Genomic DNA, 1,142,093 nt, shown 5'->3' on the forward strand with positions numbered 1-1,142,093 from the left:
AAATATTTCTCTTTGCTAAAGAGTGAATAATGGCTGAAAAAGGGACAGAAGTCATATCAGGAGGCGCGCACACATCACACCCCGTAACTCCATATAATATTAACCTATAAATTTCAAACTCCGCGCAAAATTAGAATTTAATGTATCGAACAATTGTACTGAATGATTTTTTTATATACCAATTAGTGGGCCCACAATGGGCCAATATACGTTTTGTTTATTAACCGGGAGGAGGTGTTTTAAATTAAATCGTCGCGGGGCTAGGTATGTGAAGCATGGCGCAGTTGATAAAGCTGTGTGGCAAGTTAGATAGTCTGTCCCTGGGGCTATGGGTTCGAAACCCTACGACGGTCGACATTCAAATTTTTTCTTTTTTTATATATTATTTTTTTTAATATATTTTAGGAAATTTTAGCGTGAATCAAGTGTTCTGTATACAAAAGAAACTATTTTTTCTTCGGGAAATAGCGAATAATAGCTAATAAACGGATAAATTTTATTTATTTATTTATTTTAGTTTATATTATTTTTTTAACTTCTTTTCAATATTTTAAAGCGAATAAAGTGATCTATAGGTGAAACGAAATATTTCTCTTTGCTAAAGAGTGAATAATGGCTGAAAAAGGGACAGAAGTCATATCAGGAGGCGCGCACACATCACACCCCGTAACTCCCTATAATATTAACCTATAAATTTCAAACTCCGCCCAAAATTAGAAATTAATGTATCGAACAATTGTACTGAATGATTTTTTTATATACCAATTAGTGGGCCCACAATGGGCCAATATACGTTTTGTTTATTAACCGGGAGGAGGTGTTTTAAATTAAATCGTCGCGGTGCAGGCATGTGAAGCAAGGCGCACTTGGTAAAGCTGTGTGGCTAATTAGATTTGTTGTCCCGGGGGCCATGGGTTCGAAACCCTGCGACGGTCGACATTCAAATTTTTTCTTTCTTTTTATATTATTTTTTTAATACAGTTTTTGATATTTTAACGTGAATCAAGTGTTCTGTATATAAAAAAAATTATTTTTTCTTTACGGAAATAGCGAATAATAGCTAATAAACGGAAAAATTTTATATATTTATTTATTTTAATTTATATTATTTTTTTAACTTCTTTTCAATATTTTAAAGCGAATGAAGTGTTCTATATAGGAAAAGAAATATTTCTCTTTGCTAAAGAGTGAATAATGGCTGAAAAAGGGACAGAAGTCATATCAGGAGGCGCGCACGCATCACACCCCGTAACTCCCTATAATATTAACCTATAAATTTCATACTCCGCTCAAAATTAGAATTTAATGTATCGAACAACTGTACTGAAGAATTTTTTTATAGACCAATTAGTGGACCCACAATGGGCCAAAATAAGTTTTGTTTACTAACCGGGAGGAGGTGTTTTAAGTTTAATATTCGCGGGGGTGGCGTGTGAAGCATGACGCAGTTGGTAAAGCTGTGTGGCAATGTAGATTTGTTGTCCCGGGGGGCATGGGTTCGAAACCCTGCGACGGTCGACATTCAAATTTTTTCTTTTTTTATATATTATTTTTTTAAATATATTTTATGAAATTTTAGCGTGAATCAAGCGTTCTGTATACAAAAAAAACAATTTTTTCTTTGGGAAATAGCGAATAATAGCTAATAAACGGATAAATTTTATTTATTAATTTATTTTAATTTATATTATTTTTTTAACTTCTTTTCAACATTTTAAAGCGAATAAAGTCTTCTATATGTGAAAAGAAATAATTTTCTTTGCTGAAGAGTGAATAATGGCTGAAAAAGGGACAGAAGTCATATCAGGAGGCGTGCGCACATCACACCCCGTAACTCCCTATAAAATCAACCTATAAATTTCAAACTGCGCCCAAAATTAGAATTTAATGTATCGATCACTTGTACCGAAGAGTTTTTTTATATACCAATTAGTGGGCCCACAATCTGCCAAAATATGTTTTGTTTACTAACCGGGAGGTGGTGTTTTAAGCTAAATATTCGCGGGCTAGGCATGTGAAGCACGGCGCAGTTGATAAAGCTGTGTGGCAAGTTAGATATTCTGTCACTGGGGCTATGGGTTCGAAACCCTGCGACGGTCGACATTCAAATTTTTTCTTTTTTTACATATTATTTTTTTTAATATATTTTATGAAATTTTAGCGTGAATCAAGTGTTCTGTATACAAAAGAAACTGTTTTTTCTTCGGGAAATAGCGAATAATAGCTAATAAACGGATAAATTTTATTTATTTATTTATTTTAGTTTATATTATTTTTTTAACTTCTTTCAATATTTTAAAGCGAATAAAGTGTTCTATAGGTGAAAAGAAATATTTCTCTTTGCTAAAGAGTGAATAATGGCTGAAAAAGGGACAGAAGTCATATCAGGAGGTGCGCACACATCACACCCCGTAACTCCCTATAATATTAACCTATAAATTTCAAACTCCGCCCAAAATTAGAATTTAATGTATCGAACAATTGTACTGAAGGATTTTTTTATATACCAATTAGTGGGCCCACAATGGGCCAATATACGTTTTGTTTATTATCCGGGAGGAGGTGTTTTAAATTAAATCGTCGCGGGGCAGGCATGTGAAGCATGGCGCACTTGGTAAAGCTGTGTGGCTAGTTAGAATTTTTGTCCCGGGGGCCATGGGTTCGAAACCCTGAGACGGTCGACATTCAAAATTTTTCTTTCTTTTTATATTATTTTTTTAATACAGTTTTTGATATTTTAACGTGAATCAAGTGTTCTGTATATAAAAAAAATTATTTTTTCTTCACGGAAATAGCGAATAATAGCTAATAAACGGATAAATTTTATATATTTATTTATTTTAATTTATATTATTTTTTTAACTTCTTTTCAATATTTTAAAGCGAATGAAGTGTTCTATATAGGAAAAGAAATATTTCTCTTTGCTAAAGAGTGAATAATGGCTGAAAAAGGGACAGAAGTCATATCAGGAGGCGCGCACGCATCACACCCCGTAACTCCCTATAATATTAACCTATAAATTTCATACTCCGCTCAAAATTAGAATTTAATGTATCGAACAACTGTACTGAAGAATTTTTTTATAGACCAATTAGTGGACCCACAATGGGCCAAAATAAGTTTTGTTTACTAACCGGGAGGAGGTGTTTTAAGTTTAATATTCGCGGGGGTGGCATGTGAAGCATGACGCAGTTGGTAAAGCTGTGTGGCAATGTAGATTTGTTGTCCCGGGGGGCATGGGATCGAAACCCTGCGACGGTCGACATTCAAATTTTTTCTTTTTTTATATATTATTTTTTTAAATATATTTTATGAAATTTTAGCGTGAATCAAGCGTTCTGTATACAAAAAAAAACAATTTTTTCTTTGGGATATAGCGAATAATAGCTAATAAACGGATAAATTTATTTATTTATTTATTTTAATTTATATTATTTTTTTAACTTCTTTTCAACATTTTAAAGCGAATAAAGTCTTCTATATGTGAAAAGAAATAATTTTCTTTGCTGAAGAGTGAATAATGGCTGAAAAAGGGACAGAAGTCATATCAGGAGGCGCGCGCACATCACACCCCGTAACTCCCTATAAAATCAACCTATAAATTTCAAACTGCGCCCAAAATTAGAATTTAATGTATCGAACACTTGTACCGAAGAGTTTTTTTATATACCAATTAGTGGGCCCACAATCTGCCAAAATATGTTTTGTTTACTAACCGGGAGGAGGTGTTTTAAATTAAATCGTCGCGGGGCAGGCATGTGAAGCATGGCGCACCTGGTAAAGCTGAGTGGCTAGTTAGATTTGTTGTCCCGGGGGTCATGGGTTCGAAACCCTGCGAAAGTCGACATTCAAATTTTTTCTTTCTTTTCATATTATTTTTTTAATACAGTTTTTGATATTTTAACGTGAATCAAGTGTTCAGTATATAAAAAAAATTATTTTTTCTTCACGAAGATAGCGAATAATAGCTAATAAACGGATAAATTTTATATATTTATTTATTTTAATTTATATTATTTTTTTAACTTCTTTTCAATATTTTAAAGCGAATGAAGTGTTCTATAGGCGAAAAGAAATATTTCTCTTTGCTAAAGAGTGAATAATGGCTGAAAAAGGGACAGAAGTCATATCAGGAGACGCGCACGCATCACACCCCGTAACTCCCTATAATATTAACCTATAAATTTCAAACTCCGCTCAAAATTAGAATTTAATGTATCGAACAATTGTACTGAAGAATTTTTTTATAGACCAATTAGTGGACCCACAATGGGCCAAAATAAGTTTTGTTTACTAACCGGGAGGAGGTGTTTTAAATTAAATCGTCGCGGGGCAGGCATGTGAAGCATGGCGCACTTGGTAAAGCTGTGTGGCTAGTTAGATTTGTTGTCCCGGGGGCCATGGGTTCGAAACCCTGCGACGGTCGACATTCAAGTTTTTTCTTTTTTTATATATTATTTTTTTAAATATATTTTACGAAATTTTAGCGTGAATAGAGTGTTCCGTATGCAAAAAAACTATTTTTTCTTTGGGAAATAACGAATATTAGCTAATAATCGGAAAAATTTCGGATAAATTTTATTTATATATTTATTTTAATTTATATTATTTTTTTAACTTCTTTTCAACATTTTAAAGCGAATAAAGTCTTCTATATGTGAGAAGAAATAATTTTCTTTGCTAAAGAGTGAATAATGGCTGAAAAAGGGACAGAAGTCATATCAGGAGGCGCGCGCCTATCACACCCCGTAACTCCCTATAAAATCAACCTATAAATTTCAAACTGCGCCCAAAATTAGAATTTAATGTATCGAACACTTGTACCGAAGAGTTTTTTTATATACCAATTAGTGGGCCCACAATCTGCCAAAATATGTTTTGTTTACTAACCGGGAGGTGGTGTTTTAAGCTAAATATTCGCGGGCTAGGCATGTGAAGCATGGCGCAGTTGATAAAGCTGTGTGGCAAGTTAGATATTCTGTCACTGGGGCTATGGGTTCGAAACCCTGCGACGGTCGACATTCAAATTTTTTCTTTTTTTACATATTATTTTTTTTAATATATTTTATGAAATTTTAGCGTGAATCAAGTGTTCTGTATACAAAAGAAACTGTTTTTTCTTCGGGAAATAGCGAATAATAGCTAATAAACGGATAAATTTTATTTATTTATTTATTTTAGTTTATATTATTTTTTTAACTTCTTTCAATATTTTAAAGCGAATAAAGTGATCTATAGGTGAAACGAAATATTTCTCTTTGCTAAAGAGTGAATAATGGCTGAAAAAGGGACAGAAGTCATATCAGGAGGCGCGCACACATCACACCCCGTAACTCCATATAATATTAACCTATAAATTTCAAACTCCGCGCAAAATTAGAATTTAATGTATCGAACAATTGTACTGAATGATTTTTTTATATACCAATTAGTGGGCCCACAATGGGCCAATATACGTTTTGTTTATTAACCGGGAGGAGGTGTTTTAAATTAAATCGTCGCGGGGCAGGCATGTGAAGCATGGCGCACTTGGTAAAGCTGTATGGCTAATTAGATTTGTTGTCCCGGGGGCCATGGGTTCGAAACCCTGCGACGGTCGACATTCAAATTTTTTCTTTCTTTTTATATTATTTTTTTAATACAGTTTTTGATATTTTAACGTGAATCAAGTGTTCTGTATATAAAAAAAATTATTTTTTCTTCACGGAAATAGCGAATAATAGCTAATAAACGGAAAAATTTTATATATTTATTTATTTTAATTTATATTATTTTTTTAACTTCTTTTCAATATTTTAAAGCGAATGAAGTGTTCTATATAGGAAAAGAAATATTTCTCTTTGCTAAAGAGTGAATAATGGCTGAAAAAGGGACAGAAGTCATATCAGGAGGCGCGCACACATCACATCCCGTAACTCCTTATAATATTTACCTATAAATTTCAAACTCCGCCCAAAATTAGAATTTAATGTATCGAACAATTGTACTGAAGAATTTTTTTATAGACCAATTAGTGGACCCACAATGGGCCAAAATAAGTTTTGTTTACTAACCGGGAGGAGGTGTTTTAAATTAAATCGTCGCGGGGCAGGCATGTGAAGCATGGCGCACTTGGTAAAGCTGTGTGGCTAGTTAGATTTGTTGTCCCGGGGGCCATGGGTTCGAAACCCTGTGACGGTCGACATTCAAATTTTTTCTTTCTTTTTATATTATTTTTTTAATACAGTTTTTGATATTTTAACGTGAATCAAGCGTTCTGTATATAAAAAAAATTATTTTTTCTTCACGGAAATAGCGAATAATAGCTAATAAACGGATAAATTTTATATATTTATTTATTTCAATTTATATTATTTTTTCAACTTCTTTTCAATATTTTAAAGCGAATGAAGTGTTCTATAGGCGAAAAGAAATACTTCTCTTTGCTAAAGAGTGAATAATGGCTGAAAAAGGGACAGAAGTCATATCAGGAGGCGCGCACGCATCACACCCCGTAACTCCCTATAATTTTAACCTATAAATTTCAAACTCCGCTCAAAATTTGAATTTAATGTATCGAACAATTGTACTGAAGAATTTTTTTATAGACCAATTAGTGGACCCACAATGGGCCAAAATAAGTTTTGTTTACTAACCGGGAGGAGGTGTTTTAAGTTTAATATTCGCGGGGGTGGCATGTGAAGCATGGCGCAGTTGATAAAGCTGTGTGGCAAGTTAGATATTCTGTCCCGACGGATATGGGTTCGAAACCCTGCGACGGTCGACATTCAAGTTTTTTCTTTTTTTATATATTATTTTTTTAAATATATTTTATGAAATTTTAGCGTGAATAGAGTGTTCTGTATGCAAAAAAATTATTTTTTCTTTGGGAAATAACGAATATTAGCTAATAATCGGATAAATTTTATTTATTTATTTATTTTAATTTATATTATTTTTTTTAACTTCTTTTCAATATTTTAAAGCGAATAAAGTGATCTATAGGTGAAACGAAATATTTCTCTTTGCTAAAGAGTGAATAATGGCTGAAAAAGGGACAGAAGTCATATCAGGAGGCGCGCACACATCACACCCCGTAACTCCATATAATATTAACCTATAAATTTCAAACTCCGCGCAAAATTAGAATTTAATGTATCGAACAATTGTACTGAATGATTTTTTTATATACCAATTAGTGGGCCCACAATGGGCCAATATACGTTTTGTTTATTAACCGGGAGGAGGTGTTTTAAATTAAATCGTCGCGGGGCTAGGTATGTGAAGCATGGCGCAGTTGATAAAGCTGTGTGGCAAGTTAGATAGTCTGTCCCTGGGGCTATGGGTTCGAAACCCTACGACGGTCGACATTCAAATTTTTTCTTTTTTTATATATTATTTTTTTTAATATATTTTAGGAAATTTTAGCGTGAATCAAGTGTTCTGTATACAAAAGAAACTATTTTTTCTTCGGGAAATAGCGAATAATAGCTAATAAACGGATAAATTTTATTTATTTATTTATTTTAGTTTATATTATTTTTTTAACTTCTTTTCAATATTTTAAAGCGAATAAAGTGATCTATAGGTGAAACGAAATATTTCTCTTTGCTAAAGAGTGAATAATGGCTGAAAAAGGGACAGAAGTCATATCAGGAGGCGCGCACACATCACACCCCGTAACTCCCTATAATATTAACCTATAAATTTCAAACTCCGCCCAAAATTAGAAATTAATGTATCGAACAATTGTACTGAATGATTTTTTTATATACCAATTAGTGGGCCCACAATGGGCCAATATACGTTTTGTTTATTAACCGGGAGGAGGTGTTTTAAATTAAATCGTCGCGGTGCAGGCATGTGAAGCAAGGCGCACTTGGTAAAGCTGTGTGGCTAATTAGATTTGTTGTCCCGGGGGCCATGGGTTCGAAACCCTGCGACGGTCGACATTCAAATTTTTTCTTTCTTTTTATATTATTTTTTTAATACAGTTTTTGATATTTTAACGTGAATCAAGTGTTCTGTATATAAAAAAAATTATTTTTTCTTTACGGAAATAGCGAATAATAGCTAATAAACGGAAAAATTTTATATATTTATTTATTTTAATTTATATTATTTTTTTAACTTCTTTTCAATATTTTAAAGCGAATGAAGTGTTCTATATAGGAAAAGAAATATTTCTCTTTGCTAAAGAGTGAATAATGGCTGAAAAAGGGACAGAAGTCATATCAGGAGGCGCGCACGCATCACACCCCGTAACTCCCTATAATATTAACCTATAAATTTCATACTCCGCTCAAAATTAGAATTTAATGTATCGAACAACTGTACTGAAGAATTTTTTTATAGACCAATTAGTGGACCCACAATGGGCCAAAATAAGTTTTGTTTACTAACCGGGAGGAGGTGTTTTAAGTTTAATATTCGCGGGGGTGGCGTGTGAAGCATGACGCAGTTGGTAAAGCTGTGTGGCAATGTAGATTTGTTGTCCCGGGGGGCATGGGTTCGAAACCCTGCGACGGTCGACATTCAAATTTTTTCTTTTTTTATATATTATTTTTTTAAATATATTTTATGAAATTTTAGCGTGAATCAAGCGTTCTGTATACAAAAAAAACAATTTTTTCTTTGGGAAATAGCGAATAATAGCTAATAAACGGATAAATTTTATTTATTAATTTATTTTAATTTATATTATTTTTTTAACTTCTTTTCAACATTTTAAAGCGAATAAAGTCTTCTATATGTGAAAAGAAATAATTTTCTTTGCTGAAGAGTGAATAATGGCTGAAAAAGGGACAGAAGTCATATCAGGAGGCGTGCGCACATCACACCCCGTAACTCCCTATAAAATCAACCTATAAATTTCAAACTGCGCCCAAAATTAGAATTTAATGTATCGATCACTTGTACCGAAGAGTTTTTTTATATACCAATTAGTGGGCCCACAATCTGCCAAAATATGTTTTGTTTACTAACCGGGAGGTGGTGTTTTAAGCTAAATATTCGCGGGCTAGGCATGTGAAGCACGGCGCAGTTGATAAAGCTGTGTGGCAAGTTAGATATTCTGTCACTGGGGCTATGGGTTCGAAACCCTGCGACGGTCGACATTCAAATTTTTTCTTTTTTTGTATATTATTTTTTTTAATATATTTTATGAAATTTTAGAGTGAATCAAGTGTTCTGTATACAAAAGAAACTGTTTTTTCTTCGGGAAATAGCGAATAATAGCTAATAAACGGATAAATTTTATTTATTTATTTATTTTAGTTTATATTATTTTTTTAGCTTCTTTCAATATTTTAAAGCGAATAAAGTGTTCTATAGGTGAAAAGAAATATTTCAATTTGCTAAAGAGTGAATAATGGCTGAAAAAGGGACAGAAGTCATATCAGGAGGCGCGCACACATCACACCCCGTAACTCCCTATAATATTAACCTATAAATTTCAAACTCCGCCCAAAATTAGAATTTAATGTATCAAACAATTGTACTGAAGGATTTTTTTATATACCAATAAGTGGGCCCACAATGGTCCAATATACGTTTTGTTTATTAACCGGGAGGAGGTGTTTTAAATTAAATCGTCGCGGGGCAGGCATGTGAAGCATGGCGCACTTGGTAAAGCTGTGTGGCTAGTTAGATTTGTTGTCCCGGGAGCCATGGGTTCGAAACCCTGCGACGGTCGACATTCAAGTTTTTTCTTTCTTTTTATATTATTTTTTTAATACAGTTTTTGATATTTTAACGTGAATCAAGTGTTCTGTATATAAAAAAAATTATTTTTTCTTCACGGAAATAGCGAATAATAGCTAATAAACGGATAAATTTTATATATTTTTTTATTTTAATTTATATTATTTTTTTAACTTCTTTTCAATATTTTAAAGCGAATGAAGTGTTCTATAGGCGAAAAGAAATAATTTTCTTGCTAAAGAGTGAATAATGGCTGAAGAAGGGACAGAAGTCATATCAGGAGGCGCGCACGCATCACACCCCGTAACTCCCTGTAAAATCAACCTATAAATTTCAAACTGCGCCCAAAATTAGAATTTAATGTATCGAACACTTGTACCGAAGAGTTTTTTTATATACCAATTAGTGGGCCCACAATCTGCCAAAATATGTTTTGTTTACTAACCGGGAGGTGGTGTTTTAAGCTAAATATTCGCGGGCTAGGCATGTGAAGCATGGCGCAGTTGATAAAGCTGTGTGGCAAGTTAGATATTCTGTCCCTGGGGCTATGGGTTCGAAACCCTGCGTCGGTCGACATTCAAATTTTTTCTTTTTTTATATATTATTTTTTTTTAATATATTTTATGAAATTTTAACGTGAATCAAGTGTTCTGTATACAAAAGAAACTGTTTTTTCTTCGGGAAATAGCGAATAATAGCTAATAAACGGATAAATTTTATTTATTTATTTATTTTAGTTTATATTATTTTTTTAACTTCTTTCAATATTTTAAAGCGAATGAAGTCTTCTATATGTGAAAAGAAATATTTCTCTTTGCTAAAGAGCGAATAATGGCTGAAAAAGGGACGGAAGTCATATCAGGAAGCACGCACACATCACACCCCGTAACTCCCTATAATATTAACCTATCAATTTCAAACTCCGCCCAAATTTAGAATTTAATGTATCGAGCAATTGTACTGAAGAATTTTTTTATAGACCAATTAGTAGACCCTCAATGGGCCAAAATAAGTTTTGTTTACTAACCGGGAGGAGGTGTTTTAAGCTAAATATTCGCGGGGCGGCATGTGAAGCATGGCGCAGGTGGTAAAGCTGTGTGGCAAGTTAGATATTCTGTCCCGGTTTCCATGGGTACGAAACCCTGCGATGGTCGACATTCAAATTTTTTCTTTTTTTATATATTATTTTTTGAAATATATTTTATGAAATTTTAGCGTGAATCAAGTTTTCTGTATACAAAAAAAACTATTTTTTCTTTGGGAAATAGCGAATAATAGCTAATAAACGTATAAATTTCATTTATTTATTTATTTTAATTTATATTATTTTTTTAACTTCTTTTCAATATTTTAAAGCGAATGAAGTGTTCTATAGTCGAAAAGAAATATTTCTCTTTGCTAAAGAGCGAATAATGGCTGAGAAAGGGACAGAAGTCATATCAGGAGGCGTACACACATCGCACCCCGTAAGTCCCTATAATATTAACCTATAAATTTCAAACTCCGCCCAAAATTAGAATTTAATGTATCGAACACTTCTACCGAAGAATTTTTTTATATACTAATTAGTGGGCCCACAATCTGCCAAAATAAGTTTTGTTTACTAACCGGGAGGTGGTGTTTTTAGCTAAATATTCGCGGGCTGGGCATGTGAAGCATGGCGCAGTCGGTAAAACTGTGTGCCTAGTTAGATTTGTTGTCCAGGGGGCCACGGGTTCGAAACCCTGCGACGGTCGACATGAATATTTTCTCCTTTTTTATATATTAATTTTTTAATATATTTTTTGATATTTTAACGTGAATCAAGTGTTCTGTATATAAAAAAAACTACTTTTTCTTTGGGAAATAGCGAATAATAGCTAATAAACTTATAAATTTCGGATAATTTTTATTGATTTTAATTTATATTATTTTTTTAACTTCAATTCAATATTTTAAAGCGAATAAAGTGTTCTATATGCGAAAAGAAAATTTTTTCTTTGTTAAAGAGCGAATAATGGCTGAAAAAGGGACGGAAGTCATATCAGGAGGCACGCACACATCACACCCCGTAACTCCCTATAATATTAACCTATAAATTTCAAACTCCGCCCAAAATTAGAATTTAATGTATCGAACACTTGTACCGAAGAATTTTTTTTATATACCAATTAGTGGGCCCACAATCTGCCAAAATAAGTTTTGTTTACTAACCGGGAGGTCGTGTTTTAAGCTAAATATTCGCGGGCTAGGCATGTGAAGCATGGCGCAGTCGGTAAAACTGTGTGCCTAGCTAGATTTGTTGACCAGGGGGCTATGGGTTCGAAACCCTGTGACGGTCGACATGAAATTTTTTTCCTTTTTTATACATTAATTTTTTAATATATTTTTTGATATTTTAACGTGAATCAAGTGTTCTGTATATAAAAAAAACTTATTTCTCCTTGGGAAATAGCGAATAATAGCTAATAAACGGATAAATTTTATTTATTTGTTTATTTTAATTTATATTATTTTTTTAACTTCTTTTCAATATTTTAAAGCGAATAAAGTGTTCTATATGTGAAAAGAAATATTTTTCTTTGCTAAAGAGTAAATAAGGGCTGAAAAAGGGACTGATTGATTGAATGTAGAGGTTTTATGGCACAAGATCCAAAGGAGGATATGCTGCGCCAAACGCTGAAAAAGGGACAGAAGTCATATCAGGAGGCACGCACACATCGCACCCCGTAACTCCCTATAATATTAACCTATAAATTTCAAACTCCGCCCAAAACTAGAATTTAATGTATCGAACAATTGTAAAGAAGGATTTTTTTATAGGCCAATTAGTGGGCCCACAATTTGCCAAAATAAGTTTTGTTTGCTAAGCGGGAGGAGGTGTTTTAAGCTAAATATTTGCGGAGTAGGCATGTGAAGCATGGCGCAGTTGGTAAAGCTGTGTGGCAAGTCAGATTTGTTGTCCCGGGGGCCATGGTGAAATTATTAAATATATAAACAATAGTGCTTGTTTTAGTTATTTGCAAACATTTTTAACTCCAAAATGGCTGTTAAAAAACGCAAAGTTGATTCAGAGTGCTGTGAGTTCAATGATGAGTGAACTTGGAAATATTTTTCTACAGTTGCAAAAGAAAAACCAGTATCTCTTGTCTGCAGTGAAGATGTAGCAGTTTTTAACGAAAAGAAGATTGACCGGCATATTACAGTCAAGCAGAAGAATGCCAATTACGAAGCAATATCTGAATGTGAATGACGACAAAATACGGAAAGTCTTCTTTGAGAATTATCAGGCGGACAACATTTTTTCGAAGATAAACTCTGTCCAAAAAGCAGCTACGCTTGCAAGTTGTATTGTAACATACAATGTTGCTAAAAATAATAAATCTCTAGGTGATGGGGAGTTTGTTAAACAATATATGCTCCAAGTTAGTGATGTTTTATGTCCAGATATGAAAAATAATTTTGAGGCTGTAAGCTTATCGCGAAAAACTGTGACTTCTAGAATTGAAGCCATCGATAAAAGTTTGACATCACAATCCAAGTAGCACCTAATATTAGATAATATCAGAAAAATCGGTAAAATCTAACGTTATCTTGTACAACTTCTAATATTAGAAAGATACAAGAGGTCGCTGTTTGCTCCGCCTTATAATATTAGATTCTATGCGAACTAATATTATCTAGCATTCGCCATATTATTTTTCATTAGTTTTGATGCTATATAATATTAGAATATATATTTTCTGATATTATCTTGCGTCGCTTTTTATTTTTTTGAGTAAGTAAGAGGTAGTAGCAAGGGATCCGGCAGAATAATATAAAAGGGGATGCAACCCTCTAACAAACTATCCCCCCCCCCAAAAAAAAATTTAAAATATTCTGTTATTACATTTTGTTTTGTTATTACATATACTTTAATCTGTTAATTTTTTTCAAGATACATTTCTTCATCGTTAACAAGATATTTAAAATAAAAGTACGAATTTCTTGTACTTGCAAATTTTGCCGCGAAAAACTGTATTGGTGGAGCTGGCATAGCTACTGAGTTTGAAACACAAATAACTACAAAGAGTAGTTTCGTATACTAACGTGCTTGTTTGTGCACGCTTAACATTGGTATTTATTGTGTTGATGAAGTTTTACAGTTGTGATAAGTCAGTTTGTGTTATACAACTTTGTTAAACTAAATAACTAATAGAAAATACAATATTATTTATATTTCATTAAATGAAATTTAAAACTATGGCTTAGATATCTGCCAAGTTTGTGCATGTTCAGTGTGCATAAGAAAAGAATCAAAGATGACTCAGAATTCATTGAAAAAGTTATAAACAGGTTTGGACAGCAAACAAGACGATTTCAATTCTTGTTTGATTAAAAAAATTTTTAACTGTTACGTATCAATAATTACTTATTTGCTTTTCAATAAAACATTTTTATAACAAAATTGTTTTTCTGTATCTCTTTAAGTATTTAAAAAAAAAAAAAAAAAAGCTAGGTGGTGCAAGAGCACCCTCTTGCACCCCGCTGCCGGCGCCCTTGGGTAGTAGAATAATTGGGAGAAATAATTTTACTTAATTTTCTGTATTGCCGTGAAGCAGTAAAGCATAGAACAATAGTTTTATAATGTCATTCCATGAATTATTTTCTTAGAGATACAGAAATAATAAATAAAATAATTGTAGCGAATTCTGCTAACCATCCATTTTCCTCCTTTTTACTCCAAAGTATATCTTATGTTCAGCTGATTTTTTCAAATATTTCAAATTTAATTAAGAAATACTATATTGCAACTTTTTTCCTTTTCTTCATACAATGGGTCTTTTGATGAATTTTGTATCATTAATAATTTTAAAATCATTAATTTAAAAATGTATTCTTAATTTTTTTTTTAGAAATGAGCCTTTCTTATCAAAATTTTAATTGAATTTGTTAGTTTGTAAAACTTGTTTTTAAAAGCTGTAACTTAAGCCATTTTTAATCTCACAATTAACATTAATTATAAAGTTATATATTTACATTTGAACTGAGTGGAAATTTAAACTTAAAATTTTTTTCTTCTTATAATATTAAAATAAAATTGTTCAATTAAGTGGTCATTTCTTGTAATAATTGACACAATAAAGAACAAAATTTAAAAATATTCAAATTACTTACTTCAACAAATTTACACATTTTCTGCCCCTTCTTCTTTTACAGAAATTAAATGTAGAAATACTTACGTAGCTTTATTCTTTCAGTATATGAAATTTTATTTAACAAAACACCTGAAACAAAACCCAAACGCAACCTAGAAATTTTTCCACGGAGAGAAACCAGGAAAGCAACTAATACTATGAATATTGTAAATATTTTTTTATAATGTAAAAATAACTTTTATGGGCACTTCAGAAATTTTCATCAATTCGATAATTATTTAAAGGTGTTATGTACTAAACCAACAATTTTTGCAAAAAATTTACATAACAATTTAATTTCAAAATTGTCAGTAAATATTATGTTTTATCTAAATTAAATTTGTACTAACATATACTTGCATACAAGAATGAGACGAAAATATAATAACATTTTTTAGATTCTTTTTTAAAAGTTGCTTTCAGCATGAATGATCAAAATTTGACTACAATCCATTACTCTTTTGAGAACGTTGCTATAAAAAAATTCAGATTTTTGTTTGAAAATTCAAATTAAAAAAAATTCAGATTTTTGTTTGAAACAATTCCATTGCTTTTATTTCGCTGATTATAGATTAAGCGTTATGACATAAATAGGTTTAGAAAAAAGCAGGTGTAATATGTAAACATTTTAAACAGAGCTTTTCAGAAAATAAATTTTAAAAAATTAAGCAGATGCTAGAGTCAATTTTCTGGTATTGATCAATTAGCCATAAAAAAAAACTATATTATGCATTTAAAAACTTGCTTTGCAAAGAACCTTACTCATGAAAACTTAAACAAACAAGATTCTACTCTACGCTGGTTTAAATTTTTTGCTTTAACAATAATGTAAATAAATGTTCAGCTAAATTTTAAATATTAAGCCAAAGAAATGTTTACTATTATCTTATTTTAAACATCATAAAAATATTCACTTCTTATCTTAAATTTGAACTAAATAATTCAAAATTAAGTGAAAAATACAATGCTAGTAGTATAAATGCTCATAAGCTGGAGTTAATGTTTAACAATGATGTTAAAATTAAATTGTTTCCGATATGTTGCAAATTTTAAAGAAACCGAATTTTAACTTCATCTAATTTCAAAATACTTAAACATTACTATCATGACTATAAAAAAATTTCCAACATTATATCTTATTAAGTTTTATTAATGAACACATATCTGCCTACCCCATTTTCTAAAATTTTGAAGATTTATTATAAAGTTGCAGTATAAATTACCCAATGCAGTAGTTAAGAATAAAAAAAATTAATCAAACCAAGTCATGACAAACATTATTTCACAATTTAATTATTTTATTTTAAAACAAAACACAATATAAACTTCACTCAACTATAAAAGCAATATATTCTTACCGTCATTGTTTAATATAAACATATAATCCATAAGAACACATATTTATCATTTAATAAAATAATTTTTATTGCAAAAAGCAACAGTTGGACTATGTGTTATCATTTTTATTAATATTTTCTAATAAAAAGAATTCCAAAACTTTACAGTAATTTATTTCATGCAGTTCTTTTCCCTTCAATTGCAATTTTTTGTTTATGTGCAACTATATATCAGAGCAATAAACTGATGAATCTGCTTTATTGAAAGATTTTATAAAATTGTCAGCAACCAAACAAACACACAGCAGGGATGAATCACACAGAGATACACCTTTCTTCAAACTTCTGCACAACAACAAGAGGACTTTCAGCTCCGGCAGATTTAAAGAGAATCTAACAGCATATACACATCAGTTGTTTTGTTTTCTGTCAGGATTGAACTTACGGGCCCTCGTATTCTACCAGAATGTCATTTTCCATTTGCATTATCCAGCAGCCCAGACGAAGCTAAAATTATAAGAGAGAAAAAGTTAAACTTAACATTGAAAACACTAAATTTAAAACTATTAGCATTGAATATTTCTTTAAGACTTAAATCATTTAAAAAAATTTTAATAGGTCTAAAATTTAATAGGTAGATTTCTGTAACAATACCTAAACCAAAAAATCTCAGTATCACTGCGCAAGAGTCGAAAAATATTTCATTTATAACCACTCTCAAGTAATAATTTTATTCTTTCCTAATTATTTTTTATTAAAAAGAAATTATAGTTCAAAATCCTTAAGCCCTTCTGAATCATTGGAGTTTAAAAGATAATTCCTTCTAGAAATGTTGTTCTTTCTTTCATATTTTGAAAGAACACCATAATTTAATAAAGAACAGGAAAGGAAAAAAAACATTTTATATCTTATTGAAATCTGACTGTGAGTGGGGATTTTGTTACTAATTCAGATATTTGGAGCATAGGAAATCTGTGAAATTGGGGAAGGGGGATTCCGTTTTAAAAAACACGATTTTTTGGCCACCTAAATCTATGAACTTTCCATGATTTTTTTCTTTCAAATAGTTAAAATCATGACATTTCATGACTAATTTTGTTCAATATTGAAATCCCAGACTTTCCTTTATGTAAATTGACAGAGAGCTAGTCTATAATGACCGGGCACAAGATATCAGGGCAGTACTATGAAAACTTTTAACTGAGTTCAAATACTTTAGGGTCTCAGCTCAAGTTATCCATAACCAAAATTGTTCACAGTCAATCGTTTGAAATAAATAAATAAAATAAAATAAAAATGAATATTTTCATTTACAAGGATGGCTATTGTACAAGTGAGATATCTTTGTTTCGATTCAAGATGAAAGTTATTTCAATTAATTAATATTATTTAATAACATAATTATGGCTCATTCTTAATGATACAATTCATGGATTCAGTTGGCTGGAGTTCAATTAAAATATCTAAAAATACATTAAAAATAGTTTGCGAATTCAAATATATATATATATGGATCACACTCTAGAACAACTGTTTCCAAAAGATGTTAGGGGTTCCGTGAAAGAGTTCTGACAGTTGAGACTTTTTGAAATCTGTAATTATATTTAAAGTAATATACCAAAAAATGGGAAATGAAAATTTTAAAAAAAATATATAATTTTTCTAACAACAATTTTATAAAAGTATGAAAAAAACATGCATTTATAAGAATTTGCAATAGTATTTAACATTGCGCTTTTCAAATCAAAATAAAATAACAGAATTTTTTTTAATAAAGAAATATGTTTCCCTAATAACTATTTTCAACATTTAAAAACAGTTTTTAATAGCAATATAAAAACAAATGTTCAATTAGACTAGATTCATCTCTAAGACAGTGCTTATTCAACTGTTAAACATACGAGTAAAACCTAAATTAAGATTATTAAATATAAAACGATGAAAAAAATGTATTTCTCCTTTTAAATATTAAAAGTTTAAAATAAAAATAAAGTTTTTTACCCTAATTATTACCGGACTATTTAATCATTTAGGGCTTCATAGCCAAAAAAAAAAAAAAAAATTGGGAACGGCTTTTCTGGAATTGTGCTATTTAATGTCCTGTTAACAGAAGACACAGAAAGAAGTATTTTCATCTAATTTCTGCTTGATTTATTCGTCATTTGCATGCACTTTACAGAGCTACATGCTACCTTCCTTTAATCAGGATAAATATAAATACTAAAAGGTCTTTCATGCTCTATCCATTCTTTAAATAAAAATTAAAATTGATCATGAAGGAAAAAAAAACTATGATTACCACAAATATTAAAAATTTTAAGTCTCTTCCTTATGTTTCACTGCATTTCAAAAATATTTTTGCACTGAGTTTGACTTCCTAGCCTTTTCAACAGTTTCATGGCCACTAGTAACTCATTTAACACTTATTCTCAGTGGCAGCTGATTTAGAACGAAAAAAGAATATTTGTATGGAAATATTTAGCAATCCTGCTTAGGTATATTGAATAAAGTAAGTTGAATTATTTTTATTGCTGCCATTACCATCCTGACCCTTTATGAGTCGATTTTAACATTATTGAAAATTTTTGTTCTTGGTTAGTTTATATTAGATAAGTCTTTGTACAAAATATATAAAAGTGTTTACAACAGTAACAATATTTTGTTTCCTGCAGAACAGCAATCAAGATGGATAAGAAATATTATAAATTTCACGGTAACTGCTGCATAATATACTAAATATTTTACATTTAGAGAATTTTAGGGATTTTTATTGTCATCAAAATACAAAAACTTTATTACCATAATGTCTATAAATGGTCTGCAATATTTTTTCTTTATGATTGGCATTAAATGAATTCGAAATTTTTTTATGTTAACTCATAATTTTAAATAGTAGTAGACAAGTAAATAATTATTGATAGTTAAAAGATTTAATTTAAAAAGGGAGTTCTGAAAAAAAGAAACAAATTTTTAGAGCAAAGAATAAGAAAAGCTTGAAACTGATTCCTGCGAGGTACATTTCATTATGTATTAGTAATACTTTTTAAAATATTCAACCCAGCAATAAATTGAGTAAAATCTCTATTTTAATGGGCGATTTTTTGAAAACTCAATTATAGATCTAAAATGTACAAAAATCAGAAGAAAAGCTAGAAGAAAATGGCAAAATCCAGTAGTCTGTTGATAGATCAAGTAGAGTTGCCAGCTATGCTGCAGGGTAAAATAAAAAAAATGTCCATGCAACTTAAACCATACTATTACCATTCATCTTAAAATTTGTAAACATATGAAAATACATCTTAAGCGCATACATCTTAAAATTTGTATAAGAATTGTAATGACAGCTTGAGATTCCTAATGACAGAAATGAAAATAGAATAATACAATGTAATTTTTATTTATTTTACAATCTTAATTTAAATTTAGTACATTGAATTGTATACACAATTTTAGATGCTAAAATTTTGGCCGTTTTTTGTGTAATAATTTTGAATTTTAATATTTTATTTAATGTTAAATGGAAATTCATTAAAAATGTACTTAAGTATTTTTAATACCTTTGCATTTTGTATCATTTTGTTTTTTTAAAATTGCTACAATAATTTGTAACCATCAGGGATAAATAATTTTTTGTATTCATCTTAAATAGTCATTGACCACAGGGGTAATTGTGAGCCCAAGTCAAAATTTCAGAAAATTTCTCGAGTAAAAAAAAAAAAAGAAGTTTAAATCGAAACATTAGAAAAAAATTTAAACAAGGTGTTTTTGTACTTAGTTTACTTAAGTTATACTTAATTTAGTTTACATAAAATATATTTAAAATTTTACGCATACCTATGATGACTTAGAGAAGTGATTGAAATTTACAAATATGTCTTTCCTTCTTGAGTTTATGATTATAATAACTATTTACTGATAAAAAATGAATATTAATCTTGAATATAAGCTTATAAAGTAGCTCTCCTTACAAACAAATAAAATAAACTGCGTTTTTAAGTTCCACCTTTGAAAATTTGATTTCCGAAAACTTTTGTGATCAATGATTTTTTGAAACATCTGAACCTTCGATCCCCGGAAACTTCCGAATCATAATTAGAGAAATATCCGGAAATCCGGATTTTTTCCGGAGCACAATCACCCCTGATTAAGTTTTAGGGTATTTTTAAAAGACTCTGTTGTCAAATGAAATAAAGCTCTTTTTTTCTGAATAACAAGCTATTTTTATAACTGCTGTGAGTTTGCAACAACTGTTAGGACATCCTAGTTCCCACTGAATTTCATAAAAAATTCCCTGACTTTTCCAGGTATATTAGGTAAATTTCAATGGAAATTCATCTCATATTTTACTTATGCCATGCGATTTTTTATCAGAAAACGTAGTTTTTTTTATTTTTTGTTTTTGCTACGTCAAAAATTAGATTTTGTGAGCAAAAACATTGAATGAGAATGGAAACATAGAAAAGTTTCACTTAAAAGTAGAATTTTATAAGATAATCGTAATAGGCCCATGGGAGCCCCGGTCATGTTTGACCTATCTTTAGCCAATATTATTATCCATGCTAGTTCTGAAAACGATGTAAAACATCAATAAGAAGTAAAGACACATTTTGGTGAAAACGGTTTTATATTTTAATATTTGAACAATGCTACATTATCTGGGCTAAGAATAAGTCTTTGATTCAAATAATTTTCATTCATAAAAATCTCACTAAGTTTTAAAAAAGCTGAATAACTTTTAAAATATTCAAATTTTTCTCTCATTCTAAGTCAGGATATCTCACTAGAGCAAGATAGTGTTGTGAGGCCACAATGGGCATCACATATTTCATAACTTTTAAAATTTCTTTAATTTTTTAAACTTGTTTTTTTACTCATTCTTAATCAAATTATAATTAAATTAAATCAATTAGTTAATTTTTATAATGGCGAATATAAAATATTTTAGTCTTTTCTCATTGATCAATGTAACGACTAATTTTTTTTATTTCAATACTAATGTAGATTCATTAATTCACCGTTGCGCCTAACAAATTTTTTTAAAAATTATTTATAACTCTTCATTCCTAAATTTCTTACTGCAAATATGTTTAAATTACACGGTTACACTAATTCTCACAGTCCCAACAAGACTGCAATTTGGGATTGCCAAGGTATTTTTCAAACCTAATATTGATCATGGGGGGTTGGCTTTATTTTCGGCTATGTTATTTTTTGATTCACCACCAACTTTGGATCTCTTCTCATGATTCTAACTGTCTGTGGGGAACAATTCAACTACTTTTTAATTTGGCTTTTGATTAGGTAGTTCATGGGAGATTTATCCCCTTTATCCCCTTAGGTCCATCACCCCATAATGATTAGTATTTATTAAAATTCAATGTAAAAAAAAAGATAGAAAAATACTAGTGAATGGATTCAACATATAGATTAAAATGCATAGAGCAACTAAATAAATGAATGGGGGAAAAAAACAGAAAATGTAAGAAATAGCTAAATATTATATTGAAAATTAATTATTTAAAAATTTCAAAATTCCAAATAAAGCAAATTCTAAAAGAGCAAATAACAATGTTTTATTAATGAATAATTATACTGTCAGTTAATGAATGCAAAGCACAGTACAGCCTGTAAATAGAAATAGCAACATTTAAATTAAAAATTTTTTGAACCAGACACTTTCAATTATTCCATTTGAAAACCTTAAAAATTAAAATCTAACATACGCATAGAACAATGAGATTAGTACAACAATTATTTTTAAATGCATGGCATTTGATGCAAAAAAACTATTTTTTATTACCATTTTGTAATTTCAAAACACATTTCAAGACAATTTTGCAACCTACTCGCTGATTTCAGCGATATTGGTCGCCACACTGGCGTAAATCCTAGTCATGGATATTATTTAAAATTTTGTTCCATACACTAGACAACATAAAGGCATTTATTTAATAGAACTATAGAAAATAAATCATATCTGTTAATAAGCTCTTATATTTTTGAATTAGTTTTTAATATAAATTCTCAAGTGCTAATATTTATAGCTGCTCAAGCTTAAAATTAAATAGGCCTCTTTGTAATTGGAAGACCTCAATACACAAAATTTTTATATCTTTGTACACTGTCTACTTTTATAACTATATTTTTGTAATTTTGATAGAATGTAAATAAACTAAATAATACAAAAATATTTTCCACAAGCCTCTTTAGTATTGTATACAATGTATTTCGATAATATTTATCATAATAATATCAAAACAAAATTCATCTTGTGTTTTTCATATAATACAAGAGTAAAATATTGTGGCTTTTTGTTATACAAATCATGTACACTTATTCTAACCTGATTTATACACTACAGAATTATATTAGATTCAGAAATATTTAGCAAATAACTCAAGTTTTTTTAATTAAATCTTTGGTAATAAGTTTTTGAACATTTTACAGGAGCAACTATAGTCAGTGAGAAAAAAAAATATGCACATACTACTATGCAAGGACTACTGTCAAAAAGTACTACAGGACAAACTTAATACGTTTTTGAAGAGGATAGGAAATCTAAACTTGTTTTGAAACATGACAACACATCCATACACTCTAGTGCAAGCACTAGCAGCTAGCTCTACCTAAAAATATAATTAAATTATGGATTGATCAGGTTACTCCCTTGGCTTGAATCCAATCGCGAAATTTTAGTTTAGTTAGATAAAAAAGAATTAAGTGAACTGCTATCAATACGACAACAATAATTAAATAAAACTAACAATACTTTGCTTGAAATTAAATAAATTTAGAAACTTTAAAAGGACTTTCTAACAATTTGCTAAATAAATAAATAAATCGATAAAATGGTTGATCATGTGACCATTAAATGTTTTAGGTGAAAATAACAAAATTAAAACTCTTGTCCATGTTGCAATAATTTTTTAATTCAAAACTTATTTAATTTACATTTTAATATTTTAATGAAGCACATAAAGAATTAAATTTAACAGAAATTGTAGGGCATGCATAATTTTGTAGCACACAAAATGAAAAAATATATATAAACAAAGTAAATATATATATCAAGAAATTTTTCTTAAACAGTTACATTACAATAGTTGAGTGTTCAATTTCATATAAAATTTTACTGATATTGTAGCCGAAATTTCAAAAAAAATTTATAAAAAAAGATATTGCATTTTTATGTGAAAGGTCAAACAAATAACAAAGAAATGCTCAAATAAAGCATAAACATATGTAATGATTTAAAACAAATGAAAACAAAATTCACAAACACCACAAAAGCTAACTACATCAGATGTAGGAAAAAATTAAAAAATAATTTAGCAAATATGTTAATATAATTTAAGAGATATAATTTATAACCATATGATCGTATATAATCCTATGAATAAACCATATTGAAAGGTTTAAACTCATTTTAAGAGATAAATATAAAATTTAAAAAAAAAAAAAAAAAAAACAATTTCTAAAAATGTAAATTTTACTGCTATTACTGGAGTTTTTAGCAAATCAAGGTATGTTATGTATTAAAAGCTATGATTTAAAAAAATTAGTTATTTTATATAAAAAAAAATACTACATAAAAAAGCAAAAATTTTTCTTAACAGCATTCATCAATTTTCGACCCGGACCAATAGGTAAGCCCATGTTCTTCAAATATTCATCTGATAAAACGAACTAAAATATAAAGAACTTAAAAATTTGGTTGAAGCTAAATACACCACCTATGAATAACATGAATTAGTTTTCATATTAAAGAGGAAAATTTTTCGGTCAACCCTCACCAGTGTTGATAAACTAACTTCGCCTCATTAAAAGTATCTAAATATTCTGCCAAATTTAAAGTTCTTAAAATATGTTCAATATCTACAAAGCTTTCTAACTCTTGCTTGTTGCTTTCAAAGCTTTCAAGAACTTCAGGTTTTGCCCTTTCTTTACTGCAATCATTAAAGTTTTGGTTTGAAAGAATATCAAAAAGAATCAAAGAACCTAAAAATATTAATATTGAATGAATATTTATAAATATGAGTACATATTATATACATGCATACATTTTGATACTTTATTATCAAGTACATTTTAATACAATATGAAGTCCCATGTTCGGAATCATCAAGATTTCGACACATCAGGAAAATAAGTTTTCCCGGATATAGGTCTTTAAGTAAGATAAACAAATTTTTTAAAAAAAACAGGCATAATGTAGTATTTGAGGTTCGTTGAAAATGGACTTCTTGAATAAACTTTAAAATTAAACTTAATAACATTTATTAAAAATTGGGAAAACAAAACAAATAGTCTTAAGCCAGACAACCTTTTGAGAGTAACTCCTTTTAGAAAGGAGGTTACTCCCAAAAGCAACGCGAAGGCAGCGCCATCTCTGAATTAACACATAATAGACAAATTGATAAATTCTGATATTACTTCTTTTCCCCAAGTTATGGGTTTTAAATAAAATTCAAACACAAAACCAACACTGACGATTAAAATTTAGCATAATAAGACACATATTTTTCACAATAATAACGATGTAAATATACAAAACACTTAACCGCATAAACTACACTATGAAATATCCTAAACACATTTGCTGGAATAATTTTAAGTCAAAATTTAACAGATGCTTCAAAATTGAATCCCTTGATCTAAACTATTAAAATTTTCCAAACAAAGTTAAGAAGTATAAAAGAATTAAAATTCACCAAAATTATTAAAATTGGCCATTAATCATTTATCGATAATTTATCATTTACCCTTATTTAAATGATAAACAACTGAAAACCTTTAAAATAATTTTTAAAAATTAAGATATAAAAAATGAACCAATAATGTAATTTTGAATAAAATTAAAGCAGAAAATGATCGCAAATGCATTATTTCTTTTATAATAATTTTTGTAATATCCCAGTTATAAATAAATCTAATAATTAAACAGTTAAAAATTGTTAAAATAAATGTTAAATATAGAATTAGTAAAGCAGTTTCCACATTCTTCTTTTATCCACGTCCTCATCATGTTGCATCATTTTACTTGAATATCAAAAAATTTTGAAGTCTTATATTTCTGAGAATAAAAATAATAAAGTTGAACTTCAGCTGAAAGTGAGGATAAACTTGGCCTATAAGATAGATCATTTAAGCAAAAAGATAATTTGTTTAATTTTTATAAAAAAATTTTTAAAAATTATTTTAAAGGTTTTTAGCTGGTTATCATTTGATAGGTTAAAATTTCAGAAATTAAAAGATCAGCCAAAAGAATCGCGATGCGTTCATGACTTTTTTGTGTTGTACAATTTTATACAAAACAAGATTTCTTTTACTTTATTTAATTATTATTAATATTTATTCTGAATTAGTGTAAGGATTTTCAGCTGTTTTTTTCATTTGATTTTATTATATTTAGGCATCTCAAATCAAATTACGATAAAGTGATGGGATGATGTGATTACAATTGTAGACAGATTCTTTTCATCAACATATTTTATTTTAATAACTTATTTTTGTTATATTTAGGCTCTTAATCACTTGGTATACCTAAAATTTGAGTACTTTAAATAGGTATTTATTAACGTAATGTGATTGTGTTGCATTTGAATAGTGCACAGTTGTACACGGTACAATTTTGAAAAGTTATGATGAAAATTATCAAAACACATAATTTCTGATTTTAAGTAAGATTGCATATATTAATTTATCATTTATTTAAGAATTATTTTAATGATTTTTAATAATTTATTTTATATATAACTTGTTAATTAACTCTGTGCTCGATGACACAGTAAAATTATGTGCGGTATTCTGATGAATCAACTGCAACAAGGATGTCTTCAACACTACGCTTTGAATAACTCTGCACCTCTGCACTAGCCAAAGAGTATATCCAGTGTGTCTCCGCAAAGTATTGTTTTATTATAAAATATGCACCATTCATTGAACAAGTCCATAAGTTACATAACTAAAATTATCATCTTTTAAAAATAAATTCATGAATAAGAAAAATTATAGCAGTTACAAAAATCAAGTTGATCTATGTGACGTTTTACTATATCACCACTTGTTGTAACAGCTTGGTAAGAAAATGGACTTAACCACCATTGCTGGAAATCACTTTTGACCATGTCCATAAGACTGGATCGTCGACACTGAACGATCTTTGAAGACAATCGCTCTATTTCTTACACACTTCTTTCTCTTGCCATAACTTTTTCTCAGCTGTCAGATCTTAATGGAGACTTATCTAAAAAAGTTCTTCCTCCCCATCAGCAGTTCAGCAGGACTAGCACTAATTGTTCTGGTAGGATTGCAATGTTGTTGAAGAAAAAATTTCGCTAGATGTTACCTCCAATTTCCCATCATGATACGTCTTTACAGTCTGGACTGTTCTTTTTGCTTGACCATTTCCGGACGGACGTCTTGGAGTGATCATAACGCTTTAAATGAGATTCATCTCCAAGAAAGTCTGGTACTCAGATGCTCGAAATTTGCCTCTGTTATCCGAAACAATGACATGAGGTGTTCCATGGGTAACAAAAATTTCTTGGAGGAGATCGAATATTGCAGAGGCGGATGTTGAAGTCATATGACACACTTCTATCCACTTTGACATGGCATCTACTATGATGAGCAATGCTTGTCCCTGCAAAGCCTAGAGGCATGACAAGTCTGTTGACATTTTTTGGAATCTCTCAACATGCACTTCTATGTCATAATCTGGCCACCGCATGTATGAACATATTATTTTATTTTCGGAAGAGTGAATACCCTTTGCATCGATATGGTAGCCCAAAAAATCGAACTTGATTTACACTAAAAAATCATTTTTTCCTATTTGTAAGCTCAAAACTATAAGGGTTTTTCTACAAGTTTCATTTTGTATTATGAAACAAGATTTATTAAAAATGTCACCGGCAAAAACAGCTGCGGCTTCAAAATGAAATTTGTGAAAAATCCTAATCGTTTTGTGATTTTTTAAAAAAAGTACAAAAATTACTTAGAAAATTGGTTGAAATGTTTCAAATTTTTAAGATATTGAAATACTCTTTTTCTTAGTAGCTAAATACAATTCCTTACAAAATTACAGTATAAAAAAATTACTTTATAAACTCATATTTTAAGCAGTTTTTGTCAAATTTATTTCAAATTTTAAAACTATAATTTTGTAATAAATTTTAAAATGTTCCAAAAAATTTGCTTAATTTTATAGAATAATCTTAAAGTTAATAACGTAAAACAAAAACTTATATTATTTATAAAATTTTCCATGTTTCCAAAAATATTTAAGCTTAGTTTAGGAAATTTTGTGTTGCTATTTCAAAGTAAAATACCAATCAAAGTAATTGATACAAGCTACAAGCTTAGATCTTGATTATCTGTCATAGGATGTTTAAAAATACTTGTTTTTTTTGTAATTTATTGTCAGTCACTCAAATCTCTGAAAGCATTAACATTTATTGCTAAGTAAGAAAAATAGCACAAACTAAACACCTCTAAAGTTAATAAATAGTTTTCTAAGCATTTATTGAGAAATTTTAAAAAATGTCAAAAACTGAAACTGTCTCTACCATTATTTTACAGTAGTGTGTATATATTAACAAACTAAATCTGATTACTTTTTTAAATGTATGAAAATATTTAAAAAAAGGATTTTATTTATTTTCACATTGAGGTTAATAAAAACATTTACAACAGGAGATGCCTAATTATAACAAAACATCAGTTATCTTGATTAATATTATATGACATACTCTGTAATTTAATCCCCCTGCCAGTTGGCAATAGTAGCAACCTACCCTCAGTACATTGCTAAAGATTTCATTTTAAACCTATTTAATCTTCATTATGGTTTTCTATAATCAGCTATATCACTGATTCATAAATTCCCAAGCATGATGTGTTCAATTAGTAATTCATGTCAAAATGAAATGCATTGTGGATAATGTAAATACAAATCACAGTGAATTCCTAAATTTGCTAGAATAAAAATTATGATGCGTAATTTGAAAACAATGTGAATGCAAAGCACATAGTATAATTCATAAATTGAAGGAATAAGACTAACTCTGATTATTAGTAACTTACATGAGCAGATGAGTTATTTTTAAACATATAGAGAAATTACAAAGAAGATAGATTGGTAGAAATAAAACGAGTTTCCTTCTGTTATCAGCTGAGATGTGACTTATGCAATGTTATGGTGATGGGAGGTCAGAACAAAAAAATCCTTCAATTTGATAAGTTAAAAATCTCTCTACATTTAAATAAATATAAATAATTTAGTTTTCTGATTAAACTAATTCAAGAAAAATCATATTGAAGGTAGACCCTATAGTTATGATAACTTCCGAAAATGGAAAAAAGGAATTTTCAGCTAACTTTTCAAAATTATATAAATGAGTTTCATTTAGAAACCTCCCCCCCCCCCAAAAAAAAAGAAATGAATAAATAAAGTAAATATTAAGATTAGTTGTTCGTTAAATATTTTGAAATTTTTTTTAAAAAAAGGCAAAGATTATTTAGTCTTCAGACAAAAGAGTACATGGCTGCAAGAAATTATAATTTTTATGTGATTAGTTTTATGATAAGTTCTGATTGTGATATGACATGATTTTTTATGATCAAGATAAGTATTTCTTTAGAAAATAACGATTAAATTAAATTTAATAACTCTAAGACCGATTTGATGTTTTTTAAAGGGAAGAAAAATGTAATGCATATCATCAGACATATGAATATGTGACTTTAAAAACTCCTTATTATACTGCTCAGAAATTTTCCTTAACTAAATTAAATAACGCAGAAAAAAAATTCAACTGAAACAAGTGATTCTAAAATTAGGGAGTGGAGTAAAGCAAATAAATCAAATGTCACATGACTTTCAGTCGCAGATTTTTCTTAACAGGAAACAAATTGATTAAGAAACAAGAATTTGACAAGAAAGTTTCTACGAAATGGTTTCTTTAATGAACATGTAACATTCAAAAAAACTCCTCAATCATAGAGCCTTTGGGTATTGAAATTCTTACATTACTTTCTAAATGAGTAAAGTTAAAATTCAGTAGAGCGTTAGTAATTGTTAAAGCAAAATTTGAGTAGAAGAAAGTTTGGAAAAGCTAATGGGCACTCCATTGAAATTTAAGCAAATGTAACTATAAAAACAGAGTAATTGGCTTTCAGAAGGGAATTATTTTGGGAGTTATTGTTCTCAAAAATTAGTGAACTGAAAAATACATCAGAGCATTGATCACTATTTTTCAAAATTTTTAATTAGCAGTTTCAAAAAAGATACATACAATCCATGGAGCACTCACGTAATCAGCATCACTTAACCGAAGTGCACATTCAAAGTTAGCCTCAATGTCATCAACAAAGGGAATTCTCTTTCAGAAACAAAGTAAAAGATTCTGCAGAAATTGATGTCGTATAAAACACCTCCTAAAAATATACAATACAAGATTAGAAAACACCAGTAAATGAATTAAGGCTATAATTATTAAATACAGTCATTACTGCAGCCAATACATCTATTTCATAGACACAATGTTATTTTAATGTGAGTTAGAAAATCTGAATTGAACTGTTGATTCCAATATAATATGAAATTTTTGTTTAATTTTTTTACAATAAAATCACATCAAATACAGGTGTTAAACATTTTTGCTCTTTTAAACATTTGGTTTTAAAATAATGAAAATATGAAAGCACTCAGTAGTAGTAAAAATCATAATATTTTCAAAAACAACAAAAATATCAGATGTTTTCATATAAATGCAACATTTTGGTATATTTTTAATATGAAAGTTAATCTTACATTTGATAAATGTTGAATTATTCATTCCAATATAACATGAAATTTTTGTTTAATTTTTTGTAAGAAAACCACGTCAAAAACAGGAGTTAAATATTTTTGCTCTTTCAAAACAAAAATTTTTTCATAGGCAAAAATTCAATGGATAGCAAAAGTTTCATGGAAGTCCACCTATTCTTTTGAGGTTAGTGCAAATGAACATAGAGCATATTGAATTCCACATGAAAGTACGAAAGAACCATCATTTCTTAAATTAGACGTTGTGGCATAACTACCACTATAAATATTAAATACGAATTCACTATTATATAAGACATGTTAACTTGATTCTATCATGAGGTACCTTTTGATAGATGGCGGTTGACATAGTCGATAAATAAATCCCACAGTGGTGACAAGATGGATGGTCCACATTAAAACAGTTGATTTGCTTAATATAAACTGCTCAAAGAAAAAAAGATCCGGTGAAGTAAATAAAGTCTCCCGGTAATAATCAATATAGAAAAATAGGAGCAAAATGCTATAAACGAAAAAAAAAAATGAAGGAAAAAAAATATATAACGAGCAAAAATGTTATAAATAAATAAACAGCATGAACCAACTAGTGGTAGTCGTTCATCGAATTCTATCACAGATAAAATTCCGGAAGGGGAGTAATGTGGCGTAAGTACCACTATAAATATTAAATACCAATTCACTATTATATAAGACATGTTAACTTGACTCTATCATGAGGTACCTTTTGATAGATGACGGTTGACATAGCCTATAAATAAATCCCACAACGTATTCTATGGAAAAAAAGGATGGTGGAATTCAAGTTACTCTTCATTATTAAGAATTAAAAATGTGTAATGCATTCTTGTGCAGTCTTCTGTGTGCGATACAATAATAACATTAGTACATTTCTTTCATGAATCATATTTTTCATGTTTAAAAATTGTACTCAATCATTTTAAAAGGTGTTGTAATAAATAATTTATTTTGGAGATAAATCATGTATTCTTTTTTACTTTATTTTTGCTCAGATTTAAGATTCTGGACATACGTTATTTAGCGGAAATATATTATAACTAGCATAGAAAAATAAAATTTTTGCCAAAATAAGTTCTGAATTTATGAGTAAATATTTACTGTAATTCTATATATTTACAATGCTGCGATTTCTTGCTCAGAAGTGTAATTTAATTTAGACCATGCGAACGGGTCACCATTTTGAGTGTCAATTTTATAGTTAAGTACAGTATATTATAAGTTAAATATATTCGACTTTAAGCAGTAGCTTAGAATCAAAAGCGCAAAAATTTGTGAGTGAAAAAATCAGAATGGATACCTGTTGGGAGGGAAAAAGCTTACAGATAGAGTATAATACATTTTCTTAAACAAATCTCACATAACAAATGCATTGTATGACACAAAAGATGACATCACATGGGAAAATGGTAACACTAGTACCAATTCGAAATCAGATGCAACAGTGGGAGATGGCAAATCATTTTCATGATACAATAATGACAGTTAGAGCATTTAAAGGCTTATATATGCATTAAAAAAATTTATAACAAATGAATGGTAAAACAAATGAATTATTCACTTTTTATTAGTTCTCATTGTAAATTGTTAAAAAAATTCCATGTTGTTGTCGTCGTTGGCTATTAAGGCACTCAGTGATGCAATTGCTCTTGTTTTTCAGTGGGCCATCTATAGCCAAGAATTCAACTTCTGTCACACCTGTTTATAAGGCGAATCCATTCATACAACCTTCCATTTATTCACATATCCTAATTTTGACCAGAATCATAGAATGATCAATCTCCTTTCCAAAACCCCCAGAGGTATAATTTGTTATTGGGACATGGAAGACTTTGTGACCTGGCAGACTTAACGAGCACCAGTCACCATTTACAATACAGAGAGTCTTCGGCAGGCTGGATTCGGACTCCCATTCTCACGAAATTGAGTGCAGTGCCAAACCAACCAGGCTATCCTGGTTTCAATTCCTGAAGTCTATGTCTGATATCAATAAAACCTTTTACACTATTTTTTGCGTGAAACAAAACATGTTAAGAATTTTGAGTGTGACTTAGACTTGAAAGCAGTTTAGATTTGAATTGAGTATTTATTTCTGAATTGTTTATTTCAGGATTAGAAATGAAAGGATTCTTCTCAAACATTTTTAGACAAGTAGGAAGTACGTTGTGATTTGACTTATTTGAAGCATCACCTAAATAAAATAAACAACATCATCTAAATTATTTAGCAAGTGCCAAAATCAATATTGAATCCCATAGGAAATAAACTAAACTTACGCTTTGGGTAAAGAATTTTTCCCACTGCATGAAACAGAGAGGAATCCTTTTTACTCCCATCTTAAGAGGAAGAAACACTCTCTTGCTAAGGGTTTTTTAAAGTCTAAAAAAATATTGATAATTTTAAAACAGGAAAAGAAAATTAACAGCAAAATGAAACTGATAATCCACACAAGATTTTTATGGGTGGAGTGAGTGCAAACAGTCAAATTTAATGTGACATCATTAATGAGATTTTTACATTTAATGAGACATCATACATTTAATGAGACATACATTTAATGAGACATCAAATTTAATGTGAAATAAATATTGAAACTCTTAAAAGTAAGAGAAAGAAAAATTTTCGAATAATAATTAATTTTTCATGACACAATATGTTAAGATTGTTTTCTGATATTTGCAGTATTTTTACAAATTAAGACATTCTATTAACTAAATTGTACAAAATAAAGTGTTAAACATCCTAAAGGTCATGTTTTTTTTCTCATCATGAAATTCACACAATTTATTACACAATGTATCTCATTTTCCTCAGGTCGATTTTTGGCAAAATAATTTGAAAAATCTACCTTTTCTTAAAATGTTTTAAATTGCGACATACAAGAATCTACAACAGCCATGAAATTCACATAAGAATAATATTTGCACTCTGATTTAAAACAGAAATGCCAAAAAATATTATGTGGCTTTTTAAACGTCAGAAAAAAATAAATTTAATTTCAAAAGCTTAATGAACGAAGAAAGACAAATTCTCTATTCACTTTTTCTGTTAACATTTAATTTCTTTAATTAAAAGTCAACTTTAATATTATTCAGCCATTTTTGTATTTCTTTTAAATTTATTTATATTTTCTTTTTTTTTCCATCTGGATATTTTTATACACAAATTATTGAATAAATTTCGTAATTTTACTTTTTCTCTTTTAAATGGGAATTTTTTTCTTTCTCTTTTATTTTAAAAACTAAGTAATTAATAAAAATTTTCTTCTTTTATCTAATATTTTTTTATGCTTTAAATATATTTAATTTCAACTTAAGATTTTTCACATATTTCTTCTTTTTGTTTTAGATAACATATCGCTAAGAGCTTCTGAAATGTTTTAGTCATTATGTAATAAGTGCATCATAGCATTTCTGCATAGGCATGAAGTTTAAAAAGTTATCTTTTGCACTTTACAAACAAACAATATTCATATCACTCTATACTCTCTAACATTCGTTTGCACTCTTTAAGTTTTTGTGCTAACTGAAAAAAAACTCTTAGAAATATAAAAACATTTAAGGGAATAAATTTAAAGTTTCTTTATTTTTATATGATAGACTTTACTAATGTTTCTAAGTGATTTCTAAAAATTGCAATAAAAGTCAACTCCAAGATAACTCTATTAATTCCATAGTGTTTTTGTTGCACATAAAATGAAGGATCACATGTTTATTAAAATGTGAATCATTTTATAAATAATATATAAGACAAGCATAGAATTTATGGCATTCCGTATACATCCAATAATATTTTCAATTTCAGACTTGCTTAGTTTTTTGTAGCTGGAATGCACCTAAAATTTAAAAGAAATGAAACATATTCATTTGTCTCTTTCAATGAGATCTGAAGTATAAAAGACCCCTTACCTTTGGTAAGTTATTAATTTTTGTAAGCATTTTCATCATCAAGGTAGGGGCAATTGCATCAATACTAAATTAAAGTAAAAAGTATTTCACAAACAGATTATTAATAACATAAAAAACACAAAGCTTAACAACAAAATTTTTTGAATTAACATTTTCCAATTACACAAAATAAATTAAATACTTATATAAAATAAGTATTAACAAAATAAACAGTGAATCGTTTTACTAAAACTTTTTCTTTTGTACTTATAACTGTATTAATTTAGAAAAAGCCCACTTTTATCAAAAAGGGAAGCAATCATTCGATGCTAGTAGACACTATCTTCCAATTTTTAAATGCATATTTGTGTAATTATGAATATGGTCAGGGTTTAAAAAATAAATTAAAAAAAAAATAAATAAATAAACACAAAAATATTTACTAGTTGACGTTTAAGAAAACTTATTCAGCACAATTTTAAGAGGCACATACAGCTTAATTCTACACAGGTATGTAATATTAATAAAATTATGCATGAATTTATAATTAAATTTAAAAAAAGTAACATTTAGATATCAGTACTATATTGAAAATTGAAACATTATACTTCAATATAAAATAATAAAATTGTTCCAACGTTGCAACTTAAAGTTAAATTAGTCTCTTATTGCCTTCTTAGCATCCTATACTTGAAGCACTAAAAACTTTCCCTCACAAAATTACAGACTTAAGTTTACATTATAAAGAGAGAAAGTTAATTTTCTGAAAGCTTGAAAAAAAAAATGAAATTCCTCTTTGTTTATTTCTTGGAAAGATGTGTTGTTTATGAAAGAACAAAATGTTCAGCATTTATTTAATTTTCATGATGATTTAATTTCCATAAAAACAATACAGTATTTCCATACAAGAATATAGTCGTTTCAATCAAATTGTTTTGGATTTTTATTAATTCCTTCTAAAATTACGCAAAAAGTAGAAAAATTATCGTAGATTAGTTGCAAACAACAAAATTTCATAGCTCCAGACAATTTTGTTTTAAGCAGATTATTGCAGATATTCTCAAAAGCCATAATTTTTTCCCCCTTCAGATGTATGATTTTTGATTTCTGCAGATTTTTTTTCGTGGTTAACCCATGGGTTAACCACCCACGTTTAGCCCGTCAACAGCACAGCTTGGATTGAACTAATCCAAAGCCAGAAAATATTTTTTCTAACCCGGCTATTGAAGAAAATAGACACATGAGACTGGCCAGATACTGACACATGCTCATTTACAGAAAAAAAAAATTGGACATAGACTCTAGATAGAATTTTCATAAACTTCTTTTTACTACTTTCAAACAAACATTTGGTACAGTTATTAAGATTTAAAAAAATGTAAAAATTATAAGGTATAAAAAATTACAGCAATTTGCTACTTCTGCTTGGTACTTTGCTTAGTGAGGTCAAATGACTTTTATTTAGCTTACAATTTTGTTTTTATACTTTAATTTTTGTCTTAGTTTCTTGGAGTACTGTCGGTACTATACATGGTGTTGGACATTGTTCTCCAACAGGTCATCAGGAGAGTAAATCTTGCAAATTAGTTCTAACAGAAAAACGGTGTTCATGAAATTTAATTTATTTGTCATATTTTTCTGGTTCAGGCGAACTGGGACTTTAAGTAGTCCAATATAGGGTACACCAACCAGTGAAGGAACATTTCATATATATTGATTAAAAATAAGAATTTGAAAGTTTTTCTTTATATTGATTGGTAACAATAGCTTACTGCCAAACAATAGGAAGTCATCTAACAATGTTCTGGATTACCTGGTCACAAAGACTTCTCTGGAAAAATTTTAAATATGTTATTATCTCTGCAACACCTTCTTTCTTTGAAAAAATTATAAGGTGAGCGTTTGTATTTATATGTTTGAAGTGGAATTAATTGCATGTAATAGTTTCACTTTTCTCACTGTGAAAATAAGAATTCAAAATATAGTTATTGAAGTTAAGTTTTATTTTTTTTAGCATCATAGCATAATCAAGTACTGAGATAAGGGGGTGTTTATTCACTGGATCACCAAACAAGGAAAAACCAGTGAAGGAACAAGTGTTCCTTTAGTGATGTTTTGCATCAAAAGTATGTTAAAAATATAAAAAACAACTTCTAACCAGTGAAGGAACATGCATGTACCTTTACTGGGCATAGATTTCCCAGTGAATGAACAGTATGTGTTAATATGTTGACACTTTACTTTTCAATTTATGATTACAAAAAAAGTTAACATTTTCCAAGTATTTGTATGTTATAATTTCAAGAATAGGCTTGTTTTTAGATATTTGCATAGCACATAAATTCATAAAGAGCATTAAAAAATAACCAAAATTAAGTGTTCCTTTACTGGGAAATTTTGTGTTCCTTCACTGGTAAGAGCTGTTCCTTCATTTGGTCTTCTTACTACTTATTATTGGAACCTCCAAAACTTTAAAACAATATTATGTAAATTCTCTACAATTTTTTTAGATAATTTGCAATTAGTAGCAAATATGTTGACACTGTCATTTAACTAAAATTACGAATTTTGAAATTAATATGATTTTTCAAAAGGTAAGCGAAGCTTAAGTGTTCCTTCACTGGTTAGTTTACCCTATCTCGGGCTTGACCATTCCAAACCATTTTTTATTAAGAGCAGAAGTTTTTTTTCTTCTAAAAAACAATATCGATTTACAAATTTTTTTTTTTGTAATGAAATGAGTTTTATTTGTAGAAGTTTCTTTATTTATTTTAGGAGTCCGGAATTCTGAGCTCATACTGTATATATGCATCACAGAAAAATATTTAATAGGTGCACTAAAAATATAATAAATTAATGAAAAGTTTGATTTTGAAATGCTTAATTTTTATTATTTACACATGAAAATAAATTATTGGAGCAATAAAACTTGAGTATATGTATATATATTGAGCCCTATATATATCTATACACAAAAATTGAAACCTGTTAAAGAAGTTCCCTTTTAAAAAGCTTTAAATTACCATTTAGATCTCTATTTCCACAATACTATATTAACACTTTTAAAAAGTTTTGTTTTTAACTGTTAAGAAGATTGCAAATTTTCTTTTCAAAGCATGGAAAATCTCTCAAAGAAAAGAGACAAGTTTTTAGAAATGAAATTCAGCGTCTCAAAAATGTGTCGATACTGGGGAAAAAGTTTCAGGTGGTCTTAAATGTGTGGTCACTTTTTTCATTGATCTTCACACTTAACTCAGGAAAACACGTGTTATGAAAAGTGTAGAGAGAATAAGCCATCATAATAGTTTCAAAGCATGGTATTGTATGAGCAGAACATGAAGAAATAAGTAGAGAGGAAATGTCACAAAAATTTTTAGTTTATTTGATGTTATAAAAGGTTTAGAAAGATACTAAAAACTTGGGACAGTTTTCCACAATATATTACTTAGGAAAAGAAGAAACAATAAATTCTACTTTATTTCTTTCAGAAGAGACACTTAAGTACATATTTCCTTCCTGAATGTTTAAGTCTGTAATATGTACACTAAACTTTATTAAAGTAATATGGATAAGATATTATAACTTCTGTCTACTCAATTAAAAGCTGTTCCTTTCCCATGAAAAACTCTTTTAACAGGTTTAACTGTTACAAAGATAAAAAGCAAATAACTTACTCATTTTAGCTGTAATGTTAAAAAAGATTAGAACTGGAATTGCCTAAGAAAAAAATGTGTCAAACTATTATTAGAAAAAAATGCCTATGCACATTATATATTTTAAACGAAAATTACATGCAGTTACATAATACAACACAAAAAGGAATAACAGGAAAAATGCAAATTTAAAGCTCAATTAGCACACTCTAAAGTTTACCTTGCTCTTCAGGAGGTTGTTGTTGCTGCTGTTGTTTTGCAGCTTCAGTTCCTACACAAAGCCAATTGCAGCACAAAGAGAAAGGGAACAAAAGAAAAGAATAAAGAAATAATTGCATAAATTATAAAGAAGAAGATATACATGTAGATCAGAAATGACTGAAGGGTGAAAATTTACATTCAGGACACACACAGTTTAATAATTAGCTAGTTGTTTAAAGTAATAATTATCATTTAAAAGAAAAATAAAAAAAAATTACAATGAGATTATATTAATATTATAAGTAATAATTTTTACCTATAATAATGAATATATAAAATGTTTTTAAAGACAAAATATAAATAAAACTTAATCAAAAATAACTGATGAAGTCCCTTAGACTGATGATGAACTTAAAATTTTTGGATGAATCCTATGCTTTTCAAAACATTTTATTTAATACTTTTTATTTTATTTATTTTCTAGTTTTTTAGCAAATTAGCAGTCTTCAAATCCTCATAGTGCAGGACTTGACATAAACTGCTTGGTTTTAAATGCAAAAAACACCAAGCAATGACATTTCTATTTTGAGAAAGAGAGATAGGCTGAAAGGAATGCTTTCTCAAGTTTTAAGGCAGGCAGCACAATTTGAAAAACCAGACAGAAAGGACTGAAAATTTTTTTAACAGCTACTGAGATAAAAAATAATAATTAAAAAAAAAAAAACATCCAATGGTGTGAAACTACGCATCCAAAATACATTACATAAATTTGCATGACATAATAACATCTTATTAAAAAAGAATCAAATTTTTAAAAAGGGAAAAAAATAATAATAAAAAATATAACATCAAAGTTAAGATTTTATTTACGTTTTTTCTTTTGAAAAACAAGTAAGAACTTTTAAGCACTTTTGACAGTGCTTAATTTCTATGATGCAAAATTATACTCTATTAAGCACATTTAAGGTACGTATGAACTCTAAAGAAAAAGGAAATTCAATTCAAGGAAAAATCCACAAAATTTCTTGTTCTGCAGCAGATAAGAAATTAAAAGTTATGATAGATGAATAAAATAACTTCTGAATACAGTGAATGGCTCTCTTGCATTTCAAGAGGAATTCATTTGAAAGTGGAAATTGTCTATTTTTCTTTACCCATTCAATTCTCTTCTATATGCCTCACCTATTTGGGTGAGTCCTTCTTTACTATAGCAAGAGGATTGTAATATCATGGGTTTAGGGAAATGTGAAATCTTTCTTTTGGTTGAAATGAGGGGGGGGGGGTTGTGAAATTAAAATAAAAAGTGAGATAAGTGACTAAGTTTTAAAAACAGTAAATAAAAGTTACTATTTTTTAAGATACTGACATTAAGTGAGAAAAGTGACTCATGCCTAGCCCTGCAAACATCATCTTTACTTGAGGGTAAATGTATCATATTCAGAGAAATGTAATAATTGTATTTATTTATCTTCCAATTTTAGAAATTTTTCTATTCGGTTGACTTATACACCTGACATAGTAGAAATTTGATATCTTGTAATCGAAAATTGGGCTGACTTATACCCCAAGATATACAATAATTTATCTATTTAAGATTATTCATATTAAACAGTATAGTAAACTGAACTTATTTTTAATTTAAATTTAAAACACTTAAATTTTTTTTGTAAATACTTAATTCGTTTCACACATTGCCATTTACAGGGTATATGCTACATTTTAGATTTTCAAATCCATGACTCATTCAAAGAATTTTTCATGATTACTATTACTATTTTACTTACTATTAGTTACTATTTTCTCCGACAAAAACACAATAATTTTAAAAAAGCATTATAATAACATTAATTGAAATGATAGGTGTAACCAAAACTGTTGTACTCTGCATCTTAATATTGATGGATTTCAAATTTAACAAACAGAGTAAAGAAAGAGTTGAAGCAATAAAACAGCTGAAAAAAATACAAAAGGAAATATTTTTCTTTCTCTTTTTTCTGCAGAATTATATGTTTAAGGTACTTTTCTTGTTGATCAGAAAGGAAAGAAATACTCCTGATTTTTCTGTTCTCATTTCTGAATTTTAAAAAAAATTGCCAATGACTGGTTTGTTTCAGCTAGAATTTTAAATTGATAAAATAAAAATAATAATACAAATTCTGAAATCACAGAAGTTTTAAAGATAATTCACTCTAGAAATGTTTTTTCTTTCCTTTCTTGAAAGAACGCCATAATTTTTAAAGAACATGATAAAAAAAATTTCATGTTTTAGTAAAATATTATTGTGAGTAGGGATTTTGTTACAAATTTAGATATTCCGAACACCGTGATATTGGTGGTGGTGAGGGGGGGGGGGAGTAAATTCAATTTTAAAAATTAGATTTTTCAGCAATCTAAATCCCTGATTTTTTTTAAAAAATAGTTAAAACCATAACATTTCATGACTTTCCAGGTGCCCAGATACCCTGTATTTAGTTTTAGACATTATATAAAAGGCCTAGGCATTCTATAGAACAACAGATTCCAAACTTTGCCAGTAACATATAGAATTATAATTACTTAATATCATCACGAAGAACTACACACAATTTAGTGTTGTTTTCCAGCATTTACTTTATCTCCTTTTTTCACAAAAAATTAGTGAAAGAAATTATATGATATGGAGCAGTCTGCCTTCAGAAATACATAAAAACATTTTTATTGTAAGCAGATGTTTTACGGCTTGAAGAGCTATCAAAATCTAAGTTTCTTAAATATAAATTACTGAACTGTTAATTAGCCAACTTATTTATCACAGACTTGAGCTCTAATTTTATGTGATAAGGGAGCTCTAGAGATTTCACGCTCTATACTTGGCAGGATCCACGCAAACAGACCATGAAAAGGATCCAGGGTTTCCGCTACGGTAGCTTTTTTCGCAAAATGCGAAAAGACCCCTCAAAAATGCTAAAATTCAACAAAGCATTTTCGCATTTTTGCTAAAGGATTTGGGGAATTCAGTTATAGCTCTGGATTGCAACTGGCAAGCTCTTGTTAGTGTTTTAATGGAAGACAAACGTCCTGTTGCTCAAGGATTGTTAAAAAATATAACTACTTTTTTGTTTTTAGCAACCACTGCCATCATGAATGATATCATGTTCAACATTAATAAATTAAGCCTCATATTTCAAAAATCTAATTTAAATTTTGAATATGTTCAATCAAGTGTGAAGGCTTGTATTTCAAGTTTAGAAGAAATAAAAAATGGCACCGGCACTCATTATATGAGTTTTTTAATTGATGTGCCTAAGAAGGAAAGTGAAAAATTTGAGTTTCAGGGCCATATAATTTTAGATGGACTGAAACAGAGGGAAAGATTCCGTAATTTGATGCACAATTTTTTAAACTATATCATTGAAAATATTACTGATAGATTGGGAGATTTGGATAAAATCGAAATGTTCAATATATTTATACCTAGCAGGATGCCCCATAGTTCGGAATTAAGTTATTCTTTGTCAGATAACTTACAGTACTTGTTTGATATAAAGTAATTTTAGAAGCCTAATGGCATTTTAGCATTTTGCTAAAACTTTTTTTCAGATTTTAGCTTTTTTGCTAATGAATTTTTAGACTCATCTTAAACCCTGAAAGGATCTATACTATAACTTCGTAAGATCTATAGACAACCTGATGGAAAAAAAGATCTATAGAGATAGATAGATCTACCAAAGTGAAAGAAGATTGTTGCTTTAAAAATATTTCTGGCAAACTCGAAAAGTACTCTACTTTAAGGCAGATTCCCGATGAGACGCATAAATTGTGCAACACTTTTGGGGCAAAAATCAGGAAAAGTCACCAAAAGAGATGTCTGGAGAAGACCAGGGCCCACCCAGGGCTATTAAGCTAGTGAAGAAAAAGAAGAAGCAAATCTACAAATAGCGCCAGTGAAGTTTTTGGCATTCTATTTCTATAAGCGAAACATTCTATTTTTTGATAAGAAAAAAGAAATGAAATCTATTTTTAGAGCAACAAAAGTAACTTTCATTTTTAATATATGTATTTCCCTAGGAATATGTATATACAAGTAATATTCAAAGTAAGATAAGAATACTAGCTAAGAATAAAGAAAATTTCACATACCCTCTCCAAAAAAGAAAGTGCAGCTTTAAGTGCACCTTCTGGTTGACCAAAGGGGAAGCAATACCTATAGAGGAAAAAAATAGATAATTGGCCAAAAGATGGAAAAATATATGTTATTTAGCAAAATGCATTTTGATTGAAAAGACAAATGAATGGTACATAGCTATATTTACAACATAATTGAAAGCTGTATTGGAAGATGCTCTACTATGTTATTAGAAAATTTTTTGTAAAGCACTTTATTAGACGATCAACAAGCCTATCTCATATATCAAAGAGGGTATGGTGAAATATATAACAAGGTAGGTTTAGTTGCACAAATAGTTAGGGAGAGCTAAATGCAGAAAAAAAATTTCTTTTCAAAATCTATAACCTTACATAGTTATTCAATACAAATATTTATCACACAGTAGAGGGTTAATTTTACATTTATGGTTGATTTTTACACTGACTATATTGTTCACAGTAAAAAAAAAAAAAGATTTACTTTATTATTGTACCGAGCTCCTCAATTGTTTAAATACCATAAATAATTTAAATGCTAATGGAGAAAAATACTTAAAAACTGGAAATTATTGAGAAAAAAAATATATTAATTATTTAAATAACTTTAAGTAAGCAAAATAACATTAAAAAACTCTCAAAAATTAAGTAATAAAAAGGTAATGTCCTGAAATGATGAATATTTATCAACTGAAATTAAAAAATGAAAGAAAAAACAAGTTACATTAAAAGAAGAATTAAAGCAATGTTAAAATGAATATTACAGTCACAAATTAAATTTTTAAACAATATTTTAAATTGAAAAAAAAAATTGAGTTATGAGTAGAGCTTCAAAAATTGGCCATACCGAACGAAATGTAAACAATATTATCTGCTTCAGGTAAACTGATAAAAGTTTGCTATTAACTAAGTCTAGAGCGAGAAAAAAAAGTGAGTATATTAGAGACAACCTCTAAGAGGATAACTGAAAAACAAATTTGCGAGTGGATTTTAAACAATAAGCTAATTTAGAGTAAATTATAAAGAAAAGAGTAATATATTTACCTAAAATGAGTAATTTGGTTTTCAAGAAGTATTCTGTATTGTTCATTAATATCGGCAAAAAAATCGTTCTCTTCAACAGTCACAGTTCCAATGCTGTCTGGCTGTAGGTAGAAAATAACTTTCACATTTTTAGAATATTACTTTCGTAAAGCACATACAATATTACAATAAAATCAGTATACTTAATTATTTATAATATTCATAAACTTGTACTTAGCATTGATACAATATTCATCATAAGCTATGAAGTGTATTTAAAAATGGTTAACAATTAAAAAATTAACTAAAAAAAATATTGTTTCTTATAAATTTTTATCAAGCATCATTCATATAAAGTAAATGATACATAAAAAAGCTTTAGATTTCTTTTAATATGCAATTTATACATTCATGTCTCACTGCTTCATACAATTTAAGCTTTTAAAAATAACTTAGGTATGTTTTGATATTATTTTAGACACTGAACAAACCATCCAAATGTAATGCATAAGTAGAAAAATTAACTTTTATAATATAACAATTTATTTTTATGTAAAGTTGAATGATAATGCAAATTTCAAATTAAATCGAAAACGATACTAGCACTAACGATACTGAATGTAAATAATTTATTTTTTTGAGATAATTTTCTATTTTTACCACCGATTTCTAAATCAGTTTTCAATATTTAATAAATACGCACAATAAAACTTCATTGCAAAAAGAAGTTTAATTAGTTGTACAACTTTTCAAAGAATAGTAAAACTTTTTGTAAGAAATTCGTTACACTGCAATTGTTCTCTACTACTAACCTATGCAACTAAAACATTTTATTTTACAAAAATCACAGTAACTTTAAAAGCCATAATTGTTGGAAAAAATAAAATGAAAGTTGCTAATATTTCAGTTCATTATTCGTTTTTAGCTAAATATAATCCATGAAATAATTTTAATTAGCTTCTGGATAATTTTGTATTTGTGAAAAAAAATCACTTAAGACCATAATAACATTTAATTTATGCATTATAGAAGTTTTTTAAAAAAATAGTTATTACAACAATGATTAAAATAAAAAAAACATAGCAGGATCTTCAACAACTTATTATATGCTACTATTCTATATTGTCTACATTTTTTAAGTACTCTAAACAGATCCACGCTTTAATATCAAACAAATATAATATTATTTAAGTTAATTTTGTTATGTAAAAATTATCAGAAGAGAAATTTAAATTATGCATAATTAAGATTAACACTAAATGATCAAATGTGATACAACAGTGCACCGTATCAGATATTAACTGCTGATAAATATATTTTTACTACAACAACATTAATCACAAAACGACAATTCTAAGTCACACATAACAATAATATGAAAGAAACCTAAAGGAAAATTTTGAATAACATCAAATATTTCAATAAATAAGAGTTAAAAACAAAAAGGTTTTTCCTTATAATCCAATAGATTCTACAAAGAAATTTTATTTCTCTTAAAGTTTTAAGGAATAAATTCGAAGAGAGATGAGTGTCTTTTTTTCAAAGTATTTTGTCATTTAAATGTATGATATTAATCTTTTAACACTTATTAGGTAATAATATGAAATGTAAAAGTATTAATTTAATATTTCTTTAAAAAAAATGAGTGGAATAAAAAAACAATTTTAGGTTAATGTCTTTACCATTCTTTCTAGTTATGTTTCAGTGCTTGGCAATCTAAACTTACATTACGAACATGTGAACAGCAAAAAGAACAGAGACAAAAATGCTTGTCTTTTCTATATTCTTTTTTGAATCTATTCTAGAAAGATGTGACCAATAAATTACTTTATTTTAATAGATTACACACAGATGGATATATTTTTTCATAGCATTCAATAGCAAAATCAACATTTTGAAACTGAAAATTTTTTTGTCGGTAAAAAAAAATTCATGAGCTAAATACATCCACAAGGAACAATAGCAAACTTTGTCTAGTTATATCACAGGTGGTCAGAAGAAACAAATCTGCAATCATAAAATAAATACAGAACCAACATGTTAATAATAATAAGCAACAAGTCATATCAGTTTAATGATGATTAAAAAGTGAATGCTTTAAACATGCTTTTGCTTTTCATTCCATAATTTAAATCAACACATTCCACAAATTGTCAAAACAATTAAAACTAATTGTTAGTCATTAAATCCGCTTTTAGAAATAAGAGTTTCAAAAAATTCCAAATTTTATTCCATACAGAAAAATAATTTTATCCCCCAATCCTACATTTTGCAAAGAAAATATATTATGCATGAAATCCAAATAATGTTAAACTTAATCTCAATGATGCAGAGTAAAACATTTAAAAACTAAACCAAGTTAATTGCAATTTATATTTTATTCTTAAATAAATCACATAAATTATGAAAAACTAACATTATAACCACAAGTTTGAAAAAAAAGCAGCAATATAAATTGAATACAAGTTGAACTTTTTTAAGCAAGCATAATATTTCTACATTATAAATTACTCTATTAAGGAAAAAGAAATACTTATGAAATATAAGTGCCTAAAAATGTAAAAGATTTTAACTAGAAATGGAACTGATAAGAAAGTTGCCAGAATTTTTCTGCAATTCATTAAGTTTAAAATGTTTCTTTTTAAAAAATGATGATCAAAATAAATTAAATATAAGATTAAAAAAATTAATTAAATATAAAATTTAAAAAAAATCATACTTTTAATTAAGTTTATTGTTATTTATCTAGATCATAAAATGTTAAAATAATGTCCATCATTGTTTATCAAAGATTTCTAAATCACAAAAATGGATTATGTAAGAAAGAAAAATAATTTTTCAGGATGATTCTAAAGCTACCATAAATGTTTCAGAATAAAATATAAATATAAATTTAGATTTTTAAAAACAATCTTGCAATCAAAGTACTTACTAAAATTAACATGTTAGCTTTACAATACTAATAAAGTATAAATCTAAAGAACTACAAAATTATCAAGGTTCTAATAGGCTAAATAGTTTTTTTTTTCTTCTCTTAATATTTAAACTAGGGATGTATCAAAAAAAAAAAAAAAAAGGCGCAGTACAACTAAAACTTTTCTAAAAAAATTTTTTTTTCTTTAAAAGTTCTTAGAACTTAACAGAATAATGGAAAAAAATGTTTATTTTTTGAGCACATATAATAGATTAATGAGCCACAATAGAAAAGAATACAATATAAAGAAACAGAGCTGTTAAATGAAAAAACTAATGTGAAATTATTATCAACAATGATAATTTTGGAATACATTTATAGGTGTTGATAATTTTTTTAAAGAAAAAAAAACATTATTTTGAAAATGTTGTGTAGTATAACTTTAATTTCTAAATTTAAATTAAGTACATTATTTTATCAGATTTCAAACAAAAATAATAACATGAAATTATTATAAAGGAAAAAAGTATTTTTGTTTTTACCCCAAAAATTAAATATAATTAAGGAAAAAATTTTACCAATTTGTTTTGCTTTTTTGCCCTCCTTACAATAAATACTATTTTTTAATGTTCCTTATCACAGTTCCTATTCATCCAAAATCTAATTTATCAACAAAAAAAAGTGCTTTCTCGATAAGTTTAATTCTTAACACTAGGTAAGGATACCATAACAAAATTTAAGTTTGAAATAACTCTAAATAAAACTTATTATAAATTTGATTTTTAAATATAAAGCAGTGATTCTAAATTTCAGGAGTAAATTTGTTTCAAGCACTTATGCAACAATAATAGCTTAGGTACTTATCGGCACAGTCGATTTAGATGTTGCTCACACAGCTGATGGAAAATTAGAGGCATAAATGGAAATTATGAGATTATCAGTAACTAAAAGACTAGAAAAGTAATTAAGTTTGGAGAAATTTTATTAAATCTTTTCAATCTACATAGCTATTAATCTGTCTATTAAACCTGTAATGGTTGCACAGTTTTGAAAACAATCATATAAGTGCCAAATTTTTTTTATTCAAGAAAATTATATAAAACGAAGTGCATTTACAATATGTATTCATTCTTAATTTATGGTTTAATCGCAAATCTACATGTTCTATGCATGCTGATATCTAGTTTAAAATAAACTTTCTCATTACAAATAGTCTAGTGTTGCTATCTGGAACATAGAGAAATCAACATGTTTACGGGCATAAGCAACAGATCGTTTCAATCCTTTTGGAACATTACTTCAGCCTAGAAATATCACAATAAAATTTTAGAGGGCAAAATTTCGTCTCGTCATTTTCGCGGGAACGAGAAAGAGTAAATTGGAATCAATTGCAAGTAAAACTGATTTTAAAACCTACTTGTTTCAGTTTACCGTGATCAGACATGTGACTGGACTATATAAAAAGCTTTGATGGCAGAGTGTAGATACGTAAAAGGATAAACAATATCACATAATACTATAAAATAATTTTTCTACCATGTGAAAGAAATTAAGATTTTTTTTACATATAAATATTAAATAATAAGTGTCAATCTAAAACAAGTTTCTTTGTATCGAATTTTTTAAACCTGTATAAGTTCATTTCACTGAAAAATACTGAAGGGGGCACTAGTTCTAAAAAGGAAAAAGAAGCAATGCTTTTCAATGAAAAATAACACATATATATGCCTAATAATACAATATAAACTTAATAATAATATTTAACTTCTTTTTGACCCAGTTCCCCCTGTTTCTGTAATTCAGTAGTTTTTACTAAAAACAGTTTCGATTAAAAACAGCTGCTTTTTCTTATATTTAAGAAAAAATTATCAAACCCAGATTTTTTCTTCTTCATTCTTTAATTTTCTAAACAAATATTTAAAAGGTTTTTCTACCACAGTTGAAGAAAAATGTATTTTGTATAAAAACTTGCTTAAAGTCTATCTTATCAGTAGATTAAAATATTTTTTGTGAGATGAGAACTATCTTAAAATAATTGGGAAGGAGTTATGTCCTATCTCTACTCTAAACGTTAGAGGAGATAAAATATCCATTTTTTACAGTGTCAATCATATGAGCTAATTTTTGAAGCTAAATATTGCTACATACCTCCTTGTAACCTAGATATGGTTTGAAGTTTTTGCTGGTTTGAGGTTGAACGAGGGGAATTGGTTTATGAGATAGTCATGTACATGGCCCTGATCCATAGATGGCACTCATTTTCATCGCCACTGGCATAAAGTCCGCTATTACCTTCCTCGACCACATTGAAGAAAAATCTCCCACCTTTAAGATCTGAAATTTGAAGTAGCATTAAACAAAACAGGAAAAGAGATTTTATTCAAACAAAAGTAGATTCTTGTTCAGAGATGCCATCTTTTTTTGCACTAACTGAAGTTGCTCTAAATATTCAATTTACTAAATTCTATTTCATTAATTTTAATAAGAATTTTGGATACAAAATCTGGGTGTACAAAAGGCGTTAAAATACATAGACATTTAAGATAGATGAATTATAACACTCATAACCTGATGAATTTTTAATGTATTTCCTCCGTCTGTGTAATTAAAACCCTTATGGAATAACTTTTATTGTATGATTTATAGTCAAATTATTCTGTTTTTTAAATAAATTTTTCTTATGAATTCCACACATAATTTTTCTTTGCAGATTGTTGTTAGTTTTTTTACCATAGATTCATTTTCTTAGGCTAGACTACATTTATATTTCAATAGAATAGCTCCTTAATATAACAGAGGATAAAAAAGAAATCAATTTTAGAAAAACCCACTTTAGGGTGGGTTTTACTGGACTTTTCAGAGTGGGTTTTACCTAGTAAAACCTGACCGGGTTTCTCTGGGCAAGTGGGTTTTTCGCAACCCTGAATAAGATTAATAAAAATATTACAGCAACAGATTTTCTCCAGATAACAGTAACAGATTTCAGAAGACACTTTTAATTAAATGAAAAGGAAGCAAAACTAGTTAGAACACCATTAACTATGAGTAATTTTTGAAAATCACTATCACATTAATGAAGATTAATTTTATTATGAAACATTAACTGGTGATTCATCTCAGATCCTGGAGATAAAACAATCTGAACAATAAATTAGTTCATTTCATACTGAACAAACCCAAAAACAAATTGCACTCCAAAAAGTGACAAGATTTATACCAAAGGGCCAGAAAGCCAGGTTGGTAGGACACCGGGCCCATGTCCAAGAGGTCATGGGTTCGATCTCCGCAAACCCTAGACTCTCCGCGTAGTAAATGGTGACTGATGCACATTAAATCTGTCAAGTTACAAAGTTCTCCATTCTCCCATAAATCATACCTCTGGGGATACTGATTTATGAGTTTCTTCTGGAGATGAGAGTTCCTTGTCTTCTGGATTAGTTCAAAATCACAATGCTACGGAGTTGAATATTAGTAGTAGTCATGAACCCAAAAACTTGGGTCGTCTGTTCAACGACTGTTAAAAATAAAAAATACAATTTTTTACCCATCTTAGTTTAAATCAAATTTCATAATACACAAAACTAATGCCTATTTTATTAATCATAAAATGGGCACATTCCATATCAAAAGTAAGTAAAAAATTCAATATAATTTATATATAAGACATTTGTTACAAATAAAATGCTTAAAAATAAATACAGTCTGAATAACCCCAGGCTTTCTGGCCCAAAAAAATTTTGTTTTATACTAGAGTTCATATTTGCTAAGCTTCACTATAACCACCACTCCACTGTGTGTGCAGTTCAGCACTGATTATTTATAAAACTCTAAATTCAAAATAGACCAGAATAAGAAAAATTCATCAAGAATTATTTTAAGTTTAGTTTTAATTGCTAAAGCTTAAAATTCTGCCATTTGTTGAATTGACCTGTTAATTGTTTCAGATTAGTTGTTTAGTGTAATAATCATTTTATATGCTTTTTTTTTCTTTTCAGTTAAAGGTCTATTAAATTGGTTGGACAAATTATTTAGAATAATTCGTAAAGATATAAATGTTTAGTTATTGGAGTTTATGCTTACAAATTAAATAGAAACTAAAAAACTAAGTAAATAAAGTAAAAAATAGAAAATTTATTACCAAGTACTGGCTCAACATAATCTACAGTATATCCATCCAGCTGCATCATTTCCGTAGGTTCCAATTTCTTTTCTCTGTAACTGCACATTGCAAAACTATACTGAGGATAACTGGTAATATTAAAAGATAATATTAAAGAAAGGCACATGCATAAGTTTAATAAATTGAACAAAGATTATAGCAAAACAAGATATTTTGCATGATATTTTTTTAGCAAACATCGATATTTTTATTGAATTGATACAGATGCTAATAAAACAGGCTGTAAATAATATACTACATAGCAAGAATTTGATATTACTCTATTACTTTGGGGGAAAAAAATACAAGTTTGAACATAACATACACAAAAAAATGCAAGTTATTATAGTAATAATAAAAGCTAATAGATATTTTTTGTCTTAGTTTTTATTTTGTTTTTCAAAACTCACATTTGAAATATATTACAACTAAATACTAATCACCTAAATTATTCATAAATTGAAAAGCAAATAATTAGACAATAGCAAATTCTTCAAAATCTGAAAGTCTAAACTAATTACTATTTAAACCAGAATAGTTAAAAAAAAATGAGTTTAATGTAATTTTCTTAATGATATATGACAGTGTTGGTGATATTTAGACAACATTCCTATCTAATTGTCAAAATTAGCCAGTAAGTGATCAGTCTACAGTTTTTTTTCAAATGGTGAGGTACCATTTTGTAAGCGCAATGTTTTTCAAAATTTGCTTGCTTATTAAAAAAGTATCTAATGTATCTAAAGTATCTAAATAAGTAATCAATGAGTAACAAAGTTGTTAAAAATCATTATTTTCATGAAATAAATATTTATTTAAAAAACAGATTCTCATAATTTATATGTTACTGCTATAATAAAATAGGAAAAATAGCAGAAAATTTTGAAAATTTCCAAATTTTTATGTTTTAATAATATTTTACAACTGATTAGTCATGGATCAGTGTGCATCTTAAGACATTTTAATAAACAATAAAAACACCTACCTGAACCAGCAAAAAATATATTATTTTCCATTTTTTCCTAACTTGCTTTCCTTGTGCAAATAAATACCTGTGAAATAATTTTCAAAATAATTTTCATTAAAACATAAAGCACTTATTTCTGAAAAAAAAATTAAATTAAATATGAATATGAATTGCAATAAAAATAAAACCAATGAGTAACTTTTTTCAAATTCTTATCCTCTGCTGAAAACAAAAGCTTAGTAATTTAAAAATTCTTAAACATTCCTCAAATTCATCCGAAATTTATTTTTCATTTTAATTTTTGCATCAATAGATAAACTTGAAACCACATAAGTATAAAATCCATTATTCAATATTAAGTATTTACCAGAATTTTTGGTGATCAATGTACTAAATTAAAAGTCTTAGGAGGACGCCATACCCAGATAAAAAAAAAAAATAAAAAAATTGGCAAAATCAGTTGTAAGTCTCACACTTTGGGGGCATCTCTTTGAGGGAGAAGTGAATTGGTACAGTGACAGTGATATATGATAGATGGTCAGTTAAACTATCCCATCCTTCCCTAAGCAAAACTGAAGAATATAAGCATTAGTTTCGAAAAGTGATTCTGAGTTCACGGTCTTTTATTTTTAAACTTCTTAGTTTCGTTGTGAAATATCCAGAATAAACATTCTAACTATTTATTTGCATGTAAATATTTAATAGGTGTTTACAAGATAATGGGGATTAACTTATATCTTACAATTAATTCGTTTCAAATTCGAACACCAAGAAGAATATAAATTTTTATTTATGTGTGTGGAATTCATGTAATTAATTAAAGTAACTTAGTTTTAATAATCGGCGCTAGAACTGCTAAGTATATTGAGTTGTAAATATATGAAGAATTATAATTATAAGAATTCTGAGAAAAATACAATTTCTAAAAACGTAGGCAATTTATAAAGTCATAATACAGAATTAAAAAATGATTAAAACTTATACTAATATAATAAAAAGTTAATAATAAAAAAATTAAATAAAAAAAATAATAATTATATTATAAAATATGATAAAAGAAAAATCAAACGCTTTTTAGGTTGCATCAAAGAAAATTTTTGTTTTAATGTATCTTTTTCAATCTTACATTCACCATCCGGGAAGTTTTAATTTTCTGTAAATAAGGATAATAATTTCTCAATAAATTTTATAATTTATTTCTATTGCTTTGTAATTTTGCTGAAGTTTATGTTTTGTATTTGTCTGAGAATTTTTCTCCTTTCATTTTTAATAGTTTAAGACACGTACGTACATTTCAATATGTGTGTGTGTTAAAGCAAAGGAAAAAGAAAATAAATAAAAAATATTTTTACACAAAAATACTTTCATATTTTTTTCCGTTTCAATAATTTTATATTTGCTTTCTGTTTCATACATTTCAATCTCTATTTGAATTATTAAATTTTCTGTTTGAGTATTATTTATTTTTGTATTTTAGTATCATTTATTTTTATTTATTTACTCTCCTTTTTTAAAGTGAATTGGCACCACAAGTTCCATATTACTTCAGCTTTAGAAAAATGGAATTCAGATGAAACATCTGTTAGCGTGTAGTTTGATAAGCAGCGAATTAACGTTTTTTTTATTATTTATTTATTTTGTTATTGTACTCTGTCTACAGTTTTAAAATTTTGTTTAGATCACATCTTGAATTCTCTACTTTCATTTTAATTGTGTATCGACGAAACACACCTGTTTAGATACATATAAAAGCTAAGAGGCATAATATTTCAAACAAAAAATGATCACTAGTGTGTCATTTTTGGGGTCTAAATTTAGTGAAAAAAATGTTCTTGAACTACTTTTTTGATGTATTTCTTATTTACGTAATGAAATATAAACTTATTTATAACGCAGGTAAGTTTGTAGACATATGTCAGAGCCTTGCACACACAAAAATAAATAATAAATCAAAAATAGAGAAAACGACTGTGTAATAATACAAAAAATTCCATTTTTGTGGGCAAAGCATGCAATTAAAAAAATTCTCTAATTTAAATCATATATTTTTTTTTATAACGATCCTGATCTTTTAATTCTGTATAATCAAGATAAAAACATAAAAAGGAGATAAATAAAAAATATAAATAACAAAAATACAAAATAGAAAAAATATAAATAGTTTACATGTGTATGTGCATTACAAGCAGTATAACTTGAGTCACAAGAAATTTACAATTGGAATATTTTATTACGTTTACATATGGTGACAAAATAAGGGCTGAAAACAAGAGCAAAACTCTTATTTTATCACAGATGGAAAAAAGGAATGTAATATCAAAAAGGTAATTAAAGGTAAAATCGGCATAGTAAGTAATACAATGGTAATTAATTATGGGCATTTTCTAGTAGTTAAAAGTTGAAGTGAACATTTATATTCTTAACATTTTCCCGGCATTTTTAAATAGTCATCGAATTTACCCGCGAGATTTAAAAAAGAGTTTCTCAACAAAAGATTGGCAGTTTTTTTTAAAGATAAAACCTATTTTGTAATAAAATACTAAAAATTTGTATTATATTTTTTTTCTTAAAATTTTAATACAAGTTGCTAATATCATATCATACTGCCCAATCCCCATTGTCTAATGATTGAATTATTTAGAATACGTTGTATGTTATTAAATTTATTGTATGTGTTAATGGATTAAAATAAATCAAATGGTGACATAAATTAAAAATTGATTTATTTAAAATGTAGTTTTAGGGATGATTATTTGAATACATATAAAGTAACGACTTTTAATTGCAAATCTATCTAATTGCTATAACAACTTATTTTAGAGAATAATAATTTTGATTCAGTAATTGTGAATAATGCTGACAAAAAGTCAAAATAAAAGAAGAAAATAATACTAAAATATAGAACTAAAATATAAAGTCAGGCAAGAATATGTAAAGCAGATAGGTATTATGATGCACAGCCAATAAAAATTAAGCAATATAATATTCATGTTTATATCTATCAATACTTTATAAAATAAAATAAATGCTGAGCAACAACATGCGTTGTTGAGAAATAAAGAGTATTTGCTAGAAGGAAAATTATAATATGAATTGTTGACACTGTGAAAGTAAAATTTTACTGAGAAAACTCATGATACTAAGCAATTCTGATTTGCCCGAAATGGATTTGCATACGGTAAAAATTGTATAAATTAACAAAGGAGCTTTTTAGTAAATTTATTAACAGTAACATGCAATTAACTTAATGTTTTTATATAGAATTTAATTACTTTATTTGGGTAACCATTGCTTTTTTTCTTATCAAATTTTGTCTATTTGTTTCTTGGATAACTAAACATTACTACATAATTTTTTAATTCTATTCATTTGATTAAAAATCGTATTTAAATAGATGATTTTAAGAACATTAGAATTCCAAGTAATTAGTTTATTTGTCTTAAAATAAAAATAATTTCTATTATCCAATAGACCAACAAAGCAGATATTTTCTTCTTTTATAATACCCAGATCCAAAAAATTAAAATTATCATGATTACAAAGCGAGGTTAATTCCTAGAGGTAAATAGTATTTAATAAAAAAGCATATATTTTCCATTTTAAAGATAATTATTAAATAGACTAAAATTAATTGGAGTTTCCCAATAATCAAAATCGCAATTAAAGATTTTTTTCAAATCATAGTAATAATTCAAAAGGACATCTTTTAGTTTAGAAAGGGGAATGCTATTGAAAAGATCTTGGAAATCATAAATGGCAATAGAATTAAATTTATTATGTTTAATAAATTCCAAAATTGGTGGATTATTAGTGATAATCCAAGATCAACTTTCTCTAACAATATTGTTCGTAATTTTATTTAAGTAGTTAAAGAAAAAGTTGCCAAGTTTAATTAGGCAAGTATTAGGCCCACTTGTGACTGTTCTGAAATTTATAGTAATTTTACAAAATTTAGGACTGATATTAAAGTAAGGAAATTGTATATTGCTAATTTTAATTTTTAACCTCTTATACAAAGCTAAAAAAAGTTTTAATGATAATATTATTATTTAAATTACGAAGTTTAAAATTTTTACTATTTTTTAACTAACTCCGTATTTAAAAGTTCTACATAGAATTTCTTACAGAAGATTGCATAATTATTGTTTGCTCTGTCTATGGGGGTAATTACGAAATTTTTTCGTAGTTGCTTAGCTGGTATATATATATATATATATTATTATTAACTAATTAAATATATTTATCCTAAAATGTTTTGATAAGTTGTTATTGCCAAAATTAAGAAGAAATAATAATAAGAAACATAAGAAAATTCGAAAGAAAGTCTTCCATTCTAACTCATTTTAAAGAAAGCGAATGAAATAAAAACTATTTTCAACCACAATAGAAGACCCCAGGCTATTTAACCCCTCAACTATTCAAGGAAAGTGAAGAGGCTTTTCTCCTAACCCCCAAAAGATCCCCCCTACTAGAACTTATACCCGTATTGGTAAATGAAGGGAGGACAGATGGAAGGCGTGGTTTAGGCTCTTTTCGCAAATTTTTTCATCTTTCTTCTATAATAACACATTTCATAATTGAAGAAAATAATTGCGAATTTTTTCTTTCGGAAGCTTGAAATGAATAGTTCGATTACGTGAACTCAAAAATAAAGATTTACTGAATGAATTTTGATAAAAAACGTATTTCCAGAAGATAAGTCTATTACCGATCTTTCACCTCCATTAATAATTTTAAATTTATAGTAAAACAAAAAGTGATTTCACAAAATCTTAGAATAAACTATGAAGTTTCAAATGCTGAAAGAATTTTTTCAAAATATCAAAATGCAAAAAAGTTATTAGTAAATGAAGCTCCCATAGAAAAAGCATTAGCTGCTGGCATTGAGAGGGTAGGTATTGCGTCCTCTTAACAGCCATACTTTGTTGAGATCACGAGTTGGAATAATTTTTTTCTTTTTTCAGTTATGACAAATTGCTTTTTCAATATGCTGATCAATTCAATACAGGAAGAAAATATTGAACAAATTTGATGAAATAGCTTTTCATTTAAAAGAAGAAGAAAAGGTTTTAAAAATGGTTTTGCTTAATTTCTTTCATTGTGATACATTGTTCCGGTCTCATAAGCTTTTGAAAAGAAAAGTTTTTTTTTTGTTAAAACCATTTAAAACAAAAATAAAATGTGAAATAATATTTTAAGTGCTTAATTGAAACTAACTAAACCAAAAGTATCTTGGAGTATTTCATTTAACTATTACTTAATCATATTACTTTTATTCGATAAACTTTTCTAAATAGAATATTATCGAAAAGAATATTACTTTTCAATAAGCAATTCAAAAATATAATTTTTTGTTCTTCAAATTAGCTAACATAATAATAAATGAAAGAACTCAATATTGAAGAGTAATTTTGCCCCTGCTTGTGTGTATTATAAAAATATCATATTTTAGAATTGTTTAATTACTGCCATTTGTTTATTGTATACCTATAGATCATATTATTAGGTTCATCTATATATCATATAAATCTTTCTTGTTTTTTTCCTTATTTGTTTGAAACAATAAAAATTTTAATGTAAAATTAAGGCAATATTTAAATTTTTATAATAAGTAATTAAAATTCCATATAAAATAGGGTAATTCCACTAATACTGATGTTATATTTGTAGACTTGAAATGCATATAACTTAATTAAAAATCCTAAAATACTTTAAATATTTTTTTGTAAGGATAACTCTTGAGGTCTTATGCACTTGTGCTGAAACTTTTTAACTTCCACGAATGTTTTAAAAAAATAAAAACTGTTTGTTACGGACATAACAGACACAAATATCAAAAGTTTTTCATATATATTCAAAAGATAATATAATAACATTTTTGAAGACATTCAAGTTCTAAAGATTGTGACTCTCAATAATTAAGAAAAAGCACATATAAATTTGCTACTGGCTTAACATTTGGTGTTACTGACATAACACTGTCTGATTTTACATCATAAATTAGCTTTTACAAAATGGAAACCAATAAAAGATTACAAAAAGTATGACTAATAATTAAGAATAAATATTTAATGATTTTATGAACATATTTGAAAAGTAAGAGAGAATTTTATTAATAAATTTTTGAGTAAAACCAATACTTTTTGTGCACTTTTTTTTTTCAAAATATATGATTATATAAAGATTTATTAAGCAAAAAGTTAGTTTTTTAACCATGTTTGGGATTTAAGTAAGAAATAAATAATGCTCATATTCTGATTTTTACGTAAGAATTTTACAATGCAGCAGTGAACTTTGTTATAGAGAAAAATTAGAAAATTTTTTTCTTTTGATCTGTGATAGGCTAGTACTTTTTTTTATTTCATTTTTTTTTCATTTTAAAAATGTTGTGCCACACCATCAGAAAAATATCTACACACTGAAGATCCAAGAAGTTTTTTCAATTCCCTAAATAAATAGTCCTAAGGCAAATAATCCGAGATCATTGCCTATGAGTATATATTTTTGATACAGTGTATGCAACTGCTCTTTACACGATAATTTAGTCATTTGTTCAGAGTGCACATTTCACTTCATTTTGTTGTTGCATAAGAATGAAGTTCTTACTAGTTTACACCTGATTTTTGCATTCTCGAAAGTATAAAGATGTTGCTCTGTTTTTAAGTAACAATGTTCAAGAAATAGAAATTTTGATAAGATTTAAAAAAACTTTAATGTTTTAGTGAATGCTAAATTAAATTTAGAACAGTTTAAAGCAGGATTTTGAAGAAAAAAAACCCAGCCCACATGGGTTTTTTCGAGAAAAAAAAAAACAATTTTGTCAGGGGATAAGTGGGTTTCACGAAAAGACCTGACCGAAGATAAGTTCGTTTTTTCAAGAATATTCTACATTCATACTAAATATAAATATTAGATATACAGAATAAGGATTGATTGATTATTATCAAAGGAAGAAACAGTTAGGAGATTAACTATTTCAGTCATTTTTATGCCCTGTAAATGATTGCATAATGATACAATTACTAAAATGATTCATGAATAATAAGTTATGTGATTAGTTATGAATTAAATAAACACATAACTTGTTTTTAAGTTAAAGAATGGTATTTTTAGATGCATTTATGAAACGAAAAGCACATATTGTTTTGTTGCACATGGTACAAAAAATTATGAATATTTTTTTTTACTATACATTTTGCTTTTAAAATGAATGAAAAAAGATAATAAATTTAAACAGTTGTTTTTTAAGTATTCAAAGTACTTGATTTAAGATTTTAATGAACACAAAGGAATTATTTAAATTTAATTGATAATTATGCATGAATATCCTTTCTTATATATTTCTATATCTCTACAATATGCATTCACATTTAATAAATAATTAGATGTTTACTATTTAACTTAACCTTTCTTTTGTAATAAACAAAATGTTTAACAAATAAAATATTAACAACAAAAATATGATTCATAGATACGAAATAAAATGCATCTTCATTCAAATGCAAAATATATATGTAATATCTCTTCATTTCTTCGTATTAAAATATTTAAACATAACAGAAACTATTTCTGCTTTTTAGTCCTTAAGCAATTTCACAGTTTGAACTGAACTAATCTAAAATGAGAAATACAATATGGATGAAAAATTAAAAGAAATGTTTTGGCTTTCAAATGATATTCTAAATTGTTTTAATTATTTATTATTTGTTAAATTTTTTAAAATGTATAACTTTTTGTCCTGATACTCTTGATTCTTCAAAACATGAATACAAATGAAGATTTTAAAATAATAGATTTGAAGAATCAAAAGATTTGGATTTTTGATACATCTTTTTATTTTAAGTAATGATGCTAGCAAAAACTGCAAAATTAAATTGTCCAAATTCAGGTTAGAGACCATCCACTAACTATATACATGGTTCATGGCCTTACCCATAGGATTTTTCTTTTCTAACTTTTTGAGAATTCCATCATTTTATGAAGAAAAAAAAACTTAAATAACAATTTCGCTTTCTCATTTTTTTTATTAATTTATTTATTTTGTGAATTTAGGAGCTTATGAGCTAATTTATGATTTTTAGTAAATGCAGTAACAAATCATTAGGGTGGAGTTTAATAGTTTCACTAATGTCAATTTTTCTTTTTCATATGATTTCATAAAAGATTCACATGATTTCATAAAATTCCAATCAACAATTCAATAATCATATTGTATAATTTTTAATTAAGGAGTAGATGCCTTATCCACAAAATTGTTCTTAAATACAAATGCTGAGTTGCATATTCACTTAATTTTTATTTTGAAATTATTTAAACCCTACTTTAAAATTATTTAATTAAAGAAATTTTCAACTAAATTATAAATTTTAATTAAATATTGGCATTAGAAGAGGTTAACTAATGGAAATTTGTATTTTTTTTATACAACAGTACCATTTAAATCTTCTAAAATATTGATGTCAAACTATCATGAATTGTTCATTGCTGCATTAATAAAATTTTATTGAAACTGTAAAAAACTTTCTGTTCTAAACAAAACTGAAATTAAAAACAGTATATTTTATTGTATCTGTAATACAACAAACTAAAAAGTTAACAACAACAAACAGTTAAAAAACATTAAACTAACTGCGAAATTTAATTAAATTTAATTAAATATATAATAAAGATACATTTTATTGTGTCTGCAATATATGTCTCTTTTTAGTTTGTTGTTTATCCTTTTCAAAAGTAGTCTGATATGTGTATATATTGTACAAAAATGTATGCATTGTAGAAAATGTTTATATTGTATGTTGCACCATTATTGACCATTTTACTACAGAAGATAATAGTTTTTCAACGGGACACAGAAACTATGAACATTTTAAAAACTTGAAAGTTAAAGAAAAAATAAAGATTAAGATTATATAAACATTTTAAAAACAATTTATCAAGTTAGATATTTTTGGAAGATCTCGGCATTTTAATTAAGGATATTACAGTAAGGTGTGTAAAAGATATTTCTTAAATGGAATTTACTGCATTGCCAAAAAGTAAAATAACTGATGCTTTAAAAAAGATTCATTCATTTAAATCAGCTGATTCTTTTAACACATGAAATTAAGGTACTTTATTTATTTTTACTTAATATAATTGATAAGCATATTCTTAAGAATGTGATTTTTTTAAAAGTCCATCAAGAAGGTTTCATCAAGAGAAATAATTAAAGGGCAGCGATGTTTGTAAATTATTATTTGATATTCAAAAAAAAAATTATAATAATAAATAAAAAATTTAAATGTGGATAAAAGTAGTATAAAACTTTTAAAACAATTCACTGTTTAATGAACATGTTTCAATTATATCTATTTAGTTTTAAATTTATTTAAATTCAAGTATTTTTAAAACTTTATAAATATGTAGTTTGTGTTTATAAAAAAATAAAATTTTATTGAAATTCATGAGGTTGTTGAACCTGAATAAAATTTTGATTTTATTGAGTGATTATATAGTTGTAATTAAATAATAATCTTGAGTTTTAAATTTAGATAAATTCAAGTATTTTAAAATTTCAAGAATATGTCGTTTGTGTACATAAAAAATGAAATTTTATTGCAATTCATGAGATTGTTGAGCTTTAATAAAAATTATTTTGATTATATTCAGTAATTAGATACTGTTGTAATTAAATAATAATCTTAACTATTTTAGTTTGGAAAAATAAAGTATTTTAGCTACATATTTGTTTTTGAATAAAATTAAGTATTATTAATACATTTTATCATAGTTTAGATTAAAAAAAGGAAAAAAATATGATTTAAATTTTGAAAAAAAAACTTATTTCAATTTTTAATTAATTTATCTTTTTTTAAAAATCATTAATTTCACCAACCCTAGTCACAACAATTATATTTTTTTTCTAAATAATAATAATAATTGAAGGTTTTTAAGAAATTTTAAATTTCGATTTGTTGATAGATGTTCATAATAGTAAACAGAGCTGAATATTGATGAAATAAAATAGATGAATAATAAGAAAGAACATAATTCTATAAGCAGCATTTTTATGTTATCTATAATCTCTAAAAAATAAATACATTTAAAAAAAATCACCTCTAACAGTCTTTTTAGATTTCAGACCATACGATCTCTTCCCTTCCCACAATGCAGGCCAGCGTTCTTCTTGTTCCAATTTTACAGTCACATCCCAAGGAAGTAAGTAATTTGTTCCAGGTATGAATCCAGGCTGATCTTGCAAACCTGTTACAGATTTAATAGCAACAAGCAGATTAGAATATTTATTAAAACAACATTTTACAATATAAAAATCTAATAGTCATTATACTATTTAAGAAAAGAAGAGAAAAACTTAATCTTAATATGTAAATAAATCATTTACTTATAGAATTAGTAAGCTTTTATATAAAATTCAGCCAACATTTAGCATGACTCAATTAGTATGATTCTTTCATTATAATGATCACTGCATGAGTCCTGTTTGCTGGTCCCTAGACGCAATTTTATTTTAACGCCCTTAAGACGCCATAAGAAAGTTTTTATAGCAAATTCTCTTTCTCCTTTAATTCTAATTTAAAGTGTAGAAAAATAAAGTTCAAAGAAACCTAGAGTAAGCCATGAATTTCAAATACTGAAAAGAAAATTTTAAAATATACAAATGAAAATAAATTATGAGATAATAACTTAGGAACTGAGAAATTCTCTTCTAATAATTTGTTTAATATTTCGAAGTATTTTTTTCAGCAACAGAAACTTCATGACTTACACTAGGTTTGACTGAACTTACTTTTTCTTACTTTTAAATTAGTAATGAAGGAGATTTTGCAATGAAAATTTTCTACCACACTTCCCCTTAAGAACGTCTGAACTGAATCCTGCTTTCAAACAAGGCGATAAAAAATTTGGTTGATTTTGGATTAATTCCAAGAAAAACACTCCAAAAATAGGTGCTAAGATAATTAGGAGCTTTTAAAACTAAAATTTGTTTCATTTGTCAATCAATAATTAAAATCCCGCAGAAAACTATTCAAACTACTCAGGTGTTAACAATAAAACTGGAAATGTAAGCAAACGAAAGAATTTTGCGAGAAGCATCTGTAGATCATTTGATGCTGCCTGTAGAGGAAATATTATTTATTTCTTCATTGTGGTTAAATTCCTTTCTATACCATTCATAAGATTCACTTTACCTTTCCTTTTTAAGAGTTAAGAGTTTTACAGATTTTTACAAGAAACTGCAACTGTAAATTTTCTTTTCAAACAACTCAGAAACTGAAAAATAAATAGGTTAACTGAACAGCATAAGTTTAAGTACAGAATCAAAATAGTCATAATAAATATATAAATAAATAAACTTTAAGGGTGAACCTAGATTCTTTCATTATTGAACCAATAGAATGCCATGCATATGTTGACAATGCAAACAATACTGACAATAGGAAACAAATTTTTCCACACATGGTTTTAAACTACTGTTTCACTCTTCTTTTACAGGGTTGCCATTTAAACCTGAAAAATAATTCCCTGTACATATTATACACAATATATTGATAGGAAACACACAATTGATGTGCTCTTGAGAAACCTATATTAGTCTAGCTATACTAGTTTTAATTGCTGGAAAAGCTTTAAGAAATAACATACTTAAAACAGATAATACTATAGTAAATGAAATAGTTTAGTACGGCTGAAATATCATCCTTAAATATCATAAAAATTGCACCTTGAATATCCCAAAGACGAAAATAAGAAATAAAATTCCCTGTATTTTTCCAGTTTGCTGGGAAAAACTCAGAATTCCCTGCATCATCCCAGTTATTTTAGGTGATTTTTAATTTCCCTGTTCTACTTGTGGAGTAGCAACCCTGTTTTTGATCGGAAGGAAAAAGTTATCTTTCCTAAGATAATAAAAAGGAGCGTAAATGTGCATGAATAAAAAAGAAGTCAAGATAAAATAGATACGGATCTAATAAAAATTAAAAGATATGGTTGTATTTTTAAGAGCTGAATATTTCTTCTCTTTTGTTGCCCTGAAATGATTAAATGAAGACAAATTTCATAACTATACAGAGACAGTAAGAACTCTCACCAATGTTATGGGAGTAGAGACTAGAGGGTCCCACACACACTAGGGACCAAGAGGAAAACATTGGAAGTAATCCTGGTCTACTTTCTGAATGCAACATACCAGGCAGATATTCTGCAGTGGAAGGCTGTCTCGTAAGATTTCCTTTATCTAAAGTTTAAAAAAAAAGTCATTCATAGAAAACTGCACAAAACAAATTTTAGTTTCGATTGTCTTAAAATATTGTAGATTAATATTATCATATTAGCATAAGAGTGGGAAAATAAAAAAAAGTCTGAAAGTATCTATCAAGTCAAATCAAGAAAAAATAAATGAAAAAGAGTGTGAAACTATTTTTTACTGAAAGAAAAAAATTAAATTAACTACATACTTATTATTTTTTGCTATATGTGTGCATTGACAACACAATGAACTTAAGATTAGTTAAAAAAATTAAAAACTGTTAAGATTTACATACATAAATCACGATTAAAGAAAAAAAAATAATAATAAAGTAAATCAACAAAACAATGTAGAAATATTAAGAAAAATAGACACTTAACGTAGCTTTTACTTTTATTATTTTTATAGTTCAAAATATCTCCAAAAATTGGAAGAATCTCATGCGTGATTAATAAAATTAGAAAAAAAAATGGTTTTTAAACATAAATGTTTTTTATTCTATTATTTTGATTAGAGAGGAAATGTCTTTATTTTCATTTTTATTTCATAAAAAAATTTATTCTACTTTCAACAAGAAATAAGAACTCGAAGAATATTTTTAATCACTTTCCAAAAACAAACAAAAAATAATAATCATAATTAGGAATCCTGCAATACTAAATATAGTTTTTTCCTGTCGTTTAAAGTTCTTAATTTATAAACATAAAATCAATGAAATTCAAAAAAAAAATTTTTTTCACAGACTTTACATAATCGTGATAAAATAACTAGCTTCTGATAAATATTGCAGAGAAAATTGGGAAAATCATGAATTTTTTTGTAATTTTGTATTCAATATGATACGACAAAGAAAATTTTTTTTTAAAAAAAAGATAGAAAAATAAGAGCTTTTTACAAACCGCGAATAAAAAAAAGCATCTTTAAGAGCTTTTAAAAAACGTAAATCAAAAGTAAGCACCTTTAAGCACTTTTTAAAAAAGCTATGCACCCTGTATTCATTTCATAAATGAATAAGTACAATAAGTGCCAGATAAATACCAAAGTAATTAACTTTATCAAAAATTTCATTCATTTTCGCAAAAGTTCAAAATTCACATACCATAGAACCCTAATCACCCAAATACCATAATAAAAAAAGGATTATTGTTTCGAAATTTTTTATCATCCCTAACAGAGATATGTACTAATTTTTTTTATCTCCTAATTTATTTGGCAGGCAATATAAGCAGTTTTGAATGGATCAAAAGCAAATAAAATTAAATGAAATAAGAAGTTTGTATCTTATTTCGGAGTTTTCTTTATCTGTTTATTTTGATATTACACTAAAAGAAATATATAAAAGATTCAATTCCTACTTTATTTTATTTTAGTAAGTAAAATTTAATTTCAGTTACTTTTTATTAAATAATATTTTATTAAGAATTTTTTCTCCCATATAAAACTAAAACTAATTAATTAAATTTATGAATTAATATTTTAAAAAACTGTATTAACATCAAGTGTTAATAAAAGTTTAAAAAGTTTTAAAAAATGTATTTGTACTTGAATGGGTGAATAAAAAGTATTTTATTAACGATTGAAAATTTGAACAAGATATATAGGGAGAGTGGGAATAAATAGTAGGAATTGAAAAATGCATGTAAAAATAAATTTTTATCCAATCAAAGAGGAAAACTATAGAAAAAAAATTTCAGATTTGCCACCATTGGGCGTCTACTTTAACTCATAAAGTGTACGACAAAGAAAACAGCAACCTTTGCTAATGCTGCTTTCTTCCTGGATGACGATTTCCTCCCTTTCTTCTTGACTCTGAGAAGACTTATCTTCTGTGGTCAGTTGTTCCATCTCATTGGTCAAAGAATTTTCCTCAGAGTTTCCTGTTTCAAAAGACAAAAATGTGATCACCTAAATTATGTTTCACATTATTAACTACGGTCAATAGCAAACACTTGGTTGTAGCAAGCTTTTTTAGTAGTCCCATCTGAACTCTTATATAACTGATTTATTTTATCTATTTATGGTAAGCAGCTGTAAGATTTTATTTTACATTTTATAACTTTCATTGAACAGCCAACCCAATTTTTTGGGTTTTCGACTACTAATGTTCAACTCCTTCGCCTTGTAATTTTGATCCTAATTCAGAAGACAAGGGAACTGCTGGACCAAGTATTGGGAGAAATTTGCCTTCTTGGAAGACTTTTATATGGAACTAACCCACATTTGCGTTACATGGAGAGGAAAAATCATGAAAACCATCCACAGCTAGCTTAACGGCAAGGGGACTCTAACCCAAGATCTGTCTACCAATGATGATATTTTACATCAGCACTGTGGCCTCTGCAAGCCGGATGCGGAATTTGTAACGATCAGTCATCGCTGGGATTCGAACCTGGTTCACTTCCTTCAAAGACAAACGCTCTATCCCCTGACCTATCACGACTCTAACTGTAAGAATTATAGTATGTTTATAGTGGTTTATTACTTCATTTCTTCAGTTTTTTTTTTCAATTTATTATTTCTCCAACTTTAAATTTTATAGCAGCTTACTTGTTTTTAATTATCAGGACATTTTTGTTTAAATAGTTTGAGTGGAAACAAATTTTAATTTAACAATCTATTATTGATTTAATAAATTTAATTCAGAGTGATTTTGTCAACCACTACATAATACAAATATATATATATATATATATATATATATATATATATATATATATATATATATATATATATATATATATATATATAGGCTATAGGCATTTTAACTTTTACTTCAGCTCAGTAAGTTTGTTTTCTGTTTTTTCTTTTTACTCATTTTCATTTGCAAACATTTTAGTAAATGAATAGTTTCATTGTTCCTTCCTTGGTGGCCTTTCTCCTATGGATGGTCACCACATTATTCAGTGCAAAGGTCTTCATGGAACTTTGATAACTGAGAGCTATTCATTGGCAAGAAGCCTAATGAGGTAATGATTTTCTGTTTATCTGATTTTACATTTGCTTTATTTCATTTTTATACTATAAACTCTCAGTCATTGAAAAAAAAGTTCTTGAAATGCAAAACAAAAAGAGTAACACAAATACAAAAGCAGAAAACATAGGATGATTAAAGAAAAAAAGATACTCATAAATTTTTTTTCAGATTATTTTAAAATGAAAGATAATGAAATAATGAAATAATTCACCATAACATAAAATATACAATGTGATGGGCAATTGCAATACAGTCATACCTTCAGAGAGTTCAGATTTAGCAACAGGTATGTTGGAGTTTGTGACTTCCCTTGACTTCTCAGATGGAACATCATTATCAGGGGGTGGAGAGGAGGAGGAAGATGGAGCCGGACGAGCCACATCTGAACTGGCTTGAAAAATTGGAAACTCTACCCTGTCTAAATCAGGACAACACTGATTTTTCTGTAGAACGTAGAAGTCCTAATTTGCTGCCTAAAATGACAATTAATGAATGAAGAATTTGAACATCAAACACATTACTATCAGACTGATATTTTATAACCGTCGGTGAACAGCCGACCCATTTTTTGGGGTTCTATGACTACTAATGTTAAACTCCATAGCCTTGTAATTTTGAACCCAATCCAGCAAACTCCTGGATGAAGTATTGGGAGAAATTTGTCTTCATGGTGAGCTTTTTTATGGAATTAACACGCACTTGCGCTAGACGGAAAGGAAAACACAAGCAACACCCTTTTGCTGTCCCAAAACATGGTACACATGATTTTCTGGGCTGACATTGTTTGTTTAAACTTCATTTTCTTGGATGAAGTTGAATCCTGCTGTTCCATTCATTGATGCTTTGATTCAGGTGTACTGTAGGTCGCCCAGGTTTTACCGCCTGTAATGATTAGGCTAAAAAAATCATCACCTTATACGTGGTAAAGCCCAAGGAAGGTTAAGACCTCTCCCATACATTTGGTTTTGTTCACCTTTAGAAACATTTTCGGAACCCAGCGTGAGTGCAGTTTTCGGTAATTTAATCTTTCAGTTACTAATACACAAAGAGCACTTTGACAAACTTGAGAAAAGTCGTCAGATAACGACTTAGTCCTAAAACACACTTATTTCTGCTCACTGTTTGGTCAACATTCTACACCAAATTGTCAGTAGTGACTGAAGGTCGCCCACCTTGTTCGTCATCCTGCACATTTGTATGACCATCTTCAAATGCTCGAACCCACTTCCTAATCCATCACTCATAATGTTTTCTCAATCAGTGTGCATAGCCAAATTTCTCAACAAAAAATAAGCACTTTTCAAGCAAACAAAAAATATTTTTAAGCACTTTAAAAAATTTTCATAATTAGACAGGGTGGCAAGTTTCTGACAATTGCCGAAAACCAAAAATTTTGGCTACAATAAATATGAAGTATTTTTAAATTAACATACATGTGAAATTACAAGTGCTCCATCAATATTATGTTCTTGAATTATTTTAACATAAAACTCTTTTTGTTTTCAAAATTACTGTCAAAAACCAAGATTTTAGAGTAGAAAATATTAGATAATTATAAATAAAAATGTGTATTATAATATACATAAAAATATAAATGTGTATTACATTATACAGGGGTCTGTCCAGACATTTTGTGAAAGGTCTGTTTTTCCAAAATTGCGAAAAAAATATTCATAATTTTTGAATACAAAATAAGCGTTAAGTCACATTCTTTTAACCAGGGTCCTGCTTTTGTGAATTTGTACAAATAGGGTCCTGTTATTGCAAAAATTGATAAAAAACCTTTTCAAGAAGTTATTCAATTGTAAAGAGATACAAGATTCTGCTCAACAATTGCTTCTACTAAATTAAAGATTCAACATACAAATATTTGGTATTTAGCCTATACTGTTCAACACAGAATATTCATTTCGGACGAATGATAGAAACAAAATCACTCACATTTGTAATAGTTTCAATTGACATATTTTAAATAACACAACTTAGTAATGTATCACTTTTAATGTATTATGCATTAAGTAAATTTAAACAATTCTTAAATTTATAATATTTTATTTAAAAAATTGCCAGAAATTAATTTTTATTTACATAATATTCTATTAGTTAATTTTATGAATAAATATAAATTGATCAATGATTTATTTAAAAAAAAAATTATGATTTAACATTAACAAGAATGTGCACAAGATGTTTGCAAAAGTACAAATATTTTCTTAGAATACTACATTTGGAATTTAAACTTAGGGAAACTTGTTTGTCTCGAACCATCTTTCTTTCGCCCCCAACCCCCTCGGAAGTGTTTATTCGATTAACAAAACAATAATGAAGATAAACAAATTTGTGAAGGGTCTGATTAAAAGATCAATCACTTAACAATCATCTTACTCTTTTTATACGTAAAATCAGTTTTCATTTACTTCCATTTTAATTCCTCTTTTTCCCAAAGCAAGCCATTACAAAAAAGTGATTTTGAAGCTTTCAGAACTACAAGTTCAGTTTTCAGTTTTGTATGAATAAGAACGAAATTTGAAAATGTTCTTTCATTGATGCTCAGCTGTATGGACTAGAATGTTGACTTACTAATTTATTATAACGTAATAAAATAACATGTAATTAAGAAATTTATTCTAATAACTGTACTAAATATTGCTGCTAACTTAATTAAACCATTGAATTGATTGAGTGAAAAAATTATTAAATCATTTAAAAAAAAATTATATTTTTTGTAAATTATAATTACTTTTCTTATCAGGGAATAAATTATATTTAGGATTTGTAGTAAATAATCAAGTACATATAAGCAGAAAAATTCATAGTCCCTCAGAACAAAGTTTTTTTTCTCTTTTCTTTTTTTGGATCGAAATTTCCCCCAAAATGTTAACATTTTTCATTCATTTTCCTTTAGTACAAAAATTTTTTTTTAAAAAAATATGTTTGGAAAGTAAGCTTATATAAGAATAAAAATTTTTTTGATTTTTCACAATTCTTGAATAAACGAGCATATGTTAAAAATTGTTAGAAATCAAAATATGTTGAAATAGTAATAATTTATTAAATTAAATTACTCCTAAACTTAAGGAATTCAAACTAATAAATACACAACTTGACATTTTACGTTTTTTAACAAGGTAAAAAATTTTCAAACTGACACATTTTTTAACAATAAAAAAATTTTGTAGGAATTTTTTTAAACAGAAATTTTTCCTTTGGCTGCCTGAATTTTTCTCAAAACCTCGTTCCCATGATTAGACATATACTGCTAACCTGCATATAAGTAATAATAGCAAACATTACATATCAAAAAATATTTTTTTTATTAGTTGAGATCAGACAATTATTAGCAACCACTTAAGTTTTACTTAATCTAAAAAATCTGCCTGAATTGTGACATAAATTAATTAAAATCAATATTTAGATTAATAATAATTATAACAACTTACAGTTATTACTTATAATATATTAAAAGTACCATGCTTTTAGAAAAACCAATTAATAATTTAATGGTTTTGGTGATATTTTTTATAAAAGTGATATATTAATACAAATTATAATTATAGTTTCGCCCAGTGGCTGAGCGATAGTGCTTTGCACTGTCGTGCCACAGGTCCCTGGTTCGATCCATGAGCCAGGCAAGGTTGACTCAGCCTTTCATCCCTTCAGTGGGTCGATAAAATGAGTACCAAGCATGCTTGGGAGCTAAACACTGGGGACTCCTCGTTGGGTTGACCACCCAACCGGAACATCTGTCCTTGCACCTCAGAGCCCAAAGGTCAAGAAAACTGAGATGGGCACAGTAGGCCTTGGCCCTCTATGGGTTGTCGGGCCACTGAGTTTAGTTTGTAGTATAATTATAGTTTATAATGCAAGTATTGTTCATGATTTAATGTCTAATAAAATGATCTCAATGTTAATAAAATGAAAATTGTCCCAAGTTTTTGACATTTTTTATCAGATTTTGAGAATTTTTGACAGGTTTTGACATGCCAAGACAAACACATTGAATGGCATCGAAATTCCAACCCTGTAATTAAGATATGCGTACTAAAAAAAAATATTTCCTTCTTACTATTGTTGAAAGTTCTTCATAAATACATTCATACAATGCACAATAATGTCTTAAAACTTTACATGATCATGATAAAATAACTAAGTTCTGACAAAAAACTCTTTTTATGATTATATTAAGCACCATAAAAACAATTTATACACAATTTTAAAGATATTCATTATTAAGTGGCTCATTCTATTTTTAAATTAATAAGTAATTTATTTAATTAGGTAAATGAATAATTCAAAATTATAATTAATTTTTAACTATTATTTTAAAAGATTATCGAGTGTACTTTTTAGATTTAAATGAAAGTTATTTATAAAAGCATATTCAACAAAACATTAACAAGAATATTATTAATCATACTGAATTTATAAAGATATGTAAAGAATTAAGCAAACTAAGAAAACTCTAATAAATTCACATTACGTTAATGTAATTTAGGGAATGAAGCCAAAAAGAATGTTTATTAGTATAAAAGTGAGTTTATTTTTTCAGATTATTATTTCTATCAGATTATTTAGATCGACAAAAGATTGTTTTTTCAGATTATTATTTATATCAGGTTATTATTTCAGTTTTCTTTAGACTAGAAAATTATGAAAACATTTTTAATCCCTAGTATTTTCAAGCATCACTTTAAGGATCCTTTAAATTAAATAAAAGCTTTCTCTAGTCCTTAAGTTAAAAGACTGACCTTAATATCGAATGGGTCCTCTCTGGTGGCTTGCGTTCTTCCACATTCACATGTAGACACTATTTTCACTTGACTGCAACGAGACATCACGGGAAGAGACTTATCCTTAACATTATCATCCTCCTCATCTTGATCACTTCTATGAATCTGAATAGGAGTAAATCCATTATTACTATTATAAGATAGAATAAATGATCTCAGTTTTATAGTAGCAGGGTTGCCACTCAAATCTGTAAAAAAAATTCCCTGTACATATTATACACAGTATTATAAGGAGAAACACACAATCACTGCTAATCTTGTGTAAGCTATATTGGGATAACTGTACTAGTTTTAATTGAGTGCTGGAAAAAATTAGAGAAAGAAGGAACAGCTCAACATACTTAAAACAAATAATGCTGAAATAAATGAAATAGTTTAGTATAGCTGAAATATCCTAAAATATCCCATAGATCGCACCTGGAGTGGTCACCAATTTTTACAAAAGATGAATATAAATACCTATGCTACTTTCTTATGTTTGAAAATCTAATTAGAATTTAAAAGATTTTAAATTTTTAGTGATCAGGAATCACCCCTTCTCTTGGATCATTTCTGGGGTAATTCCTGATCATTTCTGGGGTAATTACTGATCACCAGTTTTTATAGCAAAGGGGCTGTTTAAAATAATTATACAATGGTAATTAACAAATAAGACATCAAGATCAAACAAATAAACCAAAAAGGTATATTTAAGCAGCTAATAAAACGATTTATTTAAAAATATGAACTGTTATTTAAGAAAAGACAATTAACCCTCCTGGCGGCGAACCCGTAATAACTCGGAATCATTTCTACACGCAAAGCGGCAAGCCCGGAATAACTCGGGTTGCCTATCTGCCTCTCTAGCGGCGCGCCCGAGTTTTTCGCTGGTATTTTTTTTCCTTCCCCTACGACCGCCGACTGGGTACTAATTGAGAGGTGGGGATAGCTGTCATCATAAATCACTATAACAGAGGAGTTGTGAGTTTATTTTAGAGTTCATAGTACATTAGTAGTTAAAAGGTACTGATAAGAAAAGTTTTTGGTGAAGGGGAAAAATTAATTTAAAGTTTTATTTTATTTTATTTATTTATTTCCATTTTTTTTTCTTTTGCTAATACCAAATCAAACATTTCGTTGCTTTCATTGCTGTTTTTATTATTATTTTCTTTTTTAATTGAAGTTCTTCTTTTTAAAATTAGAAAAATGGGGGGGGGATATATTATCTCAAATTACTTTCAAATTTTTTAATATTTGTTTATTTTGAATAAATTTTTAAATATCTCTATTAATAATGCTCTGCAGTTTCGTTATAAGTACTGTAAATTCGATATTTTGATAATATTCATTAACTGAATTTTATTTTGTGAACTTAATTGGAAGAGATTTTAACTTAGTTTAGATTTTGACTTATTTTATTTCTTTAAAACTGCCAGAAAGTACACCTTACTTATTTTTCAAGTTCACTAATTTTGAAATGTTAAAATTTTACTTTGCAAACATTATTTTAATCAGAGTAATTTTTTTTCTTCACATTATTTTAAAAATTTTCAAGCAAAGAAGGATATGAAGAAAAAAAAAATAATAATAAATAAATAAATAAAGAGCGAATAAATAAAATTCTATTTATTTTTTTTCTTGATGTTTTAAGCATTTCCTTTGAATTATCGCGTCTGAAATTTATACAGAAATAAAATCTTGAAAAAACAGAATACGAAAGACAGTTATTGAATTTTTTAAGAAATAACTTGCATATTCAAAACATTTTTCGCAAAATCAAAAATCTTATAACTACAAAGAAACCGACGATAATAGATATCTTTTAAAGTTCAATTTTAATTAAGAGTTTTAAGTTTATATAAAAACCATATAATAATACTTTGAAGCAATTTTTCCCAGCTAAACTCTGATTACTTCCTCCGACAATTTTAATTTTAAGAGATACTATCAAGTAATTTATTAATAATGTGAGTATAATTCTTGAAACTAAATAAGATACTTGTTTTATTGCGCCATAATAAAGGAATTTAATGAATTTCAAATTTGCATGGATTTCGGATAGCTCTTATTATTTAACAAGAAATTACTTATTCGTTTTCTTCTTCCTCATAAAGTTATCTATTATTTAATAGACTAATATTGTTCAAAAATGTATCCAAAACTAACTTTCTTTTACTACAAAAAAAACAAAACTAGGTAAAAGAAAGAGTATAAAGTAATTTTTATTTTTAAAAGTTTTTTTTTTGTCAAAATTTTGTAATAATACTATTCTGATGTATTTGTTTCGAATTTCTGATTTAATTATAATCAATACATATTAAGGACAATAATCAAAGGAAAAGGCAACGCAAAGTTAGGTTTATTTGTATTACACAGTTTTTTACTTTTACTTGACCAAAAAAAAAGGACGAACAATCTAGTATTTATTTAGTAATGTGTAAAAAAAATTTTCAAAAATTAATATTAGAGAAATTAAAGAAAATTATTTTTCCTAGATAATTTAGCAAAAGAAATATATGTTAATATAGTATTTCGAACGGTTTAAAAACTGTTTAATTTTCTTACTTATGAATTAACTTTCGATGGAAGTTGACAACAACACATTTGCTTCAAAAATATCAAGTATGATGATCCTGCAATTTTGGTTGTTAAAATTCTAGTAAACATCGTTGAAGGTGTCGCAATAAAGTATAGATAACTTTTAAAATTATATATATATATATATATATATATATATATATATATATATATAAACACGAAGAAAACAAATAAAAACAATAAGTTTTATTTGTTGCGCATAGGCTGCAAGTAAATAGAACTCATAAAATAAGTTCAAAATGTAGAGCACAAGGAAAAAATTTCAGAAGAATGAAAGAAGGGGGGAAAAATAACAAGAAACCGGAAGGAAGAAAAATCCGAAAAAAAGGACAAAAATTTTAAAAATTCCGGATAATAAAAGATATAATCTCATCATCAGCTCACACGATTATATCCACAAAAAAGAGTGCTTTCTAATATTGTATCAATATAGCCAAAGCAAAATATATCAATGCGATAGAGCGGGGAGCACTCAAAAAATTTTACAAAAAAATTTTTACAGAAAAATTTCACCAAATAAAATAAAGCACAATAAGTAAAAGTATCACGTAACAACAGAATATAAAATATAAAGAAAAAACAGAATGAAACTTGAAATGATGAACAGGAAATTTGTTAAAAATGATTTGAAATATTTTCGTAGCAACTGATTGCAAAAACTGAAAACAAAAGCGGAAATTGAGATAAAAGCGTAATTAGAGGATTTTTGTATTAAAGTGAGTTCTTACTCCAATTTTGAAGTATGAAGTCTTTCATTGTTTTGTAATTTTTCCCTTGTTTTCTCTACATTTTGAACTATATATATATATATATATATATATATATATATATATATATATATATATATATATATATATATATATATATATCTTCTCACAATGGTTGCAATTTTGAACACGAATTCTTCAAGATGAACCTTGACAATGAATCTAAAAGTATATTATTCAATAAGGTATATTAGCAGATTCAACTGTTAAGAATTATTTCTTATTGCTTTTCTATTATATATAAAGCTGATTTTTAAAGTACTCAAATTTTATTTTACTGTGAAGGTATTTTATTTTTATGCACTACTCTATACTTTTAGACAATAAATTTAATGTTTGGTTTTAATTTGTTTATTGTTAGTTGAATTCTCTGTCCCTCCTTTTTCAAATTACATATATAAATACGTTTCTCATTGCAAACTATTATGTAATAATGTTTCTCCAGAAATGTTTTCTTGTAAGACGACAGGCAGAAGAGAGAGAAATTTAAAGAATAGGTTTAAAAACAGAGTGTCAAGGATTCAGAGAGTGATTTATCTTCTTTTCAGAAATGTACAAAGCTTGGAATTCCATACAATTAGCAACTACTGGGCTGCGATACAGGAAATGACCCCTTGCAGAGAAGTAAATATCCCTCTTTCAAAACGCCAATCTTCCGTTTCCCATTTCCCCATGCATTGACTATACCTATTGTCATCTTAGAAAGTAATTCTCCAAGAAATTTGTTGCAACATTTGCTTTCATTCATTGAAAACTTATAGTGTTGACCCCAGGATATCTTCAGTTAGAATGTATTATTGCATCAAAAGAAAGCGCAAAATTAAATATGCTACCTGTTTTTTTTTCACTAATAAGTTCACTAATAAAATAACTAAAAAGATCATGTCATCTAATAATAGTAGATTTAGTATAAAACTTTGAAGTAGTGTAAATAAAGGGAGTATATGCTCTCTTTCAAGACTCCTAAAAGCTGAATATAGAACATTCTCAAAGTCTAAAATAGTTTTTGTGACATAGAATTTTTTCACTCTATATTTAATTGCTAAAAAGACTGCCAACTGCAAAACTTTTATGTTGCAAAAACTTTTAATCAATTATCTCTTATTGGTGTTGTTGGAATTTCATGAAGTCGTGATTTCTTAAATAATGCTTGTTTTTTTCCCTTTTCTAGATCACTAATTCCTATCTAAATTCAATATAATTTGTCTACAGCTCCTCAGTCTGATTTCTATTCTTATTTCAGAATAATTATTTTACTAATTTATAAACCTGAAATTTTAATAGGGGTATTAGAATCAATAGAGTGTATATTCGTGTTTACTGAGTATATAATTATATTGAACTAATCAGTCATCATAACATCGTTCTATTTAATGAAAACATTTTGTTGATTTTAGAATTAAAGGATTTTAAACCCGTTTTTATCAAGCTCTTATCTGAAATTTATGAATAGTAATTTGCATAAAAGACTTTCTTCATTGCGTTATTTGATATCTAATTAATTACCACTTTAAAATCATTTCTATTTTTAAAAATTTCTCAAGAGTACATATAAGAAATTTTTTGGTAATCTTAACTTTAGACTTTTAGTACTAGTTTGTATTTCGTTATTGCTGAATATATTTCAATTAATCAGATTCGAAAAATATTTTGTGAAAGAAAATACATGCTAGGAGTTTGATGCAAGACTATGATTATGCTCTTACTCTAGTGAGCTTCCAAAAAATGTAAATATAGAAAAATAAAAAAAAGGAAACTGAAATTTTATACAAAAATATAGAGAATTTAAACATCAACATTAGAATTTTTAATTAATTTTTTTTTTAACATTATGACTAGAAAATTGTTTTATTGTGAGAATACTTTCTTATTAAAAAGTGATTTCTTTTAAAACTAAAATATATGATTTTCACTAGAGAAACCAACGTTTAAATTAAATATCAAAATATGAAGTTTGGTTGAAATATTTAGTTTTCCTGATTGAAATTCTAAACCAGGTCATATTATTAGACTGTAACAGAAAATTAGGTTCAAATTCTGTTTAGTAGGGTTACATATTTTTGAAGTTGGCGAATGCAAAGGATATATGATTATGCAAGAAATTGAAAAAAAAAATCTTTTTGATCACAGTTTGGATCAATCTGTAATTTCTTTTAATGACGTTTACTGATATGGATAGAGACTGGATATATAAATAATTATGAAGAAATCCCAAAAAATGGAATCATTTCAAGGATCTAAATTCATAAATGTAGACTATGATATTTGTCTTTTTTTTAATTTGCGTTTGTTTATCATAGGTCAGTTTAATTTATTACTAAAACAGATTTTTTTTCTTCTTTTTTGTTCAATTATTGATTCATTATAAAATAAAAAACTTATACAATTCAAAATTCCTATAAAAGTAATACTGAAAAAAATTTTGAAATTAATAGTAAATTTAAGTTTATATTCTTCCTTTATTCTTCTTTACACCGAAAAAGGAAAAGATTTTAAACAAAAACAACCACAGGAGGGAATTCTACAAAAATTTTGCAATTAGCCACTTAAGTTTTTCATTTTAAACTTGTTTCAAGCTATTCTCTTAATCGTTATCTTATATCTGTTTGAAACCTTGAACTATTTAAAATCAAGCCTATAATTTAAATGATAATTGCTCTTTAGGTATCCACCTTCAAATCAATCTAAAAACTGAAGAAAAAATCAGAGAACTGTAAAGAAATGTGAAAATGAATGTTTTTTGGATATCTTCTTATATTAAAGTTAAAAACTAAATTTTTTATTGAGTTATACAATGAATAATTTTTTAGAGTGATTAGAGGGTGTGTTCCTTTTTAGCAACACCAACGTTTATTTGGGCCATAATTTGCTTTAACTAAGAACTTACGCATTTTTTAAAATTTAATTTTGAATGCCTGAAAATTCTAATAGAATTAAATTTTGAAAAATTGTGATCAGAAACAAAATGAATAATATCAAACCATGCTAATACACATAGTTTGCATGGATTAAGAAAATTTACGGGTTATTTTTAAAATTTTCATAGATTAATATTTGTGTTGAACCAAGAAATATATCGATTTAAAGGATACGCATTACTATTTTCAAACTAATTTAAATATTCCATCATGTTATTCAGAAGTTTCTCTTTCCTCATTTCGTTATATTTTGCCTGAAATAGATTTTAATTTGAAATGTGATAAAGTTTAGCAAGGAAAATGTTTATATTATTTAATATGATTCATCTAAATGGTCTCTAAACTTTCTAATTTATTCCTTAAGAGAATTTGAAAGCTGACTTAAAAAAATGTTATTTGAGAACTTACTCATTTGAAAACTGCCAAATCAGAAAATGTACCAAAGTTCTGATTTAAGTATCGAAGAAGAAAACTACTTTCCTTTCTTATAAATTTAGTTACCAATTTACACAACCATGAAAATTCTACGGAAATGAGATTAAAAAGAACACAATAAAGTTTGCATATTTTAAGAAACCATTTTTATTGCCTTCGAAATGCGATTGCAAAAATAATTATTAAAAATTTAAAAACTTATATCAGAAATTCCCAACATTATTGATTTAAAACATATAATTTCAAATATTCAAACTTATTAGTATACTTATAAGCATCAACTTATAAGCATCAGTTCAAAGATATCAGTTTGGTTAAAACAAGTTGATTCAAAACAATTTGATTAAAAACATATCATAACAGTTATTTTATGTTTTTTCCGTAGAAATAGCGAGAAAAGCAGCTTTTGCTATATAAGTGGAATACAATAACACTTAATATATAATTCCATTCATAACTAACATTTTAACTACCATTTTACACAGCCATGAAAATTCTGCGAGATTAAATGAACACAATAAAATTTTCTTATTTTAATAAATCATTTTTATTGCTTTCGAAATGCGATTGCAGAAATAATTATTTAAAATTGAAAAACTTGTATCAAAAATTTCCCAACATTATTGATTTAAAACATATAATTTCATATATTCAAACATATTACTTTATAAGCATCAGTTCAAAAATATCAGTTTAGTTAAAACAAGTTGATTCAAAACAATTTGATTTAAAACATATCATGACAGTTATTTTATGTTTTTTCCCTCAGAAATAGTGAGAAAAGCACCTTTTGCTATATTAGTGGAATACAATAACACTTAATATATAATTCCATTCATAACCATCGAAAAAATTTCCTAAATTTTAAATCAAGAAATTTAATTACTGAACAAAAACCTAAGACTTGTATTATTTAATAGTTTGATAAAAAAAATCATTCATACTATCAATCTATACTTAATAGTATGAATGGTTTTGTTTTATCGAACTCATGAATTACACTTTTAAAATATTAAATTCAAAGATATTCCGAAATTTTATTCTCTTATAGTTAATGTAATTAAAGTATTTACTTTATTCAAGAAGTGAATTTAAATAGTTATTTATTCAAGAAATTGCTAAAAAATAGTATAAATAAATTCATACTATAAAATAAATTCATATTATCAAATATACCAAATCTATTATCATTTTCATTTCCATGTTTATTCTTTAAAAATTTTAGTAAATTAAGCAAGGAATCCGAAACTCACAGACAAGTTGAGTATGAAATTACATAACAACAAAAAACAAATTGAATGTGTCTGATGCAATTACATAATCATGTAAATTAAAAAAGATCTCTAACAAATTAAGGTATTAATTGTAGAAAAGAATAAATAAAACAATCACATTACATAAAAATAAACAATTACTCAAATATATGAAGTAAAAGTACGAATATCGATACTTTAATGAAGTAAATTGTAAATATTTCAGAAAACATAAAAATTTATAAATCAACTATTGTTTGAAAATTGTAAATAAGAATATAACGAACATTTTAAAATAATATGCAACATTTTTCTTTCAACATTAAAAAGCTAGATTTCATTTATATTAAATTTTCACGAGCATCAAATTATCATATTTACATCATTTTTAATTAAATAAATGAATAGATTATGAATGAATATTAGTTTTAAAAAATTAATTACTATTTGCTTAACAATAAAAATACTAAATTAGGGGTGTTGAGCAAAACCAAATAATTCACAAATTAGCTACCGTATGAAACAGTTCAAAGCAAGGTGCAACACATAGTGACACATTACAGAGCTTGCATTGGAAACGAGATTCCTTTCTCATACGTTTACCGTTTGAATCAAAATTTCGGCTACACATAACACATACACGAAATGGATTTTTTTTCTTTTCTGTTGCATCAATATATGTTGGGAAATGTCTGCCTGTAAGGCGGTCAACATAATTTGGATTGGGAGCTGACTTCACGTCTCCATATGTTTTTATCAGGTCCTGAATGAGTTCAAGGCGAAAATTCAAATGTGTGAGAATACCGCCATTTTTTTTATATAGAACATAGGCATTCCAAACGCATTGATTCAATATTTGACGAAAAATCTTTTTGTAATACTTCTTTTGCTGGTTTCGAACTGTGGGGTAGTAAGACATGCATTGATCAGCCATATCAACACCTCCCATCGTCGAGTTGTAATCAGTGATAGCCTTGGGTTTTTTTAAAGACTTCCTTTCAACTTCCCCATTGTTTTTTTTTCTGATTTTTTCTTGGTCTACAAAATCTATAGTGTGAATAGTGCTGAGCATCAGTATAGGCTTTTTATCCAGGTACTTAAAAACACAAATTTTACCGAGTTGGAAGCCTATAATTTCGCCTTTCTTGAGTTTGTGTGATTTCACTTTCTCAGGAAATCCAACTCTATTTATTCGCAAAGTTCCATATATGTCGGTACGCCTGGTCAGGAGATATTCAGCAAGTTCAACTGACGTGTAGTAATTGTCCAATGTAACACAATATCCTTGATCAAGTAGATCCTTAATCAAAGTTAAAACTATCTTTGTTGTTGATTTGAACGTGGCATTATCCGAATAAAAAGGAGTCGTCTTCCCAGTGTATATAATGCTGTTACATATATATCCACTATTGGCTTCACATAGCTGGTAAAACTTGACTCCAAATCTAGCTCTTTTTTTGGGGAGGTAAGTTTTGTACACAAGTCTTCCTTTATAGAGAAGCAACGACTCGTCCACTGAAATGTCTCTTTCTGGCACATAGACTGTTCTAAATTTATCATTTATATGTTTGTATACCTCATAAAGTTTCCATAAGCCTGATTGTGGGTGCGAGTCAGGGTTGTAGTTAGAGTTGTTTGTAAAGTGGAGAAATTTCATCAACAGGGAAAATCTCCTTTCTGACATTATCTGTCCAATGTATGGTGTGGCCAAAAGTAGTCGTGTTGACCAATACCATCTCTGTACGGGTTTTCTAATTACCCCCATCAGACGTATAAGAGCAAACATTACTCTAATTTCACTGGCATTAGTTTCCTTCCAGTCTCTTACTCGAGATCTTGGAGTTATATCATTTGTTTCCAGATAATCATCTGCGAAACGGTTCGTTTCAGTTGCGATATAATTGACAATATCATCATCGAAAAAAAGGTTGAAATATTCCACTGGAGATGAAGTGAACATATTTTCCTTTAATCCCGGATTTCCCGTGAATGGGAACCTGGGATGAGGTGGTCCATGGTCATCTCTTAGCTCACACCAAACTCGTCCATCATTTAAAGACATATCGTCTGAATCAGACTCAGAAGATGAATCCGAAAAAGACGATTCAGAATCCGTGTACTCATCTGAATCCATTTGAACGTCAACGATAGTTTAAAAAAAATATTAAGTTTTGAAAATTATAAAAAAATTAAATATTAAGCCTTATGAATAATTAAATAATTTAAACATAAAATTTTCAAAGTTAAAGTTAAAATATTAAGACATAAATATTATTAAATAAATTATATCTTAGGCCATAAATATCGCTAAGTAAGTAAAATATTACGTATTAAAGACTATTAAATAATCGAAACATAAGCAGTGAAAATAATTAAAAGATCAAATATTGTAAAATATTTTTTTAACGAAAAGTCAATTCTGAAAGATTAAATAATTAAAATAATTAGTATTGCAGAAAATATAAACACGAGATATTAGAAGAAATTATGTTATAAAAAACGTCTTCTAATTCATTAAATAAATAAAATAAAATATTTACAAATAATAAAAAGGAAACGGATAATATAATTTAAATTTTTTTTTTAAAAAAAACGCTATATTACAGAAAATTAAGTTTTAAAATTTAATAAATAACTAAATAGTTTTTAGTAAAAAAATTATATAAATTAAATATTATGTATTAAATATTGGTAAAATAATAAATTTAAAGAAGGTTTAAAATTTAAAAAACTAAATTATAAATATTATTAGTTAGCTAAAATATTAAGTGTTAGGAAAATTAAATAACTAAAAAATTAAGTCTTAAAGATTGTTAAATAGTTAAAATAATGAGTCTTGAAAAAGACTGTTTCAAAATATATATGCTGTAGAGCTCGTGAAAAAACCAGGACGTTAAAGGAACAGAAATGGTTAAAGAAGTTGGAGCGTGTTTGTATTTATATGAGATTCATGTCCATTTAAAACATTCCCACGTTATCCATTTCCAAGAACTAGGTGCTAGTTCTATCATGTCCCATTAGATGTCTGTCTGGAGTAATTTTTCGAAACTCATGATTTACCCTGATTACCTATTTACTCAGTATACCTAATTACCCAGTATTACTGAAGCTATTGCGCATCCCATTGCTATCACCTAGTCGACTTAGCTTCCTTTAGAACATGAAGGTTGAATAGGTTTCAGAAAAACCTAATTATGCCATTTTGATGGTTACAAATGTTCTTTGGGTATAAGAAAAAGAAATATATCCTATTTCTGAAAAGTTTGTACAATTTTTCTACGTCTGATGCTAAGATAATACTTTTATTTTTGTTCTAGATCTGATCACGATTTGTTTTAGAAGCCCTCTCTAGTATTTATCTCGTAATTAAAAAAAATTTTTAATGAAAAATAGGATAAGCAAAGATTTTAATTAATTATTATAAGATTTTTTTTTTATTTGTCTCAAAATAAAAAATTTAAAATATATTTCGTTTGTAGCGCTCATTGTGGCTACAACGAAATTCGAAAATACTCAAAGAATAACAACACTAAATAAAATAACTTCCATTTCAACTTTACAAATACTAATACGTGTTGATAGTGAAAAGTAAAATGCCGCCGTCATTAGTTACAAATATTAAGCACCATCAAAATGAAGTAAAGTATAATTATTGTTTACACTAAATCATAGTAACCATTTAAGTCTGAATAAAAATACTGAAATTATGCGAAAAGAAACCTTTGCGTAAAAAAAGATAATGCAGATTCATTTAAACTAAAACTAAACTAAGGGCATATTTCCTTTCCCGAACGAATATTTAAGAAAAGTAAAAAAAATTTATCTTAAATTTCAGATCTAAATGTAACAACTTATAATAATACATTATAGGAGCGAAAAACATGATTTAGCGTATGCGAAACAAGTAAAATTAAAACATAAACAGCTACTCAAAAAACCAAAAATACGAAGCAAAACTGAGATCAATGAATAAATTCTTTTACGAAGAAAATTTTTATTTGAATTATTTTTTCTATGCAAAAAAGCGATGACAAAATACAGTTGTTTAGAGAGAAAAAAATTGGAGAATTAAAGAAAGTGAAAGGAGAAACGTTATGAACTCATATTTCTCAAGCTCATGAATAACATTTTCTGCGCCCATGATCCCACAAGCAATTAGCCGAATATATATATATATATATATATATATATATATATATATATATATATATATATAATTTTTTCTTTTAAGTAGTTACTTCTATGCGACAATAAAAAGTCTTAAATAGTTGCTCGGGGGGAATTTAAATATTTTTTCTATAGAATATATTTTGGTTCTCAAAAATTCTACTACCTTAAGCGGGATATTCAAATACCAGTTATGCAATTACGTGGGGGCAACTGTATTAGGAAAATTTCAACTAAAATAAATAAATAAATAAAAATAAGCTATACTGTTTAATTGATAGCGCATGCATTATAAAACCAAAATTGTTGGAAAAATTATCAATAAAGACCAAGCAGCAGGAAAATAGGAAAAAAAAATTAAACATATTTTCTCTCTAAGAAAAGCTATAAATGTGATTGATGCTACTTCAATTTACTAATCCTTAGTGGAAGAATAAAATTTTATAGGGCAGGAATTTAAAAAGATTTATTTAGACTTCAATAATCAAATATTTTATAAAGGCTATCAAGCCATGTCAATTCTTTAAAAGTAATGATAGTTGACTGGAACTTTTCAAAACGTAAAGAGGCAGTTAATAAGGGTAATTACTCGGTTAGTGTAAAATTTCCAGTTTCTGCATGGAAATCTATTTATAAACTATAATGAAATTTATTTGGTACATAAAGAGTTAAAAAGTTTTAATTTTATAAAAATTGAAAGAGAGAACTAAACTAACATGAATCAAAATTACAAGTGACTACATTTTGAATATTGTTGTTAAAATTATATTCTAAATGATGTACTGGTCCAAATCAGAGAATATATAACTTAAAATTAAGATAATGATCCTGGTTGAGATCAAATAAAAGAAAAAGATTGTCACTCTGCAAAATTAAATATTATAGAAAATTAAAGGATCATAAAAGTAATTATAAACGATATGCATAGTGATGATAAACACTAAATCAATACTTCTAATAACAAAAAAGAAAGAAACTTGAACTACATAATATTGTTTTCAACTTTTATTTTTTTTTATTTCATGAATCATATTATATTTTTTTACTAATTGATTTTTTATTTTTAATTTAAACAGGAATAAAATTTGTCTAACAATCAAAGGCGAGGACCATACACTGATGTCTTTTAAATATAAATTGCAAAAAGATTCAAACATTCTGGAAACAAACGTTGAATTGCAGGAGGATTCAAAAAAGATAGTTGAAAAGTGAACTACAAAACGGGTTTCATCCATCAAACTGTCATTCCCTCGGCTAACCACATAGAGCGTAAATAATTCCCTTAACAGCAAACGGAGAAAAAGGGGGGAGGCATTCCTTTTGTCTGACCTCCGCCGTTTCAGAGAGAATTCTGTTAAATATGCTTGACCTTCTAAGAGTAAAACTATTTCAAGTAAGCGCCACCAGGAGGGTTAACTATTTATTAGCTGTTTTTTATACTATTTATAAAAAGTAATGACAATGATCAGGAATTACCCCAGTGATCAATAATTACCCCATCTGTAGGGGGCAATATTTGATATAGTTTCCTATAATCAATTATAATGTTTACAATAAAAGTGAAACAATTAAACAAAAGCTTACACTATTTTTATATCAAAGAAAAAGAAAGTAACTCAAAATATTTATTATTAAGAGAAGTGTTGCAGATATGTGCACATTTTGAAACCTGTCTTTGAAATGGAAAATACAGAAAGCAGTTTAAAAGATACTTATTTTGTTAGATTAAACAAAAAATCTAATATTAAGTAAATGTAGTTACACTTTAGTAAAGTGTACAAGCATTCTTGTCCATGTATCAAATTTAAAAATAATTCCGGTTTCTTAATTTTTTTTAATAAAACTTAGGTGATCATTATTTATCCCAGAAACAGAGTGATCGTTAATTACCCTGGGTCACCCTAATTGGCGAAAGAATGAAAGTAAATATCGCGCAAACAGGATTTCAAAAAAAACTTCCAAGTTTTACCGGGTCAAAAGTTTTTGATTCAGAAAAGGACGCAAACCAATGCTCTTGATTTATGCGGAATACCACTATATTCATGCTAAAATTGCATGCCTCACTTCTAGTTTTTAAACCCGGAAGAATAATATGAAAAAACCAGAATTCGGGAGTGCCCTTGGAATAAAATCACCCATGCATTTGTCGAGTGCATATTTCCATAACGTTAACACACACAATACTAAAATGCAGTGATATTTTGAATAAAATAAAGTAACAACAAATGAAAAAGAAACTCACTGGATTCATGCAATGATTTCCAGTAAGGCTGAGAACTTCGCACATTTGATGTCCGTTTTTCCAGAGCCTTTCGCAGTCTTCCATCAGCTTCTGAGCGAATCTCGGCACGGCCGGACCCCTTGCGTGGATGTTAAATACGTGTAAAGCGCGAGCAAGCTAAAAGTAAATTACAAATAGAATCAGAGAAAAATTCCATTTATAGTTATGCAATTTTGGAATTATTAGAATCATTTTTAACCCTAGTTTCATGATAATCCTCAGTGTAGTGAGTAGGTAGGTTCTCAAGCTATCACAAGCTATCATTGACCAGTTCCAGCATTTTTCTCTGTGTCTAGTTTTAATTTTTTCTATCTAAAATTTCAGAGCGTATTTGATAGGTCTAAATGCTTCATTTGCTTCATTCATCTAAATGCTTCATTGACCTCACAAGCTATCATTGACCAGTTCCAGCATTTTTCTCTGTGTCTAGTTTTAATTTTTACAATCTAAAATTTCAGAGCGTATTTGATAGGTCTAAATGCTTCATTGTGGAAATTATTGGTAATAGTAGATGGAACACTTGATAAAAAGTGATAATTGGTTTTTAAAAAAAATCATTGATAGCGGCTTCTCATTCTTTAAAGCAACTTTATCATTCTAAAAACGTTTAAATAAAACTTTTTTAAATTTTAAATGCAAGAGAAAAGAATAAAAAAGACAGCAATAAGCACTCAGAGAAGAAGAATTTTAAGACTGTTTTTGTTAATAAAAATGTATTAAGAATGTCATTTGTAGAAATTGCAACATAGTTTAGATACAGAGGATGACTGACTGATATTAAAAATCTTTGAAATGAAAGGCGACAGACGAATGAAACAAACGGTGAAAAAGCTGTAAAAATATATTTGAATTTTGTTTTATCCGACATATTATTATAATAATTTGTTACGTATTATTAATACATGTTATGTACTACAGTAATGTAAGCAAACATTACTATTATGAACCAAATAAAACAATCTTAAAAATTAAAAATTTTATTTTTACTATTTTGTTTATTTGCCCATCTGCTACCTCTAACGGAGGAAGAAAATAGCATTTCTCAAAATGAATGATTTTATTCTTCTGTGTTGTGTCCTTTCATGTTAACCAATAATCAGCTTGTTAAATACAACAATAATGGACTCACAGGACCAGACATGCTTTTCATGTAAAATGATATTTCACATCGCATTAATGAGTTTCGACTGTACTAACAACCCTAAAACCTTGTTCTTTCTTTATTAATTCATTAAACACTTAATGTTATGCTGGTAGCAAGCTATGGATGTTTTTTATGCTTTTCACTCATAATAAACAGATTTGCCATTAAATCCTCCCTTAGAGGTTCAATAACAAATGAGGATATAATTAGAGTGAATTATATTACCCTTCAGAGAATTTCACATCAGTATCCAAAGTAGTTTTCATCGTTTGATAGAAGGGTTGACTTTTGCCCTCTTTCAGATCTCCATTCATAGCGTTGGTCAGCTTACAAATTACTTCAAACCAGTGATGGGCATCATTCATGAAAATTTTATTCATGACTAAATTTATTCAGAATAAATTTATTCTGAATGATTATTCATATGAAAATTTAGTCATTATTCATCATTCATTATGCAAATGTATAAAAATTTTTGAATAATGATTGATGAATAAACTCATTAGTCATGACTAATTTTTCTGAATAAAATTTGAATAACCAGCAAAAAATGCAATCAATATGTCTTTGCCTATAACGAGATGCAAAACATCGTTTGCTCTTAAACGTCTTATTTTAGGAATTAAACTATAAAACTAAGACAAGTATGACTATTTATTCTTATGTTATTTTAACTTACTCCAGCGTAACATACTTAGTTGTGCTAAAAAGTAGGTTTATAACAGTTTAGTTACTTAAGTTCATTTTGAAACTTTGTTCTAAAATCTATAAAACGCAATTTTTTATAGTTTTTGAAAGCAAACGATAATATTATTTTAAATTTTTAAATAAAATTTTAATTTAAAAATTAAACCCTTTTTTGCCATGTAACCATTTCTCAAAAGTATGCATTATGTTAGATAAAAGTAAATTTTCTCAAACATTTTATAAATATACTTGAAAAGGATTAACGTTTTATTTGTAGTTGTCATAATTGTAGTCAATTAGAGTATTCCGTGCCCATTTTTGTTGACCAGTGAAATTATTCAGTTATTCTCGACTAATGAATAAAGGATACTGAATAACGAAGAATGAATGATTTATTCTTTATTCAAAATATTTCTGACTAATGAATAAATCTTTATTCATCATTCATTATTCTGAATGACAAATGCCCATCTCTGCTTCAAACCAAGTCTGGACAGGAGCCAGCTAAAAGTATATACATTAATTCCTTATTATACTTATTAATTGCCTTTTTTTTGCTTGAATTTTACTATATCTTGATAGTTAGCAAGTATGATCTTTTTTTTTTTTTTTTAAAAATTGAATTAATTTAAATCATATTTTGTAGAATTTAAATCAGATTATTATTATTTATTTTTACAATTATATCAATTAAAGCATATGCAAAAATGCATTAATAATACTTAATATTATTCAAAAACAATATAGCTAAAACAGTTAATAACTAGTTAACATTATTATTTAATAAAATCATAGTTATTTTTGTTCAAGCTATATCAATTAATATTATATTTTCAATGAAATCAGACTATGTAAGAATAACTTATATAAGAATATATTAATATATATTCTTATAGACTTATATAAAAATATATTAATTAAATATATATTTTTCAAAAATATTTTAGGCTTAATTAAATAATTTAAAAATAAAAAAAATCAATTGGTTTAAGTTAGTGATGTTTTTTAAAATTAAATATCACAATTTATATAAATTAATGATTTTTTTTGAAAAATCAAGTGATTTAAAGTGATATCTTAATCATGATTTAAATCAAGTGAATTTTTCCTTCAAATAAAAAAAAATACAAAATGATACAATGATTTTCCTGATCAGAAGCAAAAGCATTTAAACTTTTTTTAAAAATTGAAACAAAAAATAAAATAACTTTGAGTATGATAATATTTAAAAATCAAAAAATAAATATATAAACAAGAACTTAGATAAAAGCTGTAAGATTTTTTTCCAGGGTATTATATAATATAATATCTAAATGTAGGAAAATACAACTTATAAGTAACTAATTTTGAATAGAAATTTTACAGTACACAGATCTGGCCTGAAATTACTTAATTATTTAATCTAGTTGATAAATATTCATTTTATGCATATTAAATATTTATGTTACAATACAAATTTGATAACATTATGTTACAATACAAATGGTGAAATACAAATTTTACAGCATCTTATCTGCTGTAACATATTTTACAGATATGACTTAATATTCTATTAAATTAAGTTAATTGATAAATATGCATTTTACAGTGCTGACACCACATGTTAAAAATTCATATTGTAGGCACATGAACTCATTCTTTATCAATTGATAAATTTAAAGTTTCGTTTCAGTAGTTATTATAAATTTTGAAACACACAAGAAAGAGAATTATTGGCTTAGGTTATTTTTTAATTACCATTAGATCAGCTGATAGCTTCTTGTTTTTAACTACAAATGTCCATCAATTCTTTTATGTTTGCAATCTTCAGCTTCTAAAAAATTTTTAAGGATGTTCTAGATAAGAAAGAAAATTTTTTTTTTCATTAAGTGCACGAATAAGCATAGTTATCAACATGAAAAGAAAAACAATCTGAGGATTTTACAAAAATGCAAATTTCACACCAACTCTCAAACCATATAGATATTTTTTCATGAGCTTCAAACTTTGATAATTAAGTTCACTTTAAAACCAATTTATAGAATGTATCAATTTAACTAGGGGACAATTTTTTTTAATTTGAACTAATTATCTCGAAAAAAAAATTTTAGTGATAAAATTAAAAACTTTGTATAATTTGGGTGTCTTAAAAGTCAAGCAAATATTTGTAAATAACGCTCTTTTTTAAGGTGGGTGCCCTTTTTTTAGGGGCTCTTTCCAGTTTCTAATGCCCTGCTCTTTTTAAGGTCTAGAATGAGCACCACAGACTTTGTATCTTAATATAAAAATTACAAAACAATGAAATAAAGATAATATTCCAATTAAAAATAGCAATTGGAATTCTGAGAAGTAATGTTTAAAAACATTAGCACATTTCACATAAACAAAGCTAAGTCCTATTACACAATACACACAAATTTATCAAGAACATAAATAAACTGGTTTCTTGAATGTTAAGCACTGTTTTAAACTAGCAAATGAATTATTTCAGTTTTTTTAACTCTTACTAATGAGTAAATTTCTTGTTTACTTCGTTACAGAACTATATAAGATATATTTACTACACCAAATAGGTTTACGCCATTTACAATATCCTACACAATTCAATAATATTTCTCCAAATAAAACTTCAAAATAAAAGAGAGCTTTTATAATAAATTTTAAACTAAAACTAGCTCAATAATAACAATTGAACTATCGACCTAAATAAAGTGAAAATTTAAATACTATTTTCTGCAGATAATTTCGGTTCTGGACGTAATATTTATATAAAAATTACTATAACAAAATACTATAACATGCACTAATCAACATGCAGAGCAAGTAAAAAAAAGGTTGTGCACCCCGAAATTTGTAGTTTCAAAGAACTTTTTTTATTTTAGTCGAATTTTTTTAATTTAAAAATTCTCTTTTCGTAATTATATCAACAATTCAAATGCTAATAAAATAAAAATTGTTTACATTTGATCAATTTCGAAGGATTGCGTGAAAATATTTTTACGCTTATAGCTTACTAGTTTTCTATCCGTTATTAGTTTTTTTTTTTTTTTTTTTTAGGTTGCTGCTAATTTACGTCGCACTAGAGCTGCACAATGGGCTATTGGAGACGGTCTGGGAAACATCCCGGAAATCCGAAGATATGCCATCACAAGTTTGATCCTCTGTGGAGGGGATGGCACCCCCGCTTCGGTAGCCCGACGACCTGCGCGCGAAGTCCACTTTACGGTAGCACAGTTTAACGAGGACCAATACCGCACACCCTCGGTGTTTTTTTTTTTTTTTTTTTTTTTTTTTTGGAATTCAAATTTTATAAAAGGCAAGATAGCAGTGCGCGGCAGACAATTTGACAAACATCTTAAAAAAAAAAAAAAAAAAAAAAAAAAAAAAAAAAAAAAGAGCAGAAATTAGAATAAATAATATAATTCTAAGAGTAGAGTTAGCGTGTTTGAATCCCGCTTTTACCCTGGATTTATCTTTGCACTGTCCTTCTCGGTATTTTATTTTATTACCATCGTTGAACAGCCGATCCGATTTTTTTTTCACGACTACTAATGTTCAACTCTGTAGCCTTGTAATTTTGAACCCAATCAAGAAGATAAGGGACTTCCTAGATCAAGTATTGGGGAGAATTTTACCTTCGTGGAGGATTTTTTGCAGTTTATAACCTACATTTGCATTACATGGAAAGGAAACCCTTTCACGGTTAGCCTGACGGCATGTGTTTAGTCTAACCCGTGACCCGTCTACCACGGAGGATATTTTTCATTTGAACTGTGGTCGGTGTGAGCTGGGGGCCTAGTTCCAATTGAGCAGCTATCATTGGGATCGAACTCAGGTAACCTCATTTAGAGGCAAGTGCTCTATATTCCCTCAGCCACACTTCTCTGTATACACACTACTTTGTACACAATTCTATAGCAGTCGTTGAACAGCCGACCCAATTTTTTCTGTTTTTCTCTGTTTTTTCGTTGATTAAATATTAAACATTAACAGATATTTGTCTTTTAAAACATTTCATTCTATAATAAGATACTTATTCTGTAATTATCTAAAACTAATTGCTAATTGATATAAAGCTTTAGTGTGTTCCATTGATATGTTGAATGCTCGTTTGGCTGGATGCCCGGGATAGTTGCTCTTTCACATCCTAGCCACTATACGCGATCAAGAGAAGAGCTGATATTTTAAACCCGTATGACATTTATTCTCTCTGATATTTAATAGACCCTGTAATAAATCCTTAAAAATATAAGCCAAAAATTTACATAAATAATGACAATTTTTTTTCTTGCACTAAAATTTAACAAATGTACTTAAAATAATTTAAAAAAAAAAAGCAAAAATAGTGAAGAAATATTTTCAATATAAGCATTATCAGCTTACGAAATGTTTCTTTTATTTTTACAAACAGCATTAATACAACGGCCCCCTCCTGCTCCAGGGACTGCTGGATTGGGTTCAAAACGGCAAGGCCACGGAGTTGAATATTAGTAGTCGTAAACTCGAAATTGAGTCGGCTGTGCAATGACTGTTATAAAATAAACTAATAAATTTGACCGGGATAGTCTGGTTGATAGGGCGTTGGAGTCGGATTCGTGAGAATGGGAGTTTGAATCCAGCCCGCAAAAGAATACCCATGTATGAAATGGTGACTGGTGCATGCTAAATCTGTCGGAGTCACAAAGTCCTCCAAGTTCTCATAACAAATAAATACCTCTGGGTTCTAATCTAGCAGTTCCCTTGCCTTCTGGATAGGGTTCAAAATTACAAGGCTACGGAATTGAATATTAGTAGTCGTAAACTCGAAATTATGTCGCTTGTGCAATGACTGTTATAAAAAAATAATAATAAATTTGGCCGGGATAGCATGGTTGATAGAGCGTAAACCCAAAATTGAGTCGGTTGTTCTCCGGCTGTTATGAAAAAAATAAAACTAATAATCAAATTGTATTTTCTTGTTTTCTTTCTAACTCTTTACATATTTTCTACGCACATTCAAAATTTCATGTTTCTAAGTCTTATACATTTTGTAACGTAAAGAAAAAACAATTAAGAAAAAAATTCGCGAAAAAATCATTAAAAAATTTCACATAAAATATATTCAAAGTGAATCTAAAAAAAAAATCTCTGTTAAATATATAGTGGCCCATCATGCCAAATTTTTACTCTGTGCTTAAAATGTGTTTCTTTTGTAACTTTTTCCCCTCGTTCAAAAGATATATGTGCAATAAAAGAAAGGTTCTACATAATAGTCTCATCACAATTAATATATTTAACAATAAAGTAATATTATCAAATTTTTTAATAATATAATGTTAATACTCAACAATAAAAAATAGTGACAGTTTACTTTAGGTGTATAGAAATGGAATTGAACTTATAAGGGCCCCATTTACTTTACTTTATTAAACAGCCGATCCGATTTTTTTTTCACGGCTAGTAATGTTCAACTCAGTAGTCTTGTAATTTTTAACCAAATCCAGAAGACAACGGAAATTCTAGGCCAAGTTTTGGGAGAAATTTACCTACGTGGAGGATTTTATCATGGAACTAACCCGCATTTGAGTTACATGGAAAAGAAATCCACGAAAACTCCTACGGTTAGCCTGACGACAAGGGGAATCTAACCCATGATCCGTTTACCACTAAGGATACGTTACATCAGCACTATGGTTGGTGCGAGCCGGGTGCAGATTTCGAACCAACAATGTCGGGATTCAAACCCGGTTCACCTTATTGGAAGTCGAAAACTCTATACCCTGAGCCACCATGCTCCATCTTCTCTGTATTATGCTATCTGTCTCTCTATTTGACTAAGGTTTAATAAGAATAATAAAGGGGGTATTTCCGTAACGTGATCTAAAACGCCAACTACAATCTCCAACGCACCAAATTGGTTTTAAATGGGAAATATTATTAAGAGAAACGTGTAGATGTTTGCTTGGGAGTGGCTATGAGTTACACCCTTCGAGTTGGTCTCATTTTTTGATGTTTCTTTTAGTTTCTCGCTGTCCGCCGCCTTGAAGTGGTCAAGACATGGCGATTATTCGGCCACAGATCACGATACGGCAATCTTCCCAGCCTAAATTGAGCACACAAACCTGCAGATCTAATAAATAATAACCAAATTCTTCAGCAAGTTAGAGTCAATCTTATGTGACTTAAATGTTGCCACAGTTATCAAAGTGTCTTCGAATGATGATCCGTTAAATATTTTATTTTTCGTGAGTAATTTTTCTTTGAGGAATTTGTTTATTATTTTATTAAAGACATAATAGAGGTTTAATTCATTGTTTTTATCTATTACTAGCTGAGTACCCGTTTTTGCGTTTTTTAATTAGTAATTAATTCGACAAAAAATAAATGTATAATATATTGATCTTTAAATATTGGGAAAAAACTAAAGCCAAGGTCTACTGTGCCCATCTCAGTTTTCTTGACCTTGGGCTCTGGGGTGAAGAAGCAGATGTAACGGTCAGGTGGTCAGCCGAACGCGGAACCCCCAGTGGTTAGTTCCCAAGCATACTTGGTACTCATTTATCGACCCACTGAAGGGATGAAAGGCTGAGTCAACCCTGCCCGGACCGAGGATCGAACCAGGGACCTGTGGCACGGCAGCGCGAAGCTCTACCGCTCAGCCACCGGGCGTTGAAATATTGGGGAAAAGGAATAAAAATTCTATGAGAAAAATTGTAATGCTCACTGAATGAAGAGTAAAGAAAAAAAAATACAAATGTATTTTAATGAGTAATTTAAAATCAAATTAAATATTTTTATTAAAGAAAATTTATTGGGATTAAACAAGAAGTGAAACTTGAAAAAAAACAAAAAACAATATGTAGCATAAAATAAGATTCTATGTTTATTTCGTTTCAGCTGTTATTGCTATTTCTTGAAGTTTCAGAGGACTTATAAATTTCAAATAAAAAACGTTCTTCTTTAAAAAAAACTCTAACCTACAAAAAATTTTAAACAAAATTACAAACAATGAGCAGTTTAAAAATTCAATTTTTCCTCTACTTTTATATTTTTTCTTGTTACTTTCCTATTATATTAAAATTTCGGAATTGGGAATGTCGCTAATTCCCCAAAAGAAGACAGAAAAATAACTTATATTTACGAAGAAATGTGCAGAAAGAAATTGTATCAAAAAGTGAGAACTTAAATTTATAATCGCAATAATTGATCAAAAAATGCAGTAATTTACGATAAAATTAACACGAATAGAACCCGTCTATGAACAATTATTTGAATGCATGATTTATATAAATAAAATGGCGGACTGAAATAAAAAATAAAATAAAATGGCGGGGCAAGGTTCGAATTTCGAAGTCGTATATTTATTATAATCATTATATATACCCTTTATATTTATTATATATACCCTTTAATATCAAGCTATAATTTTCAAACTTGGACCCTAAGAATAATTAGACCCTATGGTCCGAACATGTTTGCTAAAGGAAATTTTTATAGGTGAATTAGGGGGTGCAGGGGGCCTCTCAAAGGTCTATTTCGAAGTCGTCTATTGCATAGCTGACCGTGAGAGGACTTTTGAAGCGAAATTCTGCCAGGCTTCTCGTGTTCGAGTGGCATGGTAGTCAAGACACCGGACTAGTAGCTGACGGCTGGGGTGAGGGGGCCCAGGTTCAATTCCCAGCTACAGCAACTTTCCAAAAAAATTTCTTTTTTTTTCTTCTTCCGCTTATTTTGCATTATATTATTTTTTAAATGAGTTTTTCTATATTTTGGAGGGTCTTACATATAGAAAATAATTTTTTTAAAATGGGAAAATATCAATTAATGGGTAAAAACTGAAAAAATCCAGGAAAATTGATTTATTTCTCTTGCTTTAAATTATTTTTACAATATATTCGACAGTTTATCAAGCGTAAGATCTCCTACGAGTAGAATCATGCATCTTTCTTTGTTAAAGAACGCATAATGGAATAATAATGAAAAAAATAAAAAATAAAATAAAATGGCGGGGTGGGGTTCGAATTTCGAAGTCATCTAACTCCCTTTAATATCAAGTTATAATTTTCAAACTCGGACCCTAAGTAGGGGTCTATGGTCCGAACATGTTTACTAAAGGAAATTTTTATAGGTGAATTAAGGGGTGCAGGGGGCCAATCACAGGTCTATTGCATAGCTGACCGTGAGAGGACTTTTAAAGCGAAATTGTGGCATGCTTCTCGTGTTCGAGTTGCATGGTAGTCAAGACACCGGACTAGTAGCTGACGGCTGGGGTGAGGGGACCCAGGTTCGAATCCCAGCTTCAGCAACTTTTCAAAAAAATTTCTTTTTTTTTTCTTCTTCCGCTTATTTTGCATTATATTATTTTTTAAATGAGTTTTTCTATATTTTGGAGGGTCTTACATATAGAAAATAATTTTTTTAAAATGGGAAAATATCAAATAATGGATAAAAACTGAAAAAATCCAGGAAAATTGATTTATTTCCATTGTTTTAAATTATTTTTACAATATATTCGACAGTTTATCAAGCGTAAGATCTCCTACGAGTGGAATCATGCATCTTTCTTTGTTAAAGAACGCATAATGGAATAATAATAAAAAAAATAAAATAAAAAGGAGGGGAGGGGTTCGAATTTCGAAATCGTATAACTCCCTTTAATATCAAGCTATAATTTTCAAACTCGGACCCTAAGTAGGGGTCTATGGTCCGAACATGTTTACTGAAGGAAATTTTTATAGGTGATTTAGGGGGTGCAGGGGGCCCCTCAAAGGTCTATTGCATAGCTGACCGTGAGAGGACTTTTAAAGCGAAATTGTGGCAGGCTTCTCGTGTTCGAGTGGCATGGTAGTCAAGACACCGGACTAGTAGCTGACGGCTGGGGTGAGGGGACCCAGGTTCGAATCCCAACTTCAGCAACTTTTCAAAAAAATTTCTTTTTTTTCTTCTTCCGCTTATTTTGTATTATATTATTTTTTAAATGAGTTTTTCTATATTTTGGAGAGTCTTACATATAGAAAATAATTTTTTCAAAATGGGAAAATATCAAAGAATGGGTAAAAACTGAAAAAATACAGGAAAATTGATTTATTTCCATTGTTTTAAATTATTTTTACAATATATTCGACAGTTTATCAAGCGTAAGATCTCCTACGTGTAGAATCATGCATCTTTCTTTGTTAAAGAACGCATAATGGAACAATAATGAAAAAAAATTTAAAAAATAAAATAAAATGGCGGGGTGGGGTTCGAATTTCGAAGTCGTATAACTCCCTTTAATATCAAGTTATAATTTTCAAACTCGGACCCTAAGTAGGGGTCTATGGTCCGAACATGTTTACTGAAGGAAATTTTTATAGGTGAATTAGGGGGTGCAGGGGGCCCCTCAAAGGTCTAGTGCATAGCTGACCGTGAGAGGACTTTTAAAGCGAAATTGTGGCAGGCTTCTCGTGTTCGAGTGGCATGGTAGTCAAGACACCGGACTAGTAGCTGACGGCTGGGGTGAGGGGACCCAGGTTCGAATCCCAGCTTCAGCAACTTTTCAAAAAAATTTCTTTTTTTTTCTTCTTCCGCTTATTTTGCATTATATTATTTTTTAAATGTGTTTTTCCATATTTTGGAGGGTCTTACATACAGAAAATAATTTTTTTAAAATGGGAAAATATCAGATAATGGGTAAAAACTGAAAAAATCCAGGAAAATTGATTTATTTCCACTGTTTTAAGTTATTTTTACAATATATTCGACAGTTTATCAAGCGTAAGATCTCCTACGTGTAGAATCATGCATCTTTCTTTGTTAAAGAACGCATAATGGAACAATAATGAAAAAAAAAATAAAAAAATAAAATAAAATGGTGGGGTGGGGTTCGAATTTCGAAGTCGTATAACTCCATTTAATATCAAGTTATAATTTTCAAACTCGGACCCTAAGTAGGGGTCTATGGTCCGAACATGTTTACAGAAGGAAATTTTTATAGGTGAATTAGGGGGTGCAGGGGGCCCCTCAAAGGTCTAGTGCATAGCTGACCGTGAGAGGACTTTTAAAGCGAAATTGTGGCAAGCTTCTCGTGTTCGAGTGGCATGGTAGTCAAGACTCCGGACTAGTAGCTGACGGCTGGGGTGAGGGGACCCAGGTTCGAATCCCAGCTTCAGCAACTTTTCAAAAAAATTTCTGTTTTTTTCTTCTTCCGCTTATTTTGCATTATATTATTTTTTAAATGAGTTTTTCTATATTTTGGAGGGTCTTACATATAGAAAATAATTTTTTTTAAATGGGAAAATATCAAATAATGGATAAAAACTGAAAAAATCCAGGAAAATTGATTTATTTCCATTGTTTTAAATTATTTTTACAATATATTCGACAGTTTATCAAGCGTAAGATCTCCTACGAGTGGAATCATGCATCTTTCTTTGTTAAAGAACGCATAATGGAATAATAATAAAAAAAATAAAAAAATAAAATAAAATGGCGGGGTGGTGTGGGGTTCGAATTTCGAAATCGTATAACTCCCTTTAATATCAAGTTATAATTTTCAAACTCGGACCCTAAGTAGGGGTCTATGGTCCGAACATGTTTACTGAAGGAAATTTTTATAGGTGAATTGGGGGGTGCAGGGGGCCCCTCAAAGGTCTAGTGCATAGCTGACCGTGAGAGGACTTTTAAAGCGAAATTGTGGCAGGCTTCTCTTGTTCGAGTGGCATGGTAGTCAAGACACCGGACTAGTAGCTGACGGCTGGGGTGAGGGGACCCAGGTTCGAATCCCAGCTTCAGCAACTTTTCAAAAAAATTTCTTTTTTTTCTTCTTCCGCTTATTTTGTATTATATTATTTTTTAAATGAGTTTTTCTATATTTTGGAGAGTCTTACATATAGAAAATAATTTTTTTAAAATGGGAAAATATCAAAGAATGGGTAAAAACTGAAAAAATACAGGAAAATTGATTTATTTCAATTGTTTTAAATTATTTTTACAATATATTCGACAGTTTATCAAGCGTAAGATCTCCTACGTGTAGAATCATGCATCTTTCTTTGTTAAAGAATGCATAATGGAACAATAATGAAAAAAAATTAAAAAAATAAAATAAAATGGCGGGGTGGGGTTCGAATTTCGAAGTCGTATAACTCCATTTAATATCAAGTTATAATTTTCAAACTCGGACCCTAAGTAGGGGTCTATGGTCCGAACATGTTTACAGAAGGAAATTTTTATAGGTGAATTAGGGGGTGCAGGGGGCCCCTCAAAGGTCTAGTGCATAGCTGACCGTGAGAGGACTTTTAAAGCGAAATTGCGGCAAGCTTCTCGTGTTCGAGTGGCATGGTAGTCAAGACACCGGACTAGTAGCTGACGGCTGGGGTGAGGGGACCCAGGTTCGAATCCCAGCTTCAGCAACTTTTCAAAAAAATTTCTTTTTTTTTCTTCTTCCGCTTATTTTGCATTATATTATTTTTTAAATGAGTTTTTCTATATTTTGGAGGGTCTTACATATAGAAAATAATTTTTTTAAAATGGGAAAATATCAAATAATGGATAAAATCTGAAAAAATCCAGGAAAATTGATTTATTTCCATTGTTTTAAATTATTTATGCAATATATTCGACAGTTTATCAAGCGTAAAATCTCCTACGAGTAGAATCATGCATCTTTCTTTGTTAAAGAACGCATAATGGAATAATAATGAAAAAAAAATAAAAAATAAAATAAAATGGCGGGGTGGGGTTCGAATTTCGAAGTCGTCTAACTCACTTTAATATCAAGTTATAATTTTCAAACTCGGACCCTAAGTAGGGGTCTATGGTCCGAACATGTTTACTCAAGGAAATTTTTATAGGTGATTTAGGGGGTGCAGGGGGCCCCTCAAAGGTCTATTGCATAGCTGACCGTGAGAGGACTTTTAAAGCGAAATTGTGGCAGGCTTCTCGTGTTCGAGTGGCATGGTTGTCAAGACACCGGACTAGTAGCTGACGGCTGGGGTGAGGGGACCCAGGTTCGAATCCCAGCTTCAGCAACTTTTCAACAAAATTTCTTTTTTTTTCTTCTTCCGGTTATTTTGCATTATATTATTTTTTAAATGTGTTTTTCTATATTTTGGAGGGTCTTACATACAGAAAATAATTTTTTTTAAATGGAAAAATATCAAATAATGGGTAAAAACTGAAAAAATCCAGGAAAATTGATTTATTTCCACTGTTTTAAGTTATTTTTACAATATATTCGACAGTTTATCGAGCGTAAGATCTCCTACGAGTAGAATCATGCATCTTTCTTTGTTAAAGAACGCATAATGGAATAATAATGAAACAAAATAAAAAAATAAAATAAAATGGCGGGGTGGGGTTCGAATTTCGAAGTCGTTTAACTCCCTTTAATATCAAGTTATAATTTTCAAACTCGGATCCTAAGTAGGGGTCTATGGTCCAAACATGTTTACTGAAGGAAATTTTTATAGGTGAATTAGGGGGTGCAGGGGGCCCCTCAAAGGTCTATTGCATAGCTGACCGTGAGAGGACTTTTAAAGCGAAATTGTGGCAGGCTTCTCGTGTTCGAGTGGCATGGTAGTCAAGACACCGGACTAGTAGCTGACGGCTGGGGTGAGGGGGCCCAGGTTCGAATCCCAGCTTCAGCAACTTTTCAAAAAAATTTCTTTTTTTTTCTTCTTCCGCTTATTTTGCATTATATTATTTTTTAAATGAGTTTTTCTATATTTTGGTGGGTCTTACATATAGAAAATAATTTTTTTAAAATGGGAAAATATCAAATAATGGGTAAAAACTGAAAAAATCCAGGAAAATTTATTTATTTCCTTTGTTTTAAATTATTTTTACAATATATTCGACAGTTTATCAAGCGTAAGATCTCCTACGTGTAGAATCATGCATCTTTCTTTGTTAAAGAACGCATAATGGAACAATAATGAAAAAAAAATAAAAAAAATAAAATAAAATGGTGGGGTGGGGTTCGAATTTCGAAGTCGTATAACTCCCTTTACTATCAAGTTATAATTTTCAAACTCGGACCCTAAGTAGGGGTCTATAGTCCGAACATGTTTACAGAAGGAAATTTTTATAGGTGAATTAGGGGGTGCAGGGGGCCCCTCAAAGGTCTAGTGCATAGCTGACCGTGAGAGGACTTTTAAAGCGAAATTGTGGCAAGCTTCTCGTGTTCGAGTGGCATGGTAGTCAAGACACCGGACTAGTAGCTGACGGCTGGGGTGAGGGGACCCAGGTTCGAATCCCAGCTTCAGCAACTTTTCAAAAAAATTTCTTTTTTTTTCTTCTTCCGCTTATTTTGCATTATATTATTTTTTAAATGAGCTTTTCTATATTTTGGAGGGTCTTACAAATAGAAAATAATTTTTTTAAAATGGGAAAATATCAAATAATGGGTAAAATCTGAAAAAATCCAGGAAAATTGATTTATTTCCATTGTTTTAAATTATTTTTGCAATATATTCGACAGTTTATCAAGCGTAAGATCTCCTACGAGTAGAATCATGCATCTTTCTTTGTTAAAGAACGCATAATGGAATAATAATGAAAAAAAATAAAAAATAAAATAAAATGGCGGGGTGGGGTTCGAATTTCGAAGTCGTATAACTCCCTTTACTATCAATTTATAATTTTCAAACTCGGACCCTAAGTAGGGGTCTATGGTCCGAACATGTTTACAGAAGGAAATTTTTATAGGTGAATTAGGGGGTGCAGGGGCCCCTCAAAGGTCTAGTGCATAGCTGACCGTGAGAGGACTTTTAAAGCGAAATTGTGGCAAGCTTCTCGTGTTCGAGTGGCATGGTAGTCAAGACACCGGACTAGTAGCTGACGGCTGGGGTGAGGGGACCCAGGTTCGAATCCCAGCTTCAGCAACTTTTCAAAAAAATTTCTTTTTTTTTCTTCTTCCGCTTATTTTGCATTATATTATTTTTTAAATGAGTTTTTCTATATTTTGGAGGGTCTTACATATAGAAAATAATTTTTTTAAAATGGGAAAATATCAAATAATGGGTAAAATCAGAAAAATCCAGGAAAATTGATTTATTTCCATTGTTTTAAATTATTTTTGCAATATATTCGACAGTTTATCAAGCGTAAGATCTCCTACGAGTAGAATCATGCATCTTTCTTTGTTAAAGAACGCATAATGGAATAATAATGAAAAAAAATAAAAAATAAAATAAAATGGCGGGGTGGGGTTTGAATTTCGAAGTCGTCTAACTCCCTTTAATATCAAGTTATAATTTTCAAACTCGGGCCCTAAGTAGGGGTCTATGGTCCAAACATGTTTACTGAAGGAAATTTTTATAGGTGATTTAGGGGGTGCAGGGGGCCCCTCAAAGGTCTATTGCATAGCTGACCGTGAGAGGACTTTTGAAGCGAAATTGTGGCAGGCTTCTCGTGTTCGAGTGGCATGGTAGTCAAGACACCGGACTAGTAGCTGACGGCTGGGGTGAGGGGACCCAGGTTCGAATCCCAGCTTCAGCAACTTTTCAAAAAAATTTTTTTTTTTTCTTCTTCCGCTTATTTTGCATTATATTATTTTTTAAATGAGTTTTTCTATATTTTGGAGAGTCTTACATATAGAAAATAATTTTTTTAAAATGGGAAAATATCAAATAATGGGTAAAAACTGAAAAAATCCAGGAAAATTAATTTATTTCCATTGTTTTAAATTATTTTTACAATATATTCGACAGTTTATCAAGCGTAAGATCTCCTACGTGTAGAATCATGCATCTTTCTTTGTTAAAGAACGCATAATGGAACAATAATGAAAAAAAATAAAAAAATAAAATAAAATGGCGGGTGGGATTCGAATTTCGAAGTCGTATAACTCCCTTTAATATCAAGTTATAATTTTCAAACTCGGACCCTAAGTAGGGGTCTATGGTCCGAACATGTTTACTGACGGAAATTTTTATAGGTGAATTAGGGGGTGCAGGGGGCCCCTCAAAGGTCTAATGCATAGCTGACCGTGAGAGGACTTTTAAAGCGAAATTGTGGCAGGCTTCTCGTGTTCGAGTGGCATGGTAGTCAAGACACCGGACTAGTAGCTGACGGCTGGGGTGAGGGGACCCAGGTTCGAATCCCAGCTTCATCAACTTTTCAAAAAAATTTCTTTTTTTTCTTCTTCCGCTTATTTTGCATTATATTATTTTTTAAATGAGTTTTTCTATATTTTGGAGAGTCTTACATATAGAAAATAATTTTTTTAAAATGGGAAAATATCAAATAATGGGTAAAAACTGAAAAAATCCAGGAAAATTGATTTATTTCCATTGTTTTAAATTATTTTTACAATATATTCGACAGTTTATCAAGCGTAAGATCTCCTACGTGTAGAATCATGCATCTTTCTTTGTTAAAGAACGCATAATGGAACAATAATGAAAAAAAAATAAAAAAATAAAATAAAATGGCGGGGTGGGGTTCGAATTTCGAAGTCGTCTAACTCCCTTTAATATCAAGTTATAATTTTCAAACTCGGACCCTAAGTAGGGGTCTATGGTCCGAACATGTTTACTGAAGGAAATTTTTATAGGTGAATTAGGGGGTGCAGGGGGCCCCTCAAAGGTCTAGTGCATAGCTGACCGTGAGATGACTTTTAAAGCGAAATTGTGGCAGGCTTCTCGTGTTCGAGTGGCATGGTAGTCAAGACACCGGACTAGTAGCTGATGCCTGGGGTGAGGGGACCCAGGTTCGAATCCCAGCTTCAGCAACTTTTCAACAAAATTTCTTTTTTTTTCTTCTTCCGCTTATTTTGCATTATATTATTTTTTAAATGAGTTTTTCTATATTTTGGAGAGTCTTACATATAGAAAATAATTTTTTTAAAATGGGAAAATATCAAATAATGGGTAAAAACTGAAAAAATCCAGGAAAATTAATTTATTTCCATTGTTTTAAATTATTTTTACAATATATTCGACAGTTTATCAAGCGTAAGATCTCCTACGTGTACAATCATGCATCTTTCTTTGTTAAAGAACGCATAATGGAACAATAATGAAAAAAAATAAAAAAATAAAATAAAATGGCGGGTGGGATTCGAATTTCGAAGTCGTATAACTCCCTTTAATATCAAGTTATAATTTTCAAACTCGGACCCTAAGTAGGGGTCTATGGTCCGAACATGTTTACTGACGGAAATTTTTATAGGTGAATTAGGGGGTGCAGGGGGCCCCTCAAAGGTCTAATGCATAGCTGACCGTGAGAGGACTTTTAAAGCGAAATTGTGGCAGGCTTCTCGTGTTCGAGTGGCATGGTAGTCAAGACACCGGACTAGTAGCTGACGGCTGGGGTGAGGGGACCCAGGTTCGAATCCCAGCTTCATCAACTTTTCAAAAAAATTTCTTTTTTTTCTTCTTCCGCTTATTTTGCATTATATTATTTTTTAAATGAGTTTTTCTATATTTTGGAGAGTCTTACATATAGAAAATAATTTTTTTAAAATGGGAAAATATCAAATAATGGGTAAAAACTGAAAAAATCCAGGAAAATTGATTTATTTCCATTGTATTAAATTATTTTTACAATATATTCGACAGTTTATCAAGCGTAAGATCTCCTACGTGTAGAATCATGCATCTTTCTTTGTTAAAGAACGCATAATGGAACAATAATGAAAAAAAAATAAAAAAATAAAATAAAATGGCGGGGTGGGGTTCGAATTTCGAAGTCGTCTAACTCCCTTTAATATCAAGTTATAATTTTCAAACTCGGACCCTAAGTAGGGGTCTATGGTCCGAACATGTTTACTGAAGGAAATTTTTATAGGTGAATTAGGGGGTGCAGGGGGCCCCTCAAAGGTCTAGTGCATAGCTGACCGTGAGATGACTTTTAAAGCGAAATTGTGGCAGGCTTCTCGTGTTCGAGTGGCATGGTAGTCAAGACACCGGACTAGTAGCTGATGCCTGGGGTGAGGGGACCCAGGTTCGAATCCCAGCTTCAGCAACTTTTCAACAAAATTTCTTTTTTTTTCTTCTTCCGCTTATTTTGCATTATATTATTTTTTAAATGTGTTTTTCTATATTTTGGAGGGTCTTACATACAGAAAATAATTTTTTTAAATGGGAAAATATCAAATAATGGGTAAAAACTGAAAAAATCCAGGAAAATTGATTTATTTCCACTGTTTTAAGTTATTTTTACAATATATTCGACAGTTTATCGAGCGTAAGATCTCCTACGAGTAGAATCATGCATCTTTCTTTGTTAAAGAACGCATAATGGAATAATAATGAAACAAAATAAAAAAATAAAATAAAATGGCGGGGTGGGGTTCGAATTTCGAAGTCGTTTAACTCCCTTTAATATCAAGTTATAATTTTCAAACTCGGATCCTAAGTAGGGGTCTATGGTCCGAACATGTTTACTGAAGGAAATTTTTATAGGTGAATTAGGGGGTGCAGGGGGCCCCTCAAAGGTCTATTGCATAGCTGACCGTGAGAGGACTTTTAAAGCGAAATTGTGGCAGGCTTCTCGTGTTCGAGTGGCATGGTAGTCAAGACACCGGACTAGTAGCTGACGGCTGGGGTGAGGGGGCCCAGGTTCGAATCCCAGCTTCAGCAACTTTTCAAAAAAATTTCTTTTTTTTTCTTCTTCCGCTTATTTTGCATTATATTATTTTTTAAATGAGTTTTTCTATATTTTGGTGGGTCTTACATATAGAAAATAATTTTTTTAAAATGGGAAAATATCAAATAATGGGTAAAAACTGAAAAAATCCAGGAAAATTTATTTATTTCCATTGTTTTAAATTATTTTTGCAATATATTCGACAGTTTATCAAGCGTAAGATCTCCTACGTGTAGAATCATGCATCTTTCTTTGTTAAAGAACGCATAATGGAACAATAATGAAAAAAAAAATAAAAAAAATAAAATAAAATGGTGGGGTGGGGTTCGAATTTCGAAGTCGTATAACTCCCTTTACTATCAAGTTATAATTTTCAAACTCGGACCCTAAGTAGGGGTCTATGGTCCGAACATGTTTACTGAAGGAAATTTTTATAGGTGATTTAGGGGGTGCAGGGGGCCCCTCAAAGATCTATTGCATAGCTGACCGTGAGAGGACTTTTGAAGCGAAATTGTGGCAGGCTTCTCGTGTTCGAGTGGCATGGTAGTCAAGACACCGGACTAGTAGCTGACGGCTGGGGTGAGGGGACCCAGGTTCGAATCCCAGCTTCAGCAACTTTTCAAAAAAATTTCTTTTTTTTCTTCTTCCGCTTATTTTGCATTATATTATTTTTTAATTGAGTTTTTCTATATTTTGGAGAGTCTTACATATAGAAAATAATTTTTTTAAAATGGGAAAATATCAAATAATGGGTAAAAACTGAAAAAATCCAGGAAAATTGATTTATTTCCATTGTTTTAAATTATTTTTGCAATATATTCGACAGTTTATCAAGCGTAAGATCTCCTACGAGTAGAATCATGCATCTTTCTTTGTTAAAGAACGCATAATGGAATAATAATGAAAAAAAATAAAAAATAAAATAAAATGGCGGGGTGGGGTTCGAATTTCGAAGTCGTATAACTCCCTTTACTATCAATTTATAATTTTCAAACTCGGACCCTAAGTAGGGGTTTATGGTCCGAACATGTTTACAGAAGGAAATTTTTATAGGTGAATTAGGGGGTGCAGGGGGCCCCTCAAAGGTCTAGTACATAGCTGACCGTGAGAGGACTTTTAAAGCGAAATTGTGGCAAGCTTCTCGTGTTCGAGTGGCATGGTAGTCAAGACACCGGACTAGTAGCTGACGGCTGGGGTGAGGGGACCCAGGTTCGAATCCCAGCTTCAGCAACTTTTCAAAAAAATTTCGTTTTTTTCTTCTTCCGCTTATTTTGTATTATATTATTTTTTAATTGAGTTTTTCTATATTTTGGAGAGTCTTACATATAGAAAATAATTTTTTTAAAATGGGAAAATATCAAATAATGGGTAAAAACTGAAAAAATCCAGGAAAATTGATTTATTTCCATTGTTTTAAATTATTTTTGCAATATATTCGACAGTTTATCAAGCGTAAGATCTCCTACGAGTAGAATCATGCATCTTTCTTTGTTAAAGAACGCATAATGGAATAATAATGAAAAAAAATAAAAAATAAAATAAAATGGCGGGGTGGGGTTCGAATTTCGAAGTCGTATAACTCCCTTTACTATCAATTTATAATTTTCAAACTCGGACCCTAAGTAGGGGTCTATGGTCCGAACATGTTTACAGAAGGAAATTTTTATAGGTGAATTAGGGGGTGCAGGGGGCCCCTCAAAGGTCTAGTACATAGCTGACCGTGAGAGGACTTTTAAAGCGAAATTGTGGCAAGCTTCTCGTGTTCGAGTGGCATGGTAGTCAAGACACCGGACTAGTAGCTGACGGCTGGGGTGAGGGGACCCAGGTTCGAATCCCAGATTCAGCAACTTTTCAAAAAAATTTCTTTTTTTTTCTTCTTCCGCTTATTTTGCATTATATTATTTTTTAAATGAGTTTTTCTATATTTTGGAGGGTCTTACATATAGAAAATAATTTTTTTAAAATGGGAAAATATCAAATAATGGGTAAAATCTGAAAAAATCCAGGAAAATTGATTTATTTCCATTGTTTTAAATTATCAGGGGTCTGTCTAGGTTTTTCTGAGAGGTACCCATTTTGTGAAAATGTTGACATAATTTGTGAACAATTAAAAATTATATTAAAAGATCAACACAAAAATATGGATTTATCGTTTCTTAAGGGATAAAAAAATAAAATTTTAAGAAAATGTATTTTGTGAAACTACTGTTTTTCCTAAAATTGAATTTGTGAAGGTACCGCTAAACGGTAGTAAATTCGGCCTGGACCGACCCCTGATTATTTTTGCAATATATTCGACAGTTTATCAAGCGTAAGATCTCCTACGAGTACAATCATGCATCTTTCTTTGTTAAAGAACGCATAATGGAATAATAATGAAAAAAAATAAAAAATAAAATAAAATGGCGGGGTGGGGTTCGAATTTCGAAGTCGTCTAACTCCCTTTAATATCAAGTTATAATTTTCAAACTCGGGCCCTAAGTAGGGGTCTATGGTCCGAACATGTTTACTGAAGGAAATTTTTATAGGTGATTTAGGGGGTGCAGGGGGCCCCTCAAAGGTCTATTGCATAGCTGACCGTGAGAGGACTTTTGAAGCGAAATTGTGGCAGGCTTCTCGTGTTCGAGTGGCATGGTAGTCAAGACACCGGACTAGTAGCTGACGGCTGGGGTGAGGGGACCCAGGTTCGAATCCCAGCTTCAGCAACTTTTCAAAAAAATTTCTTTTTTTTCTTCTTCCGCTTATTTTGCATTATATTATTTTTTAAATGAGTTTTTCTATATTTTGGAGAGTCTTACATATAGAAAATAATTTTTTTAAAATGGGAAAATATCAAATAATGGGTAAAAACTGAAAATATCCAGGAAAATTGATTTATTTCCATTGTTTTAAATTATTTTTACAATATATTCGACAGTTTATCAAGCGTAAGATCTCCTACGTGTAGAATCATGCATCTTTCTTTGTTAAAGAACGCATAATGGAACAATAATGAAAAAAAATAAAAAAATAAAATAAAATGGCGGGTGGGATTCGAATTTCGAAGTCGTATAACTCCCTTTAATATCAAGTTATAATTTTCAAACTCGGACCCTAAGTAGGGGTCTATGGTCCGAACATGTTTACTGACGGAAATTTTTATAGGTGAATTAGGGGGTGCAGGGGGCCCCTCAAAGGTCTATTGCATAGCTGACCGTGAGAGGACTTTTAAAGCGAAATTGTGGCAGGCTTCTCGTGTTCGAGTGGCATGGTAGTCAAGACACCGGACTAGTAGCTGACGGCTGGGGTGAGGGGACCCAGGTTCGAATCCCAGCTTAAGCAACTTTTCAAAAAAATTTCTTTTTTTTTCTTCTTCCGCCTATTTTGCATTATATTATTTTTTAAATGAGTTTTTCTATATTTTGGAGGGTCTTACATATAGAAAATAGTTTTTTTAAAATGGGAAAATATCAAATAATGGGTAAAATCTGAAAAAATCCAGGAAAATTGATTTATTTCCATTGTTTTAAATTATTTTTGCAATATATTCGACAGTTTATCAAGCGTAAGATCTCCTACGAGTAGAATCATGCATCTTTCTTTGTTAAAGAACGCATAATGGAATAATAATGAAAAAAAATAAAAAATAAAATAAAATGGCGGGGTGGGGTTCGAATTTCGAAGTCGTATAACTCCCTTTACTATCAATTTATAATTTTCAAACTCGGACCCTAAGTAGGGGTCTATGGTCCGAACATGTTTACAGAAGGAAATTTTTATAGGTGAATTAGGGGGTGCAGGGGGCCCCTCAAAGGTCTAGTGCATAGCTGACCGTGAGAGGACTTTTAAAGCGAAATTGTGGCAAGCTTCTCGTGTTCGAGTGGCATGGTAGTCAAGACACCGGACTAGTAGCTGACGGCTGGGGTGAGGGGACCCAGGTTCGAATCCCAGCTTCAGCAACTTTTCAAAAAAATTTCTTTTTTTTCTTCTTCCGCTTATTTTGCATTATATTATTTTTTAAATGAGTTTTTCTATATTTTGGAGAGTCTTACATATAGAAAATAATTTTTTTAAAATAGGAAAATATCAAATAATGGGTAAAAACTGAAAAAATCCAGGAAAATTGATTTATTTCCATTGTTTTAAATTATTTTTACAATATATTCGAGAGTTTATCAAGCGTAAGATCTCCTACGTGTAGAATCATGCATCTTTCTTTGTTAAAGAACGCATAATGGAACAATAATGAAAAAAAATAAAAAAAATAAAATAAAATGGCGGGTGGGATTCGAATTTCGAAGTCGTATAACTCCCTTTAATATCAAGTTATAATTTTCAAACTCGGACCCCAAGTAGGGGTCTATGGTCCGAACATGTTTACTGACGGAAATTTTTATAGGTGAATTAGGGGGTGCAGGGGGCCCCTCAAAGGTCTAGTGCATAGCTGACCGTGAGAGGACTTTTAAAGCGAAATTGTGGCAGGCTTCTCGTGTTCGAGTGGCATGGTAGTCAAGACACCGGACTAGTAGCTGACGGCTGGGGTGAGGGGACCCAGGTTCGAATCCCAGCTTCAGCAACTTTTCAAAAAAATTTCTTTTTTTTTCTTCTTCCGCTTATTTTGCATTATATTATTTTTTAAATGTGTTTTTCTATATTTTGGAGGGTCTCACATACAGAAAATAATTTTTTTAAAATGGGAAAATATCAAATAATGGGTAAAAACTAAAAAAATCCAGGAAAATTGATTTATTTCCACTGTTTTAAGTTATTTTTACAATATATTCGACAGTTTATCGAGCGTAAGATCTCCTACGAGTAGAATCATGCATCTTTCTTTGTTAAAGAACGCATTATGGAATAATAATGAAACAAAATAAAAAAATAAAATAAAATGGCGGGTTGGGGTTCGAATTTCGAAGTCGTTTAACTCCCTTTAATATCAAGTTATAATTTTCAAACTCGGATCCTAAGTAGGGGTCTATGGTCCGAACATGTTTACTGAAGGAAATTTTTATAGGTGAATTAGGGGGTGCAGGGGGCCCCTCAAAGGTCTATTGCATAGCTGACCGTGAGAGGACTTTTAAAGCGAAATTGTGGCAGTCTTCTCGTGTTCGAGTGGCATGGTAGTCAAGACACCGGACTAGTAGCTGACGGCTGGGGTGAGGGGACCCAGGTTCGAATCCCAGCTTCAGCAACTTTTCAAAAAAATTTCTTTTTTTTCCTTCTTCCGCTTATTTTGCAATATATTATTTTTTAAATGAGTTTTTCTATATTTTGGAGGGTCTTACATATAGAAAATAATTTTTTTAAAATGGAAAAATATCCAATAATGGGGAAAAAACAGAAAAAATCCAGGAAAATTGATTTATTTCCATTGTTTTAAATTATTTTTACAATATATTCGACAGTTTATCAAGCGTAAGATCTCCTACGAGTAGAATTATGCATCTTTCTTTGTTAAAGAACGCATAATGGAATAATAATGAAGAAAAAAATTGAAAAAAAAATGGCGGGGTGGGGTTCGAATTTCGAAGTCGTCTAACTCCCTTTAATATCAAGTTATAATTTTCAAACTCGGACCCTAAGTAGGGGTCTACGGTCCGAACATGTTTACTGAAGGAAATTTTTATAGGTGATTTAGGGGGTGCAGGGGGCCCCTCAAAGGTCTATTGCATAGCTGACCGTGAGAGGACTTTTAAAGCGAAATTGTGGCAGGCTTCTCGTGTTCGAGTGGCATGGTAGTCAAGACACCGGACTAGTAGCTGACGGCTGGGGTGAGGGGGCCCAGGTTCGAATCCCAGCTTCAGCAACTTTCCAAAAAAATTTCTTTTTTTTTCTTCTTCCGCTTATTTTGCATTATATTATTTTTTAAATGAGTTTTCTATATTTTGGAGGGTCTTACATATAGAAAAAAATTTTTTTTAAATGGGAAAATATCAAATAATGGGTAAAAACTGAAAAAATCCAGGAAAATTGATTTATTTCCATTGTTTTAAATTATTTTTACAATATATTCGACAGTTTATCAAGCGTAAGATCTCCTACGTGTAGAATCATGCATCTTTCTTTGTTAAAGAACGCATAATGGAACAATAATGAAAAAAAAATAAAAAAATAAAATAAAATGGTGGGGTGGGGTTCGAATTTCGAAGTCGTATAACTCCCTTTAATATCGAGTTATAATTTTCAAACTCTGACCCTAAGTAGGGGTCTATGGTCCAAACATGTTTACAGAAGGAAATTTTTATAGGTGAATTAGGGGGTGCAGGGGGCCCCTCAAAGGTCTAGTGCATAGCTGACCGTGAGAGGACTTTTAAAGCGAAATTGTGGCAAGCTTCTCGTGTTCGAGTGGCATGGTAGTCAAGACACCGGGCTAGTAGCTGACGGCTGGGGTGAGGGGACCCAGGTTCGAATCCCAGCTTCAGCAACTTTTCAAAAAAATTTCTTTTTTTTCTTCTTCCGCTTATTTTGCATTATAATATTTTTTAAATGAGTTTTTCTATATTTTGGAGAGTCTTACATATAGAAAATAATTTTTTTAAAATGGGAAAATATCAAATAATGGGTAAAAACTGAAAAAATCCAGGAAAATTGATTTATTTCCATTGTTTTAAATTATTTTTACAATATATTCGACAGTTTATCAAGCGTAAGATCTCCTACGTGTAGAATCATGCATCTTTCTTTGTTAAAGAACGCATAATGGAACAATAATGAAAAAAAATAAAAAAATAAAATAAAATGGCGGGAGGGATTCGAATTTCGAAGTCGTATAACTCCCTTTAATATCAAGTTATAATTTTCAAACTCGGACCCTAAGTAGGGGTCTATGGTCCGAACATGTTTACTGACGGAAATTTTTATAGGTGAATTAGGGGGTGCAGGGGGCCCCTCAAAGGTCTATTGCATAGCTGACCGTGAGAGGACTTTTAAAGCGAAATTGTGGCAGTCTTCTCGTGTTCGAGTGGCATGGTAGTCAAGACTCCGGACTAGTAGCTGACGGCTGGGGTGAGGGGAGCCAGGTTCGAATCCCAGCTTCAGCAACTTTTCAAAAAAATTTCTTTTTTTTCCTTCTTCCGCTTATTTTGCATTATATTATTTTTTAAATGAGTTTTTCTATATTTTGGAGGGTCTTACATATAGAAAATAATTTTTTTAAAATGGGAAAATATCAAATAATGGGAAAAAACTGAAAAAATCCAGGAAAATTGATTTATTTCCGTTGTTTTAAATTATTTTTACAATATATTCGACAGTTTATCAAGCGTAAGATCTCCTACGAGTAGAATTATGCATCTTTCTTTGTTAAAGAACGCATAATGGAATAATAATGAAGAAAAAAATAGAAAAAAAAATGGCGGGGTGGGGTTCGAATTTCGAAGTCGTCTAACTCCCTTTAATATCAAGTTATAATTTTCAAACTCGGACCCTAAGTAGGGGTCTACGGTCCGAACATGTTTACTGAAGGAAATTTTTATAGGTGATTTAGGGGGTGCAGGGGGCCACTCAAAGGTCTATTGCATAGCTGACCGTGAGAGGACTTTTAAAGCGAAATTGTGGCAGGCTTCTCGTGTTCGAGTGGCATGGTAGTCAAGACACCGGACTAGTAGCTGACGGTTGGGGTGAGGGGGCCCAGGTTAGAATCCCAGCTTCAGCAACTTTTCAAAAAAATTTCTTTTTTTTTCTTCTTCCGCTTATTTTGCATTATATTATTTTTTAAATGAGTTTTTCTATATTTTGGTGGGTCTTACATATAGAAAATTTTTTTTTTAAAATGGGAAAATATCAAATAATGGGTAAAAACTGAAAAAATCCAGGAAAATTGATTTATTTCCACTGTTTTAAGTTATTTTTACAATATATTCGACAATTTATCGAGCGTAAGATCTCCTACGAGTAGAATCATGCATCTTTCTTTGTTAAAGAACGCATTATGGAATAATAATGAAACAAAATAAAAAAATAAAATAAAATGGCGGGGTGGGGTTCGAATTTCGAAGTCGTTTAACTCCCTTTAATATCAAGTTATAATTTTCAAACTCGGATCCTAAGTAGGGGTCTATGGTCCGAACATGTTTACTGAAGGAAATTTTTATAGGTGAATTAGGGGGTGCAGGGGGCCCCTCAAAGGTCTATTGCATAGCTGACCGTGAGAGGACTTTTAAAGCGAAATTGTGGCAGTCTTCTCGTGTTCGAGTGGCATGGTAGTCAAGACACCGGACTAGTAGCTGACGGCTGGGGTGAGGGGACCCAGGTTAGAATCCCAGCTTCAGCAACTTTTCAAAAAAATTTCTTTTTTTTTCTTCTTCCGCTTATTTTGCATTATATTATTTTTTAAATGAGTTTTTCTATATTTTGGAGGGTCTTACATATAGAAAATAATTTTTTTAAAATGGGAAAATATCAAATAATGGGTAAAATCTGAAAAAATCCAGGAAAATTGATTTATTTCCATTGTTTTAAATTATTTTTGCAATATATTCGACAGTTTATCAAGCGTAAGATCTCCTACGAGTAGAATCATGCATCTTTCTTTGTTAAAGAACGCATAATGGAATAATAATGAAAAAAAATAAAAAATAAAATAAAATGGCGGGGTGGGGTTCGAATTTCGAAGTCGTCTAAATCCCTTTAATATCAAGTTATAATTTTCAAACTCGGACCCTAAGTAGGGGTCTATGGTCCGAACATGTTTACTGAAGGAAATTTTTATAGGTGAATTAGGGGGTGCAGGGGCCCCCTCAAAGGTCTATTGCATAGCTGACCGTGAGAGGACTTTTAAAGCGAAATTGTGGCAGTCTTCTCGTGTTCGAGTGGCATGGTAGTCAAGACACCGGACTAGTAGCTGACGGCTGGGGTGAGGGGACCCAGGTTCGAATCCCAGCTTCAGCAACTTTTCAAAAAAATTTCTTTTTTTTTCTTCTTCCGCTTATTTTGCATTATATTATTTTTTAAATGAGTTTTTCTATATTTTGGAGGGTCTTACATATAGAAAATAATTTTTTTAAAATGGGAAAATATCAAATAATGGGAAAAAACTGAAAAAATCCAGGAAAATTGATTTATTTCCGTTGTTTTAAATTATTTTTACAATATATTCGACAGTTTATCAAGCGTAAGATCTCCTACGAGTAGAATTATGCATCTTTCTTTGTTAAAGAACGCATAATGGAATAATAATGAAGAAAAAAATAGAAAAAAAAATGGCGGGGTGGGGTTCGAATTTCGAAGTCGTCTAACTCCCTTTAATATCAAGTTATAATTTTCAAACTCGGACCCTAAGTAGGGGTCTACGGTCCGAACATGTTTACTGAAGGAAATTTTTATAGGTGAATTAGGGGGTGCAGGGGGCCCCTCAAAGGTCTATTGCATAGCTGACCGTGAGAGGACTTTTAAAGCGAAATTGTGGCAGTCTTCTCGTGTTCGAGTGGCATGGTAGTCAAGACACCGGACTAGTAGCTGACGGCTGGGGTGAGGGGACCCAGGTTCGAATCCCAGCTTCAGCAACTTTTCAAAAAAATTTCTTTTTTTTTCTTCTTCCGCTTATTTTGCATTATATTATTTTTTAAATGAGTTTTTCTATATTTTGGAGGGTCTTACATATAGAAAATAATTTTTTTAAAATGGGAAAATATCAAATAATGGGTAAAATCTGAAAAAATCCAGGAAAATTGATTTATTTCCATTGTTTTAAATTATTTTTGCAATATATTCGACAGTTTATCAAGCGTAAGATCTCCTACGAGTAGAATCATGCATCTTTCTTTGTTAAAGAACGCATAATGGAATAATAATGAAAAAAAATAAAAAATAAAATAAAATGGCGGGGTGGGGTTCGAATTTCGAAGTCGTCTAAATCCCTTTAATATCAAGTTATAATTTTCAAACTCGGACCCTAAGTAGGGGTCTATGGTCCGAACATGTTTACTGAAGGAAATTTTTATAGGTGAATTAGGGGGTGCAGGGGCCCCCTCAAAGGTCTATTGCATAGCTGACCGTGAGAGGACTTTTAAAGCGAAATTGTGGCAGTCTTCTCGTGTTCGAGTGGCATGGTAGTCAAGACTCCGGACTAGTAGCTGACGGCCGGGGTGAGGGGAGCCAGGTTCGAATCCCACCTTCAGCAACTTTTCAAAAAAATTTCTTTTTTTTCCTTCTTCCGCTTATTTTGCATTATATTATTTTTTAAATGAGTTTTTCTATATTTTGGAGGGTCTTACATATAGAAAATAATTTTTTTAAAATGGGAAAATATCAAATAATGGGAAAAAACTGAAAAAATCCAGGAAAATTGATTTATTTCCGTTGTTTTAAATTATTTTTACAATATATTCGACAGTTTATCAAGCGTAAGATCTCCTACGAGTAGAATTATGCATCTTTCTTTGTTAAAGAACGCATAATGGAATAATAAAGAAGAAGAAAATAGAAAAAAAAAATGGCGGGGTGGGGTTCGAATTTCGAAGTCGTCTAACTCCCTTTAATATCAAGTTATAATTTTCAAACTCGGACCCTAAGTAGGGGTCTACGGTCCGAACATGTTTACTGAAGGAAATTTTTATAGGTGATTTAGGGGGTGCAGGGGGCCCCTCAAAGGTCTATTGCATAGCTGACCGTGAGAGGACTTTTAAAGCGAAATTGTGCCAGGCTTCTCGTGTTCGAGTGGCATGGTAGTCAAGACACCGGACTAGTAGCTGACGGCTGGGGTGAGGGGGCCCAGGTTCGAATCCCAGCTTCAGCAACTTTTCAAAAAAATTTCTTTTTTTTTCTTCTTCCGCTTATTTTGCATTATATTATTTTCTAAATGAGTTTTTCTATATTTTGGTGGGCCTTACATATAGAAATTTTTTTTTTTAAAATGGGAAAATATCAAATAATGGGTAAAAACTGAAAAAATCCAGGAAAATTGATTTATTTCCATTGTTTTAAATTATTTTTACAATATATTCGACAGTTTATCAAGCGTAAGATCTCCTACGTGTAGAGTCATGCATCTTTCTTTGTTAAAGAACGCATAATGGAACAATAATGAAAAAAAAATAAAAAAATAAAATAAAATGGTGGGGTGGGGTTCGAATTTCGAAGTCGTATAACTCCCTTTAATATCAAGTTATAATTTTCAAACTCTGACCCACAGTAGGGGTCTATGGTCCGAACATGTTTACTGAAGGAAATTTTTATAGGTGAATTAGGGGGTGCAGGGGGCCCCTCAAAGGTCTAGTGCATAGCTGACCGTGAGAGGACTTTTAAAGCGAAATTGTGGCAAGCTTCTCGTGTTCGAGTGGCATGGTAGTCAAGACACCGGACTAGTAGCTGACGGCTGGGGTGAGGGGGCCCAGGTTTGAATCCCAGCTTCAGCAACTTTTCAAAAAAATTTCTTTTTTTTTTCTTCTTCCGCTTATTTTGCATTGTATTATTTTTTAAATGAGTTTTTCTATATTTTGGAGGGTCTTACATACAGAAAATAATTTTTTTTAAATGGGAAAATATCAAATAATGGGTAAAAACTGAAAAAATCCAAGAAAACTTGATTTATTTCCACGGTTTTAAATTATTTTTACAATATATTCGACAGTTTATCGAGCGTAAGATCTCCTACGAGTAGAATCATGCATCTTTCTTTGTTAAAGAACGCATAATGGAATAATAATGAAACGAAATAAAAAAATAAAATAAAATGGCGGGGTGGGGTTCGAATTTCGAAGTCGTTTAACTCCCTTTAATATCAAGTTATAATTTTCAAACTCGGACCCTAAGTAGGGGTCTATGGTCCGAACATGTTTACTGAAGGAAATTTTTATAGGTGAATTAGGGGGTGCAGGGGGCCCCTCAAAGGTCTATTGCATAGCTGACCGTGAGAGGACTTTTAAAGCGAAATTGTGGCAGTCTTCTCGTGTTCGAGTGGCATGGTAGTCAAGACTCCGGACTAGTAGCTGACGGCTGGGGTGAGGGGGCCCAGGTTCGAATCCCAGCTTCAGCAACTTTTCAAAAAAATGTCTTTTTTTTCCTTCTTCCGCTTATTTTGCATTATATTATTTTTTAAATGAGTTTTTCTATATTTTGGAGGGTCTTACATATAGAAAATAATTTTTTTAAAATGGGAAAATATCAAATAATGGGTAAAATCTGAAAAAATCCAGGAAAATTGATTTATTTCCATTGTTTTAAATTATTTTTGCAATATATTCGACAGTTTATCAAGCGTAAGATCTCCTACGAGTAGAATTATGCATCTTTCTTTGTTAAAGAACGCATAATGGAATAATAATGAAGAAAAAAATAGAAAAAAAAATGGCGGGGTGGGGTTCGAATTTCGAAGTCGTCTAACTCCCTTTAATATCAAGTTATAATGTTCAAACTCGGACCCTAAGTAGTGTCTACGGTCCGAACATGTTTACTGAAGGAAATTTTTATAGGTGATTTAGGGGGTGCAGGGGGCCCCTCAAAGGTCTATTGCATAGCTGACCGTGAGAGGACTTTTAAAGCGAAATTGTGGCAGGCTTCTCGTGTTCGAGTGGCATGGTAGTCAAGACACCGGACTAGTAGCTGACGGCTGGGGTGAGGGGGCCCAGGTTCGAATCCCAGCTTCAGCAACTTTTCAAAAAAATTTCTTTTTTTTTCTTCTTCCGCTTATTTTGCATTATATTATTTTTTAAATGAGTTTTTCTATATTTTGGTGGGTCTTACATATAGAAAAATTTTTTTTTTAAATGTGAAAATATCAAATAATGGGTAAAAACTGAAAAAATCCAGGAAAATTGATTTATTTCCATTGTTTTAAATTATTTTTACAATATATTCGACAGTTTATCAAGCGTAAGATCTCCTACGTGTAGAATCATGCATCTTTCTTTGTTAAAGAACGCATAATGGAACAATAATGAAAAAAAAATAAAAAAATAAAATAAAATGGTGGGGTGGGGTTCGAATTTCGAAGTCGTATAACTCCCTTTAATATCAAGTTATAATTTTCAAACTCTGACCCTAAGTAGGGGTCTATGGTCCGAACATGTTTACAGAAGGAAATTTTTATAGGTGAATTAGGGGGTGCAGGGGGCCCCTCAAAGGTCTAGTGCATAGCTGACCGTGAGAGGACTTTTAAAGCGAAATTGTGGCAAGCTTCTCGTGTTCGAGTGGCATGGTAGTCAAGACACCGGACTAGTAGCTGACGGCCGGGGTGAGGGGAGCCAGGTTCGAATCCCACCTTCAGCAACTTTTCAAAAAAATTTCTTTTTTTTCCTTCTTCCGCTTATTTTGCATTATATTATTTTTTAAATGAGTTTTTCTATATTTTGGAGGGTCTTACATATAGAAAATAATTTTTTTAAAATGGGAAAATATCAAATAATGGGAAAAAACTGAAAAAATCCAGGAAAATTGATTTATTTCCGTTGTTTTAAATTATTTTTACAATATATTCGACAGTTTATCAAGCGTAAGATCTCCTACGAGTAGAATTATGCATCTTTCTTTGTTAAAGAACGCATAATGGAATAATAAAGAAGAAGAAAATAGAAAAAAAAAATGGCGGGGTGGGGTTCGAATTTCGAAGTCGTCTAACTCCCTTTAATATCAAGTTATAATTTTCAAACTCGGACCCTAAGTAGGGGTCTACGGTCCGAACATGTTTACTGAAGGAAATTTTTATAGGTGATTTAGGGGGTGCAGGGGGCCCCTCAAAGGTCTATTGCATAGCTGACCGTGAGAGGACTTTTAAAGCGAAATTGTGCCAGGCTTCTCGTGTTCGAGTGGCATGGTAGTCAAGACACCGGACTAGTAGCTGACGGCTGGGGTGAGGGGGCCCAGGTTCGAATCCCAGCTTCAGCAACTTTTCAAAAAAATTTCTTTTTTTTTCTTCTTCCGCTTATTTTGCATTATATTATTTTTTAAATGAGTTTTTCTATATTTTGGTGGGCCTTACATATAGAAATTTTTTTTTTTAAAATGGGAAAATATCAAATAATGGGTAAAAACTGAAAAAATCCAGGAAAATTGATTTATTTCCATTGTTTTAAATTATTTTTACAATATATTCGACAGTTTATCAAGCGTAAGATCTCCTACGTGTAGAGTCATGCATCTTTCTTTGTTAAAGAACGCATAATGGAACAATAATGAAAAAAAAATAAAAAAATAAAATAAAATGGTGGGGTGGGGTTCGAATTTCGAAGTCGTATAACTCCCTTTAATATCAAGTTATAATTTTCAAACTCTGACCCACAGTAGGGGTCTATGGTCCGAACATGTTTACTGAAGGAAATTTTTATAGGTGAATTAGGGGGTGCAGGGGGCCCCTCAAAGGTCTAGTGCATAGCTGACCGTGAGAGGACTTTTAAAGCGAAATTGTGGCAAGCTTCTCGTGTTCGAGTGGCATGGTAGTCAAGACACCGGACTAGTAGCTGACGGCTGGGGTGAGGGGGCCCAGGTTTGAATCCCAGCTTCAGCAACTTTTCAAAAAAATTTCTTTTTTTTTTCTTCTTCCGCTTATTTTGCATTGTATTATTTTTTAAATGAGTTTTTCTATATTTTGGAGGGTCTTACATACAGAAAATAATTTTTTTTAAATGGGAAAATATCAAATAATGGGTAAAAACTGAAAAAATCCAAGAAAACTTGATTTATTTCCACGGTTTTAAATTATTTTTACAATATATTCGACAGTTTATCGAGCGTAAGATCTCCTACGAGTAGAATCATGCATCTTTCTTTGTTAAAGAACGCATAATGGAATAATAATGAAACGAAATAAAAAAATAAAATAAAATGGCGGGGTGGGGTTCGAATTTCGAAGTCGTTTAACTCCCTTTAATATCAAGTTATAATTTTCAAACTCGGACCCTAAGTAGGGGTCTATGGTCCGAACATGTTTACTGAAGGAAATTTTTATAGGTGAATTAGGGGGTGCAGGGGGCCCCTCAAAGGTCTATTGCATAGCTGACCGTGAGAGGACTTTTAAAGCGAAATTGTGGCAGTCTTCTCGTGTTCGAGTGGCATGGTAGTCAAGACTCCGGACTAGTAGCTGACGGCTGGGGTGAGGGGGCCCAGGTTCGAATCCCAGCTTCAGCAACTTTTCAAAAAAATGTCTTTTTTTTCCTTCTTCCGCTTATTTTGCATTATATTATTTTTTAAATGAGTTTTTCTATATTTTGGAGGGTCTTACATATAGAAAATAATTTTTTTAAAATGGGAAAATATCAAATAATGGGTAAAATCTGAAAAAATCCAGGAAAATTGATTTATTTCCATTGTTTTAAATTATTTTTGCAATATATTCGACAGTTTATCAAGCGTAAGATCTCCTACGAGTAGAATTATGCATCTTTCTTTGTTAAAGAACGCATAATGGAATAATAATGAAGAAAAAAATAGAAAAAAAAATGGCGGGGTGGGGTTCGAATTTCGAAGTCGTCTAACTCCCTTTAATATCAAGTTATAATGTTCAAACTCGGACCCTAAGTAGGGGTCTACGGTCCGAACATGTTTACTGAAGGAAATTTTTATAGGTGATTTAGGGGGTGCAGGGGGCCCCTCAAAGGTCTATTGCATAGCTGACCGTGAGAGGACTTTTAAAGCGAAATTGTGGCAGGCTTCTCGTGTTCGAGTGGCATGGTAGTCAAGACACCGGACTAGTAGCTGACGGCTGGGGTGAGGGGGCCCAGGTTCGAATCCCAGCTTCAGCAACTTTTCAAAAAAATTTCTTTTTTTTTCTTCTTCCGCTTATTTTGCATTATATTATTTTTTAAATGAGTTTTTCTATATTTTGGTGGGTCTTACATATAGAAAAATTTTTTTTTTAAATGTGAAAATATCAAATAATGGGTAAAAACTGAAAAAATCCAGGAAAATTGATTTATTTCCATTGTTTTAAATTATTTTTACAATATATTCGACAGTTTATCAAGCGTAAGATCTCCTACGTGTAGAATCATGCATCTTTCTTTGTTAAAGAACGCATAATGGAACAATAATGAAAAAAAAATAAAAAAATAAAATAAAATGGTGGGGTGGGGTTCGAATTTCGAAGTCGTATAACTCCCTTTAATATCAAGTTATAATTTTCAAACTCTGACCCTAAGTAGGGGTCTATGGTCCGAACATGTTTACAGAAGGAAATTTTTATAGGTGAATTAGGGGGTGCAGGGGGCCCCTCAAAGGTCTAGTGCATAGCTGACCGTGAGAGGACTTTTAAAGCGAAATTGTGGCAAGCTTCTCGTGTTCGAGTGGCATGGTAGTCAAGACACCGGACTAGTAGCTGACGGCTGGGGTGAGGGGGCCCAGGTTTGAATCCCAGCTTCAGCAACTTTTCAAAAAAATTTCTTTTTTTTTCTTCTTCCGCTTATTTTTCATTGTATTATTTTTTAAATGAGTTTTTCTATATTTTGGAGGGTCTTACATACAGAAAATAATTTTTTTAAAATGGGAAAATATCAAATAATGGGTAAAAACTGAAAAAATCCAAGAAAACTTGATTTATTTCCACGGTTTTAAATTATTTTTACAATATATTCGACAGTTTATCGAGCGTAAGATCTCCTACGAGTAGAATCATGCATCTTTCTTTGTTAAAGAACGCATAATGGAATAATAATGAAACGAAATAAAAAAATAAAATAAAATGGCGGGGTGGGGTTCGAATTTCGAAGTCGTTTAACTCCCTTTAATATCAAGTTATAATTTTCAAACTCGGACCCTAAGTAGGGGTCTATGGTCCGAACATGTTTACTGAAGGAAATTTTTATAGGTGAATTAGGGGGTGCAGGGGGCCCCTCAAAGGTCTATTGCATAGCTGACCGTGAGAGGACTTTTAAAGCGAAATTGTGGCAGTCTTCTCGTGTTCGAGTGGCATGGTAGTCAAGACTCCGGACTAGTAGCTGACGGCTGGGGTGAGGGGGCCCAGGTTCGAATCCCAGCTTCAGCAACTTTTCAAAAAAATGTCTTTTTTTTCCTTCTTCCGCTTATTTTGCATTATATTATTTTTTAAATGAGTTTTTCTATATTTTGGAGGGTCTTACATATAGAAAATAATTTTTTTAAAATGGGAAAATATCAAATAATGGGTAAAATCTGAAAAAATCCAGGAAAATTGATTTATTTCCATTGTTTTAAATTATTTTTGCAATATATTCGACAGTTTATCAAGCGTAAGATCTCCTACGAGTAGAATTATGCATCTTTCTTTGTTAAAGAACGCATAATGGAATAATAATGAAGAAAAAAATAGAAAAAAAAATGGCGGGGTGGGGTTCGAATTTCGAAGTCGTCTAACTCCCTTTAATATCAAGTTATAATGTTCAAACTCGGACCCTAAGTAGGGGTCTACGGTCCGAACATGTTTACTGAAGGAAATTTTTATAGGTGATTTAGGGGGTGCAGGGGGCCCCTCAAAGGTCTATTGCATAGCTGACCGTGAGAGGACTTTTAAAGCGAAATTGTGGCAGGCTTCTCGTGTTCGAGTGGCATGGTAGTCAAGACACCGGACTAGTAGCTGACGGCTGGGGTGAGGGGGCCCAGGTTCGAATCCCAGCTTCAGCAACTTTTCAAAAAAATTTCTTTTTTTTTCTTCTTCCGCTTATTTTGCATTATATTATTTTTTAAATGAGTTTTTCTATATTTTGGTGGGTCTTACATATAGAAAAATTTTTTTTTAAATGTGAAAATATCAAATAATGGGTAAAAACTGAAAAAATCCAGGAAAATTGATTTATTTCCATTGTTTTAAATTATTTTTACAATATATTCGACAGTTTATCAAGCGTAAGATCTCCTACGTGTAGAATCATGCATCTTTCTTTGTTAAAGAACGCATAATGGAACAATAATGAAAAAAAAATAAAAAAATAAAATAAAATGGTGGGGTGGGGTTCGAATTTCGAAGTCGTATAACTCCCTTTAATATCAAGTTATAATTTTCAAACTCTGACCCTAAGTAGGGGTCTATGGTCCGAACATGTTTACAGAAGGAAATTTTTATAGGTGAATTAGGGGGTGCAGGGGGCCCCTCAAAGGTCTAGTGCATAGCTGACCGTGAGAGGACTTTTAAAGCGAAATTGTGGCAAGCTTCTCGTGTTCGAGTGGCATGGTAGTCAAGACACCGGACTAGTAGCTGACGGCTGGGGTGAGGGGGCCCAGGTTTGAATCCCAGCTTCAGCAACTTTTCAAAAAAATTTCTTTTTTTTTCTTCTTCCGCTTATTTTGCATTGTATTATTTTTTAAATGAGTTTTTCTATATTTTGGAGGGTCTTACATACAGAAAATAATTTTTTTAAAATGGGAAAATATTAAATAATGGGTAAAAACTGAAAAAATCCAAGAAAACTTGATTTATTTCCACGGTTTTAAATTATTTTTACAATATATTCGACAGTTTATCGAGCGTAAGATCTCCTACGAGTAGAATCATGCATCTTTCTTTGTTAAAGAACGCATAATGGAATAATAATGAAACAAAATAAAAAAATAAAATAAAATGGCGGGGTGGGGTTCGAATTTCGAAGTCGTTTAACTCCCTTTAATATCAAGTTATAATTTTCAAACTCGGACCCTAAGTAGGGGTCTATGGTCCGAACATGTTTACTGAAGGAAATTTTTATAGGTGAATTAGGGGGTGCAGGGGGCCCCTCAAAGGTCTATTGCATAGCTGACCGTGAGAGGACTTTTAAAGCGAAATTGTGGCAGTCTTCTCGTGTTCGAGTGGCATGGTAGTCAAGACTCCGGACTAGTAGCTGACGGCTGGGGTGAGGGGGCCCAGGTTCGAATCCCAGCTTCAGCAACTTTTCAAAAAAATGTCTTTTTTTTCCTTCTTCCGCTTATTTTGCATTATATTATTTTTTAAATGAGTTTTTCTATATTTTGGAGGGTCTTACATATAGAAAATAATTTTTTTAAAATGGGAAAATATCAAATAATGGGTAAAATCTGAAAAAATCCAGGAAAATTGATTTATTTCCATTGTTTTAAATTATTTTTGCAATATATTCGACAGTTTATCAAGCGTAAGATCTCCTACGAGTAGAATCATGCATCTTTCTTTGTTAAAGAACGCATAATGGAATAATAATGAAAAAAGCAAATCTATGCAAACAAGATTTAACCCTTCTACTAAGATTTCTTCAAATTTATTTATTTTGTTTTTAATAGAATTTTTTTTTAAAGAACAATTTCTATCATTTTGAATCCTGTTACTTAGACTTCGTTATTTTATAAGCATACTAATTTTTTTTTCAATAGGTCAATATGACATTTTTATGAAATTGTAATGTAATACATTTAAATAAATGTGTTTAGCAAAGCTAAATTACAGCGATACTTTAAATCTTACGTTTGAGTTGTATAAGTATCAAATTATTTTTTATTCTACTGCCTTAAAATCATTTTGAATATTTATTTATTCTCTGTCATAGTCAGTACCCACCCAACCTTCAAAAAATCGATTCTGAGATTTTTACATTTTTGAAATCTCCTATTCAAGAGCTTTCCAATGATGTATAGTTTTATGTATTTACTTAAATTTAAAGTTGTTAAATTTCAATTTCAAAATGTAAACAAACGCTCCTCTAGCTTTGCCACGCCCACATTTGACAGATTAAAACGTAAACACAAGATTCAAAGCTTTGACGTTTACGAGAATCTTTTTATTATTTTATAATCTAAGCAAGCTAAAAGTTCAAATTCTTATTTTTACTGTAAAAGCTATAAGCTAAATATTCATGCAACTGCTGTTACAATTAATATAGGCAATACTCAATATTTATTTTTATATTTCATTTGATTTTCACGTGCGAAATGTAATAACTTATCTTGATCTTTACAGGCAATTTCATAGTTTTTAAATAGATTTATTTTGTTTTTTGTTAGATTAAGTTTGTTTTTTTATTAGATTTGTTTTGTTTTTTGTCAGATTTGTTTTGTTTTTTGTCAGATTTGCTTGGTTTTTTGTTAAATTCGTTTCGCTATTGGAGTGAATTTTTTTCATGCTTTTTTGGTGAGGTGTTACGATTTAGTTTTTTTTTTAATATTTTATAATTTTTTGTCAGTAGAAGTAGTTATTTTCTTAAACTTTAATAATTAAAGTTTCGTTTATTTTGGTATTAAAATTTCAATACATTGAAAACAAAAGAATATCATAGAAGCATGTACTCGCGTGTAAGTAGTGACATTTCTAATTTTTTATAGTAAAATAATTTTATTGCTTGTAATTTTTTGGTACTGCTTTTTTAAAGTAATATAAAAAATTATTTTACAAGAATTTTTATAACATAAAAATGTATTTATTTATACCTCAGCATATTTACTTGTGTTTTTTTGTTTTCAAATGTTTTACAAAATACGAATCATAAAATTGATGTTTATCTTACTCCGCAGTTAATAATTAAAAGATTAATAATAATAATTGTAGGAATAATTTAGTACTAGAACTTAAATTAAACATATTCATGACCATGCTATAATAGATTATATCTTTTAATGAATTATTTATGACACCTAGTGTGAAACTTGAAATTTTAACATTGTCAACGTTACGTTAAGCATACTTGATATAATGCAAATGAAGCTTTTTTGGATAAAATTAAGGAAGAAAATAAAATTAAGTGTACTAAAAATAAAAAAATAAATTGTATAAATGAAAAAAATGTATTAGTTTTGTACTTAGTGCCAGAATATTTTAGTAATAAATTATTTTCACTTTAAATTGGCTTTTTCTCAAAATGTGTTTTCTTCTCTGCGTGTACCTTTTTCACAAAAACTACTGAAGATAAATTCCTAAAATTTTTACAGCTTATTATGAAGGACTTAATACATATACAGAGGTCAACTTTTTGTGATAACTCTTGAGAAATATTGTGTAGCTGTTGAAAACGTACTGCAAAATGACATTTTTATAGTAGTGCTCAGCTTTTATTTTTTTTAAAAAATATTAATGTGTATTGATAAACTTTTCACCTCAGTATATATATAAGTGTTCATATAATCACCATAAAAAATTTCAAAGCTCTATGTTTAATAGTTTCTCAGACAAAGGTACACGAAGTTTGGCATTTTAACATTATCGGATGTAGGTAGTAGCATTTCAAATTTTTTTATAGTAAAATATTTTTATTATTTGTAATTTTTTGATACAGCATTTTTAAAGTAATATATACAATTTACTTTCAAGAATTTAAGCAACTTAAATGTGAATTTATTTATAACTGAGCATATTTAACAGTGTATTATTCCAAATGTTTTGCAAATCATAAATCGTGAAATTGATGTGCTTATCTTACTCGGTAGTTAATAAATAAAAGATTAATAATAATAATTTAAAGAATAATTTTGTACTTGAACTTATATTATACATATTCATGAATTAGCTATAATAGATTATGTCTTATGAGGATTTATTTGTAATACATAGTGAAAAACTTGAAATTTTAACATTGTCGACTTAATGTGTAACATACTTGATATAATGCAATTTAAGCTTTTTTAGATAAAATTTAGGAAATAAATAAAAACAAATGTACTAAAAATAAATAAGTCAATTGTACAAATGAAATAAATGTGAAAAATTTGTACTTAGTGCCAGAATTTTTTAGTAATAATGAATTTTAACATTAAATTGGCTTTTTCTCAATGTGTTTTTTTTAGCTGCGTGTACCTTTTTCTCAAAAACTACTGAAGATAAATTCTTAAAATTTTTACAGCTCATTATTAAGGGCTTAATACATATACTGAGGTGAACTTTTTATGATTATTCATAAAAATAAATGTGTGGCTGTTAAAAACATACTGCAAAATGACATTTTTTCAGTAGTACTCATCTTTTATTTTTTTTAAAAAAAATAACAATGTGTATGGATAAACTTTTCACCTCTGTATATGTATAAGTGTTCATATAATCGCCATAAAAAATTTCAGAGCTCTATGTTTGATACTTTCTCAGAAAAAGGTACACGAAGTTTGCCGTTTTAACATTGTTGGTATAGAGGGTACCGACTCCCCTTAAAGCTAAAGAATTAAAATATAATTTGTGTCCTAAAATATTAAGTAATATTCTTTCAGTACCTGATATATGGTCAAATTAGAATCCTAATTTCAAACTCTTCTTAATTTCTAACATAGTACGATTTTGATATCCTAAATTTCTTGGTACAAAAAAGAATTGAAATGCCTTAACTTGTGCGGTCGAGTTAATTCGAGCGTGCTAAACAAGCCAAACTGTGCACATACGAGATAATTCGAGCAGCGTTGTATTTTATGCTGCTATAATTCATCATTTACATAGGATTGTAAGCTATAACACTTATTTGTTCAATAATAAAATTTAGCCTTTTTCCATGGAACAAAAGCGCAGTATATCAAAATTGTCCACCAGAAGAAAAGTTGAACCAGGATGGAACAATGTTCTAAAGTGTGTTTTTGACGGAAATTTTTTTTTCTCGGCGGTTTTTTTTTTTCAAAAAATCTGTGCTTTAAGGGGTTAATTTCAAATAAAATTAGGTAAATTTAATATAGTAACCAATATTAGTTATTTAACCTAGTAATGCCTCTAATATCAATATAACTTCCCTTTCTTATTATGCATCCTACAAAATGTATGTCATACATATAAAAAAAAATTAAGTCATAAAAACCATTTTTTCAATTAAAATTTGCATCATCATATTCTTGTAAACTTTTCTTTTATAGTCTTATATAGTTTGCTGTAGAAAAACATGAGATTGAAACTTAAATTTATGAAAACGCTGAATCTATTTTTTTTTTTACTATACACTTTAGGTTTCCCCCCACCCCCAATATTTTGCTCAGGTTTCAGCCACTATTAAAATAATTACTTCTATTTACTATGATTTTGACCATGAATAAATTTTATAAGAAATGGAATATTCTAATATTTTGAGATTTAACAATAAATCATTTTATTAAAAAATGCAGAAATTTTAAGTTAGTGAATTTGTATGGTTTAAAATAGATTCCTCTTAAAAATATTGTTTGCATATATGCTTTATATAATGCTAAAAAATTAAATGTTTTATTTTTATCTGATAAAAACTTGAATTCTAATATTTTCATTATAGAGTTTATGTTTAAATTTATTTTTTCTCAGATATAGTCTATTATTTTCATGTCAAGATAATCGTTTGTATCATTATAAATGAAATATTAAGAGAATGTTCCAATATAAAATTATAATAACTACATATTTTAATTGTAAAATAAGCTTATTTTGTGAAAAAGATTGACCTCTAAAAGACAAGAATGTGGTGCAATCGTGGGGGTTTGTGAGCAGAACCACCAAGTTTTTTTTTTCTCTTAAAGTTTGTTTGAACATTGACTAACCCTAAATTTTTATTAGAAAAACTTTTTTTTGGACTTCTAAACTTAAATATCCATATTCAAACACTAACTTAAGTGCATAGATTTTATTCTGTAATGATTTATGTTAGATATTATAAAACCATTTGAATCATTTGTTATTCTTATTTTTTTTTTCGTGTATATTACATTAGCTTATTTTTTATTTATTTAAGTACATCAAAATCAGGGGATTTTCTATATAAAGCAATAGCCAAACTATGAAATATTCAGAATTCAACAGCATATTTAATAGCACTGCCTGATGTATATTAATTATTTTTTTTATATTTCAATAATAATTTAAAAGTTTTTACAGGTAAAACTTCTGGAGTACTGCCCTGATATCTTGTGTTCTGTCATTTTAGACTTCCTCTCTGTCAATTTTTATGCAGGGTATCTGCGCACTTGAAAAGTCATGGATTTCAGTATTGAACAAAATTTGTCGTGATTTTAACTATTTTTTTTTTAAAAAATTCATGAAAAGTTCATACATTTAGGTCGCCAAAAAATCTATTTTTTAAAATGGAATCCCCTTCCCCCAATTTCACAGAGTTCCATTGTTCCGAATAACTGAATTAGTAACAAAATCCCCACTCACTGTCAGATTTCATTAAAATATAAAATGTTTTTTTTTTCCTGTTCTATATTAAATTATGGTGTTCTTTCAAAAAATGAAAGAAAGAACATCATTTCTAGAAGGAATTATCTTTTAAACTCCAGTGGTTTCAGAATTTTTTTATTTATTTATTCTTTTTATTTTATGCTTTTAAGAAGAAATAAAACAGCTTTAAATAACTACATATATCTGCTTGTATTTAATTATTATCTTATTTATTTTTTACAGCTATTTTATAGCTTTAACTCTTTCTTTACTCTGTTTTTTTTTTTTTTTTTTTAAGTTTAAAATCAATAAATATGAAAATGTAGAGATTTCAATTAATGTTATTCAATTCTTTCATTTCAATTAATGTTAAATTTATTGTTGTGTTTTTATCAGAGTAGTAACTTCGGTGAAGTCATGAAAATTTCTTTGATTATTCATGGAAAGTAATGGATTTTTGAAAATCTAAAATGTAGCAGATACCCAGTATATAAAAGTTTCTTTTATGGCTGTGAAACTTCATTCTCATTCTAAAATTGTTAAACTGTTTATTGCAGTATATGTATTAAGAGCCCTGTAAAGAAGCTAAGGGTGGAATTCAACTGCAACATCGACTGTCATAAGAATCGTAACTATCGCAATGCATGATTAGAAATCTCAATTCAACTGAAACACTTATGTGACAAATCGGTCTTAAGACGCTCTAATCCCTTGTGTTTGTGATCTGTTGGTGGTAAGCAACAAAACAAAATTAATTCTTTAATATGATTGATTTACTTCTTCTAAATTAACGGTCTACAAGCTCAGTAATAATGTCTACAAAATTTTTGTTAAAAGGGTAAATAAATCCTTAATATAATAACCTCTTTTATTTCGGCAAACAATGTATAATTTTATTTTTCCTGAACTGAAATAAAGAATTCTATTGTTATATGTGTGCAACTCTATGTAAAGTTTATTTGATTACTTTTAATATCTTCATCAAAGTTGTTTGCTTTATGTTTTGAACTAAAGCTATTATCGAATATAAATTTCTTCTTAAAAGTGCGTGTTTCATATGAAAGTAATTTATTTGGTAACAAAGAGAATAATCTTACAAAATTTAGTTAAAATTGTATCGATACACAGTTTGTTATCTTTATTATTTCATATTTATAACTTATACTATAAATTATTATTTTTTATTGATATGTTTACTGATTATCTATTTGAGTTCTTTGGTTTTTAAAAATTTGAACCAAAAATGGCTTTTTTCATTGTTTTTTTTTCTCCTATTTATTTTTGTAAAAAAGTTGGTTTTGTATAAAAATATATTTAATCATAAAACTTGTGTAACAATTTCCAAAATACAGTTACTGATTTTTTAAACTTATATGTTTATTAAAAATATGGGAATATTTCCGTATCGTGATCTGTCATGCCAACTACTATCGCTAAGGTGCCAAATAACTTTTAAACTTACAAATTTTTGCTAATAAACATGTAGGTGTTTGCCCAGGGGTGGCTACGAGTTATACCTTTTGAGTTTCTCCCTTTCTGTGATGTTTTTGTTTTCGCTTCTTGTGGGCCACTGCCCAGAAGTTGCCAAGATTTAGCTATCATTCTGCTACTGCGATACGGAAATCTCTCCAAAAATACTGACTTTGTGTTAAAATTTCTCTATAAAATTTTTTTTTAAATAATTTTTACTGTAGAGTTAGTGTTAAAAGATTTATATCTATTGTAGTACATAATTCAGTTGAACTTGAATATATGAATTATTTTGACATAATGTTTTATAAAATTAGTTTTTAAATTTTGTGCGAGAACTTTGAAAGTTTTATGTCTTTGAATTATGAGATCTTAAAAGTATGTTTGTCTAGCAAATATTTATGTAGGAATTGAACTTTTTTTCCTATTTAGTTAATTGGATTCACCTAATAAAAAAATCTATATATATTTCGTGAATTATCTTATTCTATGTTAACCAACAACTATATTATATCAATTAGATTGAAAGATGTAGTTATACCCTTTGGGTTCTTGGTGATCGTTGTTGGTGGGGACAAGTACTGATAAAGGAATATTCTTAAAGTCAACTTTTTGTACTTCCTTTTTTTTTTTTTTTTTTTTTTTTTTTAAACTTGATTTAAATATTAAGTTTTTTGTTAGTGAAATGTTTTTTTGAACTTATTTTATTATAGACATAACTGCTGTTTATGGATGTAAACTCAAAGAATTTATGAAGTTAAATTGCATACAAGCTCGGTAATTTATGCTTTTGTGATGGTGTAATTAAAAATTGCCATACACACTAGCAGAAATTTGTTGGCTTGTTTTTAAACGTCCAGGAGTGAGGAAGATGTTTTAGGATATGTTAATCGCCTATTTCTGAAGTTGCCTTTTATTGCTAGGTAAGAGTGCTTGTAATTTATTCAAATAATTATTGAAGATTATTAATTAAGATTTATAGGTCTATTTGTTGAAATATATTAAATGAATTGTATTTAGGTGATGGCTTGTTTTATATGTCTTTTTTACAACGAATTTTTGACTCAAATTATAAGGAATAATCACAATTTTAACAATGCGGTCCAACAATTTTGTTAATTTGAGACCTTGAGCCGCTAATTGTTAATTGTATTCTTTGCATCCCTTTTGTTTTGCATCGAATCAGAATATATTTTCGAAGAATTAAAAAGTAGTTTTAGTTATTTACCAAATTTAATATTAATTTACAAATTTTTGTTTGTGAGATGAAAAAAAAAATTCTATTACAATTTTCACGCATCGTTTTATATTGGAAGATGATTCTTTCTTTGTTCAAAGCCTTTTTAAATAATTTCAGAAAAATATTTTACTAGTATTTATCAATTACTTTTGAAATTTTAAGCACATTCGAATTGGATTTTTTTTCATTACCTTGTGTGGAAAATGTAATTATTTCTGCATCTGCATTGCTTAAAACTACCGATAGTTCAAATATTAATAGTTTTTCAGTGCTTATTTTTTTAAATTTTACACAATGTTTTATGTTATATTTTAAATGCATCGTTCAATTAAAATTCCTAAGATTGTTGGTCGCAGTGTTGTATGAAAATAAATCAGTGGCCAAGTAAAGAGTTCCTGCACAATGGGCTATTGGCGACGGTCTGGGAAACATCCCGGAGGATGATCCGAAGACATGCCATCACAATTTTGATCCTCTGCGGAGGGGATGGCAGCCCCGCTTCGGTAGCCCGACGACCTGCGCGCGAAGTCGAGCACTTTACGGTAGCATACTTTAGCGAGGACCAATATCGCACACCCTCGGTCCCTACGCAGACTGATCCAAGTGATCACCCACCCGCACACTGACCGTAGCCAGTGATGCTTCACTTCGGTTCTTTTCTTTTATTTTTTTATTTAGTATATAATGTTGTTATTATAGCATTCCTCTTCCTAAACTGAAAAATGTTCTTTTAAGTTCTTATTATAATTATAAAAATATGCATAATTGCAATTTTGATTTTTAGGAAATTCTAATTAATAATTATCTTGACAATGTAAAACATTTAATTTGTTCGAATTGATACAATACATCTAATTTTTTTGTCACTTCTAGCTAACTTATTTTTGCACTTTTAATATTAAATATGTTTATAGAATTATTTTTGATTTAATATATTTAATTTTCGAAATTATACAATTTCGTTAAGGAATATTTACTCTGAGGAATTAATCTTACTTTATGATATATTACAAGGCTTCATTTTCCACCCTCTGTTATAGAACCAATAAATCTCTTGATTATTTTATAATGACTAATATAATCAAAAAAAGAGTTCTTTGTCAGAAACTAGTTATTTTTTCACGATCATGTAAAGTCTTTGAAAATTATTTTGCATTTTGTCAATGTATATCATGCTTAAAAATATTTTTTGAGCGCTTTAAAAGTACTTAAAAGGTGATATTTTTTTGTTGAAAAATTTGGCTATGGGTCTTGTAGTAGTGAAATATAAAAACTTGTTGAATTAATTTTTTCAATGTTTTAGACAAATTTCTTTATTTACTCATTTTTTTTTAATATACATAAAAAAAATTGCAAATCTTAATTTCTGCACTTAATTTTACAATTCAATTTCAATGGAATGCAGATTAGTTTCATATGTTATCTTTTACCATCTGAATAACATTTTTTAACAATCTAGAAATTTAAAAAAAAAAAAAAAAAAAAAAAAAACCACCCAGTTTTCCAAAAATTTCCCGGTGATTCTTTGGCAAGCCCTGTTAATTAATACAATTATATCCGTGCTTACATTATACATAATAATGTTTTTGACATAAAATTGTTTTTTAGTATTTTTTTGATTTTTTTTGGGAAGGTATATTCGATGAAAAACAATCATACTATTTTTAAAGTCCTTAATTTTTCAAAACAGTACTTAATTTTTTCAAAAAGAAAGTCCTCAAAAGTGCTTAATTTTTGCTTTGTTGAAAGAGTGGGAACCCTGTATTAATTTTAGTTTTTTAGATAAAGTATTAAAAAAGAAGTATATCTGTAATGTTGACTTCTACGATAAAGGGAATGATTTTAAATTTAATATAAATAAACTAATTGCATGGAATTCTAAAATTAAAAACATTAATAAAATATCATTTTCAATCAAATAAATGGAATTAAAGGGATTTTTAGCATTGTTTATTTATCCAAAAAACAAATGGACAAACTCCTTCAAAAATTTGGTTAAAAACAATTGATATTCTAGTAATGAAATTAAGTTCTATATAAAATCATTGAGTAATTGTGTGTTATAATTATTGATAAGTTTATTTACACAATTTTTTTTTGTTATTTAAAATTTACATTTTTACCATTTGCAAATCTGTTGCTCTTTTAATATTCAATTAAGGATTTTTTAAACTAATGTTATTTTTTTCTTCATTGTTGCTTAGGCTACACGATGTCCACGAATGGCTGCAATTGATTACCTTCTCTAGTCATTTATGGGTGGTGCAATCGAATTACAGTTCATGACATGAAAAAGCAGTCCACATCAGCCACCATTGAGAGTGCCTGCCAGAAAGAACAAAAACTCAGAATGAAGTATTTAAAGTTATGGATGAGATAAAAATATTTTTGATAAAAGTTATTATGAACTAATTGATGGGAAATATAGACCTAATTATGTGACTCGGTGATCCAATATTTATATAGTATATATATAACCTTAAAATTGGAATAAGATAATGATGGCTTTTATTTACTGGCATATATGCACTGGTTCTTAAAGTAAAAATATTTTTTGAAGAAAATTTTTAATTTTTAAGATATTTAATCTCAACTTTATGTCAGTATAAGTTGTATTAAATTAGAAGTCTGTTACAATTTAATATTGCCTAATTTATAGATTATTAGAGTTCTGTTACATTTTCTTGTTACTTCTATATTCCGATGGTTGTTGGTTTTGCACAATCTGACCTACAGTTTTCTTTTCCTTTTTTTTAGATAAAATATTTTCTAAATTTTGCAGAATTTATTTGCTGGGATTTTCTTTTTCTTAATACTTATTATTACCAGATCACACACATAAGATTTGCCATGAGCAATAAATCAGGAAAAGATATAAAGAATCTTGAATTAGATCCTGAAAATTAAAAAAGACACATATGTCTGTCTGCTAGTTAGTTATCCAGAGTTGTTAACTTTGTGTTTCTAAAAAAATTCTTTTTTATTACAACCCTGTAACTGAGCTTTTTTTTACAACTTATATCTTTATTAAATATTTCAGGGAAATTTACTTAATTTCTGATAGATTACTGTCAAAGATTTCATTTTAAAATAAACTTAATTTGCATTGACTCTTCAATTTTCAAATTTATCTAATTTGATCTCTTGAAATCTTTATTTAATTTGTGTGAAATTTTTCTTCCAAGCATGATGACCTTCTAAATAATGTTTATAAAACACGCAATTTAGGTATACACAGAGCTGTTGATATAGAATAAAATTCTAATTTTGCAATGTTTATAAATATTTCTTTTGAAAGATATTTGGAAAGGAAAAATTTCTTTATTAAAATAAATAACATTGTTATTTAAACAAAACAAAAACAAGAAAAAAAAAACAGAAGGGAATCTTTAATTTTTAAAAAAATGTTTACATCTATTTTTTTTTTAAATGATTACTTTATTATGTATATCTTTTTAAGGCTCGAGTATGGCAGAGAGACTACAGAGATCGAAGAGTAATGCAACCTGATGCGGCATATTATACAGAGGTATTTATTCCTTCAAACTATCGTTTATAACTTTTTTTCTATTTTTTGTTGCTGAATTATTTCTACTTCTCAGATGACACCACCACTGAGTATGCCTGACAACCCCATAAATGCAGTCACCACAAAATTTGTGCGTACATCAACTAACAAAATGAGATGTCCCTATATTTTGTGTGGCAGTAAGTTATTTGCAATAAACTTTTGATATTGTAAGCGTAGTTTTAAGGAGGAAATATGTAATTTTATCAGGAATGCTACTCTACATTTCTGTTCTCACAGATTTTAATTTAGAGTATGAAATTTCAGAAATCAAAATTGAGTACAAAATATCAGGTTACAGAAAAGTCTGTGTGTTTTCTACTTTTTAAATTACATATTGTCTAAAACATTTTCTCACTATGTGAAATTAAAGTTTATATTTCTGATTTATTTTATTTTTTTTTAGCTTTATTTGATTTTTGTGACAAGTTTCTTCAGTTAATTTTTTTAAAAAAGTTTCTTTATTTAAATCTTTTAAAACATTTCTTTATTTGATTCTTTTAAAAAGTTTCTTTTTGTGATTTTCGTATAACTTTCTTCTGCATTTATTACAGAGATCACTCAGTGTACGTAGTTTTAATGTATGTTCGAGGAGGGTTATCTCCTTCTAACATATATTCTAAACGTTTAAATTATAAAAAATGAATAATGAAAACTTTTTCATATTTACCCCCTTCTTACCGTTCAATTTTTCATTAATCAAGTAATGTATATATAACTTTGGCGGGGGTTTTGTCCCCCAAAACTACGCCACTGATATCACTCAAAGAAAATTTAGTCAGATTAAATTTATTTTGAATGATAATTTATATGTAAATTTAGTTGTTATTCATCTTTCATTATGCATATTTTGAACTAATGATTTCATACATTCATCAGTCTTAATACACTCATCATGATAATACATTTATCAGGCTTAACTAATTTTTCTGACTAAATGTTTGAATGAGAGAAGCAAATTGCAAATATTTTGTCATATTCATGGAAACTTGCATGATGTTTATAGTAATTGATTAGAAATGAATGTAACTAATAACAGATTATAATTAAATGTTTATCAACTATTTGTAATCAAGTAATAAAATATTGTCACAATTTCTCATTACAGGCAGTAATCATTGCTTATAATCATAACAAAAAGTGGTTACAGATGATCACAATTACAAGTAATCAAAATCTATAATTTCAAGTAATCAGCACTTCATGTTATCATAATTTGAGTTTAGGAGAAATCATAACTCTCAGTAATTATAAACTTATTATAACCAATTATCTTTAATACAAGTAATTATAAAATACAATAATTTCAGTAATGCAATCCTAATTTCACGTAAGTTTAATTACATTTTAATCAGGATTGTTGGTAATTGATTACTTTTCTACACAATGCATATATTGCATATTAAAATGAATGCTATTGTTAGGTATATTAAATGGATACTTTTAAGGATATATGTGCAAACATAGTTATGTAAATACATTGTACACACAAATACCTATGCATATTATTGTATGTACATAAATGGGCAATTCTATGGTGACTGGTATTACATTTTGATACGTTTTCTTATTTTTTAAATTTTTTCATTGAAAAATTACATAGGAAGGACATTGAGTAATATGTCTTATTTTTATTTTGAAATGCTCCTCCTTCCATATGCATTAATGGGAAGGTTTTTTGAGATTTAATCTAGAGAAAGCTTTAAACTAACTGGAAGCATTTGAAAAAAATAAGGAAATGACCTATAGAAAATGGCAAATAAAAAGAAAAGCCCTTGTGACTGATGTTACAAATACGAAATATATTAAAATTTATCTAAATTTTTTTTAATCAATATTATAAAATTTTTAAAAACTGCAATTTTTGATTTTATATCTAAAACAGTTGATAAAAAAAATAAATTTGTTAATGGAGGGAGGCTATTCTAAGTATACAATATGTAAATACATAGAGATACCTTGCACGGCATAGGTAAATGTACAGTGTGTGTGTAGGTATATTGTGACATCACTTACTTTATAATTAATTATGCGCTTGTAATAAAGAATATCCTAAATTGTAGTGGACACCTAAAGGTGGAAGACTGGTGCATCTAGCGGTGAATTTACTTTATGCAGTGGATTAACTTTTAATTTTGAAGCTATTTTACAGGTAAAATAATAGTTGTTCTCTAATTTTTTGTGATATATCTCTCTTATCCATTTCTTATGAATTAAAATTTAGTTTATCATAAAATTTATATTCACATATGTTGCTTTTTATTCCTACATGCAATCAATGTTCATTATTGATATTTCACTTTTTTATTAATATTTTCAACTTCCTCTTTCTCTTTGTCAGAAATTGTCACACTTCACTACCATTCTTTGTCATACTGCTACACAATCACCTCGTATATTACTTAAAGATAAACTGTTAAGTCAAGGGAACCCAAGTTAAAGCTCTCTGTTAAAGAATGACATTTATGCATTTTATAAGATATTTAATAATTTTTATCTAAATGCAGGACTAAAAAGCAAAATTTTTTCAAGGAGTACTTGCATACCTTTTTTTTCTTATAAAATTTATAATTTTTTAAATAAAAAATTAAATTTAAAAAAATAAAATTATGAATTAAAAACAATTTAAGACAATTTTACAATGCTCCATAGTTTTTTAAATTTTTTTTAATAATTTTTACAGTATCTTTATGAGCTGTATTTGTATAAACCAGTGATTAGGACTGGGCTATAAATCGATATATCGCGACATATCGATTTAACGCCTATATCGGCAAACCGATACAGCAACTTTCATTCCAAGCGATACATTAGAAATCTGATTTAAGCCGTCGAGTGAAGAAGACGATATAACGATATAGCGATACACGCAAGGACTTTCTCTTACGTTCCGATGCCAACTCGCGCTGTGGAAGACGATATTGTTTCGTTATGTTGAGACGGCCTTGACTGATGAGCGGTAGAATCAGAATCACTTTTGAGACCTTATATCGTTATATCACATGTTCGTTTTCGCACCTTCGCGATTTGAAATCGTTTCTTGTAGATTATTTTCGATGGGATTAACTTCGTGATCGCCGTCGTAACCTTGTTCTGAACGCAATCTATTATTGAAAAGAATTTATAAAGAAAAGTTTCTTCATTAATTAGGTAGGTTTTTTATTTATTTTCTGACAAAACTTTTTTTATATTTTTAAATGTGAAAATTATCGGAAATCTAATTTAAGGCACCCATAAGGAATTAAATTACAAAGTAAATAAATTTGTTAGGTTATTTTTTTACTTTCTTTTAATTTATTAAAAACCTTTCGGATAAAACTTCTAATAATTTAATGGGCTTCTATTACTGATTTTAAATTTATAAATCTTGAGTTGTTTTTATTTTTAGAAATAAAGTTAAAACAAAACTTATTTTTTGGACATAAGTCAATAAACTTTATTTGTTCAAAAGAATTTGAAAAGTTTGCGAATTTTATTCATTTCTTTTTTTTTTTTTTATCAATTACTACTTCGTTTTATTAGAGAGTAAAATCATTATTTTTTTTAATTTTCGTTTTATATTATTAGTTAATTAGCTAAATATATTACCGAATATCACAATTCTTTTGTTTTTATTTTTAAGAATTTAATTAAGAAACTTTGCCTTACTTTTTTTTTCGTTCATAATTCGGTCATTATTTAATTTAATTTAATTATTTATATGAAATAATAATAAAAATAGTGTTTAAGAAGCATTTTTTTTCTAAAATTTATTTAGCTCTTTGTTTTAAGCATACAAATAATTTTTTAACGAACTTATTTTTTAAATTTTGTTCCTATGCAGTTAGGTAAATATATTGATAAATTTCACTTTTATTTATTTTTTTATTTTTAAACTAAGAAATCTTTTGTTATTTGCGTGATCATTTTTAGAAAATATAACAAAACTTGTGTTTACTTCTTCATTAAGAATTTGAACATTGCGATCGAACTTAATAATTCTGTAATTATTTACGCATAATAGTACAAGCAAATATTGATTTGTTAAAAAAAGTTTCTTTTTTTTAAAAAAAAAAAATATTTTTAACACTTTGTTTTAGTGTATAATGAATTTCTTAACAAACTTTTTTTTTTAATTTTTTAAATTTTCTTTCAATAATTTCAGCTAGATATCTTTATAAAATTCCCTTTTTATTTTTAAACTGAGAAATCTTTCAGAGAACGAAAATTTGAAATTATTACAAATCTTATGTTTACTTTTTAGTTTAAAATTCGAACATTTTTAATTTTAAACTTCGGCTTTTAGTCAATCTAACTTTTATTTTAATTAAAATATATTTTGAAATTTTAAAATCAGCTTTTGTTTAATAACAATTTTTTTTTCTTCATTAAGGGTGTTTTAGGGGTTAACTTAAATTAAGACTGCTTATACCTTATAAACGATAAAGAAGTGCAAATATTTCATTCTGTATCTACACACATTTTTTCAATAAATATTTTAAGTAAGATTTGTACATCTTAGTCAATTTATTTAATATCTTTCTTTAGCAAAACATATATATTTTCAAATTTATAAATTGATTTAAATCAATATGCGTATGAAGTCTTGATAGAAATCTGACTTTCTGTGCCTTAAAGTAAATGAAATTCAAAAATACTATATCGCGATACATCGCTATATCGCGATGCAAAACTGACGATATATCACGATATATAATTTCTAATATCGCCCAGTCCTACCAGTGATGCAAAACTTTTAAGGAGAAATTGTTTGTGCCTTGCTCAGGGAAACACGCAATTTATAAGTGCATAAAGGAGAAGATAAACTGTATATTATTTTTAAACTTTTAATTCGTACTTCACAATTAGTTTATATTGTGATCATTTGTAATATTAATTAATTTTTTTATAAATTCTGAAATATATAAATTTTTTACAGTGCCTTAAACATGATGCACCAGTCATCATGTTTTCTAAAAAATGATGACCACTTATATTAATTGAGGTTCTCATTAATTGAAGAATTGAAACAATTCCGAAAATTTAACCATTCAGCACTTAGGAATAGTTAATTTAGGTAACTTTATGCATTCCTATTCAACGGTTTAAATGTCACTCTGATTAGGACTATTTAGAGAAATGTTAGCTTCCTGAGAGGAATTATTTGAATCAAGTTCTTTGTTTAAATTCTTAATGTTCTAAATTTTGTTCTAGTTATTTTTTTCTTTGTACTCTTCTATGCATTTAAATTCCTCTTCAGTGTCATAGATTTTGATTAAGCCCTCAACCTGAGTAATTCTTCGAGATCTTCCACACTTATGCCCGGTTTTAGAATGTCACTTTAGATTTTTGCAATTATCTTTGTCACCGAAGCTCTAACAATGATTTGTCTACTACTGAGAATATTTTACATCCGCACTGTGGGCTGTGCGAGCCTGGTGTGTAATTCGTAATCATCAGCTACCCCTGGGATTCAAACCCGCACCACCTCATAAAGAGGTGTTTGTTCTATCTCCTGAGCCACCGTGGCTGTTTAAAATAATTTTATTTTTTAAAAATTGTACCTTTTATTTATTTTTCTTCATAACTTTTAATGGTCTTATATCAGGTGGGCATGATTCAGATAATCTAATATCCATATTAATTGATGAATGATTTTGTGAGAGAAAATAATAAATGTTTCTAATGTGTTAATATGTCAACTACACTGAAGATTTGTTTTCATTTTTGAATTGTTTCGAACTAATTTTATTTCAGTTGATAACTTCTCACTGCTTAAAATTATAATTTAAATTTGAGCAGTACTGTGCTTTTCTTCGAAATTGAACTGCAATATATTATTCACTTTTTAAAGTGTTTCAAATAATTTAACAGTCCAAACAACTTAAATTTGTGTAATTAACATTACTGCTATAGTTGATATTATTATGGAACTCAATATTATGAATTTAATACAATATACTGTTTAATGTTTTGCTAAAATTGATATTATTATACCATTTTATATTACCTCCGTTATAAATCAATGTTCTTAAATTTCTCCTGTTGTCCAAATATAGTTGATTCTTGTTGTTGTCGGCCATTGAGACAGAGCTGGTGCAATTGTTCTTGTTTTCCATCTTTGGCCAATAATTCTGCCTCATCCGCTTACAGGGCGAACCCATTCATTTGTTTGCAGAATTTTGACCTGAACCACAGAATCTCTAATTCAGTACCCCAGAGGTATTGATTTGTTAAGGAGAACTTTGTGACCTGACATGTTTAACATGCACCAGTCACCATTTACTACACTGGCTGGTTGGACTTACAAATGTGAGGTCCCTGCCATCCAGGCTATCCCAGCCTAGTTGATTCTTAAACTCGATTTATAAAAATTGGTTTGTGTAAACAATAGTAAACTAAATTCAGTTTCCTTAAAAATTTAAATGTTTTATTCTGAAAACCTTAGTTATTTATAGAGTTATAAAAATTTGTACTTTATATTTGCCATTTACACCACAGTCATAAAATATATCATTTCCATATAGTTAAGGTAAAACAGTAGATTAAACATGTGGGAGCCGTTTTTTGTAATTATAGTATCAAAATTATTTTCATTGTTTATTTTCTTGTTTCTAATTATTGTATGTCACCAGATGAACACAGCAGGGAAAGAATGTGTCTGTTTTTATTAGGGTTTTTGAAAATGTGGTTTTATATTGAAGAGTCTTATAACAAAATGTAACATTAATATTCCTTTTCTAATGTTTTTAGGGAGGTTTAATCTCAGATTCCGAGTCACTTAATAATTTACGAGAGCTTCTCGTCATAATAAGAATATTACTTTTTGAATGAAAGCTGTCATCTACCTGTGTTTACAAAAATGTCAGGTAGTGTTTATTTATTTCTTAGTTCTTACTATTTTACATACCTTCAGTTGTTAGATATTAAAGTGTCAAAAAATGTATCGAATATAAATGTTTATTTTTGATTAGAAGCAGATCTGGGACTCTGTTGTCAATTTCTTGAGCAATACCTTATTTGCAATTGTTTCTAAAAAGTGAAAATTAATCATAACAAGTTTTATAAGTATTCATGTTTTATTTCTACTTAAATCTAGTTATTACAAAAAGATAAATATCAAGCATGTTTACCTTAGTTGCCAACTCTGTGCATGTTGTGAGCTGGGTTCGGTGAGATTATTGCACTTGCATGTGCAACTCTGCTGCATTTTGCAAGATATTCTCCATTTCAGGCTTCTTTTTTACCCTCTGAAATCAAGCTGAAAAATCTATCGATCATTTTATAATGGCTCATATAATCAAGAAAAGAGTTCTTTGTCAGAAACTAGTTATTTTATCATGATCATGTAAAGTCTTTGAAAATTATTTGCATTTTGTTAATGTATATAGTGCTTAAGAAAATTTTTTGATTTCTTAAAAAGCATTTAAAAGGTGTTTGCTTTTTGTTGAAATATTTGATGAAACTTATGTCTTGTGAGTAGCATATTTTGTTTGTATGACATCTTTAAAATCAACTTTTTTTAGTTTCCACTGAAGGAAGCAATATGAGTTATAAAATGTGCCCCATCGTCGTAACATTTTTTTATTTAAAAATTCTCTAATTAAAAATGGATTGTTATGTATTTCAATTTTACTTAATTCTTATTCAATAAAGTCTTAGTCTGATAATACATTTTTGAAGCGACCGATTTAAAATATTTTACTTGAACAAATAAAAATGTGTTTCTTCTAGCTTGAAATAAAATTGTATTTGCATATGATGTTTATAAAATTTCAGTATGCTCCAATTTCCTATTTTTCTGGCTTGATTTGAAACAAGAAGAGGAAATCCCTAGCTACTATAAAATTTCCTTTCTATGTTATAAACAAAAATACACAAAATCTTCTTATAATTGCTTCTCTAATTCTTGCAGCTATATAACTTTAAAAAAAAAAATATGCGTAAACAGTTAAAAAGTAAAAATATTACATTTACTCATATTTATGAAATTGTTGCATTATAGTACACTAAAAATTTATATATTTTATTCTATGTGCATTTAAATGTTTTATATTATTATTTTAGATAATTTGGTTTTACACTTTTGTTTAAATTGTTTACAAAAACTCTGATTACACATGGTTCAGAACCTGAGGATACTTTATTAGGTATGAATGTTAATTCTTTTTATTTGTTATTTTATTTGAACTGATTATATTAATGATACTTTAATAGTAAATTCATGAAACCAGTGCTAAAATTAACTAGATGTTATGTTTCAAAGTGCAGAATATATTGTTTCATCCAATTAATTTTTGGATCCCATGTAAATTTTGTAATGGAATGTCGAAAAATCCATCAGGAATTTATTAAATATATATGCACATAAAGTTTTTAATATTAGGTTATTTGGGGTTAATATTTTTAACTGTTTAATCTCTTCAAAATGAAAATGTTGGTGTTCATGTTTTTGCTTTACTTATGTAAAAACATATTTTTACAGAATTTATATTATCATGTTTCATATTAGCTTAAATAAATGAGGCTAATCTGAAGTAATTTGTAACTGATTTTTGGCACCCAAAAAATTGAGAAGCCAGTCTTAAATATATGCTTGATTCTTTGTTTCGGTTGCTAAATATATTTTTTCTTTTATTTTATCTTAACCTTCCGAAGGTTTTATTAATAATAAAAGAAAGTAGACGTTAGGAAAATACCCACCAATCTATGAAGTGATATTTATTCCGTAAAAATTATTTACTACATTTAAAAAAAAAATTATAATATTTTAAAAGTTAAATTATAATAGTATTGTAATTATCAAAAACTACAATTTTCGCGATCAAAACAATTGTAATGAAAAATATTTTTAAATATGATTTTAAAGGCAGGCTAGATTGAATTTACTTCTTTTTTCCTTACTGCATTTTTTAAGGTTTTAAGAATACATTTAATGCAGGGTAATATGAGCAAAAAATCTTAACTTTTAATTTCATTTTGGATTTGTTTTGTATGGGCCAGAAAAAAATCCTTTTTTTTTTCTTATTAAGAACAATTCCGTTTTTATTTTATCTGCTTATGAATAAAAAGTATTTAATGTTTTGAGTATTTTTTTAAACTAAATCCTATCAGAATTATACAAGTTAAGCATTGCACAAAAATAAACTTTTTCTTGTTCAAACATTAACTTATTTAATGTTTATTTATTTATTTTTCTTTCCATGTATTATAAATATGTTTGTAACAGGTATAAATAATTGGATCATTTCTTAACAATGAACACAAACTCATTTTTATCATTCTGGAAATTGCGCAGTTTTTGTATTATGTTTCATATTACCCTCATTATTCTTTGATTTCATTTTAAATATCCTATTCTATTTAAATTGGACCTACTTTTTTATGAAAAATCTTTTATTTTATTTCTTATTAACAGAAAATTAATGAACCCAATTAGTTCTCATTCAAAGTTTTTGGTACTTCATTAGATGTTTTATTTTGAAATTTAAACAAACTAAAATTAAATTTTTGCAATTGATATTTAGTATAAATTTATATTGCAGATGAATGTAGCCTTCTCCCGAACCAAGTGCCGATAATTGAATTATGAACACAAGCTTTAGGTGTGTATTTTGCACTTGCATTTGTGAACAATAACAGTGTAATTATTTATCACTTTTCTTTTTTTTATGATTTCATTTGAAATTTAAAATCTAGTCATTATCGTAAATAACAGGAGTAATCTGCTTACGCATTATAATGCGTCAATTGTGGCCAAGGTTGTAGAGGAGATGTGAATATTAAGTCATTATGGTGCATTACTTAGACATGTAATTCTCAAATGCAGAAAAATGAAGGAAATGAGCGTGCTAGTAGATTTATGTTGACAGAATTACAAACAGATTTTAAATGTATATGCAGTTTTAAATATATATATACCCGTCAATGATGATTTCTCAATTTTAGCCTCTTTTCAGCTTGGTTCTATTTAATCTTCTATATTAATAATGTTAAAAAATCACGGTATTTAGAGGGTCCTCTAATATTATTGCCTTGAAATACCATGTTTCAACAACTTACCAAGTCATCTTTCAACTAAAAAAGAATAAGTATTTTAGAATTGTTGGAAAATTCTTTGTGTATTCTCTCTTTATTAAAAAATCATAAAAACTCTTTTGAGTGTTCATTATGTTTTGTTTTGCTGCATAAAAACTTGAAATTACTAAGATACTTAGAAAAGTGCTCAGGAATTGTGATGAAATAAAAAAAATTATCATTAAAAAATTAATTGTTAAGCTTGTTGGAAAAAATACCATTGTTCGCAGACTGCAGGGATACCACTACAGAGTCAAAATTTGGCATGTTAAAAGGTTTCCACGTGTTTGTTTATAATCTTAACAAGGAGATTTTTTTTTTAAATTTCAATTTGTTCACGAATTTTTCAATTTTGAAAGCTTTTTGTGTGAATTTTTTCTACCTTTTTTTTATTTTCATTGCTTTTGCATTACATTTTGCTTTTTCTGCTCAAAAAGTATTAGACTTAGAAACTTGAAATCAAGAAAGCGTGTAGAAATGTGTACAAGGAAAAAAAGTATGATTCTAATGTTATTTCGAGAATTTACTACAATTTCAGCAACTGTTAAACTTGTAGTAAAAAAAAGATAACTGCTGAAATGCAACTACAGATTTGAAATTTAACCCAAGTTTAAATTCTAAGAAAATATTTCTACTTTTACAAGCATCGTGTGCATATTCTTAATGATATTAAATATTTTTTTTTGTAAATAAATAATTGATCAATTTATGATTCATAATCAATTTATTATTCTTAACATTAATTAATAGATTATTAAGTAATAAAAATTAATTTCTGGCAATTTTTGAAATAAAATATTATAAATTTAAGAATTGTTTAAGTTTACTTAATGTGTAACACATTAAAATTGATACATAACTAAATTGTGTTATTTAAAGTATGTCAAATGAAATTATTAAAAATGTGAGTGATTTTGTTTCCATTATTCATCTGAGATGAATATTCTATGTTGAGCAGTATAGGCTAAATACCAAATATTTGTATGTAGCATCTCTAATTTAGTAGCAGCCATTGTTGAGCAGAATCTTGTATCTATTTGCAATTTAAAAACTTCTTAAAAAAGGCTTTAAGCAATTTTTTCAATAACAAGACCCTATTTGCACAAATTCTCAAAAGTAGGACTCTGGTTGAAAGAGTATGACTTACCGCTAGTTTTATATTCACAAATTATGTGTAGTTTTTTTCACAATTTTACAAAAACAGGACCTTTTACAATATGTCTGGACAGACCCCTGATAACCTTTCTCTATTTGAATTGATATAAATTTTGTAAATGAGTAAAATTACTTTTTATTTATCTGTTCTGATTGAGTCACACATACTGTGTTCTTGTGGCTAAACTTTTTTTTTAAAGTCCAAAGGATTATTTCATGTAATATAACTCATGATTGTAAAGGGTGCGCCATTTGTTATTCTCATAGACTGCACCAAAAATTCTTCTAAGTATCCCTCTCTCTCAAAAAAGAAGTATAAGCGCCCAGACCTAGTTCATGCTATTAAGGCTAATCATTTAATGACTGGAACACCTTTTTAGATCTGTTTACCAAAACTCTGCAAAAAAGTAACCATTTTTAAACCGGAAGGTACAAGAAAAAAGGGTCGTCCACCAACTGGGTGGCTGGACGCAGTTGAGAAGGACCTAAAGATAATAGGAATAACTAACTGGAAGGCTATGGCACAGAATAGATCAAGATGGCAAAAACTTATTGGGACTCCCTTGGCCTGTCATAGGCTGTAGTGCACAGAAAGAAAAAAGGTTTATTTTACAAATTCAAGTGATCATCCGTTTCGTTATGTTAGCAAATGTTCTTGCATGAAGCTAAAATGATTGTTTATTTAGAAACCAAAATGTTCCACGTGTTTATGCAAAATATTGACATTTAAGAGGGAAGTAAACAATGGTGAACGAGAATCGTTTGGGGGGATTGGTGAGCAAAGCGAGCAGGGGTCCAAGCCTTCCAGTAAGATGAGAGTAAACAAACAAAAATAACAAAATGTAATTAAATTTGTTTGCATTTTCATGGGAATTTCAATTATAATGGCAATTTTTATATCTCCGATATAATGATATCTTCTAATTTATGATGTTTTTGTCCAATTTGACAGCGTCATCATATCAAGGTCCTACTGTATGTATAAAATATTTTTCTGAATAAATTATGGAGGTAAGTTATAATAAATCTGAGTATCGAATTACATCATTGCTTTGTTGCAAGTGTCTTGATTATTCAAGTTCTAAATTTCTTTGTTTTTTCCATCATTAGTGAGAATAGTTATGAATGTGCATATTAATAGATGAATAAAAAGTTTGAGATTTCGTATTCGAAATAGGGAACCCACTTCTAGTGTAAGGAAATTTGGATGTAATGTTTCCTAAGGATCAATATTTTCTAAAGTCTATGGAGATCTACTGGGAAACAATAATACTATATTATTTGTTTTCTTATCATGATGCTTTAATATATGTTAATTTTAGGTGTTGCTAGCCTCACCCTGTTCATCATGGTGTGTAGCGTTTTTAAAAAGTGTTTAAAGGTGCCTATTTTCGATTTTCGTTATTTTAAAGCCTTTTAAGGTTCTTTTTCCATAGGGTGTTTTAAAAAGTAATTAATTTTCCCTTTTGGAAAAGGAGATTTTTTTCTTTACCCTGTCGGTTTTTTCCTTGTATTATGCAAAACGTGGTTTTCTTATACCTACTTTTCACATTGTTCTGTACAACGTTTTCACAATTCATTCAACCACAACCCATTTTAACAATTAACCACAATCCAACTGTCAGTTTGAAGAAATACTTGTGAGTCCGTTTAGCGTCTACTGAGCTGAGTTCAGTGAGATTATTGCGTTCAGTATCATATTCCAATATATCATCTTTTCCAAACTGACAGGTAATATTTAAAAGAAAAATTAAATAAATGTAAAGAAATTTTAATGATAAGTAAAATTTTATATTTTTAGAAATATATATATATGTTACAATTTTTGTTTAATTATACATACTTTTACATAAAATTTTCTTTAAAATGGACTAATATTTTCAAATATAATAATGTGCATAATATTTCTATTCAGGAATATATCTCAATATGATAGATTGAAAAGTAACAAAATTCATGCCAATTTAGTTTCAGAATTGCCTATCAACATAAGTACCTGAACATTGTAATTTTTTCAACAAAACTTTTAAAAAGTTTTAATAAATACAAAATATATCATCTTTCTATAGATCCAAGAAATTTTACTTTTTTGTCTAATCTATTAAGATTTAATAGACAAATTGAAATTGTAAAAATTTGATTTGTTGAAGTGTGGAACTATCCACAAATAATTCTACCAAGTGATTAAAGTATCTTATACATTCTAACTACTTTTTTATTTCAGAATTTTTAGGACTTTTAAATATTATAAAGAAAAAAACTTGAATTCAATAACCACAGAATTTTTAAAATTGAGGAATTGAATTCAAATTTATATTTTTGGAAATGACATTTAGTTGCATTTAAAATTAGTAATACTTCAATCAAAAATATTAAAATCTCATTAAAAAAAATAATTAATTTACAATTTTAAACTAAATTTTAAATTTTTTTAATGGGCTCATATTATGAAATTATTTCATTTGGGAGTTAAATAACTAATCTAATTTTGAAATTAATAAAAGAAAAAAAATATTTTATTTAACATATGCTTCTTTTAAATTGCATTTTTTATTAAATTTTAATCTGTGATTTGGAAATCGTGTTTTTGAAGTTTTTTATGCTACTATGCAAAAAGCTTTTTTTTTTTTTTTTTTTTTTTCATAACTATTGTGGCAGGGTTCCCACTCAAATTTCAGAAATAAAATCCCCATACTTTGTCATGAAAATTTTTCAAATTTCCAGAATATATTTTTTTAATATGAGGCAAGATCTCATCAAATATATAATTTTTTATACAATAAATTACAAATTACTTTTTGATCAAAAATATATCACATATTATTTTTGTAAAAAATGACATTTCAGTAGATGGTTTACCATGTAGATTTTAAATTACACAAGTATATAAATTATAGATAGAAGCAATATTTTAAGCACAAAATCTGAAAAAAATTAAGTAACATGGTAACAAAGTAACATAGTTCATCAATAAATCTATTATTAAAGAAAAAAGTAATCTTACATCTGATTAAAAGCCAAACTTAATTTATGCAGAAAGATTAAAAATATAGTATTAGAACTGAAAATATTGTTAGATTGAAGAAAAAATTTAAAACAAATTTCTGAACAAAAAGTAGTTTTTACAAATTAATGATATAATTTTAGTTTTAATCCAAAAAAGTTTAACCATGTTGCAGTAAAGCTTTTACAACCTATTAACTTTGTGAAACTTATTCAACTCATTGGCTAATTATCATTATTTTCAAGAATCGTTCCAGGTGTTGGCCAAAACTTGAAAAAACTTTACACAGACCTGAGAAATAATCAATTTTAAAATTGATGATAACAATTAGTAACCAATGAGGCTCCTATGTCTAACATATATTTTTATTATTCTGTGTAAAAATTTTGCAATTATTAAATTTTGTTAAAAATATTAATTTGTGAAAAATATTTTTGTTAAACAATTTCCTGTTTCAAATTAGTTAAAAATACTTAGTTTTTAAAAATTAAGCTTGCTTTTTAAGCTTTTTGTTATTTTCTAATCATAAATTGGCTGCATGATGGCAGACTAAATAATTTTAATATATTACTTCATAAGAAAAAAAATTTCTTTCCAATTTCTGTCCAAAATAATGCTTCTGTCAGAAATTCATCTAATTGTCTACACTAAAAATCCACATGTTAAGCTTATTTGAATTTTATTTTTTACAAAATTTGATATTTTGCAAATTTTCTATCAAGAAATAAGTTTTATTGCCAATTGAACAAAAATATATTTTATTTCTGACAAAATAGTGCCTTTTAGAACAAAAGTGTAATTCGGAATTTAATTTAAATTTTAATGAAAATTGTGGAAAAGTCAGGAGATTTTATTACTAAGTTTAAGTGGAAAATTACCATAATTCTTATTATATTCATTTTTAGCTTGTGCAGATGCCAATAGACTAGATGCCATTCCAAACCAGTAAATTAAACTTTCTTCTTTAACACTTAATTTTATGACTGATGAAACAAGGAAAATACGTTCATCATGTTAAATATTTTCAAAATGATAAGTAGTTTTTCATTGCATTCCTGCCAACATTGGAGAAATAAAATAACAGTGATTTTACATATTGTCCCAATTTTGGGTTTACAACTACTCGTGTTCAGCTCTGTCGCCTTGTAATTTTGAAACTAATCCAGAAGACAAGGGAACTCCTGGATCAAGTATTGGGAGAAATTTGCTTCAAGGAGAGCTTCTTGGTGGAACCAACCTGTATTTAATTTAATGTGGAGGAAAACCACGAAAACCTCCCACGGTTAGACAGATGACAAGGGGACATAATTATACAATATTAAATAATTATACAATGATAACTCGTTATGTATATAATTTTACAACATACAAAAATTAGGGTTGTATACTGAGAGCAATTAAAATAATTATTTTAATAATTGTTCTCACCCAGTACATTATCTTACAAGTGATGTATTACATCCTAAGCTTACAATATCAGTCTTGTGAAATTGAGGAATGGTTCCTTCAATGGTATGAACTTTACTGTTTTACCGTAAAAACACAGGTTGAGAATTGTACTCAAACTGTAAAGGTAAAGAGTTCATGAACAAGGTTAGTACCCAAATCCTAAAACAAAAAATAAGCACCTTTTAAAAACTTTTTAAGTACTCAAAAAATATTTTCAAGCACTATATACATTAACAAAATGCAAAATAATTTTTATGGACTTTACTTGATCATGATAAAATAACCAGTTTTTGAAAAAGAACTCTTTGATAAAGAGAATTTTCGGTTCGATATCAGGGGATGGAAAATGAAGTCTGAATTTGAGAATATCTTGAAAAATGGAGCAGAGTTTTATAATTTTTTTGAAGGAAGGCTGCAAGACGTTCCGAATTCGTAAAATACTTTTTATATTGAAGTTTTAGCAAGCTAAACTCCATTAAAAAAGTATGTTCACCATCCTGTAAATATATGAGTTCATTGTTTTATCTGTAAATTTTTTAATTTGATCTGTAGTGTTGACATTTAATGTTAAAAACATATATATTTTTGAATACTTTGTTTTAATTATACTTGCGTTTTTTGTATTAATAGACATGTAAATATTTTTTTAATAAAATTGTTTTTTGAAAATAGTTAAGCTTATTTTTTGATTTGTTGCATACAAAACTTCCATAAAATTACTGAATTGAAATTAATAAAAATGAAATTGGTAATGCTTAATACTCTGAGCCAGGGGTCCTCAACCTTTTTGTACCTAAGAGCAAATACCAAAATATCGATCGAATGGCGGGCACCATTTATTTTTTTAAGATTAATTTGTAGTTGTTAGATATAGGTAATAATACACACTACATGTAATGCGCAAAAGATTTAATTTTAAAAATAAATTTAATTTATGAATAATTAATATTGTGTAAAATAAATGATCACTAAATAACTTGCAAAGCAATATATAAAAATTACTTATAAAATATATAAAATACAGTCAATGTGATCTTTGGCATTGCATTTCACTGACCAGCACTTCAGAATCGGGAGAATATGACGAAATTCCTGCTTGCAAGCAATCGGCAAGGTGTTCATCTGTAAGTCATGATCCATATTTTGATTTTATGATATTCATTGTCAAAAGTAATGATTCGCACAAGTATATGTGGAACTAAAAAACGACTTTTTTTTATATGCTGCTCTTTTTAAGAGTGGAAATTTATTTCTGTATTCCAGAATTTCCCGTTTTTCAGATTCAGATATAATAGTTTTGAGGCTAATGTGATTCTGGAGATCCAAAATTTCTATCTCCTTACTTGAAGAAATTCTGAAATGTATGTTGCTATTTCGGTTACGTTTATTTGGATTTACAAAAAAAGGTGCCTATAAGCTCCTTATGATATTGAATTGTTGAATTCGCTTTTCAAATTGATCTTGAAGTAATTGGAGGTTGATGACAAATGTTGATCAGTCAATTTCAATGTTGTCTATAATTTTTTTCATGTTTGAAAAATGCACAAGAGACTTCATTTTCAAATGTGATATCCACAAAACCAGCTTAGCTCTGAACGATATCATAATCATTCTTGATATATGTTTGTCCTTCCCTGCAGCTAAATTATTTAGTTTTTCCATTATGTCTGTTACGAAAGACAAATCTGCTAGCCGAAGAGGATCTCTAAGTTCTAAAAATATTTGATTTTTGGCAGCAAGATAATTTTTTATTTCTTCAATTAAATGTATAAATCTATCAATATATCCGTGGGGATGCAGGTATTTTTCCTGCGAATTCTATTAGGGTTGTGTTTATCATCAATATTAAAAAAGCAAAAAATATTTGCATTGCATTTTATGAGAAAACTGAAATATTTTATCGTTAGGCACAAACAGGGGGCACACAAAAACCGACCGACGGGCGCCATGGTGACCGTGGGAGAGTAGTGCAGGTGTCTCCAGGGCCCGACTTAGCCTAATTGGGACCCCCTTTGCTTTATTACTTCAGTAAAGAAGAACCGAACTTTATGGAAGTATTTAAATTTTTCTCCTCACTATAGGTAACAAACTACTATACTACTTTTTTTTTACAAAAAAAGTAGCACTCTACACTTCAAACTACGAATAAATGTGGTGACTACAGTAGTTTCACAACTTGTAGTGCTCTAATTCCGACCACTGAGTTCAAAGGATTTAAACTATGATTGCAACCTATAAGAAAGTTCATATATTAATTGCACTTTGCATTCAGGAGCAGTGTTAGAACCTGTTTCGCTACTAAAAATTTAACGAGTGCAAGTAATTATAATTATAATTGTGTTTTAAAGTCACGAATATGATTTTAATTTATGTCTGGTATTGAAAAGCCGATCTATGTTTGGGTTTGCGTCTATCAATGTTCTATTCCTAGTTTTTTTTTAATTTCGAACCCAGCCTAGAAGACAAAGAAAGTTCTAGATCGAGAATTGGGATAAACTAGAAAAATTTTTTGATAGAATTTTATATGGAGAGGAAAACCATGAGAATCTCTAACGGAGCCTTAATGGCAAAGGAATTCTAACCTTTGATCATTTGATTTAATTATAATTGTAAATGATAATGATATTCGTTTTATTTATAATTATTTATTCTGATCGTATCTTATACTAACCAGAAATCCGTTTGGCCTATACTCGTGCAAATCCAGAAGCCCCTTTAAAGACGAAAAAAAAAGTCCATTTTTGGGTTATTTATTAAGACTATAAAAATCAGAACTTTTTTTTACTCCGTCTACTATATGGAATTAGCAAATAATATTCCAAAATATTAAGTGAAGGGCCGGGATAGCCTGTTTGGTAGGGCACTGGGCCCATGTCCAAGAGGTCGTGGGTTCGATCCCTGCAGGTCGAAGACTCCCCTTGTAGTAAATGGTGACTGGTGCACACTAAATCTGCCGAGTCACAAACTCTTCCATGTTTCCATAACAAATCATATCTCTGGGGGTACTGATCCAGGGGTTTCCTTGTCTTCTGGATTGGGTTCAAAATTACAAGACTACGGAGTTGAACATTAGTAGTCGTAAACCCAAAAATTGGGTCGGCTGTTCAACGACGGTTATAATATAAAATATTAAGTTAATACTTTTCAAATAAGGACAAAATTACAGTATTCATGAAAAGAAACTATTATAAGTTTTGTTATTTTCACTTTTATTATATAAACAAAGTAATTGTTTCTTTCTTTGAGGTGTGAGGTATTAAAAAGAGCAGAACTGTAAAGGAAAGAACATGATAAAAAGGAAGAAGAAAAAATAATAACAATTTGCCTCCAAAGACGTGTGATATAAATTAAACGAGGAATTGAGTATAGTAAATTCAAAAATATTGTGATTCATTTTAAGAACTTTTAATACGAACTCGTAAACGTATTTTTTCCACTCGATATTTTTTTTTTTAAACTATCAGACTTTGTTTATCATTGAAAGCAAACCACAAACCCCTTTGAGAACCTCGTTTTCATTTTAAAGATTGAAAATTAGAATTTGAAGAAAGTAATGAATTTTACAAATGATATTTCAGAATACAATCGATACTTTGATCGACGTCATTCTCGCCAACATCTTTAACTGTGTCAAATAAATTTAAGAATTTTTTTTTCCGTCATAGTTAAGCTAAATTCGAATTTCTGTGTGATGTACTTTTAAATAAAGCTTCAGATTGTAGTTACAATTTGTAGTTCTTTAAAAATTAACTGTTGACTATAATTTTATTTTATAACCGTCGTTGAACAGCCGAACCAAATTTGGGTTCATGACTACTAATGTTAAACTCCGTAGCCTTGTTATTTTGAACCAACCCAATCCAGAAGACAAGGGAACTCCTGGATCAAGTATCAGGAGAAATTTGCTTTCGTGGAGGACTTTTTGATGAAGCTAGCCGGCATTTGCGTTATATGGAGAGGAAAGCCACAAAAACCTACCACGGTTAGCCTGTGGGCAAAGAGACTCTAATCCATGATCCATCTACAACTGAGGATATTTTACATCAGCACTGTACAGGAAACTATTTTATTTTTTTTATTTTATAACCGTCGTTGAAAGCCGACCCTACTAATGTTCATCTCCGTAGCCTTGTAATTTTAAACACAATCCCAAAGACAAGGGAACTGCTAGATCGAGTATTGGCTTAAATTTTGCCTTCGTGAAGGGCTTTTTGATGGAATTAACACGCGTTTGCTTTACATGGAGAGGAAGACCACTAGAACCTCTCACGGTTAGCCCTCTAACCCATGATCTGTCTACCACTGAGGATGTTTCGCGTCAGTACTGAGGTCGGTTCACCCTCATTGGAAGACGAACGCTCGATCCCCTGAGCTATCGATGCTGAACAAGGAACTATTTTATTTAATATAACCGTCGTTGAGCAGACGACCCAATTTAGGGTTTACGACTACTAATGTTCAACTCCGTGGAATTGTAATTTTAAACCCATTCAGAAGACGAAGAAAACTCCTGGATCGAGTATTGGGAGAAATTTTGTCTTCGTAGAGGACTTTTTGATGGAGCTCACCCGAATTTGCGTCACACGGAGAGGAAGACCACGTGAACCTCCCACGATTAGCCTGACGGCAAGGGGACTCTAACCCATGATCCGTCGACCACTGAGGATATTTCATGTCAGCACTGTGGTCGGTGCAAGCCGGATGCGGAATTCGTATCGACTGGGATTAACGTTTTGCGGCATTTTCAGAAAATAAGCAAAGGCAGCGGTTGCTTTAGATAGGCTAAACTTGACCTAACAGTGACGAGTAACTGCAGAAAACTCATCAGCTATGAAAATAGTATATTATTCGCAAAAAAGGCATCATTTCATATGACCCTACGAAAAACAACCAAATGTAAACCTAAGAAACCAATGCCTAAAACCGAAACTGAGAGCAGGATACTTTAGATGTAGGTTACACAGTCATATTTCCATCATCAAGGAAGATTGGTTTGAACTGTTTTGAAAAGCGCCTTTAACTGCTCCCTCTGCGGATCCAGAGAGAATTTCGGTCGCCGAGAGTGATGTCCTCCTCTCCTAAATTGATAGATTCCATTTATCTTCAAAATTGAAATTAGCAACCATATGCTTTTTAAAAATATAATTATGAATTGAATAAAAAATGTAATTTTATTTTAAAAAAGATACTTCCGATTTTAATGAAACTACAGAAGTCTTCTTGTTGTTGTCTCTAATGCCACTTGCCAGTATCCAAACCTGCTGGAAGTCAAGTGAAGGAAGTCAATTCTATTGAAAACCCATTCGCGCGAATTAGAAGAAATTAAAAACCATAGGGAGGTTTATAAAATTCTATACTCTCCTAAAAAGAGTACCCCAATCTAGAAACGCAAAAGTATAAGGCGTTCCGATCTTAAAATGCTATGATACCTTTTCCGGCCAGAGATTTTTCTAAATTATTCTCACTCTCAGCAAATGTCATCCTCGCAGGAGATGCCAAACACACCTTTTTAATAATAATTCTAACAATGTGTATCGCAAAAATCTGTTAAACAGGCCTAAAAGCACCGGCAACAGGATTGTAGCCCCCTTCCAAACATATATTCGAAAAACATATACATATGATAAGAAATACGTAAAAAATATTTTATTCTGTCCTTGTTACTCTCTATATATAAATAGCACAGGTGTCGCTAAGATCGATGATGGTGTAAAATACGATATGAGGACGGAAAGAAATTTCTGTATGGCCTACATTTAATGTATAGTATTGTCTACTTTGCTTATAGGCATTCCTCTACATTGCTTTCTAATTATTATTAATAACTGGTTTTTAAGGGGGAATCATTTGGTGGACACTTTAATAATTTTTGAGTTCAAATGACAATTTTGATACTAATACCAAAATAAAGGATAGGTGTCGAAATTTCGAAAAATATATACACATGCTGAGAATACACATATGAAAACAGGGTGCGTAGCCTTTGTAAAAAGTACTTAAAGGTGCTTTTTTTTGGGATTTCGTTTTTAAAAGCTTTTAAAGGTGCTTTTTTCAGCTGGCGTTTTTCAAAAGTGCTTTTTCTCGAATAATTTTTTTCTTCTTCCCTTCAGTGATATCTGGTGGATCCCATGCATTTCACGAAAAATGGGGAGTTTGCTACGTAATCATTCACGCGGACTTCATGTCGTACCCACGTTATGACTTGCGCACACTTGTAACCGAAACCTGAGTGCTTCAATTCGGATAGAGAATATCAGATTCTTATGAAATGTTTTTCTTTTTAATTTATTTTATTTTTGTTCTTGTTTATTTTATTTTACTTCTAACACTTTTTTTGACGTAGGGGGTAAGGGTAGTTTTGTTCTGAGTTCAGGGTCAAGTTGAATTCACTCGGTGATATGGGAAAGTACTGATTGTTTCGATTTACGCCCGTTTCTTTTTGGGTTTTTTTTAACGCTAAAACTGTTTATAAAAAGTTTTTGTTTTTCAATAATATCATTGATTGAATATGAATTTTTTGAGTGCTTGAAAATTTTTGTAAAGTGCTTGAAAAGTTTTTAAAAAGTGCTTATTTTTGATTCAAAGATTTGGCTACGCACCCTGGAAAATATATACACATGTTTTGCTATTTTTACTTTTGATTTAGATCTTTTTTCTTTTCTTAAAAAAATCATGGAAATAATTCAATTTAAATTACGATTTTTTTTAAAGAAATTGTAATTACGAAAATTTCTAATGCAAAAAATACTGTTTCTTTTATCGCTTATTACTTTTTGAATTCCGATCAATCTAAAACTCTGAGATTTTGTTTACCTTCCATTTATTTAACCTTACTTCACTCCAAATTAAATTTATTATCATTATTAATAATCGCACACAATCTAAAATAGTTGATTTAATAAATAATGTTCCACCATCTTTTATCTTTTTCAGAATTAAAGAAACCAAGTAAACAACTTTAGAAGCAGAAAAATAATAATCCAATAAAGAAAAAATAAATAAAGAAAGAAAAAACTTTATCAAAATCATTATTGAAAAATGTGAGATTATCATTTACTCTTCGCATTTTTAAAGATTCTGCAGTTGATGTATGATCTGAATTGAGAATTGATTTTTTAATTTACCCCGGCAATAGGTTAGCAGATTTTAAGAATTTGTTAACGTTGTTTTCGCAATTTTCTTAGTAAAAATGTTCAGTTTTGCTTTGCAGTTAGCATTTATATTTCATTCAATTTTTGTTATGTCGTTGTGAATGATAATAAATCCAGGTTTTATAAAATATGTGTCCGACATAAAGAGTAAAAAATAATGTTTAAAAAATATTGTTAAAAACGGATTAAAAAAAAACACACGTAAGATAAAATTTGAACTAAAAAAAGCTATTGAAATCGAGCGAATCACTACTGTGTAACGCAGGAATCAAAGCAACATAACTTGTTAGGCAATTCGAAGAAAACAGAAAACTTTTGAAAGGCGATTATAATATACACTTTTAAGTTTCATTAGACAGTGATTTTCAATTAATTTTGATGTTTTTCAATCCACCTTCATCATGAACGATTAGACAATTTTGATAACCTTTTTATTTACCCTATTTAATATGATTCATATTCTTTTGATCAATTTAACTTTACATTATTTCCATGAATGTCTAAATTTCAGAAGTGGCGAAGCACGTCATTCGCTAATTTCAGAGGAAAATAAAGTTTTTTTACATAAAAAAACGCGCCGACCGGCCTGTGTAGGGGGCAGGGAACTGTCCTTGCATCAGAAAGTTTCTGGGTTCGAATCCCGGGCAGGGCATGAATGTTCTTTCCTTCTCTGTACTATCTGTCTTCACTGTGGGAGCGACGTTGGCCCACCTAATATGGTGCCCCTGAAAGAGAGGCCAACAAAATCGCTCTGTATATGCCTGAATTGACGTATGTTAACACGGGTTGGCATTGGAAAAAAAAATCGTTTTAAAGTTAGAAAAAAAAAGCATTTTTTTTCTGTATTTCTAATTTCAGACGGGGCCAAACTCAATATTGACCCTTTAATTAAGTTTCAAAAGAAAATAAAGTTATTTTTTTGAAAATAACTTCAAAATTGTATAAAAAAAAATTATTTTTTAAAATTACCAATTTTAGGAGACTATTTTAGCAGCTAATGTTCAAATTTCAGGAGGAGCGAAATATGTTCTTCATTCCCTCACTTAATTTTCAGACCGTTCCCTCTGCCCCACCCCCCGGGTCATGGCAGACAAGTATAAACCGAACAATAAAGCCTTTATTCTCCGAATAATAATGATGCCCAGCGCATGCATTAAGGCAGTGGTTCACAAACTGGAGGCGAATTCTATCCTCAATAGGGCAATGAGTATTAAAAAGGAAATAAATTAAAATAAGGATAAAATGTAAGCGAAAATAGAAATAGAAAATTTATGCGAAACTAATCATTCAGATGAAGAATTATGAATTATATAAAATAAATTAAAATGTCTGAACTTACTCGCATATTTTGGGTTAAAAGAAGATCTGTCAGCCAGATTCTCTCAGAACAAAGAATTTTCTTGAATGCGGATCTCAGACGAAAATTCATATTAAACTAAAAGCACAAAGAATTCATTGTTAAAACAAATAATAGTTTTCAAATTTTAATTATGAACGCATTCAATTAAAATAAATATATCTATTACTTTAAAAAAATATATATATAAGATAATAAGAAGAATTAAGAATAATATAATATAGAATTAATAATATAATATAGAATTAAGAATAAATATAATAGAGAGGGAAGAAAGATGGCAGTCAACATTTAGAGGGAGGGTGGCGATAAAACAAAAAATGTAGGCGTTATTTGGCTAAAATTTCTCGTTCAGGAAATACCTTTATCAGGAAGTAGTTTTTATCAAAAGTTAATTATTTTTATTACTTAAAAATTTGAGCAGAAGGGGTCAAATATTTTCCAAAATATCAAATTTTAGAAAAATTCGTATTTTTAAAATTAGAAGAATTATTCGATGAATTTCGTTCAAAAAGATTCCAACCTTTAGACTGCCCTCCTGACCAATATATTCGGACCATAATTCCTAGATTGAAGCTACTCCCTATATTTGAACGATATTAATCCGAATGCGAAAAAGTGGAATGTTTATTCTGAGAAAATACGTTTTCTTGTCTAAATTCGTAACTTAAGAAAATTGCTAAGAGTCTATTAATATTATAAGAAAGCACTTGTTTTCGGCTTTTCATCATGGAAACCGCGGTTTTTTAAAGGGTATATGGAGCCCAATAAAAATTCCAAAGATAAATTTAAAAATATATATACATATAGAATAAACAAAAACTTTTTTGATAAAAAGATTGGCATTATATTGAAGATTGATTTACTATATATTTTTATTAAACGCTGCAGATGCCATAAAGGATATAAAATCATAAGAAAAAATATTTTCCTTAGAGCTGCGTTTCCCAATTTTTTCCGGCTGCAGAACTTTTAAGTGATTGATGTGGCGGAACACCGATTTAAAAAACGAAAAAATAGTTTTGAAGTGAAGAATTGATTTTTGTTATCGTTCAAACAATAATAATTTTAAAATTATGCATAAACTAAAAATGAATAAAATAAGCTGAATTTCAGGAAAAAACAAACAAATAATACAAGCATTAAAAATGGCTATTAGAGAAACACTTTCCTTTACAATTAAAAAATTTTTTTTTTAGTGTTAAAGGTTTATTGGAAAATATTATTGTGTTTATTATAAAAAAAGAAGGAAAAAAACGATTGCAAGAGACTGAGGTGGTATGATTATTATTTGATTAAAAACACTTCATTGCTTTAAAATTATGCTGATTTGAAATAACAGTAGACATGTTTCACGCACTCAAAATTGGCGCTCATTTTCAAGACTTGCCAGACGCAAATGATACGAAACAAAGGCGATTTGAATTATGAAACGTTACGGGTCCAACGTAAAATGGAAGAATAAAGGTGAGAAACAAAACTGAAAGCTATTTTTTAATTTCGAGTTATTTTTTAAAACTGCGATTTTTTTCAGTGACATTTTGCTTGAATAATTCAGTGGAAATAATTAAAATATTAAATAAATAATGATTTGATGTAAATATAATATTAGGTTTCTAAAATTGTCACTACTTTAATTGAATTTTATTTTATAACCGTCGTTGAATAGCCGACCTATTTCTACCTCACTTCTAATGTTCCGTAGCCTTGTCATTTTGAACCCAATCCAGAAGACAAGTGAACTCCTGGATCAAGTATTGGGAGAAATTTGCCTTCATAGAGGACTTTTCTATGGAACTAAACCACATTTGCGTTACATGGAGAGGAAAACCTCCCACAGTTAGCCTGACTGCAAGGGGAGTCTAACCCATGACCCGTCTACCATTGAGGATATTTTACGTCAGCAAGCAGAATGTTGAATTCGTATCGACCAGCCATTGATGGGATTCGAACCCGGTTCTCTCATTGGAAGGCTCTATCCCCTGATGAATCACGACTCAATTTAATCGAATTGTCTTAACTCTCGGCCTTCCACGGAACACGTCTTTTTTCCGACGAATTTTTGACTCAAATTATAAGGAATAACCACAATTTTAAAAATACGGTCCAACAAGTTTGTTAATTTGAGACCTTCAGCTGCGAATTGTTAATTTTATTCTTTGCATCCCTTTTTCATTGCATCGAATCAGAATATATTTTCGAAGAATTAAAAAATAGTTTTAGTTACTTACTAAATTTAATCATTTATGTTAATTTAAACATTTTTGTCTTGTCAGATTAAATATATATATTACAATTTTCACGTATCGTTTTATATTGGAAGATGATTCTTTCTTTGTTCAAAGCCTTTTTAAATAATTTCAGAAAAATATTTTACTATTTATCAATTACTTTTGAAATTTTAAGCACATTCGAATTGGATTTTTTTTTCATTACCTTGTGTGATTCAAATATTAGTTTAAATATTAATAGTTTTTCAGTGCTTATTTTTTTTAATTTTACTCAATGTTTTATATTATATTTTAAATGCATCGTTCAATTAAAATTCCTAAGATCGATGGTCGCAATGCGGTATAAAAATAAATCAGTGGTCAAGTAAAGAGTTCCCGCTACAGCCCGTAGTGGGTCATGGGGGATAAGATTGCACAATTTCGTGACCAACGTCATGATTGTGGCAATGTGGTAGACACTACGCACATGCCCCCTTTACTTTACACACCATCTGATACCTATCGATCTGAAGCTGAGTGGGAATCGAACCTTAGCTCTTGTCAATGACTGCCTTAGCCGGTGAGCCATCACGGCTCAAAACAGTGTTAGGAGAATTCCGATAATTTCCACCAATTTTTGCTGTTATGAACCAATCCACTTCAAATTTGTTCAAACGTTAGGAGACACTCCCGCCGGACCAAACTGTCAACTTTAAAATTACCCCCGAGCACCAATTGGGGAGCTTTTCATAGTAATAGTAGATACATATTATATATGGCCGGGATAGCTTGGTATGTTAGGTGCTGGACTCAGTTTTATGAAAACGGGAGTTCGAATCCAGGCGGCCGAAGACTCCCCGTATAGTAAAATGGTGACTGTTGCACGCTAAACCTGTTGGATCACGAAGTACTCCATGTTCTCATCAAAAATCAATACGTCTGGGGGTACTCAATTGTAGATTGATGGTTCTCCGGTTCTGGTCAAAATTATGATCTGTAGATGTATGAATGGGTCCGCCCTATGAGCAGGTGTGGCAGAAGTCAAATTCTTGGCCATAGATGGCGCCACTGGAATTCAGGAACAATCTTACCCCCTCTGCCTATATGGATGAGTACAACAACTATACATATTACATAAAATATTTATCTATCGATTATAATAGATAAATATTTTTATAATAGTTCCATTGAGATAAAGTTGACGACCTCTCCCAGATCGAACTTATCTATAGAAGTATTTTAAACAAAACGCTCTAGCGGAAAAGACTAGGAAGCTTTTTTCATGCAGAAGAAACAAGTTGCTGTTACGTTTTTCGGTTTTACACGTTTTCACTGTTATTTTTGAACATCTTGTGATAGATTATAGTAGAACTAAAGTAATGAACAGTGCGGAAAAAAAAATAAGCAAAACACCTAGAATAACTTTTAATCTAATGACAGCATTTTTAAGTTCTTGTACTTAATAGTTCAAGGGGGTGGGGTGATCTTAAATCTGTTAATTAGTTAGTGCAGATGAGTTACGAAATCAGATACAAAAACGTATTTTCTCTGAATAACAATTTTTCTACCGATTATGATTATTAACTCCCAAAATAAAGGGGATTGCTGGAAAATAGAATCCCAAAGTTTGGTGAGGGGATCTCCTTATTGTTAATTTTGCGTATTTCGTCCTAAAACGTTTTAAGAAAATAACATAAAATTTAATTAATAGTATGAAAAGAAAGACAAGTGTACATCGAATGTTCTTCAGCCACCTGAAAATGACGTTAAATGATTTCAGTCGGCCCTGATTATCTGGCATATGTGATGAAAACAATCGATTTTGCAGCAAAAAGCATTTTCATTTTTCGTTGATGCTGTTGTCGTAGGCAAATGGTGCAAATTGTTATTGTTTTTCAGTGGCGCTATCTATGGCCAAGAATTTGAATTCGTCCACACCCATACGTCCCACCCGTTTACAGGGTGAATTCATTCATTCTTCCACACATCGTAATTTTCACCTGAGCCAGAGAATGATCAATCTCCAATTCAGTACCCTCAGAAGTATAATTTTTTATGGGAACATGGAGGACTTTGCAACTCGATAGATTTAATTTGCACCAGTCACCATTTACTACAAAGGGAGTTTTCGGATGGCTACATTCGAACTCTCGTTCTCATGAACGTGGGTCCAGCATCCTGCCAACCAGGTTCATTTACCGTTACAACGCCGGTACTGTAAAAAAAATGCATGGAAATTTTCTGCAAAAATTACAGCAATTTTTTACAATGTGCTAGTTGCAAACTCAAAAAAACTTTTTGAAACACTTAATACATTAAATAATTCATTGGATTCCACAAATAAGAAACACGCTCTCATCAAGTTCTAAAAATCTTACTATTTTTACGAAAAAACACACACCTATAAAGTTGTTAAAACCAGTGTAAAGGTTTCATTACTTAAAAAGAAGCTCATTTGAGAACATTTAAATATACTAGGAGGCTCCGTCCCCTGCTCGCTAACGCTCGCCAACCCCCGAGAATTGCTACGCAATCCTATGTGGTTCACGCCGTGAACCATGGCTCGCTGCGCTCACTCGCCAATGAACACAATGTTCTAGCACAAAGATATAGTATATTATCATCAAAGACATAGTATTTTATCATCAAAGACATAGTATTGTACTTATGTAGAAGAATTCTATCAATGTTCTTATTGGCTTTTAAAAAAGTATATTAGCTATTTAGATTGTACATGGTTAAAAAATCAAAACAGTAGCTAAATGAGAAACATATTAGCAAAATAAATTATCAAATATTGCAGTTACTCACCTAAATTCAACTATATGTGTATAATAAATTAGTTAATGCTAGAAATTCTGAAAGTTTTAGAAATTTTTTTTATTATTTAAAAATATAAACTTTAAACCCTAACTTTTCCTTGTGAGATAATAACCCTCAAAAAGTCTTTCATTTTCAAGAACACAAAAATTTGTTTTATCGCCAAATGAAATATTTTTTGGTGATCAGCATTATTGAAATCAATTTCTATATTAATTAACATTTGTGATAAAGTACATAGCATTTTAGAACAAAATAAGTATGTTTTACATACAATAAATTAAAATGCATGGCTGTTAGCATTACCCGAGAAATACCACGTGGATGTCGCCATGCTGCATTTCTAATCGGGGAGTTTTGATTTCAGCAGTTCCCCTTTCCTACTGCCAATAGAAGTTTCAATTAAATTTTTTCCAAAAAACATTTTTTTCTGCAAAGCTCTAAGAAATTAACACTAAGCATTTAGAATTTCTTTGAAAACACAATTATAGATTTGGCATCTTGGAGCAATTACTGAAAGGCTGTCAAATGACTTATTGTCCATGACTAAAAACTTGTTTAGTCAATACTAAACTGATTTTCTCAAAAGTCTGACCTTGTGACTTATTTATAGTCATGGAGAAGGCCAGCCTAATTAATTCCTAATTGAGTTTAAATTAAATATTATCATGGTTTTAGGGCAAGACATTTGCCATGTGACATTTTTAGCAGCAATCATTGGTCGATTTTCTAACGTTGCCATTCGGGGAGTTGCAATGAGGCTTTTTTTTGGTGCCGTGTAAGAGAAATATATATATAGATTTTAAATTCATTCACGCTTACAATTAAACTGAAGCTCGTATGAATGCATTAAGTAAGCGGTAAGTATAAATTGAATGTTTTGTATAAAATGTGTGTTTTTTTTTTGTTTTTTTTACTCTTAAGTTTCATAAATTCAATTTTCAACCTGTCAGGTTATATATTTTCTAAATCGTTGGTCTAACTGAGAAAGTTTCCGTGATTTTCTTCCCTTTATAACAAGGTACAAGGTGGTTTTACTGAAATAGTTTCTCATTGATAAGAAATTGCACCATCAGAAAGGTTCCTAATTTTACATTAAAATCGAAAATCTTCTTTTTAGTTTTCTATTCAACGTTGGTATTACAAAAAACAATCAATTCTACTTTTTAATTTTTAGAATATCGTTTTAAATGACAATTTATTTTATTTCACGTTAGATTTATTTCATGTTAGATTTAAAATGTCTTTAACTCCAGATTTTTAGTTTATCCGGTGATTCTTTTAAAAATTTCCTTTTTAGTGCTCTATTTTTTTTTTAAAAAAAGAGATAAAATTGATGAATCCCAAAAATATTCCTTATTTTTATTTCCTTACTTTTTGCTTTAGCAGAATATTTTTTTTTAAAGAGAAATAAAATTTTATTCACACATTTCATTCTTTATTGTATTTAATATTTATTTTCAGCAGTAAATTATTGTAGATTTATAGTTTCTCCCTAACCCAAGAGTAGAATTATATCTAATGTTCGGCTACAAAATTCATTGCAAATGTTGTATATGGATTATGAGATCGGTCGAACCATAGAGGTTTTTCTTCATTATTATGCTGCCATTGCAAGTTTTCCAATGTTATTGTTAATTTACGTCGCTCTAGAGCTGCACAATGAGCTATTGGCGACGGTCTGGGAAACATCCCGGAGGATGATCCGAAGACATGCCATCACAATTTTGATCCTCTGCGGAGGGGATGGCACCACCGCTTCGGTAGCCCGACGACCTGCGCGCGAAGTCGAGCACTTTACGGTAGCACAGTTTAACGAGGACCCATACCGCACACCCTCGGTCCCTACGCAGACTGATCCAAATGGTCACCCACCCGCACACTGACCGTAGCCAGTGATGCTTGACTTCGGTGATCTGCTGGGAACCGTGTCTTAACGATCAGTCCACTGCGGGTATAAACAAACTGTAACTTTTCTTTTCTTTGTTGTAATCAAAATCAGAAAGTGTTAAACATTGGTTGCCACGAATTTAGGGTCAACACCGAAGATAAAATAATCATAGCATTTTTACATACAGTTCAGTTAAATTCTAACAATAATAATCATTGCAATGTTCTATATTTTAATAAATAAATACTTTATTATTATTTTTTTATTAAAAGTGTAAGTTTAATTGAAACCAGGGGAAAATAAACAGAATTCTATCACCGTTGTTACGTGTAAATTTACAACAAAATCTATGCATTATTTTTTTAAATATTAAATAAGAATAAAACTTGCTCAGGCTCTAATTTTCCTGAAATTGGCGTTTTTTTTTTTAGTTTTTGGTAACCCTTTAAGATGACGTTGAATCCCGTTGAAAACAAACTAATTCAAATTTGAATGCGAAATAAGTGGCCTTAAAATTCAAATTAATTTTTAAAGTTTATCCTATATATTTAATAGGTTCCTATTTTACTTGGTTTAAAAAATTTTCACATAGAATCAACAAAAGTGATAATATTCATCTAAAATATTCAATTACTAAGCATATTAATTTTTTATTTAACTAAATTAACACAATAATTCTAATAATATGTATCGCAAAAATCTGTTAAACTGGGCTAAAAGCACCTGCAACAGGATTGTAGCCCCCTTCCAAACACATATACAAAAACATGTATGGGTGATTCTTTTTAAACATGACAATTCGAACCAAAAAATGTCTTCAAATTTAAAGTCTTCGAAATAATCTAAAAATATTTTTGTATACTTCTTTAGTTACATTTATTAATATCTTACCGACAGCAGTGTAGGTTATTGGCATTTACTCGAGAAAAAAAATAGAAATTCGCCAAATCTTGAATGCCAGGAAAATGACATATTAGCTTAGAAGTTTAAAAAATGGTCATTTTAAGTTAATAGTAAGTAACTCAACTTGAGCCTTATGTTAGATGGACCAAAAATTGCTTAAATTAATTATTTTTATCCGCTGTAGAAAGAATCAATTTTTTTTATTGCTAATATGTACAGAATAAATTTGGGTATAATAATCAATCATTAAATAAATAAGTAACATCCAACCATATTACAATCATACATAAACTTGGTATTAGGTTAATATTTGCTTTTCTGCCTTACAGTATTAACAGTTAAAAAAAAATTTGGTAACACTTCAATGTCCTGGATTTCATATTACCATCAACCATATAACAATCATACATAAACTTGGTATTAGGTTAATATTTGCTTTTCCGCCTTACAGTATTAGCAGTTAAAAAAAATTTGGTAACACTTCAAAGTCCTGGATTTCATAAAACAGGAAAATGACAGCTAGGATAATGACAAATTCGCCATTTTATAGCATATAACTTTACTCTAATTTAATATTTTGGCCTAAGACGTTTACATTTCGCAGAAAACAACAGGATTTCTTGAAATAACTTAGATAAATCTATGTAGTTTATGTTATTAATGATTTCAAGAAGCCAGGAAAATGACAACACAAAAACCTACTCATCTTGAAAAAAATTTTGAAATAGATTTTGAACCAGAAAATAACTTAACTATTAACTATTAAAATAACTTAACTATTAACTTAAGATATTGATTGCTGACTCTATCTATTTTGGTTATAAACCACTAAATAAGATTAGCCAGGAAAATGACAGATTTTCTTGGGACAAACAAATTACTGACAGAAAAAATTATTTTAAACGAAGTTTTTGTAAATAATACCCTCTGCGTATATTCTAGAAATGGTTGAGGTAAGGTAAAAAAAATCGGTTGAGGTAAAAAAAAATTAGATATTGAAAATGTTATGGGAAGTTTAGTAGCTAGTTATTATTGGAAACATTGTTTGGGACATGCGTTTTTCCACGCATGTCCCAATGTCATTTTGAAGTTAAATTAAATTTTTTAACTATACAAAACAGTCAATGCTAGTGCTAAGTCATTTTAAAATGCTAATAGCAATGCAATTAATAATTTATTTTTAAAAAAGTTCTCTTAATATTATAGTATTAGATCTTGGCGCAAGGGACAGTGAATAGTCATATTTCGTGAGAATCACCCATATAAACTGCTGTTTGTAGAAAATGCAACACCATGAAAGAATCATCAGAATCAAATGAAATTTAATGCAGAAACGACTTGTACTGATACAAATAAATGATGAAATTTTCAAAACAAAAGAAACAAATTAAGCGTCCGAAATCAGTATTTGGTGCAGCCACCACGCGCTGCAATAAGTGCTGCTATACGACGTGGCATGGAGTCAAACAGATGTTGAATATCTGCTTGAGGAAGAGAATTCCATATCGCTTGTATGCGCAACCAAAGTTCGTCTTTGGAAACTGCAGGACGCGGATCACGAGTGAGACGCCGACCAACCATATCCCACACGTGCTCAATAGGCGACATATCCGGCGAATAAGCAGGCCAAGGAAGAAGTTGCATGCGTTGTGCTGAACAGAAGTCTCTAACAGTCCGCGCAACATGTGGGCGTGCATTATCCTGCTGAAAGATAGCTCCAGGGATGCCTTGAAGGAAAGGAACGACTTCGGGCTGTAGCACTTCACGGACGTATCTGTTGCTATTGAGATTACCCTCAATTCGTATCAAATTGGATCGTCCATGATACGAAATCGCACCCCAGACCATAACTCCGGGTGTTCGACCACTATGTCGTTCAATAATACACTCAGGAAGGCAGCGTTGACCGGCATAACGTCTAACACGAACACGGCCATCATGGGTCCACAAATTGAAGCGTGATTCATCTGAAAAGACAACTTGGTGCCAATCAGCTCGCCAGTCTCTGTGCTCAAGAGCCCACTGCCGACGCAGCCGTCGATGATCCGCCGTGAGGGGAATCCTGTATAATGGCACCCTTGCACGCAATCCACGGCGCAGCAGACGACGACGAATTGACGAAGCCGACAATTGTACACCTGTAGCAGTAGACCAATGTGCTGCCAGCTGCCTGGAGGAAGCTGTGCGATCATTCACCGCCATGCGGAGCAGGTGTCGATCATCGCGCTCTGACGTCACCTTCTGTCGTCCAGTGCCTGTTTTTCGAGTTGTTCGGTGCTCGTCGGTCCACTGCTTCCAAACTCGCATCACTGTGGAACTGTTCCGCTGCATACGAGCTGCTATTGCGCGATAGGAAAATCCTCCTTCTCGAAGGCCGATTATCCTCCCTCGTTCAAACTCCGTAAGTTGCTTGAATTTCTTATTCTTCCGTCGTGGAGGCATACTCAGGTCTCACTAAACGTTTGCCACTAACAAATAATCATAGACTATTTTCAACGTCCCACTACAGCACTTTATTTATACGCTTTCAGCATCAATTCAGAGGGCGCTGCGCGCGCCACGCACGCGCGATGGCTCTGAAACTTTATTAATTTGTATAATATCCTATAATTGACATTTGCTGCGAATTTCATTTGATTCTGATGATTCCTTCATGGTGTTGCATTTTCTACAAACAGCAGTTTACATATCCGAAAAATATACATACGCTAAGAAATACGTATAAAACATTTTTTTAAAAGATTTTAATCTGTCCACGTCACTCGATTTATAATAGCTAGTACAGGTGTCGCTAGGATCGATGATGGTCTAAAATACGATATATGAGGAGAAAAACAATTTCTGTATAGTATACATTTAAAGTATACTATCGTCTACTTCGACTGGGGGCATTCCTCTCCATTGCATTCAAGTTATTGTTAATAGCCGGTTATAAGGGGATAATTTGGTGGACACTTTAGTAATTTTTGGGTTCAAATGACAACTTTGATATTAATACCAGATCAAAGGAGAGGTGTCAAAATTTCGAAAAATATATACATATGCTGAAAAATCTGTATAAAGCATTTTTTTAAAATATTTTAATCATTCCATGTCACTCGATTTATAATCATTATCACAGGTGTCGCTAAGATCAATGATGGTATAAGTTACGATATAAGGAAGAAAAAAAATTCGATATGGCCTACATTTAATGTATACTATTGTCTACTTCACTTATAGGTATTTCTCTCCATTGCTTTCTAAATATTATTAATAACTGGTTTTAAGGGGCTCATTTGGCAGACACTTTAGTAATTTTTTATAAATTTTGGGTTCAAATGACAACTTTGATACTAATAACAGATCAAAGGAGAGGTGTCAAAATTTCGAAAAATATATACATATGCTGAAAAATCTGTATAAAGCATTTTTTTAAAATATTTTAATCATTCCATGTCACTCGATTTATAATCATTATCACAGGTGTCGCTAAGATCAATGATGGTATAAGTTACGATATAAGGAAGAAAAAAAATTCGATATGGCCTACATTTAATGTATACTATTGTCTACTTCACTTATAGGTATTTCTCTCCATTGCTTTCTAAATATTATTAATAACTGGTTTTAAGGGGCTCATTTGGCAGTCACTTTAGTAATTTTTTATAAATTTTGGGTTCAAATGACAACTTTGATACTAATAACAGATCAAAGGAGAGGTGTCAAAATTTCGAAAAATATATACATATGCTGAAAAATCTGTATAAAGCATTTTTTTAAAATATTTTAATCATTCCATGTCACTCGATTTATAATCATTATCACAGGTGTCGCTAAGATCAATGATGGTATAAGTTACGATATAAGGAAGAAAAAAAATTCGATATGGCCTACATTTAATGTATACTATTGTCTACTTCACTTATAGGTATTTCTCTCCATTGCTTTCTAAATATTATTAATAACTGGTTTTAAGGGGCTCATTTGGCAGACACTTTAGTAATTTTTTATAAATTTTGGGTTCAAATGACAACTTTGATACTAATAACAGATCAAAGGAGAGGTGTCAAAATTTCGAAAAATATATACATATGCTGAAAAATCTGTATAAAGCATTTTTTTAAAATATTTTAATCATTCCATGTCACTCGATTTATAATCATTATCACAGGTGTCGCTAAGATCAATGATGGTATAAGTTACGATATAAGGAAGAAAAAAAATTCGATATGGCCTACATTTAATGTATACTATTGTCTACTTCACTTATAGGTATTTCTCTCCATTGCTTTCTAAATATTATTAATAACTGGTTTTAAGGGGCTCATTTGGCAGACACTTTAGTAATTTTTTATAAATTTTGGGTTCAAATGACAACTTTGATACTAATAACAGATCAAAGGAGAGGTGTCAAAATTTCGAAAAATATATACATATGCTGAAAAATCTGTATAAAGCATTTTTTTAAAATATTTTAATCATTCCATGTCACTCGATTTATAATCATTATCACAGGTGTCGCTAAGATCAATGATGGTATAAGTTACGATATAAGGAAGAAAAAAAATTCGATATGGCCTACATTTAATGTATACTATTGTCTACTTCACTTATAGGTATTTCTCTCCATTGCTTTCTAAATATTATTAATAACTGGTTTTAAGGGGCTCATTTGGCAGACACTTTAGTAATTTTTTATAAATTTTGGGTTCAAATGACAACTTTGATACTAATAACAGATCAAAGGAGAGGTGTCAAAATTTCGAAAAATATATACATATGCTGAAAAATCTGTATAAAGCATTTTTTTAAAATATTTTAATCATTCCATGTCACTCGATTTATAATCATTATCACAGGTGTCGCTAAGATCAATGATGGTATAAGTTACGATATAAGGAAGAAAAAAAATTCGATATGGCCTACATTTAATGTATACTATTGTCTACTTCACTTATAGGTATTTCTCTCCATTGCTTTCTAAATAATATTAATAACTGGTTTTAAGGGGCTCATTTGGCAGACACTTTAGTAATTTTTTATAAATTTTGGGTTCAAATGACAACTTTGATACTAATAACAGATCAAAGGAGAGGTGTCAAAATTTCGAAAAATATATACATATGCTGAGAAATCTGTATAAAGCATTTTTTAAAAATATTTCATTCTATCCATGTCACTCGATTTACAATAATTAGCACAGGTGTCGCTAGGATCGATGATGGTCTAAAATACGATATGAGAAGAAAAACAATTTCTGTATAGTATACATTTAAAGTATACTATCGTCTACTTCGACTGGGGCAATTCCTCTCCATTGCATTCAAATTATTATTAATAGCCGGTTATAAGGGGATAAGTTGGTGGACACTTTAGTAATTTTTTATAATTTTTGGGTTCAAATTACAACTTTGATGCTAATACCAGATCAAAGGAGAGGTGTCAAAATTTCGAAAAATATATACATATGCTGAGAAATCTGTATAAAGCATTTTTTTAAAATATTTCATTCCATATATGTCACTCGATTTACAATAATTAGCACAGCTGTCGCTAGGATCGATGATGGTCTAAAATACGATATGAGGATGAAAACAATTTCTGTATATAATACATTTAAAGTATACTATAGTCTACTTCGACTGGGGGCATTCCTCTCCATTGCATTCAAATTACTATTAGTAGCCGGTTATAAGGGGGTAATTTGTTGGACACTTTAGTAATTTTTTATAATTTTTGGGTTCAAATGACAACTTTGATGCTAATACCAGATCAAAGGAGAGGTGTCAAAATTTCGAAAAATATATACATATGCTGAGAAATCTGTATAAAGCATTTTTTTAAAATATTTTAATCATTCCATGTCACTCGATTTATAATAATTATCACAGGCGTCGCTAAGATCAATGATGGTATAAGTTACGATATAAGGAAGAAAAAAAATTCGATATGGCCTACATTTAATGTATACTATTGTCTACTTCACTTATAGGCATTTCTCTCCATTGCTTTCTAAATATTATTAATAGCTGGTTTTAAGGGGCTCATTTGGCAGACACTTTAGTAATTTTTTATAAATTTTGGGTTCAAATGACAACTTTGATGCTAATACCAGATCAAAGGAGAGGTGTCAAAATTTCGAAAAATATATACATATGTTGAGAAATCTATGTAAAGCAATTTTTAAAAATATCTCATTCTATCCATGTCGCTCGATTTACAATAATTAGCACAGGTGTCGCTAGGATCGATGATGGTATAAGTTACGATATAAGGAAGAAAAAAAATTCGATATGGCCTACATTTAATGTATACTATTGTCTACTTCACTTATAGGCATTTCTCTCCATTGCTTTCTAAATATTATTAATAGCTGGTTTTAAGGGGCTCATTTGGCAGACACTTTAGTAATTTTTTATAAATTTTGGGTTCAAATGACAACTTTGATGCTAATACCAGATCAAAGGAGAGGTGTCAAAATTTCGAAAAATATATACATATGCTGAGAAATCTGTATAAAGCATTTTTTTAAAATATTTTAATCATTCCATGTCACTCGATTTATAATCATTATCACAGGCGTCGCTAAGATCAATGATGGTATAAGTTACGATATAAGGAAGAAAAAAAATTCGATATGGCCTACATTTAATGTATACTATTGTCTACTTCACTTATAGGCATTTCTCTCCATTGCTTTCTAAATATTATTAATAGCTGGTTTTAAGGGGCTCATTTGGCAGACACTTTAGTAATTTTTTATAAATTTTGGGTTCAAATGACAACTTTGATGCTAATACCAGATCAAAGGAGAGGTGTCAAAATTTCGAAAAATATATACATATGCTGAGAAATCTGTATAAAGCATTTTTTTAAAATATTTCATTCCATATATGTCACTCGATTTACAATAATTAGCACAGCTGTCGCTAGGATCGATGATGGTCTAAAATACGATATGAGGATGAAAACAATTTCTGTATATAATACATTTAAAGTATACTATAGTCTACTTCGACTGGGGGCATTCCTCTCCATTGCATTCAAATTACTATTAGTAGCCGGTTATAAGGGGGTAATTTGTTGGACACTTTAGTAATTTTTTATAATTTTTGGGTTCAAATGACAACTTTGATGCTAATACCAGATCAAAGGAGAGGTGTCAAAATTTCGAAAAATATATACATATGCTGAGAAATCTGTATAAAGCATTTTTTTAAAATATTTTAATCATTCCATGTCACTCGATTTATAATAATTATCACAGGCGTCGCTAAGATCAATGATGGTATAAGTTACGATATAAGGAAGAAAAAAAATTCGATATGGCCTACATTTAATGTATACTATTGTCTACTTCACTTATAGGCATTTCTCTCCATTGCTTTCTAAATATTATTAATAGCTGGTTTTAAGGGGCTCATTTGGCAGACACTTTAGTAATTTTTTATAAATTTTGGGTTCAAATGACAACTTTGATGCTAATACCAGATCAAAGGAGAGGTGTCAAAATTTCGAAAAATATATACATATGTTGAGAAATCTATGTAAAGCAATTTTTAAAAATATCTCATTCTATCCATGTCGCTCGATTTACAATAATTAGCACAGGTGTCGCTAGGATCGATGATGGTCTAAAATACGATATGAGAAGAAAAACAATTTCCGTATAGTATACATTTAAAGTATACTATCGTCTACTTCGACTGGGGCAATTCCTCTCCATTGCATTCAAATTATTATTAATAGCCGGTTATAAGGGGATAAGTTGGTGGACACTTTAGTAATTTTTTATAATTTTTGGGTTCAAATTACAACTTTGATGCTAATACCAGATCAAAGGAGAGGTGTCAAAATTTCGAAAAATATATACATATGCTGAGAAATCTGTATAAAGCATTTTTTTAAAATATTTCATTCCATATATGTCACTCGATTTACAATAATTAGCACAGCTGTCGCTAGGATCGATGATGGTCTAAAATACGATATGAGGATGAAAACAATTTCTGTATATAATACATTTAAAGTATACTATAGTCTACTTCGACTGGGGGCATTCCTCTCCATTGCATTCAAATTACTATTAGTAGCCGGTTATAAGGGGGTAATTTGTTGGACACTTTAGTAATTTTTTATAATTTTTGAGTTCAAATGACAACTTTGATGCTAATACCAGATCAAAGGAGAGGTGTCAAAATTTCGAAAAATATATACATATGCTGAGAAATCTGTATAAAGCATTTTTTTAAAATATTTTAATCATTCCATGTCACTCGATTTATAATAATTATCACAGGCGTCGCTAAGATCAATGATGGTATAAGTTACGATATAAGGAAGAAAAAAAATTCGATATGGCCTACATTTAATGTATACTATTGTCTACTTCACTTATAGGCATTTCTCTCCATTGCTTTCTAAATATTATTAATAGCTGGTTTTAAGGGGCTCATTTGGCAGACACTTTAGTAATTTTTTATAAATTTTGGGTTCAAATGACAACTTTGATGCTAATACCAGATCAAAGGAGAGGTGTCAAAATTTCGAAAAATATATACATATGTTGAGAAATCTATGTAAAGCAATTTTTAAAAATATCTCATTCTATCCATGTCGCTCGATTTACAATAATTAGCACAGGTGTCGCTAGGATCGATGATGGTCTAAAATACGATATGAGAAGAAAAACAATTTCTGTATAGTATACATTTAAAGTATACTATCGTCTACTTCGACTGGGGCAATTCCTCTCCATTGCATTCAAATTATTATTAATAGCCGGTTATAAGGGGATAAGTTGGTGGACACTTTAGTAATTTTTTATAATTTTTGGGTTCAAATTACAACTTTGATGCTAATACCAGATCAAAGGAGAGGTGTCAAAATTTCGAAAAATATATACATATGCTGAAAAATCTGTATAAAGCATTTTTTTAAAATATTTTAATCATTCCATGTCACTCGATTTATAATCATTATCACAGGTGTCGCTAAGATCAATGATGGTATAAGTTACGATATAAGGAAGAAAAAAAATTCGATATGGCCTACATTTAATGTATACTATTGTCTACTTCACTTATAGGTATTTCTCTCCATTGCTTTCTAAATATTATTAATAACTGGTTTTAAGGGGCTCATTTGGCAGACACTTTAGTAATTTTTTATAAATTTTGGGTTCAAATGACAACTTTGATACTAATAACAGATCAAAGGAGAGGTGTCAAAATTTCGAAAAATATATACATATGCTGAAAAATCTGTATAAAGCATTTTTTTAAAATATTTTAATCATTCCATGTCACTCGATTTATAATCATTATCACAGGTGTCGCTAAGATCAATGATGGTATAAGTTACGATATAAGGAAGAAAAAAAATTCGATATGGCCTACATTTAATGTATACTATTGTCTACTTCACTTATAGGTATTTCTCTCCATTGCTTTCTAAATATTATTAATAACTGGTTTTAAGGGGCTCATTTGGCAGACACTTTAGTAATTTTTTATAAATTTTGGGTTCAAATGACAACTTTGATACTAATAACAGATCAAAGGAGAGGTGTCAAAATTTCGAAAAATATATACATATGCTGAAAAATCTGTATAAAGCATTTTTTTAAAATATTTTAATCATTCCATGTCACTCGATTTATAATCATTATCACAGGTGTCGCTAAGATCAATGATGGTATAAGTTACGATATAAGGAAGAAAAAAAATTCGATATGGCCTACATTTAATGTATACTATTGTCTACTTCACTTATAGGTATTTCTCTCCATTGCTTTCTAAATAATATTAATAACTGGTTTTAAGGGGCTCATTTGGCAGACACTTTAGTAATTTTTTATAAATTTTGGGTTCAAATGACAACTTTGATACTAATAACAGATCAAAGGAGAGGTGTCAAAATTTCGAAAAATATATACATATGCTGAGAAATCTGTATAAAGCATTTTTTAAAAATATTTCATTCTATCCATGTCACTCGATTTACAATAATTAGCACAGGTGTCGCTAGGATCGATGATGGTCTAAAATACGATATGAGAAGAAAAACAATTTCTGTATAGTATACATTTAAAGTATACTATCGTCTACTTCGACTGGGGCAATTCCTCTCCATTGCATTCAAATTATTATTAATAGCCGGTTATAAGGGGATAAGTTGGTGGACACTTTAGTAATTTTTTATAATTTTTGGGTTCAAATTACAACTTTGATGCTAATACCAGATCAAAGGAGAGGTGTCAAAATTTCGAAAAATATATACATATGCTGAGAAATCTGTATAAAGCATTTTTTTAAAATATTTCATTCCATATATGTCACTCGATTTACAATAATTAGCACAGCTGTCGCTAGGATCGATGATGGTCTAAAATACGATATGAGGATGAAAACAATTTCTGTATATAATACATTTAAAGTATACTATAGTCTACTTCGACTGGGGGCATTCCTCTCCATTGCATTCAAATTACTATTAGTAGCCGGTTATAAGGGGGTAATTTGTTGGACACTTTAGTAATTTTTTATAATTTTTGGGTTCAAATGACAACTTTGATGCTAATACCAGATCAAAGGAGAGGTGTCAAAATTTCGAAAAATATATACATATGCTGAGAAATCTGTATAAAGCATTTTTTTAAAATATTTTAATCATTCCATGTCACTCGATTTATAATAATTATCACAGGCGTCGCTAAGATCAATGATGGTATAAGTTACGATATAAGGAAGAAAAAAAATTCGATATGGCCTACATTTAATGTATACTATTGTCTACTTCACTTATAGGCATTTCTCTCCATTGCTTTCTAAATATTATTAATAGCTGGTTTTAAGGGGCTCATTTGGCAGACACTTTAGTAATTTTTTATAAATTTTGGGTTCAAATGACAACTTTGATGCTAATACCAGATCAAAGGAGAGGTGTCAAAATTTCGAAAAATATATACATATGTTGAGAAATCTATGTAAAGCAATTTTTAAAAATATCTCATTCTATCCATGTCGCTCGATTTACAATAATTAGCACAGGTGTCGCTAGGATCGATGATGGTATAAGTTACGATATAAGGAAGAAAAAAAATTCGATATGGCCTACATTTAATGTATACTATTGTCTACTTCACTTATAGGCATTTCTCTCCATTGCTTTCTAAATATTATTAATAGCTGGTTTTAAGGGGCTCATTTGGCAGACACTTTAGTAATTTTTTATAAATTTTGGGTTCAAATGACAACTTTGATGCTAATACCAGATCAAAGGAGAGGTGTCAAAATTTCGAAAAATATATACATATGCTGAGAAATCTGTATAAAGCATTTTTTTAAAATATTTTAATCATTCCATGTCACTCGATTTATAATCATTATCACAGGCGTCGCTAAGATCAATGATGGTATAAGTTACGATATAAGGAAGAAAAAAAATTCGATATGGCCTACATTTAATGTATACTATTGTCTACTTCACTTATAGGCATTTCTCTCCATTGCTTTCTAAATATTATTAATAGCTGGTTTTAAGGGGCTCATTTGGCAGACACTTTAGTAATTTTTTATAAATTTTGGGTTCAAATGACAACTTTGATGCTAATACCAGATCAAAGGAGAGGTGTCAAAATTTCGAAAAATATATACATATGCTGAGAAATCTGTATAAAGCATTTTTTTAAAATATTTCATTCCATATATGTCACTCGATTTACAATAATTAGCACAGCTGTCGCTAGGATCGATGATGGTCTAAAATACGATATGAGGATGAAAACAATTTCTGTATATAATACATTTAAAGTATACTATAGTCTACTTCGACTGGGGGCATTCCTCTCCATTGCATTCAAATTACTATTAGTAGCCGGTTATAAGGGGGTAATTTGTTGGACACTTTAGTAATTTTTTATAATTTTTGGGTTCAAATGACAACTTTGATGCTAATACCAGATCAAAGGAGAGGTGTCAAAATTTCGAAAAATATATACATATGCTGAGAAATCTGTATAAAGCATTTTTTTAAAATATTTTAATCATTCCATGTCACTCGATTTATAATAATTATCACAGGCGTCGCTAAGATCAATGATGGTATAAGTTACGATATAAGGAAGAAAAAAAATTCGATATGGCCTACATTTAATGTATACTATTGTCTACTTCACTTATAGGCATTTCTCTCCATTGCTTTCTAAATATTATTAATAGCTGGTTTTAAGGGGCTCATTTGGCAGACACTTTAGTAATTTTTTATAAATTTTGGGTTCAAATGACAACTTTGATGCTAATACCAGATCAAAGGAGAGGTGTCAAAATTTCGAAAAATATATACATATGTTGAGAAATCTATGTAAAGCAATTTTTAAAAATATCTCATTCTATCCATGTCGCTCGATTTACAATAATTAGCACAGGTGTCGCTAGGATCGATGATGGTCTAAAATACGATATGAGAAGAAAAACAATTTCCGTATAGTATACATTTAAAGTATACTATCGTCTACTTCGACTGGGGCAATTCCTCTCCATTGCATTCAAATTATTATTAATAGCCGGTTATAAGGGGATAAGTTGGTGGACACTTTAGTAATTTTTTATAATTTTTGGGTTCAAATTACAACTTTGATGCTAATACCAGATCAAAGGAGAGGTGTCAAAATTTCGAAAAATATATACATATGCTGAGAAATCTGTATAAAGCATTTTTTTAAAATATTTCATTCCATATATGTCACTCGATTTACAATAATTAGCACAGCTGTCGCTAGGATCGATGATGGTCTAAAATACGATATGAGGATGAAAACAATTTCTGTATATAATACATTTAAAGTATACTATAGTCTACTTCGACTGGGGGCATTCCTCTCCATTGCATTCAAATTACTATTAGTAGCCGGTTATAAGGGGGTAATTTGTTGGACACTTTAGTAATTTTTTATAATTTTTGAGTTCAAATGACAACTTTGATGCTAATACCAGATCAAAGGAGAGGTGTCAAAATTTCGAAAAATATATACATATGCTGAGAAATCTGTATAAAGCATTTTTTTAAAATATTTTAATCATTCCATGTCACTCGATTTATAATAATTATCACAGGCGTCGCTAAGATCAATGATGGTATAAGTTACGATATAAGGAAGAAAAAAAATTCGATATGGCCTACATTTAATGTATACTATTGTCTACTTCACTTATAGGCATTTCTCTCCATTGCTTTCTAAATATTATTAATAGCTGGTTTTAAGGGGCTCATTTGGCAGACACTTTAGTAATTTTTTATAAATTTTGGGTTCAAATGACAACTTTGATGCTAATACCAGATCAAAGGAGAGGTGTCAAAATTTCGAAAAATATATACATATGTTGAGAAATCTATGTAAAGCAATTTTTAAAAATATCTCATTCTATCCATGTCGCTCGATTTACAATAATTAGCACAGGTGTCGCTAGGATCGATGATGGTCTAAAATACGATATGAGAAGAAAAACAATTTCTGTATAGTATACATTTAAAGTATACTATCGTCTACTTCGACTGGGGCAATTCCTCTCCATTGCATTCAAATTATTATTAATAGCCGGTTATAAGGGGATAAGTTGGTGGACACTTTAGTAATTTTTTATAATTTTTGGGTTCAAATTACAACTTTGATGCTAATACCAGATCAAAGGAGAGGTGTCAAAATTTCGAAAAATATATACATATGCTGAAAAATCTGTATAAAGCATTTTTTTAAAATATTTTAATCATTCCATGTCACTCGATTTATAATCATTATCACAGGTGTCGCTAAGATCAATGATGGTATAAGTTACGATATAAGGAAGAAAAAAAATTCGATATGGCCTACATTTAATGTATACTATTGTCTACTTCACTTATAGGTATTTCTCTCCATTGCTTTCTAAATATTATTAATAACTGGTTTTAAGGGGCTCATTTGGCAGACACTTTAGTAATTTTTTATAAATTTTGGGTTCAAATGACAACTTTGATACTAATAACAGATCAAAGGAGAGGTGTCAAAATTTCGAAAAATATATACATATGCTGAAAAATCTGTATAAAGCATTTTTTTAAAATATTTTAATCATTCCATGTCACTCGATTTATAATCATTATCACAGGTGTCGCTAAGATCAATGATGGTATAAGTTACGATATAAGGAAGAAAAAAAATTCGATATGGCCTACATTTAATGTATACTATTGTCTACTTCACTTATAGGTATTTCTCTCCATTGCTTTCTAAATATTATTAATAACTGGTTTTAAGGGGCTCATTTGGCAGACACTTTAGTAATTTTTTATAAATTTTGGGTTCAAATGACAACTTTGATGCTAATACCAGATCAAAGGAGAGGTGTCAAAATTTCGAAAAATATATACATATGCTGAGAAATCTGTATAAAGCATTTTTTTAAAATATTTTAATCATTCCATGTCACTCGATTTATAATCATTATCACAGGCGTCGCTAAGATCAATGATGGTATAAGTTACGATATAAGGAAGAAAAAAAATTCGATATGGCCTACATTTAATGTATACTATTGTCTACTTCACTTATAGGCATTTCTCTCCATTGCTTTCTAAATATTATTAATAGCTGGTTTTAAGGGGCTCATTTGGCAGACACTTTAGTAATTTTTTATAAATTTTGGGTTCAAATGACAACTTTGATGCTAATACCAGATCAAAGGAGAGGTGTCAAAATTTCGAAAAATATATACATATGCTGAGAAATCTGTATAAAGCATTTTTTTAAAATATTTCATTCCATATATGTCACTCGATTTACAATAATTAGCACAGCTGTCGCTAGGATCGATGATGGTCTAAAATACGATATGAGGATGAAAACAATTTCTGTATATAATACATTTAAAGTATACTATAGTCTACTTCGACTGGGGGCATTCCTCTCCATTGCATTCAAATTACTATTAGTAGCCGGTTATAAGGGGGTAATTTGTTGGACACTTTAGTAATTTTTTATAATTTTTGGGTTCAAATGACAACTTTGATGCTAATACCAGATCAAAGGAGAGGTGTCAAAATTTCGAAAAATATATACATATGCTGAGAAATCTGTATAAAGCATTTTTTTAAAATATTTTAATCATTCCATGTCACTCGATTTATAATAATTATCACAGGCGTCGCTAAGATCAATGATGGTATAAGTTACGATATAAGGAAGAAAAAAAATTCGATATGGCCTACATTTAATGTATACTATTGTCTACTTCACTTATAGGCATTTCTCTCCATTGCTTTCTAAATATTATTAATAGCTGGTTTTAAGGGGCTCATTTGGCAGACACTTTAGTAATTTTTTATAAATTTTGGGTTCAAATGACAACTTTGATGCTAATACCAGATCAAAGGAGAGGTGTCAAAATTTCGAAAAATATATACATATGTTGAGAAATCTATGTAAAGCAATTTTTAAAAATATCTCATTCTATCCATGTCGCTCGATTTACAATAATTAGCACAGGTGTCGCTAGGATCGATGATGGTCTAAAATACGATATGAGAAGAAAAACAATTTCCGTATAGTATACATTTAAAGTATACTATCGTCTACTTCGACTGGGGCAATTCCTCTCCATTGCATTCAAATTATTATTAATAGCCGGTTATAAGGGGATAAGTTGGTGGACACTTTAGTAATTTTTTATAATTTTTGGGTTCAAATTACAACTTTGATGCTAATACCAGATCAAAGGAGAGGTGTCAAAATTTCGAAAAATATATACATATGCTGAGAAATCTGTATAAAGCATTTTTTTAAAATATTTCATTCCATATATGTCACTCGATTTACAATAATTAGCACAGCTGTCGCTAGGATCGATGATGGTCTAAAATACGATATGAGGATGAAAACAATTTCTGTATATAATACATTTAAAGTATACTATAGTCTACTTCGACTGGGGGCATTCCTCTCCATTGCATTCAAATTACTATTAGTAGCCGGTTATAAGGGGGTAATTTGTTGGACACTTTAGTAATTTTTTATAATTTTTGAGTTCAAATGACAACTTTGATGCTAATACCAGATCAAAGGAGAGGTGTCAAAATTTCGAAAAATATATACATATGCTGAGAAATCTGTATAAAGCATTTTTTTAAAATATTTTAATCATTCCATGTCACTCGATTTATAATAATTATCACAGGCGTCGCTAAGATCAATGATGGTATAAGTTACGATATAAGGAAGAAAAAAAATTCGATATGGCCTACATTTAATGTATACTATTGTCTACTTCACTTATAGGCATTTCTCTCCATTGCTTTCTAAATATTATTAATAGCTGGTTTTAAGGGGCTCATTTGGCAGACACTTTAGTAATTTTTTATAAATTTTGGGTTCAAATGACAACTTTGATGCTAATACCAGATCAAAGGAGAGGTGTCAAAATTTCGAAAAATATATACATATGTTGAGAAATCTATGTAAAGCAATTTTTAAAAATATCTCATTCTATCCATGTCGCTCGATTTACAATAATTAGCACAGGTGTCGCTAGGATCGATGATGGTCTAAAATACGATATGAGAAGAAAAACAATTTCTGTATAGTATACATTTAAAGTATACTATCGTCTACTTCGACTGGGGCAATTCCTCTCCATTGCATTCAAATTATTATTAATAGCCGGTTATAAGGGGATAAGTTGGTGGACACTTTAGTAATTTTTTATAATTTTTGGGTTCAAATTACAACTTTGATGCTAATACCAGATCAAAGGAGAGGTGTCAAAATTTCGAAAAATATATACATATGCTGAGAAATCTGTATAAAGCATTTTTTTAAAATATTTCATTCCATATATGTCACTCGATTTACAATAATTAGCACAGCTGTCGCTAGGATCGATGATGGTCTAAAATACGATATGAGGATGAAAACAATTTCTGTATATAATACATTTAAAGTATACTATAGTCTACTTCGACTGGGGGCATTCCTCTCCATTGCATTCAAATTACTATTAGTAGCCGGTTATAAGGGGGTAATTTGTTGGACACTTTAGTAATTTTTTATAATTTTTGGGTTCAAATGACAACTTTGATGCTAATACCAGATCAAAGGAGAGGTGTCAAAATTTCGAAAAATATATACATATGCTGAGAAATCTGTATAAAGCATTTTTTTAAAATATTTTAATCATTCCATGTCACTCGATTTATAATAATTATCACAGGCGTCGCTAAGATCAATGATGGTATAAGTTACGATATAAGGAAGAAAAAAAATTCGATATGGCCTACATTTAATGTATACTATTGTCTACTTCACTTATAGGCATTTCTCTCCATTGCTTTCTAAATATTATTAATAGCTGGTTTTAAGGGGCTCATTTGGCAGACACTTTAGTAATTTTTTATAAATTTTGGGTTCAAATGACAACTTTGATGCTAATACCAGATCAAAGGAGAGGTGTCAAAATTTCGAAAAATATATACATATGTTGAGAAATCTATGTAAAGCAATTTTTAAAAATATCTCATTCTATCCATGTCGCTCGATTTACAATAATTAGCACAGGTGTCGCTAGGATCGATGATGGTATAAGTTACGATATAAGGAAGAAAAAAAATTCGATATGGCCTACATTTAATGTATACTATTGTCTACTTCACTTATAGGCATTTCTCTCCATTGCTTTCTAAATATTATTAATAGCTGGTTTTAAGGGGCTCATTTGGCAGACACTTTAGTAATTTTTTATAAATTTTGGGTTCAAATGACAACTTTGATGCTAATACCAGATCAAAGGAGAGGTGTCAAAATTTCGAAAAATATATACATATGCTGAGAAATCTATGTAAAGCAATTTTTAAAAATATCTCATTCTATCCATGTCGCTCGATTTACAATAATTAGCACAGGTGTCGCTAGGATCGATTATGGTCTAAAATACGATATGAGAAGAAAAACAATTTCTGTATAGTATACATTTAAAGTATACTATCGTCTACTTCGACTGGGGCAATTCCTCTCCATTGCATTCAAATTATTATTAATAGCCGGTTATAAGGGGATAATTTGGTGGACACTTTAGTAATTTTTTGTAATTTTTGGGTTCGAATGAACACTTTGATACTAATGCCAGATTAAAGGAGAGGTGTCAAAATTTCGAAAAATATATACATATGCTGAGAAATCTGTATAAAGCATTTTTTTAAAATATTTTAATCATTCCATGTCACTCGATTTATAATAATTATCACAGGCGTCGCTAAGATCAATGATGGTATAAGTTACGATATAAGGAAGAAAAAAAATTCGATATGGCCTACATTTAATGTATACTATTGTCTACTTCACTTATAGGCATTTCTCTCCATTGCTTTCTAAATATTATTAATAGCTGGTTTTAAGGGGCTCATTTGGCAGACACTTTAGTAATTTTTTATAAATTTTGGGTTCAAATGACAACTTTGATGCTAATACCAGATCAAAGGAGAGGTGTCAAAATTTCGAAAAATATATACATATGTTGAGAAATCTATGTAAAGCAATTTTTAAAAATATCTCATTCTATCCATGTCGCTCGATTTACAATAATTAGCACAGGTGTCGCTAGGATCGATGATGGTCTAAAATACGATATGAGAAGAAAAACAATTTCCGTATAGTATACATTTAAAGTATACTATCGTCTACTTCGACTGGGGCAATTCCTCTCCATTGCATTCAAATTATTATTAATAGCCGGTTATAAGGGGATAAGTTGGTGGACACTTTAGTAATTTTTTATAATTTTTGGGTTCAAATTACAACTTTGATGCTAATACCAGATCAAAGGAGAGGTGTCAAAATTTCGAAAAATATATACATATGCTGAGAAATCTGTATAAAGCATTTTTTTAAAATATTTCATTCCATATATGTCACTCGATTTACAATAATTAGCACAGCTGTCGCTAGGATCGATGATGGTCTAAAATACGATATGAGGATGAAAACAATTTCTGTATATAATACATTTAAAGTATACTATAGTCTACTTCGACTGGGGGCATTCCTCTCCATTGCATTCAAATTACTATTAGTAGCCGGTTATAAGGGGGTAATTTGTTGGACACTTTAGTAATTTTTTATAATTTTTGAGTTCAAATGACAACTTTGATGCTAATACCAGATCAAAGGAGAGGTGTCAAAATTTCGAAAAATATATACATATGCTGAGAAATCTGTATAAAGCATTTTTTTAAAATATTTTAATCATTCCATGTCACTCGATTTATAATAATTATCACAGGCGTCGCTAAGATCAATGATGGTATAAGTTACGATATAAGGAAGAAAAAAAATTCGATATGGCCTACATTTAATGTATACTATTGTCTACTTCACTTATAGGCATTTCTCTCCATTGCTTTCTAAATATTATTAATAGCTGGTTTTAAGGGGCTCATTTGGCAGACACTTTAGTAATTTTTTATAAATTTTGGGTTCAAATGACAACTTTGATGCTAATACCAGATCAAAGGAGAGGTGTCAAAATTTCGAAAAATATATACATATGTTGAGAAATCTATGTAAAGCAATTTTTAAAAATATCTCATTCTATCCATGTCGCTCGATTTACAATAATTAGCACAGGTGTCGCTAGGATCGATGATGGTCTAAAATACGATATGAGAAGAAAAACAATTTCTGTATAGTATACATTTAAAGTATACTATCGTCTACTTCGACTGGGGCAATTCCTCTCCATTGCATTCAAATTATTATTAATAGCCGGTTATAAGGGGATAAGTTGGTGGACACTTTAGTAATTTTTTATAATTTTTGGGTTCAAATTACAACTTTGATGCTAATACCAGATCAAAGGAGAGGTGTCAAAATTTCGAAAAATATATACATATGCTGAGAAATCTGTATAAAGCATTTTTTTAAAATATTTCATTCCATATATGTCACTCGATTTACAATAATTAGCACAGCTGTCGCTAGGATCGATGATGGTCTAAAATACGATATGAGGATGAAAACAATTTCTGTATATAATACATTTAAAGTATACTATAGTCTACTTCGACTGGGGGCATTCCTCTCCATTGCATTCAAATTACTATTAGTAGCCGGTTATAAGGGGGTAATTTGTTGGACACTTTAGTAATTTTTTATAATTTTTGGGTTCAAATGACAACTTTGATGCTAATACCAGATCAAAGGAGAGGTGTCAAAATTTCGAAAAATATATACATATGCTGAGAAATCTGTATAAAGCATTTTTTTAAAATATTTTAATCATTCCATGTCACTCGATTTATAATAATTATCACAGGCGTCGCTAAGATCAATGATGGTATAAGTTACGATATAAGGAAGAAAAAAAATTCGATATGGCCTACATTTAATGTATACTATTGTCTACTTCACTTATAGGCATTTCTCTCCATTGCTTTCTAAATATTATTAATAGCTGGTTTTAAGGGGCTCATTTGGCAGACACTTTAGTAATTTTTTATAAATTTTGGGTTCAAATGACAACTTTGATGCTAATACCAGATCAAAGGAGAGGTGTCAAAATTTCGAAAAATATATACATATGTTGAGAAATCTATGTAAAGCAATTTTTAAAAATATCTCATTCTATCCATGTCGCTCGATTTACAATAATTAGCACAGGTGTCGCTAGGATCGATGATGGTATAAGTTACGATATAAGGAAGAAAAAAAATTCGATATGGCCTACATTTAATGTATACTATTGTCTACTTCACTTATAGGCATTTCTCTCCATTGCTTTCTAAATATTATTAATAGCTGGTTTTAAGGGGCTCATTTGGCAGACACTTTAGTAATTTTTTATAAATTTTGGGTTCAAATGACAACTTTGATGCTAATACCAGATCAAAGGAGAGGTGTCAAAATTTCGAAAAATATATACATATGCTGAGAAATCTATGTAAAGCAATTTTTAAAAATATCTCATTCTATCCATGTCGCTCGATTTACAATAATTAGCACAGGTGTCGCTAGGATCGATTATGGTCTAAAATACGATATGAGAAGAAAAACAATTTCTGTATAGTATACATTTAAAGTATACTATCGTCTACTTCGACTGGGGCAATTCCTCTCCATTGCATTCAAATTATTATTAATAGCCGGTTATAAGGGGATAATTTGGTGGACACTTTAGTAATTTTTTGTAATTTTTGGGTTCGAATGAACACTTTGATACTAATGCCAGATTAAAGGAGAGGTGTCAAAATTTCGAAAAATATATACATATGCTGAGAAATCTGTATAAAGCATTTTTTAAAAATATTTCATTCTATCCATGTCACTCGATTTACAATAATTAGCACAGGTGTCGCTAGGATCGATGATGGTCTAAAATACGATATGAGAAGAAAAACAATTTCTGTATAGTATACATTTAAAGTACACTATCGTCTACTTCGACTGGGGCCAGTGGCGTATCTAGGGTATGGCAAGTATGGCGAATGCCATGGGCGCATCATTTCGAAAAGGCGCAAAATCAATCAACATCGACAATTATTTTTTTATTAAAAATTTCACGAATTTTTTTTTTCAAGTTATGGCAGAATTAAAAAAAAGCATACAGCATTTAACCTTTCCTCGTGGGCTCGAAAAGAAGACATCGAGGTCTTTTGAGGAACTCTTTTTTGTAACTGGGGGAGTGAAGTATGGAAGGGAACCGCTAATAATAAAAACAAAGTAGGTGACGAGCGTTAAACAATTTTAGTCTCCTACTGTTTTAATTTTTTTCATAACTTCGTTTGAAAACTCATAGACCATCTCAGTTAGGGATAATAGGAGGGCCAAGGTTTCCAGCTCTTTTGCATAACTCGAAAAGCGCGAGAAATCTCCTTCGGTTGTTATATTATATTCAACATTAAAAAAAATGGGGGAAATAAGAAGAAAAAAAAACATTCCACATACCAAATCTTTTTGAACGATCTGACGTCTCTGTGATTACAATTCATACACGTTTCTGCATTCATTCACTAGACACTTTTTCTTTCATTATACTTTCAAGTTAAGCAACAGTGGATTCGCAATAAATAAAAAATTTTAATGTTCATGAATACATTCACGATAAATACTAAAATAAATCAGTAATAAAAAGTAGCTTTTTCTTTTCTACTATTATATTTACGACGATTTCGGTAAAAGCCAAATTTTAATTATAATATCATAATTTAAAGAAAAATGCAGAGTTTTTAATAATTATAACTCTTACTCTCTTTACTAACTTTTTGATACACTCCAATAAAAATATTTTTAACATCAGAGAATTTCCTAAGCAATTAACATTTAATGTCCATCAAAATCCTTTGACAAAAAGACTTTTAACCCAGGGGTCTGTCCAGGCATTTTGTGAAAGATCCTTTTTTCGTGAAATTGTGAAAAAATTACTCACATTCGTTCAACCAGGGTCCGCTTTTACGAATTTGTGCAAATAGGATCTGTTATTGCAAAAAAAAAAACTTTTTCAAGGAGTTTTTAAATTGTAAAGATTATGCTCAACACTGTAAAATTATAATTAAAAAAATTAAATTTTAAGAAATAAACAACAATTGCTGCTTCTAAATTAGAGGTGCAACATACAAATATTTGGTATTTAGCCTATACTGCTGAACGCAGAATATTAATTTCGGACGAATAATGGAAGAATCGTCTGCCGACGACAAAACTTAATTCATTTACATCCATCTTTCTTGTTTTCTGCCCTGGAAAGTTTTTTTTTTTTTTTTTTAATTAAGTAATAATGAAGATAAACAAATTTGTGAAGGGTCCGATTAAAAGAGAAAAAAAATCATTTTGTGAAGGGTCCGTTTTTAAGTTAAAATATTTTGTGAAGGGACCGTTTTTATGAAAAGATATTTTGTGAAGGGTCCGTTAAACAGACCCCTGTAACCCCATAGTTAATTTTATAACCGTCGTTGAACAACCGACCCAATTCCGCAACCTTGCAATTCTGAACACAATCCAGAAGACAAGGGAACTCCTGTATCGAGTAATGGAAGAAATTTGCGTTCGTGGAGGGCTTTTTGGTGGAGCTAACGCGCATTTGCGTTACATGGAGAGGAAGACCACGAGAACCTCCCGCGGTTAGCCTAACGGCAAGGGGACTCTAACCCATGATCCGTCTACAATTGATGATATTTCACATCAGCACTGTGGTTGGTGCAAGCCTGATGCGGAATTCGTATCAACTGGGATTCGAACCCGGTTTCCCTCATTGGAAGGCGAATGCTCTATCCCCTGAGCCATCGCGGCTCCCATATTTAAATTAAAAGGAATTTACTTTTTTTTCCCTCTAAAATGTAGCTTCTCATTGCTTCACGATATGTCAAAGCTGTACTATAAAAAAGTTAAGCTATCACTGATAAAATGAAGAGACAAAATGTAAGCTCATTATTCATTATAGTAAAATTACAGGGAATTTAATTTTTTTCTTTTTTTAGCGCATTATGAATTTCATTTTTTCTACTAAAAACGAAGAATAAAGCACAAACTTAATGTAAAATTTATTGAGTAAAACGAAAAGAAAAATATTTTTTCCATGTATAAACGATGATAAAATAAACAGTTTAATAATGTTCATTCAAAAGGGTTATTCACGTGTAAGAGTTATAAATATTTAAGTTCCGAATCTTATAAACAAACAAGACATTATTTATAAGACTTTATTGAAACTGTAACTCAGAGTCAAACTATAATATTGCACAAATGAAAAAAAAAACACCAAAATAGCCACAAAAAATCATGGTTATTTATAAAAATAAAATAATTAACTAAATAACATAACTTAGATTACAAAAGTATAGATTATGTACTAGCATTAAGAATGTATATTGTAGAATTGTGTTGAATGTGTATTGTAGTACTATGTATGATGTTATAGCTCTTGAGTAGCAAATATATTGATATAAGTCACTGCCTTTTTCCTCGGCAATACATAACGTATTTATTTAAAATCGTGTCCTTTTTTATAATAAAAACAGAAAACAAATCCTAAAAATAATATTTATTGATTTCGTTTATTTAAACTAGTTTACTTAGACATTAATTTAAATTTAAAATAATTTACTTGGAAAAAATGCTTTTCTACTTAGGTTATTTGATATTATTTATGTATTTGAAAATGCTATCTGTAAAATAAAATTATAGTAATATAAGCTGAATCTTTAAATTTAAAATATTTATCTATATGAAAAAAAATAATAGTACAACAGACTAAAAAAATGAAAAGCGAACGAAAGAAACTTTGGAAGTTCTAAAGTTAGTGAGAAATGTAAAGAAATTTTTCTCCCCTTATCTTAAGGAAAGTGAGACCTCCAGTTAAAAGAACAATTTTCCGGGGAGGAAGTGGATGGAACCCCTTCAGGCAGAAAAACCAGATGGCCAGGTGGTGATGACCAGAGGGATGACTTGAGAGATGTGAAAACCATGGGGTGTCGCAGTCTAGCTTAGACTAATTATTCTGTAGTGAAATGCTTGTAAATCTTCAATTTTATCAGGGGTTAAAATCTCTTTGAAAAACGTTTTCGGAATCTGCTGAATAGATTTCAAATAGAGCCCCTTCTATAAATTAGCGTAAATCCTTCCACAACAGGAGATTTTTGCCACCCATGGTGGGACTCACCTCCACTAAAGTGTGAAATACTGAAAATAGGAGGTTCCTCTTCCTCGCTCAACAAATAATTTAAACCAATGAAACGATTTAATAATGAATACACCCCACTATTTTGAAAAATAAAGGACAGGCGTTATAAGTAGTTAGGCGCTCATACAAGAAATTCTGCTCGTTTTAGTTAATGTTTCAAAATTTAAGACAAGAAAATCAAATATTTGAAGTCTTTAGATTTTTATAATCTATTTTGATGCAGCTTCTGGGCTTTTATAGTTGATTCATTGATTTAAGTGCACAACGTGTACTACAAGGATTTTCTTTGATTGTAAGTAATCATTTCCTAAATATTTAAACTAATGCATTATACTTTCCCCTATATTTTTTATTTTATTTCAGATTATAAATTTCTTCCTTTAAAAAAAAAAAAAAAAAAAAAAAAAAAAAAGAGATTAAATAATTACTTTTTTTAAAATTTTATAAGTCTTTTACAATACATATCACTTACATTATATTTATATCACTACACATTATATTACTTGAAAAAAATTGTTATACTGTTTTTAAAACACTACAGTATTTTTCCTTGTTAAATTACCTTTTTTTAAAACGATGTAAAAAATTTATACCTTTCAATTTAATTTTTTTACGATTATAAATAAAATAATAAATATTTACGAAAAGTTTTTTTTAACAAACGACCTTTATAATTCTGGGAAATTTTTTTAAATTCTATTGGAAAGCTCTCGAGTTACTTCTCATATTGCGGCTACCCCCAATACTTAGGGGTACAGAAATCCAAATCAGTAGAAAAAATGGCATGTTTATTCAGAAAAAGTACGTTTTTGTGTCTGATTTCGAAACTTGAAATATTGTCCCTCCCTGCATTTATTAATTAGCATATTTTAAGTCACCTCCTTGAGCCATTGACATGAGAAGAGCGTGAAGATCTGATTATTATATCAAAAGTTATCAGGGTAGTCCGTTTATTTATTTTATTTTTTTGTGCACTGAACGCCTAAAAACTTATAATTCAAATCTGTTTAATTTTTTTTCTGCTTTTTCTCTAATTTGTTCCATTTTGATGCGAAGAGAAGTTTTCATAATTTGATTTTTTTTGGTCTATTTCTTAACTTTTTGCCTTTTTTTTTTTTTAATTATTTCTAGATATTCTTAAACTAAGACGACAACTTCCTCTAATTTATTTCTCATTAAAGAATGTATTATTGTCGCTATTTTGTCTAGAGTTCTGTATTTAATTATATTTATAATCTTTCTTATTATCGGTTATTACATAATGTTTGTACAACTTAATTATATGAGCATCGGTTTTGTGTAAATAAAAAACTAACCAAATTATAAAATTTGATTGTAGCTATTTTATTTGTAATTGTCATAACAAATCGCAATTATTTACCCTGTGATCTTTAATGAATTTATTATATCGCGATGATTTTATTGTTTTGGTATTAGCAAAGCATGATTATGTTTAAAAACAATCAATTTCATTCAGTTTAAATTTTGGAAATAATGGGTAATAATCCTGTTATGTTACAGTTCTTCTTTAACCCAGAGACATTTGTTGCGTGTGAGTATTTTTGTTACCTAATTATATTTGTTGCTTAATTAAACAAATTGTTAGAATTTTTATTGACAGTTGAAGAAACTCAAGAGAATCTTCTTTAAATATGATAAAGGAGACTTTCTTTATTCCTAACTAATGCTAATTTCGAACACACGTAAATGCATTACAATTAAAAAGAGATAATTTTATTGTTATAGTTAATTTTTATTTATTTATTAATCTATTAAAAAAAATGCAATGCAATCTTTTTCGAACATTTTATAACCGTTGTTGAACAGCCGATCGAATTGTTTGAATTTGCAACTGCTAATGTTCAACTTCGCAGCCTTGTAATTTTGAACCCAATTCAGAAGACAAGGGAACTCCTGTATCGAGCATTTTGGAGAAATTTTTTGATTGAACTAATCCGTATTTGGAGAGGAGGATCACGAGAGCTTCCCGCGCTTAGTCTGACGGCAAGGGTAACCAATAATCCGTCAAGGAGGATATTTTACGTCAGCACTGTGTTAGGTGCAAGCCGGATACGGAAATCGTGTCGAGCAATCATTGCAGGGAATCGAACCCGGCTCACCTCGTTGGAAGGCGAATGCTCTATCCCCTGAGCCACCACGGCTCTTTTTGCAATATTGCCAAAAAGGCTTAAATACTTCAAACAATGCTTTTATTTAAGAGATTATAAATATTTTAGGAAGGGCTAAAGTGCGAGATTTGCCATAGGCGCTTCTTTCCATAGATACGCCTCTGACTGGGGCAATTCCTCTCCATTGCATTCAAATTATTATTAATAGCCGGTTATAAGGGGATAAGTTGGTGGACACTTTAGTAATTTTTTATAATTTTTGGGTTCAAATTACAACTTTGATGCTAATACCAGATCAAAGGAGAGGTGTCAAAATTTCGAAAAATATATACATATGCTGAGAAATCTGTATAAAGCAATTTTTTAAAATATTTCATTCTATATATGTCACTCGATTTACAATAATTAGCACAGCTGTCGCTAGGATCGATTATGGTCTAAAATACGATATGAGGATGAAAACAATTTCTGTATAGTATACATTTAAAGTATACTATCCTCTATTTCGACTGGGGGCATTCCTCTCCATTGCATTCAAATTATTATTAATAGCCGGTTATAAGGGGATAATTTGGTGGACACTTTAGTAATTTTTTATAATTTTTGAGTTCAAATGACCAAATGATCCCCTCCGATGCAGTTTTTAATATTAATTAGAAAGCAAAGGACAGCAATTTCTATAACTGAGATAGACTATAGTGTACTTAAAAAGAAGGTGATAAAGAATTTTTCCCACCCTTCTCATATCATATATGCGTCACTATCGATTTTAGCGACACCTGTTCTAATAATCTAGGGTGACACTGACAAGATAAAATTTTTTAAAGATGCTTAATAAATATTTTCCAGCATATATACATATATATTTAGAAATTTTGACACCTGTGCAATAACTTAAAATTAATAACAAAGTTCTCACGTGAGCCAAAAAAATATCAAAAATCATTCAAGTGTCCGCCAAATGATCCCCTCAGATGCAGTTTCTAATATTAATTAGTTAGCAAAGGAGAATAATGTCTCTAACTGCAATAGACAATAGTTCATTTAAAAAGCAGACAAGAAAAAAAATTTCCGACCCTTCTCATATCATATTTGCGTCACTATCGATTTTAGCGGCACTTGTGCTAATAATCTAGGGTGACACTGACAAGATAATTTTTTTTTAAAGATGTTTAATAAGTATTTTCCAGTATATATATATATTTTTAGAAATATTGACACCTGTGCAATAACTTAAAATTAATAACAAAGTTCTCGCGTGAACCAAAAAAATATTAAAAATCGTTTAAGAGTCCGCAAAACGATTCCCTCAGATGCAGTTTTTAATATTAATTAGAAAGCAAAGGACAGCAATGCCAATAACGGAAAAAGACAGTAGTGTGCTTTAAAAGTATTCCAAAAAGAATTTCCCAATCCTACTCTTATCATATATGCGTCACTATCGATTTTAGCGACACCTGTTCTAATAATCTATGGTGACACTGGTAAGATAAAAAATTTTCTGAATATGTTTAATAAATATTTAACAGCATATATATATATATATTTTCAGAAATTGTGACACCTGTGCAATAACTTAAAATTAATAACAAAGTTCTCGCGTGAACATAAAAAATATCAAAAATCATTTAAGTGTACACCAAATGATCCCCTCCGATGCAGTTTTTAATATTAATTAGAAAGCAAAGGACAGCAATTTCTATAACTGAGATAGACTATAGTGTACTTAAAAAGAAGGTGATAAAGAATTTTTCCCACCCTTCTCATATCATATATGCGTCACTATCGATTTTAGCGACACCTGTTCTAATAATCTAGGGTGACACTGACAAGATAAAATTTTTTAAAGATGGTTAATAAATATTTTCCAGCATATATATATATATATATATATATTTAGAAATTTTGACACCTGTGCAATAACTTAAAATCAATAACAAAGTTCTCGCGTGAACCAAAAAAATATCAAAAATCATTCAAGTGTCCGCCAAATGATCCCCTCAGATGCAGTTTCTAATATTAATTAGAAAGCAAAGGACAGCAATGTCTATTACTGAAATAGACTATAGTGTACTTAAGAAGGTGATAAAGAATTTTTCCGACCCTTCTCACATCATATTTGCGTCACTATCGATTTTAGCGACACCTGTGCTAATAATGTGACGTGGACAAGATAAAGAATTTTTTTAAGGATGCTTATTACATATTTTTCAGCGTATGTATATATTTTTAGAAATTTTCACACCTATCTAATGACTTGATATTAATTCCAAAGTTCTCTTGAGAACCAAAAGAATATAAAAAAATCGTTAAAATGACCGTCAAATGATTAATAATAATTACCAGCTGTAGAAGAGCAATTCCTTTTACCCAAATAGGCAATAACTTACATTAAATACCAGTTTTTTTTTTAGAATTTTTAATATTTCTCATATCATATATGCATTATCAGGTATTTTTGAGACATCTGGCCTAAGAATATAGAAAATAAAAACAAAATATTTAAAAAAAAAAATTTTTTTTCTCAGCTTTTTTCTGTTTTAGGGATATTTTCACTCTGATATTTGATCATAGTGTAGTATTTCTTTGAACTATTATTAAATAATGTATGTTTATGAATTCTTTCATTTTATAATAAGTATAAATCTCACTCTAAGAGAATTTAAAAGAACAATAAATTGCTCTCCATATGAGCCCTTTTAAATTCAGTTATATGCGTACTAAACTTTAAAATCTACATATAAGTTGAACTTTTTCCGCATACGTGAATCTGATTTATTTAAGATTTTTTTTTTAATTCACATTTTTGTCTAAATTTGCACTTTGATTACATTTATGTCGAAATGAGCATCCTCAATGCACGTGACGCTTATGTGCTATTGCAAGGCATGCTCATGCATGTGATTATATATGCGGTAGCACGTAAATGCGTTTGGCCCATGCGTTAGAAGTTCATTTTACATATAGTTCTTTAACATTCACACATTTTTCTCGGGCAGTCGATTGGAGTATAAATGACGTGCGAGAAATTCGTATGATTGAATTAGGAGATGCGAAAGAGAATCTGAGTGGTTGGATATATTTACCCGCGTAATCTCGCTAACTAAGTTTTCGTTGAATATGTTTTAAGCATTTTAATAAGTGTAAAAGTAAGATATGATATATTCAAAGAGAAATCGCATAGCTAACTAGTAATTAATGCTCATCACGAAAATGTTTTTTTTTTTTTTTTTTTTTGTAAAATAATTTTTATATTCTTTCTAATATGGTGATGGTACTTTCATTTATGTCACCTGCATAATGGGCAATTGGCGACAGTCTGGGAAACATCCCTGAGGATTATCCTTGAATTAGGGAAATTAAATCTCATTATAAGGATATTAAATCTCATTTAAATAACTGAAATAAAATAATTTCTTTCTGATTTGTTCTCGTTTCATTTAAAGTATTTATTGTGAAAAAGTCAGTTTAATTAAATGCATTAAAAGTCATCAGTATTGTTCTTAATTGTTGCAGTCTTTTTTTTTTTTTAAATCTTTACCTAGGAGATAAGAAATTCTTCAATGGGTAAAATTCGGTTCAGAATTAGTTTTCCTCCACTTTTGGGTAGTTTTGGTGAAAAACAGCTTAAATATCTTTAAACTTGATCTGTTCAATAGTTAAAGGCAATACGATGCTCTTAAATAATAGTGGTACGATGTAGGATTGCAGTACCTAATACATGATTTAGGCAACTACGTGATATTTTAAACAAAGTGTCGTTCCTAACTTCAAACAACTTTTAATTACTAAAGAAACCAATAGAATATGAAAAAATAAGTTTATTAACAATTATATGATGTAATAACTAATAAGTACATTATTATATTTTTACTTTATCAAAAACTTACAAAACCGATTAACTTTATAAAAATTTAACGCCAGTACGTAATGACTTAAATCGTTTGCATAAATCTTCATGTGAATCAGAATTTATCCTCTAAATCGTTCTCTATTCATTGCTTCTTCAGAAATTGGTGGTGGTACGATTTAGGAGAGGCACAATTTTGGCAACTCTTCTGTATGTTAATAGATGTTGCCCTATAAAAAATTCAGTTTAATATGAGGTTTTAATGTAATTGCATTTACATGTTGTTCAATAGAATAGGCTATCTATATATATATTTCTCTTACACGGCGACAAAAAAAAGCGTCATTACAACTCCCCGAATGGCAACGCTAGAAAATCGACCCATGATTGCCGCTAAAAATGTCACATGTCAAATTTAGCTGAGATGGCTCAACATATAACGCTTTTAAAAACGGAAACTGAAATAACCAGAGAGAGCATAAGCTAGGCAGAAGTCTTAGTCGATAGATCTCTATTTTAGTATTTTGTTGAAAGCGCTTTTTTTCACGAATTTATTTGACGATTTTCGATTTATATCACGAATTTGTTTTACTAGAATTTATTTGTTTATGCAGGTTTTTCCATTGCAATTCACTTACTTTAAATTTTTAATAGACTTATTTATAGCCAAAAGTTTAACCTTTTTAAAGAGATATCAGTTTTAGAAATTTTATCTTAAGATTTTAAACTATAGCACATTTCTAATAGGTTTAACAAATTACATTTCATTTATTTGAATTCAAATTTGTTTTAATGACTTAGTATTTACTAAAAAGATGTAATTTTTTTTTAAAAAAAAGGTGTTATATGGATTTGAATGATTGTTTTGAATTCTTAGAATTTTGTGCATTTGCAATGTACCTAAGTTAGTAGCGAGCTTGGTTTGCGAAGCAAACCATATAAGATTGCGTAGCAATTTTCGGGGGTTGGCGAGCGTCAGCGAGCAGGGGGCGCAGCCCACTAGTAATAATTATTTTCTACGTTTTTTTTCAAGTCACGAGTATTTTTTATAATAGTATCAAAATTTCTTTTAATATTATTAGTGCTGAGATCTATTGTGAAACTTTGATATGAAACGTTTTCGGCAAGATTTAATACGGTTTCTTGTACAATATGTTATCCACATATTAATTTCTTCATACAATAAGTCGCTGAAATAATGTTGGATTCTATAAAATATGTGGATCGATAATATGCAGCTCTCTCTCTACGGGCAATGTTGCTTTGATGAAAGTATGTTTAAAATTTAACCCTGTATAATATGTAGTTGTTGCTTCTATATTATGTGGTCATAAATAAAAGTATTTACAGCAATACTTACCCAGAGGCACTCTTATTATTTTGAGTACATTGGCATGGAAACATCTGTGTTTAAATATAAAAGTGAAGGTTGTACATAAGGGTTGTGGTGATCTGGACTGGTAGCCAGACCAGACCTTTCGTAAACCTAGATATGTGTCCACGTCGGGTGGAAAGGAAAAGAAATGCAATACTTACCTATAATTTTGAAATTTAACCACTTACAATGAAAAAACATTTATATATACCATACTAAATTTTATTATTGTGTAAATTCGAAGGTGAGTAACGGACCTAATTGAAAGGATCCCCCCCCCCCCAGAAATATGAATGAACAAACCTCATTCATAGCCATATACAATTGCCAGTATTATTCATAAATATCAACCTATAATTTTGAAATTTGTCACATATATTGTAACAAGTTTCACTGCCTTTCAAAATTATAGATATTTTTGAAGGGAGTGGCAGCTAAAGGACAAAACTAAAATCTCTTTATTTTACAGTTCTTAGTGGTAAGAGTTTGGGTAACATAGTGACTAGACCTACGTATTCAATGTTTTAATTTTTTTTTTCAAAACTAAATAATAAGGAGAGGCATTTTTTTCTAAACTATACGTATGTTTCCTTGTCTTAAAATTAATTAAATTTAGATTTACATAAAAAAAATGCATATAAAGTTTTATCCTTGTAGAAAAGTAAATCAACAAACCTTGTAAATTTCAGTATACAATAACTTGCACTGGGGCAACTAGGATAGTTTTGTAAAGTGTTACATTGGTAAACATATTATTAGTTCTAAGTTTTACACTTACAATTCCGCCCATGCTTATAATACTTGAGTATCTGTCATAGTATATTGAGTATAGTACTTGAGTATTTTATGTACAGGCAAGAAAGAATATCATTGGAAGTTAAAGTAAGATAAGAATGATTCGTTTACTATTATTGCAAGTGAGAATTTATGATAGATCATAAATTTGAATTTAGTTTGGTTTGGCAAGTTTTGAACAACTTGGCTTTTTAAAATTGAAAAGACACGAGGCAATATATGACCCATTTTAAAATTTTGTCAAAACTTTTTTTGAAAAAAAAAAAAAAAACTTATAGTCCGTGGGCTGCACTTATTTATCGTTCTACCTTAAGATATCGTTCCGATACTTTAAGGGCAGTTTTTTCTTTTGAAAAAACGATTAAGAATGTTTTAGTTACTTTTATTTATTTCTCAAAAAAATTATTTGGTCATAATTTAATAGCAATAAATTTCACTTCTGGACACTTTAGTACTCTCATCCAATGGAAACCTTGAATTATTTTTCCTCCCACAAGTTAAACAATCATAGATTGTCTCCAATTTTTTTCCTTTTAAACTTTTGAAGAAATTTTATTAATAATAGGGTTCTTCTAAATGCCATTTATATAGTGATAACATACAGCTCTATTGATCAATATTTGATTTTCGTTTTTATATAGTGATAACATACAGCTCTATTGATCAATATTTGATTTTCGTTTTGAAACTTGTTCAGGCATTCCCTCTTCATGACGTCACACAGATCTCGGAGATCGCAAGCAAAGATACAAGGAAAACTATCTGTAAAAATAAGTTCGACTTTTTCTTGATATTAGCTTTCAAACTTTGCACTGTTGTTGTTGTTTATTTACGTTGCACTAGAGCTGCGCAATGGGCTATTGGCGACGGTCTGGGAAACATCCCCGAGGATGATCCGAAGACATGCCATCACAATTTTGATCCTCTGCAGAGGGGATGGCACCCCCGCTTCGGTAGCCCGATCACCTGCATGCGAAGTCGAGCACTTTAAGGTAGAACAGTTTAACGAGGACCCATACCGCACACCCTCGGTGCCTACGCAGGCTGATCCAAGTGGTCACCCACCCGCACACTGACCTCAGTCAGTGATGCTTGACTTCGGTGATCTGCTGGGAACCGTGGCTTAACGATCAGTCCACCGCGGGTCTCAAACTTTGCACTATTTCCGTTCAAAATATTTTCTCTTGACCATAATATTAAAATAAAAAAACATTTTAAAGTAATAAAAAATATTTTACCCGTTGTCGTAAATGACGCTATAAATGCTTCATTTTAAAATTTTCAGTTTTAACTCTTATTATTAAAAAAATTTAAGCATATATCGACACTTTTTTAGCTACATATTGTTCGATAACAATAATTTGTAAAGTTGGGTTAAATTTAGAATCCTGATTTTAAAATATGCTGTTAATGGCATTTTGTTTATTATCATTAGGAAACAACAACCTTAAACGCCAATTACTGAAACAAAATAATAATTTTAGTTCATAATAATATTAGAAATTTTACAATTGTTTATAGATATTTAAATTTAAAAGAATTTAATTAAAAAAATCAAATATTTAGAATAACTACATTAAACACTATGTTATGAAATTAGAAGAAATTTAATTATTAATACTTTTCATTTGAGTTTTTATTTCCTTTGACTTTTATTTTCCTCATTATTTTCATTTTTCAAGTCCTTTTCTAAAGTTTCAATTCTCTCTTACTGTAATTTAAATTCTGTTTCTAATTTAAAGCATTTATCACAATTTTTTGTACTTAAAAAATTTTCATTCATAGTATTTAAATTGCTTTCTTTTGAGCTTAGAGTTTTTAATTTGTCAAATGCGCGAACCAACACTTTGCGTTTATTCAATCTTTCTTGTAGGGAAGATGAAAATGGCAAATTTACTCTCGGTATTGCAGTATATTTTAAAATCATTCTAATCGGCAATAGAAGCAAACGATTTCTCATATCATCTTCATAATCTTCCTTCAAGAAATGCTTGCTGCATATTTTACATTAAGTGGGTCATTTCGTTTGCAACGTTGTAGCCATTTCTTATATACTAGTTATTCATTTGCTTTAGGGAACACGTGAAAAATTTTCCTTTAGTGTTTTTATCAGAATTGTTGCAAGTTGCTATCACACAAACTGGAATTTCGTTAATAATTTTAAATTTTTGTAATTCACTTCAAAAAACTGAGGAAAATCATAATAGAAAACAACGAATGCCTTGTAACATGTTACAAAAAAGAATGCTCAAATTTTAGTTACACCGACAGCTCCGTTCTCGAACTAAAAATTCAAGCTTTGTACCGCTGTGACGTCACAGGCGAAAATCGGAGATTTGCCGCTGCGAGAATTTCCTCAGGGAGGGAACCTTTCTTTAGACTTTTTTTTTTTAATTTTTTCTTCAGCCATGTCATCCATGTACCTACGAATTCGTTCCGATTATAAAATACAAAATATAAACAATATTAACTGATAATATTTAAGGGGAATATATTATAGATAAAATAATTTTACAAGCAGATAAAATTTTAGTCACAAAAAGATTATAAAAAAAATCAATTATTAAAATTAAGTATTGTTTTTCTGATTAGCTGCATCGTACAGCTTTTAAACTAAGCCTTTTTGTTCACTTTGTGATACAGGAGAAGAAATGGACAACTTGCTCCGATTTGGGGGTCCACGCAAGAGTTCTCAAAGTATTGGGGACCTAGAAAACTATTAGGGTCTCCGATTTTCGCCTGTGACGTCACAGCGGTACAAAGCTTGAATTTTTAGAAGGAAACGAGCTGTCGAGAACGGAGAAGAAAATAGATGAAGAAAATAGATACTTGAATATTTCAAAAGAAGGGGAGGGGTGGAGCGGTGCGTGATACAATGCAAAGTAAGCTGAGTAGTGCTGATGGATTTTGTTTTCCTGAGTGTTTGTGAGATCAAGTTCAGAATTTTTTTCGGTAGTTTAAAAAAAAATAGAAAATGTAGAAGCAAAAACAAAAAAAAAATCGTAGAGATATTTGACAGCTCGGTTAAAGCGGAGACTCGGATAACCGGGGTTTTACTGTATTTGTTTGCTAAATTAGATTTAATTTAAATCTCCACGCTTCGAGTTTGTAAACATGTACGTTTCTTAAAATTTAATTTAATTTCAAGTTGAATATGACAATTTTAATTCTTTTCGAATTTAAATTCCATGCCTTTCGATTTTAACTTTTTATTCTGGGCTTGCAAAGTTTTTAATTCTATTTTCTTTCACGTTGCTTTTAAAAACTGCTGTTATGGTTGTTTCGAATGCCACTTGAAATATCAGCAACCCTGATTGGTGAAACCAAGCGACTCACCTTGTTTTGTAGTGGAGCCATCCATGGCCAAGAAATCAGCCACACACAATACGTTCATAGGACGGAACCATACATACATTCAATCATTCACAGATCGTAATTTTGACCTGAACCAGAGAACGATCAATCTCCAATTCAGTACCCCCAGAGGTTTTGATTTGTTATGGGAACATGGAGGACTTTGTGACTCGACAGATTTAACATGCATCAGTCACCATTTACAACACTGGGAATCTTAGACCGGCGGGGTTCGAACTCTCGGACAAGGCCCCATCGCCCTACCGACCAGGCTATCCTCCGGCCTAAGTGAAGTATTTAATGAACAATTCTAATGTAAGACAACAAAATTATCTTATTTACAATTTTTTTCCCTGCATGCATTAAAAATCGATAAAAAAAATTGGAGTAAAAATTAACAATGGAAAAATTTCGAATTTGAAAAGAAAGTTAAATTTGGAAAAAGAAAAAAAAAGTAAAAAAATAATTTCTTTATGGAGTTTTTGAGGTCAAGAATTATGACCACAACAGAAAAATATAAAGGATTCTCGAAGAATATTCTACGTATAAGTGTTGTAAAAAGAATTGTTCGTTTTGTTTTATGAAAATTTTATCTTTTATTGATATTAAATCGTAAAGTTGAAGTATAAAACAAGAAGGGAGCGTCTTTCTTTCATAAGCGTGGTAACTATTATGTTAATGGATCAAATTCAAGAAGAAAACCTTGGCAACAACTTAAAACCTAAAGATTAAAGTTGCATTTGAATAAACACAAAACGCGCCAAATTACATTTAATGATAAAGATGATAGTCTGGCAACCTAAAATGAATAGGAGACCAAGAATTTAAAGATTATTAACTTGCAGATTAATAATCTTAATTACTTTGTTACAAGATTACTTTGGCAATCTGCCAGATGTTGCTTTAAAATGAAAGAAAAACAAAATTAGAATTTATTTCAAGAGAATTCTTATTTTTTATTGTTTCGATAATAATGTTTGTCACATAATTTTTTATGCTTCTCAAATTTTATGAAAGCTTATCGAATATGTGCTTGCAATAAGGAACATTTTATGCACTTAATTGTAAACTTTACTGACCATTTTCTCTCAGATAAGAGCCAGCTTTTATAAGAATACGAATGCTGCACCTTAAAACCCTTACTTGGTCAAACTTGGTATCAATTTAAGATAATAATAATGCTTAATTTTCAATAATTTATAACTCAAATGATAATGTATGGACGCTAACGCCAAGACGTTTTACCAGATTTCTGTTTCAACCATTTTCCATTATACACTTTAATTTATGATTTTAATTATTTGTTTGCAGCACAAATTAACAATTCAAATGTTCATTATATTAAATATTTTGAAAATAATTCATAGTGTTTTTTTCGGTTAGTATATTCGCAGATAAAGAATTTTTTTTTTTTTTATTATACTCTGAAACCAAAACTTTTGAGGAAAAAAAAAATAATAAAAAAAATGCCACAAGAAGCTCAATCAATCATTTAGGATTCCATAGCTGACTAATATTAGAAACCGCTGCGTCTACGCTAGGTCCTAAAAATAATTTTTTTACAGACTCAATAAATTTGAATCTTCATGTTGTACTTCCACATTTGAAAAGTGGAGCCATTTATGGTCTAGAATTCGACTTCTGCAACATCCAAACGTCACACCCGTTTATAGAGTGGACCCATTCATACATCCATAGATCGTAATTTTGACCTGAATCAGAGAACGATCGATCTCCAATCCAGTACCCCCAGAGGTTTTGATTTTTTTTAATGGAAACATGGAGGACTTTGTGACTCGACAGATTTACGTGCATCAGCCACCATTTACTACACGGGGATTCTTCGGCCGGCGGGGATGAACCCACGAACTCTTAGACATGGGCCCAGTGCCCTACCAACCAGGCTATCCCGGCCTAGAATCCGCTTATGAAATCAGAATCTGTTAATGAAAATCTGTCACATAAACATAGCATCCAATAATTTTTGGCCGAACGGCTAAATATTTGGCAGTTGTAACGTTGTGCAACCGTTGAGTTGCTCCCCATAATGTTCAACATTAATATCCATAAAACAAGGTTTTCTTTAAATTTTATAAATGGATTCTTAATTGTAATTGGGTGATAGAAAAATATGAATAAGATCTCTACTAGTAAATTGATCCTGTTTACTTTTTTCACGTTAAACCCCGGTTTTTTAATAGTATCCACCGTAACTAAAATCATTTTCTCACGGAGTATTATTTTTTTTGTCCAAAATTTGATAACATTTCAATGTTTATTAGGAGTTACAAATTAGGCCCAGAGGCCTTAGCATTAATTTCATAATTAAATCTCAAAAATTTTCCCAATCTGTGGTTGACTTTAATTAAGTAATTAGGCTGTAATGCAGCATTATTAAAAATAAGTGGTCATAAATATCATAGTTTTAAATGGGATCAGCATTATTTTAAGATAAGATTTTGAAAAGTGCATCTGACCATAATTTTTAAAGAACAGGATAAAAACATTTTAATAAAATATGACTATGAGGGGGGATTTTGTTACAAATTCGGAACACTATGAAATTGGGGGGGGGGTAAATTCCATTTTAAAAATTAGATTTTTCGGCGATCAAAATTCGACTTTGCATGATTTAAAAAAAAAAAAAAAAGTTAAAATCATGACAAATTTTGTTCTATACCGAAATTCATAACTTTCCGTGATTTTTCCTGACTTTCCAGGAGCGCAGACACCCAGTATAAATGATTAAATAATCTAAGATTAACATCATTGGGTTTGATACACAGATCTAGAAGAAATATTGATTCGTTTATTTTTTTTTATGTGAAATCGAAAAAAAAGAAGTTTTCTTTGATTTCCAAAATGAAGCTCAACATTCTCTTAAATGTGGACAACGCGTTGAAAAGGATTAGAACACAAAAGATAGGGATCTTAATATTTAAATATTTTTTTACTAATATGTTCCAAAATATTTTTTTTTACTCTGCATAAAATGTTAACTTTTAAGTGGCTTATTCGACTCACAGTTGAAAATCTCTCTCCGTGTGATGATTTTAACTATTTGTTTTATTATATAAGTTATGCTAATTTGACTTATATTTGGAATTATATTAGTGAAAGTTCAGAAACTGAAAGTTTTTATTCATAGAAATATTCCACAAATTAGATTCATTTGCTAGTTACAATATTTATTAATATTTCATTTAGCAGAAATATAGCCTTTATTTACTTTGAAAAAATTGACCTTCGATACTGAATTGATTTCTTTTAACCTTAGTAAAAGTTTGGATGCTTACTTTGAATGCATAAATCACACTTCGTAATTATTTGCCTTATGTAAAAAAAAAATTGTTTCCAAATTGTTTTCTCCATTTACTTAAATTAAAAGGTTATCTATCCTTAGAAGGTTATATAATAGCTCAAAAAGCAGTATTTGAATTAGAAAAAATGAGAAGAAAAATTTAAAACTCTTAAAAATCCTGTGTTAAAGATTCACGACGCTTTTATTCCAAAAAGAAATTGCCACATAAGTATTTTCTTCAACAGAACTGACTTGCGTTATTGGATCGGCTATTATTATCTTAGCCATGAGAACTACTCCTGATCAATTTTTGCTTTCACAAACAAAAATTTAATTCATAAGTAGAGTCAATTCAAAAATTTTAATAATTTGTATAAATTTTTTTATTTATAGATAGTATGCGATTCATAAACATTTTTTTAGCATTCACGTACCTAAACTTTATGTGTTGAAATATATTTCAGTACAAGTTTTAGTGATTCAAAATGACAAATTGGAAACTCATAATTCAGCAACAAAAAAATTATAAAAATTTGTATTTAATATTTTGATCAGTAGATATAAAATGAATAAAATATTAAATGAATAAATTTTAGACGTTAAATGGATTAACCCTTAACGGACCAATGCCGCACTATAAGCGGCATGTGATATCGGCCCAATGTCCTTAATATGGTAGTAAAAATCATTTTATAACTTCTCCTTCTTATTATTAATTAATGATTTTTTTTTTTAATGGCGGGCACTAGGTGGTTGTCCCATTGGCCACAGAAGTGCCAGAACTGCTACTCTCTTCTGGTTACCCAGTGGGCACCTGTGGCGATGCCACGGCGGTTGAGCAGCGTCGCCCACGTCACACAACCACAAACCCGTTTATAGGGCGGGTCACATTCGCACATTCACACAAAGAGGAAAGGACATAGAACACACAGAGAGAAAGAAACATCCGTGCCCTGAGCAGGATTCGAACCCGCAGCCGATGGCTCCGCAGTCAGACACGCTAACCACTCGGCCACCTGGTCGGCTTAATTAATGATATAATAATGATAATTTACGTAATTAATATTGTAAATTATCATTACAATAATAATAAAATAAAAAATAAATTTCACTATAAAAATTGTGTCAATAAATTTCACTATAAAACTTGGAGAAAACTCAAAATATTTTTTGATAGTTAAGGGTTAATATTTAATTTTACCTAGTTTATTTAGTAATATTTGAAGTTGAAGATATATAAAATAATTCATAATTTTTATTAAAAAATTAAACGTTTATGGAAATTAAAAATGTACACTTTAATAGTAATGGAAAACGAAATAAAATGTTCTTATTCCTTATTGCTCTCTTCTTATATAAATGTTTTTTTTATTACTTATTTTCCAACAACTTATGAACAATTTTTTTCTTATATATTATAAGAGTAAAAATTAATTGAATAAATGTATTTGATAGAAACTTGAATAAATGCATTTAAATTAAGAGTAAAAAAAATGCTGATGCTATCAAACATATTACAATTTTCATGAAACATTTGAACTTGAACATACAAAACAACTGAACAATTTGAAACTTTCAGGTAATATGAAATATAATTAATTGGTAACATACTTAGAAAAGCAAAACAATTATATTCAGTTTGCATTATTTTAATTTTCTTTTCAGTTTTCTCAATAAATTTTTTTTTTTTAATTTTTAAATTTTTAAAAAAAAATTTTTTTAGTCTTTTTTATTATTATTTTTTTTAAACTTTTTCTCAATCTTTTTATATATATTTTTTTCCAAACTTTTTCTCAGTCCTTTCTTTTTTAATTTTTTATGCAAACTGGACAAATGATACAATCACATTTAATCCTCTTGGATATGATCCTCACCAACCAGGCTATCCCAGCCTTTTAGAAATTTTAACTTTAAATTAAAAGAGTAAATAAATGAACAAGAAATCAAAATAGGCCGTTTTTTAGATGAATTTCAATGTTCAGTTGCTAAACGCTTGCATATAATATTTTTGTTTTAAATTTCTTAACATAAAATTGCTCAAGCTGTTGATTAGTGATAGCGAGCAGGGAGCGTAACATTCAATATACTTTAAATAAGAGAAGATTAGTTAATGTATTAATATACGCCAAAACTGATTATTTCTTTTAAAAAAATTAAATTTTTTATTATTGTAATTTATAGGCAATAGAAATATTATCTTTTGCAGCTACGGAGTCTTACTTTCGAACATAAACTTTATTTAAAAACCAATTTAGTTTGGGCTCAGATAAATTGTCAAGTCACGCATATTTATGAACCCATATCTATTCAATCTAGCATCTTGACTTTTAGTTTCTTTATCGGTAGTAGCTTCGTAATGATATCAAAATATGGAAGAGTAAATTCTAAGGCACATAACAAGACAAGGAGAAAGCAAGCCGAAAAGGACTACGTAAGTAGTTCCGAGATTGACGGCTGGTAGCGAGCAGGACTATGTGCTCTCTAATTTATAAAAGAATAAATCCAGGTTTTAAATTCAGTATTTTAAAGTAAATTTCTTCAAATAAAATGTTTTTGGAAGCTAGCTACTTTATTGGAGATAAAATAAAATTACATATCACATTGATAGTTTTATTATTTATTCATTGTAAAATTATATTTTCTTTAGTTTACACAAAATGTAAAATCCACAATGAGGGGGAACGAGATTTCAAGCAAATAAATAATCCACACTATGAATTCTGGGACGAAAATAATGAAAAGATGTAAATTCTAGGAATATGAAACTTTTCGAGGGTAAAACCAAACGGCTTGTGTGGAGAATATGAAGATAATTTTAATTTGCAACGCATGTCTTAGCTTTCATTCCCAGCTCCGGGGATTAACATGCGAGAAAAATAAATCTTCTGTAGAAATAATAAAGAAGTCAGTAGAGGGGAAAATTGAGATTTTCTTAGATGGGCTAGAAGAGATTTATAGTCTTCTAAAAATTATGTAAAGATAAAATTACTGAAATCAAACATTTCCAGGGTGTAGAGTGGATTTAATTCACCCTGACCATTAACTAACCTGTAGTTATTCCAAATATTAAACTATAATTTGTAAATTTTCAGTTATCTGTTAGAAATTTCAAAACCATCAACTAATTAGGGTGGCGAATAAGAGACTTACTGTAATGTTGACTAACTCTGAGCAACTTTTTTTCAAAAAAAAACATTTCATATCCTTTTATCATAGAAAAGATTCTAAGTAAAGATTCATTCCTGCTGGTTTTGATGAATCGAACAAATTTAAATTCAATTGAACATTAGCATTGAATTGAAAATCCTCGAAATTTTAATTGTTAACTCCATACTTAATCATGAGTATAATGTCCATTTCTGCATAGAGGTCAACTTTACATCTGTGAATCCTTAATATTCACTGTCTACTTAATATTGATGGCTAAACATTATCTATTACACCATTCCTCAAAATGCACAATATTGATTTTGAAGTAAAACATCGATTTTATTCACTTAATTCATGCTCAATATTTATCAGAAAAACATTTTTTTGGAAAAGTTGCACCAGAAAGTTAATCTGCAGATCTTTTATGAAATATATAAACAAACTAAGTAAACAATACAAATTATCAATGAGAAAAATATTTACAACACAGGGCTGCCACTGAAAAAAAATGAACAAAATAGTATTGGCTAATATATTATTGGCTTAATAAGAACAAATTTTTTTCAATAGTATTAGTAAAATTTTATTAAATGACTTAGTTGTCATTACTAGTTTCCCAAATCTCATGCCAAGAAAATCAGTGCTATGTTTCCTTCATATTATATAACAAGTGTCTTCAACTATGAACCTTAGAAAAAAATCATTTCTGAAGTAGACAAGCATTTAGCCTCGTTCCTTAAAAGAATCTCACTTCGAACCTCAAAATAAGGAACTCTTAAAAATGAAATCGCAATTTCATTAAATATTTAAATTAAAATTTGATTATCGCTTTTTTTCATGCTGATATTAAACTGATTATTACTGATTTCATACTGATATATGATTTAAAAAACGTATTTTATACTGATTATTATGGAAATTCTAAAAAAAGCCGACCGTAAATTTTAGAACTCAAACATAAGACTGTGATTTTGACTAGAAATTGTAATGATTGCGGATAAATGCAAAGGTTGACATCTCTGGTTTCATAATTTTTTAAAATATTCAATTTTTTAATACTTAAATTCAAGTCGACATTGGCGTTATGAATTTGAAAAAGTCATTTTTTTTTTCAATTTCCAAAACCTTGATATATCTAAACGAGATCCTTAAGACGTATAGCAAGTGATATATTATGGCACATAAGCCACCATTGTTCACATTTAGGACATAAATTGCAAGAGCAAGAATTGCTTCTCACATAAAAAAATATCCAATATAATTTTAAAACAAAAATATAATTGTCTCCATTAAAAAAAAAACTATTTCAGAAAATAGAATTCAATTAATTATAAATGAATAGTTCAATAGTCTCCAACGTCAACTCAGCTTAAATATTTTATTTTAAACTAGCCGCCTAAGGCGGCCAGCAGTCCGCCACGCTAAAGGTAAATAAAGTTTTTTAAAACATAGCAGGAAATCTGAAGATTAGTGGACAATTAAAGTGTTCCTGTCCTGCAATTATGTCTTCATATCCTTGGGCCCTAGCACTGCTAGTAGAGACACGATCCTCTTCTAATCTTCTTTGACGTTCCTCAGGTGTTTCTCGGGCCCTAGCACTGCTAGTTGAGACACGATCCTCTTCCAATCTTCTTTGACGTTCCTCAGGTGTTTCTCGGGCCCTAACACTGCTAGTTGAGACACGATCCTCTTCCAATCTTCTTTGACGTTCCTCAGGTGTTTCTCGGGCCCTAACACTGCTAGTTGAGACACGATCCTCTTCCAATCTTCTTTGACGTTCCTCAGGTGTTTCTCGGGCCCTAGCACTGCTAGTTGAGACACGATCCTCTTCCAATCTTCTTTGACGTTTCTCTGATACTTCTTGGGCTCTAGAATTGCTTGTCGAAATTCGGTCATGTTCCATCCTTCTTTGACGTTCCACATACGTTTCGTGGGCCCTTCTTCTTCTTTGAGAATCTCTTAATATCTTTTTCTTTGACAAAATACAAAGTTTTTTGGAAGGCGGTTCTGCCATGTCAGTAATCGGGTTTTCAAGAAGTCAACGAATACTTTAGAACAACAATTACTATGAAAGCAAATCATGAAACTTCAATACTAAAATCTAAGAGCTTATCTGCAAACTGAAACTTTCTGAAAATAACTTATTACATTTAATAAAAACTGTTAATATAAATAGAAAAACCAAAGAGATACAAGGTAAGTGTGATCGTTCCTTCAAAAACAATTAAATTCCTATTTTATATATTATATAACTACAACGCTTAAGAAAAAAAAAAACTAAAATGCTAAATGCATGAAAAGAACACGAAAACGAATTAATTTTTTCATGGTATCAATTTCTATTTCTATATAATTTTTTATGGTATCAATTTCTATTTCCATATCGCTACAAAAATTATCGTCTTCGCTTAAGAAAAAAAATAGAGCGTGAAAAGAAGAAGAAAAACTAATTATAACAATTATGAACAGCGACAAATATATCAAAGAGAAGCGTTCTATTTACGTATCGAATATGTTGCCACATTTTTAATACAAAAGTTAAACTTTTCTCCACAGACAGACAAACAGACACACACACAGTCGCGTTTATTATTCGTTTATTACACATAACAACAAACGCGGTTGTGTGTGTGTCTGTTTGCATGTCTGTAATCACAATATATCGCCCCAGAAGCATCGTCCAGGCACGAAACTCGGCACATAATTGTGTTTTGACATAATGAAGAAGTATTTTTTTTTTTTTTTTTTTTTCAAAAATTTTGATTAGTTTTTTAGTTATCAGTCATTTTGTAAGAAAATCTATGCTTTTTCGTCTTCAAAGAGCCATATTCAAAAAACTATTAAAAAATGCATATACTTTTCTCCACTCTTATAAATGTATGCTAATGCGAACCTTACAATTGAAATATTAATTTTCGACAACTTAAACCAATAATATACGAAGGAATTAATAATTTAATTGTAAGGTTCGCATTAGTTTACAATTATCAAAGTGAAGAAAAGTTAAACTTTTGTATTAAAAATGTGGCAACATATTCGATACGTAAATAGAACGCTTCGCTTTGATATATTTGTCCCAAAATAACATTATTAAATACCATACCCCTACTCCAATTCCCTTAAACGTCGTCATTCATTTAGACAACTTTGCATTCCAAACAAAGAATCTAGCCCCACCTCAGATAAGAGCCTTATTTGAAGAGTTTCGCTATCGAAACCTTACCAACAGCATTGTTCTGGCAACAGACGGATCAAAACAATTGGACAAAACCAGCGTGGTCCTCTAAAGATTATACGGTGTCTGGCCGAATTCCGTCACAAACATCAGTCTTTACCGCAGAAGGATTGGCGATCTTCCTCGCCCTTGAACATTGTGTTACCAGCCACGAACATTATACCTTGCTAACAGACAGCCACTCAATACTTAAGTCCCTCTCCAAAGGCACTAGAAAATCTCCAAAAATCTCACTACTTCTCCTAGACCAAATAGCCAAATTGTGAAGTCACTCTCATTTATCTGGGTCCCATCCCATACTGGTATTATAGAAAACGAACAAGCTGACCAACTCGCTAAACAGGCACTTAATCAAGATTTTATTTCGCACCTTTCATCCCACCAAGATCTTAGTCAAGTGTTTTTGAAAGAAGAGCTCAATAAAGAACACAGAGAATGGAAAGAGCGCAAATACTTCCAACTCTTTCCGCACCTCGACGAACCTCAAGATTACCGCCCACTTATCAAGTCCCGAAAATTAGATGTGTTAATAGCCAGACTCCGGACGAAAACGCTTCCAACTAACGCGATTCTACATAAGTGCAAGTGAGTAGAAAGTCCTAAGTGCCCCAACTGCGGACATATAGACACGAACAAACACTACCTCCTGGACCAAAATCCAATCCCTCTTAAAATTCTTCCAAACAACTAACAGATTCTAGCAGTTCGCTCCAACCTTGTGCTATCTACCCAACCCCAATCTAAATTAAGCCTTACCCATAGAAACGCAGAGCTATAAGCGATAAGCAGAGAGCTCGCCGCACTTAACTATACTCAATACTCAATATTTGTCGCTGTTCATAATTGTTATAATAAGTTTTTCTTCTTTCCATGCTCTATTTTTTTTCTTACGCGAAGACGATAATTTTTGTAGCGATATAGAAATAGATACCATAAAACATTATATAGAAATTGATACCATAAAAAATTAATTCGTTTTCGTGTTCTTTTCATGCATTTAGCATTTTAGTTTTTTTTCTTAAGCGTTGTAGCTATATAATATATAAAATAGGAATTTAATTGTTTTTGAAGGAACGATCACACTTACCTTGGATCTCTTTGGTTTTTCTATTCTGTATTTTAACAGTTTTTATTAAATGTAATAAGTTATTTTCAGAAAGTTTCAGTTTGCAGGTAAGCACTTAGATTTTAATATTAAAGTTTCATGATTTGCTTTCATAATAATTGTTGTTCTAAAGTATTCGTTGACTTCTTAAAAACCCGATTACTGACATGGCAGAACCGCCTTCCAAAAAACTTTGTATTTTGTCAAAGAAAAAGATATTAAGAGATTCTCAAGGAAGAAGAAGGGCCCAAGAAACGTCTGTGGAACGTCAAAGAAGGATGGAACATGACCAAATTTCGACAAGCAATTCTAGAGCCCAAGAAGTATCAGAGAAACGTCAAAGTAGATTAGAAGAGGATCGTGTCTCAACTAGCAGTGCTAGGGTCCGAGAAACACCTGAGGAACGTCAATGAAGATTGGAAGAGGATCGTGTCTCAACTAGCAGTGCTAGGGTCCGAGAAACACCTGAGGAACGTCAAAGAAGATTGGAAGAGGATCGTGTCTCAACTAGCAGTGTTAGGGCCCGAGAAACACCTGAGGAACGTCAAAGAAGATTAGAAGAGGTTCGTGTCTCAATTAGCAGTGCTAGGGTCCGAGAAACACCTGAGAAACGTCAAAGAAGATTGGAAGAGGATCGTGTCTCTACTAGCAGTGCTAGGGCCCAAGAAACATAGCGTGGGGGACTGCTGGCCGCCTCAGGCGGCTAGTTACTTATATAAAATTAAAGAAGTTTTAAAGTTTTAATTTTTATTTTTAATTTCATTTTTTAAAGACTTAAATTTTTTTTTCTTTATTTATAATTAAGATAACCAATAAATTCTTCAAATTAAGTTCTCGCTTAAAAAAATAAATCAAAGAAGTGAAAAATCAAAACACACTTCACTTTTTTTTAATATTTTGTTTCAATTTTACATAATAAACTTAAAACATACGAAATCGTATAAAGTACACTGCCCGTGTTTGTTATGCAAATCTAAATATGTTGAACAAGTGAACCAATTTAAACGTTAAATGGATATAAAAATTATAAATATTATAACTTTAAGTCATATAAGAAATCAATACAACTATGCATCCTTTCATATTTTTCATCTCTTTCATAAAAATAACATGCTTAAAAGCAAACTTTGAAAAATTTTGAACCTTTTACAAAATCCTCAGGTCAGAAATTTATCTATGCAGTTTAGAACAATAAATATTTAAGAAGTTTCCTATAAAAGATTAAATAAGTTGAGATGTTATTGGACACAGCTCTTTAATAAAAACTGATTTTAAAAAAAAAACCATAATTATATATAATTAACTAAATATGTCACAGAAGCTGAATAATAACAAATTTTCCTTTTTACAATAAACTGAAGACAAAAAGAAATTTTCTCCGTTTTCACATTCAAATCGAGTAAATGTTGAACAGCCTTTATTTGGATTCATTTTAAATTGCGAATACACAAAAGAGCACTTAATAAGTTACCAAAAGTTTGAGATCTCAATACTTATGTTTCGATATTCCCTTTTCAACAATACTGCTACAGTAGGGAACCGATTATCCGGAACGATCGGGACCATCGCTATTCCGGATAACTGATTTTTCCGGTTTTCTGAATCGCTTCAAAAAGCCGTTTTTTTTTTATTGTTAAACCCAACTAAAAAAATTTTTTTAGTAATAATCTTAAAAAGAAGAAAAAATGATGAAATAATACACTAATGATTATTTTCAAAATTATTGTAAGGTAAACATCTTTCAAAAAAGAAAGAAAAATTCTAAAATTTTATGAGGAAAAAAAAATTTTTTTTTTAAAATGGCGGGAAAATTTATTGCATTTCGTTTCGGTTTTTTGAATTCCGGATAACGGGTCCTGTACTGTACTTCAAAGAAATTATTCTCACATAATTTCGCTAAGTATTTTCGAAAATTCCTCTAGCTTTGAAGTGGCTTATTTGACATATTTTTGAAAAGCTCTTTCGTTTGATGATCTAAATAACGTGTTTTATTAGATGAAATTACGCTTATTTTCCAAATTTTCCCTTTAATTTGGAATTATAGAATTAAATTAGCGAAAGTTCAAAAACTGAAAATTATCTTAATTTTTTATCCATTGAAATAATAACTGTGCAAAAATTATAATAATTTTTTTTCAGTTAAATATTCTTTAGATTCTTTTTTAGTTAAAGTGGCATTTTGTAATATTTAATTAAAAAAAAATATCGTTTACATATACTTTGAAGGAATATATCGAACAAAATCAGTGTTCAAATAGAATTGTTGATAAATTGATTTTCATTTCCTTTTCGTTTAAGTAAAAACATTACGTTGGATGCAGAAATCATGCTTCATAATTTTTTTCTTTAATGAAAAAAAAAAAAAAAAGTGCGTGGAGTCCCTCCGCGCGGAAGAAGTTAAACTTCGTAACTTGCGACGTTAATTGTAGAAGAATCAGCAGTCGTAGAAGGATCACTAGTTCTATTTAACGACTCTTTTTCCTGCTCCGCTCGCTTCCGTGCTTTGTAATCACGGTAATATTGTGCATTTTTCCCTCGTGGACCTCTTGAACCAGTGGAAGTGCTTGTGGTTGCCTCATCGTCTCGCCATGGAAAATGTATTTGTATTAATAATGTATGTGAATGCGTCATAATGTAATTTCAAAAGAGAAAACCTAACAATCAATTGATAACAATCAATTGAGACGTACCTTGACATAACCTTAAATCCGTCGCATTGTCCGTGGGATTATTTTCACTCATTTTTTACAATTGTTATCCACTAAATTTGAAAATAAAAAATACTACCCTATTAAATTATATGTGTATCAAATCAGACTAAAATATTTATAGAAAAACAATAATTTTTTTATTTTTATGCTAGTGAGAACCAAAACAATATGAATGAGGGAAAACTGGATCCTACCACGTGATTTCCCGGCCAATAAAAATTTAGCGTTAAACGTTTAACGCAACCTTGTTGGAAGTCGCACAAGAAGTATAACTTGTTGTTCTTGTTAATTTACGTCGCACTAGAGCTGCACAATGGGCTAAAGTATAACTTCAAAAGTTTCTAAAGTATTTTCTCTATTTATTAGTATTGGAAGCTATCTCAGAACTTAGAATAGTTCAAAATCGGAAAAATTGAATAGATACTTTGCACAAGAAAATCACACAGAATTTTCTTAAATGTCTGTTTTCATTATTTTGGACGCAACTTATCAATGATTTCTTACTTATCTTTGATCTCAGAAAAGAAATATCTATTTTTTAACATAACTAGATTGTGTTGTTTAAGCGGGAGAGAGACAATATTTTAATTCAATATAGCCGCGAGAACTGTCAATTTTGGCATTCACTAACAGAAATTTAATTCCTTTTTTAGTAGAAAAAATAAAGCAGTAAAATTTGAAGCAAAGGAATCTCAGCATGAAACAGATTTCATTTGAACATACTGATTAGCACTTTAAAATCTCGGATTTGATTCAAAGTATATCGAATAGTTTCAGTTTAATCAGTGTTTAAATATACAGGAATCGGTGTTTACTGAAGCATGATTCAAATCAGTGATCAGTACCTGATTCAATTAAGTGATCATCAGAATGAAGATTTCAAGAATTTAAATTATAGATATAGCATTCAATATTTTTATTCGAGTGTATTTCAACCAAAACTATGTTAATAATAATAAAACTTTTTGTTCCAAACACACAAATAAGATGCATGTAAGGACGCGTTATTAATTTTTGAATATATTTATAAAATCTAAAAAAAAATATCTGACTTGTATTTTAATTTTAGAATTGAAAAATATTAGTAAAATTCAACATAATTTATTCGCTGGACTTTTCTAATGAATTAAAATGAATATTCGACATTTATACTAATTTTTAATATTTTGTCGTACTTTTTTTTCTTTCAGTTTAAAAAGTTAGCAAAATTCAAAATAACTTATTTGCTGAATTTCATTCAATTGTTGAAATGAATAATATGGCATTTTGATTTTCCCATTTTAAAATTGAACATTGTTTGAAAAAAAAAAGCAAACTATTAATTTAAAAAAGGTTAAGTACTCATCATTTTTTAGTCTAAAACTAAATAAGGAAATTCTAAGGTTTCTTAGCAATTAAATTAGTAATTACTTTAACTATTTAGCTAAAGTTTCACCGACTAACCAAAAAGATTCTAGCTGACACAACTAACTACAAATGTTGAAAAATTTTCAAAACTGATTCAAAGATTTGTTCAAAAATCATATAAGATTCATAGCCATTCTTTTGGTATTCACATATATGTTAAAATATATTTTTCGATTAATATATTTCAGTACAAGCTTTGATGATTTAAAACAATAAATTTGAAACTGATAAATTAGTAAAAGAATTTAGTGAATATTTGCAATTAATTTTTAATAAATAGATATAAATTGAATAAAATTTTCGATTATTGAATGAATTAAATGAATAAATTTTCGATGTAAACTAAACCATAACGGACCTATGGAATGAATATAAGCATCAGGGCCCAATGGCAGTAATATGATGTTAAAAATCATTTTATAATCTTTACCACTCCTTATTATTTTCATATTTTCAAACATTTATGTGATTATAATAATTATAAATTTTGTATTTGATTATTGTAATTAATTAATAATAATTAATAATGTAACTTCAAACTGTCCACAGTTGGCTAACTTGGAAGAGAGTAGACTAAATATTTTTGAACTCTTAGGGGTTAATATCAAATTTAACCTAACCTTTTAAGCGATATTTAAAACAGAAGACATATATCATAATTCAGATTTCTTTACTTGATTTATTTTAAAACTTGTTGTTTCGCCAACTAATAATTCACTTTAAACCAATACATTTGAATTGAGAGTGAAATTCTGAAACTATGAATGACTTGCAAACATTTTTTCTGGAAACAAGATTATACATTTGAACTTTTTCGTATAAAGCAACAGTACAATAAGAAGCTTTATACATAGGCAATAAGACAAAATAAAATGAAATGTTACATAATTAGAAAAAAATAATACAGTTTGCATTTTTTTTTTTTTTTTTTTTTTTTACTTTTTTTTTTTTTTTTTTTTTTTACTTTTTTTTTTTATATATATATAATTTTTTTTCTCTCTCTCTCTCTCTCTCTTTTTTTTTTTTTTTTTTTTTTTTTTTTTTTAAGCTTTTTTTTTTTAAAAACTTTTTTCTCTCTCTTTTTTTTTTTTTAATTTATTATTTTTTTCTCTCCATTTTTTATGCAAACTGCTAATTAAATATTTGTATATTTCAACACAAAAAATGCATTACACAAAGAATAAATAGTTCATATTCAGTGACATTGAAGAATACTTTAAAACAATGAATTTTTAAGGTATTATTAAGAACTATAGTAAAAAATATGTGCTATCAATACATGGTATGATGAGGAATCATTAAAGTCAGAATAAAAATTAATGTACATAGGCTTATAAAAAGAAATTCCGAAATGATGAGATTGTTCTAGAACCATCCATTTGACACTGGTGACACATCCCAATATTATGAGTAAACGAGAGGCAGTAACTCAAACGGTCCGAGGCAAGGATTTTATTCAGACTGATAGTCTACATCTTCTGCATCTAGGAGCTTCTCTCCTTTATGTGTTCTTTCTAAGTTTAATGTGTAAAACCCTTGGTGAGTCTATCGGTCTGTCCCCAAAGTCCAGCAGGGCTAGACTAGCAGGTGCATGACCCCATACACGCTCAGGAAGTACTAGAGCAGTAATGTTTTACCAAGAACTTGATAACTGAGCATTGCAAGATGTGAATTGGGGAAGCTTGTTCAGAAGAGTATCTGGTAAATAGTTCTTAAACCATCTGTGAAGGTCATAGTTGGCGACTGAGAAGACGGATGAGAGCAGTTAGTCCCAGCTTGTCACCTTTTAGTGTCAAAGAAACACCAGGTCTGTGCCCACGGATGCACCGGGGGAACGGACCCTATTGCTTTCCACTCGACTTTTAGATCTTGTTAATCTCTGCATAGGTAAGAGGCTCAGGTGGAACCAAGAGTGCCGATTTTCCCCCACATGGATTGGAATCAACTGGAGGACAATGATTTCCCATCTCATCTCAAAATGCTTTATTCTATAGGTATGAATCAGTGCATTTTCATCACTACAGTTTAGATGAGATCGTCCTGGTCAGCTTCCGCTATCTCTCTGACGCCGAGTCCAATGTTCTCTTATTTCTGTTACCCAACACGCCATCTCTTTCTACATAGTTCAGCCACCTGATGGCTGGGCGACCTTTTCCTGGTACCAGTGGACTTAACCGCGGCAAGATCAAAAGCCACATTCAATTTCTGTGCAGTGCATTTTCGTCACTACAGCTCAGATGAGATCGTCCCGGTCAGCTTCCGCCATCCTTCTGATGGCAAGTTCTCTTATTTCTGATACCAACACGCCATCTCTTTCTACATAGTTCAGCCACCTGATGGCTGGGCGACCTTTTCCTGGTACCAGTGGACTTAACCGCGGCAAGATCTAAAGCCACATTCAATTTCTGTGCAGTGCATTTTCATCACATCATTTCTGTTGCATTCACAGTTCCAGAAACTTTCCACTAATGTTTCTTTCAAAGGCCAATAGCCAATGATATAATATCAAAATTGTCACAATGCTTCTCAATCCTGAATAAGTTATGAAGGAGGTTTGAGGTAATAAAAATTAACGCGGCAAGATCTAAAGCCGGATTCAGTTTCTGTGATGTTCCGAACTTCTGCAGTCTTAATAAGAATATAGCCATTTTAGGGCATTTTTATGGACCCTTTTTTGGTCTTTGCGAGCATTTCGATAAAATTACAAAACTTTTTTGACACAAAGACAGCTATGACTTAATTTAATACAAATAAAGCATTTTAAAAATATGTAATAATAGCACAATAAACACAATTTAAATTTTGCACTCCTAAAAGTTTCACATAGTTATTAATATACAGTATTACAAATTAAAGCTGTATGCTTTCTCATTAAGTTTGCAAGTCATTCATTAAAAAAAAGAAAAAATATTTTTATTGCAAAATTATGCAATTTATAGAAAATTTACCACCTGATGCTACATTCAAAATACTAAATATTTTAAATTTAGAAAATTTGAAATTAGAAAGATATGAATCTTAATTTAGAAAGTTTAATTTAAATTTAGAAAGTAAATAAGTAATTTAAATTTAGAAAATTTAAAATTTTATTGAAAGAAAATACTTTTGAAAACAATTCTACAGTCTATTGATTAAGAAAATTATCACATTCATCGATAAGAACCTTTTTTTTTTTTTGCCATAGAAGAATTTTTGTAATGAAACAAATAAAGCGATACATTATTTAAAGAACTGAAGTTCTCCAAATAAAGTTAAAAATAAATAAATAATCAAAAATTATATTGTGACTGAAAAAAAAAATTTTTTTTTTAGTAAATTTATTGTTTTTCTCAATATATGTAATTTTTTTAATAGTCAGTGCTTTCTCTATTTAATGCAATGCATTAATTTTTTTAAACAAACAAGATGAATGTGTTAATTTACACAACTGTTTCCAAAAAGAATTTTAAGATGTACTGAAAAATATTTAAAAATTCACAAAATGCTTATGTGAAAAATAATAGTAAAGGTTTGTATCAGTTTATCATTACAATTCTTCACCATTTGTGTAATAAACAAAATATATATTAGAATACTCTATGGTACTTAACACAGTTGCTGTTTCCATTTTATAAAATTTTACGCAACTGAATAGAAAATTTATTGTTAAATTCAAAAACTCATTCATTCAATGTTCAATCTCATCTGATTTGAAAATCAATGCCAAACTGTAACGAGACAAAATATTTGAGGTTCCCAGCTTATTATTAGCTCATTAAAATTTTTAATATGATTTCCAGCTGATTAAACAATTAAAACTCTTTATTATTAGGATTAACAAGTCTTTATATAGACACTTATCACGTGATTCAATTTTATTTTATACATTGTGACGTAAAAATATTTACATCTAATTTTAATGTTTTAAAAGATAACTAAAAATGTAGCATGTGTTTTCTCGATAAGAAAAATTAGTGTATTCAAAACTCGTTGAAAAAAATTTAAATGAGAAAAATCTCATCGAAATAAGATTGAAAGTAACTTAAATGGCTGAAATATATTTAAAAATATTAAATGAATATCAAAAACAATACAAAAAATATATATATAAATGATGTCTTATTTCATAATTCCATAAAAATAAGAATTATCTCGAAAATGCAAGTAACTTGCAAAATTTAATTTAGAACCAAAAATTAAATGCAATTTGTGAACGTTTGTAATGAGAGATTGAGTTAGAGAATGCCATTCCTTACGATAATTTATTCAATTGATACGTCCTGTTTTATGAAACTGTTGTCCTATCATTTTTAATAATAATTTTTCTCTATATTTTCATTGCAGAAGACACATTACAAGCCGCTATGAATCTATTACGTTATCAACTTTTCTTTTTCTCGTATTAGAAAAATCAACAAGTGCTTGTAAAAAATTAAGCTTTTCAAAGGTATTTAAAGTTTTTTCTTGATTATGGTTAAAGACGAATAAAGCAAACACTTTGTGCAAAGTTTCTTTTCAATCTTTCTTTGAAGGATTATTTGTGGCTCTCGATAAATGTACCCCAGTTCCCTTTTCATTTTTGTGCTATTATATTTCAAAAAAATTATTGTACGGAGCGTATGTGTTTCAAAATGTCTTTTAAATTACTGACAACAAATATGAAAGACGCTGTAACAAATTTCATTTCCGTCACAAGTTAAGAATACGATATGACTCATCGAAAACTGCGCGAAAGAACATAAACAGTGGCGTAATAGTCCGATTAACACAATCTACCAATAATTTATTCTTTTTTTTTCTAAGAAATTTCTAACAAATTTTAAAGAATTATAAAGAGAAGTAAAATAAATGTGTTTAATTTTTAATATTTAATACACATATTTTGTACTTTTATTTATGTTTTCAATAAATATAATTTGTGTATAAAAAAAATTTAATACCTTTTTTACGTACCTTTCAAATACGTTTTTAATTGCGGCTCGCGAAAAATTTCAAATTTTGAAAAATGGCTCGACTATCAAGGAGCTTGGCCACCCCTGTCCTATAATATATTATTTAAGAAAATATCTTCGCGAGAAGAGGCAAAGTTGGAAAATATGTTTTTGTTTACATAAAACACCAAAAGTAAAATAATAAAAGCAGTTGTAGAAAGCTGATTAGTAATTTTTTTTTAAAAAAATTAGACCTGATTTTTGTCAGGAAATTCTTAAATACATTAATTGAATACACTGTTACGCATACCTACTGAGTCGTTCTCTTTTCCTTAACACTAGATTCTAATTTCTAAGTCCAATTAATTTGATACTCATTTATGTTTAAATGGTGATTTGAATACGTTCATAAACGACCTCTCAAAGTTTACTTTTTTGTTCTAAATTTGCAATATCCAAATTTTGTTCTATAATTAAGAGAGCAGAATAAAATAAATTATGACAGAAAAGAAATTCCTTATTTACTCACAGAAGTTTATTTTGAATTTGCATGGTGTATAAATATATAAATAATTTCAAATGGATATCAATTATTAACGTTAATGACTAACAAATGTTTCTTAAAAATTAATAACCATTCCAGCTTAAATGGAAAGACTCAGATATTATAAGTTTAAAACGATGTTTCCTCGCCGGCAAAAATCCAGAAAGACTGTTCAACATACACCAGAAAAGCGAAATGCTGACCTTGAAAGTGGGACTTATTGTAAGAAAAATTTTTTCTTTGATATCAGAAAAATGTGTCTTATTTCTAAAACAATTTTATTATTATTTGGATGGCATATGAAATGATTCTTCGAAACACTTTTACTTCAAAATAGTGAATTTTACTAAAATTCGCATTTATGTATTAGATTGCATCTACACAATGGAGACAATTATAGAAAAAACACGAAAACGAAAAAACGTAGAAAAATTCCTTTCGTTCACTGTTTAGAGTGCTAAATCTAGATGTTTTTTTTAAAAAAATAATTAAGTTTACAATTTTTTCGTAGAAAATATTAATTTATTCTTAAACAAATTAATAGCCACGTGCAACAGAGTTAATTTAAAAAATGAACAGTTTCCTTGTAATAACAAAAAGATTACTTGAAAAAAATTGATTCATTAAATTAAATAAATTAGTTTTGAGGAAATAAATACTATATTTCAAAGTTTACCTCATCTTTAATGCTAATTTTTTCCAACATGAAAATTACCAACATCCAATATGAAAATTATGCTCAAAGATGAGTAATACTGTCAAAGATATACTTTGCAATACTTGCACTGCAGTACTTAGAAAATCGTTCATTCATAGTATTTTACCTTTTACAAAAATTACAAATTGAAAAAATTATAGTGAATTCTACCTTTTTTTACATTTAAATATTATATATTATTGCAATTGGCTAAACTTTATTCATAAACAATCTCCCTATCTTACTGTTTGACAGTTTCCTGATGATGATTCCAAAATAAATATATAATTATCTCCTGCGCAGGGGGCTCAGGAGGTATGAAATGTGGAAGAATCTAGTAAATGTTCTAATACTAATAACTTTCAGCAAAATAATTTTAAAATAACAAATATACATGTTACTAATTTAAAATAACAAAAACGTCAATTTAAAAAAAAAAAACTTTATGGATGAAATTAAATATTTTTTTTAATTGAATATGTAATATATTTTTTTATTATAATATTATGGGCAATATTCTCGTACATTGTAGGGGGAAAACACACTTATTATTTCCTTTTCCGCATTTTGCAAATTATTACATAATCACACTAAAAATTCTTTTTCCTTTAAAAATCGTGATTCGGACTCTTTAAAAAGGGGTGTGTTTTCATTTCGAGATTCAGTTGTAATCAATAATATCGTATTAAAATTATCGGATTTTAAAAGCTATGAGGAAATCAATAGTAATAACTGCATAAAAAATGTAGAATAAAAATTTCTACAGAAAAGAATATTATTTTTTTTTTTACTTCCTAAAGGAAGAATATTTCTTCAAGAACTCTAACAAACTGCAACAATGTCGCCGTGTCGTAACAATTCTGCCAAGGAGGCATCTGATAGTTTATTAAAACTACAAAGGAAAATATTATAAAGACAGTGTGCTGTGCATGAGTTGAAATTAAAAATATTTTTAATTTCGTATATAAATAATTTTTCACTAAAAATATACCTGATATTAATTAAAATTATTATTTTTTTTTTAAAAAAAACAGGCAGGTGACATATTTTTATCATTTTGCAGATAATCCATTGATATCAACATCACCAGATACATTCATAACATAGTAGTAGATTCTAGGCACAGTGAATAATTTCAAGAACTTTCAAACCCAATAAAATGAATATTACTTATTAAGCCAATAAAATGCATATGCCAATAAAATGAATTCATAGCCAAGAAAATGAATATACACTTATTAATAAGGTTAAAATGACTGCAATATTTCCTATTCATGATTGATATTAATAATGGACTTGAATATTAAGTCCTATATCAAGTCTATCATACTTTGAATTCTTACTTTTAAATAGTGATAGATATTGAAGCTAATTAAGAGTTCTGAATTGATTTTTCCCTTTTAAAAATGCAAATTATTTATTGACTTAAAAAATGAAGAGTTTTATATCTAAAAACTATAAAAATTCAAAATATTTAAAAAAAAAATATTTATATATATAGTTTCATATTGATCACTAGTTTAGGGGATTTTTTTGGGGGCAAAATTCATAAAAGCATTATGTAACAAGATTATAAACAAATTAACCTTTTATCTTAAACACAATCGATAATTGTATTTTTGGTCGGAATTATTTTAAGAAATTTAGAGGCATTATGCTTTAACTTTACTCAAATTTTTTTTTATAAACATATTTTTGCAGAAGAGCAATCATACTTAAACATTTAAAAATTACATGTCACTTATTTATTTAAAGTAACACAGACTCACAATAACAATCAAACTCAAATATGAAGAGATTTTTATGAAAAAAATTTACTATGTTTCATTTAGGTATATTAAAATTAAGTATTTATATAATAGAAATTTAAGTTATTTCAAATATTTTCTCCTAAAAAAACCAAGCTTGGTTTAAAAAAAAAGTTTAAATAAAAGTGGTTTAAGCAAAGGCAGCCCTGTACAAACTTATTGAAGATGATAAAATTTATAAGATGATAATAAAAAAGCTTAAAAGTATAAATCATTATAAAAAAAGCTTACCACCATGTTCACCATTATACAGACGAGAAAAAGACATCAATTTTCAAAAACCTGTATCCAAATCACAGACAGAATTATAACAACGATTCAACATCTTTCGAGTGATAAATGATAAATCCATTGGTTGCTGCAAATGAAAATAAGTACTTAAATTAGTATCACCAATATTAGGAAAACATAAATTAAATCTATGAACAATAAAAGTTTAAATATCTGACTATGATGTGGACTTAATGTTAGATTCAACAAAATTCTGAAAATATTATTCCTTTTCATGTTTTGAAGTAACCACCAGCAGCACAAAAAGAAAATGTGAACACAATGAATAACTTTTGATCAGATTAACAAACGACTGTTCATTGTAAATCAACCTTGAAGTAATTACTTTTAGAAGCTTTCGTCCACAAAATAAATCAAAATGCTCATTGAAATAATAATTACATCTCAAAAAATGATTAAAATATTTACAATTGATAAAACTTCAATATCTGATCTTATTTAGCGAAAGTAATTTTTTGTGTCGTATTTTGTAACTTACTCGCCTGCACTAATTTATTGATCTCGCCTTGAATAATTAAATTCAAAGCCTAGTATGTGATTTTATTTATTTATTTTTTAATTTGGGTTTTACATTATCAAACCCAAACTAATTTACCTCAGAATTTAGCACTTTTAAGTGAAACTGTTCTCCCGAAACAGGAATGTTTCTTTCCAAAACATAAGATTCGTAATTAAATTAACTGAACTACATTTTATACTATCACAAAAAGAAAAATTTTTTAGGAAAGTGATAAAAGCAACAAAAAAAAGTTTAAGAAGAGTTAAATAAGAAACAAGCTTATATGTAAAGACACTAAATAGATGCCAAAAAATTTACAAAAACTAATGAATTCAAATTTGTCAGAATATGTCAAATTTGGACAGTTTCACAAGGAAAGCTCACATCTAAGTTAACGTGAAGAATTAATCAAACAAAATCTTGCTTTATAATTAAAAGCAGGATTTTAGGAGAAAAGGAAACAAGAAAGAAAAGACAAAGAAAAACGAGAAAATATTTTCAAGAAAATAGGTAAATAAATAAAATAAAAAATAAATAAACTAAAACAGGATAACTTTTGGTACAGTTTACATGTACCAGATAAGTTTTAAAAAGAGCAAACAACAAAATATAAACTTGCTGTGCTCCAGTAATATTGGCAAATATTTGCAAAAAATGATTAACTACAAAAAACTTCAATAAGAGTAAATTGAATGAACAAACTAATTAAAAAAAGGAAATGAGTTGAAACTCTAACTTATTTATATTTATATTCTATCAGGGTGGCCACTCAAATCAGGGTCCAAATTTCTCTGATTTTTCCAGGTAAAAATCTTAAAACTTCCAGGTTAGAGTATTTTTTTTTTCCTCATAAAGTGTAGGATGGGTACAAAAAAAGTGTCAATAAAGTATTTTGCTTAAAATGTTATTTTTTTAATATATCATCTTGAAAAAATAATTAGACTAAATTTATTTAGACAATTTATATATATATATATATATCAGCAAGATTTTGTTTCTTATTTTTCAATGATTTTTCACAATATTAATTTTTAAAAAATGAATAAACGTGGAGAGAAAATAATATGTTTAGCTTGTAGAATATATTGTTCATATTGAATAAAAAAAATTTAATGGGTTACTTCAAGTAGTTTTGGATAAGTATTTTTTAATATATTCTCATTAAGCAAAAGAAAACCATTCCAGGTGATTATATATCAATTTATATTTACAGCGACTCCCACAAGTGTTCTTATAACTGTTATTGAAATAGGACTCAATTCTATTAAAATAAATACTTCAGAATGGGTATTTAATAATATGATGTATAATCATTTCTTAGCAAAACTGCATGGAATAAAAAACAAAGCAAAAGTTTATTTTTAAGAAATCAATAATAAAAAAATAACAAAAATTTTACCTCACTAAAGTCATCCTACATTTAAATGTTTTTGGATTTCAGAATTAAAATTATGGCTTTAATTTATTTATTTAACTATTTTTCTTTTTTTTTTTATTTATTCGTAATTTAGTATCAAACTTATGATAGCAAGATTATATTTCAATTTTTACTTTCTAAATCCGTAATATATTCTTTCATTATTTAAAAATGGCTTGTGGTCGTAATATTACAATAGACAACATTTAAAAGTTGATTATTTGTTATCATAAGAGGTATATTAGTAATGAATATCGCTAAATTAGTTTATTGTATCCTATTCCAATGTGCAAATGTGATAAATGCTTAAAAGAAGGACTTCATATCAGAGATTAAAATTTGGGGAAAAATTCATATTTTTCCATTTGAGTGTTGTAAAAGTTTCTGTTAAACTTAATAAAAATACTCTGCTCAAATTTCACCAGAAAAAAAAATTACAAAAAAACTAGTTACATTTACTTAAATACTTTTAAACGCTATTGTAGATGCGAAAGGAAACTCTACTAAATGTTAATTTAACAAAAAATAAGTACTAATAGGTGGAGATTTCTTTTGATAGTGTATGATGACTTTTGCGAGATCAAGTTTTTGTTACTTTTAGAGTATTGTTTTCTTAAAAATAAACTTTTGCTTTGTTTTTAAAAGATTTCATAGTTTTGCTAAGAATAGAATATATTTTTTAATATTAAATATCCACTCTGAAATATTGATTACAATTAATGGATGGGGTCTTATTTCATTGAAAGTCATGAGTATACAAACACTTTTATGAGTCACTGTATTTACAAGACAGTATAAAGCTATTATATATACTCTACTTTATCGAAGTGCTCTTCATAAAATTCATTGATCATATTTTCCTTAAACCAGTATCTCAAGTCAAATGTTTAAATAATGTTATTTTGAATAAGCATTATTATTTTCAGAGATTCTGTACAAAAAAATTAATGTCGCAAAAGCAAAATTGTCCAATTTCTTGTTGCATACTCGATAGAAAAAAGTACATAAAACTCTTTAGAATTTATTCTGCTTTGTTTTTTTTTATTTATTTGAAATTAAAATAATTAAAGAATTCTGATCTAAATACAAGGTTCTTTTTTAGTTTAGCATAGTTAATTGTTTTTGTTTTTATAACTAGAAGCTTGTACCAGTACAGTGCAGAACAAAAAAACTAAGTTTCGTTTTCCTTCTTAATAAACACATATTAATAAAACATTTTAATATTCTATGCTTATACGTCATTTAACATGCTTCCTGTACTTTCCTTAGTCTTTGTCAGCTTATTAGGGCAAAAGGAGAAACAGTTTTGAAAATACATTTCAGGAATGCAAGCAACATTTACGAATTTTGATATTGTGATTACTATACAATAGGAATTTTGAATAAAAAATCAAATATTTACCAACAAAAAAGTTAAATTAAATGTTAACATATAGTTAGTTCTTAAAAAAACCTTTCTTTAATTAAAATACGTGTCATAAAAGGTTAAAATGAGAAAATTAGAATTAATGCAATAATTGTAACAATTTGTTAACATATATTGCTGTTAGTGATTGCAAGAAAATGTGTGATTGGTTGTCTTCGTTGAGATTCACAGATTTCACTGGATGGGAGTACGAAAGCTTTCATAAAAAAAATGCAATATAAAATCTATTAATAATTAAATTAGAACCAACTGATTTTTGGAGAATTTTATGAAGTTAAAAATACTAAAATATTTTTTTTATCATTTTGTCAAAAAAGAAATAACCACCAAAGCATCCAAATCAACTCAGACCCATGCCTATGGACTAGAAGAAAAAAATAACAACCTACTTTTAAAAAGAGAAGCAAATATCCTAACCCTTTCTTTCACAATTTTTGCTTCACAGTCCCATTGCCTCCATAGAGGTCAAAGGTTTCTCTATTCGTTTGGCAACCCTGGGACAGTTATATGAGGCATTCTAGTTTAACAGGATAATAATGGAGCAAATTTTGATGCAAGCAAAGCATTGGTTAGTTAAAGATATATGAATTGTTTGGGTGATACATTTCTTACAAAAAAGTGAGCATATATGGAGGATAAAATAATTTAAATTAAGAAAATCAGTAAATAATTTAAATTAGTAAAAATTTTTTTAAAAAATCAAAAATATTCCAGTTTTTCTTTAAAAATCCCTGATTTTTCCAGTAAAGAAAATTCCCTGATAATTCCAGGTTTTCAAGGTGGGTGGCCACCCTGTCAATGTGTGCGTCTATATTATCTAACTATGTTCATGGGTAGTACAAAGTGTACACTATCTTTTAATTTGGATAATCAATGTGTGCGTCTATATTATCTAACTATGTTCATGGGTAGTACAAAGTGTACACTATCTTTTAATTTGGATAATCAATGTGTGAATCTATATTATCTAACTATGTTCATGGGTAGTACAGAGTATATACCATCTTTTAATTTGGATAATTAATGATGTTAACCTGCCAAGACATTCCTCTTTCAGTGAGACACTGCAGAGCTTCACCTTCAGGTAATCTCACGGACAACTTTGGTGAAGACATCAATAATGGTATTATAATTTCTAAGCGTGGTCTGCGAGATCTCACACACAAAGGACACAAAAACTTGACATCTTTCGGCCCTTGGTGAAATGGTGTTGATAACTTTGGTTCAGCTTCCTTCCAATTCCAGATTTAGGTAAAGTAACACAACTGGTAAGATAAAAGGTGGACTTAAAATTTGACAATTCCGCAAAACATACTAACAATAACTGCTGATTAAACTTAATTTTGATAGTTATAATTAATTTAAAATTAGATACATTGATAAACAAATACTATAGGAATTAGAGAGGCAAGGTATTAGGTACTTATGTATACAATTTAGTAAATAAAAATTTAAAAACCAAAAACGAAATTCTAAAGATATGTATTTTAGCAATCAGGGGTCTGTCCAGGCCGAATTTACTACCGTTTAGCGGTACCTTCACAAATTCAACCTTAGGAACAAAATACTTAAATCTTAAAATTTTATTTTGTATCCTTAAGAAATGATAAATTTATATTTTTACTATGTTTTTATGTTGATTTTTTAATATAAGTTTACATTTTTCTCAAATTATGCCTAAATTTTCACAAAATAGGTACCTCTCAGAAAAACCTAGACAGACCCCTGGCAATAACAGCACTTCATCAAGGGACATACTGTCTGCTAACACACAGGAGCCCTTCTGCAGTTGACCCCTGATGAAGTGCTGTTTTTGTTTACATACAGATCTTTAGAATTTCGCTTTTGCTTTCTAAATTTTTATTGAAATGGTTTACATAAGACAAATTTGGTTTTAGCACTTTTCCATTTTGACTTATTATTTTAAAGTTTTTTCTTAAAACTTGCTTAATACAATTTCACACTTTGATTGTACTTATATAGATTTACATTTGATAATGAATCTATTTATTCAAATTTATGAGAAATAGCAGCAGGAGAGATTGATAATGCTTTAAAAATTATTGATAAGTAATATTGATAAACACCAGAACATTCTTCAGTATAAATTGATCCTCTTTTTTAAAAACTTAGTTTTAAAATGGATGTCTTTCTATTTATTGGGTATATAACTGGACCCATTACAAACATGCCTTTATTTATAGGAATATATAAAGAATTTGGCAAGTATTAAAATCGAAATTTAGAAATATTTGCAATCTTGTTTCTAAAAAGGAGTTAATATGTATTACGCTTTTCATGAAGACAAATCATTTAAGAAACAGTGTGATAAAAGAGAATGTCGGTATTAGTGTTAAAAGGGTTAAGAAACTGATAAATAATATAAATATTCATTTGATAAATATCACAAAGAAGTAAAGAACTCATGACCAATAAGATTAACAGACCTCATATTGCTTTACATAAATAGTATAGTGAGACAGTAATACAGATTTAATTGTAACCATTTAACAGTCAAAATGGGCAAATTTATGCATATTCTTGTTTCTCAGTTTAATGTGGTAAAACCTTTGAACACTGGTCTAATGTGACCAGTGTCGAGATGCGATCGTGATTTGGAGTTGTTCAAAAAATAAATAAATAAAAATTACACACAGTAGAATAAACACACCAAAATACTACTTCAACAATTATTCCTTTATATTTCAAATGTTATTTATTTGTATTTTTCCACAGCCATGTAGCTATTTTTTGTAAAATTATTCCATTTTTATCAACCTCAATAACTTTGTTCCCATGTTTCAATGAGGGGAATTTTTGCTCAGTATAATTTAAATTATTTATTTATTTCATGGCAAATTCTTTTTCACCTACATTGGTAATTTGAAAATTTAAAGTTAAGAGAAAAGTCAATCTGCACTAGACCCATGAATATTCTCAAGACATCGAAATGCAAAAAAATTATGGTAAAATAATTTCACTGCGAAATGTTAAGCAATCCTCTATAATTTGCTGGCCTTTTGATACTTTAAATTTTTTTTTTAGCATTTGAAACTTTATGGCTCTTTCTAGGTTTACCTGAATTCACTTCTTGTGTATTTTAAATTTACTATTTATTTATGATATAATTTAGGTAAAAGAGAATTTGCCAGGAAGAGTTTCTTCGCCCAGTATAGTGTCTGTTTAAATTTAACTTTAGGCATCTCTACCAAGTTATTTCTTTCCCCTTTCCATGAGTCATTAATTCCTTGCATTACATTTGAATTGTATAAAATACAAGTTTACGATGACGAGTCAAGAATTGTCCAGCATTGTGAATGCTGAAGCAAAATTCATGCACACCACCCACTATTAGACAAAATTGAACTATCAAATTGTAATTATGATTGGCTTCTGCAAAAAACGCTTATAAATTGTTCTTTTACATTTATTTGAATGTGATGACTATTTAAGAAAAATATGCTTAATAATGATCAATTAAAAATTTATTGCAAGTTAGGGTCGAAAAAGTATATCCTAAAATAAAATTGATATCAGCAACATAACCGTTGTTCAGAAATCGCTATTTTGAGGTCCCTCGTCATATAAATTCTATGGAAGATTTGTCAGTTCTATGAAGATATGATCTTTCTTTGGGGGTCTCCATTGTTTAGACATGGTCATGGTTAAAATATTTGACTTTAACTGTTTTTTGGGGAAAACATTCAAATAATAAACTAACTAATTACAAGATGAAGTGAAGGACTAATTGAAGTAAAATGGTTTGTGTAATTAAAGAAACATTTAAATAAATGTCTATACAAACATAGTAAGTCTACAAGCCTAGAGCAGAATAAATAGAAAATAAATAAAATTTCTAAGCATTTAAATATGAAAAGACACATTAAAGAGATGAAGTACACCACTTGAAAAAAGGGAGAAGACTGTTTAATAACTTACCATGAAACCAGTCTTTGCATAATTCACATTGAATCAATCATACTGGCAGAGGAGGATTTATTACAAATACACTAACGTGAGTCAGGACCGTCTCCGGTGTGTTTTCTAATATTCTTTGCACGCAACATCAATATTGATTCTTATTCCTTTCTTTCAGCTTCTTTGAAATTAGCAACCTAAAAAGGAGAAGAAACTACTAAATCTAACTTTTCAGTGACATCTAATTTATATTGTCCTAAAATTTTTTAATTCTATTTAGAACGCATTGAACAGTTGTCAATATTTCAAAATGAAAATTAGGAAGAATTTTTGGTTGATAAATTATGTGATTAAAACGAAGTGGTGAGTACGAAAAATTTCGCATAAAATTAAATATATAGAAATATTAATTATAATGTAGGTTGCCCGTCTTCATGAGATATATTTCTATAAATATATTTATTATTTTAAAATTCATATAAAAAATACCAGTAAAAATAATATATATACAAATGCATATTTGTTTTTTTAATAGTAATAATATCAATATTATATATGATTTAAACACATGTAGTAGTATATTCTAATCTACATTTTTCTCTTTGCAATTTAAAAAAAAATTTCTTTTTTAATTTCATTTTTAAGTTAATTTTTAATATTTTGAAAAACTTATAAGATACTTAAATTTTCAGTGGTTAACAAGATAAAGCAAAAATTAGGAAGTCTGAAAATGAGAATAACACAAAAATGACAACATAGGCAAAGCAAATAAATAAAATAATAAACATAAACAATTATCTAAATGCTTTTAAAAAAATATTTATTAAAGTACTAAAATTTTGAAAGCTATATCTCTTTCAATTGATAAAAAATCGTATCATAAATTTAGATAATAAAGATTAAAATAAAATTTTAAATGAGCAAAATCTATAGCTGTACTTACAAATGCTGATGTCTCTCTGGATTCTTCTAATCTTATATCCAAACTCACAGAATCTTCACATATACTATCTTCATTTTCTATCCGCTCTTTTCTTTTTACGTTTTGATGTAAGAGGGGCACCAATATCTTTTCTTGGAGAAAGCACCTAAAAGTAAATTTATTGAAAAATGTACTATTGTTTAGGGTTGCTTTGAAACCATTTTCTTACTTTAAAGATTTTTTTTGGAAAATTAACTGCAAAAAATCTATTTTTTCTAATATTAGTTGAACTACATGTGTTTTAAAATCAATCATTTTAGTTTTGTTACCATTCATAATAATCATAACAAATGAATGAAATTATTGTAATACATCGTTTTAAATGATCCAATCAAAAATTGTTGGACTTTTTTTTTTAAACATTGCTTAGTTTAAAATTAGTTTTTTTTCTTCCATAACCATTTAAAATAAACATTTTTACTTTCAGATAAAATTATGAGACGCGCTGCTTAACACTCTCATCCAAAACAGAACTATATAAACAATGTCGGATTTATGATTTGCATTCTACATTTTTTTAAATAATCAGTTTTCTTTAGTTTACAATAATTAATATTCTTTACTGAGGTATAAAACTTTATTGTAAAAAAATATAAAAGCATTTAATCAGTCTAAAATTACTTCACTTTTGTATGTAAACATCATTTAAGTTTGTAAAATTAATGATGCAAAATTATACTGATGATACTGATTATACTGATTACTGACGTAAAATTAAGTATAAATAAACTGATAAAGGCTGCTGCCTAAAAATGAAGAAAAAAAAGTAGCTTGTAGTCATAAATTAGTCACTACTACTATTACAGTAAAGCATCTCTGCAACAAGCCATTGTGGGCCAGGGAGGTTACAGTTCCATCAATTTGAGACCAACAGCAGAATTGTGGCTAGGTGGTCAGCATTGCGCACAAACCACCTTTAATTTCCAGACAAGCTGGTACCAATCAATATGAAGCTTGACCTTTGTTACAGTATATAATTATTTCAAAATAAAACAGGTATGAAAAAAAATATAGAGCAAATGTACATCATACAGTGTAACACTGTTCACCTGGATACTTCTTGTGGCACTATACAAGACAGCTTAACATTTCTGGACTATAAAAGAACTGTGAAAGTATATTTAGAAGAAATTAAGTTTTCTTCTACTGAATTTTGATGATGTCATTTGATGAATGATAATTAATAATGATATTGGCAATTATAATAGGAATTTCTTAGCAATAGCATTACACTCAGATAAAGAGAAGTTTTTTCTTTAGATAATTTTGTTTAGTTTCAATTGCATTCCACATGTTTTTAATATTTTTTTTTAAATATAAAAAAGAATTCTGGCATTTAAAGCTAGCTGATAACAAAAGTTGATTTAGAAAGAAGAAATGAAAAAATAGTCCCTCGACAGTAAATTCAATAAATGGAATTTAAATTATGCATTGAGAGATCACTTAACTTGACAAATAAATAACTTGATTCTAAAAATAAATTTAAAATAATCTTGAAATTAATTAAAATTATCAAGTATTTAATGAGCATAAGAAAATTTTTATTATTGGTAAATCTCACTTTGATGGCAGTGGGTGCACTTGAAAGAGTGACTAATGTACCGGTGCACCCAATCTGCACCCAATGCCAAAGACGGAATCTAATATTGGCATCAGTGAAATTTAAAATTCACTTGTATTACAGTTAATTTTAAGCAACAGTGTTAGGTAGGCTATACAGTGGCAGTTAAACTTAAAAAAAAAAAAAAAAACAGCAGTGTAGGGTATATTAGGCAAATATATACTGAGTAGTGGCACAAAATGAGCAAAACAAAAAACCTAGATATTAAAAAAAAAAAAATCTCTCTTACACAGGTAAATCACATATTGTGATTAATACAGACTAGGCTATAAGTTGAAAATACTTGCCTCCTACAATAATTTATTCTTCGTTATATTTTAAAACCTACAAATTTAATTATACACCATGGTTTATAAAAACTGACATGAAGAAAATATTGTTAGATAATAACCTTATAAATAAGTTCAACTATAACAAGTTGCAATATGTCACCAAGCGTGTGAACTTGATCAATGCAGGATCCAAGATAATTCAGAGCACGTTCCTGATCAACATGAATCAACATCATAAAGGCATTTCTTTTGCAGGACATGTCCTGCTCTGTCTCCAAGAAATTTGCTACAAGTTCAGGGGCATCAGGAATCAGAAATTCAAAATTCCTATAAAGAAAAAAGTACATATTAATCTAAAAATAGGCCGTAAAAAAAAGGGATATATTTTCAGGAAAAAAAAATTTTTAACATTAAGTTAATTCATAAAAATTTTTGGCATATAATTCACATTCAATATGTTTTGGTCATTTTTTATAAAAGACTTTGCGAAAATGCATTCTCGTTGCATTTGCTTAAGCCATTGGAGTAAAAATTGTCGTTCGAGTACCAATTGAAATTTAGCTGTACTTTCGAATTTGATTAGTGCAAACTTTACAGGAGTTTCGTTTATCACAATATAAAAAAAATTTGAAATAAAAAATGCCTTTTTTGAGAAAAACTGTTTCTTTCGGTATTTTTTTATTTTTTTTAAGTAATATTGAGAACTTTTTACTATTTTTTGAGGACCTGCAGAAAGTGTGGGCTCTAGGCCCATGCCTCAATAGGCATAATTGGGCCCTGGGGATTACAAAAGGAAAAAATACACATACTACTGTATTTTTATCTGACACTAAAATATGAAAAATTTTATAAAAATTTAACATCACGAAATACAAAGCAATGTAAAATCACACACTTTTAAGCTAAAATAAACTGAACACATATTAGAACAAGTCATTCTTTTAATTGATGTCTTACTTCCTTTTTTAATGGGAGTTGGTACCTCCCATAACCGCAATGTTAAATTGCCCTTTTTTGATGTACCTTTTCTGGCAAACTACTGCATAGAATTGCATGAAATTTTTTCTACAATATATTTGAACATTGTAGATTATACTGAAATGAGCTTTTTTGGATTTCTATTTCGGTTTTTGTTTTCTACTAATTTATAATGTTAAACTAATGTTTTGAGAAAACAGCATTTAAAGACAAAAATTTATTTTTTTCAAAACATGCCTGCACCATAATGAGATTTATTTACATTTTTGAAATGACCCTCTTCTCTCTTTTTTAACAATCTTTTTTTCTGCCTCACTTCTTTAGATTGTTGGGAATGAACATATTTTGCTCTAAATAAGCGTTCCTCGTCAATGCGCTTCATGGCTCTCGTCAAGTGATATCCAGGTTCTATGTTCATTTTTTCAATGGTTCTCAATTTCATGATGTTTCCATCATTGAAAGAGCTTATAGCATCATAAGTTCCCAAAGAAAGCACATCCATTTGTACAAAAGTAGATTTGGGTACCGTTGACCAAATAATGTTGTTGACACTTTCGCTTGGGTTTTGTGTGTTTCCATGCACACATTTTTTGAGTAAATCTGGGTGAGAAAGATCCTTGAAAATGGGTCTCATTTTTTCTACAACTGCAATAGGCAGATTGTTCTTATGCTCATACACTTGATTAGCTGCTTCAGCTTTTCGAAATTTGCACCATGACTCTGCACCAGGTGGACAGAAGTCATGTTGTGGAGAAATATTGCCCACACTGCCGGTCTCATCGAAGTGACACTATTCAAATTTTGCCTGATGGCCAATCCATAACCATTTATCAATCATCACATCTGTGAGACGGTTTTTACCTGATAGAGTTTTTCCATCAGACAATTTTTGCCCTTTCATTGAAGATTTGAGGACACGAAGGTGGCTTCCCATACTCTTCATGACATGGCCAATGCATTCAACTTCGGATACAAGGTAATCACTTCCATAAACATCTAAAGATTTTAAATGATCATAAGCTTTGGAGTCGCCATCCCCTAAATAAGTTATGTATCTTGCATTTTATAGCGACAAAGATCGTCGAAAAATTACTGATACACCCTCAACTTCCATTCTGCCATTGTAGCCACTGAAGTTTCTTTTGCAGTTGGCACTGTGTGCATGTTTACTCTTGCACATGCAATATTTAGTTAACACTTCGACATCGATAACTTTACCAGTATCAATGCTAGTGGCAGTGACAACTCCATTCAAAGAGGAGAAACCACGTTTCTGCCAAGTTCCATCTAACGCAACTTCAATATTGCGACTGCCGTCGTTTTCTTGAACTGCCTCTTCAATGGCATTTTTCATAGAATCTTGACAAACTTCATGGGTTATCGATAACAAACTTTTGTTGTAAGCACCAAAACGTGTTGGTGAGTTTGGCAAATTCATGACTACACACAAAGATCGAGCTACTTCAGCTCCTTTTCCAATGGAACGCATTCCATAAACTAATGTAGTATTCACCTCGTACGGTTCTGAGTTAATGTGAGGATGTAGAACATGCTTTTTTGAGTTTGAAAATGTATATGACGTATCACAATTACTGCAATATAATTTAATAGAGACAGCAAGTCCAGAATTATTATCAACCATACTCAAACAGAGGCCATCTGCACCACATTTCTTACATTTTGTATACAGTTTAAAAACTTCTTCTAGTAAATCAAAATCCATTATAAAATTCTTAGATATACACGAAGAGTATGTTTCATACGTTGTATTGATATGAAAAAGCTTTTTCTCACTTGCAGATTCATTTAGAGTTTCTGTAATATCAGGAATCTGATTTTCTTCATTGACTGCATTTTTTTTTACCACCAAAGAAACAACCTTTTCTTTTCTTAAAAACTCTTCCTTTAGAAAGTGGCATTATATTAAATAAATATAAAGATATATTTATAATATATAAAAAGTAACGATTTAAGGAGTTATATATAAATAAAACAGAAATGAGCTCGAAATCAAAATTCGCCTGCCATTTCTGGTTTATTGATTTATTGAAATTACATACATTTGCTGACTTGTGTGCTCAATATATAGGCTTATAAGTCATTGTCAAGTAGAAAATACAGATAGAACAATTCAGAGAAAGACATCACAAAGAATACATCCAGGGTTACGGCGGGATTCGAACCCGCTACCTCCACGCTTAACAGAGCGTTTGGACCGGCGATACCGCTCAGCCAGGGAGGCCCCCTGCCATTTCTGATATTTGACAACAAATGCAAGGCATATACAGGGATGAGAGTAGTCAGAAAGTAAAAAAGAGGAAATCCAAAAAAACAAAAAAGAAAAAAAAAATATATATATATATATATAAACAAAAATTTGACAAAAAAGTTCGATTTTTAAACTTGTAAACCATGTGAATATAAATCCCGATATGAGACTTTTAAATCACGTAAATATGAAACTCTACATCGAATTTAAAAAATGCGAAAATACAAATCATGATTTTTTAATTTTTTGATCACGATGCATAACTTTTAAATCGCGCGATATTACAACCACAAAAACGAATCACAATATTGGATTTTAAGCTCACGTGAATACGAATTGCTACATAGGGCTTTAAATGCTCGTAAATACAAATCGCGATATTCATTTTTTAAATCTCGTAAGTAAGAATCGCACTGTACAATATTTAAATCGCCTGAATAAGAATCGCAACGTTCCAACTTTTAAATCAGGTAAATACGAAAATCGCGATTTGATAATAAAATCGCGATTTTAAAAATGCATAAATACAAAACACGATATTGGATTTTTAAATGTCGCAAATTAGAATCATAATATACGATATTTAAATAGCGTAAATAAGAATCGCAATGTGCAACTTTTAAATCAGGTAAATACGAAAATCGATGATTGATATTAAAATCGTGTGAATAAAAATCGAGATCTGAATTACGAAAATACGAGCTATCCAGCCGACGGATAAAAAATACGGAAAATCTTATTTTCTGTGCGTGAAATCGGAGAAAATAGCTAAAATAAGTAAATATGCGGAAGGGTTGGCAGCTAGGGCGTAGATTGAATTTTCTGTTTATCTTTGAAAATCGTAAATAAATATAATTATTTTACTTCAATGACTGAATTTAAAAAAAAAACGGGATATTTATTTAAAAGAACGAAACTTTTAGAGAATCGAAGTTTTTGATAAAAAAGGTTGAAATTCGAGAGACAAAAAAAATCTCATCCCTGTATAAAGATCAACCAGTTTTATCCCTAGGAAATGATTTTTAGAGAAACTTCAGAGGGAGGAAAAGGGACTTCAACAATTTCCCTACGCGGAAAATTAAATTCCTCATAAAACATTTTAACTTGCGCAAAAAAAAATTTCAGCGGAAATTAGCGGGAAAAATGGAAAAATCTGAAAAAAAGTGGAAATCCGCGAATCCGCGGAAGAATCTCATCCCTGCATATAGAACATTATTTTTAGATGTACCGTAATATAAAGTTAGCTTTAAGCTTTCATATATATAAGAAATAAGAATTTTAACTTATAGCTTACAGCTAATATAAAATAATATGAAAATTCGGGAATCCTGAGTTTCGTTTTCAGTTGTCAAAAGTGGGCTTGGCACATCTAATGCAGCATCTTCTAATTTAGGTATAAACAAAAACTATACATCGTTGGAAAGGCCTTTAATTGAATTTTTCAAATATGTAAAAATCTCAAAATTGATTTTTTGATATATAAGATTTTGATACAAATACCTAAGATTTTTTATTCTAAAATATTTAAAAACTTTTTATCAAAATTTGCAAGACAATTTTATATATTTTACAAATTTTAACACTGTTTGCAGCAGAAATGGAATACAATTTCACAAAAACAATGTGTAAAAAAGAACTTGGCAGTAAGAAAATTTGAAGTTTTCAAAGCAGATATTAAAATTGCATATTCTATGTAAAAGAATTTCAATAGTATCTAAATATCTTTTATTCAGAATTTATTCCTGGTGAGTTTATCTTTATTTTCTAGAAATAAAATTTGTTTTATATATTAAGAAGTGCAAAACTTTTCTAATGTGACCAACTTGTCAATCTTGTTTATTCACTAAAGTCAGATTTATCTTCGAGTCTATTCTTAATTCTGCATTAGTTGTTGAAAGAAAACTTCTTAAAAGTTTTCAATGCTGCTATGTTTTATATTAGAATTTCCATTAATAGGTATAATTGTCCTAAAAGCCAACCTTGAATGGATTCCAAGAGAAAAATTCAAAGGGACTTTGTAAAATATAGGTTTGTAAGCATAATAAGAGATTTAAAAATGTTGAAATGAAAATCATATTAAATTTTCTAATTGCATAGATGTTTTACTGTACTGATAATATAAGATTTTATGATACTGATATTTATTAATAGTATACGTATTTTAGACGTCAAACAAACTATACATGCATTTTTTTTTAAAGCCCAGTTTAATAATAAATGTACACATCTACAAATATTGGTGTTGAGACAAACGACAGTCTTAAGTACTTTACTCTGAGATAAATTCTTAAAATGCATAAAAACGAAGGAAAATGTAATGCAAAAAAATGAATGACTCCATTATATTATAGATAGCAATAATTAGATTTAAAAGAAAATTACCTTTTACCATGTAATCTTTCACATCTATGTGCAATTTTCTTTCAAACAGTTTTGTCAGTTCCAATATACAAAGAATTCTAAAACAAATATTAAATTTTAATATCCTATGAAAACTTAAAATTGCAATCATTTAAAAATATGATATTTTTAATTAATTGCTTACAGTATCTAATATGTCTCAAAACTTTAAATATTTTACGGCCTTCAGGAAATATTTCTATTATTCCAATTGAAGTGATATTGTGAGAAGTTCAATTATTTGACTAAAACAATAGCAAATTGGTATGTTTAAAATAGTATATTTAAAATATTAAAATGTAGTTGTTGTCAAAATCAATGTAGTAAGTGAAATTTATTGAAACAAGAATCAACAATGAACTTACAAATATTTTATTTTAAAACCACCGTTGAACACCAAACCCAATTTTGAGGTTACCGCTACCAATGTTCAACACCATAGCCTTGTAATTCTGAACCCAATCCAGAAATCTCACAAATAATCCACATTAAACATAAAAATGAAATCTTTCACAAAATGCAGTAGAGTTAGCAATTATGCATTACATGTGTGGAAAATCAGAAGTCACCACTAGAGAGCATCATTGAACTTATTAATATTCAATTTGTAACCGTAACCTTTATCAAAGATGCTTGTGAAAAAACACCAACACATTTTTTTAGTATTAGTATCATCCTCTGTCTTATGGACATAATGTTGTAGATAAATATGCTTTTGTTACTTACCCCTCAACTCATCATCTAAGTAGTTTTCCTTATTAAGTAAACGATATTATACATATAATACCCAGTGAAATACAAAGCATAATTTGACCTGCTTTTACGTAGTTATCATACATATGGTTAGAGTCATATTTAAATATCTTAAAACAGTAACTGACATAGATGAATAGACTCATGAAAATGTCTTAAAAAGTTGTTCCAGAGAAAGTGTTTCGCAAAAACCCAGAATTCCGCAGAAAAGTCCCAAGGGCACCGAAAAATAAACATTTCCTCAAAAACATTTAAGGTTTTTGAAATTTGTGAATATATATTTAAATCCAATAAATAATCCATTATCTATTTAATATTTAGATTATTCTTACTAAATTGAATAAATAAAATGTCAGTGAAAAGGAAATGCATTCACAAGAATATTCATTTCTAATTACAACATATTAAATAAATAATGAAAAATATTAGCATTTATAAAAATATTTGCAGTAATGTTTCTCATCAGACTTTTCAAAATTCCACAATAAAGACATGTGTTTCTTTGATAACCATTCTCAACATTTATATTTATTCAATGATCATTATTCATTTTTATTTTTAAAAAAAATATAATTCTGCTTATTTTATTCGTTTTAATCTAATTAATACACTAAGCAAATTCAGAGCTAGACTATAACATGGCACTCCAGAGTTGCGAATTCAAATGTCTAAGCACAAAATCTAATTTAAAAAATATTATATATAAATGATGAAAAAATTTATATTAAAATTCCAAGAATAATAGCAGGGTTTCTTTGATTAGGTTTTCAATTGCTAATGAACTTTAATTCAGTATTCTGCCAAAAGAAGGTCAATTATTTAGGATACTGTAGCCAGAAAAAATTTGTAGCAACTAATTTAAAGGACCATAAACTGGAAGACAGTTTACTACAAAAGATTAGCCTTTAGAGAGTAAAGATTAGCCTTAAGTGAGAATTAAAGATTTTAGAGTTAAAGATTAGCCTTAAGTGAGAAAACTCACCTATGTCAAAGCCCTAAAGAAGTCATTAATTGAGAAATAGAATTATATAATAATTATCACTAGGTATAGAGATTCCTTACATACATTTTAAGATGTTGGATTAATTTTTTTAAATATTAAGATTATACATTAATGTATTAAATTTTACATTAATATACATTTGAAATTAAACTTCTTCGAGAACACACTTAATTTTAAAAAAATGAAAATTCAATTATTTTTAGTTGCTTATTTCGACCTATAAGATAATAATTCGATTTATAAGATGAAAATAAAAAAGCTTAAAAATATAAATCATTATAAAAAAAAGCTTACCACCACATTCACCATCATACAGACGAGAAATAGACACCAATTTCAAGACACTAAAGTCTGTATATAAATCACGGACAGAGCAATGATTCAACAGCTTTCGAGTTGATAAATCCATTGGTTGCTGCAAATGAAAATAAGTGCTTAAATTAGTATCACCAATATTAAGAAAACATAAATTAAATTTATGAACATTAAAAGTTTAAATATCTGACTATGATGTGGACTTGATGTTAGATTCAAAAAAATTCTGAAAATATTATTCCTTTTCATGTTTTGAAGTAACCACCAGCAGCACAAAAAGATAATGTGAACACACTGAACAACTTTTGATCAGATTAACAAAAGACTGTTTATTGCAAATCAACCACATACCTTGAAATAATTACTTTTAAAAGCTTTCGTCCACAAAATAAATCAAAATCCTCATTGAAATAATAATTGCATCTTAAAAAATTATTAAAATAGTGCAATTGATACATTTTAATAAAACTTCAATATCTGATCTTATTTAGAAAGAGTAATTTTTTGTGTCTTATTTTGTAACTTAAAATATGTTTTGCACTAATTTATTGATGTCGCCTTGAATGATTAAATTTAAAACCTAGTATGTGATTTTATTTATTCATTATTATTTTGGATTTTAACCAAACCAAACCGACTTACAACAGAATTCAGCACTGTTACTTTTAAGAGAAACTGTTCTCCCAAAACAGGAATGTTTAATCCACTTTCCATTTACATAAGATTCAGAATTAAATTAAGTAAACTATATTTTATACATTCGCAAAAAAGAAAATCTGTAAAAAAATTGCTGAAGGTGGTAAAATTTTCAGCAACAAAAAAAGTTTAAGAAGAGTTAAATAAGAAAAAAGCTTATAAGTAAAGATATAAACCGTAAATAGACGCCAAAAAATTTACGAAAACTAAAATTTTTTTCGGTCAATTTGAAAAAAAAAGAAGAAAAAAAACTTTTTTTACTTGTTTGCTTATGTATTTTTAGAGCATAATTAACTTTACTGTCTAGAATTATTATCAGGAATTCAGATTCTTTTCATGAAGTGAAATAATTTAGCTATAACATAAACTCTAGCAAAATTAGCAGTCATCCAATAAAGTGTGGTTGTGAGAAAGACATGCTTTTTTCTCACTCATAATCCTTGACAAACTTTTTAGAACATTTAAAAAAACCTATAATTGAATAGTTTTTTTTTAAAAAAAAATCTAATTTAGGTTTTGTACTTGCTTAGCTAATTAAACTTACAAATTGTTTTGTAACAAATAAATTTACAATATTAGAAAGAAAAATCCTTTTTACATGTCATCACCTTACAAAACATTTTTTATATGTTAATTTATACTGCGTATAAGTAAGTTTTATACCTATTTCCATTGGAAAATTTGAATATATTTCCTATTCTCTTTAAAGCTTAATTTCAAAAATAACCATAAGTAATTTTTAAAATATAATTCGCATCTTTAATAACAATACTTTAATTATTCAGAAGAATATATTTTTTTAAATTTTTTAATAGCACTGGTTTAAAGATTTTTCTAACTCTACTCTAGTCAGTAAAAGAAATTCTAAAAAAGACCTGTATTAATAGATGTTAAAGCGTAATAAATACTCTGTTTATTCAAATAATATTTTTCTTTCCTTGAAATATTAATGCAGTTATTTTGACACGAGAAATAGGTTTGTTTTTTTAAAAGATACTTGTAATTAATCATGTAACAAGAGAAATGTTTCACAAAATATGTATAAATATCTTACTTACTGAAATTAATCAATGCTTCTATGGATAGTTAATTCTATTTCAATTTCAATTTTCTGACCAGAAGATTTTTCTTTTTCCTGGAAAAAAAAGTAAACAAAATAAATACAGAAACAAAAATTTTACTTCAAATTAGACTAAATATTTTATGAGAAGGGTAATTTTTTAAAATGTTTTTATAGCACGAATGATGTTTTAAAAATTTAAACATAAAGAAAAAGGGAGAAAATATTATAGATTTTTAAAACACAAGATACAAAATAATCGGTGGTAGGGAGGCAAATTTTTTACCTCCATTTTATTTATCTGGGAATTCAATTAAGAACAAGATTTCCTTAATCAAATAACTCTAAGGTGTCAACAATCTCGAATTGAAAAGATGGAGAATATGCCATTTTCAATATTGTACACAAGTGATTTTAGTGGATGATCCCTCAAATGATTACTTAAAATTCTGTAATATGACCACTGTATTCATGATTGAAATCTGTAAAATCACATGATAGAGACTAATCAATTGTGAAATTATAAGTTCACCCTAAGGATCTGTTACTGTATTAGTGTAAAATAATAATTATGCATAAAAATTTGATGATTTAAAATCGTTAATTTAGTTTCTTTTTTATAACAAATTGACTGAATTCCCAAATTGGTTTAAGCAATAAATCATGCGGATAAGGTTATATTTTTGAATGTAATTAAAAAAATTTTTGATGCATTTTACTGCTGGCGAATTTTGCAAATTTCATTGATAGTTGAGAATGTTTTCAAATAAGTTTGCTGCTACGCATGGCATTACTTTAAAAGAAATAGAATAAAAAATTCTGATGGGTATTAAAAAAATAGGCATTGATGAATAAAAAGTATAATGGACCAAGCCAGGAAAATGGAAAAAAAATAAAACTGAGATTCAGGTAAAACCTTAATGGGTTGAAATGCTACAATCAAATATTACTACTAAAAAGGGATTACCAGGGACCGATCAAAACAAATTCAGGCCCACAAATTTTCCGGACCCCTAACAAAATATTTTGAAATGAAATTTCTGAAGATTAGTCCTAACGATAAAAAGAATCTATTGAACTGCATGATTCAAGACAATAAATTCTAAAAAATTTTGAAAGCAGACAATTGAAGATTATTTTTCTAAGATAAAGTTTCCGCGTATCTAAATAGTAAAGCTAAATATAAAACAACAAAACAATGTTGTATAAAAATAAAAACAGCTTGGTGACCAAAAACAAGTGAAATCAGTGATTTTTGCTATAAGTCACTGATTAGTTGAATTATTTTAAAGATTGTAGCCTTCCATCTACAGCTTTACACATTTGTTAAGAATAAGCTTTTAGTTCTTGTTGACACTAATCAATTCAGGGTTCATAACAGAGATCAGAAGAAGAAATTCAAGGAGGCCAAAATTATAAGGACTTATCAAATATTTAAATAAAAGATAACTAGATGGTTTTTTTTATTTTTTAATTAAAAAGCAGTTATTATAAAGAACTTGCAAAAATATATATTTTGCATAAGATTTTTTCTTCTAGCCGTTTGAAAATAAATTTTGACTTTGTCAAACTTCATCAAGAAAAATAAATTAAAGTTATCACTTTCACACATAAATACATTTTCCAGTTTCAAATATTTTAATAAATCTTGTTTAAGTACATAATACAGATGTTTAAGATCCCTGTGGCAGAATTTTTTTGGACTTTCTGCGACTTACCTCTCTATTACTAATATCTTTCTGCAAGATACTTTTAAAAATAACAAATATACATGTCACTAAATTAAAGTAACAAAAGCATCAACTTCAAAAAAAAAAAAAAAGAAAGAAATCTTTTGTATCAAATAAAGAATTTTTTAATTAAATATATAAAAAAATTTTTTATCCTAATATTATGGGCTATATTCTTGCATTTCATAGTGGGAAAACAAATTATTTCCTTTTTCGCATTAAAAAATCGTGAAATCTGTAGCAGTAAATCGGACTCTTCAAAAAAGGGTTACTAAATGCACGTTTTCATTTCGAGATTCAGTTGTTTTAATAAATAATGTATTAAAAATATCAGATTTTAAAACTATGTGGAAATAGTAATAGCTGCATTAAAAAAATTAGAATGAAATTTTCTGCCGGAAAGAAAACCAAAATTTTTTTCATTTATCTTTATTTTTCAATGTTCTCAAATGAGAATAGAAAAAGCATTTTTTTTCTACTCAGATACACGAGAAGGGCATCTTTTGAATATGAATCTGAAGTTTATTTTGAAACTTTCTGCTGAAAAAAAAAACTTTTAACTTCCCAAAAGAAAAATCTTTCTGCAAGAACTTGGTAATATTCTGCGACAATATCGCCACGATTCTGCCACAGGGTTAAAGATTAACATAAAAACCTACTAATCTTATATTTATAAATTTGAATACATAAAGCAAATTTGAATATATAGTCATTTTATACAAAAAATAATCACAGTAAATCATTAATTAAGTTTGCTTGTAACATGTAAAATTAAAATTATTAGCTGTTAATTTTCTTCTAACCCTTGCAATTCAATTTTTTTTTTCTTTTTAAGTTTTTCTTAAACTCTTAGATTTTGACAGTTTGCATATCATTTCGCTTCCCTGCTTGGACAGCAAATTCATCAGTGGATTTAGTAAATTCATCTAAGCAACACAATAATCTAAGGAGTTTGTAAGGACTAATTTGGAAATCTAAGTAGTTCCAAGTACTCCTTGGAGACTTTTTTTTATTTCTAAGGAGTATAAGGAGTCTGTACGAACCCTAACATTTACAATGTTTGAAGTTATAAGTTACTGCCAAGTCATGTAACATCCCAATAAAATTTAAACAAACCAAACCTAAACATGATTTTTTCATTATTTTAAAATTTAATAAGTTTCTCAGTCATTTTAGTAATGAATGCAGCATTTGAGCTTTTTAGCTATCATCGATGGCTACAGTAGAACCAAGCATAATCACGGAAACAGGGATATGTTAGAAAACCGAAATCATTGGATAATCGGGAGAACTTTTAAAGGAGACGTTTTAACATACGAATATTGAAATGATTTTTACTTAGTTTTTTCACCACTAAAAACTTTCAAAAGAATGATTAGTGAATTTGGTTAATATTATATTCAACTGTAAAAAAGAGTATTAAGCTTCAGCTTTAAAAGCACTGCTTTCAACAGCTATGGTTATCATCATAAAATTTATCACAATGTATTGGAATGGGGTGATTATCTTCAGAAGCAGTGTAAAAATATAACAGTGTAAAAATATAATCAACGGTGTAAAAATAAAATAAAATACAAGTCAGAAAGTGTTTTGAAATGGAAAAATAAAAAACAGAAGAAATACTTTAAATTAAATAAATATTGATTCCACAAGTGTCTAAAATATTTCTTAAGAAAATTTTCAAATTACATATGAAAATAATTTATTTGCTTTATAGATTTGAATAAATAATTTATATATTCAAATCTATGGAGATTTTAATATACTAAACCAGATCATATTTTATCAACTAAAGAACAATGTTTTAGCGGATAACTATACAATTTTGTAGAAATAGCTTTAGAAGAGCTTGTGATAAGGAATAACTCTGATAAAGTTTAAAATCATATATTTTGGTCAAAAACTAAAAAAATTTTGTTAAGTTAATCTGATTTTGTGTCGAAATATATGTAAGAAAATTGGTTGCGTTATCAATTATATACCAATAGTACAAACTGTTGAAAATATTCAAGACCTGTAAAATTTAGAGTTAGCAAAAAATCATAGCTTTTTAATATATATATATGAAACATGAGAGAAAATTATATATAAGATTATCAGATTTTTTAAAAAAAAACTTTCCTTTATCAATTAAATTTCTGATAAAAAATCAGTATTAATAATGATCAATATTTCTAGCTGTTTAATATTTTAATAAATTTCTATAGATAATGGCGAATTTTAATGAGATATCAAATGAGGAGTAAATTAATTTAAAGAAACATAATAAAAACTAATGGTTACTTTTAGTAGAACAATTCTTTCTGTATTATTATATAATCCAAGTTTAAAAAGTTTTACAAGTACTTGCATTTAAATAAACAGTAAATTACTTTATATACAGCTAATGGAAAATTTAAATTTAAAAGTTTCATGCGATTTTCATCCACATTTATTTTTTATTTATTAGTCTATTTTGAACATCAATGAATTATTTACATTCATTTCAATCTCGGGACAAAACCTTTAATATTATTGAAATTATAATTTAAAATAAAAATTATATTTATTTAATAAATTATATTTATTTAATAAAGTATATTTAAAAATTATTATAAAAAATATTTTCCAAGTTAAATTTATGATTTCTTAAAAGAAAAAAAATCTAGGTATAAATTAATAATTTAAAAAAAAATTAGGTTACTTAAATTGCAAATAAAATAGAACCATGGTACAAGATACATTTTTAACTACTCATAAATGACCATCTTATTCAACAGACTTGAATCCATTGAAAATTCAGTATAGTCCATCTTGGGTAAAACTTCATAAGAATATGGCACCCATAAAAAATCCTCGTGTAAAGAATTGGACAGAATATTAACAGGTGAGTCACAGCAGGTAGCAGAAAAGTTTAGGACATGGTGACAGCTCCGAATTAAGGCTAAAGATCTGTCATATTTAGCAACTATTTACAGGTGATAATGTTTTCATGAGTTCAGACATATTAAAGCGAATATGCGTTATTTTTTGTCACTCAGTATAATTTGAATATTTTACATCATTGTTCAATGAAAATAGTCATGATATTTGTTTCATACCTGACTTTTAGCTCAAATTCTAATTTGACCAGTCACTGGAGCCTCATGATGAACAGGATTTTTCTCAATGCTTACATTAGCTAGGGCATATTCACCAAAAATAGAACGGGCATATAAATTAGCAGCCATGAAACCACATTCACCAGACAGGGCCTACATGAAAATAAATAAAATGACAATAAATATGTCAATACAATTTTTTTTTTAAGTATAAACAATTTTACAATTGCATATTCACATCTTATTTATAAATTTGCAAAACCACTAAATTTTATATCATTAAAATATGTAATGTATAATACAAATAAGGCAGGAGATATATAAGCATAAGACTTTATTAACCCCTTGCTAGCGTCGGCTGAATCCAGCTCGGGCAACTACTATGTGCAGTATTTGTGATGTCCGAACTGACTTCGGGTAGGAAAAAAATTATTGTTTCTACTAGTGGTCCTAATTTTTCAGGGATTACGACTTAAGTCGAGGGAGAGAAATTTGGGTGGAGTTTTGGGATATACCATACTGTAAAAAAATTTTAAAATTTACGTATTGAAGATCATATTGTTGTGTATTTATATTATATTATACTAATAATATTAAATTTTGCTTCAAAATTTAGTTCAATTTGTTCTAATTGAATAAGATGTGTGTGTAATCCATTACTTTTTTATATGTATGTACAGTACAGTATACAGTAGTACAAATATGTACAGTAAATACAGTAGTTATTGCATTTAAAATTTTACTTTTGCAATAAAAAACCATTTTCTAACTTTTGTATTAAAGAAAGAACAAAACTAAACAGTGAAAAAAAATTTCCATTTTTGGTCCATTTTTCTGAAATTTATGTCACTGTTAAGAGGTTACTAGGTTTCAAGAATTCACAGAAAATAGATAGAATATTTTTTGACACAGACGCAGATGAGCACTAGCCATTAGCAGCAGCATAAGTAAGAGCTCATAGTACAGTGTCATGGATCAACAACAATCAAAACAGAATCAGAAATGATTCGTTGTCACTATCAACACTAACTGGTAACCCACAGCTTTATTAGAGCATGTCAGCAGCTGCCAGCCACATCTCACAAAAACTAATTGCCTCAAATCCACATCAAATACAGCACATACCAGGAAAACCAATACAGTAAGGCGTACTGGCTGTACAGAGTAAGGTTCATTTTTCAGTAATTCATCTAGTAACAACTGCCAATAACTGAAACCCATCAATAGGTAAGAATAGAAAAGGGAGACAGATGGAAACCAAGCCATATTTATCTTTCAATCTTATTACATAATTATTGATGCAATGGCTCAATATTTAATAAAAATAATTACTTAGAAAGCTAATTATCTACCATTACAGAAAAATATACGTTAATTCTTTAACTATGATATATATTGCTACTGCTTTGCTTTCTGACTGATGCTCAATCAATACAAAATCGTGCTGAATTAAATTTCACTGTAAACATAGAACCCATTGTCATAAACAAATATTGCAAACTAAAATAGTTACTATCCGAAACCATGATGAAGCTATTTTTTCTAATACATTTTTTCCTATAATGTTTTTCTTAATATTTAAGACAATTCGGGTGCCAATTAAAAATGCTTCATGGGTTACTTTTAGCACATTTAGCTGTAAGTTGTGCACAACGTTATAAAAAATAACATTTTCGGAGACTTATTTAATTTTTTTTACTAGTTTTTAAGGAGTGAAATTCAAAACCAAACAGAGAATTTCAAGACAGAGATTAAATTTATAAATTACCACCATTTTACAACACAGATTAATTTGTAATTGACATATTACTTATGTAAAGTAGCAAGCTTTAAATTGTTGATGGAATATTTAACCTAAAATATTAACCAAAATGGTTCTTAATTTTTATTACTGGTTAATAAGATTGATTTACATTAAAAGAAAAAACTTATGAACAAAGTACATCTGATTTAATTTTTTAACACACTTTTTTCGTTTCTACAATTTTACAGCATGTCTAAACTTTCAAGTCAAAATTAACACTCTTATATATTGGTATGAAAAGCAGATCTTTCCCAAGACAATTTTGAAAGGTCACGCAAATGATCCAAGCAAAACTTATTTTACTTATTTATTTTAAATTTTATTTTGGGGTGTAAGAAACTTCTTTTTCAAGCAATTTCAGCTATTAGCAGTGTTAAGCAATAGCAATCACTTTCCTGAATTTAGGATACTTAAAAGAATAATCATGGCATGCTCTTAGCATTTATCTCTATTATAATACTGCAATTTTATGCTAAAAATATACCAATAAAATATACTATTATTTTCCTGCACTTATGATGAATCTAGTGATTTTTTAAAAGATTCTCTATTTTCAATGGCAGAAAAAAAAATCTAGTAGTTTTAACAAAATAAAATTTACAAGGATTATTTTCATTCCTGGAAAAATTTTTGATAAGTGGAAATTAAATCTGTTAATTGCATGTTTAGATGCATACTGGCAATTTTGGTTGGGCAACCTTAGCTTAAAAATTTAGTCCCAACTTAATCAATCTTGAATAAACAAAAAAATTTATTAACAATCAAGAAAAAAAAAATGAACATTGACTGCAGTTACAAAAGCAATATAAACCTGGTTTGAACCAGACGGTTTTAATTCAACTATTCATTAAGTCTGTATATAAGCTGAGCAAATTAAATTCCTAAGTTAAACCAGACAGCTTAAACCTGATACTGCTTCAGCTATTAAGTCTGTATTCAAGCTGAACAAATTTAATTCTAAAGTTAAAACCAAACTATTTAAACCAGATGTAACTTTAGAGATTCATTAAGGCTGCATTTAATCTTAAATTGAATTATTAAGTTAAGCCAGACACCTTAAACCTGATACTGCTTAAGCTATTAAGTCTGTATTTAAGCAGAACAAATTGAATTCTTAAGTTAAGCCAGGCAGTTTAAATCTGATGTAGCTTTAGAATTTCAATAAGTCTGCATTTTAGCTGAACAAATTAAACTCTTAAGTTAAAGTTTAGTTTATACTGCTTATGTAGTACAGCTATTGGAAAACATCAATGAACTTTACCTTTTCTGGTGTTAGACACCTCATATTTGTAAATCCAATCAAATGCATGAGATAGCATTTTAGATTATTCAATGTAGTATTGACAGACACCTAGGAAATAATTAACATATTAATATTTGTGCAGCCAAAGAGCGAATGCAACATTCAGATGTTAGTTCAAAATAAATAAAGCTAAGTTCTTACTTTGTTTTCCCATTCAAACTCTGCCCACATTTGCCTGATCGGTGCATGTAGAAGGAATAATGTAATCCATAATATCAATGTGAATATCATTCAGAACAACAACACTTCTGTCACTGGCTGATATCATATACTGAAAAATAAATGACTTAATATAGAAAAGACCTGGAGGGTAAAAAGTGATAACCCACTTATTTTGTAAATAAAAAATCAATAGATTTTCCTGGAAAAATACTACAGATATTTGTGGCTTATAAAAAAAAAGTGAGTTTGCATTGACTTGCTTAAAATTCGAAAAACCTTTTACTGCTTGTGGAGAATGAACACAAGATCTTGATGAACATAATTATTTCTAAAATTTTTATAAGTTGTGTCTTATTAAACCTGCAACGGGCTGTCGTGCTGAAAAAGAAGTGGCTTATTGCTTTTTATTAACCAGATCTTTAAGTATTAACGACCTTCTTTAAGAAGAAAAGGAACTTTTTTTTTATCTGATCAATTAATACTGTCTAAAACACTGGCAGTTCTGCAAGTAGAACTTAATTTTTTGATCCCACCAAATGGTCAAGCATGTGGAAAACCTTCATCAATTTTTCATTTAGAACAAAAACTTATTTTAATGAGCAAAAATAGCTACTTATTTTGAATTATATAGAAGAAAAATTACTCTTTATAGCACGGTTTTTTGGTGTGAAGAGGGAAAGGTCTGAACAATAATTGTATAAAAATAAAAAGAGTAAACATTTGAAAGGAGTAATAATAAAAATGTCAAAACAGCTAGCGAGTTAAAGAGATCATATACTGATCTGGTAATAAACTAGAATATACAAATTAGAATTAAATTTTGGTCAAATCAGACCTTGCATAAATTTCGCAACATTTAATTTAATTTATGAGTATAAATCATTATCATATAATATCATGCTTTTTCTTTAAAAAAAAGAAATAACTTTAAAGCAATATTTTATAATTATAGTAAAATTTAAGGCACATTATTAAAGTTAATCATGAGAAAATTTGGATTTTAACAGCATAAGATTATGACTTAAGAAAAGGGTAATAATAGAAAAACGAATATAAGTCATGACAAATTTGAGGGTCTCAAAAAATTTATAAGTAATTCTACGAATATTTTTAAAATAATGAATCAAAAAGAAACATTTTTTGGCATAAATAAATCATTAAAAAAAACATTTATTAGGTATTATATAGTACCAAACACATTAAAACTAATATCTAACTTGTTCTTAAAAAAATTAAATAATATTGACAACCAAATGGTTGACACTTTCTTAATAGTTAAAATATAAATAATAAATAAAATAAAATATAAATTAATCATTTTACATTAAATAATTCAATAGTCAAATTAAATTAGTTTATGAATAGTTAAAAATGACTTACCAATGTTACCAAAAATGATGCCATTTTCAGTTGATGCAACTTTAACACTTGCTTTGATGTTACAGAAATCATGAGGAGCAAGAATTACTGGTGATGGCTTTTCAACAAGTTCTCCTGCAATAAAATAAAATCATCAAATGCAGTATTTTCTAAAAAGATATATATATTTTTTAAATAAGCCCTCCCATTTTAAAGCTACAACTTAAGTAAAATACATTTGAAGTGAATAACATTTTAATTCAAGTCTTTAACGACACAAATTCCTTAAAATGAGATTCTGGCAATTAAGAACTTCTACAAAAAAAGAAATTGTTACTTCTTCTAATATTGTTTACGAACATTTTTAATAAATTTGTTGCAGATGTATAAATCGATAATATAAATGTTAACTTGTTCAGCTATATTTTACTAACACTTAAATTATCTTAATATTATGATTGAAAGAAGTAAAATATTTAAATTTTACAGAACTACTATAAAAAAAAAGAGCAAATTTTCCATATTTAACTAGATTTAAATATTTTAATCACATCTTTTTATCACAAAACACTATTACAAACCTTATGGCATGAAATCACAATAATAAACAGCATACTTATATTTAAAATCAAATCCCTACTTAGACAATATGGTAAACAGATTTCAAAAATGTTTAAAAAATCAAAATAAAACAAAAACAGTTTTTTTTTTAAGTAGATGAAAAAAATATTATTGATAATGAATTTAATTTGTTTAATTTTTAAATATTTTTATAATGATTCTCATTATTTCATTAGCCTATTTTATTTTATTTCTTTTCATTGTTGGATTTTTTTCCACATCAAAAATAAGATTAATTTTGTCTCCTACATGGGGTCCCTTAAACATCTTTAACACTCACTAATAAATACTTTTTTTTTTTGAAAATTCTAACAGAAAATTATAAACATAAATCTTATCATCACCTTGATCTGGTATCATTGAGTGAAAAGAATGAGATATCTTTGAATAAACACACTTACATTGAATCCATTCATTTACAAATTCAAATCAATACAAATAAAAAAACAATAAGTCTTCAAACATATAAGAAATCATTAACTATTCCTTCTTTCCCTGAACTGGTTCTGATCAAAGTCTATTGTGCATTAATTGCAGAGAAGCAAGAAATTGTTATCCCCCTTTTTTGAGCTATAAAAGATTGAGTCCTTTTTTTTTTTTAGAAAAAAAAGTTAAAATTAGTAAAAAATTAAGTAATTTAAAGTATTTTACATGAAATTAAAAGAAAAAAACGTCAGAAACGCATAATATGAGAATAATAGTAATACTGTACAGTTTAGCATCCTTTTCAAGAAAGAAGAAAAAAAATCAAGTTTAAATGAGTGAAAATTAAGAGAGTGTCATTAGCATGAAATTATAAATAGAAGTTTCAGGACCTCATTCAAAAAGTTGAGTCACAGTAATAATTGGACTATCTTACTACAGTAATATAAAAATATTGTAATATAGATAAAAATACACACTTACTTATTTATACGTACAAGAAAGACAATAACAAAAAGAAAACTGAAATTGGAAAACTAAACAATAAAATGCAATTACCTAATGTAGCTAGTTCTAGAGTACAGTTTTGAAGAGTATCAGAAGTTTGGTTGACAATCAACACATCCAGAACAATATCATATTGGTTTACATGAACATATCCTTCAGCATAAAGTGGATCAGAGAACCCAGTGAGTTGAGTCACTTTGCTCAGTTTAGAGGAGCTTAAATCAGCAGCATAATCTCTTTTCAGCACTCCCATAGCTTGAGAAATCCTTAGCTCAAACATATTCTGATATAACATAATAAATAAAGTATTGTAATGAGACTTGAAAAGAAGCATATAAAATGCTTAAAATTATCCAAAAAAATTTAAAGTCACTATTCATTAAAAAATGCACGGAAAAGTTATCAAAGTCACTGAATATTCTTTCCGGATTGATGTTTGGGTGATTTGTTGAAAGAGAAACATGACGTCAAAAGTTTTAATCGTGAGTGTGGGGTGCTAGGTACTGATGATCAAAGAGAGGAGCCGAGAAGGTGGTGTAATTCAGAACGGCCTCCGTTTTGCCTTTGTTGAAAATACTGTAAGAATTGCCAGCGGGCACCACTATGGTGTCTAGTCTCTGAAGAGTAAACTTTCTTCTGTTTACCGTCATTTCTATGTGGTCCCCCTTCGCCACAACAAAATTGATGTTTTGAGGAGGAGGCTGCTGTTCCCCCTTTTTCATTCCTTTCTTTAGTTTGAGTACCCCAAATGATATCAACGGGGTGCTCAAATGGGTGGCGAACTTGTACTCATCGTCGTCTGAAGTTTTGACCACTGACCACTGAGGGGGGTCAGACGGAAGTCCAAGGTGGACGACTTCCTCTCCACCAGTGCAAGGATCAAGCACTGCAGTTGGTTTGTTCCTTCTGTTAAGATTCCTCTTCCTCCGAAGGTATCTATCTTGATCTCTCCGGATTCTGTCGGAATCCACAGTGTCGGGTTGGTTTCCTTCGTCCACCCTCACGTCGGTCACCAACCCGTTTTGGTAGGTGTAAACCAACCGCTGATTGCGCCAGTGCTCCAGTGGCGGGAATCTCTTGCGTGTTGACCTTCGCAGATCCCGTCCACCTTCGTTGTTACAGCTGAAACAAAATAAGTACTTAAATATGAAACATTTATTTATTTCAGGGTGCGTTGTCAAATTATTCAACAAAAAATAAGCACTTTTCAAGCACTCAAACAATATTTTTAAGTACTTTAAAAAAATATCATAATTAGGCACGGTTGGAAAGTTTTTGAATTAATTGTGAAAACGTTGAACAGAACAATGTGAACAGTGCCTTTCTGCATTATTCGTAGCGAAAATCAACAGGGTAAAGAAAAAAATCCCATTTTGGAAGAGGGGAAATTAAGCACTTTTTAAAAACACCCCATGAAAAAAGCACCTTTAAAGGCTTTTAAAAAAACGAAAATAGGCACCTTTAATCACTTTTCAAAAACGCTACGCACCCCGTCTTTAATAAGCATTTGAAATAGTATTACAGGGTGCGTAGCCAAATCTCTCAACAAAAAAATAAGCACCTTTAAAGTACTTTTTAAGTACTCAAAAATATTTTTAAGCACTATATACATTAACAAAATGTAAAATAGTTTTCACATGATAAAATAACTATAACTAGTTCCTGACAAAGAATTCTTTCCTTGAATTATTGATTGTATTAGCCATTATTAAATGATCAATCAGGGGTTTGTCCAGACATTTTGTGAAAGGTCCGTTTTTGTAAAATTGTGAAAAAATTACTCGTAATTTGCGAATGTAAAATAAACGTCAAGTCAAATTTTTTCAACCAGGGTCCTGCTTTTGTGAAAATAGGGTCCTGTTATTGCAAAAAATCTTTTGAAGGAGTTTTTTAAATTGTAAAGAGATACAAGATCAAGACTGTCAAATTATAATAAAAAATTTTAATTTCAAAAAATAAGCAGCAATTGCTGCTACTAAATTAGAGATGCAACATACAAATATTCGGTATTTAGCCTATGCTGCTGATTGCACAATATATTAATTTCGGACGAATAAAGAAAGAAGCGTCTGCTGAAGACAAAACTTAGTTCGTTTACATCTGTCTTTCTTTCTCCCCCCCCCCACTCCCCTGGGAAGGGTTTATTCGATTAACTAAACAATAATGAAGATAAACAAATTTGTGAAGAGTCCGATTAAAAGAAAAATTATTTTGTGAAGGGTCTGTTAACGGACCCAAATTTTTTCTAAACAGACCCCTGTCAATAGATTTTTCGGTTTGAAATCAGAAGGTGGAAAATGAAGCCTGACATTCAGAATATCTTGCAACATGCAATAGAGTTGCACATGAGAGTGCATGAATCTTACCGAATCCAGCTCAGTAGACGCACATGCGGACTGCCAACAGATAAAACCATTGGCGTTTTCATACGCTACGGACTGACAATACGAAGTAGATTGATTGAGTTTGAATTAAATGTGAAAACGTTGAATAGAACAATGTGAACTATTTCTTTTTGCATAGTTCGTAGCGAAAATCAACACAGTAAAGGAAAAAATCTCATTTTGAGAAAAAGAAAATTAAGCACTTTTTAGAAACACCCACTGAAAAAAGCACCTTGTAGGACTTTTAAAAAACGAAAAATCAAAAATAAGCATCTTTAAGCACTTTTCAAAAACTCTGCGCGCCTTGAAAAACCATGCTTTTGCATAGAACGCAGAGAAAATCTACACGGTAAAGGAAAAAATCTCATTTTCAAAAAGGAAAAATTAAGCACTTACAAAAAAAAAAAAAAAAAAAAAAACACCCCAAGAAGAAAACACCTTGTAGGGCTTTTAAAAATAAAAAAAAAAGCACCTTTAAGCACTTTTCAAAAACTCTACGCACCATGCAGTATAATTATAGAGATTTACATACATTTTTTTGGGGGGAGCTTCCATCATATCTGCTCCGCGCTTCCTTTTGGTGGAGGTTGAGGCCAAAACTTCCGTAGGTGATGGTCGCCTACGTTTCCTTGATGCTGCGACCACATCAAGGTCAACTTCTGCAGCACGCTTCTCTGCTATGCGGGCAGATCTTCTAGGCTGGATATTCTCTGGCATGACTGTTTTCAGGAAAATAGAATTAAAAAAAAAAAATGTAGAAAATATATTTATTACTCAAAATTAGGATTTTGCTTATTTAAATGAATTTGATATTTTAATTAACTAAAAAAAAAAGAAAAAAATATATAAGAACATTTTAAAAATGTCCCAAGGGGGTAACAACTACTTATTCTCAAAAACAAAACACACTGCGTTAAAGTATTTTCAAGTTTCACAGTCTGACATTTTGTTAAAGGTCCGTTTTTGTAAAATTGTGCAAAAATGACTCGCAATTTGTGAATATAAAATAAAGGTTAAGTCACATTCTTTCAACCAGGGTCCTGGTCCTGCATTTGTGAATTTGTGCAATTATCGCAAAAAGCTTTTTCAGGGAGTTTTTAAATTGTTAATTGATACAAGATTATGCTCAGTACTGAAAAATTATTATTAAAAAAAATTAAATTTTAAAAAGTAAATTGCTACTAAATTAGAGATGCAACATACAAATATTTGGTATTTAGCCTGAACTGCTGCAGCAGAACATTTATTTCGGACGAATAAAGGAAGAAGCGTCTGCTGAAGACAAAACTTAGTTCGTTTATATCTGTTTTTCTCCCCCCCCCTTCCTGGGAAGTGTTATTGGATTAACATAAGAATAATGAAGATAAACAAATTTGCGAAGGGTCCGATTAAGAGATGAATTATTTTGTGAAGGGTCAGTTACCGGACCCAAATTTCTTCTAAACAGACCCCTGACTATGTCTAAAAATAAATTATTTTATTTAAGTAAATTTTACTTATTGTAAAATATTATTTGTTTCTGTTAAAACACCATTTTTAGCACTAAACTTGTTAAAATCCTGCAATGTCGTACTACGATTTTCAGTAGATTTTGTCCAGTAATTTTCCATTTACATAAACTTAAGAGTTTCTTTCATTTGTCAAAAATTTATAAACAACATTGTCAGATTCCTTAAACAATTTTAATGTATTCTTTTTAAATAATATTTTTTTTCATTTAAAAAATGTAGTGGTGTGATTTACACAGTAAATTTCTTTTTATATTTTAACATTCGATTTCTCAGGAAATATCAGGGGTCTGTTAAGAAGAATTTATCTTTTAATCGGACCCTTCTCAAATTTGTTTATCTTCATTATTGTTTTGTTAATCGAATAAACCCTTCCCAGGAAGGGGGGGGGGAAGACAGATGTAAACGAACTAAATTTTGTCTTCGGCAGACGTTTCTTCCTTTATTCGTCCGAAATTAATATTCTGCGTTCAGCAGTATAGGCTAAATACCAAATATTTATATGTTGCATCGCTAATTTAGTAGCTGCAATTGCTGCTTATTTTTTAAAATTAATTAATTTTAAAACCTAAGAAACGCTGCTAAAACGCTGCGCTACAATAGATATGTCTATAAAAACAGAAGTTCATTAAAAAAAAAAGAATTGGAAAAAAAATTTCTTAAATTCATAAAAAAAAATATCCCCCTTTTCATATTATTGCACTTACAAGAAAACGAGGCGATTAAACAACATTAAGAGAAAATGTCTATTAGAATTACTCTTAAAAAAGTAACTAAAATAATATGATTAAAACAAGCCAATTAGAAACCTCTTAAAAAATACAACAACTTAATCAAAACGTTAAAAACAACGAAAGAAAAGATTTCAAAAAAAAAAAAATAAATAAATAAAAATAGCGCAGCTGAAAGTGCGAAAATCATCTGCATTAAATCTACTTAATATTGCTGTTTTGATATATCAGTGATTGTTATGGTCTAAAACTTTAAATGAATAAGCACAAAACACCATTTCTCTTATTATTTATGGTATCCCCCTCTTTAAACTTTTTTTGTTACAAGTATTTGCCTCTTTCAAAAGTTCTACGCAAGTTGTTTTGCAGATTTTATAATAGTATAAAAAACAATTTGAAGTGTCATATTTCAACATTTAAATTAACAAAACACCAGATAATCACACCTGGAATGACTGGTATTCACAATTACAAATAACATACAAGTGTTCTTTATATATGCAGATTTTACTTTCTCATATCTTATTAAAATATTAAATGTAATTTAAGAAATAAAAGTAAGAAATTTTAATTTTGAATTTTATTTTTTATCAATTTCAAATTCTTCAAAACATATTATTTGCTTTTAAAATATTAAAGAATTACGTATAATTTTTTAAAAAAAATTGAGGAATATTTGGAGTTGTAATTATGAAGAAAAAAAATGGTTGTTGTAAAGTGCATTTTTAATGCATAGGGTACTGAATTTTGGTAACTAATGTAAGATGTCTTAATAAAGCTTCATACTACATTAATTTCACAATTTGATAGATTTAAAGTCTAGGATTTAGTAACATTTTAACTTAAAAATAAAAGGTGCTTCAGGTTGGAGGGGATTTTCCGGGAAGTAATGACGGCTCATGCGCAACATTGCCGCAGATTCATCGCTGTCACTAAATTGTATCCCATTTGTGATTTTTTTTCCCATTAATGTGTTTTTTAAATCTAATATGAAGAAAATAATTTGAATTTCAAGTTATTAGGTGCAACTCGGAAAACAATTTCTAAAACCTAATAATATTCTAATGCAATCATGAAAAATTTAATACTTATAATTTTTGTAGATATGATTAAAAGTGGATAATTATTATTTTCAAAAAAAATTACTTAGTTAAACGTCTTTTCTACATTAACTACTTTTTTTTTAGCTATTTTCTTTCGGTTTTAACATTAATGTATTTTGACTGAATTTTCTTAATAATTTTATATTTAATGTAATAAAAATAATTTAATTCATTTTGGGTGAAAGGTAAGCAAACTCACCATTTCAATAAATATTTTTTTTATTTACACTGTGGCGAATATTTTTCACTAATTTTATTTTTCTGCTATTGACAAGTCTGAATAAATCCATAAATTATTAGTAATTCAATTGGACGTAAAAACTTTCTATTGAGAAATTTATTGAGAAAGTTTTTTAACTTGAAACGGTCAGGGGTCAGTTTAGAAGAAATTTGGGTCTTCACAAAATATCTTTTCCTAAAAACACAAAATCAACTTCACAAAATAATTGATCTTTTAATCAGACCCTTCACAAATTTGTTTATCTTCATTATTGTTTTGTTAATCGAATAAACCCTTCCCCCGGGGGGGGGGTGCAAAAAAGAAAGACGGTTGGAGACAAACTAAATTTTCCAAGTTTCCCTAAGTTTAAATTCCAAATGTAGTAGTCTAAGAAAATATTTCTGCTTTTACAAACATGGTGTGCACATTGTTATTGATATTAAATGATAATTTTTTTTGTAAATAAAAATAATTTATCAATTCATATTTATTCATGGAATTAAAACAATATTAAATAAATAAAAATTAATTTATGGCAATTTTTTAAATAAAATATTACAAATTTAAGAATTGTTTAAATTTACTTAATGCGTAACACATTAAAAGTGATACATTAGTAACTTGCGTAATTTAAAATATGTTAATTGAAATGATTTAAAATGGGAGTGATTTTGTTTCCATTATTTGTCCGAAATGAATATTCTGTGTTGATCAGTATAGGCTACATACCAAATATCTGTATGTTGCATCTCTAATTTAGTAGCAGCAATTGTTGAGCATAACCTTGTATCTATTTACAATTTAAAAACTTCTTGAAAAGGTTTTTTTAGCAATTTTTACAATAACAGGACCTTATTTGCACACATTCACAAAAGCAGGACCCTGGTTGAAAGAATTTAACTTAACGCTTATTTTATATTCTCAAATTATGAAGTTTTTTTACAAAAACAGGACTTTTCACAAAATGTCTGGACAGACCCCTGAATATGCTTACATTACTTTCACTAAGACACAAAAAATTTCGTGAATGAAAAATCATATTATATTTAAGAGATAGAATGGTGTATACAGGCATCATGCACCATATCAGAGAACAAACCATTTAGTTGAACGCTTGTTTGTTATGAAATTTGTTTTATTATTCTTTTTATTTACTTACTTGCAACTTTAATCTATCCATAAAACATATGATAAATCTCAAAAGAACTAATTATACGTTTTCAAAAATAGTAGCACACAAAATATTCAATGAGAAAATTGAGGTTTGTCTGCTGCAACCACCAGAGAATCGATATTTACATTTTAAATTTAAAATTTACAAATGTGTGTGTAAATATTTTCGTCCAAGATGAGTGGTTTCAAAAAGTTAAATCGGAGAAATTCTTCGAGAAAATTTTTGATACGCATATGCTAAATTATATTCACAAAATACAAAAGAAAATGAAATAAAAAAGAGCAATATACACGATTATTTTTGTATTTGAATAAATATTTTCCTGGATGCAAAACCTGAAAAATAAATTTCGTTGCACCGTTGGTATGTTAAATTTCACAGAAACGAAGAAATTAGGTTTTTATTAACAAGAAAAGTATGTTAAACCCGTATAGAATTTTTACGAAAATTGTCCGCAAAAAATGACAACTAATATATTTTAGTTAGCGGGCCTAATATATTTTAGTTCGCAGTATTCTTCATAATAACACAATTTAAGTTAACTCTTCCATCAAGATGAAAAATTATAAACATCTTTTAAAAATGTTGTAAGTAAAACATAAAATACAAAAACAGCTTTACAGGAAAAATTTCATATGGAATTACACTTGAGTTTGAGTATTGCTTACCTAGTTTAAAAAAAAAAAATTAAAAAATGACACAGTGGTTGTTATTCTCAACACCAAGACTTCAGTATTCTTTTTTTTCCCACCTTATTTATTATTTACTGTTCATATTTGTCACTTTAATAGCAAAATATTTGAAAATCTCCTGAAGTTAGAAATTTACTTTTTATCTTGGATTTAAACAATTCTGTCAACATAATTTTGACAATATTATGCACCATTATCACATTTAGTCTCAAGAACATTTGAAAATTCAAGATTATTTTCAGATTTGTTATTTAAATCTTTGTTTTTAAGTCTATTTTTTGTCTTATTTTTCTTTAAATTCACTTTGTTTACATTCTTATTCTTCTCGATTTTTTATGTCCAAAATTTTCTTTTCTTTCTTTCTTTTCCTTTCTTTCTATTTTCTCTTTATTTATTTATACTTTTTCTTTCTTGGTATTTTTATTGCAATTATTAACCCGGATTTCAGGAAATATTTCTAAGGACAAATTGCGTCATTATAAGAATGCCTACATATAGAAGAGTTAATTAAAAATAAAAGCAGAAAAAACAAATTGTTCTGAGTTCCTAAAACAAAACTTAAACACAGAAAATCTCAGTTTTCTATGTTACCGGTTATCTATATTACGGTATAGAGAAAAAAGTGATAATTAATCAAAAGTATGGGACGCTCCGTTAAAATGATGAGTTGAAATAGAAACAACAACAAAAAATCCTTTTCAAACCTTAGAACTAAAAGTATCGAAAAAATTAAGAAATTGACTTGTTTGAATATAATTCTTTCTTTTAAAAAAGCAGAAGTGCAAAAGAGTCAAAGCAGAAATGCAAAGTCAGTATAAAGTAATCTAGTTTCAAAATTCTTCCAACTTGGTTTTTTCATTTGTCTTCCAGAACAGGGGTTCCCAACTGGCGGGCCGGCATTTTTTTCTGGCCCGCGAACTAAATTATATTAGTTGCAATTTTTTTGCGGACCATTTTCGTAAAAAAATCTATATGGATTTAAAATACTTCTCATTCGTTAAATAAACCTAATCTTTTCGTTTCTGTGAAATTTAACATACCAACGGTGAAAAAAAATAAATTATTTCTCAGGTTTTGCATCCAAAAAAATATTTATTTAAATACAAAAATAATCGTGTATGCAGGCTCTTTTTTATTTTTTTGTATTATGTGAATATAATTTAGCATGTGCGAATCAGAAATTTTCTCGTAGAAATTCTCCGATTTAACTTTTTGAAATCACTCATCTTGGACGAAATTATTTACATTTGTATATTTTAAAACGCATAAAGGAGATAATAAATATCATATAACTCTTTGATTAGAGCGTGAGCGGAAAAGATAAAAAATTTTTTATTTCAGATGCTCGAGAAGTTTTTTTTTCTTTTCTGCTATAAATCATAATGGGTCGGAAAAAAATGTTAATTTATCACAGAATTAAATTTAAAAGAAGAAGAAAAAAAGTCTTGTCACTAAGTTTCTGATTAAGAGAAGATTAAAAATGATACATGTCCCGCAGTGGACTGATCGTTAAGACACGGTTCCCAGCAGATCACCGAAGTCAAGCATCACTGGCTGCGGTCAGTGTGCGGGTGGGTGACCACTTGGATCAGTCTGCGTAGGGACCGAGGGTGTGCAGTATGGGTCCTCGTTAAACTGTGCTACAGTAAAGTGCTCTACTTCGCGTGCTGCTCGCCAGGCTACCGAAGCGGGGGTGCCATCCCCTTTGCAGAGGATCAAAATTGTGATGGCATGTCTTCGGGTCATCCTCCGGGATGTTTCCCAAACCGTCGCCCACTGTGCAGCTCTAGTGCAACGTAAATGAACAAATCAATCAATCAAAATGATACGTAACAATCATTATTTGTAATGCTTGTTATTTTAATATTATTAAAAAAAGCTGTATATTTAAATGCAAATATAATACCTATTTTATTAACTTTTTATTCCAATGCAAGTACACTTCCTTTGTTCTTATTGCAGGCGTCAATGAGCTGTGTGCAGGCGCCAGTACAACTTGAGTGCACAGACGCCAATGTCAGTACCTCTACTTCTTTATCTTTTTTGAGAATTTGTTTTTATTTCGTGGCGGAAGAAGCTAATTTTTTCATTGTTATTTTTGGTAGAAAATTGATTTTTCTTAAAATAAGTTTAGGTTTTCTAATTATTCAATTAATTTTTATTTTATACTAAATGATTATAATGAGTGTAAAGAAATGCGAGATTGAAAATAGAGCTCTCAATGATCGTTGGGAAAGGGATTACTTAATGGGTCAAAATAACGTTTCAATGCTTAGTTTGCATGCAAATGATATCAGAGTGCCTAACGAATATAACATGATAATATTTAATGTTCCCTCTAACATAAAAGAGTCCTATATAAAATTTTGATTAAGTTGCTTGTTAATTGTTTAATTGCGGTAAGTCGGAAACCCCTCTGTTCTAGAAGATAAATTTGCTGCAGAAACATGGATTTTCAAAAGTAACAAATTTGTGTAAAAACTATTTCTCATAATAAACAGTTCTATAATATAGTTAAAAATACGATTTTATATTATTCTTTATCATATCTATACAAATTCAAAAAAAAAAAAAAAAGAACTTTAATTGATCACTTGACATACTGAATTTTTGACAAAAAGGCCGAATACTCGTTACATCCCTAATTTAAATGCAATGTGATTGCAAGTTGAGGAATTCTCAAAGTGGTGGAAAACGCGAATTTTTAAACTGCTCGCTATTTGTAATTTTTATTTCAATTTTTCTTTTGCTTGAATGTTTTTCCGTAACAAAAAAAAAAGAAAACGTTTACTATATAAAAAAAAATTAAATAATCATTAAAAAGAAATAATAAAGTACATTTTGAATTTATATTACTTAATATATACAACACTTTTTATCTACTTTCATTCTGTGAGCATTGCTGTCTTTATTATAATTTATTTTTAAAATGAATAATTTTTGCATTACGTGATATGGTTATAAAAAAACATTTCTTTTCTTGTTTCCATGTTTATTTACTTGTTATAATAAATATATTTTTGATAAGATAAAATTGGAAATTATTTTTAAAAAAGTATTAGTTTTTTCATTTTTGACTGAGTTCTAATAATTGAACACCTTATTTTCGACAAATATATTACTAAGTTTATTGATTAAAAAAAAATTAGAACCCTAATGTTTAAATTCATATTACTACATTTGCCGTTAGCATGTCTAAATATATATGCGGCCCTTTGTTAGTCAACCTGCTGTGCAAGTGGCCCTTCACTCAAAAAGGTTGTGCACCCCTAGTATTTAGCCTATACACAGAATATTCATTGCGGACGAATAATGGAAACAAAATCACATTTTTAATAATTTCAATTGACATATTTTAAATAACACAGCTTAGTAATGTATCACTTTAAATGTGTTGCGCATTAAGTAAACTTTAACAATTCTTAAATTTATAATATTTTATTTAAAAAACTAACAGAAACTCATTTATATTTATTTAATATTTAATTAATTAATTTTATGAATAAATATAAATTGATCATCAATTATTTATTTACAAAAAAAGTATGATTTAATATTAGTAAAAATGCACACACGATGTTTGTAAAAGTAGAAATATTTGCTTAGAGAACTACATTTGGAATTTTAAACTTATTAGGGAAACTTAGTTTATCTCTTCGACCCCCCGGGGAAGGGTTTATTCGATTAACAAAACAATAATGAAGATTTTGTGAAAGGTCGGTTTTTATGGAATATTTTGTGAAGGGTTCATTAACAGACCCCTGATCAGGAATTAATCAATCCTTAGCAGAATTGAGTGGATTCGTAGCTACCAACATGGATAGGAAAAAATCCAGACATTACGAAAGTAATAACATTTCATAATAATTGTTGCACAATGTACTAAATATTTTACGCATATTGAATTTTAGGGATTTTTATAGTTATCAAAATAGAAAGACAGCAATATTTTCCAGTTATGATTGACTTTATACATAACAATTCAAACAATTGCAATTCTCTCATAATTTCGAATTTTATTATTTATTTGATTCATTAAAGATTGTTAAAAGATTTATTTAAATGAATTTAAAATGAGATTTCTGAATGAAAATAAACTGAACATTTTAGAACAAAAAAGTTTTGAATTGATTTCACTAAATGAGGTTCGCTTTATTTTGTGTTAGTAATACTCATTTAAATATTGAAGCAAGCAATACAAAAATCCTATTTCAATAGGGATTTTGTTTTAGAAAACTTATTCAATTTGAAATAATTTAAAAAATGTACAAAAACCAAGGCAAGCTGGCAAAATCCAGTAGAGTTGGCAGCTACGTGGATTAATTTTCAAAATTTCGAGAGAATCAATCTGGACAATCAATAATTAAAATTAAAATGAATATAAATGCAGTGATTTAATTACCTGAGTTTGATGCTTTTATTAAGAATGAAAACCAGCAAAAATAGCTAACAAAATTATTAGGTGGTAAATATCAAGATAAATTGAATATAACGAGAAATATTCAAACTAATCACAAGAAAACTGGATTTTAACGAGATAACCTCTAGCAAATCGAGTAACTATAAAATAGTGAAGAGAAATCGAAAAAAATATTGTCATATGCAATATTGGCGGCCGTTTGGCGACTAATTAAATATCAATTCTTTTTATAACCAATCAAAAGACTTCAAGGCGCGGAATTAAACAAATCGGAGCTGTCTTTAATGTAGATGTAACCTGATTACTGAAACAGTAAAACACGAGGCTTAATTACACCTGCAAAGAAATAATTTAATAAAAAAGTTAAAAATAATTTTTGCACAAAAAATTCCAATTTTTTTTTTCATGCATAATATTATGCTCACGAGCTAAACTAATATTGATTAAAAATCACCAAAGTAACCAAATTTTCAAAACCTTATTTGTTTTTAAAATTAACAAATATAACTAATTTAGCAGCTTAACTTGTCTAAAATATTGCAAAAAAAAAAAAAAAAAAGAAAAAAAAGAAAGCAGATTTCGCAGCATACAACATGTATTTCTGTTATATATTAATATGACAGTTTTAAATATACAGAACAATTTTCGCATTGCTATATACTATTTTATAAAACATTTCATTGTATAAAATTTGATTCTTGCATTTCTATCGTTTATGCAATTACGAATTCAACAGATTTTTTTAAAATCAGTAACAGATATAAATTACCGTTATGGTAAAAATATAACTTATTGTTATATGCAGTGAAATTTAGGATCTGAAAAAATTGAGTATTTAAAAATGAACCCATGTTTGGGTCAATCAATGTTCAACTCTTAGTTTTGTAATGTCGAACCCAGCTCAGAAGACTAGGAAACTCCCAGATCTAGCATTGGGGTAAACTATAGACGAAATTTTTGATGGAGAAAGTTAGCGTTTGTGTTATATGGCGAGGGAAACCACGAATATCTCCCCACCGAGCCAAAGGGCGAAGGAATTCTAACTATATATATAATATATATATATTGTTCGTTCTATATATTGTTCGTATATATATATTGTTCGAAATTGGGTCGTTGAACAGCCGACCCAATTTCGGGTTTATGACAAAACTCCGATTTTCAACTCCGTAGCCTTGTAATTTTGAACCCAATCCAGAAGACAAGGGAACTCAAGTATTAAGAGAAATTTGCTTTCGAGGAGGACTAACCCGCATTTGTGTTACATGAGGAGGAAGACCACGAAAACCCCCCTCGGTTAGCCTGACGCAAGGGGACTCCAACCCATGATGTTATCCAATCCATGTCTATCACTGAGGGTATTTCATGTCAGCACTGTGGTCGGTGCAAGCTTGATGCGGAATTCGTATAGGCCAGCCATCTCCTGGGATCGTTCCCCTGTGCCATCGCTACTCAAAATGATAATATTTGATTAATTTTATAATTATTTATTATGATCATATCTTAAACTAACCAGAAAATCAAGTTGGTCAAGACTTGGGCAAACCAAGAAGCCGCTCTAGAGACGAAACGCTCTAGAGACGACGCTCAACAGATAAAATGTGCTTTTTGGGAGTTTTTTTTTATTAAAACTTTTTTTACTCCATCTACTGCATGGAATTAACAATTAATGTTCCAAAATATAGAGTTAATACTTTTCAAAGGAGGAAAAAATTGCGGTATTCTTAAAAGGAAACTATTATAAGTTTCCTTTCTCGGTATATGCATTATATAAACAAAATAACGCTGAGCATGAAGATAAAAGAAATTTTTAAACTATCAGACTTAGTTTAACATCGATAGCGAACCACAAAGACCCGTTTTCATTTCAACGATTAAAAATTGGCAAAATATAAATGCCTTATTTTGATTACTAACACTTATTGCAAAGTAATTTTTTAAAACAAATCTTACACTTAACCTATGAAGCTCGTTAAATTGAAGATAATTAATAAGAAAAAGATAAAATAAGAAGAATAAAAAAAAATACTTTTCAATGATTATTTGCTATTTTCTATTATTTACTACTTTCATTATTATTTATCTCATTTTTATTTATTACTTTCTTTTATTTATTGCGAAATTTGAATTGCAAAATACATTATTTTAAATGACAAAATGCAAAATTAGAATGAAATCTGCAGAGTAGTTCACAAGTCAAATTTTAAATTTACGGCTTTCTTAAATTGGATAACTCAGAAACTGCTTAACCAATTTCGTTCAAATTATATCATTTAAAGTTACATGCTTTAAAAGGATGCAAAAATTTACACACCCTAAAATTAAAAATATTTTTGACATTTACTAAACGAAATAATCATAAAAAAATAATATTAAAGAAATTATTTTTTCCTTGGAAAAACTAATTTTACAATTGTGTACAAAAATGTTTCGGTTTGCTTGAAAAGTCCACGAAATAGCAAAATACACAAAAAGTAAAATAATTTTTAAGGGACCCAAACGTAAGAGTAAATTTTTGGGACCCTATTTTCGAAAATTTCGGCCACTTTGTTAACACTAATTAATTAGCATATTTGAGTTTACTCCTTTACACCATTAAGTTCGGTTTTTAATACGTGAAAAATCGATCATTCGAACAAAACTTACTCAGAGTGATACCTTTTTGTTGCTGTACTTTATCATAGATGTTAGATTGAAAAATGCTTTTGCTACTTTTAATTTCGACTAAGAATTAATACTTAAAGTATGTATAAATCAATCATTAATTTGAAATTTAAAGAGTCAAAATTTCAACAGCGTGTTTGTAAAGAGATGGCCTCAGAAGAGTAATAATCCATTGCTCTTAAAAGTGTCGATTCGTTTCTGATTTAGATTTCAGATCCCACCTTAATTTTCAGATTAACAATCAATTTCATATGATACAACTCTTGGGTAATCATTAAAAATAAACAATTTCGAAGAGCGCATATTTTTTTCAAAATAACTTCGAGAAATCAGCGTTTTCCAAGTATTCATTCCACATTCGAATTTTTGATAATTCGAAGATTTTTTACCTTCCTCTCTGATTTCGAAGTTCTAAAAGTGTATGTGGTGCTATTTGTGTTATTTTTTGATTACTTTTAATTGATTCTCTTTTTAAGCAAGCACTTTAAAGAACTGTGATTCATATATAAATGTAATGTCAAAGAAAAGTATATGTTCCTTAGAGTTGTAAAATCGTTTTAAAACTGTTTCATAGAAAAGAAAAAATTAAAAGAAAAATTTTGTACCCTTTTATAAAGAAAAGTAGACCCCGTTTTGAAATGGAGCAAAGCTTGATGCTTAAATAAAAATAGTCGCCGAGGATGAAAATGTGGTTTCACAAAAAAAAAAGTGAAAGAAAACTGATTAGCAAATAATTTTTTTTTCTTTGTCAAGATAATATCTTACCATCCAATTCCCACGGAATTTCTGAAGTAAAACTTCTCAAAATGTGTTTCAGTTGTACCACAAATAATGCTTAGAATTCGATTTAAAATAATTTTCACCACCATGTTGTATAAACTCTTTTTTGCCATAAGCTTCTATCACCTTAAGCAACTCATCGTCGTTTTTCTTTTTTTTGTTTTTAATGTGATACACTCACCGTTTTTCATTTAAAGTGTTATACAAATTTAAAACTTTCACCTTTTTAGTCTACCTAAATAAAGTGGTTTTTAGGAAAACTTATTTCATTATTATTTGTAAACAGGAACTAATTTACGGGATTACTGATGTACTGATTTTACTGATGTATTCGTTCCTAGAACCCCAACTCGAGCTTGTAAAGAACTCCCAATTTTTTGTTTGTTTTTTAATAGTTTTTCCAGTAACAAATACTGTTAATTATGCAAAACAATTAGAACCATAGGGTTAGAGTCCCCTTGCCGTCAGCCTAAGTGTAGAGGTTCTCGTGGTCTTCCTCCCCATGTAACGCAAATAAGGGTTAGTTCCACCAAAAAGTCCTCCACGAAGGCAAATTTCTCACTATACTTGATCCCGGAGTTCCCTTGTCTTCTGGATTGGGTTCAAAATTATAGGGCGACAGAGAACATTTGCAGTCGTAAACACAAAAATTTGGGTCTGCTGTTCAACGACGGTTATAACATAAAAAAATAACGTGAAATGATTTTATCTTACTGTCATTGAACACCTGACTAAATTTTGTGTTTATTACTACCAATGTTCAACTCCTAAGGCTTTGATTTTTGAACCCAATCCAGAAGACAAGGGAACTCCTGGAGTGAGAAATCTGCCTTCGTCTAGGACTTTTCGATGGAACTAATCCGCATTTGCGTTACATGGAGAGAAAAACCACGAAACGGTTAGTCTGGCGACAAAGAGATTCTTACCCATGATCAGTCGTCTACCACTGAGGATTTCAATTTCTCATGGCAGCGATTTCTCCAAATTCCGGAAATTAATTTTGTGGCTATATAAGTTTGATAATGAATCCCTGGAACTAGTCCGCAACCATCTTTCTTCAGAAAGTTTTCTAAAAATAGATTTTGGTCAAATCCAGGCCAATTTTTTTTATTGTTTTGCTTAGATCTTATTTTGATAAATATTGTATAATTTCTTCGATTTTGAGTTCAAGTTAAAAAAAATTAATAAATTAAGTTCTCATATCATTTTGAATGTGATTTTGGTATCTCTCATCATAAAAATCACTTATTTCAAAGGATATCAAATCAAAACAAATCCGAAAGTGACGTGTTTTTATTTTTTAATGAATTGCATCGAGGAAATTTTTTTTTTCCATATAGACTGTTTTTATGAAGGAAATGTAGGAATAAGAGCATTTCAGGAGTCATTGTGACTTCAGAGATTTTTATTTGGACACACACATCAGTGTTTCCAAACTTTTGTGTACCCTTTCTAAATTTTTCGTAACGCTGTGTACCACTAATAAAAAACTTTTACTCTAGCGCAAAAGTTCGCAACTGGCTGTTGATATATATATATATATATATATATATATATATATATATATATATATATATATATATATATATATATATTTACAGTCCAGTCACATTCATGTGACCACCACCTACCTTGGACGTCAACGTGAAATAAACATTCACAGAAAGCAGGTGGCAGCATATTACAGTAGAGTGTATATAAAGGATGTCCTAGGGCAGTGATGGGGAAACTACGGCCCGCGGGCCAAGTCCGGCCCGCGGAAAGGTTTAATCCGGCCCGTTTAAGAGTGCCGTCGTGAGAATGTTTGAACGCGTTCTTACTTTGTAATGTGACGACCCGCATAAAAACTACCTGCGGCGATATTCAAAACACAATAGTATTCTGGACAAATCCATCCGACCTAAACAGATGAGTTTAGGTCGGATACAATCCAAGAATACAATCTTTAAAATTCACTATATCAAACAATAAGATTAAAAAATACGAAATTAATTGGAGAAAACTATCTTCAGAATTTGAAAGGAGATTTCAGGACTTTAGAAAAATGGAACCAGAGTTTAGTATTTTTGCGACCCCATTCAATGTTAATTACGAAGAAGTTGATGCAAAATTTCAACTTGAGTTAATAGAACTGAACTGTAATACTCTCCTGAAACAAATTTTTCCTTCAGTACCATTACTAGAATTTTATAAAAATTTAAGTCGCGATAATTTCCCAAATCTAATTACTCATGCAATGAAGATAATGACAACGTTCGGCTCATCTTATATATGCGAACAAATCTTTTCAACAATGAAGCTTAGGAAAACTTCTTTAAGAAACAGAATTACAGATGAGCACCTTTCATCAGTTTTAAGAATTTCTGCTTCGCAAATGGAACCGGACTATGATGAAATTTTGAAGAAACAGTCTCAATTTCATTTTTCTCATGCACCATCAACCAGTAATTACACCAGAAAATAAAGTGATAATACTTCACATCAAGAACTACAATAAATTCATTTTATATTTTGTGCTTATAATTTTCTTACCTTTTGCTTTTTTACTATTAAAATAATAAGTGTATGTAATAATATATGTATATGTTTATAGAACACATAAATTTTTTAACGATTAAGCATTATTCTTTGGCCCGCTACGATTGTCTAGTTATTACAAATGGCCCGTCTTAAAAAAAGTTTCCCCACCACTGTCCTAGGGCATCGGAAAGCATTTCAAGCGTTGACGTAATGCAAAAACGTAGCGATTTATCCGCGTCCAAAAGGGCATGATTATTGGCCAGGTGTGGATGCATTTCGGAAACGGCTAATTTTGTGAACTGTTCGCGTGCCACCGTGGTGAAAGTATACCGTGCATGATAAAATGGCACTATCCGAAATCGGCGGCTAGGCACATGCGGTGCACCATGGGCTATAGATGACAGAGGCGAAGGAAAGCTACAGAGATGCGTTCGGGTGAATAGACGTGCAACTGTTGAGCAACTGACCGCCCAGTTGAACCAAGGGGCTACCAAGTGTGTATCCTCAACAGCGGTTCAGCTAATGTTGCTGCGCATGGGCCTCCGTAGCAGAAGGGGATCTGTAGCAGATCTCTATCGGGTTGCTCGCGCCAAATATCCTCAACCGCGTAATCTGGCGCAGCTCGCTATGGCACTGGAGTCGGCATGGCTCAACATCCCAGTGAACACCTTCAGAAACCTAATTGACTCTTTTCTTGCACGTCTCGCAGCGGTCCACTCTGCCAAAGGTGGTTATTCCTGCTTTTGATAGGTGGTCACATTAATGTGACTGGACTGTATATATATATATATATATATATATATATATATATATATATATATATATATATATATATATATATGGACATAAAGACATATAAGACATATATAGACATATATATATATACTGTAGGAACACAAGTGATTAAAAATTCAATATGATGAATCACATAGAGGCAGAGATTGACAAAAGGCATGAAATTAAAACGCAGAAAACAGTTTAGGAGAAAATTCAAGTAAAAATCAAACCATAACAGGTAAATCAATAGGAGATTTAAAGTATATCTTTTCTAACAGTAGGCATCAAGAGGCCATCAGGATTCAGGGAGGTGCCTTGTTACTACACAAATTTCTTACTATTTCCTCAATTCCCTTTTTTATTTTAGGGTTTGCTCCTTTATAAACTCATGCGTGGTTTTTGAATGAAAAAATTTCTCTCTAATGTGCTTAAAATTGATACAATGGATTAATGTATGTTCCCAATCCTCAACAAGCTGACAGGTACGGCACAGCTCAGCTCCCCCCAAAAAACTGGCCTGATGTTGTCCATGACAGCCATGATTTTCCTGACTACTAATGTTCAGCTACGTAGCTTTGTCAGTTTGAACCCAATCCCGAAGACAAAGCAACTCCTGCATCAAGTATTCGATGAAATTTGCCTTCATGAAGGACTTTTTTAGGGAACTAATCCACATTTGCGTTAAATGGAGAGGAACACCACGAGAACCTCTCACGGTTAGCCTGACAGCAAGGGGACTCTAGCCCATGATTCATCTACCACTGAGGATATTTCACGTCAGCACTGTGGTCGCTGCAAGTTGGATGCTGAGCCAGATGTCATCGCTGAGATTCTATCCCGATTCGTGTCTTTGGGAGGCGAAATCTTCCCGTTATTTCGTATTTTATTATAAATTTACCTGAACGCATTTTTCTCTATACTTTAAATTTTTAGCTGCAGACTTATGTGCGTGAAATAGAATTTGCCAAAAAGTTCTCCTCTTAAGACCAGCTTAATTTTCACTAATTAAAAAAATCTTTAAAAAGAAAAGATTACATAAAAAGTAAGCAACAATGAAAGCAAATATTTCATTGTTATTACGAAATCACAATAACTGTATTTAAAACCTTTATGTTAAACTTTACATATTTTTCACATAATCGAAAGTGGAAAAAAAAATAGCGATGTACTTTTTAATGAAGAAGAGATTAAGTTCGAAATACTGTTCTCATAAGAGCATTACGACAGACAGCAGAAATTTCCTTCTAAGAATGCCTTCTAATCTCCAAGTTTTAATTCTAAGTGATATGTGAGAGGCGATTAAAGAATGATGAGTGTTGACTAAAGTCCTAAATTCGAAACAAGTTTTGAATCATTCTGTCTATTGCCAATCTTATGCACCATCTTATGTATACAAGGTAAGGAAATCCTTACATTCACCACACAAAACGTCAAAATTTCTCATTCCAACAATTCTTCTACAGACCAACTATGAAGGTGAGTAAAATTCACGTTTTGCATAGAACGAAAAATCCCATTTTTGTTCGATAATGTAACGTATCTATTTTTATTGCTAGTTTTGGAACTTATATAAACAAATAAGTAAAATGTAACAGACAACTAATTAGTTTGTGTATTTCTATGTAAGATAAGAAGATAAAGTTCGAAAACCTTTTTCACTGATGCTAGCAGCACCTTATTGGCTAGAAAAGTCATGTGATATGGTCCTTAATTAACAAAGAAGAAGAAATTCTATGAATGTCGTTCGCTTTCTCACTTACTTATCCTTTTCGTGCTGAACTGGCACGTAAGACCTCGAGTTTTTTTCTCCACACACTTCTGTCTTTGGACAGGCAACGCGCTTCTTCTCTTCCAGTTAATCCTACTCTACTAAGATCTTCCTTCATCCGTCTTTGCTATGTCAGTCTCGGTCTCCCTCTTTTTCTCTTTCCGTCAGGTTCTCATGAGCTTGCAACATTTGCAGGATTGTTTCTATCTGTTTTTAGTATATGGCCGAGTCAAAATTTCTTCATTAACAGATGGGATATTAGCTGTTGTCAAAAGGTCTTTATTTGTAACACTATTGGGCCAAAAGATATTTAGTATTATTTGTAAGCAACTTTTTTTGAAAATTTCAAGTTTTTCTTTTTCTGATTTCCGGGGACTACAGCATTCGGCACCATACAGAAGAAATGAAAGCACGGTAGCCTTATTTTTAACTTAATATTTTCATCATTAATCTTTATGTTTCCTTTAATTCTATGAAAATGTCTTCTTCCTCAGTAAAATTTTACTTTAAGATGTTAAATATTAGGGGGATCAGAAAATAATGTCGTTTCGGTCCATTAAATATTCGCTAGCTTTTAAAACCAAGTCATTTTTTTCGATCCATTTCCATTCCTTTTCAATCCGGCATTGAAAGGTTGTTGCTAACGAGGGTGGATACATTATTGACTAAAAAAAATCTTGATAACAATAATCAAACGCACCGAAACGACATTGCTTTCCGGCCCCCCTAATATATTTATTGATTTAGTAATTACAATAAAATATTTGCATTCATCTAAATGTCAGCCTCAATATTTCAAACAAATTTTTTTTCATGAATTATCCTCTGTTTAAATTCTTCGAAAAATTTAAAAAAACAAGAAAGGTTAAAAAGTAATTTATATTTTTCAGGATTTAATAAGTTTCCTTTCCTTATATGTGAAATTTAAAGATCCTTTGTGACTGTGTAATTTAATTTTATTTCCCCCTCCCCTCCCTTAGAAAATATGTTTCGGGGACTACTCTAGAGAGAGAGGGAGATAAGTTATTTATTTATCTCTTACTTAATGTCATCTTTATTCTGATGTTGATTACACAAATATTTAATAAAGTTTTAAAATTAAAAATGTTCAGAATTTAGCGAATTATATATAATGTAAGTAATCGAACAACATGTATTTATTATACACCATTTTAGGATAAAGATATACAGTTACCCTTTTATAATTATACTTGGAAAAAGTTTATCTGAATACAGAATTACACGTGGCTAAAGTAACAAATGGGAAATGATTATTTAAAAATTCGTAAGTAATAATAAGAATGAACTTTTCGCTTTAAATCGCTAAATATTTAACGAGTTTTTATGGAAACCAACATATGAGAAAATGAAAAACAGTTTTCTTGTTGAAGTTGCAGTGGTAACCAACAAAAATTATTAGGTTTCAAGTTTTATATCATTCGAATCGAACACTAAAAGTGCGGAACCCATTTTTGAAAAACACAATTGTGGGGGCTAAACAAGCAGTTTATGAAGCTCTTTAACTAATATGAAAGCAAATAATATTTTTTAACGTCTATCTAAATTAATCTAAATTTCTAATTATTTTTAATCTAGTGGAGTTACAACAGAGTATTATTTTAATAAATATGTATGAGCTGTTTCATGGAAGTCAATAATGTTTGTAAACTGAACCAGATTATTACGTTTTCTTATTTCTAAATTTTGAAAGCAACTACCACTAAGTAATTTGTTTGGTGCAATTAAAAATGGCTCTCTTTTGCAGATTCTTGCAGCCGTGCTTGCAATTGTGCTGTCTTTGAGTTATGCCCAATCGCAGTTTGATTCATCTATGGCAACAACGAGACTTGGAGATGACGGAACTTCATCGATTACTCAATACCATAGAAACGACGTAAGTAATATATCAAAATAACTCCATGTAACTGTCGTTCTACTGCATCGTACAATCTATCATAGGGCAGAAATTATCAAATGATAGGGTTAATTTATTAAAAAGGAAGGTCCGGAAACTTCTACCTCCGCATATTATTTTCTCTGTTCTGTCAACAGTAAATATTGGGAGTACAAATTAGTTCGGTCCGTTTTTAAAAGATGGCTCTGGTTGTTATGAATGTTTCATAGTGACAGCTGGCTTCGGTGGTTTCAGAGAGGTTAGACATCTGTCAAAATAATATTCAGTTTATATCGCGTTGAGTTTCATACAAAAACCCTGTTTTTTAATTTGTTGAATATGTCAAATTTTGTGGTAACTAAGCAGTATTTGAAGGAGGTTTTATACTTCTGCTTTAATTTTAAGAAAAGTGCAGCTGAAGGGCATCAAATGCTTGTAGAAGTTTATGGTGAGAACGTTCCAACTGATAAATTATGTAGGGAATGGTTTCGACGTTTCAATAATGGTGAGTGGTGTTATGAGCTGCACCCTATGCAGACTGATCCTAGCGATTCCGGCGATCGGTATAGGCTACAATTGATTCATTCAAGCCGTGCATTACGGAGTCATTTCAAAGTTAATCTTCTGCATGATAACGGTCTCATGTCGCGAAAGTCATAAAAAATTATTTGGAAACGCTCAAGTGGGATATTTTACCGCACCCGCAATATTCGCCGGATATTGCTCCTTCTGATTACTGATTGTTCCGACGGATGCAGCATGATTTTGTAGATCACAGGTTCACTTCGTTTGCAAAAATGGAATATTGATTCCTAACTTGGATCGCCTCAAAAGAAGACATTTTTTCGATATGGAATTGCCTGATAGGTTGAAAAAAGTAGTAGCCAGTGATGGACAATACTTTGACCAATCTGTTCATTCTTTTTGTTCTAAAATAAATGCATTTTTGACCACGAAAAAAGCGGAACGAACTAATTTGTACTCCCAATATATCAAACTTTTGAAATAAAAATAGGCTCTAAAATAGCTAAGTCTCTGACATGATGATATATTATTTTTATCTGTTATAATTGCAGTTGTGTTTGTCGTAATATACTAACTGGCTCAGTCACTTGCTAATATTATGGTTATAATTTTTATGAAACAAATTTAAAACAATATTTCATGTTTTATTAGACTATCTCGATTTTGGAATTTAAATATTTATCTAATATCTTCAAAGTGAAGCTTAAGTAATTTCAGAAACTATTTATAAAGTTTCAAGTAAATTTTTATTTACAAAGTTTAAAAAAAACTTATGATTAAAATTTTACAAATATTTTAGAACGGTTTAATCAAATCCTTCAAAATTACGATGAAATCTGTTCAGTTGCAACACTATAACTTCTGTTCTCAAATTCTAAATATATAATCGGAATAAGAGTCGAAATTATTTATCATAAACATTCTCTAAATTATTCATAGTTTTTATTAACGGTATATAATAGTAAACGTCATTTATAATACCTTCTTAATATTTTTCTCTGTTATGTTTATTTTCATTATTCAAAATAGAGAAATTATTACAAAACTAGAGAATACTTTAGACTGTTATTAAGAAACAGCTAAAAGTGTTGTTCCTCCAGTAAGTGTTGTCCATCCAGTATTAAGATTACAAAATAATTACATTATATTAATTATTATGTAACACTGTCAGACCAAGAAATTTCGCAATTATTTAACAATTATTACACGGTAAATAAGTTTTACTTACTTTTCAACAAGTTGTATTAACTTTCAAAATAAATTTTTCCACAAAAAACGTACACAGTCGACATGGGCAAGTTTTTAACAGCAACCGAAAATGTTACAACTTAAAAAGATGAGGTTAATGAAACGAAAGATGATCAGGTTTAAATGCTAAGAAACTAATTTCTGTCATTTTAAAATTTTTAATTTTAGAATTTTAAACTAAATCTACGTTAAATAGTTTTAAATAAGAGTGAAACGAAGAGAAATTCACAATTCTGCGTAACAAATATTTACTTATCTACTTTTACTCTTGGAAAATAAAATAGACGTTACAAGATCTCACGATTTCTCTACTCTCCACACTTTTTTCCTCTCCGTAACCGTGGCTGCAGACAATTTTGCTTTGTACCCACTGTCATATATTTCAGTGAGAATTGGGAGTGTATAGTTTGTCTTCCGGTCAGAACTCCCCCCTGGCCATACCATTAGACGTACTATAAGATTCCATGTAAAATTATAATAGTCAGGTGATACTATACAACTGTATTGTTTTTACTCGGATGAAACCGGTTTGCATTTGTTTACGCTCCTGTATCAAATGGGTTAACATTGCGTTAGAAATAAATACAAATAGGAAGTTTAGAAAAAATCTCCTGAATAAAAATCCATTACATTTATCTTTAAATATAAAAGTATTGTATCGTGCAAAACATGCAATTATTAACAAACTACAATGCGTCTAATAATTTGATCTAATTATTATAATATATGCTGATATAATAAACATTCTATATTTATATAATATATCGTCAAATTAATATTAGATATCGTCTCATTTAACCATACACGAAAGTAAACAAGATTTCAGTCACATAAAAACAATAAAGCTGTACAGTATCACCAGATAATTAAGAATCTTACAGTGCGTCTAATAATTAGGCCAGGTACTGTAAGTCTGACACAATCCTCTGCTATAGAAACAAGAATAGCATATTTCAGAGAGGGTTGCTTTCACTCTAAAGACCGAAGAAAAAGGTACCCTTTCGCTCGCCGACCTAAACCAAAACCTGACCTAAACAATGACACCACACCCCTACTAGAAATGGTTATATCTTGTTACCATAGTTACCACCAAAGGTAAAGACGAATGGCTAGGGGAGTTCTTACTTTAGACAAACTATAATGGCGGAAGGAAAAGGCAAACTTTTTGAATATCATGGTTACGGAGAGGAAACTGCATGAGTAAGGAAATCGCGTATTCTAATCGCGATAAGCTGTTCTATTTACATTTGTTTCGTTACTTGTTTTAGATTGTAATATATTCCATTGAAATTTTATTTTTCTTGCAGAACCAGGGCAACTACGACTATGGGTACAACGAGGGACACAATGAGGGCGGGACCTTCAGGCGTGAGAGGGATGATGCATTCGGTCGCAAATTCGGCACATACGGCTACACGAACAACGAGGGCCTGATCAGAATCGTCAACTACGTAGCAGACGAAAATGGCTTCCGTGCTGAGCTCAAATCAACGGAACCGGGAGTGGACGAAAGAGAACCAGCATCCGTCATTGTTTTCAAAGAAGACGCTCCCACCCTCATGACGTATCCAGGGCCAGAAGCAGCATCTGTTCCAGAGTCAAATGGCAACATTCCAGGAGTGCCTCCTGTCCAACCCCAATATGCACCTCCTGCCTTCGGAAGCCAACCATTACAGTTTGCAGCTTCTGCATCAGCACCCTACCCCGTTGCTGCAAACACTCCTCAACAGCCAGGGAGTGCAAGAGTGATGGTATCTGGACAGTATGGTGGCTACTCTTATAATTATTAAGAGCTTTTGTAGAAGAAATTATTAAAGTTGCTGAATTTAATTAGATTGTTATGTCTAAATATATACTATAGTTCGTTCCCTAAGGGATGGCACCTAATTCTACTTCCTTGGACGAAGAGTTAATTTCGGCAAGGAAGTAAGAGGAGAAAAGTCTCCGAGCTTGAAATTGAGAACCCTTAATGCGTGCCAAAAGTAAACAGTGAATTCTTTTTCAGTTACTTACTTCGCTTTTACATCTGCTCCTATACCTTTCGTTACTCTAGCGAATTAAATATATATAGCAGCAAAATGTCTCAAAGAGGACAAACTATTCACTCAAAAGAGAGAAATATCAAATTTATGAAATATTTAATGTTAAAAAAGTGCGCATAAAGATTGCGAAATAAATATTTCTGTCATGCGATCGCCAAATAGCAACCTTGTTTCAGGATTGTTCACATCCTTCTCCCAAAAATAGCGAAATAGTATAGTCGGATACCAAGTGATGAAGGCGGAGACAAGTTCCAACTCCTGGTATAATTAATGGGCCATAAACTATAACGCTAACAACTATACTATACAAACTATGCACTAATGGCAATGGATTAATCATGAAAAAATAACGTCACTGAAACATGCACGAGATACACTATTCAACACACTATTATATCTTAAACATACATAGTTACCCATAGGAGGTACACATTATAGGCCAATTAGAGGGTCCGCAATTTCCTTTGGTAGGGTACTATAGAACCCTGTAATATAATACCTGGCTTAGTTTGAACATTATGGATCAATATTAAGTGGAGATATAGGGCCAAATATGACGACAGTATATTAAACTTTAATTTGCCTCATTTTCACGCTATTTAATAAGTTCATAACGTAATTCATAAATATTCGTTTAGCGATCTATGAATATATTTAGGTCATCTTTCTATATCTCTCACATTAAGAGTCTGCGTATTTTAAACAGTATAAGACGAAGGCTTATGAATCTTTGGTAAATGTTATTCTATCCTAAGTTGGTATGATATTCTTGAAAAGGTTAAAAGCTAGTGGGGTGAAAATTTTAATTCTTCAGAAACTAAAATGTCAGCTGTAATACAAATTTCCTACTGGGAATATTTTTTGAAGAGTACAGAGTGTGGATGAAAAATTTCCCCACCTCTTATTTTTGAATGGTTAAGGACATTAAATAGTTCCGAGTTACTTTTGATCTTTTCAAGAATCAGAAAAATCAGATTTTCCCCAATAGAATAGCGAAGGAATTTTGCAACAAAAACTATGCTTCACTAAACCCTGTGAGCCACTAAGAGAAAAAAAATATTCAGAATATATGCAGTCGACAATGAGGCAAACGCCGTAGAAAAATAAAAGAGTCTATTTCATAATCATAAATTAAAATTCTAAATTAATTTTCACCGTCTTGACCTTAATACGAAAAAGTTTTTTTAAAAACATTTGTTTAATTAAAATTCTGCGTCAAAAGGCAAAGAACACTTTTGGGGGTTACACTGGATTCCAAAAGAGGTAAGCCATATATTTAAATTTAGAATTTAATTCTTAGAGGGATGAAAAATAAAACATCTTCAAAATAGTTTTTATATTGGTTAAAAATATTTCATTCTTGGTAATGAAAATTTTGCAGTTTATGTCTAGTTAATTAAATTTGATTTCTCACCAAGACCAGGAAAACACTTCTTTAAATGTTTTAAGAGTAAAGTAAATGTTGCCAGATATGAAAATAACTCTAAAACGAGTGTTCCAACGTTAAACTCAGTCAAAGCAAATCTAGATTTCATCAAAACTGAATTAACTATCCGTAGCTATAACTACCCGTAAAGTAATTACAGATAAATCCAACTATAATCCTATTATTTCCTTGTAAATTTTAAGTAAAACCTGAAGATAAATTTACCAAACCCTTAAGTTTTAAATTACCACTTCAGAGGTATTAACTTATTTCAGTCTGGAATAAATAGAAACTCTTATGTATAAGAAATATGAAACTAACCACTTAGTGTAACAAATATTTATTCAAAACCACATTTTGACATTTACATATTACATTCCCTCATTTACATATTAGTGTTAAACACCTTCCTTAATTACATGGAGCTCTAATAACAATGGAGTTTATTTACACAGCCTTTTACATAAACTGAAAATTTTACATCAAATGAAATATTTATTAACATGGATTTCTTAAAGAGTACATTGAGGTATCAAACAGTAAACTGGATATTTAATTGCATAATGCAAGATTATATTGAAAATTCCTCTTGTAAAAATCTGCATCAATACATAAAGAATGAGCCTTAATTATTAAGCCTGAATACATTACAATTTTTAATTGAAATTAAACAATTTTGTCATTCTGAAAATTGCGTCTCAAAAAAGAAAACAAATTTAAGATTTCAAAACGTTTTTACTTCAGAATTAAAAAGTTTCTTTTGAAATTGAAACTATTCATTAGTTTTTGAAAATTTATGTATGAAAAGCAGATTTGTGCACATTTAGCGCTTAGTTTTTTAACTTTTAAACTTCAGACTTCAATTTTGATAAAAACTAGCTTTACTTTTTACTTTAAGTTAAATGTAACAGTTTATAAAAATTAAAAGGCAGAGAAAAAAGTAAGTAAATAATCTCTTCCGAAATTTTAAAAATTTTTAACCGGATTTTTCTTTTTCGGTTGGCTTATAAATTCTGAAGACTTACAGCTATTAATCTAATTTTTACTATAATTAAATAACGTTAGAGTTCTGTTGAACACACGATCAATATAGCGAAATAAATCAAAAAGGGAACTCTTCTTAACTATTTTGTTTAAGTGTCTATGCTGAATGAATATATAAAGTAATAGCTTATTTCGAGTTCTTAAACCAATAGACACTACCGTTAAAGATTTAAGGTCTCTACACAGTACGAGGATACTAATCCTCCACAAAAGAGTGCATCGAGAAGTTCCGAAACGGCTGGACGAGTGTGAAACATGACGCGAAAGCAGAACGGCCGTCTTCCACTTCCACGTCATATTCCACACTAGTCTAGTATAAGGCTCCTATACTATCAGAGCTGACCTATCAAGCAATATTGGAGCAAACAAGTTAGCAAGTTAACGTCATGTAAGTATTAGTTATGTTATGTGCTTATGTTAGCTCTTTGCTCCAAAAATGAATGATAAGTCGGCCTGTCTAATTCAGGGGCTCTAGTCTAGAACATACCGAAACTTCCGATTCACCCTTGCACACTTATGCTGCAGATAGATGCCCCCAAATTGCGTAGACCATCGACTATAACCGCGCTAATACTGGCTGTTTTTCATTGAGCTGTCTTTTAATTGAAGTTTATTGATAAATACGTGGAACTAGGTTTAAATTTTGCTCTCTAGAACTATATAATGCTATAGCCGCAATTTCTATTTAAAATTTCAAAATTTACTTGGGTGGAAGGAATGTTAACAGCGTAGAATTAGAATTTCGTAGAAATTTTACTTCATAGAAAAAAAAAAATTAGCTATCCCAAAAGATAGTTAAAATTTCGTATTATCTCTAACATTTCATTTAAATTTGCATAGACTATTTCTCGTCTGTTAACAATGTTCAGCTTAGGGTGGAACGAAAATGAATTTAGAGATTTCAAAATCTATATTTTAGAATTTACAAATCTGCATTTCATATGGTCAAGTTTTAATCTCTAAATCAAGCTTATTGTTATCTATGTCATTAACTCTTATCGAAGTATTAAGCGCAATCGCAACATACTATGAGAATAAGAAAAATTGTTCAAAATTTTACTGTTAAAGACTTAAAAATGAACACATTAAGAAAGTTTCTACATTACCTCGTGGATTGTTTTGGCATTTTTTTCAAATTGGCAAATTTCTAATAAAAACTTGAATCGACTTCTTTGACTAAGAACCTATATTTGCAGTACTTTTGCACGGGAATTAGAGAAAAACACACTGATACAATTACAGAACTTGCTAGATTTAAAAATATGCGTTCACGAACTTTTAAAATACTCATTTGAATCAAATTCTATATGTATATTTGCTTTATGTAGCACCAAACTCAGATATTTGGAATCTTAAATTGACAACATTTGAGTTATACGTAAATACGTGGAATCTATTTTAAAGCATGTAAACACTTACTAAATACCTATTCTTATTATTAGAAACATATACACGCTGAAAGATTTAAATTTCCTTAAAAAATATTTTAAATAGTTATAAGTTATCCTGAATTTGGATAAATCTTGTAGCAATACTAAGTTAAAACATTCACAACTCCAATGGTTTTAAATTTTCGAATAGACTTGATTTAATTCACGTTCCAATTTTGCCATCTAACTTAAATTTAAACTTATTTATAAAGTAAATTCTATAATTTGGACCTTTAAGGACGTTATGATTTATTTTCGAAATTAAAATATATTCTTTTATCAGACTATGGGATATTCTGCATTCTGAAAGGATTAATTTTGTAAGGAACCTATTTTTAGTAATCTCTACCATGCGTGCATCGAAAACTAATTTGTCTAGTACCCACTTTTTTCGTTTTAGATTAGTTTAATGTCAAGTTAGATCCTGTACACGAAGTTCCTCATTGCGTTATGCCTAACAGTTAGAATTCATTATCTTTTAATGGCTATAAAAGTTTTAAAATGTGCCGACTACTTTCCAGAATGTTGAAAACCTGGTTAGAACAGATTCATACTGTGGATAGACGGCTCCAGATGCAGGACCTAGCTTAGTTATAAATCATACTTAGTCAATCTATTATGAAACTAGTTTAATATTACAAGAGAGACTATTTAAACAAACTATTGCAAACTATTTAAATTGGTAATTAAGGTTTAAGTTACTTCATCGACCTAAAATATCACTTCACTAGGCCCATCAGGTTGAGGAATTAAACATTTGGAGTCGTGCATCCACCATCCGAATTTAATCGCTTGTGATAAAATTCTACACAAGAGTTAAATCTGAGAAAAATTTCAGCTATACATCTTTTAACAAGTTTATTTGATCAAATTTTACAATCAATTTCTTCCCTCAGCCGGCCAGCTGGCCGAGCGGTTAGCGCGCCTGATTTCGCTGACTTCGAAGCCAATGGCCGCGGGTTTGAATCCCGCTCTGGGCATGGATGTTTCTCTTGTGTTGTCCTCTGTTGTGTGTGATGAGTGAATGTGGCCCACCCTATGAACGGGTTTGTGGCAGTGTGGCGTGGGCAATGTTACTCCCCTCCGTGACTTTGGTTCACAGGTGTCCACTGGGTAACGCGAAATGAGTAACAACTCTGGCATCTTCTAAGGCGAAACGAATAAAGTTCAGTGCCTGCCATTCGAAAAAAAATTTCTTCCCTTAATTGCGCATAAGTGACCATTTAGCAATTCACTTGCGTATGTATTGACTAATGTAACATTGGATGAAAAAAGATTGATATGGAATTGAACGTTACCCTTTAGTTACAATTTCCCAGAAATATCGCGAAAAGAAAACAAATCAGAAGTTTGAGGTAAGAAACTAGACAGTTTCAGGCTTTTATTTAGGGTGTGTCTAATAGAAATGATTCTCAAAATTAAAGCTGTCAAGTTTAATTTTTATGTTTTTTTATTTTATTAATTTTAGTTTCCGTTGGTATAAGTACCATAAGCTCTCCAGTCATAGTAGAAGTCGCTAGTTTTTTTTAAATGTCTACCGAGTTAAAAATTTGTTTTAGTTTAAAAAAACAAATTTAAATTTGATTTTGTAAATACTTATTATAACAGATCCACGTTTTTAAAACTCCGCTGTCTACATCTTTAATTTACCGGTTTTGCAATATTTCATCAGAATTAGAAATTTAAAAATTCGAACAAAGCTGAATTTTAATAAAATTAGGTTGTTTCCAAAATATTTCTAAGCGTTCTCTACGCGTGAATTTTACTATTTTATAACTGAAGATTATTCAAAACTGCTTAATTTCATAACCTTAATTACAAAAAATTTTAGTGCTTCTTAATTCATAAAAATTTTAATATCTTATACCGCGTCATTGTGCCCCATTGTTTAAACTTATTTAACCGCCGAGTCAATGTATCAATGTTAGTTTGTGATTGAAATATATGTTATAGTTAGTCGTATGTTAGTAATTAGCCAGAATTAATGTACCCAAAAATATGAATGCATAACGAAATTCCTTAAACATGAACTGCTGTAAATTTGCTCATCCCGTCATATTTACATTAAAAAAAGAAAATTCAAAAGTTTTCTAAATTTATTTACTTTTTAATATATCCTTTTATCACGTGCTATACTCATAGCCCGTTTCTCAATTAAACTAACTGAATCATCTGTAATAAATATTGTTCAGTGTTGAAGTTTTTAGTTAAACAGATACTTTTGGGAGCTCAAAATGTATCATTAAAATGCTATAAGTATTTAGAGTTGAGATGAAGCAAATTCAGGCATATCCATTTAAAGATTTTCGTTATGCAAATAGACTCGGCAGAGAAATAAGATTAAAAAACAAGACTAGTTTTGTAGAAGCCCATTTCTAAAAATATATTTTATCAGAAATATAATTTCCGTTTAACGTAAGAAATCACCTGACAAGTTGAAATATTTGTTACTATCAAATTCATTGTAGGAGAGAATGAGTATAATTATTTTAAACTACAGATTTTAAAACTTAATTACTAAACAGTTACGTTTAAATTTTTCTTAATCATTTCGTTCTTAAATTTGATGTAGTTCTCATTAATGTTTTTAATTAATAGAAAACGTAGAGTTGTTATTGCCTATAGATACTACAGAAATGCTTGAAAAATTATAAATTTAGATACGTTTGTTTAGTGTAATTTATCCTAACACACTTATAAATACACAGATAAAAACAAGACTGTAGTATTAACACGACAAACATTCAACATTATGTGTTTTCAATTGAGGTACACTATGATTAGGGCGAGCCGGCCAGGTGGCCGAGCGGTTAGCGTGCCTGACTGCGAAGCCATAGGCTGCGGGTTCGAATCTCGCTCTGGGCATGGATGCTTCTCTCTCTTTGTGCTGTCCTCTGTTGTGTGTGTGTATGATGTGTGAATGTGGCCCACCCTATAAACGGGTTTGTGGCAGTGTGGCGAGGGCAACGTTGCTCGCCTCCGTGACTTTGGTTCACAGGTGCCCACTGGGTAACGCGAAGTGAGCAACAATTCTGGCATAGTATAGGCAAAGACTCAAATTCAGTGCCTGCCATTGGCAAAAAAAATTAGGGCGAAAGGAAATTTTGAAAAAATGCGGAGTTTTGATGTGACAGCGTGTCTTAAGCCTTAAGGGTTTTAAATATAAGCGATGATTACACAGGCAGATTCTGAATTATCATAAAAATTTTATTTGGAACAGTATACACGTTACCTTAAATACTAAAACTGCTACTTAATAATAAATTACTAATGAGGTAGTATTTATTCATTGCTATCAATTTGATAGTTTGCTTTATTTAGGTAACAAAATGTGCGATTATGCATATTCTGTTTTTTTGGTATCCAAACATGTCGTTACTGCATAAAAGTTCTGAAATTTAAAATGAGAGTTTAATTATACCGGTTTTCCCCAGCTCACATTGATTTGTTAAAATTAAAACAAATATAAGAGTTACTTTAGTATATTTTCATAAATTTGGAGTTGTGAATTTTATCAATTAAACGTTTCATTAAATCATTTTTTACTCAAGTTATGCTTTAAATTTTCAGATTGATTAAGTGTATTTTAAACGTAGATTTTGAAACTAGCACATTTACTTCACCCGATTCTTTAATCTGAAATACGTATCTAATAACGTATTTAGTGGAGAATAAGGGATAATTTAAAAATTAGTAATATCAAAAAATTCGATCTAATGTTCTATTTATCTAAGTATGCTTAGTCTGAGAATTTGACGAAAGTACTTTAATTTTCAATTCCCTGAATTTAATGCTTTGAAACGCAACTTTAACTGGCACTGAAAAAATTCCTTTCAATATTGAAACTTTAGATTTTAGCTTCTTTTACAGTTTAACGCAAAAACACCAAAAAATTTTAATTAGTTCTTTAGCGTTGAAAGTTAATTTTTCTTAGATATTAAGTCATAGCTGATAACGAGTAATAGCTAACAATAAGCTTGCCTTAAAAATTTTAAGACTTACCAGTACGTATATATAATACACAGCCGAGATATTCGAAAAAGGGCAACCAATTTGCAAACACTAAGACTAACTGCAACTAATTTTAGATATTTAATGGGTAAATATGACTCATTAATGAACAAAAATTTATGTATGATAAATAAAAAGAATATTAAGATTTGAATTTTCTGCATGTTCAAAAAAGCTTTGAAATAAATTTTAGAAAAAGGTACCTAAAATTGCATATAACTTATGAGTCTGGATTTAGATTTAATTAAAAAATATATAGCTCAATTCTTAGGAGAAATTTAAATATCCATAAAATAAGAGTAGAATTTTCATATCATTCAAGGAGAATATAAAATAAACCTCTTGTTTAGTTGAAGTAAGGTCAGTGAGCGCTTCTGTTATGTCGTGACGACAAGGCAACTAAAGTAGGCCATCTTGGTAGGGAACGATCCTCGTGGCAACTAGGTCAGTCATGGAGATCTTGGCAGACTACGGCTCTCGCGGCAACTAGATCAGTCATGGAGATCTTGGTAGACTACGGCTCTCGTGGCAACTAGATCAGTCATGGAGATCTTGGCAGACTACGGCTCTCGTGGCAACTAGATCAGTCATGGAGATCTTGGCAGACTACGGCTCTCGTGGCAACTAGGTCAGTCATGGAGATCTTGGCAGACTACGGTTCTCGTGGCAACTAGGTCAGTCATAAAGATCTTGGCAGACTACGGCTCTCGTGGCAACTAGGTCAGTCATGGAGATCTTGGCAGACTACGGCTCTCGTGGCAACTAGGTCAGTCATGGAGATCTTGGTAGGGAACGATCCTCGTGGCAACTAGGTCAGTCATGGAGATCTTGGTAGGGAACGATCCTCGTGGCAACTAGGTCAGTCATGGAGATCTTGGTAGGGAACGATCCTCGTGGCAACTAGGTCAGTCATGGAAATCTTGGCAGACTACGGCTCTCGTGGCAACTAGGTCAGCCATGGAAATCTTGGCAGACTACGGCTCTCGTGGCAACTAGGTCAGCCATGGAGATCTTGGCAGACTACGCCTCTCGTGGCAACTAGGTCAGCCATGGAGATCTTGGCAGACTACGCCTCTCGTGGCAACTAGGTCAGCCATGGAGATCTTGGCAGACTACGCCTCTCGTGGCAACTAGGTCAGCCATGGAGATCTTGGCAGACTACGCCTCTCGTGGCAACTAGGTCAGCCATGGAGATCTTGGCAGACTACGCCTCTCGTGGCAACTAGGTCAGCCATGGAGATCTTGGCAGACTACGCCTCTCGTGGCAACTAGGTCAGCCATGGAGATCTTGGCAGACTACGCCTCTCGTGGCAACTAGGTCAGCCATGGAGATCTTGGCAGACTACGCCTCTCGTGGCAACTAGGTCAGCCATGGAGATCTTGGCAGACTACGCCTCTCGTGGCAACTAGGTCAGCCATGGAGATCTTGGCAGACTACGCCTCTCGTGGCAACTAGGTCAGCCATGGAGATCTTGGCAGACTACGCCTCTCGTGGCAACTAGGTCAGCCATGGAGATCTTGGCAGACTACGGCTCTCGTGGCAACTAGGTCAGCCATGGAGATCTTGGCAGACTACGGCTCTCGTGGCAACTAGGTCAGCCATGGAGATCTTGGCAGACTACGGCTCTCGTGGCAACTAGGTCAGCCATGGAGATCTTGGCAGACTACGGCTCTCGTGGCAACTAGGTCAGCCATGGAGATCTTGGCAGACTACGGCTCTCGTGGCAACTAGGTCAGCCATGGAGATCTTGGCAGACTACGGCTCTCGTGGCAACTAGGTCAGCCATGGAGATCTTGGGCAGACTACGGCTCTCGTAGCAACTAGGTCAGCCATGGAGATCTTGGCAGACTACGGTCCTCATATCAACTAGGTCAGTAATGAAGATTTTGGCAAACATGGACATCTAGTCAGAAATGGAGATCTCGGAAGATGTCCCCAGGGACACGATATGGCGGTGAAGTACTCAATACAAAGCCTAGTGTTAAAATATAAACTGTCCTTACTTTTATGGTAAAATTAACATAGGTCTTTTAGTCAAAGAGAGACAGTGTCTGATATCCGAGCGTCGAGGGAAAGTATGACCATTAACATTATGCACAGGTCTCCGTTAACCCCATTTGTAGGTAGGCCCTTGAAACGCAAACCCCAGTCTGCATTATTTCACTAAAAATGTTCTTAAATCTTATTACGGTGGTCATATTAGTCCGAACATGTAATTCGTACTCGCAGGACCACTGAACTATGTGCGTACTTTTCAAATCGCTGGAGTAAAACAGAAATCTATATAAGCAAATGCAAACCAAATGCGAATGAAAACCCCCGAGACTAACAATGGTGCAGTCAAAATTTCAATTATCAAAAACTTTAAATAACCATGAAATTAAGTGATATTTTTACTTTTGAGTGAGCGGGGATTACTGAAATCTAATATTTGATAAAACTGTGACGGTTTTAATTTTAGAGCTTTGTGGCGAATAACTAAATTTCATCAGTATCCTGACCATTCTAAGCGGATTTTCAGTAGAAGTTGAAAATATCCCTCACCAAGAAACTGAATGTGAAAATTAATTTCAGATATGAAAAATATAACGTAGGGCTCAATACTGACGCAGCGGTAGAGGGATCATGGCTAAAAGCTCCTTGCCGTCGGGCTAACCGTGGAAGGATTTGCATAATTTTATAAGGCTAAATTTAGTAAACAGTGTCTTAAAATTAAATTTAAAGTTAAAGAGCGCACGAAATATTTTTTTTTAAAAGAAACTAGATCAAAAACTACTTTCTCATGCTATGCTAACAGTTCTAAAGTCAATTGTAACGCATCAATTTCAAAATCTTTATATTAATGTTAGAATTTTGAATCTTAAATTTCAAAACGACAAATAGAAATAAATATATCAACATTGAATTTATAAAATTTAATATACTTAATGCTTGATAAAAACAAATATACACTTGCATCCTAGCGTTTAGTTCAGCGCTAAAATTACACAAAATCTAAAAGCAAAATTCAAAAGTTTACTTTAAAAACGTGTCGAGTAAAGAATCAAAATCAGCGTTTTGTAAAATTCCTTTAAATTGCACGAAAATTCAAACAAAAAAGAATTAGAGAATATTGTCTTTATATAAATTAATATAATACTTAATATATTAAAAAAGGAACCTTTTAATTTACTCAAATAAAGCATAAAAATATGAGTTTCTACATCTATTTTCATCAGTCAGCATGAAAAAATTACTATTTCATTTCTAAATATCGGAGTTAAAAAATTTAAAAGGCTTTGGAAAGCTAATTAATTAAAGTTAAAGTGTGAATAATAAAAAAAAATTGCTGAAATTACCCATTTTCACCTAGTTTGATACCTTCAAAATGTTTATTTTATTAAATAGTTAGATGAGTCAAATGTTTTATAATACAATCCGTGGTAAAAATGCTACAGAGTAAATACATTAAAATTTATATTAAACAAACTACTTGAGTAGATCAAAATAAATCTTAACTTACTTACCCATGCATATCTGATAATTTTTCTGCAAGGAATATATTTTCAATCCAGTATAAGCAATCTTTTTGTAGTAGAGTCAAATAACACTTTTAAGGTAGCTTCCTGGATCCTGTAACAAATAAATTATACTGTGGTGTATCTTTTATATAATGTAATTTAACCCTTTAATGGGCTTTTTGTTTTTAGGAAAATTAAAGTATTTTTGGAATTGAAATTGTTAAAAGAAAAAAAACTCATTTAGTTAATAAAAATGCCATTTCTTTGTGGTAAGCATATTAAGCACGACCTATTCCAAACTTATTGACTTATTTCTCTTTATTTATAAAATAAATTTCATCAATGCTACAATCTTCCAAAAATTATGCATTTTATATTTTTTATAAGTTCTTAAACTAACAAATGGTTGCCAATTATAGTCAAACGCACTTCAAGAAAGCTGAAGTTATTCACAAATTGAAACCTAAATTAAAAATGGTAAAAAAAGTTCACCCTAGTCTTTAAAAATGGGTGTTAAGTAGAAAGGGTTAAGTTGGCTGATGAACGTTGTATACTTATGACTAATATATCGATAATATTAGACAATTCAACGACAATACTAGAGTTCGGTGTTACATATTTATGCGGTTAAGTTAAAATCTCTAATTCCAAGAATTTGAAAAATAATTTAAAAAAAAAAAAAAAACTTTTCGCTCATTTTACAGTCTTCTGACAAATTTATTTTCTAGTCTGAATGACATTTCAACTATTTTCGAATTTTTAAAATCTGTTTACTTTAAGTCGTGAAAAAATTACTAGTTACAGAAAATTACCGAACGACCCAACATAATTTTAGATATATGTTCGTAGCTAGCCATGGTTGACCTACGAAGGAAATACGCAGTAACATAAACGACCTATTCTTAGAAAGTTACAACGCATTTCTTTACACAGTTTCAAAATCATGAATAGATTGCTCATAAAATTAAAATAAGCCAACAATGTACGCAAGATCTTGAATGTATACAACTAGCAATTTATATATAACAATCTGATAGTGTTTTAGAACGAAATTATTTAATATATTTAGCTAAAATTATGCTATTTACTGATTTTCATGCCCTTTTAGATTTATCAGGATACAGTTGAATCTCCCAATGGAGAGATTTATAATCGGAAAATTAGATAGGATTGATATCTATCATCTTTCTATTCTAATTTTCAATTTCGAAGAAAATTGCTTCAGTTAGCAATTTCTATTAACCATTGCATTAGTAGCCATTATTGATGCCAGGAGTTCAAAGATGGACTTTGCTCCAAAGTTCGTAAAATTTCTAAATTTAAATTGCAATTATTTTGTCTGCAAACTTTTATTTTACAATTTATTGAGTTAAAAGGATAAAATTTCTTTGAATTTAATCACACCAGCTGGAAAACATTTGCGCAAATGCTAACGAACTATATCACTGCATAACAAAATTAAATGCATAAAAACCTTCAATATAGAAGACATTTTGCTTTTGTTTAAGCAAACATGTTTTCGCTTCTTGAAATAGTTAAAAAATTTGGTATACGCTAATCGTTACTAAAATATTAATATTTAATATTTCAAAATATTGGGATTAAAACTATTTGGAATATAAAAGGAAAGAGTATGCAACTCAGTTTAACTTAGTGCGTACCCTTGCGTAAAATATACAAACGTATAAAAGGTATAAATATTTTTTAACAATGAGTGGAACTTACATTTAAAGTTTCAAACAGTAAGTTAATTAAATACTAGGAGGGAAAAAGAATAAAGTTTAAAAAATAAGTACAATGTTTTAAGTACGTACAATGTCTGGAATCATTCATTAACTGCTACTAATACTCAAGTTACAGGCTGTTAAAAATATAGCAATAATTTAAATTTTAAAATACCCGTTTGGTAAACTTTAGCTTGTTTTCCATAAAAGAAAATAAGCAATACGATAAGTCAGTTTTGCACAACAATATAAAACTGGTTTTAATTAAGCGTAACACTGCAAACTAATAATCAATTTGAAAACTAACACTTTAAGCAGGCTAAGATCTTGTCAGAAAATTCAAAGAAAATTATTTTTAAAAATATCCAAGCGAGTACGTTAATGAGCTAGGTATACTAATTATTCTTAAGAGTAATCCCAAATCATTGAAAAATACTAGCGTACTATCAATCTCGAAAGTTTAAAAACGTGTACAAGCTAGAATTAAAAAGACTAACTTTTGAGTTCGCGAAAGAAAAAGTCACCAATAAACAAACTTCAAAAATCTTGCAATAGCGGGTAATACATTTATTATTATTTAAAAGAAAAGAGTTAAAAATGAGATCTGTGAGCTAAAATGAAAGTAATGTAGAAGAGTTTCCAGATTATGAAACTGTGAACATATACGAAGACTAATATTAACTTTTTTTCATTTGCCCGAGATGATTTGGGATAGTAAACTGATGGTGAATTAAATATTTCTTACACATAAAAAATTAAAATTTAAACTTAGAAGTTATGTATTATGTTTCGTTTCTTTGTATTTATTAATGAGACAAAAATATGTTGACTTTTCTCTCAAAACATTGGTAAGGGTTAGCGGTTAATCTATCAGCATGAAAAAATTACTATCTCATTTCTAAATACCGGAGATCAAAAATTTAAAAGCTTTTGGAAAGCTAATAAATTAAAGTTAATGTGAATAATAAACAATTTTCGTCGAAATTACCATTTTCACCTTGTGTGATACGTTCAATATGTTGATTTTATAAGATAATTCGATGTTTAAAATTTTTTATAATTCAAATTTATGATGAAAATGCTACATTAGAGTAAATACATAGAAATTTATATTAAACAAATTTCTTGAGCAGATCGAAATAAATCTTAACTTGCTTACCTGTCTATATCTGATAATGATAAGCAGCATTCCTCTGCAAGGAATAGATTTTTCAATCTAGCATATTCAAACTTTATGTAGTAGAGTCTCAAACATTGATTATAGGGAAACTTCTTGGATCCTGTAACAAATAAGAAAAATAAATTAGGCTGCGTACACAGTGGCGTACCTTTTATATTTTTAAGTAATGCACTTTAACCCTTTAATGGGAAATTTATTCCTAGTAAAGGTAAGTAAAAGTATTTTTGAAATTGAAATTGTTAAGAACAGCAATTGATATAAAAAACTCATTTAGTTTATAAAATTGCTATTTTTTGGTGGTAAAGTATATTTAGCACGAGATCTATTAGGAACTTATTGACTTTTCTTTATATATATATATATAGAATAAATTTTATCAATACCAAAATCTTCAAAAGGATTTATGCGTTTAATATTTTAATAAGTTTTTTTTAAACTAACAAATGTTTACCAACTTTATTCAAACGCACTTCAAGAAAGCTGAAGTTATTAACAAATGGAAACCTGAATTAAAAGTGGCAAAAATGTTCACCATAGTCTTTAAAATTTGTGGTAAGTATACCCCCTTGTTGACCTTAGAAAGGGTTAAGTTGGCTGATGAACGTTGTATACTTATGATTTATATATATCGATAATATTAGACTAATTCTACGACAATGGTAGAGTTTGGTGTTATTTATACGGAAAATTAAAATTTCTAATTTCGAAAAGAAATTAAAAACTTAATATTTTAGTTTTACAGTTTTCTGACAAATTTCCTTTCCAGCTTGTATGACATTTCCACTATTTTCGAATTTTTAAAATCTGTATTTAAGAAGTCATGAAAAATGACCAATACAGAAAATTACCGAACGACCCAACACAATTACATAAATGTCGCAGCTAGCCATTGTTGACTTACGAAGGAAATTCTAAAGTACTCAGTAACCTCCTCAATCTATTTAGAAAGTTACAACGCATTTCTTTACACGGTTTTAAAATCATGAATATATCAGACATAAAATTAAAATAAACCAACAATGTAATGCAAAATATTTAATGTATACAACCAGCAATTTATATATAACAATCTGATAGTGTTTCAGTACTAAATTAAATATAATCTGTTAAAATTAGCAGAAGATTTAATGATTTCATGTCCTAGTAGATAAATCAAAATACCGCAGAAAATTTATAATCTGAAAATTATAAAGCATTTTAATATTTTCCTTACATTATTTTTCTAGTCTAATTTTAACTTTTTGAAGGAAATTGCTACAGTTAGAATTTCTATTGACTAATTTGTTAGTCTCCATTATTTATCTCAGGAATAACACATGGAATTGGGAGCAAAGTTTGCAGACAAAGTAATCACAATTAAATATAGAAATTCTATAATATTTTATTATTTAATGACTTATTGAAAGAAAAAGTTAAAAAATTTATTTGAATTTATCTCACCGGTTAGAAGATATAGCACTTGCGCAACTACAAACTAACTATATCACTACGCAATAAAATTAAATTTTGTACAAATATTTTACCGAAAGAACAGTGAAGGAGAGGAACGATCCTCGAAATGCATAGGGTTGTGAAACCGAATGAAAATGAATTCGTGTGACTGATAAAAATAATTTGATCACAAGAAGCCTTCAATATAGAAGACATTTTGCTTGCTTAACCAAACATGTTTTCCCTTCTTAAATTAGTGGAAAAAAAATCTGCCATACTCTAATAGTTATTAAACTTCATTTCAAAGTATTAGGATTAAAACTGTTCTGAAGATAAAAGGAAAGATTGTGTAACTCAGTTTAACACAGCGTATTAATACCATTGCAGAAAATAGACAAACGTATACAAATTTATGAATATACCTCTTAATATTGAGTGGGAATTACGTTTTAAGTTTTAAACCGTAAGTTAATTTGATATTAGTGAGGGAAAAAAAGGACCAAGTTTCAAAACTATGTACAATTTCTGGTATTAATACATTGTTGCAAATACTCGGGTTATAGCCTTAAAAAAAGAGAAAGCACATAAAGTTTTTCATTTATTGCTTTGTAAACTATAGTTTGTTTTCCATACAGGAAATTAAGCTACACGATAACCCAGGTTTACACACAATATAAAACTGGTTATGATTAATCGCTTAACAAGTAATTTTAATCTAAACTAATAATCAATTTGAAAACTGATACTTCAAGCAAAGCTAATATCTTATCAGAAGATAAAGAATATTTATGAACAATCCAAGAAGGTACGTTATCATACTAGGTATATTAGTTATTATTAAAAGTAATCCCAAATCATTGACAATTACTAGCATACCACACAACTAGAAAATTTTTAAAGACATGTATAAGTTAAAAAAATATAAAAACTTACTTTATAGTTCTTCCAAGAAAAAGTGATCCATAAACAAACTTTAGAAATCTCGTAATCACAGGAAATACATTTATTACTAGAAGACCTTTATAACAAAGCTACTGTGGAGCAAAGTATAACGCCAGACAAAGAATTATGCACGGTATCCATCTCGGTATTTAAAATGAGACTAACTACATTATGTCTAACTTTTACATAAAACTCAAGCAGCGAAGGCCGTGCTTCGTATTATATATCCCTTAATATCCATAACGATTATTTTCCAGCAAAGTTGACTTGAATTGAGTTGTTGATGAAGAGGATGTGTAGTACTCGCTTTTTTTAGATAAGCTTTTTTAAGCTTGGTTTTTGTTGATTTAATTCATTTACGTCGTACTAGAGCTGCACAATGGGCTATTGACAAGGGCCTGGAAAACATTCCCGAGGATGATCCGAAGACATGACCTGACAATTTTGATCATCTGCAGAGGGGATGGCACCCCTGCTTCGGTAGTCCGAGGACCCGCACGCGAAGTCGAGCACTTTACGGTAGAACAGTTTAAATAGGACCTATACCGCACACCCTTGGTCTCTACGCAGATTGATCCAAGTGATCACCCACCCGCACACTGACTGCAGCCATTGATGCGTGACTTCGGTGATGTGCTGGGAACCGTGTCCTAACGATCAGTCAACAGCGAGACAACTGTTGTTGTTTTTCTTCGGTTGACCTTTTACTAAATGATTATGGTGCGAAGAAGATGGTGATTTCGACTTCAAGTTAGTATTACATTCATGCAGTAAGTGTTGCTTCTACTCCGTTGAAACACTGAGGTCCTACACTGATTTCAGACATGAACTTGAAACCTTCTTTTCAGCTGTCCGAGAGATTAGACACCCAGCTTACCAGTAGACATCAGTTTCACGCTACCTTCGCATTAAGTCCGTCTATGTCTTTCCTCTAATCGTTTTATTCAGGCCGGGATTGCCTGGTTGGTAAGGCACTGGGCCCATGTCCAAGAGGTCGTGGGTTTGATCCCTACCGGCCGAACACTCCCAGTGTCATAAATTGAGACTGATGCACGTCAAATCTGTCGAGTCACAAAGTCCTCCATGTTCCAATAACAAATCATACCTCTAGGGGTAATGATCCAGGATTGCCTTCCGGATGGGCTCAAAATCACAAGGCTACGGAGTTGTACATTAGTAGTTGTAAACCCAAAAATCCTGTTCAACGACGGTTATAAAATCGTCAAATTGGATTGTCTTTCTGAGGAATGCTCCGAAGCGGGATTCCGTTCTAACCATGATTCTACCTTTACCGAATTCGTGCAATTATATCTTCAATTTGGCAAGGATTTATTGCCCTTCATTTTATTGAGTATGCAAATCTACATGTGAATAAATTAATCAAATCAATTTGATATTCTAGTACCGTTCAGCTTGATGAAGTTTTGCAAGGGAATCAAGCAAAGTAGCAAAAAAACATAGAGCCAGCACAGTGATATAGACACAGATTCGTTCCCCGAAATCACTGAAACACTTCGACAACAAAGGGATCAACATTCAAAGTTTTTATATCAAATATCCGTTCCTTCTAATGAACGTGCAAGGCGGCTTATGTATGTGAGTAAGAATTTTAAAAAAATATCAAATTTTTAATTATGATTTGTAAAGTTTATTTTTACCGTACGTTTATAAACATGTGTGATTGATGCATAGAAGATTATACGGTTCGATTCTTCCGAAGAGTTGCAAAAACGAATAACATTCAACCACAAATTCTGCAAGACTTTCATATAAAAGACTAACTCTGAAATCGAGATCCGCTCTTCCCCGCAAATCCCGCAGTGGACTGCTGGATTTGCGGGGACGTGATTCTCAGTAGACGTGACTCTACTGAGACGTGATTCTCAGTAGAACACCGAACTGGTTGCGGTCAATAAGTGGGTGGGTGACCACTTTGATCTGCCTGCGTAGGGATCGAGTGGGCTTGCATGGTGCCATTTCTCGTTAAACTCTTCAACCGTTCGACTTCGCGCGCAAGTCATCATGCTACTGAATCAGGGGAGCTATCCCCTCTGTTGAGAATCAAAGTTGTGATGGAAAAATGACGGCATGGCACGAATATGGTGGAGAATGAAATCGAACCCGGTACTTTTCGATACGCTTGTAGAAAGGACAATAACCAATGAAGTCCCGCTAGTGATATTTTTTTGGCATTTCAAACAAAATTACGACGTTTTTACCGAATGACTCTAGCAAAAAATATTATTAACACGTAACGCTAAGAAGATGTGAAACCACCACTTTGCAAAAAATTAGTCTAATTTTCACCCAAAACTTGATTTTTTTGGTGAAATCAGAGCTCAATGACTAAGTGTTTACCAAGGGCTTGATAAAAATTACAACTGATTTTGATGATCGGCTTTCAACTATTCTCAACTACGTGTGTTTAATGTTTCTTCATCGTATCTTTCTTTTTAATTATTCATCACGCTTTGATTTAATTATTCTTTTTTTTTTGGTCGCTTTTATGTTGTTTTTTTTTTTTATTATTAAAATCAAAATTTTATCTGTCCGTAATCCTTAATTTTTTAATTTCTATTTTGGCAAGGGTTCTAAACATGCGTATCAACGGTGGGGATTACGGGAAATTCAGTGTAAAAATATGAGACATGTGAAATAATGCAAACATTTAGTTATGACCATCTTTAGAATGTATTTTTAAAATCTTTGTAACAAAGGAAAGAAAACTGAATCCTCCAAAAAAGACCCACTTTTGGGAGGCAAGGAATTTTTTTCCTTTGCGTTGAAGACTATTAAAACCACTCTCGGCGACCGGAGAAACATCTGCACCAAATAAATATCAAATAAGGAAGCACCAAAAAATATTTAAAAAAAATATTTATCATAACAAATAAATGTATTCAAAATGTATTAAATGTATGATTAAAATGTATTCAAAATATTTGTGAGAGGCTCTTATTTAGAGAGCTTTTTTTGAAGATACAACCTCATGTTGCATTCAGAGTGAAGTAAAGACGATGCTTATCAATGATTCACTTACAAATTAGAAGAAAAAAGTTATTTTAGAAGAAACTAGCATCTCAAACAAAACAAAAAAAACCTCTTCTCATCTTTTAAAGCCAATTTTTATGATATAAAATTAAATGCAAACTTAAACTAAAAACATAATTGTTTATTTATTTAAAATAGTTTGATCATTAATTATTGTTAAAATTGTTTTTACACATAACTATATCAGTTAGGATCATTTTTATAGACGCTAAATTTTATTTATAGATCCGGCTTTTCAAGACGCCAACAGAAGTGGCATTTTCGTACAAAGAAAATGACACTGACTAAAATTACAATTGTTTAGGGGTACTTTCGATAACAATATTGAAGTCAATGGAGGTGACTTCTAAGAACCTCCATCAACGACTATTTACTTACTGTGGAACGGTCGCTTTATTGTATAAAGTACACATTAGGAATTGATTAAAAATATTTAAGCAAGAAAGAAAAAAAATGTTATCTATGTCCAACTTTTGATTATCGCAGGAAACAAAAAAGAAGTGACGATCATTATAAAAACTATTTCCGAAGTTCCGTAGGCAATCAAACCTGTTTATATATTTTTATATTATCCTCCTAAGTGATTCCACATATTTCGATAGCTTTTTTAGTTCCTTCTTTACTTGAATACAAATTAGGAATCCCCTGATGTGTATACTATGGCGATTTTTATCAATACGGAAAAAAAAGTTTGCAAAAAAAGGCACCATTTGGCATAAAACTAATATTCAAAAAAATTAATGGAATAATACTTAGCTACTTCTCTCGATTAGTAATTAGTTGCAAATAATTCTCAATTAGTTGCTTTTATTTCTTTTTTTTAAAGAAATTTTGAAAAATAAATTAAAATACTTTCAATATATATATATATATATATATATATATATATATATATATATATATATATATATATATATATATATATATATATATATATATATATATATATATTCGGTTCTATAGACATATATATTTGTTATATATATTTGGTTCTATAGACATAGTCAATAACTTCCCTCAGTGTCCAAATACCAAATGACAGTCACTACTGTTATTTGGTGTTTAGACATCGGGAAAAGTTCTTTTTTAAGTTACAGAACCTATAGTATGTCCATTTCTGTACCTTTATTTGTGTTTTATTCAAGTTGTTTTCATTTAATCATTATTTAATCAAGCATCTTAAATTGAATATTGCTTATTTTTATTAAACAATCATAGTGTCCCAGTGCAAGTGAAAAAACAACGTAAGTGCACCGAGAGGAAAAGTGACTTGACTACCATTTTCTCTCCATTCTATATAAGCCACACTATAAAAGCCAAAATAGAATTTTCAGAGAATTCAAAACCATAAAAAAATTATTTTTGGAAAAAAAGATTCCCCCCCCCCCAATATGTAGCGTATCATACAAAAATGCCTATATTATTAAAATCTCAATCTCGAAATTTTTTTCACTTACAATATTTTTTCAACATTACATGGCAGAATGTGAACTCGTAGAAAAAAATGTCCCCCATCCCCCATAAAAAAAGAAAAGAGAGAATATTCGCCTGAATAGGATTTTATTCAAGTTCCTTATTATTGTCATTTTTTATCAAATATTTAACAGCTGTATTCAAACATATTCAACGAGTTGAGAATCTGTGAATATTGGGCAAAACGACATAATTTCCTACTACATCACTCGCTGCCACCATATGTGCAAATTCATTATTCGAACCAGATGAACCGGGAGTCAGTGCAGATGGTTCCGTTTCTTTTGTGATTAGAAGAATGTTGAGTCCCTACTCCAGGTTCGTTGGTCAAGACTCTGTAACCATCCTTATCGGCAATGTATGTCACAATTCTTATGAGGCCATTTCTGGTTGTGTACCCATAGGAACCGGTTCCGTTTGCGTAACCTTTCTCTCTGTAAAAAGAGGCACCACCCGTTAACTGGTTTCCGTTATATCCTTCATCGTAATTGCCAAATGCCTGTAAAACATAAGTATAGTAATAGTAATTTTAGTGGATAATATTTGTATAGTGATAATGTACGTGTATAGTAAGTTTAGCATATTGTGATTAAAAATATTAGTTTATGAGTAAGTATAATTATTGTTCCCTTATGTTCTAAATGGGATAATTTGGGTAAAGGGTCGTTCGAATAATACGTAGGTAGGTGGTTCTAGAGCTGCACAATGGGCTATTGGCAACGGTCTGCCCATCAGAATGATCCGAAGACATGCCATCGCAATTGTGATCCTCTGCAGAGAGGATGGCTTCCCTGCTTCGGTAGCCAGATGGCCTCTTGCGAAATTGAGCTTTTCACGGTAGAACGGTTTAATGACGACCAATACCGTGCAACCTCGATCCCTACCCAGGCTGATCAAAGTGGTCACCCACCGCTTACTGACCACAGCCAGTGATGCTTGACTTCTTTGTTCTACTAGGAACCGTGTCTTTACGATTAGTCCACTGCGAGACCGAATCATACATAAGCTCCTAAACGGAGGAGGTGGGTTTGTGATTTGCTTATTTTTTAGGGGGTTTATAAGGGTTTAAGCAATACTTACGCAAAACAGTAAAATTCGATAATTTTAAATATTTTCTGAAAAAGTAAAAATCGAATCTTCTTTTCAAAATTATAAACACTGCTTTAAAAATGAAAGTTTTGTTTTATACTAAGTTATATCTTTTATTTTTACCTAATTCCAAAATTAGGTTACAATAATAAAATTAAAAAGAAGTACAGCAGCATTCTTGCAACAAGGACAACCAATCACTATAACGACAATGCAGACAACATTTTGCCTCCTTTACTTCCCACACAAGCTAGCACCCATCGCTTTGTTGGGCTTCAAGTTGGAGTCGAACCCCCGTGTTAAACAGCGACAGTTCAGTGCCACTGAGTCATCGCTGCTCTGTAAAATTAAAGCAAAATTCTGAGAGTTTCTCAGATAAGCATTAGTTATTAGCCTATTTTTGCTCACAATAGGGAAAGGGGTTCAAAATTGCCAAAAATCAGTATATATTTGAATCAGAATATTTAAATGACCCCCAATTACAAATTATGGCTTACCAAAGTATTTAATGGCAGAGATTTTATACGAATATCAATATTTAACTTAGTCGAAATAAAATAGTTTATATTTATGGAGATTGATTTTCAATGGTAAGCGCAAAATAGAGTGTCAGTTTCGTTAAACAAGTAAAGTAATTCTAAATCATGGCCTTTTACATAATTTTTAGTTCCCTTGTGAAAAATACTTAATCAATAAGGAAATAAAAAAACACTATCAAAATGTAACGAGTCTTTAACATGGAGGGCGAGACAAACTATCACCAAAAAAACTTGTTTGGTAGCAGAAGGAAACGTAGAAGAAATGATATTTAATACTTTATTTTATATAACCGTTGTTGAACAGCCGACCCAATTATTTGGGTTTGCAAATACTAATGTTCACCTCTGTAGTCTTCTGGTTTTAAATCCAACCCAGAAGACAAGAGAACTCCTAGATCAAGTATTGGGAGTATTTGCCTTCTTGGAGGACTTTTTAATGGAACTAACCCGCATATGCGTCACACGGAGAGGAAAACCTCCCGCGGTTAGTCGGACGGCAAAAAGACTCTAATATATGATCCGTCAACCACTGAGGATATTTTAAGTCTGCACTGCGGTCAGTGTAAGCCAGATGCGGAATTCGTATCGACCAGCCGTCGTTAGGATTCGAACCCGGTTCACTTCATTGGAATTCCCCGAGCCACCACGACTCTAGATAGAAGTGTTACAAACACCTTCTTCAGCAATTAAGCAGGTTTTGATGTTTCTAATCCAGTCTTCCTTAATAGTAATTCGCCAAAGTTAGATAGCGATTTTGTTAGTTCCTCGTGTTTGTATTTTGCTACCCCATTTTATCAAAGAATTTTATAAATGTGGCTACTAGGAAGGAATAGGTTCGTAAACATCCCGATCTGACAGTGGTTCATGTCATTCTGACGCTTTATTTCTTTACTAAACGAATAGCAAACAATTTTCCTTTTAAATCAACTAATTTACTCTCTTTTTATACTTTTACAAATGTTGAGAATAGTTATCAGAGAAACATAATACTTTATTCTTTAATTTGATTACTTTATTTCGAATTGAACAGCTAAATGATAAATATTCATTAAATTTTTTATAATTGCATATCTTTTTCATAATTGTATTGTCGTTTAAAAAGAATTAATTCCATTGTGCTAGTGTTTAGATTAACATTTTACTTAAATAATTTAATATAAATAACCGATATATATTAAATAAATTCCGGATTTTGGATAAGATACAAATATAATTATTGCTGGTTAAAAAAAAATTCCAACCTTCGGAGCCCCTGTGACCCTTCCTAAAGGTTCCGCGGAACATTTTTTGGAAACCACTGCTTTAGAATATGAAACTTTTCCATTTTAGTTTCGTTTTTAAATGTCAATACGATAAGGATATATTTTCACAATCCAAAAAAATTACTGATCAACTGAAAAATTAAAGCTCAATTGTACAAACCTAAAAAGGTCTATACGAGAGCTTGTTAGTACAGATATTAACTGTCCAAATGCAAAGTTTCTCCACTAGGAGGAGCAACACTCGTTCCTCTGGTTTGATCCTTAACCGATTTTCAATCTCAGAAGCTAAATAATTGATCTAAGTTTACGAACAGAATTTTATTGTGACGGGTCAGTAAAATATCAGTAAATTCTAAAAAAAAATACTGATTATTATTATTATGAAACTGGTAACAAAATGATTACCTACATCTCGGTTTCTAATAAATGTGACAGTATCGTTGCCATTCATCCCAACAGGTATGACAATTTCTTGAGCCACAGCAAACACAACACACATTGAAACCCGTAATAAAACCTAGAAAAGAGTTAAAAGTTTTTAAATGCCGTGCAGGATAAACCTTGTAATACGTGTTATTAGCCGTGGTTGGTAATAACGCACTACAACTGGTGAAACTACTGTAGTCGCCACTTTTTTTCACAGTTTGTAAGGTAGTGTGTACTTACCTTACAAACATATAACAAACATATAACATATAACAATAACAGGAGTAATCTGCTTACGCATTATAATACGTCAATTGTGGCCAAGGTTGCAGAGGAGATGTGAATATTAAGTAATCATGGTGCATTACTTAGACATGTAATTCTCAAATGCAGAAAAATGAAGGAAATGAGCGTGCTAGTAGACAGAATTACAAACAGATTTTAAATGTTTATGCAGTTTTAAATATATATATACCCGTCAATGACGATTTCTCACTTTTAGCGTCTTTTCAGCTTGGTTCTATTTAATCTTCTATATTAATAATGTTAAAAAATCACGGTATTTAGAGGGTCCTCTAATATTATTGCCTTGAAATACCATGTTTCAACAACTTACCAAGTCATCTTTCAACAAAAAAGAATAAGTATTTTAGAATTGTTGGAAAATTCTTTGTGTATTCTCTCTTTATTAAAAAATCATAAAAACTCTTTTGAGTGTTCATTATATTTTGTTTTGCTGCATGAAAACTTGAAATTACTAAGATACTTAGAAAAGTGCTCAGGAATTGTGATGGAATAAAAAAAATTATCATTAAAAAATTAATTGTTAAGCTTGTTGGAAAAAATACCATCGTTCGCAGACTGCAGGGATACCACTACAGAGTCAAAATTTGGCATGTTAAAAGATTCCCACGTGTTTGTTTATTAACTTAACAAGGAAATATTTTAAAAATTTCAATTTGCTCAAAGAATTTAACAATTTTAAAAGTTTTTTGTGTGAATTTTCTACCTTTTTTTTTTTTAATTTTTCATTGCTTTACATTACATTTTGCTTTTTCTGCTCAAAAAGTATAAGACTTAGAAACTTGAAATGTGTGCAAGAAAAAAAAGTATGATTCTATTGTTATTTCGGGATACAACAACTTGGGTAACCGTTAAAGTAAAAGAAAATAGCTGTTTAAATGAAACTACAGAGTTGAATTTTAATGTGCTGATGGAGAGCAGCATTTAACGAGAGTTCTTTTCGAAATTCCCACCTGCTTGATAGTCATTGCAAATAAAAATGCCTTTTTGTGATTTTTTTTTTTTTAGATTTTTTACTTTAAATGTTATCTATTGTTGTAGAAAATTTATTTTTCGCCACGAAATCTTTATTTATTTATTTTTACTTTATTAACTCACATATGAGTTGTTGTAAATCAAACATTACAAAAGAGAGAGAGATTATGTGTTGTCAGATATAAATCTTAATATTTACAGTGAAATTTTTAAAAATATTAAATAAAACTTAAGGAGTGCTAATAACCAGGGGTCTGTTTAGAAGAAATTTGGGTCTGTCAACGGACCCTTCACAAAATATCTTTCCGTAAAAACGGACCCTTCACAAAATAATTTATCCTTTAATTGGACCCTTCACAAATTTCTTTATCCTCATCATTGTTTTGTTAATCGAATAAACCCTTCCCGGGAAAAAAAAAGGAAAGACCATTCGAAACGAACTAAGTTTTCCAAGTTTCCCTAAGTTTAAATTTCAAATGTTGTATTCTAAGAAAATAGTTCTACTTTTACAAGCATCGTGTGCACATTCTTATTGGTATTAAATGATTTATTTTTTTTTTTTGTAAATGAATAATTGATCAATTTTCGATTCATAATCAATTAATTATTCTTAACATTAATTAACAGATTATTATGTAATAAAAATTTATTTCTAGCAATTTTTGAAATAAAATATTGTAAATTTAAGAATTGTAAGTTTACTTAATGTGTAATACATTAAAAGTGATACATAACTAAGTTGTGTTATTTAAAATATGTCAATTAAAATTATTAAAAATGTGAGTGAATTTGTTTCCATTATTCGTCCGAAATGAATATTCTGCGTTGAGCAGTATAGGCTAAATACAAAATATTTGTATGTAACATCTCTAATTTAGTAGCAGCCATTGTTGAACAGAATCTTGTATCTATTTGCAATTTAAAAACTTCGTGAAAAGGCTTTTAGCAATTTTTGCAATAACAAGACCCTATTTGCACAAATTCACAAAAGTAGGACCCTGGTTGAAAGAGTGTGACTTACCGCTTGTTTTATATTCACAAATATATGAGTAGTTTTTTCACAATTTTACAAAAACAGGACATTTCACAAAATGTTTGGGCAGACCCTTGATAACCTTTCTCTATTTGAATTGGTATAAATTTTGTAAAGGAGTAAAATTACTTTTCATTTATTTCTTCTGATTGAGTCACACATACTGTGTTCTTTTGGCTAAACTTTTTTTTTATAGTCCAAAGGATTATTTTACATAATATAACTCATGATTGTAAAGGGTGCGCCATTTGTTATTCGCTTAAACTGCACCAAAAATTCTTCTAAGTATCCCCCCCCCCTCTCTCTCAAAAAAAAAAAAAAAAAGTATGAACAACCAGACCTAGTTCATGTTATTAAAGGCCAATCCAGGGATGAGATTTTTTCCGTTTTTTAGCGGATTTCCACTTCTTCAGAAAATTCTGCCATTGAAATAAAATAATTATATTTATTTCCGATTTTTCAAAGGTAAACAGAAAATTCAAACTACATAGCTACCAACCCTTCCGCATTTGTACTTATTTTAGCTATTTTCTCCGCTTTTACGCGCAGAAGGTAAAATTTTTCTCATTTTTACCTGCCAGCCAGATAGCTCGTATTTTCATAATTCAGACGTCACTGTTTTTATATCGATGATTATTAGTATATGTAGGTGTTACAACATCAGCGAAACTGGAAGAGAATATATTCAAAACTTACATTCTGTGCTTTCAAAGAAGAAAAAGTAGGATTTGTCACCAGATGTTTGAAGATGGGCTAACGACTAAATATAGCAAATAAAATGTATAGCAAACAAAAGCAATCACTTGAGAAATGATTCAATTTTTATTTTATTTTATTTTTATTTTATTTTTTTTTTTGAAACAGGATCAAAATCCAAAATTTAAAAAATAGTGTTGCTGTTATTTATGCTATAAAATGCAAAATTCTTATCTAATGAAAAATAATTATCTAAACAGTTCCTGATTATGTAATTTTTCAAACTAAAATAGCAATTTTTGTATGTTAAGGAGTTACTATATATTTCTACTTCACAATTATTGATACGTTTCGCAGGGCTCTAGTTAGATTAGAATATAATATGAACATAGTGATTCCAATTGTAAAAGTTTTTTGCTATAAATCACGCAACAGTATTTATTAAAGGAAATGGAATATTAATGTTTCTTCTCCGTAGTTTTAATTTGCTAAACAGGTAGTTTTTCAAGTAATAATTGACTCTTATGTGAACTAAAGAAAAATATAATTTCTAGCTTTATTTTTTCAATTTGTAATTTTTCTTTTTACTAAATGTTAAGTATCGATGTAATCATTTATGTAATAAATAAATACACAATTTTATGTCAACACATTGTTATTTATTATGTTAAACTGTCTGGAATTTATTATGAAACGATTGCGCGTGCGTAAAATTTACTAGTGTGGAAATTCAGCTTTTTTGCCTTTTGGCCAATCTCATCCCTGCCAATCGCATTCAATGGCTAGGACACCTTTATAGATCTGTTATCCAAAACCCTGAAAAAAATTAACCTTTTTTAAACCAGTAGGTACAAGAAAAAGGGGTCGTCCACCGACTAGGTGACTAGACACAGTTGAGAGGTACCTAAAGATAATCGGAAAAACTAACTGGAAGGCCATGGCACAGAATAGATCAAGATCTCAAAAACTTATTAGGACGGCCTTGGCCTGTCATAGGCTGTAGTGCCCAAGAAGAAGAAGAAGAAAGGATTAGTTTACAAATTCAAGTGATCATCCATTTCGTTATGTTAGCAAATGTTCTTGCATAAAGCTAAATGATTGTTTATTTGGAAACCAAAATGTTCTGCGTGTTTGTGGAAAATATTGGCATTTAAAAAGAAATAAACAATGATGAACGAGAATCGATTGTGGGGATTGGTGAGCAGAGCGAGCAGGGGTCGTAGCCTTCTAGTAAGATGAGAGTAAACAAACAAAAATAACAAAATGTAGTTAAATTTGTATGCACTTTCATGGGAATTTCAGTTATAATGGCGATTTTTAAATCTCTGATAAAATGACATCTTCTAATTTATGATGTTTTTGTCCAATCTGACAGCCTCATCATATCAAAGTCCTACTGTATGTATAAAATATTTTTCTGAATAACTTTATGGAGATAATTTATAATAAATCTGAGCATCAAATTACATCATTCCTTTGCAAGTGTCTTGATTATCCAAGTTCTAAATTTTTTTGTTTTGTCTATCATTAGAGAGAATAGTTATGAATGTGCATATTAATAGGTGAATAAAATAGGGAACTCACTTCTTACCAATTCAAAATAGGGAACCTACTTCTAGTGTAAGGAAATTTGGATGTAATGTTTCCTAAGGATCAATATTTTCTAAAGTCAATGGAAATCTACTGGGAAACAATAATACTACATTATTTGTTTTCTTATCATGATGCTTTAATATATCTTAATTTTAGGTGTTGCTAGCCTAGCCCTGTTCATGGTGTGTAACGTTTTTAAAAAGTGCTTAAAGATGCTTATTTTTGTTATTTAAAGGCCCATCAAGGTGCTTTTTCATAGGGTGTTTTTAAAAAGTGCTTAATTTTCTCTTTTGGAAAAGGACTTTTTTTTCTTTACCCTGTCAATTTTTCCCACCTATTATGCAAAACGTAGTTTTCTCACACACGCTTTTCACATTGTTCTAGGCAACGTTTTCACAATTCATTCAACCACAATCCCACCATTGGTCCATAGTATCCATGTTAGAAGAAATACTTGTGAGTTCGTATGACCGTCTACTGAGCTGAGTTCGGTGAGATTATTGCTCTATCATGTGCTGCATTTTGCAAGATATTCTCAGACTTCATTTTCCACTCCCTGATATCGAACTAAAAAATCTCTTTATTAAAGAAGAGTTTTTTGTCAAAAACTATTTATTTTATCATTTTATTTATCATGTTTTTTCATTTTGTTAATGTAAATAGTGCTTGAAAATATTTTTTGAGAGCTTTAAAAGTTCTTAAAGGAGCTTATTTTTTGTTTTAAGATTTGACTACTAACCTTGTTTATGAAATCTTTACCTTTACAGTTTGAGTACAACTCTCAACCTGAGTTTTTACGGTACAACAGTAAAGTTCACACCATTGAAGGAACCATTCCTCAATTTCACGAGACTGATACTGTAAAGCATGTTAGCTTAGGACGTATTCCATCACTTGTAAGACAATGTACCAGGTGAGAACAATTATTAAAATAATTATTTTTATTGCTCTCAGTATACAACCGTAATTTTTGTATGTTGTGTAATTATATATATAACAAGTTATCATTGTATAGTAATTTAATATTGTATAATTATGTGCCCTTGTCCTCTGGCTAACGTGTGGGAGGTTTTCATGGTTTTCCTCTACATGTAAATTAAATGCAGGGTAGTTCCACCAAAAAGTTCTCCTTGAAACAAATTTCTCCCAATACTTGATCCAGGAGTTCCCTTGTCTTCTGGATTGAGTTCAAAAGTTCAAGGTGACTGAGCTTAACACGAGTAGTCATAAACCCGAAATTGGGATGGTTTTGTAAAATCACTGTTATTTTATTTCTCCAATGTTGGCAGGTATGCAATGAAAAACTACTTATCATTTTGAAAATATTTAGCATGATGAACGTAATTAATTTTTTCTTTGTTTCATCAGTTATATAGTCTTAAAATAAATAATAGTCTTAAAATAAAGTGTTACAGACAGTTCAATTTACTGGTTTGGAATGACATCTAGTCTAAGTCTGAATGTGTTTTGCACAAGCTAAAAATGAATATGATAAGAATTATGGTAATTTTTCACTCAAACTTAGTAACAAAATCTCCTGACTTTTCCAGAATTTTTATTAAAATTTCAATTAAATTCTAAATAGCACTTTTGTTATGAAAGGCAATATTTTGTCAGAAATTAAATATAATTTTGTTCAATTAGCAATGAAACTTATTTCTTCGTAGAAAATTTGCAAAATATTAAATTTTGTAAAAAGTGAAATTTAAATGAGCTTAACATGTAGATTTTTAGTGTAGACAATTATATGAATTTTAGACAGAAGCATTATTTTGGATAGAAATTGGGAAAATATAAAAAATCTTTATGAAACAATATATTAATTATTATTTAGTCTGCCATCATACACCCACCTTATGGTTAGGAAATAACAAAATGCTTAAAAAACAAGCTTTATTTTCAAAAACTAAGTATTTTTAACTAATTTGAAACAGGAAATTGTTTATCAAAAAATATTTTTCACAAATTAGTATTCCAATTTTTATATTTCTGAAAAACTTTAATCATTGCAAAATTTTTACACAGAATAATAGAAATATATGTTAGACAATGAACCTCATTGGTTACTTATTGTTATCATCAATTTTAAAATTGATTGTTTTTTAGGTTTGTCTAAAGTTTTTTCAAGTTTTGGCCAAAACCTGGAACGAATCTTAAAAATAATGATAACTAGCTGATGAGTTTCAAAGTGAATAACTTTCACAAAAAAGTAAATAGTTAGTAAAAACTTTGCTGGTACATGGTTGAACTTTTTTGGATTATAACTAAAACTATATCATTAATTTGTGAAAACTACTTTTTGTTTAAAAATTTGTTTTAAATTTCTTCTTCAATCTAACAATATTTTCAGTTCTAATTCTTTGTTTTTAGGCTTTCTGCGTAAATTAAGTTTGGCTTTTAATCAGATCTAAGATGATCAGATGTAATCAGATGTATCAATTTTTTCAGATTTTGTGCTTAAAATAGCGCTTCTATCTATAATTTATATACATTTAATACAATTTATATACATTTATATGCATTTTAAAATCTACATGGTAAACCATCTACTGAAATGTCATTTTTTACAAAAGCGTGCCTGCCAAGTCTCCTGTTTTTTTTTAAACAAGGACTACTGTATTTTACAACTATCTCCTGTTTGCCTGTATATTCTCAAATTTCTCCGTATATGTTGAGTATTAATAGTTTAAGTACCCTTTGTGGTCAGGCTACGCTTGAGACGTTTTCGCGGTTTTCCTATCCATGTAACGCAAATGCAGGTTATTTCTATCAAAATGTCCTCCATGACGGAAAATTTCTTCCAATACTTGATTGATCCAAGAGTTCCCTTGTCTTCTGGATTGGATTCAAAATGACAAGGCTACGGAGTTGAACATTAGTAGCCATAAACCCACAATTGGGTCGGCTGTTTAACTAGGGTTATAAAATAGTTTACGCAGTGGTAAATAATGGTTTAAAAAATCTTCTTTAAATTAAGGTTTACATACATGTTTCTTACTTCGCTAAATCTAAATGATTATATTATTTCCAATTTTGAATTATTAATTTTTTTTGTTTATTTTACTTCTACAATGTATGCAGGTATGCAAAATTAATATGTGATATAATTTTGATCAAAAAGTAATTGTAATTTATTGTATAAAAAATTATATATCTGATGAGATCTTGCCTCATATTGAAAAAATATATTCTGGAATTTTCTAAAATTTTCTTGGAAAGGTATGGGAATTTAATTTCTAAATTTGAGAGGGAAACCTGACACAGCTTTGATTATGACAGCAAAAATTGCTATCTGAATTATGGAATTTAACAAGGTGAACAGTCAATCTCCCAATTCCTTCAGATTAGCAGGGTTTTTGTGTAATTTGTATTTCTTTGATTACAATTGTTACAGAATATACTGTTTCTTACAGATGTTATAGTTCCTCCATATTAAAAGCTGGAGTACGATTGGCTGCCACAAGATTTTGGGATCAACGTTGGTTAAGGTTTTGTCCTTGTGGTGGAGTATTTATTGTAATCTTTGTTCAACCACATTTTGTAAAATTTATTTAATGCATCTTAAACGTAAGTGCTTGTAAATATCATTTACTCAATAATAATTATATCACATGTTTGAAATTGTTGATAATATTTTTACTATTTGTTTGATAATTTCAGATCTTTTCCTCCTTTCCAAACAGTATTTCCTGTTAAATAATATCATTTATTCAAGTCTCATTTTTACATATATTTTTTTTAATCAAGGAATAATGCACACGTATGCCACAATAGTTATAGGAAAAAAAAACGCTTTTTGAATAGTAACACAGGGTGCGTAGTGTTTTTAAAAAGGGCTTAAAGGTGCTTGTTTTTGATTTATGTTTTTTAAAAGCCCTTAAAGGTGCTTTTTTTTATTCAGGGTTTGTAAAAAGTGCTTAATTTTCTAATTTTTAAAAGGAGATTTTTTCTTTGCCATATCGATTGACGTTCTAAATTACAAAAAATGCATGAGTTTCCCAATTTTCTCTGTAATATTTATCAGAAACTAGTTATTTTATCATGATTATATAAAGTTTTTGACAATGTTTCTAAATTTTATTGATTTTATGTTTATAAATTAAGAACTTTAAACGAGAGAGGAAAAATTTTTTTATTATTTCACAGATCCTAATTACGATTTTTTTTCTTTGGAGAGTAATTAAAAATATTTTTTGGGTGCTTGAAAAGTACTTAAAAGGTGCCTATTTTTTGTTGAAAAACCTGGCTACGCACCCTGTAACATAAAAAACTTCAGAAACACGTTTTTCAAATCACAGATTAAAATTTAATAAAAAATACAACTTAAAAGAAGTATATGTTAAATAAAATATTTTTTTTCTTTTATTAGTTTCAAAATTCGATTAGTTATTTAACTCCCAAATGAAATAATTTCATACTATGAGCTCTTTAAAAAATGTAAAATTTAGTTTAAAATTGTAAATTAATTAATTTTTTTAATTAGATTTTAATATTTTTGATTGAAGTATCGCTAATTTTAAATGCAACTAAATGACATTTAAAAAGTATTAATTTGAATACACCTCTTCAATTCAGAATTTTGAAAGTTCTGAAATAAGAAAGTGGGTGGATTGTATAAGATACTTCAATCATTTAGTAGAATTATTTGTGGATAGTTCCACATTTCAACAAATCACTAATTTTTACAATTTGAAATTGTCTATTAATTCTTAATAGATTAAACAAAAAAGCAGAATTTCTTGGGTCTATAGAAAAGTGATACATTTTGTATTTATTGAAACTTTTTAAAAGTTTTGTTGAAAAAATTACTATGTTCAAGTACTTATGTTGATAGGCAATTCTGAAACTAAATTGGCATGAATTTTTTTACTTTTCAATCTATCATATTGAGATATATTCCTGAATAAAAATATTATGAACATTATTATATTTGAAAATATTTGTTCATTTTTTTAAAAAAATTTATTAAAAGTATGTATCATTAAACAAAAATTGTAATATATATAATTCCAAAAATATAAAATTTAACAGAACATTAAAATTTCTTTATATAAATTTAATTTTTTATAAATATTACCTGTCAGTTTGAAAAAGATGTTATATAGGAATATGATACTGAACCTTTTAATTTTTTTAAAGGCAGGCTGCAAGACGTTCCGAATTCGTAAAATACTTTTTATGTCGAAGTTTTAGTATGCTTAACTCCATTAAAAAAGTATGTTCACCATTCACTCAAGTTCATTGTTTCATCTGTAAATTTTTCAATTTGATCTGTAGTGTTGACATTTAATGTTAAAAACATATATTTTTTAAAAATATTTTTTAATGCTTTGTTTTAATTATACTTGTATTTTTTGTATTAACGGATATGTAATATTTTTTTAATAAAATTGTTTTTTGAAGATAGTTAAGTTTATTTTTACATAACTACCATGAAATTATTGTGTATTGTCATGTGAAAAAGGAAACATTTTGAAATTAATAAAAATGAGATTGGTAATACTTAATGCTCAAAGCATGAGCTTTTAAGCTGTCAGTTTTTTTTTCACCAATAAAAAACTTTCTTTCCCCTCCATTTTATTCAGTGGGAGAGTAGTGCAAAGCAGGAAGATTAGTGTGCAGGTGGCTCCAGGGCCCGACTTAGCCTAATTGGGACCCCCTTTGCTTTACTATTTCAGAAATGAAGAACCAAACTTTATGGAGGTATTTAAGTTTTTCGCCTCATTATAGGTAACAAACTACTATGCTACTTTTTTTTTTACAAAAAAAGTAGCACTCTACACTTTAAACAACGAATAAAGGTAGTGACTACAGTAGTTTCACAACTTGTAGTCCTCTAATTCCGACCACTAAGTTCAACGTTCAAAGGATTTAAACTATGATTTGTATGCAACTATTATGAAAGTTCATATATAAATTGCACTTTACTAGCATTGGTTTCAGGAGCAGTGTTTGAACCTGTTTCGCTGCTAAAAATATAACGAGTGCAACTAATTGTAATTTACGATAAAAATTGTAATCGTGTCTTTAAGTCACATAATTTTATGTCCGGTGTTGGAAAGCCAACCCATGTTTGGGTCTACGTCTATCAATGTTCTATTCCTAGATTTTTAATTTCGAACCCAGCCCAGAAGACAAAAGAAACTTCTAGATCGAGAATTGGGATAAACTAGAAGAAATTTTTGATAGAATTTCATTTGGAGAGAAAAATCATGAGAATCTCTAACGGAGCCTAATGGCAAAGGAACCTGTGATCATTTGATTTAACTATAATTGTAAATGATGTTCATTTTATTTATAATTGTTTATTCTGATCGTATCTTATACTAACCAGAAAATCGGGTTGGCCTATACTCATGCAAATCCAGAAGCCCCTCTAGAGACGCAAAAAAATGTGCATTTTTGGGTTATTTATTAAAACTTTATAAAAATCAGAACTTTTTTTTACTCCATCTACTATATGGAATAAGCAATTAATATTCCAAAATATTAAGTGAAGGGGTCGGGATAGTCTGGTTGGTAGGGTACTTGGCCCATGTTCAAGTTGACGTCAGTTCGATCCCCGTCGGCCGAAGACTACCCGGGTAGTAAATGGTGACTGTTGCTCGCTAAATCTGTCGAGTCACAAAGTCCTCCATGTCCCCATAACAAATCAATACCTCTGGGGGTACTAATACAGGGGTTCCCTTGTTTTCTGGATTGGTTCAAGAATACAAGAATTAAAGTTACATTTTTTTATTTTAGTAAACGCTTTAATTTCTAAATTTTACAATAAGTTTACTTTAATAAGCAATATGATATTGTATTGAGAACAAATATTTTCCAAAAAAATAGTTGGGTGATAACATGCATCTAGCTACCATTTAATCTGCTTAATTGACAGAAACTTTTCGTCATGCGATACCGCCTGATCCAGCTAACGAACATATTAATCTGTATTGCACATTTTACTTTATTTTTTTCTTCCTGATGCTTATATAATCTCCTTTGTTGCTTACATTATCTGGACTCAATATAGCTCTAATTAGTTATGCAACATATCTAAGGAAAATAACTGTAATTAAATAAAAAATACAAGATTTGTTTAGAAAAATTCATTTTGATGCACTTTTCAACATCAAGGAAGATATATATATATACAGGGTGTCTCAGCTAAGCGTTTCAGAACTTCTAAGAGGGGTAGGGGGCATCCTGACGACTCGAAATCATATAGCAATGTGGGGTCGGAAATGCTTTCCTGAAGCGGTGACGTACACAGAAGCATCATAAAGAAAAGAGACCGTAAGTGAAAAATCGTTCTAATAATACATTGAAAAAAGCATAAGGCACATGGGTCAAAGTAAGTGTTCGAAGTTTCTACCACCGGCTACAATCCACACCTCACATCTCGGGTGCATGGACATCCGAACATTCTGCAATACTCCAGGCATATCTTGAATTTCTCCGGCAGCTACTACGATTCTTGCAACCAGCTCCTCAGCATTGTCAGCAGGGGTGTCATAAACCAGTGTTTTCATATGACCCCAGAAATCAAGACATGATAGGTCGGTGACCGAGGAGGCCATATATTTTTTTCAATGTATTATTAAAACGATTTTTCACTTACGGTCTCTTTTCTTTATGGTGCTTCTGTGTACGTCACCGCTTCAGGAAAGCATTTCCGACCCCACATTGCTATATGATTTCGAGTCGTCAGGATGCCCCCTATCCCTCTTAGAAGTTCTGAAACGCTTAACTGGGACACCCTGTATATATATATATATATATATATATATATATATATATATATATATATATATATATATATATATATATATATATATATATATATATATATATATATATATATATATATATATATATATATATATATATATATATATATATATATATATATATATATATATATATATATATATTTAGGCAGAAAAAATTGTTCGCCAATACTTTCACCAAAACACTATTTGGTTTGCCGAATTTACAATTTTATTGCATTTAGTGAGGTGAAGAGTGCTTAGTGAGGGCCCTGTATCTGGTATTATTTTTTAAACTAGTTCATTTTTTAAGACTAGAAAATATTCAAGTGAACTTTCAATTATATTTACAAGCAAGTTTTCCATTTGATTAGGTTAGCTGCAATAAATATGAATCAACCTGTTATTGTAGAAAAATTTATTCTATACAAAGAAAAAAGACTTTTCAAGGACCTTAAAAGAATTCTCCTAACTTAGTTACGTTGAAAATCAAAAGAATTTTTCTCTCTACTAAATTTTCATGTGAAATCCTTCCTACAATTACTGATCTGATTACTGAAGCAGCATGCATATTAATGACCAACCTATTCTTACTCTTAGTGTATTTTTAAAATATGGTAATAGAAGCACAAAATGATAGTCATAATAACAAACATATATAAAAGTGAAGCTCAGAATTGCTCAAAAAATAATAAACAATGTATCAAATTAAGTAAAATATTTTGCTAAACCTGGATTTTTTTTTTAAAGTTCAATTCAACTATGATAAATGCATGGTAAGTACAAAACAAAAGCATATAAATAAATGTCTTTCACTTTTTAATTTTTGGTTTTTCTGACAATTTTTTTTAAAAATAAGTTTCATTTAGAGAAGAATAATTTCTGTAAATATCAGATTATTGAGATTTTAATATAATTTACACAAGACAATAGCAATTGTACTATGTATTGCCTCGAATCTAAGCATGACTACACTTTTATATAGTTTGTGTAGCAACAAGAAAGGCAATCATGCATTTCAGCAGAGCACAAAGATCCTCCCATGCATAAAACACCCAACACAATACCTAATAAATAAAAATTCAATGTATTTTAATCACTACTTAAAGATTCTGATTATTAATTTATAAAGGCCACAACTTTATATAAAATTATATTTATTTTAAAATAATAATAGAATCTACTAGTTCCAATTGTGCATATTTTTTTGCATATTTACTTAAACTTTCAAGTTATTTACAATAACCAAAATAATTCTGAATAAAGTAAAATGTGATTTTCTGCTGTCGAAATATCTGTTTTTCAGTTTATCAGCTATTTGAAACTATAATGAAATTTCAACAAGCTAAGAAACAAGCAAGCTAAGAAAAATATTACATTGCAGTATTTGGTCAGAACTTTTATGCGTATGCAGTATTGTCCTGCAGTATTTCATTTGCACTATATTTATTAATGTGGGAAATTTAGTTATAATCATGAGATCTATTTTATTTTTCCTATTTATCGAAGAACTTAAGAACCAGAAATAAATTTTTGGGGATGTAAAATTACATGTTATGCAAAGATGAAAATTAGTAATTGTTGAATTATGTAATGTACAAACACATTAGTTTAGCAACACCATACTAATTTTGCCCAAAAAGTAAAAAAGAAAAATAAGCATTAAAGCAAATTAAAATAAAATATTTTAAAACTTAGATTTTGAACAATATAAATATGTCCCATTTTAATTTGTACATATAATAGGACAATTAACACAATATATTGATGTTATTTCAATATTTTCAGTTCTTTAAAAATAGTATCCACTCTGTAAACACCAAATAAACTGGTGCATTAAAATTTCATTTCCCTTTTGAAAGACCCAAATTGATCTTGAAGTAATTGGAGGTTGATGACAAATGTTTATTAATCAATTTCATTGCTGTCTATCATTTTTTTCATGTTTGAAAAATGCACAAGAGACTTCATTTTCAAATGTGATATCCACAAAACCAGCTTAGCTCTGAACGAGATCATAATCATTCTTGATATAGGTTTGTCCTTCCCTGCAGCTAAATTATTTAGTTTTTTCATTATGTCTGTTACGAAAGACAAATCTGCTAGCCGAAGAGGATCTCTAAGTTCTAAAAATATTTGATTTTTGGCAGCAAGATAATTTTTTATTTCTTCAATTAAATTTATAAATCTATCAATATATCTGTGGGGATGCAGGTGTTTTTCCTGCGAATTCTATTATGGTTGTGTTTATCATCAATATTAAGAAAACAAAAAAATTTGCATAGCATTTTATGAGAAAAAAGTGAAATATTTTATCGTTAGGCACAAACAGGGGGCACACCAAAACCGACCGACGGGCGCCATGGTGACCGTTGGAGAGTAGTGCAGGTGTCTCCAGGGCCCGACTTAGCCTAATTGGGACCCCCTTTGCTTTACTACTTCAGTAATGAAGAACCGAACTTTATGGAGGTATTTAAATTTTTCTCCTCACTATAGGTAACAAACTACTATACTACTTTTTTTTTTACAAAAAAAGTAGCACTCTACACTTCAAACTACGAATAAATGTAGTGACTACAGTAGTTTCACAACTTGTAGTGCTCTAATTCGACCACTGAGTTCAAAGGATTTAAACTATGATTGCAACCTATTAAGAAAGTTCATATATTAATTGCACTTTGCATTCAGGAGCAGTGTTAGTACCTGTTTCGCTATTAAAAATTTAACGAGTGCAGGTAATTATAATTATAATTGTGTCTTAAAGTCACGAATATGATTTTGATTTATGTCTGGTATTGAAAAGCCAATCTATGTTTGGGCTTACGTCTATCAATGATCTATTCCTAGTTTTTTAAATTTCGAACCCAGCCTAGAAGACAAAGAAAGTTCTAGATCGAGAATTGGGATAAACTAGAAAATTTTTTTGATAGAATTTTATATGGAGAGGAAAACCATGAGAATCTCTAACGGAGCCTTAATGGCAAAGGAATTCTAACCTTTGATCATTTGATTTAATTTGTAAATGATAATGATATTCGTTTTATTTGTAATTTATTTATTCTGATCGTATCTTATAATAACCAGAAATCCAGTTGGCCTATACTCGTGCAAATCCAGAAGCCCCTTTAAAGACGAAAAAAAAATATCCTTTTTTGGCTTATTTATTAAGACTATAAAAATCAGAACTTTTTTTTACTTCGTCTACTATATGGAATTAGCAATTAATATTCCAAAATATTAAGTGAAGAGACCGGGATAGCCTGTTTGGTAGGGCACTGGGCCCATGTCCAAGAGGTCGTGGGTTCGATCCCTGCCGGCCGAAGACTCCCCGTGTAGTAAATGGTGACTGGTGCACACTAAATCTGCCGAGTCACAAAGTCCTCCATGTTCCCATAACAAATCATATCTCTGGGAGTAATGATCCAGGGGTTTCCTTGTGTTCTGGAATGGGTTCAAAATTACAAGACTATGGAGTTGAACATTACTAGTCGTAAACCCAAAAATTGGGTCGGCTGTTCAACGACGGTTATAATATAAAATAAAATATTAAGTTAATACTTTTCAAAGAAGGACAAAATTACAGTATTCATGAAAAGAAACTATTATAAGTTTTGTTATTTGCACTTTTATTATATAAACAAAGTAATCGTTTCTTTCTTTGAGATGTGAGGTATTAAAAAGAGCAGAACGGTAAAGGAAAGAACATGATAAAAAGTATTAAAAAAAATAACAACAATAACAATTTGCCTCCAAAGACGTGTGATATAAATTAAACGAGGAATTGAGTATAGTAAATTCGAAAATATTGTGATTCATTTTAAGAACTTTTAATACGAACTCGTAAACGTATTTTTTCCACTCGATATTTTTTTTTAAACTATCAGACTTAGTTTATCATCGAAAGCAAACCACAAACCCCTTTGAGAACCTCGTTTTCATTTTAAAGATTGAAAATTAGCTAAATATAAAATGCTTTATTTTAATTAAGTAATTTAAAAACAATTCTTACACTTATCAATGAAGCTCGTTAAATTTAAGATAATTTGAGAAGAAAATACTTCTTAATAATTATTTATTATTTTCTATTATTTATGGCAAAATTTAAATTACAAAATAAATTATTTTAAATGGCAAAATTAGAATAAAATCTACGGAGTAGTTCATAAGAAATCAAATTTTAAGCATGGGAGAAATTTTGTCTTCGTAGAGGACTGTTTGATGGAGCTCACCCGAATTTGCGTCACACGGAGAGGAAGACCTCGTGAACCTCCCACGATTAGCCTGACGGCAAGGGGACTCTAACCCATGATCCATCGACCACTGAGGATATTTCATGTCAGCACTGTGGTCGGTGCAAGCCGGATGCGGAATTCGTATCGACTGGGATTAACGTTTTGCGGCATTTTCAGAAAATAAGCAAAGACAGCGGTTGCTTTAGATAGGCTAAACTTGACCTAACAGTGACGAATAACTGCTGAAAACTCATCAGCTATGAAAATAGTATATTATTCGCAAAAAAGGCATCATTTCATATGACCCTACGAAAAACAGCCAAACGTAAACTGAGAGCAGGATACTTTAAATGTAGGTTACGCAGTCATATTTCTATCATCAAGGAAGATTGGTTCGAACTATTTCGAAAAGCGCCTTTAATCGTTCCCTCTGCGGATCCAGAGAGAATTTCGGTCGCCGAGCGTGATGTCCTCCTCTCCTAAATTGATAGATTCCATTTATCTTCAAAATTGAAATTAGCAACCATATGCTTTTTAAAAATAAAATTATGAATTGAATAATAAATATAATTTTATTTTAAAAAAGATACTTCCGATTTTAATGAAACTACAGAAGTCTTCTTGTTGTTGTCTCTAATGCGACTTGCCAGTATCTAAACCTGCTGGAAGTCAAGCGAACTTAAGGCAGAAGGTGCGTTTCTTGTTTTCCCGTAGCGGCATCTATAATCAAGAATACATCAGTGACACACACGCGTCACAGCCTGTTAATAGGGAGGAACAATTCATACATCCATTTATTCATCCACAGATCGTTATTTTTACCCGAACCAGAGAAAGACCCATCTCCAATTCAGTACCACTAGAGTTATTGATTTGCTAGGGGAACATGAAGGACTTCATGACCCGCTTCATTTAACGTTCACCAGTCACCATTACAACATAGAAATTCTTTGGCCGGCGGGGATCGAATTCACTACCCCTCGGACATAGGTCCAACCCACTGCCAACCAGGCTATTCCGGCCCACTAAAGTCATTGAGGCGTCATCGCCTAGAATAGTTGAGGTACCTGGGTCTCCTGACCCTCTTTCAGAATAATTGATGCGCTGGGCATGGCTAACAGGACTAGTCTAGCAGAACAATAGTACAATTTACATAAAATTTAAAGAGAAGCTTCAGATTAAATAAAAATTGAGATAAAAAAGGGTGAAGAGGGCCTTATTAAGAGGACGTTATAGCCAGTCCGAAAGAAGATCTCTGCTCGAATCGACTCACAGAGAGGATAGGCTGATAGAGATGATAATTATGCAATGATTATGAAGAGGAGCCGGCAGGTCAAGAAGACACCCTTCTTCGAAGAGGATGATGAGAGAGAGAGAGAGAGAGAGACTACATCCTCCCCAAAACTTCCGACATCCAGGGAAGGAGAAGAGGGGAAGCATCAGGGAGGAACATAAACCATACTCGGATCTGTTTTTCCCCCCTCCAGCTGGGGCGTCTTTTTCAGGACGTCCGTGCTACCCTCCAGGGGGTGTTGCATCAACAGGGGCACTGGGAAGAAGCCCCTCTTGCCCTCACAGCCACAACATGAACAGGGTGTGCATAACTGCCAACATTGGATAAATAAAATAACGGAGGTTTTTACTAACCGAAGTAATTTTGGGTTTACGACTACTGATGCTCAACCCCGTAGCCTTGTAATTTTGAGCCCAATCTAGAAGACAATAGAACTCCTGGATCAAGTAGTGTGAGAAATTTTCTTCGTAGAAGATTTTTTTATTGAACTAAACCGCATTTGAGTTGCATGGAGAGGAAAACTTCCCACGGTTAGTCTGACGATAAAGGGACTCTAACCTGTGATCCGTCTTCCATTGAGGATATTTCACGTCAGCACTGTGGTTGGTGCAAGCCGGATGCGGAATTCATAACCAGCAGTCATCGCCGTGATTCAAACCCGTGTTCACCTCATTGGAAGGCGAACGCCCAGAGCCATCACGGCTCGACTTAAATAATTAACACTCAATATACTGCAGTACTGGCAATAGCACCATCTGTTGAGGAATGAGAGAAATATTTTTACCATCAGTGGATATTTTGTCACCATTTGAGAAAAAACATGTAAACAGGAGATAGTCGTCGTAAAATGCAGGAATCTTCGTTAAAAAACAGGAAACTTGGCAGGTATGCAGGGGGTGTCTGTATGGATACGTACTCCATTAATTGTAATTCTATTGAAAACTCATTCGAGCGCGAATTAGAAGAAATTAAAAATCATAGGGAGGTTTATAAAATTCTATACTCTCCTAAAAAGAGTACTCCAATCTAGAAACGCAAAAGTATAAGGCGTTCCGATCTTAAAAGGCTATGATACCTTTTCCGGCCAGAGATTTTTCTAAATTATTCTCACTCTCAGCAAATGTCATCCTCGCAGGAGATGCCAAACACACCTTTTGGAATAATAATTCTAACAATGTGTATCGCAAAAATCTGTTAAACAGGCCTAAAAGCACCGGCAACAGGATTGTAGCCCCCTTCCAAACATATATTCGAAAAACATATACATATGATAAGAAATACGTAAAAAATATTTTATTCTGTCCTTGTTACTGTCTATATATAGATAGCACAGGTGTCGCTAAGATCGATGATGGTGTAAAATACGATTTGAGGACGGAAAGAAATTTCTGTATGGCCTACATTTAATGTATAGTATTGTCTACTTTGCTTATAGGCATTCCTCTACATTGCTTTCTAATTATTATTAATAACTGGTTTTTAAGGGGGAATCATTTGGTGGACACTTTAATAATTTTTGAGTTCAAATGACAATTTTGATACTAATACCAAATTAAAAGATAGGTGTCGAAATTTCGAAAAATATATACACATGCTGAGAATACACATATGAAAATATATACACATGTTTTGCTATTTTTACTTTTGATTTAGATCTTTTTTCTTTTCTTAAAAAAATCATGGAATTAATTCAATTTAAATTACGATTTTTTTTAAAGAAATTGTAATTACGAAAATTTCTAATGCAAAAAATACTGTTTCTTTTATCGGTTATTACTTTTTGAATTCCGATCAATCTAAAACTCTGAGATTTTGTTTACCTTCCATTTATTTAACCTTACTTCACTCCAAATTGAATTTATTATTATTAATAATAATCGTATACAATCTAAAATAGTTGATTTAATAAATAATGTTCCACCATCTTTTATCTTTTTCAGAATTAAAGAAACCAAGTAAACAACTTTAGAAGCAGAAAAATAATAATACAATAAAGAAAAAAATAAATAAAGAAAGAAAAAACTTTATCAAAATCATTATTGAAAAATGTGAGATTATCATTTACTCTTCGCAGTTTTAAAGATTCTGCAGTTGATGTATGATCTGAATTGAGAATTGATTTTTTAATTTACCCCGGCAATAGGTTAGCAGATTTTAAAAATTTGTTAACGTTGTTTTCGCAATTTTCTTAGTAAAAATGTTCAGTTTTGCTTTGCAATTAGCATTTATATTTCATTCAACTTTTGTTATGTCGTTGTGAATGATAATAAATCCAGGTTTCATAAAATATGTGTCTGACATAAAGAGTAAAAAATAATGTTTAAAAAATCTTGTTAAAAATGGATTAAAAAAAACACACGTAATGTAAAAAATTCAAGATAAAATTTGAACTAAAAAAAGCTATTGAAATCGAGCGAATCCCTATTGTGTAACGCAGGACTCAAAGCAACATAACTTGTTAGGCAATTCGAAGAAAACAGAAAACTTTTGAAAGGCGATTATAATATACACTTTTAAGTTTCATTAGACAGTGGTTTTCAATTAATTTTGATGTTTTTCAATCCACCTTCATCATGAACGATTAGACAATTTTGATAATCTTTTTATTTACCCTATTTAATATGATTCATATTCTTTTGATCAATTTAACTTTACATTATTTCCATGAATGTCTAAATTTCAGAAGTGACGAAGCACGTCATTCGCTAATTTCAGAGGAAAATAAAGTTTTTTTACACAAAAAAACGCGCCGACCGGCAGGGGCAGGGAACTGGGGCCTTACTGGTGTAAGGGGCAGGGAACTGTCCTTGCATCAGAAAGGTTCTGGGTTCGAATCCCGGGCAGGGCATGAATGTTCTTTCCTTCTCTGTACTATCTGTCTTCACTGTGGGAGCGACGTTGGCCCACCTAATATGGTGCCCCTGAAAGAGAGGCCAACAAAATCGCTCTGTATATGCCTGAATTGACGTATGTTAACACGGGTGGGCATTGGAAAAAAAAATCGTTTTAAAGTTAGAAAAAAAAAAGCATTTTTTTTTCTGTATTTCTAATTTCAGACGGGGCCAAACTCAATATTGACCCTTTAATTAAGCTTCAAAAGAAAATAAAGTTATTTTTTTGAAAATAACTTCAAAATTGTAAAAAAAAAATTTATTTTTTAAAATTACCAATTTTAGGAGACTATTTTAGCAGCTAATGTTCAAATTTCAGGAGGAGCGAAATATGTTCTTCATTCCCTCACTTAATTTTCAGACCGTTCCCTCTGCCCCACCCCCCGGGTCATCACTTCATGAAGTGTTGGTCATGGCAGACAAGTATAAATCGAACAATAAAGCCTTTATTCTCCGAATAATAATGATGCCCAGCGCATGCATTAAGGCAGTGGTTCACAAACTGGAGGCGAATTCTATCCTCAATAGGGCAATGAGTATTAAAAAGGAAATAAATTAAAATAAGGATAAAAAGTAAGCGAAAATAGAAATAGAAAATTTATCCGAAATCAATCATTCAGATGAAGAATTATGAATTATATAAAATAAATTAAAATGTCTGAACTTACTCGCATATTTTGGGATAAAAGAAGATCTGTCAGCCAGATTCTCTCAGAACAAAGAATTTTCTTGAATGCTGATCTCAGACGTATTCAAGAAATATTCATATTAAACTAAAAGCACAAAGAATTCATTGTTAAAACAAATAATAGTTTTCAAATTTTAATTATGAACGCATTCAATTAAAATAAATATATCTATTACTTTTAAAAAAATAAACATAAGATAATAAGAAGAATTAAGAATAATATAATATAGAATTAATAATATAATATAGAATTAAGAATAAATATAATAGAGAGGGAAGAAAGATGGCAGTCAGCATTTACAGGGAGGGTGGCGATAAGCCAAAAAATGTAGGCGTTATTTGGCTAAAATTTCTCGTTCAGGAAATACCTTTATCAGGAAGTAGTTTTTATCAAAAGTTAATTATTTTTATTACTAAAGAATTTGAGCAAAAGGGGTCAAATATTTTCCAAAATATCATATTTTAGAAAAAATTTTATTTTTAAAATTAGAAGAATTATTCGATGAATTTCGTTCAAAAAGATTCCAACCTTTAGACTGCCCTCCTGACCATTATATTCGGACCATAATTCCTAGATTGAAGCTACTCCCTATATTTGAACGATATTAATCCGAATGCGAAAAAGTGTTTATTTTGAGAAAATACGCTTTCTTGTCTAATTTCGTAACTTAAGAAAATTGCTAAGAGTCTATTAATATTATAAGAAAACTGTTGTTTTCGGCTTTTCATCATGGAAACCGCGGTTTTTTAAAGGGTATATGGAGCCCAATAAAAATTCCAAAGCTAAATTTAAAAATATGTGTACATATAGAATAAACAAAAACTTTTTTGATAAAAAGATTGGCATTATATTGAAGATTGAATTACCATATATTTTTATTAAACGCTACAGATGCCGTAAAGGATATAAAATCATAAGAAAACATATTTTCCCTAGAGCTGCGTTTCCCAATTTTTTCCGGCTACAGAACTTTTAAGTGACTAATGTGGCGGAACACCGATTTAAAAAACAAAAAAATAGTTTTGAAGTGAAGAATTGATTTTTGTTATCGTTCAAACAATAATAATTTTAAAATTATGCATAAACTAAAAATGAATAAAATAAGCTGAATTTCAGGAAAAAACAAGCAAATAATACAAACATTGAAAATGGCTATTAGAGAAACACTTTTCTTTACAAATAAACAAATATTTTTTTAGTGTTAAAGGTTTATTGGAAAATATTATTGTGTTTATTATTAAAAAAAAGAAGAAAAAGAAAACGATTCCAAGAGACTGAGGTGGTATGATTATTATTTGATTAAAAACACTTCATTGCTTTAAAATTATACTCTTATCCCGACTGGCCAGTGGACACCTGAAAAGTCTCACATTTTCTGCTAATCATGAGATCTTTCTTCTTTGCCCTAAATGCTAACAAAACCAGGCATCACCTGAGCACATCTTGAACTGTTTAGGGCTGGACTGGAACGACATTCATTCCTCTCCCATTCTGGTTTCGGATTTTCTTAATGTCAACGGATTTATTGATCTGGTCTGACCCCGTTAGACCAGATGGGAATTAGCAACAACAACAACAAAATTATACTGATTTGAAATAACAGTAGGCATGTTTCACGCACTCAAAATTGGCTCTCATTTTCAAGACTTGCCAGGCGTAAATGATACGAAACAAAGGCAATTTGAATTATGAAACGTTACGGGTTCAACGTAAAATGGAATAATAAAGGTGGGAAACAAAACTAAAAGCTATTTTTTAATTTCGAGTTATTTTTTAAAACTGCGATTTTTTCAGTGACATTTTGATTGAATAATTCAGTGGAAATAATTAAAATATGAAATAAATAATGATTTGATGTAAATATAATATTAGGTTTCTAAAATTGTTACTACTTTAATTGAATTTTATTTTATAACCGTCGTTGAATAGCCGACCTATTTCTACCTCACTTCTAATGTTCCGTAGCCTTGTCATTTTGAACCCAATCCAGAAGACAAGTGAACTCCTGGATCAAGTATTGGGAGAAATTTGCCTTCATAGAGGACTTTTCTATGGAACTAAACCACATTTGCGTTACATGGAGAGGAAAACCTCCCACAGTTAGCCTGACTGCAAGGGGAGTCTAACCCATGACCCGTCTACCATTGAGGATATTTTACGTCAGCAAGCAGAATGTTGAATTCGTATCGACCGGCCATTGATGGGATTCGAACCCGGTTCTCTCATTGGAAGGCTCTATCCCCTGACAAATCACGACTCAATTTAATCGAATTGTCTTAACTCTCGACCTTCCACGGAACACGTCTTTTTTCCGACGAATTTTTGACTCAAATTATAAGGAATAACCACAATTTTAAAAATACGGTCCAACAAGTTTGTTAATTTGAGACCTTGAGCTGCGAACTGTTAATTTTATTCTTTGCACCTCTTTTTCATTGCATCGAATTGGAATATATTTTCGAAGAATTAAAAAATAGTTTTGGTTATTTACTAAATTTAATATTAATTTTAACATTTTTGTCTTGTCAGATAAAATATATATATTGCAATTTTCACGTATCGTTTTATATTGGAAGATGATTCTTTCTTTGTTCAAAGCCTTTTTAAATAATTTCAAAAAAATATTTTACTATTTATCAATTACTTTTGAAATTTTAAGCACATTCGAATTGGATTTTTTTTTCATTGCCTTGTGTGGAAAATGTAATTATTTCCACATCTGCATTGCTTAAAACTACCGATAGTTCAAATATTAATAGTTTTACAGTGCTTATTTTTTTTAATTTTACGCAATGTTTTATATTATATTTTAAATGCATCGTTCAATTAAAATTCCTAAGATCGATGGTCGCAATGCGGTATAAAAATAAATCAGTGGTCAAGTAAAGAATTCCCGCTACAGCCCGTAGTGGGTCATGGGTCATAAGACTGCACAATTTCGTGACCAACGTCATGATTGTGGTAGACACTGCGCACATGCCCCCTTTACTTTACACACCTTCTGATATCTATCGATCTGAAGTTGAGGGGGCTTCAAACCGTCTCTGGGAATCGAACCTTAGCTCTTCTCAATGACTGCCTTAGCCGGTGAGCCATCACGGCTCAAAACAGTGTTAGGAGAATTCTGATAATTTGCACCAATTTTTGCTGTTATGAACCAATCAACTTCAAATTTGTTCAAACGTTAGGAGACATTCCCGCCGGACCAAACTGTCAACTTTAAAATTAACCCCGAGCACCGATTGGGGAGCTTTTCGTAGCAATAGTAGATACATATTAGATAAGGCCGGTATAGCTTGGTATGTTAGGTGCTGGACTCAGTTTTATGAAAACGAGAGTTCGAATCCAGCCGGCCGGTGAAGTAAAATGGTGACTGTTGCACGTTAAATCTGTTGGATCACGAAGTACTCCATGTTCTCATAAAAAATCAAAACCTCTGGGGTACTCAATTGGAGATTGATAGTTCTCCGGTTCAGGTCAAAATTATGATCTGTGTTTGTATGAATGGGTCCGTCCTATAAACGGGTGTGGCAGAAGTCAAACTCTTGGCCATAGTTGGCGCCACTAGAAAACAAGAACGATCCTACCCCCTCTGCCTATATGGCTGACTACAGCAACAATATATAAAATATTTATCTATCAATTCTAATAGATAAATATTTTTATAATAGCTGCATTGAGATAAAGTTGACGACCGCTCCCAGATCGAACTTTTCTATCGAAGTATTCTAAACAAAACGCTCTAGCGGAAAAGACTAGGAAGCTTTTTTAATGCAGAAGAAACAAGTTGCTGTTACGTTTTTCGGTTTTACACGTTTTCACTGTTATTTTTGAACATCTTGTGATAGATTATAGTAGAACTAAAGTAATGAACAGTGCGAAAAAAAAATAAGCAAAACACCTAGAATAACTTTTAATCTAATGACAGCATTTTTAAGTTCTTGTACTTAATAGTTCAAGGGGCTGGGGTGATCTTAAATCTGTTAATTAGTTAGTGCAGATGAGTTACGAAATCAGATACAAACACGTATTTTCTCTGAATAACAATTTTTCTACCGATTATGATTATTGCCTCCCAAAATAAAGGGGATTGCTGGAAAATAGAGTCCCAAAGTTTGGTATGGGGATCTCCTTATTGCTAATTTTGCGTATTTCGTCCTAAAACGTTTTAAGAAAATAACATAAAATTTAATTAATAGTATAAAAAGAAAGACAAGTGTACATCGAATGTTCTTCAGCCACCTGAAAATGGCGTTAAATGATTTCAGTCGGCACTGATTATCTGGCATATGTGACGAAAACAATCGATTTTGCAGCAAAAAGCATTTTTATTTTTCGTTGATGCTGTTGTCGTAGGCAAATGGTGTGATTGTTATTGTTTTTCAGTGGCGCCATCTATATCCAAGAATTTGACTTCACCCACACCCATACGTCCCACCCGTTTACAGGGTGAATTCATTCATTCTTCCACACATCGTAATTTTCCCCTGAGCCAGAGAACGATCAATCCCCAATTCAGTACCCTCAGAGGTATAATTTTTTATGGGAACACGGAGGACTTTACGACTCGATAGATTTAACGTGCACACGTCACCATTTACAACAAAGGGAGTTTTCGGATGGCTACATTCGAACTCCCGTTCTCATGAACGTGGGTCCAGCATCCTGCCAACCAGGTTCGTTTACCGTTACAACACCGGTACTGCAAAAAAAATGCATGGAAATTTTCTGCAAAAATTATAGCAATTTTTTACAATGTGCTAGTTGCAAACTCAAAAAAACTTTTTGAAAAACTTAATACATTAAATAATTCATTGGATTCCACAAATAAGAAACACACTCTCATCAAGTTCTAAAAATCTTACTATTTTTACGAAAGAACACACACCTATAAAGTTGTTAAAACCAGTGTAAAGGTTTCATTACTTAAAAAGAAGCTCATTTAAGAGCATTTAAATATATTTTAAATTCATTCACGCTTACAATTAAACTGAAGCTGGTATGAATGCAATAAGTAAGCGGTAAGTATAAATTGAATGTTTTGTGTAAAATGTGTGTGTGTTTTTTTTTTACCCTTAAGTTACATAAATTCAATTTTCAACCTGTCAGGTTATATATTTCCTAAATCGTTGGTCTAACTGAGAAAGTTTTCGTGATTTTCTTCTCTTTGTAACAAGGTACAAGGTGGTTTTACTGAAATAGTTTCTCATTGATAAAAAATTGCACCATCAGAAAGGTTCCTAATTTTACATTAAAATCGAAAATCTTCTTTTTAGTTTTCTATTCAACGTTGGTATTACAAAAAACAATCAATTCTACTTTTTAATTTTTAGAATATCGTTTTAAATGACAATTTATTTTATTTCACGTTAAATTTATTTCATGTTAGATTTAAAATGTCTTTAACTCCAGATTTTTAGTTTATCCGGTGATTCTTTTAAAAATTTCATTTTTAGCGCTCTATTTTTTTTAAAAAAAAGATAAAATTGATGAGTCCCAAAAAATATTCCTTATTTTTATTTCCTTACTTTTTGCTTTAGCAGAATATTTTTTTTAAGAGAAATAATTATTAATTCATTCTTTATTGTATTTAATATTTATTTTCAGCAGTAAATTATTGTAGATTTATAGTTTCTCCCTAACCCAAGAGTAGAATTATATCTAATGTTCGGCTACAAAATTCATTGCAAATGTTGTATATGGATTATGAGATCGGTCGAACCATAGAGGGTTTTCTTCATTATTATGCTGCCATTGCAAGTTTTCCAATGGAAACAAACAGTAACTTTTCTTTTCTTCGTTGTAATCAACATCAGAAAGAGTTAAACATTGGTTGCCACGAATTTATGGTCAACGCCGATGATAAAATAAACATAGCATTTTTACATACAGTTCAGTTAAATTCTAACAATAATAATCATTGAAATGTTCTATATTTTAATAAATAAAAACTTTATTATTATTTTTTTTAAAGTGTAAGTTTAATTGAAACCAGGGGGAAATAAACAGAATTCTATCACCTTTGTTATGTGTAAATTTACAACAAAATCTATGCATTATTTTTTTAAATATTAAATAAGAGTAAAACTTGCTCAGGCTCTAATTTTCCTGAAATTGGCGTAATTTTTTTAGTTTTTGGTAACCCTTTAAGATGACGTTGAATCCCGTTCAAAACAAACTAATTCAAATTTGAATGCGAAATAAGTGGCCTTAAAATTCAAATTAATTTTTAAAGTTTATCCTATATATTTAATAGGTTCCTATTTTACTTGGTTTACAAAATTTTCACATAGAATCAACAAAAGTGATAATATTCATCTAAAATATTCAATTACTAGGCATATTAATTTTTTATTTAACTAAATTAACACAATAATTCTAATAATATGTATCGCAAAAATCTGTTAAACTGGGCTAAAAGCACCTGCAACAGGATTGTAGCCCCCTTCCAAACACATATGCAAAAACATGTATGGGTGATTCTTTTTAAAAATGACAATTCGAACCAAAAAATTTCTTCAAATTTAAAGTCTTCGAAATAATCTAAAAAAATTCTTGTATACTTCCTTAGTTACATTTATTAATATCTTACCAAAAGCAGTGTAGTTTATTGACATTTACTGGAGGAAAAAAAAATAGAAATTCGCCAAATCTTGAATGCCAGGAAAATGACATAAGCATAGCTTAGAAGTTTAAAAAATGGTCATTTTAAGTTAATAGTAAGTAACTCAACTTGAGCCTTATGTTAGATGGACCAAAAATTACTTAAATTAGTTATTTTTATCCGCTGTAGAAAGAATCAATTTTTTTTTTGTTGCTAATATGTAAAGAATAAATTTGTGTATAATAATCAATCATTAAATAAATAAATAACATCAAACCATATTAAAATCATACATAAACTTGGTATTAGGTTAATATTTGCTTTTCTGCCTTACAGTATTAGCAGTTAAAAAAAAAATTTGGTAACACTTCAATGTCCTGGATTTCATATTACCAACCATATAACAATCACACATAAACTTGGTATTAGGTTAATATTTGCTTTTCCGCCTTACAGTATTAGCAGTTAAAAAAAATTTGGTAACACTTCAATGTCCTGGATTTCATATTACCAACCATATAACAATCATACATAAACTTGGTATTAGGTTAATATTTGCTTTTCCGCCTTACAGTATTAGCAGTTAAAAAAAAATTTGGTAACACTTCAATGTCCTGGATTTCATATTACCAACCATATAACAATCACACATAAACTTGATATTAGGTTAATATTTGCTTTTCCGCCTTACAGTATTAGCAGTTAAAAAAAAATTTGGTAACACTTCAATGTCCTGGATTTCATATTACCAACCATATAACAATCATACATAAACTTGGTATTAGGTTAAGATTTGCTTTTCCGCCTTACAGTATTAACAGTTAAAAAGAAATTTGGTAACACTTCAATGTCCTGGATTTCATATTACCAACCATATAACAAACATACATAAACTTGGTATTAGGTTAATATTTGCTTTTCCGCCTTACAGTATTAGCAGTTAAAAAAAAAATTTGTAACACTTCAATGTCCTGGATTTCATAAGCCAGGATAATGACAAATTCGCCATTTTATAGTATATAACTTTACTTTAAATTAATATTTTGGCCTAAGACGTTTACATTCTGCAGAAAACAACAGGATTTCTTGAAATAACTCAGATAAATCTATGTAGTTTATGTTATTAATGATTTCAAGAAGCCAGGAAAATGACAACACAAAAACCTACTCATCTTGAAAAAAATTTTGAAATAGATTTTGAACCAGAAAATTGATTCTTTATTCCTGCAACAAGACATGTTCATATAGGAGGGTACCTAATAAATCTATTACCTTAAGATATTGATTGCTGACTCTATCTATTTTGGTTATAAACCACTATATAAGATTAGCCAGAAAATGACAGATTTTCTTGGGACAAACAAATTACTGACAGAAAAAATTACTTTAAACGAAGTTTTCGGTAATAATACCCTTTGCTTATATTCTAGAAATGCTTACATCGGTTGAGGTAAAAAAAATTAGATATTGAAAATGTTATGGGAAGTTTTGTAGCAAGTTATTATTGGAAACATTGTTTGGGACATGCGTGGAAAATGACATTTTGAAGTTCAATTAAATTTTTTAACTATGCAAAACAGTCAATGCTAGTGCTAAGTCATTTTAAAATGATAATATCAATGCAATTAATAATTTATTTTTAAAAAAAGTTCTTTTAATATTATAGTATTAGATCTTGGAGCAAGGGACAGTGAATAGTCATATTTCGTGAGAATCACCCATATACATATCCGAAAAACATATACATACGCTAAGAAATACGTATAAAAATTTTTTTTAAAAGATTTTATTCTGTCCATGTCACTCGATTTATAATAGTTAGCACAGGTGTCGATAGGATCGCTGATGGTCTAAAATACGATATGAGGAGAAAAACAATTTCTGTATATTATACATTTAAAGTATACTATCGTCTACTTCGACTGGGGCAATTCCTCTCCATTGCATTCAAATTATTATTAATAGCCGGTTATAAGGGGATAATTTGGTGGACACTTTAGTAATTTTTTATAATTTTTGGGTTCAAATGACAACTTTGATACTAATACCAGATCAAAGGAGAGGTGTCAAAATTTCGAAAAATATATACATATGCTGAGAAATCTGTATAAAGCATTTTTTAAAACTATTTTATTCTGTCCATGTTACTCGATTTATAATAGTTAGCACAGGTGTCGCTAAGATCGATGATGGTCTAAAATACGATATGAGAAGAAAAACAATTTCTGTATAGTATACATTTAAAGTATACTATCGTCTACTTCGACTGCAGGCATTCCTCTCAATTGCATTCAAATTATTATTAATAGCCGGTTATAAGGGGATAATTTGGTGGACACTTTAGTAATTTTTTATAATTTTTGGGTTCAAATGACAACCTTGATACTAATACCAGATCAAAGGAGAGGTGTCAAAATTTCGAAAAATATATACATATGCTGAGAAATCTGTATAAAGCATTTTTTAAAAATATTTCATTTTATCCATGTCACTCGATTTACAATAATTAGCACAGGTGTCGCTAGGATCGAGGATGGTCTAAAATACGATATGAGGAGAAAAACAATTTCTATATAGTATACATTTAAAGTATACTATCGTCTACTTCGCCTGGTGGCATTCCTCTCATTTGCATTCAAATTATTATTAAAAGCCGGTTATAAGGGGATAATTTGGTGGACACTTTAGTAATTTTTTATAATTTTTGGGTTCAATTGACAACTTTGATACTAATACCAGATCAAAGGAGAGGTGTCAAAATTTCGAAAAATATATACATATGCTGAGAAATCTGTATAAAGCATTTTTTAAAACTATTTTATTCTGTCCATGTTACTCGATTTATAATAGTTAGCACAGGTGTCGCTAAGATCGATGATGGTGTAAGTTACGATATAAGAAAGAAAAAAAATTCTGTTTGGCCTACAATTAATGTATACTATTGTCTACTTCACTTATAGGCATTTCTCTCCACTGCTTTCTAAATATTATTAATAGCTGGTTTTAAGGGGATAATTTGGTGGACACTTTAGTAATTTTTTATAATTTTTGGGTACAAATGACAACTTTGATACTAAAACCAAATCAAAGAAGAGGTGTCAAAATTTCGAAAAATATATACATATGCTGAGAAATCTGTACAAAGCATTTTTTAAAAATATTTTATTCTGTCCATGTAACTCGATTTATAATAGTTAGCACAGGTGTCGCTAGGATCGATGATGGTCTGAAATACGATATGAGGAGAAAAACAATTTTTGTATAGTATGCATTTAAGGTATACTATCGTCTACTTCGACTGCAGGCATTCCTCTCAATTGCATTCAAATTATTATTAATAGCCGGTTATAAGGGGATAATTTGGTGGACACTTTAGTAATTTTTTATAATTTTTGGGTTCAAATGACAACCTTGATACTAATACCAGATCAAAGGAGAGGTGTCAAAATTTCGAAAAATATATACATATATTGAGAAATCTATATAAAGCATTTTTTAAAAATATTTCATTCTATCCATGTCACTCGATTTACAATAATTAGCACAGGTGTCGCTAGGATCGATGATGGTCTAAAATACGATATGAGGAGAAAAAAAATTTCTATATAGTATACATTTAAAGTATACTATCTTCTACTTCGTCTGGTGGCATTCCTCTCATTTGCATTCAAATTATTATTAATAGCCGGTTATAAGGGGATAATTTGGTGGACACTTTAGTAATTTTTTATAATTTTTGGGTTCAAATGACAACTTTGATACTAATACCAGATCAAAGGAGAGGTGTCAAAATTTCGAAAAATATATACATATGCTGAGAAATCTGTATAAAGCATTTTTTAAAACTATTTTATTCTGTCCATTTTACTCGATTTATAATAGTTAGCACAGGTGTCGCTAAGATCGATGATGGTGTAAGTTACGATATAAGAAAGAAAAAAAAATCTGTTTGGCCTACAATTAATGTATACTATTGTCTACTTCACTTATAGGCATTTCTCTCCACTGCTTTCTAAATATTATTAATAGCTGGTTTTAAGGGGATAATTTGGTGGACACTTTAGTAATTTTTTATAATTTTTGGGTACAAATGACAACTTTGATACTAAAACCAAATCAAAGAAGAGGTGTCAAAATTTCGAAAAATATATACATATGCTGAGAAATCTGTACAAAGCATTTTTTAAAAATATTTTATTCTGTCCATGTAACTCGATTTATAATAGTTAGCACAGGTGTCGCTAGGATCGATGATGGTCTGAAATACGATATGAGGAGAAAAACAATTTTTGTATAGTATGCATTTAAGGTATACTATCGTCTACTTCGACTGCAGGCATTCCTCTCAATTGCATTCAAATTATTATTAATAGCCGGTTATAAGGGGATAATTTGGTGGACACTTTAGTAATTTTTTATAATTTTTGGGTTCAAATGACAACCTTGATACTAATACCAGATCAAAGGAGAGGTGTCAAAATTTCGAAAAATATATACATATATTGAGAAATCTATATAAAGCATTTTTTAAAAATATTTCATTCTATCCATGTCACTCGATTTACAATAATTAGCACAGGTGTCGCTAGGATCGATGATGGTCTAAAATACGATATGAGGAGAAAAAAAATTTCTATATAGTATACATTTAAAGTATACTATCTTCTACTTCGTCTGGTGGCATTCCTCTCATTTGCATTCAAATTATTATTAATAGCCGGTTATAAGGGGATAATTTGGTGGACACTTTAGTAATTTTTTATAATTTTTGGGTTCAAATGACAACTTTGATACTAATACCAGATCAAAGGAGAGGTGTCAAAATTTCGAAAAATATATACATATGCTGAGAAATCTGTATAAAGCATTTTTTAAAACTATTTTATTCTGTCCATTTTACTCGATTTATAATAGTTAGCACAGGTGTCGCTAAGATCGATGATGGTGTAAGTTACGATATAAGAAAGAAAAAAAAATCTGTTTGGCCTACAATTAATGTATACTATTGTCTACTTCACTTATAGGCATTTCTCTCCACTGCTTTCTAAATATTATTAATAGCTGGTTTTAAGGGGATAATTTGGTGGACACTTTAGTAATTTTTTATAATTTTTGGATACAAATGACAACTTTGATACTAAAACCAAATCAAAGGAGAGGTGTCAAAATTTCGAAAAATATATACATATGCTCAGAAATCTGTATAAAGCATTTTTTAAAAATATTTTATTCTGTCCATGTAACTCGATTTATAATAGTTAGCACAGGTGTCGCTAGGATCGATGATGGTGTAAGTTACGATATAAGAAAGAAAAAAAATCTGTTTCGCCTACAATTAATGTATACTATTGTCTACTTCACTTATAGGCATTTCTCTCCACTGCTTTCTAAATATTATTAATAGCTGGTTTTAAGGGGATAATTTGGTGGACACTTTAGTAATTTTTTATAATTTTTGGGTACAAATGACAACTTTGATACTAAAAGTAAATCAAAGGAGAGGTGTCAAAATTTCGAAAAAAATATACATATGCTGAGAAATCTGTATAAAGCATTTTTTAAAAATATTTTATTCTGTCCATGTAACTCGATTTATAATAGTTAGCACAGGTGTCGCTAGGATCGATGATGGTGTAAGTTACGATATAAGAAAGAAAAAAAAATCTGTTTGGCCTACAATTAATGTATACTATTGTCTACTTCACTTATAGGCATTTCTCTCCACTGCTTTCTAAATATTATTAATAGCTGGTTTTAAGGGGATAATTTGGTGGACACTTTAGTAATTTTTTATAATTTTTGGGTACAAATGACAACTTTGATACTAAAACCAAATCAAAGGAGAGGTGTCAAAATTTCGAAAAATATATACATATGCTGAGAAATCTGTATAAAGCATTTTTTTAAAATATTTTATTCTGTCCATGTCACTCGATTTAAAATAGTTAGCACAGTTGTCGATAGGATCGCTGATGGTCTAAAATACGATATGAGGAGAAAAACAATTTCTGTATATTATACATTTAAAGTATACTATCGTCTACTTCGACTGGGGCAATTCCTCTCCATTGCATTCAAATTATTATTAATAGCCGGTTATAAGGGGATAATTTGGTGGACACTTTAGTAATTTTTTATAATTTTTGGGTTCAAATGACAACCTTGATACTAATACCAGATCAAAGGAGAGGTGTCAAAATTTCGAAAAATATATACATATGCTGAGAAATCTGTATAAAGCATTTTTTAAAAATATTTCATTTTATCCATGTCACTCGATTTACAATAATTAGCACAGGTGTCGCTAGGATCGAGGATGGTCTAAAATACGATATGAGGAGAAAAACAATTTCTATATAGTATACATTTAAAGTACACTATCGTCTACTTCGCCTGGTGGCATTCCTCTCATTTGCATTCAAATTATTATTAAAAGCCGGTTATAAGGGGATAATTTGGTGGACACTTTAGTAATTTTTTATAATTTTTGGGTTCAATTGACAACTTTGATACTAATACCAGATCAAAGGAGAGGTGTCAAAATTTCGAAAAATATATACATATGCTGAGAAATCTGTATAAAGCATTTTTTAAAACTATTTTATTCTGTCCATGTTACTCGATTTATAATAGTTAGCACAGGTGTCGCTAAGATCGATGATGGTGTAAGTTACGATATAAGAAAGAAAAAAAATTCTGTTTGGCCTACAATTAATGTATACTATTGTCTACTTCACTTATAGGCATTTCTCTCCACTGCTTTCTAAATATTATTAATAGCTGGTTTTAAGGGGATAATTTGGTGGACACTTTAGTAATTTTTTATAATTTTTGGGTACAAATGACAACTTTGATACTAAAACCAAATCAAAGGAGAGGTGTCAAAATTTCGAAAAATATATACATATGCTGAGAAATCTGTATAAAGCATTTTTTAAAAATATTTTATTCTGTCCATGTAACTCGATTTATAATAGTTAGCACAGGTGTCGCTAGGATCGATGATGGTCTAAAATACGATATGAGGAGAAAAACAATTTTTGTATAGTATACATTTAAGGTATACTATCGTCTACTTCGACTGCAGGCATTCCTCTCAATTGCATTCAAATTATTATTAATAGCCGGTTATAAGGGGATAATTTGGTGGACACTTTAGTAATTTTTTATAATTTTTGGGTTCAAATGACAACTTTGATATTAATACCAGATCAAAGGAGACGTGTCAAAATTACGAAAAATATATACATATGCTGAAAAATATGTATAAAGCATTTTTTAAAAATAGTCTCCTCCTTCAATTCTCCTCCTGCTGTTGTCGCTTAAATCTGAGATTCTGTAAATTATTCTGGATAGCTGGGATAATTTCTTGTTGTATAGCCATGTTTAAAGGACTGACATTTACTGTTTCATGCATTGTTTTCTTTTATTTACTTATTATCATCAATTGCTGCATTTTAGGGGGTCATTTGGCGGACAACTGACTAATTTTTTATATTCATTTGTTTGAAAGAGAGTACTTTGATATTAATACCTAGTGAAAAGACTAGATGTGAGATAGGTATAAGCTCTTTTCAAAAAAATGTTTTTTTTCTGTCTTTGCGACTTAATATAGTCTCCACAGGTTTCGTTATAATCGCAATTGAAGCAAATATGATAAGACACTAGTTAAAAAAATTCTTTTTAGCAACATTTAATGTAGCTTTTTCTTTTTTTCGGTTTTAAGCATTGCTTTCTTCTGTATATATGTTATTATTACATTTAATATAATGATCAAGAACAGGTAATAAATATATGTGATTTAAGCCCTTGGAATTTTTGTGTCTAACTAAACAATCCGCCAAAGCTTTACACAATGTTGCAGGATAGACTGATTTACAGGATGGTAATACTTTCTGAGGAGTTTTGCCTGATGGAATTTGCGTGTGTTGAAGATTTTGTTGACATGGGACAGAATTTATAGCGAGTATTATCGTTGGAGGTGATATGAAGCCGTGGTATCCCCAATTATACGGGGAAAGGGAACGACTATCTGCCGGGGTAAAGTAATTTGAATTTATCATAAAAACAAACCTATTGGCAACTTGGCGCAATTAAGTTACATACATGGAAAACTGAGCGTGTTACGATATTTCGAAAGCCGTAACATAGAGCAAAAAAGTTGTTAACATTGAAGAAATGAATTGTGTTACAGAAATACTGACCCGTTTTTAATATGTAAGCGTTTTTAAACTTTTAATTTTAAATTATTTTGCTTTTTGTCTTTTTTTAGAAATATGAAATTTAACATTTTCTTTACGTAAATCGTACCTATAGCTACATAAATAAATATAAATTTAAGTTAATCTTATATTTACACATACTATACATTAAGTTAATCTTATATTTACACATACTATACATTAAGTTAATCTTATATTTACACTGTTTTGAGTAATTGGTAGTAAGTCTTTTTATTGAATACTTTAAAATCAATGTTACACTCAAACAATTTATTTTATTCAATGTAGGTATTGTATTTTTCTTTTTCAGAATTCTTCACTTTAAAAATAAGCAGTAAAAAGAAAACTTTAAAGATTATGATTCCAACTTTCATTTAAAATAAATTATGGCCAGGAGGTCAAATTATGTTTTCCTTTGAAAGCTGTTGGATTCAAAAATGCACACCCTAATCAATGTATTTTGACTAGAGATAGGTTGATGTGCCTATGTTTTGCTATTTTTACATTTGATTTAGATCTTTTTTTCTTTTCTTAAAAAAAATCATGGAATTCAGACAATCCAACGAAATTTTAATTACGAAAATTTCCAACGCACAAAATAGTGTTTCTTTTTATCTCTTATTACTTTTTGAATTCTGATCAATCAAAAACTCTAACTGATATTTTGTTTACCTTCCATTTATTTAACCTTACTTAACACTAAATTAACTTTATTATTATCAATAATTAAAATCGTGCACAATCTAAAATAGTTGATTCAATAAAAAATGTTCCACCATCATTTTCTTTATCTTTTTTTCAGAATTAAAGAAACCCAGTAAACAACTTTAAAAGCAGAAAATCAATAATCCAATAAAGAAAAAATTAATCCAGTAAAGAAAAAATGAATAAATAAATAAAAAACTTTATCAAAGTATGACAAATCATTATTGAAAAATGTGAGATTATCATTTACTCTTCGCTTTTTTAAAAACTCTGCAGTTGATGTATGATCTGAATTGAGAATTTATTTTTTCATTTACCCCGGCAATGGGATAGCAAATTTTAAAAATTTGCTTGCGTTGTTTTCGCAATTTTCTAGATAAAAATGCTCAGTTTTGCCTTGCAGTTAGCATTTATATTTTATTCAATTTCTTTTTTATGCTGCTGTGAATGATCATAAATCCTGGTTTTAGAAGATGTGGTGCCTGACACAAAGAGTAAAAAATAATGTTCAAGAAATCTTGGATAAAATGGGTAAAAAATGGATAAAAAATGATATGCGTAATGTTTAAAATTCGAAATAAAATTTAAACTAAAAAAAGTTATTGAAATCGACTATTGTAGTCGAATCACTATTGTGGAACGCAGGACTTTAAGCAACGAAACTTATTAGGTAATTCGAAGAAAACAGAAAACTTTTGAAAGGTGATTATTATAGTATACACTTCCAACTTTCATTAGACAATGATTTTTAATTAATTTAGATGTTTTTCAATCCTCCTTCATCATGAACGTTTGCATAATTTTGATAACGTTTTTATTTACCCGATTTAATATGATTTTGAGGATCAACATGCCACACTGTCACAGATACCCGTTTATAGGGTGGGCCACATTCACACAATAGAGAACAACACACACAGATAAACATTCATGTCCTGAGCTGGATTCGAACCCGCAGTCAGGCACGCTAACCGCTCAACCATCTGGCCGGCCCTTTGATATATTTATGCCCTATTTGTCGAAAATGAAGTTAAATATAAATGAGAGGTCTCAAAATCCGTGACTTAGGTTCACAGGTACCCACTGGGTAAAGTTAAATGAGTAATACTTCCGGCAACTTCACATTCGAAGGACGTAAAAGTTCAGTGCCTGCCTTTAGAAGAAAAAATATTAAGGTTGACTGTTGTGTAAAACCCTGTAATAAACAAAGAACAATAGCGTGCATAACAAACTCCTAAAATTTAAATTACTATTTGGCAATCATAATAAAATCAAGTTAGTGAGTTAGTGAATAAAAAAATTATGGTCGAAAAATAATAATTAAAAATAATAAATAATTTACAATTCTGGGGAAAAGCTTTCAAAGGCACGACGTAGAAGGTAGTTTTAAATTTAATTAAAACAACCTTCTTTGTGATTTAAACATTGTAAAAAAATGTTTTACTTTCAAAATTTAATTGGATAAATATTTTGAAAGCAGGACAATATATAAATAAAGATTACATCATTTTTTTTGTTAACTTTATAATACGATTTAATAATCGTTAACATTTAAACACAACAAAAAGCTGATTTCTCTGCATCGATTACAATCTGTTAGAAAGTCAAATGAAACTAAAATTCAATAATAAATTCTGGCAGATTAAAAAAGAAAGAAAAAGCACTTCCTTATTTATATTTGGAAGTTGAATTTGTTTATATTTCTAATAGGAGTTATTGATATTAAAACAAATGGGAAGAACTTTTCAAGCATATAAATTAGGTATTTTTTTCTGTAGATATAGAACATTTTATTTGAAAAACATAAAAATTAATTACGATAAGAAAAACCTAATAGATGTATTTTATTTTATTTTATAACCGTCGTTGAATAGCCGACCCAATTTCATGGGTTTACGACCACTTACGTTCAACTCCGTAGCCTTATAATTTTGAACCAATCCAGAAGACAAGGAAACTCCTGGACCAGTACCCCCAGAGATATTGATTTGTTGTGGGAACATGGAGGACTTTGAGACTCGACAGATTTAGCGTGCATCAGTCACCATTTACTACACGGGGAGTCTTCGGCCGGCGAGGATTCCAGTGAGATGTAAAAACTTTTGAAAATTCTTTTTCGAAATTTGCAACATCTTAGATTCGCCCTCCACACCAACTGTTCAGGTGTACTTTTTTTGCATATTCTATGCAGCTTAAAAAATGGAATTAATTCACCTCAAAGCACTCGCTTTTTTTCTGCGTCTATCTTTAAAACAATAGAGAGCACGCGTAAAATGTTTTTAATCGCCTCTTAATCTTGTCATATCTTCAAGGAATCACCAAAGGGATTTCTTTCGCATGAAGATTTCAAATTACGCAATTCGGAATGCTATGCTATAGCGTTGAGCTTTAGCTCGTTTTCAGGTGATAGTAAAGCATAAGCCGGGAGGGCACCATAAGGATACTGATGCATTGTACAACAGTCCACTAATTAAACATAAGATGAATGCAAAAAAAACAACCTTTTTTTATTATTTATACCTGTTGAAAGAGGCTTAAATGCTTTGATGGTATGAGCGCTTTTAAATTATGTATTAATATATATATATATATATATATATATATATATATATATATATATATATATATATATATATATATATATATATATATATATATATATATATATATATATATATATATATATATATATATATATATATATATATATATATATATATATATATATAGGCAGAGGGGGAGTGATTGTTCTTGTTTTCCAGTTGCGCCATATATGACCAAGAATTCGACTTCTGCCACACCCATACGTCACACCCGTTTATAGGGTGGACCCATTCATACATCCATTCATTCATCCACAGATCTTAATTTTTGACCTGAATCAGAGATAATGCTTGATGCTCATTTAAAAAAAGAAATATTTTAATGAGTAGTTGGATGTTAATTTTACATAAACCAATATATTTAATTCCTCGTTTCATTCTCTGTCTTCTACTATCGCACATACCTTTCCTGTATCGCTCTTATAATTTGATTTCAAACTATCATTTTCTCTCCTTTTTTTCGATGTTATTATTTGTTTGCTAAATTAGAGATTCAATTTAAATCTCTACGCTTCGAATTTGTAAACATGCACGTTACTTAAAATTTAATTTAATTTCAAGTTGAATATGATAATTTAAACTTTTTCATACCAGATATAAGATTAAAGAGTAAATTTATTTGTTAATTCTTTTCAGATTTAAATTCCATGCCTTTCGATTTTAATTTTTTATTCTGGGCTTGCCAAGTTTTTAATTTTAATTTCTTTCACGTTGCTTTTAAAAACTATTGTTATGGTTGTTTCTAATGCCACTTGAAATATCAGCAACCCAGATTGGTGGACCAAGCGACTCTCCTTGTTTTGTAGTGGAGCCATCCATGCCAAGAATTCAGCCACACACATCACGTTTATAGGACGGAACCATACACACATACATTCATTCACAGATCGTAATTTTGACCTGAACCAGAGAACGATCAATCTCCAATTCAGTACCCCCAGAGGCACCGGTTTGTTATGGGAACATGGAGGACTTTGCGACTCCACAGATTTAACATGCATCAGTCACCATACACGGGGAGTCTTCGGCAGGCAGGGATCGAACACACGATCACTTGGACATGGCCCCAGTGCCCTACCAACCAGGCTATCCCGGCCTGGTAAAGTATATTAAAGGTATATTTTATGACTATTCTGTATAGTTTAACCATCTCCCCTTTCTTTTTTTTAATATAGGGATAGGCTTGTTATAATTTTTTGGTTTCATTCATATTACCAGGCATAGATATAAAGATATCCCCTATATGCGTCCCTGCGACCACGGTAGAAAATTGAACAAGATGAAAGGGTCGCGGCGGGACGGGGGGAAGTATTAGTATTCTGACTCCACTCCCATACATGTGAACGATCCCTGGCCTGGAAGGTATTGTTACCCTGTTCTTGAAGAGGAAAAGATTTTAAAAAGAGAAGGACACTTTTTGGATATGTACTGATACTCATAGACCTAGGCGTACAAACAGTAATACGCCTTGTCATATATGAAAGGAGAAAGTTGAGAACCGGAGAGATGTGACTCCATGAGTAAAAATGTAAACTTTTCTTTAAAGTAACCGATATTTATTATTTACTTATACATATTTTATAATCGTCATTGAACAGTCGAACTAAATTGGAGTTTACAACTACCAATGTTCAACTCCGTTGTTTTGTAATTTTGAACACAATCCAGAAGGCAAGGGAACTTCTGGATCAAGTATGCGGAGAAATTTTGCTATTGTGGAGGACTTTTTGATGGAACTAATCCGCATTTGCGTTACATGGAGAGGAAAACCACGAAAATATTCCTCAGCTTGCCTGGCTGCACGTTGATTTTTAACCATGATCAGTCCACCACTGAGAATGTTTTACGTCAGCACAGTTGTCGGCTCGAGCTGGGTGTGGAAATCGTTCCGACGGGTCATCGTTAGGATTCGAATTCGGGTCGCATCATCGGGAGGTGACCGGCGCACTATCCGTTGAGCCACCACGACTCATATATATATATAAATAAATAACTTTAATTTCCACTTTTTTTTTCAAAATTTTTTGACACCCCATACCCTTTGTCACAAAGTATCCCATTTCACAATTCGGAGAACAGTTCGGAAACAAAATACATGTTATAGATCACATCTAAAATTCTACTCTTTAATTTTAAAGCGTTTTTTTTTAATTACATTTGTGATCTGAATATAGATGAGCCTTTATTTTGTTATACGAGATAAAAAAAAGTATAAATATGCTAAATAATTTCAAATACATTAAATACTTTTAAATATATTAAATAATTTCAAAGCTATTAAATAGTTTTAAATATTTTTATTTTAAGCAAAATGTGTGGTGTTTTATTTGATATTACCTCTTCCTTTCTCTCCAAACATGGCTGTTTTAGAGCATTTTTGACCCACTGATTGAAAAGTACTAAAAATTATATTTAATTTCAAATGCAGTGAATGATCTTTTAAGCCTTTTTTTAAATCTCTCTCTACCAAGAAAGTACTATCTTTCTTCAAAATTAGAATATCTATTCTTTAAGCTTTGAACAGAAGTTATAATGATTTTGTAACACGGTATGGCTAAAAGAAAGAAATAATAAAATTGAAAACGTCTAAAAAAGATTGAATAAAATTTGAGCTTAAATATCAAGTTATCGTTTTCAAATTCATAGTTTAATACTTCTTTGGCTGCATGCCAACTTTTTAAATTTGTGAAAAGGTGAGGGAAGGAAGTTTTTTCTTATTTATTTTATTTTTCCTTCTCTTCTTTAAAATCAACAGATGGGATTTTTTTTCCCTTCAGGTGTCCATATTTATGACAGAATCTTTCTTTTAATTAGTTTGGCGAAACCAACGCTTCGAAGTAATATATTTTTTTCGCTTAAAAGCTTTCAAAATCATTTTTAATGATTCTAATAGTGTTATTGTTTACGGTTCTAAACGTAAAATAAAAATTATGTAAAAATAGGATTTAAAAAGGACAGGAAAGTATGTAAATAGGGTTTCAAAAATGTTAATAATAACAATAATTGTTTTAGGGGAAGGTGTATTTCAGGATAACAAATGTTTCTTTTTTGTTTTATTTTAAAAATGAAAAATAATTATCAATCAATGTTATACTTCAATTTAAAATAATAATTTAACTCAATATTTATTAACAGCTTCTAAATAGAGGGTATTTGGAAATTACCTTTTTAATATACAGGTTGTTTATAAATTCCCGGACCCATTTTGATGTTTAATAACTCATAAAATAATGAAGATATAAACAAACTTATGGCATTTATTGATGGAATAACTCATATATTTTCCTTTTCAGGTTTGAGTATCTTTACTTTTGTAAATATCGTCTGCGCATGTGGTTAATTTCAGATAATTTCATTTTCCAGTCTAAATATCTGTACTTTTCTAAATATCGTCTGCTTAATAATTGCATTTTTCTCTCTTTTGTTTTTGGCAACTATTGCAATGTTATGTTTACTTTTGATGCGTTTGTTCTATGTAGTACTTTTCTTTGTGATGTCTTATTCGAGCGGATATTAAGGAGAATTCATACACCACAAGAGAAAGCATAGATTTAATGGTGGATGCCGACATGCTTGCCGCTACCTGGCTTGTAATTGACTATCGACTTGATATTCTCCATGCGACGAAGGGAGAACACGTGGACGTTCATTGACAAGGGTTATGTTATTAATTTTAATCTATCTTCATTATTTTATGAGTTATTGAACATCAAAATGGGTCCGGGACTTTATAAATACCCTGTATATTTGAAGAAATTTTTCTATATAGGAAATAACCAAAAGTAGTTGCCCATAAGGGATTGCAAATTAATATTAAAGAGAGGGGAAAAAATCTGACAAATAGTATAAATATTTCTTTAAAAATTACGGTATAAAATTTTACGGCAAAAATTGATTTTACAGTGGGCATGATTTTACATATAATGCACCCAAACGTTCAGTACTTTTAATCGTAATTTAATTCCAAATTTTTTACGGTGTTATAATGGTAATTTAGATTATATCTATAATTGGACAAAGTGGCATCTTCTTAATTCTTACTTAACTTTGCAGAATTATGCTTTCTTTCAAGAAACATTTTTCAAACAACATAAAGGCATCAATATATTTACCATATATATTGATGCCAACCCAGCATTCCAACCCAATTTTGAGTTTACGACTACTAATGTTCAATTCCGTAGCTTTGTAATTTTGAACATATCCAGAAGACAAGGGAACTCCTGAATCAGTACCCCAGAGGTATTGATTTGTTATGGGAACATGGAGGACTTTGCGACTCCACAGATTTAACGTGCATCAGTCACCATTTACTACACGGGGAGTCTTCGGCCAGTGGGGATTGATACGAACAGGCATCGATATTATAACAAATACTCAATATGTGTGTGTTTTTTGTTAAATGTTTAAGTTGTTAAAAATGTGCACCATATTTTCCCTTAAAAGTAGAACATGACTCAACAGCCTGTTCTGAGCTAGAGGAGAGAGTCCATATTGATTAATGATCCTCAATTTCGTGTCCAACAACATGATTGTAGCGATGAAGTCATCAAACTAAGTTTACTTTTAAGACTATAGTATTTTTTGCTTGTTTTTATATATATTTTCACATTCAATCAGCATAAGCTGTCCCTTAGTTTAGTTATCTCAGTTGTTACTCATGATAAATGTGTAATTAAATTGGTCACTAAGAAGGCAACTGTTTGAATAAAATATGAATAAATAATTAGTATTACTCCTTTTTTTTACATTACTGTGAAATCTGGTAAATTTTCAGAATAAAATCTCAACTTGTTTGCATCTAAACTAGCTTAAGGGAAAAAATATTTTCATACGTCTTAATTACTTCTACCTTCTATAAGTAAGTTTATTTTAATACATTTGTTTAGATTTCATAATTAATCAGTCTTCGAAAGGTTTATTTAAACAAAACAAAAAAACTCTTTTATTACGCTTAAATAGTTTTTGGTTAAATACTATTTTTAAAAAAAAAGTTTTTAGCAATTTTGTCCCTGTCACTACTACCTCTTAAAAATATGTTTTCGTTTCCTTAATTAATGTTGTTCTTGTTGTCGTCCCAGTGGCGCGATCTATGGCTAAGAATTCGACTTCTGCCACACCCATACGTTGCACCCGTTTATTTGGCAGACCCATTAATTCGTCAAAATGTAATAATTTTGACTTAAGACAGAGAACGATCTATCTCCAATTCAGTACACCCAGAGGCACCGGTTTGTTATTGGAACATGGAGGACTTTGTGACCCTACATATTTAGTGTGCACCAGTCACCATTTACTACACGGGGAGTCTCCGGCCGGCTGTTTCCTTAATTAATACAAAAGTTATATGTTCTTTAAAAAATTTTAATGCAGTTTACCAGAGTATGTTTCATTAGGGTGTCAATAAAGTGTGAACTAGATTTCCTAATACTATCATTATCGAAAAAAGTACTTCATTAATCATGTTTACTACTTATTAATTATCTCACTTTCTCAAGATTCAGAATTGTATATTCTTAGATCTTATTAAAAAAACGATAAACGTTAACAGATTCGAATTAACAAAATAACATTTCAGTGAATAAAGGGAAATCAAACACACTATCGATCACGATCGTGTAGGTGGGTTTGAATAAATCAAAACTTGTTTCAATTACCGGAAGAAAAAAAAAAAACATTTTTTTTTTCTTTTCCAATGCCCAGCTGTGTTAACATCCGTCAATTCAAGCATATACAGGGCGATTTTGTTGGTCTCTCTTTCAGGGGCACCATATTAGGTGGGCCAACGTCGCTCCCTCAGTGAGAACAGATAGTTCAGAGAGAAGGAAAGAACATCTATGCCTTGCTCGGGATTCGAACCCAGAACCTTTCTGATGCAAGGACAGTTCCCTGCCCTCTACACAGGCCGGTCGGCCCGAAAAAAACAAGAGGAGAAAAAAAAATTTGATCAAATTAAGTAATGTTATGCAAATTAAGTTTAGTAATGACATTTCTAGTAAGGGAAAAACTTTATTCTGGTAATAAAAACCAAAATATTAGGCATTTAAACCTTTCAGTTGGTGGTAATTTTTCCGTTCATATGGTAATGATTTACCGGAAATTCTGGTTTTTAAAATTAAAGATTTTGCTACTACACATTTAGAAAAATATGTCGAACTGAAAAGTAAATTTAACCGAATAAACGGTTTTTATGCCATATTCTAAGTATCGTGATAAAATGATCTAACTTTACTACATTTATCTTATTTTAGCATACATTGTAAAACCATATTTTATTGTAAATTGTCAAAATCATTCTTAGCTTCTGTAAAAATTATTGAGCTTTTAGTTGTTAACATAGAGCCAGGAACATGGTAAATTTTACCATATTCTGAAAGTTTTGACCATACTTTTTTCTCATTGTCGAGTGTAGTTTAAAGGTAATTATTTAAAACACCCGCTAACTTCAAGGAACAATCAAACAGGTTTTTATGTTTCTTCCTCAGTGTTTCTTCCTTGGTTTGATCCGAGAATTTTTACAGTGAAGGCTTAGACAGGGATAACAGTCCCAAAGTCCGGAACTGCTGAGAGCTATTTGCAACTTCCTTGCAAAAATATAGTGTTTTGTGTTTTAAAATAATTTTTATGACAAAAAAATTGAGGAAAATTCATTTATAAGCTGGGTGAACTTAAGTTTTGAAAAAAGGGTCTTTTAAACTTTGTGACTCCTTCTGTTTTTAGCCCTCAATAAAATTTGTCCCGGAATCCATAAGCAAGGCCCGACTTAGCCTATTTGGGGCCCGGGCTAAAAACTTCTTTGGGTGCCCCCGTCTGCTTCACTTTTTTAGTTATGAAGAACCGAACTTTATGGAGGTATCTAAATTTTTCACCTCATTATAGATAACATAATAAGAAAATTGACTAGAACCTAAAATAGCTATAAAGTCCCCCCCCTCCCCCCAGTTCAATGGTCAGACGAAATATCTTTCTGTTCATTTTATTCATTGATTGACAATTCCATGTCCATCATTACCGAATGCAGTTTTTTGATTGTCATCTAGCTTCGAAAAATTCATATCCTTGCTGACATTAGGACGGATTCAGCTAAATTTTCGCTATTATGATGGCTCAATTAAGTCTAGAGAAAGCCCGTATTTTTGCAAACATATCGCATTTTGTGATACGTAAAAATACAAGCTTTTGATTGGCCAAATTTATCCATCGTAATTGCGAAAATTTATCTGAATTACGTCCTTGAAAGCCATAGATTTACGAAAGATAGATTTTTTTATGTTCATATGATAGATTAATGAAGAAGCTAACATAAAACTGACGGATTTTACACAGTACTGATATTTTGTTTTAAAAAAATGTTTAATTAAGAAAGAAATCTAAAATAAACTCTCAATTCGTTTCGGGGACCCCCTCTGATATGGGGCCCGGGGCAACTGCCTCGTATGCCCTTGCCTTAGTCAGGCTCTGACTCTCCTTTGTCACAATCCCCCCCATCTCACCATACTGCATAAACGTACACTTGTAATTCAGTTATCACTATTTCCCCGCTTTTAAACGTTTGGAGAATAAATGGAAAGAAATGAGGCAAATTAAAATTTTGCAAAATCCTACTTTTCTTCGTAAAATGAAAGTTGTATTTCGAAATGAGTTCACAAACTTACATATGCATGTGTAACAATAAATAAACATCATTCATTTATAAAAGAACGAGGATTTAATTAATTCAATTAAAAATGTCATATACTGTTGAAAATTTCGATTCCCTTTCCCGCCATTGACTTGGCGATTTCCTTTCCTTTATCTTTCTTAAGAAATTAACTTAAAGCAACCCTAAAAAGAGTAGAGGAGTTTTCATTTCGCTCTGCGAACATTTGTGCAAATGCAAATTTTCTTTGAATCGTCCTTCGATTTGATTGGTTTTAAACTAAGAGGCGAAAATGAAATGAAATCATATGTGACGGAACAATTTATAGAACGGTGAGTGCACTGCATTGAATACAGTGAATGTTCGTGATTGTCAATTCTCATGATAGAGGTAATAAAGAATTTTAATATACTTTATATTCACGCTACATTTTATTTGCTAAATAATTTCCCTTTACTAATATTTATATTAAAATCTTGTATTTATGGATTTTCTTTCCACGTCGAAAGAAAAATGTTGTGTATATCTTCAGACGCTTTTACCAAACAGTTCTTCCAGAATGGAATTCTTTTTACATTCGGAACACTTTTGTAATATTTAAATTTAATGTGATCAGATAATAAACTGTTTTTTTTTTAATAATAAATAAAAGGCATGACAATTGTGATAATTAACATATGTGTTCGGTTTAATATCAGAGACTGTATAGATGTTATTTCTGGTATTGTTTTTAGTTACTTAATTAAAATGATCAAGTAGAAACTTTTAAGTATGTAAAACATTATTTTTCAGCTTATAATTCACAAATAAAAATTTTGCTGACTTATTATAGAAATAACGATAAAAATTTATAATTTACTTGTTTTCAAATGGAAGCATTTCAATTAATATGAAGTAATGCTTCTAAATTCAAAATTAGCACACTTTAGTAAATATAACATTTTTAAATCTATTGTTTATATGAAAGCTATATAACAGAAATTTGTTGAATAAACAAAATTAACGTTTTTAATTATTTATATAAATAAATAAATCAATTGGAATTAACTGGAGGAAATTCTAATTTCTTTTAAATGGTTACATTAATTCAAAACTTAATATTTCCTATCACGGTTGGCAGGTTTTTGACATGTGACAGTTCTTGACAGTTTAAACCATGGTTTAAACCGTCACGTCAAAAACCTCACTGTCAAAAATGTCGAAAATGTCAAAAACCTATATTCATATGTGAAATTTAATTAATACGTAAAATTTATATATTTTTTATAAAGGATAGTGTTTCTAAATATGTTCTAGAAAAAATAAATTTAAAATTTTGAAGAAACACTTATATTTTGAATAGTAACCAAAATCTTGTACTTTTGAAAGCTCACATCTTTTGTAATATTATGTATTCATTTTCATGTGTTATTGAAAATCTGCAGTGATATTATTAAGAAATTTATTTATAACCAAATTTAGTGTATAGTATAGATTATACTAAAAATTAGACATTTTTAAGGATAAACATTTGCAGTTTTGCACATTAGACATCTTTTAAAGAAAAATCTTTTTAATATTCTTTTAAATCTTCTTGATAATCTTTTTAGCATAAGACAATACAAATTTAAGTGCTTTCTGTTAAATACACAGAGTAGTTAGTGTCGATTTACAGTATATTCAGCCTATTCATTTACTATGCTGAAAATTTAGTTTATCCAAATACTTGTGAATTTCATTTTGCTGAATACTATATACATAGTTTTGTTGAATATCTAAATATTCAGCTGTTGAATAATTACTTCTTGCTTTCAAGATATGCATTATTTGTATTCTTAATACAAGTGGGGGAAAAAAATTAAGAGGTAAAAATTGTTTTAAAATGATAAGTGTAATAATTATAAATAAATATAATAAACAATATGAATTATACTTATCATTATTCACAAATATAACTACTTTTAAATTCAAATTAACTATCTGGATAATAAAGATATTCGGTATAACATTAAAAAATTTTTCATACACTTCTATCAAGTTTGTATTTATACAACATAACTTGTATGTTCCTTATAAATATTAGTTATATGTTCCTTATATGTCAAAAATGCATAGTAATAAACTTTTAATTTTCTTAAGTATCAAAAAAAAACAATTTTTTTTTCAAAATATAAATATTTAAAAAAATTTTGTGCAAAATTTTTCTGCACATGCATTTGAATATAAATCTCTTAGATTTTAAATCTGTTAGTTTACCTTAATTTTAATTAAAAAATATTTTAAAACCTGCTGATTACCTATAGTATAATTAAATTTCAATATAATGCATGGCAACTGTTGGTAGTTTTGAAGTTTATATATTTTTTTTGGCAAACTTTAGTTTTTGACATTTTTGACGGGTTTTTGACGGTTTAAACCAGTATTATACCCTTGTCATGTCAAAAACCACTTTTTGACGTCAAAAACCCAACCCTGTTTCCTATTTATTTAAAGTTCTTACCTTATATACATACTCTATAAACAAAAAGAAAAAAACGAAAATAAATCTTACAGATAAAAATAAACAAAAGTTCATATATTGAAAAATATTAATGTTTTTTTTTTCACAGTTGATTTAATTCATATTTTTCGTGATAAAACATTTGATTGATCATACGTGAATTTGCAGATTATTTAATTTTTCTTATGTCTTTAACATTACATTAAAAGACATACAAAGAATTTAAAAAATATTATAAAATTTTTTTGAAGTAATTAGTTGTTAGACCATAAAGGTAAATTTTAGTTATTGTCTATAAAATCAAAATAATTTTTAAAAAAAAGTATTAATTTTTAGAACTTTGAGTATTTGATACTATTTAATAATGCAATAGTTTAAAAAATATTTAATTTTAAAGAAAAATATGTATATATTTTTTTGAGGTTGATCAATTATGGTCAAAAGTTTCATTGTTTGTATTTAATGTATTATTTTGTATACTCACAAACTGTAATTAAAAGTAATGCCTTGGATATATATGTGTAAAAACTTTCGGAAAAAAAGTACCAGAAAAAAAACCCAAATCATTACACCTCTTTCATTTTTGTGTATAAATTTAAAGTCCCATTCGTTTGGGATCATTCAATCCGAATTTAATGAGATTGAATTAGATTTTAAAATTAATTACAAAATTATTGTTTTTAAATTTGAAAAGAAAATTATAAACTGCGCAAGATATGAGTATTCAAAGTATCTTTATATTGCGCATGCGCAAAGAAATTAAATTTTCATAATTTTGTAATGAATTGTAATTGGCAACTAATGAAAAAAGTTTGATTTTCACTTTGTAAAAATTTAAAAAGTTTTAAGCACTTTACTAAGTAGTTTTTGTATATATATTTTTTTAAAAGGACTCAAAACGATAGAGGGTTTTTTACAAATTTCATTTTGTATGTTTTGTATCATGATTTGTACTATGTAATTTGCAATGCTACAAAATGACATTTGTGGATAATCCCTGATAATTTTGAGCTTTCTTTTAAAAAGTACACAAACTACTTAGAAAATTGCTTCAAACTTAATAAACTTCTATGATATTGAATACTACTTTTTTATTTATTTGACAGAAATGATAAAAGTAAATATTATAATTTTTTTTAAATTTTTCTGCGCATGCGCAGCATGGAAGAACTACTTAAAATGCTCATAACTAGTGCAGTTTTAATTTTTTTTTGTTCAAAATATTAAATTGTTTCAAAATGTTTCTTTAATTTTATTAAATGTTTTTTTTAGATTATAGTATTAAAAAAAAGATAAAGGAAAATGTAAAACAAAAAAAAAAGGTTTTTAAAAAAAAAAAAAAAAACTGTCCATATTTCCATGTCAAAAATTGAAAGTGAATTAGCATTTCATATATACAGAGTTGCCACAGGCGACTAAAAGCCACTATTTGCAACTATTTTCGACCTGATGCGACTATAGCAACTTTTTTTGCATGAAAAGTCTAAGAAAGCAAACGAAGACTATAGGGAGACTTTTGTGCGCTCCTAGGTTTTTTTTTTTTTGGCACAACTTGGGTGGACAACCTGCGTCCCACTGTATTTTTAGAACACAATGAATTTTTTCTTTCTTAAAAAATGTTGATTTATCACTTTTTAATTAAATTCGATTTATCACTTTTTAATTTGCACAGATTCCATTGTAAATCTATTTTGTTCCTCGATCGCCTTTTCAACAGTTATTGCTACGAAATTCTGCATGATTTTAAAAAACCCAATTTTTAATATGATATTACGATGTGAGAATTTCAAATTTGAATAATCACTTTTCACAATATATATGTATATATATATAAATTTGCTAGATCAATTATTGTTTACACTGAAATTTTTTTAGTAAAAGTATGTTTTTTTTTTAATGAGAAAATATTTTTTTGAGTGATTTCTAATAATTAAAAGTATTTAATTTTCTGCAAATATAAAAAAAAATTTTTATGTAAAAATTTAGTGCTAGAACACTAATGTTTGTATAAAAATTATATTTGCTACCAACATGAATAAATGGATCATGGTATGTGACAATTAAGTCATTTAATAAAATTTTAGTCACATTTTTGTTCTTATTTAGGCAACTATTTTCATGCTTTAGGCAACTAAAAGCAACTATATTGTTCATTTATTTCTGTGGAAACCCTGTAGTAGAGCAAATAATTTAGATTTATCCGTAATTATTACGATGTCATGACCAAAATGATGGACTGACGTTGAATAATAAAAATTACGGATTTAGATAATTTCCATACTAATTTACTAAACATAAGTTTTTTCCTCATAACTACCTAGAACTATGAAATTTTGTTGTCCTTAACTCATTTACTTATCTTTTTTTTTACTCTTCTAACAAATATAAATACAATAAATGATTAAATATTGTTTATAGAAATATAAAATTAAAAAAAAGCTAAGAAATCTTATTACTCACTTTCAAATGGACTGCTCTGAAATTTTATCTTCACTCCTTATCAAAAATGCAAGAAAACATAAACCCAAATAAATACTGTAAACAGAAATGCATCAAATGCAAAATGATAAAGAATTCTAGTGTTAATTTCCCCCCAAAACTAAAACATTGATTTCTAAAAATCACACTTATTTCATCATTTTACATAGAAGTAAAAAATTTCAGTGTTATTTAATTTTTATTTTAGGTATATTTAAATCCTATATCTATATATAGGTATAGGATTAGGTTAGGATATCTTCTATATCGTTTATCTAAATCAGGGGTTGCCAAACTTTTTTGATCGTCGACCCCTACATAATTTTTCGAAATCTCCATCGACCCCCATAAAAGTAATTTTCTGTTAATTAAAATAAAACTCTATTAGATGCTGTGTTTGTACATTTATTTTATGATTTTGAACATTTATTAAAATAATAGTACATAGTGTATCAAAAGTTTTATGAAAAATATATTAATGTTGAAATTTAATACCTTAATATTTATGAAATAATAAGTAATTAGAAGTAAGTAGAAATAATAAGTAAAGTAACTACGGATTTATTGCTTCTTAATCAATGACATGGGTGTGTCTGGTGTTTTTTTTTTTTTTTTTTTTTTTTTTTTTTTTTTTTTTTTTTTTTTGCAAGGTTCGTTATATTTTGTTCAAAATTGGTCAATTTTAATCTTAAATCCCCTCGAAACTCCACATTTAATTTATTTCTGTTCTTAGTTAAGATTGAATTTACGTGACTGAAACCGGCTTCAACCATATAGGAACTTGGAAATGATATCATAAATGGCTGAGCTATTTCGTAAAGTTGTACATATTTTTGCATTATATTTATATTTGTCCAAAATTTGCTTATTGTTAAATTTTTAAAAAGCGTCCTTGCTTCAAATCCCCATAATAATTCAGCAAGCTCATCTTGCCCACGTTTTCAATTGCAAGCCCACGTTTTCAATTTGAGCAGAAAATGGCACAATAATCCAATCAGGGATGTCAATGTTTTCCAAATCAACAAAAGCAGTTTAAAATCGTCGCCCAATTTTTGAAGGTTACCTGTATATATTTCCAAGTCTTCTTCTTTTATTTCTAATTGTCACATATCTGAAAAATACTGATAATCCTTCGACCAATCGACCCTTCCGGTTCTGATCGACCCCCTGGCTCAGATCGACCCCCGTTTATGTTAAATAGACCCCTGGGGGTCTATATAGACCAATTTGGCGACCTCTGATCTAAATATTATGTTTTTATTCAATAGTAAATTTATGCATAGTTTTATGAATGTTTTATACCAATATAAAATGAAGTAGTATATACTGCTTAAAATTGAGTTAATATGAATTTTGTTAAGGTTAACTGAATATATTTCTGTGTTATTGTACTTCTGATTATTGATCTCGGGGGTTCAGGGGATAAAGCACTTGCCTCCCAGTAAGGTAACCTGGGTTCGAATCCCAGCGATGGCGGGTCGAAATAAATTTTGCGACAACTAGAGTGCTGGAGTAAAATATCCTCAGTGTTAAACGAATCATGGGATAGAGATTCTTCGCCGTCAGTTTAACTGTGGAAGGTTTTCGGGGCTTTTCTCCTCATGTAACGCAAATGCGTGTTAGTTCTATCAAAATGTCATCTCCCAATCCAGGAGTTTCCTTGCCTTTTGGTTTGGATTCAAAGTTACAAATCTATGGAGTTGAACGTTAGTTTCATAAACACAAAATTGGGTCTGCTGTTCAACTACGATTATAAAATAAAACAACCGCTATAGGCATTTTTATGCCTCCAAATTTTGTACAATTTGATACAAGGATAGAAATTACGAAAATTAGGCGCTATATAGTGAGTAATAATCTCTTAACATTTTCACTGGTCTGTTTATGTCTCGATTAAATTTTTTGTGAACAAAAAAGTAATAAAGTAATTTTAAATAAAAATTAAAATACAAAGAATGTGTAATGTTCGCAGGGGTCTGTTCAGACATTTTGTGAAAGGTCCGCTTTTCGTGAAATTGTGAAAAAATTACTCACATTCTTTCAACCAGGATCCGCTTTTATGAATTTGTGCAAATAGGGTCCGGTTATTGCAAAAAACTTTTTCAAGGACTTTTTAAATTGTAAATAGATACAAGATTATGCTCGGCACTGTAAAATTATAATAAAAAAAATTAAATTTTCAAAAATAAACAGCAATTGCTGCTTCTAAATTAGAGATGCAACATTTGATATTTAGCCTATACTGCTGAACACAGAATATTCATTTCGGACGAATAATGGAAGAATCGTCTGCCGAAGATAAAACTTAATTCGTTTACATCCATCTTTCTTGTTTTCTGCCCTGGGAAGGGTTTATTCGATTAACAAAACAATAATGAAGATAAACAAATTTGTGAAGGGTCCAATTAAAAGAAAAATCATTTTGTGAAGGGTCCATTTTTAAGTTAAAATATTTTGTGAAGGGTCCGTTTTTAAGTTAAAATATTTTGTGAAGGGTCCGTTTTTATGAAAAGATATTTTGTGAAGGGTCCGTTAACGGACCCAAATTTCCTCTAAACAGACCCCTGATTCGCAATTATGATGAAATACAAGTTTCAAAATATCTGGTCGTCACCCAACTACCGCAAAAAGAAATCAAATATACAGGATATATAATATTGATCGCCGTTTCTCAGAACCCTCAAAACTTAAGTGAAAACAGTATGAGCATTAAGGTTTGAAAATTAATAGTGAAACATTGAAAAAAAATGAATAAAAAGTTTTTTACGAAAAAGTTATTGAAATGTAAGAAATCTAGGGAAAGAGGGACAAGGAATCAAAACCTGTTTAGTTGCCGGAGAAAAAAGGAGCTCAACTGCGGTCATTGGAAAGTTATTATCAGGCTATCAAACTGGTTTTGTTATTTTTTATCCAGTCTTTTTCGCTAGTGATTCAACTCTGCTTTTAATAATTAATTTCAATATAATATTTTTGGTCACTTTAGCTTGCCAATTTAGAATTTATTGGACTTATATTAACTGTTTTATGTTTCTTTTAAAAAAAGGTTACGTAGCCAGCTAATTAGACTGCTTAAAAGGAAACTGATTAGCATGTTAGTCAACTTTTATACAAAAACGTACAAAGTTGAGAAAAATGAAAGGGCTACCAGATATACTCGTATATTTAAAATCATATTAACTTGTCAATATTTATTTTTCACACCTCTCGTCATTTATTATATTTTAATAACTCAAAATGGATAGAAAATATTTTTCTTTACTGAACTTAATGAAAGAAGTTGGCTTTTGTACAAACTGATTCACTTTTTAACTTGTCTTTAAATGCCTCTTTTCATTAGAAAATCCGAAGTATTTAAACTCGCAAAGGTAGAGATTAAATCTAAATTTTACCGTATTTATTGATTGTTTAAAAAATTCTATCTGTGGTAAATTTTTTATACTTTACATAATGGATTTATTATTTCATAAAATGTAATTTTTTTCTCTCCTTACTCTTTGTCAGTCATAGTACGAATGCACAGTATTTAACCGTTTCCCTCTAGTAGAGTCGAAATCGTTCATAATGAACCCAGATTTAATGAGGAGCCGGATTTAACGAAGAAAGCAAAAATACTTAGTTGGTAGACCCAATTGGAACTTAGTTCGCTTTTAAAGAGCAAACCCCGGTTTCAGCAATCAATATTTTTGTGATTACATTATTGTTGTAATCACAAGGGGTCTGTTTAGAAGAAATTACGGACCCTTCACAAAATAATTTCTTTTAATCGGACCCTTCACAAATTTGTTTATCTTCATTATTGTTTTATATGTTGCATTGTTAAATTAGTAGCTGTAATTGCTGTTTATTTTTTAAAATTTAATTTTTGTAATTACATATTTACAGTGTTGAGCATAATCTTGTATGTCTTTACAATTTAAAAACTCCTTGAAAAAGTTTTGCAATAACCGGACCCTATTTGCACAAATTCATAAAAGCGGACCCTGGTTGAAAGAATGTGAGTAATTTTTTCACAATTTTGCGAAAACGAACCTTTTACAAAATGTTTGGACAGACCCCTGATAAGAATTACATTTAATTCCAACTCTCCAGCTCAGTTAATCCCTTCTTAGAACAATTCTTTTTTGATATTGACGAATTTATTTCAAGGTTTTTTATAATTATTTTCTTATTTTTATTTTTTACTATTTGGGCCATAAAGCTTATCCGAAGAACTGTAACACTATAATAAGAATAGTTCAAAGCAATTTAATTACTTTTTTCATATTCTACACAGAAATAAAAAAACAAAAGAAATAAATACTGTATTTCTAATTTAGTAAGTAACATTGAACGTTATTGATTTTTTCACAACCGCTCGGTTAAACAGCATATATACAGTCCCTTCGTGCCGCTTGCTGATTGCTATCTCCTATAGATTATATGTTTGCTATTTTGATGTGTGAAATATTGATATTAATATTATCCAATTTCTCTTTCAAGGTCATGAAACTAAGGAAATCGGAGCTTAAGTTCGAAGAATTTTGATGAAAAAAAAATGATAAGTACCGATTTTATTGCTTGATTTCAATTCTCTTTCTCTCATTTATATATATATATATATATATATATATATATATATATATATAATATTTATTTTACTTCATTTATAAATATAATTGTATATAAGCAGCACAATAAAAACAAAAAGAGGATAAAAAGATGCTTTTATAAATTTGGAAAAACAAAGCCTTAATTTCCCAGTTAAATATTAAATTAGTTTAGAACATGCAACATTAAAAAAACACTATTCTGCATTTTTCTTCACAGAATTGATTTATTATTTATATACCAAGACATGTGTTTATTAAGTTTTTAAGAATTTGCATTCAAATAAACAAAACTAAATAGAGAAGGTGGATATAGTAGCGAAAGGTTTATTAACTATCAAATTATTTTGCACGCAGCTTATAGAATGTTAGTAAGTCTTATATTACTTTAATTCATATTTTTTTAAGTATTTGAATTTTGAATATGAAAATTAATTTACATACAATAACTTTATCATTATTTCTCTTGATCAGAAGGCCAATCTAAATTAATTAATAATACTCTCGATATAAATTATATTATGTCCTGATTATGATTCAGAAATTATGTGTCGTTATCGGCACGGCTACTATCGTGATAGTAAATATTTTTTTAATAACTATTCTCCTTTGTTTTTCTTTTTTTCTACTAATATTTTTATAAACGATTATGTTCCTGCCAGTTCGATATCTTTTCATTTTCTTTTGAATCATTATGCCCCAACCAGTTCGAGTGATGAACTGGTTGATGATGGGTTATGTCTTCCATGAAGTCCGGAATATGATTGAGTAATTCTGTATCGCTAGCGGTAAAAGAATTACTTGATCTATGTGCTTGTATTGCCGGGGCCGTAGTAACGATTTAGAAATTCATCTGCAGAGTGTAGTTGCAATCAATTTCTTAATCTAGGACCTGTCCGCCTTCCGGACACTGGAAGCTTACTTGCTGTCGAGGTAATAATGCTTATTTTTTTCTAGCATTTTTCTTTGTTTTGCTTTTTTTCTTTTCTATGATTTTTCTAGTTATTATGCCCCAACCAGTTCGAGTGATGAACTGGTTGATGATGGGGTATGTCTTCCAGAAAGTCCGGAATATGATTGAGTAATTCTGTATCGCTAGCGGTAAAAGAATTACTTGATCTATGTGCTTGTATTGCCGGGGCCGTAGTAACGATTTAGAAATTCATCTGCAGAGTGTAGTTGCAATGAATTTCTTAATCTAGGACCTGTCCGCCTTCCGGACACTGGAAGCTTACTTGCTGTCGAGGTAATAATGCTTATTTTTTTCTAGCATTTTTCTTTGTTTTGCTTTTTTTTCTTTTCTATGATTTTTCTAGTTATTATGCCCCAACCAGTTCGAGTGATGAACTGGTTGATGATGGGGTATGTCTTCCAGAAAGTCCGGAATATGATTGAGTAATTCTGTATCGCTAGCGGTAAAAGAATTACTTGATCTATGTGCTTGTATTGCCGGGGCCGTAGTAACGATTTAGAAATTCATCTGCAGAGTGTAGTTGCAATGAATTTCTTAATCTAGGACCTGTCCGCCTTCCGGACACTGGAAGCTTACTTGCTGTCGAGGTAATAATGCTTATTTTTTTCTAGCATTTTTCTTTGTTTTGCTTTTTTTTCTTTTCTATGATTTTTCTAGTTATTATGCCCCAACCAGTTCGAGTGATGAACTGGTTGATGATGGGGTATGTCTTCCAGAAAGTCCGGAATATGATTGAGTAATTCTGTATCGCTAGCGGTAAAAGAATTACTTGATCTATGTGCTTGTATTGCCGGGGCCGTAGTAACGATTTAGAAATTCATCTGCAGAGTGTAGTTGCAATGAATTTCTTAATCTAGGACCTGTCCGCCTTCCGGACACTGGAAGCTTACTTGCTGTCGAGGTAATAATGCTTATTTTTTTCTAGCATTTTTCTTTGTTTTGCTTTTTTTCTTTTCTATGATTTTTCTAGTTATTATGCCCCAACCAGTTCGAGTGATGAACTGGTTGATGATGGGGTATGTCTTCCAGAAAGTCCGGAATATGATTGAGTAATTCTGTATCGCTAGCGGTAAAAGAATTACTTGATCTATGTGCTTGTATTGCCGGGGCCGTAGTAACGATTTAGAAATTCATCTGCAGAGTGTAGTTGCAATGAATTTCTTAATCTAGGACCTGTCCGCCTTCCGGACACTGGAAGCTTACTTGCTGTCGAGGTAATAATGCTTATTTTTTTCTAGCATTTTTCTTTGTTTTGCTTTTTTTCTTTTCTATGATTTTTCTAGTTATTATGCCCCAACCAGTTCGAGTGATGAACTGGTTGATGATGGGGTATGTCTTCCAGAAAGTCCGGAATATGATTGAGTAATTCTGTATCGCTAGCGGTAAAAGAATTACTTGATCTATGTGCTTGTATTGCCGGGGCCGTAGTAACGATTTAGAAATTCATCTGCAGAGTGTAGTTGCAATGAATTTCTTAATCTAGGACCTGTCCGCCTTCCGGACACTGGAAGCTTACTTGCTGTCGAGGTAATAATGCTTATTTTTTTCTAGCATTTTTCTTTGTTTTGCTTTTTTTTCTTTTCTATGATTTTTCTAGTTATTATGCCCCAACCAGTTCGAGTGATGAACTGGTTGATGATGGGGTATGTCTTCCAGAAAGTCCGGAATATGATTGAGTAATTCTGTATCGCTAGCGGTAAAAGAATTACTTGATCTATGTGCTTGTATTGCCGGGGCCGTAGTAACGATTTAGAAATTCATCTGCAGAGTGTAGTTGCAATGAATTTCTTAATCTAGGACCTGTCCGCCTTCCGGACACTGGAAGCTTACTTGCTGTCGAGGTAATAATGCTTATTTTTTTCTAGCATTTTTCTTTGTTTTGCTTTTTTTTCTTTTCTATGATTTTTCTAGTTATTATGCCCCAACCAGTTCGAGTGATGAACTGGTTGATGATGGGGTATGTCTTCCAGAAAGTCCGGAATATGATTGAGTAATTCTGTATCGCTAGCGGTAAAAGAATTACTTGATCTATGTGCTTGTATTGCCGGGGCCGTAGTAACGATTTAGAAATTCATCTGCAGAGTGTAGTTGCAATGAATTTCTTAATCTAGGACCTGTCCGCCTTCCGGACACTGGAAGCTTACTTGCTGTCGAGGTAATAATGCTTATTTTTTTCTAGCATTTTTCTTTGTTTTGCTTTTTTTTCTTTTCTATGATTTTTCTAGTTATTATGCCCCAACCAGTTCGAGTGATGAACTGGTTGATGATGGGGTATGTCTTCCAGAAAGTCCGGAATATGATTGAGTAATTCTGTATCGCTAGCGGTAAAAGAATTACTTGATCTATGTGCTTGTATTGCCGGGGCCGTAGTAACGATTTAGAAATTCATCTGCAGAGTGTAGTTGCAATGAATTTCTTAATCTAGGACCTGTCCGCCTTCCGGACACTGGAAGCTTACTTGCTGTCGAGGTAATAATGCTTATTTTTTTCTAGCATTTTTCTTTGTTTTGCTTTTTTTCTTTTCTATGATTTTTCTAGTTATTATGCCCCAACCAGTTCGAGTGATGAACTGGTTGATGATGGGGTATGTCTTCCAGAAAGTCCGGAATATGATTGAGTAATTCTGTATCGCTAGCGGTAAAAGAATTACTTGATCTATGTGCTTGTATTGCCGGGGCCGTAGTAACGATTTAGAAATTCATCTGCAGAGTGTAGTTGCAATGAATTTCTTAATCTAGGACCTGTCCGCCTTCCGGACACTGGAAGCTTACTTGCTGTCGAGGTAATAATGCTTATTTTTTTCTAGCATTTTTCTTTGTTTTGCTTTTTTTCTTTTCTATGATTTTTCTAGTTATTATGCCCCAACCAGTTCGAGTGATGAACTGGTTGATGATGGGGTATGTCTTCCAGAAAGTCCGGAATATGATTGAGTAATTCTGTATCGCTAGCGGTAAAAGAATTACTTGATCTATGTGCTTGTATTGCCGGGGCCGTAGTAACGATTTAGAAATTCATCTGCAGAGTGTAGTTGCAATGAATTTCTTAATCTAGGACCTGTCCGCCTTCCGGACACTGGAAGCTTACTTGCTGTCGAGGTAATAATGCTTATTTTTTTCTAGCATTTTTCTTTGTTTTGCTTTTTTTTCTTTTCTATGATTTTTCTAGTTATTATGCCCCAACCAGTTCGAGTGATGAACTGGTTGATGATGGGGTATGTCTTCCAGAAAGTCCGGAATATGATTGAGTAATTCTGTATCGCTAGCGGTAAAAGAATTACTTGATCTATGTGCTTGTATTGCCGGGGCCGTAGTAACGATTTAGAAATTCATCTGCAGAGTGTAGTTGCAATGAATTTCTTAATCTAGGACCTGTCCGCCTTCCGGACACTGGAAGCTTACTTGCTGTCGAGGTAATAATGCTTATTTTTTTCTAGCATTTTTCTTTGTTTTGCTTTTTTTCTTTTCTATGATTTTTCTAGTTATTATGCCCCAACCAGTTCGAGTGATGAACTGGTTGATGATGGGGTATGTCTTCCAGAAAGTCCGGAATATGATTGAGTAATTCTGTATCGCTAGCGGTAAAAGAATTACTTGATCTATGTGCTTGTATTGCCGGGGCCGTAGTAACGATTTAGAAATTCATCTGCAGAGTGTAGTTGCAATGAATTTCTTAATCTAGGACCTGTCCGCCTTCCGGACACTGGAAGCTTACTTGCTGTCGAGGTAATAATGCTTATTTTTTTCTAGCATTTTTCTTTGTTTTGCTTTTTTTCTTTTCTATGATTTTTCTAGTTATTATGCCCCAACCAGTTCGAGTGATGAACTGGTTGATGATGGGGTATGTCTTCCAGAAAGTCCGGAATATGATTGAGTAATTCTGTATCGCTAGCGGTAAAAGAATTACTTGATCTATGTGCTTGTATTGCCGGGGCCGTAGTAACGATTTAGAAATTCATCTGCAGAGTGTAGTTGCAATGAATTTCTTAATCTAGGACCTGTCCGCCTTCCGGACACTGGAAGCTTACTTGCTGTCGAGGTAATAATGCTTATTTTTTTCTAGCATTTTTCTTTGTTTTGCTTTTTTTTCTTTTCTATGATTTTTCTAGTTATTATGCCCCAACCAGTTCGAGTGATGAACTGGTTGATGATGGGGTATGTCTTCCAGAAAGTCCGGAATATGATTGAGTAATTCTGTATCGCTAGCGGTAAAAGAATTACTTGATCTATGTGCTTGTATTGCCGGGGCCGTAGTAACGATTTAGAAATTCATCTGCAGAGTGTAGTTGCAATGAATTTCTTAATCTAGGACCTGTCCGCCTTCCGGACACTGGAAGCTTACTTGCTGTCGAGGTAATAATGCTTATTTTTTTCTAGCATTTTTCTTTGTTTTGCTTTTTTTTCTTTTCTATGATTTTTCTAGTTATTATGCCCCAACCAGTTCGAGTGATGAACTGGTTGATGATGGGGTATGTCTTCCAGAAAGTCCGGAATATGATTGAGTAATTCTGTATCGCTAGCGGTAAAAGAATTACTTGATCTATGTGCTTGTATTGCCGGGGCCGTAGTAACGATTTAGAAATTCATCTGCAGAGTGTAGTTGCAATGAATTTCTTAATCTAGGACCTGTCCGCCTTCCGGACACTGGAAGCTTACTTGCTGTCGAGGTAATAATGCTTATTTTTTTCTAGCATTTTTCTTTGTTTTGCTTTTTTTTCTTTTCTATGATTTTTCTAGTTATTATGCCCCAACCAGTTCGAGTGATGAACTGGTTGATGATGGGGTATGTCTTCCAGAAAGTCCGGAATATGATTGAGTAATTCTGTATCGCTAGCGGTAAAAGAATTACTTGATCTATGTGCTTGTATTGCCGGGGCCGTAGTAACGATTTAGAAATTCATCTGCAGAGTGTAGTTGCAATGAATTTCTTAATCTAGGACCTGTCCGCCTTCCGGACACTGGAAGCTTACTTGCTGTCGAGGTAATAATGCTTATTTTTTTCTAGCATTTTTCTTTGTTTTGCTTTTTTTTCTTTTCTATGATTTTTCTAGTTATTATGCCCCAACCAGTTCGAGTGATGAACTGGTTGATGATGGGGTATGTCTTCCAGAAAGTCCGGAATATGATTGAGTAATTCTGTATCGCTAGCGGTAAAAGAATTACTTGATCTATGTGCTTGTATTGCCGGGGCCGTAGTAACGATTTAGAAATTCATCTGCAGAGTGTAGTTGCAATGAATTTCTTAATCTAGGACCTGTCCGCCTTCCGGACACTGGAAGCTTACTTGCTGTCGAGGTAATAATGCTTATTTTTTTCTAGCATTTTTCTTTGTTTGCTTTTTTTCTTTTCTATGATTTTTCTAGTTATTATGCCCCAACCAGTTCGAGTGATGAACTGGTTGATGATGGGGTATGTCTTCCAGAAAGTCCGGAATATGATTGAGTAATTCTGTATCGCTAGCGGTAAAAGAATTACTTGATCTATGTGCTTGTATTGCCGGGGCCGTAGTAACGATTTAGAAATTCATCTGCAGAGTGTAGTTGCAATGAATTTCTTAATCTAGGACCTGTCCGCCTTCCGGACACTGGAAGCTTACTTGCTGTCGAGGTAATAATGCTTATTTTTTTCTAGCATTTTTCTTTGTTTTGCTTTTTTTTCTTTTCTATGATTTTTCTAGTTATTATGCCCCAACCAGTTCGAGTGATGAACTGGTTGATGATGGGGTATGTCTTCCAGAAAGTCCGGAATATGATTGAGTAATTCTGTATCGCTAGCGGTAAAAGAATTACTTGATCTATGTGCTTGTATTGCCGGGGCCGTAGTAACGATTTAGAAATTCATCTGCAGAGTGTAGTTGCAATGAATTTCTTAATCTAGGACCTGTCCGCCTTCCGGACACTGGAAGCTTACTTGCTGTCGAGGTAATAATGCTTATTTTTTTCTAGCATTTTTCTTTGTTTTGCTTTTTTTCTTTTCTATGATTTTTCTAGTTATTATGCCCCAACCAGTTCGAGTGATGAACTGGTTGATGATGGGGTATGTCTTCCAGAAAGTCCGGAATATGATTGAGTAATTCTGTATCGCTAGCGGTAAAAGAATTACTTGATCTATGTGCTTGTATTGCCGGGGCCGTAGTAACGATTTAGAAATTCATCTGCAGAGTGTAGTTGCAATGAATTTCTTAATCTAGGACCTGTCCGCCTTCCGGACACTGGAAGCTTACTTGCTGTCGAGGTAATAATGCTTATTTTTTTCTAGCATTTTTCTTTGTTTTGCTTTTTTTCTTTTCTATGATTTTTCTAGTTATTATGCCCCAACCAGTTCGAGTGATGAACTGGTTGATGATGGGGTATGTCTTCCAGAAAGTCCGGAATATGATTGAGTAATTCTGTATCGCTAGCGGTAAAAGAATTACTTGATCTATGTGCTTGTATTGCCGGGGCCGTAGTAACGATTTAGAAATTCATCTGCAGAGTGTAGTTGCAATGAATTTCTTAATCTAGGACCTGTCCGCCTTCCGGACACTGGAAGCTTACTTGCTGTCGAGGTAATAATGCTTATTTTTTTCTAGCATTTTTCTTTGTTTTGCTTTTTTTTCTTTTCTATGATTTTTCTAGTTATTATGCCCCAACCAGTTCGAGTGATGAACTGGTTGATGATGGGGTATGTCTTCCAGAAAGTCCGGAATATGATTGAGTAATTCTGTATCGCTAGCGGTAAAAGAATTACTTGATCTATGTGCTTGTATTGCCGGGGCCGTAGTAACGATTTAGAAATTCATCTGCAGAGTGTAGTTGCAATGAATTTCTTAATCTAGGACCTGTCCGCCTTCCGGACACTGGAAGCTTACTTGCTGTCGAGGTAATAATGCTTATTTTTTTCTAGCATTTTTCTTTGTTTTGCTTTTTTTTCTTTTCTATGATTTTTCTAGTTATTATGCCCCAACCAGTTCGAGTGATGAACTGGTTGATGATGGGGTATGTCTTCCAGAAAGTCCGGAATATGATTGAGTAATTCTGTATCGCTAGCGGTAAAAGAATTACTTGATCTATGTGCTTGTATTGCCGGGGCCGTAGTAACGATTTAGAAATTCATCTGCAGAGTGTAGTTGCAATGAATTTCTTAATCTAGGACCTGTCCGCCTTCCGGACACTGGAAGCTTACTTGCTGTCGAGGTAATAATGCTTATTTTTTTCTAGCATTTTTCTTTGTTTTGCTTTTTTTTCTTTTCTATGATTTTTCTAGTTATTATGCCCCAACCAGTTCGAGTGATGAACTGGTTGATGATGGGGTATGTCTTCCAGAAAGTCCGGAATATGATTGAGTAATTCTGTATCGCTAGCGGTAAAAGAATTACTTGATCTATGTGCTTGTATTGCCGGGGCCGTAGTAACGATTTAGAAATTCATCTGCAGAGTGTAGTTGCAATGAATTTCTTAATCTAGGACCTGTCCGCCTTCCGGACACTGGAAGCTTACTTGCTGTCGAGGTAATAATGCTTATTTTTTTCTAGCATTTTTCTTTGTTTTGCTTTTTTTTCTTTTCTATGATTTTTCTAGTTATTATGCCCCAACCAGTTCGAGTGATGAACTGGTTGATGATGGGGTATGTCTTCCAGAAAGTCCGGAATATGATTGAGTAATTCTGTATCGCTAGCGGTAAAAGAATTACTTGATCTATGTGCTTGTATTGCCGGGGCCGTAGTAACGATTTAGAAATTCATCTGCAGAGTGTAGTTGCAATGAATTTCTTAATCTAGGACCTGTCCGCCTTCCGGACACTGGAAGCTTACTTGCTGTCGAGGTAATAATGCTTATTTTTTTCTAGCATTTTTCTTTGTTTTGCTTTTTTTCTTTTCTATGATTTTTCTAGTTATTATGCCCCAACCAGTTCGAGTGATGAACTGGTTGATGATGGGGTATGTCTTCCAGAAAGTCCGGAATATGATTGAGTAATTCTGTATCGCTAGCGGTAAAAGAATTACTTGATCTATGTGCTTGTATTGCCGGGGCCGTAGTAACGATTTAGAAATTCATCTGCAGAGTGTAGTTGCAATGAATTTCTTAATCTAGGACCTGTCCGCCTTCCGGACACTGGAAGCTTACTTGCTGTCGAGGTAATAATGCTTATTTTTTTCTAGCATTTTTCTTTGTTTTGCTTTTTTTCTTTTCTATGATTTTTCTAGTTATTATGCCCCAACCAGTTCGAGTGATGAACTGGTTGATGATGGGGTATGTCTTCCAGAAAGTCCGGAATATGATTGAGTAATTCTGTATCGCTAGCGGTAAAAGAATTACTTGATCTATGTGCTTGTATTGCCGGGGCCGTAGTAACGATTTAGAAATTCATCTGCAGAGTGTAGTTGCAATGAATTTCTTAATCTAGGACCTGTCCGCCTTCCGGACACTGGAAGCTTACTTGCTGTCGAGGTAATAATGCTTATTTTTTTCTAGCATTTTTCTTTGTTTTGCTTTTTTTTCTTTTCTATGATTTTTCTAGTTATTATGCCCCAACCAGTTCGAGTGATGAACTGGTTGATGATGGGGTATGTCTTCCAGAAAGTCCGGAATATGATTGAGTAATTCTGTATCGCTAGCGGTAAAAGAATTACTTGATCTATGTGCTTGTATTGCCGGGGCCGTAGTAACGATTTAGAAATTCATCTGCAGAGTGTAGTTGCAATGAATTTCTTAATCTAGGACCTGTCCGCCTTCCGGACACTGGAAGCTTACTTGCTGTCGAGGTAATAATGCTTATTTTTTTCTAGCATTTTTCTTTGTTTTGCTTTTTTTCTTTTCTATGATTTTTCTAGTTATTATGCCCCAACCAGTTCGAGTGATGAACTGGTTGATGATGGGGTATGTCTTCCAGAAAGTCCGGAATATGATTGAGTAATTCTGTATCGCTAGCGGTAAAAGAATTACTTGATCTATGTGCTTGTATTGCCGGGGCCGTAGTAACGATTTAGAAATTCATCTGCAGAGTGTAGTTGCAATGAATTTCTTAATCTAGGACCTGTCCGCCTTCCGGACACTGGAAGCTTACTTGCTGTCGAGGTAATAATGCTTATTTTTTTCTAGCATTTTTCTTTGTTTTGCTTTTTTTCTTTTCTATGATTTTTCTAGTTATTATGCCCCAACCAGTTCGAGTGATGAACTGGTTGATGATGGGGTATGTCTTCCAGAAAGTCCGGAATATGATTGAGTAATTCTGTATCGCTAGCGGTAAAAGAATTACTTGATCTATGTGCTTGTATTGCCGGGGCCGTAGTAACGATTTAGAAATTCATCTGCAGAGTGTAGTTGCAATGAATTTCTTAATCTAGGACCTGTCCGCCTTCCGGACACTGGAAGCTTACTTGCTGTCGAGGTAATAATGCTTATTTTTTTCTAGCATTTTTCTTTGTTTTGCTTTTTTTTCTTTTCTATGATTTTTCTAGTTATTATGCCCCAACCAGTTCGAGTGATGAACTGGTTGATGATGGGGTATGTCTTCCAGAAAGTCCGGAATATGATTGAGTAATTCTGTATCGCTAGCGGTAAAAGAATTACTTGATCTATGTGCTTGTATTGCCGGGGCCGTAGTAACGATTTAGAAATTCATCTGCAGAGTGTAGTTGCAATGAATTTCTTAATCTAGGACCTGTCCGCCTTCCGGACACTGGAAGCTTACTTGCTGTCGAGGTAATAATGCTTATTTTTTTCTAGCATTTTTCTTTGTTTTGCTTTTTTTTCTTTTCTATGATTTTTCTAGTTATTATGCCCCAACCAGTTCGAGTGATGAACTGGTTGATGATGGGGTATGTCTTCCAGAAAGTCCGGAATATGATTGAGTAATTCTGTATCGCTAGCGGTAAAAGAATTACTTGATCTATGTGCTTGTATTGCCGGGGCCGTAGTAACGATTTAGAAATTCATCTGCAGAGTGTAGTTGCAATGAATTTCTTAATCTAGGACCTGTCCGCCTTCCGGACACTGGAAGCTTACTTGCTGTCGAGGTAATAATGCTTATTTTTTTCTAGCATTTTTCTTTGTTTTGCTTTTTTTTCTTTTCTATGATTTTTCTAGTTATTATGCCCCAACCAGTTCGAGTGATGAACTGGTTGATGATGGGGTATGTCTTCCAGAAAGTCCGGAATATGATTGAGTAATTCTGTATCGCTAGCGGTAAAAGAATTACTTGATCTATGTGCTTGTATTGCCGGGGCCGTAGTAACGATTTAGAAATTCATCTGCAGAGTGTAGTTGCAATGAATTTCTTAATCTAGGACCTGTCCGCCTTCCGGACACTGGAAGCTTACTTGCTGTCGAGGTAATAATGCTTATTTTTTTCTAGCATTTTTCTTTGTTTTGCTTTTTTTCTTTTCTATGATTTTTCTAGTTATTATGCCCCAACCAGTTCGAGTGATGAACTGGTTGATGATGGGGTATGTCTTCCAGAAAGTCCGGAATATGATTGAGTAATTCTGTATCGCTAGCGGTAAAAGAATTACTTGATCTATGTGCTTGTATTGCCGGGGCCGTAGTAACGATTTAGAAATTCATCTGCAGAGTGTAGTTGCAATGAATTTCTTAATCTAGGACCTGTCCGCCTTCCGGACACTGGAAGCTTACTTGCTGTCGAGGTAATAATGCTTATTTTTTTCTAGCATTTTTCTTTGTTTTGCTTTTTTTCTTTTCTATGATTTTTCTAGTTATTATGCCCCAACCAGTTCGAGTGATGAACTGGTTGATGATGGGGTATGTCTTCCAGAAAGTCCGGAATATGATTGAGTAATTCTGTATCGCTAGCGGTAAAAGAATTACTTGATCTATGTGCTTGTATTGCCGGGGCCGTAGTAACGATTTAGAAATTCATCTGCAGAGTGTAGTTGCAATGAATTTCTTAATCTAGGACCTGTCCGCCTTCCGGACACTGGAAGCTTACTTGCTGTCGAGGTAATAATGCTTATTTTTTTCTAGCATTTTTCTTTGTTTTGCTTTTTTTTCTTTTCTATGATTTTTCTAGTTATTATGCCCCAACCAGTTCGAGTGATGAACTGGTTGATGATGGGGTATGTCTTCCAGAAAGTCCGGAATATGATTGAGTAATTCTGTATCGCTAGCGGTAAAAGAATTACTTGATCTATGTGCTTGTATTGCCGGGGCCGTAGTAACGATTTAGAAATTCATCTGCAGAGTGTAGTTGCAATGAATTTCTTAATCTAGGACCTGTCCGCCTTCCGGACACTGGAAGCTTACTTGCTGTCGAGGTAATAATGCTTATTTTTTTCTAGCATTTTTCTTTGTTTTGCTTTTTTTTCTTTTCTATGATTTTTCTAGTTATTATGCCCCAACCAGTTCGAGTGATGAACTGGTTGATGATGGGGTATGTCTTCCAGAAAGTCCGGAATATGATTGAGTAATTCTGTATCGCTAGCGGTAAAAGAATTACTTGATCTATGTGCTTGTATTGCCGGGGCCGTAGTAACGATTTAGAAATTCATCTGCAGAGTGTAGTTGCAATGAATTTCTTAATCTAGGACCTGTCCGCCTTCCGGACACTGGAAGCTTACTTGCTGTCGAGGTAATAATGCTTATTTTTTTCTAGCATTTTTCTTTGTTTTGCTTTTTTTTCTTTTCTATGATTTTTCTAGTTATTATGCCCCAACCAGTTCGAGTGATGAACTGGTTGATGATGGGGTATGTCTTCCAGAAAGTCCGGAATATGATTGAGTAATTCTGTATCGCTAGCGGTAAAAGAATTACTTGATCTATGTGCTTGTATTGCCGGGGCCGTAGTAACGATTTAGAAATTCATCTGCAGAGTGTAGTTGCAATGAATTTCTTAATCTAGGACCTGTCCGCCTTCCGGACACTGGAAGCTTACTTGCTGTCGAGGTAATAATGCTTATTTTTTTCTAGCATTTTTCTTTGTTTTGCTTTTTTTCTTTTCTATGATTTTTCTAGTTATTATGCCCCAACCAGTTCGAGTGATGAACTGGTTGATGATGGGGTATGTCTTCCAGAAAGTCCGGAATATGATTGAGTAATTCTGTATCGCTAGCGGTAAAAGAATTACTTGATCTATGTGCTTGTATTGCCGGGGCCGTAGTAACGATTTAGAAATTCATCTGCAGAGTGTAGTTGCAATGAATTTCTTAATCTAGGACCTGTCCGCCTTCCGGACACTGGAAGCTTACTTGCTGTCGAGGTAATAATGCTTATTTTTTTCTAGCATTTTTCTTTGTTTTGCTTTTTTTCTTTTCTATGATTTTTCTAGTTATTATGCCCCAACCAGTTCGAGTGATGAACTGGTTGATGATGGGGTATGTCTTCCAGAAAGTCCGGAATATGATTGAGTAATTCTGTATCGCTAGCGGTAAAAGAATTACTTGATCTATGTGCTTGTATTGCCGGGGCCGTAGTAACGATTTAGAAATTCATCTGCAGAGTGTAGTTGCAATGAATTTCTTAATCTAGGACCTGTCCGCCTTCCGGACACTGGAAGCTTACTTGCTGTCGAGGTAATAATGCTTATTTTTTTCTAGCATTTTTTTTTTGTTTTGCTTTTTTTCTTTTCTATGATTTTTCTAGTTATTATGCCCCAACCAGTTCGAGTGATGAACTGGTTGATGATGGGGTATGTCTTCCAGAAAGTTCGGAATATGATTTAGTAATTCTGTATCGCTAGCGGTAAAAGAATTACTTGATCTATGTTGCTTGTATTGCCGGGGCCGTATTAACGATTTAGAAATTCATCTGCAGAGTGTAGTTGCAATGAATTTCTTAATCTAGGACCTGTCCGCCTTCCGGGCACTGGAAGTTTACCTGCCGTCGAGGCAATAATGTTTTTTTCTTCTTTTTTTTGTGTCTTATTTTTTGCGCAATAAAAAAATTTCCATTTAAATAATGAGGCTGAAATGCTTTTTTAAAAATAAGAAATAAAATCGATTATTTTTTTGTGCAATTACATTCCAAAAAATTTTTTAATAAGATAAAAGTTTGACTTTTGGGCAGTCAATTTAATAAGATAAAAGTTTAACTTTTGAGAAGTCAATTTAATAATTAAAGACCGTGAACAAACTCTGCAGATAATATATTATCTGAAAAACTCACTCTTCACAATATTTTTTTTAGAAGAAATATACTTTATTTTAAAATACTCTCTCTAACTGGGGGGAATGAGAGTTGATGACTGCCATAATTTAAAGTACTACATTTGTTTTGTTGTCATAAATAATAAAATAGAATGTGAGAGAAAGATTTGCTTGCATATCAAAAGTACTATATTTTTTAAGGTTATAAAAATAACTGTATTTTATTTAAAAAACAATTTGCTCGAAATAATGAGATGAAAAGTAGTGTAAATATAATATAATGAGTAATCAAAGAAATAATGAGTTCGTTTTCCAGTTGTTACAATTAAAAAATGGTGTTAACCATGATGTAAATGGACCTAAGTTTGTGTACGCTAACCTGTGTTATTATTGTTCATATTTGTAAGAACCATCATTTAAAGTCAAAATATTATCTATTTAAACCTTGCTAAAAAAATTTCAATGCAAGCCCAGGTTACGTTTTCTAAAAGCCAGAACAAACCATTAGTTTTTTAAAAAAATTCCAAAATAAAGACTTTATTGAACGAATTCCCTATACCAGGGGTGGCGAACCTTTATACACCAACGTGCCATTTTTTCTAATAAATTGTTTAATGAAATCACAGACGTGCCGTCAAATAATTTTGACCTCATGATTATTGGGAAAATTATAATACTAAATACTATCAACTTAAAACTTTTTATTTACATTGAAAAGAAAATACAGTTTGCAATGTCTCACTTATACGCGCAATTCAACTTGAAGTAGCATCAGTGGGACTTCTGTTATTGCAGATTAAATGACAAATAACTTATATTAGGTTGTTGTTGTTCATTTACGTCGCAGTAGAGCTGCACAATGGGCTATTGGCGACGGTCTGGGAGACATCCCTGAGGATGATCCGAAGACATTCCATCACAATTTTGATCCTCTGCGGAGGGGATGACTCCCCCGCTTCGGTAGCCCGACGACCTGCGCGCGAAGTCGAGCACTTTACGGTAGAACAGTTTAACGAGGACCCATACCGCACACCCTCGGCCCCTACGCAGGCTGATCCAAGTGGTCACCCACCCGCACACTGACCGCAGCCAGTGATGCTTGACTTCGGTGATCTGCTGGGAACCGTGTCTTAACGATCAGTCCACTGCGGGACTATATTAGGTTGTAAGATATTAGTTTAAGCAGGACTGTTGATTATTTTCCTAATTATTTATTGTTAGCTTGTTTTTTATGGTTATTAATTGTTCTTTTAGCATTAATTGTTAATTTTTTTATTTATTGTTTATTATTTTGTTTGTTTTTTGTGAATTTTAATTTAATTGTTACATATGCTTCATAGTGTGTGACATTTGTGTAATAACAATTCATAGTGCAATAACAATTGTGATCGGTGGCGCGCCCGAAATATTGTGTCGCGTGCATTAAATGGCACGCGTGCCATTGGTTCGCCATCCCTGCCCTATACTATCAGTGAGTTTTTCCCATGGCCTTCCTCAAAAAACCCTTTTTCCCAAAGAAAAAAATAAAATATTGAATTTAGTTTTGTAAGAAGGAAAAAAAAAATGTTTTGAAAATAAGTTGAACAATAGTGTTGAGTAATAGTTTTGAATAATAAATAATTGCCCAATCTAATCAAAATACATTTAAACAAAATTTTTAATTCATACAACCCATAAAACTACTTTTAAGCTATACTTATATCTAATTCATTCTTGCAATGATTTTGACAGCTACTTGTGCTTTGGTAACTATTTAAAAAAAAATTGATAATGATCCTAATTTGGATACTCCATGATTAGTTTTCGTATCTATTACGAGCCATAATGAAATTAAGTATTGCTCAGTAGTTGATTAAAAGGTTTCTTCCGTGAAAAAAACTTAGTTATCGTAAAAATTAGATTTGGAAGAGAGGAGCGTTAGATTCAAGTTTATTTAAGAGATCCTTCAAAAAAATTACATGCGTTGGAGACCTTAGGCGTAACCAAAGATAACCATGTTGTTCGCCATGATAATGAGTAAACAAAATCTGTGAAAGTTCATGTCAATAATGTGTATTTTTATAGTGAAATATTTCATGGTTGTGTAAAGTTTTACTGCTTTGTAGTTTTAAAATCCGGAATTTTTGTAGGCTTTTAATTCGTAATTTATTTTTAAAATTGGTTACTTCTAAAAGTATAATCACATTAAGTTAATTATATTCACTAATTCTATTAAATTTAGTTTAGATAATTAGTGAAAGGTTGAAAATTTTTATCCGATTATGTAATTATTCATTAAGCCAAATTGTCAATAAATAAACAAATAGTCAATATCATCATATAAGCTATTTTTAATGTTAAACCGTAAATAATTCTTTTCGGACTCATGTTATTAACTAAAAGAGAACTTACTTTAAAAAATGTAAATGCTAATTGCATCACATTTAGGATTTAAAAACATATTTTGATCTCAAAAATCAAGTAATTTATACGAGTTTTTTTTTTCATTAACTGAGTAGTTAGGTGATTGAAGAATTTTATAAATTATCTTAAACATTCGATTTCCTTAAAATTTTATATAATAAAATATAAATATAATTTTATATTGTATAATATTTTTCTGCATGCGCATTTCACCGAAACTGGCGTTTTCGCACTTAAAACCTTTCGTACGAGAACGTTCGGAACCTAATTTAAATTTTCGAAATCTCCCATTGAGTCATATTTCAAAGTAGATCTCTAAACATAGTTTTGGTCTCAAAACATTGAAATAATTTTCTTCAGCTGTTTTTATAAAGAACTGTTCTAAAAGAAAAAAAATTTTCTCGTAAAATCTGTGATATGTCGACATTCATTGGTCCATTTCACTCGAAATAAACTCATGCGTTTATTTTTACTCTTTCAAAATGTGAAAATATTGCCCATAATATTAAAATATGAAATATTTTTATGTGTACATGAAAAAAAATATCAAATTTTCAATTAAATATTAAATCATTTAAAAATAATGATTAGAAATACAATTACGGTTGACATTCAGTTTTTCTCTGTGCGTACAGGCGTTGTTGTAAACACGAAGCTCGTCTGTTAGTTTAAATAGGTAATGTATGTATTTGTTACTATTAAAAATATCTTGTAGAAAGATGTTGAGATTTGTCGCAGACAAAAATTCTGCCTGGAGGGTCACTATAACGATGAAAAAAGAATATAATTTCTAAGCTTTTTTTTTAGACTTCGAAGTCGGTACACAAAAATCAGTGATTACTCAAATGCAAAATTTCAAACTCGAAAAATGACGTCGAAATTGCTAAGGATTAAAATATAATAACAAGATAAATGGCAAAAGAAGCAAAAAAAAAAGCATTTGAGGTTTATAAAGAATCCTGTCTTATGCAGAGTGTTCCGAAAAGTCTGCTCTTAATATGTATTTTTTTAAATCCTTTTAAAGAAATGAAAATAAAAAGTATACACATGAGGAGTCCTAAATTAATATTCAAGAGAAAAAATAATGAATAAGAGGAATGTAGTAATCATCAAAACAGATTTAATTGGACGTCGAAACTTTAACATGTTTTCAACAATCTTTCAACTTATATTTGTTTCCACACGCAATCAAACTTGCCTTGTTATTTATTATATACACCTTCCTGTGCTGTGATTTGTCAGATTTCGATAGTGTTTTCGTCCCCCCCTGATTAAATAATAATTGCGATCCCCAATTTGTTTTCATTTATGATCCTCAATAGAAAAAATAATGTGTTAATGTCTGCTTTTATCAAACATTCAGTCTCTACTTCTTTAAAGTTTTTTTTTTCAACCTGTGTTCTACTTTTATTATCAGAGGATACAATTTAGTCAGCTATTTTCAGCTATTATTTTTTTACAGTTAGTCACTTGTGACATATTCAATATGTTGTATATCAGTGTCCTGAGTAAATTTTTATTTTGATGTGTTATTTGAAACTTTGAGTATTTCATCTAAAAATGTCTTTTTTTTCTTTGCATTTTACAGGATTAACTGCAGTCTTTATATCTATGAAGGGGAATTGTAGGTTTTGCGTATTACATCATTTTTCTTAAATGGTTCTGGTAAGAATTTCATTTAATGCTTTAACCATTTTAAAATATCTTTAAAGTGAATAAAATGTTTTTTGTTTTTATATTTCCTATGTAATTGTCTGATAGCTTTTTTGGGCAATTAAGTGAAAATTTAATGATTTTGTTTAAAGACTGCTCCCCAATTTTGAACATGCCCAATTCATTCTGGAAAACAGTCTTTTTACAGAAGCTATTGTTCTCTGCTGTATTAAACTTGGGCAGATAACTTTATCAGTTTTGGAAATTTGTCCCAAATGGTGCTCTTCCTTTCCTGAGTTTTAAATCCCTTAAATAAGAATGACGAAGTCGTGATTTTTAAATCGCGTGAATACGAATCGAAATTGATATTTTAAATTGCGAGAAGACTCACAAGGTCTGATTTTTAAAATGCGTGAATATGAATCGCAATGTGGTATTTAAATCGTGGGAATGCGAATCGTGGTGTATGATTTTTGAATTACGAGAAGTGTAACAGCGAATGATTTTTTAAACGCCAAAATACAAATCGGGATATGCGATTTTAAATCTCATGAATACGAATCGTGATGGATGATTTTTAAATCTCGTTAATGTCAATAGGGAACGTGATTTTTAGCGAATCACGAAGTGTGATTTTTAAATTGCGAGAAGAATCAAAACGTATGATTTTTAAAACGCGTAAGTACGAATAGCGATATATGATTTTTAAATCATGTGACTATAAATAACTTGATTTGCGACAAAATCGGCACAAATAAACCACGTCATAATTGATTATCTAAATGAGTGATTTGTAATAATATCGCTCTAAAACAGTGGTTTCCAACTGGCGGCCCGCTAAGCCATTTTTTGTGGCCCGCGAACTAAAATATATTAGTTGTCGTTCTCAGCGGACAATTTTTGTAAAAAATCTATATGGGTTTAAAATACTTTTCTTCCGTTTAAAAAAAACCTAATTTCTTCGTTTCTGTGAAATTTAACGTACCAACGGTGCAAAAAAAATTATTTCTCAGGTTTTGCATCCAAGAAAATATTTATTTAAACACAAAAATAATCGTGTATGTTGCTCTTTTTTATTTCGTTTTTTTTTTTGTATTTTGTGAAGGTAATTTAGCATGTGCGTACCAGAAATTTTCTCGAAGAAATTCTCCCATTTAGCTTTTTGAAACCATTTATTTTTGATGAAATTACTTACATTTGTAAATTTTAAAACGCATGAAAGAGGGAATGAATATCAAATTTTATTTAACTTCCCTGAATTGAATATCGCATGAGCGGAAAAGGAAAAAAATTTAATTTCATATGATCGAGAATTTTTTGTTGTTGCCATTATTCCTAATAAGTCGAAAATTTTTTAATTTATCGCAGAATAAAATTAAAAAGAAAAAAAATCTTGTCACTAAGTTTCTGGTTAAGATAAGATTCAAAATGATACGTTACAAGTATTCGTAATGCTAGTATACGTAACAAGTATTTGTAATGCTTGTTATTTTGCTTTTTTAATGTTAAAAGAACTTTGATAAAAATCTGACTGTAATATTCAATGTACCTTCAACCACAAAAGAGTCCTGTATAAAATTTTGATTAAGTTGTGGCCCGATGTTTGACTGGTGATTTTGATTGCGGCCCCCGGCCACATGTAAGTTGGAAACCCCTGCTCTAAAAATATCAAAATTTTAAATATCTCGTGGAAATGCGTAGCAATAGTCATTTAAATTTGCGATAAAGTTTGCGCAAATAAAGCTCGTCAAAAACGAATTTATATAAATGCCCCATTCCAAACTTTCAAGACGTAAAATATCTTTAAAAAAATCGTAATTTCAGAAACTACGTGAAAATGGATAGCATTGAATTTATGATAAATTCGGCACATATGGCGAATGACGTAAGTGATAACTAGAATTCAAAATTCGTTCGTGTATTCTAATAATGTCGTGTTAAAAATATGATATTTTCAAGACTATGCGTAAATCCGTAGTGTTAACCATCGAAAAAACAATCGAAAACCTACATTGGTTGAGATTGGGTGTGTCAAAAACTTAAACGAGCAATCTCAGACTTTTTTTATTTTTCAAAATAAAAAAAATAAAAAATTGAGTTTTATTTCATTTTTTTAAAATTACTTACGGTTGCTGCTCAGGGCCCATGTGCCGCAAGGTGTGTACCCCTATTATTATGAAACTTAATCTCATAATTGCGTGTTTTCGTAGTTAGATATTCTACAAACTATCAAATTATATTTTTTGCATTTTTCAAAATCTTATTCTCTACGCAATCAAGTAGATTATATTTTCAATAATATCCTAATCAATTGTTTTAGTAATTAAATTTAAGTTTTTCTTTAAATCAAACGTTCGTTTTTTAATTATTATATTTTATAACCGTCGCATAACAGCCTACCCAATATTTGGGTTTACGACTACTAATGTTCAACTCCGTTTGAAATTTTGAACCAAATCCATAAGACATGGGAACTCCTGCATCGAGTATTGGGAGAAACATGCCTTCGTGGAGGACTTTTTGATGGAGCTAACCTGCATTTGTGTTACACGGAAAGGAAAACCATGAAAACTCCCCCCCCCCATTGTTTAGCCCGACGGCAATGGGATTCGTCAGCACTGTGGTCAATGTATGCAAATTTCGAGATGTTACTCTCGCTTTTGGACTCTTACACTTCCCTACAGCACTGAGCTTCTTATTTGAAAAGTTAAAACAATTATTGTTTTTTTATTATTACTATTACTTTTTATTCTAACTATTATAACTAAAACACGCTTTTCAGATAAAATGTATTAACTTTACAATATATTTCTCACTTGAAACCAATCCAGAAGACAAGGGAACTCCTGGATCAAGTATCGGGCTAAATTTCGCTTTAGTGGAGGGCTTTTTGGTGGAACTAAACTGCATTTGCGTTACATGGAGAGGAAAACCATGAAAAATTATCTCGATTCGCTCGACGGCACAGGGACTTGACGAATTATAAGTTATTATTTTTTCAAATTAAGAGCCAAAACCATTATCTTACGTAAAACTTACGTGTAAACTTATTTCAATTCAATATACTTTGTTACTAAATGAATAATACCAAGACTCTAAAGTGAACAAATGAAAAATGACATTTAACTTCAAAAAATATGAAGATGCCAATAAAAGTCGAAATGTTTTGGGACCTCGAAAATTCACGTCACTAGTCATTTACGTTAAGCAAGTTCTGAGATTGACAGTGCTTAAAGCAAATGTTTAACGTTAATATATGCACCCATTTTCAAGACTCGCCAGATGTGAATGAGGAGAACAGGAGTGATTTGAAACAAAAAATGTTTGGTTGCGAATGGAGGGCTTTTTGGTTGAACTAACCTGCATTTGCGTTACATGGAGAGGAAAGCCACTAATTTTTTAGTTTTTATTAAAAGAAAGCTCAGAATTATTTCCAGTTAGTTGAAAATTAAACCTTATTAAGGAATTAAATACATTCTGCTGCTTTAGAATTACTTGATGCAAAACAGCTGACTATTTAGTAAGCATTAATATTTATTCGAAGAAATGATTATAAATTATTTATTATCTTTTTTATTGTTTCCTATTAGAATAATGAAAAATAAATGCATTTATGCGCAATGCGAAAAAAAAAATACAACATGTTACTTTTCTTTTTAAATGGAGAAAAAATTAATGTGTTAAAATTTTATTTTGACGTTCAAACTTATTCTCGCCCGCTATCTTTAAGAAAGTTGCCTTTTTTAAAACAAAATGATGAATTTTTTTTTAGAGAATCTTGTAATATTATTTTTAAACTTTAGCACAACTCACAAAGTATTGTTATAGCAGGAAAATGGTCGGTAGGTCTTATTTTGCTTAACAGCAAGTACTAAAAATGGAAAATTTTAAAAAAAATTCCAAAACTTCGCTAATTTTAGAATCGTCATATCAAAAATTCTTTCTTTTTCTAACTTCAGGTTTTTCTTAATACTCAAATAAAGTATAGAATACATTTATGAATTTTAAATTATTTTATAGCTGTAATTATCATGTTCAGAAAATAGTTTCAATATACGTTTTTCTTCTCCATAAATTTTAAATAGAAATTGTTCTTATTTCGCAGTAAAGAGTTAATTCATTAATGTTCATCGTGTTTTCTTAATGTTCATCGTGTTATCATTTATGTTCAATTAATTTTTTAACCCCAGAATTGAAATAATTTTGGAGGAATTAATTTACTGCTAGAAACAATTTAACTTATTAAAATTATTGGAAATCAAATTTATTTCTTCACTTTATTAAGACGGCAGGAAAGATAAGGAAAAGCAGTGATGAGAATTGCATGTAATCATATAACTTGCGTAAGTTTAAGTAAGAAATATTTAAAAAAATTAATGGGAGTATAATATAAACTCTATCATAATATGTCCTTAAGTATATCTTAAAACATATCTAAATTAGATTTTGGATCGAAGAATGAAAAATATATTTTCAAAATTTTCGAATAGGGCGAAGATGTTAAGTTGTTCGAAATAATTGACCTTTTAACGATTTAACTTTGAATCAAGGGAAGATTTATTTAATATACGAAGTGAAAAGTGGTAAAATGCAAAATATAAAAAGTATTAAGTAAAGTCGAAAGTATAATCAAATGTAAAATGTAGTAAAAAGGAAAAGTGTGTAGTAAAAAAATATATAAATATATCAGTAAACTATAAAGTGAAATCGTCAAGTAAACTGAGCATAAATTAATGTTTGAAGTAAAGTAGAATATTAAGTATAAACTAAAGGGTAAAATGTTAATTAAGCAAAAAAGCACCTAAAATAAAACGTAACGTAAGAAATGTAAACTAAGAAACTAAAGAGTATAGTAAAATATGAAGTAAAAGCGTAAAAAAGGCGCAAAATATAAAGTAATATGCATATAAAGTTGAAGGTATAAAGTTTAACACATTAGAGAACAATTTTTAATGTGAAGTAAATTCGTGAACTAAGCTTTAAAGAAATGCGTAAAATATAAAGTGCCAAGTAAAGTATAAAACATAAAGTGAAGAAAATAAAGCAAAAAGTAAGTAGTTAAAGTAAAACTTATGGTAATTTAATTGCAGCGTAAGATAAAATGTGAAACGTACAAAAATGTAAAGCAAAAAGTATAAAATTAAAATAAAGCGGAAAATGAAAAGTAAAGGGTAAAATATAAAAATACAAAGAGTATAATATAAAATAATGTGTAAAGTTATAGTAAAGCGTGAATATCCAGAGTAAAGTCAAATATGCATGAAATAAGATAAAAAGTGAGATAATTAATGCCTAAAAAAATGTAAATTATGCAGTAAAATAGCGGGTTAAGCTATTAGTGATGCGTATAAAAATTTATAAATTTAAGATTAAAGTAAAGTTTAAAATAAAGCCTAAATTAAATTTGTGTAAAATAGTACATTTTAATGTCATTTGAAGTGTGAAGCATAAAGAAAACTAAAGCGCAAAATATAAAATAAAAATATAGCTTATGTTTAGTGGAAAGAAAAAGTAAATGGCATGTAAAGTAGAAAGAAAAGAAAAATGGAAAATAAAAAGCATGTAATTCAAAGCGTAAACAAAATTTAAAACGTAATATAAATCGAGTAATATAAGAATAACGCAGAGTAAAAAGTAAAGCATAAAGTAAAGTAAACTGTAGAATAAAGTGAAGCTCGGCAAATTAAAAGAAAATTATAGAGCATAAAAATAAAGTAAGGAGGGAAATATAATGTATAGTGTGAAACATAATCCATTAACAAAAGTATAAAAATGCAAAGTGTGAAACAAAGTACCATAAAAAATGTGTTAATTAAAGCATAACAATAGTACGAAAAAGTAAGAAATAAAAAAAAATGTGTGAAAGTAACGCTTTAGAAAAGTAACGCGTAAAGAAAAACAAAGTATTAAATATAAAATTAAGTAAAATAAAAAGTGTAAATTAAAGCATTAAGAAAAGTAAGGCGTAATGTAGAAAGAGCATCACGAGTAAAAGTAAGTAGAAGTAACGCGTAAAAAAGCAAATCTGTAGAAGAAAATTACAGATAAAAAAGTAAAAGATAAAAAAAAAGTGAGTAAATTAAAGAATAATATAACTAATGCGAGGAAGTAAAAGTAACGAGTGAAGTATGGAGTAAAGAAAGTAGAGCAACGCATAATAAAGGTATGAGTAACGTATAACAAGAATTCCGTGTAGAAAAAAAAATAACTCGTAAAATACGATTATGTCTAATAAATGAAACGCATAAGGAAAAGTAATGCATAAAACATAACACCTAAAATAAATTTAACGGGTAAATGTTAGGCAAAAAAGTTTAAATGCTCAAAGGTAGCCCATATTAAAAAAAAATTTATGTAAATTAAAACAAATGAATCGAAAATAAAACGTCAATGCAACGTTTAAAATTGAAAGCTAATTGTTTAATGTGTAAAAGTATCTATTACCCATAAAAGTAAAAATCTCGCTTAAGAAAAGTAAATGCGATAAAGTAATGCATAAAAAAGATGAATTTGAAGCATAAGAATAAAAACACGGAAAAATAAAGCATAAAGCAAAGTAGAGAATAAAAATAGAAAGTAAGTTTAGTAAACTGTAAAAGTAAATTTGTAAAAACGCATAAAAAAAGTAATGCGTTAAAAAGTAAAGCAAAAAATGAAATAGATCAACGCGTCTAAGTACTGCACAACAAGAGAAATGTCTTGGAAATGTAAATTCTTAAAAGTAACGCTTTACGAAAAGTAACGCCTAAAATATTATGTGTTATAATAATGGCTTTTAGAAAACGCGTAAAAATAACGCTGAATAGAAGTAAACACGTGTAAAACACCGAAGAGTAATGCATAAGAAAAGTAATGTAAAATTAACATTAAAACAAATGTAGTCCACAAAAGTAAATTATAAAGAAATATACTAATAAGAAAAAGGAAAATAATGTTGAAACAAAAATTGAAGATGTATAAGTAATGCATAAAGAAAAATAAAGTATACACTATAAAGGTAAAATGTTTAAATGTATAAAATAAAGCATCGAAAGAGTTACACGCATACGTAAAACTGAGACATAAAAGAATACGAGTAGAAATTGCACTTGAAAAGTATCGCGTAATATATAATTAAGCTTAAACCGAACGCATAAAGAATCTTATACAATCTAAAGTTAAATGTAGACAAAGTAAAGCATAAAAGGAAGTTATTATTAAAAATGAAAGCCTTTGCATAAAAGTAATGCGAAAAATATACGCAGAAAAATAATCCATAAATGAAAAATACGCTTTAAAAATATAAGGGAAGTTTGACGGAAAGAATTCTGCATAAGAAAAGTAATAACAAGAGAAAATTGAATTCTGAATGGTAACGTTTTAAGAAAAGTAGAGCATGAAGTATAATAACGCGTTAAAGTAACAGTAAAGAAAGAAAAATAATTAAGAAAATCAATTAAGTGAAAGCATAAAATATATTGTTCAGGTCTAAATAATAGCGCATAGAATAAGTAATAGAAAAAAACGAATGCGTACTAAAAAAACTGGTAAAAAATTAAAAGCGCCGAAAAGTAACGCTGTAAAAAGTCTAGAAAGTAATGTAAAAATTGTGTAATTCAAAACATAAGAAATCATAATGCGATCCGAAAAAACATAATGCGAAAAATAAAGAATAAAAAGTAAGACGTAATGTATGTTAACGCTTAAAAAGTAACGATTAAATTGAGCTAATACGTGAAAGTTACAAGTAAAAATAAGGAGCATATAAGCAAAATAAATGCTTAAAATTGCTGCATGGCAAAAGTAAAAAATTAGAAAACTGAACTAGAAAATGTAACGCATAAAAAATATAACTCGTATTGTAGAATGACAGGTAAAAAGAGCGCCCTCCAAATGGAATTCATAAAAGAGGAATAAAATACAATTACAAAGTACTTTTTCCTTCATAAAACAAATTTTTGTTCTTAAATGCGTAAAGTGTAATATCACATGGAAGATTTATTACTGAGCCCTGTCCCGCCCCTGAAAAGGGGGCATCCAGGGGGTACTGATAGATTACAAGCATAACATAGAAAACTGTGCAAAGCACAGCATGAATTGCAACTTATAAAAACATTTAAGTAGTTGATGAAAAATTACAGACATAAATGAAAAATTACGGATGAACAACCAATTTCCAATAGCAATATACAGACAGTAATTTACAGATGAATAGAAGTTGGATCATATTAACAGTCGTAGGTAGAGGTTTCAGTTTGTCGTAAATATTTACAGATGAATAGAAGTTCAATCCACAAAGATGTTTGGGGTGGATGTAATTAATATCAGTGATGACACCTACAGATAAACATGTCACATCATTGGTATAAATTTATAGTAATTAGCAGGTGAAATGTCACGGATGAAAAAAAGTTCAATTATAAAGACAATCGTATGTTAAATTAACAGTGAATCATGAATATTTACAGATGAAAAGAACTCAGTTCACAAAGACATTTGAAGTGGATGCAATTAGTAGCAATGAGAGTCCATGCAGATGTACCTGTTACATGAAAGATATAGCTGTGTCACTATCCCAGAACTCAAATACACTCTAGTCAAAGGATTCAGGTAAATTTATTTCAAAATGTCTCTTTATGATAAGTTCGATTCCCATGCTGAGTTTTGGGATCATCCTGAGATTTTTGATAGTTTCTATAGTCGTATTAGATGGAAAGTATAAAGATCGCAGATCTTGAAAATTTTGGCATACACATAGTATGTGCTCTAAGTCCTCCAAGCACCCGCAGTTCTGGCATTGATCCGTTTTGTTGTGAAATCGTGATTGGTACGTGCCCTGGGTTCCGTGGTTTGTAAGACATTGGTTCAATTAAAAATTTGGATAAATTTTCCTATGGTTGACTTTTTTAATGAATTCATGGGTATGTCGTCCCTTATTATTAGTGTTATCCCATTGATTTTGCCAAAGTTGTAAGTTTTGTATAAAAATTTCTGTTTTTATGGTATTTTTAGGTTTGATATCACTTAAATCAATATGTTGTTTTTCGCAAGCTGATTTGGCCAGGCTGTCAGCCTCCTCGTTACCACGAAAACTCGCGTGGGCCTTAAACCAAAATAAAGAAATATTATCGTTGATGTTGTCCTTAATCATGTGAGTCAAGAATACCCTCTCCTCCGGACAACAGAGAGCCTGCAGTCCGGAAAGGGAGTCCGAAAAAATCTTAACCGGACTAGTTATATTGTTGTCGTTAACCCAATGAATCGACTGAAGGATTGCCCAAAGTTCTGCTTTAAATACTGTCGCGAAGTTGCTAAGTCTACATTTTTTGCTCTCTATGGGAAAACCCCAAAAATAGACCGTGTAGGCGCATCCCACTCTATGCTCATTGTTAAAAATCAATTTAGAACCGTCTGTGTATATTTCAATTCCTTTATCTGTTGGTAGTTCGAAACTAAAGTCTATTGTTTTTAATTCGGCTGGATGCTTTAGAGGTAGTTCAATTTTGTCTATAGGGTTGTCATTATGCGAAAATGGATTCGACATTTTTTATTCGGCTTCAATTGTTAGCTCAAGCGGGATTACTCCGGCTAAAACCTCTAACGCCGAGGATGAAGTCGTTTTGTAGGCCCTAGTAATATTTAGCAGCGGGATGCGCTCAATCTTTTTGATTCTATTTATAATCCTTACCTGTTTGCTACACCAAATCTCCGAGCCGTATGAGACAATTTTGCAAACACTGTTGAGATAAATATATTTTCGAATTTTCGGGCTAATCTCCCAGTCGATCCCTGAGCATCTCTTAAGTTTTGAATAAAATAGGGAAATCTTGTCATATAAATAGTCCAGATGTGGCAACCAGGAGAGCTGACAGTTTAATCGAAACCCAAGGTACGTAATGATATCATTCATTAGGATACTATGATTATTTAGTTTAACAGTTGGCTTTCTTCTAATTTTCTTTTGCTTTGGGAATACTAGGGCTTGTGTTTTCCCCGTACTGAACTGCAGGTGGTTAAAATCTGCCCATCTCTGGTATTTACCCAAAATTGCCGTGGCCCTTGGGCCAAGTCTGTTTACCACAGTCCCTGTAATCAGAACAAAAAAGTCATCTGCAAATGCCACCACGTGTTCGTTTTGTTCTTTGTCCTGAGAAAGAATTTGATCAGCCACGGTTAGCCATAATATCGGGCCCATGCTGGAGCTCTGCGGTACCCCGCACGTCACTGCATGTCTCTAGTCTATATGTAACTTTCCTATCATTTAGGAAGCTTCCAATAAGATTATGCAGATTTCCATTACAGTTTAGACTAATTAGTCTCTCCAGGATTTTCTTCCATGATATGGTGTCAAAGGCCCCCTTGATATCCAAGGAGACCCCTCGCATTGCTCACAATCTCTAGGACTCTTTTTCATGGCCGTCGTGGTCGATCTCCCTTTGCGAAATCCATGTTGAGCATTGTTAAGTAGCTTGTTCGATTCTAGAGAGTACACTAGTCTGGTAGTCAGCAGCTTGTCTAGCACTTTCCCCCACACCGGGAGATAGGCCTATATCCGTCTGGTTTAGATAGATCTTTCCCCGATTTCGGGATAAGTATGATTCTCGCTCTTTTCCAGATAGTCGGAAAGTGTGACAATTCGAGGCACTTATTCATCTGTTTCAACATGATGTTTGGCGCAGCTTCATGTAGAGCCTTTATTACTTCAGGAGGCAAGCCGTCCAAGCCTGGTGCTTTAAGTTTAATTACGGCATGCCTGAGTTCCGTGGCCGTGAATGGCTGGTCCATGTTGCAGTTCTCAGTTTTAGGTTCCTTGTGTCGAAGTGGTACTCGATTATAGCCTTTATTGTTTCGATTTTAGTTTCCGTGAATGTGCCATCTACATTCTTTATCTGTGCTATGCAGCCGGAGTAGGGGTCTTTATTCCTAGCAAACTGATAAGGTTTCCCAAAACATTCCTGCGTTGTAATATTTTGCAAATATTCCCTTAGTGTGTTTCTCATTTGTTGCAGTATTTGTTTCTTGTACAGGGCTTTTTCTCTCCTATATTCAATTAATCTGTGTTGCCTCGTTGTTGTATCTCTCTCTTTTTGAAATCGTCTGAACTTCGCCCTCAATCTTTTGCGTTGTATAGCTAAATCTAGTGTCCACCATTTTGGACTTTTCTTCCCTTTTTGTTTTTTGCTGGTCCTGCAAATCTGAATAACTTCCGCTGTCATATCTTCCACCACCTTGTCAAGGCCGTCGATTGTATCTGTCATTCCCAATCTGTCCTCCCAATCTCGTGTCGACCTGTTGACCTTAATCAGAAAGTCGAATAAGTTGAGGTCTTGATAATTTATTTTGTCAATCCCGATGATCGTTGTGTCGCCGTGCATTATTTCCATGATCAGCAGCCTGTGATCGCTCAGAGTTTCTCTGTCTTCGACTCTCCAGTTCTGTACATTCAGTTTCCCGGTATACAGAGTCAGGTCGATCCAACTTTTTCCAATTGTCGAGTTAAATGTTGGCGGTGAGTCCGGGTCATTTGCTATCTAATAAATAAATATTACATAATAATTATTATTACATACTAAATAATTTTTATAATTAATATTATATAGTAAAATAAATATTACATAAATAAATGCTTAAAATTACTGCATAACAAAGAAAAAAGCGTAAAAGTAACAAATAACAAAACTAAACGCGAAAATATAACGCATAATGAAATTGTACTCGTAATTTACTAAAACCGGTAAAATTAGCGCGTATGCAATGCAAATGTAAGCAATAATGAGGGTTAAGTGAAAATTTAATATCGCGTGGAAGAAAAAGTTGCTTAACTATAAAAAACGTGTTAACTATAATAGCGCATTAAATTAAAAATATCAAGAGAATTGTAAGCGTGTGACACATAATAACTCCTTATACTTTTTTTTTGCGAAATTTTATTTTAAACTTATAAGTAACGCAAAAAGTATTGTAGAGTTTAAAATTAGTAATAGATAAGAAATGTACGAGTAAGCGAAACGCGTTAAAATAAAGCATAAATGGTTATTGCGGATATTGTAAAGAATAGAAAAATAATAATGCATAAATAGAACTAACGCGTAAAATAATAACGTAAAATTATTAAGAGAAAAGAAAAAGCATGATAAAAATAAATACGTAAAATGACCCATTATAGAAAAAACTCGTAAATGTTACGTAAAAAGAATGTAACGCATAAGAACTAGTAATTCATAAATATTGAGCAACTTGAATAAAGCTTGAAATAAAATACAACGCGTAAAAGGTATATTCGCGCATATGGAAAGTAAAACTACGTGATAAGAAAAGAAAGGGGAAAAGATAGCAACTTGGAGAACAAGAGTAACACGAAAAAGTATGTAATAAAAACATTGTGTAAACTAAAGTTAAAGTAACGCATAAAAATTTAAACGTGTAAAAGAAACATATGAAGAAATGTGTAAAATATAAAATAAACTTAAAGCATAAAGAAAAATAACGCTTAAACGCAGAAGTAACACATGTGAAAAGAAAACGCGTAAAATATACGAAGACTAAAGTAAAGGTGTACAGCAATAGTAAAAATAAGACAAAGTAAATATAAGATATAACGAAAAGTAAATGCAAGATATAACGAAAAGCTACGTGTATAAAGCGCAAAAGCCCAAGGTCAAGAAAACTGAGATAGACATAGTAGGCCTTGGCCCTCCATGAGCTGTCGCGCCACTGAGTTTAGTATAAAGCGCAAAAGTACCTCGTAATTAAAATTCAGGCTTAAAGAAAAAGTAAAACATAAGAAGAATAAGATGTATAATTTAAGAAAAAAGCGCATAAGCGTAAACCATAAGGAAAAAAACATTTAAAAACAACTCGTAAAAGTAGAATTAGCGTATGTATAAAATAAACGCATAAGATATAAAGCGTGAAAGTAGTTGAAACTCATAAGAAAAGTAAAAGATAAAGTAACGCATAACGAAAAAGAAAATTTAATCATGAAGGAATATAACGCATACGTATATTAACGCGTAGAGGTAACCCATGAATAGAACGGACGCGTAAAATTTAACAAGCGTAAAAGTAACAGAAAAAAGACGAAGTAATTAATCATAAAAATAACCGCAAAATAAAAGTAAATGCGTAAAAGTAACGAATAACGAAATTCGTGAGGAAAAGAAAGGCATGAAAATCCTGAACACTTTAAAGTTACGAATAAGAAAAGTAGAGAATGAAGAAAAATAGAGTTTAATATGTGGAAACACGTAAAAGCAATTCGTAATATATAATAACGAAAACAGTAAGGTTTATTAATAGAGATCATGCCCAAAAGCAACAAATAACGCATAAACGAAGTAAATGATGCGTAAAGTAACTGCATAATAAAAGTTATGGCGTGAAAATGATCGCGTAGAAATCAGGCATAAGAATAGTAAAGTGTCTAATGTAAAGTATAGTAGTGTGTATTTTAAGCAAAAAGAAAAAGCGTAAAATTGAATGAAACCCATAAAAAAGTAAACGCCTGAAAGTAAAGCTCGAACGAAAATGAAAGCGTAAAAGATTGTATCGAGTAAAATATATATCAATATGAAAAAGTAAAAGTGATACGCAAGAAAAATAAACTCGTTTAACTAATACATCAAGAAAAAATGGAATCTAAAGTAAAATGTGTGTAAGCATAAAGAAAAGCAACGTCCCAAAATATTAGTAATTCATAATAAAAGTAAACGTTTAAAGGTATTGCAAAAAGAAAAGTAAAAATCTGTTTAATACCACATAAGGAAATATAACGCAAAAAATTTAAATCTTGAAGTAAAAGTAACACACTCAAAGTAAATGCTTAAATGTAAGCATAAAGAAAAGCAAACATAACGCGCTTAAAGTTAAGGTAACGCATAAAGTAAAAACGTAAAATATAATATCGCGTAAAAGTAACACATAAGAAAAGCAAATGCATAAAAGCTATGTATAAGAAAGAAAAATTAGTAAAAGAAATGCAACCCATCAAATACAAAAACGCTTAAAAATAGTGTATGACCTGTTTACGTTTGAAAGTTAAAATAACGTTTGCGAAAAGTAAAATGAGAAATAACGCATACAAAATAAACAGATAAAAGTATCGCATACAAGAAACTGACGTGAAACATATAGTTAAAAATATTTAAAATAAAGCATCGAAAAAGTAAAAGTAACGGAGAAGAAACGAAAGAAAGGCTTGGTAAAGCAAAGCGTGAAAAAGTAATACATAAGAAAAAAATCCAAAACAAAAGGAAATCATAAAAGTTAAAGTGTGAAATATAAAGTAAAAACTGCAATTTAAATCGCAAAAAAATAATGCGTTAAAGTAACGCATTAAAAAATTCAAGAGATAATAAAAACGCTCAAATGTAACACATAAATAGAACTAATGCATGAAAGAAACAAGTATAAGAAAAAGTAACACGAAAGGAAAATAAACGCGTAAAATTACTGCTTAGTAAAATTAAATGTAGGAAAGGTAAACGCGAAAGAGCAACGCATAATGGAAAGTAACTCATAATTTACAACAATGTATAAGAGGAACTCGTGTGGCACGCAAATAAAACGCATAAGAAAAGTAACGCATGAAATATAACTACGCGTAAGAGTAACAAGTGCAAAAATTTTATCATGAAATTAATACATAAGTAAAGTAACGCATAAGGAAACACAATGCAATGCAAGAGAACAAAAATTAGCACTTAAAGGAAAGTAAAATATAGGTGAATTGAGTATAAAGAGAAGTAAAGAGTAAAAATGATGCGAAAATTGAAAGTAACTTGTAAAAATATATGCTCAGAAAAATAATGCATAAGGTAAAAAATTAAAGGAAGTTTTGGCGAAAATAATCGAAAAAACTACATTAACACTGTAGAATAGCAAATTCTCAAAGGTAACTTAGTAAGAAAAGTAAGGAGCAAAATATAATAACGCGTTAAAGTAAAACATATGAAAAGTGACAAATATAAGTAGCGCATTAGAAAAGTACCCGCGTTTTTTCTAAAGGACGTTTGCCGGAAAGAATGAAAACTACAGCACAAGTAAAGTAAAACTAGGTCAAAATAAAGTGATTGTGTAAATTGTAAAGAATAAGAAGGGAATACTAACTCGTAAATAGATCTAACGCACTAATAAAATTTAAGCATAAGAAAGATTCGCGCAAAATAAAATATAATGTGTAAAAGTGAAAATAAGTTATAAAAAAAAATAAAATGATACGAAAAGTAGCGTGTAAAGATAGTAACGCTTAAAACAGAGTAACTCATAAAACACATAGCAAAAGTGTGAGCTAAAGTAACATATAAAGAAAAGTAGAGAATAAAATATCAAATAATATGTGTGTCCAAATTAAAGCAGAAAAAAAAAAAAAGAATTATAGAAGTAAACGTGCCAAAATATCATATAAAATATTAATTAAAACGTAGCACATAAAAAAGAATAAAAGAAACGTTATGTATAACAAAGTAAATACATAAATATAAGAAATAAAACTAGCAAATTTATGCAAAAATAAAAAAAGGAAAGTTACGCCAGAAATATAACAACGAGTGAGTGTAACGCGTGCGAAAATTAACGCGTAAAATTGATGCAAAAGTAACTCACAAAGAAAAGTAGGGTATAAAGTAATATGTGGGTATACTGAAGCTTAAAAAAAAAGTAATGCTTAAAAATGATGCAAAGAAGTTATCGAAGAAGCTCTAATTTTCACTTTTCCTGAAGTAATCTAATTTTAGAATTTCATTTTATGTAACTCTTCAAAAGAATAGTACAATAGATATTCATTTTATGAAATTTTGAGAAGAATCTTATTAAGAAATCTTTGCAGTTTTTCTGAAATGCCTAAAACTCTTGAACTCTGAAACACATAAAAGCAATTTTTGTCCAAATTGTTTCGCTCTCCAAAATTTTATTTAAAGTTTGAAATTGTTTCAAGTGTAATTCTTTCAAATTATAATATTTTCTTTAAAAAAAAGCAACTTGCAATTATTATGTGATTTAAATGACATACGTAAACATTGCTCGCATTCTGCCTAGCCCTGGTCAATAAATATAAGCAAATTAAAAAAAAACCATCCCCTTTATGTCTGTACCGTATCTACCACTACAAAATTACAACTACAATTCACTAGTACATATATAAGTCATGTTAACTCGTCTTTATGCATCACCTCCTAGAAGAAGGAAGGCATCAGCACGGATCAATTTAGTAGTCCGATCTAACGCAGTTAACTGCGCAGTAGATGAAAAATAAGAGAAAGATGTCATTTCGTTAAGGGTACTACGCTGAGCAGTGGTTGAAAATACGAAATATGTCATTACGTTTGGACTACTAAAGAATATTTATGGAAACCCGTGCTGAGGCCTGCTCTTATTTAGGAGGTGTTGCTCTATGTCGGGGTACCTTTTCATATATGAAAGTTGACATGGACGATAAAAGCTCCTTTTCCCACATTGGTGACCCGGACGTGATGAGAACGCACCTACCTGAGCAGCAACGCCCACTTCGATATGAACAGGCCTATCTTGACAGTAACGCCCACTTCGATTGATGATCCACATTGAACAGTTGACTTGCTACTTGTGACTGCAACATTATCCACCTCTTCGTACTGTTGCTACTGAGTTTCGTCTCGATCACACGCAACGTCAACCTGCAATCACCCGACTGCTAAAAGCAGCACAGGAGCGACTACGACCATGATCTTAATACAGCTCTCATGACTAATGTTCAAAACCCGGTGACTTTAATGCAGTACTCCCGGTCTGTCACAAATACAGCAACTAGTGTTATCGAATTCTATCACAGCTATAATTCTGGTGGGGGAGTACTGTAGCGTATCTACCACTACAAAATTACAACTATAATTCACTAGTATATATGACATGTTAACTCGACGCTATGTCGGGGTACCTTTTCATAGATGACAGTTGACATGGAATATAACAACTCCTTTGCTCACATGTCCTTAAGTAATGTTTGGATGCACCCTTTTATCTTGTTGCAAAGATATTTATGTAATTTTAATCAATATGTGGTATTTTTTTTTCAGCTTTCGAAATCTTTAGGAAACATAAGTCTAACCAAGTGACATCATAGTTTTTTAAAGGTAAGTCATATAAACACTCAAAGGATTTAATAATCTTCGTGTTCACTATATTAATAGTAACTAATTAATATTAATCACTTACTATACTTAAATCAAAATGCATTCAGAAATTAGCCTAAACATTATATTTGTCACAAACTCAAACAATAAAGCAATCGTTTTCGTTCAGAACGGTTAGACACCTTCTAATTGCGTTAAAACCTCTTTTTTGAAAGGTTTTTATTTCGGTCAAAGGTTCTTTTTTGAAAGATTTTTATTTCGGAGTTAAGCATAAAATAAAGCTAAAATTAAAATTTTATTTAGTAATGCAGTAAATATAATGCTAAGCAAAGCGAAAACTTAAAAAAATTATGTAGTGTAAAGCGCAAAATATATAAAGTAAAAAGTTGAATATTTAGTAAAGTAGGAAGTTTGTAAGCTAAATAAAAAACGTAATATAAGAAGTAGAAATTATATTAGAGAATAAGAGTTGCTCAAACTTAAGTATCAGTTAAAGTAAAAGCGTAAAGTAATATAAGCATAAATATAAAGTGTTACGTAAAGAGTAAGATATTAAGTCAATTTAAAAATGAAGTAAAGTAAACTATAGCATCAAAGCGTGAAACACAAAGTAAAATTGTGTGTAAAGACAAAAGTGAAAGGAAAAAAAAACAATTAATCTAAATATAGCTGAAAATTATCATTAAAATAAAAAATATATTATAACGGAAAGAAAAGCGTTTGATATGAAGACAAGTTTAAAGAAAAAATATAAAATATTGTGTGAACTAAAACGTTAATTATTGTATAAGGTAAAGTGAAACGTGAAGTATAAAGTGAAATATGAAGTAAAATATAAATTACGCAGTATATCACCAAATTTATTGTTAAGTATAAAGTAAAGATTAATATATAAAGTAAAAAGCAAAATATGAAATAAAAAGCAAAGTATTTTATAGAATAATTTAAAGCGTAACATATCAAGTAAAACGTAAAATAAGAAATTAGCGAAGTAAAAAAGAAAGGTAAAGCATAAAATACGAAGTGAAGCATAAAGTAAAAATGTGGTAAAATGCCAAAATATAAATAAAAGAAATAGGTAAAGCGGAAAGTCGAAAATATAGCAGAAAGTACAATCAAATGTAAAATGTAGTAAATAGAAAAGTGTATAGTAAAGAAGATATCTAAATATATCAGTAAACTAAAGTGAAATCGTCAAGAAAACTAAGTCTAAAAAAATGTTTGTCAGTAGAATATAAAGTATAAACTAAAGGGTAAAGTGCGGAAAAAGCGCATAAAATAAAACGTAGCGTAAAAAATGTAAACTAAAGAGCATAGTAAAATTTAAAATAAAAGCGTAAAAAAGGCGAAAAATATAAAATAAAGTAATATGCTTACAAAGTTGAAAGTATTAAGAGAAACATATTAAAGAACAAATTTGAATGTGAAGTAAATTCGTAAACTAAGCTTAAAAAAATAAGTAAAATATAAATTGTCAAGTAAAGAATTAAAGTAAAGGAAAATAAAGCAAAAAGTAAGTAGTTAAAGTAAAACATGAAATATAAATTGCAGCGTCAGATAAAATGTGAAACGAAAGACAATAATGTAAAGCGATAAGTATAAAATTAAAATAAAGCGGAAAATGTTAAGTAAAGGGTAAAATATAAAGAGTAAAATATAAAAGTGTTGACAGTAAAATATAAAGTAATGTGTAAAGTTACAGTAAAGCGTGAAATGAAAGTATAAAAAGTGTAGCAAAATGCGTTTTAAGAAAATTCCAATATATATATATATACTAGCTGACCCGGCAAACGTTGTATTGCCATATGAATTATTTCTAGAGTATGAAAATATATCTATATTATATAAAACGCTAATACGTTTTAATTGATAGGCTTCGGCGCGCAAGAGCACGTAGGGAGCATCATACGTCTAATCGGGTGAATTATCACCGAATTATCAAAAAATTTCTCACAAAATTATCTTCATCGAAGCCGATGCTTTACATCCGGTGTTCAGTACTATTTCATATTGCTTTACAACACATGGTTTTAGCCCTCTGGTGGGAAAGACTTTAAAACAAAACTTACAACAGTTACTTTACTCAACAACTGAAATTTAGAATAGTGTGATTAAGAAAAATATGCGAACTGTTTGCAATTTCAAATTAATATTGAAATGCACAGGTTTAGAATTTTCTACAGTGAAAAGTTTTCGGAACTTCAGTGTTTAAAAAGTATACAAAAGCTAGACGTTAAGAACGTATCCAATGAGCGAGCAAAGCGAGCATCGGATTGCGAAGCAATCCGAAATGAACTGTGAAAGCAGTTTCTTGGGTTGGCGAGCGCCAGCGAGCAGGGGGCGAAGCCTCCTAGTCCTATTTATTGTGTGTACGTATGTGGTATATGAGTGGAAGAGGCATGGAGCGCTGTGAGTGATGACGGAATGTGAAAATAATAACACACCAAATAATAGTTTTTTTAATTTATTGTAACTTTTTTTTTATAAATTGTATATACAACGAATTCCGAAAATATTAGTCAATATTAATCTCTTAGTGCAATGGAGTGTACAATATCTTTTGTCATCCCGTCTCTAGCAAACACAAATAAATTGGATTGTTTCCCCACTCGAGAGCATGCCATTTATAATTGTCCGTGTGAAAAACATGGTGTGCTCAAATCTAAGACACAAACAGACATTGCTTGACCTTGCCATTGCAAATGCTAATCTAATGGGGAACTGAATGCGTTTAAATTGAATTGGCACATCTGTGGGTATAATAGAGATTCGTGGAAGTAATATACTTTCACCCCGGAATTTGTCATTTAAAATAATGACTTCGATAACATTGTTCTTTTATTTTTTAACGACTAATCCCGTGCTGTTGCACAGACGTGGTGGGTTCAAATTACGAAACAAAATAATTGGAGATCCAAATTTTAGTGCAAAATTATGCGGTGGTATGCCTGATAAATCCAATGAGTTTAAAAACTCTGTTGGAAAATTTGCAGCTGATGTGCCGGCCAATTTGGTACTGCGTTATTTCGTCGTTGTTATTCACTGGAAGAGCAGTCACATTGGTATTTTCAACTCGAAATACTGCCTTTATTCACATACTTGCAAATATATTTGATGTTCTTCTTTTAAGGGCGAGCGTAAGTATTAAAGTTTAATATGACTTGTTGCAACGTGTGTGAATATTACTTTTGATTAATTATGTTTCTACGTCTAGTTTGGAATCGTTTAAATTAAGATATATTTAAAATATACGTTAAATTTGTCCAAAATATGAAAAAAACATTAGTTATAAACCTATTCTCAGACCTACTGAATATACATATAAAATTTCATCAAAATCGGTCGAACCGTTTAGGAGGAGTTTAACCACTAAAACTGTGACAAGAGATTTTTATATATATAGATATATATATATATGTTACGCTTTTAAAGCCTAAACATTGTAAGTTCGTAGTGTGGCCGGTGCTTCTTGAAAAAGATACAGGAAAGTGCAGGAATCATAATATAATTTTATTAAAGTAAGGGCCAGAGCCCCAGAATGACAACCTTACATGCTGGTGGATAGGTAGAGAATAGCACATTTGACCTTGGAAAGAGGGTTTTTATATCTTTCTGGACAAATATATTTAAATGTTAATAAGTCTCAGTAGCGTGGGACTGATCAATTTCCCAAGCTGCTAAAGCCACATCATCACATTTTTTGAGATAATTAGATCAATATTATTACTTTCTTGTGGGAAAAGTTTTTAAACGTTTGCGCGTTAGATAAATGCTCTATTTATGGATTATATTTAATATATAATTCTTTTACCATTACATATATATATATATATATATATATATATATATATATATATATATATATATATATATATATATATATATATATATATATATATATATAATATATATATATATATAATATATATATATAATATATATATATATATAATATATATATATATATAATATATATATATAATATATATATATATATATATATATATATATATATATATATATATATATAATATATATATATATATATATATATAATATATATATATATATATAATAACTCGTAACATAAATGCAACGTATACGAAATTAAATTTGCAAATTTACGTAGAAAAGTAAAGTAACGCATGTAACACGTAAGAGTGACATGTTCGAAAATTAATGAGTAAAAGTAATACATAAGTGAAGTAACTCATAAGGAAAATTAATGTAATGCAAAGGAATAGAGAAAAACGCTTAAGGAAGAGCCTCACGTAAAGAACGCTTAAAAATAGTGTGTAACCTGTAAAGTATTTAAATTAAAGCATAGAGATGAGTAGTGCGTAAAGTAAAAGCAAATTTACGTAGAAAGGGAGAAAAAAAAAAAGCTTGTAATATAATTAATTACACGTAAGATTAACGAAAATTAAATCATAAAGTAATTCGTTAAATTAATAGTAAACACAAGAATTAATAGTAATCGTGTAAAATTCATGCATAAGTAAAAGCCCTTTGAAGAAACGTTTGAAAAATAGTAACTCGTCAAACATGCAAATGTGTACAAATTAAGTGTATAACGCGTAAATGGGACGCATAAAGTGAAAAAGTATCGCTTTCTTCTTCTCCTTATTGGCACGACAGCCTAAAATGGGCCTTGGCCTTCTCAACAAGCCTATGCCAAGACTATCTTCCCTTAGCCAAGGTTCTCCAGTTTACAATCCTTAAAACTTGTAGGTAGCGCTTAAGGAAAGAAACAGTAAGTGATTGAAAGAGTAAAAGCGTGAAATATAACAACGAAATAAATCATGTAAATGCAATACAAAAAAGGAAATAAATGGAATTAGTAAATTAAAGGCATAATAAGCCATAAGAATCGAAAAGCAATAAAAAAAAATAAATGCATAATTTTACGCATTAGAACGCGTGAACGCGTTGAAGTATCGAATGAGAAAAGCATTAAGAAAAGTAACGAATAATTTATAATAATGTGAAACAGTAACAAACGAAAAATGAACACACATTAAAAATAAATGACCACATAGTAAAAGTAAACGAAAAAGTAACACGTAATTTATAATAAAGCTTAAAATGAGCTCGTAGGCATTGTGAATGTAACGCATGAAAAGAAAAGTAAAAACACTACATAAAAAAAACTCGTAAAAGTAAGACATAAAAAGGCGACGCATTAAAAAACTCGTAAAAGAATAGTTAACAGTAAAATATAATGAAAATAAGGCAGAAAGAAAAGTAAACGCGTTAAAGTTATAACTGCACATAAAAGAATAAACGGTACAGTATAGATAAATAAAAGTAAAGAATAATAAGTAAAATATTAAGGCATAAAAAAGTAAAGCGTAAAAGTTAACCCGTAGAGTAAATTTAACGTGTGAAACGTATTAAAAAGTGAAATATGAGAAAAAACAAAGAAATGTGATGCATAGAAATAACGCTTAAATAAAAAGAAAAGCAGAAGGTAAAGTATAAAAGAAAGAGTTCAGAATTAAAAGTTGTATAAATTAAAAATTGCGTATTTTATTATTATTTTGTGATAAAATTTAAAGTTTGCCCTTTTTTAATCTAGTCTCGTATACGTATGATCTTCCAAAAAATGTATTCCTCACTGATTATTTTTTTTGTGTGAGTATCTTTTATTTTTCGTAAAGTTCGTATGAATCTCTCTGACACACTCGTTAATAAAGTTTAGATCTTTTTCAATTATAATAGAGGGAAAAAATTAGACAATGGCCCTTGACCACACACTATGGCGTTCTTGTGAGGGTTTCACTTAAGAGTTGTGAGAATATGTTAAGACGAGGTAGAAATAACAGTGCACTTTTTATTGCAGGATCTAAAGACAAATAGCTCGTTACCAACAAGTCGCAAAACTGTTTGTTAGGCATTTTACTGTTACCATCCTCGTCATAATAGTTCCGTCTGCGTTGTTCCTGTATATGTTAGATCAACATGATGAAATTCAAGTAACTGAAAAGAGTCATGTCACGCACGTGATCTGAGTAAGGACTGAGTGACTGATGAAATAAGCAAGATCATCTTCCATGGACATTAACTACAAAACTGTAATGGCTGACAAATGTTATCTTTCTTTAACAAAAAGTTATTATTTTACATATTATCATCGCGAATGTAATTAAAATGCATTGTGTGTGTGTTTCTTCCTTTAACCCTAACACATAATTTATGGTGTTAAAGCATATGACCTCAAATATTTTAATCTTGAAACTAAAATTTATATTTTAAATTGGTTATTAGTAACAAAATAACTCCTTTTTTAACTTATAGTTTTCATGAGAAGATTTAAAAGCTTTGTTTAAAACGCCGACACAAATTTTTGACTTAAAATTTCAGCCTCAATTATAAAGTCACTATTAATTAAAAAACTCGTAAAGGTAATGCATATGTAAAATAAACGTGTAAAGTAAACACATAAGAAAGTCAAAAGTTCAAAAAGTAATGGTAAATCAAACGAAAAATTACTATAAATAGGTATTAGCAACGCATTAATGCTAAGATATGCATATGAAAAATAAACGCGTAAAAATAACATGAATAGTATAAGTAACACATAAAAATATAACAAACATATAAGTTAATCGTAAATTACTAATGCTTAAAAGCTACGTAGAAATAATAGTAAATGTTTGTAAAAACTAATATAAAATTCTAGTTTCACTAGTAAAAGTAAACTGACTGTTAAAGTACAAACTATAAAGATATGTGTAAAAACATTAAGTAAACTATTATAAGCAATGATTAAACAAATGCACCGCATTAATATATATGCGCGGAAAAAGCAACAAACAAAAATTCTTAATGCATGAATACTTCATTTTATTACTAAGTCGACTCCTTATCATATGATCAATTCTCTAGGCAAATGAATTTTAATCAGTAAACGTATAGATTATATCGATTGATTCTATTATTATCGGCTGATCTTATATATTTTGATCATTGCTCGAAACGTATATTTTGATCAATAACCTAAGCCACTTTTTGAAACGTTCCCTTATTGAGACCGGAGTAGTTTTTCCCTCTAAGCTAATTTTCATTGGTTGTCAAAACCACAAATGATCAAAACTTGAACCCTGTATTATTCATCAATACTCGAACTATCATATCATCAGTATGCGAACTCGCCATCATTTGATTAACATTATCATCATTTAATAATTTATCGATCACACTTTCATCGATTACACTTTTTTAGACAACTCTTTGTTAGATGCTCGAACCTATTTCCGCTATGATTTAATCAAATTTGTAGCCTATATTTTTAATACTTTTCTAACGTATAATCTTACGTACAGTACTTGAACTCACTATCTTTTCATTGGGAATCGAATTCGCTACCATTTAATCGGTACTCGTACATAGGGCTGGTTTCATTCCTCTCTGAGAGCAGAAGCGGCCTCGTGACGTCATGCCGTACATAAATCTCGGAGATTGCAAGCAAAGATATTATGAAAACATCGCATCATTTTCTCTGTAAAAATAAGTTCGACTTTCCCTTGATATTAGCTTACAAACTACGCAATTAACGCATTATTTTGGTTCAAAAATTGTTTCTTGTCCATAATATTAAAAAAAAATACCATTTTAGACTAATAAAAAGATATTACTAGTTGTCATAAAGGGCATTATAAATATTTGAAACAGTTCAGTTATAACTTTCATTATTAAAAAATAGTGAAGCAAATATCGACACTTTTTGAGCTACATATTGTTTGATAACAATAAGTTGGAAATCTTGATTTTAAAATATGCTGATAAGGCAATTTGTTCATACTTAATCATTAGGAAACATCAGCCTTTAAGCGCTAATTACTGAAACAAAATAATAATTTAGGTTCATAATAGTATCAGAAATTTTACAATTGTTTATAAATATTTAAATTTTAGAGAATTTTATTAAAAGGAATCTTAAATAAGAACATTAAAAATTTGTTACGAAATTAGGAGAACTTCATTTATTAATTATTTATACTATTCCTTTAATTTTCTTGGACATAAATCCATTTTTTTTTTTTTTTTTTTTTTGCCTGCCATTCTTTTTGAAGTAACGAGTCGGTTTCTATTTAGATAGCAAATTCTTAAACGTATTGCAGATTTATATTAACTAGGTCATTCCGTTTGCTACGTTGAATTCGTTCTTTACATAGTTGTTCATTTACTTTAGGGGGGAATACGGGGAAAATTATATATTTTCTTTTTTTTGATTCTATTAGAATTTTTGCAAGTTGCAATCCCGCAAACTAGCATTTCGTTAATAATTTCACATTTTTAGTAATTCACTTCATAAAAACTGGTGAAAATCACTATAGAAAACAGAGAAGGTCTTAAATTGCGTCACAAAAAGGAATGCTCCAATATTAGTTAGTCCGAAAGCTCCGCTCTTGAAGTAAAAGTACAATCAATGCACCGCCGTGCCGTCACAAGAGATAATTGGAGCAGCGAGAGTTTCTTCCAAAGAGTGAACTTATCTTTCTATACTTTCTTTAACCATGACTCGAACCTACATTATTTTAATATTGGCTTCCAAACCCTCTATTATTAGTACTAAAACTCGCCATATTATTACAGATTCTCGATCTGACTCTCAGTTGTTTGGTGCTTGAACCTATTATCACTTGAACTAAAATTGAATCTACTATTTCTATGTCAGTTCTTAAATACTCCCTTTTTTTATTGGTGATCGAACTTGCAATCGTTGATTAGTCATCGAGTGAACACACTAAATTTTTCTCGCACTAAATAAATCCCACTATCGCGATAACCTTATTTTTCCAATAGTTCTCGCTAGTATCATTTGATCAACATTTAAGTTTACTATCATTTGATCTCTATCATTTCAACACGTTTTAGTTCTCGAACCCACCAACAATCATTTGATCAGCATGCGAGCCTACTATCCTTTGAACCTATTTCTGATTCTGTTTTCCAACTCAGTTAAACTCCATATCACTATCCTTTTATTCCGTACTTGAGCTCGCTATCATTTAATCAATAATCGAACCTTCTACTTTCCATCAGTACTCGGAACCAATATCCCCATCGGCAATTGTTTTTATTAGCATTTGAATTAGACTCGATCCTACTATCAATTATTACTTCTATTTTTCCATTAATAATTTTCCACTAATAATCGTACCAATTTGGTTACAGCAATGAATTCCAGATTCTGCGTGATTTACTCCCAGCGGATACTTCTGTTTAGCAGTTTTTACCAAAGGTTTCAACTTGACCTAGGTTCCTCAAAATCAACATTTTTCTAAGCTATAGGATGTGTCTAACTTTACCAATTATTTCCCTTCCAAGTTAAAAATGTATTAAGGTTTTGAAAGTTGACATCTACACCAAATAACATTTTACTGACTTCTAAGGAAAAAAATTTACTTTTGAATTATTTTTTAATTTTAAGAATGTAAAACAATGATACATTTCTATAAATAATACATTAATTGCAGGGGAAAAAATTTCCTATTTTGACCGAATCATAAATTAGCGACAGCAATTATTCTTACATATTTATAATAAGGGGACATCAAAGGCGCCTCTAAAAAGTCTTATTGGTGATGAAGCTATAAATAACATAGTTGTCAACTTCTCCTATTTCCCCTGGATTTAACTTTTTATCTTGAGTGTTAGCAACATTTATACTTGGATATTTTATTCAGTGTTTAATATATTTGATTTAAAATGTTTTGCTCGCCCTTATACCTTATCAATTTAACCATCTGTATAAACTATCTGACAATCAATATCGTGCTAAAGAAATTTATGATAAGAGTTACGAAATTAAGTATGAGTAGAGTAGTATAAAATCTGCAAATAAATATATTAATCGAAATATCTTTTGCAATCCGAGGACCACAACATTAATTCAGGAAATCGCGAGGGCCGCGCTTGTATTAGAATAAAGAGAGATTGTGTAGCAGTTCATTTTAGGTACTGAATATTTTCTGTTTTGGAACTTTTCTCTCGGAACGAATTAAACTAACAGCTGTTTCAACTATAGTGTGTTCATAGTTTGAAATATACTGTGCTTGCAAATTTACTTTATGGATGATACAAAAAACTATTACTGTACGCTAATTTGTATCTCTCTATTTCGGATGAAAATGGCTTGCTTACATTCTGAAATAAGACCGCCACAACGAGTGATTGACAATGACAAAATTCTGAAATAGCTATCTTAAAATGTACTTAAGCCTACTTTTTTTTCCCAAAGCTATTTTCTTTAAAAAAGTCACGTGTTATAATTTCATTTATGTTTCTTGAAAAAAATAAAAGTAAGAATATGAAATCTTGTAAGTTTGCCGAATAGTCAGACAATATTTGAATAATAGTAAGAATCTGGGAGGTCGTAGAGACTTCCCATCCCGGGGCCCCTGACTATTTACAAAGACAGCTTAAGGCAGCCATACTTTATACGCTTTTTGAGAGTCGAAGTCTTCTATCACATTATTAAAATCAATTTCCTGCAAGATTCAATGCTCGTGATTGACAAAATGACTCATACTTTTTTAAGTCATGCCATTTCGCTTTTTATTAATTTTATTCTGGTTGTTGTAGTTCATTTACGTCGTACTAGAGCTGCACAATGGGTTATTGACGACGGTCTGGGAAACATCCCTCACAATTTTGATCCTCTGCGGAGGGGATGGCACCCCCGCTTCGGTAGCCTGACGACCTGCACGCGAAGTCGAGCTTTTTACGGTAGCACAGTTTAACGAGGACCAATACCGCACACCCTCGGTCCTTACGCAGGCTGATCCAAGCTTAGAGGAGATATTAGGGTAGAGAGAGCTAGTCTATTGTTTGGGCTCTGAAAACTTGTTCCAAGATGGGGGTTTCCATTTTGGCGAAAAATTCATAGCTGGCGGTCGCACCGTACAGGAATATTTTCAAGAGTACTAAAGATTTTTTCTCACTTTTATTTTATTTTGAATGCTTTCCCAATTTTATTCGTGATTGTAAAAGATAAGCTTTCAAATAAAAATACATTATAGTATGTGTGCTACATTTAATTATTTACTTTTAATTTCTTAATCATATAAAGCTAATAACATATTTTTTAAGTATGACTTTGCCAGACAATGACATAAAAATAATGATTTTTTGAATCGAACATACATTTGAAAGCATTTAAAATATAAAGAACTAATTGCAAATGATTATAGGTATTAATTATTTTTGTCAAAGCGTCATAAGAGTTAAATAAAAAAAATAACTAGCTCCTTCAATAGAATTTAAAGAACAGCAAGAAAATAATTGGATATCAATATTTTATTTTAAATAGTTAAAAAAATGCATTATCATTCTGTTTTATATTACATTACGGCTTGAACTAAGAAATATATTTTCATTGTCAATCTTTGTTTAAAGAAAATCATCTTATCCATTTGATACAACAATCTGGCTTGATATGCAAAATATTTTCTAAGTCATTACTTTATAATCTGTAAATTTTAATAAGGAAAAAGAAATAAAATGTAATTTGCAAAGTTAGGAAATACATTTAATTTTTAAAAATACATCATGTCTTTTTTATATTACATTCTGACATGAATTATAAAATATGTTATCAGTGTTATCAGCGATAATAATTTATTTCAACCAATGCCTACAATTAAAATTTTAGTGAGTTGACATAACATGATGAAAGTATTTAAATTAAAATACCAAATTTTTGTCTTGTTATTTGTCCCTTTATCTTATTTATAAAAAAAAGTATTGCCAAATTCCATATAAGAACATACTGTCTACCAGTTGTTTGAAACATTGATAGCTCTCGACAGCTACTTGTAATTTTATATTAAAAAAATTTATTGATATTCAAAAAAAGAATGATTCCCTTTTTATTTCTCGAAATCAAAACTAAATACATATAATGATAATAATAAATAGCCACACCTTTTATAATCCTATAACAATTATTTAATAATAGGACCTATTATTAATAATAGAACCTATAATAACCTAGTTAATATTTTCTTCAATAATAAATGTACAGTAATAAATATAAAGCTTCCTAAGTAAATATGAATATCCAAACAATTTTTCCTATATAATAAAATAATAAGAAATATATTCTTCGGCTTATAAATTTTATTTAATAACGGAATTTCTAAAAGATAATTTTAGTTTTGATCCAAAAATTTTTTTTTGCATGAAATGTATTAAATATATAATTAAATCATTTAATATATATAATTAAATTGGCTTGAAATTATTACAAAAAATTATTTTAATGCATCAATAAAAGTTACAGAGCGAAAATTAAAGCGATCTGTTTGCAAACATTGGCGTGAAAGAAATGCGCCAAATCCAATGCACGCGCTTTATCAGAAAAGGAGTAAAAATATCAGAATATTTGTATCAATATGAAATTTAATTGTAATGAAAATGCCTATCAATGTTAACTTCATTATAATCTATTAATTTAAATAAAAATATAAAAAAATAATTGCTATTTTGCTAGTTAAAAACCAATTAAATTCATTCCATAACTTGACGTGCTAACATATAAATAGAAAATAAATGTTTATAAGTGAATATAAAAGAATAAAAATCTTTCTTGTGAAATGTAAAAGGTCCTCCTTTAATGAATTTTTCGTTGCATCCAAATGCACAGCAGTATACCACCATTTTTTTTAAACTTTATAGTTAAAAACACAGCTCATCAATTCACCTCCATAGGAAAAGAATGGGGAGAGGGTTTACTGGAAGGAAAATCGTCCAGGAATCACGTGACGATGTTCTTTGCAACGAGGGATGGGGGACTGGTTCTCTCTACCTAAATTACTCCTCTAAGGATCCAAGTGGAGACCCACCCGCACACTGACCGTAGCCAGTGATGCTTGACTTCGGTGATCTGCTGGGAACCGTGTCTTAACGATCAGTCAGTCCACTGTGGGATAATTTTATTCTGGAGAATGAACGTGCGCCACTACAAATTTTAATGAATTATTTGCATAAGAAGTTTAAGGTAGCCATACTTTTTACGCGTTTTGAGAGGTGAAGCCATCTAATTAAAATTATTACTCTCGAAAGGAAAACGTATTGCAGTAGTTGAACTTTTAAATCAGTCTATCGTATTTATGCCATTTGAGTTCGTCAGTTCAACAATAATAAAAAAACTTGCGAAATAAATTAATACTCACAATAACTTATTACGTGAAATTGAAATAAAACTGATAGAGGTGATACGTTTTTATTCTCACACGAATTAAGCAGCATAAAATAGGAAGAAACATTGCTCCATTGTTGTTGACTGGCATAACTCCCTAAACTGTATAGCACAATCAGTTCTTTCTGTTTTTATCACCTTTTCTGTTCTACAAGAATGTATCTTTCGCGATATATTATGGTCGGTGAGAGCTGAACTAATTTTTTCTTTCAATATATCATCTCTCTCACTTGCTAACCCTTCTTTTTTTAAAACAAATTAGTTAGGATAAGAAAATGTTATTGAGACTTGATTTTCCGGGGACCCATAAGAAAGGCTCTGACTAACATTGATAAAACTATATAATGAAGAAATTTCATTTTTCGCTATATTCACAAAATAATTAATGAAATTAGGTTTGTTACATATTATCCAAATAATTAATAATCTTCTGTTTGTTAATAAGCTCACAATTGCTAATTAAATTTATTCAATAAGTTCCGGACTCTGGGTTCAGTCGATAATTTAGGTTTCAGACTATGATTGGACCTACGAATATATAAATACACCTTAAGCTGTTTTTATCTCCTTCTCAAAACGTAATATAACAATCGTCATTTGTTCGTCTTGAACAACTAAAACTAAAAAAAATTAATAAAAAATAATAAAATGTCGAGGGGGTGAGACAGCATTTAACTAATTAAAGAATGTTTAAAATTTCTGATAAATTATCTAAATCAAGTCGCTAAGCAAAATCAATAACGCTTCTTTGATATTTCCAAAAAATAGAGGTCGTTTCATTCTTTTAAAGGGATCCTAAATTCAAGGACCCCCTGTGCCCCAAACTCAAAGTCTGATCCTGGTCCAAGCCCTTCGGTGATAGTTGAGCATTTACATATACATGTTTAGAAATTTCACATTGCAGACCAGACTGTGTAGGGGTCAGGGAAATAGCTTTGCATCAGGAAGGTTCTGGGTTCGAATCCCGAGCAAGGCATGGATGTTGTTTCATTCTCTGTACTATCTGTTCTATTGTGCCCCTGAAAGAGTGGTCAACAAATATGCCCTGTAAATGCCTGGATTGAGGAAATGTAAGCACTGGTATGCATTAGAAATTTCGCATTTGTCAAGTAAAAATTATTCAGACTAAAAGCCAAAAATATTCACGTTTGTTTTATTACGAGTTGCATACTTTCGGTGAAAAGATATTCTCACTTATTTTGATAATTGGTTTATTACGAATTGCGTGTATTTGGTTGAACACTAGAAGCACTATATATTCTAAAAATTTAAGAAGACTCTGCAAATATTATGTAAATCATTTCGATAAAGATTATTCGAATAGACACAACATAGTTTTACTCTCTCTTTCCTGTTTTATGAACATGTCGCAACCGGCCGAAAAAAGTAACACAAATCAAAAAACAGCATTAGAGAAAAATCAACTTAAGGATTACCATAAAACTTATTCCAAAAGAGAACAATATTGAGCACACACAATCTAGAGATGAGACACCTTTTGAGCTTGATGGGAAACTTCATACATATTTTTATTGACAAATCCTCAAAATTGCTGTTATTTGACTTGCGTCACTTTCCTAGCCGCGGTAAAATATATGCTTTTTAATCCTTATTAATCAATGATATTATATTCCTTAACATTATAAACACTATAGCCTTGGCTTAAAAACATTACAGCCTTGATAATGCAATGGTTTTAAGAAGAATTTATTCTTTGCGTATAAAAAAACAAAAATTACATATTTTAACATTTGTTTGACAAATCATTACTAAATCTAACAATAAGCTATGTAACATCTACGTCACGTTCCTGAAAGCCTTTGCCTCTATACATTTTATTCTCTAAATGCATTGAACTACAGATCTTGCACTCCTTATGGACCATATTAATTGTAAACTTTATTTAGATAATAGAACTTAAGACATAGATATTTTTATCTGTGTTTTTAAAACCTTAAAAACATTTCAATACCGCAACCCTGTTCAATTGTAACCAATTTCTTGCCATGTATGTGGATCAAAATAATTGTCTAAAAAAATATGTGACGTGTGTAAGGCAACCTTCTAAAAGGACTAAATTGAAATGAAAGTGAATCAGCTGAGCTCGAAATTTGAAATCCTCTGCTGGTTGCGGAATAAAATCAATCAGGAACTCGTATGTTCATATATTACTGTCAATGATCAAAGTTTGTGGTTGTTGACAATCACATAGTCGCTTTGGTAAAGTCCGAAATATATACGAGATCTAGTTAAGTGCGACTGCCCGGTATGCCCTACATCAATAATTTTTAAGATTCAGTGCCTTTGTCCGTTATACATTTGCCCGTTATGCCCTACATCAATGCTTTTTAAGGTCACAAGCAACTACTTAGTATGCATTTAACCGGTATGCCGAAAGCTGATATTTAAATATCGAATAAATATAATAATATCAAAGAAAAAATAAATATAAAATCGGATGTAACAAATATTTCGGACATTCACCTGGTGAAAGTCGACATTCCTCCTGATTTCGGCCACACACACACATACATACACTATACCTGCCAGGGAAAAAAATAGGAACGCGTCACACGGTAGCGACATTAAAGTTTACACTAAATGTTTGTATAATTGTAACTGTATAAGATTTAATGTAACAATTATTATTGATTATAATACAAATCAACAGACAAGATTTCTGATTATTCTTATTCAACAAACTAATTAAACAGGAGGATAGCTGATTTTAGTAATTTAAAACATATTTAAAAACAAAATATTTTATTATTACTCAAACATATGTGACAATCAACACATATAAAAAAATAATCAATTATTCTTGTTAAGTGCTACAGTTGTAGCAGATTTGGCTGATTTTAAAAACTTTTCATCAAACACTTGTCTTTAGCAAGGCTGAATCATTTGGGACTTGGCAATCAAAATTGCCTGCAAAGTAGACGCATTCATGCTACCCCTAAACTCAGTCTTATTTTTTTCGCACTAGACTAAAAAGTCTTTCACAGGCTGCATTACTGTGAGGAAATGTTAAAATTCCTAACATCACCCGTGATAATCTCGCATATTTTGGTTTTCCTGGAGGACCTTTCTCTTTAGAGAGTTCTGCCCACTGCTTATCAGCTCTTTCATTATTTATAGTAGATTCAGGACATTTTTCAAGCTGATAGGACAGAAACTCTGACTCGAGAGTATCAACTGCATCAAAATACGATTCATAATTTTCTTTAAGTAGCATAGAGGGATATAAGTCAATAAAATATTTCACAGATGAAAATGTCTTCTCAGTTTTTTTAGACATTTCAGCATGTTCTTATAATGGGAAATTATGAGGGAAATTAGCAATTATATAATCACAAGATGCACAGAAGTATTTTCTCACATGAGAAAAAAACTCTTCAGCTCTTTCTTTGTTAGAGTTCTTTAATGGAGTCCTTGCATTCAGAGCCAACAACTTACTCATCGTTTTTTTGGTTCTCAAATATGTTATACCTAACATCAAATACAGAGTTTGAACTGCTAATAACACTTACCTTTACAAATCTTCTTAATAATTCAGTGAAAAAATTTGCAAGTTCACGTTTTGTTTTGTGAACCTGAGGTTCTTCATATTGAAACAATATGTTGAATTTTTCAAAAACGATAATGACATTTTTTAGAAAGAAAGCTAAAGAATGATGCAAATTAGAACTAAGGACGAGAAAAATTCTTTCACCTCTACCTAAAAATTTCTTTAAGTTCTCCTGAGAAACTTTTGTTTTTAAACCTTGCTTAAACCCATCATTTGACTTCATTTTCTGTTTAGATTTCATCTTTTTTGAACAGACTGGGGCAGTATCGGAAACCTTGCGCTTAGTATTTTTTATTTTAGACCCCTCACCTTCTGTTTGAACATCTTCATTTGTTTGTTGCTTCTGTAATTTTGGTATTACATACGCCGAGATTTTTGGTGAGAAATCTGTAGTTACTTTGCTCTCAGAACACACTTCTTTGAAATATAAGAGAAGACTTCTCCATTGTTCAAGTAAGCGAGTGATACATTTACCAAGGGATAACCATCTTGTCACACAATGTTTTAGAATTTTTTTACCACCTTCTGTGTCAAACATTTGAAATTTTTTAAATTCTAATTTTCGTTTCCCACTTCTATGAAAATAATAATAAATATCTATAAGTAGGTCATCAAATAAAATGGGCAAAGTCTTTGCTCCTTTTTCACCCCCCAGGTTGATCAGATGACAAAGGCAGCCAAAAGCTAACAGATTATAATGATTTTCCTTGAGATATGCACCAACTCCTTTGTTTTTCCTCATCATATTCCTGGCATTATCACAGGAAAACGATAAACAATTTTCCCATGGTATGCTGTGTTCAGAAAAAAAGGCACAAATTAGATTGGCAATATTTTGACCTGTACTCGAATCATTTAAAACTGGCAAAGATATAAGAGTGCAGCTCAATAACTCCAACATGTGACCACAATTGGATACATTTGATTGTCCGACGAGTCATTGCTCCCATCTGTCGCTATGTTAAACACATTAGTCTTCAGCTTTTTCATAATTTGCTCGGAAGTGTTATTTGCGATTTCTAGAACCAAATAACTAGTTTTCGTTCTCCCGCAAGAGTATTTTTTTACCTCCGAAGAATTTGGAAACATCGCACAACACAACTTTGATGCATGGTCCGCAGCAGCTAACAGAATATTGTGTTTAAGGAGAAATCCTGTGAATAATAGTTCGCTTCTAATTGATTGTAGATCAATAGTGGACGACACAAAATCGGAAATTTTTGCAGACTTTTTTATATTTGTTTTCGCGGTAGCATGCTTGGCTGTTTTCCCGTGTGAAATGATATCACACTTTCCGCCATGTGCTATACTAATGTCTGTATTGCAAGCAATACATAACGCGTACGGTGTCCCCTTTCTTGATGAATTCAAATTCTTCACTTTAATTGTCGCGAAAACACTGACTTCGACGAATTTTTTTCAAATTACCACGTGGCAAAACATTTAAAGCTAAACTCAAATCGAAGAGATTCGTTCTGAGTAAACATTCAACACCGATACGGTTGCAAGTAAAAGACAAGGAGTCAGGAAGCTAAAATTTCCTCTTGGTGTCTGTGAAGCGACCCGTACATGCGTCATCAAATATACGAATGGAGCTAGAGGCGGAGCTAAGTGATAACGCGACTTGATCGCTCTATAGAGTAAAAGAAAAAATTACGCTATGATGAAAAATCGGAACATTTTGACCCAAAATCGTATTATCGAAACAAGGCATAAAAATCGGAACCGTTCCAATAAAATCTGTACACTTGGCAGCTATGGGAGATAGAGACATCTGAGCACTCTAACCAAGTCTAAGTATATTTAGAGATAATAATAAAAAATTCTAAGCACTTCTTACACAACTCACGAGCTATAAATTAAATGGTTATGCTACAACTCCTTTTCTGACGATCTTTCATCTCTGAATGTGAACTTTTGAGATCGAAAGCTTGGGATTTTTAATTTTAATACCAGAGTGTGTCTAGGACTCAGTCTCCTAGAGCAGGGATGGCGAACCAATGGCACGCTACACAATATTCTGGGCACGCAACCGATCACAAATTTCACTATGAAGCATATTAAAAATGTAATTAAAATTCACAAAAACAAATAAAAAAAATTAACAATTAATGCCAATAAAAAACAATTAATAACCATAAAAAACAAGGTAACAATAAATAACGAGCAAAAAAAAAATAATAGTCCTGCTTAAACTAACATCTTACAACCTAATAATATAAGTTATTTGTCATCTAATCTGCAACAACAAATGTCACACTGATGTTACTTTAAGTTGAATTACGCGTAAAACTGAGACATTGCAAAATGTGTTTTTTTCATAGTAAATAAAGAGTTTTGAGTTGATAGTATTTAGCGTTATTATTTTCCCAATAATCACTCAAGTCAAAATTATTTGACGGCACGTCTATGACCTCATTAAAAATTTTTTTGAAAAATGGCACGTTGGTGCATAAAGGTTGCCACCCCTGTCCTAGAGCAAATAGCTAGTATTTACCACGTATGTTATTAACTTCCGGTCATGTCCCCCCCCCCACACGTCATACATAATACGTAACAGTTAAACGAGTAATTAAAAGGAAACACATCACCCAATAATTTTTTAGTTGTGTTTTATTGAAATGCCGAGTTTTGATACTACTCCATGGTAATTTTTTATTTTAAACGTCTATACGACGTGTATTCTCGTTATACGCACTTGACCGGTTGAAAAAAACTACTATATCCACGACATATTTGCCAGTTTTCCGTGGCTCACCTCTGAATCTTTTCAAGAACTCACATATTTCTAATATCATTGAAAATAATAAGGTCTGTTATCCTTTCTTGTAAAATTCAAGTATTTCAATTATGGCAAACAGATAATAATTGAAGATAAATAGCATCCATCCGATCGCTCCTTATAAGGAAATGTTCTCCAGTCGAGATAGGAAGATGTTATGTCAGGCAAAGGGTGGTCCACTGTTGAGGTGTCATTTTTGTTGAGAACTTTTTCTATGTACTGTAGGATTAGATGATCATCTCACTGACTCCTGGGTGGATTCGAGGATGTCGGAGTTTCAATCCCAGGTTTTCCAATTCTGTCATCATCACTTCCTAGTTATAACCTTCGTGGCGGACGTCGTGTTCAACAAAATCTGCTCCAAGGATTTCTTCGGGTGGTGCCAGACGAATTGGTACAAAATAATCGATTCCCTAAAAACAAATATCATTAATAAAAAATTGTAACAAATCTAAGCACAAAAAAAAGAATAACAATATAACTGCGAATTTTTTTTCTCTGCAAGGATAATTTCCAAAGTGGTAGTAAAGGGGCAATCAAATCGCAATTAACAAAAATATTTTTATATTATGCTAAATCTCACCATAATTAATAATGAAATTATTATGAGAAATTAAATATTAATGAAAGGAAATGCAATCACTTTATTATTTTTTGGTACATTACTGCACTTATTATTTTATAATATTTGTTCCTTTTTATAACCGTCGTTGAACTTCCGACCCAATTTCGTGGGTTTACGCCAACTAATGTTCAACTCTGTAGCCTTGTAATTTTAAACCCCATCCGAAAGACAAGGGAACTTCTGGATCAAGTAGTGAGAGAAATTTGTCTTCATGGAGGACTTTTTAATAGAACTAAACCGCATTTGCGTTACATGGATAAGAAAACCACCAAAACCTGTTATGGTTAGCCAGAAGGCAAGGGGACTCTAACTCATAATCAGTCTACCACTGAGGATATTTTACGTCAGCACTGTGGTCGGTGCAAGCCGGATGCGGAATTCGTATCGACCAACATCACTGGAATTCGAACCCGGGTCACCTAATTCGAACGCGAACTCTCTATCCTCTGACTCATCATGGCTTTGGCTACTAATATGTAATTTCATTGAATTTTTCATGTTGCTCAACTTACTTTTAATATAAGATATGTAGTGATCATGCTCCAGAGACTGACCGCAATACATGCCAATAGTTGCACTCACAGCAGAAAAAGGCCACCGCCCTTCAGTAGTCCCCTTCAACTGTGCGTAAGATTGAGTAAGTCATCATCATCAATGAATAATCCAACTGCAATCATACCCCATAGACCACCCATGGCATGCACAGCTACGGAGCCAACAGGATCGTCAATTCTGTATTTGTCCATGTAAGGAGGAACTATGTTCACCAGCACTGCACCAACACCTCCAACTAAGAGAGATTCCCATGACCTTAGAAAACCTGAACCAGCTGGAGAGAAAAAAATCTGATTATTAGTTTTCAGAATTAACAATGCGTCGAGAAACATTAAAACAGGGTTCATGAAATATTCATAAAATTTATTTACGTAGTAAAGGTTTGTAATTAAATTCTGCAGTTAAAATTTCATACTGGTCAGAATTCTTAATAAGAAAATACAAAATAAAGAAGCGTAAAGGAAGTACTGGTAATTTTTAAACGGTTAAAGCTTATATTTAAATGCCTGGGTAAAACTTTAATGACTTAACTATAGTTCATATTTTTAGGCCTGCCAGCTACTACGCTTTTCGCAAAATATTTTATAAAGCCAAAAAAGCAAAGCTTCCAGAATTTACGCTAATTTTGCCAACATTTACCACGAAGAGTTGGAATTAAGTGGCGTTGCATATGAGCTTTTAAATCATTCATATATAGTTGTGTGGAAAATAAGTTTAAATGAATAAAAATAATGCATTAAACATAGCTATCACTAGAATAATTTTTTACAAAAGGTGTAAAAAGTTGGCAGCCCTGCATTTTACAGCTAGAAAATTAAAACAAAAACACCATATGTGAAACATTCGCGGGAATTTCTGTACGGTAAAAGCTTGTAATTAAATGTTTGCTTTCAAGTTTAATACTTTTTCAGGTCGAAATTTTTAGTAAGGATAATCAAAACAAAAATATCTATTGTTAAAACATCTTAAAGTATATTTGACGAGGAAAACTTTTGGATTAAATGCCTGGGTTAAAATTTCATAATTTAATTGGTGACAATTCACGATATGAAAAGAGAAAATAAAAAAAATTTAAAGAGATACATCACATATGGTGCGAAATTAGCATATTCATACCTATTTAAATATGTAATGAAAGTATCTGGCAGAACTAAAATTCATCTGAACTATATATTTAAGGGTAAATGTCCTACCATTTATTTTTCTCTGAAGTTACATTTTTATCCTTATAGAATGGGGCGTACTCTTTCCAGAGCAGATTTTTCCAGTAGGCCTAATATTTAATAGTTTTTTTTTTTAAAGTGAAGAAAAATTTTAAAAAATTATTACGGAAAAAAAATTGTTTTATTTTTCAAGATTTTTTTGGCGTCATCAAAGTAGAGAGCGAATCTTATATCGGGTTTTAATTTGGATAAAAACGTTATATTGACACTGCATTATATTGACATAACATTTTAGAAAGTCAGAAATACAATTCTAGCAGAAAACGACAAAAAAATTTTAAGATATGTGTCTTAGCACTTCTTCTTCATAATTCGGCCGACATTGAAGCCCACACAAATAGGCCTATGAGGGGAAATTCAGGATTTTTTTTTTTGTTCCTGAAGCATATAGATGGCAGCACTTTTTTTATCCTGGAAAATCAGTTTATTTGCTCTTTTTTGACTTCTTTTGTAACATTTTGGATATTCTAGCATGCATGGGGTGTTTTCTGTGTGTGAAATCCAGCAAAGAAAGCGTAATGGAATAAATAAAAAAAGAATGAAAAAATAAAGTGGCGCGAGTAAGGTTCAAATTTCGAGACCCGCTAGCTCACTTTAATATCAAGGTTTTTTCAAACTCGGACCCTAAACATGGCTGCCGAAGAAAATTTTTATAGGCCAATAAGGGGGGTCACAGTGGGCCCCTAAAGGTATATTGCGAAGATGAGAGGAGAGAGCTTTTGAAGCGAAACTGTGGTTGGCTTCACGTATCACCGTGAACTGGATGGTAGGCCATCAGACAAGCAAGTTCGCTGCTGAATGATAAAATACAAAGTTTGAATGCAATTGGTCAAATATTTCTGTAGAAATTTGAATTTCAAATATAAAAACTTCTTTAAAATTCCAATCCTCAGGAACTATTCAACTGATTTTGCTCAAAGTGTGTATCTTTCTACATACAATTACAGTCTTTAAAGAAATTTGTATACCTTACATTTCAAAATGTTTCTAACAATTATTAAATAAAATACAAAACAATTACAGAGTTGACACTCTAATCTGAAAAAAAAAAAAAAAACAATTCTTTGTGTTTTCCCTGTAGATATTATACACAATATATTAAGATGAAACAGACAATCACTTTACTCTTGTGTTAGCTGTATTGTACTATACTAAATTTAATTACCTGAGAAACTTAGAGAAAAAAGGTACAGCTGAACATATTTAAAACAAATAATGCTAGAGCAAATTAAATAGTTTAGTATAGCTGAAATATCATCTTTAAATATGACATAGATTGCGTTCCGAGTGGTCACCATTTTTTAAAAAATGAAAATAAGAAACAAAATTTCCTGTATTTTCTCAGTTTGTAAAGTTAGTTAATTAAGTATTATTGGCGCAAAAGCAATTTTTGGCCATACCGCACTTACAACTTGTTTTATAAGAAACATTCTGCTATAAGTTAAAGCTAAATTGATTTGTAAAAACCAATGTCCCTTAGATAATTAAAAATGTTATTGTGCGGTTTATCTCTAATTAATAAAGTCAATGTTGGATTAAAGTAACCAAAGTGGCGTTGTCTCTGTGTTTTAAATTCGTTACACTTGGTTAAAATATATTTAATAGTGAGCTATTCTCTACAATGAGAACATTCGGGAGCAGTTTCGTTCCCAATCATTTTGCCAGTGTAAATACTGTTCATTGTCAATTGCATTTTTGATATCTGTGTAGGTGAGTTGTTTGTTATATTGTTTGTTGACTTAGCCACTTTATCTGCTGCTTCATTACCCGAAATGCCTGCATGGCCTGGCATCCAACAAAAAATTATGGCATATTCTTTTAGGAGTAAATTGCTGTATAGGTTGTGTATTCAGTTCTTTATTTTGTAAGGCAACTACGACACTTTTTGAATCTGAATATATTATCCATTTTTTCAACCTTTGAGAAGAAATAAATTGAAGAGCCAGATAAACGGCATGGCATTCAGATGTAAATATGGAGCATTTTGAATGTAATTTTTCAGATATTGTGGAGATAGGGGTACCAACAGCGCTTGCAACATGGTCAAGGCCTTTAGAGCCATCTGTAAAAATGGAATTAAAATCACTATATTGTTCTTTGTGTGAATTAAAAAGCTGTAAGTAAATGTCAGCAGCAGTTTGTGCTTTTGTCAGATTGTTAAAAATATCAATAGTTGGGAGAGAAATGACGTCCCAAGGAGGTCTTAATTCGCTCGCAGGTAAAATATTAAAGTCTTCTAGGTTTAGGTCAGATAAAATCTTTCTTACTCTCAAACCAAAAGTCGGTATTGCAGAGGGTCTGTTACTAAATAATCTTTCATAAAACGGAGTTGTAACATTTGAAAACATGGAATGTATATGATGGCTTTTGACATGAAAATAGTATCTCAATGTTAACTCACTGCGTCGTTCAGCAAGAGTTGGTTCATGATATGAAACACTTAAACTTTTTATGGGTGATGTGCGAAATGCTCCTGTTGCTATACGTATGCCGGAATTATGGATGGTGTCAAGATATTTAAGAACAGATTTTCTAGCTGATCCGTAGACAACGCAACCATAGTCGAGTTTAGATCGAATGATACACCCATAAATTTTGAGCATGGCATCTGTATCTGCACCCCAAGAGGTGTTTGTCAAAACTTTAAGTAAATTTAATTTTAAGTCCACAGGTTTTTCTTAAGTGCTTAATATGAGATGCAAAAGTGAGTTTAGAGTCTAAGATCAAACCAAGAAATTTTGTTTCGCTTAAAACGGGAATGTGGAAGCTTTTGAGATACAGTTCAGGATCGGGGTGGAGCTCGTCGTCGACAGAAGTGTATACTCGTTGTCTTAGTTGTAAAAGAAATAAAACCATTTAACTCAGTCCATTGGGATAATTTATTAATAGCGAGCTGCAATTGTCTTTTGATAGTGTGCATATGAGATGCTTTACAGGAGATCCGCGGATCATCAACGAATAACCTGCCGTCCACTGTAGATGGTAATATGGTTAAAATATCGTTTATTTTTATAAGAAATAAGGTTACACTAATGACACTACCTTGAGGAACACCTTCCTCTTGATTAAAAGTTTCAGATAAAGTGTTATTCATTCTAACTTGAAATGTCCTGTCTGTTCAAAAGTTTTGAATAAAATAAAACATATTTCCATTAATGTCATAATGTAAAAGGTCCCTTAAAATGCCGTATCTCCACGTTCGATCATACGCTTTCTCAATATCAAATAATATCGTCACAAGATGTTGCCTTTTTAAAAACGCTTAACGTATATCAATCTCTAAAAGCATTAGATTGTCAATAGTTGAATTACACTTGCGAAATCCGCTTTGTCTCTTAGATAAAATACAACGAGATTCCAATAAATATATTAACCTTGAGTTTATTATTCTCTCTAGGAGTTTGCAAAGACAACTTGTAAGAGCGATTGGTCGGTACTTAGTAGGATGTATAGGGTCTTTACCTGGTTTAGGAATGGCAACTATATATGATTTTCTCCATATTGATGGGAATTGTCTATTCAACCAAACTCTATTAAACAGTTTTAAAATTATTTCCAAATGGGTATCAGAGAGGTGCTTAAGCATACTATTGTGAATTTTGTCAGGCCCTGGAGATGTTTCTTTACATTTATTAATATCAGATTTTAATTCAGTTATTGTCAGAGGAGAATTGTAATCATTATGAGGTTCAACAGAGGGTCTAAGTATATTTTTTTCAGTTTGAGTTTTGTATTTTTGGAAAGTTTGAGAATAATTTTCTGTACTAGAGGCTCGGGAAAAGTTTACGGCTAAGGTATTTGCTATTTTTTAAATTTCTGTTATTTTATTTCCATTTACTTCAAGATGCATAATAAGTAAAGGGTTGTAATGACCAGATATTTTTTTTATTTTAGCCCAAATTTCTTTTGCTTTTTTATTGTTATTTATGGTACTTATATATTTAATCCAAGATTCTCTTTGGCTTTGCCTTCTAGTTTTCCTAGCGAGTGCACGGGGGTTTTTTAACAATAATAAATTTTCAACAGTTTGGTATCGACGGAATATTCTCCAGGGTCGTCTTTGTGCTTTATGAGTTTGTCTGCATTCTTCGTTCTACCATGGTTTTGGGTACGTGGAATGTTTTAGTTGAAGTACGTGGAATGGAATTTTCAGATGCGTTTATAAGAGAGCTTGTAATATGTTGCGCAGCTTCTTTAATATTACCGTTATCAACAATTTCTTCATTGAATGTTAGTGACTCTTGAAAAAGTGACCAATTTGCTAAATGTGTTAGCAGTCTAGGGAAATGCACTGTACTAGTATTCCCAGGTTTTAAAATATTGATGATTAGAGGAAAATGGTCGCTATGATAAAGGTCATTCCAAACAAAAAATTGCAACAGGGTATAAATACGTGGTGAACACAGCGTCAAATCAATGGAATGTACGAGATGGAAAGTGGAAATGTGTTTTTTCACCCGTATTTAGTAAACAAAGTTGGTGGTCGTCTATTAACGTATCAATTTGATTCCCACGAGAATTTGTAGTATCACTGCCCCAAGTTGTGCTATGCCCATTTAGATCACCTGTGATTATAAACGGTTCTGGTAATTCTGCTATTAGGTTGTTAAGATCTGATTGCGATATTGATTGATTTGGTGGAAGGTAGAGACTGCATATTGTGATGAGTTTTGATTGAAATGTATTTTGTGCTGCTACTGCTTGCAAGGTAGTTTTCAAGGGAACAGACGAAAATGGATAACGTTTTGAAATCAAGAGGGATACACCTCCGCATGCCTTATTTCTATTAAAAAAGTCGTTTCTTAGGTGCAAATATTTTTGTATATTGGCTTTGTGGTTAAGTTTCAAAATTTTTTCCTGAAGTGACATTTGGGTGATACTGTGCGTTTTTTATTGCGAAGTTCAGATTCACTATTGTCAGTCTGTATACCTATGGATTTAGTTGCTTTTGGAGTTTTAACCACTGAAGCATATGAAACATTAAGTCTAGGTTGTGAGCTTAAAACTTTGCTCTTGGCCTCAAAATATGACAAGTTTTGCATTACTTTTATATTTAGTATTTGTTTTTCCTGTTTCCATCTAGGGCATTGACGAGAATTTGCAGAGTGAGATTCGGGACAATTAGTACATTTTTCTGGCTGATTACAGGTTTTGAAAGTGTGACCGGTTTCACTACAGCGAGAACAAGTCTCTTTTCCTCTGCAGTTGTTCGTAGAATGGCCGATTTTTGACATTTGAAGCATCGGAGAGGATTGGGAATGTATGGGCGAACTTTACATTCTCAGTACCCTACTTTAATATCATCAGGTAGTATAGAAGTGCTGAATGTTAAGATTATGTGTTGAGTGGTAACCATTTCTAGACCTTTTTTTATGGTTATGTGCCGAGCATCTATAACTCCTTGACTGGAGAGACCTTCAATTATTTCAGAAATTGGGAGTGATTGAAACGTCTTATCAGAGATCACGCCTTTAGATATGTTTAGAGTATTGTGATGGGTTACTAAGATTTTAACGTTTCCAAGTTTAGATAATTTCAAAAGTGAAGCTGTTTGTTTGTTGGAATTTGTTTCGATTAACAAGTCTCCTGATGGCATCTGTTTGACAATTTTTGGATTACCAATATTTGCTTCAAGTGCTTTTTGAACTAAAAATGGTGATATAGACGAGAGTTTCTTTTCTGTAGAGCTTAAGATCAGAAATTTTGCTGCAGTGGGGTCGTAATTTGTGCATTTAGCATGATTGAAACTAGGTGAGGAAATTGTTCCGCTTTTGTTTCGGTGTGCGGAACTGAACACCATCTGTTTATTTTCAGCCATAGAAAAAAAATAATCAACTTCCACTATCAACTACACCACCCACCACGGAGTCCAACTTAGGGGATTAACACCGATGCTGGCCAATAGCTATACGCTCGTAAGTCACCCCTGAAGCAGCCACCACCCTTAACGAGGTGCCCAGTAAGTGACCTCGGGCTTGACCCAAGCCATCAGATGACGTTTGTGACAAGCCAATTGATGCATACAGATCACTATGCACCTCCCGTTTATCTGAAGCAGGGGCCAAAGCAGTGTGTTGGGGTACCAAGATGCCCCTCAACTACCAGGATCCCCTTTTCAAGGGACGCGGGTCTCCACGCACGGTGAACACGAGGGTGGTTTCCTTCCCATCAGAGTTCGATATAAAACCGAAACAAAGACGAAAAGCCCTTTACCAGTCAATTTGGCAACCACAACAAGAGTGAAAATTTAATGAATAAATATAATACAAATGAAGAAGTGAAACATAATTAATAAATATACATATATATATATTAATGCCACAAAAATAATGCATAATCAAAAGTATAAAAACTCATAAATATTTGCTCACTAGATCAATGTAATAAATAATGAAAGTCAGAAACTCAAAACAGGACCGCCGCAGGAGAGAAATAGAAAAATGCTCAGGTCCAGCTCGGGGCCCCGGGTGCGCCGTGCCCATCACACAAGAGTGTGCCCCTGGGGGGCAGTTTGTAAAGAAAAGTTAAAAATTTCCTGTACTTTACAGGTTTTCCCTGAGGAGTGGAAACCCTGAATTATTTCTATATTACTTTCTATACCAATAATAATAAGAGCAAAATTAACTACAGTGGAACCAGCTTAAAAAGTTTTTCAAGGGAAAGAAATAACTTATTAAATGGGAAAACTTCTTAAACAGTTGAAGGTTAGAAATACACTAATTTTTTGTTTGACCAATAACTAAAATCAGTAAATTTTCTGTACCATTCATACCAGCCCCAACTAAAAGTGTCAAATGTTTTTTCCTCCATGGCAGTGTTTACTTTTAAAAGCAGGGTTCGTGATTTTTTTGATTTAAAAAAAAAAATCGGATTATTTTGATTTAAATCAGATTTTTTAAATTTTTATTCAAATACACTATAAGAGCTTTAATTTATGATTAAAAAAACTTTATAAATGTTTAATCAAAATTAAATTAATATTAAAATTATATTATAACATTATTTTAGAAACTCTAACTTATTAAAATAATTTTTCACTATAATGCATAGCTTTGAATGCATCAAAACCATTTTGAAACAAATGCATGATTGAAATTTGAAGATTAGATGAAATAGAGAATTTAAAAAATATTTTAACTATTACCAATGATGCAATGTTTAACGGTTACCAATGATCGGCGCTTTCCATACACTATGGACCGACGGGGGACGAAATAGATTGTGGTTGAATGAATAGTGAAAGGTTGCGTGGTTGAATGAATGTGTTAAGGTAAACCTAATATAAACCATGAAGTTTTAAACCTCCAAAAAAAAAAATTTTTTTTTAAATATCAAAATGCAAACAAATTATAGAAGGATTACATAAAAGTACACAATGGAGAAGTGGTCCTGTCCTTATTTGCACGCATTTTGAAAACATTTTCTTAAGATTTGAAACTACACTAGATATACTACTTTCCTATACACTTTAAACTACCTATGTACTGGGATGAGAGTAGTTCGAGAGTAAAAATGAGGAAATCTAAGAATGAATATATATATATATATACACACATACAAATAATGCTGAAAATACAAATCACGGTGTGTAATTTTTAGATCGCGTGAATATGAATCCCAACGTCCAATTTTAAAATCACGTATAAATACGAAAATCGATGTTTGACATTACAACCGCATGATCGAATAACGACATTGGATTTTAAACTTGAGTGAATACGAATCACTGAATAGGGTTTTAAAAACGTGTAAATACAAATCGGGCTATTGGATTTTTAAATCTCATAAATAAGAATCGCAATGTACGATATTTAAATCGCATGAATAAGAGTCCCAATGCAGAACTTTTAAATCAGGTAAATACAAAAATCGATGTTTGATATTAAAATCACGTGAAAAAGAATCAAAATATTAGTAGATTCTGAACTTGGGATTTCTAAAGGCTTGTTTGTATTGTACTTTCTAAGCCATAATAAATAAAAATTTACAAGATTAATTGAATAAGCAAATAAATATTTTCACTGCAAATAAACCGATATTTTTTTTATTATTTTGTTTGCCTTCGGGCCAGCAAACAGGAAGCAGCGACGTCTGAATTAAGAAAATACCAGCTATCTGCAGGGCTGGCAAAAATACAAAAAAATCTTATTTTCTGTGCATTTAAGAGAAAATAGGTAAAATAAGTACAAATACGGAAGGGTTGGCAGCTGCGTAGATCGAATTTTCTGTTTATCTTTGAAATTCGGAAATAAATATAATTATTTTATTCCAACTACTTAAATTCCAGTAAAAGCGAAATATTTATTAAAAATACCTTAAACTTTTAGAGAATCTGAGCTTTTGATTTAAAAAAAAAGGTTAAAATTCTATAAACAAAAGCGAAAAAATCTCATCCCTACTATGTAGATGAAAGAGAATTTGCAATGAAGAATTTCTCCTGCTGCACAGCATACTCTTAAGATTTGTAATTGGATTCCAAAATTACAGTAAATAATAATACCTACTCTACTAAATATTTAACCATTTAGTATAACCATTTTTAGAGTAGAGTCTTGTTCTCCAAAAATGAAATTAAGAGCAAAATGAAATTAAGACTTACAGAGATTAATGGTGAAAGCACCCCATTGAGTAGAGCTGGCATGGAAGCTCTCAACATGAAGATATCGACAGTCTGGGAGCGAAGCCTGTTAAACATAGCTACTATAGATCTTGAAGCTATGCACACTGCAATGAACATAAAATACATTACTCTTTAAATAACATACTCATAATAAAAATAAGAATAACTAAGAAAGATACGGAGGCAAAATAAGATAGAGGCATAAGATAGCAAAAAAATAAAGGCAGACACTCCAACTACTAAGAAATTTCCAAGCAAGGAAGGGTAATGTATTAATATTTTATGAATTAGAATTAAAAGAATTACAAAACGAAGTATAATAATTTAAACAAATACTATTCTATCAGATAGATGATTGCTAACGCTTTAATAAAAAAAATTAAAACTTTTAGTTCTAAAAAACTTTTACTTTGTTTTAAAAATTCTAATTTAGTTTACAACCACTAAAAAAATAATTCATAACAGCCTCTAATGTACAAGTTTCTGAAAATGGAAAGAACATAAAATAAAAAGAATGTGCTTCAATATAATTAAGAAGACTATTTTGTGTTTAGCAAATTAATTTATGACATTTTTGTTATAATGCTGTTGAGACGAAAATCAGTGAAGTTGGAAGATGCCTGGTATACTTGACTAATTGAAGATTGTAATGAAAACAGGATGATGAAAATAACAGTAGAAGAGGGAAACTGGATCATAAACTATAATAAAACTTTTATTTGGTAGTAATTGGTACTCAAGATACAAAAATTAATCCATAGGACTTTTAGTTAAATAAATTTTGTATAATAATATTAATAAGGACAGGCCATGGGAAACCAAATGCACCACAACCTGCCAAATCAAAAGACAAATTAAAAAGTAATTGAATTGTTCTCAACAGACCTTAAGAATCATGAGAAGAGATCCATGGATGGTGATTTATTGAAAAATAACATAGCCAAAGCTAGGAAATATATGTAATGCCAATTGTGGCATCAGAAATGCTTCTTTATGAAATTGAAAAGTATCAGATTTAACGTAACAAAAACAACAAATGTAACAAAATGTAAAGACATTTTTTTTTAAAAATTTCAACTTTTATTTTTAATTAATATATTATAAACTATTGATTGTCAGGTCAGAAAATGCAGCTTTTGAAAAATATTAAAATTATATTACAATAATGGAATGATAATTAAAATTATAATTAAACTAAGTAATATTACAGCATAAAAATAAACTATTAACATAAATAGGAAAGACTTAGATTAGTCAGCAAAACTGGATATTTTAATGAATTTCATTCCTGTTTTTTGGTTTTCTGATTTCCGGATAACGGGTTCTGTACTGTATTAGAGAAAATAATCAAATTGTTAAACAAAAGTCCCTTAATGCAAAACAAGAGTGAAGGATGATTTTAAAATTTAAATCATTTTGAAACATCCAAAAAAAGTTTTTTTTAAATTCTTGAATTTCTAGAAACCTGCTTCCAATTGTCTAAGACTAATTTAATATTTTGTGTAATTTATTAAAACAATTAACAAAGCTACAAATACCCCTTGATACTTTTGAATAGAACAGTATTCAATTAACAAAATAACAATTTTATTAAATGCAAAATGAAAAATAAGATCATGGTTCATAGTAAATAAGTAAAAAATTTTAATTACACAAAATACTATGAAATCAACAGAATTTTCCAACATCTAGAGCAAAATCAGTGCATAAATGATGCTAAACAAAAATAATGCTGAATAAGTTTTATATCATATTATAAATAGAAAAAAAATGTCAAGTGGAATAAGTAGTAAGTTTTAATTCTAAATAATTACATAGGATAAAAACCATATAAGAAATATGAAAGCAACCTATCTTTAATTATGTGCATTTTAAAACTGATTTTGAATCTTCCGCCAAGAAAAATAAAATAAACTAGCTTAAATGATTTAAACTCAAAGTAAAGCTTCAGTTTCATAAGATACATAATCTTTCGGGTAAGAATTAACTAGATTGTATTTTCAGTAACATATTTTAAAAATATACTAATGGGTGATATTTTTCCCCCCTGTGGCAGAATCGTGGCGACAATGTCACAGAACATTACTGAGTTCTTGCAAAAAGATTTTTCTGTTAGGAAGTAAATAATTTTGGTTTTCTTCTCAGCAGAAATTTTCCTTCTATTAATATTTTTTATTTAGTTATTAATTTTGATTTCACATAGTTTTTAAAATCCTATATTATTAATTTGATATTATTTATTATAGCAACTGAATCTCGAAATGAAAACATGCATTTAGTAACCCTTTTTCGAAGAAACCGATTCACTTGATTTCGCCTTCAATCTTTTTTTCCCGATAGTTACTGCTACGGATTTCAAAACTTTTTTATTATTTTCTTTTAATGTGATGATGATTAACAAAATTGCTTAAAAGGAAATTATTAGTGTATTTTTCATATACAAAATGCGAGAATATCTGCCACAATATCAGATTTAAAAATTAAAAAAAATTATTTAAGTTGATGTTTCGGTTACTAACAAGTATATTTTTTATATTTAAAAGAATTTTGCATAAAGATATCAGTAATAGAGAGGCATGTCGCAGAAAGCCCGAAAAAAATTCTGCCACAGGTTTTTTTTTCCACCTAAATTAAAATCATTATAAAAGAATAATTTAAATTTTTGCTGTTTTAAAAGCCAAAACAAAAGCAGTGATGGAGCAAATTTTAAGATACTAAAAAATTTAGATCTCAAACATTTTTCAAATTAAAAAAACTGTGAATTTTTTTCAGAAAGAAATTTTGTGCCACCGTAACTGAGATGAACAAAACTTAAAAGTTGTGAATAGCTATTGCAAATCAACAATTAAAAAAATACCATATTATTTGCAAATGTAATTTCATACAATAAAAGGACTTTCAAAAAATATCCTAAAACAGGATCTGAGATTACCTTAAGCATGTAATTTAATTTACCTACATAAAAAGTTAATTAAGGACTGCTAACTAATTATAGCAAAATACTTAGATCAATAGTAAACAAGGCCAAAAGGGCATCTAGTATTGACTCCCATTAGGAATGTTATAAACTATTTCTTTAATTGTAAATGCATTACTTGATACTTAACTTATCAAACATGTTTTGTATTTAACATAATTTTTTTTAAAAAATATTTATAATTAAATTATCTACCACTGCAGAATCACACCTTCACAGTAATAAATTTTTTAGTTGGATTTTTAAAATCTCTCTAACATGAATCTCGACATTGGATTTTAAAATCGCATTAATATGAATAGCAACATTAGGTTTTCAAATTGCGTGAATACCAATCGCGATGTACGATTTTTAAATCACATGAATACGAATCTCAATGTGCAACTTTTAAATTAGGTAAATACGAAAATCGATGTTTGATTTTTCAAACCATGTGAGTAGGGATTGCAATATTAGCAGATTCCGGCACAGTTTCAAATATTCAAAAACGTGAAAATCCGCAAAAGAATCAATCGGCGGAAGAATCACGCGTATGTAAGTTTCTTGTTAGCTGGAATAAGCAAAGGTTTCAAAGTTTGATATTAGATTGAGGATATTCATGAAAATTTCCTCAGATTATAATTTTGGATTAGCGAAAGTTCAAGAATTGATGGTCACGAGAAACGCGGAATTCCACGACATCCCCAGAAAAATCATATGCCTACTCCTAATTCTTAAGATCTGGAAGAATAATACAACAAACCCAGAATGCAATCACCCCTGACACTTTTAGCAAAAGATTTTATAAAGTCATTTTAAAAAAAAATTTATGAGGACACAGCAAAGAAAAAAACGCCATTTTGAAATGATAGAAAATTGAGCACTTTTTACAAAATCCTAATGAAGAAAAGCACCTTTAAAGTAAAGGCTTTTAAAAAACGAAAATCAAAAATAAGCACCCTTAAGCACTTTTTAAAAAGGCTACGCACCCTGTTTTAACACAAATAGCCAATAAAAATCATTTTTGTGAGTAAAAATGAAAGTATTCTGTTTAAAAATAAAGTACTTAAAGTAATTATAAAGTTTAAAAAGTAATTAAATTAAAAGTTAAAGTAGTTATAAAGTTTAAAAAGTAATTAAATTAAAAGTTAAAGTAGTTATAAAGTTTAAAACAACAAGGAGTTTCAAGACAGTTTCTGTTATCTTTTCAAAACGAATTAGCTTAATTCTTTTTAATGGTGGAATGATAGAGCAGGAACTTGCCAGTCTGAAAAATGTGCTTGCTTTTAACAAGCAAACCCCGATTTTAGCAAGCAATACTTTTGCGATTCCTAAAATTTCTACCTCTTCAGTTCAACTAATCCTTTCTTAGAAAAATCCATTTAAGATTCCAAAGGCAACAGAAATGAGTCATAAATCCAGCAATTGTGGGTGGGAACTTTTTCCAAAAGCAGTAATGCAAACAACAATATTTTTCAGACCACGAGTCTCATCCAAAAAACAACAACACAAGGAAGAGAAATTATAACAGTTGAAAGGCTTACTTTTTTTACACAGAAAGAAAAACTAAATACTATATTTATAATTTAGTAAGTAGGTAACACTATCTAGACAGAAGTATCCAGACACCCAACTGTATGGACTTAAAACGTCCCGAGGCACATATTATATATAATACACATGTCTGGGAAGACTTTCCATCAGTTTTTGATAGGAATTGACTTCCATCATAGCTGAAGTGAGTGCTTGCAGTGAGGAGGGTCGATATAACTTGCTATGTAATCTGTGTTCTAATTCCTCACAAAGAGAATTAGATAGGGCCTCTGAGAAGACCAGTTCAGTTTTTGAATACTCATTTCGTCAAACCACGGATGTGCAAGCCCCGATGTGTGAATGGAGCCTGCTGGAAGAGAATTGGGCCGAAATATTGCCGTAATGTTGGGATTGCAGCATTGTTCACATCCATTTCAAAGTTCATGTTTCCCAACCACAGGAACTAACATACACAGGCCAAACCACGAGAAACACCCACCACCATCACCATAAAAATCGGGTGTCTGGATAGTGTATAAACTTTTATGAGCAGTTATTATAAAAAGAAAGCATTCCTTCGCACTCAATTATAAGAAGAAAATTCGACTGTATAGGAACAGTTTCATTAAATAGTTAAAAAATTTCATAATTTTATTTTGTGAAATATACATTTAAATTTAGTAATGATGGTATTGGGATAAATAAGTAAGTTGAATTCAACGTTAGATAACCAAGAGTCATATAGTTCATATAGAGTCATAATCATATAGTTATTAAGTTTCAAATACCAGCTTGTGTTATCCAATCCTAATAGCCTCTGAGATCATCTTCAATTTGTTGTTTTTCTCTAAGTTTGTGAAAGTCACCCCTCGCTTTTGCTTTTTTTCTTTCTTTTGAAAACTCACTGAAATGAAAAGTATTTGAATATTATGAAAACCCACACAAGTTTTTTTTTTTCTTTTTTAGACAAATTTTTTTAAAAAAATTGATTATTGACAGTATTGTGAGAAAAGAAACTTTTGAACTGAGCATTTGCACATGACTAACAAGTTTGGTGCACAAAATACTGTAATTTTGCTGAGGCATTATTGATTTAAAACTTGAAAATTTAGTTTGAAAGAAATTTCCATCCACCAATTCTACTCCTACATAATAAGCAAAAGCAATTTTACTAAAGTTGCAGCAGTTTTAAGTTTAATTTGAAAGTTTTATTTCAGGGCACGTGATTTTTTTAAAATGTTTTCTTTTAAAATTTAAAAAAAATCTGATTTTTTGATTTTTATTCAAATATACTGTAAGAACTTTGATTCATAACTAAAAAAACTTTATAAATGCTTAATCATACTTTATAAATGCTTACTCATTAAATTAATAAAACTATATTACAAGAATATTTTAGAAGCTCTAACTACCTAAAACAATTTTTCCTTATAATACATAGCTTTGAATGCATCAAAACCATTTTGACACAAATGCATGATTGAAATTTAGACTAGATGAAATAGAGAATTTAAAGAATATTTTAACTATTCAAAAGTTTCAATTAACAAACCATAATTTTAATTTAAAATAGTGATTTTTTTTCTTTCGATTTTTAAAATGACTAAATGTAACAGATTGTGTTTATAAATGTAATCATTCATCAGAAAATAAATAAACATTTAATCTGTACATTTTTATATTAAAATATTCATTTTTAATCTTACATCAAAATAGATAAATTAAGCAAAAAAAATTTTTTTTTTAAATCTTTGAAAAAAAAAATTTCGCAAAACTTCCTTAGAGAAAATCTGAAAATGTCAAAGATACTGTAAACATATTATGAGAAAAAATACTTTAATCTGTACTTTCAATCTCAAGAATCAAAGGATTTATAAAAATGTAATTTCAAATGTAATTTCAAATGTGTTGAAATTTAACACATACCAAGAAAGAAAGTAATTTCATTAGCTAAAATGAATTAATTCAGCAATAATAAATTTTAAAACTAAAGCAGCAATTTATTTAAAATACATTTTAAAACTAAGAAAAGAAATAAAAGTATTAATAATCTAAAACAGTGTTTTTAAATTTTTCAAATCAATATATATATAAAAAAAAGTCAGTTGATTTAAATCAATGATTTTTTTAAAAAAATCATTTGATTTAAATCATTTAATTTCTCAACAATCAACCTGATTTAATCAAACATGATTTAAATTGTGATTTAAATCAACAAACCCTGTTTTATTTTAAAAAGAAACATTAAAAATAATAACATAATTATCAACTCACACAGGAAAATACAAATTTAATTTAATTCAACCTTGATTGCAATTTTTCTTACAAAAAGATCAAGTTAAGTAGTGTTGCAACGTTTTTGTGAGAAGTTTTCTGTTTCTTATTAAAAAAAATTGGAAAATATATAATTGAATTGAAACTGTAATAAAAATGATGATATAATAAAAATATAATTAGGTAGGTTGGAACTTTATTAACGTCACACTAGAGCTGCACAATGCGCTATTGTCGACGGTCTAGGGAACATCCCCCGAGGATGATCCGAAGACGTGCTATCGGAATTTCAACCCTCGAAAGAGGGGATGGCTCCTCTACTTGCGTGCAAAGTAGAGCACTTTAAGGTAGAACAGCTTAACAAGGACCAATACTGCACACCCTTGGTCCCTACAAAAACTGATCAAAGTGGTCACCTGCCCGCTTACTGACCCCAGCTAGTGATGCTTCACTTCAGGGTTCTACTAGAAACTGTGTTTTTACGCATTGCATACAATTAAAATACTAACTACTAACATGTTTATTGAATATTACTTTGATTATAAAAATGAATTTAACAAAACAGTGCAATTAGTATGCCAAAATTATTAGATGTTATAATGAAAATAAATTACCACCTAATGCAATTCAAAACAAAAATAAAATATATCAGACAGACACTGAATTTGGGGAATCATTCGGAAATTAAAAACTCAAAAATCTTTTTTCTCACTTTAGGGTTGAAATATTTAAAAACTTTAAATGACTATTAAATAAATTAAGTAGCATGGTAAACTTTAAACAAAAAATTACTGACTCACCCACTCAAAACACCAAGTACTAGATTGAGAACAAAGAAAGATCCCAGAATGACAAGGCTAAGAAAATAAATCCAGGGCCAACTGTTACCACAAGCATCATTCACCTGAAATCAACAACAAAGATCTTTACATTACAGTCAAGAGAATTGTTGTCTAACAACCACACAAAGAGGAATTTAAATTAAGACTTTGTCCTGACTTAGGAGAAAGCCATACCGCGGAAGAAATTTTTTGTCGTAAATTCTCTTTCTCCTGCATTACTAATTTAAATTTAAAAAATAGTAAGTTCCGGAAAACATGGAGTAAGTCAAAGTTTCAACGGCTAAAAAAAAATACTTCAAAATATTAAAATGCAAACAAATTATTTGAAAAGAACTTCTCCGTTGCGTAATCCTAAATTATCATCTCGTAATTTATTTTCATTTGTATATTTTAAAATTTTCTTTTCAGTATTTGAAATTTCACGGCTTACTCTAAGTTTGTCTGAACTCAGTTTTTCTACACTTTAAATAAGTAATGAAGGTGAAAGAGAATTTGAGAGGAAAATTTTCTTTTGCTTCCTCTTAAAAGTTTTTCTGTCTTGGTAATTTTATCCGTATCTTGAAATATTGCCAGACGTGGGAAATTCTCAATCAATGGCAACACTCTAAGGTGACAAGGCTAACATGACCTTTACTCCTTGGGCAACAACAGTAAATTTAACTTGGTTAGTTGTACTATTGACAGAATAATTTTACCAATACTGGTCAACAGAACAATCTTCTAGTTTTCTAATTTCCTCAAAATTCAGAATTCTTAACAATTTAAATTTAAAATTCTAAAAGGCAGCAAATGACCACAGTTAATCATCGTGCACAGCCAAATCTTTCAACAAAAAATAAGCACCTCAAACATTAAGGAAATGCAAAATAATTCCCAAAGACTTTACATGATCATGATAAAATAAGTTTCTGACAAAGAACTCTTTTCTTGATTATATTAGCCATTATAAAATGATCAAAAGATTTTTCGGTTTGAGATCTCAGAATGGAAAAGGAAGCCTGAAATTGAGAATATCTTGCAAGTTGCAGCAGAGTTGCAAATGACAGTGCAATAATCTCACCGAACCCAGTCATGCGGACTCACAAGTATTTTATCAAACATGCAAAATGATTGATGCTTTCATACAATATGAACTGGCGGTACACTGAAATATATTGTGGTTAAATGAATTGTGAAAACGGTGAATAGAACAATGTGAAAAGCACGCCTTTGCATAATATGTGTCACCTTAAAAGGGATCTTAAAAATTAAAATAAAAAATAAGCACCTTCAAGCACTTTTTAAAATCGCTACGCACCTTGTTTAACATGGATCAATTATTCAATTATTTAGTAATTGACCGCTTGTACCAAACACCCAATTGGTATTTGGTTCAAGCAGGGGGTAATTGTGAGCCCAACTCAAAACTCCTCAAAATTTCTTGATTAAAATCATAAATGACGCATTTCAAAAATTTAATGTCTTTATAAATTTAAAATCATTGATATTTTCAAAACATGAAAGTCTAAATAAATTATAAGCAGTTATAACTTATATATAAACTTATACATAATTATTAATTATATTAAATTATAATTAATAATTATGTATACTTTTATCACTAATTATATTTATTTTCTACCAAAAAAAATATTTACAAATGAAAGAGATGTCAAGTATTAATTCTAGTTATAAGATTTTTAAATAAAATACACAAGAATTTTTACACATAAATGTGATCGATGATTTCTTGAAATTTCTGAACCTTGGATTTCCAGAAATTTCCGGATCGCGGCCAGCTAAAAATCCGGATTTTTCGGAACACAAACATCTCTGGTTTAAGTTAATTGTCACAGGTATTTACTTCTCTTACCAAACATTTAGATTTTAGCCAATTTGATAGTCAGTTATTCGAAATCAATTCACTATCACGAGGTGTCAATCTGAATCATTATTTTCATTAAAACCAAATTAGTTTAGTCAGCTTATCGTAAAAATTATGCAACAAAACTTACACAGGTATTTAAAAAATTTATGCAAAAACTATCATTTAAATTCAATTTCATAAAACGATGCTTCTAATCCCTGTAATGTAAAAGCCAGTAGGTAATAATTTATTTACTTTTTCTCCAATGTAGTATTCAGTCAATTCAACATCATAATTTAGTTGAGAAACTTTTAAAAGAACAGATAATAGCTTTACCCAGGAGAAGTTTATTAAATACAATAAAGAAATTAAAAAAAAACTTCTAAATAGAATGAATATGCAGTTGATGATTATGAAATAAAATATTTAAATAAAAAAAAATGAATATGCTGATGCTGCTGCTTTGTTGGATTTCCGCTACCCATGCTCAGGGTTGCCACTCAAACCTGGGGGAAAAAATTCCCTGTACATAATTTACACAATATATTAAGAGGAAACACAATTACTGTGCTCTTGTGCAAGCTATATAGGGCTAATTATATTTATTAATTTCAATTGCTGGAAAAACTTGAGAAAAAAAAAGGAACAACTGAATACACTTAAATAACGCAAAAGTAAATGAAATAGTTTAGTATAGCAGAAATATCCTGCTTAGATATCCCATACATTACGCTTTGAGTGGTCATTATTTAAAAGAGGAAAATATGAAACAAAATTACCTGTATTTTCCCAGTTTGTAAAAAAAAGAAATCAAAATTTCCTGCATTTTCTCTGCTATTTTAGGTAATTTTTAAATTCCCCGTATTTTCCAGGTCTTCCCTGTGACAACCCTGAATGCTGCAGCAATTTTGACTGCTAATACAATATGAAACAATTTTTATCTTTGCAATGTGAGTTCAAAGAATGAATACTAACATTGTATAGAACACTGGTCCATCCTTCATTGGTAACACATTGGAAAACAGTGAGCATGGCCAGACCAAAATTGTCAAAATTTATGATTCCGTAATTTGGATCGTCCCAATAGAGGAGGCAGACTTCTCCCACACCTTCACACTGGAAGCCAGAATCACCACACGGATGAGGTTCTCCTTTGATCGATATCTCACCTACAATAAAATAGTTTAGTTACTTCTTTAGAGTTAATACATATATTGAATATACATATAACTGATAGCAAAATATTCACATACATATTAATATACAAACAATAAGACAGCAAAATATTTGTAAACAAACAGATATACATATACTGAATAATACATATACTCTGTGGCAGAATTATTTTGGCCTTCTGCAACAGAATTTAAAGCAACAGAAACGTATTTGCAACAAAAAAAAAACCTTTTTGGTTAAAATAAAATTGTGCGTATTTTTTTTTAAATGAAGATGTAATATTTTTTTACTGTCATATCACAGCAATATTCTCACATTTTGTAGGAGGAAAACACAAGAATAATTTCCTTTTTGCAATTCGTAAATCATAATCACATGAAAAAAAATTTATCAAGATCATTTCTTATCCCTCTGATGCGTGAAAAAGGAATCTTTTGAATATAATTATTGAGAGCAAAAAATCTTTCAAACATTTCTGCAGAAAAGATATTTTTTACTTCAATATTCTTTATTTTTCATTCTTATCAAATAAGAATAAAAAAATTACGAGCATTTCTTTCCCCTCCGATACGCGAAAAAGGCATCTTCCAAATATAATTTCAAAAAAGGAAACTAATATTTTTTGTCTATCTAAAGGAAAATTCTTTTTGCAATAACTCTGTAACGCTCTGCAACAATGTCACCGTGTTATTACGGTTCTAGCACGGGGTGCATATACATGCTTTATATATTTTGAAAAATATATATTTTGAGGTGCCAACAATACTGCCATTTGCTCAACAATAAGAAAATATTGTAAAGAAACTTCAGACTTGTCTTACTATTAGTAACCACTTTGCAAGCATGTATGTGTAAAAGAGTAAATAAACAATGTACTTTTAAACCAACATCCAGGGCAGAAATAATAAGCTCACTCATCCTGGTGACCAACTTGGCAATATTACAAGATTATATATCAGCATAGAACAACAGTTTTTACCCATTTTAAAGCATGTTGTTTTTTACAATTGTATAAACTCGAAAGTACGAGATTCTGAAATATATTTGTGAATATTGCTTTGAAGATAATGTTTGAAACTTAAAAATCTAAGATTTTGGTTGGCAGTAAGGACAGACTGAGCAAAAGTTCTGAGACACATTTTCTTTGAATGGAATTTTCTCGAAATACAAAATGCTTATTTTCCACAGTTTAAAAGCTTTTTAAAATAAAACAGCAGCTTACACACAATACATAAATATTTATAAACAATAGCTTCATATTTACAATTTGCTAATATATTGTTTTCATTAGAATACAAATATAGTTTGTCTAAAGTAAGAACTCCCTAGCCATTGGTCTGGACCAGTGGGGGTGACTATCTTAACGAAGTAGAACTATTTCAAGTAGGGGTGAGGGGTCAACGTTTAGGACAGGCTTTGGCTCGGTCTGGTTGGCGAGAGAAAGGGAATTTCTTTCTCTGGTCTATTGTGTTAGCCCTAGCATGAAGAGAAGCTACCCTGACGAACTATACGCTAGTTTTACATTAAAAATATATCATTTTTTATTTTAAAAAAATTTAAAAAAAGAATCTTATAAAAAACATAACACTTTTGTATGGAATTTCAACTTAGCCTGGCATTACTTTCTTTTACAATAGAAGCCTAACTAATAATCGTTCTTTTAGAGAAGCCTTCAAAAATAAAGCTCATTAGCAATTTTTAACAGAAACTATTTCGAATGGACTATTAATTATTTTGATAATCTATAGAAAAATGCTTTCATAGTTTTAAAAATAAATAGTATTAAAATTAAAGTTTACATCAGAATTGAATTTGCAGAATTCTAGTTCTGAATTAATTTTTTTTACATATGCAGTAGCACCGCAGCTAAAAATGAACAAAACAAGCTTAATAATGATTTTTGTTGAAATGAAGACAAAGCAGAACTGTTTATAATTGTTGATGAATTTAGTTATTTTCTTTTGAATCAAAAAGTTTGATGGGAAAACTAATGCAATATCTTTTTCATAATTTAGTCAATATATTGTTTTTAGAATTATACATTCGACAGGATATTATGTATATAATTATACATTCTAAACCCTAAGGCATTTCTAACACATAAGAACATTCCTTTAACTTTCAAGAACATTCCTTATGCATCTTTTCGGGGTTGGGGATTTAGAAGTCCTAAACTGGTTTTGGATAGGACATGTAGGTTTTACTGTCTTAAACTGTCCTAAACTGACTAAAACTTCCTTAAAGTGTGCAAAACCTTGAACATTGGTAAAAGGTAAAAATTCTATATGTGTGACCATTCTACACATAATAATTGCATATATTAATAAATATTTGATACTTTTTTATACAATTTGCTTTAACTTATTAAAATAATATAATATAAGAGGAAAAGATTTATAACGTTTGAAGCCCCACAATTCTATGAACAACAAAAGTGAATACTGTATCTTTAAATATGAATAAATATGCTTTTAATACTGATAAATTACGTTTTCGCATAAAGATAAATAATGCAATATTAAAAATAATAATAAACTTTTTTAATAAAACAAAAAGTTCTCATCATTATGTTTCTTGCTCAAAAATTAACCCTTTATTTTTCACAATATTTTTTCCAAGTTGTGACATAATTTGAATAAAAGAGTTTTGGACAGTTAAGACAGTTTTGGACAAATTGGTTGTGGACAACAGGCTTAAAACACTGAATTAATCCAAGCTGTTATAAACCTTGCATATTCTGCATCTTTTATACATAATTTTAGAGAAAAAAAATTCGAAAATTTCAGCAGAAATGAAAACTAAAATTTTTTTAACTTCCAAAAGGAAAAATCTTTCTTCAAGAACACTGTAATGCTCTGTGACAATGTCGTCGTCATTCTGCCAAGGGGGTACCACTAATTATGAAATATTGTCCCCATCTTTCTGCACCACTCCCACTAGCCTTACAAAGAACTCTTCCCAATATTTTCTTTTATAGAAAATATAAAATTTTAGAAATTTTATAAACATGAGCGATGATACAAAAGATTGTTGTAGAGAAGAATAACGTTTAACACATTAGAAGAAGAAAAATAAATACCAGTAACATTATCAAAACAAGTTTTGAGCATTTTTCCAGAGAAAAGCTCCAGACCAATGATTACATAGATGATGATGACAAAAATGACGAGAAGGGCGATTTGGAGGAGGGGAATCATGGCTTTTAGAATGGAATTGAGCACCACTTGAAGACCTAAAATAAGAATCACAAAATAAAATTATTTTGGTTGCAACATTATGTGATTAGAAGTGCACACACAAGAATAGCTGAGACACAATCTTTATAGTTCGAAAAGAGCTAATTATAAATATGATCATCTGAGATGGCAAATTGAATTCATCAATAAAAAAAATATATTTATTCAGAGCATCTTCTTATCTGATTTTCTTAATTAAAACATCATTAATTTGAACATTTATGATTAAGAACTCTTACCACAAAACCCTATATTACTACTCGAGTATCCGATCAGTTTAAGGGTAGAGTTTATAGCAACTCAACTAAGAATTGTTTTAGCGTTTAAGGAAGTGTGGAACATGCAACTTTCAAAAATGTTCAGATTTGTTAAACTACATAAACAAATAAATGAAAATTTTTTAAAAAATTAGGATTTTCTTTCAACAAAAAAAAAGGAAGAAATTTTATTTTCTTCCTTTTGTTCATTAAAATAATGAGAAATTATTTTTTCCCCTTGTCATGAACTAAAATTTTGAGTGCTCCTTTCACCTACTTTCTTCCTACTTTTTTCATACTGAAAAATATATGTTAACCACTTCCTTAATCATCACAAGTAAATTCTGGTATGAATATAATTAAATTGAAAGGCAAGTTTCTAATATGAGCAAGAATATGCAAGTATATCATATAAACTACAGCTGGACTATAGATGAATATAACTTGTCATAATTAAATGCAAATGCAAGTGTATAATATAAGCAAGTACTTAATATATACTATAGCTGGACTAACCACGAATATTACTCGTTATAATTAAATTGAAATGCAGGAGTATAATATAAGCAAGCATATGGAAATATATAATATAAACTATAGCTGGAAAAAAGATTAATATAACTTGTTAAAATTAAATTAAAATGCGAGCGTATAAAATGAGCAAGTATATGCAAGTAAATAAAATAAACTGTACCTGGACTCAAGATAACTATAACTCTTCAGAATTAAATTGAAATGCAAGTCTATAATATAAGCAAATATATGCAAGTATATAATATAAACTATAGCTGGATTCATGCTTAATATAACTTTTCATGATTAAATTGAAGTGCAAGTATATAATATAAGCAAGTATAAGCAAGAATATAATATAAACTATGCAAATATATAAGCAAGTAAATGCAAGTATTTAATATAAACTATAGCTGAACTCATGATGAATATAACTTGTCATAATTAAATTGAAATGCAAGTTTATAGTACAAGCAAGTATATAATATAAACTATAGCTTGACTAATGAAGAATATAACGTGTCATAATTAAAGTTAAAATGCAATTGTAAAATATAAGCAAGTATTTAATATGAACTATAGCTGGACTCATGATGATTACAACTTGTTAAAATAAAATTGAAATGCAAATGTATAATATAAGCAAGAATATGCAAGGATATAATATAAACTATAGCTGGACTAAAGATGAATATAACTTGTCATAATTAAATTGAAATGCAAATGTATAATAAAAGCAAGGATAAAATACAAACAAGAGCTGGATTAATGATTAATATAACTTGTCATAGATAAATTGAAATGCAAATGTATAATATATGCAAGTATATAATATAAACTACAACTGGACTAATGATTAACTTGAGATGCAAGTTTATATTATGAGCAAGTATATGAAAGTATATAATATAAACTATAGCTGGACTCACGATGAATATAACTCGCCATACTAAATTGAAATGCAAGTGTATAATATACGCAAGCATATCCAAGTATAAAATATAAACAATAGCTAAACTAATGATGAATAGAACTTGTCATAATTAAATTGAAATAAAAGTACAAAATATTATCAAGTATATGAAAGTATATAATATAATCTGTAGCTGGACTCCTCAAGAGTAAAACTCGGCATCATTAAATTGAAATGCAAGTGTATAATATACGCAAGTATATCCAAGTATAAAATATAAACTATAGCTGGACTAAAGATGAGTATAAAGAGTCATAATTAAATTGCAATGCAAGGATATCATATAAGCAAGTACATAATATAAACTATAGCGGGACAAATGATGAATACAACTTGTCATAATTAAATTGAAATGCAAGGATATAATATAAACCATAGCTGAACTCATGATAATTATAACTCAACATAATTAAATTGAAATGCAAGAGTATAATATAAGCAAATATATGCAAGTATATAAAATAAACCATATTTGGACACACGATGAATATAACTTGTCATAATTAAATTGAAATGTAAGTGTATTATATAAGCAAGGATATAATATAAATTGCAGCTGTACTCATGATGAATATCATTAAATTAAAATGCATGAGTATAATATAAGCAAGTATATAAAATAAACTATAGCTGGACTCATGATTAATATAACTCGACATAACTAAATTTAAATGCAAGAGTATAATATAAGCAAGTATAAGCAAGCATATAATATGAACTATTGCTGAACTAAAGATGAATATAACTTGTCACAATCAAATTGAAATGCAAATGTATAATATATGCAGGTATATAATATAAACCATAGCTAGACTTAAAAAGAATATAACTAGTCATAATTAAATTGAAATGCAAGTGTATAATATATGCAAGTACATAAAATGAACTATAGCTGGACTCAAGATGAATATAATTCGTCATAATTAAATTGAAATGAAAGTATAAAATATTATCAAGTATATGAAAGTATATAATATAAACTGTAGCTACACTCCTGAAGAGTATATAATTCTTCATAATTAAATTGAAATGCAAGCGTATAATATAAGGAAGTATATAATATAAACTATAGCTGGACTAATGATTAAATTGAAATACAAGAGTATAGTATGAGCAAGTATATAATATAAACTATAGCTGTACTAATGATTAAATTGAAATGCAAGTTCATAGTATGAGCAAGTATATGCAGGTAAATATAAACTATAGCTGCACTCATGAAGAATATAACATGTCATAATTAAATTGAAATGCAAGAGTATTATATAAGGAAGTGTATGCAAGCATATAATATAAACTACAGCTGGACTCACGATGAATATAACTCGCCATAATAAATTGAAATGCAAGTGTAAAATAAAAGCAGGTATATGCAAGTATATAATATAAACTATAGCTGGACTCCTGAAGAGTATAATTCCTCATAATTAAATTGAAATGCAAGGATACCATATAAGCAAGTACATAATACAAACAATAGCTGAACTCATGATTAATATAACTCAACATAATTAAATTGAAATGCAAGAGTATAATATAAGCAAATATATGCAAGTATATAAAATAAACTATATCTAGACACACGATGAATATAACTTGCCATAATTAAATTGAAATGCAAGTGTATAATATAAGCAAGGGTATAATATAAACTATAGTTGAACTAATGATGAATATAACTTGTCATAACCAAATTGAAATGCAAATGATTAATATAAGCAAATATGCAAGTATATAATATAAACTATAGCTGGACTCATGATGAACATAACTTGTTATAGATAAATTGAAATGCTGGTGTATAATATATGCAAGTATATAATATAAACCATAGCTAGACTCAAGAAGAACATAACTAGTCAGAACTAAATTGAAATGCAAGTGTATTATATAAGCAAGAATATAATATAAACTGCAGCTGGACTCACAATGAATATAACTAGCCAAGATAAATTGAAACGTAAGTGTATAATACAAGCAAGTATATGCAAGTGTATAATATAAACTCTAGTGGGACTAATGATGAATATAACCTGTCATAACTAAATTGAAATGCAAGAATATAATATTAGCAAGTATATAATACAAACAATAACTGGTCTCATGATGAATATAACTCGTCATAATTAAATTGAAATGCAAGTATAAAATATTATCAAGTATATGAAAGTATACAATATAAACTATCGCTGGACTAATGAAAATAACTTATTATAATTAAATTGAAATGCAAGTATAATATATGCAAGTATATAATATAAACTAAAGCGGGACTAATGATGAATATAACTAGTCATAACTAAATTGAAATGCAAGAATATAGTATGAGCAAGTATATAATATAAATTATAGCTGGACTCATGATGAATATAACTAGTCATAATTAAATTGAAATGCAAGTATATAATATAAACTATAGCTTGACTCATGATTAATATTACTAGTCATTCTTAAATTGAAGTGCAAGTGCATAATATATGCAAGTACAATAATATAAACTATAGGTGGACTCATAATGAATATAACTCATCATATATAAATTGAAATGCAAGTGTATAATAGAAGCAAGTATATGTTAGTAAAACAATAGCTAGTCTCATGATTAATCTAACTTTTCAAACATAAATTGAAATGCAAGTGCATAATATCAGCAAGCATATAATATAAACTATAACTGGACTAATGATTAAATTGAAATGCAAGTTTATAGTATGAGCAAGTATTTAATATAAATTATAGCTGGACTCATGATGAATATAACTTGTCATAATTAAATTGAAATGCAAGAGTATAATATATGCAAGTATATAATATAATCTATAGCTGGGCTAATGATGAATATAACTTGTCATAATTAAAGTGAAACTGCAAAGACATATTTATAAAAAGTAATGACTAGAATGTGCAGTCTTAGAATTTATTCTTTTTAAATACTGAAAGCAAAAACAAATTTAAAATTTTTTTTTTTAATATTGTTAATTTAAAATAAATAAAACAAAACAGAAAAGCACATTTTAAATTCATGTCAAAAATTAGAAACATTAATGATATAAAATTTAAGTAGAAAATGTGTGAATATTTTTTAATGCTAATTCCAATATTCATGGATAAAGCTCATGTACAAACCAAAATCTCTGAGCTACTCGAAGTACTTGCTCTCACTTAAAAAATGAATTAATTTCACTTTAGTAAACTATATAAGTAAAAAGAAATATATCTGCCACAATCTTGCCAGTATTGCAAACAAAAATCCTTACTTTATGTAGAGTTCTAAAAAGACAAAAACTCTTTTTTAGAGAATGGTCGAAGTAACAACAGTTGCAATAACTTTTATATCTCCCTTCTTTTACTTATTATACTGCATTCAAAGGCATAAATTATGTCACATTTGCAGGGTTCCTACTCAATTGCAGAAAAAAAATTCCCGACTTTTCTAGGTATACCAGGTAAATTTTAATTAAAATTGAGACCATATTGTCATCAGAAAACTTTGATTCTTTTATTTATAATGTGAAATATTAGATTTTTTCTCTAAAAAAATATTTAATGAGGAAGGGAACATTTCAGTTTGACTAAAATGTGAAATGTGGAAGGGAGATAGGAATTTTATGAAATTGTGACAGGAGAGTTACAGAGATGTGAAGAGTATGTGAAGAGTACTCCTGAAGAGTATGATTCCTCATAATTAAATTGAAATGCAAGTGTATAATATAAGCAAGGATATAATATAAACTATAGCTGAACTAAGAATGATTACAATTTGTCATAACTAAATTGAAATGCAGGTATATAATAAAAGCAAGGATATAATAAACTATAGCTGAACTCATAAAGAATATAACTTGTCATAATAATGAAAGGCAAGTATATAATATAAGCAAGTAGTATATGCAAGTATAAACTATAGGTGGACGGATGAATATAACTAGCCATAACTTAACTGAAATGCAAGAATATAATATAAGCAAGTATATAATACAAACAATAACTGGACTCATGACGAATATAACGTGTCATAATTAAATTTAAATGCAAGTGTATAATACAAGTAAGTATATGTTAGTAAAACTATAGCTAGACTCATAATTAATATACTTTTTCATATATAAATTGAAATGCAAGTGCATAATATATGCAAATATATTACATAAACTATAGCTGGACCAATGATTAAATTGAAATGCAAGTGTATAATATAAGTAAGCATATGCAAGTATATAATATAAACTATATCTGGACACACGATGAATATAACACGCCTTGATAAATTAAAACGCGAGTGTATAATATAAGCAAGTATATAATATAAACTATATAATATACACACAATGAATATAACTTGTCATAAACAAATTGAAATGCAAATGTATAATATAAGCAAGTATATAATACGAACTATAACTGCACTCATGATGAATATAACTTGTCATAATTAAATTGAAATGCAAATGTATAATATAAGCAAATATATGCAAGCATATAATATAAACTATAGCGGGACTGACGATGAATATAACTCGCCATAATAAATTGAAAAGAAAATGTATAATATAAGCAAATATAAGCAAGTATATAATATAAACTATAATTAATGATGAATATAACTTGTCATAATTAAATTTAAATGCAAGTGTATAATATATGCAAGTACATAAAACGAACTATAGCTGATTGCACAATTTGTCATAATTAAATGGAAATGCAAGTATATAAAAAATGCAAGAATATAATAAACTATAGCTGGACTGACGATGAATATAACTCGCCATAATAAATTGAAATGCAAATGTATAATATAAGCAAGTATATAATATAAACTACAGCGGGACTAATAATATATAAAACTTGTCATAACCAAATTGAAATGCAAATTAATAATATAAGCAAATATATGCAAGTATATAATATAAACTATATCTGGACACACGATAAATATAACTCGCCATGATAAATTGAAACGCAAGTGTATAATATAAGCAAGTATATAATACGAACAATAACTGGACTCATGATGAATATAACTTGTCATAATTAAATTGAAATGCAAGTGTATAATATAAGAAAGTATATGCAAGTATATAATATAAACTAGAGCTGGACTCATGATTAATATTACTTGTCATTATTAAATTGAAGTGCAAGTGTATAATATATGCAAGTATATAATATAAACTATAGCTGGACTAATGATTAAATTGAAATGCAGGTGTATAATAAAAGCAAGCATATAATATAATTTATAGCTGGACTCACAATGAATATAACTTGCTATAATAAATTGAAATGCAAGTGTATAATATAAGCAAGTACATGCAAGTATATAATAAAAACTATAGCTCGACATAATAAATTGAAATGCAAATGTATAATATAAGCAAGTATATAATATAAACTATAGTGGGACTAATGATGAATATAACTTGTCATAATTAAATTTAAATGCAAGTGTATAATATATGCAAGTACATAAAATGAACTATTGCTAGACTTGAGATGAATATAACTCGTCATAATCAAATTGAAAATAAAGTATAAAATATTATCAAGCATATGAAAGTATATAATATAAACTGTAGCTGGACTCCTGACGAGTATAACTCGTCATCATTAAATTGAAATGCAAGTATAAAATATTATCAAGTATATGAAAGTATATAATATAAACTGTAGCTGGACTCTTGAAGAGTATAACTCCTCATAATTAAATTGAAATGCATATGTATAATATAAGCAAGTATATAATACGAACAATAACTGCACTCATGATGAATATAACTTGTCATAATTAAATTTAAATGCATGTGTATAATATACGTAAGCATATGCAAGTATGTAATATAAACTATAGCTGCGCTCATGAAGAATATAATTTGTCATAATTAAATTGAAATGAAAATGTATAATATAAGCAAATATAATATAAACTCTAATTAACTTGTTATAATTAAATTTAAATGCAAGTGTATTATATATGCAAGTACATAAAACGAACTATAGCTGATTGCACAATTTGTCATAATTAAATGGAAATGCAAGTATATAAAAAATGCAAGAATATAATAAACTATAGCTGAACTAATGATGAATATAAATTGTCATAATTAAATAGAATTGCAAGTGTATAATATAAGCAAATATATGCAAGTATATAATATAAACTATAGCTGGACTGACGATGAATATAACTCGCCATAATAAATTGAAATGCAAATGTATAATATAAGCAAGTATATAATATAAACTACAGCGGGACTAATAATATATAAAACTTATCATAACCAAATTGAAATGCAAATTAATAATATAAGCAAATATATGCAAGTATATAATATAAACTATACCTGGACACACGATGAATATAACTTGCCATGATAAATTGAAACGCAAGTGTATAATATAAGCAAGTATATAATACAAACAATAACTGGACTCACGATGAATATAACTTGTCAAAGTTAAATTGAAATACAAGTGTATAATATAAGTAAGCATATGGCAAGTATATAATATAAACTATATATAAAAAAAATATTTAATGAGGAAGGGAACGTTTCAGTTTGACTAAAATGTGAAATTGTTATAACAAATAATTGTAATAGATGTATAAATTATTTATTTCTAATCTCAATAACTGATTACTGTTTCTGACAATTTTAAGACTGATTATTTTCCAGGCATGATTTAGGAATATTATATTTCAGGATAATGTAAAAAAATTGCAACTTTTCTTAACTATTCCTTGATTTTTGAAGTTATAATAAAATTCCCTGACCATTTCAGGTTTTCCCTGTTCTACCTAACCATTGGAAGGGAGATAGGAATTTTATGAAATTGTGACAAGAGAGTTACAGAGATGTGAAAGCATACATTTTAGGCTAAATAAACACCATTTAAACTCAGCAGATTAATTCTCCGTTTATCCGCAAAGTTAACTCAGTATGTACACAATGCAAATATTCATTGTCTGGAGTAAACTCGGGCATAGCAGAACTCGTCTGTACGTTTTGTTTTATCACATTTTTATTCTGCCGACAACAAAACAATAAATAATAATCTGCTGTGATAGGAAGTTTGTTAATTTTTATTTAGGAGTTGTAAGACTATTTGTGGGACTGCAGATGTGTTTCTTCGTACAATTGTATGTATGATGGTTGATGAAATTACATACAAAAAAAAAGTAAAAAATTGGCGTTCAGGAGCGAAAGTAAAAGTAATTCAGGTGATTTTTTAGATGATGAAGATGTAAACATATACAAAGACTAATATATAACTTTTTTCCTTTGCCCATGATAATTTAGTATATCAAGTATATAAAATATGGTAAATTAAATAACTGATGGTAAATTAAATATTTTAATACATAAAAAAATTAAAATTTCAACTTTGAACTTGTGTGTTATGTATTCTTTGTATTTCTTAATAAAATAAAAATATATGTTGATTTTTTGCATTTTTTTTTCTTTAAAAAAATTGGTAAGGTAAGCGGTTAATTTATTGCTTTTAAATAAATCTTGCTTTAAATTTAAAGCACATAAAAAGGAAAACTAATTAAGATTTGTGAATGAACTTACTTCCGATACAAGCCTCAGAGGACGAAGAACACGGAATTCTTGAAGAGCTTTAAGATCAAAGCCATCTTTCATGAGATTTGAAAGAGCAGTACTTCTCACACTATTCAAAATATAAATATTATTTTATTTATGAGAATAAAATATAAAGAATGTAATCAAATGCATGTCGAGAAGGATATATTTCTTAAATGAATACCCTTTACTCTATAACTTTATTAAGAAAAATAGAAATACAGCGAAACTTCTGCTATGGACACACCAGCGAAACAGAAGCCTCTCAATACGGACATTCATTCAATTCCCTATGAACCTTCTATTAATAAATCATTAGGTACATTCTCCGTGAAATGGACACATCCGTAAACCGGACGCAGACAGTCATCTTTGCCCTATGAAACGTTATTTTCTATTTCCTCAACTTCTCTATTGTTTTGTTAATTAAATAAACCCTTCTCAGGAGAGGGGGGGAAAAAGACAATGTAAACCTACCAAGTTTAGTCTTCGGCAGATGCTTCTTTCTTTATTCGTCCAAAACGAATATTCTGCATTCTGCAGTATAGGCTAAATACCAAATATTTGTATGTTACATCTCTAATTTAATAGCAGTAATTGCTATTTATTTTTGAAAATTTAATTTTTTTAAATTATAATTTTACAATGCTGTGCATATCTTGTATCTATTTACAATTAAAAAACTCATTGAAAAAGTTTTTTTGCAATAACAGAACTCTATTTGCACAAATTCACAAAAGCAGGACCCAGGTTGAAAGAATGTGACTCAACGTTTATTTTATAGTCACAAATTACAAGTAATTTTTTCACAATTTTACAAAAACAGGACCTTTTACAAAATGTGTGGACAGACCCCTGCCTGTTAGAAAATTAATTAGTTCTCCTACTTTACAGGTAAGTATTGATTTCTTTTGTTTTCTGCGTACCACAAGAGGTTTACTTTCAAAAAGGTATTAACCATGTTTCCTATCAAGTGATGGGGGATGTAAACCTAATAACTGAAACAGACTGAGGACTAAAAGCTCCCATTTGGTATCATATGACTAACTTGAATATCTGTGTTAAAAGGAAAATAATATTCATTTATCTGTAGCTACATCTAGAATTATGTACTTACATCATACTTTCATATATTCGTCTTATATAGAAAAAAAATATTCTTTAAAGTTAAATTAAATATTCTTGGAGATTATTTAATTATATCTATATTATAGAAAATATTCTAAAAACAATTTACAGTGTTAAACTTTGTCATTAAGGTACCCTTCCCATAAACGGACAACTCTCGTAAACAGACAATGACTTGGCTGGAGACATCTATTCTTGTTCTTTCTCAGTACAACAACATTATACTAGCCAAGGCGAATTATTATTATTATTTAATTAAAAAATTATTTAATTTAGAATTAAAAATTAAGAGATATCAATTACATCAAAAATGTCATACCTATTAGATGTTAAGGACAAAACTCATTAACAGTTTTCAAATGACTTAATAATATGAATCACATACATTATTTGCAGTTATATAATATTGAACATAAATTGGTAGAAAGATAGTAAACATGTGGTTAAAAATGTAAGAAAAACTTAAAATTAATATTAGAATAAAAATCATTATAAACCACTTATTACATCTATTACAAAATATACATCTCACTACTTTAAATACTAACACTAGCGTATGCTTGCAACAAAAACAAATAGTTTTAAATAGCTAAAGAAGATAGTTTTAAATAGCTTTAAGTTTTAAATAGCTTTAGTTTTATATAACTTTAGTTATATAAAACAAATAGTTTTAAATAGCTTTAAGAAGCTAAAAAATAAAGTTCTTTCTAAATACAGTAGCCATATAGCCTTTTTTAACATATCAATAAATGACTAAAACAAATTTTCTCTTCAAACTCATAAAAATAACTTATTATCACTAAAATCTTATGAAATGCAGCAGACATGAGTTTAGAAATTATATTATTTATTTATACTTACAAAATTATTTCTGAAAATATTGCCTCTCACAATAAACTATGTAGTAAACGGTTGCAAACTTTCTAGCGAGAAGTCGAGTAGGTTTGGATATCGAGATTTGTTTTCGTTTACCAACAAACGTAGCTTGCAACTCGGATTTACCGCCAAAATCGAGGAGATATCGATATTGGCGTGGCGATCGCAACGCTCGAATACGCCATCTGGGGGGAGACCAGTTTCATGTGTTTGGCCCTTTTCCCTTCCCTCTTCTCTTCGTTTCAATTGTATAGGAATGTACTACTAATTGTATAGGAATGCACAACTGAATGTACAGCTAAATTTTCGCAATTACCATTGACAAATTATGTCAATCAAAAGCCTGTATTTCTACATATAACAAGATGCGATATTTTTACAAAAATACAGGCATCTGATGGGTTTAATTGAGTCGTCGTAATTGCGTAAATTTAGCCCTAATGTCAACAAGGATACGAATTTTTCGCTGCTAGATGGCTAAGTTAACAATCAGAAAACTGCAATCGGCATGATGCACATAGAATTATCAGAAAATCAATAAAATGGACCATTGGAGGGGTGGGACTTTATAGCTATTTTAGGTTCTAGTCAATTTTCTTGTTATCTTTTGTGGGGTGAAAAATTTAAATACATCAAAATTAAATATCTTTAAATTCCTCCATTTTAAATACCTTCATTAATGAAGTAGAGAAGCAGAGGGGGCCCTGTCCTTACGCAGACTGATCAAAGTGCTCACCCTCCCGTTTACTGCAGACAGTGATGCTTGACTTCGGTGTTTTACTGGTCTTATGAATGGTAAAATTACCCGTAACTTAAAACACAAATCACATTAATAAAATAAAACTTCCCAGAATATTAAGCCTGTTAACACATCGCCTCGAAAGCATAACATAAACTGAGGGATACACAGGAAGTTATCAAATTTTTTTTTTTTTTTTTTGGTTTTAGGAAGATGGTCATTGTTTATATTCAGTTAACCATCCATATAGCCTAACTGAGGGTAGCATTTCATGTTTTCTTGCAGATTGAGGTCAGGAGAAAGGACAGGTCATTCATGACCTGCACTCTATTATTCAAAAACCACTACTTTGAAGAATTTTCGTGTAGATGACGGCATTCTCTTACTGGAAATTTCTTTGTTGATAAACAAAAAACTCCTTAACTTTTGAATACTTGAATGTAAAAAAAAATTCTCAAATTTAAATAAGGCATTTGCGCATGTAGTACTAAAAAAAAATATTGTTATACGCAATTGCATAATTTTCTGAAATGTTTTACAATTATCTGAATGTTAAAAATTCTCAAATTAATATGAAAAATTTCTACAGTACAGTGATAAAAAAATCATCTTCACGATTTTTTTTTAGATATATCTCCGCGATTTTTTTCAGTACTGCATTGTAGAAATCGCACTTCGGAATATTGGAATAGTTAGGCCAAGTTAAAAATAAATTTCCAAGTAGCCGTTTTCGTAAATTTTAAAGTATCTCAAGAATTATTATCGACCCATTTCTTTCAAATTTTGGATTTTGTCGTTTAAAATTAATTCGCTAAAAATGATGCAAAAAATTTGCAATTTAAAATTTAAAATTACTCGATTATTGTCATGTAAAATAATAATAAAAACGCATTCAAAATTATTTTCACTTGAAATGTTAAAGCTTTGTGTAACCAAATTTTATAATTGTTTGCAAAGGTTTTTAGCAAAGGTTTGCAAAGGTTGAAAAGTTTCATGACGAAGTTTTCAAAAAGTGAAATTGACATTAACTAAGATATTGAATAATAAAACATTATAATATGTTGTATCTAGTTTTCTGCGCTATACTATTGGGAATGTAAATTGCTTATCAGTCAAATATATTTCATCCGAGTTTTTCGAAGTTAGATTGGTGTATATAATTTGTACTACAAGCACTGGACAGCGATAGCCTCGTTGGCAGGAAATTGGACTTGGTTGGTTCGAAAGAAAGAGAAGTTGAAATCCAGCCGACCAAAGACTATCCGTGTAATAAATGGTGACTGGAACAAGTTAAATCTGTAGGGTCACAAAGTCCTCTATGTTCCCATAACAAATTAAACCTCTGAGGGTGCTGAATCGGTTCTCTGTTTCAGGTCAGAATTACGACGTGTGGATGAATGACAACAAATCTAACTTGCCACGCACCTTTACCAACTGAGCCATGATTCACATGCCTGCCCGAGAATATTTAGCTTAAAACACCACCTCCCGGTTAGTAAACAAAACTTATTTTGGCAGATTGTGGGCCCACTAATTGGTATATAAAAAAATCCTTCGGTACAATTGTTCGATACATCATATTCTAATTTTGGGCGGAGTTTGAAATTTATAGGTTAATATTATAGGGAGTTACGGGGTGTGATGTGGCAGTGCCTCCTGATATGTCTTCTGCCCCTTTTTCAGCTTTTATTCGCTCTTTAACAAAGAAAAATATTTCTTTTCACATATAGAAGACTTTATTCGCTTTAAAATATTGAAAAGAAGTTAAAAAAAATAATGTAAATTAAAATAAATAAATAAATAAAAATTATCTGAAATTTATCCGTTTATTAGCTATTATTCACTATTTCCCAAAGAAAAAATAGTTTTTTTTTATATACAGAACATTTGTTTCACATTAAAATATCTAAAAATATATTAAAAAAAATAATATATCAAAAAAGAAAAAATTTGAATGTCGACCTTCGCAGGGATTCGAACCCATGGCCCCCGGGACAACAAATCTAACTCGCCACACAGCTTTACCAACTGCGCCATGATTCACATGCCTGCCCTCGAATATTTAACTTAAAACACCACCTTCCGGTTAGTAAACAAAACTTATTTTGGCAGATTGTGGGCCCATTAATTGGTATAAAAAAAAAATCATTCGGTACAATTGTTTGATACATAAAATTCTAATTTTCGGCGGAGTTTGAAATTTATGGGTTAATATTATAGGGAGTTACGGGGTGTGATGTGTGCGTGCCACCTGATGTGACTTCTGTCCCGTTTTCTACCTTTATTCGCTCTTTAACAAAGAAAAATATTTCTTTTCACATATAGTACGCTTTAATCGCTTTAAAATATTGAAAAGAAATTTAAAAAAATATTATAAATTAAAATAAATAAATAAATAAAATTTATCCGAAATTTATCCGATTATTAGCTATTATTCGCTATTTCCCAAAGAAAAAATAGTTTTTTTTATATACAGAACATTTGTTTCACATTAAAATATTTAAAAATATATTTAAGAAAAATAATATATAAAAAAAGAAAAAAATTTAATGTCGACCGTCGCAGGGATTCGAACCCATGGCCCCCGGGACCACAAATCAAACTCGCCACGCAGCTTTACCAACTGCGCCATGATTCGCATACCTGCCCGCGAATATTTAACTTAAAACACCACCTTCCGGTTAGTACACAAAACTTATTTGGGCAGATAGTGGGCCCACTAATTGGTATAAAAAAAAATCCTTCGGTACAATTGTTTGATACATTAAATTATAATTTTGGGCGGAGTTTGAAATTTATGGCTAATATTATAGGGAGATACGGGGTGTGATGTGTGCGTGCCTCCTGATGTGACTTCCGTCCCGTTTTCAGCCTTTATTCACTCTTTAACAAAGAAAAATATTTCTTTTCACATATAAAACGCTTTAATCGCTTAAAAATATTGAAAAGAAGTTAAAAAAATAATATAAATTAAAATAAATAAATAAATAAAATTTATCCGATTATTAGCTATTATTCGCTATTTCCCAAAGAAAAATAGTTTTTTTTTATATACAGAACATTTGTTTCACATTAAAGTATCTAAAAATATGTAAAAAAAAATTATATATCAAAAAAAAAAAATTGAATGTCGACCGTCGCAGGGATTTGAACCCATGGCCCCCGGGACAACAAATCTAACTCGCCACACAGCTTTACCAACTGCGCCATGATTCACATGCCTGCCCGCGAATATTTAACTTAAAACACCACCTTCTGGTTAGTAAACAAAACTTATTTTGGCGGATTGTGGGCCCACTAATTGGAATATAAAAAAATCCTTCGATACAATTGTTTTATACATTAAATTCTAATTTTGGGCGGAGTTTGAAATTTATAGGTTAATATTATAGGGAATTACGGTGTGTGATGTGTGCGTGCCTCCTGATTTGACTTCTGTCCCGTTTTCTGCCTTTATTCGCTCTTTAACGAAGAAAAATATTAATTTTTACATATAGAACGCTTTAATCGCTTTAAAATATTGAAAAGAAGTTTAAAAAAATAATATAAATTAAATAAAAAAATAAATAAAATTTATCCGATTATTAGCTATTATTCGCTATTTCCCAAGGAAGAAATAGTTTTTTTTATATGCAGAACATTTGTTTCACATTAAAATATCTAAAAATATATTTAAAAAAAAATAATATATAAAAAAAGAAAAAATTTGAATATCGACCGTCGCAGTCGAACCCATGGCCCCCGGAACCACAAATCTAACTCGCCACACAGCTTTACCAAATGCGCCATAATTCACATGCCTGCCTGCGAATATTTAACTTAAAACACCTCCTTCCGGTGAGTAAACAAAACTTATTTTGGCGGATTGTGGGCCCACTAATTGGTATATAAAAAAATCCTTCGGTACAATTGTTTGATACACTAGATTCTAATTTTGGGCGGAGTTTGAAATTTATAGGTTAATATTATAGGGAGTTACGGGGTGTGATGTGTGCGTGTATCCTGATTTGACTTCTGTCCTGTTTTCTGCCTTTATTCGCTCTTTAACAAAGAAAAATATTTCTTTTCACATATAGAACGCTTTAATCGCTTTAAAATATTGAAAAGAAGTTTAAAAAAATAATATGAATCAAAATAAATAAATAAATAAAATTTATCCGAAATTTATCCGATTATTAGCTATTATTCGCTATTTCCAAAAGAAAAAATAGTTTTTTTTTATATACAGAACATTTGTTTCACATTAAAATATCTAAATATATGTAAAAAAAAATAATATATAAAAATAAAATTGTATGTCGACCGTCGCATGGATTCGAACCCATGGCCCTCGGGACAACAAATCTAACTCGCCACACAGCTTTACCAACTGCGCCATGATTCACATGCCTGCCCGCGAATATTTAACTTAAAACTCCACCTTCCGGTTAGTAAACAAAACTTATTTTGGCAGATTGTGGGCCCATTAATTGGTATAAAAAAAAAATCATTCGGTACAATTGTTTGATACATAAAATTCTAATTTTCGGCGGAGTTTGAAATTTATGGGTTAATATTATAGGGAGTTACGGGGTGTGATGTGTGCGTGCCACCTGATGTGACTTCTGTCCCGTTTTCTACCTTTATTCGCTCTTTAACAAAGAAAAATATTTCTTTTCACATATAGTACGCTTTAATCGCTTTAAAATATTGAAAAGAAATTTAAAAAAATATTATAAATTAAAATAAATAAATAAATAAAATTTATCCGAAATTTATCCGATTATTAGCTATTATTCGCTATTTCCCAAAGAAAAAATAGTTTTTTTTATATACAGAACATTTGTTTCACATTAAAATATTTAAAAATATATTTAAGAAAAATAATATATAAAAAAAGAAAAAAATTTAATGTCGACCGTCGCAGGGATTCGAACCCATGGCCCCCGGGACCACAAATCAAACTCGCCACGCAGCTTTACCAACTGCGCCATGATTCGCATACCTGCCCGCGAATATTTAACTTAAAACACCACCTTCCGGTTAGTACACAAAACTTATTTGGGCAGATAGTGGGCCCACTAATTGGTATAAAAAAAAAAATCCTTCGGTACAATTGTTTGATACATTAAATTATAATTTTGGGCGGAGTTTGAAATTTATGGCTAATATTATAGGGAGATACGGGGTGTGATGTGTGCGTGCCTCCTGATGTGACTTCCGTCCCGTTTTCAGCCTTTATTCACTCTTTAACAAAGAAAAATATTTCTTTTCACATATAAAACGCTTTAATCGCTTAAAAATATTGAAAAGAAGTTAAAAAAATAATATAAATTAAAATAAATAAATAAATAAAATTTATCCGATTATTAGCTATTATTCGCTATTTCCCAAAGAAAAATAGTTTTTTTTTATATACAGAACATTTGTTTCACATTAAAGTATCTAAAAATATGTAAAAAAAAATTATATATCAAAAAAAAAAAATTGAATGTCGACCGTCGCAGGGATTCGAACCCATGGCCCCCGGGACAACAAATCTAACTCGCCACACAGCTTTACCAACTGCGCCATGATTCACATGCCTGCCCGCGAATATTTAACTTAAAACACCACCTTCTGGTTAGTAAACAAAACTTATTTTGGCGGATTGTGGGCCCACTAATTGGAATATAAAAAAATCCTTCGATACAATTGTTTTATACATTAAATTCTAATTTTGGGCGGAGTTTGAAATTTATAGGTTAATATTATAGGGAATTACGGTGTGTGATGTGTGCGTGCCTCCTGATTTGACTTCTGTCCCGTTTTCTGCCTTTATTCGCTCTTTAACGAAGAAAAATATTAATTTTTACATATAGAACGCTTTAATCGCTTTAAAATATTGAAAAGAAGTTTAAAAAAATAATATAAATTAAATAAAAAAATAAATAAAATTTATCCGATTATTAGCTATTATTCGCTATTTCCCAAGGAAGAAATAGTTTTTTTTATATGCAGAACATTTGTTTCACATTAAAATATCTAAAAATATATTTAAAAAAAAATAATATATAAAAAAAGAAAAAATTTGAATATCGACCGTCGCAGTCGAACCCATGGCCCCCGGAACCACAAATCTAACTCGCCACACAGCTTTACCAAATGCGCCATAATTCACATGCCTGCCTGCGAATATTTAACTTAAAACACCTCCTTCCGGTGAGTAAACAAAACTTATTTTGGCGGATTGTGGGCCCACTAATTGGTATATAAAAAAATCCTTCGGTACAATTGTTTGATACACTAGATTCTAATTTTGGGCGGAGTTTGAAATTTATAGGTTAATATTATAGGGAGTTACGGGGTGTGATGTGTGCGTGTATCCTGATTTGACTTCTGTCCTGTTTTCTGCCTTTATTCGCTCTTTAACAAAGAAAAATATTTCTTTTCACATATAGAACGCTTTAATCGCTTTAAAATATTGAAAAGAAGTTTAAAAAAATAATATGAATCAAAATAAATAAATAAATAAAATTTATCCGAAATTTATCCGATTATTAGCTATTATTCGCTATTTCCAAAAGAAAAAATAGTTTTTTTTTATATACAGAACATTTGTTTCACATTAAAATATCTAAATATATGTAAAAAAAAATAATATATAAAAATAAAATTGTATGTCGACCGTCGCATGGATTCGAACCCATGGCCCTCGGGACAACAAATCTAACTCGCCACACAGCTTTACCAACTGCGCCATGATTCACATGCCTGCCCGCGAATATTTAACTTAAAACTCCACCTTCCGGTTAGTAAACAAAACTTATTTTGGCAGATTGTGGGCCCACTAATATGTATATAAAAAAATCCTTCGGTACAATTGTTTGATACATTAAATTCTAATTTTGGGCGGAGTTTGAAATTTATAGGTTAATATTATAGGGAGTTACGGGGTGTGATGTGTGCGTGCCTCCTGATGTGACTTCTGTCCCGTTTTCTGCCTTTATTCGCTCTTTAACAAAGAAAAATATTTCTTTTCACATATAGAACGCTTTATTCGCTTTAAAATATTGAAAAGAAGTTTAAAAAAATAATATGAATCAAAATAAATAAATAAATAAAATTTATCCGAAATTTATCCGATTATTAGCTATTATTCGCTATTTCCCAAAGAAAAAATAGTTTTTTTTATATGCAGAACATTTGTTTCACATTAAAATATCTAAAAATATATATAAAAAAAAATAATATATAAAAAAAGAAAAAATTTGAATGTCGACCGTCGCAGGGATTCGAACCCATGGCCCCCGGGACCACAAATCTAACTCGCCACACAGCTTTACCAACTGCGCCATGATTCACATGCCTGCCCGCGAATATTTAACTTAAAAGACCACCTTCTGGTTAGTAAACAAAACTTATTTTGGCGGATTGTGGGCCCACTAATTAGTATATAAAAAAATCCTTCGGTACAATTGTTTGATACATTAAATTCTAATTTTGGGCGGAGTTTGAAATTTATAGGTTAATATTATAGGGAGATACGGGGTTTGCTGTGCGCGTGCCTCCTGATGTGACTTCCGTCCCGTTTTCAGCCTTTATTCACTCTTTAACAAAGAAAAATATTTCTTTTCATAGATAAAACGCTTTAATCGCTTTAAAATATTGAAAAGAAGTTAAAAAAATAATATAAATTAAAATAAATAAATGAATAAAATTTATCCGAAATTTATCCGATTATTAGCTATTATTCGCTATTTCCCAAAGAAAAAATTGTTTTTTTTTATATACAGAACATTTGTTTCACATTAAAATATCTAAAAATACGTAAAAAAAATAATATATTAAAAAAAAAAAAAAAAAAAAATTATGTCGACCGTCGCATGGATTCGAACCCATGGCCCTCGGGACAACAAATCTAACTCGCCACACAGCTTTACCAACTGCGCCGTGATTCACATGCCTGCCCGCGAATATTTCACTTAAAACACCACCTTCCGGTTAGTAAACAAAACTTATTTTGGCAGATAGTTGTCCCACTAATTGGTATATAAAAAAATCCTTCGGTACAATTGTTTGATACATTAAATTCTAATTTTGGGCGGAGTTTGAAATTTATAGGTTAATACTATAGAGAGATACGAGGTGTGATGTGTGCGTGCCTCCTGATGTGACTTCCGTCCCTCTCTTTAACAAAGAAAAATATTTCTTTTCACATATAAAACGCTTTAATCGCTTTAAAATATTGAAAAGAAGTTTAAAAAAAATAATTTAAATTAAAATAAATAAATAAATAAAATTTATCCGAAATTTATCCGATTATTAGCTATTATTCGCTATTTCCCAAAGAAAAAATAGTTTTTTTTTATATGCAGAACATTTGTTTCACATTAAAATGTCTAACAATATATATAAAAAAAATAATATATAAAAAAAGAAAAAATTTGAAAGTCGACCGTCACAGGGATTCGAACCCATGGCCCCCGGGACCACAAATCTAACTCGCCACACAGCTTTACCAAATGCACCATGATTCACATGCCTGCCCGCGAATATTTAACTTAAAAGTCCTCCTTCCGGTTAGTAAACAAAATTTATTTTGTAGATAGTGGGCCCACTAATTGGTATATAAAAAAATCCTTCGGTACAATTGTTTGATACATTAAATTCTAATTTTGGGCGGAGTTTGAAATTTATAGGTTAATATTATAGGGAGATACGGGTGTGATGTGTGCGTGCCTTCTGATCTGACTTCTGTCCCGTTTTCAGCCTTTATTCACTCTTTAACAAAGAAAAATATTTCTTTCCACATATAAAACGCTTTAATCGCTTTAAAATATTGAAAAGAAGTTAAAAAAAATAATATAAATTAAAATAAAAAAATAAATAAAATTTACCCGAAATTTATCCGATTATTAGCTGTTATTCGCTATTTCCCAAAGAAGAAATAGTTTTTTTTATATGCAGAACATTTGTTTCACATTAAAATGTCTAAAAATATATTTAAAGAAAAATAATATATAAAAAAAGAAAAAATTTGAATAGAATATCAACCGTCGCAGGGATTCGAACCCATGGCCCCCGGAACCACAAATCTAACTCGCCACACAGCTTTACCAAATGCGCCATGATTCACATGCCTGCCCGCGAATATTTAACTTAAAACACCTCCTTCCGGTTAGTAAACAAAACTTATTTTGGCAGATTGTAAGCCCACTTATTGGTATATAAAAAAATCCTTCGGTACAATTGTTTTATACATTAAATTCTAATTTTGGGCGGAGTTTGAAATTTATAGGTTAATATTATAGGGAGTTACGGGGTGTGATGTGTGCGTGTATCCTGATTTGACTTCTGTCCCGTTTTCTGCCTTTATTCGCTCTTTAACAAAGAAAAATATTTCTTTTCACATATAGAACGCTTTATTCGCTTTAAAATATTGAAAAGAAGTTTAAAAAAATAATATGAATCAAAATAAATAAATAAATAAAATTTATCCGAAATTTATCCGATTATTAGCTATTATTCGCTATTTCCCAAAGAAAAAATAGTTTTTTTTTATATGCAGAACATTTGCTTCACATTAAAATATCTAAAAATATATTTAAAAAAAATAATATATAAAAAAAGAAAAAATTTTAATGTCGACCGTTGCAGGGACTCGAACCCATGGCCCCCGGGACCACAAATCTAACTCGCCACACAGCTTTACCAACTGCGCCGTGATTCACATGCCTGCCCGCGAATATTTCACTTAAAACACCACCTTCCGGTTAGTAAACAAAACTTATTTTGGCAGATAGTGGGCCCACTAATTGGTATATAAAAAAATCCTTCGGTACAATTGTTTGATGCATTAAATTCTAATTTTGGGCGGAGTTTGAAATTTATAGGTTAATATTATAGGGAGATACGGGGTGTGATGTGTGCGTGCCTCCTGATGTGACTTCCGTCCCGTTTTCAGCCTTTATTCACTCTTTAACAAACAAAAATATTTCTTTTCACATATAAAACGCTTTAATCGCTTTAAAATATTGAAAAGAAGTTAAAAAAAATAATATAAATTAAAATAAATAAATAAATAAAACTTATCCGAAATTTATCCGATTATTAGCTATTATTCGCTATTTCCCAAAGAAAAAATTGTTTTTTTTATATGCAGAACATTTGTTTCACATTTAAATGTCTAAAAATATATTTGAAAAAAATATATATCAAAAAAAAAATTTGAATGTCGTCCGCCGCAGGGATTCGAACCCATGGCCCCCGGGACAACAAATGTAACTCGCCACACAGCTTTACTTACTGCGCCATGATTCACATGCGTGCCCGCGAATATTTAACTTAAAACACCACCTTCCGGTTAGTAAACAAAACTTATTTTGGCAGATAGTGGGCCCACTAATTGGTATATAAGAAAATCCTTCGGTATAATTGTTTGATACATTAAATTCTAATTTTGGGAGAAGTTTGAAATTTATAGGTTAATATTATGGGTAGTTACGGGGTGTGATGTGTGCCTGCCTCCTGATGTGACTTCTGTCCCGTTTTCTGCCTTTATTCGCCCTTTAACAAAGAAAAATATTTCTTTTCACATATAGAAGACTTTAATCGCTTTAAAATATTGAAAAGAAGTTTAAAAAAATAATATCAATTAAAATAAATAAATAAATAAAAATTATTCGAAACTTATCCGTTTATTAGCTTTTATTCGATATTTCCCGAAGAAAAAGTAGTTTTTTTTTTATATACAGAACACTTGATTCACATTAAAATATCAAAAAATATATTTAAAAAAATAATATATAAAAAAGGAAGAATTTGAATGTCGACCCTCGCAAGGTTTCGAACCCATGGCTCCCGGGACAACAAAGCTAACTTGCCACACAGCCTTTCCAATTGCGCCATGCTTCACATGCCTACCCCGCGAATATTTAGCTTAAAACACCTTATTCCGGTTAGTAAACAAAACTTATTTTGGCAGATTGTGGGCCCACTAATTGGTATATAAAAAAATCCTTCGGTACAATTGTTCGATACGTTAAATTCTAATTTTGGGCGGAGTTTGAAATTTATAGGTTAATATTATAGGTAGTTACGGGGTGTGATGTGTGCGTGCCTCCTGATTAGACTTCTGTCCCTTTTTCAGCCATTATTCACTCTTTAGCAAAGAAAAATATTTCTTTTCACATATAGAAGACTTTATTCGCTTTAAAATATCGAAGTTGAAAAAATAGTATAAATTAAAATAAATAAATAAAATTTATCCGATTATTAGCTATTATTCGCTATTTCCCAAAGAAAAAATAGTTTTTTTTATATACAGAACACTTGATTCACGTTAAAATATCAAAAAATATATTAAAGAAAATAATATTAAAAAAAGAAAAAATTTGAATGTCGACCGCCGAATGACGACCGTTGCCTATAATAAATATATATTTATTAGAGGCAACTTTGCTTTTTTTATCTTTGTATTTTTAAGGAATTATTAGCATGCATAGATTCCTCAACAAGAAGAAACATTTTTGGTGCAACTTTTATCCACATATTTTTTTTCACTTTTATTACAGAGAAGGTCCCAAAAATACACTGGAATCATGCGCAGAACATAAAGCTTGTAATACAAATAAAGGTTGAACAGTTGATGTGAAGACTGAAATTTCATTCAAAGAACAGTTGATTTGTTCACATAACAGAAGAGCATAATTAGCACTACACAAAAGGTTTGCAAAAAGTTAGTGTCTCTGCAACAAATTTATTTTGTATTACTTTTTTTTCAACCTTTTCTTATACATTTATAGAACTGCATTTATAACAGTAAAATACTAGAGTTTGAAAACTGAATTTAGTAAACACTTTGTAGATAAAACACTAAAAAATGAACAATCAGTTCACTTAAAATTAAGGTACATTACAGCTCAACAGTTTGGGAACAAAATTACATTTTCAAAAGATTAGTAATTTGTATTCAAGATAATATTTTAAGTGTAAGAATAATTTTTAAGCAATTTATTGGGAAATTGTTGGATTTATTATCAGAGATTGCCAAATGCTAAAGGTATATTCCAAAGATGAGAGGAGAGAGCTTTTGAAGCGAAACTGTGGTAGGCTTCACGCATCACCGTGGACTGGAAAGTAGGCAACCTGACAAGCAAGTTCGCTGCTGGAGGGAGGGGTCCTGGGTTCGAATCCCAGGGACGTACAAATTTTCTTTCTTTTTTTTGTTGTTTATTTTAAATTATATTATTTTTTTAATGTGTTTTTTGATATTCTGGAGGGTCCTGCATGTAGGAAATAATTTTTTTTATTGGGAAAATGCGAAAAAACTGGAAAAATCCAGGAAAATCAGTTTATTTGCTCTTTTTCGACTTCTTTTGTAACATTTTGGATATTCTAGCATGCATGGGGTGTTTTCTGTGGTTGAAATCCAGCAAATAAAGCGTAATGGAATAATAAAAAAAAAGAATAAAAAAATTAAATGGCTCGAGAAAGGTTCAAATTTCAGGGCAATAAACATTGTCTTCGTTTTTCTTTTTTGATTCCAGTACCATGAAGGTGAGTGAATTTGGACTCATCAAAGTTTCTTCTGTCCACAATAGGTTAAATGGAACAAAATGAAATCAACTGTTCAAATAGTTCACTATTAGTTTCTTCAGAATTCTAATTTTCCAAATGTTGAAGGGATGGGAAGAGACCTTTATTAAATTTCAATTTTTAACTTTCCATTATAACACGAACGTAATATTTTAGTTATATAAATTTTCTATTATGATAAGCAATCTACTAACTGAAGTGTACGCATTTTCAATAAAGTTAATGAAGTGTTATTAATTCTTTGACGCAGAAATTTTATTAAACGTGTCGTACTTTTTTATTATATTGCACAAAAGTCAAAACAATTGAAAATAATGTAGTAAGTCAATTTTTTTACTTGTTGTTGCTGTAAAGATAAAATTCTTGTAACGCGGCTCACTTCTAATTTTACACTTATTAAAATTTTATTACATCTAAGAAAAAGTAATTCATCATTAAAGTTTCCTTAATCAACAAAATCAGTTATTAAATTTTTGACTATAAATAAAAAAATTAAAACTACTTTTTGGATTATATATTTCAGTATAGATTTCAGATTATTTAAGATTTTTTAGTAAATATTAGACTGATTTTATGATTTATTATACCGAAATATATTTTTACTTGCAATTAAGATGTCAAAAGTATATAAAAGGGAAACTGGCTCATTTGCGTCAAAGGTTAAGGAATTGTGTATTGGTAGGTTAACAAACTAAGCTCTGTTATTTTATGTAATTCTTTTTATTCATTGAAAGCTCTTTTACACGTAGTTTCCAAATTTAAAAAAGTTTTTTTATTTAAAGATTAGACTAATAAAGATGTAATTTAATTTAAAAACTTTAAAAAAAATTTTGAGGTAAATGTGACTAGGTTCAATAGAACGAAATTTAAAGAATTAAATTAACTGCTCAAATGGTTCTCTTAGTGGCTTCAGAATATTCCAAATGCTGAGGTGGAGGGCAGAGATCTCTTTAAAACCATGAAATATCAATTATAATTTTCCGATATTACAGATAATTTAAAAAATCAAATTTTGGAAATATGACTAAAAATTTTGTATTTGGATTTTATATTTTAGTATAAAATAACGATTTTTCATTAACTACTGAATTGTTTTTAAAATTCAAAAAATATTTTTACTTGTAATTAGAGAACTTGAAAATATATATAAGAAATACTGGCGTCCGATCTGTGTCGGTTGAAAAATTTGTCTCATTGTGTACTAGTATGTTAAACTAAATTTTGTTATTTTATGTAATTCTGCTTATTCATTGAAAGCTCTTTATGCACCAGGTAACTAAATTTAAACAGTTTTTGTATTTAAAAAGGAGACTAATAAAGTTTTTTAGAACATTTTTAAAACTTTTAAAATAAAAAAAATTTAGTAACATTTTGATGATGGATTGATTTGTTCATTTACGTTGCACTAGAGCTGCACAATGGGCCATCGGCGACGGTCTGGGAAACATCCCTGAGGATGATCCGAAGACATGACATCACAATTTTGATCCACCACAGAAGGGATGGCACCCCCGCTTCAGTAGCCCGACGACTTGCGCGCGAAGTCAAGCACTGTAATATTCTAGCTATATGCTACACGTAATATTCTAGCTATATAAGTTCTCCATTATGCTAAGCAATCTCGACCAAGATAATTTTCTACTGACAAAAGTGTACACACTAACAATGAAGTTTTCTGAACTGCTTTATATCCTCGAAATACAATTCCATTAAAACAGCTAATAGTTTCTATTGCGTTTAAGATTTTATAGCTTTCAAAGCTTTTGATTATTCTGCAAACGCAGATCCTTGTAGAAGCACTAATTGCTTAAGTGAAATTCGTATTTCCTTAATTAAAACTATACAAAAAATTAGAAAACTGTAACGGAAAATTTTATCAATTTATATGAACATGTTATGACTGAATACTCCAGGGATCAGAGCTTTAAATGACGAAAAAAAGGCGATTTTTACTTAGAAATATGTAGCGCTGAAACTCTTAAAAAATGTGAGTCTAATTCATATTGTCAAAATTCATGCAGACTTAATGCATTTTAGCGGGTCTGAAATCGCAAGATGAAAAAGACTTCATGCAGATTTTTTTTCCTTCCGAATTAAGCTATTCCGACTTTTTAAATTCGCCGGCCAGGTGGCCGAGTGGTTAGCGCGCCTGACTGGGAAGCCAATGGCTGCGGGTTCGAATCCCGCTCTGGGCATGTATGTTTCTCTCTATGTGTTGTCTGTTTCTCTCTATGTGTCGTTGTGTGTGATGTGTGAATGTGGCCCACCCTATGAACGGGTTTGTGGCAGTGTGGCGTGGGCAATGTTGCTCGCCTCCGTGACTTTGGTTCACAGGTGCCCACAGGGTAACGTAAAATGAGTAACAATTCCAGCAACTTCTAAGGCGAAGAATAAAGTTCAGTGCCTGCCATTTGAAAAAAAAATCTCTTTAAATTTAAGTATTAAATAGAAGAATGTGTGAAAGTTTCCCAATTTCTAATCAGCATTTTTTCTTATCTAAAATATACTGAGTTCGTAATTAGCGATAAGATCCTTTTTTGAAATGTTTAAAATGGGGATATTATCTGTGACGGTTTCATCTGCTGCCAATTTTCCCGAACAACTTGGTTTAAGCACTCTTCATTAGGCCGGGATAGCCTGGTCGGTAGGGAGCTGGGCCCACGTCCGAGAGTTCGAACTTCGCCGACCGAAGACTCCTCGTGTAGTAAATGGTGACTGATGCACATTAAAGCTGCCGGGTTACAAAGTCCTCCATGTTCTCATAATAAATTATACCTCTGAGGTAACAGAACTGGCGATTGATCGTTCTCTGCCTTAGGTCAAAATTACGATCTGTGGATGAATGAATGAATGAATGGATGTATGAATGGGTCCACCCTATAAACGGGTGTGACGTATAGTGTGGCAGAAGTCGAATTCTTGGCCATAGATGGCGCTTTTGGAAAACAAGAACAATCGCACCCTTCTGCCTTATCAGGCATAAGAGAGAGAGAGAGAATTGAATGATTCCCTTTTTGTATGACACTCCTTATTAACGGGGAATTTTTAATCTAAAACATTAGACCCATTCTTACAATAACTTTACTGGTCCCGCAGTGGACTGATCGTTAAGACACGGTTCCCAGCAGATCACCGAAGTAAAGCATCACTGGATACGGTCAGTGTGCGGGTGGGTGACCACTTAGATCAGTCTGCGTAGGGACCGAGGGTGTGCGGTATTGGTCCTCGTTAAACTGTGCTACCGTAAAGTGCTCGACTTCGCGCGCAGGTCGTCGGGCTACCGAAGCGGGGGTGCCATCCCCTCCGCAGAGGATCAAAATTGTGATGGCATGTCTTCGGATCATCCTCCGGGATGTTTCCCAGACCGTCGCCAATAGCCCATTGTGCAGCTCTAGTGCGACATAAAAATTAACAACAACGACAGGTCTGCGGGCGTATAGTCCTCCTCCCCTCAAACGTCTGGCAACAGGTTTTCGGGAGATCTGCTTTCCTGTGGCAGCAAGAAACTGATTTGCCACCTGCTGAGCTGTGGTGGGCCTGTTCCTTTTATGCTGATAGGACGATGTATTTGTCATCTGCAGGCGTCGTACTTCGAACACGACCTTCCCCATGCCGCCTACTATACATTCCAGCAGTTTTAAAATGATTTCCACAGCCGTGAAACAACGCTGTGAGCGACGTCGAGCTCCCTGGCAACATCTGTTATTTTTCGCCTTTCTTCGATCTTTCCAATAATTCGGCCACGCTTAAAATCATCTAAGTGATATCGGGAAGACATGCCGAAAATTTCAAGTTCGTCAACTAAATCTTTCCTGTAAAACTTTGACTTGAAACAACAACTCTCCACACGCGTCAAAACCTTTAAAGCTTTTATCAGCGCTATCACGAGATGAACAGACGTGGAAAAAAAATTTGCATACGCATACCTCATCTTACTATATCCCGCACTTATTCTAATTTTCCACATTTTGCTTCCTTTCATTTTGTGGTTGCTATGGATGATAGTGTTATCCGTCCTTAGCAATTGTCCAGCAGTGTAGTAAAGAAAAACAATGAGGCAAGCATTTACAATAACAACTTTTATTGCACCTTTCTGTACAAGAACGATGAACTGAATTCTTACTTTATTACATTAAAGGGAAATAGAATTTATTGTCAACTACGGTACAGATATTACGACACATCAAAAGAGATAAATGGAACTTTTTATAAATTTTATATCTTCTTAGACTAGAAACACCATAGAATTGACGGGGGAAAAAAACTTGTACTAAAATGGAACCTTTTGTTTGTATCAATGATTTCATTTAACAATCTGATTGCTCTGTCAGATACATAAAGTCTTGATAATGCATAAATCTTTGAGGATTTAGTTAATATACATTTTCAATAAGAAATATGATTAATTCAGCTTTTATATTTTACATTGTTAATAAACTGCTCATGTAAAATATTTTAAAAGCCAATATGCAAAACATACTTAAAAATTTTCTTTTTTTTTTAGAGATCAGTAAAGGCGTAATTTTTAGAGCAAATTATTTTTTAAACCTTTGTTTTTTCAAACTTTTTTTATCATCGAGTAATCAATGTAATTCTTAGACTTTTCCAGAATTCTAGACTATATTTTATCTATATATGGTAGTATTTCGTCAGAAAAAAATAATTTTTTTTATTTTATTATTTGATGTTTTAACGGATTTTGAGAGTGGAGAAAAACGCAACTAAATGAAGACATTGTGTAAAACTATCGAATTGCGACATCTTTAAAAGGACTCATTTTAATACATGTTTATAAAAATAATAATAAAATTAAAAAAATTATTCGCAATTCAATATTTAGTTAAAGTTCCCTGTAAAAAAATCAACAGTAACATTTTCTGTTATGTTAAATATAATAAATAACTTTATAAGTCAATTTGATAATTACTTAGGATTTCCTAAGTTTATGAAATGCAACTGAAATTTAGTTTCATAAATTATAACTATTTCAATAAATTTTGATTATTTTTTAGAACATAAGCTATTATATTTTATTCATGAATTGTATAAATTCAAATTATTAACGAAAAACTTTTAACAATGTATAAACTTTACTTTCCAAAAATATTTTGAAAAAGCCATACTAACTTAAAAAAGAAGATAATATTAAGGATAATTTTAAACCAAAAAAAAAAAAAAAAAAAAACATTTCTTGTTTTGAGAATTTTTTTTTGCCTCTGAAGAATCAATTCTCTGTGAAGAAAAATAAATAAAAATGCAAAATTAATGTTTGAAAGGTCAAACCTTCTGAAAGACCAATTTGTTTTTCTTGGTCATTTAGAGTTATTACAAATTGACTGTAGATAAATAATTTTTATCAACAGTCAATAATTTTTATCAACAGTCAATTTTATCAACAGTAATAACTCAAGTCAGTTTAACTACATTTTGCAAAAAATTATTTTCTTAAAAAAACTTCATAATAAAAAAGCCACTTGAAACAGGACTTTAACCAAGACTTCATGAATCCTGTAATATATTAAAGAAGCACTTTCAATAAAAAAAGAGATTAATAAAAAATCTCATGTTTGCAAAATAAAGCAAAATCATACTTTTTTTTTAAATGAAAGAAAAAAGCATCAATTTGAATGAGCAAATTGCTCATAAAGTCAGATTATTATTTCTAGATACAATTCTTTAATAAATTTTATATATAAGTTAAAAAATATATTTCAATCAAATAGCAACATTTCAGTTTTTTCCCCATTCCCTTATTTACAAAAGTTGAAATAAATTTGCAAAGAAAAAAAAAAGATTTAAACACAAAACACAGGAAAATAAAATTTCAAAAGCTATAATAATTCCATTATAAGTTTATTTTCCTACTTGATAAATCAAATTTATGACAAAACAAATCAACAAAAATGAGTACAACAAAAATACACAAGACTGAAATTGCAAATAAGTCAGACTTAATTTAAACATACTCCTCAAAAATGTGCATATTCATATCGGGCAGTACATTGCAAAAATCAGGCATGTAAGATTAAATTCTTTGTGTTATACTTCAGTGCCTTTAAACATTCAGAAATTCAATATTGAACATTTTAATAAGTAATTTAATTAAAGTGTAGTAAGAGAAAATAAACAGAAATGTTAAACTAAAACAAACTGAAAAATATTATGAGAAATATATTACTTTTGTAATAACAATATGATTAATAATAATAAAGATTAATAAATAATAATCATTATATAGTAATCATTATTATTAATCATATTATATTATTTTCTAAATGATAATTCTTATATAAATGATAACTATTATATAATAATATAAATGATTACTATAATAATAAATGATATAATGAATGATTATTTTTAATAAAAGACATGAAATAAAGACATTTTTTGAAATTTTTATAAAACTCAAAATTAATATCGAAAGTAGAACTTTTTAATACTTCACACAAAATACAAGATCACTAGGTATATTTATACATAAAATCGATTGTTAAAAAAATATTTTAATTTTCCTTAAATTCTGTTGTGTCAAGTAAGTCATCTGCACCTTTACAGAAACAATTCACAATAACCAATTATAATTTATTAACAAAGATGATAAAACTTCATTATTTTTTTTAAATAACTGGTTAAAATATTACAAACATGAAATCTACATACAAATAAACATGTTAGCATGAAACACTAATTAAAAACAAATAAAAAAACTGTTAAAATGTAAACTTCTAACTGGGTGTGATTGCTTTGAAAATTAACCTTTAATGTACAAAATAAGCTTTATCAAGTTTATAAGCTTATTTTCAGAAATATGTTACATTAACTACAAGATTTAAAAAGCTTTAAAGATGCTAGTAATATTTTGAGATCGTCATATTTTATCTTCAATATTAAAGTATATTTAAATTAAAATTCTAGAAAAATTGAGCATAATTCTTTTTTTTACTAATTATTTATTTAGACACTAATTCTAATATAAGTAAGTCACAACTTAAATAAAAAGCATTAATAAATATGCAAAATAATAAAAAACATAGGATCACACAATCTTAATAAATGATCACACAACTGAAATAAAATAATTTTTACCTAAAATAAAAATTTTCCTTCACAGTAAATATTAAAAATTAAGCGTACCTAAGTAATAAATTTTATCTCCAAAAATACCTCATAGTTGGTTAGAAACATTGAATGCATTTTGCACATAAAATAATTAACCTTAATAAATGTTTTATGGGTAAATAGTGTTTGTATTTAGTTTAATTAATGCACAATGACACCAAAAATAAATAAAAATAATGTATACTTTGTCAATTAAAAATAAATACTAAGTCCTGCACTTTTTATGTAACTGTAAAACATAATTGTTATAAAAAATTTGTTAAAAATTAAGCATGTGTTAAAGATATTTGCATTAGAACAAAACACATAACAAATTTTTAGCAACTGTAATCAAATTTCTACAGACTGACAATCATTATCTTTAAAAATTAAGTACACAATTTTTCGCCACACATTCATTGTAAATGTTTAACTAAAAAGCCTTACGACTGTATTAAGGCTAGTAATTGATCAGATTTCAATTGGAATTGATATATAACAGTACTCTTTCATTCATTTTAATGTAATATAAAAAAAGAAGTAGAAGTAAATTTTCTTTACCTACTAAAGGATCACTTTAAAAGGTACATTTTATATTAACTAATTGGAAAATTTTAAAAATTAGGTATGTTATAAACACTGATCACCATGATAGTTTTAATAGAATGATTTTTAAAACAATTTAAGCTTTATTTAAACTATTCAACTAAAATTTCACTAATAAATTAGAATCAGATTAGGAACAGTCATTATTTTAATAAAACTTAACAACCAAGAAATAAAATTATTTTCACATATTTTTGGCAAAAACAAAATAAATTTTGAAATACAATGGGAAGACACTTCAAAATATTAGAGTAGAACCCTAATTATACAACACCCAGGGAACTAGGGGTGTGTTGGAAAATTGAAATCCTTTTTTGACCTTTTTATGTAAATATTTATAAGTGTGAGTAAAATTACTCAAAGCAATTAGCAATGATAATAAAGTTTAATAGAATCCCTTATCAGGCATGGGAGTAGGAAAAAAACAAAAAGTTTGAAAATACCTATCAATTCAAATAATGAAAAGAAAAAAAAAAACAATAAAAAGGCATGTGAAGTTATTTTTCCCAAAAAGCAAATATTTTAATTATTTAGATACTTGTTTAAAGTTTTTTTTTTCTTTTACTTCATCTACAATTTGAGAGTCTAACAAAAGTTTTTTCAAATAAATCATGATTGATTAAGGAGAATAAAATTATATTAGAATAAAATAGCAAAACATTGTAGAAATATTATTTTTTTAAAAAAATCAATATTTAATATAGCATTTTTTTTCTTCTAAAGCTTAGAAGCTTTATGCCTGTCTTACCTGTGTTTCATTTTTCTGACATGAATAATAGAATCTTATGACACAATATAATGAAAAAAAAGTCATTCTCAATTTTTTTGGGTCATTTCCTAGGAGTTTTTCAGAATTATCATCATAGTAGTAATTTGATATAATTTAATGAGGACTTTAATGACTAAAAAGGAACAATGCATCAGCTAGAATGCAATACAGTTTAACAAGCGTTGAAAGAGGTGTCGGATACCTGAATAGATGAGGCGTTGAATAATTAAGGTTCTGCTGTATTTTACATATAAATGAAATATATTTGTCAATAATTTATAATGAGTTTTACACTTTTAATTAAATAATAAACAAATAGAACAACATGACATGCAAAACACAAATACTAAAAACCAGTTTGCTGAAAACTTAATTCACGAATTCTTAAAGACCAAGAATTTCTTTTGATCATTTAACAATGAATTAACAATTAAAATTACATGTGTTTTTAAAATGATCATAATTAGGGTTGCAAGTTCATCGTCAAATTTCACATAAAATTTAGAAATTTCCAAGGAATACAAATATAAGCATGTAAACGAGCAGAAATTTTTTTTTTGATTTAATTTAATTTTATGTAACGTTAAATTTATTCATATAAACAGAATTTCAAAGAAACATTGCAAATTGTTAAATTATTCTTGATATGTTTTTCCTTTCATCAAATATTTGTTTGCATTAAAAAACGTATAGAAATGTTAGCAAAGTTTTTATAAATTTTACAGTCCTGGACATATAGCCGGTGTTAACCACTCACTCAGCTAATTGTCATTTCAATTAATTTCTGGAAAAGTAAGAGCTTATTGCACTATTTGGAAGGCACATTGCTCTTATTAATTTATAATTGAAAAGATAGTCCAAATCTTATTAAGTAAGGTGATCTTACTATCTCTAAACTATTTTCATGTGAAATTGCTATTGATCTATTTTCCTAAACATTTTATCAATAAAAAATTATCAATTTTAAAGCTGCAGAGAAGTACTAATTGTTGTTAGAATTAGTGTTGAATTAGAATACCAAGGTGAAAAAACTTCTCCGTTCAAACAATTTTTACACAAATCACAGCACTTCAAAAAATTTCTGGATTTAAGAACAATAAAACGTGGAGATGAGCATGAAAATTCACTCCCTGATAAATTTGCAACCCTAATTATAACACATACAACTTCAATGACTTTTTCATGACTAGTAATTGACTAGTCTACTATAATAAATCTGAATAAGACTAAAAATAAATACTAACGGGAAATATAACACATTCCAAAAATGGTTAACAAAAATATGTAAATACAACGATACATAAACAAGTTGAATTCAGAGAATAAACAAAATCAAAATAGTTACTAAAATCCTATTTCAATCTACTAAAATACAATTTTTATTAAAAAATAAAATGAGATTCTATAAAAAGACATGACTAGAGTAAAACACATTAAAAGATATTCCAAAATAAATTGCAATTTACCTGTCTGTACTGCTTATAAAATATTGAAACATGAATTTGAATAAAATACCGGGATGTTATTCACCAATTAATAACTGTATAATATAAATAACATTTTAATAACTGCATAGAGCAACTGTTCTCCATGAACACATATGAGATTTTTCGAAGTAAAAACGTAACAAACTATCATATATAACCATATTTTAATTCAAGCAATAACTTCTCAAATACTAAAATAAATAAATTTCAGTTAATTTTAACGAATAAAGGCAAGGAATGTTAAAAGATTTGTTAAACAATGAGAATGACTGTAATAATCGGTAATTAATGAATTTATATATTTTTTAACATCATACAAAAAAAAAAATATTCAGATGATTTAAAGAAATAATAGGAAGTTAAATTGATACTTATATTAACATGCACAAATTTCCAGTTTAAGCTAAAATTTATTTAAAGAAAAGTCAAAAATTAAATTCTCCTTTTATAAATAGGCCATTTGCCTAAGTGGACCATAAATTGTTGTACCAAAGTGGTCAACTTGCATAGTTAAAAGAAGAAAAAAAACCTTTCAAACTGGGATTGCCAATTATTTCGGAATATCTTTTGAACACTCTTAATGCTATTATTAGTTTAAATGTGAAATATAGATTTCTTTTAGATGGGAAATAAAATTGATTGGAACTTTCCTTGCTTGAGACGAAATTACAGTGTGAAAACACTCCAGTCAAAAATTGGATGATAGTAACCAATAAATGATGCACTAATTATCCACAAGAAAGGAAATCATCTCCAAAATGGTGAAAACGGTGAGGGATGACATAGATCTACTTCTCCACTGCTCACATTCTGTACCCTTTAAAAAGAAAACACTTCATATTAAAAAAAAAAAAGCTTAAATAATAAATTTGCATGTTAAGGAACACATGTTAGAATTTAAGAAATACATTTATATGTTAAGAATGTCTTAAAGACAGTTCTTTTAAAAGGGCTATACTTTGCACTATCTATAATGAAATGAAGAGTTTGTCTCTCTCATAACTCAAGAATCATTGAATGTAACATTCTGAAATTTGAAAAGTGGCTATAAGGGCAACTTTAGCCTCCAATGTTAAACTCGCTCCAAATTTTAGGAAGCTTTAATATAGATACTATAAAAAAAGGTTTTTAACAGTCAGGTTTTTAACAGTTAAATGGAACAGTTTTAGAGAAAATTGTGTGTGGTAAATTTTGACTTTATGAGTTGACCTTGGGCAACAGCCTCATGCTAAATAATTCAGAATACTGGTAATCCTTAGTTTTACAAGACGAACCATTTTAAATATGCTCTGCTGAATCTACTAACTCAAAGTCACCGGAAAGGAAAAAATATAAGAATAAAATATAAGGAAAAAATTAAGAAATGAAAGGCTTTTTAGTTTCATTAATATGCACTATAATGCAACACTAGATAAGTTATATTTTACTTGTGAAAATGAATTTAAAAAAAGTAATCTAGTGTTTAAATACACGTTAAAATGTAACAATTGAAACAGCAGTATTATTTTAACCAGAAAAGGAAAAAAAAAGATTAAATGCTTTAAACAAACTTATCTATCCTTAACATAACTTGCAAACATTCTAAAGCACATTTTAATGACTTTATGAAATATATTTGAAACAAAATGCAGTTTACTTACACATGGCAAATTAATAGTCTAAATCGTGTAATAATTAGTAACTTTCACATAGTCTAAATAACATAATTCATACTAATACATCACATAATTCATATTTCATAATAAAGTGATTAGATGTGACTACAATCTCGATAATTTTTTTATAAGTTTATTGTTAACAATAATCTGACTTCTTAAAATGTAATAACAATAATTATTCTAGGTTATTTTTGAAAATAGAAAGGTATTTTTGTATAAATAGTAACATCTAAAGCACATAACATAGAACATATAACATCTTCATGTCTGACATTGCTTAGTATTTAAACTGTTACATCTTCCATATACAAGCTTTAAGGCTTTTTAAATTAAGTAAAATTAAGGATGTTTATACTTTGAAAAGTTTATTGCATCAAAATATATAGCATATTTCAAAAGCCCAAATTCAACTCTTCTTTCAATTGAAGAACTTAGTGAATGAAGGTTCTAAGCTAAAATATTTAATGAAATTGAGAATTTTCTGGAAAAGAACTTATTTAAGTTCTACCTAATTATATAATATTAATTTAGTACTTTAATTTGCCATCTTTAAATTTTGAAAATCTCAAAGGATGAAAGTACTAATTGACAATCTTCAGGTTTTTACGGAATGAAAGAAATTCCAAGCACATTTGGATACTTACAGTGAACCAGTAACCATTAAAAATCCATCTTATGGCAGAAAATTAATATACCAAGAGAATAAATGCTAAATAGTTAAAACTAATGTTTGGAATTTATCAAGATTTTGTCAATTGGAAGCTGCAGGACAAGAAATAAAGGTCAGGATAATACTTTACTTCCTAATGTCAATGTAAAATGAAATGAAATGGAAAAAAAAAAAAAAAATTAGGTAAAACTGTAAAAGCTTTTTGTATATTTTATTTGATGACTAAATTTTACATGCAATCATTAAAGTAAATAAGTTTTAAATACTTGTATATTTTTTTAGTTTTAAAAAATATACAAGTTTTATTACTAAATGTGCAATTTATTATTTCTGAAACAATTTTAAAGATGCTACTAACTCATTGGAAAAAAAAGGGCTAAGAACACTCGAATAAACTAAACATCACGTTAACACAAACTAAAAAAATTCAAAGTGAATTCAACTATGTTTTCTTTTGAAGCTAAATTAAATTCTGAAAATTTTACATTAATATGCAACTGTCAAAAACAACAGGCTCGAGGATTGTTTTTCCCTGCAATAGACCAAGGCACCAGAATGTTTTCATGCCCCATCAGGGGCTGCAATTGCACTGGTCGAACAGAGTGGGAAAAAAAACTTGTATAAGAGGATTAAATATGGATAATGGAATATAGAAAATTGATAATTTTAGTGAAATGATATTTAAAAAAATTAACAATTTTTTGCAATTGATTGAAAAATAGCAATTTTTTAAAAAAAAATATAAATACATTAATGAAATTAGTTCAAATTAGTCGCTTAATCTTAAAAATTTTCATTCCAGTTGCCTTTTTAGTCGACAATAGCAGCTCTAAAATCTTCAATATATTTGACTTTAAAATATTATGTATAAATTTTTTAGTCAGATGGACTTTTCCTAGGTTAAGAATTAGGATATTGACTGAGTCTGCGTGACACCCTTAATGATGACTAAGAAAAACAACAAAAAAAGTGTTAAGAAAATAAAATTTTTTTAAACTAAAACTGCCAATTGGAGAGCTAACCAAAATAAACCCTTACCAGGAAAATAATTCAGAATAAATTTTTCAAATCACTTTGGGCCGCTTCTAATTTTTCTTCCATTTCTCCAATCATTCCTTCTGATGGTCGTACATGATTAGAATCTTCCTCATTGTCTTCTTCCATAGCATCATCTTACTATTTGATGTGTAACCAAAATTAAAAAAGAAAAAACAAAACGTTTTACAGAAAGAGTAGATAAATAACAAATTTATAAAAAGATTAGAGAATAATTTTTGAATTGAAATAGAAAAGTAAGTTGAAATAGAACAAAATAAAATACAGGACTTTATCAGAAGACACCCTTTACATTTTAATGTGGAAGCATTTCAGAGAGCAATTATTTAACAAAATAAAAGCGGGGTATCAAAGTATGATTTGAGATATGCTATCAAAGAAGTGGAAATATATTGATTTTTAATTTTAGAGACAGATTTAAACATAGATCACATGTGAAGTCAAGAAAAGGTTTACATTGTCTATTTATTTTTAATTGACAAACACATTTAACAGAACTGTTACAAAACTTCTTTTTAATCTCATATATTTTCAGATTTAGAGCATTTTTTTTTGTAGAGATAAAAGGATATTTTGAATAGTGTCACTAAAGTTTGGGAATTTTTTGGATTTTTATACAATTAAATAAAATTTCACACAGAATTTTTTTAGCAATTCTCCAACTTATTCCACATCATTGACTAAACAAACACATACATTGAAAATTAAAAACTTGCCTTTGATAGGTGATAATAAAACATAGAAACATAATAATAATATATACAAAAAGATTTAACCTAGATGCAAACAGTTATATGGATCAAATCTTTTAAATGACTAATTACCTTCTGCAGTTTCTTTTTAGCATCATTTACTTGTTTTTCTTGATTAGTCACATAACGAATCATTTTACATATTGTTAAATGAAGTATCTCCCATACATAAGCTCTACAAATAAAATAAAAAATCAGTTTTATTTACACATTTTTTTCAGCAAATAAACAATATAGCAATGGAAATATTTGGAAACCAAACGCTAAAACTAATAAATATGTAATTTTCAAAAAGCAAAATTTATAATGTCTAATTACAAATATACCAGCTTTAGGAAGAAAAATTTATTTTAAAAGTAATTCAGTAAAAAAAATTATTAAAAATAATTTAAAGTTACTATTTAAATTACTCAGAGTATCCTTTTTAAACTAAAATGAAAATTACAAAGTTACAAAACAAAACAAAAAAAAATTTCATTTATGGCATAATGATATTTAAGTATGGTCTAAAAGTTTAAAGGCACAGGAACCAAAATAGGCTAAACTACATAGGGGTTATAAATAGATATTGAATAAAAAAAGAAATAGAAAATCAACTGGGTAGTGTGAGATCATTGAACTTGTGTTTACCTAAACAAGACAATTTGCGGGATATTTAATCTAACACCCAATACATTTAGCTCATTTCTTATTATTTAATAAATAATTTTATAGTAAATAATTTTATTAATAAATAATATAAAATTTACATTACTCTTTTCTTAATAAATCAGTTGATATTTTTTATTTTAAAAATGGGAAAAGAAAAATCCATAAAATTCATATAAAAATTAACACTTATAAAAAAATCTTAAAATTTCACATATAATAAAATAAATAAACATATCTATCTTACAAATATAACATATGTCATAGAAAACAAACTAAGCTCCAAAACAAGTTAATATAAATACATACATATTTATAAGAAAAATATAAAATGAAAAAATAAAGAGCTTAAAACAAAATGTACACATAGACTAAGTTGATATAAAAATTCATCACAAGATATATACATATATACCTGTTTAACTAAGTAAATTGTGCTTTTTTTACTACGATTATACAAAAAAAGTGATTTAAATGAAGATGCATTTTGGTGAGATTATCTTTAATGTAATCAGAGTTTTTTTGCCACTAAAAAAGACCAGTTAAAATAAAATAATTTTTCCAAACTTGAGATAATATAAAAGAACCATAATGTTGTTAATTAATTACAGTGTATGATTGAATATTACGAACAATATAGAACAGCACAGTTTTGCACTTTCGAAATTTGTTTGTTTGAAGAAACAGCTTTAAACTTTAGAAGTATGAAGAACAATAACTTTAAACTACTCAAAATAATCAATATCCAAATTTTTGTGTTTTTTTTTATTTTAAACTTTTACAATCAAATACTTCCTTTAATATTATTTTGAACAAATCTCACAAATTTATAAAAAATACCAGCTAAAAAAAGATTTAGCACAATCATTAAGAAATGTTTATTTTGTAGCAATTTAAAACATATTTCTGATATTTCGGAATATGCTTAGTAATTTTGAACTTATATTATTTTGGGTGCTATAAATATATGCCTCTTATGACAGTTTCTACTAATAATTTTTGGAGTCTCATGGACTATTTTATTCATCTCTAATCAAAACAAATCCTTGTGCTTGGTATTATACTTTATCAAATTACTGATAAAAAAACTAATGTATTTTGTTATGTCTAAGCTATTATGCATATTAAATGCTGTAAAATAATGTACAGATAAAACTAACAGCGTAAAACCGGAGATCAATTGTATATGCATGTATATATATACACATACAGGTTGTTCCATAAATGTTGTGACAAACTTTTAGAGGAATAGGGCATGTCATAAGGATTAAGAATTACTTAGGAAACCATGACCAGAAATGTTATTGTATGCTGCTAAGGGGGCATTCTTATTATGAACTGTTACCTCCTGTGCCCATGAACATCAAGTACTTTTATTTATCTAAATTATCTTCATTTTTTTGTTTTCTATTAATTATTGTACAACATTGTAATAAGTACAATATTAGCTGTTTTATTGTAATTTAATGATTGGGCAACTAACTGGACAAGCTTGCCTAATCATTAAATTATGATAAAACAGCAGTTCGTAAGCCTATTTTAATGGAACTCTCAACAATAATTAATAGTAATATAAAATTAAAATATTTTAGAAAAAGTTCAAAAGCACAGCATGTCCACAATAAAGCGCCCCCAGCAGTGTATGATGACATTGACAATTATGGTTTCCAAGGTAATTCTTAAATCTTATGATGTGCCCAACCTACTTCCCACAGAAGTTTGTTGCAACATTTAAAGGACACTCAGTAGACATATATATATATATACACACACATATACATACATTAGAAATTCATATAAACAAGTAATAAGTCAAATGTCTCGTAATAATAATAAAGAATACTTGCTTAGGAAATTCTGAAGTGATCTCTTTGGAAAAGAGCCAATTAACTAAAGAAGAACATTCAACTATTTCACCTTTCAAAAACTGCGTAACTAACCCTACCATCATCTGAAACAAAAACAAAAAAAATAATAAAAATTATCTTTATAAGCATGTAATGAAACATTTTTATAAACAGGATGCAACAAAACAAATTTAAAAAAAACCTAGACAAACAATATTTAATCCAATTTCATTAAAAATAAATAAATTAACAAAATATAATAAATAATAATAAAAGTAGACTTTTACTAATTAGTAAATTTAATTAATTTCAAAGAGACTGCTTTTTGCAGAGATGCAGTGGCTTAAACACTTCAGCAATGGACCACAAGTCTTCTACCTTTTATCTATTCCACTCCTGCTGAAGTGATTGCTCTTTTAGAGGGTCCAAACTTTTGTACGCATCAGTCATCAATAATTAGTGTTGAGGTGTCAACAACAAAAATAAATTTAACAGGAAAAGAAAAGAAAATGCAATAAAGAATAAAATGAACAAACCTGTTGACGAGCATGCCAGAGTTCAAACATGCTTTGCAAAATACAAATTTGGGCTTCTTCTGATGTGGATAAGACTTTAAAAACAGCATGATATCCACATAAAACATATTGAAATTTACTTAAATACAAAAAACCCGAGAAAATAAGTTATCTTATATAAACCACCAATTTGAACATCTGCTTGTTTCTGACAAGAAAACAACCCTATGATAATTCATATATCAATAATTTCATGACAAATAAAAAGTATTTATTATCAATATTTTATTTTTAACCTGATATTTAGAGCACCTACTTTTTAAGAATCATATTGTATTATAACAATACATATTACAAAAATCAGGAAAACAAATACATATATATATATATATATATACACACATATATAATGAAACTTAAAATATAATAATAAACAGGCAATAAAAAATCAAAACCAAATACTGGTGCAGAAAATAAGTTAAAAAATTAGGCACACGAAAAACAATAAGTAATTTAGATTTAGATAAAAGTAAAGAGTTTGATGACCCAGCAGGAATAGGCCATACATTGAAAATGAAATAGCATTATGTAGGATCACGTGGGGTAAAGTGGGTACATGGTATAAAGTGAGGATATGTTAAAAAAACCCACATATTTTCTTCTTTTAAATTGAAATAATTCCTTTAATATTCTTCAAAACATTTACTGGGATTGCAGTAAGCATTTTTACAAACATTTGCCGAAATTTGAAATTAAAGATCATATAAAAGTTTTAATAACAACAATAAAAATAAAGTATGTACCATCATTTTCTTGGAGAGGATTGGGCAAGTCTTTAATAAGTAACAAGGCCTCTTCTGCAGTGCACTTCTCTTTCAGTGCTGAGTCAACTGCTGAGCTGCAAAATTGCCTGGCAACACTTCTGAAAATCCACAAAATAATGCTGTATTTCTTTTTTTTAATTAAAATTTTTTAACATATTTACATATCTCACATAATTTTAACTTGATTATTCTATTCTAAAATAGTTTTTGGTTTGGAAAATATTTATTATAATGCAATATTAATTTTAATACAGCATTGCATGTACTCAATGTTTACCAATCAGTGTACTGTGACCCGGAAAGAAAGTTGAAAGTTTCTAAGACTAATTTTTAAAAAAAGTCTTGTCTTAATTTTTTTTCAAACCTTATTAAAATTGAATAAGGAACATTAATTGTATACATTAAATTTTTATTTAAAGAAACAAATTCTATAATTTTTGTTCATATTTTGATGGTTAAGAACTCTAAATCATTAAAAGTAAGGTCTGCTAGTTAAGAGAAAATACTTTTTTAGTAACTTGACCAATAGTTAGTGCTACTTAACCAACATTTTTGAAATCATAATTTTTGAATCTTTAAGATTAGCACCTAGATCAGAGAAATCAGATTATTGAAACAAAAAGCTATTTAAGGTTAGTCAGGAGGTAACAAAAAAATTATAAATTAATTTTAAAAAAAAAGCCAAAAATTAACAAATAAAAGTACGAATATGATAATAATAAATAAAAAATAATAATTTAAATTGAGTTATTCCTATTATTCTTTATATATATATATATATATATATATATATATATATATATATATATATATATATATATATATATATATATATATATATATATATATATATATATATCATGGTGGCCACTCAAATCAGATTTCAAATTTCCCTGATATTTCCAGGTAAAAATCTTAAAATTTCCAGGTCTGTATTTTTCTTTCTTATAAAGTGTAGGATGTGTACTAGAAAAGTATCAATATTATAAAATATTTTATTCAAAATGTTACTTTTTTAACATATTATCTTGTAAATATAATTCATTTTGACAATTTGGCAAGATTTTGTTTTTATTTAATTTTTTAATGTTTTGGTACAACATTAATTTTTAAAAAATTAAGACGTGTGGAGAAAATAATAGGTTTAGCTTGTAGATTATATTGCTTTTAATGAATAAAAATGTTTTTAATGTGTTATTTAAAGCAGTTTTTGCTCAAAGTGTATCTATCAAATGGCAAAAACAGAATAACCAATAAAACCTTGGATAAGTATTGTTTAATATATTCTCATTAAGCAAAGGAAAAACGTTCCAGGTGATTATATATCAATAAGTTTTTATAGTTACAGTGGCTCCCAAAAGTGTTCGTTCACTTTTTATAACTTTTATTGAAATAGGAAATAAAAATTCATTATTTAAAATGAATATTTCAAAATGGGTATTTGATAATAAGATGTATAATCTATTCTTAGCAAACTGCATGTAATATATTAGTTCAATACTTAGTAAATCAAAGCAAAAGTTCATTGTTAAGATATCAATAATCAAATTGTAACAAAAATTTTACCCCACGAAAGTCATCGTACACTTAAATGTTTTCGGATTTAAGAATTAAAATTATCGTCAATTGCTTTAATTTTCTTACTTAATTATTTATCACTTATTTATTTGTAATTTTGTACCAAACTTATGATAGCAAAATTATATTTTAACTTTGATTTGCTAATTCCATAACATTTTATTTTATCATTTAAAAACGGCTCGTGGCCATAGTAAAACAATAAACCAAATTTGAAAGTTGATTATTTGCCATCATAATGAATCAGTAATGAATATTGTTAAGTTAGTTTATTGTGTGCTATTGCACTGTAATATATGATAAAATGCTTAAAAGAAGGACTTCATATCAAAGATTAAAAATACAAAATTTGTGGAAAAATTCATAAATTCACAATTGAGTGTTGTAAAAGATTCTGTAAAATTTAATAAAAAATATTCTGCTCAAATTTCGCCAAGCCAAGCAAAAAAAAAAAAAAAAACTAGTTACAATTATTTACAAACTTATGAAAGCTATTGTAGAAGTGAAAGGAAACTCTATTAAATGTTAATTTAACGAAAATTAGAATATTTTCTAATAAGCGGAGATTTTTTTGAAAGTGTACAATGACTTTTGCGGGATAAAGTTTTCGTTACTTCTTGATGATTGATTTCCTTAAAATAAACTTTTGCTTTGTTTTTAAAATAATCCATATTCCATCCAAATATATTTTTATTATTAAATATCCTTTCTGAAATATTCATTAATATCATATTTTCTTTAAACCAATATCTCAAGTCAAATTTTTAAATAATGTTGTTTTGAATTAGCATTATTATTTTAGGAGATTCAGTATACAAAAATAAATGTCACAAATGCAAAATTGTCTAATTTTTTGTTGTATACTCTATAGGGAAAAAAATAGATAAAATTCTTTAAATTTTATACCTATTTGTTTTTTTTCCTTCTTATTTGAAATTAAAATATTTAAAGAATTCCTAACTAAACACATGGGTTTATAGGTTAGCATGGTAAATTGTTTTTGTTTTAACAACTAGAATCTTGTACAGTGCAAAACTAAAACACCAGATTTCATTTTCCTTCTTCCTACTAAACACGTATGAATAAAAAGAAATTTATATTTTATGTTTATACATCATGTAATATGTTTCCTATACATTCCTTAGTCCTTGTCTGCTTTTTAGGGTAATAGGAATAGTTTTGGAAATATCATCTCTGGAATGCAAGCAACATTTACAAACTTTCGATATTGTGATAACTATACAATTCGAATTTTGAATCAGAAATGAAATATTTACCGACAAAACAGTAAAATTAATTAATATATAGTTAGTTTATTAAAAAAACTTTTTTTAAATTTAAGATATGTTATAAAAGGTAAAATAAAAAAGAGAAAAATAGCATTAATACAACAATTGGTTTACAAACATTGCTGTTAGCGATTGCAAAAAAATGTATGATTGGTTGGTTTGCTGAGAAAAAATAATTTACAGATTTCTTTGAATGGGAGTACAAAAGCTTTCAGAAAAAGAGTGCGATATAAAATCTATTATCTATTATTATTAAGTTATAACCAACAAATTTTTGGAGAATTTTATAAAGTTAAAAATACAAAAACATTTTGAATCATTTTGTCAATAACAATTCAATTAAATGACCAATTTGAAATTTTTTAAAAAGGAAGAAAAATGTAACGCTTCAGACATATATCTTCAGACATACGAATACATGACTTCAAAAACTCCTTATTATGCTGCTCAGAGATTTTCCTTAACTAAATTAAATAGCACAGAAATTTTTTTTAACTGAAACAAGTGATTCTAAAATTAGGGAATGGAGTACTGCAAATAAATTAAATGTCACATGAATTTCAGTCGCAAATTTTTTTTTTAACAGGAAACAAATTGATTAAGAAACAAGAATTTGACAAGAAAGTTTCTGTGAAATGGTTTCTTTAATGAAAATACAACATTGAAAAAACTCCACGATCATAGAACTTTTGGGTATTGAAATTCTTGCATTACTTTCTAATTGAATAACATTTGGTAGAATAAAGTTTGGAAAAGTCAATGGGCACTCGATTGAAATTTTAGCAAATGTAACTATAAAAACAGAGAGTTTGGCTTTAAGAAGAGAATTATTTTGGGGGTTATTGTTCCCTCTCTCAAAAATTTGTGAGCTGAAAGATACATAAGAAAAAGAGCTTTGATCTCTATTTCTCAAAATTTTTAATTATATTATTAGCAGTTTTAAAAAAGAAAGTTATACATACAATCTGTAGAGCACTCACGTAATCAGCATCACTTAACCAAAGTGCACATTCAAAGTTAGCTTCAATGTCATCAATAAAGGGAAGAAATTCTCTTTCAAAAAAAATTAAAGATTCTGCAGAAATAGATGTCTTATCAAACACCTCCTAAAACAATACAACACAATATTAGAAAACACCAGTAATTGAATTAAGGCAATAATTATTAAATACAGTCATTACTGCGACTAATACATCGATTTCATAGACACAATGTTACTTTAACGTGTGTTAGAAAATCTGAATTGAACTGTTGATTCCAATATAATATTTGATTAATTTTTTAAAAGAAAATTACATCAAATACAGGTGTTAAAAATTTTCGCTCTTTCAAACATTTGGTTTAAAAATAAGGAAAACATGAAAGCGCTCAGTAGTAGTAAGAATAATATTTTCAAATACAGTAAAAATATCAGATGTTTTCATACATATGCAAATTTTTGGTAAATTTCCAATATGAAAATTAACCTTACTTTTGATAAATATTGAATTGCTCATTCCAATATAACTTGAAATTTTTGTTTAATTTTATGTAAGAAAATCACATCAAAAACAGGAGTTAAGCATTTTATCTCTTTTTCAAAACAAAAATTTTTTCGCAGGCAAAAATTCAATGGATAGCAAAAGTTTCATGGAAGTCCACCTATTCTTTTGAGGTTAGTGTTCAATGAATATAGAGCATCTTGAATTCCACATGAAAGTATGAAAGAACCATCATTTCTTAACCTAGACGTAATCTATGGTAAAAAGGATGGTGGAATATCAGTTACTCTTCATTATTAAGAATTAAAAATGTGTAACGCATTCGTATGCATAGCTGCCAACCTTAGGAATCAAAAATTAGGAGCACTATCTGCGACAAAATTATATGCACTAATTACAGGAGTAAGACAAAAATTTAACTATTAAATCATAACATTAATAGACATATATTTAAATATGTAAATTAGTAAAACAAAATTATAAACACTATCTTTTGTGGGAAACTTATGATATTAATATTTTATAATTAGGAATACCGGTATAATAGATTAAAAACAAACATTACCTATTAATATATAATTATTTATCTCCAAATTATAAAACACAGGTAAATAATAATCTACATCATAAACAAATATTTTTGCGGTTTTGGATGTCCTAAACTGGTTTTGGACAGGACACGTGGGTTTTACTGTCTTAAAGTGTCCAAAACCTTGAACTTTGGAAAAAGATAAAAATTCTATAGGTGTAACCATTGTACACATAATAATTACATGTATCAATAAATATTTGATATTTTTTATACAATTTACTTTAACTTATTAAAGGAAAATAATATAATATGAAAAGGTTTATAATTTTTGAAGATCCATAATTCATTGAACAACAAAATTGAATACCTTATCCTTTAAATATAAATATGCTTTTAATACTGATAAATAATGTTTTTGCATAAGGATAGATAAAGCAATATTAAAAAATAATAATAATTTTTTAAACAAAATACTAAATTTGTTTAAAAATTAACCTTTTACTTTTCGCAATATTTTTTTAAGGGAATGTTATAATTTCTGCATCACAGGATGATAAAAAAGCTATCTATTTTAATGTATTAACAGTTTTGAAGGGCATAACATCAGTTTCAGTTACTGACACTGGTGATGTATCACCACTATGCTAAAAAAATCGAACATGAATGAAATAAAAGTATTCTTGACTCGTACTATAGAAAAATAAACCTGTTTATGACTAACCAAGCACTTAGTCCCTATTAGCTTAACCTGCATGGCAAGGTCAAACTTCAGTTATGTAGTATTGAATGAGAGGACCAATTGAACTTGATTACTGATTAATCTTCCTTTGTTTAATGTTTAAATTGAAGAGGCAAACAATACTAATAAAACATTACACTTTCAAAAACAAATATTCTCCAGTAGATTTAATTATCAATATGCTATTAGTTTCATGTTTATTTTACCTTTTAAATATCGTTCAGATAAAATTGTGACATAATTTGAGTAAAAGGGTTTTGGACAGTTTAAGACAGTTTTCGACAAGACGGTTTAAACCGTGGACTAATCCATTCTGCCCTAAACCTTGTCAACTCTGGTTTAAATACTACAAGGAAAAATTTTCAAAAAATAATAATTTAGTGAAATAATCAGCAACAGCTATTGGAATAGTATTTTCCAATAAAAAGCTACTAAAAAGTACTTTAGCACAATAATCACAGGATGCGTGCTTGTGCCGATCAGAAAAAAAGGATTGGTTTAAAATCAAACATTTTATGAAAATTCAGATTTTTTATAAAAATATCAGATTTTCAGATTAGATTTAAAAATTAGGAACAAATCCAAAAAATTCTGAACAGTTGGCAGCTATGTCTTATGCAAAGTCTTCAGCGTGCCATACATTAATAACATTAGTACATTTCTTTCATGAATCATATTTTTCTTGTTTAAAAATTTTACTTAATCTTTTTAAAAAGTGTAGTAATAAATAACTTATTTTGGAGATAAATCATGCATTCTTCCTGACTTTATTTTTGCTCAGATTTAAGAGCTTTCTGAACATACGTTATGTAGCGGAAATATATTATAATCAGCATAATATCATATGCTTAGAAGTTAAATTAAAAATTTAGCATGCAGTAGATAGAAGAATAATATTTTTGTCAAAATAAGTTCTGCATTTATGAGTAAATATTTGCTGTAATTCTATATATTTATGATGCAGCAACTTCTTGTTCAGAAGTGCAATTTCATTTAGACCAAGTAGGACAGGTCACCATTTTGAGTGTTGATTTTATAGTTAAGTACCTATATATTCTACTCTAAGCAGAAGGCACAAAAATTTGTGAGTCAAAAAATCAGAATGGGTACTTGTTAAGTGGGAAAAAGCTTACAATTAGACTATAATACATTGTCTTAAGCAAATCTCACATAACAAATGCATTGTATGACATAAAAGATGACATCACGTGGGAAAATGGTAACACTAGCCCCAATTGGAAATCAGATGTAACAGTAGGATATGACAAATCATTTTCATGATACAATACTGACAGTTAGAGCAATTAAAGGCTCATATATGCATTAAAAAAATTTAATGCTGGTAAAACAAATTCACTTCTTATTAGCTCTCATAGTAAATTTTTTTAAAAATTCCATGTTGTTGTGCCATTAAGGCACTCGGTGATGCAATTGTTCTTGGTTTTCAGTGGGCCATCTACGGCCAAGAATTCGACTTCTGCCACACCCATACGTCACACCTGTTTATAAGGCGGATCCATTCATACAACCTTTCATGTATCCACTTATAAAAATATATTCAAAGAAATGTTAAGGAAACAATTAAATTTTTGGTTAATAGATTACCAGAATAAGATTAAAAATAATATCTGGAATAGAATTAAAAAAAAAAAAACATCATGAAAAATTAAATAAACTCAAAACAGCTTTTTTTTTTTAGCTCTGCAGCTCTCTTTGACAAATTTTTAATTCTTACCAAATCTGACGATGACTGATCTGATATTTTAAGCATTTTGCAAACATGGAAAAAAAGAAATGAAGGATAAGGTGAGAAGAGGAAGATATTCAGAGAGGCAAGTCTGCATTAGAAGTGGATATTTGGCATTGTGGTGATGAATTTGACAGATTTGTGATTGAGCAACAGGGAAAAAATAATGAAGGTGGTAATAAGAATATTATTTATGCAATTACGGTTTTATTGGTGTTTTGTATTGCTTGTAACATGTTCTGAAGAGATTACTATTTTGTAAAAGAATGATTGTTTATTAATGAAATTAATATGGAAATGCTATGGTAAAATATAGCCTCGATACCATATTTTTAGTTGAGTTTTTACTTACTTATATTCAGGGGATTTTTATTTCTTTTATTTTTATGAAATTATGGGCATAAGAGGAACAAAACTGGACCCTGGGTAAAATATTTGATACAGAGCTGTCGCCGGCCAGCTGGCCGAGTGGTTAGTGTGCCTGACTGTGAAGCCAATGGCTGCGGGTTCGAATCCCGCTCTGGGCATGGATGTTTCTCTCTATCTGTGTCGTCTTCTGATGTGTGAATGTATGAACATGGCCTACCCTATGAACGGGTATTTGAGTCAGTGTGGCGGGGGTAATGTTGCTCGCCTCTGTGACTTTGGTTCACAGGTGCCCACTGGGTAACGATAAATGAGCAACACTTCCGGCATCTTCTAAGGCGAAGAACGAAAGTTCAGTGCCTGCCGTTATTAAAAAAAAAATAATAAAATACAGAGCTGTCATTCTTTAAATTGTATACAATGCTTTAGTTTTATAAAACTTGTGGCCGAGTGGTAACAAAATGTTTGCCGGGTTGAAAAAAAATCTTAGATACCTTCCGTATTTTTTATTAAGTAAATGTACATTACTTGATGTTAATAAATGACAATCCCAAAGGAGCTGGCAAAACTTTTTTTAAAGACGAATTTTCATTTAAATTGAAATTTTTTTATATAAATCAAATTTTTTATATATATACTAGCCAAATTAGCTAACAAAATACATTAACAATATATCATGACTTAAAAGTATAATTTCAATAGTATAGATAAAATTGTTAATATTTCTAACTAAAATCTTTAAAAAATTTTTTTTTTCATTATTACAAGCTAAACATCTAAAATTTTAATGACAGGGAGGCAATTGAACAGTTAGATACCCAGTGAAGAGTAAAACAGTTTAAATCAGAACACATTAAAGAAAAAAAAATTATTGAAAATTTTTATGTGCTGTCTTTCATTAATATTGTTAAATGCTAATGACATATTTAATTTGTTTTAAGAACACTTAAAGTATTTAAATAAACATTAAATTAAATGGGTATTATTAAAATATGTTAAATTCCTAGCTGATTGTTTTACATACAGCAAAAGAAAAATTAGTCTCTAGTTTAATTTGTTTACTTGTCTATTTAGAAACATAATTTGCTTTAAGAACACTTAAAGTATTTAAATAAACATTAAATTAAATGGGTATTATTAAAATATGTTAAATTCCTAGCTGATTGTTTTACATACAGCAAAAGAAAAATTAGTCTCTAGTTTAATTTGTTTACTTGTCTATTTAGAAACATAATAATTTTTATTTTTCGGATAAAACCTTTATTATCAAAAAAATCAGATTAAAAAAATCACACCTTAAAGAATATAATTACAAAATATTTTTGACTTAATAACTTATATAAAAAATCATTTAGTTTAAAACAGTGATTTTCATTAAAAAATATATATATATAGTTAATTTAAAACATGACTTAAATCAAGTGATTTAAATCATATCAACCTAGTATCCCAATAATAAGTTAATTTTGAGTTTAGTAGGGTTCCAATATTTGTTAAAGTTTTTGTTATGTAACAAAGGTGGCAGCAGTAAAAATGGGCTAAATATAGTTGGCAGTGAAAAGAAATTGCCAAAATTATTCTGAGTTGGGGTGACAAAGTTGTTCAAAGAACTAAATCAAATACCAAAGAAAATTATTTTTTCATGAATTTTCAATATAAAGTAAAAACAAATTCATGAAAAAAATGCATACCTTAGAATGCAATGGGTTGGATCCCTTACTCACATTTGGAAACTCCTGATGGAGGAAAAAAAATTTAAAAAGTATTTGGCGCACAATTGAAAGAGAAAAATATATAAATAAAATTAACAATGCACAATAATATTTAACTGAAACATATTATTAAACTATGAACATGATTTAATTAGGAACTCAATAGTTTCCAAGCAAACATTTTTTACATAAGCTTTAAATAAATCAACTAGAAAAAAATCAACTTTAAATAAATCAACTAGAAAAAAATCAACTTTAAATAAATCAACTTAAAAAAACTGTTCAGAAATATTTTTATATTTAAAAATAAATAAAAATAAAAAAAGGAAGGAATGCTGGAAAAAATTCGCATGTCAAAATTCAAAGTTATGAGATTCCTAAAAAAATATATTCGTACAATTGAACTTACTTAAAACTTATTATTGAACTTGTTTTTCAATACAAATTAATTAATTAAGAGATCAAAGTATTTTTATTAGAAGAAAAGTATTAAACTTCATACTTTTTTGAGTAAGAACAATATAAAAATGCTTACACAATAAACTATTTTATATAACTGCTTGTATCAATAACATTTATAAGAAAAATTTACTTAAAAAAAATAAATTTTTATGTAGTATGGATGAAAAACCTTTTTTGAATTGCAGATAAAGAAACAATTATAACAAATTCATAGGAGTGCAAAAGTAAGAAAAAAAGAAGAAAAAAAACAGGAAATTAAAATTTTCATTTGATTCAAACTGTTAATCAAAAATTGAAAATTTTTAATAATCAGTATTTGATGAATGTGATGATCTCACTTATAATTATTTTCATATGTTTTTCAACTTTTGAAATCATTTCTATCATAATAAACAAGACTTTGAAAACAAAATTGTTGCAATCCAATAATGTGAGAAAAATTACAAAATATATAAGTAAATGACGAGTACAGCTGGAAAATATTTTTTCCGGTATGTTTAGTTTCTTATTATATTTTATTTAAGACAGTTCAGGGGCTAAATTGAAAATGCTATAAGCCACTTTTAGTCAACCAGTCATAGGTGAATTCTTTAAATTTTTCAGTCATACTTTTTCTTTTAATCTATCGTTAAACTTTTAGAAACTTCCATACCATTCCAGTGGACACTAATGATAATCTTTTAATGCTGTATTGCAACTTCAGGAAAAAGGGAGGTCACCTTCAATTTTTAAATTATTATTATAATCTCATTGATAAGTAAAGTTTAAAACAGTTTTAAGTCAAACTTGAAGGTGAAAAAAAAATGCTTGTTCTTGCGTCCACGAACAATTATTTGTGTTCCTTGCTTCAATGTAATACATTTTGTAGAATTGTGCTTTAAAAGGAAAAAAAGTGACAAAAAGTGTGAAAGAAAAAAAATTATTTATTTTAAAACATTTAACATTTAGTTATTATTTTTATTATAAGAAGTAAAAAAAAAAAGAGGTAATAGAAAATAATAATAATAGTCTGTATTCAAGGAAATACTTTGAATGGGCAATTAACTTACTAAAAAATTTAACTCTTATTTGGGTTTAACAATATTTTATCACTTTACATAAAACAGAAAATGAATTAAATTATCTTCATCATTCTCTAAATAAATTTTTTAAAAAGTACACCAGATCACTATGAAGCATCTAGAAAGAAAAGACCGCAATCCATAGAAAAATTAATTTCCTTATAATAAAAAAAGTCCCAACAAAAGGCTGAGATATTAAAAAGCATTTTTAAAAATAACTAATACAGAAATTTAATTTTAAAAAAAAATTCCCAGTTCCCACTCTTTTAAATGTCATTGTTTGATAATTAAATAATTGAAATAAAAAAAGTCTCACCTCAATAAGTATCATTCTTTTACCATTTAAATATAAAAATATATTGAAGATTGTAAGAGAAGTAGACATAAGGACTGAGCTTGAGTTTCCCTAGTGGTTATCTGATCTCCAAAGCAGAACATGCCTAAAAGAGAGATTTTAAAATATATTTAACATTTATACAAAATGTAGAAAAGAAATACTATTTAATTTTTTAAAGGTATAAAAGATGTTAACCAAGTCATATACAGGCAAATATATCAAATTTTTACGTAAGAATCCTAGTTTGAATAAATACATAATGGACAATTGCAGTATATTATTTTCAGTTCTAACTAATTGGAAATTCTCTCCTGAATCTGAAAATATAATTATTTTTTCTTCAAATGCTTATTTGTTTAATTATTAAATATTATTAATTTCTCAAAAAGGCCTCCGTAAATGATGCAATCAAAAACAATCCTTGATTGGTTATGACGTCACATTTGCTGAATAGAAACGTGCCTTCTCCATCTGCTAAGGCTATTTCAATGCTCTTTTAATTTTGATATCACTTATATCGTTCAAACATTCTTTGTATATTATTAGTAAGAATTTTAAGAACTAAATTTATGGTGTTGACAGTGTGTGCGAAATGGAAGAAGGATTTTAAAACTCCAAACTGTTTGTTATTACTAAAATATCTGAAGAAATGGTTATGCAGCTCCTTACAGAGAATCAACATCTCTTCTTGGCTAAAATCAGTGGTGTTAAAATTCATAGAAAATATTATTTAATTTCATTTTTTTAGTTAAAATAATGCTCCATTGCAGCTTAATTACTTAATTAAAATCAGTTGCAGATCGGAATAGAAGTAGTATACATTTAGATATAGTGTGGATGATTTTATAATTCGGTATTGCATGAAAAAAATCAGTGTTTTCATAAATCTAGTTCATTAAAATATTTCTATTGATCATCGTTACAATCTATGCACTAATGTTCAAAAATTAAAAGGTAATGTAATACATTTTAGCTTTTTTTTCTGAACTAGAGTTGAAGTATTTTCTTTAAATAAATATTTACTAATGCAGTGTGTTTTTTCTTCTTTTTTTTTCTATATATTAAATGTACATTAAGACTTATATTTATTCTCAATATTATTCTTTGAGTAAATAGAAATTTCGCTATAGTTAGAAATTATTTTTAAATTTATAATTTTTAATTCCTTTTTCTTTATATAGTACTTATAAAATATGGTTATTGTTATTATTTATGCATACTATTTGTCAGTTCTAAAATAATAAAAGAAGAATTCTAAAATAATAAAATTAATTAATTATACATTTCTAGAGAAAAAAATGTATTAATTAAAATAAGAAGAAAAGTCTTAGGTTAAGCATTCAATATCGCTGAAAACGAATCAACACTTTCAAGAATTTAGTCAATTGAAATATATCTGCCCCTCATCATCATCTCCACGTTCTATGTGCTTATACTTAAATTTTCCATTAATGTAATTTAATTTAGTCACATAATTTCAGCGTATAGCATCAAACTAGTCGGTTTCACTTAAGTTAAAGAATTAATAAAAAAACTTTTGCAAAATGAAAAGAAATTGTTTTAATTATTTATTAAACAATTAAAGAGACAGTAATGTTGACATGTTTTCTCAACATTTTTATTCTTTGAGTGACTTTGCTGCAGTGAAAAATTATTTTTATATGTGTTTATGAAATTTAATTCTTGTCTTTGTAATGTGAATAAATGTACATGTTTATTTGCAATACTCTTATGACATAGATTTACGGAATTAAAATAAAATAAATAAAATATACAGCAATATATTAATTTCATTTTTCTTTCTTCTTACCTTTTTTGTTTGAAAGAATGAACTAAAAGTTTTACTGAGATCACAAGTTTTTTAAAAAGGCTATGCAGAAGATAATTCCCTGCATTAAATTCAAGCTAGAATAAATAAATAAAGTCAGTAACTTAAGTTTTTCTACTTTTTCAAAACCGAAAATTATTCTATAAAAAGATTGATTCAACATTTCTTTCACTTAACATGAAAATAAATCTTTGAAATTAATTTGAAATAAATTTTAAAATTAAGTTTAACATGGTTAAAAAATATTGAAAAACAAATTTATTATTTTGTGTTTATAACACATCATTTTAATAAGTAATATCTGAAATCCATAATTCATTTTAACACCTTTTTTATTGAACTTAAAATTCTTAATTATTCAGAACTAGAAAATCTTGCCAACTATTAACAAATGTTTCAATGGACACCATTGAAATTTAAAAATATTATAAAAATATGTTATATTAAGCTCACATTTTCATTCATTTGAAAGAAAATTATAATTTTATTTATTAAGGGATTTGTTTTTAATAATTGTATAATAACATTAACCATAATATTCAGAAGTTTTAGTTTTGTTATTGAAAAATATTTATAAATTGTACTGGATCTTCAATTGGTAAATTTAAAATAAATTAACTAATTTAAATCAAATTAAGCCTTTCAAATGATTTTTTTATCATTTATTTTTTATTTTAAAATCTATTTTGACAGTGGATTTTTAAAAATAAAGAAGTCAAGTTAAACATGAGAAACACAAAACAAATTGCATACCTAATATTTTAACAATTTTATGCACATTAAATATTTTTAAATACAAAACTCAGGAAAGAAAAAATGATTTTACCATTATTTGTGTTTAGCATTTTCTTGATGCTTATTTGACCAAGCAAATAACTTTATCAAGAGATTTACCTAAGCTTTGACCGCTGTAGTCTCTCTGACACCTTGTGGGCCACTCAAAGTAAGGAAACACTCCTATATTAAACAAAAATGTACATCAATTTTTGAACAATGTGTTACAATAATAAACCAATTTGAATCAGCTTGATCTAAATTGCTACTAAAATCACATTTAAATCATTTGGATTTCCCTTTTAAAAAAATCACAACTTAAACTAAAAGAAATAATCTTTTTAATAAGTATAATTTTTTAGTAACATTTAATAAAACTTTTTTACATAAAATAAAATCAGTTTTTATTTTTGAATTTCTGTTTCTGTAGCATCATAATTGCCCTTTATTATATTATCATACTACTATTATCAGAACTATTCAACATAGCAAACAGAAATGAAGTGAAAAAAAATTTAAAAAAACATGCAACTTTTTTCTTAAGCAACAACCAATTGATAGGACCTTCACCTACTAGTTAATTTGATTTATCACCATTTCTGATGCAGAAAATTAAATAAATATTATAAAAAGAAAGCCTTTGATTAAGCTAAGAAGAAAATTCTATTATTTTCATAACATTAATTATGAAATCCTTAGCCAGGCAGAATCTTCCTTGCTTTTTTTTAGAAAACTATTTTAACTGGCAAAAGTTTGAATTTTTATTTTTTCCCCTTGTAGCAACAGATGAAAAAGCAATTGCTTACTTATGCCTCTGAGAGATGTTTATTTATAATTTACTGTGCATGACTTAGTACACTCAAACGTTAAAAAGAATTTTGGAGAATGAAAAACCAGAAAATATATTTGAATAAATAAAATTTTTCAATAGTTTCTAATAATGTAAGTCCAAAATAAAACAAACTTATTTACCAAGATGACTTGAATTAATCAACAACAACACAAAAAAATGGTAGGTTCTTCTTTTTGCTTAATAAAGTGTAACTCAGAGATTGTTCATTAGAAAACAGAATTTCAATACAATCAAGCTACCGGGTCTAACCCCGCTATCAGATCTTACCCTTTTCTTCCCAACATATATTTAATTAATAATATCACCACTTAAAATTTGCTTTACTGCATTTGAATGAAAGGAAAAGTCTTTTCAATAAAAACAAGAGGTGGATATTTCTGTATCATGATCTGTTGTGCTAACTACAATTGACAAGGTGAGAAATAGATTTGAAACTAGCAATTTAAAAAACAAAACAAAAAACATGTAGATGTTTGTCCACGGATTGCTACGAGTCATACTTTACAAGTTTATCCCCTTTCGTGATGTTTTTATAAGTTTGTAGCAGGCCACTGCTGGAAGTTCCCAAGACTTGACGATTATTCTGCCACAGATTACAGCACAAAAATCTACCCAACAAGAGAGCAAATTTATTCTGTTTATTAGTTACATTCTGAATCCCCACTTGTACTTCAGAAACTTTTTTTTATGAATTGCAAGCTCTTCTTAAAAAAAAAAAATAGTTTACCAAACATCAAATTAAATTTTTTTTTACCATAATACAATAACCAAATTAAATTATATTGATTTTTTTATGCAAAATAAAAGGATGATGAGAAACCACAACACTGAGGAATAATATGAGCAATTGGTGGAAAATCTTTTTAAACGAAAGAATAAAATTTAAAACAGTATATCTCAGTAAAAGAAGAAAAAAAATCAAGTAAATTTTACTACTTTGAAATATAGCTAATCGAACAAAGGATTGGTAAAAGGTTGATCTGTAAGAAACAAACAGAGTAAAATAAAGCCAGGGGTCTGTCCATGCCAAATTTACTACCATTTACCGGTATCTTCACAAATTCAATTTTAGGAGAAACGGTAGTCTTATAAAATACTTTTTCTTAAAATTTTATTTTTTATCCCGTAAGAAACTATAAACCATATTTTTACCACATTTTTGTGTTGATTTTTTTAAATAATTCTTTATTTTCACAAATTATGTCAAAATTTTCACAAAATAGGTACCTCACAGAAAAACCTAGTTAGACCCCTGAAAGCTGTAACCATAGTTTCAAGTACTATTGATATTAAAATAAATTTGATATTTCAATATAATTCTTAGATATTTTACATTACTCCATTTGGATCAAAAATTACTAAACATAAAATTAACTACAAGATTTCATTTTTCACAAGAATAAAGCTCAAAAATTTTATAATATACTCCAGATCAAGAATAGACAGGAGTTCAAGATTTGCTCTGTTATAAATCAACTTATAACATTGACATACAAAGAGAAATGAATAGTTATAATTTCAGAGAAAAGGAAGCAGACGAGTTGTACAATACTTAGTCTTACAACATTTGTCAACAAGAATTCTTCGACCCATGTTCAAAATGATCTTTTCCGCACTGAAACAAATCTTCGTGTTTCGAATCAAAGTAGTTTTAAGATTTCGCTTTTGCCATTAAAGCTGTCTTTACTGGTGTTTGTTTCACTTATTTTTTGCATGCTTGTGCATGCGAATCGCTGGCAATTATAGCATTGAACCACTACCGGATTACCCCGGTAGCGTTCGATAATGATATCAACATAACAAAATTTATTAAGCTGGAATAAAGAGTCCAAATTTTGATTGGCTGAGGGAAAGAGTTGTATCAGAAAAAGTGGGAGGGGCTTATTGTATTGATTAGTCATTTGGAAGACTTTGTGTGTAATGAATCCAAGTTTATTAAGATCGTTAAAAATATCTTTTGTGTAAGTTGAAAGGGGTAATCCTCTCACCACAAATTTCTTGGGCTTATCATTGCGTCCCTTAAGGAGAATATATTCGAATTTATCAGAATCAAGAAAATTGATAATTTCTTTGTATTGGTCAGAATTGTTGGGGAAGAGTTTAATGTTTTGCCCGGAGGCCTTGGCTTCAATTTCATATCCAAGTTTTTGAATAAGGTTTTTCATAAAAACCATGTGGCTTTCGCCATATTTCACAATAATAGGAGACATAGAAGGTGGGTTGGTTTTGTTAACATTAGGTGTAATACAGGAATCATCCTGTGCAGTAAGTAAATCAAAGGAGTTGTTTACTTCAATAGGGTGAGACATAGGTAAGGGTAAAGACTTCCTAGCAGTTTTCTTAGCGGGGGGTCGAACGAATTCCCCTTCACTCTGTTCTTTTCTTTTAATAGAATCAGAATTACTGTTAGGGTTGTCACAAGAGATATCAATAATTTCAATATCATTATCAGAAGGTGATAATTTATCAGTAATTTCATTAGATTTGTTGACATTAACATTAGGAACAGTTTCAGAAATAACATGAGAATTATAATCATTAGCATTATCAACAGTAACTTTATGAGTAGGTACATTAACAGTAAAAGGTACTTTAACAGTTTTAGGTACATTAACAGTTTTATCATTAACATTAATAACAGGTTTAGATGGAACACCACTGATATTACTATAACTAATATTTTGGTTACATACCTTTGATTTTTTGATGTGTAAGAGCCTGTTCAGTTCGGCCGTTGTGCTGTCGATATCGGAATAAATATTCTTAATGTCAGCAGAAGAATTAGTGGCACGAATTTTCTTCCTGAGGAAACCAATATAACATCGGGCGGTGCTAATTTTTTCGTCTATGTTAGAATCAGGTGGTGGAATAATACCACTTTTAGGCGCGCGAGATCTGGGCTCTCGAATTCATGATAATAGTATCGGAGCAGCACGGTATGACCGTTCACTAGCTATTTCAATCCGGGGATCTGAACATAAACAATTACAATTACAGCCATAGTTTAGTAAAATTCGAACTTGCTTACGCTTAACAGTTTTTCAGCTTTATGCTGCAAAATTATGAGCTTATGGCTTTTTAACACATAGCAGAGATTTTAACTGTAATACTATGTAAGCTATACATTAATGTTATATTTTTTTTTACCACAACCAGTAGGGGTGCAGATCCATCAATCCATCATAATCAATTCTCTGCAGGAAGTTTGAAAGTTGGTAGAGCTAAGCTAGAAACTTTTTCAAACTAAAAACTTTTTATTCATTTATGTATTTCTCTAGCAATGGGACATCCTAATATTTTAAGATATCAATTTTGTTGTAAAATAGGCGCTGTTCGCGCAATCCGCTTTAATTGTATGTTTTGTAAACTAATTAGCTCTTTGTTTTTGTTGCTAAACCCTTTTATTTACTTTTAGTTGATGGAAACTATTGTATGACCGGTGGATCTGATAAATCAATGAAATTATGGGGATATTAGATTCCTTGGCAATCGTCGATCTTGAAGACTTATATGGGGCATGGATATAAAGTCTTAGATGCTTAATCTTCAGCAAATAGCTCACATATAGCATCCGGTGGAATGGACAAAAAGCCTTTTTTATTGGGACGTTAGAACAGCTCAAATAATAAGAAAGTTTCGATGCCATGCAGGTATGTTCTTTTTTTTTAGGGGGGGGGAGAGAAAAATTTTCTTAATGTTGATTTCATATGTAATTATTGGGGATCTTAATTGTTTTAATGAATGGCATTTTTTTCGCATTACATTAGGTAATATTTCCTTATCACTACCTGTTCGAGACAGCTACTTTTTGAGGGTAATTTGGGATCATCCCATCTACCTGTCATCACTGCAGAAAATGCACAAATCCCTTAATGAAAAAAGCAATTTCCAAAATAAACATTCCATTAAATTTATCAAATAATAATAAAAAAAAATTTATGTGCAAAAATATGTAATCAAAACAAAGTAAAAATTTATGTTTTTTTATAATTACGCATTGAATTATTCTTGATTTTAACCATGCTTATTAGTTTTCTATGTACATTCCCATTAACACCACATCATGTCCATTCATGCACAATTTTTTAGGATAAATGATTCCTTACTCTTGAAAATATGCCACTGCCCTCTCTTGGGTGCTACACAAATCTCAAATTCCAATCATTGTGCAGCAGAGTGGGAAAAAAAAACATTGCATTTCATCACGCTAAAGGAAATTAACTTGCGTAGTCTAGAATTACACAGTAATTATCATAAAATTTGCAGTTATTGGTGCTGAAGCTGCCTTTCGGCTATGCTGTCTGATTTGGGCAAAAATGGTCGATGGGAGAATCCCTAGTCAAACCTCCTAATTTTTTTTTTAAAAAAAGTAATAATATGTAGAGGTTTGCCTGAGGAAGCATTAAGTTTCTCCTCTTTTGTGCTTTTTTTTATTTTATAGTTTCCCACGTTTCATTGCCTGCAAGTTTTAAAGCTGTAGCCATTACTTTGGGAAGCACTAATATTTAAATCTATACTCAATTTTGAGTAGCAATAGTATTTCTAAACTTCTCTAACTAAAAATTTAATCATTAAAAAATAAAGTTGATTTATAAAATTAAATTCTGTCAAACTGGTTTTAAAACCACTGTGGGATTAAATCTGCCTAAAAATGTCTTCTCTCTAATGAAACTCTTAGAAGAGTTTTGAAGATTATTATTTTTTAATGTTAATTAGATGAAGGGAGGAAGGCCAAGGCGGGTGTAGGAATCATCTCGCCCTCTCAATGTTGGTAATTACGATCATAGTTGACTATTTAAATCATAGTGTGCAAATTCTAAGTTATCAGTATCAATAGATACAAGTTTCAAACAAAAATTTTTTTTTTTTAAATTTTAAACCTTTTTATAGTGTTCCAATGTTAGTTAATTTAATGTTAGTTAATTAGCAGTGTTAGTTAATTTCCAATGTTCTTTACATATTAAACAGGTGTTTCCACTGAAAGCTATTTCAAAACACCTTAACAATGATTGAATAAATTTCTTTAAAAAATTTGAAGCTAAGCTACAAATTACACATGTAAAAATAAATTCTTAAAGTGAGTCTTATGAATGCTGAATATTTATAATATATTATAAAAATGAAAATTAAAATGCTTCACTAACAACAAATATTAATATTAATTGATATAAAATCTGAATTCAGCATTTGTGAGTCCAAACCACTAATTATAGACTAAATTTGACCTACTATTAATGACAATTAAATATATAAAGTTGACCATTATTATTATAAGATTATTATTAAAAACTATTATTATTATTAAAACTATAATATAGCTTCAAATCAGGTGTAACTTGTCTAAAGGGATTAAACATAAGTGAGTAACAACAACAAAAAAGTATATTGCATATTTTATTTATCTATTTTAACAGTTCTCTCTTAATTTTCCAATTTTGTCTAGTTTATAGTTTAATTTGTTTCACTTGTACATGGCACTTGTTTGTTGCCATTACAGTGAATTTCAGTGGTCTTATGACCATGCACAAGTGTCAGTGTTGTAGTACTAAAAATTTTTGTTCACCGGAACACAGCTCATTCGGAAGTGAATAGGTATAGGAATAAAGAGAAATTTAAACATTGTTAGCATGCTTCATTTTCTATCTAAAATGGAGGATATAACTCGAGATAAAATTATTTAAAAACAAAAAAAAAATTTTTTTTGATGTTTTTTTGCAAAAAAGTAAAAAATAAATATTTTATGTAACATATAAGAATCAAGTTGTAGTTCAAGTAAATTTTTAGGATATTATATTTTATACTGAATATACAAAGTTTATACTGAAATGTGTTGTAAGTATTTCTTATAAAATGTTTAAAAGGAAGCAGATAAAAAGTCAGCGCTTTTCAAATAACATGAAATAAGCCATCAACTTTTCATCTGCTAAGTGAAAATACCTAACAATTTATAGGAAAGGAGGCAATAATTGTTTTTTGCTGCAAAAGACAATTTTGCCTCCTTTCCTAAAAATTGCTGTTCGAATTCCAGGACGCTAGTACAAACAATTCTGGAGTTAGATGTACACACGCAAAATCTTCATTTTATTATTATACATAAATGTATTTTTTTTCGTCAAAAAAACAATAATCTGAAAGTTACATTTTACTGTCTGATTTCTACTTACACTTTTAAATTATTTCATTTAAATTATTTCCCCCATTTTCTATAAATGAATTAAATACAATTAGGTAATGTTTTTGTTTTATAAATTTTTAGCAAAATGTGTTCTTTAAATGATCTTAAATGTAATAATGTAGCTTATATTTTATTTTAAATTATTAAAGTAAAGTTAATTAAATCCTTAGAAAACAGTGTAAAGAAAGTATATTTTCAATTTGTTATTTTTAAGGTAAAATCTTAGGCAGAAAAACACTTTTGTAATTCTTATAGTTTGTAATTTCAGGAAACATTCCTTAAAAAAGAGAGAGAGAAAGATTATAATGCCTGGAAAAACAAACCTTACTGTTTATTTATTAGTTAGGCTAATATTAGCATTTTGAAAGTTCTCTTAGTATGTATGTGAATTTGATCTAATTGACAGTTATTTATACTTTTTATCGCTTACTATAATTCATCAGTTTAGGTCATGACGATGCTATAAAATTCAACGAAGAATCTAGTTTTACTATCTGCTTCAGTTTATAATACTGCTTGTGCATGGGATTGCCTTAGCAAGTCTCGCGAGCCTGTTCAGGTGATTTATTTTATTTTTATTGTTGGTTTCTAAATGGACAAATTAATAAAATAATGAATTTAAATGCTATTTATCTTGCTTTCAGTTTCCTTTCCTTTATTATATTTTTAAAATTTTGTTGAATCAATGAAATTAATTTAATTAGAAACAAAGAATCGCAAGCAATTTGTTACTTTGTAACCGTTTAATTTTAAAATTCGCTCAAAAGAAATATTTTCTATATTTATATATGTAAATGTATGTACAGAGTATTTGAAAATGATCACCTTTAGTGTGTATTTTTTAAACCTTTTTCAAAAAAGTTTTAGTGGTTGCAAATTAAAATTTAAATGAGAATAAGCAAATATATCTAAATGAACTGAATCACTACTGAGGAAGGTAGGACTTGAAAGACCAGAACTTATGTGAAGCCACCACTAGGAAAGTACTTTGAAATTTAAAGTTGACAGAAATTTCTAACAGAAATTTTATTTTCAAGCATATTTTCTTTGTATGTTAATTTAAATGAATTATATGGGCATGATTAAAGCAAAGCAACAAAAAAAAACAAAAAACATTTGAATAAATAAAGCACAAATATGATAAGACATTTTCATTTTTGCTTGATCCACATTGTATTTTGCTTTAGTCTAGTATTACCCTCTCCTTTTTTTGGCTATTTGTGTATAGTTTTACTCATAAGGAATCATTTCAAAATAAGATGCAAGGTTACTTGAAATTTTTTTAATTTATTCCTAATAAGAATCATTTTTATTAAAAATTCTTTTGTGGCCATATTATGAATACTACAGAGTGTGTAGAGTTTTTATAAAATGATTCATATTTTTTAAAAGAATTTAAAGGTTTTTTTTTTCCACTGAGGGTTTATAAAAAGTGCTTAATTGTCCTTCTTTCAAATAAAGATTTTTCATTGCTGTGTCAATCGTCGTCATACATTGCAAAAAGAAGCTTAACTTAGCAGTAACTTGTTATTTTATCATGATTATGTAAAGTCTTTGCATTTTGTTGATTATATAAATGAAAAACTTTTAACGATAGGAAGAAATAATTTTTATATCTGCACATATCCTAATTATGATTTTTTTTATAAGTGATTAAAATTGAATGCTTAAAAGGTGCTTATTTTTTATTTACCTAGTACAGAGTGTTATGTATCTTAGTATTACATACCTAGTACAGAGTGCTACACACTCTGTACTAGGTATTCACCAAGCCTAAGTAAAATGTGTTTTATATAATCAATATAAATTGTATTATAAAAGATTCATTGATATGTATTTGTCCTTAGAAAAAAAATCTGCATCTTATCTTAAAGTTTTAAGTGTTTCTTTTGAAGCACATTAAAACGATATGAGTTGCTTTTTTTTAAACATTAATTTCTGTTATAAAGTCTCGCATGCATGATACAAAAGACATCTTTGTATTAGAATATGAAATATCTTATTCGTCTTCCTGTTGTAAGAATAATTACATTTTATTGTATCTATCTTTGAATTTTATAATGAAATGAGCAAAAATTTCATTGTTAAATAGGAAGGTTCAAAAGGACTATTAAGTCAAGATAATTTGAGTTGTAAGTTTTCAATTGAACTTTGAAATTGGAATGGTAAATGTTTAAATAATTAACACATGAATATTTCATGATTTTTTTATTTTTCCAGTGTAATATATATATTACATATATATTTTCATATATATATACATATTTTCAAGTATGCATTAATTAATAGTAAGACATTTTCCCTTTGCTCTTTGTGGGAATCGTGCGACCTATTTAATAAACCAGTGACAATTACTAAGATATATATACTTATATAATTAAGATACCGTAACTATATTACTTATAACTTCAAACACATTTAATTTTATAATAATTTTAATAAGACAAGTCTATTACACTTTCTTATAGTGTTATTGAAATCAGTAGTGAGATTGCTTGTTGATATCTGTCTAATTTTACTCTTGTTAAACGGTCTTCAAGCCAGTAAATCTTTGCTTGCAAATGTATGTAGATCCTAGCAAATTTTTTCATACATAGAAATTTTTTATCTTGTAAAATTTTTCAATTGTCAACTAGTGTCACTCCATTAAACAAATCTTTCACAGTGTGTTCTGACTTCGTATTAAGATGTTCGAACTAAAGTTTCTCAGGTGCTATGTTTCCTAATCAAGGTGAATTCTTTTAATTGTTTTGGCATGCCTAAAAGAAACTTTTCATGGGCCGCTATTTACCCAAATATTTATACTACATCTCTGCTTTTAAGCATCATAAGAAACTGTTACAAGTTAAATTTCATTTATTCGTTTGACAAATGTATAAGAAAAATTACATTGCCTCTATAAAAATTTGTAAAACTGAATCTGATAATACAAATAAAGGTTATGTTAATTTTGTATTGTATACAAATAAAGCTAAAATATTGTTAAAAGACTAAAAATTATGTCACTTATACACAAATTTAAGAAAGTTAATAAAAAGTCATGGTGGCTCAGAGGGTGGAGTGCTCATCTCACAATTAGGTAACCCAGTTGTAAACTTCAGCAGTGGCTGGATATTACGAATTCTGCACACAGCTCATTCAAACCTGTAGATGTAAATTACCTGGGTTTTTCTAACTCAAGGTAAATACCCAAAATTTATAAATAATTGGGTATTTATCAATTTTATTGCAAATTCAATGATTATCTGTTTCTTTAAAGTTTTACAAAATTATGTATATTTAAAGCATATTTAAGATTTACTTACATTTTCAAAAGTTTATTCATTATTTGTGAAGAAAAATTCATTCAATTTAACATGCTAATTAGTAAAATTGTACTGTTTTTAGTTTTCTTTATTTGAGAGAAGTTATGGTTTAATACTCATAAAATTCACATATCTAATCTTAATTCTCAGAATTTGTGATTTTAAAAGTAAAATCTAAAGGAAAGTTTTGCCACAAATATGTTTTCGAAGTGCGAAAATATATTCAAGTGTTAAGTAATGTACTTTAATAAATTTATCATACAATACTTATCCTGAATATGAATAATGCATAATTTATTGATTGATCCATAATTAGTTATGAAGTGATGCTATCTTTCTAAATAATAATTATGTCTTATGTAGCTGTAAAATTTGTTGAGTTTTACATCATAATTGCTAATGAATTAACAAATGAGATAGAAAATCTTCTAAAAGTTTGCAAAAAAACAAACCCTGCTTTATTAAAATTGTATTTATTTAATATTTTTTAATTAAATACACATCATTTATTGCTTTCAATTAAAAAAAAATTCTTTTTCATAAATTAAATGCTATAGGCATCATTGGTCTGATTTGGACATAAAAAGTGAAAATATACCTAGCATAAGTTTACAAATAAATAATAATTAATTATTATAAATTTTATTGGCGTTAAATATCTTTTACTCCTGATTGGTATAAGTGTAGAGTAATACTTGATTTAGAATTTATAAAGTTTATCTTTCTTAATTTTATTATGTGAATAAACATTAGATGACTAAAATTTTATTTATTAAACTGTATTAAAAGCAGTTGATGTACATGTTCACTTTTTATTCTTAAATTAGTTTTTGTATTGACAAAACTTATCACTAAAAACTTATAAAATGTTTCATATTACTAATCGCACGATGTATTTTTAATACAAATCACAAGATATTTTAATTTAAAGAAATATTTAATCAAAATTAATAATTTAATTAAAGACATAGAACAACATTCAGGAGCTTTATTAATAATGAATATTTCTTATAGAATACAGTAAATAAGACTACATTTTGTTCCTTTGTATAAATTGTTTTGTATTTTAAGCTTGAAAAATAACTCATTAATATAAAAAAATTGCATACTTCAATATTTATTTTGATAAGGATTAAATTTTGAAATGTCACAAATATGTCTAATTTTTAAAAACAAAATTATTTTTAATCAAATAATGCAGATTCTGAAAATCCTAAACAACAGATACAGAAAAAACTAAACAAAAGATCAAAGGATTTTAAACTAATTACATTTATTTATTTATTTTTAAACCAGACAAATTTAGTTTAAATTAAATTGTTTTATTGATAAATTTCTCTTCAAATTTAGATATGAAATTTGTAGTTTTAGTTTTATAACCAATATTAAATTTACAAACTCAGTATAAATTAAAACCTTTTTAAAAACCTAGTTTCCAAAAACTTTAATTGTACTCTCTTTGTTCATTCAGGGTTTCTTCTATTTAATCCAACTCAGTACTCACATGAAATTTGTAGTTTTAGTTTTATAACCAATATTAAATTTACAAACTCAGTATAAATTAAAACCTTTTTAAAAACCTAGTTTCCAAAAACTTTAATCGTACTCTCTTTGTTTATTCAGGATTTCTTCTATTTAATCCAGTTTAACCCATTGCATTGAAAAAAATTATGTGTTTCTTTAAAAAATTGCAAATGTGAACTTAAATGGTTTAATATGATATCCATTTTATTACATCACACATTGCTAACCTTTTTACATTAATTTTTTCTAACTAACCTTTGCTTAAATTGCTAACCTTTTTACATAAATTTATCATGTTCCTCTTTATTTACAGTTTTTTTGAAATATTTCTTTAGAAACCGATATGTATAGTTAAAAGTTTGTTTTTGAAAATAAAGATAAAATTAATATATTATTTTCAGAATTATAAGCAAAACAAATTCTGGTTATATGCTTTAAAAAGACCAAAAAGTGGTAAATATCCAGATATTTTTTGGGGTTATTTACCTGAGGCAATGGTAAATACCTGGATAATTATCTTTTTTTAAAATTAAAAAAAAAACTAACCACTGGATATTTACTCAACCCACATCTATACTTAAACCACTATTCTTATGCAAAATATCAGTATTAAATTCCCTTGCGGTGGGAGGTTATCTTGGATTTCTCTCCTTGTAACGCTAATGCAGGCTAGTTCCATCATCATCATAGTTGGTCAGACAGCTAAATGTAGGCCAATGCCTTTCTCTGAAGATTTCTCCATAACGATTTCCGATTTATCTTTGATCTTCGATTCTTTTAATTATTTCCAAGAAAATCAGACTCCTCCAAATCAGCCCCGCTTTCTTGATCCATTGAATCTAAAAAGTAATATCTTTCTAATTATATTGTCATCACACCTTCGAATCACGTGGGCCATCCAATCCATTCTATTTATTTCACATATTTAATAATATCAGACTGTTTATAAATCTCGTACAGTTTAAAGTTAAATCTCCTTCTCTAGTTATTGTTTTTATTTACACCAAGTGCGGGTTAGTTCCACCAAGATTTAAAGTTAAAACATCTATATAGGACTGTTTCTAATATAAAAAGGTAAAAAAGTGTTGTACAGTTTAAATTTAAAAATAATAAATGTTTTCATATTACTTTTCTAGAAATAACCAGCAACAATAACTGCCAGCTGCAACCAGCTTAGCTATTTTTCTTTTCTTTCGGGAGCACTGCTATAATACAGCTACTTTAATTTTAAAGATTTTAATCCTTTTACTCTTAATCCTTTTCTGTCCAAAATATAATCAGCTTATAAAATTTAAGAAGTTTAACTTTAATATAATATGCCTTTTTTCTTTATCCATGTACTGATACTTACACATAATACTGAAATCTTTGTTTTAATTAATGTTTTCCAACAAAGAAATTTATTTTTTCATGTTTTATTTTATCATATTAATTTTTATTTATATTGAATCTGCAGTAGAATCATGGCTGTTGAGAGTGCAGATTAATGTTATTGCATTATGGGTGTTCTCACACGTGAGATTTTAGAGTTTGGTCATATGGATGCAGATATGTTTGTTAAGGTAAGTTTTTTTGTGTTAAAAAATATTTTTAGTGGTAAAATTTTTCAATTTTCTATATGTTGGTGAAAATAATGTTTAAATTATATACATTTAGTTTTATATTTGTTTAAACACAAATTTCAAACTTATAAAAGCATGTGGTTTATCTATATCAATAATGAAAAAAGACTTTCTTCCAAGAGTAATTTAAATTTTTTTTTTATGAATCTTGGTCTAAATTAATTTATTCTTCTTCGATATATAGCAGACAAATCAAATCTTAATCTTGTTAAGTACTAATTAAATTCCTAATTTTGGCATATAAGTAATAATCGAAGTAAATTGTTGAGATAGAAAGAATTTTTTATCTTGTTAAGTACTTATAGATATAGTTATAATTTATTTGAAAAGAAATACTATAATAAAAAAAAATTTGATTTCAAGAACTTGGTTCATCCACTTCAATTAGTCTAAATATTAATGGAAATTTTTTATTGATATACAAAAGACTGCTCAGTTTGACATTTGTTTTTTCAAAAAGTATTTAGCTTTATATATATATATGCCCGAAGAAAGAATACGTTTATTTTCAAAAGAAAAAAATAGAACTTGGAGTCTTAAAATCAGTTATGTGTCTGTAATTATGTAATTATCAGTAATTTATTCAAGATACTTTTTGTTTTAACAATCCTATGAAATTTGTATAATTAATTGTTAAAAATATATGAAATATTTATAATAAATTATTAAAATTAAATTAAATAATTTTTTTCTTATATTATTTTTATTATTTTTCTCTCCTTTTTTGCAATAATTTTTTTCTTTTTACTGACAACAGATGTTAGGTTTAGATGCAATGCTCTGTTTAAAAGAAATTTTAATAACTCCTACTATTATGTATCAAAATCGCATTCAAAGAAATAACTAAATTAATACATCACTTTTTATTACATAAATTTTAAAAAAATGCAATTCACTTTAACTAAATTGCTTCATTGCAACATAATAAACATAACTGAAAATAAAATACATTTAATCATCAAATAGTTTTGTATTTTCCTTTGTAAATATGAATGGTTTTCTGCATTAAAATACAGGATCAGCAACTAGAAAAACATAATGTGCAGTTAAAAAATTAAAGTAATTGCTAAACAATGTTATATTAAATAATTTAAGAAAAAACTTTCCAGAAAAATATAATGAAGTGATCATAGGTTACTAATGCATAAATAAAAAACTTAGTAGAATAAAGAAGTTACCTTGGGCCCTAGGTTGTCAACCCAATTTATGCAATTAAAAACATCACTTGGAGCTCAGAAAAGTCTCCAAATAGTCTCCTTTTCCTGAAAATAGTTGCTTTTTTTAGCTTTTTCAGGTGAAAAAGTTGATTCAGATCAAAAATAGTTGCAAATAGTCGCATTTTAGTTGCCTGTGGCAACCCTATATGTATATTGAATAAAAAAAAATTCTGTGACCTCTTTAAATAAGTCATTTTATGAGAAAATAAGTTTAGTTAAGAGCTTCCTATTGTACCATATTTTGTAAAGTTAATTGTATATAAATTATCAAAAATGCCACTTGAAAACTAAATAGGACAAGTTTCTTCCCCAGTAGAAAAAACAATTAAATATTCTACCTTTGAAGAATTAGATCTCTCCCAACTATGCGAAAGAAATATAAGATACTCTTTAAAAAAGCATTGTCATCCAATATTAAAGCAGTTCATTTTATTATAAACATGTAATTGCAATTCAGTTTATTGTAATGCAAGTTAATAGTTATTTTGCAAGTTATTTCTTACATTGTTTCAAAATAAATGAAACATAAACTAAGGAAATAAAAACCAGTTTTTTAAGAAACTGCTAAAATATCTATGAAATTTTCTTTGGGAGAAAAATAGGGATGACATAAATCTTATTAAAAAATAAAATCTTACAATAGGTAATAGATTTTAGTAATATAAATAATAAAATGAATAATATAAAAGTAGTATTTTTTTAAAAAAAAGTAAGATCAAAAGCATTTTGTATCAGGGTTTTTAACCCCTCCCCCCAAAAAAAAAATGGTTTTGTTTTAAAAAATTTTCAGGGTCTGTTTTCCACTTTGCCTAAATAAAACTTTTTAGGGGGGGGGGTATTGACTAAAGTCTTTCCTTTCTTTAAATCAATTATTTACTTATTTAATTTTAATTATATGACCTTTTCTACATAATCTTAGTGTATGTATATAACATTAATACTGAGTAATGGAGAAAACAAACTCAGTAAATATTGTTTAAGTTGAATTTAATGTTAATCTCAGGTCTGTTGATTGTGGTATTTTAAGTAAAATTAGTTCTTATAGGATGAAGGGAATGCTATTAGAGTGAATCAATTGATATAAAAATCTTTGAAAAAACAGTACTTCGGCTGTATTAAGCTGTTCGACAAAGGGTGTACTGGTAATAACTTTATATTAACAAGAAAATATATCCAAATCTTTAAAAAAAATTAATGCCATGAACAATAAGAAACAGAGCTAACAAATATTAATGTAAAGAAACAAAGCTAACATAATATTTTATCCCTGCTCCTAGAAGAGGATGTATTAAAAAATTTTCATTAATACCATTGGGATAAAACAAAATTATAAAGTTAATTTTTTTAAAATTTCAATTAATTATTGAATTATAATTTTGAAAAAAAACGTGTTCTTTCAAACTAAATTTGTTCTCTTGAAAATAAAAATTTGAAAGAAAGTTATATAATAAAATTTTCTATTATTCGTATAAATACTTCCAGTTTGATTGTAACATAATTTTAAAAAAAAAAAAAAATTTCTTACGTACTTTATAATTGTGAGATTTATTGCTTATGGGAATTTGTACAGTTTCAAATAAACATTAATCAACAATTTTTAAATGTTTACATAGAAATGATTTGCCACAAAATCATCTATGTTAAATGGTGGCCTTTTTTTCAGAAGAAACTTATTTCTTACAGGACAGGAAGAAACTGGACAAAACGGAATAAAATAAAAACGACTAATACAATTGCTCAAGAATAGATATTATAACTGAAACAAATTAAATTTATAGTAACGGGAAGTTTATCATTAGGTTTGAGTATTCATAATTAACATTATTTAATCATAAAAATAAACTATTTGCAATTGAGAATTCAATATGGGTGTTTAATTGTATCTATGTTCAGTATGTGATTTATTGATTTAGTAGTAATTATAAAATTCAGTTATTTTATTTTGATAGTTCTTTAATTATAAAATTCGAGTTTAATATATTCTTTAAAATGAAATAGTAATGATAAACTAGCTACCCTTAATTTCATTAGAAAGTCATAAAAACTTTCAGAATTTTTTCTGCTGTTTGTTTTTTACCTATGTATAAAATGATAGGTTATTAAAACCTCAAAAATTAATATTATTATTTAAACTAGATTGCAGTTATAAACTGTTTAGAAAAAAAAACTCTTTAAATATTTAATATTTCTGATTGGGAAAGAGTTTCTTCCAATTGGGATGAAAGAAATCTATTTCTTTAAAGGTGGTTTTTTTCATCACTGTGGACGAAATTTGCCGTACCTGATGTAAAATAAAGTGAACAAATTTAAGATTAAGTCAATGTCTCTAAAAAATGTTTAAAATAAAAGAGACATTCCATGTTCTTGTAGTTTTTAAAATTATTTAAGTAATGTAATTATTGAAAGAATTTAAGCTTCCCAAAGTTTATTTTTATCTACTTGTTAAACACACTACTTTTGCTACAGTAGAGAGTATCAATGGGGATTAGGTGTTTTCCATCACCAGCGTAAATAAATCGTATTGTACTTATCCAGTATGCTTATATTCCTAATTGTAATTTTCAAATTACATTTTTAATATTATTTTTTAATCTAATCTAAAGTATATTTTTTTCTTATTTATATAATGCAGCAATATGTCAATAAGAATATTGTTAAATTTAAAGCTCTATTATGTTAAATTAAGTAGTAATAAAATAGTTATTTTATTCTTCAAACTGTTTGTACTAAAACATACTTTACAATCTTTTGTAAATTGATTGTAAAGATACGTACTTATTTTAGTTTATATTTTTGGAGTCTGTTTTTCTTCATTTGTCTTTATCATTATGTGAGTTTTTAATATTAAATTAAAAAATATATTTAAATTATTTTAATAAATTTAATTTAAAATAAATTATTTTAAATTGAAACTGAAGAATTACATAAATAAAAATGGGGAAATTATAAACCCATATGGTTTTTTGATCGCAATTGTGCAGTTATTTTTATGGATTTCAACGGGACTTCTCAAATTCCTATTTTCAGGGTATCTGTGCACCTGGAGAATCGTAAGAAATCATGGAAAACCATAAATTTCTGTATTAAACAAAATTTGTCATGATTTTAACTATTTTTGTTTTTAAAAAAAACATGGATTGCTGAAAAATCTAATTTTTAAAATGGAATTTAGCCCCCCCCCCCCCCAAAATATCATTGTGTTCTGAACATCTGAATTTGTTATAAAATCCCCACTCACAGTCATATTTTATTAAAATATAAAATGTTTTTATCATGTTCTTTAAAAATTATGGTGTTCTTTCAAAAAATGAAAGAAAGAGCATCACTTCTAGAGGGCATTATCTTGTAAACTTCTGTGATTTCAGAATTTTTTTTATTGTTTATTATTTTTATTTTATCAATATCAAATTCTAACTGAAGCAAGCCAGTCATTGACGAATTTTTTATAGGAAATGAGTACACAAAAAAACTAGGAGTTTCTTTCCTTTCTGATGAACACGAAAAGTATCTTTAAAATATAATTCTGCAGAGAAAAAGAAAAAAATTATTATTTGCTTCTGTATTTTTTTTAGCTATTTTATTGCTTCAACTCCTTCTTTACTCTGTTTTTTAAATTTAAAATCTATTAATATGAAGATGCAGAGTATAGCAATTTTGATTATACCTATCATTTCAATTAATGGTATAATGCTTTTTTAAATTTATTGTTGTGTTTTTGTTGGAGAAAATAGTAACCTCGTTTAGTCATGAAAAATTCGTGGAATTAGTCATGAAAAGTTATGAATTTGAAAATCTGAAATCTAGCAGATACACTGTATTTTTTTAACACGATGTAACAAAATTCAGAATTACAAGTTTGAGGAATACGCGTTAGTGTAAAGAGAAGGATAAATAGGATTTTTCTCCTAGTGATTGTTAAAAACACATATAAGAATGGCAAAAAAAAATTTAAATAAATTAATTACTTTTAATGCAATTGAAAAAAATTTTTTTACATAATTTTTTACTAAAAATGAGATTGATCATAATTGAAAAGCTAAAAGTATAATCACTCAAAATTTATTGATCGCCATGGTCAACCAGAAACCATAATTCCTAAAACCTACTATAATAACATATGTATGCCTGGTTTAATAAAAATCATAGGTCGTATGAAATTTTTTTTTCTTGAAATTGCTGCATAATGCTTCATTGAAAAAGCTTCATAAGAACATTATTTGAAAAATAATTGAAATAATGACTAGTCAATCGATATTTACTCAATCAGTAGGCTGTTTCAGTACTGATAAAGTGATGGCTTACTTTATTTCACTCTGTACAAAAAAAATGGGTATTCAGCTAGTTAATGATGAATAGTTTCAGAACTTCATTTTTTTTTATCTATGAATATTTTTACAGTTTTTTCAAAGTGTGAATATACATGAGTTAGAATGAACTAATTACAATATTCATTGTATTCGAGAAAGGCATAGAAAATCTATTACTTTAAATGTTGTATAATTTTCTAGTTAGATGTAAAGCAAATAGTCATTAAGTGTGTATTTTTTGTTTTTTTCTCCCTTGTATTAACATTTTTATTGATTTTGTGACTGTGAAAATTGTTTTATTATTTTTAATAATACCTAATAAATGTACATACAATGTATGTAAAAAAGAAATTTTAAGGACTACATATGTTTTACTCAGGCCATTAAATATTATGATCTTTTGTGTTAAGGTGATTATTTCCATTAAATAATTTTAACATGATCTAAGAGTGTGCTGTCATATATTTTAGGTTCAGTCAACTGTGTTAACTTCACAAAAGATAGTCTTGTGTTTTTGCTAGCAGTTTAGACAATACTTCGCGACTTACAGATAAAGACGGCGTGAAGTGCATTCTGAGTAATTATCATTATTTATTTTAACTTTGTTAACTTTTAACTCTAAAATTACTTCAGACAGTGAGTAGATTTATTTACGTTTCACTTCTTATCAAGTTTTGACAATTTTACCATTGATAGAACCGACACATCAAAAAACTGTTTTAAACTTAATTAACTGTATATCCTTATTAATATAAGTTTGTTATTTTCACCTAAAATTAGCTCATTGAAGTAATATTCAGTTACCACTTTTCTTGTGCAGGTTAAACTTACGTTGAAAAGTAAATTTCTCTGGAAAAAACATATCCTTTTCATACGTAAATGTACTTTATATATGAACACTATATGCTAACAAAAGATCTGCTTGCTGAAAGCTCTGTAATTGTTAAGTTACTTTTAATAAGACATTTTAATTATTGAAAAATACCTTAAACGTTCTAACAATTATTTATGTCATCATTCCTTTACATAGAATAAAATAGGGTGATTTGAAACTCTTAAGTTTAAAAGTTAAATTACTAATTACAAAATATAAAAAATTTATGCTTTTATCAGCTTTTTTTTTCTGATTTTGTCAGAATTCTGTTCTGATTTTGTTCTGTTTTTAAACTGATCCAATGTTATAATTTGGATTTATTCCACTTTGATTAATATTGTGCAGTTGATAAAACAAAATGCTGCAAATTATAAAAATGAAATAGAACATTTTGATTTCAATAATATGAAATTTAAAATAATAACTCAGCGTAAAGATTTCAAAAATTCTTTAGAAGAGTAGAATTTTCTTATAAAAAGAAAGTGAAGATAAGCTGAAATTTTGTTTATGCTACACTTTCTACATTGACATAATTATTCATAATATATTTAGTTATATTATTATATGTATTAGCATATGTTTATTCATTGGTGTATAACTATAGTTTAATAAATATTATAAATGTATTACTAAAACTTACATTGTAACTATCATCATTAGTTTTTAGCAATTTTAACAGTTGTTAATTTTAACAGTTTTTAACAGTTTATGATACTGAATATGTTAAAGACCAAACCCTCCTAGCTCTTTTAAGTGAAAAATCAAGAATACTTATCTGTTTTTAGCAATCATTTTAACCTTTATTAACTATAGTCAATTAAAGGAATGCATTAACATTTTTTATTTGGTTTTTATTACTATGTAATAAAAAAAAGAAATGAAAATATATTATCAAAACAAATGAAATATTTGTGGAATATACAGCTTTCATAATACCTGAAGCAATTTTAAAGCTGTTACACTTACATCATTATACTACTGTTAAGCCTTAACTTGCCAGATCCCTTGGCCAATATACTGGCTTTTGCAGGAGTGCTTTTATCATAATAAGAATGTTTATTGAAGGAAAAATAACAATTATAATAGCAGAATTTTTATCATGAATACAAATAAATAAACTTGCAGTAAAGAATTAACAAGATTTTATATATGCTATAGTCTGTATACATCTTGTAAATTTTTCTTTCTTTCTATTTTTGAGCTTAGCAAAAAATTTTAATAAACTTAATTAATTGTCACCTTATATTTCAGTAAAAAAAATTAGTAATGTTTTTTTTTTGCACTAACTCTATAGTAAAACTGTACACTAATTTTCAACTTACATTTTTGTAAAAATTGAGAAACTGCACATACCTATTTTTTTTCCTCCCTTCCACATTTAAATTGATTTCTGACACAATAGCAAAACACTTCAGTGCACTAATTGTCAACTTGTATTTCTGCAAAGAGTAAAGAACCATATTTTCTAATTGTTTCTTTTAAAGACATTCTCTCAAAAGGGACAATTTGTTGTTAAAAAATGTCACTTCATGTGCTGTTCTACAAAGTTCTTCATTTTAGTTACAAATTCACCATATTCCTTAAAATTTAAAACCCAGCTACAGCAAAATTAAAATAATTTTATCCTAAATCCTTATATTTAAGTAGAGTAGCTAGAGTAACAACATTTTCTGTGCTTCATTGATTGAGAGCTAACGTTTACTAAAAAGAAACTAAACAAATATTTACCTCATAGTCATTAACATAAATTTACTCATTAACTTCATCAAGTGGAATATCAAAAAAGTGTGATAGCTATACTTGGCACTTCATTAAAAGATCTGAGCTAGTTGATAAATAATTTGTGCAACTTTGGCATAGTTGTGTCTCTTGGTTGGGGAGAGGGCGGCTAAAAAAATTAAACATAATGTATTAAATACTGCAGCCATTTCAACAACGAAACTCCTTCAACGGATACTATCTTTCAAATCTTAATTTCTGTCTTTCAGTCTAATATTGTCTTTCGAATCTTAATCTTAAAGGACTACTCTCGTTATTTTAAAATACAATTGAGTATAATTTCATTAAAAATGTATTCATTTTTAGAACAAAAATGTATAATTACCTCTGGAGAGGCTTTTAGGTCATTTAAAAAAGTGAAACACGGTTTTGTATCTTATTCTTGAAATTTTCATGTATCATTTTGATAGTAACAGAAGATTTATGCTTAGTCCATGCAATGAAGGCACACATAAGTTTTATGGTCCCAGGAAACAATCTTGCAATGTTATATTGATTTTTGTCTGCACTTTTTAATTAAGATACTGCTGGCAAGATTGCTTTCTATAATTTTTTCTCAATTTGCAGGCTGCCCCCCCCCCCCACTATAAAAGGTTGTGTTGGTGTCAAAAGATGCCACTAAGCTTTTTCAGGTTTTTATCAGTAACTTAATTGGCGTTTTGATTTTTATTCTTCATTATAGTCTTAGAGAAAGTCTTGCTGCATTGATGAACATCATTAATTTAATATATTTGTGTTAATTTAACTCAATTTTAAAAAAAAAATAATTTTAAACTGTTCATAACAAGGCTTACTCACTGAGAAAATAATATTAAAAATATGTATTTATAAATAATCTTCCAATTTCGTTGAATAGTAATTCTAAAAATGTTATTTATTGTATCTTGTTTTAACAACAGTTTCAATTATAATATGAATTAGTATCTAAAAATTTTGTGAAAATACCTTCATCAGCATCTGGACAGCATCATATCTTCTACAGCATCTGGAAAAACCGGAAGAATACAGGGAATTAAAAAAGTCATAAAAAACTGGAAAACTGCAGAGAATTTCCAAAATTTTTTAAATCACTATAAAAGATAAATCAGCTGTCCAACTACGGAAGCTCCTCAATCTATGTCTGTTTTATTTCCTCAATATATTTCTATTTTTTCTCTTCTCAGTCAAAAGTTATATTTACTTTAATTTTTATGGTAATTTTACATTATTGCACTTCCTGCTTTTTTTAGTTCTTGTTCGATGGAAAACCTAAAATTAGGGTTCCACTCTGTGTGTGTATGAATATGTATATAAAAGTCATAATTCATATCTAACCTGTGCACATTTTTATTATGTGTTGAATATATCAACCAATATTTTAATTTACAGTCATTTATCTATATCTCTTTCTATTATGCTGTATTTTTCAGTCAAAACATTTTTGAATGTGTTGTCTTGATGTATTAGGGCACTAATACATCAAGTTAAGTCCAAATTTTTCAAAGAAATTTTTAATTTATTTTTGACTGTGAATATTAGGTTAGTTCTGGAACTGGGCACAAATGTTAAACTACCCCTTTTCAGTGTATGATTAAAAAAACCTATTGTTTTATTTAGTTTAGTTTACCTGAAGTTTGTAAATCAGGACTTACCTAGTTCTTACACCTCAGTTGATTACATTGTTTTTTAGTCATTCAAGATTTATTATGGATGCATTTTATGTGAAATTAACAAAATAATATTAAGGATAATAAATTTCTACCTAGACTATTTTTAAATATTTAATAATTTTTTATAAATGGCACTCTTTGGCATTTAAATTAGAAATCAAATTTTTAAAAATTTTGTTTGTAAAGAGTGAAATAATTATTTTTAATTTTTGTGGAAATTTTTTTTTTTTACATTATTTTAAAATTTTGTAATTCTATATCTGAGACTGATATTCATAAGGGTCCCATTGTGTTTATGTATTCATTTAATGTGACATTTGCATTTTGTAAATTTTCCTTAAGTATAATAACTATATATTATATCTAACTTGTGTAAATTTTATAGGAGATTCAAACCGGGATACTCTCAGTCATTGAATGGTAAATATCTACATTTTTAGGTATTTTAGTTTGTTTGTAGGTGTTATTTTAAGGTATTGTTGTCTTAATGAAAACTATTTTAAGTTTAAAGTTTTTATTGATAGAAATTTCAAAAAAGTTTTAACTGTTAAAAATTTTTTGAAATAACATGAATAAAGTTGACTTTTTTTTTCCTTTGAAAATATAATGTTTAATTTTGTTAGTCTGGTTATTGTGAATTCCTGTGTTTGTTTATTTAATAGTTGAAATCCAAATATTAATTTTTAATTTAAATGCAGCTTGATTCTATTGCATGGAATTATAATAGTTTGTAAGTTTTATCATTATTATTATTGTTTTATTTTAATTAATTTATTTATTTCTGTTTTATCTGTTATACTTATTTTTGAATTTTCTGAACTCTTTATGCAAAAGTTTTCTATAAAAATTTTATTTTTTAAATATGTTGGCAGTGAAAAATAAAAACAGTCACTTTGAATTTTTGTTCATACCTGGTTTTATTTATTGCTTTTGTGTATTTCAGTTATACTGAACATTTTTGAACCAAGGGGCTATATTTATGCCCCTTGTTATACTCCATGTGTAAAGTTAAAGTACATAAAAAAAATTCTTCAAGGCTGTAATTTTTTGATGAAATAAAACATTTACAATATAGCATTAAAATTGCATATAGAAAAAGGTTTTGAGTTCTTTTGCAGTTTTATATATGTCAATTTAAACTGTTTAGAGCATAATATCAATTTTAACTATAAACAAAATTTTCTATTTCGATCATTTATTGACTGTTATTTTTTAATGAAATTAAAAATACAGGTTTTATATGTTTTTACTTGTATACCCAAAATCTTAATTTTAAAATTAGACCTTTCTGAACCAGAGTGAAGAAATAATAAAAACTTTTAAAACCCTGAACTTAAAATATGGTATTCAAATTATGTTTAATTAAATAGTTTTTTATTGTATTTCATATGATTTTAAAATTTTGTTATTTTTTAAGACATTGTATTACGCCGGAAATTTTACACTTTTTATTATTTTTGAAATTTTATTAAATTTTAAAAAATATGATACATTATATAATTTTTTTAAACATGATTTTTAAAATTATTTTATAGTTATTTAATATTAATATATAAAATAAGATGAAAAAGTGTGACTTATAATTTACTGGGTTATGGTCTTTCAAAATATTTTCAACTGGTCAACAACTTTTGCTTTGAATTTAAGCAACACAATCCCCATTAGATAGATATTATAACTTAGTAGAGATTTTTCATTCTGATGCCTTTCATTTTTTAGTTACAAATGAAATTTTGTGCTTTAATATCAGCATGATATTATTTGTTTCCAAGGTTAAACGCATCTGGGGGCAAGAAAAGAGACAGGAATAATTGTCCTTATCCCGGCACTACTGAGGGAGCAAATGGAATGCTATTTAAAGTTTTATATTTATACTTAAAAAAAACACACAGAATTTCGTAAAAATTGCTTGAAATTTTTTTAGAAAAGCAACAAAAAAAAATTTTTTTTTCATTATAGGTTAGTTTTATAGTGACTGATATAGGCTTTTGCTGGGTTTTCTTATTTTTTAAACTTTCTTTTCATTGATAAATACTTTTTTTTAATTATCTGAGATGTTTCCTTCTCTCCTCACTTAATTCTTCTTCCATAAGCAATAATGAGATTATTTTATAAAAATGTAGAGAGAAAGTGGCAAATTTAGAAAAAGCTCTGTGACTAACGTTACAAGTTACTGACAGATAATGTACAGACGTTATAATTTTGATTATTATTACTGCAAAAGTTTTTAATTTCATATCTTAAATAAATGAAATTTGTTAATGGAGAGTTGCTGTTAAAGGTTTTCTTTTAATTATGTTGTCCTATGTATCATAGAATTGCCCATAAGCAGAAGTTAGTAATTAGTAACAATGAAAGAATAAAATTAGATGGGTACTCTAATAAAACAATTATAAATTTATATGCTGTACATTACAGGAAATTAATATTTCACAAATCAAAGTACATAAAGTACCTTTTTGATTAATGTTATAACAGGAAGCTTAAAAAATATAAAAATTAGACCCTTCGTGCTTTGAAGAAGCCCAAAATGATTTTTTTTTCAAAACCTATCTTTAGTTTTGTCTGTAACTGAAATAAACTTTCGTGGTATTTTAAAAATCAATAAATAGGAATACAGTTAATTTCTTCAAATGAATAGAATTCAATGCCATATATGATTTTATATTAAAATGCATATTATACATCTTAATTTTTTTTTTACGTAACATTAAATCTGAATTGATCTCACAGTGTGTTAGATTAACTTTATAATAGATAAAGCTCAAAAATACTTCCCCCATATTTTTATAAGTATTGATTTGAGTGTCATTTTACTCATTAGTTTGTATTATAAGTAAAATGTGTTATGGATTGTGCAAATGTGATACAATCAAAACATTTTCTTTTCTTTATCAGAATGTCCACCATTAAAAAACAGAGTGTATGCTTGTCATTGATCACAAATACCTAATTAAAAGTTATGGTCTGGGAAAAGTCTAAAATATAGCTTAATTTGTGAATGTTTTAAGGCTTTATTAAAGCATTTTAAATTATTTTAACAATTTTTTAATGTAAACAGATTGAGATTGAAATATGCTACTTTTTTACTATTTTCTCTCTGTATTTGAAACGTAACTGATATGAAATGTAATACTTTTTTGATTGTCACACAAATGTAATATTTTTTGATTGTTTTATTTTATTTTTCTTAATTTTTTCAGAAATGCAAGAAGAAATGACCCCTGCCATTAGTGGTTACCGATTGAAGCAAACACAAAAAAGAAAATTCCCTGCTTGGGTTACCGACATAGTAGCTGGGATTGAAAGAAGGCATCGAGAGAAGATAGAAATTTGTAACAACACTTTGTATCGAAAATAATTGAAAAATGATTTAACACCTTATTTTAAAAATCTTGCTACAGACTTCTCTTCTTTCAACAATTTCTGTGTTTAAATGTTTTATTATTTGCTACCCCATTTTTAATTTGGTGCTTTCCAAAAACACTTTTTCATCAAACTTCTTAAAAAATTTAATACAAATAACTAACTTATCCAAACATAAGATTTCTTTCTTCTATATGAGTCATTCGATTGCAAAACTTGTTTAAATTATATTGAATTTTTCTGCTAAATTTTATATGTAGAAAAAATTACATTTTTTAAGTAATTTATCCAGCTGACTACTTGAAATTTGTATGAAAGTTTATAATAAAAGTTAAAATTTCATTTTGACGGTAAAAAAAGAAGAAAAAAAAAAACTCTTCTGATTTCAATTCAAGTAGAAATAAATGAAAACGTCGAAGAGGAATAACTAGTTTTGCTTTTGAATTATGCATTCAACATTACCCATTTATTATTCACCCATATCAGTTTAAATATTAAAGCTATTTTAAGAAATGTATTAAGATTTTATAAATATTTTATTAATTTAATAATTAAATTAATTTTTATTTGATTTGAATTTAATGTTGTAACTCTTTTTCTCTGTACCTGGTGAAAAATGACTTTGAGACTATTTCTGGATGTTGGCATTCTTCTAAATTTCAAGTTATAAAGCAATAAAAGGGCATATACATATGTCCAGCATAGAATTATTTTTTCTTTTTCATATACTAGACTTAAAGTTTTGGAGAAAAAAGGTATTTACAAATTTTGGTAATATATATATCATACATATTTAAGTTCAAAATGTGGAGAAAACATGGAAAAAATTACAGAATAATGAAAAAAGAAAATTATTAAGAGAAATTTATAGAAATCTGGAAAAATATATATATATAATCTCTTCATCAATGCACACAATTATATCTGGTTGATTTGTATTGTATTTTGATCTTATTTTATGAGTTCTATATGCTTGCAGCTTATGCACAGTATTGAAACGTATTGATTTTCTTAATTTCCTTTGTTTTTCTCTCTTTTTTTGTTGTTGTCCATTTTGTATTTACCTATTATGCTTTATATATATATATAGAGAGAGAGACAAAAAAAACTACCAAGAATAATTAAATATATTTTAAAAATTCTTTTTTAAAAAAATTAAATAGCAGGAAAACAAATTAAGTGATATGAACTACCCGCCAGCACATATGAATATGTCCATAAATTAGAGTGCTTTTTATATTGTATTAATATAGCCAAAACAAGATCTGTTTTAAAATATTTTGCTATATTAATACAATATTATAAAGCACTCTAATTTACGGATATAATCATGTGAGCTGACAGGGAATTTATAAGACTTAAATATATATTGTTTTCTTGATTTTTAATTTTTTTAAAATTATTAAAAGAATTTTTAAAATAAATATAATTATTTTTGGCAGTTTTTCTACTCTTTTAATTTGTTTTTCTTTCCTTGTTCTCTTTGTATTTTTATCACATTCTATGACTTCTATGTACTTACAGCTTTTAGATTTTCTTATTTAAGCATCAATAAAACTAGGTTTGTTTTGGTCACATAATTGTTAATATCACCATTCTGAACATTATTAAGATTACATTTGACTTGTTATGTTTTTATAAAATATACTATTCTACTTTTATAATATATACTTTTTATAATATATACTATTCATATAAAATATACTATTCTCTTCTATTTAATTAAAATTAGTTTTGTATTTTAAAGTACTTAATTATCTTAGCTAACTGTATTGAAGAAGTATGAAAATATTATAAACTAGTATCGAATAATACAGATCAAACTTTCTGAACAGGATTGCTTGCAGGGTTGGATTTTTGACGTCAAAAAGTGGTTTTTGACATGACAAGGGTATAATACTGGTTTAAACCGTCAAAAACCCGTCAAAAATGTCAAAAACTTAAGTTTGCCAAGAAAATATATAAACTTCAAAACTACCAACAGTTGCCATGCATTATATTGAAATTTAATTATACTATAGGTAATCAGCAGGTTTTAAAATATTTTTTAATTAAAATTAAGGTAAAATAACAGATTTAAAATCTCAGAAATTTATATTCAAATGCATGTGCAGAAAAATTTCGCACAAAAATTGTTTAAATATTTATATTAAAAAAAAATTTTTTTTTCTTTTTGATACTTAAGAAAATTAAAAGTTTATTACTATGCATTTTTGACATATAAGGAACATATAACTAATATTTATAAGGAACGTACAAGTTATGTTGTATAAATACAAACTTGATATAAGATACAAGTGTATAAAAAAATTTTTTTAATGTTATACCGAATATCTTTATTATCCAGTATGTTAATTTGAATTTAAAAGTAGTTATATTTATGAATAATGATAAATATAATTCATATTGTTTATTATATTTATTTATAATTATTACACTTATCATTTTAAAACAATTTTTATCTCTTAATTTTTTTTTCTCCACTTGTATTAAGAATACAAATAATGCATATCTTGAAAGCAAGAAGTAATTATTCAACAGCTGAATATTTAGATATTCAACAAAACTATATCATATTCAGCAAAATGAAATTCACAAGTATTTGGATAAACTAAATTTTCAGCATAGTAAATGAATAGGCTGAATATACTGTAAATCGACACTAACTACTCTGTGTATTTAACAGAAAGCACTTAAATTTGTATTGTCTTATGTTAAAAAGATTATTAAGAAGATTTAAAAGAATATTAAAAAGATTTTTCTTTAAAAGAAGATGTCTAATGTACAAAACTGCTAATGTTTATTTTTAAAAATGTCTAATTTTTAGTATAATCTATACTATACACTAAATTTGGTTATAAATAAATTTCTTAATAATATCACTGCAGATTTTCAATAACACATGAAAATGAATACATAATATTACAAAAGATGTGAGTTTTCAAAAGTACAAGATTTTGGTTACTATTCAAAATATAAGTGTTTCTTCAAAATTTAAAATTTATTTTTTCTAGAACATATTTAGAAACACTATCCTTTAAAAAATATATAAATTTTATGTATTAATTAAATTTCACATATGAATATAGGTTTTTGACATTTTCGACATTTTTGACAGTGAGGTTTTTGACGTGACGGTTTAAACCATGGTTTAAACTGTCACATGTCAAAAACCTGCCAACCCTGATTGCTTGTAATACTTTAAGGAAGAATTGTATTTAATTCTTGTATATAGTTAACTATTGAACATTTTATAATCCTTTTTGTTTCGAATATTGTGTACTTTCATTTGCATTAATTTTTTTTTGTATTTAATGACTCTGTTTTCTAACTCTCCCTTCTTTTTATTTTTAAGTTTAAAAATTGCCTGTCTTCTGTAGCAATGGTTAATTTTTTTTTATATCTTGCTTAATAGAGTTAAAATCCTTTATTAATGTTTTCTGTGTAATTTATTTATTGAACTGTTTTTGTTTTATTATTATTTTCAATTAGAAAATTCTTAATATTTTAATAATTAACTTTAGTATTGTAAATATTTAAGAAACCTTTCTTAAGCTGTTGTAACCATTTTGGTATGTTATGTTTAAATGCTCTTACCCTTTTATGCTATAAAGTTATATATATTTACACCAGATATCTGCAGCATTTTTTATTTTAAAAACTTGTACTTTGTCTTTTACCAACTTAAAAATGAGCCTTTAATTTAAGTAAAAAAATAAAAACTTTTAGAGCCACTCCTTGACTATAATTTGTTTTAACGTCTAACATTCTGAGCATTAATTTAAAAAAAATTTTGTTACAACTATTTTCAATCCTACTTCTAAGTTTACTGAATGATTTTTTCCATTCTTGCATTTATATTTGTTAAACATTTAATGATTCACTATGTTCTATATTTTTCCTGTTATTGTTGCTAATAAATAATAATTTTTAATAAAATTTGTAATTTTAATATGCATGGTTTTTCTTCATCTTTTTCATTTATTTTATTTAATTTTTTCTATATTTTTCATGATCAATTGTGTTTGGAGGTTTTCTTAATACAAAATCACTGAAACAGTTTCTCCAAATAACCTTCGATTTTCTTTATTTAAAGTAAATCACATTCAAGTCCAACAAAACAATGTTCAAGTTACAATTAAATTTATTTAGGGATATTTGCAGAACTAAAAATATATTTTAAAAATATCATATACATTAGTTTAATTCAAACTAGTTTTAGAAAAATTTTCAAAAATAGTAATTTTTTTAAGGCATTGAGAAATGATATCCTCTTTGCATTTTTTTATTTGCCTATTTTTTTCAAAAATTTTTGTTTAGAGTGAAATTTTAGTATAGTTTTTTGTTTAATTGTAAAAATTCAAAGACTTTTTTTTAAAAGAACTACATTACTTTAAAGTATAATTTATCATATGCAATATTTCTAAAAAATATAGATCTGATATTCGAAACAAACTTTAAAATTTATGAAGTTACAAAATGTTATACTTAGAAATGGTAATTTTAAATTTAATCATTTGATATCAATATTAAACAATATAAAGCAAAGACTTTAATAAATGAAGGGAATAATTAGTTTAAATGAATAAAATAGTAGCTTTTTTAAAAATGCAACCAGATTTAGTGTATGGATTTCTTTACTTTCAATTTTCTAGTATTCTTGTAACTTTGCAAATTGATTAGAAGCAGTAATAAATACATGATGTGTTCCCGCTTTTTTTCAAAGCTTACAAGTTACTTGCATCATCGTTTTCCTTAGTTATATCCAGGCGAAATTTCAAAGTAGGCTTATTTCGAATTATTGTATTAATAGTACAGTTTTCTAATGAAAGTCGCAGATATTATCTTAAATCACAGACTTTTAACTTGCAAGATTAAAGTTCAGTTATGCAAAAAATACACTTAAAACAGAGTTAAAAGAGTTGAAAACTAGCTTTAATTCTCCATTTCCTCTACTACAGAACTTTTTTGGATTGCCAGATGCATTTCTCGAAGAAATAATCATACTGTTAAAGCCTATCGATACGCAACCGTCTCTAAACTTTAATATTGTTCTTCAATGAGTCCAGTAAGTCTGGTTACATTTGATTTTGGCACCACTTAAATTCAAGGAAAATGTTTTTCTTTTTATTAAATGGAGACTTAAATTCCGTCGAGAATAACATATCATGGAATGGTTAACTAATTATTGTAATTATTAAGATAAATAACAATAAGCAGTAGACCATGTATGTCTTGGCCACACTAAATTAACACACCTTTTACTTAACGTACCAAAAAAAAACTATTTTTTCTTAGGGAAATAGCTAATAATCGGATAAATTTTATTTATTTTTATTTATATTATTTTTTTAACTTCTTTTCAATATTTTAAAGCGAATAAAGTCTTCTATATGTGAAAAGAAATATTTTTCTTTGTTAAAGAGCTAATAAAGGCTGAAAAAGGGACAAAAGTCATATCAGGAGGCACGCACACATCACACCCCGTAACTCCCTAAAATATTAACCTATAAATTTCAAACTCCGCCCAAAATTAGAATTTAATGTATCGAACAATTGTACCGAAGGATTTTTTTATATACCAATTAGTGGGCCCACAATCTGCCAAAATAAGTTTTGTTTACTAACCAGGAGGTGGCGTTTTAAGCTAAATATTCGCGGGCAGGCATGTGAATCATGGCGCAGTTGGTAAAGCTGAGTGGCAAGTTAGATTTGTTGTCCCGGGGGCCATGGGTTCGAATACCTGCGACGGTCGACATTCAAATTTTTTTTTTTTTATCTAATTTTTTTAAATATATTTTTTGATATTTTAACGTGAATCAAGTGTTCTGTATACAAAAAAAAGCTATTTTTTCTTTGGGAAATAGCGAGAAATAGCTAATAAACGGATAAATTTCGGATAATTTTTATTTATTTATTTATTTTAATTTATATCATTTTTTAAACTTCCTTTCAATATTTTAAAGCGAATAAAGTGTTCTATATGTGAAAAGAAATATTTTTCTTTGCTAAAGAATAATTAATGGCTGAAAAAGGGACAGAAGTCATATCAGGAGGCACGCACACATCACATCCCATAACTCCCTATAATATTAACCTATAAATTTCAAACTCCGCCCAAAATTAGAATATAATGTATCGACCACTTGTACCGAAGGATTTTTTTATATACCTATTAGTGGGCCCACAGTGGGCCAAAATAAGTTTTGTTTACTAACCGGGAGGAGGTGTTTTAAGCTAAATATTCGCGTGTAGGCATGTGAAGCATGACGCAGTTGGTAAAGCTGTGTGGCAAGTTAGATTTGTTGTCCCGGGGGCTATGGGATCGAAACCCTGAGACGTTCGATATTCAAATTTTTTTCTTTTTTAATATATTATTTTTTTTAATATATTTTTTGATATTTTAACGTGAATCAAGTGCTCTGTATATAAAAAAAAAACTATTTTTTCTTTGGAAAGTAGCGAATAATAGCCAACAATCGGATAAATTTTATTTATTTATTTATTTATTTTAATTTATATTATTTTTTTAACTTCTTTTCAATATTTTAAAGCGAATAAAGTGTTCTATATGTGAAAAGAAATATTTTTCTTTGCTAAAGAATGAATAATGGCTGAAAAAGGGACAGAAGTCATATCAGGAGGCACGCACACATCACACCCCATAACTCCCTATAATATTAACCTATAAATTTCAAACTCCGCCCAAAATTAGAATATAATGTATCGACCACTTGTACCGAAGCATTTTTCTATATACAAATTAGTGGGCCCGCAATGGGCCAAAATAAGTCTTGTTTACTATACGGGTGGAGGTGTTTTAAGCTAAATATGCGCGGGGTAGGCATGTGAATCGTGGCGCAGTTGGTAAAGCTGTGTGGCTAGTTAGATTTTTTGTCCCTGGGGCCATGGGTACGAAACCCTGCGATGGTCGACTTTCAAATCTTATCTTTTTTAATATATTATTTTTTTGAATATATTTTATGATATTTTAGCGTGAATCAAGTGATCTGTATATAAAAAAAATATTTTTTCTTTGGGAAATAGCGAATAATAGCTAATAAAGGGATAAATTTCGGATAATTTTTATTTATTTATTTATTTTAATTTATATTAATTTTTTAAACTTCTTTTCAATATTTTAAAGCGAATAAAGTGTTCTATATGTGAAAAGAAATATTTTTCTTTGTTAAAGAGCGAATAATAACTGAAAAAGGGACAGAAGTCATATTAGGAGGCACACACACATCACACCCCGAAACTCCCTATAATATTAACCTATAAATTTCAAACTCCGCCCAAAATTAGAATATAATGTATCGACCACTTGTACCGAAGGATTTTTTTATATACCAATTAGTGGGCCCACAGTGGGCCAAAATAGGTTTAGTTTACTATCCGGGAGGAGGTGTTTTAAGTTAACTATTTGCGGGGTAGGCATGTGAAGCTGGGCGCAGTTGGTAAAGCTGTGTGGCAAGTTAGATTTGTTGTCCCGGGGGACATGGTATCGAATACCAGCGACGGTCGACATTCAAATTTTTTCTTTTTTTTAATATAATTTTTTTAAATATATTTTTTGATATTTTAACGTGAATCAAGTGTTCTGTATACAAAAAAAAGCTATTTTTTCTTTGGGAAATAGCGAAAAATAGGTAATAAACGGATAAATTTCGGATAATTTTTATTTATTTTTTTTTATTTTAATTTATATAATTTTTTTAACTTCTTTTCAATATTTTTAAGCGAATAAAGTGTTCTATATGTGAAAAGAAATATTTATCTTTGCTAAAGAATGAATAATGGCTGAAAAAGTGACAGAAGTCATATCAGGAGGCACGCGCACATCACACCCATAACTCCCTATAATATTAACCTATAAATTTCAAACTCCGCCCAAAATTAGAATATAATGTATCGACCACTTGTACCAAAGGATTTTTTTCTATACCAATCAGAGGGCACACAGTGGGCCAAAATAAGTTTTGTTTACTATCCGGGTGGAGGTGTTTTAAGTTAAATATTTGCAGGGAATGCATGTGAAGCATGGCGCAGTTGGTAAAGCTGTGTGGCAAGTTAGATTTGTTGTCCCTGGGGCCATGGGTTCGAAACCCTGCGATGGTCGGCTTTCAAATTTTATCTTTTTTAATATATTTTTTTTTTAAATATATTTTATGATATTTCAGCGTGAATCAAGTGCTCTGTATATAAAAAAAAAACTATTTTTTCTTTGGAAAGTAGCGAATAATAGCCAACAATCGGATAAATTTTATTTATTTATTTATTTATTTTAATTTATATTATTTTTTTAACTTCTTTTCAATATTTTAAAGCGAATAAAGTGTTCTATATGTGAAAAGAAATATTTTTCTTTGCTAAAGAATGAATAATGGCTGAAAAAGGGACAGAAGTCATATCAGGAGGCACGCACACATCACACCCCATAACTCCCTATAATATTAACCTATAAATTTCAAACTCCGCCCAAAATTAGAATATAATGTATCGACCACTTGTACCGAAGCATTTTTCTATATACCAATTAGTGGGCCCGCAATGGGCCAAAATAAGTCTTGTTTACTATACGGGAGGAGGTGTTTTAAGCTAAATATGCGCGGGGTAGGCATGTGAATCGTGGCGCAGTTGGTAAAGCTGTGTGGCAAGTTAGATTTTTTGTCCCTGGGGCCATGGGTACGAAACCCTGCGATGGTCGACTTTCAAATCTTATCTTTTTTAATATATTATTTTTTTGAATATATTTTATGATATTTTAGCGTGAATCAAGTGATCTGTATATAAAAAAAATATTTTTTCTTTGGGAAATAGCGAATAATAGCTAATAAAGGGATAAATTTCGGATAATTTTTATTTATTTATTTATTTTAATTTATATTAATTTTTTAAACTTCTTTTCAATATTTTAAAGCGAATAAAGTGTTCTATATGTGAAAAGAAATATTTTTCTTTGTTAAAGAGCGAATAATAACTGAAAAAGGGACAGAAGTCATATTAGGAGGCACACACACATCACACCCCGAAACTCCCTATAATATTAACCTATAAATTTCAAACTCCGCCCAAAATTAGAATATAATGTATCGACCACTTGTACCGAAGGATTTTTTTATATACCAATTAGTGGGCCCACAGTGGGCCAAAATAGGTTTAGTTTACTATCCGGGAGGAGGTGTTTTAAGTTAACTATTTGCGGGGTAGGCATGTGAAGCTGGGCGCAGTTGGTAAAGCTGTGTGGCAAGTTAGATTTGTTGTCCCGGGGGACATGGTATCGAATACCAGCGACGGTCGACATTCAAATTTTTTCTTTTTTTTAATATAATTTTTTTAAATATATTTTTTGATATTTTAACGTGAATCAAGTGTTCTGTATACAAAAAAAAGCTATTTTTTCTTTGGGAAATAGCGAAAAATAGGTAATAAACGGATAAATTTCGGATAATTTTTATTTATTTTTTTTTATTTTAATTTATATAATTTTTTTAACTTCTTTTCAATATTTTTAAGCGAATAAAGTGTTCTATATGTGAAAAGAAATATTTATCTTTGCTAAAGAATGAATAATGGCTGAAAAAGTGACAGAAGTCATATCAGGAGGCACGCGCACATCACACCCATAACTCCCTATAATATTAACCTATAAATTTCAAACTCCGCCCAAAATTAGAATATAATGTATCGACCACTTGTACCAAAGGATTTTTTTATATACCAATCAGAGGGCACACAGTGGGCCAAAATAAGTTTTGTTTACTATCCGGGTGGTTAAATAATCGCGGGGTAGGCATGTGAAGCATGGCGCAGTTGGTAAAGCTGTGTGGCAAGTTAGATTTGTTGTCCCGGGGGCCATGGGTTCGAATACCTGCGACGGTCGACATTCAAATTTTCTTTTTTTTTTATTAAATTTTTTAAATATATTTTTTGATATTTTTACGTGAATCAAGTGCTCTGTATACAAAAAAAACTATTTTTTCTGTGGGAAATAGCGAAAAATAGCTAATAAACGGATAAATTTCGGATAATTTTTATTTATTTATATTATTTTTTTAAACTTCTTTTCAATATTTTAAAGCGAATAAAGTGTTCTATATGTGAAAAGAAATATTTTTCTTTGCTTAAGAGTGAATAATGGCTGAAAAAGAGACAGAAGTCATATCAGGAGGCACGCACACATCACACCCCGTAACTCCCTATAATTTTAACCTATAAATTTCAAACTCCGCCCAAAATTAGAATATAATGTATCGACCACTTCTGCCGAAGGATTTTTTTATATACCTATTAGTGGGCCCACAGTGGGCCAAAATAACTTTTGTTTACTCTCCGGGTGGAGGTGTTTTAAGTTAAATATTCGCGGGGTAGGCATGTGAAGCTGGGCGCAGTTGGTAAAGCTGTGTGTCAAGTTAGATTTGTTGTCCCGGGGGACATGGTATCGAATACCAGCGACGGTCGACATTCAAATTTTTTCTTTTTTTTAATATAATTTTTTTAAATATATTTTTTGATATTTTAACGTGAATCAAGTGTTCTGTATACAAAAAAAAACTATTTTTTCTTTGGGAAATAGCGAAAAATAGGTAATAAACGGATAAATTTCGGATAATTTTTATTTATTTTTTTTATTTTAATTTATATAATTTTTTTAACTTCTTTTCAGTATTTTTAAGCGAATAAAGTGTTCTATATGTGAAAAGAAATATTTATCTTTGCTAAAGAATGAATAATGGCTGAAAAAGTGACAGAAGTCATATCAGGAGGCACGCGCACATCACACCCATAACTCCCTTTAATATTAACCTATAAATTTCAAACTCCGCCCAAAATTAGAGTATAATGTATCGACCACTTGTACCAAAGGATTTTTTTATATACCAATCAGAGGGCACACAGTGGGCCAAAATAAGTTTTGTTTACTATCCGGGTGGAGGTGTTTTAAGTTAAATATTTGCAGGGAATGCATGTGAAGCATGGCGCACTTGGTAAAGCTGTGTGGCAAGTTAGATTTGTTGTCCCTGGGGCCATGGGTTCGAAACCCTGCGATGGTCGACTTTCAAATTTTATCTTTTTTAATATATTATTTTTTTAAATATATTTTATGATATTTTAGCGTGAATCAAGTGTTCTGAATATAAATAAAAATATTTTTTCTTTGGGAAATAGCGAATAATAGCTAATAAACGGATAAATTTCGGATAATTTTTATTTATTTATTTATTTTAATTTATATCATTTTTTTTAACTTCTTTCCAATATTTTAAAGCGAATAAAGTGTTCTATATGTGAAAAGAAATATTTTTCTTTGCTAAAGAATTAATAATGGCTGAAAAAAGGACAGAAGTCAGATCATAAGGCATGCACACATCACACCCCATAACTCCCCATAATATTAACCTATAAATTTCAAACTCCGCCCAAAATTAGAATATAATGTATCGACCACTTGTACCGAAGGATTTTTTTATATACCAATTAGTGGGCCCACCGTGGGCCAAAATAAGTTTTGTTTACTATCCGGGTGGAGGAGTTTTAAGTTAAATAATCGCGGGGTAGGCATGTGAAGCATGGCGCAGTTGGTAAAGCTGTGTGGCAAGTTAGATTTGTTGTCCCGGGGGCCACGGGTTCGAATACCTGCGACGGTCGACATTCAAATTTTCCTTTTTTTTTATTAAATTTTTAAATATATTTTTTGATATTTTTACGTGAATCAAGTGCTCTGTATACAAAAAAAACTAATTTTTCTGTGGGAAATAGCGAAAAATAGCTAATAAACGGATAAATTTCGGATAATTTTTATTTATTTATTTATTTTAATTTATATTATTTTTTTAAACTTCTTTTCAATATTTTAAAGCGAATAAAGTGTTCTATATGTGAAAAGAAATATTTTTCTTTGCTTAAGAGTGAATAATGGCTGAAAAAGAGACAGAAGTCATATCAGGAGGCACGCACACATCACACCCCGTAACTCCCTATAATTTTAACCTATAAATTTCAAACTCCGCCCAAAATTAGAATATAATGTATCGACCACTTGTACCGAAGGATTTTTTTATATACCTATTAGTGGGCCCACAGTGGGCCAAAATAACTTTTGTTTACTATCCGGGTGGAGGTGTTTTAAGTTAAATATTCGCGGGGTAGGCATATGAAGCATGGCGCAGTTGGTAAGGTGTGTGGCAAGTTAGATTTTTTGTCCCGGGGGACATGGGTTCGAATACCAGCGACGGGCGACATTCAAATTTTTTCTTTTTTTTTATATAATTTTTTTAAATATATTTTTTGATATTTTAACGTGAATCAAGTGTTCTGTATACAAAAAAAAGCTATTTTTTCTTTGGGAAATAGCGAAAAATAGGTAATAAACGGATAAATTTCGGATAATTTTTTTTTTTTTAATTTTAATTTATATCATTTTTTTAACTTCTTTTCAATATTTTAAAGCGAATAAAGTGTTCTATATGTAAAAAGAAATATTTATCTTTGCTAAAGAATGAATAATGGCTGAAAAAGTGACAGAAGTCATATCAGGAGGCACGCGCACATCACACCCGTAACTCCCTATAATATTAACCTATAAATTTCAAACTCCGCCCAAAATTAGAATATAATGTATCGACCACTTGTACCAAAGGATTTTTTTATATACCAATTAGAGGGCCCACAGTGGGCCAAAATAAGTTTTGTTTACTATCCGGGTGGAGGTATTTTAAGTTAAATATTTGCGGGGAATGCATGTGAAGCATGGCGCAGTTGGTAAAGCTGTGTGGCAAGTTAGATTTGTTGTCCCTGGGGCCATGGGTTCGAAACCCTGCGATGGTCGTCTTTCAATTTTATCTTTTTCAATATATTATTTTTTTAAATATATTTTATGATATTTTAGCGTGAATCAAGTGTTCTGTATATAAAAAAAAATATTTTTTCTTTAGGAAATAGCGAATAATAGCTAATAAACGGATAAATTTCGGATAATTTATATTTATTTTTTTATTTTAATTTATATCATTTTTTTTAACTTCTTTTCAATATTTTAAAGCGAATAAAGTGTCAAATTTGTCAAAAGAAATATTTTTCTTTGTTTAAGAGCAAATAATGGCTGAAAAAGGGACGGAAGTCATATCAGGAGGCACGCACACATCACACCCCGTAAATTCCTATAATATTGACCTATAAATTTCAATCTCCGCCCAAAATTAGAATTTAATGTATCAAGCAATTGTATCGAAGGATTTTTTTAAAAACCTCTTAGTGGTTCCACAATGGGCCAAAATAAATTTTGTTTACTAACCGGGAACAGTTGTTTTAAGCTAAATATTCGCGGAGTAGGCAATTGAAGCATGGCGCTGTTGGTAAAGCTGTGAGGCAAGTTAGATTTGTTGTTCCGGGGGCCATGGGTTCGAAACTCTGCGACGGTCGACATTCAAATTTTTTCTCTTTTTTAATATTATTTTATTTAATAAATTTTTTGAAATTTTAACGTGAATCAAGTGTTCTGTATACAAAAAAAAAACAATTTTTTGGGGGGAAATAGCGAAGAATAGCTAATAAACGGATAAATTTCGGAAAATTTTTATTTATTTATTTATTCTAATTTATATTGTTTTTTTTAACTTCTTTTTAATATTTTAAAGCGAATGAAGTGTTCTATATGTGAAAAGAAATATTTTACTTTGTTAAAGAGCGAATAATGTCTGAAAAAGGACAGAAGTCATATCAGGAGGCACGCACACATCACACCTCGTAACTCCCTATAATATTAACCTATAAATTTCAAACTCCGCCCAAAATTAGAATTTAATATATCGAGCAATTGTGCCGAAGGATTTTTTTATATACCAATTAGTGGGCCCACAATCTGCCAAAATAAGTTTGGTTTACTAACCGGGAGGATGTGTTTTAAGCTAAATATTCGCGGAGCAGGCATGTGAATCTTGGCGCAGTTGGTAAAGCTGTGTGGCAAGTTAGATTTGTTGTCCCGGGGGCCATGGGTTCGAATACCTGCGACAGTCGACATTCAAATTTTTTTTTAATCTAATTTTTTTAAATATATTTTTTGATATTTTAACGTGAATCAAGTGTTCTGTATACAAAAAAAAAAGCTATTTTTTCGTATACAGAAGTATACGGAAGTAAACAAACCCGGTTAGTAAACAAAATAAGTTTTGTTTACTAACCGGGAGAAGGTGTTTTTAGCTAAATATTCGCGTGTAGGCATGTGAAGCATGGCGCAGTTGGTAAAGCTGTGTGGCAAGTTAGATTTGTTGTCCCGGGGGCTATGGGATCGAAACCCTGAGACGTTCGATATTCAAATTTTTTTCTTTTTTAATATATTATTTTTTTTAATATATTTTTTGATATTTTAACGTGAATCAAGTGCTCTGTATATAAAAAAAAACTATTTTTTCTTTGGAAAGTAGCGAATAATAGCCAACAATCGGATAAATTTTATTTATTTATTTATTTTAATTTATATTATTTTTTTAACTTCTTTTCAATATTTTAAAGCGAATAAAGTGTTCTATATGTGAAAAGAAATATTTTTCTTTGCTAAAGAATGAATAATGGCTGAAAAAGGGACAGAAGTCATATCAGGAGGCACGCATACATCACACCCCATAACTCCCTATAATATTAACCTATAAATTTCAAACTCCGCCCAAAATTAGAATATAATGTATCGACCACTTGTACCGAAGCATTTTTCTATATACCAATTAGTGGGCCCGCAATGGGCCAAAATAAGTCTTGTTTACTATACGGGTGGAGATGTTTTAAGCTAAATATGCGCGGGGTAGGCATGTGAATCGTGGCGCAGTTGGTAAAGCTGTGTGGCAAGTTAGATTTTTTGTCCCGGGGGCCATGGGTTCGAATACCTGCGACGGTCGACATTCAAATTTTCTTTTTTTTTATATAATTTTTTTAAATATATTTTTTGATATTTTAACGTGAATCAAGTGTTCTGTATACAAAAAAAAGCTATTTTTTCTTTGGGAAATAGCGAAAAATAGGTAATAAACGGATAAATTTCGGATAATTTTTATTTTAATTTATATAATTTTTTCAACTTCTTTTCAATATTTTTAAGCTAATAAAGTGTTCTATATGTGAAAAGAAATATTTATCTTTGCTAAAGAATGAATAATGGCTGAAAAAGTGACAGAAGTCATATCAGGAGGCACGCGCACATCACACCCATAACTCCCTATAATATTAACCTATAAATTTCAAACTCCGCCCAAAATTAGAATATAATGTATCGACCACTTGTACCAAAGGATTTTTTTATATACCAATCAGAGGGCACACAGTGGGCCAAAATAAGTTTTGTTTACTATCCGGGTGGAGGTGTTTTAAGTTAAATATTTGCAGGGAATGCATGTGAAGCATGGCGTAGTTGGTAAAGATGTGCGGCAAGTTAGATTTGTTGTCCCTGGGGCCATGGGTTCGAAACCCTGCGATGGTCGACTTTCAAATTTTATCTTTTTTAATATATTATTTTTTTAAATATATTTTATGATATTTTAGCGTGAATCAAGTGTTCTGTATATAAAAAAAAATATTTTTTCTTTGGGAAATAGCGAATAATAGCTAATAAACGGATAAATTTCGGATAATTTTTATTTATTTATTTATTTTAATTTATATCATTTTTTTAACTTCTTTTCAATATTTTAAAGCGAATAAAGTGTTCTATATGTGAAAAGAAATATTTTTCTTTGCTAAAGAATTAATAATGGCTGAAAAAAGGACAGAAGTCAGATCAGGAGGCATGCACACATCACACCCCATAACTCCCCATAATATTAACCTATAAATTTCAAACTCCGCCCAAAATTAGAATATAATGTATCGACCACTTGTACCGAAGGATTTTTTTATATACCAATTAGTGGGCCCACCGTGGGCCAAAATAAGTTTTGTTTACTATCCGGGTGGAGGAGTTTTAAGTTAAATAATCGCGGGGTAGGCATGTGAAGCATGGCGCAGTTGGTAAAGCTGTGTGGCAAGTTAGATTTGTTGTCCCGGGGGCCATGGGTTCGAATACCTGCGACGGTCGACATTCAAATTTTCTTTTTTTTTATATAATTTTTTTAAATATATTTTTTGATATTTTAACGTGAATCAAGTGTTCTGTATACAAAAAAAAGCTATTTTTTCTTTGGGAAATAGCGAAAAATAGGTAATAAACGGATAAATTTCGGATAATTTTTATTTATTTTTTTTATTTTAATTTATATAATTTTTTCAATTTCTTTTCAATATTTTTAAGCGAATAAAGTGTTCTATATGTGAAAAGAAATATTTATCTTTGCTAAAGAATGAATAATGGCTGAAAAAGTGACAGAAGTCATATCAGGAGGCACGCGCACATCACACCCATAACTCCCTATAATATTAATCTATAAATTTCAAACTCCGCCCAAAATTAGAATATAATGTATCGACCACTTGTACCAAAGGATTCTTTTATATACCAATCAGAGGGCACACAGTGGGCCAAAATAAGTTTTGTTTACTATCCGGGAGGAGGTGTTTTAAGTTAAATATTTGCAGGGAATGCATGTGAAGCATGGCGCAGTTGGTAAAGCTGTGTGGCAAGTTAGATTTGTTGTCCCTGGGGCCATGGGTTCGAAACCCTGCGATGGTCGACTTTCAAATTTTATCTTTTTTAATATATTATTTTTTTAAATATATTTTATGATATTTTAGCGTGAATCAAGTGTTCTGTATATAAAAAAAAATATTTTTTCTTTGGGAAATAGCGAATAATAGCTAATAAACGGATAAATTTCGGATAATTTTTATTTATTTATTTATTTTAATTTATATCATTTTTTTAACTTCTTTTCAATATTTTAAAGCGAATAAAGTGTCAAATTTGTCAAAAGAAATATTTTTCTTTGTTTAAGAGCAAATAATGGCTGAAAAAGGGACGGAAGTCATATCAGGAGGCACGCACACATCACACCCCGTAAATTCCTATAATATTGACCTATAAATTTCAATCTCCGCCCAAAATTAGAATTTAATGTATCAAGCAATTGTATCGAAGGATTTTTTTAAAAACCTCTTAGTGGTTCCACAATGGGCCAAAATAAATTTTGTTTACTAACCGGGAACAGTTGTTTTAAGCTAAATATTCGCGGAGTAGGCAATTGAAGCATGGCGCTGTTGGTAAAGCTGTGAGGCAAGTTAGATTTGTTGTTCCGGGGGCCATGGGTTCGAAACTCTGCGACGGTCGACATTCAAATTTTTTCTCTTTTTTAATATTATTTTATTTAATAAATTTTTTGATATTTTAACGTGAATCAAGTGTTCTGTATACAAAAAAAAAACAATTTTTTGGGGGGAAATAGCGAAGAATAGCTAATAAACGGATAAATTTCGGAAAATTTTTATTTATTTATTTATTCTAATTTATATTGTTTTTTTTAACTTCTTTTTAATATTTTAAAGCGAATGAAGTGTTCTATATGTGAAAAGAAATATTTTACTTTGTTAAAGAGCGAATAATGTCTGAAAAAGGACAGAAGTCATATCAGGAGGCACGCACACATCACACCTCGTAACTCCCTATAATATTAACCTATAAATTTCAAACTCCGCCCAAAATTAGAATTTAATATATCGAGCAATTGTGCCGAAGGATTTTTTTATATACCAATTAGTGGGCCCACAATCTGCCAAAATAAGTTTGGTTTACTAACCGGGAGGATGTGTTTTAAGCTAAATATTCGCGGAGCAGGCATGTGAATCTTGGCGCAGTTGGTAAAGCTGTGTGGCAAGTTAGATTTGCTGTTCCGGGGGCCATGGGTTCGAAACCCTGCGACGATCGACATTTAACATATTTTTTATATTATATTTTTTAATATATTTTTTGATATTTTAACTCGAATCAAGTGTTCTGTATACAAAAAAAACCCCAACTTTTGGGGGGGAAATAGCGAAAAATAGCTAATATACGGATAAATTTCAGATAATTTTTATTTATTTATTTATTCTGATTTATATTGTTTTTTAAACTTCTTTTTAATATTTTAAAGCGAATGAAGTGTTCTATATGTGAAAAGAAATATTTTTCTTTGTTAAAGAGCGAATAATGGCTGAAAAAGGGGCAGAAGTCATATCAGGAGGCACGCACGCATCACACCTCGTAACTCCCTATAATATTGACCCATAAATTTCAAACTCCGCCCAAAATTAGAATTTAATGTATCGAACAATTGCACCGAAGGATTTTTTTATATACCGATTAGTGGGTCCACAATCTGCCAAAATAAGTTTTGTTTACTAACCGGGAGGAGGTGTTTTAAGCTAAATATTCGCGGGACAGGCATATGAATCATGGCGCAGTTGGTAAACCTAGGTGGCAAGTTAGATTTGTTGTTCCGGGGGCCATGGGTACGAAACCCTGCGACGGTCGACTTTCAAATTTTTCCTTTTTTTTAATATTATTTTTTTTAATATATTTTTTTTAAAATTTTAACCTGAATCAAGTGTTCGGTATATAAAAAAAAACTATTTTTTCTTTTGGAAATAGCGAATAATAGCTAATAAGCGGATAAATTTCGGATAATTTTTATTTATTTACTTATTTCATTTTATATTATTTTTTTAACTTCTTTTCAATATTTTAAAACGAATAAAGTGTCAAATATGTCAAAAGAAATATTTTTCTTTGTTAAAGAGCGAATAATGGCTGAAAAAGGGACAGAAGTCATATCAGGAGGCACGCACACATCACACCTCGTAACTCCCTATAATATTAACCTATAAATTTCAAACTCCGCCCAAAATTAGAATTTAATGTATCGAACAATTGTACCGAAGGATTTTTTTAAAAACCTCTTAGTGGTTCCACAATGGGCCAAAATAAATTTTGTTTACTAACCGGGAACAGGTGTTTTAAGCTAAATATTCGCGGAGTAGGCATGTGAAGCATGGCGCTGTTGGTAAAGCTGTGTGGCAAGTTAGATTTGTTGCCCTGGGGGCAATGGGTTCGAATACCTGCGACGGTCGACATTCAAATTTTCTTTTTTTTTATATAATTTTTTTAAATATATTTTTTGATATTTTAACGTGAATCAAGTGCTCTGTATACAAAAAAAACTATTTTTTCTATGGGAAATAGCGAAAAATAGCTAATAAACGGATAAATTTCGGATAATTTTTATTTATTTATTTATTTTAATTTATATTAATATTTAAACTTCTTTTCAATATTTTAAAGCGAATAAAGTGTTCTATATGTGAAAGGAAATATTTTTCTTTGCAAAAGAATGAATAATGGCTGAAAAAGGGACAGAAGTCATATCAGGAGGCACGCACACATCACACCCCATAACTCCCTATAATATTAACCTATAAATTTCAAACTACGCCAAAAATTAGAATTTAATGTATCGAACACTTGTACCGAAGGATTTTTTTATATACTAATTAGTGGACCCACAATCTGCCAAAATAAGTTTTGTTTACTAACCGGGAGGTGGCGTTATAAGCTAAATATTCGCGGGCAGGCATGTGAATCATGGCGCAGTTGGTAAAGCTGAGTGGCAAGTTAGATTTGTTGTCCCGGGGGCCATGGGTTCGAATACCTGCGACAGTCGACATTCAAATTTTTTTTTAATCTAATTTTTTTAAATATATTTTTTGATATTTTAACGTGAATCAAGTGTTCTGTATACAAAAAAAAAAGCTATTTTTTCGTATACAAAAGTATACGGAAGTAAACAAACCCGGTTAGTAAACAAAATAAGTTTTGTTTACTACCCGGGAGAAGGTGTTTTAAGCTAAATATTCGCGTGTTGGCATGTGAAGCATGGCGCAGTTGGTAAAGCTGTGTAGCAAGTTAGATTTGTTGTCCCGGGGGCTATGGGATCGAAACCCTGAGACGTTCGATATTCAAATTTTTTTCTTTTTTAATATATTATTTTTTTTAATATATTTTTTGATATTTTAACGTGAATCAAGTGCTCTGTATATAAAAAAAAACTATTTTTTCTTTGGAAAGTAGCGAATAATAGCCAACAATCGGATAAATTTTATTTATTTATTTATTTTAATTTATATTATTTTTTTAACTTCTTTTCAATATTTTAAAGCGAATAAAGTGTTCTATATGTGAAAAGAAATATTTTTCTTTGCTAAAGAATGAATAATGGCTGAAAAAGGGACAGAAGTCATATCAGGAGGCACGCACACATCACACCCCATAACTCCCTATAATATTAACCTATAAATTTCAAACTCCGCCCAAAATTAGAATATAATGTATCGACCACTTGTACCGAAGCATTTTCCTATATACCAATTAGTGGGCCCACAGTGGGCCAAAATAAGTTTTGTTTACTAACCGGGAGGAGGTGTTTTAAGCTAAATATTCGCGTGTAGGCATGTGAAGCATGACGCAGTTGGTAAAGCTGTGTGGCAAGTTAGATTTGTTGCCCCGGGTGCTATGGGATCGAAACCCTGAGACGTTCGATATTCAAATTTTTTTCTTTTTTAATATATTATTTTTTTTAATATATTTTTTGATATTTTAACGTGAATCAAGTGCTCTGTATGTAAAAAAAAACTATTTTTTCTTTGGAAAGTAGCGAATAATAGCCAACAATCGGATAAATTTTATTTATTTATTTATTTTAATTTATATTATTTTTTTAACTTCTTTTCAATATTTTAAAGCGAATAAAGTGTTCTATATGTGAAAAGAAATATTTTTCTTTGCTAAAGAATGAATAATGGCTGAAAAAGGGACAGAAGTCATATCAGGAGGCACGCACACATCACACCCCATAACTCCCTATAATATTAACCTATAAATTTCAAACTCCGCCCAAAATTAGAATATAATGTATCGACCACTTGTACCGAAGCATTTTTCTATATACCAATTAGTAGGCCCGCAATGGGCCAAAATAAGTCTTGTTTACTATACGGGTGGAGGTGTTTTAAGCTAAATATGCGCGGGGTAGGCATGTGAATCGTGGCGCACTTGGTGAAGCTGTGTGGCAAGTTAGATTTTTTGTCCCTGGGGCCATGGGTACGAAACCCTGCGATGGTCGACTTTCAAATCTTATCTTTTTTAATATATTATTTTTTTGAATATATTTTATGATATTTTAGCGTGAATCAAGTGATCTGTATATAAAAAAAATATTTTTTCTTTGGGAAATAGCGAATAATAGCTAATAAAGGGATAAATTTCGGATAATTTTTATTTATTTATTTATTTTAATTTATATTAATTTTTTAAACTTCTTTTCAATATTTTAAAGCGAATAAAGTGTTCTATATGTGAAAAGAAATATTTTTCTTTGTTTGAGAGCGAATAATGGCTGAAAAAGGGACGGAAGTCATATCAGGAGGCACGCACACATCACACCCCGTAAATCCCTATAATATTTACCTATAAATTTCAAACTCCGCCCAAAATTAGAATTTAATGTATCAAGCAATTGTACCGAAGGATTTTTTTATAGACCTCTTAGTGGGCCCACAATGGGCCAAAATAAATTTTGTTTACTAACCGGGATAAGGTATTTTAAGCTAAATATTCGCGGAGTAGGCATGTGAAGCATGGCGCTGTTGGTAAAGCTGTGTGGCAAGTTAGATTTGTTGCCCTGGGGGCCATGGGTTCGAATACCTGCGACGGTCGACATTCAAATTTTATTATTTTTTTATTAAAGTTTTTTAATATATTTTTTGATATTTTTACGTAAATCAAGTGCTCTGTATACAAAGAAAACTATTTCTTCTATGAGAAATAGCGAAAAATAGCTAATAAACGAATAAATTTCGGATAATTTTTATTTATTTTTTTATTTTAATTTATATTATTTTTTAAACTTCTTTTAAATATTTTAAAGCGAATAAAGTGTTCGATATGTGAGAAGAAATATTTTTCTTTGCTTAAAAGTGAATAATGGCTGAAAAAGAGACAGAAGTCATATCAGGAGGCACGCACACATCACACCCCGTAACTCCCTATAATATTAACCTATAAATTTCAAACTCCGCCCAAAATTAGAATATAATGTATCGACCGCTTGTACCGAAGGATTTTTTTATATACCTATTAGTGGGCCCACAGTAGGCCAAAATAACTTTTGTTTACTATCCGGGTGGAGGTGTTTTAAGTTAAATATTCGCGGGGTAGGCATGTGAAGCATGGCGCAGTTGGTAAGGTGTGTGGCAAGTTAGATTTGTTGTCCCGGGGGACATGGGTTCGAATACCAGCGACGGTCGACATTCAAATTTTTTCTTTTTTTTAATATAATTTTTTTAAATATATTTTTTGATATTTTAACGTGAATCAAGTGTTCTGTATACAAAAAAAAGCTATTTTTTCTTTGGGAAATAGCGAAAAATAGGTAATAAACGGATAAATTTCGGATAATTTTTATTTATTTTTTTTATTTTAATTTATATCATTTTTTTAACTTCTTTTCAATATTTTAAAGCGAATAAAGTGTTCTATATGTGAAAAGAAATATTTATCTTTGCTAAAGAATGAATAATGGCTGAAAAAGTGACAGAAGTCATATCAGGAGGCACGCGCACATCACACCCATAACTCCCTATAATATTAACCTATAAATTTCAAACTCCGCCCAAAATTAGAATATAATGTATCGACCTCTTCTACCAAAGGATTTTTTTATATACCAATCAGAGGGCTCACAGTGGGCCAAAATAAGTTTTGTTTACTATCCGGATAGAGGTGTTTTAAGTTAAATATTTGCAGGGAATGCATGTGAAGCATGAAGCAGTTGGTAAAGCTGTGTGGCAAGTTAGATTTGTTGTCCCTGGGGCCATGGGTTCGAAACCCTGCGATGGTCGACTTTCAAATTTTATCTTCTTTAATATATTATTTTTTTAAATATATTTTATGATATTTTAGCGTGAATCAAGTGTTCTGTATATAAAAAAAAATATTTTTTCTTTGGGAAATAGCGAATAATAGCTAATAAACGGATAAATTTTGGATAATTTTTATTTATTTATTTATTTTAATTTATATCATTTTTTTAACTTCTTTTCAATATTTTAAAGCGAATAAAGTGTTCTATATGTGAAAAGAAATATTTTTCTTTGCTAAAGAATTAATAATGGCTGAAAAAGGGACAGAAGTCATATCAGGAGGCATGCACACATCACACCCCATAACTCCCTATAATATTAACCTATAAATTTCAAACTCCGCCCAAAATTAGAATATAATGTATCGACCACTTGTACCGAAGGATTTTTTTATATACCAATTAGTGGGCCCACCGTGGGCCAAAATAAGTTTTGTTTACTATCCGGGAGGAGGAGTTTTAAGTTAAATAATCGCGGGGTAGGCATGTGACGCATGGCGCAGTTGGTAAAGCTGTGTGGCAAGTTAGATTTGTTGTCCCGGGGGCCATGGGTTCGAATACCTGCGTCGGTCGACATTCAAAATTTCTTTTTTTTTATTAAAATTTTTAAATCTATTTTTTGATATTTTTACGTGAATCAAGTGCTCTGTATACAAAAAAAACTATTTTTCATACGGGAAATAGCGAAAAATAGGTAATAAACGGATAAATTTCGGATAATTTTTTTTTTTTTTTAATTTTAATTTATATCATTTTTTTTAACTTATTTTCAATATTTTAAAGCGAATAAAGTGTCAAATTTGTCAAAAGAAATATTTTTCTTTGTTTAAGAGCGAATAATGGCTGAAAAAGGGACGGAAGTCATATCAGGAGGCACGCACACATCACACCCCGTAAATCTCTATAATATTGACCTATAAATTTCAAACTCCGCCCAAAATTAGAATTTAATGTATCAAGCAATTGTACCGAAGGATTTTTTTAAAAACCTCTTAGTGGGCCCACAATGGGCCAAAATAAATTTTGTTTACTAACCGGGAACAGGTGTTTTAAGCTAAATATTCGCGGAGTAGGCAATTGAAGCATGGCGCTGTTGGTAAAGCTGTGAGGCAAGTTAGATTTGTTGTTCCGGGGGCCATGGGTTCGAAACTCTGCGACGGTCGACATTCAAATTTTTTCTCTTTTTTAATATTATTTTATTTAATAAATTTTTTGATATTTTAACGTGAATCAAGTGTTCTGTATACAAAAAAAAAAACAATTTTTTGGGGGGAAATAGCGAAGAATAGCTAATAAACGGATAAATTTCGGAAAATTTTTATTTATTTATTTATTCTAATTTATATTGTTTTTTTTAACTTCTTTTTAATATTTTAAAGCGAATGAAGTGTTCTATATGTGAAAAGAAATATTTTACTTTGTTAAAGAGCGAATAATGGCTGAAAAAGGACAGAAGTCATATCAGGAGGCACGCACACATCACACCTCGTAACTCCCTATAATATTAACCTATAAATTTCAAACTCCGCCCAAAATTAGAATTTAATGTATCAAGCAATTGTACCGAAGGATTTTTTTATATACCAATTAGTGGGCCCACAGTGGGCCAAAATAGGTTTAGTTTACTATCCGGGAGGAGGTGTTTTAAGTTAACTATTTGCGGGGAAGGCATGTGAAGCATGGCGCAGTTGGTAAATCTGTGTGGCAAGTTAGATTTGTTGTCCCGGGGGCCATGGGTTCGAATACCTGCGACGGTCGACGTTCAAATTTTTTCTTTTTTCTTATATATAATTGTTTTAAATATATTTTTTGATATTTTAACGTGAATCAAGTGTTCTGTATACAAAAAAAAATATTTTTTCTTTAGGAAATAGCGAATAATAGCTAATAAACGGATAAATTTCGGATAATTTTTATTTATTTATTTATTTTAATTTATATCATTTTTTTAACTTCTTTTCAATATTTTAAAGCGAATAAAGTGTCAAATTTGTCAAAAGAAATATTTTTCTTTGTTTGAGAGCGAATAATGGCTGAAAAAGGGACGGAAGTCATATCAGGAGGCACGCACACATCACACCCCGTAAATCCCTATAATATTTACCTATAAATTTCAAACTCCGCCCAAAATTAGAATTTAATGTATCAAGCAATTGTACCGAAGGATTTTTTTAAAAACCTCTTAGTGGGCCCACAATGGGCCAAAATAAATTTTGTTTACTAACCGGGAACAGGTGTTTTAAGCTAAATATTCGCGGAGTAGGCAATTGAAGCATGGCGCTGTTGGTAAAGCTGTGAGGCAAGTTAGATTTGTTGATCCAGGGGCCATGGGTTCGAAACTCTGCGACGGTCGACATTCAAATTTTTTCTCTGTTTTTATATTATTTTTTTAATAAATTTTTTGATATTTTAACGTGAATCAAGTGTTCGGTACACAAAAAAAAAACAATTTTTCGGGGGGAAATAGCGAAAAATAGCTAATAAACGGATAAATTTCGGAAAATTTTTATTTATTTATTTATTCTAATTTATATTGTTTTTTTTAACTTCTTTTTAATATTTTAAAGCGAATGAAGTGTTCTATATGTGAAAAGAAATATTTTACTTTGTTAAAGAACGATTAATGGCTGAAAAAGGGACAGAAGTCATATCAGGAGGCACGCAAACATCACACCTCGTAACTCCCTATAATATTGACCTATAAATTTCAAACTCCGCCCAAAATTAGAATTTAATGTATCGAATAATTGCACCGAAGGATTTTTTTCTAGACCTCTTAGTGGGCCCACAATGGGCCAAAATAAATTTTGTTTACTAACCGGGATAAGGTATTTTAAGCTAAATATTCGCGGAGTAGGCATGTGAAGCATGGCGCTGTTGGTAAAGCTGTGTGGCAAGTTAGATTTGTTGCCCTGGGGGCCATGGGTTCGAATACCTGCGACGGTCGACATTCAAATTTTATTATTTTTTTATTAAAGTTTTTTAATATATTTTTTGATATTTTTACGTAAATCAAGTGCTCTGTATACAAAGAAAACTATTTCTTCTATGAGAACTAGCGAAAAATAGCTAATAAACGAATAAATTTCGGATAATTTTTATTTATTTTTTTATTTTAATTTATATTATTTTTTTAAACTTCTTTTAAATATTTTAAAGCGAATAAAGTGTTCTATATGTGAGAAGAAATATTTTTCTTTGCTTAAGAGTGAATAATGGCTGAAAAAGAGACAGAAGTCATATCAGGAGGCACGCACACATCACACCCCGTAACTCCCTATAATATTAACCTATAAATTTCAAACTCCGCCCAAAATTAGAATATAATGTATCGACCGCTTGTACCGAAGGATTTTTTTATATACCTATTAGTGGGCCCACAGTAGGCCAAAATAACTTTTGTTTACTATCCGGGTGGAGGTGTTTTAAGTTAAATATTCGCGGGGTAGGCATGTGAAGCATGGCGCAGTTGGTAAGGTGTGTGGCAAGTTAGATTTGTTGTCCCGGGGGACATGGGTTCGAATACCAGCGACGGTCGACATTCAAATTTTTTCTTTTTTTTAATATAATTTTTTTAAATATATTTTTTGATATTTTAACGTAAATCAAGCGTTCTGTATACAAAAAAAAGCTATTTTTTCTTTGGGAAATAGCGAAAAATAGGTAATAAACGGATAAATTTCGGATAATTTTTATTTATTTTTTTTATTTTAATTTATATCATTTTTTTAACTTCTTTTCAATATTTTAAAGCGAATAAAGTGTTCTATATGTGAAAAGAAATATTTATCTTTGCTAAAGAATGAATAATGGCTGAAAAAGTGACAGAAGTCATATCAGGAGGCACGCGCACATCACACCCATAACTCCCTATAATATTAACCTATAAATTTCAAACTCCGCCCAAAATTAGAATATAATGTATCGACCTCTTCTACCAAAGGATTTTTTTATATACCAATCAGAGGGCTCACAGTGGGCCAAAATAAGTTTTGTTTACTATCCGGGTGGAGGTGTTTTAAGTTAAATATTTGCAGGGAATGCATGTGAAGCATGGCGCAGTTGGTAAAGCTGTGTGGCAAGTTAGATTTGTTGTTCCGGGGGCCATGGGTTCGAAACTCTGCGACGGTCGACATTCAAATTTTTTCTCTTTTTTAATATTATTTTATTTAATAAATTTTTTGATATTTTAACGTGAATCAAGTGTTCTGTATACAAAAAAAAAACAATTTTTTGGGGGGAAATAGCGAAGAATAGCTAATAAACGGATAAATTTCGGAAAATTTTTATTTATTTATTTATTCTAATTTATATTGTTTTTTTTAACTTCTTTTTAATATTTTAAAGCGAATGAAGTGTTCTATATGTGAAAAGAAATATTTTACTTTGTTAAAGAGCGAATAATGGCTGAAAAAGGACAGAAGTCATATCAGGAGGCACGCACACATCACACCTCGTAACTCCCTATAATATTAACCTATAAATTTCAAACTCCGCCCAAAATTAGAATTTAATATATCGAACAATTGTGCCGAAGGATTTTTTTATATACCAATTAGTGGGCCCACAATCTGCCAAAATAAGTTTTGTTTACTAACCGGGAGGAGGTGTTTTAAGCTAAATATTCGCGGAGCAGGCATGTGAATCTTGGCGCAGTTGGTAAAGCTGTGTGGCAAGTTAGATTTGCTGTTCCGGGGGCCATGGGTTCGAAACCCTGCGACGATCGACATTTAACATTTTTTTTATATTATATTTTTTAATATATTTTTTGATATTTTAACTTGAATCAAGTGTTCTGTATACAAAAAAAAACCCAATTTTTTTGGGGGGAAATAGCGAAAAATAGCTAATATACGGATGAATTTCAGATAATTTTTATTTATTTATTTATTCTGATTTATATTGTTTTTTAAACTTCTTTTTAATATTTTAAAGCGAATGAAGTGTTCTATATGTGAAAAGAAATATTTTTCTTTGTTAAAGAGCGCATAATGGCTGAAAAAGGGACAGAAGTCATATCAGGAGGCACGCACACATCACACCTCGTAACTCCCTATAATATTGACCCATAAATTTCAAACTCAGCCCAAAATTAGAATTTAATGTATCGAACAATTGCACCGAAGGATTTTTTTTATATACCGATTAGTGGGTCCACAATCTGCCAAAATAAGTTTTGTTTACTAACCGGGAGGAGGTGTTTTAAGCTAAATATTCGCGGGACAGGCATATGAATCATGGCGCAGTTGGTAAACCTAGGTGGCAAGTTAGATTTGTTGTTCCGGGGGCCATGGGTACGAAACCCTGCGACGGTCGACATTCAAATTTTTCCTTTTTTTTTATATTATTTTTTTTAATATATATTTTTTAAAATTTTAACCTGAATCAAGTGTTCGGTATATAAAAAAAAACTATTTTTTCTTTTGGAAATAGCGAATAATAGCTAATAAGCGGATAAATTTCGGATAATTTTTATTTATTTATTTATTTCATTTTATATTATTTTTTTAACTTCTTTTCAATATTTTAAAACGAATAAAGTGTCAAATATGTCAAAAGAAATATTTTTCTTTGTTAAAGAGCGAATAATGGCTGAAAAAGGGACAGAAGTCATATCAGGAGGCACGCACACATCACACCTCGTAACTCCCTATAATATTAACCTATAAATTTCAAACTCCGCCCAAAATTAGAATTTAATGTATCGAACAATTGTACCGAAGGATTTTTTTATATACCAATTAGTGGGCCCACAATCTGCCAAAATAAGTTTTGTTTACTAACCGGGAGGAGGTGTTTTATGCTAAATATTCGCGGAGCAGGCATGTGAAGCATGGCGCAGTTGGTAAAGCTGTGTGGCAAGTTAGATTTGCTGTTCCGGGGGCCATAGGTTCGAAACCCTGCGACGATCGACATTTAACATTTTTCTTTTTTTTATATTATTTTTTTTAATATATTTTTTGATCTTTTAACGTGAATCAAGTGTTCTGTATATAAAAAAAAAACTACTTTTTCTTAGGGAAATAGCGAATAATAGTTAATAATCGGATAAATTTTATTTATTTATTTATTTTAATTTATATTATTTTTTTAACTTCTTTGCAATATTTTAAAGCGAATATAGTCTTCTATATGTGTAAAGAAATATTTTTCTTTGTTAAGGAGCGAATAATGGCTGAAAAAGGGACAGAAGTCATATCAGGAGGCACGCACACATCACACCTCGTAACTCCCTATAATATTAACCTATAAATTTCAAACTCCGCCCAAAATTAGAATTTAATGTATCGAACAATTGTACCGAAGGATTTTTTTATATACCAATTAGTGGGCCCACAATCTGCCAAAATAAGTTTTGTTTACTAACCGGGAGGAGGTGTTTTATGCTAAATATCCGCGGAGCAGGCATGTGAAGCATGGCGCAGTTGGTAAAGCTGTGTGGCAAGTTAGATTTGCTGTTCCGGGGGCCATGGGTTCGAAGCCCTGCGACGATCGACATTTAACATTTTTCTTTTTTTTATATTATTTTTTTTAATATATTTTTTGATCTTTTAACGTGAATCAAGTGTTCTGTATATAAAAAAAAACTACTTTTTCTTAGGGAAATAGCGAATAGTAGTTAATAATCGGATAAATTTTATTTATTTATTTATTTTAATTTATATTATTTTTTTAACTTCTTTGCAATATTTTAAAGCGAATATAGTCTTCTATATGTGTAAAGAAATATTTTTCTTTGTTAAGGAGCGAATAATGGCTGAAAAAGGGACAGAAGTCATATCAGGAGGCACGCACACATCACACCTCGTAACTCCCTATAATATTAACCTATAAATTTCAAACTCCGCCCAAAATTAGAATTTAATGTATCGAACAATTGTACCGAAGGATTTTTTTATATACCAATTAGTGGGCCCACAATCTGCCAAAATAAGTTTTGTTTACTAACCGGGAGGAGGTGTTTTATGCTAAATATTCGCGGAGCAGGCATGTGAAGCATGGCGCAGTTGGTAAAGCTGTGTGGCAAGTTAGATTTGCTGTTCCGGGGGCCATGGGTTCGAAACCCTGCGACGATCGACATTTAACATTTTTCTTTTTTTTATATTATTTTTTTTAATATATTTTTTGATCTTTTAACGTGAATCAAGTGTTCTGTATATAAAAAAAAACTACTTTTTCTTAGGGAAATAGCGAATAATAGTTAATAATCGGATAAATTTTATTTATTTATTCATTTTAATTTATATTATTTTTTTAACTTCTCTGCAATATTTTAAAGCGAATAAAGTCTTCTATATGTGTAAAGAAATATTTTTCTTTGTTAAGGAGCGAATAATGGCTGAAAAAGGGACAGAAGTCATATCAGGAGGCACGCACACATCACACCTCGTAACTCCCTATAATATTAACCTATAAATTTCAAACTCCGCCCAAAATTAGAATTTAATATATCGAACAATTGTACTGAAGGATTTTTTTATATACCAATTAGTGGGCCCACAATCTGCCAAAATAAGTTTTGTTTACTAACCGGGAGGAGGTGTTTTATGCTAAATATTCGCGGAGCAGGCATGTGAAGCATGGCGCAGTTGGTAAAGCTGTGTGGCAAGTTAGAGTTGCTGTTCCGGGGGCCATGGGTTCGAAACCCTGCGACGATCGACATTTAACATTTTTCTTTTTTTTATATTATTTTTTTTAATATATTTTTTGATCTTTTAACGTGAATCAAGTGTTCTGTATATAAAAAAAAAACTACTTTTTCTTAGGGAAATAGCGAATAATAGTTAATAATCGGATAAATTTTATTTATTTATTTATTTTAATTTATATTATTTTTTTAACTTCTTTGCAATATTTTAAAGCGAATAAAGTCTTCTATATGTGTAAAGAAATATTTTTCTTTGTTAAGGAGCGAATAATGGCTGAAAAAGGGACAGAAGTCATATCAGGAGGCACGCACACATCACACCTCGTAACTCCCTATAATATTAACCTATAAATTTCAAACTCCGCCCAAAATTAGAATTCAATGTATCGAACAATTGTACCGAAGGATTTTTTTATATACCAATTAGTGGGCCCACAATCTGCCAAAATAAATTTTGTTTACTAACCAGGAGCAGGTGCCCGCTGCTGGAGGGGGTTCGAATCCCAGGGACGGACAAATTTTCAAAAAATGTTCTTTTTTTTTGTTTATTATAAATAATATTATTTTTTTAATGTGTTTTTCGATATTCTGGTGGGTCCTGCATGTAGGAAATAATTTTTTTTATGAGGAAAATTTGAAAAAGCTGGAAAAATCCAGGAAAATCAATTTATTTGCTCTTTTTCGACTTCTTTTGTAACATTTTGAATATTTTAGCATGCAAGGGGTGTTTTCTGTGTATGAAATCCAGCAAAGAAAGCGTAATGAAATAATAAAAAAAAAGAATAAAAATATAAAATGGCACGAGTAAGGTTCAAATTTCGAAACCCCCTAGCTCCCTTGAATATCAAGGTATAATTTTCAAACTCGGACCCTAAGTAGGGGTCTATGGTCCATACATGGCTGCCGAAGAAAATTTTTAAAGGCTAATTAAAAATTATTTTTCGAATGGAATTATCTTTGATTGATATAATGAATTTTACATTTGTGTGCAAAACATTTGTCAGTTAGTTTAAAAAAAAATTTGATTTTTTTTTAACTAATTAAAAAAATTTATTAATTTTAAAACAAAATTTTCTTGACCAGTCTTAAATAAAAAATATAGAATAAAAGTTATTCTTCGCATGGAATTATCTTTGATTGATAAAATGAATTTTACATTTGTGTGCAAAAAATTTGTCAGTTTAAAAAAAATTTGAATTATGGCGAAATACCCAGAAAATAAAATTAACATTAAGGGGTCCAAACTTTGAACAGCTGTCCTGACCAAACTATTGGCAGAATTTGTACGAGATTGTCGCTAACGCCGTGTCTTTTGTCTGAAATCCGTATCTGAAGAAAAAAAAAAGACTATTATTGAGTAAAAATACGTTTTTGCATCTGATTTCGCATCTTAAAATATTGTGTGCACTAATTAATTAGCAAATTTGAAGTCACCTCCTCGAAGCATTGAGTCCTCGAGCGTGAAAATCCGATTATTATATCAAAAGTTATTCAGGTTTTTTATTTTGGGCACTGTACATTTATTATTTCAAAATAGTTTCTATTGCAGAACCGTTTCCAGCTTTCTCAGAGATCCTTTAGTATAAGTTACTTTATAACCGTCGTTGAACAGTTAACCCAATTTTGGGTTTACTACAACTAAAGTTCAACTCCGTAGACTTGTAACTTTGAACCCAAACCTGGAGACAAGGAAAAACCCTAGATCAGGGACGGCGAACCAATGGCACGCGTGCCATTTATGGCACGTTATTCAATATTTTGGGCACGTCACCGATCACAAAGAAAAGATTAAAATTAAAAAAAAATTAACAAGCTAACAATAAATAACTAGCAAAGAAAAATTAACAGTTCTGCTTAAACTAACATCTTATATCCCTAATATAAGTTACTTGTCATCTAATCTGCAACAATGGAACTGGAACAACACTGATGTCACTTTAAGTTGAATTACGCTTATAACTGAGACATTGCAAAATGTAATTTTTTTTTCTCAGTAAAAAAAAGAGTTTTGAGTTGATAGTATTTAATATTATTATTTATCCAATAATCACGAAGTCAAAACTATTTGTCGGCGCGTCTATGACCTCATTAAACAATTTTCTAGAAAAAAATGGCACGCTGGTGCATAAAGGTTCGCCATCCCTGCCCTAGATGAAGTATTTCGAGAAATTTGCCTTCATGGAGGACCTTTTGATGGAACTTACATTGCCTCATTTTTATATTTGATCTACATTACAAAAGTGGCTCATTATCACTCACAGATATTTTTTCTAAAAAATTCTTATATATACATTATAATTTGACAATTTTGATAAAATTTTTTTTTCTCAGTTCAAGCGGATTTTTGATGCAAGATTCAAGAGTAAAAAAGCTGAAAAAAAGTGATGAAAAGCAAAAAAATTAAAATGCAACATGTAGTTAAAAATTTCATCCTTTATTTGGGCACAAAATGTTTTACAAAATTGAAAAAAAAAAATAATCAGTGAATAAACAGAATAGCAACACAATCAGATAAAACAAATTGAAAAAGAAATCATATATTCTAATCGCATTAGTACCTTTGCAAATAAAAATAGATAGCATCGAAAAAAACAGTTCCAACATAAAATATGCATGGATTTCAATCGCTCTACCAAGTGGCTTGAATTATTTACTTTTGAATTAAATAATTCATTGAATAATTAATTATAATAATAATTTATATAAATAACAATTCATGTAATTAATTAATGAAAATTAATACAAATAATAATTAAAATATTTCATATAATAATTCATATAAATTGGTGAGGAAAAATTACTAATTTTTGAAATAGTAAATTTATTTGAAACATAAATAAAAAGCAGAACCTTTTCGCTGTATAATTTTTTTATTTTTATTTGTAAAGATAGATTCGAAAATTGTGTATTTTTTAATGACATATTTCAAATCTACTCATGCTTCCGAGTTAAAATTATGAAAATTTTTTTTTTCATATAATGTTTTTCCTCTTATAGAAGTAGATCATAAAAAAAGGTGTCAGAAACTTAAAATTGAAAAACAATCATATAAAAGAAAAATTTTGAAAATTAATCTTTGTTAATTAAGATTTATTTTGCAAAAGGCAAATCGTATATATTAATAAAAATATGCAAAATACTAAGGAATCTGAGATCATTAGTTTCGATATAGAGTCAAACCCCGCTATAGTGAACACGGTTTATAGTGAACTCCAGAATATAGTGAACACGGTTTATAGTGAACTCCCGAACATAGTGAACAAAATGTTCGCTCTCGTGCCTTGCTACACACACATAATGTTATTTTTTGTAGATATAGTGAAACAAAAAAAGAGAGATAGTTGGATATTATAAACTTTTTTCTGTCTTCGACTGATTTATTTTCTTCATATTTTGTAATAATTTTGAAATTTCTACTTCAAAATAAATACATATACCGATTTTTAAAACTATTTAGCAATAAGCATTTTCGTTCAGCATTCAATGAAGCCGCCATCTTCTAGTATCTGGACAAAGGCTTCAATTTAAAGCCGATGAATTCGGTAAGTGTACTTTTATGTGTTCGAATGGCTGGATAGACAGCCCAGCAAAAACAAATCTGTAGGTCCAGCTCCACAAAACTGCTGTTTGCCACCAGCGAAAGCGACGGGTCTGTGCCGGCAAAAGTCACTTTCAACTGTACTAAAGTGAATGGCTGGCCTCCTGTCGAGCCAACAATATCGGCATATCGATGGCCGGTAGTACTTAACCCAGCAATTACTGTCTAAAACGCGCTGGGTGAGTGATTGCCCGACATTTTCCAGTAGAGGGTAATCAATGAATCAATAATTGAGGGCCAGCATTTTATATACACCCAGCAGCATCCCTTTAGTTTATAGAGGTTTACGAGAGGTCATTGACCTAGTTACAGGAGTAATTAAAACCCACAATTCTAATTTTTATTTAATTCAATTAGCTAAATAAATATCCAGCTATCTAATACATTTCTGAATAAATTATTAATATATGAACTAAGAAAATATTTCTAGGTTATTTTTTTCATTTAAATTGTTTTATGCAAAGAATATTTTTTACACAGTTCAACCCCTTAGTCCTAAAGATTTGCTGTGCACAATCTATGTTTCCACTTATCAATACATTTTTAAACTAGGTAAACATACGTAATAATTTTTTCTTTACAGTGATATTCTACTTAAAAGCAGAATAATAAAACTGCTGTCCAGAATTATGAAAATTCTGTATCTCACAAGTAATTTTTCAAGTTTTAACTTGAAGTCAATATATATGTCTATAATAACTTGTAGTCAGTATATATATGTTTTAAAATAAAAGCTGTGTTCTTAAGGAATCTAGTGATACTATTGTACCCTATACAAAAATAAATACAACCTACAGCCGATAATATTTAGAGGCTGTCCAGAGATGATCATTTAGTGCGATATTGATCATGAATTCATGTTTTACTGATTATATTTAGTCTTGCAGCAAATTTAACAAAAAATAGTGGTATTGGACAAAAATGTACTAATGTAGTCAGTCATGTAATGAATTGAATGTACCCTGAAATTAGTTAAATGCATAATCAACATTGTCTCTTGGAAACATTTTATTATACAAAGACATATAAATACAAAGACATAACCTTAATCAATACAAATATTACACAAATTTCAATTTAATTTTAAAAATAATAAAAACAACAGAGAAATCATATCTTTGTCTACATAGAATCACTTGGAATAGCACAGAAGAGTTCTGAAAAACTTTAATAAAACTGCAACAAAAAAGGCTTGACATTTTTCGAAATCCTGAAAGAGAGGATAATAAAATAAAAATTATGCAAATCATATATTTTAAAAACATAAGTATTTTTGTGAAAATGAGCTTTTAAAACTAAAATTTCTATCGAAAAGTTTTTGCTTTTATCATTTCATTGATAAATTCTGACTCATCGAATACATATTGTAACACCATGCAAACATACACCTGTCTTATAATTTAGAAAGATTTTGAACATAAAATTTCTTTCTGAATGAAATTATTGAATATTGACTCACGAACCTATTAAGATTGACACCTAGTACATGAAAATCTGACTGCTAAATGAAAAGTTATTCAGGGTGTTCACTTTTTTATTTTGTGCTCACCTTTTCTAAGAAAATATTTAATTTTAAAAAACATGCAGTTTTTTCTTCTTTATTAATTTTATGGTGCTCAATTTTATTGCATTTAATATTTTAAACAATTATGATATTCTAATGTAAATTATTGTTTCAAGGAAAAGTATAGAAGAAAAATTACTTTTAAATATATATTACTTACATGCACGAATGTATCAATAGTATTTCTTTTTCGCTTTACTTTTATGATTAAAAGAAAAATTTGACAAAAAAAATTTCAAAATTTACAACATTTTTCATATTAAAATAGGCATCAAAACAATAATATGTATTGAATTGAAACGAGAATTGAAACCATATGAAAAAAGATTGCTCAAAATTTGCTAGTTAAAAAGGCAGATAATTTTACAATAACTTTATAAATCAATAAATTCTTAAATTACTTTAATGGTGATGCTTTGTGAAATTAATGTTTTCCTTATATAAAAAACACACGAACTAGATAAGAATAACGACAGATTTGACCAATGTCACGACTTCCATAATGTCTTTATATAACTGGTATAGATGTAAGACAAAAAATGAAAAGTTTACATAAATATTAATAACATTGTTTACATCTCTGATGAAATTTCTTTTCTTCAAATTTTTTTTATTAATTTAGTTCCTTCTTTTAACAAAAAATATTTGTTAAATACTCCATTACTGTGCCTAGGAATAAATAATTTTCTTTTAAAATTTTTTATTTTATTTTACTTTGTATGTCTTTTTTCTCTTCATTTTCATGCATTGTCATTCTTATTCTGAACTATGTGCCAAATTTGAAGTTTGTAGCTAGTCGGGAAGTTAGTTTAAAATCGATTACAAAATTCCACCCGGACAGACATACACGAAGGCAAGTTTATATAAACGTGGTAAAATTTTTTTTTTTTATTTTACTTTGTATGTCTTTTTTCTCTCCATTTTCATGCATTGTCATTCTGAACTATGTGCCAAATTTGAAGTTTGTAGCTAGTCGGGAAGTTAGTTTAAAATCGATTACAAAATTCCACCCGGACAGACATACACGAAGGCAAGTTTATATAAACGTGGTAAAAAGGGAAAGGTGCTTCCTCAAAAAAAAGGGTACACCGAGTTTTTAAAGAGCTTTTAATTAACACCATAAATATTTAACAAAATGTGTACTATTATGTAATAGCTGAATTAGATTCTTAACGACTGTAAAATTACCATCCTATACATACTATTTTACATGTATATTTCAAAAAATAGTTCTCACCCATTATCAAAATGAGAAAAATTTGTAGCTTACAAAGAAAAAGAAACATGCTAATAGAAAATCATTGTGCAATAGAAAAAAATATTGTTAAACTTGAAGGCTTTTCCCATAATTTAAACTATTAACTAATAAACGATTAATTAAAAATAAATATTGAAAGGTACATTTAAAAAAAAAAAATATTCATTTGAAATTTTTTTTAAAAATCTTTTAATAAACTTATTGATTCTAAAAAATCTTTTAAAAATTTAACCAGTTGAGAATTAACAAAGTAAATATTTGTAATGGTATCTGAATCAAACTTATTAACACGGATAATTTTAAAAGTGTGTAATTATCATTTACACATTAAATTTTTTAAAAGGAATATTATCAGACAGTGTCGTCAAAGGGCAGTGAGGACGGTTGGCCCTTCTCGAGGAGGTACACTGCATTTTCATTTAATACAGAAAAATTAGTTGTCATTTTCTGTAGATTAGAATAGCAGGAGTTGCACATTAACCACTTTCAACATATAACCTTTCGACTTCTAGCAAATAAACTTTGTAATAGGATACACACATTATGGGTCACAAATAAAAAGAAACAAAACTCATTTAAATCTAATGAATAATTCAGAGAAAAATTAGACTGAAAACATTTAAACCTGTTTGATTGCCAGAGGACAGGTGCGTTACAATGGACGTTTCCTTATTAGAGACTTTTTTCTTTTTTTTAATGGCGGGCATTGGGGGTTGTCCCATTGGCCACAGGAATGCCAGAACTACTACTCTCTTCTCGTTACCCAGTGGGCACCTGTGGTGAAGCAGCGTCGCCCACGTCACACAACCCGTTTATAGGGCGGAAAGTTAAAAAAGAATCTTTAAAAACTTCAACATTTCAATATGCAATTAAACTGGTTCTATGTTTTTCATCTCGTTTAACTCATAAGAAAATCGTAAGATTTCCATAACCTTTTTGCTTCTGTCGCACTTAAATGTTAGTTTAGAGATTCCAAATGTGTTTACATTTTAAACTTCTGTTTCAAGAAAACTTTTTTGTTTTTAAAAAGGTAGGTATATATTTTTGCCAAATAAAAATATTTTCTACTATTTAAGAATAGATAAATAAGTAGGTGTTATTAACATTATTTCTTAGTTACCATAAATTAAATTTACTTACACATTTTGCTAAGAATTTTTTAACTTTTACGGGGCATTTTATTGCTTGGACTAAAAAATTGCTCTTATTGCAAAAAATTGTTCTACCAAATAATGTCTTAGAAGGCATTCAATATTGTACAGGTTAGTTTCAAGATGCTTCAAATCAGTACTTTGTTGTTACTTTTTTTTCTCTCTTTAACCTACACGTTTTTAAGCTATGTTAACAAGGTAGGTTTTTAAATATGATTGTGTTTTCACAATCAAAATCTTACTGTACTTAATAAAATTTAAAAAAAAATATTTTATATACATCAATAAAATTTATAAATATAACACTTTTTTTCATTGAATAGGGAAGTGAACGATTAAAATGAAAATTAATAACCATTATTAAAATATAAAACTACATACAGTGACCTATCACTTTTGCGCCATCTCTTTTATGTGCCTTTTGCATATATACAAAGGTTTTCAAAGGCTCTTGATCATTATATAGGAAAATAATGATAATTATAATTCTTTATGCATCATTCAGAAAATAAATATTTCAATTCAGCACACAATATTTTTTAAAAGACTAAAATTTCAATTTTATCTTTTGTTTAAATAGAAAAAAATAATCACATTTTTTTAGAAAAAGTTTTCAGATTAAAGCAAATAAACAATCTTCGTTACAGATAAAAGGAAATAAGTTATTGGATCCAGTAATACAGTTCATTTTTCTTCCCTATGGGATTTTTTTCACCTTTATTGTTTCTAGGAAAACATTTTTATATATGAATTTGAATAAGGTGTCTTATCTATCACACCACCCATATGCTTTCAAAATTTATATAGCAGTTTCTTTCCCACCACCAATTAAAACGTTAGTTTTTGGTCAAGGAATGTAAAGCAATAGCGATTACTATTACTCAGTTTCAGCGAAAACAGAGATGACAAAAACATTACTCGAAATCATTAAAAACAATTAGAAGGTTTAGCCGCTATTCACGACTATTTGTAGTTTTATTCAGCTATTGAAACTTTTCTATCTAGCTTTTCTTATTTGCATGAACTTACTGTTTTTAAAATCTTATGGACTTTTTCTCTTGGTCCCAAAGACTGAAGCATAATGAGATTTCACTGTATTTTATAAATGAATTCGCTTAATACATTAAAATGTCCCTAATCCTTCTTTAAAATCATAATTCAAATAATAATAATTAAAATAATACTTCTCAAAATAATAAATTATTTATGCACATCAAAGATTCTGCACATGATAAAAGTAATAAAACTTACAGAAATTCATGGTGGACTGGAACAGGTTTACCAACATTTGAAGAGCTAAAAGGAAAAAAAAAGGTCTTATTTTTATGTAAATATTAACTTGAGATATACAGTAAAAATATTTTTCAGTAAACTTTTAGCAGAAATTTAAAAAACATTATACAACGGACACCCAGAAAGATTAAGTAAAAATTAGAATAATATTTTTTAGAAATTTGAATGAGAAAAATAACTTGTAGGCTAGGAAATTTTATTAACAGAATCGTCAACAATAAAACAACAAAATTTTCTAAGTTCGGCTCTAGGATCACAAAATATAAGGTCAGCGTTTAAAATCTTCCAAAGAGTTAATTGAAATTTATTTTTTTATTTCCACTAAAAGATTCTCCACAAAAAATTATTGTAAATTTAGCTTTCGCTGAATCTGAAGCTTTTCTTATTTGCATGAACTTACTGTTTTTAAAACCATACACTTTTTCTCTTGGTCCCAAAAACTGGTGCGTAAGGGAGAATTCACAGTACTTTATAAATAAATTTGCTTAATTCAATAAAATGTCCCTAATTCTTCTTTAAAATCATAATTCAAGTAATAATAATTAAAATACTACTTCTCAAAGTAATATTAAATTATTTATGTACATCCTGGATTCTGCATATGATAAAAGTAAAAAAAACTTACAGAAATTCATGGTGGACTGGAACAGGTTGAAAAGCTAAAAGGAAAAAAAAGATCATATTTTTATGTAAATATTAACTTGTATACAGTAAAAATATTTTATGGTAAACTCTCAGCAGAAATTTAAAAAGTATTACCCAACGGACACCCAGAAAGATTAAATAAAAATTAGAATAATATTTTTTAGAAATTAGAATGAGAAAAATAACTTGTAGGTCAGGAAATTTTCTTAACAGAATTGTCAACAATAAAACAACAAAGATTTCTAAGTTTGGCTCTAGGATCACAAAATATAAGGTTAGCATTGAAAATCTTTCAAGGAGTTAATTGAAAAACTTTTATTTCCACTGAAAGATTCTCTGCAAAAAATTATTATAAATTTAGCTTTCAGTGATTCGGAAGCAGTTATAACTTGTTTTCTCAATAGAATACAAGTTAAATTTGAAGCACCTCGGCTACTTCGAAAGTGGCCAAACATCCTTTTAAGAAGTTGTACTAGTCAATAAAATGGTATTGTATTCTGTCTATAGCGGTCAAGAAATGATTGTAATTTAAATTGTCAACAAGCACAGAGCTCCTGTAGATTTTAGTACTCTAACTAGTCGAAAAGTAAACATTTTGATCGCACGTTACCAATACGAGAGCGAGTTCATTAAATTAATAATAAACACAGTATGTAATAAGAAAACTTATAGAAATTCATGGAGAGCTGTCACAGGTTTTCTAACATTTTTAAAGCTAATAGAAAAATAGTTGTTTGTTATTTTTATTGATTATTAATTTTGTTTTCATATTGTATTGAACTTTTATATATTTTTGTAATCCCTATAAAAATCGGGCATTTTTTTTATATGAATATGAACTTGAAATTCACAATAAAAACATTATTCACTTAACACTTAACAAAAATTATGAAGTAACTTAACATTGATTTCAAAATATAAAAGAATTTTGTAATATTTTTTTTTTGTGTAAGTGGGGTTAGCCAATATACAATTAAGTATGAGCAACTGCGTGCTAAAAAACTTTCCATAATCTACATTTTTTTAGGTTGTTTAACAATTCACAGCACGATTCTTCGTAATTATTTATATTAACATGTACAAATAACTTTTTCATCTTAATTTAAACTATTTAGTATAAATTATTAGACCTTTACCTATTTTTACACTTGAATTTATCTCAAAAATTTCATCAAAATGAAATACATATAACAGAAAACATTTTCAATATTACTAACAGCAATTAGTTAACTAAAATCTAAATATTACTAAACATAAAGAAATAAGTTTTAATGAAAATTCTTTATTATACAAACCTATTTTCATAATACATAGATAAACCTGATTTATATCATATGCTACAACATATTATGAATTGCACTTAAAGAGTCATCATACAACAGAATTTATATTTGTTTTTGGCGTGCTACTGCTCGATTGTCGCCAAAAATTTGGCGGCGATCTTGGTGTTAGAATAACCAGTAGTCTGTCCAGGGTAAATTTACTACCATTTAGCGGTACCTTCACAAAACCAACTTTTGAAAAAACGGAAATTTAACAAAATACTTTAAAATAAGTAAGTTCAAAGATTCTCCACCTCTTAAAATTTTGTTTCTGTATCCCCATAAAGAAACTATAAATCCTAGAATTTTTTAAAATGAAGCAATGAGATTCTCTCTCTATAAACTTTAAAGGAAGACAAAATTCAAACATCATTATAAACATTTGAATATTATCTTCAACATTATTGTAAATTTATTCTAATAGATCTTTATTTTTGTATGAAAGTTTTTTTCTCTGTGAAACTTTTTTTTGTATGACCTAGTCGAAAATTTTCTCATAATGAAAATAACTTATTTCTAGTACTGTTAAATGCAAGTTGAAATTTAACTGTGAACAATGGATTTTTAAATTTGGAAACAATTTTAAGCCCGAAATTTAACAATAGCGAAATTATTTTTTACTACAGTAAGACGCCAATTATCCGAACCCTTATTATCCAAACGTCCAATTATCTGAACTACGTCCGAATTCGCCTTTTTTTTTAAAGTTTAGAATACTTTTTAACTTATCGACAATTTTTCTAAATTTAGAAGAATGAAAAATATCCACTACATCTGAAGACCATATTTAATTTACAGCCTTTTTCAGCAGTTTAACCTACATACCCCTTTAGCCCTCTTCAATTGAAAATTATCTTAAAAGAATGCAAGCTTCATTTTGACAATCTACAATGGTTGGAACGAGGAAGGTGTTTATGAATAGACAAGTGCTGAAGTTCTACAATTGAGGGATGATGGGTAGTTGTCACTTATGGTTAATGATTAGTAATAACAGTGCTTGGAATCTTAAATCTTGGAATAAAATTCTTAACAGAAAAACAAACGAAACTGAAGTTTCTGAATGAAATATCTTTTGGGTGAAAAGGTGCCAGGTTATACAGCAGAAGAAATAGAAGACTGGTGTCGAGACAATGAAAATGACTCAGGATTTAAAATTTTAATTGATGATGAAATTGTTGTTGAAATTTTGAATGAAAATCAAAACTCCACAGACTAAGAGGAAGAAGTAGGTGATCAAGTTCAAGATAGTGGACTTTCTCATATAGCAGCATGCAATTTATTAGATATTGCAATGAATTGGTTAGAATGTCAAAATGATGTTGATCCAGTTCAGTTGATTAATTTAAAAAGAATAAAGGATATGGCTGCACAAAAAGAGCATCTTCTTTGAAACAAAAGTTTTTGCTGGATACTTTTGCAATGGAAAATGAAGAAAAATGTGGTAAAAATCAGTAATTGACAAAAAAATTATAAAAAAGCAGAAATATGATAAAAATAATTCAAATTGAAGAAAGAGTAATACAAACAAATATTAAAAAATTAAAAAAAAAAATAAAGTTTTAAACACGCCAGAGCTATTTTAGATAGTACTGCCAGTCCTAAGCCTAGAAAATATTATTTAAACTAGATTTTAAACAACTTTCCAACTATCCGAACTTTTCATTATCCGAACCGCATTTGGTCCCGAGCAGTTCGGATAATCGGCGCTCTACTGTACATGGACAAAAATTTACTAATCATTAATGATTTTTATTTGTAGTGACAATTTTTGAAAATAATTTCTTATTTTACCATATTTTTGTGTTGATTTTTTGATGTAACTTTTAATTTTCACAAATTATGCCTAAATTTTCACAAAATAGGTACCTCTCAAAAAAACCTAGACATACCCTTAATAATGCCGTTCAAAAAGTACGTACACAAAAATGGAGAAATTTTAAACCCCTCCCCCCCCTTCGTACATTACCGTAAATAAGGTCTTACTCCCCCCCCCCTTAGAGTACGTACATTTTATTAGTCTACCCCCCTTTTTCATAAAAATTAAAATAATTATGTTTTAAATAAAATTAAATATTTAATTAAGGAGTGTGTAGGATACAGTCATATTTAAATTTGGTGTATGTTTATAAAGTACGTACTTTGTACAATACCTCCCGCCCTCCCCATCGTACAAAACCGTACAAAATAGCAAATCCCCTCCCCCCCCCTTCGAGAAGTACGTACTTTTTGAACGGCCCCTTATCCTTAAATCTCATAACAGTTTTGAGTCATTTGTAAAAGCAGCTATCTCTTCTAAATATACCTTAAAAAAGAAAACTCCAGAAATTACAGCTTGATGAAACGCCATTGTCTTAGTTGTTTAACACAAAACTACCTTGCAATGTCTAGTTTTTAGACTAACTAAATGAGAAAGGAAAAAACTAACTATTTTTAAACACTTTGATCAGCATTTAATAATAATTTAAATAATGCATAGTTAATTTTGAGTTACAGTTTATTGCTACTCAATAATTATGTAATGCTTAACTTTTACAAAGTCTAACTATGAGGCTGTGATAGCCTGGTTGGTAGGGCACTGGAGCACTAAGAGTTCGTGGGTTCGATCTGCGCCGTCCGAAGACTCCTGGTGTAGTAAATGGTGACTGATGCACGTTAAATCTGTCGGGTCACAAAGTCCTCCATGTTCCGATAACAAATCATACCTCTGGGAGTACTGATACAGGAGTTTCATTGTATTCTGGATTATTTCAACATTACAAGGCTGCGGAGTTGAACATTAGCAGTAGTCGTAAACCCAAAATTGGGTAGATTGTTCAATGACGAATATATATATATAAAAAAAGTCTAACTATGAACAAAAAAATTTTGAGATAGTTTTGATGTTTTTAAATCTAACCAACCACAGTTTTTATGGGAAGTTTTACCAGCCAAAAAATTCCAAACTCTGAACAGAATAATACACAATTCATGTTTATTATTATCATTTTTAAGAAGCAAATATTTTCTACCTGTGCTGTTTTATTTAAATACGATCTCCTCCCATTTCCACGTTCAGTTCATAGATATAAAGAAAACCTTCGAAAGATGCAACCATCACACACGGAACATTTTGTATTCTGAAATCATTCAATAAAATTAAACAATGCAATATGTAATACAAAACTGGACAATCACAACATTTATTTTAAATTTGAATGTATATCATCAAAAAATTAGTTTTTTACCCATCAGCATAGGAAAAATTCCAGTAGATTTCATGAAATATTATAAATTTCATGATAATTTTTGCATAATGTACTAAATATTTTACACATAAGGAATTTTAGGGACTTTTATAGTAATAAAAATAGAATTTTTTTTTATATATATTTTCCAGTTCGGATTCTAATCTAATAATGATGCTGATGACTACCATAGAAATCACACATTTAAACATGGCAGTAAAAAAAGGAAAGAAAACCAGTTCAGAGAAACAAAAAGAGAGAAAAACTAGTGATTTCATTTCCACATTTGATTATCATGAACACAATGCCACATTTATATTAAAATCACACAAGCAGGCCAAGAGCAATGCTTTGAATGATCTTAAATAAAATTTGACTGGGTAACACTGGACATATTAGAGACATTGAAGATGTAAATTTTGTTGAACTTTTTTTAATTGTTCGTTCATAGTTATGAAAAGTATTTTACTCTATCTTATCAAATAATAGATACATAATAACACAGTTTATTTTTAAAATAATAGCATTTAAATTATAAATTATTTAAGACTGAGAAAGACTGTTTTAAAATATAATTTTGCTATTGTTTTTAAAAAAAATCCTGCTATTACATCTTTATTAAATTTTCTTTTCTTAGAGTCATTAATTTTTAGATATAATTAGTGAGATATGCACAATTCTGAAAATGGTACAAAAATTAAAGAATTTCTCAAAAAATAAGGAGAACTAGTACACATAGAGAACATTTCAAACAATATTTTTCAAATGGTATCTAAAGTTAAAATTTTTTTTAAAAAAAAATGAGTCATTTATTTAAAAATAAAGAGAAAAAAAACATGTTTCAGGATAAAGGAAAAAAACAAGACATATTTAAGTAATAAAAAAAGCATTTACTATCTCTTAGCTCTGTGGCTAAAATATGACGGGCTGCTACAAGCAATTCTTTGTGCAAGTGGGCCACTTCTTGCAGACATAGACACAACAATCCTATCATTCCTTTAGCAAACTGTGAGGAATATTCATTCACAACATTCTACAAAAAAAAATCAAATTAAAATCACAGCTGGGTTAAATTATTATCTTAATTTAAATAAATTTGAAATTAATTTAGGATAATATTACTCAGATAAACATAAATACTGAGCATGCTGCCTATTAAAATCACATCCATTTTTAGAACACTTGATTTTAAAAAGCAGCAAATTTTAAAAACCAAAATGTAGGAAAAAGTCATTTCAAAGTTTAATTTTAAACTAAATTAAATTAATTAAGAACTAAATTGATTACTACATTTATGTTTTATTTTTGCAAAACCTACATTTGACATTAATATGAGCAACATTCTTTAACTTACAGGAGGATTTTAAAATATTATATTTGATAAGCAAAATTTCAAATTAAAGATTCACCATAGTTTGAAAACATATCAGAGTTTCTAAAACATTAAATATCCTTTTCTTTTCAGTATAGTTTATTTTAAGAAATCAAGAGTTCTTCTTAAATCCATTGAAGTTAGATTCACTTTATTGAATGATTGAGGATCCATGACATTGAATGATAGGCATTTTACAATTTTTCTTAGCCCATAAACAGTTTTCTTTGGGATTCCCTTAGACTCCCTTTTTCCTAATTTTTTAAACTTTTGCCCTTCAATTTCAACACAAAATACAATCAACACCAGTAACTTTGTTCATAGACAACAGACAACAATTTATTATTTATATTTATTCAAAACTTGAGAATATAGAAAATTCTAATCATTCAAACAAAAAAAGCAAAGTTTTTCACTGTTTTAAACAAAAGCCATAAAAAATTTTGTCTTTACATAACGATAATAATTTTATTAGAAGATGGTTTTTACATAGTTTGATATTAAAATGATTCCGTTCTAACTGAAAAAATAGTAAAAAGCAGCAAATTTTACAATTCAGTGATTTTATAATTGGAGGTTCCTGTATTAATGATACAGTTAAATCACAGTAGTAAAAAATAAAATAAAATGCTCAGAAATTATTTTCTATTCACAACATAATAAAATAAATTTAATAATCAGAAAAATTCCAACAGTCAAAATAGTTCTAAAAAAAATTTATTTCCTCCTTCATTGTGAACTAATAAACAAGTAAGCAAGGAAATACGGGTGGAGGGATTAACCAAATATATCATCATATCAAGCCTTTCTTTTACCTGGCTTCAAATATGAATATACTCCATTTTTATTTTCATTAGCTTGACTTTATAAAAATTATTTATTAAAAAAAAGTAGAGAATGATTCTTAATATATTAGTCATTGACCTACTCACTTGATATATTCTAACTAGGTAAGCCAGAAAAGATAATGTTTTTATCTATGCATGCATAAAGTCAACGTAAACTTCTTTGTTGAAAGATGGATTGCTCCTAACATAAAACAAAACAAAATTTCTGTATACATTCTGCATTTTGTCTGCTTTCTTCCCAAAGAACAAATTAAATGTATAAAATTTAATGTTTAACTTTGTCTCACAGAGTCATTGAACATAAAATTCTTTCACAGAATTCAATTCCATAAGTAAAAAACAATACTGAAGAGTTTCACTGTATAAAACCACTCTGACTTGATCATTTGGTATAAAATATAAAATAAGTAAAAAAGAAAGACATTAAGGTATATCCTGCTGCAAGTAGTTAATTTAAAAAGTTTCTCTCTATATTTTCTGCAATATTTTCACTGTAAACATTATGAAAATGAAATTAAAATGACAAGCCAGTCAAGGATAAAACAGCAATCAAAATCAATAAAATAGATTTTACAGCAAAAATCATGCAAGTTGACCATTTGTAATGTACCAATTTGATGGCCTAGTTTGAGAAAAGGTCAGTATTTTAAGAGGTGATGCAAGAGTGGTGTTAATTATAGTCTTGGTATACCTAGTGGGCTGATCAACTTAATAGGTTACATTGTACTCCAAAGTAAAATATTTGTCTCAATTAAGAAAGTTTTATTTTTAATAGGTGTAACAAAGTAATAAAATACATTATACAAGATAGCGTCAATATTCCTTAGACTATTTTTTTAGTTGAATATATAACATTGTTTTAAGATATTTAGAAAAAACTAACACTTTGCAATATTTTTGCTGCAAGCCTTTTCAAAGAAAAAAGAAAAGACATTCAATCAAGGATAAGAATAAAAACTGAGACCCATAAAATAAATCTGATTTCATTTGGATACAACAGTTGTTTTAATTAAAAAAGGATTAATAAGCTTTAAAAAAGATTAAAAAACATCAAATTTTCTGTGATATTGACAAATATTTCTCAGGCTAACTATTTCTTAATTAAATTATGAGCTAGTTGTAAGATATTTAAAAAAAATTATATTCTAAGTTTAGATGATTTGATCCAAACAGAATAAGAATTAGAAAATTATATATCTACAATGAGATGCATTTTATCAAAGAGAATACTTTATTGTTATCTTATATAGGACATGTTGCGAATTAATTGAAACTTTATTGGATGTATGAGTTTTTCTATAAAATTAGAAAATTATTTTTTCATGACTGTACTGAAATTAATCAAAATTATATATTTTAGTGATATTTCACATAGCTAAATTTAAATTAGTTTTTATTCAGATACAAGAAAATTTTAATGAAACAAATACTTTATTGTAAATATGAGAATAAATGCCAGATAAATCCAAAGTTATGTAAATATTAACAATGATCATTATCAACTGAAAACTGCTTCCAATTTCTGAAATTTAAAGCATGTGCAACATTTTTAATACTTCCAGAGATTTCTTAGTTATCTTAGTTGTCATTATCAATAGTTGTCATTATCAAAGATATAAATTCTTCAACAACTTTATGAACACTCATTTTATATAGCAGGTACATCAAGACAACAATTATAGGCAGCTCTGCCAGTGCCTTTAAGGAAATAGCTTTTAAGATTAAATTGACCTGTAAAAGAAATCAAATATATGAACAATATAAAAAAAAAAGATAAATCACAAAGTAACACTTCTTAGTGCTTGAAAGTATAGAAGAAAGTAATTTTGTAATTTTTAGTATAACATTTTTCTTTAAACACACATAAAACTGGAGAACCATGCTATTAATTTGGTTAAGTGAACTACAAGTTTAACTTTATAGATACAATAAATTGTTATGCCTTCATTATGTATTATAAGCAACAAAGTATGACATTTATAAAAGGATGGCTGAGTTCAGGGACAGGGAGCTTTTGGAGCTTGCTCCAAGTCCCTTCGGTGTCTGAAAAGTAAACAATTATTTGACAATTGACTTTTTGAATGATCCAGTTCATATTTTTCATGTGACATCATTATTCCTCATTTCATAATTCTTTTAACAATATTTTAAATAATTCTATCAAGAAAAACAAACTACAAGAAAAAAAAAGTCAGAATTTAAAAAAATAAAAAGATACAATTCACAATTTTTGGAAACCTAAGGAACATTCTTACTGATTCTGGTTTGATCCTTCTGTTTAAAATGCATCAATCATATTTTCAATTTCTTAGTTTCATATGAATTTTTATTTTTTTGAAAAGGATAAAATAAAGATAAAAAACTGTCTCTGTTTTGTTGAAAATACTTGCATAAAAAATTTAAGTTTATTTTCAAAATAGTTTAATTCAATACAAAACTGTTTGTTAATAAAAAAAATTTAATAACTCTAATCGGTAGCTCAAGATTAAAACAATAAAAAACATTCTGTTTTTGAATTGCATTGCTAGAATACTTAAGAGCAAGTTCCAAAACCTCCAATACAGAGAACTAACCCAATGTAAAAGGACACAGGTAATGTTGTAAGTTAAATAAATATTACACTAATACAGTGTCTTTTCAATGACTTAACAAGGTTATTTTTCAATTTTTGTAAGTCATTCAAATTGAAACATAATAAAAACTTAGTTTGAAAAGTAAATTTCCAAATTCTAAATTTAACTTAATATTTTTTTTAGCTAGAATATGTAATTAAAGATAGTTAAGTCAGCTGCATGTTTTTAAAAAAAAAATTATAAAATATTATAAATGTAAAAAAAAAAAAAACAATTTTAATGCAATTTGTAGTCAAAAGAAATTGTATGCAAATCTTTCATATTTATTTAATTTAATATTTATACTGTGAAAGATTAACAATGCCTGACATTCTAAAAAATATTTTAATTTTCCAAAAAATAAAATATTATTATAATACTGTTATCATTAAAATTAAAATATCTTCAGCTTAATTTAGAAAAAGTTTACTCTTAAAAACTTTGTATCAAAAATGCAACAAAAAAACTAAACAAGTAGAAGAGGTAATTCAAAACTGTGGGATAAGACATCGAACAAAGGATAAAAACTCTTAAATAAAAATTTTAAAAAGTTTAATTTTTTAAGGTTTGTACTGTATCTAATTATTCTAAAATAGTATAATTACAAGTTAAAATCATAGGTAGCTCCATAAGTTATTCAGGGGTAATTGTGAGCCCAAGTCAAAATTCCAGAAAATTTCCTGAGCTTTCTTTTAAAAAAAGGAAAAAGTTTACATTGAAAAACTAGAAAAAAATTTAAACAAAGTTTGTTTCCTTTTTCTCAATATTTCTCAGTTTACTTAAAATATATTTAAAATTTTACACATACCTATGATGACCTGCAGAAGTAATTAAAATTTACAAATATGTCTTTTTTTCTTGAGTTTATGATTATAACAATTTACTAATAAAAAATGTATCTGGCTCTCCCTTACAAACAAAATAAACTGTGTTTTTAAGTTCCACCTTTGAAAATTTGATTTCCGGAAACTTCTGTGATCAATGATTTATGGAAACGTCTGGACCTTCGATCTCTGGAAAATTCCGGATCACTGTTAGCGAAAAATCCGGATTTTTTACGGAGCACAATCAGCCCTGGTTACTGAAATTAAGTTGATAAATCCGTAGATTAAATTGATACTATTTACTAATAATTGAAAAATAGATTCTGAAGATCAAAATTAATGTTTTCTTTTGCTTCTCTCTTCCAGTCCCTGCTCTTATAATTTATTTAAAATTAATGTTTTAAAGTTGGAGTATATTCCTTACTAAATGTTGAATCTTATTTTGCACTGAAAGGGTTTTGTTTTAATTTTAATCATTTCTATCCCTACGAACTTTCCATAAATAAAAGAATTTAACTTGCATTTATTTTATTAAGTAGAATATTTATTTTTTTAAAAATTTAATTCTATGAAAGTTAAAATTTTTTAATGTTAAAATGTATGTTTAAATGGACTTTTGCATTATGTAATGTGATAAAAAAAAAACACGAATTTTTCCTTTTTTGTAATATTTATTTCTATTTATCTGTTCTTTTCTCATAAATTGATTCTGATTTTCTGATTGTGTTTTTTTTCCTCTGGGTAATCAGTTTTTAATTTTAAACATTTAAAAGTATTTAATTTAATGCAAATATATTACAAGGTTAACTGATAAAAAGAATTTAGTGCCTAGAACAATGATGTTTATAAAACAATTACTACCTATAATTGCTGTCAACACGCCTGTCTAAATTCTTGGGCATGCAACCCTTCATAGGTGAATCTGTTGTGCATGTGGCCCCTCAGGTCAAAAGGTAGTGCACCTATTATAATAATAGTAAAATTTTTTCTTAACTTTGAAGGCTTATACAGATTGAAAGCATGCATATATGATTTTTTTAAGCGATGTTAAAGTAAATACCACTAAAAATTGACCTGAAGTTCGAATTAGCTAAGCAAGAAAAAATATTTCAAGCATGTTTTAGAATTAAATTATGAAAAAAATGCTCCTCACATTAAATTTTTAAATGAAGTTACTTCATAACTTTTTTTATTTTACTTGAATATCATTTTCGAAATTTAATAGCACTAAGAATAATAATGAAAACAATTATAAATTGCAATTGAAGTCCTCAAAATTAAAATATGAATGAGCTTTAAGAAGGTATAGAAAGAAAAAAAAGACCTTTTAATGGGCTCCTAAAACCATATTTAAATTTAAGGCTTTTTTAGGAATGGAAACCCTTTTATACTTGTGAATAAGCTAATTTTTAAATATTACCAAAGCTACGTCAAATAGTTTAAATTTTACAATGGTTTAGCCAAATAACGATTTTTATTGCTTACTCAGGAAATGAAAGAGAAAAAATACAATAATCTAATCTACACGCATTTAAAAAGGCTTTTAAACACAAGACTTGAAATTGTCATATCATATGAACTAATAATTATTTTAATAACTAAAAAAAAAACTGATACACAGACTCTAAAATTATTTTTACTCACCATCTCAGTAGTTGAATCTGGGCCTTTTTTCACTTGTCTGAATTTGAATTGGTGTTATGGTAAATGTTTCTTTCAATGAAGGTTCCAACGTAGCTGCCGATAAATCCTTTACTTTTCGAGTAGGCCGTGTTTCAAATATACGATGCAAGTAATTAGGCAGTTCTTTGTAAGTATTCTTTACATAAAGTAGAAACATCTGTGTCTAAAAATAATTGGAAAATCACAACAGCTTAATTATTTTATTTAGAATATATTTTCTTCACACAATCAGTATGTAGCATGATAATGTAACCAATCGATTTCATGTTGCTGTTAAGAATCATACTAATAATAATCATACATCATACTATTGCTCTTTCAAAGATTTTGCCTTTTATAAATATAATCATAATTAATATCATGATGCTATATGATATGATAATTATATGATATGGTAAACACATCATATAATTATTATAATTTCATATATTATCACAATAAAGGTGGAGCTTGCTTTATAATCACAAAAATGTATTCATATTGAACAATGCAGAGAATTAAATATTTATACACCATATTTTTTCTTCTTCAATAAAGAGTTTGTCATAAACCAATTCTGATTAAATAAATAACACACACAACAAAAAAAAGCATCCACAGTCAATTATTTTCAATTAAAATTTTAGAAGTAAAAAACACATAAATGTTTCGTAAAATTTCAATAAGAAAATTAAAAAGAATATAATTTCTTTAAAAAAAATACAGCAGAAAATTGCATTGAGTTAAAATATTTGCAAATTATTAAATTTATGATGAAATCTACTTTATTTTAATACATAGATTTAAATTTGTTGAACCCTATTTTTAAGCGACACAACCATATCATAATTAATATTTTACATGTTTTCTTTTGCTTTGAAGTCACACGATGATTATACTATTCTTCACGAATTTTTTTTATTTGTTGTAAGTTGAAGAGGTGCTAGTTATAGTTAAATTTTTTAAATATATCATTATTTTCACATCACTGCATGCAACCCTTAGATTTCACACCCAGTTAAGTTTTATTTTAATATGCTTGATGTTTTGGTATATTGTGGTTTAACAGGATGGTGAAGAATACCAAAACGAACAATATAAAATAAGTGAATAACAGAAGTATTTAACCCATGGAAGTAAAAAAAAAGAGGTTTTAATTACATTAAAAAGATTTATTTTCGAACAAATTACCAATGAATTATGAAACTTATAAACACTGAATTGAGAGTATTTCTATATTTCTCCATAATTCTTTTTTTAATTTATTTTTCTCTACTTAATAAATCATGAAAATTTTAAAGGTTTCTTTCACATTGGACTTTAAAATAGTCAAAAAAGTTTAAATAATTCAAAGTATTAATAAAATCGTCCTGTTGTGTTGTGGGGGAATCATTGATATTTCACATCCCCTAATATTTTGAGTTATTCACACCAAAATTAAAAAGAGCCCACAATAATTTTTTTTATTATGACTTTCATTTAAATTTAGTGCAAAAAAAGCATTTTATAATATTTAAAAAATAAATTTATGATTAAGACTCGTTATAATTAAAAATATATATTTAAGGATCAGAGCGATTTGGATTGGAAAAACAATATTCCTCAGAATTTTTCATTTAGTAAAATTAAAAAAATATGGAATTCTTTTAAGCAATGTCTATTAAAAATCTTGAGAAATTAAAACAAAAAAATTTTAGGAACAATTGGCCAAGAAATTTCTGTACAGAGAATTTAAAATGAGTTCACTCCTTGTGATCATTAACATTTATATTGCAAATTATAGGCCAATAAACTTTATTTATAAATTGATTCATTGCAGAACTAATCATCTGCAATGTTTCTATATCCTCTGTTTATTTATAAATTGAATCATTGCAGAATTATCTTCCTCTCTTTCCTCTATTCTTTCCTTCCCTCATTTTATCAAGAATTATTCATAGAAGCATTTATCAATGTAATGGAAGCCAACATTTGAACTTTTAAGTGCTAAATAACTAATTAATCAAACAAATGAAAAATCTAAAAAAAAAAAATTTAGTTTAAGATGCATTAATAAAAAAAATAGTAGCCAGAGTAATGTAAAATGATAAATAACGAGTATTATTATGTATGCTATCAAATGACATCCGCTCAAGTCAATATTCTTTTCTCCATGCAAATGCAAGTTAATAAACCTATAGAAAAACCTTCCACTCAATATAATGCAAAAATTTACAAAAGTTGAATAATAAAATAGTTTTCAATGAATCTGTACACATAAATATATTAATACAATGAATTTGTACAGTGAAATATATTAATACAAAAGCAAATTCATTGAAAATGATAAATCATATAAATAACACATTCTTACCTCCACATTGCATGGTGGCCTTATGAAATTCTATGATTATTCTAAAAAATACTAATGTTTTCCTCATTTTCCAACTGAAATATGAATATTTGATATGAATACTTGAATAATAATAAAACAGCATTAAAATCAGTATAGGAGAAGTAACAAAATTCTAACATTAAACATATAGAGGAAATATATGTTGAGAAAGGAATCTGCATAATTTCTCTTCAAGTTCTTATTAAAGCAACAAAATTATAAATAGCAACATTTTATTAGCTAATCTGTTCAGATGTAAACATCAATCTTTTGTAGTAAGGTAATTTCTGAAAAAATTAAAAAAAAATTATCAAGTATTTAAAATAAAAAATTCGGTTTTGAGAATTGAATGTATGGTTTAGTGGCGCAAAGTCCGAAAGAGGACATGCTGCGCCAAACAATACGGTAAAACAGTTCAATAGACAAAGTACAGGCACCACTTTATTTGTCATACCATTATAACTGATAAAATTGTATAAGTTTGTAAATGGAATAAGTTTGTATATAGAATCAGATAAAAGGTATGAATAAAATCACATTAAAGGGTAGGAATGAAATCGAATAAAAGTTATGAATACGATATAAAATACACGAAATAAGTAAAATAAGTTGTTCTCTAAAGTGAATTCGGTTTTGAGATGAAGCACAGTAAGTCAAATTTTATTTTCACTTTAAATTCTGTAACAAAAAGCACCACTCTTTTCCCACAATTTGAAGGAAATACAAACTCTTAATCTTCTATTTATTATTATAAAATGTAGAGAAGTAAATTAATAATGCTAGAGAAGAAAATTTTTAGTTTTCAAAAAATATTTTCAGCTATTCAAAATTTTGACCAAATAAACTTTACTTTGCACAATTTTTGTACTAGTATTTCAGCTTGTACCCAATATTTCAGTAAAATATAGCACTTTTTTTAATCACACAGTATGGCTTATAAAAATGAATTACTAGAAGTTTAAACTTTTCTAGATCCATGCTCTTTATTTTCATGTTTTTCAATTATACTCAACAAATAACAATGCATGCAGAACAAAAATATACTGTAAGTTCTTGTTCTGACTATATTGTTAGGGAAATTAAATTGATCGATAATTGTTACTATTTGAAATTATACATAACTGCTGGCTGATTTACAAACGACTTATTAATAAAAGAAGTTTTTTTTAAATATATATATTCAGAAGATAGTTGTCACTTACTTCTAATAATTTGAACATTAAAGACAAGGTTGGTTTGCTATGAGGTAGCAAATGATTATTCGTAGGGACAAAGTGAATTATTTCTGAAATTGTCTCACAAAGTTGTTGAAAAAAATAATACAATTCAGTGGAAATATTTTTTAAGGAAATTGTAATAAAAAAGCAAATTAAAATGTATAATTAAATAATAATTTTTAAAAAATATTTTCAAAACAACAAGAATCATGTTAGTTGAGCAACAAAACATTCATTCTTAACCATTGTGATAACAATATTTGATTTATATTGAGTAAATTTGAATACATATTGAGTATATGATAATTTTCAACAATGATAATTTTATATTTTGTTTGGTTAACAAAAACTTGACCAAAGTCAATAATTTAATTTGAAAAATATTGTAATACATTGTGAAATATGTATGTTTCATGACAATTTATCATAATATTAAAATTCTAATTAGGTCTGATAAGTTATATTTTTAATAAATTGTCAATAAAATATTAGACAACAGACAAATTTTCATGCTTAAAATATTATATAACAAGAAGTAGAGTTCTCAAATTTAATTTTGAAATTATATGATCAAAATATGGAATATCCTATTTGCTAGTAAATTTAAAAACATTTAATAAATCTCTAAAAACTTGAATAGACAAAAAAATGCGATACCTTTAAATTTAAAAAAAAGTCTTTATGCATTATTATTAAATAAAATACAACCATTGCCCAAGCTGAAGACATTAAGCAGCCTTTGTAGCAGGCCAAAGAAAAAATCAGGACAGCAATAAAAACAGGATAAAATTGGAACAGCAGAGCATTTTCTGGAACAGTTAATTAAAAAGTATAATTTACTCTACTTAATAGTAACAAAATAAAATTTCACAGCAAAAAAATTACTTGTTCATAGCAAAACGTTTTAACAGTTTCCAGAATAATTTTATCAATACAGAACAACAAATAATAGTTCCAAATCAAAACATGGAAAATTTGATGGGACTGTTGCATTAAAAAAAAATGAACAGCATTAAGTCATCAATATTTTACTCATACCAATATATAATTCAAATGCGTAATTGAGTTGAAGATTTCTTTAATCTAATTAAAGTAGGGTTTGAATAATCTCAAAACTAAAATGCAATGAATATGTTGCTTAACGTTTATGTACAACACTAATTTTAGTGAGCAATCCTCCAACCCATCAATTAAAAGTTTTATGACTGCTTGTTAACTGAAATCACATGAAAGAAAACAATCAAAATTTAGACAAAACTGGGAAATCTTACAAGATTTTCTAATGTATTTGGTGAAAATAATAAGTAAGCATATCACCCTTGAAATCGACATCATAAAAATTTGATGTTGCAAAATTGCTTATCAATTTTCCTTTTCATTGAATGACTTAATTCCCAACGAGGTTGAAACAATGAATCCTCTGGGTAAGGCCTAAATATCTAAGCCATGTAAGTAATCAATAGACAGTCCCTATATTGGAACTATCAAATATTGCGATAATGACAAGCATTAAAAAAAAAAAGATATTGGATCAAAATTTTTCAATTCTTTAAATCTACTTTTTCAAAAATCTGCATTTTTATTCCTGGAAAATTGAATATTCTATACACACAAAATTCAGGACAAATACAGATAAAATACTTTTTATCAGAAACATCAAGATTATCAGGACAATTACTAACAGTGATTTAATCTAATTTTTAAAAACAGCATTCTTGAGTATAAAAACAAACTGAGATCAAGCGTAAATAGGGAAAACCTGATTGTTCTGCCAAGATATTAAAATGAGTTTGATTTCATACACACATAACGTAACCTACAAACATTTGTAACGAAGGGATTACTTTTTTAAATACTGTTCAAATTTTGGTATCTTAAACCCATATCAATGACTATTAATTGTGTTCAATAAGCTTATTAGTTATGTTAACTAATAATTGACAATGTATAGATAAAAAAATATAAAAGAGTAAAGGAAAAAAATTTAGATTGGCTATGTTCATAAAAAATAATACAGGATATATATATATATATATATATATATATATATATATATATATATATATATATATATATATATATATATATATATATACATACATACATACATACATACATACATACATACATACATCAAAATATGCAAAATGATCCATTGGTATGACATGAAAATATATACAGGTGTAGTTTTTACTGCAATGAATTGTGATTCTCCATCTCCTAAAATTCTGATGAAAATTTTTTCTAGCATGATCAAAAAATGAAGGATATTGTGGATTGCTAACAATAGTCTGAAAAAATAAAAGGATACATTAATTACAAAATTATAACATAAATATTATTCTTTTTATTATTGTTAGTCAAACATCTATTCAAATTCTTTTATTTTTATTTGTTATTTCAAAATATATATATATATATATAATTTTATAAACATAGTATGCTTTATTTTAATGGTGTGCCTCTAGTCTTTAACTATCAAATTCAAACTGTGATGTATCAAAATAAATATTTTTTTTCCTTATTTCAGGGATGAGATTAGCCAAAAGGCAAAAAAGCTGAATTTCCACGATAGTAAATTTTACTCAGGCGCAACCCTTTAACAATAAATTCCAAACAGTTTAAGGTAATAAATAATGTGTTGACATACAATTGTGTACTATTCTATTATTATATAAATGATTACATTGATACTTAACATTTAGTGAAAATAAAAATTACCATATGAGAAAATAAAGCTGGAAATTATATTTTTCCTCAGTTCACATAAGAGATAATTATTACTTGAAAAACTACCTGGTTTAGCAAATTAAAACTACGGAGAATATACATTAATATTTCATTTATTTTAATAAATACTGTTATGTGATTTATAGCAAATATATCAGTAATATTACTTTTTAAACTATATTGGAAAAAAAAACTTTAACAATGGACCGAATCATTATGTTCATATTATAGTCTAATCCAACTAGAGCCCTTTGAAACATATCAATAACAGTGAAGTAGAAATATATAGTAACTCCTTAACATACTAAAATTGCTATTTTAGTTTGAAAAATTACATGACAATCAGCAACTGATTAGATAATTGTTTTTTATTTGATAAGAATTTTGTATTTTATAGCATAAATAACAACAATTATAAATAAAATTTTGATGATGAGTTAATTAACTCTTTACCCCCCCAAAAAAATTTATTAAATCCCTTTTTAAGTGATTGCTTTTGTCTGCTATATCTTTTATGTTTGCTATATTTAGTCGTTAGTCCATCTTCAAACATCTTGTGACAAATCCTATTTTTTTCTTCTTTGCAAGCACAGAATGTAAGTTTTCAATATATTCCCTTCCAGTTTCTCTGATGTGGTAACACTTATATATACTAATAATCGTCGTTAGAAAAATAGTTACCTTTATAGTAACTAATTAAAAAAAATTTTACTTCTTACAATAATCGCGATAGTTGATCTTAAAATTGCGTGAATATGAATAACAATTATGGATTTTGAAATCACATGAATATGAAACTAGATATACGATTTTGAAAATGTGAAAATACGAACTGGGATATAGAATTTTTTAAACATGTAAATACAAATCACGATTGATAATTTTTAGATCGCGTAAATACGAATCATGATGTATAGTTTTTAGAATGCCCAATGCCTTATTTTAAAATCACGATATTATAAACCGCATGAGCAAAGCAAGACATTGAATTTTGAACTTGCGTGAATACGAATCGCTACATACGTTTTTAAAAAGGTGTAAATACGAATCACAATATCGGACTTTTAAATCTCGTAAATGAGAATCGCAACGTACAATATTCAAATCGCGTGAATAAGAATCGCAATACGCAAATATGAAAAGCTATGTTTGATATTAAAATCGTGTGAATAAGAATCGAGATATTAGCAGATTCCAGGCTTGGGACCTCTAAAAGGCTTGTCAGAAGCAGTTTCGTTTGAACTACAAAAATCGGATCTATCTGGAGGGCGGGTAAATAATTCGGAAAATCTTATCTGCTGCGAGTAGAAGGGGAGAAAATAGGTAAAATAAGTAAAAATGAGAAAGGATTGGTAGCTATGTAGTTTGAATTTTCCGTTTCTCTTTGAAATCGATGAATTTTCTGAAAAAGCGGAATACTTATGAAAAAAAAGTGAAATTTTTACAAAAATCTGAATTTTTGATTAAAAAAAAAAAGCTGAAATTCAAGAGATAAAAGTGAAAAAAGCGGAAATCCGCTAAAAAGCGGAAAAATCTCATCCCTGTTATTTAGACTAATAAAACTAATAACATGTTTACCATTAATAGTCTATTAATACTAACATAGAAGGGAAGATAAATAGTGATTTTATGTCTCAGCTTGCTGAAACAGTTTTTAAAAAGCTTTTGAGCTAAACATATCACTTTAATGCTTCTTAATTCTTAAAATTTAAATTCTTATTTGCCATTCAATTAAATTCAATGACCTTGATACAATTGGTACTAAAACATTAATTTTTTAATAAATAAGTTTATTGGTAAACTAAACTGCCAATTACATTTAATGTTAAAAAAAAAAAAATTGGCAAAAAAGTGAAAAATTAAAACAAAAAATAAGAGGCCAATTTCAATAACTGGAAAATGGGGTGGGGTTTAAAAGGTTCCTGTAATTCCATAGTCACAATTGAATTGAATGCTGGGCTTAATGGCACAATGACTTCAATTGTGGCATATATAACCTGTGAAATTACGAAAAATAAACTGTCATCTCTGAAACTGAAAAAATTAATTTAGAATACCCGATAAAATGACATTATGAATACAGCATTTTACTATATTAAATTAAAACCTTACTTCAACCTCTCCACTTAATTCTTGCAAATCTTTCAATTTACTTTCATCCTCTATAAAAGAAAAGAAAAGAGAAAATTAAAGTTATGCAATATAAAAATCGATAGGAAAAGTGAATCAATGACAGATAATTAAATAAAAAATAAAATAAGCTATAATTACAGGTTACTACAATAAATGCATAAAATATATTTGATCAAGGTTTTGCTTTAAAAAGAAATGTGGATTTGATTAAATTAAAAATGAGAAGTAAGAATATTTAAGTATGATTTTTGATCAGGTGCAGATAAATACAATGATTTATTTATACGTAGGTATATAGTTATCTTTAAGTAAGTATGATTCAAGTAGATAAGCAAGATTTATTTATAAGTATATTACTTTGGTTATTTTATTTTTTGTGAATATCAATGTATGAGAATTGTAAACATTACCAACAAAGTAACATGAGCCATAAGTATATAGTTATTCATTAGGTACATCCTTAGTACAAAATATATCTAGGTATGTAATCTCAAATACAAAATTGCTATGAGAAATTTTCAAGTGAAAATAAATTCTGATTTTTCAATTCCCAATGACTAATTATTAAATTTACTTGCAACAGGATCTATGAGCATTGATACATATGAGCAGTAAGTATTCATAACAGCAACAGGATCATTAATGGATGCTGATACACTCATTACTGGTATCCTTGCCATGCTTAATGACTCCAGAAAAAGCTATTCAATGATAAAACTCACCTCCAATTTTAACAATTCTATAAAAAAAATTTAAATATTTTTAATAATTTGCATAAATTGTAAGGACTGCAATTATTCATAGGCAAAATTAGTAAACATGCATTAGAAATTTAAAAAAAACAGAGATTATTCTGTTTTATAAGAACAAGAAATGTTATATTAGAGTTTTCATTTAACACCACTTAAAGCTTCAGTCTCTAGCTGAGTTATATGGTATAAAATACAGTGTTTTCATTACAGAAAAAAATTGAGAGAGAATTTCTCACCCTTTCTCAAAAACAGGGTGAGATCTCAAAAAGTTAAGTGAGATTTCTAAAAATTAAAAAAAAACGCGAATAGACTTGGAAATTTTTTTTTCTTTAATTATAATACACTTTTAACATTTTCTAATTTTTAAAGCATTGAATATTTTTGCTGCATCATCATATGGAAAACGTTTTATATCTACTTTTTCATCAGCTTTTTTCATCAGCTTTTCTCATTAAGTTGCTCAAATGTTTATCAGTCATTTGTATAAGACACTTTGTCTTAATTCGGTTTTGAGTGCTAAATGACCTTGTAACAGATGCTGAACAATTCGGAATCACTTAGAAAATTTGTAGCATTGAAAAAAATTTTTAATGTCTTATATGAAGAAATGTTACCTTCCGTGAACACGTGGTTGCAGAAAAATGTGTTCTGAAAGGTGTTCCGTCATTCGGGGGGGGGGGGGCATTGTGTTCTGCTGTTCGCACCGGTTCTAAACAATACTGGTAAATAGGGAAGCTAGATAACAGGGATCCGTGTTGAAAATAATGAAAGATCAAGGAAGAAAAGTGAAACTGATTTTATTCAAAATGGCAGAAGACTAATTTTTTTCCAAAATTCGCTCATTTTGAAATTGATTAATAGAGTGCGCGATCTTCTCGCGTTAATAATTTTTTAATGCGAGAAAAGAAAAAAATAAGCGAGATTCTCGCGCTGTAGTGAAAACACTGAAGTAATATAAATACAGTTGACGCTTAATATAATGACCCCTCTGGTCCAAACAAAAGCGAATGATAAAACATGAGTTTGCTATATCGTGATGATATATATGTAGTGCACATATTTACTTAGATTTTTTACTAGATACCTTTTTAAAGAAGTAGAGTTTCAAGTATTTTGAGATTTATAATCCAAAATCAAGACAATACATAACTACAAACTCATATTATGGAACTATGAATTTAATTTTTGCCCCTTACATGCTCACACTTTCAGATCTGGTCATTTTAAGATAATTTGACAAAAATAGGTATCGTGGTGAGTTTGTTTTTAAAATGCTAAGTACAACATAGGCTAACACTTTAGTGTAGGCACTGATAGAGATACTCATACCCCTAGATACTCATATTCTTAAAATCTTTTTTAAAATGGATATTTATTAGGTCTTTAGTACATATTCACACAAACACATAATAACAACTAAGAAAAGCACGTGTATACATTTTTAGTGACTTTTTGCTTGTGCCCAGTAAAGTGAAAAGTGTCAGTAGTTATACTCCAACAGCCATGAATTTGGTTACCCTTGATAAGTTTACCCTCACATAAGGTTTATCAATTGTGTAATATTTTCAGATAGATTAACTAAGAAAACAGAATTTTATTTACAATTGTTAGTTATTTTTTATCTAGTACTAATGAGGGGAATATTTCCGTATCATGCCGACTATAATCATCAAAGTTATAAATTTATTTCAAATTTGCAAACTAAAATAAATAAATAAAACAAGTAGAAGCTTGTCTGAGTAATATCCTTTCAGTAGGCCCCCTTTTATGTTATTTTTTTTAGAGGGCCACTGCCTGAAAACTTATTTAGCTATAGATCAGGATACAGAAATCTTCTACAGTAAGGTATAATAAACTACAGTAAGGTATAATAAACTTACTGCAATAAGTGATTAAAGTAATAAAAGTTTAATAGGGTTGCAAAAAACTACGTTTAACCAATTTTAAAAAGGGAGGGGGGGGGGAAAGGTATTAAAAAGATCGGTCATTACAGCAACTTTGGCTCATTGAACTTGTATAGTTATGAAGATTAAGCAACTGCTTTTATACCGACACTGGGTTTATGTTACACAAAATTAATTTCTTCGCAAAATTTTATTTGTATTTAAAAGTGCAATACAAAATTGCTGAGCATTTAAATAAGTAATTCTAAAAATGATTATGTTGAAAAATTAAAAAAACGCTATTGCGATTATTACTATGAGAAATAAAACAAAAGAGCTGACAGAAATCTTAATTAACATTGACTAATGCTGATGCACATACTGGAATATTTCAAACTACCTATTTCATTAAATAATTAAGGGCATGCTTAGTGAAATGTTCATCACAGTCTATTGTTTGTTTACGAACTGATTTCATAATTATGTAAAGATTCCGGTTGCCTATTTCTGCAAATGTTGCTAACCAGTTCAAATGGAAGTACTAAATTTGTAAAAAGCCATTTGTTACTGCATGCAAAAGTGAATCTCAAAGGCGAGTTCTTCACTAGTCAATATTCGCTCATAATTTTCACCAATATGAAAAAGAAAGTCTGATTCGGCGAACAACTGGACCACCTACACCAGTGTTTCCCAAAGTGTGGTACGCGTACCCCCAGGACTACGGGAACGGCTTAGCTGGGGTACGCGTTCTTATGCGAAATATCTTGCAACAAACGAAAAATTAAAAAAATTTATTTAAAAATAAAACTGGCCATGAAAATTTACGATTACGTATTTTTCTAATGGCTATTTTTGCATAGTTGACAGGTCCCGCAGTGGACTGATCGTTAAGACACGGTTCCCAGCAGATCACCGAAGTCAAGCATCACTGACTGCGGTCAGTGTGCGGGTGGGTGACCACTTGGATCAGTTTGCGTAGTGACCGAGGGTGTGCGGTATTGGTCCTCGTTAAACTGTGCTACCGTAAAGTGCTCGACTTCGCGTGCAGGTCGTTGGGCTACCGAAGCGGGGGTGCCATCCCCTCTGCAGAGGATCAAAATTGTGATGGTATGTCTTCGGATCATCCTCAGGGATCTTTCCCAGACCGTCGCCAATAGCCCATTGTGCAGCTCTAGTGCGACGTAAATGAACAAATCAAATCAAATCAAATCAATCAAGCAGAGTTGACAGTTAATAATTAGTGGTATCAACAGCCAGTTGTGCTTTTTAACTTTTGTGAAATTTTTTTATAGTAAAAAATGCATTCATTTTTTGGTACACAGCGTTACGAAAAATTTAGAAAGGGTACACAAAAGTCATAAGTTTGGAAAACACTGACCTACCTACACGAACTCCGAGCTTCGCGGTTCCACATTGTTCCTTTATCTGCAGGAACTTACAGCTTCTTGACTCCTTGTTGGTTCGGGTTGCTTTCGGCAGCATTGCTGCGAAAGATTATTCACACTAAATACGAAAAATTCGAATATGTGAATGGTCCAAATTTTAGAGCCATCTGCGTTGACCAGCTTTGCATGATAGTTCAACGCTTCCTTTGAATTCTCAGCACTAGAATTTTAAATTCAAGTCGAAGGGTTAAAAATTTTTTCAGACCTGCTTGCGATGGCGAGTTCATCTGCCAAACGAAACTCATCGATTCAAGGTTCTACATAGTCGTCCACTACTATGAATCACCTCTTTACGGTTTAATGGAATAAAAGCCGGAAATGGCTATGCTGCGCTAAGTACAAGGGTATAATTTGAAGAAACATGTTATCTAGCATAACTGTTGAACAGTTTAATTACCCTGATGGTTATAAAATATCAAAATTGTTCCTTTTTTATTTTTTTTCCTTTGTCTCATAAGAAGCACATAATCTATATCTATCTTGGTAAAAACGTGTTATTTAGCATTAATGGGGTAATTGGGATAATTATAAAAACCTGAAAGTAACCTTCTTTTAGCTTTTCTTATTCTCCCATAAAGAACACGTGGTCCAAATTTGAGTATTTATTTCGCATTAGTCATAATTTTGATAACTCATAAAAATAATAATTAATACCAATTACCAACTTGTGTATATTATATTTTTTCCTCTGTCTCATAATCACCCCTTAAATACAAAATATCGAATTTAAACTTTTAAAATTTTTCTGTTTACCCTAAATTTTAACTTCCTAACTTCCCGCGATGTGAGAAAATTAAGGATGAAAGAGGAAGAGCATTTTATTATATACCGATATTATAACATTCGGTATTACATATCATGCATTATACATCATGTATATGGATTTTCACATTAAAAATGTTATTTCGGAAAAGAAAATATAAAATTTGATTGAAATGTATATGCGATGTTTAAATAATACCACGATTGCAATTTGAATTATTTAAAGCATTTGCTTTTTCTGCGCTATGTACAAACACGCTATACATACACATGTACATTATATGTACATTGCGCTATAAAAGAAAAGAAAAAACGGAACACCAAGAATAACTTTTGATTCAATGATTGAATTTTCACATGGTAAGACTTGATTTTAGTTGTTATACTATACCGTAGTATATATACTATATGCTACTATACGGTATAGTTAGACTATACCGTATAGTAGCAATCTGGAAAATATGCCAGGAGAGCTACCGAAAGCTTGGATTAATGTTAACTTTGCTTTTGCGTATTTCTCCCTATCAGAAAAACTTTTTTTTAACGAATCAAAATTCTTTCACATACAATCATAAAATTCGCTTTTGCTAAGATAATTCCACGAAAAAAAATTCAATTTTTAATAATTATTGGTTATTAATTTACGTGTCAGGGTCGTTTCACCAAATCCCTCTGATTCCCCCTTCTTATGGACGTCACCATACTATCGACCAAACCATAGACTAGATTGGCAGTTCAGGATGAGCCATGAGAATTGCCAAGTGAGTATTTATTTATTAATGGAAAGGTTAATGGGAAGGTTAATGGAAAGGAATGGCTCTTTCGTAAAGAATGACCAGTATTCGTTTGTAGTCGTCTGTCGTAGAAGGTCCAACAAGGGGTCAAGCCCCCCTCCCTCCGAAAGAGGGTCTCAAACAAATTAATTCAAAATATTTAAATTAAAACGAATTTTATACTTTACATTTTTTTCTCACATATTTTTCAAATGTGTTTCTAAGAATCTAAAATCACTAATATTGATACCATTATGCGCAGATTCATTTTAATGTCAATTTAAATCGCATTTTTTTCTGTTATCGATGTATTTTGTACTGTATGGTGCAATTTACCACACATTGTAAGCTTAAAAATTACTTCTGCAATAAAGAAAAATAGTTGCAGCAGTCACCGTCATTTCAAACAATTTCCACGCTTTTGACTCTCATAAAGTAAAAATTATTCGATAATAAAAAATTGAACTTTCATGCACATTTAACAAAGCATTTAAGGAACATTTTGATATGAAAATGTTATTTTTATATGCATCGATTGGGTTTTGAATCATTTAAATGTTTTGAAAATAAAGTTATAAGTACATTTTTTGCATCCACGTATTCTATCTAAGGATATGATGTCCCGCTTTGCGGGAACTTCGAAATGGTTATGCCCGTTAAATTGTAAAATTCGAATTTTTTTAAATTGTTACAGAATATAATTTTAGGAACAAAAAAAGGTCTATTCTAATCAGGGGACTTTATGTTAATATATATTGCAAATAAATACAAAGAAAGTTTTAAAATTTATCCTTATGATTCCCATTTCGCTTCGAAGATGCTTTCAAAGTGAACATCTATGTTTGGTAAAATGCTAATTTCTCCATTTGAGAAAAAGAGTGAGTTCCGTCGGCTTAAAAAATAAAATTCAAACAAATATAGCTAAATTTGTAATGATTTTTCAATTTACAAATTTTAAATTTGAGTCCGAGAAACGAATATTAACTAACTTACATTTTAAAAATAAATGCCACATATGGCTGCTGTTTGTCTGCCTGTGTTTTCGTTTCTCTGCAGAGCTGAAAGCAGACTTTTCACCAAAATTTCCGTTTCGCCCTGTATGCCATATTGGCATACGCCTGCACCGAATAACCTTTCACACAGTTAATTAATTATTGTTTACCACATATCAATGAGAAACACCTTTTTCTTCTACCATTTAAATTTGCTTTTGCTTTTATAGTTAAGAATTTTAAGTCGCAAAAATAGACAAAATAATAATAATAATAATTAATGAGTTAGGAGACCAAATTTCGAAAAGTATGAGTTTTTATTTTATTTTTCAGGATTTATTTGACCGATTTTGCTTAAATTTTGTATTTTGACATTTAAAACTGCATTCTTTCAAATGATGAATAAATTTTATACCTTGCATTTCTAAAGTTTTTCGACTTTCATTAAATAAAATAATAATAAACGTTTACTAAAAGTTATATTTTACATGAAATTAACTTTAGAAAAACGAATTGGAATTGGTTGATGTGATTGGAATTTAATGCAAAACTTCTTCAATTTGCTTAAAAGAAAATTGGGGATATAATGAACTACGAAAAAACTAAAGTTAACATTAAAGGGTCCAAACTTTCAAACGCGCTCCTGAAAAAACTGTTAAAACAATATTTCCTGATTGAAGCTACTATATTTTAAGGGCCAGAAATCCTAGTTCGTCGAAAAAAGGTATGTTTAATCAGAGAAAGTACAAGTACGTCCTTATGCCTTATTTCCTAGCTTAAAATATCGTTTGCACAAATTAATTAGTATATTTGACGTCACCCTCTCGAACCATTAAGAACGAGTCCTAGAACATGAAGATCCGAACTTTAGATCAAAAGTTATTCCAGTGGGTTCATTTAATTTTTGCGCACTGTAGATTTATTTGAAGTATATGTCAATATTGCTGATAATAGTAAAAGATTTTTTCATTTTTATATAGAAAGGTAATTTAGCTGGTGGTTATCCTCATATATATATGCTTTGGAAACTTTATGGATTATGATTGGAAGAGGAAAATAATGTTAAATGATGTTCACTTTCTTTATTAATATCGGAAATAAGTAAATAAAAGCGTCTTCTATTTTGTCATTTTTCGTTAATTTTAATAAAAGAAAAATGCATTTTCCCCAAAGCCGCTATTGCGGAAAGCTAATTTTTTTTAAACTCGTTATAAACAAAGAATTTCTGTACCTTAAATATTAATGTTTTGAAGGTATCGTAATATCGGACATCTCGCAATATGAATCTCGGTATATCAAACTTTCAGTGGATGGGTGCCGCAGTTGGTTTGTCGCCGGCCTTCTGAGCCCAAATCTGCGGGTTCGATCCCCGGCCCAGACACCGGATTTTCGGGATGCAGAAAATCCTCAGCGGCCATGTCGTATGATTATGCGGCATGTAAAAGATCCCTGGAGTGCCTTATTGGCTCTTGGCATTTCCGGCAAAATTAAATTCCTAGTGCACTATAGCATCCAAATAGAGTCTCTGTGCTAGTGTGGCAGAAACTAGACGTCCAAATACATGACCAACGGTATCTCACCCATTGTGGTGGTCCTGAAAGAGTGGATGCCACCCCTGGAGAACACACTAGGTCTGCTCATCGGCAAGACCGATTGTGCAGCTCATTGGAAATAAAAAAATATCAAACTTTCACTGTACTTTAATTTGCAAAAATACGAAAGGAAATTTTGGTTTAAAGAATAAATATTTGTACCAATGGAAAGTGTATTAAAATTATACTAAACTAGTTTTGATATATGTTGCTAAAAATTTCCAAGAAAAAAGTTACTATATTTATATTTTATTTAAATTAAGAATTTTTTAACTGTTTTTTTTTTTTTAAATTTTAAAACATATTAAATTTAATGTGTATTATTGACTACTAATGAAAAAGGAAGGGAAGGGGAATGCAATGTATGTACATTTACAAAACAAAAATAAGTTAATTCTAAATGATTAAATGAGAATATTTTTCATTTCATACAAAATTCTTGTTAAATAAATAAAAAGAATTAACTTTTACCAAAAATAAGTGAATAGATATTAACAAAAAAAAAATTTATTAAGATTAATTTATTGCAAGATTTAAGGTACTAACTTTTATTTTAGTACTGGTGTTAATTCATACATATGAATTTTGCTCTTAACACTAAAACCAGCAGTTTTGCTATTTTGAACCAAACTTAGAGTACAAGAGAACTTTTTGTAAAGTTTTACGACAAATTCACTTTCATGGAGGACATCAGAATTGAAAGAAGTTCACATTTGCTTTACATTTGTAGAAAGAAAAGAAAAAAAAAACATGAAAATGGTTAGCTCGAGGGCTAGATTATTATCTTTACTAATGCAAGTATTGTATGTCGGAACTGTGCAAACCAAAAACAGGATATGAATTAACATGGGAATTCGAACCCAAGTCTCATCAGCAGGAATTAATTATCAAAGAAGCCATATCGGCTCTAGAACATTTATTATTTAAGTTGTAAAAAACAACAGAAAATTGAATATGCAGTATTATAAATTTCGTTTTAATGTAAACGCGCTATATGTCGATTAAAGAAGTTGCTGTGCAGTTTTGCCATTCCTCCATCGCACAATTTTGGAGAAAGCGGCGTCTATAACGATACAAAAAAACTAACAAGTAAATAAAATTCGGCGTAATAGAATAAATTCTCACTTTTGTCGCGTTTTTTTTTTTAAAAATTTCCTCGATAGGAAGACGAACTTTTCGGACGAGAGCAGAGATTAAAATCCTGATTTGTATGTCCATTTTGTTGATCCTAATTTTCTTTATTATATTAAAAAAAAATTGTGTCTTTTCATGATTAGAAAAACTGTTTCTGATGGAAATAGCACTTGCGCTTTAACTGCAGAATGAATGAGGTCCTCCTTATTGAAGTTCATAAGACAACTTGGTAGATATTACAAGTCCATTTTAATATTTTAATTCGTGTATGAGCTATTATAATTGACTTTATTAGCATATATAAGTATATACGCTATTTAAGAGCAAATTAAAAAAAGAAAAAAGATTGACAGATCAAACTTAGTTCTTCACTACTTCCAAGTAATTTAAAAATAAAATTCTTTACATTAAACGGTGTGACGCTTAACAAAATATTTTTTTTTTATTGAATGCGGAGAAAGTGCATGCATTATTATAGTCAGTCTGAAAAAGTGTGGCAACATGAATACGATCATAATCACCTAGAATAGCTTTCTAGTAGGTGTTGATATGATGGGGTAGGAGCTAGGACAGTCTTCTTGTCTCCTCCCAACCCTCAGGGATGTTGAATAACTTTCCATATGAAAACAAACGAAAGACTTGTCTCTCAGAATTTTCTGAGGAAAAGTGAACAGGAAGTTGGTGGTAATATGCAAGTAAAAAGAACACATTTTCGTCTTTAATTTATTCTCATCTACAAAAAAAATAACAAATAAAAATTAAATGAAAAAGCTGGATTTTTTTTAATAATGTAATATTATATTTCATTTCAGGGTTTTCCCGACGACATTTAAGCAGTAATGTATGATACATTTTAATACGGAAGGGAATACGAGACAAATAAAAATACGTTTTATCATGGCAAAAAGATGCAAATAAAGAAATTATAATTTTATTGGTCTATTTATAAAACTGCTACTTTAAAATTTTTTTTAAAAAAAATTAAAAAAAATATGCGGGTGGGTGACCCCTTGGATCTGTCTGCGTAGGGACAGAGGGTGTGCGGTATTGGTCCTCGTTAAGCTGTTCTACCGTAAAGTGCTCGACTTCGCGTGTACGTCATCGGGCTACCGGAGCGGGAGTGCCACCCCCTCTGCAGAGGATCAAAATTGTGATGGCATGTCTTTGGATCATCCTCAGGGATGTTTCCTAGACTGTCGCCAATAGCCCATTGTAGGCCGGGATAGCCTGGTCGGTAGGGCGCTGGGCCCAAGTCCAAGAGGTCGTGGGTTCGATCCTCGCCGGCCGAAGACTCCCCGTGTAGTAAATGGTGACTGATGCACGTTAAATCTGTCGAGTCTCAAAGTCCTCCATGTTCCCATAACAAATCAATACCTCTGGGGGTACTGATCCAGGAGTTTCCTTGTCTTCTGGATTGGTTCAAAACTACAAGGCTACGGAGTTGAACATTAGTAGTCGTAAACCCATTAAATTGGGTCGGCTGTTCAACGACGGTTATAAAGTGAAATAAAATAAATAGCCTATTGTGCAGCTCTAGTGCGACGTAAATGAACAAACCAAATCAAATCAGCTACTTTAAAATAGTTTCTAAAGAATTTATTCAGAATCACATGATATACATATAAATTCCAAATGGAAATATTATAAACATAAACACTGCAATTATTTGCAAAACAGCCGACGTATATAACATAAAAATAGAACAATATAGATTAATTAACAAGATAGATAAAGAATAGATTTTAGCGACACCTGTGCTAATAATCTAGGCTGATGCGGACAAAATAAAACTTTTTTTAAAGATGTTTAATATACATTCTTCAGCATATGTATATATTATTAGAAATTTTGGCACATATGCAACGATTTAAAATTAATACGAAAATTCTCATACGTACCAAAAAAATATAAAAAATCATTAAACTGTCCGCCAAATGACCCCTAAAATGCAGTATTTGATATTAATTAGAAAGCAAGGGAGAAAAATGTCTCTATCTCAAATAGACAATAGTGTACTTAAAAAGTAGTTGCTGTAGTTGTAGTTCATTTACGTCACACTAGAGATGCCCAATGGGCTATTGGCGACGGTCAGGGAAACATCCCTGAGTATGATCCCAAGACATGCCATCACAATTTCGATCCTCTGTAGAGGGTGTGGCACTCCCGCTTCGGTTGCCCGACGATTTGCACGCGAATTCGAGCACTTTACGGTAGAACAGTTTAACGAGGACCAATACCGCACAAACTCGGTCCCTACGCAGACTGATCCAAGTGGTCTCCCACCCGCACACTGACCGCAGTCAGTGATGCTTGACTTCGGTGATCTGCTGGGAACCGTGTCGTAACGATCAGTCCACTGCGGAACACTTAAAAAGTAGGCCAAAAAGAATATTCCTAACCCTTTTCATATCATATTTGTGTCACTATCGATTTTAGCGACACCTGTGCTGATGGTCAAGGGCGACACGTCAGACACGTCCCTACAAAATCAGCTATTTCTACCTTTTTAAGGGACTTGCGTCTTCACCTCACTAAAAATATTGAACCGAAAGTTATACTGATATAGTTACTTGATTGTTTCGTTGATACTACTTTTTAACGTAAAAAATTATTTTTGGGTGTTTTTTAATTATTTTTAATTAAGAGTAAATTGCTAATTTAATTTCCGTTACCGTATTTATTTTGATTTTGACAAATAGACTGCGATTACCCTCCGGGATGAAAGTATCGAGTTAACGTACACATTAATTTAAAAAGAAAACCAAACAAATTTAAACCTTAAAAGACTGGATTTTCACAAAGGGGGGTGTTGAAAAGATTTTTCCTCCTGAAGGAGGTGGCGACGTTAAAAAGGTTGAGAATCTATGGTCTATTGTTATATAACACCCAGTTCTAGGTTAATATTAAGGGGAGATTTAAGGCAATATATATATACAATGTATGAGCAACAATTTTTCCATTTGATGCATTAAGAAATGTACACATACATTCTTACATATTACCCCATATTCTGCCCCCCCCCCCCAATTGGTTTGTAATTATTTCCTTTGGTATGCTATATTATAATTTAACACTTGACCTTGTTTGAAAATTGCAAAATAATCGTAAGGGAAGATATAGAATCATATATATATCTATATATATATATATATATATATATATATATATCATATATATATATATATATATATATATATATATATATATATATCATATATATATATATATATATATATATATATATATATATATATATATATATATATATATATATATATATATATATATATATATATACAGTATTTAAGCAACAATATCTTTATTTTAACGTTTTTTGTAATTAACACAGTTAGAAAAAGAAAAAATAATACTTTTAGGTATACGTTTCAATTCATAAAAATAAATACACAATTTTTTTTTTACTAAATATAGTTTTTTAATTGTGAACTCAAGACCCACGGAACTAGCAGTTTGTGGCTTCGCACCACTTAACCCTACCAGTCGTATCTGACAGTCTGATTTAAAACAAGTTGTGTATGTGGTATGTTATAACATAACTCTTGACCGAGGAAATGCTATGGGTCAATAGAAATTATTATGGGCCATGTACATTAACCCTAACAAAATAAAAGTGACGCTTTCCGGCATTTCTTTTAATTCCTCAAGAAGTACTTAATAGAATATTTAATTATTGTTTAGTTCATGCGATTTTTCATACTTAGCAATAAGATTTAAAGTATTCAACAGTTAGGGATACCCTGAACCATTAAAAGTGTGAAATTCCAACACATGCCATTTTAAATTTATGAATTTAGAATTACAAAAAACACTTAAAGATTAAATTTATAATGTGGCACTTTTAAAAATATATTTGTTTTAAAATTCATTTAATATCATTAAATTTTAAACTAAAGGTTAAACTAAGGATATCTAGATTATCAACGGATGAACCAAACTTAGTTTGGCAATCTGACCGGTGTAGCATAAGGGGGGAGGGATACGAAAATTTTGTCTTTTAGGACTGTCAAAATACTGATGGGTAATGGAATAACAATGACGAATTTCTATTAAAATTATTCCGCATGGTAAGCTAAAACTTTAAATACAAGTACGCTACATTAGAAACATGCATTCTGTTGAATTTCATGAATTTATCAATAAATCGTTTTAGAAAGCTTATTTCATGTAAAACGGGTCGTCAATCAACCCCTTAACTTGTCCGCTCGTGTTAATTCGAGTGCGCTAAACAGGCCAAACTGTGCACACTCCCGATAATTCGAGAGGCTTTGTATTTTATGCTGCTATAATTTTTTACACTCGAATATAATCGAAAATTGAAAATAACAATGTGAAAGCTAAGAAAAATAATCCTTTTATTGATATTTAAAAAAAATCTGCACGTTAACTACCATAAAAATAACTATATAGTAAGGTTTTTCCCCCTCCCGATTTTATAATGGTAACTCCCTAATAACCTGTATTGTTACTTAATTTATCCTCAGTGGTAGATGGATAATGGCTTAGAGTCCTCTTACCGTCAGGCTAACTATGGGAAGGTTTCCTCTGCATGCAACGCAAATGCGGTTAGTTGCATCAAAAAGTCCTCTTCGAAACCAAATTTCTCCTAATGCTAGATCCAGGAGTTTCCTTGTCTTCTAGGTTGAGCTCTAAATTTCAAATTACGAAATTGAAGATTGGTAGCCGTATCTTCAGATCGACTGTTCACCAACGGCTATAAAGTAAAAAATGAGTCGTGGTGGCTCAGGGAATAGAGCACTCACCTTCCAATGAAGTGAACAGGGAGCAAATTCCGCACCCTGTTCGCACCGACCATAGTGCTGACAATAGACAGTGGTAGACGGATCAGAGGTTAGAGTCACCTTACTGTCAGGCTAACCGAGGGAGTTTTTTCTCACCATGTAACGCAAATGCGGGTTGGTTTCATCAAAAAGTCCTCCATGAAGGCAAATTTCTCCCAATATTTGATCGAAGAGTTCCCTTGTCTTCCGGATTAGAATCAAAATTACAAGGCTGCGAAGTTGAACATTAGTAGTCGTAAACCCAATAATTGTGCCGGCTGTTCAACGACGGTTATAAAATAAAAATAATCTGTAGTTAGAGCAATGGTGGCTAAGGGAATAGAACACTCGCCTCCCAAAGAGATGCTCGGGATAAAATTATAAGGCTACGGAGTTGAACACGGTAGTCGTAAAGACAAAAATTGGGTCGGCAGTTCAACAATGGGCTATAATATAAAATAACCTATAATTGTCTTCGTTACTATTAATTCATTTTCCTGTCTTCGAGGATAGAATTTTGCATTCAAACTATTTAGGACTAGCTAAGAGACATAAATCTTTACAAGAAATCCTTTCCTGTTGATAATGCTAGCAAGCAGAGATTATCATCGTTTTGCCTTTAAAACAACAATTTATTGCAGACCGAGTTGTTTTTCATAAAAAGGGGGTGTCTATTCCTTCTTATGAAACCAAATGAATCATGCGGTGACAAACAATTTTTCCAGCAGATCATAAAAATTTAGCAACCTCGGTGTTTTCTCTCTCGATAGCTCTCAATCTTTAAATACATCTCAAATTGTGAAACCACAGATGGACTGAATTTCTTTCACATTTTTATTTCACTCTCTCCTCCACAATTAACACTCTCGGTTTCTCTTACTTTCTTTCTTGCGATTACAGCCCCGCTTTTACAGTGGCTAGGCACAACATGCCACCCGCCTTGACAATTTCACAAAAATAAACAATATTCAACAGATACAAACGACAGACATAAACTATAGTGCAATATCTAATACAAAAATCACTTAAAGTTGGTTAGAATTAAATGTATAATTTCACGTTTTACAGGTCTTTTATCGATACCTTTATTTGTTTTTGATGTCACCACTCTAATTATATTATCATCGCCTGAGTGAACCTTAATTATTTTAGCAAGATTTCAATACCCTTGAATTCAGTACCCAATTCAGTACCCTTGAAATATCCTCACCTTTCACTAAAACCACTTCATTTTCTTTAAACTCTTCGCTTCCCTTACTCCATTTAGGTCTAGTCTGCAGACGATTTAAATAATCTGTTGAAGAAATGAGTTGAATGTTCGACCCTTTTTTGATAATAGCTATCAAACTTTACTCTGCTAACAAATTATTTCTGTTCAAAAATATAGTATTCATACATTTTCTGGGTATTCCTTATAGTTTTTTTTAAAATATTTTAATGTTAGAAAAATATCTCAATGGTTGCCGTCATCATTTTCTAATTTTAGTTTTCAACTTTTACTGTTAAATAAATGAAAGCATATAAGAAAACTTTTATAGTATCATTTTGTCCGATATTAATCTGAACTATAAAAGTGTCCTTCTATTTTATTAATTGGAATGCCTAATTTTAATATAGTTTCTTATTTATAATTGTAATAGTAATTTTTTTTGTATATATTATCACTAGGAAACAAAAATCTTAAATGCTAATTACTAAAAAATTAATCTTTGAGCATATAATAATGGAAATATTACACTCAATCATAAATACTTAAGGTTAAGGCGTTATAATTAAAACATAAATATTTTGAATAATGACATTAAAAAATATATTATTAAATTGGACGAATTTTTAAGCATTAATAACTTTTACTCTTAAAGTTCAGAACTTCATTTCTTTTTTTCTTTTTTTTCAGCTTTGTACATTTTTTTTCTTTTCTGTTTAAAGCTACAAGGCGGTATCAATTTCAATGGCGAAATTAAAAGTTCTTAAGCGTCTCAACAAAAAACACGAAACATAATGCTTTAATTCACCGCATTATAAATTCTTCCAACACATTTTATTATTCTTTTGACGTCACCTTTATATTTTCTGAAATAAGACATGGAAAATCGCGTTTACTCATTTTGTGTTTCATAAACAATTCTTGCCAGTTGCTATCGCGCAAGCTCATATTTGACTACTACTGTAAAGTTTTTGCAATCAGATGAGAAGAAAATCACCTCAAATTAAACAAAAACTATAGAAAACAATGAATGCATTGAAATAAGTTTAAAAAGAATGCTAGTTACATGGGAAGCAATTTATTTTTAAAAAGAGATGCTGTGCGCCGTGACGTCACTGATTGAAATCAGAAGCTCGCAGCGGCACGAGTCTCTTCAAAGGAGTGACCTAGCCTTTCTATTGTCTCTTTAGCCGTGCTTGCACTAGGCAAATCTGCCATCACTTGGTTTTTACTTTTAGAAATTACCTTAAGACATTTAAGATTTTTTTTTATTATTCTCTTAACAGCTACCAAACAACTACTAAACAATCGTACCAAAGGGAAATCCTGGTGGGGCGGGAATTCGCATCGACCGGGATTCGAACTCAGTTCGCCTCACTGGAAGGCGAACGCTCTATCCCTTCAGTGAAACTTCGGGATAGCCGGATTGGTAGGTCACTGGGACCATGTCCAAGAGATCGTGGATTCGATCCCCGCCCACCGAAAACTACCCGTGTAGTAAATGGTGACTGATGCATGTTAAATTTGACGAGACACAAAGTCCTCCATATTTGCATAACAAATTATGCCTCTGGGGAGTACTGATACAGGAGTTCCCTTGCCTTCTGTATTGGTTTCAAAATTACAAGGCTACGGATTTGAACATTAGTCGTCGTAAACCCAAAAACTGGGTCGGCTGTTCAACGACAGATATGAGAAATAAAACATCGGGAGCCGCGATGGCTCAGGAGAGCGTCCGCCTTCAAATGAGTGCTGACGTGAAATATCCTCAGTGGTGGATGGATCACGGGTTAGAGTCCTCTTGCCGTCAGGCTAACCGAGGGTGGTTCTCGTGGTCTTCCTCTCCATGTAATGCAAATTCTGGTTAGTTCTATCAAAAAATCCTCCATGAAGGCGCATTTCTCTTAATACTTGATCCGGAAGTTCCCTTGTCTTCTGGGTTTGGTTCAAAATGACAAGGCTACTTGGTTGAACATTAGCAGTAGTAAACCCAAAAATTGTTTCGGCAGTTCAACAACGGGTATAAAATAAAATATAATGTAACAAAATAATTTCTCTCTATGATGTAAGTGATATTTTTAAAACCATTTAATTTTTATTAATTTTATTTAAATTCGAAATCAACGATTTCAATGAAGCAAAAGTATTATCATTGTAAGTTTAAAATCATAGTTAGTAGTTTATTTGGTTTTATTTAAGCACAATATAATTTTTTTAAATTATTTTCAATATAATCACAGTGTAATAATCTGTAACGATACTTTTCCTGAGTGTTAAAAGTTTTCTAGAATCATTTTAATTCATTTTCGTTTCATAGCAGCAAAGAAACTTAACATTGTGTTAAAACTACTCAAAATTCATATTCTGATTGACTTAAAACATAAATGTTTTGGGTAGAAGTTTTGTTAAATAGCTTCATATAATAATCTTGTGATTAAAAACCAATGAATTCTTTTTCTTGCAAAAAATCTTTTTTTAATTACTAATTAATTTTAAATATAACATATTTCGGTATGTTTCTATCGAACGTGTTCGAAATTATACTGGATCCCCAAAGAACTTTGAAAAATTTGGCTTCTAAATTGGAAGACCACATCATCCTAAATGTACAAAATATCAAAAAGTGGCATACTGTTACACATAATAAAAATTTTATAATTATTGATTTTAAAGTCATCTTATAAATCATTCACTCTAAAAATTTCATGGTTAAATTATAAATTGTGTTGCATTTACTTCTCTTAATATAAATAAATATACATCATATAATGTATGATATACCATCAAAGTTGGAATAAACTAATTTCTAAAATAAATAAAACGTTAGTCGTCCCTCCCCCTCCCTAAAAAAACCCCCCTTTTATCATACGTAAATAGGTCAAAATTTGAGGCTATTATGAGAAAATTTGTTTTTCATGCAAATTATAGGAAATAAATCGCTCTCTTAAATAATTTAAAAATAATAAGTAAAAAAAAAGCATTCAAATGCCCAAATTCACCATTCTGATATAGGTAGTCTTTGCTATAATTTTTTAAAAAAAAATTCTGATGGGAAAAAATGAACCTAATTTTCGAACCTAAATGAATTTTTCGCATATTGAGATATTTTGAACTCGAAATATAATTTCCTACTACATACTGTTATTTACATGCTAATTATTACAAGCATCTTAAAAATCATCTAAAAGGGAGGGAGGTCTAAAATAATTTTTTCCGCAGTACATAAAAATAATTTTAAAAAAAAGCACGGGAAATCTTAAATTCGAAACTAGAGACCCTTTCCACATTCGTGCTATAGATCATGCCCACTGATTCAATATAAATTTTAAAAAAATAAAAAAATTCTTAACGGTTTTGCTCTTTGGAAACTATATTTTTTTCTTCATTTTTTTAAAAACATAAATCACGTTTGTAGCTCGTAATACCCGTTCTTTAACTTTGAAAAGTCCAGCTGTGTACCGTAAAGACATGGTTCGCAGTAGAACACCGAAGTCAAGCATCACTGGCTGCAGTCAGTAAGCGGGTGGGTGACAAATTTGATCAGCCTGCATAGCGACCGAGTGCGCGCGGTATCGGTTCTCGTTAAACTGTTCTACCGTAAAGTGCTCGACTTCGGGTGCAGATCGTTGGGCTACCCAAGCAGTGGTGCCATCTCCTCTGCAGAGGATTAAAATTGCGATAGCATGTCTTCGGATAATCCTATGGGATGTTTCCGGGACCGTCGCCAATAGCTCATCGTGCTATTGGCGACTTTAATAAAGTGCCTACCTTATTTTTGACAAGGATTTTGAAACCACAAACCTATAGATGTAGACTCCCTGGTGGTGCAGTCGGTTCGAACATAGCTAGTCGAGAGCTTCGGTTCAGGGTTCGATACTGGCGTTCATCTTCACAGTCGCCCAACATGATGCACGTTAAATCTGTCATGGATGAAAATCCTCTCGTTAGTATGGTATAGAGGGGGGAGTATCCACTCAGGACCAGACATATCGTCTGACAAATTTACTTCGCTGAAGCTGTTAAATATCTTTATTTTATGTATGCAGGCTTTGTGAGCTCAAAGTACAGCTTAATAACCCTTTGTTAATTTAAGGAGCAGATAGCTCAAGTTGGAGGGAAAAAAACAGGATATGCTTGGAATAGTTTAAGGGATAGACCATCGACGTGGCTGGAAATGAAGGCATTTTTAGGAAAACACATGATTCGTTTAATTAAAAAAAAAACTGATATCTTAGTTACCAATCTAGTATTTTTTTAGGTAATTAAAAAAAAAAATTCCGATTAGAAATGAGGAAACTTCCTCACATTCTTCGTTGAACTTTGTAGGGATGGTTTAACATAGTGTTTCCCAAAGTGGTCCATATGGACCACCAGGGGTCCATGATAAATAAAAACTGGTCTAGGGGCCCCTGAACAACGTCAGGGAGTCTGCGAGAGGTTTAATATAAAATAATAAAATTGTTATTGGTTTTTATTACGAAGGACATTGAGATAAATAAAATCGTAGCGATTTTTACATCCTAAGTAAACTATAAATAAAGGTGGGTGCTTATAATTATTAGCAGTGGTTTGTTACAAATTAAATAGTTGATTTACAAATTTTCTTATATCTTTTGCTCCCTTTTTAAGAGATAACAGTATGAATGAGTCGAAGAAAAAGCGCCGAAAATACAATGTTGAATATTTAAAGTATGTCTTTATTTCTTCACCAGGAAATTGTACTTTACCTATGTGCCTCCTATGTAATAAAACTATAACAAGTGATCCAATGAAACATTCCAAGCTTAACGAATAATTGATAAAAGTCCATAGTGATAAAAAAGATAAAGATTTAACTATTATTCAAACAGTCAAAGAAAAATATCTGAAAACACCGTCACTGCAACAACATCTAAGAGAGGTGACGATGGATTGCATGCTTCTCATTGTTTCGCATTTTTCTATATATTACATGATTGCAAAGTTCGGAAAGCCTCCACACTATTGAAGAACTTATTTTACTAGATGTAAGTGAGGTAATACTCACCGGGTTGCACAAACCAGCTTTTAACATTGTAAAAATAATTCCACGGAGTAATAATAATGTACAAAGAAAGATTGATAATATATCTCAGTGCGTAGAAAATTCTTTACGCGAGTACTTAAAAATATCTGAATTTCTATACAGCTTGACGAATCTACTTATCCAGGAAACGAAGCTCTTACTTTTAGCTTATGTAAGATTTGTAAAAGAATGAAAATTTTACAAAGAATTGTTACTTGCTAGGTGAAACGCTATTGATTGAATTAAAAGATATACCCTTGACTAATATCATTTCTGTAGCTACTGCCGGTGCTCCGGCAATGGTACGAAGATACCAAGGTTTTCTGGTTAACTTAAAACAAGCTGCAGCGAATGTATTTTCAGTACATTTGCCAAACTTAGCGAAAGTAATTTGAAACTACAAGATGAATAATTAAATTGAATCAAAACTAAAATCGTAAAACTGCGTTTGTTGCAAAACTTTTTCTGTATAAACAAAACTTGGGAAGAGAATATTGTTCTCTTAGTTTCAGTGCCGTAGGGAACCTCATCATAAAAAAAAAATATATATAAACGATTAGAAATTAGTGCTCACAAACATTGAGTCGGACATAATCAAATCTCATCACATTCATCCAAGTCTTTAATTTTTATTTTTTTTTTAAACAAAAGATAATGAAGAGTAATAAAAGATAAATGATTTCAATAAATAGTTTTTCAACAAAATGTTTTTTGTTTTTCAATTTGTAATTTTTATGCCGTTCATATATGCACTGGGGATTCGTGGGCAAGTTTTGACTATAAAAAGGGATAAAAAAAAGTTTGGGAACCACTTGTTTAACGTAACAGGTACTATTCAATGCTCCAATTTCAAGGGACGGAGCAGCTCTGTTCTAAAAATTTTTTGGAGTCTTCATTTTCTATCCTGCCTTATCAGATTAGCTAAAATGCGCTCTTTAAATATGATAAATATAAATTAAACTCAAATGTCTTGGAGTTTCATCGTTACATATTTCTATGTAAAAATTGAATTTTCTGTTATTTAAAGCTCTGGTCGCAGAAGTGTAGAGTCATAACATCTTCGTATAAATTGGTAGGATATTTTCAGTTAAATTTTGCTAATTTTTTTGATAGCTTTAAGGAAATGGAAATTCGAATTTGAATAAGGAATTTGTACTTTTATATGGATCAGACTTTTTTCGAATAATAAAAGACTTTGAAAGCTAATAAAAAAATCAGGCGCAACGGAAAGTATTTGCTGTTGTAATAAATCCATCTTGTATTATGAGGATGAAAAACAGTTGAGAAAACTTCATCTGAAGTATGCGCACTTTCGCCAGAAGAAAATTTTCTCTGTCGAGATTATCAATCTGGAGAATGGAATATTACGTTCGTGCAATAATGGAAAAGTAAGATTGAGATTTAATTATTTTGAAAAAGGTCTTTTCCCAGCTCTTCAGCATTTAGAAAGTTCTGAAGAAACTAGAAACTATTTGTCCAGGTTAATTAAATTTGGTCTATTGAACCTAGTCACAGAATTTTACAAAAAGTTTTGAAGTTTTTGAATTCGTAAGTTTTAAAAATGCTTTAAAATTTAAGAAACTTGTAGTTTATCCAGTAAATACAAAAATTTTTAACTTTGGTAGCTAAGTACAGAAGAGCTTTCAATGAATAAAAAGAATTAGATAAAATAACGCAATTTAGTTTGTTAACCTACTAATCTATAATGATAAAAATTCCCTAACCTTTGATGCAGATTAGACAATTTCCCTTTCACATATTTTTGACACTTTAATTACAAGTAAAAATATGTTTGGTACATTTAATCATGAAAGCAATCTAATAGTTACTAAAAATCTGTTAAATTATCTGAAATCTATACTGAAATATATAATCCAAATAGTTCTTTTTTATAGTCAGAAACTTGGTTATTGATTTTGTAAATTGATGAAATTTCTATGATGAATAACTATTTCGATCTGATTAACTGCAAATAAGTGTAAATTGTTTAGAAGTGAGCCGCGTTAGAATTTTAATTTATCAGGAAAAAAAAATTGGTATGGTTATGAAATAGAAGATGGCACAACTAATAAATAAGCTAAATATTTTGTTTTATTTTGACTTTTATACAATATATTGAAAAGTACAAAATATTTAATAAAAATAATGCGTCAAAGAGTTAACACTTTTGAGGTTAAACGGGTTACGGAAGAGGTAAGCCATATTAAGAAATTTAGGATAATTCTCCACACTTAATTTTCCTCAGATATTTAGAAAACAATACTCTAAAAATATTTTCGTACCTGTTAAAAAGCTCTTTCATTCTTGCCGGAGAGGATAATTTTACTTTCGATATCTACTTGCTTGAATTAGATTCTCCACTTTAACTAGGAAAAACATTCCTTTTAAAAAGAGCAGATACTGACTGGTATAAAAATGCATCAAGTTCTTTTAAAACTAGTGACTTAATGTTAAACTGAATTTAGTTCTGACGACATTCACTTTAATAACCATCCGTAAAGCACAATTATTTACAGAAAAGTCCAACTAACATCCTAGTAATTCCTTATTGCGAATTTTAAATAAAAATCACGATAAATGTATGCTCATTATCTGTAAAGGGGTAATTTAAAACTGAATAACTTATTTCGGTGAGAAATAAACAAAAATTAATATACATAAAAAATTAAAACCTCTTTGTCTATCAAATATTTTTATTCAAAAGAACATTTTATAATACACATCTTTATTTAAGACTGTCTCTGGACATTACATGTTACTCTATCTTACAAATTAGTTTCAAACAACATCTTCCTTAATTTACATGGAGCTCTAATAACATTTACAATGAAGTCTCATTAAAAATTTACATGAACTACACTAAGCTTTTGTCCTATTTACAGAACATTTTTCATAAATAGAAAAATTTTGCACAGCTTTAAAAAAATTGTTATTAACAAAATTTTTACAACATTTTAGCAATTTTAACAAAACTAAAAAAACTAAACTAACTAGCTAACTAAAATTTTAACAACATTTACAACAAAACATTTATATTGACATGGATTTTAAGTAAGAAATGAGCAGTGAGTTAAGAAACAGCAACTTTGCTATTTAGTTACACAATACAGAGTCAAAAATATTTATGATCCTCTATTGAAAATTCTCAAATCAAAAATATGTATCATTCATCACAAAAATTAACCTATATACATTTAAATTTTTAATTTATATTAATTTTATTTATTTCTAAATAGTATATTACGCTAAAGAAATCAGAAAGTTAACACTAAAGATTTTACTTCAAATTTTCTCCTTCAACTAAAACTATTCCATTAGTTTGATAAATTTAAAAAAAATGTTTAAACTTTTATATATGAAAAGCAGATTTGCGCATTTAGTTTAATTTCTAGACTGCATTTTTAGATAAAACAGACACTACTTTCGCTTGAGGTTCCAAGTTATCAGTTTAAATTTTTCCCAGCTCTTAAATTACCAATTTCAAGAAATGGCATAGTTAGAAAAAAAATATTTCCAAAAATTTAGACTTTTTTTTAAGAACGGAATTTTTCCCTTTCGGCTGGCGTTTATTAAACTCCCGAGGGCTTAGTGCTACTTATCTAATTTTTTGTTGAGTATATGATCAATATAACGATTGAAGAAAGCTGGGAACTCTCGCTTTCGCAAAAGTCATTGCAGTATCATATTAAGAGTAAAAACTGAGTACATATTAAAAATTAACTAGTTTCATGTTCTTTAATCAATAGATACTTCCGTTAAAGATTTAAGGTCTCTTCACAGCACGAGGATACTGATCCACTATTAAAGAGTGCATGTGTGAATAGAGAAGTTCCGAAACGGCTAGACGAGTGTGAAGCATGACGAGAAAGCAGAGCGGCCGTCTACCACTTTCACGTCATATTCCACTCTAGTCTAGAATAAGGCTCCTATACTATCAGAGCTGACCTATCAAGCAATATTGGAGCAAACAAGTTAGCAAGTTAACGTTATGTTAGTATTAGTTATGTTATGTGCTTATGTTAGCTCTTTGCTCCAAAAATAAATGATAAGTCAGCCTGTCTAATTCAGGGGCTCTAGTCTAGAACATACCGATTCACACTTATGCTGCAGATAGATGTCCCCAAATTGCGTAGACCTACTATATCATCAACTATAAACCGCGCTTAATAGGCTGCACTTCATTCAGCTGTCTTATAATCGATGTCTTAATATTTACGTGCTATCAGGTTTAAATTTGGTTCTCTGCAATTATAAAAATGATACAGTTGCAATTTCGATATAGTATCTCAAGATTTATTTTGGTGTATCAAATTTTTTATGGCACTCTACTAACAATGGCGTTACCATGTTTGTTTGTGTTGAGTTAAGTGGTACTATTTTTTAAAGTTTAATACCTAAAAGTAGATGAGAATTTCATATAAATTTTACTTTTTAGAAAGTTAGACTTGAAAACAGTTCAGATTCCGAAAGGTAACATTTTGTAAAATATAACCCTGGTGTTCTAACATGATTGAATTTTAAATTGGTGTAAAAATTTCTAGCCTTATAACAATGTTTAGCTTAGGTTGAAACGTAAATGAATAAAAATTTTGAGATGAAATTTAAGGAATTTGCAAATCTGCATTTCATATAATACACACGTTTTAACTCTAAGACAAGCTTATTGTTATATGCGTCATTTATTCTTATAGAAGTATTAAACGCATAATCAACATACCACGAGAATAAGAAAATTTTACTGTAAAAAGGATTTAAAAATGAATAGATTTAGAAAATTAGTTTATACTTTACCTCGTGGATTTTTTCTTCAAATTGTAGATTCATGTTTATAAAGGAAAATTTTCTTCTCTGACGAAGAACCTATATTTTTAGCACTTCGCACAGAAATTAGTTTTTTTTTATCAAATCGATTTGCAATAACTAGTTTAGTTTAAAAAATATGCGTCATAGAGATTTTGAAATAATAATTTGATTCATTACATATTCACTTTACACTGCATCAAAATCAGATTTTTGAAATCTTAAGTTAACATTTAAAAATTCTACTAAATACGCTGGTTATAATGTTTAAGACACGTAGGTAAATACACATATACAAAATATCTTTTGCATTTTATTAGAAACATATACACGTTGAAAGATTTATTTTATTTCTTAACATATTTTAACATAGTTAATTTTTAAATTCGGATAAGTTGGATAAATCTCTTGGCACATTCTTTCACATTTTCGAACAGATTTAGACTTTTGATGTAATATTAAAATGTTCAAATTTTGTTGTCTAACTTTTATTTTAAATTTGTCATAAAGTAAATTCTAAAATTTGATTTGGATCTCGAAGGACGTTATGAATTATGTACCTATTTTCGAAATTATAAAAACTATTTTTTTTATCAGATTAAGGGATTCTGTTCTGTAATGATTGTTAATTTATTTTTCAATTAAGCTCCACCATGCTTACTTCGAAAACTATTTTTTCCAATCAATACCCACTTTCCCAATTTTAGAGTAGCTTAAGTCAATTCTCTATTGGATCTGTACTATTTTTTTATGAAATTCCTCATTGCTTAATGCCTAGCAGCGATCGTGCATTATCCTTTAATAGCTAATATACAAGTTAAAAAAGATCCGAGTACTTTCCACGATGTTTAAAACCTGGGCGAACAACGATTTATGATGCGGATAGATGACTCCACATGTAAAACGTCGCTAACCTACAATTTTGATTCATATTTAGTCGAAAAGAATTTATAATGAAACTAGTTTCAAATACGGGTTGACATTAAGAACAATCTTGCTTTTATAATCGCGAGAATTAATATCCCCTATGATTAGCTGGACTGCATTAAAGAAATTTAGGATTTTCTATCAACATTTATGACAAAAATAAGCCGTATATACATAGTGGTTGTCATAGCGAGAATTAAAATTAGACTGTAATTTGCTAAAATGAGTATTCTCCGTAACTAATCCGAAGTTTACCAATTTACATCGTTAAGTTCAGCAGCGGTAGTAACCGAACAGTAAAAGTCAGAAATTAAATGGGCAGAGGCTTAATACGCAATATAAGAATATTTTCTTACAGCAATGCGTACAAGTGACCCGAGAAGTTCCGAAACGGCAGAACGAATGTGAAACACAAAGAAGCAGAAAGGCAGTCTACCACCTCCTCGCAGGGTTTCATACTTGTCCGGACGTTACGGAACCATTCGCTTCAATTATACCCACTTTCTGTTAGAGAACAATGTCCCAATATTGCACAGAAAATTAACGAATCTCAATTTCAGCAACGGCACTCGAGTTAAACAGACTTGTGCCTGCCTTAGCGTTTTAAGAACTAAACTTTACAAAAATTCCAAAGCTTATATTTGCTTAAATGTCAGATTCGAAATGACTCTTCGCATCAAACTAGGATTTATTGTTTTATAAATTAAATTTATGCACGAAATGTATCGAGATTTTATCACATACTTGCTAATTAATTTTGTATTGCAAGGTTCTGCCAACTCGTTAAATTATGAATTAAGTTTTCTACGTAACTTCGTAGACCTGAAATATCACTCAACTAGGCCAGTCAGGCTCAGGAATTTAACATTTGGAGCCCTGTATCCACTAAGCAAATTTTATAGCTTATGATAACTCTGCGTAAGAATTAAAATTTCGGGAAAAATTTCAGCCATAAGTCTTTTTACAAGCGTTTCTATGTTTGATCAAACCTTACAACCAACCTTAAATTGTATTACAAGTAGACAATATTCTGCTCTCTTATTGGTATTAAAATAGCGAACATTTAAAAAATGCCCGAAATAACATACGAGACTGTTTCAGGGTATTCAGATTATTGTTTAGGGTTTGTTTAATAGGAGAGACCTACAAAAACAAAGCTGGCAAGTTTAATTTCTATAAGTTTTTGTATTTTTTTAATTTCAGTTTCCTTTAGAATAACTGGTACAGGCATTTCAGTCTTAGTAAAATTCACTAGTTATTGTAGAATGTCTACAGATTTAATTTGTTTTTAGTTTAAAAAGTACTATTTTCACTCAATTTAAAATAGATACACGTTTTTTAAAACTCCTCTGTCGATTTCTCTAATAATGTCCCGTTTACAAATAATTTGTTTAATTTATGCAAATTTCAAAAATTTTATGCATTGAAACAAAACAGGATTTTAGTAAAATTTACACTTTCTTTTAAAAATCTCTACATATTTTCTGCATCATTTTACTATTGCACAACTTCAGTTGTACGAAATGCTATCTCGTAATTAAGAAAAACTTCAATAACTTATACTGCGTAATTATGCCCCGTTATTTAAACTTACTTAGCAGCAGAGTCCATGAATTAATGTTTTATGGTTAAAATATATGTTATAGTTAGTCGTATGTTAGTAATTAGCTAGAATTGAGTGAAATAATGAAATAACGTGATGAATGAATAATATGAATGACGTGAACGTGAATATGAATGAAGTGAACAATATGAATGCATAACGAAATTCCTTAAACATAAACTGCTTTAAATTTGCTCATCCAGGCATAATTGCATAAAAAAAAAAAGGGAACTAAATTTCAATTTTAATCTTCCAAATTTGTTTACTTTTTGAAACTACGACTAGATATAGCTTCAGCATTGAAGCTTTTCAAAAATTTAAAACATCCTTTTATCACGCGCGGTGTTTATAGCTGGCTAGGCATAACTAAATTGATCAAATCATCCGTAATAAATATTATTTAGTGTTGAAACTTCTAATCGAACAGATTTTACTCGAGTTACTTTTGAACACTGAATGAATACCACTATAAATATTTAGAGGAAAAGCAAATCGAGGCATATCTATTTAAGGAATTTCGTTATACAAAATAGACTCTGCTGAGAAATAAGATTAAAAACGAAACTAGTTTTGCATAAACCCACAAGTCTATTTATAAAAATATATCGAACGTATTTAATTAGAAATATAATTCCAGTTTATCTTAAGGAATTACCTGACGAAGTTTAAATATTTGTTCCTACCAAATTTCTTCCTCAATTCATATTAGGTGAGAAAACATCAGATTTTAACTATAGATAATTATTAAAAAAATTTCCGCTCTACCAAAATCTAGCAGTTTTTTCCCCAAGAGTTACGAAATGCGAAAGTTTTTTTGCCGAAATGTATACTTCTGAACAATAACTTCATTGTTTAGTTTTTTATTTAAAATTTTTTTTTAACAGTTTCGTTCTTAGACTTCTATTTGATATAGAGTACATTAATTTTTTTAATAGAATACGTATAATTGTTATTGCCCATATATACTACATAAATGCTTGACAAATTATTAATTTCTTTGTTTAGAGGAATTTATAAATACGTACATAAAAATACGACGACAGACTAAATTGTGAAGTATTAACATGTCAAATATACAGCATTTAATGTTTATTAAAGTTCACTATAAGGCGAAAAGAAACGTTAAAATGTAGTGCTATGACACGTGATAGCTAGCCGTGAGCTTTAAGTGTTTTAAATAATGTAAGCGGTAATTACACAAACAGATTCTGAATTGTCCGATAAAATTTTTTATTTGGAACAGAATGTGTTACCTTAAATATTAAAATTTGTACTGAATAACAGTACACTACTGACGAGGCGGGATTTATTAAAAAGTATTTTATTAATACCGTGCGTTTTATTTAGGTAACCCTAAATATGCGATATTGTATGTTCTAGTTCTTTGGTTTCCAAGCATCTCGATACCTCAAATACTTTTCAATTTTCTAATTTTAAAGATTGTGTATTCAATAAACTATTCCGGTTTTTCCCTGTACTCTTGAATTTTACATTGAAATAAGTTTAAGAGTTTATTTAGTATATTTTAATAGCCGACAGTTGAGCGATCAATTTTATAGATTAGATATAAATTTTATTAAATCATTTGTTTTAAAGTTTGGCCTAAACTCTTATATTACGTGTATTCTAAGTCGTAGATATCACTTTAAAATTAGTATATTTACTTCAACTGATTCTCAAATAATGCGATAACAATCACGCATCTGAAAATTTGGTGGAGATTTATTGAAAAAAATATAATTAGTATTATACCATAATAAAATTTTATATTAAGCTTTCTTAATTTAAATATGTTTTGTTTGAGAATCGAAAGCCAAGTAATTTAGTTTAATTGCCGTAATTTAATTTTCATTTCAAATTTAAACTGGCACTCTCAAGGAATCAATTTTTAAAATTACAACTTTACATTTTAGCTCTTGTACTGGACAACAGTTTGAAGAAAAAACAAATAAATCGAAATTAGTTTTTATTCGTTGAAAGTTAATTCTCATAAATATTCTAGGTTTATTTTTAAGACATTAAGTCATAATTTATTAAGAGCACTAGCTAACAATAAGCTTGTCTTAAAACGTTTTGATACTTAAGTGTACGTATGCATACACTTCGCAGGATAAATGAAATACTTAGTGTCCGCAAATTCGACGCACATTCTCTAAGACTTTAAATTTAATTCATGATATTTAATGGATAAACAATTTACTATTAAAATAATTCATGAACAAAATTTTGGATATAATAAAATTTAGATCAATTCGATTAATTATATTTAAGAAAAATCTTAGAAATAAATTTACTTTATTACTGAGTACTCTTAAATTGCATGCACGGAATCGAAAATATGGATTTAGATTTCGCAAAAGACAATATGTAGCTTAATTCTTATTAAAAAAATTATATTTAAATATTCATATAATACAAGTGTGGAATTTCCATATTAGAGAATATAAAAAATAAACCTTTTGAGTCGAGGAAATAAGGTAGGTTTAACTCTTCAGTTCGGTCATAGCAACAAAAGTCAATCATTTTGGCACACATGTTTATCATGGTAACTAGGTCGGTAATCAAGCTGATCTTGGTACACATTGTTCTCATGACAACTAGGTCAGTAATTGAGGTCATCTTGGCACACATAGTTATCACACTAAGTAATCGAGGGCATCTTGGCACACATGTTTCCTATGGCAACTAGGTCCGAAATGGAGATCTCGGCAAATAGGGTCCTTAAGAGTTACTATACGTCGTTGAGGTATCCAGTACAAAGCCTAGTTAAAAAAATAAAAATGTCCTTACTTTCACGGTAAAATTAGAAAAGTCTTTTAGTAAGAGTGTTCGATATCAGTGCGTCGAATCAAGTTTTATAATCATTTACCAAGCTAATGATTCGTTTCAATCCCTTCGTTTGTAAGCTTTTGAAATTGATATTTTTGTGAAATGGCCATAATGATCACATTAGTACAAACATTCAATTCCTACTCACAAGTCCTCTGCACTATGTGCCTACTTTCCAAATCACTGGAGTAAAACACAAGAATTTATTAACAAACGCAGACAAAGTTAAAATGAAAATCCCCGAGTCTAACGGTGCAGTCGAAATTTTAAATTACTAAAAATTTTAAAATCACCACGAAAGTAAGTGAAACAGCTTTCATGTATGCATGGGGAATATTGCATTCGAAAGGTAATTAGAGTTGAAATTATTTGGTGAATGACATTGGGCCGAATTCATCAGCCTCCCAATAGTTATAAGCAGATTAAATCAGTAGACGTTAAAATCCTACCCCCCCCCACTAAGAAACTAAAAAGGTGAAATAAGTTTTAAACGTAAGGAACAATGTTAACGCAATTAACTTCTGTCCTAACGAGTTAAAAAATTAATACATTTGAAAAACTTACCTAGCTTATTTAAAATGATGCTTACCTCAACGATGCTTACACACTGTCCAGTCCACACCCCTCTCTCTTCCCCTTGGTAACATATACGAGAAACCCCAAAACATTCTTAACTAATTAGAGGAAGCCAAGTTTTCATAAAAATGAAATTCCCTTAAGGTATGAGACTAGTTTCAACATATTTTTACAAAGGCTAAATTTAATTTGTTAGCAAGAATCCGAAAATTAAAAAGTATATTTCAAAACAAATTAGTTCAAAAACCAAATTTTCCTTGCCATACTAAATCCTCGACAACAAATTATAATTCATAAAATTCAATATAATTTCTCTAGATTAGTGTAATTACGTGTGTTTTGAACTGAAATCTTTAAAAAAATATTTAGGAATATTGAATCTTCAAGAAAAATTTTAAATACACTAAGAAATTCACTCAAACCCTAGCTTTTAGTGCAAATAATTGACAACATACAAATCTACAAATAATCTCAAATTCTATAATAAACTGATAAAAAATCTTAATATAGACGCTTAGAAAATGAGTACTTTAACGTTCATAAAATTCATTTTCGTCCTCTGAATAAATCTTAAATATAATTTAATGAAATGGAAAGGTTAAAATACTCTAAACGTTACAAATAAAGTTTCGTTTTTAAGAATCTACTTCCGACTCCATTTGTCAGCACACGAAAAAACTACTATAACTTAATTCTAAGAATCTGACAAAAAGTTATATTTTGGAAAGCCAATTAAACCATGTTCAAACATTAATGAAAAATTAAAATTTTCGTCGAAATTTCTCCTTTTTATCCAGTTTGATACCCGAGTAATTTGATTTGAAATAGTTCAATGTGTAAAATATTTTATAATTCAATATCTAATCAAATGCTGTATTTGAGTTTAAATACATTAAATAAATTTTATATTAAACAATTACTCGATCAGATCAAAATAATTCTTACCAATCACTAAACTTCCAGGTAAATAATCAATATTCTGCTCTAGGGTATATTCTTTCAAACTAGCATTAGTCACTTCCTGTGGTAGAGTATCAAACATCAATTTCAAGGAAATCACGGTAGCTTCTTGGATTCTGCAACAAAGACAATTTAATTAAAATATAACCGTTTAATATGGTTATGTTTTATTAGTCAAATATTTAACCAATCTAAATTGCCCAAGGAAGTCATTTTGATTGCTTTTTAATTTCAATTAGAAAAACAATGATCACACAATTTCTTAGAATTTTGTAACTTTTAGTACAACATAATTTTTCTCTTCTTGTTCATATTTACTTATAACTTGTTATACAACTGTAAATAGTATAGAAATAATAAAAATTAATTTTAAAACAAATTTCTTTACACATTAAATGACTGCATTGTGCAAGAATAACCAGACTGCTTTCGGGCAATATAGGTATATACTAAGTTTCAGTTTCTCTAGTGTTAATAATGCTGTGCGCACAGAGTCCTAACAACAACGGCAAAACTATTTTAACCCCCCTGAAAAGGTATCGCACTAAAAAAAAAAAACAGGTAATAATTTAAATCTACCTTTTCTTAAATGCAAATATATTGTTTAATTATAACTTAGTATAATATTTTTAATTTCATAAATTTAAAATGACCTAAAACTTATAGCTAAGTTTTGTTTGAATAACACTATTTTTGACCGAATATTTTCCTCAAAAAAACCTGTTTAATTTTAAATATAGTAGCTGTTAGTTTAGGTTTTGGTAGCCTTGGTGGTAGAGTGGATGCCCTTGGTTTTATACCCAAGGGCCACTCTAAACGTTTTGGGCATACAAAACATTTGTTGAAAACAAAATTGTACCTGAAGTAAAGTTAATGAAGTAATGTTTCATTTCTTTGCAAAATTTGACCAGTCCCACGCAGTGGTTTGATCGTAATAGCACGGTTTCCAGTAGAAAAACCGAAGTCAAGGATCACTAGCTGCTGTCAGTAAGCGGGTGGGTGACCACTTTGAAAAGCCTTTGTAGGGACCGAGGATGTACGGTATGGGTCCCAGTTCAGCTGTTCTACCGTAAAGTGCTAGACTTCGCGTGGTGGTCGTCTAGCTATCAAAGCAAGAGAGTCATCCCCTCAGCAGAGGATCAAAATTGCGATTGCATGTCTTCGGATCATCCTCAGGGATGTTTCTCAGACCGTAGCTAATTGCCCATTGTGCAGCTCTAGTGCAACGTAAATAATGTACCGTACCGTAAATCTGCAGACATTTTCAAGCTGCAGACACTTCGTATTCGAAAGTTTACCATTTATCAAACATTTCGCACTAACCTTTCACTGAGAGGCTTGTTGGTATGATTAAATGACCAATCAAAATATGATCCCTACAAAACATTAACTTAATATAACACATGACTATCCCAAAATTATAGCGACATTTATATCAAAACCTGAAGTTGAATATTAAAGTTTTATAAACTAAATATGTAAATTTCCCCTAAAAAAATTAAACTTTTAATTATAAAAGTTAAACCAATGATTATAATTAGGTCAATATCGATGCGCTTAAGCAAAAGCCATCGTGAACTTTTAAACAAATGTTCCAGTACAATGAACATCAGATATTTAAATTTTCGATTTGTAAAAACATAAGAACAATCCTAACTAAAACAAATAGAAATATTTTAATTAATTATTTTAAATTTGCTGCTTAATACTGCATACTTATGACTAATGTATCACTAATATTAAACTAAAGTTCTGAAAAGAAAGAATTTAAAGACTTAATATTTTTGTTCATTTTAAGACAATTCTCACTTTAGTCCAAATTTTCGAATGACATTAACTGTTTAGAATTTTAAATCAGTATACTACAGAAATCATGAAAAATTGCTCGATACAGATAGTTATCGAACACAATTCCATATTGGTTCCATATACAAAAATATTAACATATCACTAGCTTAAAATTATAAAGACATTTATATCAAATCCTGAAATTCAATGTGAAGGTTTTTATAAAACGAATATGCAGATTACTTTCCCCCAAAAAAGAATTAAAATTAAACTTATAAAATTTAAACCAAAGATTTCAATAGCCAATACCGGTGTGTCTAAGCAAAAGCGATCGTTAACTTTTAAACAAATGTTCTAGTACATTGAACATAAGTTTTTGAAATTTTCAACTTTTAGAAAACAAAATATTTAGATTTGTTTTAGTTAGGATTGCTTTTAAGTTTGCTGCTGAAAATTTTATACTTATGATAAGTTCTACGATTACTTCGGTGCAGCATATTTATGCCATTAAATTAAAGCCTCAAATTTTGAAAAGAAAGAATTTAAAGACTTAATATTTTTGTTCATTTTAAAACAATTCTCAATTCAGTCCAAATTTTCGAATGACATTAACTGCTCAGAATTTTAAATCAGTTTACTACAGAAATCCTGAAAAATGGCTTGATACAGATAGTTATCGAACACAATTCCATATTGGTGTTCGCAGCTTAGCTAAATTGGGCTGCGATGGAAACTTGAAGTAAGCTATAACCTCCCGATTAGAAATACATTTTACAAATTTGCAATGCTGTACGCATTTAAATATCACGAAAAAACAAATGAAATTAAAATTAGCCAACAATGATTGCAAAACCTTTAGTACACATCCAGTAAATTATGTACAACAATCTGATTTTATGTTTCAGTGTGATGATATTTAACATATTTAACCGAAATTAACAAATAGTTTTCAGATTTTAATGCCTTGGGGTAAATGCTCTATTAAAATAGAGTAGAATCTCCCTATAAAGAGAGATTTTTAATCTGAAAGTTGCGCAACCCTTTAATGTTTTCTATACTAATAGATCAACTTTCTAATTTTCATAAATTTCAAAGGAAGTTACTACACTTAGAATCTCTCAACAAATATATTAGTTATTCACCTCAGGAATTGCACAATTGAATTAGGAACGAAGTTTTCCGACAAAATAATAATTAAAGGAAAAACTTATTTTACAGCAATCCTGCATTTCATATTGATTTACTTTCAATTAAGAGACATTCATTTGAATTTATTGCAGAAAGTTGAGATCATTTGCACAACTGCAAACAAACTACTTAAGTGAATAACGAAATTAAACGGTGTTATCTGGTCCAAGGTCTGGAAAACAGAAGGGGAGGAAAGATACCAAGATTTACAAGGGTTATGAAACAATAAAAATTCTGTGCAATTAAATGTTTTCTATTTAGGTTGACTGGAAGGGGAAAATAAAACTTAAATGCGGTGCTATGTCATGTGACAGCGAGTCTTAAGCTTTAAGGGTTTTAAATAATGTAAGCGGTAATTACAGACAGATTCTGAATTGTCTGATAAAAATTTTGATTTGGAACAGAAGGCGTTACCTTAAATATTAAAATTTGTTCTGAAATAACAGTACATTACTGACGAGGCGGGATTTATTAAAAACTGTTATTTTATTAATACCATGTGTTTTATTTAAATAACACTAAATATGCCATATTGTATGTCCTAGTTTTTGGTTTCCAGACATCTAGATACCTGAAATAGTTTTCTAATTTTAAAGAATGTGAATTCAATAAATTGTTTTTCATTGCACGCTTGAATTTTACAATGAAACAAGTTTAAGACTTTATTTAGTAAATTTTAATAATAGCAGACAAAATTGAGATATGAGCAAAAATTTTATAAATTAGATATAAATTTTATTGGATCATTTGTTTTAAGGTTTGGCCTAAACTTTTATGTATTTATGTAAAAGTGCATTTTAATCGTAGACTATATTTTGAAACTAGCACATTTACTTCAACAGATTCTCAAATATTGAGATAACAATCACGCATCCGAAAATTGGTGAAGACTTAACGAATATTTAATCAGGAAATTACCAAAATAAAATTTGATATTAAGTTCTATTGATCTAAATATGGTTTGTCTGAGAATCGAACGCTAAGCGTTTTAGTTTAATTCCCGGAATTTAATTTTGATTTCAAATTATAAACTGACACTCTCAAAAAAATCATTTTCAATATTACATCTTTACATTTTAGCTGGTGTACCGGACAATAGTTTGAAGCAAAAACACCGCCGGCTAAAAGTTGAAACCATTTGCTCAACTGCAGCAAGCAAACTAATTAACTGAATAAACTAATTAAACTGTGTTACCTGGTCAAAGAAAAGAAGGGGTCAAAAGACACTAAGTAGTATGGGAGTTGTGAAATATAAAATCTGAGAGACCTAAAAACCTGACTTGATTGCAAAAAACATTTTCTTTTGCCAAACTAAAGCTTATGCAAGTTAAATTAGTTTAAGAAATGTTGGTATACATTAATCTTTATTAAACTGTTAATCATAAATAGTTCAAATTAGTGGGATTAAAAATATTTAGAGTAAAATGAAATTATGCAACTCAGTTTAACATATCGAGTTAATACCGTTGTATGAAATATACATACGTATACAAATTTATAAATATACGATATTTCTTAATATTGAGAGGGAATTACAGTTTTAAACAAAAACGAGCTTCGAATGAATTCAATATTGGAGAACACAAAATTTTAAAAATTACGCTTAGTATTTGTTAGTTTTATTTTAATCATGCTCAAAAAATACGAAGAAAAATATTTTTTAAAATTATCCAAGTGAGTCAATTATTAAAACAGGTATACTAATCTTTTTGGAAAAGTAATCACAAATTATGGAGAATTAAAGCGTACCACTAATAATCACGAAAAACTTAAAGGCAAAAAGTATAAAAATTAGAAAAACTTACTTTAAAAAAACATCAAGAGAAAAGTCATATATAAACGAGCATCAGAATATTGGTAATTGGTAACTTATTGCTATTAATAATATTGGTAGCTTATTGCTTGAAGATCTTTAGAACAAAACTAAGTCTTTGGATGAAGGCCTTGAAGAAAATTTCAGGGATAAAGGTATCCATCTTAGCATTAATAATTAGACTAAGCCCACAAGACTACAATTTACAAATGACACAGTTCGGAGACTTTCGGTCGTTGTAGTGGAACTGGGCGTACGGCCCTTACAGTTCGGAGACAGGAAGAGCTCATTCGATACCGGCCGTGCCTCTTATTTTATATCCCTTAATGTAGATAACGATTATTTTCTATCAAAGTTGAGTTGAGTTGATGATGTGGTAGGTAAGTGCATTATTTACGTCACACTAGAGCTCCACCATGCGTTATTAACAACTGTCTTTGAAACATCTCTGAGGATGATCCGAGGTCATGCCATCACCATTTTGATCCTCTGCCGCTTTGGTGGCCCTATAACCATCGTGCCAAGTCTCTGTACGGCAGTAGTTTAACGGGGACCTCACATCTTCGGCCCTACGAGTATTGATCAAAGTGGTCACCCACCCGCTTACTGATCGCAGTCAGTGATGCTTGACTTCGACGTTCTCCTGGGAACCGTGTCTTTACGAACAATCCACTGCGGGACTCAAATATTTGAATAACTGAATATGGAATAAAGTATAACTGAAGAAAAATCAATCATAGATAAATTAATAGACTAGTACAATTAAATCAAAGAACGGGCAATGTGCCTCTAATTTCGAAAGTAAAGTTATTCAAAATGCAGGTGGACATGAAAACCTAATGTAACATGGTTACGATTGGAATCGAACCTACAAAATTCCACGCTTAAGTGTTTTGTAGTACACAAACTTTCATAAGCACTATATAATTTACATATTACTTTATTCTTTACATGATTTTTAGGATATTAGTTTGCAACTACTAAGGTTCTTCGTGATGAGCAATTTAAACCAACAGCATTCTCTGTCGCAACTTGGGTCCCGCAGTGAAATGATCGTAAGGACTACGGTTTCCAGAAGATCACCGAAGTCAAGCATCACTGATGGATCTCGGTTAGTAAGCGGGTGGGTGACCACTTTGATCATCCTGCCTAGGGACCATGGAGCACGGTATCGGTCCCCGTTAAACTGTTCTACAGTAAAGTGCTCGACTTCGTGCTTCCAAAGCAGGGGAGCGGTCACCTCTGCAATGGATCAAAAATTGCAATGTTATATGTTTGGATCATCTGCCGACTAGTTAGCGTGCCTGACTGCGGAGTCGATAGTTGTGAATTTGAATCCCGCTCAAGGCATGGATGTTTCTTTCTCTCTGTGTTTTATGTCCTTTCTTCTGTGTGATTGTAGCCCGCCCTATAAACGGGTTTGTGGCTATATGACGTGGGCGACGCTACTCCAACGCCGTGGCTGAGCCATAGGTGCTCACAGGGTAACGATAAGAGAGTAGCAATTCTGGCATTTCTGAGGCCATTGACCAAAAAAAGTGTGTGTTGGATCATCCTCAGGGATGTTTCCCAAACCGTGCCCCATTGTGCAGCTCTAGAGCGACGTAAATAAAGTACCCCCAAAAAAGTACTTGGAGATATTGTTGTAGTTCATTTACGTCGCACTAGAGCTGCACAATGGGCTATTGGCGACGGTCTGGGAAACATCCCGGAGGATGATCCGAAGACATGCCTTCACAATTTTGATCCTCTGCAGAGGGGATGGCATCCCCGAATCGGTAGCCCGACGACCTGCAGGCAAAGTCGAGCACTTTACGGTAGAACAGTTTAAAGAGGAAACATACCACACACCCTCGGTCCCTGCGCAATCTCATCCAAATGGTCACCCACCCGCACACTGACCGCAGCCAGTGATGCTTGACTTCGGTAATCTGCTGGGAACCGTGTCTTAAAGTCAACTACTTGGAGGTATAAATGAGAAAGAAAGTCACCGGTTTTATTGCTTTATTGAAATTACATATATTTGCAGGCTTGTTTTCTTAATTTAGGCTTCCAAACCAATGTCAAGTAGGGCAGATAGAACAATTTAGATAAGGACATCACAAAGAATACATCCAGGGTTATGGCGGGATTCGGACCCGCCACCTCCACGCTTCACACTGCTTTCGGCGGGCAATACCGCTAGGCCAGGGATGCCCCGAAAGTCACCGGTTCCGCCTTCAAAACCGCTCACACTCATTGTGTTTAGCGCTTACAATTGAACAGCGTGTAAGGGATTCATAGAGGTAAATTCCACTTCAAATTTAATGTCAACAAAAACAAAATGCTAATAAGCATTTGCTGAATTAAATTATAATTCATATAGAAGAATACATTATATTTAATATGAAACAAATTTTAAGTAAAAAACCACTAAGAAAGAGTAAAAGTTGAATTAGTTTTATGTTGAAAATCTACTGTCTTCTCTCCAACTGTCAGGGCTCATATCTACATAAGGCTAGTTTTTTGGAGGGGGAGGGTGAAGGAGGGATTGCTTTAATTTAAGTATTTGTTTGTTGATCTTTAGAGAAGTATTTTTCAGTGTCCGTCAGGCCTTTTGATCTGCCGTTTTTATTGGGGATATTTCCGTGTCGTGATCTGCCAGGCCAACTACAATCTCCACAGTGTCAAATTGATTTTTTTTTATAAAAAGAAGGAAAAAAAAGCATGTAAATATTTGCCGGGGATGGCCACGAGTTATTCCCGTCGAGTTGGTCTCTTCCTGTGGTTTTTTTTTTTTTTTTTAGTTTCTCGCGGGCTGCTGCCCAGAAGATGGCAAGACTTGGCGATTATTCTACAGTAGATCACGATACGGAAATCTCTCCTTTCTATTTTTCCCTTTGACCAAAAGAAGCAATTTTTAATATTGACCGGTTAGTATTAATATTAACCGTATCTACCACTTTAGCCGTAACACATATACAATGAGGCCTAATGCGATATATAAACCGTTTAATAACATTGACCAAATTTCACTGGTTATTACTGTTAATAACCGGTTAAAGTGAATAATTTGAGATATTTCTCACTTTGACCAAAAAAGCGGTTATTATTAAAATTGACCTGTTAGTATTAATAATAACCTGATTTATTACTTTAATTGTAACATATGCACAATAGATTATTAGAATTAAGGGAGTAAATTTTCACGAAAATGTAGGAGTTCATCAATGTTTTTTATTTATTTATTTTTGCCATTTTTCCCATTAACTACACCCATATTCAGGTTGATTTCCACTATTATTTATAAAAAATTAATGCAATTAAGGGAGAAAAAAAAAGTTAAAAAAAAGGGAATAATGAAAAAAAAAATCGAAAATAAACGCTTTATCAATATGAATTTGGTTTCCAAATACTATAGTTTGAATTTTTAGGCAAGTGGAATGCTGTTTTAATTTCAGGACAGGTGAAATGAGCAAGCTCAGATAGCAAAACTATCTGAAAAGCACTTCTGAGGGTTCGACAACGAGTATTAAACGTAGCTAACGTATATAACATAAAATGAGTTATTTTAAGTCAAAGTGCAATATTGTTTGCGTCGCATAATTAGTTTAGTGAATAGTATTAGATCTGATGGATTTTCTAATGAAATTCTGATCTTTTGATTTCCTATGAATGCGAATAAACTATGTGTTTGTTTTTTATTTCATAACCGTCGTCAAACATCAGACCCAGTTTTGGGTTTACAACTACTGACGTTCAACACCGTAGCCTTGTTATTTTGAACCCAATCCAGAGGACAAGGAAACTCCTGGATCAGTACCCCCAGAGGTTTGATTTGTTATCGGAACATAGAGGACTTTGTGACTAGACAGATTTAACGTGCACCAGTCACCATTTACTACGCGGTGAGTCACCGCGAGATGCCCAGTGGAGATCGAAATCACGACCTCTTGAACATGGGTCCAGGGCCCGACCAGCCAGGCTATCCTGGCCTTATGTCTTTGTCTACATTTCTGATCAGTTTTGATGTATTTAAATTATAAATTTGTGCTTTTTCTAACGAATATCAGTATATATCAACAAAAATTTACCGCTCAATTAATCCGTACCTCTGATTAGTGGACAGCAGTTTCTGGAATTGGCAAGTGGAATCTTTAATAAAATGTCATGTCCTTATAATGTCACGAAAACTTAAAACCACATGCTTAACATCTATTTTAGCCATAAAATTAAAATCTTTGGCAAATTAAAAAAAATTTAAAACTTGGATAATGTTAGGCATTCAACAGGCTCATCCATTCGAAGTAACAGGAATCGACTATGCAGGTCCACTTTATGTGAAGAGTTTTAACGGGATGAAAAAAGCTTACATTTTGCTTTTTACCTGCGCTGTCACCAGAGCCGTCCATCTTGAGCTCACTGAAGATCTGACTACAAAGACGTTCCTACTTGCTTTTAGAAAATTCGTATCCCGCAGAGGACTTTGTAGAAAACTATACTCTGACAACGCAAAAACTTTCAAAAGAGCAAAAATTGAGATAAATTTATTGTGGAAATTTTTAACGGACAAAGAAATTCAGAATTATTTTGCCACTAAAAACGTAGAATGGAATTTCATCGTTGAAAGAGCTGCCTGGTGGGGCGGATTTTGGGAAAGACTGATAAAATCTACAAAAATTTGCCTTAGAAAAATATTGGGAAGAACATCTTTGACGTTTCCGGAATTAGAGACCATAATTATTGAAGTTGAAGCAATTATAAATTCCAGACCTTTGACCTTTGTCTACAGTGATATTGAGGAACCTGAGGCGCTTACACCTGGACATTTCCTCATAGGCAGAAGGCTTGTTGCTCTCCCACCTCCCACAGCTTCGACTCAATCAACTTCTAGCAAATCCAATCTAGAACAAGGATGGAAGCAAAAAAATTCCCTCTTAGAAAGAATATGGAAAAAATGGAAATCTTCGTATCTTCTAGAACTAAGAACAGCCCACCAGTTAAAGAGACAGAAAGAAAATGTTCTTCCATCCAAAGACTCAACCGTCCTAGTGTACGACGAGAAACTTCCTCGACTCATGTGGAAAATGGGGATTGTCACCTGTGTCCATCCTGGACGTGATGGAAAGACTCGATCGTGCACAATTAGACTTTCTAACGGAACTAATTTAAAAAGACCAGTTCAACTACTATATCCTTGTGAACTTGGCTAAGACTCAAAAGGACCGAAAACTGTTTGTCCAATGGTCCTTTGGGGCCGGAGGATGAAACAGATTAACTTTAAGGCCAACAGATGGCGCTCAGACTGAACACATATAATGAATATTAATGTTTTTATTTTGTTTTAGTTTGATTTCCATAGCTTCGTTAAAGAAGATCGTTTTGTGTAATGTCCGTCCTGTCATTAAATTTGTTATATTGTTAGAATTCGTTTTCTTTTAAACACAAGCGAAGAAGATTTGCAGTAGCGAAGTCTGGTAAATAGATAAGATCCAGGTAGGAAAGAATAATTGAACTTATTTCTATTCTATTTCTTCAAGGGGTACACAATATTGCCCTATAGGTTACTACGCAACCACAATCAGCAAGAGGATTTAACACACATCAGATTGAACTGTCCCATTGCTGTGTTAGAAGCTGAGCAAAGTGAGCGCAACTACACTGCTTGACAATTGCTAAGGACGGATCACAAATTTCAATGTAACATAGCATTAAGAGAGACATGAGGCCTAGTAGGATAAAATATAGTTGCCACACTGTTCAGACATTAGAATAAAGAATATTCACTGTTCTGGAAAGTACAAAAGCTATGAAACATCTGAAGGAAAAAAAATGTTCATTTGATGCTGCGTACGGAAAAATGCATCTAAATGTCAGCAGGCAACTTGAAGAAAGGTGTCAGTACGGGATATGTCCACCGTGGATAGTGATGCAACATTCTACACGTCGTATCATACTTTGCACAACATTATCCAGCAGCTGTTGAGGCAATTTATCCCATTCCTCTGGCAATGCACGGATGAGGGTGTTCTTGTTTGTCGAAGGATAGTTTCGACCAGAAAATTGCCTCCCCAAACATTTTCAATGGGGTTTAGATCTGGAGAACGTGCTGGCCATACGAGTTGTTGAATACCCTCGCTGTCTAGACAATCCTGAACGGCGAGTGCGTTGTCGTCCATAAAAACAAATATATCACCGACAGCACCACGGAAAAGACGAACATGAGGAAGTAGAACTTCATCAATGTATCGTTGGCCCGTCATAGTCCCATTCGCAACCACATGTAGGCGCGTGCGGCCATTGATCATGATGCCAGCTCACACCATGACACTGCATGTCGGATATCGGTCCCTATCCCGGATATTTTCTGGACGATAACCAGTACCATTCTCGCGCCAGATCAGTTGGCGTCTACAATCCGATGACAGACTGAACCTACTCTCATCTGAGAATAGTACGCATGCCCAGTCCAATTGTGATGCTCACGACACCATTGCAAACGGGCAGTACGGTGCTGTCTGGTCAATGGGACACACACAACAGGTCTGCGGGCGTTTAGTCCTCCTCCCCTCAAACGACTGGCAATAATTTTTCGGGAGATCTGCTTTCCTGTGGCAGCAAGAAACTGATTTGCCACCTGCTGAGCTGTAGTGCGCCTGTTCCTTTTTTGGTATTTTATACCATAATATTTTAATTGGACCACGTATTATATTACACGGTAATAGTGTACCCTACCACAGGAAATAATTATACAACTCGAAGGGGGTACACTATGTATAATTAAAATAGTGCATTAAAAGAAATAAATTCGAAGACACTTTTCAATATTAACAAACGGCCCGATATCGGCCCTTAATATTAACCTATAATATTTTAATTAGGCCACGTATTATGCTACCTAGGAATAGTGTACCCTACCAAAGGAAATAATTATATACCCACTAGGGAGTACACAATTTGGCCCTGTATTTTACTGTGTATGTTTATCTAAAATAAATGTTCTGAAAAGCTTAAAATGAGGAAATTCGCCTTCTAAAGAGCTTTAAAAATTCAAAGACATTTTTCAATGTTAACTAACGCAAGGCGCGATATCAGACCTTAATATTGATATTTAATATTGTAATTGGACCACGTATTATATTACAGGGTAATAGTGTACCATACCGTAGGAAATAATTATAGGTCAATTAGGGGGTGCACAATGAGGCCCTGTATTTTACTATATATGCGTATCTAAAATAAGTGTTCTGAAGAGCTTAAAGTGAGGAAAATCGCCTTCTTAAACTCTTTAAAATTAGGAATAGCGAAGTCATTTTTCAATGTTAACGTAAAGCCCGATATCGGATTTTATTATTGACCCATAATATTTTAATTGGACCACGTATTATATTACGGGATAATAGTGTACCCTACCAAATAATTATAGACCCCTTATGGGATACACTATGTATATTTTAAATAGTGCATTAAATTGGAAGACACTTTTCAATGTTAACAAACGTCACGATATCTGCCCTTAATATTGACCTATAATATTTTAATTGGGAGACGTATTATATTACCTAGGTATAGTGTACCCTACCAGAGGCCTTGAACCTTGTTAAACAAACATACAGCTTGTTTTGAGAACTAATAAAATTGAGTGCAATTTTATTCTCTCAAACAATAAAGTCTATGTACACTAGTATTATACTGAATCTGGCAATTCCAAAAGAACATTCGCCATGTCTTATTGTTTCGATGAGCAAAGGATTGAAGTCATATTTTTCAATAACTTCTTTTATTTCCAGGGAATACAGACATTAACACAGAGGAAGAACAAAAATAGAAAATAACAAAAGTCATCTTCCCAAGTCAAGTCCGTGAAGCCTCCTACAGCTCTGTTCATTGGTGCTCCAGTACCACACAGTTGACACTGAGTGTGGACATAAATACCTATACGATGCAGGTGTTCTCATCGACAATCATGACCTGATTTTTCAATAACCCTTTTCTGCTATGCCATTGTCACCAGTAAAACTACATTAGATGAACATATACCCAAAATACAGAAACTTATTTTTAGATCACATTACATTTTACTTTTAAAAAACAGTGTTATAATATAATTAGAGCGAAAAATAACTATTTGTATAATATTGCTTGAATTGAGATTAATATTTACAAGAAAAAGCGAAATTTATATAAACTAGTAAATAAAACATTAATATAAAAGAGTGAAGTAGAACTTTATATTTTTAAAGGATGCAAGTTAAAATAAAAAATTTAAATTACTAGAATATATGCGAAATAAAATGCGCGATGTTACCTCTCCCTCGAAATTAATCTTCTCAAGACGTTGCATCTTTGTTGACGGCCTCTTATTAATATTACTTTTAATACAACCTTGCATAATTTTAACCTAATTTAAGAAGAAAAATCACATAAAAATTATTTTTAACAAAGCATATATATATATAAAGTACCTATTTTTTTGTTGGTAAAAAGCATATTTAATATTTGAAAATTTTTTTACTTGATATAAATCACATATATTTGAAGTACAAAATAAGTTTAATTGTTGAGCTCATGAATATTTTAATACGCTTTACTATTTTTTTACTTTCTTAGCGAAATTAAAAAAATTACAGCAATTTTTAATGTAGTAACTTAACTAAATAATTAAGTTTACTTTTTTTTAAACATGATGCTGTTTTTATGTAACATTCATTATTCCAGCAATTATAACCCAAAGTAAATATTTTTTTGTTTCGAATAAATCAGTGTTTGTCATTATCTCCTGTAAATGTTTTTTTTAAGGGTAGTAAAAAAGATGAACTATTAAGCTTTTTTAGTAGAAAAAAAATAATGCTCATACATTGGTCCTATATTCTATGCTATTTTATTATGATTGCATTATACTGTCTTTAAAGAATAGTTTCTTTTTAGACGCATGAAAATAACTAAACTTTTTGCTCAAAATTCTGTAAGAGGTTTTCAGTGAGAAAAACATTTTAAAATATTGAGGCCCAAATACCTTTATGAACTTACCTTTGAATTCCGTAATTTAAAGGAGAAAAAGACTGAAATTTAAACAAAATATATGCAATAATTTATTAATTCAATAATGTTAAATTTTTTACTTCTGAACAAAAGAAATATACGAAGCGCAGAAAACAAAGCAGATTTTAAGTATACGATTTTTCAAAAATTGAATAATTCATAATATAAAGGATTTGAATTCTGAAAAGCTTGGTGTTACTAAATTTTCTTTATATACCTGAATAAATCCATTCAAAATTTACTTTTTAAAGGAATTTTTTCTGAAATTAAACAAATTAACTGTATTTATGGTTTTGTTTACGTTTACAGCAAAATATTATAAATTTTTAGCCGCAGTTACAGTAATCAAAACTAAACTTAAGGAAACAGAACTAACTAAAGAAACCGGTAAAGATAATTTTTTATTACATCATCATACCTGTAAATGACCACTAAATACATCAGTTAAGACCAACATTTTTAAGCTCTTTAATATATTTTCCTTGAATCACGAGAAGTTGATTATAATTTTTCATTTAAATCAGTTTTTTGATTTCCTAACGGGTTTTGTATTTTGATTATTAAAGAAACTAACAGAAGCAACTTTTCAATAACAGTTAAAAGCAACTTTTTCAAAACTGCAGGTCTTCAATTTCGACGATAATGCCTTCAAATTTTTTCTTCTTGAGCCTAATTAAGTCACTGGCAGAAAAGAATAAAAAATAAATGTCTATCTGATAGATGCAGGTTAATCCAAAGAAAGTCGTTTAAGTGCACACGCTTTATCGCTGGGCTTAATGATAAACGTGAAGAAATAGAATGAAGATACGTGGTTAATGTTATTTTCTTCTGTTTGAACCTAATAACCATCTGAGGAAAAAATAACTCGTTCACTAAAACTGCTTTTGATTTGCAGGTTGCTGAGATTTTTTCTATGACATTGAAATTCTAAAATGAAAACTTGTTTAAGTGTAACTAGGAACAATAAAAGCATAAAAAAGTTTTATAATTGAATAAAAATTGATGATTTAAATGTCATTCAAAATAATTAAATTAATTATTTTATATTAAAAAGCTGGGACTATAAAAGATTTGTCCTAAATTTATCCTTAATTTATTAGATTTGTCCTAAATCCTAATGATTTTTACTAACAAAGAAATAAAAATTAGGAGATCTCGCAGTTTAATTGTGTTTACATTCCTGAAGTGCGCAATCTGCGTGAACATAAGATTTTACAATAACTCGCTAGTTAAAAATTTCAACGTAACCATTGAAAAGAAATCGCCAAATGAACGGTAATTTACTGCGATTTTATATCATTAGGGATATAAAAAACTAATTTCTTCTAAATCTGATAACTTTTGTAAAAAGATTCAAAATGTGATCAAGTGTGTTCAATACTTGGAGTTATGGATACGTCTTAATGTTATTTTTAGTATGCTTATTAATAACTAAACATATCAAATGAATTGCAGGCCATATCGCTGGTTCAAAACTAAAACGACACTTCTGCTCTCCCTTCTCATGTTATTTCAATGAGAAGTGAATGTAGAAGTGTCGTTTTAGTTTTGAACCAGCGATATGGATGTTACATGAACTAAAATGGTAGGCGGTTGTTTCTATAAGCAGTAGCAAAAATGATTAAACTTTTTGTATCAGTTACGTTGCAGCTAATTTGCCCTTCATTAAGGTTCAAGTTACCGAATTATGGTTGAAATGATTTTCTTGAAGTATATGCATAACGTCTTTTACTTTACCTAGGCTGAACTAGATCAGTCATTTCTTAAATTGCTGTCTTGCTTTACTAGTGCATACATAATTATATATAATATTTAATTATATATAATATTTAATATATATATTATTTAACTATATATAATATTTAATTATATATAATACAGTCAAACCCCGCTATAGTGAACACGGTTTATAGTGAACTCCTGGATATAGCGAACGAAATGTTCGGTCCCGTGCCTTGCTATACACGTATAATGTTATTTTTTGTGGATATAGTGAACCAAAAAAGTGAGGAAGTTGGATATAATGAACTTTTTGCTGTCTTCGACTGATTTTATTCTTCATTTTATTGTAATAATTTTGAAATTTCTACTTCAAAATAAATACATATACCGATGTTTAAAACCATCTATAGAGGGGAATGTAGCAATAAGCATTTTTTCTTGTTTGCTTCTTTTATCTTACTTTCCCATCCCTAAACAACCCAAGCAGATGTTTCCAGGCAGATGATGCACCTGCAAGGTGTCAGTGGGATCAATATGCATTTTCTATCAGAGGGAATGAGCAATTATTCATTATTGGTCAAAGGGTTGGACACTAATATGTGTTGATAAGGCTCTCTTTTCAACTCCTTTTTGCTCTCAGTTTAGTTAAAAATAAGCCTGCAAACAAATGTCTCAAGTTTAACTATGGTGACCAGTAAACGTAAAACGTTCTGCATTGATGATAAAATGGGCATAATCAGAAAAATTGAAAATGGATGCAAAAAAGCTGATATTTGCAGGGAATATTAACTATTCAAATCTGCAGTTTGTAGCATATGGAAAAATACGCAATTAATAATTTCTGCTCATGAAAAAAAATTTAGAAGGTAAAGAAAAGTTGAGAAAAGCAGATCCAAAGGATGTTGAAGAAGCATTTCTGAAGTGGTTCACCATTCGAAGAAGTCGCAATTTTCCAGTATTTGGACAAATGTCGATGAATTTTCTAAGCGATTTCATGAGACTTCTTTTATGTGCTCGAATGGCAGGTTAGACGGGTTTAAAAAGTGGAATAACAGAAATTCAGGAAAAATTATCTGAGAGTCGGAAAGTGTTTCCATATCTGATGTTGAGGATTGCTCATCAGCTAAGAATTACTAATTTTTTTTTTGCACGTAAGACGAGGAGTAATGAAAAAGAACACATTTTTTGCTATTACATAATATTTTTCAGTCATTCATTTGAATAATGTGTAATAAAAGGGAAGAGTTTGGGAACCATTAGTTAAATTGTTTGAGTAACGGATATAGTGAACTCCCGGTTATAGTGAACCAAAATGTCGGTCCCTTGAAGGTTCACTATAGCGGGGTTTGACTGTATCTAGATTTATGGAGAACCGAAACTTATATATAAATGAACAACTAAGCATAAATCTGAACTTTCAAAGTGTAATCAAATTTTAGAATTTTGTTTTATTCAGCTCAATTGTTATCAATGAACTGGCAAATTGAAAATTCGATTTACGAAGAACGATTAAAAAATCGATTAAGCAGAAAGACATTGCAATCCATTTAAAGCCGCAATTTTGCTAAAAATTTCAGACATGAAAACAATATATTAGACGCTTTATAAATCTTATTCAATAGTGTATAAAATATGTTAAAAGAAAAAAAAATCATTGTTTCTTTGTACATTCTTTGAAGGAATATGCTAAAATCTGCCATAACGCCAGCGGGGGATAGACATAATCGTTCTTAAACTTCAATAGATAATTTTCTCCCTTTTTGCTAACTGAGTTGTTTATTTTTATAAATTTTAATTTAAAAATTCCTATCTGACAATTAGTTTTTCGCTAATCGTGACAAAATCGAATATTCAGTTGAACAAAAACTGGTTAAAAAAAAAAATTCAACTGTCTAATTCGCTTTGGGAATTTCAATCCATACTTTAGGTAAAATACTGCATTTTGTGAAATTTAATTTATTCTATAATTAAAAATCCCTGATTGTGTAGTCCACAAATAAACGACTAATATGGTTCGGCATTATATTTCAAACACAATCAATTTTCCTAATTTACGCTCAAAATTATGATGTTATCTGAAATTAGTTTTGTTTCTAAAGCTACAAATGTTTCTTATACTACAAACTTAAAAAGGTTATACATAACAGGGGTTCACGTAACTGTTGCGATAAAATTCTAAGGAAGTTAAGGTTCATAGCCAGGATTAAAAATGCATAGGAACTCAAGCCTAGAAATGTCATCGTATGCAGTTAGGATAATGACATTGCAGTTTTCTCTAGTGATGGATAATGACATGTAATTTTAATCAAAAACAAAAACTTATCAGAAACACCCATCAAAACATTTTGCTGATTTGTGTTGGTTTCAATGTGATTCACATGATGAATTCACATGATGATTGACGATGATGACTAAGATGATTTCATGGTCACCATCATTCAACATTTTCCATTATGAGTTAATGTTACACAGATCATGGGTCTCCTTGCCGTTAGGCTACCTAGGGAGGTTTTCGTGGTTTTCCTCTCCATGCAACGCAAATACTGGCTAGTTCGCTCAAAAAAGTCCTCCACGAAGGCAAATTTCTCCTAATACTCGATTCAGGAATTCCCTTGTCTTCTGGTTTGGGGTCAAAATGACAAGGCTTTGGAGTTGAACGTTAGTAGTCCTAAACCCAAAAAATTGGGTAGGCTGTTCAACGACGGTTATAAAATAAAATAATATAAACTATGAGTGGGCCGGGATAGCCTGATTGGTAGGATATTAGGCCCATGTCCAAGAGGTCGTGGGTACGATCCCCACCGGCCGAAGAGTGTCCGTGTAGTAAATGATGACTGATGCACGTTAAATATGTCTAGTCACAAAGTCCTCCATGTTCCCATAACAAATCATACCTCTGGATGTACTGATTCAGGAGTTTCCTTATCTTCTGAATTGGCTCAAAATTGCAAGGCTACGGAGTTGAACATTAGTAGTAAACTCAAAATTGCTGTTCATTGACGGTTATAAAATAAACTAATAATTGGGCCGAGATAATGTGGTTGGTAGGGACTCGTATTCGGATGAATGGGAGTTCAAATATAGCCGGCCGAAAAATATCCGTGTATAAAGTGGTGATTGGGGCACGTTAAATCTATCGGGGTCATAAAGTCCTCCAAGTTCCCATAACAAATCAAAACCTCTGGATACTGATCCAGGATTTCAGTTGTCTTCTAGATTATGTTCAAAATTGCAAGGCTACGGGGTTAAATATTGGCAATCGTAAACTTGAAATTGGGTGGCGGTTATAGAAAAAGAATATAATAAAATTAAAATAATATTCGAATTGTATTTTTTCAAACTTCTTCCATATGTTCAACACGTCTTCATGATTTCAAGTTTCTAACTCTTATAGATTTTGAGCAGCAAATCAAAATGTAATGTTTAAAAAAAACGATTGAAAAAAAATCGCAAAAAAATGCATTTAAAATTGAAAATAACTTACATTGAGAATTTCGAAAAACAATGAATAAATGAGCTTTGTTAAACATGTAATGGCTCATCCAGCTTACAAAATTTTTACTCTGTGCTCCAAATGTGCTTATGAGCTTAAAATGTGTTCCTCCTTCAAAATATATGTGTAATTAAAAAATCTCATCACAATCAATATATTTAACAATCGAGTAATATTATCAAATTTTTTAATAATTTAATTTTAATACTCAACAATAAAAAATGACTGTTTACTTTGTTGTTGTTGTAGTTTATTTACGTCGCACCCCCTAGAGCTGCACATTGAGCTATTGGCGACGATCTGGAAAGCATCCTTGTGGATGTTCCGAAGACATACCATCACAATTTTGATCCTCTGTGGAAGGGATGGCACCCCGCTTCGGTAGCTCGACGACCTGCATTACGGTAGAACAGTTTAACGAGGACCCATACCCCACACCCTCAGTCCCTACGCAGACTGATCCAAGTGGTCACCCACCAGCACACTGACCGCAGCCAGTGATGCTTGATCTGCTGGGAACCGTGTCTTAACGATCAGTCCACTGCGGGACCTTTTGATTTTACCTTTTTTTCATGTACTTTTTAATTACTTGTAATTTTGTTATTGCCTAATAATGGCAAAGTGCCATTTTTTTTCTCAAGAACTCCATTTTGCTCCCCAAACTTTAATTTTGTCATGTATGTTTCTTACTTTAATTTCAGTATGAATGGGTAAAGGGCCCCTCAGACGCCCACTTCCACTACAACGAACCCAACCAAAACCGGATTTACGTATAAGCGAAATACCTCAGATCCGATTTTTTCTTTTTAAAGTTTTATTTGGAGTTTGGGCCCTCTGAATCTAATCGAAGTGTTTACAAATATAAAATAATTGTTTATTCTTCACTTTTCTAACCAAAAGAGCACTTTTTCCACTGATGAAAATATCAACACTTTCGTATCATTCACAGAATCGTGAAATAACCACTGATTACCTTCTTTCAATTGCCTCTTTTGTCCTTACTTCGGATATCAACACCCTTTTGTCTCATTTCTGGTCATAAATTGCTTGGAACAAAAAAGGCTGTAAATATGAGGTGAGTCTTATTAATATTTCTTTTGTTGACTCTCGAGATTTCCGTTGTGTCTGTCGTCTAATTCAAATTTTTCTTTCTTACATAATTAAGATATTTTTTTAATTTATTATAAAAGTTTTTTGTCCCTTTTAACTATCTTAATTTTTTTCAATTAGCCTAATTGTTTTATTTATCTTAATTGATTTTATTTTATTATTTTTCCTATTAAACGTACTTGAACCATTGTATCAAAATTTTACTTGAATATTAAGAAGACTTATAAATTCATCACCTTTGGAAGTAAGCAAATTTTTTAATTAAATCAACTTATGGGTGTAGTTAGGAAAAACATGGAAGGCATGCGCAGTTTTTTATTGATAATTTTTTTAAACGTAATATAATTTCAAAGTTCAAATTATCTAGTAGCTTACAATATATGCCCCCTGTTTACATCAATATTTTTTTACTCAAATTACAAACTTTGACAAATTAAAAACTATGTTTTATAAATAATTTTTATGAGCAAAAGGTGACCTTCCATCATGAGGATAGACTTCGTTCTGAAGGAAGAGTTTTTAAGCCAACAAAGCAATAACTACAATACCTGGCCATATTATTCGACCGCACTGTAAGATTTCATGTAAAATCTTAACTATCAGGGTGATACTATACAGCTTTTTAGGCGACTGAAACCGGTTTATACTTGCTTACGTTCGTGTATCCATTGGTGAAATTAGACGATATATAATATTAATTAGACGATGTATTATACAAATATAGAATATTTATTATATCAGGTATTATATTAGTATATTATAAGAATTAGACCAAATGATTAGACGCTCTGAAGTGTTTTAATAATGACATGTTTTGCACGAGTTTATCGGCAATACTTTTATATTTAAAGATACATTTAATGGGTTTTTATTCAGGAGATTTTTTATATACTTCCTATTTATATTTATTTTTAACGTATTGCATTACAATGTTAACCCATTTAGTACTCAAAGGTAAATAAGTTAAACCGGTTTCAGCCGCATAAAAACACTAAAGTATCACGTGATAATTACGATTTTACATAGAATCTTAGAGTGCTTCCAATAATTTGGCTAGGTATTGTAAATCCTTCTTTTTATTTATTTAGTTTTTTAATATTTTGTGATTTTTTGTTCAGTTATTTCAATGATGGGCCACTTGTCATTTCACTCCTTGACAGGGCTATCTATCTGTCAAAGATTTCAGGGCTATTTCTGATTCGTTAGATTTTAATATAGGTTATGTTTTTTCATTGAATAAATATTAAACATAAGCAGCTCTTTTAAAACATTTCATTCTATAATAAAAGTAATTAATAATAATTATTTTGTGTCAATTAATTAACAATAATTATTTAGGGATCCCCCTAAATTCGGTTTTATATCCAAAAGTTAAATTTTCGGTCCTTGTGCTGTATCCAATCTAGTTTTAAATTTGTGTATATAAATAAGCTGAAAATGAATAAAATAAGCTAAATTATGGTTTATTTCGAAATGAACTTATAAGAGCTTTTTTAAGCGTTAAAAATAGTAATTTGGAAAGCATTCTTTTAATAAAAGAATTTAGTTACTTTAATTTTATTTGAAAGGTGCGATATAAAATATTAACGCAGGAATTTATAAATGCTTGTTCTTTTCATAATTTGTTCATTATTGGAAATATATTTTTTTTTAAAAATTTCATTTCTATTTAATAAATATATTTCTTGTATGTATTTAACATTTTAAAATAAAGTTGCAAATTGCAACAATGTAATGTAAATTGCTTGAAAGTTAACTTTAATGCTTAAAATAACATAATCACAAACCAATTTAACTTAAAGAGAAAAAAACATTTTAAAAAAAAATTGTTATTGTTGGTAACATACAACAATATTTTTTACTGAAAAAATTATAAGAAAAATTTGGAAGCCCTTACAAGCTCGAGTTGAGGGTTCTGGGAACGAATACCTTCCTGTAAATAAGTTCCTGTTAACAAATAATAGTAAAATAAATTGTTTTTAAAAACTACATTATATAGGTAGACTAAAAAGGTGAAAGTTTTAAATTTGTCTAACATTTTAAATGAAAAACGGTAAGTGTATCACATTAAAAACAAAAAAAGAAATGAAAGAAAAACGACGATGAATTGCTTGAGGTGATAGAAGCTTATGGCAAAAAAGATTTCATACATCATGGTGGCCAAAATTATTTTAAATCGAATTCAGAGCATTATTTGTGGTACAACTGAGACACATTTTAGGAAGTTTTACTTCAGAAATTCCGTGGGAACTGGAGGGTAAGATATTATCTTGACAAAGAAAAAAAATTATTTGCTAATTAGTTTTCTTTTTCCCTTTTTTTTTGTGAAACCGCAGTCTCATCCTTGGTGACTATTTTTAATTCCATTTTGCATCGAATTTTGTTCCATTTCAAAACGGGGTCTACATTTCTTTATAAAAGGGTAATTACAATAACGCCTCTTTTATTAGCAGATGTTTTACTTATCATATTTTACTGCTGTAGTCAGGAGTCTATAAACAGATGCTTAAAAAAATCATTTTCATTCTCGAACAAAAATTTTCTTTTCATTTTTTCTTTCTATGAAACAGTTTTAAAACGATTTTATAACTCTAAAGAACATATTTTTCTTTGACATTACATTTAGAAATAATTATATTTAAATCACAGTTTTTTAAAGTGCTTGCTTAAAAAGAGAATTTAAAGTAATTAAAAAAGAACTCAAATAGTAATGATATTCCTAACTTTTAAAGTATTAAAATTTAATTACATTTATTTAAAACTTATACAACATACACTCTTAGTTCTTCGAAATCAGAAGGGAAGGTAAAAAATCTTCGAATTATCAAAATTTGGAATTTAGAATGAATACTTGGATGACGCTGAGTTATTTAAAAAGAAATAAAATTCTTTAAAATTGTTTATTTTTAATGATTACCTGCCATTGTATCATATTAAATTAATTGTTAATCTGATAAATAAGGTGGGTACACTAAATCAGAAACGAATCGACACTTTTGAGAGCAATGGATGATTGCTTTTCTGGGGCCATTTCTTTACAAAAAATGTTCACACGCTGTTGAAATTTTTACTTTTTAAATTATAAATTATACTTTTTAAATTATAAATTAATGATTAATTTATACATACTTTAAGTATTAATTCTTTGTCAAAATTAAAATTAACAGAAGCATTTATCTACCTACATCTATGATAAAGTACAGCAACAAAAAAGTATCCCCCTGAATAAGTTTTGTTCTCATGATAGAATTTTCGCGTATTAAAAACCGAACTTAATGGTGTAAAGGAGTAAACTTAAGTGTGCTAATTAATTAGTGTTAACTATTAAGTTAACGAAATCAGTTTAACTCAACCTTTCGAACTCAACCTAACGAAATCAACCTTTAACTCAATATTTTGGAATATTAATTGTTTATTTCATGCAGTAGATGGAGTAAAAAGAGTTCTTATAAAAAAATAAAAAAATTCACATTTTTTTCGTTTCTAGGGCGGCTTCTTGGTTTGCACAAGTCTTGACCAACCTGATTCTCTGGTTAGTGTAAGATAGTGTAAATAATTATAAATTAATCAAATATCATTTTAACAGGCGATGGCTCAGGGGATAGAGCAGGGGTTTCCAACTTACATGAGGCCAGGGGCCACAATTAAAAACACCAGTCAAATGGCGGGCCGCAACTTTATCAAAATTTTATGCTTTAGCAAGCGCAAGAGAAACGGCATATGCAGAGAAGATGATTGATCATGGGAAATACTTCTGGATTCAAATGGAAAATACTTCTGGATATGGGAAAAGGAAATACTTCTGGATACAAAATACTTCTGGATTCTCCTCTACAGTTTGGATTCTTCTTTTTTTTCATGCAGCGTGGAATAATGTCTCTTCATGTCTTTAGGCACTGATGTCATTTGCATGCAGCATTGAAACGTTATTTTGACCCACTAAATAATCCCAACGATCATTGATTTTCACTCTTGCGTTTCTTTCCCGCAGCGGACTGATCGTTAAGACACGGTTCCCAGCAGATCATCGTGCGGTATTGGTCCTCGTGCGGTATTGCGGGTATTGATTACGCTTGCTCTTGATTACCCTCGTGCGGGTGTGCGGTATTGGTCCTCGTTAAACTGTTCTACCGTTAAGTGCTAGACTTCGCGCGCAGGTCGTCGGGCTACCGAAGCGGGGGTGCCATCCCCTCCGCAGAGAATCAAAATTGTGATGGCATGTCTTCGGATCATCCTCCGGGAGACCGTCGCCAATAGCCCATTGTGCAGCTCTAGTGCGACGTAAATTAACAATAAACAAATCTTTCCTATAATTATTTAGCATAAAATAAAAATAATTAGAAAACTTATTTTAAGAAAAATATATTTTCTACCAAAAAATAACAATGGAAAAATTTGCTTCATTCGCCACGAAAGAAAGACAAATTTTCAGAAACAGTAGCTGCACTGGCTGCTTTTAAATATAATTTTTTTTGTATTAGAAACCAAATAAAATGCATTATAAATAATTTTGCTGAGTATAATTTTTTTGCACCTTTGGTATGTTAAACTTCACAGAAACGGAGAGATTAGGATTTTTTTAACGAAAGAAAAGTATTTTAAACACATATAGATTTTTTACGAAAATTGTCCGCAAAAAAATGACAACTAATATATTTTAATTCGCGGACCACAATAAAAGGCTTCGCGGGCAGCCAGTTGGAAGCCCCTGGGATAGAGCGTTCGCCTTCCAATGAAGTGATCCGGGGTTCGATCCCGGCGATGGCTGGTCAATACAAATTGCGCATCCGGCTTGCACCGACCACAATGCTGACGTGAAATATCCTCAGTGGCAGACAGGTCATGGGTTAGAGTCCCCTCGACGTTAAGCTAACCGTGGGAGGTTCTCGTCTTCTTCCTTTCCACGCAACACAAATGAGGGTTAGCTCCATAAAAGGTCCATATACAGTCCCTGGATCCAGGAGTTCCCTCGTCTTCTGGATTGGGTTCAAAATGACAAAGCTACGGAGTTGAACCAAGTAGTCCAATGAATTTTGTAGTTAAACTTAGAGATTGGACAGCTCCAAGGAGCTGGGCACATCGACCATTGGTCTATTGTACCCAAACCCTAAATCATGACTAGAGGAAAATCCTTATAAGGACAAATAAGTTATAAAAGAAAATGCTGTCCATTCCCCAGCTGGTTAGAACCACTACTGCCCCACACTGTGTGGCGAACTTTTGCAGTCGAAACTACAGTAGCAAATCACTGGCTTAGCAGCATCAGCCAGTTGTTCTTTTTCCAAATAAGGGAGATAGAGCCGTGATGGTTCTTCCAATGAGGTGAACCGGGTTCGAATCCCAGCGATGGCTGGTCGATACGAATTCCGCATCCAGCTTGCACTGACCACAGTGCTGACGTAACATATCCTCAGTGATAGACGGTTTGAGTCCCCTTACCGTCAAGCTAACCGTGGGAGGTTTTCCTCTCCATGTAATTTAAAGGCGTGAGACTTTCAGCAAAAGTCTTCCACAAAGGCAAATTTCCCCAAATATTTAATACAGGAGTTCACTTGTCTTCTGAATTGGGTTCAAAACTACAAGGTTGCGGAGTTAAATTAAACTTTAATAGGTCAGCTGTTCAATGAGGTTTATATTATTTGTTCTGAAACAACTTTTTCATTATTTTAAATTAGTAATGAAGAAAGATGAAAATTAGCGACGAAAGTTTTCTCCCACGTTATGGCGTCCTCTTAATAACGCATCTGAACGGAGAAAGGAAGTCTTATTTTTTGTCAACCGGGTGTAAATTCAGCTCCAGTGTTTTATTAACATATCCCGTAAGGCAGTGTTTCCCAAACTTATGACTTTTGTGTACCCTTTCTAAATATTTCGTAATGCTGTGTACCACTAATAAGAAAATGAATGTATTTTTTACTATAAGAAATAGCACAAAATTTAAAAATCGCAACTGGCTGTTGACACCAATAATTATTAATTGCTAACTCTGCAAAAAATAGCTAATAGAAAAATACGTAATCGTAAATTTTCATGGCTAGCTTTGTTTTTAAATAAAAGGTTTTGAAATTTCCGTTTGTTGCAAGATATTTCGCATGAGAACGCGTACCTCCGCTAAACTGTTCCCGTACCCCTGGGGGTACGTGTACCACACTTTGGGAAACACTGCCGTAAGGGCAGCCCTAACCTTGATCCTTTGTACCAAGTTAACTAACTATTATTCCTTTTTCTTTTTAATTTTGTTTCTAATATTATACTAATAACCACTTCTTTGTCTAATTCACACTAATATCCACTAAGTTGTTACGCTTTTAGCGTAAAATTTCATTAATATATTTCGTTGCCAAAGACCAATTGCTAATCTTTTTTTTTTTTTTTCAATTATAAAATACGATGTTTCGTTTTTAGTCGACTAAAAATGTATTCATAATTTAATAAAGAGTTTTGATTAAATAATTTTTCTATTAAGTAAAAAACATTCTATTCAATGAACGTCTAGTTTTATAAAAGCATTTTTCTGATAGAATGTTATACATCAGGAATGAATAATTATAAATCAGTTTTTTGTTTGTTTTTTCTATCAATAATTGATACAATTTCAATAATATACATACTTATGCATAGATTTGGAATTAGTAAATATTTATCAATTTCTTTAATATACACGTATATCCTACAATTATCAAAACGAATAAGTACTCAACATTTGTAAGCATCTTAAAATTTTTCAACATATCCTTTTACCCTTACAATAAACTTTTTAATTACCTGTCCGCGCAGGTTTCGCAGAACTATTTCACCAACTATTTAATTAAATTTTTACACATCTCAAAATCTTATCTCTTTTTCATTAATATACTAATAATTTTTTTTAGTACTCTAATTTAGGTTTTCTTTAAAAGTAAAATTCCTTTTCAAATGATTGTCACGTTTTTATTAAAAGGAAACATAAAATTATAACCAGCTAACTGAGAATTAAATCTTTTTAGGAAACTATTTCTGCCGTTTAAATTTATTCGATGCAAAACAGCTGAATTAACTACTATTTTTCCGTAAGATGGAAGTATATATGTGCACACCAAATAAACACATTGCTTTTTTTTATATAATGAAGAAAAAATGATGGATGCACAATTTTATTTTGACGTCCAAACTTTTCCCTTTAAAAAGGGTAAACAATTTTCTTGAAATAGATTTTAATTATATTTCTCAACTGAACACAATTCAAGAAAATATTGTTATTTCAGAAAAATAACAATATTTGTTTGCTCGATATCCTTTATTTTGTTCATTACTAAAAATGAAAAATTGTAATAATATTCCAAAGCCTTGCTAGGAATTATAGAATATGCAACAGAGTATTTGCATTATATTCTGTTAATAGATGTTCTGCACCAGTTATGTAAAATAAATAATAGTTTCTTTCTAGTTAGTGGAGATGTATATCGTCAACAGATGGCACTGCGATACATTGAAATTTTACCATCAAATCTAGTGGACCAGACAACAACTGGAATGGTGGAATTGGAAGAGAGGCGTGAAAGGGGAGGGAGATAAAGTGAGGACCATGATTTTCCGGGTTACATTTTTTGGCAAAACTCAATATTTGAAGGGTGCACCAAAAGTTTCGCGTTTATACTTTTTACTGATTTCTTTTTCTCCTTTTTTGTGCGAATAAATTCATAAGAGGCTGTTTTGATTCCCTTTAACTGGTCTTATTTATTCTAACATTATTTTTAGACCATTAATATTTCACTTCAGACATCATTCCAAATGTTGGTAAACTCCAATAACTTTTAAAATAATGTATGGCACGGTTTTTTATTCCTTCATAGTAACGCTTTTAAAAATTCAGTCAACCCTTTAAAAAAAAAAGGGTTAATAGTTGGAACTCTATTTAACGAAGTCGTTCAATCTCGATAATAAGTTTGTTACATGAAAAATTTGTTAAATAGACCTTTTAGAATACTAAACATTACAAAACAGGTTTTAAATTCATAAACACTAGACATAATTAAAACAGCACTTGATGCACTTTTATCTTGTAAACTAGTATCTACTATTTGTTTTATAAATCTTAAACATAAAAAAAAATCTGTATGGAAAGCAAGAATAGAGCAAAACATTATACAGTGTTACTCCATCATGCTATATGCATTTTCAAGTAAAAAAAGGCTATGTGTAAATTTATAGCTGCATTTATTATAGAAGTAATTTTAAACATACTACATGCGTTCCATATACATTACCTCATGCATTCTTAAGTTTAATTACTGCTGCTAAAATCCGTTAATTTTGTTTTGAGGTCTTCGTTCATTTCTCACCATAAAGTGCGTTAATAAATTTGAAATATTGTAGGGAAAGTGGATCTCAAAGAAAAGTTCGTTCAATAGAAAATTCACTTCGCTATTTGGAGGTTGTTTTATGAAGAAATTTCGAAAATGTTCTTGGTCCATCCAAAAAAATTCGCAAAATGGAAGTTTGTCTGAGTATATATATGCATTCTTCAAAAAGAATTTTCCTTAAAAATTTATTTTAAAACTGTAATTAATATGTTTGGAAAATAATTTTGATTTACATTTTTTGTAAATTATAAATAAAAATTGTTCTTTTATTTCGCCGTAAAAGGACAAGAATGTTAATGTTTCATTTAGACTCAACTAACAGTAACACGTCACAAACGTAACATTTTTCATAGTTTCCTTGTTGGTCCATTTCTTATGGTTGGGGCACACGCTTTTCCCACTTAGAAAATAGTTTTGTTCAACCAACTAATTCCGTGAATGATTTGAATGGAGAAGAACTATAAACAAGCATCAATCATTTACACAGAACAGGGCGTACACAGAATAATTATAGTTTTCAAGTACCTAAAGGTTGGATGAACTACAAACGTCTTTCTTAAAATAGTCTACAAACATAATGCTTTGTTAACAGTATCTAATTGCTTTTTTTTTTTTTCATTTTCAAACTTTTTCTTTAGAACCTTTAAAGATGATCCCATTCAACAAAGGTAATCACGCCATGTATAACTGATTCCAAAGTAATAGTTCCTTTGGAATAATCACTCAAGGATTTTTGCAAAAAAAGTGTTCAAAAAGGCCGCCTTCTGTCTTTCTGGAAATTTCAATCCTTAAAGGTGTTCCGAAAAAAAGTGAGCTTGAATGTATAATGAATTAAATTAAAAGTTAAAAAAATTATTATTTTTTTTTATTATTCTATCGTACTTCGTGTACGTTACTCAAAACAGCTGCGGCCTGTACGTTTTTTTTTTTTAAACGTTGTTGGAGACATTATCATTAAAAAAATGTAGGTGATAAAAATAAATTTCTTTTATTTATTAGATCATCATTATGCCGATATAATTTTAAATTAAAATTTTTTTTTTAATTTCTTAAAAATTTCTATGATTGAAAAAGATTTTTCAATAATTTTAACTTCTCATCATTGACAGAGGAAAAATAAAATCCTTTTTATTCATTTTAAGTGAGTGTTCTCACAGTGAAATGAAGTACTTAAAAGAAATATGTATCTGTTATAACGTTCCTTCAAAGATGTGTGTTGAGCAATAAAGGAAAAATTCTACATTTAGTATACCTTCAACCTCATCAATTCAATAATACCTCATCATTTAGTATAGTTAAGTTCCCTCACATTTGTCCTAGTTTTCTGAATTAATATTTTTTAAATCATTCAATTCATATGTTACCGACAAAGTTTGAAATCCGGCATTGTATAGAATGCCTAAAACTAACCGACAATGTATGAAGCAATTTCTATTTCACACATTTCCTATAGGCACTCTATGGAATGCCAAATGAGAAAGTATAAAATACATCTCCGATTCGTCAAAATGTCATTCAAGTCTGCCATGTTGCAGCAAATAAGTTAATGTCTTATTTTTTTTTTTTGTATGAAAATTTTGTTTCCCTTAGTAAGAAAGGCATAAATTATGTTTTGTACAACTTTCTCTTTTTTAAACGCATTTTGAATAAAACTTTTTAATGGCACTCTCATTATTTTTTCAGAATAACATTTTTATTTTTGACATATGCACATCATTTACCATTTGTCATTCTATAGAATCGAGAATAGAGGGAAAGTATGTAATACTTCTCTTATTTCATATCTTGCGGAAAACATCAGGCATTATATGTAATGCCTGGGCATTCTATACAATGCCCGTTTTATACTTTGCCGGTAACACATATATTTCATTTTATATTTTTCAAAAATACATTTTATATAGTAAATTATCTTAACTATTATAATTTTAAGTAAGAATATTTTGTTGATATGTTAATCATTGTAAAATGAATGCTACTTTTTTAATTTTTTTTTTAAAATCAGCCATAATTTAGATAAAATTAAACCTATAGAATGTGTTAAAAATAGTGTGGCTCAATGTGAAGTTATAAACTAGAAGTAAATTGTCAACAATAGTCAAACAAACATCACTGTAGCTCTAACATTATATCAAAAAGTACGCCTTACTTATAGTATTAGATTGGAAACGATCTTTACCACTGTTGAGTCTCTTACATTTCTAAAAATAGGAAATAAATAAAGTGAAAGATGCAAGCAAGTGACATTTTCAGCATGGGTGCCATTCTTCTGTCCTGGGGACTGAAATTAGACTTGAGAATTCTCGCAGTGGACTGATCGTTAAGACGCGGTTCCCAGCAGATCAACAAAGTCAATCATCACTGATCACTTTGCCTAGCCTGCCTAGAAACCGAGGGTGTGCGTTATGGGTCCTCGTTAAACTGTTCTACCACAAAGTGCCCGATTTCTCATGCAGGTTGTCGGGCTACCGAAGCCGTGGTGCCATCCCCTCTGCAGTGGATCAAAAATTGTGATGGCATGTCTTCGGATCATCCTCGGGGATGCTTCTCAAACAGTCGCCAATAGCCCATTGTGCAGCTTTAGTGCGATGTATATGAACTACAACAATAGTCTTGAGAAAAATATATGAGCTAAATTCCATCAATTAAATTTTTTTTCATTGGAAATGTAACATTTTAACGCATGCAAGGTTCGTAAGCACCAGGATAAAAATAATAACTGGCATCAATTATGTTATGCTCTTTAAATGTTCAGATTTGTATGTGACAACGTCTAATTTTTTCCTCTTTTTTTTAAATTTTATTCAAGCTAGTCACACACGATTTATTAAAGCGTAAATTTTGTGAAAGTATGAAATATATGGGTAGGTAGGTACTTAATTGACGTCACCCTAAGCTGCAGCTATTGGCGACGATCTGCCCTGAGGATGATCCGAAGCAGGCTCCCCTGCTTTGGTAGCCTGACTGCAGAGAGAGAGAGAGATAACCAAATCACCCAAGTAATATTTTCAATGCTTTATTTTTTTAATAAGGCAATTAATAATTATCAATAATAATTAACATCATTAATAAGTAACAATAAAAAATAACCACAATTTGCTTCTTGGTGTATTGAAAATGAAGTTAAATATATAAGAGCCCCGGTACCTTGTGGTTTTCCTCTCCGTGTAACGCAAATGCGGTTTAGTTCCATTAAAAAGTCCTCCACGAAGAGAAACTTCGCCCAACCCTTGTCTTCTGGATTGGGTTCAAAGTTACTGAGCTGAACATTAGTAGTCATAAACCCAAATTGGGTCGACTGTTCAACGACGCTTTAAAAATAAACTACGAATGAATGAATTTTTCCCCGGACTTAAGTTGGCATTTAGTTAGTGCAATTATTTCATCCTAATTATAATTGATGTGTATAAGGTTACTTATCTTAAATCTTAGCTATCGTTGAAATATGGAAAGGAAGAAAATAAAAAGTGTATGTTTGTTTTCGTTATGTCTACTGCAACCTCCTAAAATGTGTCTGCATAATCTATAAGCTCCGATTTATCAGTTAATATAATACAAATGTGAAGGCCTTATCTTATAAAGAAAAGGTAAGAAATAATATTTCAGTTGCAAAGCCCAACAATTGGTTCGACTGTTATAAAAAATTAAATAAACTATAAGTGAGCCGTGATGGCTCAGGGCGTTCGCCTTCCAATGTCGAGAATCGGATCCCAGCGATGGCTGGTCAATACGAATTTCGCACCAACCACAGTGCTGACGTAAAGTATCCTCAGTAGTAGACGGATCATGGGTTTGAGTCCCCTAGTCGTCAGGGTGGTTCTCGTGATCTTTCTCTCCATGCTACCCAAATGCGGGTTAGTTCTATCAGAAAGTCCTCCACAAAGGCAAATTTCTCTCAATACTGGAGCCAGGAGTTTCCTTGTCTTCTGGATTGGGTTCAAAATGACAATGCTACGGAGTTACATTAGTAATCTTAAACCCTAAAAATTGGATCGGCTCACCAACGATTGTTATAAAATAAAATTATTATTAATACTAAATACTTGTATTTACTATGCGACTTATTGCTTTTGATGATTATTTCCTAGAATTTAATTGATAAGAACTGAACTAAGCAGGAAGGGGGCCCTATAACATGGTCATACTGTTTGAAATTGAGAATATAAATTTTACTGACATAAAAAAAAAATTTTTTTTTTTCGGATGAGCAATAATTTTAATTTAAAAATATTTTGAACACCTCAAAAACTCAATGAGCATAAAATAAGGCATTTATAAATTATGCATAATTAAAAAAAAATTTAGTAGCTACCAGTATTGACGATAAATTCCTTGAGGTGATAGAATCTTATGGCAAAAGAGAATTTATATATCATGGCGGGCAAAATTATTTAAAATCTATTTTAATTCATTATTTGTGGTACAACTGAAACACATTTAAAGAAGTTTTGCATTAACTTAACAAAGAAAGAAAAATGATTTGTTAATTAGTTTTCTTTTATTTATTTTTTTGTGAAACCATATTCTCACCCTTGACGACTATTTTTAATGAAGCATCAAGTTTTGTTCCATTTCAAAACGGGGTCTTTATTTCTTTATAAAAGGGTAATTAGAATAACACCTGTTTTGTTAGCAGATGTTTTTCTTACTCATTTAAAGTTGTTTTTTAAAAAAAATCGTTTTCATTCTCCAACAGAACTTTTCTTTTAATTTTTTCTTTGTATGAAACAATTTTAAAACTCTAAAGAACATGTACTTTTCTTTGGCATTACATTTAAAAATAATTATACTTAAATCAAAGTTTTTTTTAAAGTGCTTGCTTAAAAAGAGAATTAATCTCCTCAATTTTAAAGTATCAAAATATATTTATTTAACGATTACACCACATACACTCTTAGTACTTCGAACTCAGAAGGGAAGGTAAAAAATGTTCGAATTATCAAAAATACGAGTTTCGTATGAATACTTGAAAAACGCTGATTTCACGAACTTACTTAAAAAGAAATAAACGTACTTTAAATTGTTTTTTTTTTTAATGATTACCCACGAGTTGTGTCAGATTAAATAGATTGCTAATCTGATAAATAAATCAACCATTTTGAGCGATTAAAACTTTTCTGGGGCAATCTCTTTGCAAACAATATTATACACACGCTGTAGAAATGTTTATTCTTTAAGGGTTGATTTATACACACTTAAAGTATTAATTCTTAGTTTAAATTAACTGTACTTTGAATCGGAATATAAAAGTAGCAAAAGCATTTTGTTTCAAGCATTTATCTACCTACATCTATGATGATAGTACAGCAAAAAGTATCAATCTGAATATGTTATGTTGTAACGAATTATAAACCGGTTTAAAGGAGCAAACTTAAATATGCTTATTAGTTAGTGTTAACTATTAAGTTACGAAATTAGGCAAAAAACAAAAGCGCACTTTCTTCGAATATAAAATGAAACTTTTTTTGTAGTTGACTGATAGGGATTTTAGCACAAAGCAACCGGAATTGTGTAAAATAGGGGCCCAATTATTTAGTCTTATGTTTGGGACCCTTAATGTTAATTTTACTTTTTGCTCATTTCACTATTTCGTGGACCTTTCAAGCAAACCAAAACATTTTTACATATAATTATTAAATTTCTTTTTCCAAAGAAATTTTTTTTTTAATTATTTCGTTAAGTAACTACCGAACACTTTTAACAGGTGTGTAAATTTTTACACCGTTTTAAAGCATGTAACTTTAAATAACGACATTTAAACGAAATCAGTTGAGCAGTTTAAATGATGAAATTTAAACGAAATCGGTTGAACAGTTTCTGAGTTATCCAATTTAAGAGAGTCGTATACTTAAAATTTAATTTCTTGTGAACTACTGTGCAGATTTCATTCGAATTTTGTACTTTGTCATTTTAAATAATTTTGTAATTTAAATTTTGCCGTAAATAATTGAAAATAACGAATAATTATTAAAAAGTACTTTTTTTCCGCTAATTATCTTCAATTTAACGCGCTTCATAGGTAAGAGTAAGAATTATTTTTAAAGCTTTGCAATGAGTGTTAGCAATTAAAATTAGGGCATTTTATACTTTGCCATTTTAAATCGATAAAATGAAAAAGCGTCTTTCAAAATCACTTTGTGGTTTGTTATTGATGTTAAACAAAGTCTGATAGTTTAAAAAATTCTTTTATCTTTATGTGGAAAAAAGGCGTTTACATTTATAAGTTCGTTTTTGAAATGTGTAACCAAAGTTTTCTTGAATTTAGTATGTTCAATTTATATATGTATATCACACGCCTATTGAGGCAAAAAAAATTATTTTAACTTTAATCAAACTCTGCTCGGCCTTTTTTTTCTTTTCTTTTCGATGCCTCACCCCTTAACGAAAGATGAGAACTCAGCGTTATTTTGTTTATATCTTGGCCAAAGGATACGAGCTCATTATTCGCCAAGGTTTATATAATGCAAATACCGAGAAAGAAAACTTTAATAAGTTCTTTTTAAAAATACTCTTACTTAGTTTGTTCGAAAGTATTAACTTAATATTTTGGAATATTAATTTCTAGTTCCATACAGTAGATAGAATTAAAAAAAATTCTGATTTTTATGAAGTTCTATCAAAAGAATAACCGAAATGCGCAGTTTTTGTTTCTATAGGGCCTTCTTGATTTGCATAAGACTTGGTCAAACTGATTTTCTGATCGGTATAAGATTCGATTATAATAAATAAAACAAACTTCATTATCATGTACAAGTATAATTAAATCAATTGATCAAGGCCCTTAGGCTCCGTAGGAGATTTTCATGGTTTTCCTTTCCATATAACATTTCTTTCATTTTATCTCAATGCTTGATCAAGGAGTTTCTTTGTCTTCTGGTCTGGGTTCGAAATTACAAAACTAGGAATTTTCAACACTGAACATAAAATAAAATCATATTCGTGACTGATTACAATTTTTATCATAGATTGTAATTACTTGTACTCGGTAAACTAGTAGCGAAACAGGTTCGAACACTGCTCCTCCATTCAATTCGAACAAAGTACAATTAATATATGAAATCTCTTAATAGGTTTTTTTATTGTTGAACAGCCTACCCAATTTTGGGTCCACGACTACTAATGTTCAACTCCGTAGCCTCGTAACTTTCCAGAATCCAAAAGACAAGGAAACTCCTGGATCAGCAGCCCCCAGAGGTATTGATTTGTTTATGGGAACATGGAGGGCTTTGTGACTCGACAGATTTAACGTGAATTCACGGAGAGTCTTCGGCAGACGGGGATCGAACCCACGCCCTCTTGGACATGGGTCCAGTGCCCTACCCACCAGGCTATCCCGGCTCTTTCTTCATAGGTTGTATACAAATCCTTCGAACTCAGAGGTAGAAAGTAGCACACTACGAGATAATGAAACTACTGTAGTCGCTACTCTTTTCGTAGTTTGTAGTGTAAAGAAAAGTAGTGCGATTAAAAAAAAAACAATATTTTGTAGCGATTCCTGGCAACTACTTTTAATGTCAGTTTAGAAAAAAAAATACGGCTCTATCGGAACAAATTTTTCGAATTTGATGGGTACAAATTTTGGCAGGCAGGTCCATCAATGGATGCAATGAAAATGCAGCTGTAATAGAAAAATTACGTATTTAAAATCAAGTATAACTAATATTTCAAACTAGTCATTACGAAAAACAGATAATGAACCACTTTGGTCACACCTTCAAACGCGAATGCACACAAATATTGATGTTCTTTTTAAAAAATGGAGTGTATTTTCGATGTAGTACTTAATTTCTTAGAGAATAAGAAATTGCAATTATTTGATAATTTCGCATTTCTTGAAAAAAACATTCTTATTCGAAAAAGGCATAAAAAGTTGAAGGTTAAATGAACAAATTTGAGTTTTTTTTTTTTGGAGTAACAAACCGGCTCATATACACATTAATAATTATTTCTTAGTTATTCTCTCATATTTAATGTCAGCCAATTTCTTATTCAAAACAATTTTGAACATAATATGTAAATTAAGTTCTCCAGCAAAGCTCGTGTTCTTAAAGTAGTCACTACAGTTTTTAAAAAAGGTAGTTGTAATTAACTACATTTGTAACAAGGTTGTTGCAGTTAACTGCAAGAGTAATTTGGTTTTTCTGACCACTGGTCGAAGTAACAGTGTGTGCTTTTCGTTGTTTTCTTTTCCATTTAGATACATATTATTATCATTTTTTTCAGCAGAATCGTTATGCTCTCAATTGTATATTTGAGAAAAACATCTTTTTTATTTATTATTATTATCTGATAAGAAGGAAAAGAAAGAAAAAACTTTAAATTAAAATCGAATTTAATTTATATAATATAAACGTTGGTATGGAAACAGAATATCAAAGAAATGAAAAAGCAGGGCAAAAGTAATTAGTGGTTGATCCCATTTTTTTTAATTATTATTGGGTTCCATATACCCTTTAAAAACCCGCCGGTTTCCGTGATGAAAGGCCGAGTAAAAAGTCTTTTCTTATACTATTTATTGATTCTTAGCAATTATCATGAGTTACGAAATTAGACGAGTAAACAAAACATACCACTTTTTTTTCTCGAAGCATTCGGATTTCTGAAGCTCAAATATTGAGAGTAGCTGCCATCTAGGAAATAGCTTCCGAATATATTGGTCAGCAGGGCAGTATGAATGTATCGAATCTGTGTTCTTCTGAAGTCAAATTTAAAAATGCGAATTTTTTTAAAATTTGTTATTTAGAAATTTCATCCCTTCAGTGTCGATAAATGAGTACCAAGCATGCTTGGGAACTAAACACTGTGGGTTCGGCTGACCACCTGAACGGAACATCTGCTCCTTCACCCCAGAAAACTGAGATGGGCTGTCGCGCCACTGAGTTAGAGATATTTTAGAAAATATATGTCCCATTTTGCCCAAATTTTTAAGTAATAAAAATAATTAACATTTGATAAAAACTATTTTTTGATAAAGGTTTTTCCTGAATGTGAAAGTTTACACTACGTTCGTAATGTCGGCACAAAGAATTTCCCTTTGACAAAAAAAAAATATATATATATTTTTTTTTAAAAAGAAATGCATATATATATATATATATATATATTAATTGAATGCGTTGATAGTTAAAATTTGAAAACTCTTATTATTTTTCTTAACAATGAATTTCCGTCAAAGACCCGCTTTTAGGAAAATATTTAACCTATTTCTTTGTTCTGAGGGGATCTGGCAAACAGATCTTCGTTTAACCCGTTATGACGAGAAATTTTATTTTTTTTTGTTCATAATTCATTATCTAAACGATTGGTTTCGCATAAATTTTCTATTTCAATATTAGCTTGCTTTTTAGCATAATTTTAATTTATTCCACTGTTTAAGGAAGTGAATAATGTGCATCGCCTTTTCTGAAATTTACACATTTATGAAAATAATGCCAAGTTAAATAAATAAAAAAAAATTGATAATTAAAAAAAAAGTCAACTTTGAAGTTATTTTTAAAATTAAAAACTTTATTTTACCTCTGATTTTTAATTGAGAGGGCGAATAATTTGCTTTTTTTGGTTCTGAACTTCAGACATTCGTGAAAAAAAATTGGTAATTTTAGAACAAAACAACAAAAAAAATGCAATTTAGAAGGCTATTTTTCGAAAAGAAAACTTCTTTTGAAATTTAATTCAAGCGGGTAAACTGTGTCTCGCTCTTTCTGGAATTTAGACATGAAAACAGATAATGTTAAGTTTAATTAGCAAATTTAATAAAGAAAAGTTTAATTTAAAATCACCATCAGTCAAAAATGGTTCTCTACTGACTGAATTACAATAAAAATAAAGTTTTCTCTTATATCTATTAGATAAACTTCATTTTAAAGTGTAAGTGTTTACAATGCTTTGATTTCGCCCTTCCATTCCAATTATTAATTCCTTAATAATTGACGTTAAACTAATTTAATAAATTAAAATAGAAAGTCTCTTGTTCCATATTATAATTTTTAAAAATTTGTGTGAAGTTTAAATTTAAAAATCATGCAGGGGGCGCGCCCGAGTTTATTTAAGCTACTGATAAGGAAACAAGTTCCCATACTAAAATGAATTAACACAAGCTACCATACACACTTAAATAATGTTGGCAGTTTCTTAAAGCAATGGGATTTATCTGAGTTTTTAACTATCTGTGATTTAAAGTATCAAGTAATTGAAAAAAAAAAAAAAAAAAAAGAATTTTAATTACAATCGGATGGAAATTTTGAGAAGGAAAAAAATGATCTTGCTGTGTTCGAAGCAATAAATCAGCAAATTAGTTAAAAAAATTTTGTAACCTTGGTTTTTAGGGACATATTTAAATGAATAATTATTTCAGATGAATGACTGTTATGTGACTGCACAGCAATATTTTATAAATAATCATACTTTAATTATCATTAGTAAATGAGTAGTATAATTAAAGGAATGACTACTTTAAATGAGAATTATTTTTCTAAATTTACATATTTTAAATATTGTTAGTTTAAATTTAGTTTTTATAATAAGGAAGTAATGATATAATTAGATTCATGTTAAATAAAATTATAAAGCCGTTTCGGAGTTTTACTTTATAGATTGATAGATGGCACCACTAGAATTTATAGAATAGGCTGTTTTAAAAATCAACTTAACTGAATTGTATATTTATTAATCGTGAATTGATGAGCAAGTTTTTACAAAATTGCTTTCATATTTGTTATTATTCTGGGAAGAAAAAAACATAGCCAATAATCCTTCAATTAATAAAAAAAACAAAAAATTTTATGCATCCATCAAGGACAAGTTATTTTGAATTTATTGTATGTTTATTTACTAATATGATTAACTATTTTTAAAAATAATTTATTAGTTTTTTTACATGTTATGAAGTCTGTCATGATGAAATGTTTTAAATTCTCACTTTGAAAAAGTGAATTAGCGAACGTTTTTCTCCTCTCTTAAGCAATTATTTTATACTTTATTTATTTAATATAAATGCTTGTCATCAATATTGGAAATTTTTCTCACTATAATTAATTGTATTTTAATAATCAGAATCTACTGATGTTAAATACTTAATTATGGCAAGTAAAAATAAAAAAAATAAGTTAGCTTAAAATTTTGATTGCTCTATCTATTGATTCATATAGTAACTACATAGAATGGTTGATACCGAAGACTCAATTCAAACATTTAAATGTTAGTCTAGTAAGTAACACAAAAATAAGGAAAAAAAATACGTTCCTTCACTGGAAGTTATGGATTTTTTTATATATATATATATTGCTGTATTTAAAACCAACCCAGAGACGATTTTGTACTTGCACTTATTACACAGTTTATATTGCTTTGCATACAAGTGAAATACTGTTTTCTTTATTTCGTTCAAGCGAATGAGAACAGACACGAATCAAAAGGGCAAACAATTCAAAATTAAATTAAAATTTATTTGAATATAAAACTTATTATTTTCGAATTGCGCTCGTGAAGAAAATGATCTATCGATTCAAATTTTATCTAACACAAATTTGGGAATCGTTATAGTATTGTATTTAAAAGACGTAGTAAACCAACAAAAACCTTCGAAAATACGAATGAAAAGCATCTTACATTAGCTATGAAATGGTATTATAGAATTTTTAAAAGTTATTATATTATTTTAAAGTACTGTGTTATTATTTTGTTGCAATAAAAATATTGAGAAATGTGATCGAAAAACTACATTGAGATTATAAGCTTCTAAAACTTCGGTGCACTACTTAATATCAGTCTTTCCCAAAAAAGTTTTTTATTACGTTCTGGAGCTATCGCAGGCAGCACATTCGATAGGGGGAAACATTTTGCGGCTGCTGGCGAGTCGGCTGCTAATTACCTAACCCTAATCGATATAATCGGTTTACAACTCACATCAAGCAAATGAAACATGTTCTTTATAAAACTGTATGGGTAAATTAAATTAGACTTTTCCAGACCGAAAAAGTTTTCTTTCCCATTATTCGAATTTGTAGTAATGATAAGACGTTGTAACAGTTTATCACCTTATGTTCAGCACAGCATTTTGTATTTGTGCTGGTAATATATATATGAATAAAAAATAAAATTAATAGATTGAGTACAAAAATGACTTTCTCCAAATTTAAAATGTATCTGCTAGGACTAGACTTGATTTTAAAATTTGTTTTGGAGGTAAATGATGACACCAACACGAAATATTATTTTAATTATATCCACCAGTATATGTATATATACCGGTATATGAATATACCTGCATAATATAACAATAATTATTATGATCATCAGTGCATGCCATTAATAAAATACTATCTCATAATACTGTCAATATAATACTGAAATAAAATGTTCGAATCTATACATAGAGGATCAAGTTCATAATTAAGCAAATCCAATTCAAGCGATCATAAATGAAGCATTCGTTCTGTAGTAATTAATTGAATCTGTATAACGACTTCCAGTAAAGCAGTCCCATAGATCTGAGTTCCCTTGTTGTAGACACTGTAATAAAAAGTACATTATTATTACCTCTTTATAACACATTTTTTATAATTATAGAATGATAATAAAGGCCTTCGTTTCTAAGTAGTAAAGAGGAAGACGGTTCTTTTGTTTTCATAACATATTGTAAATTTATTTACCATAAATTAAACTATGCACCGAAAATAATTAAAATATTGTTTAAAATTCTCCAAAATATTTCTCTAATTTCTTTTCATTCATTTTCTGAATAAATGAAAAGAAATTATAAATCATTTAACAATCTAAAATTTTTTGCTCTAAAACGAGTCAATATTTTTTAAATAATATTTTTCTACAGAATTAAACAATTCCATCTATATCAATTTCAAACCAGATTTTTTTAAATTTATAATTTTTTGAAACTATAGATTGATTACAGAGACCTTTGTTTCTTATCAGTGAAACAAAATCAAGGTTGTTGCTTTACTGATGTCTGGACATAAAAAAAGATCTATTTAGTAGTAAACTGTTAAACACCTGCCTTAGCTATTAATGATCTCTCATAGATAGTGAAAAAGGAGGATGGGTTAAATAAAGGGTTGATTAATATTGTTTCCTTCTGATATTGCCCAAATGTTATTTTATTATAATGCATAGATGTAGATTAAATTCATTATGAAGACTTATAAATTCGAAGTTATGTTTGGAAACAGAAAAAGTGTTCGAAAAAAGATTAACCTCAAACTTCTTCATTTCTAAATTGCTATAATACATCAATAAAAGTATCCAATTTAATAAAATAATCAATGTGAAAATGCAGAAGAAAAAAAAACATCGAAGTGATAAAAGAAAAATAAATAAAACAGCGTAATTTATATGAATGTTATAAGTTTGAAAAACAATATTTATTTCAGATAAGATTCCTTCAGTAAATGTAATTCTTTGTGAAAAATGTTCGTTGAATCAGAAAATTGTTATATAATTAGATAACATCTAGAAGTAAATAGGTCATGAGCTAAAGAAGCTTTAAATTATTTATATAATTGATATAAATGTTCAATATTAAATTTGCTCCAAAACACTCATTTGCTCCAAAACACACTCTAGTTCGTCTGCAATTGTATTTAACTTTATTCTTTTTTAATTCGCAATTAATAAATATAGAAATTATAGAAATTAAACCTCCCTGCAAGTTCTAGATTGTTTCCTTTACATGGTGGCAGAATTTTCTCCCGATAAAATGAAATAAAATAAACATTTCATTTAGATATACTATTAGATATCTCATTAGATATGATCAGATTTTGTTATTTTATGACCGTTGCTGAGCAGCCGACCCAATTTTGGGTTTATGACTACTAATACTCAACTCTGTAGTCTTGTTATTTTGAACCAATCCAGAAGACGAGGTAACTCTTAGATCAGTACCTCCAGAGGAGGTACTGATCTAGCATGGAGGACTTTGTGACTCGACAGATTTAACGTGCACCGGTCACCATTTAATTCACGAGGAGTGTTCGGCCGACGGGGATCGAACCCACTCTCTCTTAGACATGGGCCCGGTGTCCTACTAGCCAGGCAATCGCAGTCCCGTTTGATTGCATTACAGGGTTGCCACAGAAAAAAATGAACAAAATAGTTGCTTCTAGTAGCCTAAAGCATGAAAATAGTCGCCTAAATAAAAGCATTTTTTTTTTCAATAATATGACTAAAATTTTATCAAATGACTTCATTGTAATCCATTTAGTCAAGTTGACGGCCAAAACGATAATTTTTAAATTAACGTTAGTGCTCTAACACTAAATTTTTATAGAAAAAAAAATTAGTATATTTGCAGAACATTAAATAATTTTAAATGCTAGAATTAATGCATCATAGTATCGTATTAAAAATTGGATTCTTTAAAATCAGGCAGAGTTTAGTAGCAATAACCGTTGAAAAGGCGACTGAGAAACAAAATAGACTCACAATGGAATCCGTACAAATTGAGAGCATTAAAAAGTGATGACTCAAATTTGAAATTCAATATTTTTTTTTATTTTTTAGAAAAAAAAATTCATTATATTCAGAAGATGCTGCAGGTTGTCAACCCAATTTATGCTAAAATAAAACACTGCTAGGAGCACAGAAAAGTCTCCCAATAGTCTCCTTTTCCTGAAAATAGTTGCTTTTATAGCCTTTTCAGGCGACAAAAGTAGCCATAGTTGCCTCAGGCCGAAAATAGTTGCAAATAGTCGCATTTTAGTCACCTGTGGCATCCCTGCATTATCTCATTAGATATCACATGGCCTTAAATATAAATAATTACTAAATATGGTTTTCTCAACTATAGGTAAGCATAAACAAATAATTAAAATTCATGTTTATATTATCTACAGCCTAGAAACCTAGATGTAGAGACTATAAATTAACTGAAATATTCCTTAAAAACTCTTAAGTTTTCTGGATTATTCACTTTCCTCATCATATATTCCTAAAATACATTATTTCGATTAATTGCGATGCTTTTTATTCAAAGTTAAATCATGCATAATATTTCATTATAACTACGAATATAATTATGTGATTCACATTATACAACATCTGTATGAAATAAAGCTAAAATTATTGAAACTCATAATTGGTTTTTCTAAAAATAGGACACAATAATACTTTAGAATCAATAATACGAGCTATATTACAACTATTCAGTTCCTATTGCAGGTAAACAGTTGTAAATTATCATCAATCTGAAGATTTATTTAAATTCTTTTATGTTTCAATTAAGGCAGATTTTTTGACTTAAATAAAATCAAAGTGGTTGCCAATAATTGTCCGATCTCAGTTTGCGATTTTTTTTTTACTTTTAATAATTGCAGTTAATGCTTCTATGCGCCAAAAAAAAGAGGAAAAAAAAAAGATATCCTGAATAATTTTTGCTCTAATGATCCGATTTTTACGAGCTAAGTGTCAATCTTAAAGGTTCCAGAGAAGGATTTCAAACATGTTAATTCTGGCCATTTTATTTCATAACCGTCGTTGAACAGCCGGCCAAATTGTTAGGTTTACGACTACTAATGTTCAACTCCGTAGCCTTGTCATTTTGTATCCAATCTTCAAGACAAGGGAACTGCTAGATCAAGTATTAAGAAAAATTTTGACTTCGTGAAGGACTTTTTGATGATACTAACCCACATTTGAGTTTCATGGAGAGGAGAAAAACGAGAACCTCCCACGGTTAGCCTGACTGCCAAAGGACTCCAACACATAATCCGTCTACCACTGAGGATATTTCAGGTCAGCACAGGGGTTGGTTCAAGCCGGATGCGAATTCGTAGCGACCAGATATCGTCGGATTCGAACCCGGTTCACCTCAATGAAAGGCGAACGCTCTATCCTTTCAGCCATCGCGGCTTTAGTTGTTATTATTAATTAATTTACTTACAAAATCAGGCACAAAAACGTATTTTCTCTGAATTAACGCATCTATGATTTTTTTCATAGTTTGATTCGTGAGCCCGATGGCTCAGGGGATAGAGCGTTCGCCTTCAGATAAGGTGAACCGGGTTCGATCCCGGCGACGGCTGGTCGATATCCGGCTAGCACTGACCACTGTGCTGACGTGAAATATCCTCGGTGGTAGACGGATCATGGGCTAGAGTCCCCTTGCCGTCAGGCTAACCGTCGGAGGTTTTCGTGGTCTTCCTCTCCGTGTAAAGCAAATGAGGGTTAGTTCCTAGAAAAAGTCCTCCACGAAAGCATATTTCTCCCTATACTTAATCCAGGAGTTTCCTCGTCTTCTGGATTGGGTTCACTATTACGAGGCTACGCATTTGAACATTAGTAGTAGTAAACAAAAAAATTGGGTCGGCTGTTCAACAACCGTAATGAAATAAAATATTTTAATTCGTGACCCGCAATATAGGAGTGTAGACAAAATTTCAAAAAATTGGGGAGCTAGGAAGCTACATTTAGTGTAGTCCTAAAATAAGGGAAAGCAATTAAGAGGAGTAATTTAATAACCATAAACTAACTGTCTGATAGACAAGATAGAATTACTCAGTATTTCTCTGTTGCTGAACAAGGAAGTTGAGATAATAAAAAAAGGAAACCTTATCATTTATTGTATTGTGTTCGCTGAGATCGACAACACTTTTTTTAGCAGTTAATACAAAAATATCTCGAAGTTTCTAGGCAACAGGCAATTTTTGGACTTATTTCTGTCTAAAAAGCAAAGACTGCTTTCCTTTTAAAAAATTTTAATCGATACATAAATTTTTTATAATTTTACAAGATTTGAACACCTGAACTTTTTATGTGGCAAGTTGTATATTATGAGTATATATTATAAGTTGTTTTCAACTTTTTTAAATTTTTCGTTGTACCAAATTTGCATTAGTTCTTTATATTATTTACGTAATTGTAAGGAAAATCATTAAAAAGATTCCGTAAACATGTAGAGCATCTGGAAGAGATTATAATTCACATTATTAAGGTTTTACATAATTCACGATATTTCTTTTTTCTATTATTGAAAAAATTAGTTCATTATTCATGGCATTTCAAAAGTATTGAAATATGAATGTTTAAGAATATTGTATGATTCATTTTTTTTAAAATCGTTTTATTTTGCCAAATATGTGAGCTACGTGTCTTTTTTTGGGGGGTAAAGACAATTTGCAAAGAGCATAGTAATGTTTCTATACATTCTAAAACGAATTTTCGTAAATTTTCCATAAAATTTTGCAGAGCATGTTCTTTAATTACGATCTGCTGTATTTATCATCGAATATTGCTACTATAATTTCTTTGCTTAGTTCTTTTCATTATGTGAACTTACATTATGATTCTTACATACACATATCTAATATGATAGTCTCCTTTTAAAGTTGAGTTCGTAAGGTCTTTAAGAAAGTGAATCGTGGCAGCAAATGTATTTTATTACGTTTATATTCTCCACAACATTCAATTATCAATTTCAATAATTCCAAATATCTGAATATAAAATTTTGTAACTTAAGATAACGTAAAAGATTACTTCAAATAACTTCTTAATTTTAATATAGATGCAATTTTTTTTAATGTTTTAAGGATCTGTTAAAATAATACAAATGTTTGTTTTAGTCAGCATAAAATTCTTATCAAAATAACGATTGAAACTCAAATGTAGTATACTAAAACAGGGTTGCCACAGAAAAAAAATGAACAAAATAGTTGCTTTTAGTAGCCTAAAGCATGAAAATAGTTGCCGAAAACTATGAAAATAGTAGCCTAAATAAGAACTAAAATTCAGCAAAAATAAGACTAAAATGTTATTAAATGACTTAATTGTCATATACCATGATCCGTTTAGTCAAGTTGGTGGCAAATAGGATAATTTTTCTTTAAACGTTAGTGTTCAATCGCTAAAATTTTTATATAAAAAAAATTTGCATATCTGCAGAAAATTGAATGCTTGTAATTACTAGAATTCATTCAAAGAATACTTTTTCGTTAAAAAAAAAAAAAAAAAAAAAAAAAAAAAAAAAAAAAACACTTTTTCCAAGAAATTTTCTCCTTTATCAATAATTGATTTAGCAAATTTTATATATTTATATATTATATTGTAAAAAGTGATTTCTCAGATTCAAAATTCATGCATTGTAATATCATATTAAAAATTGTTTTTTTTTTGAAATCGTGCAGAATTTCAAAGCAATAACCGTTGAAATGGCGATCGAGAAACGAAAGACTTACAATAGAATCTGTGCAAATTGAAAGCATTAAAAAGTGATGACTCAAATTTAATTATTCTTTAATTATTTATTTATTCAATTTTTTAATTATTTATTTATTTCTTATTAATTTTTTTATTTTCATTTTATATTTTTTATTTTTCAAGAAAAGAAATTCAGTGTGTTCAGAAGATTTTGTGGGTCGCAGGTTTTCAACCCAATTTATGCTAAAAAACATTGCTAGGAGTACAGAAAAGTCTCCTAATAGTCTCCTTTTCCTGAAAATACTTGCTTTTTTAGCCTTTTCAGGCTAAAAAAGTTGCCATAGTCCCCTCATGCTGAAAATAGTTGCATTTTAGTCGCCTGTGACAACCCTGTAAAAGTATAAACTTCATTGGCCTTAAAAATATGAAAATGGTAATAAAAGTGGACATGTTTGGAGCACTCAGAAATAGAAGCTCATTCTAAAGAATCGCCGAATGAAGAAAACCGAAGCGATTCTAAACAGAAAACGTGAAGTTGCCAGCAAAATATGAAAAGGAAAAATCACAGTACCCGAGAGTGACATAGTGAACAAAAAATTGAATAAAGACAAAAAAAAAAAAAAAAAGCAGTGGCCGAGAGTGGTATAACAAGGCAAAATGCATTTTGACGTGTGAGAGAAATGTTGAGAAACTACAAGGGAAATTAGCATTCGTATAAATAAAATAAGATTTGTGAGTATCAAAATACGCTGATGTGACACGGGTGGTTAAAAATTTGGCATTATCGAAATTCAATGTATCCCCAATATTGAAAACATGTGCGGCAAAAGGTGATTTATCTCCTTTTTGATAACTGTTTTATCTACTGTTTTCATTTATTTAAATTTTCAAAACGCGTCTGGTTGAGCAAGAGTTGCACTGGCATTCTCTGTTTTACTCTCGGCTAACACGGTGCTTCTCATTTTGTATTTTACTTTTACTTTCCATTGTTAAAAAAAAAAAAAAAAAAAATAACACTTTTTGTTTCAAAACAGTTTCGTTTTCCTCATTCACGTCTGGCAAGTCTTGAAAATGGGTGCTACACTATTTTAGCGAGCTAAACATTTGCTTCAAACACTGCCCAATACAGAACTGGCTAAACGTGAAAGACGTGGCTTGAATTTTGGCTCTCTGAAAATATGTCGACTTTTATTTACATCTTCATATTTTTTTAATATAACTGAAATTTTTCATTTGTTCACTTCAGAGTCTTGGCCTTATTCACTTAGTAGCAAAGTATATTGAATTAAAATAAATTTTCGCGATATTAAAATAAGTTTTACGTAAGATAATCGTTTTCGCTCTTAATTTGAAAAAAATAATGACTTACGGAACTTTCTAAAAAAAATAAAACAGTGCAATTTACTTATTTTTTTAATTGTATTTATTCATTTATTATTATTTCTTAGTGCTACTCGGAAAAAACATTTCTTAGGAAGTTAAACAATTCCGTTTGCAGTAGAAATTTCAAAAGTCGAATGAGACAGTGTAATAACTCTTCCCATGAATCAAAGTTAAATAACCACAACGTCAATTACTTCGATCAACTTAAAAAAGAAAAGTTTAAAAATATATTTTTTACTAATCAATCTAAAAACTGTTCTAGATACATATTAGGGTATATTTAAGGGCATATTTCGATAGAGTTTTATTATACATCTATTATTATATTTTATTTTACTTAAAATTACTCAAGTTATATGATTAAATGCAAGAACAGTATGATGGTTTTCACTGCTTACCCTCATTTTTCCTGCCGTCTTAACAAAATAAAGAAATAATTTTAATACATTTAATTGTTTCTATTTGTTTCAAGCAATAAATTAATTAGCCCAAACTGATGCCAATTTTAGGGATAATAAAATCAGTCACAGTTCAATTGAACATTAATGAAACATTAACATTATTGTCTCCTTTACTGCGAAATAGGAACAAATTTTATTCATAATTTATGAAAAAAAATATATTGAAACAATTTTCTGGACATACTAAATACAGCTATAAAATAATTTAAAATCCTAAAATGTATTAATATAACTTATTTAAGTATAAAGAAAAACTTAAAGTTATAAAAAAAAAGCAATTTTTTTGAGATGATTCTAAAATTAGCATGGGGTTGGAATTCTTTTTTTTTTTTAACAATTTTTTATTTTTAGTATTTGCTGTTAAACAAAATCAAGCCTACCGAGCATCATTTTCCTGCTATAACAATACTTTATGAATTATGCTAAAATTGAGAATTGTTTAGTTAAAAGTTGATTAAAAGCTTCTTTTAACAAATTTCTTCCTCATTATTTTTTTAAAAAGGCAACCTTCTTAAAGTTAACGGGCAAAAGTAAGTCTGAACGTCAAAAAAAAAAAAAAAAAAAAAAAAAAAAAATTTTAGCTCCGTAATTTTTTATCCATTTAAAAAACAAAGTATACACACTTTGAGTTGCGCATACATGCATTTACTTTTTATTACTTAAATAGGAAACAATATAAAAAAAAACAATAATTGAAATTCCTTTTTCGAAAATATAGACTGCTGATTCAGATCGAGTAATAGATTATGAGTAATTTTAAAGCAGCAGAATCTGTATAAAAGGTTTAATTTTCAACTAACTGGCAATAATTCTAAGCTTTCTTTTATTAAAAACTTGATAATAATTTTTAAAAAAGTTTAATGGCTTTACTCTCGATGTTACGCATATGCAGGTTAGCTCCATCAAAAAGCCCTGCACAAAGACAAAATTTCTCCCGATACTTGATCCAGGAGTTCCCTTATCTTCTGGATTGGTTTCAAAATTTCAAAGCTACGGAGTTGTGCGTTAGTAGTCGTAAGCCTAAAAATCGGGTCGGCTGTTCACCAACGGTTATAATATAAAATAATTTAAAAGCGAACGAGGGTTAAAGAAAAAGCTAAATTAAATTGCTAAAACATTATATTAGTACAGTATTGGAAATATAACATACGGAGTAGTGTAGACAGGGATGAGATTGGTGCCAAAGGGCAAAAAAGCTGAATTTCCAAGTGAGTAAATTTTACGTTGTCGATAGAAAAACAGACACCTTTATAGTAACTAATTCAAGAAAAAAAACTTACTTTTTACAAGAATCGCGATAATTGATTTTAAAATCGCGTGAATATGAATAGCGATAATGGATTTTGAAATCACGTGAATATGAATGAGAAAATACATTCTGCGTTATAGAATTTTTAAATCGCGTAAATACAAATTTCGATTCATAATTTTTAGATCACGTGAATGCGAATCCTATAACGCCTTACTTTAAAATCATGTATAAATACGAAAATCGTTGTGTGATATTATAGCCGCAGGAGCAAATCACGACATAGGCTTTTAAAAACGAGTAAATACAAATCGTGATATTAGATTTTTAAATCTCGTAAATAAGAATCGCAATGTACAATATTCAAATCGCGTGAATAACAATCCCAGCGCGCAACTTTTGAATTACGTAAATACGAAAAGTTATGTTTGATATTAAAATCGCGTGAATAAGAATCGAAATGATAGCAGATTCCGGGACTTCTAAAATGTTTGTTTGACGCAGGGACGTCTGAATTACGAAAATACGAGCTATCTGGCAGGCGGGCAGAAGTGAGGAAAATCTTATCTTCGGCGCGTAAAAGCGGAGAAAATAGCTAAAATAAGTAAAAATGCGAAAGGTTGGCTGCTATATAGTTTGAATTTTCTGTTTATCTTTGAAAATCAGAAATAAATATAATTATTTTATTTCTATGGCTGAATTCTCTGAAAAAGCGGAATATTTATTTATTTTTAAAAAGTTTAACTTTTGGATAATCAGAGTTTTTGATAAAAAGGCTGAAATTTGAGAGACGAAGGTGAAAAAAGCGGAAATCAGCTAAAAAACGGAAAAATCTCACCCCTGTGTAGAGAATAATACTTTGAAAATTAAGAATATAATTAAATAGTTAGTAAAATAGTTAGCTGCAAAAACACGCACGGGCAGGTAATTAAGAGATTATGTTTCATAATTTTTTTTAAAGAAATTGTTTAAAATTAGTGAATCAGAGTACTTATCGCTAGTACTTGGACATCCGATTATAAAAACGGAAGTCATTTAGGGAGATATCTTTTTTTTCGTACTTAAACACTGCGTATGAATCATAAATATAATATATTCCTTGATAAAAATTTGCATAGCAAGAGTTACTTTTAGTTTATGAATATACTAATGATATACCACACTAATACTTTCTTTATATTCAATTAATATTTTCGAAAAATATAATTTATAGTCTTTCGTTGATTAATACTGTTCTTAAATCTCCGTCTAGAGAATTTTTATTACCTAAGAGTCCCATAGCCAGAAAAAAAATATACAATTCGAAAACAGGGAAGGGAAGGCCGAAAGGATCAATTTATTTTTATTTCAGAAAAGCAATGTTTATTTTTTATTATATTTTGTACTAACTTGTACAAAATAATTTTTTCAAATAGCATGCGTACAAAAAACATGCTTATTTTAATCTAATTTCTTTTATACATAATATTAATAGTTTGATTTTGTTTTTAAAGTGTTAAGTGGAAACGGAAATAATTTGAAAAGTATTTTTTCTTAATATTTCGTTTGAAAATTATTAAACTGGATAATAAAATTTGTTTCTAATAAAGTGATTAGAATTTCATAAATAACCTAGGAAATATTAAAACATTTTATTCAATTTAAAGATGGTTAAAGCTTGAAAATAAAATTCTTACCAGAAAAGTGGTGTAGTACACAAATTCTTCTCTTTCATAGAGCTATAGAGGCTGCAGTTAATCCTGTAAAATACAAAAAAAAAAAAAAAAAAAAAAAAAAAAAAAAAAAAAAAGAATATTCAAAATTTCAAATATCACATTAAAATAAAAATTAATCAGGGCACTGTTAAAAACAACTTATTGAATATGTCACATGTGGCTAACTGTAAAACTACTACTTTTGTAGCAACTACATAGTAACTACTTTTGTAGCAACCACATATAGCTAAGCTACAACAGCGCCACCATATACAAGGCAGTAGATGCTCAGACATCGAACTGAATGGACACTTATTTCTCCTTTTCTTAATTAATTAAATTTATGTTTGTTTGGCCGCGTGCTATATATGTACTAATAAAAATATTTGGCACTAAGCTTTTTCCCTTATTTTAAACCCCCCGAGATCTAGCTAGGGCCACACTTTTAAGTTTACTAAAGCTAAGCGTAAAGTAATTAAAAGTATTTAAAGAAAAAAGTACACAAAATACTCTAGCTCAAAATATCATTTACAATTCAAAATTAAATTAAATTTTTTGAATTAAACAATAGCATACAAATCTAAAATCTACAAGCAAAATAATTTAATTTTGCAATCAAACAAGATTAACTGAAAATTTTAACAATATATTCAGACTACAACTAAAGTAATTCTTCAGTAAAACATTACAAGGGTAGTAACATTTTGACAGAACTAATAATTGGTGACAAATATTAATTGTAGTAATATTCAATTAAACATCATAAAAATGTATATATATTTTTTTTTCATCTACAAACATAAGTTTAGAAAACTTTCAACCTATAAAGTAAGAGGAAACCAAATTCCGAAAGTTAAGCAATTCAATTCTACCTTTAAATGACGTTAAATAAAACTGTGTACAATTCGGAATACCAATGTAATTCTAAAGTAAAAATAATTTAAAAATCAGATTAAAATTTATTTTGAAAAAATATAAATAACAAATTTTGAAACTTAAACAAAAATACGATAACAATAGATGGAAATAATAATAGTTCTATTAATGTAAACTACTTACAGTGATTTGGGAAAAAGGGATATCACCCTAAGTAACTTTTGTTTCAATGAATGCTTTAAATAAGCCAAATAATTAGTATATCTATTTCTAAAATATGTCATTAGACACCAAAGTGTGTTTTCTCTAAGTAAAAATATGACAGATTTGGATTTTTAATTTTCAAAACACGAAGTAAAGGGTAGTCTAAATTTGACACTGAAAAATAGTGGAAAGGATAAATTGTAAACACATAAAGCACAAATTATTTATTATATTATTTAATTGGCAAAATAAAATGAGATTTAGTAAATTAAAGAAAAAAACGTAGAAAAAATAATTATTAATAAGTAATAATTATTTTAAAAACGAGTGAAAAATATGTCAAAAAAATTTAAATATATAATCTTGTAAATCAAGAAATAAAATTTTATAGAAACTAAACAGTTTATAAAGATAAATTAATATTAATGGAAACTTATATTAATGGAGACTAATATTAATGTACACTAATATTAATGGAAACTAATATTAAATGTTTTAACAAGTAAGCTAAATTTAATACATAAATTTATTAAATAAAAAAAAAGAGTTGCTAATACGTAGAATACAGAAACTTAAATATATTATTTAAATTCAATTAAATCGAACTCTGAAAATTACACAAGTAAACATACTAAAAAACTAAAATGTAAATAAAGTAATACTATAAAGTAATAATATAAACTTATGTGAAGTGCACTAATACTTAGATTAAATTTATATATAAGTAATGTAAGAAAAAACTTTTACATGCAAAAAAAACATTAACATATTATTCATAAATCAAAAAAATGCTGTAAATGCATAACATACAAAAATGAAGGTATACGAGTATTACCATTCATTAAACAATATAGATCAAATTCTACAATTTACAATATATATATATATATATATATATATATATATATATATATATATATATATATATATATATATATATATATATATATATATATATATATATATATATATATATATATATATATATATATATATATATATATATATATATATATATATATATATATATAAACAAAATAAAATTAATTAAGCAGTAAAAAGGAAAAAAGTATTAATATAAATTTATGCTTAAACTTTATAAAAAAAATGCAATTTACAAATAAAAACATTGATTGATAATAACTTATACTAAAATAAAAGTAATTAATTATAAAAAAACGAAGTTAACAAATTAAAGTCTAATATAAAAATATATATTATCAGGGTGGCCACTCAAATCAGGTTTCAAATTTCCCTGATTTTTCAAGGTTTTCCAGTAAAAATCTTAGCATTTCCAGGTCAGCGTGTTTTTCTTTTACCTCATAAAGTAAAGGTGGATGTACAAGAAAAGAGCATATATTATGAAGTATTTTATTTATAATGTTATTTTTAATGAATCATCTTGAAAAGATGTGGAGAAAATATAGTTAGCTAGTAGAATACTTTGCTTCTAATGAATAAAAAAATATTTTAAAGTGTTGAGTAGTTTAAGTACAAGCTGTACCAAATAGCAAATACAGAGTAACCCAAAAAAAACCATGGATAAGTATTGTTTAATATATTTTCCTTAATCAAAAGCAAATAATTCCAGCTAATTATGCACTAATAAATTTTTATATTTATTTACATTTCAACATAGAACCATTTTATACTATATTTTATCCAAACAGTGTTCTTAATAAAATTCATTGATATAATTTTCTTTAAACCAATACCTAAAGTCAAATGTTTAAATAATGTTGTTTGTTTTGAATTAGCATTATTATTGTAGGAGATATTCAGTATTCAAAAAGGCAAAACTGTCAAATTTCTTGTTGCATATTCCATAGAAAAAAAACTAGATAAAATTCTTTAAATTTCATTATTTTTTTTCTTATTAGAAATTAGAATATCTAAAGAATTTGCTAACGACATGGTTTCTTAGCTTAGATTAGTTAATTGTTTTTACAACAGGGCAATTCCAGAGTGCTGGACGTAAAAAATTAACATAAAATTTTCAGAACTATCTAATAAAACATAGGTTTATAATAATCAAATTTTTATATTAAATATTTAGTACATCATAACCTATCGAAAAACAATTTGTTTCATAGAAATTAATGGCAATAAGTTCAAATTAAATGGATTAAATTGTTGGTGTTAGATGTAAATTGCACAAAAGCAAAAAATTATTACTCATTTACAAATTGTCTAAACTCTGTGAATTTGTTTGTAATTTAAATGTAAACTTGACTGAACTTTGAAGCTGACATTTGAATAAAAAGTTCTATGCAGTTCTTAACTAAAATATGATATATAATTAATTTGAACTTCTTTACTTCCATGTCAGATGCAATTTTTTAAGTTGGACATAAATATAAGTTAATGGTAACCATTATAATGTCTGAAAGTTACTTTAATTTCAATCTTAATACTATAAACAATATTTTTCACTTGAATAGCTTCTTTAAATTTAAATTGTCTTCTATTTATAATGACTGAAAATTACTTTAATCTTAATACTATAAACATTATTTTACAATTTATTAGCTTCATTGAATTTAAATTGTCTTCTATTTATTGTTGGAATGTGTTTCATAACATCTTGTGAAAAAAGTTTGTCAAAAAATCACTCCTTTTAATTTTAACTGTGCAACATATATTAACAACAATGTAAATAAAACTCATATCTAAGCAATATTACCTTAAATTTAGTAATTTTAAAAATCCTAGAATAAAAAAAAACAGTTGCTGAATATTTTTCTTTTTTTAAAAAAATATCAGAAAAAGATGCAAAAAGTTTTATTATTTTTATGCACAATAAAAAAAACTATTGAAAAAATTGTCACTGTATATTAAAAAGGAAAAAGAAAAACAATTTTTACAACAATGACGATTTTTAAACATAATTATCTTGACTACATAATTATAAAAGTCTATCTTGAGAATTTTTTTTGTATATCGTAATTTGAAATGATTCTATACATTTGTTCAAGATAACATGTATTTTAACAATTCATTTCAATTACTATTGTTTCCATTTTTTTGAATTTTTTTTAAAAAAAGTTACACTTTGATTGAGATTCACTAATCAAGGTAAAAAATTTCAAATGATGTAATCATTTAACAGCCTATAACTTATTGATAACTGATATTTATAAGTTAAAGTCATTATTTCTAAACCTTTAATTTGTTACCTTGAAAATGATACCTTCTTTACTTAATATTAAGTTTAAAATTTTGGTCAACTGGTTGCGCAACTTAAAACCTGTACCTGTACAGTGCAGAAGAACGAAAAAAAGTTTAATTTTTCTTCTTTCTAATAAACAAATATAAATAAATTAATTCCATATTCTAAGTTTTTACATCATTAAACATGTTTTCCATACATTCCTTGGTTTTTCAGAGTAAAAGAAGAAACAGTTTTGGAAATATTATCTCTGGAATATAAGCAACATTTACAAACTTTCAACATTGTGATTAACACACAATTCTAATTTTGAATCAAAAATAAAATATTTAACAATAAAACAGTCAAATTTAATGTAAATATCTAGTTGGTTCATAAAAGAAATAAAATATGTTATAAAAAGTTAAAATGAAATCCAGAAAATTAGCATCAATGAAACAATTTTAGTGTTAGTGATTCAAGAAAATGAGTGACTAGTTGGCTTTGCTGAGGAAAAATAATTAATTGGATAAGAGAACAAAAGCTTTCAGAAAAAGAATACAAGAAAAAATCTATTATTAAGTTATAAAAAATTATTTTTTGGAGAATTTTATACAGTAAAAAATACTAAAACATTTCTAATAATTTTGTTAAAAACAAAAAATACCCTCAAAGCAATGGAACAAACTTGAACAATAAATGAAATAAGCCCACAGACTAGAAGATAAAATAAATAAATAAATAAATAATTTTAAAAACAGAAGCAAATATCCTAACTAAAGAGCTAAATATCTTCCACCTCCTCCACAATTTTTGTCTTTCCTAAACTGCATAGTCCCATAACCTCCAAAGAGGTCAAAGGTTTCTCCATTCATTTAGCAACCATGGGTGAGTTTAATATGGCATTCTAGTTCAGCAAGGTAATAATGGAGAGAATTTTAATGCAAGCAAAGTATTGCCAAGTTGATGATATTTCAACTGTTTCACGACAAATTTCTGTCTAAATAAAGTGGATATAACGGATGGTAAAATAATTTAAATTAAGAAAAAAATCCCAGCTTTTCCTTAAAATTCCCTGATTTTTTCAAGTTTTCGTCCAAATTTCCCACCCTGACTTTTCCAGGTTTTTTTCCAGTGAAAAAAAATTCCCTGATAATTCCAAGTGGGTGGCGACCCTGATAAAAACTATTTGGGGAAACAGGAGTTAGTTACACATTCTCTAGCTTCTAATTTTTTTTATTTCATTAAAAAATTATGAATAAATTTTGAATATTTTTTTTCCTACAAGACAATCTCTGCACACCATTCATGATTTAAAAAAAAATAATAAAAAAATAATGTAATTTTTTTTACGAAAAAGCCTTTAAGTGTGGGTGAATGTACTCCAACGGTGGGGTACTTTTAGCAATTTTAGGTATATACATAGTTGCCAACTTAGATAGAAAAAAATCCAGTAGATTTTACAAAATATAACTGTTTAAACAACATGCATTGTGACTCAGAGACAATTTTTTTTTAAAAAAAATACAATTTAAAAAACGCAAACATACAGATAAGGTTTTAGATATTTTCTGTTTTTTCATATGAATAGTAAATAGTTTTTTGTGGTGTTTCTTTTAGGAAAGTTCAAATTGAAAAAAAGGGTTATTTTTTTTATTAAGAGCATTTTATATTTAGATATTCGATTAGATAAGAAAAATTAAAAATTCTTTTACCAAAAAAAGAATTATAATAGCCAATACTGCAAGTTACATATCTAAATTTAACTGGTGTTTTGTGAAACTTAATTGTAGAAATAAATAAGGGTAATCCTATATTCTTGGAAAAAGTAAAAATTCTATTATCAATTTCTTTTTTAGAATTATTAATTTTGAGAAAAGTATTATTGTTTTCACATTCTTTACACATTAACTAATTAAAAAAAATTTCTGCAAATCAAGCAATAATTATTAAAGGCTTTATCAACACAAATAATAACCCTGGTTTTTCATACTATTGTTCAAAAAATTCAATTTGAAATTATACAATACATAAAATTTCCTCTCACTAAATCCTTCTACAGGCCAATTAAATTTTTTTGAGCATTTTCGCAATAAAACGATCTAAACTCTTACTGATTGAAGCAAGAATAAAATTTAAGTGATAATTTTTTTTGTTTGTCTAAACTTAGTCCCAAGTCCCATGAGAAATCTTAAATCTATACTATTAATAAAGTTAAGGTCACCCGTGACAATGTGCATAGAATAATTATTAACAACTCAAATAAATATCTTTTAAATTATTTAAACTTTTATAATAGAAATTATAATTACAAATTCTTTTCTATAAAGTTTTACAATATCTAGAACAAACAGAAACTCTGATCTTCTCTTTAATTGGGAAATATTCAGAAAGTTTATTAACAGTCATAGAAGGTAGTAAACCCCTTTCAAAATCTTTACCAAGAAAATAAATAACACCAAATTCTTTTTTAATTTTTGAAACATTTAATAAATCAAAATTGTTGATAGCAAGCATAAATTTAATAAGATCTAAAGCAATATATTTAAATTCAGGGGTAGAAAATTTAATTGTTCTTTAATCATTCTTTTTAACACTGAACTTTTAATACTAAAATTAAACTCCTAATCTTTTGAATGTTAAATTCATTGACATCCATTAAAAACAAAATTTTGAAAAGTACCAAATTAAATTTATTTTTAATTTTGCCTTTACGTTTACCCCATTTCATACTGATCATTTTATATTGTGATTCTATTAGACTTTAATCATCTGTCATAATGAAAATAGTAACAATTTCCTTAGGGTATTCATCTCAAATGAGTCAGGACTTAAATGAGTAGTAAAAACTTGAATTCTAATTAACTAACTTATTAACTTTGATGTGATCCTGTAGCAGAATTTTCCGAACTATCAAAAACAAAACTCTCTTGCACTAATATCTTTTTGCAAGATATTTTAATAATAACAAACGTATATGTTAGTAAAATAAAATAACAAAAGCACTGGGTTTACAAAAATCTGTCTCTCTATATTTTTAAATTGAACATTTTTATTCTAATATTATGAGTGATATTCTCGCATTTTGTTGGGGGGGGGGGATAAAGAAACAGCTTAAAAGATAATTTGATTCTAGAAATGATGTTTTTTCTTTCATTTTTTGAAAGAACACCATAATTTTTAAGAAACATGATAAAAACATTTTCTATTTTTTATAAAATGTGACTGTGAGAGGGGATTTTGTTACAAATTCAGATATTCGGAACAGCATAAAATGGGGGGGGAGGTAAATTCCATTTCAAAAATTAGATTTTACAGCTACTTAAATCCATGACTTTTCATGATTTTTTTTAAAAAAAAATAGTTAAAATCATGACATTTCACAAATTTGGTTCAGTACCGAAACTCATGACTTTCCAGGTGGGCAGATACCCTGTATATCGTTAAACTAAATTAATATCTAAAGATGATTTTAAAATAAAGAAATCTAATGAAACCCTGAAAATTATGTCGTATGTGTGTAAAAGCCATAAAAAATGTAAAAAATTGCTTCTAACTTTAATGCTTTTACTATATGAACCAATATGACTATAACAACCAATATCAAAAATCTTTAAAAAAAATCCTAATACTTAGCAGCTATGCAACACAAAAGGACAGCAAAAGTTAAAAAATAATAAAAATTTAGAGCAAAATATTGCACAATATGCAATTCAAAAAGTAGGGAATTTCAAGTTTTTTTTTTTTTTTAAATTCAGTAAAAGATAATAAAACTTGAATGCCTAAATATTAATTTACATATATTGCTGCTGGTTAACATTTCCCATTTGTAATAGACATCAAACATACTTGAATATAAATTTATTATAATACAATTAAATTTAAAAGTTTGAATAAAATTAAGAATTTTATTCATTTTTAGATAATTGCTACTCATTTTTAATAAGTTACAATGAATAGATGTAAAAATATTTCAAGGGAAAAGCTAAATATTAGAATTAATTTGAAAATAGAAAATATTCATTTATGTATGTATGTACAATATAGTATTTCCCAGATCATAAAAATTTAAAATAGACAGAAGAAACTTTCATTGAAATCAAGAGAAACTGATATAAATATATTTAAAAACTCACAACATTCTCCAGGCTTTCGATCAACAATGGCAACATGTCTAGTTTCTTTAATAAGACGTTCTCTGGTATCTTCAGCATGGTCCACAATGTCATCAATTATTTCTAAAACATCATAATGTTTTATATTAAAACAAAATAATTTAAATTATTAAATTCTTTTCAAATTTTTGAAAAGTTAACTAAAATATTTTTCAAATTATACCCAAATTTAATTTCATGCAAAAAAAGATACACACGACTTAGTTTGTCTTTTGTAATCAAGAAAAACTGATACAATAACAGGGTGGCCACTCAAATCAGATTTCAAATTTCCCTGATTTTTCCAGGTTTTCCAGATAAAAATCTTAAAATTTCCAGGTTTTTGTTTCTTTTTTCTTATAAAATATAGGATGTGTACAAGAAAAGTGTCTATATTATAAAATATTTTATTCAAAAAGCTATTTTTTTAACATATCATCTTGAAAAAAATAATTTATTTTGACAATTTGGCAAGATTTTTTATTTATTTTTTAATGTTTTGGTACAAAATTTTGAATCAAAAATCATATATTGACAAACATAAGAATAAAATTAAATATTAATATATAGTTGGCTCCTAAAAAAACCTTTTTTTAAAGTTAGAATATGTTATAAAATGTTAAAACGAAATAGAAAAAATTAGCATTAATGCAACAATTGTAATGATTTGTCAACAAACATTGCTGTTAGCGATTGTAAAAAAATGTGTGATTGGTTGGTTTGCTGAGAAAAAATAATTCACAGATTTCTTTGAATGGGAGTAGAAAAGCCTTCTGAAAAAAAGTGCGACATAAAATCTTTTATTGTTAAATTATAACCAACTAATTTTTGGAGAATTTTATAAAGTTGAAAATACAAAAACATTTTGTCAAAATAGAAAAAAAAATTACCGCCAAAGCATCGGAACAAACTTGAGCCAAAAATGGATTCAGACCATGAAAGAATTTAAAAACAGAAGCTAATGTCCTAATCCCTTTTTCCACCTGAATCTTTCCTAAATTGCACAGTCCCATAGCCGTCAAAGATATCTACATTCGTTTAGCAACCATGGGAGAATTTTATGTGGCATTCTAGTTTAAAAGAGCTGTAATGGAGCAAATTTTGATGCAAGCAAAGTATCGCTAAGTTGATGATATTTCAACTGTTTGGAGATACATTTCTGTTTAAAAAAATGGGTATAATGGATGAAATAATTTAAATTAAGAAAATTAGCAAATAATTTAAATTAGTGAAATTAAAAAAATTACCAAAGAAAAAAATTCCAGCTTTTCTTTAAAATTCCCTGATTTTTTCCAGGCTTTAATCCAAATTTCCCTGATATTTCCAGGTTTTTTCCAGTATAAAAAAATTCCCTGATAATTCCAGGTTTTCCAGGTGGGTGGCCACCCTGATTATTTATACAGCTACAGATAAAATCTGTAGACAGAATAATGTACGAAAAAATCAAAAATCAATATATGTTACAAAAGCAAAACACAGATTAAAGTGAAACTTTTGCATAAAAGAAATCAAGAAAAAACTTGAAAAAGCATTAAACACAAAAAGAATTGTGTAAATAACTCAAAAAAGTGTATTAAAATAACTCGACAACAAATTACTTAACAGATATTACAGTTTTGAAATAATATTAAAATACAAAAAGATATTATCTTAGGGCATGAAATATAAAAACAAAAATAATAAAATATGGATTAAGTAATAGAAAATCAGAATTTCGTAAATCACATCAAAAAATTTACTTGGAAGTTAAAATTAAATGAACACAAAAACTAATATTAATGTTTTATACTTAACATGTACTAATACTAAACTGAAACTTATAGAAAAATTAATGTAATAAAACTTTTAAAATCATTTTAAAAAAATTACTAAACAAAAAAAGTAAATTAAGAAAAAAGTAGCACTATCGTAACCTAAAACTATTTTAAAAATTATGGTAAGAAAAAACTTAAAATATAAAAAGGTGAAATAGTTTTAATGCGGCAAAAGAAAGTGATATTCTGTAAATTAAAAAGAAGTTTACCAGAAAGAAGCATCAAAAGAGTATTCTAAATACAAAAAAAAAAGAGCTTTTACACACATTATCTAGAAAAATCATAGAAAAGAAGAAAAAAAAGCAAAACATAGAAAAATGTTAGAAAAAAGTAAGCATTATTACCTCGACAGCAAGTAAGCTTCCAGTTTCCGGAAGGCGGACAGGTCCTAGATTAAGAAATTCATTGCAACTACACTCTGCAGATGAATTTCTAAATCGTTACTACGGCCCCGGCAATACAAGCACATAGATCAAGTAATTCTTTAACCGCTAGCGATACAGAATTACTCAATCATATTCCGGACTTCATGGAAGACATACCCCATCATCAACCAGTTCATCACTCGAACTGGTTGGGGCATAATAACTAGAAAAATCATAGAAAAGAAAAAAAAGCAAAACAAAGAAAAATGTTAGAAAAAAGTAAGCATTATTACCTCGACAGCAAGTAAGCTTCCAGTTTCCGGAAGGCGGACAGGTCCTAGATTAAGAAATTCATTGCAACTACACTCTGCAGATGAATTTCTAAATCGTTACTACGGCCCCGGCAATACAAGCACATAGATCAAGTAATTCTTTTACCGCTAGCGATACAGAATTACTCAATCATATTCCGGACTTCATGGAAGACATACCCCATCATCAACCAGTTCATCACTCGAACTGGTTGGGGCATAATAACTAGAAAAATCATAGAAAAGAAAAAAAAGCAAAACAAAGAAAAATGTTAGAAAAAAGTAAGCATTATTACCTCGACAGCAAGTAAGCTTCCAGTTTCCGGAAGGCGGACAGGTCCTAGATTAAGAAATTCATTGCAACTACACTCTGCAGATGAATTTCTAAATCGTTACTACGGCCCCGGCAATACAAGCACATAGATCAAGTAATTCTTTTACCGCTAGCGATACAGAATTACTCAATCATATTCCGGACTTCATGGAAGACATACCCCATCATCAACCAGTTCATCACTCGAACTGGTTGGGGCATAATAACTAGAAAAATCATAGAAAAGAAAAAAAAAAGAAAAACAAAGAAAAATGTTAGAAAAAAGTAAGCATTATTACCTCGACAGCAAGTAAGCTTCCAGTTTCCGGAAGGCGGACAGGTCCTAGATTAAGAAATTCATTGCAACTACACTCTGCAGATGAATTTCTAAATCGTTACTACGGCCCCGGCAATACAAGCACATAGATCAAGTAATTCTTTTACCGCTAGCGATACAGAATTACTCAATCATATTCCGGACTTCATGGAAGACATACCCCATCATCAACCAGTTCATCACTCGAACTGGTTGGGGCATAATAACTAGAAAAATCATAGAAAAGAAAAAAAAAAAGAAAAACAAAGAAAAATGTTAGAAAAAAGTAAGCATTATTACCTCGACAGCAAGTAAGCTTCCAGTGTCCGGAAGGCGGACAGGTCCTAGATTAAGAAATTCATTGCAACTACACTCTGCAGATGAATTTCTAAATCGTTACTACGGCCCCGGCAATACAAGCACATAGATCAAGTAATTCTTTTACCGCTAGCGATACAGAATTACTCAATCATATTCCGGACTTCATGGAAGACATACCCCATCATCAACCAGTTCATCACTCGAACTGGTTGGGGCATAATAACTAGAAAAATCATAGAAAAGAAAAAAAAAAGAAAAACAAAGAAAAATGTTAGAAAAAAGTAAGCATTATTACCTCGACAGCAAGTAAGCTTCCAGTGTCCGGAAGGCGGACAGGTCCTAGATTAAGAAATTCATTGCAACTACACTCTGCAGATGAATTTCTAAATCGTTACTACGGCCCCGGCAATACAAGCACATAGATCAAGTAATTCTTTTACCGCTAGCGATACAGAATTACTCAATCATATTCCGGACTTCATGGAAGACATACCCCATCATCAACCAGTTCATCACTCGAACTGGTTGGGGCATAATAACTAGAAAAATCATAGAAAAGAAAAAAAAAAGCAAAACAAAGTTAAATGTTAGAAAAAAGTAAGCATTATTACCTCGACAGCAAGTAAGCTTCCAGTGTCCGGAAGGCGGACAGGTCCTAGATTAAGAAATTCATTGCAACTACACTCTGCAGATGAATTTCTAAATCGTTACTACGGCCCCGGCAATACAAGCACATAGATCAAATAATTCTTTTACCGCTAGCGATACAGAATTACTCAATCATATTCCGGACTTCATGGAAGACATACCCCATCATCAACCAGTTCATCACTCGAACTGGTTGGGGCATAATAACTAGAAAAATCATGGAAAAGAAAAAAAAGCAAAACAAAGAAAAATGTTAGAAAAAAGTAAGCATTATTACCTCGACAGCAAGTAAGCTTCCAGTGTCCGGAAGGCGGACAGGTCCTAGATTAAGAAATTCATTGCAACTACACTCTGCAGATGAATTTCTAAATCGTTACTACGGCCCCGGCAATACAAGCACATAGATCAAGTAATTCTTTTACCACTAGCGATACAGAATTACTCAATCATATTCCGGACTTTCTGGAAGACATACCCCATCATCAACCAGTTCATCACTCGAACTGGTTGGGGCATAATGACTCAAAAGAAAATGAAAAGATATCGAACTGGCAGGAACATAATCGTTTATAAAAATATTAGTAGAAAAAAAGAAAAACAAAGGAGAATAGTTATTAAAAAAATATTTACTATCACGATAGCAGCCGTGCCGATAACGACACATAATTTCTGAATCATAATCAGGACATAATATAATTTATATCGAGAGTATTATTAATTAATTTAGATTGACCTTCTGATCAAGAGAAATAATGATAAAGTTATTGTATGTAAATTAGTTTCCATATTCAAAATTTAAATGGTTAAAAAAATATGAATTAAAGTAATATAAGACTTACTAATATTCTATAAGCTGTGTGCAAAATAATTTGATAGTTAATAAACCTTTCGATACTATATCCGCCTTCCCTATTTCGTTTTGTTTATTTAAATGTAAATTCTTCAAAACTTAATAAACACATGTCTATAAATAATAAATCAATTCTGTGAAGAAAAATGCAGAATAGTGTTTTTTTAATATTGCATGCTCTAAACTAATTTAATATTTAGCTGTGAAATAAAGGCTTTGTTTTTCCAAATTTATAAAAGCATTCTCTTTTTTCTCTTTTTGTTTTTATTGTGCTTATATACAATTATATTTATAAATGAAGTAAAATAAGTATTAGTAAAATAAAGTAAAATAAATACTAAAAATTAAAATATGATGTAAAATAAATACTAAAAATTTGAGCAAGGAGAACACTTTCTTCGCAAAGAAAAAAAAAGTAAATTTTTTTTCTTTCTGTGACTTAATTTGAGGTTTAATTTCATTGGGATTAAATCCAATTTTGTAGTATCTTCGTATAAAGTTTCAACTGAAATTTAAACAATGTAAATTTTTTAAATATAATTTCTAAGGTTTATATATTTGCAAATTTTGCAACATGTATTAAGGTAACGACAATCTCTAACTGACCACACTGAGGTTACAGAAATATCCGATTTTTGAAGATAGTGTTATAGATTCTCTCTGTAAATTCTGCTACAGGGGTTTAAAATGTCACATCAATATTTCCGATACAATATTACTGTTATTGTTATGGAACAGTTAAATGTAGGGCAATTGACCAGTTTTGAATGATAATAATAGTATGATTTTATAAAATTTTGTTTTAAAAAAAGAAATTAGTTCTAATATTCGAATATGTGTTTCATTTTCGAATGAATTGCGTGCGAGTTTTTCTAAGAATATTAAACGAGTTTTTCGAAAATGTTTAACTTAAATATTATGATTTGCAAAATTAGTGCATTATCATTCCTTGGATTGTGATAGCAAAACCAATTTTGAATTGAGAATATATTAAGTATTTCAAATTTAAAATTTGTATAATTACAATTAAGAATTTGTTTGTATAGGGAAAGGATAGAGATTATATGTATAAGGAATATAGAATATATATACGAATATTTAAAAAAATATAGATATTCTTTGCACATTTATAATGAGCACAAGCAATTGATCGAAATAAATGAATAACTGGTCAATGCCTTTAAATGAAAAAGCAAAAAACAAATATATATATATATATATATATATATATATATATATATATATATATATATATATATATAAATGAGAGAAAGAGAATTGAAATCGAGCAATAAAATCGGTACTTATCATTTTTTTCATCAAAATTCTTCGAGCTTATACTCCGATTTCCTTAGTTTCATGACCTTGAAAGAGAAATTAGATAATATTAATATCAATATTTCACACATCAAAATAGCAAGCATATAATCTATAGGAGATAGCAATCAGCAAGCGGCACGAAGGGACTGTATATATGCTGTTTAACCGAGCGGTTGTGAAAAAATCAATAACGTTCAATGTTACTTACTAAATTAGAAATACAGTATTTATTTCTTTTGTTTTTTTTATTTCTGTGTAGAATATGAAAAAAGTATTAAATTGATTTGAACTATTCTTATTATAGCGTTACAGTTCTTCGGATAAGCTACATGGCTCAAATAGTAAAAAATAAAAATAAAAAAATAATTTAAAAAAAACGTTAAAAAAATTCATCAATATCAAGAAAGAATTTTTCTAAGAAGGAGTTAACTGAGCTGGAGATTTGGAATTAAATGTAATTCTTATCAGGGATCTGTCCAGACATATTGTGAAAGGTCCGTGTTCGTAAAATTGTGAAAAAATTATTTGTAATTTGTGAATATAAAATAAACGTTAAGTCACACATTCTTTCAATCAGGGTTCGCTTTTGTGAATTTGTGCAAATAGGATCCGTTATTGCAAAACTTTTTCAAGGTGTTTTTAAATTGTAAAGACATACAAGATTATGCTCAACACTGTAAATATATAATTAAAAAAATTAAATTTTATAAAATAAACAGCAATTGCAGCTACTGATTTAGCGATGCAACATATAAAACAGTAATGAAGATAAACAAATTTGTGAAGGGTCCGATTAAAAGAAATTATTTTGCGAAGGGTCCGTTTTTATGAAAAGATATTTTGTGAAGGGTCCGTAATTTCTTCTAAACAGACCCCGGCTTATGAATCACTAAAATATTGTTTGCTGAAACCGGGGTTTGCTCTTTAAAAGCGAACTAAGTTCCAATTGGGTCTACCAACCAAGTATTTTTGCTTTCTTCGTTAAATCCGGCTTCTCATTAAATCTGGGTTCATTATGAACGATTTCAACTCTACTAGAGGGAAACGGTTAAATACTGTGCATTCGTACTATGACTGACAAAGAGTAAGGAGAGAAAAAAATTACATTTTATGAAACAATAAATCCATTGTGTAAAGTATAAAAAATTTACCACTGATAGAATTTTTTAAACAATCAATAAATATAGTAAAATTTAGATTTAATCTCTACCTTTGCGAGTTTAAATACTTCGGATTTTCTAATGAAAAGAGGCATTTAAAGACAAGTTAAAAAGTGAATCAGTTTGTACAAAAGCCAACTTCTTTGATTAAGTTCAGTAAAGAAAAATATTTTTGATTTATTAAAATCTAATAAATGACGAGAGGTGTGAAAAATAAATATTGACAAGTAAATATGATTTTAAATATACGAGTATATCTGGTAGCCCTTTCATTTTTCTCAACTTTATACGTTTTTGTATAAAAGTTGACTAACATGCTAATCAGTTTCCTTTTAAGCAGTCTAATTAGCTGGCTTCGTAAACTTTTTTTGAAAAAGAAAACATAAAACAGTTAATATAAGTCCAATAAATTCTAAATTGGCAAGCTAAAGTGACCAAAATATATTATATTGAAATTAATTATTAAAAGCAGAGAGTTGAATCACTAGCGAAAAAGACTGGATAAAAAATAACAAAACCAGTTTGATAGCCTGATAATAACTTTCCAATGATCGCATTTGAACTCCTTTTTTCTCCGGCAACTAAACAGGTTTTGATTCTTTGTCCCTCTTTCTCTAGATTTCTCAAATTTCAATAACTTTTTCTTAAAACTTTTTATTAATTTTTTTTCAATGTTTCACTATTAATTTTCAAACCTTAATGCTCATACTGTTTTCACTTAAGTTTTGAGGGTTCTGAGAAACGGCGATCAATATTATATATCCTGCATATTTGATTTCTTTTTGCGGCAGTTGGGTGACGACCTGATATTTTGAAACTTTTATTTCATCATAATTGCGAACATTACACATTCTTTGTATTTTAATTTTTATTTAAAATTACTTTAGTACTTTTTTGTTCACAAAAATTTAATCGGGACATAAACAGACCAGTGAAAATGTAAAGAGATTATTACTCACTATATAGCGCCTGATTTTCGTAATATCTATCCTTGTATCAAATTGTACAAAATTTGGAGGCATAAAAATGCTGATAGCGGTTGTTTTATTTTATAATCGTAGTTGAACAGCAGACCCAATTTTGTATTTATGAAACTAACGTTCAACTCCATAGATTAGTAACTTTGAATCCAAACCAAAAGACAAGGAAACTCCTGGATTGAGAGAAATTTTCCTTTGTGGAGGACATTTAGATAGAACTAACACGCATTTGCGTTACATTAGGAGAAAAACCCCGAAAACCTTCCACAGTTAAACTGACGGCGAAGAATCTCTATCCCATGATTCGTATAACACTGAGGATATTTTACTCCAGCACTCTAGTCGTTGTGAAATTTATTTCGACCCGCCATTGCTGGGATTCGAACCCAGGTTACCTTACTGGGAGGCAAGTGCTTTATCCCCTGTGCCCCAGAGATCAATAATCAGAAGTACAATAACATAGAAATATATTCAGTTAACGTTAACAAAATTCATATTGACGCAATTTTAAGCAGTATATACTACTTCATTTTATATTGGAATATAACATTCATAAAACTATGCATATATTTACTATTGAATAAAAACATAATATTTAGATAAACGATATAGAGATATCCTTACTTAATCCTAAATCTATATATAGATATAGGATTTAGATATATCTAAATTAAAAATTAAACTACACTGAAATTTTATACTTCTATGTAAAATGATGAAATAAGTGTGATTTTTAGAAATTAATGTTCTAGTTTTGGGGGAAAATTAACACTAGAATTCTTTATCATTTTGCATTTGAAGCAATAGAAATTTCTGCTTACAGCATTTATTTGGGTTTATGTTTTCTAGCTTTTTTGATAAGGAGTGAAGATAAAATTTTAGAACAGTCCATTTGACTGTGATTTATAAGATTTCTTAGCTTGTTTTATTAAATTTTATATTTCTATAAAATCATTTACAATATTTAATCATTTATTGTATTTATATTTGTTAGATGAGTAAAAAAAAGATAAGTAAATGAGTTGGGGACAACAAAGTTTCATAGTTCTAGGTAGTTATGAGAAACAACTTATGTTTAGGAAATTAGTATGGAAATTATCAAAATCCATAATTCTTATTACTCAACGTCAGACCGTAATTTCAGTCAGGTCATGACATCGTAATAATTACGGATAAATCTAAGTTGTTTGCTCTACCATATATATGAAATGTCAATCTTTCAATTTTCGACATGGAAATATAGACAGTTTTTTTTTTGTTTTATTTTATTATTTTTTTCAACTATAATCTAAAAAAATATTTAATAAAAATTAAAGAAAAATTTGGAGAAAAAAAAATTAAAAACTTCACAAGCTATGAGCATTTTAAGTAGTTTTTCATGCTGCGCATGTGCAGAAAAATTACCTAAATAAAAAAAGTATTATTCTAATATCATAAAAATTTTATTAAGTTTGAAGCAATTTTCTAAGTAGTTCGTGTACTTTTCTAAAGAAAGCTGAAAATTATCAGGAATTAACACAATCTGATCCACAAATGTCATTTTCTAGCATTGCAAATTACATAATACAAATCATGATACAAAACATACAAAATTAAATTTGAAGAAAATCCTCAATCGTTTTGAGTTTTTTTTAAAAAAAAGTAATAAAAAAAAAGAAATACAAAAACTACGTGGTAAAGTGCCTAAAACTTTTAAAATTTTTACAATGTGAAAATTAAAACTTTTTTCATTAGTCAATTATAATTCACTACAAAATTATGAAAATTATGAAAAAATTATGAAAATTATGAAAAATTTAATTTTTTGTGCATGTGCAATATAACGAGATGCATTGAATATTCATATCTTGCACAGTTTATTTTTTTTTCAAATTTAAAAACAATAATTTTGTAATTAATTTTAAAATGCTTCGAAATCTAATTTAATCTCATTAAATTCGGGTAGAATGATCCTAAACGAATGGGACTTTACATTTATATACAAAAATAAAAGAGGTGTAATAATTTGGTTTTTTTTCCTGGTATTTTTTTTCGAAAATTTTCACACATATATATCCGATACATTACTTTGAATTACAGTTTGTGAGTATACAGAATAATACATTAAATACGGACAACTTAACTTTTAACCATAACTGTTCAACTTCAATATGTGTGTGTATGTATATATATATATATATTTCTTAAAAATTAAATATTTTTTAAATTGTATTATTAAATATTATCAAATACTCCAAGTCCTTAATGTAATGTTTGAAATTCGGATAAGAAAAATTAAATAATCTGTTAATTCACATATGATCAATTGTTTTATCACGAAAAATATGAATTAAATCAACTGAGAAAAAAAAAATATCAATATTTTTCAATACGTGAATTTTTGTTTAATTTTATCTGTAAGATTTATTTTCGTTATTTTCTTTTTGTTTATAGAGTATGTATACATGGTAAGAACTTTAAATAAATAGGAAATAGTAAGTTTTGAATTAATGTAACATTTAAAAGAAATTAGAATTTCCTCCAGTTAATTCCAATTTATTCATTTATAATTATATAAATAATTAAAAACGTTAATTTTGTTTATTCAACAAATTTCTGTCGTATAGCTTTCATATAAACAATAGATTCTGATCACATTAAATTTAAATATTGAATCTAAAATACAATTTAAAAGTGTCTCGAACGTAAAAAGAGCTCCATTCTGAAAGAACTGTTTGGAAAAAGCGTCTTAAGATATACACCAACATTTCTCTTTCGATGTGGAAAGAAATTCATAAAATACAAAGATTTTAATATAAATATTAGTAAAGGGAAATTATTTATCAAATAAAATGTATCATGAATATAAAGTATATTAAAATTCTTTATTACCTCTATCAGGAGAATTGCCAATCACAAACAATCACCGTCTTAAATGAAGCACGATCACCGTTCTATAAATTGTTCCATCACATGATGATTTCATTTCATTTTCGCCTCTTAGTTGATAACCAATCAAATCGAAGGACGAGTAAAAGAAAATTTGCATCTGCCAAATTTCTGCAGAGCGAAGTGAAAACTCTTCTACTGTTTTAAGGGTTGCTTTAAGTTAATTTCTTACAGATTAAGGAAGGGAAATCGCCATGTCAATGGCGGGAATCAAAATTTTCAACAAGACATTTTTAAATGAATTATTTAAATCCTCGTTCTTTTTAAAATGAATCATATTTATTTATTGTTACACATGCATAAGCAGGTTTGTGTGCTTATTACGAAATACAACTTTTGTTTTACGTAGAAAAGTAGAATTTTGCAAAATTCTAATTTGCCTCATTTCTTTCCATTCATTCTCCAAACTGGCGTAACGTTTAGAAGCGGGTAAGGAAGTGGAAATACTGTGATAATTGAAATAAAAAGTGTTTGTTTGTGCAGTATGGTGAGATGGAGGGGGGAGGGGCTATTGTGACAAAGGAGAGTCACTTTTTATTCTGCCCTAATGTCAGCAAGGATATGAATTTTTCGAAGCTTGATGACAATCAGGAAACTGCATTCTGCATGATAAACATGAAATTGTCAATCAATAAAATAGATGGAACGATATTTCGTCTAACCAATGAACGGGGGGGGGGAGACTTTATAGCTATTAATAGGTTCTAATCAATTTTCATGTTATGTTATCTATAATGAGGTGAAAAATTTAAATACCTCCATAAAGTTCGGTTCTTCATTACTGAAAAAGTGAAGCAGCGGGGGGCCCCTCAAGAAGTTTTTGCCCCGGGCCATAATTAGGCAAAGTCGGGTCCTGTTTATGAATCCCGGGACAAATTTTATTGAGGGCTAAAAACAGAGTCACAAAGTTTTAGAAACCCTTTTTTCAAAACTGTAGTTCATAAAGCTTATTAAAAAATTCTCGGCAATTTTTATTTTCATAAAAATTATTTCAAAACACTATATTTTTGCAAGGAAGTTGAAAATAGCTCTCAGTAGTGCCAGGACCTTGGGATAGTTATCCTTGTCTAAGCTTTCACTGTGAAAATTCTCGGATCAAACTAAGGTAAAAAGCAAGGGTGCCGGTATATTTTAAAAACGAAGGAAGAAACATAAGTGAACTCCAGTGAGGAAGAAACATAAAAACCTGTTTGATTGCACTTTAAAGTTCGTGGGTGTTTTTAATAATTACCTTTAAACTACACTCTACAATTGGAAGAAGGTATGGTCAAAACTTTTAGAATCTGGTAAAATTTACTATGTTCCTGGCTCCATGTTAACACCAAAGAGCTCAATAATTTTTACCGAAGAGCTAAGATGATTTTGACAATTTATTATAAAATATGGTTTTACAATATATGCTAAAATATTACCAAAATACCGTTTTTTCCCTTACTAGAAATGACATTACTAAATTACTTAATGTACATTACATAACTTAATTTTACCAAAAAAAAATTTTCTTCTCGTGTTTTTTTTCCGGTAATCGAAACAAGTTGTGATTCATTCAGTCCCCCCTTCACGATCGTTTTCCTTTTCCTGAAATATTATTTTGCTGATCCTAATCTGTAATCTTTTATAATTTTTTTATAAGGAATCTAAGAACATATAAGTATGAATCTTGAGAAAGAGTGATAATTCATTAGTAGTAAACAATGATTAATGCAGCACTTTTTTCGATAATGATAGTAATAAGAAATCTAATTCACACTCTATTGACCATATTGAAAACGCATTACAAATATTTGAAGAAGCATATAACTTTGGTATAAATTAAAGAAACAGCCGGCCGAAGACTCCCCGTATAGTAAATGGTGGCTGGTGCACAGTAAATCTGTAGGGTCACAAAGTCCTCCATTCTCCCATAACAAACCGATACCTCTGGGTGTACTGAATTGGAGATGGATCGTTCTCTGGTTCAGGTCTAAATTACTATCTTTGGATGAATGAATGGGTCAGCCCTATAAACGGGTATGATGCATGGGTGTAGCAGAAGTCGAATTCTTGGCCGTAGATGGCTCCACTGGATGGCACCTTAATGGCCGACGGCAACATTAATTAAGGAAAGGAAAACATATTTTAATGAGGAAGTAGCGACCGGGACAAAATTGCCAAAATCTTTCTTGAAAAATAGTATTTAATCAAAAACTATTTAGGCGTAATAACAAAGTTTTTTTTTTAAAAAAAACCTTTCGAAGAATGATTAATTATAAAATATTAAATAAACTTACTTATAGAAGGGAGAAGTAATAAAGACGCATGAAAATATTTTTTCCTTTAAGCTAATTCAGAAGCTATAATTCTGAAAATTTATCAGATTTCACTCTAATTAGAAGAATAAGGAGTCATACTAGTTATTTATTCATATTTCATTCAAACTGTTACCTCCTAGTGACCAATTTAATTATACATTGATAATGAGTAAAAACAGAGATAACTAAAGTAAGGGACAGCTTATTCTGATTGAATGCGAAAATATAAATAAATACAAGGAAGAAAATACTGTTTTCTTGAGAGTAAAGTTATTTTGATGACTTCATCGCTTCAATCATGCTGTTGGACACAAAATTGTGGATCATTAATCTACATGACCCCCTCCTCTGGCTCACAATAGGCTGTTGAGCCACGCGCTACTTTTAAGGAAAAATATAATACACATTTTTAATAGCTTAAACATTTAACAACAAAAAAAACACACACACATATATTGAGCATTTTATTTTATTTTATAACCGTCGTTGAACAGCCGGCCCAATTTTATGGGTTTACGACTACTGATGTTCAACTCCGCAGCCTTGTAATTTTGAACCCAATCCAAAAGACAAGGGAACTCCTGGATCGAGTATTGAGAGAAATTAGCCTTCGTGGAGTACTTTTTGACTTCAGCTGACCCGCATTTGCGTTAGATGGAGAGGAAGACCACGAAAACCTCTCACGGTTAACCTGATTGCAAGAGGACTCTAACTTATGTTCTGTCTACCACTGAGGATATTTTACGTCAGTACTGTGGTCGGTGTAAGCCGGATGCGGAATTCATATCGACTGGGATTCGAACCCGGTTCACCTCATTAGAAGTCGAACACTCTATTACCTGAGCTATTGCGGCTCATATTGAACATTTGTTATAATATTGATGCCTAGATGTTTGAAAAATTTATCTTGGATGAAAAAAAAATAATTCTGTAAAATTAAGTAAGAATTTAGAAGATGTCACTTTGTCCAATTATAGATATAATCTAATTTGCCAAGAAAACACTGTAAAAAATTTCGAATTAAATTACGATTAAAAGTACTGACCGTCTGAGTGCATTATCTGTAAAATCATGCTCACTGTAAAATCTATTTCTGCGGTAAAATTTTATACCGTAATTTTTAAAGAAAATTTTGTTCCATGATTTATTATTCATAAGATTTTTTCCCTCACCTGAATATTAATTTGCAATCCGTTATGCAAATACTTTTGTTTATTTCCGATTTAGAAAAATTCTGCAAATATATATTAAGAAGACGGTAATTTCCAAACAGCCTTTTTTAGAAGCTGTTTATAAATATTGAGTTAAATTATTATTTTAAAATCAAGTATAAAATTGATTGATTATTATTTTTAATTTTTAAAATAAAACAAAACACGTTTGTTATCTTGAAATACACCTTCCGAAAACAATTATTATTATTATTGTTTTTATTATTATTATTAACATTTCTGAAGCCCTATTTGCATACTTACCAGTCCTTTCTAAATATTATTTTTAAATAATTTTTATTTTACGTTCAGAACTTTAACAAACTATTAGAATCATTAAAATTGATTTTGAATGGGCGGGTTGATAGCGAAAAAATCTATTACTTGGAAGTGTTGGTTTCGCCAAACTAATAAAAAAAAAGATTCTATCATAAATATGGAAACCGAAAAAAAATCGCATCTGTTGATTTTAAACAAGAGAAAATAAAAAAGAAAAACTCCCTCCTCACACATTTTCACAAATTAAAAAGTTGGCATGCGGCCAAAGAAGTAATAAACCATGAATTTGAAAACAATAACTTGATATTTAAACTCAAATTTTAATTCAATCTTTTTTAGACGTTTTCAATTTTATTATTTCTTTCTTTTATTCATAACGTGTTACAAAATCAATATAATTTCTGTTCAAAGCTTAAAGAATATATATACTAATTTTAAAGAAAGATAAAACTTTCTTGGTATAGGGGGATTTAAAAAGAGTCTAGAAAAAAAAAAGGCTTAAAAGATCATTCACTGCTTTGAAATGAAATATAATTTTAAATCAGTATGGGTTAAAAATGCTCCAAAACCGCTATGTTTGGAGAGAAGGGAAGAGGTAATATCACATACAACACCACACATTTTGGTTAAAATAAAATTATTTAAAATTATTTAATATTTTTAAAATTATTTAATAAATTTATTCTGTTTTTATTATTTAATATATTTATACTTTTTTTTTATCTCTATTATCAAAATAAGGGCTCATCTACATTCAGATCACAAATGTAATTTAAAAATATACTTTAAAATTAAAAAATAAATTTTGATGTCGACTGTTATTTTCTGTTATGTGGACTGTTATAGAGAATGAAGTAAGTCAGGTAACGACATCAAATCGACATATTGAGTCTTGGGATTATTTTCTTTAATAATTGCAATTTAATTATTTTTAACCAGATTATTAATAAAAAGAAAATATACATATTTTTTTGTAAAAAAACGTGTAAAATCTGTAATATCCAATTGCAATGATTGTAACATTTGTCTGTTTTCCTTTAAATTCAATTTATTTTATTCGTTTTTTGTTTATGCGCGAACTAAATACAAATTCAGAACTAGTCTGTGAATCTTACATAACATCCAATTTTAAAACTATTATTATTAAAACTATAAAAAATTTAATTACTCCCTTCAAATAGTCTTTCTTTACTTACTAAATCGGTTTTCCGTCAATCGATCATCGAGTTTAACGAGGGCCTATACCGCACAACCTCGGTCCCTACGCAGACTGATCCAAGTGGTCACCCACTCGCACACTGACGGCAGCCAGTGATACTTTACTTCGGTAATCTGCAGGGAACCGTGTCCTAACAATCAGTCCACAGCGGAACACTTAAAACGTAGGCCAAAAAGAATATTCCTAACCATTCTCATATCATATTTGCGTTACTATCGATTTAAGCGACACCTGTGCTAATGATCAAGGGTGACACGGACAAAATAAAAATTTTTTAACGATGTTTAATAACTATTTTTCATCATATGCATATATTTTTTGAAATTTTGACACCTATGCAATGATTTAAAATAAATCCGAAAGTTTTCCTGTGAGCTCAAAAATATAAAAAAACATAAAAGTGTCCGCCAAATGACCCCCTCAAATGCAGTATTCAATATTAATTAGAAAGCAAAGGAGAACAATGTCTATAACTAAAATGCACAATAGTGTATAAAAAAAGTAGGCCAAAAAGAATATTCTTATCCCTTCGCATATCATATTTGCGTCATTATCGATTTTAGCGACACCTGTGCTAATGACCTAGGGTGACATGGTCAAAAAAAATTTTTTTTAACGATGTTTAATAAATATTTTTCATCATATGTATATATTTTTAGAAATTTTGACACCTATGCAATGATTTAAAATTAATCCGAAAGTTCTCCTGTGAGCTCAAAAAATATAAAAAATCATTAAAGTGTCCGCCAAATGACCCCCTCAAATGCCGTATTCAATATTAATTAGAAAGCAAAGGAGAACAACGTCTATAACTGAAATGCACAATAGTGTATAAAAAAAGTAGGCCAAAAAGAATATTCTTATCCCTTCGCATATCATATTTGCGTCACTATCGATTTTAGCGACACCTGTGCTAATGACCTAGGGTGACATGGTCAAAAAAATATTTTTTTAACGATGTTTAATAAATATTTTTCATCATATGTATATATTTTTAGAAATTTTGACACCTATGCAATGATTTAAAATTAATCCGAAAGTTTTCCTGTGAGCTCAAAAAATATAAAAAATCATTAAAGTGTCCGCCAAATGACCCCCTCAAATGCAGTATTCAATATTAATTAGAAATCAAAGGAGAACAATGTCTATAACTGAAATGCACAATAGTGTATAAAAAAAAGTAGGCCAAAAAGAATACTCCTAACCCTTCGCATATCATATTTGCGTCACTATCGATTTTAGCGACACCTGTGCTAATGATCTAGGGTGACATGGTCAAAAAATTATTTTTTAACGATGTATAATAAATATTTTTCATCATAAGTATATATTTTTAGAAATTTTGACACCTATGCAATGATTTAAAATTAATCCGAAAGTTTTCCTGTGAGCTCAAAAAATATAAAAAATCATTAAAGTGTCCGCCAAATGACCCCCTCAAATGCAGTATTTAATATTAATTAGAAAGCAAAGGAGAACAATATCTATAACTGAAATGCACAATAGTGTATAAAAAAAAGTAGGCCAAAAAGAATATTCTTATCCCTTCTCATATCATATTTGCGTCACTATCGATTTTAGCGACACCTGTGCTAATGATCTAGGGCAGGGGTCGCCAAACTTTTCTGATTATCGACCCCTATATAATTTTTCGAAATCTCCATCGACCCCCGCAAAAGTAATTTTCTTTTAATTAAAATAAAACTCTATTAGATACTGTGTTTGTACATTTATTTTATGATTTTAAACATTTATTAAAGTAATACATCATGTAACAATAGTTTTATGAAAAATATATTAATATTGAAATTTAAATACCTTATTATTAAATAATAAGTAATTATGCATAAGTAGATATAATAAGTAAAGTAACTAAAGATTTACTGCTTCTTGATCAATAAGATGAGTGGGCCTGGTGTTTTTTTGCAAGCTTCGCTATATTGGGTTCAAAATTGGTCAATTTTAATTTTCGTCAAAATTGGTCAATTTTGTAATTTTCGTAAAAAAATACAAAGTGTGCTATAGTTTTGTCGCGGACTGTACTAATCCATATCATTAATGCCTACCTTCTTTTTTGTGCATTAATAATTAAAATTAATATCTAAACCAAACGAATGGTTTTATCGAAACAATAACTAATTATCCAAAACTATAAAAGTTTTAATGACACTGCAAATATTCAACACAGTTTGCAAAGATAATTGAAACTGCGTATGATATTTGCATATTTGCATTTGTAACGTCAATGCTCGTCACACGTGACATTTGGACAAGCGCACATATGCATATGACTTATAAACTGCACTGAGTTCGTGCCACTGCGCGGTGGTAAGTACATACTTGTTTCACCCCAATAAACATACGTTTATTAATTTATGTTTTATAAAGAAACTGATATTGAGTCAATTATAAAAAAAAATTCACAAATTTTGCATACTTAATTAGGTATGTGTGATTTGCGTATTGAGAACTGTTTCTTTTTTCGACCCACAATTGACCCTTCCGATTCGGATCGACCCCCATTCGCCCCCCTGTCTCAGATCGACCCCTGCTTTTGTTAAATAGACCCTTGGGGGTCTATATAGACCACTTTGGCGACCTCTGATCTAGGGCATACCCTCCAACTTATGAGGATTTTGAAAATAATTCTTTCTAGTGGTAGCGAACCAAAATAGAAATTTTTAAAGCAAATGGATCTCTCATAAAACTTTTATCAGAACTTAAGAATCTAGCAATATGGCCTGCACTTTTATAAGTAATAGTGGACAATTTACGCTAAAATTAATTTTTTTTTAAATATTAAGGCATTAATTTTGCTACCGTCTGAAAAGATGATTTCTGAAACTACGGAAATTCCGTAGCAGTTGGAGGGTATGATCTAGGGTGACACGAGCAAAATAAAAAAATGTCAAAACATGTTTAATAAATATTTTTCTTCATTCGCATATATTTTTAGAAATTTTGACACCTATACAATGATTTAAAATTAATAGGCTCACTTCTTAAATATTTTTAGCCGTTTTGATACATATTAAGTGTCAAAAGTATTAGTTCAAATAAAAATTTCAACGCCAAACAATATTTATTGACGATGATTCGGTTAGTTTAGTTATGCAAAACTGGCTATGAGCATAGCAGATGATAACAGGATATTTTAAAAATTTAAAAGAATTTGTGACACTATCTAGCCATAGTTTAAAAAGTAAATAAATTTAGAAAATTTTCCCTTTTAATGTAAATATGCCTGGATGAGCAAATTTAGAGCAATTCATGCTTAAGGAATTTAGTTATGCATTCATATTTTATGTACGTTATTTCTGGCTAATTACTAACATACGACTACCAAAACAGGGGAGTCATCCCCTCTGCAGAGGACCAAAGTTGCGATGGCATGTCTTCGGATCATCCTCAGGTATGTTACCCACACCGTTGCCAACAGCCCATTGTGCAGCTCTAGTGTGACGTAATAGTGCTAAGCAAGTAAAAAGTTGCAGAATCAAACAGAAAAACTTCCTCTGAATAAACATAGTTTTTTGTTATTAGATTTTGAATCTTAATCCTTAAATTATAGTGATAACCGCCATCTTTAAAATATGCATGGCCTCACTAGTTAAATCAGAAAAGTGACCAAAATTGTCTACACTTTAATGTTAATTTCCAATTTTCGCTTCATCAGTTTACTCTGCACGTAGTTAAGCAAACGCTCCTTATTATGAAACACATTTAGTCAAAAATAATTAAATGTAAAAAAAAAATCAGTACCATTTAATTTAATGATAGACTAAAAATTCTAAATGTCACATAGAATGAAAGCGCGATTAGAAAATAAGAATGAAAACGCAGTTTTTAAGTAAAGAAGTTTTTAAAAAAAATTAAATTTTTAACTTTTAATCTGATTCTTAAGAATTCATCATTTTTAATCTCATTTCTTTATCATTTATATAAATACAACTTTAAATATGTCATTTAAAGTTGTATTTATATAAATGATAAAAAAAATGAGTATGATTTAAAATTTTGCTACCATTCTTAAATTTATTATTTAAAAATAATAATTGTAAAAACTTTTTTCAGCTTCAAATTATAGATCGATAAGCAACTTTCATAATTGCGAGGAAAAACAATTTCCCTTAAATTACAAATATGCAAAAAGAGAAATTAATATTAAGGGATCTTAATGTTCAACCGCGCACCAGATTGAACTAGTGGGATTATAATTTACAATTTACGGTAACCCAATATTTTTTTAGAGTCACGAAAAACGAATCGTTCGAAAAACTATTAGTAATGAGAAATGCGTTTTTAGGCCCGAGTTTGTGACTTTAAAATATTTTCCGTACTTATTAGCTTTAGTTTGTATCCATCATTGAACAGTCGACCCGATTTTGAGTTTACGACTAACAATATTCAATTCTGTAGCCTGAAATGTTTTGACCCAATCCAGAAGACTGTGCGATCAAGTATTAGGAGAAATTCAACCCTTGTGGAAGACTTTTTCTGTTGAAACTAACTCCCATTTGCGTTACATGATGATGAAAAGCACGAAAATTTCCCATGGTTAGTCTGACGGCAAGAAGACTTTAATCAATGACCTGCCTACCACAGAGGATATTTTACATCCGTTCTGTGGTCAGTGCAAGTTGGGAAAGGAGCGCTCTATTCCCTGAGCCACCACGGATCGCACTTATTTGTTAACATGTTTAAAGATAGATTCTGGAACCATTAAGATTGATTATTAGTACCTGACAGTTTTTAAGTAGCTCCTTTTTTATTTCGCGCACTGTATAATCTTTGTAAAAAATGAAATAAAACATTTTCTACGGATCGCAAACTTTAAAAAAATTAATGTAAAATCAAAACCAGTTTATTTGTTTGGTCACTACAGGTGGCTAGCCGACCCATGAAGCGGGTTTACGGCTTTTCGTGGCCACTGCGTAAACAATATTCCCCACAAAAAATCGGAGGTCCGCAGGACCCCACCCCCTGACTTGCAAGGCACACAGCCGTCACCCAGAAGCGACGCGTGCGCAACCCCGCACACTTAATGCCCACTCCTACAACCCTATAGACCTATTTTTTTTTTATCCGTCGTTGAACAGCCGACCCAATTTTGGGTTTACGTTTACTAATGTTCAACTCCGCAGCCTTGTCATTTTGAACCAAACCGGAAGACAAGGAAACTCCTGAATCAGTACCCCCAGAGGTATGTTATGGAAACATGGAGGACTTTGAGACTCGATAGATTTAACGTGCATCAGTCACCATTTACTCTTTCGGCCAGCTGGGATCGAAACCGCGAACTCTTTGGACACGGGTCCCGTACTCTACCAACCAGGCTATCCCTCTACTATTTGTTTAGAAAATTTAAATGGTAGCACAGGTAAATGTTTGGGTCATTTCGAGTTTTATGAGACAAATAAACTGGGTTTAATTATCTTAGTGGCACTTATGATGATTCTCTATACTTATTCACCTGGTATAGGTAATAAACGCTAGTTTTCCTTTCTAATATTTATTTGAAACTCTAAATGCACTAATTCTAATAGTGACCACTTATGTGGGGATAATACTAAAAATATATAAAGGTCATCAATAATGTCTAATTTGCATTACAGGGTGGCTTCTAAATACTGTAACACTCAAAAAGATAGGAATTAATTTGAAACGTTTGGTAAAATAATTTCTTTCTCACTATTCCTGTGATCGCTTTCTATAAGTGCAAACGTTTTTTGCTGAGAGCAAATCATTTAGAATAAATTTAAAGATGGTATCGTAAGGTTAAACAGCTTTCCGATAGTGATAATTTCTGCAGGTAGAATCTTTACGTAATTAAAATCTCTCGAGTTTAATAGAACATATAAATGTTCTATTAGAATAAAGATCTATGAATTGATTATTGGATTCTAATAGCTGTAAAGATAAATTTCTAGGGACTTTCATTCTTGTGGTAAGTTTAAATGTAATTCAATTTTCATACGTTTTTAAAAATATAACAATAAATCTGAATCCCCAAACTATAATAATATAATATTCCAACAATAAATCTGAAAATAAAATCTATAGCGGCTTTGAAGCTGCTTTCAGAGTTTCTTCATTTCAACACTTTTGAATAAAAACGTTTTAAAAAGAAATGCCACCAACTGTTTTTTTTCTTTTCCTTGAGGATAAAAGTTAAGAAATGACAACTTAATGAAAAAGAATGCCTATTGCCTTACAACCATTTTCATGAAAATTCCACTAAGTAATATTTTAATTTTGTATCTCTTCCTGCTCGGGTACCTTAACAGGAAAAGACATCTGTTTAGATGCTCTGATTTCCTTTTTTTGCAAAACAAGAAAAAAAAAACATAATAGTTTATAATTGTCTTCTTTTTTTTTTTGGTTCAAGAGCTACCACGGGTCGTGCACCTGTAGTGTATAATTTCTGAATCATGCGCTCCCCAGCGCATAGGAGGTTGCGGCGTTAATTGCGCCACTGGGTGTTACTATTGCATAAAGACTATTAATCTTGTTTGACTGCTGTTCCCGTCAACAGTCCTCCTCAATAAACGTGAAATATCCTCAGTGGTAGACGGATCATGGGTTAGAGTCCCCTTGCGGTCAGGCTAACAGTGGGAAGTTCTCGTGGTCTTCCTCTCCTTGTAACGGAAATGCGGGTTTGCACCATCAAAAAGTCCTCCACGAAGGCACATTTCTCCCAATACTCGATCCAGGAGTTCCCTTGTCTTCTGTATTGGGTTCAAAATAACAAGGCTAAGGAGTTGAACATTAGTAGTCGCAAACCCATAAAATTGGGTCGGTTGTTCAACGACGGTTATATATATATTTAAAAAAAATTAGTTCTCCACGGAGCCGCGATGGTTCAGGGGATAGAGTGTTCGCCTTCCAATGAGGCGAACCGGGTTCCAATCCCAGTCGATACGAAATCCGCATCCGGCTTGCGAAATATCCTCAGTGGTAAACGGATCTTTTTCCTATATATTAATTTTCGTATAATTTATGTCAATCCTTTTTTATTTTATATTTCTTAACCTTTATTTTGTAATTAAACCTCGTTCTTAATAGTAGAATAATTAAAACAGATTTAAAAATTTGTGATGCGAAATTTTATTTATATGGATTGTTCATATTTTCTATATTCTACTTTAAAACCCTCTTTGTTATCTGCATTTTACCCACTTTATCTCTTAAGGTTAGAGGCTAAGGAAAAACTCATAGGGTGGTGTAAGATGGAGTTGCAGGACATCCTGGCATCTACACTTTCTATCATAGTGAGTAGCGTTTTTAAAAACTGCTTAATGGTGCTTTTTTCGTGTTTTAAAAGCCCTTTAAATGCGCTTATTTTACTGGTTGTTTTTAAAAAATGCTTAATTTTCCCTTTTTGAAAATTAGATTTTTCTTTTCTTTAATAAGTCAATTTTCGTCACGTATTATGCAAAAGCGTGGATTTCATTATGTTCTATTCATTGTTCATTCGAACATAATACATTTCGACTTACCGTCGGCCCATAGCATATGACAGCGCTAATAATTTTAAATGTTTGATGAAATACTTGGGGGGTTCTGATGCGAGCATATGCTGAGCTGGATGGGTTTGGATAGATTCTTGCATTCTCATGTGCAACTCAGCTGCATTGTGCAAGATATTCCTCATTAACCTCAACTTATACTTTAAACAATTAAAATAACGAAAAAATATTTTTAATACTAAAGTATCATTAAAAAATTGTATAAAATGTTTTTATTAACAGTAATAAAAAATTATTTTAAATAGAAAAAAAACAACAACATACTTTTAAGATTGGGACAGTTTGTTTCCGCAACATTTGGAGAAGGGAATAGCGTTGAGCAAAATTTATCTAGTTTTTTTAAATCAAAATCATATAGTATAATCAAAGTATTTGTGCTAATTATCTTTTTGAAAATTTTTTTATGTATTATTTTTAAAAAAGTTTAAAGTTAGAATTTTTGTTTAAGGTATGCATTTCTGAAACTTTGATTACTGCTGAGGGAGGAAAAGAATTTATCTGACCATCAGAATTTCAATTTAAAATTTCTTCAAAATGTGGACATTTCTGTTTATCAATTAAATAACTTTATTTTCCATTTTAAACACGGCAGTGTCGATTTAAAACCAGAAGAATTAAATCGGAACAAGAACACATTTCACTTAAGATTGCTTTAATTTTATTTAACTTTCACTTTTTGCTATTATTTCGTATTAACAGGGGAAAAAAAGTCATACCCAAGCAATTTTCATCATAAGAACTCTCTTGCTTCTGCTTCATTTACCCCTTTGCCAAATATCACTGACTCCAAAGAGCTGCATAGTTTTGCTAACATCAGCTTCAATGGAGTCAATTATTTAGCTTTTCTGATGACTCAAAGGATGAAACTTCACACACTAATCATAAGGAAAACACGCTCTAGGAGCCAAACATTTAAAGTAATTTGAAATAAGCATAATTATGTGTTTTAACTAAGTCAAAGAGCAAACTGTGAGATATATTTTAGAACTTAAAATAAATAACCATCAGAACTAACTAATAATAAAAATCTTTGCCAAAAAAATATGTAGAAATACAATTGCAAGAAGAAATATTAAAAGAGCAGGAAAAAAGGTGCAAGGCCAGTTGCAAAACTGAAAGTTTGCAAGGAGAGAATAATTTAATAATTGGATTCATATTATAAAGAAACCTTATATTATAAGAAACTTTATTTCTAAGCACTAAATTGGTTTATGTAAAGTTTTTGGTGTTACCTTTTCTAATGGAAACGAATACTTAGCATATAATAAATCATTTAGGAATGATTATTCGATCCAACGTAGGGATGGAAAAGAGTACTACCTTCATGCTTATAACATTAAAAATAATCTGGAAAAAAACTTCATGTTTAACAACTCATATATTATGAAAATGAATTTCAAGATAAACTGTATTATAAAAAAAATTTGTGAAGGGAAATTCAAATATAGTTACTTAAATGAACGATTAATAAGAAAAGCAAAGCTGTAAAATTATAACTTATCCAAAAGAAAATAATTCATGATAATAATCCTACAGCAAGAAAACATTATAGTCAGAAATCTAATATTTGTAAGTTTTCACAATGTTGTTTTTCTTCTTCAAATCAACAGAAAAAAAAAGTATACCCTTCAAAGTTTGCAATATCAGAATATTCTGGCTTCCTTTTCATTAACTAAGGACTAAGTTGCTCAGTTTATTAATATCAACTTCAACGGAGTCAGTTATTTAGCCATATACATATATGGCTAAATGATACTTCATACACTTATCCCAAGGAATGATACCACATGAAACATTTAAACTAATCTGAAATAAAAATGTGATTATGCGCATTAACTAAACCCAAGAGAAAGCTGAAAGATGGAAAAATATATACATACATATTAGTATATATATATTTATGAGCTTAAAAGGTATATATTTTTATAAACTTAAAAGGTAATAGCTGTGTGAGCAACCAATAATAAATAAAATGAAATAACAAAAAAAAGCACTACTCAGTACTTTTAGGTATAGTATAGTAAAAGTACTAAGTGAAGAAATGTTTCTACGCAAAAATTGGAGAAAATATTGAAGGAAAAGAAAACTAAGAATAAAACCAAGAAAATATTAAAACCAAGTCTGTAGACTAAATTTGAAAGAAGAGATCAAGAATGCTAGATTAAGTTCTTAGTAAAATATCTCATGGATTATAGCACAAATAAAAACAAAGAATAGAAACTTAGAGTGAACCACACATGTACGAGTAAATTAAGATAGCTGTAAATCCAAATGCATTATGACAATCCTGTATTACAAACAGAAATACATTAGTTTCAAAATAGCAACTCAACAACTACAGGTTCAAAAGAAAACTTTCAGCAGCAAGGAAAACAGCAGGTTAATCATATTCTGATTCTTTAAATTTTTAAGATCATTTTAATTAAATTAAGATTAAGGAATAACTGAATTATGGAAATGTCACCATTAATGAAAGTCAGAAAAATACAAGTACAATTTGCAAATTCTAGCACAAGGAAATATAATTTAAGGAAGGAAAAAAAAAGTTATAAATTCAGGCAGGTGCCAGAATTTTTTTATACAAGAAACTAGGAAAACTGTAGATCCAAAGACTATATTGCAATTTCATCTTTATCTCAAGACCACAAGCTACAAATTGCAATCAACTAATACCGTAACCATTGAATTTATAAAAGGTAGAAAAATATGAAATATAAAAGTTCCAGGCAAAGGCTAGAAAGAAATCATAAAGGCAAAGAGAACTTCCGGTCAATAGATCATACTACAATTTCTTCATCTGTAGATAATACCAGCTGTAAATTAAAATCAATAAATAATTGAAGCAAAAATTTAAGAAAAGCAAAAATATTAAACATAAAAATTCCGGGCAAATGCCAGAAAAATAATCAAAGAACCACATAGAAATTTATTTTTCACCTTCAAAGACCACAAGCTATAAAATTAAAATCAATAAGTATTTCAAACATGAAATTTATGAATGGCAATAATATATATATATATATATATATATAAATGTATTAAAGTTCCAGGCAAATTTATAAAAATTTATTCTATATTTACAATATTTTCCCTATGTTAGAAGCACAATGAACATGAAAAGAATAAAATTTATATGTGTGAATAAAATTATGAGTGAATAAATAAGTGTGAGAAAACGTTTAGTTTTGAATAATAAATTATGAAGATTTAGATAATAAAATAACATAAAAAGATTAAAGCTTTTTATAATTTTTTTTTCATTTTTCCCGAAAAATTTGTATTACCATCTAAGAATTTATAAAAAATTATTCTCTATTTACAATACGTTCCCTATGCTAGAAGCACAATTAACATGAAATGAATACAGTTTATAATCTTAATATACAATCAGTATATAAAAATAAGATTTATAAAAAACACGCTTTTGTAAAAAATGACAAAAAATTAATACACAATTAGCTGCAGATAAATCTTTGTAAGCCTACTTTTCAATTAAATGAATTTTTTAAAAAAAATATTTTAATAGTTTATATTTACTCTCTGTCAGGTCAAAGTCATTTGTTTATTTTTCTTGATAATAGTCTTTTACCAATGAATACCATTTTCAATCTATACAACTTTCAATTTTTTCACTTAAAATTATAAATTCCCCCCTGGACTTAAAAAAATGCAAACATTGAAACACATGAAATAGAAAAATAGAAAAAAAATCAATCTAAAATTAGAGACTATAAAAAGAAGAAATCAGATATTATAAAAAAGAGAGAACAGGTTGCATAACAAGTAAGCTGTAGCAACACTACAGTAGTCTGTAAAACCAAGGCCAAATATTAAATAATACATTCCCAAAAGTTTTACAATAAGTTGAAAAGCTTAAGAGCTCAGAGTAGATTTTTCAGAAAAATACTTGAAAAAGTAAATAAAAAACTAATAAACCCCAGTAAATTTTATTAAAATCTTTTAGATTTAATAATAATATAACTAATAATAATATAAAACTGCAATAAATCTTAAATAAAATATTATTATCATTCAAAAATTTTTTTTTGTAAAAAAATGCCTTTACAATTTAGGAAATTTTCTGCAAAGTTCATGACGTATGAGCATTTTCAGGGAAATGACACAAATATTATTAAAATATCTGAAGCAGAATAGTTATATAAATGTAAAAAGCAAACTGGAATTGTAAATAGAAAATTGTAATTAGAGAGGATGAAAAATAAGGTTAAATAAACAATAATAATAACAATAAGACCCAGTTTAAAATCAGGAAAATACCATAAAATGGATTAAATTAAAATCAAACAAACCTCTACATGACAAAAATTTACATTAAATACAATTATATTTACATCAACCAACACTGAGCAGGGTGGTCACTTAAATCCAGTTTCAAATTTCCCTAATTTTTTTCAGGTTTTTCCATGTAAACATATTAAAATTTCCAGGTCGTCAAGTTTTTTTCTCATAAAGTGTAGGATAGGTACAAGAAAAGTCTCCATATTATGAAATATTTTTCTTTTTATTCATTTTTTTTTAATATTTCCAATGGCAAGACAAAAATAAAAATAAATGAACAGGAACAAAAGTAAAGATGACACAACAATAAATTGACCGAAGTTAATGCCTCATAAGTTCTCTGGCCTTCCAATAAAGTCCAGTCTCGGAGTCGCCCCTAACGACTGCACAGTGGCGGATGTGGTGTGGATAGGGATATTAGAGTTACAGAGGGGGCAGTAAGGGCTTGAGAAGATCCGAATACGGTGAAGGTGATCTGCAAGACAATCATGTCCGGTTACTATTTTATTTAAGTAAGATATTGTTTCTTATAATTTGTAACTTAGTAAGATATTGTTCTTTTATTTTTAATGTTTGGATAAATTTTTAAAAAATTAAGACAGATGTGGAGGAAATATCTTTAACTAGTAGAATACATTGTTTTTAGAGAATAAAAAAATGTTTTAATATGATACATTAAGTAGTTTTTTCACAAAGTGTACCAAATGTGAAATAAAGAGTGACCAAAAAAAAAAAAAAAAACCTTGAATAAGTATTGTTTCATATATTTTCATTAAGCAAAAGAAAAGGATTCTAAGCAATTATATCCCAAAATTTTTTATTTTTACAGTGGCTTCCAAAAGTGTTTGCACACTTATGACTTTTATTGAAATAGGGCTCTTTTCATTAATTAAAATGAATATTTCAGAATGGGTATTTAATAATAAGATGTATAATCTATTCTTGGCAAAACTTCATAGAATATTTTAAAAACAAAGCAAAAGTTTATTTTTAAGAAATCAATAAAAAAATAACAAAAATTTTACTTTACAATCATTGTACACTTAAATGCTTTCGGATTTCAGAATTAAAATTAGTGTCTATTACTTTAATTTTTTTTATTTAATTATTTTCACTTAATTTTTATTTATTTATTTATTTGCAATTTAGTATCAAACTTTTGTTAGCAAAATTATATTTTAACTAGGAGGCTCTGCCTTCTGCTCGCTAACCCCCGAGAATTGTTAAGCAATCCTACGTGGTTCACGCCGTGAACCATGGCTCGCTGAACTCGCTCACCAATGAACACAATGTTCTAGCACAAAGACATATTATATTATCATCAAAGACATAGTATTTTATCACCAAAGACATAGTATTGTACTTATGTAGAAGAATTCTATCAATGTTCTTATTGGCTTTTAAAAAAGTATATTAGCTATTTAGATTGTACATGGTGATAAAATCAAAATATTAGCTAAATGAGAAACATATTAGCAAAATAAATTATCAAATATTGCAGTTACTCACCTAAATTCAACTAAATGTGTATAATATATTAGTTAATGCTAGAAATTCTGAAAGTTTTAGAAAAAAATTTATTATTTAAAAATATAAACTTTAAACCCTAACTTTTCCTTGTGAGATAATAACCCTCAAAAAGTCTTTCATTTTCAAGAACACAAAAATTTGTTTTATTGCCAAATGAAATATTTTTTGGTGATCAGCATTATTGAAATCAATTTCTATATTAATTAACATTTGTGATAAAGTACATAACATTTTAGAACAAAATAAGGATGTATTACATACAATAAATTAAAATGCATAGCTGTTAGCATTACCCGAGAAGTACCACGTGGAGGTCGCCATGCTGCATTTCTAATCGGGGAGTTTTGATTTTGGCAGTTCCCCTTGCCTACTGCCAATAGAAGTTTCAATTAAATTTTTTCCAAAAAACATTTTTTTCTGCAAAGCTCTAAGAAATTAACACTAAGCATTTAGAATTTCTTTGAAAACACAATTATAGATTTGGCATCTTGGAACAATTACTGAAAGGCTGTCAAATGACTTAACTCTTGACAGGCCAACATAAAGTTGTCCATGACTAAAAACTTGTTCAGTCAATACTATACTGATTTTATCAAAACTCTGACCTTGTGACTTATTTATAGTCATGGAGAAGGCCAGCCTAATTAATTCCTAATTGAGTTTAAATTAAATATTATTATGTTTTTAGGGCATGAATCTGAATTGAACAACCTGATAATGCTCACTCTGGTTATTGCTTCCGTTTTTAAAAGCGCTATATGTTGAGCCACCTCATGTGACAGTTGCCATGTGACATTTTTAGCAGCAATCATTGGTCGATTTTCTAACGTTGCCATTCGAGGAGTTGTAATGAGGCTTTTTTTGGTGCTGTGTAAGAGAAATATCCGTTTTTAAAAGCGTTATATGTTGAGCCACCTCATGTGACAGTTGCCATGTGACATTTTTAGCAGCAATCATTAGTCGATTTTCTAACGTTGCCATTCGTGGAGTTGTAATGAGACTTTTTTTTGGTGCCGTGTAAGAGAAATATATATATAGATTTTTGCTGGCTAACTCCATAATATTATCTTCTATCATTTATAAGTGGCTCGTAGTCATAATTATACAACAGACAACATTTGAAAGATGATTATTTGTCATCATAAGGGGTAATTCAGTAATGAATATTGCTAAATTTGTCTATTTTGTCCCATTCCATTATGCAACATGAGGTAAAATGCTTCATATCAGCGTGATCTGAGATTAAAATTATAAAATTTGCGAATAAATTCATAATTTCCAATTTGAAAGTTGTAAAAATTTCTGCAAAATTTAATAAAAATATTCTGCTTAAATTTCATTTTCGATGAGGCTTTACTTTGCAAAATCAATGATAAATAGATCCCTAATGTAGTAATAATGTTTAATCGGTTAATGGAAACAAACTTAATACATTGGGTTTTGATGTGCATTATGAAGCAGAAAAATTAGGAACTTTATCCAAAATAGTTGGAACAGTTAAGCATGGTGGTGTCTTTGTATGTTGGTGCATATCACAGGGATAAGGTAATTAGTCATTAATTGATGGCATAATGAATTAACCTGTTTATTTAAATATTTTAAGATACAATTTACAATTATCAGCCAAAAATTTGGTTGTTGGAAACTTTGCTTTATATTAAAATTGCTACTGGTAAATTTAATTGGTAAATATTCTAATTATACTAAAAATTAGAATATTTACCAATAAGCAGAGTTTTTTTTAAAGTGTACGACGACTTTCTTAAAAATAAACTTTTGCTTTGTTTTTAAAATATTCTATGCAGTTTTGCCAAGAATAGAGTATATTTTTTATTGATATATCCATTCTGAAATATTCATTTTAATTAATATACAAAGTCCTATTTCATTGAAAGTCATTAGTGTATGAACTTTTTTAAGAGACACTATATTTATATTTCAATATAAAGCTATTTTGTACTTTATATTATTTAAACAGAGCTCTTTATAAAATTCATTGATCCTATTTTATTTAAACCAATATCTAAAGTATACCTAAAGTAAAGTAAACCAATACCTAAAGTACCAATGAATAAATAATGTAGTTTGTTAGGAATTAGCATTATTCTATGAGATAGTCAGAATACAAAAATGAATGTAGTAAATGCAGAATTGTCAAATTTCTTCTTGCGCACTCTATAAGAAAACTCGATAAAATTCTTTAAATCTTATTCATTTTGCTTTCTTAGTTGAAATAAAAATATTTAAAGAATTCCAATCTAACCACATAGTTTTTTAGTTTAAATTAGTCAATTGTTTTTACAACTAGAAACCTGTCCTTGTACAGTACAGAAAAAAAAACAAAGTTTTGTTTTCCTTCTTTCCAAGAAAGACACACATAGAGCCCATGCAGAATATTCGCCGAATGCGATAAAATTGTAAATTCAGCGAAAGAAATAGAGTTTTCGCGAACAATTTTTCCATAGTTAAGAAAAATATATATTCCCATTGATCATGAAAATTACATCAATATGATTTTTTTTTAATAAATCTTGTTTATTTTATTCGATTACAGTAATTTTTTATGGATATGTCATATAACAATTAGAATTATATTAAGTCCAGATAATTTAAGCAACAAAAAAGCAAAGGAAAAAAAATTCAGATCACGTGTCTGTTGCTGCATTACGCGATATCATGCAACAGAACTCTTTCCTTTGATTAACACTTTTTATATTTGAACCTTTAATAAATGTTTGGATAATTTATTGGCTAGTAATTTGGAGTGTTTAGTGTGGGGCCTGCACATGAATAAAAACTTTTGAGATTTTACTTTAATACATCATTTAACATATTTCTTATACATTTTTCAGTCTTTGCCAGCTTTTTAAGGTAAAAGGAGAAACAGTTTCAAAAATATCTCTAGATTGCAAACAACACTTACAAACGTTTAACATTTTAATTACTACACATTTCGTATTTTGAAGCAAAAATAGAATATTTACCATATTACTTCAAAATAGCGCGAAAACTAAGCAAAATTCTTCCCAATTTTCTCATTTCCTAGGTTTTCTGGATACCGGATAAATGGTTATCTACTGTAGTTGGTACTTAAAAGAACCTTTCTATAATTAAAATATGAAATAGGAGGCTAAAATGAAATTGAGAAAATTAGAAGAAATGCAACAATTGAAACGATTCATTGTCAAACATTGCTGTTAGTGATTGCAAGAAAATGTGTGATTGATCGGCTTTGCCGAGAAATAATCCACTGATTTCATTGGCTGAGTGCACAAAAGCTAGTGCTATATAAAATCTTTTGTTATTATAACCAACCTTTGTTGTATAACCAAGTAATTTTTGGAGAATTTTATTACGCTAAAAGTAAAAAATTTTGTCAAAAAAAAAAAAAAAATAAAGAAAAAAAAACTATCCCAATAGCATTGAAACAAACTAGAACAATAAATGGATTCAGCCCACAGACTAAAAGGGGAAAAAATCCACTTTTATTATCAGAAGCAAATATCCTAACCTCTTCCCCCACATCTTTGTCCATTCTGAACTATACAGTCCCATCTTCTCCAAAGAGGTCAAAGGTTTATTCACTCATTTAGCTACCATGGGAGTTTAATGTGGTACTGTAGTTTAACAGGGTTATAATGAAGCAAATTTTGATGCAAGTAAGGTATTGCTAAGTTGATGATATTTCAACTGTTTGGCAATAAGTGTCCATCTAAAAAAAAGGGGGGTTAAACGGATGGTAAAATAATTTGAATTAAGAAAAAAAATTCCTGCTTTTCTTCAAAATCCCCTGATCTTTCTAGGCTTTTATCCAAATTTCCCTGATTTTCTCTAGTACAAAAAAAATCCCTGATAATTCCAGGTTTTCCAGGAGGGTAGCCACCCTGATATAGCAATATAAAAGTATGAAAGAATTGTTCAAATATTTTATGCAACATAAAATAAGAAATTTTTTTTTCGTTGCATGAAATATATAACAGGGTGCATAGTCAAATCTTTCAATAAAAAATAAGCACCTTTTAAGTACTTTTTAAGCACTAAAAGAATATTTTTAAGCACTATATACATTAATAAAATGCAAAATAGCTTTCAGAGACTTTACATGATCATTATAAAATAACTAAGTTTCTGATTTTAAAAAAAACTCTTTTTCTTTCTTGATTATATAAACCACATAAAAAGATGAAGAGTATTCGCATTGCTTGAAATACAGCAAAACAAAAGTATCGAAGAATCATTAAAAAATTTCATGCAATGGAAAATTAGAAAATTGCACTCAAGCATTATTATGAAATTAAATCTAAACAATTATGTTTTGTGGTATTAGTGCTTTAGACAAAAATGTTACAAAACAGAATATAGCCACTATGAAGCATTTGTTTATGATAGACTATAATTCAACTCTCATAGCACAATAATTGAATAGCCTCAATAAAAAAAATCATTAGAGATTTAATTCTAACATAAAACTTAATTTGAAAAGTTTGCTTCTGAGATTGAGTTTTGTTATCACTCATTGCAAAATCAAAAGTTAGCTGCTCCATAAATTTTTAATATAACTTTCACATGTTTATAGTATGAGGCATTAAGAAATAAATACATTCATAAACAACTACTATGATAAAACAACCAAGAAATAAAAACATATACACATAAAATGTGCAATTAGAAAACAATTTAAATGTTACCTGCAATAAGATTTTGTTGTTCTTCATGGCAAGACATCTTGTATTGTTTCAAAAATTTAGTTTGGAATTTTACCAAACCTAAAAGAAAAATAAAATTTAAACATTTATTTTTTTAATGTAATTTTAAAAAAAAATTTAATGAATCATAAATTAATTTAAATTTTATACTAGTTTTAAATAAGTATAACTTAATAGAGCTTAAAATAATTTAAAATTAACATACATATATATAGAAGAAATATTGTTGTTTCAAGTTTCTAGATTCAGTAAGAAATAAATTATGCTTCTTTCAACCTAAGTGGAAAAAACAGTTTTTAATTGCAATGAAGTTCAAATAATAGTATTAATTTCCAAGCTGTTTAATACATCATTATAATAAAAAAGCAACACTTAGGAATAAAAATAAATTTAATGCCTTTCTAAAGAAAATATAATTATTGTAGAGCTTTAATATTTTACTTACATGTTAGAAATGAAATATAAATTTTTCTATTTTTTAAAAAGGCAGTTATTATTATATTTAAACAGTTTATGCCATAAACTGTTAAAATATCATAATCAGTTTTTTAATGCTTTTCAATTAACAAATCACATACTAAAGATTGTGTACTACTGCAAATAACAAAATTTATTCACAATTACAAATAACATACTTATTTTTGTTCATTGAAAGTTGTTTAGTATGTGACTAAATCTAAATGATTCATGTATTTTAAAATTCTGTACAAAACTAAAATAAATAAATTGAAAATAGTTATTTTATTTATTTATTTCCTCCAGTTTCTCAGTTTTTTTCGTTTCATAAAAGTTTTTCCCACTTTCTTTCAGTGAAAGGCTGTTTCTGGACAAAATGAATGGGACACAAATTTAAAAGTCAACATAAAAACATAGCTCCCAACATGGATAGAAAAAAATCCAGTAGATTTTACAAAATAATACAAATTTCATGATAATTGTTGCATAATGAACTATACACATAGTTAATTTTAGGAATTTTTATGGTCATCAAAATAGAAAAAAACTGTAATACTTTACAGTTATGATTTTATATTAAATGAATATTTATTCTGTTTACTCATAATTTTTAATAGTGACAGGCATCAAAGATAGTTAAAAGACTTTTTAATTAATTTAAAAAAGGGATTTCAGCATAAATAAAAAAAACTGAACATTTTAGAGCAAAAAAAAAAGTCTTAAACTGATTTCTATAAATGAGACTCGCTTTATTATGTGTCTATTCAATATCTGTTCAAATTAAATATCTGTGTAAAAATGCTATTTTAATAGGGATTTTTTCATGAAGCTCCTTGTTTAATTGAATTGCTTGTCAATTGGCTGTTAGAAGATACAACAAATGTAATTCATTACAGAATTAATACTTTTAATACATTATTTTGTTCCTTCAGTCAAATTACCAGTGGGCAATGTTCAATTTATAATATCAGGTAATTTGTTAAGTACTTCTTTTCTGATTGCTTCAAGATTTTAAAATAAATACTTTTTTTAACTTTATAATTGCAGTTTAATCTTGTTGCAATAAACGGCCAAAATATATACTTGGTCAAGTTGAGTACCACTGCCCAGTATGTCCTACATCAATATTTTTTTAAGGTCAAGTGCCCATGATGCATTGAACCGGTAATCCGAACACTGATGTTTCTCCTAATACATTCTTAGAAGATATTAAAATATCGAATAAATATAATAATATCAACAAATAAATTTTTATCAAATCGGATATAACAAATGTTTCGGACATTCACCAAAGTGACTATGTGATTGTTGACATTCACCAGTGAAAGTTGACATTCTCTTGATTTCAATAATTCACGGTAACATATATATTATAGGTATTTTTATTTAAATGAACAACATACAGTCCCTGCCCAAATTATTAGATGAACTAAAAGATTCTATGTTAAATCTTAATTATCAGGTGAAACTAGACAGTTCCATTGTTTTTACGCGCCTGAAACCGGTTTGCACTTGTTTACGTTAGTCTATCAATTGCTTAAATTAGACGGTATGTACTATAAATTTGACGATGGGATAAAAGAAACGATATATTATATAAATATAGGGAATATTTATTACATCAAGCATTATATTAGTATGTTATAATAATTAGATCAAATATTAGACGCACTGTAGTGTTTTAATTATGACATGATTTGTACAAGTTTATAGGCGATACTCTTATATTTAAACATCAGTAAAAAGTAAGCAACTATTTATTGGTTATGACAAATAATAATATCATTTAAAGAAAGGTAATTTAGCTGAGAGTATTTCATTAAAAGATTAAAAAATATATGTATAAAAAAAAAACTCAACAGAAAGTAGTTAGTGGATTGACAAAAATTTTAAATGTTACATAGTTAAACAATTGCAGATTTTTACAATTTAAAAACCTCTCATTATTGTCTTTAAAAAAAGTTCATTTAAGTAAAAACTGCTATTGTGTTGATATTACACATTGCAAAAATGAACAATATTTATTTGAAAACAACTATAATAATTTTTATTTTCTTTTAAGATTTATAACAACAGCTGGTTCAGTTAAGTTTACATGGTGAATATGAAGTATTATCAGATTTGTAAATGACACATATCTTTATATTCTGTAAGATAAAATAATTTTCTGAATATAATTCTAAAGAAATGATAAAATCTTTCGAAAATTTCGGCAGAAAAGCAAAACTTTTTATTTTCGAAAGGAAAAATACTTCTGCAAGAACTCAGTAATGCTCTGCAACAATGTCGCCACAATTCTGGCTCACTACACTGCTTCATTCAAAAAACAGCAGAAAGAAAAAGTAGTGACTAACTTTAGTTTTGCACTGCTACTTATAGCATGCTACATCTGATTACTGGCTTATAGGTATATAATTGAAAAAAAATTAAAGAGGTTCCCCTCTTCTCGCTTTGCCTATTAACTCATAGCAAAAGGAGAAGAAAAGTTATTCCTATTTTCATGCCCGTTTTGCATTAATCCTATTAAATATTATATAAATTGTCACAAGAATTGTGGTAATAAGTAATAGGATTATATAACAAATATTATCTCATAAGTAATTTTTCAGCTTTAAAACATGACTATTTCATGAATGACAAATGTAAACAAAGAAAAAAGTACTTTTACACAAATACTTTTCACCAGTAAATTCAAGACACAAGATACAATCGATAACAAATTAAAATATTTCGTAAATACTGCTTTATGGGTGAAAAAAGCATCAAATATAAGGCTACATAATAATTTAGAGCAATTTTTAAAACATAATTTATACATCATATCATTAATAGATCTTCAGAAAGTGTATCATCAGTAAAATGTTTAAATTATCTTGGAAAAACTGAATTATCTTTGGAATCTTACAAGTTTAAATTGAATAACATTTCAGTATTGCATACAGTCACAATGAATATAAATAAAAAAACAAAGCTGAGCATAGAAACTGAAACTAAATTGACAAACACTTACAACTTACAAAAAACTAATAAAGGAATTAATTTACTAATAAGCCAGTGTTTTCATCGCAGAAAAAAAATGGGTGAGAATTTCTCACCCTTTCTCAAAAACAGGGTGAGATTTCAAAAAGTTAAGTGAGATATCTAAAAACTAAAAAAAAAAAAAAAAACACTAAGAGACTTGGAAAAAAAATAATTTCTTTAATTATAATACATTTTTAACATCTTCTAATTTTTAAAGCATTGAATATTTTTTTTGCATCATCATATGGAAAATGTTCTACATCTGCTTTTATATCAGCTATTCTCATTAGGTTGCTCAAAGGCGTGTTTGTTTCATTTTGATCGTTTCTACCCACATTTGTTTCATTTTCATTTATCCGTTTCGGAGTAGAAGATATTGCCTTTACAAGGTATTTGTCCATCTTACAATAATGAGCAAAAAATTTGAACTTCTTACATGGAGAAACCTTACCTACGGTAAACACATGGTTGCAGAGAAATGCGTTCTGAAGGAGGTTCCGTGGTTCATAGGGATGGTGTTCTGTTGTTCTTAAAGGTTCTGAACAATACTGGTAAATAGGGAAGCTAGATAATGGGGCAGATGTTGAAAATAATGAAAGATCCAGGAAGAAAAGTGAAACAGATTTCATTCTAAATGGCGCAATGAGAAATTTTTTTCAAAATGCAAGAAATTCGCGAATTTTGAAATTGCTTTATAGAATGCGCGTATTTCTCGCGGTAATCATTTTTTAATGCGAGAAAAGAAAAAAAATATGTGAGATTCTCGCGTTCTCGCGCTGTAGTGAAAACACTGAATAAGCAAACTTTTTAAAATCTAAATTGCTTGCACCTGACTTTAATCTTTATCGATCTATGAAATTAAAATTTTATTTGAATAGTTTTGACACATTTTGAAAGTTGAATGACTGAAAAATTTCAACAATAGGGTTATTTTTTCAACATACTCAGAAATATATAAATTAAAAATAGAATATTAGATAAAATTAAAAAAGAACAGAATATCCAGTCTCATATCTGAATAACATGATTGGCTATTTTAAACATTAGGCCGAAAATTAAATACAATTAAAGCTTTTGATTCTTGCTTGTAATTTCTTTTGCTTTATGTGCAAGCATGAAAAATAGTAAATTTATATCATAAAAGTAGACTATTTAAGAAGGTAAAAAATACCTCTGTTCTAGGCAAAATATCAGGATCAGCTTCGATTCTTGCAATAATTTCACACATGATAATACCAAAGGAAAATACATCAGCCTAAAATAAAATGTCTTTTAAAATCTAATTTATACTTTCATTTATTAAACAAAAAAGATGGTACACTGTTATCTTTTATGTAAGAGACAAATTTGAAATCGAAAATTTAAAAATAAAATTACATCCTATTTTTAACAACTACTAATGAAACAAAATTTTCTTAGAATATTTAAGGAAATTATGTTATTAGAAAATTTTGTTACCATTTTTCAAAAGAAGTTTAATTTTTATTTAAAAGCAAAACAGTAATGTCAGTTTATTGTCATAATAATAATAATAAAATAGACTACACTTTATTTATTTACACACTAAACTTTATTGCTATTCACAGGCAAACCAACAGGAAATTTATCTTTCAAAGGATATAAATGTTGCTAAAAATCACATGCATTGACGACACATTTGTCACCTAGAAATATGCTCGGAAATTGCAGAATAGTAATGAAAAAAAATTTTTTGCATTCAATTCCATGCATTTAAAAAAAACTTTGCAGCACAAATTTTATTGTTCAATGTGTAATACGGAATTTAAAATGTGTGGTATTCAAATGGAATAAGAGAACGTGTCTGGTACAAAAAATTTTACAATTAAATGATGAAAACATGTTATTTTACATGTTGTGCTGTGCTTTGCATTCATGTACTGACCTTGAACCTTTACCATGTACAAACTTAGACCTTTTTATTCATGAATTATTAATAAATAAAATAATATTTTTTGTTCCTTCAGAATTGACTTTAAAATCCCATAATTTAGTTATTTAAAACTTTACAATTTTTAATCTAGTATTCTGTTAGGTCTTACTTTCTCTATTTTCCATCATTAAATTTTTTTAAAAAAACTTAATGAATACCTAGGTGATCCTATTGGGCCATTAAACTTTCATTGCTGGTGTGAACCCTAAATATCTGATACTCTTCTTTCTTAACTACCATACCACATAATTACTTTTTATTCATGACAGGTTTAACATGCACCTTGCTCCAAAAACAATCAAGTTGCTCAATTTGTCACCAAGTTGTTCAATTCGTCAAACTCCCAGCAGAACTCGAACCTGTGCCAACAAAACACTTCCCTGTCTTAACCTTTTTTTTTTCTAAATAGGCAAGTGAAGGCACAGAGAAGCACTTAAAATAGAACTTTGGAAACAGGCTCATCTATAAATTTTATTTTTTCACGTTGTACAGTTGAAGAGCTTGGGAGAATATAGTAAGCCAAATTAGAGTTTTTGGAAGAATGCAACAAGAGTGATTTCTGAATAGACAACAAGATATTTATATGAATTGTGCTCTTATTTAAAAGAAATATCAGAAATTCTGGAAATAATACTAAAGAACAGTTACATAGAAAAATATCTTCAGAAAAAGTGGGGCTTTTCACTATACTGTCTGAAATCATTTAATTGTTTATGCTCATGCCATAGTTTTTGAAATAAAAAAAATAAAAAAAGAACTGTATAAAATTACACATTTTTAGCTCTCCATTTGAATATTTCAACTTTTCTTTGAGACTTGAATATATGATTCAGTAACTGAGAAAGGATTACAACAACATAAAAACTAAGCATCATAAAAATTTATAATTAATCATAGCTCAAGAAAAAATGCACTATAAGGTGAACCAACAATTAGTAAAAGTTGACTACGATCCCTAAAATAAACAAATAATGTCTTAATACCTTAATAACCTCTTAATATCTAAATGAACAAATAACATCATAATATTTTAGAAAAAACAATTAAGCTTACTCAGTTATAAAAAGCATTTAAATTTATAATTCAACAGAAAAAGTCTCAAAATAAGGACAAAAGAAGTTTAAATACTTAAATAATTTAGACTTTGTTAAAAAGATATTTACACTTTCATTAAAAAAATATATACATATTAAGCTTACATTGAATTATTCAAGTGCTTTTAAAACTGCTATATATTTTTGAGACAATTCCAAATTTTAAAAAAAGAGAAAAATCAGATCTTTTTTCCTTTATAGACACTTTACGGTTATGCTGCAACAGTTATTGCACAACATAGAAGTTTGTGTCACAAATCCTTTCACAACTACAGAATTTTCATAGTTACAGAAAATATTTTTAATGGTAGCAAATGTAAAGTATTAATATTTTAATTAACTAAATTTAAAATAAAATTGTTCACCACTACATGCAAATGATTTAAATTAATGTATGAAAAGTCTGATACACAAAAGCTCATAAGTTTGGATTAACATTTAACAAAAATTCTATTTGTTTTAAAATTTCTGCTTTAGTTTACTACCACTAGGATAAATATAGCATTCATGATTGCCAAGCACACTACAGGATAAAAGAGGCCTACTAAAATGACCATCCTTCATTCATATTTTTAAATTTTAATATTACAATAAAGCATTTTTTTTTAAGGTACCGAAGTAAATTGATATATTTACTTCGGTCAATTGATAATTGTAATATATCAATTTCCAAAGCAAATTGATATATTTACTTCGGAAAATCAAATAACTTAAATTTAATATTTCATCAGAACACTAATTTTGACAATGCAATAGCCATTGTTAAGTTGACATTTAATGTTATCGATGTAGAAAAAATATAGAAATAAGTTTAAAATAATCATACCATTACTTAATAATTTGAGTACACAAATATATACAATTTTTTCCACACACATAGACAATTAAGAAGAAAAAAAATTGAAGGGGGAAAAATTGTATTTTAGAGTTTAGGAAGCCTTTTTTCTGAAGATCTCTGAAGAAGAAGAGTTTCTGAAATCCAAGGCAAATATTTAGAGATTACATGAAAAAAAAGAAGAAAAAGTCAAAGTACAGAAAAAAACAACAACATATAACCAATATTTTATGTTTTTCAGTCATATAAACAAATTATTTTAACATAGCATATATTAAGAATAAACTGGTACTGTAATTAAATTACGGATAAATGTGATACAGATAAAATATGCTTTAATAAAAATAAAAAAAAAATTATCGCCATCTGTTGATACTTTCATCAGTGTTATCTACCAATTAAAAAGTGCTAACATCATATATAAGAAACCAGAAATTCAAACGGGAGTTTTGAATTGATTGATTGATTGAGATATTTATCCATTAGCTGGGTACCTTCATCAAAATGGTTACAAGTTTTTCAGCATTAAGAAGGACAGTTACAACTAATCTGATTTATCTTAAACTAATTAAAAATAAACTTTAAACAGTTAAGTCTTTTGAAAGTTTAAGGAAGCTGTTTAAATTAAGATGGACTAACCAAATAAAAGGTGGACACAAGAATTCAATTTTTTCAAAAGAATAATCTATTGCTGAAGTCTTAATGAAGTTTGGCTATTTTGTTTCTCATCCAGTTAACAAATTAATACAGAAAATATATTAAAATAATGTTCTATAAACATTCAAATATATACAGCTTCGTGGGCAGTTACTGTTTAACTTGAATCTGGTATTTTCTCTGCTAAGCCAAAATCCCCAACAACTACAGTCATCTCATCTTCATTCATTTTGATGAGGACATTCTGTAGAACAAAGTATCACTACTTACAAATCATATACAATAATAATAAAAGTTAAAACTTTCAAATTTTCTTTATAAATGAAATGTATATTAAAATAAAAATAATAACACATTTTTATATCTCATATATTGCAAATGCACAGCAAATTAGAACATTATAGTAACTTATGAAGATAAGAGATTTCAAATGTTTAAAGTAAAAAAATTTGAGTTAAAGTTGCATTCATAACGATATGTCAAATTAAAGCCATAATTTGCAATGAAAGAAATAATGTATAATTCTTTATAATATATATATATATAATGTATAATTCTTTATAATGTATGTATAATTCGGTATAATTCTTTAACTTTCAGAAAAAGAGAACTTTAGTGAAAGAAAAATTCTGCCTTAGCCTAAAACCTTTGCGCCAGGAACAGTTTAAGCTCAATTCATCTTAGACACTTCAATGCAAGTGGGACACCAGTGTCCCTTTCATATATATATTCTAATTACAAACACATATATTTTGGTATTTTTCAATTATAAAAATCAGTAATAGTTACGAAAACAAATTGTTAGAAGATTATCACAATTATATTTACACTAAAATATAAAATCCAAAGAAAGTAGTTTGAATTTCTTTTTAATCATATTAAAATTGATCAATTATTGATTTTGTAAATTAAAGAAATTTCAATGATAAATAACTTCCTTTTAAATATAAATAACTGCAATTAAGTGCAAATTTGAAAAATTATTGTTTGGAAGTGAGCAGTAATTGGAAGATTTAATCTTTAACACATGAAAAGACATAGCTGTATATCATAACCATAAATTATTAAAGTGCAAAATATAATATTTTTCACTCATTTTGACCTAAATTAATATTAAATAATAAAAAATATGTTTAATAAAAATTGTGTGTCAAAGAGTTAAATGTCATAGTAGTTCAATTAAGATTTACAAGTATTAAAAATTCAAATCTACTAAAAAAATATTGTTTAAGCATTTTAGGTCTAATTAATTTTTTAAAAAAACTTTAAGGGGGAAAAAAAGGGGGGGGGGAAGAAAACATCGTGCTGGGGCACGATGTTAAGCATGGTTCAAAGTTAAACTAAAAAACTATTTTAGGTAAATTTAAAATTTTTATTTTGTTTAATTTATAACACTTAAAAAATAACTGATTATAATTTAATAATTTTACAGCCAACATGTTCTCATAACCAGTAGGTAAAATTATAGAAAAAAAGATAAACTCTAAAAAAAAAATTTCAGTTATTATCCTTACAATACACATACAGTTCTCCATAATTATGAGATGTAAAAATAGTTTTAATAGCTGGTAATTTCTTACCAGTGCACACACTAAAATACAAGTAAATAAAATAAAATACTAATCAAACAAATCTGATGCCAGCAACACAACAATAAACACAGAATGAAAAGAAAGATGAGGTCAAATCATAACAGATGTTTCATACCTTTGAAGTAAGATCTCTGCGAAAAACACCACATGAATGCAAGTAAGCTATATCTAATGGCAGTTTAATTCTTGTCTCCCATGACAATTGAATATGCTTGTTCTGAAAAAGCTGTTCCAAGCTTCCACCATTAATGTACTAGAAAAAATTTACAATATGAATCACCAAATAATTTAAAATAAAATTAAATACAAGCTTTGCAAAATCTTTTGATAATAAGATAAATATATCAATATTTATAAAAAATCAAATCATAAAAATATTTAATACTATCATAAACTAAACTATTTTTTCCTAGAAGATAGTTTGGTATTTTCTTAAATATAGAAAAAAGTTTTAAAAAAAAAATAAATATATCTAAAGAAATGTTTTTGGCACTAATATATGTAAAACCATAGAAGCATTTACTTGAAAAGATCCTTGGTGATGCCCTTGAAACAAAAAAATTTCACCAAGCAACAAAGGGATAAATCCAATGAACAGTAAAAATATAATAGTAATTTATTTCTTTTTAGTTAATCTCAAAAATTTAAAACCATGAGACAAAAATTTTATCATTATGAAGATATCACTCTTGGTAATGAATGATGTGAATAATTAAGAAAAAATATACTTTTCAATAAAGATAATTCATTGTTACTAAAATATTAAAAAAAAAAAAAAAAAAACATATGATGAAATTAGGTGAACTTTTTTCTTGGTATTTCATTCATAAATTACATAAAGTGTTATAAAAAAAAAACAGAAAGAGTCTTACAATTTTCTTTTTAAGTTACAGTTCAGATTGAGATTATTTTGTATTTCTCCTATACTTAAATTGAATATAAAAGTTACAACTAGAAAAGTAACATAACTGATTTTCTAAAGAACATAATAAAAAACTTTTTCAACTTATTGAAGATATTGGCATAGGTTCCACACTTTATATTTGCGACTGTTAAAATTAACTCTAATAGTAAAGTGGAGTATTTGTATTAGTATTTATTGACTAAAAGTGTCAAATATTACTCAAACTTACAGTAAAGTAATGCTTGACACTTAAAATAATTTTATAACAAATTATGAAACTTTAAAGATATTACATAGTTATGTCTTTTTAGAAAAAACTAAGCACCTCAAACAAACAAACCTTTTCCCATCTTTTAAAGCTAACTAATTTGTATCTGATAAAAATAAAGCCAAACTTAAACAATATCATAATTTTTCTTTCATTTAAATAGTTCCATCATCATAATTGGTAAATTTATTTTTACTCATAATTATATCAGTAGGGATTATTCTTATAAACACTAAATGTTATTCATTGATTCTGATTTCACGATACCAAAACCAGTGGCTTTTCCGCACCAAGAAAATGAAAATAGCTAAAATTAAAAACGCTGGGCAAAAATCATGTATATTTTAACATTTTGAAGTCAATAGAGGTAACCCCTAAAAACGACCAATAAACATTTTCCCAGTGGCAAAATTGCAGCGACGTGTCGAACTGGTAGCAGAATGTTACAGAACCTTCCTTTTGAAAAGTAAAAAGTTTCCTTTTCTACAAGCATTTATACTTAAAATTTTGAATCATTTCAAATCACTTTACGACAATTGTAACGTAAATCCATGTAATATTTCAATTTTATTTTCATAAATAGTAGTAAGACATGCATGCAGGGCCTTTGGAAATGGCCCCGTCACTACGTCATTTATAATAAAATATACCAATAAGCATATATATATATACAGGTGGTTATCAAAATAATGGAAACACCCTAGGTTTTGAAGGCTTGAGAATTCTGTTCTGCCGTAAATGTTCTCTTTATGAAGGTATCTCCTAACTGTAATTGTTGACACTGGAAAATCCAGATGCTGATTGATCTCTGCGGTCACTTTGGCTGCAATTGTTTTCTTTTTAGACATTACGATCCGCTTCAATACCCGTCGGTCTCTTTCACTCAGTTTCTCTTTCCGTCCACTATTTTGCTGTGCTGAGCTTGTTTTTCCACGCTATGTGTATGCTGTCAGGACTTTAGACACCGTACCTCTAGAAAGGCCTAAAAGCTGGGATGTTTCGGTCACTGTTGCTCCAACTAGTCGGGCTCCTACAGTTTGGCCTCCCTGAAAATCTGTGAGGTCTGACATTTTACGCTTCTGACAAAAAATCAAAACGTAGACAACTCTGCTAAAGCACTCTTATACCACCTAATATATGTACATTTTATATTTAAAATAAACTGAAAGCTAAGATTATATTTTAATGCTTTTGAAGCGAATTCTTAAATGACCCTTTTATTCACAAGTGTTTCCATTATTTTGATAATCACCTGTATATAAATACATATATATATAATTAAGCTCCCTTACATTGAGCTGAAGTTCGGTTTTATTTAGAACACTTGTGGGGAAGAAATATTTTCAGCTTGTAGCTTACTTATATGCGAAGGCTGTTTTATTCTTTTGAAATTCAAATATTATAGAGAGTCAGATAAAAACACGAGAAAAAGTGCTTTGTATGGGAGTAAACAAATACTTGTGTACGAAAAGCTAATTTTACAGTTCCTTCTTTTTTATAAGCTACTACGAAGTTTTTTTAATGGCTTTAGTCCCCTAGAAAGTAGTATTTAGACCAGCTTCTCGGGACAGATTCCGCAGAAAAATTGCTCCTATCGTTATGAGCTCACGCTTGATTTGAAAAGATTTCTAATATGCAAGTGCAAATTTTTTTTTAATAATATAATACATTCGAGTTGAACTGTAAGAAATTGTATTGGCAGTTACAGTAGTAACTCTATTTAATGTATAAAAATATAGTTTTTATTTAGTATATAATGTTGTTATTATAGCATTCCTCTTTCTAAACTGAAAGATGTTCTTTTAAATTCTTATTATAATTATAAAAATATACATAATTGCAATTTTGAATTTTAGGAAATTCTAATTAATAATTATCTTGACAATGTAAAACATTTAGTTTGTTCGAATTGATAGAATACATCGAATTTTTTTGTCACTTCTAGCTAACTTATTTTTGCACTTTTAATATTAAATATGTTTTTAGTATTATTTTTGATTTAATACATTTAATTTTCGAAATTATACAATTCCGTTAAGGAATATTTACTCTGAGGAATTAATCTTTCTTTATGATATATTACAAGGCTTCATTTTCCACCCTCTGTTATAGAACCAATAAATCTCTTGATCATTTTATAATGACTAATATAATCAAAAAAAGAGTTCTTTGTCAGAAACTAGTTATTTTATCACGATCATGTAAAGTCTTTGAAAATTATTTTACATTTTGTCAATGTATATCATGCTTAAAAATATTTTTTGAGTGCTTTAAAAGTACTTAAAAGGTGAAATTTTTTTGTTGAAAAATTTGGCTATGCGCCTTGTAGTAGTGATACTTGTACTTAAATTGAAACTTGTTGAATGATAAAAACTTGTTGAATTAATTTTTTCAATGTTTTAGACAAATTTCTTTATTTACTCTTTTTTTTTCTTTTGATATACATAAGAAAAATTGCAAATCTTAATTTCTGCACTTAATTTTACAATTCAATTTCAATGAAATCATTAAAAATGGAATGCAGATTAGTTTCATATGTTAACTTTTACAATCTGAATGACATTTTTTAACAATCTAGAAATTTAAAAAAAAAACAAAAAAAAACCACCCGGTTTTGCAAAAATTTCCCGGTAATTCTTTGGCAAGCCCTGTTAATTATAACAATTATATCAATGCTTACATTATACATAATAATGTTTTTGACATAAAATTGTTTTTTAATATTTTTTGATTTTTTTTGGGAAGGTATATTCGATGATAAACAATCATACTATTTTTTAAGTCCTTAATTTTTTCAAAGAGAAAGTCCTCAAAAGTGCTTAAATTTTGCTTTGCTTAAAGAAGAGTGGGAACCCTGTATTAATTTTAGTTTTTTAGATAAAGTATTAAAAAAGAAGAATATCTGTAATTTTATCACGATCATGTAAAGTCTTTGAAAATTATTTTCATAACCCTACATAACCCCTGTTGACTTCTATGATAAAAGGAATGATTTTAAATTTAATATAAATAAACTAATTACATGGAATTCTAATGTGTCTAAAAAATTTTATTTAAATATCATTTTCAATCAAATAGATGGAATTAAAGGGATTTTTAGCATTGTTTATTTATCCAAAAAATAAATGGACGAACTCCTTCAAAAATTTGATTAAAAACAATTGATATTCTAATAATGAAATTAAGTTCGATAAAAAATCATTGAGTAATTGTGTGTTATAATTATTAATAAGTTTATTTACACAATTTTTTTTTTTTTTGTTATTTAAAATTTACATTTTTACCATTTGCAAATCTGTTGCTATAAATCTTTTAATATTCAATTAAGGATTTTTTAAACTAATGTTATTTTTTTCTTCATTGTTGCTTAGGTACATGATGTCCACGAATGGCTGCAATTGATTACCTTTTCTAGTCATTTATGGGTGGTGCAATCGAATTACAGGACCCAGTTCATGACATGAAAAAGCAGTCCACATCATCATGGAGCCACCATTAAGAGTGCCTTCTTGACAATTTGTGTCCTTGACTTGCAAGGCTCTGTTAAAACAAAAGGGAAACTTGTTTTTTTTTTGGGGGGGGGATGAATGTCAAGGGTTGCTGGTAGAAACATTAAATTTGTTTATATGCCAGAAAGAACAAAAACTCAGAATGAAATATTTAAAGTTATGGATGAGATAAAAATATTTTTGATGAAAGTTATTATGAACTAATTGATGGGAAATATAGACAGGTACCTAATTATGTGACTCGGTGATCCAATATTTATATAGTATATATATAACCTTAAAATTGGAATAAGATAATGATGACTTATATTTACTGGCATATATGCACTGGTTCTTAAAGTAAAAATATTTTTTGAAGAAAATTTGTAATTTTTAAGACATTTAATCTCAAATTTATGTCAGTATAAGTTGTATTAAATTAGAAGTTTGTTATAATTTAATATTGCCTAATTTATAGATTATTAGAGTTCTGTTACATTTTCTTGTTACTTCCATATTCCGATGGTTGTTGGTTTTGCACAATCTGACCTACAGTTTTCTTTTCCTTTTTTTTAGATAAAATATTTTCTAAATTTTGCAGAATTTATTTGCTAGGATTTTCTTTTTCTTAATACTTATTATTACCAGATCACACACATAAGATTTGCCATGAGCAATAAATCAGGAAAAGATATAAAGAATCTTGAATTAGATCCTGAAAATTAAAAAAGACACATATGTCTGTCTGCTAGTTAGTTATCCAGAGTTGTTAACTTTGTGTTTCTAAAAAAATTCTTTTTTATTACAACCCTGTAACTGAGCTTTTTTTACAACTTATATCTTTATTAAATATTTCAGGGAAATTTACTTAATTTCTGATAGATTACTGTCAAAGATTTCATTTTAAAATAAACTTAATTTGCATTGACTCTTCAATTTTCAAATTTATCTAATTTAATCTCTTGAAATCTTTATTTAATTTGTGTGAAATTTTTCTTCCAAGCATGATGACCTTCTAAATAATGTTTATAAAACACGCGATTTAGGTATACACAGAGCTGTTGATATAGAATAAAATTCTCATTTTGCAATGTTTATAAATTTTTCTTTTAAAAGATATTTGGAAAGGAAAAATTTCTTTATTAAAATAAATAACATTGTTATTTAAAAAAAAACAAAAAATTAGAAGGGAACCTTTAATTTTTAAAAAAAATGTTTACATCCATTTTTTTTTAAAATGAATACTTTATTATGTATATCTTTTTAAGGCTCGAGTATGGCAGAGAGACTACAGAGATCGAAGAGTAATGCAACCTGATGCGGCATATTATACAGAGGTATTTATTCCTTCAAACTATCGTTTATAACTTTTTTTCTATTTTTTGTTGCTGAATTATTTCTACTTCTCAGATGACACCACCACTGAGTATGCCTGACAACCCAATAAATGCAGTCACCACAAAATTTATGCGTGCATCAACTAACAAAATGAGATGTCCTATATTTTGTGTGGCAGTAAGTTATTTGCAATAAACTTTTGATATTGTAAGCATAGTTTTAAGGAGGAAATATGTAATTTTATCAGGAATGCTACTCTACATTTCTGTTCTCACAATTTAGAGTATGAAATTTCAGAAATCAAAATTGAGTACAAAATATCTGGTTACAGAAAAGTCTGTGTGTTTTCTACTTTTTAAATTACATATTGTCTAAAAACATTTTCTCACTATGTGAAATTAAAGTTTATATTTCTGATTTATTTGATTTTTTTTAGCTTTATTTGATTTTTGTGACAAGTTTCTTGAGTTAATTTTTTTTTAAAGTTTCTTTATTTAAATCTTTTAAAACATTTCTTTATTTGATTCTTTTAAAAAGTTTCTTTTTATGATTTTCGTATAACTTTCTTCTGCATTTATTACAGAGATCACTCAGTATACGTAGTTTTAATGTATGTTCGAGGAGGGTTATCTCCTTCTAACATATATTCTAAACGTTTAAATTATAAAAAATTAATAATGAAAACTTTTTCATATTTACCCCCTTCTTACCGTTCAATTTTTCATTAATCAAGTAATGTATATATAACTTTGGTGGGGGTTTTGTCCCCCAAAACTACGCCACTGATATCACTCAAAGAAAATTTAGTCAGACTAAATTTATTTTGAATGATAATTTATATGTAAATTTAGTTGTTATTCATCTTTTATTGCGCATATTTTGAGCTAATGATTTCATACATTCATCAGTCTTAATACACTCATCATGATAATACATTTATCAGTCTTAACTAATTTTTCTGACTAAATGTTTTAATGAGAGAAGCAAATTGCAAATATTTTGTCATTTTCATGGAAACTTGCATGATGTTTATAGTAATTGATTAGAAATGAATGTAACTAATAACAGATTATAATTAAATGTTTATCAACTATTTGTAATCAAGTAATAAAATATTATCACAATTTCTCATTACAGGCAGTAATCATTGCTTATAATCATAACAAAAAGTGGTTACAGATAATCACAATTACAAGTAATCAAAATCTATAATTGCAAGTAATCAGCACTTCATGTTATCATAATTTGAGTTTAGGAGAAATCATAACTCTCAGTAATTATAAACTTATTATAACCAATTATCTTTAATACAAGTAATTATAAAATACAATAATTTCAGTAATGCAATCCTAATTTCACGTAGGTTTAATTACATTTTAATTAGGATTGTTGGTAATTGATTACTTTTCTACACAATGCATATATTGCATATTAAAATGAATGCTATTGTTAGGCATATTAAATAGATACTTTTAAGGATATATGTTCAAACATAGTTATGTAAATACATTATACACACTAATACCTATGCATATTATTGTATGTACATAAATGGGCAATTCTATGGTGACTTGTGTTACATTTTGATATGTTTTCTTAATTTTTAAATTTTTTCATTGATAAATTACATGGGAAGAACATTGAGGATTATGTGTTATTTTTATTTTGAAATGCTCCTCCTTCCATATGCATTAATGGGAAGGTTTTTTGAGATTTAATCTAGAGAAAGTTTTAAACTAACAGGAAGCATGTTAAAAAAAAAATTATGAAATGACCTATAGAAAATGGCAAATAAAAAGAAAAGCCCTTGTGACTGATGTTACAAATACAAAATATATTAAAATTTATCTAAAGTTTTTTTTTAATCAATATTATAAAATATTTAAAAACTGCAATTTTTGATTTTATATCTAAAACAGTTGATAGAAAAAAATAAATTTGTTAATGGAGGGAGGCTATTCTAAGTATACAATATGTAAATACATAGAGATACCTTGCACGGCATAGGTAAATGTACATTGTGTGTGTAGGTATATTGTGAAATCACTTACTTTATAATTAATTACGCGCTTGTAATAAAGAATATCCTAAATTTTAGTGGACACCTGAAGGTAGAAGACTGGTGCATCTAGTGGTGAATTTACTTTATGAAATGGATTAACTTTTAATTTTGAAGCTATTTTACAGGTAAAATAATAGTTGTTCTCTAATTTTTTCTGATATATCTCTCTTATCCATTTCTTATGAATTAAAATTTAGTTTATCATAAAATTTATATTCACGTATGTTGCTTTTTATTCCTACATGAAATCAATGTTCATTATTGATATTTCACTTTTTTATTAATATTTTCAACTCCCTCTTTCTCTTTGTCAGAAATTGTCACACTTCACTACCATTCTTTGTCACACTTCACTACCATTCTTTGTCATACTACTACACAATCACCTCGTATATTACTTAAAGATAAACTGTTAAGTCAAGGGAACCCAAGTTAAAGCTCTCTGTTAAAGAATAACATTTATGCATTTTATAAAATATTTAATAATTTTTATCTAAATGCAGGACTAAAAAGCAAAATTTTTTCATGGAGTACTTGCATACCTTTTTTTTTTATAAAATGAATAATTTTTTAAATTAAAAATTAAATAAAAAGAATAAAATTATAAATTAAAAACAATTTAAGACGATTTTACAATGCTCCATAGTTTTTTTAATTTTTTTTTAATTTTTACAGTATCTTTATGAGCTGTATTTGTATAAACCAGTGATACAAAACTTTTAAGGGGAAATTGTTTGTGCATTGCTCAGGGAAACACGCAATTTATAAGTGCGTAAAAGAGAAGATAAACTGTATATTATTTTTAAACTTTTAATTCCTACTTCACAATTAGTTTATATTGTGATCATTTGTAATATTAATTAATTTTTTTATAAATTCTAAAATATGTAAATTTTTTACAGTGCCTTTGATGACCACTTATATTAATTGAGGTTCTCATTAATTGAAGAATTGAAACAATTCCAAACATTTAATCATTCAGTACTTAGGAACAGTTAATTTAGGTAACTTTATGCGTTCCTGTTCAACAGTTTGAATGTCACTCTGATTGGGACTATTTAGAGAAATATTAGTTTCCTGAAAGGAATTATTTGAATCAAGTTCTTTGTTTAAATTCTTAATGATGTTCTAAATTTTGTTCTAGTTATTTTTTTCTTTGTACTCTTCTATACATTTAAATTCTCTTCAGTGGCATCGATTTTGATTAAGCCCTCAATCTGAGTAATTCTTCGAGATCTTCCACACTTATGACCGGTTTAAGAATGTCACTTTCGATTTTTGCAATTATCTTTGTCACCGAAGCTCTAGCGATGATTTGTCTACTACTGAGAATATTTTACATCTGCACTGTGGGCTGTGCGAGCCTGGTGTGTAATTCGTAATCATCAGCTACCCCTGGGATTCGAACCCGATCCACCTCATGAAGATTCGAGCGTTCTATCTCCTGAGCCTCAGTGGCTGTTTAAAATAATTTTATTTTTTTAAAAATTATACCTTTTATTTATTTTTCTTTATAACTTTTAATGGTCTTATATCAGGTGGGCATGATTCAGATAATCTAATATCCATATTCATTGATGAATGATTTTGTGAGAGAAAATAATAAATGTTTCTAATCTGTTAATATGTCAACTATACTGAAGATTTGTTTTCATTTTGGAATTGTTTCGAACTAATTTTATTTCAGTTGATAACTTCTCACTGCTTAAACTTATAATTTAAATTTAAGCAGTACTGTGCTTTTCTTCGAAATTAAACCGCAATATATTATTCAATTTTTAAAGTGTTTCAAATAATTTAACAGTCCAAACAACTTAAATTTGTGTAATTAAGATTACTGCTATAGTTGATATTATTATGGAACTCAATATTATGAATTTAATACAATATACTGTTTAATGTTTTAATAAAATTGATATTATTATACCATTTTATATTACCCCCGTTATAAATCAATGTTCTTAAATTTCTCCTGTTGTCCAAATATAGTTGATTCTTGTTGTTGTCGGCCATTGAGACAGAGCTGGTGCAATTGTTCTTGTTTTCCATCTTTGGCCAATAATTCTGCCACATCTGCTTATAGGGCAAACCCATTCATTTGCTTACAGAATTTTGACCTGAACCACAGAATCTCTAATTCAGTACCCCAGGGGTATTGATTTGTTATGGAGAACTTTCTGACCTGACAGGTTTAGCATGCACCAGTCATCATTTACTACACTCGCTGGCTGGACTCACAAATGTGAGAATTTAAATGTTTTATTCTGAAAACCTTAGTTATTTATAGAGTTATAAATATTTGTACTTTATATTTGCCATTTACACCACAGTCATAAAATATTTCATTTCCATATAGTTAAGGTAAAACAGTAGATTAAATATGTGGGAGCATTTTGCAAGATATTCTCCATTTCAGGCTTCTTTTTTACCCTCTGAAATCAAGCTGAAAAATCTATCGATCATTTTATAATGGCTCATATAATCAAGAAAAGAGTTCTTTATCAGAAACTAGTTATTTTATCATGATCATGTAAAGTCTTTGAAAATTATTTGCATTTTGTTAATGTATATAGTGCTTAAGAAAAATTTTTGATTTCTTAAAAAGCATTTAAAAGGTGTTTGCTTTTTGTTGAAATATTTGATGAAACTTATGTCTTGTGAGTAGCATAATTTGTTTGTATGACATCTTTAAAATCAACTTTTTTTAGTTTCCACTGAAGGAAGCAATATGAGTTATAAAATGTGCCCCATCGTCGTAACATTTTTTTTATTTAAAAATTCTCTAATTAAAAATGGATTGTTATGTGTTTCAATTTTACTTAATTTTTATTCAATAGTCTGATAATACATTTTTGAAGCGACAGATTTAAAATATTTTACTTGAACAAATAAAAATGTGTTTCTTCTAGCTTGAAATAAAATTGTATTTGCATATGCATATGTTTATAAAATTTCAGTATGCTCCAATTTCCTATTTTTCTGGCTTGATTTGCAACAAGATGAGGAAATCCCTAGCTACTATAAAATTTCCTTTCTATGTTGTAAACAAAAATGCACATAATCTTCTTATAATTGCTTCTCTAATGCTTGCAACTATATAACTTTAAAAAAAAAAAAAAAAAAAAAAAAATATTTGCTTAAGCAGTTAAAAAGTAAAAATATTACATTTGCTCATATATGAAATTGTTGCATTATAGTACACTAAAAATTTATATATTTTATTCTATGTGCATTTTAAATGTTTTATATTATTATTTTAGATAATTTGGATGTTCTGTCACTTTTTTGTTGTTTACAAAAACTTCGATTACACATGGTTCAGAACCTGAGGATACTTTATTAGGTATGAATGTTAATTCTTTTTATTTGTTATTTTATTTGAACTGATTAAATTAATGATACTTTAATAGTAAATTCATTAAACCAGTGCTAAAATTAACTAGGTGTTATGTTACAAAGTGCGGAATATATTGTTTCATCCAATTAATTTTTGGATCCCATGTAAATTTTGTAATGGAATGTCGAAAAATCCATAAGGAATTTATTAAATATATATGCACATAAATTTTTTAATATTAGGTTATTTGGGGTTAATATTTTTAACTGTTTAATCTGTTCAAAATGAAAATGTTGGTGTTCATGTTTTTGTTTTACTTATGTAAAAACATATTTTTACAGAATTTATATTATCATGTTTCATATTAGCTTAAATAAATGAGGCTTATCTGAAGTAATTTGTAACTGATTTTTGGCACCCAAAAAATTGAGAAGCCAGTTCTAAATATATGCTTGATTCTTTGTTTTGGTTGCTAAATATATTTTTTCTTTTATTTTATCTTAACCTTCCGAAGGTTTTATTAATAATAAAAAAGAGTAGACGTTAGGAAAATACCCACTAATCTATGAAGTGATATTTATTCTGTAAAAATTATTTACTACATTTAAAAAAAATATTTTATAATATTTTAAAAGTTAAATTATAATAGTATTGTAATTATCAAAAACTACAATTTTTGCGATCAAAACAATTGTAATGAAAAATATTTTTAAATATGATTTTAAAGGCAGGCTAGATTGAATTTACTTCTTTTTTCCTTACTGCATTTTTTAAGGTTTTAAGAATACATTTAATGCAGGGTAATATGAGCAAAAAATCTTAACTTTTAATTTCATTTTGGATTTGTTTTGTATGGGCCAGAAAAAATCCTTTTTTTTTCTTATTAAGAACAATTCCGTTTTTATTTTATCTGCTTATGAATAAAAAGTATTTAATGTTTTGAGTATTTTTTTAAACTAAATCCTATCAGAATTATACAAGTTAAGCATTGCATTTCTTGTTCAAACATTAGCTTATTTAATGTTTATTTATTTATTTTTCTTGCCATGTATTATAAATATGTTTGTAACAGGTATAAATAATTGGATCATTTCTTAACAATGAACACAAAATCTTTTTTATCATTCTGGAAATTGCGCAGTTTTTGCATTATGTTTCATATTACCCTCATTATTCTTTGATTTCATTTTAAATATCCTATTCTATTTAAATTGGACCTACTTTTTTATGAAAAATCTTTTATTTTATTTCTTATTAACAGAAAATTAATGAACCCAATTAGTTCTCATTCAAAGTTTTTGGTACTTCATTAGATGTTTTATTTTGAAATTTAAACAAACTAAAATGAAATTTTTGCAATTGATATTTAGTATAAATTTATATTGCAAATGAATGTAGCCTTCTCCCGAACCAAGTGCCGATAATTGAATTATGAACACAAGCTTTAGGTGTGTATTTTGCACTTGCATTTGTGAACAATAACAGTGTAATTATTTATCACTTTTTTTTTTATGATTTCATTTGAAATTTAAAATCTAGCCATCATCGTAAATAACAGGAGTAATCTGCTTACGCATTATAATGCGTCAATTGTGGCCAAGGTTGTAGAGGAGATGTGAATATTAAGTAATCATGATGCATTACTTAGACATGTAATTCTCAAATGCAGAAAAATGAAGGAAATGAGCGTGCTAGTAGATTTATGTCGACAGAATTACAAACAGATTTTAAATGTATATGCAGTTTTAAATATATATATACCCGTCAATGACGATTTCTCAATTTTAGCCTCTTTTCAGCTTGGTTCTATTTAATCTTCTATATTAATAATGTTAAAAAATCACAGTATTTAGAGGTCCTCTAATATTGTTGCCTTGAAATACCATGTTTCAACAACTTACCAAATCATCTTTCAACAAAAAAGAATAAGTATTTTAGAATTGTTGGAAAATTCTTTGTGTATTCTCTCTTTATTAAAAAATCATAAAAACTCTTTTGAGTGTTCATTATGTTTTGTTTTGCTGCATGAAAACTTGAAATTACTAAGATACTTAGAAAAGTGCTCAGGAATTGTGATGAAATAAAAAAAATTATCATTAAAAAATTAATTGTTAAGCTTGTTGGAAAAAATACCATTGTTCGCAGACTGCAGGGATACCACTACAGAGTCAAAATTTGGCATGTTAAAAGGTTTCCACGTGTTTGTTTATAATCTTAACAAGGAGATTTTTTTTTTAAAATTTCAATTTGTTCACGAATTTTTCAATTTTGAAAGCTTTTTGTGTGAATTTTTTCTACCTTTTTTTTTATTTTCATTGCTTTTGCATTACATTTTGCTTTTTCTGCTCAAAAAGTATTTGACTTAGAAACTTGAAATCAAGAAAGCGTGTAGAAATGTGTACAAGGAAAAAAAGTATGATTCTATTGTTATTTCGAGAATTTACTACAATTTCAGCAACTGTTAAACTTGTAGTAAAAAAAAGATAACTGCTGAAATGCAACTACAGATTTGAAATTTAACCCAAGTTTAAATTCTAAGAAAATATTTCTACTTTTACAAGCATCGTGTGCATATTCTTAATGATATTAAATATTTTTTTTTGTAAATAAATTATTGATCAATTTATGATTCATAATCAATTAATTATTCTTAACATTAATTAATAGATTATTAAGTAATAAAAATTAATTTCTGGCAATTTTTGAAATAAAATATTATAAATTTAAGAATTGTTTAAGTTTACTTAATGTGTAACACATTAAAATTGATACATAACTAAATTGTGTTATTTAAAGTATGTCAAATGAAATTATTAAAAATGTGAGTGATTTTGTTTCTATTATTCGTCTGAGATGAATATTCTATGTTGAGCAGTATAGGCTAAATACCAAATATTTGTATGTAGCATCTCTAATTTAGTAGCAGCCATTGTTGAGCAGAATCTTGTATCTATTTGCAATTTGAAAACTTCTTAAAAAAGGCTTTAAGCAATTTTTTCAATAACAAGACCCTATTTGCACAAATTCTCAAAAGTAGGACTCTGGTTGAAAGAGTATGGCTTACCGCTAGTTTTATATTCACAAATTATGTGTAGTTTTTTCACAATTTTACAAAAACAGGACCTTTTACAATATGTCTGGACAGACCCCTGATAACCTTTCTCTATTTGAATTGATATAAATTTTGTAAATGAGTAAAATTACTTTTTATTTATCTGTTCTGATTGAGTCACACATACTGTGTTCTTGTGGCTAAACTTTTTTTTTTAAAGTCCAAAGGATTATTTCATGTAATATAACTCATGATTGTAAAGGGTGCACCATTTTTTATTCTCATAGACTGCACCAAAAATTCTTCTAAGTATCCCTCTCTCTCAAAAAAGAAGTATAAGCGCCCAGACCTAGTTCATGCTATTAAGGCTAATCATTTAATGACTGGAACACCTTTTTAGATCTGTTTACCGAAACTCTGCAAAAAAGTAACCATTTTCAAACCGGAAGGTACAAGAAAAAAAGTCGTCCACCAACTGGGTGGCTGGACGCAGTTGAGAAGGACCTAAAGATAATAGGAATAACTAACTGGAAGTCTGTGGCACAGAATTGATCAAGATGGCAAAAACTTATTGGGACTCCCTTGGCCTGTCATAGGCTGTAGTGCACAGAAAGAAAAAAGGTTTATTTTACAAATTCCAGTGATCATCCGTTTCGTTATGTTAGCAAATGTTCTTGCATGAAGCTAAAATGATTGTTTATTTAGAAACCAAAATGTTCCACGTGTTTATGCAAAATATTGGCATTTAAGAAGAAGTAAACAATGATGAACGAGAATCGTTTGGGGGGATTGGTGAGCAAAGCGAGCAGGGGTCCAAGCCTTCCAGTAAGATGAGAGTAAACAAACAAAAATAACAAAATGTAATTAAATTTGTTTGCATTTTCATGGGAATTTCAATTATAATGGCAATTTTTATATCTCCGATATAATGATATCTTCTAATTTATGATGTTTTTGTCCAATTTGACAGCGTCATCATATCAAGGTCCAACTGTATGTATAAAATATTTTTCCGAATACATTATGGAGGTAAGTTATAATAAATCTGAGTATCAAATTACATCATTGCTTTGTTGCCAGTGTCTTGATTATTCAAGTTCTAAATTTCTTTGTTTTTTCCATCATTAGTGAGAATAGTTATGAATGTGCATATTAATAGATGAATAAAAAGTTTGAGATTTGGCATTCGAAATAGGGAACCCACTTCTAGTGTAAGGAAATTTGGATGTAATGTTTCCTAAGAATCAATATTTTCTGAAGTCTATGGAAATCTACTGGGAAACAATAATACTATATTATTTGTTTTCTTATCATGATGCTTTAATATGTGTTAATTTTAGGTGTTGCTAGCCTCTCCCTGTTCATCTTGGTGTGTAGCGTTTTTAAAAAGTGTTTAAAGGTGCCTATTTTCGATTTTCGTTATTTAAAAGCCTTTTAAGGTTCTTTTTCCATAGGGTGTTTTAAAAAGTACTTAATTTTTCCTTTTGGAAAAGGAGATTTGTTTCTTTACCCTGTCGGTTTTTTCCTCGTATTATGCAAAACGTGGTTTTCTTATACCTACTTTTCACATTGTTCTGTACAACGTTTTCGCAATTCATTCAACCACAACCCATTTTAACAATTAACTACAATCCAACTGTCAGTTTGAAGAAATACTTGTGAGTCCGTTTAGCGTCTACTGAGCTGAGTTTAGTGAGATTATTGCGTTCAGTATCATATTCCAATATATCATCTTTTCCAAACTGACAGGTAATATTTAAAAGAAAAATTAAATAAATGTAAAGAAATTTTAATGATAAGTAAAATTTTATATCTTTAGAAATATATATATATGTTACAATTTTTGTTTAATTATACATACTTTTACATAAAATTTTCTTTAAAATGGACTAATATTTTCAAATATAATAATGTGCATAATATTTCTATTCAGGAATATATCTCAATATGATAGATTGAAAAGTAACAAAATTCATGCCAATTTAGTTTCAGAATTGCCTATCAACATAAGTACCTGAACATTGTGATTTTTCAACAAAACTTTTAAAAAGTTTTAATAAATACAAAATGTATCACCTTTCTATAGATCCTAGAAATTTTACTTTTTTGTCTAATCTATTAAGATTTAATAGACAAATTGAAATTGTAAAAATTTGATTTGTTGAAGTGTGGAACTATCCACAAATAATTCTACCAAGTGATTAAAGTATCTTATACATTCTAACTACTTTTTTATTTCAGAATTTTTAGGACTTTTAAATATTATAAAGAAGAAAACTTGAATTCAATAACCACAGAATTTTTAAAATTGAGGAATTGAATTCAAATTTATATTTTTGGAAATGACATTTAGTTGCATTTAAAATTAGTAATACTTCAATCAAAAATATTAAAATCTTATTAAAAAAAATAATTAATTTACAATTTTAAACTAAATTTTAAATTTTTTTAATGGGCTCATATTATGAAATTATTTCATTTGGGAGTTAAATAACTAATCTAATTTTGAAATTAATAAAAGAAAAAAATATTTTATTTAACATATGCTTCTTTTAAATTGCATTTTTTATTAAATTTTAATCTGTGATTTGGGAATCGTGTCTTTGAAGTTTTTTATGCTACTATGCAAAAAGCTTTTTTTTTTTTTTTTTTTCATAACTATTGTGGCAGGGTTCCCACTCAAATTTCAGAAATAAAATCCCCATACTTTGTCAGGAAAATTTTTCAAATTTCCAGAATATATTTTTTTAATATGAGGCAAGATCTCATCAAATATATAATTTTTTATACAATAAATTACAAATTACTTTTTGATCAAAAATATATCACATATTATTTTTGTAAAAAATGACATTTCAGTAGATGGTTTACCATGTAGATTTTAAAATACACAAGTATATAAATTATAGATAGAAGCAATATTTTAAGCACAAAATCTGAAAAAAATTAAGTAGCATGGTAACAAAGTAACATAGTTCATCAATAAATCTATTATTAAAGAAAAAAGTAATCTTACATCTGATTAAAAGCCAAACTTAATTTATGCAGAAAGATTAAAAATATAGTATTAGAACTGAAAATATTGTTAGATTGAAGAAAAAATTTAAAACAAATTTTTGAACAAAAAGTAGTTTTTACAAATTAATGATATAATTTTAGTTTTAATCCAAAAAAGTTTAACCATGTTGCAGTAAAGCTTTTACAACCTATTAACTTTGTGAAGCTTATTCAACTCATTGGCTAATTATCATTATTTTCAAGAATCGTTCCAGGTGTTGGCCAAAACTTGAAAAAACTTTACACAGACCTGAGAAATAATCAATTTTAAAATTGATGATAACAATTAGTAACCAATGAGGCTCCAATGTCTAACATATATTTTTATTATTCTGTGTAAAAATTTTGCTATTATTAAATTTTGTTAAAAATATTAATTTGTGAAAAATATTTTTGTTAAACAATTTCCTGTTTCAAATTAGTTAAAAATACTTAGTTTTTAAAAATTAAGCTTGCTTTTTAAGCTTTTTGTTATTTTCTAATCATAAATTGGCTGCTTGATGGCAGACTAAATAATTTTAATATATTACTTCATAAAAAAAAATTTCTTTCCAATTTCTGTCCAAAATAATGCTTCTGTCTGAAATTCATCTAATTGTCTACACTAAAAATCCACATGTTAAGCTTATTTGAATTTTATTTTTTACAAAATTTGATATTTTGCAAATTTTCTATCAAGAAATAAGTTTTATTGCCAATTGAACAAAAATATATTTTATTTCTGACAAAATATTGCCTTTTATAACAAAAGTGTAATTCGGAATTTAATTTAAATTTTAATGAAAATTGTGGAAAAGTCAGGAGATTTTATTACTAAGTTTGAGTGGAAAATTACCATAATTCTTATTATATTCATTTTTAGCTTGTGCAGATGCCAATAGACTAGATACCATTCCAAACCAGTAAATTAAACTTTCTTCTTTAACACTTAATTTTATGACTGATGAAACAAGGAAAATACGTTCATCATGTTAAATATTTTCAAAATGATAAGTAGTTTTTCATTGCATTCCTGCCAACATTGGAGAAATAAAATAACAGTGATTTTACATAGTGTCCCAATTTTGGGTTTACAACTACTCGTGTTCAGCTCTGTCGCCTTGTAATTTTGAAACTAATCCAGAAGACAAGGGAACTCCTGGATCAAGTATTGGGAGAAATTTGCTTCAAGGAGAGCTTCTTGGTGGAACCAACCTGCATTTAATTTAATGTGGAGGAAAACCACGAAAACCTCCCACGGTTAGACAGATGACAAGGGGACATAATTATACAATATTAAATAATTATACAATGATAACTCGTTATGTATATAATTTTACAACATACAAAAATTAGGGTTGTATACTGAGAGCAATTAAAATAATTATTTTAATAATTGTTCTCACCCAGTACATTATCTTACAAGTGATGTATTATATCCTAAGCTTACAATATCAGTCTTGTGAAATTGAGGAATGGTTCCTTCAATGGTATGAACTTTACTGTTTTACCGTAAAAACACAGGTTGAGAATTGTACTCAAACTGTAAAGGTAAAGAGTTCATGAACAAGGTTAGTACCCAAATCCTAAAACAAAAAATAAGCACCTTTTAAAAACTTTTTAAGTACTCAAAAAATATTTTCAAGCACTATATACATTAACAAAATGCAAAATAATTTTTATGGACTTTACTTGATCATGATAAAATAACCAGTTTTTGAAAAAGAACTCTTTGATAAAGAGAATTTTCGGTTCGATATCAGGGGATGGAAAATGAAGTCTGAATTTGAGAATATCTTGAAAAATGGAGCAGAGTTTTATAATTTTTTTGAAGGAAGGCTGCAAGACGTTCCGAATTCGTAAAATACTTTTTATATTGAAGTTTTAGCAAGCTAAACTCCATTAAAAAAGTATGTTCACCATCCTGTAAATATATGAGTTCATTGTTTTATCTGTAAATTTTTTAATTTGATCTGTAGTGTTGACATTTAATGTTAAAAACATATATATTTTTGAATACTTTGTTTTAATTATACTTGCGTTTTTTGTATTAATAGACATGTAAATATTTTTTTAATAAAATTGTTTTTTGAAAATAGTTAAGCTTATTTTTTGATTTGTTGCATACAAAACTTCCAAAAAATTACTGAATTGAAATTAATAAAAATGAAATTGGTAATGCTTAATACTCTGAGCCAGGGGTCCTCAACCTTTTTGAACCTAAGAGCAAAAACCAAAATATCGATCGAATGGCGGGCACCATTTATTTTTTTAAGATTAATTTGTAGTTGTTAGATATAGGTAATAATACACACTACATGTAATGCGCAAAAGATTTAATTTTAAAAATAAATTTAATTTATGAATAATTAATATTGTGTAAAATAAATGATCACTAAATAACTTGCAAAGCAATATATAAAAATTACTTATAAAATATATAAAATACAGTCAATGTGATCTTTGGCATTGCATTTCACTGACCAGCACTTCAGAATCGGGAGAATATGACGAAATTCCTGCTTGCAAGCAATCGGCAAGGTGTTCATCTGTAAGTCATGATCCATATTTTGATTTTATGATATTCATTGTCAAAAGTAATGATTCGCACAAGTATATGTGGAACTAAAAAACGACTTTTTTTTATATGCTGCTCTTTTTAAGAGTGGAAATTTATTTCTGTATTCCAGAATTTCCCGTTTTTCAGATTCAGATATAATAGTTTTGAGGCTAATGTGATTCTGGAGATCCAGAATTTCTATCTCCTTACTTGAAGAAATTCTGAAATGTATGTTGCTATTTCGGTTACGTTTATTTGGATTTACAAAAAAAGGTGCCTATAAGCTCCTTATGATATTGAATTGTTGAATTCGCTTTTCAAATTGATCTTGAAGTAATTGGAGGTTGATGACAAATGTTGATCAGTCAATTTCATTGTTGTCTATAATTTTTTTCATGTTTGAAAAATTCACAAGAGCCCCGACTTAGCCTAATTGGGAACCCCTTTGCTTTATTACTTCAGTAAAGAAGAACCGAACTTTATGGAGGTATTTAAATTTTTCTCCTCACTATAGGTAACAAACTACTATACTACTTTTTTTTTTACAAAAAAAGTAGCACTCTACACTTCAAACTACGAATAAATGTGGTGACTACAGTAGTTTCACAACTTGTAGTGCTCTAATTCCGACCACTGAGTTCAAAGAGTTTAAACTATGATTGCAACCTATTAAGAAAGTTCATATATTAATTGCACTTTGCATTCAGGAGCAGTGTTAGAACCTGTTTCGCTACTAAAAATTTAACGAGTGCAAGTAATTATAATTATAATTGTGTCTTAAAGTCACGAATATGATTTTAATTTGTGTCTGGTATTGAAAAGCCGATCTATGTTTGGGTTTACGTCTATCTATGCTCTATTCCTAGTTTTTTTTAAATTTCGAACTCAGCCTAGAAGACAAAGAAAGTTCTAGATAGAGAATTGGGATAAACTAGAAAATTTTTTTGATAGAATTTTATATGGAGAGGAAAACCATGAGAATCTCTAACGGAGCCTTAATGGCAAAGGAATTCTAACCTTTGATCATTTGATTTAATTATAATTGTAAATGATAATGATATTCGTTTTATTTATAATTATTTATTCTGATCGTATCTTATACTAACCAGAAATCCGGTTGGCCTATACTCGTGCAAATCCAGAAGCCCCTTTAAAGACGGGAAAAAAAATATCCATTTTTGGGTTATTTATTAAGACTAAAAAAATCGGTACTTTTTTTTACTCCCTCTACTATATGGAATTAGCAATTAATATTCCAAAATATTAAGTGAAGAGACCGGGATAGCCTGTTTGGTAGGGCACTGGGCCCATGTCCAAGAGGTCGTGGGTTCGATCCCTGCCGGCCGAAGACTCCCCGTGTAGTAAATGGTGACTGGTTCATGGTGACTGATTTAGTAAATGGTGACTGGTGCACACTAAATCTGCCGAGTCACAAACTCCTCCATGTCCCCATAACAAATCATATCTCTGGGGGTACTGATCCAAGGGTTTCCTTGTCTTCGGGATTGGGTTCAAAATTACAAGACTACGGAGCTGAACATTAGTAGTCGTAAACCCAAAAATTGGGTCGGCTGTTCAACGACGGTTATAATATAAAATAAAATATTAAGTTAATACTTTTCAAAGAAGGACAAAATTACAGTATTCATGAAAAGAAACTATTATAAGTTTTGTTATTTGCACTTTTATTATATAAACAAAGTAATCGTTTCTTTCTTTGAGGTGTGAGGTATTAAAAAGAGCAGAACGGTAAAGGAAAGAGCATGATAAAAAGTAAAAAAAATAATAATAATAATAACAATTTGCCTCCAAAGACGTGTGATATAAATTAAACGAGGAATTGAGTATAGTAAATTCAAAAATATTGTGATTCATTTTAAGAACTTTTAATACGAACTCGTAAACGTAAACTTTTTTTTTTCCACTCGATATTTTTTTTTTAAACTATCAGACTTTGTTTATCATCGAAAGCAAACCACAAACCCCTTTGAGAACCTCGTTTTCATTTTAAAGATTGAAAATTAGCTGAATATAAAATGCTTTATTTTAATTAAGTAATTTAAAAACAATTCTTACACTTATCAATGAAGCTCGTTAAATTTAAGATAATTTGAGAAGAAAATACTTCTTAATAATTATTTATTATTTTCTATTATTTATGGCAAAATTTAAATTACAAAATAAATTATTTTAAATAGCAAAATTAGAATAAAATCTACGGAGTAGTTCATAAGAAATCAAATTTTAAGCATGGGAGGAATTTTGTCTTCGTAGAGGACTTTTTGATGGAGCTCACACGAATTTGCGTCACACGGAAAGGAAGATCTCGTGAACCTCCCACGATTAGCCTGACGGCAAGGGGACTCTAACCCATGATCCGTCGACCACTGAGGATATTTCATGTCAGCACTGTGGTCGGTGCAAGCCGGATGCGGAATTCGTATCGATTGGGATTAACGTTTTGCGGCATTTTCAGAAAATAAGCAAAGACAGCGGTTGCTTTAGATAGGCTAAACTTGACCTAACAGTGACGAGTAACTGCTGAAAACTCATCAGCTATGAAAATAGTATATTATTCGCAAAAAAGGCATCATTTCATATGACCCTACGAAAAACAGCCAAATGTAAACCTAAGAAACCAATGCCTAAAACCGAAACTGAGAACAGGATACTTTAAATGTAGGTTACGCAGTCATATTTCCATCATCAAGGAAGATTGGTTTGAACTATTTGGAAAAGCGCCTTTAACCGTTCCCTCTGCGGATCCAGAGAGAATTTCGGTCGCCGAGAGTGATGTCCTCCTCTCCTAAATTGATAGATTCCATTTATCTTCAAAATTGAAATTATCAACCATATGCTTTTTAAAAATAAAATTATGAATTGAATAATAAATATAATTTTTTTTAAAAAAGATACTTCCGATTTTAATGAAACTACAGAAGTCTTCTTGTTGTTGTCTCTAATGCCACTTGCCAGTATCCAAACCTGCTGGAATTCAAGCGAACTTAAGGCAGAAGGTGCGTTTCTTGTTTTCCCGTAGCGGCATCTATAATCAAGAATACATCAGTCACACACACGCGTCACAGCCTGTTAATAGGGAGGAACCATTCATCCACAGATCGTTATTTTTACCTGAACCAGAGAAAGACCCATCTCCAATTCAGTACCACAAGAGTTATTGATTTGCTAGGGGAACATGAAGCTTTGTAATTTTGAGTCCAATCTAGAAGACAAGAGAACTCCTGGATCAAGTAGTGTGAGAAATTTGCTTCGTAGAAGATTTTTTTATGGAACTAAGCCGCATTTCAGCTGCATGGAGAGGAAAACTTCCCACGGTTAGCCTGACGATAAGGGGACTCTAACCTGTGATCCGTCTTCCATTGAGGATATTTCACGTCAGCACTGTGGTTGGTGCAAGCCGGATGCGGAATTCATTACCAGCAGTCATCGCCGTGATTCAAACCCGTGTTCACCTCATTAGAAGGCGAACGCCCTGAGCCATCACGGCTCGACTTAAACAATTAACACTCAATATACTGCAGTACTGACAATAGCACCATCTGTTGAGGAATGAGAGAAATACTTTTACCATCAGTGGATATTTTGTCACCATTTTTTTGAAATTATTTCAACAGATACAGAGAAATTTGAGAAAAAATACGTAAACAGGAGATGGTCGTAAAATGCAGGAATCTTCGTTAAAAAACAAGAAACTAGGCAGGTATGGATACGTACTCCATTAATTGTAATTCTATTAAAAACCCATTCGAGCGCGAATTAGAAGAAATTAAAAACCATAGGGAGGTTTATAAAATTCTATACTCTCCTAAAAAGAGTACTCCAATCTAGAAACGCAAAAGTATAAGGCGTTCTGAACTTAAAAGGCTATGATACCTTTTCCGGCCAGAGATTTTTCTAAATTATTCTCACTCTCAGCAAATGTCATCCTCGCAGGAGATGCCAAACACACCTTTTGGAACAATAATTCTAACAATGTGTATCGCAAAAATCTGTTAAACAGGCCCAAAAGCACCGGCAACAGGATTGCCAAACACATATTCGAAAAACATATGCATATGATAAGAAATACGTAAAAAATATTTTATTCTGTCCTTGTTACTCTCTATATATAGATAGCACAGGTGTCGCTAAGATCGATGATGGTGTAAAATACGATATGAGGACGGAAAGAAATTTCTGTATGGCTTACATTTAATGTAGAGTATTGTCTACTTTGGTTATAGGCATTCCTCTCCATTGCATTCAAATTATTATTAATAGCCGGTTATAAGGGGATAATTTGGTGGACACTTTAATAATTTTTTATAATGCTCTGTATATGCCTGAATTGACGGATGCTAACACAGGTGGGCATTGGAGAAAAAAAATTCGTTCCAAAGTTAGAAAAAAAAAGCATTTTTTTTCTCTATTTCTAATTTCAGACGTGGCCAAACTCAATATTGACCCTTTAATTAAGTTTCAAAAGAAAATGAAGTTATTTTTTTGAAAATAACTTCAAAATTGAAGAAAAAAAATTTATTTTTTAAAATTACCAATTTTAGGAGACTATTTTAGCAGCTAATGTTCAAATTTCAGGAGGAGCGAAATATGTTCTTCATTCCCTCACTTAATTTTCAGACTGTTCCCTCTGCCCCACCCCTTGGGTTATCACTTCATGAAGTGTTGGTCATAACAGACAAGTATAAACCGAACAATAAAGCCTTTATTCTCCGAATAATAATGATGCCCAGCGCATGCATTAAGGCAGTGGTTCACAAACTGGAGGCGATTTCTATCCTCAATAGGGCAATGAGTATTAAAAAGGAAATAAATTAAAATAAGGATAAAAAGTAAGCGAAAATAGAAATAGAAAATTTATGCGAAACCAATCATTCAGATGAAGAATTATGAATTATATAAAATAAATTAAAATGTCTGAACTTACTCGCATATTTTGGGTTAAAAGAAGATATGTCAGCCAGATTCTCTCAGAACAAAGAATTTTCTTGAATGCATAAAGAATTCATTGTTAAAACAAATAATAGAGTTTTCAAATGTTAATTATGAACGCATTCAATTAAAATAAATATATCTATTACTTTTTAAAAAAATTAATATATGGTAATAGGAAGAATTAGGAATAATATAATATAGAATTAAGAATAAATATAATAGAGAGGGAAGAAAGATGGCAGTCAACATTTAGAGGGAGGGTGGCGATAAAACTAAAAATGTAGGCGCTATTTGGCTAAAGTTTCTCGTTCAGGAAATACCTTTATCAGGAAGAAGTTTTTATCAAAAGTTAATTATTTTTATTACTTAAAAATTTGAGCAAAAGGGGTCAAATATTTTCCAAAATATCAAATTTTAGAAAAATTCGTATTTTTAAAATTAGAAGAATTATTCGATGAATTTCGTTCAAAAAGATTCCAACCTTTAGACTGCCCTCCTGACCAATATATTCGGACCATAATTCCTAGATTGAAGCTACTCCCTATATTTAAACGATATTAATCCGAATGCGAAAAAGTGGAATGTTTATTCTGAGAAAATACGTTTTCTTGTCTAAATTCGTAACTTAAGAAAATTGCTAAGAGTCTATTAATATTATAAGAAAGCACTTGTTTTCGGCTTTTCATCATGGAAACCGCGGTTTTTTAAAGGGTATATGGAGCCCAATAAAAATTCCAAAGATAAATTTAAAAATAAAAATACATATAGAATAAACAAAAACTTTTTTGATAAAAAGATTGGCATTATATTGAAGACTGAATTACTATATATTTTTATTAAACGCTGCAGATGCCATAAATGATATAAAATCATAAGAAAACATATTTTCCCTAGAGCTGCGTTTCCCAATTTTTTCCGGCTACAGAACTTTTAAGTGATTGATGTGGCGGAACACCGATTTAAAAAACAAAAAAAATAGTTTTGAAGTGAAGAATTGATTTTTGTTATCGTTCAAACAATAATAATTTTAAAATTATGCATAAACTAAAAATGAATAAAATAAGCTGAATTTCAGGGAAAACCAAACAAATAATACAAACATTGAAAATGGCTATTAGAGAAATTTTTTTTTAGTGTTAAAGGTTTATTGGAAAATATTATTGTGTTTATTATAAAAAAAAAGAGAAAAAAAAAACGATTGCAAGAGACTGAGGTGATATGATTATTATTTGATTAAAAACACTTCATTGCTTTAAAATTATACTGATTTGAAATAACAGTAGACATGTTTCACGCACTCAAAATTGGCTCTCATTTTCAAGACTTGCCAGACGTAAATAATACGAAACAAAGGCGATTTGAATTATGAAACGTTATGGATCCAACGTAAAATGGAAGAATAAAGGTGAGAAACAAAACTGAAAGCTATTTTTTAATTTCGAGTTATTTTTTAAAACTACGATTTTTTCAATGACATTTTGCTTGAATAATTCAGTGGAAATAATTAAAATATTAAATAAATAATGATTTGATATAAATATAATATTAGGTTTCTAAAATTGTTACTACTTTAATTGAATTTTATTTTATAACCGTCGTTGAATAACAGACCTATTTGTACCTCACTTCTAATGCTCAACTCCGTAGCCTTGTAATTTTGAACCCATTCCAGAAGACAAGTGAACTCCTGGATCAAGTACTGGGAGAAATTTGCCTTCATAGAGGACTTTTCTATGGAACTAACCCACATTTGCGTTACATGGAGAGGAAAACCTCCCACAGTTAGCCTGACTGCAAGGGGAGTCTAACCCATGACCCGTCTACCATTGAGGATATTTTACGTCACGTCAGCCAGCAGAATGTTGAATTCGTATCGACCAGCCATTGATGGGATTCGAACCCGGTTCTCTCATTGGAAGGCTCTATCCCCTGACGAATCACGACTCAATTTAATCGAATTGTCTTAACTCTCGACCTTCCACGGAACACGTCTTTTTTCCGACGAATTTTTGACTCAAATTATAAGGAATAACCACAATTTTAAAAATACGGTCCAACAAGTTTGTTAATTTGAGACCTTGAGCTGCGAATTGTTAATTTTATTCTTTGCATCCCTTTTTCATTGCATCGAATCAGAATATATTTTCGAAGAATTAAAGAATAAGTTTTAGTTATTTACTAAACTTAATATTAATTTAAACATTTTTCTCTTGTCAGATAAAATATATGTATTACAATTTTCGCGTATCGTTTTATATTGGAAGATGATTCTTTCTTTGTTCAAAGCCTTTTTAAATAATTTCAGAAAAATATTTTACTATTTATCAATTACTTTTGAAATTTTAAGCACATTCAAATTGGATTTTTTTTTCATTACCTTGTGTGGAAAATGTAATTATTTCCGCATCTACATTGCTTAAAACTACCGATAGTTCAAATATTAAAAGTTTTTCAGTGCTTATTTTTTTAAATTTTACTCAATGTTTTATATTATATTTTAAATGCATCGTTCAATTAAAATTCCTAAGATCGATGGTCGCAATGCGGTATAAAAATAAATCAGTGGTCAAGTAAAGAGTTCCCGCTACAGCCCGTAGTGGGTCATGGGGGATAAAACTGCACAATTTCGTGACCAACGTCATGATTGTGGCAATGTGGTAGACACTACGCACATGCCCCCTTTACTTTACGCACCAACTGATACCTATCGATCTGAAGCTGCGTGGGCTTCAAACCGTTTCTGGGAATCGAACCTTAGCTCTTCTCAATGACTGCCTTAGCCCGTGAGCCATCACTGCTCAAAACAGTGTTAGGAGAATTCCGATAATTTCCACCAATTTTTGCTGTTATGAACCAATCCACTTCAAATTTGTTCAAACGTTAGGAGACATTCCCGTTGGACCAAACTGTCAACTTTAAAATTACTCCCGAGCACCAATTGGGGAGCTTTTCATAGTAATAGTAGATACATATTATATAAGGCCGGGATAGCTTGGTATGTTAGGTGCTGGACTCAGTTTTATGAAAACGGGAGTTCGAATCCAGCTGGCCGAACATAGTAAAATGGTGACTGTTGCACGTTAAATCTGTTGGATCACAAAGTACTCCATGTTCTCATAAAAAATCAAAACCTCTGGGGGTACTCAATTGGAGATTGATGGCTTTCCGGTTCAGGTCAAAATTATAATCTGTGTTTGTATGAATGGGTCCGTCCTATAAACGGGTGTGGCAGAAGTCAAATTCCTACCCCCTCTGCCTATATGGCTGACTACAGCAACAATACATAAAATATTTATCTATCAATTCTAATAGATAAATATTTTTATAATAGTTGCATTGAGATAAAGTTGTCGACCTCTCCCACATCGAACTTTTCTATAGAAGTATTTTAAACAAAAGGCTCTAGCGGAAAAGACTAGGAAGCTTTTTTCATGCAGAAGAAACAAGTTGCTGTTACGTTTTTCGGTTTTACACGTTTTCACTGTTATTTTTGAACATCTTGTGATAGATTAGTGTAGAACTAAAGTAATGAACAGTGCGAAAATAAAATAAGCAAAACACCTAGAATAACTTTTAATCTAATGACAGCATTTTTAAGTTCTTGTACTTGATAGTTCAAGGGGGTGGGGTGATCTTAAATCTGTTAATTAGTTAGTGAAGATGAGTTACGAAATCAGATACAAAAACTTATTTTCTCTGAATAACAATTTTTCTACCGATTATGATTATTGACTCCCAAAATAAAGGGGATTGCTGGAAAATAGAGTCCCAAAGTTTGGTGAGGGGATCTCCTTATTGTTAATTTTGCGTATTTCGTCCTGAAACGTTTTAAGAAAATAACATAAAATTTAATTAATAGTATGAAAAGAAAGACAAGTGTACATCGAATGTTCTTCAGCCACCTGAAAATGGCGTTAAATGATTTCAGTCGGCACTGATTATATGGCATATGTGATGAAAACAATCGATTTTGCAGCAAAAAGCATTTTCATTTTTCGCTGATGCTGTTGTCGTAGGCAAATGGTGCAATTGTTATTGTTTTTCAGTGGCACCATCTATGGCCAAGAATTTTACTTCGTCCACACCCATACGTCCCACCCGTTTACAGGGTGAATTCATTCATTCTTCCACACATCGTAATTTTCACCTGAGCCAGAGAATGATCAATCTCCAATTCAGTACCCTCAGAGGTATAGTTTTTTATGGGAACATGGAGGACTTTGCGACTCGATAGATTTAATTTGCACCAGTCACCATTTACTACAAAGGGAGTTTTCGGATAGCTACATTCGAACTCCCGTTCTCATAAACGTGGGTCCAGCATCCTGCCAACCAGGATCATTTACCGTTACGACACCGGTACTGTAAAAAAAATTACAGCAATTTTTTACAATGCGCTAGTTGCAAACTCAAAAAAACTTTTTGAAACACTTAATACATTAAATAATTCATTGGATTCCACAAATAAGAAACACGCTCTCATCAAGTTCTAAAAATCTTACTATTTTTACGAAAAAACACACACCTATAAAGTTGTTAAAACCAGTGTAAAGGTTTCATTACTTAAAAAGAAGCTCATTTGAGAACATTTTAATATATTTTAAATTCATTCACGCTTACAATTAAACTGAAGCTCGTATGAATGCATTAAGTAAGCGGTAAGTATAAATTGAATATTTTGTATAAAATGTGTGTTTTTTTTTTACTCTTAAGTTTCATAAATTCAATTTTCAACCTGTCAGGTTATATATTTCCTAAATCGTTGGTCTAACTGAGAAAGTTTTCGTGATTTTCTTCTCTTTGTAACAAGGTAAAAGGTGGTTTTACTGAAATAGTTTCTCATTGATAAGAAATTGCACCATCAGAAAGGTTCCTTATTTTACATTAAAATCGAAAATCTTCTTTTTAGTTTTCTTTCAACGTTGGTATTACAAAAAACAATCAATTCTACTTTTTTATTTTTAGAATATCGTTTTAAATGACAATTTATTTTATTTCACGTTAAATTTATTTCATGTTAGATTTAAAATGTCTTTAACTCCAGATTTTTAGTTTATCCGGTGATTCTTTTAAAAATTTCATTTTTAGTGCTCTATTTTTTTTTAAAAAAAAAGATCAAATTGATGAATCCCAAAAATATTCCTTATTTTCATTTCCTTACTTTTTGCTTTAGCAGAATATTTTTTTTTTAAGAGAAATAAAATTTTATTCACGCATTTAATTCTTTATTGTATTTAATATTTATTTTCAGCAGTAAATTATTGTAGATTTTTAGTTTCTCCCTAATCCAGGAGTAGAATTATATCTAATGTTCGGCTACAAAATTCATTGCAAATGTTGTATATGGATTATGAGATCGGTCGAACCATAGCAGGGCTAAAGAGAATAGAAGGGCTAGTTCACTCCGCTCTTAGAGCTGAAGCTACGATTTCCCTCCTCATGACGTCACTGTGTCCACAGATCTCGGAGATCGCAAGCAAAGATATTATGATAACTTTGCATCTTTCTCTTTGTAAAAATAAGTTATACCTTTTTTTGGTTATTAGCCTTCAAACTTTACGTAATTAACACATTATTTCCGCTCATAAACATAGTTAAAAAAAAACTTTCTTGGTTATTATATTAAAAAAAATACCATTTTAAACTTATAAAAATGTTTTGCTAGTTGGTGAAAATGACACGATAAATACTTTATTTTAAAAAGTTCAGTTTTAACTTTAACTATTAAGAAAAATGAAGGCATATATCGACACTTTTTTTATCTACATATTCTTTTATAACGATAAGTTAAGTTAAATTTAGAATCCCTGATTTTAAAATATGTCGTTAATAGCAATTTGTTCTTTCTTAATCATTAGGAAACATCGACCTTAAACGCTAATTACTGAAACAAAATAATAATTTAGGTTCATAATGACATTAGAAATTTTACAATTGTTTATAGACATTTAAATTTACGATGATATTATTTATAGATATTTAAATTGAAGAGAATATAATTTTTAAAAAATATTATAAATATTTAAAATAACTACATTAAAAAATATGTTATGAAATTAGGAGAATTTCAACTATATACTATACATTTTATTTATACTTTTTATTTACAATTTAATTTTCCTTGACTTTATCCATTTTTTAATTCTTTTCACCTGCCTTTCTTTATGAAGTAACGAGGCGGTCTCTATTTAGATAATGAATTTTTATAAAAGTTCTTTACGACAGAATAAATGTATTTCTGTTTTATATTAACTGTGTCATTTCGGAATTCATTCTTTACATAGTTGTTCATTTACTTTAGGGAACACGCAAAAAATTATACTTTTTTCTTTTGTTTTTGTATCAGAATTTTTGCAAGTTGCAATCGCGCAAACTGGCATTTCGATAATAGTTTTAAATTCTTGTAAATTCACTGCAAAAACTGAGGAAAGTCATTATAGAAAATAACAAATGTCTTAGAATATCTCGCAAAAAGAAATGATCCAATATTAGTTAGAACTAGTAAGGCCAAACGCTCCGTTCTTGAAGTAAAAGTGCGAGCTTTGCGCCAAAGTGACGTCACTAGAGTGACGTCGGAGGATCGGCGCGGCGAGAGAAACTTCAAAGGAGTGAACCAGCCCTTCTATTCTCTTTAGCCCTGGAACCATAGAGGGTTTTCTTCATTATTATGCTGCCATTGCAAGTTTTCCAATGGAAACAAACAGTAACTTTTCTTTTCTTCGTTGTAATCAAAATCAGAAAGTGTTGAACATTGGTTGCCACGAATTTATGGTCAACGCCGATGATAAAATAAACATAGCATTTTTACATACAGTTCAGTTAAATTCTAACAATAATAATTATTGCAATGTTCTATATTTTAATAAATAAAAACTTTATTATTATTTTTTTATTAAAAGTGTAAGTTTAATTGAAACCAGGGGGAAATAAACAGAATTCTATCACCTTTGTTATGTGTAAATTTACAACAAAATCTATGCATTATTTTTTTAAATATTAAATAAGAGTAAAACTTGCTCAGGCTCTAATTTTCCTGAAATTGGCGTAATTTTTCAAGTTTTTGGTATACCTTTAAGATGACGCTGAATCCCGTTCAAAACAAACTAATTCAAATTTGAATGCGAAATAAGTGGCCTTAAAATTCAAATTAATTTTTAAATTTTATCCTATATATTTAATAGGTTCCTATTTTACTTGGTTTTAAAAAATTTTTCACATAGAATCAACAAAAGTGATAATATTCATCTGAAATATCCAATTACTAAGCATATTAATTTACACAATAATTCTAATAATGTGTATCGCAAAAATCTGTTAAACTTGGCTAAAAGCACCTGCAACAGGATTGTAGCCCCCTTCCAAACACATATACAAAAACATGTATGGGTGATTCTTTTTAAACATGACAATTCGAACCAAAACATTTCTTCAAATTTAAAGTCTTCGAAATAATCTAAAAATTTTTTTTGTATACTTCTTTAGTTACATTTATTAATATCTTACCGACAGCAGTGTAGTTTATTGACATTTACTCGAGAGAAAAAAATAGAAATTCGCCAAATCTTGAATGCCAGGAAAATGACATATTAGCTTAGAAGTTTAAAAAATGGTCATTTTAAGTTAATAGTAAGTAACTCAACTTGAGCCTTATGTTAGATGGACCAAAAATTGCTTAAATTAATTATTTTTATCCGCTGTAGAAAGAATCAATTTTTTTTGTTGCTAATATGTACAGAATAAATTTGTGTATAATAATCAATCATTAAATAACTTTAATTACATCCAACCGTATTACAATCATACATAAACTTGGTATTAGGTTAATATTTGCTTTTCCGCCTTACAGTATTAGCAGTTAAAGAAAAATTTGGTAACACTTCAATTTCCTGGATTTCATATTACCAACCATATAACAATCATACATAAACTTGGTATTAGGTTAATATTTGCTTTTCCGCCTTACAGTATTAGCAGTTAAAAAAAATTTGGTAACACTTCAATGTCCTGGATTTCATGTTACCAACCATATAACAATCATACATAAACTTGGTATTAAGTTAATATTTGCTTTTCCGCCTTACAGTATTAGCAGTTAAAAAAAATTTGGTAACACTTCAATGCCCTGGATTTCATAAGCTAGGATAATGACAAATTCGCCATTTTATAACGTATAACTTTACTTTAATTTTATATTTTGGCCTAAGGCGTTTACATTCTGCAGAAAACAACAGGATTTCTTGAAATAACTCAGATAAATCTATGTAGTTTATGTTATTAATGATTTCAAGAAGCCAGGAAAATGACAACACAAAAGCCTACTCATCTTGAAAAACATTTTGAAATAGATTTTGAACCAGAAAATTGATTCTTTATTCCTGCAACAAGACATGTTCATATAGGAGGGCATCTAATAAATCTATTAACTTAAGATATTGATTGCTGACTCTATTTATTTTGGTTGTAAACCACTAAATAAGAGTAGCCAGAAAAATGACAGATTTTCTTGGGACAAAGAAATTACTGACAGAAAAAATTATTTTAAGCGAAGTTTTTGCAAATAATACCCTCTGCGTATATTCTAGAAATGCTTACATCGGATGAGGTAAAAAAAATTAGATATTGAAAATGTTATGGGAAGTTTTGCAGCTAGTTATTATTGGAAACATTGTTTGGAACATGCCTGGAAAATGACATTTTGAAGTTCAATTAAATTTTTTAACTATGCAAAACAGTCAATGCTGGTGCTAAGCCATTTTAAAATGCTAATAGCAATGCAATTTATAATTTTTTTTAAAGTTCTTTTAATATTATAGTATTAGATCTTGGAGCAAGGGGCAGTGAATAGTCATATTTCGTGAGAATCACCCATATACACACCCGAAAAACATATGCATACGCTAAGAAATACGTATTAAACATTTTTTTAAAAGATTTTATTCTGTCCATGTCACTCGATTTATAATAGTTAGCACAAGTGTCACTAGGATCGATGATGGTCTAAAATACGATATATGAGGAGAAAAACAATTTCTGTATAGTATACATTTAAAGTATACTATCGTCTACTTCGACTGGGGGCATTCCTCTCCATTGCATTCAAGTTATTATTAATAGCCGGTTATAAGGGGATAATTTGGTGGACACTTTAGTAATTTTTTATAATTTTTGGGTTCAAATGACAAGTTTGATACTAATACCAGATTAAAGAAGAGGTGTCAAAATTTCGAAAAATATATACATATGCTGAGAAATCTGCATAAAGCATTTTTTTAAATTATTTTATTCTGTCCATGTCACTCGATTTATAATAGTTAGCACAGGTGTCGCTAAGATCGATGATGGTGTAAGTTACGATATGATTAGAAAAACAATTTCTGTATATTATACATTTAAAGTACACTATCGTCTACTTCACTTATAGGCATTTCTCTCCATTGCATTCAAATTATTGTTAATAGCCGGTTATAAGGGGATAATTTGGTGGACACTTTAGTAATTTTTTATAATTTTTGGGTTCAAATGACAAGTTTGATACTAATACCAGATTAAAGGAGAGGTGTCAAAATTTCGAAAAATATATACATATGCTGAGCAATCTTTATAAAGCATTTTTAAAAAATATTTTATTCTATCCACGTCACTCGATTTACAATAATTAGCACAGGTGTCGCTAGGATCGATGATGGTCTAAAATACGATATGAGGAGAAAAACAATTTCTGCATAGTATACATTTAAAGTATACTATCGTCTACTTCGACTGGGGGCTTTCCTCTCCATTGCATTCAAATTATTTAAAATTATTATTATAAGGGGATAATTTGGTGGACACTTTAGTAATTTTTTATAATTTTTGGGTTCAAATGACAACTTTGATACTAATACCAGATTAAAGAAGAGGTGTCAAAATTTCGAAAAATATATACATATGCTGAGAAATCTTTATAAAACATTTTTTAAAAATATTTTATTCTGTCCATGTCACTCGATATATAATAGTTAGCACAGGTTTCGCTAAGATCGATGATGGTGTAAGTTACGATATAAGGAAGAAGAAAAAATTCTGTATGGCCTACATTTAAAGTATACTATCGTCTACTTCGACTGCAGGCATTCCTCTCCATTGCATTCAAATTATTATTAATATCGGGTTATAAGGGGATAATTTGGTGGACACTTTAGTAATTTTTTATAATTTTTGGGTTCATTTAATGGGTAAAAAATGGATCAAAAATAATATGCATAATGTTTAAAATTCAAAATAAAATTTGAACAAAAAAAAGTTATTGAAATCGACTATTGTGGTCGAATCACTATTGTGAAACGCAGGACTCAAAGCAACGAAACGTATTAGGTAATTCGTAGAAAACAGAAAACTTTTGTAAGGTGATTATTATAGTATACACTTCCAAGTTTCATTAGACAATGATTTTTAATTAATTTAGATGTTTTTCAATCCACCTTCATCATGAACGTTTGCATAATTTTGATAACGTTTTTATTTACCCGATTTAATATGATTTTCAGACCTCTCATTTATATTTAACTTCATTTTCAACAAACAGGGCATAAATATATCAAAGGGCCGGCCAGATGGTTGAGCGGTTAGCGTGCCTGACTGCGGGTTCGAATCCAGCTCAGGACATGAATGTTTATCTGTGTGTGTTGTTCTCTATTGTGTGAATGTCGCCCACCCTATAAACGGGTATCTGTGACAGTGTGGCATGTTGATCGTCTCCGTGATTTAGGTTCACAGGTACCCACTGGGTAAAGTTAAATGAGTAATACTTCCGGCAACTTCACATTCGAAGGACGTAAAAGTTCAGTGCCTGCCTTTAGAAGAAAAAATATTAAGGGTGACTGTTGTGTAAAACCCTGTAATAAACAAAGAACAATAGCGTGCATAACAAACTCCTAAAATTTAAATTACTATTTGGCAATCATAATAAAATCAAGTTAGTGAGTTAGTGAATAAAAAAATAATGTTCGAAAAATAATAATTAAAAATGATAAATAATTTATAATTCTTGGGAAAAGCTTTCAAAGGCACGACGTAGAAGGTAGTTTTAAATTTAATTAAAACAATCTTCTTTGTGATTTAAACATTGCAAAAAAATGTTTTACTTTCAAAATTTAATTTGATAAATATTTTGAAAGCACGACAATATATAAATAAAGATTACATCATTTTTTTCTTAACTATATAATACGATTTAATAATCGTTAACATTTAAACACAACAAAAAGCTGATTTCTCTGCTTCGATTACAATCTGTTAGAAAGTCAAATGAAACTAAAACTCAATAATAAATTTTGGCAGATTAAAAAAGAAAAAAAAAAGCACTTCCTTATTTATGTTTGGAAGTTGTATTTGTTTATATTTCTATTAGGAGTTATTGTTATTAAAACAATTGGGAGGAACTTTTCAAGCATATAAATTAAGTATTTTTTTCTGTAGATATCGAACATTTTATTTCAAAAACATAAAAACTTAATTACGATAAGAAAAATCTAATAGATGTATGAGGGTTTAACTTTTGATTCCATACAATCCATTGAGACGTAAAAACTTTTGAAAATTCTTTTTCGAAATTTGCAACATCTTAGTTTCGCCCTCCACACCAACTGTTCAGGTGTACTTTTTTTGCACATTCTATGCAGCTTAAAAAAATGGAATAAATTCACCTCAAAGCGCTCGCTTTTTTTTCTGCGTCTATCTTTCTTAAAACAATAGAGAGCACGCGTAAAATGTTTTTAATCGCCTCTTAATCTTGTCATATCTTCAAGGAATCACCAAAGGGATTTCTTTGAAGATTTCAAATTACGCACCTCGGAATGCTATGCTATAGCGTTGAGCTTTAGCTCGTTTTCAGGTGATAGTAAAGCATAAGCCGGGAGGGCACCATAAGGATGCAGATGCAATGTACAACAGTCCATTAATTAAACATAAGATGAATGCAAAAAAAAATACTTTTTTTAAATTATTTATACCTGTTGAATGAGGCTTAAATGCTTTGATAGTATGAGCGCTTTTAAATTATGAATTAATATATATATATATATATATATATATATATATATATATATATATATATATATATATATATATATATATATATATATATATATATATATACACATACACTGGTGTGCAAAACTTAAGCAACAAGTGCGTTTTTTGTCATAACTCTACAAGAAATCATCCGATTGACATGAAATTTGAATATGATGTACATTATTTTGCACTTAAACGATGGTAAAAGAATAATGGCGCAGAAATGAATATAAAGCTTAAAGTAGGGTATGGAACAAAAAAAGGCTTTATTTGACATATAGTGGCGTTACACATGATTGCCTGAAGAAGCGTAAGAACAATTGGCAGATGATCCCTAGTATGGGATATGCCCCCCTCTTACTGTAATTGTTGCTTGGCATCGTCTCTCCATGCTAAGCACCAGATTATCCAGGAGTTCTTGGGGTAAACGTCTCCATTCCTCCTTTAACGCAGCTTTCAGCTGATGGGTGTTACCAGGAGGATACTGTCGTGTCGCAAGACGTCTCCCTAATGCATCCCACACATGCTCTATGGGATTTAGATCAGGAGAGTAAGCTGGCCAATCCATTCGTGTGATATATCTTCACTTTCCAGTAGCTCTTGAACATTAGCAGTACGGTGTGGCCGGGCATTGTCATCCATAAAAATGAAGTCTTGTTCAATGGCCCCTCGGAACCAGCGCGCATGGGGTAGGATTACCTCATTGCTGTAGCGGTCTCCAGTTACAGAACCTCGGTCGAAGATCTGAAGCTCAGTCCACCCGTTCAACATAATGCCACCCCAGACGACAACTCCAGGACCACCGTAACGATCTCTTTCCACGATGTTATTGGGATGAAATCGAGCTCCAACCTCTCTCCAGATCAACTGACGTTGAGAATCGCTTGTAGCACTAAAACGACTCTCATCAGTGAAGAGGATGCGACTCCATTGATGAGGTGTCCAGGTTTCGTGTTCTCTGCACCACTCTAAACGGTGCCGCCGATGGCTAATTTTTAAAGGCATGCAGCGTTCAGGACGTCTAGCAAATAAGCCACCTTTGTGGAGGCGTCTGGCCACTGTAAATTTTTGTACTTGTCGTCCTGTGGCTGTGCACAGTTGCTGAGAAATGGCGCTCGCTGACTGAAAACGGTTTCTTTTCGCCTGGAGGACAATGTAACGGTCATCTCTTGGTGTTGTTTTCCTTGGACGGCCACCACCAACCTTCCGAACAGCTGTACCAGTAGTTTTAATGGCATTCCAAGCACAAGAAACAACACTTTTGTTGATCCCGAACTCGACACTGGTCACACTACGCCCCTCCTCAAGCTTCCCAATCATTCTTCCTCGAGTAAAGTCGTCTAAATGATTTCTTGAAGACATGTTTCACAAAACAAATCACTTGCACTAGCAGCGAATGTCTTTAACTACGGTGCTCTTCATCCTTTTATCACAGCTTTGACCTGCGCGCTCCGACCCACAAGGTTTACGTACACTTACATCACCTACGACGTTTTATTTCTAAAATTTGCATACAAATAATCTTTCTACTGAATTACGTGCATATTATACTGCAATTTCATGGCTATCTTATACTTTGTTGGGGAGCTGTGGCCGAAAAACCACTTGTTGCTTAAGTTTTGCTCACCAGTGTATATATATATATATATATATATATATATATATATATATATATATATATATATATATATATATATATATATATATATATATATATATATATATATATATATATATATATATATATATATATATATATATATATATATATATATATATATATGTATGTATGTTGCTGTTTTGTTGACGTGTGCCATGAAGGCAGAGGGGGAGCGATTGTTCTTGTTTTCCAGTGGCGCCATATCTGGCAAGAATTCGACTTCTAGATTCGATAGGGTGGATCCATTCATACATCCATTCATTCAACCACAGATCTTAATTTTTGACCTGAATCAGAGAACGATCAATCTCCAATTCAGTACCCCCAGAGGTATTGATTTGTTATGGGAAAATGGAGGACTTTGCGACTCCACAGTTTTAACATGCATCAGTTACCACACACGGGGAGTCTTCGGCAGGCAGGGATCGAACTCACGATCACTTGGACATGGCCCCAGTGCCCTACCAACCAGGCTATCCCGACCTGGTAAAGTATATTAAAGATATATTTTATGACTATTCTGTATAGTTTAACCATCCCCCCTTTCTTTTTTTTAAAATTGGGATAGGCTTGTTATTATTTTTTGGTTTCATTCATATTACCAGGCATAGATATAAAGATATCCCCTATATTAGTACCTGCGACCACGGTAAAAAATTGAACAAGATGAAAGCGTCGCGGCGGGACGGGGGGAAGTGTTAGTATTCTGACTCCACTCCCATGCATGTGAACGATCCCTGGCCTGGAAGGTGTTGTTACCCTGTTCTTGAAGAGGAAAAGATTTTAAAAAGAGAAGGACACTTTTTGGATATGTACTGATACTCATAGACATAAGCGTACAAACTATAATACGCCTTGTCATATATGAAGGGAGAAGGTTGAGAACCGGAGAGATGTGACTCCATTAGTAAAAATTTAAACTTTTCTTTAAAGTAACCGATATTTATTATTTACTTATACATATTTTATAATCGTCGTTGAGCAGTCGAACTAAATTGGAGTTTACAACTACCAATGTTCAACTCCGTTGTTTTGTAATTTTGAACACAATCCAGAAGGCAAGGGAGCTTCTGGATCAAGTATGCGGAGAAATTTTGCTTTTGTGGAGGACTTTTTGATGGAACTAATCCGCATTTCCGTTACATGGAGAGGAAAACCACGAAAATATTCCTCAGCTAGCCTGGCTGCATGTTTATTTTAAACCATGACCACTGAGAATGTTTTACGTCAGCACAGTTGTCGGCTCGAGCCGGGTGTGGAAATCGTTTCGACGGGTCATCGTTAGGATTCGAATTCGGGTCGCATCATCGGGAGGTGAGCGGCGCACTATCCGTTGAGCCACCGCGACTCATATATATATATATATATATATAAAATGAACCTACGAAAACCTGTCTCTCATAGTATTATTATATTGTTAAAAGTTATTGATGAATTTTACTTTGGAAATTTTCCGATAATTTCATGCACTTAATGATAGTTAATTGGTTGTTAAAGAGCTTTTTGCAGCGGGGCCGTCCATAAATGAATAACTTTAATTTACACTTTTTTTTTCAAAATTTTTTGACACCCCATACTTTTTGTCACAAAGTATCCCATTTCACAATCCCCCCTAACCTTAACGCATGTTATACGATTCTAAACAAACGAATGCTAGCAGTTCGAAAACAAAATACATGTTATAGATCACATCTAAAATTTTACTCTTTAGTTTTCAAGCGTTTTTCTTTTCATATTACATTTGTGATCTGAATATAGATGAGCCTTCATTTTGTTATACGAGATAAAAAAAAAAAAAGTATAAATATGCTAAATAATTTCAAATACATTAAATAATTTTAAATATATTAAATAATTTTAAAGCTATTAAATAGTTTTAAATAGTTTTATTTTAACCAAAATGTGTGGTGTTTTATTTGATATTACCTCTTCCTTTCTCTCCAAACATGGCTGTTTTAGAGCCTTTTTGACCCACTGATTGAAAAGTATTAAAAATTATATTTAATTTCAAATGCAGTGAATGATCTTTTAAGCCTTTTTTTATCCAGACTTTTTTTAAATATCTCTCTACCAAGAAAGTACCATCTTTCTTTTAAATTTCTTTGGCTGCATGCCAACTTTTTAAATTTGTGAAAAGGTGAGGGAATAAAGAAGTTTTTTCTTATTTATTTTATTTTTCCTTCTCTTGTTTAAAATCAACAGATGGGATTTTTTTTCCCTTCAGGTTTCCATATTTATGACAGAATCTTTCTTTTTATTAGTTTGGTGAAACCAACGCTTCGAAGTAATATATTTTTTTCGCCTAAAAGCATTCAAAATCAATTTTAATGATTCTAATAGTGTTATTGTTTACAGTTCTAAACTGAAAATAAAAACAATATAAAAATAGGATTTAAAAAGGGCAGAAAAGTATGTAAATAGGGCTTCAAAAATGTTAATAATAACAATAATTGTTTTAGGAAAAGGTGTATTTCAGGATAACAAATGTTTCTTTTTTGTTTTATTTTAAAAATGAAAAATAATTATCAATCAATGTTATACTTCAATTTAAAATAATAATTTAACTCAATATTTATTAACAGCTTCTAAATAGAGGGTGTTTGCAAATTACTTTTTTAATATTCAGGTTGTGTATAAATTCCCGGACCCATTTTGATGTTTAATAACTCATAAAATAATGAAGATATAAACAAACTTATGGTATTTATTGATGGAATAACTCATATATTTTCCTTTCAGGTTTGAGTATCTTTACTTTTGTAAATATCGTCTGCGCGTGTGGTTAATTTCAGATAATTTCATTTTTCAGTCTAAATATCTGTACTTTTCTAAATATCGTCTGCTTATTAATTGCATTTTTCTTTCTTTTGTTTTTGGCAACTATTGCAATGTTATGTTTACTTTTGATGTGTTTGTTCTATGTAGTACTGTTCTATGTGATGTTTTATTCGAGCGAATATTAAGGAGAATTCATACACCATAAGAGAAAGCACTGATTTAATGGTGGATGCCGACATGCTTGCCGCTTCCAGGCTCGTAATTGACTATCGACTTGATATTCTCCGTGCGACGAAGGGGGCACACGTGGAAGTTCATTGACAAGGGTCATGAAAATTTTTGATTCTATCTAACCATTTATGTTATTAATTTTAATCTATCTTTATTATTTTATAAATTATTGAACATCAAAATGGGTTCGGAACTTTATTAACACCCTGTATATTTGAAGAAATTTTTCTAAATAGGAAATAAACAAAAGTAGTTGCCCATAAGGGATTGCAAATTAATATTGAAGAGAGGGAAAAAAATCTGAGAAATAGTATAAATATTTCTTTAAAAATTACGGTATAAAATTTTACGGCAAAAATTGATTTTACAGTGGGCATGGTTTTGCATATAATGCACCCAAACGTTCAGTACTTTTAATCGTAATTTAAATCCAAATTTTTTACGGTGTTATAATGGTAAATTAAATTATATCTATAATTGGACAAAGTGGCATCTTCTTAATTCTTACTTAACTTTACAGAATTATTCTTTTTTTCAAGAAACATTTTTCAAACAACATAAAGGCATCAATATATATACCATATATATCGATGCCAACCCTACATTCCAACCCAATTTTGAGTTTACGACTACTAATGTTCAACTCCGTAGTTTTATAATTTTGAACTTATCCAGAAGACAGGGGAACTCCTGAATCAGTACCCCCAGAGGTTTTGATTTGTTATGGGAACATGGAGGACTTTGCGACTCCACATATTTAACGTGCATCAGTCACCATTTACTACACGGGGAGTCTTCGGCCAGCGGGTAATGATACGAACAGGCATCGATATTATAACAAATGCTCAATATGTGTATGTGTGGTTTTTTTTGTTAAATGTTTAAGTTGTTAAAAATGTGCACCATATTTTCCCTTAAAAGTAGAACATGACTCAACAGTCTGTTCTGAGCTAAAGGAGAGAGTCCATATTGATTAATGATTCTCAATTTCGTGTCCAACAACATGATTGTAGCGATGAAGTCATCAAACTAACTTTACTTTTAAGACTATAGTATTTTTTGCTTGTTTTTATATATATTTTCACATTCAAGCAGAATAAGCTTTCACTTAGTTTAGTTATCTCAGTTGTTACTCATGATAAATGTGTAATTGAATTGGTCACTAAGAAGGCAACTGTTTGAATAAAATATGAATAAATAATTAGTATTACTCCTTTTTTTTTTTACATTACTGTGAAATCTGATAAATTTTCAGAATAAAATCTCAACTTGTTTGCATCTAAACTAGCTTAAGGGAAAAAATATTTTCATACGTCTTTATTACTTCTACCTTCTATAAGTAAGTTTATTTTAATACATTTGTTTAGATTTCATAATTAATCAGTCTTCGAAAGGTTTATTTAAACAAAACAAAAAAACTTTTTTATTACGCTTAAATAGTTTTTGGTTAAACACTATTTTTTAAAAAAAGATTTTAGCAATTTTGTCCCTGTCACTACTACCTCTTAAAAATATGTTTTCCTTTCCTTAATTAATGTTGTTCTTGTTGTCGTCCCAGTGCCGCGATCTATGGCTAAGAATTCGAATTCTGCCACACCCATACGTCGCACCCGTTTATTTGGCAGACCCATTAATTCGTCAAAATGTAATAATTTTGACTTAAGACAGAGAACGATCCATCTCCAATTCAGTACACCCAGAGGCACCGGTTTGTTATGGGAACATGGAGGACTTTGTGACCCTATATTTAGTGTGCACCAGTGACCATTTACTACACGGGGAGTCATCGGCCGGCTGTTTCCTTAATTAATACAAAAGTTATATACTTCTTCAAACATTTGTAATGCGGTTTACCAGAGTATGTTTCGTTAGGGTGTCAATAGAGTGTGAACTAGATTTCCTATTACTATCATTATCGAAAAAAGTACTTCATTAATCATGTTTACTACTTATGAATTATCACACTTTCTCAAGATTCAGAATTGTATATTCTCAGATTGCTTATTTAAAAAAACGATAAACGTTAACAGATTCGGATTAACAAAATAACATTTCAGTGAATAAATGGAAACCAAACACACTATCGATCACGATCGTGTAGGTGGGTTTGAATAAATCAAAACTTGTTTCCATTACCGGAAGAAAAAAAACATTTTTTTTTCTTTTCCAATGCCCACCTGTGTTAACATTCGTCAATTCAGGCATATACAAGGCGATTCTGTTGGTCTCTCTTTCAGGGGCACCATATTATGTGGGCCAACGTCGCTCCCTCAGTGAGAACAGATAGTTCAGAGAGAAGGAAAGAATATCCATGCCTTGCTCGGGATTCGAACCCTGAACCTTTCGGATGCAAGGACAGTTCCCTGCCCTCTACACAGGCCGGTCGGCCCGAAAAAACAAGAGGAGAAAATTTTTTTTATCAAATTAAGTAATGTTATGCAAATTAAGTAATTTAGTAATGACATTTCTAGTAAGAGAAAATCTTTATTCTGGTAATAAAAACCAAAACATTAGGCATTTAAACCTTTCAGTTGGTGGTAATTTTTCCGTTCATATGGTAATGATTTACCGGAAATTCTGGTTTTTAAAATTAAAGATTTTGCTACTACACATTTAGAAAAATATGCAGAACTGAAAAGTAAATTTAACCGAATAAACGGTTTTTATGGCATTCTCTAAGTATCGTGATAAAATGATCTAACTTTACCACAGTTATCTTATTTTAGCATACATTGTAAAACCATATTTTATTGTAAATTGCCAAAATCATTCTTAGCTTCTGTAAAAATTATTGAGCTTTATGGTGTTAACATAGAGTCAGGAACATGGTAAATTTTACCATATTCTGAAAGTTTTGACCATACTTTTTTCTCATTGTCGAATGTAGTTTAAAGGTAATTATTTAAAACACCCGCGAACTTCAAGGAACAATCAAACAGGTTTTTATGTTTCTTCCTCAGTGGAGATTCGTTTTTAAAATATATCGGCACCCTTGCTTTTTACCTTGGTTTGATCCGAGAATTTTTACAGTGAAGGCTTAGACAGGGATAACAGTCCCAAGGTTCGGAACTGCTGAGAGCTATTTGCAACTTCCTTGCAAAAATATAGTGCTTTGTGTTTTAAAATAATTTTTATGACAAAAAAATTGCGGAAAATTAATTTATAAGCTGCATGAACTTAAGTTTTGAAAAAAGGGTCTTTTAAACTTTGTGACTCCTTCTGTTTTTATCCCTCAAAAAAATTTGTCCCTGAATCCATAAGCAAGTCCCGACTTAGCCTATTTGGGGCCCGGGGTAAAAACTTCTTTGGGGGCCCCCGTCTGCTTCACTTTTTTAGTTATGAAGAACCGAACTTTATGGAGGTATCTAAATTTTTCACCTCATTATAGATAACATAATAAGAAAATTGACTGGAACCTAAAATAGCTATAAAGTCCCCCCCCCTCCCCCCCAGTTCAATGGTCAGACGAAATATCGTTCTGTTCATTTTATTCATTGATTGACAATTCCATGTCCATCATTGCCGAATGCAGTTTTCTGATTGTCATCTAGCTTCGAAAAATTCATATCCTTGCTGACATTAGGGCGGATTCAGCTAAATTTTCGTTATTACGATGGCTCAATTAAGTCAATCGAAAGCCCGTATTTTTGCAAACATATCGCATTTTGAGATACGTAAAAATACAAGCTTTTGATTGGCCAAATTTATCCATCGTAATTGCGAAAATTTATCTGAATTACGTCCTTGAAAGCCATAGATTTACGAAAGATAGATTTTTTTATGTTCATATGATAGATTAATGAAGAAGCTAACATAAAACTGACGGATTTTACACAGTACTGATATTTTGTTTTAAAAAAATGTTTAATTAAGAAAGAAATCTAAAATAAACTCTCAATTCGTTTCGGGGACCCCCTCTGATGTGGCGCCCGGGGCAACTGCCACGTATGCCCTTGCCTTAGTCAGGCTCTGACTCTCCTTTGTCACAATCCCCCCCCCCATCTCACCATACTGCATAAACGTACACTTGTAATTCAGTTATCACTATTTCCCCGCTTTTAAACGTCTGGAGAATAAATGGAAAGAAATGAGGCAAATTAGAATTTTGCACAATATTACTTTTCCACTTAAAAACAACTACTTTTCTACAATAAAAGTTGCATTTCGTAATGAGCTCACAAACCTGCATATGCATGTGTAACAATAAATTAATATCATTCATTTTAAAAAGAAAGAGGATTTTAATAATTCAATTAAAAATGTCATGTACTGTTGAAAATTTCGATTCTCTTTCCCGCCATTGACTTGGCGATCTGCCGTCTTTCATCTGTAAGAAATGAACTTAAAGCAACCCTAAAAAGAGTAGAAGAGTTGGGCATATGCAAAGTTTCTTTGAGCCGTTCTGCTATTTGATTGGCTATCAATAAGTAAGAAGGAGAAAATGAATTCATTTCCATCAGGGTAACAATTTATAGAATGGTAAGTGCCCTGTTTAAGCGATGGTGACTTTTCGTGATTGGCAATTGTTTTTGTGATAGAGGTAATAAAGAATTTTAATATACTTTTTATTCAAGATACATTTTGTTTGCTAAATAATTTCCTTTTACTTATATTTATATTAAAACAGTTCCTTCAAACAATTTCACCAAACAGTTCCTTCAGACAGGAGCTCTCTTTACGTTCGAAATATTTTTGAATTGTATTTTTTATTCAATATTTAAATTTAATGTGTTCAGATAATATTTTTTTTACTAATAAATAAAGGCATGACAAATGTGATTTAAAGATATGTGTTCGGTTTAATAACAGAGACTGTATAGATGTTATTTCGGGTATTGTTTTTAGTTAATTAATTAAAATGATTAAGTTGAGAATTTTAAGAATGTAATACATTATTTTTCAGCTTCATTTAACACACTAATAAAAAATTTGTTGGCTTATTATAGAAATAGTAATAAAAATTAATAATTTACTTTTTTTTTCTTATAAAAACATTTAAATTATTATCAAGTAATGCCTCTTAATTTAAAATAAGCATACTTTAGTAAATATAAAATTTCAAAATCTATTTTTTTTTTTTGTTTTTTTGAAAGCGATATGATAGAAATTTGTTGAGAAAACAAAATTAACGTTTTTAATTATTTACCTAAATAAAAAACTCAATTGGAATTAACTGGAGGAAATTCTAATTTATTTTAAATGTTACATTAATTCAAAACTTACTATTTCCTACTTATTTAAAGTTCTTACCATGCATGAATACTCCATAAACAAAAAGGAAAAATCGAAAATAAATCTCGCAAATAAAAATAAACAAAAATACATGTATTAAAAAATACTTATGTCTTTTCTCAGTTGATTTAATTCATAATTTTCGTGATAAAACCTTTGATTGATCATATGCGAATATTTTATTTTTCTTATCTGAGTTTCAAACATGACATTAAAGGACATACTAAGAGTTTAAAAAATATTATAAAATTTTTTTGAAGTCGTTAGCTGTTAGACCACACAGTTAACTTTTAGTTATTGTCTTTAAAATCAAAAAAAAAATTTTTTTTTTGAAAAAGTAATAATTTTAAGGACTTTCAGTACTTGATAGTATTTAATAATGCAATTTAGGGAAAAAATACGTTTAAAAAATATTTAATTTTGGAGAGAAAAAAAGATTTTTTTAAAGTTGAACTATTATGGTCAAATGTTTCATTGTGCATGTTTTATGTATTATTCTGTATACTCACAAACTGTTATCAAAGTAATGCATCGGAATCATATAAGAAAAAAAAACCTTACGGTTAACACTAGATTGCATAAGGAAGTCATTTTGACTGCTTTTTAATTTCAATTAGAAAAACAATGTTTTATATAATGACACAATTTCTTAGAATTTTGTACAACATATACTTTTTTTATTGTTAATATTTACTTATAATATAATAACTTGTTATATAACTGTAAATAATATAAAAAAATATTAAAAATTAATTTTAAACAAATTTCTTTACACATTATTTATTCTTTTGCAATCCAGTCATTTTGATTGCTTTTGGGCAATATAGGTATGTATACTAAGTTTCAGTCTTTTTAGTGTTAAAAAGTACCGAATGTTAAACCTCTTTTATTTTTGTGTGCAAATTTAACGTCCCATTCGTTTGGGATCAGTCCCGTAGTGGACTGAATGTTAAGACACGGTTCCCAGCCGATCACCGAAGTTAAGCATCACTGGCTGCATTCAATATACGGGTGGGTGACCACTTGGATTAGTCTGCATAGGGACCGTGGGTGTGCGGTATTGGTCCTCGTTTAACTGTTCTACGGTAAAGTGCTCGACTTCGGGTCGTCGGGCTACCGAAGCGGGGATGCCATTCCCTCTGCAGATTATCATCCTCAGGGATGTTTCCCAAACAGTCGCCAATAGCCCATTATGCATCTCAAGTGCGACGTAAATGAACTACAACATCGTTTGGGATCATTGAACCCGAATTTAATAAGATTCGATTAGATTTAGGAACAATTTAAAATTAATTACTAAATTATTGTTTTAAAATTTGAAAAAAAAAATAAACTGTGCATGATATGAGTATTTAAAGAAGCTCTTTTATACTGCGCATGCACAGAAATTTAATTATTATAATTTTGTAGTGAATTGTAATTGGTAACTAATGAAAAAAAAGTCTGACTTTTACGTTGTTAAAATTTAAAAGTTTTAAGCACTTAACTAAGTAACTTTTGTATTTATTTCGATTAAAAAAAAAGACTCAAAACGCTAAAAAGTTTTCCGCAAATTTCATTTTGTATGGATTTGAATTATGATATTTGCAATACTACAAAATTGACATTTGTAGAAAACCGCTGCTAGTTTTGAGTTTTCTTTTAAAAAGTGCACAAACTACTTAGAAAAGTGCTTCAAACTTATAACATTTTTATGATTTTAGAATCGTACTTTTTTATTTATATATTTGACAAATATGATAAAAGTAAATAGTATGATTTTTTTTAAATATTTCTCTGCTTATGCGCAGCATAAAAGAACTACTTAAAATACGCATAGCATGTGGAGTTTTTAATGATTTTTTTTCTTCCAAATTTTAAATTGCTTCAAAATTTTTCTTTAATTTTATTGAATGCTCTTTTAGATTACAGTAGAAAAAAAAAAGAAAATGTAAAACCAAAAAAAGTTTTTTTTTTTAATAAACTGTCAATATTTCTATGTCAAAATCTAAAACTGCATTTACATTTCATATGTATAGTATAGCAAACAATTTTGATTTATCCGTAGTTATTACGATGTCATGATCAAAATTACGGTCTGAAGTTGAGTAAAAAAAAATTACGGATTTTGATAATTTCCATACTAATTTGCTAAACATAAGTTTTTTCCTCATAACTACCTAGAATTATGAAATTCTGTTCTCCCGAACTCATTTACTTATCTTTTTTTTTACTCTTCTAACAAATGTAAAGACAATGAAAATGAAGTGTAAAGGATTTTATAGAAATATAAAATTTAAAAAAAGCCAAGAACTTTTATTTATCCTCTTTTAACGGACTATTTTGAAATTTTATCTTCACTCCTTATCAAAAAAGCAAGAAAACATAAACCAAAATCTGAAATGCTCTGAACAGATATTTTTAGTGCTTCAAATACAAAATTATAAAGAATTCTAGTACTAATTTTTCCCAAAAATTAAAGCATTGATTTCTAGAAGTCAATCTTATTTCATCATTTTACATAAATATCAAATTTCAGTGTTGTTTAATTTTTAATTTAGATATATTTAAATCCTAAATCTATATATAGGTATAGGATTAGGTTAGGATATCTTCTATATCGTTTATCTAAATATTATGTTTTTATTCAATAGTAAATTTATGCATAGTTTTATGAATGTTATATACCAATATAAAATGAAGTAGTATATACTGCTTAAAATTGAGTTAATATGAATTTTGTTAAGGTTAACTGAATATATTTCTGTGTTATTGTGCTTCTGATTATTAATCTCTGGGGTTCAGGGGAAAGAGCACTTGCCTCCCAGTAAGGTAACCTGGGTTCGAATCGCAGCAATGTCGGGTCGAAATAAATTTCGCAACGACTAGAGTGCCGGAGTAAAATATCCTCAGTGTTAAACGAATCATGGGACAGAGATTCTTCGCCGTCAGCTTAACTGTGGAAGGTTTTCGGGGGTTTTTCTCCTCATGTAACGCAAATGCGTGTTAGTTCTATCAAAATGTCCACAAAAGCAAATTTCTCTCAATCCAGGAGTTTCCTTGTCTTTTGGTTTGGATTCAAAGTTACAAATCTATGGTGTTGAACGTTAGTTTCATAAACACAGAATTTGGTCTGCTGTTCAACTACGATTATAAAATAAAACAACCGCTATCAGCATTTTTATGCCTCCAAATTTTGTACAATTTGATACAAGGATAGAGACTACGAAAATTAGGCGCTATATAGTGAGTAATAATCTCTTTATATTTTCACTGGTCTGTTTATGTCTCGATTAAATTTTTTGTGAACAAAAAAGTACTAAAGTAATTTTAAATAAAAATTAAAATACAAAGAATGTGTAATGCTCGCAATTATGATGAAATACAAGTTTCAAAATATCAGGTCGTTACCCAACTGCCACAAAAGGAAATCAAATATACAGGATATATAATATTGATCGCCGTTTCTCAGAACCCTCAAAACTTAAGTGAAAACAGTATGAGCATTAAGGTTTGAAAATTAATAGTGAAACATTGAAAAAAAAATTAATTAAAAGTTTTACAAAAAAAAGTTATTGAAATTTAAGAAATCTAGAGAAAGAGGGACAAAGAATCAAAACCTGTTTAGTTGCCGGAGAAAAAAGGAGTTCAACTGCGATCATTGGAAAGTTATTATCAGGCTATCAAACTGGTTTTGTTATTTTTTATCCAGTCTTTTTCGCTAGTGATTCAACTCTCTGCTTTTAATAATTAATTTCAATATAATATTTTTTGGTCACTTTAGCTTGCCAATTTAGAATTTATTGGGCTTATATTGACTGTTTTATGTTTTTTTTTTTAAAAAGAAGTTACGAAGCCAGCTAATTAGACTGCTTAAAAGGAAACTGATTAGCATGTTAGTCGACTTTTATACAAAAACGTATAAAGTTGAGAAAAATGAAAGGGCTACCAGATATACTCGTATATTTAAAATCATATTAACTTGTCAATATTTATTTTTCACACCTCTCGTCATTTATTAGAATTTAATAACTCAAAATGGATAGAAAATATTTTTCTTTACTGAACATAATGAAAGAAGTTGGCTTTTGTACAAACTGATTCACTTTTTAGCTTGTCTTTAAATGCCTCTTTTCATTAGAAAATCCGAAGTATTTAAACTCGCAAAGGTAGAGATTAAATCTAAATTTTACTGTATTTATTGATTGTTTAAAAAACTCTATCTGTGGTAAATGTTTTATACTTTACACAATGGATTTATTATTTCATTAAATGTAATTTTTTTCTCTCCTTACTCTTTGTCAGTCATAGTACGAATGCACAATATTTAACCGTTTCCCTCTAATAGAGTCGAAATCGTTCATAATGAACCCAGATTTAATGAGGAGCCGGATTTAATGAAGAAAGCAAAAATACTTGGTTGGTAGACCCAATTGGAACTTAGTTCGCTTTTAAAGAGCAAACCCCGGTTTCAGCAATCAATATTTTTTGTGATTCATGAGCAGGGGTCTGTTTAGAAGAAATTACGGACCCTTCACAAAATATCTTTTCATAAAAACGAACCCTTCACAAAATAATTTCTTTTAATCGAACCCTTCACAAATTTGTTTATCTTCATTATTGTTTTATATGTTGCATTGCTAAATTAGTAGCTGTAATTGCTGTTTATTTTTTAAAATTTAATTTTTTAATTATATATTTACAGTGTTGAGCATAATCTTGTGTGTCTTTACAATTTAAAAACTCCTTGAAAAAGTTTTGCAATAACGGACCCTATTTGCACAAATTCACAAAAGCGAACCCAGGTTGAAAGAATATGACTTAACGTTTATTTTATATTCACTTATTACGAGTAATTTTTTTACAATTTTACGAAAACGGACCTTTTACAAAATGTCTGAACAAACCTCTGATGAGAATTACATTTAATTCCAACTTTCCAGCTCAGTTAATCCCTTCTTAGAACAATTCTTTTTTGATATTGATGAATTTTTTTTAACGTTTTTTTATTATTATTTTTTATTTTTTACTATTTGGGCCATAAAGCTTATCCGAAGAACTGTAACATTATAATAAGAATAGTTCAAATCAATTTAATTACTTTTTTCATATTCTACACAGAAATAAAAAAACAAAAGAAATAGATACTGTATTTCTAATTTAGTAAGTAACATTGAACGTTTTTGATTTTTTCACAACCGCTCGGTTAAACAGCGTATATACAGTCCCTTCGTGCCGCTAGCTGATTGCTATCTCCTATAGATTATATGCTTGCTATTTTGATGTGTGAAATATTGATATTAATATTATCCAATTTCTCTTTCAAGGTCATGAAACTAAGGAAATCGGAGCTTAAGCTCGAAGAATTTTGATGAAAAAAAAATGATAAGTACCGATTTTATTGCTTGATTTCAATTCTCTTTCTCTCATTTATGTATATATATATATATATATATATATATATATATATATATATATATATATAATATTTATTTTACTTCATTTATAAATATAATTGTATATAAGCACAATAAAAACAAAAAGAGAAAAAAGAGAATGGTTTTATAAATTTGGAAAAACAAAGCCTTTATTTCTCAGTTAAATATTAAATTAGTTTAGAGCATGCAACATTAAAAAAACACTATTCTGCATTTTTCTTCACAGAATTGATTTATTATTTATATACCAAGACATGTGTTTATTAAGTTTTGAAGAATTGGCATTTAAATAAACAAAACGAAATAGGGAAGGTGGATATAGTATCGAAAGGTTTATTAACTATCAAATTATTTTGCACGCAGCTTATAGAATATTAGTAAGTCATTTATATTGCTTTAATTCATATTTTTTTAAGTATTTAAATTTTGAATATGGAAACGAATTTACATACAATAACTTTATCGTTATTTCTCTTGATCAGAAGGTCAATCTAAATTAATTAATAATACTCTCGATATAAATTATATTATGTCCTGATTATGATTCAGAAATTATGTGTCGTTATCGGCACGGCTGCTATCGTGATAGTAAATATTTTTTTAATAACTATTCTCCTTTGTTTTCCTTTTTTTCTACTAATATTTTTATAAACGATTATGTTCCTGCCAGTTCGATATCTTTTCATTTTCTTTTGAATCATTATGCCCCAACCAGTTCGAGTGATGAACTGGTTGATGATGGGGTATGTCTTCCAAGAAGTCCGGAATATGATTGAGTAATTCTGTATCGCTAGCGGTAAAAGAATTACTTCATCTATGTGCTTGTATTGCCGGGGCCGTATTAACGATTTAGAAATTCATCTGCAGAGTGTAGTTGCAATGAATTTCTTAATCTAGGACCTGTCCGCCTTCCGGACACTGGAAGCTTACTTGCTGTCGAGGTAATAATGCTTACTTTTTTCTAACATTTTTCTTTGTTTTTTTTTCTTCTTTTCTATGATTTTTCTAGTTATTATGCCCCAACCAGTTCGAGTGATGAACTGGTTGATGATGGGGTATGTCTTCCATGAAGTCCGGAATATGATTGAGTAATTCTGTATCGCTAGCGGTACAAGAATTACTTCATCTATGTGCTTGTATTGCCGGGGCCGTATTAACGATTTAGAAATTCATCTGCAGAGTGTAGTTGCAATGAATTTCTTAATCTAGGACCTGTCCGCCTTCCGGACACTGGAAGCTTACTTGCTGTCGAGGTAATAATGCTTATTTTTTTTCTAACATTTTTCTTTGTTTTTTTTTCTTCTTTTCTATGATTTTTCTAGTTATTATGCCCCAACCAGTTCGAGTGATGAACTGGTTGATGATGGGGTATGTCTTCCAAGAAGTCCGGAATATGATTGAGTAATTCTGTATCGCTAGCGGTAAAAGAATTACTTCATCTATGTGCTTGTATTGCCGGGGCCGTATTAACGATTTAGAAATTCATCTGCAGAGTGTAGTTGCAATGAATTTCTTAATCTAGGACCTGTCCGCCTTCCGGACACTGGAAGCTTACTTGCTGTCGAGGTAATAATGCTTACTTTTTTCTAACATTTTTCTTTGTTTTTTTTTCTTCTTTTCTATGATTTTTCTAGTTATTATGCCCCAACCAGTTCGAGTGATGAACTGGTTGATGATGGGGTATGTCTTCCATGAAGTCCGGAATATGATTGAGTAATTCTGTATCGCTAGCGGTACAAGAATTACTTCATCTATGTGCTTGTATTGCCGGGGCCGTATTAACGATTTAGAAATTCATCTGCAGAGTGTAGTTGCAATGAATTTCTTAATCTAGGACCTGTCCGCCTTCCGGACACTGGAAGCTTACTTGCTGTCGAGGTAATAATGCTTATTTTTTTCTAACATTTTTCTTTGTTTTTTTTTCTTCTTTTCTATGATTTTTCTAGTTATTATGCCCCAACCAGTTCGAGTGATGAACTGGTTGATGATGGGGTATGTCTTCCAAGAAGTCCGGAATATGATTGAGTAATTCTGTATCGCTAGCGGTAAAAGAATTACTTGATCTATGTGCTTGTATTGCCGGGGCCGTATTAACGATTTAGAAATTCATCTGCAGAGTGTAGTTGCAATGAATTTCTTAATCTAGGACCTGTCCGCCTTCCGGACACTGGAAGCTTACTTGCTGTCGAGGTAATAATGCTTATTTTTTTCTAACATTTTTCTTTGTTTTTTTCTTCTTCTTTTCTATGATTTTTCTAGTTATTATGCCCCAACCAGTTCGAGTGATGAACTGGTTGATGATGGGGTATGTCTTCCAAGAAGTCCGGAATATGATTGAGTAATTCTGTATCGCTAGCGGTAAAAGAATTACTTCATCTATGTGCTTGTATTGCCGGGGCCGTATTAACGATTTAGAAATTCATCTGCAGAGTGTAGTTGCAATGAATTTCTTAATCTAGGACCTGTCCGCCTTCCGGACACTGGAAGCTTACTTGCTGTCGAGGTAATAATGCTTATTTTTTTCTAACATTTTTCTTTGTTTTTTTCTTCTTCTTTTCTATGATTTTTCTAGTTATTATGCCCCAACCAGTTCGAGTGATGAACTGGTTGATGATGGGGTATGTCTTCCAAGAAGTCCGGAATATGATTGAGTAATTCTGTATCGCTAGCGGTAAAAGAATTACTTGATCTATGTGCTTGTATTGCCGGGGCCGTATTAACGATTTAGAAATTCATCTGCAGAGTGTAGTTGCAATGAATTTCTTAATCTAGGACCTGTCCGCCTTCCGGACACTGGAAGCTTACTTGCTGTCGAGGTAATAATGCTTATTTTTTTCTAACATTTTTCTTTGTTTTTTTCTTCTTCTTTTCTATGATTTTTCTAGTTATTATGCCCCAACCAGTTCGAGTGATGAACTGGTTGATGATGGGGTATGTCTTCCAAGAAGTCCGGAATATGATTGAGTAATTCTGTATCGCTAGCGGTAAAAGAATTACTTGATCTATGTGCTTGTATTGCCGGGGCCGTATTAACGATTTAGAAATTCATCTGCAGAGTGTAGTTGCAATGAATTTCTTAATCTAGGACCTGTCCGCCTTCCGGACACTGGAAGCTTACTTGCTGTCGAGGTAATAATGCTTATTTTTTTCTAACATTTTTCTTTGTTTTTTTCTTCTTCTTTTCTATGATTTTTCTAGTTATTATGCCCCAACCAGTTCGAGTGATGAACTGGTTGATGATGGGGTATGTCTTCCAAGAAGTCCGGAATATGATTGAGTAATTCTGTATCGCTAGCGGTAAAAGAATTACTTCATCTATGTGCTTGTATTGCCGGGGCCGTATTAACGATTTAGAAATTCATCTGCAGAGTGTAGTTGCAATGAATTTCTTAATCTAGGACCTGTCCGCCTTCCGGACACTGGAAGCTTACTTGCTGTCGAGGTAATAATGCTTACTTTTTTCTAACATTTTTCTTTGTTTTTTTTTTCTTCTTTTCTATGATTTTTCTAGTTATTATGCCCCAACCAGTTCGAGTGATGAACTGGTTGATGATGGGGTATGTCTTCCATGAAGTCCGGAATATGATTGAGTAATTCTGTATCGCTAGCGGTAAAAGAATTACTTCATCTATGTGCTTGTATTGCCGGGGCCGTATTAACGATTTAGAAATTCATCTGCAGAGTGTAGTTGCAATGAATTTCTTAATCTAGGACCTGTCCGCCTTCCGGACACTGGAAGCTTACTTGCTGTCGAGGTAATAATGCTTATTTTTTTCAAACATTTTTCTTTGTTTTGCTTTTTTTTTCTATGATTTCTATGATTTTTTCTATGATTTCTATGATTTTTTCTATGATTTCTATGATTCATTTTATCTATGATCACATTAAGTTAATTATATTCACTAATTCTATTAAATTTAGTTTAGATAATTAGTGAAAGGTTGAAAATTTGTATCCGATTATGTTATTATTCATTAAGCCAAATTGTCAATAAATAAACAAATAGTCAATATCATCATATAAGCTATTTTTAATGTTTTACCTTAAACCGTAAATAATTCTTTTCGGACTCATGTTATTAACTAAAAGAAAACTTACTTTAAAAATTGTAAATGCTAATTGCATCACATTTAGGATTTAAAAACACATTTTGATCTCAAAAATCAAGTAATTTATACGAGTTTTTTTTTCATTAACTGAGTAGTTAGGTGATTGAAGAATTTTATAAATTATCTTAAACATTCGATTTCCTTAAAATTTTATATAATAAAATATAAATATAATTTTATATTGTATAATATTTTCTGCATGCGCATTTCACCGAAACTGGCGCTTTCGCACTTAAAACCTTTCGTACGAGAACGTTCGGAACCTAATTTAAATTTGCGAAATCTCCCATTGAGTCATATTTCAAAGTAGATCTCTAAACATAGTTTTGGTATCAAAACATTGAAATAATTTTCTTCAGCTGTTTTTATAAAGAACTGTTCTAAAAGAAAAAAATTTTCTCGCAAGATCTGTGATATGTCGACATTCATTGGTCCATTTCACTCGAAATAAGCTCATGCGTTTTTTTTTTACTCTTTCAAAATGTGAAAATATTGCCCATAATATTAAAATATGAAATATTTTTATGTGTACATGAAAAAAATATCACATTTTCAATTAAATATTAAATCATTTAAAAATAATGATTAGAAATACAATTACGGTTGACATTCAGTTTTTCTCTGTGCGTACAGGCGTTGTTGTAAACACGAAGCTCGTCTGTTAGTTTAAATAGGTAATGTATGTATTTGTTACTATTAAAAATATCTTGTAGAAAGATGTTGAGGTTTGTCGCAGACAAAAATTCTGCCTGGAGGGTCACTATAACGATGAATAAAGAATATAATTTCTAAGCTTTCTTTTTTAGACTTCGAAGTCGGTGCACAAAAAATCAGTGATTACTCAAATGCAAAATTTCAAACTCGAAAAATGACGTCGAAATTGCTAAGGATTAAAATATAATAACAAGATAAATGGCAAAAGAAGCAAAAAAAAGCATTTGAGGTTTATAAAGAATCCTGTCTTATGCAGAGTGTTCCGAAAAGTCTGCTCTTAATATGTATTTTTTTAAATCCTTTTAAAGAAATGAAAATAAAAAGTATACACATGAGGAGTTCTAAATTAATATTAAAGAGAAAAAATAATGAATAAGAGGAATGTAGTAAGCATCAAAACAGATTTAATTGGACGTCGAAACTTTAACATGTTTTCAACAATATTTCAACTTATATTTGTTTCCACACGCAATCAAACTTGCCTTGTTATTTATTATATACACCTTCCTGTGCTGTGATATGTCAGATTTCGATAGCGTTTTCGTCCCCCCCCCCCCTGGTTAAATAATAATTGCGATCCCCAATTTGTTTTCATTTATGATCCTCAATGGAAAAAAATAATGTGTTAATGTCTGCCTTTATCAAACATTCAGTCTCTACTTCTTTAAAGTTTTTTTTTCAACCTGTGTTCTACTTTTATTATCAGAGGATACAATTTAGTCAGCTGTTTTCAGCTACTATTTTCTTACAGTTAGTCACTTGTGACATATTCAATATGTTGTATATCAGTGTCCTGAGTAAATTTTTATTTTGAGGTGTTATTTGAAATTTTGAGTATTTCATCTTTTTTTTTTTCTTTGCATTTTACAGGATTAACTGCAGTCTTTATATCTATGAAGGGGAATTGTAGGTTTTGCGTGTTACATCATTTTTCTTAAATGGTTCTGGTAAGAATTGCATTTAATGCTTTAACCATTTTAAAATCTCTTTAAAGTGAATAAAATGTTTTTTGTTTTTATATTTCCTATGTAATTGTCTGATAGCTTTTTTGGGCAATTAAGTGAAAATTTAATGATTTTGTTTAAAGACTGCTCCCCAATTTTGAACTTGCCCAATTCATTCTGGAAAACAGTCTTTTTACAGAAGCTATTGTTCTCTGCTGTATTAAACTTGGGCAGATAACTTTATCAGTTTTGGAAATTTGTCCCAAATGGTGCTCTTCCTTTCCTGAGTTTTAAATCCCTTAAATAAGAATGACGATGTCGTGATTTTTAAATCGCGTGAATACGAATCGAAATTGATATTTTAAATTGCGAGAAGACTCACAAGGTCTGATTTTTAAAATGCGTGAATATGAATCGCAATGTGGTATTTAAATCGTGTGAATGCGAATCGTGATGTATGATTTTTGAATTTCGAGAAGTGTAACAGCGAATGATTTTTTAAACGCCAAAATACAAATCGGGATATGCGATTTTAAATCTCATGAATACGAATCGCGATGGATGATTTTTAAATCTCGTTAATGTCAATAGGGAACTTGATTTTTAGCGAATCACGATGTGTGATTTTTAAATTGCGAGAAAAATCAAAACGTATGATTCTTAAAACGCGTAAGTACGAATAGCGATATATGATTTTTAAATCATGTGACTATAAATAACTTGATTTGCAACAAAATCGGCACAAATAAACCACGTCATAATTGATTATCTAAATGAGCGATTTGTAATAATATCGCTCTAAAACAGTGGTTTCCAACTGGCGGCCCGCTAAGCCATTTTTTTGTGGCCCGCGAACAAAAATATATTAGTTGTCGTTCTCAGCGGACAATTTTTGTAAAAAATCTACATGGGTTTAAAATACTTTTCTTCCGTTTAAAAAAACCTAATTTCTTCGTTTCTGTGAAATTTAACGTACCAACGGTGCAAAAAAAATTATTTCTCAGGTTTTGCATCCAAGAAAATATTTATTTAAACACAAAAATAATCGTGTATGTTGCTCTTTTTTGTTTCGTTTTTTTTTTTTTTTTTGTATTTTGTGAAGGTAATTTAGCATGTGCGTACCAGAAATTTTCTCGAAGAAATTCTCCCATTTATCTTTTTGAAACCATTTATTTTGGATGAAATTACTTACATTTGTAAATTTTAAAACGCATAAAAGAGGAAATGAATATCAAATTTTATTTAACTTCCCTGAATTGAATATCGCATGAGCGGAAAAGGAAAAAAATTTAATTTCATATGATCGAGAATTTTTTGTTGTTGCCATAATTCCTAATAAGTCGAAAATTTTTTAATTTATCACAGAATAAAATTTAAAAGAAAAAAAATCTTGTCACTAAGTTTCTGATTAAGATAAGATTCAAAATGATACGTTACAAGTATTCGTAATGCTAGTATACGTAACAAGTATTTGTAATGCTTGTTATTTTGCTTTTTAATGTTAAAAAAACTTTGATAAAAATCTGACTGTAATATTCAATGTACCTTCAACCATAAAAGAGTCCTGTATAAAATTTTGATTAAGTTGTGGCCCGATGTTTGACTGGTGATTTTGATTGCGCCCCCCGGCCACATGTAAGTTGGAAACCCCTGCTCTAAAGATATCAAAATTTTAAATATCTCGTGGAAATGCGTAGCAATAGTCATTTAAATTTGCGATAAAGTTTGCGCAAATAAAGCTCGTCAAAAACGAATTTATGTAAATGCCCCATTCCAAACTTTCAAGACGTAAAATATCTTTAAAAAAATCGTAATTTCAGAAACTACGTGAAAATGGATAGCATTGAATTTATGATAAATTCGGCACATATGGCGAATGACGTAAGTGATAACTAGAATTCAAAATTCGTTCGTGTATTCTAATAATGTCGTGTTAAAAATATGATATTTTCAAGACTATGCGTAAATCCGTAGTGTTAACCATCGAAAAAACAATCGAAAACCTACATTGGTTGAGATTGGGTGTGTCAAAAACTTAAACGAGCAATCTCAGACTTTTTTTATTTTTCAAAATAAAAAAAATTGAGTTTTATTTCATTTTTTTAAAACTACTTACGGTTGCTGCTCAGGGCGCTTGTGCCGCAAGGTGTGTACCCCTATATTTATGAAACTTAGTCTCATAATTGCGTGTTTTCGTAGTTAGATATTCTGCAAACTACCAAATTATATTTTTCGCATTTTTCAAAATCTTATTCTCTACGCAATCAAGTAGATTATATCTTCAATAATATCCTAATCAATTGTTTTAGTAATTAAATTTAAGTTTTTCTTTAAATCAAACATTCGTTTTTTTATTATTATATTTTATAACCGTCGCTCAACAGCCAACCCAATATTTGGGTTTACGACTACTAATATTCAACTCCGTTTGAAATTTTGAACCAAATCCAGAAGACAGGGGAACGCCTGGATCGAGTATTGGGAGAAACATGCCTTTGTGGAGGACTTTTTGATGGAGCTAACCTGCATTTGTGTTACATGGAGAGGAAAACCATGAAAACTCCCCCCCCCCCATTGTTTAGCCCGACGGCAATGGGATTCGTCAGCACTGTGGTCAATGTATGCAAATTTCGAGATGTTACTCTCGCTTTTGGACTCTTACACTTCCCTACAGCACTGAGCTTCTTATTTGAAAAGTTAAAACAATTATTGTTTTTTTATTATTATTATTACTTTTTATTCTAACTATTCTAACTAAAACACGCTTTTCAGATAAAATGTATTAACTTTACAATATATTTCTCACTTGAAACCAATCCAGAAGACAAGGGAACTCCTGGATGAAGTATCGGGCTAAATTTCGCTTTAGTGGAGGGCTTTTTGGTGGAACTAAGCTGCATTCACGTTACATGGAGAGGAAAACCATGAAAAATTATCTCGATTCGCTCGACGGCACAGGGACTCGACGAATTATAAGTTATTATTTTTTTCAAATTAAGAGCCAAAACCATTATCTTACGTAAAACTTACGTGTAAATTCATTTCAATTCAATATACTTTGTTACTAAATGAATAATACCAAGACTCTAAAGTGGACAAATGAAAAATGACATTTAACTTCAAAAAATATGAAGATGTCAATAAAAGTCGAAATGTTTTGGGACCTCGAAAATTCACGTCACTAGTCATTTACGTTAAGCAAGTTCTGAGATTGCCAGTGCTTAAAGCAAATGTTTAACGTTCTCAAATACGAGGGTTGATATTTATATTTCTGGCCTAATAATGAAAAAACAAAAATGTAGGATAGAAATTGGTTTTATTGTTCTTCAAAATATTCTCCATGACGATCAATACACTTTTGCATGCGTTTGAACCAATTTTCAAAGCACTTTTTCCAGTCCGATTGAGGTAACTCCAAAACATGCGTTTTGAATACATCAACCGCTTCTTCGGGGGTCGAAAATCGTTGTCCATGTAATTTATTTTTGATGTGTGGGAATAAGAAGAAGTCATTGGGTGCCAAATCAGGGCTGTACGGCGGATGACCCATCAGTTCGATCTTTCGATTCGTCAGAAATGCCTTTGTTTGAGTCGATGTGTGAGAGCTCGCATTGTCATGATGAAGAATGATTTGCCTGTTCTTCTGCTTTTTTCGAATTTCTCCGATGACTTGTGGCAAACAAATGGTCGTGTACCACTCAGAATTGAATGTCCTGCGTTGCTCTAACGCCACTGTTGCCACATGGCCGTTAATGCCGAAGAAACAGGCAATCATTTGTTTCGATGTGCTTCTTCCTCGAACAACTTTTGTTGGTTTTGCCTCGTCTTGGAAGACCCATACAGTTGATTGCTGTTTTGTTTCCGGCTCATATGCACAGATCTATGATTCGTCACCTGCGTAGATGTTATACACAGCCTTTGATGTACCTTGAACGTATTTTTCCAACATTTCCTTGCACCAATCGATGCGAGCCTTTTTTTGAGCGTTTGTCGGATTATGCGGGATCCAGCGCGAATAAATTTTTTTTACGCTCAAATGTTCATGCAATATTTTATTGATGCTAGTCATACTGATGTCCAAAGACGCCTCTATCTCACGGTATGTCACATGACGATCTTGCTTTATCAGTTCACGCACAGCATCGATCTTTTCTAGCACAACAACGAATTTTGGACGACCTGCACGGGATTCGTCCTGGATCGAACATCGACCACGATTAAATTCGTTATACCAATTTCTTACAGTGCTGTAGGATGGAGCTTTATCGCTGAATAAAGAATTAAGTTCATCGAAGCACTCTTGTCTTGACAATCCACGTCGAAAGTTATGAAAAATACTGGCGCGAAAATGTTCACGATTCAATTCCATTTTTTGAAAGAGAAGAACTTTTCAATTTACTGTCAACAACACAAATGAAGCTATAATGGTAAATCGTCTGCTGAATTTATGTTTAAAAGTATCAAACTTTCGATTAAAATCGTCTGCGGTCGCCTAGCAACACTTACTGTTGCCAAGGCCAGAAATATAAATAGCAACCCTCGTATAGGCACCCATTTTCAAGACTCGCCAGATGTGAATGAGGAGAACAGGAGTGATTTGAAACAAAAAATGTTTGGTTGCGAATGGAGGGCTTTTCGGTTGAACTAACCTGCATTTGCGTTACATGGAGAGGAAAGCCACTAATTTTTTATTTTTTAGTTTTTATTAAAAGAAAGCTTAGAATTATCTCCAGTTAGTTGAAAATTAAACCTTATTAAGGAATTAAATACATTCTGCTGCTTTGGAATTACTTGATGCGAAACAGCTGACTATTTAGTAAGCATTACTATTTAGTCGAAGAAATGATTATAAATTATTTATTATCTTTTTTATTGTTTCCTATTAGAATAATGAAAAATAAATGCATATATGCGCAATGCGAAAAAAAATACAACATGTTACTTTTCTTTTTAAATGGAGAAAAAATTAATGTGTTAAAATTTTATTTTGACGTTCAAACTTATTCTCGCCCGCTATCTTTAAGAAAGTTGCCTTTTTTTAAAAAAAATGATGAATTTTTTTTTAGAGAATCTTGTAATATTATTTTTAAACTTTAGCACACCTCACAAAGTATTGTTATAGCAGGAAAATGGTCGGTAGGTCTTATTTTGTTTAACAGCAAGTACTAAAAATGGAAAATTGTAAAAAAAATTCCAAAACTTTGCTAATTTTAGAATTGTCATATCAAAAATTCTTTCTTTTTCTAACTTCAGGTTTTTCTTAATACTCAAATAAAGTATAGAATACATTTATGAATTTTAAATTATTTTATAGCTGTAATTATCATGTTCAAAAAATAGTTTCAATATACGTTTTTCTTCTCCATAAATTTTAAATAAAAATTGTTCTTATTTCGCAGTAAAGAGTTAATTCATTAATGTTCATCGTGTTTTCTTAATGTTCATCGTGTTATCATTTATGTTTAATTAATTTTTTAACCCCAGAATTGAAATAATTTTGGAGGAATTAATTTACTGCTAGAAACAATTTAACTTATTAAAATTATTGGAAATCAAATTTATTTCTTTACTTTATTAAGACGGCGGGAAAGCAGTGATGAGAATTGCATATAATCATATAACTTGCGTAATTTTAAGTAAGAAATATTTAAAAAAATTAATGGGAGTATAATATAAACTCTATCATAATATGTCCTTAAGTATATCTTAAAGCATATCTAAATTAGATTTTTGATCGAAGAATAAAAAATATATTTTCAAGATTTTCGAATAGGGCGAAGATGTTAAGTTGTTCGAAATAATTGACCTTTTAACTATTTAACTTTGAATCAAGGGAAGATTTATTTCATTGTTTCATTCGACTTTTCAGATATCAATTGTTGACGGAATTGTTTAACTTGCCAGCTGTTAAATAAAAACAATAAAAAATTAATAAGTAAATTACACTATTTTGACTTTTTAGAAAGTTGTGACGAATTACAAGTTATTAATTTTTTAAATTAGAACCCAAAACCATTATCTTACGTAAAACTTATTTTAATTCAATATACTTTTACGAAGTGTATAATGCCAAGACCCTGAAGTAAATTTTTTGATTTGTATTGTATTAAGTTTTGTATTATTGCAATTAATTTTAGTAAAATATTAGTCTAATTTTTTTATTCATTTTTTAATTTAGTTATAATGTTTTTCTAATTTATTTTATTTCATTTATTTATTTTATTTTATTTCATTTAAATAATTTATTTTATTTGTTTATTTATTTCTGTTTATAGATTTATTAATTTTGCTTAAATGTTAGAATTTGATTTTCTTTCTTTTTTTATATTATTTATTTTTTATTTTTGTGACTTTTGGAAGTTTATACAATTTTTCTTAGTTTATTATTAAATTGTTGCTATTATTTAATAGCTCTACCACACGAAACCAAGAAGCGAAGGCCTTTGTTATCATTCTATTATTGTAAAAAATGTGTTATAAAGAGGTAATAATAATGTACTTTTTATTACAGTGTCTACAACAAGGGATCGGGGGTGCCCCCAGACTTGTCTGCCGAATTAAACAACGCTCTTCAACCTCATTTTCGAGGATTTCAAAATGGACTATAAATAGACTACAAAAAGAACAAACTTTTCCGTATCAGTTTAAGAATCGACTATCTGTTAAAATGGTGTATTTCAAGAGAACTGATTATTCCCTGTACCGAATATCTTGGTTCTAATTCTGCAGTTTTAAAAAAAAGCAGTGTGATATTCATTATTGTAATTAATATTACTGCAGGTTATTCATATACTGGTGGATGTAAGTAAAATAATATTTGGTGTTGGTGTCTTTATTTACTTTCGAAACATAAATTTTAAAATCGAATCCTCGTAGATACATTTTAAATGTAAGGAAAGTTATTACGTGTTTTCTTAGCATTTCTACACATGTCGAAAAAGTTATTTTCAATTTACCCATATAGTTTTATAAAGAATATGTTCATATTATAGACTTTTAATTTGCTTGCTATGAGCTATCACGTGATATTATCGATCAGGGTAGGTAATTAGAAAAATATTTAATTACAATAATATTAATAAGGAAACTTTTTTGGGAAAGAGGGTTCAAAAATAATATTAATTGCATATGATATGGTTGCAAAACAAGCGACTCACCAGCTGCCGCATGAAGTTTACCCCTATCGTTTAGTGATGTGCTGCCCGCGACAGCCCCAGAACGCAATAAAAAACTTATAAATTTGATTTATTTATAATTATTTTTTTTGGAAAAAAAAAGGCTGATATTTTTATGTAGTGCACCGAAGTTTTAAAAGCGTCTAATCTACAATGTAGTTTTTCGATCACTTATCGCAATATTTTTTAATGCAGTAAAATAATAACGTAAAATACTTTCGAATTAATATAATCACTTTCAAAGTTCTATGATACCTTTTCTTAGTTAATGTAAGTTGTTTTTCATACTTGTTGGTTTACTACATGTTTCCTAAAATCCCAATCTTTTAAATACGATATTATAACTACTCGCAAATTTCGAAGCGAGTACTTTTGATGTACTATAGTGTCAATTTTGTTGTAAATCCAAGTTAATATTTTTATTTTTTTTATCCTGTTTTGTATTCTGTACTCAAATGTGCGACTTTATTTTTGTTAACATTACAGCAAATCTAAAAGGTTTATTCTTTTAACAGATATTGTTATTCTTTTCCCCGGGGCTTCGAAAAACGTGATATTTTTAATCCGTATAATAACGACTCACAATTTTCTAACCAAGCAATCTAATCATCACTTTTGACATTTGGTTTATTTTTTGCCGATTTAATCATCAATCCATGTTTTTTTTAATTTATTAGCCCTTTTGATTCATGACTGTACTCATTCGCTTGAACGAGAAAAAATTAAAAGGACACAGTATTTCACTTGCATGCATAGCAATATAAATTGTGCGTAATAAGTGCAAGCACAAAATTTTAATTCTTAACTTTTAGTTTGATCGTCTCGAGATTGGTTTTAAATACAGATAGTATATATATATATATATATATATATATATATATATATATATATATATATATATATATATATATATATATATATATATATATATATATATATATATATATATATATACATACAAGAAATCCATAGCATCCAGTGAAGGAACGTAAATGTTTTTCTTTTTTTTACATATTTACTAGACTAACATTTAAATAATTGAATGAATTTCAATATTGAGTCTTCGGTATCAACCGTTCTATGTAGTTACTATATGAATCAATAGATGGCACAATCAAAGTTTTAATGAAAATTTCCCGTTAACAAATAATTTTTTTTTATTTGCCATAATTTGGTATTTAACATCAGTAGAATCTGATTATTAAAATACTATCAACTATAGAGCGATATTAAGGACAAGCAATTGTATTAAATAGAGTAAAAAATAATTGTTCTTACAGAGGAGAAAAACGTTTCGCTAATTCACTTTTTCAAAGCGAAAATTTAAAACATTTCACTGTGGCAGACTTCATAATATGTAAAAGAAGCTATCAAATTATCTTTAAAAATAATTAATCTTATTAGTAAACATACAATAAATTCGAAATAGCTTGTACATGTTATATGCATAAAATTGTTTTGTTTTTTATTAATTGAAGGGTTGTTAGCTATGATTTTTCAAGCCAGAATAATAGCACTTATTAAAACAATTGTAAAAGCTTCCTTATCAATTTACGATTAATTTAGAAACAGCCTATTCTATCAATTATAGTGGCGCTATCTGTCAATCTATGTAGCAGAACTCCGAAACGGCTTTATAATTTTTTTTTAGTATGAACTTTATATAAGGATTTCTTTATTATCCTTATTGATTTCCTTATTATAGGAATGAACTTTAGGCTAAAAATATCTAAAGAATGTAAATTTTAGAATGTTGTTAGAAAAATAATTAATTTAAAGTAGTCATTCTTTTACTTATACTACTCATTTACATTTACTAATGATAATTGAAGTATAATCATTGAAATAAAATCAAATACTCGAGTATTTATGAAATGTTGCTGTGCAGTCACATAACAGTTATTCATCTAAAATAATAATTCATTTAAAAATATTTTAAATATGTCCCTTTAAAATTTACTATCTGATTGTAATTAATATAATTTTCTTTTGTTTCAATTATTTTATACTTTAAATCACAGATAGTTATGCCCTTAAGAGGCCAGATAAATCCCATTTTGATTTAAGAAACTATGTTAACATTAAAGTAAATATGGTGTCTTGTTAATACATTTTAGTTTGGGAACGTACTTCTTGCAAGCCTCTTTTACTACTTGCCTCCATATCAGTGTCTTACATAGACGCGCCCTTGAATGATTTGTAAAACCTGACACAATTTTTCTTTAAAATAATAATATGAGAAAAATGACATTCTGGTACTTAAAATCATTCATTCTATTTTAGTTTATTTAAAATTATTTTAATATCAATTTAATTAATAATTGCGACGGAAAGGTGGAATTTAGAAAAAGCACTTACCACTTTGAAATAAAATTTTTCCTATAGATATGAGAAAAGAGATACACAAATTTTTTTTGACTGATGGCAATTCTGGTTATTTTAAATTAAACAACCATGTTTCAGATACATTACTTTTTATCAGTCAACTAAAGTAACATGTTTGCTGCTTAAACTTAAAATTCTTTAAAAAAAATGTATTTCAAAGCCGAAGAATACCAAAATCTTACTTTGAAAAGGTGAGGTAAGTATTAAATCAAAAAATAGATTTGAAAAAATATAAATATTGGGGAAACGTGATGACTTTTTTTAATCACATTACGTAATACAAAAGTGCATTTTTAAATTAATTAATTAAAATGCTCTTGAATTGAAGTAAAAAATAGATGATTGTTTTATTGGGCAACATAAATGCCAATCAAATATTTTATTTCAAGAAATTAAATTGCTCGTGGGGGGCGCATTTTGTTTTTAAAGGAGTTTCTTTCATTTAATAACAAAAAGTTTTATCACATGTAAGGAAAAAAAAAGTATTTGTCTAGCGAAAATAAAGTTTCAAAGTTGGAGAAAAAAAATTTTTTTTTTTGGAATTACCAATTTAACTTTATTTTTATGAATGTCTTTATTTCAGAAGTAACGAAGCCTATTATTCGCCCGCTTACTTTAATTTCAGAAGAAAGTCAAGTTATATCACTTCTAAGTGGAAAATTCTTTTCTTCTCTAGTAAGTTTGTTAATTAAACCTGACACATTATTTGTTTTAATGTCTAAATTTCAAAAAGAGCAAAATACTTCGTTCGCCCTTAAACTAAATTTCAGAAGAAAGATTTCTTGTCGAAAAATAGCTTCTAAATTGAAGTAAAAAAGTTCTTTTTTAAAAAAAAATAACCAATTTAATTTTGCTTTATTTTCACAAATGTCTAAAGTTCAGAAGGAGCGAAGCCAATTATTCGCCCTCTCATTCAAAGTTCCGAGTGAAATAAAGTTTAAAATTTTAAAAATAACTTCAAAGTTGAATATTTTTTTTTTGAAATTATCTATTTAACTTAACATTATTTTAATGAATATCTAAATTTCAGAAGCGGTGAAGCACGTTATTCACTTCCTTACTTAAATTTCAGAGGAAAATGAAGTTTTTTACATAAAAGGTCGCTTTGAAGTTGGAAAAAAAAGGGCTTTTTTTTCTCTATTTCTAATTTCAGAAGGGGCCAGACTTATTATTGACCCTTTAATTAAGTTTCAAAAGAAAATAAGGATATTCTTTTGAAATAACTTCAAAATAGAAAAAAAAAGTTTTTTTTTTCGCAACTAATGTTCAAATTTCAGGAGGGGCGAAATATGTTCTTCATCCCCTCACTTAATTTTCAGACTGTTCCCTCTGCCCCACCCCCCGTGTTGTCACGCCAGGAACTAGGAGCGATGAGTATTAAAAAGGAAATAAATTAAAATAATGATGAAAAGTTAGCGAATGTAGAAATAGAAAATTTAGACGAAACCAATCGTTCAGATGATGAATTATGTAAAACAAATTAAAATTAAGCGAAGATTTGTCGGCCAGATTCTCTCAGAACAAAGAATTTTCTTGAATGCCGATCTCTGACGAAAATTCATGATTCAACTGAAAGCACAAAGAATTCATTGTTAAGTTAATAGAGTTTTCAAATTTTAATTATCAACGCATTCAATTAAAATAAATATATGCATATCTTCTTAAAAAAATTAATATATAGAAAATAGAGCTAAGGAAGATGGCAGTTGATATTTAGAGGGAGGGAGGCGATAGGCCAAAAAAATGTAGGCGTTATTTGGAAACTATATTTTGGGCTAAGATATCTGCCATAGTAAAAAAATGGAAATGCTCTGTGTCGACATTTTGAACGTTGTGTAATTTCACAAACCTTTATCAGAAAGTAGGTTTTTATAAAATGATAATTATTTCTATTATTTAAAAATTTGAGCAAAATGGGTCAAATATTTTACAAAATATCAAATTTTAGAAAAATTCGTATTTTTAAAATTTGAAGAATTATTCGATACATTTCGTTCAAAAAGATTCCAAACTTTAGACTACCCTCCTGACCAATATATTCGGACCATAATTCCTGGATTGAAGCTACTCCCTATATTTGAACGACATTAATCCGAATGCGAAGAAGTGGAATGTTTATTCTGAGAAAACACGTTTTCTTGTCTAATTTCGTAACTTAAGAAAATTGCTGAGAGTCCATTAATATTATAAGAAAAAGCTTTTCATTCGGCTTTTCATCACGGGAACCGCCTTTTTTTAAAGAGTATATGGAGCCCAATAAAAATTCCAAGCATAAATTTAAAAATATATATATGTTACTATGAATGACAGAAATCTGGAGAATATCGACTTTCATCGGTGAATGTCAACAATCACATAGTCGCTTTGGTGAATGTCCGAAATATTTGTTATATCCAATTTTATATTAATTTATGCGTTGATATTATAATATTTATTTAATATAATTACATTTATTCGATATTTTAATACATACTGACGATAGATTAGAAAAAAACATAAGTGTTTGGAGTATCGGGCAATGGAACTTGACCTTAAATATCAGTGTAGGGTATACCGGGAAGTGGCACTTAACAAGACCTAGTATATATATTTCGGATATTTACCAAAAGTCAAGTCTTACTAGATCTAGTTAAGTGGCACTCCCCGGTATATCCTACACTGATGTTTTTTTTAAGGTTCAGTGCCACTGCCCGATATACCCTACATGATACTTTTTTAACGTCAAGTACCATTGCCCGGTATACATATGCCCGAAACTCCAAACACTGATGCTTCTTCTAATCTATCGTCAGTAAGTATTAAACTATCGAATAAATGTAATTATATCAAATAATATCAGCGAATAAATTATTATAAAATTGGATATAACAAATATTTTAGACATTCTTCAAAGTGACTATGTGATTGTTGACATTCACCGGTGAAAGTAGACAACCACCGATTTCGGTCATTCACAGTAAACAAAAATTTTTTTGATCTAAAGATTGTCACACGGTGCCATCTTTTAATAGTTTAAGTGAATTATAAATATTTTATTAAACGCTGCATAAGAAAACATATTCTCCATTACGAGCTGCGTTTTCCAATTTTTTCCGGAACTCTAAGTGATTGATGTGGGGGAACACCGATTTAATAAACAAAAATATAATTTTGAATTAATATTTGTTATCGTTCAAACAATTTTAAAATTAGGTGTTGAGTCAGATGGTTGAATTCTTCTGGACTATTATATTTAGTTAATGCAGAAATTGAAACAAAAAATGATTCGATATAATATTAGGTTTCTAAAATTGTTACTACTATAATTGAATTTTATTTTATAACCGTCGTTGAATAGCCGACCCATTTGTACCTCACTTCTAATGTTCCGTAGCCTTGTCATTTTGAACCCAATCCAGAAGACAAGTGAACTCCTGGATCAAGTATTGGAAGAAATTTGCCTTCATAGAGGATTTTTCTATGGAACTAACCCGCGTTTGCGTTACATGGAGAAGAAAATCTCCCACAGTTAGCCTAACCGCAAGGGGAGTCTAACCCATGATCCGTTTACCATTGTGGATATTCTACGTCAGCAAGCAGCATGTGAAATTCGTATCGACCAGCCATCGAAGGGATTCGAACCCGGTTCAACTCATTGAAAGGCTCTATCCCCTGACCTATTACGGCTCAATTTAATTGAATTGTCTTAACTCTCGGCCTTCCACGGAACACGTTTTGGGAATCGGTGAGATCGTCATTAACGACGAATTTTTGACTGAAATTATAAGGAATAACCCCAATTTTGTTCATTTGAGTGCTTGAGCCGCTAATTGTTAATTTTATTCTTTCCATCCCTTTTTCATTGCATTGAATCAGAATATATTTTCAAAGAAAGTAGTTTTAGTTATTTACTAAATTTAACATTAATTTAAACATTTTTGTCTTGTAGGATAAAATAAAATTATATTACAATTTTCACGTATCGTTTTATATTGGAAGATGATTCTTTCTCTGTTCCTGTTTTTAAATAATTTCAGAAAAATATTTTACTATTTATCAATTACTTTTGAAATATTAAGCACGTTCGAATTGAATTTTTTTTCATCACCTTGTGTGGAAAATGTAATTATTTCCGCAACTACATTGCTTAAAACTACCGATAGTTCAATATTAATAGTTTCTCAGTTTTTTCTTAATTTTACACAATGTTTTATATAATATTTTAAATGCATCGTTCAATTAAAATTTTAGTGGTGGGAGTGATGGTCAAGTATAAAGTTTCCGCAAATGCCCGTAGTGGGCCATGGGGGATAAGACTGCACTATTTCGTGACTGACGGCATAATTGTGGCAATGTGGTAAGCAGAGGCCCCCTTTACTTCACGCTCCAACTGATGCCCATCGATCTAATTGAGTGGGCTTCAAACCGCCTCTGGGAATCGAACCTTAGCTCTTCTGAATGACAGTTTATTGCCTTAGCCACTGAGCCATTACGACTCAAAACAGTGTTGAGAGAATTCCGATAATTTCCACCTATTTTTGCTGTTACGAACCAATCCACTCCAAATTTAAAGTTCAAACGTTAGAAGACACTCCTGCCGGATCTAACTATCAACTTCAAAATTACCCCCGAGCACCGATTGCGGAGCTTTCCATAGTAATAGTAGATACATATTATAGAAGGGCGGGATAGCTTGGCATGTAGGGTGCTGGACTCACGTTTTTGTAACGGGAGTTCGAATCCAGCCGGCCGGTGAAGTAAAATGGTGACTGTTGCACGTTAAATCTGTTGGATCACGAAGTACTCCATGTTCTCATAAAAAATCAATACGTCTGGGGGTACTCAATTGTAGATTGATGGTTCTCCGGTTCTGGTCAAAATTATGATCTGTAGATGTATGAATGGGTCCGCCCTATGAGCAGTTGTGGCAGAAGTCAAATTCTTGGCCATAGATGGCGCCACTGGAATTCAGGAACAATCTTACCCCTTCTGCCTATATGGCCGAGTACAACAACTATACATATTACATAAAATATTTACCTATCAATTCTAATAGATAAATATTTTTATAATAGTTGCATTGAGAAAAAGTTGACGACCTTTTCCAGATCGAACTCCATTCTTTTTCTATAGAAGTATTTTAAATAAAACTCTCTAGCGGAAAAGATTAGGAAGCTTTTTTCATGTGGAAATCTATGCTGAAGAAACAAGTTTCTGTGCACTTGCGCGTTGCGTTTTTCGGTTTTACCCGTTTTCACTGTTATTTTTGAGCATCTTGTTATAGTAGAACTGTGTATAGTGTGGAGCATCTTGTTATAGTAGAACTAAAGTAATGAACAGTGCGTAAAAAAATAAATAAGCGAAACACCTTGAATAACTTTTGATCTAATGACAGCACTTTTAAGTTCTTGTAGAAGTTAATAGTTCAAGGAGTGGGGGTGATCTTAAATCTGTTAATTAGTTAGTGCAGATGATACTTTAGGTTGCGAAATCAGATGCAATAACGTATTTTCTCTGAATAACAATTTTTCTACCGATTATGATTATTGACTCCCAAAATAAAGGGGATTGCTGCAATCTAGAAAATAGAGTTCCAAAGTTTGGTGAGGGGAGAGGTCAAAAGTTTGATCCCCTTATTGTTAATTTTAATTATTGCGTATTTCTTCCTAAAACATTTTAAGAAATTAACATAAAATTTAATTAATAGTACTCAACCAAAAGAAAGAGAAGTGCTAAACACATCGAATGTTCTTCAACCAACTGAAAATGGCAACAAATGATTTCAGTCGGCACTTATGGGGGTTATCTGGCACACGTGATAAAAACAATGATTTTACAGCAAAAAGCATTTTCATTTTTCGTTGTTGCTGTTGTCGTAGGCAATTAAAGAAAAGGGTGCGATTGTTCTTGTTTTTTAGTGGCGCCATCTATGACCAAGAATTTGACTTCTGCCACACCCATACGCCACACCCGCTTACAGGGTGAACACATTCATGCATCCATTCATTCTTCCACAGATCGTAATTTTTGACCTGATCCAAAGAACGATCAATCTCCAATTCAGTACCCTCAGAGGTATAATTTTTTATGGGAACTGTGTGACTTGATAGATTTAACAGTCACTATTTACTACACAGAGAGTCTTCGAATGGCTAAATTCCCGTTCTCATGAAGGTGGGTCCAGCGTTCTGCCAACCAGGTTCATTTATCGTTACAACACCGGTACTGTAAAAAAAATTCATGGTAATTTGCTGCAAAAATTACAGCAATTTTTTACAATGTGCTAGTTGCAAACTCAAAAAAAAAATTTTTTTAAGCACTTAATACATAAAATAATTCATTGAATTCCATAAATAAGAAACACACTCTCATCAAATTCTAAAAATCTTACTATTTTTACGAAAGAACACACACCTATAAAGCTGTTAAAACCTGTGTAAAGGTTTCATAACTTAAAAAGAAGCTCATTTGAGAATATTTAAATATATTTTGAAATCGTTCACGCTTATAATTAAACTGAAGCACGTATGAATGTAATAAGTAAGCGGTAAGTATAAATTGAATTTTCTACATAAAATGATTTTTTTTGTTGTTGCTCTTAAGTTTCATAAATTCAATTTTCAACCAGTGACGTTATATATTTCGTTAAGTCTAACTAAGAAAATCGTTAGTCTAACTAAGAAAGTTTTCGTGGTTTTCTTCTCTTTGTAACGAAGTACAAGGTGGCTTTACTGAAATAGTTTCTCATTGATAAGAAATTGCACCATCAGAAAGGTTCCTAATTTTACATTAAAATCGAAATACAGAATTTATTATTAAAATCGAAAATCTTCTTTTTAGTTTAGCAACGTTGGCATTACAAAAAAAAAATAAAAAATCAATTCTACTTTTTAATTTTTAGAATATCGTTTTAAATGACAATTTATTTTATTTCATGTTAGATTTAAAATGTCTTCAACTCTAGATTTTTAGTATATTCGGTGATCATTTTAAAAGTTTCATTTTAGTGCTCTATTTTTCTTAAGAAAAGATAAAATTAATGAAACCCAAAAATATTCCTCATTTTTATTTCCATACTTTTCGCTTTAGCAGAATATTTTTTTTAATAGAAATAAAATTTAATTCACACATTTCAATCTTTATTGTACTCAATATTTATTTTCAGCAGTAAATTATTCTAGATTTATGGTTTCTCCCTAACCCAAGAGCAGAATTATATCTAATGTTCGACTACAAAATTCTTCATCATTGCAAATGTTGTATATGGATTATGAGATCGGGCGAACCATAGAGGGTTTTCTTCATTATTATGCTGATTACTGCCACTTCAAGTCTTGCCATGCTGGTTGTGACAGTAACTTTTCTTCTCTTCGTTGCGATCAATATTAGAAAGTGTTGAACATTGGTTGCCACGAGTTTATGGTCTATTATCAACGCCGATAATAAAATAAACGAGACATAGCATTTTTTACATACAGTTCAGTTAAGTTCTAACAATAATATGCATTGCAATTTTCTATATTTTAATTAAAAAAACTTTATTATTATTTTTTTATTAAAAGTGTAAGTTTAATTGAAACCAGGGGGGAAATAAACATAATTCTATTACCGTTGTTACGTGTAAATTTACAACAAAATCTATGCATTATTTTTTTTAATATTAACTAAGAGTGAAACTTGCTCTGGCGCTAATTGTTCTGAAATTGGCGTAAATTTTTAGTTTTTGGTAACCCTTTAAGGTGACGCTGAATCCCGTTCAAAACAAACTAATTCAAGTTTGAATGCAAAGTAAGTGTCCTTAAAATTCAAATTTATTTTTATATTTTATCCTATATATTTAATAGGTTCCTATTTTACTTGGTTTAAAAAATTTCACATAGAATCAACAAAAAGGATAATATTCGTCCAAAATATTCAATTACTAAGAATTATATATTAATACTCTGACATTACATAATATTCAAACTTCATATCCTCATTTTTGAAAATGTAGATTTCTCAAATCGGCAGATCTCACAATCCGCGAATAAATCTTGCATAAAATGATATTCTTTAATAGGCGTTTACATTTAATTTTATTTTATGAAGCTTATATTATTTCATCTAAAATTTTAGTTGGTTTGTAGAAATTGGGATTTTTTTTATCAAATATACAATAATCTGACGAAAGCAGATACATTTAGAAAAATCTTGTTTATAGTTCTGAATATTTTTAATGTAAAGATAGAAGTATTTAAATTATGAAATTGTTCATGGAGTATGAATATACTGAAGTGTAGTAAAATTATGAGTTCAAAGGAAAAATAATTGTTCTAACAGTTTAGAATAGTTCTAATAGAAACAAAATCTACATCCTTGCATTTGGGAATTTTATTTCAACTTGAAGAATTTGATGAGAGATACTTATAAATGCATACATATATTTTTATTTACTTTAATCATTATATTATGATTGATTTTTTCAAAATTTTTATTTATATAATCAATAGATTTTTACATAACTTATTTCCTATAAACTTCCGAAGTATTTCATAAATAAAAAACAACAAAATATATACACCTGAAAGAAATCTATATAAATGGGATCCCATGTGCGTCAAAAGGTTACACCCCCATGACAACGAAATTTGTTAACCCTTTTGAAGGCCGTGGTAAGTATACTTACCACCACGTTTTACCACTTTTAATTCAGGTTTCCATTTTTCAATAACTTCAGCTTTCTTGAAGTGAGTTTGAATAAAATTGGTAAACATTTGTCACCTTTAAAAAAACGTATAAAAGTTGTAAAATACATAATTCCTCTTGAAGTTTGTAGCATTTAAGGAATTTATTTTATAAATAACGAAAAATAAAAGTCAGTAAGTTCCTAATAGGTCATGTTAAGTATATTTACCACCAAAAAAATGGCATTTTTATAAACTAAATGAGTTTTTTTATATATATCAATTACTGTTCTTAAAACAATTTCAATTCCAAAAATACTTTAATTTACCTTTACTAGAAATAAAGGGCCCGTTAAAGGGTTAACATTCTTTTTTTTATCAAGAGAAAACGTAAATTATTTTCTAATACGATTAAAAAAAAAAAAGGAAACAACTTGAATAACCTTTGATAGAATGATTGGGTTTTCGCTTTACTGGAAGTCAATTTGAGAGTCTAACCTTAAATATATTAATTAATTAGGACAGACTTTATTTTACATTACGAAGGAAGACACAAAAATGCTTTTCAATAAACGCATTTTGTACCGACTTTTGACCCTCTAATGGGTCAATGGGATCTTCTATGGGAGGATCTGGAAAATAAGTTTCCACTATAGGCAGAAGAGTGTTAATTCTTAATGTTAAATTCACTTTTTTGCGTTTTTTACAAGATTTGATTGAAATGTGTTTTTTTTAAATAATTGGTCGTTATTTCGCATTTTATTAAATTATGGTCAAAAGGTTTTTCAATTGAAATGTATATTAATTTTTATACCTTTTTTACACTTTGTAAGAAAAAATAGCAAAGTTCCAAATTTGAGCGGAATGAGTCGTATAGTTTTCAAAAAAGAAAAGTTTACAAGTACTATATTTGAAATTCTTCGATCGATTTCGTTCAAATTTTGCGTCTGGGTTTGATAGTGCATGTTTTCTGATTTCGCAACTAAATATTAAAACAGTTCAAATCAATTTTTCACTTAGGGTTATGCCCTGGAATCATTAAGATTGTGCTCGAGTAGATAAAACTCGGATTATCGAATCAAAAGTTATTAAAAGCGTGCATTTCGCAATTACGAAAGAGCAATTTTGTGTTCATTTTTTTCGTGTGATAATTTTTTTACTCCCGTAGTAGACGTTGAAAGCTAAATTATTCAAAAACAAAGGTAAAACAAGTACAATTAAGAAAAAGCAAAGATAACAGATATTATTTAAATAAAGTAATATCAGAAACTAGAAAATATGATTTATTGACAGACCTTTGCCAAGCAAAGGAAATCATAATTAAAAAGTTGAAAAGAAAATATTCAGAGAAGACGGTGAAATCATTGATGACGAGTTTTCCCCAAAAATTATGCAACAGCTAAGCAACATATTACAAATGTATATAAGTGTTTTAAAATATTTTGATTTTTGTTATGAACTAAGAGTTTTAAATACATTTAATATGAACTGAAAAATATTGAATTAAAAAAAAATTATTGTGAAGAATTTGTAAAGCATTGGGGTTTTTGCTGTGCACATTGATTAAAATTTTTTGAATTCATTCTTTTTTATGTGTACATCCCATCGGCCATGGTTAAAGCTAAAATTAAATATTTCAACTTTTAAGCAAAAGAGGAAAAAAAAACAACCGCCGTTTTTTTATGGCACTGTCCAAATAGTATATTGCCGCAATGACTCAGGGGATAGAGAGTTCACCTTCCAATGAAACGGGGTTCGATCCCGACGATGGCTGGTCGATACGAATTCCGCATCCGGCTTGCACCGACCACAGTGCTGACGCGAAATATCCTCTGTGGTAGACGGGTCATGGGTTAGAGTCCCCTTGCCGTCAGGCTAACCGTGGGAGGTTCTCGTGGTCTTCCTCTCCATGTAACGCAAATGTGGAATAGCTCCATTAGAAAGTCCTCCACGAAGGCAAATTTCTCCCAATACCTGATCCAGCAACTTCCTTGTCTTCGGGATTGGGTTCAAACTTACGAGGCTACGGAATTGAACATTCGTAGTCATAAACACAAAATTGAGTCGGTTGTTTGAATGACGGTTATGAAATTCTAAAATAACATTAGAAAGACAAAACATGGCTGTGTATCTCGAAAGTGTTGTAGAGTGTCCACCACTAAAAGCATTCAACTCAAATTCACCAATAAAACATGTTAACGCGACTCTATGTTGAGATACCTTTAGATAAACGACAGTTGTCTTTTCCCCACATTAGTGAAATTCGGACGCGATCAGACCACGCCTTCCTAGACAGAAAAGCCTACTTCGATAGATGGTCCACATTGGACAGTCACTGCGACATATCAAGCTGTTGTTACTCAGTCTCGATCACACTAGGTCAGCCTGTATATTCTAATGGCAACACGGATGGGACGTCGACCGTCCTGAACTTAATATAGCTGTGATTTAAGTGTGATGATAGCAGTGATTTTATTACAACCATCCCGGTCAGAATTTAATTGAAGACTCGGTTATTAAAATGCTATTGTGCTTCATTTGATTTAATTTGAACAAAATATTTGATCAAGCTGTGTTAGTTTCTTAACGGAGATAAATGATTTTCCTTTTCTCTGTTAAAGTATTGAAGAAGTGTTGAAATATTCTTCGTTTTTAAAAATGAAATTCGAGTACCTTATACTTACTGAAGGTCATAAAGATAACTAACCCTACTTGGTGTTATCAAATATACTAAGGGATCACTGTGGCCCCTTCCCTCATTCTAAGTATAAGTTTCTGCATGGCTGACACGTGATTGATTAAATTGGAAGAAATCATTTCTTGAACTGCAAAGCAAGAACAAATAAACAAGTAGAAACAAGAGATGCAAAAATTTTTCGGAATCCTGATTCTTAAAATTGTTTCACCGAAGCTTATTTTCAAAATATTGTTAAAGTGGCCTTAAGATAATTAAAAAAATAGTGGTGTAACTGAGCATCTTGAGGTTTGAACACAAAAATTCAGAAAGATCCCCTCTTACGAACAGATGATAAAAATGTTATAAGAGAGGATCGTTTTATTACACTTTTATAAAGTCGCTTTCACTTTTGGGAGGGTGGGTTCAATCAACAACCAAAATTTTGACAAGTTCCCAACTAACTCGCGTGCTAAAATCTCACCTACAGCTTCATGACTAGAGTTTTTAGATTTTAAATGGAGCTCTGTGTCTGATTATAACATTCGTTTTATGATGGTAAAATGCATTATTCACAAAAAAAAAAATAGAATTTATGGTCAATCGGAAATATGATTTTTTCCAGTATTGCTCTTATTGACGATACAACTTTCAATCTTTTCCGAGTGCTTCAAATTGAATTTATTTTCAAATAGTCGTAAATCGATATTTGGAATACTGACTCCATAATCCGCAGATTTCAGTTGGCCAGATGACTAAAAAAATATTTGTTTCTAATATCCTGGTGGCAAAATTTATCGAAATGACTATCATTTTATGACATAAAAAAGTTAGTATACGCAAAATGTAAAAGCAGAATGTAATAAAATAAAAGGTTTTAAAAACTATTCTTTAGAAGTTGTTTATAAAGGACAAAATAATTACAAATTAGTCTATTTAAAACTTGGTGCATTCATCTTCATAATGAATTCATATCACCACCGAAAATTCTATGTCTTTTACTTTTCAGTTTTATACATTATAAATAAATAAATAATATAAAATTATTCAGTGTTGGAGGAAGTGGTATATTTGTTTGCTGTAAATGCAGTAAATTGGGATTCGCATCGATAAAAAAATTTCTGAACTACTTATTTACATTTCCAATGAGTTTTTTCTGTAAAGAAATAATTTTAAAATTAGAAAAATTAATTGCAAGTAATTGACGCCCGGTGGCTGAGTGGGAGCGCTCTCGTGCCACAGGTCCTGGGTTCGATCCTGGGGGCGGGCAAGGGTGACGCAGCCTTTCATTTCTTCAGTGGGTCAATAAATGAGTACCAAGCATGCTTGGGAGCTAAACATTGGGATTTCCGCGTTTGGCTGACCACCTAACCAGGACATCTGCTCCTGCACTCCAGAGCCCAAGGTCCAAAAAACTGAGATGGGCACAGTAGGCCTTGGCCCTCTATGGGCAGTCGCGATACTGAGTTTAGTTTTTTTTTTTAATTGCAAGTAATTAATTTTAAAAATTTGATTAATCTTTCCTTTAATTGAAAAACATGCTTTTCATTATTGTTTGTTTAGAGGTAGTGGAGAGAGGTTCATTAGTTTTTTATAACATTTTTAAAAACTATTTCCGTAATTTATATTTAATTGACATAAATTTTAATCGAAAAAAAATGTTTAGAACATATTTTTTTCTCACTCTTATCCAAGCAAAATTTGCTACATTCGTATTACTTAAGCTTACTTAATACACTGTGTGATTTTGACAAATTTGAACTTATGAATAATGGTCTTATGTCTCTAACATTTGCAGAACGAAAACTTTTTCACGATATTACTGATTACGCAATTTCACTGTTTTTAGTGCTATGTTTCGGTTCTATATTTTTCATAATTCTTTCAATTCAAGTTTGGTATACAAAATAATAGGAGAAATATTTTTTTAATGCACTTTTTCTAAAATAACTGCAGAATTGTTAGTTATATTCTTCAAAGAAAAATCTATTGAATAAAGTAAAATTTGGATTTTTTTAAAATATCGAAATTATTTGGTGGTTCTACTTATATTTAATTAACGTAATATTTATACAGTTTTTCTGACGACTAAAACTTAACGGTTGAAGTTTATTAATGTTCAGTGTCAATATCATGCAAACACTCAATCCAATTTTCGGCACTGGAAAAATAAAATAAAAATTTTCAATGCTGAAATTATAATTGATAGAATTTCTTTTTTGTTAACATTTATGAAGAATTGTATCGCCTGAAAAAAAATACTACTGACTGAACGAATTTAATTATTAAAAATAAGAGGAAAGAAGAATGACTCAAACAAAATTTTATTTAGTATTCATAATAACATCGAAATTGAACTGACTTCCCTGTGATTCCATACACTGCAAAATGATACTTTTTATTTTGTTTGTAGAAGCAGCTGGTCCCCATAAATTTTTAGATCTGATAAGTTACCCTGAAATTTGGCGTTGCCGGTTGTTAGCTAATTTTGATATATTAAATGAAGCTAAGTCTTGTTGGAAAAAAAATCGTCCTCTTCAGTTGATGGATTAATGTTGTGCTCGAGAGCCGTGATGGCTCAGGGGATAGAGCATTTGCCTTCCTATAAGGGGAACCAGGTTCGAATCCCAGCAATGGCTGGTCGATATGAATTCCGCATCCGGCTTGCACCGACCTCAGTGCTGACGTAAAATATCCTCAGTGGTAGACGGATCATGCGGTAGACGGATCGGAGAGTCCTCTTGTCACTAGGCTAACCGCGGAAGGTTTTCATGGTTTTCTTCTAGTAACGCAAATGCGGGTAGGTTCCATCTGAAAGTCCTCACGAAGTCATATCTCTCTTAATACTTGATCTAAGAGTTCTTTTGTCTCTGCATAACCCTTCCCTTTGCGCACTGCAAATTTTATCGAACGTTTCAGGTGCACTTTATCAAATACTTAATATCTCAAAACTCAATTACTTTTATTAACATAAGACACACAGAACAAACTTTCCTAATACTCCCCAAACAAGCTTTTATTTTACTGTCATTTTTGAAAAACGAGAACTTAAATTGTTGCCAAAATGTTGTTGAGAAATATAAATGCAAAAAGCTTGGCCATCAAGGATAAAAATTCTTTGTTTGCCAAGGCAAAATTTGTTCCCACTCAATCAACGATTTCAACAGGATTAATTTTCACCATCGACTAAGTTATGGCAAAATTACATAACTACTGTGACTAACTAATTCACCAGGTTTTACTCCAATTGAAAATTTAATGAAAAAACTGCAAGAAGTTGCCCTTATAAAGTAAGCTGAGCTTGTGGAAAACTCGACTTAGGCTAATATGGAAAAAAATTGTGCAAAAACTTGTTTATTCAATACAAGATCGCTAATCTGCAGTGCGATTCTCAAAGACGATGCTTCGAAATACTTTCTCAATTTATAAATGAATTTTAGAGTTTATAACGAAATATTATGATATTTTACGTCACATAAAATTCTAATTTAATATTTAATTTTTTTATAAAAAAAAATTGTGCAATAATTTACGCTTTATTTAGATTTTTTTTAAAACTATTGTAAAGTATGTAAGTTTGCCTTTCTAAATTTGATTAAGTATAAAACAATGTAAGAGTCTATCTAACGTCAAAGTTTTCAATTATTCTAATATTTTTAATCAGAGTTGTAGTTAGCTTAAGTGTAGTGTCAGAGTTGTAAGTATCTCCCAAAGACATTCAAAAAATTATTTCTTCAAATTATTTCCTTAACCCCAAGGAATATATTATAGTATAATGCAAAATTAATAATTTTAGACAGCTCATATATAATTTGCCGAAGCAATTCTATGATTGTCACTTTTATGTATGTGGTATCTTAAAAACCATTTAATAAATTTTATTTAAAAAAAATTTTAAAATTGTTGAACAAAATTTATATACTGTTACTTTATAATTGCAGTTAATGATTATTTAGCCTAATTTATGCCCAATGCAACTCTTTTTAATTATGATGATTTTTGTGAACAATACATTTGAAAGAAACTCGAAAAAGTTGATTTTTTTTTATATTCTTTTTCTTCTTCTTTATTTCATAGCAAAACAGCACGTTTTGAAATCGCAATCTACATCCTGATTTGTTAAAAGCATAAATTTTACGGTAAAATTTGATGGAAACCTGTTGTGTTGAATATCATATTTTTTAACCAATATATTCCATTTTATGTAGAAGGTCCTTTTTTACATTAATAATTATTTTTATATACAGCGTAAGATTTTTTTAACCTGTTTCAGCATTCTAAACTGTTTCATTTAAGTTTTTAAATTTTTTTTCAAAATTAAGATCCATAAAATATTAAGAGTGACAGATTTTTACGAATGGGATTCTTTAAGATTTTAAGAGAATCTCAACGCCTAAGATTTGATGGATTAATTATGTTATGCATTACGTTATATAATAATATTATGATGGATCTGATTTCTTTTCGGAAAAAAGTTTAAACGAAATAAATATATCAAAACTGTTTTTATGATTTCAGTAATCTGAACAAAGTGATCATATCTCGAATACAAGCCTAAACTAATTTATTCAATTATTTTTTTCCTTGTTAATGCATTTTGTGATCATTATAATTAAATAAGATTTCCCACTAATTTTCCACGACAGGAACAATTCTAAAAGGTAAAATTAAATAAAATTTAACTAACAATAATTTCTAATTAATTAAAATCGTGGAATTAAAAATATTTAAGGTTAAAACAATTATAAATAATAATTCAGAAGAAACCTAAATTTGAAAGATAAAATTTAAAAAATATCTTCGCAGTTGTAAATTTATAGTATTTTTTGTCAATTTTCAAATAATAAAATAAATTCTTATTATGCTTAAAACTGTAGTATTTATCTAGAGCGGAAAATTACCGGTTAAGTTTCAAGACATTCTTAAAGAATCAAATTTACTGTATTTTGCGAACATTCTTTTAAAAGCCTTTGGAACCAAATTGCAATTTCCTTATTATTATTTTTTTTAATATTCTATTATTGCTATAAATTTGAGTCCTTCTAAATGAGAGACTATACACAGACTATAAATACTGACATTTTAAGCGAAAATGACGTATTTTAAGTGAAATGAACTTGAATTTCTGAAAAGTCTAATAAAACTGAAATCACATTTAAATATGAAAACGTCGATAACTATTATGGCTCACTCGTATAAAAACGACTTGGTACGCCTATGGATGCTACAGTTATGCTTGTGATGATATAGAAATGATTGAAAATTGATTCTGTGTTGAGATTTTAGTACTCTTGCTAGTCAGAAAGCAGTTAAGATTCCGATTACATTATCCCATCCTCAAAAGCAAGAAAGCAATTTAATAGAAACGCGTTAAAAATCAAATTATGAAGCAAACGCTTCTTATAAGCTGCCCATTTATTGTAACATTTCAAATAATATTGCGAACTTTAGAGCTATCCGTAAAAACTGTAACCATTTATAAGTTAATGAGAATAAAATTTGAATTGAATGTTTTTTTTTCCTTCCTTTTACAGAAAAAATTGATATGGCTAGTGTAGGTGATAAGAGAAAGATGAGGGTAAGTTTTGGTACAATTTTACCTTTGTCATAATATTAAATTCTATGTTTTCTTTTCTTTCTAAAAACTGAATTTTACTCAATATTCAAATCGTTTATCTTCAGATTTTAATTGCTTTTAATGATTTTTAAAATAACGCAGAAAAATTGAAACAATAAAGGTGCCTGTTAGAAGAAAAAAAATCTTTTTTATTAATATAATTTGTAAAGGACCTAATGAATCTCGTGAAATTATGGATGAAACTAAATCCGTGTGCAAAATTTAAAATCTCGTGCAAAATATCGCTTAAGAAACGTCCAAATAAGGCAGAATAAACAAAAGTAAAATAAGGGGACCGAACTCCTCAACTTTTGAGGCCCTATTTTTCCAGAACTCTCTTCCCGTGTTTTGATAATTTTATCCAAAAAGTAGTCTGTTTAATTGTATCTGATTCCTTAACACAAATAACACAATAAATTAATAAAAATAAATAAACACAAATTCATTGGCATATTTGAGGTCAATCCTTTAAACCACTAAGTTCGGTTTTTTATTTGTTGAAAATACGATTAAGTTGCTCATAATAAAATATTTTTTTTCAAACTTTTTTTCATGAATTACTGAATTCTTGCATATTAATGCAAGAATTTAGTATTTAGGGAAAAGTACTTCATTTTGAATTTATGAGGTTGTGATGAACAACTTACATCCCTGAAAGAACTGTCTATTTCCATGATTTTTGGGTCCTTTTTGAAAAAAATCTTAAATAAATCAAATCTCAACCAGTTTGATATACCTTAATATATGAGATTCTCAGTTTGATAGAAAATCTGTTTGACTATAAAACGTTTTTTATTTTTTATAACTCTAAAAATTTATTTTTCGTGCTTATGTTAATTTATTACTTTCTACTAACAGGATGAAGAAGGGGATGAAAGTTCTGGTGGAAGCGGCGGATCCAAGTAAGTAAACTCTTTCTCGACTTAATTCACTGTCTCGACACTAAATGTAGTCCTTCATTACATGCACCAATGCACAAAAATTATTGTTCTTCAATTTTAAATGAAAAACTTTTCTACGAAGGTGAATTGCGGCATAAAATCTTTATTTTTTCTGCAATTTTTTTGATGGATCTAATATCATAGTTTAAATGGTCCTTAATTCGCCTTTCTGCTTTGGATATATTTGGGTTTTCGCTAGTCATAGTTTATAAAGTGGTCGAAAGTTTGGGCTTCTTAATGTTGATTTAATTTCCAACGTATTTCCCCATATTTCCAAACTTTTTGAAGTAAATCAAAGCAGTTGTGCACACAATAATAAACTTCATTTTTCAAAAGATAATCCCATGTAATAAATTCTTTTTCTTATTTTTTTTACGTAATGGTTGAAAGATTTTTGAGCTTTGAGGCATAAAAGTTTTTGCACTGTTTTAAACTGTGTAATGTAAATTTAAAAATAATCAAATAGTATTTTTGCGAAATGAACATTTAAAATCTTTATTTTTCATATTTCATGACTTAGAAACTATTCGACCCATTGTGTTTAAAATTCATCATTTAAAATCGCAGTATTTACAATGATTTTTATCAATTTAATATTCCTAAATTCCTTAATATATCATTTTAATACCTTCCCTCATTTAGTTTTTAAATTGATTTTATACCAAATAGTATAAAGAGTCTAAGATGTTTAGATAATTTAACAGGCTTAGTCTTTACCAGCAATGTCTATGCATATAATGCATGCATGTGTACAAATAACTACACAATGTTTATTTTATTGAAAACTAAAAACTGAAATTATGTGTGTTTTGTAAAATAATGGGTATTGACACGAGCTATTCTACTGATATACGATTCTTATGTTAGTATTTTTATTGTTTTAGTGTCCGCCCCGTGGGCAAGGCCATTCGTGTACTCCATTCTTCTAGCGAGGAAGAAACGCCCTCCCAAACGGTGAGTTCATTTTTCTATATCATAATTTATTATTTTCTGTTCTGCAAACAAAGTTCTTTTTTCTTATTTACGTATTTGCAATCCCTCGAACAGTAGTAATTAACTGATTTTAAGTCATTTTTATTGTTTTTTTATTCCTATAACCAAAAAACATAATTTATATTTAATAACTATTCAGATTTTGATTATTTTTTAACGCGTTTCAATAATTAAACTATAAAATGTTTAATGTACCAGTTCTTTCATAGTTCATTATTTAATTAACAAACTTATTAATTAAACTAAGTAAACTAATATTAATTATTAAAAAAATGCAAGTATCGCAAAGCTGTGAAAAGTATGTCATTTTTTGTTTAATAGAAAGTTTTACTGTAACTAACTCTTGGATACTTGTCTTTTTAAACAAAAAAATCTAAATAAATATTACATCAGATGTTTTTTATGAGTTCAAAAGAAAGCATAGCCTAAATTCCTTAATGATATTTGATGAAAATTTTAATTAAGTAAATTTAATATTATTAAGTAAAATAATTATACTTATTAAGTAAAATAATTATAAGTAAAATAATTATACTTAAAAAATATTTAAAAAAAATTTTTCTTTTTAAATTATTATAATTCCCATTTTTACTTAATAAGATCATACTTGGCTATAATTTTCATTACCAAAACCTAGCTGGTCATAAAACAACCCCGAAATGCTTTAGGATTGTTTCATAATTCAAGTTCGCCCATTGGATATTCGTGCGCCTAGCTTTTTATGTTTGCTGATACTCTTTTTAAAGAAGTTCTTAAAATAGGGACATAAACTCATGTTTTTGGTTTATTAGTAATTAATTCAATTGACATATATTTTGTAATTATATTTATGCATATTGATTTCTTGCAAAAAAAATAATTCTTATTAACTATTATAAGTCAATTGCTTAAAAAAAATTAACACATTTTTACATAAAAATTCTTTGCATTTATTAAGAGGTTTATTATTTTTGATTTTTGTTTCTTTTCCATTCTATTGAGCTTACAACATAAGATAAGATACAATGCCTCATTTTCTTAAGTAGCAATATCAGATGCTTTATAAGAGCAAAATTGTACTTTTCGTAATAAAAAAAATTTTGAACGAAATTTTCGTTCAAAAATTTCGTAAAATCAGTACGAGGGTTATACTTGGATAGTTTTCGTAGTTGAGATATTTTTAGAGATATGTTTATTTTAAAACACTTTATTCATCATATTATCTATTATTTATTATTATTACATTCACTCTCTGCATCATAAAGATAATTAATTATCTTAATTAGAAGTTCCTTCAGGTCCCAGATTATCCAGGATGCAATTTGATTTTTTTTTTAAATCAATAATCTAGGATAGATTAAACCAAAGGATGACTAGGCTTGAGGCCTCTCAATTTATGGGTCCTAAAAGTACTTAAAATCGTGAAAATTAAGGCACAACGTTAAAAATGTTTTTCAACCTTTAATATTTTTAAATTTAATAAATGTATGAAAGAATAAAGTGCTAATAATTATAAGTTAATTTTTTTTTACATTTTTCTGCTCCTAATTTTTTAAACGAATATTGTATATAATTTTCTTGCAAATCCGAAACGAAAACTTATTTATCGAAAGTTTACATTTTTGCTCAAATTTTTATAAATAAACTCTGTGCATACTTTAAAAGTGTTCAAAAATATAGAATACACCTAATTGCTTTATAAATGGCATTATATTTTTTTCACTTCTTTTTCTGTGTAATATTCTTAACAATTTAATTATCAACTTCATTTATTAAATTATATTTAATTTTAGTAATAAAAATGTAGCTTTAAATAAACCAAAAGCTTATCATAAAATAAAAAAGGAAGCACACACAGAGTTTGAAAAGTGAGTCCCAAATTATAGTTATTTCTATTACTCGGTCCATTAAATGCAATCAAGTTAGACATAAAAACAACAAATTGGGATTAAATCTTGGAAAAATTGCAATATGTAACTACTCCCGATTCGCACCGAGCACAGTGCTGACGAAAAAGATCATCAGTGGTTGACGAATCACGGGCTAGAGTCCCCTTGCACTTAGACAAACCGTGAGACGTTTCCGTGGTCTTCTTCTTCTTATCCTTTGCTTTCGCATTAGTTTCAAAATTACGATGCTGCGGAGTTGAACATTGGTAGCCGTAAACTCACAATTGGGTTGGCTGTTCAACTACGGTAATAAAATGAAATAAAATATGAAACTACAATTCAAAAAAAATGTGTAGTTCTCATTTCTCACAGTTCTTATTTGTTTCGATTACAACTCAGGCAAATATTCTTTTACAAAAAAAGGTTTGAGGAATGAAAGAAAACTTTTAATTATCCTTTATGAAGATCAAGTGGGAAGAATGATCTCTACTAATTTTTTTTACAAAAATAACTCTTGGAACGCCATCTGTTACATTTCAAGGATTGAAAAGTTTTAACAAATCTACAACGTGGAAAATCGGCTATCTCCGAGAGTTATTACTCCGATAGTTGCCGTGCTAAGGTTTGGCTCATCTTTCACTTTCATCATCAACTTTCATGTATTCAACTCAGTAACAAATTTTGTGTGTTGTCTTAGAAAATTACGCATTTCAAAATTATGTAAAAAATCACAATTCAAAATTTTTTCGACTATTATTTAAAATAATAAAAATAATAAATATTTACTAAACTTTATTTTTTAGATAAATGGGCTTCATGTGCAAAAGTTTCTCAATTCATTTAAAAAGTTTTCGAGATAAACATAAAATTAACAATAAGGGGTCCAAACTTTGAATCGGTCTCCTGACCAAACTATGGGAAATATATTTCTCAGATTGCTATATTTTGGGAGTCAGAAATCCAAATTCATCGAAAGAAAGACATGTTTATTTAAAGGAATTTTGTTTCTGTGTCGGATTTTAGTAATTTTAAATATTGTCTACGTTTATTAATTAGCACGTTAGAGGTTCCTTCTTCGACCCATTAAGAATGAGTCCCAGAGCGTGAAAATCCAATCAATAGATCAAAAATTATTCTGAGTTGTTAGTTTTTTTTTTTTTTTGGAAAAATTTTATCGAAATTTAGGGTTCTAGGAAATTTTATACAATTGGAAGAAGAGGCAACAACTTATCTCCATATTAGAAATTTAATATAACTATACTCTAGCAGCGTAAATGACAAGAGAGAAATAGTACGTTGCTAAGCAACCAAGCTTTGAGGATAAAAAAGAATGAAATGAAAATTGAAGCCATTCTTCGTTTTTGTGTTAGCTCCGGTCAGAAAGGCTCTTTTTTAAAAAATTGTTAAAATGAAAATATCTGGAAGTTTCTTGGCAATAGTTTTGTTTTTAGTTGCCCAAAGCCAAAGATTGATTTCGTTTATATTTTCTTTAAAAATAAAATTTGAATCGATTTATAAATTATTTATAATTTTACTGATTTTATTCTGTATAGGTACAAAAACTTTTTATGAGACATTTTTATTTAAGTTGTTTTTAACTTCTTTAAACGTGAAGATTTTATACAAAAACCAAATTTTTCGATATTTCTTTTATTTCTTTATACGGCAATATTTCTTTTTTTTACAATTGAAGGAATTAGTGAATGTCACGTGACATTTTAAAAAGATTGAAAAATTTATGTTTAAGAATATTGTATAATTCATTTTTTAAAAATCATTTCATTCTATCGAATACATGATTTACGTAGCTTTCTTTACATAAAGATAATTTGCAAATAGCATCTTGATGTTTTTATGCATTCTGAAACGGATCTTCATAAAATGTCGCTCAACATGTTCAATAGTTACAATCATTAAATATTGCTAATATGGTTTTTTGCTTGATTCCTTTATTAACTTTAATTAAGCAAATAAGGCTAATTCAATAAAGCTTAATTCCTTTATTAACTATTCAAAACTTATTTTACGATTCTTACCGTCATTACATACATATATATCTGATACGATAGCCTCTATTTAAACAGAATTCGTGAGGTAACTTAAGAAACTGTAATAGTGGTAGCAAAACTAAGAAGATAAATCTATTTTATTACGGTTATATTCTCCACAGTATTAAATAATCAATTTGAATATATAACTTCACAGACTGGTAACAAAATCTTAAGTTTTGAAATTTTAAATTAAAAATAACTTCTTTATTTCAATATAGGTGCCACAGTTTTTTAAATTTTTTAAGGACCGAATGAACCTTATTGAAATAGTAATATACAAACATTTACTTTTTTCAATATAATATTCTGATCAAAATAATGATTTAGTGAGATCCTTTATAATTTATGGTAAAAATTTCACTTCCGGGAAAAGCAAATCAGGGCGAAATGTATTTTCACGTTCCATGGATAGATGGTGTGAAACTAATAGAGTTTACAAGAGAATCTGCATTCATATGAACAAAATGAGATTCCCCGTTATCAAGTTGAGCACATTAGCTCAGCTTGATACTCGGGAATGGTTAGGGTAGTTAGAATTTGGGTTAGAATGGCTGGAGTGGTTAGAATTTTAACATTATCGAGATTAAATTTATTCGAATTTGTGGCAATTGATTTATCGTATTTCTTGTGAATGGACTTATCTAATGTGTTCCTTTACTCTAAATGACTCCTTTAGACCTAGTTAGAGCGCGCTATACATTTGCTTCAAACGTTACCATTCTCAGAGCTCGGTGGAAAATAATGACTGTCCTCATGAATGTTCAAAACATGTCGACTTTTATTTATATTTTTTTAAGATAACGCAATTTCTCACTTTATTTTTGGGTATTATTCATTTATGTCCCTCTGAAATATTTTATGTGATATTAAAATTAGTTTTAGGTAAGATAATGGCTATGGCTCCTTTGGAACCTCCTAAAAACATATGTAATTTATCAAACTTTCTGAAAAATTCAAAGCAATACCTTTTTATTTGTTAATTTTTTTAAAAATATTTTTATTTTGTTTCAATTATTTATTCATTTATTAATTTTTTTACTGCTTCTCTGAAAAACATTTTTTAGAATGTTAAACAATTCCGTCTACAAGTAAAATTTAAAAAGTCTAATGAATTAATGGAATGATCCCTCTCCCCTGGAATCTAAGTTAAGTAGTTACAAATCAATTATTTCGAACAAGTTATCGTCTTCCCGCTAATTCGAAGTTTTTGGAAAATATATATTTTTATTCATCGATTCTTAAATCTATCGTACAAATGTTTTAGTGTATGCTTAAGGACATATTTCAGTAGAATTTATATTTTACCCTTTATTTTATTTTTTTGCTTAAACAACTCAAGTTATATTAAATGTATGAATAGTAAGGTAAACCAGGCTATTTTTCCTCGTTTTTCCTGCAGCTCTCAACAAAATAATAAGATAAGTTTAATTTCCAATAATTTAATAAATTTAATTGTTTCTAACTGTGTCAAGCAATTAAATGTAAGGTTCCAACAGATTTCAATTATGGGGTTAATTATATCGTTGTCACGTTTCAAATGAGCCTAAAAAAACGTTTTAACATGTTTGTCTTTTTACGGTGAAATAAAGAAACAATTTCTATTTTTAATATATCTTTTTAATATTCTTAATATATCTTATTGTAGCATTAAGGAAATTCTAAAGTTGGAAAAAGAATAATTTTTTGAGATGATGATTCTAAAAATAGCATGGTTTTGGAATCTTTTAATATTTTCTTATTTTTTGTATTTTCTGTTTAACAAAATAAGACAAATCGAGCATTTTTCAGATATAAAAATATTTTTTTGAATTTTGCATAAATTGAGAAATAATAGAAACAACTTTTTAGACAAATTTATTGAACATTTGAAAAGTGCAACTATCTTAAAGTTAGTGAGCGAGAATAAGTTTAAACTACAAAATATAATTGTATGTCCATAATTTTTTGTTTATTTAAAAAACAAAACGAAAAATAAATGCTGTGCATACACAAGCATTTATTTTTCGTTTTACTTATTACTCGAATTATTACTTAACTAACAACATAAACAATAAAAAAGTCAATCAATTAATCTTCATTTTTCAAAAAAGTAGTATGCATGGTAAATAGTCAGCTGTTTTGAATAGAATAAATTTGATCAGCGGAATATTTTTTAACTTTTTAACAAGATTTAATTTTCGGCTAGATGACAATAATTTTAAGTTTTCTTTCAATAAAAATTTGACAATAATTTGAAAAGGAATTTTACTTAAAAGGAGAATTAGTAATTAAAGTACTAAAACAATTGATTAGTATATGAATGGAAAATTAGCGTAGAAAATTATAAGAAATGTTAAAATTTAATTCAAAATTTTTTCATTTCCAATTAAATTATATTATAAAAAATAAAAAACAATTATTATAAATTATTTATGCATGAAAATATCTTTGGGTAAACTGGTTTTATGCAATTTTTTTAATTGTTTAATTAGATTTAAAAACTTAAAATACAGCAAAAGAAATTAACATTAAGGTGTCCGAACCTTGGATTGCCCTCTTCACTAAAATAAGGGGAACATAATTCCCAGACAACCCCCTATACTTTGAAGACCCAAATATGTAAAAAAAAAAAAAATGTTTATTTAAAGAAAATACGTTTTGTTCCCAATGTTCGTCACTTAATTAATAGTTAGCACTGCAGGATATTAAAGGACACCCCCAGGAACCAATAAGTTCGTAAAAATTTGATCATGAGAACAAAAGTTATACAGGGCGATATCTTTTTTTTTTTTTTTTTTTTTTTGCTTACATTACATCAACCGTCCTCAATCATTATGTACATTTATAATTCCTATTTAATTAACTAATTCTAACAAAAATAATTTTATAAGTTGTTGCAACAACTGAATAAAATGTACTTAAGAGTTTAATTTTCTTTTTCCCTTTTTAGTAGTAAAAAAATAAACCATTAAAGGATTTGCTTAATTATCTAAAAAATTTAAATTATATTTCAGGAGATGCGCGTCAAACGCTTTAAGAAGAATGTTGAGTACAAGTAAGTAATCATCTGATTTATTATTAATATTATGTCTGATTTATTATCAATTATTATTAATATTATATCTGATTTATTATTAATATAATATCTGATTTATTATTAATATTGGAAACATTGAAACTCTTAAAAATCTTTTTAGCAAACATTAACTTTTATGTTTTTAATGCCGATTCGCATTGTATATTCCAAAATTATTATAAACTTCAAAGTTTATATTTTCTGAGCATTTTTATATTTTAATTTCAAGTTTTAATTTAATATATTTTAATTGAACTTAGAAGTAAGCTTCCTATTGGAAGATTTTGAAAATTTCGTATAAATAGAGACTCTGCATGCTATAACCTTAAAATTTTCACAATTACTGAGGGTTCGTTTAATTTTACCAAGCTCATAATCCAGCATCGTTAAGCATGAATTTTTTTTATGTTATTAATAATTGAATTGTCGCAATCCTGACCATGTATTTTAACAGAATGTAATTTCTTTTCAGAGGTCAGCCCCCCAGTTCAGAATCCTCTTCGGATTCCAATGTTGATGTGCAGTTGCTGGCTGCACAAACAGCAACAATAGACCGCGCCTGTGTCCAGCGCATCACAGCGGAGCGGAGACCACAAGCAGTAAGTTTTTTTTTAGAACTTTATCTCTAGGACAATGGACAATTACAGTCAATTTTTTAAAAAATTTTAATGCATTCAGAATATCTCAAAACTCCCAGAAAACAGTTTATTACTCTCCTAAGAAGGCTATTTATATAGTTATTTTAAATTTAAAAAAACGCTTACTTTCGCTTTCACTTGAAACTGAGAGTCACGTGATTATTCACGACATGACGTCACACGTGTCCATCTGCCGTTCACTTACAATCGCTTTGCTGTGAGAGCCAATGCGTTCTTGCTTTCGTTTGAATTTTCGTAATTAAATCCAACTATGTCAGATGGTCAAAAACTATGCCTATAAAAAATTGCTCCCTAATATCGCTTAATAAAAATGGGGGTTTAATACAGGCCCGGACTGGGATCTAAATTCAGCCCGCGGAATTTACAGATATTGGCCCTCTACTTCACATAAACATCGCGTGCGCGAAGTGTACGCGGCTCCTAATGTATCACCTTTAGGCATTTTTTACTTATAAATTCTCATGAACGTAAGTTCATTTATCGAAGTAAGAAAATAGACAAAAATTGCTTAATAATCCTTCATAGAATATATTTCAGTTTAAAATACATGGTTCTTATGAGGAAACATAGGTTGATAAAATCAAAAAGAAGGTGAAAGATGAAGAGTAAATAAAAATATTTATTATACTACACATGCAAGAATGCTTTATATAAAAAAAATTTTAAAAATAAATTTAATGCTTCTTTAAAAGTCATTAAATTAAAATTTAATTTAATGACTTTTGAAGAAGCTCACTATTTTTTTCCAATTTATTTATTATGTCGTCGCTATCTAATGTCATTAATCGATCTTTTTCTATTTCCATTACCATGAGAGCATTCAAATTATCCGAAGATAAAGTACTCCTCATTTGATTTTTAATTACTTTAAATGGGAAGAATGATCTTTCACAAGCCACCTGACTTATTGACAATGTTAGTAAAAATTTTGATGCTAGACCAATTAAATTATAAGAATTGGTCAATAAATTGAATCTCTGTAATATCTTGTAGCAACAAATAACACAATTGTTGCACGCACTGCGTGTCTCACATTTTAGACTTACTTCTTCTGTTTCCAAAGTAAAGTCGTTATCATCTTCATTTGAATGATCTTCTCTGATTATTTTATAATCTTCTAAGTCTGAATTTTTCAGTTTTTCCCAATGTGAAGCTAAATTTCTTAATTCAATCCGCAAATTTTCACCTATAGCTGCTTCGTCAAATTTTAGCAAGAGTTTGCTTAACTCATTTAGTTCGCCAGATTGAAGCTTGTTCAAACGTATTTCAGGGAAATGTTTCGGAACTAGATAGGACCATTTTCGGGAAACCAGCGTTCTATGGACGCTACAACTGTACTGAAAATAATGTTATGGACGTTTATCTTAAATGCAGTGGTTTCCTCATCAAAAACTGTTTTATTCGACGCTGTCTCACTCGGCATCAATTTTCTTTGCTTCAATCTTTTTTGTGGAAACTTCAGTTTCTTCAAATTCCTTATTTGCGCGAATAATAAAATCATCTGTAATTTTTTGCACACCTTCAAAATCTCTCACTATTTTTTTTTAGATCTGAACACGTTTGTGATACCATTCCAAAAGCTTTTAAGATTTCTAAACCGGAGGTTTGCAAATATTGGGAGAGCGGTGTAGTTAATTAAAATATTCTTGAGAATAATTTGGTGGTGATTACTGTTTCATATTTGCAAAATGATTCTAAAAATATTTTTGCCTTTGCAAGGATATCTGGCTTGAAATTTAAATCTTGTTGTATAGTTTATAAACTTGTAATCAATGTGACATATAACGGCTTTATAGTTGAATCTCAGTTTGAAAATGAGCCAAAAATTTTCTTTAATGCAGAATCTTTGAACCACCAACGTATTTCTCCAATAGTTGCAAGCCTTTTTTTATTTCCGTGATTGTTACTTTGTTCCTAGATGTTCATACGTTGGTATGATTAACAGAAAAATACTGCGACGCAATTTAGTAGGCTGAGCAACGATGCACTTTCAATTAGTGCCTTCGTGATATTTCCTAAAACTAAATTTAAGACATGTGCATAACACCAAACATGAATTTGACCAGGGAACTCTTTTGAAAGCCATGAAGAATATCCTTTATATTCACCTTGCATATTTGCAGCCCCGTCAGTTGAATTACCGATGCACTTTGTTATATCTATATTACAAGACTTTAAAACTTAATCCACTAAAGAAAACATATTCTGTCATGTTGAAGATTTACACTCTACAACAGCGAGAAGTCTTTCATATACACGATCGTCTTTCACTTATCGTCTTATAATTGAGCATTGATCTTTGCATGAAATATCCTGTGTTGTATCTGCTTGTAAAGAAAACAAACCAGCTGCTTGTACTTCCATATTAATATTCCGTGTTATAAGTTGTCCAATTAATTGAATAATTTTATTAATGGTGAATTTGGAAAGAAGCGTTAACAAAGACCCTCCGTTTTTACTCTTTTGTGACTCGTGAAGGTCTTTACTGCTCTCAATACAATCTTTCAAATGGGCTTTTAAAGTAATATCATACTTGCTAAGATGAACAACAAGTTCCAAAAAGTTTCCATGATCAACGGACATGTCTTCCAGAGTATAGGCAGGCAGCTTCTAGCTTATCGCCTCTGTAACTTAATCCTCGTTTCCCAATAAATTTAATAATATCTATTATTCGTTGCAAGATTCTTCTTTTCCGTACTTGTGCTCGATGTAACGAAATTTGATTGCAGAATAGCTAATTAACAAGATTTTCTTTATCTCTTAAAAAATATGCTTCAGCACAATTATGGTGTGAAACACTTCGCTCATGTTCATCGACTATGTCATGAACATGCCTTCTATCTTCCATGCCTCGTAAAAACGGAAATGAACCAACCCAAGGTGAAGCAAACACTAAACATACTGAACAAAACAAAGCATTTTGTTTGTCGCTATATGTCAGCCATTTCCTATTAGAACCATCTTTCCGATACATTGCCTTTTTCAACACAGGGTCACTGACGTCTTGTTTCGGATGATACTTAAAAAATAAATCGAGTTGATTCTTTTCAGTATGTACAAAATAATTAAACGAGGGAATTAAATTGCTGTCTTGCTCAGTTTTTAGTTCGATTATAGCAAGATCAGAGGCGTTACTCTTAATGTGCTTTTGGTCAATTTCTGATTTTTGATCATCCACCTCTTGCTCAATTTCTGATTTCTGATCATTTTCCTGTTGTTCAATTTCTGATCATTTTCCTGTTGTTCTTGATCTCGATATGAACTATATTAGCAACTTCTTCAGCTGCCGCCACTGTTTCCTCCACTGCATCATTTGATGTAGAGGAGTGCGATTGCGGACATGCAAAGATCAGTTTAACACATTTTTGGACTTCTAAAAGATTCTGCTTCTCCAATCTTTCTGCTCCTCCTTTTACTTTGCGCTTCTTCTTTTTATCCATTATTCAGCCACCAAACTCAAGACCAAAGTGAACTTTGATTTAAAAGCCGCTCCTCAGAGTGTTGATCAAATTTGACGCCTTCTTTTGTTATGTAGGAACTGAAATCCAAAAGGCTAAAAAAGTTACATAAATTCTTAAGATCATTTCGGTAAGAATGTTTGATAAAGATATTTAGAAAATTTAAAATGTCCGCAACTCAGGAATTCACATTCCCAACTTTATTTTGATTTAGACTAGAGACCCCTATTTAAATACTTGTGATGTTCATGTCCCTCTCAACGTCGCAGGAAAACTTTAAAGAAAGTACAATTTAAGAATATGATTTTTATGTATTTTAATACAGAATTCTAACAAAATTGAAAAGACTTTTATATTTCTCTTGTATAAAATAACAGACATTTATCTTTAGCAGTTTACAAGATTAAGAGCCCATTAAGAATAGCTGTTTCATAAAAATTCCTTAATTTTCCAATCAAAATATGAAAAAATATTGTATAAATAAATGCAATATGTATTAGTCAATTTGCTATACAAACAAATATCAACTTTATTACTATTTATACTAGAAGACAATGAAGTGTTTAGTATATTCAAATATTATTCAAATAAGTATGCTATTGAATTATGAGGTTAAACCAGTTTTTACTTTTAATGTTTTAGTACGGTACAAATTCGACAATAGGCCCCCATAACCCCTTCGTCATTATAGACCCCCTTTAAAAGTCCTTAGACCTATTGGGGATCGATACCGATCCTGTAGGAAACCCCTGGAACTTAATACCTATATAATATAGAAATAAAAACTAAAAATAGTTACTTACCAAATGGAATTTAAGAAACACACAAAAGCAAATAATACATTATATCAAAAGTCTAGTGAAGAGTCACACACTGTAGAAAATTCTACTGGATAAAATAAAAGTTCACGTTTGTGCAGCACAAAAAATAATAAAGAGAATCTTAAAAAGCACTTAAGACTCACAGTCGGGTATTTATTTATTCGATTTTATCATGTGTCAACAACGACATCTAACAGTATCTCCAGGAACTAATTTAATATTAAGTTATAAAACACAGTGTGATTCAGACCATGCGTGCCACCCATTTTTTTCGAGAATGGAGCGAATAATCAATTTGAAATAAGAAATCTAATAACTAAATCGACCCCAAGGAGTTCAATAGTGACATTGTTAATTCCCGCAAGTAGCAGGAAGTACCGGAATTTGAACACAACTTTGATTTTTTAAATAGAAACCTAAATCTTATTCGGCATTATTGGAGAGATTTTTTGAAAAGTAATAACTTTTACTTAAAATATTTTTTTAATATCTCTTACTATTTTCCAAGATAATAGATAAGGAAAAATACATATTAAATAGATTTTGACATATTCACTAAAAAAAAATTTTTTTCGTCATAATATTTTATACCTTCATTAAAACACATTTGTGCTTTTCTTCCCATGCTTTATAAAAATTGAAGCGATTTTGATAATTCAAGTTAATTATTTTTGTTTAAAAATTATGAATTGAAGTAAATAATCCGAATTTTTTCGTATATATTATCTTGAGAACAGTAAGAGATATAAAAAAAAAATTTCAAGTAAAAGTTACTTTTTTTCGAAAACCCTATCCCATGATGCCAAATAAGATATAGGTTTCCAATTAAAAAATCAAAATTGTGTTCAAATTCCGGTACTTTTGGCTACTTCCGGGAATTAACAATATCACTATTGAATTCCATGTTGTCGATTTAGTTATTAGATTTTTTTATTTCAAATCATTTATTTGCTCCATTCTCGAAAAAAATGGGTGGCACGCATGGTCTGAATCACACTGTATATTAAAGCAATATTATTACTACATATATCATATATATGTTATTTAATATTATTATTATTTGCGCAATATTATTTGAAATTCATGCAATGTATAAATTTATTCTTCGCTCTGGTGGCTCGGCCCAACCGGCCCACAGGGCATTTGCCCGATCTGCCAATTGGCCAGTCCGGGCCTGGTTTAATATAACGTATTTTTATAATGTTAAATTTCAATGGTACCCACTGAAACATTGTTAATAGTTTACGAAATTTTCTAGCTCTGAATATTTAAGATTTTTTAGTTCAATAAAAAAAGTGTGTGCTATTGCTTATTAAATAATGCGTTATAAATACAAAATTACTTCGTTTTTTTTTTATTTAACCATATTAGTCTTAATTTTAATGTATACTTCAAATTCATTTCGAAGACTTATTTTCATCTTAAGTGAAAGAAATGTTGGATCAATTTTTTATGTAGAATAATAAATAGTTTTAGATTTTAAAATGTAGGAAAGCTTAAGTTATTGATAATTTTTATTTATTTATTCTAGCGTGAATTCAAAGCATGTAATTGTCTTCAGCCTTTTAAAAAAACTTGTGATCCCAGCAAAACTTTCAATTCATTCTTTCAACAAAAAAAATTTAAAGTTAAAAGAAAAAAATTTATTAACTAGATTTTATTAACTTTATTTTAATTGCCTTAATCTATGCTGTAAAAGTATTTGAAATCAAGCATATGCATTTACTTAGTTCTTTATTACAGAAACAGGAATTAAATTTTACAAATGCATATAAAAATAATTTTTCGCCATACCAAAGTTCCTATTTACTCAAAGAATAAAAATATTGAGAAAAAATTTCAACACATCAACAAAATTATCAACATTTTAATTATTTTAATTATAATAAAGAATATCATATACATAGAATGTAAGATAATATAGATGTAAAGAGCTGCATAATCATTTCTTCAGATATTTTAGTGACAAATAACAACGTTTGAAATTTTAAAACCTTTCTTTCATTTTGCACACACTCTCAAAACCGTAAATTTAATCCACAAAATTTTCATACGATATACGTTATACGTGATATCAAAACTAAAAGAGCGTTGAAATAGCCTTAGCGGATGGAGACGACACGTTTCCATTCGGCACATGTGACGTCATAACCAATCAGGGATCGTTTTTGATTGCATCCCTCATGGAGGCCTTCTGGGGCAATTTAAATGTTTAATAACTAAATAAATTAACATTTGCCGGAAAAAAATCAGATTTTCGGTTTTAGGAGAGAATTTCCAATAAGTTAGGTATGAAAATAAAATAAAAATATGATATGCTGTAATTGTTATTTATAATTGGTTTCTCTTTTTCAGGCGGCATTCTACGCCTCATTGGCTGGCCCCTCGGGAGCTGGCTCTTCTGGAGCTGGCCCTTCAGGGGGCCCGGTACACATGAGGGATATTTCGTCGCAGAGAAGCTCCGTCACTCCCGCTCATGGCGGTGGACAAAGGTCATCCCTCTTGCGGACGCCGCAGAGGTTGTCTCTGCCTCTTGCAGACAGGGGGAATCTTTGTGATGTCTGCAGAGTGGACCTTTCCGTCATACGGGAGCTTGATGAGAGTCTTTCTCCTGGACGACATGCATCTCTCGATGACCTGCGCGAGAGGCTAAACACCTCTCGTCGTAACGAGGCAGCTGCCCTTGAACGAGCTGAAAGGGCAGAGCGGGAAGTTGAGTATTTGAGAAACCAGCTGGCTCTGGGTGTGGGAGGAGTCGGGGTTGACGATGGTGCGGTAAGTGATGGACCTGGTGGGAGAAGTGGTCAAGATGAAGTGAGGCAGGTGAGCGAGCCAGATTCAGTTCGTGGCTCAAATCCCAGCCCTTCGTCTTCTCCATCTTCACCTGCCAGCAGTTCATCTTCTGCACCTGTCCCTCGAACTCCAACACCACCTCCCCGCAGACGTCCTAGGAATCCTAGGAGTACCCAGCTTGCCATGCTGTTATCCGATTTCTCGTACTCGGCCCCGCCGTCTCAAGGTCAGTTGGACGATGCACGTCCGGTGTCTGCCAGACTGCGACGTCCAAATCCCTCTGTGGTTTACCGTGAGCCAAGGCTGCGTCCGCTCCGCCGCCGGAACAGGTAAGTCTTTTTTTTTTCATTTTAAAAACTCCAAATAGTAAAATTAAACTTTTTTTAATGAGGGTGCTGAACCATAAATTACTTACATTTTAATTACTTAAATTAACTATTTTTTTTTTCATTTTCATTTTTACCTTTGTCAAAATTCTAAGCAAACATTTTTTTTTTAATCAAATGAACGTTTTTTAATTGTTTAGTAAAAAACCTGACTGATTTAAAATGCAATATAAGTTTTTTAGGAAATATTCTTGTTTACTAGGTATTTGATTTCCCGTTTATACAAAAAATATTCTTAGAAATCAAAATTTAATTTTTTGAGTGATTAAAATGTAAGTAAATTTATGTAAATTATTTTTCTTACATTTAATTCAAAATTAATATTATGATTAACTTATAAATTTAACGATTCTTTATTGTGTCAATCAGGAGGAAACCATCAAACAGTATGATAAGGAGCTTAATTTTTACATGCATTTAGTCAGTGGTAGTAATAAAAAAATTTTACACTTAAATTTTTACATTTTTTAGCTTAAGAATTACTATGAAAAACTGTTTGATTTAAAAAAAATTTAAAGTTTATTGATTTTCTTTTAAAAGACCTAGATTCAGCACCTTCAATAGTGTACTTTTTAGGCATTTATTGGTTTCCGTTTTTTTTAAGAAAAGGAAATATTAGAAACAGTTTTATAAGTTTTTTCTATAATTGTCTCCATTTAGTATTTAGCATCAGATATATGAGCTGAGAATTTATTTGTATTAAATAAAAGTGTTTTTGAAGAATCCTTACAAATGCCCTCAAAAGAAATTGAATTATTGAAATTATTGACCATTTTCAGATGTCACGTAATTTATTTCACTCACACAAGATCCCTATTTTGCTTTTTTGAAGTATGTTGAACAGTCTTACTTTCCTTAAGTTTATTCCTTCATGGAATTTTTTACTACGAAGCATTGTTTTATATTTATTATGTTCTCGTTTGTTTACATTGTTTTATGTCAATTATCTTTTTAAAGTATTCATCTCGTGAACATTTTAAGGAAAAATATAACGTAAAAAATAAGTTAATATTAGATTTTTCTGAATTAGAAATCTAATATTTTAAAACAGAAAACGACTAAATACACAAGTGTAGAATCAGTAAATGTAAATTTTTTTTTGTCCAAAACTAAAATCAAGATTTAAAAAAAATTGATTTAGACAGTTGTTTACTGCTGCTTTTATTTATTTCACTTTTGGTACTTTATGTAAAAAAAAGAAGAAAAAAAAACATGTTTCCTACATTGTTTATTCTCACAAAGAATATTTCATGAAATAATGAATTTTGGAAAAATGTGGTCTCCAGATGGAAACGAAGCTTTGCACGAAGTTTTTGTTTTTTTCCAGTTCCTTACAACTATGTAAAAAAGCAAAAAAAAAACTTAACCTATGAAAATGAAAAAAAATTTTTTAGCTCATTAAATATAAAACCTAATTTTTACAAGCTCTTGCTAAAGAGAGAGGGGAAAAAATAAGTTGATAACGTAACACATTCAAAATGGCTGGTATTGAACATACGCTTAAAATAATAGATTCAGATTATTATTAAAAACGAGGGGCTTAATAAAACAGGATGCATCAACTGAATGAAATATCTTGATCAAATATTGGCATTCACTATTTCTATTTAAATTTTTTTGCCAACATTGACGATTTTTAATCGCATTTAATTTTTTGATTCTAAATTCGCTTTTACAAGTTACATGCTTTTTCTGGATAATACTTATTCTCACGGATTTAAAAAGAACTTCATAAATGAATTTTTTTTTATTGTTTTTGATATCCATTTAATATTTTTAAATGTATTTCAGCCAGTCAAATTGTTTTTAAACAATCTTATTTTGAAGAGAGAAAGAGCAAAGAAATGTTATTTTATTTATAAAAAAAAAAAGCATTCCAAGAAAGAATAGATTTTTGAATTTAACATTTTTTTTCCAGTTGCGACAATCTTTTAAAATGGTAACAGAAACTATGTAAAGGTTAAGTACCGTTATACTTTACATTTATATGAGTATTCTAAAATATATTTTCCTTATTACCAGATGTTGAATTGTAATGAAAAACTGATTCAAGGACAACCATAAAACTTTAAATGCTATTTTATATATTTCAATATAATAGATTTAATTAAATTGAAATATATTTCAGTACACTTAATATTCCTTTCAGAAGCAGTCATGTAAATTAACACATTCATTTAGCTTGTTAAAAAAATGCATAGCATTAAAAAGAAAAATGCTCTGAGTGAAACAAAAACAAAAATTTCACTCAGCAAAAAAGAAAAGAAAAAAATTAACTAAATTTTTTTGTCATAATATAATTTTCTCCTTTTTTTAAAAAAAGAAGAAAAATATTTGGAGGACTTTAGTCCTTTAAATAATGTAACTCTTTTTCATTTTTGTTACAAAAATTGTTAGACGAAATAAAACGTCTGTATTGATGAATGTGATAATTTCTTCCGTAGACTCTAGAATTTTTTTAAAATTTTCTCTTTCTATAATTTTAATTTTTCTTCAGAATATTTTTAAATAGTTTGCATTTAGCTTCAGAAAGAAAATTTTTTTTATACATTGCACAACTTTGCAACAAAAATTATTCATTTATTTCATTATTTTTTAATTAATGACTTGCAAACAATGTCATTTTAATAAATGACTTTTGACTGTTGTATAACACTGTTTCATATTTTTAAGAGTACGAAATGTTAATTGTGTTTATTGAGCTATCAGTCTTTTAAAATATTGTATTTGCCATTACCTTTTTTGCTATTTTTAAGAATTGCTTCTCTAACTCAATTTCAAGAATTTTGTCTTATTTTGTTAATATTTATTGCCCGATAGAAAAGTTTGAATTTTTATCTAAATGTTCACTGGAGGAGGTCAGAAGATAACAGGAATTGAATTTGGTTCGAGATCAGGTAATGTTGGTGGTTCGCCTGGATCTCTTTCATAACTTATATATGAACATTTCATATAAGCTGCCCAGTTGATTGATGAACTGTTGATTGATTGATAAATATCAATTTATCATTGTCATTTGGTCTTTGAAAGAAACATTTTAGGCGAAGTTTGTGGCCCTTGAAAGGAAAGTAGCGTATGGCAAATTTTTTTTAACAGTTATCTCTACAAAACTTTTAAAGAGCCCTGCATCGCTCAAATCATTAAATCATGCCATATGAGATGGCTTGGAAACCTGAAAAGATTAGATGACTCCAACCATGCAAAGAGGCTACTTGTCAACCCTTTGGCACCAGGAAAAGAGCCAGCCAGGAGGTGACTGAGTTACAAAGAAAAACACACTTGGTGTGCTAGCTGACAGAAACTAGACAGAACTGACAGAAATAGTGTTAACTGTCAGAAACTGTGTTAACTGACAGAAACTGTGTTAACTGACAGAAACAGTGGTCTCAGATGGAAAGTGATGACGGAGCTGACCAGGATGGCCCTGGTCTCTTCTGGGCTGTAGTGGCGATGAAGAAAAATTGATCAATTGTTCAATTACCATGAGATTGCACAGGTTCATTCCTGTAAAATAAAGCATGAGACATTGCCATGGAGTGAATTACGATTCATGATGTAAAAAACAGGAAGATAGACTTGCCAAGGGTCTTATTAATCTGAGCCTCCTCTGAGTAATAAAAACAACAACAAATGAATGGTGAGAACTTGAACTGGACCATTACTTTTTAAGAATACTTTTTTTATGACAAATCTGTGGCTGTTAACTTTTTTTTTACTTTAACGATAACGATATAATTAACGATATAATTAACGATAATATAACGATTACTTTAACGATTTAATTCCTCCTCATCTCAATTCTGGATAGATTTGATTGAACTATTAATGATAGCTAAAATTTTATAGTACTCTTAAAATCTACTCAATATTACATTTTGTGTGATGCATTTTTTATTGAAATCACTGTATAGAATTACCAGTTTGCAAAAAAAAGAATTATGAAAAAAAAAAAAAAAAAAAGATTGAATGAAATAAAATAAATTGAAAAAAAAAAAAAAAAAAAAAAAAAAACTTACAAAAAATTATATATATATATATATATATATATATATATATATATTAAAAAAAAATAATATATATACTTAAAAAAAAAATGCAAAAAAAAAAAAAAAAAAAAAAGAAATTCCAAAAAAAAAAAAAAAATGCAAACTGGATATAATTGTTTTTCTTTTCAAATTATGTTACAATTAATTTTATATTGTCTTACCTTCAAGCTTCTAACTATATAGTTTGAAGCTTCGAATTGTCTAAGCTTCTAATTGTTTGCAAATAACTTCAAATGTATATTCTTGTTCTCATAAAAAAATGTGATGTTTGCAAGTCATTGAGAGTTTCAGAATTTTTTAAACTCTCAATTCATTAATATTGCATTAATTTAAGTTGAATTAACGGTTTGCAAATTGCAGAACAACAGTTTTAAAGATTTTTTTTTCATGAAGATTCATAAATTTATTTCATTGAATCATAAATATTAAATTTCCTTTTTCCTTTCTCTATAAAAAAATTTTTTTTCTTTATTTTTTTTTTTAAATCAATTAATTTTACTATATAAGAAAAAATGCTCTTAGAAAATAATCAAAGTGGGAATAAGCAACATGTTACTTTATTTTTCATCACCATTAAAATATAAATTTTTAATTTCTGTAAACATTTAATTTCTAATAAAAAAAATTATGAATTATAATATATATTTTGAATTTCAATTTCAAATATTGCTTATATAGACTGGATAAAACTGAATATTAACCCTTAACTGTCCAAAAATATTTCAAGCTTACTCTTCTCCACCAATTGCGGAGATAAAAATTTTATTGTTAAAATTTGTTTTTAATTATTATTGTAAAGATAAATTGTAATATTAATTATGCAAATTCTTATACTTATAAAAATATTTAAAAGTAATAAGGAGTTGTAAAGATTTTGAAGTAATTTTTACCACCGAATTAGTATCTTTGTCCCAGTTGCCATTCCACTTAGAGAGCTGTCCGTTAAGGGTTAATTGGTTTCACATCTAAAATTTAATTATTTAATTCTTTATTATTTTGTAAATTTTGTTATCTAATTTTAAAAATATTAATTGCAATTATTTGTAATTTTTTTACAGAATTATGAGTTTCAGGTTTATCATTTTAAATCATTAATACTTGTACTGAAATATATTTCTTAAAAAGAATATTTTAAAACATGAAATCAAGACATTTGAATACTAAAAAAATGCCTGTGAATATTATATGGTCTAAGAAGAAAAAAAATGTATACGAATTATTGGAATCTTTTAATCAGTTTAATTATTCAACATTTGTTGTTAGTTAATCAGATAGAATATTTTTAGTTAGCTGGTGAAAATGCAGCTGAATGACTAGTGAAAGTAAATACTAGTTCAACTGTTAGGAAAGTTTCAACTTTCGTAGTTGAGTTTTTTCTTAATAATTATGAGTACTTAACCTCTTAAAAGTGGACGTTACCTTTTTTTCCCAAAAGTTTTAAGGTTTGAAAGTTCAAATGACAATTTATCATTTTAACTTATTAGTAAGATTCAGCAACTAAATTATGTTAAATTTTAGTAATTTTTATTTTTCTAAGACTTTAAAATGCTCGTCATATGTTTTTGTTTTTTAGATTTTATAAATATATTTGAATATATTTATAAAATCTGAAGGCATCTTATTAACTTTTATTTGTTTGAAAAATTTGATTTTTGTTGTTATGGTTATGGTTGAAATACACAAGTATATAAAAAAATATTAAATGCTATATCTAAGATTTAAGTTCATAAAATCTTCATTCTGATAATTGTATCACTGCTTTGAATCAGGCTTCAGTAAACACTGATTCCTGCAGATTGAGTCAATTTTTCCAGTGAGACTATTCAATCCACTATAAAATCAAATTCGAGATTTTAAATTACTAATCAAATTAGTTAGTGAATGTCAAAATTGACCATGAGTAATTCTCACGGCTTGAATAAAAACTTTAAGTGTGCTCCGATTCAACAACACAAGCCAGCTATGTTGAAAAATAGATATTTGCATGGCTTTTTTTTTTAATAGAAGATTCTGAATTAAAGATTGACAAATTGTGTCAGAATTACTTAACAAAGAAAGAGTTTTAAAATTTTTGTGTGACATCATACTTTCTTGTGCAAAGCATTTATTCAGCGTGTTATTAAATTTCCCTAATCTGCACTTGAACTGATTTCTGAGATAGCTTCTATGAGACATTTCTCTTTCGGTTCGTTTACTGAAATCCTCTTAATGATGACCATGGACTTGCTGGTATAGCAAATTTATTTCATGAATTTGGGTTACATATTTATTTACAATAAATCACAAAAATATACATGAACGGTAGAATATAATTTTCCGGAGCGCTACTGTTCCCTTCTAGTTCATACATTCTCTCTCATAGTTCAGCTAATACTAACTGAAAATCCTCTTTCTCACAAGAAAAAGTCCTTCTCTCCAACCCCAATGTCGGGGACGACACTTCCCTTTCCTTCTGACCCTTAGGTCAGGGGTCAATCAGGATCCTGACACCTCCCCTCATCTAGTTGGACCTTCTTTCCTGGTCGTACGAGTGAAACCTAAAAACAATGCAAGCCCATCCCTGCACCAAAAAAACAATAACACGCACACATTTCCGCGCGCAAAAGAGATTGGCCTCATCGTACATCAATAAACACCAAAATTACACTAAGTACACTTAACAAACTAATAAATACAAAATCAAAACATAGTATAAAAGCACCTAACATTTTTACAATCAAAACATTAAAATCACTTTTATCAGGCCAAAAATAAAATATCCATGCCAAAATCTCTTTATCACATTCTATAAAAATAAAATCCTTAAAGTCATTTCCAAAATCCCTACCAAAAAAAAAAAAAAAAAATAGTAATTAGCATACAAAATTAAACGTCCAAACTGCCCAAACGTCCACTCTTTCAAGTGCATCGACCTAATCCCCTCGAACAAATCACTTTCCGTAGTACTCCCTCTATGATTTCTTAAGTGGCTAGCTAAATCTTTTGCTCTATTTTTCCTTTCAGAACCTTCTCACTCCACCCTTCACCTCCTTTCCTTCAAATCCAAAATCAAACTTTCGGGACTCCGGCCTCTCCGCTGATTCCCCGGCGCCTAAACATCCCACCGATTCATTTAAATTGACAAAAGGTTTAAAATCCTAGGTTTTACTTTCCTCATCCTGGTCCCTCATCCTGTTAACCGCTCAATCCCTAGTATAGTACATCTTATCCACTCTTGATTATATTCCCGTTCTCGTTTTAACCATTCCAGTTCACGTATCCTTCTATGCAACTCCCGTTTCCTACCTTCTCTTAATTCTCGTTCCTGCTCTTTTTTCCTCTTTATTCTATCCTCGCTTTCCCTATCTTCTTTTAATTTTTGTTTCTCACTTTCCCTATCTTCCGTTAATTTTCTTGTTCCCCGTTTCCTATCGTCTATTAATTTTTGTAATTCCTTCATACTAACCTCATGCTCCCGTTCCTGTTTCCGCTCCTCTTAATCCCCCTCAAAACCTCTTTAGTATATTGCTCATCGTAATCCGAACTCCCGGTGATCACTGCGTTTAACTCAACAAGCTTGACGTTCTCGGGAACCGTTAGCCCCAGCTCCTCAGCTAGAGCTATCAGATCTTCCTTTTTCTAATACTAACTAAAAATCCTTTTTCTAATACTAGCTAATACTAACTAAAAATCCTTTTTCTAATACTAGCTAATACTAACTAAAAATCTTTTTTCTAATACTAGCTAATACTAACTAAAAATCCTCTTTCTCACAAGTCCTTCGTTCCACCCCCAATGTAGGGGACGACACTGTCCCTTTCCTTCTGACCCTCAGGTCAGGGGTCAATCAAATGCGTGGGAGAGGAATCAGGATCCTGACAGCTTCTAATATAGAAAATAGAAAAAACAATTCAGAAACATGTTTTTTTTTCGTAAAAAAATATTTATGAAGCAGCATTTGTGCTTCCGAAGTGAGTCAGTAATGTTTTTACTTAAACGCAAAAGATATTAATTTAGTATTGAACGATTATTTCTTTCAAAAGAAATATCTTCTAAAAGTAAATAAAAAACAATATTTTTTTAACTGAATACTAAAAAATACTTCTGTAACTAGCAAAGTTTTTAATACAAAGATCAGTTGTAGATATTTCTATTAATAAAAATTGTGATAACTTTCAGTTCTCGAACTTTCACAAATATAATTTCATAATTTCAAATTAAAGTGAAAATGTTTGAAAATTGACGTAATTTTATCTAGCAAAACAAGTAGTTTAGATCATCACACGGAGAGATACTTTCATATAATTGTCGAATAAGCCACTTCAAAACTAGAGAGTTTACCTTTATACAGAATAAAAAGGAATTTCAAAACCAAGTATTTAAATCCCAAACTTTAGTTAATTGATCCTATTGCACGCGTTACTACGCTAACATAAAATGAATCGAAATGAAGGCTGTTCAACCTTTGCTTGATTTGAATGTAAAAATTCGAGTTTTTTTTTATCTTCAGTTTGTAATAAAAAAGAAAAGCATTGTACTTTAAACGATTTTACATGTTTTAAATGCAAAGTTGAAACAAAATTATAAAAAGAGTGAATTGCGTTTTTGAATTACAAATACTTTGATTTATTTAAGAAACAAGCTTAATTTCAAGAATTTGTTAATTATGTTTTATATAAATTTTTTTTGAAAAAAACCCTTAAACTACCAATATTTCTTTCATATAAAGAAGTGTAAACCAATCTACAAATATTTAATTTTTTTTTTAATAATTAATATTTCTATGTAAATTGACCAGGTGTATTTTTCACAGTTTAGAGACCTCAACAAAATTTAAAATAATATTAAATATTCATATTAAATGCTTAGAAAATTGAAAATCCGCGTACTTAATATTTAAAATAAATTATTTATATTCAATATAAGTTCGAACTATTGAACTCAATATTTATAATGAATTTAATGTTTTTTTGAATTAGTTCTTTCTTAATGGAGACAATTATATTTTTTTTAAAATTATATTAGATATTTTGTTGTGTGAGAAGTAATTCTAAAAATTACTTATTAAATTTATATTTAAATTTTAATTTATGTTCCTAAATGTCTCACTTGCTACATGTCTTGAGGATTTCCTTTAGAAATATTTAGGTTTTGGAAACTTAAAAAAAAAGATTGTCTTTTTCAATCTCATAACGAAAGTGCCAACTTGTATTTATTTTTGAATTTTTATATACCCACTGAATTTTTTATATTCAATAAAATAGTGTATCGTTCTATTCAAAAAAGATTGAAACCAGAGGGGCCAACTATTGCATTTATATATATATAATAATTATAATTTCACAGTCAAAATTTCGATTTTATGGTTGAGTAATAAAAATTTACTTTTTTAGAATCTCAGTAATAATCAGTGTAAAATACGTTTTTTCCCCCTCTTAAACCACCAAGCGTTATCAAAACTTTGCTGTTTGCAACTGATCTACGATAATTTTTTTCCTGCTGTTTTAATAACTTTCGTTTGGTTAAATTAATGTAAATTTTTATTATTTAAGGAGTTAATTATAATAAAGACTTTAAAATTGCGCAAATTTGCATTCCTTAAACGCTAACTACATATTTTATTGAATTATCGTACTTCTGATGGAATGTTGGCACCTCTGGTATTTTTTTAAGAATTGAATTAATTGGTATTTTTTTAAGAAAGAATTGAGCTATTTGGAGTTTTTAAAATGTCTACATTTGTTATTTATTTATGTTTATAGTTAATAGTTTGACTTGAAAGCATACGGAAAAAGTGAATTGCTGAAAAATTTAAATGTCAAAACAGAAAAAATGGTAATCAGCAATTTAAAAAAAGAAAAAAAGAAAAAAAAAATCTAAAAAAGAAAAAAATAAATAAAAAAAAAAAAAATTAAAAAAAAAAAAAAAAATCTTAGAATTTTAGTTTTGCAATTATTTTGGTGAAAATACCGATAACGGAAATTTCACAAATTATAATTCAATATTTCGAACAGGCTAGTTTATGGCCTAAAAATTCCTTGGCTCAACCTTGAAATGTTTGATTCCAAAAATTTTATTTTTATATAATTTTTAGAAGAAGATAATCTCTTCTAGACCATCTAAGAAAATCTCAATTTTCCCCTTTACCATTAGTGACTACTTTATTATTTCCACAAAAGATTTTTTTTTCTCGCATGTTAATTCCCAGAGCTGGGAATGAAAGCTAAGGCATGCGTTGCAAATTAAAATTATCTTCATATTCTCCACACAAGCCGTTTGGTTTTACCCTCGAAAAGTTGCATTTTCCTAGAATTTTCTTCTTTTCATTGTTTTCGTCCCAGAATCCATAGTGAGGATTGTTTATTTGCTTAAAATCTCGTTTTTTTTTTTTTTTTTTTTTTGGCCTATACATAGAAAAATTTTTCTTAAACTTGATTTAAAATCTTTTTCTTTAAATTAATATCATAAAAATTAATTTTCCATTTTGGGTAAACTAGCGAAAATATAATTTTGCAATGAATAAATAATGAAACTATCAATATGATATGTAATCTTATTTTTTCTCCAATAATGTAGCTTCCAAAAAAATTTAATAAAAATTAAGATAGTTAATCACAAAAACCTATATTATTGCTAAATAAAAAAAAATTCTTTAACTTTCCTAGTTGTATACATCACACTAAATTTTTACATTTCATTAAAATATAAGTACTTAAAATTGAAATGAGAATAAATTTAAAAAAAATGCCTGTTGCGTCATAAAGAATTATTTTCTTTAAAAAGTAACCAACTATATCGCCAGGATCAAATTTCAAGTAGTTCTAAAAGTTTCAGTTTTTTTTAAAATAAATATTTCGCCTTTTCTGAAAATTCAGTCGTTGAAATAAAATAATTATATTTATTTCCGATTTGATATATAGACATAATACATCGAAAGATATATAGAAAATTCAAACTACGTAGCTGCCAACCCTTCCACATATCTACTTATTATAGCTATTAGCTTTTACGAGCAGAAAATAAGATTTTCCTCATTTTTACCCGTCCGCTAGATAGCTCGTATTTTCGTAATCCAGACGTCTCTGAATTTTAATATCAAACATCGATTTTCGTATTTACCTGATTTAAAAGTTGCGATTCTTATTCACGCGATTTCAATATCGTTCATTGCAATTCTTATTTTCGAGATTTAAAAATTCAATATCGCGACTTGTATTGAGGCGTTTTCAAAATTCTATGTAACAATTCGTATTCCAATGTCGTCGGTTGTAATATCCAACATCCATTTTCGTATTTAATCAGCTACCAGTCCTGCTAGCTACCAGTCTTCAATCTACAGATATGGGTTCATAAATATGCGTGACATTACAATTAATCTGCTCCTAAACAAAGTCGAATTTTAAGTAAAGTTTATGTTCGAAAGTAAGACTCGGTAGCTGCAAAAGATTATATTTCTATTGCATATGAATTACAAAAAATAAAAAATTTACATTTTTTTAAGGAAATAATCAGTTTTGACGTATCATTAACTAATTTTCTCTTAATTAAAGTATATTGAATGTTATTCAGCTCGCTATCACTAATCAACAGCTTGAGCAATTTTATGTTAAGAAATTTAAAACAAAAATATTATATGCAAGCGTTTAGTTCACCTAAAAAAGGCCTTATTTTGATTTCTTGTCCATTTATTTATTCTTTTACTTTTTGGGGGGCCATAATAAAGTTTAAATTTTTAAAAGGCCGGGATAGCCTGGTTCATAGGGTCATGTCCAAGAGGTCATGGATTTGATCCTTGCGGGTCGAAACTCCCCGTGTAGTAAATGGTGACTGGTGCACCTTAAATCTGTCGAGTCACAAAGTCCTCCATGTTCCCATAACAAATCAAAACCTCTGGGGGTACTGAATCGGAGATTGATCGTTCTCTGGTTCAGGTCAAAATTACGATCTGTGAATGAATGAATGTATGGCTCCGTCCTATAAACGTGTTGTGTGTGGCTGAATTCTTGGCCATGGATGGCTCCACTACAAAACAAAGAGAGTAGCTTGGTCCACCAATCAGGGTTGCTGATATTTCAAGTGGCATTAGAAACAACAGCTTTTAAAAGCAACGTGAAAGGAATTAAAATTAAAAACTTGGCAAGCCCAGAACAAAAAATTAAAATCGAAAGGCATGGAATTTAAATCTGAAAAGAATTAACAAATAAATTTATTCTTTAATCTTATATCTGGTATGAAAAAGTTTAAATTATCATATTCAACCGTCAATATAAACTATTTCATTGTCTTAAAAGTGTTTCGAAGTTTAAAGTGTACTCATTTCCGGACACAAGAGTATGTGACTGCAAAAGTTTAAAAAAAAATCGCAACTTTAGCTAAACGCGACTTTTTAAATAATTTTACAACAAAAGGATGAAGTGCTTTGAAATCTTATTTAATTTTATTTCATTTCAACTTCATTTTCTCTAATAGCATAGATCTTAGATAAATGAGCCATTAATAACAGCCTACTTTTGAAACAATACTGATCACTGCGCCTTTGTAAGTGAATTTTTTTTTTCAGTACCAAGGGCAAAGCAAAAAACACAAATAACTTAAAAAAATAGAAATACAAAAGTATAAATATGTATATGAGAGGACAAAACATGACCCAAGTCATTGCCCTAAGAGTTTTCTAGGTCCCCAATACTTTGTGAACTCTTGCGTGGTTCCCCAAATCGGAGTTGTCCATTTCCTCCAAGTTGTCCATTTCTTCTCCTGTATCACAAAGTGAACAAAAAGACTTAGTTAAAAAGCTGTACGATGCAGCTAATCAGAAGAACAATACTTAATAATTAATAATAATTAATAATTGATTTTTTTTAATCTTTTTGTGACTAAAATTTTATCTGCTTGTAAAATTATTTTATCTATAATATATTACCCTTAAATATTATCAACTAATATTATAAAAATTAAAACGGAAAAAGCAATTTACACTCTTTTTGAAGCAAAGTTTATATTTTGTATTTTATAATCGGGACGAATTCTTAGGTACGTCGATGACATGGCTAAAGAAATAATAAAAAAAAGGCTAAAGAAAGATTCCCTCCTGTGAGGAAATTCTCGCAGCGCCAAACCTCCGATTTTCGTCTGTGACGTCACGGCAGCACAAAGCTTGAACTTTTAGTTAAAGGACGGAGCTTTCGGTGTAACTAACTCTAACTAAAATATGAGCATTCTTTTTTGTAACATATTCTAAGACATTCGTCGTTTTCTACAATGATTTTCCTCAGTTTTTTTAAGTGAATTACAAAAATTTAAAATTATTAACGAAATTCCAGTTTGTGTGATTGAAACTTGCAACAATTCTGATAAAAACACTAAAGGAAAAAGGAAAAATTTTCACGTGTTCCCTAAAGCAAATGACTATATAAAAGATAACTATATAAAAAATGACTATAACGTTGCAAACGAAATGACCCACTTAATATAAAATATGCACGAATATGCAGCAAGCATTTCTTGAAGGAAGATTACGAAGATGATATGAGAAATCGTTTGCTTCTATTGCCGATTAGAATGATTTTAAAATTTACTGCAATACCGAGAGTAAATTTGCCATTTTCTTCTATCCGGCAAGAAAGATGGAATAAACGCAAAGTGTTGGTTCGTGCATTTGACAAATTAAAAACTCTAAGCTCAAAAGAAAGCAATTTAAATACTATGAATGAAAATTTTTTAAGTATAAAAAATTGTGATAAAGGCTTTAAATTAGAAACAGAATTTAAATTACTGTAAGAGAGAATTGAAACTTTAGAAAAGGACTTGAAAAATACAAATAAAGAGGAAAATAAAAGTCAAAATAATTAATAATTAAATTTCTTCTAATTTCATAACATAGTGTTTAATGTAGTTATTCTAAATATTTGATTTTTTTAATTAAATTCTTTTAAATTTAAATATCTATAAACAATTGTAAAATTTCTAATATTATTATGAACTTAAATTATTATTTTGTTTCAGAAATTGGCGTTTATGGTTGTTGTTTCCTAATGATAATAAGTATAAACAAAATGCCATTAGCAGCATATTTTAATATCAGGATTCTAAATTTAACCCAACTTTACAAAACAGCTACAAAAGTGTCGATATATGCTTTAACTTTCTTAATAATAAGAGTTAAAACTGAAAATTTTAAAATAAAGCATTTATAGCGTCATTTACGACAACGAGTGAAATATTTTTTATTACTTTAAAATGGTATTTGTTTTAATATTATGGTCAAGAGAAAAAATTTTGAACTATGCTTTTTGAACGGAAGTAGTGTGTAAATAGTAAAATGTTTGAGTCCCGCAGTCGACTGATCGTTAAGACACGGTTCCCAGCAGATCACCAAAGTCAAGCATCACTGGCTGCGGTCAGTGTGCGGGTGTGTGACCACTTAGATCAGCCTGCGTAGTTGCCGAGGGTGTGCGGTATGGGTCCTCGTTAAACTGTTCTATCTTAAAGTGCTCGACTTCGCATGCAGGTCGTCGGGCTATTGAAGCGGGGGTGCCATCCAATCTGCAGAGGATCAAAATTGTGATGGTATGTCTTCGGATTATCCTCAGGGATGTTTCCCAGACCGTCGCCAATAGCCCATTGCGCAGCTCTAGTGCAACGTAAATAAATAACATCAACAGTGCAAAGTTTGGAAGTTAATATCAAGAAAAAGTCGAACTTATTTTTACAGTGAGTTTTCATTGTATCTTTGCTTGCGATCTCCGAGATCTGTGTACGGCGTGACGTCATGAGGAGGGAATTCGTAGATCTAAGAGAGGAATGCCTGAACAAGTTTCAAAACGAAAATCAAATATTGATCAACAGAGCTGTATGTTATCAATATATAAATGGCATTTAGAAGAGCCATATAAGTGGTCAAATTTCAAAATTATAGGTATAATTTTTTTTTCCTTTCCACCAGACGTGGACACATATCTAGGTTTACGAAAGGTCTGGTCTGGCTACCAGTCCAGATCACCACAACCCTTATGTACAACCTTCACTTTTATATTTAAACACAGATGTAATGGGTTTCCATGCCAATGTACTCAAAATAATAAGAGTGCCTCTAGGTAAGTATTGCTGTAAATACTTTTATTTATGACCACATAATATAGAAGCAACAACTACATATTATATTGAGTTAAATTTTAAACAGGCTTAAATATATGGCCACTTTCATCAAAGCAACATTGCCTGTAGAGTGAGTGCCTGTGTTAAAACCTCATTGCCTGTGCTAAAACCTCATGTTAAACTGAATTTTTTATAGGGCAACATCTATTAACAAAGATAAGAGTTGCCAAAATTGTGCCTCTCCTAAATCGTACCACCACCAATTTCTGAAGAAGCAATGAATACAGAACGATTCAGAGGATAAATTCTGATTCACATGAAGATTTATGCAAAATCATTCAAGTCCTTACGTACTGGCGTTAAATTTTTATAAAGTTAATCGGTTTTGTAAGTTTTTAATCATCCTGCTTGGTGATATAGTAAAAATATAATAATGTACTTATTAGTTATTACATCATATAATTGTTAATAAACATATTTTTTACCACGTTTATATAAACTTGCCTTCGTGTATGTCTGTCCGGGTGGAATTTTGTAATCGATTTTAAACTAACTTCCCGACTAGCTACAAACTTCAAATTTGGCATATAGTTCAGAATTGGATGACAATGCATGAAAATGAAGAGAAAAAAGACATACAAAGTAAAATAAAATTAAAATTTAAAAAAAATATATTTTTGAGATTGTCTTTTGTTGTCGATTCCATTATTTCAAATTAGTATTACATGTCAGGTGAAAAGATTTTTATTGTCGGAGTATTTTTATTGGCTGAAAAATCACGTGGTAGGATCCCGTTTTTCCTCATTCATTTCCAGATTGTTTCGGTTGTCATCAATCGTAAAGGTTTTCTATAAAGATTTTTGTATCCCTAATTTAAAATGAAAGTTCTATTATTTTAGTAGTGATCTTGTAGTAGTCTTGACTACTCTTGACTAAGAAAAATAATCTAAATAAAAATATATATTTTTAAAAACTACGTTTTTTGTAGTGAAGAATAATAATTGAAAAGTAATAATTTTTAAAAAATATAAAATTAAAATTAAAAAATTTATAATTTAAAATAAGAAAATTCAAAATAAAAAATAATATTTTTAAAAACCACGTTTTTGTAGTGGAGAATAATAATTAAAAAAAAATTGAAAAACGTGGGGCGCATGAAATACATAACAGTACATGTACACATACATATACACATTTTCTTACTCATACACATGCACAGTCACATATACATCCACATACATATGTATATACACAAACATATTCCACATCGATATACTTGCACATATTCTCAAGAGCACACATACACACACTAATATAACATTACTGTTATGTATTTCATGCGCCCCAAGTTTTTCATTTTTCAAATTTTTTTTAAATTATTATTCTACAAAAACGTGGTTTTGAAAAATATTATTTTTTATTTTGAATTTTTTTATTTTAAATTATAATTTTTTTTTTCATATTCTATTGGTTTCTTTAGTAATTAAAAATTGTTTGAAGTTAGGAATGACACTTTGTTTAAAATGTCACGTAGTTGCCTAAATCATGTATTAGGTACTGCAATCCTATATCTTACCACTATTATTTAAGAGCATCGTATTGCCTTTAACTATTGAACAGATCAAGTTTAAATATATTTAAGCTGTTTTTCACCAAAACTACCCAAAAGTGGAGGAAAACTAATTCTGAACCGAATTTTACCCATTGAAGAATTTCTTATCTCCTAGGTAAAGATTCAAAAAAAAAAAAAAAAAGACTGCACCAATTAAGAACAATACTGATGACTTTTAATACATTTAATTAAACTGACTTTTTCACAATAAATACTTTAAATGAAACGAGCACAAATCAGAATGAAATTATCTTATTTCAGTTATTTAAATGAGATTTAATAACCTTATAATGAGATTTAATTTCCCTAATTCAAGGATAATCCTCAGGGATGTTTCCCAGACTGTCGCCAATTGCCCATTATGCAGGTGACATAAATGAAAGTACCATCACCATATTAGAAAGAATATAAAAAAAATTTTACAAAAAAAAAAAACATTTTCGTGATGAGCAGTCTGGTTAAAGGTGATTTTGTAATTACTAGTTAGTTTTGCGATTTCTCTTTGAATATATCATATCTTAATTTTACACTTATTAAAATGCTTAAAACATATTCAACGAAAGCTTAGTTAGCGAGATTACGCGGGTAAATATATCCAACCACTCAGATTCTCTTTCGCATCTCCTAATTCAATCATACGAATTTCTCGCTCGTCATTTATACTGCAATCGATTGCCCGAGAAAAACGTGTGAATGTTAAAGAACTACATGTAAAATGAACTTCTAACGCATGGGCCAAACGCATTTACGTTCTACCGCATATGTAATCACATGCATGAGCATGACTTGCAATAGCACATGAGCATCACGTGCAGTGAGGATGCTCATTTCGACATAAATGTGTAAATTTAGACAAAAATGCAAATTAAAACAAAAAAATCTTAAATAAATCATATTCATGTATGCGCAAAAAGTTCTACTTATATGTAGATTTTAAAGTTTAGCACGTATATAACTGAATTTAAAGGGGCTCATATGAAGAGCAATTTATTATTCTTTTAAATTCTCTTAGCATGAGATGTTTACTTATTATAAAATGAAAGAATTCATAAACATATATTATTTAATAATAGTTCAAAGAAATACTACTCTATGATCAAATATCAGAGTGAAGAGTTCCCTAAAACATAAAAAGAATAAATTAATTTTTTTTTAAATATTTTGTTTTTATTTTCTATATTCGTAGGCCAGCTGTCTCAAAAATACCTGATAATACATATATGATATGAGAAAGATTAAAAATTCTGAAAAAAACTGGTATTTAATGTAAGTTATTGCCTATTTGGGTAAAAGGAATTGCTCTTCTATTGCTAATATAATTATTATTAATCATTTGACGGTCATTTTAACGATTTTTTTATATTCTTTTGGTTCTCAAGAGAACTTTGGTATTAATTTCAAGTCATTAGATAGGTGTGAAAATTTCTAAAAATATATACATACTCTTAAAAATATTTATTAGACATCTTTAAAAAAAAATTTATCTTGTCAGTGTCACCATAGATTGCACAGGGTGTCGCTCAAATCGATAATGACACAAATATGACATGAGAAGGGCGAGGAAAATTCTTTCTTGCCTACTTTTTAAGTACACTATTGTCTATTTCAGTTATAGACATTGCTCTCCTTTGCTTTCTAAATAATATTAAAGACTGCATCTGAGGGGATCATTTGGCGGACACTTAAATGATTTTTGATAATATATAGGTTCACGCGAGAAATTTGTTATTAATTTTAAGTTATTGCACAGGTGTCAAAATTTCTAAATATATATACATATGCAGGAAAATATTTATTAGACATCTTTAAAAAAAAAGTTTTCTTCTCAGTGTCACTCTAGATTATTAGCACAGGTGTCGCGAAAATCGGTAGTGATGCAAATATGATATGAGTAGGGTTGAGAAAATTATTTTTGGCCTACTTTTAAGGTACGCTAATGTCTATTTCCGTTATAGGCAATGTTCTAATTTGCTTTCGAAATAATATTAAATACTGCATTGGACGGTCATTTGGCGGACACTTTAATAATTTTTTATAATTTTTCGGTTCAAAAGAGAACTTTGTTATTATTTCCATGTCTTTGAATAGGCGTCAAAATTTCAAAAAAATATATACATATACTAAAAAATATTGATTAATAATCATTAAAATAGATATGAGTAGGGTTGAGAAAATTGTTATTGGCCTACTTTTAATTGACAATTGACACTAATGTCTATTTCCCTTAAAGGCAATGTTCTAATTTGCTTTTTAATTAATATAAAATACTGCATTTGAGGGGATCCTTTATACATATTGGTCCCTTATACATATACTAAGAAATATTGATTGAAACATCTTTAAAAAAAATTTAATTTGTCCGTGACAACGTAGATTATTAGCACAGGTGTCGCGAAAATCGGTAGTAATGCAAATATGCTTTGAGTAGGGTTGAGAAAATTATTTTTGGCCTACTTTTAAGGTACACCACTGTCTATTTCTGTTACAGACAATGTTCTAAGTTGCTTTCTAATTAATATTAAAAACCGCATTTGAGGGGGTCATTTGGCGGACACTTTAAGGATTTTTTATAATTCTTCGGTTCACAAAAGAACTTTGTTATTAATTTCATGTCTTTGAATAGGTGTCAAATTTTCAAAAAATAAATACATATACTATAAAATATTGATTAATAATCATTAAACATTTTTTTAATTTGTCCCAACAATACAGATTATTTCCGTTACAGGCAATATTCTCCTTTGCTTTCTAATCAATATTGAATGTTGCATTAGGTGGACATTTTAATGATTTTTTATAATTTTTTGGTTCAGCGAAGAGCTTTGGTTATAATTTCAAGTCTTACCAAAGGTGTCAAAGTTTCTAAAAATATATACATATACTAAGAAATATTGTTAAACAACTTTAAAGTTTTTTTTTATTTGTCCATGTGAACCTAGATTATTAGCACAGATGTCGCCAAAATCGATAGTAATGCAAATATGATAGGAGTAGGGTTGAAAAAAAATTCTCTTTTGCCTACTTTTAAGGTTCACTGCCGTCTATTTCCGTTACATGCAATGTTCTCCTTTGCTTTCTAATTAATATTAAATGCTGAATTCAGGGTGTCATTAGGAGGACATTTTAATGATTTTTTTATAATTTTTTTGATGAGAAAAGAACTTTGGTTATAATTTCAAGTCTTTCCAAAGGTGTCAAAGTTTCTAAAAATATATACATATGCTACGAAATATTGATTAAACATCTTAAAATGTTTTTTTTATTTGTCCATGTGAACCTAGATTATTAGCACAGATGTCGCCAAAATCGATAGTAATGCAAATATGATAGGAGTATGGTTGTGAAAATTCTCTTTTGCCTACTCTTAAGGTTCACTGCCGTCTATTTCAGTTACAGGCAATATTCTCTTTTGCTTTCAAATCAAAAATAAATGCTGCATTTGAGAGGGTCATTAGGTGGACATTTTAATGATTTTTTACAATTTTTTGGTTCAGCGAAGAGCTTTGGTTATAATTTCAAGTCTTACCACAGGTGTCAAAGTTCCTAAAAAAATATACATATGGTAATAAATATTGATAAACATCTTTAAAAAAAATTTTTATTGGTCCGTCTCAACCTAGATAAATAGCTTAGGCAGGGCCGGCTTATGCATGTCGCGGCCCCTAGGCAATGCTTGTCTCGCCACCCCCCCCCTACCGTCTTCTAACTTCCTAATATATTTTTTCGCTAACACAACACTTTACTCATAATTACGCTGTTTTTTACTACATAGGTATATTATCACATTATTCAATAAAAATATTGAATCAAACGAAAAGAATATAAGTAATTAATATATGCATTTTAAAAAAATCATACAATAAGCTTAAATATTAACTCTTCTAACTTTTTTTGTTACAAAATCGTTCAAGACATCCTGAAAGTTAACCTTTTCCAATACATCACTGTTTATAATTACTGTTTAAGAAACATAGTCAATTTTTTTCTCTGTAGCACAGGGCCCCTGAACGTGGCGGGGCCCCTAGGCAGTTGCCTACAGTGCCTAATGGATAAAACGGCCCTGAGCTTAGGTGTCGCTAAAATCGATAGTGATGCAAATATGATATGAGTAGGGTTGAGAATATTCTCTTTGGCCTACTCGTAAGGTTAACTGCCGTCTATTTCCATTACAGGCAATATTCTCCTTTGCTTTCAAATCAATAATAAATGCTGCATTTGAGGGGGTCATTTCGTGGACACTTTAACGATTTTTTATAATTTTTTGGTTCAGAAAAGAACTTTGGTTATAATTTCAAGTCTTTCCAAAGGTGTCAAAGTTTCTATAAATATATACATATGCTAAGAAATATTGATTAAACATCTTAAAAATTTTTTTTTATTTGTCCGTGTCAACCAAGATTAATAGCACAGGTGTCGCTAAAATCGATAGTGATGCAAATATGACACGGGTAAGGTTGAGAAAATTCTCTTTGAACTAAACTCCTGTTTGTGAAAATTGCAACACCATGAAGGAATCGTCATAATTGAATGAAATTTGCTACACAGTTGAGTGGTAGTGGTACAAATAAATGATTAAACTTTCAAAGCAAACAAACAATAACAAGAGATCGAAATCAGTATTTTGTGCAGCCACCACGCCCCGCAATAAGCGCTGCTACACGACGTGGCATGGAGTCAAGCAAATTTTGAATGTCTGTCTGAGGAAGAGCATTCCATATAGTTTGTATGCGTACCCAAAGTTCGTCTGTAGAAGCAACAGGACGAGGATCACGAGCGAGACACCGACCAACGAAATGACACACATGTTCAATCGGTGACATATCTGGGGAATACGCAGGCCAAGGAAGAAACTGTACCTGCCGCAATGCAAGGAAGGATTGAACAGTCCTAGCAATATGAGGGTGGACATTGTCTTGTTGAAATACAGCGCCTGGCAAGGCTTGAAGGAAGGGAACAGCTTGGGGCTGCAAAACTTCACTGATGTACCGGTTGTTGTTCAGATTACCCACAATTCGTAGCAATTGAGATCGTCCATGATATGCTATGGCACCCCAGACCATAACTCCGTGTGTTCGTCCACTGTGACGTTCGATAATGCACTCCGGAAGGTGGCGTTCACAGGCATAGCGTCTGACACGAATGCGGCCATCATAGTACCACAAATTAAAGCGGGATTTGTCAGAAAACACGAGATGCTGCCAATCAGCACGCCAGTACTTATGCTGATTGGCCCATTGTAGCCGCAGGCTGCTATGGTTTAGCGTGATGGTGATCCTGTATAAAGGAGTCCTTGCGCGCAGTCCACGCTGCAGTTGACGTCTACGAATTAATGAAGCGCACAATGAAACACCTGTAGCTATTGACCACTGTGCTGCCAGTTGTCTAGAGGGAGCCGTACGGCCTGTCAGCGCCATGCGGACCAGCTGTCTATCATCGCGAGCTGACGGGACATTTCGGGGTCCATTCCCGGATTTCCGAGTTGTCTGACACTCGTCCGTCCACTGCTTCCAAACACGCATCACTGTGCTGCTGTTACGCTGCACACGAGCGGCTACTGCACGATGAGACAATCCAGCTTCACGAAGGCTGATGATTCTCCCCCTTTCAAACTCCGTAAGTTGTTGAAATCGCACTCTCTTTCGTCGAAGAGGCATAAGTAACGTCTGAGCTAACGTTTACCACTAGCAGATAACCACCGATAACCATACACGCCTCGCTACAGCCGTCTATTTATTTGGATCCATCCGCCGTTCAGAGGGCGCTGCTCAGCATACGCATGCGCTACGGATCTGAAATTCTAATCATTTGTATATTATGCTCTACTTTGCATTTCCTGAAAATTTCAGCTCACTCGCGTAAGTCCTTCATGGTGTTGCAATTTTCACAAACATGAGTTTACTTTTGAGGTTCACTATCGTCTATTTCCGTTATAGGCAATGTTCTCCTTTGCTTTCTAATTAATATTATATACTGCATTTGAGGGGATCATTTGGTGGCCAATTTAATGATTTTTTATAATTTTTTGGTTCAGCAAGGATCTTTGGTTATGATTTCAAGTCTTTCGAAAGGTGTCAAAGTTTCTAAAAATGCTAAAAAATATGCTAAGAAATATTGATTAAGCATGTGTAAGAGTTTTTTTTTATTTGTCCGTGCGAACCTAGATTATTAGCAGAGGTGTCGCTAAATTCGATAGTGATGCAAATATGATAAGAGTTGAGAAAATTCTCTTTTGCCTACTTTTAAGGTTCACTGCCGTCTATTTCCGTTAAAGGCAATGTTCTCCATTGCTTTCTAATCAATATTAAATGCTGCATTAGGTGGACTCTTTAATGATTTTTTATAATTTTTTGGTTCAGCGAAGAGCTTTGGTTATAATTTCAAGTCTTTCCAAAGGTGTCATTCTAAAAATACGTACATATGCTAAGAAATATAGTTAAAAAACCTAAAAGATTCTTTTGTCCGTGTCAGCCTAGAATAATAGCACAGGTGTCGCTAAAATGGCTAGTGATGCAAATATTATATGAGTAGGGTTGAGAATATTCTCTTTGGCCTACTTTTAAGGATCACTATAGTCTATTTCCGCTATAGGCAATGTTCTCCTTTGCTTTCTAATCTACTTAATATTAAATACTGCTTTGAGGATGTCATTTGGTGGACACTTTAATGATTTTTTATAATTTTATAGTTCAGCGAAGAGCTTTGGTTATAATTTCAAGTCTTTCCGAAGGTGTCAAAGTTTCTAAAAATACATACATATGCTAAGAAATATAGTTAAAAAACCTAAAAAAATTTTTTGTCCGTGTCAGCCTAGAATAATAGCACAGGTGTCGCTAAAATGGCTAGTGATGCAAATATTATATGAGTAGGGTTGAGAATATTCTCTTTGGCCTACTTTTAAGGATCACTATCGTCTATTTCCGTTATAGGCAATGTTCTCCTTTGTTTTCTAATCTACTTAATATTAAATACTGCTTTGAGGATGTCATTTGGTGGACACTTTAATGATTTTTTATAATTTTATAGTTCAGCGAAGAGCTTTGGTTATAATTTCAAGTCTTTCCAAAGGTGTCAAAGTTTCTAAAAATACGTACATATGCTAAGAAATATAGTTAAAAAACCTAAAAAACTTTTTTGTCCGTGTCAGCCTAGAATAATAGCACAGGTGTCGCTAAAATGGCTAGTGATGCAAATATTATATGAGTAGGGTTGAGAATATTCTCTTTGGCCTACTTTTAAGGATCACTATCGTCTATTTCCGTTATAGGCAATGTTCTCCTTTGTTTTCTAATCTACTTAATATTAAATACTGCTTTGAGGATGTCATTTGGTGGACACTTTAATGATTTTTTATAATTTTATTGTTCAGCGAAGAGCTTTGGTTATAATTTCAAGTCTTTCCAAAGGTGTCAAAGTTCCTAAAAATACGTACATATGCTAAGAAATATAGTTAAAAAACCTAAAAAACTTTTTTGTCCGTGTCAGCCTAGAATAATAGCACAGGTGTCGCTAGAATCGATAGTGATGCAAATATGATATGAGTAGGGGTGAGAATATTGCCTTTGGCCTACTCTTAAGGATCACTATCGTCTATTTCTGTTATAGGCAATGTTTTCCTTTGCTTTCTAATCAATATTAAATGCTTTATTTGAGGGGCTCATTTGGTGGACACTTTAATATTTTTTATAATTTTATGATTTTTTATATTTTTTTATATTCAAAAAGTTTTTGAATCGATAAATAAATAAATATTTTCCAACAATTTTGAGTAGGACGGAGACGTTAATTTCTAAAAAATAATTGTCATTTTGTTTAACTTAGATTCTGAGACTATAGGACCTGCGGTTGTGTCATTCTACTTCTAAAATTAAAATCGTAAGCAAATTTTTCGTAGTCTTTAAAATAAATAAAATAATTCGTTAATAAAATAATAATTTAAAATAAAATAATTAGTTTTTAAAGCTAACTGCAAAAAAAATTGTAAAAATTTTTTTTTTTAAATTTTGACTCCTTATTATTTTTTTAATCTATGAGTATATGCCATTATCTCATGCAAAACTCATTTTCACATCTCGTGAAAAATTAACTAAATTAAATCGTGTGGAATTTATTATACTGCGTTGCTAAATGAATAATTCCAAGAAGCTAAAGCGATAAAAAAAGACTTCATTAGTTTCAAGAAATATTACGTTATTAATAAAAATTGACTTGTTTTGAGTGTTCAAAATGTCTCGTTATAAGTCATAGTTTTGATAATGGGGCCCTAAGTTTGAGTGCTTGAAGCATGTCACCTTTTATTACCATTTTCATACATTTGAAGCAATTGTTTCATGCACGCAAATATGGGCATCCATTCTCATGATTAACCAAGCGTAAGTGCCAAAAACTAAAGCGATTAGAAACAAACAATGTATAGTTGGTATCGGAAAATGTAAAATAAGGGTGAAAAACAAAACTTGAAATACCGCGGAAGCCGATAGAGAAACAGCAAATAAAAATGAATATTTTGTCAATGTAATCTTGGCATTGGGCAAACCAGACGCGCGTTAAAATTCAGAGACAAACTGTTGTACTAATTAAATTTGTCTGTGACATCGAGGGGGCTCGTGTCACTACTTGTCGTGAGAGAGCACAAGTCATAGGAGTGACAATTCATAAGACAAGGTGGTTACTAAATACTGTAACACTAAGAAAATAGGAATTAATTTCAATCGTTTGTAAAACAATTTCTCTCTCTCTCTCTCTCTCTCGTGAGAGAGAGAGAGAGAACGTGAGTGCGTGAGAGAACGTGAGTCAAGAGAACGTGAGTCCATGAACTATGCAAGTTATATTAAATGAAGACCTAGGTTTTCACCCTTATCGCAAAGGAAAAGTTCAAAGTTTGACAACTGCACAAAAATTAAAAAGGTTGCAAAGATGTAAAAAATCGCTGAACCTGCAAGGTAACAAAAGTGTTGATAGAATAATCTTTTCAGATGAGAAAATATTGTGCACAGAGAAAAGTTATAATGCTAAAAGCAATGTTGTCCATTCAGCAGCCTTCGATGAGATGCATGAAAGTGTGAGAACTGTGCAAAGCTTTCAGAACAAGAATTCTGTTATGGTTTGAGTGTCGAATAACGGGAAATTTCCTCGGAAAATTATCGATAAAAGAGTAAAACTCAATGCTGAATATACAAAAAGGAAGCAACGCGTTTATTGCCATATGCTGACAGATAGTATATCAAAAAGGATTTGATATTTCATCAAGATTCTGCACCGTCACACCGTGCTAAAACAACATGGCTCCACGTCGATTGTACGAAATTTATTAGGCAAGAATATTTGCTCCCTTCTTCACCACATCTAAATCTTAAGACTATTCTGTTTTGGGAGTCTTAAGTTAATGCTAAGCAGCACAGGACTTCCTCTGAGCTTTTTTATTGCGTGAATGGGACCTCTTAAAATGATTCGTGCCGTCATCTGCGTAAGAGATTATTTTTAGTAATTGATAAAGATGGTTGCCGATTCAAATTAAAAAAATTTCAAGTTAAACTTCCATTTATCATATTTCTGTATTTCCTATTTATTATTTATACAACAAAATGATTTAATATTTTTGACAGTATTTTGTAGTCACCTTGTAATACAATTCAATTAATGACGTCTTCGGTACAGTTTGAGCACTCTTTGGTACAAAAACAATCAGCACAACTCGTCGTTCATTTTCTTCGATGAAATCCATAGATATAGGAAAACCTGACTTTGCTTACAAAAAGAATCTTACTAAATATCTAGTTTGTGGGCCGAAAGAGGAGAGGGGTTTTGGGACTTACCAGGTTGACGAGGACTCCGTAATACACTAAATTAAAAAAAGGTTGTGTGGGAAAGACCTTTAGACAATGCCAATTTTCATCTATCAAAAGGTGCCACGAGATTGTCCTAGCCCTAGTCCTGTCGGTTGGTCGGGGTGCCTGAGGCCGGAGAGGTCCGTTACCCCTTCATGATGTAGTGGAGGATCCTTGTGGTCCTTCTATCATAAAAATAAATGTAGAGACCACGAGATTGAATCAAGCTAGCATGTCTTATATAATAGTGAATTGATATTTGATAATCGTAGTGGTAGTTACGCCACAATACTCCCCCACCTGAATTTCATCTGAAATAACTTAATTAGGCACTTGATTTAACTGATTGAAATTTTTTTTAACTCATTTAAACAGCTATTTAATTTTTTTGTAAATTATAATTAATTTACTTATAGAAGAATATATTATAATCATGATTTAAGGGCAGTGTTTATGTACATACAAGAATTAACAACAGATATTAAAATTCAAAACAACAAAAAAAATCGCAAGGTGAGATCAGACGATTATTGGCAAACCTTTTTTTTTATTTAAGCTAAAAAATCTTCTTTAATTGTGCCTTGAAATAAATAATTAGATTGATAACAATAAAAAACTCTTTACCTGTATCAGGAACTGGATAGTTGTAAAATAGCAAATAATATTGATCTTAAAGTATTAATTGTACCATATTTTTAGCAAAATAAACTAATAGTTTCAATAATTTTTAATATATTTTTATTGATGTTGTAAAATATAAATCATCAATATAGTAATAAATAAAATATTACGCTCCACTCAACTTTGAATAAAATGTCCCCAATGACAAAAAAGCTTTTTGACAGTTATTGACTCCAGGTTTTCGACAGATTTTGTCAAATTTCGAAAGTTAATGACAGGTTTTTGATATGCTATTTCGAAAACAAATTTTTGACGTCAAAAGCCCTGACCTTAATGGTACCCATAAAGACTAAATTCACATTAATAAACATATTTCCCCTGTAAAAAAAGTCAAGGAAGTTAGTACTTACAATGTTTTTTATTGAAAATATGGAAGTTAAAATAATAATAAATAACTTACAAAAAAAAATTAAATGAAGCAAAAAAAATCGCATTTTACCCATTGGCAAAATGGTACTTGTCTAATTTTTTTTCAGGTTGAACTGTAGGTTAGAATTTATGATTCCAAATTGAACCAAAAATATCTCTCAAATGAATAAATTCTCTTTTATTCACAACTCAAGAAATATTTATGGGATCTCTCTGGTCCCATATCTCCAAAATAAACTTACCAATTCAATGCGTAGCAAAATTAAAAGTGAAAAAAAAAAAGAATTAATCGTTATAGCAACGCATGCAATGACGACGCATGCGAACTGTTTACTATTACTCTTGAACACAGTTGAAAAGCGTGATGACGTCCAAATAAGGGGCTCACATCATCAATCCCAAAACAACACCCATTTTGCCAATGGGTAAAATAATTCTTATTGTATTTCAGACAATAGACTACGAATTTTAAAACTGAAGTCACCTAAAAATTCTCCCATTACAACGTAATTATCCCAGAAAGCATGTAATCTTATTACAACCTTGTATCTTAATTTTATTTTCATTGTCACTAAAAAGTTTGCAGTAAAAACCCTTTTTCAATGACGTAAAAATATTGCAATTTTTAGCTTTTCCTCTTTAAAGGAAAACTAAATGATTTTTAAAAAATTGTGTTATTTAGGTTAAAAAACAAGCAAATGGTAAGCCTTATTTTTTGCATTCTTGTTTGTTGTCATGATTAGGTCAGCAGAAATATTAAGCGAAAACCTTTTTCAAAGGAAACGAAATAAATCAAATATTAACCTTTTCAGCGAAAATATTAATAAATAATCTGAAAATATTTTGCAAAGGACCTCATTTAAGGGAAAGCAAATAAACGAGACCATGTTTTTGGATTTTTTTCTAATTTCTGCGAAAGTACAATACGAAAACTTTCTTTTAAAGTTTTCCTCGACAGAAATACAAGTAATAGCTCTTTTTTAGAAAATTTTCAATCATACAATCTCATTAAAAAATGAATAAAATTTAAAAAAATTTGAATCTGGAAATTGACTCCTCAATATTTTTTTATAAATTTTTTTTCTTTCTTCAATTTGGCCTTAGGGGTTGTTGCGATTTCTTTAAAATGTGTGGCTATCTCTCCTTCATTTTACCTTGTTGCAGACCTAATTATTGTAACAATAAAATATCCGCACGAAGAGAATATTATTTAAAATATTTATATACAGAAACGCTCAGCATTCTATTGTGAGCTAGAGGGCCATCGATATTAAGACTCCACGATTTATGACTAACGAGGAGTGATGGTGAAAACAAAATCAGCACTGTGCACCTACCGTCTTTATTTCCCTGACAAGCTGGTACCCACTCTAAAGCTGGGTGGTTCAAAACCTAGACCCATAGTTTTTTTTCATCATATCTTTGGAGTGAATTTAAGAATATTTTGCTCACAAAACTCGATGTATAGTGTGTAAAATTAAAAGCAGACCACCCTGAATAAATTTTGATCTAATGATCAGATTTTCACGTTTTATAACTCAATCTTAATGGTACGAAGGAATGATCTCAAATATGCTAATTAATTAGTGTAGGCGGTATTTTAAGTTAGGAAATTAAACACAAAAATCTGTCACTACTGTAAACGATTTTCTCGAAAAAGTTTATGAGTAAGCAGGTATGTAAATGTCCAACCATTCCTGAAATTTCGCTGCAGTTTCTTCGTGTCAAGAATTTTTTCTACACATTATCGACAAAACACTGTTGAAAATAAAAATTTAAAATAAAAAAAATTTAAAAGGAACTAATATAAATAAAAACAAGTTTTTCCAAAAAAGGGGGGGAGGCTAAAAGTCTGATGAATATGACATAAAACTACGATTAGGATTACGATTACGATTACGATTACGAAAACTAGATTACGATTACCTAGAATCACATATTTTGATCCTTTGTAATGTTAAATACACGCAATCATTCTTTTATTGTTATTCTTTGGACGCACAATAACTGTTGTAACTAAAATTATAGGGAATTGTAATCTAGATTTCAAGTAATTTATTGCTGTAATCTACCATTGTAATCACGATTACATCTGTAATCAAAAATATGATAAGGTGATTACGAGTAATAGATTAGTGAAATTCTAAAAATGAAATCAATATATTTACATTTCGTAGATACATTTTATCTCTACCCTGGCTACTGGGACAGAAGTATAGTTTGACAGCTATATTTTATGTTGTACTTTGCGGGATTATTGTTTGCGCCAATTAACCCATTTTTGGCTACTTTTAGGGCTTATCGTCAATATATCGTCAATAAAGCGACTCTAAAATTCCATCTTTTTTGATAAATTATAACTATTATTATTGAAATTAAACTTCAAAATTAATTATATCTGCATAGTTATTATTGTTTTAACTATTTAAGTCCCGCAGTGGGCTGATCGTTAAGACACGGTTCCCAGCAGATCACCAAAGTCAAGCATCACTGGCTACGGTCAGTGTGCGGGTGGGTGACCACTTGGATCAGTCTGCGTGGGGACCGAGGGTGTGCGGTATAGGTCCTAGTTAAACTGTGCTACCGTAAAGTGTTCGACTTCGCGCGCAGGTCGTCAGGCTACCGAAGCGGGGGTGCCATCCCCTCCGCAGAGGATCAAAATTGTGATGGCATGTCTTCGGATCATCCTCCGGGATGTTTCCCAGACCGTCGCCAATAGCCCATTGTGCAGCTCTAGTGCGACGTAAATTAACAACAACAATATAACTATTTAAATTGATTATTTTCTAAAATTTTCGAAACTTTAAATTATTTTTTAAAGTGAGTAGGTACATTTAACATTTTACTAGAGGTGAATTTTTTTTAATACAATATGCATTAAATCTGAAATGAAATGTTCTGTTAGCAAATGCTTTTTCTTAACTTTATTTGATCCTTATTTTGATCTTTTTTGAAATTTACAGCTTAAAACTTTTGTGAAAATTGTAGTTAAAATTTGTAGTTATCGTTAAAAACTAAGCAGAAATTTAAGTTCAAAAATTGATCTTTCATGTAATTTCCGGCAAGTTAATAGTTACTGTGTATCAGTATAGAATTTTTGCAAAATTAACGCAAATTTATACTAACTGATCTTCTAATCTAAGCAAATCTGTGAGAATATTCCTCAATAATTTAGTTTTATAAAAAAAATATATCTACGCATGCCAACTATTACGCTTTTTTCAAAATATTTTATAGAGCGGTGAACCAAATCTAAACATCTAACGGTGAACATCTAAAAACCAAATTTTTCAACATTTAATCAACATAAAATCAACATTTTAAGTGCTGCATATGAATTTCTCATTTACATGTATTTTTGCGGAAAATAAGATTAAAAAAATAAATAAAAAATAATGCATTCAAACATAAATAAAACTACCACTAGAATAAATTTTTACAAAAAGCGTAGGAAGATAGTAGCCCTGTTCATATAATGACCTTTTATAGTTTTCTTGTCCGGTAATTAGAAGGCATCCGAAAATCATATTTCTACCTGTTTAATTAATAAATAATTAAATCTTAGTTTAAGCTTTTTTTCTGTCAGTGTAGTATCAAAACTTAACATATCTTTCTTACAGTTTCCTAAATTTAGTTTTTTTTTAAGCCCCACTTATTTTCTGTTTGGAATTTTCGCAATCTTTATAAAATCCGAAATTTAGATATTAATGTATTTAGACGTTGAAGAGTCGAAAAGAAATAACATATGAATTTTAGTTGAATCAAATTTATATTAGAAGCTATGAAATATTTGAGGTCCACTTTTTTATTAGTACTCTGAGATCCACTTTTCTTCGACGAAGAAAAAGATCTCAAAGTAAGTATCGAATTTTTTACGTTAAAAAAGTGAAGGTAAATTTCGCCTTTTCATAAGCTTCTTACAGACGCGATTCAGTGGATCAGCTTGCGAAGGAACAGAGGGCGCACTGTTCTACCCTAAAGTGCTCGACTTCAAATATAGGCTATCAAAAAGAGAGTCGTCTTTTCTGCATAGGATCAAAATTGTGGTTATTTTTCCTAGAATGTTGGCCATTGTGAAGCAACTAAAAAAAGTTTTTTTTTTTTTTTTTTACATTTAAACTTGGATAGTTGGCATGCGTTTCTACAAAAAAATTTAATAAAGGCCTTAAATGAGATTACATTTAAATCGTGAATTTTCACTTCAATTGTGAAATTCCAAAATTGAAAACAGTTGAAATAATGGGAAAGCTTAAAAGAGACTCCAATGAATACGTTTCTCAAAGGAGTGGGAAAATGGAATTGCGGAAAAGCAAACTTTTAAACTGACCTCGCATTTTTATCACTTCTTGCAGGAAAAAAGCTTGTAGAACTGTTTCATCGTTATGTTTGATTTCAGTGGTTTGTTTCAGCGCAACCAAATTCATTCCCCTAAGTTAATTAAAGAAAGATAATGAAAATGAATAGAAAGTTTTATTTGTAATAATTTTCTTAATTCCAATATATTCACCAATGAATTCCTTTGAATATTTAGGTGTATAATATGTTTAGGTAAACTCATACAAGAAGTTTAAATTTTTCTCTTTTTCTGCAACGGTTTTTCGTAATTTAAATAGAATAATCTCTAAAGCACCTTGCTTGGAAATTTCGATTAAAGTATAAAAATCCAATCATGACTATAAATATAATTTCTATAAATTTGATTTTAGTTTTTATTTCTATGAAATCCTCATATAAATGAAGTGAACAACATGAGACGAGCCTTTTTAAATCCAGTAGCCCATAGTCAAGCACACGTGATTTCACTTTGGAAAGTTCTATTTAAATTTTCATAATGGCTGTTGAAGTTTCGTTTAATCTCTCACAGGCGTTGACATTCAATGTTTTGATTTATTACTATTCTATCCGGTTTAATTAAGCATGAAAATATCTGCACGTTTTTGGCTTTTTTGACAGAATATCGCTGATGAATAACTGAGCTCTGGGGTTTTATTTATGTATTTTGATGGAATGGAAAAGAATGGGATGCTTATTGCTTTTTTGGGGTGTAGATTTGGGATTTGCTAAGTAGTATTTTGGGTTCGAATCCCAGTCGATACGAATTCCGCATCCGGATTGCACCGACCACAGTGCTTGCGAAAATATCCTCAGTGGTAGACGGATCATGGGTTAGAGTCCCCTTTCCGTCAGGCTAACCTTGGGAGGTTCTCATGGTCTCCATGTACCGCAAATGCGGGTTAGCTCCACCAAAATGTCCTCTAAGAAGGCATATTTCTCCTAAAACTTGATCCAGGAGTTACGGAGTTGCACATCAGTAGCCGTAAGCCCATAAAATTGGATCAGCTGTTTAACGACGGTTATAAAAGTAGTATTTTGCATGTTTTGGGTCAGTATGGCAGCTTCGTTTTCTTTCTTTTGCGAACATTTTAATACAGTAGATGATTTCAGATGAATTTTTAAATAAAATTAGGTTTAACGTTTAAAAAAAAAACGAAAACTAGATTTGTCAAGTATATTTTTCGAGTTTAGGCAAAGTGCTTCTTCCTTCTCCGTTCGCTAAGGAAAAATAGGAAATAAAATTTCAATTATTTCACAGAGTTCAATATTCATATCTTTTTGCTTAATTTTTCTATTCTAGAAAAAAAAAATTAAAATAACATGTTTTTGATATTTTTTTTAACGAAACTTTATTATTTTTCAGAGAAATTCACTTTTTTATGATAATTTTTTCTCTCAAATCGATGAAGATAGTTTTGTTTTAATTTGATCAAACAAAGAGTTCCGAATTTTCTGGAATTGAGAATTTTATAAATTTCTGAAGATATTTAACCTCTATATAATAAACGTCGTAGAGTTGTACAAAACTAATGCTTTATGGAGAATTCATTATAAGTCTAACTCTTTAATATTTATAATCATCACTAATAAATACCAATGTTAAAGCTGTCAGCTAAATAAACTAAATAACGAATAAGTTAATGAAGTTATATCTAGTAACTAAAAAAATACAATAAAAATGCAGTAAATCAAATTGCTATTTAAGTTACTACCATTTGTAAACTGAAATTGTTTTTACAAAAGAAATTTTTAAAAAAATCGATAAATTCAAGCAATAAGTAATATTAAAAAATAATGATAAATAAGAATTCATAATATTGTAGACAGAAAAAATAATTATTGAATGGATAAACCAGAAAGAAAAAAAGAATTATAGTGAAAATCTTCTTGAATTAAACTCAGTGTTTCGTTGATAAGTAAGTAATATACCTCTAGAAAGCAGTATCATTAACGATGATTTTACTATTATTCAAATTGTACCTTCAATTCACAAAATTGGCTTTTATTATTTTAAGGGAAAAACATTCTTAAGGTGTACTTCTAATATATAAGTAGCCTTGTACTTTTGAACCCAATCCAGAAAGAAAGGAAACTCCTGGATCCTTCGTGGGGGACGTTTTGTTGAAATTAACTCACATTTGAGTTACAGAGTGGAAAACCACGAAAACCTCTCACGATTAGCCTAACTGCTAGGGGACTCTAACCCATGATCCGTCTATCACTGAGGGTATTTCACTTCAGCGCTGTGGTTTGTGTGAGCCGGATGCGTATCGACTAGCCCTCGCTGGTATTCGAATCACCTCATTTTGAGTCGAGCACTCTATCCTCTTATGTGCGGCAATTTTGTTTTATAATCATCGTTGAACAGCCGACCCAATTTTGATTTACGACTACTAATTTTCAACTCCATAGACTTGTAATTTTATACCTAGTCTCGAAGACACGGGAACTGCGGGATAAAATATTGGGAAGAATTCGCTTTAATGTAGGACTCATCGATGGAACTAATCCCAAATTTACTTTACATGAGGAGAAAAACTACCACGGTTAGCCCGATGGCAAAGGGACTTTAACCCACGAACTGAAGATACTCTAAGTTAGCACTGTGGTCGGTGCCAGCTGGTTGAGGAATTCGCATCGATCCGATATCGCTTGGATTCGAACTCGTTTTACTTCATTGGAAAGCGACGACGCATCGGGTCCATGAGGCAGCAATTGATGATTTCTCATATTCCTGATAATGTCTGTCGAGTACTTTCAATCAAGTCTTAAAGCGTTTGTACAGCAAGGAATGTGCCTTCAACTTATTATCAAAACTGATAGAGTGTTTTAGAGACCTATCAAACCTCAAAATGAACCAAAACTGGAGAGGATCGAAGCAATTTTATAATAAACTGTAAAAAAAAATGGCGTTGAAAATTCTGTAATGTAACAAACTTCGTAGGGTTAAGTCACAAGCCTTGAAAATTGAAGCTTATTTTTGAAACATGTCGACTGTTATTTTCAGTCTGTATATTTTCTGAAGAGAATGAAGTTTTTTTAATCAAATATATTTCCGTTTTAGTTTATTTAATCATAATAAAGTTGTATTTATAGTTATTATAATGCATTTTCTATAATATTTGTAGAAATGAATTTCATGAATAAGGTGGCTGGTTCCTGTCTGACAGGGTTCAGGTAAATGTTCGATCATAAATTTATTTATTTATTATTCATTCAATTCTTCAATAAATGTATTTATACAAATAGAATGCAGTAAAAGAAAGTAGCTCTACGAAGGAGGATTTAGAAGGGAAGAAATTTAATTTCTACAAACCTTTATGAAGATTTAAAGAAGCTACCGTAAACCGGGGCGAGTCTACCCATTTTTTCAGTTTGTCAACTTTCAAGTGGTCAAACTTTTGTAAATATTAAAGAAAAAAGGCTTTTAATAGGTGTTTCGAAATCGCTATTTATCCCTCTTTAAAGCTGTGAAATCGATTTCAGAAAATATTAACAGTTACGCTGTTACTGTATATTTTTATAGAACTGCTGACAAATCTCTCGTATGGGGCGAGTCTACCCATTCTACTAAAGTGAATGTTAACATTGCAAATAATCAAATTTTACTATTAAATTGTTATTTTAGTTACTATATAGGATATTTATGAAGTAAAATTCATAACTTTATTATATATTCCATTTTTTTATTCATAAAATAACACGAATTGAGTATTTGATCGATTATCACATTTTGATCACAATTTTGTTTTTATAATCATTAACATTATAAAATAACATTTTTTTCTGATTATTGTTGATAAAAATAAATTAAAATTAATATAAATTTACAATTAAATAATTAATAAATAATAATAATTAAAGATTATTAACGAAATCGAAATTCAAACATTGGGAATCATGAAAAATCCTTTTCCCATTCCTTTGGGAGGTAATAATAATTTATAAATAATAATTTATTTAACTTGCATTAAGTAAAAAAAGTTAATTTTGTAATATAAAAATTGAAAAAATAGGTAAAATAAACATATTTTATACTTACATTTATATTTAACCTATAAATTTTCTTATTAATGATAAATTTATCAATGCAGAATTAAAATAATATACTCAAATTCATTTAAAATGACTTAATTTTAATATAAACAAAGTTCTAAATTATATTATTATGCTTTATTAAAACTAAATACGAATGGGTAGACTCGCCCCGCGAATTCTGACTTCTTCTTTACAACAGCAAAACTTACATTCTTTTTGTTTTTTTTCATATAAAATTAATGTAATCTTAGTCTTAGATAAGTTTATCACTTAACCAAAGTGAAAATAGTAATAATAATAATATACTTACGGAGCACCAACTAAAAGTTTGCAGATTTTCAATACAAATCTCTCAAAAGACGTTTGAACAGGTCGGTTAAAAAGACACCAAATAAATAAAAACGGATCAAACTACTACAGCGCCATCTTCCTTAGAGTCTGAACTAAGTCCTCCGTCGGTAAAAAAATTTTTATTTGCAATTTAAAATAGTGAAAATTAAATAAAACTAAAATGGGTAGACTCGCCCCTGGGTGGGTAGACTCGCCCCGGTTTACGGTAGTATATTATTTTTCAGATAAGAAAATATATTTTTCATAGATGATAACAAAGGACTATTCTTTCTGTGTGTTATACATAAAATAATATGAAGAGTATTTAAAGATGAGGCAATTTGCGGCATCACGATAAGGATAAAGTAAAATTTCTTGTAAAAAAAGTTGTAAAAATGTATTAAAATTAATTTTTTTTAATGTGATGACGTTTTGCTGAATAATTTTTAAAATAATTTTCCTTTCAATGTCGGTTTATATTCTTGGTTATGTTATGTATATAAGGGGCATTCAAATGAAACCTGGTGACTAGTGTAAAGTAGCGATTTTATTATCTCACAAATGTAGTTATGCACAGTACACATACTCAAAAATAGTCGCCAAAACTGTTGGCACACATTTATCCCATTGCGACACTAGCTGGTCTATTCCATCTTTGAAGAAGCTAGTAGGCTGCTGTCGGATCCAGGCCTGGACCCAGTCACACACGTCGCCGTCCGTTGTGAATTGATATCCTTGAATAGCTTGTTTTAGAGGTCCGAAAACATGAAAGACACACGGTGAAAGATCTGGCCAGTACGCTGGATGTTCCAGCGTTTCCCACCGAAACTCGTTGTTCCTGCTTACTCGCCTGCATGTTCCGTCGCGCACGATAACTTGTTATAATATTGATTTTAGATAAATAATAAGCAGCCAATGTGTAAGCATCTAATAATTTGTTTCTAACAATGAAAATTTTTGAGTAAAAGCTGAACACACTTAAAAACAATATTGAGTCTTCCCGATGAAATTATGAATCATATGAAAAACTATGAAGGTAAAATTGGTTATTTAAATTCAATAAATAAAAAAAAAACTTTAGAATATAAACTATTGATTTCATCTTATTTCTGGAGTGTTTTTTTAATGGAGGCAGTTGTGTAGATGTTTTAATACTAGATATTTTGTTATCTGAGCAATTTTAAAATATTTCTTATTTTTGCTATTTCAAATTTGTATCAAAACAGTGAAAAACTTGCTACGTATTTTTAAATTCCAGTTTTTATCCTATTATTGATTTTTCATCTCATTTGCTTTGTGATCTAAAAATCTTCTTTCTAAATAATAAGGAAAAGAGGAAGAAAAATTCTTTCGAAAATGTCATTTAAAGCATTTCAAAAAGTTGAAGTATTTTAAAAAGTTATATATATTAAAAAGAGGATCTGGAATTACAAACATCTCGATAAATTACGACTGCTTTTTTTTACGATATTTCTTCAATGCTTTATTTATTGTACAATTTCACAACTGTCTTCCCCTTTAGTAATAAATTTCTTGAAACTGGTAACTTAGTGTAATATTATATTATTCCATTGTAAAAGGTAAAGCTAGGAGAGAAAGAATATTAATACTATTCCAGTAGTTTTACAACAGAATTCTTTCATTTAATGAGCAAATTGATTGTTCAGATATAAAGCTATTTTAATTTATTTTACTAAAATCTCTGACAGTTCTATGAACTACTTTTAAATGAAACTATTTCTGAGAAGCTTCACCAACAAACCTACGCTTTTTTCTCTCTCTAAAAACGATTAGTGTTTAAACAAAAAGACTATATAATCACTAAATAGGAGATAGTCGTCTGTTACTTAGAAGACTATTTCATTTTAAGAGTTAATTTTTTCTGCTTTTTTGACTTTTTGTTAGAATAATTTTTTTACTCAAGTCTTATACACTTCTATAATGTTTTAATTGCAATCAAAATTAAATTCTTTTCCAGCTTTATGCTGCTGAAATCCTTTTATAGCTTGCTCATAGCTTTACCTTACTCTTGAATTTAATTAGTTTTATACATAAAGTTCATGACAAACCGGATCATAAATAATTGTTATTCATTTAAATTTAAGTTTTGAATCCTGGGCTATTTTTAATTTCTTTTTATTTAGAAAATAAACTTTTTTTGTTCAGCTGTTTTTGTACACGATTGTATGATAAATTCTTACTGCTGATTGCACATGCTGGTGATTGTATGAACTGGTGATTGTATACAAGTGATATACTCAGAAGTGTCAAACATTTCGAGTTTTCCATGATTATTATTGTTTTATATTGAAAATTAAGTAACAAAAATTGCAGTTTTTGACAATTTCGTAACAATCTCTTTCTGTATGACAGCACATAATGCTTTGCTAACTTACTATTATTTTTAATTAAATAATACTTTAATGATTTATAAAACCTTCAAAAGAATGATTTCATTCACTGATGTTGTAAATTGTTTCGTAATTTGGCATCTTTACATAAGTGTTACTTATTTTATTCAATAGTAAATTAATGCATAATTTAATTTATTTTATATATCTATATCGAATTAAAGAATAAATACACTTTAAATGTGAGTAAGTTTAAATTTCATAAAGGCTGACATGTATATATTTCTGTTATGGTTTTTCTGATAAATGATAGCGAGATTGGAAAGTTCATAAGTCTGTATACTGATGGTAACTGATTTTATAATGGAATTTAGATTAAAAACTGTATTTTTGACTTGTAAATAACAAAAAAATTTTAATTTTCACTTTAGGCTACAGTAGACTCCCAATTGAAAATTATTCTTAGTTGATTCTGACTCATTTTAAATAAATATTAAATAAATATAAAATTAATGATTTAAAATAGTTTAATTAATATATCCGTAAATACATCCATAGAGTTCTTTTTATATAAATAATATATTGCACAAATAAATTTCTTGATAAAACCTTAAAAAACAATGCATTTAAAAAAAATTGTAAAAATTGAAAATTTTAATTACAGAAACATTTATTAAGATATTTTAAGAGAAATGCTGACAACCTATTATGATTTTGTTCAAATGTTTCAATTTTTATAATTAGTTCATAGTTAAAGATAATTATTTTGGATTGCCTGCTGTAGCCTGAATTTGTATGTTTTTCTAATACGTTTTTATACTTTAAAATTTGAAAATATCGAATTATTTTAATTTGTGTCAAAAGTTTTGTCATTGTCCATTTAATAAAATGATAATGTTTGATTAAAAAAATGATTCCTTCTTGTTTGTTATATAGTGCGGTGTCTTTATTTTCGAAGCTCAGTGGATTCATACTCAGAAACTATAGTAGACACTAGCCCGATTCAGAAATTAATGTAATACCTAATTTAAATAACGACGTAAAATAACAATTGAGGAAACTTTAAGAAAATAACCGGAATATGCGTTACACGCAAAGGGAAACCACTAAGACGATGTGCTCTATGAATTTCAACTTTTGCTGGATGAAATACTCAATTAGACTCAACTTTTGAAATAAGGTAAAAAAAATACTTTTTTAATGGCTACACGAGTAATTAAAAGTAGAAGAATAACAAAAAGAGTCAAATAATGGGACAACTTTATGAAACCAATTATGAGTTATCTACGTTAACCAAAGTCTTTTTAAACAATGGACTGTTCCGTCATATCAGTTTTAGAATATTTGTAAAAAATGATAAGAATAAAAGTGACAATCAATGGGGAAAATCTTTTGTGCCGAATCATTATCGAGAACAATTAAAGCAAAGGTGCCTTGAAATCAATAAAAAGCAATCGGATTTGCAGCTGAAATACAATTACTCACACTGGGCATCGCGTTTCAGTCTCATTTGACAAAAGAGTTTTCGATGATTTATTCATATCTTTTGCTCTAACCAATCTTCATAACGTTTTCCTCAGTTGTCATTTTGTATGTAAGTTCTAATATCCTGAAAGCGTGCGATTTCCCAAAAAGTAAATCTTAGAAATTTCATTTCAAATCAATGTAAAAGCAAAGTATTTTCTTGATATAGCATAGTGAAAGATATTAAGGACAAATTAATATCTCATTTATAAATACATCAACGTTACAATTGATAATAAATAAGTTGTTTTATGTAATACTAATTCTCATAGAACAGAATTACATCCCTAGTGACGATTTTCCCCCTGCTCCATGAAACCCAACTGCAGTTAGGTTAAATACTGGCTTAACTTGTGATCCTATGAAAACATGCAATATGGGTCCAAGAATGGCCTATATAGAACCTATATTGTCTGTTGTTGCCTTTAATTCAAGGGGTGGGATTGTTCTTGTTTTTCAGTTGACCCATTTATGGCCAAGAATTCGACTTCTGCAACTGCCATACGTCACACCCATTTATAAGGTGGAACCATTCTTCCATCCATCCAATCATTCATCGACTGATCGTAATTTTGACCTGAATCAGAGAACGATCAATCCCCAATTCAGTACCACCAGAGATATAATTTGTTATGGTAATATGAAGGATTTTGTAAAACGAAAGATTTAATGTGCACCAGTTACCATTTATTACACAGGGAGTCATCGGCCGGTAGGATTCGAATTCAGTCCAGCGCTCTGCCAACCAAGCTATCCCGGCCTGATGCCTATATTAGCTAAATAATGCATGCAAAATATTAGGTGAATCTGACAATTCTATGTAGGCCGATATTCGTAGCAAGGTGACTGGAAAAAAAATCGAGTCAATCGGAGCCAAGATAATATTGGTTCAATAATTTCCAAGTTATTTTACTACTAGGGATGGTCCAGTTAAAGTGTACCATTTTTATTTTGATAAGGAGTATTTTAGCACTGGTAGATAATTTTTAAAAATCTGCTACATCAACATTTAAAATATGCTTATGTAAGAATAAGACAATAATTACAATTACAGTAATCTCCCTAAAAATTAAAAAGGGTAGTGTGACAAAAAAAGAGCACCTTCAAAGGGCATTAATCTTGCAAATTATCATTTCAATCATATTTAGCTAGCAATAACAATTATATTTATCTGCACATTAACTTCTAGTCTGAAAATAATTTGCAGTAAGTTATTGTATTCTGAAGCTACTTTAATCTCTTTTCTTATAATATACATTTCCTGGCCAAACTATTAGACGCACTCTAAGATTCTATGTAAAATATTAATCATCAGATGATACTAAACAGCTTTATTGTTTTTACGGGACTAAAACCCGTTTGCACTTGTTTACGTCAGTGTATCCATTGGTTAAATTAGGCGATATATAGCGCAAATTGAACGATTGGATAAATTAGACGATATATTAGATAAATATAGAATATTTATTACATCAGGTATTATATAAGTATATTATAATAAATATACGAAATTATGTAGCATAAGTATACTATAATAAATATATTATAAGTATATTATAATAAATATACGCACTGTAGTTTTTTAATAATTACATATTTTCCACGAGTTTATAGGCAATATTTTTGTATTTAAACATACATGTAATGGGTTTTTATTCAGGAGATTTTCTATAAACTTCCTATTTATATTTATTTTTTAACGTATTACAACATTAACCAATTGATACACGAACATAAACAAATGCAAATCGGCTTTAGTCACATAAAAACAATAAAGCTGTATAGTATCACTTGATAATTAAGATTTTACATAGAACCTTATAGTGAGTTTAATAATTTGTGAGACAAATCACATAAAAGTATCAATGTGACTTTAGTAACACAACGATGTGAAAGGGATCCCATGTGACTTTAAAGGTAACAAATTTGCGACAACGTTTCTCATTGACTTTAGTCCTAGTTATGTATGGTTGTGACTGCAAAGTGTCAGTAATTAAGTAGCCACTGAGGTCTCTTATGAGATGTCGCAAAATAAAGTAACACCAAAGTCACATTAAGACCTATTAGGAGTAGTATAAAGCGGTTATTTAGTGTGACTTTGACTACTGTAACAGTTTTTGACTTTATTGTGACGTCACTCTGACAGTCTGTGCTATCTGGGCACTCACATAAGCATATATATATATATATATATATATATATATATATATATATATATATATATAATATTTTAGTATCATAATTTGGAATTAAAATACGGCTTGGACGAACAAGAATAGTTATGTTTAAAATTACCAGTGACGGGGATATACTTTATTCCTTCAATAACTTACGTAAGCCTGCATTTATCACTCTTTACTTCTGTACTTAAACAATAAGGGCAGAGAGCTTTAAGAATTTTTAATTTCTTCGTGTGGTTTTGCGTAGATTATCTTAAATACCTCGTGAAAGTGATGACTCTATGATAGCAAACGCATTAATCAATAACAATGTTTTTCATAAATGAAATATCGTATTTTCGATATTCTGCCCGAGCCACATAACGCAGAAATGCGATGATTGTACACTGTGTCACCACAGTATCCGCATGTCTTACTTTCCCCTACCCCCGTAATTATAATAATATACAGTTATGAGTCATAGATACTCCTTAATTGCTGCTTGAATAAAAATAGTGGAATTGTTGCCAGTCACATTTTTACCATAACGACGAAGGAAGTAAATGTGACCTTGAATCCCCAATTTTAACTGCAAGAGAGGACCCAAAATCGGATATAAAATAAAATTACAAGAGAGGACTAGGATGGCCTAGTTCGTAGGGTAGTAAATAGTGACTGATGCACAATAAATCTGTCAAGTCACAAAGTCCTCCATGTTCCCATAACAAATCAATACCTCTGGGGGTACTGATCCAGGAGCTCTCTTGTCTTCAGGATTGTGATCAAAATTACAAGGATAAAGAATTGAACATTGGTAATCGAAACCCAGAATTAGGTCGGCTGTTCAACGACGATCATAAAATAAAAATGATAGTATTGAGCAGTGGTGGGTCAGGGGATAGAGAGCTCGCCTCCCGATCAGGTAAACCTGGTAGGATACAATGGCTGGTCGATACGAATTCCGCACCCGGCTCTCACCGACCACAGTGCTGATATCCTCAGTAAAATATCCTCAGTGGTAGATGGATCATGGGTTAAAGTCCCATTGCCGTCAGACTAACCGAGATAGGTTTTCGTGGTTTTCCACTCCAATGTTACGCAAATGTGGGATAGCTGCACCAAAGAGTTCTCTACGAAAGCACATTTCTCTCAAAACCTGATCCAGGAAGTTTCCTTGTTTTCTAGATTATGTCCAAAATCCCTAATTTGGATTAACCCTAAATTGGATCGACTGTTCAAGTGAAGGTTATAAAGGAAATTTACAAGGATTATAGATGAGAGATAATTATGAATTCTTAGAGCAGATAACTAAAGCAGATAATTCCAGAATACTTAGAGCAGATAACTAAAAAAGTGGTTTTTAGTATTAGATTAGCAATTTTTATTATCAATTGAATACTGATAACGTTTCAAAAACGATAATCAAAGGTGATATCTTAGCAACTAATATTTTTCTAGGAATCGGCGAAAATTTTATTTCAGTCAAAATTGTTTACGAGTTGTATAGAAAAATTGGAGTTATATTCGAACGTTTGAACTATCAACTCCACTGCAATTTAGGCAGGGAAAGATTTCTGTACAGTGATCTGTAGCCGAATAATTGCCAAGTCTTGGCAGCTTCCGGGCAGATGGCAGCGAGAAACCAAAAGAAATGTCCCAGAAATAAACCTACTCGAAATTTAAATCTTGCAGCCAATTCCGGGAAAACATCTACATGTTTTTTTTATTTTTTTTTGAAATTTTCCTGTTGAAAATCAATTTGGTGCCACTGCAATTGTAGTTGGCGTGTCAGATCACATTACGGTAGTATCCCTTTTAACAGAGAAGGACGCCACTTAATAATATCCAGGGTTTTCGTGTTCACTGTATAATAAAAAATATATACCAGATTGTTGTTGTAGTTCATTTTACGTCGCACAATGGGCTATTGGCGACTGTCTGGGAAACATCACTGAGGATGACCCGAAGACATACCATCACAATTTCGATCCTCTGCAGAGGGCATGGCACCCCCGCTACGGTAGCCCGATGACCTGCACTCAAAGTCGAGCACTTTACGGTGGAACAGTTTAACGAGAGGACCAATACCGCACACCCTCGGTCCCTACGCAGACTGATCCAAGTGGTCACCCACCCGCACACTGACCGCAACCAGTGATGCTTGATTTCGGTTATCTGCTGGGAACCGTGTCTTTACGATCCGTTCATTGTGGGACTTATATATACCAGGAAATAGGAATATTTGGAATAAAATCCAGGGTAAAAGTGGGATTCGACAAGCTACCTCTTCGCTTAGAATGGAATAAAGCGATTTATTCTTATTTCTGCTCCCTTTCAAGATGTTTACTTAATAGTTTGCTGCGCGCTTTTATTTTACCCCTTATAAAATTTGAATTCCAAGGAAAACTAAAAACGTCATAGAAAACAAGTAAGCTAAAAGCGTAAAAATATTTTCGCACAATCTTTGGAAATTGGTTTTAAACCAATACTTTATTTTTACCATTTAAATTTGGTATTAGTTTGGATTTTTAAATTAAAGAATTCAATTAAAATAGAAATGCATTTTTTTTAATAGTATCCCCTACCTATTTCAGGGTGCACAATCTTTTTTAAATTCACGGCTACTTGTATTTCTGGTTAACTAATGAAAGTTCGCGTGCTCGAGTATTTAGGCATGTTGACGACATTTATTGTAATTTTTATATAAATAATATTGTTTTTGACACTAAATTCTTCACATGAGTTGACTTAGTTACATATTTGCATATTATTTGGCTGCCTCTTTTGCTTGATCTGTTGAATATGCCTTGTGAATGAATAAATTTAACTGAATTGTAATTGCCCTGTTAATGTTAATTTGTGTGGAAGTTCTGCTGTTTGTTTTGTTGAATGTGCCTTTTGAATGAATCGTAACTGGTGTGAAAGCCCTTGTGCCTGTTCTGCTCGATGTTCCTTGTAGATGAATTGTTGAAGATGAATTATTATTACCCCAATGAATTTATTTGCTTGTTTATGCAATTATGTAAACACGTCAATTAAATCCAACGAAATTAGTTTTAAGCTTTTTCAATTTATTATTAAATTTAATATATTATTATTTCGAGTAGTCGTTTTAATTTAAAACGTCATACTTACTGTTTGATAATAAAGAGTGTAAGAGTTGCAATAAAGAGTGTTCTAAAAGTCACCCAATCTTTGAGTTTTATGTCATTTGATTAATAAAATGCGGATATTGAAAATAAAATGCGAGTGTTTAGACTATTAAAATTTCAAATGCGCTATCACACATGCAATTCTAGGTTGGTTTTTTGTTGGTTTTTTTTAAAATCACAATTTTTGATTTAAAACTTGTGTTTTCAATCAAAATTATTTCCTGCTTGAATTATGGAACACACTGTAGTAAAACAGTATTACTCTTGTAATACCAATAAAATCTGCATAAACGTGTAGCTGACTAGAAGCATATCTGCTATACTTTAAATTCCAGAGATTTTAAATTTTCTCTCCTTTTTAATTGTGTTTAGTTCTGAAAACTAAAGCTCTTTTGTTATTTGCAGTGATAGGGAGCCAACGGATCGGAGTTCATCAAGCGGTGGCTGTGATCGAGGTCCTGGACTCAAAGCTCTCCTGGTAATATAGGGATGACCGCTATAGTCCATTCCACCTTAAGTTGGCACTGGAAAGAAAGGTAGGTAGACCGGATTACATGGAAACTGGGTTACTCTTTAAGTCAGTACGGGGATGAGGTAGCAACAAAAGGAGAGAAAGTGGCCAGTATTGGCGTTTAAGAAAGCAAAACGCCGACTTTTTTTTTTTAAACCAAGAATCGTACTAAAATTTTGTACAGAATACGGAAAAGAGCACGATTTTTAGAGCATTTCTCATAATTATTATTTTAAGATACTAGTTGTAAGCTGATTTCTTAATTAGTATTTAAAAAGCAGATTTCCTTATTATGATTTTTTAACTAAACGAAACTAATTTTAAACAGAAAAAAATATATATATTTAAAAATATTCTTTCTTGCTGAAATCTAAGTAAAAAAAAAAAAAAGAAATGCATTGATGCGCAAAAATACTTTGTTTTAAATATTTATTTTTATATTCTTATTCTTATTTTTTGTAGATTAATGTACATTAATTTATCCCACATCGGTGATTTGTTGGGGAAGGAAAAGTCAGCATAGGCTGGAAATTATTGATCATGAAAAAGATCATACTTATGTTTTATAATACTTACTGTTTTTTTTTTCTTATTATAATTTTTTAATTAAACGAAACTAATTTTAAACAAAAAAAAATATATTTAAAAAGATTCTTTTTTGCTGAAATCTAAGTAAGAAAAAACGAAATGCATAGATGCGCATAAATACATTGTTTTAAATATTTATTTTTATATGCTTATTTTTTGTAGATTAATGTACATTAATTTATCCCACATCGGTGATTTGTTGGGGAAGGAAAAGTCAGCATAGGCTGGAAATTATTGATCATGAAAAAGATCATACTTATGTTTTATAATACTTACTGTTTTCTTTTCTTATTATAATTTTTTAATTAAACGAAACTAATTTTAAACAAAAAAAAATATATTTAAAAAGATTCTTTTTTGCTGAAATCTAAGTAAAAAAAAAACGAAATGCATAGATGCGCATAAATACTTTGTTTTAAATATTTATTTTTATATGCTTATTTTTTGTAGATTAATGTACATTAATTTATCCCTCATTGGTGTTTTGTTGGGGAAGAAAAAGTCAACATAGGCAGGAAATCATTGATCATGAAAAATATCATACCTATGTTTTTTTTAATATTTACTGTTCTTTTTTTTAATAAATAAAAAATTAAAAAAAAATTTCAGAAAAGTTTTTTTTTTTACTAGAAATTTTTTTTTTCTGAAATGTATTTGCTTCTAAGAGACAAAAGAACTTACCTGAAAAAAATAATTAGTATTATCCATATGGGGGGCGCAGACTGTTTGCTTGCCCCCCCCCCATGTTTTCAGCTGCCATATCCCACCCTCTTAGACTCAACAGGAACTCTTTGAATAACATGATAACCATCTATCCTGGTGGTTATCATGTTATTCATTTAATATTTTAACAGTTGACAGTTCCTTCTGCAAACTCTATGTGGGGTATCCCTGAATTGAATTCAATCCACAATTTCTCATCAGGCGAAATTCTACTTGGATGGGTAGGCGCATTTCTTCAAAAGAAAATACATTTTTTGAAATATCAGAACTTTACTTTTCAGGACTTTTGCAGGTGAAAGGAGGCTTAAGAGAAAAATCCGTATAATTTGTTATTTAAGTACAGTAGAATTAGTTAGTCTCGAAATATTTTGTCAGATACTGAAATATCTTAATATTTTCTACATAAGAAAAAGGATTTCTCAGCTTTTTTGGATTTGTATTTCAAAAATAATTATTAAAATATTGATTGGCTTAAATTAACCTTTCGATGTTTGAAAAAAATTAATGATTCAAATTTTGCGTCTTTTTTTAAATTATTTCAATTCCTATACATTTTATTAGTTTATAACTAACGGATTAACACTTCTATTATGGAAATTGTATTTTAGATAATATTTAAAAGTCCCTTTAATTGAATAAACTAAAAATCTTAAATTTTTACATTATTTAAGTTCCTATAAAAAGCGAATTGTACTTCAGAACTAAACATGGCGCAAAAGATGCAAAATTTGAATCTTTACAAAGATCGAATAAAGCGAAAACAATTTTTTCTTTTGTCGAAAAAAAATAATAATAGAATCACATGTTGAATTAGCTACACAGCAAATATGCTCAACTGTCATCAGTTTAATAATATTCACCTGTCTATTGGGGTGTTGCTTTTTTTTTTTTTTTTTTTTTTTTTTTTTTTTTTTTTTTTTTTTCATTTATTCTGAGGGGAAAAAATTTTTCATTAAATATTGTACAGATGAGGTTAATATTTAGAAAATTAAATAATCAAATACAAAAAAAAAAAAAAAAAACGAAATAAGAACTGCACAAGAGATAGGACACTTAAGCAAACCCAAGGCGAATGGAAAAGCTGACTGACCAGTGTAGAAACATAGCCAATGAGCCAATTCCTTGTCCTTGAAAACTAATTCAGCGCCAAACTAAAACACCTCCTTCTTCTTTGTACATTCGCTTTACTGAGAAGGTACTTATAAGTTAAATACATTTAAACATGAAAAACTTCTCATGAATGTTTCAAGATATACTTTTCTTACTATGCAACATTTATTTATATTTGTACGCGCATTTAAACTGCATTTAAACTGCAATTAATTCCAAAATAGCGAAGAACTACTTTTCAAAGGCGGAGTATTACATTTCCTACCTTTCTCTCCAGTGCCAACTTAAGGTGGAATGGACTATAGCACGTTCTATGGGTGTTGTACCTGACCTCTTGCAGCAGCATGCTTCGAACACATCTGATCATCAGTCTTCACCACAGCATAGGCTTCAAGACTTAACAATATCAGATGAGGTATTACTTGTGATTTTTATAACTGTTGTGTTACTAAAATTGTAGTAAGACTTAACTATTGTGAACGAGTTTTTTTTTGTTTTTTTTTTTTTGCACTTTTAGCTTTTTTAAGATTACTGTGTGTGAAACCATCACAATGAAAGCTATCAAAAACCTTAAGAATTGCTTTTATGTATTGGTATAACATTAATATTGATATTTTAAATAGCTAAACTTATGAGAAAAAGTGTATTACAAAATTCCTCTTTTGTTACAGTTAAGAATTCAAATTATATAAAACAAAATTTTCACCATTATTATGCACTATTATCTAAAATAACCAGTGTATGTAAATAAACTTTAAGTATTGACCATAGTATAATAAACAAAAGTTCTTCTGAAAACTCTTTTTATAAAATTACTGACTAAAATTTATATTTTAACACAGATTTTTTAAATTAAAGTAAGAGTTAATTTTGAACTATAATCTCAATTTAAACATAATTGTTAACTATATTACTATATTTAAGTGTGTATATAATTTAAACTTTAAAATGCATGCATGAGTTAATATTTAATATAATATATATATGGTAACTAATAAAGCTCTTGCTGTCTTTGCTTTGCTATTGAGTGAAAAGTAAATTAGTGTGTAAAGTGGACAAAAATCCTGTCGGTTCAGAGTAGGAATATTAGTTGTTATAAAAGCAAGTACACCATACACTGCTTATCACTAGCTGCATGAAAACTCCGAATATGTCAAGTGTCAAGTTGTAGTGCTGTGAATAAGCATACTGTATGGCATTGGTTTCAAAAATTAAGGTCTATTTAGAAGAAATTTGGGTCCATTAACAAACCCTTAACAAAATATTTTAACTTAAAAGTGGACCCTTCACAGATTTGTTTATCTTCATTATTGTTTTGCTAATCGAATGAACCTTTCCCAGGAAGCGGGGGGGGGGGGAGAAAGACAAATGCAAAGGAACTAAGTATAGACTAAATACCAAATATTTGTGTGTTGCATTTCTAATTTAGTAGCAGCAATAGCTGTTTATTTTTGAAAATTTAATTTGTTTTTATTATTATTTTACAGTGTTGAGCATAATCTTGTGTCCATTTACAATTTAAAAACTCATTGTAAAGGATTTTTGCAATAACAGGACCCTATTTGCACAAATTCACAAAAGCAGGACCCTGGTTGAAAGAATGTGACTTAACGTTTATTTTTTATTCACAAATTACGATTAATTTTTTCACAATTTTACAAAAACGGACCTTTCACAAAATGTCTGGACAGACCCCAGGAAACATCTAGTTGATTTGTTACTTGATACATTTATTGCACTTAAAATATTCTTATTTGTTTTTAAAGCATAATATTTTTTTTTCTTTCTGTTTCCCCATTTCTTTAATGTCACCCCTGCAAAATATTAGTTAGAATTAAGAAATTCCTTTTTTCCTATTGTGACTTGTATAACTGGTTCATTCAATATGTATTTTAAGTAAGATATTCTGGTGACTGAAACATTAATGATTTTTAAAGTTAATTATCAGAAAATATACCCACATGTGCTATTAATATGTGTTTTTTTTTTAATAAAATATTCGCTTAAATTTTGTGTGTTTCTATTTGAGAGAGTTATGCTTTTTAAGTAGGAATTATGATAATTTTTTTTGTTTGTTTTTAGAATTTATAAATAACATATTTTAAATGGAACAACATAGTATAATATTCCAGTTTTAAGTCTCATTAAAATTTTTGCGTATGGTTATCTTTTTTAATAGTAATTAGTTAGGTTATTGGAAAGAGAAATTACCAAGTTTTTAGCATTCACTATAACATATGTAACTACATATACATTCATTACATAACTTTTGCTGAAAATATTTAGTTTTTATTTTAACTGAAATGAAAAGTAATATTACTTATGTATAAATTTGACTTTCGCTTTAAATATTCTAAAGAAATCAGTATAATAAAAGTATCTTAATTTTCATTGCAGATATATCAGGAAGTAAGTGTTAAAAAAAATTTTATATGCTATTGCAATTGCACTAAATGTTAAAATAAAATCACCACTTTTTTTAAAATAAGTATTGGCTTTGTTTTTGTGCTAATTTTAAATAATACAGCATAAATTAATATTTATAGTTTCTTGATGCTTGCTTTTTATATTGCTTTATTGTCTGTTTACCTCTTAGTTTTATTTTTCTAATTGAATAACTTTATTCTTTTATGTAACAGTATAGGCAAGCAGTTGGAAAGGCCCCTCCTCAACTACAACACAAACAGCGCTCTTTTCTCACATTTGGGTTTGGTGATGGTACTGGTCTCTTTCCATCTCCAAGGAGAGAGAGCCATGTTAGTGTCAATGTTACACCAACATTGCACGAGTCATCTGATGACACTCCAGAAATAAGAAAGTATGATTCAACTCTGATATTCTATGTGCTGCCTTATGGAGTGAGAATCGAGCACTTTTTTAAAAATATTTTCTCCGTCTCTTTTTTGATACACGATTATTTAGCAAAGTAAATTATGTAAATATTATTCCTGAAACCTAAATTCTGTTACTTATTAGTTCTTATTTTACTCCTCATAATGTGTTCATTTCCTTTTGAAAACAAAATCCTTTTTCTCAAACATCAAAAGTTTATATCCCAATTACCTGATTTAGTTTTAGTGCTAGATTAGTGATAAAATTAGGTGTGAGTTTTTTTAAAAAAACCGTGATACATTTAGAACAAGACTGAATACATTATAGCCCTTTATATTGACTTAAGTTAGTATGTACTTTCATATTTTAACTGCTGGCTTTTTTACAAAGAAAAAGACTATAATTGTTTTAAAAATTTTTGGATGGCATTGTTTTGTATATTTTAAAAACTAGGCTTTTAACCATTGATATTTTTCATATAGATTTTATGAGTTTAACTTCGTTAATAATTTCATTATTATTTTCATTAATAGTTATCAAATTAAATTGTTTTATTTTAAAATATGATTGTTATTTCAACCTTCTTAAATAAATGAGTTCACTTACAACTAAATAATTTCACTTCAAGCAGCGGATCTTGCCTTTTCAAGGTAATTTACCAGGCGATGATCGTTTCTGCTGCTCGCAAAAGAAATCAAAATAAATAAATAAAAAACTGTAAAACCATGCCATTTGTTTGAGAGTCAAGCATTCAATAGTGAAATATTTTTTTAAATAATTTTTAAGTCTTTGATGGTGTTTATTTTTAGTGTGAAAAGTAAACAGTAAACCTTACGTTATTAATTTATTAATAAATTATCACTCATTATTATTGCAACACGATGTTTAAATGTTTTATTGTGTATCCTTCTAAGTTTTCTCATGGGTAACGAACAAGGACATTAAATTTTTAATATGGCATAATAAAATTATAAATTATTTTGTAGAAAAAAATTAATCAGTAATTTGCTGATATTAATTGGAATTAAAGCAGGTTAACATTTATTAAAATAGATTAAAAGCTGGTTTAAACTCATTGCATTGTGTAATTTACTTATTTATTTGTTTGCGCTACTAACTGTGACTTAAGCATTAGGTGGAATTTTTACATTGCTGATAGCAATATTTTATCACACTGTTGCTTGGAATTATCATTTTTTGTATTAATTTCTTTTTGAACTTAATTTTGTAGCTAAAATTTATTTTATTGTTTTTTTAATATAAACTGTTGTTACTTAGGAGTAAATCTACTGATTGGTACAGAGAATGGACTCATGCTTCTTGACCGTAGTGGTCAAGGTAAGGTGTATCAGTTAATATCGAGGAGAAAATTTCGGCAAATGGAAGTCCTAGATGGCCAAAATATTCTTATCACAGTGTCTGGCGAAAAATGTAGAGTACGCGTATATTACCTCTCTTGGCTGAGGAGCAAAATATTAAGAACTGATGGAGTGAGTATTAGCTAGTGTATTATCAGTTTAACACATATTCAAGTTCAGGATTGTTTTTTATATATTCCTTACAGTTATATTTTAGTTATTAATGAATTATTTTTTATTAGCTTATAGGGAAACGGAAATAGCTTTTAATGCATGTTTTATGATTCAGCTTTTGATTTTAATCAATGTAATTAATTTTTATTTGATTTCATTTATTTTTTATTATTAACGGTAACCAAATATACTTTTAAGCTTATTATGAGTAAATCATTAAATTTCAGATTTCAATATTAAATACAAATTCGTTTTCATCTCTCCCAAACTTTTTTTTTGTCCTAGTTAGAGAAGAAGTTATAAAAGTTTTAAAAAACCATTTTCTTATAGGGAGCTGCAGCAAGACTTGTCTTTTAATAATATACAGTGCCTGTCACTTAATAAAGCATCATTCGTTCTTAGGAAGTTTGATTGTATTAAGTGGCTAATTTTATTAACTGATATTCTACATTTAAATAAGAAAAAAAGGGTTTCAATATTAAACTTTACAAATACTACAGTGGCTAAATTAATTTCTGTATTTTTGTTTAATTTAAATGTCATATATTATTAAAAAAATAGCTTCAATTTTTTTTTTAAAGATTTTGTTATTTTATAAGCAGCATTTTAAAGATTCAGCTCTTTTAAGGCTTGTAAAAGTTTTTATAACTTTTATTATTTCATTGAGAGTTAAATTGGAATTGATGTCAAATTTATCTTGAGAATATAGCTAGTTAACAAATTTAATTAAATGTACCCACTATTTTTATTGTGTCTAAATAAAATAAAAAAAGAGCACAGACTGGTTTTTATTTTGCTCGTTTTTTCGATATTTTAGCACCACTTTTTTGTTTGATTTAATAAATGATGAATATTTTTTTAATGTGTTTACCTCATTAAATATTTTAGGAATTTAATTTATTTTTTAGTTTATTTTTTTAAATTTTGCTGCAGCTATTTTCTCAATAGTAAAGGTTAATGAGTCAGTGATTTAAACTGATATTGAATGATAACTGTATTCAATACTTTTTCTTAACTCATCAGCAATTTTTGTTTACATTCCTTTACTCTTCTCTTCCCCGTTTCATTCTTTTTTAAATATAAGTGCAGTTACTGCAGCTAAAAACCTGTTTTGTTATTTTCTCTATTGGTAAGTGTGATATTTTAAATATTTGTTTGCCTTATCTTATTGAAATTTTGCATAAATGCTCACTATATGCTGTTTGTCTATAGCAGGGGTAGGAAAACTTTTTTGGTAGAGGGCAAAAAATCGAGAGAGAAAATGTTTGGTGGGCCAAGTAAAAACTTCAAAATTAATAATAAAAAAAAGAAGAAAAAAACGATTTACAAGTTTTAATTTAAATAATTAGTGAGATAAATGAAATTGCGATTTCATTTTTAAAAGTTACTTATATTGAGGTTTGAAGTGAGGTGTGCTTATTTTAAAGAACGAGGCTAAATGCTTGCCTGTTAGTCTACTTCTAAAATTATTTTTTCTAAGGTTAATAGTTGAAAACTCTTGTTCACATATATAAGATTAAGCAAACATAGCATACTGATTTCCAGGGCATGAAATATTAGATTTTGGAAACTAGCTTTTGGTAATGATTTAAAAAATTCAAACTTTGGTATATTTAGAAGCAACTGCTTCAGATGATTGTTCACTCGTTGGAGCTTAAAATGCGCAGTCTGCCACACGTGAAGTACAATTCACCCAAATTTGCTCCTCGAGAAAGAAAAACATCAGTTGGAGTCAATTTACGGCTATTCTATGAAGAACTTCTGGTTTCAACATTTTATCAATTGAACCTGTCTGTGCTAACTATTTCCATCAATTTATGTTTTGTAGAACAAAATTCGAGAAAGTAAAAAGATCATCAGTACTTTGTTGAAAAAGGAGGAGCAGAAATAGCTTTAAACAAAGTCGACAAGAAAAATGGATATATATTTTTTATATTTGCCAGCAGGTTAAAACTCTATCCGCGGGCCGGAAAAAAACCTCCGCCAGGCCACAGTTGGCCCGCGGGCCGTAGTTTGCCCATCCCTGGTCTATAGTATAGAGTTAGGACTAAGTTAATAATTTTTTATTTTACACCTATACCTAAATTTGTATTTTTGATTATTTAGATTTATTTAGGTCTAAAAAAATGTATTTTAGACCATTTTTACTAGTGGTTGCTACATTAGTGGTAAATTATTTAAAAGTTATTGTTATGCTTAATGAAAAGCCCCAAGTTCATTACAATAGCATTAAATCCAAAAAAAAAAAAATTACTAAAATGAGTTTTTTTTATTTAAGTTAATTTTGTTGTTATTAAGTTAATTAAGTTATTAAGTTGTTTTATTTAAGTTAATTAAGTTGCTTTTAAGAAGTTAATTTTTTGCCCATTCTTTTTTTTATAGTTGATGAAAACAATTTACTTAACAAAACTGTGATCATATTTTAGATTGAAAAAAGAAGTGGTTGGATAAATGTAGCAGATCTTCAATGTGCTATCCATTTTAAGATAGGTAAACAAGAATTTAATACATAAGTGTTATGTTATCTAAATTTTGTATTTATGTCCATAAATTTATGTGTAGTGTTTATGCTTATAATTCAAAAGAAATACTAGATAAATATTTATTTGGCACACGTTAAAGTTAACACTGTATCAAAATTTTATTCAGCTATGCACTGCTTCTTAGTATGAATTAACTTATCACAAATTTTAAAAAAAGAAGGAAGAAAACTGTTATTTACTATGCTTCGTAGCATACTTGTAGCTCTATTTTCTTCTATTCTCAAATTTTGTGTACATGCAGTCAAACCTTGTTTAATGTCACCTCGAAGGGAGACAGAAAATTTGTTCATGCTGAAAGTAGTTCACATTATCAATTCCGAAATTATTTTTAAGAAAATCATACAATACATGTTTTCTAACATCTATATCTGTTATTGATTTGCATTTTCTTGTCTTAAATCTCTATTATGAATTAGAAATGTATCGAATAGTGAAATAGCCAAATATTTGGCCAAAGAAAATTGACCGAATAGCAACACTTTTTTTTTAATTAAAAAACATGAATAAATATTTTTTATATTGGAATAAGTTTAGTCATTATTGAAAAATAATCAAAACTTAGCTGTATAATTGATATGGGGTAAAGGGGAAAAAGTTTTAATAGAAATGTTTAAGTTAATAAAGATAATTAGATACTAAAATAATTAGAAATATTTAAGATAAAAAAAAAACTAACTGCTATTGAAAAAAAAAGCTAAAGTTGTAAAGGTGAATAAAAAAGAATATTCTCTTAATTCTTAAAACAAAACTTTAATGTTAAAAATAATATTTTCTGCAAAAAAAATTATGCATAAAACATTAAAAGAGGTAATGTCTATCTGAAACTTTTTAAAGAATGCAGCGCTATTATAAAAACACATATTAAAAACAAAGATTATACACAAAAGCAGAATAGAAAAACTGAAAATTGATCGTAATTTTTGAAAGAAAATTTTAATGCTTAACATTTCAGTTTTCCAAATACTGTATTTTCAAGAAAAGTGAAGATTAAAGTCTAGTATAAACCCTCCTAATTGCCTTGTCATAATAAAAGCGTCTGTAAAACTAGTTTTTTGTAGTAAAAAAAGCTTTTTGTTATATCCCCATTATAAATATGTAAGTTAATATATATTTGATTTCGTATTTATTTATGTGTGAAACATATAATTATAATTGTACTATAATATATATCTAGTTTTTATTTCCGCTTTATATTAAATAATTTCTTTAAATCTCATAATAAATACAACCAATTACTTCAAAAAATAGAATAAAGTTATAAAGGAAGCTAAAAATATTTTAGTTCAGATGAATTTAATTAAAAAATTTTCTTACTTCAGGTGCTCTATCTTTTTTTTTTTTTTTAAATCTGTTGAAGCAAATAAAAAATTACTAATGCTACTGGCTGTTTAGCAAATAGGTAAAATTAGAAGAATGTTTCTCACCTGTGCACTATTCTCCTATCTATTAGCATGGAAAAAACCCGTTTTGCTATGTGGAGAAGACTGCAGGTTCAAAGCCAACTTTTTTTGTGCAGAGCCATCAGTAAGTTAAAAGTAACTATTTGAGAAAAATTTATTCATTGCACAAATTAGAGAGGATTACTAACAAGATAATTGGTAATATCTAGTTTTGGTTTCTTATTGACACACGCTTTCCAAAAGTCTTCTAACTTATCAACTGTAGCCAAAAAAATTATTCAAGCTTTCATTTTTCATTACAAAAAAAAATGAAAGTATTCGTTATGAAATGAAAGTATTCGTTAGTGAAATTTAAGAAAAATCTTAGCTCCACACATATTTATCTCTAGAAATGCAGTTCAGTAATATCAATTTCTTGGTATGAGAGTGGTGGAGAAATAACTATTCATAATGAACAAAGGATCAATATGGGTTTTTCAAGAAAGCATGCCTCTTTACTTTCACACTCATGAGGTAGAAGAAAACTCTTTTCACATTAGAGTACAAAAGGCTTGTTTCCTGTAATGCTCAACAACAATGCTCTCTCAACAGATTTAATTCATACAACTCATTAATTTAATTGCTGTAATTAATAACTCAATAACAAAGCATTTAAAAAACTCTTAGAACTGTGAATGATTAGTTTTCTTACCTGTTCAAGGGGAACTGAATTTTTTGTTCACATTTAAAGTACATTTTTATCCAAGGGCAATAAAATTCAAGTACACCTTAAAAGATGTTTCATGTTAAAAATACTTTAAAGTATTATGTGCGTATTCAATTGTGCAGAGAATAAAAAATTAGTTCATGTTAAACAGGGTGCGTAGCATTTTTAAAAAGTGCTTGAAGTTGCTTATTTTTTTGTTTGCGTTTTTTAAACGCCCTTAAAGGTGGTTTTTTTTTTTTACTTCGGGTTTGTAAAAAGTGCATAATTTTCTATATTTTAAAATGAGATTTTTCTTTTCTTTGCCTTGTCGATTCTTGTTCTAAATTACAAAAAAGGGCACGATTTTTAAATTTTTTAAATTGAATTTTTTAAATTAATTTTGATTCTTTTGAATTTTATTATGTTTATAAAGTAAGAACTTTAAACAATAGAAAAGAAATATTTTTATTACTGCAAAGATCCTAATTAGAGTGCTTAAAAAGTATATAAAAGGTACTTATTTTTTGTAGAAAAATCTGGCTAAACACCCTGTTAAAAAAATTATGTTAAGCATGTTCACGTTAACGAGGTACCACTGTGTATTTATAAGTGTGTTTTTTCTTTAAAAAAAAACAGCTTGCAGTGTTTATATTTAGATTATTCATTTTAATGACTCAAACAGTGATGAATTCTTGCAAAGTGTCTACTTTTGACAAAAGTATGATTTCTTTGTTTAGTGATGTTAATATTTAAAATTTCATTTTGAATTTTATATTTACATCAATTCTAATATGTATAACCTTAAACGTAAATCCATTTCAAAGCATAACAAATATTATTTATAAACCTGTTTGTAGGTTTTTCATTAGACTACTTATCACAGCATTGTAATGATGATTAATTCTAATTAAGAGTCCAGTTCTTACCAGAATTTGATTTCTTTATTTTATAATTTTAAGAACTTTATGAGTAATATATCACTACTATACCAAAGAGTAACTGTTTTTATAATTTTTTCCCAGTCGAATTTGAAAGAATAAAGCTCCTTTTGATCGCCTTGAAAGAAAGCTTAGAAATTTATTAATGGGCACCAATACCGTATCACAAAATCATGGCCTTCAAGTCTTTTGCAGACTTAGCTCACTGGCCTGCTCTAATAGATATGATGATTGAAGAGGGTGTTTGGCTCAAAGTAGTGTACTGTTCTACTGAAGGTTTTCATGCTCTAGATTTGGATTCTGGTGCAGTCTACGATATTTATATACCCGCTCATGTGAGTAAATTATTTTGATATCCTTCTGAGTTTTAATGAATTTTTTTGTAACTGATGTTTGAGTTTTCTGTGGGTCTCTAAACTATGATCTGGTGATAGATCTTCATATCTGACCCGCTACCGTTTAATATGATTCTATGGTATTTATTTGAATTGAAGCTGTACTTCAAATTTTGAACACAGATTTGTGAAAAATAAAAAGTAGCGTAAAAAGGTTTATTGATAACAGATATTTCTAAAATTAATAATAGGAAGTAATAATAAGTGAATGATTGATTAAATTAATTGTTCATTTCTTAAATTTTCACAATTAAAAACTTTTGAATAGATTAAATACACACATGAAACTATAATTGTTCTAACTGTATCATGCTCTGAAAATGATTGGTCACTCCCACTGTTGCAACTGACTTTGGAATTGGTGCTGGTGTCGCTGTTTTCCTACAAAGAGTTGTCTATTATGAAATCCTATGCATTTGTTATGCAGGCAATCATGTTCAGGATAGATTGAACACTAAAGATATACCTATGGAACGTGACTAGTGCAGTGACCAGAATGGATCGTGACATTTTTCCATTTGAAAGGGGTAACTGAATTTCTCCCATTCAACAAATTTTTACACCTTCAACTCTAAGCTGCATTCGATTTTCAGTATCATTGAAAAGGAAAGGGTGGCTTATATTGCTAAAAATATGGTATTTTAAAAATTGCAACTTTAGTAAACTTAAGAAAATAATAATCCAAAGAAACACAATGACTAATATGTTGGTTAAATAAAAAGAAGTTTTTTTCTGAGATATAATAGATTTGACATATAATAGATTTAAAAGTAACAAACGTTTTCTCTTTGCTTTATTTAGGACTTGTTTTATTGATGTTAAATTTAGTTCTCAAGCATGTTATCAAGACATCATTGAATTGTGTGTTGTTTGTCTTTGTTTTCTTAGTAGTTTACCTTATTCTTTTTCTGATGTAACTAGAGTAAAAGTATAGTTAAGTGAGTAAAGTTTGTACTCTTTTTATTAGAGTACTAGACTACATGCTATTTTTACTAGACTAATAGTTTTAATATAATATTTAGCCACAGGAATCTGTTTCTGTGTTCTTGAAGATCACTTTAGTTCATATCTTGACATTTTGTGGCTGATTGTCATGATGTGCATAATAACGTGGAAGATATTTATTATAAATTATACGAAATTAGTCTTAAAAACTTACAATAAGTGGCATACTGCAACGCAAATATCCCTCACTCCATGGTTTGTTTGAAAATTTGCATAGTTTAAAATTACAGGGTTTTAAGAGATAAGTTGACACACATGCTCTACAACTTTAATGCTTAGCAAAATATCAGTACCAGACTTTCAAATGAGTTTGAAAACTTTATTGCCTGTAATATAATAACAAATTTTCAAAGTAAAGACCTTTGCATTTAATGCAGAGTTGTATGCAGGTCACTGAATTTTATATGTATGCATGGCGCAGTTTACCTAATATTTTGCCCCATTCCTTATACAAGTATCTTTTTAGACGTGCCAAAATTTTGAGGTGTCACACAAATTCTTATCACCAAGATAAATCATAGGAAAAATTCATTGGAGTTAATTTTGTCGGGTTTGATGACATGATGATGACATTTTTAATCTGTAAGAGATTCAAGGAAATGTAAATTTTATGCATAAAGTTTTGTATTTTATTTTTGCTGATAGTTTACACTTGAATAAATAAATTTTTATTTTACATAAAATTAACTTTTTTTAAATCTTTTATTTAGTTTACTTCAAAGCTCTTTTCTTTAAATTAAATGATAGTTTTACATTTTAAAAGCCTTATAGTCACTGTTAAACATTTTCTGCATCCATTTCCACTTCATTAAGCACCTTCATGATTTTTTAATTGAATAATAATATTTCCGTTGATCTTTTTCTTGCGCTCCTTTTGGATAGTTTCGCAATTGAGTATGTTTTAAATATGAATACATTATTTAGCTTTTAGTAGGCTTCATGCGCTCTAATCCTAATTTTTGATGCAGACAAAACTATCATTGTTGCTTGCTTTTAATATATTTCTTCTCACATTCCTAAACTGGCCACCGCATTCTCCACATTTGGCGTGCTTGGATTTCTTCATGTGGGGTCAAATATAAAACAAGTAACCTGTACAATCAATAGTCTTGAAGCATCTAAAGATCTGGTTGCCACTGAAAATGTGCTGACTGTTTTTGCTAATGTGCACCAATTCATGCGCCACTTCTTTGAATCTTGTTGATACTCGCTCTATCAAGTAATTCTATAATTTGATTGTAAACTGGTTGCAAGCTAATAAGGGACTGTTAATAAATCTGTTAATATTAGGAACTGTTAATAAATCTGTTAATATTAGGAACTGTTAATAAATATTTTGTATAACTGGCTTTTCAATTATTGGGAGTAATACTGCATTACATGCTAGCACTTTTAACACTGCATTTGAGCATATATTCTACATTCCTATACAAAATCAGTTCATTTAGGTCACCTCTAGCTGCCTTCACATTTTTGACGTATAGTTTTGAACCACCCTGTAATCTTATGACTTCCCCTAAATAAACTGATAATTTTCTGATCAAATGCTAGTTTTATTACCAAAAAGTTATTCTTGATAGAAAACTTTGCGAATTAGCTAAAAATAAACTTTAATTTTTATATTTTACGAGCTGACTCAGTTATTCAATAATTTAAGCAACTTGGGGTGTAAATATGTATCCTTTGACTAAAAAGTAATGAAATGTGGATTTTTAAGCAGAATAAGAATGGAAACTTCATTAAGTGTTGCAATTTATTTTGCCACATTTTTCTACTACAACCCTAATCTATACAATTGTGAAGCTATTTGTTGTAAAACTCTTTAAGTATAAACCTCTAATATAGATAGTTCAGCTTTAACCTTTTTCTGGGGGAAGGGGTGGCTGTGGGATGTGTTTTATTGTTTTATGCAACACTTTCTCATAAGGGTAGAAAATGTTTTCTACATTTCCCACTTACTTTCAAATATCAATTATAAGTTTGGGTATACATCTACTGTTTTCTTTCCTGTTTTTTTTTTTTTTTTTTTTTTTTTTGTAGTTAATTTAAATTTTGTACATTTTTTTGTTTAAAAAAAATATTTTAAAGTTATTTTTCAAAGATAATTTCTTTATTGCTATTTTAATTTAACAAATAGCAATTTTGATTATACATAAAAATATCAAGTAATCATAGCCGTCAAAGTAAATTATCTTAAATTGAAATAAATATCGAAGTAAAATATTTTAAATAAACTCAAATAAATAATATTTTTTAGGTTTCTATTCTATTTTTGGTATAAATGTGGTGCTTATCGGTTTTTTTTAAAATTTTGATTGTAATTGTTGCAGACAAGAAGAAAATATTTTTCTATGAATTTTAATAAAAATATTTATTTTGTAGGAAAAATTTATATATATATATTTACATTTTTTAGCTGTAACTTCATCCATGATTTTGGCTATATAAGGATTTCAAAGATTGCAGATTTTGAAAGTGTAATTTATAATGCTGTATTTTTTATGCTTTATTTGTAATGAAATCATAAATTGTATTTTTTTTTTCTTCCTAATCTTTTTTCTTTTGACAATTTTTGTGTTCCTCACCTCTCATTACGCTAGATACAATTTAATTTTAAGTTAGTTTTTATGAAGTCTAATAATATCTCGTTGGTTTATCTTCATAAGATCGAACTAAATTTTTGAGAACATTAAAATTTCATAAATCTATTACCTGAATTTTAAAAAAAAAAAAATTTCGATTATAGTTTCTACATAGTTTCTGTAAGATGCATTCATTTATGAAATTTGGTACAAAAAGAAAATGACATGATGTTTTGAATATGAATATTTTATATGAATCATTTGCAACTGAAGCACAATAATTGAAATATTCATGTAGTTCTTGTTGGGGATCTATTTTAAAAGAAAATTCTTTGGAAACCAAAGCACATATTTGATTCGAACTGAGAGATTAGAGGAATAAAGTTCTGAGTGATATGTTATAAATAAATTTAGAAACTGGCTAAAGCATTTTTTTTTTTAGAGTTAGTGATTTAAATTACGATATATGCTATTTAGAAAATTAAATTAAATTAAAAATGTTGTATTAATTTTTGTCAATGATTAACCAAGTTATTGTAATAATAGTTTTTTTATGCATCACACAATTTATTTAATATAATATTGTAAATAAGATTAAGGGAATTTATTTGATTAAATAATTTTCAATAGTAACGATCATTCTTACTGAGAAGAACAGATCAATCAAATTAGCCAGGAATTATAGTAGAATTATCTTCGTTTCCCCCTCTTGTTTTTATTGTTGTTATCATTAATAGTGAAAACATAAAACCGGCAAATAAAGTGGTAAAAACTATTTATCATTGATTGAAGTGACGTATTTTCATAAGTTGAAAAGATTTAACAATTCTAAAGGTAAAAATTACATTCAAATAGTTATATTTGTAGTTAAATTGTCTTTTCGTGCATCAGAAATTATTTAAATTTCTTCTATTTTTACTTAGACTTATTGTAGAACAGAGACAAATTGTTTAAAATTTGTTTTAATATAAATATGTTAAAAAACAGCTTGTAAAATTTTTTTGATAGAAATTAAACGTGAAATGCTTAATAAACGTACTAAAATTACAAATATTAATTGTAATGTATTAAATAGTTATTATTATAGGTACTGATAATTATAGCTATTAAAACTTTTGTATGTTATTGTAAACTAAGACTTGATTCTTTAAATTTTGCTTTTGCAGAAAATGTTGCGAATGAGAGATTGATATAACAGCAAAAAAGAAAAAGCTGTTTCTATTATTTTTTCCATTCATTAATTTTTTTAAACATAAATGTACGTATAGACATTGAAATATTATTTATTGAGATTCTGCATTGATAAACTTCAAAACAAAAAGATTGACAAAGTGTTACACGATGCAAATAAATGAATGCTTGAAGGTGCATAAGTTATAATAACATAGGACAGGCTGATAATTTATTATAGAAAACGATATGTGAAATATTATTTGTTTAATTTTTTATGCTGAATCTAATAAAACCACTGAAAAAGGATTTCTGCACTTATAAAGTGATACAAAAGCACAAGAGTCCCTCTCTGGTGGCCCTTGTATTATCCCTAAATACGATAGTCAAAGAAGTAGTGAAGGGTGTTTAAGAAAAACAGTGGGAGTATAAAGTTGTTTCATTCTCGTCACCATTTTTTTTACGAACAGAAACTTTCTTTTACAATTTCCACCCCCAGTCGCAAAAAGATACCCCTACAGACCTAGCTGTCTTGTCGATCCTTCTTGAAAAGGTTAATAAATAAGTATGATATGATAAGCAGTTAATGTTGTAGTAAACAATACACAAAAATCATAAAGAAGTTTGGAATTGAAGTAGCTCCCCGATTAAGTGTTTTCATGATTTGTATTTCATTGTAATTATGTTAAATAATCTGAAATGTTTGCTAGTGTGCATGTATGCATAGAGAATAATAAATGTCAGTTAATATATACTTTTTAAAATTCTGGTTTTAATATACGAAGTTCCTATGTTTAATCCCTGTATTCTTGGGTTATTTAAGGCTTTATCAAACTTTATAAAATATTATTAAAATCTGTTTTATAATCAAAAATTGCATTCATAATGTTTTTTCTTCAAAAATTGTCTTTAAAAGCCTTAAAATACTAATATTAAACACTAAATTTTAAAGCATTCTGCTGCAGTGGTAACAAAGAACTTTTTTTAACAGGAAATTGAAACTAATTTGGAATACATGTGATTTTTCATATGAAATATATATTAAAATGAACTAATTTGGTTTTTTAAATGTGTGTGACAACTAAAAAGAATTGTTAGTATCATTGAAACATTTATTGGGTCCTAAATTAGAAAGGCATTTATACAAGTATTTTTTTTTATTATTATTATTCTATTTTTATATACTTGCTGCATCTTACACATTGGTATTGTATTATTGTTTTATTTTATATTTATTTATTTTTTGCTGATGGGCCTTTTTTTACACAATATATTTTCTGCTAGATTGTGCAGAATCTTTTTTTTTTATGTGTATGATTTTTTATAGATATAATTAATTGTTTTGTAATTTTGTGTCAGAAACAAAGGAGCAGAATATATATATATATATATATATATATATATATATATATATATATATATATATATATATATATATATAGTCTGCTCCTTTGTTTAGTTTATTTTAGTCATTGTCCAAAGCATTTCAAAAGTTTTTAATGTTCATGTTTATATTTCTTTTAGTCTCAGGGCTTCATTACACCTCACACTATAGTCACTCTTCCCAATTCCAAAGGCTTGCAACTTCTTCTTTGTTATGATAGTGAGTATAATTTCAATGCTTAAAATTTATGACTGAACATAAATTGTTTTACATTTGATTCCAGCTATTTACTGCTCATTTTAAGAATTTATCAAATTTTTTTAAGAAAAAAGTATTTTCTAACTGTATAAACTGTTATTGTTAGAGATTTAAAATTACTGATTATAGTTTTATTGTAATTATTGCTAATCATATGATGCATTATCAGTTTAAAAATGTCCCCGAGCAACTAGTTCTCCATTATTAAGAAGACTTTCTGTTTTCTATAATTTTTGTGTAGGTTAATTTGGTTAAAAATGATGGTTTTCTTAATTTTCATAATTTTTCACACAATGCGACAAAATGTGCTATGTTGAGCAGATACTAAAAAGTAACTGAATTATTAATATGTGTTTGAGTTTAATTTGTGTATTTTACAGCACACATATAAAAGTTTAGTATTTATTTAAAATATTTCATTGTACATTAAATTGTTCTGTGGTGTCTTCATTATTATAAAATCAGAACTTTTTGAAATTTGCAGTTTCATTTCTTTGAATGTATTGAACCTGCTGTCAGCACAGTTTCAGCTGAAACTGAAGAAATGCAAGGCACTGCATTCCTTAAGGAAAACTTGGGAAAGATCCCACCATTAAATTCTGTATGCATGCCACATTTGTTGTATTTCCGACAACCTGTATAGAATAAGTTGTTTGTGATGAATTATGAAAGTTTTTACTTTTTTTAAAAATTTTGTATATATCTATACGTATAGTGAGCCATTAATATTAACAATAAATGTACTTATACAAATGTACTTATTACAAATATATGTAAATGTTCTTATTCTTGTTTTTTATAAAGAGACAATTTTTATGTTCAGACTATTTTTTAAAAAAGGTCAATTTTTATTAAAAGATATTTATTAACATACTCTTTCTTAAATATTTAATTAAAATAATGAATTTCATGAAAAATTAAATAAACTGATAAAATTAAAATAAAACTTTTTTAATCTGCAATTTATTAAAAAGATTAAATTGTTGAGCTGTTTGTTTTGGATACAGCTAAAAAACATATATAAGAAAATGAACATAATTTGATGGACATGTTTTACAAAATTGGATATTGCTCAAAATAAGTGTTAAACATTTTACAAAATAGGTGTTTAAGCACAATGATTCTTTTCAATATTAAAGATGGAACCGAAAATTCTGGCATAAAACTAAACCAATTTGGATTACACTCAATTAATTTTAAACATTAACAGTGATGGAACATGTGCCAAAAAATTTAAAAAGTAATGTTCAGTAAGAAAGGAAAAAAGAAACTTAAAGGGAATAAAAATTATTTTTATTTATTTCTTTTAATTTATTATTTACTTTTAATGTTTATTAGTTTTTCATTTTAAATATATATCATTGATAATGTTAATATATTGTAGTAGTTATAAATGAAAAGTTAAATTGAGAATTTGTTTAATGCTTTAAGCTTCCATCATATTTTGGTATTATAGGCACATGTCTTATCACTGCACTAGGAATAATCCTTATGGATTAAGATTTTGGACTGCTAGGTTAGGTTGACTAGGATCGTTTGAAAAGTTGCAAATGTAACTTTTCAGATGATCTCAGTGAGTTAAAAAATAAAATCAAATATATTTTTTGAAAACCTTTTAATTTCTCGAAGTTTGAAGTCTGAGGTTCGGAAAATCACTCAACTATTTTGAGAATTTGTAAAAGTCTGTTGAAGAATTACTTACAATTAAAATTACATATGCAGAGATTTATGCATTGTGAAATTATTTTAGTTCCAGATAATTCTTTTGAAAAATAATTATAACAGTAGTATAAAAATCTGAATTAAATGCTTGTTTTCTTTGACACTCACATTAAGTTGTTTAAATACCTATTTTCTTTGAAATATGTTGGCCATTTTTTTTTTTTTTTTTTTTTAAATATCCATTTCGAGCTTTTTCTTCTTTGCTAGCAAAATTCCACCTAACAGTTGATCAGAAAAATTTAGATTTCTCAAGATCCTTCTCTTTATTTCTATTTAAGAATTACAACTTTTTTAAGAGTTGAACAGAAAAAAAGCTTTCTGTTCCAAACATCCTTAAAAATGTTAGTAGTTTATAATTAAACATCTTCTTTGCTTTCTAGCAATAAAAACATACAAATACAAAGTATTACATAAATTAGTTTGATTCTTAAATGTTTTAAGATGTTTAAAAAATTGTTGGAATGGAAAATTTACTCAGAACATTCAAGAAAGTGTTGATAGTTTTTATTGTTTTACAAAAGTTTTTAAATAATTATATTTTAAAGTGGTATTAACTATATTTAGTAATTGTACCGAGATCAGTGCTTGTTTTCACTTTAACTTTTTTGTTATATTTAAAGACCTCAACATACTTATCTTTCAAAACTTAAGGCATCTCCATTTTTTTTTAAATTTGCTATGTATTTTTTTTCTCTTATCTTTTACTGTATTTTGAAATAACTTTTAAGATAATGATTTTTAGCAGAATTTTTTCCATCCTATTTTTTGAGTAGTTTAGGTACTGAAATTATTTATTATGAGTAAAAATAATTTGTTTATTTTTATTTCTAGATAAAGGAGTTTATGTAAATTCTTGTCCGAAAGTTAATAAAAATGTTGTTCTTCAGTGGGGAGAGATGCCAACATCTGTAGGTAAGAAATATTTTTTCTTTTTGATTTTACCTTCATTTATCTATTCTGTTTGAAATAATTATCAAGTTTGAAATGTATAACAGAATATTTGTTTATTTAAAATACATGTTATTATTGTAAATTAAAAGAATAATGGATTTAAATGTAACATTTTATTCAGTTATGATAGGAACAGTTACATATTATCCTGTGTAATTATATTTCCAAATTTCAATCTTGAAAGCTATTTTAAAAATATTTTTTCAATTGTATTGTATTATCTGCAGAACAGTTTAAGCAGTGGGAAGTTAATGGCTATTTTATAAAGGTAAAAACATTGTAATAAAACTTGAACTGTTCTTGAATTTTATGTTAATGTTTTAGGCAATTGTAGACAAATAATCTATGTAAATAATTTGATTTCTTCACAAATGCCAAAGTTATTTTAAAAAAAACATATCATTGATTTATAAAGAGCTGGATTAAATGAATTCTTAATCAATTGAAGGAAATATTTTTGTATGATAATGCAAATGAAAAAGGAATGAAGCTATTATAATCAAAGATATGCTTGCTTTTTATTTAGATTATGCTTTTACAATGTTGTTAACTACCAAACAAGACTAGTAGCTACAGTTTCTGAGTGTGAAATTTAAAAAATTGCTTTTTATTAGATTATGCTTAAAATATACAGCTCCTCAGAGCTTTAACTAAATTTAGTTAATAAGTTTACAGATCAAGTCAATTGATTCCTCCTAGTTTTATTATTTCCTCATAGTTCATGATTATTTCCTCATAGTTATTAAAACTCCAATATTATTACGACATGCAAAATTTAAATCACGCATTCAAGTAATAACTTTTTGATATGTTTGATTTATGTGAATACTATCATAAGTACTGTGATACTATAACATCCATGCGGTACTTCAATCATTTTATTGGCTATTAATGCTGCAAATTTTCTCAATGCTTTTTTTTTTAATACCCTTTATTGTTTATACATTGTTATGATATGCAAAATTCTATTGGTGCATTTATTAGTCCCTTATACAATTTTTTCTAATGACTTTGTCATAGTTATTGCTACTGATTTCCATGTGTTTTTTTAATTCATATTATTAAATTTATATACAATACCATATAATTTTACATACAATATTATTTAGAACGTGCATTTGAGTAATTACTTTCAAACGCATTTGATTATCACTAAATCCTTTTAATATTTTCTTTCTTTTAATATTTTCTTTTTAATGTTATTTGCAAACTATTTTTAATGTATTTTAAGATATTTTAATTGAACTCCAGCCAACTGAATCCATGAATTGTATCATTAAGAATGAGCCATAATTACGTTATTAAATAATATTAATTAATTAAAATAACTTTCATCTTGAATCGAAACAAAGATATCTCTCTTGTACAATAGCCATCCTTGTACATGAAAATATTCATTTTTATTTTATTTTATTTATTTCAAATGATTGACTGTGAACAATTTTGGTTATGGATAACTTTAGCTGAGATCCTAAAGTATTTGCACTCAGTTAAAACTTTTCATAGTACTGCCCTGATATCTTGTGTCCGGTCATTCTAGACTAGCTCTCTGTCAATTTACATAAAGGAAAGTCTGGCATTTCAATATTGAACAAAATTAGTCATGAAATGTCATGATTTTAACTATTTAAAAGAAAAAAAATCATGGAAAGTTCATAAATTTAGGTGGCCAAAAAATCGTATTTTTTAAAACGGTATCCCCCTTCCCCAATTTCACAGATTTCCTATGCTTCGAATACCCACTCACAGTCAGATTTCAATAAGATATAAAAAAAATTTTTTTTCCTTTCCTGTTCTTTATTAAATTATGGTGTTCTTTCAAAAAATGAAAGAAATAACAACATTTCTAGAAGGAATTATCTTTTAAACTCCAGTGATTCAGAAGGGCTTAAGGATTTTGAACTATAATTTCTTTTTAATAAAAAATAATTTGGAAAGAATAAAATTATTACTTGAGAGTGGTTATAAATGAAATATTTTTCGACTCTTGCGTAGTGATACTGATATTTTTTGGTTTAGGTATTGTTACAGAAATCTACCTATTAAATTTTAGACCTATTAAAATTTTTTTTAAATGATTTAAGTCTTAAAGAAATATTCAATGCTAATAGTTTTAAATTTAGTGTTTTCAATGTAAAGTTTAACTTTTTCTCTCTTATAATTTTAGCTTCGTCTGGGCTGCTGGATAATGCAAATGGAAAATGACATTCTGGTAGAATACGAGGGCCCGTAAGTTCAATCCTGACAGAAAACAAAACAACTGATGTGTATATGCTGTTAGATTCTCTTTAAATCTGCCGGAGCTGAAAGTCCTCTTGTTGTTGTGCAGAAGTTTGAAGAAAGGCGTATCTCTGTGTGATTCATCCCTGCTGTTTATTTGTTTGGTTGCTGACAATTTTATAAAATCTTTCAATAAAGCAGATTCATCAGTTTATTGCTCTGATATATAGTTGCACATAAACAAAAAATTGCAATTGAAGGGGAAAGAACTGCATGAAATAAATTACTGTAAAGTTTTGGAATTCTTTTTATTAGAAAATAATAATAAAAATGATAACACATAGTCCAACTGTTGCTTTTTGCAATAAAAATTATTTTATTAAATGACAAATATGTGTTCTTAAGGATTATATGTTTATATTAAACAATGACGGTAAGAATATATTGCTTTTATAGTTGAGTGAAATTTATATTGTGTTTTGTTTTAAAATAAAATAATTAAATTGTGAAATAATGTTTGTCATGATTTGGTTTGATTAATTTTTTTTTTCTTAACTACTGCATTCGGTAATTTATACAGCAACTTTATAATAAATCTTCAAAATTTTAGAAAATGGGGTAGGCAGATATGTGTTCATTAATAAAACTTAATAAGATATAATGTTGGAAATTTTTTTATAGTCATGATAGTAATGTTTAAGTATTTTGAAGTTAGATGAAGTTAAAATTTGGTTTCTTTAAAATTTGCAACATATCGGAAACAATTTAATTTTAACATCATTGTTAAACATTAACTCCAGCTTATGAGCATTTATACTACTAGCATTGTATTTTTCACTTAATTTTGAATTATTTAGTTCAAATTTAAGATAAGAAGTGAACATTTTTATGATGTTTAAAATAATGATAATAGTAAAAATTTCTTTGGCTTAATATTTAAAATTTAGCTGAACATTTATTTACATTATTGTTAAAGCAAAAAATTTAAAGCAACGTAGAGTAGAATCTTGTTTGTTTAAGTTTTCATCAGTAAGGTTCTTTGCTAAGCAAGTTTTTAAATGCATAATATAGTTTTTTTTATGGCTAATTGATCAATACCAGAAAATTGACTCTAGCATCTGCTTAATTTTTTAAAATTTATTTTCTGAAAAGCTCTGTTTAAAATGTTTACATATTACACCTGCTTTTTTCTAAACCTATTTATGTCATAACACATAATCTATAATCAGCGAAATAAAAGCAATGGAATTGTTTCAAACAAAAATCTGAATTTTTTTAAATTTGAATTTTCAAACAAAAATCTGAAATTTTTTATAGCAACGTTCTCAAAAGAGTAATGGATTGTAATCAAATTTTGATCATTCAAGCTGAAAGCAACTTTTAAAAAATAATGTAAAAAATTTTATTATATTTTCGTCTCATTCTTGTATGCAAGTATATGTTAGTGCAAATTTAATTTAGATAAAACATAATATTTACTGACAGTTTTGAAATTAAATTGCTATGTAAATTTTTTGCAAAAATTGTTGGTTTAGTACATAACACCTTTAAATAATTATCGAATTGATGAAAATTTCTGAAGTGCCCATAAAAGTTATTTTTACATTATAAAAAAAATCATTTCAATTTTCATAGTATTAGTTGCATTCCTGGTTTCTCTCCGTGGAAAAATTTCTAGGTTGCGTTTGGGTTTTGTTTCAGGTGTTTTGTTAAATAAAATTTCAGATACTGAAAGAATAAAGCTACATAAGTATTTCTACATTTAATTTCTGTAAAAGAAGAAGGGGCAGAAAATGTGTAAATTTGTTGAAGTAAGTAGTTTGAATATTTTTAAATTTTGTTCTTTATTGTGTCAATTATTACAAGAAATGACCACTTAAAAACTGAACAATTTTATTTTAATATTATAAGAAGAAAAAAATTTTAAGTTTAAATTTGCACTCAGTTCAAATGTAAATATATAACTTTATAATTATGTAGTGTGGTTTTTATTACATAATTTCAGAATATAAATAATTAATTTTAATTGTGAGATTAAAAATGGCTTAAGTTACAGCTTTTATAAACAAGTTTTACAAACTAACAAATTCAATTAAATTTTGATAAGAAAGGCTCATTTCTAAAAAAAAAATTAGGAATACATTTTTAAATTAATGATTTTAAAATTATTAATGATACAAAATTCATCAAAAGACCCATTGTATGAAGAAAAGGGAAAAAATAGCAATAAAAGTTGCAATATAGTATTTCTTAATTAAATTTGAAATATTTAAAAAAAATCAGCTGAACATAAGATATACTTTGGAGTAAGAAGGAGGAAAATGGATGGTTAGCAGAATTCGCTACAATTATTTTATTTATTATTTCTGTATCGCTAAGAAAATAATTCATGGAATGACATTATAAAACTATTGTTCTATGTTTTACTGCTTCACAGCAATACAGAAAATTAAGAAAAATTATATCTCCCAATTATTCTACTACCCAAGGGCGCCGGCAGCGGGGTGCAAGAGGGTGCGCTTGCACCCCCTAGCTTCTTTTTTTTTTAAATACTTAAAGAGATACAGAAAAACAATTTTGTTATAAAAATGTTTTATTAAAAATATTTTTATTGAAAAGCAAATAATTAAGTAATTATTGATACGTAACAGTTAAAAAAAATTTTCATCAAACAAGAATTGAAATCGTCTTGTTTGCTGTCCAAACCTGTTTATAACTTTTTCAATGAATTCTGAGTCATCTTTGATTCTTTTCTTATGCACATTGAACATGCACAAACTTGGCAGATATCTAAGCTATAATTTTAAATTTCATTTAATGTAATATAAATAATATTATATTTTCTATTAGTTATTTAGTTTAACAAAGGTGTATAACACAAATTGACTTATCGCAACTGTAAAACTTCATCAACACAATAAATACCAATGTTAAGCGTGCACAAACAAACACGTTAGTATACGAAACTACTGTTTGTAGTTATTTGTGTTTCAAACTCAGTAGCTATGCCAGCGCCATCAATACAGTTTTTCGCGGCAAAATTTGCTAGTACAAGAAATTCGTACTTTTATTTTAAATATCTTGTTAACAATGAAGAAATGTATCTTGAAAAAAATTAACAGATTAAAGTATATGTAAAAACAAAACAAAATGTAATAACAGAATATTTTAATATTTTTTTTTTGGGGGGGGGGATAGTTTGTTAGAGGGTTGCATCCCCTTTTATATTATTCTGCCGGATCCCTTACTACTACCTCTTACTTAATCCAAAAAATAAAAAGCGACGCAAGATAATATCAGAAAATATATATTCTAATATTATATAGCATCAAAACTAATGAAAAATAATATGGCGAACGCTAGATAATTTTAGTTCGCATAGAATTTAATATTATAAGGCAGAGCAAACAGCGACCTCTTGTATCTTTCTAATATTAGAAGTTGTACAAGATAAAGAAGTTGTACAGTCCGCAAAAAAAAAAAGATATCACCCTGGATAACTTTCGTTCTAATGATCCGATTTTCACAAACTAAGTGTCAATCTTAATGGTTCCTGGGGGTGACCTCAAATATGCTAATTAATTAGTGCTAACTATTAATTAAGTTACGAAATCAGACACAAAAACGTACTTTCTCTGAATAAACATATATTTTTTTTTACATATTTGGAATCTAGACACTTGAATTAGGGGGGGTAGACAAAATTTTAAAACAATTGGGTTGCAATAAAGGTTTATATATTTGGCGATAGTCCAGAAAACCGCCAAAAAAAGTCGCCTGCTCAAACAAATATTTTAAGATAACCCATTGACTGATTCAAAAGAGAAACGCTTAATTTTACTAGGTTGCTAGGCAACCAATTTCTGACTGTAAAAAAATTTAAATAATGTTTTGTGATTGCTCTGAGAGGTTTAATTAATAGTTAATAGAAAACATCTCGAAGTTTCTGGGCAATAAACAATTTTTAAGTTCATTTATGTCCAAAAAGCAAAAAAAAAAAAAATATTTTTATCTCCTTTGAAAAGAAAATTTGAATCGATTTATAAGTTTTTGGAATTTAAATACATGATTTTTTTATCTGATATTATTTAGATTATGCTATTTTTGCTATGTTTATTCGAGGATTTTATACTAAAATCAAATTAACATAACTTATAATAGCTATATACAAAATTTTAGGGATAATGATTTTTACAGCTTTAATCGAGTCTTCTAGGCATGAAAGTTTGAAGAAAAAAAAAGTGCTTAAAAAATAAAATGTAGATTGTATAGTAATTCTAATGCACATTCACAAGGTTTTCTATAATTTACGATATTTCTTTTTTCTATAACTCAATGAATTGCTGAATGTTTAGTGGCATTTTAAAAACATAGAAATATGTTATGTTTGAGAATAAGATATTGAAATAATATGTTGCATATTGTATGATTCATTGTTTAAAAAATTGCTTCATTTTGCTAGATATTTACGTTACATGGTTTTCTTTGGATAAAGATGATTAGCAAATAGCATCCACATGTTTCGATACATTCTGAAACTTACGTTCGCAAATTCACCATAAAATGTCGCACAGCATATTCTTCAATTACGATAAGCTACATTTACCACCAAATACTGCTACTATGATTATTTTTGTTTTCTTATATATATATATGTATATATATATATATATATATATATGTGTATATATATATATATATATATATATATATATATATATATATATATATATATATATATATATATATATATATATATATATATATATATATATATATATATATATATATATATATATATATATATATATGTATATATATATATATATATATATATATATATATATATATGAGCAATTCTACAAATAAACGCCAATTAGGCGATCAAAAAAAAAATTTTTTTTTTTGTGGGGCACACTATTTCTACATGAATTTTCTTCTTTTTTGCACCCTAAAAAGACAAGAAAAAATCGTGAACATGAAATTTTTTCTTTGTGACATACTCTTTCTGACATACTCAGATAAATCTAAGCCATTTATTCAGATAAAACGATTTTTACATAAATATAATATTATTATAATGTCTCTCTAAAATGTATTTATAGAGATTTCATACTATAAGATTATATTTTAGTATAAAAAGCAAAAATAAAAAAATTTAATCAAAGTTCGTAAATTGAAAAAATCGGGAAAAATTTAAAATTGGTACTATTTTGTCATTTAAAGTATGTCACAAAGAAAACATTTCATGTTCAATATTTTTTCTTGCTTTTTCAGGGTGTAAAAAAGAAGAAAATTCATTTAGAAATAACGTGCACCCCCCCCCCTCCAAAAAAAATTTAATTTTTATTTGGCCGCCTAATTTGCTTTTATTTGTAGAATTGCTCATATCTTCGCTTTGAAACTAAACCGTAGTAACTCAAAAAAATCGAAAAATAAGATATTTGGATTATCTTGTGTCACCCTTTTAGAGAAACAATGTGTTATCTTCATAGTTCCATAAAATTAATTTGGAGAGCAGTTAAATCGTTATCGCATTGCCGCGATTAGCATTAGCGCGGAAAGTTTGAAATCGCTCTCCTAAAAAAAAAAAAATAATAAAAAAAAAAAAATATAAAAAAATTAAAAAAAAAATTAAAAAAATTAAATTAAATAAAAAATAAAAAAAAATAAAATTAAAAATAAAAAAATATAAAAAAAAATAATAAAAAAAAATAAATAAAAAAAAAATTTATAAAAAAAATATAAAAATTAAAAAAAAAAAAAAAAATTAAAATAAAAAAAAAAATATAAAAAAATAAAATAAAAAATTAAAATTATAAATAAAAAAATAAAATATAAAAAAATAATAAAAAAAGTTTTATTTTTTAAATAAAATAATAAAAATAAAGAAAAAATAAAAATTAAATTTAAATAAAATAGTTTTTAGATAAAAATAAAAAATTAAAAAAAATAAAAAAATAAAAAAAATATAATAAAAATAAAAAAATTAAAAAAAAATAAAAATTAAAAAATAAAAAAAAAATATTTTAAAAAAATAAAAAATAAAAAAAAAAATAATTTTAAAAAATTAAAAATAAAAATAAATAAAATAATTAAAAAATATAAAAAATAAAATTAAATTTAAAATAAAAAAAATAAAAATATAAAAAAAATATTTTAAATAAAAAATATAAACATCCGTCAATTCAGGCATCTACAGGGGCGACAGATATCTGTGTGGCCTAAGGATTTCCTAACGAACATCAAACATTCTCAAAATTAAGTGTTCATTCACTGGAAAATTTAGTGTTTTATTCGATTTAAGAACTGTTTCCTTCACTTGGTTATCTTACTACTTATTATTTAAACCAACAAAAGCTTAAAACAATATTATGTAAGTTATCTAAAATTTTTTTTACATAATTTGCATTTAATAACAAATATGTCGACATGCATTTAATAACAGATACGTCATTTAGCTAAAATTACAAATTTTGAAATTTTTATGATTTTTTTTAAAGACAAGCTAAGCTTAAGTATTCCTTCACTGGTTAGTTTTACCCTATAAGATTTTGAGAAATTTGCGATGTTGTGAGAAGATGCTTAAAAAATGTTGACTACGTATTTTTATTAATATTTATAAAATATATATTCAAGAAATTGATGAATATTTTATTCCAAATTTATTCATTCGTATGTATATTATTGAAATTTTATCAGTTATTGAGAAAAAAAAATAAAAAATAAAAAATAATAACGTTAAAGAACCACAATCTGTTGTATAATCATATTCTATCAGAAGCATGCTTTTATAAAACTCCACATTCTCTGAATAAAATGTATTTTATTCAATAAAATGTTTTATTCAAATTTTTTTACTAAATTGCAAATAGAATTTTAGACGACTAAAAAAGAAACATCGTATTTTATAGCTTAAGAAAATAAAATGAAAACATAAGCAAACGATTATTAGCGAAAAAAATATGAATGAAATTTTATGCTAAGCGCGCGAAGTCAAGTTCCTCGCAAGTTTATCACATTTTAATATTAATCGCCCCATTTAATCATTTCCTCATTGCCGCCAAATTATTTTTTTAAAAATAATTAATTTTAATTTTTCTCGGCTTCTAATAAATAAAAACAGTTCAAACTTTGATTTTTCAATTGAAAAATATGTAGATTAATATGGTATAAAAAAATTCATACCTTATAATTCAAAAATTTTTCATCCTTAATTTAATTAAATAATAAAAAATTATTAACAATTATTAAAAATTATTTTTTTCGTGAAATTATCTTTGGGTAAATGAGTTTTATGACTGGGTGAAATTTTCTTCGAATTGCTTTATTAGTTTTTAAAATATGACTAAAAACGTAAAAAGTGAAATTAACATTAAGGGGTACGAACTTTGGATCGCTCTCCTGGCCAAACTATGGGGACCATATTTCCCAGATTGCGGCTACCCCCTATATTTTGAAGGTTAAGAATCCAAATATGTAAGAAAAAATATATGTTTATTCAGAGAAAGTACGTTTTTGTGTCTGATTTCGTAACTTAATTAATAGTTAGCACTAATTAATTAGCATATTTCAGGTCACCCCCAGGAACCATTAAGATTGACTTTTAGTTCGTGAAAATCCGATCATTAGAACGAAAGTTATTCAGGGTGATATCTTTTTTTTTTTTTTGCGGACTGTACAAGATAAATTATATTATTACATTTTATTCGCTTTAAAATATTGAAAAGAAGCTAAAAAAATAGTATAAATAAATAAATAAAATTTATCCGAAATTTGTCCGATTGTTAGCTATTATTCGCTATTTCCCAAAGAAAAAATAGTTTTCTTTTTATATACAGAACACTTGATTCACATTAAAATATCAAAAAACAGATTTAAAAAAATAATATACAAAAAAAGAAAAAATTTGATTGTCGACCGCCTCAGGGTTTCGAACCCATGCCCCCCGGGACAACAAATGTAACTTGCCACACAGCTTTACCAACTGCGCCATGATTCACATGCCTGCCCGTTAATATTTAGCTTAAAACACCACCTCCCGGTTAGTAAACAAAACTTATTTTGGCAGATTGTGGGCCCACTAATTGGTATATAAAAAATTCCTTCGGTACAAATGTTCGATACATTAAATTCTAATTTTGGGCGGAGTTTGAAATTTATAGGTTAATATTATAGGGAGTTACGGGGTGTGATGCGTGCGTGCCTCCTGATATGACTTCTGTCCCTTTTTCAGCCATTATTCACTCTTTAGCAAAGAAAAATATCTCTTTTCGCATATAGAACACTTTATTCGCTATAAATGAAAATTATCCGAAATGTATCCGTTTATTAACTTTTATTCGCTATTTCCCAAAGAAAAAATAGTTTTTTTTGTATACAGAACACTTGATTCCCGTTAAAATATCAAAAAATATATTAAAAAAAATAATATTTAAAAAAAAAAAAATTTGAAAGTCGACCCACACAGGGTTTCGAACCCATGGCCGCCGAGACAACAAATCTTACTTGGCACACAGCTTTACCAACTGCGCCATGCTTCACATGCCTACTCCGCGAATATTTAGCTTAAAACACCTTATCCCGGTTAGTAAACAAAACTTATTTTTGCCCATAGAGGGCCCACTAATAGGTCTATAAAAAAAATCCTTAGGTACAATTGTTCGATACATTAAATTCTAATTTTGCCGGAGATTGAAATTTATAGGTTAATATTAAAGGGAGTTACGGGGTGTGATGTCTGCGGGCCTCCTGATATGACTTCTGTCCCTTTTTCAGCCATTATTCGCTCTTTAACAAAGAAAAATATTTCTTTTCACATATAGAACACTTTATTCGCTTTTAAAAATTTGAAAAGAAGTTAAAAAAATAATATAAATTAAAATAAATAAATAAATAAAGTATATCCGAAATTAACCGATTATTAGCTATTATTCGCTGCTTCCCAAAAAAAAAAATTGTTTTTTTTTTTTATATACAGAACACTTGAATCAGGTTAAAACATCAAAAAATATATTTAAAAAAATAATATTAAAAAAAAGAAAAAATTTGCATAACGACGCTCGCAGGGTTTCGAACTCATTGCCCTCGGGACACCAAATCTAACTTGCCACACAGCTTTACCAACTGCGCCATGATTCACATGCCTACCCCGAGAATATTTAGCTTAAAATGCCACCTTCCGGTTAGTAAACAAAACTTATTTTTGCCCATTGTGGGCCCACTAATTGGTCTATAAAAAAAATCCTTCGGTCCAATTGTTCTATACATTAAATTCTAATTTTTGGCGGAGATTGAAATTTATAGGTTAATATTATAGGGAGTTACGGGGTGTGATGTCTGCGGGCCTCTTGATATGACTTCTGTCCCTTTTTCAGCCATTATTCGCTCTTTAACAAAGAAAAATATTTCTTTTCACATATAGAACACTTTATTCGCTTTTAAAAATTTGAAAAGAAGTTAAAAAAATAATATAAATTAAAATAAATAAATAAATAAAGTATATCCGAAATTAACCGATTATTAGCTATTATTCGCTGTTTCCCAAAAAAAAATTTTTTTTTTTTTATATACAGAACACTTGATTCAGGTTAAAATATCAAAAAATATATTTAAAAAAATAATATTAAAAAAAAGAAAAAATTTGCATAACGACGCTCGCAGGGTTTCGAACTCATTGCCCCCGGGACACCAAATCTAACTTGCCACACAGCTTTACCAACTGCGCCATGATTCACATGCCTACCCCGAGAATATTTAGCTTAAAATGCCACCTTCCGGTTAGTAAACAAAACTTATTTTTGCCCATTGTGGGCCCACTAATTGGTCTATAAAAAAAATCCTTCGGTACAATTGTTCGATACATTAAATTCTAATTTTTGGCGGAGATTGAAATTTATAGGTTAATATTATAGGGAGTTACGGGGTGTGATGTGTGCGTGCCTCTTGATATGACTTCTGTCCCTTTTTCAGCCATTATTCGCTCTTTAACAAAGAAAAATATTTCTTTTCACATATAGAACACTTTATTCGCTTTTAAAAATTTGAAAAGAAGTTAAAAAAATAATATAAATTAAAATAAATAAATAAATAAAGTATATCCGAAATTAACCGATAATTAGCTATTATTCGCTGTTTCCCCAAAAAAAAAATTGTTTTTTTTTTATATACAGAACACTTGATTCAGGTTAAAATATCAAAAAATATATTTAAAAAAATAATATTAAAAAAAAGAAAAAATTTGCATAACGACGCTCGCAGGGTTTCGAACTCATTGCCCCCGGGACACCAAATCTAACTTGCCACACAGCTTTACCAACTGCGCCATGATTCACATGCCTACCCCGAGAATATTTAGCTTAAAATGCCACCTTCCGGTTAGTAAACAAAACTTATTTTTGCCCATTGTGGGCCCACTAATTGGTCTATAAAAAAAATCCTTCGGTACAATTCTTCGATACATTAAATTCTAATTTTTGGCGGAGTTTGAAATTTATAGGTTAATATTATAGGGAGTTACGGGGTGTGACGTGTGCGTGCCTCCTGATATGACTTCTGTCCCTTTTTCAGCCTTTATTCGCTGTTTAACAAAGAAAAATATTTCTTTTCACATATAGAAGACTTTATTCGCTTTAAAATATTGAAAAGAAGTTAAAAATATAATATAAATTAAAATGAATAAATAAATAAAAATTATCCGAAATTTATCCGTCTATTAGCTATTATTCGCTATTTTCCCCTAAAAAATAGTTTTTTTTATATACAGAACACTTGATTCACATTAAAATATCAAAAAATATGTAAAAAAATTTTAAAAATTTATTTAAAGCGAATAAAGTGTTCTATATGCGAAAAGAAATATTTTTCTTTGCTAAAGAGTGAATAATGGCTGAAAAAGGGACAGAAGTCATATCAGGAGGCACCCACTCATCACACCGAGTAACTCCCTATAATATTAACCTATAAAAATTTCAAACTCCGGCCAAAATTATAATTTAATGTATCGAACAACTGTACCGAAGAATTTTTTTAAATACCAATAAGTGGGCCCACAATCTGCCAAAATATGTTTTGTTTACTAATCGGGAAGAGGTGCTTTAAGCTAAATATTCGCGAAGCAGGTATATGAATCATGGCGCAGTTGGTAAAGCTGTGTGGCAAGTTAGATTTGTTAACCCGGAGCCATGGGTTCGAAACTCTGCGTGGGTCGACATTCAAATTTTTTCTTTTCTTTTCTTTATATTATTTTTTTAAATATACTTTCTGATATTTTAACCTGAATCAAGTGTTCTGTATATAAGAAAAACTATTTTTTCTTTAGGAAATAGCGAATAATAGCTAATAAACGGATACATTTCGGATAATTTTTATTTATTTATTTATCTTAATTTATATTATTTTTTTAACTTCTTTTCAATATTTTAAAGCGAATAAAGTGTTCTATATGTGAAAAGAAATATTTTTCTTTGTTAAAGAGAGTATAATGGCTGAAAAAGGGACACAAGTCATATGAGGAGGCCCGCACACATCACACCCCGTAACTCCCTATAATATTAACCTATAAATTTCAATCTCCGCCCAAAATTAGAATTTAATGTATCGAGCAATTGTACCGAAGCATTTTTTTATAAACCAATTAGTGGGCCCACAATGCTCAAAAATAAGTTTTGTTTACTAACCGGGATAACGTGTTCTAAGCTAAATATTCGCGGAGTAGACATGTGAAGCATGGCGCAGTTGATAAAGCTGCGTGGCAAGGTAGATTTGTTGTTTCGGGGGCCATAGGTTCGAAACCCTGCGACGGTCGACATACAAATTTTTTCTTTTTTTTAATATTATTTTTTTAAATATATTTTTTGATATTTTAACGGGAATCAATTGTTCTGTATACAAAAAAAAAACTATTTTTTCTTTGGGAAATAGCGAATAATAGCTAATAAACGGATAAATTTCGGATAATTTTTATTTAATGTGAATAAAGTGTTCTATATGCGAAAAGAAATATTTTTCTTTGGTAAAGAGTGAATAATGGCTGAAAAAGGGACAGAAGTCATATCAGGAGGCACGCACACATCACACCCCGTAGCTCCCTATAATATTAACCTATGAATTTCAAACTCCGCTAAAAATTGGAATTTAATGTATCAAACATTTGTACCGAAGGAATTTTATATATACTAATTAGTGGGCCCGCAATCTGCCAAAATAAGTTTTGTTTACTAACCGGGAGGTTGTGTTTCAAGCTAAATATTAACGGGCAGGCATGTGAATCATGGCGCAGTTGGTAAACCTGTGTGGTAAGTTAGATGTGTTGTCCCGGGGGACATGGGTTCGAAACCCTGAGGCGGTCGACGTTCAAATTATTTTGTTTTTTTATATATTATTTTTTTTAATATATTTTTTGATATTGTAATGTGAATCAAGTGTTCTGTATATAAAAAAAAAAATATTTTTTCTTTGGGAAATAGTGAATAATAGCTAATAATCGGATAATTTTTATTTATTTATTTATTTTTATTTATATTTTTTTTTTTTACTTCTTTTCAATATTTTAAAGCAAATAAAGTGTTTTATATGTGAAAAGAAATATTTTTCTTTGCTAAAGAGTGAATAATGGCTGAAAAAGGGAGAGAAGTCATATGAGGAGCATATATGGCAGTACTTTTACTTTCATTACTTGTACCGCCGGAACAAGTAAAAAGTACGTACTTTTACTTGTACTTCGTTACTTTTTAAATTTAGTACTTTTACTTGTACTTTCGTTACTTTTTTAGGGAAAAAGTACAAGTATTTGTAACGGAAATGTCGAATGAAATCGTTACTTTTTTCTGAAGCTCGGTAAGCTTTCTAAAAAGAAAAAAAGGAAGAAAAAAATTAAATTTAAAAAAATGCTTATGTTTTTCTGATTTATAAAATTAATGTGCAATATATATGCATTCACAGCTAACTTCGTGTTTAAATACTTTGACCTTCCGTGGAGCGCTTATTCAGCGTGGCTAAGCACGTTCTGAGAAATTCTCGCAGCAGACTCAGTGACACCACTTTCGAAAAGCAATTATTTGGCAAAATGAATAAAAATATTAATTAGCAAGTTATTTTCATTCATTTTCGAGTTTTATGCATTTATTCAATACATTTTAAATAAAAACGTTGGATTTTGTTATTACGCTTTTCAATTTTCTTTTTGAACTCACATTTTTGTCTTAATACATTTTTTACTAAATACATTTTTACCTCGTTCATTTTTTACTAAAATTATGTTTATGCCCGACCTTGTCAAACAACACCCAGTCAAATCTCTAAGAACTTCAAAACTATTTGTGCTATTGAAAACTATTATAATTACTATTTTAACTCTTGAAAACTCGAAGGTATTAATTTAGCCGCTGATACTAAAATTCGTTTACAAATTTTTATTATTCCGTTAGGCAGAAATGTTCGGAAAATGATTTTCTCGCATGACTTCAGCATACAAATAAAACTGTACACTGTTCTGTTTCAGCTTATACTGCACATTCAATTATTTTTTACTAGCTCAAACGTCACATAGCTATCTGAAACCCCACCCCGTGTTTGCTTTGTTTATGTTTGTGCTTTTAAAACGCGTTTCTATAGAGTAAAACAATTTTAAATCAATGGTAATTTAAATAAATAAAAATAATAAACTAAAAATTAAAATCAATAGATAAAATTTCTTTTTCGTGCAAATCCATAAAAAGTTTGATATTAAAATCTTATTTGATTTTAAAATTATATTATAATATTCTTCCGAATTTAAAAATAAATGCCCATAACTTTCAAAATTAAAAATAATTAAATAAATAACAACAATTTTGCAAAACCATTAAAGAACATAAGAATATTATTCAATAAAATTTTAGGTTACTTTGAATTTTCGATTTCCTAGAAATGTACTTTCAAATCGTTACTTTTTTTGTTTAGTACTTGTACTTTTACTTGTACTTTTTACTCGTTACTTTTTAAAATAAGAACTTTTTACTTTTTACTCGTTACTTTTTTTAAAAATACTTGTACTTTTACTCGTTACTTTTTAAAAGTAACGTTGCCATATATGATCAGGAGGCACGCACACATCACACCCCGTAACTCCCTTTAATATTAACCTATAAATTTCAAACTCCGCCCAAAATTAGAATTTAATGTATCGAACACTTGTACCGAAGGATTTTTTTATATACCAATTAGTGGACCCACAATCGGTCAAAATAAGTTTTGTCTACTAACCGGGAGGTGGTGTTTTAAGCTAAATATTCGTGGGCAGGCATGTGAATCATGGCGCAGTTGGTAAAGCCGTGTGGCAAGTTGGATTTGTTGTCCCGGGGGCCATGGCGGCCATGGGTTCGAAACCCTGCGATGGTCGACTTTCAAATTTTTTCTTTTTTTATATATTATTTTTATCAAATATATTTTTTGTTATTTTAACGTGAATCAAGTGTTTTGTATATAAAAAAAAACTATTTTTTCTTTGGGAAATTGCGAATAATAGCTAATAATCGGATAAATTTCGGATAAATTTTATTTTTTATTTATTTCAATTTATATTATTTATTTCAATTTATATTATTTTTTTAACCTCTTTTCAATATTTTAAAGCGAATAAAGTATTCTATATGTGAAAAGAAATATTTTTCTTTAATAAAGAGCGAATAATGGCTGAAAAAGGGACAGAAGTCACATCAGGAGGCACGCACACATCACATCCCGTAACTCCCTATAATATTAACCTATAAATTTCAAACTCCGCCCAAAATTAGAATTTAATGTATCGAACAATTGTACTGAAGGATTTTTTTATAGACCAATTAGTGGGCCCACAATGGGCCAAAATAAGTTTTGTTTACTAACCGGGTGGAGGTGTTTTCAGCTAAATATTCGCGGGCTAGACAGGTGAAGCATGGCGCAGTTGGTAAAGCTGTGTGGCAAGTTAGATTTGTTGTCCCGGGGGCCATGGGTTCGCAACTCTGCGACGGCCGACATTCAAATTTTTTCTTTTTTTATGTATTATTTTTTTTAAATATATTTTATATTTTAGCGTGAATCAAGTGTTCTATATATAAAAAAAAACTTTTTTTTCGAATTAGCGAATAATAGCTGATAAACGGATAAATTTCGGATAATTTTTATTTAATTTAATTATTTTAATTTATATTTATTTAAAAGACCTAGTCAAAACCATTATATTTCCTAGGACCAGCCTTGTTTGGACTCAATAGTCCATACAAGGCTGCTGAAGAGAATTTTTATAGGCCAATTAGGGGGGTCACAGTGGGCCCTTAAATGCATATTGCGAAGATGAGAGGAGAGAGCTTTTGAAGCGAAACTGTGGTTGCCTTCACGTATCACCGTGAGCTGGATGGTAGGCCGCCAGACAAGCATGTTCGCTGCAGGAGGGAGGGTTCCTGTGTTCCAATCCCAAGGACGGTCAAATTTTCAAAAAAATTTCTTTCTTTTTCCTTTTTGTTTATTTTAAATTATTATTATTTTTTTTATGTGTTTTTCGATACTCTGGAGCTCCTGCATGTAGGAAAAAAAATTTTTATTAGGAAAATGGGAAAAAACTAGAAAAATCCAGGAAAATCAGTTTATTTGCTCTTCTTCGACTTCTATTGTAACATTTTGGATATTTTAGCATGCATGGGGTGTTTTCTGTGTGTGAAGTCCAGCAAAGAAAGCGTAATGGAGTAATAAAAAAAAGAATAAAAAAATAAAATGGCTCGAGAATTGTTCTAATTTCAAGACCCCCTTGCTCCCTTTAATATAAAGGTATAATTTTCAATCTCGGACCCTAGGTAGCGGTCTATGGTCCAAACAAGGCTGCTGATGAGAATTTTTATAGGCCAATTAGGGGGGTCACAGTGGGCCCCTAAAGGTATATTGCGAAGATGAGAAGGGAGAGCTTTTAAAGCGAAACTGTGGTAGGCTTCACGTATCACCGTGGACTGGAAGGTAGGCCACCAGACAAGCAAGTTCGCTGCAGGAGGGAGGGGTCCTGGGTTCGAATCCCAGGCACGGTCAAATTTTCAAAAAAAAAAAAAATTTTTTTGTTTATTTTAAATTATATTATTTTTTTTTATGTGTTTTTCGATATTCTGGAGGTTCTTGCATGTAGGAAAAAAGTTTTTTTTATTGCGAAAATGGGAAAAAACTGGAAAAATCCATGAAAATCAGTTTATTTGCTCTTTTTCGACTTCTATTGTAACATTTTGGATATTCTAGCATGCTTGGGGTGTTTTCTGTGTGTGAAGTCCAATAAAGAAAGCGTAATGGAATAATAAAAAAAAGGAATAAAAAAATTAAATTTCTCGAGAAAGGTTCAAATTTCAAGACCCCCTAGCTCCCTTTAATATCAAGGTATAATTTTCAAACTCGGACCCTAGGTAGCGGTCTATGGTCCAAACAAGGCTGCTGATGAGAATTTTTATAGGCCAATTAGGGGGTCACAGTGGGCCCCTAAAGGTATATTGCGAAGATGAGAGGAGAGAGCTTTTAAAGCGAAACTGTGGTAGGCTTCACGTATCACCGTGGACTGGAAGGTAGGCCACTAGACAAGCAAGTTCGCTGCAGGAGGGAGGGGTCCTGGGTTCAAATCCCAGAGACGGTCAAATTTTAAAAAAATTTTCTTTCTTTTTTTTTGTTTATTTTTAATTATATTATTTTTTTTATGTGTTTTTCGATAATCTGGAGGTTCCTGCTTGTAGGAAATTTTTTTTTTATTGGGAAAATGGGAAAAAGCTACATATGAATATGCAGATATGTGTGCACATTATAGAATATGGCTTATAAGCTTCAGTTGAAGAACATATAACATAAATTAAACGTCATTTCAAAGATACACCCAGTTTACAATGGGATTCGAATCCGTTACCAATACACTACACATCGTTTAATGGAATGGTGAGATTGTGTATCCAGGGCGGATCCGCGTAAAACTAAGAAAGGTGCTATAGTATGGCTAGGTGATGTAATGAGTAAGTATTATAAATAACGGATACATAATAAAGCATAACTGAATGTTATAAATAAATTTATAATATTCTATAAATAATAGCGAGTTGAAAAGCGTTAAAATGAAGAAATTCGAAGTGTACCCTACCAGAGGAAATAATTATAAGCTTAATAAGGGACCCACAATGTCGTCCTATAGGCTACAATGTATGTATATATATAATATCCTTAAAATGAAGAAACCCGCAGTGGACTGGTCGTTAAGACACGGTTCCTAGCAGATCACCGAAGTCAAGCATCACTGGCTGCGGTCAGTATGCGGGTGGATGACCACTTGGATCAGGACTTATCATCCCCTTGGATTTATCATTAATCAATGAACATCTTTTCCTTTGGTTATCCCTCATTTGCGATGAATTTTTATTTAATTTTTTTTAAAGATTGCTTCGCCATCAGTTATCGCAATAGTACAGGTGTCATTCTCGCGTGAGAATGTTTAGAAACTACATGTAAGAGGATGTGCTCGCGCATTTGCATGAAAGAGCGTAACGTGAAGGCCTCAAGTATCGAGATTTCATTTGATTGGTTGTTGGTCTTAACCTTTACAGTGAAAGTTTGTTTCACGGTCCCGGAGGTTCAAAGCGAATGGTTCAGATCCTTTTCATCCCGAATACAGCTCAACTCATCTCAATTCCACCGCGATCACTTCGAAAAATTTTAGTGCCGTAGATATAAGGAACCCGTAAGAGGAAGTGAAGGTCCTATCTTCTCGATGGCAACGAAAAACCGGTTTTCAGGGTTACCTTATTTTTGTGGTTTATCTTATTATTGGCGTTTTAAAAAAATTTACTACCTTTTTTTTTTTCGTTGAGTGTTTAGTTGTACTAGCTCTGATTTCGAATATAACAATATAATAAAATATAAAAAATGGACAATAAATTGTATTTTTACTTTTAGAGTTAATAAAACTTTTAACTCGATTTAGAAATATGTATTAACTTAGTTAATTACTTATTAATAATTAATTTGATAATTTAATTTTACAATGCTAAACTACTAACAGAGCCTTTAGTAGAGTGTACTTTAATGCAGAGCTGCCATCTAGTGATGGAATTAGTAAATCCCTACAGCAATGAAATGAAAATAGAAAGGAGTGTACCAGGGACTAATATAGGGGATAAGGACATTTAACTTTCCCCGGGGGGGTTCAGAAAAGCAACACGCTTTTGACAGACCGGTTTTACGCAAAAAAAGTGGCGTTCGCGTCGTTCCAGTGATTATTTTCTAACATCCCCGCCGTACCTAAGCATTGCGCGTAATCGATGTTGATCATTAAAAAGCAATTTAATTTAAATTCTAAAATTTTTTCATTTCCGTAAACCAGTATATTATTTTGTATATTGTTTAAAGATGTCTATTCATTGCTCATAATTTATTTGTTAGTTTATTGAAGCTTTAAAAGCAGAGATCATTCAGATTACGAGCAATTATATACTATAGTTTCGGTTTTGTTTAGTTTCGGTTTACAGAACTTAGGTTAATTAAAATCGAAGGAAGGATATTTGCTTATTCAACCATAGTTATTAGTTTGGAGAGTCTGGTTCTATTATAACTGAAGTATAGATGCTTATATTAGCTTTTTTTTATATTTAAAAATATGATTTAACAGAACGAGTTCAAAACTAAAATCCTTTGAATTTTATAAGTTTACTATTATTGTTTTAAAATCGTTAGAATTAAAAATGCACATTAATGACATATTTTTTTTAACAAAATATAAGCCATAATTAATTTTGTTAAATTTTCGTAATCGTAAATTTGTTAAATTTTCCGATGAGAATTAAAAATAATTATTTGTAGCATTTATTATGAATTCGATTGTACTATCTATTAATTTCCGATCCTTATTAATGCCTTTGCACAAATAATTATTCAAATTATTATTATAATATATATGTGTGTGTGTGTGTGTGCGTGCGTGCGTGCGTGTGTGTGTGTGTGTATTTAATTGCCCACAATCAAATGCTGTTTTGATTTAACAAGGAATAAAGATTGAATAACTCATAATTTATGTAAATATTTAAACATTGCTGCCTTCATGAATGCTTTTTTAATAAAACAATCATATTTTGCGTTACGCGTAAATGGAAACCACGAAAAGATCATTCAGATTGCTTGACGCTTAAGGAGTTCCAGCGAAATGCTCAGTAATCGTAATGAATATTTTTATATAATAAATCATTTTTTTAGCGTCTTTGACAGACGGTCAATTATTTCGGTGAATATAGCGAGATGCTCTTCATATTTTTTGTAATTTTAAACTCATTCCAAAAATCAAAGTAACGTGCAATTTAAATATTAGAGTAAAATAATGTTTATAAAAGCTTTTGTGGTAACCTATATATTATTTAAAATTAAATTAAAATTTAGACAAATCAAATGTGGCGTTAAATGCAAAGGAAAACCACGAAAAGTCTTCTAGATAACTGAACAATAATGACAATACAGCTGTATGTTCATTATCGCAATGAATTATTCTTTTAACCATTAATTTTTTTATCATTCTTGACAGACAATTTGTCATCTTAGTGGATGTTGTGAAATACTTTTCTTATATTTTTAACTTTTAACACGACCCAGAAATCAAAGTAACTTGCAATTTAAATATCAGAGAAAAATCATGTTTATAAAAGCTTTTGTAGTAACCTATATATTATTTAAAATTTAGACAAATCAAAAGTTGCGTTAAATGCAAAGGAAAACCACGAAAAAGTCTTTTAGATAACTGAACAATAATAACAATACAACTGTATGTTCATTATCGCAATGAATTATTTTTTTAACTATTAATTTTTTTATCATTCTTGACAGACAATTTGTCATCTTAGTGGATGTTGTGAAATACTTTTCTTATATTTTTAACTTTTAACACGATTCAGAAATCAAAGTAACTTGCAATTTAAATATCAGAGAAAAATCATGTTTATAAAAGCTTTTGTAGTAACCTATATATTATTTAAAATTAAATTAAAATTTAGACAAATCAAAAGTTGCGTTAAATGCAAAGGAAAACCACGAAAAAGTCTTTTAGATAACTGAACAATAATAACAATACAGCTGTATGTTCATTATCGCAATGAATTATTTTTTTAACTATTAATTTTTTTATCATTCTTGACAGACAATTTGTCATCTTAGTGGATGTTGTGAAATACTTTTCTTATATATTTAACTTTTAACACGATTCAGAAATCAAAGTAACTTGCAATTTAAATATCAGAGAAAAATCATGTTTATAAAAGCTTTTGTAGTAACCTATATATTATTTAAAATTTAGACAAATCAAAAGTTGCGTTAAATGCAAAGGAAAACCACGAAAAAGTCTTTTAGATAACTGAACAATAATAACAATACAGCTGTATGTTCATTATCGCAATGAATTATTTTTTTAACTATTAATTTTTTTATCATTCTTGACAGACAATTTGTCATCTTAGTGGATGTTGTGAAATACTTTTCTTATATTTTTAACTTTTAACACGATTCAGAAATCAAAGTAACTTGCAATTTAAATATCAGAGAAAAATCATGTTTATAAAAGCTTTTGTAGTAACCTATATATTATTTAAAATTAAATTAAAATTTAGTCAAATCAAATGTGGCGTTAAATGCAAAGGAAAACCACGAAAAAGTCTTCTAGATTACTGAACAATAATAACAATACAGCTGTATGTTCATTATCGCAATGAATTATTTTTTTAACCATTAATTTTTTTATCATTCTTGACAGACAATTTGTCATCTTAGTGGATGTTGTGAAATACTTTTCTTATATTTTTAACTTTTAACACGATTCAGAAATCAAAGTAACTTGCAATTTAAATATCAGAGAAAAATCATGTTTATAAAAGCTTTTGTAGTAACCTATATATTATTTAAAATTTAGACAAATCAAAAGTTGCGTTAAATGCAAAGGAAAACCACGAAAAAGTCTTTTAGATAACTGAACAATAATAACAATACAACTGTATGTTCATTATCGCAATGAATTATTTTTTTAACTATTAATTTTTTTATCATTCTTGACAGACAATTTGTCATCTTAGTGGATGTTGTGAAATACTTTTCTTATATTTTTAACTTTTAACACGATTCAGAAATCAAAGTAACTTGCAATTTAAATATCAGAGAAAAATCATGTTTATAAAAGCTTTTGTAGTAACCTATATATTATTTAAAATTAAATTAAAATTTAGACAAATCAAATGTGGCGTTAAATGCAAAGGAAAACCACGAAAAAGTCTTCTAGATAACTGAACAATAATAACAATACAGCTGTATGTTCATTATCGCAATGAATTATTTTTTTAACCATTAATTTTTTTATCATTCTTGACAGACAATTTGTCATCTTAGTGGATGTTGTGAAATACTTTTCTTATATTTTTAACTTTTAACACGACCCAGAAATCAAAGTAACTTGCAATTTAAATATCAGAGAAAAATCATGTTTATAAAAGCTTTTGTAGTAAATGAAATGAAAAAATTTGAAATTTTGAATGAAAATAATTAGAATTTCCATTACACATAAATGAAAACCAAGAAAACGCTTTATTAGCAAACTAATTGTACGCTAACAGGCTAGCTTGGAATGTTTACTAAAATGCTCTTTATTTTATTTATTTTTCGTAAGTACATAAATTGTGTGTTTTATTTCATTTCAAATATTTGAATTTCAGAATGATATAGAGAATTAATTTTAAGAACATACTAGTTTTCTTTTTTTTTTTTTTTAATTTTAAAATTTAAAAATTATAAATCTTTAAAAAAATCTGAAAAAAAAATTTCATAAAATTTGCGAATTTCAGATTTTTCTGGCAAAGAAACTAAATGTTATCAATTATTATTAATTATTACAACTTATATAAATCAAATAAAAAAAGAACAAATTATGTACAGCTGCAATAAACAAAAACCGCAGTTCACTAGAGGGCGTGGATATAGAGTACAAACTGGTTACTAGACCAGTGTTGTCAACGTTCACCGTGACGTCCGTTTGGTCGAGTGATTGATCTTTCTGCCTTTATATCTATGGAGTGTACAAAAGAAAAATTTAATTTTGGGAGGGATGAATTTTTTTTTTTATTTCCTTGAAAAATAAGTCGTTTAAGAATTTTTTACATTTTAAAAGAAGAATTTACTGACATTGTCAAAAAGTGTAGAAACAATTGCTATTATATTCGGACCAGCAAATCATTCCAAAATAGAAAAGAGTATTGAAGAAAATGAAACTTTTACAATTTAAATAATGTTTTTTCTTCCTTTCATAAAACTTGAAACAAAAATAATTTTTTTAAAATAGTTTAATTTGTATAAAAAAATTCCTTGATGTTATGTTGACATTTTGCTTCACACTTACCTTTAAAAGTATTTAATTACGAATTGAATTGTAGTTTATGTTGATTTAGTTGATTTTACTGTGCTTGAACACTATTTCGAGAGCACAAAGCTTGACATCAAAGATTTTCTTTTTCGTCCACGCTGAAAATGCCCTAAACCTTCTTCGAAGAAGCATTATTTACATGCATTAACACATTGGTCACATATACATGAGTTGGTTTTCAGATATTTAAATTTAAACAAAAGGGGGAGGAAAAAACATTTTTCTAATTCTTATACTATTGAACTATTATTTTAAAAATTATCTTGTGTGTGTTAATGTTAGCCTTTTCTGAAAAAAAATGGTTCTTCGAAAATTCGTTGTTTTGACGCTTCAGCTTTTTAACTTCTTCTGAAGAAGGAAAATAAATTTTATTTAAAATTGTACTTAAAAGAAACTATAGACAAAGGCTGCAAATAAATTTCATGCATATTAAAATTTAAGCGAGAACGAAACATTATCTGTGAAAACCAGCGAATCCCAGTTGGGGTAAATAACGAAGCATACTTGATTTTCGGGTGAAACAGAAAAAAATTGAAAGGAGATTGGTAGAACTATATCTAAGAATCATTAGGTAATCAAATTGGTTTTGCCGTTTTTTCATCTTTTCTTCTTTAGGGACTCGATAGTTTCCAACTATCTTTTTGTTACTTCCTCGTTTCCCCACATATTAGCCTGCGACCAATAATCAAAGAATATTATAGACAGTGTCCCCCATCCCCCCCCAAGTTCTTGGGCGCATTCATCCCCCCCCTAAAATAATTTGCTAACTTCCCCCTTCCATGTTAGCTTGTTCGAAATAGTGCTACCTTGCTTCTTTTATTTATGTACTTAAAAAGAAAAAAATTCTCTCGTCTAAATCCCCCCCCCCAAACTATTCATTTTATTTAGTGTAAAAATTCCCCCCCCCCAAGCTTTAAGTGGGCGCATCGTGCGCCCACCTTCCCCCTTGATTATAGAACCCCTCTATATTCTTTGTTATAGTTATCGGTCTCCGATAATTATAGGTTATCCTATAATTATTCTTAATAAAATAACCTATAATTATAGATTAACTAATAATTATAGGTTATTTTATTGAGAATTTAATCTAAATAGTACGCAATTAATTGCGTACTATTTAGATTAAATTCTTAATAAATATTTAAACAATTAATATTCAGAACGAGGAAACGGAACACTCTGTTCATATATTTTAAAAATGCTTGTGGCACATGAAGTCGCAATCTGATTAAAAACTTCATGTTCTGGTGTCGCAAATAAATGTCTCAGTCAGAATTTTATCAAAATCTTAGGAATCACTGTTGAGGATAATCACAGCTTAAATGGATTCATAATTAATTAGAAAAATAGTAATAATCCAATTAGTCAAACAAATAAATCTAGTAACCCAAATAATATCCTTACTTCCCCATTTAGTCTATGGCATACTAACTGGTCTTTTATGATTTTGATGACATACATGCTATCCGTGACTGAAATTAAACTATCAGATTTTAATAATGCTCTTTTTTTTATTGTTTTCTTTTTCTTTTTTTTCGTATATATATATATCAGCATAATTGTTACCGTGGATGACTCAAGGATGACTGAAATCAAGGGAATGTCGATTTTCACCGGTGAATGCCAACAATCGCATAGTCGCTTTGGTGAATGTCCGAAATATTTGTTTTATCCGATTAGATATTACTTTATTCGTTGATATTATTTTATTTATTCGCTATTTTAATATCGTGGGATAGATTGGGTGAAACATCAGTGTTCGGAGAACCGATTCAATGCATATTGGGCAGTGGCACTTGACTTTAAAAAAACATCGATGTAGGACATACCGGGCAATGGCACTGAACCTTTAAAATACATTGATATGGGGCATACCGGGCAAATGTATATCGGGTAGTTGCACATAACTAGAGCTAGTATATAATTCGGACATTTACCAAAGCGATTATGTTATTGTCAACATTCACCGGTGGAAGTTAACAACCACCAATTTCTTTCATTCACGGTAATATAAATAAATTCTGTCTCATAGTATTCAAATTATCTACGAAACTGGCAGGATGTTTTGGAATTCGAAATTTATTTTCTGATTTCTTTGGATCATTAATTCCCAGGAAAGGGACCTAAGGAAGCACGTGCCATAACCCAAAAATTTTTCAAAATTTTCCGATTTTTTTTAAAATTCTTTCTTTAAATCTATAAAATGATATTTTTATGAATTAAAAATTTATATAATTCATATGTAATTTAGCAAAATAAAAGATTAAATTTAATAATACTACAAAATTTATGCATCATTCTCAATTGTTGTATTTATTTAGTTTATAATTGGAGTTAGTTGCTATTTACGAAAGATAAATTTTCTTTTAATTACCTTTATTTTCCACTGATACAGAGAAATAATTTTTAAAGACACCTTTGTTGAAATTAAAAGTTCAATACTGATTTTTTTTTTTTTTTTTTTACAATTTTAAATAACTTACAGCATTATCGAATTCAAAATTTACATTCTGATTTGTTTCAAGGATTAATTTCTTGATAAAACTTGATAGACTATGATGAATGTTCTTAGAATTTTTAACTAATAATTTCCACTTCAGACGATGTATCCTTCTTTCACTACTAATTAATGTAAAATATGGCGTACGATTTTTTCTTTTTTTAATTTCAGAAAATGCTGGTGTTGAAAACTATTTTATTTCATTATCAAATAGCTTTTAAAAATTTCGTTTCGACTTTATAAGGCCGGATTGCGTCAAATGCATAACAATAGTAAGTGGCAGATTATGCAATTTTATTCTTTTAGCTTTTAAGGTCATTCCATATCTAATAATTACACGGTTAAATAATAAATGTATGTGATGAAATGTCTTTATTTTCTTAAAACTGTTCAGAAATAATTTATGAATGAAAAAAACAAACAAACTGTATTTAGCTTTTTTACATTTTGATTGTTCTCGGCAAAGAGATTATTTATCTAAAATTAGCTAGTTTCTAAAAAAAAATGTCTCTTTGAAAAATTGTTCCCGCTGCATTTAATATTATATTTTTTAACCATTGTTGAAATAAAGTTAATATGAAACAAAATATCTTTTTTATATTTACTTACTGGTTAATTTTATACGTCGCGTGAAATTTTTTGACATATTTGCATCGAATGTATTCCAAAATACTTTATTAGACCATAAAATAATTTGGAGAAGCAGCGGATTTCGAGAGGATCAAATTGCAAAATGCTTCAAAATACAAAGGATGATAGAAAAATGCGATCCATAATTATTTTCTTAGTTTTTATTGATATCTTAAATCTAATAATTACAAATATATATTATGATGCGAATCTTCTACACGCATCAGGTGAGAACGGAATAGTAACATTTTTAGAAAATTTTTTTGTTTCACAAATTTGGGGAAGAATATTTAACAAAATTTTCAAACTCTTTGTATTCGTACTTTTCAAACTCTTTGTATTCGTTTTTATATATATGCTATCATATATTTTGATAAGCTCAAATATAAGAAGCTCCGTTACCACAGTTTTTAATATACTTTTTGAGGATGCGCAAAATTAAATGAAAACACATACATGTGTTGCTAAGTAAAGTTCAACGAAACTAACGCAGAAAGGTTATGAAAATCTGAAAAAATCATTCATTCGTAATTTTAAAACAATAAAACTTGGTAGGTTGCTAAAGAAAACCGGGAGGATGTAAAAGGCAAATGTTTGAAATATATCAGGTTTAAATTTAATCCTGCTTTCCTCAATGATGATTCATCATTCAAGAAGCTTATTTCCTTCCTTGTTTGAAAATTAATCTGCGACCGCTAATGTTAATTCCGTCTTTATTTTTGAAAACAATTCTAAAATTATAAATTAAAAACAAGATTTAAAGACCCCCTTTTACACTCAAATGGTTATAAAAATCAGCTGTATATATATATATATATATGGTCTGAACTTGTAAAGGTTTCCTAAATTTATTTTAGAACGTCATAATTAATTAATTTTAATAAATTAAAGAAAAAATGCATACAAAGTACTTAAAATATTTCATTTATTTCTAGGCTATTTTAAAAAATTCCACATCCATTATCTCACAAGAGAAAAAATAATTTTATTGAAATGTACCTTAAAAAAAAGTAAAACCTTTATTTTCTGAGTATATTATGCTTATTTTTAATATGTATTTTGTATTCTTCTGAAAAGTGTTCAAGATGCTAATTTCTCAGAAGCAGAGAAATTGTTCCAAGTAGAGTTATTGCTGAGCAATTGTTCCATTTTAATGGATCTGATTGCATTTTGTATAGAATTTCCCAAACTATTTCATTACCTGAAGATCAAACGTTTAAAAAATGCACTAATATTAAGGAAGATAGGACAGAAAGTTTATCTGAAAAATTGCAATAAAATTTAAAAGTGTAGAATTTTAAGTTGGTACATATAGCAAATTGATATTTACACACTGTTTTCAAATTTCAAAAGTGATAACTCAAAACATATCTCAACAGATTTTTTTAATTAAATATTTTAAGCATTATTTACAACAAAAAAAACAACAACAAATATCTTTACTAATTTTATTTATTTATTGTACAAAGATACTGTAATCAACATCTTGTAGGTGCATTGGGTATGAATTTTTACTTCAATAAATTTTTTTTAAGTACGAAGCTATAATAAATGAAAGAAGTCAAAATTACTACTGGTTATGTGAACAATTTAAAACTTTACTTAATAAAATAGTTGCACAGCTTCTCATTTTTCTGAAATTTCAGCAGACAGACATCACAACTTAAATACACTTCACCTAAATGCATATTCTTAAATAAATGTATTAATAACCATACAAACAATAGTTTTAGATACAAATAACAAATATAAATAAGAATTTTGCACATAAGGATTCTTTCCTTGATAGAACGGTTTTAAAAATTATTACTTAGTGGTAGCTTCTTCAAACATTACATTCAAATAGTACCAGGATTGGTAAGCTCTTGTCAGGCTAGAAAAAACTGATTATGTAAATCTACCCAATCCAAGAAACTGTCATTTACAATAAACATCTAGTAATTTAAAAATGGAAGTTTAACATAATTCACCCAATAATTCTATACGAAAATCTATTTTATTAATTTTTAACGTTATATTAAACATGCTTAAAGAATATAATGTGCAATTGAAAATAAAACAAAAATTCAGAATAATATTTGCCATTCATTTAAAGCCTACAAATAATTTTAATTAGGTGTTCACAACTCCAAAATATTATTTATAGGATTAATAGTAACTTTTTCAAAGTTTATTAAAACAATATCTTAAAAACACATTTAAAACATGTGTCTTTGCATTTTATAGAATTTTGCGTCATACAGAACATTGGACACATGTTTAAACTTACCAACTAAGCATGACAGTAATATTAATCTGAGAAAGACAAGCCATAAAATGCATAATATAATTTTAAGATTCAAATAGTTAGACACATAAATATGTGCTTAAGCATTACAGAAAAAAACTTTTTTTTAAACTTTCAAGAACATATAACAACTAATATAACACAATAAATTTATCAACTTTAGTTTGCTTAACCAAGTAGAGTAGACTTAAAAATAGAAAGATATTAAAAGTTAAAGTGGTTTATAGAATTTCATCGCATAGATTTTCTTCTTTAAATAAATTTCCAGCATACAAAAAAAAAAGTTTCGTATGCATAAGTATAAACCTTAATAACTATATTTCAAATTGTCGAAACTCTCCTCTGAAAAATTGCGTTGTAACGACAGGGATAGGAAAAAAATCCAGTAGATTTTACGAAACAATATACATTTTATGATAATTGTCACAGAATGTACTACATATTTTACACAAAAGGAATTTTAGAGATTTTTCTAGTTATCAAAATAGAAAAAGTGCAATATTTTCCAGTTAAAATTGACAATATACTTGAAATTCTATGTGATATGTTTACTCATTTTACAACAATACATGGAATGTGCATTAAAAGAGTTAAAGAACTTAAATTATCATCAATAACTTGATCATTTAATCATGTACAATTTTAAAAACAATACTTAAATTTTTATAAATTAGAAACAATAACCTTAACATTACTCCCAAACAGCAGATTAAATTTTGTATAAATACGAGAATCAGAACTTTGGATTACATTTCATGATATGATTATATGCACACAACTAAATAGAGAATAATGAAAACTCCAAATGTTTATTTACATATCCATATAAAGGCCAAATTATAAATAATCGGCAATATAAATATTATAATATATATGATTATAATATATGAATTACAGAAAACTTTCATATCTTTAAAGATCAAAATTAAACTAAAAATATTTTGATAAAACTGCAATGTTTTACCCAAAAATGGGAGCTTACCAGTTTCGGGTGTCTGTAAAAATGTCATTTAACTTTTATTGATGTCATATCAATGCAATACTAATTGCAGTAAGAGGTACATAATATAGCTAATGTAGTAATAAGTTTTTTAGAACATTCTTAAACTTATAAGTACTTGAAAATGTTAATGAATGACTTACCCTAGAAAGTAATTAATATCTAGCCAAGTTTGCAGGTGAGCTTTAGCTGTTATACTGAACTTGGAAAAAACAATAAAAAGAAAACCATTTTAAAAACATCTATATAGAAAGGTTAATAAACTTTCTAAATAGGCAGTTCTCTAGCTATTGTTTCACCAAGTTTATCTTCTCCACGATCAGCCAACTGTATGTGGTACACAGACATGCTTCCAGTCATTCCTATATATGAATCATGAACCACTAGAGAAAAAAAAAGTAACATCAACAATACTTGTATTAAAAAATTACAACGTCAAAAGAGATAAATTTCTCACAGTGACAAAAAATCACAATATGTTGTTACTCTTTCTTAGAGTTAACTTATTTATTTTAAATACATTAATCTCAGCTATCAATTTTGAATGCAAGGCATACAATTCCTATGATAGTTACTAGGAAATTTAGAAATATATAAAGATGAATTGTAGATCTAAAATACTCTTAACTTTAATCACCACTTTTTCTTAATATAGCTAAATACAACCTTCATATATTAATACTCCATATTATAAACTATTCGTAACGTAAAATTTAGTATCGTTCCTAAATTCTAATGACAAACAGCACAAAACACAAGCATTTATCTCTAAATAAGTTCATTTACTATTGTGCATAAATAACAGACTATATAATTTCCTAAAATTTATGCAAGCTCATTTTCGCTATATTATCTCAGATTTTACTAAAACATTTTTAATGATCAAAACATTCGGCAGAATAAATATTTCAACATGAAAACATTTTTAGGTTATCAGAAATTTCCCTCTGTAAAAATTATTTTACAAATTTTTTAAACAATAACCACTCAATCAATTAATGCTAAGCACATAAAAATAATTTTCTAAAAGAGTGGAGTTATAAATGCATTATAAAATTCATTCTCATTGGAAAATAACACGAGAATGGTGTTTACGCTTTATAGAACGTAATATATAAACATTTATGCAATGTTTTCACATTTAATTAGCTAAAAATAAATACAAAAAATTAATACATTAATAATTTTTACTTACAACAGATTAGATATCGATCACATGCAGTAAAATTTCAACACGTGAAATTAACAAGCCATCACAACAAAGCACACGAACACTGGCGATGTGGCGATTTAACAGATAGAAAAAGTCGCCACGATGATTGAAAAAAGTAACCCATTTTTCGTTGCCACCGGGAAGATAGGACCTTCACTTCCTCTTACGGGTTCCTTATATCTATGAAACTCGAAAAATTTACTTTCCCGCCTACGCGGTAAGCTGTTTATATTTACCTTTACTGGCGTGCTGGTAATAAGACGGTTTCTGTTGGATCTTTAAGGTTTAGCATTTGATTTTCCTGCTTTTATCATTTAAATTATAAATAACGAATTTTTTCAATTGTTTTTCTTTAAAGCGGCAATTTAAATATTATCTTCGTTTGATTCTGAATCGTGTAAATCTTTGCTTAACCCAAGGGATAGTTTGCCTTCAGAACTTCAAATTCTTTTTCTCAGGAAGATTTCTTAATTTCGGACGTTGAGAAAATTTTATATTTTTTTGGAAGATAAGAAAAAAAAAGGAGACGCCCAGCATAATTGTACTTTTTCTAAGATTATAGCTTTTTCTAATCGTAGAAGTGAAAGAAATGATTTCGAAAGTGTTTTAATATTTTACTGGATGTTATGTATACACATAGTTTTAAGTTAATTAGTAATTTATCGATTTTTAAACTATTCTTGATAGAATTTGAAATTCGTGTAGATTAATGACCATGGCTATTTATGAATGTCGCATTTCATTTATTTGTCCTTTGACTCTTCAGATTTTTAACTTCTTTTTACTACGGTTTGACATTTGTGTATAATTACTAAGATAATTTATCGTAAAGTATTATTAATTCTTTTTTAGCTATTTCACCCTGGACTGATTCAGATTGACTTCAATATATAACTTGCACTCTGCGTAGTAGAGCACAGCTGCTGAATAAAGACATCTATGAACTGCTTGTGATGTGTGGGGCTGGGTCATCGGTGGCTCGGGTGAGTGGCATTTTCGTCTCTTTTTGTTTTTCTTTCGCATACTGTTGATGAACTATAGTGCATTTATTGTAAAGTACTCGAGGTCCGTTGCGTTATTTGACCCTAGTTCATACACTTCAGGGACACATGCATCCCATTTTAGCACGTACGTGTCAGGTAGCTTTTGCTCCAAGGTATATGTATTTGTTGTAATATCTATTGTAGGAATTGTATGTATCCAATCTGCCAAGTATTGTGAATACATTGAGGTATATGGTGGCATGTATTTTTTAAAGCCTTTAACATGAAACTTAAAAACCTACTTTGATTTCAGTGAAAAGTTATTAAAGATTTTTGCTGAGTTCGAAAAAACCTTATTTAGCTATCTGGGTATAATGTTTTGTCTTTAGTCTGGTTAATGTAGATGTAACATCTCTAGGACAATCAAAGTCTGTGGTCAATTGTAGTATAAATTTGTAACTGTTTATGTTACGATAAGATTTCTATTTTTCAAAGTACTCCAGTAATGAAATATAATATTTACTTTTGCGAGTGTTAAGTTGGAGACTAAAACTGCTCATATGGAAAAATTTTGTATTAAAAATAGATCAGCATGTTAACTTGATTGTTTTCGTTTTAGTTATTTTTAGCACATGTTTTTCTAAAATAGGTCTTTGACTGTAAATTCTTTGCTTATCTCAAAAGGTCTTTTTCCTTACCACTTTTTTTTAACTGTATGGTGAGGGTGCAAAAGTTTAAAAAAAGGGCATTATTATTCTAAAAAGGCAATAATTTCTTTCCAGGGGCTTTGCACGTTTTATTAAAAAACATTGTTTATTAGTAAAAGAAAATTTTTTTTTTACTTTACTAAAAGTAGCAAAGCAATCATATTAATTACTAATTTTCATTAATAAATTAACATATGTATCGAGCTAATTAGCTTGGTAATTTATTTAAAATGCATGCATATATTAATAAAATAATAAATGTATGTTTTTAAGTGTGTATAGATAGTTATGATTTAATAATTAAAATGGTTAATAATAATTATGATTTAATGATAGTGAAAGTAACTGCAAACTTTCAAAGACGAGTGCAACAAGGGGGTTTGTTGGCTATTTTTCCTTTCTCATATAAATCTTTGTATTGACAGCAATGACAAACTAAATAAAAAGAGTTAAAAATAAAAGTTTGAGAAATCCACTGTAGAGTTTGGGGAAAAAATAAAGAGTTGAGGAAAGAAAGAGCAAAAAGGGTATGGAGTCTTGATACATCAGGACACTAATTTACTTCAGGGGCAACAGGGTGGATTCTTTTGACTAAAAGGGCAGTAGGGTGCTGCGCCCTGTTTACCCTGCCTAGAATGAGCTCTGGTACTTATACACTTATCTTTGATATATTCTCGGATTTTGTCTCAAATTCAGGATATGTCTGTATTACTGTTTAGGGGATTAAAATAATCCTATTGGAATAACATTTTTTCAAACAAACATCAAAATAAAGTAATTTGCAAATAAACAAAGCATTTTGGAATGTTTATCAATTAGGTACTTTAAAATATTTTAATAAGATCATTTTTATTTAGAAAAAAAACAATGTTCTGTTCTTTAAATCAGTAGTTATAATGAATCGATCATAATTAGATATTTAAAAAAACAATATTCTGCTACAGTATTCAATTTAGTAAATGCATGTAATTATATAACATGTAATTATATATCATGTGATATAACATGTAATATGATACAGATTAATTATATACATGTAATTATATATCACTGTTATAAATAGTTAATCAATTATTAGCATTCTCTTAGAGCCTTAATCCTTTAAGTTAAAAATATTAACAAAAAGATATTTCAACTTAATACAATTTTTTAAGAAATACCAAGTAAGAGAAAGTTATTTGTATGTACAATATAATGAGTAATTATTGAAGTTTAGAACTGTATAAGTCTTAATTTGGTTTCTAAAAATAGAATGAGGAAGAAAATGTTTTTATTTTTGCAAGCTTTAAATAAATTTTATATTTTAATTTAAGGAATATCTAAATACATTTAGATAATTATTTAATTACTTTATTGATTTGATTTGGTAACTTAGTTAGGTTTGATTAACATATTTAGATTCAACAGCCTGATATGCATTTTAATAGTTAGTGCCTCCGGTGCTTTTTTCAGGTGATGTTTAATTTCAGTCAACAGTATATTAATGAGTTACCTGTCAAAACATGTTTGTTGTAGTTATTATTTTATGATCTTATTAATTTTGAAAGAGAAAGGTAAATGAAAAATAACATTTCTCTTTGAGAGATACATTTTAAGCATTTATTTTTATTTAATACTGTGCAACGTTTTTCATATTTGTTATGATACGAACATTGCGGTTAGAGCAGAATTTTTTTGCTGATTATATAGAGGTTATTTAGCATTAATGCAAAAATTTAATTCTTAATATTATGACAGTTTTTCACTTTTCATTATTTTAATTGCATAAGTAGAGTGGAGGGAACATCATGTTAGTATGATCATTTGCAGACCTGCCAACTATCCTGCTTTTGTCTCAAATCTTCGCCCTCAGGCCTTCAGGGTGTTTTCTCCTGCTTTTTTCTATTTAGTGCAAGATAGAGGAAAAAAAGCAACAATTTGTGCCTTCCCAACTTGTGCTTCAGATCATGCTGGGCATTTATTTAGAAAAACCTTGCCCCGTAACATCACTAAAAATTATGGTGAGTGTGAACCAAAACAGCAGCAATAACCAATGAAATGGCAAAATCGGAGATATCTTGGACACCATTAGGCAAAATGTTTTTTTACTTTCTATAGATGCCAGTTTGTTTTTTTTAAATAATGCTAAATCAGCAACATCTGCAGTTTTAAAACAGTAGCAGTTAAAAAAAAATAATTAAGAAATGCATTTATAAAGTATTGTATTCATTATTGACATATTTTGTTAGTTTTGAACTTCCTATATTTGAAAAAATCAAAAGATATGTTTTAATATAATTCTATAGAACCTTATATTTTATAGTAAGAACACGTATCTTTATTAGTCAGTGTCAGAATCTTATTGTGGTCTATTTTATGTAATGTAAATAATATATTTTGAAATAAACTTCTTGTAGGAAGTGCGAATCAGGTTTAATTTTCAATATTGCGCTATGTCGTGATACAGAAAGAGTCTCCTGCTTTTTTATTTTCTAAGGTTGGCAGGTCTGCATTTGCTATTTAAGAAAAAAGTAACAAAAAATAGCAGAAATGACAAAATAGGTTTAATATATATAACGTAACTACCAACTTGTCTGGGAAGTAAAGGAGGTCTGAGCGTAATAATGATCACACCGCCACAAACATGGCGTTGGTCACGAAATTTTGAACCTTTTGACCTCTTTGGCTCAGCCATAGCCTTCGGTGGACTGTTAGCAGAATATTTTACAGTTCTTTTAATTTTTGTACATAGCATAATAATAGTTTAAAAAAAGTATGACTGTTCAAGAGTTATAAATAAAATATCACTGTATTCAAAATAGAACAATAAAAATGCTGTTAAATAAGCTAAACTTACTGGCAATTACCATAATTTTATAAATTTTTAAATTTTTTTCAGTATTTGTTTATTAGCTTTAAAATAATGATTTAATTAACTTGGAAAATGTGTTTTATTGTAACGAAATGTATAAAAACGTTTCATAAGTCGAGTAGTAATCTCTCTTATTTTTCGTTCTTGCATCGCTTTTGCACTGAGCACAAGTTATGACATGTATTATAATTTTTTTTTTGAGTAAATAATGTTGATTGCAGCTATGTAGATTTTTTTTTCTGCTTCTAATCGCAGTGATTCCTGTCATTATCTTATAATTCAAAGTTATTAGTTATAAAGCAATCAATTTTCTTCATTGTTTTTGCCATAGGAATAAGTAAGATGGTGACTGATACAGATTAAATCCGTCGAGTCGCTAAGCCCTACATGTTCCCATAACAAATCAAAACCTCTGGGGGTACTGAATTGGGGATTGATCATTCTCTGATTTAGGTCAAAATTACGATCTGTGGATGAAGGAACGGATGTATGAATAGGTTACACCCTATAAACGGGTGAGATGTATGGGTGTGGCAGAAGTCGAATTCTTGGCCTTAGATGGCATCACTGGAAAACAAGAACAATCTCACCCCTCAGCCTGAACAGGCATGCGCCAACAACAACAACAAATTAAATTATGAAATGAAATTTTGATAGTCACCAAAATAAAAAAAAGAACGAAATAACAAAACAATTAAAAAATTAATATATTTATACTAGGATTTAAAAAAAATGAAGTTGCATATTGTGACAGCTTGAAACTTAGATCTATAATTATGAATAAACTAATAAATAAGACTGTTAAGAATTTATTAAAATAAAAATTTCTTCATTTAAAATTAGATAACGTTTTTGAATATTTTTTTTCATTCGTTTGAATTAAGAGTGAGAAATGGTCTCTTCAGTCCTTGTGTTAAGGTAAGTAGTCAGTTTTAGTTACCAAAATAAATTACATATCCTAATGTAATTTATTTTCTTTGTTTTTAAATAAACCTAACAACCTAATCTCCGAACGAAATACGCATTTGAGAACTCTGTTTCGCATGATTTCGTCGTCAATTTTTTTTCGGCTATTACTACTAGCGATTTCATGATTTTTAATTTTTTTTTATTGTGATGATTATTTACAAAATGCGAAGAAGGAATGATTTGTGCATTGCTCCCCCCCCCCAATTTTTTTTTTTGAGAATATAACCCATAATATTGGAATTAAAAATTATTACAAGTTCTATTATAAAATTAAAAAGTTTTTTTTTTGTAAACACAGCGCTTTTGAGATTTTAAATCAGTAACATATTAGTAGTTATTATTAAAAGTATCTTGCTGAACGATAATAGTGCTAGATAATTTTGTTGCAGATATCTCGAAAAAATTCTGCCACAGGGCAGGTGATACTGTTTAACTGTATTGTTTTTATGTGACTGAAACCGGTTTGCACTTGTTTACGTTAGTGTATCAATGGGTTAAATTAGGCGATATATAATCTAAATTTGACGATAGGATAAATTAGACGATATATAATATAGAATGTTTATTATATTAAGCATTATATTAGTATATTATAATAGTTAGATCAAATTATTAGACGAGCTGTAGTTTTTAATAATGTCATGATTTACACTAGTTTATAGGCAATACTTTTATATTTAAACGTACATTTAATGGGTTTTAATTCAGGAGATTTTTTATATACTTATCAGTGCTTTCATTACAGAAAAAAAATGAGAGAATTTCTCACCCTTTTTCTAAAACACAGTGAGATCTCAAAAAGATTTCTAAAAATTACAAAAAATGCGAATAGACTTGGAAAAAAAATATCTCTTTAATTATAATACATTTTTAACATCTTCTAATTTTTAAAGCATTGATATTGCTGCATCATCATATCAAAAACGTTCTATATCTACTTTTTCATCAGCTTTTCTCATTAGGTTGCTCAAATGTTTATCAGTCATTTGTATAAGATATTTTGTCCTAATTCGGTTTTGAGTGCTAAATGACCTTGCAACAGATGCTGAACAATTCGGAATCATTTAGTAAATTTGTAGCATTGAAAAAAATTTAGACGTGTTACATGAAGAAATCTTACCTTCCGTTAACATGTGGTTGCAGAAAATTGTGTTCGCACCAGTTCTGAACAATACTGCTAAATAGGGAAGCTAGATAACATGGATCCATGTTGAAAATAATGAAAGATCAAGGAAGAAAAGTGAAACAAATTTTATTCAAAATAGCAGAAGACTAATTTTTTTCCAAAATTCACTCATTTTGAATAATAGAGTGCACGATTTTCTCGCGTTAATAATTTTTTAATGTAATGCGCTGTAGTGAGAACACTGCTTATATACTTCCTATTTGTATTTATTTTTAACATATTGCATTACAATGTTGACCAAATGATACAAGGTCGGGAACCTGTTTCATCCGAGTAAACCCAATACAGCTGTATAGTATCACCTGATAATTATATTTTTACATAGAATCTTATAGTGAGTCTAATAATAGAGCCAGGGAATGTAGATGTTTTAAATATCCTTACAAAAAATGTAGTTTGAAAAATCATGCATATTTGGTATTTGCAGAACAAAAATGCTTTTAATGTCTGAGAAACTATGATTTTGTTTAATAACAGGAAGGAAAGGTTCTCTTGCTTTTAGCGTTCCAACAAGGAAATGTGAAGAGGATTTCAATAAAAATAACTTTTAGTAGTCAATAAATATGTTTAGTCAGGGTGGCCACCCACCTTGAAAACCTGGAATTATCAGGGAATTTTTTTATACTGGAAAAAACCTGGAAATATCAGGGAAATTTGGATAAAAACCTGGAAAAATCAGGGAATTTTAAAGAAAAGCTGGAAATTTTTCTTGATTTTTTTTAATTTCACTAATTTAAATTATTTGCTAATTTTCTTAATTTAAATTATTTCATCCACTTTTTTTTTTAACGGAAATGTATCGCCAAACAGTTGAAATATCATCAACTTAGCGATACTTTGCTTGCATCAGAATTTGCTCCATTATAGTTCTGTTAAACTAGAATGCCATATAAAATTCTCCCACGGTTGCTAAACAAATGTGGAAACCTTTGACCGCTATGGGAATTTAGGAAAGATTCTGGTGGAAAAAGGGATTAGGATATGAGCTTCTGTTTTTAAATTCTGTCCTTGGGCTGAATCCATTTATGGCTCAAGTTTGTTCCGATACTTTGGTGGTTATTTTTTTTTCTCTATTTTGACAAAATGTTTTTGTATTTTTAACTTTATAAAATTCTCCAAAAATTAGTTGGTTATAATTTTATGATAATAGATTTTATATCGCACTCTTTTTCTAAAAGCTTTTCTACTCCCATTCAAAGAAATCTGTGAATTATTTTTTTTTGAGCAAACCAACCAATCACACATTTTTTTTACAATCGCTAACAGCAATGTTTGTTGACAAATTGTTACAATTGTTGCATTAATGCTAATTTTTTCTATTTCATTTTAACCTCTTTTAACATATTTTAATTTTTAAAAAAAGACTCCTTTGTTGGTCAATATATGATTTTTGATTCAAAATTTTTTACCAAAACATTAAAAAATAAATAAAAAATCTTGAAAATTGTCAAAATAAATTATTTTTTTCAAGATGATATGTTAAAAAAATAGCACTTTGAATAAAACATTTTATAATATAGACACTTTTCTTGTACACATCCTATACTTTATAAGAAAAAAGGAAAAAAACCCTAGAAATTTTAAGATTTTTATCTGGAAAACCTGGAAAAATCAGGGAAATTTGAAATCTGATTTGAGTGGCCACCTTGTTAGTGATCAAGGTAGGAGGTAGATATAAAGTTCAGAGTAGCAAGGAAGAGGGCTAATTTTTTGAACTTTGACCTTTTCAAAAGTAGCTTTTTCACGTAAACAACCCAGATTCAACTGTCATTTTTTCGCTTATCTTGTTTTTAGAAAAAATGTCACAATATCGATTCAAAAAATTCACAACATTTATGCAGTTTTAATAGGTACCTAATTTACTCATAAGATATTTAGTATCTATATTGGTACCAAAACTGCACAAATGACCATAATAAAAGTAGTGCATATTCAAAGAAATAGTTAAACATCATTGACGTCAGTGTGGCTTTTTTTTTCCCCATGTCTTTTAGACAAATTGGTACCATTTCTCCATTTCTTTTGTATTTTAGCACATAACTTAATACAGTGCAGAACCAGTTATCTGGAAATCAGAAAACCGGAAAACCAAAAAACCGGAACAAAATTCGATAAATTTTCAGCCATTTTTAAAAAAATAATTTTTTTTCCTCATTGGATTTTTCTTTCTTTTTTGAAAGATGTTTACCATACCATCATTTTAGAAATAATCATTACCGTATTACTTTATCGTTTTTTCTTCTTTTTAAGATCATTTCCAAAAATATTTTTTTTTTTTTAGTTGGGTTTAACAATAAAAAAAACTGCTTTTTGTAGCGATTCAGAAAACCGGAAAAATCAGTTATCCGGAATAGCGATGGTCCCGATCGTTCCGGATAATCGGTTCCCTACTGTATTAATAAATATTTTTCAATTATCTCCTATTACCAAAATTAGCCAAGCATCATTGGTGTCTATAACTACATGGTGATTTTTTACGTGTCTCCTGAACTAATTAGTACCATTTTTCCATTAATTTTGCCCTTTAGTACATAGATAATTTTTTATTTCAAATATTTCATATTACCAAAAGTAATTGAGTATTATTGGCGTCAATAATTAAATTTAAATTTCTTACAATTCTATTAAAAGAATTAATATTTCTCCATTAATTGTGTTTTTAATGCATATTTTTTTATTTCCTTTACCGTTAGATTTTAAATTATTTAGTTTTATAATAAATTCGTATTAATAAAACATAGCTGTAATTAAATATCAGCAGGGTTCATACTCCTCCTGAAATTCCTGAAAAACTCCTGAAATTAGCTTTTTTTTTCTAAGGGCCCTTATAACTCCTGAAATTGGTGTTTTAACTCCTGAAAATTAAGTTTTATCTCCTGAAAAATTTTTTACAAAAATAAAAAACGATTCTTATACGGAGAAAATAATTAATCATCCCTTCCGTCTTCCCATCTCTTTTGTCCCTGGGCTAGCAAATGAACTGTATAAAGATTGCCTGCTAAGTGTTGTTACTGTGCCGGTTTATAATTTGAATCGAGCAATTCATTTGAATAGCCTCACTACAAAGGCTGAAATTTTATGGACTTTTAAGGTGTTAAGCTCACATTATTCCTACAAATCTTGTGAAAATGCAAATTTTCTTTTTAAAGCTATGTTTTCTGATAGCGAGATAGCAAGCAATTTCAGTTGTGGTGAGAAAAAAACTGCCTACTTCTCAGTTTTTAGTATAGCACCATATTTTTTGTCTCTACTTAAGTCAAGAGTGAAAGAGGAAACCAATTATGTACTGCTTTTTGATGAAAGTCTAAATGATGTTAATCAATTCAAAAACTGTATTGTCATGTAAGATTTTGGAATGGTAACCACATAAATATGCGCTACTATTCTTCAGACTTTCTAGGCCATGCCACATCTGAACTTTTATTTGAAAAGATAACTGAGAAATGCTTTGCATAAATACTAAAAGTTTACTGCAATTATCTATGGATGGCCCGAATGTCAACCTAAAAGTGCTAGACATAATGATGGAAAAAATGAAGAATGTCAGTTTCTTGAATGTAAGTTCATGTGGACTGCACATAGTGCATAATACCTTTAAGGGTGGTTGCTCTATTGCTTTTCCAAAAGTAGAGCATGCTGCATCATCTGTTTACCAATTTTTTAAAGACTCTCCTGCCCGAAGAGAAGATTTTGAATCTGTAAATCCTGAATTTGTAAAGTTCCCTTCAAAATTTTGCAAGCACAGGTGGGTGGAGAATAAAAAAGTTTTAGTTCGACTTTTAGAAATTTTGCCTGATGTTAAAACTTACTTGAAGGAGATAGAAAACAAAAAGTTTTCTCGGCCAAACATTAAATCGTATACAATCTTACAGAACGTGGTTAAAGATGAACTATTTATTGCCAAATGTAATTTCATTTTACCTGTTGTGAAAGATGTTGAATCTTTCTTAAAATTGTATCAAACTGATAAGCCCGCGTTACCATTTTTAAATGGTGATCTCTACTTGCTATTAAAAGATGTGCTGAACAGATTTATAAAAGAAAAGCTTCCAGCATCATAATAGATTTATACTTAATACAATGTGTTAAGTATAAATCTCGAAGATAAAGAAATTTGTAAAGAGGCAACCAAAATTGTGTTGGCTTTGTTGCCAGAAAAGAGTTGATAAAGACAAAAATTTTGAAGGATGAAGAGAAAACAATGGAATTTTATTTGAATTGCAGGCAATTTTTATTGAAGTTGTCAAAAAAGCTAATTGAAAAGTGACCACTGAATTTCTCTTTAGTGCGAAATGTATCGAGCATTGATCCTTGTACAATGCATGTTAATAAAGAAGCAAATTTAAACAAGCTTTGAAAAATATTATTTCATTTGACCAGTGCAGGTAGAGTAAAAGAAGAAGATTGTGATAGCATTCTGAAGGAATATGTTCAATTTGTTGAAGATTTTAACAGCATGGATACTAGGACAAAATTTAGGCACTGCATTGGCGATAATTTTGATCCTAGCGTAGATCGACTAGATGTGTTATACTGTGAGTTCTTGTCAAGTTCACAATATCCCAATTTGTGCAACGTAATTAAACCTCTACTTCTGCTTTCTCATGGCCAGGCAACTGGTGAGAGAGGGTTTTCGGTCAATCGGTTGAAAATCTGGCAAACCAAACAATTGTGGCTAAAAGAATAATTGATGACCATCTACGATTTGTTGGTGGACTTGAAAAAGTCATTATTTCAAAGGAACTCATTGTTTCAGCTACAGTTGCACTTCAAAGATATCTTGCACATTTGGAAAAAGAGAAAGTAATTACAAATAATAAAGCTAAGGGTGAAAAAAGAAACATTTGGAGGATGATATACAAGAACTTAATAAAACTTCTGATGATTATTCTGATCAGGCAGAAAAAAATGTGATCTCTCATTAATTTCAAAAGCAAATGCCTTAAGGCGTCATGCTAAAGAAAAAATATCTAAGCTTAAAATATGTGAAGAACTGAATAAGACATATATGTCTTTAAAAAGTGTTTAAAATAAATAATATTTAAAGATCCTTTTTTTATTAATTTACTATTTTGTGGTTTTTTTTGTAATGTTGTAAATTTAATTTTATAAATAGCTATATTAAAATTATACAAAGTATATAATTTTCCCTCGCACCTCCTGAATTTATTGTATTGATGATGTCCTCACTAAGTAAAATAATATCAGTATTATCTGATTTATCTGAAGGGTCTAACGAAGTCATAGTGATTGTCAAGGTGGAAGTCAAGCGTAAACCTGGCCCAACCCAGAAGAAACAAACACCGACTAGCAGCTTCGTTGACACCGGGCAGTCATTCGGAACTTAAGGTTTCCACTGCTAGCCGATCAATACTTACGAGACGCTGGTCACAAAAAAAAAATAAAAAAGCATAAAGCTCTGGAACAATTAGAAATACTGCAGCGTCCTACTCTCAATTCAGAGCACTGCAGTAATCTACGTGAAGCGCTGACGCCCTACTCTCAGTTCAGGTCGTCAGGCCTAGGTCGCCACCGAGCACGCCGTCTACTTCTTCGCGGAGTCCGTAAAGGAGACGGTGTATCCGCGCGGGAGCTTTTCTTGTGGGAGCGAGGTTCACCTGATAATTATATTTTTACATAGAATCTTATAGTGCGTCTAATAATAGAGCCAGGGAATGTAGATGTTTTAAATATCCTTACAAAAAATGTAGTTTGAAAAATCATGCATATTTGCAGAACAAAAATGCTTTTAATGTCTGAGAAACTATGATTTTGTTTAATAACAGGAAGGAAAGGTTCTCTTGCTTTTAGCGTTCCAACAAGGAAATGTGAAGAGGATTTCAATAAAAATAATTTTTAGTAGTCAATAAATATGTTTAGTCAGGGTGGCCACCCACCTTGAAAACCTGGAATTATCAGGGAATTTTTTTATACTGGAAAAAACCTGGAAATATCAGGGAAATTTGGATAAAAACCTGGAAAAATCAGGGAATTTTAAAGAAAAGCTGGAAATTTTTCTTGATTTTTTTTAATTTCACTAATTTAAATTATTTGCTAATTTTCTTAATTTAAATTATTTCATCCACTTTTTTTTTTAACGGAAATGTATCGCCAAACAGTTGAAATATCATCAACTTAGCGATACTTTGCTTGCATCAGAATTTGCTCCATTATAGTTCTGTTAAACTAGAATGCCATATAAAATTCTCCCACGGTTGCTAAACAAATGTGGAAACCTTTGACCGCTATGGGAATTTAGGAAAGATTCTGGTGGAAAAAGGGATTAGGATATGAGCTTCTGTTTTTAAATTCTGTCCTTGGGCTGAATCCATTTATGGCTCAAGTTTGTTCCGATACTTTGGTGGTTATTTTTTTTTCTCTATTTTGACAAAATGTTTTTGTATTTTTAACTTTATAAAATTCTCCAAAAATTAGTTGGTTATAATTTTATGATAATAGATTTTATATCGCACTCTTTTTCTAAAAGCTTTTCTACTCCCATTCAAAGAAATCTGTGAATTATTTTTTTTTGAGCAAACCAACCAATCACACATTTTTTTTACAATCGCTAACAGCAATGTTTGTTGACAAATTGTTACAATTGTTGCATTAATGCTAATTTTTTCTATTTCATTTTAACCTCTTTTAACATATTTTAATTTTTAAAAAAAGACTCCTTTGTTGGTCAATATATGATTTTTGATTCAAAATTTTTTACCAAAACATTAAAAAATAAATAAAAAATCTTGAAAATTGTCAAAATAAATTATTTTTTTCAAGATGATATGTTAAAAAAATAGCACTTTGAATAAAACATTTTATAATATAGACACTTTTCTTGTACACATCCTATACTTTATAAGAAAAAAGGAAAAAAACCCTAGAAATTTTAAGATTTTTATCTGGAAAACCTGGAAAAATCAGGGAAATTTGAAATCTGATTTGAGTGGCCACCTTGTTAGTGATCAAGGTAGGAGGTAGATATAAAGTTCAGAGTAGCAAGGAAGAGGGCTAATTTTTTGAACTTTGACCTTTTCAAAAGTAGCTTTTTCACGTAAACAACCCAGATTCAACTGTCATTTTTTCGCTTATCTTGTTTTTAGAAAAAATGTCACAATATCGATTCAAAAAATTCACAACATTTATGCAGTTTTAATAGGTACCTAATTTACTCATAAGATATTTAGTATCTATATTGGTACCAAAACTGCACAAATGACCATAATAAAAGTAGTGCATATTCAAAGAAATAGTTAAACATCATTGACGTCAGTGTGGCTTTTTTTTTCCCCATGTCTTTTAGACAAATTGGTACCATTTCTCCATTTCTTTTGTATTTTAGCACATAACTTAATACAGTGCAGAACCAGTTATCTGGAAATCAGAAAACCGGAAAACCAAAAAACCGGAACAAAATTCGATAAATTTTCAGCCATTTTTAAAAAAATAATTTTTTTTCCTCATTGGATTTTTCTTTCTTTTTTGAAAGATGTTTACCATACCATCATTTTAGAAATAATCATTACTGTATTACTTTATCGTTTTTTCTTCTTTTTAAGATCATTTCCAAAAATATTTTTTTTTTTTTAGTTGGGTTTAACAATAAAAAAAACTGCTTTTTGTAGCGATTCAGAAAACCGGAAAAATCAGTTATCCGGAATAGCGATGGTCCCGATCGTTCCGGATAATCGGTTCCCTACTGTATTAATAAATATTTTTCAATTATCTCCTATTACCAAAATTAGCCAAGCATCATTGGTGTCTATAACTACATGGTGATTTTTTACGTGTCTCCTGAACTAATTAGTACCATTTTTCCATTAATTTTGCCCTTTAGTACATAGATAATTTTTTATTTCAAATATTTCATATTACCAAAAGTAATTGAGTATTATTGGCGTCAATAATTAAATTTCAATTTCTTACAATTCTATTAAAAGAATTAATATTTCTCCATTAATTGTGTTTTTAATGCATATTTTTTTATTTCCTTTACCGTTAGATTTTAAATTATTTAGTTTTATAATAAATTCGTATTAATAAAACATAGCTGTAATTAAATATCAGTTAATAATCAGTGGATAGTTATATAAATAAAACTTTCATTAACATACTCAGCTTATACTACTGCTTTCCATTTTTTTCCTATAGCTATTGTTGAACAGCCAACTGAACTTTGAGTTTACGAATATCAATGTTAAACACTGAAGCCTTGTCATTTTGAACCCAATCCAGAAGACAAGGGAACTTCTGGACTAAGTGTTGGGAAAAATTTGCCTTCATAAGCGGTTTTTTAATGAAATTAACCAGGGTTCGTTGATTTAAATCAAATGATATTTTTAAAAAAAATCATTGATTTAAATTAACTGATTTTTTTAAATATATATATTGATTTTAAAAGTTAAAAAACAGTGTTTTAAATTATTGATACTTTTATTTTATTTTCTTAGTTTTAAAATTTATTTTAAATTAATTGCTGCGTTAATTAATTTTTGTTAACGAAATTACTTTCTTTTTTGGTGTGTGTTAAATTCCAGCCCATTTGAAATTACATTAAAAATCTTTCAATTCTTGAGAATGAAAGTGCAGATTAAAGTACACATTTAATGCTGCCTTAATATAGACTTGCATAGGTGTAGAAAGTTATTAATATACATGAATTTCGAAGGAAAAAAATGCAAATAATCTTAATTAAAATTCTACCTTTTGATTGAAACAGCTTGGAATTAAAATCTACATTATATTTTATTGGTGGAAAATGTATATTTCTAAAGCTTGAGGTTATATTAAAGAAATTTCTCTAATATGCTAGAAATAAAAATAAATTAATTAACTGAAATTAACCCAAATTTGCGTTTAATGGAAAGGAAAAATTTGAAAACCTCCTACTGTTAGCCTGAAGGAGAGAGGACTTGAACATATGATCTGTCTATCATTGAGAATATTTTAATTGAACACAGTGGACGTTGCAAGAATTCGTATCGACCAACCATCGTTGGAATTTGAACTCGGGGCACCTCATTTGAGGGTGAGCGCTCTATCTTCTGAGCTGCCACGGCTCTGGTATTTATCATTTAGCTTATTAGCTATAACGAATAAAAAATTATCAAATCTTAAAGAATGTGCAATAAACTACTTTCGTGTATTTCTCTGCTGATAACACATTTCAAAATAGGAGAAACGAATTTAGAAATATTCCTTTCTGAAGTTTGAAATGGATTGCTTAGTTATGTGCTCTAAAAAATGTGAAACTGTGGACTGCATTTTGATAAAAAACTGGCTTCTAATTGGTCCAAGATTTCAGATATCTCCCCTCTATTGATAATTTAAATTTTCAGTAAATAAACATGTGATTTAACAATGCATTAGAGAAACCCATGTCAAAAAAAATAAGTTTTTAATGTTTTGAAAATATATTAAAATGCAAACGGGCAAAAAACTTTTCCATAAAAAGCCTTAGCTGTGGTCATGGAGAGGGGAATTATAGAGGCCTCTTAAGGCTCTAACTCTCTCTTTTAATACACACGTACTTGAGTTCTGTTAGGGCTCTCTCAAATTCAGCTTAGTTAAGGCTTTCTTCAAATGAGCTCTCGGACTGGGGCTCAACCCACCTGAGCTGGAACTTGGGCTCTGCCCAGTTTGTGTCGGTGCGGGACTGGGTCACTACCCGGTTGTGCAGGTTCGGTGTTGGGCCTCTACATGGCTGTGTAGGATCGGGATTGGGCTTTCTCAAATTCAGGTTAGTTAAGGCTTTCTTTAACTGAGATCTGGGATTGGGACTCTACCCTCCCGAGCTGGAACTGAAGCTCTCTACCCTCCCGAGCTAGAACTGAAGCTCTCTACCCTCCCCAGCTGGAACTGAAGCTCTCTACCCTCCCCAGCTTGAACTGAAGCTCTCTACCCTCCCCAGCTTGAACTGAAGCTCTCTACCCTCCCCAGCTTGAACTGAAGCTCTCTACCCTCCCCAGCTTGAACTGAAGCTCTCTACCCTCCCCAGCTGGAACTGAAGCTCTCTACCCTCCCCAGCTTGAACTGAAGCTCTCTACCCTCCCCAGCTTGAACTGAAGCTCTCTACCCTCCCCAGCTTGAACTGAAGCTCTCTACCCTCCCCAGCTTGAACTGAAGCTCTCTACCCTCCCCAGCTGGAACTGAAGCTCTCTACCCTCCCCAGCTTGAACTGAAGCTCTCTACCCTCCCCAGCTTGAACTGAAGCTCTCTACCCTCCCCAGCTTGAACTGAAGCTCTCTACCCTCCCCAGCTTGAACTGAAGCTCTCTACCCTCCCCAGCTTGAACTGAAGCTCTCTACCCTCCCCAGCTTGAACTGAAGCTCTCTACCCTCCCCAGCTTGAACTGAAGCTCTCTACCCTCCCCAGCTGGAACCGGGACTCAACCGTGCCGGGGCCGGGCCTCTACCCAGTCTGTGTCGGTACGGGATTGGGCCTCTACCTGGCTGTGGCGGGTGGGGATTATGCCTCTACCTGGCTGTGGGGGTGGGGATTGTGCCTCTACCTGGCTGTGGGGGGTGGGGATTATGCCTCTAACTGGCTGTGGGGGTGGGGATTGTGCCTCTAACTGGCTGTGGGGGTGGGGATTATGCCTCTAACTGGCTGTGGGGGTGGGGATTATGCCTCTAACTGGCTGTGGGGGTGGGGATTGTGCCTCTACCTGGCTGTGGGGGGTGGGGATTATGCCTCTAACTGGCTGTGGGGGTGGGGATTGTGCCTCTACCTGGCTGTGGGGGGTGGGGATTATGCCTCTAACTGGCTGTGGGGGTGGGGATTATGCCTCTAACTGGCTGTGGGGGTGGGGATTATGCCTCTAACTGGCTGTGGGGGTGGGGATTGTGCCTCTACCTGGCTGTGGGGGGTGGGGATTATGCCTCTAACTGGCTGTGGGGGGTGGGGATTATGCCTCTACCTGGCTGTGGGGGGTGGGGATTATGCCTCTACCTGGCTGTGGGGGTGGGGATTATGCCTCTACCTGGCTGTGGGGGTGGGGATTGCCTCTACCTGGCTGTGGCGGGACTGGGACTTTTTTTAAAAGCATGATTTTTCTTGTTGAAAATATGAAAATTGCTTAAGAAAATTGCTAAAAAGCTTAAAGAAAATAGAAAACATTTACGACTTTTGCTCCGTTTTTTAACCTTTTTATTCGAAAAGTCTTATCTAAATTTCTGAAAAAACCTCTTAAATGTCCGTTGGCGTTACCATTAAGTTCTAATTTTTGTTCAGGAATTAGTGAAACGAAAATGAAATATTTGATAATGTTCTTTTTATAACAAAGTATTATAAAGATTTATTTTTCAATGCTGACCCCTCGACGTGCAAGATATTTAATCAACGATCCCTCTATTATATACCCCGCCCATCCTTGGTTTCACCATGACTTTAAAAATGAGCTGAACTTATTGAATTGTCATCCTACTTATGCCATTGCACATTAATTGCGTTTGACATGCGAGGCCTTTTGGGTAGGATAGCTCGATTGGAATTTTAGAATATACTATTTCCAAACCAAAACAAAAGGGGGTTGTACCGAGGGTGAAGAAAATCCCTCTCCCTGGGTGCAAATTTAATAATTTTCAGTCTTTCCCTCAATTGTTGAGTAATTTGATTGCGCAAACATTGGAAGAGACTAAAGTGTTTTTGAAGGAAAAATTATAGTCCATGCGGTTGATTATGGTTATGATTACAGAGCAGGCGAGTATGATTAGTGGGGTAGGCAGCATTAGTTTGCGAGAGATGTCCTTCCTTATTAGGGCTATATCCTCTGAATGGTTGAAAAGCGTGTGGCATCAAATATTATGCGTCAGTTCTGGCGAAATGCGCATGCGCCCGTGAAAAGATGTCAAACTTACGTAAGTGAAAATAAGAGTTTTTAAAAATCCTTAAGTTAAAAGCTCTAACGTAGTGGAATATCTTTTTAACTTGGACCACAAAATCAAAACAAGCATTTACAATTGACGTAGACTCTATTTCATTAAAGCTATTTCTTACAATTCAAGATGCTTTGCTCTACGCAAAATTGCGGATCTATGATCAGAAAAATTTTGTAGATCAGGGTTGAAGAATACAGCTTAATTTTATTATTATTAATATTCAAAAAGTCTTTTAACTTCTATTGAGAATTTAAATTTTAACTAAGTTATATATTTAAAATAAATAGAATTTAAATAAATTAAATTGATACTTAGGGAACAGAGCACTCACCTTTAAAAGAAACAACTCAGATTAAAATCCCAATGATGGTTAGTCTATGCAAATTCTGCTCGCAAAAATAGTGGTGACAAAAAATTTCTGCTGTGACAAAATGGATCACAAGTTAGGGTCCTCATCAATGTTTTCATCATAGAAAAAAAATGGGGGACAATTTCTCACCCTTTCTCAAAAACACGGTGAGATTTCAGAAAGTTAAGTGAGCTTTCTAAAAACTGAAAAAATACAAATAGACTTGGAAAAAAAATCATTTCTTTTATTATAATACATTTTTAACGTCTTCTATTTTTTAAAGCATTGAATATTTTTGCTGCATCATCATAGAAGATTTTGCCTTTACTAGGTATTTATCCATCTTACATTAGTGCATGAAAAAATTTGAACGTCTTATGTAAAAAACCATACCTACAGTAAACACGTGGCTGCAGAGAAATGTGTTCTGAAAGGGGTTCCATGGTTCGGAGGGATTGTGTTCTGTTGTTCGAAAAGGTTCTGAACAATACCTACTGGTAAATAGGGAAGCTAGATAACGGGGCAAGTGTTGAAAATAATGAAGATCCAGGAAGAAAAGTGAAACTGATTTTATTCTAAATGACGTAATTTGAAGCTTTTTCCAAAATGCGAGAATTTTTGCGAATTTTGAAATTGATTTATAGAGTGCTCGAATTTCTCGCGGTAATAATTTTTTAATGCGAGAAAAGAAAAAAATATGTGAGATTCTCGCGCTGTAGTGAAAACACTGCTCATGCTGTTTGACTAGCCATCATAGGCTGTCATGAATTTCCTCTCCATATGATGTGATTTAGTTTCTTCGAAATAATCCTCTAGGAAGACTATACTTTACTCCATTGTTAGATCAAAGCTTTCCTTTAATCTATGGGCTGAATTCAAAATTAAAAGGCAATAGGGCTTAACATTGATGGCTGAAAGCCCTAAAAAAGGACAGGCTGTTCAACACTGGTTATAAAACAATTAAATAAGATGAAACTCACTAGATAGTGTTGTATGTAATATTTTGTCTGAAAACCATATTTCTTACTATACATAAAAATCTATTGACTGTGTCAAAGTTTTCCTTTGATGTCTGTGCATTTTTATTGGTCAAAAAATTGCGTGGCAGGATCCAGTTTTTTCTCATTTATTTCCATGTTATTTTGGTTTTCAGACTGCCTAAAATTTATAAAAGTCATAAAGATAATGTTTTTCTATAAATATTTTTGTAACCCTAATTTAAAGTTATTTTTCCTGTACTGCTCATAATACAATTTTAATTAAAGAGTTAGAAACTAAGAATTGTTTTTTTGTTTGTTTTTTTTAAATTATAATATAATTCTGCTCTACATTTTATGATAGTTATTTAAAAAGGTGGTCTAATCTTATTAACCGTTTTACAATCATTATTTTTGTACAAATAACATTAATATACTGTTATAAATTACAGCTAGACCTGCTAAATTATTTAGAAAAATGATGAACTTCATTCACAATGAGAAGCAAGCAAAAATAGCATTTAATATTTCCGCCCGTTTGGTGAGCGAAAATATTAAAATAGGGCTGTGAACTCATATTTGTTTGAACAATATGTTTTAAAAGAAATGATTACTTAGAAAAATTACTTCTGTTCACCAACAGATCTAAATATTTATATTACTTATCTATATATAAATGAATGTTTCTGTGTGTGTGTCCTTTATAGACTTTAAAGCCATCTGACCGAAAACTATGAAACTTCGCACACAGATAGTTCAAAGCACGAGGAGGGTCACTATCGACATTAGAACATTCGACGACTAATCGTTCTAGCGGGATGAGCGGAACACGAAATGGAATTTTCTGATTGGTTAAGCGTTAGTCATTGTCTTAAATATAACTGTAGACGATTCAATTCGTCACATATTTTAAAGAGAACATTCGTTATTATTTCTATCTTATAGTTCTATTTGATCAAAAAATAATAGTTAATTACACGTATTTAAATTCACTATGTCAGATGGATTCAATGTTCGACATTATGTGGTATCACGCTTGGTCTATGTCGCCAAATTTATAGTTTTAAAGTTTTCTGGTACTTGTTGACTTGTTCTTTTTTATTTATTAAATTTCTTTTGAAATGTGTTTCTAAAAAATTTGTTTATTTAAAATCAGCGTCAATAGAAAAAATGCTCAGGTATTTAAAGGCAAAATTAATGGGAATGTGGTACTAATTCGTTCAGTAGAAACTTAAAAAATCACCATATTTTTGACACCTTATTGCTGATATAATTGAAGTAAAAGAAATAAGCCATGTACTAGGAAGCAAAAGTAATGGAATTTTTCTTTTCTTTTAAAGAAACGTCAGAAATCATCACACTATCATTGATTACAACGATGCTTAAATAATGTTGGTAAAATTTTAATTAATATTAAAAAAAAACTTATGTACTACAGCGAAATTAATGGATTAGAGATAATTGTTTTGGGAAGTCATAGAAAGTCACTGTATTATTATTGATACTAATGCTCTATTGATATTATGTATTAATTTAAAAAGAAAAAAGCTATGTGCTAAAAAGCAAAGTTAAAGGAGAAAAGGTAAACTGGAAATTCATTTAGGAAAACCGTAGAATATCGCCATTCTAAGCTTAATTATTGTGTACTACAGACTACTTGGTAATTGGTGCAGTTTTGAGAAGAATTTCCATAGTTTCAGAAAATATTTTTTCCAGTGGTAGCAAAGACAGTGCATTAGTATTTTAATGAATTAACAATAAAAGAACTTTTCCGCCACAACTTATATTTTAATAGTAAATAAAAGGGCTGATATAGAAATGGCCATGCTCCAAAATCCTTTTCAAATTTTAACAACAGTTCTATTTTTAAAAAAAAAAAATAAATCAGATTTAGTTGGTTGCCACTGATGAATGTATTTTTCACTAAATTCAAATGTTGAAGGATTATGTAAGAAGTACCTAATATACTAATATAAGTATAAAATATTATATTGATAGATATATAGTTATTATTAAAACAGCGCCAATACTAAGCAATTTTAATAGCGATACTTTTAAAATAACTGTTTTACGGCCCCTCGAAAGGGATATGTTCATGAGAATATTACTTGCTATTATTAAATTTTAACTATTATGAGTTGACTGCGAGCAATAGTATCATGCCAAGTGATGCTAAAAACATTTTATAGTTATTCGAATGGGAAGAACTAAAAAAAAAAAAACTTAAAGTCACCGAAAAGGGCAACAAATATTAAATAAAAAAAATTAATTATTTTTAGCCATATTAGTTGAAAAACGTAGTGGAAGAATCAGGTAAGTGACTTTTTCAGAACGAAAAAAAGATGTATCTGAACTATTTTCTTAACAATTTATTAGAAGGCGGACTAATAATTTTTTTGCTTCATTTTGTTTACCACTGACTAACTTGATATATCAAGTTAATATGGGTTAATTATGCTAAGATTAAACTGATGGCAAAAACAGTTACATTAAACAAACCCATATTGATGCAACCACTTTTTGCTATTTTCTCTGAGTCACTAATAGCCCTAAAACTTTCTTACTCAGTTTTTCGGCTAATCTCTTTAATTATATCGGTATTGGATTTTCAGTTTTGAACTGGATTTCGTAGTGTTTCTCGGTACTGATTTATTGATTATTTTTGTTTTAATTCCTCCCGAACTAAGAACGGGTATTCAGCTAGTAGATAATGAAATTTGGACGTGGGAAGTATAGGCAGAAGCGTAAGCAAACATCTTTTAGTACATATACAGTCCCTCACTATATTATTAGATGCACTATAAGATTCTATGTAAAAATATAATTATCCGGTGATACTATACAGCTGTTTTGTTTTTACTCGATTTACATTTATTTACTTTTGTGAATCAATTGGTTAACATTTCAATTTAATACGTTAAAAATAAATACAAATGGGAATGAAAATTCCTATTTGTATTGATACATATATGAAAATTCTCCTGAATAAAAACCCATTGCAGTACATTTGGAGTAGAAAAGTACATTTGGAATGTGCTTACGCTTTTGCTAGTCAATTGCAATTTTTGTTACAATGCTTGCAAAATCTTAATGAATCACTTAAACAAGAAAATCCAATCATCAGCTGTACGATGCAATGTCACTTTCGTGGCTGCCGTAACAAAAATGTTAATTTTAGAGACAGAGGTTATATCACTCCTTGGAATTAATTTTTGTTGAATGATCGTAGTATCAATAATGAGGAAAAAACTCCATAACCTAAATAGAAACGCTACAGTATGAAATTCTAAATATGGAGGATTCAGTTTTCTCACATTATTTTTCATATGGGTTTGATTGTCGGCGGATGTGTAATAGTAGTAGGATATATAAGGTCTTGTGCCCTAAAATATCGCTATAGTACTTAATTTTTGTAACAGGCATTTATTGATAATTGAAGGCGCTTATTGAAAATGAGTAAATAAAAACTGAAATTTGAGTAATATTTCAAGTAAAAATAGGAGGTCATAGTAAAGTTGTTATTACGTATTCTTTGTTTAGATGGTTAATAAGTAGTACGTGGTTGTCTCTGTTTTAAAAATAACTTTGAGTTACGCAATGTCGAATGAAAAATACTAATTGTGAGGATCGAGTTAAATGTACATTTTTCTTTCCAGTGGGAAAAATCATTCGCTAATACTTTCGCCAAATTTATGATTTTATCGCATTTGGCGAGATGGTGGATATTCCTGTTTATGGAAATGTACACCATACATTTATGGTAAGCTTATTGGCCATATTTTTATTCACGCTAGGAAAGGGTATGCTATTCATATAATTTCAAGGAGCAGAAATAAAAAATAATGTGTAATGGAAAGAAACATTAAATGTCAAGTTTTTATCAATTGCATGTTCAGAAAACTACAGATTTTTTAAAAAGAATAGATTAGCAAATAAAAAGAGCTGAAATTTCGTAAATATAATTCTTGATCAACAAATTTAGCTAATTCAGGGAAATTATTTAAAGTTTATATTCTTTTCATAGAAAGTGTACTCCTCTTATTGCTTCAGAATCATTTTAAATGTGTTCGAATTCATCTTTGTGTTGCATTTATTTATTTTTTCAGTCGACAGTAGTTTGCTGAGCGTTCTGCCAAATTTACCCAATGTTCCGCATGTAACAGTACGCAACGAAACAACATAAAACTCAATTTTAACCTGTATTATTAAAGATTTACTTAAGACGAAAAAGTAAAACAATGTTTCTGTAAGAGTTACTATTAAAAAATTTTCCTAAATTTATCGTAGTTATTGACAGCTAAGAATGCGGAAACTGTTTTTACAAATTGCTGTATTTCATGCAGTGAATTCGACGTTCATAAATTCCATATGTAGCATAATTTCTGTGCTTTTTCTGCATATTATTTTCCTTAATAATTGAAATCGAACATAATAAATACTATCCCTCTGGTCAATCATTCAAAGTTTCAGTATTTTTTATTTGATCAAGATAGGTTATTTTATAGCATATGGGTGTTCAATTTTCTTGAATTCCTACTATATAATGCATTGTTTTATTTCGATAAAATGTAATACTGTCTTTATACACATCCTCTTTCAATTTAATTTTTAATTTATTTCTAAATTAAAAAAATATTTTGCAATTTATCGCATTTAGCATAGACTAATTCCGCAAAATATTTTTCTGAGTGATGATTTTGTTTTGTGTGGTCAATTTAAGTCGAATGTTGTGTTTTATATTTTTTAAATATCACCGTTTCTTTTTCCTTTTTTAATTTCTTTTCCGTGCTTGTAAATCTAACATTTTATCATTCTTGTGATCTCATAATTTATTGTATCCCAAACTACATATGCAATCGTATCAGAAGGTTTGTGAATAAACTTTTTTTGGCTGTATTATGAACTTTCTTTTTATACATTATCTATCTGTCATGCGCATTCAATACATATCTTTTAGATTTATTCATTCGTTTCATATCCTGAAATCAAACATTTAAATTTTTCAAATTTCTGAAAATTTAAAAAAGTTTTTTTTGTTGATTTTTTTTTAGCCCTTTTCTTTCTGTTTGTGATTTATCTTTTGAAAAGAACCTAAAATACATTGAGTATTTATGAATTAAAATCCCTTGTATGAAGTTTTTTGTTTGTTTTCAATATCTTTTAATTTACCCGAAAAATGCACCCTAACTTCTTAGTATACTAATAACTGAGCAGTTATTCTAACTACTTCTTATAACTTCTCAGATATTCATAATCTATATTTTGCATTTAATTTAGTAGTTAAAGGAATTTTATTTTATCATATATTTATTAAACTTGGCAAATCTCCCGATTTTCAGTGTTTTCTTTTTTGAAAAAGTTGCATAAATTCAAGAAATTCGTTCAATTTCTTGAACAACTTTTTAAAAAAACTTTTTTTCCCGAAATTTAAAAATTGATGTAATTGCTTATAAGAAAAATCCCATCTTTCCTGCAATGTACGGGGCAGCTATTTAAAGTAATTTCAACAAAATTTCCTTAACAAAATTTTTTTTAATTCCACCTAAGCATAATGAAACAGCTAGTAGCTTGTATAGTCGATTAACCATATCAAAATAAAATTTAATGGATTAAAGTTGAAATCGCACATCCTATATCTTTTAGAATATCAATATTTGACAAACTGCTTAACCACTTTGAATCTATAACAGCTGGAAATAACACATTTTTCAATTCCTACTATTAGTTTACACTCTCCCTATATCTTGTATGCTCGACTCCAATGTTACTTAGCCTCGCATCGACTGCGGTTGAAGCAATGCCTGTAAGTTACAGTGCTGGTAGCTCCCGGAGTTAATGCTCGGCTTGTACGTTGCAGTGCTGTAACTTCGATGGTGGAGGTGGTTTATACTCGGCTCTAACGTTAATTAAAATAATAAGGAAAGAACTATTTGGCAGAATTTAGTAAAACTTAATATAATACTTTTGAGATCCTTGCAAATATGTTACTGTACTAATAGTTTGAGTAACGTAAGATAAACTTTTTGTTGTTATTAAAGTAATGATTTTTCGATAAAATTAGATTCAGTATCATTAAAAAAAACTAAAGTATTAATTTCTGCTTTTGTAAAATATATCATAACTTTTTTTTTTTTAATTACCGTTACATTCCTGTAAACATCATATAAAAGGTAATACCACAATCAAAAGAATTTTTCACTATTCAACATTTGCGTAATCTTACAGTTATGTAAGTGTGGAACATACACTGTCCCAATTTGAGGATTATTTTGTAACTGCTTTTTGCTATAGCTTAAAAATATTGAATGAAATTGAATAAAAGTTTCAAAGCAATTTTAAATTAATTACAAGATAATGATTTTAAAATTGAACAAAAAAAAATCGTTAAAAATTGAGCGAGATGTGAGCGTATTAAGTACTTATTTTCATATTGCCCATGCGCGGAAAAAAGCAATAAAGAAAAAAAAATTTTTTTTCAAAATTTTGTCGGAAATTGTAGTTAGCAACTCGTGAAAGAAAAACTGATTTGAAAATTTTCAAAAAATTATACTGCAAAATTAGGAAAAAATATTTTTGTCAGCGCAGGTGGGAAAGAACTACTTTAAAAATGAATTTTTTCCTCAATTTTAATGGAGTTTTTTTGTTGTCTATTTATAACGTGCTTGTTAATGAAAAATTGCTCCTAAAACTTTTATTTTATTGAATATATTTGATGTTTTAGGAAAAAAATCGTATAACAAGTTTTTATTATTTATTTATTTTATGAAAATTTCCGTATTTTCATAATATGCGAGCTAAGCTTACGAAATTTTATGCAATTATTACAAAAAATAACACCATCCTTTGAGTTCATAAATTTTTTGTTATAATTAAATAATTAATATACAATTTTATTATTGCAAGTGAAAAATGGTATGGAATGAAAAGCGAACACTTTTAAAATGTATTAAAAAGTTTGCTTTTAAGTATTTTTATGCTACATTGCGTCAATCTTTAATAAGTTTGTTTTTTTAAATGGTACTTTAAGACTACCTATGTGTAGTTTCTCTACATTGTCAAGAATTAAAAAAAAAAAAAAAAAATTGTGGATCTCGTAATTATGAAACATCCAATTTACAATTAAATTGCTAATTAAATTAATATTAAAAAAAGAATGACGAAAAGAATGCTGTTCTTCGTCTTGTTCAGTTCCTAGCATGTGGCTGCAGGCTGCATTAAATCACACTAATTTACTAATTATGCTGTAAATAATCAATAAATTTTAATAATAAACACACTAAAAAAATTTCTAAAGAAATTCTATATTTAATTTACTTTATGTTTTATAATAGTGCTGAGAGCAAAAGGGATTAAAAATGTTACGAAATAAATCTACAATATTGATATTTTAATTACATTAAAAAAATATTTAAAAATAATAGTGTGGAAAAGAAAGCTATTTAAATATCCCGATTTTTATTCTTCTTGTTTTGTAAAATCATAACATTTTGTAAATAATAGATATTAACGAAAACAATAAATAAATTTTTAAACGAATTATGATAAATAAGTTTTTAAAAATCACGCGGAAAGGAAAGCCTTCTTTAAAAATCCCGAATTTTATTCTTTTGTTCAATTCATTTGTAGCAAGTTGTAGCAATCTTAATCACTTTAATCGCGATTTTTCAACTCTCTTGCTTCAAATAATGGCTGCTTATCTATAGTTGTAGAAAACTTAATTCATCTCTTGTGCGATTTTCATTTTATAAACTCGTGCTTTACTTCATGTCTAAAGTGAATATGAATAAATGTAAATATGAAAAAAAATGAATAAATAAGATTAGATGTTACTAGTTATAAATGCTAACATGTACATCGAAATTCTAATAATGCTGCCTGTAGAAAAATAAAACCCTGGATAATAAAACAGCTTCCAATTTGAGCTGTTAGAGTGATGTAAGATTATCGTTTTTCATCATTAACAAGTAAAATGTCTTCTCATCAATTATTATTTTTTATTGAATCAAACGTGTTTTGTATTTCTAAGTTTAAATTTTTTTTTCAAATATTGCTGATTTATCCTCAAACATATAAGGGCATATAAGCCCTATCCTTCAAACATATAAATCCTATGTTAATCTTTCATTATGCAATGATTAACATATTAACAAAATGTTCCTCTCTAGAAATATAAAACTTGCACATTTTATGAACAAAATGATAGTAGTTTTTTATGAAAAAAAATCAGCTTTTAATGTTAAAAAAAATCGTTAGAGACAAGCTATCTCGGGGGTTGTAGAGCGGATCGATCTGAAGTGGTGTCCACTATTACATTAGAAAATCATATGTAGCCAATTTTAAAGGTTCAGAGACTCTCGCCGTTCAAGTTGACCCTTAATATCATGTGTCGGAAAACCGAGAATAAAAAGTAACTTAGAACAGTATTACTCGTAAATGATTTCAGCTAGCTTTACAACAATGTGAAAGCAAAGACGTTATTTTGAATTGCTCTGTTTGTTTTCTTTTAGTTTTGTTCGTCTATGTGCTTTACATTTAAATGTTATTAATTAAAATATCTTTTTTCATTTATAAAATCGAGTAGAGTTTCTTATGAAAGATTTAGGTGCTTGTAATTTATATAAATTCTCTATAAGAATACAGCCTAATCCCTGATATCGGAAAGAAGACACTCATCCAAATAAAGGTAAGGTCTTTTATTTACCTTTTCTAATGGTGAAAATTACCTTTTCGTGAAGTTGGAACATCATGCATTCAAAGTTGATGCTTTCCGACAATAAAGTGTCCCGCACTGGACTGGTTTTACAGAGTTCCGCGTAGAACACCGAAGTCAAGCATCACTGGCTGCGGGTAGGGTGACCACCTTGATCACTCTGCTTAGAGACCGAGGATGCGCCATATCAGTCCTCGTTAAGCTGTTCTACCGTAAAGTTCTCGACTTCGGGTGCAGGTCGTCTGGTTACCGAAGGGGAGGTGCCATTCCCTCTGCAGAGAATCAAAACTGTGAAGGCATGTCTTGCTGATCATCCTCAGAGATGTTTCCCAGATCCGTCGCCAATAGCCCATAAATTAACTACAACAACACCAATAAAATTTCCCCTATTAAAGCAACATTAAATTTAATATAGGCTACGATTGAACAAGCTATGAAATGTTTAGATGTGTATTAGACACATGTTTTAACTAAAACTCCATTAGTATGATTTTCGTTCTTAAAGGATACCCTTCTGAGTAGATGAAGCAGGTAATGTCTTTGAGATACAAATTTCTTCATCCATCTCTCTCTTTCAGACATACTGTATCCATTATTTTACTCGTCTCTTGGTCAGATCGAAGAATCCCCACACTCAAGGCAACAAATAAATGTCCATCTACACTGGTCATCTTTATTTAACAAACTTTTCTTCTTGATTGGCACATCATAGTTTTATAAATTCTCTTTTTTTCTTTTCTTGTGAAAGTAAACTGTTTTTAAATTGCAAAGCGTGCATCTTTTTTCCCTACCAGAACGCGTAACAAGGCGCAGCTGAGCGAAAAACGGTGGCACTGGGGAGAGAATCACGTCAATTTTACTCTGCAGGTAAAGGGTTAATTTGAATCTTTGTTCTAATTCACTTGATTCTTATCAGTTACTCGAATCATGTTATTCAGATAAACTATTCGAATCAAGAGATTCAGATCAACGGATCAATGATTCAAACTATGCGATTCGGATCAAGGGTTCAGACTATGCGATTTGGAACAATGATTCAAATTATGCGATTTGGAACAATGATTCAAATTATGCAATTAAGATCAGTGATTCGAATTATGCAATTAAGATCAGTGATTCGAATTATGCAATTAAGATCAGTGATTCGAATCATTATTTGGATCATTGATTCGAAATTAGTTACTCAAATCACTGATTCTTATAAGTGATTTGGATCACTATTCAAATCAAGTGACTCAAATAAGTGATTTGAATCACATGATTCAGATCACTGATTCAACTCATGTGATTTGAATCGCTTTTCGAATAAAAATGATTCAGATAAATTATTCAAATCGTCATTTTCTTCAATAATTCGAATTAATTTATTCAAATCATTGTTTCAAATCAAATGATCTGATTATCAGATTCTTATGAAGTGATTCACATCACTATTCAAATTATGTGATTCGGATCAGTGATTCAAATCTCATTTCAAATCTAGTAATTTGGATCATTGATCGGAGTATCATGACTTAAACGACTTAATTGCAAATCATGTGACTCGAATCAAATGCATTAAATAAATTTGAAATTTCAAAAAAATCGAAAATAAGTTTGCTTAACTACCACTATTTTTCTTTTATCAAATGTGATAGAAAAAAATTTATTATTCTTTCTCATTAATGAACTATACGAAAATTATAATAAGTAAATAATTAAACTTATTATAGCTTTCATATAATTACATTGCATACGTTGTTAATTGCTATAGATACTTTAAACTATGGTAAATTTTAAGTAACTCCAAAAGAAATGTTTTCTTCAATTGGATAATCTTACTTCCTTAGTAATGAATGCGTTAGGTTTTACAAGAAATGTTTAACTTATGGCATATCATAGTGAAACAAAACAAACTGAAATTTAAAAAAGAATTATCCATTATAATTTTAATTTATTTCGATAGAAACAACTGTTGATTCAAATCAGTACCAAATTCTATTGTCCAACACATGAATCAATCGTAATGCAAAGAATTTATAAGTTTTAAAATATTATATTTAAAGGGACTAGCTTAATATTATTTTTTTAATATCTGAAGTAAAGACAAATAAAAAATTTATAGAAACACAGTTTTGAACTTAAACGATATAACAACTTTTAATCTGTCCTGTTATCCATGCGAAGAGCACTTGATTACGTATTTATACGGATCAACTTAAAAAATTTCTATTTGCTATGCACGGTAACAGCTTCCGAACTCAATAAAATAAACTGTCTAATATTTTTACTAAAAAATTTCACTAAGATTGAATCCCGTAGGATATTTCTCGTTTGTGACTCGAAGATGTATAAATACTGGAACAATTTTGAGTAAAATTTAATGCTAATTCAGTTGTGAGAATAGAGAAGTATTTCGAATTAGTATTTTTCATCAAATTTAAAATTTCTTTACGAAATTCGTCAACAGATGGTTCTCCTAACTGATTTGAAAGACCAGTTATAGGAACATAAAAAGATATATGAATTTTAGGCTGCTATGTTCTGCTTAGGGAATCAAAAATGTATTTTTATATTAAATTTTGAAATTTGTTAGAAAGTTCATCAATAAACAGCTAAGCTAGCAAAGAAAACTTAAGAACAATGTTTTCTGTTGCATATCAGAAAATTCTAAATAAAATATTTGTACAAGCGTTGTGTTAATTTTTTTCTCAGACTACCCAGCATTTTTGCTGCATGTGATATTTGTTTCGTAGTGTTAATTTTGATCTCGCGGACTTAGCTGCGTTGTTGTCGCGTGGAAATGATGGTGGCTTAGAAAAAATAAATTGCTACACATAGATTGACGAATTTTGCTTCAATTTTTATGTGGTTTATTTTCTTTTGAGCTGAATAGAACGCTGCAAAACCTTCATTTTTTTTCTAATTCTGTTCGTCATTAAAAGGTTCTTTGAATTGCCGGTTAATTTTTAGGCGTCCTTTGCCCCATATATGTAACTCACAGTGTCATGTATTACGGTGAATTAGTTTACAGTGTCACATAAATATCGGTGTTGTGTTTCTAATTTATACGTACCTGTTTTTGTGTGCATGATTCTGTCATATTTATTTTTGATTTGTGATCAACGTTTTTATATTTTTTCAATGTCCTTGTAGTGTATGTACCACTACCAAAATATAATTCCAATTCACTAGTATATAAGACATGTTAACTCGATTCTATGTTGGGGGACCTTTTCATAGATGACGGTTGACATGGTCGGTAACAACTCTCCCAGCATTGGTGACCTTTTTGTGTGAATGTAATTTTCTCATTCTTTTTGCGTAAATGTAATTTGGTCATTCTTTTTGTGTAAATGTAGTTTTTTTAAATTCTTTTTGTGTAAATGTAGTTTTTTTAATTCTTTTTGTGTAAATGTAATTTTGTCATTCTTTTTGTGTGAATGTAATTTTGTCATTCTTTTTGTGTAAATGTAATTTTGTCATTCTTTTTGTGTAAATGTAATTTTGTCATTCTTTTTGTGTAAATGTAGTTTTTTTAATTCTTTTTGTGTAAATGTAATTTTGTCATTCTTTTTGTGTAAATGTAGTTTTTTAAAATTCTTTTTGTGTAAATGTAGTTTTTTTTAAATTCTTTTTGTGTAAATGTAGTTTTTTTAATTCTTTTTGTGTGAATGTAATTTTGTCATTATTTTTGTGTGAATGCAATTTTGTCATTCTTTTTGTGTGAATGTAATTTTGTCATTATTTTTGTGTAAATGTAATTTTGTCATTCTTTTTGTGTAAATGTAATTTTGTCATTCTTTTTGCGTAAATGTAATTTTGTCATTATTTTTGTGTAAATGTAATTTTTTAATTCTTTTTGTGTAAATGTAATTTTGTCATTCTTTTTGTGTAAATGTAGTTTTTTTTAATTCTTTTTGTGTAAATGTAGTTTTTTTTAAATTCTTTTTGTGTAAATGTAGTTTTTTTAATTCTTTTTGTGTGAATGTAATTTTGTCATTCTTTTTGTGTGAATGTAATTTTGTCATTCTTTTTGTGTAAATGTAATTTTGTCATTCTTTTTGTGTAAATGTAGTTTTTTTAATTCTTTTTGTGTAAATGTAGTTCTTTTTAATTCTTTTTGTGTAAATGTAATTTTGTCATTCTTTTTGTGTGAATGTAATTTTGTCATTCTTTTTGTGTAAATGTAATTTTGTCATTCTTTTTGTGTAAATGTAATTTTGTCATTCTTTTTGTGTAAATGTAGTTTTTTTAAATTCTTTTTGTGTAAATGTAGTTTTTTTTAAATTCTTTTTGTGTAAATGTAGTTTTTTTAATTCTTTTTGTGTGAATGTAATTTTGTCATTATTTTTGTGTGAATGTAATTTTGTCATTCTTTTTGTGTGAATGTAATTTTGTCATTATTTTTGTGTAAATGTAATTTTGTCATTCTTTTTGTGTAAATGTAATTTTGTCATTCTTTTTGCGTAAATGTAATTTTGTCATTCTTTTTGTGTAAATGTAATTTTGTCATTCTTTTTGTGTAAATGTAGATTTTTTAATTCTTTTTGTGTAAATGTAGTTTTTTTTAATTCTTTTTGTGTAAATGTAATTTTGTCATTCTTTTTGTGTAAATGTAATTTTGTCATTCTTTTTGTGTAAATGTAGATTTTTTTAATTCTTTTTGTGTAAATGTAGTTTTTTTTTAAATTCTTTTTGTGTAAATGTAATTTTGTCATTCTTTTTGTGTGAATGTAATTTTGTCATTCTTTTTGTGTGAATGTAATTTTGTCATTCTTTTTGTGTAAATGTAATTTTGTCATTCTTTTTGTGTAAATGTAATTTTGTCATTCTTTTTGTGTAAATGTAGTTTTTTTAATTCTTTTTGTGTAAATGTAGTTCTTTTTAATTCTTTTTGTGTAAATGTAATTTTGTCATTCTTTTTGTGTGAATGTAATTTTGTCATTCTTTTTGTGTAAATGTAATTTTGTCATTCTTTTTGTGTAAATGTAGTTTTTTTAATTCTTTTTGTGTAAATGTAATTTTGTCATTCTTTTTGTGTAAATGTAGTTTTTTTAATTCTTTTTGTGTAAATGTAGTTTTTTTAAATTCTTTTTGTGTAAATGTAGTTTTTTTTAATTCTTTTTGTGTAAATGTAGTTTTTTTAATTCTTTTTGTGTGAATGTAATTTTGTCATTCTTTTTGTGTAAATGTAATTTTGTCATTCTTTTTGTGTAAATGTAATTTTGTCATTCTTTTTGCGTAAATGTAAATTTGTCATTCTTTTTGTGTAAATGTAAATTCGTCATTTTTTTTGTGTAAATGTAATTTTGTCATTCTTTTTGTGTAAATGTAGAAGAGAGAAAACCCAAGCACTAGTGTAGAGCTTATTGCTTCAGCAAATTTTGGCTGTTTGAATTGGCAGCCAAGTGTGTTGCCTATTGGTGAAAAACATTAAAGCCTGAAGGAGAAACGGAAAGAGTTGTTGGCAATTTCACCAATAATGAAACCCGTTGACCATGCTAATGAGAGAAGCCTTGCTTTGTTAGAGGTGATGTTTTACAGCCAGAGAAAAGAGATCAACAGTCTGAAAAAATGTTTCAGATTTGTTAAGTTCCTGTCCTCTACTTTTCACGGAGAAAGGATTCTTTCTGTATTTTAAATTGTTGACTGGGGTTAATATTCCAGAGCTCTTTAAAAAAGGCTTCAGAAACAAAAATTCCTAGAATGATTAACTTTTTTAAATCTTTGCCTAAGAAAAAAAAAACAGTATTCAAGACATATTGAAGAAATTTGAAAATGATGATGAAACTTGCAATGAACTGTTCTTAGTCATATCTCTGCTTTTGGAGTACTTTAATTGAAAAAGGGAAGCAATTTTTATTTCAGTTGACATAAGTATTTATCATATATTTTTCTATAATTTTTTTGTACATATTGGGCAAATCTCTTAATTTCAGACATCTTCCTATAGTCAAACACAATAAGATAAAATATTTGCAGTTATTGACTTACCTTTTTTTTTTATTTCCAAAGACAATACAAAAAAGAACAGTAAGACTAAAGATGTACCAAAAAAAAAAAAAACTAGAAATTTTAGATCACAAACGAGGACCGACGTCATTGCCTCATTAAAAGTAATCTTTTTTGCAATACAGTGACTCCTCAAAATCGATGTGAAGTGGTGAGTTTGATTCACTGGCCTTAGCGAATCAAGCAAATACAAATTATAAAGAGAGCAGTTTGGATGTTCTCCTAGACAGTCATTACTACCATAAGGCAGAATTTAGCAACAGTTGCGCAACAATGGGAATGAACAAAAAACTGTCAATTCTCTGCAACATAATTTGTTTAATATACAGCTTTACAGAATGGAAAGATATTTCCTTCCTCCCAAAGTAATGAGCTTGTTCGTTCTCATAAATTCTACAGTTGCCAGGTATCCACTGGTGTGCAACCCGCTTCTTTTTTAGGACCAATCTTTGCAAGTAATCTCGACATTGAAGGATTTCTTTCGATGAAGAAGCGCTATTTGAACTAATGACCTGGATTGCTGCTTGAAAATCAGAGAATAGAACCACTTTCGAAAATTTATCTTCAAAAACCATTAACTGCTTTAGCGCAATGCGAATGGCTTCCACCTCTCCGTCAAAGACTGTTCTGTATTTCTCTACGGGAGCATCAAAAGGAAAATAGGTTCCATAAACTCTTGCTGTCATAATTGTTAGAGAAGGAGACATTTGTATACACAAGTAGTCACTCAGAGGTTTCATGTAAATTGTTTCAAGGGCATAACATCTCAGCACAGCTGGAGAAGTATTTTTCTTGTGCAAAGTGTCTCTAAGATATAAACTTGATTCGATCTCTACAATCTTCAGAGGATTTGTTGGCTTTATTTCCTGAATATCATCAGATAACTCATATTCTTTCCGGATAATATGAACAAATTGATAAAAAGCTGGATTTTCAAATTTCTCATGAAATTTGTGTAATTCATCCAATAAGGATCACCTATTCTAATCAGCTTCTCATATAAAAGCAATGATTTTTCTTCAACAGTAGCTGTAATAGATTTATGGTTTGTCAAATTGTTGCCGTCATAAATTGTTCACAGCAGTAAGTGATTAGAGGTAGTATGAAAGTTCTAAATAGTATTATTATAACTGATTTATCACTTTCCCATAAAGATACATCTAGTCGTTTTAAAACAGTTACCTAATTTAAAAAATGGCTTCAGACTGCATCTACATGTGACTTCCAGAAATTACACTTTCAGCTTTTTAATATGTTATAAATTTGATTATTTTAACACTGAGTGTAGGTTAAATATAGAATTTATAAACTAAATTTATAAAACATAACCAAAATTATAAAATTCTATGTTTAATTAAATTTAACTTCCTTGCAAGATAATGACATTTTTTGTTAAATTAATCTTTTAATTATTATGTCTGAGTTCTAAGAATTCTACATTTTCGATGGTAACGCATTTAAGTAAGAACGCATTTTAAAAGTTATTGTATTTTTTGTATAAAAAATGAAAATTTGAAATTTCATCAAATTCATACTGTTATCAAAATTCTTCAATTAAAATATAGCCATTTGTTATTTTAAGAGCTCCTTACCTGCCATAAAGATCGAAAATCTGGGCATAATGCCTAGTACTCCATGTCCGATTTCTTCTGGTAAGTATAATAAAATTTTAACTTGTAGTACGTTTATTTTAAAAAAAATATATGTACTGAAATAAGTTTTGAAAAATTAAGTTAATCATTTAAAATTTGAGCAATCTTATTCTTAATGAAACTGAATTTTTAATTATATCTCAAATATTATAATCAGGGATGAGATTTTTCCGCTTTTTAGCTGATTTCCGCTTTTTTCACTTTTATCTCTTGAATTTCAGCTTTTTTTTTTTTATCAAAAATTCAGATTTTTCTAAAAATTTCACTTTTTTTATAAGTATTCCGCTTTTTCAGAAAATTCACCCATTTTCAAAGAGAAACACAAAATTCAAACTACATAGCTACCAATCCTTTCTCATTTTTACTTATTTTAGCTGTTTTCTCCCCTTTTACTCGCAGCAGATAAGATTTTTCGAATTTTTTACCCGCCCTCCAGATAGATCCGATTTTTGTAGTTCAAACGACGCTGTTTCTGACAAGCCTTTTAGAGGTCCCAAGCCTGGAGTCTGCCAATATCTCGATTCTTATTCACACGATTTTAATATCAAACATAGCTTTTCATATTTGCGTGTTGAGATTTTTATTCACGCGATTTGAATATTGTACGTTGTGCTTCGTATTTACGCCTTTTTAAAAACCTATGAAGCGATTCGTATTCCCGCAAGTTTAAAATTCAATGTCTTGATTTGCTCATGCTGTTTATAATATCAAACATTGATTTTCATTTATACGTTATTTTAAAATAAGGCATTGGGATTCGCATTCACGCATTCTAAATATTATGCATCATAATTCTTATTTATGCAATCTAAAAATTACGCATCATGATTCGTATTTATGCGATCTAAAAATTATGAATCGGGATTTGTATTTACGCGTTTTAAAAATTCTATATCCCAGTTTGTATTTTCTCATTTTCAAAATCGTATATCTAGTTTCATATTCATGTGATTTCAAAATCCATAATTGTTATTCATATTCACGCAATTTTAAGATCAACTCTCGCGATTCTTGTAAGAAGTAAATTTTAAAAAAAAATTAGTTACTATAAAGGTGACTGTTTTTCTAACGACGATTATTAGTATGTATATCTAAATGTTACAACATCAGAGAAACTGGAAGGGAATATATTCAAAACTTACATTCTGTGCTTGCAAAGAAGAAAAAATAGGATTTGTCACAAGATGTTTGAAAATGGACTAACGACTAAATATAGCAAACATAAAAGATATAGGAAACAAAAGCAATAACTTAAAAAGGGTTTCAATTTAATTTTTTTTTGTTGGAAAAAGAGTTAATTAACTCATCATCAAAATTTTATTTGTAATTGCTGTTATTTATGCTATAAAATGCAAAATTCTTATCAAATAAAAAACAATTATCGAAACAGTTGCTGATTGTCATTTAATTTTTTAAACTAAAATGCCAATTTTTGTATGTTAAGGAGTTACTATATATTTCTACTTCACTGTTATTGATATGTTTCAAAGGGCTGTAGTTAGATTAGACTATAACATGAACATAATGATTTGGTCCATTGTTAAAGTTTCTTTTCCCCAATATAATTTAAAAAGTAATATTACTGATATATTTGCTATAAATCACATAACAGTATTTATTAAAAGAAATGAAATATTAATGTATATTCTCAGTAGTTTTAATTTGCTAAACCAAGTAGTTTTTCAAGTAATAATTGTCTCTTATGTGAACTGAGGAAAAATATAATTTCCAGCTTTATTTTTTCAATTGATAATTTTTATTTTCACTTAATGTTAAGTATCAATGTAGTCGTTTTTATAATAATAGATAAGTACGCAATTGTATGTCAACACATTATTTATTACCTTAAACTGTCTGGAATTTATTATTAAAGGGCTGCGCTTGCGTAAAATTTACTATCGTGGAAATTCAGCTTTTTTGCCTTTTGGCTAATCTCATCCCTGATTATAACATGCTTGTTGATAAGTGTGTTTAACTGTGATGAAATAATTATATAAATCAGTTAAAGTTATCTGATCTGCATTTTCCTTAGTTTTAAAAAGAAAGAGCTTCATAAAATTCATAACAGCCTAGCTGTTTCTTAACGAAAGCAAAATTTATGTAGTTTGTCAAGAAAATATATTGATTAAATTTCATGATTGGTGGTTCTTAATTAGTTTTATTGAACTGCTTATTTTTTTAAATCAATGATTAATAAGACTAGCTTAAAATATTAGGGTACCATATAGTAGCACCAATACAGTTTCAATGGTTGACACCACATTGACATATAGCTATAGAGTATTATCAGAAAGAGTATGCAAATAAAGTCTTAATTACATATAACTTCTAAATCATGCAGAAAAGTCAGCTAACATCAAAGCATCTAATTGTCGGGCTTATTCTCCTTACCTATCCACCACATTACATTATTCTCCTTACCTATCCATTACAAATATAAAAGGATATATCTTGCATCTATGTTAGAGGCTCATTAGTTTTCGCAGAAACACAATGCCAACATAGTTTTATTGCAAATAATATACGAGGCACATCCAGAAAGTAAGTTTCCCTAATTTATAAAAAGAAAGAACTCGCATTTTCAGGAACATATTTATTGGCAAAAAGTATAGCAATTTTTCAACATATCCACCACAAGAATTGAGACACCTGCCGTATCGTGGATTCAACTTTTGTATCTCTCTGTCGTAGAACTCTGCCGCCTGTGAATGGAACCAGCGTGTGACAGACGTCTTCCGCTTTTCATCGTTGCCGAAATGCTCACAGGATTACAGGAATTTCTTGAGGTGCAAGAAAATGTAAAAATTGCTGGAAGCAATATCAGAGCTGTAGGTTGGATGATCAAACAACTGCCAGCCAAATTCCGTCAAAACAGCTGCTGAGTCTCGTGCCGTATGTGGGCAAGCATTGTCATGGAGGAGCGCAACACCTGCAGTAAGCATTCCACCACTCTTCTTTTGAATGGCACGTCACAATTTCCGGAGTGTTTCTCAGTAACGGTAGACGTCTGTCACACGCTGGTTCCATTCACAGGTGGCAGGATTCTACGACAGAGGGATACAAAAGTTGATCCCACGATACGACAAGTGTCTCAATTGTAGTGGCGTCTATGTTGAAAAATAGCTGAAACATTGCTGTACTTGTTGCCAAAAAATATGTTCCTGAAAGTGTTAGTTCTTTTTTTTTAAAAAATTCGGGAAACTTACTTTCTGGATGCGCCTTGTAGTTGTAACAGTTTAAAATAAAACTTGATGACATTTGTAATTAAACTAAGTGTAACTATAAGTTTTAGTTTACACCCAACCCCCCAAAAAATCGAACTCGTCGAAGCGACATATCCCCCCCCCCCCCAGAGAGTGGAGCGCAAAGGCGTCCGACTCGGCCAAGCCTTCATGTGGCATTTATTAAAAACTCAAACATTTAAAAGTACGTCGGATGGCAACACCACTATAAAAAAGCTTCTAATGGATAGTAAAAGTTGAACTTGTGCGGTTACAGAAGTGACGGCATTAATTAAAAATTTTTATATATAGGTTAAGCAATTGGTTCAAATTAAAAGCAGAATGCTTAATATAAATGCAATCTTTTCACCGTCACTCAGCAATAAATAAGTGAACTATGTATTATTATACGAGCTTATTACAATTATTTTCTAAAATATATATTTCATTTTTAGCTTTAAAATAATCATTTTTGATAATATAATTGCATTATTAATTTCTGCTCAACTTTCAGGTGATGATTTTTTTGCAAACTCCTACATGGTTGCAGTCGACATTAACGTCAAGTGAAGAAATTCAAAGTGGCAAAAATGCTTGCTGCATACTACATTTTAAGCATTGAGTACGCTGAGATGGCTTGTAGAACCCTGGAGTTTATTCAAAGGTAAAAAATAAAATATATTCATTTTTCTGTTTTTATAAAGGATAGTGTTATTCGTAGAAATACACGGGTATATTTTCCTCAATTTAAATCTTTTTAAATTATTATTTTATTTACTTTGAGTAACTTTTTTATTTATTGAAAGCATAGTAGTAGTGGATAAAACATTATATACTGAAGGAAATTTAAATAAAAATTATTTTAGTTTGTCTAAAGACTGAAATTGCCAAATTTTGTAGGGGTAAAAAAATTTCCAAAACGCATACTATCAAGCAAATAATAAAAATTTCTGACTTTTTTATTAATAATTTTAAATCTGAACTTAATTAACAAAATGAATATTCATTTATTGTGCAGGTGTTTCCTAAAGGTGAACCCCGATAAAGGATCGAAGGCTTTAATGGATAGTAAAGAACGTAGGAAAAAAAAGAACCGTAAATCCAAAAGTTTTATTGTTGTTAAAAAAGCTAATGGACTTTGAATGGTGTCAATAGTGATTTTATACTGTATTTATTTGTATTTTTATTTTAACCTTCTTTATTCTTTTCTTATTTCCTTGCCATTCTATTTTTAATACTAATTTCGAAAGTATCAGTTATACTGGAATCAGTAAAAGGGTTTATAAGTTATAAGCATTTATAGTTTGCTAAAATGATTGGTAGCATTTGTAAATTGATTGTTAGTATGAAGCAGCATAAAATTACAACAAACCGGGGAAAAAAGGAATAATTTATGTAATGAAATCAGTAAAAAGAAAGAATAAAAAAAAGGTGTACTTTTATCATTTGACAAATTTTATAAATTCCTGTACCTACTGTAAAAATGCATGCAAATTAGTGATTTTTATTGTTAACTTTCGTAAGTAGTGTAAAATGGTAAGAGCGAAATAAAGCAATAATGAAATTAAATCATTTTTTTCTTTTAATTTTATTCTTCCCTTTATGTTTTACGGAAGAAGTAAAAAAAAAAAGAAGAAAGTTTGAGTTTTATTAATCATTCTTACATTGAAATAGAAACAAATCTGTCTTTAATCAATGTGAGATAAACCGCTTTTCTTTTCTTTTTTTAATTGAAATGTACCTAATAATTAATAAGTTTCTGTTATAAGATTTTGAACAGACTAATCTGATCTTCAAAGGAAGAGGTGAAAGTCAAAATTTATTATCAAATGTTGAAAAAATATTCAACTGTTATTGATTAAAATTTAAGAAAGTGAGCTGCCCGATATCATATCTCAGCATTACACAAATCCACTGATCAAAACACTGCAAAATAGTTCCATTTACTTTAAAAGTAGGGCACTAATTTGTATGAAATCATGTTTAAATGACAGATTATTTTATCCTGAATTAAATAAAATTATTGTTCTGAGATAAATATAAGATGATTCATTAGTCTTTAATGTGTGAATCGAAATAGCAGTAAACAAACTATTTAGGTAAAAATATAAATGTGTACAACTTTAAACGATTTTATTGATATTTTTGGTTTTCTTCAAAACTCTTAAATGATTTATTTTATAAATTATGTATTATCATTTAATTAACTTTACATTTTGTGTAATTATATATGTATATATGCCATAATTAGTTTTTAATGTGTGAATCAAAATAGTGGTAAACAAATTATTTAGGTAAAAATATAAGTGTGCATAACTTTTAAACGATTTCATTGGCATTTGTGAAAATTTATGGTTTTCGTAAAACTTCATATGATTTATTTTATCAATTGTGTTTCATCATTCAGTTTGCTTTGCATTATGTGCATTATACATGTATATGTATCTTTTTTTTTAAACAATGCCTAGCAACTTCAGTTATTTCATATAATTTTGTAAACAATTATACATGACATAATAAACTTATTCTTTGCAAACATGTGGTATTTTGTTGTTTAAAAAAAATAATTAAAAAAAATACAGATTGTGACGTCAATAATTCCACATAGTTTAAAAATAAAAACTTAATAAAATTTATACTATGGAAAAAATTTTTACTTCACTGATTAAATATTTTTCTGCGAATAGTTTAAAACTATAAGACATACACAATAAACTTGTTTTCATATTGTTAAAAAGAATGGTTCAAGTGATTTGCTTCACTGATTAAATGCATTCATATAAATATTTCAAAACATACAGCTAAAACTTGTTCATTTTAGGAAAACTTGTTTTCATATTGGCTATGGATTTTCTTGTTTACTTTTGCGGAAAAATTTATCCCTGATTGGTAAAACACCGTTGTGACTGCGGATTTTCTTTTTAAATTTTACGGGAAAAACTTGTTCTGTTATGGTCAAAAGCAGTTGAAGGTACAGACTTCTTTCATAATTTTTGCGTCGAAAACTTGTTTTTGTTTGGGTAAATACAGTTGTGACTATGGATTTACTTTGTAACTTTTACGGAAAAAACTTGTACGCATTTGGTAAAAAGCAGTTGAAGTTACGGATTTACTTTTCCACACTGTTTTAATTTTACTGTTTTCCACAACCAACCCAACTGCCGGTTTAAAACCGTCAATTTTAAAGAATATTTTTTACAGTGTACGTGTCACCGAAAAGGAAAAAACACGCATCTTTTCTGGGTAATCTTTCTCCATTGAAGAGTTCGTTTGCGTCATTTTAAACTTATGAATCACATGCATACTATGATTTGAGTGAGTGCCAGCTATCATTAATAATGCCACACATAACATGCTAATCTCATAAAACTAATATATGTGCAAATTGTAACTATATACGAAGTAACATAATGTATGATAATTTTTTAAGTCCATACACAAATAAATAACTCAACTTTTATACCATCATAGAAGTAAAAATTATAACTAACGTAATATGGAACTTCGTTTAGCATATCTCAGCCAAAAAATTTTATTTTGTTATATTTTCTGGTAATTCTAATTTTTGTTTCTAATTTTGTCTCTCACTAGAAATTTTGGTAAATAATTCTGTTGTTACTATTAACATTTATGATCGCTAATTTTTAAATTTCATGACTTGTATCATGAGTTCATTATTTCTAAATCCAGAATTTTCTCGACATTTTTTTTATACTTCCATCATCTATTTTCTAAATCTACATTTTTCGTCAACATTAATCATCTAGATTATAATTTTTTTTTACTGGTTCAGGCGACAAAATTTTTCAACCCCGACAATGAGATATTTAATTTTACATCTCGGTATTTATTATTCTAACTATCATGCCCCCAACATCGAGTTTTTTCTATATCTTTTAAAGTAAGTGTATCAAATTCGCAAATTTTTCTTCATATACCGACTACTTTTTTGATCCATCATCATTTTTTCTAACGTTTTTTTTATTTTTTGATTCTTCTCATTTTTTAGACCCTCATATTTTAGTTACTGTATTTTTTTCGTTGTAAATCTAGAGACTAAAAACTTTTTTTTTAATACTTTTAGAGACTAGAGCACTTAAAGTTTGACCTTATATTTCTACTTATCTTTTGCCATCCAACAAATCTTGTATCCATAAAATCGAACTCCCGAAGCACGTGAAACGATTGGTTATTGCATTGAGGAGGGGAGATTCTTCAAACAGAAAATGAAAGTGTGTCAACCGGGTGTGACCAATTCGAAGACAGGTAAGTTTTACGCCTGCAAGCGCAGCACTGACAAATGGACCAAATAGGATTTTATGATCTTTTCTTTGTTATTCAGAGACTACCCTTTATTTGTCATTTTCCTTAGTATCTTCTTTAACCATCATTTTACGTTTTATAACTCTACCTGCATCTTGATGTTTAATTCGTTTTTTGTTTTCTACTTTATATATAATGTCACTAGATGCTGGTATGCCATTTTCTCGCTGATCGGCTTATGTAGTTTACCTCCGCTTGTTTTTCCGTTTTCTTTTTCATCATGCTATCTACCAATGCTTCACTTTTAGCAAGCAAGTATGTACCTCTACATTATTTCCATATCATCCAGATAATACTTTTGGTTTTCTAAATTATACAGCAACCTGGTTTGCTATTTCTTAAACTAGTTTATTATCTTAAACTAGGCGTTAATTTTCACTTCGATTTTTTTAAGCAAACTGTCGTCTCAACTGTTTTGGTGGATTTTCAATCGTTTTCTGCTTAACATCAGTTGTCACTCTGCAGCAATCAATTTTTCGAACAGACTATTTCTTGCATGGTACAGTTTTGTTTCCAAAACATTTAAAGCTCCTCTCATCCTTGCGAAATCTATCTGTTTCAAGTTTCTTGTAATTTCAGACCATGCTTTAAGAACTTCGTTTTTTGGAATACTGAACTTCTTCTCCTCACATAGATCTGCATGCTTTAAAAATTTATCAAAATTTGATAAAATAGTAGCAATAGTGTAAGTTACAGAATAAGAGAATAAATTAAGATTTATCTTGTGCTGATTCTATCATTAAAATCTAAGGTAAATAGTAATTTTCTTTTAGCTTTATATCATGTATAGGTACAGTGAGATGACGCAAGATAGAGAAACCCAAGCCTTCCCTGGCTCCCGTTTTACCCCAATCAGTTTAATGGGTAAAACTTTAAGTTACTTTCTATTTTAGTCAATGTTATGTTGTTACTCATTATTGTAAAAATGTATGTGTAAATGTATAATTAAAATACTGAGCTCTTCTTGATGGTGTTCCCTTCCCTGATGATGATAAAATAATACACATCTAATCGCGTTTAGGTGTAACAGCGCTTTCTCTCTCTCTCTCTCTTTTTTTTAATTTAAGAAAAATTCTTTTAAACATATCCTGCATATTGTATCATCCAAAAAGAAAAATTAGTTTGACAGCACTTAGTATGAACTTAATATTATCAAACTCTCTTAAATCAAAATCACTTTAATTTCTTAAATCATTGTAGGCGCAGGAAATCTTATCCTTAATTCATATTCTTAAAAACATATTTTTTTTCTCCAACTACAAATTTGATAAAATTCTTTTTAATTTTAAATTTTTACTTTAGAGAAAACCGTAAAAATTTAGCTTCGGTTGAGCGCGAATTATATGACTTGCACATAAATATCAATTATCATCATCATAGTTGGTGAGACAGCCCAATGCCTTCATCTGCAGATTTCTCCTTCACGACTTCTGATTTATCTTTGATCTCCAATTCTTTTCATTAATTGCAATAAAATCAGACTCTGCGACTTCCCCACTTTTTTGTCCCAGAGAGTCTAAAGAGCAATATCTTATTTATTGTATTGACATCACTCATTCAAATCACATGGGCCATCCAATTCATTTATATGTATTTAATAATATCAGGTTGTTTATAAATCGTGAACAGTTTAATGTTAAATCTCCAGTTATTGTTTTCATATTTCTCAAATATTAGTGATTATAATTTTCTTCCAGTTTTGTCATTGTCAGAAGCATATGGTCAAAATCAACCTGACAAGAGTTTTGTAAATTAAGAACTTTGTTTTTCTAGAAAGAAAATTAGATTTAATAAATCTTCTCAGCCCACAGACAGCCCTATTAGCTTCATCAAGTCGGTTTTTTATTATGTATATAACTTTTTATAATGTTATGTACATATTTACTATGTATATAATATAAATATGGAGATTTTATGTTAATTGCTAAATTAAATTTTATTTTAGGATATGTAATTTTTGGTTTGATTTGTTACATTAAACTAATTATAGAATTATTAATTAAATGTTGACCTTTTTCATGTAACTCCACAACAATACACTATTAATATTATAACAAACCTTTATTAAAAAAGACTAATATTTCTTAATTAAAAATCTGTAAAATTCAAGAAGAAAAATAATTTTCGCAGAATAAATACTTATTTGTTAATAAATTATGTAGTTAAACCATATTATTATAAGCTTCATTGATTATTATTAAAAACACCAAGAGGATAAATTAACAAACATTTTACGGTGTATTTGAAACATATAAACCTGGTTGCATTTTTAAAAAAGGTACTATTTTATTCATTTAAGCTAATTATTCCCTTTATTTATTAAAATCTTTGCTTTATATTGTTTAATATTCATATCAAATGATTAAATATAAAATTAACATTTCCAAGTATAACATTTTGTAATTTCTGTTTCAAATATCAGACCTACATTTTTTAGAAATATTGCATATGATAAATTAATACTTTAAAGTAATGTATTTCTTTAAAAAAAATGCCATTTAATTTTTATAATCAAGCAAAAAACTATACTAAAAACTTCACTCTAAACAAATATTTTTGAAAAAATAGGCAAATAAAAAAATACTATTAGGGCATCATTTCTTAATACCTTAAAAAAATTATTATTTTTGAAAATTTTTTTATAACTGTTTTAAATTAAACTAATGTATAGGATATTTTTAAAATATATTTTTAGTTCTGAAAATATCCCTAAATAACTTTTTTTTTCACTTAGTTGTAACTTGAACATTGTTTTATTGGACTTAAATGTGATTTACTTTTAATAAAGAAAATTGAAGGTTATTTGAAGAAGCTGTTTCAGAGATTTTGTATTTAGAAAACCTCCAAACACAATTGATCATGAAAAATATAAATAAAATAAATGAAAAAAATGACAAAAAACCATGCATAATAAAATAAAAAAATTTATTAAAAATTATAATTTATTAGCAACAAGAATAGGAAAAATATAGAACACAGTAAATAATTAAATGTTTAACAAATATAAATGAAAGAATGAAAAAATTATAAAGATTAAGTAAACATACAAGAAGGATTGAAAAAGTTGTAACAAGAAATTGTTTAAATTTATGCTCAGTATGTTGGGGAGGTTAAAACAAATTATAGTCAAGGAGTGGCTCTAATAGATTTCTTTTTTTTTTATTTACTTAAATTGAAGGTAGGTTTTAGCTCATTTTTAAGTTGGTAAAAGACAAAGTAAAAATTTTGAAATCAAAAAATGCTGCAGATATTTCATGTAAATATAAATAACTTTATACCATAAAAGGGCAAGAGCATTTAAATATAACATACCAAAATGGTTACAACAGCTTAAGAAAAATTTCTTAAATATTTACAATACTAAAGTTAATAATTTTCAAACAAAAAAAAAAACAGTACAAGAAATAGATTACACAGAAATAAAGGAATATTTTAACTCTATTAAAGTGAAATGAAAATTTTTTTAAGCATTGCTACAGAATACAGGCAATTTTTAAACTTAAAAGGAAAGGAGAGTTACCCAGCACCTCAAAATTTTGAAAAAGTCACTAACTGAAGCAGATTCAACAATACAAATTTTGTTCATACAAGCAGATGTTGAAGTCCATTACATTCTTTTGTTGTGGTGTGATATCATTTGCAATTATTATGAAAAATAACAAAATTTTCATAAAAAGATTATTTTTATTTATTTATTCTCACATGCATTATTGTATTTTTTAAAGAAAAAAATGTTTTTTTAAGTTTGTTTTGAAAACTTAATTTAAAAAAATTACAAAAAAATATTAATTCCAGGAGAGAATTCAGCCCATTGATCTTTTCTCAAGATTGATTTCAGTCCTTAAGACAAAAGAGTGGCAGGTGAGAGTGTAACAGGTGTGGTCAGTTAATTGTTTAAAACACCATTGCCAAAATTATCATACCAAATTTAATAATACCTTTAATTCATGAGAAATATAACTAATTTTAATTTCATTTTAGCGATTCCACAAATATATTTTTAAGATCATCTATTCCCAGAAAAGCATAAGCAAAAGATGTAATTAGAATTTTTTTAAAGTTATGAACTGATAGAATAAAAACAAATTTTCTAAATAATAGAGAGAAAAAAATTGTGACGAATAAATAAATAAAAAAAACTTATTTTACTTATCTTGCAATAAATTTGGTAATAAAGGTAAGAATTATTGATACAACAAATCATGACTACCACCTCCTATAGACTGAAACAAGGCTCTACAAAGAAGAAAATAATTATATGGTTCCTTAGCACTTAAAGCTAGCTCCATGGATCTATTTACTATTTGATGTAAATAGAGCTAGAAAAGGGAAAAAAAAAGGTTACTTTAACAATTAAAAGCAACAACAAAAAAGTATATTTAAAATATTTTTTTAAATACAAGTAATTATTAAAGAATGTAAAAATTACTTCTAGCATTTCCTCATTTTAAGCAGGAAACAAAGACACTGATCCAAAAACCAGTTCAAAAAGCTTCAAGTACAAGTTAGATCTGTCCATATTTGCTCTGAAGAATATATAATGTTATGAAATAAGTTCACTTGTTTAAAAATAAAATGTGCAGAATAAGTTTTTTTTTATACATGTAAAAAATATATTTGATAATCACAAAACCTTAAGAAATTCATTTTACAAAAAATATTTTAAACGAAATTCCTACTTAACGAATATACGTTCACATGATAAAAATGTATAATTTTGTTGTCTATCATCAGTACCCAAATGACAATTATTTGTTTAAACATCATAGAAAATAACTGATTATAAAGGAATTGAATATATAAAAAAATTGTAACATTTGTTCAATGACAATGCTGATAATGCTAAATAGATAAGTGTTAATAGTTATGCTTCATAATAAGTAAATATATAAGCATTTATCACTTTTAATGTGGTAATTATTATTTTGTACTTTGAAAGTTCACCAGTATACATTTAATTTTGTGAGACACATATGTTTAAATAATTTTTTGCAAAAAAAAGAAAAAAAAAGAATAAACAAAATTATTTGAAAGAGTTATCACAGTAAATATTACTTACATCCATTTCTTCCATCCTTTTTAGAAGATATTCTACTAGCATTGTTGCAAATATGGGGGAGGTGGCAGTATTAGCAAGAAAAGAATGTGCTAGAATCTGAAATATAGACACACTCTATCTTATCAAACCAAAATAGGTTTTGTATTTACAAAAATATTATGACTATAGTTAAACACTTTTAACTGATCGACTGTTTCACATTAGAACAAGTCTGCATAGAAATATATCGCAAACACATAACTTTTTCATTTAATTACAGAATAAAATAATAGCTGAAAGAACATTTTTAGTTACTTGAAATATTCACTGTTACATATAGTTTAATAATCTATACCATAATAATTATTATGAAGGCAATAAACATACTCGCAATGCAGGATTCTTGAAAATTTGTTCAACCATGTGCTGAAACAATATAAAGTTTAAAATTATAATGAATAGTATTTAAATTGTAATAAATAGCATTGAAATATTATAAGGCATTTAGAGCTTACATGTATAGATGTTGAAAATACTTCTCTATGTTAATGGATGCATGTTACTGTGTTAATGGATGTATCATGGTATACTGAAATGAAATTTTATTTTAGACAATCTAAAATAATTTTTTTTAATAAGTAATATATAGTAGAAGATCAATAAATTCAATTCTAAAAGCTCCACAAATCTCCATCACCTACATTAACTTTACATTATTTCTAATTCTCTTGATAACTTTAAATATAAAAGTGGATATTTTTGTGTTATAAAGTATTTTTATTTAAAAACTATTGTACGCTTAGCGAGACAGAAAAGCGTAAATTGCAATTGACTGGTAACTATGGCAACGAATGAGTGGAATAGTATCTAGATATTAGAAAACTGAATTCATGGTCTCCCAATTCAAAATAGGATAATCATTTGCCGCTGAGATATTCCTAGTTAAAATTTCTGATGGTTTTCCATTGATGGACCAACATAATCTTGATGGCAACCATCAATAATTCCATCAAGAACCATTATATTTTTTTGATGGTAACCAACAATTAGTAAGAATTCGGATCGACTTATGACGGTCCAACCTAAGAATAGCTGGTCCAACATGAACAACACACCATCAACTTGATTTGTTCATGTTGAATCTTCACGAATTTCCATCATAGTGTCTTAGAAATCCAATGTTGGAACAATCATGAATAACCGTCATCCCGCAATGAAGAAATTCGGGATGGTTCAACATAATTTTTGATGGTCCAACAAGAATTCCCATTAAACCAGCATGAACCACCACAGATCATCATGGATTGTTGGTTCATGAGAGTCAAACTTCTCTTGATGGTTAATCATCATAGTATTAAAGTAGCATTTTCCATCATGGAAATTTGCACTGAATGGAAAAAGTCACTGATTAGTTGAATTATTTTAAAGATTGTAGCCTTCCATCTATAGCTTTACATATTTGTTAAGAATAAGCTTTTAGTTCTTGTTGAAACTAATCATTAATAAGAGACTTTGCGAATTTGCATTTGCTTAAGCCGTTGGAGTAAAAATTGCACCAATTAAAATTCAGCTGCACTTTGGAATTTGATAAGTGCAATGTTTACACGAGTTCGGTTTATCACAATATAAAGAAAATTTGAAATAAAAAAATGCCTTTTTTGAGAAAAACTATTTCTTTCAGTATTAAAAAAAAGTAATATTGTGAACTTTTTATTAATTTTTGAGGCCCCCCAGAAAGTGTGGGCCCTAGGCCCGTGCCTACAGGGCCTAGGCGATAATCAGGCACTGATTTTAGGCTAGGATTTTGTATTGTTTCTGAAAGGTGACTAAATAAAGCCCTCAGATATGATGGCTCAGCCGATAGAGCAGCGTTCACCTACTAATGAGATGAATTCCAGTGACGGCTGGATGATATATCTGCACTCGGCCCACAATAACTTCAGTGCTGGCGTAAAATATCCTCAGTGGCAGACGGATCACGGGTTAGTTCCCTTTTCATCAGGCTAACCGTGGGGGTTTTTCTTCTCCATGTCACGCAAATACGGGTTTGTTCCATCAAAAAGTCCTACACGAGGGTAAATTTCTCCCAATACTTGATCCAGGAGTTCCCTGGTCTTCTGTATTGGGTTCAAAATTACAAGGCTACGGAGTTGAACATCAGTAGTCGTAAACCCATGAATTGGGTCGGCTGTTTAACGACGGTTAAAAAAAATTATGCTAAGAAATTTAAGACAAAAATATTAAATGCAAGCGCTTAGCAACTAAAAATTGAAATTCACCTGAAAAAATAGGCCTTATTTTGATTCCTTGTTCATTTATTTAATCTTTTTCTTGGGCACTAATAAAGTTTAAATTTTTAAAAGGCCTGGTTGATAGGATCATATCCAAGAGGTCATGGATTTGATCCTTCCGGTGAGTTCCATTCCGATCCGATGAGTGCTACCTTTGATAACTCGGAAACAAGTTTACTCTATGACGATCCAATTTCGCCTCTATTTATTTCAAACTTGCACAAGATTCGTAAAGTTCTTAAAAGAGTTAAAAAGTGATAGGAAAATAAAGTGTATCTTAAAAACGTTTTATTCGCCAGCACATTTAATTACTTAAATAAATATATCTAGTCTCAAAATGAGCTAATTTTTAATTTTAAGAAAAAAATTGATAGAAATAAATGCGTGCTTGTCACCTGTTCAGCAATTTTTTTTTTGTAATTAACTCACTTTGTCTTATAGCGTCTCTTTAACACCAGATTTACGGGAAGCGTCATTTTGACGCATTTCGAATTTTATAAGGAAAATTACAAAACCCGCTTGCATTTTTATTTATTACATTATTTTTGTTGTTTCTAATGTCACTTGCCTCACGGACAAGCCTGCTCGGTGAAACCGAGCAAATTTAAGGCAGAGTGTGCGCTTCTTGTTTTTCAGTGGCGCCATCGATGGTCTAGAATTCGACTTCTGCCACACCATACGTCGCAACCGTTTATAGGGCGGACCCATTCATACAACCATTCATTCATCCACAGATCGTAATTTTGACTTGAATCGGAGAACGATCGATCTCCAATCCAGTACCCCCAGAGGTATTGATTTGTTATGGGAACATGGAGGACTTTTGCGACTCAACAGATTTAACGTGCATCAGTCACTTTACGATAAATAGTCTTCGACAGGCGGGATTCGAACTCTCGGACATGAGCCCAGCGCCCTACCGACCAGGCTATCTCGGCCTGCATTTTTATTTTATCTCTGGTAATGACTTTTATCCATTGATTGAGGTAAATATAGATTGAAGTCTATTTTCTTCAAAAGCGTTGAAATATTGATATTCTCTTAGTGGTATAACTATCTCGACGGATATGCGCCAATTTGACCTTCGATCGTAATTTAGACAAAATTTTGAGTATACATGCAAACACCACATTACTAATAAATAGGAATGTACCAACAATACTTCGATCCGTTATCTCAAATGAAACAAGCGATAAACAACTGTTGCCGATGAGCAATAATAGGAAGAACAAACGCAGAATGTCAATTGATGTTAGATTTTGAAGGTTTCAGTTTCTTAGTTCGAGTATTGAAAAATAAAATACTGGAATATTTCATAAATATATATCTCATATTTTAAATTTCTTTCTTATAGTAAATAAATACAATGCCTTCTATGTTTGAAAGATACCAACTGCTCCGGACACGCCAAAATAAATTTTCAAAAAATCGGTAAATAACTACTAAGTAAAATTTGCAAATACAAAGAGGTGAATTATATAAGCATGCGAATTATTTAGAAATAGTAGTGGATAAAAATCTACTAAATTGAATTTATAAAACCAAGAGTCTCAATTGATAAACTACCACTTTAAAATATATATTTGCTGTCCAGAGTAAGTAGGCATCTTCAGTAAGTGCTGTTATATATATTCGTTCATGCGTCAAATAGACGCGTGTTCGTAGAGATGGGTATATAAGAAGCGTCCGTAAACCTAGTGCTAAAAGAACAGTTCTTTTTTGAAAAAAGGTGTTGAACAATTGATTTATTGCTAAGATTTATCTTGCAGAAACAAGGAAGCTCGGTCTACCATAATATAATATAAATAAGTATGAAGCAAGTCATATTACCTTTATAAAGTTTAAGTCAGTGATTCCCTAAGTGGTCTCTATTGACCCTCAGGGGTCGAAGACAACCTGCAAGGGGTTCATGTCAAGTGGAAGAAAAATGGGGGTCAACGATAGTGAATCACATATGAGCAAGTCGTGACTTTTAATTTTGGTCTCTATCACTGTAGAAGGGCTCGGAGAGTTCATTTTGCAACTTAACTTTGCACTTGAGAGTATTCTTAGTGTTGCCTTTGTCAAGTTAATAAGCTTCAGGGGAATACCAAATTCCTCCATTGCTTCCATACTACTTATTTCGTTTGATACTGTCGTATGCTGCCTTAAAGTTAATAAAAAGATGGAAAGTCTCAATACTAACCAAAATATAACAAAATATATACCAAATATAAATATTAAATATTTTTTTCTTTGATATTTTGTTTTCTCTGTTATTCAATAGATGACGCCACAATAGAAAATATTAATGTTACAAAATATAAATAATAAATGTTTTTTTTCTTGATATTTTGCTTCGTTTGTTATTCAATAGATGTCGCCCCAATGGAAAATATTAATACTAAAAAATATCAATAAAAAATATTTTTTCCTGGTATTTTGCTTCCTTTATTATTCAATAAATGCCGCCACAATAGAAAATATAATACTACAAAATATTAATATTACAAAATACAAATAATAAATATTTTTTCATGATATTTTGCTTCGTTTGTTATTCAATAGATGTCGCCACAATAGAAAATATTTTTATTACACAAAATAAATAGTTTTTCATAATATTTTGCTTCATTTGTTATCCAATAGATGCCGCCACAATAGAAAATAAAATATTACAAAATATTAATATTACAAAATATTTATATTACAAAATATTAATATTACAAAATATAAATAATAAATATTTTTTTCTTTGATATTTTGTTTTCCCTGTTATTCAATAGATGTCGCCACAATAGAAAATATTTTTATTACACAAAATAAATAATAAATAGTTTTTCATAATATTTTGCTTCATTTGTTATCCAAAAGATGCCGCCACAATAGAAAATAAAATATTACAAAAATATTAATATTACAGAATATTAATGTTACAAAATATTAATATTGCAAAATATAAATAATAAATATTTTTTTCTTAATATTTTGCTTCCTTTGTTATTTAATAGATGTCGCCACAATAGAAAATATTAATGTTACAAATTATATATATGATATTTTGCTTCATTTGTTATTCAACAGATGTCGCCACAATAGAAAATATCAATATTACAAAACATAAATAATAAAAGTTATATTTTTTTCTTGATATTTTGCTTCATTTGTTATTCAATAGATGTCACCACAATCGAAAATATTTATATTAAAAAATATAAATATTTCTTCTTCTTGGGCACTACAGCCCAAGAATGGAAAAAATAATACTACAAAATATTAATATTACAAAATACAAATAATAAATATTTTTTCATAATATTTTGCTTCATTTGTTATCCAATAGATGCCGCCACAGTAGAAAATAAAATATTACAAAATATTAATATTACAAAATATTACTATTACAAAATATAAATAATAAATATTTTTTTCTTTGATATTTCGTTTTCCCTGTTATTCAATAGATGTCACCACAATAGAAAATATTAATATTACGAGATATGAAGAATAAATATTTTTGTCTTGATATTTCGCTTCCTTTGTTATCCAATAGATGCCGCCACAATAGAAAATAAAATATTACAAAAATATTAATATTACAAAATATTAATGTTACAAAATATTAATATTGCAAATTATGAATAATAAATATTTTTTTCTTAATATTTTGCTTCCTTTGTTATTCAATAGATGTCACCACAATCGAAAATATTTATATTGAAAAATATAAATTCCTCTTCTTCTTGGGCACTACAGCCCATGACAGGTCAAGGCCGATCCAAGTTTTTGCCATCTTGATCTATTCTGTACCATGGCCTTCCAGTTAGTTATTCCTGTTATCTTTTGGTCCCTCCCAACTGCGTCCAGCGACCTAGTCAGTGGGCGACCACTTTTTCTTCTACCTTCTGGTTTAAAAAAGTTATTTTTCAAGTCTTCAGATCTATAAGGGTGTCCCAGCCATCGATTGCGATTGGCCTTAATAACACGAACTATGACTGGTTTTTTATACTTATTATATAACCCATGATTGTAAAGGGTGCGCCATTTGCTTTTCTCATAGACTGCACCAAAAATTATTCTAAGTATCCCTCTCTCAAAAATCAGCAATTTGTTCTCCTCGTTTTTATTAAAAATCCAGCACTCACCGCCATATAGAATCACAGGCCGTAGGAGATTTTTGCATAGGCTAATTTTTGTCTTTTGTTTAAGAAATTTACTTTTCAGTTGGCTTTTTAAATCAAAGTAGCACTCGTTTGCCATTTCTAAACGGCTATCGGTTTCGGTATTAGCATCATTTTTGTAGGTTACAGTAGTATTAGGATGTTTAAATTTATCAACAGCTTCAAATTCATAATGATTCACATGCAAGGATATTGCCTTTGTGAGCCCTTTGTTTATATCCATTTATTTAGTTTTGTCAGCATTATAGGGTAGTCCCATTTCATAAGCTGCTACTTCAAGAGCTTTGAAGTTCTCCACCGCTGATTGTCTAGATCTTCCTATAATATCAAGAGCACCTGCATAAGCAAGAATTGGCGTAGATCCTTGAAAAATAGTGCCTCTTACATTGATTCCAGATGCTCTGATTACTTTTTTAAGTGCGATAATAAATAGAAAGCAGGTAAGTGCATCTCCCTGCCTCAGGACTCTATCAGTGTAGAAGGGCTCGGAGAGTTCGTTTTGCAACTTAACTTTGCACTTGAGAGTATTCTTAGTGTTGCCTTTGTCAAGTTAATAAGCTTCAGGGGAATAACAAATTCCTCTATTGCTTCCATACTACTTATTTCGTTTGATACTGTCGTATGCTGCCTTAAAGTTAATAAAAAGATGGAAAGTCTCAATACTAACCAAAATATAACAAAATATGCACCAAATATAAATATTAAATATTTTTTTCTTTGATATTTTGTTTTCTCTGTTATTCAATGGATGGCGCCACAATAGAAAATATTAATAATGCTAAATATAAATAATAAATGTTTTTTATCTTAATATTTTGCTTCGTTTCTTATTCAATAGATATCGCCCCAATGGACAATATTAATACTACAAAATATCAATAAAAAATATTTCTTCCTGGTATTTTGCTTCCTTTATTATTCAATAGATGCCGCCACAATAGAAAATATAATACTACAAAATATTAATATTACAAAATACAAGTAATAAATATTTTTTCATGATATTTTGCTTCGTTTGTTATTCAATAGATGTCGCCACAATAGAAAATATTTTTATTACACAAAATAAATAATAAATATTTTTTCACAATATTTTGCTTCATTTGTTATCCAATAGATGCCGCCACAATAGAAAGTAAAATATTACAAAAATATTAATATTACAAAATATTAATGTTACAAAATATTAATATTACAAAATATAAGTAATAAATATTTTTTTCTTTGATATTTTGTTTTCCCTGTTTTTCAATAGATGTCGCCACAATTGAAAATATTAATATTATGAATAATGAATATTTTTGTCTTGATATTTCGCTTCCTTTGTTATCCAATAGATACCGCCACAATAGAAAATAAAATATTACAAAAATATTAATATTGCAAAATATTAATGTTACAAAATATTAATATTACAAAATATAGATATTAAATATTTTTTTCTTGATATTTTGCTTCATTTGTTATTCAATAGATGTCACCACAATCGAAAATATTTATATTAAAAAATATAAATTCTTCTTCATCTTGGGCACTACAGCCCATGACAGGTTAAGGCCGACCCAAGTTTTTGCCATCTTGATCTATTCTGCACCATGGCCTCCCAGTTAGTTACTCCTGTTATCTTTTGGTCCCTCCCAACTGCGTCCAGCCGCCTAGTATTGCATGAACATTGCATGAGCATATTAATATGGCTAAATATTGCATGAACAATTGAGCGTAAAAAAAATTTGTTCGCGTTGTATCCTGCATAATCTGACAAACGCTCCAAAAAAGGCTCGTGTCGATTGGTGCAATGAAATGTTGGAAAAATACGTCCAAGTTACATCAAAGGCTGTGTATAACATCTACACAGGTGACGAATCATGGATCTATACATATGAGCCGGAAAAAAACAGCAATCAACTGTATGGGTCTTCCAAGACGAGGCAAAACCAACAAAAGTTGCTCGAGGAAGAAGCACATCGAAACAAATGATTGCCTGTTTCTTCGGCATTAACGGTCATGTGGCAACAGTGGCGTTAGAGCAACGCAGGACGGTCAATTCTGAATGGTACACGATCATTTGTTTGCCAGAAGTCATCGGAGAAATTCGAATAAAGCAGAAGAACAGGCGAATCATTCTTCATCATGACAATGCGAGCTCTCACACATCGACTCAAACAAAGGCATTTCTGACAGGAGCGAAAGATCGAACTGATGGGTCATCCGCTGTACAGCCCTGATTTGGCAAACAATGACTTCTTCTTATTCCCACACATCAAAAATAAATTACGTGGACAACGATTTTCGACCCCCCGAAAAAGCAGTTGATGCATTCAAAACGCATGTTTCAGAGTTACCTCAATCGGACTGGAAAAAGTGCTTTGAAAATTGGTTCCAACGCATGCAAAAGTGTATTGATCATCATGGAGAATATTTTGAAAAACAATAAAACCAATTTCGATCCTTCATATTTGTTTTTTCATTATTAGGCCAGAAATATAAATAGCAACCCTCGTATTATTCAATAGATGCCGCCACAATAGAAAATATTTTTATTACACAAAATAAATAATAAATATTTTTTCATAATATTTTGCTTCATTTGTTATTCAGTAGATGACGCCACAATAGAAGATATTAATATTACGAAATACAAATAATAATAACTTTTTTCTTGATATTTTGCTTTCTCTGTTATTCAATAGATGACGCCACAATAGAAAATATTAATATTACAAAATATGAATAATAAATATTTTTTTCTTGATATTTTGCTTTGTTTGTTATTCAATAGATGCCGCCACAATAGAAAATATAATATTACAAAATATTAATATTACAAATTATTAATATTACAAAATATAAATAATAAATATTTTTTCATGATATTTCGCTTTCTTGGTTATCCAATAGATGCCGCCACAATAGAAAATATTTATATTAAAAAATATAAATTCCTCTTCTTCTTGGGCACTACAGCCCATAACATGTCAAGGCCGACCCAATAAGTTTTTGCCATCTCGATCTATTCTGTATCATGGCCTTCCAGTTAGTTATTCCTATTATCTTTAGGCCCCTCCCAACTGCGTCCAGCCACCTAGTCAGTGGACGACCGCTTTTTCTTGCACTTTCTGGTTTAAAAAAGTTATTTTTCAAGTCTTCAGATCTGTAAAGGTGTCCCAGTCATCGATTGCGATTGACCTTAATAACAAGAACTATGTCTGGATTTTTATACTTTTTATGTAACTCATGATTGTAAAGGGTGCGCCATTTGCTATTCTCATAGACTGCACCAAAAATTCTTCTAAGTATCCCTTTCTCAAAAATCAGCAATTTGTTCTCCTCATTATTATTAAAAATCCAGCACTCACCGCCATATAGGATCACAGGCCGTAGGACTGTTTTGTATATGTTAATGTTTGTCTTTTGTTTAAGAAACTTACTTTTTAGTTGGCCTTTTAAAACAAAGTAGCACTTATTTGCCATTGCTAAGCGACTATCGATTTCGGTATTTATGTCATTTTTGCAGGTTACAGTAGTCCTAAGATATTGAAATTCATCAAAAGCTTCAAATTCATTGTCATTCACATGCAAGGGTAGGCATTGCCTTAGTGAGCCCTATGTTTATCTCCATGTATTTAGTTTTGTCAGCATTTATGGTTAGTCACATTTCACTAGCTTATACTTCAAGCGTTTTGAAGTTCTTCGCAACTGATTGTCTGGATCAGTGATTCCCAAAGTGGTCTATATAGATGAAAAAGGGGTCCCAAGATAGTGGATCGCTTATGAGCAGCTCGTGTCTTTTAATTTTGACATTTCATGAATGGAATAATCAACATACACTGATTATACCTATTTACTTACATTAAACTACCTTATAATACAAAGACATCTATCTACATAATTTATAAAAGTAGTTATAAAGTAAAAATTTTATTAAAATTTAAGTTATCATTATAAGTAATTATTATAAACTAGTAGTTGCCTGCAGCTCTGCCCGCGTACGTTTTTATTTTCTCAGCGTGTAAAGTTTTATTTTGTAACTAAAAGTATTTTTCCGCTGTAAAACGTAGCCTAACCTGCGTCAACTCTTTAGCTAGCTAGACTTATAACTTTATCTGCGCGCAAGATCACGGACAAAAAAAAATCAATATCCGAAACTGAAAAACATGGCAAAGGGACAGAGAAACAAAAAAGTTCAGGAACCACTGGTTTAAGTGATACGAAAGAAAAAAAAAATATTCACTTGGTATACAGATCTGCCGACTTTCTACGCCTTTGGTAAAAATGTATGCTAGTAGTGGCTAAGTAAATGCTCAAAGTTATTGTTTTTTATTCATTTAAACATATTTTCGTCACCACTACACATAAATGATTCAAAAGTTCATATACAACACCACATTTTTCCAGACAGACTCAATCTTGAGTTCACGCCCTATCAACCAGACTATCCCGGCCAAATTTATTAGTTTATTTTATAACAGTCATTGCACAGCCGACCTAATTTCGAGTTTACGACTACTAATATACAACTCCGTAGCCTTGTAATTTTGAATCCAATCCAGAAGACAAGGGAACTACTAGATTAGTATCCAGAGGTATTTATTTGTTATGAGAACTTGGAGGACTTTGTGAACCCGACAGATTTAACATGCACCAGTCACCATTTTATACATGGGTATTCTTCTGCCGGCTGGATTCAAACTCCCACTCTCACCAACACGAGTCCAACGCCCTATTAACTAGGCGAAATTTATGAGTTTATTTTATAACAGTCATTGCACAACCGACCCAATTGCGAGTTAACGACTACTAATAGTCAACTCCGTGGCCTAGTAATTTTGAACCAAATCCAGAAGACAAGGGAACTGCTAGATTTGTACCAAGAGGTATTTATTTGTTATGAGAACTTGGAGGACTTTGTGACCCTGACAGATTTAACATGCACCAGACACCATTTTATACATGGGTATTTTCTGCCGGTTGGATTCAAACTCCCACTCTCACCAACACGAGTCAAACGCCCTTTTAACCAGGCCAAATTTATTCGTTTATTTCATAACAGTCATTGCACAGCCGACCCAATTGCGAGTTAACGGCTACTAATAGTCAACTCCGTGGCCTTGTAATTTTGATCCAAATCCAGAAGACAAGGGAACTGCTAGATTTGTACCCAGAGGTATTTATTTGTTATGAGAATTTGGAGGACTTTGTGACCCCGACAGTTTAAGCATGCACCAGTCACCATTTTATGCATAGGTATTTTCTGCCGGTTGGATTCAAACTCCCACTCTCACCAACACGAGTCCAACGCCCTATTAACCAGGACAAATTTATTAGTATATTTTATAACAGTCATTGCACAACCGACCCGATAGCGAGTTAACGACTACTAATATTCAACACCTTGGCCTTGTAATTTTGAACCGAATCCAGAAGACAAGGGAACTGCTAGATTTGAACCAAGAGGTATTTATTTGTTATGAGAACTTGGAGGACTTTGTGACCCCGACAGTTTTAACATGCACCAGTCACCATTTTATACATGGGTATTCTTCTGCCGGCTGGATTCAAACTCCCACTCTCACCAACACGAGACCAACGCCCAATTAACTAGGCCAAATTTATGAGTTTATTTTATAACAGTCATTGCACAACCGACCCAATTGCGAGTTAACGACTACTAATAGTCAACTCCGTGGCCTTGTAATTTTGAACCAAATCCGGAAGACAAGGGAACTGCTAGATTTGTATCCAGAGGTGTTTATTTGTTATGAGAACTTGGAGGACTTTGTGACCCTGACAGATTTAACATGCACCAGACACCATTTTATACATAGGTATTTTTCTGCCGATTGGATTCAAACTCCCACTCTCACCAACACGAGTCCAACGCCCTATTAACTAGGCCAAATTTATGAGTTTATTTTATAACAGTCATTGCACAACCGACCCAATTGCGAGTTAACGGCTACTAATAGTCAACTCCATGGCCTTGTAATTTTGATCCAAATCCAGAAGACAAGGGAACTGCTAGATTTGTACCCAGAGGTATTTATTTGTTATGAGAACTTGGAGGACTTTGTGACCCCGACAGTTTTAACATGCACCAGTCACCTTTTATACATGGGTATTCTTCTGCCGGTAGGATTCAAACTCCCACTCTCACCAACTCGAGTCCAACGCCCTATTAAACAGGCCAAATTTATTAGTATATTTTATAACAGTCATTGCACAACCGACCCGATAGCGAGTTAACGACTACTAGTATTCAACACCTTGGCTTTGTAATTTTGAACCGAATCCAGAAGACAAGGGAACTGCTAGATTTGTACCAAGAGGTATTTATTTGTTATGAGAACTTGGAGGACTTTGTGACCCTGACAGTTTTAGCATGCACCAGTCACCATTTTAAACATAGGTATTTTCTGCCGGTTGTATTCAAACTCCCACTCTCACCAACAGGAGTCCATCGCCCTATTAACCAGGACAAATTTATTAGTATATTTTATGACAGTCATTGCACAACCGACCCGATTGCGAGTTAACGACTAGTAATATTCAACTCCGTGGCCTTGTAATTTTGAACCGAATCCAGAAGACAAGGGAACTGCTAGATTTGTACCCAGAGGTTTTTATTTGTTATGAGAACTTGAGGGACTTTGTGACCCCGACAGTCTTAGCATGCACCAGTCACCATTTTATACATAGGTATTTTTCTGCCGGTTGGATTCAAACTCCCACTCTCACCAACTCGAGTCCAACGCCCTATTATCCAGGCCAAATTTATTAGTTTATTTTATAACAGTCATTGCACAACTGACCCGATTGCGAGCTAACGACTACTAATAGTCAACTCCGTGGCCTTGTAATTTTGAACCGAATCCAGAAGACAAGGGAACTGCTAGATTTGTACCCAGAGGTATTTATTTGTTATGAGAATTTGGAGGACTTTGTGATCCCGACAGTTTCAACATGCACCAGTCACCATTTTATACATAGGTATTTTCTGCCGGTTGGATTCAAACTCCCACTCTCACCAACTCGAGTTCAACGCCCTATTAACAAGGCCAAATTTATTAGTTTATTTTATAACATTGCACAACTGACGCGATTACGAGCTAACGACTACTAATAGTCAACTCCGTGGCCTTGTAATTTTGAACCAAATCCAGAAGACAAGGGAACTGCTAGATTTGTTCCCAGAGGTATTTATTTGTTATGAGAACTTGGAGGACTTTGTGACCTCGACAGTTTTAACATGCACCAGTCAACATTTTATACATGGGTATTCTTCTGCCGGCTGGATTCAAACTCCCACTCTCACCAACACGAGTCCAACGCCCTATTAACTAGGCCAAATTTATGAGTTTATTTTATAAAAGTCATTGCACAACCGACCCGTTTGCGAGTTAACGACTACTATTATTCAACTCCTTGGCCTTGTAATTTTGAACCGAATCCAGAAGACAAGGGAACTGCTAGATTTGTACCCAGAGGTATTTATTTGTTATGAGAATTTGGAGGACTTTGTGACCCCGACAGTTTTAGCATGGACCAGTCACCATTTTATACATAGGTATTTTCTGCCGGTTGGATTCAAACTCCCACTCTCACCAACACGAGTCCAACGCCCTATTAACCAGGCCAAATTTATTAGTATATTTTATAACAGTCATTGCACAACCGACCCGGTAGCGAGTTAACGACTACTAATATTCAACACCTTGACTTTGTATTTTTGAACCGAATCCAGAAGACAAGAGAACTGCTAGATTTGTACCAAGAGGTATTTATTTGTTATGAGAACTTGGAGGACTTTGTGACCCCGACTGTTTTAACATGCACCAGTCACCATTTTATACATGGGTATTCTTCTGCCGGCTGGATTCAAACTCCCACTCTCACCAACACGAGTCCAACGCCCTATTAACTAGGCGAAATTTATGAGTTTATTTTATAACAGTCATTGCACAACCGACCCAATTGCGAGTTAACGACTACTAATGGTCAACTCCGTGGCCTAGTAATTTTGAACCAAATCCAGAAGACAAGGGAACTGCTAGATTTGTACCAAGAGGTATTTATTTGTTATGAGAACTTGGAGGACTTTGTGACCCTGACAGATTTAACATGCACCAGACACCATTTTATACATGGGTATTTTCTGCCGGTTGGATTCAAACTCCCACTCTCACCAACACGAGTCAAACGCCCTTTTAACCAGGCCAAATTTATTCGTTTATTTCATAACAGTCATTGCACAGCCGACCCAATTGCGAGTTAACGGCTACTAATAGTCAACTCCGTGGCCTTGTAATTTTGATCCAAATCCAGAAGACAAGGGAACTGCTAGATTTGTACCCAGAGGTATTTATTTGTTATGAGAATTTGGAGGACTTTGTGACCCCGACAGTTTAAGCATGCACCAGTCACCATTTTATGCATAGGTATTTTCTGCCGGTTGGATTCAAACTCCCACTCTCACCAACACGAGTCCAACGCCCTATTAACCAGGACAAATTTATTAGTATATTTTATAACAGTCATTGCACAACCGACCCGATAGCGAGTTAACGACTACTAATATTCAACACCTTGGCCTTGTAATTTTGAACCGAATCCAGAAGACAAGGGAACTGCTAGATTTGAACCAAGAGGTATTTATTTGTTATGAGAACTTGGAGGACTTTGTGACCCCGACAGTTTTAACATGCACCAGTCACCATTTTATACATGGGTATTCTTCTGCCGGCTGGATTCAAACTCCCACTCTCACCAACACGAGACCAACGCCCAATTAACTAGGCCAAATTTATGAGTTTATTTTATAACAGTCATTGCACAACCGACCCAATTGCGAGTTAACGACTACTAATAGTCAACTCCGTGGCCTTGTAATTTTGAACCAAATCCGGAAGACAAGGGAACTGCTAGATTTGTATCCAGAGGTGTTTATTTGTTATGAGAACTTGGAGGACTTTGTGACCCTGACAGATTTAACATGCACCAGACACCATATTATACATAGGTATTTTTCTGCCGATTGGATTCAAACTCCCACTCTCACCAACACGAGTCCAACGCCCTATTAACTAGGCCAAATTTATGAGTTTATTTTATAACAGTCATTGCACAACCGACCCAATTGCGAGTTAACGGCTACTAATAGTCAACTCCATGGCCTTGTAATTTTGATCCAAATCCAGAAGACAAGGGAACTGCTAGATTTGTACCCAGAGGTATTTATTTGTTATGAGAACTTGGAGGACTTTGTGACCCCGACAGTTTTAACATGCACCAGTCACCTTTTATACATGGGTATTCTTCTGCCGGTAGGATTCAAACTCCCACTCTCACCAACTCGAGTCCAACGCCCTATTAAACAGGCCAAATTTATTAGTATATTTTATAACAGTCATTGCACAACCGACCCGATAGCGAGTTAACGACTACTAGTATTCAACACCTTGGCTTTGTAATTTTGAACCGAATCCAGAAGACAAGGGAACTGCTAGATTTGTACCAAGAGGTATTTATTTGTTATGAGAACTTGGAGGACTTTGTGACCCTGACAGTTTTAGCATGCACCAGTCACCATTTTAAACATAGGTATTTTCTGCCGGTTGTATTCAAACTCCCACTCTCACCAACAGGAGTCCATCGCCCTATTAACCAGGACAAATTTATTAGTATATTTTATGACAGTCATTGCACAACCGACCCGATTGCGAGTTAACGACTAGTAATATTCAACTCCGTGGCCTTGTAATTTTGAACCGAATCCAGAAGACAAGGGAACTGCTAGATTTGTACCCAGAGGTTTTTATTTGTTATGAGAACTTGAGGGACTTTGTGACCCCGACAGTCTTAGCATGCACCAGTCACCATTTTATACATAGGTATTTTTCTGCCGGTTGGATTCAAACTCCCACTCTCGCCAACTCGAGTCCAGCACCCTATTAACCAGGCCAAATTTATTAGTTTATTTTATAACAGTCATTGCACAACTGACCCGATTGCGAGCTAACGACTACTAATAGTCAACTCCGTGGCCTTGTAATTTTGAACCGAATCCAGAAGACAAGGGAACTGCTAGATTTGTACCCAGAGGTATTTATTTGCTATGAGAATTTGGAGGACTTTGTGATCCCGACAGTTTCAACATGCACCAGTCACCATTTTATACATAGGTATTTTCTGCCATTTGGATTCAAACCCCCCACTCTCACCAACTCGAGTCCAACGCCCTATTAACAAGGCCAAATTTATTAGTTTATTTTATAACAGTCATTGCACAACTGACCCGATTGCGAGCTAACGACTACTAATAGTCAACTCCGTGGCCTTGTAATTTTGAACCGAATCCAGAAGACAAGGGAACTGCTAGATTAGTACCCAGAGGTATTTATTTGTTATGAGAATTTGGAGGACTTTGTGATCCCGACAGTTTCAACATGCACCAGTCACCATTTTATACATAGGTACTTTCTGCCGGTTGGATTCAAACTCCCACTCTCACCAACTCGAGTCCAACGCCCTATTATCCAGGCCAAATTTATTAGTTTATTTTATAACAGTCATTGCACAACTGACCCGATTGCGAGCTAACGACTACTAATAGTCAACTCCGTGGCCTTGTAATTTTGAACCGAATCCAGAAGACAAGGGAACTGCTAGATTTGTACCCAGAGGTATTTATTTGTTATGAGAATTTGGAGGACTTTGTGATCCCGACAGTTTCAACATGCACCAGTCACCATTTTATACATAGGTATTTTCTGCCGGTTGGATTCAAACTCCCACTCTCACCAACTCGAGTTCAACGCCCTATTAACAAGGCCAAATTTATTAGTTTATTTTATAACATTGCACAACTGACGCGATTACGAGCTAACGACTACTAATAGTCAACTCCGTGGCCTTGTAATTTTGAACCAAATCCAGAAGACAAGGGAACTGCTAGATTTGTTCCCAGAGGTATTTATTTGTTATGAGAACTTGGAGGACTTTGTGACCTCGACAGTTTTAACATGCACCAGTCAACATTTTATACATGGGTATTCTTCTGCCGGCTGGATTCAAACTCCCACTCTCACCAACACGAGTCCAACGCCCTATTAACTAGGCCAAATTTATGAGTTTATTTTATAAAAGTCATTGCACAACCGACCCGTTTGCGAGTTAACGACTACTATTATTCAACTCCTTGGCCTTGTAATTTTGAACCGAATCCAGAAGACAAGGGAACTGCTAGATTTGTACCCAGAGGTATTTATTTGTTATGAGAATTTGGAGGACTTTGTGACCCCGACAGTTTTAGCATGGACCAGTCACCATTTTATACATAGGTATTTTCTGCCGGTTGGATTCAAACTCCCACTCTCACCAACACGAGTCCAACGCCCTATTAACCAGGCCAAATTTATTAGTATATTTTATAACAGTCATTGCACAACCGACCCGGTAGCGAGTTAACGACTACTAATATTCAACACCTTGACTTTGTATTTTTGAACCGAATCCAGAAGACAAGAGAACTGCTAGATTTGTACCAAGAGGTATTTATTTGTTATGAGAACTTGGAGGACTTTGTGACCCCGACTGTTTTAACATGCACCAGTCACCTTTTATACATGGGTATTCTTCTGCCGGTAGGATTCAAACTCCCACTCTCACCAACTCGAGTCCAACGCCCTATTAACCAGGCCAAATTTATTAGTATATTTTATAACAGTCTTTGCACAACCGACCCGATTGCGAGTTAACGACTACTAATAGTCAACTCCATGGCCTTGTAATTTTGAACCGAATCCAGAAGACAAGGGAACTGCTAGATTTGTACCCAGAGGTATTAATTTGTTATGAGAATTTGGAGGACTTTGTGATCCGACAGTTTCAACATGCACCATTTACCATTTTATACATAGGTATTTTCTGCCGGTTGGATTCAAACTCCCACTCTCACCAACTCGAGTCCAACGCCCTATTAACCAGGCCAAATTTATTAGTTTACTTTATAACAGTCATTGCACAACCGACCCGATTGCGAGTTAACGACTAGTAATATTCAACTCCGTGGTCTTGTAATTTTGAACCGAATCCAGAAGACAAGGGAACTGCTAGATTTGTACCCAGAGGTATTTATTTGTTATGAGAGTTTGGAGGACTTTGTGATCCCGACAGTTTCAACATGCACCAGTCGCTATTTTATACATGGGTATTCCTCTGCCGGTAGGATTCAATCTCCCGTTCTCACCAACACGAGTCCAACGCCCTATTAACTAGGCCAAATTTATTAGTTTATTTTATAACAGTCATTGCACAACTGACCCGATTGTGAGCTAACGACTACTAATATTCAACTCCGTGGCCTTGAAATTTTGAACCGAATCCAGAGGACAAGGGAACTGCTAGATTTGTACCCAGAGGTATTTATTTGTTATGAGAACTTGGGGGACTTTGTGACCCCGACAGTTTTAACATGCACCAGTCACCTTTTATACATGGGTATTCTTCTGCCGGTTGGATTCAAACTCCCACTCTCACCAACACGAGTCCAACGCCCTATTAACCAGGCCAAATTTATTAGTTTATTTTATAACAGTCATTGCACAACCGACCCGATTGCGAGTTAACGACTACTAATAGTCAACTCCGTGGCCTTGTAATTTTGAATCGAATCCAGAAGACAAGGGAACTGCTAGGTTTGTACCCAGAAGTATTTATTTGTTATGAGAATTTGGAGGACTTATTGACCCCGACAGTTTTAGCATGCACCAGTCACCATTTTATACATAGGTATTTTCTGCCGGTTGGATTCAAACTCCCACTCTCACCCACACGAGTCTAACGCCCTATTAACCAGGCCAAATTTATTAGTATATTTTATAACAGTCATTGCACAACCGACCCGATTGCGAGTTAACGACTACTAATAGTCAACTCCGTGGCCTTGTAATTTTGAACCAAATCCGGAAGACAAGGGAACTGCTAGATTTGTATCCAGAGGTGTTTATTTGTTATGAGAACTTGGAGGACTTTGTGACCCTGACAGATTTAACATGCACCAGACACCATTTTATACATAGGTATTTTTCTGCCGATTGGATTCAAACTCCCACTCTCACCAACACGAGTCCAACGCCCTATTAACTAGGCCAAATTTATGAGTTTATTTTATAACAGTCATTGCACAACCGACCCAATTGCGAGTTAACGGCTACTAATAGTCAACTCCATGGCCTTGTAATTTTGATCCAAATCCAGAAGACAAGGGAACTGCTAGATTTGTACCCAGAGGTATTTATTTGTTATGAGACCTTGGAGGACTTTGTGACCCCGACAGTTTTAACATGCACCAGTCACCTTTTATACATGGGTATTCTTCTGCCGGTAGGATTCAAACTCCCACTCTCACCAACTCGAGTCCAACGCCCTATTAAACAGGCCAAATTTATTAGTATATTTTATAACAGTCATTGCACAACCGACCCGATAGCGAGTTAACGACTACTAGTATTCAACACCTTGGCTTTGTAATTTTGAACCGAATCCAGAAGACAAGGGAACTGCTAGATTTGTACCAAGAGGTATTTATTTGTTATGAGAACTTGGAGGACTTTGTGACCCTGACAGTTTTAGCATGCACCAGTCACCATTTTAAACATAGGTATTTTCTGCCGGTTGTATTCAAACTCCCACTCTCACCAACAGGAGTCCATCGCCCTATTAACCAGGACAAATTTATTAGTATATTTTATGACAGTCATTGCACAACCGACCCGATTGCGAGTTAACGACTAGTAATATTCAACTCCGTGGCCTTGTAATTTTGAACCGAATCCAGAAGACAAGGGAACTGCTAGATTTGTACCCAGAGGTTTTTATTTGTTATGAGAACTTGAGGGACTTTGTGACCCCGACAGTCTTAGCATGCACCAGTCACCATTTTATACATAGGTATTTTTCTGCCGGTTGGATTCAAACTCCCACTCTCGCCAACTCGAGTCCAGCACCCTATTAACCAGGCCAAATTTATTAGTTTATTTTATAACAGTCATTGCACAACTGACCCGATTGCGAGTTAACGACTACTAATAGTCAACTCCGTGGCCTTGTAATTTTGAACCGAATCCAGAAGACAAGGGAACTGCTAGATTTGTACCCAGAGGTATTTATTTGCTATGAGAATTTGGAGGACTTTGTGATCCCGACAGTTTCAACATGCACCAGTCACCATTTTATACATAGGTATTTTCTGCCATTTGGATTCAAACCCCCCACTCTCACCAACTCGAGTCCAACGCCCTATTAACAAGGCCAAATTTATTAGTTTATTTTATAACAGTCATTGCACAACTGACCCGATTGCGAGCTAACGACTACTAATAGTCAACTCCGTGGCCTTGTAATTTTGAACCGAATCCAGAAGACAAGGGAACTGCTAGATTAGTACCCAGAGGTATTTATTTGTTATGAGAATTTGGAGGACTTTGTGATCCCGACAGTTTCAACATGCACCAGTCACCATTTTATACATAGGTACTTTCTGCCGGTTGGATTCAAACTCCCACTCTCACCAACTCGAGTCCAACGCCCTATTATCCAGGCCAAATTTATTAGTTTATTTTATAACAGTCATTGCACAACTGACCCGATTGCGAGCTAACGACTACTAATAGTCAACTCCGTGGCCTTGTAATTTTGAACCGAATCCAGAAGACAAGGGAACTGCTAGATTTGTACCCAGAGGTATTTATTTGTTATGAGAATTTGGAGGACTTTGTGATCCCGACAGTTTCAACATGCACCAGTCACCATTTTATACATAGGTATTTTCTGCCGGTTGGATTCAAACTCCCACTCTCACCAACTCGAGTTCAACGCCCTATTAACAAGGCCAAATTTATTAGTTTATTTTATAACATTGCACAACTGACGCGATTACGAGCTAACGACTACTAATAGTCAACTCCGTGGCCTTGTAATTTTGAACCAAATCCAGAAGACAAGGGAACTGCTAGATTTGTTCCCAGAGGTATTTATTTGTTATGAGAACTTGGAGGACTTTGTGACCTCGACAGTTTTAACATGCACCAGTCAACATTTTATACATGGGTATTCTTCTGCCGGCTGGATTCAAACTCCCACTCTCACCAACACGAGTCCAACGCCCTATTAACTAGGCCAAATTTATGAGTTTATTTTATAAAAGTCATTGCACAACCGACCCGTTTGCGAGTTAACGACTACTATTATTCAACTCCTTGGCCTTGTAATTTTGAACCGAATCCAGAAGACAAGGGAACTGCTAGATTTGTACCCAGAGGTATTTATTTGTTATGAGAATTTGGAGGACTTTGTGACCCCGACAGTTTTAGCATGGACCAGTCACCATTTTATACATAGGTATTTTCTGCCGGTTGGATTCAAACTCCCACTCTCACCAACACGAGTCCAACGCCCTATTAACCAGGCCAAATTTATTAGTATATTTTATAACAGTCATTGCACAACCGACCCGGTAGCGAGTTAACGACTACTAATATTCAACACCTTGACTTTGTATTTTTGAACCGAATCCAGAAGACAAGAGAACTGCTAGATTTGTACCAAGAGGTATTTATTTGTTATGAGAACTTGGAGGACTTTGTGACCTTGACTGTTTTAACATGCACCAGTCACCTTTTATACATGGGTATTCTTCTGCCGGTAGGATTCAAACTCCCACTCTCACCAACTCGAGTCCAACGCCCTATTAACCAGGCCAAATTTATTAGTATATTTTATAACAGTCTTTGCACAACCGACCCGATTGCGAGTTAACGACTACTAATAGTCAACTCCATGGCCTTGTAATTTTGAACCGAATCCAGAAGACAAGGGAACTGCTAGATTTGTACCCAGAGGTATTAATTTGTTATGAGAATTTGGAGGACTTTGTGATCCGACAGTTTCAACATGCACCATTTACCATTTTATACATAGGTATTTTCTGCCGGTTGGATTCAAACTCCCACTCTCACCAACTCGAGTCCAACGCCCTATTAACCAGGCCAAATTTATTAGTTTACTTTATAACAGTCATTGCACAACCGACCCGATTGCGAGTTAACGACTAGTAATATTCAACTCCGTGGTCTTGTAATTTTGAACCGAATCCAGAAGACAAGGGAACTGCTAGATTTGTACCCAGAGGTATTTATTTGTTATGAGAGTTTGGAGGACTTTGTGATCCCGACAGTTTCAACATGCACCAGTCGCTATTTTATACATGGGTATTCCTCTGCCGGTAGGATTCAATCTCCCGTTCTCACCAACACGAGTCCAACGCCCTATTAACTAGGCCAAATTTATTAGTTTATTTTATAACAGTCATTGCACAACTGACCCGATTGTGAGCTAACGACTACTAATATTCAACTCCGTGGCCTTGAAATTTTGAACCGAATCCAGAAGACAAGGGAACTGCTAGATTTGTACCCAGAGGTATTTATTTGTTATGAGAACTTGGGGGACTTTGTGACCCCGACAGTTTTAACATGCACCAGTCACCTTTTATACATGGGTATTCTTCTGCCGGTTGGATTCAAACTCCCACTCTCACCAACACGAGTCCAACGCCCTATTAACCAGGCCAAATTTATTAGTTTATTTTATAACAGTCATTGCACAACCGACCCGATTGCGAGTTAACGACTACTAATAGTCAACTCCGTGGCCTTGTAATTTTGAATCGAATCCAGAAGACAAGGGAACTGCTAGGTTTGTACCCAGAAGTATTTATTTGTTATGAGAATTTGGAGGACTTATTGACCCCGACAGTTTTAGCATGCACCAGTCACCATTTTATACATAGGTATTTTCTGCCGGTTGGATTCAAACTCCCACTCTCACCCACACGAGTCTAACGCCCTATTAACCAGGCCAAATTTATTAGTATATTTTATAACAGTCATTGCACAACCGACCCGATTGCGAGTTAACGACTACTAATATTCAACACCTTGGCCTTGTAAATTTGAACCGAATCCAGAAGACAAGGGAACTGCTAGATTTGTACCCAGAGGTATTTATTTGATATGAGAACTTGGGGGACTTTGTGACCCCGACAGTTTTAGCATGCACCAGTCGCCATTTTATACATAGGTATTCTTTTGCCGGTTGGATTCAAACTCCCACTCTCACCAACACGAGTCAAACGCCCTATTAACCAGGCCAAATTTATTAATATATTTTATAACAGTCATTGCCCAATCGACCCAATTTCGAGTTTACGACTGCTAATATTCAACTCCTTGGACTTGTCATTTTGAACCCAATCCAGAAGACAAGGGAACTGCTAGATTAGTACCCAGAGGTATTTATTTTTTATGAGAACTTGGAGGACTTTGTGAACCTGACAGATTTAACATGCACCAGTCACCATTTTATACATGGATATTCTTCTGCCGCCTGGATTCAAGCTCCCGTTCTCACGAACACGAGTCCAACGCCCTATCAACCAGGCTATCCCGGCCAAATTTATTAGTTTATTTTATAACTGTCATTGCACAGCCGACCCAATTTCGAGTTTACGACTACTAATATTCAACTCCTTGGCCTTGTCATTTTAAACCCAATCCAGTAGTCCCTGGAGCAGGTGAGGGTCGTTACATTAATACTGTTTGTTAAAATAAAAAGAACATTTCGTAAGATGATATTACTTAATTGATGTTTATATTGAAAATATTTCTTCATTATTTTTGCTTTCCTTTTAATTATTTGAAGTACATTTTTTAAATTTTAGTGCAAGAAATTTTTTTTTCATTATTTATGTAAATTTTTGGCTTATAAGGGTTTATTAAAGGGTCTATTAAATATCAGAGAGAATAAATGTCATGCGTGTTTGAAATATCAGCTCTGCTCTTGATGGTGTATAGTGGCTAGGATGTGAAAGAGCGACTGTTCCGGGCATCCAGCCAAAACGAGCATTCAACATATCAGTGGAACACACTAAAGCTTTATATCAATTAGTTTTAGATAATTACAATTGTAGAATAATTATCTTATTATAGAATGAAATGTTTTAAAAGACAAATATCTGTTAATGTTTAACATTTAATCAACAAAAAAAACAGAACCAATATTGAAATCTAAAGAGTTTATTATTTTTAATTACTGATGAAGTTTGTGATAGAAAAAAAAATTAAAGCCTGATAGATTTCAGAATTTTAGAAACAACTTCTATTTATACTATTACAATCAAATAGGTTTCGATGTCTTTTATCCCGGTGATTCAGCATATTTCGATAACATTTTTGTTTTGTTCTTACTTAATATTAATTTGTTTGCGACAGTTAATTTGTATACCTCTTTTACTACATTTTCGAGGAATTTAAAAATATGATATTGAGGATTTTAACTGAAATGAAATTTGCTTTTTTTGTATGCCTCTTTTATTACGTCATCATCACACCCACACGCAACTGTCTACTCTAAATAATGCTATATAGAATGCGATAGCAAAACAAACGTGTGTAGTTATTTAAATTCTTATTCAAAAGTATTAGTTAAATTTTTTTCTTTTTTTTGAACTGACAATTTCTGTACTTTTTTAGATATTTTAAAGTGCTATTTAAAATCCTGCATATCACATGAAAGCATTAAATACATCATTTGTACAATTTTAAAGTAAAATAAAAGGGAATTCTGATCCTTTAAATTATTTACATATAAATAATTTATTGATACTCAAATTGCTTGAAAGATGATATGTTTCCTACTAATGACAACGAAGTTTTTTGTTTTATTCAGTCATTTATTTATATTTATTATGTCCGACAATGTAAAAAAGAAAAAAAATGCATTTTGGGCTTCCGAGGGCCCCAGCTCCGAATAAAACTTTAAAAAAAGAGGGGGGGGGAATTAGGATCTGGGGCCCTTGTCATCTCGGGGCACCAAGCAACAGCTTATTTAGCTTATACGTAAATCCGGCCTTGGATACAGTGAAGAGTAATCACATCTAAAAGTGACCTCTTTTTTAGAAGCAAGATACTGCTCAGAATACTTACGCATAACCCTTATTCTTCACCCAGATTGTCACAGTGACGTCATAAAGAGTCATAAATATCACAGCAGTCACAGGTATGACCGTTCTGAAATGTTTCTCAGAGGCCATAAGGTGACTGATGATACTCTGTCTCGTGAAATCGCATAAAAGTCTCCATGATTGTGACTTTTGTTACTTCCCAGTTAGCAAAATAAGGTTCATTTTAACTCAGGAAACCTTTTAACATAAACCTCAAAAGGTTTGTTATGTGGTTTACATGTAAACTTTCTAACCTTAAAACGAGATCTGACAATCTGCTCCATTCTACAAACATTACCCTAAACCAAAACTTTGGAAAACATCCTTCGATATAAAAACCTCTAATCGAGGTTTTAGGATGAAATTAACCTTAAATCAATGTGTACTTAGGGTTTTCAAGCGTAAAAACATCCTTTATCAAAGCTAGTCTCAAGGTAAAAATAATCTTAAATCTAGGTAGGGTAAACTAACCAGTGAAGGAACACTTAAGCCTCGCTTGCCTTTTAAAAAATCATATTAATTTCAAAACTCGTAATTTTAGTTAAATGACAGTGTCGACATATTTGTTACTGATTGCAAATTATGTAAAAAAAATTTAGAGAACTTACATAATATTGTTTTAAAGTTTTGGAGGTTCATATAGCAAGTAGTAAGAAGACCCAGTGAAGGAACAGCTCTTACCAGTGAATGCACACTCAGTAAAGGAACACTTAATTTTGGTTATTTTTTAATGCTCTTTATGAATTTATTAGCCATACAAATATATAAAAACAAGACTATTTGTGTAATTATAACATATAAATACTTGGAAAATGTTAACTTTTTTTTGTAATCATGAATTGAAAATTAATGTGTCAACATATTAACACATACTGTTCATTCACTCGGAAATCTATGCCCAGTAAAGGAACATGCCTGTTCGCTCACTGGTTAGAAGTTGTTTTTCGTATTTTTAACATACTTTTGATACGGAACATAACATCCCTAAAGGTACAAGAAAATTAAAGTTTATCTTTTATTGTCATTAACTTAGAAAAAAAACCAGTAAAGGAACACTTGTTCCTTCACTGCTGTTTCATCGTTTGGTGATCCAGTGAATAAACACCCCCCTTATCTCAGTACTTTATCATGCTATGATGCTTAAAAAAAATAAAACGCAAGTTCAATAACTATATTTTGAAGTGCTTTGAAGTATAACTATATTTCACAGTGCGAAAAATAAAACTATTACATGCAATTAATTCCACTTCAAACATATAAATACAAACACTAACCTTATATTTTTTTCAAAGAAACAAGGTGTTGCAGAGATAATAACAAATTCAAAAATTTTTCCAGAGAAGTCTATTTGACCAGGTAATCCAAAACATTGCTAGATGACTTCCTATTGTTTGGCAGTAAGCTATTGTTTCCAATCAATCTAAAGAAAAACTTTCAAATTCTTATTTTTAATCAATATATATGAAATGTTCCTTCACTGGTTGGTTTACCCTAATTACAAAGTTTCTTTTCGCAAAGTCTTGTCTACTCAGCTAAAATTCACCTTGTCATGAAATTTTAATGGACAATGCCATTTGATCCTATCGCTAGTGTGACGTTAGCTAAAACGTCATTATGGATCTAAGTGACCATTTTACTTAAGCGACAATACTTTTTTTTAAAAAAAAGCTTTAAAAAATAATTTTTAATAATTTTAGGATGAAAGGTTTGAAACAGCAATACTTTTGCTTCATTGAAAAAAGGTTTTTAGTACAAACGTTTTCGTGTCACTAAAAAGAACACAAGGTTGCATGCTTTCTGGGGAAAATATCACAGCAGTCACAGATATGACCGTTCTGAAATGTCCCCCATGATGATACTCTGTTTTGAAATCCCATAAAAGTCTCCGTGACTTTCGTTACTTGTTGTTGTTGCTGGCCCACACGGTTAGCGGAGCTAAACCAAGTCCATGACTCCAGAGACTCTGAGCAAGTCTGTAACAAAAAGTGGATCTGAAAAGAGGTCCACTTTAGAGATATTTAGGCATTGAAGTATATGTTCAGGAGTAGCTTGTTGGTCGTTACACTTAGTGCAAACAGGGAAAACTCTTGAACCATTATTGAACAACATAGTTCTTAGGTGACCGCTTCGAAATCTTGATATAACCGTCTGATCCCGCCTGCTGCACTGAAGGGTCAGGTTGCCACCTGGGCGGTTGCACTGATACCAATGATGAACTGGAGGGGCCACAGGATCACGAAGCCTGTTAAAACGGGAGTGGAGCTCCGAGAAAGTCAGAGATGCCGAAGAATGCAGGGGCAGATCAGTTCCGCTCTTAGCCAAGGCAATCTCATTACCCTCAACATCGACATGAGATGGGATCCATTGCAAGTGTATGTTATGGGAGAAAGAAAGGGTCTTCAGCTTGTTTAAAATTGAAACTCCATCACTGTCACCCACCCCATGCCAATCTGAAAGGTGCTGGATTGCACTCCTACTATCGCTCAAAATCCAGATGTCATTTGATCCAGGAAAAGTAACTTAGTTTTAGCAGTTGTTTCAATTTCTAATCTTTTCTTCAATTATAACTTTTATTACAAATGCCAAAATTTATGCCAAAAATTTTAAATAAGAACTATGATAAACTAATGTCATAAATTTTAGGGTACTTATATAAGTTTTACAAACAGCATGTTGGTGACAGCTTTTCAGATAAATCAACCAATAAGAACATCAATTCCTATTACCGATTGGATATGATTATCACCATGTATTCTCAAAAAACCTGATATACTTTTGTGAAATTTAATTCATATTTTTACATGGGTCGATATTTTTATTGCAACAAGCAAAATTTCTAAAGACTCACAATATCGTATTCAAAAATTATCACATAATATTTAAGATGATATCCTTGACATTTAATTTTTCTAACAATCTATAATTATAGTTACAAATAATGATACTGACTTTTTCATATTCAATATCATTGTAGGTGATATTCTCGTATTTGATGCACATATGTTTATCAGGATGTACTTTGAAAATACCAGTAGAGATATATTTTTCAAATTTACTAATTTATTTAGACATTTGCCACTATTTCTGTAGTTTGGATAGCGTATAATACTCATATGCATTTAAGTAAGTATCCGCTATATATTGAAGGCAGAATTTATTAGCAAAAAATCCAAAAAAAAAGCACGATGTGCAAAACGAATTCTATCACTATGTGCTTGAAAACATGAACATTTAATGCAAAATGAGTTTCAGACTTTCTGGAAGGCTGCATTTAGTAGCTTAATTGATCAATTTTATTTACTATTCGAATTTATAAGGGGTCGTTCAAATATTACAAAAGCAAAGCAGATGGTTTTGAGATTATTTTGCCCACAAGGGTGAGGAGTTTGAGAAATGCTTACCGATAACATTAAAACCACATTTTCAAAACTTCTCAATTGAAAAAAATTGCACTTAGTAAACTTTATTTCAAATTTAAAGTTACGAAATAAAGAATTGGACTAAATTTCCTTTTCCCGAGGTCAAGACTTTACCACTGAAAGTAAACTCAAGATTCCTAAAGAAACAGGAAACTTTATAAAATGGAACACTTGTTTTGCTAACTTGCATCGCTTATTTTAATTTGAAGCTGATTTTTCACAAAAGTATTTTATTTTCAAGTTAGTGAGAAAAAAAAGTTTTAGACTTTCCTACATAAGCGATGGAAGTGCAATTCTTATTTTGCTAACAAGAGGGGGGTTAGTGCCAAATTTACGAAAACTCGCTGGTAAAATATTTGAGCGGCCTTTAAAAATTGAAATGTACTATATAGAAGTAATATTAAGCAACAACACTAAAAATAATTTCAAAATTACAAGTTTATTCAAGATATTTACAAGAGTTGTTTGCCATTTAATAAAACAATGTATTTGTACAAGACATGGTTTAAATATTTACTTCAAAAAACTGTTACAACATATGATCTGGAAAATAACAATTTCTATTACAGTTCATCTATAAAGTCCCAAATGTCTAGTCTAAGTGCAAATCTTAACTACCATCTTGAAAAGCAGTTGTACAGAAGTTTTTTCTTATTCTGAATAATTTTATTAGTATATTTATTTAAACAACTGTTTATATGTTTTGTTAGAGAAAAAACCTTGCTGCAGGCAGCAGTGTGAAGGTTTTGCATCTGGGCTCTTTTACAATAGCGTATGAATACATTGTTTATTTCAAAATTGACAATTCAATAAAATGATACACAAGTATGAAAACAAAGTTTGAATAAAAGAATATAGTTTAGAATTTTCACACTAAACGAATAAACTCAATAGCTTCCAAACAATATTACAGGATACGGAAACAGATTTTAAAAGTTAATATTTAAATTCTCTATTCCAGGCAGATTTAACGAAGCTGAGACATGGTAACCATGTTAAAATTCCTCCCCTACTCTGAAAGTGGGCTACTATATCGTCTTTCAAAGTTATTTCGCGCTCGGCAAAGAAAAAAAGATAACAAAAAGAGAGTGGGCCTTTTTTATTTTGATGCAACAAACCTAAATTTTGCTTGACTATTAGGTATAGATAAGATACCTAATGAACCAAGTTCAACAAAAGCAAACATAATGACGATTAACATTTATTAAAAACAAACGTTATACGAACATTATTAAAAAATGCGACATACATCAAAAATCATCATTCATACATCACTTGGAAATTTTTTATTCATGAAAACAATTAAAAAATTCAAAACTTTAGTCATAAATAAGGTTTACCAACAAATGTTAACAGGTTTCAAAAAATAAATCTTAACATTAATAAACTGAGCAACCTGAATGTTCAAACTGAGAAATAAATGTTAAAATAAAAGATGTTTGTTGCACATTTTACTTGAGAGGAAAATAATTAAAAATTTCAATCATTTAAAAAAAATCAATAAGGGACAGTTTTGCTGTTGACTAAAGACATCTAAAAAGTCCCAACATCTTTTGTTGCAAAATTTTTTAAAGCCTGAGAAATAAAAAATTGGTTAAATAAATATCAGTTTAATCAATATAAACTAATTTTAAACAATACAATTCCAATTTTTTACCAATTAAATTTAAATTTCTTAAATTTTCAACTCAAGTGGAATAAACCCCTTTTCAAAAAGAATTATCAAATATCTAGACAGTTTAAAATAGCAATCTAGTTTAAATAATAATATTAATTTTAGAGCTTTTTAATGTCATTCTCAAATAAGTGAAGAAAAAAAAATTATGAATTTCTTAAAAAATTAAAATAAGTGATATTTTTAATATATTTTATATAAAAGAATTTAAGTTATGTTTGCAATATTTTATGTAAAATTGTATTTTATATTACTTAAAAGAACATAACCAATTTATCAATATCATTAAATAAACTAATCACATATTAAACATAGTTACTACTAAAATCATATATTGAATTCACAATTACAAATAGCATAATAATTTTCATTATCAAATAATTTTAAGTATGAATACCCAAAACTCTTATCAGAAAAGATGGAAAAAAATTAGTAAAAGATGATAAAATAAGATTTTTTACATTATCTGAAAACCGATAATAAATAGAGAAAATAAGGTTGAAATTTGGAAAAAAAATAGTTTTACAGGGATTTATTGTTTCAGAGAATATCGTAGTAATGAGAGGAGCATGACATTCATTCGCATGCAAGTTTGTCGGAACCACGAAATATTATCGTAATAAGGGAATTATTGTTGTATGGGATATCGTAGTAGCAAGAGTTCACTGTAATTTAAATAATACAGTTAATTTTGAGTAGCAGTTTATTGCTACTCAATAATTATGTAATGCTTAACTTTTACAAAGTCTAACTATGGAACAAAAGAATTTTGAGATAGTTTTTATGATTTTAAATCTAACCAACCACAGTTTTTAATGTCAAATTTTACCAGCCAAAAAATTCCAAATTCTGAAGATACACAATTCATATTTATTATTATTCATTTTAAGAAGCAAATATTTCCCACCTGTTTTATTAAAACACAAGCATTTCAATGTTCAGTTCATAGAAATAAAGAAAACCTTCTAAAGATGCTCACATACGGATCATTTCATATCCTGAAATAATTCAATGAAGTTAAACATTGCAATATTTAATAGAAAACTTAAGAATCACAATATTTATTTTAAATTTTGAAACTTTTATTACTTTATTAAGCAAAAAATGTTAAAATAAATGCTGAGTACAAAATGTTAAATAGCAACAAAAAAAAGCTTTATTTTTTAAAACACTTGATTTCCAAAAAGGAGTTTTATGTAAGAAGAAAAAAAAATATACATAAAATTAAAATTTGTAGATATCTATTTTACTCCCAGACAAGAGACTCAAAGCTTTAACAAACTTGTTCTTTTTTTAATGATTATTTCATGGCAATAAGTTTTAAAAAATAAAATAGCAAGAAATTCGTATATTTCTCATTTTTCAAACACTTACTTTTGGTGACATAAGTCATTTGAACAAATCATCAAATATTAGTTTTTTACCCATCAGCATAGCTGCCAACATAGATAGGAAAAAATCCAGCAGATTTTACGAAATAATATAAATTTCATAATAACTGTTGCATAATGTACTAAATATTTTACACATAAGGAATTTTAGGGATTTTTATAGTAATAAAAATAGAAAAAATTTAATATTTTCCAGTTATGATTGACATTAAATATACTTAAAATTATTAGTTTAGTATTATATTCCTTCATAATTTTGAATACTAAAAGGCATTTAATTCATCAAAGATAGCTAAAAGAGTTTTTTTATTAATTTCAAACGGAGTCCTGAATAAAAATTAACTGAACGATTTTAGAACAGAAAAAGTTTTAAATTGATATCTCTAAATGAAGCCCATTTCATTATGCATTATGTACTTGTTTAAATAATTAAACAAGCATTAATCTATTTCAATGGAGATTTTTTTAAGAAACTTACACAATTTTAGGGAATTTTTTAAAATGTACAGAAACTAGGAGAATTTTTATTAAACCAGTAGACCAGGAGAAACTGGCAAAACTCCAGTAGAGTTGGCAGCTATGTATCAGTGTTTTTCTTTTCACTTGAGACTCTTTTTCCAAAAAAAAAAAAAAAAACACTTTAGTGTTTTGAAAATAAAAACTCAGTGCACCCTAATATACAATCAGTATTTGATCAGGGAGCATAGTCAAATCTTTCAACAAAAAATAAGTATCTTTCAAGTACTTTTTATGCGCTCAGAAATATTTTTCAGTACTATATACATTAACAAAATACAAAATAATTTTTAGAAACTTTACATGATTATGATAAAATAACTAGTTTATGACAAAGAACTCTTTTCTTGATTAAATTAGCCATTATAAAATAATCGAGAGATTTTTCGGTTCGAAATTAGAGGGTGGAAAATGAAGCCTGAAATTGATAATATTTTGCAAAATGCCGCAGAGTTGTACATGAGAGTCTCATCTCGTACATGAGAGACTCAATCTCACCGAACCCAGCTCAGCAAAAGCACATGCAGTCTCGCAAGTATATTATCAAACATGTAAAATGTTTGGCGCTTTCGTACGCTATAAACAGATGGTACGCCGAAATAGATTGTGGGTGAATAAATTGGTAAAACGTTGAATAGACCAATGTAAAAAACACGCTTTTGCATAATACAAGTCGAAAATCGACATGGTAAAGAAAAAAATCTCATTTTCGAAAAGGGAAAATTAAGCACTTTTAAAAAAACACCCACTGAAAAAAGGACCTTTAAGGTCTTTTAAAAAATGAAAATAAGCACCTGAAAGTACTTTTAAAAAACGCTATGCACCATATGTATTAATTTTACTCCGTTAAGGTTGGAGTTCTTATGTAATAGTATTAAATAAATAGTATTGTAAAACATAAATTAGATAAATGCCATAAAGCTTCTCATTTTTAAATTTAAAAATTATATGAAACAAATAAATGTTTTGTAAATTTATATTTTGATCAATCAGAAAAAGAATAATCGCAGCCAATCGCTGCTTCTATGGTTTAAGATCATTATTGAAATCCCACTTAATAAAAAGACGGAGATTTTACTTTATAAGGTATTAATGAAGTCAGTTTTGACTTATGCTTTAGAAACATGGACTTTAACGAAAAGGGAAGAGAAGTTATTAGCAACCTTCGAAAGGAAGGTCTTACGAATCATCTTTGGTGCTATCCTCGATAACAACAACTGGAGAAAAAGATAAAATTTTAAAATATATAAGATCTCTAATAGCGATGATATCATTAAATTTATTAAACTAAGTAGAATGCGATGGGCCGGGCATGTAGTGAGAATGAGCCCAGAGCGAACAGCATTAAGAGTCTTTAATGCAACCCCCTCCAATAAAAGGCCAAGAGGGAGGCCCAAAAAGAGATGGAAGGACTGTGTGGATGAGGATTTTGTCATCCTTAAAGTAAAGAACTGGAAATCAATTGCTGGGAAAAGGGCAGAATGGGAAAAGCTTCTGAGGAAGGCCCAGGCTCACAAGGCAAGATGATGAAACTGCAGTGCCAGATTTACCAGAATGGAATGCAAAAAAATCTAGTTTTAATGTTGACATTAATTTTGAAGATGTTTACAAGTGGACAACTGCCTGGCAACATGCGGAACATTGACAGATGCGGAAATCACAGATAATGATCAGGAATATCAGATGAAGAGGAAGAAGCTGAAGATCATATTGATGAATCAAAAGTGAATGCAAAAGAGGTAGAAAAAGCTGTAGAATTCTTATAAACTATTCTTGAATCCCAGGAAAATGTTGGCTTTGATGTATTTGCGCTCTTTCTAACCTCAAAAGAATAATCAAAACAAATAAGGTTATACGTCAAAAATCATGGAAAAATTATTTTCAGTGTTAAATATATGTTAAATTTTTTTTTTATGTAAATAGATATATATGGTATAATTAATTTAAAGAAATGTGTATATTTTTCTACTAAAAACAATTAAAGCACTTTTAATAGAATTTCCTAATTAGTATACTGTAAGTACCTGTATAACTTGAAACCTCTCAATCTCAAATTTTTCGCCTTTCCCGTGAGATTTGAGATAAACAGGTTTGACTGTAATTCTAATTAACTAGTATATAAGACATGTTAACTCGATTCTATGTAGGGGTACCTTTTCATAGATGAAGGTTGATATTGTGGTTAACTACTATCCCCAAAATGTATACTAATTGAAGTAAAATAATAAGCTATGCACTGAAAGAAAAAATTATGGAGAAATGTTAATAATTCGTTTAAGAGAGGGTAAAAGGGCTTCCATAGCTTCCAAAAATTTAACAGGATCACTGATGGGTTTTAAATGAAATATCAATCTTCTCAAATTATTCTTATGACAGATCGTTATTATCCCTTTAATTCAGAGACAAGGATTATGTTTTGAGAAATAAGAAATAATGAACTGCAAAGATCAATTTAGAATAATTTATTTTTTTGATGTTTTCTAATCTAAATTTATTTACTTTTCATTTGATATTTAACTGACAAATTGAGTTCTTGTCTTATTTTTACAGTAATAAATTTGCAATTTTTTTTAACCATTTGAGTTAGTAATATTGAGTTCTTTAGTTATAATATTGTTTGTAAATAATATTAAGCAATATTAATATGTTTTACATAATTAAGCAATATTAATAGAACTTTTGAAAGGTCTCTTTTACATACCACATGAGAAAAGACGAGGTTCTAAAGTGATGAGGAAAGTATTCCCGTCTAACAATCCTATTGGAGATAGCACAGGCTGTGCTTTCGTAGTAGTTTCGTCGTAGGTTGTGTCTTTGCAATGGAACATAATCAATGAGCAGTTCTTAATGAGGCTAAATAATATTCGTGATGCTTGTATTTCTAACTTCTGCAATTACTTTCCATAAATGCATAGCCTATAAATATTCAAACTGAATTAACTCAAGTAAATATGTATAGAAATTTAAACAAAACAGTTTAGAGGCCGTCAATGTTACACAGATAATAAATGCTAAGAATATATTTGAAATAAAGATTACAAGTTACAATCTATCAATAATCTCACACAGTTTCTCAATGTCCTCAGTTAAAATTTCACAAACTATTGTAAAACTTTATTTTTTTTTATTTCAGTAGTCCCCAAAAATAAAATAAAAAACGAGAATGTATTTCACAATTAAACAAATCAATTGATTTTATAAAAAAAAAAACGTACATATTTCTATGATTTTCTTTCTTCATAAATGCAATGGTTAACTTTTTAATGTAAAGCAACTAAAACAAATATAATTCAATTCTGTCCCAACTGTGTACAAAAAACAATTTAATAGGTTTACTTTGATTTTCAACGAACTTCCTGGAAATAAATCTCCAGCCTGCTTAATTAAATGTTAACATAGCTGCCAACATAGAGAGAAAAAAATCCAGTAGATTTTACGAAATAATATAAATTTCACGATAATTGTTGCATAATGTACTAAATATTTTAGAAGTAGGAAATTCTAGGGATTTTCTTAGTCATCAAAGTAGAAAAACTGCAATATTCTATAGTTATGATTGGCATTAAACATACTTGAAATGTTATGTATTACGTTTACTCATAATTTTGAACATTAATAGGCATTTAATTCACCAAACATAGTTCAAAGATTTTTTAAAAGTAATTTAAAAAGATTACTGTGAGTAAAAATAAACTGAACATTTTAGAACAAAAAAAGTTTTGGACTGATTTCTATAAATGAAGTTCACTTCATTATGTATTAGTAATACTTTTTAATTATTCAAGCAATAATCTGCACAAAAAATTAATTTCAAAAGGGATTTTTTAAGTAAACTTACTCAATTTTTGGAATTTTCTAAATTGTACAAAAACCAGGAGAATTTCAAATAAACCAGTAGACCAGGAGAAACTGGCAAAATCCAGTAGTCTACTGGAAAATCCAGTAGAGTTGGCAGCTATGTGTTAACATTAAATATTGTGAGATTAGTACAATTGGCTTGAATTTTGGCTTTGTCCATTTTTAATGGATCTCTTTCTGTATTCCAAACCAACAATTAAATATGCACTTCTTAACTGGCATTTAATCAGACAGGTCATAGTGAGTTTATCTCCCATGGCTTATTCTTATATTATTATTCAAAATATATTATTTTTTCCTAAAATTTTACATGTAAACTAGGCAACAAGAGCTCTCCATTATTATTTTATGAAATAAAAGTTTCATACAGTCACCCTGTTCCTGTTTTAAATCACTTATGATTTATTTTATTTTCAACATATATTGTCTACAATTATTATCGAAGCAACATCACCTATCCCAACTGGAATTGTAAGGTTTAAGTATACTTTTTTACTAAGTTTGTTTTCAGTTAAAAATAAACTAACAATTAAATTGTTTAATTGTAAGTAAACAATTAAATTGTTTACTTACATCAACTTCAAAATAATTGCCACATGCAGAATTTGATCAGTTGCGTGATCATCCAGCTAAGCTAAGAATTAGTAGTATCGAATTCCAAGATTAAAGTCAATTTTTTTCAGTAAATAAGACAAGTTTAAAAGTTATGAATATGTTCCACAACACCTGCATTTCAAGTTTGAATACAGATTTCAATGAAATTCGCTTATAATTGGATATTCAACGGAAATTGAAAAGCAATGACTACAGCAATTATCTACAGCTTGTGAGGCAATAGTAATTGTTCTGTAATTAAATCAGGTATGAGATAATTACCACTCACATGCCAGTCTGAAAATATTTTTTTAAGACTTGACAAAAATAAAAACTTGAAATAATTGAGCTACAAGTTACCAATTAATAACAGCATCAAACAGCTTCTCTATGTTCAGAAATTAGAATTTTCCGTATTCTTGATAAAGCCTCCAAACATAATAAATACTAAGATTATATTTTCTAATCAAAAATCATACATAAAAGGATTTTCATCAATTGAACCAGGTAAAGGGAAATTACCACTCACAAGCCAGCTCTTTCCTGTCTGAAAAAACTTTTTACAACTTGCCACAAATAAAAAATATATTTACTACATAATATTTACAATAATTATATCCTTACCAAATTATTGTATATTAGAGATAATATATGACTTCAAAATCTTATCCTTTACGAATAAACATGCATTTTCATCCATGAACCTTAAGAAGAATTTTATTAAAAATGGAGGCAAAGGGCATTACATTTAGCATTACTTTTTGAAATTTGAACAATTCAGTTCAAAAATTTTTTACAAATAACTTATGAAATCACAATTGCAGTTTAATGCAACACATTGCTATTTTTGCTGTAATATTTTTAAGCTTCATGAAATTTTAAATTATTATCTTCCAATTTTCAAAGAATTTTGCTTAACACTGTATAAAGATAAACTAAACTATTTTATGATAAGCTAAATTTATTTACAGGGTGCATAGCCAAATTATTCAAGAAAAAATAAGCACTTTTCAAGCACTCAAAAAATATTTTTAAGCACTTTAAAAAAATATCATAGTTAGGCAGGGTTGTAAAATTTTTGACAAATGACGGTTTTATCTTAACAAGATAAAACCGTCATTTGTCAAAAAAAAAAAAAAACTTTTGGCGTTGTTTTTGACAATCGTCAAAAATCATGAAATTTTCAATCATGCAAAACTAATGGCGTTTTCATACGCTACGGACTGACAATATGCCGAAATAGGTTGGGGTTGAATTGTTTATGAAAACGTTGAATAGAACAATGTGTACTGTGTCTTTTTTGCATAATTTGAAGCGAAAACTAACATAGTAAAGGAAAAAACTCATTTTGAAAAAGGGAAAATTAAGCACTTTTTAAAAACACCCAAAGAAAAAAGCACCTTTAATGACTTTTAAAAAACGAAAATCGAAAAAAAACCCACCTTTAAGCACTTTTTAAAAACGCTATGCACCCTGACTTATGTTTTTAATGCTAAAAATTTTCGGTCTTATGAACATTTTAGGGAAAAACAATTATGGTCCCTAAAATTTAAGTAGTAATTTTCTATACTGACTTAAGCTTGGTTAAGTTAAAAAATTAAGTTTCTGTAGTCAGGGTTGTCTGTCTCCTAACAACCCTGATGACAAATTTCTTTGAAGTCTCGAATTTTTTCAATTTATTCTTTGAGTGATAAAAAATTATTCTTTTTTTATAAATATTATACCATATAAATTTATAAGGAAATCATTCACGTTAATTTATATATTTGTTCATAATATTTAATTTTTTACATAATTAAAACTAAAGAAATAAATCTGTTTGTTATTAAAGTTATTGAAAAAGACATTAAAAATACTTACTCTGATCTTTAACTCATGTATTTGGTTGAGTCGGCTGTCGTACAAGTTCCTGAACAACTTCAATTATAGCTTTGTTTTGAGCTGCAACCATGTCTGCATCATCACCAGGAAAATGTTAACAGTAAGTAGTGAGCATCGTTTATAAATTATTTCTAAACAAATAAAAATGTAGAAAAAATTTATGAAGTAAAATCATTTCGTTTCTTTTTAAATTGTTTGTAAATAAGTAAGGAAAAAAAAAGGATTTTCATGAGAACTAATAAAAAAGCATATAACATGTAGTATTTTTGACATATTGGCTGACTTTTTCAACCTATCAATTACAATAAAAAATAGGAAATATTGTTGTGTCATGATATCCACTGATTAAAGCAGTTGTCATTTTTTTTAGCTAATGCAAAGTCTTACATTTTGAAAAGCCTCGGATTGATACTTGACACATTAAACAGTTTATTTTTAACTTAAGAAAGTAAAAGCATTATATTAAAAAATATTCACAATTTCTTTTATTTTCAAGTTTATTTAACTCAAGGCAATTAATACATATAAAAAGGAGAAATATTTGGTTTTTCTTGTAATCATTGTTTTAGAATGAAAAATTTGAAAAACTAGGTTGAAAGTACAATTTAAAAACATGTAAGCTTGATGTGAGTATGCTGCACAGAAGTCAAAGTAAAAATAACATTATGATAATTCATGCTTAAGTTAAAAAGTAATGTAACAATGGTATAAACTATACTAATATTAAACTATAGTGGTAAATATACACAAAAACAATATTGATTGGAGGATCAGGATAAATCTAAACAAAGTATTAATAAGGAAACTAATACATCATACATTACTTGATTAACTAAATAACTTTTAATTATACATTACAAAATTATTTTAAACTCATAAATAAAACTTATATTGTTATGTCTCAAAAATAAATTTGTCTATTTTACTTAGCAAGATCAACAGCACCACTTGAAACTTCACCAGTTAAATCCATCATTACAAAAAGTAATGCTTTAAGAAAACTATACATAAACCCATATCTTATTTCAGGGCCGGAAGGGAACGAGCAATTATATCGACATCATCAGCATATGCAAGTAGTTGTACTGATCTAGTAAAAATGTAACCACTGGTGTTGATGTTTGAATCACGAACTACTCTCTCAAGCGCAACATTAAAAAGAAGACAGGAGAGCGAATCTCCTTGTAAACGTGTCAAGATTTTCTGACAGAGACCCCAGAAACTTAATCTTACACTTGTATCTTTCAATGTAAGTCTAATCAATTTAATGAGTTTTGAAGGTATTTAAAAAGTATTCATTGTTTCAAAAAGATAGTTTCTATTGATACTATCAAAAGCAGCCTTGAAATCAATAAAAGGTGTTTCAATGTTAAATTCCATTGATTTCTTCAAAACTGACTGAGACAAAATATCTGATCTTTAGTTGATTTTCCAGCACGGAATCCACATTGATATTTTCATATTTGTGAGTCAATAAATGGTAACAGCCTAAGATATAAGATTCTAGATAGAATTTTATAAGTTATACAAAGAAGACTAATGCCACGATAGTTGGCACAGGTCATAGGATCTCATTTCTTGTGAATTGGGCACAAAATGCTGATATTCCAATCTGTTGGCATAATCTCAGAGTGCCAGATGTCAGTAATAAGTTCAAATAAATTAATCAATAATGTATGTTCACAATTTTTTAGTAGTTCTGCTGAAATAAGATCATGTCCAGCAGCCTTCTTATTCTTTAAGTTTTTAATTGCAGCTCTAATCTTCTCAATAGTTGGACCCTCAACTTCTATGTAATTTATGAATTCAGGTGCAATTATTTCAACATCCTCATAATTTTCATTTAGAAGTTCTTTAAAATGTTCATGCCATCGTTTTAAAATGTCTTGTTTATCAGTAATAATTTCACCAAATTTGTTTTTGCATAGACTAGAGGTCTGTTTAAAGTCCAATTGACTGCGGTTAATTTTCCGATAGAATGCTCTGCATTCATTAATGGATTTCAGATGTTCAACATCTTTCAACAATTGTTCATCAAAGACCCTTTTCTTCTGCCTAAAGAGTTTCTTCACCGCTTTTCTGCATCTATGGTACTCCTCTGCACTATTTCTTGTGTGTGTTTGTATCATATGTTTATAAGCAACATTCTTTTTATTATTAGCAATGGCACAATCAATATCATACCAATCCTTAACCTGTTTCTTAGTTACTTTACCAATCAGAGTATTGGGAGCCTTATAGATACTATATTTTATACATTTCCATTTATTTTCCACAGTACTACCACAATTCTTTAAATTCAACTGTTCCTTTACTTTTTCGCAATATTCAAGTCTTATCCTTTCATTTTTAAGTTCATCACAGTCATATTCTCTCTAAGTCTCTCCCTAAAACTTTTTCGCATTTGATAATCTTGATCTAACTTTGGCAATAACCAAGAAATAATCTGAATCCACATTAGCCCCATGATAAGTTCTCCCGTCCATCAAGTCTGAGTAATGTCTTGCGACAATTAGTATGTGATCAATATGATTTGCATAGGTGCGACATGGGGCATGCCAGGTAGCTTTATGAATATTTTTATGCTGAAAGGATGTACTTCCTATAATCATATTATGTGAAGCAGCAAAATAAATTAATTTGTGTCCATTATCATTGGTTGTATCATGCAAGCTAAATCCACCAGTTACAAACTTAAATTCCCTTTCTCTACCTACTTTAGCATTTAGATCTCCCAAAATAATTTTTACATCATATTTTGGACAACTGTAGTAAATTTTGTCTAAATTTTCATAGAATATTTCCTTTTCTTCCTCTGTTTTATCTTCAGTTGGTGCATAAGCATAAGAACAGACAATACTGAAATTAAAGAACTTTCCCTTAATTCTGAGCTTACACAGTCTCATAGAGATTGCCTCAAAATCCAAAATCAAGCGCCGTATTCTTTTGCTTACAATAAAGCCAGTGCCCTCAATATGTGTTTTGGGGTGACAACTGTACAGATGAAAAGACATTATTAATAGTAATCTTTTATTTTCCGGATTTTTTTTAAATTTTTTGTACTTTTCTCTCCCCCCCCCCAGTTTTTTGTTATTTTTATTATTATTTTTCTTTTTTTTCCCCTTTTTTAATTTTTCTGTAATTTTTCCCTTGTTTTCGCTACATTTTGAACTTATTTTATAAGTTCTATTTACTCGCAGCTTATGCACAATAAATGAAACTTATTGTTTTTCCTAATATTCCTTGTGTTTTTTTTTTGTTTTTATTTATTATGCTATATATATATATATATATATATATATATATATATATATATATATATATATATATATATATATATATATATATATACTTTTTCTTTCCCTGTTTTTTTAAAACAATTTTCTCTTCTTTTTATTTTACAGCTTTTAAAAAAAAAATCAAATAAATAAATAAACAAATAAAAAAAAATAATCATATTCACTTGAGCCGGTGAAATGAAAAAGTACCAAAAAAATATAGTAATAATAACAATAATAATGAAATTAAAATAAATAAAAGCACATAAGTAATAAGACAAGATAATAAGTAAGAATGAGGTTATTCTATGAGCAGACCTATTGATGGTCTAAATTTTATGGGAGAAAAATGAATTTAAAATAAGAGAAGCATTCAAATTGACACAATACTTACGTCATTGGTCGCTGCTGAACAACTTGTCCAGGAGTAGGGACTGTTAATGTATAAATATCCAAAGATTGTAGAGCATACATCAATCTTATAAAAACTAGAGTTTCTTTATGTTGGTACTGCTTACTTGGATTAGTGTTTTAATCTGAAACAATTTAAATAAAGGAACAAAATTAAATGTATAATTTGATAGGGAACACATATTAAAAAAATAGTAATGGCAAAGTCAAATATTCAGGTAAAAATAGTATTTAATTTGTAAAGAAATAGCATAAAACATAAAAAATAATGTAGTTTTTTTTTTTAATTTTTATAATGATAAAAGAAGAAATAACTCAATTTTTATGAGAATAGCATGATAGTAGAAATACGAACAACATTCACTTCTTAGAAACTCTTTTATAATTTTGAAAACTATATAATTTTACCAGAATCTTACTATCAAATTTTATACTTACACCCTATGGTGACTGCAGAAGCATTGCAACATAGCACAAAAAAAGTTGCAAAAAGATTAAGAAAGTATGCCACTAGTTATATGCTGCATTTTTTATGAGCTACAACAGCGAACAGCAAAGATAAAGGGGAAAAAAACTAATCAAAGTGATATTTTGATATAATCATAGAGACATGCAATTTTAATGGTATTAATATAGAAAAAGGGATGATTCTGATCATATTTTTTTCAGTGTAATTAACAAAAATTAAAAAACTACTTTTTTAAAATAATTTGTTTAAATAGTTTTGATAAACTATGCTTTCATGCAATTCCAATAAAGCATGTACATTGAGGAATATGTAAAACAGTTTGAAATATCCCTTTAGTATTAAAATTAATATTATTTTTAAAGCATTAAAATAAGTCAAATATAGCCTAAAAATTTGAAGAAAATTACATGTAAAGGTTTATATTCATCAATGAGAATAATTTTGTTTTTTAAATATTAAAAATCAACTTGAAATTTTAAAAAAAATTATAAGAAATTAAGAAACAATTCTGCTAAACATAACATGCATTTCATGATAAACAGAATCATAAAATTAAAAAAAAAGCCATAAAAATCACCTGAAAAAAATATTTAACTTAAAAAAAAATCTATTTTTAAGCACTATTTCTGATATTAAATTCACATCACACAGAATATAAGCTAACTTAAAATTTCCCCAAAAAATATTCTTTTGAAAATATATATAAAATAGAAAGTTTAACTATGACAATAAATTAAGATATAAATAAATTACTGCTTTTGAAACAGCCATGCAATTTGAAAGTTTAATATACATTTTATGTATTGATAATAAAATTAATAGGAAAATTAAGAAAAAAATTCATCAACACTTATTTGTTGTTTCAAAAAGTCAAATAATTCATAAAAATTTGTGATGTAATGCAAAATGTTAAATATCTTAATCTAAAATTATGCTTAACTTTAATAAGAAGGCATCCAAGAAAAGTTACACTTGTATTTACTTTACTAAAATATTCTCTGAATATAAATTAATAAATAAATTTAACAGCTTAATAACTTCTGGACACAAGAAAAAAAATTTAAGTGAAACTAAAAAACATAAAAAGGCTATATGCCAAATACCTTTGAAGGTATATATGCCTATATACCCTAAAATGTGATACTTAAAAATAATTTATATCTATTTAATTTAAAAAAAAATAATAACTATCTCTGAGTTTCTGATACACTTTAAGAACTGTATCAAAAACAGATAAAGAAACAAGTGAACTAAGCTCAGAAAAATTTATAGTTATTAGCATCACCACATTTCAAATTCTGTTTATTTTTACTATCTAAGAGATAAGTAGGAATAAATAACATTCCAGGCAGTACCTTATTTGGGTTATTCTCACATAGGAAAAGAATACTTCCTTTATTGTTAAATAAAGGATAGTTATTTTGAACACAATTTCCCCATTTATTAAATAACAAAAAAATATTTTGGTATAATTTTCGTTTAATTTTATTTAATTGTAGCAAAAACTGACTTGCTACTGAAGGTAATTATATTCAACAGAACCTTAACTACCTTCACCTTAACTAATTTGATCATAATTATTTTTTCAATGAATAATAAAAAAGATATTCCAAAATATTGATCCGATATTTAAAATAAATTCAGAAATTACATTTATATAATTCTCTGACGTTTACAGGAAATCCTTTTTTTGTCTGACAAAGACCTTTAACACTAGAAGACTGACCTTGAGTTCATTGATTGCTGTTATCATTTTTGTATTATAATTCATTTAAAACTCAATCCAGTGAGGGCATAAGCTACCGACCATGTCAACTGTCATCTATCTAACTGGTATCTATCATAAGGTACCTCTAGATGGAATTGAGTTAGCATGTCATATATATTAGTGAATGATTGTAGTGGTAGCTATGCTACAATACTCCTCACCAGAATTTTATCTGTGATAGAATTCAATGAACGGATACCAATAGTTGATTCCTTGCTGTTTTGCCAGAGTCCAGGAGAGTTGTATTAAAATCATGGTTGTTAGAGCGGTCGCTCTCGCCTTGAAATTAGCAGTCGAGTGTGTGCGGGGTGCTGTTGTGTGTGATCAAGGCTGTGTAGAAACAGCGTGAGGAAAACAATGTTGCAGTCAAAAATATCAAGTCAATTGTTCTCGTAGCAGGGTTCAACTTTATTAATTATATGAAAATGCAATTCTGATATTTTTTTTTAAAAAGTAACTGTAACAGTAATGATAAAAACCTTATAATGCGTAAACATGACTCCTTTCTCAAATCTTACTTTTTCATCTCATCGGTCTAATAGACCCCCTGAATGGAACTTCAGTCTTTACTTTAACTCCACCGGGGAGGACTCAAGGAGCAAAACTAAGTGGAAAAAAATATGATGATAAAAAAAGCTTGGTGAGTAGATGTTTAACATTGAAATTGCCTGTTATGTTTGCACTTTGTCTGTTGGCAATAATATAGATAGAAATTTATTTGCATTAAAAAATAAAGTGGATGCCTTTTAGCAAAATAAAAGTTTCATTCTTTGTGTTTCAATTATAAATATGTGTGACAAGAATGATTTCTAAAATGCATTTGCAGTTATCAGCACTGAACAGATACAAATTCTTTAAGACAATATTTATTATATATTAGACAATTATATATATTAGTCAATATATATTATATAGACAATATTAAAATTAGTATTCTTTAAGACAATTGAAAATATCCTTCAAGTTTTTTTTCTACTCTAAATGATTAATACTAGTCAAAAGATGTTAAAAACAGTGGATATTATTATTTTTTTTAAGGAGTTATTACATTTTCAAGTTTTACTGTGAATACAAGCACTATAAGCAACTATATAAATTTAACAGAAAGTAAATGTATGCTTACGCTTTTTTCTGCAGAACAGGCAGTTGCAGCTTTGCAGTAGTTTTAAAACTAAAACTTCAAGCCTCCTCATTAACAACTCACGGCTATAAATAAAGCATAAATTTTTTTCAAAATATAATAAACATCATAGATGACTTTTCACTGCTTCATACATAATATACCAGAACTACTGTTGCTACAAATATTATTCTTATGGAAATTACTAATTTGCAAAAGAAAAAAAAACTTGGAAAATTTCTACAATAGACTTAATAGTTAGCAAAGAACAATTTTCATTGCCAGAACAACAAAACTAGTTATAATATCGTGAATTATAAACTAGTTATAATACCATAAAATAATCTGAATTGAAATTCACTTTAAGAATAGTTAAGGTGCAAAAATGGGTGAAATTCGTAGCTAGAAGAATATAATGTAAAAATACAATGCATTCAATGGCTGAAAGTATAAGGCTTTGATATGCTGCCAGATTCTCATGGTTATTGACATCATATTTTTATAGACATAAGAAGTGTAACAAAATAAATTTAACTGCACACACCACTCTCATGATTTCATTAAAATGCAACTATTATTCACACAATAAAAAATCTTCACAATTTAAAAGCATTATTGCCTTGCATTATAATAAATTTAATTAGTGGCCTAAAATTTATATTTTAATTAATAAGAAAAAAAGAACTTACATTGACATTTTCTTGATCAGATCTTATTCTAATGCATTCAATTACATTCAGAATAAGTATACAAGACATTGTTTGAATTGTAGTTACTAAAGATTCATCATGAACATTTCTTGAGAACACATTTACAGCCTTAGCCAGAACCTTCAACTATAAATATTGTCTCATATGATGCACAAGATCAGCTAAAGTACTATAAGCAAAAGGCCTAAAAATGTACAAGATTCTAATATTAAAATAAGTAATACCACAGTCAGTAAAGGCAATTAAAGAGCTGTGAAATATAATACATTTAACAAGAAATTTTAATTTAGAATATATTTTCCAAGCCTCATAATGAAACAAAGAAAAACTCAAACAATTTAAAAAAAAATCAAGATATTTTTTGGAACAGTATACAGGGTTAAATTAATTTTGAAAAATACAAAAGACAAAGTAAAAAGGTGTATTTTTCTCTACTAAAACAAAGTTCACTAAATGTTGGTTGTGAAAAATTCACATAAAGTTAGAGTAGGATCAATTAATGCATAGACAAAATTACTATGATACTTAGATACTAAATACACTATTTTTCAAAAAGAAAGGAAAAACACTTACATTACAATACAAAAATTGTAATTCTATAAACCTTTTCTCTTTCCAAACAGTTTATTATTATTTTAAACAAAATTAGATAATTCAAAGAGCAACTAAAATCTAAGTGCTATTATTAGCCCACAGACCACACAATAAAATATCTTTAATAGATGTAACTGATAGACGGTCTCTGAGTTGGAACTACTAAATTTTGAAATTTTAATAGCATTATCAATTTATATTAAAATAATAAATAAAATAAAAAATTTGAAAACAAAAATCCTTTTATTCTACAAACCAAATCTTTTAAAGTTCATGCTTGTAGAAAATGGGAGGATCAGAAAATACACGAAAAAAATTGGGAATATTAGATCAAAAAGTTAAAAACAAGAACAAATTTTTTTTCATCCAGTCAATCTGGAATATTAGGACAACTGTGAACTCTTAAGGTTTTTCAGCACAAGAAACAGATGATGTTTTTGTGTCTCACTGAATTATCTCATTCAGTTTAAAACAATTTGATAGGAAAATAAAAAAGTTTGTGCACAGAAAATTATTTCAGAAAACTTGAAATACAAACGTTTGAAGCAGAGGCTTAGAAGATTATAAAATTAGATGCCAAGTAAACATATTCTAACACTTAATTAAAAATAACATAATTGACAAATTAGCATTTAGCAATAAAACAATTCATTAAATATTGGCACTTTAAGTAAAGCAAAAACAGAATCACATAAAAAAGTCACATAATCTTTTTAATTAAACTTTTTTGTAATTTTTTCATGCTGTTATATTGTAGATATTTTTAGCATCTCCGTATATTATGATTTATCCATTTCAAACAGCAGTAAAATAAATAAAAAATAAACTGATTATACCTTAATTTTATCCAAATTTTTAACAAAACACCAATATGTTAGAATTAGAAACTTAGGAACCTATATTAAAATTAATTATCTCCCTCTTGCTATTGAATTACTAACTATATTATATAATCTAATAGATTTTGGGTAACAAGGAAAATTGAATTTATTGATTTTTATAATACAGGGTGCATAGCCTAATCTTTCAACCAAAAATAAGCACCTTTTAAATACATTTTAAGCACTCTAGAAATATTTTTTAGCACTATATACATTAACAAAATGCAAAATAATTTTCAAACAGTTTACATGATCATGATAAAATAGCTAGTTTCAGACAAAGAACTCTTTTCCTGATTATATTAGCCACCATAAAAATATCGAGATATTTATCGATTCGATTTCAGAGGGTAGAAATTGAAGCCTTAAATTGAAAATATTTTGCAAAATGCAGCAGCGTTGCACATGCGAGGGCTATAATCTCACCTGACCAAGCTCAGTAGACGCACCTGTGGAATCCAAAGTATTTTATCGAACATGTAAAACGATTGGCGCTTTTAAACGCTACGGATCGAATGTAAACTAAAATGGATTGTGGTCAAATGAATTGTTAAAAACGTTAGAACAATATGAAAACCACTTTTTTGCATAATATGTGGCGAAAATCGACACGGTAAAGAAAAAATTATAATTTTCGAAAAGGGAAAATTAAGCACTTTTTAAAAACACCTCATGAAAAAAAGCACCTTTAAGGGCTTTTAAAAACGAAAATCGAAAATAAGTACAGTAGAACTCCAATTATCCGAGCTCCAACTATCCGAATCGCCGATTATCCGAATCGCTTTCGTCGAAATGAAAATATAGTAAAAAGATAAGTTTCTCTTTTTTCTTCTTTTTTTATATGAATGAAATAAAACTTTAGTAAAGCCAAGGAAAGATTTATGCAGAGAAAGTTTACAGGATAGGACAAAGATTTGTGGAAAAGCTAAGATCTTAGCTGAAAAGCTGGGTTATTTATCTTTCAAAGCAAGTAACGGCTGTTATCTGCGGACTCCAAAGCTTCTGACGAGTTTATTGAAAATTTTAAAGTTATAGCAGCCTCTTACGATTCCGACTTCTTATACAACGCCGATGAGACTGGTCTAATATGGAAAGCTTTGCCCAAAGCCAATTTAGCCTCTAAAAGAGAGTACAGTGCCAAAGCCTCTTACTGCTCCAGGGCATAAAGCTAGTAATACTTTGTACTGTGCTTAACTGCCCGAACTCAACTGGGAGCCATAAAATAACCCTTCTGTTAATAGGGAAGTCAAAACGCCCAAGATCATTTAAAAACATCAAAAAACTTTCCCTATTTTATAAAAACCAATACAAAGCTTGGATGACTGCAGCACTGTTTACAGAGTGGTACGATGAAATTTTCATTCCTGAAGTGAAAAAAAGCCAAAAATCTGTTGGAAGTCCTGTGCTTTTGATTTTTGATAATGCACCAACTCATCCCACAGAAGAATTGTTGAAATCCTTAAGAATCCTTAGAAGAAATCCCTAAAAACATTTTTTCCCCTCATTTCCACTATATATACAGTAATTTTTTAAAATAAGCATTTTTTAAAAAAAAAAAATCCAATTATCCGAATTTTTGATGATCCGAATGGGGTTCGGTCCCAATTGATTCGGATAATTGGAGTTCTACTGTACCTTTAAGTACTTTTTAAAAATGCTACGAACCATGTATTATTTGAATTTATTGATGTGACACGTTTGCCTAAGAGGCCTTCTGGCCAAATTTGAAATTATCACAATTACCACTTTATCCACAAACCTAAATATAGCCACAAAACTTGGACCTTTTTAATGCTTTGTAACAGCCTTGGTAAAAGTTTAACGAACCTTTCTTATTTGAGCATATTTCAAACATTCTTTTAATGCTGGAACCCACTATCATTTGATTAATCAAATCGCTATTTTTATAGGTGCTCGAACCCACTATCATTTGATCCGTATTTTCACTTAAGAACATTTAATCATTATTTGAACCCGGTATTTTATTAGCTCTCGGGAAAACACGCTTTTTTTTTTATTCCCTCTCAAAACCTATATAATTTTATTAATACATGTAACCACTATTTTTCGTTGGTTTTCGAACTCTCTATCATTTGATTGGAACTAAAATCCCTTAACTTTCAATCTGTTCTCTAACCCACTCTCTTTTAATTTATAATAAAACGCACTACAAATCCAACTGACTCTGCTTTTGTCAGTGCTGGAACCCGCTATCGATTGATCAATTATTGGTCCCATATTTTTTTTTTCGATTCTGGAACCTCCTATTACTTGATCAGCAATTGATATCCCTAAGATTTTATCATTATTCTAACCCATTTACTTTTAATCGGTTCTTGAACGTTCTTCTTTCTTGATCAAATATCGAGCCGCTGCTGTTCATTACTCTTCGAACCCGCTATCAATTAATCAACATTTGAAGCAGGATAAGTAATATTCTTATGATAGCTAGTTAAAAAACTCATTAATAATTCGTAGGCTCGAATAAACCATTTGAACACTTTTCTAAAAACTCTCGTCCCGTAGTGGACTGACAGTTAAGACACGGTTCTGCGGTCAGTGTGCGGGTGGGTTACCACTTGGATCAGTATGTGTAGAGACCGAGGGTGCGCGGTATTGGTCCTCGTTGTCAACGCTCTATTCCGGCACGTTGTAATTTAGAACACAACCCAGAAGACAAAGGAACTCCTGGATTAAGCATCGGGAGAAACAAACCTCATTGAGGAATTTACTGATAGAACTAACCTGCACTTGCGTTACAGAAGGGAGAAAGGCACGGATACCTCCCTTTTTATCGTTACGCCAAGGGAATTTTCACCCATGATCCATCTACCACTGCCAGTACTTTGCAAGCCAAGAACTGAATTTTTACGAAACAGCCATCGTTGAGATTCCAACCAGGATCATATCTTGTGAAGCTAGTGCTCAAACCGTAGGGCTCGGTAGACGAAGATTTCTTTTTATAGAATGAACGACTTTCTTTATTATACTTATTTTTCATTTTATTTTCAAATTTTGAACTCGTTGAATGATATATTTTTGTGCGGACCTTTAGAAGTAAAAAAAAAGTTTGAGTTATAAGAGCTCCTCTATATTAATCGTGTGAAAATGGTTTCTGCGATGAGAACACTGTCTTCTAAAGAGTTGCTTCGGTCTTAGGTAACAGGTAATTAGGTAATAAATCAAAATAACGAATAATACTAAGTTTTTCTATTTTGATCTCTAATAATATTTTTTATAAAAATGATAATTCGAATTTTGAAAAATTATTAATGCAAAAATTTCTTTATTGGATATTAGCCTACTATTTTATAAACGTTATTGAACAGACGACACAATTTGAGTTTACGGCTACTAATGTTCACCTCCGTAGCCTTGTTAATTTGAACCGAATGCAGAAGACAAGGGAACTCTTGTATCAAGAATTAAGAGACACTTAACTTCTTGGAGAAATTTTTGATAAAACTAAGCCGCATTTGCTTTCAATGGAGAGGAAAACCACAAAAACCTACTACGGCTAGCACGACAGCAAGGAGACTCTAACCCTTGATCCGTCTACCACTGAGGATATTTTTCGTCAGTACTGTGGTCCATGCGAGCCGGGTGCTGTATCTGTTAGCCATCGCTAGGATTCGAAATCATTTCACCTCATTTTGAGACTCTATCCCTTGAGCCACCACGGCTCTAACATTATGGCGATGCCTGGTGGACTCGAATCACCAAACTTTCGGTCAAAAATGCTCTACAGTGGACAAATATTCAATCAACATAATATACTTCATGTATTTTTTGACTCTAAGTTTTATTGCGCTTAAGTTGAATATTACAGAGCGCCCCACCTTCAGGTGACCCCCGGTAAGATTAACGTTCAAATGAATGAAAAAAAAGTGGATAGCCGTAGGATAGCCTGGTTGGTAGGGCACTGGGCCCATGTTCAAGAGGTTGTGGATTCGATTCCCGCCGGCCGAAGACTCCCCGTGTAGTAAATGGTGACTGGTGCACGTTAAATCTGTCCAGCCACAAAGTCCTCCTTGTTCTTAAAAGCGAATCATACCTTTGGGGGTACTGATCCAAGAGTTTCCTTGTCTCTAATATACTATCAGGTCGAGTTTGGAAATTATAGTTAAATATTGAAAGGAGATATGGGGCCATTTATATGTACAGTATATGAGCAAGAATTTCTCCATTTTACTGCTATTGTACGTGATTAAAAATAATAGTTTTTAAAAAAATGTTTTATTTAAGTTACAAGATTTAAAAATAAATAAAAAAGCACATTTATTTTTATTAAATATAATTTTTAAATATTGAACATGACCGAAGCTCGAGTCCCGAACCCTCGGGACTAGTAATTACTTGTTTCCTAACACTCAATCCATAGATGTAGACGGGGAAGATGAATCAGTTCACCTGAAGGGCGTCAGGGTAAACTTGAACATTGTAGTCTTTACTCTATATTCGCGCCATTTAATGATCATTTATATAACATTTTGTTCTCAAATATTTTTTAAAGAATTATCGAAGAGCTTGGTTTTGAACATAACAATATAATGTAAATAATTTTTAAAAATTGAATCTTCAACGATATCATTGTTCAAAATGATATTTATTTATAAGGAACGACGGTGCGAAATAATATTTTTTTTATTGTACATTTCGTATTTTTACATTTTCCACAATTTCCAAATAAAACTACCAAATATCATAAAGTATTTTTTGTAAAATTTTTTTTTATTTCTTTATAGATTTCAAAGAAAATTCTTTTCGTTCAAAAGTAAAAAAGTCAAAATTAATTCAAGGCAAATCAGTTAATTCATAAATTAAGGAATACATAAAACGTTAAATTGAATAAACATCTGTATGAAATATAAAATGAAACAAAAAAAAACTATGTTTACAATAGTTTTAAAAAAATTTCTTTAGAGCTGACATTTTTGTAATTATACCTCATGATTTTATTTAAAAGAAATTAAAGGCTAATAAGAGTACTAAGCTTTCTTGCAAGAAATTTACACAATTGGCATATTTCGAATTGCTTTACAAAATAAGTTTGGATTGCTTTATTATTTCAGTTTTAATGGTACTTTTATTAAATTGCTAATTCCTTTACTCTAACAATGTATTTTTGATGTATTTTTATTAAAACTAAAGTGCATTTAAGCTTTTTTGTTTAAAAAATTAAAGAGAAAACTTTATTTTTACTTAATATCAAGAAAAATAAATTAATGCCTAATTATTATTAATAATTATTAAGTTCCTTTAAAAAGTTGTTAAAAAATCATTTCTCACAATATATCATACCTTACGATAAAAAAAAAACTTATATTTATTGCCATATAGTATTAGTGTAACTAACACAATTTCAAACTCTACGCATACTATAAATAATAATAATAATGTATGCATAGCATGACTCATTCTTAAGAAGGATAATATTTTTCCTTACATCATAAAAACTTTTCATATAATATAAATTTTCTAAACTTTTAGTCACTTGTTACATTTAATGCCTTTTTAAGAACTTTCAGGACAAATTTTTAAGGTCATACAAATTATGCTGTTCTCTCTATCTATTTGTTTAATTGACTTAATCATATGATTTTGAAAAATAGCAAAAGGTTACATGGCCCTGCATACAAGGTTAAAAATCAAAAATTAATAATATAAAATTTCTACTAAAAAATAACTAAAGCTTGACAATTTTGTTAAACATCTTATGATTATTGTATACATATCTAGATTTAAAATCAGGAAGGATAATAATTTCTAACCTTCTATACCAACCTTTTCCATAAAACTCTACTAATAAAACTCATTCAGCTAGGATAAAGTATATACTCAGATTACAATTAAACCAGGCAATAGCTCTTGCTTCACTGTCCACCATTTGGCCAAGAAGTAATCCAACTAAATGTTTAAACTATATTGGATCGTTAGCAATTTCACTGAAACCCTAATACAGTTCACCATTTAGTTCACGTTTGGATATGTTAAAAATCTGAAAATATAGCTTAAATCTACTGGGATTTTATAAAATAATTTTCAAGCAGAAACTAAAAAATAAATAAAAAAATTTAATTTTACATAAAAAAAATATACTATGCAAAAATATAATAAAATATAGGAATATGTAAAAATATAATAACATGTGAAAATATAATAAAATGTAAGACAAAATTGATTTTAAAAAAACTAGTAGTTTTGAAAAAAAATTACTAAAAATCTTGCAATTTATTCTATCATCAAAGAATTCATTTTAAAAATAAACTATTGTAAGGACGCAAGACGATGGAAGAAAAACACCATCATAAAGAGCTCAGTATTTTTAATTATACATTCACATTAAACATTTAACAATAAAGGGTAATAATAAAACATTAACTAACATTAAAAAAAAGAACTTGAAAGTTTCACTCAAATGAGTGGGAAAAAGGGAACCATGATGGTTCGCAGAGCTCATCTCCAATTAAGTCAGAATGAAGACTATTGTTATTGTTTTGGCGGATAGAGGGGTAGCGCCATCTGGTGCTACGAATTAACTATCCATTACACCAGGGCTCGAAAAACCACCCGTCCTCGGCGGTCAAAATAATTCCCTTGTGGACAACAAATATCTCGAATCCGGCGTCCGTGCGGACGGCCATTTTCCCATTAATATTCGTGATACATTTTCAACTTTTGTTATCTTACAAGAGTCTAGCGCCTTACTTCTAAAATGACCCTCTAATCTAGAAATACAGCAACATACTGCGCTTGGTGGAAATGATGTTTTCTCTGTCTGGGAGTACTGCAGTGGTTGAAAGAGGCTTTTCAGCAATGAGCTTACACAAAAACACATTACATACTGGTCTTAAACAAGAAGCGTTAAACGCAATTATGAACATCCACCTAAATGGAAAACCCCTTTCAGATTTCTGTGCAGAAGCCTCTGTAAATCATTGGCTTGATTGTGGAACTGGCAAACGTCATATTTGTTTCATTTAAAAAACGAAGTACCCACGGATAAATTGACATTCCAGATAACTTGACCTTTGTCATTTAAATTATTTCATAAAACAAATAAATTATTTCATAAAAGAAATACTAGGTTTTACTATTAGTAACCTAGTAACTACTAATTCATTGTGCAATTTATATAAATGTTTGTAATAAATAAGAGAAAATTATATTTTTATTTATTTAGAAGCTACGGGTTAGTTTCAAAGGAGGACGGGTACATTGTTGGACAAGCCGTCCTCGGGGACAGGTAAAATTTCCTACTTACTTCAAGCCCTGCGTTACACTATGAATATTGTTAAATACATACCAAAGTAAAACATCATACAGGAAAGTAATTTTCACCACACTCTATAAATTATGGCAAACAATAATAATAACAACAATTAATAATATCAAAGTTCCAGACGCTAATAAAAGCATGCATTAAGAAAGAAAATATTATAAATTCTTAAAAATAAATAAATGACAAAACTGTATATAAACTTATAACTTTCCCAGCTTCAGCCTGATGCAAAAATCACATGCAACATATAATTAATTATTATTATATTTATATATAATAAAATCTTGATGAAAAATTTCAAACATTAATAAAAGCATGCACTGCAAAAGAAAATATTATAAAAGTAAAAAAAAAAAAAAAAAAAAAAAGAGTAGGTATAAATCTCTGTACAAAGTTTCCAGGCTCCAGCCAGATGTAAAAATGATATGCAACATAAAATTAATTATTATATTTATATATAATAAAATCAATGATGAAAAATTTCAATTAATAAAACCATGCACTGAAAAAGAAAATATTATAAAAGTAATTCTTAAAAGAAAAAAAAAGAAAAGAAAAAACAGTAGGTATAAATCTCTTTACAAAGTTTCCAGGCAGTAAAAATGATATGCAACATATAATTAATTATTATTATATTTATATATAATAAAATCCTGATGAAAAATTTCAAACATTAATAAAAGCATGCATTGAAAAAGAAAATATTATAAAAGTTATTCTTAAAAGAAAAAGCAGTAGGTATAAATTTCTGTAAAAAGTTTCCAGGAAAATGGTTTGTTTATAAATCACATACACAAGCAATTCCAGACATGAACACGTATATCTTATAAATTATAATTTAACATACAGAGTTTATCCCAATATACAAAGGTTAACATAAAAGTTAATATAACATTATAGAATAATAAAGTATTATAAATATAGAATATCATATTAAATATCGACATGCAAAGGGGAAATAAAAAAAATCTATATGTTTTCAAACATTGTAAAAAAATAAACTTGAAGAGTAATTAATTTCCCAGTTTATTTTTATCGCATTATATCACTGTTTATTTAAAAAGTAAACATATAAAAAGCATATCATACAATAAAAGTAAACTTTATTTTTAAAACTGTTCGTTGAAAATTCAAACTTCAGCATTCCTTATGACATTTTTTTCAATTTTATGTAACAATTTCTTTTTTTTTTTTTTTCCTTTTCAAAAATCAATGAAATTACGAGGCACATATATGTCAAATTAATGAAGAAATCAAAAATCAAATTAATACTTAAAAATTCTACAATAGATGCCCTTCACTTATTTGTTAAATCAAAGCATTTCTGCAGCAACCAATGGGTGGTGACACACAATTTTGCCTTTCAATCCCACACAAGCTTTTAACCATCAATCAGCAACTGTGTGTGGGCCTGTCACCGTCCTTCATAATTATACCTCAATTTGTTGGATAACTTAGACATTGCTGTAAATTTCAGATAATAAAAATTAAGACCAATGGATTTTATCATGAAGCTTAAAAAAAATTATTATCTTTCATCAAGAACATTATCTTAATGAATTTGTACAAATTGAAACAAATTGTAAAAATATTCTGTGGAAGATTAGATTAAATATATATTCATTTTACATGTTAACTTTTAAAACTGTAAGGCTGATCACAAAAATGATGATAAATTGAAATGGGGAATTAAAAAGTTAACTATGCTGTATTAAACAAGATAGTCCCCAAAACCACTTGACAACATTTATAACACACTTGGTTTGTGATGAAATTTAATGCATAATAATCTGAATTGGCCATACTGAGTCAAACTTAATCACTATTACATACTCAAAAATAGGGAAAAATCACAATGTTATAAATAAAATATGTCACAAAAAAGTAATAATAAATAAATAAATAACAGGAGAAAGAAAGAGAGATCAATGCAGTATTCTGGTGTTGTGATCCCTGAGTAAGAATAAAAATGGGAAAGCCTTTGAGGGGCAAAATGCAGTTGCAACAATCAGTTTACAAATGAGCTACAGTATGTGTAAAAAATCACATCATAAAATGAAAATGCTCACCAGGTTTTAAGACAGTATGGTGATAAGTCACAGTATAGAAATCAACTTAAATTTTGATTATAAATTTGATTGGTTTAAAATTAGCTCTTTAATTCAATAACAATAATAACAATTTTAAATGTTCAAAAAATTGGCAATACCTGAATATTTTGAAAGCTTAAGACCATATGAAAAAAAAATTTTCAATTTTAAAAAACAGTGGGTTGAAATAAAAAAACTTATTACTAGAGTGTAAGATTATTTACATGGGGGAACAAACATCCATGAAATAAAAATAATTCAAAGACATAATTTTCTAGTAAAATAAGGATATGTACTATAAACTCAAATAACTTGACTAAAATTCAATTAAACTTATTTGTTGCCGTAAAATAAGTTTTTTTAATGAAATATTTAAATAAAAATAAAGTTTAAAGGTCTCACTTTTTAAACTTTAAAAGTCATACGTTTTGGAGGTGTAATTCACACAAAGGCAGAATACAGTTTTTGAACTGATTCAGCATCTAATTATTGCTATTGATTGAGCATCAAACTCAAGTTAAAATCTTACATTATTGCATACATTAAATAACAAAGTTAAACAGTTCTAGAAACTATGTCTGACAAAAACATAGGGGAAAAAAACTTGGATATTTAAGAAATTGTATTTATCTTAACATAAGCTGCTTTCAGGCCCTGGACAATAGTAAAGATTGTGAGTTCTATTTTAATTGCTCTCCATTCCAAACATGTACTACTATAAAGTTATGTTATGTTCTGTTCTATATAGCTATGTTCCATAAAATTAGGTTCTATAAAGCTGAAGATCTGAGTGGCCAATTCATTTGGCGAATATCTTCAATTTCGAGAAAATTGTGAGAGCAAACAGCTCTAAGTGAGTGTCACTTGTTGATCAAAGCAATCATAGAGCTTTTAGATTTTATTCATATGCTGCACACTAGCTAATTTGCCTCTCTAAAGAACATAGAAAGATTTATAATTACTTAGTATAATGCCTGCCAAGATTATCAAACTTCCTCTGCTATAGCAGTTAATTTGTTTAGATAGTGAGTGCCTGGTTTGAATAATTCATAATTATATAAGGAAAGAACTAGGAATTTGATGTCTTAAAGTTCAATGTTAACCTTTACAGAATGTAATCAGGTGGCGATTTCATTTTAATGGAACTTGGGCAGCCATCAAGCTTACCTAATTTAAACTTTAAAAAGAGGGGATATTTGTTGAATCAATTTTCCAGCCAGATATCAACTTTATAGTGCATTAAAATCTGGTCTGTTATAATGGAGATAGGCTACCAAATATGAAAATTCTCTTATTTTTGAACACTAGTGCATTTATCTTAAAATTTAAAGAAATGATTAAAGCAATTAACCTTTTAAAATTGACTAAAATGTAAACAAATATCATTTATCTAGCTTGAAAAATCTAGTTAAAAAGAAATTATTCAATGCCTCAAATCATAGTAAATCTATATTTTCAAGCAAATCTGTGATCCTTTTTGCAACTTTAAGTGTTCCTTCCTTTGCTTTAAAAACTAATGAAATGGTACAAAAAAATTACAGAAACAAATTATAATGTGAGCACTACATGAATTTAAAATGAATGTTTCAAAGACATCATGCAAAGAGAAAAACTTACCCCACAAGTAATTTCAGATTTCAAAATAAGAATATCTAAGGTTTCTAAATTAAATTTAATCTTCCTAATTGTTTAAGATTTTAGAATCTAACAAATAGAAAGCTAAAAATATAAACAAAGAATTCCAATTGAAAGAATAAACTCTAAATGGTGGTAAATTCATGGAATTAAAGAGACAAGAATTTTTTTAATTAAAAGAAAAATTTCTTAACAACAAAAGTAATAAAAAAATTGTAAGCATTTAAAAACATATTTAATAACAAATATTTTTTTTAATTGTGTTTTACCAAAAGATTATAGAGATGTTTATGTTAAAAGATAATGGAAAGAACATATTGCTTTTCTAATTAGATGAGGTTTATTTCTTAGTATGATTAGTTTTAAAATTAAATAGTTATTTAGCGAAATAGTTGTAATGTTAAACAGGATTTTTTTTAATTCTTATTTATTATTAACTCAAATAAGAATTTAAAAATTCAGAAAGAAATAAGGTCAAGTATTTATTCTGCAACTTTGCAATAAATCATTAGAATAATAGAAAAAGTGGGTTGGTAGATATATGAGCATTGAGGAAACATATAATGTTGAAAAAATCTCATAGTACTTAGGTTCCTCCTTATGAAACTGTTGAATGTATTTCAAATTTGGTTACTTTTAATTTTTCAAGAATTTATGGATTTTTATCTTTAGTGTGATACAAAACAAGAATTTTCCTTTATATTTAATAAATGTCAAGATTTTTGTACCAATAATAATGTGCTCTAAGATTCATTTTTCTCAAAATTTTGTTTTGATATTTTCCTGCTTTATTAATTTGTTCCTGGCATTTGATTTCTTCTCTTACATGCGATGATAAAGGTCACTATTCATTGCAATAATAGATTTGTTACAAAATGTTTCATATTCGTTTAATTGCATCAAAATGAAAGGATATGATATTAGAAGCAATTTCCTTTTAGCACTGACAATAAACAATATTTTAAAAATATTTATATTATCAGAATTGTGTTCATTACTTTAAATTTGAATTATTTGGCTTAAATTTGAGACAAGTACCTAAATTTTTTTATTCATGACTTTTCATGACTAATTCCAAGAACTTTTCATGACTTAACAAAGTTACTATTTTCTCCTGACAAAAACAGAACAATAAATTTAAAAAGCATTATAATAACATTAATTTAAATGATAGGTATAACCAAAACAGTTATACTCTGCATCTTCATATTTATAGATTTTAAATTTAACAAACATAAAAAAAATAGTTGAAACAATAAAATAGCTGAAAAAAATGCAAAAGAAAAAAAAATTTTTCTACAGAATTATAATCTAAAGATACTTTTCTTGTTCATCGGAAAGGAAAGAAATACTCCTGATTTTTCCATTCTAGTTTCGGAATTAAAAAAAATTCGCCAATGACTGGCTTGATTCAGCTAGAATTTAAAATTTAAAAAATAAAAAAAATAAATAATAATAAAAATTCTGAAATCACAGAAGTTTAAAAGATAATTCACTCTAGAAATGATGTTTTTTATTTCATTTTTTGAAAGAACACCATAATTTTTAAAGAACACGATTAAAACATTTTATATTTTAATAAAACATGACTGTGAGTGGGAATTCTTTTACAAATTCAGATATTCAGAACACCATGAAATTTGGGGGAGGGGAACGGACTACACATCAACAGTTAGAGGCCACAGGTTGTGCAACCCTAAGTCAGAACATCAGATTCCTTGAACACAGTTGAAAAATGTGACGACGTCCAAATAAGGTGCGCACGCCATCAAACCCAAAACAGCACCCACTTTGCCAATGGGCAAAAATAAAAAGTGGGTTCTTTATCCTACATTCCTCATCTTTAAGGTCATCCCTAATAACTACTCTTTTGAATAATCAAGATCATGGTTAACTGAGAATTATATTTATTACTTTAAGACAAATGTAATGTAAAATAATGTTTTCAAAATGGTGGTGACTCAGATAATAGATCACTCACTTCCTAATGAGGTAACCCAAACTTGAATCTCAGAATCAGAAATTTAATATGAGTACTGCTTCTAGTATGCACCAACTATGGCACAAACATTAACTATCCACAGTGATGGTAGACCAATCATTTCCTCTCCGTGTAGTGCAAACATGGGTTAGTTGCATCAAGAAGTCCTCCACGAAAGCTAATTTGTCCAAATTCTTGATCCAAACCCTTATTTTCAGAATTAAGTTTTAAATTTACAAAAAAAAAAAAAAAAAAAAAAAAAAAAAAAAAAAAAAAAAAAAAAAACAGAGTTGAAAATTGAAAGTCATAAACTCAGAATTGGACCTGCTATTGGACCTGCACCAGATATAAAATAAAGTATTCACGTCATTACTATTGTACAGATCTCAGGAGAATTTCTCCAGTCAAGTTTCACAATGTGGATGGTATTATGGCTACAAGAGAAAGTCACTTCCAAGAGGGGTGTGGGATGGATATTGTTCTTGGCACAGAATTGACACCTACGTTTCCCCACCGCACCCCATTGGAAATGTGCTCTCACATGTTACAATAGCAGCAGACTGCTCCAGACTTTTAGTCTGGAAGAGGTCTCTTGAAACCTGCACAGTAGCATGAACAGTTTTAAAATAAACATAAATACATCAAGTTCAATGACCCAGTAATAATCATTAAAAGAAATATTAAAAACAAAAATTACCTCTGATTTTAAACTTTCTGTAAACACCTTGCAGTAACTGAAATCATTACTTGACATATAGAGAATGTAATTTTTGAGGAGAGGTTTTGCAGATCCTGAACTATATTTTTCACACTAATTGAGGTAAAGTACTAACCATGAATACAAATGAGCAATGAAGTTTTCTTTTGATGTCTAAAATTAAAAAAAATACATAGCATATAAACCATTAAAAATAAATATAAAAATAAAGTAAACTATAGTTTTACTAACTAAGGCAAACAACGTTAAAGAGCACAAAAATATTTTTGTGCTCTTTAACATTGTTTGCATTTTAGCACAAAGGTCGCCCACTTGTGTATTTATAGTTTTACTGCTGAAAATCAACATGGTTTTACTTCAATCTGGCTACTAACATTCAGAAATTTTTTTTTCTTGACTTTTACTTCATTTCTTCAGACCAATATTAACAAATTTCATATTTTTATTATTGATGATAAATTTCATAATTGATTTTCCAGTTCTGCCTTATTTGCGCAGATAAATTACAAAGATATTTCAGTTACTCTTGAAGTTTAAAATCTAAAATTTTTTAATCATCATGAAAAAATATCAAATAATAGCAAATAACACGGCACTTTAAAAAACAATATATAATATAAGTTATTGAAATATCCACGTGAAAAACATTAGTCGATTCTTATCATAAATATCTATAATGAAAATCAAGTTTTGGAAATTAAATATTTCAAATATTAAATTTAAAAAAATACTTCCATGAATAAAGGAGTGCACCAGCAATTGTTGGAATAAAACCAAAAGCATTTCTTACCAGTTTATTTATTAATACAAAGTGAAAAAAAAAACCATACCTTTAGAAAATTTCTTAAGAAAAAATTACCCTACTCTAACCCAAATAAAAGCTTGCCCTTGATTTTTGAATATTAGAATAGAATTCCCTGTAGTTGTTTTTTCTAATTTTCTTGCTCTTTAGCCATCCAGTCTAATTAAAATTCTTAGTATCTTTAAACTTTTGCTTGATACATAATAAAGTAAAAGAAATAATAACTGTACTTTTATTGTTGTAAATAAGAGAAACTAGATGAACAATACCTAATTAAAGTAATAATTTCTTTGTTTCTCCTATTTGTCCCTTAAATTCTTAAAATTTATGTTTGTAAAATACAGGAATCCAAACCTACAATGGTTCTTTTCCTTTTAAGAGGAGCTACTTTATCTTAGTTTCCTGTAATGATATTTAAATACAAAATGAAGAAGTTTATCCTAAATTTATAAGTCAAATTTTTCAAGAATATAGATTAACTTTCTATACATTCAATTACAATGCAATTAATTTAATAATTCAATATATTTAATTATAATATATAAGTTTCAGAACAAGGAAATTAATTTGTTCACAAAAAGAAATAATTTTTCAATAAAAATTGTTACATGATTTTTATACATGATGTAATTTATTTTCAACTACATATTTGTTTCTATTTTTTTAATTGATTTTATAACTAAACTGAAAATTATTCTTAAAATTAAAAAGTACAGAGATTAAAATTTGCACTAAAATCATATTAATCATGTGAGATTTATCTCTAAATAAATTGAACAATTAAATATAACGGGTTCAACGAATATCTCATTACTGAAGTAGTCTGCATCAATAAACTCGAAAGTTAATGATCATCCTATTAATGCTTTAAAATTTTAACTTTTAAATGTTCGACTAGAAATTTTTTTAGACTTCTAGAAAACTTTTTGTGTTGAACAAAAAGATTTTGCTAGACATTAATTTTGGCTGAATGAAAACAAAAAAGAAATTTTTTAATACTAATATAAAAATATTTTTCTTGATGTGATTCTGTAAGATGGATATCACAGGGTTAAGATAAAAATAATATAAATTGCTAAATGTTTTAAATATAATATTTTTCACATTAAAATGATAAACAAAGAAAACAATTATGAATTGTAGTAAAGAAATAAAAAAGCAGTAGTAATAAATCTTAATCCAATAGAATTATTACAATCGAATAAATTATTATATAAATTCTTTTTCTTTCTAGGACGTAATTAATAAATTTTTTTAAAAAAAATAGCAAATTGATTACTTACTATGGAGATTATGAGCTTAACTTTTTCAGAGTCACTCAATTTTTGGAAATCAGATAAATTTAGGTCTTTTTTTTATTCCACAATCATAAATTAAAATTTCTGAAGTCTTCAAATCATCATACAATTTCTCCACACCCTAAATGATGACAAAACTGTATAAGATAATTTAGCATATGGTTGGGAAAAAAAAGTTCAGTCTTCTTCATTATAGTACCATTACAATTAAACAAATCGTAAATTGAAAATAAATATGGTTATGAGCATAAAAAAGTAACAAAGCTATTAAATATTATGTAAAAGTAATAAATATAATGTGACACGAAATTCACGTAAAACATATTTTAATATGTTTTCATACAAAAAAAAAAAAAAAGATTTTACATATTAAACTGAATTTAAGAAAATAAATGTGACCACAGTTTAGATGCTTTAAAAATAAACATTCAATGAAGTATTAAAACAACCATTTTTTTTCTCAAAAACACTTCCAGCTTTCATAACTAAAATTTATATCAGTTATTTAAAGTAGATAACAAGAAAAATGTTAAATCATGTAACATTTGATCTATAATTATAAAATAAGAGGCACCTCTCTTAGAACTCCCGCTAACATGAGAAACATTAAACTGCTAACAAAACAAAAAATTCTAAGACAACAAGAAACTTTTTACAGGAGTCTGATATCATATGACCCTTCGTAGGGCTATCAGGATTTTATGTTTCAGATTGGACACAAGTTTCTACAGATTCACTATATTGGATCTCCTAACTGCATTTTGAGTGAGAAACACGTTGACATGAATGATCTTTAGAACGGTTCTGCCACCCAGGAAGCCTGCTTTTATTGTATTTCAAGAAACACTCCAACCTTGAAGATATCTCTTTTGGCATTCAATTGAAGAACTTATGCTTCATAAGCAAATACAAGGTTGCAATAAATTAACTCGATAATGTAATAATTAAAAAATTAACTCGAAAGAAATTATGATACACGATTCATAATCTACTTTCACAAGATACACAAAATAAAAGTTAAATAAAATAAAATATGGGAATAGAATTAACGTTAATGTAAATAATATTGCTTAACATGTGCACAAATTATGATGAATCTAAACAATATGCTAAATAATAATGAGGTCTCAAGTTCAGGCTTCACATATTTCTTTTTTGATCTAGTTACACGCTTAAAGTAAATATTTACACTTAATTGTCTAAATATAAGATGATTGGGCTTCAATGAATATGGTAAATCTTTCATAAAAGCATGCATGATTGTAATGCTTTTTCGTAATTATCCCTTGTTAGTGATAGTAAAACTGCCCTATGTTTTATTCTCAGATTTTAATGCTTTATTCTTGTCTTTCATAAAATATTTTGCTCACACCAAATATTTACCATTAAAAAAATTCCATTTTGTAACAATAAAAGTAATAGATTTAATATCCTTAATTGAAGATGCCACCATTGGCTACATGTCTGAGGCTGTAGCAAAATAGAAAAGAGAAGTCCAGCTCTTCAAATACCTAACTAAAGCATGAAACTGCTCGGTATGGTATGCTATACCACAACATCAACTTCGAGGCAGAGCAACATACACTGATTAAGCAAAGCATCAAATGTACTAAGATCCTACACATGAGTAGGCAAAATGCCGGGGTGTACGTCACTTGAATCGTTTGTTGTTTAGGTACGGTGCCTCCCACTAACCACCATTTTATTCTATTTCAATATGCACTAGCAGATATAACAGCATGAATGATATAACAGAATTTTAAAAGAAATAATTTAATAAAAAGTACAGCACTGTTTATAAAGAAATGCAAAAATGCAGCAACAAACCAAAAATAAAAAGAGAAAACTTCAAAAAATCAGCAGTGGTTGAGGGTAGAGGCGGGTGTAAACCCACTTTAAGAAGAGTTCCTACTGTTGTAACCCACAATGTTTCCTCCTCTGCACTGTACCAACCCTAAAGAGACTGGTTTATATTGTGTCTATAGAAGCTAGCCTTCTTTTTCTATGTAGATTATTTGGCTGTAGACTCCTCACCCCTTCTGTGCACACCTTTGAGGGCAGTTACGAGGGAAAAATTTCCCTAAAAATTGAACATTATTGATAATAAAAACATAAGAGTGTATTAAAATGTTTATTTGTATTCTCCTTTGCATTCCAAGTTTCAAAAGTTGAAGAGCATTATCTACAAGTCCAGATCTTGCTTCAATTTGCTGTGCTCCTTCAATAAACCATTCTGTAACTACTTCAAATGATAATGAATAATTTCTGGAAATAAAAATAAAATCACTTTTAAGTTAGTTAGAATTCTATAAAATAAAATTAATTACATCAGAGAAATTAGAAAAAGATTTAATTTAATATTTTTTTAATTAAATGTTAATAAAAAATTCACTAAGTTCTCATTATCTGCAGTAATTGTGATTGTACCTAGTTTAAGAAATCAAAATATTGGGATAATAGAAGCATTTTTTGTCTTGAAAGCACAAAATGATTGCCACTTGTTAAGGCAGAGAGGCTAACTTGGCCCCTGGCCTACAGCTTGGTAGAGCCTCCTTAGACAAATGCTATCTTTTAGTCGATGATCCTTTGAATCAGTAACTAAATACTCTTAATTTTTCTTCTTCTAAAGAACTTGGACTAACATTAGTAGCTTCATACAATAAACAACAGTATTGTGTGCAAAAAAAAAAAAAATGAACACCTCAATATCTTTTGACCTAATGATTTTATCTTCATGTACTAAGATGCTAAATTAATAGAATTATTAAGATAACAACTTAGTGCATAAAAGACTATAAAGGTGCTCGCTTCTTTATTTTGCACATTGTATATAACACACTTGTAGCAAACAAATTAATAAACATTAAATTTATAAATTTATGAGCAATCCACAATAGGAACTTACTTGTAATTTTTACTTTTTTTAAAGAACTTAGACCAATATTTGCAGCTTCATTCCTAAAGTAACAATATTAAGAAAGCAAACACTTCAATATTTTTTGACTTAATGATTGGATCTTTATTTACTAAGATGCTATCTTAATTAGATAGCCTTGTAGAGATTATCTTAATGATTTGATTAAGATAGCCCCTTAGAGCAAACCTTTAGATCAAATGTTATTAAGGTACTTGCTTCTTTATTTTGCACACCCTACATACCACACTATTAACAAACATTTAATCTATAAATTTATGAGGGATCCACAATAGGAACTTACTTGTAGAAAGGTAACAGAGACTCGGAAGGTGATGTGGTCTCAGAAAAATAACTGAGTATTCCCATATAACTGAGTATTCCTTTCTGTTCCCATATAAGTGAAAGGCGTTGCCACCGCTTCCCAATTAGAGTAAAAAGAAAACTGAATGGTCGCTTCCAGGCCACATTGGGATCGGAATTGTTTGAAAAACTTGGGATCAAAATGCTGTTGTGCTGCAACAGCACCACCTAGGATTATCTAGAGAAAAAAAAGTTAAACAAAGTTAAAAGTTTGACGATGTTCACATTCATTAATTAAAATATAATAAACATCCCCACAGCAGCATCTTGCAAATTTTAGCTAAAAATTTGAACCACCCTTAATTGATATTTTATTGTATCCTGATTGAATCCTAGGTAGTATTCCTTGGTCAGGTAAATCCTAGGTTTATGGTATTCTTATTGAACTATCTAGTCTAAAATATTTACATTCCTAGACATATATTTTCTACCTAAGTGAAATTTTTTTTCAAAATTAAAATTTTATCAAACCTAGGATATGCAGGGCAATATAATTTTTAATTCTTGAGGCCCATGCGCATAAAATATTCAGGAGTTGTTAGATGGTCTAGGGCAAAATTAGGAAACTTTGGCAACAACCAGTTGCAGCATTTTTAACAGTAGAAACCTTTTTTTAAAAATAGAACATTTTAAATGGTTAAAAATTGTCAATAAATAATAATATCAGGCATTTCTTCTAAAGCATCTCTCAAAATATGGTAAATATTACAATTGTAAAATGAATAAAATTTTTAAAAAACAAGTGTGAAATAAAATAATTTCCTAAGTGTTATGAAATATTCATATTAATTCCATATTTATTTAACAAAAAAAACAATAATAAAGTGCACATGTTTCATATTTTTAATAAAAGGTGGCTACTGGCAAACAAGTTTTTAATCACTATTTGTAATATTTAGCCACCCTGTGGCAATCGTTAATTTAGAAGTAAGCCCTAACTCTTAACCAAAGATTAAATGTTATTGGCTTAATAGTTGTTAAATTTTGATTCATGAAAAAATTTGAATGAGAGATGACATCGATTGAGAACATAGTGAATATTTTATCTTGCATTATAACCGCGTTGAACAGCGGACCCAATTTCGGGTTTACAATTACCAATGTTCAACTCTGTAGCCTTATAATTTTGATCCCAATCCAGAAGACAAGGGAACTCCTGGATCAAGTAATAGGAGAAGTTTGCCTGGAGGACTTTTTTTGATGGAATTAACCCGAATTTGCATTACATGAAGAGAAAAACCACAATATCTCCCACTGTTAGCCTGACAGTAAAGGGACTATAACCCATGATCAATCTATCACTGAGGATATTTTACATCAGCACTGTGGTCGGTGTGAGCCGGGTGCAGAATTTGCATTGACCAGGATTCAAATTCAGTTCACCTCATTGGGAGGCAAGCGCTCTATCCCCTGAGCCACTGTGGCTATCTTGAGGGGCATACTTTAGATATTCTAAACAATAAGTGCTGAAAATATTTTAAATTACATACACCAAAAGGTTATATACCCAGATTAAACCTTTCTCTATGAAATATGGTATCTTTGTATAATCATAAGATATTCAAGATGAGTACTTTTTGTGCTCCATACTTGAGCTTTATTTTATTTCAGAGAGTTAATTTTGCCTTTTCTTAAACTCTCTCAAGAAATAAATTGTTTGTACAGTATTTATCAAAGTAAAGCAGGAAAAAATATGTATGGCTTTGATTGGAATATTGATGCTTAGAGTCTCAAAATGAAAGAGACCAGTAAAACAAAAAATAGAGGAATATTTAATGCAAAATTTGGTTAAACTTTTTTAGTCATTTACATTTCTGCAGTAAATAAAAAAAAGTTTACTTGATTCCATGATTCTCAAAAGGAATATATGTACATAATTCAGCTACTGTAAATATAGCTATATCTTACAAGAGATTGGCTAGTAAAGAGTACAAATTCTTTTTAATTACTTCTTATGCTATTTTCAAAGCAGTCATATAACTAACAATAACACTGAATTAACAATTACACCCAAAAGTATATATCAATATTAAATTTTGACAAAGTGTAATGTTTTTCAGTAGAAAAGGGCTAAATTTCATTGATAAGAACATTAAAACAATTCAAATGTAAAAGTCAGACAAGAAAAGTTATATCATTCAACTTCGTAGTGCTCGTTAAAAGATTTTTTTAAGAATTTTAAATCCTTAGTTTACTTAATTTTAAAATATTGATATCGATTATTCTCGCATTAGGCTCTAGACATGATAATATATTATAACATGAACATAAATATTAGTATACAAAAGTAGAAATAATTTGTTGAGTAATGTAAACATGTATTTAATTGCCTTTAAACCACAGAGAGAAAAAAATGCTAAATGAAAACAATAAAATTTTATTTTAATCAAACATTAAATGACACTTAAAAATTTATGAAACTCATTACTTCTTTAGAAATACATAAATTAAGAGACAAAACATTATGAGAAAAAAGTTTAAGAATAAATGTAGAAATAAAAGAAAACTAATGCTACCTCATAAGTAGTTAGCCTGTCAACATAATTTAGAAGTAGTTGCATAGTTGCTTCTGTTCCAGATTAAGTCTGAAAATTAATTAGAGATATTTATTATTTTGCTACAAACTGATTATGTGTGGACCCTGTTGTAAAAAGTAATAATAGTTTAGAGATAAAGCAGATTTTCCTAAAATATATATTTATTACAACATATTTCTGCAAAGAAAACTTAATTGTTTAGAAATTGCAGAACATTACTTGAGCAAAATGGATTAATCACTTTTTAACCTATGAGGTCTTTCATATAATCAATTTATGTTATTTTATAGTAATTCTTAAAAATGTGTGCAAACAATGTTTTACTATGATTACTTCTACACCTTCTGAATAATATAACTTAACATAATTTTTTTACATTGTTTTCGTTAAAATGGTTACAAAATTGTATGGATTTCAAAAATATGGTGACATTCAATGCCAAGATCAAAGAAAAGCCATGATCTCCAATGAAACTGTTGCTGAAAAATTTAGTGTTAAGGGATTCTGTGATTTGTACAGCATTGAATAAAAGAATTGTACAATCTTCTTCTCCCAATAAAGATAGTATTAACTCAACACATATTTATCATATTATATCATATTTATCATATTATATCATATTTATCATATTATATCATATTTATCATATTATATCATATTTATCATATTATATCATATCATTTTATATCATATTTCATTTTATAACTAGCAATGAGCAGTCAAACATAAAATGATAATTAATTACCTAAAAAACTTTTTTACTTTCATAATTCCTAACTCCTTTGTTAGTGCCAACAAAGCTAAAAAAAAAAGAAATTAAAGTGTTAATATCAGCATTTAAATCTTTTAATTGCAATTTTGAAAGTTAAGGAACTAAGTGAACTTGTAGGTGTCTCATACTAAGAGAAGAACATGAAAAGAATATATAATACACTTAATTTATAAACTACAAAAAATCCAAGTTGTCTAATAAAATCAAAATTAAAAAGTTACCAACATTTCATAACCATAAATACTCATTTCAAAAACATATAAATGTAAATTTTGAATATTTTTGCTGGATCAAGGAATCTAGCATAAAATTCCCAAGTCTAAAAAAGTTAAAGCTTTCCAGAAAGATCAATGCTTTCTTATTATGAAAAACTCCAGAAATATTTTCTCTCAGAATTTCAAGATATAGTAGCTGTTAGGATATTTTAAAAGATTTTGAGCACAATGAAACTTTAAAAAAAGTATGTTATTTATGCCCACACAAATTTTATACCAACTATAATGCACAGAAGATTTAGTAGCTTTTGAAATGAGCTTTGGTTCCTTTTTGATTTGAGGCACTATGACATAGTATCTGTTTCAGTAGTAGAAAAAATAAAACTAGAAATGTTTTTCCAAAGAAAAAAAAAATATTTTTTAAAAATTTAATGAATATTTTCAAGCAAGGAAGCATTGACTGTAATATAATCAAAACAAAAATAATAAAATGCATAATACAAAACGACAATCAACCTTCAACCACTCACATAAGTACAATGAAGTTAAGATATTTTTATAAAGGGGGATAGCCTTTGGAAGCACTTTGGGTTTATAATTTTGCTTCCCTGAAAAAAAAAAGGGGAACAAAGTAACTATCAAAATAAAGTTTCACCTCTAAAAGCATGCTTCAGAGATTTTTGCAACTGCCTTTGCTGTCAGGTAAAAATAAAAATAATAATAAAAAAAATGAAAGCAGATGTAAAATTTTTGTGCAGTGCTCTCCACCTCCTATTATTCACAGAGAATAAATTAAACATCAGACTTCTAGATGCCAAAGACACCATATAATCATTCATTGTGTCACAATTCTGAAACAAATATATATATATATATATATATATATATATATATATATATATATATATATATATATATATATATATATATATATATATAAATAAAACCAATCCTACAGTACTGGAAGAGACACTTTCAGTTTTTAACATTTTCTAAAATTTCTCAAGAAATACTTAGTAACTTCGGTAGTTTTTAGTTCATTAAATTTTTCATACTTAGCAATAAAATTTAAAGCTTTCAGAAATTTGAGATACCAACAATAAATTACAAAAAAAGTATTCTTGAACACCCTATGCCAGTAAATCAATTAAGAAGCTTTTAATTTGTATTGATTATTTTGGTTATTATTATTTATATTATGCTAAATATTTATGGAGATGATAAAAAACTTATTTCTTTGTCCTATGTTTCTTTGCTGTAACTTTAAAAATATTCAACACAATTAAACAAAATTTTGAGATATTTCAGACTGTTTACAAAAATATTGATTTAATATTTTAAAAAACTTATTAAATATTGATTAAATGTTTTAAAACTAATGAAAATATTCTGATTTAAATATCTCAAAATTTAAAAAGTTTCAAGCAATTTCCTAAGTAGTTTTTGTACTTTTTAAAAGAAAGCTCAAAACGTTAAGGGTTTGTCTACAAATTTCAATTTTGTAATATGAAACAAGATTTATTAAAAATGACACTGGAAAAAACAGTCAAGACTACAAAATGAAATTTGCGAAAAACTTAAATCTTTTTGTGATTTCTTTTAAAAAGTACAAAAATTACTTAAAAAATTGCTGGAAACGTTTTAAATTGTTAAGTTATTGAAATACTCTTTCCCTTAGTAGCTAAACACGATTCCCCACAAAATTATTCAAAAATATTTTTAAATTTTTTCTGCACTTGAACAGTATAAATAAAATTACTTTAAATACTCATATTTCATGCAGTTTCTGTCAAATTTATTTCAAATTTTAAAACTATAATTTTGTAATTAATTTTTAAAAGGTTCCAAAAATTTTGCTTATTTTTATCGAATAATTTTAAAAATAATAATGTAAAACAAAAACATATATTTTTTATAAAAATGTCCATATTTCCAGAAATATTTAAGCTAAGTTTACGAAAATTTGTTTATACTATTTCAAATAACAATCAAAGTAATTTATACAAGTTACAAGCTTATTTCTTGATTATCTGTCATAGGGTGTTTAAAAATACTTGTTTACTTTTGTAATTTATTGTTGGTCCCTCAAATCTCTGAAAGCATTAACCTTTATTGCTAAGTAAGAAAAATTACATGAACTAAACACCTCTAAAGTGAATAAATAATTTTCTAAGCATTTATTGAGAAATTTTGAAAAATGTCAAAAACTGAAAGTGTTTCTACCATTATTTTAGGGTAGTGTATATATATTAACCAACTAAATCTAATTACTTTTTTTAAATCTAGGAAAATATTTAAAAAAAGAGAGTTCATTTATTTTCACATTGAGGTTAATAAAAACAATTGCAACAGAAAATGCCTAATTATAACAAAACATCAGTTATCTTGATTAATATTATATGACATACTCTGTAATTGTCATGTTGAAAGATTTCATTGAAAACCAATTTAATCTTTATTATGGTTTTCTATAATCAGCTATATCACTGATTCATAACTTCTTAAGCATGATGTGTGCTATTTGTAATTCATGTCAAAATGAAATGCAATGTGGATAATGTAAATACAAATCACAATGAATTCCTAAATTTGCTAGAATAAAAATCATGATGAGTAATTTGAAAACAGTGTGAATGCAAAGCACATCGTATAATTCATAAATTGAAGGAATAAGACTAACTCTGGTTATTAGTAACTTACATGAACAGATGAGTTGTTTTTAAATATATAGAGAAATTACAAAGAAGATAGATTGGTAGAAATAAAATGAGTTTCCTTCTGTTATCAGCTGACATGTGACTAATGCAATGTTATGGTGATGGGAGGTCAGAACAAAATAATCCTTCTATTTGATATGCTAAAAATCTCTCTACATTTAAAGAAATATAAATGATTTAGCTTTCTGATTAAACTAATTCAAAAAAATTCATATTGAAGGTAGACCATATACTAGTTATGCTAACTTACAAAAATGGAAAAAAGGAATTTTCTGCTAATTTTTCAAAATTACTTAAATGAGTTTGAGAACCGCCCCCCCCCAAAAAAAAAAGAAATGAATAAATAAAGTAAATATTAAGATTAGTTGTTCTTTAAATATTTTGAATTTTTTTTAAAAAAAGGCAACGATAATTAAGTTTCCAGACAAAAGAGTACATGGCTGTAGGAAATTATAATTTTTATGTGATTAGTTTTGTGATAAGTTTTGATTGTGATATGATTTGATATGACATGATTTTTTATGATCAAGATAAGTTTTTCTTTAGAAAATAACAATTAAATTAAATTTAATAACTATATGACCAATTTGAAATTTTTAAAAAAGAAGAAAAATGTAATGCATATCTTCAGACATATGAATATGTGACTCTTTATTATACTGCTCAGAGATTTTCTTAACTAAATTAAATGGCACAGAAAAAAAATTCAACTGAAACAAGTGATTCTAAAATTAGGGAGTGGAGTACTGCAAATAAATTAAATGTCACATGACTTTCAGTCACAAATTATTTTTTAACAGGAAACAAATTGATTAAGAAACAAGAATTTGACAAGAAAGTTTCTGCAAAATTATTTCGTTAATGAACATAGAACATTGAAAAAACTTCTCAATCATAGAGCCTTTGGGTATTGAAATTCTTGCATTACTTTCTAATTGAGTAACATTTGGTGGAAGAAAGTTTGGAAAAGCTAAAGGGTCCTCCATTGAAATTTAAGCAAAAGTAACTATAAAAACAGAGTGTTTGTCTTTAAGAACAGAATTATTTTGAGGGTTATTATTCCCTCTCACAAAAATTTGTGAACTGAAAGATACATTAGAGCTCTGATCACTATTTTTCAAAATTTTTAATTATATTATTAACAGTTTTAAAAAAGAAAGTTATACATACAATCCGTAGAGCACTCACGTAATCAGCATCTCTTAACCAAAGTGCACATTCAAAGTTAGCTTCAATGTCAGGGAATAAATTCTCTTTCAAAAAAGATAAAAGATTCTGCAGAAATAGATGTCTTATCAAACACCTCTAAAAACAATACAACACAAGATTAGAAAACACCAGTAAATGAATAAAGGCAATAATTATTAAATACAGTCATTACTGCGACCAATACATCGATTTCACAGACACAATGTTATTTTAACGTGTGTTAGAAAATCTGAATTGAACTGTATGAAATTTTTGTTTCATTTTTTATAAGAAAATCACATCAAATTAAGGTGTTAAAAATTTTCGCTGTTTCAAACATTTGGTTTAAAATTAAGGAAAACATGAAAGTGCTCAGTAGTAGTAAAAATCATATTTTCAAATACAACAAAAATATCACATGTTTTCATATACACGCAACATTTTGGTACATTTTCAATATGAAAGCTAACCTTACTTTTGATAAATATTGAATTGTTCATTCCAATATAACATGAAATCTTTGTTTAATTTTATGTAAGAAAATCACATCAAAAACAAGAGTTAAGCATTTTTGCTCTTTCAAAACAAAAATTTTTTTATAGGCGAAAATTCAATGGATAGCAAAAGTTTCATGGGAGTCCACCTACCTATTCTTTTGAGGTTAGTGCTCAAAGAACATAGAGCATCTTGAATTTCACATGAAAGTATGAAAGAACCATTATTTCTTAACCTAGACGTAATCTATGGTAAAAAGGATGGTGGAATATCAGTTACTCTTCATTATTAAAAATTAAAAATGTGTAACGCATTATTATGTGGAGTTTTCCGCTTGCAATACATTAATAACATTAGTACATTTCTTTCATGAATCATATATTTCTTGTTTAAAAATTGTACTTAATCTTTTTAAAAAGTGCTGTAAGGAATAACTTATTTTGGAGATAAATCATGTATTCTTCTTGACTTTATTTTTGTTCAGATTTAAGAGCTTTCTGGACATATGTTATGTAGCAGAAATATATTATTATCAGCATAATATCATATGCTTAGTAGATAAATTGAAAATTTAGAATGGAGTAGATAGAAGAAGAATATTTTTGTCAAAATAAGTTCTGCATTTATGAGTACATATTTGCTGTAATTCTATATATTTACGATGCAGCGACTTCTTGTTCAGAAGTGCAATTTCAGTTAGACCACGCGGGACGGGTCACCATTTTGAATGTCAATTTTATAGTTATGTACCTATATATTCAACTTGAAGCAGCAGCTTAGAATAGAAGGCACAAAAATTTGTGAGTCAAAAAATCAGAATGGGTACCTGTTAGGTGGGAATTCAATTGGAAATCAGATGTAACAGTGGGAGATGACAAATCATTTTCATGATACAATACTGATAGTCTGAGCAATTAAAGGCTCATATATGCATTAAAAAAATTTAATGCTGGTAAAACAAATGAATTATTCACTTCTTATAAGTTCTCATTGTAATTTTTTTTAAAAATTCCATGTTGTTGTGTGCCATTAAGGCACTCAGTGATGCGATTGTTTTTGTTTTTCAGTGGGCCATCTACGGCCAAGAATTCGACTTCTGCCACACCCATGCATCACACCTGCTTATAAGGCGGATCCATTCATTTATCCACTTATAAAAGTATATTCAAAGTATGATATTATGAAGTTGTTCGAAGAACTAAATCAAATTTGAAAGAAAAATATTTTTTCAATATAGAGTAAAAACAAATGCATGAAAAACAAACATACCTTAGAATGCAATGAATAAGGGTTGGATCTCTTATTCCCATTTGGGAACTCCTAATGGAGAAAAAAAAATTAAAAAGTATTTGATACACTTGAAAGAAAAAATAGATAAATAAAATTAATAATGCACAATAATATTTATCTGAAACATATTCTTAAACTATGAACATGATTTAATGAGGAATTCAATATTTTCCAAGCAAACATTTTTTTACATAAGCTTTTATTGAATACTGTTCAAAAGTATTTTTATATTTAAAAAAAAAATAAACAAACAAAAAATGTATGAATGATGGAAAAAACTTGCATGTCAAAATTCAAAGATATGAGATTCCTATAAAAATATATTCTTACAATTAAACTTACTTAAAACTTATTATTTACTCAAAACTTATTATTGAACTTGTTTTTAATACAAATTAATTAAGAGATCAAAGTAGTATTTTTAAAGTATTAAACTTGATATTTTTTTGAGTAAGAACAATATAAAAAAGTTTACTCAATAACTGTTTTATTTAACTGCTTGTTACAAGTGGCCATCGATAACATTTATAAAAAAAAATTCTTAAAAATAATTTATGCCAAAAAATTAATTTTCAAGTACCATGAATGAAAAACCATTTTTGAATAGTAGATAAAAAAACAACAATTATAACAAATTCATAGGAGGGCAAAAAGTTGAAAAAAAAAAAGAAAAAAACAGGAAATTAAAATTTTCATTTACTTCAAACTATTAATAAAAAAAATTGAAAATTGTTACTAATCAGTATGAGACGAATGTGATGGCCTCACCTATAATTATTTTTATTTGTTTTTCAATATTTGAAATCATAATAAACAAGACTTTGAAAACAAAATTGTTGCAATCCAATTATTAGAGACAAATTACAAATTATATCAGTAAATGATGCAGAATACAGCTGGAAAAATATTTTTTCTGGTATTCTTATTTTCTTAGTATTTTTTATTTAAGACAGTTCAGGAGCTAAATTGAGAATGCTATAAGCCACTTTTGGCCCACCAGCCATAGGTGAATTCTTTACATTATTTTATTCATACTTTTTCCATTAATCTTCTGTTAAACTTTTAGAAACTTCCATATCATTCCAGTGGACACTAATGATAATCTTTTAATGCTGTATTGAGTCCCCATGGACTACAAAGCAACTTCAGGAAAAAGGGAGGTCACTTTAAAATTATTATAATCTCATTGATCAGTAAAGTTTAAAACAGTCAAACTTGAAGGTGAAATAAAAATGCTTGTTCTTGTGTCCACGAACAATTATCCCTGCTCTTTGTGGTGTTCCTTGTTTCAATGCATTACATTTTGTAGAATTGTGTTCTAAAAAGAAAAAAAAAAGTGACTCAATGGGTGAAAGAAAAAGAAAAGATTTATTTTAAAACATTTAACATTAAGTTACTAATGCTTATTATTAGAAAAAAAAATGCAATTTAAAAAAAATAATTATAATAATAATCTATATTTAAGGAACTATTTTGAATGGGAAATTAGCTTACTAAAAATTCTAACACTTATTTGGTTTTCACAATATTTGATCACTTTACATAAATCAGAAAATGAGTTAAACTAACTTCATCATTCTCTAAATTAATTTTTTAAAAAGTACACCAGATCATTAAGAAGCATCTAGAAAAAAAAAGACAGCAATCCATAAAAAATTTTTTTTCCTTACAATAAAAAAAAACCCAACAAAAGGCCAAGACATTAAAAAAAAACTAATACAGAAATTTAATTTTAAAAAAAGCTCCCAGTTCCTGGTCTTTTAAATGTCATTGTTTGATAATTAAATAATTGAAATAAAGAAGTCTCACTGCAATAAGTATAAATCCTTTACCAAATAAAATACTAACAATAATGTGAAGAAAATTTTTTTTAAAAAACATGTAACTTATTTCTTAAGCAACAACCTATTGATAAGGACCTTCACTTTCTGGTTAATTTGATTTACCACCATTTTTGATGCAAAAAATTAAATGAATATTATAAAAAGAAAGCTTTTGATAAAGCTAAGAAAAAAATTCTAGAATTTTCATAACATTAATTATGAAATCCTTAGTCAGGGTAGATTCTTTTATCTTTTTGAGAAAACTATTTTAACTGGTGAAAGTTTGATTTTCTATTTTTTTTCTTGTAGCAACAGATGAAAATGCAATTGCTTACTTATGCCTCCGAGAAATGTTTATTTATAATTTAATGTGCAGGACTGAGTACACTTAAAACTTAATGATTTTGGAGAATGAAAAACCAGAAAATATATTTGAATACATAAAATTTTTCAATAGTTTCTAAATAATGTAAGTCGAAAATAGAACAAACTTAGTTAACCAAGATGACTTGAATTAATCAACAACAACTCAAAAAAATGGTAGGTTCTTCTTCTTGCTTAAAAAAGTGTAACTTATAGTTCGTTCATTAGAAAACGGAACTAATTTCAACACAATCGAGCTACCAGGTCTAACCTCACTATCAGATCTTACCCTTTTCTTCCCAACATAAATTAAATTAAAAATATCACAACTTAAAATTTGCTTTACTGCATTTGAATGAAAGGAAAAGCTTTTTCAATAAAAACAAGAGGTGGATATTTCTGTATCATGATCTGTCGCGCCAACTACAATTGACAAGGTGATTTTCTAATGAACGATGATTTTCTAATGAACGATGATTTTCTAATGAATAGATTTGAAACTAGCAATTTAAAAAACAAAACAAAAAACATGTGGATGTTTGTCCAGGGATTGCTACAAGTTATACTTTACGAGTTGATCCCTTTTTGTGATGTTTTTATAAGTTTGTCACAGGCCACTGCTGAAAGTTCCCAAGACTTGAAAATTATTCTGTCACAGATTACAACACGGAAATCTACTCAACAAGGAAGAAAACACTTACTTTATTATGTTTATTAGTTGCATTCTTCAGAAACTTTTTATTTTATGAATTATTCCTCTGAAAAAAAAAATAGTTCATCAAACATCAAATTTAATTAATTTTTACCACAATACAATAACCAAATTAAGTGATATTGACTTTTATGCAAATAAAGGGATAGTGAGAAACCACAACACTGAGGAATAATATGTGCAATTGCTGGAAAATCTTTTTAAACAAAAGAAGAAAAAAATATTAAAATTTGAAATAATATATCAGGGTAAAAGAAAAGAAAAAAAAACAAGGAAATTTTACTACTTTGAAAAATAGCTAATAGAACAAAGGATTGGTAAAAGGTTGAACTGTTAGAAACAAACAAATAGAGTAAAATAAAGCTGTAACAATAGTTTCAACTACTATTGATATTAAAATTAATTTGATATTGCAATATTCTTCTTAGAAATTTTATATAACTCCATTTGGATCAAAAATTAGTAAACATAAAATAAACCACAAGATTATATTTTTCACAAGAATAAAGCTCAAAAATTCTAAAATAGGCAAGATCAAGAATAGACAGGAGTTCAAGATTTGCAGTGATTTAAATCTACTTATAACATAGACATACAAAAAGAAATGAATAGTTTTAATTTCAAATAAAAAGCAGACGAGTTGTAGAATGTTTAATCTTACAACATTTGTCGGCGAAAATTCTTCAACCCATGTTCAAAATTATCTTTTCCGCACTGAAACAAATCTTCGTGTTTCTGCTTTTGTTGAGTCCATAATAAAGCGGAGTTATAATAATCAATGCAGTTTTAATATTTCGCTTTTGCCATAAAAGCTGTCTTTACCGCAAGTTAAATTGTTTGTTGACTTATTTTTTGCATGCTTGCGAACTTAATTACATTTTTGAGCTCTATGCTGCAAAATTATGAGCTTATGGCTTTTTAACGCATTGCAGAGATTTTAACTGTAGTACTATGTAAGCTATAATTTAATGTTATATTTTTTTTCGATCACAGCCAGTGGAGAAACAGGCCAACTTATATTTCTGTTATTTAGCCTGTTTACACATTTTAGCAAGTCAATAATTAAAATATTTGCAACACAAAACACATTGTAAAGTACAAATAATGTTATTATAATGTGTTGTGAAAGAGTCAAATATCTTAAATCTCATCACCATCAAAACAGAAAGGGGAAAAAAGACAAGACAGTTTTCTGTATTGCATAGCTTTAGTGTTTTTATTGTGAATAAAAACATTATTCAGCGCTAATATGCTGGAATTGAGGATTTCTCAATAATATGTTATCTCAGTAATAACGACCTCACTTTTGTATTTGATTTTTAATTAAGAATCACTATTAGGAACATAACAGGAACAAGACGATTAGATATGGAAATTAAATAGAACAATGTTAACGTTAGTTTTTACAAAGTTAAACATAAAACTGCAAGTTCCCTGGAAACATCACGCTTATTTTGCTGCTAACGACTATTGGTACTCAAAACAGCAATAAGTTGATCTATATATTTCTCACTATGTTTATTCAAAAGTTTTTTGTGGATGTATAATGTAATGAAAAATTAAATGTTCTTTTATTTAAATACAGGGTGCATAGCGTTTTTAATAAGTGCTTAAAAGTTCATGTTTTTTATTTTTTTTTAAAAGCTCTTAAAGGTGGTTTTTCTATTCAGGATTTGAAAAAAATGTAAAAATAATAATATCTTTCAAAAGGAGATTTTTTCTTTGCCGTTTTAAATTACGAAAAAAGCATGATTTTCACAATTTTCTCAGCAATATTTATCAAAAACTAGTTATTTTATTATGTTAATGGTAAGTTTTTTAAAAATTTTACTAAATTTTATTGATTTTGTGTTTATAAATTAAGAACTTAGGTGATAGAAATTTTTTTTTTTTTATGACTGTGCAGATCCTAATTATGATTTTTTTTAAAGTGATTAAAAATATTTTTTGAGTGCTTGAAAAGGTGCTTATTTTTTGTTGAAAAATCTGGTTACGCACCCTAAAATAAAAATTTTTTTATGCAGGTTGATGAGGACCTTGAAATCAAAGCTTTTTATGCTGGGCATGTGTTGGGTGCAGCAATGTTTTTGATGTTTTGAAGTAGGATCACAATCAGTAGTCTACACAGTAAGTCTTTTTTTTACTTCTCAATTATTACCATCGTAAATAATTAATTGGATTATTGTTACTTATATTTATTTTGATTGAGCTTTTGTGTTTTTGAAATGAGAGAAAAGATAGGTTTTAAGTGTTATAATTTTATTATTACAATCATTTTTTGAAGGCTGTAATAAATTTATTTTATTCACATTAATTTGCATTTTTACAACACAATACTTACCCATACTTGTCAGATGTATTTCAGTTTCTTTTTTATACAGTAAAGCCTACTAAGTTTATGTTAGGTCTAAGTTGACCTCTTATCAGGAACCAAATTCATCTTATGTTGAAATAGGGGACAAAACTTTTGTAGCTCATCCATCTTCCAATTTTTTAAATTTTTTTTTTGTAATATTAAATACAGGGTTTGTTGATTTAAATCAGCTTGATTTAAATCACGATTTAAATCAAATGATTTTTTTAAAAAAATCATTGATTTAAATCAACTAATTTTTTTTTAATATATATTGATTATAAAAGTTAAAAAACAGTGTTCTAAATTATTGATACTTTTATTATTTTCTTTTCTTAGTTTCAAAATTTATTTTAAATAAATTGTTGCATTAATTAATTTTAGTTAACGGAATTACTTTCTTTCTTGGTGTGTGTTAAATTCCAACACATTGAAAATTACATTTTTAAAAATCTTTTGATTTTTGAGATTGAAAGCACAGATTAAAGTAAACATTTAATGCTGTCTTAATATAAACTTGCATAGCTGTAGAAAGTAATTATTAAACATGATTTTTTTCAAAAAATAACGTAAATATTGTTAATTAAAATTCTACCCTTTGAAAGAAAAAGCATGGAATTAAAATCTACATTATATTTTATTGGTGGAAAATGTATATTTCTGAAGCTTTTTTAAAAGCATATTAAAAAGAAAATGCCTAATTTGCCAAAAATAGAAAGAAAAAAAAAAGGCCAATAAATTCAGATATTTTTTTCCTGATATAGTGTCATTCTTCCCTTTCCAAGTCTGTTTGAAACAGTAGGGTTATTAACTGGTATTTTTTCTCATAATATGTTTACAGTATGTTTGACATTTGATTTTCTATAAAGAAATTTTGTGAAAAAAATTCCTATGAGTACATAGATTTTTATAAAAAAATATTTTTTGCTTAACTTATCTATTTTCCATATAGAATTAAAAGTGAATATTTTAATATAAAAATATATGGGTTAAATATTTATTTTTTGATGAATGACTACATTTATAAACACAATCTGTTACATTTATTTTGTCATTTTTAAAATCAAGCAAAAAAAAAAGAAATTTTAAATTAAAATTATGGTTTGCTACTTGAAACTTTGAGTACAGAGTTAGAGTACAGGGGTCTGTCCAAGTGAAATTTACTACCGTTTACCGGTACCTACACAAATTTAACTTTAGGAAAAATGGTAGAACAATTCCACAAAATACTCTTTTCTCAAAGTTTTACTTTTGTGTCTCGTAGGAAGCGATAAATCCAAATTTTTAATTTTCAAAAATTATGTCTACATTTTCACAAAATAGTTATCTTTCAGAAAAAGCTAGACAGACCCATAAAGTATTCTTTAAATTTTCTATTTGAACTAGTCCTTAAATTTCAATCATGCATTTGTTTCAAAATGGTTGCTATGCATTCAAAGCTATGTATTATAATGAAAAATTATTTTATTAACTCAAAATATTGTTCTTAATATTGTTATAATACAGTTTTAATATTAATTTAATTTTGATTAAGCATTTATAAAGTTTTTTTAATCATAAATTAAAGTTCTTATAATGTATTTGAATAAAAATCAAAAAAATCTGATTTAAATCAAAAAAATCTGATTTTTTGGATTTTTTTAAAAAAAATTTAAAAAATCACAAACCCTGGTTAAATAGCATAAAGAGAAAACTTATTTTTAAAATAATGTTATCCTAAAATTAAATAAGATGGACAGAGTTAGGTGTTTTTCCAAGAGTTCTACAAGTAAAGTCAGTGCACAATGTTTTATCATAGTACGTAGCATTTTTAAAAAGTTTTTATTTTCGTTTTTTAGAAACCCTTAAAGGTGCTTTTTTCATGGGGTGTTTTTAAAAAGTGCTTAATTTTACCTTTTTAAAAAAGAGATTTTTTTCTTTACCTTGTCGTTTTTTGCAACATATTATGCAAAAGCGTAGTTTACATATTGTTTTATTCAATGCTTTCACAATTCATCTAACCACAATCTATCTCAGGTACTGTCGATCCATAAAGTATGATAGCTCCAATCATGTTACATATTTGATGAAATTCTTGGGATTGCTCATGTGTGTCTACTGAGCTGAATTCGGTGAGATTCTTGCACTCTCGTGTGCAACTCTGCTGTAGTTTGCAAGGTATTCTCAATTTCAGGCTTTATTTTTCACCCTGAGAAATTGAAACGAAAAATCTCTCTGATCTTTTTAAGTGGCTAATATAATCAGGAAAAAAGTTCTTTGTCAGAAACTAGTTATTTTATCATGATCATGTAAAGTCTTTGAAAATTATTTTGCATTTTGTTAATGTATATATAGTGTCATAAAATATTCTTTGATTGCTTTAAAAATACTTAAAAGGTGCTTATTTTTTGTTGAGATATTTGATTAAGCACTCTGTTTACTTATAGCTGCATAATCTGAGTTCAAATTTTTTTTCGTATATTTAGCACAGAATCGTAAATTAAAACACATTTTACTAATGGTGTACTTCCGTGATTCTCATGTGCTTATGAAAAATTCTGTTTAACAAATATTCCATTTTCACAGTCGATTTTCTTTATTCTTTCTAAACTTTTCTTTAATTTGAATCAGGTAGAAATGCCTATTTGACAGGGATTCTATTTTAGCAGTCTAATATTTTTTTGTTTCTAACTCGTTTTTAATTTAAATGGTTTAGAAAATCCTAATTTAAAAGGAATTGGTTACAATAGATGTAAAGATAAAATACCCAGTGATGGGTATCATATCTTTCAAAATAAAAAAAATTATGTGTTGCTTTTTTTTTTAAAATTTGTTTATAAATACAAAAACTTTCCTTTTTAATAGTTAAAAAACCTTTTAGTTTTAAAGAATTTCAAGTTTTAGCTTACTTTAAGCCAAAATTTCTTTTATTTGTAATAAATTTTTAAGCATTCCCATTTAAACAACTACTGCTTGTTTGATGGATGAAACTAATTACAAAACTGTAGCATATGCCAGCATGAAAGACTAGTGTCTTAAGAAGATAGCATATATTGCAGTTAATTAATAGAAATGGAATGAAGAATCATTGATCATAAATTTTTTTTATCATAAAAAATACTTCTTTATTTTTTGAATTTATCTAGATTAAATGCATGTAGTTTTTTTTTTTTTAATCGCATGTTATGTTATTAATTATTTGTGCTGGTTTAAAATTTAAGAAATAATTAGGATCCAGGACATTGAAATAGAACTACAGAAATTTTTAGAGTCTGTACCCTTTATGTACAGTGAAATACTAGTTATACAAAGTTTTTATATTATAAAAAGGAATCTTTGTTTAAAAAAATTCTAGTTTTTTTCTAGTACTTTTTGATCTGTGATGTAGCAAAAAATGCTTCTAACTAAGAGAAATTGATAACATAAATAAATTATGAGGAAAAGCGGTTAAAGCCTTTTTTTTTTCTTCTTCTTTTAATGTGAAATTTAACAATTTTTGAATATCCCTTGTAGACTTAAGAAATTTGTCCTTCTGTAAGTGTAATATCTATAATATTTTCTGAAATACTAAATTAAAAAATACAATGTATTTATCCTTTTCTTGTAAATTAAAGTTTTTTCTGCTACTAATTATTTAGGAATTTAATGACAAATTTTTGATTCTTAAAAGAAGATGTCGTCTTTTGATTTTTGAAAGAAGTTTATCAGCGTAAGCTATGGAGGGATTAACAGAATAAAAAAAGTTTCTATTACAGATTTTCCAGTTTTAATTTTTTATTTTTGCAATACAAATAATGAAATAGATATGAGGAGACAAATATATGGCAATTTCAATACTGGGCATACATTTTCTATATATATATATATATATATATATATAATATGTATTCATAAATACCTAAACTATTATGATTGTGCTACTAGATTGTTAAAAAAAAGTCTTTGCGTTTCTATGGTTAGTTTTTACGTTAATAAAGAGGTTTAAATAAATTAGTGTTAATTATTTTTTAAATCCATTTTACTCATAAATTTTGAATGCATTTTATTATCTGTGCATAAGTGTTTATTATTTTTCATTTAGATTTTAATTCCAGTTTTTGCTCTGGGTCATGCTCAAGAGATGTGTATTCTTCTTGAAATTTACTAAGAGAAGATGAATCTTAAAATACCCATATATTTTGCTGTTGGTCTAACTGAAAAAGTAAATATATAGATATAAAAAAACCTACATTATTGATTTTAAAATGTAAATAAAAATTCTTCACTTTAATATTCTTTTTTCATTTAGGCTACCACCTTTTGTAAGATGTTCATAATTTGGACCAACAAAAAAATCAAGAAAGTATTTGTGCACCGTAATATTTTTGATTTCAAACACATCAAGTTAGTTGATTTAAACAAATAAAATATTTTGCCTTTTCTTTCATTAAAAATATTTTAATTTTATCATTGTGAGTATCTAATTTTAGTATTTTTAAATTTTATCGAGTGTAGCACTTTAAGTACATTTTTTTACAGCACTTTCATGTTTTTACAATAATATATAGTGTTTTTTTTATTTAATGTTAATATCTCAATATATTTGGTGATTTGCTTTATAATAACTCCTCTTATAATTTCACATAGTTCCAATTTTAAAATTTTATTAATAATTTAAAAATTTTTCTCCCTTCTTTATATTTCTCTGTTGCGCTGATTGTATTCCGTATGTTAAAAATTTTATGTAAATAGATATATGTGGTATAATTAATTTACGGAAATGCCTACATATTTCTACTAAAAACAATTAAAGCACTTTTAATCAAATTTCTTAATTAAATTTAATTTTTTGAAGTACCTGTATAACTCAAAACCTCTTTATTTCAAATATTTTGCTTGTTATATATTGTTTTTATTTGAGTGTGGCTATGGTTTAATCATTTTGATGTTTACATTTTGATTCATAATTCCTAATATTTTTGGTTTGTGATCTCAGATGTATATTTTTAAAATGTAAAATATTTTTCAGATTTTAAGTATTTATTTTAGAAAATTTATCGTACAAAACTTCCGCTGCTTATGAATATTATTCATTCCTTCTCGACTCCATATTTAGTTGTGCTGTGATGATATCTGAACAATAATGATTAATGTGTTAATTTAAATTGGTGGTAAATTTTTGAGTTTTTATATAATTATTAGTATTTGATTAAAAAGTATAGAGCTTAATATTAAATAGATTTTCAATAGAGTGAAAATATATGCTAATGCTAGCATGCGTGTCAAGTTTAATTGTTTGTTACGCTTCTTCCCTTTTTTAAAAAAAATCTGAACTACTTTTTTTTTCTGCGTTTAAAAGATGTATTATAAACAAATTATTGGAATTCCACAAGGTAATTCTTTTTCTGGGGCTTTTGCCAATATTTTTTTGCATTTTTTTGAAGCTAAATTTGTTGAGCATAATGAATTTAAAGCTTCTAGATATGTTGATGATTTGATTTTGTTTAATTGTGATAATTATAAATTTATTTATAGTATATATCCTGGAGATTTGTTCTTGAAGAAAACTAATGAGGATTGTTTTAATGTTGAATATTTAGATTTTAAAATTGAAATTGTTAACAGTTTTATTAAAATTGGTGTCTTTGATAAAAGAAGAGCTTTTAAATTTAAAGTTATTTTTTTCTGCAACTTTAATACTAATTTGTGTAATAAAATATTTAAAAATTTAGTTTTTTCACAATTGGTTAGAATCGAAAATATTTGCAATAATGTTGAAAGTTTTTGGGAAGTTGTGAATAATTTTTTAAATAATTTGAGTAATAATGATTTTCCTTTTAATTTTTGTAATGTTAATTTTTTAATTAAAAAAAATGATTGAAGAATTCTAGGTTTTAATATTTTTTTGTTTTAACAGGGCGCAATTCAAGTCTTAACAGAGCAGCCCCAGTTAAGCATTCTATTAATTTGTTATGTATTTCCTTCTCTTGACTTTTTTCATTTTATTCTTCATCTGCGCATTGTAATAGAGGGTGTTGTTTTCTTTAGTTTTTAGTTTTTTCTTTTCATTCTGGTTGCTTGTGAAATCAATGTTTGACCTGTGACTATGGGAGTTCTGATGATTTTGTTTGAGTTTCTTTTCTTAATTTGTTATTTGTATTGCATATTTTTCCTGGACTTCTATACAAAACCATAGGGGTACTGAGGGAGTTAATTTAAGCATTTGCTTTTCCCTCAATTAGAAATTGTTTTGTTTTTATGGCTGCCAAGGCCGGTACCCCCTGAAGACGTCGGCTTCGGTGGTCATATTTTTATTTCCTTCGTTTTCTTTATTGCTGCTTATGAATATTATTCATTCCTTCTCGACTCCATATTTAGTTGTGCTGTGATGATATCTGAACAATGATGATTGATGTGTTAATTTAAATTGGTGGTAAATTTTTGAGTTTTTTAAAATTATTAGTATTTGATGAAAAAGTGTAGAGCTTAATATTAAATAAATTTTCTATAGAGTGAAAATATATGCTAATGCTAGCATGCGTGTCAAGTTTAATTGTTTGTTACGCTTCTTCCCTTTTTAAAAAAAACCTCTTCTTATGAACTACTTTTTTTTCTGCATTTAAAAGATGTTTAATTAATTGCTTAACTCTATACCAAGATTTACATATATTATTTAGTACATGAAATATAATAAATAAATAAAATTTATAAGTTTTACTATACCTAATGTTTTGAGAACTGAAATTTATTTATACGGAGAAAGATGTTTTTAATAAATTAAATGATTAATCATTTAATAAGGCATGATTTTAAGTTTGATTAGGATATAGCAAGTGAGATTGATAGCAAAAGCACACATGTCTATATATATTTTGTTCCTAACTGATATAACTTTAAAATAATATCTGATAGATTAAGAATTCAAAAAGTTTATCTTCTTTGCATACTGGGACCTATTGTAGTGCGCCCACCATCTTGATTACTTTTTGTTGAAATAAATAAAATAAAGATACATAAATTGGTACTAATTTCCCTTCAGTTTAAAGGGAAAAAATTATAAATGTATGTTGATTTGTAAAAAAAAATTTAATTAATTGTTCACACTTTTTACATTGTTTTTTTCCCTAAGATTTTTTTTATTTTTCTTTTTGATCCTTTTAAATTACTCTCTTATACTATTTTATGTGTATATTTCAAAAAGTAATTTTCACTTATCTAAATAAGAAAAAAAATGTAGTTTATGAAAAATAATTAAAGGCTTTTTAAAAGACAATCTCTCCACATACGTATTTTTTTTAAGGAAGTAAAATAAAAAGACTGTTTTTTAATAAACAGCTTGAAAGCTTTTTTCTATAATTTGAACAGAAATTTTTAAAAAAATAAGCATTTAACAATCCATTTTTTTGAAGTAAAGTATTTATTTAAAAATTAACTTTGAAATTTCATTGATATACCCCTTTCTGAAAAAGAGACACTTATATAAATTTTATCATGTGAAAATAATCTTAAACAAAGTAAATATTTAGAATAGTAATCAATATTAAATCTATAACCAATATTAAATGTATGAACACAAATAATTTTACCATTGTATAATTATTATTGAATTTTCCTAAAAATGGTATAGGAATAAAAAGGCAGTGTTTTTAAGGGATGGTTGCTATTTTTACAGAAAGGGAAAAGAGGGTGCATTTATAGAGATCAAAAGGTAGACAGGGCAGGTTGCCCTTTTAAAACCACTTAAGAAAAACACTGCATATATATATATTTACATATCGATATAAATATATACATATCACATGACACCTCCTAAAAAGTGCATCCACCATATTACATATTTCTATAAACAAACATTGAAGAAAAACTTATCTTTAAAAACTCATTAAATTTTTTATATTCTCAGTAGGGTTCTTTTTAAATTAATAGGAAGAAATGATGGCGATTATAAGATAAAAATTATTTATTAAGAATGAAACAAGATAGAATATGTGCATTAAAACTAAATCACCGTAACATCACCAGAGCGTTTAATTATGTATGCTCACCTCTGTATCCCCCGTTCAACTGACTGAGGATCGGACAATGTGCAGGCGGGCAGAGGAGGGGGGATGCTATAGTTACCCGACATTGTCCATTACAATGTGTATTTTTATTACAAATCACAAAAGAGTTTAATTTAAAGTAATATTTAATTAAAAACTTAGAACAATATTAATAATCAATCTTTCACATGAAACTGAAGGCAAAATACAAGTTCTTAATAAATTTAACTAATTATTAAGAATTATTATTATTAGTTCTTAATTGTTAATTATTAAGAACTAATAATTGAGTTTATTAGTTCTTAATAATTAACTCAGTCAAATTTTAATGTTTTCAAACAACAGCTATCTCTTGTTTATTTGTCTAAATTATCTTGTATTCTAAAGGTTCAGTAGTGTTTTGCTCATATTGAACAAAATAATTCGTTAACATAAAAACTAAATTGTATACTTCAATACTTTTCTGTGAAAATGATTTTTTTAAATTTAACTAAAATATCAAGGAATTTAAAAAAAAAATCATTTTTGTTTTTTCTAATAAGATGCAGAAAAATACTTTTTAAACAAAATATCAAATAATTTTAAATTTACTTTGAAAAATATATATTTATATGTTCATTTTAAGTAAAATAGTTGTTATTTTTTATAAAAATTTACAAAGGAAATTTCCAGTTTTAGTTTAGTCACTTAATATAATTATAAATTTATGGAAGTAATAGAATTGAACACTTTTAAGAAATTTTAAACTCATCCTTTATGCTTATAAATTTCTTTTATTTTATCCAGTTAATACCATTGTCTTGGGAAAAAAATTATTTTTTCTTGTAAGGTGCTCAACTTTCACGTAAATCACTTATCATAAAATTTACTTTGTGGTACTGCGCAACTAAACCTTTTTATGATACTTTTTATTGTGACAATGTAGCACCTCTACTGGGTGTCTAAAGTTTTTTTAAAAAATATTTTGCCTATAATCGATAGAGTTTAAGTTTTAATATTAATTTTTTTAAAATTCAAAATTTTGTTTATTCGAAAACTATAACCTCTATACCCATACAGTGTTGGGCTAAATCTGAATAGAAAACTCTTAATAAATATAAAAACAATAACTATAAATTTCCTAAACTTCTTTTAACTGCTTATATTCTTGTAGTCTTATAAAGTTTGCTTATTTATCTTCATTATCAATGATAGTATATATTTTTTATAAAACTAATTTAATTTTGAAATTATTTTTTTCGTTAATAAAAATAAATAATTAAAATAAAGTTTGCATAAAACGCTGAAAAATTGAAATTTTTATACCTTATTATTTTGAATTTTTTTTAAAAATTTTTAATTCAACGAATTATAATAGAGTTAATAAAATTTCTGAAGAAAAAAAACTTAATATATATATTCTTTGTCTTCTATATTTTTATATATTTCTTTTTATTCTTCTCAACTAAATCTTTCTTAATTAAAATCAATTTTTTATTTGATAACAAATAAAACTCCTTTTAGTTAGCTTACTTTGATTTATTTCATGACTTATTGTTATGAATTTTGTTTATTAATACGAATTTAAAACAAATGAGATTTAAAAAAAAGCTCTTCAAACTCATGTCTATATAAATAAGAAAGATATTGTATTCTTATTTAAAAAAAAGACCTCTTCAACTTATGTCTATATAAATAAGAAATATATTGTATTACAGAGTTTTTCTTATGAATAAAAAAAGGGGAGGGTGTTTCCTCTCTGATAAAAGCTTTATCAATTTTGGAAGGGAGCTCACATCAATAATGTTAAAATGTGTAATATTATGTATAAGTGAATTTTATCCTAGACAATTTTTAAATTACCATCTCATACTATCTTATGAGTATATTTCAAAATGTAATTCTTTTTCATTATCAATATATGAGAAAGATTGTAGTTTATAAAAATAATTAAAGGCATGCTAAGTGGCAATCTCTGTGCATGTTTTTTTTTTCAATAATTTTAACTGAAAATTATAAGAAAATAAGCTTTTAAAGGTAAATTTTTTTTAAGAAAAAAATATTTAAATTACTTTAAAAAATTAATATCCCCCTCCCACCTGCCCTTAAAAAGATACTTATATTATAGAAATTTGAGCAGTTGAGAATAATCCAAACAAAGTAAATGTTGGAAAAAGTAATCTGAATTTAACCTATAAAAACACATAATTTTACCAACGTAATTATTATTTAAACAATGAATTATTTATTTTTTCAAAATAGAATCTGAATAAAAAGACATAGTTTCTGAAGAAGGGTGACTTATTTTTATAAAAAGAGAAAAGAGGGCACATTTATTGGGATCAAAGGGAGGGTAGGGTGGGTGGCCCTTCAAAAAACAGTTTAAGAGAACACTGTATTAAAATATACTGTTAATGAATTTCTTATAACAAAATAACTAAATGTTGCCATTTTAGAATGTTTTTCAATTGCCTTTAAAAATTATATTTAAAGAAGATAAAATTTTGTTTTTTTTTCGATCAATAATGCAAAGAATGTTGTTGCACTTTTAGTTTACTGTATCTGAAAGAAAATTCTCAAGCTCTTTCAACTCTTTTGTATCTTTGAATTATTAGTTACGTTATATCATTAATATTTTTAAATGTTTCCTGTTGTATCAATTTAAAATAAAAAATTTTATAATTACCTTTTTATATTATAATGTAATATTATAGAGTTATATTGTCTTCATCTCCAAATTATGAAGTTTCTAATAGTGTTCTAAGTGCTAAACCTTGTTTATTTCCATTTTATTAATCCTTTTGCATTGTTAGGAGAAATTAGTTAATGCTTTTCCATACCATTATCACATTATCATTACTTTAAACTAGAAGCCATTCAAATATTATCTAAGAATATTTTGGACAATTTTGAACACCTCCCTTATCAGCATAATTAAGTAAACTGCAAACTTTTTTCCATGTGTCAAGATGTTACATCACCCCCTGGTTTTCACTTTGATTTTTACTGTACTAATTTAATTTAAGGATAAAATTCTAATAAAAGATATTAACTTTATATAAATCAAATTTTATATCAAGTAAATATGAAATTAAAAAAAAATACTCCCCTTTCCTTTGCCATTTTTTTTACTATAAAAATAGTTCTAGGTCAGTTAAATGGGAGTCTGATTTAAATTCGGGACAAGACACTTATCCTTATCTACTCCTCTCCTGTGATTGAATGTCAAAATAGGGAAAACAACAGTGTAAAGGAAATAATTAGCGAAACCATGTCTAATAATAGCCTTGTTATTACCATGCATTGCATGCACTCATTTTAAACTGTGGGGATTTTGAAACATTTTATTTTATTTTCTAACGTATGAAAATTGAAGTTTTATTCCAATTCGAAAAATCTGGTAATTTGTGATGTATTTAATCTATATAGCCATTAAATATGAAATAGTAAAAAAAATTTCCCAACATAATTTTCAAAAAGCTACAATGACTAAATTCTTGTAGGTCAAAGGGGAATACATAATTTTTCACTTTGATATTTAGTAAAAGTTTAAATATAATCACTGTGTTAACTTCATTTCAATTTTTTATCATTTTATGTTCAGTTTTATGCATTATATTTTTATCCCCCTTAGGTAAATATTCTGTGAATGAAGAATCAAGCATAGTGTTTTACATGAAAGTAATTAGTTGTGTCATTATGGTGATTTGTAAATAACTCATCAGTGTCTGCATTGAAATGCTTCCTGAATCATGCTAAGTATTACATGCTATTAAGTGTTTTCCGAATCATGCATCACAATTCTTATTCAAGTGATTTACGAATCACACACTGAGATTTGTGTTAGAAGGATTTAAAATTTTCCTTCTGCAAATAGCATTAAAGGGGTTTAAAAATTACTGTTTGCAATTTTCATCTAAGTGATTTATCAATCTCCTTTTGCATTTAATGATTACTAGATTATGCATCATTTTTTACATAAAAGTCATTACCAAATAATGTGTTGGGTTTTGCATTAAAGTAATCAAAGAATCATGTGACAAAGTTTGCATTTCGTTGATTTATTAATCACTCGTTGCTATTTATGACTTGTTACTTTGTGCATTTTTCAAACTTAATCATTTGCTATTCATATATGCTTCGATTTACGGAACATATGTTTCATTTCAATTTGCAAGTCATATGTTGTACATAATTTACGTCATCTTTAAGACTTGCTTCATGTTTCATGTCATTATATCTATGGGCAACATATTGCACTTTATATAAACACGTTTTAAAAAACTAGTCATAGTGAATTATAATAAAAAAATTTGCAATTTATGATTTATTTTAAGGAAACTATAGTTTTGTAAATCTTAAGTTTGTTATCTGTCAAAATATTGTACTACAAAGGATTTTATTGTGCCCAAAATACTTTACTGATATTCTGAGGTGTTGTGTTTTTAAAATTGAAACAGATATGCTAAATATTAGTTTTCAAATTCTTATATGCTTCATAAATTGTTAATGGATAGTCTTACCAGTTCTAGTCTTTAAAAGTTTGCATGTATGCTAATGTCAATTCGATGTATTTTGTTAATTAAACCACAATGCAACTGTTAATTCATTTGCATTAGTAGATATGAGCAACACATATTTAAAAATTGCCAGAACTATTAAACAATGTAAAATTGATACAATTAATATATGCTCCAATGTTATAAAATCTAGTGGACATGTATTTTAGCATACTAACTGTTATTGAGTAGGTCCTTCAAAGTGATTGAAAAATCCTAAAATCATTGTTATTATTTTTTTTAAACTTATTTATTTATTAATTTTGAAAATTGAGTAGGATTGAATTTGAGAGGGGTAAATTTTGGTTCGTTTAGACTTTCCCTTTTTGCTGAAATGTTTGGGTTTGGATAGAATATTTATTATCTCTAACTTTTTTTTCTAGAAATGTTTGCAGCTATTTAATGTTTTATTCAATTTAGAAATTATTTTAAGAACAAAAAAATATCAGTAGCTATTGTTGATCGTAATGGGTTGCAGGTGGTGTCGAGCAGAACTCACTACCTATGGCAACACTTCGCATGCTTTCCCCATTGGCGTGTGGAGAGTCATAGAGTAAGAAAGTATGTTAGTTTCTCCCTTGATTTTCATATAGATTAAAATCTTTTAAGTTGGAAAACTATGTGGAACTGAAAATTACATTAAACATAGTTCTAAGGAAAAGCATCAGGGAAATTTTAAAAAATATCTTTATTTAATAAAAAGGAAAAATATTAAGAAAAGAGAAAATATCGTTGTTCATTCCTATACAACTGAAGAGAGGAGGAAAGGGAAGAGAGAAGGGCCAAGGGCATGAAACCGGTCTCTCCCCAGATGGCGTATTCGAGCGTTGCGATATCTGAATCTTGTAATTTAAAATGTAAGTTTTTTTTTAAAAAAAATTTAAATTGCAAAATTCAATTAAAGAATGCTGAATCCATTTTATAACCATAATATTTTAAAATTTACATTAAAATTTTTATAATTAGTTAAAGTATAATCCATATATTTCAATTAAAAATTAACAAATATGAAACATCTATTCATTTTTTATTTTAAAATTTTTATTTTTGAAAAGAATTAATTTTGATTAGGAAAATTATAATTTATAAATGAATTAAGACTTATTAAATAGTTATCAATCTTTTTAGTTGAGGAAATTTGAATTGAACTCTGGACCTCTCTGGTAGAAGAGCAACTTAACGGTCACGCTACAAATATTAAACTGAACTAAATATTAACTTATTTTTAAAATATTAAACTAAAAGCACCTTTGAAAATATTGAAGTTTTATATCTTGAAATTGAAGTAAAATCAATTATAAATGATTAAATAAAAATAAAGAAAATCATAGAAATAACTTGTTTTGAGGAAAAATTTTCAGCACTTTTTCAAAATCACATCAACCAATACATACCATCTCCTTTCTCACAAATTGTGATGTCATTTTCGACCAATAGCGCCATCTATTCTGAAATTTAATCGCTTGTATAATTTGTACCCTATCTTAGCTACATGCTCTTTAATTTAAGCTTAACTTTGTTTTGATTGGAGTTTAAAGCTTAACTTTGTTTTAATTGGAGTTTTCAAGATGCGTTCTTCCCTTGTTAGAAACAAACTTTTTTGCATGCTTTGATAACTGAACAACAGTATTTAGGTGTAAGCCTACTCTTTTAGGGTAATACCAAAAATCCCAATTGAAATTGCTAACTGTCCCTAAAATGTTTTGCAAAATTAGATTAATCAGTATTTTATGAATTGATTATGTGTCTAAAGATTGCCTGCAAACTCAAAACTTTGATTTTTAGTTTTTCTTAAAAATATATTCTTGAACCATCACATAGTTTTTTGCAAATTCAAGAAGTGTTTTTATTATTTGATGTTATTATTATTATTTTTTTGGTCTAATTATTTAAATATTTTTAGATTTTGGCTGTTTTATTTTTTAAGTATTTATTTACTTTTTTGTGTGTGTGTATTAATACATTGGATTAATAATTCAATGCTGCTGGTTGCATTATTTTTTTTTTTGTTTTCGTTTATTACTTAGAATTTTTTTTAAAAATTTCTTACAGTTTGAGTAGATAAAAGCTTTTAATTTTATTTCAGGAATTAATTTATTCTTTAGATGTTGCTGAAAGTTTTTATTTTATATTGTAAGTAAACTTATTTATTTAAATCTTGTTCACTTCCATTATTTTGCAACAATTTGTTAATAATAAATATTTCAAACAAATGCAATATTTTATCCAATTTGTTTCTAAAATAATTTAACAAGAGTTAACTTAGAAGCTGGAATTGCTGATGTGTGTTTTGAAGACTTTTATTTATTCTTTAATTTTGAAGTGATTATTAATTTGATGTTTCTTATTATGCTATTTTGCAATTTAAAAGTTAATATATTCATCTTAATATGGTTTTTTAAAAATTATGTAGTATTTCGATGATTATAGAACCGTAGTTTTTTATATAAGTAATTTTTACAAGATTCTTTATATAAAAACTTTACTGGGTTGTTTTTTTTATTGACAACACTCCAATATATGAAAATATATATATATTTTTTCTATACAGCTTTAAAGTTACACATTTTTCAAAAGTTTCTCATTTTCTATATTTACAGTAAATTTTAGTCAAATTTTAAATAACCGGTAGATTTTTAAACTCTTATTGAAAGAAATGTAAATCTGTGATTAATTAAGTGTAATTGTATTAAATTTTAAATGTAAAACATTTGAAATTGTTTTTGTTTTTTTTTCTTAATACTTTTAAGAGATGGGTGGGAACATTGCAAACAAGAAGCTGAATGATATTTTTTAATTGTATTACATTTGTTTGAATGTTTATTTATTTAATATCATGTTTATTTCCCTGTAAAACTTTCCATTAGCCTTGTAAACTTGCAGTGAATCATGCTAGTAAATAATATAACTAGTTTCAAAATATTGCTGTTCAAATAAATCTTGATAGGCTAAATTAAGCCTTACCTATTGAAACGCAGTGCTATAAGCGAAAGCAGAGAACACGCCGCACTTTACTATACTCAATACTCAACACACAGTTCGTAATACTTTCATAATACATAAACTATAATAACTAAACTGATCTGTTTTGTGATTTTTTTATATAAGTTAGTTTTGACGAGTTTGAAATGATAAAGTTTAATAGACGGCTATATAATATTCGCCCAAATCAATTAAGGACGTATGCTGGTTATGGACAGATACTTGCTGGCAGAAAGAATAAACGTCGCTCTATGCTTTCCAAGTTGATTGATAATAAAGATAAAAAGTTGGTACTCATTTCTAAATCCTTTTATACAAGTTTTGAACTCTCCAGCTTTCCCCCCCCCCCTTTTTATTTATTGTAATATAGATATGTACATCAAATTAGCTTTTACTTTTGTTAACTACAATATATATCTATTTTTAAACAAAATTTTTACAATTAATAATGTTTTATTTCTTAATTTTTAACAATGACAGTGTTTTCATCATAGAAAAAAAATGGGTGAGAATTTCTCACCCTTTCTCAAAAACAGCGTGGGGTTTCAAAAAGTTAAGTGAGATTTCTAAAAACTAAAAAAACACAAAAACTCTCGAAAATAAAAATCATTTCTAATTATAATACTTTTTTAACGTCTTCTATTTTTTAAAGCATTGAATATTTTTGGTGCATCATCATAGAAGATTTTGCCTTTACAAGGTATTTGTCCATCTAACATTAGCACATAAAAAATTTGAATATCTTACATGAAGAAACCTTACGTATATTACGCATATTATAAACACGTAGTTGCAGAAAAATGTGTTATGAAAGGGATCCCGTGGTTGTGTTCTAATGTTCGAAAAGGTTCTGAACAATACTGGTAAATAGGGAAGCTAGATAACAGGGCAAATGTTGGAAATAATGAAAGATCCAGGAAGAAAAAGGATTTTATTCTAAATGGCGTAATTCGAAGCTTTTTCCAAAATGCGAGAAATTCGCGAATTTTCAAATTTGATTTATAGAATGCGTTCATTTCTCTCGGTAATAATTTTTTAATGCGAGAAAAGAAAAAAATATGCGAGATTCTTGCGCTGTAGTGAAAACACTGAATGAGAAAAACAAAGATGTATCATTACCTGTTCCAAATAGATTTGCCCATCAGCTGCAGGGACCATCTAGTGGTGGAATGTAAGAAACTTTTAACAGCATTTTTCAATTATAGATACTAAAAATGTGGTTAAAACTTCAAATAATTTTTTTTATCCTAGAAATATCTATAGCATTTGGGTAAATTATCCAGTTAATATTACACATAAATGGTATTTCTAAGGACATTGCACTGTTTTTCTATTTGCCAAACTTATAGTACTATTCTTTTCTAGTTTTAAAATACACTATTTCTGTTAGAAAAGAATTGTGGCAGAATCACAGCGACATTGTCACAGAAACGTTACAGAGTTCTTGCAGGAAGAATTTTTCTTTAGAAAGTAAAAAATTTTGGTTCTCTTTCTTTAAAATTATACTTAAAAGATGCCTTTTTCGCACATCGGAGGGGAAAGAATTGTTCGTAATTTTTCGATTCTTATTTGAGAAAAATGAAAAATAAAGAACGTTGAAACAAAAAATTTTCTTTCTGCAGAAATTTTTGAAAGATTTTTTTTTCCCTATCAGAGGGGAAGAATACGTGTGATTTTTTAATTTTGGTTTTCTTTTCTTTTACTGATTTTATGATTTTTAATTATTTTTTTATGTGATGATGATTTACAAAATGCCAAAAAAGAAATAATTATGTGTTATTTCTTTTACAAAATGGGACAATATTGCCGAGATATTAGAATATAAAAAATATTACATATTAATTTTTTAAAAAATACATAAAAGTTTTGTCGTGAATTTAGCCGTTCGAGGCTATGTTTACATACTATCACGCCTAATCGAATTGGGACTTTCCCTCTAAAAGTTTCAGTTTAGTTTTCCTCACCTGTTAGTGTTGCGTTGAAACGCATCTTCTGTATTCTAAATGTTGTAAAAAATTAATAAATAGTGCTTGTTAAATATAAGAGTGTTATTTCCTAAACCCCCACGCTATGGGACAGTACAATTTTATTATACCCTAATAGGTTTTTCTTTGTGAATACAACATTCCTGTTACTTTAAATCTCATTAATAACATATGCATTAGTTATTATTAAAAGTATCTTGCTGAAAGATATTAGCGCTAGAGAGGTTTGTCGCAGAATGCCCAAAAAATTCTGCCACAGAGAATAAAATAATGTTTACTCTGATCATAATTATTGCTTATCATAATTCTTTATACCTGTATTCCATGATTAATTCTAATCCTGACAATTTGTAATTAAAATTATGATCTAAGTACTGGATTAATAATAAATTTTTTTAAGCTCGGCTATGTGCTTAATCTTTTTTTTTATTTTCATATTTTGTTACTTAATTTTTTATGCATACTTTCAGCAAAAAATGGTATTTGAATTTTATGTAAAAGTTGAGTTACTTTCCCCTTTCATATCATTCAGTTTACTAAATATATAAGATCAGTGATTCTGCTATACTTTGGAAATTGTGGATCTTTAGGACTTCCATCCTTCTGGGTCTCTTTATATTATAATCGGGAGTTCTATTTAAGATATAAAATTTCATCTTCTTTATCTACCTATTAATATTCACATTTGCATTATTTTATCTATTGGTAGACAAAAGAGAGAATTTCAAACCAAAATAGAATTATATTTAAACAATTTAGGCTTTTACTTAGAACTATCAAGGCTATTAATTAAACTATCAAAGCTTTTAATTAAACAATCAAGGCTTTTAATTTATATTATTTTATCTATTGGTAGACAAAACTGGGGATTTCAACCCGAGAAGAATTATATTTAAACAATCGAGGCTTCTAATTAGAACTAGTCAAACATCTACATTAAGGAAAAGTTACAAAGTAATTTGATACTTAGTATTATGCTAATTTTCTCCTTCATCTAAGAATAAAGGAGAAAAGGAATATTTGCTCTATGTATATGTGTGTTCAAATTCATTAATCAGTAGGTTCATCCATTAGTATCGCGGGGTTCAGTGGTTTTTCAAGAGTTCAGAACATCAACCCATCAATGACATCTGTTTAACAAAAAACAATTATTTAATTTCAAATATGAATTTGTATGTTGACACTTCCGGGTCTGTAAGATCTCTGCTTATTACTTGGGCTCACAGTGGCATCTCATGGGGTTTTACCAATATGTTTAATCTTCGGTTTTAATTTTATCTCTATAAATCTGTTGGCGCTGTTTATTTACTGCACTAAAAAATTATGCATCCTGAGAGTCATGTCTTAACCAATATTTTATATGCTCCCTTTACGATGTTGATGCTTTATATGTAGGCGTGCACAACCTTTTTGAGTGAAGGGCCACTCACACAGCAAGTAGATTAATGAAGGGCAGCACGCATATTTAGTCATGTTAGCTTAAAATATCAGGGGTCTGTCTAGTTTTTTTTAGAGGTACCTATTTTGTGTAAATTTAGACATAATTTGTGAAAAATTTAAAAATATATTAAAAAATCAGCACAAAAATATGAATTTATCGTTTTTTACAGGATACAAAAATAAAATTTTAAGAAATATATTTTGTGAAACTTTTTTTATATTTTCTAGAACAATGCTGATTTAACGACTGCCAGAGCGTTCAGCATCATAAGTGACCATGTATAAATGCAGTGTATTATTCAATAATAGTTGATTTCTCAGGTGAAGAGTTTCTATAACACTTACCAAGTCACTGTTTTGCGTCAACAGCAATTTTCTTCATCAAACCAATGCTTAATCTGTTCATGAAATTCTTTTTTAGTCATTGTTTCAAAAATTTCAAAACTAGTGTCACTAAAATCACTTGCAATCTCTAAACTAATTATCAGAATATCATTTTTTTATCCATGATTATTGAAGATAAAATTAATAGTATTTGCTAATGTTACTTGGCTATTGAATTTATTTTGAGCAACTCTGAGCAATGCAAAAAGAAAGAAAAAAGATATTTGGGGCTCTAAGCTGCAACCTATTCTGCTTATATATAAATCCAACCTTGTGTGTTATTTATTTGTTTTTGGGAGAGGGGTTTAGTTCAGATCAAATTTTGAAGGGATTTTTCAAAGGATGTAAAGACAAACAAGTAATTAAAATCATCTACAACTATTTTTGGGCTAAAACTTAAGGCAGTTCGTAACACATTCCAATCTAAATGAAAAAATAAGCTGTTTTTATAATTTCAATCCCTCCTTTGCTCTTTCTGATATCAGCTATGTAGTGGGTGAGAGTTCGAAACTGTTTTTTTTTTTCCTCCCCTGAAAATTAATTTGTGACTCTTTATGAGATGTTATTACTATTTTTTTTTTCAAATGCCAATGATTTCTTAATTATGTGCCAATGATTCCTTAATTATGTTTTAAAAGTGATTTTAACACCTTGTATGTATGTTTCCAAAATGGTAATATAAATGCATTTATTTTTCAGGTTAAAGTATCTCCGTGTTATCAAACATTGAATGTACACTGGTAGTTACCATCTACTAGTTATGAGAAATGCAAAGAAATAGCTATTGCCCTGAATTCTATATCCCCAAGACTGAGGTATCACATATTGTCATAATATTTGTTAAATCTTTTTGTTATGAATTTCTGTTATGGACTGAGCTTTGTAACAAATTTTTGTTGACGTTGTCTACCGTGCTCTTAAAGTTAATTATAAATCTGCCTTTTAAATTGTGACTTTTTTCATTTTTCTTGGCAAAAGAATTCGAAAAACACTATTAGCTACCAGCTGATTATAGTCAAAATTTTGTATATAACCCTTTCGAGGGGCCGTGAGTGAAAGACTTATTTCCACAATATTGATATTATAACTGTTGGGATATTCCATGGTTGTTTATAACTGTTGGGATCTTCCATGTAATTCCAGTGGCGCTAGTGGCGCGGTTGTGATGTAACTGCAACTGTGTTTACATTGTATGTTTCAGTTTCGGTTTCCAGTATGTTATATTGTTGATGTGTTCTATGTACGTATTGTGAATAAAGTTATTGTTATGTTATAAGTTATCAATATGAGTGCTATCATTGTCAATCATCCTAAATACATATCCCATGCCTTATAATAAACGGTCACAACAGTTTTGGCGACGAGGAGAAAAATAAGAAGAAATAATCAATAGAATTTCAAGATCGTTCAAAAACGAAACTTCAAAATGGATGAAATTTCAAAACGGAAATGTTTCAAGTAATTGAATTCAGGTACTGTAATTAATTTAAATTTTCAACTATTTTTTCAAACTTTCAATATATAAATAATGAATGCTGAACAATTCCAAACATTTATTGCTGCATTTAATCAGCAACAACAAGCAATGATAGCACAAATCGAAAAACATTTTTCAAAAGAACAGTCTATTGATTCATCAGTAAATCTTGTTAATGTGCATCCTTTTGAAAATTATGATTCAAAACGTGAAAAATTTTCATGCTATTTAGAACGATTTGAAAATTATTGTTCTATGAAGGGTGTTATTGATAAAGATAAAATTGCTCAACTTCTATGTGTATCTATTGGTTCATCACACTATAATAATTTGGCAGCTTTTCTTGGACCAGAGAAACCAGTCAAACAATTATCACATGATAATCTTGTGAAAGCTTTCAAGCAAATGCTAATTCCTAGAAAAAATGTAGTTGTTTCCCAACATTATTTTTTAAATATATATCAAAAAGAACATGAATCAATTTCAGAATTTGTAGCTGCTTTGCAACGTGATATAGTTGAATGCGAATTTTCTGTGAAATGTGACTGTGATAAATCAGTAACAATTGCAGATGTTTTTCTCCGGGCTCAGTTCATTCGAGGATTGCGTGATGACTGGTTGCGCGAACAGGTGCTACAATCAGATTTAATAACTTTCGATGATGTCTTGTCAAAGGCGATTGCTCTGGAGGCGTCCAAAATCGAAAGTAAAGAACTCACTCAAAAAGGTTCTCCACGCTCTACTTCTTACGCTTTAAGTGACAATAATAAAGTTTCAAATTTCTCAGCACGTCATAGAAATCGTTCCAGTTCACGATCTAGTTCTCAACGCCAGAAACCAGATTATAGAGCCCTTGGTATTGAAAATCTATGCATCAGATGTGGCAGAAATAATCACCAAGTCAAAGATTGTCGAATTAATAAAACTAAACTAAAATGTGATTCATGCAAAAAAAATAGGTCATGTTAGTAAAGTCTGCATTTCAACTTTAATTAAGATGCCACGAAAGTCAATGAATTCCAGTCCCAGACCTTCTCTTCATGCTGTTTCAACTGAAGTACATGATCAAAATATTACATTTGGTGTCAACTCTATTCACAGCTCTTCACCATGCTATAAAGTTATAGATTTATTTGAAGTTTGCCATGACTCTGACAAATATATCGTCTCTGTATACCTCAATGGGAAGCTACAACACTTCGAAGTAGATTCTGGAGCAAAGTTTTCCCTACTTTCAGAAACTGATTTTGAACGTTTAAATTTAAATGTGCCCTTGGAAAAATCAAACATTGCTTTTCGTACTTATTCTGGAGATATTATTCAACCCAAGGGGAAAGTGCATGTAAATGTTGCATTTCAAAACAAAAACATTACAGGTGAACTTCATATTGTTCCAGCTGGATGTGCAGCTATTCTAGGCCGTCAATGGATTCGAGCCTTAGAAATCGAACTTTTACAAATAGATGCTAATATATCAAACACTTCAATTCATAAATCACCAGTGTATCAAATCAACCCTCTCAATTCACTTTTGGAAAAATTTTCACCCCTCTTTGAAGAACGAGTTGGTTGCGTCCCTCATTTTCAAGTATCACTTCAACTTAGGGATGGAGCAAAAGCCATTTTTACTAGGGAGCGTGACGTTCCTTATGCTCTCCGGGACCGCGTCAATAAAGAATTGGACTCTCTTGAGGCAGATGGAATAATATCCTTAGTGCCTGCGAGTGATTGGGGGTCACCATTGGTTGTCATTCCAAAACCAAACGGTGGAGTTCGATTATGTGTTGATTACAAATGTGGAGTCAATGAACGATTAATTCAATCAAATCATCCAGTAAGAAGGATAGATGATGTGCTTCATAGTCTTCGAAATTCAAGATATTTTTGTAAACTTGATTTATTTAAAGCCTACCTACATTTAAAAGTTGATGAAGATAGTAGCATGATACAGACCATTTCAACACATCGTGGTACGTATCGCATGCATAGGCTTAGTTTTGGAAACAAGACAGCACCATCAGAATTCAATCGCATTCTTTCTCAAATTCTCAAAGGGTTACCAAAAACAGAATCTTACTTTGACGATATTATTATACATGGTGAAACACTTCAAGAATGTACTGAAAATTTAGAAGCTTGCTTACAAAGACTTTCTGACTATGATCTGCACATAAATAAACAAAAGTGTTCCTTCTTTCAAGAGAAAATCGAATATCTCGGACATGTTATTGAATATAATAAGATAAGTAAATCGCCAACAAAAATTCAAGCTGTTCAAGAAATGCCAAGACCATCAAATATTGAAGAAATCAAACGATTTTTGGGACTTGTAACTTACTACTCCCGTTTTATGCCAAATTTTTCAACTATATCATACCCACTTCGACGGTTGCTAAGAAAAAACCAGCCTTGGTTATGGACTGCAAGTTGTGAATCGGCATTCCTGAAACTGAAAAATGAACTTACCAGTGATAGAGTTCTTGTTCCTTTTGATCCTAGTTTACCAATTGTCCTGACCACAGATGCCAGCCCTACGGGAATTGCAGCAGTATTGAGTCACTCTAAACAAGGTGTAGAAAGACCTATTGCTTACGCATCTCGTTCACTTACCAACTCCGAACAAAACTATAGCCAATTAGATCGAGAGGCTTTAGCTATTATTTTTGGTGTTACACAATTCTTCAATTACTTATTTGGTAAACATTTCAAACTTATTACTGACAATGAGCCACTAACAAGAATTTTTCATTCTCATAAGGCACTACCACGTATGACTTCAGCACGATTACTTCGCTATGCTTCCTACTTATCAAGTTTTGATTACTCAGTGCAATTCAAAAAGGGATCTGAAAATGAAAATGTCGATTGCCTGTCTAGAGCTCCAATTCAAAAACCCGAAAACTCAGTCGATAAATTTATAGGGGAAGAAGCAAATCAAATATGTGCCGAAAACATTTTCCAGATTTCAAGTGAAAAAATAACATCTTTAACAATCCAGTCTGAAACAAAGAAAGATCCAGAACTCAGCGAAATAATTGAAAGGCTGAACAACAACTCTGAAGATTCAGAATTTACATTGTTTGATGGCATACTTTTTCGAAGAGAAAGAGTAGTTATTCCAAAAAGCTTACGTTCAAACATACTAAAGGAACTTCACGAAACTCATCTAGGAATAACTAAAATGAAGCAACTGGCAAGACAGTATGTTTATTGGCCTGCCATAGATCGTGACATTGAAAATTTAGTCAAAGGATGTGAAGGCTGCGCATTGACAAAGTCTAATCCTCCAAAGGTATCTGTTCATCCGTGGGAATCTCCAGCAGATAACTGGGACAGAATTCATATAGATTATGCAGGTCCATTTGAAAATTACTATTTTTTGGTGTGTGTTGATGCTAAGTCCAAATGGGCAGAAGTCGAAGTCATTAAAGATGCCCCAACTAGTTCAAAAACTATCCTTTTGATAGAAAAAATTTGTTCTTTTCATGGCTATCCACAGGTTATTGTATCTAATAATGCTTCAATATTTCAAAGTGAAGAATTCCATTCTTATTGTTCTAATCGAGGAATATTTCAAAAACTCATCGCTCCAGGACATCCTGCCACCAATGGTCTTGCAGAGCGAAACGTCCAAACCTTAAAGCAAAAGTTAAAAGCTTCTTTCTTGAAAAATCCTCAATCCCAAGTAAAGTTCAAAACATATTATTCCGTTATAGAGCAACACCTCTAGCTTGTGGACAGTCACCTGCTCAATTATACTTACATAGAAAAATCCGCATACGTTTAAACTCAATCTTTCCTTATCATCCAACACCATCAACAGTTTCCAGTACTCCTGTAAGATCTTTTTCAGTGGGGGAGAGAGTCCAGGTGAGGTTGTTCATAAATAACCATAACGTATGGCAGTTTGGCAAAGTCGTGAAAAAGTATGGTACACGTCATTATTTGATTTTACTAGACTCAGGTCGGCAATTAAAGAGACACATAAACCAATTAAGATCAACATTAATTCCAGAGAAAAAAAAGTGTGTGACTTTTGGGCCAACCCAGTCTTTTGACATACCTAGACCATCTAAGATCTCCTCACCTACTCAGCCTAGTATTCCAGAACTTCCAACAAATTCCAAACAGGACGTTGTGACAAAACCAAAAAGAAAGAGACAATTACCTACACGTTTTAGGGACTTCGTAATGTCATAAGCATATTTCAAATCTGTGTTAAGTATTTTCAATTAAGTGTATTTTTCAAACATATTCAATTTTTAAGTAGCTAATGTTTTCAATTAACTGTTATTTCAATTCTAATTAAGTGGGGGAGACTGTTGGGATCTTCCATGTAATTCCAGTGGCGCTAGTGTCGCTGTTGTGATGTAACTGCAACTGTGTTTACATTGTATGCTTCAGTTTCGGTTTCCAGTATGTTATATTGTTGATGTGTTCTATGTACGTATTGTGAATAAAGTTATTGTTATGTTATAAGTTATCAATATGAGTGCTATCATTGTCAATCATCCTAAATACATATCCCATGCCTTATAATAAACGGTCACAACAAAGCTGCTTAGTGTTGGTGAGGTTTTAATAATCGGAAAATATGTCAATATAATACTCGATACCTATATTAGTATATTTGGGATTTATTACATAACCTTTTAACATTTGAGTTGTGTGCAAAATACATTTATTAATAGCAGCCAACTAAACCCGGAATTTTAAAAACAAATAAAATTCTTATGAGACCTTGATAAGGACTTAGGAGCATGACTATTTCTCTTTCTGATCTTTGATTTACTGTTTAAAATATTTATAAGTAGTGATGAAGAAAAGATTTCTTTAAATTCCAATTCATTAAAATATTAATATACTATTTAGCTGATAAATTATTTTTTTATTTCAGCTAATACACATTATTAACAGTGATTAAGCATCATTGTTGTTAATAATAGTAAGTCAATTTTTTATAGTTTCTCGAAACGTATGAATACTTTTACTTCATTAATTTTGTCTTTTAGTAGGTACATGGTTAATTTCTTTTATTTCACTCTGCATATATTACCTAAATTAATTAACAATCATTGGCGTCAATAATAGCATGTCAATTTTTCATGTTTCTCCTAAACGAATGAACGAATTGCCTTTAAATATTTTTTTTGCCCTAAGTATTTTTTTTTAAATTTCAATTAGTGTTGATTTTAAATCATTCACTTTTACAGAAACACGTTTTAAAAGAGTTGGTATAAACAAAATAAGCACACGGTCTGAGATAACTTACTTATATGGTGACATTGTCTATTCATGCTCTCATGTTAATGTTGAAGGTATCTGATAGAGCAAATATAAATAATTAAATATTAAAGTAGTATAATAAATTCCCTTTTCTTATTAATCAAATAATGTAATAAGCTAATAAATGTCGTTAATGTTATCTTTAAAGTATTTGGATAATTAAATTGTCTAAAGTTAATTATAAAATAATGGATAACGCCTGACCAATTGGAAAATTTCATTTCGTTTTTCACTTGATGTTGACGTTTTCGCTCAATGGGCTTTCTTTGTGCTTCAAATTTTTTGCATGCCATATTGCTGTTTGGATGATTTGTCAGTCTATGAAAGACACATAATGGACAGGCATTCATTTACACATGCAAATAGATTAAATATTAATAAAATATAGTTTTCTGATTATATTTTTTGTTTCTCTTGTAACTCCTGTCATGTTATATTTTCAAAGTTTCAATTTTTTCATTTACATAAATTTGTATTTTAATAATATTAATAATTATAAATTAATTTTTGTAAGCCAATTAGCCCCAAACATAATAAGGTCTTTTCATATAAAAGGAAGCCACAGGGACTGGGTTGTGAACCCAGCCAACTACCATCCTCTTAAGTTATTTTGTACTTTTCAACTCATAGCCTGGTTAGGGAATAAATTGTTCGACATTCGAGTTTTATTAAGACTTGCCTTTTATTTCCACTGCATATAAACTGACGTGGCTGGGTTTTTGCAAACCAGCCAGCTACCATCCTTTTAAGGGTTTTTGTACTTTTAAACTCCTAGCGTGGGTAAGATATGAATTGTTTGACATTTGAATTTTATTATCCCTATCTTTTTATTTCTGAATACTATATCTATTGAAACTATGTTTTTAAGGTTTTTGAATTTGCTAGAGGCAGTATCAAAAAAAAGTAAACAAGAAATTGCTGCTGCAATGAACCTTTCTGAAGCTGCATTTCTTGCAAGATTAGGAAGATACTTGTGATAATGGTAAATAATTATTTGTTCACTATACTTTTTTTTTGTTTATTGCTTGATCAAAACTGTTGGTAGATTTTGTGTTTTTTTTTTTTTTTTAATTTTATTTCTTTCATGCTCCTTGTTAAAAAAAATTCTTTTTTCTTCAGATATTTACAATAAATTTGCTATTTTTAAAAAAAATTTCATTTCTGAAGACCAACTACCAAACATTTTTTTTCTAGAAATTTTATACCATCGTTTCATTTTTATGTACACAACATTAGTGCTTTTTAGAAAGAAAGAATTTTGCTTTAAACGACCCAATTTAAATAATCATCAAATGATTTATCAAAAAACTAGATTTTCTCATTCTATATTTTTGATTTTTAAGATCTTTTTGTTTTAATCCAAGGCTCCTAAAAATGTAAACACTGCTTTCTTTTCAATTTTATGTACATGGTAAATTAAAAACAAGATTTGCATGTTGAAATACCAAAACTAATTTTAAGGAAACTTATTTATTTATGGTTTTTAACAAAAATTCAATTTCATTACCAAGGGTAGGAGAGATGAGCAAATGCCTACTTGGTCTAATCTTATAATAGCTCTATCACAGTACCGTCTTTACACATGGCACACCCGAGCAGTACCCAGGGGGTGCTTGAGAATCATACTTTTTATAAATTGTATTAAAAATAAGCTAAGAATAAACAACATTTTCTTATATATTGTGTGAAATAAATATATTCTATTGTATAATATGGACATTTTATTTATTTTTTCTACAAATAGTAATTGATTATCATGCAAACACCAATAATTTGAATAGCTCCTCACCAAGAAATATATATTTATATACTTGTTCAAATTTTCAATCGTTAATAAAATACTTTTTATTCCTCCGTTCAATTTAAAATACATTTTTTTAAACTTGTGAATGACACTATTTTATGTTTTTATAGAGTTTATTCAGATATTAATTCATTAATTAAATTTAATGAATTAATTTTAGTTTTATATGGGAAAAAATTATAATTATTTAATAAAAAGTAACTAAAGTAAGATTTTTCTTTGTTAACCTAAGTAGAAATTGACTTTATTTTGTGTATTAAACTACTTGTTGAATAGTACTACAGTAGGGAACCGATTATCCGGAACGATCGGGACCATTGCTATTCCGGATAACTGATTTTTCCGGTTTTCTGAATCGCTACAAAAAGCCGTTTTTTTTTATTGTTAAACCCAAATAAAAAAAAATTTTTCTTTGGAAATAATCTTAAAAAGAAGAAAAAACGATGGAGTAATACACTAATGATTATTTCCAAAATGATGGTAAGGTAAACATCTTTCAAGAAAGAAAGAAAAATCCTAAAATCTTATAAGGGAAAAAAAAAATTTTGAAAAATGGCGGGAAAATTTATCGAATTTCGTTCCGGTTTTTTGGTTTTCCGGTTTTCTGATTTCCGGATAACGGGTTCCGTACTGCACTTGTTTAGGAATCGGTTCAGGTATTCATACTTAACAGTATTTGATTAAAAATGGATGCTATTTGTATTTGGGAATTCAATATGTGTTTTTTATAGTTTATATGTATGTGATTAGTTAATTAGTAGTAATAATAAAATTTGAAAACGATAATAGGGGTCTGCCCCTGGTGACTGGGTAAAAAAAAAAACTTACTATTTTTGCTGTAATAAAAGCTTTTTAAATTTAAAACAATTTTAATCATGAAGTTAAAACTGCAAGTACAAATTCTTTATTGCCTTTTTGTGCGAGGTTTAGATAATGATAATTTCAGGTTTAGATAATGGCATTTTCTCAAACGCCGTTTTTTGGCTTGTGTTACTTTTCTTGCCGGGGTGCGATATATATATATATACAGTCAATTCGCTATAACTCAAAGTACGATAACTCGAATATTACTATAACTCGATTTTTTTTTATGAGGTTTCGACCCTTTTATCTTCAATTTCATATTAATTATTCTCTATTACTCGAATTTTACTCCCTTTAACACAATTGTTTTGGGATCTTTTAAAGCAAGAAACAAAACCTAGGATCTGATATCTTGCCCCTTCCTTTGCAACACACACACAATGTCTTTGGCACTCTTCATGTAGAAGCTAAAGCTGTTTAAAGAAGTTTATTTTTTAAATGTTTTCCAAATAAGACTATGATGTTGAAGGATGAAAACTGCTCCGAGGGTAAAATGAGCAAGGAACGTTTGACTGTCCTAGTAGGAGGAAATGCGTCTAGGACAGAGAAATTGCCCTTACTTGTTATTGGAAAATACCGAAATCCCCGTTCAAGAATGTAAAAACGTATCCTTTGGATTACAAGTCAAACAAAAAGTCTGGGTTAACATCAGTTTTATTTGAATACTAGGTAAGAAAATTGGAGCGCATGTCTTTTTGTTTTAAAGTAGGTTGCATCTAAAAATTATTTTAACGAATTTGCTTATGCTCATTAACTAAACTTTAAAATACATGAATTGATCTATGTGACTCAAAATTCTATTTAATCAGGGTGCGTAGCGCTTTTTAAAACCCCTTAAAGGTGCTTTTTTTATTCAGGGTTTGTAAAAAGTGCTTAATTTTCTATTTTTTAAAAAGAAATTTTTTCTTTGCTGTGTCAACTGTTGTTCTAAATTACAAAAAATGCATGGTTTAGACAATTTTCTCTGCAGTATTTATCAGAAACTAGTTATTTTATCATGATTATATAAAAGGTTTTGAAAATATTTCTGAATTTTACTGATTTTTTGTTTATAAATTAAGAACTTTAAACTGTAGGAGAAAACAATTTTATTACTGCACAGATCCTAATTATGATTTTTTTTTGGGGGGGGGGAGTGAAAATATTTTTTGAGTGCTTAAAAAGTACTTAAAAGGTGCTTATTTTTGTTGAAAAATCTGGCTACGCACCCTGTTATTGCATTATGAAGATTTTTTTTCTGTAATAAGATTGAAACCTCATGAACAGTCACTCATCAAATTTATGAATATGACCAATTTTATTGTGAAATGTGACATACCAAAAATAAAATTCATTTTGAACATTGAGAAAAGATTTGCAAGAAAAAATTAAGACCTCCAACTGATATGCTCGAAAAGAGTGCCAATACAGACGCTGTCCTTGTCTCCTAGGTCAATATTTTGCTGCATTCTTTCCATGCCCTTAAAATATAGTGGTAAAAAATATGGCTAGGTCATAGCCCCACCTAGTCAGAAACTTTCACTGAACATTAGATACTCTAATAGAAGATTCACTTTTTGATTTATGGCACTTTTTTGCAAAATCACCTAAGGATGAAATTTGTCAATTTGATGATTAATTTAACTGATAGAGAAATGTAATAATTATTCAAAAAAAATTTTAACATCCTTGGAAGTATAGCTAAAAAATGCTTTGAGATGTATTGTAGTAATCATAATTTTTTGCAGTTAGTGGTGAAAATAAATTTGCAGGTACTTTTTTTTTATTGATTTTTGTACCAACTTTTAACAGCACTTTAATAATTGATAATAATAAATTACTGTAAATATTTTTTTGTCAAAATAGTACAAAATAGGAATTAAAAATCTAAAGTTTAAGTTAAGTCTAAGTCTTAATTTTTCAATCAATGAAGACACATGTAAAAATTTTTTTACTGTATACAGTCCATGGTCAAAATTATTAGACGCACTATAAGATTCGATGTAAAATCTTAATTATCAGGTGATACTATACAACTTTATTGTTTTTATGTGGCTGAAACACTTTTGCACTTGTTTACATTCGTGTATCAATTGGTTAACATTGTAATGCAATGCATTTAAAATAAATACAAATAGGAAGTATATAAAAAATGTTCTGAATTAAAACCCATTATATGTATGTGTAAATATAAAAGTATTGCAACTAGTGCAAAACATATAATTATTAAAAAGCTACATTGCATCTAATAATTTGGTCTAATTATTATAATATACTAATATATCGTCTAATTTATCCAATTGATGCACGAACGTAAATTAGTGCAAACTGGTTTCAGGCACGTAATAATAATGAAGCTGTGTGGTATCGCCTGATAATTAAGATTTCAACTAGAATCATTCAGTGCGTCTAATAATTTGAACAGGGGCTGTATAGCAACTGTATATGTCCATATTTCACTATTTTTGAAAGATATAATTATATCAAATAGGAGATCTGTCCCGTTTGTAATATGGCAAAATATTTTTTATACATGTTAAATTTTTATGTAAAAAGAATCCTTTTTTTTTAACTTATGAAAATAATAGCAATCTCAATATTTTTTTATAAAAAAAATGTTTTTTGTATTAGCTATCTTAGGTTTTTCTTATGTTGAGATTTATTTGTGAATTTGTAATATAAAGTTAGTTTTACTATAATGCTTGAGGTATGAAATTTTTTTGATCTTTTACTAGGTGTCTGAGAGGAAGCTACCGCCTACACCTCCTAGACAGCTTACTGTATATGAGAAGCTAATGGCATCTATAAAACAAGAACACAAGTTAAAACCCACACCCACAGCCTCTCCTGTGCCTGAAAGGGTAGGAAAGAGGAAAAGTAAGCAGAATTATGGCTTTGTTTTGAAATAACATATTAAAAGAGTGAATTATTTATGTTACAAAAATTCAATAAAATGAATATACTACCCAGATAGCAAAATAAGGTTTATTTCCAGTAAGCAAAAAACCTTTTAATGCAAACCTAAAAAGGTTTGTAATGAGGTTTACAATTAAACCTTCGAACCTTAAAACGAGGTCTGCGACAATCTCCTCTATTCTACGCACATTACCCTAATCCAAAACCTTGGAAAACAACCTTCTATATAAAAACCTTAAATCGAGGTTGTCTTAGGGTTTTCAAAACCTTAATTAAAGCTAGTCACTTTTAGTTAATCACCTTTTGACTCGCTCAATTTACGACGATGGTATCGTAACGCAATGTAATGTTTCGATTGTATTATTGGCAGTTACTGATATTGATTTTCAGTTGGATTTTAAATATTCCAATATATTCAGGGCTCGGCGCGAGTCACTTTTCTCACTAAAAGTCACTATCTTAAAAAATAGTAACTTTTATTTACTATTTTTAAGCCCTTGTCACTTATCTCACTTTTTTTTAATTGCGTTCCTCAATTTTCCTTTTTCAATCCCATAAAAAACTTTGCTTTCCTCTCCCCCTTATTGTCCTGTCCTAGTGCCTCACCCAAATGGGTGATGGTAAAGCGCCAATAAAATTGCTGATTCGCGAAATCAGTGTAAGGAGTTTCAAATGCTATATGACGTCACAGTTAGAAATGTCACGTTCTTCATCTGGTTCGTTCATCATCACCTACTTTCGTTTGCTCTGCTTTGGATTTTGGAATTTTCTGGAAATTGGAATTTCATTTTCTAGTATACGCTGGATGCATGGGACTTGTTTTTCTAATACAAGGTATGTATTTTTATATATTTATGTAAATATAATGATAACATTGTTTAAAATAAATATAATACAACATATAAATATATGTTATTATTGATTCCTAATTATATACTTGTCGACGCCATTATTTAATAAAGTTTGCAATCGAATCTGCTAAATTATTTAAATTTAACTAATTAAGAGTTCGTCCAATAATTGATTTTGTTCATTAAACGATCGCGGCAGCTACGAATTTCGCTTTTAAATGGAGATAACTGAACGAAATAAATGAATATTTTAAATAAGAAAATTAATACGTTATTAAAAGAATGTTTTTTTTCCCATCGAAATAAATGGATATTTTAGGTTAGAAAATTAATACGCAATTATAGGTGTTTTATTTTTAAATCGAAATGAATGAATATTTTAATTAGAAATTTTATTTTTAAATTAGAAAATCTTTGCTAATCGAAATTATTGAAATAAATGAATAATATTTTAGATTAGGAAGTTAATAAATAATTTTAAGAATAATTCTGCGAATCGAAAAAAATGAATAATATTTTAAATTCGGAAAGAAAATTTTATTTAGCTATTATGCCGGTATATTAAAATTAAATTAGATAATTAATATAAAAAATTATACAAATCGAAATAAATGACGTAAAAAATTGAGTATGGTTCTACAGAAATTAAACTTTTTTGATTCAATCAAAGATGTACTAATTACTACCAAGATTTAGAATTAATTTACTTTTTTTTAGCGCGAATTCGATCAGAAACTGGTTTGCAATACTAATGCGTTTAGCTCTCAGTATCTAATCGAGAGTATTTTATCTATTTATTTAATTTTTCAATATCTACTTTGAAAGACTTTTTTTTTAATTTAATGAGCAATATTCCAATAATAATTTTTTTTTATTTGAAGATTATTAGATCGAGAGGGGGCAGAGAGGGGATAAATGTTTTATTTTCTCCTGTGTGTTTGTTGTTTTTCTGATAAGCTGCCGTCAATCAAACTTAAAGGAGTGGCATGCCGATTTCGTTTTCTCAGATTTACGAGGGGGTGTGGAAAATGCATTGCACACGCATATCAATGAATGTCGGGAGTTAAGGAACTTGAAACTTCTGTCTAAGAGTATTGAATTTAAAGGTGAAATGTGAGATTTATTTTAAATCCACTTGAGTTACTTAGTTTTTGTTATCCTTGATTTATTATGATGAATTATTTTATTATTTCGGATAATGCGTTATTTATTACGAACAGGAAGTTTTTTAATCACCAATTATATTCATTGATTAACAAAACAATAATTTTTTATCGAGTAAATTCTGATTTTTTAGAAATGCGGTATCATTAGCAAGTTTTTTTTTTTTTTTTTTTTTTGTGGAATCGTTATCTCCTTTCGTTAAAAATAGTCTTTTTATGAAAAATAAATATAAAAGGAAAAGATTGTTTATTAATTTAAGCATATAATTATTTGTTAATATAAGCAGACGATTATTTTATGAAGCAGATAGCAGTTTTCTTAATTTTGATCCTGTTTTTCTGATTCCACTGTGTTGAGTTTTTTGTTTTTGTTTTTTCTTTTTAAAATAAATTTCGTACTCAATAAATTAATTCTTTTTCATAAATTTTATCATTAAGTTTTTTTTTTTTTTTAATTCCGTTGATCTTATAATATCTTGTCTTGTTCTAGGTTTTAATGTTTATGTTAGTGCCTTTTTTAGATATCATTTTCGTTCGATAATTTTTAATTGATGTTTTTATTTAGATTAATGTTTTCCTTTTATCGTCCCCCCCCCCCCAATATAATTAGGTATGGAATATATTGCGTTTTTTACTTATTGGTTTTGTTTTATAATAGTTAATTTGGGGATTTTAATTATTATCAAAAAATAAATATGCGAATCTTGTATTTTTTAAACTTGTTTTTCTTGTCTAAACTTGCAAATGTTTTTATCCTTTTAAATGTTATTTTTCTACCTTTTTTTTTAAGTTTAGGAGATCTATTTTTTCCCTTTTTTTTCTTCCTTACTTTAAAATGTGTTTCACTTGTTCCTTGTAATTTGGGTTTGATAAAGCATAGATTAATTTATTCTCTACTGTATTTTTCGGTTATTTAATTAAAATTACTGAATTTTTAGCTGCTTTAGAGTGGGAGATAAGTGGGTTTTTTTCTCTTTGAATATGTTTTCTTTCATAATTTATTCATGCCTACACAAAATTTTATTAAGTTTGTTTTTATTGTCGTTTGTAAACTATTACATTTTTTTTAGGTTACAACTGTTAATGATGGGCACATTTAATCCAATATGTCTTAAGAAAGATGATGGTACAGACAAAGAAATATCAGAATGGGGAAAGAAACACGATGATTATTCTATCTTCTGTTCATCTACTGTGAATATCTCTAATAAGGGGTTTCAAGCAATATCTCGGCACAAAAAAGCATCAAGAACAAATGGACGTTAAAAAGAATCCGCTTCAATTGCGTTTGTTAAACAACATATCTACAAATGAGGAAATGCAAGTAGCAGAACGAACACTCTCCGTACCATTTATCTTCATAATGAAAAGGAATCTGCTACTGTTGCTGAACATATATGGGCAATGAAAATTGTTGCATCAAATTATTTTGCAGCATCATTTTCTGTCATTGTAGCAACTATTAAAGCTATGTTTCCTAACAGTATTCCACCTTCTTTTTCATTAAATCTTCATCATTAGCAGAAGTCATGGATGAAATGAAACTTCCACTAGCCAAATTGTTGATGATGTGGAATGACTGTCCCAATGTTAACAAGAAAGTTAAAAGGTTGATGAATGAAGAAGTAAAACTTGTGTCGGACAGAGAGCTTTAGAAGAATTTAAATTACCAGAAATTTCGAAGAAGTTAAATTAGCAGAAGCAATGCTGCAAGGTTTTGCTAAAGTAAGGAAGGAAGAAGATGAAGAAAGAAAAAGAGGAGATGCCATTAAAAAAACTCTAGAAAAGAAGTCCGCTCTGATAGAGAGTTATTTTAAGGCTAACTCAAAATAATGGATACATTTCCTCACTTAAAATAACTGATATCATTAATGACATCAATTCATGAAAATTCAGGACTTAATTACTAATAGTGATTTAATCTTTGTTATGTTTAAAAATAAAAATTATCTCAATTTAAGTTAAGCTTGTAATTTATTATTTTTTTTAGTTATAAAAATTTTGTGAATTTATTGAGAACATTTTTACAAAAAATTTCAGTTGCTGTTAAGTAATGTAATGAATGAATTTTTATTTTCATTATAATTGATTATAATTATTATTGTTTTTTAACAGTTATACTTGATCTAGCTCAATTTTTTATGTTATATTAAGAGACTAAGATGTTGCAGGATGTTTACATTGTTTTTAATGTAGTCACTATATGTAACTTTTTTAAAAATTTTAGTCACCTTTTTCACTACTTTTTCTGCATTAAGTTGTGCTGAGCCCTGTATATTTCAAACTGTATGGAAAATTTGAATCGGGCATTTGAGTATTTGCTTTTTAGGGCAATAATTCTATAGAATTTTTGAGCAGTTATTAGTATAGATTTCTCTGTAGTTATTAAATCTTACATTTTTTATTCGATAACATTTCGATATAACAACCTAATCTTGAAAAGAAACCCCTTTTTAAAGAGTTCTATTCTCGTGATTTTGTCCTCTATCTTTTTTTGGACAATTACCACTGCGGATTTCATGATTTTAAATTTTTTTTATTGTGATAATTATTTACAAAATGCAAAAAAGGAAATAACTTTTGGTGGGTGCGTTCACCCCCCCCCCCAACAAAATGCGAGAATACCGGGGTGCGTTCACCCAAAGCCTCCTAGATAGGGTGAACAAGCCTTCAAGTAGGAATCGTGACGTCACGCACAGAGGGTAACATGGTAGAAGAGAACGTCTTGCTTTTTCTTTCGTTCATATTAATAATTTTGGGTCTCCCTTGTATGTCAGAAGTTTTTTTTTTAAAGACCTGAATTTAAAGTGATAGTTTAAATTAAGGTAACTAACTTAACTGAAGTAAAATGTTTACTTGAAAAAAACTTAGATATTTAAGTATGTATTTTGTTATATTAAGGTAAAATAAGAAAATTTTATAATTTTGTTTTGCTTTAGTTTCAATGGCAAATTTTCTTTAGTTGTTTAGACTGTAAATTAAACAAAGTACATTTTAAACTTTTGAAAAAAATTCATTTTACATTCTTTATGAATAATTTCGAAAAAAAACGAAGTTCAAAAGAATTATCTAGGTTTTTGCTAATTTTTAAAATGTAATATTTGACGACAGGGAAATGTTAGATCAGGAAAAATTGAAAAAGTATATACCTGAATAACATTTATATTTTGAAAAAATTTCTAATATTATCCAAAAGTTTTATAGAAATTTTGATTAAATTTACAATTTAGTGATAACTATTTTTGTTTCTAAATTGCATGAATCTTTTTCATGAAAAATAAATTTCAAACATTTTGTACTTCATTATTAATATTCTTATGATGCAGTCCTTAAAACATATTAATCGTTTTTAGGAAAATAAAGCAATCGAATATTTAATTTTACTGTCATCCATTCATAATTTAAATCTGTTGATTAAAAATTTTATATTCTTTATAATCTACCTTACAGAATTAAAAAAAAAATTTAAACAATGCAACAAAAGATTACATTATTTTATGAATCAATTTTTAAACAGAAAATTACATTACTTTACTCTTTATCCACATCATGATTATTTAAAGAATAAATTTAAATTAAAAAATAATGCATCCTTTTAATAATATATAATGTAATCTTTTCCTGCTGAAAAAATAAACCACATAAAGCAAATATTTCTTAACATTCAATCCATACAAAGATACTAAAGATTGAAAAAACTTTTATTTACAAAAATGCTGATAAACTGTAAAAAAAAAGATACTTTTTTACTATATTAAAAAATACAATACTCATAAATAAACCATAAGATTCTAAACAAAACTGACAAACATAAAAATTACAGTTTTACTTTTTACACTAAGTACCAATTTCACAAGAAGGAAATAAATATTTCTAGACTATTTTCTTAATTCACAGACACATGCTGTTTGTCTTTTGAGTACTTATCTATTTTAATCTTTTCAAATTTTATATTTATATTACACACACAGATAAATATAAGCAAATTTATGAAAAATACATACAGATTATAAACTATGATCCAATAAATGAAAATAAAATTCTACAAATTAAAAAAATAAAAACTCCCATTTCAAAATTTCCTGATTAGACTAAAAAACCAGATTTTTGAAATTAAATTTCATTGTACAGGAAATTATATTGTGGGCAATTTTTCCCTGAAAGAATTATTTAAAAAATAAATTTCAATTAATTAAAAAATAATACAATCTCTTATTAGTATATTTTTTTACAAACCATTATCTTTTCCTACTTAAAAAGTAAATTATGAGATAAATATTTCTTCTAATTCAAGTCATATAAGGATCTTAAGTTAGACATTTTTTTTTGTACAATAATGTTGATAAACTGTAAAATTAACAAATTTTAAAATTCATGGCAAAGGAAAAACTCATCAGATGAAAAAATTTAGGAAACTATCTAAACAACATACATATTAAACAAAACTTTTATGAGTTACATCAATAAAAGTGCTGGCTTACTTTTTTTTTACACTTTTTAAAACATTGACTAAAACAGCATTTAAGTATTAAATTTTGGCACTGTGAATTTCAAACATTTTGCACTTCGATATTTAATATTCTTATGATGCAGCCCTTAAAGCATAATAAGCCAATTTCGCAAGAAGGAAATAAATATTTCATGGCTATTTTCTTAATTCTGTATGACACATGCTGTATGTCTCTTGCGTACTTTTCTATTTTATTCTTTTCAAATTTTATATTTATATACACACACAGATAAGCAAATTTATGAAAAATATATACAAATTATAAACTATGATCTAAATAAAATATGAAAATAAAATTCTACAAATTAAGAAATAAAAGCTCCCATTTCAAAATTTCCCCATTAGACTAAAAAAGCAGATTTTTGAAATTAAATTTCATTGTACAGGAAACTATATTGTGGGAAATTTTTCTCTGAGAGAATTATTTAAAAGATAAAATTAATTAATTAAAAAAATAATACATTCCAGAGTGCAAAGCCAAATCTCTCAACAAAAAAATAAGCACATTTTAAGTAATTTTAAGCACTCAAAAAAAAATTTTACGCACTATATACATTAACAAAATGTAAAATAGTTTTTAAAAACTTTACATGATCATGATAAAATAAACTTTTAAAAACATCCAATGATAAAAGCACTTTTAAATAAAGAAAATAAAAAAAGCACCTTTAAGCACTTTTTAAAATGCTACGCACCATGCAAATTCTTATAAGTATATTTTTTTATAAAACATTATCTTTTCCTACTCAAAAAATAAATTATGAGATACATTTCTTAAAATTTAAGTGATATAAGGATCTTAAGTTAGAAATTTTTTTTCACAATAATGCTGATAAACTGTAGAATTAATAAATTTTAAAATTCATGGCAAAGGAAAATCTCATCAGGTGAAAAAATTTAGGAAACTATCTAAACAACATACATATTAAACAAAACTTATATGAGTTACATCAATAAAAGTGCTGGCTTACTTTTTTTTTTACACTTTTTAAAACATTGACTAAAACAGCATTTAAGTATTAAATTTTGGTACTGCTGGGACAAACAGCAGTTAAGTTTCAAAATAAGGAACAGAGAAAAAATTTATAAATGATATAAACTATTTGTGAAGTGTAGCTAATTTTCTAGCATTTGCTTTTTTAGTTTGTAACTTATCATTCCTTAATTTTGAATAATTATTTAAAAGAATATTGGACATAACTTTTATACAAGCATATATTATATTACTATTTAATTTTTTACAAGTACAAGAACCAGAAAATTCTATGCCTTCGTCCTGCAGTTTTTCCTTTACCAATTCACAGAGTAAATACCTTTGATTCTGAAATTTTAAAAACTCTTCTTCATAGGGATCATTGATGCATGTTTGAAAGATTTTATAAGTCGTTACACACAGCATCATCATGAAATCGCTAGGCCATATTAAGCCTCCTCGATCAAGCCCACACAAATACTGCTTGATATCATCAGGAGCTTCGATGACTAATTCTGAATGCTTGTCGATGGAGAGTTTTTCTTTGCATTCACTGCAAGATTTTGAAACCACCCGTGCAATATATCCTCCAATGTACAATAGTACTTTTTTGTTATCAATCATCTCAGAGGATAAAACAACATCTAAAAAGAAATCAGGAAGAGGAATTTCCTCATCTTCATTCTCTTTTAGAGATTGCATAAAAGATTTGATGTTGAATGTTCCCATCTTTGCAGACTTTAAAGTCAATAAACTAAGGAGTTTCAACTTTCGTTCAGACTCTAAAATTTGAGTGACAGAAACTTGATAGTTACTACCACTCATCAGTCTGTACTGCCCAAATCTAGCTTCCAACTTATCCGTTTGGAATTTTCCAAGCAGAATATAGTGGGGCTGTACAGTTTCAAAAAGGTATTTTGTGATGGAAATTAACGATCTTGTTGTATGCAAGAGTGCGAAAAAGGTTTCTCTTGTAAATTTACCACTTCTTGAAGTCGACTTAACAAACGATGGTGCTGGAAGAGATTCCCATTTTTCAAGCCAGTCACAAAACTTGCACAAAAAGGACAAATTTTCACTTGTGGTACTGAATATGGGATCACAGTAAGCATCTCGCTTAAATTTACCCTTTTCTGGTGTCTTGACGTTAACAATCTTCCACCATTTAGAAATAGTAGAAATAAAATGAATAGTGCCCTCAACATCCTGTCCAAGTTTAGATTTTGAGACCTCTAAAGCTGCAATTAGTTTGTCGTCAAACAATCTTAATGCATGGTTTACATTCTGCCTCCCCAGATGATTTGGAAATAGAGCTTTTCTTGTTAGACTTGGAGCTAATTTAATACAATTATTAGAATCATTGTAGTATAGACTTTTTAAGTGTAAAATACTTGCATACACATTTTCTTTCTCTTCACTTGACTCAGTGTCAGCTGGTATAAAAAAAGTTTGATTGGTATCATGCTGATTAAGCCAGTTGTTCCGGATGCATTTCAAAATATGAACTGTATCAAAAAATAAAAAGAGCTTCTGTCCAGGATTAGGTATTGATGGTTGCAATGCTCCACCACACAACTTTTCGATTTAGACGGTTGTTGTCACCAATAGCAGCTAAAACTTTATATCCAGCCTCCTTTAATACTCTTAAAACATGCAAAAGTATGGGCTTTAAATCATCTGCTGTTTGTCTGGCCATCGGAAATAAGCCTACAATGTCTTTATTTTTTGAAAATATGGAGCTTATTAAAAAGCTTCAGTGTTTTCACTATTTATGGATGAGCCCACTAATTTGCCTCCTTTTCCTTTATATGTTACCTGCTGATTAACATAAATTTCATCCATCAGTAAGCATACTGTTTTTTTATGCTCCTTTAATTCTATACCAAGTACTTGATGTGGGTACTTTTGACTCCAGCTTCCAAATTCCCTATGTTCTGCAGTAGCGTCTTCAAATAGTAGGGATGCGGCAAAGTAAGTTTACCTGAATTTCGCAGAAAACGATAGGCAGCAAGATAATTGAAATAAAAGTTAGAAGCCCATAGTAACATTTCGGGTTTATAGCGTGGGACATTTAGTGAAGATAGTTCTAACTGCTGGCATAAAAAAGATACCTTTTCATTTGTTGTTTCATCGCTTGAGTCATCAATAAACTTCTTTAAAAAAAAAACAGCATTTGCTAAATTAGTAGCATTATCAAAATGATTTTTATATCCATTTAAGTGACTCAATAAACACTCAAATGCTGTTCAAAAGAGACACTTACAATTGTTTCCCAATAACCACTTAAGTTTTAAGGGATCAACTTGGACATTATTGTGCCAAACTTTAATGCTTAGTTCCTTGGATATCAATATTGACACAAGAAACGTAGGAGAGTCAGATAAATCTTGTTTACCTATGAAAATGTTATCTTTTTTATGAATCACAATCCACTGGTCTGGCAGCTTCTTCTCAAAATTTTGCACAAAATCTTCATAATCTTTAATTTTGTCATCAGCAGACCATTGCATAAATTCTTCTTCCCTTCTTTTTTCAAAAGCAATAATTCTTTCTTTTGGAGCTTTTCGTTTTGGGGGCAATTCCTTAGTTAAGTAAGAAGGTAAATTTGGGAAAATAGAGGGAAATGCATCAGAAGTTAAAATTGGGCTCTTCGAGGTACAACAAGTATCGAACCATCTGGTCGTACTGCTTTATGTTCTCTTTCAATAAAGCGTTCTTCAAAGTGCTTAAAACAGATAACTGTAGAATCTGTCGCTGGAAAGTCTTTTCGATGACAGAGTTTCTCCCATTGCATCCTTCGTTCTAAATCTTTTGGGAAACTAGTGATATTTGTATATGCTTCTCCTTTGTAATTCGAACGGCACCCAGGCACACAGCATGATCGTGGCATCTGCAAAATAAAGAAATACATATAGCATGTTCCATTTATTTGCAAAAAAATAAATATTTGTTGTTGTTGTTGCTAATTCCCATCTGGTCTGACGGGGTCAGACCAGATCAATGAATCCGTTGACATTCAGAAAATCCGAAACCAGAATGGGAGAGGAATGAATGTCATTCCAGTCCAGCCCTAAACAGTTCAAGATGTGCTCAGGTGATGCCTGGTTTTGTTGGCATTTAGGGCAAAGAGGAAAGATTTTTTGATTTGCAGAAAATGTGAGACTTTTTAGGTGTCCACTGGCCAGTCGGGATAAGCAGGTGTTGGTTTGCCTATCACCAGGGAGAGATAGAGAGAGTCCTGGTCTTTCTGCTTTATACCAGTAGTGAATAGGTGGAAGCAGCCACTTTTGTTTGTTCTGGGCCTTTTGCCTTGCAAAAAGTTCAAGGTATGTAAGCTCTGAGGTGGAGGGAACTGGATGGTCTAGTCCCTTCTTTGCAAGAGTGTCAGCCAACTCGTTGCCGTGGATATCGACGTGGGACGGAATCCATTGAAAGTGGACCTCATGCTGTTGGGAAATGAGCTTTACTTTTTGTAGGATCGAAAAACTGGTTTTATCTCCAATGAGGGCCCAATTTTTGAGGTGTTGAATTGAACTACGGCTGTCAGATAGTATCCAAGTATTTCCAAGGTGCCCTTCACTCAAGATTTTCTCTAGTCCCCTGTTGATTGCAATTAGTTCGCTTCGAAAGACGGAGCAAAAATCGGGGTTTCGTTGATGAAGAGTGTAGTTCTCTCGAGGTGTTTCAATAAATACCCCACTGCCAGTCTGTCTATCCATTTTACTGCCATCAGAGAATATTTTGATGTCGTTTGGAGGGATTTTATTGATGATTTAAATAAATATTTAATTTGATATGAATTTAAAAAAAAAAAAATTGGAAAAAAAACTCAATTTTATATACTTTTAATTCAAAAGGCATTTAAAAATTATAAATTCAATCTCAAGTGTGCATTATAATTTTAGAAATAGCTTTAACAAATTTATAACGCATGGGTCAAGCTAATGCTTTAAAAGTAAGAAATAAAAAAATAAATACATGAAACAGATTCAAAATATCATTACAAAATAGTCACTTTCTTTAACTAAAATGGTGTAAACATATCTTATTGCTTTTCATACTTATTTCATGCAAAATTATAAACAAAACTAGTTCCAGTAATAGCTTTTATAGTCAGTGATATCTTTTTTTAGTCAAATTTATTTATCACAAGTAAAAAAAAAAATTTAAAGACTTTTTATTTATTGATTGTAAAAACAAGAATAACAGAATTACGGCTATTTAATTACAATTATGACTTAATATCAGTTAATTTCTTACATAGACAATTAAACCTATGGATATTAGTGCAGTAGATAATCACTTGATAGCATGTAAGGCTTAAAATAATTGAAGAAATAAATTTTACAAGTTGATTAAGTTTAAAAAAGATGTATGACTTCATACGCATAATGGTTCGAAATAAACTAAAGATGCAAAGTAAAAGTAAAAATATATATTTTGCGATAAATACATAAAGTCATAGCCCATCATTTGCTATGTTCAATCTATTAAAATTAGTTTTTATTATTTTTCATTAAAAAATTATTTTTTTCACTGTCATTTATGGTACAATCGTATGTGTTAGTCTTCATAAAATATATATAGATTTCAAAAATATTTGCTCAGTAAAACAAAATTAAAACTATATGTAGTTCCAGTTTTGCTTTATTGTGTATTTAAATTATTTGAAGTACTAGAAACAGTTACCTTATTGTTTTTTTAATGTTGTTCATAAAAAAAATGTCAGGTAATTGAAAGAAAAACAAAACAGTAATATAAGATTTATGTTTACAAAATGCTTTAAACCAAAACTAATATGCAAATCAAATTAAAGCTGCAATGTAATTTGAAAAACATTAAAATTATAAATGTAGATAAAATCAGGTTTTAAGTTAGTAAAATCAGAAAATTTATTAATATTTGAAAACTTAAAATAGACTAATTAAAAAAAATTAAGCAGCAATTTATTTTATGTATATGTTATGTTTAAAACTCTTTTATACACACTGATAGATACTTGCTTTTTATTTTACATGTTAGGTAATAAAATATTCAACAGAAAATATTTAAGAATTAACTAAAACCTGATGTTTGTATAATGTTTCAAATCAAAACTGTAAACCAAAACAAATGGAAAATCAGAACTAAAACTACAGTATAATTTTAAAAACATAAATTAAAATTTCGTATATGTGACTATAATTTGTGGTCCAAAAATTTAAAATGAAAAAAAGTGTACTAATAATTCAAAACTGAAAACAAAAGAGCAATTGTTTTTATATCCGCCTGTAAATAATTAAATTTATAGGTACCAGACCTTATTAAATATTGATGCATCAAGCATTGCCTACTATACTACATGTCTGGTAACAAATAATAAAAATTAATAAAAGATACTTAATAATAAAATATGACTTCATCTTTGCTTAATGTACCAAATCAAATTAAAGAATTTTTAAAAATTTGAATTAAACAAAAAACTATAACAATTATTCAAGACTGAAAATTTAAATTAAAAATTCAAATATTTAACATTTTATGTATTTAATTTATAAAAATCAATTGAGAGGTACTTATGTAAATATTATTGATACTTATTCATCACTATGTTGAATGTCAGATAATTATTTTACTGTTTTCACTGTCATTTATAGTACAATCATATGTGTTAGTCTTCATAAAATATATATAGATTTCAAAAATATTTGCTCAGTAAAACAAAATTAAAACTATATGTAGTTCTAGTTTTGCTTTATTGTGTATTTAAATTATTTGAAGTACTGGAAACAGTTACCTTATTGTTTTTTTAATGTTGTTCATAAAAAAAATGTCAGGTAATTGAAAGAAAAACAAAACTGTAATATAAGATTTATGTTAACAAAATGCTTTAAACCAAAATAAAGCTGCAATGTAATTTGAAAAACATTAAAATTATAAATGTAGATAAAATCAGGTTTTAAGTTAGTAAAATCAGAAAATTTATTAATATTTGAAAACTTAAAATAGACTAATTAAAAAAAATTAAGCAGCAATTTATTTTATGTTATGTTTAAAACACTTTTATACACACTGATAGATACTTGCTTTTTATTTTACATGTTAGGTAATAAAATGTTCAATAGAAAATACTTAAGAATTAACTAAAACCTGATGTTTGTATAATGTTTCAAATCAAAACAGTAAACCAAAACAAATGGAAAATCAGAACTAAAACTACAGTGTAATTTTAAAAACATAAATTAATATTTTGTATATGTGAGTATAATCTGTGTTTCAAGAACTTAAAATGAAAAAAAGTGTACTAAAAATTCAAAACTGAAAACAAAAGAGCAATTGTTTTTATATGCGCAAGTAAATAATTAAATTTATAGGTACCAGACCTTAGTAAATATTGATGCAAACCAAAACAAAGATGCTATGTAATTTTAAAAACACATAAAGTCTTAAGGTAGGTAAAATCAATCTTCTAAAAATTTAAATCTGAAAAATTAAACTAATTATTTCAGACTAAAATTAGAAGAATAAGAAAATTTATTAAAAATTATTTTAGCATATATGTAAATGGATAAGTATATGCATAAGTATTATTGCTTGATCTTCAATATTACACTCAATCTTATTAGCAACTTTTATACAAAATAAACAGACGTAGTTAGCATTTTAATAACTTGAAAAAGGAATGAACAATTTATTTAGAATAAAATCTAGTATGTAACAACAAATAATTTTTTTCGATAAGTTCCTCACTGTTACAGGGAGTGATTTTAGTCGACACGATGTTAATTTAAACATTAAATATGATTAAAACAACCCAAATATCTAATTAATACATTAGAAGAAACATTTAAATAAGATAAAGTGAACTTACTTCTCAAAAGGTTTGCTTTTCAATGATAAACACTTTTCAAATAAGATGCTTCCAATCAGTTTAAATGGCTAACTTGTCCGCTGTCTTTCTTTTCGACCTTGTCCTTCGTCAACTTAAAATCTAACCCCCAGAGAGTGACGTCACAACTAGAGAGTAGAAACAATATTTCGGCTTGTACACCCTATCTAGGAGGCTTTGGTTCACCCCCCCCCCCCCAACAAAATGCGAGAATACCACCCATAATATTAGAATAAAAAATTATTACATGTTCAATTTAAAAGAATTCTATAGTTTTTTTTTTGTAGTTGTAAACAAAGCGTTCTTGTTATTTTAAATTAGTAACATATATGTTTGTCATTATTAAAAGTATCTTGCATTCAGATATTAGTGCTGGACCATTATGTCCCAGATAGCTCTAAAAAATTCTGCCACGGGGCTATTTTTTATGTTAGAATCCTTATATTATTAGGTTAAAATGTTCTTCAAGAAAAACAGTTATAAATATGTATGTTTTTGTATATTTTATTTTTAGTTGAAACTTCTTGAACAAAACTAGAGGACACGGATGATACGCCACAACCACAAAGACGACTTATTAAAGCAGACATTAGTTTAGGTTTTTCTTCAAGTTACGAGACAAGTATTTATTTAATAGCCAATGCTTTTTTTTTCTAAAAGAAATAGCTTTTCTCTTCTTCATTTTCTAGATTTCATTAAAATAAATTTAGGTAGTTTTTGTAATTCTAGATTTTATTTTTATAAAATTACTTGGATTTTGTAATTTCTAATTTTATAGGAACAAACTTTTTTTTATAATTCTAGATTTTATGGAAACAAAGTTAAGTGGATTTGAAAGTTCCATATTGTATTAAAACAAAATCAAGTGTTCTTTATAATTATTATTCTAGATTTTATTTTTAAAAAAAAAGTTGGTGAATTTTATGATTGCAGACTTCATTCAAATGAAGTTGAGCAATCTTTGCATATTCTTAAGAATTGAAAATAATTGTTACTACTTTATTTTCCTGAAAATAACTAGATTTGGCAATTTTATCCTGGTGTTCTAATTTAAACAAAACTTCTGTATGTATTCGTATATTTTAAAAAAATTTATGAAATCTAAAGAATTCACTGTAAGAATCCCTGTCAAAATAAATCTATACTCAGATAATTGATGGCTTGTAAATTTAAATAAGTATCAGCAAAGCAAGTGTTACTTATAATTTAAAATTCTATAAATTTTACTTATTATCTTTTTTTATAAAAACTTTATTTTTAAATCAGTTAGAAAATAATTAGTATCTAATATTATCACCAATGTTTTTAATGTATTTGTTATTCAAAAATATGTCATAACTATCTAAAATAAATTCATTGAAAATTATGAATTGAAGAATGCAATGAACCTAATAAAAAATGTTTATATTAATTTATTTAGTGTTTACAGGGTGGTCACATTGCAGTGAAAAATCAGGGAATTATAATTTTAAAAAAAGTCAAGAAAAATGAATTAATTAGATTTTCAGGTACCCAAATGTCCAATATTTCCGTAGTCTTGCAATAATTTTTCTTAAATTGGTCTCATAATAATTATGAAATAAAAAAAGGTTATTTTTTAAATCTAGTAGCAAGTGTAAGACCTATCACTATCAACTTTTTATGGTATCAATTAGGGGTGAGATTAGTTAAAGTTGGCCAGCATAGCCTCATTGGCAGAACGTGGGATTCACGTGTGTGAGAACAGGAGTTTGAATCTAGCCAGCCAAAGACTCCCTGTGTAGTAAATGGTGACTGGTGTATGTTAAATCTGTCTGGTCACAAAGTCCTCCATGTTCCCATAACAAATTATACCTCTAGGGGTACTGAATTGGGGATTGACCGTTCTCTGGTTCAGGTTAAAATTACGATCTGTGGATGAATGAATGGATGTATGAATGGGTTCGTCCTATAAGCTGGTGTGACGTATGGGTGTGGCTGAAGTCTAATTCTTGGCAACAGATGGCATCACTGGAAAACAAGAACAATCGCACCTTTTGCCTTAATGGCCTACAACGACAACAGCATTAGTTAAAGTTTGTACCTACAAAATGGTTGTGGTTTCTTTTACATGGTGGTCCTACATAATGTGGGCTCCTCTTATTTGATGTGCTTGTACTTAATGTAAAAGTTTTGTGACATATTTTATGGATGAGAATAAGGTATTACTAAAAAATTAATAATGAAATTTATACTACCAGTTGCAGAAATTGATAAATTTTTATAAAATCAGTCAGGGAGTTTTTTCCTGAGTGATTGTGGCCATATTAATCCATATTATACAATCAGTCTAAAAAATCAGTTAGATAGTTTTTTCCCTATGTGATTGAGGCCATCCAGTGTTGGTCACAAACCGATAACAATTTAAATTTATAGTTATTAGTATATACATTATCGTGAAAGACCGAAATCAAGAGAATGTCAATTTTCACCAGTGAAAGTCAGCAATTACATAGTCGCTGCAGTGAATGTCCAAAATATTTGTTATATCCGAGTTGATATTCATTTATTCGTTGATATTATAACATTTATTTGATATTTTAATATCTGCTGAGAATAGATTAGGAGAAACATCAGTGTTCAGAGTACCAGTTAAATGCATACTGGGCAAGGGCACTGGTCCTTAAAAATACAATGGTACACAGGGCAAATGCATACCGGGCAGTGACACTTAACTAGACCTGGTATATATTTTGGACATTTACCAAAGCGACTGTGATTGTCAACATTCACTGGCGGAAGTCAACAACCACCAATTTCAGTTATTCACAGTAATATATATATTAAATGCTGTAGTTTTAAAGCATTTTTGTACTTTATTTGCCATTGCAAAAAATATATTAAGTTCCTTAGATGTAGAGTATTTCACATGTTATGCACTTATGTAGTAGTTAGCATGAAATTTCTATTTTATGGTATAATCTATTTGCCTTGACAGCTTTAAAATTATGACCTAGATTTATAGATATATTCACTAATTAAAAAGTTTTTTACTTTTGGAAGTTGATGAAATGAATTAATTTCAATTCTAATGTTCTGCGCAAAGTAGATAGATGACTATATGTATATCAATCAGGGTTCGTAATTTTTTTTTTATTTAAATTGGATTTTTTTGATTTTTATTCATATACACTGTAAGAACTTTGATTTATGATTAAAATAACTTTATAAATGTTTAATCAATATAAATTAATATTAAAACTTATAAGAATTTATAAGAATATTATTAGAATTTATAAGAATATTTTAGAAGCTTTAACTACCTAAAACAATTTTTCATTATAATACATAGCTTTGAATGCATAGCAACCACTTTGAAACAAATACATGATTGAAATTTAAAGACTAGATGAAATAGAGAATTTAAAGAATAGTTAAACTATTAAAACAAAGTTTCAATTACCAAACCATAATTTTAATTTAAAATTGTGATTTCTTTTTTTCCCCCTTCTTTTTCTTGATTTTTAAAATGGCAAAATAAATGTAACAGATTGTGTTTATAAATGTAGTCATTCATCAAAAAATAAATAAATATTTAATCTATATATTTTTACATTAAAATATAAATTTTTAATCCTGTATCAAAATAGATAAGTTAAGCTTAAAAAAAAAATTTTTTTTTAAATCTATGTACTCATTTAAATTTTCTTTCACAAAATTCCTTTAATGTCAAAGATACTGTAAACATATTATGTGAAAAAAATACTTAAATGATTACTTTAATCTGTACTTTCAATCTCAAGCATCAAATGATTTTTAAAAATTTAATTTCAAATATGTTGGAATTTAACACATACCAAGAAAGAAAGTAATTTTGTTAGCTAAAATTAATTAATGCAGCAATATTAAATTTTGAAGCTAATGCAGCAATTTATTTAAAATAAATTTTTATAAGAAAAGAAATAAAAGAAGTATCAATAATTTAAAACACTGTTTTTTAACTTTTTAAATCAATATATATATATAAAAATAAGTTGATTTAAATCATGATTTAAATTGTGATATAAATCAAGCTGATTTAAATCAACAAACCCTGGTACAAGTATATCAATTTTTTTTTAAACATTTTAATGTGTAAGAATTAATGTTTTATCTCAGGATATTGATGATCTACCTCAGACTCCTCACGAGGAACCGAAGTCACTACCTCTTCAAAATCGAAGTAATCAGCAGTCTTCCATTGAACGTAGTAATAGTCAAATAGGTAAACCTTTTTCCATCATCCAATTTGTATGAAAATTAAATGAACATTTGAATTATTAAAAGTAATTGTCAGTCTTTCATTAAAGTTATTGATTGGTAGCCTGATAATGGTTTCTCAAACATCCCATTCATATGAAGATTAAATTAGAATATCAAATAATTACAGAGTATCTGTGCACCTGGAAAGTCATGAAAAATCATGGATTTTGGTATTGAACAAAATTTGTCACGAAATATAATGATTTTAACTATTTTTGTTTTAAAACAAGATCATGGAAAGTCATGGATTTAGATTGCCGAAAAATCTAATTTTTAAAATGGAATTTACCAATTTCACAGTTTCCAATGTTCCGAATATCTGAATTTGTAACAAAATCCCCACTCATAGTCATATTTTATTAAAATATAGCATGTTTTTATCCTGTTGTTTAAAAATTATGGTGTTCTTTTAAAAAATGAAAGAACATAATTTCTAGAGCGAATTATCTTTTAAACTTCCATGATATTAGAATTTTTTATCTATTTATTATTATTTTTATTTTATCAAATTAAAATTCTAGTATAGGCTTCTTATATTACACTTACCTTTAATAAGAAATAAAACAGATTTAAATAACTGTATATATCTGGCTGTATTTAGTTATTTGCTTTTGTATTTTTTTCCTTTATTTTATTGCTTCAACTCTTTCTTTACTCTGTTTTTTAAGTTAAAAATCTATAAATATGAAGATGCAGAATATAACAGTTTTGGTTATATCTATCATTTCAATTAATGTTAATATAATGCTTTTTTTAAATTTATTGTTGTGTTTTTGTCAGAGAAAATAGTAATTTCGTTAAGTCATGAAAATTCTTGGAATTAGTCACAGAAAGTCTTGGGTTTGAAAATCTAAAATGTAGCCTGTAATTAAAATAATCAACAGCTTCTTCAGAGCCAGATTTTCAACAAACTAATCCAATATATATATATTGGGTTCAGAATGTTGAAAAGATTTGGTAATGTTTATTTAACTTTAAAGAAAATGTATCGATAATGTAGAAATGTTTTTTTAAATTTATTTTGCAGAAAGTGTGGGGAGTAGAGAAAGGAGACACAGCATCAGCGTGTGTGAATCTCCTCCTAAGTCTGGTGACCAGACCCCACAGTGTGAAGGAACTCTGAAATATTCCACACCATTCTATGAATGTTCTAGTCGGACAAGATTCGACTATTGGAAATCTGTAAGTGATTTCTCAATATATATATATATACCCTTTTTGTGGATATAATTGTGCGAGCTGATGATGAGATTATATCTTTTCACTTTTTTTGTTTTCCAGCCTTTTAATATATATATTTTTTAATTTATATCTTTTCACTTTTTTTGTTTTCCAGCCTTTTAATATATATATTTTTTAATTTATATCTTTTCACTTTTTTTGTTTTCCAGCCTTTTAATATATGTATTTTTTAATTTTTTTAAAAATATTTTATTTTAGGAATATTTCTTTTTCTCTTTTCAATAATCTGTAATATTTTCCATGTTTTCTCTAATTTTTTAACTTATTTTAGTAGTTACATGTATGTGCAGTATATAAAACTTATTAGTTTTATTTTTTTATTCTTCTTTTTGTCTTATTGTGCTATTTATATATATATATCAGGGGTCTGTCTAGGTTTTTCTGAGAGGTAACTATTTTGTGAAAATTTAGACATAATTTGTGGAAATTAAAATTTATATTAAAAGAAAAATCAGCGCAAAAATATGGATTTATCGTTTCTTAAGGGATACAAAAATAAAATTTTAAGAAAAAGTATTTTGTGAAACTACCATTTTCTCTAAAGTTGAATTTGTGAAGGTGCCGCTAAACGGTAGTAAATTTGGCCTGAACAGACCCCTGTGTATTTATATATATATAAAGAGTTCAAAATGTAGAGAAAACATAGAAAAAATTACAGAACAATGGAAAAAAAGGGGGGGAATAATAATAATAAAAATTCGAAGAGAGGAAGAAAAAAAAATTTATCTATTTGTTTGTCTAACAATTGCTTTTCTTAATTTTCTTTGTTTTTTTAATTTTAATTATGCTATATATATTTTGCTTAAGCCAACATATTAAATAATTAATCCGTTTTTAAACAAGCACAATATGATAGCATATTAGATTTTTTCTCTTTTTTCTAGCTTTTTTTTCCTCTCTGCTATTTTTTTTCTTCTTTTTTTTTTTCACTATGACATTTAAAAGTAACGCTGCTACCTCTCCTTTGAGGGAGAGGTAACAGCGATCAATGTGGCTCTGATACAGCTAATTCCAAGACACCTCTACAAAAAGACTGTTATTCTCTCTTGACTCCAAAGCTGCCACACAGGCCATTGCATCTAAGGAAATGCCCATATCCAAGAATATACAAGATAGTCTCTTGGAGAAATTGAAGATCGATGGTTGTCAGGTTACTCTACAATGGATCCCAGGGCATTGCGATATCTACGGCAATGAACAAGCTGATATATGTTGGCAAAAAAAGGCACAAAAATAATCCAACAACTAAATTCCAATTTTTCTTTTCATTCCACGAAAATCTACATCAAAAATTTAATGTGGAAAAATTGGAAAGTGTCCCTTTCATCCCATATATCCCTGAAAAGTTGGGGGAACATTTTAGACTGGTGCATTTCAGACAGATCCCGTGAAAAGGCTGTGGCAGAATTTAGACTTGCTGTGGGTCATGACTGTCTTGCGCACCACCTCCACCGCATTGGTATTTATACCGAGTCCGATTTGCTCACTCTGTAGGAAATTCGAATTAATGGAAAGGAAGCACTTGATGGGATGTTCGGCTGTACACGGAGACTCCGAAATGAAAAGATATTGGAGTGCTAGGCAACTGCTAATGAGTCATTGACTTTTTTTCTCTTATCTATTTCATTTGCATATATTCTTCTTGTTAAGAGTTTGTCAATTTCTGCCATTAGAAATAAATAAAAAATAAAAAATTAAAAAAAAAACATTTAAAAGTAAGATTTTTTCCGTTGGTCACCATAGATTGCCTTTGTGGGGGGGGGGATGATTTTGGTAGCAGTTCCCACCAAGGAAATATTAAAGATCTCTTGAAATAAGGTAATTTATTATTACAGTACAGAACCCGTTATCCGGAAGTCAGAAAACCGGAAAACCAAAAAACCGGAACAAAATTCGATAAATTTTCCTGACGTTTTTTTTTCCTCTTAAAATTTTAGGATTTTTCTTTCTTTTTTGAAAGATGTTTACCTTACCGTCATTTTGGAAATAATTATTAGTGTATTATCTCATCATTTTTCTTCTTTTTATGATTATTTCCAAATATTTTTTTTTTTAGTTGGGTTTAACAATAAAAAAACGGCTTTTTGTAGCGATTCAGAAAACCAGAAAAATCAGTTATCTGGAATACCGATGGTCCCGATCGTTCCGGATAATCGGTTCCCTACTGTATTATTATTTTTTTTTTTTGGAATTACAACAGAAAGTTTTTTCCTTTTGTATACAGAGATTACGTATTAAAAAAATATTTATTGAAAAATTGTGATATTAGAAAAGGCTGTGTTCCTCCCTCTATAAAATGTGAGGGATCAGAGATCCCCCAAGTTATGTGGTTCCTGCAACTGTTGATGTTGAACAGAGTTTTTACAAGATGTAAAGAAGGAAGAATTTACTTTAGGACATTAGGCAATCTTCTAATTTAAAAAAAAATATTTGACAACACAATTCAATTCTGGTATTTTTGCAAACTTAAAGAAGGTTAGATTCTTCCTTTATCAAATAATTAGTTAAATTTTATTTTTTCAAATTTTTTTTAAAAATTTTTATCTCATTTTTTACTACATTGATAAATGCAAATTATGCTTTGTGATTTTTCACAAAAAGTGGTGGTAATATAAAACAATTTTTCCAACATTTTTAAAAACACTATTTTTCTTTTTGAAGTCATTTCATGAGGCTTTAATTGTATTTTTCAAGTCATTAACATTCTTTTTCAGTCTCAGTGGCAGAGCCTTGAATGTCTTTCCTTGACTTTAGAAGAAGTCGTCCACATCCGCAACGTTTTGACGAAAGCTGAGCTTGAAAGTCTAATTGTAGATCCTACACTCTACGACGACATATGCAAGGGAAAGGTAATCACTGCTCTTTGCTTTTGAAACCTGCTTATTTATTCTTCTTTAGTTTAAAAAAAAATTATTATAAAATTCGTCAACGTATTAAATTGATAACTGAAAAAATAAACTGTAAAAGGATGTTTTCAAACTCATCATCATCATAGCTGGCCAGACAGCCCAATGTGGGCCAATGCCTTCCTCTAAACATTTCTCCATAACGATTTCCAATTTATCTTGGATGTCCAATTCTTTTCATGAATTGTAAGAAATTTTTCCATTGGGTCTAAAAAGCAATATCTTTTTTATTGAATTCTCATCACTCATTCGAATCACATGGGCCATACAATTCATTCTGTTTATTTTTATGTATTTAATAATATCAAACTGTTAATGTTTAATAATATCGGGCAAAGTTAAATCTCCTTCTCCAGTTATTGTTTTCAGTTACACCACCAGGTATACTCCTCAAAATCTTTCTCTCAAACATTGTGATACAATTTTCCTCCAGTTTTGTCATTGTCCAAGCTTCAGAAGTATATGCAAAGACTGGTCAGACAAGAGTTTTGTAAATTAAGAACAAATTTTCTCGACCCCTAGGCAGTCCTATTTGCCAAACGGAGTCTTGTTTTTTATTTCAAGAGAAATTTTGTTATCAACTATTTTCAAACTGACCACCATTTTAAAGCAGCAACTTCCAGCAGTCTAAAAACAACGTTAACAGATGCCTATGCAGTCCGTTATAACGACAATCTATAATTGTAGATTAAATTATGGAAAGATGAAATTGTGCGTTATTATAAGCAAATAAACATATTTAATGTTAAAATAACTTTAAAAAGAGTAAAAAATGTTTAGACATCAGGGGCTTCGCAAACTTATATTTTTGGAGGAACACAATTCACATTTTGCTGAATGAAATTCCTATTTTGACCAAATTATAGATAAACAATCATTTTTATTCTTTGATAAATTTGATTTAAACTGTTCATGATCATCATAAATACTTCATTAATCTAAACATAAACTTATTAGTGATACAATTGATAATTTTTTTTTAACTTTGTGTTACATTCACCCATATTACTGACCAAACTGTAATTACCCATTCACTGTTATACTTTTCAAATTTTTCTTTTTTGTATAAAAATTGTGCAAGTTTTTTTTTTTTTTTTTGAAGAGGAGCTAATTGATGTCTTGTCTCTAAATTTCTGCTGAAACTGGCTGGTTTGTATCGCTAAATATGAGCTCCATGACAAGTGATTGAAAGAATAGGCTTTTCAATGACGAGGAGGGTATTTGATTTATTGAGGAAGATATATAAAATTTTATGGTGGCTAATATAATCAAAAAAAGGTAGCAACGAAATGGCTTTGCTTACAGTTTTTTCTCTTTTCCAATGTACAAACAGCCGTTTTATAATTTTAATTTGTCATTCTTTTAATAACTGTAATTTTAATAAACTTATCTTTTTTTTTATTTCTCACTAAAATTTCTCCTTAAAAAAAAACTGCAACCAAATTTAAAGAGAAAAGTACTTTCAGGAGAGGAATAATTCCAAAAATATTTTATGAATAACTTAATGTTCGCGTTCTAAAGTGAATTGTATTTTAAAAAATTAAAGCGCTTTGCGATTTATGATCTGTTTAAAGTAAAATTAAGTTTGTTTAATCTTGTATACCTAACATTGTACTACGAAAGATTTTAGCTTAATAGATACATTTTGAAATATCATCTAATTAAGTGCGGGGAGTGAGTTGTTATCGACAATGTCAACCTTCATCTATGAAACCCTAACATAGAATCGAGTTAACATGTATTAAATACTAGTGAATTGGAATTATATTTTTGTAGGGGTATAAACGCTACAGCACTCCCCTACCATAATTATATTTGCGATAGAATTCGATACATGAATACTGCTAGTCGATTCAATGCTGTTTTGTGAGAAGCTGGGAGAGCTGTATTAAGATCATCGTACTTTTTTAGAGCTGTATTAAGTTCACGGTCGTGGTCGCTCCTGTGTTCCCTTTAGCAGTCAAGTGTATACATTCTACATTGTCGATCAAGACTGAGCAGCAATAGCGCGAGGAGATGGACAATGTCGCAATCACAAGTAGCAAGTCAACTGTTCAATGTGGACCATCCAATGAAGTAGGCGTTTGTGTTCAGATCGAAGTGGACGTTAATGTCAAGATAGACGTGTTCATATCGAAGTGGGAATTTCTGTCAAGGTAGGCATGTTCACATCACGTCCGAAGGTCACCAATGTGGGGATGTATTTATCGACAATGTTGACCTTCATCTATGAAAAGGTACCCCACCATGTAATCGAGTTAACATGTCTTATATAGAATTGGAATGGTATTTTTGCAGCGGTAGAAACGCTACATAAGTAAGAATCATCTTGTAAAAGAAACTTTATATATGAACGTTAATTGTATCACTAACTAAAATAGGAACATTTATTCATTTTACAATTTCAACTAAGAACTCTGCTGCCTGGCCATTAAACCACTTAGTAACAGTTTCTTTCAACATGTCATCATTTCCCAAAGTGCTTTTCACCTAGAAATTCCTCAAGTTCTGGAAACAGATGAAAATCTGGTGCTGTATGGTGGATGATCCAGTTAAACAATTTGTTACGATATAATGAAACATAAAAAGTCTGCGTTTAAAGTTTTAAAAAAAATATTCAATTTGAAATAAAATAACATTTAAAGCTTCTTAAAACTCTGGACAAGATATTACAGATTAGGCCTACAACGCAGATTTTCAGATCATCAAATATATAGAACATTAAAAATACAAATAATTGAATGAAAAGCTGATAATTTTATAGTTTTTTCAATACAGGACAATAATTAATACCTTTTACAGTAAATACACATCACTTTCTGCTATAGCTATCCTAATGCGAAGTAAGCAACATTTTCATCCATTTAAAATGCTTTGTTCATGAATAAATTTAACTCTCAAACGGAAGGTAAAAGGATGCAAATCGAAAAAACATTACATATATTCATTGTTGTTTACAAAAAATTTTTATACAATGCAAATTTTGACTCTTTGATTTTTTCAGCAAAAATGAATTATTTTAGTCTTCTAAACATTTTTTCTTGTATATTATTGCTAAACTAGCTTCCTATGAAATTAATTAACTAACAGGAATAAATTGGTAACTTCTTATGAAATTGTGTTATCACTCGATGACGTAATGTGCGCAAATGCCTTTGGTTTTCTTTGCATTCACGATGCTGATCAATATTATAATAATAGTGTCTAACAATATTCCTGTGCTACTCGGGTACTCATTTTATCGAGCTTTTACTGTATGTAATTTATTATGGTCTGACATACTGCAAAAATATTATTTTATAATATTTCCCGTTAGCATGTTTTCTAGCAACAAAGTTAGTTACTGATTTTGAAACTTGGTGAAAATAAATTCCAGGTTTCTTGTGCCGAAGGCTGCAAACTGTATAGTTTGTCTATTGTAAGAACTCTCACCTCCAAAAAGTCTGCGGCTATGGAAACAATAATAGTGCATCTTAGGGAGCGTAGCTTCTCTTCACTCTAGGGCTAACACGAAGAAAAATATTCCCTTTCTTTTGCCCACCCGAGCTAAAACCTGTCCTAAACAACGACCCCACTACCCCTACGTGAAATAGTTATACTTCGTTACCATAGTCACCGCCACACGAATGGCATGGGGATTTCTCACTTTAGACAAACTATACTATCTCTTCCTGTTTATCTTTAATTGATTTTTTTTTGTCCGATCTTTACTGTCAATGTAGAATTTTGTGACTATTTAAAAGATAAAATTTTAACTGTTTGTTCTAGGTCTGTTTCACTTGCAAACAAGTTAGGTTTTCCTTCTTTGGTCCATGGAAAATAAAGTGTAAAATGTGTGAAAGGACAGTATGTGATAAATACAGCAGTAAAGTAATCTTTTATTTTATTATCCTAACCTTTAACAGTTTTTTTTCTCACAAGGAAACTCTTTCCACTTTTTAGGAATTATTTTGGTAGGTTTTTATGAAGCTCTTTGTTGTTGAATTGAAAGTCAACAATACATTTCACTATTAAAGTAGAATTTTATGAAGCTCTTTGTTGTTGAACTGAAAATTATTTAAGGATGTTTTTTAAAGCTCTTACACTAGGAAAAATAAAAAAAGAAGGGGCAGTTTAAGAGCTTTCGCACAAAGCAAAGAAATCTACAAAATTCTTACAAAATACCACCTAGATAAGAAATACTAAAATCAATAAATAATTCTCAATTTTTGAAAATTGACGAATTTTAACCTCAAGCGCCACCTGTGCTTAGCTTTACATGGTTAACCATCCATAATCTATTCTTTTGTATGGTACTTTTATGTATACTAAGAAGCCCATGCCATAGTCATTACAAGAGACTAATTTTTGAGAATTCAGAATACTTTATCAGAAAAAAAAACTTCACACATGTAGAAAAGATTTTTTGAAATGTGCTAAATATTTGTAAAAAGCTTAATTCTCTTGTTTTTAATTTTGATGATTATTTGAAATTCTCTGAAATTTTGAGGGGGGACTTTTAGAGATTTCTATTTACTGAGGTGGACATATACCCTCTTTCGACCCACCAGCTAACAATGCGCATAGCTAATCCTATGTTTTCTACTTTTACCAACCCCTAGAGCAAAATCACCTCATGATTTTTAAGAGTTACAGAAAGAACCCTACACTGTGAAAAGGAAGGAAGAAATAAGAATATAAAGAAAAGAAAAATTTGCATTTTTTGCCCAAATCAATCTAGTACTGCGGTTCTTAATTATTTTTTCGACCATGAAACTAAAAATGGAAACTCTTAAGTTTGCTTGAAGCTGTGTATATTCTATCCAAGTGGAAGACTGTTGATAATTTTGAAGAGCAATGAATCATCGTTTTTATCAATAATTGTCCTGGATTTAAAAAGACAGTTAATGTCACAGGTCTAAAGTGGCATCTGAATTGGTTTTTGGTTTATACATATGATAAAGTAGTAGCGTATTAATAAAATAAAGTAGCTTTTGATTAATAAACTTGATTATGGTATCAAAAACTATAAAATAAGCTGGTTTTGGTTTTCAAAAGGGAGCTTTTATAAACGCTGAAAATGATTGTCAGATAAACAAAATTTTTTATTTTTCATTTCAATTATTTTATTTGAAATAATAATTTCAATAAGAAATATTGATAGAATATTTTATCTTAGATTCTATATTCTTTTAATAATTTATTCGATATATTGTTTTAAAAATTATTTTTCAAATTTTGGCAATTTGCCTTCCTTGGCATTTTACTTCAATAATTTTATATAAAAAAATAATAATAATTAATTTCTAAATTTTTGTTTGAATATAAGAAAAATTACCGATTTCAAAAATCATTACTGTTTTTAAAAAATGTACTTACATCCGGAACCACTTGATCTTACCAATGATCCTGCAGTGGGCTGATCGTAAAGACGCGGTTCCCAGTAGAACACCAAAGTCAAGCATTGCTGGCTATGGTCAGTAGATGACCACTTTGATCAGCCCATGTAGAGACTGAGGGTGCACGGTATCCGTCCTCGATAAATTGTTCGACTGTAAAGTGCTCGACTACCTGCACAGGTCATCGGGCTACCAAAGCAAATGAGCCATCCTCTCTGCAGAGAATAAAAATTGCGATGACATTTCTTCGAATCATCCTCAAGGATGTTTCTCAGACCGTCGCCAATAGCCCATTGTGCAGCTTTAGAGTGACCTAAATAAAGTACCTCCGTACCTTATTGATCCTATCACTGAACAGTAAGGTTTGAAAAACACCTTTTGAGAAACTCTGGTCTATTTATTAGCCATGCACAAATATTTGTGTACTTGGAACATGATGAGCTCACATAATAATGTCCATTTTTGTTTGAATAACAAGGGTCGTTATATGAATTGCATAAATGAAGCTTCTCATGTGTAATGTTATTCCAATTTTCCAGATGCGTATCCCAACTGAACATTCTGCCAGGATACCAGTTTACATGCTGAGTCCAACCCCAAGTCCACCCCCTGAGGAGGAAGCTAGTCATAGTTTTTGGAAGTTTTCTGAGATGTTTGGAAAGTAAGAAGAAATTCCTATTTTACTGACCCTTTCAAAATAAGTTGTAGTGTATATCTACCACTACAAAAATACAATTCCATTTCCCTAGTATATAAGACATGTTAACTCAATTCTACGAAGGAGTACCTTTTCATAGATGAAGGTTGACATTGTCTCCTCACCCCACAAAGTGTCTTCTTGACTTTATTTGGCTGTCTTAAGAGGACGCCATACCACGGGGGGAAACCTTTCATTGCAAATTCTTTTTCACCTCCATAACTAATTTGAAATTGAAACTAAAGAAAAAGGGAGTTCAGATAAACCTAGAGCAAGGCATGAAGTTTCAAATAATGAAAGGAAATGTTTTAAGTATCAAAATGAAAATGAATTATACGATGATAAGTTAGGATTACGTAATGGAAAAGTTCTCTTTCAATAATTTGTTTGTATTTTGATATTTTGATTTTTTTTTTCAGCAACTGAAACTTCATTGCTTACTCTAGGTTTGTCTGAACTCACTTTTTCTTTTTTTAAAAAAATTTATCATGAAGGTGAAAGAGAATTAGCGACGAAAAGTTTCACCCGTGGTGTGGCGTCCTCTTGAGAGCACACTGTATCATGAGAGAAAATTTTTATGGGAAATTCTATTTCATCTCTGTTGATATTTTACAGAAAAGTGATTTCATTTAAGCCTGGAGTAAATATTTTTAAAGTGACTAAATGTGTTATTTCACTATGCAATAAGTTACACACATTTTTTCAACATTTGATACTTCATTGTTTGCTCTAAATCAGGTATGGGCAAACTGCGGCCCGCCAGAAGGTTTTATCCGGCACACAGATCGAATTTTAACTTGCCGATCCATAGCGAATGTAAACAATATACACCCATTTTCTTGTCTAATTTGTTTAAAGCTATTTTTGTTCTTTCTTTTCTAACAACAAAGTACTGACGATCTTTTTACTTTCTCTATTTTTGTTCTTCAAAACATAAATTGATGGAAATAGCTAGCACAGTCAGCTTCAATTGGTAAAATGTTAAAAGCAAAAGTTCTAAATAGAATAGCAGAAAATTGGTGCCATCTGAAGCAGTTGTTTCTAAATATGCCAAAGTTTGAGTTTTACAAATCATTACCAAAAGCTAGTTTCCCAAATTTAATATCTCAGGCCAAGAAAATCAGTGCTATGTTTGCTTCATCTTATCTATGTGCACAAGTGTTTTCAACTATGAACCTTAGAAAAAATCATTTCAGAAGCAGACAAACGTTTAGCCTCGCTCCTTAAAATAAGAACATCTCACTTGGAACTTCAATATAAGGAACTTTTAAAAATGAAATCCTAATTTCATTCATCTCATTAAATATTTAAATTAAAACTTGTATATCATTTTTTGTATTTTATTTTAGAAGTTTTTACTTAGCTCACCAAACTTTTTTTTCTTTGCATTTTTGCCTTGGATCAGAAAGGTTTGTCCATCAATGCTCTAGGTGTATAGTTGAACTCACTTTAATCTATACTTTCAAGTAATTATGAAGAGAATTTGCCGTGAAGGGTTTCTCCCAGAAGTATAGCATACTCATAAAATTACAATTATTTTTGTAGCATTTTATAAGATTGGAAATGCAAGGTTCTTGCCCCATTTGAAATCAAACAAAATGCAACTCATTTTCATACAAAATAATGTTTATATTTAAATAATGTGTTATTCTTTACAATATTGGTAATAATATATCAGTTCAGATTTTCTTTCACATTTTTCTCTTTTTATTTTATACTTCCATTTATTCATTACAGTCTTAATCTATGTAATGTGAAAATTGTTAGTTTGTATAACTTAAGAAATATAAATTACCTTTTATATGTTTTCATTTACGTATACAGTGAAACCTCGGTTAAGAGGACTTTCTTGGGACCGAAAAAATTGTCCGTTTATGAGAGTTGTCCGTCTACAGGAAGGATACCCTAATAACGAAGTTTATCAACATAAATTGTTTTTAAAATATTTTCAAAGAAATAATTAAATAATCTACAAGAATATATATTTAAACTTTCAAAAATATTTTTCGATAAAAAAGAATACATTAAAAAGCTTGATATAAGTACATAATTCTAGATGTAGCTACAGATAAATGAATATGATTTTCCTATTAGCTCAAATATTCAAGTCAGACAAATTATACCGAATAGGAGCTTTTAGTTTTCAGTCAGTTTCAGTTATTAGATTTACATCCCCTTACACCTAAGTATTACTTGATAGGGAACATGGTTAATACTTCTTTGAAAGTAAACCTCCCAAGATTCACAGAAAAAAAAAAGTACAGCATACCTGTAAGTCATGAGGACCTATGGAGTTGATTATGCACTATTGATCATTAGGGCTGCAGGTTTGTCGCGGCGCGAATTTCCGCGAAATTGTCATCTTTTTTCCTAAAATCCGCTAATTTCTCAATATGTCTTGACTTGCGTGAAAATTGCTTAAAGTTAGAGTTTTTTTATTTTATTTATTATTTTTATAAAACAGAATTTTTTATTTTCCTGAACCTTAAATTGAATGTGTAAAATTGATTAGATATTTAGGGGAGTGAATCAATAGCAAAATGACATGAAAATAGTTCAGAGATAAGAGATAATCACAATCTTGTCAACTAAGGTGGTCTTTCTGCACTTAGGGAGGGTAATTACCTTCCTGAAGTCAGTAAGAGTACAAAAGAAATTGGAAAGTAAGGAAAATGTTATAAATCAAATCTTTGACAGAAAAACTGTTATACATGCTATTGCACTGGGCAACGAAATTTCTACTGCCTTTCTACATATTCAGTTAATTTTTCCTAGGCGGCTTCTTGTGATCTCTTAAATATGAATCAGTTTCTTAGATGAGAGGGACTAGTAGTTAGTAGGGACTTGTAACTAGAAGTTTGAATGTAGAATGTTTGAGTTTTACAGCATTTACTTCTTACAAAGCAACGGCCAAGGAATTGCGCGTTGGTGAAGGAAAATTGATCGAGTTTTGGAAATCAAAGGCCGAACGCTCCAAAGTTGGCAATTGGATGTTTGTCGGTGCCTAAAAACAGCGTTGACGCAGAAAGATCGTTTTCTAAGTATAAAAATGCATTAAGTGATGAAAGACGAAGCATTAATGAGAATAATCTGACAATGTACAATACTTTGTACCAAAATTCTGTTCATTTAAATAAAAATATTAATATTGCTTGAAATTCAAAGAAATACTTTTATTGTGTATTTATGAGCTTTTTTTTTATTATTTGCGCAATTTCTGTCTTTTGCATCATTTATATAATAAATTTTTTTATGTTTAGAATTTGTGTAATTTTCAAAATTTCCTGTGATTTTTCCGCGAATTTTTTCCCGCGACAAACTTGCAGCCCTAGTTATGATGAAGGTGACTACATTATGATGAATTATTTTATAAAAATTAGGCAATTAAGATTTTAGATAAGTATTTTATTTTAAAATTGTCATTGAACAGCCGACCCGATTTTGTGGTTTACGACTACTAACGCTCCACGCAGTAGCCTTGTAATTTTTAACCTAATCTGGAAGACAAGGGAACTCCTGTATCAAGTAGTGTGAGAAATTTGCCTTCGTGGAGGAGTTTTTGATGGAACTAACCCACATTTGGGTTACATGGTGAGCAAAATCTCCCAAGGTTAGCCTGATGGCAAGAGGACTCTAACCTCTGATCCGTCTACCATTGAGGATATTTTACGTCAGTATTGTGGTCAGTGCAAGGCGAATGCGGAATTCGTATCGACCAGCTGGGATTCAAACCCGGTTCAGCTCACGAGACTGCGAACGCTCCATCACCTGAGCCATCTCGGCTCTTAGGTTAATATTGTAGTGGATTTATGTCTTTCGCTTACTTTATTATTACAGAAAAGTCTTTCATTCTATAAGTTAGCAAAAGGTTTATTTTTTTTTAGAAAACTTGCATTTATAATTGAATTTGAATCTAATTATACAATTACCATTGACTTACAGAAAATCAACTGTCAGAAAGTCCAGATAAGTCTCAAATGCCGATTAAGAAGGAGATATCTGAATCTTCATTTCCAATACAATATGATGAAGATAAGGAAGAACTGGACAGAAAAGCTCCTGTCAAACGAGAAATTTCTGATTCAGGATCTGAAGGTTCAAATGAAGAAAATATTGCACAGGTTCGGAAATCTACCATTTTATATTGTATTTATCCACTGACAATATGTATAAAACTTCATTTGCTTAAAAAAAAATATGCTGCTGGTAATAAAAATCTAAGTGATTTGAGTGCTTAAAAACAGGTGCTCATTCTCAAGACTCCATGATGTGAGTGAGGAATATATTCATGCCTCATTCACATCTGGCGAGTCTTGAGAATGGGCGCATATTTTCAAGCTTCAAAACATGTTGACTCTGAATATTTTTTTTTTTTTGCAAATGAAATTTTATATCATCAATATGTCAAATGGAAATCTTGCCATTTTAAAGTTTAAGATATTTTTTCCATAATCATCTATAATTTACTCAGTTAAATCATCTTGATAATCCATCCTGCTTTATCCATATTTTAAATATCTCCAATACGTGATTTAAAATCATCGCTTAGTTTTTAAAATCTTTGTAATTGTATTCATTCATAATAAAAATAGCATTGGTATTTATTCATCATTTTGATTTATAATTAATAGTATTGGTATTCATTCATCATTTTGATTTATAATTCAAATAGTATTGGTATTCATTCATCGCTCTCCTAGATCAAATTGCCCCCATAGATAGCACCCAGGGGTGGTGGTCGGTAAAACTACATTTTCTTTGTAGTTAACTTCAGTAGCTAACTCTGTAGTTCTACTTTATTACAATTGTTGTTAACTATAACTACTTTTTTTTTGAAAAATGTAGCAACTACAAACTACTTTAGAAATGCGTTCACTACTCTGCTACTTTTAGAAGGCAAACTTAACTGGAGAACTTAATTTTCGACGATAGTCAAAATGGTGTTGAATAAAAAATTGGCTAGGTTAAATATATGCGTTCACTACTCTGCTACTTTTAGAAGATAAACTTAACTGGAGAACTTATTTTCACCGATTGTCAAAATGGTGTTGAATAAAAAATTGGCTAGGTTAAATATAAGGAGATATTAAGAAGTTTTAATTCATGTTTACATGAAATAGTTTTTTTAATTTTAAAGCACTTTTTATGTATTTGTTCTTTTAACTTTCAAAATAATCAAATATTTGTGATTTAAGTGATCAATGCTTTTTTATATCTTCAAAGAAATAAAGTGCAAACTTGCTGGGGAAAAAAAACAAAAAACATTGTCAAAGTACGAAAAACAAAAAAGCTGACCACGCCGAATAACTTTTGATCTAATGATCGGATCTTCACGTTCAGGACTTAATCTTAATGATTTGAGGGGGTGACCGAAAATAGGCTGATTAATTAATGCAGACGATATTTTAATTTATGAAATCAGATACAAAAGCGTACTTTATAGTTCCTGTGAAATCGAATTCTAAGAAAGTCAGATATTTAAGGTTCGATTTCTGAGGAACGATTCGACCGATTTTGCCTAGTATCAGTTCCTGGCCAAATTATTTGATGCACTGAAGATTCTATATAAATTATCAACTGACTTACACGACTGAAACCAGTTTGCACTTGTTTACGTTCGTGTATTAATTGGTTAACATTGTAATGCAATACTTTAAAAATAACTACAAATAGGAAGTATATAAAAAATCTCTAGAATAGCACTCATTACATGTATGTTTAAATATAAATGTATCGCATATACACTCGTGCAAAACATGCAGTTATTAAAACACTAGTTATTAAAAAACTGCAGTGCGTCTAATTATTTGGTCGAATTAATAATAATGTACTAATATAATACCTGATATAATAAATATTTATATAATCTATCGTCAAATTTACATTATATATCGTTTCATTTAAACGTAAACAAGTGCAAACCGCGTAAAAGCTGTATAGTATCACCTAATAATTAAGATTTTACATAGAAACTTATAGTGCGTCTAATAATTTGGCCAGGGGCCGTAGATCTTATTAATGCTCAGCCACAGAGGCATTCTCATTGCGTACGTTTACCCGAAATATAGTAAAGGATAGTTTAGATGAATGCAGTAAACCATTTTTATTCCGTGAACATTTAACGAAAACATTTTACAATATTTTTATTCATAGCTTTCTTTTATTTACGTCGCACTAGAGCTGCACAATGGGCTATTGGCGACGGTCTGGGAAACATCCCTGAGGATGATCCGAAGACATGCCATCACAATTTTGATCCTCTACAGAGGGGATGGCTCTTCCATTTTGATAGCCCGACGACCTGTGCGCGAAGTCGCGCACTTTATGGTAAAACAGTTTAACGAGGACCGATGATCAAAGTGGTCACCCTCCCGCTTACTGACCGCAGCCAGTGATGCTTGACTTCGGTGTTCTACTGGGAACTGTGTCTTAATGATCGGGATCATTAATTAAATAAAAATGACCTATCAGTATTGATTATTGACTCATTTGGTTGGAGGAAAAATTAGCTGCTAAGCTATTAGTCTACCTACCACAGGCTACTAACTGAAAATTTAAATTTTCAAGTCTATTTTGAAGTCAACAATCATTGTCAGATTAACTTTGGATAACTCAGTCTTTGCCTTCAACTAAATTTACTAATAATGGTTTTGATACATCAGATAAATAAATGGTCTAAAAAATATCTAAAATCAAATTTCTACGCAGTTATTGGTTAAAATTCTTCTCACCTATAGCCTTTGGAAGTTGTAATAGTTTTCTCTCCTAAACTAACCGTTGCAATTTTTTTCAGAAAAATTTTATTTATAGGATTTTTAGCTACCAAAAACTTTTCCTAAGTGTATTTTTATTATTGTATGTAAATCGAGAAATACAGTTTCTTTTTCATTTCAGGCTCGTAATCAAGCTTCATCTTCCACGAATCTTAAGAAAACAAAAAATTAGAAGAGTTTTAAATTTTGAAATAAAATGTTTTGTTTCAACATTTGTAATTAAAATATTTATTTATCACTTTTACTTTGATGATGATTCCTATTAAATATTTATTTTGTTTATTGTGAATTTCTGGTTTTCATTGTATATTCTTTAAAAGTTACCATCCCTTTGTCGATGTTGCCGTTCTTTCCAAGTAATAGCTAGGAGACGGAACCCTTGTGAAATCCTAGAAACAAGGAATGATTGATGTCTTGTTTGTATAAAAGGAACAATTCCTTTTTATTATTCAATAATATTAGATACCTTTTTATAGATTTTTTGTTTCTTGAGCTTATGACTGTGCACTTGCTTGGTGTCAAGGAAAAAAATAAATTTTATTATTTTTTTAAATAATATATATGCACATTAGTGTTCAATAGATTGGTGATAATAAATGAGGAACTGTTGTTTATATTTTAATTCGATACGTATGAACATTTATATCATGATTTTGTAGATTGAATATAAAGATTTCTGAAGAACACTTTATATTTTAAATGTCAAAAAAGCAGACGTCAAAGTATATTATGGTTGTATCGTTTTAATATCTAAATTTTATTTATTATTATAAGCACTAATTTTTAAATATTTTTTTAATAACTATTATATTCTGAAGTGGTTGTTTTTTTTTTAAAGTAATTTAAATACCAAGCAATATGAAGTATTATAAAAAAATACAGTTAATGAAATAAAATAATTTTTAATAGTATTTGTAAACAGTAGAGTTCATTAAAAAAAATATGTCCATTTCTTTTTTAAAAAAAAGGGGGGGGAAATATTTAAAGAAAAATAATGAAATAATAGGTCTCAAACGTGAATCAATATTCGATCGTCTAGTCTAGGGGTGCACAACCTTTTTGAGTGAAGGGCCACTTGCACAGCAGGTTGGCTAACGAAGGGCCGCACATGTATTTAGACATGTTAATGACAAATGTTATAATGTTTATTTAAACATTAGCGTTCCATTTTTTTCATCAATAAACTTAGTAATATTAATAACTTAATAGTGTTCCATTATTCAAAATAAAAAGAATGCATTCAAAATAAAAAAAACTTATACTTTTTTTTTTCTTTTAGAAAAAAAACTTGCTGTTTTTATCATATGAACAATAGATTTATCAAAATAAATAAACATTGAAGAAAAGAAATATTTTTTCAGATTAAATGCGGGTTGTGCACCCCTAGTCTAGTCATTAAGTGTGTTTTAATACAAGTGAAGTTTATGTCTGCATTAAAGAGATATTTCGCTTAAATTAATGAGCATGGTTGAAAACCTTGGAGAGGTTAAAAATTTGCAAATAATGCTGCTCCTGGAGTAAAATATGTTTGCTTTAAGTTTTAATTCATTCACTTGTGAAATAGTAAAACTTTTTATCTTTCGTGAATTTATGGTGCAACAATTAAGCCTTCTAACTGAGACATTCATTTATATTTCTTGATTCCTGATATGAAAATACTGATAATTATTTAGTATGTTTTATTCAATATTTAAATTATTATTTTTTAATTTAAATTAATTATTTTACAAAGTTTAAAATTTTCAAACAAAAAACAATTAAGCTACATTTTACTTTTATTTTTTAATTAAAATATGATTATAAAAAAATTAGTAATGTAAATTTTTTTTTTATTTAACTGAAATTTTTTTATTTTGTAAGAAATATTTTGAGTTATTTTCTTAAAATTTAATTATGAAATTTAAGCAAAATTTCATTACAATTCTCGTGAAAACAAATAATGTGTATTACCATCAAAGTTCATATTTTAAATGGCATGATCTTCTTTTTCAGTGGTAAATATCTCTTTTCAATTTATCCTTATTAATCTTTTTTTTTTCAACAGGAATTATAATGTAATCTTGTTCATATTATTAAGATTAAATTTAATAAAAACTTAAAATATTGGTTACAAAATAAAAGAAATTCAGTAAAAGACATTAAAAAAATTAAATTTCTAAGTTACAAATAAGTTTTCTCAAGTAATTCAAAAATAAAAAAAACAGCCAATTGTTTTTTGTTTTTAATATATGAATTTTGTAAAAAAAATTACATTAAAAAATAATAAATATATATTGAATAAAACAAACAAAATAGTTATCCACCTTTTTAGATCAGAAATCTAGAAATATAAGTAAAATTTAGCAGGCGATCATTGTGTCGTGACTTTAAAAGAGTAAAAAAGTTTTATTATTTCATAAGTAAATGAATTAAACTTTATATGGCAGCTAATTTTTACCCTATTCGAGGTTTTCAACCATTATCTTTACTTTAAGCTTAATTTCGTTTAAATGCACATTTTACAGCTGTGTAATGGACAAAAACACTCCGTAATCTAATGACCGGTTTTTCGTGTCATACGATTTATGGTTCAAGGGGGTCACTTCCTAGGATGGACTGAACTACTGGGACCTGCAATGTATTTGGAAACCTTAACGCGCTGGGATCCTTTTGGCTGATTTTAGTTATCAAGAGGGAGAAGAGATTTACATAGATTCTGTTGGAAATATGATCGATAATCGTCTCAAATCAGCCGAATCTATGCTCGTTGTTTATCTTTGGCTAAGTCACGGGATGAGATCCAAAAAGCTCGATGTCGGGCGTTTATCGGCAGTGGTAACAAACCACCCTCGTGAAAATATGTTTTCCTTACGGGAGACCAGGGCTCGAAGAACCGCCCGTCCTCGGCGGTCAAAAATTCCCTGCGGACAAATATCTCGAATCCGGCGTCCGCGCAGACGGCCATTTTCCCGTTAATATTCGTGATACATTTTCAATTTTTTTTATCTTACAAGAGTCTGCGCCTCACTTCTAAAATGACCCTCTAATCTAGAAATACAGCAACATACTGCGCTTGGTGGAATTGATGTTTTCTCTGTCTGGGAGTACTGCAGTGGTTGAAAGAGGCTTTTCAGCAATGAGCTTACAAAAAAACACATTACGTACTGGTCTTAAACAAGAAGCGTTAAACGCAATTATGAACATCCACCTAAATGGAAAACCCCTTTCAGAGATCTGTGCAGAAACCTCTGTAAATTATTGGCTTGATTGTGGAACTGGCAAAGGTCATATTTGTTTCATTTAAAAAACGAAGTACAGTGAAACCTGCCAAGTTGACCACCCTTGTAAGTTGGGCACCTGCATAAGTTGACCTCAATTATCAAGAACGGAATTTTTCCTATATAATATAAAGAAGCAAAACCTTTATAACTTGACCACCTGTCTATCTTGTATGTTGACCACTGAAATAAGTCAATTTTGTCTAGGAGTATTATGAAATTCTATTCTAAAAACCTCATAAGTTGACCAGAAAAAAAATTCAGAAAATTTTCTGTCATTTTAGCAATGTATGTTAAAATTTCACTTGTTTGGTGAAATAGTGTAAAAAGCTAATCTAAACCCTTTTGTGAGTTGACCATCAGGGGAAACTGTAAGGAGTCAGCTTTTTACAATTTCTTTCATCCGTTCATTGAAAACAGGTGTGTTAGTTGAAAAGTTGCTCTTCCTGTTGCAATAGTGAGCATTTCAATAAATGAATACTCTGAATCTTTGATCTTTAAGTGTAGTAAATAAATTTTAAAGTGTCCAAATAATTTTATTTTGTGAAAGATTTCAAATTACATATTTTCGTGTTCTGATATTTTAAGAAATTATATTTATTAAACACTTCACATGCATAACTAACCAAATAATTTTTGAAAAAAAAATTAGTTAAATATTAGAATTATATGTATCAAATTGAAGTTCATTCAGGGTTAAACACATTTCTTAACATATTCATTTGCATATTTTCTGAATAAAATTTTAAAGTCAAGTAAAAAAAAAATTTAATATATAGCAACATGATATAGGAAAAGAAAAAGTAAACAATGACCCACCCCCTCTATAATTTGCCCACTTGTCTAAGTTGACCGCTAAAACAATGCACCACAAGTGGTCAACTTAAACAAGTTTTACTGTACCCTCGGATAAATTGACATTTAAATTATTTTATAAGAGAAAGAAATTATTTCATATAAGAATTACTAGGTTTTACTATTAGTAACCCAGTATCTGTCATCCTAGTAACTACTAATTCATTGTGCAATTTATATTAATGGTTGTAATAAATAAGAGAAAATTATATTTTTATTTAATTATAAGCTACGGGTTAGTTTCAAAGGAGGACGGGTACATTGTTGAACAAGCCGTCCTCGGGGACAGCTAAAATTTCTGACTTTCTTCGAGCCCTGCATTAAACTCTAATTTCAGGACGAATTCAAAATTTATAGGTTATATTATAGGGAGTTACGGGGTGTGATGTGTGCGTGCCTCCTGATATGACTTTTGTCTCTCTTTCAGCCATTATTCGCTCTTTAAGAAAGAAAAATAATTCTTTTTACGTATAGAGCACTTTATTCACGTTAAATATTGAAAAAGAAATTAAAAATATAACATAAAATAAATAAATAAGTAAAAATTATCCAAAATTTTACCGTTTATTAGCTATTATTCGCTATTTCCCAACAAAAAAAATTATATTTTTATATACAAAACACTTTATTTACGTTAAAATATAAGAAAATTTGAAAGTCGACCCTCGCAGGGTTTCGAACCCAGGGTATCCGGGACTACAAATCTTCCTTGCCACGCAGCTTTACCAACTGCGCCACACTTCACATGCCAGGCCCGCGGATATTTAGCTTAAAACACCTCCTCCCGGTTAGTCAACAAAACGTATTTTGGCCTATTGCGTTCCCTCTAATAGGTCTATAAACAATTTCTTTAGTACAATTGTCCGCTACATTAAACTCTAATTTCGAGCCGAATTTAAAATTTATAGGTTAATATTATAGGGAGTTACGGGGTGTGATGTATGCGTGACTCCTGATACGACTTTTGTCTCTTTTTCAGCCATTATTCGCTCTTTAACAAAGAAAAATAATTCTTTTTACGTATAGAACAGTTTATTCACGTGAAAATATTGAAAATGAAGTTAAAAATATGACATAAAATAAAATAAATAAATAAGTAAAAATTATCCGAAATTTTTCCGTTTATTAGCTATTATTCACCATTTCTCTACAAAAAAAAGATATTTTTACATACAGAACACTTTATTTACGTTAAAATATCAAAAAATATATTAAAACAAAATATAAAAAAAAATTGAAAGTCGACCCTCGCAGGGTTTCGAACCCAGGGTATCCGGAACTACAACACTACCTTGCCACGCAGTTTTTCCAGCTACGCCACACCTCACTCGCCAGGCCCGCGTATATTTAGCTTAAAACACCTCCTCCTGGTTAGTCAACAAAACTTATTTTGGCCCATTGTGTTCCCACTAATAGGTCTATAAAATAATCCTTTCGTACAATTGTTCGTTACATTAAACTCTAATTTCGGGCAGAATTTAAAATTTATAGGTTAACATTATAGGGAGTTACGGGGTGTGATGTGTGCGTGACTCCTGATACGACTTTTGTCTCTTTTTCAGCCATTATTCGCTCTTTAACAAAAAAAATTAATTCTTTTTACGTATAGAACAGTTTATTCACGTGAAAATATTGAAAATGAAGTTAAAAATATGGCATAAAACAAAATAAGTAAAAATTATCCGAAATTTTTCCGTTTATTAGCTATTATTCACCATTTCTCAACAAAAAAAAGATATTTTTACATACAGAACACTTTATTTACGTTGAAATAACGAAAAAAATTTTTTAACAAAATAAAAAAAAACTAAAATAACTTGAAAGACGATCATCGCAGGGTTTCGAACCCAGGGCATCCGGGACAACAAATCTATCTTGCCACACAGCTTTACCAACTGCGCCACGCTTCACATGCCGGGCTCGCGGATATTTAGCTTAAAACACTGTGTGGCAAGTTAGATTTGTTTTCCCGGGGGCTATGGGTTCGAAACGCTGCGACTGTCGACATTCAAATTTTTTTCGTTCTTTTTCTATATATTATTATTTTTTATATATTTCTTGATATTTTAATGTGAATCAAGTGTTCTGTATATAAAAAAAACAATTTTTTCTTCGGGAAATAGCGAATAATAGCTATAAAACGGATAAATTTCGGATAAATTTTATTTATTTATTTATTTTAATTTATATTATTTTTTTAACTTCTTTTCAATATTTTAAAGCGAATAAAGTCTTCTATATGTGAAAAGAAATATTTTTCGCTGTTAAAGAGCGAATAAAGGCGGAAAACGGGACAGAAGTCATATCAGGAGGAACGCACACATCACACCCCGTAACTCTCTATGATATTAACCTATAAATTTCAAACTTCGCGCAAAATTAGAATTTAATGTATCCAACAATTGTACCGAAGGATTTTTTTATATACCAATTAGTGGGCCCACAATCTGGCAAAATAAGTTTTGTTTACTAACCGGGAGGTGGTGTTTTAAGCTAAATATTCGTGGTCAGGCATGTGAATCATGGCGCAGTTGGTACAGCTGTGTGGCAAGTTAAATTTGTAGTCCACGATACCATGGGTTCGAAACCCTGCGAGGGTCCCCATTCAAATTTTTTCTTTTTTTTTAATATTATTTTTTTAATATATATTTTAATTTTTAAACGTGAATCAAGTGTTCTGTATATAAAAAAAAATCTATTTTTTCTTTGGGAAATAGCGAATAATAACTAATAGCGAACTTTTTTTAACTTCTTTCCAATATTTTAAAGCGAATAAAGTCTTCTATATGTGAATAAAGGCTGAAAACGGGACAAAAGTCATATCAGGAGTCACGCTCACATCACACCCCGTAACTCCCTATAATATTAACCTATAAATTTCAAACTCCGCCCAAAATTAGAATTTAATGTATCGAACAATTGTACCGAAGGATTTTTTTATATACCAATTAGTGGGCCCACAATCTGCCAAAATAAGTTTTGTTTACTAACCGGGAGGTGGTGTTTTAAGCTAAATATTCGTGGTCAGGCATGTGAATCATGGCGCAGTTGGTACAGCTGTGTGGCAAGTTAAATTTGTAGTCCACGATACCATGGGTTCGAAACCCTGCGAGGGTCCCCATTCAAATTTTTTCTTTTTTTTTAATATTATTTTTTTAATATATATTTTAATTTTTAAACGTGAATCAAGTGTTCTGTATATAAAAAAAAATCTATTTTTTCTTTGGGAAATAGCGAATAATAACTAATAGCGAACTTTTTTTAACTTCTTTCCAATATTTTAAAGCGAATAAAGTCTTCTATATGTGAATAAAGGCTGAAAACGGGACAAAAGTCATATCAGGAGTCACGCTCACATCACACCCCGTAACTCCCTATAATATTAACCTATAAATTTCAAACTCCGCCCAAAATTAGAATTTAATGTATCGAACAATTGTACCGAAGGATTTTTTTATATACCAATTAGTGGGCCCACAATCTGCCAAAATAAGTTTTGTTTACTAACCGGGAGGTGGTGTTTTAAGCTAAATATTCGTGGTCAGGCATGTGAATCATGGCGCAGTTGGTACAGCTGTGTGGCAAGTTAAATTTGTAGTCCACGATACCATGGGTTCGAAACCCTGCGAGGGTCCCCATTCAAATTTTTTCTTTTTTTTTAATATTATTTTTTTAATATATATTTTAATTTTTAAACGTGAATCAAGTGTTCTGTATATAAAAAAAAATCTATTTTTTCTTTGGGAAATAGCGAATAATAACTAATAGCGAACTTTTTTTAACTTCTTTCCAATATTTTAAAGCGAATAAAGTCTTCTATATGTGAATAAAGGCTGAAAACGGGACAAAAGTCATATCAGGAGTCACGCTCACATCACACCCCGTAACTCCCTATAATATTAACCTATAAATTTCAAACTCCGCCCAAAATTAGAATTTAATGTATCGAACAATTGTACCGAAGGATTTTTTTATATACCAATTAGTGGGCCCACAATCTGCCAAAATAAGTTTTGTTTACTAACCGGGAGGTGGTGTTTTAAGCTAAATATTCGTGGTCAGGCATGTGAATCATGGCGCAGTTGGTACAGCTGTGTGGCAAGTTAAATTTGTAGTCCACGATACCATGGGTTCGAAACCCTGCGAGGGTCCCCATTCAAATTTTTTCTTTTTTTTTAATATTATTTTTTTAATATATATTTTAATTTTTAAACGTGAATCAAGTGTTCTGTATATAAAAAAAAATCTATTTTTTCTTTGGGAAATAGCGAATAATAACTAATAGCGAACTTTTTTTAACTTCTTTCCAATATTTTAAAGCGAATAAAGTCTTCTATATGTGAATAAAGGCTGAAAACGGGACAAAAGTCATATCAGGAGTCACGCTCACATCACACCCCGTAACTCCCTATAATATTAACCTATAAATTTCAAACTCCGCCCAAAATTAGAATTTAATGTATCGAACAATTGTACCGAAGGATTTTTTTATATACCAATTAGTGGGCCCACAATCTGCCAAAATAAGTTTTGTTTACTAACCGGGAGGTGGTGTTTTAAGCTAAATATTCGTGGTCAGGCATGTGAATCATGGCGCAGTTGGTACAGCTGTGTGGCAAGTTAAATTTGTAGTCCACGATACCATGGGTTCGAAACCCTGCGAGGGTCCCCATTCAAATTTTTTCTTTTTTTTTAATATTATTTTTTTAATATATATTTTAATTTTTAAACGTGAATCAAGTGTTCTGTATATAAAAAAAAATCTATTTTTTCTTTGGGAAATAGCGAATAATAACTAATAGCGAACTTTTTTTAACTTCTTTCCAATATTTTAAAGCGAATAAAGTCTTCTATATGTGAATAAAGGCTGAAAACGGGACAAAAGTCATATCAGGAGTCACGCTCACATCACACCCCGTAACTCCCTATAATATTAACCTATAAATTTCAAACTCCGCCCAAAATTAGAATTTAATGTATCGAACAATTGTACCGAAGGATTTTTTTATATACCAATTAGTGGGCCCACAATCTGGCAAAATAAGTTTTGTTTACTAACCGGGAGGTGGTGTTTTAAGCTAAATATTCGTGGTCAGGCATGTGAATCATGGCGCAGTTGGTACAGCTGTGTGGCAAGTTAAATTTGTAGTCCACGATACCATGGGTTCGAAACCCTGCGACGGTCCACATTCAAATTTTTTCTTTTTTTAATATTATTTATTTAATATATATTTTTATTTTTAAACGTGAATCAAGTGTTCTGTATATAAAAAAAAATCTATTTTTTCTTTGGGAAATAGCGAATAACTAATAGCGAACTTTTTTTTAACTTCTTTCCAATATTTTAAAGCGAATAAAGTCTTCTATATGTGAATAAAGGCTGAAAACGGGACAGAAGTCATATCAGGAGTCACGCACACATCACACCCCGTAACTCCCTATAATATTAACCTATAAATTTCAAACTCCGCCCAAACTTAGAATTTAATGTATCCAGCAGTTGTACCGAAGGATTTTTTTATATACCAATTAGTGGGCCCACAATCTGCCAAAATAAGTTTTGTTTACTAACCGGGCGGTGGTGTTTTAAGCTAAATATTCGCGGGCAGGCATGTGAATCATGGCGCAGTTGGTAAAGCTGTGGGGCAAGGTAAATTTGTTGTTCCGGGGACCATGGGTTCGAAACCCTGCGACGGTCCACATTCAAATTTTTTCTTTTTTTAATATTATTTATTTAATATATATTTTTATTTTTAAACGTGAATCAAGTGTTCTGTATATAAAAAAAAATCTATTTTTTCTTTGGGAAATAGCGAATAACTAATAGCGAACTTTTTTTTAACTTCTTTCCAATATTTTAAAGCGAATAAAGTCTTCTATATGTGAATAAAGGCTGAAAACGGGACAGAAGTCATATCAGGAGTCACGCACACATCACACCCCGTAACTCCCTATAATATTAACCTATAAATTTCAAACTCCGCCCAAACTTAGAATTTAATGTATCCAGCAGTTGTACCGAAGGATTTTTTTATATACCAATTAGTGGGCCCACAATCTGGCAAAATAAGTTTTGTTTACTAACCGGGCGGTGGTGTTTTAAGCTAAATATTCGCGGGCAGGCATATGAATCATGGCGCAGTTGGTAAAGCTGTGTGGCAAGTTAAATTTGTAGTCCACGATACCATGGGTTCGAAACCCTGCGACGGTCCACATTCAAATTTTTTCTTTTTTTAATATTATTTATTTAATATATATTTTTATTTTTAAACGTGAATCAAGTGTTCTGTATATAAAAAAAAATCTATTTTTTCTTTGGGAAATAGCGAATAACTAATAGCGAACTTTTTTTTAACTTCTTTCCAATATTTTAAAGCGAATAAAGTCTTCTATATGTGAATAAAGGCTGAAAACGGGACAGAAGTCATATCAGGAGTCACGCACACATCACACCCCGTAACTCCCTATAATATTAACCTATAAATTTCAAACTCCGCCCAAACTTAGAATTTAATGTATCCAGCAGTTGTACCGAAGGATTTTTTTATATACCAATTAGTGGGCCCACAATCTGCCAAAATAAGTTTTGTTTACTAACCGGGCGGTGGTGTTTTAAGCTAAATATTCGCGGGCAGGCATGTGAATCATGGCGCAGTTGGTAAAGCTGTGGGGCAAGGTAAATTTGTTGTTCCGGGGACCATGGGTTCGAAACCCTGCGACGGTCAACATTCAAATTTTTTCTTTTTTTTAATATATATTTTTATTTTTAAACGTGAATCAAGTGCTCTGTATATAAAAAAAATCTATTTTTTCTTTGGAAAATAGCGAATAATAACTAATAGCGAACTTTTTTTAACTTCTTTCCAATATTTTAAAGCGAATAAAGTCTTCTATATGTGAATAAAGGCTGAAAACGGGACAAAAGTCATATCAGGAGTCACGCTCACATCACACCCCGTAACTCCCTATAATATTAACCTATAAATTTCAAACTCCGCCCAAAATTAGAATTTAATGTATCGAACAATTGTACCGAAGGATTTTTTTATATACCAATTAGTGGGCCCACAATCTGCCAAAATAAGTTTTGTTTACTAACCGGGCGGTGGTGTTTTAAGCTAAATATTCGCGGGCAGGCATGTGAATCATGGCGCAGTTGGTAAAGCTGGGTGGCAAGTTAAATTTGTTGTTCCGGGGACCATGGGTTCGAAACCCTGCGACGGTCAACATTCAAATTTTTTCTTTTTTTTAATATTATTTTTTTAATATATATTTTTTATTTTTAAACGTGAATCAAGTGTTCTGTATATAAAAAAAAATCTATTTTTTCTTTGGGAAATAGCGAATAATAACTAATAGCGAACATTTTTTAACTTCTTTCCAATATTTTAAAGCGAATAAAGTCTTCTATATGTGAATAAAGGCTGAAAACGGGACAGAAGTCATATCAGGAGTCACGCACACATCACACCCCGTAACTCCCTATAATATTAACCTATAAATTTTAAACTCCGCCCAAACTTAGAATTTAATGTATCCAGCAATTGTACCGAAGGATTTTTTTATATACCAATTAGTGGGCCCACAATCTGCCAAAATAAGTTTTGTTTACTAACCGGGCGGTGGTGTTTTAAGCTAAATATTCGCGGGCAGGCATGTGAATCATGGCGCAGTTGGTAAGGCTGTGTGGCAAGTTAAATTTGTTGTTCCGGGGACCATAGGTTCGAAACCCTGCGACGGTCAACATTCAAATTTTTTCTTTTTTTTAATATTATTTTTTTAATATATATTTTTATTTTTAAACGTGAATCAAGTGTTCTGTATATAAAAAAAAATCTATTTTTTCTTTGGGAAATAGCGAATAATAACTAATAGCGAACTTTTTTTAACTTCTATCCAATATTTTAAAGCGAATAAAGTCTTCTATATGTGAATAAAGGCTGAAAACGGGACAAAAGTCATATCAGGAGTCACGCACACATCACACCCCGTAACTCCCTATAATATTAACCTATAAATTTCAAACTCCGCCCAAACTTAGAATTTAATGTATCCAGCAATAGTACCGAAGGAGTTTTTTATATACCAATTAGTGGGCCCACAATCTGCCAAAATAAGTTTTGTTTACTAACCGGACGGTGGTGTTTTAAGCTAAATATTCGCGGTCAGGCATGTGAATCATGGCGCAGTTGGTAAAGCTGTGTGGCAAGTTAAATTTGTAGTCCACGATACCATGGGTTCGAAACCCTGCGACGGTCAACATTCAATTTTTTTCTTTTTTTTAATATTATTTTTTTAATATATATTTTTTATTTTTAAACGTGAATCAAGTGTGCTGTATATAAAAAAAAAATATTTTTTATTTGGGAAATAGCGAATAATAACTAATAGCGAACTTTTTTTAACTTCTTTCCAATATTTTAAAGCGAATAAAGTCTTCTATATGTGAATAAAGGCTGAAAACGGGACAAAAGTCATATCAGGAGTCACGCTCACATCACACCCCGTAACTCCCTATAATATTAACCTATAAATTTCAAACTCCGCCCAAAATTAGAATTTAATGTATCGAACAATTGTACCGAAGGATTTTTTTATATACCAATTAGTGGGCCCACAATCTGCCAAAATAAGTTTTGTTTACTAACCGGGAGGTGGTGTTTTAAGCTAAATATTCGTGGTCAGGCATGTGAATCATGGCGCAGTTGGTACAGCTGTGTGGCAAGTTAAATTTGTAGTCCACGATACCATGGGTTCGAAACCCTGCGAGGGTCCCCATTCAAATTTTTTCTTTTTTTTTAATATTATTTTTTTAATATATATTTTAATTTTTAAACGTGAATCAAGTGTTCTGTATATAAAAAAAAATCTATTTTTTCTTTGGGAAATAGCGAATAATAACTAATAGCGAACTTTTTTTAACTTCTTTCCAATATTTTAAAGCGAATAAAGTCTTCTATATGTGAATAAAGGCTGAAAACGGGACAAAAGTCATATCAGGAGTCACGCTCACATCACACCCCGTAACTCCCTATAATATTAACCTATAAATTTCAAACTCCGCCCAAAATTAGAATTTAATGTATCGAACAATTGTACCGAAGGATTTTTTTATATACCAATTAGTGGGCCCACAATCTGCCAAAATAAGTTTTGTTTACTAACCGGGAGGTGGTGTTTTAAGCTAAATATTCGTGGTCAGGCATGTGAATCATGGCGCAGTTGGTACAGCTGTGTGGCAAGTTAAATTTGTAGTCCACGATACCATGGGTTCGAAACCCTGCGAGGGTCCCCATTCAAATTTTTTCTTTTTTTTTAATATTATTTTTTTAATATATATTTTAATTTTTAAACGTGAATCAAGTGTTCTGTATATAAAAAAAAATCTATTTTTTCTTTGGGAAATAGCGAATAATAACTAATAGCGAACTTTTTTTAACTTCTTTCCAATATTTTAAAGCGAATAAAGTCTTCTATATGTGAATAAAGGCTGAAAACGGGACAAAAGTCATATCAGGAGTCACGCTCACATCACACCCCGTAACTCCCTATAATATTAACCTATAAATTTCAAACTCCGCCCAAAATTAGAATTTAATGTATCGAACAATTGTACCGAAGGATTTTTTTATATACCAATTAGTGGGCCCACAATCTGGCAAAATAAGTTTTGTTTACTAACCGGGAGGTGGTGTTTTAAGCTAAATATTCGTGGTCAGGCATGTGAATCATGGCGCAGTTGGTACAGCTGTGTGGCAAGTTAAATTTGTAGTCCACGATACCATGGGTTCGAAACCCTGCGAGGGTCCCCATTCAAATTTTTTCTTTTTTTTTAATATTATTTTTTTAATATATATTTTAATTTTTAAACGTGAATCAAGTGTTCTGTATATAAAAAAAAATCTATTTTTTCTTTGGGAAATAGCGAATAATAACTAATAGCGAACTTTTTTTAACTTCTTTCCAATATTTTAAAGCGAATAAAGTCTTCTATATGTGAATAAAGGCTGAAAACGGGACAGAAGTCATATCAGGAGTCACGCACACATCACACCCCGTAACTCCCTATAATCTTAACCTATAAATTTCAAACTCCGCCCAAAATTAGAATTTAATGTATCCAACAATTGTACCGAAGGATTTTTTTATATACCAATTAGTGGGCCCACAATTTGTTAAAATATGTTTTGTTTACTCTCCGGGTGGAGGTGTTTTAAGCTAAATATTCACGGGGCAGGCATATGAATCATGGCGCAGTTGGTAAAGCTGTGTGGCAAGTTAAATTTGTAGTCCACGATACCATGGGTTCGAAACCCTGCGACGGTCCACATTCAAATTTTTTCTTTTTTTAATATTATTTATTTAATATATATTTTTATTTTTAAACGTGAATCAAGTGTTCTGTATATAAAAAAAAATCTATTTTTTCTTTGGGAAATAGCGAATAACTAATAGCGAACTTTTTTTTAACTTCTTTCCAATATTTTAAAGCGAATAAAGTCTTCTATATGTGAATAAAGGCTGAAAACGGGACAGAAGTCATATCAGGAGTCACGCACACATCACACCCCGTAACTCCCTATAATATTAACCTATAAATTTCAAACTCCGCCCAAACTTAGAATTTAATGTATCCAGCAGTTGTACCGAAGGATTTTTTTATATACCAATTAGTGGGCCCACAATCTGCCAAAATAAGTTTTGTTTACTAACCGGGCGGTGGTGTTTTAAGCTAAATATTCGCGGGCAGGCATGTGAATCATGGCGCAGTTGGTAAAGCTGTGGGGCAAGGTAAATTTGTTGTTCCGGGGACCATGGGTTCGAAACCCTGCGACGGTCAACATTCAAATTTTTTCTTTTTTTTAATATATATTTTTATTTTTAAACGTGAATCAAGTGCTCTGTATATAAAAAAAATCTATTTTTTCTTTGGAAAATAGCGAATAATAACTAATAGCGAACTTTTTTTAACTTCTTTCCAATATTTTAAAGCGAATAAAGTCTTCTATATGTGAATAAAGGCTGAAAACGGGACAAAAGTCATATCAGGAGTCACGCTCACATCACACCCCGTAACTCCCTATAATATTAACCTATAAATTTCAAACTCCGCCCAAAATTAGAATTTAATGTATCGAACAATTGTACCGAAGGATTTTTTTATATACCAATTAGTGGGCCCACAATCTGCCAAAATAAGTTTTGTTTACTAACCGGGCGGTGGTGTTTTAAGCTAAATATTCGCGGGCAGGCATGTGAATCATGGCGCAGTTGGTAAAGCTGGGTGGCAAGTTAAATTTGTTGTTCCGGGGACCATGGGTTCGAAACCCTGCGACGGTCAACATTCAAATTTTTTCTTTTTTTTAATATTATTTTTTTAATATATATTTTTTATTTTTAAACGTGAATCAAGTGTTCTGTATATAAAAAAAAATCTATTTTTTCTTTGGGAAATAGCGAATAATAACTAATAGCGAACATTTTTTAACTTCTTTCCAATATTTTAAAGCGAATAAAGTCTTCTATATGTGAATAAAGGCTGAAAACGGGACAGAAGTCATATCAGGAGTCACGCACACATCACACCCCGTAACTCCCTATAATATTAACCTATAAATTTTAAACTCCGCCCAAACTTAGAATTTAATGTATCCAGCAATTGTACCGAAGGATTTTTTTATATACCAATTAGTGGGCCCACAATCTGCCAAAATAAGTTTTGTTTACTAACCGGGCGGTGGTGTTTTAAGCTAAATATTCGCGGGCAGGCATGTGAATCATGGCGCAGTTGGTAAGGCTGTGTGGCAAGTTAAATTTGTTGTTCCGGGGACCATAGGTTCGAAACCCTGCGACGGTCAACATTCAAATTTTTTCTTTTTTTTAATATTATTTTTTTAATATATATTTTTATTTTTAAACGTGAATCAAGTGTTCTGTATATAAAAAAAAATCTATTTTTTCTTTGGGAAATAGCGAATAATAACTAATAGCGAACTTTTTTTAACTTCTATCCAATATTTTAAAGCGAATAAAGTCTTCTATATGTGAATAAAGGCTGAAAACGGGACAAAAGTCATATCAGGAGTCACGCACACATCACACCCCGTAACTCCCTATAATATTAACCTATAAATTTCAAACTCCGCCCAAACTTAGAATTTAATGTATCCAGCAATAGTACCGAAGGAGTTTTTTATATACCAATTAGTGGGCCCACAATCTGCCAAAATAAGTTTTGTTTACTAACCGGACGGTGGTGTTTTAAGCTAAATATTCGCGGTCAGGCATGTGAATCATGGCGCAGTTGGTAAAGCTGTGTGGCAAGTTAAATTTGTAGTCCACGATACCATGGGTTCGAAACCCTGCGACGGTCAACATTCAATTTTTTTCTTTTTTTTAATATTATTTTTTTAATATATATTTTTTATTTTTAAACGTGAATCAAGTGTGCTGTATATAAAAAAAAATATTTTTTATTTGGGAAATAGCGAATAATAACTAATAGCGAACTTTTTTTAACTTCTTTCCAATATTTTAAAGCGAATAAAGTCTTCTATATGTGAATAAAGTCTGAAAACGGGACAGAAGTCATATCAGGAGTCACGCACACATCACACCCCGTAACTCCCTATATTATTAACCTATAAATTTCAAACTCCGCCCAAACTTAGAATTTAATGTATCCAGCAATTGTACCGAAGGATTTTTTTATATACCAATTAGTGGGCCCACAATCTGCCAAAATAAGTTTTGTTTACTAACCGGGCGGTGGTGTTTTAAGCTAAATATTCGCGGTCAGGCATGTGAATCATGGCGCAGTTGGTAAAGCTGTATGGCAAGTTAAATTTGCAGTTCACGATACCATGGGTTCGAAATCCTGCGACGGTCAACATTCAAATTTTTTCGTTTTTTTAATATTATTTTTTTAATATATATTTTTATTTTTAAACGTGAATCAAGCGTTCTGTATATAAATAAAAAATCTATTTTTTCTTTGGGAAATAGCGATAATAACTAATAGCGAACCTTTTTTTAACTTCTTTCCAATATTTTAAAGCGAATAAAGCCTTCTATATGTGAATAAAGGCTGAAAACGGGACAGAAGTCATATCAGGAGTCACGCACACATCACACCTCGTAACTCCCTATAATATTAACCTATAAATTTCAAACTCCGCCCAAACTTAGAATTTAATGTATCCAGCAATTGTACCGAAGGATTTTTTTATATACCAATTAGTGGGCCCACAATCTGCCAAAATAAGTTTTGTTTACTAACCGGGCGGTGGTGTTTTAAGCTAAATATTCGCGGTCAGGCATGTGAATCATGGCGCAGTTGGTAAAGCTGTATGGCAAGTTAAATTTGCAGTTCACGATACCATGGGTTCGAAACCCTGCGACGGTCAACATTCAAATTTTTTCGTTTTTTTAATATTATTTTTTTAATATATATTTTTATTTTTAAACGTGAATCAAGCGTTCTGTATATAAATAAAAAATCTATTTTTTCTTTGGGAAATAGCGATAATAACTAATAGCGAACTTTTTTTTAACTTCTTTCCAATATTTTAAAGCGAATAAAGCCTTCTATATGTGAATAAAGGCTGAAAACGGGACAGAAGTCATATCAGGAGTCACGCACACATCACACCTCGTAACTCCCTATAATATTAACCTATAAATTTCAAACTCCGCCCAAACTTAGAATTTAATGTATCCAGCAATTGTACCGAAGGATTTTTTTATATACCAATTAGTGGGCCCACAATCTGCCAAAATAAGTTTTGTTTACTAACCGGGCGGTGGTGTTTTAAGCTAAATATTCGCGGGCAGGCATGTGAATCATGGCGCAGTTGGTAAGGCTGTGTGGCAAGTTAAATTTGTTGTTCCGGGGACCATAGGTTCGAAACCCTGCGACGGTCAACATTCAAATTTTTTCTTTTTTTTAATATTATTTTTTTAATATATATTTTTATTTTTAAACGTGAATCAAGTGTTCTGTATATAAAAAAAAATCTATTTTTTCTTTGGGAAATAGCGAATAATAACTAATAGCGAACTTTTTTTAACTTCTATCCAATATTTTAAAGCGAATAAAGTCTTCTATATGTGAATAAAGGCTGAAAACGGGACAAAAGTCATATCAGGAGTCACGCACACATCACACCCCGTAACTCCCTATAATATTAACCTATGAATTTCAAACTCCGCCCAAAATTAGAATTTAATGTATCCAACAATTGTACCGAAGAATTTTTTTATATACCAATTAGTGGGCCCACAATCTGCCAAAATAAGTTTTGTTTACTAACCGGGCGGTGGTGTTTTAAGCTAAATATTCGCGGGCAGCCATGTGAATCATGGCGTAGTTGGTAAAGCTGTGTGACAAGTTAAATTTGTTGTTTCGGGGACCATGGGTTCGAAACCCTGCGACGGTCAACATTCAAATTTTTTCTTTTTTTTAATATTATTTTTTTAATATATATTTTTATTTTTAAACGTGAATCAAGTGTTCTGTATATAAAAAAAAATCTATTTTTTCTTTGGGAAATAGCGAATAATAACTAATAGCGAACTTTTTTTAACTTCTTTCCAATATTTTAAAGCGAATAAAGTCTTCTATATGTGAATAAAGGCTGAAAACGGGACAAAAGTCATATCAGGAGTCACGCTCACATCACACCCCGTAACTCCCTATAATATTAACCTATAAATTTCAAACTCCGCCCAAAATTAGAATTTAATGTATCGAACAATTGTACCGAAGGATTTTTTTATATACCAATTAGTGGGCCCACAATCTGCCAAAATAAGTTTTGTTTACTAACCGGGCGGTGGTGTTTTAAGCTAAATATTCGCGGGCAGGCATGTGAATCATGGCGCAGAAGGTAAAGCTGGGTGGCAAGTTAAATTTGTTGTTCCG

General features: G+C 29.6%; 15 protein-coding genes and 14 long non-coding RNA genes across 162 annotated transcripts; 14 read left to right on the plus strand and 15 right to left on the minus strand.

Moving 5' to 3' along the window:
• Nucleotides 1-21,723: 21,723 nt before the first annotated feature.
• LOC147812595 (nonsense-mediated mRNA decay factor SMG8-like) lies at nucleotides 21,724-90,113 on the minus strand. Its single transcript, XM_087162397.1, is given in 18 exon segments — nucleotides 21,724-24,173; nucleotides 29,474-29,615; nucleotides 32,298-32,400; nucleotides 33,930-33,993; nucleotides 37,782-37,832; nucleotides 41,882-41,945; nucleotides 42,929-43,029; nucleotides 47,970-48,155; nucleotides 49,960-50,069; nucleotides 50,963-51,029; nucleotides 61,040-61,186; nucleotides 63,033-63,179; nucleotides 64,946-65,068; nucleotides 66,425-66,638; nucleotides 70,914-71,060; nucleotides 85,315-85,470; nucleotides 88,922-89,019; nucleotides 90,007-90,113. Coding segments are annotated over 8 exon segments (984 nt in total). The 5' UTR covers nucleotides 88,925-89,019; nucleotides 90,007-90,113; the 3' UTR covers nucleotides 21,724-24,173; nucleotides 29,474-29,615; nucleotides 32,298-32,400; nucleotides 33,930-33,993; nucleotides 37,782-37,832; nucleotides 41,882-41,945; nucleotides 42,929-43,029; nucleotides 47,970-48,155; nucleotides 49,960-50,069; nucleotides 50,963-50,982.
• A 40,776-nt stretch (nucleotides 90,114-130,889) lies between these two features.
• Nucleotides 130,890-743,149, plus strand: LOC147812596 (pre-mRNA 3' end processing protein WDR33-like). Of its 12 annotated transcripts, none has more exons than XM_087162466.1 (8): nucleotides 142,961-143,037; nucleotides 144,433-144,492; nucleotides 729,515-729,583; nucleotides 729,657-729,761; nucleotides 731,683-731,771; nucleotides 732,549-732,650; nucleotides 734,907-734,989; nucleotides 741,955-743,149. In XM_087162466.1, exons 3-5 carry the CDS (start codon nucleotides 729,554-729,556, stop codon nucleotides 731,743-731,745), a joined length of 198 nt encoding a protein of 65 aa, XP_087018592.1. In that variant the 5' UTR covers nucleotides 142,961-143,037; nucleotides 144,433-144,492; nucleotides 729,515-729,553; the 3' UTR covers nucleotides 731,746-731,771; nucleotides 732,549-732,650; nucleotides 734,907-734,989; nucleotides 741,955-743,149. The 12 variants fall into 12 exon arrangements, 10 of the variants coding, with proteins under 10 accessions (XP_087018594.1, XP_087018593.1, XP_087018595.1 ...); XM_087162465.1 differs by lacking the exons at nucleotides 142,961-143,037; nucleotides 144,433-144,492 and adding exons at nucleotides 726,128-726,220; nucleotides 728,130-728,491; XM_087162460.1 differs by lacking the exons at nucleotides 142,961-143,037; nucleotides 144,433-144,492 and adding exons at nucleotides 726,211-726,393; nucleotides 728,130-728,491.
• On the minus strand, nucleotides 197,520-244,458 carry LOC147812597 (uncharacterized). 3 transcript variants are annotated; one of them, XM_087161951.1, is made up of 7 exons: nucleotides 238,221-239,142; nucleotides 236,501-236,708; nucleotides 234,450-234,594; nucleotides 233,528-233,703; nucleotides 230,623-230,853; nucleotides 226,187-226,313; nucleotides 197,520-197,793 (listed from the first exon to the last, which is right to left on the minus strand). In XM_087161951.1, exon 1 carries the CDS (start codon nucleotides 239,080-239,082, stop codon nucleotides 238,423-238,425), a length of 660 nt encoding a protein of 219 aa, XP_087018077.1. In that variant the 5' UTR covers nucleotides 239,083-239,142; the 3' UTR covers nucleotides 197,520-197,793; nucleotides 226,187-226,313; nucleotides 230,623-230,853; nucleotides 233,528-233,703; nucleotides 234,450-234,594; nucleotides 236,501-236,708; nucleotides 238,221-238,422. The 3 variants fall into 3 exon arrangements, 2 of the variants coding, with proteins under 2 accessions (XP_087018077.1, XP_087018076.1); XR_015433304.1 differs by lacking the exons at nucleotides 197,520-197,793; nucleotides 238,221-239,142 and adding exons at nucleotides 242,011-242,087; nucleotides 244,079-244,458 and having other exon boundaries at nucleotides 222,281-226,313; XM_087161950.1 differs by lacking the exon at nucleotides 197,520-197,793 and having other exon boundaries at nucleotides 222,281-226,313; nucleotides 237,622-239,142.
• On the plus strand, nucleotides 240,907-283,053 carry LOC147812598 (cuticle protein 14-like). Of its 4 annotated transcripts, XM_087161946.1 has the most exons (4): nucleotides 240,907-241,373; nucleotides 266,619-266,672; nucleotides 279,351-279,479; nucleotides 282,560-283,053. In XM_087161946.1, exons 2-4 carry the CDS (start codon nucleotides 266,625-266,627, stop codon nucleotides 283,040-283,042), a joined length of 660 nt encoding a protein of 219 aa, XP_087018072.1. In that variant the 5' UTR covers nucleotides 240,907-241,373; nucleotides 266,619-266,624; the 3' UTR covers nucleotides 283,043-283,053. The 4 variants fall into 4 exon arrangements, with proteins under 4 accessions (XP_087018072.1, XP_087018075.1, XP_087018073.1 ...); XM_087161949.1 differs by lacking the exon at nucleotides 266,619-266,672; XM_087161947.1 differs by lacking the exons at nucleotides 240,907-241,373; nucleotides 266,619-266,672 and adding an exon at nucleotides 277,061-277,293.
• LOC122268258 (coatomer subunit beta) lies at nucleotides 241,358-257,139 on the minus strand. The gene is given in 9 exon segments (XM_087160426.1): nucleotides 241,358-241,392; nucleotides 244,079-244,199; nucleotides 250,666-250,818; nucleotides 253,731-253,820; nucleotides 253,914-253,950; nucleotides 253,952-254,032; nucleotides 254,034-254,043; nucleotides 255,315-255,428; nucleotides 256,896-257,139. Coding segments are annotated over 9 exon segments (885 nt in total).
• LOC147812599 (uncharacterized) lies at nucleotides 293,042-300,182 on the minus strand. The gene is made up of 4 exons (XR_015432908.1): nucleotides 299,975-300,182; nucleotides 297,590-297,710; nucleotides 294,713-294,818; nucleotides 293,042-293,181 (listed from the first exon to the last, which is right to left on the minus strand). It is a non-coding gene; the product is annotated as an uncharacterized LOC147812599 (long non-coding RNA).
• Nucleotides 304,609-329,367, minus strand: LOC147812600 (cuticle protein 14-like). Its single transcript, XM_087160416.1, has 3 exons — nucleotides 329,263-329,367; nucleotides 307,807-307,914; nucleotides 304,609-305,006 (listed from the first exon to the last, which is right to left on the minus strand). The coding sequence occupies exons 1-3, from the start codon at nucleotides 329,266-329,268 to the stop codon at nucleotides 304,743-304,745; spliced, it is 378 nt and encodes a 125-aa protein (XP_087016542.1). The 5' UTR covers nucleotides 329,269-329,367; the 3' UTR covers nucleotides 304,609-304,742.
• On the plus strand, nucleotides 355,242-406,570 carry LOC147812601 (uncharacterized). 2 transcript variants are annotated; one of them, XR_015433463.1, is made up of 6 exons: nucleotides 355,242-355,446; nucleotides 364,493-364,554; nucleotides 382,638-382,714; nucleotides 391,150-391,291; nucleotides 399,733-399,789; nucleotides 405,632-406,570. It is a non-coding gene; the product is annotated as an uncharacterized LOC147812601 (long non-coding RNA). The 2 variants fall into 2 exon arrangements; XR_015433462.1 differs by lacking the exons at nucleotides 355,242-355,446; nucleotides 364,493-364,554 and having other exon boundaries at nucleotides 381,877-382,714; nucleotides 405,632-405,977.
• Nucleotides 415,743-435,664, minus strand: LOC147812602 (uncharacterized). Its single transcript, XR_015433459.1, has 3 exons — nucleotides 435,647-435,664; nucleotides 430,349-430,473; nucleotides 415,743-419,759 (listed from the first exon to the last, which is right to left on the minus strand). It is a non-coding gene; the product is annotated as an uncharacterized LOC147812602 (long non-coding RNA).
• Nucleotides 437,929-455,745, minus strand: LOC147812603 (muscle calcium channel subunit alpha-1-like). The gene is made up of 5 exons (XM_087162470.1): nucleotides 455,548-455,745; nucleotides 453,543-453,646; nucleotides 444,076-444,228; nucleotides 440,796-440,989; nucleotides 437,929-438,036 (listed from the first exon to the last, which is right to left on the minus strand). The coding sequence occupies exons 2-5, from the start codon at nucleotides 453,616-453,618 to the stop codon at nucleotides 437,929-437,931; spliced, it is 531 nt and encodes a 176-aa protein (XP_087018596.1). The 5' UTR covers nucleotides 453,619-453,646; nucleotides 455,548-455,745.
• LOC147812604 (uncharacterized) lies at nucleotides 474,692-483,189 on the minus strand. Its single transcript, XR_015433461.1, has 3 exons — nucleotides 483,031-483,189; nucleotides 482,189-482,326; nucleotides 474,692-479,639 (listed from the first exon to the last, which is right to left on the minus strand). It is a non-coding gene; the product is annotated as an uncharacterized LOC147812604 (long non-coding RNA).
• Nucleotides 484,860-504,384, minus strand: LOC147812605 (uncharacterized). Of its 17 annotated transcripts, none has more exons than XM_087162456.1 (7): nucleotides 504,245-504,384; nucleotides 500,751-500,881; nucleotides 498,076-498,199; nucleotides 496,216-496,260; nucleotides 490,640-490,765; nucleotides 486,772-486,890; nucleotides 484,860-485,557 (listed from the first exon to the last, which is right to left on the minus strand). In XM_087162456.1, exons 3-6 carry the CDS (start codon nucleotides 498,142-498,144, stop codon nucleotides 486,855-486,857), a joined length of 276 nt encoding a protein of 91 aa, XP_087018582.1. In that variant the 5' UTR covers nucleotides 498,145-498,199; nucleotides 500,751-500,881; nucleotides 504,245-504,384; the 3' UTR covers nucleotides 484,860-485,557; nucleotides 486,772-486,854. The 17 variants fall into 17 exon arrangements, with proteins under 17 accessions (XP_087018582.1, XP_087018581.1, XP_087018569.1 ...); XM_087162455.1 differs by having other exon boundaries at nucleotides 490,622-490,765; XM_087162443.1 differs by lacking the exons at nucleotides 484,860-485,557; nucleotides 486,772-486,890 and adding an exon at nucleotides 499,907-500,001 and having other exon boundaries at nucleotides 488,951-490,765; nucleotides 500,819-500,881.
• LOC147812606 (uncharacterized) lies at nucleotides 504,527-531,321 on the plus strand. 13 transcript variants are annotated; one of them, XR_015433449.1, is made up of 7 exons: nucleotides 504,705-505,201; nucleotides 508,175-508,285; nucleotides 514,012-514,117; nucleotides 520,172-520,278; nucleotides 524,389-524,423; nucleotides 524,702-524,733; nucleotides 527,207-531,321. It is a non-coding gene; the product is annotated as an uncharacterized LOC147812606 (long non-coding RNA). The 13 variants fall into 13 exon arrangements; XR_015433452.1 differs by lacking the exon at nucleotides 524,702-524,733 and having other exon boundaries at nucleotides 504,731-504,762; nucleotides 504,967-505,201; XR_015433453.1 differs by lacking the exon at nucleotides 524,702-524,733 and having other exon boundaries at nucleotides 504,745-504,762; nucleotides 504,967-505,201; nucleotides 508,170-508,285.
• Nucleotides 562,480-624,911, minus strand: LOC147812607 (transcription-associated protein 1-like). 42 transcript variants are annotated; one of them, XM_087162400.1, is made up of 18 exons: nucleotides 624,578-624,911; nucleotides 619,782-619,912; nucleotides 617,888-618,193; nucleotides 610,384-610,467; nucleotides 606,859-606,977; nucleotides 588,293-588,457; nucleotides 587,698-587,747; nucleotides 584,988-585,146; nucleotides 583,513-583,664; nucleotides 581,618-581,691; nucleotides 579,247-579,448; nucleotides 578,464-578,564; nucleotides 574,251-574,347; nucleotides 572,841-572,979; nucleotides 571,731-571,838; nucleotides 567,381-567,414; nucleotides 566,714-566,758; nucleotides 562,480-562,699 (listed from the first exon to the last, which is right to left on the minus strand). In XM_087162400.1, the coding sequence occupies exons 6-9, from the start codon at nucleotides 588,396-588,398 to the stop codon at nucleotides 583,617-583,619; spliced, it is 363 nt and encodes a 120-aa protein (XP_087018526.1). In that variant the 5' UTR covers nucleotides 588,399-588,457; nucleotides 606,859-606,977; nucleotides 610,384-610,467; nucleotides 617,888-618,193; nucleotides 619,782-619,912; nucleotides 624,578-624,911; the 3' UTR covers nucleotides 562,480-562,699; nucleotides 566,714-566,758; nucleotides 567,381-567,414; nucleotides 571,731-571,838; nucleotides 572,841-572,979; nucleotides 574,251-574,347; nucleotides 578,464-578,564; nucleotides 579,247-579,448; nucleotides 581,618-581,691; nucleotides 583,513-583,616. The 42 variants fall into 42 exon arrangements, with proteins under 42 accessions (XP_087018526.1, XP_087018524.1, XP_087018550.1 ...); XM_087162398.1 differs by having other exon boundaries at nucleotides 574,251-575,897; XM_087162424.1 differs by lacking the exon at nucleotides 583,513-583,664 and having other exon boundaries at nucleotides 574,251-575,897; nucleotides 585,035-585,146.
• LOC107443136 (uncharacterized) lies at nucleotides 628,839-629,777 on the plus strand. The gene has a single exon (XM_043056567.3). It carries the CDS (start codon nucleotides 628,839-628,841, stop codon nucleotides 629,775-629,777), a length of 939 nt encoding a protein of 312 aa, XP_042912501.2.
• Nucleotides 660,472-691,150, minus strand: LOC147812608 (uncharacterized). Of its 4 annotated transcripts, XR_015433308.1 has the most exons (5): nucleotides 690,860-691,141; nucleotides 685,833-685,892; nucleotides 679,573-679,674; nucleotides 671,191-671,253; nucleotides 660,472-660,783 (listed from the first exon to the last, which is right to left on the minus strand). It is a non-coding gene; the product is annotated as an uncharacterized LOC147812608 (long non-coding RNA). The 4 variants fall into 4 exon arrangements; XR_015433305.1 differs by lacking the exon at nucleotides 671,191-671,253 and having other exon boundaries at nucleotides 690,860-691,150; XR_015433307.1 differs by lacking the exons at nucleotides 685,833-685,892; nucleotides 690,860-691,141 and having other exon boundaries at nucleotides 679,573-680,369.
• On the minus strand, nucleotides 707,628-721,470 carry LOC147812609 (uncharacterized). Its single transcript, XR_015433460.1, has 3 exons — nucleotides 718,629-721,470; nucleotides 713,963-714,040; nucleotides 707,628-708,219 (listed from the first exon to the last, which is right to left on the minus strand). It is a non-coding gene; the product is annotated as an uncharacterized LOC147812609 (long non-coding RNA).
• Nucleotides 743,150-769,569: 26,420 nt separating the features above from the next.
• On the plus strand, nucleotides 769,570-788,512 carry LOC147812610 (uncharacterized). Its single transcript, XR_015433464.1, has 4 exons — nucleotides 769,570-769,847; nucleotides 775,846-775,907; nucleotides 781,650-781,726; nucleotides 788,235-788,512. It is a non-coding gene; the product is annotated as an uncharacterized LOC147812610 (long non-coding RNA).
• Nucleotides 788,513-870,024: 81,512 nt separating this feature from the next.
• Nucleotides 870,025-877,912, plus strand: LOC147812611 (uncharacterized). Of its 3 annotated transcripts, none has more exons than XM_087161954.1 (4): nucleotides 870,025-871,271; nucleotides 873,945-874,082; nucleotides 876,307-876,525; nucleotides 877,778-877,912. In XM_087161954.1, exons 2-4 carry the CDS (start codon nucleotides 873,981-873,983, stop codon nucleotides 877,781-877,783), a joined length of 327 nt encoding a protein of 108 aa, XP_087018080.1. In that variant the 5' UTR covers nucleotides 870,025-871,271; nucleotides 873,945-873,980; the 3' UTR covers nucleotides 877,784-877,912. The 3 variants fall into 3 exon arrangements, with proteins under 3 accessions (XP_087018080.1, XP_087018079.1, XP_087018078.1); XM_087161953.1 differs by having other exon boundaries at nucleotides 870,046-871,271; nucleotides 876,307-876,485; XM_087161952.1 differs by lacking the exon at nucleotides 870,025-871,271 and having other exon boundaries at nucleotides 873,868-874,082; nucleotides 876,307-876,593.
• On the plus strand, nucleotides 877,852-895,798 carry LOC147812612 (serine/threonine-protein kinase mig-15-like). Of its 3 annotated transcripts, none has more exons than XM_087161957.1 (6): nucleotides 877,913-877,989; nucleotides 880,458-880,521; nucleotides 883,682-883,932; nucleotides 890,274-890,352; nucleotides 892,945-893,025; nucleotides 895,232-895,798. In XM_087161957.1, the coding sequence occupies exons 3-6, from the start codon at nucleotides 883,771-883,773 to the stop codon at nucleotides 895,267-895,269; spliced, it is 360 nt and encodes a 119-aa protein (XP_087018083.1). In that variant the 5' UTR covers nucleotides 877,913-877,989; nucleotides 880,458-880,521; nucleotides 883,682-883,770; the 3' UTR covers nucleotides 895,270-895,798. The 3 variants fall into 3 exon arrangements, with proteins under 3 accessions (XP_087018082.1, XP_087018083.1, XP_087018081.1); XM_087161955.1 differs by having other exon boundaries at nucleotides 892,945-893,021; XM_087161956.1 differs by lacking the exon at nucleotides 880,458-880,521 and having other exon boundaries at nucleotides 877,852-877,989; nucleotides 892,945-893,021.
• A 29,713-nt stretch (nucleotides 895,799-925,511) lies between these two features.
• Nucleotides 925,512-970,086, plus strand: LOC147812613 (uncharacterized). 7 transcript variants are annotated; one of them, XR_015433314.1, is made up of 6 exons: nucleotides 925,512-925,605; nucleotides 926,175-926,305; nucleotides 959,251-961,579; nucleotides 965,315-965,464; nucleotides 968,885-969,066; nucleotides 969,897-970,086. It is a non-coding gene; the product is annotated as an uncharacterized LOC147812613 (long non-coding RNA). The 7 variants fall into 7 exon arrangements; XR_015433313.1 differs by having other exon boundaries at nucleotides 959,251-961,024; nucleotides 961,510-961,579; nucleotides 968,885-970,086; XR_015433309.1 differs by having other exon boundaries at nucleotides 968,885-970,086.
• A 1,945-nt stretch (nucleotides 970,087-972,031) lies between these two features.
• Nucleotides 972,032-974,833, minus strand: LOC147812614 (transcription-associated protein 1-like). 4 transcript variants are annotated; one of them, XR_015433318.1, is made up of 4 exons: nucleotides 974,677-974,833; nucleotides 974,183-974,278; nucleotides 973,553-973,649; nucleotides 972,032-973,442 (listed from the first exon to the last, which is right to left on the minus strand). XR_015433318.1 is itself a non-coding variant. In XM_087161958.1 (4 exons), the coding sequence occupies exons 2-4, from the start codon at nucleotides 974,582-974,584 to the stop codon at nucleotides 973,308-973,310; spliced, it is 267 nt and encodes an 88-aa protein (XP_087018084.1). In that variant the 5' UTR covers nucleotides 974,585-974,587; nucleotides 974,677-974,833; the 3' UTR covers nucleotides 972,032-973,307. The 4 variants fall into 4 exon arrangements, 1 of the variants encoding a protein (XP_087018084.1); XR_015433316.1 differs by having other exon boundaries at nucleotides 974,549-974,833; XM_087161958.1 differs by lacking the exon at nucleotides 973,553-973,649 and adding an exon at nucleotides 974,549-974,587.
• Nucleotides 974,834-1,004,172: 29,339 nt separating this feature from the next.
• Nucleotides 1,004,173-1,021,873, minus strand: LOC147812615 (uncharacterized). Of its 6 annotated transcripts, none has more exons than XR_015433319.1 (8): nucleotides 1,021,333-1,021,873; nucleotides 1,020,739-1,020,943; nucleotides 1,020,053-1,020,135; nucleotides 1,016,676-1,016,817; nucleotides 1,012,983-1,013,134; nucleotides 1,009,372-1,009,586; nucleotides 1,006,633-1,006,765; nucleotides 1,004,173-1,005,761 (listed from the first exon to the last, which is right to left on the minus strand). It is a non-coding gene; the product is annotated as an uncharacterized LOC147812615 (long non-coding RNA). The 6 variants fall into 6 exon arrangements; XR_015433320.1 differs by lacking the exon at nucleotides 1,021,333-1,021,873 and adding an exon at nucleotides 1,019,448-1,019,533 and having other exon boundaries at nucleotides 1,020,739-1,021,054; XR_015433321.1 differs by lacking the exons at nucleotides 1,016,676-1,016,817; nucleotides 1,021,333-1,021,873 and adding an exon at nucleotides 1,019,448-1,019,533 and having other exon boundaries at nucleotides 1,020,739-1,021,073.
• A 14,116-nt stretch (nucleotides 1,021,874-1,035,989) lies between these two features.
• On the minus strand, nucleotides 1,035,990-1,054,392 carry LOC147812616 (NBAS subunit of NRZ tethering complex-like). 24 transcript variants are annotated; one of them, XM_087162493.1, is made up of 10 exons: nucleotides 1,054,091-1,054,386; nucleotides 1,053,419-1,053,475; nucleotides 1,051,567-1,051,849; nucleotides 1,050,511-1,050,561; nucleotides 1,048,747-1,048,863; nucleotides 1,044,617-1,044,654; nucleotides 1,043,834-1,043,902; nucleotides 1,041,259-1,041,495; nucleotides 1,038,026-1,038,161; nucleotides 1,035,990-1,036,093 (listed from the first exon to the last, which is right to left on the minus strand). In XM_087162493.1, the coding sequence occupies exons 3-6, from the start codon at nucleotides 1,051,573-1,051,575 to the stop codon at nucleotides 1,044,640-1,044,642; spliced, it is 192 nt and encodes a 63-aa protein (XP_087018619.1). In that variant the 5' UTR covers nucleotides 1,051,576-1,051,849; nucleotides 1,053,419-1,053,475; nucleotides 1,054,091-1,054,386; the 3' UTR covers nucleotides 1,035,990-1,036,093; nucleotides 1,038,026-1,038,161; nucleotides 1,041,259-1,041,495; nucleotides 1,043,834-1,043,902; nucleotides 1,044,617-1,044,639. The 24 variants fall into 24 exon arrangements, with proteins under 24 accessions (XP_087018619.1, XP_087018615.1, XP_087018612.1 ...); XM_087162489.1 differs by having other exon boundaries at nucleotides 1,048,729-1,048,863; nucleotides 1,054,091-1,054,375; XM_087162486.1 differs by having other exon boundaries at nucleotides 1,044,600-1,044,654; nucleotides 1,048,729-1,048,863; nucleotides 1,054,091-1,054,375.
• Nucleotides 1,054,393-1,067,526: 13,134 nt separating this feature from the next.
• LOC147812617 (uncharacterized) lies at nucleotides 1,067,527-1,107,125 on the plus strand. Of its 4 annotated transcripts, XR_015433468.1 has the most exons (5): nucleotides 1,071,614-1,072,473; nucleotides 1,072,668-1,072,772; nucleotides 1,102,317-1,102,424; nucleotides 1,105,919-1,106,024; nucleotides 1,107,090-1,107,125. It is a non-coding gene; the product is annotated as an uncharacterized LOC147812617 (long non-coding RNA). The 4 variants fall into 4 exon arrangements; XR_015433467.1 differs by lacking the exons at nucleotides 1,102,317-1,102,424; nucleotides 1,105,919-1,106,024; nucleotides 1,107,090-1,107,125 and adding exons at nucleotides 1,073,758-1,074,241; nucleotides 1,075,811-1,075,926 and having other exon boundaries at nucleotides 1,071,600-1,072,473; XR_015433470.1 differs by lacking the exons at nucleotides 1,071,614-1,072,473; nucleotides 1,102,317-1,102,424; nucleotides 1,105,919-1,106,024; nucleotides 1,107,090-1,107,125 and adding exons at nucleotides 1,067,527-1,068,873; nucleotides 1,075,811-1,075,926 and having other exon boundaries at nucleotides 1,072,693-1,072,772.
• On the plus strand, nucleotides 1,071,078-1,097,858 carry LOC147812618 (uncharacterized). Its single transcript, XR_015433466.1, has 4 exons — nucleotides 1,071,078-1,071,588; nucleotides 1,082,760-1,082,856; nucleotides 1,087,257-1,087,398; nucleotides 1,095,311-1,097,858. It is a non-coding gene; the product is annotated as an uncharacterized LOC147812618 (long non-coding RNA).
• On the plus strand, nucleotides 1,087,839-1,091,727 carry LOC147812619 (uncharacterized). Its single transcript, XM_087162471.1, has 2 exons — nucleotides 1,087,839-1,088,271; nucleotides 1,090,522-1,091,727. Exons 1-2 carry the CDS (start codon nucleotides 1,088,048-1,088,050, stop codon nucleotides 1,090,715-1,090,717), a joined length of 420 nt encoding a protein of 139 aa, XP_087018597.1. The 5' UTR covers nucleotides 1,087,839-1,088,047; the 3' UTR covers nucleotides 1,090,718-1,091,727.
• Nucleotides 1,107,126-1,110,108: 2,983 nt separating the features above from the next.
• Nucleotides 1,110,109-1,120,245, plus strand: LOC147812620 (uncharacterized). Its single transcript, XR_015433472.1, has 4 exons — nucleotides 1,110,109-1,110,153; nucleotides 1,113,979-1,114,075; nucleotides 1,116,128-1,116,249; nucleotides 1,120,228-1,120,245. It is a non-coding gene; the product is annotated as an uncharacterized LOC147812620 (long non-coding RNA).
• A 6-nt stretch (nucleotides 1,120,246-1,120,251) lies between these two features.
• LOC147812621 (uncharacterized) lies at nucleotides 1,120,252-1,123,347 on the plus strand. Its single transcript, XR_015433471.1, has 2 exons — nucleotides 1,120,252-1,120,406; nucleotides 1,123,180-1,123,347. It is a non-coding gene; the product is annotated as an uncharacterized LOC147812621 (long non-coding RNA).
• The last annotated feature ends 18,746 nt before the right edge of the window (nucleotides 1,123,348-1,142,093 follow it).

The sequence above is a fragment of the Parasteatoda tepidariorum genome, chromosome 4 (assembly GCF_982258835.1).
Source record: "Parasteatoda tepidariorum strain Cologne lab strain chromosome 4, Ptep-v5.0, whole genome shotgun sequence".
Classification (NCBI taxonomy): domain Eukaryota; kingdom Metazoa; phylum Arthropoda; class Arachnida; order Araneae; family Theridiidae; genus Parasteatoda; species Parasteatoda tepidariorum.

Coding starts and splice junctions, on each gene's coding strand:
- LOC147812611 (XM_087161952.1), top strand. CDS start 873,981: ATGGGTGTTGTACCTGACCTCTTGCAGCAGCATGCTTCGAACACATCT. Junction 874,083..876,306: donor ACTTAACAATATCAGATGAG/GTATTACTTGTG, acceptor TTTATGTAACAG/TATAGGCAAGCAGTTGGAAA. Junction 876,594..877,777: donor ATACACGATTATTTAGCAAA/GTAAATTATGTA, acceptor GTTGTTACTTAG/GAGTAAATCTACTGATTGGT.
- LOC147812598 (XM_087161945.1), top strand. CDS start 277,715: ATGTCAGTCTCGGTCTCCCTCTTTTTCTCTTTCCGTCAGGTTCTCATG. Junction 278,000..279,350: donor ACAGAAGAAATGAAAGCACG/GTAGCCTTATTT, acceptor TCTCTTTTGCAG/ATTCTTGCAGCCGTGCTTGC. Junction 279,480..282,559: donor CTCAATACCATAGAAACGAC/GTAAGTAATATA, acceptor TTTTTCTTGCAG/AACCAGGGCAACTACGACTA.
- LOC107443136 (XM_043056567.3), top strand. CDS start 628,839: ATGTTAGGCATTCAACAGGCTCATCCATTCGAAGTAACAGGAATCGAC.
- LOC147812600 (XM_087160416.1), bottom strand. Junction 305,007..307,806: donor CATTTATTAGAAACCGAGAT/GTAGGTAATCAT, acceptor TATGTTTTACAG/GCATTTGGCAATTACGATGA.
- LOC147812619 (XM_087162471.1), top strand. CDS start 1,088,048: ATGGGTGATGGTAAAGCGCCAATAAAATTGCTGATTCGCGAAATCAGT. Junction 1,088,272..1,090,521: donor ACTTGTTTTTCTAATACAAG/GTATGTATTTTT, acceptor CATTTTTTTTAG/GTTACAACTGTTAATGATGG.
- LOC147812603 (XM_087162470.1), bottom strand. CDS start 453,618: ATGAAAGATGGCTTTGATCTTAAAGCTCTTCAAGAATTCCGTGTTCTT. Junction 444,229..453,542: donor GAGGCTTGTATCGGAAGTAA/GTTCATTCACAA, acceptor TTCTTATTTTAG/GTCTTCAAGTGGTGCTCAAT. Junction 438,037..440,795: donor GGACCAGTGTTCTATACAAT/GTTAGTATTCAT, acceptor TGTTGATTTCAG/GTGAATGATGCTTGTGGTAA.
- LOC147812596 (XM_087162466.1), top strand. CDS start 729,554: ATGCAACCTGATGCGGCATATTATACAGAG. Junction 729,584..729,656: donor ATGCGGCATATTATACAGAG/GTATTTATTCCT, acceptor TCTACTTCTCAG/ATGACACCACCACTGAGTAT. Junction 729,762..731,682: donor GTCCTATATTTTGTGTGGCA/GTAAGTTATTTG, acceptor CCTAAATTTTAG/TGGACACCTGAAGGTAGAAG.
- LOC147812605 (XM_087162441.1), bottom strand. CDS start 498,144: ATGTCTACTTCTCTTACAATCTTCAATATATTTTTATATTTAAATGGT. Junction 496,261..498,075: donor AAAGAATGATACTTATTGAG/GTGAGACTTTTT, acceptor TTCCTCCATCAG/GAGTTTCCAAATGTGAGTAA. Junction 490,766..496,215: donor CCAACCCATTGCATTCTAAG/GTATGCATTTTT, acceptor GTATTGTTTTAG/GAGGTGTTTGATAAGACATC.
- LOC147812607 (XM_087162408.1), bottom strand. CDS start 588,398: ATGGCAAGGATACCAGTAATGAGTGTATCAGCATCCATTAATGATCCT. Junction 587,748..588,292: donor GCTCATAGATCCTGTTGCAA/GTAAATTTAATA, acceptor TTTCTTTTATAG/AGGATGAAAGTAAATTGAAA. Junction 585,147..587,697: donor AATTAAGTGGAGAGGTTGAA/GTAAGGTTTTAA, acceptor TTATTTTTTCAG/ACTATTGTTAGCAATCCACA.
- LOC147812597 (XM_087161951.1), bottom strand. CDS start 239,082: ATGGATTTTGATTTACTAGAAGAAGTTTTTAAACTGTATACAAAATGT.
- LOC147812612 (XM_087161956.1), top strand. CDS start 883,771: ATGGCCTTCAAGTCTTTTGCAGACTTAGCTCACTGGCCTGCTCTAATA. Junction 890,353..892,944: donor ACTTCTTCTTTGTTATGATA/GTGAGTATAATT, acceptor TTTTATTTCTAG/ATAAAGGAGTTTATGTAAAT. Junction 893,022..895,231: donor GGGGAGAGATGCCAACATCT/GTAGGTAAGAAA, acceptor TTATAATTTTAG/CTTCGTCTGGGCTGCTGGAT.
- LOC147812614 (XM_087161958.1), bottom strand. CDS start 974,584: ATGGTTGAACAAATTTTCAAGAATCCTGCATTGCGA. Junction 974,279..974,548: donor TCAAGAATCCTGCATTGCGA/GTATGTTTATTG, acceptor TCTATATTTCAG/ATTCTAGCACATTCTTTTCT. Junction 973,443..974,182: donor AAAGGATGGAAGAAATGGAT/GTAAGTAATATT, acceptor TCCCTTTTCTAG/CTCTATTTACATCAAATAGT.
- LOC147812616 (XM_087162475.1), bottom strand. Junction 1,048,864..1,050,510: donor CTTATTCATTGCATTCTAAG/GTATGTTTGTTT, acceptor TATTGTTTTTAG/AGGTGTTTGATAAGACATCT. Junction 1,045,693..1,048,728: donor ACGTGAGTGCTCTACGGATT/GTATGTATAACT, acceptor TATTTGTTTCAG/AATTGTGACACAATGAATGA.